The sequence below is a fragment of the Canis lupus genome, chromosome 29 (genome assembly GCF_003254725.2).
Source record: "Canis lupus dingo isolate Sandy chromosome 29, ASM325472v2, whole genome shotgun sequence".
Classification (NCBI taxonomy): domain Eukaryota; kingdom Metazoa; phylum Chordata; class Mammalia; order Carnivora; family Canidae; genus Canis; species Canis lupus.
This window is the reverse complement of record NC_064271.1, coordinates 16,648,968-17,623,167: the sequence shown is the minus strand read 5'-3', so window position 1 is coordinate 17,623,167 and position 974,200 is coordinate 16,648,968. Positions and strand designations below refer to the sequence as shown.

The following is a 974,200-nucleotide window of genomic DNA, read 5'->3' as shown; positions in this document are numbered from 1 at the left end:
GGAACATTAAAGAGCAGACCTCCCCAACCCCTAGTAAACAATAAACAAAAGAAACAAGCGGAAGACAAAGGAAACACACATCCAGCAATGAATGGGAAAATCAAACATGATTGAGCCTTTTCACAATGTGCTACAGGCAGTAAGGAATAAATGCATTTCCTCCTTCTTACATCTGTACCCTTCTCTAATGTAAAAAGTAAGTAAATAAATCATGCTTTCCCCCAGGTGTTCTCATAGATAAAATATTTTTTACCAATTGCCCCCAATTGACAAACTGTGCAATTATCCTTCTATCAAAAAAAAAAAAAACTAGTCTATATACAACTATAGCTTCAGTATTACCTCTGAGAGCAGTATGTTGAGCTTGAATCTCCAGTGGGCTTTTACATACTCAAAGCATTTGCCTCATTTCTACAAACATGTATTGAGTACTTCTATGTGTATCGCATGGCGCTATGGCCTGAGGACCACTGAGACTTGATCTCTAGGCAAATATTTCTGGAGGTAGTTCACAGACCATTACACTGAGGTCTCGTTAGACATTTCCGGGCCCCATCCTAAATTTATTAAATGAGAATCTCAGAGATCCAAGCCCTAACTTCTTCTTTTTTTTTAATATTTTATTTTTTTTAATTTTTATTTATTTATTATAGTCACACAGAGAGAGAGAGAGGCAGAGACACAGGCAGAGGAAGAAGCAGGCTCCATGCACCGGGAGCCCGACGTGGGATTCGATCCCGGGTCTCCAGGATCGCGCCCTGGGCCAAAGGCAGGAGCCAAACTGCTGCGCCACCCAGGGATCCCCAAGCCCTAACTTCTTATGATAAGGTCTTCAGATTATTCTTAGGCCCATTATTATTTGAGAGCCACCATTTTAAAGAATTATAATTGAGTGGAAGACAGTGTTATACATTAGTAATTCTCTTAAAAGGAAACTGCAAGGCATGCTTTGAAAAAAGGTGCAAGGAAGTTAGCAAATGATAGTAAAGTGTGCAGACTCAGATGTCTCTCAGAAGTGCCCATGTAGAAATCATTATATTAACAGTTTCTTCTGTTCCTCGGTGTATCCTCAACCTCATTTGTAATTAATAAACAGCTTCAGAAAACCATGTAGTGCCTTCTGCCAGGCACCTCTCAGTGTCTTCTGTAGCCCTGGAAGGAGTTCTTAATTCCTTATCAAAGACATAAGAGCATAAGAAAACAGGGCCAGAGTATCTGGAAACCTTCACTTTGATGGTAAATAAGGCCTTTCAGAAACTCTGAATGTGTTATATCCCTCCCTACTTCCTCTATTGAAACGTTAAGCTTTGTCTGCCAGGAAAAGGAAAGCAACAACAAAAATGATGGACAGGATCCAGTTTTTTCCTGAAATCCTAATGAGGTGGAAGCATCCGATAAAAAAGAGATGGGAGAAAAGAAGATAGTGAGAAAAATCTGAGTAGTAAACTAGCTCAGCCATTAAAATATATTTCGTATGCATGAACTTGGTGTGGTTAGAATTTATTATTATACCGTTCAAAGAGCCAAAGTACAATGCACAGTAGATTTTCTTTAGTCAGGCTTAGAACAACTCCTGGACAGAAGAATCCAAGATGGTCTTTTCACAAAAAGAGAGCTCCCAGCTTGTATTTCTGATGGAGATCATTTTAGCTTCCCTGCATTTCAATACTAGTGTTTGCCAAGGTAAAGTAATAAACCAAATTTGATGTGGAAGTTATTAACAGACGGCAGCACTGGGGAAGAAAAGAAGAAAGAAAGAAAGATTGCTTCATTGCATGGCCACCTTGTTAAACAGAATTCTAAGAGTCAGATTTTTTTATATACAAGTGAAATTGATTCTGGCATTTCCTTTACTAACTCTGACCTATGATAGATGATTCTAGATTATACTAGTATAAAAATATTATAGATTTACTTTGAAACTATATAAAGCACAATTAAGAGTCTCAGACAAGGAGTTCTAAAACTACTTACTATTTTAGTTACGTTTTTAGCTATAACAAGCATAGGATATACTAGAGTATGTAATAATTTGCATTATACCGGGCAGCCCCTGTGGTGCAGTGCGTAGCACCGCCTGCAGCCTGGGGTGTGATCCTGGAGGCCCAGGATCGGGTCCCACGTCGGGCTCCCTGCATGGAGCCTGCTTCTCCCTATGCCTCTATGCCTCTCTCTCTGTGTCTCAATAAATAAATAAAATCTTAAAAATTTTTTTTTAATTTGCATTATACCAATTTAAGGATTTTAGAATGTGTATTACCCAAGGACAAAATATAGTTTCATAGCCATATTTTAATTTTAGATACAATGTTTACGGCATAGCAAACTACATAAATGTTTGAATAGGATTACTTTAGGAAGATTTTAAAATTCTTAAAAATGCAATCCTTTCCAAACTAGCTTGATCAACCCCAAATCATCCTCATGGCCATAATCTAACATGTAATGGATAATCACTTTCCTCATTATGGAAACTTAACCTATAACCATTCCTGTAAAATAAACAGCCAGATTTGTCTATGATTAGTCTCAGAAGAATATTATCCTTGCAATGTACCATCTGCATGCTTAGCCTTTCCTTCCTTTAAACATCCTCTCCAACCTCACATACCTCAAGCTACACCTTATTTCTCTCCTCCCCATAAAAAACTTCTACTTAGTTGTCTTGTTTCTTGTATTACACTCTAGTGTGTCCTCACCTTGAAGGACACACTAGAAAGAAAGTGTTAATATAATGTTTGATTATCAATATTTATATATAATATATAATCTACATGTAGCATATAATATTTGATTATATATTATTATATTATTAAAAATAATATATAATTATATATATACCTATATAATCAACATTATTATATACTATATAAGTATATATTACACATAATATATGTAATTTTTATAAAATATCTATTTTTCATGTCATTGCCTGCTTGTCTTATCCTGATTCCCTCAGAAAGCAGAGAGTGAGACAAAAGCTAATGTGAAGATAGTATATAGTATGATAATGTGATCCTAAGGGGTAGGAGTGAGGAAAGGAAAAGTAAAATAGAGAAAGAGTGAAAGCCAATACGAGAAGACATACAGAGCTGATCATCCCATGGGAATCTAGATGCTCTGTTTCTACAGGACCTTCTGAGTAGTCTTATGAAATACATCTCAGAACTGTCCTGGGGGAAGAAAGAGGGAAGCATTTGCTCATCATTTCTTATTCCCAGTCGGTCAAGGATTGCCCCATAAGACATTCATAGGACCCTGTACTTGCATGTTGCCAATGCATGAATGCTTAGAGGTTCTTATAAATACGATTGGAGCCAGGAAGAGAGAAGGGTGAAGTGCTCTTAGACCGTTCCTGTATGAAATTGGTGTGAGCATTTGAAGAACTGCATCCATGGTCATCAAGAATAAGAGAAGAGGCCAAGAGTGTTTTTCCTGGAATACAAGAGAGGTTTGATTCTGCTTCAACCCCTCAGGATGAAGGAAAATGTCATTTATGACCCAGTCTCTCTGGCTTCATTCCATGCCACCCCCCTCTTCTTTGCAAACAAATCCCAGCCACACAGAAGTACTTTCAGAATTTTTACAATGCCAAGCTCCATAGCACAGTCCTTTTTCTCTATCATAGCGTCAATTACACTTCATTATAATTGCCAGATCAATTGAGGGAATTCTTTACCAGACCACAGTCTTTTTTTTTTCTTAAATCAGATTTGAATTTTTTTTAAGATTTTATTTATTTATTCATGAGACAGAGAGAGAGAGAGTATGGCAGAGACACAGGCAGAGGGAGAAGCAGGCTCCATGCAGGGAGCCCGACGTGGGACTCCATCCCGGGTCTCTAGGATCAGGCCCTGGGCTGAAGGCGGCGCTAAACCGCTGAGCCACCCGGAGCTGCCTTTAAGACCACAGTGTCTTAAAGGCCCAGAGCTTCTCCGGGATCTGGCATGGATATTTGTTGATTGAATGAATAAATAAATGAATTGCACTGGAACTCTTTAATCATTCTATGTCAAAACAAAGATATGTGTTTGTTTAGACTTGGCTTTTTATTTCTCCTCTAATATTTCTTCAATAGAAGCCAAGATAGATACCTTTTATTTTTTCAAAAAAAGAAAAGATGATGTATATTTAAGTAACTTTCACTATTAATTATGAGCCTGTTTAGGGGACAAGAAGAAGCTACAAATGTTATATTTATTTATTGTATTCTCGAAGAAGTATCATTCATCTCACCTGAAATGTGCCATTCACATAATAAAATCCATGTATACTATTCCTAAACCAATTATGGAAAACTGAAAGAAATACATGATAATAAATTCAGGAAAGAAATCACATTACCAAAGCATAAAAGCAAGTTTACTGAAAACAGATATATAATGTACTAGGCTAGAGAATTCCCATAAACCCCCTTATATTCCACACCCCCAACCCAGTTTCTCTTATTGTTAACATCTTGCATTAGTGTGATACATTTTTACAGTTAATCAGCCAATATGTATACATTATTATTAATGAAAATCTATAGTTTACATCAGGACCCCCTCCTTTGTTGCACATTCTGTGTATTAACAAATGTATGACAGAGGGGTGCCTGAGTGGCTCCGTCGGTTAAGTGTCCAACTCTTGATTTTGGCTCAGGTCATAATCTCGGGGTCATGAGATCAAGGCCTGCATCAGGCTCTGTGCACAGTGGGAAGTCTGTTTCTCTGCCTCTTTCTCTCCCTGCCCCTCCCCTCGTGCTTTCTTGCTCTCTCTCTCTAAAATAAATAAATAAAAAATAATAATAAATAAGTAAATAAATATTTAGAAAAATGTATGACATATATCTACCATTACATTATTATAAAATAGTTTCTAAAAGTGTCCTGTACTCTATAGTGCCCTCCTCCTTCCTCCAAGGCCCTGGCAATCAATGATTTTTGTACTGTCTCTATAGTTTTGTCTTTTATAGAATGACATACAGTTGGAATCATAGATTATGTATTTTTCTCAGATAGGTTTCTTCCTCTTAGCAATGTGCATTTAAGTTTCCTCCTTGTCTTTTCATGGCTTGATAGTTCATTTATTTTTATCACTGAATAAAATTCCATTATCAGGATGTACCAGTTTATCAGCTTACCTGTTGAATGCTTCCAAGTTTTGGCAATTAGGAATAAAGCAGCTATAAACATTAGTGTACAGGTTATGTATGGACATCAGGTTTCAACTCATTTGAGTAAATACCAAGGAGCACGATTGCTGGATTATATGATAAGAGTGTATTTCTGCCAAACTGTACTAAAGAGACTGGATCTTTTTCATTCCTACCAGCAGTAAATGAGCACTCCTATTGCTCCACATCCTCATCAGCCTTTGGTGGTATCAAGATTTTGGATTTGAGCCATTCTAATTGGTATGTAATAGCATCCTATTATTGTTGTATTTTATAATTCCCTACATACAAGGCTGAACATCTTTTCATATGCTTACTTGCCATCTGTATCCTCTTTCATAACGTGTCTGTTATTAAAAATGGGTCTTTGGTCCATTTTTTAATTTGTTTCTTTTCTTTTATTGAGCTTTAAGAGCTGTCTTTTATTTTTTTATTTTATCATCTTTTTATTCTTTTTATTCTTGTTGTTTTTTGATTGAGAAGGAGGCTTTGATTTTAGTGAAGTCCAACAACTTATCGAGTTTTTCTTTCATGGATCACATTTTTGGCACTCTATCTAAAAATCTTTGGATTTATTATTGTCAAACCCAAAGTCACCCAGATTTTCTCTTATGTTGTCTTCAGAGGTTTAGTTTTGCATTTTACATTTAGGTCTATAATCCATGAGTTAATATTTGCAAAATGTGTAAAGTCTGTATCTAGATTTGTTTTTTGTTTTTTTGCATGTGAAGGTCCAGTTATTCCAGCATGATTTGTTGAAAAGATTATCTTTTCTCCATTAAATTGCCTTTGCTCCTTTTTCAAAGATCAGATGATTATATTTACGTGGGTCTTTTTCTGGGATCTCTATTCTCTTACCTTGATCTATTTGTCTGTTCTTTCCCCAGTACCACACTGTATTGATTATTATAGATTTATACTATATCTTAAAGTTACTTCTTTGACTTTGTTTTCCTTCAATATCAAATTGGCTATTCTGCATCTTTTGCTCTCTATATCAACTTTAGAATCATTTTTCAATATTCACAAATTAGCTTGCTGAGATTTTGATTGGAATTATGTTGAATCTATACATTAAGCTGGAAAGAACTGACATATTTACAATATTGAGTGTTTCCATCCATGTATGTAGAATATTTCTTCATTTATTGAATCTTTATTGAGTTCTTTCATCAGAGTTTTTAAATGTTTCTCATATAGATATTATACATACTTTGTTAGAGTTAGACCTAAGTATAATTTTTGGTACTAAAAATATGAATAAAGTTGCTATAAACCTTGTGTGCAGGTTTTTGTGTGGACATAAGGTTTACCAAGAAAATAGCCTTATGTTTTTTTAAAATCTATTTATTTTATTTACTTATAAGATTTTATTTATTTATTCATGAGAGACACAGAAAGAGGCAGAGACATAGGTAGAGGGAGAAGCAGACTCCTCACAGGGAGCCCAATGTGGGACTCGATCCCTGAACTGAGATCATGCCCTGAGCTAAAGGCGGACACTCAAATGCTGAGCCACCCAGGCATCCTAGTCTTATGATTTTTTATTTCAAATTCTAATTGTTCATTGCTAGTATAGAAAAAAGCAATTGACTTTTTATAGTAACCTAGTATCCTGCCAGCTTGCTATAATCACTTGTTAGTTCCAGAAGGTTTTTATTGTTATTGTTTTGGATCTTTACATAGACAATTATGTCATCTTTCAGCAAAGACAGTTTTATTTCTTCCTTCCTAATCTGTATACTTCTTATTTCCTTATCTTATTTTATTGCATTAGCTAGGATTTCCAATACAATGTAAAATAGAAGTGATGAGAGCAGCTATCTTTGCCTTTTTCTTGATCTTAATGGGAGTGCATCCAATTGCTCACCATTAAAGCATGATATTAGTTATAGGTTTTCATAGATGTCCTTTATCAAATTGAAAAAGGGTAGGAGGGGATCCCTGGGTGGCTCAGTGGTTTAGTGCCTGCCTTCAGCCCAGGATGTGATCCTGAAGACCCAGGATCAAGTCCCACATCAGGCTCCCAGCATGGAGCTTGCTTCTCCTTCTGCTTGTGTCTCTGTCTCTGTCTCTCTCTCTCTGTGTCTCTCATGAATAAATAAATAAAATCAAAAAAAAAAAAAGAAAGAAAGGAAAGAAAGAAAGAAAGAAAGAAAGAAAGAAAGAAAGAAAGAAAGAAAGAAAGAAAGAAAAAGGGTAGGGATCCCAGAGTGGCTCAGCGGTTTAGCACCTGCCTTTGGCCCAGAATGTGATCCTGGGGTCCTGGAATCGAGTCTCACATCAGGCTCCCCACAGGGAGTCTGCTTCTCCCTCTGACTATGTCTCTGTCTCTCTCTCTCTGTGTCTCTCATGAATAAATAAATAAATAAATAAATCTTTTAAGAAAGAGAGAGAAAAGGTATACCCATTTTTGATAGTTACTTTAATTCTTATATTGATAATATCTATACAAATAAATAACACACTTAAGTCACTCTTTACTGTTAATAGAAAATTTATGCAATGTCTCTTGAATACCCAATGAATTACATAAGACTTTTTTTAAGATCTTATTTATTCATGAGAGACACACACAGAGAGAGAGGCAGAGACACAGGCAGAGGGAGAAGCAGGCTCCATGCAGGGAGCCCGATGTGGGACTCCATCCCGGGTCTCCAGGATCACATTCTGGGCCGAAGACAGGCATTAAACCACTGAGCCACCCAGGCATCCCACATAAGGCTATTAACAGTTCTGCCTTTCTTTCTCTGACTCACCACCTTCCCACCTTATACCTGTTCATTAAGCAGTATCTTTAGTTTTGTACTGTCAGGGTTGGTTATATTTATCTTGTGTTCTGTAACTGCATTTAAGACATCCATGTTTCTTTATAAAAGCTTAAAATCAATAAGCAGTATATATCATATGACTGCTTAAATAATGCTAACTGCAGAAATTAGTATGATAAAATTGTACTTCTTTCTCTTTAGGTCCCAATTCATAATCCTCAGGACACTCAGGGACCACTTCTAGGTTAAATGAGTTCTGTTTCATAACACATCATCAATTGGGACGCCTGGGTGGCTCAGAAGTTGAGCTTCTGCCTTTGGCTTAGGTTGTGATCCCGGGATCTGGGATCGACTCCCACATCAGGCTTCTTGCATGGAGCCTGCTTCTCCCTCTGCCTCTGTCTCTGCCTCTCTCCCTCTGTGTCTCTCATGGATAAATAAATAAAATCTTAAAAACAAAAAAAAGGCAACACATCATCAATTGCTGAAAGACCTGCATAACAAATCTTGGTTTTTTTCATATCTGAACCATGACTTTATTAAACAGTCTGGTAGGTTTTTGGTTTTATTTTCCATTTTTGGTAGAGATTCTAATTTTCTGTGAAAAGAAGAAATATATCTTTTCTTCACAAAATCACTAACATTCTCCAGCCCCTTCAGTACTATCTGATTCTCTGTTTTGTTTTTGTTCTGTTCTTCATTCTTCTTGGAGCCCTCTGATTTCATTCCCAATCTGAACTGATCGCTTGAGTACTTATCCTGGGATTGTTTTTCCAAAGTCTTCAGGCAAATCCTACCATCTTTCTTTTCAGAATGTTTTGGTATATTCATTTTCTAGGGCTGCCATAACAAAGTTTTAATATCTCACAGTTCTGGAAGCTAGATGTGCAAGACCAAGCTGTCAAAAAGATTGGTTTCTTCTGATGTCTGTGAGGGAGAATCTGGTCATGCCTCTCTACTATTGCTAAGTATCCTCAGACATTCGTTAGCTTGTGAAAGGTGTTCTCCCTGTGTCTTCACATTGTTTTTCTTCTATGCATGTCTGTGTTCAAATTTCCTCATTTAAGAAGGACATAGTCATATTGGATTAGGGTGTCTCCTATGACCTCATCTTAATTTGATCATCTGAAAAACCCTTGTTCCAAAGAAGGCCACATTCATAGGTCCTGGGGACTAAAACTACAAAATCCTTCGGAGGCACACAATTCAACTGACAATGCTTGATATATCTACATTCATTTTGCTGGATTTATCTCAAATGACTTCCTTTAGAAGAGTGGCGTGAGATGTAAATTATCTGAGTTCTGGAATGCCTAGAATGTAATTTTTTAGAAGAGATTTTATTAGGAATTTTTAGTCTCAGATTGATGCTTGATTTTTACACTAAGCATCAGAAAACACAGAGAAGAAAAGCAAAGAAATGAACGTGTCAGGAAGAAAGCATTAAGCTGCTGTGCAGATAGCCTTCTCAGATAATTCCCTATTCTCACTCTTGTTGCCTTTACACCTTCCAACTCTCCTGTAGGTCAGCCTTCTCCTGTTACTCTGCTCTACACCTGCCTCATTTTCTTTTCCATTTTGAAAAGCTTCTGTCTTCTTTTTATCTTCCAGAAATGTGTTGAAATCTCTCTCCTGCTCATGGTTCTATTTCATTTTCTTTGTGGCAATGAGTTTTCTTTTACTCTTATCTAATGATGGTAAGGGGGTTGAAGAGATTAAGGAAAAACACACCTCCTCAGCCCATTATCTTATGTGGTCTGTAAACAGAAATTTCAAATTCTGTGTAACACCGCTGCCAGTGGAACATTTAAATGAAAAGGTCTGTTATCAAAAAGAAAGGACTGGTATGTCTTCGTATCTTGAATAATGGCATGGCACATACACTTAAATAAGTACACAAACAGAAATGTGGAATACACTAGATGGAGGAATCTACATAACTTTTTAAAAATAGTACTATATAGTAGGTTACACAACATGTGGTACTTTTATGGCATAACTGACCTCATTTAACCACTGTGGGTAGATAATTCCCCTTAATGAATCATGACCCCTTGTGTCCACATGATTTAGTAATTTGAGAATTCCGTTGTTCCCATTAAGGGATAGAGTCTTTTTCCCCCACTACCTTAAATCTTAGTTGACCTTGTGAATTACCTTTTCTAACAGAATGTGATAGAAGCGATGATATACAAATTCTAGAGATTAAGCCTTAGAAGAACTTGTAGCATCCCCTATTGCCTGCTTGAAAACCTGAAGCCATCATCTAGACAAAAGCCCAGAATAGCCTACTGTAGGATTGGAAGCCGCATGGGAAAGATCCAAGGCACCTTAACCAACAATCATCAGTTGTCAGACATGAGAGTGATATAATCTGGGACTCTAGTTCCAAGTGAGCCGTCATATAACTGCAACCACATGAGTGAGCTCAGGCAAGACCGGAAGAAGAAACACTCACATGGTCTACTCACAAAATTAAGAAAAATAATAAATCATTGATGTTTTAAGACACTAAGTTTTGGAGTGTTTTTTTTTTTTTCTTGAGCAATGGATTTCTGAAACAACATTTAACAGAAATTCTGACCTTTGTGTCTAATTGAACATCTTTGTTTGAGAGAGGGGCAGAGGGAGAGGGAGAGAGAGAATCTTAAGCAGGCTCCACACCCAGCCCAACCTGGGGCTGAGATTATGACCTGAGCCAAAATCAAGAGTTCAGTGTTTGCACAATGGAGCCACCAAGTTGCCCCTCTAATTGGGCCATTTTAATGGTACCAATTTATTCCTTTGACAATCACTATGACTAAATGAACTCTGTGTGCTGATTGGCATAGGTCTGAATTTTGTTTTTCCTTGAACTGGTTGTTGTAGCAAGAAATTGTCACAAGTGGCTTAAGTCAAACCAGGTCTTATCCTTAGCACTGAGGGTGAGGTCAATCTCTGTAAGTCAGGGGAGAAGAAGCAAATGGGATGCTACAGAGGCAATTACAATGTCTATGACAGGTGAGAGGAAGATAGTAACTGACCATGGAAGAGTTTCTGTTCATGACCATCATTATTCATTGTTGTTTCTCTTGAAGCCAACATTGTCACCATGGAATCAGCTGCCACCCTTGCCCAACTTGCAACTATTAGATCACCACCTTTGAGTCTGCTTAAAAGCTGCTGCCATTACTTCAAGCCATTGCTGCCAGCATTATGAAACTGCTCCACAGCTTGAGTGATGGCTTTTAGCGTGAGCAGCAACTACTGCCAAAGTGCTAGACTACTTTCCAGCCTACACTGAACTGAAAACAGTGTATAGAGAGGGTCTGACCAAAAACGTAAAGTTAGAAAGACAGAAGACATGAGGGAGAGGAGACAAATTTCCAGTCCCCCCTTGGTTGCAAAGGTACAGGACTCATAAATGATCTAAAAAAGGCTATATATCCCTTCCATTAGAAGCACAGCCACTTTGGGGGTGACAAGAACAAATTTTGACTGCAAAATCATCTATAAAAGAGAGAAAAGTTAATGACCAGCAGAGGAGCCAGAGTTTTAGGAAGTACTCTCAGTTCCAGGACACTTGCCACAGCTGCCACCCAGAATGATCTGTGGGTCTGCCTTGGAAGTCACACATCTGGATCTCTGTAGAGTGACTCTGTGCCTTCAGGATCTCATTCATACACTCCCTCAACAGTTGCCAGAAAGGATTTTCTCACTTTAACAACTGCGAAGCCCTAGGAGGCTCCATATATTCCAACTTCTTAAGTTTGGCTGCTGCAAAAGTACTCTGCAGCTGCAGCCCAGCTCAGGTTGACATGTGCAGTCTCCGGGATGAGGAAGGAGTTGAAAAAGAAAATGAGAAAGGGAATGCTATCCATAAACAACTGAAAAATATGCATATCCCAGGCAGATTTCTCTCAGCTCTTAAACTCTGTTCTTGCACATTTGTATGCATTTGAGTCATATTTTATTTTTTAAAATATGATGCCAACTTAATGGATTCTGCTTGAAGTTATTTTGTTTTTTAGAGTTGCATCCATATTCGTAAAAGCAATGATGATAGTTTTCCTTTTTTGTGTTCTCCTTAACAAGTTTTATTATTAAAGTTAACCTGAATTCCAGGGCAGCCCGGGTGGCTCAGCAGTTTAACACCACCTTTGGCCCAGGGCCTGATTCTGGGGAACCGGGATCAAGTCCCACGTCGGGCTCCCTGCATGGAGTCTGGTTTTCCCTCTGCCTGTGTCTCTGCCTCTCTCTCTGTGTGTCTCTCATAAATAAATTAATTAAATCTTTTTAAAATAAATAAAATTAACCTGAATTCTTTTTTTTTTTATGAACCTGAATTATTAACATAAAAATTCATCTAGAAAAATTTGTGGTCTGGAATAGTTTAAATAACATTGAAATTAACTGTTTTTAAAGGTGAGCTGGAAGTCTGTTATTAGGCCACCCATCTAATCCTGGTCCCTATTTAAATAGGAGAGATTAACCTAAATTGCAACATTTACTTCTATGTTCTTGTGAAAATTTTCAGTAGTTAATATTTTGCTCAGTAATCTTCATTTCTTCCTCGTTTTTCATTTCATTGCCATGTAATTGAATACAATGATACCGTATTTGAATCTCTTCCATATCAGTGTTATGTCACCTTTTTTATTTCAAATATTTTATATATTTGCTCTGTGTCCTTTTCTTCTTAACCAGGCTTGTGAGGAGATTTTCTGGTTTAATGGCCTATAAAAGCATTTAGCTTTTGGAATTTCTAGTCTTATTTTTTTTTTTAAAGATTTTATTTATTTATTCCTGACAGAGAGAGAGAGGCAGAGACATAGGCAGAGGGAGAAGCAGGCTCTATGCAGGGAGCCCAATGTGGGACTTGATCCCAGGACCACAGGATCAAAGGCAGATGCTCAACCACTGAGCTACCCAGACATCCCAGGAATTTCTAGTCTTTATACTTTTCTCCTCTTTAATTATTTTTACCTCTTTATTAATTTTATTATTTTCTTCACATTTCTGTTACTACTGTTTTTCTAATTTCCTAAGATAATTAGTAAAATCCTGTATAATCAGTCATTTTTCTTTAATGGTGAAGCTAATTTAAGGCTATACATCTTCCTATGCACAGTTTTTAGACATCTCAGTAATTTTAATTCTCTTCTTTACACTGCTTCCTTAACAGTTTATAATTTCTTTTTTGATTTCTTCTTTGATCCAAGTTATTTTTTTTAAGATTTTTTGTTTACTTGTTAGAGACACACAGAGAGAGAGAGAGAGAGAGAGAGAGAGACAGGCAGAGGGAGAAGCAGGCTCCACACAGGGAGCCCGATGCAGGACTCGATCCCAGGTCTCCAGGATCACGCCCTGGGCCCAAGGTGGCGCTAAACCGATAAGCCACCAGAGCTGCCCTGATCCAAGTTATTTAGGAATATGTTTTTTAAATTTTCAAGTCACTAGTTGGGTCATATATTTCATATTAATTTCAGATTCTTAAAAAATTATAATTAGTGATCTCTGCTTTTAAAAAATACATTCAGTATTGTGGCAAACTATCTGATGACTTTTTATAAAAGTCACACTGATTATTTGGGCAATAAAGTTTATTCTCAATATAAACAGTAACATTATATGCACGTAAAATTAATGTTTTGCTGGGTTATTTAATTATATTATATCTTTAATTCTTGTTTTCTCATTTTATCAGATTCTGAAAGAGCTATTAAAATTCCCACTATAGTTAATTATATTTTTATGTTTTTCTTGCACCCTATTGTACAATTCAGTATTTTTTATTATTGGCTTTAAGAGTAATTCCTGAAATCAACATATTTCTAGATTTGTATTTTAATCCAATCTAACAGTATCTGACTTTTAATAATAGAATTTAGCCAATCCACAGTGTACCAAAATTATCAAGTAGGATTTATTTTAAGAATGGAAGGGAATACAAAAAAATATCCTAATTAACATAATTCCCTAATTAACACATTAAAGAAGAAAATGTTTTTATTATTTCAATATGTTCTGAAATAGCACTTGATAAAAGACAGCCACAATTGCAATACAAACTCTAAGAAGGCATTGAAATAAATGGCTTAAACGTGAGAAAGTCTATACACGCCCACACAGCAACAAATATTATTTCAAATGGTGAAATGTTAAAGCAGTTTTTATTAAAATCAGGAACAAGAAAGAAATGCTCTCTCCTATCATAATTAAACATTAAGTCTACAGTTCTAGGGAATATAGTAAAGATAGGTAATAAAATATTGGTAAATATTGAAAGAAGATATTATCTTTTTGCTGTATGATCTATGCTATAATTAACAAAAATATTTACTTTCATTTTAAAAGATAAACATACAATAATTAGTATCTTTATTCTATACTGGGAATAATGAGCAATAAACAGAAACATGAAATATGTTCCATTTGTAAAATGGTTAAAAACGATAATACTTATTTCTAACAATAAGGATAAAGTGCCGGGGATCCCTGGGTGGCTCAGTGGTTTAGTGCCTGCCTTTGGTCCAGAGTGTGATCCTGGAGTCCCTGGATCAAGTCCCACATTGGGCTCCTTGCATGGAACCTGCTTCTCCCTCTGCCTGTGTCTCTGCCTCTCTCTCTCTCTCTCTCTCAGTCTGTGTCTCTCATGAATAAATAAATAAAATATTTAAAAAAAGGATAAAGTACCAATTAGTTGAATATAATTATGAGTTATTTGAGGTCATATAACAAGACCTAAAAAGGGAAAGTCTTTATATTATTTTTTTTTTTTTTTTTTTTTTTTTAATTTTTATTTATTTATGATAGTCACAGAGAGAGAAAGAGAGAGAGGCAGAGACACAGGCAGAGGGAGAAGCAGGCTCCATGTACCGGAAGCCCGATGTGGGATTCGATCCCGGGTCACCAGGATCGCGCCCCGGGCCAAAGGCAGGCGCCAAACCACTGCGCCACCCAGGGATCCCCCAAAGTCTTTATATTATTAAAAAATATCTGGGAGCAGTAAAAAAATGTATGAAAAGTAGGGGAGATATTTGCCTTACAAACATTAAAACTTACCATAAAGCCACCATAATCAAAAGAATGCGATATTAGCACATGAATTGGCAACTTTATTAGAATAATGGAGAATAGTCAATAGATACATTATTATATATGTAGAAATTCAGTATCTAACAAAGGCAGTATTCAAATATAATAGAGATGTTAACTAACTGGAATTCAAATAAAAACTTGAGAATAAAAAAAGATGTAATAGGAAATGAGGGTCTGCTTCTGGCCACTATGGAATAATAGGGACTGGATTCAACCTCTCATCTTAGACAACTAGAAAAGCAGTCGATATATGAAACAACAGTTTTCAGATGATGGGCTTCAGGCAGCTCAGAGGAGTGATTCCTTAGAAAGGGTAAACAAGAAAATGAGACTGGATGAGTGACCTAGCTCACTGCCTGAAGAGCCTTTTAAGGCTGATGCCTAGGAAAAGGAACTCAAAGAGCTCAGCAACCTTATGCATTGAAGAGACAGAATTTAGGAAGCCAGGACAGCTATCATTCTCAGGGTGGAGTGCCAGGGAAAAGAAAAATGCAAGAAGGTCCCTCTTGAGTCTTTGGTTGACTCAGTCACATGGTTGCATGTGAGGAAACTACCCACCAGAGAGGACTGGGGGAGCAATCCTCGGACCTCAGACAGGAGTGATTCATGCTCCCACAAGCTAGAGTGGAAAAATCTAATAAGTGGGACTTCAGGTGTAGTCCAAAGACTGGTATTGATTAGTAGTAGGCCAGTTATCCCTAGGTGAAGATTGTTCTGAATCCAAATAATTTAACTTTGTTCAGGATAGAGTCCAAAAATATTCAAAGACATTCAAAAACATTCGGCACTTACCAATGTAAAAGTCACAATGTATAGCATCATTAAAAAAAATTAACTGGTATGCAAAAAAAGGCAGAAAAATATGGCCGATAATCAGGGGAAGAATCAATCAATATCAACAGACCCAGAGAATAAGACACTAATTCTAGTGAATTAGTAGACAAGGATGTTAAAACACCTGTAATAAATAAGTTCAAGAAGTCAGTGGAAAGTGTGAGGATGAAGAGAGAAAGGAAAGGTATTGGAAAGAACTATATGACATCCACAGAGATGAAAGATACAATATCTGAAAAGTAAAAATACACTGGATGGAATTAAAAACAGATTAGACACTGTAGAAGGAAATGCTAATGAACTTGGAGACATAGCAGGAGAAAGCATACAAAATTAAAGACAAAGAGAAACTGAATAGAGTGAACAATGAATAGAATAGAACAATGAATGAAAATTGAACAGAGTGAACTGTGAGCTGTTGTGGGGGAAAAAACAAATTTCTTTCCCATAGTTCTGAAAGCTAGAAGTCCAAGATCAGGATGCCAGCATGGTTAGGTTCTGGTGAGGACTTCCCTGTTGCAGGCTGTCCTCTTCTGACTGTGTCTTCACATGCTAGAAGAACAACAGATCTCTCTAGGATCCCTTTTATAAAGGCACTAATCCCATTCATGAATGTTCCATCCACATGAACTCATTAGCTCCAAATGTGTCACCTAATAATACCATCATATTGGAGATTTGGATTTTAACATCTGAATTTAGGAGGAGGAACACATTCATTCCATAATAGCATCTTTCTCTTTTTTATGTATTTTTGTATTAATTTTATACCTTTTTTAGAACTTCTAGTATGTTCCTAGGTATAAAAGTTAATAGTGTGTCTGTAATTTTCAGAACCAACATCTCATAGTATGACTCATAAAAAGATCTGTGTGATTTACTGAGCAGAATGTTGAATATAGTGATTATGTTGACTTCACCCAAACTTGTATTTTATAAGAACATTAAGCAGCAAGCTGGTTGCTAGGGAAACTCTGAAAGACAGAAAGAATCTGAGTGGATGTGGGCTTCTTCTAAGCATCTCACAAAAATAAATGAAACCAAAGAAATACAGATCATCCAAAGGTGCAGATGACATTTCACTCCTTCCTGTATTCACCTTTTAGTTCCACATCAAAAACAGAGAGAGAAGGATAAGAAAACTGAAACATTAGCAAGAAGGAAAGTTGGAAAAGAAACTCTCCCTTGATTTCTTGACATAAACATTTTTATCCATCATTTCTAATGAAAATTTTGAATTACTGTTTGAGGTCAAAATTGCACAGCTTCTTAAGTACCTAACTCTTATTTTATTTTATTATTTTTTATTGCAGTACAGTTGATATACAATGTTATTTTAGTTTCACATGTACAACATAGTGATTTGACAATTCTATACCTTTACCATGATAAGTGTAGTTACCATCTATCATCATACAAAATTATTACAATATTATTGGCTATATTCCCTATGCTGTACTTTTCATCTCTGTGACTTATTTTATTTTATTTATTTTATTTTATTTTATTTTATTTTATTTTATTTTATTTTATTTTATTTTATTTAAGATTTTATTTATTTATTCATGAGAGACACAGAAAGAGAGGCAGAGACACAGGCAGAGGGAGGAGAAGCAGGCTCCATGCAAGGAGTTCCATGTGGGACCCGATTCCAGGAATCCAGGATCAGGCCCTGAGCCAAAGGCAGATGCTCACCCCTGAGCCACCCAGGCATATCCCCTTGTGACTTATTTTATAACTGGAAGTTTTTAGCTCTTAATTCCTTTTACCTATTTCATCTATTTCCCCCATGCTCCACCATTCAGGCAACCACCATTTTGTTCTCTGTATTTAAGAGTATCCTTGGGAGATCCCTGGGTGGCTCAGCAGTTTGATGCCTGTGTCTCTGCCTCTCTCTCTCTCTCTCTCTCTCTCTCTCATGAATAAATGAATAAAATCTTAAAAAAAAAATTAAGAGTATCCTTTTGATTTTTGTTCATTTGTTTTGCTTTTTAGATTCCACATATTAGTGAAACCATATATTTTTCTTTTTCTGACTTATTTCACTTAGGATAATACATTCTAGGTCCATCTATGTTGTTATGAATGGCAATATTCATATTTTTTAATGTCTGAGCAATATTTCATATATTATATCTCACATCTTTTTTTTAAAAGATTTTTATTTTATTTTATTTATTCATAGAGACAGAGAGAGAGAGGTTGCAGAGACACAGGCAGAGGGAGAAGCAGGCTCCACGCAGGGAGCCTGATGTGGGACTCCATCCCGGGTCTCCAGGATCACACCCAGGGCTGAAGGCAGTGCTAAACCACTGCACCACCAGGGCTGCCCCTCACATCTTCTTTATCCATTCATCTATTGGTGAACACTTAGGTTGCTTCCACGTCTTGATGATTGTAAATAATGCTGAAGTAAACATAGGAGTGCATGTATTTTTTGAAATTAGTGTTTTTGTTTTCTTTGGGTAAATACCAGCAGCAGAATTGCTGATTGTTGGTATTTTTATTTTTATTTTTTTTAAAGATTTTATTTATTTATTCATGAGAGACACACACACACACACACACACACAGAGGCAGAGACACAGGCAGAGGGAGAAGCAGGCTCCATGCAGGAAGCCTAATGCAGGACTTGATCCCGGGACTCCAGGATCATGCCCTGGGCCAAAGGTAGGCGCCAAACCACTGAGCCACCCAGGGATCCCCCTCCATAGTATTTTCTATAGAGGCTGTACCACCAATTTACATTCTCACCAAGAGTACACAAGGCTTCCTTATCAACATCCTTACCAATACTTATTATTCCTTGTGGTTTCCTAATGAATGTCATCTCTGGTGTGAGATGATATTTCACTGTAGTTTTGATTTGCATTTTTCTGATGAATGATGTTGACCATCTTTTCACATGTCTTTTGGCCATTTGTATGTTTTCTTTGAAAAATGTGTGTTCAGATCCTCGGTCCATTTTTTAATCTGTTTAGTCTTTGGTATCGAGGTGTATAAATGCTTTATATATTTTTAATATTAATTCCTTATCAGATATGTTATTTGCAAATACTTTCATTCAATAGGTTGCCTTTTCATTTTGTTGATTGTTTCCTTTCCTGTGCAAAAACTATTTGTTTTTCAGTCTCAACAGTTTATTTTGGCTTTTGTTTCCCTTGCCTGAGGAGACAGATCGAAAAAATATTGCTAAGGCTGATGTCCAAGAGGTTACTGGCCTGTATTTCCTTTTAGGATTTTTATGGTTTCAAGTCTCACATTTAGGTCTATAATCTATTTTGAGTTTATTTTTATGTATGGTGGTCCAATTTCTTTCTTTTTTTTTTTAAGATTTATTTATTCATGAGAGACACACAGAGAGAGAGGGAGAGAGAGGCAGAGACACAGGCAGAGGGAGAAGCAGGATCCATGAAGGGAGCCCCATGTGGGACTCGATCCCAGGTCTTCAGGATCATGCCCTGGGCCAAAGGCAGCGCTAAACTGCTGAGCCACCCAGTCTGCCCTGATGGTCCAGTTTCATTCTTCTGCATGTAGTTGTACAGTTTTCCAAGCACCATTTATTGAAGAGGCTGTCTTTTCTCCATGGTATATTCTTGCCTCTTTTGTTGTAGAGTAATTGACCATATAAGCTCAGACTTGTTTCTACTGTTAATTTAAATTTTTTGAGAAAGAGAATCAGAAACCATTCAGGAGAAGGAATAAAGAAACTACATTTTTTGTACTAAAATCAGAACTTCTGAGACAGATAAGGGCACAACAAATAGAGTATTTGAAATCTGAAAACTCTAGATGGCTTGGCCTCGGAATCAGTTATCAACAAAGGTGGCCACCCAATACTTAATATCTGTTGAGAACCCGAAAATTCTATGGTATTTCCAAGTGTTTGATTTTTATTAAGAGTGGCCAACAAACTTCAGAACTCTCATTAAGGGCATCCTGGGTGGCTCAATGGTTTAGCGCGACCTACAGCCCAGGGCGTGATCCTGGGGTACCAGGATCAAGTCCCGCATCAGGCTCCCTGCATGGAGCCTGCTTCTTCCTCTGCCTGTGTCTCTGCCTCTCTCTCTCATTCTCTCTCTCTCTCTCCCTGTGTCTCTCATGAATGAATAAATAAATAAAAATCTTAAAAAAAAATAAAGCCAGATCTTCAGAGTTCTAATATTTGATATACCATAAAATCCTTCATTTAAAAAAAAAACTCTCATTAAATCTCTTATGATTTTCCTAATAGATAAGAGCAATAAAGGTGTCTTAATATTCATAATGACCTCTTTTCAACCACACCTGAGTTTATATTAATGAGGTGACTTTTGATAAGCTCCTAAGGATAGAGTCTGGTTACCTAGGAACCAACCACATGATCGGAGGGTTGGAATTTTCAGGGCCACCCTCCTGACCTTCCTGGGAGGAAAAAGTACCTGGAAGTTGAATCTATTGCCAATGGCCAATTATTTAATCAAGCATCCCTATATAATGAAGCCTCCTTAAAAACCCAAAAAGTAGGGTTCAGAGAGCTTCTGGGTTGGTGGACACTTGGAAGTTCTGGGCGAGGGCATGGAAGTTGTGCCCCTTTTCCATACCTTGCCCTATGCATTGCTTCCATCTGGCTGTTCAGAGTTAGATGCTTTTATAATAAACTGATAATATAGTCAGTAAAGAGTTCTATGACCTGCCCTAGCAAATTAATGAAACCCAAGAAGGGGGTCCTGGGAACTTCCAATTTAGGGTGGGTCAGAAAGTGACAATCTGAATTTGTGATTGGCATTGAGTTAGGGGTCAGGGGAGCCTTGTCCCTGAGCCCTTAACCTGTGGGATCTGACATTGCCTCTAGGGCACAGTGTCAAAATTGAGTTGAATTGTAGGACATTACCTGGTGTCCCAGAATTACTTAGTGGTGTGGAAAAAGACAGGTACATGGGAATTGGTGTCAGAATCATAGTCCTTGTGTCTTCAACCATAGATCGTAAGATCAAAATATGCCCCATTTATAAATAAAATATTCTTATAGTGCTTTAAATTCAAACTATGCCTTAATTGTTGCCACAGGAAAGATGCTTACTAATTAATTAATGTCGATCTTAATCCCTAATCTTTAGGAATAGAGAAAAGTATTTTTCACTTTATATTTCTTTTCTAGAATTCAAAATAATCTGCTAAAAAGGAAAGCACTATTTTTGTTATGATTGACATGATCTTTAAAAATTAGAGACATTGGAGAATATATCTGATAGCTTCTTTTGAGATGTCTAAGAAATACCTAACACTTAGTACAAGCTTCCTGTTTTTAATAAATCTAAGGAAAATGCAGTCAAATTAGATGTCCTGGAAAATTAGCCCTTGATTTTGATCAGAAATTTCCAGTGTACCAGTTTTCATAAAAGCTATTGCTCATGTTGCATGAAGGAAAGGTTTATTTTAATGTTCATTTTAAAAGTAGTACTATTTTTATTAGGCTCTAAGAAAACTTTTGGATAGATGAATGTGGGATTTTTTTAAATGTACTTGTTTGTTTTTAACCAAAAATGATGTCTTATGAAACTGCTTTAGGCCTCTTTCTGGGTTTCTCACTAAATCAGAGATGAAAGCATATTTGGGAAGTCCAGACAATTTTTAATTTTCAAGAGTTGACTAGCTTGGCACGCAAGCCTGCTAGTTAAGAAAAAAAAATGGTCTTGACACTAAAATTTGCCATTTTATTGATACCTCATACCTTCTTTCTATATTAGTTTTATTGTAACTATAACTATAATCTCCGTCATCCTACAATCGGCCCCACTTTATCCCACACATCTTCCTTGCCCCCATTCTTTGTGACTTTCTGTTGACTTTTCCTCAGTTTTGTGAAATGTGCAGTGCAGCCCCAGCTTGTAGGTGGGTCCCCAAGTTTTTCTCTCCCTTTTGATTTATACTCTATAAGCTTTCCTTTACACAAATGTAAGGCTGCTGCTAGGGTCTTCCCAAGAGACTTCCCCTGATTTACATTACTTGGCATAGTCTTCCTTGCCTTACATTTCTCTGTGGTGAGAAAACATTATTGATTATCCACAGGTTTTAACTTGATATGCATTTGTGGAAAAAATAAAAGAAGATAATAGTAGGTTTTCCGTCAAGTCAAAATCAAATTTATTAATGGCAGTAGTGACACCACCAAAGACAAAAATTAGACAAAACAAGCAACTTAGAAATCAAATTTGTGGGGGATCCCTGGGTGGCTCAGCGGTTTAGCACCTGCCTTTGGCCCAGGGCGCGATCCTGGAGTCCTGGGATCGAGTCCCACGTCGGGCTCCCTTCATGGAGCCTGCTTCTCCCTCTGCCTATGTCTCTGTCTCTCTCTCTCTCTCTCTATGTCTATCATGCATAAATAAAATCTTAAAAAAAAAAAAGAAAAGAAATCAAATTTGTAACCCGAATCTTAAGAGATGCTGAAGCAAAGATGTATTAATATACATACATATATACTAATTATTAACATATTCACGAATATGGTAGATATTTTATTCAGGGTGGGCTGATGATATTAACACACTCATTTGCAATTAGTGATTGTTTTTTAAGTAAAGGACTGTAAAATATTTATTTCATCTCAGAAATGCAGTTAATTCAGGAGAGTGTGGTTTCCTAATGAATGTCATCTCATTTGGATTTCTATGGTCCTGAGAGTGTGTGTGTGTGTGTTACTGTGGCCAAAGATGTAAAATATGTTTCAGATTATGATATACATACAATATAGGAAGGTGAGTACAAGCAGATAATCTTATCTTCTAATTGGGAGAAATAATGAAATATTTATGGCAATATGTGTTTTTGACATAAACTGAACAGTATCATTCTTCTATCTTAAATGAGAAGCCTTTCATTCCCCTTGTGTTGGCTTTTGTATGATCAAATTTCTGTGTTAAGACAAGTCTAGTCTAATCAAACTTCAAACAAATGGTATTAGTTAGGGAAGTTGGATTCAGAAGTAAAATTTCTTTTCTTCCAGATTGGAGTTTATACTCAGAATTAACATTAGTGGGAATTCTTAGACTTCTCTAGTGGAGAATAGCTCCCTACAGAAATGAAAGGAATATAAACCCAGAAAATCTCAGTCATAGCCACTTTATATTTTTTTCTCCAAATAAAGGCTAAAATTACATCTCTAAAATAATGGGTTTGGGGAATACAAGCATTTTTACAGAATAGCTAAAGGCAAGCAGCCTAATTTTTGGAATGTAATAAATAAGACCAAGAATAAAATTGTAGCTTTATGGATACATGCAATGTAAGGAAAGTAAGTGTATTAAAATTAAAATATCATTTCATGGAAATGAGCTTCCTGAACTGGTAAATGTGCTGTTCAAAGAAAAATATTTCAAAGGCATATTTTTCTACATGATTAAGATTCTTTACAATTAAAAACTTCTCTCTTGAAATATTCTTCAACTTCAAAGGCATTGCCAGTCAGGAAATCCCCCCGGATTCCTTGGTGACACTTCTCATTTTTTTTTTCCAGTAATAGGAAATTACAATACTGAAACACAACAGAGCTCACACATCTGTTTGCCACTTTTGCTGTAGGTACTCAATTGATGCAAGATGTGTCTGTTGAAGCTTGGGGGGAGGAGGCACAAAGCAAGGGAATGCCACCAGCAAACGAAGCACCAATTCCGGAAACAAAATGATAAGAGAAAGGAAGAAAAATGAAATGTCCATTTTGTATTCCCTTTAAAGTTTATGTGTATATATGAGTGTGTCTGCGTATGTGTGTGTTTTGTATGAGGACAAAGTACTCAGTAATTATTAGTTGACTGATCAATTTTTGTTTTGCAAATAGGAATCTGCCTTAAGAAACTGCATTGAAATAGCCATTTCTAATTCAAAAGGTAGTTTTCCCATTAATGTTATCAGGATCAAAATATTTAACCTATTTACTTAATTTGCTCAATATGTCTGAAGACATAAATTAAATATATATATATTGAGAAAAGCATAACAATCTTTCAATGATACCTTCATCATCAAATATTCACAATAGTATCATAGCTTCAACATATTGGATTCACCCTCTGTTCTAGACACTGTGGCAAATACTTCATGGGATTCTAGAAACAACCGTACACAGTAGCTATTAATATTTATTTATTTATTTATTTATTTATTTATTTATTTGTTTAAGAGGTAGAGAGAGCAAGCAGGAAGAGCAGCAGAGGGAGAGGGACAAGCAGACACCACCCTAAGCATGGAACACAATGCAGATCTCCATCTCACAACCCTGAGATCATGACCTGAGCTGAAATCCAGAGTTGGCCACTTAACTAACTGAGCCACCCAGGTGCCCCAATATTCCATTTTATAGGTTAAAACATTAAGGTTGTGTCCAAGTTCTCAGAGTGAATTGGTAGCAAATCTGTTTTTTTACTCCAGTGTGTCTGACCTGAAAGTATTATTTGTTCATCTATGCAAGGAATTTTCATCTATGCACTCTCTGCATTCTTTAGTGCTCCTCTGACCAAAGACAATAGGATTATTGAGAAATTTGTGAGAAATGCATATTCCCAGGCCCCACCCAAGGCCCACTGATTCAGATATGAAGATAGGGCTCAGTAATCTGGTTTTTTAGTTTTTAAGATTTTTTAAAATTTATTTCTTCATGAGACACACACAGAGAGAGGCAGAGACATTGGCAGAGAGAGAAGCAGGCTCCTCACAGGGAGCCTGATGTGGGACTTGATCCCTAGACTGCAGGATCACACCCTGAGCCAAAGGCAGATGCTCAACTGCTGAGCCACCCAGGCATCCCAGTGATCTGTTTTTTTTTTTTTTAGATTGATTGATTGATTGATTAATTGATTTATTATAGGCAGAGAGAGAGAGAGAGATAGGCAGAGACACAGGCAGAGGGAGAAGCAGGCTCCATGCAGGGAGCCTCACGTGGGACTCAATCTTGGGTCTCCAGGATCATGCCCTGGGCCGAAGGCAGGCACTAAACCACTGAGCCACCCAGGGATCCCCGAGTGATCTGTTTTTTAACAAACCTTCCTGGTTCTTCTGATTTCATGTTCAAACTTGAGAATCACTGCTTTATTCAGTGCTAACTTTTGATATATACTATCATGTTATGAATGATATAATATGACAAAGATTCTTTGCTTGACTAAAGTTTAGTCAGGCTCCTGAAAGTTCTCCTAGGCTCATGTGTGCACTTCCCTGTAAAATCCGGTTTTAGCAAGAACCTTGCCAAACAGTTAACCAATACTCTATATTCTCCATATCTCATCACCTTTGATATAGGATCAGATTCATTTTCTCCATCCCTCAGATGATGTTTAATCACCCTGGCCTGTCTTCAACAAGAATCCTGTTAGTTCAACTTACCCTAAACCCCCCTTACTTCTGGTGTTTCCTCTTAGTAATTTTCCATCCACTGACACACATCCTGCTCTTTGGCTATAAATTCTCACTTTCCCATGCTATATTTGGAGTTGAGCCTCATCTCTCTTGCACACTGTGCAATCCCATTACAGTGGTCCCTACACCTATCACAATGGTCCCGAATAAAGTCTGCTTCACGATCTTTCATAAGTTTTATTAAATATTTTTTCTATTTAATAGAAATGCAAAATGTATTAAGCATGACTTAAACTCTCTATCTGGAAGTTTTACAGTTAAGTCATAGTTTACATAATACCACAAATATCCTTATAAGTGGCAGTAAAATAGTTTTAGGAGTACCAAATCTATAACTGATTCCAATAATTTTATTAGTATTTTTTAAAGTAAAGAGACTGGGGTGCCTGGGTGATGCAGTTGGTTGGCCATCCAATTCTTGGTTTTGGTTCAGGTCATGATCTCAGAGTCCTGGGATTGAGCCCTGAGTCCTGCTCTGCACTAAGTGTGGGATCTGGTTGAGATTCTCTCTCCCTCTCCCTCTGCCCCTCCTGCTTGTGCTCACTCTCATTCTCTCTCTCTCTCTCTCTAAAATAAATAAATAAATCTTTTTTAAAAAAGTGAAGAGATTGACTCTATATGTATTTTTCAAAACTGAATTGCAATATCCAAGGTGTTTCTATTTTTTTTTTTAAGATTTTATTTATTTATTCATGAGAGAGAGAGGCAGAGGGAGAAGCAGATTCCATGCAGGGACCCCAACATGGGACTCAATCCCAGATCTCCAGCATCAGGCCCTGGGCCAAAGGCGGTGCTAAACCGCTGAGCTACCCAGGCTGCCCAAAGGTCTTTCTTTATAAGATTAAAAAGACAGTTAAAAGATAATTTTAATAAACAATAATTCTGGAATTGGAATTGTATTTGCTGATCATTGTTAATAAACTTGACTATTGATTGATACATTTTTAACATATAGACATCAGCTTATGTGAAGAGGGTTAAGTTTCTATAGATTGATTACAATCAGCCATAGCTACTATGTGTAGCCAGTCATTCTACAATTTTTTATATATATATTTATCTAATTTTATTTTATTTATTATTATTTTTAAAGATTTTATTTATTTACTCATGAGAGACACACAGAGAGAGAGAGAGAGAGGTAGTGACACAGGCCGAGGGAGAAGCAGGCTCTATGCAGGGAGCCTGATGTGGGACTCGATCCCGGGACTCCAGGATCACGCCCTGGGCCAAAGGCAGGTGTTAAACTGCTGAGCCACCCAGGGATCCCCTATTTATCTAATTTTTAAAAAGACTATTTTTATATATTACACACACAAAAACCTATCTCCAGACTGATAAAGGAATGAACAATGTACAACTACTAGGAAAAAGTAACAGTACAATTTTTAAAAATCATGAAAATCATGTAGACCAATAGAAGCAATTTATAAATAGGAAAAATTAATTCCAATGAATTAACATTGATTTTGCCCAATAGCATAACCTTCACCTTGCATGAGGTGGATGCTTGTAGCTAATCTCCAAAAGTCTCTTCCAACCAATTTATTCTCTTCCTATATTCACAGGACACTTTTTAAATCAAGAGTGAAGTTTATTTCCTCTCCTTTTGTTTGAGGAACACTTTATCTCTTTCGCTTTTGAAGGCTGCTTTCACTTGACATAGAATTTTCCCTTAGCACTCGAAAGATGTCCCTCCATTGTCATCTTTCTTACATTCTTTCTGACAAAAAGTCTGTTAAATCTTATTACTGTGTCTCTATAGGTAAGTATTCATTGATTGATCTTATAATTTTCTTTTGGTTTTCATTCTCCAGCAGTTTGAATAGGATATGCACCTAGGCTTGTTTTTTTTTTTTTTTTTTTAATGTTTTTTTCTTGGTGTTCTTTGAGGTTGTGATATCTATGGTTTGATGTCTTGACACTAATTCTGAAAATATTCCAATCATTAGTTCTTCAAATATTTATTTTGTCCCGTTCTCTCTTCCTTCCCCTTCTGGAATTCTACTTATGCATGTATTATACCATTTGATATTATCCCACAAGCTACCAGAAAATTTTTTGATTTTTCACTGTTTTTCCTCTTTGTTTTGCAACTTGAGTAATTTTCTATTGACCTATCTTCCAGTTCACTGATTCTTTTCTAGGCTATGTCAAGGCCACCAATGAAGTAAAAAACACTGTATTAGTCACTCTCTATCTCTGTTACTGTGCTTCTTACTTCTGGCATTTCCATTTGATTCTATCTTATAGTTTCCAACTTTGCTGAAATTGCCTGTCTTCTCTTGCATATTTCTTTTCTATTAGAGCCTTTAACAAATTAATCATAGTTATTCTAAGTTCTCTGATAGTTTCAGTATCTTTGTCATAACTGAGTCTGGTTCTGAGAACTACTTTATCTTTTCAGATTTTGTTTTCTTTGCCCTTTTGCATATCTCATAATTTTTATTGTTGGAAGCTGGCCATGATGCACAAAATACTAGATAATAAAGTAAATGATGTTTTTAAGTTTAGAGATAAGCCTACCTCTTTTTTCTGTAAGGCTTAAATACTGGAGTTTTATACTAATCTACTCAGAAGTTGACAGGGTTTGAAGTTTGTTGTTGCTATGATTACCCTCAGTGCACTAATGCTTCAAATTCTTCTAATGATATCTTATGTTTATGATATGGGTTAATTTGTCAGTGGATTTTCTCATTACCTGCTCCCTGGTTTGCACCAGGTCTTCCCTTTGTACTGATTTCCCACTGTACATTCTACTGTTATTTGTACTCAACAATTGTTAATATGGTGGTGGGGAGGGGGACTTGTTTTCTGATATTCTGATTAAGCCTCAGTCATAGGCAGGCACTATGAACTTAGGTGTATGCCCTTTACAAGCGTTCCTGCATCATCTTCAGATATTAATTTGGACATGGCACATATTCCTTCCCTCCATGAGGGGTAAAGTTTTTTTTCTTATTTCCCTCCACGAGTATTGGTGGGTTCCCACCAGTACCCTTAAGCTACAGATGTTGTTGCCCTTTACTTGATGGATTAAGACTTTTGTTCCATAAGGGAGATAAAGTTGGACAAAGCTGTGGCTATGGCTGCTATTCACTGCTCAAATCAGCACCTTGGGGAAGTTTTCTGAAGATTATCTTTGGTCTTCCCTGTGAGATGCAACACTTCTACACCTACCCCACACCCTGCCATGTCTATAGCCCCCAGGATTTCTTATTCTCCTTCAAGCTCATACTTGGTCTTTAATAATTCATTAAAAGTTACTAGTTGAATATTCAGACCAGCTTATATGGTGTCTGGTAGTGTCTGTCCAAAGTAACCAAATGCTCAAATTTTATTTCTCCCTGCATGTGCCTATCTCTCTCTACATTTTAAGTAAGTGTTTGTCCAGTGACTTTAGTTCTTGGAAGGGCTCCTTGCTTTTGTCTTATTGCAGAGGTTGGAGAGATGTTTTATCAGCTCTCTAATCTGAGTTGAAACGTTCATTTCCCTCCTTTAAAAATCCTTTGAAAATCGCCTTATCTTGTGAGTGACATTGACCAATAGGACACAGTGAAAGTGACATCCTTTGACTTTGAGATCAGACTTACAGAAGAGTGACAGTTTCCACTAACCACCTCTTATAATCGTGAGCCACTATGTAAGAAATCTAGCTAACCCCACTGGGTTAGAAAGGCCACATGTAGGAGCAACAAGGTAACCAATATTTGAGTAGAAAAGCCATCTTGGGTGATTCAACCCCTGCAATCTCATGTGTGAGACCCCAAGCAAGAACAGCAGAATAACTACCTACCTGAGCCCTAACCAACACACAGCATCATGCAAATTAATGAGATTGTTTTTTTGAGCTACCGAGCTTTGCGTGGTTTGTTATTTAGCAATAACACAAAGTGGTGCTCAGTAAATATCTGTAGCATAAATAAATGAAAATGTTAGACATGTTACCTCAACCATAACCCTCTAAATACAATCTTCCTCCTTCTAAGAGCATTAGATAGCCAAAGGACTATTCAGAGAAAAATCAACCCAGAGAATCTAGCAAATGAAAACTATTGTTATTCTTCTCCATTGGACCTAAAAGGGGATCAAGAGTCAGTCTAGAGATAAGAGTCAGTCAGTGTATTGTCTTGTCCAAAGCATGCATTCAGCAAAATGTAGCCACATTAAGCTCAAAATTAATTTATTTTTCTTTTTTTCATTTTTTTTCATTTTTTAAATTTTTTTTCATTTTTTTTCAAAATTAATTTGAGTGGAACTGAGAAACCATTCTATTTGAATTTAAGGATCTTTCAAAGCCAATCTTTGTAGATCATATTAAGATATTATTAATATCCAAGGAAATTACCCAAAATTCATGAAATCTAAAAAATTTCTACTTATTCCACTTATGAACTTAGCTGATATACTTTTAAAAATATGTAAAGTTTTAACCACTCTGAAGAATCAGAAAATCACTGAAAATTGTCAGACAATTTCACCAACTCAGACAACGAATTATACAACATACAATCAGTGCTATTTTCTAACCATAGCCTCTCTTAGAACTTAATTAAAGTTTAACAAAGAAGGACTAATGAGATGAATGAGTCAAAGCCTGATCAGCACAAAACAAAAATAAATTCCGGGAATTTAGATAAATAGGGCAAGTTCACAATTGGGATAAATTTAGAAACCTCTCCACAGTATAATATTAGTTCCCTTATCAAGGTTTCCTTAAAACAATTACTCTTATAAATCTTCTATTCTTGATGATAAGAAGAAAATTATAGCCATAATACTATTAATTTTATAAGATGATGTTCCTGTCTGCCCCAGGCCTATGTAGCTGAAAGTTAATGAAGTGTGCCTTCCAACAAAGACTGATTTCTGGGGCAACAAATGAAGGGACTATATATATACACACACACTTTATGGCACATGGAATAAAACATTTTTTACACTCTAAATCTAACTTCCAGAATTTAATCTTTCACTTCCTAGGTTGCCTAGCTTAATGCAGCCTGGCTAATTAGTTTAAGTATTACAATCATCAAGGCTGGAGAACAATAGGACTTTGTTTTAAGGAGGTAAAAATACCATGAAAGTAATGTCTCTCTCTCTCTCTCTCTCTCTCATTAAAGATTTTATTTATTTATTCATGAGAGACACAGGGATAGAGGCAGAGGCATAAGCAGGCTCCCTGTGGGGAGCCCCATTCAGGGCTCAATCCCAGGACCCCAGGATCACCAACGAGGGAGAGCCAAAGGCAGACACTCAACCACTGAGCCACCCAAGTGCCCCCCTAATGTCTCTTTCTTGAGCCATAGTTAAAACAATGGTTGAAGCAGTAACAAGTGAACAGAGGCAGCTGTGAGAATTTGTGCTTGGAATTTCCTTTGGAAGTTGTAGATTTTTTCCCCCTTTTCTCTCTTTTTTGATGGTAATCAATGAATAAGGCTTTGTTTGTGTGCTGTAATACTTCCTGCCCAGGTGTAGCTTGAAATTTAGGGAGGGACTTAAAAGAAATGAATCTATAATTTGTTTTATTATTACAGGTGGTTGTGTTGTTGCCGAGATTTTAAATTCTTTCTTAAAGAGAACAATGTAAATGTAAATTTATCATAGGAGTCATTTTTGAGCTAGAGTCATCTTTATAAAAGAAAAATAACATAATATTCATTACTATCTGCAAGATAATGCATAGAGTCTAGCTATTCTAATTCTTAGCTACTTCCACTAAAAAATGATATTGCTCGCATTTAAAAATACAAACTTTGAGGTTCAATGTTCCTTAAATAAGGAATCTATTGAATTATCTAAAACAAAATTGGAAAAAAAATAAATAAATAAAACAAAATTGGTAGGGATGCCTGGGTGGCTCAGCAGTTTAGCGCTTGTCTTCCGCCCAGGGCATGATCTTAGAGTCGTGGATCCAGTCCCACATCGGGCTCCCTGCATGGAGCCTGCTTCTCCCTCTGCCTGTGTCTCTGCCCCTCTCTCTCCCTCTCTGTATCTCTCATGAATAGATGAATGAAATCTTTTTAAAAAAATTAAAATAAATAAGATTTGTTAAAAAAAAATTAAAAAAAACAAAATTGGTAGTCAAATTATAATATGAAACCAGTTCCTCATAGCATAATGTTTTGCTTCAGGATACACTGTGATGATAATTAGACTTAAATCATTAGCTAATAAATTAATTAATTCATTAAATAAATATTTATTGTATGGCCACTGTATGCCAGAGCTTTGCAAAGCTCTGAGGAGGCAGAGAATTAGCAAAACTTAGTCTTTTATTTGAGAGCTTATGTGCTAAGATCTCTGATGTTTGTCCTGATGAATTATCTCTTCTCAGTCAGACTATGAAGATTCACTTATTCATTGATTTGATAATAATATATTGAGAAGCTATTCTAGGCAGCACCTATTTTAAATTCTTTATAACTAGTGAATAAAGGGGGAAAAGAACCTACTCTCTTATAACTCTCAAGGTAGTGGAGGAGACAATTAACAAGATACATAAATTAAATGTATAGAACGTTACTTAATAATTACTAAAGAGAAATAAATAAATGATGGAAGTGGGAAGGAATGGGAGGATTGCAGTAACAGAAAAGGTAGCCAGAGAAGCCAGTAGCAAGGGGGTAACAGTATGGGTAAAAGCCTTAAGGAAGTGAAAGGAGGAAGCATGAAGATAGATAGGAATCTGTGCAAAGAGCCTTCTAAGCAGAGGTGGAGTGAGTGTCAAGGCCCTGAGGCAGGAGTTAATCTGGAGAGGTTGATGTGACTGAAGTTGGTGATTGGGGACAATGGCAGTAGATGAGGTCATGGGGAAAAGAGGGCCAGTTGGGCAGTGTTATGCAGACTAGAGTGAGGATTTGAGTAGGATGGGATGCTGTTGGGCAGTTTTGAGTAGTGGGATGGCATGCCTGGATTGTTTTACAGTTGACTCAACTGCATACACTTATGTCTTGGAGCCCAGCAACAAAGGAATATGTTTCTTTTCACTTAAAACACGACCAATGCAACTTCATATGTAGACCTTCAAGAGTGGTTTAGATTTGGCACAGATGAGGCTGCCTGAAGAAAGGATAAATTAACTACTCTCAAATAAAGTATTTCCTGTATTATTTTCAGTGTGCCCATAGCAAATGAGAGGCTCTGAGCCAAGGGATACAACACCAAGCACTGTTTTTAGCAACTGCTTTAGGGGATGTATGTAGAGCCATGGAACTGTTTTTCAGATTTTGTGAAAATGCATCCTTTCAGCACTTCTCCCACCACCCCAAGGCAATCTATTTTTAAATAGTAAATCACCCAAAAAAATATTACCATGGGATACTTTTCCCATGAGAATAGATCAGCCTGAAAATGGTTGATATTCTCACGGTAGGGCACTTTGTATATGTCAAGAGCCTCACAACGGTTCCTATCAGAACTTGGAGTCCAGGTTTGTTTAGCAACTTTGGTTTAAGTGGCTTTCCTAAAGTTGCACACGTCATTGCTGACAAGGTGACAGCATACCTACTTAATAATGTGTCTGGTAAAGGAGCATATTCACCATGCTAGGTGTGGTTCTGTTCACTTTCAGTTCACTAACCATGAATAAAATTGTGCTGTAATTCTGTGATAGAGGCATAGTGTTCTCAGTTTGCCGGTGTACAAAGTGGGACTCACAGAGACTGAATAACTGCCTAGGATCAGTCAGTTGATGGTGGCTCTAGGACTGCCTGGCCACAAAGCCTATCTTTTTTTTTTTTTAACTAGGTAACCCTCCTCTTTAGTAAACTATCAAGGCTCCTCAGAGATCATGATGTTCCACGCTCTCATTCTAGATATAAAGGACAGTGGTTCAATTTCACAATCCTGACACTTAATCATCTAGTTTTTGGAACTTGTTGCATCTATATAAAACTTAGAAGCAATCCATCCTTGAAGATGAATAGCTAGTCATCTGACCCATACAGCAAAAGTCTGTATTTTCAATTAGAAATAGCCAGGGCACGTGTCTTTCTAGGAAGTATTTCAATAAGTTGGCTTTATCTTATACCATATGAACTTCAAAAGTAGCTTATAAATTCATCAAGGAAACAATTCTTTCCAGAAAGAAGAGAGTAATACCTTTTAATCCTTTTAAAATCCCCGTGTTCTGACAAATTTATTCTCTCATCCATTGAATACTATATTCCTGAGGCTAAAACTGAATCACTTAAGGGAATACATTTCAATATTCAGTTCTTATGTGCTTCAAGATGTAAGGGAAGTGATTAGTGATATTTGACAGTTTGGGCATTACTAGCAATTCTTTTTTTTTTTTTAAGGTTTTATTTATTCATGAGAGAGAGAGAGAGAGAGAGAAGAGAGAGAGAGGCAGAGACACAGGCAGAAGGAGAAGCAGGCTCCATGCAGGGAGCCCAACGTTGGATTCAATCCCAGGTCTCCAGGACCATGCCCTGGGCGGAAGGTGGCACTAAACCGCTGAGCCACCCGGGCTGCCCTATGAAATACTTTTCAGATCATCTTCACTATCTCTGAAGTACAGTTTTAGAATCTATTCCATAAGCTGGGACCCTGACTCAAGTCATCCAATGATTTTATTAAGCATGAACCTGGAAATTATTAAGATATAACATACAGACATCTCTGTTTACTCTTTTACCTACCCATGGGGGTGCTAGTTGTGGTAGATTTTCTTTGATAGAAGTCATTCAGTGATTTTAGGGGATTCACTAGCTTTTCATTGTCTGTCAGCATGTTTTTCTTTTTTTTAGCATTTTTTTTTTTCTGAAATAAATGCTAGTACTTATATGAAAAGACTACAGGCCTGGCAATGGAAGAACATACTTCCAAAATCCAGATAAATAAAAAAAGTCTTCCAAGAAAACTCCAGAACACTTTATATACTATTAATCAGCACATGTTAAAATGCATGAATAAAAATGGATAATAAAAAAAATAAAAATGGATAATGAAAGTTCATTCAAAATTAGGGCAGGTACAGACATCATCCTGGCTACACACCCATCCTCCTCCTGATAATAATCAGTGATGGTAAGCATTTACTGGTACATAATTTCAGGTAATGCTTTGAAATAAAATTCTATGAACAGACAATATTGCTTTAGTATTGTTGAAAGAAAAAGGAGGACATACCAACAAAGTGACCTGTACACTTGAAGATTTTTTCAATCTTTTTTTTTTCAATCTTAAAATCAAACTAAGGAAACATATATTTCATATATATGAATGAAATGACATCAGCGTTCTATTTTTTTTAAGACCTTATTTATTTATTCATGAGAGACACAGAGAGAGGGAGAGAAGCAGAGACACAGGCAGAGGGAGAAGCAGGCTCCATGCAAGGAGCCCAATGTGGGACCCGATCCCGGTCTCCAAGATCACACCCTGAGCCAAAGGCAGGCGCTAAACCGCTGAGCCACCCAGGGATCCGGACATCAGTATTCTAAATGACAATTAGAAGCTGATGTCAAGTGGGCAGCCCTGGTGGCTCAGTGGTTAAGCACCACCTTTAGCCTAAGGTGTGATCCTGGAGACCCAGGATCAAGTCCCATGTCAGTCTCCCTGCATGGAGCCTGCTTCTCCCTCTGCCTGTGTCTCTGCCTTTCTATGTATCTCTCATGAATAAATAATTTTTTTAAAAAGCTGATGTAAAGCAAATAAGTAACATATTCATTCAGTAAACATTTGTTTCATACTTACATACTAATCTATTTTGCTTCAGGCACTATGCTCACCCGAGAAAAAAGAAATTTCATGAACCATCAGCTTATTGCCCTACTCTTATAGCAATTACAATCTTGAGGGGAGAAGGGAGCATGACAGCAAAATATCAGGCTGTTAGGTGGCAAAGACTAGTATAAGGAAAGCACAGTGCCTGTGTTCTCCTCTAGGATTTTGATGGAATCTTGAAGAAAAAAAAGAAAGAAAGAAAGCACAGATTTTGCATGGGGGGGGGCAGGGGCCAGGCAGCCTGGGTGGCTCAGTGGTTTAGCGCCACCTTGGGTCCAGGGTGTGATCCTGGAGACCCGGGATCGAGTCCCACGTCGGGCTCCCTGGATGGAGCCTGCTTTTCTCTCTGCCTCTCTCTCTCTCTCTCCCTCTCTCTGTATCTCTCATGAAAAAAAAAAATAAATAAAATCTTTTTTTTTTTTTTAATTTTTATTTATTTATGATAGTCACATAGAGAGAGAGAGAGAGAGGCAGAGACACAGGCAGAGGGAGAAGCAGGCTCCATGCACCGGGAGCCCGATGTGGGACTCGATCCCGGGTCTCCAGGATCGCGCCCTGGGCCAAAGGCAGGCGCCAAACCGCTGCGCCACCCAGGGATCCCAAATAAAATCTTTTAAAAAAGAATTTGCATGGGGACATAAAAAAGGGATGTGGGACCTAGGATGGGGATTTACAGAGGACTTGGATGAGGTTTTGTCTTGTACTGGAGGACAAATAGGAGCTAGCTCAATGAGATGCTGTGGGTAGAGCACCAGGAACTGGATTTGAAGATTGGGAGGCAGAATATTAATTCTGGAAGTGAAAAAGAGAAATTGTGCTTTAGAATTCCAAGTGTTTGGGATGACTGGAGAGGTTCTCAAACTTGATTCTGCTTCAGAATCCCTCAGAGAGTTTGTTAAAACACAGATCATTGGGCTTCATCCCAGTGTTTCTGATTCTGTAGGTATGGGGTGGAAACCTGAAGAATATGCATATCTGACAAGTTCCCAGGTAGTACTGCTGCTGCTGGTCAGAGCATTCCACTATAAAATACCTTGACTAGAACATAGCAGGTGTGGTGAGTCATGGCATGAGCTGTGGCTGGAGCCATAAACGGGGCTTCTTTCCCTTCCCAAAGGAGCTGAGGGGAAAGAGATATCACTAAAGACTGTAAGGCAGAGAATGACAGGTTGAAATTGGGTTTTAAGAAAGATTATTCTGGATTCATTGAAAATAATGGAGAACTGCAAGACTAAAGATTAATTATGGCCTTCACAGTAATTCAAGGGCAAGATGTGTGTTGTTGCAGGAACATAGAGCACTTTCTATTTGAAATTTTTGGGAAACCAGAATCAAAGCAATGTGCAAAGCTGGGTCCAGGAGGCCAGAGAGCAGACTCTAAATGCATCAGCAAACTAAGGTTCCAAGAAGATCAGAATCACAGAGACAAACAAGGACAGAGGACACAAAGGTCCTGGCTATGCCCTGAACAGGCTCTTTTTAAAAAAAAAAATATTTTTTTTTTATTTATTTATTCATGAGAGACACAGAGAGAAGGAGAGGCAGAGACACTGGCAGAGGGAGAAGCAGGCTCCATGCAGGGAGCCTGATGTAGGACTTGATCCTAGGTCCCCAGGATCACACCTTGGGCTGAAGGCGGCGCTAAACCACTGAGCCACCCAGGCTGCCCTGAACAGGCTCTTTTTATTCCTCCTCAGAAGGGTCAGCCATGTTCAAAATACCAAGGATGAGGGGAGTAAAACCTGGGGAGGTGTTATCTTTTCATCCGTAACTTTTTTTTTTAAGTTTTTTATTTTACTTATTCATGTGAGACACAGAGAGAGGCAGAGACATAAGCGGAAGGAGAAGCGAGCTCCCAATGGGGAGCCCAATGCAGGACTTGATCCCAGTACCCCAGGATCAGGACCTGAGCCAAAGGTAGATGATCAGCCACTGAGTCACTCAGGCGTCCCAAGGGAAGTGTTGTCTTTAAGGAAATTAGTATTAACAAGGGCATTTCGAGATTCTGTCAATTATTGATTTATATGATATGCTTCTCTGGGTTTCAAATAAACTGTAAAACCACCTCAGAGTAATCAATGAAACAGAAACAACAGTAAGATAACAAGATGACTACAGTAATATTTTATTTATACTCTCTAATATCCATTAGGATACTGGCTTGATCAAAACTATAGTTTCCAAGTTCTGTCATAGTCAAGCACAAGAGCTATTTGTGTTACATCTAACTATAATTGGAGCATTTAATTATAAATTGGGCAAAGTGAGGTCTTAAACTAACAGGATACAGTTATTAAGAATGTCAGGGAACCACTGCTCTCATTAATCATACTGAAATAATTTGAACCTCTAAAAAATGAAACAATGGCCAAAGGTACTTTCCAATTAAAGAATTACTATTATCTAAAGGAAATATGCCTTGTTACTCTGTATTGATTTCCAAAAAAGGACAGTTACAGTATATAAAAATAATCTAGGGAGTCTACCACAGATGCAGGAATACACACACACATGCTAAAAGAGTTTGTTGTATATGTGTATTTTTTTCTTAATGAAGAGTGTGTTAAGCATCTCACTAAATAAATTAAATTCTTAATTTAATACATTTTTTCATCACTTATTTACTGTGATATGTGCACTAAGTATGTTGCACAAAGATACAATTTTCAAATATTTGGAAGGTATAGAAGAATAGGCTTTAAAGAACATTTTAAGTACAACCTAAAGGTTTAAGGCTGGAGAAGTTTTAGGAGAGATAGAAGGAAAATATCCATTTTCCAAAAGGAAAAAGAAAGTTGGCAAATTGGGACTAGAGCAATGTGGAATTGTCATTAATGCTAATGAGAACTTCATTCTCATTAAGAGAAAAATACAAACTCCATCAAATGCTATAAGCTAAGATATTCAAACACATTGATCATAGTGAGAAACAAAACAATTTTGGAAGCTCTCAAAAATGAAGATACCAACATTCCTTAAATAACAGGCATTCCAAAAAGTAGCAAATCTCCATTTTCCTTTTTCTCTCCCTTTTATGTTTGCTTGCTTTCCCCTTGGCTCACAGTTGCAAATAAAGGCTGCTAAGGAGGCTCTTTACACCAACAGTGAGCGGTCTCTGATGTTGAGACACCTCTGGTGACTGCATTACCAGGTCCAATCACTGAAGCTTGTTAAAATCAGAACTGTGTTTTCTTGCTGAGCTTCGAGATGAGATACTATGTCAAATTTGTGAACAATGGGGAACAATGTGCAAATTAGAACACTTTTTCAGGACCTCATTTCCTCTTCTAGGGCTGGAAAAGTGCCCAATTCTAGAAACCTCTCACTAATCTTGCAAAGACTGATTCAGTAGATTTGGGCTGGGTTGGGGAGTCAAAGAAATTATTTCTTTGCAACAAATTCTTAGAATCATAGATTTGGAAGAGGCCATAAAGATTATCCAAAGGTCCAAAAGGCTTGTTTTACTTTTCCAAGACTTTGTCAAAACATAGAAGCTTAAAAGTTACCCTGTCCCCATTCTCTCATCCAATATGGAATCTCATGACTTCTTTTGATATTCAGGTTTGCTCTAAGAAATAAACAAATATTTCTGTCCCAAGGTAAGCTACACTAAAAGAGTGAATATTCACAACCTGACTATAATGTTTTTAGGGAGGAAGATCCATTTTCCAAATGTAGGGAGAAACATGTGTTTCAACAGAAAACTATGCACTAAGGCTTCAGAGCACAGCCTTCAGGGTTAATTGACTGATTCCATAGAGGCTCTTTGGCCTCCATTGTCTTTAGGGTATTTTACAACTCTAAGTTGTAGAACACTGATAGCAGTGCAGTGAGTAATGCTTATCTAAGATATACAAAGAAATTCTGTCCAGTGGAGGGAAGCCACACATCCCAGTGTGTCCAGTGAAGGGAGGCCCCACCCCCACATCTCACTCCCAGAGAAGAGAGGAGGAAGAAGGGAGAGGAAGGCTGTGTTGCATCCATTTGCACATTTATTCAGTATTTCTGATCTGTAAATGTTTCTGCTTTTTGATGTTTGAACTTGTGGTAACATCTTTTTTGTTTCCTCATTTAATTAATAAGACAAAATCTTTGACATATGTTCATCTTATATTTGTAAGAAAAGCATGATTTCACCTTTCAAAAAATTATTCTCTAGCACAACACTATGATTTTTAAAATAATTCCAGATTATGGCAACTGAATCAAATCCTTTATTTCTACTTGTGTTATTTTCTTCAGACTGCAATAGTAGTTAAAAATAGTGTAGTTAATTAACTGTCTAATTGGTCAAAAAGCTTTTAATTTCAGTTATGTTCTCATATGGTGTATGTACTGAACAAAAAGTTTAAAGCTCCACTAAGTAGTTAAGGAGAAATTAAGGTCTGACTGTGTGTGTGTGTGTGTGTGTGTGTGCGCACTGGGAGTAAAAAATAAGAAATAGATTGCACACTAGGTATTAAAAACATTAACATAGGAATAGGATGTGAAGTTGGCATATTGCAATGATCAAAATTCTAAAACACTCCATCTGGAGTATCAGAAATGCTAAGTTAGATTGAAATACTCACACATGAAACATAATATAAAACTCTCTTGGTTATCTTAAAAGAAGTTATTTCCAACTCTAATAAAGTGGTTTAACACTCTAAGTATATTCTAGTTTTTCTTTAGTTTGTATTGCAAATAGGTTTAGTATTTAATTATTTTGACTATCATAAATAAAAAAGTAAAAGAAGTATTAGGTTTCTGCCATACTTTGTAGTATCTCTTGTTGGACTTATTTGAAAATAATGAAAAATGTATTATTTGTAACATATCATGCTGAATAATATTATAGCTTATCTAAGAGTTACTTCATTCTACCTAGGTCTAGCTCTGCCAATACACTGTAAGGTAATGTGATACTCTGATTTTGCCACCTGGCTCTGGCACTAACCTACGAAGACAAGCATGAAGAAAGCATCTAGCAATTCCCACACCCTACCTCTTCATCCAAAATAGGGATAAGTCCTGTCAAGCAGGTGGTTATTTTAAGGAATAAAACTACATAATATATGTACAAAGAGTCTCAAAATCTTGTCCACATTTTAATTATTATAATATCTAACTAGAAATATGTCCATTTCAGAAACACATAGATATCTAGAGGAAGCTTTTGATCCTAACTGGGGACTTAATTATTATTACTATAATTATTATCACTACCAGATATTTTCCATACATTATTTCATCTAATGATCACAATAACCCTATGACATGAGCATAATTAAAACCAATTTATCCAAAACAGAAACCATCAGAACCAGATGGTTTCACTAGTGAACTGTACTAAATAGTTAAGGAAGAAATTATACCAATTTTCTATAACCTTTTTCAGAAGACAGAAGCAGAGGGAATGCTTCCTAACTCATTCTGTGAAGACAGCTTCTTACCTTAACACCAAAATCATATAATACAAGAAAAGAAAACTATGGGGACACCTGGGTGGCTCAGCAGTAGGGTGGCTACCTTTGGCTTGGGTCCTGATCCCCGGATCTGGGATCAAGTCCCACATCAGGCTCCTGCGAGGAGCCTGCTTCTCCCTCTGCCTATATCTCTACCTCTCTCTGTCTCTCCCTCTCTCTCTCTCTCTTTGTGCCTCTCATGAATAAATACATAAATCTTAAAAAAAAAAAAAAAGAAAAGAAAACTACTGACCTTATATCTCTCATGAACATAAATGCAAATTCCTAAAAATAATAGTAAATCCAATCTAAAAAAAGTGAAAACAATTACACACTATGACAAAGTGGGATTGTTCCCAGATATCCAAGGCTGAGTCAACATTTGAAAATCAGTTAATGCAATCCATCACATAAATGGACTAAATTAGAAAAAAGTCACATGATCATATCAATAGATGCAGAAAAAGCATTTGACAAAATCCAATACCCATTTGTGAGTTTTAAAAATTTTTTTAAATCTCTCAGGATATTAGGAATAGAGGGATCCCTGGGTGGCTGAGCTGTTTGGCGCCTGCCTTTGGCCCAGGGCGCGATCCTGGAGTCCCAGGATCGAGTCCCACATCGGGCTCCCGGCATTGAGCCCACTTCTCTTTCCTCCTGTGTCTCTGCCTCTCTCTCAATCTCTGTGTCTATCATTCATGAATAAATAAATAAATAAATAAATAAGTCTTTAAAAAGAAAGGAATAGAAAAGAACTTTCTCAACTTGATAAAGACTATCTACAAAACACAAAACAAAACAAAACAAAACACCTCTGGCTAACATTATACTTAATGGTGAGAAATTAGAAGCTTTCCCATTAAAATCAGGTATGAAGCAAGGATGTCCCTTCTTATCACTCCTTTTCAACTTCATATTGGAAACCTGTTCTTCTTCTTTTTTTTTTTTTTAATTCATTAGAGAGAAAGAGTACATGCACAGTCAGGGGGGAAGATTATAGGGAGAGGGAGAAGCAGACACCCCACTGAACAGGGAGCCCGACACAGGACTCGATCCCAGGACCCCGGGATCATGACCTAAACTGAAGGCAGCCATTTAATTGACTGAGCCACCCAGGTGCCCCTGGAAACCCTTTCTAATGTAATATAAGAAAAGGAAATAAAACATATATAGATTGGGAAGGAAGACATAAAATTATTGTTGCTCACAAATGACATGATTATCTATACTGAAAATTCAAAAGAATTGACAAAAGTTTCCTGGAACTAGTAAACAATTATAGCAAGGTTGTAGGATACCAGGTCAATGTACAAAAGTCAATTGAATTCCTATATGCCAAAAATGAACAAGTAGAATTTGAAATTAAAAATATAACACCATTTATATTGGCACTCAAGAAAATGAAATACTTCAGTATAAATTTAACAAAATATGTTACATGTCTATATGAGGCAAATGAAAAAAAAACTTTTTTAAAAAAGCTAAATAAGGGATCCCTGGGTGGCGCAGCGGTTTGGCGCCTGTCTTTGGCCCAGGGCACGATCCTGGAGACCCGGGATCGAATCCCACGTCGAGCTCCCGGTGCATGGAGCCTGCTTCTCCCTCTGCCTGTGTGTGTCTCTGCCTCTCTCTCTCTCACTGTGTGCCTATCATAAATAAATTAAAAAAAATTATTAAAAAAAAAAAAAAAAAGCTAAATAAATTCAGAGATATTCCATGTTCATGAATGGGAACAATCAACATTTTCAAAATGTCTGTTCTTCCCAACTTAATCTATGCAATTCAATTCAATGAGATTCAATGCAATCTCATTCAAAATCGCAGCAAATTATTTATGGACATCAACAAACTGATTCTAAAATTTATATGGAGAGGCAAATGATCTGGAATAGCCAACAAAAATACTGAAGGAAATAAGAACAAATATGGAGGACTGATGTTATCCAACTTCAGTAGTTACTCTAAAGTAACAGTAATCAAGACAATGTGGTCTTTTTTTAAAAGATTTTATTTATTTATTTATGAGAGACACAGAGATAGGCAGAGACATAGGCAGAGGGAGAAGCAGGATCCATGCAGGAGTCCGATGCAGGACTCAATCCCGGAACTCCAGGATCATGTCCTGAGCAGAAGGCAGATGCTCAACCACTGAGCCACCCAGGTGTCCCAAGACAATGTGGTATTAAATGGAATATTAAATGGAATGTGAAAAAAAAGACAATGTGGTATTAGTGAAGCAATAGGCAAATAGATAATGGAAAAGAAAAGAGAGCTCAGAAATATACCAATGTCAAGTCAGCTGGTCTTTGACAAAGGAGCAAAGGCAATAGGATGGAGAAAGTTTCCTCAACAAATGAAGTGGGAAAACTGAACATCCACATGCAAAGAAACTTACCTAGACACAAACTTTTGTACCCTTCACAAAAATTATCACAACATGGATCGCAGACCTAAATGTAAGATGAAAAACTGTGAAGTTTCTAGAAGACAACATAGGAGAAAACCTAAATGACTTTAGTGCCTTTTTAGATATAGTACCAAAGACATGATCCAGGAAAGAAATAATTGATAAGCTGGACTTCATTAAAATTGAAAGCTTCTGCTCTGTGAAAGACAATTTCAAAAGAATTAAAAGACAGTTACCTACTGCAAGGAAATTTTTGCAAAAGACACATGTAATAAATGATTATTATAGAAAGTAGGCAAAGAACTCCTAAGACTCAGCAGTAGAAGAACAAACTACCTAACTAGAAATTAGAAAATGGGCCAAAGACCTTAAAAGACACTTCACCAAAGATGATATACAGATGGCAAATAAGAATATGAAAAGATGCTCATCATCAAGGAAATGCACTTTTTAAAAAATATATTTTATTTATTTATTCATAAGACAGAGAGAGAGAGAAAGGCAGAGACACAGGTAGAGGAAGAAGCAGGCTTCAAGCAGGGAGCCCGATGTGAGACTGGATCCTGAGACTCTGGGACCACACCCTGAGTCAAAGGCAGATGCCCAACCACTGAGCCACCCAGGTGTCCCACAGAAATGGAAATCAAAACAGCAATAAGATATCACTCTAACACTTTAAAATGCCCGTAATCCAGAACACTGACAACACCAAATGCTGGTGAAGGTATGGTGCAACAGGAACTCTTATACATTGTTGTTAGGAGTGCAGAACGGCATAGTCACTTTGGAAGACCATTTGGCAGTATCTTATAACACTAAAGATATTCTTACCATATGATCCAGCAATCATACTCCTCAGTATTTACCCAAAGGGAATTGAAGATACACGCACAAATGTGTAATGGCTAATTATATCAGCTTTGTTCATATTTGATAATACTGGGAAGCAACCCAGATATCCTTCAGTAGGTGAATGGATAAATAAACAGTGATACATCTGTGAAATATTAACAGTGGAATATTATTCTGCACTAAAAATAGTTATCAAGCCATGAAAAAACACAGAGGAACTTTAAATGCATATTACTAAGTGAAAGAAGCCAATCTGAAAAGGCTTCACACATACTGTTTAATTTAAACTACATGACATTGTAAAAAAAGGCAAAACAATAGAGATAATACAAAGATCAATGGTAATGGTAGCCAGGGAGGGAGAAGGGAGAAGGGGTGGATAGGCAGAGCACAAAGGATTTTTAGGGCAGTGAAAATACTCTGTATGATATTGAAATGATGGATATAAGTCATTATATATTTGATCAATCCCATAGAATATATAACTCCCAGAAGGAATCTTAAAGTAAACTATGGGCTTGATGTGTCAATGTAGGCTCATCCTTGGTAAAATGTGCCATTCTGATGAATGGTATTAGTAATGGGGGGACAGTAGGCTTGTGTAGGGAGAGGAAGTTTATGGGAAATCTCTACATCTTCCCTTGTTTTGTTGTAAACCTAAACATGAAAAAAAGGAAGTCTTAAAAAGAAACTAATTTATAGGTGATAAAGTGAGAATCAGGAAAGTTAAATAATCTCCTAATAAATATCACAGGTAATGAGTGGCTGAGTCAGCATTTGAACCCAGGCCGGCCTAGTATCAAAACACATACCTTGGGCAGTCTGGGTGGCTCAGCGGTTTAGCACCGCCTTCAGCCCAGGGAGTGATCCTGGAGACCCGGGATCGAGTCCCAAGCCGGGTTCCTTGCATGCAGCCTGCTTCTCCCTCTGCCTGTGTCTCTGCCTCTCTCTCTGTGTCTCTTTTGAATAAATAAATAAAATCTTTAAACAAGCAAACGAACACATACCTTTCTGCTATTCTACATAATTGCTCATTATAATGAAAGATTTTGAGCTAGTTAATTGAGGAAGTCACTATTCCTTAAAGAAATCTCCTGTCAAGGGTTAAATAAGATATATAGTTAGCATTTCATAAAACTAGGACTTTCAGCCTGATTGATTCAGCCTCAAATCGTTCCCATAGAGAAGGACTCTCACTGTGCTGACATTTCTCAATACTCAAATACATAGGGTTCTTTTTTTTTTTTTAAATATTTTATTTATTTATTCATGAGAGAGAGAGAGAGAGAGAGAGAGAGGCAGAGGGAGACAGGCAGAGGGAGAAGCAGGCTCCATGCAAGGAGCCCGATGTGGGACTCCATCCTGGGTCTCCAGGATCACACCCTGGGCTGAAGGCGGCACTAAACCACTGGGCCACCGGGGCTGCCCCAATACATAGGGTTCTAAACAAAGTTCCTAGTTAGGTGAAGTTTTCTGAAGTAATTGAAGTAACCATGCTGCCTGAAGTAACCATTTTCCTAGTTCATTCAACTATAAAATATTACACTGTACTAAAAAGGTTTAAGGCATTTTCTAGAGTAAATATTTGAAATAGTTCTTCCAACGGAGAACTAATCTTGATAAAGTTATGTCTGAAAGAAGTAAGATGATTATCAAGTACCATGGTCATAAAAATAAGTCCTATTATCAAAAGCCAAGAAATATGTGCTCTCCTTGGGAGGAAATAAGCAATGATCCAATGTAAGAAATAGCCTTTTTAAAGCTAAAATAAGAACTTTAAAAACAAAGATCCTTTGAGTGTTACCAAACTGAGACCTGAGGAAGGACAGAATTATGGACCTATCAAAATTCCCCAAAGAGCTCATGATCTGTTAAAGAAGTCCTCTTTTAAATTATTTGTTCATGTGGGGATGGCAAAATGTCAGCTTTCACACATACTCATCTCTGTGAATGTTTCCCTAACTTTAGAGAAAAAGAGTCTCCAGAGAAGTAGGAATCACCAGAATCTTCCTTATATTCATTGACATTTAAATTAATATTTTGGAGAAAAGATGGGAAGGGAAACCTTTGCAAATATATGAGCACATGAGGAAGAATGTAGGATTAGGAGGGGAAGAAGTTAGACTAGGCCCTGAGCAGCTACAACAGTAGTTTAAATAAAAAAGTAGAAGAAAGATCCAGAAAAGGAGGCTGAGAAGCAATGGTCAGAGAAAAGTATAAAATCAGAGGAGTGGGTGGTGATGGAAGCCACAGGTGTCATGTTTTATAGAAGGAAATTTGGGGGATGCCTGGGTGGCTCAGTGGTTGAGCATCTGCCTTTGGATCAGGGCGTGATCCTGGAGTCCCAGGACTGAGTCCCACTTTGGGCTTCCTGCATGGAGCCTGCTTCTTCCTCTGCCTATGTCTACCTCTCTTTCTCTCTGTGTCTCTCATGAATAAATAAATAAATAAATAAATAAATAAATAAATAAATAAATAAATAAAAATAAAATCTTTAAAAAAAAAGAAAAAAGAAGGAAATTTGGTAAACAGTGTCAAGGAGAAACCAGGTGGAATGAAAGGGGCAGACTATGCATTTGTTTATCTTAATAGAAAATGTCTCTGGTGATTTTAGAGAGAGTCATTTTGGTTGGAATCATGGGGCTGGAAGCCAGATGGAGAGTGTGGAGGGACAAAGGGGATATGACAAAGCTGAGGCAGTGAACATAAAGAAAGTTTTTGAGAAGTTTGGCTGTAAAAAGGAGGAAAAATGCTAAAATGGTTGTGGGAATGGAGTACAAGCTTGAAATTTTGTATAAGGTGGGAGAGATTAGGACATATTTAAGTGCTGAGGGGATAGATCAAAACCAAAAATGTTGTAGGAGGAAATAATCCATAGGGTAAATTTTTTATTTATTTATTTATTTATTTTTTAGAAAGTGGAAGAGGATGGGATATCAAGTACACCTGGAGATGCTGGCCCTTGAAGAAAGGAAAGCAGCTGGGAACAAGAAGAGGCTGAGTGAAGAGGCTGGCCATTCTAATGGTCACATAGGGAAATGAAGGTGTTTCTTCTGGTGGCTTCAATTTTCTTTTTTAAAGAAAACAGAGTTAAGTGTATTGTTGATGATGCAAGAACTAGAGACGTAGCAGTATTCTTCTTTTTTCTGTATCCTTTCTCATTGATTACCCCAGCAATGTGCAGATTCTAATAATTAACTGTACTATATAACAGCATAACCTGGTAACGGTCTAATGGGATTTTTGTGCCCTGTCTTGCAAACGAACTAAACCTTGAAATAGGAGATTAGAAACTATGCATGACATCGCTCATTCTGCTTTAGGAGTAGATTCACTGTGTTTAATTTTCAAGTTAAGAAGGCAGTCAGGGGGCAGCCCAGGTGGCTCAGTGGTTTAGCGTCGCCTTCAGCCCAGGGCGTGATCCTGGAGTCCTGGGATCGAACCCCACGTCAGGCTCCCTGCATGGAGCCTGCTTTTCCCTCTACCTGTCTCTGCCTCTCTCTCTGTCTCTCTGTCTCTCTCTCTCTGTCTCATAAAATAAATAAAATCTTAAAAAGAAAAAAAAGGAAGAAGGCAGGCAGGGATCTTCCAAATAAATAGTAGGTTAGTCAGGAGCAGATCTCTGTTATCACAAGCATTTTCTGGTAAGTGCAGTACGTATCAACTTGTTAAGAGAACGTGCCCTGATATTAGAATTAAAGAAAAGTAAAATGATGCCTTCTGGTATGTTTAAAAATCAGCTAATTATCAGAGATGAGTTTCATTATGGAGACCGATTTAATCATAAGCACAGGGAAGCGATGTTAGCTATGGAAAATCTTTGAACTTACAGAGAGGAGCCTTTGAAATTAATCTGGGAGGGTCAGCAAAAACGAAAATTCGTCTGGTAGAAGAATGCCAGTGAAGAACAAGTAGGAAAAGGAAATGGAAGATCTGTTAAGCTCTACTTTCACTTCTGTGTTATGAGGGCGAGCTGCCAAGGGGCAAAATTTCTAGCTATGAAGAAGAGAAACTGGATAATGGGCAGGTAATAGGAAAAAGAAATCTATCCATCTATGCAGAGAGGGTTTAGGGGGGACAGAGGAACACATCTGGCACATATGTACAACATCATTACAGGGTTTTTAAAGTAATACTAAGCATCACAAAATAAGGGAAACAATGAACAACTGTACATAATGAGATCAGATTTTTCAAAAACCTTATTTAATAAGAAACTGGCCTCATTTTTGAAGCCTGGGAAACTCACACACACACACACAAAAACATACCATTCATTAGATGTAATTAACTTCACACAGGGTTTTCTGAAAGGAACTAAATGAAAACCAAGCTGTGGCTTGTTTTAGGTTAAAATAATACAAGAGGAAACCAGCCATTAAAGAAAAGAAAGTCACATTTAAGACTGTCAGGATAGTAAGGACTCACTATAGGAATATAATAAACTACCTGACAGCTGGAGTCGTCTACTCTTGAGATCCAAACAGGTCTAGGCCTGAACTCTCATATTGCACAGTATGAAAATCCAAACTCTTCCCATTTCTTGGAGGTCAGATCCGTTTCTGGGCCTGCTGCCTCTATTTAACATCAAATTGACTGAGGCATAAAAATTATCTCTATCCTCAAGGCAATTTGCCCATCCATTTGTGAGTGGGGTATGCTTTTAGACTTGGTATGGTATGGGCAAGAAAAAGAGTGTCTTTAATTGTAGAAATGCACAGAGTTTATGTTGAGTTTTCACAGAAAATCCTTCCGCCACTCTCATTTTTCTGCTAGCTGTTTTACTTCCAATTATCCAGCACATATCACAGTTTCCTCTTTCTACTCTCTGTTCTCCTCCCTCCTTCTTTGCTTCCCTATCTTCCCCACCTCTCCCTCTCAGAAACAAAAGAAATTCCTCTGTAATTCTCATAAGAGCAATTTAACCAGTCTCTTTCGTGGCTTTCATTTTGCCGAACACCACACCCCACAGGGCCCTACCTTCTACCCAGTGGCTAATCAAGTCATTTCCTCAAAGGTAGTTTCCTCCCCAAAAGGCATTCTGGTGCCAATTGTTAAGAAAATAAATCCAATAGCTAAATTACACTAGTACTTCAAAAGAGTGCCTTTGTCACAAAGGCAAACAACCAATTGCTTGAAAAGCACATGTCATATAACATGTAATATTCATTGTAACCTGTAATTATGGGGACTAAAGTCAGTTGTAGAATAGGTAGCCCCTATGAGGGAATCTTCCCACTTTAGGAAATTCTCAATGGAACTGGCGATCACGTATAAGAAACCTTTCAAAAATAAAGACTTGCCAGAAGATTGTATTTCCTGGTTGGGATAACTTCCACTGTGTAGCCTGAGCATACACGTTCATCAGCGTAGAGTCCCCTTCTGTCTGCCTCAGTAGAGATGCAGGAACAAACAGCAGCTGGCCAAAGCCCCTGCACCGGGGGCTAAATCAGGACCAGGCTGATTGCCCATCCTACTGCTGGTCATGAGTTCTCATGCCTTTTAATCCTGTTTACCTCAGATTTCACAGCAATCAAGACTCCTGACACATTCAACATGCTTTCTTTCCTTGCTACACAGCCTCCGTGAAGAGATTTCCCTTGTCATTTGGAAATGCTCTTCATCTTTCCCCTGTGTTGGATGTGCTCTTCCTTAGATCCCAAGGCTTCCCAATGCTGTTCTCAATTCCTGTGAATGACATTCAGAATCTAGCTTTTGTATATGACCTGACTTTTTTTCTCTCTAGAATCTTTTAAGATTTTATTGTTGGGACACCTGGGTGGCTCAGTGGTTGAGTGCCTGCCATCGGCTCAGGTCATGATCCCGGGGTCCTGGAATCGAGTCCCACATCAGGCTCCCTGCATGGAGCCTGCTTCTCCCTCTGCCTGTGTCTCTGCCTCTCTCTCTGCCTCTCATGAATAGATGAGTGAGATCTTTTAAAAAAAAAAAAAAAAGATTTTTTTGGTCTTTATTTACCTCTCTTTATTTGGATGGTTGGATATTCAATAGCTTTTTTTTTTTTTAAGAGGGGGTCGGGGGGTAGAGGAATAGGGAGAGAGAATCTCAAACAGACTCCATGGCCAGTGCTGAGCCTGACTCAGGGCTCGATCTCATGATCCTGAGATCATGTCCTGAGCTGAAATCAAGAGTTAGACACTTAAGTGACTGAGCCATGCAGATGCTCCCAATAGGTCATTTTAATCTGGAAATCTGTGTCCCTCAGTTCTAGGAATTTTTTCAGTGTAAGGCATTTTAATACTTTCCTCTGTATTTTCTTTCTATGACTCATCATTCAGATATTGGACCTCCTACACAGATCCTTTAAATTTGTTTTAACTTTCTTGTGTTACCCACTTCCATTTTATCCACTTTCAAAATGATTTTCCTGATTTAACCTTTCACCATTCCTATTGATTCTTGAATTTTCATATGATTTCAAGGTCCAAAAGCCCATTCTTAGGCTTGGTAATTCACTTTTTATAAAATTCCTGTTTCTGTTTTGTGGATGCAATATCACCTTGCATCTCTGTGAAGATCCTATTAAAATACTTTTTGAGGTTTCTTGATCCTTGCATTTTCGAATTTTTAAAATTGTTTGCTTTTTTTTCTTGCTGTATTTCATGTTCAGAGCTCTAGTTGTATGAGCAGAATTTGTCATTGGTGGATATCAGTTAACAGTAAGCCGGCTTTTTCATTTAAAGGCACACAAATATCAGTCTCTCTATGGTTGTTTTTTTTTTTTTTTTTTTTTTTTTTTTTTGACTGCAGGAATGTTTTACCTTAAGGTGATTCTCTTTCTCCCACCTGGTGTGTACAAATGAAGCTGGGAGAATTCTCATACTGTTTGGAGAAAGATTCAACCTTCCTAGAGAGGGAGGTTTCAGTCTTCTGATGTGAAAAGCTGTTTCATAAACAAATTGCCAACTGATCTTTCAAAGGCCCCCAGTACTTGAGGTTCCCAGGTTCTTCCAGGGTTCTGAGACATGAATCATCTTGTTCTTTGTCTGCTTCACACTATTACCTTCATTTTACCTTTTTCTAGACTGATAAGTCAATTACCCCAGTTCATCCATTTCTCATCTTTCAAAAGCTTGTTGAAATCTCATCATTTAGTTTTTGTGGTCTTCTGGGTTTATCACTTTTAATTAATTAATTAATTAATTAATTTTTAAATTTTATTTATTTATTCATGAGAGACACACAGAGGCAGAGACAGAGGCAGAAGGAGAAGCAGACTCCATGCAGAGAGCCCAACATGGGACTTGATCCCCGGTCTCCAGGATCAGGCCCTGGGATAAAGGTGGCACTAAACCACTGAGCCATCTGGGCTGCCCCAGTTTATCACTTTTTAGAAAAAACTTCTTTCACTATCTTTTAAATTTTTAAAAAAAATTTATTAAAGGAGAGGCAGAAGGAAAGGGAGAAGCAGACTCCTCCCCACTGAGCAAGGAGCCTGATGTGAGGCTCAATTCCAGGACCCTGAGATCATGACCTGAGCCAAAGGCAGACACTTAACCACCTGAGTCTCCCAGATGCCCATTATCTTTTCAATGGTGTTATAAAAGGGACAGAAGTAACCACTTGTGTCCAATATACTTCATTAAGTAGAAATACAATTTTCTCTTCACTCCTTATAATCTTACTTCATTCTTATCATTCCAGTGAAATTACTTCCATAAAGGCCACAACCAACTATATTATATTGCTATATACATTGGGGATTGTCTTGGTCTCACACTCCTTAATATTTTGGCATTTAATACAACTGGTCACTTCTTGGAATTCTCCTTTTAGGGGTTGAATGATACCACATTCTCCTGGTTTTTCTCTTACTTCCTCATCTGGTTCTCAGTCTTGCTTGCTCTTCCTCTTTTTGCCATCACCTTTAAATGTTCAAGTACAAGTCACCAGATCTGTAGTCCACAAGTTGGAGACTCAGAAGAGTCTATGGTACAGTTCCAGTGTGAGTCCAGGAGAGCTGATGGTATCCTCTGGTCTGAAATCTGGCACAATGAGACACAATGAAAGAGACACAATGAAAGTTGATGTTTCAGTCTGAGTATAAAGGAAGTAAAAGACTGCTGCTCCAGCTAAAGTAATCATGCAAGAGGAATCTCCTCTTATTCATGGGAGAGTGAGCCTTTTTATTCTATTTAAGCCTTCAACTAATTGGGGAAGGCCCACCCACATTATGAAGGGCAACCTGTTTTCAGTCTACCTAATCAAATACTAATCTCACCCAAAAATGCCCTCACAGTCAGAATAGTGTTTGACCAGATATCTAAGAACTTCATTGCCTAGTCAAATTGACATATAAAATGAACCATCACAGTTGGTTAATCAAAAAATGTCAGTCATATTAGATAATCATAAAAGGTGTACATAATAGTGTACTGGAACTTTTATACCAAACATGTAAATTTGCATTTACTTACTTATCTTTAATAGTAGACCTAAGGCTTTTTTTTTTAATTTAGTTTTGTTTTTTTTTTTGTATTAATCTGGTGATTGAAGTTCCAGATGTTCTTTTTCACAAACCATACTCATAATTCATCTACATTTCCTAGTGTATTTCTTTTTTTAAAAACGAAGTATTTATTTATTTATTCATGAGAGACAGACAAAGAGAGAGAAAGGCAGAGACACAGGCAGAGGGAGAAGCAGGCTCCATGCAGGGAGCCGGATGTGGGACTCGATCCCGGGACTCCAGGATCATGCCGTGGGCTGAAGGCAGCGCTAAACCGCTGAGCCACAGGGGCTGCCCTCCCAGTGTATTTCAAAGAAAAAGATCTTAAATCTAAAAACAAATTTTTTCTAGGCCTTTAAAGGTTTTTTTTCCCTAATTCTTTATAATTATTTGATTTGATCTCCTTTTAAAAAGCAATTTGCTTTCTGAAGTATTTAATTTAGTTTTCACGGCAGCACCATTTTTCTTTTACAACCTGTCATCTTGAGTAATATGTAGTTGTCAAATTGTATAACATGTAGTTGTTATATTATTACAATGACAAGGTTTGGGATCAAACACAAGTGAGTCTAGGGAAGCAGACAACTCAGCTGGTGGGAGCAGGTAAAGGGCAGAATGGAAAGTAGTGTGGCAGTGCTGAGGGTCAATTTACTGTGGAATCAGCCAGTGTGATTCATCGAGAGAACAGAGTTAGTTAATCCCAAGAGTCAGCTCAGTGGAAGCCTGCTTAGTGAATTGCTCCCCATATCGTCAGGCTAAAAAGACATTAAACATTAACATCTGTTTGCATCAGATTTATTTAGGAATCCCCAAAGGACACAGGTCACCATGAAAAATAAAATAAACAAGAGGAAGAGAATCTATTTCTAGAATTTTCTAGGAACTTCCTTGAATCTTTTGATTTATTCATCAGCTCCTATTTTCATGATTGCCTTCAAATATGTAATTTAAAATGTTAATTCTCACTCCAGTCTCTCTAAGATACTCCCTTTGGTTTCTCAAGAGTAAAATCATAGGCTGTTTTATTGAAATGTCCACTTGTTTATTGTAACAAGTTTTTTTTTTTTAGAACAAGTAAAATTTGACTCTATTTCATCTAGGTGATAAAATAATTTTATCTGCACAGTGAGGACAACTCAGAAATCAGTACTTTGACTCATACATAATACCATGTAAAGGCAAGTCCTTTTTATACTCCTATGTAATGATAAAACACAATTTAACATTTTCTTACCACAGGTTGATATATTAAAAAAAAATGCTATTCCTTTGCTAATTACTTCTATGACATATTTGTAAATCTAAGTGATAAAAGTTTAGCTAAGCTTTGGAAGATGATTAAAAAGTCTAATTATTAATAATTTTATATCTGAATACCAGAAAAGATAATATTCTGTTATACTAAGCCTTTGGGGACTATGTTAAACACTCTAGTGACCAAGTAGTAACATCTGTGCTAAGTACTTTGTCACATTTTATTTTGCTATTATAGCCTGTTGGAGGCAAAACAGTGTGTTATTTATGAGAGGGCTCCACAGTCAGATGCCTTGGCTTGAATCTCCGTTCCACCTCTTCCTATCTTGATGAATTTCAGGGATTATTTAACTCTATAAATGTTAGTGTTGCCAAATGCTGAATCCTCAAAAATACCACCAAAAAAACCTGTTGAAAAGGTGAATCTGAGTTTATTACTTACCTCAGTAAGAGAGAACACTGCTTTGACCATGAATTAGTAGCATCTTAGAGGGAAGAGAGCAAAGTAGTGAAATGAGGTTTGGGATTTGGTTTAAGATAACTCTTTCAAGGCAAGGGATGAGTCTTAAATAGGATTGAATAAAGATCACAGCAGAACACTTTAGGATTAGTGGGTACAGAAATAGAAGAATCAAAGAAAGCAAAGAATTGTTTGATGCTATCTATTGAAAAGGCAAACAGTCTTATGTTCATTAAAAATGGATTTTTCAGGAAGTTCCTGAAAGGAACATTGAAGTTATTTTTAACTTTTATCTCCCTGGACAAAAATTTCCTGCAATAGTTAAGACATTGTGATAAAGACAGTGGCAGAGTAAAATCATGATAATGTGAACAGTCAGGTATGCTTGTGAGGTGGGGCGAGTAGATGGCTTTGATTCTTAGTTTCTCATTTGCAAAATGGTAGTAATAATAGTAAGTTTATGGATGATTGTCCTAACAAACCTTCTAGAAGGAAACTATATAAAGTGGAAGGAGCAAAGGCTCAGAGTCGGTCAAATCCAGATTTAAATCTAAGTTACAACTTTGTGGTATGATTCTGTTTTGTGATCTTTAGAGTGATAATTCTAACAGTGGCATTGTGAGAATTAAATTAAATCATGTATGAGAGTCCCAAACATCTAATATGCAAGTTGACTCAGTGAAAAGCAGCAGAAGTGACTTAAATTTTCAAGTTCCCAAGTGAAGACTACCTCACATGTAATCTCAGGCTTCAACCATACGTTCTCTAGGCAAATTCTGCTTCCCTGCGGTACTATTTCCTTTGGCTTTCCAGCAACCAATAAAAGCATTTAATAATCATGGCTCTAGTTCTCCCAGTAGCAAAGAAACAACACAGCTCATAGAAACCACCTCCTCACCCAGGCCTCCATGGTCAAGAGCACAGTCACAACAAATCCTCCCAACAATAGCAATAGCATTACTTCAACCAGATTTGCAGAAACAACCACAGTGAGAAGTGGCTTGCCAAGCCCCACTTCCCCTTCTGCTGAGGATATACCAGTGCCTCACAGCATACTTGCATAGCCTTTTTACAGATCCTTGCCCCCCTCCTAAAACCCATGGTTGCCTGAAAGAGGACAGTTGGAAGTTTAGCTCAGCAAAAACAAGAATGCAGAGGTCCTCAGCTTCATGGATACCCCTTCACTAAACTAAAAGAGAAGTATTTTTTTAATTTAAATTCAATTAGCCAATATACAGTAAGTAGTACACCCTTAGTTTCAGATGTAGTGTTCAATAATTTATCAGTTGTGTATAACACCCAGTGGTCATTACATCACATGCCCTCCTTAATGTCCATCACCCAGTTACTCCATCCATCCACCCACTTCCCTTCCAGCAACCCTCAGTTTTTTTCCTATAGTTAAGAGTCTCTCATGGTTTGTCTCCCTCTCTGATTTCTTCCCATTCAGTTTTCCCTTCCTTCCCCTATGATCCACCACTCAAATTCTTATATTTCACATATGAGTGAAACCATTTGATAATTGTCTTTCTCCCTTTGACTTCTTTCACTAAGCATAATACCCTTCAGTTCCATCCATGTCAGTGTAAATGGTATTTATCCTTTCTGATGACTGAGTAATATTCCATAAAAGACAACTTTTGTATGCAGACTGTTCAGATAAGACTTTTGGAATTTATGAAATCCCAGCCCTTTCTGTCTTAAGTAGCATGAACTGAGAGATGATCAAGAAGCAGGGTTGTTGTTGTTGTTGTTTTTGTTTTAAGATTTTATTTATTTGAGAGAAGAGAGAAAGAGAACAAGAATGAGTTGGGGGGAGAGGGGCAGAGGGAGAAGAAGACTCGTCACTCAGTAGGGAGCCCAATGGGGTGCTGGATCCTAGGATCCTGAGATCATAACTGAGCTACCCAGGGGCCCCAGTCAAGAAATAGCTTTATTAAAAAAATAAAGATAAAAATAAAAAGAAATAGCTTTATTTATTTATTTATTTAATAAATATTTTATTTATTTATTCATGAGAGACACAGAGAGAGAGAGAGAGAGGCAGGCAGAGACACAGGCAGAGGGAGAAGCAGGCCCCATGCAGGGAGCCTGATGTGGGACTCCATCCCGGGTCTCCAGGATCACGCCCCGGGCTGAAGGAGGCGCTAAACCCCTGAGCCCCCCCGGGCGGCCCTCATTTATTTGTTTTTTTTAAAAGATTTTATTGATTTATTCATGAGACACACACACGGAGAGGCAGAGACACAGAACGAGAAGCAGGCTCCCTGGGGGAGCCGGATACAAGACTCGAACCCAGGAGTCTTGATCCAGAATCAAGCCCTGAGCCAAAGGCAGAAACTCAACCTCTGAGCCACTCAGGCATCCCAAGAAGCAGGTTTTTTTTGTTTGTTTGTTTTGCTTTTTTTAAGATTTTATTTATTTATTCATGAGAGACAGAGAGAGAGAGAGAGGCAGAGACACAGGCAGAGGGAGAAGCAGGCTCCATGCAGGGAGCCCGACGTGGGACTTGATCCCGGGACTCAAGGATCACGCCCTGCCCTGAAGGCAGGCGCTAAACCGCTGAGCCACCCAGGGATCCCCAAGAAGCAGCTTTAAATAGCATTTAACATCAGATGTTTTTGTTCACCATACAGTCACTGTCCATGAAATCACTTTTTGTTTTGTTTAATAGAAACTAAGTTGATTTTTAAATATTTGACAGAGGCCAATATCTGGACAAAAACTAATGGACAGCAAAGAGAAATGTTCATTTATAAATAGGAGAATACCTTTATGCACAAACAAATGGTGAATTCAACTTATATAATCATCACATTCAATATAATTTGCTATATATAAATAGCATCAATAAATATTTGTGTTAATGAGAAAAAAATAATGTATGAGAAAATAAACACATGGAAGATATATGTTTCAGGCAGGAAACCACTCAAACGGGGAAATCAAAGAGGGTTTGATGTAGAGATTGATTGAGGATAAGAAACCAACAGAGGATGTTGAGGTGACAGCAGGAAGTCTTGAAGGAGACTGTACTGGAGCATGGTAAGAGCTGTAACCCTGGGAGAGAAGCCACCTGACAAGAGCCAAGGCCATCTGTAAAGGAATGCTGCCAAACCAGGCAGAGAGCAGCGGGAATAAATACCCTGACCTCTTCCTCCTCTTACTCTCCAATATCTTGCATTGCATTTGCCAAACCCAATCAAAAGCCAGAGGGCATATGAGCCTGGATAATGCAGTCCTAAGAGGTCAGCTTCTTGGGGTATGGAGCAGGATGGAGAAGAGCAAAGACTATATCACAAGAAGCATGGAGAGAATAACCAGCATCAGCAGGAACTTTACAAAGTCCGAGTTCCCCTGCTGTGACCCACTTAGGTATGATGATTCTGTTGAAATAGAAGTATCCGTCAGTATAGTGCTAAAGAAACCTCTACGTGTCTATTTTGAGGGAAAAAATTTAAGCACCAACTATATACAATCTTTGGTGTCATAATACTTGGTTAATATAAGGATGTTTACTCAACGGCCTGTTCATTCTATAACGGACCAATACTATATCTGCTTGTTATCAAATCAGGATGTTAAAAGTATACAAAGTCTATTTGGGTCAGAAATACAATGTCCATTCAGTTCAAGAATCTCCCTTTAATAAAACCTTCAGGTTTTTTTTTTTTTTTTTTTTTTTAACTTGGGACAAAAAAGAATTGGTTGAACAGAAATAAACTCACATTATGGAATAAACACACCAAAATATGCAAGTTTTATATGAGTGGTTTTGATGGCACTGATGCTAACTACCAAAGCATTATCATAGGGCAAGTGCTGAAGAGCCTGGTAAGAAGCCTCTAGAATGACGATCAGAAACTTTTTGTGTCCTGATTCAGTGTTACCCTCAATCTCACTTAATTAGAATCTTGACCTGGTTTGTAGGGGGTGACTGTTTACTTGTATCAATGCTTATGGTTGATTGCAGACCCCTCCCAGACACACATTAGCTTTACTGCTATTGCCATGTAAATTCCTTTTGAACATTCTTGCATGTCCATGAATATCTTCTGAAAATGCTTGTTTGTTGTTTCTGCTGAATAGGAAGGTATGAGACTATCCCTTACTCCCACCATTGCCCTCTGACAATAGTTTTAAGCAAGAAAAGGAATATCTTCTAGAATGAGTCTATTCACTCATTATTCAAAGTCACATACTTTTGTGATTGGTTGTTTCCCATTGCAAAAATATCCACACTGTGGGATTTGAGCTTTACCTACCTTCCTGAACGGGACGTTAGCAGTCGAATGCCCCTTTGTATCAGCTATTCTGAACTTTGTCATTATAGTCTTATATAGAAAATATTGAAGTGCACCTAGTTGGCTTAGTCTATAGAGCATGGGACTCTTGAGCTCAGCATCATGAGTTCAAGCCTCATGGTGGGCATGGAGCCTACTTAAAAAATTTTTTTAAAAACCACATATATAACTTAATTATATATAATTAAAATATATATATATATATAAAGAAAATGTTGAAAGGAAAATATTGTTCTTTAAATAGATTAGGTAAAGATCTTTAAGGATACTCAGCCTTTGAGAAAAATCAATTATTTATGTTCTGAGCATTTTACATGCCAGTACTTCTCTGTGACACCATTCCTATTACTTTATCATCACAACTCATCTTTTAATCAAATAAATTTTTGGGAAATGTCAAGGTATACTTTCCAGGGGAAATTTTTAAAGGAGGTAATTGTAGTTTTGGTGTAGAAGCCCAGATATGCTTATTTATTTAAAAATGTGGTCCTATTTCTTTATAGTTTACATGAATTTTTACATACTGCACATTCTTGTATACAGATCTATTCATCTTCTCTAAAAAATTGCAAGTTCTTTCAAAGCTGGGGCTATAATTTACTCATCTCTTTTAGCCCATTAGTGTATTCCTTTGCTTAATGATATTACTTCATTTGTGAAATGCTGCCACCAAGTGAAGAGCCATTAAATGAAAAAAAGAAATCCATTAAATTTATTTTTTTATTTTCAAAGAATGAAGTTTTAATACCTCAGATACTTAATAACTGTTTTAATGCATAAATAAGAGTGATTTATTACTATTTTAAAAGATTTATTTATTCATTTTAGAGAGGTGGGGGAGGGGCAGAGGGCGAGAATCCTCAAGTGGACTTCCCACTGAGCATGGACCCCCTACTTGGGGCACGATCTCATGACCCATGAGATCATGACCTGAGCTGAAACCAAGAGTCAGACACTTAACCAACTGAGCCACCCAGGTGCCTCAAAAGTTGTGTTTATTATTAACACAACATTTACCAGTAAATAAATAAATGGTGTTAAAGTGCTTGAAACTGTTTACTCGTGACATTTATTTATAAATTAAATCATTTATTTATTTAACATTCCCACAGCACCCCCAGGGCCAGTTTTATTAGCCTCACTTTATGACAAGGAAAGGAAGGCTCAGAGAAGTAAAGCAACTTGACTAGTCAATAAAAATCCATTAAATTTAATGAGGAAATTTATGATGCTTTTATCAATACCAAAGCCCAAGGTACCCAAACAATCTTCTTAGAAAAATACATGAATTGAATGATGAAAGCAACTTCTTGTAATTAATAAGTAGTTTGAAGTAAATACAGTTTATACTAAAATGTAATAAAAGACTAGAGTGGACGGTGGGTTGTAGAGAAGGGCTGTAAGAAACATATTCTTTGGAGGGTTTGTTCTTTCTTCATCGTTCTCTTTGCCAATTTTTCAGCCATTCTGGGGTGCATAATTGTCTAGCACTCAAATCTACACTCAAGTTAAAGGACAGACACATACCTTCAGGGCAAAATAAAGACTAAATAACCATGAGAATACTTTAAAACACTTCAGAATAGTCCATGTGGATAAGTAGCTGAAGATGCTCCATTTTCATCTCTTTCGCTTGTCATGTGTACACAGAGGAAAACATTTTGGGTGCATCCTTCACAGTGTGCAATTTAAATTTGTTCCACATGCTGTACTCTGACTAAAAACTTGTTTTGAGTGAATTGGTATGCATGTCTTTGCCTGAAATCATAATGTTGAAATATCACTTTTTATATCATGTTTATTCGATGTGCTTTATGGTAAAAAATCTTGCTATTTGGGTGGGGGGAGAGTCATTGTCTGAAAAGTAGTATAACTTTCTAAGATATGTTATGTCAAAAAGTCACCAATTAGGAGTGCCTGGGTGGCTCATTTGGTTAAATGTCCAACTCTTGATTTCAGTTCAGGTCTTGATCTCAGGCTTGTGAGTTTGGGCCCTGCATTGGGCTCTATGCTTGGTATGGAGTCTACTTAAAAAAAAAAAAAATCGGGATCTCTGGGTGGCGCAGCGGTTTGGCGCCTGCCTTTGGCCCAGGGCGCGATCCCGGAGACCCGGGATCGAATCCTACATCGGGCTCCCGGTGCATGGAGCCTGCTTCTCCCTCTGCCTGTATCTCTGCCTCTCTCTCTCTCTCTCTCTCTCTCTCTCTCATTCTGTGACTATCATAAATAAATAATAAATAAAAATTTAAAAAAAATCACTAACTAAGCACTCATAAGATGAGGTATGGGTACATGGTAGTATCAATGAATGGATGAGTCAGGATAAAACACTATTCCCATAACAGCCTATTAGAAAACCATATAAAGCAGTGGTCAAACTGGTCAGGTGCTTCTGATGGAGAAGTCATTTTGACTGCAACTATAAAAATGTCTTTGAAATATTTAACTTGCTGCAGAGGCTATGTATCCCCAGGTATCTGAGGTGTTTTTCATTTCTTAGAATATGGTGGAGCCCTCACTCTTGTTTTCAACAATTTTGCAGCAGAAGCTTGGACAGCATGAACATGAACACCTATACATTTGAAGGGTGACAAAGCTTCTGAACCTACAGGGGTTGGGCAGCCCCGGTGGCCCAGCGGTTTAGCGCCGCCATCAGCCCGGGGTGTGATCCTGGGGTCTGGGATCGAGTGCCATGTCGGGGTCCCTGCATGGAGCCTGCTTCTGCCTCTGCCTGTGTCTCTGTCTCTGTCTCTCTCTGTGTGTCTCTCATGGATGAATAAATAAAATCTTAAATAAAAAAAAAAATGAACCTACAGGGGTAACAGAATGAAGAAACAGTCCCGAAAAGCAAAAGACCCAGGTAATCTAACACTACAACAACCGTGGCCACTTAAAGTGTATGAGAAAGACATCAGTGTCCCCACTCCCATTTGTTTTACGTAGTTCTTCCACGAATTTCCATTTTTTGTACTCATGTTTCTTTACCCATCCTTCTTTTATGGTCACCATAGCTGTCTTCTTTCTCAGACTAATCAAAGTCACTGTGTTCTATTTATCCTCATGCAATTTCTGACCTAATAAATACTTTATCCTTAATTTACTGAAGTATCCTTTGTGTTTAACATATGTCTCCCTCTCCCTCTCTTTCCTTCAGGCCCTTATCATGTCCCCTTCAAAGGCTATAGCAGGAGCACAAGTTTGAGAGAAAATCTGGAATTGTGATGTGCCTATATTTGTTTCTGTGTGTATATTTTTCTCTCTAGTATACCACTTTATATTGTGAAGCTTTTATATGATTACACAGATTTGAGCTTACAAATAATTTTTTACTTCCAGCAAAAATCTTATTGCAAATCCCAGATAAGGTTATATTAACATCAAGAAGTACAATTCTGGAAAATTTTTTAATGTATTGGTCAGTTGCCACGTAAGAGGATAAAAAGTTAGTTATTGGCTACTTATTACTATTTGTCTTTACTTCCGTCATCTTCCTTATCCTCCAAAAAGGTTAAGATTATAAAACAAATTAGAATGGAAATAAGTCAAAAAAAAAAAAAAAAGAGTGGAAATAAGTCCAAAGATTTCAAATTTCCCCCAAAGAAAGGTGTTATACAGTTATGAAGTTTTATTCTTAATCCAAGTGGTCATCCAAGTAGAAACAAAGTATTTAAAGGTATTATTAGATCCTATTACCAACTTCATGCAGGAAAAAATAAGTTGACTAAAGACTTTTTGCCTTTTTGAGAGCTATTATGTTTTGTTGATATTGACAGACTATAAGATTTAGTAACTAAGATAAGCATATATAAAATTTTTAAAGGAAAATTCTTAAATTCCTATGGAAAAACTCACATGAAGTTAATAGAAAGCTCTACCAACCCAAATATCCTCTGATGTAGATGGTCTTAATCAGCTGTCAATGTCAAGGCTCAGTGAACCTTCTGTCCCTCTTTCAGAGAATTCTCTTCTAGAAACAGGAAGTCTATTGAACAAAGGGTGAAATACTTCTTTTCATGGTTCTTATGAAACACTGATGTTTCTACTCTAAATTGCCTTCCTGGAAATAAATATCAATTTTCACTAGCTTCAAACTAATGTTTAAACTCATCTACCAAATTTGGCTTGTCTATTTTAGTATAGGGGAACAAAGCCATGCGTTTATTTATTTATTGCCATTTTAATCATTTTTAAGTTTATGATTTGGCAGTGTTAGTTACATTCACAATGTTATGCAACTATTAGCACCATCTATTTCCAAAACCTTTTCATCACCTCAAATAGAGATTATATAATCTCCTCTCCTCCCAGCTCCTGGTAAACTTTCTGCATATGAATTTGCTTATTGTAGATATTTTGTGTAAATGGAGTCATATAATATTTGTCCTTTTGCATATGCTTTAATGTCACTAAACAGAATATTTTTAAGGTTCACCTATGCTGTATCATGTATCAGAATTTCATTCCTTTTTATGGCTTAATAATATTTCATTTTATGTATGTACTTATTTTGTTGATCCATTTATCTGTTGATAGACACTTGGCTAGTTTCCACCTCTCAGTTATCAGGAATAATGGTCCAATGAACATTGGCATACAAATATCTATTTGAGCCCCTGTTTTCAATGATGTGAGGTATGTACATAGGAGTGTAATTCCTGGATCTTATGTAATTCTATATCTAGCATTTTGAGGAACTATCAAACTCTTTTTCACAGAGCCTGCACCATTTACATTCTCACCAGCAATGGATGAGGGTTTCAATTCCCCCAACACTTGTTATTTTTCCATTTTTTTAAAGTAGTATGCCCTAGTAGGTGTGCAGTGGTATCTGATTATGGTTTTGATTTGCATTTTCCTAATGATTAGTGATGTTTGAGTGTGTGTTCATATGTTTACTGGTTGTTTGTAAATATTCTTTGAAGAAATGTCTATTCAAGCCCTTGCCCATTTTTTAATTGTTCTTTTTTTTTTTTTTTTTTTTTCTCTTGAGTTTTGGGAGTTCTTTACATATTCTGGATATTAAACCCTTACCAGATAAATGATTGTAAATATTTTCTCCCATTCTAGAGGTTATATTTTTACTTTTAAATAATGTCCTTTGATGCATCAATTTTTGAATTTTGTTGAAGTCCAATTTATCAATTTATCTGTTTTTTTTTTTTTTTTTTTACTGTTTGTGCTTTTGGTGTCAGATCTAAGAATCCATTGCCAAAATCTAAGGTCATGAATATTTGTCACTGTGTTTTCTTCTAATACTTTTATGGTTTTAGCTCTTATATTTATGTTGTTGATCTGTTTTGAGTTAATTTTTGCATATGGTGTGAATTACCTATTTATTTGTTTATGTATTTATTTTTTTAAGATTTTATTTATTTATTCATGAAAGACACAGAGAGAGAGAGAGAGAGAGAGGCAGAGACACAGGCAGAGGGAGAAGCAGGCTCCATGCAGGGAGCCTGATGTGGGACTCGATCCCAGAACTCCAGGATCACGTCCCAGGCTGAAGCCAGGCACTAAACCATTGTGCCACCTGGGCTGCCCCTACCTATTTATTTTTGAAGAATATATCTTGACATAGACAAGGTGACATGTAGATTATTGTAGGAATTCTCCAAAGACACAAATTCATCTCTGTTCAATGAGCTACCAATGATTGCTCTAAATTGGGAAGAGTAATAAAGGAAATGGGGAAAAAAATTAGCAATATTTCTGGCTATTTAGTGCAGAAATCTAAATTCAGATGAAAAGAAGAAAATAAATTAGAAGTTTCAGTTAGGTAAAGCTTATATTGCCTGTCATCTACAACAAACCATTTCTCCACACTTGATAAAATGCTTCTAAAAAAAAAAAAATGCTTCTAGCTCAATGGAGGAAGGAAATTAAAAGGAGATTTTAGATCAGGGAGGGTCTCAGAGAAGGGAAATCTAAGCTTACCTCCAGGCTAATTCCTAGCCAAAGACAGATAGAATTCTATAATTTGGGCATCTGAAATCAGAGGGATGAGCATTATGCTTCCTATATCACTACTCATTATGGCTACAAAACTCACTGAAATTTCATGCATTTTCATGATGAAAAATAGTAGAGTAGGTGGCTATATAGGGTACCATATATACAGACATGTGGGCCAGAGAAGAACCTCAGAAATATTTGGTGAGCCTCCCTTCCACAGAGTCTGGGTTACTGCTGAACTTCTTATATGAAACATTGCAAATCACACTAAAAATATATAGAGTTTCTATTTCAATGAATGAATTTAAAATCAAGCTCAAAACATATTCAATTACATATAATAAAATTTTATACATCCAACAGAGAGCTATTACATTTTGCAGGAATAGAGAAGACACAGTTGTGAAGTTTGTAATTATCTTGCTTTACCTTGTGGCTGGAAGTTTCTTTTTATTTATTTTTATTTTTTATTTATTTCATTTTTTTTCTTTCTTTTTTTTTAATAAAGATTTTATTTATTTATTCATGAAAGACAGAGAGAGAGAGAGAGAGAGAGAGAGAGGCAGAGACATAGAGAAGCAGGCCCCCTGCAAGGAGCCCGATGTGGGACTCGATCCTGGATCCCGGGATTAGGACCTGAGCTGAAGGCAGACGCTCAATCGCTGAGCCATCCAGGTGTCCCTGGCTGGAAGTTTCTTACCAAATTTCACCATTCCCTAATTTGGAGGATTAGTCCAATTTGAATTATTCTACACCAGTCAGCAACTGGTGTAGAATAATTCAAATTGGACAGTTGAATACATTCACAGAGGATTATATCATGATATTTTAAAAGAACACCAGTATTTTCATATGATGCTTTTACAAAGCTGTAAAATAAAATGGTCTTTTGAGACAATGTAGTATGTAAATAAATTTTCTAATCTGCTTCTGTATCTCCAGTGCAATGTGACACACAGATGCAAGCAAGAGAGAAAAGACTGGAGAATAACAAAAATCTGATAACAGAAGTCTCTCCCCTCACGTCACAGCTTTATAGGTGTCCAGATGAAAGGACAAGACCTGATCTCTGCTGTGACTTCAAAAGGCTCCAGATATTGAATCTCTAAGAGTCTCAGGCCTTTAGCAGAAGGCTCATGAAATACAGGGGAAATGGATGTGTATCCCAGGGGAGGAAAAGGTGATTTTCTCCACAGAACCACAAATCATTCTGATAGTTTCTAACAAGTTCAGTATGAGGGGCAATATGTTGAGATAATGTAGAAAATGCTGCAACATTTTTAAGAAATATTTATTTATTTATTTATTTATTTATTTATTTGAGAGAGAGAGAGAGAGAGAGAGAGAGAAAGCAGGGGGAGTGGCAGAGGAAGAGAGAGAATCCTGAAGCCAGCTCCCTGCTCAGCCTGATATGGGGCTTGATTCCAGGATCTTGACCTGAGCTGAAATCAAGAGTCAGGTACTAAACTGAGCCATGTAGGTGCCCCCAAAATGCTGCAGCATATTGAGGAGGAGGATAGAATATGGAGTTGAGCATTCCTTTGTAAGGAATTTAAGGGAAAAGTCAGAGGTGGGATCTGTCCTGCTTGAAGAAAGTAGTTATAGTTTCAAATTCAAAGATTCAATTGACTGGTCTTTAATCATTATTGTTTGTCTTCTTTGTTTTATTTTATTTTTTAAAGATTTATTTATTTATTTGACAGAGAGAGAGAAAGAGAGCACAAGCAGAGAGAGCAGCAGACAAAGGGGGAGGGAGAAGCAAACTCCCGCTGAGCAGGTTGCCCACCACAGGGATCTATCCCAGGACCCCGGAATCATGACCTGAGCCAAAGGCAAATGCTCAACTAACTGAGCCACCCAGGCACCCCGTTTGTCTTCTTTAAAAGTATTGATAAAGAACATTATATAGCTTTATAATTAACACTATTTCTCAGCAGTCAAGAGATAGGCAAAAAAAAAAATTTAACAAAAGCAAAAACAGTCCCCCCTGTGGGCTCTAACTTGGGAAACTCTCAAGTGCTTCCCTATTAAGTAGCCATGGCTGAGAAAGTAGCTGCATTCAGCTCCATAAGTGTGCTCAGAGTGTGTACCATGAATGGGGCACTGATCTGTCTCTTTGAAAGGAAAGAGGGACCCACATAGTCATCAAAGGCAACCCGTCCATAAGAAACTTCCACCACAGGAGAGGTAACACCAATATATTTGGCAATATAACAAATATGATAACAATTGACCATGATCGGTAATATATTAAATAAAAATCCTTTGTAAGCAAGCAAGAACAGAGAAATATTCTGCTTGGCAAGATACTGCAAAAGCCTCACAGAACCAGGTGGAACCAATCTTGAAGGATGAATAAGACAATAAGGGATGAACACTGTAGGAAGAGAAAGCAAGCACATTTTGGGCACACAAGCTCTGTAAGCAAAAGGACAGTCTTAGAAACTGAGGATGCACTTGGGAGACCACTCTCCTGATAAATGTAACTGGAGTTAGAATAAAAAATTAAAATAAAATTGCTACAATATTAAGTACACAGTATAAATACTATTTTATTATATTTTCCTCCATAATTCCTTGAACTTTCAGAGTTTTATTATTATGAATGAGCTCAATACTCATAATTTTAGATTACAATATGCTCATCTCAAACCACTCTAAGAATCTCCATGCTTTCAACAAACATCATTGGTAATTTCTAAGGCACTTTAGTTAGTTCTTATAAGAGAACTTATGTCTTATGTCTTATAAGAGGCCAATTCCAACTCAGGGATGAACATGCTAGAAATTTATCAGGGCTAATGCCCCTGGGAGAAAATGAGGAGGGAACAGAGGGAGTGTAGGAGAGCCATTAGACTGTGGTGCAAGTCTGACCCCCAAGAGAAGAACAGAAACAAGAAAGGAAGGTCATGTCGAAGTTCACTTGCAAGGGGAGTCCCACAAGGCTGTTGGGACATTCTGAACTAAAGTGACCCAGCAGAAGAGTCCCATATGTCTCAGGAATGGACCTGCTATTGTATTCCTCCAACACTCAGTGACCAAGAGCCGCACCTGAGAAGCATGAGCTTTGTGCCAACATGGTAATGGATTTCAAAGCAAGGTTGTTGGGGCTTTAGGTCAGTGATGCTCCTTGCCATGGGAGATATGAGACACAAAATCTCATGGTGGTCATGCCAATGAGTCTGCTTTCCGGGGAACACCTTCCAAGACACAAAATCAGTACAGCACATATATATTGGTGCATCATTTAGCATTGCAAGTATGTCTGTTTAAATGAGAAGGAACTTAGTTGGTATATTTACTTGATAAAGAAATAAGTGCTTTCCTACCTTAAAAAGATAAGTAACTTATTATTCAGAGAATCTTTGTTAACTGTCAGGCTCCTTTGACAGCCATGTGATAGTTTTTAGTTCAAAGAAAGCTGTCACTTCCCCCTCATAAATGGTAATGAGGGGAGACAAAGATTTGCTATTGAACTAATATAGAGGAGTAGTAGCTCTGTTCCTCCTCCTCCTTCCTCCTCTTCTTCTTCTTCTCCTTCTCCTTCTCCTTCTCCTTCTCCTTCTGCTTCTCCTTCTCCTTCTCCTTCTTCTTCTTCTTCTTCTTCTTCTTCTTCTTCTTCTTCTTCCTCTTCTTTCTTCTTTTACTGAAGTGAGCTTTTCTTCTTCATGGCAAATGACTACTCTGCCCAAGCTGTTTGTCTCTATGGTTGGGACAGAAGGGTGGAGTAACCATGTCTGTGATATTCTCAGCATCTTTCCATATACCCTAATTCTTCACATCTGTTTCCTACAGGAAAATTTCTCCACAGCATGGTATCATCTACTTTGTGAGTTAGGATGAGTAAGAAGTAAGCAAGGAATGGCATCCTATTATGGCCTTACAAGTTGCCATAATGATATCCTTGTTGTCTTGATATCAAAATTCCACTCCCTCATGGTATAAGTTGATATCATCATGGGCTGTGAATACTTCCTGAATGTTTATTATAAGTTTACGAAAAGCAGTAAAAAGAGGTCTCAGACCCTTGATCTCAAAGGGCTTACAGTTTGGGGGCAAAAGCACATATATAAAAGCAATCCAGTTTATATAGACTGCTGGATCTGGATTTGATTTTATTCTACTTATAAGCTGCAAAGTTAGCCTATAACAGTTTTGTGAATACTTAGCAGAAGATCTTGGGTCAGAAACAAAGGCCTTTATTATTCACAGCACAGCAAGCATCAGTGGAGTTTGGGGAATCCATTGCTTCTCTAGCTAGAGGCACGCTAACATGGTCTATCCCCAAATATTACCTCACCTCACAGGTTACCAGCTGCATAAAGAAACATGAGAAATGGCCTGGGCGATAGAACCTCGAAGCCTTGGCATACCCAGTAAGACATGCAGGAACTCAAGAAGCTCAAATAAGACTATCTCCCAACATAGGCAGAAAGTCAAGTGATCAATATAGGTGATAGCACCCTGAAGTTTAGAGATCAGAAGTAACAAGACACTCATGACCTAAGGTGAAGAATTGATACTGACATTGGCAATAAAAAAAAAAAAAAAACAAAAATGATTGCTGGCTACAGTACCATATTTCTTACCAGCTTAACTCTACAGGCAGCAGGGGGTTGCTTAGAAGGAAAAGCAAAGCAGGAAGAGGTTGGAGGAGGAGGAATGGGCCTTTGAGAGTTTTCATACTTAATAACAATAATGAGATTGGGTTAACTACATTGAGATATACAATGTAAAACTATCATTGTGAACAATCGTCCTCAGTTATTTGAGGGAAGGGATGCAGGAATCTGATTATAATCAAGTCAGTTGAAGTGTTATCTCTATCCAGACATTTCTACATATTTTCTATTAAATAGCTGTCCTAAGCAACAATAGGGAAAAAATGCCAGTGTTTTAAGTTTTAATTAGTTGCATAGCACTTGATGGGAGTATGGGGATTTAAAACCCTTTATGCTCCCATTAGATAAAAATCTGTGACATGTAAGTCATTATTATTCATCAGCATGAGGCCAAGTAAATTAATGGCAGGCCAATTCCTGCTCCACACCCATGTCTGCTTGGACCAGTTCCCTCACCGAGTTCCAGAGCCACACAAGAGGTTGTAGCCAATAGTGACCTTTTGTACCAGAAACTCAATTGATTCTAGCAGGAAATGGGGTTTCCTCCACTTGGTTCCAGAGGACACTGTACATGACCTTGAAGTATTTTGTGATCCTGTTGTGAGGCCAACAGCAATGAAGCAGCAAATTTCCCAGAACAAATGTAGCTGATATCAGGCAGACACAAGACCAACAGTTATGAAGCGACCAGTACTCCTTGCTTTGGAGAGATGGAGCCCTGTTTACAATCCCTGCCTGTCTAAACTGTATCAATTCATGAAATATAGTACATTAAAAAGTAGAAATCATTGGCTAGCACTAAAATACTTTTTAATGTGGAAAAGTGGCCCAAATACACTGTGAAAATCAATGCTTTTTTTTTTTTTTTCCAAAAGTACTGTTGATCAACTTTCTTATTCATAGCATATATGCTAGGTCTTTGATTATGAAAAAAACTCTCCTCTTTTTGTCTCTGTCTCTATCTCTTTGCATGTGTGTGTCTGCCTCTCTCAGGAATTCCAGAATCCATTTGTACGTTTTATATGAAAACCTCACTTTAGGAGAAAAAGAGATAAGTTTCCTATAAGTTTCCATCTATATAGGAAGAATAGAATTTTGAGAAATCTCTGTGTCACTTAATTTGAGTAGCTCTTGCTTATTCCCTGACATTGCTTCTTCTCTCTTCATATTTTTCTCTAATTAACCATTTCCTACTACACAGGTTGCCTAGGCTAAACACCCAACAACCTTTCCTTCCATGATTTGCATGTATATTTGACGAAGTGTTGTCACCACCTCTGCCATATTAGCGTTTTAAGAGAGAGGAAATTTGTATTTTAAAAAAAGAAACTGGTTTATTACTAACAGTGGACTTTTAAGGGATATCTTTTAGTAGGTGAATAAGTCTCGAACTTTTAGAGCTACAAAGCATTTAACAAAATATCTAGTCTGCTTCTGCATAAATCTATTTCTGGTCCACTTCACCAAACAGAGGATTTCTATGCCCAAATTCATATTGCATTATTGACTTTAGTCCTATTTATGGACAGTGCTAAATATCCACTGCAAAACTTTCCAGTTCCAGCAGTCAGCCAGATGTTTTTTCTGATATGAAGGATTCAGATACTATTTGAGAACACATAGATGTTTGATTTAATTTTTCATTTGTCATCTGGCAATTTTTCACTTGGCACTAAATACACATAGTCTTTAGAAATCACAGAAGGAAACCATTCTCCAAGCATTTCATGTAATCTTCTCTACAATGTTGTCTTCTGTTCTAAAAGAAAGCTCCACTGTCCACTGAAAGTGGCAGCATCATGGAAATCTGTCATAATAGAAAACTTGGATATTTAGAAGGCTCTTTTGATCTTTGGGCAAGCCAGTACCAGTAAGGAGCTAAAGTTGCTGCCCCTGTCTTTTGGGATAGGCTAGCTGTGGTAACTGATGGGGAACAGAGGGCTAGCTGAGGACAAAGCACAAGCTGACACCCCACAAAGCTCCCCCCTCCCAGGGTGGGATATGTGTGACATTCCTCAGGAAGTTTCCAACTGTCTTAATATTAATACTTTGCTAGAGGGAAAAAACCAACTTTTAACTTGACAATGGCAAGGCCTACAGTATCTTGTAGGTCCTCTTTAGCATATGAAAATCCTTTTAAAACCTCCTTTTCCTTCCTCTCCCAACTCTGCAAGTATATAATCAGCCCACCTCACACGCTTGGGGCTGCAGCTCTTCCTGCCCTTGAGTCCTGTTCCTGTGCTTTAATAAAACCACTATTTTGCCCTAAAGACGTCTCAAGAATTCTTTCTTGGTCATTAGCTCCAGACCTCACCCCCAGCAAAACTCACCTCCATTCCAAAACTACATCAGTAACTTCTAATGCTCCAAATCTCAGTGACTTAAACAACAAAGGTTTATCTTTGTTTTTTGTTTTTTTTTTAAGATTTTATTTATTTATTCGTAGAGACACACACAGAGAGAGAGGCAGAGACACAGGCAGAGGGAGAAGCAAGCTCCATGCAGGGAGCCTGACATGGGACTCGATCCTGGGTCTCCTGGACCATGCCCAAGGTTTATCTTTCATTTATGTTCACAGGTTCAGCATGGGCCTGGGGTAGAGGCAGTAGGATGGATTGAAGAGTTTCTACTGAGTAGTCCCTCAGGGACCTGAGTTGACGGAGTCTTATGTCAGCATGTATTTCTACATTTGCCTCACAAGGAAGAGTGGAGCTAGTGGGTCTCTTACTGGCATTTCTAAAATCTGAATCAGAAAAGATCCTCAGCACTGGCCAGAACTAGTCTTAGAGATACACCTACCTATAAGAAGTCAGGAAACAATGGTCCCTTGAGTGTGTTCCAGAAAGAGAATGGAACCAGAACATTAGTCATATGTCACATCCATTCTAGCCTCAAAGGAAAAAAAATCACCAAAACTGAATTTCCTTGAAGCTGGATATCTTCCTAAGGTAAAATCAAACATTTTTTCTCAGACAAAATGCTAGGTAATAATTTATTAATTCATTATTACACAGGTAAGACCATTGAAAGCATGTTTTATTTACAATTTTATTTTTTATTAAAAAATTTTTTCCCCTCAATGTTGGCTTTGTGTCCTGCAACTTTATTAAATTTGTTCATTAGTTCTTATTTATTTATTTTCATTTAAATTTTGTTAGTTAACATATAGTATGATATTGGTTTCTGGAGTAAAATTGTTTCCTCACTTATACACAATTCCCAGTGCTCATCACACAAGTACCCTCTTTAATATCCATCACCCTTTTATCCTCTCCTACCTGTCTCCCTCTGTCAACCCTCAGTTTGTTTTCTGTCGTTAAGAGTCACTTTGGCTTGTTTCCCTCTCTCCTTTTATTCTTTTCCCACTTTCCATATGTTCATCTGTTTTCTTTCTCAAATTCCACATATGAGTGAGATCATCTGGTATTTGTCTTTCTCTGACTGACTTATTTCACTTCGCATAATATACTCTAGCTCCATCCACATCATTGCAGATGACAAGATTTCATTTTTTGATGGCTGAGTAATATTCCATTATATATCTACATATATTACATCTTCCTTATCCATTCATCAGTCAGTGGACATTTGGGCTTTCTCCATAGCTTGGCTATTCTTGATAACGCTGCTATAGACCTGTGGTGCATGTACCCCTTTGAATCTGTATTTATAATTTTAAACTTAATTTTCTCAGAGACCTTCACCTTACTCTCACCTCATCAAAACCTAGGAGAAGCAACCAAAAGAGAAAGAATACATGTTAAAACTTTTGTTCCTCATTTAAGCATGCAGAGGCTCTAATTGTAAATTCAAACAATGGAAAAACAAATCTACTTGCCTCCTGGCAAAAACATTACTCTTTAATGAGAACATGCTCTGTTTCAAAATCTCATCACCAGGGATAACAACTGTTCAATGTGGTATATAATCAGCTTTCCTATGCATAGGCAAGCATGCATTTGTTTTTATAAAATAGTGATTATACCCTCAACTTTTATGTCCCACTTTTTAAATATCCAGTGTACTATAGTCATTTTACATTATTTGAAACGAAAATTTCAGTGGCTTCTTAGATCAAATCAAAGGAATATAATTTATTTCACCATTTAGGTTGGCATTTAGGTTGGTCATTTAGGTTGCTTGCCATGTAAATTTATATTTATTTATGTGCTCATTTGCTCATTTGTGTTTGTTTGCCTCCCCAGATTGTAAACCCTTGTCTTTGTTTTCGGACACCATCATATTCTCATTTGTAGCAGTACTTGAAATATAGTAGGTTGGCTCTCATATCTATCAAATTAGTAAGTGAATCTCTTCTTCAGTTCTTGGCTCACAAATCAGCCTCATCCACACAACATTTCTCAGCCTCACCTCAGCTGGACATAGACCATCCCCTTTCTAAAAATTTTTTTTTTGTAAGCCTCTTATAGAAAAAAGAGGAAAAATACTATTTATTAAATCCTATTACATGCCAGACACGGTGTTAGACATATTTGAGAGGAAAATCCATGTCAAAAGGGTTGCTCATTTGTCTAGAAGACATGTGAAAAGAAAATATACCACAAAATTTTCAATCACAGACCCCTCCAGGACTGTTCAGTGACTTCACCAAGCAGTCTGACTCTTGAAAAAGTTCAAAAGTCCCATGCTAAGTGAGATCTCTGTGCCCTACATCTGGGGACTGTCTGAGAGGAGAGAAGCCTGGAACACACTTTAGCTTAGGGGATCTACTGTAGTGGCTGAACTCTGGGCAGGGAAGGTGAGCCAGCAACTCAGGAGTGGATGTCTGCAAGTGACATCTAAACGGCTCTGATTTTCAAAGAGGGGGTGAGTGGAACTTTGTGACATATGCAAAGAAAGGGGAAAATGCAAAGGAGACAGCCCCTAAATGATAAGCCATTAGACTATTCCAGAGAAAAGGAGGAGAAAGTAGTATTCTGAGACTCTCTTGCCTTGTTAACATATTGTACTTATTCTTAGAAGTACATGCCCCAAATAAAGACATTGTTCCCATCCCCTAAAATTACGAGCCAGAAATATATGTGTGAATTATCACTCTCTTAAGTGTGCAGAGTCTCTATTTTCTTCCCCTTTAAATGACACTTGTAAAACTAATGAATGTCTCAGATTCTTTACTTCACATCTGGGAAACACAAAAACTGCAATGCTTCAACACCAAGTTACTTGAAAATAATGCAAGACATTTCTTTATGCCATAAATGCTGAGTAGCTCTGTTTTTTTTTTGTATCTTAATTCACATCTGAGCAAGCAAGGAAGTACCTAATTGATCTTTACTAACAATTCCAGGAAGATGTTACTTTACTTTCAAGGATAACTCAATATATGTGAGGAATTTTAGGGGACAAAGCAGGAAAGGATGGTAGCTGAAGGTTTCAACATCCATTCAGATTTCATTTTAGAGACAATGTGACTTTCACAAGTTAAGCATTTATATGATAGATTTCTAGGTGGATGAAAAATGATGCTAAGAGTATAAGCTAGACATAGCTGACGCCTAGTGCAATGGGTGTGAAATATACATAACATGCTTAATACAAAATTTTGTTCTCTATACATTTTCCTGTGTGAATGTTCTCATTCTATCACTGCTGCACTGTCTTACATAATCTCCTATACATGGAGGTCATGGTCAATCATGAAAGGCAAACACAAGAAAAATTCCCCTTAAGATATCCCATGTATCTCCATCTTTGCCTACCAGTTCCTTCTCTTAAATATAGATCCTCCCCATCCTTGTAGATGCACTATAAAGGCTACTTGTTTTTTTTTTTAGTTTTTTTTTTTCTTCAAGTTTTATTTATTTATTCATGAGAGACAGAGAGAGAGAGAGAGAGAGAGAGAGAGGCAGAGACACAGGCAGAGGGAGAAGCAGGCTCCATGCAGGGTGCCTGACGCGGGACTCCATCCCAGGTCTTCAGGATCAGGCCCTGGGCTGAAGGCAGCGCTAAACCCCTGAGCCACCTGGGCTGCCCTAGAAAGGCTGCCCTATAAAGGCTACAAACAATGGAAGAACATAATCAAGCTGAATGCACTATCCTATGTGATCTGTAAAGACCTTTTTAAAGATAGGTCTTTGAGCATAAGAAAAAGTCTATGAGCATAAGAAAAAATATGAAAAGCCTATTGAAATTAACATTTGGGAGATACATACTGATATCAGGAGAGTAAGTGGGGCACTTTATGCAGGTGATCAAGACTAAAGGTTTTGTGGAATGAGGACAAATTTATTACTTTTTTTTCCCTTTGATGTCCAAAAGTAGGTCAGATCCTTTCTAAGAGACCAGACTTTGCCAATTACCCTGATGTTTCCAATATAGATGAGAGATAACTCTTACATAGCTTTCATTTAAAATTTTTAGGTACCTACTTTTGACTCTGATAACTAGAGTTTTGAGAAGACACAATTATCTCAAGTTTTTAGGGACCAAAATAGATCAAATTATTTCCCAATCAAGAATTCCTACTTTCCTATCCCTATCAAGAATTCCTACTTCTCCCAGCTAATAGGTTAGTTATAAAAACAGCTGTTAACTTTAATATCTATGTCACTGTATTGCCTAAAGAGGTCAGAAAAATGAAAAGAAGTGAGAGAAAACAGGAGGAAATGCTTCTTGGCCATAGCAGAAATCTGACACTTTGGAGAGGTGAAGGGCTTAATACTCAGCACACAGTGGATGAGCAGTGGGTTAAGCCAAAAGTCAGTTATCTAGACAACTTTCCACTATGCATTTTTTGGGTCTTCTCATCATTAATGTATCTGCAGCTGCCTCCCTCCAGCCTGTTACTAGCTTGTGTGATCTCAGGAGAGTCAGCATGTCTTCAGGGAGAATGGGATCCATTAGAGTAGCCAGGTAGCATCTATATGCTGAGATGGCATTTTCCAACATGAACTCTGAGAACCAGTTTCTCAAGATGCTCAGGTGGAAAGCTACCTAAACCTTCTGGAAAACTGCAGACTGTGTCCCTTCTTAAGACTGACAATAAACATCCTGTATTCTATAGAACATCTTCTGGAAAGAGTTGAGTTTATGCATTTGAAATCTTTTTTTTTTTTGAAATCTTCTTAATTAGCATCTATATTTTAGATAACTCCATAAAAAGGTGAAATGGGCTTTCTGATTTTATTAGCCCCCAGCAGCTTAGAAATTATGTCTTCTGCTCTACCTTTCTGAATGATAGGCATGTTGTTTTCACCATATACACAGCTGTGTGTTCACTGCCGAAATACACCCCTGAAATGTACTCTGCTGTCTTTCTCAGTTCCAGATCTCTGAAGGTCTAGTTTGCCCTCTTTCCTTAGCCAACTAACTTCCACTTATCTTTTAAGACCATTCAGTCATCACTTCCCTTGGGTCCTGTAGGAAGTCTCACCTTCTTCACTTCCCACCAACCTAAACTCCCTCCTCCCCCAGGATGGATTAAGTGGCCTTCCTCCACACTTATCTCCACCATTCAGCAAATAAATAAAAATGGATACTTCTGTATTACTTGCTTGGATCTAAGTACTTGAAGGTAACAATAAATACTTTGGAATAAATCTCCAACTAATATATTTGCTCCTCAAGGACAAGTATTATATTTTACTCATATTTCTTTTTAAAAAAAAAGATTTTATTTATTTATTCATGAAAGACACAGAGAGATAGGCAGAGACATAGGCAGAGGGAGAATCAGGCTCCTCAAGGGGAGCCTGATGTAGGACTCAATCCCTGAACCCAGGATCATGCCCTGAGCTGAAGGCGGATGCTTAACCACTGAGCCACCCAGGTGTCCCTTTACTCATATTTCTTGTTCTAGCACCATGCAAGAAAATAGTAGCTACCCAATAAATATATTTGTTTTTAAAATACTTTTTGTACATATTACATACATATCCAACTCCTCACATCTGCATAAGAGTCAAAATATTAATTTCCTGGATAAATTAATTTGTATATAATTTTTTTAAAGATTGTATTTATTTATGCATGAAAGACACACACAGAGAGAAAGAGAGAGAGGGAGAGACATGGGCATAGAGAAAAACAGACTTCATGCAGGAAGCCCAATGTGGGACTCAATCCCAGGACCCCAGGATCATGCCTTGAGCCAAAGGCAGATGCTCAACTGCTAAGCCACCCAGACATCCCTTAATTTGTATAATAAATAGGAAAGGATTGGTATAGGGAAAGGGGCATCTTCTAGTATAATAAATGAATTTGAGAATATATAAGAGATGCTCATCCCCCTGATGTTATTTCCACCTTTGCTAATTAAGTCAAAATAAATTGATATGAGGTAGGAGGGAAGCAAGGAGACCATTTTTCTAGTCACCGTCCTCTAGTTTAGATCTGGATTATGCTTCTGCTAACACTGTACTACCAGGAAGGCCAAGTTGTGTGCCAAAGGGCCTCTAAGGTAAGCAATGCGGAGTTGCATACGCTGTAAGCATTTCCAGCACTCTGGACAGCTGCATTTTTTTCCCACATTTTCAAAGTACAATTTGTGCTATGTCCTGCTTGTGCAGAGGATGACTTAGGGGACTACAGGCAAATTAATTCATAAAAAAACACTAAAAATTGCTACACAAGGCAGTTGCCTGTAGACATGACTGTCTCATCTGTCATGTGACTTTGAAGTGTCCATTTAGAGACACGTTATGATTATTAACCTTAAAGGGATACCAAAACAGGACTCTAGAGGTCCCCACACCTGAGTTGAGGGAGACAATATAGCACTGAGGTTGAGAGCACAATCACACATTAAGCTCAGTCACTCACCAGCTGTGATTTTCAATAACCTTCTCAACTTCACTTGGCATTCATTTCTCAGTCTGATAAATGGCCATTTGTGGCTAAAATTAATTGGAATGGTATAGAAATCTTTGAACAATAGTAAATTGTAATTTGTTGATGTTAATACTATTATAAAACCAGCTCAAGAAAGTGATGGCCTCTGTTCTCTGAGACAAATGTAAATGAGAATCAATCAAATCAATAATCACTTCCTACAATCCATCACTTAAAAACAACTCAGAAAATAAGATAGTAAATGCTTTCCTATTAAATATTTTATTGCATTTATTTCTATAAAGCCATCTTCCCTCTCCCATAAACAGGGAAGAAAAGAGAAGACTGGGAGAAAGGAGAAGTACCCTGGGAAAAATAGTCCAGTGTCTGAAGTTTCACCCAAGTGGTGGTGAATGACTGACTTGCAGGTAGGGCTGGCTGTTGTCTTGTCTCCCAAGTAGTTCCTGGTATTTTTTTTTTTTTAAGATTAAAAAAAAAATTTAAACTCATGAGAGGCAAAGAGAGAGAGAGGCAGAGAAATAGAGAGATGGAGAAGTGGGCTCCCTTCAGTGAGTCTGATGCAGGACTCAACCCCAGGACCCCAGGATCATGACCTGAGCCAAAGGCAGATGCTCAACCACTGAGCACCCCTGGTGTGCCTCCTGGAAGTTCTTTAAACTTAGGTTTAGCAGTTCTTTGGGAATCAATGCTTTTTTTGTTTTGTTTTGTTTTGTTTTGTTTTTAGGATTTATTTATTTAGTTATTCATGATAGACAGAGAGAGAGAGAGGCAGAGACACAGGCAGAGGGAGAGGGAGAAGCAGGCTCCATGCCGGGAGCCCAACGCGAGACTCGATCCCGGAACTGGGATCATGCCCTGGGCCAAAGGCAGGTGCTAAACCGCTGAGCCACCCAGGGATCCCCGGGAATCAATGCTTTTGAATCAATGGTTTGCCAGGTAACTTCTTAATTTGAGCTTCATAGAAAGAAGGCAGCAATTTGCATACCTTCATCCCCCACTGTATGTATCCTATGGAATAATCAAGCCATACACACACAGCAGCATGTACTACTTGCACAGCTCCCATCCACAGTTGTTTGTGTCCAGCACCTATCCAAGGGATAGTCTTGGAATCTAGAGGAGTTCTGATGACTTTTATTAATGATCTTTGTGGCCACTACTTAGCCGGTCAGGATGTGTCCAGCCAACTTCACTTTGGTGAAGGTGACCTTGGCAATGGTCTTCAGGAGCCAGTAGTTGTCAAATAAGGGTCTTCTCTTAAGCAGATATTGGCAAGAGGCCCTTCAGCATGGTGGATTTACTGCTTGTATTACTAACAATAGTAACAGGCTAAATTAAGAGGAAGAATTAGGAAAAAAATAAAGAAAAAATGAGAAAATAAAAATTAAAAGATAAAGGAAAGAAAATAAGAAAAAGGCAAAATAGAGGAAAAGAAAGAATAAGAAAGGGCAGCCCAGGTGGCTCAGCGATTTAGCACCGCCTTCCTCCCAGGGAATGATCCTGGAGACCTGGGATGGAGTCCCACGTCAGGCTCCCTGCATGGAGCCTGTTTCTCCCTCTGCCTGTGTCTCTGCCTCTCTTTCTCTCTGTGTCTCTCATGAATAAATAAACAAAATCTTAAAAATAAAGAACGAATAAGAAAAAGCAAACGAATAAAGAAAAAGAAAAAAAGAAAAAGATAAATAATGTAGAAAAATAAGAGTAAACATTTAAAAATGGGAAAAATGTTTTTAAAAAATAAATAAAAATAAAGATAAATAGAGAAAAGGGGAAAATGAGGAAACAAAAAGAAGAAAAAACAAAAAGAAGAAAGAAATGAGGAAAGTAGGGGTAGAGAAAGGTGGGAAAAAAGAAAATAGAAAAAAAGGCTGACTGTGGTCCAAGTCTCTCAGGTAACCAAAACCATCTTCCAAAGGTAAAAGCACCAAAAATCTGGGCTCACCCAGAGACTTAGGTAGTTGCTTAGAATTCTGTAACAATGGCTTGTTAAGAGATCATAGCAAGAAAAGGACCTGTTACAACTGATGATAAATCAAAGTGGTTTTCTCATTTTTGAGTTTCAAGAATCTTTTACTCTTAAAAGGGTGAAGAGGTGGGGAGAGGACCCAAAGTGCTTTATGTTTATGTGGGTTATAGTGATTAGTATTTATCTTATTAGAAATTAAAACTTGTAGGATAATGCTTCCATGGCCTTTTCATTTCCAGTTTAAAAATATTTTTTTGACTTTTAAAGAGTTCATAATGTATATAGTGCAAATATTCAATTCCTTTGCTTTAAATTCTCAATGAAAAAAAAAAAATAAATTCTCAATGATTGTGCAGCTTGGGTGGCTCAGCGGTTTGGTGCCTGCCCAGGGCATGATCCTGGAGACCTGGGATCGAGTCCCGCATTGGGCTCCTTGCATGGAGCCTGCTTCTCCCTCTGCCTGTGTCTCTGCCTCTCTCTGTCTCTCTCTCTCTCTCTCTCTCTGTCTCTCTCATGAATAAATAAATAAAATCTTTAAAATAAATAAATAAATTCTCAATGATCTCAAAATAATGTCACAATTTAACTAGCATTATAATACTATAACAAAATGTTCTGTTGCAAAAAAAACAAAAATTGTTCATATTTATAAAGCTGAGGGGAAAATAACTTTCATTATATTTTCATTTTTTTATTTACAGTTTTACCAAGTTTCTTTGGAGTAGATTCTTCTCTTCCATGAGACAGAGAACTTACCATGTTCATTTTAGTATCTTCTACATGAGTCAAGGGAATGAGTCCTGCGTTTTTTTCTTTTAGTCAACAATCCATGGTGCTCTAGCATATATTAGGAGGGTCCTGGTGTTGGACATGGTACCATTACCTCAGGGAGGAACAGAAAAGCTTCTTCATTTCTTCTCTAATATTCTCTTTTAGGTAGAAAGGAGTTTCTGGGGTGCCTGGGTGGCACAGTTGGCTAAGTGTCCAACTCTTGGTTTTGTGCTCACTTCCTGATCTTAGGGTCATGAGATTGAGCCCTGCGTAAGGCTCTGTGCTCTTTGTGCGGTCTGCTTGACTCTTTCTCCCTCTAACTGCTCCTTCTCCCTGTTCTGTCTCAAATAAGTAAATAAATCTTTTAAAAAAGAAAAAAAATCTGACCTGTATCATTTTTATCCTTTCTGAAGAACTTTTCTTAATGATTCTTGCCAAGTAGAACTACTGGCAAAGAATTCCCTCAATTTTGGGGGCCCCTGGGTGGCTCAGTGGTTGAGTAACTGCCTTTGGCTCAGGTCATGATCCTGGGGTCCTGGGATGGAGTCCTTCATCAGGCTCCCTGCAGGGAGCCTGCTTCTCCCTCTCTTTCTGCCTCTCTCTCTCTGTGTCTCTCATGAATAAATAAATAAAACCTAAAAAAAATTCCCTCAATTTTTGCTTGTCTGAAAACATTTTTATTTCTTTTTTACTTTTGAAGAATAATTTTGCTGGAAATAGCTTTCTGTTGGTGGTTTTTTTCATGCTTGCTTTCATTTTTTTAAAGATTTTATTTATTTATCTGACAGAGAGACTGAGCAAGCATGAGCAGGGAAGCAGCAGAGGGAGAGGGAGAAGCAAGGTTCCCTGCCAAGTAGGGAGCCCAACATGGGGCTCCATCCTAAGATCATAACCTGAGCAGAAAGCAGACATTTAACTGCCTGAGCCATTCAGGTGTCTCTGCTTGGATGGTTTCCGAAGTGAAGTCTGATGTAATTCTTATTCTTGTCCCTCTGTGTAAGCATTCCTCCTCACTCCCAGCTTCTTTCAAAATTTACTCTTTGCCTTTGATTTTTTTTTTTAATTTTTATTATTATTTATTTATGATAGGCACACAGTGAGAGAGAGAGGCAGAGACACAGGCAGAGGGAGAAGCAGGCTCCATGCACCGGGAGCCCGACGTAGGATTCAATCCCTGGTCTCCAGGATCGCGCCCTGGGCCAAAGGCAGGCGCCAAACCGCTGAGCCACCCAGGGATCCCTGCCTTTGATTTTCTAAAGTTTGAATAAGATATTCCCAGATGTAGATGTTTTTAGTATTTGCCTACTTAGTGTTCTTCAAGCTTCCTGGGTCTGTGGATTGTTGTGTGTCATTAATTTTGGAAAATTCTGAATCATTACTTCAAGTAATGATTCTGTTCCTTTCTTTCTTCTCCTTTTGGTATTCTCCCATTATACATTTGTTCTATTTCCTTTTTTAATTTCCCACAATTCATGAGTATTCTCTTCCATTTCTTTCACCATTTTTTTCTCTTTGCTTTTTAGTTTGGGAAATTTCTGTTGACATATCTTTGAGTTCACTGACTCTTTCCTTGGTTATGTCTAGTCCAAAGATGAGCCCCTGAAATTTATTCTGCATTCCTGTCACAATGATTTTGATTTCTGCTATTTCCTTTGAATTCTTTTGCAGAATGTCCATCTCTTTACATAAATTCCTTATTTGTTTTTGCATGTTGTCCACTATTCCCCATTAATCCCTTATTATAATAATTATGGCTATTTTAATTTTTTGTAGCTATTTTAAATTTACAGTTTGATAAATCCAAAATCTCTGCCAATCTGAGTCTATTTCCGATGGCTCTGTCTCCTTAGGCGGTGTTTTTTTTGTTATTGTTTTCAGCATACTTTGAAAATCTTTGTTGGAAGTGGGACGTAAAGTAGTGGGTAAAAGGATCTGTGTAAATAGGCCATGAGCAGGAGGTTTTACATTTCTCTGGCTAGGAGTTGAACTGTATTTGCTATTTGCTGTAGTAGTAAGTGTTAAAGGCCAAAATTTCAGCTGGTGTCATTTTTTTTTATCCTTCACAGTCTTTGTGTTTTCCTTGAAATTTCTTAAATTAGGACTGAGGCTTATAGTTCTTCCCTTTGTCATCTCTTGTGCAGGAAGCTTATTGATGTGGTAGGAAGAAGTGGGATAAGGAGAAGCATTTTATAGTGTTATGATTAGGTCTCAATCTTTGAGTGATCTGTGCCCCTGACCCTGGACCTTCACAAGTACTTCTCAGCTACTTCCAGTCTCTGCTTAGGTGAGACAGAAAAGCTAGAGGAAGCTGGAGTTGCAAAACTCTCTTCCCCGAGGACTGTTAGTCTCTGGTAAAACCCAAAGTGGTTGGGTTCTGGTGAAATGGCTTCCCTTGCGGGCCAGCTTTTGTTAAGAAGTACAAAATGCCTTGGGCCTATTTCAAAATGGTTACTTCTCCCTTCCCTGAAGGAAGCTCCCTGATCTTCATTCAGAGCTCCTGGTGGGCTCTTAGAGGTAACTTATCAAGGTGTGGGGCCCCCGAAGACTGGCTACTCTTAATTTTTAACTCTCAATCTTTGTGCATATTGATCTTCCAGGAATTTGTTGATTATAGTTTAACTTTTCTTACCATGGTAGACTCCAGCAGGCAGCTTCTCCAGGGCTTTTGCTCCTTGTCAGCTCCTCATCCTATATTCACCTGTGTCTCCAATTTGGGAGGCATTGGTTGGCATTGTGATGCAACTCTGATGATTCTAAGAAGAAGTTATTGGTTTTCTATTTGTTTAAGCTTTATTCTTCTTGGGAGAATGGAAGTGATGACTTCCAAGTTGGAAAACAGAACTCTCATTTAGTTTTCAAGATACTTTTTCCATAGGACAAATAAGGAGAACACACACATACTTTGTACATGTCTTTTTTTTTAAAAGATTTTATTTATTTATTCATAGAGACACACACACACACAGAGAGAGGGAGAGAGAGAGGCAGAGACACGGGCAGAGGGAAGAGCAGGCTCCATGCAGGGAGCCTGACATGAGATTCCATCCTTGGTCTCCAGGATCACATCCCAGGTTGCAGGCGGCGCTAAACCACTGGCCACAGGGGCTGCCCCACATGTCTTTCGATATGAACATATGCCTGGATTTCCATTGCCAAAAAAGTAGAATAACTGAATACCAGGATATAATTTTCTTTAAATTTTAACTCTTTTTTTAAAAAAAAATATTTTATTTATTTCTTCATGAGAGACAGAGAGAGGCAGAGACACAGGCAAAGGGAGAAGCAGGCTCCATGCAGGGAGCCCAACACGGGACTCGATCCCAGGTCTCTGGGATCATGCCCTGGGCTGAAGGCAGTGCTAAACCGCTGAGCCACCCGGGCTGCCCTAAATTTTAATTCCAATGTAGTTAATATACAGTGTCATTTTAGTTTTAGGTGTACAAGACAGTGATTTGACAATTCCATATATCACTCAGTGCTCATCAAAATAAATATACTCTTCAATCCCATGACTTATTTCACCCATCCCCCCAGCCACCTACTGTGTGGTAAACATCTGTTTGTTTTCTGTAGTAAAGAGTCTATTTTTTGTCTCTTTTTTTCCTCCTTTGTTCATTTGTATTATTTCTTAAATTCCACATATGAGTGAAATCAGATGGTATTTGTCTTTCTCTAACTTATTTTGCTTAGTGGTATATGCTTTAGATCTACCCATGTTGTTGCAAATGGCAAGATTTCATTCTTTTTTTAATCCCTGAATACACCATTTCTTTATCCATTCATTTATTGATGAATACTTTGGTTGCTTCATAGTTTTGCTATTGTAAATAATGTTCCAATAAATATAGGGATACATAGATCCTTTCAAATTAGGATTTTCACATTCTTTTGATAAATATCCAATAGTGGAATTATGGATCATAATCATGGTAGTTCTAGTTTTAACTTTTTAAGGAACTCTCTACTATACTGTCTTCCACAGTGGCTGCTTACACCAGTTTACATTCCTACCAACAGTAGATGAGGCTACTTTTCTCTTCATATCTTCACTAGCACTTATTGTTCCTTATTGTTTTGAGGTTAGCCATGCTGACAGGTGTGAGGTCACATCTCATTGTGATTTTATTTTATTTTTTTATTTTTAAAGATTTTATTTATTTATTCATGAGAGACACATAGAGAAGCAGAGACACAGACAGAGGCAGGCTTCATGCAGGGACCCCGATGTGGGACCCAATCCCTGGACCCCAGGATCACGCCCTGGGCCAAAGGCAGGCGCCAAACCACTGAGCCACCCAGGGATCCCCTCTCACTGTGATTTTAATTTACATTACCCTGATTATGAGTGATGTTGAGTATCTTTTCATGTGTCTGTTGGCCATTTGGATGTCTTCTTTGGAGAAATGTCTGTTTATTCCTGTCTTCTGCCCATATTTAATTGGATTATTTAGGGGGTTTTGGTGTTGACTGGTATAGTTCTTTATATATTTTGGATACTAAGCCTTTATCATATATGTTATTTGAAAATATCTTTTCTCATTCAGTAGATGGTCTTTTATTGTTTCCTTTGCTGTGTAGAAGTTTTTCTTATTTTGATGCAACCCCAAAAGTTTACTTTGCTTTTTCTTCCCTTGCCTCAGGAGACCTATCTAGAAAAAAAGTAGTCATGGCCACCGTCAGAGAAATTATTGCCTGTGCCCTCTTCTAGGATTTTTATGGTTTCATATCTCACAAACAGGTCTCTACTCCATATTGAGTTTATTTTTGTGTATGGTATAAAAAAGTGGTACAGTTTCATTCTTTTGCATGTAGCTATCCAGTTTTCCCAAAACCATCTGTTGAAGAATTGTCTTTTTCATTGCATATTGTTGCCTCCTTTGTCATAGATTAATTTACTGTATAATCATCGATTTATTTCTGGGCTTTCCCTTCTGTTCTATTGATATATGTATCTGTTTTTGTGTGAGTACCATACTATTTTGATGACTATAGCTTTGTAATATAGCTTGAAATTGGAATTGTATATCTCCAGCTTTGTTTTACTTTTTCATGATTGCTTTAGCTCTTTAGGGTCTGTAGGAATTCCAAACAAATTTTAGGTCTGTTTGCTCTAGTTGTATGAAAAATGCTGTTGGTATTTTGATAGGAATTGCATTAAATCTGTAAATTGCTTTGGGACATTTTAATGATATTTGTTCTTCCAATCCATGAACATGGAATGACTTTCCATTTGTGTGTTTTCTTTGATTTCTTCATCAGTGTTTTTTTGTTTTTGTTTTTTTTTTTAATTTTTATTTATTTATGATAGTCACAGAGAGAGAGAGAGAGAGAGTCAGAGACCCAGGCAGAGGGAGAAGCAGGCTCCATGCACCGGGAGCCCGACGTGGGACTTGATCCCGGGTCTCCAGGATCGCGCCCTGGGCCAAAGGCAGGCACTAAACTGCTGCGCCACCCAGGGATCCCTTCATCAGTGTTTTATAGTTCTCAGATTACATACAGGTCTTTGAACTCCTTAGTTAGGTTTATTCCTAGGTATTTTATTATTCCTGGTGCAGTTGTAAATAGGACTGTTTTCTGAGTTTCTATTTCTCTGCTTCATTACCAGGGTATAGAAATGCAGTGGATTTCTGTATATTGTTTATTTTATCCTGTGACCTTACTGAATTCAGTTATCAGTTCCAATAGTTTTCTTGTGAAATATTTAGGGTTTCTATATATACATACTATCATGTCCTCCACAAATGGTGGAAATTCTACTTCTTCCTTACGAATTTGGATGCCTCTTATTTCTCTTTGTTGTCTGATTGCTGTGGGTAGGACTTCCACTACTACGTTGAATAAAAGTGCTAAGAGTGGACATACTTCTCTTGTTCCTGATCTTAGAGGGAAATTTTTCAGTTTTTCACCATTGAGTATGAAGTTAGCTGTATGTTTTTCATATATGGGCTTTATTGAGGTATGTTCCCTCTAAACCTACTTTGTTGAGGGTTTTTATCATGAATGGATGTACTTTTTCAGGGGCTTTTTCTGCATCTATTGACTTAATCATATGGTTTACATCCTTTCTTTGGTTCAAGTGATGTATCACATTGTTTGATTTGCGAGTATTCAAGTACTTGGTAGAATTCACCTATGAATCCCTCTGATTCTGTAATTTGTTGGGATTTTTTTTTCATTACTGATTTTATTTCATTGCTGGAAATTGATCTGTTCCAATTTTCTATTTCTTCCTGATTCGGTTTTAGGAGGTTGTATTTTTCTAGGAATTTACCCATTTCTTCTAGGTTGTCCAATCTTGGCATGTAATTTTTCTTAGTATTCTCTTACAATCTTTTTTATTTATGTAGTGTTGGGTGTCATTTCTCTTCTTTCATTCTGATTTTCTTTATTTGAGTTCTCTCTTTCCTATCTCTCTGTCTCTGTCTCTCATGTCTCTGTCTGCCTGCCTATCTGTCTTTTGCTGAGTCTGGTTCAAAGCTTATTATTAGTTTTGTTGATCTTTTCAAAGAGCCAGCTCCTGATTTCATTGGTGTTTTTTTTTTTTTTCAGTTTCTATTTTGTTTATTTCTGCTCTAATCTTGTCGATTTGCTTTCTTCTACTGGTTTTCAGTTTTGTTTGTTGTTCTTTCTCTAGATCCTTTTTTTTTTTCATTTTTTAAAATATTTTATTTATTCATAGAGACACAGAGAGAGAGAAAGAGAGAGAGGCAGAGACACAGGCAGAGGGAGAAGCAGGCTCCATACAGGAAGCCTCACATGGGACTCGATCCCCAGTCTCCAGGATCACACCCCAGGCTGCAAGAGGCGCTAAACCGCTGCGCCACCGGGGCTGCCCTCTCTAGATCCTTTAGGTGTAAGATTAGGTTGTTTATTTGACATTTTTCTTGCTTCTTGAAGTATGCCTGTATTGCTATAAAATTCCCTCTCAGAACAGCTTTTGCTGCATCCTAAAGTTTGGAACTATTATGTTTTCATTTTGATTTGTCTCCATGTATTTTTTATTTCCTTTTATGATTTCTTGGTTGACCCATTCTTTGTTTTGTACCATGTTATTTAATCTTGATATATTTGTGCTCTTTCCAGATTTTTTTCTTATGATTGATTTCCAATTTCATAGCATTATAGTCAGAAAATATACATGATGTGACTGATATTTTTGAATTTTTGAGACTTGTTTTGTGGAATGATATGTGATCTATGCTAGAGAATATTCTCTGTGCACTTGAAAAGAATGTGTATTCTGCTGCTTTAGTATGGAATGTTCTGAATGTATCTTAAATCCATCTGGTCCAATGTGTGATTCAAAACTAGTTTCCTTGTTGATTTTCTGTTTGGATGACCTTTCCAACGATATAAAGTGGAGTGTTAAAGCCTTCTGCTATAATCATTTTACTATTGATTACTATCTTTATGGTTTTTATTAACCATATTACGCATTTGGGTGCTCGTGTGTTGAATGCATAAATATTTACATTTGCTAATTCTTCTCATTGAATTTTCCTCTGTATTATTATATAGTGTCCTAATTTGTCTCTTGTTATCATCTTTCTTTTAAAGTCTATTTCGTTCAATATAAGATTCTTTACCCTACTTTCTTTTCACATTTACTTCCATGATAAATATTTGTTCATCTCTTGCTTTCAAATTGCATGTATCTTTAGGTCTGAAATGAGTCTCTTGCAGGCAGCATATAGATGATTTTTGCTTTGTCATCCATTCCATCACCCTATGTCTTTTGATTGCCACATTTAGTATACTTACATTTAAAGTAATTATTGCCATTTTGTTATCTCTTTATGGTTGTTTTTATAGCTCTTCTTTGTTCCTTTCATCCCTTGTTCTCCTCTCACAATAACTTGGCTCTAAAAAGAATGATTTACTTGGATTATTTTCTCCTTAGTTTTTGCATATCTATTGCTGTTTTTTGACTTGTGGTTAGGTTACCATAAGATTTGTGTATAACAGCTGTATATAGCAGTCCAAATTGAGTTGATGGTCACTTAAGTTTGAACCTATTCTTTCCTCATCTCTCTGCCACATTTTAGGTATATGATGCCATAATTTATATCCTTTTATTCTGTGAGTCCTTTGACTGATTTTTACTGATATGCTTACTTTTACTGCTTTTGTGCTTCCTACTTTTTAAACTTATGATCTTGCCTTTCCACTGGAAGAGTCACCTTCAGCATTTCTTGCAGAGTTGGTTTAATGTCATTAACTCATTTAGTTTTTGTTTGTTTGGGAAATTCTTTATCTCTCCTTCTATTCTGAATGATAGCTTTGCTACTATTTGCAGTTGCAGGGTATTTTTTTTTTTTTTTTTAGCACATTGAATATATCCCTGCCACTCATTTCTGGCCTGTAAATTTTCTGCTGAAAAATCAGGCTGGCAGCCTTATACGGTTTCTCTCTTATGGAAATATTTTCTTTTCGCTTGCTATATTAAAAATTCTCTCTTTACTACTACTTTTTTTTTTGCTATTTTAATTACTGTGTGTCTTGGTGTGGACCTACTTAGGTTGATTTGGTTGGGGGATCTCTATGCCTTCTCAATCTGGATTCCTATTTCCTTCTCCATATTTAGGAAGTTTTCAGCTATTATTTCTTCAAATAAATTTACTGCCCCTTTTTTTCTCTCTTCTTCTGGGATCTCTGTAATGCAAATGTCATTATGCTTAATGGTGACATTGGATTCCCTAAATCTATTCTCATTTTGCATAATTTCTTTTTTCTTTCACCTGCTCAGCTTAATTATTTGACCTCTGTCATGAGGTCATTAATTCATCCTTCTGCTTCCTCTAGTCTGGTATTTATCCTATCTAGTGTATTTTGAACTCCTTTTATTGTGCTTTTCATTTCTGATTGGTTCTTTTTCATCAGGCATATTATTTATTTCCATTTCATTTAGCTCTCTTGTTGTGATTTTTGTCCTGTTCTTTCATATTTTTCTGTCTCCTCATTTTGTCTAACTCTCTGTTTCCATGTATTAGGGAAGTCAGGTAGGTCTCTTTCCCTTGAAGGTAGTGTCCTTATGAAAAAGAGGTCCTATGGTGCCCTGCAATGCCCTGTCCCCTGTTCACCAGAACCTGGCACTTCAGGGGTATCTCATATGTGTGCTGCATGTACCCTAATGTTATTACTGAGCCACTTTTTCCTTTAGTCCAGGTATCTGTAATGGCTGTCTTTGCCTGTTGTGGGTAGGGTTTGGTCCTTGCGGTGTTAGTAGGGTAGTCTGGGGCCACCTTGGGCTGGAGTTGAGTTAGCACAGTTGTTTGTCAGAGATGTAGTAGCACCACCTGCAGGGTGTTTTCCCCTGAGAAGCTTCTATTAGTGGGTGGGAGCTACATTCAAACCAGCTGCCTGCCACTAGCGCACCCTTGGGGTGGGCAGTCTTACTGTTGTGTGTAGTTATCTTTCTTGCTCCCCTGGACAGGACTCTCTGTGAAGTGGTGCTGGCCCTTGTCAAGGCTGTTTGGACATTGCCAGGTTTGAGGTACTGCTTTGGTCGGGCTCTGGCCAAGAGCATATTGAAGATGACTGATCTGCAATGTGCATGGGAGCAGGATGATGGTGGTTGCAAGGTTTTCACACATGTTTTCCGGGGGAGGAGATCTGCAGCACTAGGACAGAGGCAGACCTGCCTGGAGGGGGTGGGGCACACGGTTAGCAAGTTAAATAGCAAGGTGACTGTGTGTTTATGCTGGGGGACATGGGAACTGAAATGGTGCCTGCCATCTCCTTTGTTTCAGCAGGATTCCCCCAGTGACTTCATTACTCCAGGACATGCTCTGAGATAAGTAAACTACTCTCCCACCTACATGCCCCACATGTTTTCAAGCTGCTACTTCTATGCTGTATATCACATGGGGCTATTTATTGGCCATCTCTTGAAGGGTGGGACTATTTCCTACAGCCCTCCTAGCTTTCCCAAAGCCAAGCCTACTGATTTTTTTTAAATCCCAGGTTTTAAGTCCCTGGTTATAAGTACTCATGAATTTTGACCCCTCTGGTTTTCAAAGTCAAATACTATGGTGATTTGTCTTACCCTTGCAGGCTCTCCAGTGAGAGGACCTGTTTCTCTCCCTTCTCCTTACCCATGGCATCCCTTCCAGGTGTGAATTGTTCCAAGGGACTGTTTAGGAATCTTGCCTCTGCCCTTCCTCCATTCTTCCATGTAGCCTCTCTTCCACATTTAGTTTAGGGGAGTTTGTTCTGCCAGTCTGTGGGTCATTTTCTGGGCAGTTTACATTGATGTGAGTGCTATCTAGTGTTATCTATGGGTCAAGGTGACCTTAGGCCTTCTTACTTTGCCATCTTCCCAGCAATCTCAGGCCATGCTAATTTTTAGATCTAGTATACACCTCCAAACTCAGTGTGCTTCCTCCTGTAGCAAATGAGTTATTGCTCTGCGTCCATGTGAACACTGAGAGCTGTCAGTCTTTTTAATTTTAAGTTTTTAAAAAATATTTTTATTTACTTATTTATTCATGAGAGACACAGAGAGAGACCAAGAGACAGAGACACAGGCAGAGGGAGAAGCAGGCTCCATGCAAGGACCCTGACGTGGGACTCAATCCCGGGTCTCCAGGATCATGCTGTGGACTGAAAGAGGCACTAAACCACTGAGCCACCCAGGCTGCCCAGTCTTTTTAATTTTAGCTAGTCTTGAATGTGTTGAGATACCTCACTGTTGTGATTTTCATTTGCATTGACGTATTATTAATGAAAGTAAACACTATTTAGATGCCTTCTTTTGTAAATTACCCATTCAGATCTTCTATTCATTTTTCTCTTGGATCATTTGCGTTTTTCATTCTTTTTTTAAAAAAAGATTTTATTTATTTATTCATGAGAGACACACAGAGCGAGAGGCAGAGACAGGCTGAGGGAGAAGCAGGCTCCATGCAGGGAGCCCGACATGGGACTGGATCCCGGGTCTCCAGGATCACACCCCTGGCCAAAGGCAGCGCTAAACTGCTGAGCCACCTGGGCTGCCCCTATTTGACTTTTTCTTATTAAGTTATAGAATATTTTTACATATTCTGAATGTGAGTCCTTTGTCAGTTTTATGTGTTGCATATATTTACTCCCAATTTAACTTGCCTCTTCACTCTCACCATGGTGTCTTTAATGAACAAATCCTTGATTTATCTTTTTAAAATAGTTTATTTACTTATTCATGAGAGACACAGAGAGAGAGGCAGAGAGAGAGGCAGAGGGGGAAGCAGCCTCCCCACAGGGAACCTGACATGGGACCCAATCCCAGGACCTGAGGATCATGACCTGAGCCAAAGGCAGATATTCAACCACTGAGCCACCCAGGTGCCCCCAATCCTTGATTTCAATATAGTCCAATCTGCCGATTTCCTCTATTGCTTTTTATAATCTGTTTAAGAAATCACGTCTAGGGTGCCTGGGTGGCTTAGTTGGTTAAGCATCCCACTCTTGATTTCAGCTCAGGTCATGATCTCAGGTTGTGAGATCAAACCTGCATGTGACTCTGTGCTCAGCATACAGTCTGCTTGAGATTCTCTTTCTCTTTCTGCCCCTCAACTCTCAGGCTGGCATCTCTCTCTCTCTCTCTCTCTCTCTCTTTCTCCCTCTTTCTCTATCTCTCAAAATAAAATCATTCAAAAAATCATCCAACAGTGGTTTTTGGCTCTGGTCATGATTTCAGGGTCATGGAATTGAGCCCTGCATGGTTTCCACATGTTCAGCAGAGAATCTGCTCCTGTCCCTCTGCCATTCTATCCCCAACCTGTCCCCACCCCCTTCTCTGTCTCTCAAATAGGTAAATAAATCTTTTTTTAAAAAGAGATCATTTCCTACCTCTTGGTCATAAAAATAATTTATCTTATGAAAGACATTTTTTTACCATCCATATTTAAAGCTAATTCTTTCAGGAATTGATTTTCGTAGATGGTATAAGATAGATCTCAAAATTTACCTTTTACATATAACTGTGCAATTGACCTAGCACCATCACTAATTTTTATCACTAATCTTTAGTACTTCCTCTGTCATAGATCATGTGTCTTCTTATGCATTGGATTTTGTATTCATCTTTTCTATTCGTCTATTTTCTATTCTTATTTCACTCTTACTGCTTTCTTATAGCTTTATATTAAATTTTGGTATCTGTATAGTACTTTCTCTTATTTAGTTCTTCCTTAAGAATGTCTTGGGTTTTCTTTGTTCCTTGCATCTCATACAAATTTTATAGTCAGATTGTCAACTTCCATTTTTAAAACCTTACTGGGATTTTGACTTATTTAGTGTTAATCTTTAACTGGATTTTATTATATTTTCATTCCTATTTTTATTACAGTTATGATGTAACATAGGTGATAAGAGTAGGATTGCTAAATATGAGAAAGAAGGGGCAGTATTTTATGTAATCTTTCAAATATTAATATATCCTGCAAGAAGAAAGCACTTTCAGTAAATTTTAAAGCTGGTAATTACAAAAGATTTGTAAGCATAAGCATCTAATCAAGATGGTGGATCAATCTGGCATCTTATGGGAATCTCTAAATCCTGGGAAGGACAGATGGAACTCTTGATTGTTTGTACAGAAATGAACTAATGAAAGGTTCTCAACATTTCCAAGGATCTATACATATATTCTCAATGAGCCTAGATATTTCAAAAAGGTTTTTAAATGTTTTATTTAGGTAATAATCTCAAAAAATTGAGATCAGCATATTCTGGATCTTCTACGTTGCTTTTTTTTTTTTTCTTTTTTTCTTTTGATAACCAAGTTCTTTGATTTCTATGCACAAAGTTGCATTAAGGAAACTCAGAGGGCAGCCCGGGTGGCTCAGCGGTTTGGCGCTGCCTTCAGCCCAGGGCCTGATCCTGGAGTCCCGGGATCGAGTCCCACATCAGGCTCCCTGCATGAAGCCTGCTTCTCCCTCTGCCTGTGTCTCTGCCTCTCTGTTTCTCATGAGTAAATAAATAAAATCTTAAAAAAAAAAAAAGGAAACCCAGAGAATGACGTGCAAATTTCTTGATGCATTTATTTCAAGAGGCACAAAAACTTGTCAGCCTCAACTCATCTGGTTGTCTTGAAATGATTTCTGGGTGAAGATTTTAAATTGTCTGAGGGCTTACTTTTTCTGTGTCAATAAGCTATAGAATCACTTATCATACTTTAATAGTAATTGACATTGTTATTTTTAAATATGAGGATAAATTACTACAATAAAAATGAGTATGACTTTAGGAAAATCTATCCTAGTTTTATAAATTTACTAGTATGACAAATACTTTAATTTCATTTCAGAATAAATGTATCATCCTGAGACTGAATCCAAGAACCATTTTACCAGAGTAGGCATAAAGCTGCCCAGACACTTAAGGATGCCTGTGAATCAGTGTGTAAAGTTGAACTATCAGGCAGTTGGACACATGTGCAGCTTCTAGGTGAATCTTAAATGCTGGTTCATTTTTTAGGAATAGAGGGGATCAGAACATTCTTCTCCCAGTGAAATTACTCTGTGGCCCAATATCTCAGGGTGTTCACATTTGTTCTTTGGGATTGCAATATTATCTAAATTGGGACCATTTAGGGTGGGAGTGGAGGGCAAGGGTATATATACTAATTATACAGAGTAAAGGCTGGGGACCCAAGCATGGGGAGAGACTTTGATTGAGGAAGCAGAGTCTACAAACTATATAAGAACACAGAAGCAGACTTGGGAGATAGCTCAAAGTTATAAATCTGTGTTCTACTTTTTTTTTTAAGATTTTATTTATTTATTTATTCATGACACACACACACACACACACACACACAGAGGCAGAGACACAGGCAGAGGGAGAAGCAGGCTCCATGCAGGGATCCCGACATGGGACTTGATCCTGGGTCCCCAGGATCACACCCTGGGCTGAAGGCAGTGCCAAACCTCTAGGCCACCAGGGCTGCCCTGTGTTCTACTTTAAATGAAGTGATATTAAATACGAGCACAGTACAAGTTATGACTTTGGGGCTTAGTATTTTGTTTGTTTGTGGAGGACGTAGTCTGCATCTCTTGACCCTGACCTGAGTTTCAAAGCTCTGAGTGAACAGTGTCTTCCCCCAGGAATCCAGGCATTTTCAGTTCCAAGGGAGAAGTGGTAAATGTAGAGTTACATTAGACTTGCTCTCTGGAAATCTGCTTGAGATTCCACTGCTGGCAACATGTACTTTTTGGTGCTGAGAGTGACAGCAGGAAGGAGTACTCCATGCATGAACCTATACTTTTGGGGTTTTCATGGGTTGCAGGAAACTGCTTTGTGAGCAGTAAGTAATATGCTGGAAATCAGAGCTGGAAGTAGGACAGGTTCTTTCCCGTTGGCCTGGTGCTAAATAACTTGGATGGATACTGACTGAAGCAATAATGAGTCTTCAGTGATGTAAACTGGTAACTGTTCAGGGCTATCAGGCCTGAGGTTTATAATCATACATCACTGAGTTTTTTAAAGTTTAAAAATCAAGCCAATAATTAAGATGTTGACTACTAGTATTTGCTGAGAGGTGTTTGGTTTTGTTTTACTATTCCTTTTAATCAGTGGAAATGATAGTAGAGGAAGAGGGAAAAGGAAGAAATCCCAATTAGTATCAAGGTCATTAATTATTAAAAATATCACATGACATTATTCTGACTCACAGTTGCTTAAAATTGGAGTCAAATGGTCATTTTTAAAGTTCAGATTCCTAATTTGGTTGCTTAAGTTTATTCATTTATACTTTAATTAGAAAACCGATGAGGGACTCTATATCACTTAGTTTTAAACCCTCATTCCATCATTTGCCTGCTCTTTTTTCTAAAAAAAAAAGGTAAAATGGGTCTATTGAATATATACCATTTATAATCTGTGAGAGCAGGGACTATGTTTTCCTTTTGCACTGCTGTTTTTCTAAAGCTGAGCACAGTATCTGACGCATACTTGGTTCTCAATAAATATCAATTAAATGAATTTCTACTTTCCATATTACCTTGCTTCAAAGTTCTTTTTTTTTTAAGATTTTATTTTTTTATTCATGAGAGACACAGAGAGAGACAGGCGGAGACACAGGCAGAGGGAGCAGCAGGCTCCATGCAGGGAGCCCGATGTGGGACTTGATCCTGGGACTCCAGGATCATGCCCTGGGCTGAAGGCAGGCGCTCAGCCACTAAGCCACCCAGGCGTCCCTTTGCTTCAAACTTCTAAAACAAAACCACACTAGGAGCTTCTATGTAGCAGCAGCTCCAGTAAGTTTCATACCAGTTTTCCTTGTGGTACACCATATTTATTTTTAGGCACCAACTCATTTATTTAGATTAAAATTAATGAAAATAACTGCAATGACAAATGAAAATAAAGTGTTGTGGATGCACTTGAATAATGTTCCAGTGTCATCAGACATTCTTATTTTGTTAAAGACTATTTTTAGGACAGTTTTAGGTTTAAAGCAAATATGAGAGAAAGATACAGAGATTTCTCTTATACCCCTTGCCCTCCCTACATTATCAACAACCTCCCACTCAGAGTAGTACATTGGCTACAGCTGAGGATCCCACATCAGTACCACCCAAAGTCCACAGCTTACATTACAGTTCACTCTTGGTGTACATTCTGTGGGTTTGGGCAAATGTATAATGACATGTATTTACCACTGTATATCATACAACATAGTTTCACTGCCCTAAAATCCTCAATGATCCACCTATTTATCCATCCCCCAAACCCTAGCAACCATTGATCTTTTTTACTGTCTCCATAATTTTGCTTATTCCAAAATATACTTACGGTCATACAGTATATAGTCTTTTCATATTGTTTTTTTTTTCACTTAGTAATATGCATTTAACTTTCCCCTGTGATTTTTATAGCTTGATTATCAGCTCATTGTTTTTAGTGCTGAACAATATTCCATTGTTTGGATGTATCATACTTTATCCATTTACCTAATGAAGAACACCTTAGTTGCTTCTAAGTTTTTGGTAATTATGAATAACGCTGCTATAAACATCTAAATGTGGTGTTTTGTGTGGCTGTAAGTTTCCAGATCCTTTGAGTAAATATGAAGTAGTGTAATGACTAGGTTGTGTCATGTTTAGACCATGTTTAGTTCATAAAAACACCACCTGAAAGTGAATCCACTGTTTTGTATTCCCACCAGAATAAATGAGAGTTCCTGTTGCTCCACAGCCTTGACAGTCTTTGATGTTGTCAGTGTTCCAGATTTTGGCCTTTCTAGTAGGTGTATAGTGGTATCTTATTGTTGCAATTTGCATTTTCTGATGACATATGATGTCAGGCATTTTTTCCATATGCTTATTTGCCATTTGTATAGTTTCTTTGGTGAGGTGTCTGTTAAGATCATTGGCCTATTTTTTATTTTTTTTGTTATCCTGTTGAGTTTTAAGAGTTCTTTATATATTTTGGATAATAGTGCTTTATCAGGTATTTATTTTATAAATATTTTCTCTACTGCAGCTTCTTTTTTCATTTTCTCAAAATTATCTTTCACAGATAGAGCAGAAATTTTTAATTTTAATGAAGTCCAATTTATTAATTCTTTCTTTCACTGATTGCACCTTTGGTATTATTTCTATGTTATCACCAAATCCAAAGTTGTCTAGGTTTTTCTCCTATGTTATCTTCCAGGAGTTTTATAGTTTTGAGTCTTACATTAGGTCTATGATCCATTTTGAGTTAATTTGTGAAGGATGTTATGTCTGTGATTTTTTTTCTTTTGCATGTGGATGTTTAGCTGTTCCAGTACCATTTGTTGAAGAGACTGTCTTTTCTTTACCATATTGCCTTTGCTTCTTTGCCAGAGACCAGTCGATTATGTTTGTGTGATCCGTTCTCTGTTCTGTTCTATTGATCTATATCTCTTTTCTTTCACCAGTACCATACTGTCTTGATTATGGTAGCATTATACTAAGTCTTAAATTCAAGTAGTGTCAGTCTTTGACTTTTTGTTTTTTCTCCTTCAGAAAGGCTATTCTGAATCTTTTGCCATTCTAAATAAACTTTAGAATTAGTTTGTTGATATCCACAAAATATCTTGGAACTTTTATTGTGATTGCATTGACTCTGTAGATCAATTTGGGAAGAACTGACATTGTGAAAATGTTGAGTCTTCTTATTCATGAACGTGGAATCTCTCCATTAATTTATTTCATCTTTGATTCCTTTCATCAATTTTTTTTCATTTATTGATATAGATTTTGTACTTTTTATATTTATAGCTAAGTATTTCATTTTAGAGGGTTCTAATATAAATGGTATTGTATTTTGTTTCAAAATTTACATGTTAATCGCTGGTATATAGGAATGCTATTGACTTATATATGTCAGCCTTATATCTTAGAACAATTAATCATTTTTTAGTTCCAGATTTTTTTTTTTGTGGATTCTTTTGGATTTTCTACATAGATAATAATGTCAAATACATTTTTATTTCTTCCTTTTATTTCTTCCTTCCCGGTGTGTACACTTTTAATTTCCATTTTTTAAAGATTTTATTATTTATTTATGAGAGACACAGAGAGAGAGAGAGGCAGAGACACAGGCAGGGGGAGAAGCAGTTTCCCCACAGGGGTCCCAATGTGGGATTCAATCCCCCAGACCAAGGACCAAGCCCTGAGCACTCAACCACTCAGCTCCTGGGCATCCCACTGAGAGTTTTTTTTTTTTTAAATTTTAAGATTTTATTTATTTATTCATGAGAGACACACACACACACACAGAGGCAAAGACACAGGCAGAGGGAGAAGCAGGTTCCATGCAGGGGGCCCCACATGGGACTGGATCCCAGGTCTCCAGGATCTCGCCCTGGACCGAAGGTGGCGCTAAACCACTGAGCCACCGGGGCTGCCTTTTTTTTTCCCACTGAGAGTTTTGATCATGAATGGGTATTGGATTTTGTCAAATGCGTTTTTTGCATCTATTTCTTTTTAAGATTTTTAAAATTTATTTATTCATGACAGACACACAGAGAGAGAGGCAGAGACACAGGCAGAGGGAGAAGCAGGCTCCATGCTGGGAGCCCATCGTGGGACTCTATCCCGGGTCTCCAGGATCACACCCTGGGCTGAAGGCGGTGCTAAACCTCTGAGCCGCCCGGGCTGCCCTTCTTGTGTCATTTTGATTTTAAATAAGCATTTTTCTTTTATTCCAAGTTATCTCCTTTCTTAACATATTGCCTATACTTTCTTTTAACTGTTTTTAGTGATTGCCATAGAATTTGTAATATACATTTACAACCAACCAAAGGCCACTTTCAAATAACACCATTACAGCTTCACAGATAGTATAAGTAACATAATAACAAAATAAACCTAATTTGTTCCTCCTGTCTTGTGTCAGTGCTTTCATTAATTTTACTTTGTATAAGCATACATAAACATATATTTTGTTAGATATATAAAGAAGTATATATTATCAAATGCATTGTTGTATTTTGAACAAACTGTTATCTATTTGATCATATAATGAGTAATAAATAAGCCATAGAAATCCAGTGCACAATATAATGAATATAGACAGCAATATTGTACTCAAGTAATCTAAGTGACATTTATGTCACTACAATGACAATTGTATTATAATCTGTGAGTGTATCAAGTAACCTGCTGTAGACCTTAAATTTGCACAATGTTATATGCAAAATTTATTTTTAAAAATTTACTTCATTATTCCTTCTGTAATACTCTTCCTTTCTTTATGTAGCTCTGAGTTTCTGATCTTTATAATTTTCCTTCTTTCTAAAGAATTTATTTTTTTTCACTTAAAAAAATCATTTATTTATTCATGAGAGAGAGAGAGTGAGAGAGAGAGAGAGAGAGAGGGGCAGAGACACAGGCAGAGGGAGAAGTAGGCTCCATGCAGGGAGCCTGACATGAGACTCTATCCTGGGTCTCCAGGATCACGCCCTGGACTGAAGGTGGCGCTAAACCCCTGAGCCACCCGGGCTGCCCTAAAGAATTTATTTTAATGTTTCTTGAAATGTAGTCTGTGGGCAACAAAGTCCCTCAATTTTTGTTGGGAAAGTATTTTTCACTTATGAAGTATAATTTTGCAATGTGCAGAATCCTAAGTTGGTGGTATTTTCTTTCATCACTTTAAATGTTTCATTTCACCCTCTTCTAACTTTTGTGGTTTCTGAAAAAAAGTTCGATATAATTATCTTTGTCTTCAGTAGGCAAATTGCTTTTATCTCTGGCTTCTTTCAGGATTTTACCTTTGTCTTTTTTGTAGTTTAAAAATGATATGCCTGGGTATAATGTGGGGGTTTTGGGTGGTTTGTATTTATCTTGATTGGTGTTCTCTGAGCTTCTTGGATATGCGGTTTGGTGTGTAACATTAATTTGGAGAAGTTCTTAGTCATTATTGTTTCAGTTTCATTTCTGTTCCTTTCTCTTTTCTCCCTTTGGTATTCCTATTGCATATATGTTACACCTTTTATAGATGTTCTACATTCTTGGATATTCTGTTCTGTTTTTTCAATCTGTTCCCGTACTTTTTACTTTTGGTTTCTATTGATAGTCCTCAAGCGCTGAGATTCTTTCCATTTCTGTCTACTAATGAGCCCAAAAAGTCACTCTTTGTTTCTGTCAGTGTTGTTTCTGGCATTGGTTCTTTCTTAGGATTTCCATATCTCTGCTTACATTGCCCATTTGTTCTTGAATGCTGTCTATTTTATCCACTGGAGCCCTTGGCATATTACTCATACTTTTTTTTATTACATTAAAAAAATTCTAGTATATTTAACATACATGTTATATTAGTTCTAGGTATCTGTATAATGATTTAACAATTCTATACATTACTCAGTGCTCATCATGATAACTGCACTTTTAATCCCCATCATCAATTCCACCCATCCCCCACCCACCTCCCTTCTGGTAACCATCACTTTGTTCTATGTTAGGAGTCTGTTGTTTGCTTGTTTGTTTTTTAAAGATTTTATTCACTTATCCATGAAAGACACACACACACACAGAGGCAGAGACACAGGCAAAGGGAGAAGCAGGTTCCATGCAGAGACCCCAATGTGGGACTCGATTCCGGGTCTCCAGGATCACACCCTGGGCTGAAGGCGGAGCTAAACCGCTGAGTCACCCAGGCAGCCCAAGAGTCTGTTTTTTGGTTTCTGTCTTTTTATTTCTTTCATTCTGGTTTCTTAAATTCTACATATGAGTGTAATCATATGGTATTTGTCTTTCTCTGACTTATTTCATTTAGTACTATACCTGTTAGATCCATCTGTGTTATTGTAAATGGCAAGATTTCTGTTTTTTTAAGCTGAATAATATTACATTGTATATGTATACCACTTCTCTATCCATTCATCTATTGATGAATACTTGGGTTGCTTCCATAATTTGGTTATTATAAATAATGCTGCTATAAACATAGGAGTGCATATATCTTAGCAAATTAATGTTTTCGTATTCTTTAGGGAAAATACCCAGTACTGGATTATATGGTAATTCTATTTTTAATTTTTTTGAGGAAATTTCATACTGTTTTCCACAGTAGCTGCACCAGTTTGCATTGCCATCAACAGTGCATGAGTGTTCTTTTTTCTCATCTTTGCCAACACTTATTTCTTATGTTTTTTTTTTTCTTATGTTTTTTTATGTGAGCCATTCTGACAGGTATGAGGTGATATCTCATTGTAGTTTTAATTTGCATTTCCCTGACGATAAGTGATAATGAAACATTTTTTCATGTGTCTGTTGGTCATCTGGGTGTCTTCTTTGGAAAAATGTCTGTTCGTGTCTTCTGCCCTTTTTTAAATTGGATTATTTGTTTTTTGGGTGTTGAGTCTTAAAAGTTTCTTATATATTTTGGATACTAACCCTTTATCAGATATGTCATTTGCAAATATGTTCTCCCATTCACTAGGTTGCCCTTTAGTTTTGTTGATTGTTTCCTTCACCGTGCAGAAGCTTTTTATTTTGATGTAGTCTCAATAGTTTATTTTCGCTTTTGTTTCCCTTATCTCAGCATACATATCTAGAAAAAAAGTTGCTATGATCAATGTCAAAGGAGTTACTGCCCATGTTTACTGTAGGATTTTCATAGTTTCAAATCTCACATGTAGGTATTTTAGCCATTTTAAATGTATTTTTGTGCATGGTGTAAGAAAGTGGTCCAGTTTTATTGTTTTGCATGTACGTGGCCAGTTTTCCCAAACCATTTTTTGAAGAGACTTTTTCCCATTGCTTAGTCTTGCCTCCTTTGTTGAAGATTAGTTGACCATATAATTATGGGTTTATTTCAGGGCTTTCTATTGTGTTCCATCAGTCTATTTTGGACCAGTACCATATTGTTTTGATGACTACAACTTTGTAATATAGCTTGAAATCTGAAATTGTGATAACTCCAGCTTTGTTTTACTTTTTCAGAATTGCTTTGGCTATTTGGGGTCTGTTGTAGTTCTAAACAAATTTTAGGATTGTTTGTTCCAGTTCTTTTTCTTTAAGATTTTATTTATTTATTCATGAGAGACACACAGAGAGAGGCAGAGACACAGGTAGAGGGAGAAGCAGGCTCCATGCAGGGAACCCAATGTGGGACTCAATTCCGGGTCTCCAGGATCACACCCTGGGCTGAAGGTGGCACCAAATCGCTCAGCCACCCGGGCTGCCCATTTGTTCTAGTTCTAGGAAAAATGTTGTTGGTACTTTGGTAGGAATTGTATTGAATCTGCAGGTTACTTTGGGTAGTATGGACATTTTAATAATATTTGATTCTCCTAATCCATGAACATGGAATGAATTTCCTTTTGTGTCTTCAATCTTTTTCATCAATGTTTTATAGTTTTCAGAGTACAAGTCTTTCACCTCCTTGCTTAGGTTTATTTCTAGATATTTTCTTATTTGAGGGGCAATTACAAATTGGATTTTTTTCTTAATGTCTATTTATTCAATTTCATTGAATTTAATTGCTGGTAATCACCCCTTCAAATTTTTGACTTCCTTCTGCTTTAGTTTCAGGAGGTTATATGTTTCTGGGGATTAATCTTTTTCTTTTAGGTTGTCCAATTTATTGGCATATAATTTCTCATAATATTCTCATCTAATCCTTCTTTTTAATTTTTTAAAATTTATTATTCATGAGAGACACAAAGAAAGGCAAAGACATTGGCAGAGGGAGAAGCAGGCTCCCTGCGGGGAGGCTGATGCAGAACTCAATCCCAGGAGCCCAAGATCATGACCTGAGCCAAAGGCAGCCGCTCAGTCACTGAGCCACCCAGATGCCCCTCATACAATCCTTTGTGTTTCTGTGGTATTGGTTATTTCTTCTTGTTCCTTTCAAATTTGTTTATCTCCTGATTTCATTAATCTGTTCTATTGGGTTTTTGTAGTTTTTACTTTGTTTATTTCTGCTTTAATCTTTATTATTTCCTTCTTTCTACTGGTTTGGGTTTTGTTTGGTCGTCTTTACTTAAGCCATGTAGGTGTAAAGTAAGGTGGGAGTTTTTTAGTTTTTCTTGCTGCTTGAGCTATGCCTGTATTGCTATCCTCTTCCCTCTTACAACAGCTTTTGCTATATCCCAAAGAGTTTAGATCATTGTGCTTTTATTTTTATTTGTCCCTATGTATTTTTAAATTTCCCCTTTGATTTCTTGGTTGACCCATTCACTGTGTAGTAGCATATTTTTAAATTTTGACGTATTTGTGTTCTTTCCAGAGCTTTTCTTGTGGTTGATTCTAGGTACATAGCATTTTGGTCAGAAAAAATGCATGGTATGACTTCAGTTTTTTCTAATTTGTTGAGACTTTTTTTGTGATCTAATATGTGATTTATTCTGGAGACTATTCCATGTGCACTTGAAAAGAATATGTATTCTGTTATGTTAGGATGGCATGTTCTGAATATATCAGTTAGATACATCTGGTCAAATGTGTAATTCAAAGCCACTGTTTCCTTGTTTATTTTCTTTTAAAAAAAACCATTTATTTATTCATGAAAGACACACAGAGAGAGAGGCAGAGACATAGACAGAGGGAGAAGCAGGCTCCATGCGGGAAGCCCGATGTGGGACTCCATCCCTGGACTCCAGGATCATGCCCTGAGCCAAAGGCAGACACTCAACCACTGAGCCACCCAGGCATCCCTCCTTGTTGATTTTGTTTGGATAATCTATCCATCGATGTAAGTAGGGTGTTAAAGTCCTATACTATTGTTGTATTACTATTGATTACTTCCTTTATGTTTGTTATTAGCTGCTTTATGTATTTGGGTGCTCCCATGTTGAGTGCATTAATACTTAACAATTGTTATATCTTCTTGTTGGATTGTTCCCTTGTTGGATTATATAGTGTCCTTCTTTGTCTCTTGTTACAGTCTTTGTCTTAAAGTCTGTTTTGTCTGATGTAAGTTTGCTACCCTGGCTTTTACTTCGTTTCCATTTGCATGATAGTTGCTTTCCCTTCCTTTCAGTGTCAGTCAGCATGTGTTCTGAAATGAGACTCTTATAGGCAGCATAGAGATGGGTTTTACTTTGTTATCCATTCCACCACCCTATATCTTTTGATTAGAGTGGGTTTTTTTTTAATGGTTTTATTTATTTATTCATGAGAGACACACAGAGAGAGGCAGAGACACAGGCAGAGGGAGAAGCAGGCTCCATACAGGGAGCCCAACGCAGAACTCGATCCTGGGTCTCTAGGATCATGCCTTGAGCTGAAGGCGGCACTAAAATGCTGAGCCATCCAGGCTGCCCCTGTATTACCAGTTTTTGATTCTTGGTTATCATTAGGTTTATACATAATATCTCATGCGTACAACAGTCTATATTAAGTTCATAGTCATTTATGATTGAACCAATTCTTTACTTCTTTCCTCGCCCCCCACATTTTAGGTATATGATATTATATTTTATATCCTTTTAATTGGCGAATCCCTTGGCTGATATTTACAGATTCACTTAATTTTACTGTTTTTGTGCTTTCTACTTTTCTTATTCTTACTTTTGGTCTTTCCTTTCCAGTCATAATCCCCTTTAATATTTCTTATAGGGTAAGTTTAATGGTGATGAATTCCTTTAACTCTGTTTATTTATAGCTCTCCTTTTATTCTGAACGATGGACTTATTGGATAGAGGATTTTTGGTTGCAGGTTTTTTTCCTGTTAGCACTTTGAAAATATATCATGCCATTTTCTTCTGGCCTTTAAAATTTCTGCTGAAGAATCATTGATACCCTTATGAGATTTCCTTGTATATAATTGTTTTCTTTTCTCTTACTGATTTAAAAATTCTCTCTTTATCTCTACTTTTTGTCATTTTAATTACTATGTGTCTTGGTGTGGACCTCCTTGGGTTGATTTAGTTGGTGATCCTCTGTGCCTCCTTGATCTGGTTTCTATTTCTTTCTCTATATTCAGTAAATTTTCAACTATTATTTCTTCAAATACATTTTCTGCCCCCTTTTTTCTCTCTTTTCTTGGACCTCTATAATGCTAATGCTGATACACTTGACATGGTGTCACTTAGTTCCCTTAGTCTCTTTTAATTTATTATAATTCTTTTTTCTCTTTCCTGTTCGGCTTGGTTCTTTTCCATTACTCTGTCCTCCAGATCACTGACCCATTCCTCTACTTCCTCTAGTCTATTTTTATCCCCTTTAGTATACTTTTGATTTCTGTTATTGAGTTGTTCATCTGATTCTTTTTTTGTTTTGTTTCCTATCTCTTTTTTTGACGATCTCACTGAGGTTCTCTACTTTTTTCTCTTTTGGTGACCATTACTTTAAATTCTGTATCAGGTATATTATTTATCTCCATTTTATTTAGCTCTTTTGCTGTGATTTTGTCATGTTCTTTCATTTGGACATTTTTTTCCTGTCTCTTCATTTTATTTCATTTTTTTAAGATTTTATTTATTTATTCACGAGAGACACACACACACAGAGAGAGAGAGAGAGAGAGGCAGAGACACAGGCAGAGGGAGAAGCAGGCTCCATGCAGGGAGCCTGACATGGGACTCAATCCTGGGTCTCCAGTATCATGCCCTGGCTGAAGGCGGCGCTAAACCTCTGAGCCACCCGGGCTTCCATCTGTCTCTTCATTTTTTCTAACTCTCAGTATCTATTTCCATGGATTAGAAAAATCAGCAATATCTCCTGCTCTTGAAAGTAACGGCCTTATTAAAAAAAGGTTCTGTCATGTCCTGTGATGCCCTGTCACTTGTTCACCAGAACCTGGCACTTCAGGGTTGTCTCCTATGTCTCCTTATGGCTGAGTCATGTTTGCCCTCAGTCCAGTCATCTGTAATGGCTCTTTTTGCTTGTTGATGCAGTGTTTGGTCCCTGTCTTGGTAGTCACTTAGTGTGGAGCTGCCTTGAAGTTGAGTTGAGTCCTGCCAGGCATTTGCCAGAGATGCAGTAGCACCAAACTGCAGGGTGGTTTGTCTATGTTTTCCCCTGAGGTGGATGGGACCTGTAATCATACCAGATATCTGTCCCTAGCTCTGCTGGGGCCACAGTGGAATTGATGTGTATGGTTATCTTCACCTCTTCCCAGGGCAGGAGTCACAATTGAGTGGTGCTGGCTACTGTTGGGCTGCTTGCACACTGCTAGGCTTATAACACTGCTTTGGGTGGCCTCCAGCCATTGAAGAGGGCAGGTCTACCGAATGTGGGGGCAGGGCACATGGTGCTAGTATGATTAGAGCTGGTCTGCTTCAGGACAGGACCTGCAGCTGCCTGGGAAAACTCTTGGGGAGTCAGGCTGGGATGCAGGGCATGGTTTCATGGAAGTGTGTGGGGACAGGGCATACTGTTTACAAGCTAGTCTAAAGTGTCAATAATGTGCTAGTTCCCTCAGGTGTCCATGTATCTAGGCTGGGGAGTAGGGGAGCAAAATGGTACCTGATAGCTGTTTTGTTCTTAGAAAAGTCTCCCAAAGATCCTTGCCCCTCCAGCATATGCTCTGAGATTAATAAATAAATCTTTCTGTGTACTTCAGGCATTTTTCAAACTACTACTTCTAAGCTGTATCTCAGCAGGGGTGTTTATTATACTATCTCTTTAAGGGTGAAAACTCAGTTTCCTCTCACCCTCAGGCTCTCCTAGAACCAAGCTGCTGATTTTTAAAGTTCCAAGTGATAAGCCCCACTGATTTTTAGGCCCCTCTGGTTTTCAAAGCCAAATATAATGGTGACTTGTCTTCACAATCTGGGTCCCCCATGCATGGGATGCCTGGCATGGGGTGTGCTCCTTTCCTCTCCCTGTGTCCACAGCATCATTCCCTTTTGCAGACAGTCTCATGGTTGTTCTGCTTGGCTCCTGACTATGCCTCTGTCTATCCTACCCTCCTGGATGTGGGATCTTCTCTACATTTAGCTATGGCCAGTCTCTTTTGCCAGTCTTCAGTCACTTTCTGGGTTATTGACACTAATGTTGGTGTTATCTAGGTATACCACAGCATCAAGAGTGAGGTTAGCAACCTCTACTCTGCCATCTTCCCCTGATGTCCAATCATGGTTGTTTTAAATTCCCTGTCTGACAATTCCAACATCCCTGCCATGTCTAGTTCTGGTACTTGCTTTTTCTCTTCAGATTGTTTATTGCCTTTTAATGTGGCTTGTAATTTTCTCTTCATTGCTAGATACAATGTGCTGGGGGAAATGAACAGTAGTAAATAGGCCTTAGGTAATGTAGTGGTAAGGTCTAGTGAGAGGAGAATCATTCTACAGTGCTGTGATGAGGTCTCAGTCTTTCAGTGAGCTTGTACCCCTGGACTGTGAACTTCACAAGTATTTCTCAGTTACTTTTTTTTAAATCCAGATGGCTAGAATGGGATGAAGTCAGGCATTTTTCCACTCTAGGTCAGATGGGCTCAGAGAAAACCCCGGCAGGTTAGGCCCTAGTTAGCTAGTTTTTCCTGAAGGCAGACTGTGTTAAGAAGAGTAGTAGAGTGCTCTGGCATATTTCCAAATGGCTCCTTTCCCCTCCTTGTGCCAGAAGCATGAAGGGAATTTCCTGTGAGCACCTATTCAAACTCCTGATGGTAAAGGTCATGAAAGTGTGGCAGCCCACAATGACTGGATTCCCTTAAAGCTTTTCATTCTCAGATTTGTGCTCACCTAGCTTCCAGCCACTTTTAAATAACAGTTCAGATTTTCCAACCCTATTACTGTTTCCTGGGGAGTTTTCTGCTCCAGTATATCGTAATTCTCTGCATCTATCTGTCTCTCCGGTTTTGTTGGTAGCAGTTTGCCCTATGACAAAGATCTAAGAAAAATTGTTGATTTTTCAGTTTGTTCAGGTTTTTAATTGTTAGGACAGAGTCCTTCTATACCAAATGGGAAACCATAACCATCCTGAACTTTTAAGCCTAACTAAATCTAACAAAACATATGTTGGCAATATGTTTACACATTCCATAAGCCAGATGTGTCTGTTAATTCAGCCTTTGCAAGCTTAACCCAAACATTTGGAATGGGTCAAAAGGAATGAGACAAAGAGAAAAAGTTTCTTAATATGTGGAGATGATATGCTTCAGGATAGGCTTTGAATGGAACTCTTCATGGAATGATCCATCTAACATTTTAGGCTTCAGTTTCTGCCTCTGTTGAATGAGGGAGGAGCTCCCAGGTGGTGTAACTTTAACTCATTCCACACTCTGAGGCCCTCTAAGAAGCTGGATCATACCTTCTTACTATTCTAACTCAAGGAGGAAGTGCTTGCCCAAAGGGCAGCTAATTTACAGGTTGGCCAGCATCTTAGTAGGTGGGCACACACAAAATCCCCACTAGCAGAAAGGAGAATGACTATCTGAAGAAACCTGATCCTCTGAATTTGGGTTTGGTTTGAATTTGAGACTTGTAGACAACATCAGCACTTGCTCATCTCATTAGGAGCATAAAGCAGGAAGAGAGAGTAGTGATAGAAATAATGATTCAGGACAAGCCATGACCAAGTAGCCACTAGAGTCACTAGAATAGTGACTCTATCACAGCAGCTCTGGCTCCAGCAGCAGTACATGCTTCCTCATGAGAAGACAGCTAGGAGCTGTTTAATCACAGAGCTGCTGTTAGAGATGGGACATGGCACTGTCCTCACATGACCTTCCTTTCAGGCCACAGATGGCCTGGTGAGAGCTGTTTCTGATCTTTTCCGTTCCTATCTTCTTAGCTAACCTGGAAGCGCCTAATTAGCACATGTGTAAATAAGCTAGGCTCTCCTCTGGCTCTAATATTCTAGAATTATCCTGAGCATAGTAAAAACTCATTAATTCAGATTAGCTTGTTCCAAATTTCTAATTATTCCATTTGGACTAAGCTGCAGTTTATTTTTGTTCAGCAAAATTTTATTATACATAGCTCAAATTAAAAAGAAAAGGGGGATAGAGGAATTGTTAAAATATTTAAGGAGACAAGCTGTTAATTTAATATGTTAATTTAAAACTATTTTGTCTGTTTTATATATATATATATATAAATGACCTTGCCTTTAAGTAGCTAAAAAATGGATGGGAAAAACAGACAAATCAACAAATATATTGCTGGTAAGTGCTGACAGAGAGGGATACGATACAGTGTGTTAATAATAATAAGAGGAATATCTCAGGTACCCTAGGAATGGGGGTCCAGAGAGAGAGACTCCCTAGGGATTACAGAGCATAAAGGATAAAACTATACTTCTTCTATGTGCTTTTCTCTATCTCAGCACTCTACTCACAACAGTTCTGATACCAGATGTGTGGGTTTTCTTCTCCAAACTAAGCAATTCTTTGCAACGCCTGTTGGGTATCCTACAATTTAATTCAGCTTTGACACTAGTTGGAATTAGTGCAGACCCCAAACATTTACTGGATTTTTTATATAATACAGTATATGATTAAGGGTGTAGATGAACAGCCAGGTGAAAAGGTACATAGGACAAGTTATGGAAGGGTCCTGGGCACAGGAGATTTTGTCCCTGTGGAGTTGGGGTATACCACTCTCCCAACATGTGGTTGTGTATACCAACCTGGGAGCTCCCCAAATCCCATAATTTGGGGATTTTTTGGAGGCTTCATCACATAGCTATGATTAATTGTTAACTCAATTTCCAGCCCTGCTCCTTTTCCTAGGAGATGGGGATTGGGCTAAAAGTTCCAAGCTTCTTCTTCTTTTTTTTTTTTTTTTTTTTTTTAAGTTCCATGCTTCTAATCATGGCTTGATCTTTCTGGTGACCAGTCCTCATTCAGGAGCCAGGGAGTTCCAAGGGATTTAAGAGCTCTGTGTAAGGAAACAGAGTCAAAAACCAAATATTAGAACAAGTGCTACTAGTGCTCTTATCAATTAGAAAACTACCAATGTTTCAGGAACTCTGTGCCAGGAACCAGGGGCAGAGATCAATATATATATATTTTTTCTGTTATTTCACACAGTGGCTGAGACTTAATGGATAAATCTAGGTGTCTAGATGAAGAGGAGAGGGCAAGAACACCAGAAAAAGTGTTTATAGGCAACCACAAATAGTTCAGTGCAACTGGAGCTCTTATGGCAATAATAGTGGAGAGCATAATCAATTCTCATTATTCATAGTATTCTTTAAACTTCCTATGAGCACTGAATTAGTGAATACTGAACTATAGCTTTATGTTGTTTGTACAGAATACAGGTTAGATTTCTGTGAGTCTCTGGTCACAATATTTTTATCAACTGAAACACAATGTGTGTTATATATGTTTATTTGCCAGGATCCTTGTAAAACAAACTAGGCTCATCAATGTTAAAAATCTATCCTCACATGAAACACTTTTCTTTTATACCACTTAGCAGGTATTTTAAAAATTTGTTTAAAAAATTTATTTATTTATTTATTTATTTATTTATTTATTTATTTATTTGACAGAAAGAGCTGGAACACGGGGAGCAGTAGAGGGAGAGGGAGAAGCAAGCTCCCTAAGCAGAGAGCCAGATGTGGGGCTTGATCCCAGAACTCTGAGATCATGATCTGAGCTGAAGGCAGAAGCTTAACCACCTGAGCCACCCTGGTGCCCCTTAAAAATTCTTCTGTAGCCTCCTGATTGCTTTGGCCATACTGACTCAGGCCTTTATAAAAAAGAAATGTATTCTGTTCAACCTAGGTGCTTGAAGTCCTAGCCAGTGCAATTAAGCAAGAAAAATAAATAAATAAATAAAAGGCATCCAAATTGTAAAGGAAGAAGCAAATCAATTTTTTTTTCTGTCTGCAGATGACGTGATCTTATATATATGTAGAAAACCTTAAAAATTCCACAAGGAAACTGTTAGAATAAGTGAATTCAGCAAAGTTGTAAGATACAAAAGCAGCACACAAAACTCAGTAGTTTCTATATATTAACAATGAACAATCCAAAAAAGATGTTAGGAAAACTCATTTATGAGGGGTGCCTGAGTGGCTCAGTTGGTTGAACATTTGACTCTTGGTTTTGGCTCAAGTCATGATCTTGATGAGCCCCACATCAGCGGCTCTGCATTCAGCATGGAGTCTGCTTTAAAGATTCTCTCCCTCTGCCCTTTCCCCCACGCTCTCAAATAAACAAATCTTAAAAAAGAAGAAAACTCATTTAAAATAGCATCTTAAAGAATAAAATACTCAGAATAAATATAACCAAGAAGCTGAAAGACTTGTATTTTGAAGACTGTAAAATGTTGCTGAAAGAAATCAAAGACAAAAACAACTGGAAAGATATGCCATGTTCATGGACTGGAAGGCTTAACATTTTTAAAACTTTAATACTACTCCAAATGATCCATGGTTTAATGTAATCTCTATCAAAATCCCAATGGCATTTTCTGAAAATTAGAAAAATCCACCCTAAATTCATAATCTCAAAAGATTCTATATAGCCAGCCAAAAAATCTTAAAAAAAGAAGAACAAAGTTGGTGGTCTCGTGCTACTTGATTTCAAATTTATTACAAATCGGTGGTGATCAAAACAGTATGCTAATGACCTAAAGACCAACAATAGATGAATAGAATAGAAAACCCAGAGAGAAACCACATATATATGGTCAAATGATATTCAGTGGGGATTCAAAATGTTATCCTTAGCTCGTAAGAATAAGTTGTCTCTCACCTTTTTTTCCTCCATCTTTTCTGGAGTTTTTTGAATATACAAAAGATTAACAGCATGCAGCATAAATCAATAATTACTCATTTAAGATAATTTAGGAAGAGGTGTACATCATTCCTCATACCATACAAAATTCTCAATAACTGAAAGATTTAATCACAAAATGAAATTATAAAGGCATTGTAGGAAAAGAAATATTCTCACACTGAGAAATGCCTAAATACTGAAGGCAGAAATTATAAAAGACAAAACAGGGTCGAAAAATTAAAAACAGAAGAAATGAAGAATCTGAATGAGGCAGGGCTAGAATATGAGACTTAGAAAGCAAAATCTTAAAAAAAAAAAAAAAAGAAAGCAAAATCTTAATCCAGTAGTTTATTTTATTTTTTTAAAGATTTTATTTATTTATTCATGACAGACAGAGAGAGAGGCAGGCAGAGGGAGAAGCAGGCTCCATCCAGGGAGCCCAATGTGGAACTCATTCCCGGTCTCCAGGATCACACCCCAGGCTGAAGGTGGCACTAAACCGCTGGGCCACCGGGACTGCCCTTTTTTTAAATGTTTTATTTATTCATTCATGAAGGACATAGAGAGAGAGACAGAGACATAGGCAAAGGGAGAAGCAGGTTCCATGCAGGAAGCCCCATGTGGGACTCGATCCCTGGACCCAAGAATCACGCCCTGACCCAAAGGCAGATGCCCAACCGCTGAGCCACACAGGTGTCCCTAATCCAGTAGTTTATAACATCTAGTTTACATAGCTAAGGGATGGAATGGCCAAAAGACTAGAAGTCAACCTAGTGACTTGGTCCATCAGCCCATAGACCTAATCTTTCTCACTCCTATGGCAAGTATGTCACTCTGGAAATTAACCAGATTTGGCTGTTGTAGCCTAGAGATATTAACACCAATAACTGCCTTTTCCTGTCATAATTTTGTGTTCCTCAAGCAAGTTTCTAATTAGAATATGACTTGCCTGCCTATAAACATCTACTTTTAGGGAGAGAATATGTTGTTATGGTGACCCAAGTTTTCTGGTACATTCAGTAACCAAAAATCATTCATTCATTTAATAAGCACAGAACATATGCCCTGGGCACAGCCCTGAGATTATTAATTTAAGTAAAGATAAAAGAATTCCTGGATGACACCAAAGGAATAGGGATGGTTGAAGGTAACTAACATCTTGTTTTTTGTTTAGTTTTTAAAAATATTTATTTATTTTAGGGGGAGAGGAGAGGACTTGAACAGATAGAAGAGCAGAGGGAGACACCCACTGAGCATAGAGCCGACGCAGGGATGGATCCCAGGACTCTGAGATCATAACTTAAGCTAACACCAAGAGTCAACTGCTTAACTGACTGCCCCACATCTTGCTTTTTGAATGTGCGCTCCATCCTTCAAATTGTTTCAGGGTGCATACCTATATGTAAATTACATATTTGTGACCTTTTTGCCAATAACAAATTGTACACATTGGAAAAATTTTTAGAAAATCAAGTCCCAGGGTGACATGATGGGCCTTCCATCTTCTTCTCATGAATAATCTATCTGGATGTCTTCTTTGGAAAAATGTCTGTTCATGGCTTCTGCCCATTTTTAATCCATTAAATGATTTTTTGGTTATTGGGGGTTTTTTTGGCATTGAGTTGTATAAATCCTTTATATATTAATCCCTTATTGGATATATCATTTGTGAATATTTTCTCCCATTCAGTAGATTGTCTCTGTTTTGTTGATTCTTTCATTTGTTATGTAGAAGCTTTTTATTTTGATATATAGTAGTTTAGTTTTGCTTTTGTTTCCCTTGCCTCAGGATACTTACCTAGAAAAATGTTGCTGTGGATAATATCAGGGAAATTATTGGCTAGACTCTTTGCAAGGATTGTTATGGTTTCAGGTCTTAGATTTAGGTCTTTACTCCATTTTAAGGGTTTTTTTGTGTGTGAGAAAACAGTCCAGTTCCATTTTTTTTAACTGTCCAGTTTTTCCAACACCATTTATAGAAGAGATTATCTTTTTTTTGTTGTATATTCTTGCCACCTTTGTCAAATTTTAATTGACCACATAATCATGGGTTTATTTCTGGGGTCTCTGTTCTGTTTTATAGATCTGTGTGTCTATTTTTGTGCCAGTTTCATATTGCTTTGATATCTGCATCTTTGCAGTATATCTTGATATCTGGAATTGTGACACTTTCAGTTTTGTACTTCTCTTTCAAGACTGCTTTGGTTATTCAGGGTCTTTCATGATTCCAATACAAATTTTAGGATGATTTATTCTTGTTCTATGAAAAAATGCTGTTGGTATTTTGATAGTGATTGCATTAAATGTGTAGATTGCTTTGGGTAGTATGGACATTCTAACATGTTTGTCTTGCAATCCATGAGCATGGAATATCTTTCCATTTGTTTGTGTCATCCTCAATTTCTTTCATTGATGTTTCATAGTTTTCATAGTACAGGTCTTCTGTCTGTTTTGTGAAATTTATTCCTAAGTGTTTTATTATTTTTGGTGCAATTGTAAGTGGGATTGTTTTCTTAATTTCTTTTTCTGCTATTTCACTTTTAAAGAATAGAAAGGCAACAGATTTCTGTACATTGATTTTTGTATCCTGTAACCTTAATTAATCCACTTATTGTTTGTAGCAGTTTTTTGGTGGAGTCTTCAGGGTTTTCAGTATATTGTCATGTCATCTGCAAATGGTGAAAAGGGATCCCCTAGTTGTGGGTTTTTCATAGAAGGCTTTTATTATATTGAGAGATGCTCCCTCTAAACCAACTGTATTGGGATCCCTGGGTGGCGCAGCGGTTTGGCGCCTGCCTTTGGCCCAGGGCGCGATCCTGGAGACCCGGGATCGAATCCCACGTCGGGCTCCCGGTGCATGGAGCCTGCTTCTCCCTCTGCCTGTGTCTCTGCCTCTCTCTCTGTGTGTGTGACTGTCATAAATTAAAAAAAAAATAAATAAATAAAAATAAACCAACTGTATTAAGGGTTTTTATTATGAATGACTATTGTACTGCGTCAAATGCTTTTTCACCATTTCTTGAAATGATTATATGGTTCTTACAATTCTCTCATTGATGTGATGTGTCATGTTGATTGATTTCCAAATATTGGACAACTCTTGCATCTCAGGAATAAATCCCACTTGATCATGGAGAATGATTTTTTTACTGTATTGTTAGATTTGATTTGCTAGTATTTTCTGAGGATTTTTTGCATCTATGTTTATCAGAGATATTGGCCTGTAGTTCTTTTCTTTTGTAATGTCTTTACCTGGTTTTGGTATCAAGGTAATGCTGGCCTCATAGAATGAATTTGGAGGCTTTCCTTTCTCTTCTATTTTTTGGAATAGTTTGAAATGAATAGGTATTAATTTTTCTTTAAGTGTCATCTGGACCTAGACTTTTGTTTTGGGGAGTTTTTTTTTTTTTTATTACTGATTCAATTTCATTGTTCCTAATCAGTCTATTTCATTTATTTCTTCCTTAATCCTCATTATATCCTTCCTTCTGCTTGTTTTGGGTCCCCCCCCCCCAGCTCCTTTGGGTTAATTATTTGAAATTTTCCTTGTGTCTTAACTTACTTTAAACTTCCATTTTAGAATAGCTTTTGCTGCTTCCCAAAGATTTTGGACTGTTGTGTTTTATTTTCATTCATATCCATGTAATTTTTAATTTCTTCTTCGATTTCTTAGTTGACCCATTTGCTGTGTAGTAGCATATTTTTTAATCTCGATGTATTTGTGTTCTTTCCAGAGCTTTTCTTGTGGTTGATGCTAGGTTCATACCACTGTGGTCAGAAAAGATGCATGGTATGACTTCAGTCTTTTTTAATTTGTTGAGACTTTTTTGTGATCTAGTATGTGATCTATTCTGGAGACTATTCCATCTGCACTTGAAAAGAATGTGTATTCTGCTATGTTAGGATGGAATGTTCTGAATATATCAGTTAGATACATCTGGTCAAATGTGTAAATCAAAGCTGCCGTTTCCTTGTTGATTTTGTTTGGATAATCTATCCATCGATGTAAGTAGGGTGTTAAAGTCTTATACTATTGTTGTATTACTACTGATTACTTCCTTTATGTTTGTTATTAGCTGCTTTATGTATTTGGGTGCTCCCATGTTGAGTGCATAAATACTTAACAATTGTTATATCTTCTTGTTGGATTGTTCCCTTGTTGGATTATATAGTGTCCTACTTTGTCTCTTGTTATAGTCTTTGTCTTAAAGTCTGTTTTGTCTGATGTAAGTTTGCTACCCTGGCTTTTACTTCATTTCCATTTGCATGATAGATGCTTTCCCTTCCCTAGTGTCAGTCAGCATGTGTTCTGAGATGAGACTTTTTTTTAAAGATTTATTTATTTTTTCATGGGAGACACAGAAAGAAAGAGGGAGAAGGAGGAGGCAGAGGGAGAATCAGGATATCAGCAGTGAGCCTGATGCGGGACTTGATCCTGGATCCTGGGATCACACCCTGAGCCAAAGGCACAGGCTCAACAACTGAGCCACCCAGGCGTCCCTAAGATGAAGCTCTTGTAGGCAGCATAGAGATGGGTTTTACTTTATTATCCATTCTACCACCCTATGTCTTTTGATTGGAGTGTTTAGTTTATTTATATTCAAAGTAATTATTGATAGGTATGAACTTAATTGCCTTTTTGTTGTTTTATGGTTGTTTGTGTAGTTCTGTTTCATTCTTATTTTTTCTCACACGGTTTGCTGGCTTAGTGATATACTTAGATTCCTTACTCTATTTTTTGCAAAAAAACTACCAGTTTTTAAATTTGTGGTTATTATTAGATTTGTATATAACATCTTCTGCATATGGCAGTTGATACTAAGTTGGTGGTTGCTTATGTTTGAACCCATTCTTTCTCCTCTCCCTCCCAAGATTTTTTTTCTTTAATTTTAACATTGTTTTAATCAAGTAATGTAGCTGTTTGAAACAGGAAATTTTAAGACCATCAAATAGATCAAAGTAAAGGAGGAATTTATTAGGATAGCCTCTATGGATCAAACTTCTATTCCGTGGATTTGAATTCCATTGGAAGTTTGGCACCAGACTGAATACTAGTCTATGCCAAAATTTTCTCTTTAGTGTGTAGAAGCCCCAAACAGGTTTTCCTTCAGATTAAAAGAAAAAAAACTCCCCCAAACTAACAGAACCTCATTAGCTTAACATTATGTTGAATGCAACTTGGTTTGGGTCATCCCTATCTCCTTTTTTTTTTTAATTTATTTTTTATTGGTGTTCAATTTACCAACATACAGAATAACCCGCATGCCCGTCACCCATTCACTCCCACCCCCCCGCCCTCCTCCCCTTCTACCATCCCTAGTTCGTTTCCCAGAGTTAGCAGTCTTTACGTTCTGTCTCCCTTTCTGATATTTCCCACACATTTCTTCTCCCTTCCCTTATATTCCCTTTCACTATTATTTATATTCCCCACATGAATGAGAACCTATAATGTTTGTCCTTCTCCGATTGACTTACTTCACTCAGCATAATACCCTCCAGTTCCATCCATGTTGAAGCAAATGGTGGGTATTTGTCATTTCTAATAGCTGAGGAATATTCCATTGTATACATAAACCACATCTTCTTTATCCATTCATCTTTCGATGGACACCGAGGCTCCTTCCACAGTTTGGCTATCGTGGCCATTGCTGCTATAAACATCGGGGTGCAGGTGTCCCGGTGTTTCATTGCATCTGTATCTTTGGGGTAAATCCCCAACAGTGCAATTGCTGGGTCGTAGGGCAGGTTTATTTTTAACTCTTTGAGGAACCTCCACAGAGTTTTCCAGAGTGGCTGCACCAGTTCACATTCCTACCAACAGTGTAAGAGGGTTCCCTTTTCTCCGCATCCTCTCCAACATTGGTTGTTTCCTGCCTTGTTAATTTTCCCCATTCTCACTGGTGTGAGGTGGTATCTCATTGTGGTTTTGATTTGTATTTCCCTGATGGCAAGTGATGCAGAGCATTTTCTCATGTGCATGTTGGCCATGTCTCTGTCTTCCTCTGTGAGATTTCTCTTCATGTCTTTTGCCCATTTCATGAGTGGATTGTTTGTTTCTTTGGTGTTGAGTTTAATAAGTTCTTTATAGATCTTGGAAACTAGCCCTTTATCTGATATGTCATTTGCAAATATCTTCTCCCATTCTGTAGGTTGTCTTTTAGTTTTGTTGACTGTATCCTTTGCTGTGCAAAAGCTTCTTATCTTGATGAAGTCCCAATAGTTCATTTTTGCTTTTGTTTCTTTTGCCTTCGTGGATGTATCTTGCAAGAAGTTACTGTGGCCGAGTTCAAAAAGGGTGTTGCCTGTGTTCTCCTCTAGGATTTTGATGGAATCTTGTCTCACATTTAGATCTTTCATCCATTTTGAGTTTATCTTTGTGTATGGTGAAAGAGAGTGGTCTAGTTTCATTCTTCTGCATGTGGATGTCCAATTTTCCCAGCACCATTTATTGAAGAGACTGTCTTTCTTCCAATGGATAGTCTTTCCTCCTTTATCAAATATTAGTTGACCATAAAGTTCAGGGTCCACTTCTGGGTTCTCTATTCTGTTCCATTGATCTATGTGTCTGTTTTTTTTTTTTAATTTTTATTTATTTATGATAGTCACACACACACAGAGAGAGAGAGAGAGAGAGGCAGAGACACAGGCAGAGGAAGAAGCAGGCTCCATGCACCGGGAGCCTGACGTGGGATTCGATCCCGAGTCTCCAGGATCATGCCCCGGGCCAAAGGCAGACGCTAAACCACTGCGCCACCCAGGGATCCCTATGTGTCTGTTTTTGTGCCAGTACCACACTGTGTTGATGACCACAGCTTTGTAGTCTAACCTGAAATCTGGCATTGTGATGCCCCCAGATATGGTTTTCTTTTTTAAAATTCCCCTGGCTATTCGAGGTCTTTTCTGATTCCACACAAATCTTAAAATAATTTGTTCTAACTCTCTGAAGAAAGTCCATGGTATTTTGATAGGGATTGCATTAAACGTGTATATTGCCCTGGGTAACATTGACATTTTCACAATACTAATTCTGCCAATCCATGAGCATGGAATATTTTTCCATCTCTTTGTGTCTTCCTCAATTTCTTTCAGAAGTGTTCTATAGTTTTTAGGGTATAGATCCTTTACCTCTTTGGTTAGGTTTATTCCTAGGTATCTTATGCTTTTGGGTGCAATTGTAAATGGGATTGACTCCTTAATTTCTCTTTCTTCAGTCTCATTGTTAGTGTATAGAAATGTCACTGACTTCTGGGCATTGATTTTATATCCTGCCACGCTACTGAATTGCTGTATGAGTTCTAGCAATCTTGGGGTGGAGGCTTTTGGGTTTTCTATGTAGAGTATCATGTCATCGGCGAAGAGGGAGAGTTTGACTTCTTCTTTGCCAATTTGAATGCCTTTAATGTCTTTTTGTTGTCTGATTGCTGAGGCTAGGACTTCCAGTACTATGTTGAACAGCAGTGGTGAGAGTGGACATCCCTGTCTTGTTCCTGATCTTAGGGGAAAGGCTCCCAGTGCTTCTCCATTGAGAATGATATTTGCTGTGGGCTTTTCGTAGATGGCTTTTAAGATGTTGAGGAATGTTCCCTCTATCCCTACACTCTGAAGAGTTTTGATCAGAAATGGATGCTGTATTTTGTCAAATGCTTTCTCTGCCTCTAACGAGAGGATCATATGGTTCTTGGTTTTTCTCTTGCTGATATGATGAATCACATTGATTGTTTTATGGGTGTTGAACCAGCCTTGTGTCCCAGGGATAAATCCTACTTGGTCATGGTGAATAATTTTCTTAATGTACTGTTGGATCCTATTGGCCAGTATCTTGTTGGGAATTTTTGCATCCATGTTCATCAGGGATATTGGTCTATAATTCTCCTTTTTGGTGGGGTCTTTGTCTGGTTTTGGAATTAAGGTGATGCTGGCCTCATAGAACGAATTTGGAAGTACTCCATCTCTTTCTATCTTTCCAAACAGCTTTAGGAGAATAGGTATGGTTTCTTCTTTAAACTCATCCCTATCTCCTATAGAATTTTAGATGATGAAAGCAAATTGGCCTATGGCAATGAATTTGCAATCTAAGTGAGATGTAAATTTACAAAAATTTCATCTCTTTGGTGTGACAAAACACATTCCCTCCAGGTTGGTGCTCTTGCTTCACTCATTAAAATCCATCAAAAGGCAGGGGGTAGAGGACCTAATCTGTATGTCTCAATAAGATTACTTGATTTTACCTCCTTGAAATATCCAGCTAATAAGGTTTTATCATATCATATGGTGTCACACTTTACATCCTTTATTTTGTGAATCCCTTGACTGATTTTTGTAGTTATGCTTAATTTTACTGCTTTTTGCTTTCTACTTTTCTTTCATCTACTTATAGTTTTTCCTTTCCACTAAGCGTCCCTTGTAACATTTTTTTGTAGGGCTTATTTGGTGGTGATGAATTCCTCTAACTTCTTTTTCGTCTGGGAAACTCTTTCTCTCTCCTTTTATTCTGAATGATAGCCCTGATGGATAGGCTTGTTTGCAGAATTTTTTTGCTGAGCATGTTTAATATATCATGACACCCATCTGGCCTGCAAAATTTCTGCCAAAAATTCAGCTTATAGCCTTACAGAATTTCCTTGCATGTAACTATTTTCTTTTCTCTTTCTACTTTAAAAATTCTCTCTTTATCACTACTTTCTGCCATTGTAATTACTATGGTATGGACCTCCTTGGGTTCTGTGTGTCTCCTGGATCTGAGTATTTGTCCCCATCCCCTAGATTCAGGGAAGTTTTCTATTATTTCTTCAAATAATTGTTCTGCCCCCTTTTCTCTCTGTTCTTTTTGGATCCCTATAATGTGAATGTTATTATGCTGAATGTATCACTTAATTCCCTTAATCTGTTTTCATTTTTTTTAAATTATTTTTTTCTTTGTTGTTCCACTTGATTGCTTTCCATTACTCTGGTCTCCAGGTCACTGATCTGTTCTGCTTTATCTTGTCTACTATTTATTTGAATTAGTTTATTTTTAATATCCATTACTGAGTTCTTCATCTTTAACTGGTTCTTTTTTGTTTTCTATCTATTGAGGGTCTCACTGAGGTCCTCCACTCTTTTCTCATATCTCGTATCTTTGTGACTATTACTTTAAGTTCTCTGTTAGGCATATTACTTATCTCTGTTTCATTTAGTTCTCTTGCTATGATTTTGTCCTGTTCTTTCATTTAGAACGTACATTTCTGTCTTCTCATTTTGTCTAAGTATCTGTATCTGTTCCCATGTACTAGGAAAGCCGGCTACATCCTCTGCTCTTGTAAATAGTGGCCTTATGAAGAAGAGGGCTAGTAATGCCCTGTAGTGCCATGACCCCTGGTCTCCAGGACCTGGCACTTCAGGGAATGACTCCTGTGTGTGTTGCATGTGTCCTGTTTTGTTCTGGTCACTTTTTCCTTCAATCCAGTTAGCTGCAGTGGCTTTCTTGCTTGTAGTGGGCAGTGTTTGGTCCACAGTTGAGGTGGAGTGGGTTTTAGCAAGGTACATAACCTGTCTGCTTGCTAAATGGAGACCTGGAGCCCCTGCTTCATGTCTGGACTGGTTAAGCATATCTGCAAAGAGTACATGGGCTGCCACCACCGGGACAAAGGCTCCCACAAAAGTTAGGGATTATGTTGCTGGGAAGATTTGCACTGGTCTTCTGAGGGCATGAACTGGCAGCACCAGGACTGAGGCATGTGTGACAGGGAAGGGTGGGTCTGCTGAAGTGATGGGGGCAGGGCTTGGTACTAACAAGTTAAGTAGGGAGTGTGGGCACTGAGGTGGTTCCTGCAGGTGGCCATGTGTTTATCCCAGGGGTTGGTTAGGGGAGGGAAGTGGTGCCTACCAATTCCTTTGTTCCTAGAGGAGTCTCTCTGAAATCCCTGTATCTCTAGGACATGCCCTGTGATGAGTTAATCACTCTCCCTCCTTTCTTTCCCTGGCAGTTTTTCAAACTGCTGGTTCTGTGCTGTATCTCCTAAGGTTGTTTGGCATACTATCTCTTTAAGGATGGGGACTCAATTTCTTAACACCTTCAGGGTGCTCCCAGAGCTGAGTTTGCTCATGTTTAGAATTCCATCCAAGTACTAACCAGGCCAGGCTTAAATCCTGCTGGTTGTAAGAACTGTTGAAATTCAGTCCCTGTCACTTTCAAATCCAAATGTATTGAATTTGTTTTCCCCTTGCAAGCTTCCCTGTGTGACAATCTGTTTCTTTCTTTCTTTTTTTTTTTTTTTAAGATTTTATTTATTTATTCATGAGAGACAGAGAGAGAGAGAGCGCACGCAAGAGGCAGAGACACAGGCAGAGGGAGAAGCAGGCTCCATGCAGGGAGCCTAATATGGGACTCGATCCTGGAACCCCAGGATCATGCCCTGAGCTGAAGGCAGACGTTCAACCGCTGAACCACCCAGGGATCCCGACGGTCTGTTTCTTACCCTACTCAGCACCCCTGACTCCCTCCCCTTCATAGGCAGCCATGGTCTGTTCAGGTTTCAAATCACCTCTCCACCTTTCTTATGTTCATCAAGGTGGACTCTCCTCTACCTTTGATTGTGGAATTCCTTCTGCCAGTCTTCAGGGTCTTCAAGTAGTTTTCTGGGTTATTAACCTGATGTGTTATCTAGTTGTACTTGTGGGACAAGGCAAGCTTAGGGTCCTCCTACTCCACCATCTTCCCAGCAATATTAATTAGAATGTTACTGGATAAGCAGGGAGCAAATATATTTTGAAACCCACCCCATTAGGTGTGCTTTTTTAGTGTGCTCAGAGCAGTTCATGTGTCAGACATGTGAGCTGAGAAGCCATCAAGATATCTCTAGCCCCAGCCACTATCTGCCTATACTGTAGGAGACATCCTCAGTGAAAAATGCCTAGCTGAATCCAGTCTATCCTCAGATCTTTGAGAGATATTAACAATAAATGATCCTTGTGAAATACAAATGATTTTAAGAATGTATTATGAATATCTGTATGTCAACAAATTAGGCAATCTGGAAAAAATTGATGCATTTCTGGAAACCTATAAATTACCAAAACTGAAACAGGGAGAAATAGAAAACCTGAACAGACCAATAACCAGCAAGGAAATTGAAGCAGTCATCAAAAACCTCCCAAGAAACAAAAGTCCAGGACCAGATGGCTTCCCAAGGGAATTCTATCAAACACTTAAAGAAGAAATAATACCTATTCTTCTGAAGCAGTTTCAAAAGATAGAAATGGAAAGGAAATTTCCAAACTTATTCTATGAGGCCTTGATCCCCAAACCAGACAATGAGCCCATCAAAAAGAAGAATTACAGGCTAATGTCCCCGATGAACATGGATGCCAAAATACTCACTAGCCAATAAAATCCAACAGTACATTGAAAGGATTATTCACCATGACCAGGTGGAATTTATCCCTAGGGTACAAGAGTGGCTCAACATTTGTATATCAGTCAACATGATAGATCACATTTTAATAAAAGAAAAGACAAGAACCATATGATCCTCTCAATTGGTGCAGAAAAAGCATTGGACAAAAATGCAGCATCCTTTCCTGTTAAAACTCTTCAAAGTGTAGGGATAGAGGGAACATAACTCAACATCATAAAAGCCATCTACAAAAAGCCCACAGCAAGTATTATTCTCAAGGGGGAAAAACTGAGACCTTTTCCCCTAAGGTCAGGAACACGACAGGGATGCTCACTCTAACCACTGTTGTTAAACATAATACTAGAAGTCCTAGAGCAATCAGACAACAAAAATAAATGAAATGCATTCAAATTGGCAAAGAAGGGACACCTGGGTGGCACAGTGGTTAAGCATCTGCCTTTAGTTCAGGGCATGATCCCGGAGTCCCAGGATCGAGTCCCACATCGGGCTTCTTTTTTTTTTTTTTTTTTTAAGATTTTATTTATTTATTTATTCATGAGAGACAGAGAGAAAGAAGCAGAGACACAGGCAGAGGGAAAAGCAGGCTCCATGCAGCGAGCCTGACATGGGACTAAATCCTGGGTCTCCAGGATCATATCCCGGGCTGAAGGCGGCGCTAAACCACTGGGCCACTAGGGCTGCCCGCACATCGGGCTTCCTGCATGGAGCCTGCTTCTCCCTCTGCCTGTGTCTCTGTCTCTGTCTCTATCTCTGTCTCTGTCTCTCTCTCTCTCTGTTTCTCATGAATAAATACATAAAATATTAAAAAAAAACACAAATTGGCAAAGAAGTCAAAGTCTCACTCTTTGCAGATGATATGATACTATATATGGAGAACCCAAAAGACTCCATCCCAAAATTGCTAGAACTCATACAGCAATGTGTCAGGATACAAAGTCAATGCACGGAAATCAGTTGCATTTCTATACACTACCAATGAGACTGAAGAAAGAAATTAAGGAATTGATCTCATTTATAATTGCACCAAAAAGCATAAGATACCTAGGAATAAACCTACCCAAAGAGGTAAAGGATCTGTACTCAATAACTACAGAACACTTAGGAAGACACAAAGAGATGGGTAAATTTTCCATGCTCTTGGGTTGGAAGAATAAATATTGTGAAAATGTCTATGCTATCCGGAGAAATTTACACATTCAATGCAATCCTTATCAAAATACCATAGACTGTCTTCACAGAGTTGGAACAAATAATCCTAAGATTTGTATGGAACCAGAGAAGATTCTGAATAGCCAGAGGAATGTTGAAAAAGAAAACCAAAGCTGGAGGCATCACAATGCCTGACTTCAAGCTGTATTACAAAGCTATAATCAAGACAGTATGGTACTGGCACAAAAACAGACACATAGATCAATGGAACAGAATAGAGAACCCAGAATGGACCTTCAACTCCATGGTCAACTATTCTTTGACAAAGCAGGAAAGAATATCCAATGGAAAAAAGCCTCTTCAACATTGGTGTTGGAAAAATTGGACAGCCACATGCAGAAGACTGAAACTAGGCTATTCTCTTACACCACACACAAAGATAAACTGAAAATGATGAAAGATCTAAATATGAGACAGGAATCCATCAAAATCCTGGAAGAGAACACAGGTAGCCTTTTTGACCTCAGCTGCAGCAACTTCCTGCAAGACATATGTGTAACAAAGGAAACAAAAGCAATAATGAACTATTGGGACTTTACCAAGATAAAAAGCACAGCAAAGGAAAGAGTCAACAAAACCAGAAGGCAACCTACAGAACTGGAGAAGATATTTGCAAATGACATATCAGATAAAGGGCTAGCATCCAAGATCTATCAAGAACTTACAAATTCAAAACCCCGAAAATAAACAATCCAGTCAAAAATGGGCAGAAGATATGAAGAGACATTTCTCCAAAGAAGACTACATATGGCCAATAAGCACATGAAAAAATGCTCCATATCACTTGTCATCAGGGAAATATATATCAAAACCACAATGAGATACCACTTTACATCAGTGAGAATGGCTATAATTAACAACACAGGAAACACCAAATGTTGGTGAGGATGTGAGAAAGGGGAACCCTCTTCGCTGTTGGTGGGAATGCAAGCTGGTGCAGCCACTGGAAAACAGTGCGGAGGTTCCTCAAGAAGTTAAAAATAGAGCTACCCTACAACCCAACAATAAATACTGGGTATTTACCCCAAAGATACAGATGTAGTAAAATGATGGGACACCTGCACCCCACTGTTCATAGCAGCAGTGTCCACAATAGCCAAACTGTAGAAGGAGCTGAATTGTCCTTTGTCAGATGAATGAATAAAGAAGGTGGGATATATATATATTTTTTTTCAGTCCTGCCATATGTAACACTTGACTCTTGTTACCTAAATTTTATAGTTAGATCATATCCAATCTACTTATTAAACTGTGTTCTATTTACCACAGGATTTTCTGCAGTTGTTTTGCATTTCACTGTAAGGATAATAGAGTTCCTGTCCTCTGCTCTCCTCAGAGGATGGCCCTTTAATGTAGCCTGAGACAGTCCTGTGATTTGAAGGTGAGCTGTGAGGATGGGACTAATTGACATGCATCAGTTTACAAAGACGGTTTTATCTTCTGAGAATGCGCCATCTTTTTCTCTGGATAATTATTTATTACATCTAGCTCGGTTCCTACATTTTGTTGGGTCTCAACATTGGCTCAAGAATGCTGTTAATATTTATTCTGTATTGATAAAAGTCAGTCTTGCCACTATGAGTAAATCCCCCCCAATTAATATTTTCTTCTCTAGCATAGCACTGTCATTTTTTTGTGAAAATGGTTAAAAAATTTATACACACACACACACACACACACACACAATGGAATATGATGACTCAGCCATCAGAAAGGATGAATACTTAGCTTCTACATTGATATGGATGGAACTGGAAGGTGTTATGCTGAGTGAAATAATTCAGTCAGAAAAAGACAATTATCATATGGTTTCACTCATATTTGGAATATAAGAAATAGTGAAAGGGACCTTAAGGGAAGGGGGGAACTGAGTGGGGAAAAATTAAGGAGGAAGAAAAACCATGAGAGACTCCTAACTCTGGGAAACAAACAAAGGGTTGCAGAAGGAGAGGTGGGTGGCAGGATGGGGTAGCTGGGTGATAGGCATTAAAGAGGGAACATGATGTGATAAGCACTGGGTGTTATACTATATGCTGGCAAATTGAATTTGAATAAAATAAAAAAATAAAAAATAATGATCTTTGTGCATGATTTTAATTTTGGGGTAGCTTGCTTATAGAAATAGGCAAATGAACAAGTAGTAACCAGTATCATTACTCACACTCAATTTTCCTTTTATATTCTTCCTAATTGATGGATCTTTAATATTTACTTGGGTTATTTAATAAATTTAAATTTTTGTCACTTCATCTATGCAGAAATAGCTTTTTTTTTTTTTTCCAGAAATAGCTTTTAACCCACAGCGTCTACTGTTGTCCTATGGTTTAGTTGAACTATTTCGATCTCTTGGAAACTCTGCCGTGGGAACGCTCTGACTAACATTATGATCATTTACAATTCAACTATACAAAAGTCTAGAGAAAAGGAAAAAAACACTCCTTGAAAATAACTTTTTGTTTCCAAAGTTTGCATGACATCTTTACAAAGGAATAAAAGAAATACACCACTAGGAGAAAATGAAGGCATATTATGACAATCTTATAATAATTTTAAGTAAAAAATTTGTTTTTTATTACTTAATATTATTCACTTAAATGTTAATCCATTTCTTCTGTTTAAATAATGTTAAAAATAGAACTTGCCTTCTACATACTCAGTTGAGATCTTTTAGTACTGCTTTGTCACTTTATTCAGACATGAAACAATTAACTTCTTAAAATTGAAAATAACTTTCAAATGTCATTATCCTTTTATAATTCTCATGGACACTTAAAAGAATATTAAATTAAGTTCTGCTTAAAATTTTCATATTTTTTCATTAATTGATGGAGTCACATAATTTAAAAAAGAGATCCTCTAACAATATTGTAATAAGTATAATTTGTGAATTCTACATTATAAAATGGTGGAGCATCATTTCAGTGAAGTGCAAAGTTTTTATAACTATCATATCTGAAAATACATCCATCAAATTTCAATTCATTGCCAGTTTGGAGGTTCTTAGTGATCTGTGCTAGAGATTGTTGCACATCCTCTAATATTCCCTCTCCTAATTTTATATAAAGAATTTTTAAAATAGCGTATCAATCACTTATTCCCGCAATAATGCTGCTCACCAGCTACCCTAAAATTTTATGAAACATAACAGTAAGCATCTGTTTCTCAGTAATGCATCTGAGGTTCAGCTTGGGTGGCTCTGTTCCATGTGCCTCTTCTGGGGCCATGTGTTTTATTCTGTTCTCATGAGAATGGCAGATGAGTAAGTAGCCCTAAAGCGCAAGCATAGTCAAGCCTCCACTCATTAACATCAAACATTCCATTGGTCAGAGCAAGCCATATGAACTAAAGTCAAGGGGCAGAAAGATAAGGCCATGGCAACTGGGTAGATACCTAATTCTATTACAAGGATGTTAAACATTGGAACCAAAAAGTCATTGCCATAAATTGTAGATGAGAACAGGTATGCTTCCTTAAACCCTGAATCCTATACCTGGCCCAAACCCTAAAGCCCAGTCAAGTCAGTTCCCCAGTTTTTGCTCCACTTCTTGTTCAGGTCTCATTCCAGGTCAAAGGTTAGTTTTCCTTCTTGTCCAGGCTGGTTCCAAAATGTACTGGTAGAGGGTACCGGGGTGGCTCAGTGGTTGAGCATCTGCCTTTGGCTCAGGTCATGATCCCAGGGTCCTAGGATCGAGTCCCACAACTGGCTCCCTGCAGGGAACCTGCTTTTCCCTCTGCCTGTGTCTCTGCCTCTCTCTCTGTGTCTCTCGTGATAAATAAATAAAATCTTTAAAAAAAAAATGCTAGTAGAGTGATTGTCATGCCACTATCTTCAGATATTCTAAAGGAGTGACCTAATATGAACTTATCCCAGGACAATATAATGAAATATATTAAGAAAATATAAAAAGCAACATTTTGGAATGACAAAAGCAGTAGAACTGCTACCATTTATTGACAGCTTAGTATATGAACAGCGTTGAGCAGGTTACTTTACAAAATTATTTCATGAGATGGGAGGTATCCATAAGGAGTTATCCTAAAAGAAGTATCCATCTCATGAGTGGAGGCTTTGAGTAGTCAAGTTTTATAACCACTGTTAAATCCTAAATGAATGTAGTAAACATGGCTTTTGCTGTCTAGTGTGTATTCCTCCATTATTCTGGTAAAAGCAGAATTGATGAGTTTATCAAGACAAGATGCCTTGCCCTTCTCAGCCTATTTATTTTCTAGGACTTAACATTTTTAGGAGACAGACAAAAAGAGGGAGAAATTATGGAGCTGATTTGTTGAAATTATAGGTTAATCCTTTCTATGTGATGCCCAAAGCATCCCTGCCTTTCCATCTTGGTTCTTTTTTTTTTGTATATTTTTTTTATTATTGAAGTTCGATTTCCATCCTGGTTCTTCAGCTTCTATTTTATTTAATGAACTATGCCAGATCCTTCCAAAAGTTAACATTTTGCTATTCAAAGCCAGTTTTTCTTGCTTTTCACCAAAAGTCTTAACTGGTCTCCCACATGAGCTAAGTAGAGTCACGCAAACTGTCACCACTCACTAAATAGCTAAGGTCCTTGAGTGTGGGAAGATATTTTTCATCTATATATATTTAGTGTCTAAAACAAATTCCTGAAATATGACATACTATAGACTGCATGTGTGTGTTCCTCCCCCTCAACCCCCCGCAAACTCATGTGTTGAAATCTAATCCCCAATGTGCTGGTATTTGGAGGCAGGATCTTGGGAGGTGCTTAGATCATGAGGGTGGAACCCACATGAATGGAATTAGTACCCTTATAAAAGAGACCCCAGAGATCTCTCTGGCCCCTTCCATCATGGGAGTACACAGAGACAAGACAGCTGTCTACAACCTCGGAAGCAGATTCTCACCAGACACTAGATCTGCCAATGCCTTTAATCTTGGATTTCCCAGCTTCCAGAAATATGAGAAGTAAATTTTCTTTCTTATGATCCACCCAGTCTATGGCAGTTTATTATAGCAGCCTGCAAGTACTAGACAATACATAATTTATTTTTTCCAGATTTCCATGTAGAGCTTCTGGCTCCTTTTATTTAAAAATGACACCTATCCATCTCCTGCATCCTACCCCTATGTTTCAACTTCTCTTATTTCAGCAAATTTTACCCGAAGATCAGGAGCTCAGACTGTTTCTCAGCAAATATTCAATAATCAAAATTATTCTGTGAGAGTTTATGTTTAATATAGTGCCTCATATTAATAATATGCATGCCAACTACTTACAAAGAGTTATTTCAAAAGAAAATTATGTGTCATAGTTCCCTTGGCCTGGGATAGAAAGCTACACAGAATGATAAATGTAGTCCATAACATATTGACATAGCTAAGAAAAACTGAAGTTCTCTTAACTATAAGTTAGCTTCATAGAAAGTAAGATTATTCTGAAACCATTCTGGATATTGTCAGTTACCAAAATAGCTTGAACAGGATTTAGGAATAAGGTTTTTTTTTAATTTTTATTTTTTTATTTATTCATTCATGAAAGACAGAGAGATTGAGAGAGGCAGGCAGAGACACAGGCAGAGGGAGAAGCAGGTTTCATGCCGGGAGCCCTCGATCCCGGGTCTCTAGGATCACACCCTGGACTGAAGGCAGGCGCTAAACAACTGAGCCACCCAGGGATAGGTAGGCTACCTCTTGAAGGCTGCAGCATGACTACACTTCCAAGTACTCTAAAGTTCCAAATCTATGGATAAAGAAAGACTTTGCAACTCCAAAGGCTAAAACTAAAGCTTCATATTTGTGTTGGCTCCAAATGGGCCTGGCTTTGAATCCATTATAGGTTCAGCACTGATAAACTCAGGGAGCCAGGGGTGAAACCCGCTCCCAGAGCACAAAGGCTGCAGTAGTGGACAACTTGACACTATAAGGAGAACTGGGGCTCATGATTGAAGGAGAAGGAATGGGAATGGGAAATGAGTCACAGATGTCTGCTATACTACCATCACTAAAAGAAAACAAGCATTAAGATTTTGTTATATGTGTGTGCACACACACATGTGCATGCATGTAATAAATTAGGGCATTTAAAAATTGATTTATAGAAACCAGACAGCAAATTTAAAATCCTGTACCATTCCATTTACGTGAAATTCTTAAAAAATAAATCTAAAACAAGATTAGTGGGTGCCTGGGGCTGGAGGTGGGAAGATGATGGAAATGTTCTACGTCTTGAATATGATGGTATTTATGACTGGTACATTGAAATTTTCCTCAGCCTAAACAACTTTAATATAATAATACCATACTGGTCAGGGACCATAGTAACTGATACCAAGTATAGCAGGGACAGAGTTGGTTAGAAATGTCGGGTTCACATTTTAAATAACAATGTAGCAAATACATATGCATCTGGTTCAGATTTATTAAGAATAAAATATCTGGCATAAGAGAAAATTTCTACCAATGCTACTAACTATTCATATTTGATTTTGTTTTCATTCCATAATGGCCAAACTGCATTTATTACTTAGATAGTCTCAGTACTCTTCCTACAATCCCCTCTTTTAAATGAATTTTGTGATCTTATAACTTGGGGTATGTAGCACTCACAGGATGCTACAGTGAGATGTGCTGGACACAAACATGAGAAGTGAGTTCTGCGATCAAAGAATAAGATCTGTTCCTTCCACATATTGCAGTGAAGGTCATTTCTCAACTGTGTCTCCTTGGGAACAGAGCTATGCTCATTGTTGGTAGTACAAAATATTTATGTGATATTTGAAATGATCAAAAATCTCCAAACAGGGATCCCTGGGTGGCGCAGCGGTTTGGCGCCTGCCTTTGGCCCAGGGCGCGATCCTGGAGACCCAGGATCGAATCCCACGTCAGGCTCCCGGTGCATGGAGCCTGCTTCTCCCTCTGCCTGTGTCTCTGCCTCTCTCTCTCTCTCTCTCTGTGACTATCATAAAAAAAAAAAAAAAAAAATCTCCAAACAACTTTTACATGCCATGTCTCTCAATGGCTTGCCTACGTAGAGTGGCATTTTAATAAACATTTCATAGATGGAAGGTCTAAGTCAGCATCATTAGGTAACTCAAAAGCAATAGAGGGACTTGACTCCAGGACAAGGAATTATTAATGATTATTCATGATTCCTTCCAAGAGATAGAAAATCATTGTGGACTTGGAATAAGAGAAGTTTTCAGCAGAAATGTTTTTCTCTTTAAGAAAGATAACCTTGGCAGAATGGCATAATGGACTGGTGGGCAGAGAGAAAAATGAAAGAAAACAGTTGTGATGTATTGCAAAAGGTCAGGCTTGAGGTGACAAGGGTCAAACAAGGATTAGTATTTACAAGTGTAGGTGTAAATAATAATGGTGAAGAACACAGTCTGATCTGAATGCATCAGTACAGACAAAGGTTTTACTCTATAGTCCTTGTTCACTGAATCAGGGCAAAAGTTACAAGTGAAGTGGGACAAAGCAATGGCATCACCATGAAAAAACCAGGTTTCAGTTAAAGGAAAGGGAAAGGAGGTAGAGAGCATGGATGTATTCTTTCAGCAGGTTGGACAAACAGAAAAGTTCAGGTGTAGAGCTAGAAATACACATTCAGTGGCCAGACCCACTTTCTAAAATGTTCAAAATTTTAGATGGATTCCAGGGAAAGTGATAATAGCCAATAGATGGAAATCTAGGTTGGGCAGGTGACATCGGAATGGTTTAAGAAAGTAAAAAGGTGTTGTCAGGATTAGACACAAAAGGTGAATGTGGGAGCAAGTCACATGTGGAGATCCACGTAGCAGTCCACCAGACAGCTCTGATGTCTAATGAGGCAGGACCTGTTCTAGGTGACCAGTACATTTAGAAGATACTTGACACAGGAGCTCCAGTAAGAGGAACAGAGTCCAAGCTACCAGAACTAGAGGACAAAGTGGAAAGTTGGTTAATTCTCAAATATGAAAATTAAGACACAAATTCAGAGTGGGGGTGACTTAATGCTGAAACTTGTGAATATTGAAAAGGACAAACAGTCCAGAGCCAATGGTAAAGTGCTCCTTTCCATGGATAGAAAAAGAATATAAAGGTAGAGACACTAGTGTTTCCTGAAGTATTTCAGGGAGTAATTGAGATCAAGGGGCAGTTTGTTCAAAACAGAAAGGGGTTCCTAAAGGCACGATGAAAAGAATTAGATGTGACAACAGTCTAAAGCCTAATGTAAGAAGAAAATATAACATTCTCAAAAGATAATTGAAAAGAAATTTCTCCTTTCTCCACACTCCATAACATTATAACAGGAAAGAAGGAGGGGAAGGAAGAAAGGGAGAGGGGAGGGAGGGAGGGAGAGGAAGGAAGAACAGAGAAGAAAAAGAAAAGGGAAAGAGGAAGGGAAGAGACCTTTTTTGTTAAAAAAAAAAAAAAAGATTGATTTATTTATTCACGAGAGACACAGAGAGAGAGAAGGAGAAGCAGAGACATAGGCAGAGGGAGAAGCAGGGTCTTCACAGGAGCCAGATGCAGGACTCGACCCCCGACCCTGGGATCATGATCTGAGTCCAAGGCAGCTGCCCAACCGATGAGCCACCCAGGCATCCTGAGACCTTCTTTCAAGAAAGAGGCTCAAGGACTTGCATTCATTATGTTGTTTTTTATACTATTGTATTATTGGTATCACATGACTTCTCTTTATCATCAGGACCACCCAGTGTTTTAATCATACAATTAATTCTCTTCTTGAAGACATCTTGAAAACTTTTCCATTTGAATTTGAACCAACAATTTCCAGCCTTTCTGCATAGTATCCATTATTCTAGATTTGCTTTTGTTATACTTCTGGATTACACCCACTAATTTGGATCCCTTGTCTTTCTTTTTCATGTATACATTTTTTCATTTTTCTGGTACGTTTGAAAAGTGGGTGTGTCAGTAATAGATTTATGAATTATTACAAACCTAAAACTGTTTTCACTCTGCCCTCATCCATGATTGGTGATTTGGTTAGGGTCAAACTACAGTATTAAAAACCCGGTTTCATTACTATTGAATGATGAAATGAATGAATGAAACTACAGGTTTCATTACTACACTTGTATGGCGTCATTACTATTCCAGCATTGTTGCTTCTCACCAGCAGATCTCACTTTGAAGATACTACTCCTTTTTCTTTAGAATCTGGTACACTGATGACAAGTTTGATGTTGATTGGAGTCTTGATATTTTGTAAATAACCTGCCTTTTGCTCCAAAGTCCTTTCTTATGGTCTCTTTATCCTTAGGGTACTTGAATTTCACAAGAGCGGAACTGAGTGTGGATCCTTTTTAAATTGTTATTAATTCTTCTTGATGCTCAGTGAGTCCTTTCAACATGAATATGAATCTTTCTTCATCTCTGGGAATACACCTTCCTATAATTTCTTTGAATATTCTCTACTTTTCCTTTCTCTTCTCTCTTTCCCTCTCTTGCAACTCTGCTTGTATGGATTAGACTTAACCTGTTTTCTCATCTGTTGTGTATTGGCTCATACCCCTTGGTCATTTTGCTCTGAGATTTCCTAGCTCTTTTCTTACATATTTCCTGCTGATTTTTTAAAATTGCAGCAATTTGTATCTTTCTTAACTTTCTCTTTAGAAGTAACTTCAAACTTACAGAAAAGTTCACAAAAGCAGTATAAAAAACATCTAAATGTCCTTTACCCAGATTCACCAATTGTTAACATTTTGCCCTATTGGCTTAGTCACACATTTCCTTATGTGAGCACATAGTCTCTCTGTGTACATATGTATGTATGTACGTATGTATGTATACACCAAGGAAAAAGGCTTAAGATAGATTCTTCCCCTACAACCCTCAGAAGGAATCAACCTTGACAATACCTTAATTTTAGATTTCCAGCCTCCAGAACTGTGAGACAATAAATTTCTGTTGTTTAAGGCTCCTAGCTTGTGTTACTTTGTCTAGTCAACTAATACAGCCCTCAATGTCCATTTGCCTCTTAATGGAGATGTTACTTCTGATATCCAGTGAAGATGTTGTCTTATTTCTTCACTATATAGTTACTGTTTCTCTCTAGCATCTAATAAGTAATCTGTAGAAATATGATTTAAGACCACATAAATACCTTCCTCTCAAAAATATTCCCTTCTTCACACTGGAAAAAAAAATTCCCTTCTCAGATTTAGCATCCATTCACGATTATTATCTGAATCCATCTTTACCATTTTGGTCCCAAAACAATAATTTTCCTACTCCAGTACTTCCCCTACATTTACTGGTTGGAAGTCATTCTACTATAAATAAGAGTTCTCTTTCCTTCTTCATGTTTTTATTTACCTATTTGGAGGGGACATATAGAATCCTGGTTTTTGAATCTATAATTCATTACAGTCTTCATTACTTTAATGACCAAATTATTCCACATTTCATCAGTTGGAGCACCCTTAATGTGTGTTGGCTCTTGTGTCCTTATATCATGCCTCTATCATTTAAAAAAAATATTTTCTTGTATATGGCTTAACAAGATTTATTTTTAAAGATTTTCTATTTATTTATTTATGAGAGACACAGATAGAGGCAGAGACATAGGCAGAGGGAGAAGCAGGCTCCACGAATGAAGCCTGATGTGGGACTTGATCCCAGAACGCCAGGATCAAGCCCTGAGCCAAAGGCAGACTGCTCAACCGCTGAGCCACCCAGGCATCTCTTAAGATATTCTACCTCTTTCCCCTCCCTGGCTGGCTCTGGATCAACTACTTTTCTGAGGAGTCCCAGTACTTTTAGTGGGGATGGTATTACAGAGCAAGATCTGAGTATTAGAGGTAACCATTATTCTGGGAATGTCTCTGTCTCTAGGATATCTCAACAGATAAAGCTGAAACACACACAAACACACAGGAATGCACATATATGTACATGCACACATACATATACATATTTTAGAATTCATGAGTTCACACCAACATCTCCCTTCCAGTTTTTCTCCATAAGGATCTTCCTTGCTTTTTCTCTTTCCAAACTTGTATGACCTTTCTTCCTGGCTCCCAAAAACATCAACACATTTAGTTATTTGCTTGATCCTATAACTAAAATAGTTGCAGAATTGCTTCACCCACTCTACTATAAAAAATAAACTTATAAAAGTAATTCTGTATTTGCTTACCATTATTCACATCATCTCTACCACCATGAAGATACATGCTCAGTGTTCATAAGTAACTGAAATATATTATACTAATATGTATACTATGCATATATATTATACTATCCATAGGTACATATGGGTAAGTAAATATATGTATAATTTGTCCTTCTTTATTAAAATTAGCATACCATATATGCTCTATAAGCTTTTTTTACATTTTGGTGTTCTTACTTAGCAATATATCCAGGAAATTATTCCATATCAGTTTGTAGGGATCATCTCATTCTTTGTTATAGCTGCATAGTACTTCATTGTGTTTATTTAGCCAGTCTCCTGTATTTGGAAGTTTAGGTAGTTTCCAATACTTGTTAGAATTTGTTTTATTCATCCACTTATATGTGATTTGATGACCATGATTTTCTCTGTCTCCTAACAATGCTGAAAAGTGTGAGTTTTATGTGATTATATTTACTTTTGTATTAATTTTATCTCATTTGGGGAGGATACAGAAGATTTAAACTCAGTTGGTCAGCATTAACCTCTAGACTACCAATTGTATTTTTAAATTTAAAAGTTATTTTTCTTTACTGCTTTTTTATGGCAATCTATTTTTGTTTTATAAATCATTATTTTTCCAAATCTCTCAGAGCATATTAACAAGCATTTTAAAAAATTTTCTCATGAATGCCACCTGTCATTTGGCAAGACAGGATACCCTTCCAAAGTCCCATCCCCATCAACACCAAAAAAGGGCTTTACTTTGGAATGCATATATCTATACTCAGGTCCATAGCTTTTCCTCACACAGATCAGCTGACATTTTTAGAGATCATTGTTACCATTTTATCTTAGAAACTATCAGAATGCATTGAGGAGATGATGGCAAGTGATGGGGGTGATAGCCCAAGCTCAAAACACTTCTTCAGATAACTCTTTAACAAACCACCTATCAATCCTTATCTTACTTCTTACCAGCTCTTGATCTATAGTTTTTTCTTTTCTCTTCTTTTCTTTTCTTTCTTTTCTTTTCTCTTCTCTTTTTCTTTTTCTTTTTCTTCTTCTTCTTCTTCTTCTTCTTCTTCTTCTTCTTCTTCTTCTTCTTCTTCTTCTTCTTCTTCTTCTTCTTCTCTGTAGTTTTTCCATAGCTATGGCAGTTGCTGCTACCTCTATTGTAGACAGTTTCCTGATATTCTTTTGAAATTTAGTTTCTGCTCTAGTTTATTTTTCAGTATCACTCCTTTGTGTTTGCATCTTCAAGAAACTTTTTTTTTAATTGAAGTATAGTTGACCTACGATGTTAGGTTAGGTTCAGGTGTACAAGATTGTGAATCAACAATTCTACACATGGGCAGTGCTCACCATGGTAAATGTAGTTGATCTCTGATTTTCAGTTTTTCTCTCCTTTTCATCCTAGGACAATCATGAATTAATTCTAACTTACATTTCCTCAGTCATTTCAGTGGAATATATGCAGGGGACTGATGTCAATATGAACATTCAGTTGAATAAGCTTGTATAATTTTCTTTCCTGAGCATAAATAGCACCATGAACTCTGTATGGATAGTGTAGGGTGAGATCATACTACTTATAGCAAATGTTAATGCACATGAGGGTTTCACCTTGAGTAGGAACTGTGGCTCACAGGAACCCTGTGATAAGCTCTGCTGCAGGCTGGAGACACAAGTCATTGAAGATAGAAGAGCTAATGGAGTAAAAGGTTGGTTGTCATTGTCAGTGCAGAGATTTCTAGTGGAATGTTTTGCTTTTTCAGTAAGCTCATCCCTTTGTATATTACAACATGCAATTCTACTACCCTAGAATATAAAGAAGTTTTATATGATGATACAATTATAAATAGATACCAGGATTTCAGTCCCCTAATACTTCTGTACACAAAGAACATCTGAAAACTCTGTTCGTCTCATTATGTCAATGATACCCATCTTCCATACTAGATAATATTAGATATGAAAGAGAGTTTCCTGGACTAAATCAACCTCAGGATTCAACTACCAAGAAAAACTAAGCTCCTTTTCCTATTTATATATTACTTCTGCACACTGTCATTTTATAACAGTAGCAGTAATATTCCATTTTTAAACATCTTTATTAGATTAAGGGGAAGGTTGAATATTTCTCAAAGAGCATTCATGGTAATGGCATTCTACTTTTTGAACTAAACTTTAAGGATTTCGTGAGAATCACTTCAATTTTTTAGCATTAGCTGGGAAAATTGAAAGATCTTAGAAAATGAAAGCTATTTTTCTTCATAGGCACAGGGAGAGAGGGAATTTTAACATTTGGCAATGACCAAAACTCATTTAATTGCTGAATGACTCTGTATTCATTGTACAAAAAGAACTGGAGAGACTTGAGCTCTCCTCAGGCTCTCCTGTAACATTTTTATCTCTGCATGTTGCTTTGTGTCTGCTGCAGTGATTAATTAGCAATATTGTCCATTCTCCATTTCGTATTTCCTTTTTTTAAATCCCTGTATGAAGTTTCTAAATATTCATTTCTTCATTTTCTCACTTGTTCTTGAGCCTGGCCTTCTACTGCTTTGCAGATTTCTCATTAATGATCACACATAAAAAGTTTGCTGCAGGGAAACTCAAGCTCAGATTAGGAACAATTTTTTTTTTTCTTAAGAATCTGACTCCCTTTCTCCTTACTCTCTGTGTCTTTTGTGGGTTTGTGTGTGTGTGTGTGTGTGTTTCTTTTGTTTTATTTTGTTTTTGATCTGCAATGTGACATATATTAACTTGGATTCACATCCATAGAATAAAGACTTGTCACTATCATAATCATACTTTCAAAATAGTATGTTAAGGAGAGGATCTCAAGAATGAGTTGCTAGTGCCATCTAAAATTCTATATGATTTGTCATCTCTCTCTTTTTTTTCTTAGCTATTTACCTGTCACTTTAAGGATGAGGGTTTCTTTTTTTTTTTTTTTTTTTTTATGGATGAGGGTTTCAAAAAAGACCAAAAGATATAAAGTTGATGAAAGCTTACCAAACTACAGTGAAGTCTTTGATATAAATAAAGTAAAAAAAAGTGGAATTTAGGATTTTGAAATTTAAAAGTGTAATAAATTTAAGATTTAAAAACTTAATAAATGTAATAAATAACCCTCCAACTCAAATAACCTTCTGTAAGTTTATAAAGACTACTTAGGTGTAGTACAGCCTGCTCATTCTATTATGTACTTAACTTATTTAAAAAAAGATTTTATTTATTTATTCATGAGAGAAACAGAGAGAGAGAGAGGCAGAGACACAGGCAGAGGGAGAAGCAGGCTCCATGCAGGGAGCCTGACATGGGACTCAATCCTGGGTCTCCAGGACCACACCCTGAGCTGAAAGCGGCACTAAACCTCTGAGCCACCAGGCTTCCCATTATGTACTTAACTTTATAGAAGTGTGGTTAAAAACATAAGTTTTATGATCAGAGAGTCCAGGATTCAAATGCATCTCTGACACCTATTACTTATATGATTTGGAGTATGTTATTTAATATTTATGAACTTATTTTTCTAATTTGTAAAATAGGGTGATAATAATAATAATAATGATAATAATAACATCTATTTCATGGGGTTGTTACAAGGATTGAATTAGATAATATATGCAGGGGATCCCTGGGTGGCTCAGTGGTTTGGTGCCTGCCTTCAGCCCAGGGCCTAATCCTGGAGTCCTGGGATCGAGGCCCAAGTCGGGCTCCCTGCATGGAGCCTGCTCCTCCCTCTGCCTGTGTCTCTGCCTCTCTCTCTCTCTCTCTCTGTTTCTCTCATGAATAAATGAATAAAATCTTTTTTAAAAAAGATAATATATGGGAAGTGCTTAGCAAAGAGCTTGATGCATAGTAGGTGGAGTAAAATGTTTATAAACACACAAAAAAATAGCTTTTGAATAGTATTTCTATACTATTCCAAAAAAGTTTGTGAAACTGCTTCCCTTATTTGTTATTCCAACTTTTTATTTTACAAATGGAATTTTTACCTTCCAGATGTAACTTCTAAAAATATAATTTAAAAAAAAAAAGATTTTTATTATTTATTTATTTATTTATTTATTTGACAGAGCGAGCACAAGCAGGGAGAGTGGCAGGCAAAGGGAGAGATGAGAACCCAGCACAGGGCTTGATCCCAGTATTTTGGAACCGTGATCTGAGCCGAAGGCAGATACCTAACTGACTGAGCTACCCAGGTGTCCCTAAAATATATTTTTAAATTGTTTTGAAATATTAAATAAGCTTGTGATAAGATATGGGGGGGAAAACATGAAGAAGAAGAGCAGAGCAGAAGCATGAGGGAAGAAAATGAGCACTAAATCTGTGGGATACTTAGGAGCAATCCCCACCCTGAAGCCTAGAGCTCAGAGCACAAGTGGGGCAGGGGACAAAGCCTTGGGCTTTTGTAGAGAAGGGAGCTGGATCAAAGGTCATTCACTTAAAGTCAGGATTCTGGAGGAAAAATACTCCAATGAACAAGACAAACTAGGGGAAAAAATAACCTTTCCACAAAAGCAATTGTCAAGAAAGCTTTCAGTCCGGTTGTAGATACAAGTAAAAAAAAAAAGAAAAAAAAGAAAAAAGTCTGCCCTGAGATTTCTTAATCACTGGCCAGACTTCATGTGGATTTAGGGTCTGATATGCAATCTTTTCATGGCCCTGAAAATTACAAACCAAAAACTATAATTTAAAGTATATGCAAATTTATAATACCAATTTTAAACAAAATCAGAAGACTGAGCATTAAGCCCCCTTATAAAATTTTACAGAAATAAATTTATTTATTTGTTTATTTATTTAAATGGTAGACACAAACATAAATACTCCTTGAAGGAATACATACTCATGCCCAGATTTAAAGAATTCTCAGAAAAACTTCCAGCAAACACAAGTTTACAATAAAAAATGTACTAAAATCTGTAAGAAAATAAGTTACCATGAATGAGAGTTAGAAAAAACAACCTAAAACAGAATCAGACCTGCAAAAACATAAGACACTAAAATTTTCAAGTCCAGAATGCAAAATAATTATGCTAAATGTGTTTAAAGGAAAATAAAATATGGAACAAAACAGGAGCAAGAGACTATAGAAAAATAAATGGCATTTTTTTTTTTTTTTTGAAGAATCAAAGCGAAGTTCTAATACTTGAATTTTAGAGCTATCTAGAATGGTTAAACAGCATACCTGAGATAAGAATTAGGGAGCTTGAATGTATTGGATAAAATTTCCCAGAATGCAAAGAACATAGCAAAGAGATGAGATACTGAATGTAGATTAGTAGGAATTGAAGACCTAATCGGAAGCTGTACCATTTATATCATTTGGGCTTCTCTTTCCATTGCCTCTCCAACCACAGAAGCAGAGGCCAACTTGCTGTCACTCGACTCTGAATTAGTATCCTCTATGCAGCTTCTTAGCATTCCCATTACCTCTGTAACCAAGTCCCTGTATTAAATTCCCTGTACCAAGAGACGTACAATGATGCTCTTTTTCCAGGCTGGACCCAGAATGATAAAAAATATTGACTAAGTTTTCATTCTCTAGGTTAAATATGCAGATTGAGTTTAAGAGTAAACATAGGGAAAAGGTAGAAGCAGGAAAGAGTTTGCAGTCTATTTAGAAATAGACAAAGGGGCAGCCGAGCGGCTCAGTGGCTTAGCGCCACCTTCAGTCCCGGGTGTGGTCCTGGAGACCGAGGATCGAGTCCCATGTCGGGCTCCCTGCATGGAATGGAGCCTGCTTCTCCCTCTGCCTGTGTCTGTGCCTCTCTGTCTCTCTCTCTGTGTCTCTCATGAATAAATAAATAAAATTTTAAAGAAAAAGGCTTCCTCTCTAAAAAAAAAAAGAAAGAACTAGACAAGGAATGAAAGTGGAGATAGGAAAGAAAGATTGAGAAAAAAGTTTTTCTAGTACAAAATAATATGGTATGGGTACATATATATTAGTATTTATAATACATTTAAATGGTTTCATGAAAATAATTGAACGCTTCAGTTAAATGGCAGAAAATTTCATGTATGGAGTGGGAGTTCAGCTATATGCAAAAAGGAAGTGCCACCTAAGGGGCTCAAAGAAAAGTCGAAAATAAAAGGATAGAAATAGTTATATAAGGCAAATACCAACCAATAGAAAATTGGGGTTGCTATATTAATATATGCAGTATTAGGCAAAATAGAAATTAGGAGAAAAATGTTCTTGCTATGATAAACTGCTTTTGTTATGATAAATGTTTCAGCTCACCAGAAGGATAAAGCAATTCTAAGTTCTTTTGTACCTGATAGCATAGCTTCAAAAATATAAGCAAAAAAATGATAGGAGATATGGGCAAATTCACCATTGCAGGAGATCTTTGACACATGTCTCAGAATGGATAGAAAAGGTAGATTTCTAAAATAGATAAAAATAATCATGAATGTCATGATTAACCAGTTTGATCTAATCGACATCCATAGAATCCTAAACAACAATTGAACAATACCCATTTTCCTCACATAAGGAACACTTCTGAAAACTTCTACATTTTGAATTATTAGGCTTCGGCAGAAACACTGCTCTGCAGGAGTCTATGGTTTCTATCAGCTTGCTGAGTTGTTTTCGCTACTTTATAGACTGAAATGCCAGGGGCCACCTTGGTGCAATCTAACTTGTTCAACATTTTTCAAACTGTTATGCATAATATCTAATCTCCCTCGGTCCCTAATGTTCTCACAGATGCTGAACAAAGTTTTCCTCTGCCCTTCCTCTCACAAAGCTCCTCTTGAGAGAAAGCTAAAATTGCTCATTTTAAGTAGACTCCCAGGAAGTCCTGGCGAGTGTTCATCCCTCAGTCATAGCAGATGCTTCTAGGATATGTTTACTTGCTCTTAAGATCACTTAAACTCCTCACCCTGCAAGTTAAATGAAAACTAAATTAAAAGACGGTTTTCTGTTTAGTAATTTGCTTTTCATGCTGAGTCAAAATTTTTTTATAAGCAACAAATGTGTTTTTCTTTTTAAAACAATCTTTAAATACATAGTCATGTAGTACATACAACTATTTTTGAATGATAGAAAATGTCCATATAGTATCTGATGTTTTACAAGTCATAGAAAGCCCTCCCAGGGGTTATGCCATCTGCCTATGTGTGTCATGGTTCCATGGTCAAAGAGGTGATGAAGCAAAGGGCTTATTATAAAGTAACAATTTTGAACTTCATCTGAGCCTTGTGCTCCTGAGAGCAGTGACAGCTGAGAAACCTCCCCATCCTTTTGTAATTCTTTGTTTGAGAAGGGACAAAATGGCTAAACAACTAACCAGGTAACTGCAAAAGACCACCATGTCTCTGAGTTAAGACTCCTCTCTACTCTTCCTCAAAGACTCTCATGTTTTATAAAACTCCAAGTTTTGTCCATCTTTGAGATCTTTATCGGAATGAATGTTGTCTCTGTTGCAATGGCCTGAATAAAACTATTTCCTTAACTGTCTGGAGCATTTTGTCTTTCAGGGTTTGGTGCCACAACTCAGATATTATTTGTCCCTGCCTCAGGATCCTGTTTACCCCTACCAGGTAATGAGACCCCCTCAGAGCCATTGTGCTTCAGTCCTGTGTGGTGATCCAGAGAGCCAAAAGTGAGCTCGGTTCCTAATCCTGTGTTCTGGACTCTTGTCCATTCATACCATGATGAAGATTTGATTCAATACCTTTTGAGTACTTGTTTCATATCTGGTGCTAGATTCTTCTGCTTTCATGGTCTGATCATTTTGTGATTTCTGTAAATATATCAGTGGTTTATAGGGATCTTGTTTTCTTGGTTGAAAGACAGCGAATGTGGTGTGTTCATCTTTTCTGTTTATCTTTTTCCCTGTCTTGAGTTAAAATCAACTAGGAATTTATACCCACTACGAATAAAACCCTATTTAGACCAGTGATATTTTGTTTCTGTGTTTATGCTTGACTCAGGACTGAATTTTTTAAAATAAAGTTATAAGCTCTCTATTTGTGTCTGTCTGTTTATATATCTGTAATTCGAAAAGGTCCTTATATCTCACTGTGTAAGTATACAGCATTTTCCTACCCTTCATGGTATTAATAACTTAGATTATAAAATCTCTTAAAGGAGCCCTACTCTGATTGACTTAGTGATAAAAAGCACTTATGTAAGCTGAATATTCCCAAAATATCTGGATTTAAGGAAATTAAACCTCAAATATTTTCAATGTTAAAAAAGAGGTATCGTTATAGAATTGAGCCCACAAATGTTTCAAGAATTCATGTGCACATAATTTAGGTAAATCCTTGGCAAACAAGACTCATTATTTTGATTTAATTAAAAGCAGCTACATATTTTCTATTAGATCAAGGTTAAGTATAATATACATGTAGACCTTTTTTCTATTTAGTATATTTTTCCTAAACATTTGCAGGTTTGCTGATTGAAAAAGATACTACTTCTACTAAATGTTGAGATTATAAAAAATGTTTATTTTAACATTTAACCAATATTTAACCAAAACTGAATCATAATTTTGACAAATTTTATTTCAACAGTTTTGTAGACACTCTTGCAAAGAAACAATGGATATCCACCCAAAATGTGGTTCAGACTGGAAACTGATCATGCCACAGGAAGACCAAGAAGGTAGGAATATTACTCACATTAGGAGGCTTTCTGGAGAGAGCAGGGCAGGCCTCCCAAACAGGTTCAAAGTGGCTTGAAAGAGAACAAGGAGACTGGCATGGGTCTTTTATGGTGGCTAGGGGAGGGGCTGGAGTGAAATTCCTGCATGTAGGCAGGGGCTTGGCATGGTTTAAACTTCCCACCAGTAGCAAAGAAGGAAGCACGTGGTCTTTCCTATCAACTTGTCCACAGCAGCCAAACATCAACTTAGGCAGACTCTTAATTACAAACAGTATCAGTGTTCTGTAATATGTCAACTTGAAGATAATTTCTAAGATTTTTAGGTGACTTAAGACCTTGTATTGATATTAAATTGAGTTAACAGGGGATCCCTGGGTGGTTCAGTGGTTTAGCACCGCATTCAGCCCAGGACATGATCCTGGAGACCCGGGATCAAGTCCCACGTCAGGCTCCCTGCATGGAGCCTGCTTCTCCCTCTGCCTCTCTCTCTCTCTCTGTCTGTCTTTAATAAATAAATAAATAAATAAATAAATAAATAAATAAATAAATAAAGTTAACATTTACTAGATGCCTAGATCATTTCTAGGTGAAACAGAATACTGAAACATTAGTTACTAAGCATAATTGTGGTTATATTTTTGCCTCTTATTTGTTTGGTACAGAGAGAGTACATATTTGGGTCTGCTAAAGAACACGTTCATTTTTGCCACTTTGAGAAGTTGCACTGTGAGAGATGTGTTTGTGTTAAGGAGATGAGAGTAGTTTTGCTCTAAGGTAATATGACTGGTTGCTTCAGAATAAGAAGAGAAAAATGTAGGACAAAACCCAAATGAATACAAAAAGTTGTGGAGGGTATGCTAAAAGGGATTTTTTTATCTTTTTGTAATGGTCAAAGTTGACTAACATTTGATGGGCATATTAATTTCCTTTTGCTGCTATAACAAATTACCACAACTTAAGTAGCTTAAAACAGTACAAAAGTCCAAAATGGGTTTCACTGGGCTAAAATCAAGATAGCAGTGCTGCACTCCTTGTGGAGGTTCTAGGAGACCATCGATTTTTTTTTCCTTTTACCCTTGTAGAGGCTGCCTGGAATCCTTGATTCATGGCCTCTCTCCATCTTCAAAGCCAGTAATAACCAGTTAGTCTTTCTCACATTACATCATTCTGACATTGACACCTCTGCCTTTCTTTCACATTTAAACAACCATTGTGATTACATTGAGTCCACCAGGTAATCCAGGATAATTCTGTTATTTTAAGGTCAGATGATCGGTAACCTTAATTCCCTCTGCAACGGAATTAATTCCCTCTTGTCCTGTAACATAATACATTCACAGGTTTCAGGAATTAGGAAGTGGACATCTTGGAGGGGCCATTTTCCTGCCTACCACAATGAATTTATTTATAAGATTTTCAAAAAATTTTATAACAGAGGCACCTGGGTGGCTCAATCAGTTAAGCATATGACTTATGATTTCGGCTCAGGTCATGACCTCAGGATCCTTAGTTGGAGCCCAATGTTGGGCTCCATGCTCAGTGGGGAATCTACTTGAGATTCTCTACCCCCTCCTCCCACCCAGTGTGTGTGCACTCTCTCACTCTCTCTCAAATAATAAATACATAAATCTTAAAAAAAAATTTCCTAACAAACGTTATACTAGTATAAAGATAGACTTTTTGTCTTCTCAGTTAATATGGAAAATTTTTCTTAGATTATTGGCCTGCTTTAAAAAGTGGTTGTAAAAGGTCTTTCTTATCTTCCGTATAATCTGTCTAGATCACTGCCCAGATCCCTATTAGGACTGACTCTAGGTTGTCTGGGAACTGGCCCTTTCCCTCAGAATATGAAGAAGCCCTGTGAGTTGAAGCCCAAAGACTTGATATAAATCTCAAAGCGTTCATCACCACAGCAATCCATGCATGGGCCAGAGTTTCTTCTGGATGTTAAGGGAGAGTCCTGTCTGGACTACTAAATTCTCTCCCTCTTTTTTGAGACATTCATTAATGAGCATTCTCCCTAGAGCAATAGCCTAATAGAACATTTCCTTAATTGTCTAGTACATTTTATCTCTCACAAAAGCAAAACACCATCCTTAAATTACCTATTTTCCAAGCTGACTTTTGCTTCACTTGGAACCTCTCCTCTTAAATATATTCATCAGTTGTTCAGAGCATGGGGTCTGGAGCAAGTTGCAGATTTTGGCTCTGTCATTCATTCTGTGTGACCATGGGCAAAGGACTTGATCTTCCTATGCCTCAATGTACCTATCTGTAAGTGGGAATGATGATGATGATAATGGTAATGATGATGGTAGTGATAATGATGGGATGATGATGATGATGATGATGATGATGATGATGATGGAACTTACCTCACAAGGTTGTTATGAAAATAGCTCAGAACAAGTGCCTGGTTCAGATTGCTATACACATACCTGCTATTATTATTTGAGGACATCTAAGGCTCACCAAGTCCTAATATTCTGAGAGTTTATGTCCTATTCCATTCTTCTAAACAGAAATTTCATGCTCATCTTTAACCCCAGGGCTTGCAGAGCATATACATTGTAGGAAAACAATAAATATTGAGTAAATTTATGGAATATGAGTGACTGGATGAATTTTTGGAGGTAGGAAGGAACTATAGGTGAGAAAGATATTATTATAGCAAAAGATGCTAGTTTTCATCAATTGTAATATTTCTTTACAGTTAAATGGCAATTTGAATTCTAAACTCTCTCTCACAGATGTGTCATTGATGCTCAGAAATCAAATTAAATACATTTTGTTAAGGAAACATGTGCTATACAGCAGCTGATATGATCAAGACCACTGTACTCCATGTTCTGAGGTCAAGACATGTGAGGTGGTGTGACCTAACTTCAATTAATGACAGCTGTCTCTGGAAACCTGGTTTCTTTCCTTAGGGAAACAGTATAAATTAAAGTCTAGCCAGACTGCAATGCATCACTGCTCAACTGAGTAGAGAAACTTGAATTCACACTTTGATTTGTCAGGAAGACAGAAATGCTTTCAACAAATAATCAGCCCCATCATTCTTCACACCAAATGGAAATATGCAGACTTATCCAGGCACCTAATGTAGGAAATCTTTTTAAACTTTAAAACAGACAGTAGACTGTGTGTCATTTTTTAAAATTAAGCTGTAATGTGATATTCAGTTTATATTCTGAAACAAATCAATATTCCAGGCAATCAGCCATAACTCTTGCTATATACTGCCCTCCAGTGGATTGCTGTCAGACATAACCTCTTAACATTATTTAAAATAACTAAAGCTTTCTTTTCAATGGGATGTTAGCTCTTTGACATAAACTTTAAAAATGCATTTGAAAATACTAAACAATAATTCTCAGAACTATTTTTTAGTTACCTTGTTTTTAAATGATCTGGGGTCAAGGTAAAATACCTATTTATTTCTCCTAAAGCTTGGCTCTCCCTCAAGAGTTTGCCATAGTGTTGGTTTATTTCTGTTTTGACCCATGTCTTTAGTGAGCCCTGATCTTACTACTACTTCTAAATCCACTACTTCTAAAAAGAGGGATGACTTTACACTTGTCAGAAGAAGCTCACATAGCTCCTTTAAACACTGCCTTGACAGTACTGAGCAAGCAACCATTTCTTCGCATTTTACAAACAAAAGTCACAAATCAATGATAAAGTTGAGAGTAAAATTGAGATGCTCCCATTTCTGGTGACCCCTGGGTGTGTGAAGGTCTGTTAACAGGAAGTGACTTCCAGCACACTGATTTGACTCATTCCATCAGAATTTGGTTTGATAAAATGTTACCTGTTTTCTTCATGGCTATCCTATTTCTCACCACCTCTGTTGTAGTAACATTTTCTGTTGTTTTAAAAATAATACCTCACAGTAGGGCTATTCCTCATAATGTAATTTTCTTCCTCATTTTCTTTTGTAAACATTATGCAGCAAACACTCTGCAAAACTGGAATTTAATGTATGAGATTTTCTCAGGGCAGGAAATTATGACGAATACTAACTAAATAACAGGGCTCTCACAGGTAACTAATTATATGGAAAAGAAAATGACCACAAGGACATTTCTGGAAGAAAATTATTGGTTTTTTTCCCTTTAAAGTAAGCATGACTAAAGCTAAGCTCAATTTAGTCCTCTAAATATACACATAAAATATGAAATAATTCAGCAGAAACTAGCCTCCTTCTAGCTGGTAAAAGACTTCTTTAGAAGTGAGATTCTAAAATATTGTTCTAGTAGTAATTTACCACTAGATTGATGAACATTGAAAATATGTTTGCAGAGTAATGAAATTTTGAGATAACAGCACTTCAAGTCATGCTATTTGAGTTTATTTTGAATGCATTTCTATATTCTATTTGCTTATCAAAATATTCCAATACTCACAAAAATGAATATAGGTAATTTTGCTTAGCCTGTAATAATAACCTGAATTACATTTTAAATATTCTACAACTAAACTTTGAGATAAATCTCTTTACAGAATGTGTTAACAACAACAACAAAAAAGGTTAAGAGATCAAGAGGAGTGCTTGAAATTGATTAAATTTGACTCTAGTGTAATTTGATATATTCAACATGTATTTTCTTATTCATTCTCTTGCTCAAAAAATTTTCATTGAGGGACACCTGGGTTGCTCTGTGGTGAGCATCTGCCTTCAGCTCAGGGTGCGATCCCCAGTCTGTGAGGAGCATGCTTCTCCCTCTGTCTATGTCTCTGCCTTTCTCTGTGTGTCTCTCATGAATAAATAAAAAAAATCTTTAAAAAAAATTCATTGACCATCTACTATATTCCAGAATGTAAAATAGGGAATGTTCAAACATGATCAGGAAGGTCCTCCTCTCTCTCCCTCTCTCTCTATCTCTCTCTATCTCTGTCTCTCAAATAAATAAATAAAATCTTTAAAAAAAAAAAAAAAAAAAAGAGGCTCAGTCAGTTAAGTATCTGTCTTTGTCTTTGGCTCAGGTCATGATCTCAGAGTTCCAGGATGGAGTCTTGTATCTGGTTCCCTGCTCAGTAGGAGTCTGCTTCTCCCTTTGCCCCTCACTCCATTCATGCTCTCTCTCTATATATATATTTTCTCTCTCTCTCTCTCTCATTGTCTCTGTGTCTTTCAAATAAAGGTTGTCTGGGAACTGGCCCTTTCCCTCAGAATATGAAGAACCCCTGTGAGTTGAAGCCCAAAGACTTATATAAATCTCAAAGCGTTCATCACCACAGCAATCCATGCATGGGCCAGAGATGCATGTATTCAAATAAATAAATACATCTTAAAAAAAAAAAAAGGAAGGCCCTGCTGAGGAGGAATTCAACATTTAGTAGACAAGGCAGATGGGTAAATAGATAATTAAAATACAATATAGTTAAATATTATAATAGAAGCATATAGAGGTTATTATGGGACATTTCACAGAAGGGGCATTATTTGCATTTTAGAAAATAAGTGAGTTTATTTGTACACAGTCTGCAATGAGCCTACTCCAAATGCAAATGTAGCGAGGCACCAAAAAGGCTGGCTTGTATAAGAAACTACAAATAGTTCCATTTGGCCTGAGTAAGGGAAGCCCGGAAGGAAGGGGGTTTGCTGGGTAGGTGGGGGTCTTGCATGTTTCAAGAAGTGCTTTGGAAAGTTTATGGAAATAGTCGAAGAATTTTAAGTAGGATAATGATATGATCAGATTTAAATTTTAGAACGTGTACTCTGATGGAGGAAAAATGTGAGGGACATTTCATTAGCAGTAGACAAGCCCGTTAAGAGGATTGGAGGTATTCCAAATATGAGATGATGAGAAATGCAAAGCCAAAAAGACTGTAAATCTAATGAAATACATCTTAAGAAACTTACATTATTTTCCAGATTTATAAATTCTGTAAAATGAGTCTTTTATAAATCATATCAAATCATTTCTCAGTTGAAAATGTATAGAAGTAAAATTTCTAAATGGAAATATAACCACATATTATTAACATAAAAGGTGTTATTCATATTTTATTTATTCTTTCTCATACGATATTCTGTACACCAATTTCTTTTTTTTAAGATTTTTATATATTCATTCATGAGAGACACAGAGAGAGATAGAGACATAGGCAGAGGGAGAAGCAGTATTCCTGAGGGAAGCCTGATGAGAGACTTGATCCTAGCACCCTGGGATCACGACCTGAGCAACAGCAGATACTCAACCACTGAGCCACCCAGGCATCCCCACCTATTTGTTCCTTATTTGTCAAATATATGATCAGACCTGAATTTTGCCCTCTCAAATACATCCCATCCTTTTTTGGGTGATTTTAGTCATTTAAAAAGCATTATTCATGGATCAAAAGAAATCTCTGAATTAAAATCAGTGGGGGGAAAGAAGTGATAGGAAAAAGATGACAAGAGACAGTGATAGACACTTAGGATAAATCACTGGCTGATAAATCACAATGACTGAACACAATCTAGAACACAGTGCACTGATCCGTAATTAGAGAGAGCTAATCTAAGAATCATTTATAAAGGTACCTCAATCCTGGTCCAAAAATAAAATAAAAACGAGCCAAACTTCAATGCTTAAATGAAATCACACTGGGGGAAAAATAAGCCAAGCTCTATATATTCTTTATGACAGCTGAACTCAATTTTAGTAGGGAAAAATTAAACAAGAGTGCTTAATTTAGAAGAAAAAAAAGCAAACCTGGGTGTGTTGTCATGACTGAGGTGCACTTGGGCCTTCACTCCAGACTGGATGCAGAAGGCTCCTGATTCAGAACCCTCTAGGTGCCAAGTGCCACACAGCCACCTGCTGACTGCACATCCTTGGACACATTATTTAGTCTGTGTGGGCCTAGTTTCTTCATCTTTAACAAGGTATCATGGCACTGTTGACATTTTTAGGCCAGATAATTTTTTATTGCAGAGGATAGTCTGGAACATGATCCCAAGCTGTTTACCCTGGAAATTCTGAGTGTGAGGTGTGAGGTGAAGCTCCTGCCTGCCTGCAGCCTTGTTTCCCTATGGGTGACTGCTTAGCCACACATCTCTACCTTATAGGTATGATGCACCCAAGCTAAATCTTTGAGAGGAGCAATATTTCCCATAGAATTAAAATCTACAAGAATGGCACCCTGACTAAAAACAAAAGGACTTCATATTACAAAGTCAACATTTAGGTTTTTAATCTTAAACATCTGCATTTTAGTCACTTCACAATTTTCCTTAAGAATTGTAGAGTGGAGGGATGCCAGGGTGACTCAGCAGTTGAGCATCTGCCTTTGGCTCAGGTTGTGATCCCGGGGTTCCAGAATCAAGTCCCCCAACAGGCTGGGAGCCTGCTTCTCCCTCTGCCTGTGTCTCTGCCTCTCTCTGTGTGTCTCTTATGAATAAATAAATAAAATATTTTTAAAAATTTCCCCCCAAAATGTCATCTTCTATCAGCAGTTAGTTCTCCAGCCATTGGTCCAAGTGTTGAGGACAAAAAATTACCCCTGAACCCACTTATAGAGAGTGAAACCATATAGGAAGCAGGAGAAGGTATTTAAATATCTTTAAAAAAATATTTTTTATTTGTTGGTTTGTTTATTTCTTTGAGAGAGAGAGAGCATGAGCATGAGCAGCGTGGGGAGAGGGAGAAATAGACTCCTGCTGAGCTGGGAGCACGACATGGGGCTCCATTCCAGGACCCTGGGACCATGACTTGAGCCAAAAGCAGACATTTAACCAACTGAGCCACACAGGTGCCCCTTAAATATCTTTGGTGATTTCTGCCATTTCTCTAGGCAGAGCCACTTCAAATACTCCATGTGGTATGATCGACTACAGAAATAGAAAATTCTCAGGGAGGGATGCCTGGGTGGCTCAGCGGTTGAGCATTTGCCTTTGGCTCAGGGCGTGAACCTGGAGTCCCAGAATCGAGTCCCACGTCGGGCTCCCTGCATGGAGCCTGCTTCTCCCTCTGCCTGTGTCTCTGCCTCTCTCTGTATCTTTCATGAATAAAATCTTTTTTTTTTTTCTTAAAAAAAAAAGAAAATTCTCAGAGAGGTATGGATATTCCTCTTTCTGCTCTCATCAAGAATAATAGTATTAACAACTATAATCCAGGGTCCACTCCAAACTTTTTGAAATATTTTAATAGTCTCGTAAGCAGGCTAAATGACCCTTGCCTAGTTACTTATCCTTATATCCACATGCCAATTTTGCCTCCAAAATAGAAATAGCTTCCAGTAAATCTAACCAGGTGGTACTTCTATATATGGGGAATTGCTGCCAACATGGTGTAAGTTTATGAGTACAAAGAAAAATCTTCTATCCCAAATACCTCTGGTACCCTTTTCTCAGGCATTTGGGTTTCATGTCTTTGAGATAAGAGTTTGCTTCATCTCCAAAGTGGGAGTAGTATTAGGTAATTAGCTCTTTACCAACAAGACCGAGAGATGAGATACACCTGGAGGAGCGGAAACCTGGAGGAATGGGCACTGCCACGGAAAGGAAGAAGGAAACCTAAAAAGGAATATGGGCAAATGTTGAAGACAAGCTTGTTCACTACACAATTTTTCTAAGGGCCATTCCATTCCAATTCCCATGATTTCCCTATTTTCTTCTTACTTATTAAAGTTAAAATTGTGAGATATAAAAAATCTTCTTGGATGAGCTACTAGGCCACTCAACCGAACTGAATCAGTGTTCTACTGATTAGGTTTACTGCTAACTCTAGAATTCATTGTTTGAAAGAAATAATTAGAACAATTTTATATAAAAAAACAAACAAACAAACAAACAAAAAAGGACAATTTTATAGCCATCAGCAGCATTGAGGATTTCAGAGTTCTGCAAAAGCAAACATGCCACCTGGAATTGCCATAGAGCTTGAAATGTGTATAAGGCCCCAGTAACTTTCCAGAATGTCATGATTTATTATTATTTTTCTGCAACAGAATATATGAACACAAAAGCATTTTATAAGGACAATGACACTTTCTCTTAGCGTTTGGCTTGGAATCTATGTCACATTCTTGATTTAGAGATAAATCATAGTTCCTAAAATGTTCAGGTAACAGAATTCCAAGCTATTACCTTTGCAACCAAAATCTGGAATAATATTATCTCTAGGAGATAAAAGATCCTAAGACAATAAAATAGAGGATGCCAATATGAATGTGTGTTATTACTGTACATGTACCAGGTGCTTAGCCTATGTTATCCCATCTGTGGCAGAGACTTTAGTCATCCCCTATGGTCATGATATCTTTCTTACATACTATTAGTAATAAAGTTAAATATTTTTAAAGTTTTTATTTTCATTGCAGTTATTTAACATATAGTTATATTGGTTTCAGGTTTACAATATAATGATCTAACCATTCCATACATCACCTAGTACACATCATGACAATGTACTCCTTAATGACTCCCATCACCTATTTACATTCAGAGTAATTACTGATTGATATGTATTTAGTAGTGCCATTTTATTACTTGTTTTGTTGTTGTTGTTTCTGAATATTTTCTCTGATTCTTATCTTTCATGTTTTACTGATTTGATTTTCTTTAATGATATGTTTGGCTTTCTTTCTCTTCATTCTTTGCATATTCATTAGTGGCTTTTGATACATGATTATCATTAGATTTGCATATAATCTCTTCTGCATGCGGCAGTCTATAAAGTAAATGGTAAATGAAGTTTGAATTCATTCTTTTCTCCTCTTCTCCCCACATTTTAGGTATATGTTATTATATTATATTTTATTTTTTAAATTAATTTATTTATTCATGAAAGACAGAGAAAGACAAAGAGAGAGAGAGAGAGAGAGGCAGAGACAAGGTAGAGGGAGAAGCAGGCTCCATGCAGGGAGCCCGACCATGGGACTCGATCCCAGGTCTCCAGGATTACGCCCTGGGCTGAAGGCAGTGCTAAACTGCTGAGCCACCTGGGCTGCCCAGCTATTATATTTTAATACCCTTTTTTTGGTGAGTTTCTTAACTGATTTTTTTTACAGAAATATTTATTTTTATTGCTTTTGTGTTTCCTACCTCTGCATTGGTCTCTCCTTTCTACTCAACAAATCCCCTTTAATATTTCTTGCAGGGTTGGTTTAGTGGTCATGAACTCTTTAGTTTTTGTTTGTCTGGGAATTTCTTTATCTCTCCATCTATTCAGAATGGTAGCCTTGCTGGATAGAATGTTCTCAGCTGAAGATTTTTCCCATTCAGCATTTGGATATATCATATCATTCCATTCTGGCTTGCAAAGTTTCTTTTTTAAAAAAAATAAAGAAGATTTTATTTATTTGACAGAGAGAGAGAAAGAGAGACCACAAGCAGGAGGAGCAGGAGAGGGAGAAGCAGACTCCCCGCTGAACAGGGAAACTGATGTGGGCTCAATTTCAGGACCTCAGGATCATGACCTGAGCCAAAAGCAGATGCTTAACTGACCGAGCCACCTAAGCACCCCTGGCTTACAAAGTTTCTGTTGAAAAGTCTCTTGCTAGTCTTATAAGTTTTCCCTTGTAAGTTACTGATTTTTGTCTTGTTACTTTTAAAATATTGTCTTTGTCACTGTGTTTTACCATTTTAATTACAATGTGTCTTGGTGTGGATCTGTTTTTGTTGATTTGATGGAAGTTCTTCGTGCCTCCTGGATCTGGATATCTGTTTCCCTCCCCCCCCCCCATATTGGGGAAGTTTTCAGTTACATTTTCTTCAAATAAATTTCCTGTCCCTTTCTCTCTCTCTTCTTCTGGTACTCCTATAATATAAATACTACATTTGAAGAAACCACTGAGTTTTCTAAGTCTATTCTTGTTTTGTGTAATTCTTTTTCCTCTCTTTTGTTCAGTTTGACTACTTTCCATTATTCTGTCTTCCAAGTAACTCATTGCTCTCCTTCTTCCAACCTGCTGTTCATCCGATCAAGTGTGTTTCTCATTTTACTTCTCATTTTATTGAGCCTTTTATTATCTGCTATGTCATGTCTTATTTTGTATTAAGGGTCTCACTCATGTCTTCTATTCTTTTCTCAAGTCCAGTGAGTAGCCTCATGATCCTTGCTTTAAATTCTCTATCAGATATGCTACTTATATCTCTGGCTGTGGCCTTTTCCTGCTCTTTCATTTAGGATACATTTCTCTCTCCTTGTTTTGTCTGCCTCTCTGTGTCTATTTCTGTGTGTGAAGAAAGCCAGCTATGTCTAGAAAAAGTCAGAAAGTCAGCTTCTGCTCTTGAAAGTAGTAACTCTATGAAGAAGAGCTCCTGCAATGCAGTGTCCCCTCTTCACCAGAACCTGGCACTTCAAGAGAGTACCCTATGTGTGATGCTTACTCCTTGCTATTGTATCTGAGTCACTTTTCCTTTCAATGCAGTCGTCTTCCCTGACTCTCTGCCTGTTGTGAGCTGTGATTGTTCTCCGTGGTGTTAGTGAGAGCCAGGTAGGCAAGTTCTGAGGGGGTGTTCCCTCTGGGGAACTTGGGAGCAGAGCAACAGTGTTACCAAATTTGTATTGGACCACTATTCCTATGCTGTATCACCCAAAGTACTGTGATAGCTGGGAACTGCATGCCAGGGTAGTCAGGGACATGAGGCTGGGTGTAGCACATGACAGTGGCTGGGCATGGGGTGGGTGTGCAGTGTGGAAGCAGCTGTGCACCCAGTGGCTGTGTGGGGCATGTACACAGCTTTAACAAAATTTACCCTGAACTCGGCCAAGGCTAGCAGGCTTGGAGTAGGCGAGTCCTTGGGATACCTTGTGAGCATAGTGCACTGATAGCAGGTTAGGTAGCAAGTGTCTGTGTCATCTTGCCTCCTGCAGGTGGTTCTGTGTTTATACTTCAGGATGGGGGAGGAATATTGCCTGGTGCTCCTTCATCTTTGAAGTCCTCCAATGTGCTCTGAAATCAGTATAAACAGATGTGTCTCCCATTTGCCCCTGGTTTTGTGTAAACTGCCCTTTTTATTTCCTGTCCAGGCAGTCTGTTGTCTCTTTGAGCGTGATGATCCAGCTATCACTCACCTTCCCAGCTTGCCTCATGCCGAATCAGCTGACTTTTAAAGCTCCAGACTCCAAGTCCCACTAGTTTTACAAACTCAGGTGATTCAGCCCCTCTGTTTTTTTTTTTTTTTAAGATTTATTTATTTATTTTTATTTATGATAGACACACACACAGAGAGGCAGAGACACAGGAGGAGGGAGAAGCAGGCTTCATGCCGGGAGCCCGACGTGGGACTTGATCCTAGGACCCCAGGATTGCACCTCAGGGCCAAAGGCAGGGGCCAAACCGTTGAGCCACCCAGGGATCCCTAGCCCCTCTGGTTTTTAAAGCCAAATGTTATGGTGATTAGTCTTCCCTGTGTGAGCTCCATGGTGCAAGGGCTCATGTCTCTTCCCTCTCCACCTGCACAGCTTCCTCCCTCCTGTGGGCAGTCTCTGTCTGCCTTTCTGACCTTCTTACCCTTTCAGATGCAGCTTCTTCTCTATGTTTAGTTGTGGAGTTTGTTCTGTCAGTCTTTGGATCGCTCTCCAGTTTATTGACTTGAATGCTGATGATACCTAGTTGTAACATGGGACAGGGTGACTTCAGGGTCGGTCCTCCTACTCTGCCATCTTCCCAATCCTCGAGTTAAGAATTTTAATTGAGACCATAACTGCTCAGCTGGTAGCTACAATTTTAAGATGGCACTTGTAGCAAAAGTGTGACAGTATGTCTAATTTCCAGACAAGGGGGCCTGAGTGGAATGATGTGCACAGCTTCTATATCTTGTCCTTAAAAGAAGAACCACACTGACTACAACTTCACCCTGTTGTTTCATGTAAGAATAGTAGATGAACTATATGTTCCCACTGCTAAGATGTGGAAATAGGCATCTTAGACACAACTAGACGATAAATGTTCATCATTGTTAAACAACAGGGTAGGAGCCTGGATTCTGAGGATCAGACAACTACCATCCCAGGCCTGAACTGTGTTGGGACTTTTGCATTACAGAGAAACAAACTTCCATCTTGTTTAGTCAACTATTATTTTGGATCTGTCATTAGCACCAAAATGACTCTCTGATAAATCATTCCATCTTTACAACAATCCTAAAAAGGAAAAGTTATTATCTCCATCTTACAAATGAGGAAATTATAAAAACAAAAAGAAAAACCTACCAAGTTTCCAGAACCAGTAAGTGGCAAACCTAAGTCTAAAACTCAAAGCCAGGGGTGCCTAGGTGGCTCATTCAGTTAAGCATCAGTTTTGGTTTTGGCTCAGTTCATGATCTGAGGATCCTTGGGTTGAGTCCCACATTGGGCCCTACACTCAGCTGGGAGTCTGCTTGAGATTCTCTCCATCTGCTCCTCCCCCTACATGTTCATGCTCTCTCTTTCCTCTCTCTCTCTCTCAATCTCTCTCTAAAATAAATAAAATTTAAAATCTTTAAAACTCACATCCAACTTGCCACTGTATCACTGAAACTCTTACTATGCTAACACAGTTTTATGCTAGATCTGGCTTTTTATGATCTCAGAACAGGCATGCTTCTCCCATTTCAGCCTCAGTTTTTGTTGTCTGTAAAGTCTAGCACAGGAAACAAACCACCCTTAGTATCTAAAGCAGAGCAGGATTAATACAGAAATTGTCATCCTTACAATTCTCTGCAAATTTTGGAGGAGTTGTCACTAGATTTTTGGTTTTAAGGTCACACCACCTTAGATGTGGCCAGGAAATAGCTGCTTTTACTAGTAATGCTGCCTCCATTGAGCTGTTTCACTGATGTGAGGTTGATGACTCAGAGGGCAGGGTCTACCCAGAACTTCAGCTGCAGAGGAATCTGGGACTTTTACTTTTCAGCTCCTCCACATAGGAGGAGATCTATAAGGAAATGAAGGTGAATGCACAGAGAAAATTAGAATAATCTCTATGAATCCTGGCCCCACTTCTTATTCACTGGGTGTCTTTAGGTAAGTCACTTAACCTATTTGTCCCTCAGGTTCCTCATCCAAATGTGAGGATAATAACAGTACTTGTTATGTAGGGTTGTTGTAAAGATTAAATTAGCATAAAATATATAAAATATTTAGAAAGTGACTGACACATGTTATCTATTATAATTGTTATCATTATCATCATTAAGCCTATTCTAATTCCAAAATTCTCTGGTATTTATTTCCTAGTGAGTCCAAAAGGTGAAGAACATAGGTGACCAACTTCAAATTCAAACAACTTGAGCTAAAAATACAGAATTTTAGAGACACATGTACCTTCAATTTAAGAAATTCAAGATTAGTCCCCCAGATCCTCTGATATTAGCTGTATGAGGAACCATTGATTGTTGGAGCAAGTCTGTGATATATCTCTTCTGCTGAGATTTCTAAGATCCTCTTAAATAAAATTCACTGAGATTTCTGGTCAGTTTTCAAATACTACTATAGTAGAGGCTGAAATTTTTCCTGTAATAAATATTCTCTCTCTCTCTCTCTCTCTCTCTCTCTCTCTCTCTCTCTCTCCTAGTGATAAATTCCCTGATTCTTTGGCTGGATATATGCTGACCAGAATAAATATGGAATTTCAGCCTCCTTGCACCTAGGATGAACACATGACTAAGTTCTGTTCCATCGGCATGAACAGAAGTGAAACTTCACTTTACCGTTAAACAGAAAACTGTACCTTCTCCTTCCTTTTTCCCTTTCTTCTGTCTGTGGTATGCTGCTTCCCACTAAAACTGCCTTATAAAAGTTGATTGTTAAGACATTCAGTAATCTTGCAAGCCAGTTATTAAGCTGTTGGTAGTTTAATGTCAGCCATGGTAGGAGTATTTACAACATGGAAATCCATAAACTCTAGTCAGAGCCAATGTCCCTCAGTTGGGGACTTTTTTTTTTTTTTTTTTTTTTTTTTTTTACAGTTAGTTTGCAGCACCATTTTCCTTGCTCTCCTAGAATCAGGATACTTGAGTAAGATCTGTGGCCCCATATGATGAGGGTAGGTCCTGAAGATGGCGAAACAAAGAGAAGTATGAGTTCCTAATGCAGAACAAAACCATTGTGCCAGCTTTGACTCTCTATGTGTGAGACATACATTTATATCTAGCTCAGTGATTCTCAGTAGGGGACAACTTTGCCCCCCTGGCCCCCAGAGGATGTTTACGAGACATTTTTGGTTATCATTTTAACTGGGACAGTGTGGTTGTTTCTGGCATCTGTGGGTAGAGCCCAGTGATGCTGCTAAACATCCTACAATACACAAGAAAGTCCCCATCTCCAAGAATTATATGGTCCAAAATGTCAACAGTGCCAAAGTTGAGAAATCCTGATCTGGTGTAAGCCACTATTTTGCTGGATTTCTATTACAGCCAGAAAACCTGCTGTAGCCTAACTAATAATACAAATATACAACTGAAATCTCCAATATCCTTTTATATAAATACTAATGCATACATATACTTATATATATATTTATATATGTACATGCACTTACATAATAAGCTTTATTTAAAATAAAATTTGAAGGAAACCACTTATAATGGGTTTATCATTTTTCTATTTTTGAAACATTAATTCCTTAAAATCTCTGAGTACTGTTCTGGGCAATGGAAGAGGTAATTTACCAAGTGACTAGAGAAGTCTAAAAGACTTAATGCTTCTTCAGAAAATGAGTAGCTCACTCTTACCCAGAATCTTATATTGGGAGCAAGAGGTGAGGGTGTTAATATTTCCCCTCCAAGAAAGTGGTAAACCTGAAGTGCTCTCTGTAATTTCCTCCGAAATTACACCAAGGATGTTATTGAATTTGATCAATGGAGTTCCTCTGATCACATAGAAGTAAAAATGGATTCTGTGGAAATGTCCATTGGGGAAATAAAAATGTTGACAAAGATAAATAAATAGAAATTCAAGCTATCCATGGATGTTCTGTTGAAATAAAACTGAAAGTGCATATTCTGTAAGACCAGAGTGAACCTGAGAAAGAAAAAGCAATACTTTCCCGTCTTTATGTAAGGGAAAAGGGACAGAGTTCTGATTTCCCCAAAGCAAATACATTGTTTTAGGATTAAGTATTAACAAAAGCTTATCTATCATTTATATAATGTGAATATTTTATCTATAATGTAAATTATATAGGTGTGTATGTATGTGCATATAAAGTACACTGGTGAGTTCTCGTATTTTAATCATAATTATAATTAAAATAAATTTAACCTGATTTTATCTCTCATATTTTACCTAATCAAGGAATCATACTTTTGCAAATAACAGTAACCCTTTTTTTCTGTAATTTCAGACACATTCTGTGATTTCTACTCCTTAATTCTGTCTGATTTATTTTTACCTTTTTTTCTCTCTAAAATTCTTCCCAGTTTGTGATTTCATCTATCCCTCACCTGCTGAGCAAAATTACCTGGTGCTCAAAGTTGTCAAGTACATTGTCTCCCCAAAATGTCTAATATTCGCCATCATTATCATTTAGAATCAAGGCACTTCCTTACCAGCTCCTCAATTGAAATCTTTTACTGATTTATGAAGTCTTAAGACATTTATTAATCTAATCACAATGAGACATACATTTATTGAATAGCTTCTCTGTGCTAATGCTCTGGAGGAAACAAAAATAAATCAGACAGGTCCTCTTCTTTTTTTTAATGATTTTATTTATTTATTCATGAGAGAGAGAGAGAGAGAGGGAGAGGTAGAGAGACAGACAGAGGGAGAAGCAAGCTCCCCACAAGGAGCCTGATGTGGGACTTGATCCAGCATCCTGGGATCACACCCTGGGCCAAAGGCAGATGCTCAACCGCTGAGCCACCCAGGTGACCCAGACAGTTCCTCTTCTAAAGAAACTTACACTCTATTAAGATTCAGACTTTTTTTTTTTAGTTCAGACATTTTAAAAAAATTATATTTCATTACATCATGCTTGAAGCAGAAGTTGTTATGGCTTAATAAATCAGCGTAATATTTAAGTGATACATAGTGTTTTATGTTAATATATTCCTGAATTTTTATGCTAAGTAATTTATTATCTTTTGGATAGTGCTTGCTTTTTCAAAGGAAGATAAATATTGAATTTTGAAGAATCTCTAATTCTTCTTTATAATTTTCTATACAGTAATTATTACTATAGTTTTCTCCATGTGTACACAAATTCAGCCTTATAAAACTTAACATATATGTGCAAAGAACAAACAAAACTGTAGCCTGCATTCCACTCCTGACTCAGAGGTTGCAGACTGGTACCCAAGTCACTTCTAACCCCAAATAGGCTTGGTTGAGCACACACTATCATGTTTTTTAAAACTATTTTTTTCCGTACTACAGGCATTTTATCATGCACATTATTACTTCTGTGCTTTTTCCTCTGTTCCTCTGATCTTCAGGTTTTGGGCCATTACCTCTGCTTGGCCCTTTTAGATGTATGAATTCTTCCCATTCATCAAAACCTGGGGACCCAACTGATGCTATAAAGATTTTGTCATTTGTGCCCATTGTCCCTTATCTGACTCTCCTCCCTTTCTGTTATTTGTATCATTTATTCATTCATCTTCTTTATATATGTGAGGTCATTTATTGAAAGATTCATTCATTCTTCATCTCTGGAAGTGGCTTCTCCTGCATAGACAAATTATGTTCATACATAGAGTACATGAATTAACAACAGGTATGATATCTGGGTGACATTCAGTCATGTGTGTATGGTCACCCAGATATCGTATCTGTTGTTAATTCAGGTACTCTACATGTGTGTATGGTTTTATGAATAAAACATAATGATCAGAATAATTTTTCTTGATGTACAAAAATATAATATTTATTCCACTCAAGCTTTCCTACAAGAAGTTAAACAAAATGACCCCTAACTGAAGGCATTACCAAAAACATTCTTTTTTTTTTTTTTTTTTTTTAGGATTTATTTATTTACTTTAGAAAGAGAGAGAGCACACACAAGCATGTGCAGGAGTGGGGGAGGGGCAGAAGGAGAAGGAAAGGAAGAGAAGAAGCAGACTCCCTGCTGAGCACAGAGCCTGACACAGGGCAAGCTCTCCCCACCCTGAGATCATGACCTAAGCCGAAATCAGGAGTCTGACACTTAACCCACTGAGCCACCCAGGTGTCCCACTAAAAATATTCTTTTTTTTTTCTAAGATTTTATTTATTTATTCATGAGAGATACAGAGAGAGAGAGAGAGAGACACAGGCAGAGGGAGAAGCAGGCTCCATGCAGGGAGCCCGACATGGGACTTGATCCCAGGACTCCAGGATCAGGCTCTGGGCTGAAGGCAGCGCTAAACCACTGAGACACCTGGGCTGCCCCTAAAAATATTCTTAACATTGTTTCATATATCCTTTTATTGCTCAGATAAAGGAAAAACATCTGAGTGAAAGAAGAATAACCATCCTTACAGTGGGTTTCCTTAGGTATGTGGAGAAAAAAATATCCATTTAGGTTAGACATAAAATAGCAAATGAACCTACCAGTTTCATAGAGGTGTTGGAAATCCCACTGATGTATTTAATGTTCCCAAGAGCACTCAAGACATGGAAATCACTTTTCAGCAATTATACAACACCATGGGTGTTCCTGTAATTAACCACCTTTTCCCTCAACTATTTTAAGTGCTAGTGAATACAAATATCACATTGCCAGAAAACTTTGAAATTTAATGCTTTGAAAAATACATGCTAGATACTACTAATGTGGCTATAAATGGCTATGAAACAACACAAATCATTTTTTCAGTTGCCTACCCAACTGAAAAACTTATTATGCATGCATAATTTTAATTATTAGCATCATTTGTAGTGAGATTTACTAATCTTTTACACATAATACATCACTATTATTCCTAAATAATTCCTCAAGACCCATGTATATATGAATGTAATATTTATGATGGAAAATTACATATAATTATTGGATGTAAAACAAAAAAAAAACCCTCACTTCCTCAAAAATAAGATGAAACCTGTAATCTCTAGTCACATTTTAGATTAGAATTCTTCTTGAATGGTTTTCAGTTTGTTTTTATTATTTTTAATTAAGTTGATTTATTCCCAAGCAATATATTCATAAATCTTTCTCAGGAGGATTATCACTCATATTGGCAGCATGCACTATGCTAACTATAGGGTAGAAGATGTGCTCTATGACAAGTGCTCTGATTTAACATTGATAAGCCAACTGGAATCAAGCAGCAACAGAGACCAGAAGGCATTTAGGCTCTCCTTTCTAAAGTGAAGAGTTGGGATGGAGAAGCAGGTGTGCAGATGGTTCTGCAGATAACAGAGTAGGTGTGACTTTGCAGTAAGATCTTGTCCATGAATGTACACCAGGATCAACCAGGGGTAGGCTATTTTGGACAGAAGCAGATGAGGTTCTATACTGTCTGTTCCTCCTTCAGCAACCAGATGAAGACTGAAGACCATGTGGGATGTAGGGACCTCAAAATTGGAAGAGCCTCAGTCCCTGAATCATCACCTGGAAAAAGCTGCCTCCTGACTATGAACACAGACACTTGACTTTTACAGGAGCAAAAACATGTATTTTGCTCAATCACTAGATTTTGGTTTTGTTGTTGCTGTTGTTTTGGTATAACAAATATAGTTAACTAAACTGTAGTTCCCTCCCTTTTTTAGATAGCAACTGGTCAGGTTGACAACTGTCAATAATGTTTATACTATTGGATTATGTTACAAAATCATGACTTTTGGGGAGCCTGGGTGAGTGGGACACTGGTTGAGTGTCTGATTCTTGGTTTCAGCTCAGGTCATGATCTCATGGATCATGAGATCAAGTCCGGCCTCGGGCTCCCCACTCAGCAGGGAATCTGCTTGAAGAATCCCTAACTCATTCTCTCTCTCTCTAAAATAAATAAATCTTTAAAAATAAATAAATAAAGTCATGACTTTCAGTGAACATTGCTATTACTCATGATATTGGTCAATTCCAACATAAGGTTTTATTAAAGTGGAAGTAATTTATGCTTGTGAAAACTCACCATTCTCTAGCTATTTAGTGTATAACTTAAGTATGCACAAATGAATGTTGTAGCACCTCTTATGTGAAAAGTTCTGTTTTCTCCCTATATCCTTTCATTTGAAGTATATTGAGCATATAATCCAAAGAATACAATGTTTTCAAGAGATTTTTCACAAGCATAATTGTGATGGTTAACTTTATGTGTCAACCTGACTGGCCATGGGGTTCCCAAATCAAACAATTCTGGGTGTATCTGTGAGGATGTTTCCAGACGAGATTAGCACTTGAATTACAGACTCAGCAAAGGAGATTGCTCTTCCCAAGGTTCATCATCCAGCCTATTGACAGCTGGGATATAACAAAAGTCAGAGAAAGAAAGAATTCACCCATTTTTCCTGCCTCACTGCTTGAGCCAAGACATCTCATCTCATATTCTTTTGCCTTGGACTGGAAGTTACACTACTGTGTCCCCTGTCCCTCAGGCCTTTTGGACTTCGGGCTGAATTATACCATTGGTTTTCTTGGTTCTCCAGTTTGTGGAGAGCCACCTTGTGGGACTTCTCAGCCTCCATAACTATGAAAGTCAATTTCTCATAATTAATAAGCAGACAAACAATAAAACAAACACACACTACTTGTCCTGTTTCTCTAAAGAATCCTAATACAATGATGATCATTCTTTCTCCTCACATTTGTTCAAATGAATTAAAAAAATACATCGTCAGGTGTTTTAGAAATATATTTCCCAAAATAATATATTTTTAAAACTACACATAATGCTTAACTAGTTTTTTATGCCATAGGAAAAAAATACTATCAATAAGTATATCAAAAACAGTCCTTTTAAGAAGTTTTAAGTTAGCAAGTTACAGAGATTATATTTTTCTATTAAGAACTATGTAATTCTCATTTCTTATCCCAACATAATATTCATTTTTGTAAGTGAACTATTGGGACTTCATCAAGATAAGAAGCTTTTGCACAGCAAAGGATACAGTCAATAAAACTAAAAGACAACCTACAGAATGGGAGAAGATATTTGCAAATGACGTATCAGATAGAGGGCTAGTATCCAAGATCTATAAAGAACTTATTAAACTCAACACCAAAGAAACAAACAATCCAATCATGAAACGGGCAAAAGACATGAACAGAAATCTCACAGAGGAAGACATAGACATGGCCAACATGCACATGAGAAAATGCTCTGCATCACTTGCCATCAGGGAAATACAAATCAAAACCACAATGAGATACCACCTCACACCAGTGAGAATGGCGAAAGTTAACAAGACAGGAAACCACAAATGTTGGAGAGGATGTGGAGAAAGGGGAACCCTCTTGCACTGTTGGTGGGAATGTGAACTGGTGCAGCCACTCTGGAAAACTGTGTGGAGGTTCCTCAAAGAGTTAAAAATAGACCTGCCCTACAACCCAGCAATTGCACTGTTGGGGATTTACCCCAAAGATACAAATGCAATGAAACGCCGGGACACCTGCACCCCGATGTTTATAGCAGCAACGGCCACGATAGCCAAACTGTGGAAGGAGCCTCGGTGTCCATCGAAAGATGATTGGATAAAGAAGATGTGGTCTGTGTATACAATGGAATATTCCTCAGCCATTAGAAATGACAAATACCCCCCAATTTGCTTCAACGTGGATGGAACTGGAGGGTATTATGCTGAGTGAAGTAAGTCAATCGGAGAAGGACAAACATTATATGTTTTCATTCATTTGGGGAATATAAATAATAGTGAAAGGGAATAGAAGGGAAGGGAGAAGAAATGGGTAGGAAATATCAGAAAGGGAGACAGAACATGAAGACTCCTAACTCTGGGAAACGAACTAGGGGCGGTAGAAGGGGAGGAGGGCGGGGGGTGGGGGTGAATGGGTGACGGGCACTGAGGGGGCACTTGACGGGATGAGCACTGGGTGTTATTCTGTATGTTGGTAAATTGAACACCAATAAAAAATACATTTATTAAAAAATATTCATTTTTGTAAAAGACTCATAGTTTTATTTCATAGTTCAATTTTTAAGCTTCCAAAGACGCAGATGAATTAGGAACAAATTTTATTTTTTTAATTTTTATTATTTTTTTAAAGATTTATTTATTCATTCATTCAGAGAGAGCGAGGAGAGAGGCAGAGACACAGGCAGAGGGAGAAGCAGGCTCCATGCAGGAAGCCCGATATGGGACTCGATCCCGGGTCTCCAGGATCACACCCCGTGCTGCAGGCGGCGCTAAACCGCTACACCACCGGGGCTGCCCAGGAACAAATTTTAAACTAAATCAATTACAGAATAAAGATAACATTTATTTTATTATTTTTTTAAGATTTTGTTTATTCATGACAGACACAGAGAGAGAGAGCGAGAGAGAGAGAGAGAGAGAGAGAGAAAGCCAGAGGCACAGGCAGAGGGAGAAGCAGGCTCCATGTAGGGAGCCTGATGTGGGACTCGATTCCCGGACTCCAGGGTCAGGCCCTGGGCCAAAGGCAGGGCTAGACTGCTGAGCCACCCAGGGATCCCCAAAGATAACATTTAAATTAGCGTTGTCTACATATTCCTACATATTAACAAATGATACTTGTGATCACTGACCTTAATAATAATAAGAAAGAATGTATCTTTCTTAATCACTGCTCTAATCCTTGTCATGGCTTTTAATTGGTCTTGAGTGTCCTGAAAATGTTTATTTGTTATTGTTTCCTGAAGTCTCTGAAAGGGCTCAAGATATTATTTCACTGCTATATACTCTAACGGCCACACCAAGTAAAAGCTCATTTCCTACACCTGGAAGTTCAACAGTACATCTAAAGAATTTGTTAAATGGCTTTATCCTCATAGGTTCTGGCTTACTAGATTCAGGGAAGTGTCCACTATCTACTTAATATCAAACAAGTGATGCTGAGACATAAAGGATGGAATCTAGAATCACAGTTTCCCAGTATGTACTCAGATTGCACAATGAGGGGAATATCAGTGTGGGGTTCAGCAAGCCAGCAGGTGGTTCAAGCCACTCACATTCAAATAGTGTGCAATGAAGGACTGCCTGCCATTGGAATGAGTCATCTAAATAGCATACCCCTGTATTTGCTAAAGAGGCTACCTTCTTTACTTTTGGAATCACTGCCATTCTATTTCTCAATTTATTTATCTATTTTTAAAAGATTTTATTTATTTACTCATGAGAGAGTCAGAGAGATAGGCAGAGGGAGAAACAGGCTCCCCGTGGAGAGGACTTGATCCCAGGATCCCAAAGGCAGACACTCAACCACTGAGCCACCCAGGCATCCCTAATCCTCAATTTAAATGAGGAATCACGTCTTTATCCAAAAGTAGTGCCCTCACAAGAAAAGATAGAGCTAGTTCACTCTTCTTCTGCCATGTAAGGATATACAAAGGCGAAGGCCATTTGTAAGCCAGGAAGAGGACTCTCACCAGACCCCAATCAGCGCAGCACCTGATCTATTCCCCCTGACTAACATTCCAAACTCCATTGTCTTGCTCTACTTTTTCCTGTAACATTCATTGCCCTCTATCATATTTCAGAATTCACTTACTTTTGCACATATTGTTCCCCCAAGAATTTAACTCTACAAGAACAGAAATCTTTGTCATTTTTTTAAACTTCAATTCAATTCAATTAACATGTAGTGTATTATTAGTTTCAGAGGTAGAATTCAGTGATTCATCAGTTGCATACAACACCCAGTACTCATTAATTCAGGTGCCCTTCTTAATGCCTAACACCTAGTGACCCCATCCCCCTACCCACTTCCCCTCCAGCAGTCCTCAGTTTGTTCCCTGTAGTTAAGAGTCTCTTATGGTTTGCCTCCCTCTCTGTTTTCTTCTTGTTTTATTTTTCCTTCCCTTCCCCTATGTTGTTTCTTAAATTCCACATATGAGTGAAATCATATGCTACTTTTCTTTCTCTGACTGGCTTATTTTGCTTAGCATAATAGCTTCTAGTTCTATCCATGTCATTGCAAATGGCAAGATTTCTTTCTTTTTGATGGCTGAGTAATATTCCACTGTGTATATATACCACACCTTCCTTATCCATTCATCTGTTGATAGACATCTGGTATCTTTCCATAGTTTGGCTATTGTGCACTTTGCTATTGTAAAGATTGGGATGAAGGTGCCCCTGCATCATTTATTGAAGAGACTGTATTTTTTCCATTGGGTATTCTTTCCTGCTTTGTGGAAGATTAGTTGACCATAGGGTTGAGGGTCCATTTCTGGGTTCTCTATTCTGTTCCACTGATCTATGTGTCTGTTTTTGTGCCAGTACCATACTGTCTTGATGATTATAGCTTTGTAATACAGCTTGAAGTCCAGGAATTGTGATGCTTCCAGCTTCGGTTTTCTTTTTCAACAGTCCTTTGGCTATTTGGGCTCTTTTCTGGTTCCATACAAACTTTAGGATTGTTTGTTCCAGCTCTGTGAAAAATGTTGATGGAATTTTGATAGGGGTTGTGTTGACTCTGTGGATTGCTTTGGGTAGCACGGATATTTTAACAATATTTGTTCTTCCAATCCATGAGTGTAGAATGTTTTTCCATTTCTTTGTGTTTTCCTCAATTTCTTTCATAAGTATTCTCTAGTTTTCAGAGTACAGATCCTTTACCTCTTTGGTATCTTGTGGTTTTGGTGCAATTGTAAATGGGATTAATTCCTTGATTTCTCTTTCTTCTGCCCCATTGTTAGTGTATAGAAATGCAACCAACTTCTGTGCATTGATTTTATATCCTGCCACTTTGCTGAACTCCTGTATTAGTTCCAGTAATATTTTCTGGAGTCTTTTGGGTTTTCTACATAGAGTATCATGTCATCTACAAAGAGTGAAAGTTTGACTTCTTCTTTGCTGGTTTGGATGCATTTTAAGAAATCTTTGTCAGTTTTGTTTACTAATACATTTTGCATACCTAGAGCAGAAACTAGCATCTAGTTAATGCTCTATAAATATTTGTCAAGTGATCAAATCTCAGTCTTTCTCTTTTGTCCCTAATAGTTCGTAATGTGTGGCTTAAAATTTACAGTTTATCCTTTCTGGTCACTTCTCTGCTTCTGGAAAATGCCCTATATGTAAAACTATATATTCTTATAAATAAATAACTTTCTCATGAGTTCTACCATAAAGGTTTATTAACAAATTAACAATCCAAGCCCATTATCACTGCCTCCTCAAAGCCGTTTTTTGTTTTTTTTTTTTTTTACTAGAATCTCTATAGTTAATTTAGCTGTTTGATACCTGTTAAGAAGATCCCTCCGGGACGCCTGGGTGGCTCAGCGGTTTAGCGCCACCTTCAGCCTAGGGCCTGATCCCGGAGACCCGGGATTGAGTCCCATGTCGGGCTCCCTGCATGGAGCCTGCTTCTCCCTCTGCCTGTGTCTCTGCCTCTCTCTCTCTCTCTCTCTCTCTGTCTCTCATGAATAAATAAATAAAATCTTAAAAAAAAAAAAAGATCTCTCCCTACTTTACCATATGTAACTATCACCAAAATAAAATACCATCATTTTCTCATTGAAACTTTCATTTAAAATCTCTGAATTGCCTTATAAACTCAGCTTTTCATATTTTAAAAATTGGTGGTATCACAATATTCTAGGCCTAAAGATTATCTGTAGATTTCATTGACATGCGCTTTTTCTCTCCTGTTTGTTTGCTTTGGTTTTGGTTTTTACTGTGTTTGATTACTACCAGTGCAAAATTGTGTGTAACTGGTAAGAGAGGAAAAAAACCTTAAGCCACTGAAATACTCATATTTTGCTTCCAAGACAACACCAAAATCTCATTTCAGTTTTGAAATAACAAACAGATCTCTTGTCTTCCCTGGTCTTGATTTCTCTGTTGTGAATGCCAGTTAGCACACCATCTTGTTCTGGGGTAGGCTTTGATGATATTTGTGCTCCTCCCCAGGGCCTTTCACCTCTTGCTTTTATTATGCACTTCACCAACCCCCAGGGAAATGTAACCTAGAAGCCACTGAATTTCTATTTTCTAATTTCCCTGTAGTTAAAAATAAGCCAAGCAGACCGCCCAAAGATAAAGATCTAAAACTGAGTCCCATGTCCTCTATCAGGGGTACAGCCAAGGCACTCTAACAATCCAAATGGTTTCATGCAATATCAATGCAAAAAAATTGCATAACCAAGGCTTAAAGAAATATGACGGGCCTCCTGGTATTAAAAAAAAAAAAAACAAAAAAAAAAACCTGTCCTCTGGTATTAAAAACACCAAAGGACTCGCATACAGCTGAGTTTAATAAACCATTTTTCAATGTATGCTTCATATAGAGACATTTCCAGTGTGTGTCTCACGCTATAATGCTCAACAGCTGTAACTGTAACCCTCAATGTGTTCCATATGGAGCTGTGGTTATAATCGGCTCCTTCTGTGAAAGGCTCTCTTGGACTTCTTCTGTAATTAGGATTAAAATGCGCTGAGGGCCCACAGGAGATGCGAGAGAGGCCTTTTATTTCAGTCATTATCATTTCTCTCAGGCAAGATCACCTTTCAGAAAAAGCTGTGTAGATTCTGTCTCTAATCTTCACCAAAAGAGGTTCAGCTTGTTAAACTAAATTTCTTCTTTTTTTTTCTTTTCTTTTTTTTATAATCTGAAAATGACTTTGAGGAAGCAAGCTTTAGCAGAGTAGCAATTGTTCATTGCTCTACAAAAAGATGCTGCTAGGACAACAGGGAGATGGGGTTTTTGTAAGAAAATTAATATATGTGAACCTCATTGAGAAGAGCAGACACAGGAACTTAGAAAGAAAACTCACAGGTCATTTTAATGAAATAATGCTCCCCTCAAACATTATCTATGACAAGGCAATTATGTAAATTAACATACACTGAAGGCTTGAAAGATCTCAATAAAAGAGCTACCAGAAATCAACTGTGTGCAGAAGCAAAATTCATAAAAGAAATGGATGGATTACTTGACTACTAAAACTGTAAAGCTTCTATATGACAAAACACTAGAAATAAAATTAAAATGCAAACAAACCTGGGATAGAGAGAGGAGATTGCAATATATATATATATCAAACTGAAGTTTAATATCTTCTGTATAGAAAAACATACAACTCGATAAGGATAAAAATATATAAAATACTTCCATAGAAAATTTAGTAAAGCCAAAGGATAGGAACCTCACAAAGAACACCAATAAATATAACCAACAATGTTAAACCTCATAATTAATCAGAGAAACTCAAATTAAAACAGACCAGTTTCCACCATTAAATGGGTACAGAATTAAAACAATTTTTTAAAGATTTCTTTTATTTACATTTATTGATTTATTTGAGAGTGAAAGTGAGCATGAGCAGGGGTAGGGGCAGAGGGAGAAGCAGACTCCCTGCTGAGCAGGGAGCCCAACATGGGGCTGGATTCCAGGACCCTGGATCATGACTGGAGCCAAAGACAGACACTTAACTGCTTAACAGACTGAGGCACCCAGGCACCCCCAAACAATTTTTTTAAAGAAGTATTTCTGAGGAGTTTTTCTTTTAAAAAAGGTGCTTTGAGGAACTAAAAAAAAAATGAGGTTCTTCCAATATGATAAGAGTGTCAGGAAGAAAGACTAGAAGGAAAGCAAATTGTTAAAAACTCTTTGAAGGAAAATTTGACAATAAATATTTTAAAAATTAAGATGATACCTATCTCCTTATAGGAGGAGGACATTGAGAGGATGTGACTGCTAGTTGACCCATGAGCCAGACCCAAGCAATTGGAAGCCCCTCACCCTTTCCCCTGTCCTTGCAATGTACATTCTGCCCACAGTTTCCATAGTAGGAGCCAGTTTCAAGGATGCAAACTCAAGAGAGCAATGTGGTGTTGAAACCATCTGGACTAGATACATGACTGAACCTAGTTAAGGCCTTTATATACATTTTTAAGATCTGGCAGGTGGGTGTGGAGATTTACTTATCTTATGGCATCTAAGAGGAGCCCTGTATGCAATTTCCCTTGCTTACGAAACCTGCCAGCTAACGATCTGGTTTCTTCAGTTTCTCTTTGCCCACCATGTACTGGGTCAGTTTCAGATTTCATTTGGGAAATTCGCATATTTGCAAAGTAACACTCCTTGACCAATTCCACAACTAGGAAAAATGTAATTTTGTGCCTCTAATTTGAAGTTTAATATTGAAATTTACATTTTTGATATTTAAAACTTTTGGGGGAACCTGTGTGGCTCCCTGTTCAGTGAGAAGCCTGCTTCTCCCTCTTGCTCTGTCTGCCGCTCACCCTGCTTGTGCTCACTCTTTCTCTCTGTAAGATAAATAAATAAAAATATTTAAAATAGTAAAATAAAAAAATTAATCTTTTTATGTTTAAGTTTATAACTTAATGAATTATTAAAATTTTAATAAATAATATTCATATTCATTTAAGTGGATTCAAAAGACCTAAACTAATTCATTTCCTAATACAATATCCGTATTTTCTTGAAAATAATACGAAAAAGGAAAAACATTACTTCATAATTTTTCTCTTCCTCATCCTCATTGTCATGTACTTTCCATTTCTTCCCTGCTAAGGACTGGGCTTCATTATCATCAAGGTGAGAAAGGACAGCATGAGAGTAACCCAAATGTTAGGCAACTTGAGTTAGCAACTGACTCTGCCTCTTACTACCTGAGTATCTGGGGTAAGTCTAGCCATGGTCAACTTTGGTTTCCTCCTTTGGCCACTTGGGAATAATCATGCACTCTAAGTCCTAGGACAGGTACAAGAATTACATGAGATACTACCTACTGGTCACTTAGCACAGAATTTGCCTCAAAATGAACACTTAATGAAGGGTAATTCTTATATAAAATGTGTATAAATAAGTATTATGCATGCTTTATATGTTACTGACTACTGATGCCTTAAATGTGGGATTCTTAAATTCCATTGCTGGGCAGCCTGGGTGGCTCAGCAGTTTAGTGCTGCTTTCCGCCCGGGGTGTGATCCTGGAGACCCAGGATAGAGTCCCACATCGGGCTCCCTGCATGGAGCCTGCTTCTCCCTCTGCCTGTGTCTCTGCCTCTCTCTCAGTGTGTGTCTCTCATGAATAATAAATAAATAAATAAAACCTTTAAAAAAATAAGATTCCATTGCTAATATAATATTGAAATTCTGGTCCATCACATATAAAACTAGCACTGTCTCATCTTTATAATGAATTGTAGTAGTGTGGAAAATTGCCCATAACAGTGAAATTTTTGAAAAAAATAATTAAGTTCCTATAAGATGGGATTCATTAAATAAATTATTATATCTATATAGGATGGACTCTATGCACCTATTAAAATTATGTTATAGATGAGTCTTAAATGTATTTAATGGATGCTTACAGGCTCTTGTTTTCTCATCTATGAAACTACAAGTTAGAGATTATTCTTTGTCACTATTTTTTAGATTTTTGCTGTAGATTTTCATTGTAATTTAGTTTTTCAGTTTGCTATCAGAGTGGATATGAAGGTCTTTTGCTCAAACTGAAGGAAAATAGGTGAGAGTGAATAGGAGAGATCATCACAATAACTAGATTTTCAGGAAATAGTGAAGAACATTCCATCTGTAGTACTGCAGGAATGTGAATGATGCCTTGGTGTTGTGCAATATGGCAGCTCTATGGTGACTCCACCTGCTTTTGGTAGGAGAAGCTCTTTCACAGTTCATGCAGTTAATGCTTGGACTGATTCGTCCAATCAAAATGACATCAATAATCTGAAGCTTGCTCCAGCAACCAGCAGCAGAAACTCAATAGCATTTGCCCATCCCATCTAGCAGAAGAGAAAATATTTTGTTTTAGAAATATGTATTTAATCTTGTCAGTGTCTGGAAAATCAGGCAGAAAAAAAAACAGAAAAGAAATCACACAATCTTATAACAACCACCTCAAAATTCAGGAGATGATACCAAACAAATAAAATAAATACCAAATAGTTAACATTGGTTAACTCTTCAATTATAGAAAGTTCATCCTGAGTGGGCATCCAGTCCCTTCTCCCTGAATCTCTTTCCCTCTTTTAGCTCTTTGCTTTTTTTTTTTTTTTAATATTTTATTTACTCATGAGAGAGAGGCAGAGACACGGGCAGAGGGAGAAGCAGGCTTCATGCAGGGAGCCCAATGTGGGACTCGATCCCAGGTCTCCAGGATCACACCCCGAGCCAAAGGCAGACGCTGAACCACTGAGCCACCCAGGCGTCCCATCTTTGCTGCTTTTTTTACCTGGTCTCCAGGGTCCCAGACTCATCCTCCCCTTATGATAAAGGCAGAGGAATGTCCTAGGTCTGGAGAGAAAAAGCAACATCTGCAAAGCCAGGCAGCTAAAAGCAGTCAAACCCTTCTCTAGGCCAAAAGGTCAGAAACAGAAAAGTCTGAGTTAAAAATTGGGGATCAGAAATTCTGGGATGGGGCCTGGCAATATGTGTTTTCACAAGACCTCCAGGTGATTCTGATGCCCTAAAATTTGAGAAGTACCCATCCATCCCATTCCATTGCCTCGCTCCATCTTGAGCTCAATCAGAACAGGTACAGTCACAAAGATATCTCAGCAACATCCTTTGAAAATCTCCCTACTCATTTTTCTCTCTTATCTCTACTTATGAGAAGCTATCCTCACCTGAATAACATATTAGATAGTGACATTTATTCTGCCACAATTGTGTGTGTGTGTTTGTGTTTTACTCAGACAGAGGGAGTCAACTGAAAAATAGAAGCTTGATGTCCTTGAGATTTTAAATATGCCTTCTAATGTTTTGAGTGTCAGATCTAGAAATAGAGTACCTACACTGCATTAACATGTTCTGTTTCCTTTTTAAAAATATTTTTTAAAAATGTATTTATTCATGAGAGACACAGAGAGAGAGAGGCAGAGACATAGGCAGAGAGAGAAGCAGGCTCCATGCAGGGAGCCCGATGCAGAATTTGATCCCAGGACCCCGGGATCATGACCAGAGCTGAAGGCAGACACTCAGCCACTGAGCCACCAGGGCATCCCAACATGTTCTGTTTCTTTCCTACGGCTTCTTCGGGTAGTTCACCCCTCATTCCAGTGTTAGAGTTCCTAGGACAATTAATTCAGCATCTATTTCATTACAGCTCATTCTTAGAGTACATTAAGTGCATTCTCAAGCATTTGGTGTTGATCTCTCCCTTTTTAGTGTGGTTAGTGCCAGTGAAACTTAGATGTGATCTCCTAATGATGAAGGACTCCAAAGTGTGCTTCATTTCTAAGAGCCTAATAACTAAAAGTCAGAGAGGGAAAAAATCCTTGGGTTTTTGAGCCACTGCTGTGGTATTTGCTAATAGGTCCCACTGTAGCATTTTGTGTATACCATAGTCGTAGATGTCCTGGCCACCCTTTAAGGTGCTTTATTTGCTCAGGGATGGGAAAAGCAACATTTAATAATTTAGCTATAGCCTGGGTGAGAGTTGAAACATTTTCCAAAGGAGCTCACATCAGATTGATACAACTGAGTACTGAAGTCTGCTTTTATTAAGTGAAAGTCATACAATCTTTGCAATTAGGTTCACAGAATGAATTTATCCATAAGGGAGTTGCTTTCCTTCTGATGGCATTCTATCCAGAAAGCCGTCTCCAGTTAATCCCCATGGCAGGTTGCAAGGAATGACATAATACACACTCTGCCCTCAATGAAGTACACATTGCTTCTTCAGCACGGGAATCATTTTCCACTTCAATCTAGGAACAAAACATATGGCTCTATGTGCTTTCCTCTCCAGATCACTGAAACCTAGAAGCACACGGCTGCTTTCTGGCTTTTGCAGCAGGAACTAAAATATTGGGCTTAAAAAACTCTCCACAGAAATATACACTATAGATTGCTCATAATTAATTATCATAAGGCAGCTGAATAGCCTGATTCAATTTCATAAATGTTTAAGGTGAGGGAGCAGCTGCCAGGCCTGTCAACAAGATGGTGGTTCAGTGACTTTCACTGTTATTTGGCATCATTTATTGGTTGAGCTGTTGTGTCCTGTGGGCTAGAATATAGGCCTTTTGCTCTCTATACCAGAGTCTCCTACTTATCCTCACTCCAGTTCTCCAAAATTCCAGCATCTCATTGGGATTCCACAGGTAGAAATTCAAGGGAATGCTGCTCCCATCTCCATAAACCTCAGGGTAGAATTTCAAAGATCAGAGGTTTCATGGGGAGGGGGTATACACACCAGAAGCTTGTTCTCTGCCCCATTTTCAACATGCCCTGTCATGCAGCATTCCCACCCTATCTTTGCTAACCACACAGTCACTTACCAAACACATGGATTTGACCCCAGAACTTCAAATTCACAATAAATACATAGTAAAAATATCCATGGCAGTGTATGATCTCAGTTCAGCAATTTCTTATACTTGAAGGAAATGGGCTTCAGAGTTCACAGTTTTATATAGTATCATTTTGTTTTTGCTTTCAACCTATATTAAAGCAACCTCCATGACACTCTTTTCATACCTTTTTCACACCATGACAAGTGCATAAACTTACCAGGAGGGAGGGGAGGGCAGCCAGCCCACCTTCTCAAAGCCATCCAAGGGTCAGCCATCTGTCCTGCCATCTTGCCTGCTACCTCAGGTGCTTTATTTGAATACATACAAGCACAGACACCAGCTGTCCTCATCTCCTATGACTTCTGACCAACTATAACCTAAAACAAAACTTGGCAAAAACAAAACAAAGAAAGACTGCAGGCAGACAGGACTAAATCAAGATAAATCTATGAAGTTGGTAAGGTCTTCCTTCCTTGGTTCCCTTTCCCCACTTTCATTTCAGAATCCTCCTTCGTCCAGGCTACCCACACCCTACTAATCCACTCTGCTCTCATTCTATTTCCAGTAGCTGAAGGCAACCACTGGGGGATCCTATCTGGGCTCTTCTTCCTGAATTGTACCTGGTTATCTGAATAAGAAAAGTTCTCTCCTCCTCACACATGCTATCAAATATTATACATTCTATTTTATTTGTGTCTCTTAGAACCCTGGTACCTTCTTGCTTCTCTGACAAAAACAGTAATCCAATTAATAAGTACAAATACATTAATGTCAACTTTCTTGAAAAATAGCATCTTCATTTTTCTTAGTTACATCTATTAAGTACTTACTGTGACTACAGCCCTATGCTACAAAAAGGAATAAAATATAGTTTCTGCATTCAAGAAGCTTGCATTCCAACTAGGAGGAAAGGTACACACCAAAACACGATTTAAACAAAAACAAAAACACAGTGTAATTAAGTGCAGTAATAGAAATTTGCAAAAACTGATATGGAGACATTGGACAGAAAAAAGAAATGAGGAGAAGAATGGACATCTGAAAGTGAAGGCAAAAATAATGGCTAAAGGACAGTTATAAAAAAAAAAACAAACTGTGTGTTGTCCTAATGAGTTAGGACTTTCTTTCTTCTGTAAGGGAAAATTTAAATAATTACTTTCTGAATATAACTTGACCCAATGAAGAAACTGTAAATAGAAGGCTTTAGGTATTCCCCCATGGGGGGGGTATGCTTTAGGTCCTGCAGGTCTTTCAGTTACCACTGCCCAGCATAGGTCTTGACCCTCCAATGCCCTGACTCTGTGTTTAGGCAGTACTTTTTAAGATAGAATTTTAAAACATCTTCCAATCTATATAACCCTGTTTTCTCAGAAGATTTGGAAAAAGCCTTTTATACTTCCAACAGAACGAAGTGTAATGTTATATGAATGAAAAGGTTTGGGAGAACAACATTCTTACTTGTTTGGAAATACCAAAATCTATCAATAGACAACACTAAAAGAAAGTATATAATTCAAATTTCATTGACAGCAGATAATTAGCAGATGTCAGATGAAAAAGAATAAAGGTGCATGAAATAAAAGATATATGATAAAAATTATGGTTTAGAAATTAGCAATGAGTATTTTTGTTTCTTTAATAAAATGCTTGGAAACCCAGCATGTAAATGTGACAAAGCATAACATTTAACATTATCCATCTCCTTGTGAATTTTTTAAACCACTACACATAATTTTGACAACCACAGCTATGTACTATGGGTAAGTCTAAGCCAAAAAACACAGGAACTGGAGCCAGGGAGTGAAAGGAGGGAGAAGGAGATTGATGTATGGTAAGCTTACGAATAAAAAAAAATTGAGGACTTTCCAAAAGTGCAGAACTAGTCAGTCCCATAGCTACATAAAGAAACTCTTAACTAAAATAGACTTGCTATTCAGTATTCTGAAATTATAATTGGCCTTCTAGCATTATTTTGCATAGAGTTAGTTCCCCTATTAATCCAGAAATACCAGGCCCAACTAATGCATCTCCCTGTACCCCTAAAATTTGATAAAGATCATTACTTTCTTTAGTATACATGAATTTCAAATTTTGCTGAATGATTTCTTAAACTGCATTCTAAATAGGATTACATGCATTGGCATAGAAGAATGCTAATGAGGAGCTACAGGCAGTTCCCAATTTAAAACTTGATTGCATTCCAAAAATGTATTGGAACTCAGAATGTATCTTCTTGTGGAAATAAATGGTGGATAATTTCCCGAACTGACCCCACCAGTTAAGCCAGGCCATGACATACCTAACCATCATTCCAATAGCACAGCCTAAATTCTGGGTCCAGACAGCAGGGTCTTTTGGGGAGAGTAAGAGGAAAGCTGACTAGTGAGGTTTGCTCCTCTTTTGTTTGGAATTACTGTTATTATACATTGAATAGGCTAAAAGGGTATTGGCCAGTCTCTCTCCTCCCATTTAATATCTTTCCAGCCCTCCTATTCCTGCTAGTGAAGTGCTCCAAACTCCAAAACTACCTTCTGTACTCCACCCCAAACCTACCCCATGGCCTTCATGCCAAGAGTTCAGGAGAATGGGAAGCAACAATAGAAAGACACATTTGCCATTAGTCAGATCTGCCACTTACAAGCTTTCTCATTGGCCAGAATTATATTAGTAGCAGCAGTTCCTCTAATTGCTTGTTCTGGCTTTTGGGAGCTTGGATTGTCATGAAGAAAAAAAATCAATAACTTTTCAGACATTCTATTCTTGGCACGAAAAGAACCTTGGCAAATGTCCAGATAGTGGAAGTCCCTGCTGCCATCATTTCTTGCTCCTATGCCAGCTTTGAATTGATTTAAGAAAAACTGTCTATGGCTTATGTCTCTCCTTTTCCTTTTCCCTGAATGTTCTTTGGCACTTTTTCTCTAAACGTTCAGTGTTACCTTTAAAAAGGGCGATCTGTATCTTTTGAAGCAGGTGCGTTTGTCCCTGTCCTATTCTGGTCATACGTTCTGTTACTCAAGACCATGTTGTCTTTGCATCCAGTGTGAACTTGAGTCAAGAGGCAGTAGGTGAGGAACAAGCATGGCAGGGAGGGTTTGGCTCAATGCAAACCCTAATGATCGATGGGGGCTACCTGGAAAGTGGCGAATGGGGACTGGCAGAAAAAGGATTCCAAGATCTCAGTTCCAGAGTAAGAGGGCCATGGTTGATTGTTGACTCTGGCACTAGGGAACCCACACACTTACACACACCCTCAATCCCTGGCAGTGTGGAGTCAGACTGATTTGGGTTTATATCCATCCGGTTTTTCCATTTGTTAGCTATATGGCAATTGGGTAACTTACTTTTATTCATTTATTTAAAAAATATATTTTATTTATTTATTTGAAATACAGAAAGAGAGAGAGAGAGAGAACACACAAGCAAGGGGAGCTGCAGGCAGAGGGAGAAGAAGAAGTAGGTTCCCTGCTGAGCAGAGAGTCCTACTTGGGGCTGGGTCCCAGGACCCTGGGATCATGATTAGAGCAGAAGGCAGATGCCCAACCAACTGAGCCACCCAGGCATCCTACATAATTTACTTTTAGTTTCTTCTTTTGAAAACTTGAGATAAAATCTACACCAAAGAACCCTTGTGATAAATAAAGTTAATATTTGTAAGGATACAAAAATTCCAAAATATTAATTTTTATTTCCTTCACTAACACTTCTGCCATTCTTTTAATCAGCTGTATTAACAAATTCTGGTCTTGGCTCTCTTTAGTCATTTTCTCTTAAATTATTGAGACTTTGGTTATTTAAAATTTAACGAATGGGGCAGCCTGAGTGGCTCAGCGGTTTAGCACCGTCTTCAGCCCAGGGCATGATCCTGGAGACCTGGGATCGAGTTCCACATCGGGCTCCCTGCAAGGAGCCTGCTTCTCCCTCTGCCTGTGTCTCTGTTTCTCTCTCTCTCTCTCTGTGTCTCATGAATAAATAAAATCTTTTTTTTAAATAAATTAATTAAATTAAATTAAATTTAATGAATATTTTTTTTCCTCCATGATGATTATTTGGAGCAGATCATATAGCTTTCTTCCACATAATTCCTCACTTCTAACATGCCATTAATTATAAGATGTCTTGCTTCGAGTTTAGAAGATAGCCTTTAATGGCGGTGGGAGGTTACACATTCAGATTAAATGTACACACCAGCTGTAGTCAAAAATTCCTAATTTTCATAAAGGTCAAAGGTAAGATTTCTAAAAATTCAGCAAACAAGGTAGTTTCCCCACTATTTGTTACCTATCAAGAAACAAATTATATAAAGTAATACTATGCTGGCCAACGTCTATTTTCTTTAAGATGTTTAGGTACAAATGGTACAAATCCCCCATACACTTTTCAGGGACCATTCTAGCTTTACTTGGTAAAGCACCACTGGGATGGCCTATAGAGAGTGGCCTTGGAAATAGCTGACCCTGCAGGACACATTTCTGTCTAGGCCCTCCATTCTCACCAAAATGCGTTCCTGTCCTCAGCCCTAACCATATGTCCCATGAAGCAAGGTAATGGGTTTTAAAAGACCTCCACAGTTGAAAAGCAGTGATCCAGTCCGTACTATATCAGAACATAGTATCACCCTCTCAGGGTGCAACCTCGAGCTTCAACAAGACCTGAGGGTATGGTGTGATGACTGAACTCTTTGATTTTAGATTTAGTCATCTAATACCAAAGACAGAGTCTAGCACAGATACTCAATACATTTGTCAATGATAAATTCATGGCACAAATGCCACATTCATTCCTGTGCCCAAGAATGCCAAAATGTTCAGATAATGAAGCAATGATGCAGTCAGTAATTAGAATACCAAAAATTTTAACATCATACATAATCAAACCTAGAAATTCTACCTTATTTAGTCCTATTATAACAATCAACTAATTTGATTATTTCTATCTCTGACTTAAACTCCCAGGCTGGACTTAAGATTTGCCTGGACTTAAGATTTTAATGAATACAGTATTGGTGACCACTTTTAGGATTAGTACGTTTTCTTCAATTTTGATATTTAAGGGGTGCCTGGGTGGCTCAGTGGTTGCAGGATGGAGTCCCACATCAGGCTTCCAACGGGGAGCCTGTTTCTCTCTCTACCTCTCTATGTCTCTCATGAATAAATAAATAAAATCTTTAAAATAAATTTTGATACTTAAGATTAAAGATTTTAAATTGTCAATTTCCTGGTTGTTACCACAGTGCCCTATAGCACATACCCTATAATTTTCAAGATACAGGTCACAGAGAGCTGAGTGATATCTAACCCTGACTTTTACTTAACAATTGTAATGTCATACATCAGACTCTGAGTAAAAATTTTTGCCAAACAAAAATGGTATTTGTTACACTAAAGTTTGACACATTAAGATCAGCCAGAATTTCTCATATTTTCTCTCCCCAAATTCTCTAATATAATTTTATTTCCTGATACTAAAGCATGCAGTTTGTTCAATGTAAAAGCATGAGTGTGTTATTTTTGTCACTAGAGGGCAGGAAATTAAAGTACATTATTTCCAAAACCCTTTAAAGATAAAAGTATTATATTTGGGGAATCTTAGTGATTTTCTAAAGTGAGAAAATAATCTGGTAAATACATTTAATCCTAGCAAATAATTCATAAACACTAATAAATATAACAAATAATGAGCTCAATTATTTTTGTTTTAATAATTTTTATAGGAAAGAAATACATATTTCTATTGGATGATAATCTCAAGAATGAACATTTCTCCTAACACAATGTCTTCTGTTTAATATTTTCATTTGCTGTAAAAAAACAGTCCCTTCTTTCTGCTATGATTATTCATCATCCAATGTGTTTCTTTTCTCAGAAGTTTATTTAATCTTGTTAAATGTTCAGCTAGTGGTTTAAATTTTATCTTTTTAAAAATTATTTTTTTATTTTTAAAATATTTTTTTAATTTATTCATGAGAGACACAGAGAGAGGCAGAGGCACAGGCAGAGGGAGAAGCAGGCTTCACACAGGGAGCCCGACGTGGGACTTGATCCCGGGCCTCCGGGAGCACGCCCTGGGCTGAAGGCGGCGCTAAACCGCTGAGCCGCCCGGGCTGCCCATGGTTTAAATTTTAAATTATGGAACTCTGTCCATTGATTTCCAGTCACCTTCTGGATGGCTTTCCAGGTGTTCATCAAATAACTGGCTCACCTGTGAATAACTCTTTGCACGAGACCTTTAGGTAAATACCCTGAGAGGTGTTTGCACACCTAACATTTCTGGAAGTATCCACTACATGGAACAGACAGAGCTGTCCTTTCTTACATCCCACAAATTCAAAACACGAGGCTAAAGTTAGAAATTCAAATAACAAAACAATAGGAAAATGATCACAAGAGGAATCTGTGGGCAGAGAATTCAAATCAGGTGATTTAAGGCTTCCACTGATCACTTGTCTCAAACCTAGTGTGGTGGACAGAATAATAGCCTCTTGGAACCTATGAATATGTTATCTTCCATGGCAAAGGGCTTGCAGAGATGATTAAGGCTAGTGATCTTAAAATGGAGAGATTTTCTGGATTATCCAGGTGAACCAGTTTAGTTCCATGAACTCAAATTCAGAGGAAGGAGGCAGAAGGAAGGGAGCCAGAAGCAGGAGATGGAAGACAGAGGGGAAGCCAGAACAGAAGCGTGAGAGGAGACTGACCATTGCTGGCTTTGTAGAAGAGGTAGGGCCACAAGCCAGCAGGACCTGTGAGTGGCCCTCAGCTGAGACAACAACCTGAATGAGCAAGGAAATGGATTCTCCCTTAGAGCCTTCAGAAAGGCACACAGCCTGCAGAAACCTATATTTTAGTTCAGTGAAACCTGTGTTGGGCTTTTGATCTACAGAACTGTAAGGTAATTTATTTGTGTCAGTTAGCTGTTACATTTATGGGAATTTGTTGTGGCAGCCCGAGGATGCATCAGGTCACTACTGAAGGGATGGGAGCATTGCCCTTTCCAGGTCCCATTCAGTGCCTTCCTTAGTTTTGCATTCACAGATTCTGGAACGTCATGTTTTTCAGCTTACCTACAACTTGGCTAAGCCTTTCTGTAGGAGACGGTACCTGAGTCTTGTAGGAGTTAGCCAAAAGAAAAGGGAGTCGTTCCAAGCAGAAGGGACAGTGACCAGAATTATATGCCTATGCCGTGTGGGAAGGAAGTGAAGGCTGCCCTGTGTTTTGAAGCATAAAATGAGGCAGGGCACACAGAGAGTGAGGCTGAGGAGGTAGCCCAGAGCCAAACCAGGAAAATAAATACCATGTTAAATACCACCTGAAACTGTGGGCAACGGGGAGCCATTGGTAAACTGGTGGGCAGAATTTTAAACAATGTTTAAGATTGAGCTAAAAGAATAGTCACTTATGAAGCACAATCTCTTTTTTTTTTTGCCAAAATTAGATGCTTTTATTTTATTTTTTTATTTAAAAGAATAGTTTAATTGAACACCAATAAAACTATTCTTTTAAATCAAAATAAAAGCATCTAATTTTGGAAAAAAAAGATGGTGCTTCATAAGTGACTATTCTTGTAGCTGTCAGAAAAAAGAAAAAGATGCATGGGAAATATTAGAATATTCGTGCAGAAGCTCAGGTAAGATACAATGCTGACCTAAGACATTGATAGGAAGGATGGTTGTTTGAGGATGAATCCAAAAGGTATTTAGCTCATGAAATCAGCAGAACTTAGTAACTGATTAGATATGAGCTTTGGGTGAGAGTAGGGCCATGCCTAACTCTGAGAGTCTGAGTAAATGGTAGTATCTCCAACAGAGATGAAAATATATAAAAGGAGGAGGAAAAGAATGTACTATTTTGGGCAAATACTATGGAATTTGAGATGTCTATGGTATACCAAGGATGAGCTATCTAGCACTCAGCTGGACTTTCGATCTGAAATTCAGAGATGTCTTTTATAAGTATGAATATGCAAGTTATCAATGTATGGCAGATGGGGAGTTGTGAAAATACTAAGTGGCAATGATTCCCAGAAAGAATATGTAGAATGAAAAGAAATAAGAATCTCAAGTTAAACCTTTGAGCACACAATATTAGAGCCATGGAGAGAAAAAAGAACCCACAGAGGGACCAGAAAAGGAAAAGAAGTGGGTAGAGTATGGTGTAACCGAAGTTAAAAAAGAAGCGAGATTCCAGTAAAAGGAGGTGGCTTGCAGTAAGGTAAGCCCTACAACATGTCCTCGAATCCAGCATTAAGGAAGCCATGGGTGATGGCACTCCCTGTAGCACAGGCAAAGTTGAAGCCAGTTACAGAGGAATGAGGAGTATATAGCCTATGACAAAATCAAGAGTGCTATTTCTTCCTTAATATTGATTATATTTTAGCTCTGACATCTATTCATTGCCTTACCAGGATATGGAATCTTGCCTGTTTCATTAAAACTAAAGTTTGCTGAGCAACCTATTTAATGCAATACAGTGATAAAGGAAACTATAGAGAAGACAAAGTTACAGGAATATGTAGGGTTTCCCTTAAGGAACAGAATTAAAAGGCAAAATAATGCATAATAAGAGCAATAGTTGGTCTTTATTGAACATTGTCAATGTGCTAGGCACTAATTTCATGAACTCTTTTCATCTTTATAACAAACCATTAATAAGTCATGATTATGGTCCTTGTTTTTTTGTTTTTTTCAAATGAAGAAACTTAAGCACAGAAAAATTATGTAACTTGCCCAAGGTCACTCACCTAGTAACTATTCACATAAGAATTCAACGCTGAGAGATATGTCTCCAGAGTGTGTGCATCTAACTATTATAAACTGCAACTACAAGAAAAAGTCAAACAAAATAGGAGTCAGGGAGAGGAAGCAAGAAGCACTTCAGGTGTTCAGAGGAAAGAGAGTAACTTCTGCCTGGGGGAACCAGAAAGGAGTCCATGAGGATGTGGACATTTGGGTAAACCTTAATGGACACATGAGGACACTGTGCTGAAAGTGAGGGCAACTAAGCTAAGGAAGGTAGATGATCAAAGGTCCAGAGGTGGAGATGGGATTGCACGTGGGATGCACAGAGCAGAACCGTGTCTGATTTGCCGTAAAAAGACAAAGAGGAGAGCAATAGGGCTAAAAATGAAGTATGGCCAGAATGTGGAAGAAGCTATTAGGCTTTTTAAAAGTCATCCCTCTACCAAAAAAAAAAAAAAAATCTACAAATGATTTTGAAAGGGTTAAGAATATGATTGGTATTATATTTTTGGAGGGATAAATTCAGTAGCAATGTTTAGGGAGAGCTAAAATACCATCTCTCTTTAATCCCGTGTACCTCCTCAAATTGTCTTATCAGAATTATTCAGAAATTTGTATTAGTCTCCTATGTGAAAACATAGTACTGTGAAAACAAAGTACTGAACTTGGTGTTTAAAAACAACACATATTTATCCTTTTATGGTTTGGGAGGTCAGAAATTCAAAATGGGCTGAAATCAAAGTGTTAGCAGGGCCATACTTCCTCTAGAAACTAGGGGAGAATCCATTTCCTTGCTCTTTCTGTTTCTAGGGTTGCATTTTTGCATTCTTTGACTTGTGATCCCCTCCATCTTCAAAGCCAGTAGTGTAGCATCTTGCTTCAGTGGTCACATTGTCCTCCTTCTCAGTTGCAAATCTCCATAAAATGTTATGCTTCGGGCAGCCCTGGTGGCTCAGCGGTTTAGCGCCGCCTTCAGCCCAGGGTGAGATCCTGGAGACCTGGGATCGAGTCCCATGTCAGGCTCCCTGCATGGAGTGGAGCCTGCTTCTCCCTCTGTCTGTGGCTCTGCCTCTCTCTCTCTCTCTCTCTCTCTCGCATAAATAAATAAAATCTTTTTAAAAAAAATGTTATGCCTCATTCTTGTAAGAATACATCTGATTGCATTTAGGGCCCTGCTGGATAATCTAGGATCATCCTCACCTAAAATCCTTAATTTAATCGCATCTGTGACATCCTTTTTTGCCATAAGAGGTAACACTCACAGTTATGTTCTAGAGATTAAGGCTTGGATATCTTCGGAGGCCATTATCCAGCCTAGAACAACATCCATTTGAAACAATAATTCCAGATCCTTTGGCCTGTTTTTCCTCCTTGTCCTTAAGTGAATGAATGAATGATGACAAAAATATTATCATCCAATTAGAAGAGTGGTCCTGAATTAGCAGTGGGATATGGGGAATATCCACCCCTGTGGCGTTACAGGAAGGAAGGAAGGAAGGAAGGAAGGAAGGAAGGAAGGAAGGAAATATTGACATCATTTGGTTAGTGAGATGCCCACTACAGTTCAAATGGAAGTGGATGATTTACTTAGAAAACATATTGGTGGAATGGTGAATGAGACTACTATTCAGGTATATTAGAGTAGAGACACTGCCATCACCTAGGACCAAGCTGGCTGAAGACAGAGAATTTGACAGGAAAAATCAGTGAGGAAGGGCTAGTATTAGGGCACGAATCTATTATAGGACCAAGTACAGAGCCACTAGTTGCAGCTGAGGTACATGGAAAGGAGAGGAGTCCTAGGCTGAAAGAAGTTCTGAAAACTTGGATGCCATGAAGAATGGATTTATGAAGAAGAGGTTAGTTCAGCCCCTGTCATGATGATCAGAAATTCTGAATGTGAAATAACTAGTTTGTGAAACTTTACAACATAATTGGCTCATCTTTTGCTGTATTTTCTCTATTTTTCACAATTTTTTGCAAAATTTGATTTTTTTCTTCTTTTTATGTTGCTGTATGCAACATAAGTGCACAATTTCTAATAATTGTGAATCAAAAAGGCAATTAATTTGTACTAAGGAAATGTTTATTAGTGAAAAAATATTGCTAGAGGAGATCAAGCCTTTGGGGATTGAATTACAATGATCTTCCATAAAGCATTCATTTCATTTGGGCCAGAATCAAAACTGGAAATAAAATAGTGGCTTTCTATAAATACCTGAAGAAAAATTTAAAGAAATTCTCTTCAGCTGAAATGCATAAGATTTTACCATATTGATAAATCCCCAGAATGGAAATGGGAGAGGTACCTACTTTGGACACCCATAGTAGGATACTACTATGAAGATGTTTGCATAGTAGATGTTTCCGTCAAGGTCCTGGAATTGGACAGACAACACCATCAGCTGGGATGTTTGAGGAAGCCTTTTTGGTTGAGGAGTTGTTTGCAGTGGCATAAACAGGGTTAAGGGAAGCAACAGGAGGTGTTGAAGCATGCTCAAGGACTAGCAGCAGCTGAAAATCATTACCACCTACAGGCCTGAAGGGCAAGAAGAGGGAGGCTTTCCTGGAACCAGAAGTGGCCAAGGCCTTGGGAGGCAGAGAATAATCACATCAGCCAATAACATATACTTTGGTAAGGCTGGGAAACTTCAAGAACTAAAATGTAAGCAACTTTACCCCTTCTCCCACAGTTACAGCATGTAATATCTTGCCCTGAGGTGGAAGTGTTGGCCACAAACCAGAACAAAGACAATCGTTTTTGGAGATCGCTTTTTAAAAATTCTGTCAATGTAAGCCAGGCACAGGAACTAAGGTGCCTCTTATCAGCCTTCTGTTTATCAGAGCTCTGTCTGGTTCGACACAGACTGGAAAAGATTAGAGCAGGGGCGCCTGGATGGCTCAGTGGTTGAGCGTCTGCCTTTGGCTCACGATCCTGGGATCAAGTCCTGCACTGGGCTCCCCACAGGCAGCCTGCTTCTCCCTCTGCCTATGGCTCTGCCTCTCCTTCTGTGTCTTTCATGAACAAGGAAGAGAATGCACATTATTTCTCATGTCTATAGCCCCATGTGGGGAGATTCAGTGCTGAGCATTGCTAAAGGTGAGCCTTGATGCAAAAGCTGGGGGGGAGCTTGGTCATCCCTCTGGGCAGCAAACAATTCCTGTAAGACTTGACCCCCAAAGAGAAGAGTTATCCCTGGAAGGTGATATAAAAGCTTTCAAATGGGGTACCTGGGTGGCTCAGTGGTTGAATATCTGTGTTTGGCTCAGGTCATGATCCCTGGGTCCTGGAATTGAGTTTTGCGTCAGCCTCCCCGTGGGGAGCCTGCTTCTCCCTCTGCCTGTGTCTCTGCCTCTATGTTCCTCATGAATAAATAAATAAAATCTTTTATAAATAAATAAACAAACAAACAAACAAATAAATAAATAAATAAATAACTTTCAACAGGAAACACTTTTGCTGAAGGATTCCATACTTTCTAAATGGGAAATGTCAAGACTGGAATATTATTTTTATTGTCATTATTATCACTTCTGCTGGAACAAGCAAATCATCACATATGGACTGTACAGCTGAACAGTATTTTCCAGCTTTTCAGTTCCTCTGTCAGTCCCAAAATAGGTAATTACAGAAGCAAATGAAACCCTTTATACAATCCAAAGGTTTGGAGGGAGTCATCACCACCTACACACTGGGCAGCAGGTCCTGTGGGAAACATTCAGTGTGAGCCACATGTGAATCAAAGTGGAAACCGACAGCTTTGGTTCTGGCTTTGGAACATATGGTGCGGTAAATTATCAGCATGCAGTCTATAATTAAGGACACAGTTTCTCAATAATAATGCCTAAATGTGCATGTACTCAGCTGCACATTACCTTCTGGAATGGAATCAGATATGGTCAAGCCCTGGTCTGAGGCAATGCTGATGCTTTGGGGAGTGTAGTGAACAGCCCCTGAATTATAAATGCCTTCCTCGCCTGCCCCCCCCCCAGCCTGCAAGTAGCCAGCAGTACTTTCTCACCCACGTGTTTCATATCTTGTATTATGTGACCCATCATCTTGGCCACAAGAAAATGGGATCAGGGCCAACATCTATGAGCAACAGCTTACAATATGGTTTAGCCTGAGAACCTCACAGAGGCACTTTGCACTAAAAAGTGTCAATGCAATGCAATAACATATTCTCTCTAGAGAAGTCTCAATGGAAGCAGAAGCCAGGCAGCAGAAGCATCCAGGAGCAGACACAAACTGTGATATGGAATGCAAGAGAACAGTGAAGAAGGCAGTAGGAGGTGACAGAGAAGCTGTAGTTTGGCATAAAGCACAGCAATAGAAACTGAAGGTCCAGAACTGTGGTGTAATTAAAATAGAGAGCAGAGAGGGATGGAGGTCTGAGGCTGGTAGAACTCCTGCAGTGGCCTGAACAGCCATGAATGACCCTTCACTTCCTTAAGTGCCTGATTGTGAAATTGCAGGTATCATTTCCCTCTGTATCCTTACAAAAACTCCTGCCACCAAGGATGCCTCTGTGAGATCAATGAGCAGGTGGTGTCTCTGAGCAAGTCTCTGTGCTTGGAAACAAAACAACTTGAAACAAAACAAAACAACACAGATTTTGTATTGAAAGCACATTCGTACAAATGAAGGCCATCCCCATCAGGAGTGTTCTTTTTTGCACATATAGGCTAATGACAGAAGAATATAGGGCTTGGAGAAAATTAGACTCTAACACCAAAGCAGCAGTCCATTTCAGCTCTGCCCAACCAACTGAATACTGACCATGTGTCAGAAACTGTGCTAGGATAAAATTGGTCACAATTTGGGGAAATCATTGCAAATAACTTGTAAGATAGAGGAATGCTTACAGATTTTAATTCCTGCCAAGCATAACACTATAATATTTGCACCAATACAACCTTGACCATCAGAAATGCATTAGCTTTCTTTATGCTTATATAGGACCTTGCAGGCATATTAGACTGTGTGATGCTGGTCACCACTTCTTAGATCTGGGGTGTCAAGGGGGCCTGGTATGGCCTTTGGGTAGATGTACCCTCTGAACAGCATTATCTTAGACTCAAGGTTGCACAATTTCCCCACCTGTCCATCAGTGAAATAACAAAAAGTAATCTCTTTTGATTATAATTGTTAACATATACCTCATTATGAAGAGCAAGCAAAGGAGGACTTCCACCAATTTCTGGGTAGAAACGCCCTGTAGTTTGCAATGGAAGCAATTCATATTTCACAGGAGAAGGCAGCTAGTTGACCAGTCACTCACAAAATGGCAGTAAGTGGTGAATTCCCCAGCAGCAAGGTTAGGCCTCAGTTTTGCAGACTCACATAGATAAGTGTCTAGAGTTGAAGGCCAACTTCCTAATTTACATTAACAGTGTCACCACCAGGTGGCAGGCAGTTCACATCTGCTTAAATAAGGTCTGTCAAGCGGGGAGGTGCATGAAAGGCCAAGTGGTTCTTAACAGATCAGAGGAGGCGGGGGTAAAGGGTACACTTTTATGTTTTGTGGCATCAGGCTCTATTATCTCGCTGCATCCATCTCTAGCATGGGCAGATTTCTGCCTGGCAGATGGTCTCTTTCATGGACCTGACAGGACACCTTCTCTTCTAAACAGGGTTTGGATGAGCACTGTCACCTAGCTCTGGCCTCCCGCATCCCTTTTTTATGTTACAGGCCTGGAATTATTAATTTTGTTGGCCACTGACTCCTCTGGCAGCCTGACAAAGCCCATAAATCCCTTCTCAGAAAAGTAATTTTAAATGCATAAAATAACACACAGGATTATAAATGAAACCATTATAATGAAACATAGTTCAATCCACTCAGGTTAAGATCCCCTGCAACCTGACCAATTTATATAATCTTTCTCCAAATCTGGTGAAACTTGCAAAAATAAATTCATATTTCTGCCTGGCCTCTCTATTATTGTTTAGATTGCCTTAGTTAGAGTTTGGCAAATTTCCAACTCTTCTGTTCTTCGGCTGTACAGTCACAGACCATTTCCTGGTCATGTCAACACAGGGCTCAACGTGTGGCTGCCAAAATCCATCATTTCTTCCCTCTCCAAGTCCTCGGGATTTGGAATGATAAGGAGAAAGCCTCTCTATCCTCCTGAGTAACAATACAAAGTAGAGAACTAGCAAGAAGCAATGCAGCACAGTGAGATAGCCTAGAGATGGAACCCCCTAATTGTAGCCTGCCTAATGTATACTAAGCACCTGCTATGTATCAAATTCTATACAGAGATCCATTCCCTGCTCTCCAGTATGTCTGGAGTCAGAAAACTTGTTTTGCAATTCAATCTCATCTCCCAAGCAACTCCGGGCAAATCACCTAACCCTGTGGGCTTCAATTTCCTCATGTGTAAAATATGTAAATAACAGCCATAGCTCTGGAGATTGTTGTGAACGAAATAAGTAAAAGATGGATATGAAAGTGCCATGTGTTTGCAGATTGGGCACCGAAAGTACAGACACCGGGGTAATGTGGAAAGCCTAAATTCAGCTCTCGTTGATTACTGTTGAGCAGACCTCCATCCTTTTCCCGACTTTCTTCAAGTTCAAGCATCAGCATCTTTTTTTCTTTTTTAAGATTTTATTTGTTTATTCATGAGACACACAGAGAGAAAGGCAGAGACACAGGCGGAGGAAGGGGCAGGCTCTCACAGCCTGATGCGGGACTCAGTCTCAGAACCTCCAGACCATGACCTGAGCCAAAGGCAGGTGCTCAATTACTGAGCCACCCACTGCCCCTCAAGCATCAGGATCTTATCCACTCTCAGTGTAACCCACAATTAAGAATTGTAGGATATAATTCATTCTTTGTGTGTGTGTGATATAACTCCTTCTTATAATATAACTCATTCTTTAAAAAAATAGCAACTTGAGGGGCACCTGGCTGGCTCTTGGTTTCACCCTTGGTTTCAGCTCGGGTCAGGATCTCAGGGTTGTGGGATGGAACCCCATGTCAGGCTCTGTGCTCAGCAGGGAGTCTGCTTAGATTCTCTTTCTCTCTCCCTTGTTCATGCTAAATAAATAAAGAAACAAACAAGCAAACAAAATCTTTAAAAAAAAATAATAGCATCTTAAAATATCTGTGGCCTCCTAGGATATTTCAGCCCAAAAAACAATAGTGGTTGAGCTCCAGGATTAGAACTACCTATTATTGACGTCTCAGAAACTGAGGTCCCCAGCCTTAGGGCTATTCAAGCAGGAGCCTGACGTGTCTGTAACATTTCTTGTGAAGATTTGGTCTCTGTGACTTGGACTCCAGGAAGCCAACCAACAACCTATACTGTTTTTGTTTTACAGATTTCCTCATCAGAACTTTTGGAAGATTCATCTGCATTTGCTCTATGCTAGGGTTTTCCTTCTTAGTCATCCTTTCAAATTGCCTCCCTACTTCATCTCTAGGTCATGGGTGGGTGACAAACTACACTCACATGTAAAAAAAACAGGCATAAGGCCCAGAACCTCTTCTTCCTATAAACCTGCCAAACATACAGCAACTATGTAGAAGTTTATCACTGAAATCTAAACCCTGCTATTATGAGAGGACCTCCAGCTCTTTTTCCTGGGCTCACCATATCAGACTTCCTTTGGGGAGTGAAGAGGTGGCACAAGCAAAAAATGTTTTTTTTTTTCTTTTTCTTTCTCTCTGAAATACAAGAGAAAACCTATTATTACTCCTCACAGACATCTGATAACCTTACTACAGTCCTCACCACTTATTCATGGGAAAACTCTCTCCTATTTGACATTAATTCACAGGAAATAAATTCTACTAGCTACATCAGACTCCCAGAAACTACACATTTTCTAGAAATGTTGTTAAAAAGTCAGAAAATGTTCTTGTCCTAAAATTTTGAATGCACCAGAGCAGCTTCTATGCCCATGGAGCAGAAACACCTGTTCCTACCTCAGCATTCCCGCCATAGCTGTTATCACTGGGCTCCTCCTATCCTTCAGTTCTACAGCGTTTATCTCTGCAGCAGGTGTGTAATGAGATTGGCACTGGCCAGAGGAGGATGAGTGAGACACAGTCCTTGCCCTCTAAGAATTTACTGTCTTGGTACAGTTTTCCATACTGACATCACCACACATCAGTTATGAAGAAATTTTTACCATCAATGGTACCATTACTGACCTACTGAAGATAGTGGATAATTTCCTTTCTTCTTTATATAACTTAGATCACATGTAAAGTCATCCTATAGTTGCATATAGATCATTCTGATTTGCTTTCTTAAGTGAAATGGAAATAGGTGGAGTTACAGTGACCAAGATTTTACATGAAGGATATGCGAACATCACATTTCACAGAGAGAAAGAGGGGATGAGAACAGCTGCCCTGGCACATGGAATGCTGTGTTGACCTTGATAATTACAAGAAAGTGAAGACATAGCTCCTGGCCTAGAGGATAATATATAAGTAAGAGCTAAATTACGGAGTTTTGACAATGGAACTGGGAGAGAGCAAAACGCAGGGAGGAATGACTTCATATTAATCTTGGAACATTTTGTAGAAGTGGGGAGACTTCAGTGTTTGGGAGGTTTTGACAGTGAAAGTCATTAGAGACAAGTATATCAGAGAGAGGAGGCTTCCTCCAGTTTCTCCACTGGAGACTGAGTGCTGCTCCTGCTGTCTTCAAGCATCTTCCTGCATCCCTATGGATGTGGTCAGAGCAGAACTCTCATCAGGCCAAACTTCATATCCACCCACTTCTCTGCATCCCCACCCACCTCTACCTTCACTCAGGACCTCATCAGGGCTCACTTCTGTTCCTGCTACAGCCACCAAATGGCTCTACCAGCCTCCACTATTTCCTGCCTTGAGTCCATCCTCCACAGGATGACCTTCTCAATAAACAAATTGGCCAGATACTAACTCCTCTGCTTAGAATCGTTCAATGACTCACCTGCTACCTCCAGGAAGAAGTGCAGCCATGGGCTCCACCCATATGACTTAGTCTATCCCTAATTACCTCCCAAGGCCCTATCTCCAGATGCCATGACATTGGAGGTTAGGGTTTCAATATATGAATTAGGATATAATGCCTTTTATAGTATAGTTGTCATTTACTCTTCAGCCTTATCTCTTGCCTTTTCCCACCTTCCATCCTCCTCCCCTGCTATTGAATTACTTGTCAGGTTGCCATAACAAAATACCATATGCCAGGTGAGTAAAACAACAAAATTTATTTTCTCACAGTTCTGAGGACTGGGAATCCAAGATCAAGGTGCTAACAGGATTGATGTCTGGTGAGAGCTCTCCTTGGGTTGTAAAAGTGGCCTCCTCATTATGTCTTCACATGGCCTTTCCTTGGCACATATGCATAGAGACAGAAAAAGATGAGTGAGCTCTCTGATGTCTCTTCTTCAAAGACAGTAATCATATTGGATCTGAGCTCCACCCTTATGACTTAATCTATCCCTAATTACCTCCCAAAGACCCTATCTCCAGATACCACGACATTGGAAGTTAGAGTTTTAATCCAATTAGGGAAGGGACACAAACATTCACTCCATAATGCTTGCTATTCCCTGAGCACACCATATTTCTCACATAAGCCAATGCCTTTGGACAAGCTGTTCCCCCTACATGGTATATCCTTCTCTGAGCCACTCCTCAACACCCACTTGTGCCACCTCTTCTACCTCTTAGCTTCGTTTTGATAATTCCTTTTTCACCTTGAGACTCAATTCAGGATGGGCTGTGTACTCATCAATAGTTTCCAATAGGGGTTTTATGTTCCTCCATTGGAGCTGAAATGTAGCTAACTAATGCAGAACTGTGATTTCCTTCAGGGAGAAACTATGTCTTATCCTTATCCATCATCCTATTCCTGATGCTTAGCACAGTACCTGACATATGTCTGTTGCACACAGGCATACATGAACAAATGAATGAATGAGTGATGAATGATAAGTAAGGCAAGGTCATGTTGTGGGGAAAAATAGGCAAAAAGTTAAGGCTTGATTAATGTGAAGGCCTTATATGTTTTTCAGCATAAAAATATGATTCAAGTGGTTTTAGAAGGATGATTAGGTGAGTACCTGGGTGGTTTAGTCAGTTAAGTGCCTTCAGCTCAGGTCATGATTTCAGGGTCCTGGGATCCAGCCCCTCATTGGACATCATGGGAGTCTGCTTCTCCCTCTCCCTCTGCCCCTCCCCTGACTCATGTGCACACTTGCACTCTCTCTCTCTCTGTTTCAAATAAATAAAATCTTTTTTTTTTTTTTAAAGAAGGATGATTAGGAAGGTTTATTCAAAAAGGCTAGATGATGGGCAAGGAAACCACCTAGGAGAGTACGGTAATAATCCAATATTGATGTGATGATATTAGAAATAGTAGTGATAACATTTATATCTAACGTTTATATCTATTCAACTCTGTATACCAGGCCATGGTTTTTTGGGGGTTTTTTGGTTTTCATTTTTGTTTTTGTTTTTAATTGAAGTATAGTTGACACACAATGTTATGTTAATTTAAATTGTACAGCATAATGATTCCACAAGTTTATACATTATGCTATGCTCACCACAAGGGTAACTACCATCTGTCACCATACACCACTATTACAATACAATTGAATATATTCCCTATGCCACATCTTTTATTCCCATCACTTTTGCATTCCATAACTGGAAGGTGCCAGACACTGTTTTAAGTATTTCAAAATATATTAATTTATTCTTACAAGAATCTCAGCCTAGGGAATTAAAAATGATATATATCACCCATATGTATTATTATTTTTATCCCATTTTGTATGTAAGGAAGCTGAAATACAGAGAGATTAGGTAACTTACTCAAGGTCACAGAGCTAGGAAGCAGAGATTAAAGGTAAACTCTGAGATATTTCAAAGGGAAAAAGAAACACAGCTTGATAAAAGTCAAGACATAAGATAATGGGGTGGAAGAGGCAAAGAAGACTTTCAGGTTTCTTACCTAGGAGAAAAGAAAACTGAAGAAGTCAGGATGATAAGTCAATTTGTTGAGAGGTGCTATGGTCATGTGGGACAAATTGGCCTAATGTAGTGAGTGGACATCTCCATAAATATTCACGGCAACCCTGCATAGACCTACTGAAAGTCTACTATAACACACTTGTCTAGGCCTCAGGAGTTGCACACATGGATTTTATATGACATTTTTAAAGGCATTGTTTTGCATTCTGTAGGCAAAGGGAAGCCGATGAAGGATTTTAAACAACAGGCTGACAAGTTTAGTTCATTTGAGCAACCAAGTGTAGGCTAGAATTGAGAAGGACTTAGTGAAGTTAGGGATACAGGTTAAGAGTTAAGATTTTATACCCTGAAAAATTATTGAAATGGTAAACTTAGTATTATATATTATACCATAATAAAAAAAAATTGTTGAGAAGCTGCTTGAGGTGTTCAGGTAGCATAAGATAACGGCATGACCTGGGGAAGAGTCAGGGGACATGTAATAAGGAAGATTCACTGAGTCATCCATTCACCCAGTTATTCTAGCTAGAATCATAGGAGCTATTATTATTTAACATTTATTGACCTGGTACTAAATGCCAGGCACTGTGCTGGGGACAAAGATGAATAACAATGCTTATCTTCAAATTGCATTGTCTAGTGAGATAAACAGATATGTAATATTCATAATACAATATATCAGGCCAGCATCGGGGACATGCAAAGGGCATTATGAAAGCACAGAGGAGGGCAACCAATAAGTTGTGACAAACAGGAAGGGATTCTGAGACATGGTACTCCTGAGCTGGATCTTAGACGATGAAGAAATCTTGCCAGGTAAAGGAGAGTTGGAGTGAGAAGGGCATTCTAAGCAGAAAAGAGCACATGAGGTGTCATTGAAATATTTGCTGGGAAACATAGAGGGGCAAAGGAAGGGACTGGGAGGCCCTGGCACTTGAGGCACTCTGTGGCTCCAAGCACACCTGCTCCTACCTTAACAGGACCCATTCTCTTTGACCATAAATGATGGTGGGGCCCAGGACCCCAACCCCCCCAAGATGGGAAGAGCAGCTCTAACGGGCAGGGTAGACAGCCTAGTACCTTTGGAAACATTAGGAGACAGCCCCTGTGAAGTGCCTGGGTTCCCTCCAGAAGGGAAAGCAATGGTAAGGGCCTTTCAGAATATTTTGAGGGTAGTGTAGACCTCAGGAATAGTATAGTTATCACCAAGAGAAGATTGAGTAAGAGTGGGGAAATGCATGATTCCTGGGATTAACTTTTTTATTTTTTAAAATATTTTATTTATTTATTCATGACAGGCATACACAGAGAGAGAGAGAGAGAGAGAGAGAGAGAGAGAGAGAGAGAGAGACAGCACAGGCAGAGGGAGAAGCAGGCTCCATGCAGGGAGCCCGATGTGGGACTCAATCCTGGGATCATGCCCTTGGCCGAAGGTGGTGCTAAACCGCTGAGCCTACCTGGGCTGCCCCCCAGGGTTAACTTTAGAGCTTTATTAATGAGAGCTCTCATGGACACATCTTAGAGATTCCCAGAATAAATGCAGTAGTCACCTGAGGGGAAATAAACTTCTAGGGGTGTCTCTAACAGTAGATAAAGGCGGAAAAATGCATTGTGTACTGGATAAGAACAGCCTTCTATGTCAAGCATACTTGCTTTAATATTTACCCTACCAGTTAATATCTGAACTGGGCAATTTCATTAAGCTCTCTGAGCCTCTACTACTTCTCCTATAAAATGAGGATTATAATAAACTGCTATATGATGCTGCCATGAGGACTAATTTAAGGACACCCCTGTTCTTTGCAATGTCCCTAACACATGGTGAGGTTGGTTACTACAACCATTACTACTAAAGTGATACCATTTTACCTTTCACAGTCAGAAGAATAAGACATATAGAAATGGAGAGACCAGTGGTAACATTTTTAAATTTATAATGTAAATCAGTTATTTTTTAAAAGAGTTTTTTAGATATGTCCCTCCTGTGAAGTGAAGGATCCTCATGTAATTAGTCTTTTTAATATTATCTATTTATGAAGCAAAAAAATAGAGAAGTTACAGGTTATTGAGAAATTGCTTTCAGTTTACTGGAAATACAAAATAAAATATGCCAAATAAGACTGCCTTAGCATTAATTTTGTAGTGACCTAATTAACAAGAATTTTCTATTTCTGTCCTTATTTTCATAGTTTCCTTGCTTAGTAAAAGCCAAGCAGTCCAGTTAATGAAGTTAGTTCATAGATAGGGTTGACGTCCTCAAAGATTTTTGCAGGGGAAAGGCTGATATTTCACACATGGGGTAAAGGAGCACATGGCAGCTATTTTTAGAGCTGAAAAAAGGGAACATCAACACATTTTAGTGAGTTTTTCCCCTGGGAAATTGTGCCAGGTACACATTTTACATTTTCACATATTAGGAAGCTAAGTATCTTAAAATATAGGAGCTAATTCAGCTCCAGTGCTATATATTAACAATCCTAAATCACTTTTATCATACAAATCCAAAAGTTAAGTGAAATGAAGCTTTCTATTTTTTTTTATATTATAAAAAGGAAAATAAAGCCAAGGAGAGAAATGTTTCCTGCCTTCAAAAGTATGGATTCTAATGAATAAAAATATAATTTATAGGGGAAAACATAAAATTTATCTATATGAAACTAAATCTTGTAGTCATTTTGGAAAATAATACTACCAATTTTGTATTGAAACTGATGCCTTGGGATCCCTGGGTGGCACAGCGGTTTGGTGCCTGCCTTTGGCCCAGGGCGCGATCCTGGAGACCCGGGATCGAATCCCACATCGGGCTCCCGGTGCATGGAGCCTGCTTATCCCTCTGCCTATGTCTCTGCCTCTCTCTCTTTCTCTCTCTGTGACTATCATAAATAATAAAAAAAAAAAAAAGAAAGAAAGAAACTGATGCCTTAAAAAACTTGAGAGTATATGGGGCACCTGGGTGACTCAATAGGTTAAGCATCTGACTCTTGATCTCAGCTCAGTTCTTGATCTCAGGGTCATGACTTCAAGCCCAGCTTTGGACTCCATGCTGGGAATGGACCCTGCTTAAATAAATTATAAATATAAATATAAATATAAATATAAATATAAATATAAATATAAATATAAAAATATAAATATAAATATAAATATAAATATAAAAAGGCAGTACAAAATTATCTGACAATGTTAACAACTTTTGCCTTGTCCATTGAGATAAAGGATCTTCAAATGGTGCAAATAGAACCAACATAGTAAGAGGGAACTGAATCCCAAGATATGGAGAAGAATAAAAGGGTACTTGGTCACAATAAACATTGCCATAATTTCAGAACAAGATATATCTCAGGAAACAAAAGGAATGTGCAGTGCTATCAAGGACCAAACAGATTACTAGTGAGAAATCATAGAAAAATAGAGAAGAATCTTAAGATTTGAGGAAAAAGACCACCTCTTTCTTCCAAAAGCCCAAGAAACTACTGACAGACTTCAGAAACAAAGAGATGGTTACAATGATCAATGGAATCCGGAAGGGTTTACTAAGGGAGAGAATTGACTAACTAACCAGCAGTTAAGGAATTGTCACAGATACCAAATGCCAGGATTTTAGCAATGCAGTTTAAAAGCTTTTCAAAAACCCGCATAAACCAAGGGTATATTTGCATGCTTAATGTAGGTAAATTCATAGGTGGTTGAATAATGTTAAATATGAATGAGAATCCACTTTGAGGTTTAAGGGATTTTGTATCTCATCTAGTTTTTTCCTGTAATGATGGTGAAAGACACCAATAAGGCACCTAAATCTCAACTGCATGATCATTTTATTAAATTATAGAATAAAAAAATGTTTTTATTCATAGAACAAATACTTCAGAAGACTTTTGCCAGACTGGTGAAAAATTTGGTCCAAAATAAGTAAAGTGAATTTTATTAAATGTAAATAGAAAATTTTACATACCAATTCAAAAGGCAAATATATAAAGCTTTTCTAACTTTATCTTACAATGACCCTGTGAGGTGGGTATTATATTTGCTGTGTCGCATACGATAAAACTGAGGTTTGCTGAATTAGTAACTTTCCCAAGTCATATTACAGCTTCTTCCATTGTCACATCTGCATTTATTCAGTCTGACTCCCTCTTACCAGGAACCTTGCAATTACTTTGGACCTACCCAGATAATCCAGGATGATCTCCTCGTCTCAAAATCTTTAATTTAATCCTATCTACAGAGTCTTTTATATATAAAGGAACATTCACAGTTTCCAGAGATTTGGATATGGACATGGGCATATTTGGGAGCTGTTATTCAGCCTAACCATACTGTGCATAGTGAGCAGGGTGAGGAGCAGTTGGATATGAGGTCAGGGAGGTGACTAAGAATTAAGTCGCATGGGCCTTGAAGACCAGCACAAGAATCTTGGGTTTTACCATAAATTAAACAGAGAGCTATGCAGAGCAGTGACACAGATGAATTTGTGTCTTTAGAGGACCACTCCAGTGGCTGTATTGAGAAGAGATGCAGGGAGACATGATAGATACAAGAACAGTGAGAAGGTGCTTGCAGTGGTCAAGAGGACAGAAGTGGCAGCTCATACCAAGCTGGTAACAGTGAAAGTGGTTAAAAGTAGTTGGATTCTAGTGATACTTTGAAAAGTAGATCCAACAAGATTTTCTAACGGATTCAATGTGCTCAGAGAAAGAGTAGCCCCCCAAGGATTATATCTTTTCAATCTGATCAATCTGGATAGTGGACCTGCCATCAACTCAAATGGAAACTTCTATAGAAGGAATAGTTTTGGAGGAGTGGTTAGAACAGAACCATACATTCTGCTTTTTAGTCAATATTATCATGACTATTAGACATCTAAGTAGAGATATTGAATGGAGAGTTGTATTTAGGAATCTGGAATTTAGGTAAAAATTCTAAGCTACAAATACAAATATGGGAATATAGGAATTGTCAGCTTATAGATGGTGTTTTCAGCCATAAGACTGGATGAGATCATCAAAGGGGTAAGTGCAAGATAAAAAAGAAATGATCAAGGACTGAATTCTGGAGCATATCCTTATAAGGAGGATAAGAAGAAGGATAAGAAGAAGGGAAGCTATAAACAGGCACTAAGAGAAAATGACAGTGCAAGCACAGTTTCCCGGAAGACCAGTGAAAGAGTAAATATTTTAAGCATGATGAATTATTAAATATAATGTGACATGCGAGTGGAACACTGAGTACTGGATTGACCAACTCATGTGATCTGGGATCTGAGTCATCTAACAACTCAGAGTGGTAATGGCCAAGATGATGAGTGGATATAGAAAAAACACTTAGAACAATCATTTCCAAACTTTGCTGCATTTTAGAACGAATCACCTGAAAATCTTAAAAATAGTGATACCTAGCTCCCTACCCCCCCACAAAAAAACACCACTCTGATTAGGATTTTGTAAAGCTCCCCAGCTGAATCTAATGTGCAGCAACATTTGGGACACCCTAGCTTAGAATAATGCCAACATCTAGAAAGAGATATATATATATATATATATATATATATATATATATATATATATATATAAATGTAGCTGAGGAAGCTTGTGGGAAGGGACAGGGTTAGGGGAGCAGGAGAGGGGAGTGAAATTATTTGCACTTGACAAATTATGGAGGCAGATTCATTGTAAATTGATTGCTCATTATTCCCAGGCTGCCTTGGCAAATAACACCAGGCTCTCCTCATTTGGAGTATCAAAACTTTTGGTCCTTATACCAAAATTAAGTAGGTACTTAGTTCTGCTCAGCAACTGTTGGACAAAGGCAAAGAAAATATATCTAAGGGTGAGACTAATACCTCCAAATGGTGGGCAAGCCGGAATGTACAGACCAAAAAAGGGCCAGTGAAGAGTCACCCTCAGCCCCAGTGACAATTTGTAGTGACACTTTCCAAGCAGCTCTGAAAACAGTTCATACCACCACTTCAGACTGCCTAAAGAATTAAGATCACAGATAGGTTTGATTTCTTCTGGAACTGATGTAACCCTATCCAGACTATTTTTTCTCCCTCTTAGAAATCTTGCAGCTGTGAGTTTTATGCCAAGTTGCACGTTTCAAATAAAGTTCAAGAAAGAAGGCCTAATTCAGATAACAAGAGACTCTCTAAGATTCTTTATACACCAGCTGTTAACTTTTGTGTTGAAATTCTGGTTGGATATTTGATACTTTCCTTTAATTCAGAAAAGCACTTAAAGCACTTAGGGAAGCACTGGATTGATTTTCAATTTGGGAATCCCGTGTCTGCAGAGCAACCCAGAAATAGTTCAATAAAATTTGTGAGTATGTTTTCTGCTCTAGCAAGCAGGTAAAATGGAGTTAGAAAGGCGCTCTGGAAAAACAAAAGTTTGCAATAAGAAGTTCACATAGAAGGAAATGTGGATATAATCAGGAGGAAAATCGGATGAGAGTGCCCTAAGCGGGAGATTCCAAGGTTTGTAGAGGGGGTCAAAGATTAAGAGCTGAGGTGGCAATTATACAAGAAAGACCTGGAAAAAGGAACAGAGAGATCTCTGATCAGGGAGAAGGGAAGGGATGGGTAAAAGAATAAAGAACATTGGGAACAGGAGAGAGAAGAAATGAAAGAAACAGGCAAAAAAGAGAGTCCTCAAACAAGAGAGAAGAGGCATCAGAGAGCCAATTCACATGGCAAATTTTCGGGCAGAGAAAAGGGAGTGTGCCTGGAACCAGAGGGGCTGTGGTTACGCTAGAAGTCAGTGGTCATACTAGAAGCCGGGAGAGAGCTGCTCATGTCCTAATTCAATGGAGGAAGGAAGATCAAACTCCCCATTTTCTGCCATTGCTGATGACTTTTCAAACTGTTATCCCTACAGTAAAAAAGCATCAGAGTAAAACAAAAACTGTCTGTAGATGACAGAAATTAAAATAGTTGTGGTTATTTTACTACTGATCATTTTCAAATGTGAAAATTCTAGTGAAAGTTCATAACAAGAATGGTGTAACCGACAAGCAAATCTGGCTTATATGTGGCATGAAAAACGAGATAGTAAAGTCCTTTCAAAACGCTTCAGTAAATCTCTAGAAGGACCACGAGTAAGCCTATGTGCAAAGATGTCAGTGGATGTTGTATCTGATTTATAAAATTAAAGGGACATATAGAAGAAATACTTTTGAGATATAATAATCCCGAGACATAACACAAAAACATACCAACAATGTGCAAATAGTATGCTAAGAATATCCCAAGATTATCAAGTAAAGAGATCTAAAGAGGCTAGACGTCTGTGTTTTATAAAACCTCATGCATGCATCTGATGCACATCCTCAATTGAGAGCCACTCTCCTAGAAGATATTAGATCCAAATAAAGAAGCTTGTGGTCAATGAGCATTTTAAATAATAACTGAAATTTATGACTAATAACACTTTAGCATTTAGTTTCATGCCTAATATCATCAGGCAAAATAGTGCCAAATAAAAACATGTCATGGACAGCAAGAGCATTGACAAATCCCTGGGAACTTCACATACAGGATGCAATTTCTGAAATATTTCTATTAATAATATTTACTTATAAAAATTTCACCTAGGGATAAACATCTCATTTGATTTGACAGCTCTTCTCATGCAACACATCAATAGAAATACAGATTTTTTTTAAAACCTAATTATTTCTAGTACTTTACAAGGTAAAGGAACAAATCTTTGTGATTTTTTTCAGGGACCCTGTGGGAAAACACAAATATGGTTTTAGGTGCAAAGGAGATCATGTAAATTTTACTTTATTTTTTTCCTATACTGAGAAGTTGGTTTGCAGAAGACAAAAATAAATATTATTGGAGGAGATTTAGACTTAACATAAGACCATGGGTGCCTATGAAATAATACTTGCTACCTATTTAACTGAAGTGACAAAAGAATTTTGAAATACACATCAAAGGTAACATAACTGTAAAAATGTTAGCTTTTTCAGAAGTTAAGCTTCTTTGTTCTCTTTTTTGTTGTTGTTTTAAAAAACAATACTGGGTGTAATGAAGTCAACATAAAGCACAGAAAGTTATTCTGATAAGACCATCTTTGTTGTGTAGGCCGATAACAGAAAGATTAACCCTTCATGTTATAATGAAAGCAATAAACAGTGAACCAAGGAAGCAATCCCATTAACCCTGAGAAAACTTTGCTAAGTTATTAAGACATTCCAAAGCTTTTCAGACTCAGTTATTATAAATCAAGGCAAATAAAATTTACATTCCAAGCTTTACATTCCATGGTGCTCTTTAGTATCCTGGAACATATTGGTAATTTAGGATAAATCGTGCAAGACCATAAGAACTAATGTCATAAGAAACAGCATACAAGGCTTTCACCATTACTACCTTCAAATAAACCAATAAATAAGCATTTTTTAAAGTTCTAGTTTCAATTTCCAATACAGTTAAAAACCAGTAGACATAATGCACGTAAACAAACTCTTTGGTGTCCTTGATAAGTTTCAAGGGTGTAAATGGGTCTGGAGAAGGAGAAGAAGAAAAGGAACAGAGAAGTACTGTTAGAAAAAAAACTATTATTTTCCTTGAAAATAGAAGTACATATGTAGTTATAGTTTCTCTGTCACTGTTGCTCCTAGTAGTCTCAAGCAACAATACCAATAATTTTTAACCTAAGTAACTAACTTCTGTTTCACAGAGAAAATTTGCATGTGGATAATGGAGAACAGTCTGTGACAAATCAGCATTTTAGCCCACAAGCAGAATTCATAAGAAGACACAACACAACTTTCTATAGACACATACTTGCTACAGCCTAATACACCTTCTGAAAGTAGCAAAACTTAAACAAAGATATAGCCTATCTGTGGCATATTAAAAGCAAAAGCTTTTAAACATAAAAGTAGGCTTAGTCATCAATGTTTCTGTGTTTCTAGAAATGATTTAGGTATCCAGGATTATTCATTGATTAGCTCTTTTTAATCAGTCCCAGGTTTCGAGTTCCCTAAAAATCTATTTATGTAGAAATGAGATAGAATTCACATACCATAAAACTCCCCATGTTAACATGTACAATTCAGCAGGTTTTGGTATATTCGCAAGATTGTGCGACCATCACCATTAACCAATTCCAGGACATTTTCATGACCCCAAAAGAAAACCGCATATCCATTAGCAGTAATCCCCCATTTCCCCCTTTCTCCCACTCTTGGCAACGGCTAATGTGCTGTATGTCTATATGTTCTACCAATTCTGTACATTTCATATAAATGGAATCCTACAACATGTGGTCTTTTTTTCTGCCTCCTTTCACTTAGCATAATGTTTTCAAGGTTTACTCATGATGCAATGTGTACCAGTATTTCCTTCCTGTTTATGGCCAAATAATATCCCATTGTATGAATATACCACGTTCTGTATACTTCCATCAGTTGGTAGATACATGGGTTGTTTCTACTTTGGGGCTCTTATGAATAACGCTGCTATGAACATTTGTGTACAAGTCTTGATATGAACATATAGTTGGATTTTCTTGAGGGGAACCTAGGAGTTAGAATTTCTAGATCATATAATAAATCTACATTTAATTGTTGAAGAACTACAACACTGTTTTCCCCAGCAGCTGCATTATTTTACATTCATACCAGCAATGTCTGAGGGTTCCTATTTTTCTACATTCTCACAAATGCCCATTATTGTCTGTCTTTGATTATAGCCATCTCAGTGTTTGTGAAGTGGTATTTCATTGTGGTTTTTAATTGCAATCCCCTGGTGACTAACGATGTTAAGCATCTTTTTCATGTACTTACTAGTCATTTGTATATATTCCTTAAGGAAATGTCTATTCACATCCTTTGCTTAGTTTTCAATTCATTATTTGTCTTTTTGTTGTTAAGTTCCCTAAAGATCATGATTCCTTTTGAAATAAAGTGTTTCAACTTAGTGTTTTAAATGTTAATGAATTTTAAATACACAGAATCACATTTTTATAACCAATCATTATACCTGTATAAGTTTAGAGAAGGCATGTTTGAATAGAATTTAAAAAGCATTTTATATTATATTTAACATTGGTAAATCAGAGTAAATATGCTGTTGTTTATTATATAAAATTATTCAACTAGTAATATTTGCCAAAGGTTTATCTTAATTATATAAACTTTGGTTCTTTTTTTTTTAAGATTTTATATATTTATTCATGCGAGACATAGAGAGAGGCAGAGACATAGGGAGAGAGAGAAGCAGGCTCCTCACAGGAAGCCCAATACAGGACTCGATCCCAGGACCCCGGGATCACGACCTGAGCCAAAGGCAGACACTCAAACGCTGAGCCACCCAGGCATCCCTGAACTTGGATTCTTAATATGTTTCTGAGTTAATTTCTGCAAGAACACTTTTTAAAAATATTGTAGCACATAGAAAGTGTTATTAGTTCAAATTCTGTATTTTAATGGAATTTTAGGGTTATTCAAAGTACACATTTCTCTATATAAGCTCATAGGAATAGAGTTCCTTTATTTTTCTATTTACTCTTTCTCTCTGTCCTAGCCCCAGGAGCATCTTCTCCTCCCTCTGACTTTATGAGTGTCCAGCGGTCTGACTGTGAAACATCGCTGCCTGCCTTACTTCTGTCATTCCTCACAGCTTTTCTTTCTTAGGACAGGTTCTATCACCTATTCTCCTGATCTTTGTTGTATCAGAAGTTTCCCCTCCACCTAGTCATTTTTGTAAAAGTTTTGTTTATGTTTGAGCCTTTTCTGTCTTATTTTCTTTCCATGCTTACTTGTTTTTGTCTTTTTTTTTCATCTCCCACTGCCCTAGGCAAATGGATAAAAGAGTAGTTCCTCAATTATTTGCTTTACTATTGTTTTAGACTTTATTCTGATCAAACTTTCTTAATCTAGATTTCATGCCCTGTCCATCTCAAATTTCTCTTAATTTTCACTAAAACACTTAATGTTACAAATGGTACAACACAAACATCCATTCTCTGTCATTCAAAGTAATAATATTTAAAGTATTTTTATTTACTATATTTCCCTACCTTCTTTCTTCATGAGATAGGCATCAGGAAGGAAGGAGAACCAGGAGTGAGAAAGGGAGGAAAGGAGAGAGAGAAAGGAAAGACAAAGAGAAAAAGATGGGAAGTCTTTTCTGTTGCTTGGAATCAGCAGACAAAACTACTTGTTCCCACCTTCCTGCATTAAAATACTTTGGCTTTGCCCCATAAATTCCGTAAAACATCTTTGTAACATAATTACAAGTGCTTAAAAATATAATAATAGGTTTGTCCATCAATAACACTTGTTCTTCAAATTGCTCTTTCATCTGAGGTGAGCAAGATTCTTTTTGTGAGAGATCTAGCCAAGGACAAGGGTGAAGTCTGGGGTTCTAGACAAGGGCTCCCCTGACAGCTAAACAGCCCCATAAATATTGGGCTGAAAGGCAAGCCAATGACTTTGTTGTTCATGGATGTTAACTGTGGACCCAACAGAACTCTAGGCACTGAAGACCATGAAGATACACACAATTGAGTGTCTGCCCTTGAGCAGTTTATAGTAAATGGTACTACTGAACTAAGTGCCAATATACACTAGCACATAAGGGTGTACATGGATGAATGTACCAGTGCTGAGAAGGTGAGTACTGTGGACAGAAATGTACTTGGAAGAACTTTATGTATGAGACTGACTTGAACTGTGTCTGGAAGGGATGGAAGGATTGGCTGGATTGAGAACATGAAGGCTAGAGACAGATGGCATTATTATCAAAGAAATGTATACCAACCTGCAGCAAGGAAAAGATAGATACAGAGTACTCAGGAAATATGAAGAAGATAAAAATGAAAATGTTCTCAAGGGCTTTGAGTGCCAAACTGAAGACCCTGAATGTCACTCTTTATCCTGTCTTGACTTAAAAGACAGAAAATTCTGAATAGGACTCCTCTGCCTATGCTATATCCTGTGGCTACTGCAATGGTCTTGTCCCCACCCTCACTCCGACCACCACCCTTTTCTTGCTATAGCTGGCTCCTTCTCATATTTGCTTTGAATGTCCACTTCCTCAGAACATCCTGTACATGCAATCTACTCTCCCTTAACTTTCTTTCGCAGCATCTGTGACTTGTTTGCATAAAATTAATTCAACCACCAAGTGTAACTCTATGTTTATTTATTTGCCAAGCCCCTCTGCCAGCACCAAGAGTCACAAAATCAGGAGCCACATCCTCTGTATTTGTTTAAAATGTTTCCTAATGGCCACCTTTCTCCAGCCTTCCTATCTCAATCCAGCCAAATCTTTCCTTCCCTTCCAGACCCGGCTCAAGTCAGTCTCATTCACAAAACTGTTTCATCCCATTTCTGTCCACAGTACATCAAGAAGAGAAGAAGTCCAACACTCCCATGAAGCATCAACTTTGTAAGCAGTCAAAAAATAGGGAAGAACCCTAGGAAAGAGAGGAGTAGTAGAGACATGTCCCTCAGTCACAGAAAGAAGTTTCAAACGGGGCGATAAATAGCCTTAGCAACCATACAAATGCAAAGAGACAACAAAGAGCTTCCCACTAAGAAATAACCTTGGAACTTTGAGAGTTTTATTTGGGGGGGAGGGGAGGGATGGAAAACATATTGTCAGGGTTCAAGAGTATGCTTTTGAGAAGCCAAAAAAAAAGAGGAAAGAAAAGAAAGAAAGAAAGAAAGAAAGAAAGAAAGAAAGAAAGAAAGAAAGAAAGAAAGAAAGAAAGAAAGAAAGAAGAAAGAAAGAAGAAAGAAAGAAAGAAAAGAGGTAGCTTGCATTTAAGGATGGGAGAAATATGGAGAGTTGACAAGAGAAAGATTAAAAACATAGGATCAAGAAGAGATGGCTGATGGTGCTGAAAAAGACAATTGGGTGGGAATCATTAGCGATGCATTGTTAAAGGAAGCTTCAGAACATTCCTCACAGAATTGCCAAGACTCCATGAGGCAGCAACCTAACATCACATTTGCTAATTCCTCACATGTTGGAACAATAGCAAAGGGCCATAAAAGAGGCCTGACAAGCAATAGGTCTATGTTAATAAGACACTGAAGAATGAGCACAAAACCAACTGCAGTGGGAGCTTTGCCTGTACCGCAAAGCCCAGCTATACCCATTTATCTTCTTCAGATATCTTTACCAAAATAAATCTACATGGCTCTCATTCATATACTTAAGAAAATCATTCCCTAGAACACCAGAGAATTTCAGATCTGGAAGGGACATTAAAAATTATATAATTCAATAATTCAATAACAACAAAAGAAAACAATCCAATTTGAAAATGGGTAGAAGATCTGTATAGACATTTCTCCAAAGAAGACATATAGATGGCCAACAGGCAGGAAAAGATGCTCATCTTTTGCAAATGCCTGAGGAAATGTAAATCAAAACCACAATGAGATATCACCTTATGCCTGTCAGAATGGCTATTATCAGAAAAAAAAAAAAGAAATAATAAGTGTTGGCAAGGATGTGGAGAAAAGGGGATGTTCATACTGTTGGTAGGAGTGTAAATTGGTACAGCCACTGTGGAAAACAGTATGGAGGTTCTTCAAAAAATTAAAAAAGAACTACTCTATGATCCAGTAATTATACTCCTGGGTATATACCTCCAAAATACAGAACACTAATTCAAAAGGATACATGCACTCCTATGTTTATTGCTGCATTATTTACAACAGCCAAATCATGGAAGCAGCCAAGTGCCCATCAACAGATGAATGGATAAAGAAGATGTGATATATATATATATATATATATACATCACACACACACACACACACACACACACACACACAGAAGGGGTTCATTCAATATTTACTCTGTGACTTCTATATCCAGACAAAGGAAAGGATGGAGGTGCTAAGGCAGTAGAAAGAAGGTCCCAGATATCCTAGTTTTGTTTATATATAGTATGTATATAGAAATATTATTCATCCATAAGAAGGAATGAAATCTTGCCATTTGCAACAACATGGATGGAACTAGAGAATACAATGCTAAGTGAAATAAGTCAAAGAGAGACAAATACCACATGATTTCACTCATGTGGAATTTAAGAAACAAAACAAACAAGCAAAGGAAAAAAAAAAGAGATAAACCCAAGAAACAGAGGGGACGTGAGTGGGGTGGGGATGGGGGAAGTAGGGGATGATTAAAGAGTGTACTTATCAAGATGAGCACTGACTAACTTGTATAGAATTGTTGAATCAGGGGCAGCCCGGGTGGCTCAGCTGTTTAGCGTCACCTTCAGCTCAGGGCCTGACCCTGGAGACCTGGGATCGAGTCCGACATCGGGCTCCCTGTGCAGAGCCTGCTTCTCCCTCTGCCTGTGTCTCTGCTTCTCTCTCTCTCTCCGTGCCTCTCATGAATAAATAAATAAAATCTTTAAAAAGAATTGTTGAATCACTATAATGTTTATCTGAAATGAACATAACACTATATATTAACTATACTGGAATTAAAATTTTAAAAAGAAAAGAAAATGAAAAGCTATATGTATCCCTATATTTGTTGTAGCATTATTTGCAATAGCCATGATACGAAAGCAATGAAAGTGTCCATTAATAGATGAACAAATAAAAATGTGGCTATATATCCAGTTGTAATAACTTGACCGTAAAAAAGAATGAAATCTTGCCATTTGTGACAACATAGATGAACCTAGAGAGTATTATACTCAGTGAAATAAGTCAGAGAAAGACAAATGTTGTATGATTTCACCTATACGTAGAATCTAAAAAATGAAACAAACAAAACCAGACTCAGTTACACAGAGGAAACTGACGGTTTCCAGAGGAGAGCAGGATTTGGTGGCGGAGGGAAGGGGGTGAAATAGGCAAAGGGGATCAAGAGGTACAAACTTCTAGTTACAGAATAAATAAGCCATGGAGATGTAATACACAATATAAGGAATATAGTCAATAATATATTAACTTTGGTGACAGATGGGAACTGGACTAATTGTGGTGATCATTTTACAGTGTATATAAATGTCGAATCACTATGTTATACATCTGCAACTAATATAATATTGTATGCCAACTATACTTCAATTAAAAAATTATCTAATCATGAACTACCATGGACCCAAACCAAGAATAACGTTTTCCTTTCCCAATTGTATTTTCCTTTTGTTTCTCTGCAGGGTAATATTTCTTTTTTAAATATTAACTCTTGCTAAAATGTGACAAAGGTATAACAATAACTAGAAATTCTCATCTTTCCATCTCTAAATCTCTAACTGGTTTAATAATTCACTCCCTCTCAGTGCCTTAAAAATGGGACTCTTATCTTTGAATCCATCTGTAAAGCCATTCTTTTCTCCTCCCACTTACTAAGTGGACTCTATTTATCACTCATTTTATGGGGGCTTATCCACCCCAGGAGAAGTTTGATCAGATAACCTGGTCCTTAGGAAACCAGAGGAAGATTGCTAGGAATGACTTCTATTGTTTGAGAACTTGTCTTTGATCTGAAATTTTGAGGAAGGCTATAGGATGTCTCCAGGGTCTCTTGCATTTTTAATGGTCCAGGGAATGATTACCCTGGTCTCAGAGTCTGGAGAGCCTTTGCTGAACGTGCTCACTGGATCCAATCCTTCAGAATGATTTGAGGATGTGCTTAATCCCCAGTCAGAGACTGAACATTCCTAGTTTAATGTTGTGATATAATATGACAGATTTATACATTGTTCTGACATAATGAAATGCAAAGAGATGAAGTGTTTTATTTACACAGTAACCTCTTATTTCAACAGTTCAGTCGTTGTTACACAGGCTTTCTTGGCCTGGCCAAACCGGCCTCAGGGAGCATCCCTGGGAGCCTTGCAGAGCAGCCTCAAAGACGGAGCACCAGGCCATAAAATCATGAAGGAGGAAGACAACATAAACAAACAAGAAACAAAACCAGGAGACCTGGGACCTTCCACTGCCTTAGCGCCTCCATCCTTTCCTCTGTCTGGATATAGAAGTCGCAGAGTAAATATTGAATGAACCCCTTCTCAGGTTCATCATTCATTCAATAAACATGGCTGATCATTGCTTCAGCAAACATTGTGTTCCCTTTAGGGCATATAAGGAAGTGTCATAAAGATGAAAGGGATACTGTTTTGTGCTCAAGAAAAAGGCAGCCTTGAGAGAGGGAACCAGACAAATACTTAAATTCAATGTACTATCCCCTCCAGTAGACAACATACTGGTATTAGACAGAAGGACACAGAGAAGAGATTAAACTAATCCTGGGGTAGTTAGGAAAGCTTGGAGAATCATTTTAACTGAAAATCATTTCGGCTCTGTTATAAACCAAACTCCTATGACTTTGGCTCAACTCCCCAGGTAGAGAACATGGGGAAAGATGTATTTTCTCTTCTAAGCAGTGTTCTGGTCATAATCTTGGAGGGTACATAATCTTTGGCTATGACTCTTCAGGAAATTTGAAAAATGTGTGAGTTTATAGAGAGATGCTGACTTCTACTCTCTTCCAGAGTAGGACCAGGCCTTGGCATAGGGCTAAATAGGAGTCATCCTAGATAACACCGTTCTTATTTACTAGAACGAAGTTTATCCCTGCCAGGTGGGTTTTCTGGTATATCTGGGACGGAGTAAGTGGATGAAAAAAAACCAAAAAAACCCCAAAAAAACACCTTCATCACCAACACGGAAAAACGAGAAGGAAATGGTTTGCTCCAGGGTGTTTTTTTGTTTTGTTTGTTCGTTTGTTTTTTAATCATCCCCATCCCCAGTTTTAAGAGAGAGGAGAAAAAGCAGACCTCATTCTAAAGTAAAGACTTGCTACTCGAAGTGTGACTGAAGCACCAGCAGCAAGAGCATCACTTGGAAGCTCATTAGAAATGCATAATCTCAGGCCCCAGCCCCAAACTACTGTATCAGAAGGGGCGGTTTAACAAGATCCACAGGTGATTTGATTTCTATGCATGTTAAAGTTTGAGAAGCCCCACTCCACACCAGCAAGGTGGCTGAACATTGGAATCACCTGAGGAACATTTTAAACCACCGATCCCACCCCCAGGAATTCTGATTTAAATGGTCTGGTTTCCTAAATGATTCCAAATGTGAGAGAAGGTAGTAAAGCACGTGGAAGCCTCCTGTTCCCTAGAAGAACCTCTGAAATCGCAGCGGCTCTGGGTGCTGCTGATATGCAATGGATACAAAGAGGTCCCAGAAACTCAGCGAAGCAGCTGCCCCTTCTTCGTACAGGTAGGAGTTGGAACCAAGGCTGGCGGTTGAGATTCAGGGGCGCGACCGGATCCAGGCACATATGCTCATTAAGGCTGTTGATCATGCATTTCAGTATGGAATCCATGTAGAAATTTGCTATAGTAGAGCAAAACCCTAAGCCCGGAGTGTCCTCTGTATGCCTACCTGTTTAGCTCATCCTCAAGCAAATCCATTTGCATTTAGGGTAGGGTCCTGCACCGCAAAAGGTAATAAAAGGAGAAAGCTTGTCCAAGAAAGGGGCGTGAAGTCGTAAAGCAAGAAACAAACAAAAAAACCAGAGAGGAGTTACCCAAAGGGAAGCAGCACCCAGTGAACCCCAGCCATGAGTCAGCGCAGGGGAGGCCCAGCCCCTTCTAGGGGAGCCTGATTGAGGATCAGGCTCAGCTGCTGGGCTGGGCTGTGTGTGCTGCTGCTTCTCGTCCCAAGACCAAGTCTTAATAGCAACTTCCCTCCTTCGGCTGCTGAAACTTTTTTTTTTTTTCCCCTGTGGCTGGAAAGAAGTGTCACATTTTACTCGCTCCCAACCCTTTCCCCCACCCCCTCCTGGAGAACGTGTGCGCATGTGGAGGGGGCACTGTGAGCCACCTCCAGCCTCGGGTGACTGCTCTAACTTCCAGCTCCTTGCACTGTAGCACTATGAAGTTCCCCGGGAAGCCCAGGAGCCGGACAGCTGCTTTTCTGCCTCTTTTCCTGCTCTCTTTGAAGATTCTGCAACCAGGGCACAGCCACCTTTATGGCAACCGCTATGCTGGGTGAGTAGAGCGACTTGCATTCCCTGCCTGGTTTTTAGTTGGATGGAGGGGCAGGTTTGCTCCTTCTTTTCCCCTCTCATCTGTGATTTCTCTGTGCATCTGTGCACTTCTGTCACCTACAGTAAAACGTGTGTGCAGTTCCCGGCTCTTTGGTTGAGCTGAGAAGGCGGTGGTCACAGGTCTAGCTAGCTTTTCACGCTTCTTATTATGTCCCAACCTCCGCTGTGGCAGTTGACTGGGATCCTATCTTTGGAGGAGCCGTGGTCAGTATTTACAATATTCGCCTTGGTAGAGGTCAGTGTGGGAAGGACTGCTGAGGTACCACGTGAATCGGGACCTGAGAACTAGAGCTGCTCCTTCAGAACTGTATGCAGAAGAAGGGGTTGAAATTCACCAGTGATTGACTTAAGAACTGAGTGTGAGAGAGCGTGTTAGGGTGTGTGTGTGCGCGCGCGCGCTTGTAGCCTACATAGTAGTTACTAGACTTTTCAAATCTGAGCAATGCAAATGAGCCAACTCAAACTCAAAATAAAAGTAGCCGACAGTAAAATTACCCCTTCTCTGAAGGGAGAAACAATTACTCTCTCCTCCTCACCCCCCAGCCTCTGTAGGTTAGGATACTTCGTGTCTGCATTCCTAAGGAGGCATAGGACTGGGTATGAAACAATGCGTGACTTTGCAAGCCTCATCCTGAAGGCTTGCTGTGGAGTATACAGCATGTGCTTTGCTTAGATTTGCAGGAGGTCGTTCTTTGAATCTGGAAACTACTGCATTACTCCATTTTTGCAAAGCAGGAAGAACCTCAAATAGCTCTTCTAATGCAATTGCTTTTTACAGAGGAGAAAAACTGGGGTCTTCAATTTCTTTCCATAACTGCCAGTTGAGGAAAAATCTCCCCTAGATGTGGATTATGACAAGGTAGTGCCCAGTGTGTTAAGGCAAAGTTGTTCTTACGCAAGGAATAGTGTAAAGAACTTAGAAGTATGATTCTGGAAAAGCGAATGTTTCCTTTGGTCACCCTAAACAATCTGGGGCCTGCCTTTACCATTTCTCCTGAATACAGTGCTTGCAGAGGAAACTTAAAAAAAACAAAAACAAAAAACCAAGAAACCCCCAACCCTATCCTATGTTTTGGGGGCTGCAGTTTGGGAATGGAGGCCTTGGTGAGGTAAGGGTTATAGATGGTAATACAATTCCAATTTTTCCACCTGAGTGTTCCCTGGAAAAAGAGGGAACATCTGAGGGCTGCGTTTCCTTCTCTAGACACACACAGTCCAGGCTTCACATCCTGTCATTTGTCATTGCCTTGGGAGATCTAGGCAAGGGCACCATGTTTAATGACTAGTGTAGGCTCCACTGTGGAGTTTAGAAACTCTCCCAGCTGATGTGAGACCATGTGATAATCCTAGATCCCAGGTTCAGACGCACCCGTGTGACCCAGGACTGCACTCCTCCACTCAGCTGTGGCCCTGTTCTTAATTACTTTAGTGTGTGGTGCTTGATGAGGGCCGAGTTAGACCTGCTTCAGCTGAGCAAGTGCATGCACTTTCCTACTGCTTAGAGGAAACGTGGCCAACCACGGCAGCTTTTTCTTCCAGGATTTGCTGCAATTGAACTTTTTTGGAGGAAGCTGCACTACTTTTTTCTCTTCTGCAATGAAAGCATTAATTTGTTTTCCCTTTGGCTGCTGCATAATAAGTTGGTCCCAAACATATAAATTACCAGATGTCTGAAAGTTGGAGGGGGAAAAAAAGGCTGAAACATTGAAGAAACTGATAGAAGATAGCCTTACCTGTCCATCACTATAGATGCCTGGAGTTTCTTCAAAACCAGAAGTGTTGGGCAGCCCGGGGGGCTCAGTGGTTTAGCGCCGCCTTCGGCCTAGGGTGTGATCCTGGAGACCTGGGATCGAGCCCTGTGTCAGGCTCCCTGCATGGAGCCTGCTTCTCCCTCTGCCTGTGTCTCTGCCTCTCTCTCTCTCTGTGTCTCTCATGAATAAATAAATAAAATCTTAAAAAAAAAAAAAACAGAAGTGTTGACACACACCCCCACCAAAAATGAGGTGTTTTTAACTTCGTTTTATTAGATAGTCCATTCTCTCCTCACCAAAGATGGAAGTGCTGCTTAGGTTTGGGATTGCTTTACTTGCTTTACTCAAACTACTCTCTATAAATCTAGCCCTTCAGCGAATATAAGAACCTGATGACATGACTTGGTGAAATAGTTATTTAGCATGATATTTGCCCATTCAAAGTTAGAATTCTATACCCCTTCACTTTTTCCCCCTTAAGTAATAGGTTTAGGTTTTGTTAATTATGGACCAGCCCCACTTCTTGCGTTTTGGTAGAAATATTTTTGTAGGTCTTGGTTGAGTCTAAGAAGTGATTCTCCTTTGTATAGGACTCTTCATATGAATAAAAAAGAACATTCAGGGCAGCCCAGCATGCTTTCTGAGAGCAGCTAGCTAATGAGCTTAGTCGTCTTTCTACACAAACTAGCAGTTGTATAATGCCAGTTGTATAATAGATGCTTAATAAATGGCAAATTAAAGCATCTTAAGAAAAAGATAAGGAAAATCTGAAACGAGTTAATAACTTTTTGGATATCTATTTTTTTAAAGATCTTATTCATAAGGGACACAGAGGCGGAGACATAGGCAAAGGGAGAAGCAGGCTCCCTGCAGGCAGCCCAATGCAGGATTCGATCCCAGGATCATGCCCTGAGCTGAAGGCAAATGCGCAACCACTGAGCCACCCAGGTGCCCCTTTGGAGGGCATATTAAATGATGTAAGGGAAATTTGAAAATACATAGAAAAAGATTGAAATATAGAAAACCTTCAAATAAAACATACTGTCAGAGGGCTTCAGGAATTAAATACAAGTCCAACAATTCTGCAATCAACAAAGGTCAGTGAAGGAGACTCCTACACAAGCAAACTACACAAGCAATCAGCACTGTTCTTTCTCTCTCCTTTCCATGAATTCCTGGAAACCAACTTAAGTTGTTATACTGTGATATACTAGAGGCAAAAACCTAAGGATCTCCATCACATGAAATTAGTGTCTTTGTATGTGTCTGATAAACGATATAAAACCATAGAGCAATACATTCTGGAAATGGTGTACAACCAAAACACCATTTTGGTTGGGGATGATTTTTTTTTTTCCTTTGAAAACCATTTACTCTGTACCTCCTTCATGCCAGTCAAGGAGCATGATGTTTAAAATCCAGAAGTTCAACTGCCTGGGTTTCAATTTCTGCTTTGTGACAATTAGTAGCGCTAAATTACCTGGGTCAAGTTCTTTAAACTTCTCTGAACCTCAGTTTCCTATCTGGAATAATGGAGAGAATATTATAACCTTTCTCATCAAGTTTTGTGAGAATTAAATGCTGTAGCAGTTACTGTATAGTTCTTAGCACTTAGTACTAACAGGTGGTGAGGTAGCTAATAATTCCCAATACTTTAAACGTTTCTATAAATATTACTTCGACAATGTTCTGCAGTTCTGGGTATCCCCATTTTATAGATAAGCTAAATGAAGTACAGACTAACCCAGGTTCAGAGCTAATTAACCCAAGGTCCCTGTAAGGGCACAGTTAGGATTCTAACCCAGCTCTGACTGACTGGACAAACTACTTCACACTCTGTCATTGGTTTAGATACAGAAAGATTATTGCTCTTAAGGAAAACTGAAGGTTTACTCTTGGGGAACTGATGGTTTCAGGATAATAAAGAAGTGGATTAAATAGAATTGGAAGTCTAATTGTGGTTCCTCTCTCTAGGTAAGGAGTCACTGATGGTAAATCTTAGGAAAAGCCTGCAAACAAAGTATAGAAAGTGGAAGATGAGGAAACTTAGGTTGTCACAAAGAACAAAGGAGCATAGAAAGTGACCATGGGAGTGTGCCTTCATTCAATAAGTAATATTCCTCTGTGCCAAAAACATTGACCAACAGAATCAATGCCCTCTGATAGCTTGCAGTTTAGTGAAGAAAATAGCCCCACACATTAGTAGGCAGTGTATAAATGTTGTATGGCATGAACAGACCATAGAGATTGATAAGTGAGCTCTGACGCAAGAAGGGAGGAGTATAAATCTATTCCAGGCCTCACCTGTGCTGGTCACCGAGCCCTGCTTAGCTGGGGAGGAGAGCGAACATCCTTTCTGCTGCCAGGGTTGCTTTTTGGACTTGAACCCACTGGTATTGTATCTGACTGCCAAGATCTTGCACACTCCTTCCTCACTTAGTCCTGTAAATGTGGAAGACTCCTTTCATGTCTCTGTATGGTTATTTCCCCCTCTTTCCAGGGAGCCACTCCAATGACTCCATCTCTCATGACCATAAGTACATATGTGCAGGCCTGGTTATAGCCCACTCGCCGGCTGATGCATTCTGATTAGCCACTGTCCATGCTGTACCCACAACTCCATCCTCAACGCCATGGCACCTAACACCCCCTCCCTCACCACAGACATATACACACACTGTCAAGTTTGCTAGTCCTCCATGGAAATGGGATATGCAGATTCAAGAAATAGACCTGAAGGAAATAAGGTGTTAGGTATTTTTTTGTTGTTGTTGTTTTTGTTTTTGTCTTGGTGTGTGTTAGTTTTTAAGAAGGCAGTTTGGTCCTTGAAATCCTATAAGCAAAAAGGCCCCAAATCGGGATGTGACCTATTGAAAAGAGGACTATGACAAATATAGTGACTCAGTAGAACAGACTGAACTTCAGGGATGTCATATTTATTCTCCATCTTACTTCTCTGGATATTCCTCTAGGTCTCTCTCAAGAGCTGCTTTTTATTTTCATCCTCCGATGGTGGCTCCCTTTTAAGGTTTTTAGCTTTTAGAAACCCGTAGCTAGAAGTCAAGAGATCAAGGTGGTCATGTGAATCTCAGTCATCTTTTATGTTGGTAGTTACACCTCCATTCAGGTAGGGTGGTCAGAAATCACTATTTGCCTGAGACTGGCCCTGTTCGCACTGGCTGTTCTGGCCTAGCAATTGGCAATACCCCACTTTAGTGTGAGCAGACTCCTGATTTGGATGGTAAGTCATGGATTCAGCCTTCTTATTCACTGTTTGCTTCTTTAATAAGCTTTACTTCAAGTTTTCAACTACCCTCTTACTCCTCTCCAGAGTACAAATTTAGTTCCTTACATTCCTATAGAAAGTATCCTACTTTTCTCTCCCTTGCGATAGCTGCCAGTGTTCAGCATTTCCTTCCCTCAGCTTAAATTAAGGTAGTTTTCTCCTAACTAATCTAGCTTTCTCTAATCCACTCTTTCTGGTGATCTTACTAAAATAAGATTTTATAGGTGTGTATGTTACTCCCTTGCTCAAAGATCTACTTTGACTCTCTTGCCAAATCTGGAATCCTTTGCCTGGATTTCAAGGCCTCTATAATCAGACTCTCTAATCCTCCTGTCTCTATTTCACTCTTCCTCAGCCTTGAGACTCCTCTGTAGTCCAGAGAAATAGAAAGCTTTAGCATTGCCCCATCTTTAACAAAAGCAGGCAGGCCCCATTCATCATAAAGTCCTAAAGCAAGAATGAGCCATCTCAGATCATGAATGATGGATCAGAATGTGTGAGATATAGATTTTTGGGGGCATTAGGGAATTGTGAAAGATGTATCGTGGGTTCTAAGGTTGGTTTTGAGACTATTCTTCACAAGGTGGCTGTGGTTTATAGAATAGTTCTTCAGTGTTCTCTGGAAGTTCCTTTGAGTTCTTGGCCCTTACTAATGGGAGAATAACTTTAGTTTTCCTTCATGCACTACCTCAAAGTGCAACTCCTAAGTGCTTATTATCAGCTATTTATTCCAAAAGCTTTATTCCCTGCAGTCTGTTCTGTGTGTTGAAGCCGCCTCCTTTGCTTGGTAAAGGCATGCGATGCTATATGAACTCCCAGGCAGGCAGTACTCCATGGGGATCAGCATTCCCACCGCCACTGAGCTAGAAGAGGAATGTTTTATGTGCTTCTGGGCCACTTTCTTCTTGGAGCCCAGTCTGATAATGGAGCCTCTACTTTATGGCATCAGGATGCATTCTGGGTAATACCGTTAAGCATAATCCCTTCCACTCCCTGGAAAGAAATGAAGGATGTTACTCTTTCATAACTTTACTCTGTACTTTGAAAGCTACAAAGCATTAATTTTTTCTGTGTAAATGAAACTGATCAGAAAATGAAGTCATCTTGTGACCTGTTCTAATCTTCATTATAATCACTCAGTAGACAACCAGTTTATAGGACTAGAATTTGCTTTGTCAAATACCTTCCCAATCTGCCTCTGGGCATTAGCTTCTTTATTATAAGGTGGAATGTAGAATATGAAGCTTTCGGGTGTTCTGGGTAGTGTAGTAAATTTCATAAATTATTTTATTAAAGGTTTAAGCAAAACTTCAAAGTGGCTTCAAAAAAATATTTTCTCAGTGTACTTTGAAAATATATATATTTTTTAGTATTTGTTACTAAGGATACTGTTGAGCTGTGGGTTGTTTTTTTTTCCTGTACCCCCAAATCTCAATGGTTTGAACAAGAAATGTTCTCCTGTGGAAATAAAGGCAGGTATAGCTGGTAGTGCCAGAGAACTGGGCCCTGTCAGGTGTCTCTGCCATGCTCAACACTCAACTCCCAGATGTGTCGCCGAGCTCTTGTGGTCCAACTAGCAGGACCATGGAAACGGTTGGTCACTCTCCTTTAAAAGAACAGCCCTTTACCATTACTCCCTACTGGCTAGAGTTGGTTAGGTGGATTTAGCTGCGTGGGAGGCTATGAAATGATGGCTGGGGATGGTGGATATGGCTGGGGAGCACATACTGTAGAAATAACTAGCAGCATTTCTCAGTGGTCACTCTGATATTAATGATTACCAATTCATTTTCCCTTCTCTTTCATTCTCCCATAGAAGCAATCCATCCACATGGCTTTTTAGGATTGTGTACTTCACACAGATTCAAGATGCGCATTTTTATTCTGTAAATAGTATTTAAGTTGTAGCATCAAAAAGAGACCATAAAATTAGAGCTCAGTCCCTTTATTTATTACAGGAGGAAGCAGAACTCCAAAAAGGTAAGATTATTTGTGGAGCTGGTAGCAAAATAGGACTAAAGCTCAAGTCAGCTGAGTTTGCAGCATTCCTTATAGTTAACAACACTGGATCCAGAAATCTTACTCTTTCCTATTCCCTAGGGTTATTGGGGATGAAGTAAAATGATGTGGCAAGGCTGAGAAGTGTTTAATGCAGGAGGATTTAATTTCATCTCTATAAATATTTATAGCATATCTGGCCCTCCTCTAGTCTGGGCCTACAGATAAAAGAGCAGTCCATGTACAGTGTAATGAGTAACTTGGGTAAGTAAACAGTTTCAACTTTGGATCACTGTGCCCACAGATAAACCTCTTGGTGCCAAGTGAGTGTAAGAGAGGATCACCTAATGTAGACTGAAGGGTGGAGATAAACCAAGGCTTCTTGGTTGTGAGAGGAGTCTTTTAAAAGAATCTGAGTAAATTATTAAATCTGCAAGCTATTTTACATTTTTCTTTTTGAATGATTGGGACTCCAAGGACATGGCCCTCCTCTCAGGCATAAAGAACAAATAGAAATTAGGTTAGGGCTTTTCAGACCTCGGGAATATGTTGGCTGTGCAAAGAACTACAGATAAGAACTTTGTTAAATCTAGAAACTCAAAGCAATTCAATATGGCCAAAATAAAGGGTGTTTTTCTTGGTAGGGGTGAGAAGTGGGGTAAGCTTTCAAGGTCATGAAACATTGTATGTCCCATAACATGGAGTTTTGGTTTCTTCCAGAACTGGGACTCTGGTGACTTCATGCTAATCAGAAATTTTACAAAGGATATCTAGATGACTTCCCCCACCCCCACCCCCTTCATTGCGAAGGGAATCTTGAAGGCTAATAATTAGAGGTAAAAGATTGGGCTATTATAGTGACTCTGCTAATATGTGGTAGAGCCTGGCTTCTGGCAGTAACAATCAAAAGGAAAGGAGAGAAACAAAGAAATACTTAATAGGTAGAGTTTTCACAATTGGGTAACCAAATGGGACATAAGAGGAAATAGTATAAAATATTAGGATTAACAGGACTGTACTCTTTGCGGAGAAAGTACTTCTTCAGCTCTATAGTTTGAGGGGTCTGTAAAATACCCAACTGGATAGATGGCACTGAAGCTCAAAAGTTATCTAAACTATGGAATAGATTCCAGTAACTGATGTATAGTTTCCTAAAACCTCAAGTGTAGGATGGAGAGTCTAGGAAGCACTCATTACATGAAGAAGAGCCAAAACCAAGATATAGGACAAAGTGGGGAGAGGGAAACCAGAGAAACTAGTAGAAAGTCCTAGAAAGAAACCCAGGAAACTAAGATCCAAGAATGGTGAGTCCAGTCACACTAAATATGGCAAAGTGATATCTATTGGCTTGGCCATTCAAGACACCAACTGTATTCTCCTCAGAGGTGCTTTTGGAGGAATGGTGAGGGAAATCTGGAGGTTGAGGAACAAATGGGATGTGAGGACATTAGCCATGAGTATAGACCATAATTTCAAGGAGCTTATCCATGAGGTGGGAGTAGAGGGTTGATAATTAGTTGAAAAGGCTTTGTTCTTGCCTTTACTACTTAAGATAGGGGAGCATGGCCATGTTTTATGCTAGGTGGTAGGAATCTAGGTAAGAAATGGAGTTAGGTTTCTGAAGAGACAGGAAGCTAGCTGACCTCTTTCCTCTTAAAAAAGAAATTGTCCTGGTCCTATAAAGACATAGTAGATGACCTGATAAAAGATGCTTTTCAGTTTTCTTAAACTTTCAGATTTACAGTACACAGTACTCCCACGCACCCTTCACTCAGTTTCCTCTAATGTTAACAACCTCTTACAAAATAGAGCCCTTTGTAAACTGGAATATAATATAGGTATTAAATTACTTATGTCTGATATTATTTGGAAAGGCTCTCGTGTAGATAACCTGTTACAAAATTGATTACCTTTCACCTTCCTGGGAAATTAAAAGGTCTGTGAAAATGTCTTCATATTCTCTTAGTCAAATGAATGAGACTCCTTTTTCCTTTCCTTCTGTCTGTTCCCCAAGGACTGAAGATCCCATCTCTTCCATTTTTCCAGTCCTTCTATCCTGTCTCCTCCCACACACTTACCAAAAATCAGTGGTACCAATGATGCCTCACTGTCCTTCCATATCCCCATAGTGTTAGGAATCCTCAAAATAGCAACAGAGTTCCCTGCCTCTTGAGGGCTTAGATTTTAACTTTTTAAATTCAATTTAGTTGACACTATTAATTTCAGGGATAGAATTTAGTGATTCATCAGTTGTATATAACACTGAGTGCTCCTTACATCAAATGCCCTCCTTAATGCCCATCCCCAAATTATTCTTTCCTCCCCTCCAGCATCCTTGAGGGCATACATTTTAATCCAGTGCTCTAAACTGGGGGGAGGGGAAAGGAATGAAAATGCAACTATATTAGGTCAATAACCCCCTTTCTACTCTTTCCTGATCTTCAATACGCACACTGTATATTTTTATAGCATTTCAGTCTTAGATCGCCAACTGCTAAATGATAAAACTTCCACAGTATCACACATTTTATCAGCAGATGAGCTCATTTTTTCACTTAAAGAATCTGACCGCTTATTCATTTGCCATATTTTCACATCCCCCATCTATCTTCTAGATTTTCCTCTTAATTAGACTACTTAATGAATCCTCTAAACGTCTAAGTTCCTGTTGAGATTTTTGTGAATCTAATGAAGATGCAAGGTTTGTAGTAAGATAGGCTATAATAGGACCCCAACCACATCCATCATGTTTCCATGGAAGGTATGCCATGTGTGTATGATGTGATAGCAATGTATTTGCCATCAAAATTGCCAAACATGGAAGTTTAGAGGCATTTAGGATAACCCTGTGTAGCAAGATGTTTGGAGTAAGAAATTTGCTACTGAAAAACTATTCTATGCTCTTGACTTCTAGGGTGGAAAAGGAAGACACAGGGAGAACTGGACTCCCCACAGGAGTTTTCAGGCCTCTGTGTGGCAGTAAAAGGGAATGACTGCAAGTGACCAGTAGGGAATCCTCTTAATATCAGATTAAAAAAAAAAAAAAAAAAACTATTTCTACATTTCAAAGAAGTATAGCCTGACTGGTTTCCTTTGCCTAAAATAAGGGAGTTTATTCCCTCAGAACCTACTTGGCCTTCACAACAGCTGTTCTGAAACTCCCCAATTACTTAAAGCTCTTACTCTATCTCACCCTCTCTCCCACCCACTCATGACCCCAAAACTTTTGCTAATAAAAGCAAAGATGTGTATCTTTGAGATGGAGGTGATGTGGTATATGGCCTGAGTTATCTTGGCTTCCATCCTCTCTAACTTGAACTGTACAGGTCTCCTAGCTCACCTCTCCTTTCCAAGACAACATCTCCTTTATTCATTCACCATTTTTTCCCAAAGTATAGTTGATAGTTACATTAGTTTCAGGTGTACAAATAGTGATTTGACAAATTTATACCTTATGCTATGCTCCCCCTAAGTGTAGCTACCATCTGTCACCATACAATGCTATTACAACATTGTTGACTATTTCCCTAGGCTGTGCCTGTCATCCCTGTGAATTATTCATTCCATAACCAGAAGCCTGTATCTCCCACTCCCTTTCGCTCATTATACTCATTCCCCTACCCCTCTCGGCTCTAGCAACCATCAATGTGTATTTGAGTCTGTTTCTGTTCTCTGTTCGTTTTTTTTTTTTTTTTTTTTTTTTTAGATTCCACATATAAGTGAAATCATAGAATCTTTCTCTAACTTCACTTAGCATGATAAGCTTTAGGTCTAGCCATGTTGTAAATGGCAAGATCTCCCTTTTTTATGACTAATATTCCTGTGTGTGTGTGTGTACACATACCATATCTTCATCTATTGGTAGACACACTTGGGTTGTTCCATACCTTGCCTATTGTAAATAACGCTGAAATAAGCATACAGGTGCATATATTTTTTCAAATTAGCATTTTCATTTTGAGTAGATCTCTAGTAAGATTACTGGATCTTATGGTATTAACTTTTTGAGAAACCTCCATAGTGGCTGCATCAATCTGCACTCCCACCAGTAGTATGTTCTCCACATTCTCACCAACACTCGTTATCTTTTTTATTTTAGTCATTCTGACAGTTATTAGGGCATATCTCACTGTGGTATTGATTTGCATTTCCCTGATTAGTGAGGTTGAGCATCTTTTCAGGTGTCTGTTGGCCACCTGTATGTCATCTTTGGAAAAATGTATATGCAGGTTCTCTGCCTATTTTTAATTAGATTATTGGGGTGGGGTTTTTTTGTTTGTTTGGTTTTTTTTGGTGTTAGGTTGTATTCTTTTTTTTTTTTTTTTTTTTTTTTTTTATTGGTGTTCAATTTACTAACATACAGAATAACACCCAGTGCCCATCACCCATTCACTCCCACCCCCTAGGTTGTATTCTTAATGGGTTACTATCTAAAATACATAACTGGAGTTATCCTATGCAGGCTTCTTCTCCCATTCAGTAGGTTGCCTTTTCATTTTGTTGATGGTTTCCTTTGCTGTGCTAAGCTTTTTATTTTGGTGTAGTCCTAATAGTTTTTTTGCTTTTGCTTCCTTGCCTTAGGAGACCTATCTAGAAAAATGTTGCTAAGGCTTATGTCAGAGAACTTACTGGCTGTGTTTTCTTCTAGGACTTTTAGGATTTCAGGTCTCACATTTAGGTCTTTTAATCAATGTTCCTTAGTTTATTTTTGTGCATCAGAAAGTAGTGCATTTCATTCTTTTGCATGTAGATGACCAGAGTTTTCCCAATATCGTTTAAAGACCTGGTTTTTTCCCCATTGCATAGTCTTTCCTCCTTTGTCATAGACTAATTGACCATATAAATGTAGGTTTATTTCTGTGTTCTCTATTTTGCTCCATTGATCTTGTTTCTGTTTTTGTGCCAGTACCATACTGCTTTACTATAGTTCTGTAGTATATCTTGAAATCTGAGATGATGGTATCTCCAGTTTTTTCTTTTTCAAGAATGCTTTAGCTACCTGAAGTTTCTTGTGGTTCTATAAGCTTTAGTAGTCTAGTACTGTGAAAGCATTGTTGGGGGGAAAAAAAGACATTGTTGGTATGTTGATAGGGATTACATTGAATCTGTAGATTGCTTTGGGTAGTATGGACATTTTAACAATATTTTTCCAATTCATGAGTATGAAATATCTTTCCATTTGTTGGTGTTATCTTTAATTGCTTCAGTGTTTTATAATCTTCAGGTCTTCAGGTACAGGTCTTTTACCTCCTTGATTTAAATGTATTCCTAAGTATTCTTTGGTACAAGTCAACACATTTGAGTGCCTACCATGTGCCCAATACTATTTTAAAGCCTAGGAATACAGAAACTTAGATGAATAGGAATTATGGCACTAGTGAATAAAATTGTCCCTCATGGGATTTACGTTCTATGGGATGACAAATAATAAACCATAGTGTTAAGATATTATAAGGATTATGAAGATAAAGCATAGACAGGGAATAAAGAATGTCAAGAGAAAAGATGAGAAGAATAAACTGAGACCAGGAGCCATCTGAATATCTGAAGGTAGAAATTTCTAGGCAAAAGAAATAGCAAATGGAATGGGAGCCTGGGGGTGTATCACTGAAAAGGGGTCCTCAGATCAGCATCAGCATCACCTGGGAACTTTTTAGAAATGCAGACTCTCAGGTTACACAAGCTCCTCCTCCAATGCCCTCCCAGCAAGGAACTCTAGGGGTAGAACTAGCAAAATGGGTTTTAACAAGTCTTTTAGGTAATGTAAACTTAAAGTTTGAGAACCCCTGTGGAGAACAAGCACCAAGTTGATTTGGCAGGAACTGAGCCATTGAGGAGAGTAGTTATTCTTTTTTTTTTTTTTTTTTTTTTTTCTGATCCTCCCCTGCAAATAACACTTTATTTCCTTTTTTTTTTTTTTTTAACATTACAAAACATCCCCAAATCCCTTCCACCTCTTCCTCTGTACTTTTGTCTCCTTGGCACACATTCCTGGGGAATCCCTCCCTCTCCCTCTCTTTCTGGAGCCTGCCTGCTTTCATGAGCCAGTTCAAACATTACTGGTCAGGCAGGAGTTCCCTGATCCCACCAACAGCCCTGATAGCTCCCATGCCATAATCCCATAGTACTCTATCTGTCCTTTATTACAATCACCACAGGTTATTGGGTATTAATAGTTTTTTGTGGATGTCCTTTTGAAGGAAGAAAGTTGTTCTACAAGCAGGTTGAGCTCTTACTCTTTTCTGTATTCTCCAATCCCCAAATAGTATTTGGCACATCCAGTAAAGTTTAGATGGATGGAAGAATGGGGAAGGCAGGCAAGGAAGGCAACTAATATATTAGGAACAAACTGCTGATCTTTGCGGGCGGTTTTGCCAGATTAGATTTCATAAAGGTGAAGATATAGTGAGAAATAGAAGCAATTTGCCCCTTTGGGCTGCGGGAGGGATATGGGGATCTTGAGAACTGCCACCTGTAGGTACCAATGTGCAATATTCCTCACCCTCATGTCATTTTCTCCCTGTTCAGTGCATTTCAGGTATCATTCAAATGATTATCCAATTTTGGTCTCTCAGGTATTTTACTTATCTGGCTCCTAAAACTGCTTTGAACAGCATCATGTTGCAGGGAGATCTGATGCCAAGCTGCTGTTTCCTGTGTAGTTGCCAGTATGGGCAGCAGCTGGTCAACATGTTAGCCATTATCTTTTTTTTACCAAATTTGGAGAAGTGATTATTGCCTCCTTGTCATTGTTTTAGCCTCTAAGGAAAACCTATGAACTCACCTGAAATTATAGAGGACTCCTACATCATCAATTCATGTTGAGTTTAATATCTTCTGTAGTCCTGGAGTAATTTTTATGAACCAAGTGCTTCCCAATTTATCTTTCAAAATTTTATTGTCCATGTTTTTTTTTTCCTTTTTAGCTCATCTTTTTCTAACTCTTTAGATGTCTTGATGCAATAAGAATATGTTTGCAATTCCTATACTCAGTTACCCTATTCAGATCCCCATAAAAATTCCAGATACCACAGAAACTGAATGGCCCTGGAGAATACAGGCAGGCTTCCTTCAAAATAAGCTAACGATAAAAATTTGAACAGATAGAATTGATCAAATAGAGCGCTGTGTGGTTCAAAGTATCCTCAGACTTAGAGCATTTCTTGAGTGGAGCCCAGCATGCTTTCCATGGCAGCAGTCAAGTTTTAATAAAATCTGTAAATATCCAGATGGAAATTGTGAGAAACAAACTGATCCTTGCGAGAAAGGCTTATTAGTCTTAGAAAGACTTGAATTAAGGAGTGTTGGAAGAAGGGAAGATGGTCAACTGAGAAATAGCAAGAGGAGGGTCCAAAGTTAGAGACTTATTTTCCTGTCATGAAAATGCTAGTTTCTCAAAATCTGACAAGTCAAATGACATGCCATCATCTTGGTCTCTTGGTGTGGTTGTTTTGTTTTGGTTTTGGTTTTGTTTTTTTTGGTATGTGAAAAATCATCTGTTCTGTCCTTTAATGAAACAGAACGCTTAACTGCTGGATAAATATTTCACCTTGGGCCCAGCAACTGGTAGGTCAGTTCTTTCTAGAAAATGGATCCTCATAAGAAAAAAGTTAAATGGTAAAGTGAAATTATTACCAATTCCCCCCCAAATTAAGTACTTCTAAACTGCCATAAAGCTGCAAAATCTATATAGTGGCCCAGTCTCATTTTTAGAAGAGCAACTTGCAAATACCTGAAAGAACTTGAGAATGGAAAATGTTTAACAAAAATTCTTACACATACCACTTGCTTATAGGTTATTCACAGCTTCTGGTAAACACATTGCATCTTTAAGTATTACTCCTAAGATTGTTCTGTTAATTCATAGTACAATGGAAGCCAGTTCTTCATTTCACCCAATCTAAAAATATGCTAACCTCAAAAAAAGTGGCCAAAGTGGGTTCCATGGAAATAGTACACCCTAAATAGTAAGACCCATAAACCCTCATTGTCTGCCATGACCGTTAAGGACGACACAGTTCTCTTAGTTTTCTTAGTTCAAGTGGCAATTCATAGCTCCCAAACTTTGTGAAGAACCTTCTATCCTTAACCAATTGGTCTTAATCAGATTCTGAGGGGTTTATGAGGATGCCCACTTAATACTTTGACTAAGACTTACATGCCTGCCTCTTTCACCATTAATAGAAGGAAATAATCGTTTTTATTTTCCAGAGCATCACTTCTTCCAGAGCTCTCTGATGCCCTTCTGTACCACTTATCACTTGGCATTGTAATTGTCTAATTGTCCTTCTCTTCCTAACCTATATATTCTTTGGAGATAAGGAACCTCTTCTACTTCAAGTCCAATCTCTACCCAAACTGCTTTATTGTTATCTTTCCACCCACTGAAGTTGAGCCATACTCAGTTGCCAATATTAGACTTCTTTAATCTAAAATAACAGCAGTCTCATATGCTTCAACCTAATAAAAGCTTTAACTAACTGAAAAATGACTTTTTTCATGCTGTGGAAATTCTAGCAGTTTACATGCAGATTTTCTATTGAAGTACCAAGGATCTATCAGGTTTACAGTATATTGCCAGAGCTTCTCAAACTTTAATGTGCAAATGAATCACCAGGGGATCTTGTTAACATGCAGATTTTGCTTCAGGGGGGTTGGGGTAGAACCTGAGATTCTGCATTTCTAACAAGCTCCCAGGAGCTGATCCTATGGTTCATGGGCCAGGCTTGGAATAGCAAGTTTTTGGAATACGGGATGAGGAATCAAGATGTAAATTATAGATCTTCTACTAGCTATCTGTCTCTCTCACTTAATCTTTGTAAGCCTTATTTTCCATGATATCCAGGGGGTTAATTAGGAGGTCTATTAACTTTCAAGTCTAATGTTGATGATCTGCTAGGGTCATGTTTACCTAAGTGATTGCAGAGTCCACACAGCATAAAAGGTTAGGAGCAACAGCTCAGTCCTCTGATTGCATCCCAGCTCTTCCACTTACCCTGTGACCTTAGAGAGTTACATAATCTCTGTGCTTTAGTTTCCTCCTCTGGAAAATTGAACTAATACTAAATTCACATATATAAAGTGCTTAGGAGAACTGAACACACATAAACATAAGCTATTTTCAACACTAATATCTTCAGTTTCATTTCTAAGAAGCTTTCCTAAGGGCATTATCTCAAATGTGGACGAATATCTACAGTATATGATAAAGATGTTTATCACCAATTTTATCAAAATCTGTCAAGCTACAACCATGTCCAACAATATGAGAAGGGTTGCTTACATATTATGGAATCTGCCCATTATAAATGCTTAATATTTTAATGCTCAAGATACAACATGAAATGATGACAAAACAGGATACAGAACTGTATTAACACTTCAAGTTTGATTTCTTACAAATGATATGGTTAACTTTCAGGTAGGGGGAAATGTTCTAAAATATTAAGTGATTATTATGACCAAGGGGCAGCACTAGAGGTGATATTTTTCCTCCTGTATTACTTATGAATTCTACATGAAGTATGAACAATTTCTCTAGTCAGAGAAAACAATTTTTAACATGTTTAAAACCTACCCTACCACCCCCCCCCAAAAAAAAAAAAAAGTCGACACTATAGCAAGGATTTCAGCTTGTTATGCCAAAACTGTTTCAGAAGCATTGCAAATAAGAATCAGAAGTCAGTAAAATTAATAGTGTAGCACTCAATGCCAAACTAATGACAGAAAAGAAAGACATGCTCATTTTTTTTATTTTTTTTATTTTTTTTTAGTTCTGAGCAAAAATGCAATTGCTGGGTATCCTAACGAAGCGTTAAATGGCCAAAGCGGCTGCCTTGCTGAGTGTCACATAGGTAACAGGGAAACTAGAAAACAGGGGAGCAGTGTTTAAGACTTTGCAGTTTAGAATAATACCAGGCACAATTAGCATCATGCTGATGTGTGTGTTTAAGTACATTTTCAAATAGAAATTCTGTTCTCAGTACCACACTATAACTAAACTTGTATTTCAATTTTCATTCAAAAGTTAATACAAAAAAGTTAATACAATGGGTCAAAAACTGCATTTGAAATGACTAGAGGGAGAATCCATTATGCTTTTAGATCTTTTCCCCTATTACAGATACTTTTCTGAGACTAAGCCCATTAGATCTTAAAGAGGAAAAATATTTGCTAGCAGTTTCCTGAACCATCAATTTCTTTTTAAAGCTGCCATAATAGTGATAATCAGAACCTAGTCCAGGTTGAATGCCTTCTGACTTGCCAAAGAACATGAGAGCTATTTCATCTTGTCTATGGGGCATGAATTGAGAGGAAAGTTAGTCTGCATAAATCTTCTGCTATTCCACTGTCTGATAAAATCCCTCATCCTTAATTTTTAGTTGACTCTTCGGTACTTCGAACTTCTCACTTTTTGGGTAGACCTCCCTGCTGGTCTATGGATGCTTGATTATCTCCCTCACCAGTGACTTCAACCTGAAAACTAGAAGAAAACAATGTCTGGAAAAATTTTTTAAAAAAGAAGCACTTTCAATCACTTGCAAATCATTTTTTCTCATACATGCTAGAACCTTGCTTAAACAGACTTCTGCTTTAAGACACAGGGTCTTGCTTAAAGAATACTGAAAGAGAATAGCTTTGCAGCGAACTTTGTGGCTGATGGTGGTGCAACTCAGGATAACTGTCATCCAGGAAAAAAATGATCTAACAGATATCTAACACTCTCTTGTCCTGTAATTTTTGTGTATGTTTTGTAATATAATGCATTGGGATTAAACATGGGATTAAATAGACCCGTAGATGGTTAAGCTCAGTAATTTGCCCTATCTATGGGGGTATGTTCCAAGGCCCCCAGTGGAGCCTGAAATTACAGATACTGCTGAACCCTTTATATACATACATATCTAGGATAAAGTTAAATTTATAAGTTAGGCACAATAAGGTGAACAACAAGAACATAGAGCAATTATATATAGTAAACTAATAAATTAGGTGAATGTGGTCTCTCTTCAAAATACTGTGTACCGTAATCACCCTTCTTGTGATACGTAAAATGTCTATGGGAATGAATTGAAGTGGGGTCAATGACCTCAGCATTAGATTACTACTGACCTTTCTGATTTGTCGGGAGAATTATCTGCTTCCAGAATAGTTGACTGCAGGTAACTGAAATCAAACATAAGAGTGGGGGACTATTGTATGTAGAAATCAGGGGTGTTCACAGTAGTCAATCATGGAGCTTTGAAAATGGAAGTGGTGATCTCAAAGTTCCACTAAGTCAGCCAACAGGTGCTCGCTTCAACAGCACATATACTAAAATTGGAATGATACCGAGAAGATTAGCATGGCCCCTGTGCAAGGATGACACACAAATTCGTGAAGCGTTCCATATCTTTCACTTGATGGGATGAGCACTGGGTGTTATACTATATGTGGGCAAATCGAACTCCAAAAAAAAAAAATATACAAAAAAGTCAGCCAACAGTAGCATATACTGGGACCTATATTCATCCATTAAATCCTCATTGAGCATTTAACATGTTTCAAGTTTCAGATGTTAGGAATATAAGGGGCTACAAATCAGGAAGGTAAAAGCCCCTGTTCTTGTGAGGCCCATATTTTCGTAAGGGAGATGGGCAATGTAAAGTGAACAAACAGTAACAGTTATTTATATCATGCCTGCTGTAAGAATATATGATCCTGTGACTTTCATTTATTCAACAATGTTGAATTGTTGATTCTGTTGAATTGCTGTTGATTGCCTATGTACCTAGCACTGTGCTAAGCATCCCACACAATGTCCTTGCTTTCACTGAGTTTACACTTAAGTCCAGGTGGCAGATGTTAATTACAATGTGATTATTATAAAGAAGCAGCACAGAGTGCTACCTATTCAGGAAAAATTATTAAGGCAGGGAGGTCTTTTTGAAAATGTTGTTCAAGGCAGAGCTTTGAATGATGCTGATTTTCTGGAAGCAGCTATTATAGCAGATGGCAGCTGGTGAGAAACGTGTTGTAGGATAAGGAGCAAGGGGTATATGACGCTTCTGCTGATCATGGATTATTTTTAACTGCAATTTTAAAGGAAAATCTGGTCTAATAGGTTAGTATTTAGTACCTTAGACTTTAAAAGTACTTTCTCATGAACTATCTCAGGTGCTCCTCAAACTATAACCTACAAGGAAGTGCTTTAAGTTCTGTAAAATAAAGCAACACAGATGCCCTTCCTAAACTCGGTTTCTAAACTATAGAATTGCATGTGATCCTTCTATTGTAGGGTACACCTGAAATTGTGAATGGTGCTCCGTGGGGCTCTTTGCCTTGTACACAGAGTTTTCTGAATATTAGCTATTGGCTTTAAAAGGCAGTTGAGCTACTGTGAGTTGGCTGCAAAGTTGAAAGAGGAGGCTGGAGGGAAATGTCAAAAGGAAACTTAAGATGTGATTAGTAGGTGTGTGAGGCATACCAAGGGCAACATGCCACCTGAGGAAATCAAATCCAAATGCCAAGAGGCTCTATAGACAGAGAACAGATGGGAATGGAAGAACCTTGTGTAGGAGGAGATACACCTCCTATTCAATAATCTGAGGTAAACATGTACTTTGTCTACATTTTAAACACAATCTCCAGAGACAAGGTGGAAAAAATATCACCGATTTTTTGGGGAGAGGGCCCTTTTGCCTATTTTGTATCAATTTTTTAAGAGAATCATACATCAGGGCTGTTAATCCTTTGGTAAAGTATACAGTATATATGATACAATCTATCATTTGTCTCTTTGCTTCTTCTGTAAGGCAAAAGACCAATATAAACAATTTTAATGGTTATAAATTCAACTTTACCCTAATTGTTACATTTATTTTATTTTTTAAAAAGATTTTACTTATTCATGAGACCGGGGCAGGGGAGGTAAGACACAGGCAGAGGGAGAAGCAGGCTCCATGTGGGGAGCCCGACGTGGAACTCGATCCCGGGTCTCCAGGATCAGGCCCCGGGCTGAAGGTGGTGCTAAACCGCTGAGCCACCCAGGCTACCCCCCTTTGTTGCATTTAAAATTGTTTAAAATGTCAAGTTGCTCTTCCACTCCACTATATAAATGTTCTGGGTTTTTTAACCCTTTCCTGACTGCTGTCTTTGGACCTTTAATCTATATGGAATTTTCTTTGTATACGGTGTAAGGAAGACTATAACTTTATTTTATCCTAGAGGGCCATTTACAGAAAACGGCATGCAAAGAGCCAACATACACAAAAATGTATATTTCACTCACAGAGCAATGCAAATTAAAGCAATGAAACGCCATTTTTCACATAGAAGATTGAACATTTTCAATCTTTCGAAGTTTTGCTAAGGCTGTGAAAGAAACCAACTCAGTGCTGATGGAAATGTGAAATTGCTACTAACTCCTTGGAAGATAATCTAGCAGACTCTATTAAGAGTTCAGATCTTTGCACCTTTGCATGAATCAATCCTATTCATAGAAAACATCTGTCCAAAAAATTAGCATGTATTACAATGTTTATTGCAGCACTGATGTAGGGATTTAAAAAAAAAAAAAAACAACTGGATTAAAAAATGGAACTGAAAGTCCATCAGCAAGTCTTTTGGAAAAATCAAGATAGGTCACCAATAGGGAATATTATGTAGCTATCACAATGAGTTATGGGCACATGTTGACCTAGAGGAATGTGCATGATCTGTTAAATGAAGATAGAAAGTTCTAGAGTACTATGTGTGATCTTTTTAACAAGCTAGCTTTTGTTCTCTAAGGTTGTTTTCCTGGGATGTTCATCCTTCTTAGAGGTAGGAAGGAGATGATGGCAGTGGTGTTTTGAGAGGGTAGATGATCTTTGTTTCTCATTAAAATGATGCCAACATGGGAGCTTTAATTTTATCATCTAATTATGTATTTCATAGGAACTGGATTAAGAAAGAAGAAATCTTGGTTTTGTTTTGACTTATATGCCATGGGTATATCCTTGGATTCTAAATCTCTTAACAGCTGTTGAAAATGAAGAAGGAAGGGGCAGCCTGGGTGGCTCAGTGGTTTAGTGCTACCTTTGGCCCAGGGCGTGATCCTGGAGACCCGGGATCAAGTCTCACGTTGGGTTCCCCGCATGGAGCCTGCTTCTCCCTCTCCCTGTGTCTCTGCCTCTCTCTCGTGTCTCTCATGAATAAATAAATAAAATCTTTAAAAAAAAAAAAAAGAAATATCAAATGCTCAAAGGTCCTCCCAGGACAAGAGAACATTTCTCCTGCACCTCTTACATTTGCTGTGTTACATACCAAGATTTATAAGAATTATGGCCCACTAGAAAAGGACCATCATATCTTCACTTGAAGATTCAGTGCATTTATACACATACTTAGCATGTGGAAAATGTACACTCAGCCTGGGTCACCACCTATTTTCTTCATAGAATCTCCCAGTCATAGAACAATACATCTAAAAGGAAATGAGCAGAACTTAAAGGTAATTGCTCATCAGGATTATCTGCAGATTTAACAAAATGCAGGTATACACTATGCATACCTCAAATGTACAGAATCATAATATCGAGGAATCTTTTAAAAATGACAACCAAGGGATTCTCTGATGCATCTCTTCTGTACACTAGTGTTTGTGAACTACAGATGAAGTTTATCAGATAGGGTTAAGCTGCCTACCAACAGGCAGTGAAGGTGGCAGATATTTGTAAATTCCCTTCATAGGAAATATCTTAGTGCTCAGCCCTCCTGCACAGCTAGCAAAATGTAGGAAATTCAAACATGTTTGCAGAGTTTCACTCTTCACATACTACAATCCTCAATAAGGAGTTTTTGCTAAAGTAACATATTAGCCTTGCTATAAAGTGTTACCCTGAACCTCTTTAATCTGCACCTGACTCTGTGTCCTGACGGACTATGCCCTAGTCTTTGGCCAAAATGCATATACTTTGTGCAACAACTCAATCATCTGGATGATCCCATTCTTTAAAAATTTTGTGGAAGTAAATATAATGTTCAAGTTGTAGTTGTATATTCCCTCTTTGAGTAACGGATGGGTGTACTTAAAATTGAAAGAAATCTATTAACACCAGACCTTCAATGTCTGAAATCCTTGAAGAAAATTACCACTAACAGAAAGACCAAGTGGAAAGGGAACCTTTTAGAAACACTGAAACAAAGCAAATGGCACGCATGGTATTTCTCTTGAGCCTCTAAGGCAGTAAAGTACCAGATGTCATACAACAAAGTCTGAGGGAACCATGGAACCTAATGGGCGTAGCCAGAGTGCTCAGCTTTAAAAAGCTCTTGTGCTTATAAAAACAAGGAAACTTGGCACCATTAACTCCATATGTTAGATTTTAAGACTTTTTCCAGCCTGTGTTTGATTTACTTAAACGGTTGTAATGCTTACCTTTTGCATTAGAAGGGAGAATCTTAGTGAATAAGAGGTTTGTCCTGCCACTAATCTAGGTCTTTCACATAGTAGGTTGCTTAGTAAATATTTGGTGACTGTATTAGCTGGTACTTTCTAATCGTGCAGTTGGAAAAAGGAAAAGTCAACTGCAGTTGATCTTTCAAGTTGGATAAGCTATACAATGTACACACAGACTTCATTATCTCCTGGAGATAGCAGGAAATGGTCAACATGATAAAAATCCAGAGCAGAACTGTTGAGTCCCTAATTCAACCATCTTGAGATGAGCCATTGGTTAACTTCAAGGTACACAATGCAGAGAGATAGTTACAAAATTACCAAAGACCAGTCCTTCAACTTCTATTTCCTGGGCATCTATGGAACTATCCAGATGTGATGTTGCTCATATCTCTCTGACCACTTCTCCTTTGTCTCCATCGATGGATTCCTCCCTACCCCAACCCCATTTGGTGCTTAAGTTATCACTCAGGACTGTTTCTGCAAACTCTGTGTTCTTTCTCAAAGACGATGATTGTTTTCATGGCACTAGCTATATTACCTGTGTTCTGATGTGTTTCAAGTGTGTATTTCCAGCCCTGGCTGCTGCTTCCTATTTCAGTCCCATATGTCCAAATGGCTGGTGGATATTTCTATATGGAAGCCAACTTCTCTGAAACAGTTCATCCTTTAATTTGACACAAACTTTGCCTTTTTTTCCTATTTTCATTCAGATTGGAGAAATCTAACCCAAGGTCAAAACTGCTCATTTTTCTTTCTTCCCTACTATCGTTACTTACTGAGTGTTACCACTCCTTTCCCTGTTACAATCTCTTCCCTCTGTTTTCTCTCATTCTGCCTTCATTATATCGTGTTCATGTGGCCATAATAACCTAACTTCCAATTCACCACCTCCCCTCTGTTCTATACCTCAGAGCCAGATTAATCATCCTAAAGTACCTTTCTGTCATATAACTCTGCTGATCCAGAACGCTTCAGTAGGTTGTGACATCTCAAGAATGCTGCCCAAACTCCTTTGACATCCAAAGCCCTCTACAACTCCTTGATTTTTCCTGTCTGTTCTGGTCAAAGGAGTCTGCCCATTTCCCCAGACATGACCAATACATGCTCATACTCCATCCACTCCGTTCGTATTGCCCAGGATGCAACTCCACTTGTCCTCTCATCTGAAATGTCCCAACCCTCCAGCCTCTAGTTCTAAGTTTCATCTCTAGTATGACCAAACAAACCCACAGAGATCTCTCCCTAATAGCTTTAACTCTAGGCACCTTTAGTGTAAAGCCTATATCTTCAATCACTTCATATGCTGCTTCTAGTACTTAATAAATAGTAAATGCTCAAACTTGATTAGATTTAGAAACTGGCCTATTGCCTTGTTTATCATTCTCAATTCAACTTGCCGAAAACAATGAAAGAGAAGAGCCAGAAGAAAATCTTGGCAGCTAGGCTCAGTATCCCCTCCTCCAAGGCCCAAACAAAGTTCTGTGAATTGAATTCAACCATCATCTTTCTCTTTTCAAAAAAAAACTCTTGTCCCCAAGACTGGGAAACCTGTACACAAGGAAAGGTATCAGCCCAGATGAAGATGTGGAGGGGGGAGACTCTTGCCAAAAGAAATTTTCTAACTTCCCATTTGAAAAAATTCCTTTATGGGATTTTATGATACACATGTGTATCCTTCACCATAGCCAGCAACTGGTCCTTGTCTATGTGGGGTGGCAATTAGCATAGACCTGATGGGTTTCTCTAAGATTTTGCAAATTCTGTGCTTCTGACCCTTAGAAGACTAAGTTATGATTTTACCTAGCTGTACTTCCTTTAGCCCAAACTACCTTCTAAAAAATATTTTAAAAGTTTTTTTCCCAGCCACAAATAAAGTTTTGTTTTTTCAAATATTCATAGTACAAAAACATAATTCTTAAAACCTTGGTATGAGTTTCCAGATACATCATTTTTTTAAAGACTTTATTCATTTTAAAGAGTTGAGTTCATGAGTGGGGAGGGGCGGAGAGGGAGAGTTGCTATCCAGCCTACCACAATAATTTTTTTTGTGTGTATATATATGTGTGCATATATATGTATAAAACTTTTAAATTCTAAAACAGCAAAAATATTAGAATATACACCTTATGATCAACAATGGTTATCCTTGGGAGTGGGATTACCAGGTATTTTCATTTTCAATATTAAACTTTTTTAAAACAATATTACATGCTATTGAGGCAGTTTACTCTTCTACAGAGAAACATGTAACTGATATGTTTGTGTTGAGGGATAAAACAATAAGGATTAAAGAAGAATTCCAGCAATATTAAAGAAAGCAAATGATGCCCTAACTGGGTATCTTTCTCCTTTATTTCCTGATGCTTATTTTCAGTGCTTCCCCACCCTCATCCTTGTGCAGCTGCTCTTTCACTCATCTGTGCAATTTGGATTGAAAACACACTTGAGGCAATTACATCCAAACTCGGATTTGCTTGGCTTCAAAGTCCCTGCTGTTCCCTCTGTTGCAGGCTTTTTTTTTTTTTTTTTTTTTTTTTAATATCTCTCTTCAAAGAACTTTCCAGAAGAAAGGGGACAAGGAGAAGAATTAGAAGGACTAAAGAATTTATTTTTTGGCCTGTTCTCTGAGATATCTTTTTGTTTTTTTTTTCTTCTCCTCAACAAGGGGCTTCAGTGTCCTATATGGGGACAAATCTAGCCTTATGCTTCATGTCTAAAACTCCACCATTCATGGAGGATTTTTTTGCTATGCTGCTTTGTATCATTTTTCCACTTTCTCAACCTAGATTCTTGGGGCAGTTGCTATTTTTTAGACACTGGAAACAGCTGGCTGAGGATAGTTATGAGTATACCCTAAGAAGTCCAATTTCCCCTCATTCTGCTGCCAAAGTCCAGGGTCAGATTCAAGATGCCTATATCTCATTGGTGACCAATAATTTCTCCCGTCTCTCCTCTAACATTCAGTTTCTTTACAAATGCCTCAGAATGGCCAAAGAGTCCACAGGTCTGAGCAAACTAAGCATTTGGAATTAGATAGCAATGCCCTTTCCCTCAAAAGACTTCATCATGTTAAAGACAGATTTGGAAATCTATAACTTTTCTATAGACACATGAAAGAATTACTGTTATGTCTGCTTGGCCCTACTTTGCATTTTTTGCATGACAGAAGACATTTTCCATTGTTTTGGTGAAATAACCAACTGTTTTAACATGTATATGCAATCAGCCATTTAATTAAATCAACTTAGTTTATCACTAGGTGCAATTATTGTACTGTCTAATCACAGAGGTAAACACAGCTGCTATGGCATGTGGCAAGAATCCTCTGGAAAATGGGGGTGGGAAATCTGTTTAAAAGCTGCCAATTTATCTTCCTTTTGTTCACTTTAACTATTGCAGAGAGGGGCTAGTTTTCCTTGACAAGAAAGACAGCAGTCAAGTATATATTTTTTAAAGAAATGAAGAAATGAAATGAATCATGGAAAACATGTATAGCCAAGCTTCTCAAAATTATTGTGCATAGAAATCATCTGGGATCTTGCGAACTTGCAAATTCTGATTTGGTGGGGCTGGGGTGGGGCCTGAGATTTTCTAATAGGCATTTCTGATTGGCCCACTGGGGTATTGATGCTGCTGAGGTTTGTCCTGCAAACTAGCAAGACTGAGAGAAGTCCATCACCACCTGTATGAAATAAAAAAACCTCTTCTTTTGGTGCCAAAATATAGCATCCTTCTTGGTGAATTCAAGAGGCTCTACTCTAGAGGGGCTACCTTTTTGATATTGCAAGCCTGGAATAGCTCCTGAGTTCTTTCAGTTGCTTGGTTTACTCTGGGCTTTTAAGAATGTATGCATTTTTAAAGTCCCAAATGCTACTGTAAAATCATCGAGAGTAGAAACAGGATCCTGATAGTGCTGGATGTATATTAAATATTTAACATGTGTTACTAATGGAGTAGGACTTCTCTATATAAGGTCTTTCCGGTAAGCCCAGTCAGTGAATTGCTACTTTTGCCAATTAAATAGCTGAGAGCGCTTAGGAAGACAGTTCTAAGCTTTAAATGTGAACAAGGAGTATAGACAGATTTTAGGTTACAGCTCACTATTTGATTTCAAAGAGATACCCTGAGATCTCTGGGAAGTTATTACCACCTGAATGCACTATCCTTAACATCAGGATTGCTATGCCAACCCCTTTGACATTGCTCCTCGTTCAAAGCGAGCCCTCTTTTTTCAATCTTTTTTTCCTTCTGTTTTTGTATGTCTCTAATACTTTGTCCATGGGATAATCCTGTGTATCTTTGAGACTAGAGTTGGGTGAAAAGATCATGGACAACATGTATGCCCCAACACCTAACATGACACATCTCATTTGTGTATAATCAGATATATTTATGATCAGAATCCAAACTTAGGGGTATTCAGAATATGACAGTCTTCTAAACCATTTCCAGATAAAAAATTTTTAGCCTTGAGGTTTTAAATACTTTCGAATTCCATTACTTTAATTTAGGGCTTTTATAAAACAGGATTAAAATTCACTTGTGGCTAGCATTTAACAATTACCAGGGCTTTTGAATTTCAGCTTAGTCTTGTACTAGGAGAGAAGTGGGCAGTAAATAGCCACTGAATACAGCTATGAATTGAAATATGTACAGAAGTTAATACAGAAAAGGAAAGTAGCCTTCCACTAGCCAGGATACTGTAAAATCAATCTTCTCTTAGAATGAAAGAAAAACTGAATTGGAGCCATTAGGAGACTAGGAGCACTTTAGATATGCTCATTGTGTCAAATGCTTATGATGGAAATTGCAATTATAAATCTGGGTGACTTAGAAATAGTAGACATAGTATTCCCAAGCTGCCTATAAAGGGCCCAAGGCCCTTACTGTCTACATATTAACACACATGTATTATGTGCCAAGTTTCACAAGCTTAATGGGTAGAGCAGAGAAAGACTACCCGCCCCCACATGCCCTTTTTTTGAGGAAGAAAAAAAAAAAAACAAAAACTCAAGAGCGGATCACATGGAGTAAATGACTTGTTAGGGTGACCCATGAATACTTGAAATGAGAAAATAATATGGCTAAGTGTCCACTTCAGACCAGCTACTTATCCAGATTTCTCTATTCAGACTTTATTCATTTACCAAAACAAAACTTCAGGTAACTTTTGTGTATTAAAATGATCAACGTGCCTACTGCAGAGTGAACTGTGCCTAGTGAAGGAACTAATCTTTAAAATGAGTTGTTACATTTCCATTCAGTGACCACGAGTGCTGAAACCTCTCTGGCCTTCTAAAAGAAATTTCATAGCCTTGGGAGGATTTGTACTCCCAGTTTGTTTCCCAAAACAGATTTTAGTGGATCTTTATCTTTCTATATTTAAGATGTTGTCCTACACTGGCACATCACAGGCACTTAATTTGTTCTGTGGGTCTCTGTGCTTTGTGATAGCAAAGTGCAGAAAGCTGTTGATTTACATGCTGATTTCAATCTGACCAAATTCTCTCTGCTACTGTTCCAACAGAGCTGGCAGTCAGCTGGAGGTATAAATGTATGTCTGCAAATCAAACTGATGGTGCTGTCGATGTTGCTGGACCCTGTAGGACATGAAATTGCAGCCCAATTGTTCAACCGTACTGTTTGTCTCTACAGGCTACTCCAAGGGCTGGGTGGAGGAGCTTGGTTTCCTCTATATCCCTGCCTCTGTCCTAGAATGATATAGTTTCTTGTGGCTGAGCCATCTTCGGACAGGTTGAGCTAGGGTTAGCACCCACTTACAACTCCTCCAGGTGCTAGCCCAAGCCCGTGTATCAGAGTGGATTGCTATAGTCATCAGGCCAATGGGACTCAGATGAGCGGGAGACCTGGAATCCATCTCCGTACAGGTTAGCTTGGAGTGCAAGCACTGCATGGTTGTGATTCTGCCCACAATGGTTTCTCTGTGGGATAACCATGCTACAGGGGTGTAGAGTGGGGGTACCACCAGACTGTCTTACTCCTCAACCACTCCTCCTCACCTGATATTCAGGACTCACTGCTGCCTGACTCAGATACATCTCCCTTTCTCCTGAGTTCTCTCCAAAGTCTCTGACCTCTGTCTCTGAGAAACCACTTATATGTGTTCCACCCCCATCTTTCAGACAAATACTGTGTGTGTACACATACATGCCTATATACGTGTCCCTGTTGAGAACAGTGTTCAGATCTCATTCCACCCCAAACTGGAAGCCGCCTTAGGCTTGTGTCAAAGAGCTGATGCAAATAGATAGTTGAGAGAGATGATACCCAATTTCACACACTGGATTTATCAGAGTCTGATCACCAGCCCAAACAGTGCCTCTGCTCCTACATCCTGGAGCTCTGGAAATGAGTGCTGTTACGCGTTTGTTTCAAACTCTCCATAGAAACCCTCATCAATCTGATATTTTCCAAACTATCATAATCTGGGTTTTCTAACAAATTAGCATTTCAATTGTTGTGCATTTAAGGGTTGATTGTTTGTAAGTAACAGAAACCAATTTGAGCTACTTTAGGCTAAAAAGGGGAATTTGTTGCAAGGACTCAGACTGGGCTCTGGGGACTTGAAGGTGCAATCATGGGTCTTTTTCAAGAGCCTTGGACTTATCAGAACTCTGCTTAAGGTCTTTCAGTATCACAGTACTTAAATTATAAAGAGAAAGAGGTGGATGTCTGTCTATCCATGTTCTAGCCAACAAAGCCCAGGGGCACAATTTTAGGTAACTCAAACCAAAAGCCTTGGGCCAACCCCCTATAGACAAGGTAGAGAGATGGGGATCTCTGTGGCCCTGGCTTCAAAAAGTATCTGCTGCAGAGTGTGGATTTTTTTTAAACATTAAGACAACAGTACTGATCAAATGACTAGAACTCCTTAACCTATGCTTTATATAAGACTACTTAAAAGGTTTCCAGGAAGGAAAGGAAACCTTGACAATAAACCCGGTGATTCTGAATGTGGCTTTCCTGAACCTATAAAGATACATGGTGGGATTCTGAATGTTGTTCAACCACTCCAGTATTTCTGAGAAGCCTTCACTTGCTTACCATGATAAAGCTGCACAGGATCATTAGCACCTTGGGTTTCTTGGATTTTTAGCTAGAATGTTGATTTGGTAATGTTCCATCTCCTCATGATGAGAGGTATTCATTATGTTTAATTTTATTTAATAACAAATCATTTAAACTCCAAAGCAGACCTAGTACTAATAGCAAACACTTATGCAGTATTCTGTGTGTGCCTGCACTCTTCCAGTACTGCAGACGTTATCTTTCCAAACCTGCAGTTCATTGAAGAGGGTATAAAAGGAGGTATTTAAGTGCCGAGAAGATTGGGAACCACCAAACTGGTCTTCAGTTATAGTTCTGCATCAGAATCACCGCTGATGCAGAAGTAAAAATACTTAGCTCTTTTGAAGGAGTTAATTATTCCCAGGAAAAACCTCATCAACGAGCCCTCTTTTGCTTGCCACCCCTGAGTTTGGTTCTTGACACTATTTCATACGTTCTTAAGTTGTAGTTTCCAGTCTGTACTTAAAGTAATCCTTAAGTGCTTTTACATTTCTCTTACTGTGCAGGACATCTGAGGTTTAGATGCCCGTCCTGATGGTTTAGCAAAAATATAATCATTAGACTATAGAACACTTTGATGAAACCATCGCATAGGCCTGTTACACTCTAGTTCTTTAAGGAATTTGAAATGTATTCTCTGATCTGCCCCATGGCTTGTCTATCACTTCAAAAGCACAAAGTAGCTGTTTAATAATAATTCACATCTAAATGCTACTCATTCGTTAGATAATGAACCAGATACTTTTTCATATGTATTCATCACAACACTGAGATGAGTGGTATCCTCTCTTTTACAGATAAGGCAACTGAAGATTAGCAAATACCTTGATACAAAAGTACTCAATAGCACCCCCAGAGTGGAGGTTATAAAGTTCCAGGCAGCAGAGACTGTATCTGTTTCCTGTTGTATTCAGTCCCCAGTACAAAATGGTCCATAAGAAATAGATGAATGACTCTCACTTCAAAGTCCATGCTCCTTCTGCTATATTGTTTCCTTTGAAATCACCGTTTTGTGCCTAAATGAAGAAATAACTGTTTTTATCAGCACTAATGTGAGTGAAATGTTCTATTGTCATGGAATAAATGTATACTCCCTACCCATTGGCTTGTTTGGTGTTGTTGGCATGAAAGTTCATTGCACTATGTGGAAACAAATCACCATAAAAAAATCACTATAACTCCATAACTGGGGAGAAGGGGCAGTCAGAATTTTGTTTGAATAACAACATAATATTGGCGCTATCAAAATTCACCTAATTCTGTGATATTTTTCTTCACAGATAATATGTAAAAGGTAACTCCCTTGAAATCTCTTGTCAATGTTTATTTAATGTTTTATAGCACTAAAAATACACTTAACTGCAAACCTCAACCAAAGTTGCTGGAAGGAAAGATAAATACACAGATGACCTATGTTATGAAAATCATAAGGCAAAGTTGCTCCAACTTATACATTTGTTTTAAATGTTGGAATTCTAGCTCTAAAGATTTATTGGTTTGAAAGAAATACCTTAAGAATTACAATATCCATTTACCTGTAGGTCTTAAAAAGAGACGACTTCCTTTGTCCAGGGAAATGCCGTCCAATGATTGCTGGAGAAAATGGCTATTTTGATTCAGGACAATGGTTTATATTGCCTTAGCAAATAGTTTGAAGACAATTACCAGAAATGCTAGTTTTTCATTGAGTTTATAAACTTCCTGGTATTTATAAAACAAAGAATGTGTGCTGTTGAACTTGTAACCACGATTATTCAGTGGGCCACTTTAAGTAAATATATAAACATCTGGTTCCAAGAGGCCAGCAAAGGCATCACAAGTTCAGATCTATAAATAGTACCTCTCTATTAAAGCTCTTATATTATTTAAAACAGACTAAATATTGTTCAGGGAAATATATAAGACAAATCTTAGTTTTGTAAGATTCATGATTATATGAGCCAAAATATACTATTTGGACCAGAGAGGGATAAACTGCTTTCAAGTTGTGGATCCTTTGGTGGAGCTGTTATTAGGTACCTATCCTTCCTGCCCTCCCCGAAACGGACAAAATTTTACATACAGCTTTAGAAGATTCTCGAATCTGAAGTTCATCCATCTATATTGAAAATATAAATATCACTTCAATTTTTAGGCACAGGTATACATGGATTTAAAACTGTACACTAGCTTATTTTTCTCCTGAACTTCTTTATTACATTCACACAGCCATGAGTATCCAGAAGCCATAATGATATGACATTTGGGAAAAGGGATTCTAACAGAGTGGCATTTGATACCATGCCATTTATCCAGGCTTTTCCCTATTTATTTATTTAGGCCTTTCTTTTTTTGTTGTCAACTATGCAGTAGCTTGTGTTGCTTTACCTTATGGTGGAGTAGCCTACCATGAGCTTTTTCTGGTGGTTCAAGTGTAGGGTTTCCTCTGGAAACTTGTTTGAAGCCCTTTTCAGGCAACAAGAGAAAAATGGACCTGGAATGTAAAAATAAAACTGGGTACCATTCTTCCCTTTCCCAGCTAATTCCATTGTGATGTTACTTAGCTAAGATAATCTGTATATCAATGTCTTTGCCTTTCCTAAGTAGTATCAGTTACAAAGGTTCTGTGTGGCACAGAGAACTAAAATAGACAGTTGTCTCCAGGATCTTACAAATCTCATTGGAGAAAGGAGACTATACATGGATGGAACAGGGAGTAAAATAAACAGTGAATTATTCAGTATTGACACAGAATTGGAAAAAAAATATTGATAGGGGATAATTGACACTAGCAGCAAGGATAAAATTATAGTTAATGAGTATTAGTGTGTTCGCAAGCTTATTTGATCCTAAATCCTGTCTTCTAACACTAATATCTGAAACAAAGAAACCCCTGCCTAAAATTATGGAAATATTTCCTGAGGGAAAAAGACCTTGAGAAATAGACAGGAGGTGAGTCAAGTATGGTCTGGAATCACCAGGGGTTATTTGTTTAAAGAAAAAATACTGGGTGCTACCTCTGTCCTATGAAATCATAATTTCTGATGTTGGGGCCTTGGCTCTCCACATTTTAATACCATCTCTGGTTATGTTTATGCACAGTCGGGCATGAGAACCCCCATATGGATATGCATAATGGAGAGGAAAGGCATCCATACCCTGTAGACAAATAATTTTAAGTAATAAAATGCTTTGAGGTCTTTGAGTCTAATCTCAACACTTAAGAACTTTAAAGATTTTGCATATAGTGACCTCTTCCAGGCTATCATTTGCTAATGAACACTTCCTATTTCTAAAATAGTCCTTTAGGATTTCCATTTCAGCGTATGGTTTCAAACATTTACTTCCTGACCACCCCCCCCCCAAAAAAAATTCAAATAATGCAAGTTCCTTGTGTATATGTAAGTCACATACACATCTACATTTTTTTTTTTTTTTACGGAAACATGGAAGTATTGAAGCTTTATATATCAAACTTCAAGAGGTGAAGCAAGAGAAGAAAATAGAGTTAAATGAGTTTCAAGTACTTCTTGCCTTCATGACTGCAAGATCCTGGGTAGAATTTGAGGGCCAGGTAATTCTAATGCCCAAAAGGGCTCCTGATGAAAAATTCCTGCTTTTCTTCAGTGAAAAGCATTTTTTAAAAAAAGACTTTCTAAATCCTTATTAAATGATGGGACTGAATGTTTTTCTCTCAAGAAGAAAAAAAGAAGGGAATTTACTATTACTGAGGCTCTACTAAGGATCCTGGTCCTTTATTTCACTTCCTTCAATACCCAAAACAACTTAGTAAGGGAGATGGTATGTTTTTAAGTCATTTTCATGTATTAAGAAACTGATGCTGCAAGAAGTTCAATGACTTGCTTAAGGTCTTATAATGATTAAGTGCCAAAGCCAGGATTTTAAGTCTCCTATCCGCTGTGCTTATTTTCCTGTAGCACATTTCCTCTGAGAGCAGCAGAATCTCTGGACGCTGTTCCCCTAGCCCAGGATGTTTTCCTCACTTCCCTATGGCAGACCACTTCTGTAGAGTGGTTTCAGCTAGGGTGGGGTCTGCTGATTCTGGGAGCTTCCACCAGCATCATGCAGTCCCCAGTGTCTCCTCCACTCCAAAAAGCAGAATGGAGCAGTAATTACCAGTGTGGCTTGGGTCTGACAATGACTAGCTGTTTAACCTTACGTGAGTTACCCAATCTCTGAGACTTCCCCAGTTGCACAATGGGAGTAATGTTGACCTCACAGAATTGCATGGATTTAACAGCTTTAGTGTGGTGTAATTTACATGCTATAAGATCACTCAGTTTAAGTATAAAGTTCAGTGAACTTGGTAAATGTGTTTAGTTGGACAACCGTCACCATCATCTAGTTTTGGAACATTTGCATCACCAATGCCCACATTTCCTTGATCCCAGAAATAGTCCCAACAGTTTTGTGTTTTCCGGAATATCCTACAACTGGAAACAGTAAGTAGTCTTTTGTTTTAGTATTTTTCACTTAGCATAATATTTTGTTTGTTTGTACCTTGTATCAGTTCATCCCTCTTATTTAAAAAAATTTTTTTTAAGGATTTTATTTATTCATGAGAGACACAGAGCAGCAGAGACACAGGCAGAGGGAGAAGCAGGCTCCATGCAGGAAGCCCGATGTGGGACTCGATCCCAAGACCCTGGGATCATGACCTGAGCCAAAGGTAGATGCTCAACCACTGAGCCACCCAGGTGTCCCTAAACATCTTTCTAAATCCTCTATTCTGGGCAGCCCAGGTGGCTCAGCGATTTAGCGCCTGCCTTCAGCCCAGGGCATGATCCTGGAGACTCAGGATCGAGTCCCACATCCGGCTCCCTGCATGGAGCCTGCTGCTCCCTCTGCCTGTGTCTCTGCCCCGCCCCCCTCTGTCATGAATAAATAAAATCTAAAAAAAAATAAATAAATAAATCCTCTATTCTCTTTCATTGATCTGTATTTCTATCCTTACACCAATATCATACTACTTGGTTATGTTTTATATTGTTTTGAAATCAGTTAGTATAAGGTCTCTAACTTTACCATTCTTAAAAATTGGTATTCCAGACATTCTTATCAATTTCTCATGAAAACACACTAGGATTTTGTTTGAAATTGCATTGACTGAAACCTATACTTCGATTTGGGAAGAGTTAATAGATTTCCATGAACCTAGGTAGTATATATTTCCATTTGTTTAGGTCCTGTTTAATTTCAGAGACATTCTAGTTTGGGAATTTTGTCTATATACAACTTGTTACATTTATTCCTGAGTCTGTCTTTGCTATTATTATGAATGGAATTGTTTTATCTTTGGGATTTTCACTATCACTATAAATAAAATTTTCATATTGATCTTTGTCCCTTTGCTATAAACTTGGTGACTTAATGCAACACAAATCTATTCTTATAGTTCTGGAGATCAGAAACCAGTTTCACTGGGATAAACTCAAGGTGTTGGCAGGGTTGGTTCCTCTTGGAAGTTCTTGAGGAGAAGCCCATTCTTTGCCTTTTTCAACTTTTGGTAGCCACCTGTCTTCCTTGGCTTATGGTCCTTCCCTTTATCTTCAAAGCTTGTTTTTATCATACCACCTTTTGTCCTGTAGTCAAATCTCTTTATGCTTTCCTTTTAGGGAAATTTGCAATTTAAGACCCACTCAGATATTCCAGAATATTCTTGCTATCTCAACATCCTTAATTTAATCACACTTGTGAAGTTTCTTCTATACTGGTAAAATTCAAGATTCCAGATATTAGAACCTGGATATCCTTGGGGGCCATTATCACCTTACTAAATTCACTTGTTTTAGTTGATTTTATGTAAATTGTTTAGGACTTTTACATGAACAATCATGTAGGTGGGGAAAGAAGTTTTACTTCCTAATTTGTATGCTTTTTATGTATTTTTTTTTTAATATACCATTCCAATATTTGTGGTCTCCATTGTTTCTAATGAGAAGCTAGCCATTACTCATATCCTTATTTCCCGGAATGTGATGAGTCATTTTTATCTTGTTGCTTTTAAGATTTTATCATTGATTTTTCAAAAATTTCACTTGCATATGTTCAGATGCGTTTCCTTTGATTTATTCTACTTTGGATTTGAGTTTCTTCGTTTGTAAGTTCGTTTTTTACTATCTTTGGATAGCTTTGAGCCATGTTTTTTCCTCAACATTTTTCCTGATCTTTTCCCTCCTGGGATTTTATAACATATATTTTGCAATGGCTTAAGTCATTTTAATTCCGTTACTTTACGGTGTCATATTAGTTTCAGGTGTACAATATAGAGATTCAACAATTCCATACATCACCAGATGCTCATCATGACAAAATCACTCCTTAATTTTATCACCTATTTAACCCATCCCTCCATTCACCTCGTTATAGGTGCTCTAAAATTAAGTCTGTTTCTTGGGGCACTTGGGTGGCTTAGTTGTTTAAGTGTCTGCCTTCAGTTCAGGTCATGATCCCAGAGTCTCAAGGTCAAGCCCCATATCAGGCTCATGGCTCAGTGCGGAGTTTGCTTCTCCCTTTGCCCCTCACCCCACTCATGCACTCTGGCTCTCTCTCAAATAAACTTTTTTAAAAAGTCTGTTTGATTTCTTTTTCTTCCCTTTGCTCATTCTTAAATTCCACATATGAGTTAAATTACATGGTATTTGTCTTTCTCTCACTTATTTTTACTTATACTCTCTGGCTCCATCCATGTCATTACAAATGACAAGATTTCATTGTTTTTTTTTTTTTTTTTTTTTTTTTAAAGATTTTATGTATTTATTCATGATAGAGGCAGAGACACAGGCAGAGGAAAAAGCAGGCTCCATGCAGGGAGACTGATGGTGGGACTCGATTCTGGGACTCCAAGATCACGCCTGGGCAGAAGGCAGGTGCCAAACCACTGAGCCACCCAGGGATCCCCTCATTCTGTTTTTTAATGGCTGAGTTATATTCCCGTGTGTGTGTGTGTGTGTGTGTGTGTGTGTGTGTGTGTGTGTATATGTGTGTGTGTGTGTGTGTGTGTGTATCCATCTTTATGCATCTTTATCCATTTATCACTGGATACTTGGGTTGCTTCCAAGTATTGGAAATACTGCTAAATACTGCTAAAACCATGTAGGTGCATGTATCACTTTGAATTATTTCTGTATTTTTTTTTGGTAAATACCCAATAGTGAGGTTGCTGGATCATTGGGTATTTCTGTTTGTAACTTTTTGAGGCACCTCCTTTCTGGTTTCCAGAGTAACTGCACCCTTTTGCATTTTTATCGACAGTGCAAGAAGGTTCCTTTTTCTCCACATCCTTGCTGACATCTGTGTTTCTTGCGTTGTTGATTTTAGCCATTCTGACTGGTGTGAGGTGATATCTTAGTGTAGTTTTCATCCCTGGATTTCCCTGATGATGATGATGATGATGATGAGTACTTTTCATGTCTGTTAGCTATCTAGAAGTGTCTTTTTGAGAAATGTCTGTCCTAGACTTTTGTCTATTTTTTAACTGGATTATATGGGCTTTTTGGGATGTTGAGATTTACAAGTTCTTTATATGTTTTGGATACTAACCCTTTCAACTGTGTCATTTGCAAATATCTCCTCCCATTCCATATGTTGCATTTTAGCTTGGTTGATGATTTCCTTGGCTGTGCAGAAGCTTCATATTTTGGTGCAGTCCCAATAACTTATTTTTGCTTTTGTTTCCCTTGCCTCAGGAGACCTATCTAGAAAAAAAGTAGGCACCACTGATCTAGGAGAAATTACTGCCTATGCTCTCTTCTAGGATTTTTGTGGTTTTGGGTCTGACATTTAGGTCTTTAATCCATTTTGAGTTTATTTTTGTGTATGGTGTAAGAAAGTGGTCTAATTTCATTTTTTGACATGTGGCTATCCACTTTTCCCCACACCATTTATTGAAGATATTGTCCTTTTCCATTAGATGTTCTTTACTGCTTTGTAGAAGAATACAGAATTTAATTGACCATATAATTGTGGTTTCATTTCTGGGTTTTCTATTCAGTTTTATGGTCTATGTGTCTATTTTTGTGCCAGTATCATAGTGACTTGATTACTACAGCTAATACAACTTGAAGTCTACAACTGATGCCTCCAGCTTTGCCTTTTTTCAAGATTGTTTTGGCTATTTAGGGTCTTTTGTGGTTCCATACAAATTTTAGGATTGTTCTAGTTATGTGAAAAGTGCTGTTGATATTTTGGTAGGGATTGCAATAAATGTATAGATGGCTTTGGGTAGTATAGATGTTTTAACAATCTTGAGCATGTAATGTCTTTCCATTTCTTTGTGTCCTCTTCAATTTCTTTCATCAGTGTTTTATGGTTTTCAGAGTATAGATCTTTCCCCTCTTTGCTTAGGTTTATTCCTAGGTACTTTACTGTTTCAGTGCAATTGTAAATGGGATTGATTTCATAATGTCTCTTTCTACTGCTTCATTATTGGTGTATAAAAATGTAACAGATTCCTGTACATTGTATTATTCATCTTTTCTGGAACATAGCTTCCAAACTATGTGATGGAGAATCCATTTCTTCAACCCTCAGGTTTTCTGTTACCTCCACCTTACCCAGGATTCCAAATTCCTCCATTTACCCAATGTTTCATACAAATACTCTCATTTTCTATGTGTGTCATGATGTGGAAAGGCTTAGAAAGAATTACTCTTAGAGGACAGCCCAGAGTAGATACCTATTGGGATTTCTAGATCTAGATCTAGTTTTCTTTCAAACAGGTTCTTGGGAACAAGCCTTTTAAGGAACTTGGAAAAGTTCTCTAAAACAGAAACTCCCTTGCATTATAAGACCATCCATTCAACAAGTAACTTTGATGACTTTCAAAGGACCAGGCTCATTTTTCTACCTTCTCTTAATTCCAGAAGTAAACCAGAGGTCTTAACTCCAAAATGGTCCATGGTATGCTCTACACTACACTAGGGGGTTGAAATGGCCTTAATTAGATTTGTTGGCTCTGCCAAAGGCATGTATGTATGCACATATGTGCATGACAGGGGTAGGGGTGAGGGCTCCAGCAATAGCTCTGAGTATCTTATCATTTGTCCTCTAAGATAGTGCTGCAGAATAAAGTAATAGTGATCTTCGGTCACAGTTTATAAATGCTGCATGGAAAACAGAATTTCATTTCAGTCATTTTCTTGTTTAGGGCCAGTCTTTTCAGTCACCAACACACTGATATTGTTGCAATCATCAGCCTTACTAACTAGAGATGGACAATAATAGTGATGTTCTAAGTCATTATTGGAATTTTTATTCAGGTGTCTATTCCTGTTTGTGTGAACTAGCCCTCACTAGAGTCCTTTGTGCCCTAGGCTTATAGGTTTATGCCAGTTGTTATAACAATGAATATATATCTACTTTTACAACTCTAGCATATTAGCTAATAAAGATTACATTTGAACTACCTTGGATATTACTTTGTGCTGATTATCAGTGCCCCACTTTGATGCAAAGAACTTAATACTTTTATAGAGACCTATGATTTAATGGTAAAGTACATCAACTTCCCACTATAGACTTATATTTGCTGTTGCCACTTAATAAAACCCATAAGGTAAGGGTCAGCATTTCTGTGTGATTCTAGCCTTAGTGAAAGTAGCTTAGGATGCCCACTTTCAAAGTACATTATGGCAAGAAAAATAAGCTTTACTGTTTAAAAAAAAAAAAAACTAGGGAAATGTTTACCATTGCTCATCCAAATGCTTAACAGAAATGTTTCACTAAAAATAATACAATGGTGAAATGTATTGTTAGACTCATGAGAATATATTTTCAAGCAGGTGCCAGCACATAGTTCACACTGTAACAAGGGAAACATGCCTTCATCACACTCAAGTTTGCAACACTCTCTTGTTTATATCTGTTTTTCATCCCTGCACAGGCAATTGCTAGTATAGAAAGATGTGTTAATTAACTCCACTGTAGTTCATAAGGGAATTATTCTCTATCAACCAAAAAAAGTTTTGGAATTGGTGCCAAAGATTTATCTGGGGTTTTCTTTTAATTTAATCAGTTCATGTTTTGGTCCCTGCAGGTAATAATCTTCTGAAATGAGCCTGTAGTAATACTTGCTTATTTTCACTAGAAGCCAATTTCCTGGAATCTATTCACCATTCCAAAGTTCAGTGTAGTTAAAAAAAAATAAACTTAAAAATATAAGTCTGTGAGGTAACTTGGTAAAGTATCTAACTGATAATTAATATTAACATCTTAAATAACCCAATTGTAGGTACAGAAATACATATGAAACATTAAAGATTTTTTTGTTGCTTATGACACAATTGGTAAGCTAAGGATGCTCTATTCTAGTTATTGAGGGGTCCAAGCTCTTTTCATCTTTCTACCATCTTATCAGTCTTCCAGTGAGTCCTTTGCATCCGTCAGCAAATGAAGAAAAGGCAAAGATGATTTCAGGTGAAGTTTCAGGGTCCAAGTCTGAAAGAGGCACACATCACTTCTACCCACATGCCATTGAACAGGCTGGTCACCCAGGGCCACTTAGATGTAAAGGAGCTGAAAAAACAGACTATGTGGTATGCCATAGAAAGGAGACAAAAATGGAGATAGTTATGAGCACCACTAATCTTGATGACGATCATAGAGCTATACACTTACATAAATCCATAATGTGTACTATGAACAGTTGTATGAGACCAACAAGCCTTATTTCTAAACACCTAAATATTTGGTTATTCTGTGCATTTCCTCTTGTTTTCTTTGTTGTTATAAGGTACTCTTTTAATGAGGGGAAAATTGATAAATGCAGTTTATCAGAATGTAATTTTTAAGTTAATGCAGAGTTTTATTCAGGGAATACCGTGTAGTTAGACATTAGTCACTCATTAACTATCTTATTGAAAAATTTGTACAGCAACTGTAGATAAATTTGTACTATACCAACTATGTAATACAATTATATTTGCCACTCATTTGTATTCATAAGCATTTTATCGTCTCTTGAAATATATCTTATGTTGAATATGAAATTGACATTTTCCCTGCAACTGATCCAAAAGTTAAATACATGCTGAAGTAAATTTTTAAAAATCTGTTGCTCTGCTATGGTATTTTCTGACATATTTTTAACTAACTATAGAAAGAAATTCTTAACCTCTTCTGAAGTGTTCTATATTGGCAGCTTAGGTTGTTATGGCTGTTTATATTGCTTTGAGAATTTAATAGGACTCTTATTTTCAGAACTTCTGACTCTTCAGTAGTAATATGGCTTCACGTGCATTTGTGGTTTAAAATAACGTACCTTTGAATAAGCATTGATGTGCTCCTCTTTAATGTGTGACTAAAAGGATCAAGATCTTCACACGCTTGCTAGAACCACATTTCTTGGCATAGGTTTATTTGATGTGATAATTATTGACGGATGTTTTAAACTTCTAATTTTTGATAGTAGTAAATAATCCTGTTACTCTAAATCTGTCACCATTGAGAACTTTAAATATATTAACCTCCAAAATATTAATCAGAACATGAGAGTATTCTAACAAGATCAGTTCAATCTTTACCAAATTAAATATTAGGAAATTTGGTCAACAAGGAGTACCAATGAGATATAAAAATGAGTAAAAAATAATTCCTACACTTAAGCTTGCATTAGAGTTCAGAGTGGGCACAAGAGCTAATTCATGAATATGTGCATGTCTATAACTAGAGACCCAGACATAAGAGTACCTTCCAAAAATGGACGCATGGGAGTCTTATTGAGTCTTTAGTGATTTTTAGTGGACAGAATTTATGGAATCCTCCAGAGAATATGATATGAAGTACAAGATCTTTAAAAAATGAGTGGGATTACAACCAAAATGGAATGGTATGTTTAAATCTGAGGAAACTGTACGAGCATATGGGGGCTTAATCACTACCTTTTATATATCACTCTATCTTAAATGTTCACAGTTGCAAGGATCTCAAGAATTTGTTCAAAAATGGATGAATGGATGTGTGGGTAGATCAATGGGTGGTCAAACAAATGAACGTTATAATCATTTATTTTTATTCAAACAAACCAAAACTAGGACAAGATTCTATACAGTACCATAGAAGATGGGATAGGAAAGAATTTCAAGATTGGGCCATAGTCTCCAGTTCATATCACAAATGTGTGTTGTTGTTGTTTTTCCCCCCTACACAGACCTCAGAGTTAAGGATATAGCCTGTAATTAACACATGCATAAAAAGTTCATAGTAAGATAGCTAGAACTTTGTGAGGTGGTTCATGTTCCTAGGCTTTACATCTTGGGTTAATGAGCCCTGTTGAGTTGATGGCTGCTAATGAGTACCACCTTGTATTTGCCCTAGAATCTCTCTCTCAAGAAGCAAGGAGCATTCTCTTTATTTGGGGAAAACTGGCAAAAATTCTAGAGTTAACTTTTTTTTTAATATTTTATTTACTTATTCATGAGACACCCAGAGAGAGACAGGCAGAGACACAGGCAGAGGGAGAAGCAGGCTCCATGCAGGGAGCCTGAGGTGGGACTCGATCCCGAGTCTCCAGGATCACACCCCAGGCTGAGGTGGCACTAAACCACTGGGCCACCGGGGCTGTCCTAGAGTTAAATCTAGGAAATAATGATTTGGAAAGCTATCTTTTCTGTGTCCTTGGCTATTTGGTTGCCTTTCCCTAAGCCGTCCTAAAATTTCTTTTATCTTTTTGGGATACTTTAAAGCTCAATTTTTTTGTTTTATTTATTGAAGTATAGTTGGTCACGTAAGGTTACACTAGTTTCATGTGTACACCATAGTGATTCAACTTGATACAGCTTATGTTACCCTCCCAAGTGTAATTATTCTGTCACCATACGATGCTATTACAATGTCATTAACTATATTCTCTATATCATACTTTTATCCCTATGACTCATTCCATAACTGGAAACCTGTACCTCCCTTTCCCCTTCACCCATTTCACCCATCCCACAATCCCTTGCTTTTTAGCAACCCCCAGTTTGTTCTCTGTATTTATGGGTCTACTTTTTAAGATATTTATTTGAAAGAAAGAGCATGCACAAGTAGTGGGGAGGAGTAAAGGGAAAAACAGATTCCTTGCTGAGCAGGGAGCTCAATGCGGGACTTGATCCCAGGATCCTGGGATCATGACCTGAGCTAAAGGCAGATACTTAACTGACTGAGCCACCCAGTCTCCCTATGGGTCTGCTTCTGATTGATTTTGTTTTTTAGATTTCACATATAGGTGAAATCCTACAATATTTCTTTCATTGTCTTATTCCACTGAGCATAATACCCCATAGGTCCATCCATGTTCTTACAAATGGCAAGATCCCATTATTTATGGCTGAATTATATATATTATATATATTACATATAATAATATATGTATATGTGTGATTACATATATATGTGTATGTGTGTGTATGTGTGTATATGTGTGTGTATATGAAAATGTGTAATATATATATTACATATTCATCCATTCATGTATCAATGAACTCCTGAGTTGTTCGTGTCCCAGCTATTGTAAATAATGCTGCAATGAACATTGGGATAAAAGTATCTTTCGAACTAGTGTTCTCGATTTTGAGGGTAAATACTCAACAATAGAATTCTTGGATCAATGATATTTCTATTCATTTTTTTAGGAACCTCCATACTGTTTTCCATGGGGACTGCACCAATTTACATTCCCACCAACTTTGCATGAGAGTTCCTTTTTTCTCCACGTCCTTACCAACACTTGTTATTTCTTATTAATAGCTGTTCTGACAGTCGAAAGGTAATCTCATTGTAATTTTGATATGCATTTCCCTGATTAGTGATGGAGAGCATTTTTTCATGTGTCTGTTGGCACCTGCAGGTCATCTTTGGAAAAAAGTATACTCAGACTCTGCCCGTTTAATCAGATTTTGTGTGTGTGAGTGTGCACACTGAGTAGTAGAAATTCTTTATGTATTTTGGACATTAACCCTTTATCAGATATATCACTTGCAAATCTCTTCCATTCAGTAGGTTGCCTTTTTCATTTTGTCTCCGTTGATGTACTAAAGCTTTTTATTTTGCTGTAATCCCAATAGTTTATTTTTGCTTTTGTTTCCCTCTCCTCAGTAGACACATCTAGAAAAACACTGCTATGGTCACTGTCAAAGAGATTACTGCTTATGTTTTCCTCTAGGAGTTTTATGGTTACAGGTATCACATTTGGGTTCATTAATCCATTTTGAGTTTATTTTTGTGTATGGTGTAAGAATGTGGTCCAGTTTCATTCTTTGGCATGTATTGAAGAGACCATCTTTTCTCTATTGTAGATTCTTGCCTCCTTTGTCATAGATTTATTGACCATACAAGTGTAAATTTATTTTTGGGCTCTCCTATTGTGCGCCATTGACCTATTTGTTTATTTTAGTGCCACTACCATAATTTTTTGATTACTGCAGCTTTGTTTTTTTTTTTTTTTTTTTTTTTTTTTTTTTTTTTTTTTTTTTTTTTTTTTTTGAAATTACAAAGCTACTTTTAATACTTTGGGGTGAGCCCCACAGGAATAAAAAACACTGGGAAGTGGTAACCCCCTCACCCCCAGGCGTGGCCCAGGGGGAGAGAGGCTACCTGAGGGGAAGGAAGCACAAAAGGGACCCGCTGCAGACTCAGGGCAAAGGGAATGCCATCGGTGCTGGGACCTGTGAGCACTACAGGAGAAAACGCGAGCGTGGTGGGACTGGCTCCAGGCACACAGGCGAAGGGCAAGAGGGTTGGACACGAAGCCACAAAGCTACTTGGGTTCCTCCTTCTTCTCGTTTGCCTTTTTCTGCTTCTGCTGCATGATCTCCGAGTCCCTCTGCTTGCGGGCGGCAGCAGAAAGCCCGTCATCTCGGCGCTTTCCCTTAACCGAGTCGCTCTGCTTTTTCATATTCTTCTGGCGGGCGAGCTCGCGCTGGTTACCGCGGGTCATGGCGACGGCAGCGGCTCCGGCCTGCCTCCGTTGCGTCCCCTCGTTCTGTCCTGATTACTGCAGCTTTGTAATATATCATGAAATATCTGATATTGTGATAACCTCCAGTTTTACTCTTTTTCAAGATTGCTTTACATATTCAGGATCTTTTATGGTTCCATTCAAATGTTAGGACTATTCTAGTTCTGTGAAAATGCTGTTGGTATTTTGACAGGGCTTGCATTGAATCTTGTAGATTGCTTTGGGTACTGTGGACATTTTACCAATAGTCTTCCAATCCATGAACACAGTACATTTTTCCATTTGTTCATGTCATCTTCAACTTCTTTCAACAATGTTTTACAGTTTTCAGAGTACATTTTTTTCTTAAGTTTATTCCTAAGTATTTTATCCCTTTTAGTGCCATTTTAAATGGAATCTTTTAAAATTTGTTTTCTGCTACTTTTGATTTCTGCATATTCATATTCTACAACTTCACTGAATTCATTCTAATATTTTTTTGGTGGAATCTTTAGGGTTTTCTGTATATAACATGTCATCTGCAAATAATGACAGTTCTACTTCTTCCTTACCAATTTGGATCACTTTTAATTCGTGTCTGATTGCTGTAGCTAGGACTTCCGAGTTACGCTGAATAAAAGTGGTGAGAGTGGAATCCTTGTCTCGTTCTTGCTCTTAGAGAAAAAGCTGTTTTTACCATTGTGATTTTAGCTGTGGGTTTTTCCATATGTGGCCTTTATTATGTTGAGGTATGTGGTCCCTGTAGTACCATTTTTGAGTTTTTATCATGAACAGATGTTGAATTTTGTCATTGCTTTTCCACATCTATTGAGATATCCTTTTTATCCTTCCTTCTGTTAATGTATTACATTAATTGACTTTGTAAATATTGAACCATTCTTGTACCCCTAAAGTGAATCCCATTTGATTGCGGTGAATAGTTGTTTTAATGTATTGCTAAATGTGGTTTACTAACTTTTTTCGAGAATTTTGACATCTGTATTCATTACTGATATTGGCCTCTAATCTTTTCCCCCTCTTTGTAATGTGTTTGTCTGGTTTTGGTATCATGGTAATACTAGCCTCATAGAATGAATTTAGAAGCTTTCCTCCTTCCATTTTTTGAAATAGTTTGAGAAGAATAGATACCTCTCTCTCTCTCTCTCTCTTTTTTTTTTTTTTTTTTTTTTTTTTTTTTTATGTTCTAGAACTTACCTGGACTTTTGTTTCTTGGGAGTTTCTTGATGCCCAATTTCTTCCTGATTCACTTTTGAAAGATTGTATGTTTCTAAGTCGTCCAATTTGTTGGCATATAACTTTTGGTTATCTCTTATAATCTTTTGTATATCCGTGGTGGTGTTATCCTGATTTCATTTATTCAGGTACTCTTTTTTTTTTCCTTCATGAATCTTGCTAAAAGTTTATCATTTTGTTTACATTTTCAAAGAAAGAGCTCTTGATTTCACTGATCTTTTCTATTTTTGGTAAATTTTTAGTGCCTATGTAATTTGTTCCAGCTCTGATCTTTATTTCCTTTCCTGTACTAACTTTGGGCTATGTTTGTTGTTCTTTGATTCCTTTAGCTGTAAGAATAAATTTAGATTTTTGTTTCTTTTTTTTTTTTTAAGATTTTGTATTTATTTATTCATTAGGAAGAGAGAGAGAGAGGAAGAGACATAGGCAGTGAGAGAAGCAGGGCTTCATGCAGGGACTCTGGTGTGGGACTCTATTCCAGGACTCCAGGATTATGCCCTGAGCTGAAGGCAGGTACTCAACCACTGAGCCACCCAGGCATCTCTAGATTTTTGTTTCTTGAGTTTGATTTTTCTCACTATAAATTTCTCTTAGAAAAGACAAATACCATATGATTTCACTCATATGTGGAATTTAAGAAACATATGGGAAGCAGGGGAAAAAGAGGGAAATAAGCCATAAGAGACTGGTAATGATAGAGGAAAAATTTAGGGTGGATAGAGGGAAGTGGGTGAGAGAGGCTAGATGGGTGATGGGTATTAAGGAGGACACTTGTTATGAGCAGTGCTAGGTGTTGTATATAACTGATGAAACACTGAATTCTCCTAAAACTAATATTGCATTGTATATTAACTAGACTTTAAAAATTTTAAAAATGCTTTTGCTGTGTCTTAAATGTTTTGGACCACTGTGTTTTCATTTTTCATTTGTCTCCATGTATTTTATCTCTTTGATTTCTTCACTGACTCATTGGTAGTTTAGCAGCATGCTGTTTAGCCACATGTGTCTCTTCCAATTTTTTTCTTGTGATTAATTTCTAGTTTCACACTATTTGTGGTCAGAAAAAAAGTGCTTGATATGATCTACATTTTAAGTTTATTGAGACTTGTTTGGGGGCATACCATGTGCTCTGTCCTGGGGAATGTTCCATGTGTGCTTGAAAAAAGTATATATTTTTGGATGTAATGGTCTGTAATATAGAAGTCCATCTGGTCTAATGTGTTATTCAAAGACATTATTTTCTTACTGATTTTTTTTTTTCCTGCCTGGATCATCTATTCATTGATGTAAATGTGGTGTCAAAGGCCCTTACTATTACTGTATTACTGTCAGTTTCCTCCTTTATGTCAATATTTATTTTGTGTTTAGGTACTCCAGTGTTGGATGTATAGATATTTACAAGTATTCTTTTGTTGGATTGATCCTTTCATCATTATGCAACACCTTTTTTTCTTATGATAGTCTTTGTTTAAAGTTAATTGCGTCTAAGTATTGCTACTCAGCTCTTTTTTTTTTCACTTCAATTTGTGTTGAATAACTTTATTCTAAGAATAATATAATCTTGTATGCCACATATAGATGTTTTGCTTACCATTCACTCACCTTATATATTTTGGAGCATTTAGGCTGTTTACACTTAAAATAATTGTGTCTGGGATCCCTGGGTGGCGCAGCGGTTTAGCGTCTGCCTTTGGCCCAGGGCGCGATCCTGGAGACCCGGGATCGAATCCCACGTCGGGCTCCCAGTGCATGGAGCCTGCTTCTCCCTCTGCCTGTGTCTCTGCCTCTCTCTCTCTCTCTCTCTCTCTCTCTCTGTGACTATCATAAATAAATAAAAATTTAAAAAAATAAATAAATAAATAAAAATAAAATAATTGTGTTTGTCATTTTGTTAATTGCTTTCTGATTATTTTTGTAATTCTTCTCTTGTTCTTATTGAGTTTTATTGTTTCATTTATCTTCATTTTTTTTGCATCCATTGAAAATTTTTTTTTCATTGAAAATTTTTGATTTGTGGTTACAAGAGGTTCATTTTATAACATCCTAAGTCTGTATTAAGGTGATGATCACTTAAGTTTGAACACATACTAAAGAAACTTCATTCTTCCTCCCTTACTTCATGTTTTATATATATATTGTCATATTTTATATCTTTTTATTTTGTAAGTCCTTGTAACTAGTAATATTTTATTACTTTTGTCTTTAATATTCACACTAGTTAAGTGATCACTTTGCTACCTTTTAGTATATGTTTGGATTACTGGAGAAAATTTTCCTTTCATAATATTCTTATAATTATGGCCTTTTCCTGTTAAAGAAGTCTCTTTAAAAATTTTTGTAAGAACAGTTTAGTGGTCATTAAACTCTTAAGTTTTGCTTCAGAAACTTTCTCCTTCAATTCTGAATAATAATCTTGTCAGGTAAAGTATTCTTGGTTGTGATTTTTTTTTTTTTTCCTTTAGCACTTTGCAGGCCAGAAAGGAATGGCACGATAGATTCAAAGTTTCTGCTGAAAAATCATCTGATAGTGTTACTGGGGTTTCCCTTGTATGTAACTAGTTGTTTCTTGCTACTTTTAAAATTCTCTGTATCTTTAATCTTTGCCATCTTATTTAATTTAAAAAAATATTTATTTTAGAGACTGAGCATGCAGGGGGGAGGGGCAGAGGGAGAGGTAGAGAGAAACTTTAAGTAGACTCTGTGCTGAGTGCAGAACCCCACAATCCTGAAATCACAACCTGAGCATAAGCCAAGAGTGTGATGCTCAACAAACTGTGCCACCCAGGTGCCTCTAATCTTTACCATTTTATTATGTGTCTTGTGGAGGACTTCCCTTGGCTTTTTCTTGTTTGGTACTTTGTGCTTCCTGAACTTGGATGTCTATTTCTATCTCCAGGTTAGGGAAGTTTTTTGCTATTATTTCTTCAAGTAAGTTTTCTGTCTCTATTTTCTGGAACTACTATAATGCAAATGTTTTTTCGCTTGATGTTAACCAAGATATCCCTTACCCTAACCTCATTTTTTTTTCTTCTTGTTGTTGAGCTCAGGTGCTTATCCAGTCTTTTAGATCACTGATCCATTCTTTATCCTCTGATCTGTTTCCTTCTAGCATATCTTTCATTTTGGTTATTTTTCAAATCGGGTTATTTTTTTTATATATTCTAGGTCTTTGTTGAAGCACTCACTGAATTCATCCACTCTTCTCTCTAGTCCAGTGAGCACTTTTATGATCAATACTTTGAACTCTTTATCAGGTAGATTGCTTATCTGTTTTATTCTTTTTCTGAGGTTTTTGTTTCTTTTGGAGACTATTCCTCTGTTTTCTCATTTTGCCTAACTTTCTGGGCATGTTTTTTTGAATTAGATAGAAAAGCTATTTCTCCTAAACTTGAAGAAATGGTCTTGTGTATGGTCATCCCCTTGTGTGCCTGGTGATTTTGGGTGGCTGACTGGAGCTGTGGCTGGTAGGGGCTAGATGTCCTAGGGCACTGCTTGCTGGTGCCACCCTGGTAGGAGGTTAGAGCTGAAGTGGACACAGGCTGGTGTAGTTCTGGAGAGCTCTGTATAAGAGGTCCAGGACCTTGGCAGGTTTGCTAAAGCTGAAATGGGTACAAGCTGGGAGGTGCCAGGGCTCTCTATGTAGAGGATGTTCTCTTTCAGGACAGCTGAAGCTGATGTAGATGACAGCCATGGTGTCCTGGGGCACTCCATAGAGAGGGTGCACTGGCAGGGTGCCTCCACATAGGCAATGTGGGCTACAGGATCCTTGAGCACTCTATTAGGGGGTGCCCTGGTGGGGCAGCTGGAGCTGAGTTGGAGTCCCAGCTTGTAGGATCATTGGGTGCTCTGCTTAGGGGTATTCTGGTGAGTTATCTGAATCCAAAACAGGTGTGTGGCTGAGAGGCCCCAAGGTGTTCTGCATTAGGGGTGCTCTTAAAAGTCTAGAGCTGAAGTGGGGATTTGTGCCTGTGTCATTTTAGCAAATGACTGGAACTGTACTGAGTGCTTACAAGGGGTGTCACAGTATGCACTGTGCTAGGGCTGTCTTGGTGAGACAGCTGGAGCTGGTGTGGAGTAAGGCCCCCATTCTCCCTGAAGCAGCAGGCCAGCAATGGTGCCCAGATCTGCTCTAGTCTGCACTCTCAAAGTAGAGGGGTAGCACAAAGTATGGTGCTTGCCAGCTCCTGGGAACCAGAGAGCACTTTAGCAGTTCCTCTGCCATTTGGCAGGGCTTCAAGGCCAATGCCCTTGAAAGGGCAACTAGAATTTAAAACAGTATCTTCCCCTCTCACCACCACATTTCCCAGGGCAGACAAGTCTGTTCCTGGTCCATCAGGACCAGGTCTGTCCCTTCCCATGGCAGTTCACAACATCAGGGTTGGAAGTTCCTTTCATTAGTGTGTCTCCATCTCTCTTTCCATTTTTATATTTGGTTGCACAGAAGCTGTTTGATCAGGCCTCAGTTCTTCAGAAGGAATTGTTCTACAAGTAGGTGTAGATTTGGTGTGTCTGTGGAGGAATTAAGTTCAGGATCTTCCTACATTGCCATCTTGGACCCTCCCTGCCTGTTTTGTCTTTCTTGAGGTTTAATAATCAGCATTGCATGCAACATGCCAACTGGCAGTTTTTAAATAAATGTAATTAGTGGCATCCATTTCATTTCAGGAAGTCTAGTTCTCTATTCAGCACTGACACAGTTGCAGATCTTGAATCCTTGCATTTGAATCCAGCCTTACAATATACATTTCTTTTAACTTACATTGTCTCATTTGATTTTATAATAATCTTCTGGGACAGGGACAGCTGCTGTAGTTATCTTCACTTTACAGATAAGGAAACTGAGATCTGAGACAGTGAAAAGACTTGGCCAAAATCACAATAATAGGTATTGAAAGAGCCTGAACTTTTGACTGCAACGGCCATGATGATGATGAGGAGGATGAAGAGGAGGAGCTACCACCTACTACAACTTTATTAAAGATATGGATCCTAAATACTAGGCGCCACATTAAGCAACTTCTTATCTCCACGTTTCTTATGAGCAGCCCTGTTAGCAGAAGGTCAAAACATTTAAGTGATTTGCAAAAGCTCACAGGGCTAGTAAACAGGAAAACACAGTATCTAAACAAGATGTCTGCCAGACCCAGAAGCTCCCTATCAGGCACATATCCTCTGACAGAGTCCAACGTTTTGTTCTTGGTACATCAGGCAATGACTTCACAGAACCAAGTAAATATTATTTAGTTCTGATAACTTGCAGCTTATTATCCTACAAGTAGAGATCTGTAAGGGTGACAACCATCCCAGTTTGCCCAGGACTGCAGGGTTTCCCTGATTGTGAGAATTTTCGTGCCAAAACTGAAAAGTCCTGGCCAAACCAGAATGACTTAGTCATTGTAATTATCTGGCACTCGGGTATCCTTTAATGCATCTTGTGGGAAATTCCTATTTTTTAATCCCAATTTGCTACCTTGTTTCCTAGAAGAGCTAATCTATCCCTGGAGTTAAGACATCACTTTTAAGAAGCAGGAAAGGGGAAATTTGAGCTGCAACAAATAAAGTTAACTTTAAGTAAACCATGAGATTCCTTGGCCTGCCTCTGAAGACCTAATGTAAGACTATCTATGGGTATCCATTATATACCAGAATTTAGTTTAATTGAATTGTTTTTCAAAATTCTTTTTTTTTCTCAGTGTTCCCACACTTATGTAAAAGTCAGTTCTATGTGTTTTCCCATTCCCTAAACTCTTAAAATTTATGATTACTTTCTGAGAAGTCATTCTCAACCTCTCCCCTTGTGTTTAACTTGTGTCTATAAATTTATTCCTTAGCTGACATATTCCCTAGAAACAACCTCAGCATGTAAACTATTCCTTCATACAGTTTGAAATTGTGAAATCCCTGCTTGGAATACAACTATCAAACATGTAAACACAAAGTCGAATAAAGTTCTGTTTTGTTTCATTACAATTTTACTTGAGAGTTTACAGGCTCCAACAGCTTTCTTTTGTAATACAAAGTGGGTTTGTGGTTAGCTAGGGCAGAGTTCCTAGGCCTGGAAACTCATAATTCCTGTTATCACCACTAACCTCCTTCTTGGTTATATGTACATAATGCTTTCTTTTTGGCTACACATATATATGTAAAAAGATTTTTTTTAAAACATTGTGTGTTGGACCAGGTTTTTTTTTTTTTTTTTTTTTTTTTTTTTTTTTTTTTTTTTGGAGAATTGAGGAATTAAAGAGGTGATAGTAGTAGCCTAGGCTAAGGGGAAAATGTGATTTAAAAAAAACAATCCTAGTGGCTTGATTTTTTTTTTTTTTTTTTTTTTTTTTTTTTGTCATGATGATATCTCACAGATAATGGAGCTGAGCCATTCATGTTGGCTACTCATGTGACTGCTGCTCCATGAGACAAGTCAGAATAGAAGGAAGGGGGTCATGTAATGCTCTACTGGCACCAAAATGATTGTGTTGCCCAGAACATGACAGAATTTTGCCTTATGGGTCTAAATGAGAGCATGACCAAAGCAAAAGGGGACCTGGCCATTCATTCATTCATTCATTCATTCATTCCGCAAGTGCTTTTTTGAGCATCTACTCTGTGCTAGGCATTATTCTAGGCAAACAGGCTCCACCTATATTATGATGGAGAAGAAACTGACAAATGAATAAATGTATCAAGTGGTTGTGAGTACTATAATGAAACCCAACAGGGTAAAGAGATAGAAAATGAGGTTGAGGAAGGTGCCTCCAATAAAATGGTGATTGGAGCTATAAATTAAGTGAAAGCCATGCCTATGTCTGGCAGAAGAAAATTCCAGGATGAAAAAATGGTAAAGAGGGAGAGATAAGTACCCTTTGATTACCTCCTAACTCAAGGAGATGGTGGCATACACCACGAACCAGGAGAAGGCTAAGTGGTAGCAATGGGAATGACCACTGTGGGTCCTTTCACAGGTACCATGAGCATTATATCATGGTAGTTAGCAATTCTTTTCTTTAAATGTGTGCCACAGTACAAAAAAAATAAGAACCACTGGGCTAACTATCATGAGGGTAGCTGGGAATCTGAAAAGATAGGGAGAAGATTCTCTTTAGGGTACTGGGAACTGTTCTACATATCAGGATACTTAACCAAAAAGGACCTGCTTCTTGGATGCCCATAGCTCCTGAAAAGAGTAGACCAAGAATCTCTACTTCTCTAAGGCTAAAGATGATCGAGACCTGTACTAGAGCCCAGATTTACTCCAGGTATCAGGAGAGCCTTGAGCTGTGGAGAGACTGAGGTATTTATGCTGTTCATTGGCATTCAGATGTTTTGTTGGCATTCCTCATCCTGTTGCAAAATCGCTCCATGTATGAAAGTGGTAATTTGTTCCTGAAGGGGAAGTGGAAATGGAGTTAAGAAGTTAAAGGAAGTGTTCCTACAGCCTATCACTCTGAAGCTTTGCAGAGCTAACAGATTATCAGGGATGAGAAACTTATATTGGGATTTTCAGTGAAAGTACATGAACAGGACAGAGAATGACCATGAAATATTAAGTTCCTACAGGACACAGTGATAAGCTTAAGCATGAGGGTGGTGATGTATAAGACAAGCTTCTGATGTCAAGAGATACATAATATAGTGAGGGGAAAAAAAATCAGGCTTACCTATCAAAAATTAATTTTTAAAAATGAAAAGAACCTGAACTAAGCTTTGTTCTGAGTGGTTACTAAGAAAATTGTCAAAACAAAAAAAACAAAAAAAAAACAAAACACCTTACTACAATCTTGGTAGGCAAGACAGTACTTAGGCAGTCAGAGCAAAAATATATATAGAAGCTTCATGGACTAGGGTCTTAAAGGATCCATAAAGAAAGTAAGGGGGAATCCCTGGGTGGCTCAGCAGTTTAGCGCCTGCCTTTGGCCCAGGGCGTGACCCTGGAGTCCCGGGATCGAGTCCCACATCGGGCTCCCAGCATGGAGCCTGCTTCTCCCTCCTCCTGTGTCTCTGCCTCTCTCTCTCTCTCTCTCTCTCTGTCATAAATAAATAAATCTTTAAAAAAAAAAAAAGATTTAAACTCTTCCTTGAAAAATGGGTAGAATTTGAATAGGCATAAAGAAATATTGCTCATGGGTAAAATATCCTAACAAGACAAGAGATGGATGTGCACAAGCAATGTTGGGAAGCCTAGTTTAGTTCAGCCTGGTTGGAACAATGAAAAAGTAAGTTTGGCAAGCTAAGTGGAGGTCAGATTGTGGAGATTCTCACTTGCCAGACTAGAAATTTGAATTGCATTCTGAAGCCAGAGGGAGCCTTCACTAGTTTTGAAGAAAGCCATGGTGTATTAAATTTACTGTGACTGAGTTAAAGGGAATTAATTGCAAGTAGCAGAGACTGAGAATAGGAAAAGTAGCTACAAAAAATCACAATAGTTAGTAATTCAGGTGTCAGATGATGTGACATATTAGGTGAGTTGTACAAAGATTGATACGAGAGGTTTAAAAAGTCATGGCAATTTCTACTTTTGACCAAGATGGAATAGCAGGGATTGGATATAACCTCCTTCCTAAAACAAGTAAAACAAAGTATATATGAAATAAGATTTTCAGATCCTGAACATCAGAGATGACAGTGATCAGAGGTTGGAAACAAAGTCAGCACTAGATCAGAGGTTGGAAACAAATTCCACTTTACTGACTAGAGAAAGTTTCCATGAAGCCACAGAGAAAGGGAGGATCTAAGTGGAGTCTAGCAGTCTATCTCTAAGTTGAGATGAACTTTTGGGAGTCTAAGGCATAAAATCTTACAGGGAGGTGTATAAGATGGAGAGGGGAGGGAAAATGCTAATCAAAATATGTGGGTGAACTACCAAATTCTGAAATCCTGAAAGAACCACCAACAAGATATCAGAACAATTTCTATATCTCAGAACAAGAATGGTTTCACAAAGGACAGAGTTGAAAAACCCAGTAGTACATCAGGACACTACTCAGAGTGTCTACCTTCAGTAGTGAACAAAACCATCTATGGAATGGAGGCTGCTCTAATCCTAAGTTTTTTTTTTTGTTGTTGTTTTTTTTGTTTTTTTCTTCTAATCCTAAGTTTTAAAGGAAGTTATAGAAGAAACTAATTGTTTCCAAGTAATTTAACAGCTTCTGAGAACAAACTGAAAATATAAGACTAAAAAAATGAATAGCCAAGATAGAAACAACTTGATCCATTCATCCATTAATTGACACTTAAAGATGTCACACACAAGTGAATACTACTCAGCCATTAAAGGAATTAATCTTGCCATTTGTGACAACAAATAGAGGACCTCAAAGGTTTTATTCTAAGTAAAATCACAGAAAGACAAATACCATATGATATCCCTGGCATGTAAAATCTAAAAAGGATGAACAAACAAAACTCATAGAATACAAAGAACATAGTGATGTTTGCCAATGGGGAGAGGGGCTGGTGAGCAGGCAAAATGGAGGAAAGGGAAGTGCTGATTTCAAGTTGTGAAATGAATAGGAATGTGGTATGAGCATGGTGACTTTAGTCAATAGGATTGTAGTGCATATTAGAAGGTTGCCAGGAGAGTGAATCTTAAAAATTTGCATTATAAGAAAATAGTTAACTTTTTCTGGTAATTGATGGTGACTAGATTTTGGCAATCATTTCATAATATATGAGCATTAAATCATATTGTATGCCTCAAACTAATGTTTCATGTCAACTGTAACCCCAAAAAATTATAATGTCCAGCACCCAACAAGGTTAAGTTCCCAATCTGGTATCCAATCAAATATAGTAGGTATACAAAACAGTAAAAAATGAGTTATGATGAGAAAAATTAATCAATGGAGACAGACCCACAAATGCTGCCAATGATTGAATAAGCAGACAAGAATATGTCATTTTAACAGTATTTCATATGTACAAGAAGGTAGATAGGATTAAGTATGTAAGCAGAGATGTGGGAAATATGAAAGACACAAACTGAAATTCTAGAGCTAAAACTATCCAAAATATATACTAGATGAGGTGAATATCAAATTGGACAAGCAGAGTAAGATTGATGAGCTTAAGACCTGGAGATAGAAACTAAATGAAGCACAGAAATAATTTTTTAAAGTCCAGATTAAATGACAAAATAGTGAGCAGCCAAATAAAATACTTAAAAAATAATGGCCAAAAACTTTTACAAATTGGATCAAAACTTAAACTTATAGTTTGAAGAAGCTCAATGAACTTGGAGCACAAGAAACACGAAGAAAATTGTATCAAAGTCCAGCATAATCAAATTGCTTAAAGCTAGGGATAAAGAGAAAATGTATCTTTTTCCTCCAACCTCTTTAGTACTAAGGAACAAAATAAGATCTTTTCTTCTACCCCAAATTGATCTAAAGATTCAATGCAATCCCAGTCAAAATACTAGCATATACTTTTTTTTTTTTTTAAAGAAATTACTTCTAAAATTCAACAGAAATAAAAGGACCTGAAAAAAGCCAAACAAAACTTTGAAAGCACAAAGTTGAAGGACTTAATTATACATGATTTTAGGACTCGGGGGAAAAAACTATAGTAAAAAAAAGTATGATTATTGGCAAGATTACTAGAAAAATGGCACATTATAAACAATTCAGATAGAACCACCTGTATATGGCCCACTGATTTTTCAAGGTGCAAAGAAAATAAAGGAGGTCTGTTCAACAAATGGTGGTGGATAGCCTTTACCAAACAAAACAAAACAAAAAAACCCCACATACATTATACCTCTTAAAAAAAAAAAAAAAGTCAAAACTGATTATAAGCCTAAATTTAAAACTTGGAATTATAGAGCTTCTAAAAGAAAATGTAGGAGAAAATCTTTGTAATCTTAGGTTAAGCAAAACATACTTTTAGTATTAGATCTAAGAAAAAAATCTATTAAAAAATTCCAAGAGCAGAAGTTTTTAATTTTAATAAAAAAAATAAAGGAATAAAAAGACAAGCCACAGACTGAGAGAAGGTATTTACAAAGCATATATTTGATGAAGGACTTGTATCCAGAATATATAAAGAACTTCTGAAACTCAGTAAGAAAACAACCCAGCAAAAGACAAAATATTTGAACGTACATCCCAAAAAAGATGTACAAGTGGCCATATTAGCATATGAGAAAGAGTTTATAACAATTAGCCATTAGACAAATGCAAATTAAAAGTACAATGAGAGTAAAAATGACTTCAAATTTTGGACCTTGGGTAACTGGAAGATTGATGGCATGCATGATTGTTAAAATAGAAAAGCTAGTTAGAACTTGAGGTAAAGGATTCAATTTTAGATATGTTCCTTTTGAAGTAATAGAGGAACATCCTGAATGGAAATACCTATCAAACAGATAAAGATATGGAACTAAAACTTGGAAGACATGTGGTGTCTGGATATACAATTTTAAAAAAATACAATCACATAAAGAATCTATACGTAAGATTTTTCTTGACGGTATATGTTCTGTGTAGGTTTCATATATGCTTATATGTGTAGTTATGTGAGAAGCATGGGTTTCATTGTTTGGAAGTAGCAACCATTCAAATATCCAAATTAAATTACATTTGGTTAAATGGGAAACAGATGGCATTTTCAACTCTTATCTATTTATTCCTCTGTTCAGAGGGACACGAAAATAGGAATCCCAGAGAAAATGAGTTTTAATACTAATCTTTAGAAAAGAACAATAACTAGCTTTAACTCCAGCCTTGCATACAAGTCAGTTTTATACATATGCCTCATCCTCCATGGCTACAGTCAAAAACAATACATAGTCCCTAGCGCACCCCACCTCCAAGTCTGTGTTATGATCACCATTAACAAGTGTAGCCAAGTAATAACATGCTGTACCACTTACAGACAAAATGAGACAATTAAGTCCTAACCTCCTTGGACTTAAGCCTAATATTAGATTGAACTATGTAAGGAAATGTTCTTTTAGAAGAGGACCATTTACACAAGAACAAACTAAAACTCAATGGCATGCTGCTGAATTTGGTGAGGATATTGGCTAAATCGTTCTTGGTTGTGGCTTCCTATCCATTGAAAGCATGACAGCTATGGGTATCTCTGGGTATTTTGCAGCTCAGCTACTTTATGTAGACAAAGAGATTTCTGGCATCCCAAATATCAAACTGATTAGCATAACCATTTGTTGATCTTTTAGCAGTAAAAACATAGTGGTATTCAAGTCAATGATACGAAATTGAAAATGTTTAGCTTAGCACATTATCAATAAAACGACTTTTAGAGGCATTCAAATCCATTCAAAACAGATGCCTAGAAGCATTTTGTCTCAAGAGTGTTTTCTCTTCCAAATATCAAGTAAGGCTTTTAACACAGAGACATATGTTTGAGCAAAAATGTCCTTTCTGTAAAAAGCAAGGTAACACTAGGGAATGTTTTAATCAATAAGCTTTCATGGATAGAATACTTATAAAATGCTTTTGGTTCTTGGGAGTTTGGAGCTTTTTTTTTTTTTTTTAATATGAACTTTTGATTGCATGTTTTACTTGAACATGAAGCCAAAAAATGCACAATGTATGTTCAGTTGAATGACTTCCCAGAAAGTGAACACACCCATATAATTGATTACCAAAGACCAAATATGACCAGCACCTAGAAGCTCCCTTGAGTTCCTCTCAGTCCTTGCCTCTCTCCCCAAGGATAATCAGCATCCTAACTTCTAATACTATTGCTTAGTTTTACCTGTGTCTGAACTTTATGTAAATGGAATCATACTCTTTATTACGTCTGGGTTTCTTTCACTCAACATTACATTCAAGAGAGGTGTCTGTTTGTGCATGTAATTGTAAGTTCATTCTCATACCTCAATGTATCCTTTCTCTTCCTAGACCTCGAGTTATTTATTTCTACTATAAATAATCCTATTTTTCTTCTGGTGAAATATATAGTCCTGTTGGGTATATGGTAGAACTTACTGAGTCATTGGGTTGCTTTAGTGGGTGAATACTATAAAGTTTTCCCAAATGGTTGCAGTGTACACTTTCATCATTAAGCATTTGTAGTTATCGTATAACTTTGCTAATACAATTGATCCTTAAACAACATGGGTTTGAACTGCTCTAGTCCACTTATACACAGAGATTTTTAAAGTACTATAAATATATTTTCTCATGATTTCTTAACATTTTCTTTATCTTGCTCTATTGTAATAGATACAGTAATACATGTAACACAAAAAAAATGTGTTAATTGACTTTGTTATCAGTAAGACGTCCAGTCAACAATAGCTCAATAAGTTTTGATTGGAGCCAAAAGTTACACATAGATTTTCAAATGTGCAGGCATCAGTGTCTCTAACCCCTGTGTTGTTCAAGGGGTCAGCTGGACTTGGTATTATTTGCGTTTCATTTGAGCCATCCTAGTGAATTTGTGATGGCATTACACTGAGTTTTCATCTGCATTACTCTGATGATTACTGATGAGCCACTGGGTGTGTTTGGCCATTTTTAATGTCTTTTTTTTTTTTTTTCATAAAGCGCCTGTTCAAGTCCTTTGCTCATATTTCTATTGGATTATTCTTGAGTTATAGGAGTCCTTTATATTGTATATATGTAGTAGTCATAATTACAATTTCTAAAAAAGTATGAATATCTGCTCCCATTCTGTGGTGGCTTTTGATGAGCAGAATTTATTTTAATGCAGTCTAACCAAGTTTTTTGTCTAGCACTTTTCTGGTTTTGGTGGGTATTTTTGTTTAATTTTTCTGTGTTTTTTTTGTTGTTTAAGAAATCTTTGCCTACCCTGAGGATTTGAAGGTACCCTCCTATTAAATAGTCTTCAAAAAACTTTATTTTCTCATTTAGAATAATAATCCACATGGAATTAATTTTTGTGTTTTGTGTGAAATAGTCAAGATTTATTTTTTCTATATAGTTATCCATTTTTGCCTAGATATTCACCACCTTGGGCATTTTTCTCAAGTGGAACAGGACAGTAACTCTCGAAGAATAACATAAACATATATATATGTATATATACATATATATGCATATATATATATGCATGTGATACACATTCGTATATTGAAGTGCAGACTGTGCTCCAAATATTTGAGTTGTTTTTTTCATGCTTTTACATACAACCAATGTTATTGATAGATTTCCAGGATAGTTTACAACAGTTTCCTTGGTATCTGCTGTACCAGTATAGTGGGAATATCCTATTCCATTTCTGGACCCCAGAACCTCTTCCCTTTCACTCATAGCAATAAAAGATGGTGCTTTGAAGGTGAATAAAGAGATGGACTTCAATAAAAATGATACAAAGGAGTAAGGTATCTGCTATTAAACAATAATAAATCTGATTAATAACTCATAGATAACAAAGTCTTCATCTCTTCCCAGATATTCTAAATTGAGAAATAGTAAGTACCTCCTATGGCAAAGCAAGAATAGTATTGGCAGGTTGCAGGCCCTCAGTATAAAAACTCTAAAGATTATATCCTACACAACTCCTGGAGATGGATCAATTAATACCCTTCAGTGTAAATGCTACCCATAGAGTTGTGCAGTATAGTTAGTAGAGTGGTCCTGCTGGGATAGAGAGATGAATAACATATCATACACATTTCCCAGGTATTAGGGAAGAATTGTTGCTAGAATTGGAACATCAAATTTGCTGATATATTGTCCTTATTAATGGTTATGTAAGGACTTATGTCTTCTAAGGCTCTTATTACTAGAGGCATTTTAAACAGTAATATACTTTAACAAAAAAATAGTTTATACTATACTAGAACTTTTCCTTTTACTATTTCTAGTGTTAAAGTTCAGTGCTGTAAAGGAATGTCCACTAGGCATGTAAAAGCTTGTCCTGGGAAAGGAATTCAAATTAACCTATTATAACCAGAACTGGTTATTTCTGTGCAATTAATCTATAAAAGTTTTATAACATAGCTGAGTGTCCAAGTTGAGAGGTGAAGAGCATTGCAGTAACCCTTTTCCCAAAGTGGTTTGACACAAGCCAAACCTTTTGAAGTTACTGCAGAGTTACTGTCATCAGCTTTAAAAAATAAAATATTTGACATGTCCAAACATCCACAGGGAATAATTAAGACTAAGGGTTTAAAAGAAGACGTAGACTTGCCTGAGCTTGGTATTTTAGTAAATGAGATCTGATTTCTTTTAAGCATTATTTGAATGAGAGTTAAACTTTATTAATGTAGACTCTGGATGTCACTTGGTGGGAAATGAAAGCACAGCTGCCCCTGTATATTTATGAACTGTCCAAAAGAATCCTATCCATGTGGACTAAATAATGTTATCCCATCCCCTCTAACTCTTATAGCTCTATTAAAAAGCAAAAGTCCAAGAAAATACTCCTCTAATGATACAATTGGTAGAGTGTGTCTCACCCATTTCCAAAAGCACTATAATTTAGGAATGTGGCTCTTAGCAGAAGAATAAGATTTTGCTGATCTTAAAATGAATAAGACTTTGATCTCTGCCAAAGAAGTAAATAGGTTTCAGAGCAAAGATGACCCACAGAATCAAAGTTATAGGTAGGCAATGTATTAGTGGTGTGATTTGAGAACTTGCACAAAGCTCCTTCCCCAGTCCTATAAATGGCTCTTACATCAAATTAGACTGTCACTGCAAAAATAAATAAAAATTAAAAAATTAAAAATCCCAATGGGTTTTAGGGATAGCCTTCTTTTAAGACAAATGCTCAAGAGAAGAATCCCATGGAAACAGAGTTAATTAGGCAATCAGATCTCAGAGAATTAGTGGGTCAGTTAGTCAGTTTTGATGGAATGGGGGAGGAGTGAAGGAACAAGGGACCAGGGTGGTAAGAACTGAATTTGAACTTCACTAGCATATAAACTATGGAGATAGTGGAATTGAGTAGAAAGAGGGGCAAAACTACCTCTAATAGCATAGCTTTCAGAATTGCAGGCAGGCATCCCCTCTGTTGTGGGGAAAGGGGAAGTCCCGATAGGAGAGAGGGGAGCAACCAACCCAGTGATGGGGCACACTGTGTCTGGTGGGAAAACTGTACCTAAAGCTAGGACCACCATGATTGTATCTTGGTCTGGAAGTTTTTGTAAACTTTCAGTAGAAATGCAAAGAGTATCAATTGTATGTATGGTCTCTATCTGTATTCACAAAACTTTAACTAGAGTCAGATTCCTGCTATGGATATGATGGTGGGCAAGAGTAGTTTTTCAATTGAGATCCTAGAGCAAATAACTGATTTGCCTTAATTACACCTGTGGGACTTTAGCATTAAAGCAACCTTGTAGATCTAGCATAATCTTCCATCCAAGGTAGGCATCTTTTCCACACTGTTCCTGGAAAATGCTCAATTAGCCTCTTTAAGATAGCCTGCCTACTAAGCCTGAACCATGAAATCAGATAAATCTCCATTCAAATCCTAGCTCTACCACTCACTAGCTATATGATTGAGTTTAAATCCTCTGAGTATTAGATTTCACAACTATAGGGTAGAGTTCATAGTCTTGTGTCATAAAATTGTTCTAAGAATTAAGTAAAACTGTACATATAATATAGCACAGAATATAGCCTATAGAAAGTTCAATACATGATGATAGCTGTTATTAGTATTTGAAGATTCTCCTTTTATTTACCTCTACCTTGTCAAAGGTGGTAGAGGTTTTGTATACAACAATTTTATTAAAAGCTTCTCAAGAATGGCATTGCTTGGCTGGCTCAGTCAGTTCGGCAACTGACTCTTGATTTCAGCTCAGGTCATGATCTCAGAGTCATGAGATAGAGCCTGTGTTGGGCTCTGCACCCAGCAGAGTCTGGTTGAGATTATCTCCCTCTCCCGCTGCTCCTCCACCTGCTTGTGTTCTTTCACTCTAAAATCTTAACAATAAAAATCTTCTCAAGGAGGACATTTGTGTCTTTGATCAAAGCCTGGTGCATAAGAGGTACCTAATACATCTTTGTTAAAATGAATTTTGCTGAATTAAATATTTTCCATGTAAGTGATAAGTACTACTTTCTGAGAGTAAAAGATAAAACAATTGAAAGAGATTGTTCAGGGTTGCATTATTTTTATTTTGCATTTAAATTCAAATTTAAAACTTTTACATACCAGTATCAGAAAATTTGAATATCCTTTATTTTGCCCATTGAGGATCTGGTTTTAATCCTACCAAATAAAGTAAGAGAAAAAGATATAATAAAAAGACCAAAGAATTCAGACCTAGCATGATACAGCTGCGGCTTTCATTGAACAGAAGTTTTGTGTTTCCTTTTTTCTTTTCACAGTTCATCTTTTTATATTTCTCGCTGGGCTGCATTTGATTAGCTGCCCAATGTACCTATACCTTCAAATCACATATGGTTGCATTGTTCCTTAATGCAGAATTTGCTATAGCTTCCATCTACAAGTATCATCTACAACTTCTGAGACACACTTTTTTACATTTAAAAATTGATTTTGTTTGAAGCTTAGTGAAACAATACCATCCTCTGTAGTGCCTACTGCATCCTATAAGCTTAAAGCAAATGAGGCAATTAGGACTTACTTGTTTAAAGAAGACTCTCATTTGGCATTTAATCAAATTTCAAAGCAAAACCTCACTTATGGAATTTAGAATAAAGTATCTTGGTTGTGTTCTAAGCAGGACTTCAGACTGGTTTGGAGCCTGTGTGAATGGTATTGTAACTATGATGCTTTATAAATGAAATATAAGTTGCTCCAGCTTTTACCCCTATATGCTCTTGTTGGACTACAGCTCTCTGGCAAACCTCCTCTTAAGAATTCTGGTAAAGACCCTACTCCCCTGCTCCAGGTACTGAAGAGACGTGGATGGATTTGGCTTGATAGTGGAGGTAGAGTAAAACGGATTTGATGATGGATGGGATGAGTGAGGAAGCTAAAAGAATGACTTCTAGGCTACTGGCTTGAAGTTCTGGATAAAAATGATATCATTTAGTGAGATTGGGTCGAAATGCAAAATGAACTGCCTTGGATTACACAAAAGTATAAAAAGATGATGCAGAAAATTTGCAGGTAGGAGAAAATTTTGCACAAGAAATGGAATGAAAATAGTTCAAAGGGAAAAAGTGATGTAAAATTTCCCACTATTAAATGTTATTTAGGTTTCTCTTGGTACGTTAAAAAATAGGATGTATTTTTAGAATGCCAATATTTATAATATGCTGAAAATCTATGTCCACTGCAGCTAACCATATGAAAAATATTAGATGTCAACTTTAAAATGTATAAGGAAAGAGTTCTTCAAAATTCTTTCAGGGTGTATGTGAGGAAAAAAAAATCACCGAAGACCACTGCAGAAGGGAACCTAGGTGTAATACTCTAGTCTGCACAAAGAACGCTCTAATGTCAAGTGGTTTTCTTGGTAATGGAAAAGTAAAAGCTCTTTCCAAAGCTTTCTTCTTCTGCAACAAACTCTACATATTGGTGGGTATTAGATTCAAGCACGTCATGTCCTTTAGTCAAATGGCAGAACTGGTGCCACAAATATATAAAATATGAGGCCAGAATGAAGGCATATAAGGCAGCAGCAGGGTTTTATCTTGTTTCATATATTTTCATACTTCAGGTACCACAGCCTGATTCTTAATCATTCCCATTAGCCTTACCAATGAACTCCACAGAACACTTGCTGACATTAAGGAGCCAAAACATTGTCTCTGCTAGTTTTAGACAGGTGTGTACTGCAATTTGATACCACTGAGAAGGACCTTCGTGAGAAGCCACTTCTGCCAAGAGAGCTTCATGAGGAGAGATGGAGAGTATGATGAAGAAAGATGAAAGGATGTTGGAGGACCAAAAGCCCAAAATGGGCTTTCAGACAACTGAAAAGCAATTTTGTTCCCCCCCACCAAAAAAACCTTAATGAACACCTGTCATGAACTAGACACCATTGTGAGCTTGTGAGCAATAGTGAAATGATTATTTTCAAGGCTGACCACATTTAAACCAACTCTGGGCTTCACAGAAAATTTTCCCCACCAAATAAAACTGATGATACCTTCTGAGTCATCATCTTGCTTTACAAAAAGGACAAAGGTGGTAAAACATGGGTAGTTTGTGTTGTATGTATAGGTGAATGAACATACAAGTGTTTCCTTTCTCAGAACACTCAGAATCAGACAGTGGTGTAGATAACATGTGTATATTAAAATTATCATAATGTTTCATTTCCAGTATCTTCTACTAGATTCCCTTGTAACTTTCCCTGTCTTTCTGCATCCATTCTGGACTCTACTGGATTGCTTTCAACCCGTAAAGCAGTTCAGGTATAGCCTGAAGGAAACAGTGGATAGTAAAGACATAAATTTGAGCTGCTTCCCTATAAACACATATGTGTGTGTATACACATATTATTGCAAATAGGCAAAGATAATATGGGCAATCTATAAGGAGATAATGTAATTTTCATGTTTTTTTTCTAGTAATTTTGATAAACTTGCCTTTTCTTTTACTGTCTCGGGCTGTCCCTAGTGGGCTCCCAGATCTCAGGAAGTGCTATTATGGGGAGGGTGAGGTTTGGCTACACCAGAAATGGCTTGCCAGTTATCTAATCTGCAAACAATCTTCATTTTAAGAACATTACACTTAAAAAAAGAAAACATTACATTTGACTTTGCTGATAAGTATGTATTTTGTGTCTTAGATGGGTAATTGAAGAGCTTTCTTAGACTCCCTCAAAGAAATAGATTAGTTTTCCAGGAGCTGAGAACAATATAAACACCAATGTTTTTATTTTAGCGATTTTAGTAGGAAATCATTCTAAAATGTAACAACAACTGAACGGAACACAAGGCTAATATTTAACTTTTTATGACCAAGAGTGATTATAATCGTTAGTTATTAGAGACCCTTAAATATTGAGGTCTTCTGGTTTCCATGTCATATGGGTCCAACATACTGTTTATTTTTTCCTTCTGGCTGTTCTTCTATTACCTTTCTGCTCTTCAGTACACCAATACAAGCAAGAAGCACGAAGTATCTATAGTAAATGCTTCAGTCCCTTTTAAATGCCTGTCCTCTTGTTATTCTAGCATAGTAATAGGAAATAATCGATGTTCAACAGGGAAAGAAGGAGGGGAAAGAAGGAAGTTATTAGTGGAGAAACTAGATTACTAAATTAATTAGAATTATTTCTAAGTTAAAAGCAAGTAAATTCCTGAAGAATTCTATTACCTCAATATAGATTCTGTGCTCTTGCTCTTGGCAGCTTGGAAATGATTTTTGCATCTTTTTCCTGGAATGGATTGTGGAAAGATTCTGCATGTCTATATATAACATGTACGTATATAACATGATCAAATGAACCCTTTATTTAAGATTCACTTGGTTCAAAAAAAAAAAAGATTCACTTGGCTCTTATTCTCCTTAATCTACATATAAGAGACCTCAAATAGTAATCGGTTGTCTATATAGTTAAATAATATTGTCCACACTTAAGAACAGTCATATTGGTTAAGGGACTACTTTTAGCTTCCAGTAATAAATGTACTCATTTAAGAATGTGATAATGTGACTAACCAATTTGCAATTAGCACTGGAATAAATCAGTTACTCAGGGTATCTTTTCAAGTGATTTGTTAAATGACTTTGGCAATAGATCTTTGGCTAACAGGGGAAGAAAGCTGATGGATAACTGTACGGGTTCTCAAGGACCTGCCACAAATGCATCCTTTCACTGACTCTGGAGTACTCTTTCATGACCATCCTGACATGCAGCTGCCCCCTCCTTTAGCTATCTACAGGCAAGCAGCTACCATTGTTCTAGAAAGAAAGAGAAGCAGGCTCCATGCAGGGAGCCCAACATGGGACTCAATCCCGGGACTCCAGGATCACGCCCAGGGCCAAAGGCAGGTGCTAAACTGCTGAGCCACCCAGGCATCCCAAACACTGCCCCTTTTTAACAAACATCCCTCCCAGGAAGAATTGGGTGCTCTTTTTTCCTTTGCTCCCATGATATTCTATACACCCCTCCATCTTAGCAAACATATTGTAATTGTAAATTTGCATGTGAGTTTCCTCTTAATTATGTGCTTCATTGTTACACACTTAATATATAGTTCAATGCTGGGTGCCTACTAGACATTAAGAAATATTTTTGAGTGCATATCAGGGGATTTTGTTATCATAAATCTCCAGATGAATGTCTGAAACAATTTGAAAGCATACCTTCCAACAGGCATCCATTTTTCCTAGTAGAGCATATTTTCTGTGGGATATGCTATATATCTCTGAGCTCTATTAATTTTGAAATAAGTAACTGGAGAGCAGATACTCTAATTTGAAAAAAGAGCTAGCTCTGCATTTGTAAAATCCTAACTATCATAATTTTAGAGAAGTTAATTTGTTTAAATAGAGCAGTTCTTTCATATTGAAGCAGTAGAGAATTGCCTGCATGTGTAACTAAAACACAAAATGAATGAGAAACTGAAGTTGAAGACTTTATTGGGTGTGAATATACTTTTATAGCTTTGATTACATGAACTGTTGATGACATAAATACAGAAAATACAGGTTAATTCATTAGAAGCTATTGAGAATACTTTGACAAAATATATTTGACTAGTATATTGCCAAAAAAAAGCCATAAAATAAACTTAAACTTTATAATTGCAGGAGAAAAACATGTCGAACAAAACCTTTTAAACTGGGTTACTGATATTAATAATGCATCTGCACATATAGTCTTCTGTAAGAAGTCCTCAAAGAGAATGATTTTAATATGTGAATATGGTAAAAAAAAAAAAAAAACCTGCGTGTGTGAGGCCAGTGACAGCTTAACCTAAATGTTAGAGAACCTTCTGTGTGCATAGAACCACACCATGTCAATACCATTTAATGACCAACTTTTGATTTTTGGCCACAGCAATGGCTGTTGACTGCACATGCTCTTACTTGAGAAGCTCACGTCCTCCCAGCAGCCTGGAAGGCTGGACCATCCTTGTCCGTCTTTTCTTTTTTCTTAAGGAGTGCAAATGGGGAGAGGGAAGGGCAGAGGGAGGAGGAGAGAGAATCTCAAGCAGGTTCCATGCCCAGCACAGTAGCCTGAGGTAGAACTTGAACTCACTACCCTGAGATCATGACCTGAGCTGAAATTAAGACTGGGATGCTTAACCAACTGAGCCACCCAGGCGCCCCCTTGTCCATCTTTCTATTGCTAGTACCTAACACCTACAGAGCTCTCCTAGAGTGAGCAGCCCCCTTAGCCATAGGGGGCTGGGAATACAGCAATGAATATCATTCTAAGCTTGTCACATCACTTAAAGCTGAAGTATATCTTGCCTTCAGTTGGGTTTGAACAGATTTCAGATTCTCATAGCAAAAGAAATTAGAGTTGGGACTAGAAATATAATCCCAGCTTCTAACTCTGAGATTCCCCTTCAGATGAGTCACCTCTTGCTGAGCCTCCCTTTTTAAGTCTGTAAAATGAGAGGAAATGTGAAAGTGGACCTAAAGTCTCATAAAGCTATACAATGCTTTAAAATTCCTTTATAACTTTTTGTGGGGAAATTGGAAAAGAGATTTTGGTGATGTGGCCTTATTCCCATAGGCTGGGAGTTAAGACACCTGGGTCCTGGTTCCATCTCTGATAATAGTTTTGTGATGCTGGCCTATGTGCTCTGTTTTGAGCTGACTTAGGGGCTGAAGGGTGGGCTCTAAGTTCCTTTACTGATCTAAGAATTGAAAACCCAGTCACCAAGCCACCTGTGACATCACTGAACATGAAGCCCTCACTCTTGATCTGAAATATTAGGCACCATCAAACTTTCCTTGGCACACTGAACCAATGGTTTCTTTATCGGGGGTCATCAAAGCAGAAATGGAAATCCATTAAGTTTCAATGTTTTAAAATGCCTCATCAGAAATTATATGAACTAAAGTTTCAAATTCTTTTGGCTATTAAGTGTGATGATTGATTAGTTCATGATATATCATAATTATCTCATGGTAAATGGCTGTCTCAGGCTGATAAGAAAGTTTGCCATGAATTATGCCCAACAAAAACAGGAAGCCAATCACTAATAATTATAGTCTAGTAGACCAAATTTTTCAAAATAGGATTTTCTTGAGGTAAATCTTTAGTAGTAAGAAGGTAATTACTAGACTGAATCATTATGGAATAGCCCTTGTATAGGAAAATTACATGAATCAAGAGCCTGTTTAGGTGCCAGATGGGTTTTTAAATTCCAAATAACTATACATTCACTGAAAATCTTCTATAGGCCATGCTTGTCTTGGCACTGGTGACAGTAATAACCACATACCTATGTTCAAAGACCCCACAGTCTAAAAGTAAAGGAAATATAGACTTATAAGCTCTATAATTTACAATACTGTGTATAGCATGTGTTTGATGAGGCTCTGCTATTCTGAAAAGAACAAAAACTAATATTTCTCAGGCCCAAGGCCCCAACCAAATGTTTGGAAGACTCAAAAACAATCAGGTGTTTCAACCACTCAGCAACACTTGCTTCCCAGACAGCAAGCGTGTGGTCTTTATCTAGGGCCACTATGTAACAAATCTGAGTCACAGTCATACTCCCATGCAGTCCCTGTCCCCAGTCAGTGCTGCATAAAGAGCCCTGTAGCACCAGGTGCCTCACTATGCTGCTACTCTGGGTTCAGAGTTTAAAAAAAAAAAAAAAAAACTTTCTCTAAGAAACCCTCTAAGATCTACCTCTCATTGGGCCACTAACTATATGCTTGCTTCTTCCCATCCTCAATAACAAGGAGGAGCCAAGGAAGACTTTCTGTTCAGCTGCCAGGGCTCTGAGTTCTCAGACCTGGTCTCCCTTCTGCCCAGCTTCACTAACTGACATCAGGGCCCTCCACTGGAAAGAATGATTCTCTAGCCTTGTCTCACCAGTACCTGAGGTCTCCGTGGTTTTCCTGAGGAAATGAGTAACATCCTACTTTGAAGAAGTTGCTAAAAAATCTGCCCATTTCTATGACTCTCCTTACAAAGAAAAGTCTTATATTTTCTACACTGGGGAAGTATAGCAGAGAAGTAAGGATAGAAGTAGCAGTGTCTTGTGTCTGGGGAAGGGAGACTCTTGAAGTGGTCATATCTCAGTTTGGTTCTTTAAGGAAAAGTACAAGTCAGCCATCCTACACAGAAAGAATAGTACAGCATGTTCACAAAACTCTAAGTAGTTCAGAAGCTCCGAAATGCAAGTTATAAGACTGAGAACCTCAAGAGAGGAACCCCTTTGAGGATAAGGACAAACCCTTCCTATGGAAGGGATATATGTTTTATATATATATATAATTTTTAATAAAATTTTATTCATATACATTTTTAAGTTGACACAATGTTACATTAGTTTTAGGTATACAACATAGGGATTCAACAAGTTTATACCTTATGCTATGCGCCACCCCCCCCCATGATTGTAGCTACCATCTGTTACCAGACAAGACCATTAAAGTATCATTGACTATATTCCTCATGCATGTCAGGAAGCTTGTATCTCCCACTCCCCTTCACCCATTTCGCCTACCCCTCTCCTCTCTGGCAACCAAAAGTTCTCTATAGGTCTTTGGTTGCTTCCATATCTTGGCTTTTGTAAGTTAATCTGCAGTAAACATAGGGTTGCACATATTTTTTCAAATTTGTGTTTTCTTTGGGTAAATAGCCAATAATGGAATTTTTGGATCATATGGTGTTTTGTTTTTTAATTTTTTGAGAAAATTCCATACTGTTTTCCACAGTGGCTGCACCAATTTAAACTCTCACAGCAGTTTACAAGCCTTCCTTTTTATTCTACATCCAAATACTTGTTATTTCTTTTTTTTTTTTATTTTAGCCATCCTAACGGGTGTAAGATGATATCTCACTGTGGTTTTGATTTGCATTTCCCTGCTAAGTGATGTTAAGCATCACCTATAGATTTAATACTTGCCAAGCACTGCCATAAGAGTTAATCTGTATTAATTCAACTATCTTTATCACAATCCAATGAGATAAGCACTATTGTATCCCCATTTTACAGATGAGGAAACGAGACTAGAAGGGTTAACTTCTCTAGAATCCACAATGTATCAGTGACAGAACTGGAACTCAGACTAAAGTTTTTTGATTCTGAAACTCCTACTCAAACTATATTTCCTGTACCTTTGAATCATTGCTGTCACAAAATGGGGCCCATTGGAAGCTCTAGGGCAAGAGGAATGGTACCATAAAACCAGAACCATAGAAAGAATAATGTTGTGTATACAGGAAGCTAGAAACAAGCAAGACCAGATGAAGGAAAATTTCAATGAATTTGGACTTGGTTGTTTAGTCACATACCCCTGTGGTTTCTCATTGCCTAATCTGAATGGATCATCTATATTTTAAAAATACCCTTCAAAATAGTTGTGTACAAACTGTACTTTACATTTCTGTTTTTATGTTCAGAGATGTTCACACTGTTCCTTGAGTGATATGTTCTTCTGTCATTTTTTTTTTTCTGTTACTGTCACACCATTCAATTTCAGCAGTGGAAATTGAGGTCAGAAAATAGGAAATTACAACTTCATGTAGAGAATCACTCATGCAGGGTTCTGAAGATCTTAGTTGCACAGAGATATGCCTTTTAGGGAACCCAGGAGAGGAAAATAATGAAATAAAAAAAAAGCTTAGCACAGTTTTAATCTGAACTATTTTCAGATGTTGTGATATTTTATTTTTTTCCTAAGAGAAGTAATAGAAATCTTGTAGAACAAAGCCCCAAGATTGGCACCAATAGTCTATTTGACCTATAGAAATGAAACATTTGCTGATCTTTTTTTTGGGGGGGAGGGGTGGAGAATAAGCAGTTTTAACTTCAGAAGTAAGAAGATAAATTGCTTATGATTTATTGTGTTACTGTGACCATTTCCTGTTTTCCCCTTTCTGAGGTAGTACGTAGGAAATTTTTCTCTTTTGATTTAGTGTGCAGTAAAGTAAGTGTTTGAGTATGAAATTCCTTTTCTATTTTTTTAAGGTAGTATACATTTTTTTATTAAATGGTTAAAAAGAAATTGAGTCATCATCCAAATGATTTCTAGATTCCATGTATCATTTTTTTCGTGCTTTCACTATTGTTTTTCCCAAATTATCTCCTTTCAGCATTCCCATAAATGCAGCTGGCATGTTTTCAAATCCTTCAATGATGTATTCATGGTACTGGATTTTACCCTCTATGACCCATGTCAGCAAGTCTTTCAGAGCGTTCTGGCGGACCTCTCCTTGCCAGCGATAAACGATGAACCCTTCTGTGTGGAGCTGCTGATAATATTCTCTGGGGGTGGGCCTGGGGGAAGTGGGCAAGTACTATTATGTGTCGGGATGGCGCCACAAACAGCAATTCTTCCAAATTTCCTCATCTGGGGAATAACAATGTTTGAAAACTCTCCACCTACATTATCAAAGTAACAATCATAACCATCAGGAGAGGCTTTTTTCAAAGTTTCTTCTGAAGACTCTATGGTTTTTGTAGTTAAAGTCAACATCCTATCCAAGTTTTTTAAGGTAGGCAAGCTTTTCGTCAGACCCTGCTGCTCCAACTACTTTGCAGTCCTTGAGCTTAGCAATCTGCCCCACCACAGAACCCACTGCCCCTGCTGCTGCATTAACCATCACTGTTTCTCCACCCTTCACACCACAGGTGTCAGGGAGGCCAAAGTAGGCTGTTAGTCCTTTCATGCCCATTGTTCCCAGAGCCAAAGACACTGGTACTGTGTTTGGCCACTCTGCAGGCAGCTTTTCCAAATCTTTCCCATCAGAAATAGAATGCGATGTCCAGCCTGAAGAAGCCACTACCACAGTTCCTGCTGGGAAGGCTGAGATTTTACTTTCCAGAACTCTGGCCACTTGTTGCCCCATCATCATATCCCACCCTCCTTCAGTCTTTTGGCCGCCACTCTCACGTAAGGATCCACAGTAAGGAACAAAGCTTCAGCAGGACCTCTCCATTTTTTAAGGATGGGAGTTCAACTGTCTTTAACTCAAAGTTACTATGAGTGGGGCTGCCTTCAAAGTGTTTCTTCAGAGTTCATCTTAGCATGACTCATCCTGAAGTTCGAGAGTCTGCAGGTTCCACTACTGAGACAGAGGAGGAGGTTGGGGTTGTGCCCTTTTCTATTCTTTAAGGCACTTAACTAGTCCTATAATAGGATGAGCTGTAATTATGCTAACAGAACCAGAATGATCTTTTTTTCCTGGTAATACAGCTAATAATACAATCTACTACCTGGGTAACAGGGATCTGTGTGCTGGGCATCATGCTTGGTTCCTCCTCCTCCTCCTGTACCTCCATCCTACTCAAAGTATGCCCATCCTTTGTGTGGGAATCCAGGGCCCAGGAATCCATCCCTGAACAGCCTCAAGCCCACTTCTAGGACCCTCATGAGCCTTGCATCCATAGCTCCAGTTGTTATGAGTGAGCAGGTATGTGTTTCGGCTAGATTTGGAGCATGGATATAGACTAGGGTATCCAAAAGCCTAGGGGTAGAAAGTAGCAAATGGGCCGACTCTCTCTGCTGCTACGCTTGGGTTCAGTACTCCTATGGGATCCAAGAATTCTAAATTTTAACCTGGACTTCCAGGCTATTTGGAAGGTATGCCTGTCAAGATAAGAGGATAGAACATTTCATCTTTATTACCTTGATTTGTAACTTTTAACATTTACACATTGCTTTTCTTTAAGTTTTTACCTAAATTCCACTTAGTTAACATATGATTTAATATTAATTTCAGGTATACAATATAGCAATACAACATTTACATACGGTGCCCAGTGTTTATCACGGCAAGTGCATTCCCTAATCCTCATCACCTGTGTTACCCATCTTCCCATTCACCTCCCCTCTGGTAACCATCCATTTGTTCTCTACAGTTAAGAGTCTGTTTCCTGGAGGGTTTCTATTTACACTTTTTAACTCAGGTCCCACCCACAGTGTTAGGGATAGGTCTGGATTGACCCCTCATCCAAAACCATTGAATCAGATTCTCTCACTTTGGAATGTGGAATTGGAGTTGGTGTCTGCTGGTCATATGAACTGAGAACATCTGAACTTAGAAGCCCAACAATTGTAGGACAATCATAGTCTATGAGCTTTTGGAATAAGAACAGGAATCAGAGTACCTCTATCCAAGACTTGGCTGCCAAAACATTTCCTTAAATTTTATAGCATTTTGGGATCCCTGGGTGGCTCAATGGTTTAGTGCCTGCCTTCGGCCCAGGGTATGATCCTAGAGTCCTGGGATCGAGTCCCACATCAGGCTCCCTGCATAGAGCCTGCTTGTCCCTCTGCCTGTGTCTCTGCCCCGTCTCTCTCTCTCTCTCTCTCTCTCATGAATAAATAAAATCTTTAAAAAAATTTTTATAGCATTTCCCAGTATCTTTCCCATAAAGGCCCTGTCCTGCTACCTTCTTTTCGTTCTTTTTTAATTTTTTAAATATTTTTTATTTTTTTATTGGAGTTCAATTTGCCAATATCTAGCATAACACCCAGTGCTCATCCCACCAAGTGCCCCCCTCAGTGCCCATCACCCAGCCACTCCAACCCCCCCGCTCACCTCCCTTTCCACTACCCCTTGTTCTAACGACAAGGGTTAGCGAGGTGGAAGAACGAGTGAGTGACATAGAAGACAAGTTGATAGCAAAGAGGGAAACTGAGGAAAAAAGAGACAAACAATTAAAAGACCATGAAGATAGATTAAGGGAAATAAACGACAGCCTGAGGAAGAAAAACCTACGTTTAATTGGTGTTCCCGAGGGTGCCGAAAGGGCCAGAGGGCCAGAATATGTATTTGAACAAATTCTAGCTGAAAACTTTCCTAATCTGGGAAGGGAAACAGGCATTCAGATCCAGGAAATAGAGAGATCCCCCCCTAAAATCAATAAAAACCGTTCAACACCTCGACATTTAATAGTGAAGCTTGCAAATTCCAAAGATAAAGAGAAGATCCTTAAAGCAGCAAGAGACAAGAAATCCCTGACTTTTATGGGGAGGAGTATTAGGGTAACAGCAGACCTCTCCACAGAGACCTGGCAGGCCAGAAAGGGCTGGCAGGATATATTCAGGGTCCTAAATGAGAAGAACATGCAACCAAGAATACTTTATCCAGCAAGGCTCTCATTCAAAATGGAAGGAGAGATAAAGAGCTTCCAAGACAGGCAGCAACTAAAAGAATATGTGACCTCCAAACCAGCTCTGCAAGAAATTTTAAGGGGGCCTCTTAAAATTCCCCTTTAAGAAGAAGTTCAGTGGAACAGTCCACAAAAACAAGGACTGAATAGATATCATGATGACACTAAACTCATATCTCTCAAGAGTAACTCTGAACGTGAACGGGCTTAATGACCCCATCAAAAGGCGCAGGGTTTCAGACTGGTTAAAAAAGCAGGACCCATCTATTTGCTGTCTACAAGAGACTCATTTTAGACAGAAGGACACCTACAGCCTGAAAATAAAAGGTTGGAGAACCATTTACCATTCAAATGGTCCTCAAAAGAAAGCAGGGGTAGCCATCCTTATAGCAGATAAACTAAAATTTACCCAAAAGACTGTAGTGAGAGATGAAGAGGGACACTATATCATACTTCAAGGATCTATTCAACAAGAGGACTTAACAATCCTCAATATATATGCCCTAAATGTGGGAGCTGCCAAATATATAAATCAATTATTAACCAAAGTGAAGAAATACTTAGATAATAATACACTTATACTTGGTGACTTCAATCTAGCTCTTTCTATACTCGATAGGTCTTCTAAGCACAACATCTCCAAAGAAACGAGAGCTTTAAATGATACACTGGACCAGATGGATTTCACAGATATCTACAGAACTTTACATCCAAACTCAACTGAATACACATTCTTCTCAAGCGCACATGGAACTTTCTCCAGATTAGACCACATATTGGGTCACAAATCGGGTCTGAACCGATACCAAAAGATTGGGATTGTCCCCTGCATATTCTCGGACCATAATGCCTTGAAATTAGAACTAAATCACAACAAGAAGTTTGGAAGGACCTCAAACACGTGGAGGTTAAGGACCATCCTACTAAAAGATGAAAGGGTCAACCAGGAAATTAAGGAAGAATTAAAAAGATTCATGGAAACTAATGAGAATGAAGATACAACCGTTCAAAATCTTTGGGATGCAGCAAAAGCAGTCCTAAGGGGGAAATACATTGCAATACAAGCATCCATTCAAAAACTGGAAAGAACTCAAATACAAAAGCTAACCTTACACATAAAGGAGCTAGAGAAAAAACAGCAAATAGATCCTACACCCAAGAGAAGAAGGGAGCTAATAAAGATTCGAGCAGAACTCAATGAAATCGAGACCAGAAGAACTGTGGAACAGATCAACAGAACCAGGAGTTGGTTCTTTGAAAGAATTAATAAGATAGATAAACCATTAGCCAGCCTTATTAAAAAGAAGAGAGAGAAGACTCAAATTAATAAAATCATGAATGAGAAAGGAGAGATCACCACCAACACCAAGGAAATACAAACGATTTTAAAAACATATTATGAACAGCTCTACGCCAATAAATTAGGCAATCTAGAAGAAATGGACGCATTCCTGGAAAGCCACAAACTACCAAAACTGGAACAGGAAGAAATAGAAAACCTGAACAGGCCAATAACCAGGGAGGAAATTGAAGCAGTCATCAAAAACCTCCCAAGACACAAGAGTCCAGGGCCAGATGGCTTCCCAGGGGAATTTTATCAAACACTTAAAGAAGAAACCATACCTATTCTCCTAAAGCTGTTTGGAAAGAGAGAAAGAGATGGAGTACTTCCAAATTCGTTCTATGAGGCCAGCATCACCTTAATTCCAAAACCAGACAAAGACCCCACCAAAAAGGAGAATTACAGACCAATATCCCTGATGAACATGGATGCAAAAATTCTCAACAAGATACTGGCCAATAGGATCCAACAGTACATTAAGAAAATTATTCACCATGACCAAGTAGGATTTATCCCTGGGACACAAGGCTGGTTCAACACCCGTAAAACAATCAATGTGATTCATCATATCAGCAAGAGAAAAACCAAGAACCATATGATCCTCTCATTAGATGCAGAGAAAGCATTTGACAAAATACAGCATCCATTCCTGATCAAAACTCTTCAGAGTGTAGGGATAGAGGGAACATTCCTCGACATCTTAAAAGCCATCTACAAAAAGCCCACAGCAAATATCATTCTCAATGGGGAAGCACTGGGAGCCTTTCCCCTAAAATCGGGAACAAGACAGGGATGTCCACTCTCACCACTGCTCTTCAACATAGTACTGGAAGTCCTAGCCTCAGCAATCAGACAACAAAAAGACATTAAAGGCATTCAAATTGGCAAAGAAGAAGTCAAACTCTCCCTCTTCGCCGATGACATGATACTCTACATAGAAAACCCAAAAGTCTCCACCCCAAGATTGCTAGAACTCATACAGCAATTCGGTAGCGTGGCAGGATACATTTCCCAGAGTTAGAGGTCTCTCATGTTTTGTCACCCTCTCTGATATTTTCACTCATTTTCTCTCCTTTCCCCTTTATTCCCTTTCACTATTATTTATATTCCCCAAATGAATGAGACCATATAATGTTTGTCCTTCTCCGATTGACTTACTTCACTCAGCATAATACCCTCCAGGTCCATCCACGTCAAAGCAAATGGTGGGTATTTGTCATTTCTAATGGCTGAGTAATATTCCATTGTATACATAGACCACAGCTTCTTTATCCATTCATCTTTCGATGGACACTGAGGTTCCTTCCACAGTTTGGCTATTGTGGACATTGCTGCTATAAACATTGGGGTGCAGGTGTCCCGGCATTTTACTGCATCTGTATCTTTGGGGTAAATCTCCAGCAGTGCAATTGCTGGGTTGTAGGGCAGGTCTATTTTTACCTCTTTGAGGAACCTCCACACAGTTTTCCAGAGTGGCTGCACCAGTTCACATTCCCACCAACAGTGCAAGAGGGTTCCCCTTTCTCCACATCCTCTCCAACATTTGTGGTTTCCTGTCTTGTTAATTTTCCCCATTCTCACTGGTGTGAGGTGGTATCTCATTGTGGTTTTGATTTGTATTTCCCTGATGGCAAGTGATGCAGAGCATTTTCTCATGTGCTTGTTGGCCATGTCTGTCTTCCTCTGTGAAGTTTCTGTTTGTCTTTTGCCCATTTCATGATTGGATGGTTTGTTTCTTTGCTGTTTAATAACTTCTTTATAGATCTTGGATACTAGCCCTTTATCTGATACGTCATTTGCAAATATCTTCTCCCATTCTGTAGGTTGTCTTAGTTTTGTTGACTGTTTCTTTTGCTGTGCAGAAGGTTTTTATCTTGATGAAGTCCCAATAATTCAATTTTGCTTTTGTTTCCCTTGCCTTCATAGATGTATCTTGCAAGAAGTTGCTGCGGCCAAGTTCAAAAAAGGTGTTGCCTGTGTTCTCCTCTAGCTACCTTATTTTCAAAGGAGTACTCGTTACTTACTTTCTATAATCCGTGTTTCCACCTAGATAGTGAGGATTAACAAATACATTGCTTAATAACCTGAGACATTATGTGGAGACTTTCAAAATCATTCATAAAAACTATACCTGCTGTATCAGGCACTTCAAAAAGTCTCATTGGAAGACTCTTCTAACTGGCTAATTACAGGCTAAAGGAGTTATGCAGGTGTAACCAAATCTACTACACCTACATGTTGTAACTAAAAAGTTATCTTCACTAGTTTGCAATTATTACTTCACCTCTGCTTTATATTTGCCTTGAAATTCAGAGCTTTTTTTTTTCCTCTGGAGTAGTACAGAATATACATTTAGTTTTTATTTTTCAGGTTCTGAATAGAGAATTCTTCATCGAAAGGACAGGTAGTAGGAACATGCAGCTTCTTCTGGAGAGGTGATAGGGGACAGGTTCTGTCACCAACAGTGGCCATCAGCCTCATAAGCCCATCTCTCAGAGGAGTCTTCCAAACAAGTTCGTCCTTTTTCCTCCCATTATTCTTCTGCTTCCTCTCACCATAGTGACTCTGCTCTAGTTGAGATTCTCAAGAAATTTTTTTTCTGAGGATTGATAGGGGAGAGGAGAGATGTACCTCTATATTACTGATGCCAAATAACTTTTGAAGGTGCTTATTCGCATAGCATTTTATCCCCTTCACATGTACATTATAGTAAGTTTTATCGTAAAAACAATAAGCAATGAATCATTAGGTTCAAGAGTAATATTCTCTCCCTTAGAAATAGCTATATGATCTGGGATATCTCTCTCTCTCTCTTTCTCTCTCTCTGAGAGCTATATCACAAGTTATTAACTTCCACAAAACTCAAAAATTAGTGCTGGTACCTGAAATGGAGACAGAACTGGGATAGACTGCCCTAGGATGTTGTGGGTTTCAGTTCACTTCATGACTTCTTTGTAGATTACCTGCATGTGCTCCAAGAAGAAATTGAAGCCATGCCACTCTCTAACTCTAAACTTCTATACAGTGCCAGTCATCCTGGATTCCTTTATCTCAGTATCCCTTTTTTTCTCCACTTTGGGCTTCCTGCCTCCTCCAAGGCCCTCCCCAAATTCATTGTCTGAGGAGTCTGTGGTGACCTGAATGGATGAAAGAATATCCAAGGGGGTGATGTTGGGCTGAAGGAGTAGGCTTTAAAATATCTTAAGTATACCCATACAATATATGATTATTCAGCCTTTTAAAAATGAATTTCTGACACATGTTACAAACTAGATGAAATTTGAAGACCTTTTACAAACTGAAATAAACACAAAAAGAAAAATCCCATTTAAATCAGATTCCTAAAGAAGTCAGATTCATAGAAAGTAAAATGGTAGTTGTTAGGGGCTGTGGAAAGGGGGCTATATGGGTATTTCATGTTTATTCTCTCAACCCTTGCTTGCTTTTTATGATTTTCCATGTCTTAGACATTTCTAGAGTGTATTCCATGTGCCATGTGACTGACTCTCCTAGCTTTTACCCTAGCCTCTCTTGGACTATAATAGAACAGTCTCCATGCTGGGATGGGTTATAGTGATCCAAATTTTGCATAGGACCCAAAGAGCCCATTGGATGATTAAGTTTTGAGGGGATCAACTGTGGGACCGGCCCTCAAGGTGGGCTACAGAAACTGTAGGAGCAAGAGATTATGTGTTGCATGAAAAGTATAAACAAATTCCTTTAATCAACTCAGATCACACCATTTCTTCACTTAAAGGCATCTGGTGACTTCTCTTCTCCCTTGCATTAAGAAATCAGAGACCTAATGCCTTCAGAGCCCTGCCTCTGATACCTCCCCCTGTTCTTCCTCTTGCTCACTCCTCTCCAGCCACACTGCCTCTTCATTATTCCTCAGTCACCAGGCATGCTCCTGCATCTCAGCCCTTGTCCTTCCCTCTGTCTGGAAGGCCCTCGTGGCTTTTTCACTCGCCTCCCTCATGTCTTTATGCAAGTGCCACCTTCTCAATTACATCCTCTAAGGTCACCATATTTAAAATTAGACCTGCATCTGGTACTACATATAAAGCTTCCCTGCCTTCTAGTCTCTATAGTGCTTCTATATGATTTACTTACTTATGTGTGTATTGCCTCCTTGACAATGTTGGGGATTTTATAATTTTGATAATTTTTGTTTCCTCTTTGCTTAGAATGGTGTGCAGTCCACATTCAACAAACACTTCAGTTACTAAATACAAAAATGAACTAGCGTTTGCTTCCCAAAATTGTTAGAAATTATATAGCTTATACAAAAAGCTCTTTCCCTTTAGAGTGGAATTACAAATGGAAGCTACATAGACCCACAATAATCTCAGAATTCTGGAATAACTCTAATATAACTATATCATAATATAACTAATATAACTCTAATATAATCTATATTGTTGGCAATAGTAATAATGCCAAAATCACTAAACTGTCAAGTAAATCACAAACCCATCTTTTCCAGAAAATCCACATCCGTTGGGAAATCAATGGAATTCATCACCATATTAACTGCAATTACTCAATGATATGAATCCCAAAGGCATCTTATGGCATTTTCCCTTGTGAATAAGATTAGGGGAAGGTAGAAAGCTTTACATCATTACAATTTATTAAAGCTGTAATTTTTAACCCCTGCCATATGTCAAACACTATGCTGGTAGTTAAGGTCACTTAAACTCACCACCCTACTAGTAGATATGATTTTATCCAGAGGGTCAAAGAAGTTATCCTTTCAAATTGATGCTTCCAGGTGATTTGAACTTCGGTTTTCTGAATAAAAAATCCAAAGCCATTAAATTATGCTACACTGCTTCCCTAAATAATAAAGTCAGACCAGCTGGGCTTTGTTTTTGCTGACCCTGAACTAGATTTGAAATTACCAACTTTCTGTAACTACTTTCTACCTGGATTATTAAAAACACTGACTTAGTGAGACTTTTCCACAGTAGAGAGAAATGATATTTTAAAGGTTGTTATCTTTTCCAATTAATTTTTTTGAAAGTCATCTTGGCTTATCACTAGGGAAAATCTCTAAGCAATAAAAGAAATGTAATGAAAAGTAAAAGCAACGTATTATGAAGTGTGTTGTGCATGTTGATGACCTGTGATTCATTCATTATTTATGATAAGCATGTATGGTGAAATTCATGAATAGGACAGTTTTGGTCATGTGAAGTCCTTAAGTGTTAAGCCGGTTGAACACTTTGTTAAAATATACAACAGAGCCTTGGGGCAGTTTCCCAAATATAATTCGGTTGGTAGTTTATTAAAATATAGAATTAAAGTTCTCTAGTATTTACAGTATTGATTATTTTCAATACTCAAGTGCTGGGAGACTCTTGGAAAGAGATGAAGAAAAAAATGATAATATGTGTTTAGTGTGGATCAGGGGAGAAGGACTTATAAGAACAGCCATTATAACTTAATCTATTCCATTATTTTCCCCAAGATAAACTATATCCTAAATGATTCTAGCTCATTTTAACTTAAATAAATTGGTTGGTATATTCCTTTCCCACCTTAAGTACTGCTCAGTTACACATACATCATATTGCTTCGTCTCTTAATTAGCAATTTCTATAGTTTGATGACTGGCAGCCATAATTTAATCAGAGAATATCTGCATTCCCTGGTAACTGGTATAATCTGAATTTGAATTTTATTATGTATCTGTTTCCATTTGGTAGTGAGAATTCTGGGCTGTATGTCTGGAGCATAAAGAATGGGGTATGCAAGAAAAGCCTGGAGAGGAAAGCAGGGGCTCACTGACATAGGGTTTTGCAGCATAATGCTAAGAACTTTAAGAATTTTATCTTTTTGTGGTTGGAAAGATTATAGTTTTAAGCAAGGAGAGACAGGATGCTATTTGCATTTTTTTCCCCAAAGTTGGCTTGCCTGCATTGTGCAGTACAGATTGAAGTGGGAGCAGCATGGTAGCAGAAAGACCAGTTAGAAAGTTCAGTGGTAGACCAGGCAAAAGAAAGCAGGGGAAGAACATTGGTGACAAAGGAAGAAAGAAAGATTCAAGGTCAGAACTAGAGGTAGAAGGCACTAGGTTTGGTAATAAACTGGATGTTTGGTTGAGGAAGAAGGAACTTTCAAAGATATGACCCTGGTTTCTGGAATGGGGGTGTCTGGATTTTGGGTACCCACTTAACAAAATGGAGAAGTGGTGGATTTGAGGAAAAAATAACTTTATTGTTGGAAACTATGTTTGAGATGTTTAGAATATATCCAGGGAGAGGTAACTAGTTATATAGCCAGATATGTGAGCAGAAACTTGGAAGAATGGTTTTAGAGATGAATTTTGGGGAGTTATCAACGTATAGATATATCAAAGTAAGAGGATTAATTGAGATTGCCTAGGAAAAAGCTGTGGAGTGAAAAGAGAAGAAGACCCTTTAAAAAATAACATTTAGAGGCAGTTATAAGAGGCAGATCCACAGGGAAGTCAGTTTCATAAGTCACATCTATGTTGCTCTTCTTTTAACAAGCGTGCATTCCATACCTTGTTTGGTGCTAGGCATGCCAAGATGCTCCGGGGGCTTACACTGCAGAACAGGGAAACAGGAATGGCAAGAAAGCATTACAATCCAGTGCTGTATATATGACCTACGTATTATACTTGTATAATGCACAAGCAAGTGCTAGAAGTGCTATCGTAGCACTATGGCATACAATGTACAATGCTGCCCTCTGTCTGGGTTAGAAAAAGAGATCAGAGGAGCCTCTACAGAAAATCCCCGAGCTGGGTATTACAGGATAAAGGGAATACTTCAGATGAACAAGATGGGGGAGAGTTTTCATTGCAGAAGGAACAAAGGCAAGAAGGGATGAGTCAGCATACCACTCTCATGAGGCAGAAAGGACTATGGTGTGGCTGAAAAGCCAGCATGTGGGTTGGGTAAGGAAGGCGGGAGAGGAGGCTAACTACCACAGAATTCCATACATGATGGAAAGTTGCTGAAGGAGAGCTTAACCTAGGGTAGTGGCTGGCAGGGGGTAGGGATTCAGTTAATATTGACTGAATGCATAATCAGATTTCTATTTCAGAGAGACCCTACTAGTGACAACAGAGAATATATTGGCTTGAGGAGAGAGACAAGTAGGAAGTCCCCTTGGAGCCTCCGACAGGACCAGCTGAGTCATTAGACCTGGAGGGAAACCAGGCAGGTGTATGGAAGAGCTGCTCAGCTACTCTGAGCATTACCATTATTCTACCAGAGACAGAGACATGGGGCTAAGGTCTCTCTCTCTCACACACACACACACACACACACACACACACACACACACAGGTCAAGCCCCCCCCCCCATACACATACACAGAGGGGCCATTCCCCCCCCCCCCAACACACACAAAGAGGACCGGGGTGACACACACATGCAGGGGTCAGGGCGATCACAAACACACAGGGGTCAGGGTGACACACACACACACACACACACACACACACACACAGCCAGAGACAGGGAGAGACATATACACAGAGCCAGAGCAACACCCATGGAACCCGAGCCAGAGAAACAGAGCCAAACAGATGCACAGAGCCAGAGTGAGATAGACATACAGACTGGGGGAGACCCTCGTGCACATGCATGCACACACACATGCTTAAGATCCTCCAAGGTTTAAGGAACTGATTCAACAAATATTTGTTGAATGCCTACCCAGAATTAGAGCTGGTTGTCGAAGATTCCAGTGAACATAAAACATCGCATATGGAATAGATCCTACTCTTAGCAAGGAAGATCAATGGAACAGTTATCTTTGCTGTCGACTTAGAAAACCAGCTTCCCTGATATATCTCGCCATTTAGAGAAAGGAAGGAAGGATGTTTTTAAAATTTCTATGCAGAGTTCTTTATTTTGTTTGACTGGTTTTTTGTTGTTTGTCCTATTTAAGGATTGTCTGGTTATATTCTCCAGCAACATGGAATTATTTTCTGGAGATATGCAATGGTTGATTTCAACACTATCACAAGGCTGTTGTTATGAAGAACTTGATTTTTTTTTTAACTACTGTGACTTCCTATCATTAAGTATCTTTAAAAGTTGCCTTTTCAACTTATTTTATTACTCTGTTTGGAGGGAAATAGAAGAGGCCTGCAGTTTTGGCACCTCCCTATCCCCAAATCCTTCCCTTCTCTGTATCTTCCTCATCCCAGTCCAGATTTGCAATTTGTGATCTTGTGAGGCAGTATTTCTGCTCCTTCGAGTCTGAATCTGAAGACACATATTTAAGCAAGAGAAGTCTAATGGTAAGAGGTGGAGGAAATGGGAGGTACAGATGATGGGGTACTATTTTTCATTTTATGGTTTTATATTTGAGAGGAAGGGAGGAAATGGCATCATATTACCTCTGTTTCTCCAGCTTAGTTAGTCTTTGAGGTCAAATTATTTAGAAATATTTTTAATAGATCCAGAGGTCTAGACACAGGGACATATCCATTTGTTTCTGGCTTTCTGTTCTGGACCAATAAGGAACTCCACCAAACTCATAAAGACTATTCTTAACATCCCAAAGACTGTAGGCCAGAATAGAACCTCATTTTTGTATGCCATTTGACTGTTACAAAGAGCCTTCATTTCCATTCTCATTCAGTCCTCCTAAAGCTCTGTTACACAGGTGAGGTTTCACCATTTTATCAAATGATTGAGCCAAGTCTTGAAACCCATTTTGATGACCTGAATTCCAATGCTCTTCCACTCAACATGGATGGCATAAGATCAGGTTTTCAACTGGGCAGGACACTGCGATAGCACCTCACCAAGAATCCTCTAATTCTCTGTCATATGTGCCGCGTAAGTGATAAGTCATCAAAGACCTGGGTTTGGGGCTAACCAGTAATTGTTATACTAATCCATGTTTCCTGTTACATGGTGCTTGTGGGACTATTTGGAGGGAAAAGAATGGGATACTGGAAATAGAAATGTCTCAAACAGAAACTAATTCAGACCAGCAGGATTTAGGGTTATGCATTTTATGCCTTTGATTGACCTGGGCCAGGAAAGGGCATCCCAGAAGTTCTTCTCCTCCAGACTTCTTTATTCATCTAACCCCATTTAGAGCCTGACCAAGGCAGGCAAAACTGAATAAATAGTGGTAACAATAATCCTCCAGTTGCCTGCCCAGTTTGCTTCTGTGCTTCCAGCCTGGTGAAAATATCAGAGGAAGGCATTTTATGTATAGAAAGGGGATAGATAAGAAATAACCTCAGGGAAAACAGAGCCAAAGATAAACTAAGGGAAACTCTCTTTACAATGAAGGCTTTTTTTTTTTTTAAATCCTTTTCAGATACTTCATCTTTGCTACTGTGGGCTCCTCAGTGCTGAGTCTCTCCACCTTCTGATTCACACAATAGTGGCTGTTTTAAAGTCAGGGATTGCAGAGATTAAACACTCCTTTTTAATGATGCCATTACACAGTCATGTGGGAATCTCCCTGTCATGTTCAGCTGAGTGCATCCTCTTCCCCTTCAGGAGCTTCTGAACAGGCATCAAAGCCAGTCTGTGCGATCTCCCGCAAGATTAGGTTGAGAGGAGGTTCACTTTCTTTTCTTCATAGATCTTGATTAATGCAGAACAGAAGAATTCCAACAGAATAGAATGTTATTTTAAGGCAGTTTAGAGTAAAGACTGAATGTTTTTCATGGTCAACTGGAAAAGGGTTTTAGAATTAAGCTCAAGAGGGACATATATCCTTATATCTTCCCATCAGAATCCATTTCTCTTGCCTCTTAACAGTGGGCATTATCTTTCTTCAGCTCATTAGAGCAGGTGAAATCACATAAACCACACTAATGATAAAGTCGATCCCTGTTATCAGAGATTGAATTGCAGTTCTACTTGGATAATAGCAGCCAAAGGACCTGTATATATTATTTTCCTATATCTAATTTTATAAAGTAGAAGCATCTTTGTGCTCTGTTTTTTTAGAGTGACCAAATTGTATTGCTCTTCAATAAGAATTCCTGTGAAAAAGAAGCTTCAGGCATGTAGAGAGAATGTACTGTTGCAACATTCCAGACCATTTTTGGTGTTGGATTGAATAATAATTCTCTACCATTGTGTCATTGTATAATGCCTGTGTGTTACCTAATGTGATCCTACTGATGGTACTGTAATGAATGAGTTTCATTATCCATCTCTTACAGAGATCACAAAAGTAGACTCATTGACCTCAGGTGTCATAGCTAGTAAAAGAAAGCTGGGACTAAAATCCAAAGTGCAAAAACAGAAAATTAGATGGATCAGGCCACTTACCATTGTTAGCCCTTGAGGCTTGGGGTAATGTAGAAAAGGAAGAGGCCTGTTTAGGTGGGTCAGAATAACTTCATGATGCCCACAGAACTGTTTCCATCCTCACTCACAGGACTTTGTCACAGAGGTTTTATAGACTGACGCCCATTCTGTACAAAACTCTCTCATCAGTTGCCCTCAATCCTGATCCAACTCATAAAAGGAAGAAATGTGTGGAATGGAGCAGGAAGAGAGCCAGTACTAGGATTAAGTTTTCTGCTGTTTGCCATCAAGAGCCCTACCTTCTTTTCACATCCCATGTTGTACAATACAAATAAATCCATTCATATTCTGGAAATCTCCCACTATTTCAGATTTTCAGAATCCTATAACATTTTAAATCTGTTTTTCTTCCCAGGATCTGGTACCCATACATCAAAAAGTCTGCATCCACTTAGGTTTTATTCACCAAATGAGGAGAATTAAGTACCTAGTAAGAAGGCACTAAAAAAGTGTAGCCTGAAGAAGGTATTGAAAGGTCCTTATATAATTACAAAGCCATTCAACTTTTGTACATTCATTTGGGGATAGAAAGAAGAAAAATAGATTTTAGTTTTTGTCTTTGAATATAGCTGACAATTCTTTGACTCCTCCACTTCTGTGTGGTTAATTTTAGACTGCTAATATTAACATCTCCTTCCTGATTATTCTTAATTAAACTCAGTCCTGAGCTATTATTAAATGCCAAAACTCTGCATCCTCCGAATATTCTTCCAGAAGGGCTTTCTTTGGCTTATAGGAACCTGACAAGATAATTCTCCATTCTCCCCACTTGCAGGTTGCCTTGTATATTAAAATCCCCAGTAGGTTAAAACCTACCAAATTACTCTGGCAGACATTCCACCAAACCTCTGTGCAATTTGGAAAAAGACAATTGGACAAGAGCATTGAGAGCAAGTGCATGGGATCATGTCATGGTTTCTATGTGTGAACATTGAGGTTATCCTCATTGTGAAGCAGTCATGGATTGTTAGGAGTGCCTCTCAGCATCGCCACCCCCACCCCTGCTGCAGGAGTGAGGCTTAATAGCATGAACCAGTCCTAGCGTTCTTCCAGCACTGTGATTGGTTCAAGGATGGGTTCAGCATCTTGTTTGATCCGAATCTAGTGAAGTTAAGGAATTGTTCAGTAGCTAGAAAAGTACCCCCTTCTTTCTGACAATGCAGTATATGAACGTAAAACCTGGTACTGCTGCAGTCATTCTGTGACCATAATGGAAGTTGGGTAGAGTGAACAGAGGAATGCTGAGTGATGAAAATTGTAAAGAAATCAAGCTGGCGCCCTGACCAAATTTTGCTGACCTATTCTTGGACTTTTCACTTACAAACAAATAAATTCCGATGATGGCTCAGTACAATCTGAAGTGGGTTTTCTGTTAATTTGGAACCAGAAGCCTTCTAACTGATGTAGTAATTACAGAATGCTATTCCTTAACCCCTGATGGAAGTGTTCTAGAATTGGTTAAACTTAATGGATCCAGACAGTCCACTAAAAAAGAAAACTCTGTTCTTTCCTCCAGGAAGGCAACTCAAAGACCTAAACTGCCCAGTCTCCTACAGAGAGAGGGTCACCACATACATTTACATAGAGGAAGTAAAGGGGAAAAAAGGCAGATCTGGGGCTTCAGGACTCTGTTGGTTCTTCAGTCACCTGGGAACATGACAAAACCTGGCTGCCTCACTCTCTACTAATTCATTGTCCTCACTTCCCTTCACTTGGTGCTCTTCTTTCTCATGGGTGGTTTGCAGTTTTACCACTTTCCTCTGCCTTTTCCTCAAGTGTTTACAGCATTCCCCACCATTACCTTTCAAGGAGATTTTTTGTCAGACTGAGCTTAAGTTCAACATTACTCCTGTTTCCTAGAAATGTTCAGATTCAAGGAACAAGTCACAGGTGATTATAGCTGTTCAGTTCTTATGCCAACGCTGATAAGCCAAATAAACCATTTTGGACAAACCACAAAGTACTCCTCCTAACACACTGGATAATGCTTGACAAAATGTAACCTTAATTCTCAATGCTCTGTGTATATACAGATAATCATTGTCTTGGTTTACCACTTCTTCAATTTTTAAAAGAAAGAAATAATCAAATATTCTACTTTAAATTTAGCCAATTACTAAACATTCAAGACAACCAAGAATATATTTAAAGCACGTTTAAAAAGCTTGGTAATAGTAAACTCAAAAACTATTGGGTAGCATTATAATTTATTAAGATTAAAGTAAATAGATCAAACATTGCAGTCACAGATTAATCAATTTAGGTAATTACTGTAGGACTAATTATTCACAAAACCAGATGTTCACATTCCATTCAGAAGTCTCCAATATGATTTTTAAAAGACTTTATTTTTGTGAGAGAGAGAAAGCAAGCATAAGTGAGGAGAGTAATGTTGGGTGGAGGGAGAAGATGACTCCCATCCCTGAGCAGGGAGCCTGTTGTGGGACTTGATCCCAGGGCCCTGGGATCATGACTGAGCCAAAGACAGACACTTAACCAACTGAGCCACCCAAGGCACCCTCCAATATGATTATTAATAAGTTCTAGACATCTTTGTCAATATCCCAAAAAACTTTAGGCAGGGGAAATACAGGAATTTATAGCTATTAAAGTTTTAATGACCTATCTGAGTTTTTGCATGAATAAATCTTTTTGCCGTTAATTGAACTACAGTTGACATGTATTAGTTTCAGGTGTGCAACATAATGATTTGACCATTATATACTTCATAAAACGCTCCCCTCGGTAAGAATAGTTACCATTTGTCACCATACAAAGTTAATAGGATATAATTGACTGTATTGTCTATACTGTATTTTTCATTCCTGTGACTAAAGTATTTTTTAACCCAAAGTTTGTACCTCTGAATCTCCTTCACCTATTTTACCATCCTACCACTCATTGACCTCTTGCAACTGAGTTTCATTTCTTTCCTTTCCTTTTTTTTTTTTTTTTTAAGATTTCATTTATTTCTTTGTGAGAGACAGAGAGGCAGAGACATAGGAAGAGGGAGAAGGCGGCTCCTTGAGGTGAGCCTGATGCAGAACTCGATCCTAGGACCCCGGGATCATGACCTGAGCCAAAGGCAGACTCTCACCTACTGAGCCACCCAGGTGCCCCAACCAAGAGTTTCTTTTCTATATTTGAGTCCATTTCTATTTTTGTTAATTTGTTCTGTCATTTAGATTACACATACAAGTGAAATCCTATGGTGTGCCTCTTTCTGACTTTTTTCATTTGGCATAATACCCTCTAGGTCCATCCACGTCATCACAATGGCAAGACTTTATTCTTATGGAAAAGTAATATTCCATTGTTGATATACTACATCTTCTTTATCCATTTGTCTATCAGTAAATGGGTTGCTTCTTCATGTTGATTATTGCTAATGGCGCAATAAACATATAAACATGAGGTGCAGTAATATTTTCAAATTAATGTTTTCATTTTCTTCAGATAAATACTCAGAAGGGGAACTACTGGGTCCTGTGGTATTTCTATTTTTATTTTTTGAGGAACCCTCCTACTGTTTTTGCACTGTGGCTGCACCAATTTACATTCCCACCAATACATGAAGGTCCCTTTTTCTCCACATACTTGCTAATACTTGATATTTCTGATACTAGCCATTCTGAAGGATGTGACTTGATATTTCATTATGGCTTTGTTTTGCATTTCCCTGGTGATTAGTGATCCTGAGCATCTTTCCATGTATCTCTTGGCCAATTTATTTCTTCTTTGGAAAAATGCCTATTCAGGTCCTCTGCCCATTTTTTAATTAGATTGCTTTTTGGTGTTATAGAAGGATTTTATTTTATACATATGTTGAATATTAACTCCTTATTAGATACATCATTTGCAAATATTTTTGCCCACTCAGTGGGGTACCTTTTCTTCTTGTTGATTTCCTTCTCTGTGCAAAAGTGTTTTTTTTTGTTTTTTGTTTTTGTTTTTTTTTTTGGTGTAGTCCTAATAGTTTATTTTTTCCTTTGTTTCCATTGAGGAGACCAAGAAAAATATTGCTAAGGCCAATATCTAGAGATCACTGCCTATGTTTACTATTGACAATCCTATGGTTTCCAGTATTATAATTAGATCTTTGATCCATTTTGAGGTGTGTGTGTGTGTGTGTGTGTGTGTGTGCGCGCGCGCCTGTTGGGTAAAAGAAAGTGGTTTGGTTTCATTCTTTTACGTGTAGCTGTACAGTTTTTACAACAGAATTTGTTGAAGAGAATGTCTTTTCCCTACTGTGTGTTCTTGCTTCCTGTGTTGTAGATTAATTGATCATGTAAGCATGGGTTTATTTCTGAGATTTCTATTCTGTTCCATTGATCGATGTGTCTATTTTTTGCCAGTGACATGCTGTTTCAATTACCACAGTTTTACAGTATAGTTTGAAAGCTGGGATTGTGATACCTTCAGCTTTGTTCTTTCTCAAGATTGTTGTGGCAATTTGGGATTGTTTGTGGTTGCATACAGATTTTAGGATTTTGTTCTAGTTCTGTGAAAAAAGCTATTGGTATTTTGATAAGGATTACATTGAATCTATACATTATTTTGCATAGTATGAGCATTTTAATAATCTTCTAATCCATGAGCACAGTATATCTTTCCATTTATGTGTCTTCATTTCTTTCATAAGTATCTTACAATTTTTAGAGTATAGATCTTTCATCTCTTTCACCTCTTGGTTAAATTTATTCTATGTACTTTGTTTTTTAAGAAAACACCGTCTATAATTGCATCAACATTTTAGTTTTTGCTACTTTGCCTATAGAAACACAACAGATTTCTATATATTATTTTCTTATCCTGAAACTATACTGAATTTATTCTAATGTTTTGGAGGATTTTTTTTTTTTTTTTTTTTTTTTTTTTTTTTAGGATATTCTGTATAATATTAACATCTGTGAGTAGTGGCAGTTTTACCTCTTCCTTACCAATTTGGTTTTTTTTAAAGATTTATTTTTTTTATCTATTCATGATAGACATAGAGAGAGGCAGAGACATAGGCAGAGGGAGAAGCAGGCTCCATGCAGGGAGCCCGACGCGGGACTTGATTCCGGGACTCAAGGATCACGCCCTAGGCCAAAGGCAGGCGCTAAACCGCTGAGCCACCCAGGGATCCCCTTCCTTACCAGTTTGGATGCCTTTAATTTTTTTCTGATTTCTACAGCTAGGACACTTAGTACTATGTTGAATAAAAGCGGTGAGTGGATGGACACTTGGGTGGCTCAGTAATTGAGCATCTGCCTTTTCATCTGTCTCTCATGAATAAATAATATTTTTAAAAAAGAAATGGTGAGTGAACATCCTTGTCTTATTCCTGATATCAGAGAAAAAGATTTCAACTTTCACCATTGAGTATCACATGCATTTTCTGCATTTAATCAGATCATATTTTTATCTTCATTTTGTTAACATGGTGTATCATGTTGATTTTCAGATACTAAACCATCCTTACATCCCTGGAGTGAATACTACTTAATTATGGTGGATAATCCTTTTTAATATATTGTCGAGTTTGCTTTGCTAATATTTTGTTGAGGATTTTTGCGTGTATATTCATGAAGGATATTGGCCTGTAATTTTCTTTTTCTCTAGTTTCTTTGGTTTAGTTATCAGGGTAATGCTGGCCTTATAAATGAATTTGGAAGCTTTCTTTCCTCTACTATTTTTGGAATAATTTGAGAAGAATATTTACTACTCCTTCTTTAAATGTTTGGTAGAATTTACCTGTCAAGCCATCTCATCCTGGACTTCTGTTGGGGAGTTTTCAATTACAAATTCACTTTCATTACCATTAATCAGATTTTCTGTTTCCTTTTGATTCAGCATTAGAAGATTGCATATTCCTAGGAGTATATCCATTTCTTCTAGATTGTTCAATTTGTTGGTATATAACTTTTCAAAGTAGTCTTTTATTTTTTTATTTTAAAATTTTTAAAAAGATTTCAATTATTCATGAGAGAGAGAGGGGCAGAGACACAGGCAAAGAGAGAAGCAGGCTCCATGCAGGGAGCCTAATGCAGGACTTGATCCCAGGACTCCAGGATCAGCCCTGGGTGGAAGGCAGGCACTAAACCGCTGAGCCACCCAGGCTGCCCACATAGTATAGTAGTCTTTTATAATCTTTCATACAACTGTGTTGTCAACTTTAATTTTTCTATCATGTCTGATTGAGTCCTGTAAGTTTTTCTATAGGTTTATTATTTTTTTTCCTTTTAAAGAACCAATTCTTAGTTTCATTGACCTTTTCTTTCTTTCTTTTTTTTTTTTTTAGTTTCTATTTCATTTATTTTGGCTCTAATCTTTATTATTGCTTTCCTTCTACTAACTTTGGGCTTTATTCATCCTTGAGCAGTTCTTTTAGGTGTAAGGTTAAATTACATATTTGAGATTTTTCATACTTCTTGATGTTAGGCCTGTATTGCTGTAACTTCTTTCTTAGAATTGCTTTACTGTGTCCTAATTTTGAACCATTGTTTTTCCACTTCAATTTCTCCCCAGATATTTTTTAATTTCCTCTTTGGTTTCTTCATTTAATCGTTGTTTATTTAATAATATGTTGTTTACCTTTCATGTGTTTGTGGTTTTTCCATTTTTTAAAAATTCTAGTTCATACCATTGTGGTTATATAAGATGCTTGATATGATTTCAGAGCTTTTAGATTTGAGATTTGTTTTGTGGTCTAACATATGTAATCTATCCTGGAGAATGTTTCATATACAGTTGAAAAGAATATGTATTCTACTTTTTTGGATGGAATGTTTTGTATATATCTGTTAACTCCATCTGGTCTAATGTGTCATTCAAAGCCACTGTTTCCTTATTAATTTTCTAGGTGGATGATGTACCCATTGATATAAGTGTGCTGTTAAAGTTCTCTATTATTATTAGCCATTTCTCGCTTTGTCTGTTAACATTTGCTTGAGAAATTTAGGTGCTCCCATGTTAGATGCATATTTATAAGTCTTATATCATCTTGGACTGATTTATCATTATGTATTATCCTTCTTTATCTCCTATTACAGACTTTGTTTTAAAGTCTATTTTGTCTAAGTACTGCAACCTCAGCTTTTTTCCCCTTTTGTATGGAATATATTTTTCCATCCCTTTGCTTTCAGTCTGCATGTGTCTATAAGTCTGAAGTGAATCTCTTATAGGTAGTATGTGGATGCATTTTGTTTTTTCACTCATGATTTTTGATTGAAGCATTTGGTCCATATCCCTTAAGGGAATTATTGATAGGCATGCACTCTTTGCCACTTTAATTATCTCGTGGTTTTTGTAGTTCTTCTCTGCTCCTTTCTCCTATTTTCCCTTGTGATTGATTACTTTCTTTACATTTCCTTTTTCTTGATTTTTTTTTGGTCTATTTTAGGTTTTTGGTTTGTATTTACCATGGGCTTCACACATAGCAGTGTATATTGATGGCTGCTTAGGTTTGAACACATTCTGGAAACACTACATTTTTAATCTCCCCCTTCCGTGTTTTATGTATATGATGTCATATTTTACATCTTTTTATTTTGTGAGTCTCTTAACTAATTTTTAAAAAGATTTTATTTATTTTTGTAAGAGAGAACATGAGCAGAGTCAGGTGGGAGTTGGGCAGAGGGAGAAGCTGATTGCCCCCCACTAAGCAGGGAGCTGATGCTGGACTTGATCCCAGGACCCTGAGATCGTGACCTGACCTGAAGGCAGATGTTTAACTGACTGAGCCACCCAGGCACCCCTAATTTTTTAATATAATTTTTTCACTACTTTTGTCTTTTAACTTTCATACTACCATTGTAAGTGATTGACCTACTTCCTTTAGTATATGTTTGATTTTAGCAGTGATATTTTATTCTTTCATAATTTATTTCTAGTTATGTTTTTTTTTTCTTTTCCACTTAAGTTCCTTTAACATTTCTTATAAGACCAGTTTAGTGGTGATGAACTCCTTTAATTCTTGTATGGGAAATTTTATCTGTTCTTTAATTCTGAATGATAACTTTGCCAGGTAGAATATTCTTGGTTGTAGATTTTTTTTGCCTGTCAGCTCTTTGAATATATCATGCCACCATCTTTTAGCTTGCAGTTGCTGTGGAAAAATCAGCTGATAGCTTTATGGGTTTTCTTTTGAAGTAATTACTTTTTTCTCTTGCTGCTTTAGGATTCTCTATCTTCATTTTTTTTTTTCATTTAGAGAGGGAATACATTTTTCAAACCCATCAGAGAAATGGCTAGGTTGGGTCTATAACAAAATGTCATGTTTTAAAGCCAAAGGTCAGTAATTGTATATGAGCGTATGCTACATACAAAAACCCTGATCAGAACTCTACAATGTTTTAAACAGAATAAGCTTCCCTGTAAAAGCAGCACGTTTGTGACATTTTTAACTTTGGTATTCATCTCCTTCTTCACTTTCTCCTTCAATAAAATCCACACCAACCTCCTCATACACCTTTTCAAGGAAAGCCATGTCCTCATGGGCCTTAGAATAGTCTTTTCTCCATACCTTCACTCACATACCAGTGAACAAAGGCATGCTTAGCTTACATCAGGTCAAACTTGTGGTCCAAGAGAGTCCAGGCCTCAATAGTGGCTCTGCTGTTGCTTGGCATGCACTCTGTTCACTGTGCTTTGGCCAGGTCTCCAACAGGTACCACCATGGGTGGCTGATAATTAATGCAAACTTTGAAGCCAGTGAGGCACCGGTCTGCAAACTGGATAGTATGCTTGGTCTGGATGATGGCAATGACAGCATTGACATCTTTGGAAATCATGTCACCACAGTAAAACAGTGCAGCCAGCCATTTACCATGGTGAGGATCACATTTCACCATCTGGTTGGTCACGCAAGCAGGCATTGGTGAGCTCTGGAACAGAAAGTTGCTCATGGTAGGCTTTCTCAGAAATGACAAGAACATATGTGACTAGAGGAAAGTATATTGAGGCATAGGACATCAGATTGGTCTGGAATCCCATCAGATCAGCATTCAGGGCTCCATCAAATCTGAGGGAAGGAAGTGATGACACAATTTGATCTATCAACCTATTTAGGTTCCTGTAGATTGGGTGTCCAGTATTGAGGTTTCTATGACCTGTGTCATAGGTGGCCTCATTTTCTACTATGAAGGCACAATCAGAATGCTCCAGGGTGGTATGGGTGGTGAAGATGGAGTTGTAGGATTCAACTTTAGCTGGGTAAATAGAGAAGTCCAGCTTGGACTTCTTGCCATAATAGAGAGATGTTCCATCAGCAGGGAGGAGAACCTGGAACCAGTTCCCTCTCCAAAGCTGTCAAGAACCAAGAAGCCTTGAAGACCTGTACACTGGTCAGCCAGTTCCCAAATTTGATCCAAGACAAGATTAATGATCTCCTTGCCAATGGTGTAGTATCCCCTGGGCATAGTTATTGGCAGCATCTTCCCTGCCTGAGATGAGCTGCTCAGGGTGGAAGAGCTGACTGGCAAGTTTCCACCTCTGATGATGTGAACTTCATCAAAGACTGCATTCCAAGACTACCAACACTGCCCCAGGCACATGCTTGCCAGCATCCATCTCACTGAAGAAGGCATTAAAGGATTCCTCTCCTCCCCCAGTGGTCTTGTCACTCAGCATCTGACCAGTGAGAGCTGTATGTCATGTTCCAGGCAATAAAGTTCCCAAAAAGCATTGCCAATCTGGACAGCAGTCTGGCCAACATGGATTGAAATGCATTCATGGATGGAAATGCATTCATGCATGGTTGCTGTTTGTGGCTGTTGAGCATATGGTGGAGAGGAAGTAGAGAGGATTCTGCTTCTTACAGCATAACTCTTAGGCCATCAGTGTGAGAGAACTTTCTTTTTGTCTTTCACTTTTGACATTTTAATTATTATGTGTCTTGATCCTGGTTCTCTGCTTCCTCAATCTGGATTTCTGTTTCATTTTCCAAGTTAAAGCTTTCAGTTATTATTTCTTCCAATAAGTTTTCTGCCCTCTTGTGTCTCTTTATTTTTTCCAGGATCTTTATGATGTAAATGTTAGTATGCTTCTGTTCTAGAGGTCCCTTAACTAATTTAAGATTTTTTTCTTTTTACTGTTCAGCTTTATTATTTTCCATTACCCTTTCAGATCTCTGATCCATTTGTCAACATCCTCTAGTCTACTATTGGCTCCCTCTAGAGTACTTTCCATTTCAGTTATAGTATTCTTTAATTGGTTATTTTTTAAAATATTTTCTCTCTTGAAGTTCTGAGTTTATCTACTCTTTATGGTCTGGTGAGCAATTTTGTGCCCATTACTTTGAACTCATTATCAAATAGGTTGCTTATTTGTTTCATTTAGGGTTTTTGGTGAAGGTTTCTCTTATTTCATGTGGAGCATAATCCTCTGTCCCCTCATTTTGTTTGACTTTCTATGTTTGTCTACCAATTAAGCAAAATAGCTACCTCTCCCAGTCTTGAAGGAGTGACCTTTAATAAGAATATCTTCTATGTAGACTGTGTGCCCAGTGGCTTTTGTTGGCTGCCTGAAACAGAGACAGGCTGGAGTCCTAGGGCTGGGGGATACCCCGGCAAGATGGATGAAGCTGGAATGGGTGCAGGGGGTGAAAGTCCCAGGTGCTCTGTGCTGGGGCTGCCGTAGCCACATGGGTAGAGAAGTAGCAGGTGCAGGCTGGGATGCCCCTACGTGCACCACACTATGGCAGCCATGGTAGGATGCCAGAAGCTGGGGTGGACATGGTTGGGGGGACCATTGTGAGGACCTAAGGGCCCAGAGCTTTCTGAGGCAACAGGGTGGCTAGAACACTCAGAGTTTGCTCCCTTCTGCACTATCGAGGTGGAGGGAAGAAGAAAACTGGCACTCTAGTACCTCCAGCACCAAAGAGAGTTTTGGCAGTTTCCCCACCATTTGGCAGATGCGCTGGGGTTAGTAAATGGGTTTCTTTCACGTATTCTCTTGTTGCCCTTTGAACTGTGAAGTTATTTGGTGTACCCCAGAGTAAGTATATCTGTACATGGGCACCTTAGTGGTATCCCTCCCTACTATAGTTCATAGTGTTGGTGATGGAGCTCCCATTGCCTGTATCTCTGTCTCTCCTGATATTTTGAATGTGATCCCTATATATTTTGTCATGTAGAAGCTGTTTAATCAGCCCTGCATTGTTCTGTAGGAGGAATTGCTCTATATGTAGGTGTAGATTTGTGTTCGTGGAAGGAGGTGAGTTCACGGTCTTTCTACATTACCATCTTGAACCCCTCCTTCCAGATTTTTTGAAATATAATTATCATATAGCATTTGTGTAGGTTTAAGTGGTACAATGTGATGTTTTGATACCCATATATAAAGTTAAATATTTACCACAATAAGGTTAGTTAACACATTCTTCACTTTAGTAATCACCATCTTGTGGTGGTGGTGAGAACATTAAAGCTCTACTCTCATAGAAACTTTCAAGTATAAAATAAAGTATTGTTAACCATAGTTACCACGCTGCATATTAGATCGTCAGAATTTATTCACCTTATAATTGAAAGTTTGTACCCTTTGACCAACATTTCCCCATTGCCCCCACCACTCAACCTCTGGCAACCACCATTCTACTCTTTCTTGAGTTTGGCATTTTTAGATTACACGGACAACTAGTAGCATACCATATTTGTTTTTCTCTGACTTATTTAGCATACTGCCCTCAAGGTCTGTTCATGGTGTCAAATTTGGCAGAATTTCCCTTTTTTGGCTGAATAATAATACTGTGTGCATATCACATTTTTTTGAATGAATATCTGTTGATGGGCACTTAAATTGTTTCAATGTCTTGGCTATTGTGAATAATACTGCAAAGAACATGGGAGCTTGTACTTCCAATTTTGCATTCTGTATTAATTGTATATCCCTCAAGAAGTAAAACACTGTAATGTATGAAGATTTAAAGACCATTCAGATACCACAATGAATATGTTTATCAACTTAAAATTTTTTTCTTCCCAAGCAAATTAAAATTAAAAAGGAAAATCTTCAAACTGAGCAACACTTTTGGCAAGAATGCAAACAGATCCTAGTTCATTTGCCCAAATTCATTGGTTATATCCCCCAGTTCTGTTCTTACTGTCATTTCATCAACTCTTATTTTTGGTTAACAATTACAAGACTAACTTAGAAAGCTGGCCCATAGCTTCCAAGGGAGATTTCCATAGTTTTCTGTAGCTACTTCTTCCCTTTAACATAGCAGAACAAATTCTGTATGAAAAATTCTAATAAATATTCTTCAAATGTTTTATAGAATTAACACCTCATTAAAAGCCAATGCCCACATTTTTCTGATCAACGGGGCAGCTACTGGATGGCTCATTCACCATCCATTCCAACCTCCTCTTAGGATGACTTTTTGGCCAGCAGAGGCTACAAAAACCCCAGATCCCTCACAGTGAGTGTTCCAGATGTGATTGAGGTTCTGCTTGGTCAAAACTCAAATTTGGAACTAAGTGGGGAGGGACACTATGATGCTAAAAACAGCATTCTATGTATGAGGTGTATCTAATGGCTTGGCAGCAATTCTGTTCTCTACCTAAGTTTTCAGTCCTTCAAATGATTTATATTGAAAACTACAATCCTAATTTTACAAACAGAATGAAGGAATAACTAAGAGAAGAGAAAGTCTGGCTGGCAAACAATCTCTAGAAGATCCAAATACTATTTACTTTCATCTGTTCTCAAAGAAATTTGCTGTACATAGGCTATCCAAGTGTGATGAGTATCATGGTGTTATATACTAACCACATTATCCCTCAATTTGTATCTTTGGTCCTAACTTCCTGATAGTCCCCAAACTTGTGTGTTCAGCTGACTGCTTAACCTTATCATATTCATGTCTGCCAGCATTTCAAACATAATATATCCAGAAAGAAAAAGGACCTTGAAATTTCCTGTCAAATCTGCCTTTAGTCTTCTCAACCTCAGTTAGTTAAAATACAAGAATCGTATGTCCTCCTAGCTCTTTCAATTGTGTAAATTCAGTAGTTGATCTTGTGGGCTCTACTTGAAATATATCCTGGTTCTAGACTCTCTCCTACCTCTTTAGTCACTTCTGTCCTATACCAGGACAATCAACCTACTGGTCACTTTTCTCTTCCTTTCCCCCATAGTCATCCATTCTCTACAGATCAGCCAGACTGAGCATTTAAAAATAAATATCATATCATTCTCATGATTAAAATGCTTTAAGATCTTTCATTGCACTGAGTATAAAAGCCAAACTCCCTAGGGTACCTAAAAGACTCCACTGCACCATCTGTCCTTTCCTCCCTCCCCAACTTGGCTGCCTTCCATTTGCCCCTTTGTTCTCTCAGCTGCCACAGAGGCACTGACTGTCTTCCTGTCCTTAAACAGATCAAGCGTGTTCCAACTCTGGGCCTTTGCACTTGTGATTTCTGTGTGTAGAGCATTCTTCCAGTGAATTATCCCCTGCTGGTTCATTATGCACATTTTAATCCAAAAGTTGAGTCAGAGACCCTTCTTTGACCACACAATCTGAAATAGCACCCCCCTCTAGTTATTCTCAAATTACCTCTTATTTTATTCATAGCTTTCATCACTATCTGAAATGGCATTAATTTGTTCACTCTTTATTAGTCTCTCCCACAATAACGTAAGCTAGATGACAACAGAAAAGTTCTCACCTTATTCACTATCTCTCTAGCACCTAGTAAAATGCAAGTTGAATGTGCAAGTATTTTGCTTCTCCCAATAGATCAAATATTAATAGTTTTAAATAGAAACTTGGAGCTTCTCTCTCACCTTCAACAAGAACATGTTTTCCCCCTCCCGTTGTTTTCACCTGACAACTCCACATCACCTCCACAGAGGCATGCTCAGTCAGATGTTACCATTTTCTCAGAGAACTAGAAACTATCCCTATGCCTACAGAAGCCTTCCCTCAATTTCTCTGTTCATGTACCCCCAAAATAATTCTGGAAAATAGTATCCCTGACTCATCTTTGTTTGACCTGATATCCTCAAAGACTTGGGAATTGAAATATTAATTGAAATATTGAGATATAAGGAAGTTAATTGAAATATTAACTTCCTTACATCTATGTCAATACAACACAATAGTATTTGACAAAAAGGTGTTATCGTGTATTTTAATAATTTTCTCTATAGCTCATTTAGGACACCATGTGCCATATCACCTAAGTGGTAAAGGCAAACTTTATTGTTAAACCAATCCACCAAATCACTTAATTTCTGTCAGAAAAGTCTGCATTCATCTTAGTTCATACTTTGTGTGTATACACAGCCCCTTTGCAACCCTTTTCCTTCTAAACTGAATTTTAGGATATATGAGTAGATAAGACAACAGCTCAATCAAAAGTTTGTTGCCTGGATGAAATACGTGCCTTCATTTTCAATGTGTTTTACCAAAGCTGTCTTTGTTTACTATTGGGGGATTTACCTTTAGGAGCAATGCATTTGGTTGTTAACAAGTGGTAGAGGAAGTGAGGTTGCTAGAGGTCAGTTGTCATCACCCCTTCTCACTCTATGATGTATCTGTATATAGACTTTGCCATCTATTTTTAATGTCCTACTTACCCTAATAATATGATGTATGTTAGAACATGACAAGAAAGATCATGACATCCTACCATGGGCTTATGGTGTCTTGTTTAATTGTTTTATCTGATAGCCTTAGAATTTTTCAATCTTAACAACAGTGCACTGTGGTAAGATATAGAATGAATTAAGGTTTAGTATTTATTCTGAAAAGCAGATATGTGATTGTGAAGGATGGTGGGGTGCAAAAGGAGAACTAGAATGGCAACACAATCTCAAACATCTGTTTTAGGAAAGTACATATGAAAACTAAAGAGTTAGAAATTCATTATCTTGAAAATATCAACTGCTTATTCCTCTTGGAAAGTGTTTGTATACACCTAAGAGGTTTGAGATTGAAAACAGATGGTCCAAGAAGCCTTGTTCCTTGTGGCTATTGTTGCCATCACTGCCACATGGTATTGCTTCTGACATGTGTAACATAAGATTCTGTCCCCTCGTTCACTACTAGCTGATTTGGGCAAATAACACCCCCAAAACATAGAAGGCCTCACAGTCTACAATCTCTCTTCAAGTTCTGGCACAGAGACCTGAACTTGGGCATGTCTTAACAACAAGAACAAGTCTGTGAGAACTCTGCCTATGCAAACTCTTGGAAGCCGTGCAGGCTCACATACATTACATGCCATTTCTCCACAGGCATGCTTACAACACCAAGGTGGCAGGCATGGATTTACAGTAGCAGCCATGCTGTCCTCAAGATACCATTCTTTCTCTTAATCTGCATCTTAAGAAGAGTGAATGACGTCTCTTTCACTCAGAATATTAAACCAACTCTTTGCCCTTTCAGAATAAGTATTAGTTCTTTCGGTGTAGAAAGTCCTCCTTATACTAAGCCAGTGGTAGTGTGGTGTATAGATGTATCTGCTTTGGAATCACCTGGGATGCTCATCAGACCTGCTGAATCAAAATGATAGGGCATAAGAATCCACATTTTATATCAGTACCCCAGGTTAATCTCTCTTTGATGAAACATCACATGTAAAAGATAATATATCTATTACATATTAAATATATATAAATACAAAATTTATTTTAAATTTTATTTTATCAAAGGATAGAGGAGAATATATAATATATGGCTTAACAAATAATTATAAAACCTTTGTCTACCACCCTGTTTGAAATATAAAACATTGGCAATGCATTTGAATCCTCCCATGCATATACCCCTCCCTGATTACACCCTTTTCCATCTCCCCTTCCTTCTGAGGTTACCTCAATCCTTAGTTTTCAGTCCTTTACTTTAAAAAAAAATGACCACATATACATGTACTGCTAAAATATAACTTTTACAGTCACATTTCCGAAATATATTAAAAATTATGCATTAAGTATTCCTCTGTGAATTGCATCTCTGTTATGTTTGCAAGATCCATCCATATAGATATGGATATAAATAAATATATCCATATAGACATAGACCTATAGATACATCCATACATCCATATGTACAGTTTTATTTCATCTATTCTTTTTTACTGAAGCATACTTGACAATGTTACATTAGTTTCATGTGTACAAGAAGGATTCAACATCTCTATACCTTATGCTGTGGTTACTACAAGTGTATCCGTAATACCATCACAATATCATTGACTATTCCCTATGCTTTACCTTCTGTCTGGAAGCATATACTTTTCACTCCCCTTCACCCATTTTGCCTGACATTCCCATGACCATCAACTGTGGCAACCACAGTTCTCTGTATTTAAGGGTTTGTTTCTGTTTATTTTTTCCTTCATATTCCATATATCTGTTAAATCGTATAATATTTGTCTTTACATGACTTCCCTCACCATAATGGACCCTCTAGGTCCATTCCTGTTGTCAAAAATGGCAAGATCCCATTCTTTTTCATGGCTGAGTACTATTTCATTGCATGTATGCCATATATATATATATATATATATATATATATAAAAGACACTTAGGTTCTTCCCATATCTTAGCTATTCTAAATAATGCTACAATAAAAATAGAGATGCATGTATTTTTTTCAAATTAGTATTTTCCATTTTCCTTAGGTAAACACCTGTAGTGGCACTATTGGCTCATATAGTATTCCTGTTTTTAATATTTGAGGAAACTCCATTCTGTTTCCACAGTGGTTGCATCAATTTACAATTCTACCAACAGTGCATAAGGGTTCCTTTTTCTCTATAACCTCACCAACACTTGTTATTTATTGTTTTTTTTAATACTAGCCAGTTGACTAATGTGAGGTATCATTTCATTGTGGCTTCAATTTGCATTTCTCTAATGTTAAGTGATGTTGAGCATCTTATTCTGTGCCATCTGGATGTCTTCTTTGGAAAAATGCTGATTCAGGTCCTCTATTTTTTAATAGGATGATTTGCTATTTTGGTGGTGTTATCTAAGTTCTTCATATACTTTGTATATTAACCCCTTATTGAGTATATCATTTGCAAATATCTTTGCCAATTCAATAAGTTTTCATTTAGTTGGTAGTTTCCTTCACTACACAAAAGCTTTTTATTTTGGTGTAGTTCCAATAGTTTACTTTTGATTTTGTTTCTCTTTTCTAGGAGACCTATCTTAAAAAAAAAAAATCTTACCAAGACTAACATCAAAGATTACTGCTCTTGTTTTCTTTTAGAAGTTTTATGGACAGGTCTCATGTGTGCATCTTTAATCCATTTTGAGTTTATTTTTGTGTATGGTATAAGAAAGTGGTCCAGTTTTCCCAGCACCATTTATTGAAAAGATCCTTTCCCCCATTGTATATTGTTGCTTTCTTTGTGGTAGGTTAATTGACCATGTAAGCATGGGTTTATTTCTGGACTATCTTCTTCCATTGATCTTGTGCCTATTTTTGTGCCAGTACCATACTGTTTTCACTAGTATAGCTTTGTTGCATAGTTTGAAATCTGGGATTATGATACCTTCAGCTTCATTCCATTTTCATAACATTGCTTTGGCTACTCAGGGTCTTTTGCAGTTCCATTCATGTTAGGATTATTTATTCTAGTTCTGTGAAAAATGCCATTGAAATTTTGATAGGGAATACATTGAATCTACAGGTGGCTTTGGGTAGTATTGACATTTTAACAATACTCTTCAAATCCATGAGCAGGGTGTATCTTTCATTTATTTGTCATCTTCAATTTTTTAAATAAATGTCCTCTAGATTTCAGAGTGCACATATTTCACTTCCTTGGTTAAGTTTATTCTTAAATATTTTTTTAATTTTATTTTTAATTCCACTGTAAATAACAGGCAATATTATATTAGTTTCACATGTACAATATAGTGATTCAACAGTTCTATACATTACTCAGTGCCCATCATGAGAAGTGTATGTGTAATCTCCTTCACCTGTTTCACACATCTCCCCACTTTTCTCCTCTCTGGTAATCACCAGTTCTCTATATTTAAGAGTCTGGGGTATGTTGGGATTTGTTGTTGTTTGGTCTCCTTTTTTTCTTCACTTGTTTCTTAAATTCCATATATGCATGAAATAATGGTATTTGTCTTTCTCTGATTGACTTCACTTAGCATTATACCTTCTAGATTCATCCATGTTGCTGCAAATGGCAAGATTTCATTCCTTTTATGGCCAAGTAATATTCCATTGTGTGTATGCATGCATAAACAGACACATATATACATATATATGTAAACATATACACACCACATATTATTTATCCATTTATCTCTCAGTGGATATTTGGGTTGCTTCTATATTTGAATTAATGTAAATAATGATGCAATAAACATAGGGGTGCATATATCTTTTTGAATTAGTGTTTTCATAATCATAATCTTTCAATAGTTGGATTACTAGATCATATGGTAATTCTATTTATAATTTTTTGAGGAACCTCCATACTATTTTCTGGTGGTGGCTGTACCAGTTTGCATTCACATCAGCAGTGCACAAGGGCTTCTCTTTCTCCACATCCTTACCAACACTTACTGTTCCTTGTGCTTTTTATTTTAACCATTCTGGCAGGTGTGAGGGGACATCTCATTGTGGTTTTGATTTGCATTTCCTTGATGATGAGTGATGTTGAACATCTTTTCTTTTCATGTGTCTACTGGATATCCAGTTTTTCTTTGGAGAAAAGTCTGTCATGTCTTCTGCCCATTTTAACTATTTCTTTTTTGTGTGTTGAGCTTTATAAGTTCTTTATATATTTTTAATGCTAACTCCTTATCATATGTCATTTGCAAATACGTTCTCCCATTCAGTAGGTTGTCTACTTGTATTGTTGATTGATTCCTTTGCTTTGCAGAAGCTTTTTATTTTAATATAGTCCCAATAATTTATTTTTGCTTTTGTTTTCTTTGCCTTGGGAGATGTATCTAGAGAAACATTGCTGTGGCTGATGTCAGTGATTTTATTGCTTCTGCTCTCTTCTAGGATTTTTCTGGTTTCAGTTCTCATACTTAGGTCTCTAATCCATTTTGAGTTTATTTTTGTGTCTTCATAATCCCTCAGTTCTATCCCCTCTGCCCACTGCAGTTCTCAACATCAAGGGTGGGTGTTCCTATCATTGCTGTGTCTCCATCTTTCTGCTGTTCTCTGTGTAGTCCCTCTATCCTTTGTTGTGCAGAAGCTGTTTAGTCAGCCCTCAGTTCTTCAGGAAGAATTCTTAATGTATAGGTATAGATTTGGTGTGTTCATGTAGGAGGTGAGTTTAGGGTCTTCCCGTGTCACCATCATGAACCCTCCTTGTAATCCATCTATTTTATCTGCTGTGTAAAGCTCCATTTTTGTGGAGACCTACAATTTACCACTTCTATTGATGGATGTTTGCATTGTTCCTAGTTTTATAATTACGGAATAAAGCAATATTGAATACTCCTGTATGATTTTCCTGGTGCAAATGTGCATGAGTATTTTCAATTTACCAGTTAACACCAAATTGTTTTCTTTCAAGGTACTATACCTATTTATATTCTACTGAGCAAAGAGACAAGTTTCAATAGCCATGTTCCTGATACTGTCAAAATTGAATTGAAAAACTAGTAGTTGTGAAATGGTGTTTTATTGTGGTTTTAATTTCTACTTCCCTGTTAACAAATGGCACTGAGCATCTATTTGTGTTTTGATTTCCTTTTAAATGCATGTCCATATCTTTTGCCCATATTTCATAACTAGTACATCTGCTTTCATATTGACACTAATCTTCTGATTGATGCTTACATATCTTCTCTCCATGTGTGGCTTGACCTTTTTCTTTTTTCATAGTATATTTTGATGAAAAGTTCCTTAATTTTAATAGAATTGAATTAATCAACTTTTATTATTTTTCCTTCTTGTTTGACAAATCCTTTCCTACCCTGAGGCCATGAAGATACTTTGTCTACTAAGTCTTTTAAGATTTCACCTTTCAGTTCTTAATCCAACTTGATTGTGTGTATGAGATAAAGGCCTAAATTAATTTTCTTTCCACATGAATAACCAGTTGTCCCAGTTCTACTTATTAGTCTATCCTTTCCCTGCTGATTTGCAACACTACCTCTGTCACTGATCAAGTTTCTTTTAAAGAATCTGCTGACCTAATGATCTATCCTCATGTAAATTCCACAGTCTTAAATACTGTAGCCTTATAATAAATCTTTATATTTGTTAGGACAAGTCACTCTGCTTTTTCTTCAGAAGTGCCTTGCCTGTTCCTAACCCTTTGCTGTTCCAATATTGTTTATATTCAGATTATCCAATTCTAACAAATAAGTTGAAGCTTTTATTGGAATTAAATATGGTGTGTTTCTGTTTATTTAAGTCACTTTGGATTTCTTTTAATGGAATTCAATAGGTTCCTCAAATAATTTGTATATCCTTTGTTATATATATTGCTGAGTACCTTATAATTTTATGGATAGGATATTTTTACATAATATTTTGTATGTTGATAATTTATAGAAATTCATAAGACTTCTTGGATTTTATATATCAGTTGACTGCTAAATTCTCTCACTAGTTGTATAACTAGATTTTTCAAAGTTTTCTATGAGGTTAATCTTATCCTCTATGAAAACTGGCATTTTTTTTCCTTTCCAATTCCCCTACTTTTGTTTCATTGCACTAATTCTGTTGAATAGAAATAATGATCATAACCATCCTCATTCTTGATTTCAAAGAAAAAAGCTTTGAGTGCTTTACTGCTGAGTGATGTGTGCACATCAGAAATAGAATAGATTGTCTCACACTATATGTCTCTTAGTTGCTTTATATTTTATAGCCATTTCTTTCTGTATATTTTCAGCAATATCTTGGATGTATTTTCTGTATTCCCTCCTTTCATCTTCTTATATACTTTACCTCGGGGGTTATACCTTATCCCAGCTTTCCACCTGTTTTAGTCAATATTATACTGCAGTACAGTCATACTGATTTGTTTCCTATTGTCTAGGTTTCTTGAACCCTACAATGTCTGAATTGGATAATTGCAACAGAAACTGTATGACCTACAAGCCTAAAATACTTGCCATCTGGCCTTTTGCAGGAAATATTTTTTAACCCTTGCTCTCTCTGATCATTTCAACATCAGCAAGCTGTGTAGGTCTTTTCTGCTCTTAATTGTTTCTTCTGACTTTTGCTTATGGTGGCTTGTTTGCTGATATTCTTGATAAGTTTTGATAGCTTATATTTTGGAACTTTATTTGTGGGAATTCCTTGAAAGATTTACATTTTTCTGCTAGGAACTTAAGAGCAGATCATATTACAGATCAAGGTCCCCCAGGGAAATTAACCCTGAATGGAAAATTTTCATGGAAGCACTTTACTCAGGAGTGTTCTCACAAATGAACAGCTATAAGGGAATGAAGGAAGTAAGGATAAAAGGAGACTTGAATTGCAACGTAGTTAAAATAGATTTTAGAGAGCAGTAAAGCAGAGTTGACCCTTCAACAACATTTCAAATTAAGCAGGGGGCATAGACCTTTGTACCTCAGCATAAATTAGTGTGTACATTTGGACTACCCCTGGGAAGAGATCTTAATCTTGGGTGAAGGTCCCTTCAACTGTGACAATTCCTTAAGTTGGACTCAGCTGTGAACCAACAGTAGGCAATGCTTTTTAGGTAGGAGAATTAAATATATAGATTTTTGGATCACGTACGTTGTTTGAATTTCATTGCTAATGCTATTCCAGTAGCTAGCTTTCAGTTTTGTTTTTAATTATTGAAGTATAGTTGACACATAATCCGTATTTGCTTTAGGTGTACAACAGTGATTTGACAAGTATTTTCGTTATTCAGTTCCCACCATAATAACTGTAGTCAATATCTGTTACCATACATTATTATGATTCTGTTGTAATACTACATTCTCTTTGCTGCATTTTTCATCTCTGTGATTTATTTTGTAACTGGGAGTTTATGCTTCTCAATCCTCTTCACCTATTTTGCCTATACCCCACCCCCTTTCTCTGGTAATCACCATTATGTTCTCTGTATTTATGACTTTGTTTTTTAGCTTCCACATATAAATGAAATCGTATGGTATTTGTCTTTCTCTAACTTATTTCATTCAACACAGTAATATTCTGAGTGTGTGTGTGTGTGTGTATGTAAAATATATCTTCTATCTCCACTATCTATCAATGGACTTAGGTTGTTTCCACAGCGTGGTTATTATATATATGCTACAGTAAACATAGGAGTCCATGTATCTTCTCAAGCTAGTGTGTTCATTTTGGGATATTATCTAGAAGTGGAATATTTGGGTCATACAGTATTTTTATTTTTAATTTTTTTAGTAACTTCCATACTGTTTTCCATAGTGTTTGCACCAATTTACATTCCTACCCACAGTACATATAGGTTCCCTTTTCTACATATCATTGCCAACACTTGTTATTTCTCGTTTTGTTGATACAAGTCATTCTGATAGGGTCAAGGTGATATCTCATTGTGATTTTGGTATGCATTTTCTCGGTGATTAGTGGTGGTGAGCATTTTCTCCTATGTCTGTTGGCTATCATATCATCTTTGGGAAAATGTCTATTCAAGTCCCTTGCCCATTTTTAATCAGATTATTTGGATAGGTTGTGGTTTGTTTGTTTTTTAGTTTTGTTTTTTGTTTTTTTTTGTTTTTTGTTTTTTGTTTTTGGTGTGCAGTTCTTCATATAGCTGGTAAGAGGTTAATGTCCAAAATATATCATTTACAAATATCTTTTCCCATTCAGTAGTTTGCCTTTTCATTTTATTGATGCTTTCCTTCACTCTGCAAAAACTTTTTATTTTGGTGTAGTCCCAATAGTTTGTCTTTTGTTTTCCTTATCAGAGGAGAAATATCCATAAACACATTGTGAAGGCCAATGTCCAAAGATTAGTGCCTTTGTTTTCTTTTAGAAGTCTTATTGTTTCAGGTCTCACATTTAGGTCAAATACATTGAGTTTATGGAAGTGGTCCAGTTGCATTAGTTGTATGTAGCTGTCCAGTTTACCCAGCACCATTTATTAAAGACTACCTTTTCCCATTGTATAGTCTTGTCTCCTTTGTCATAAATTAATTGATCATATAAATGTGGGTTCATTTCTGGGCTCTTTATCCTGTTCCATTGATACAGGTCTATTTTTGTGCCAGTACCTTACTCTTGATTTCTATAGCTTTATGGTATATTTTAACCAATCTGACACCCTATGTCTTTTGATTGGAGCATTTAGTCCATTTACATTCAGAATAATTATTGAAATTTATGAAACTAGTGCCATTGTGTTATTATAAAGTTACTGTTTCTGTAGATGGTCTGTTCTGTGTTACTTCTGGGATCTCTCTTCACTCAAAGAATCCCATTTAATATTTCTTGCAGGGCTGGCTTAATGTTCACAAATTCCTTTAGTTTTTGTTTGTCCTGGCAACTCTTTATCTCTCCTTCTATTTTGAATGACAGTCTTGCTGGATAAAGTATTCTTGCTGCATATTTTTCCCCACTTAGCACCTTGAATATACCATGCCGGTCCTTTCTGGCCTACCAGGTCTCTGTGGGCAGGTCTGTTGCCAGCCTTATATGTCTACCCTTGTAGGTTAAGGATCTCTTGTCCAGAGCTGCTTTCAGGACTTTGCCTATCTCTGAAATTTGCAGGCTTCACTATTATATGTCAAGGGGTTGACCTATTTTTATTGATTTTTGAGAGGGGTTCTCTGTGCCTCTTGGACTTGAATGCCTGTTTCCTTCCTCCAATTAGGGAAGTTCTCAGCTATACTTTGTTCACATAAACCTTCTGCCCTCCTTCATCTTCTGGGATCCCTATTATCTGGATATTATTTCACTTAAGGAATCACAGAGTTCTCAAAGTCTCCCTTCATGTTCCAGTTGTTATCTTTATCTCTTCTTTTCAGCTTCCTTATTTTCATCATTCTGTGTTCTGTATCGCTGACACTTTCTTCTGCCTCATTTATCCTCACTGTTAGTGCCTCCATTTGTGACTGCATCTCAGTAATAGCATTTTTAATTTTGGCCTGATTAGCTTTTAGTTCTTTTATTTCTCCAGTAAGGGACTCTCTAGTGTTTTCCATAATTTTTTTTCAAGCCCAGCTAGCATCTTTAGAATCGTTGTTTTAAATTCTAGTTCAGGCATCTTACTTATATCCATATTGATTAAATCCCTGGCAGTGAGTACTACCTCTTATTCTTTCTTTTGGGGTGAATTTCTCCAGTTCATCATTGTGTCCAGAAAAGAATAGAAAAAAGGGAGAGAAAAGACAACAACAACAAAAACCATAATCCAGAAGAAAACAAAAACAAAATAAGAGAAAAACAAGAAGCAAAACAGAACAAAAAACTAGATCTGGATATATTTTGGTCTGCTTGTTAAAAGAAACTAGATCCAAAACTAGGAAAGAAAGTAAAACATATATATACAAAAATAAAATAGAATGAAAGGAAACAAAAAATAATATATATGTAACATGTATATATAAAAATTAAAATGTAGGAGATCCCTGGGTGGCTCAGCGGTTTAGTGTCTGCCTTTGGCCCAGGGGGTGATCCTGGAGTCCGAGGATCGAGTCCCGTATCAGGCTCCTGGCATGGAGCCTGCTTCTCCCTCCTCCTGTGTTTCTGCCCTCCCCCCCACCCTCGTCTATCATGAATAAATAAATAAATCTTTTTAAAAAATTAAAATTTAAAAACAATAAAAATTTTGAAAAAGTAAGAAAAGAGCTGAAAAAAAACCCTGAAAGACTAAAGAATTAAAAAAAAAAACCCACACACAAATGCTAAATACTCTTTTCTCCAAAAGCTGAATATTTACAGTTCTCTATGATGGGTAAACTTGGTGATAGCTAGTTGTTCCTGCTGGTCTTCTTGGGGAGGGACGTGTTGCACTGATTTTCAGGTACCCTTGCATTTGTGGAAATGCACCTCCCTTGCCAGGGGGCTGGGTTCAATGTAAGTGGCTCCAGATTACACTATGGGGAACTGTTTTGCTCCCCCAAAGGCTTTCAGCGCCAATGAGGGGAATGAAAATGGTAGTGTCTCACTCTCTAGCCCCAGAGCTGAAAGTTTCCACACCCCTACTCTTTAATGAGCCCTCACAGAAAAGCAGTCAATCAACCAGTCTCCCTGGTTTCTGTACAAATTCTGTGTTCACCCAGCCTGTAACCTAGCATTTATCTCAGGCATGTGACTGAGTTTCAAGTCTCCAAATTTTACAGACTCCTGCAGCATCAACTGAACTGTCCCTCCAAGGGGAGGGAAGGATCTCCCCATGCTCTGCCTGTTGGACCCCTTCCGGGAGAATGGTCTGCAAACATGCAACAATTCACAGTTTATGGCAATACCAAACAGAAAGCCAATGCCTAGACTTGCTGTTTGAGGCTGGCTTCCCCCCTCCAATGCTGGGAACTCTGCTGCCCTCAGGCACCCAATTCTTCTTGTGACCCCGGGGGTCCTAAGACCATGCTGTTTCACCAGGGATTCCACCCCACTTTGGCCACCTGAGCATCTTTAAGCTAGGAATATCCCCCACTGTGTCAGACTTCTTAAAGTTCAGATTTTGTCCTCTGCTGCTTATAATAATTTTCCATAGCCTTCTTAAGCCAGATCCCTTCCCTCTGCTGTATCCTCTGATATATCACCCCAGATTCAAGTCTCCATACCTCTTACTTTCCAAAAAGTCACTTTTCTATTTGTAGAATTGCAGCATTTCTTTTCTCAGATCTCCAGTTGGTTTCCCAGGTACTCAGAACAGTTTGAAAACTAGCTGAATTTCAGGGACCAAACTTAGGGTCCCCTACTCCTCTGCCATCTTAGCTCCTCCTCCCTTAGAATATCTTAAAATGTAGTATTATGGTATCTCCAGCTTTTTTCTTTCTCAAGACTGCTTTGGTTATTCAAGATCTTTTGTGGCTCCATGAAAATTTTTGTTCAATTATTTGTCCTGTGAAGAGTGTTGTTTGTATTTTGATAGTTCCTTCTCTTTTTCTTCCTAAATTAGGCTCCTTGCCTAGTGTGGGATCCAACATGGAGCTTGAACTCATGACCCTGAGATTAAGACCTGAACTGAGATCAACAGCCAGACTCTCAACCAGTTGAGCCACTCAGGAGCCCCTGGAATTGTTTTCTTTCTTTTCTTTCTTTTCTTTCTTTCTTTCTTTCTTCCTTTCTTCCTTTCTTCCTTTCTTCCTTTCTTCCTTTCTTCCTTTCTTTCTTCCTTCCTTTCCTTCCTTTCCTTCTTTCTTTCTTTTAAAGATTTTTAAAATTTATTTATTCATAGATACAGAGAGAGAGGCAGAGGGAGAAGCAGGCTCCATGCAGGGAGCCCGATGTGGGACTCGATCCCGGGACTCCAGGATCACACCCCAGGCTGCAGGCGGCGCCAAACCACTGCACCACCAGGGCTGCCCTGGAATTGTTTTCTTAACTTCTTCTGTTATTTCATTATCAGTGTGTAGAAATGTTGTGGGACACCTGGGTGGCTCAGTGGCCGAGTGTCTGCCTTTGGCTCAGAGCATGATCCTGGTGTCCCAGGATCGAGTCCTGCATTAGGCTCCCCGCAGGGAGCCTGCTTCTTCCTCTGCCTATGTCTCCGCCTCTCTCTTTTCATTCTTTGATGAATGAATAAATAAAATCTTTTAAAAAGTTGCTGATTTCTGGGTATTGGTTTTGTAATCTATAACTTTTACTGAATTTATCAGTTCTTACAGTTTTTAAAATTTTTTTTATTTTTATTTTTTTATGATAGTCACAGAGAGAGAGGGGTGGGGGGACAGAGACACAGGCAGAGGGAGAAGCAGGCTGCATGCACCGGGAGCCCGACGTGGGATTCGATCCCGGGTCTCCAGGATCACACCCTGGGCCAAAGGCAGGCACTAAACCGCTGCCCACCCAGGGATCCCTCTTACAGTTTTTAAAATAGATTCTTTGTGGCTTTCTATGTATAGTAAGATGTCACCTGCAAATAGTGACAGGTTAACTTCTTTATCAATATGAATGTCTCATATCTTGTCTGACTTAAGCTAAAACTTCTAGTATTATGTTAAAGTGGTGAGAGTGGACATCCTGTCTTGTTAGTGACCTTTGGGGGAAAAACTGTTTTTAACCATTTAGTATAATGTTAGCTGTGGGTTTTTCATGTATGGTCTTTATAATGTCGAAGTATGTGGCCCTATGCCCATTTTGTTGAGATATTTTATTTAAAGATGTTGTATTTAGTCAGATTTTTTTTTTCTGAATCTACTGAGATAATTATATGGTTTTTATATTTCCCCTTCTTAATGATATATATCACATTTTAAAGATTTTATTTATTTATTTGACAGTGATAGAGTGTGTGCATGCACACGCAAGAGGGGGAGGGGCAGACGGAGAAGCAGACTCCCCACTGAGCAGGGAGCCTGTGGTAGAGCTTGATCCCAGAACCCTGAGATCATGACCTGAGCTGAAGGCAGATGCTTAACCAACTGAGCCACCCAGATGCCCCTATATCACATTTTTATATACAAATATTAAATCATTCTTTTATCTCTGGAATAAATCTTACTTGATGATTCTTTCGTGAATCAGTTAATTAATATTTTCCTGAGAAAATATCCCTCATCAGAGGGATTGGCCTGTAGTTTTCTTTCTTTTTCTTTTTTTGTAGTATATTTGCCTAGTTTTGGCATTGGGGTAATGTTGGCTTCATAAAAGGAATTTGGAAGTTTCCCTTCCTCTTCCACTTTTTTTGGAGTAGCTTGAGAAGGTAAGTATTAATTTTTCTTTAAATGTTTGATAGAATTAACCTGTGAAGCCATCTGGTCCTGGACTTTTGTTTAGAGTTTGATTACTGATTTCCGTATTTATTTACTAGTTATCAATCTCTTTAGACTTTCTATTTCTTCCCAATTCAGTTATGGAAGAGTGTATGTTTCTAGAAATTTGTCCATTTCTTCTAGGTTTTCCAATTTGTTGGCACATTATTTTTCATAGTATTTTATGATCCTTTGTATTTCTTTGGTGTTGGTGCTTTTTCCTTTCATTTCTCTTTTTTTAGACTGAATCTTTCAATTAACATCTTTTAAAAAATTTTTTTATTTAATTCAATTTACTTAACATATACTGTGTTGTTTCAGGGGTAGAATCTACTGATTCTACAGTTGTCATTTCTGATCTCCAGTTGTCTCTATTTTTTTCCTCATGAACCGGGCTATGGATTTACTAATTTTTTTAAATCTTTTCAAAGAACCACCTCATGGTTTCATGGATGTTTTTTCTTGTTTTGTTTTGTTGTCATTGGGTTTTTTTAAAGTATCTATTTCATTCATTTCTACTCTAATATTTATTATTTCTTTCCATCTAACTTCAGTTTTGTTTGTTCTTTTTCTAATTCCTTTACTTATAAGGTTAAATTGTTCATTTGAGATTGTCTTGTTTTTTGATGTAGCCATGTATTGCTATAAACTTTACTCTCAGAACTGCTTCTTCTGTGTCCCAGAGTTTGGAAAATTGTGTTTCCATTTTCATTCCATGTATTTTTAAAAAAATGTTTATTTGGTTTCATTCACTCATTGATGGTTTAATAGTATGTTTAGTCTCCACATGTTTGTGTTTTTTTCAAATTTTCTTCTAATTCCTAGTTTCATACCATTATGGTTGAAAAGGTACTCAATATAATTTCAATATTCATCAACTGTTTTGAGGCCTAATAATATATCTTGGAGAATGGTCATGTGCACTTGAAAAGAGTGCATATCCTGTTTTTGGGTGGAATGTTCTGTATATATCTGTTAAGTTCAACTGATCTAATGTGTCATTCAAAGCTACTTTTTCCTTATTGGTTTCTGCCTGTCTGATCTATCCATTGGTGGGGTGTTAAAGTCCCCTATTATTATTGTATTATTGGCAACTTCTCCCTTTATGTCTGTTAATATTTGCTTTATATATTTTGGTGCTCCTATGTTGGATGCATAGATATTTACAATTGTTATATCTGTTGAATTGATTTCCTTATCATATAATGCCTTTTTTGTCTCTTCTTATAGTCTTTGTTTCAAATTCTATTTCTGCTGTAATAATTATTGGTACTTTGGCTTTTTTTGTCTGTTCATTTGTATGGAATATCTTTTTTCATTCCTTCACTTTCATTCTGTATGTGTCTTTAGGTCTGAAGTGATTCTCTTGTAGACAGTCTATTGATGGATCTGTTTTTTTCTTTTTATTTTTTTATCCATTCAGTCATTCTGTCTTTTGATTGGAGCATTTAGTCCATTTACATTTAAAGTAATTTTGGGGGCAGCTCCGGTGGCGCAGAGGTTTAGCGCCGCCTGCAGCCCGGGGTGTGATCCTGGGGACCCAGTATCGAGTCCCACATCAGGCTCCCTGCATGGAGCCTGCTTCTCCCTCTGCCTGTGCCTCTGCCCCTCTCTCTCTCTCTGTGTCTCTATGAATAAATAAATAAAATCTTTTTTTAAAAAGTAATTTTTGATAGGTATGTGCTTATTATTTTGTTAATTTTTTCTGAGTGTTTTGTAGTTCTCTTCCTTTCTTGCTCTCTTCCTCTGTGGTTTGATGACTTTCTTTAGTGTTATGTTGGCTTTTTTATCCTTTTTTTTTTAATGTATCTACTATAGATTTTTGATTTGTGATTACCATGGGGTTCATGTATAACATCAGATGTTGTAGCATATGTTATATAGTAGTCCATATTAAATTGATTGTCACTTCAGTTTGAACCCATTCTAAAAGCACTACATTTTTATTCGTCCCGCTACATTTTATGTTTATGATGTCATAATTTACATCTTATTTAGTATCCTTTGTAGATATAATGGATTTCCTATTTTTTGTTTTAGTCTTCATGCTGGCTTTATAAGGGATTGATCTACCTTTACTATATGCTTGCTTTCACCTGTGTAACTTGTTTCTTTCATAATATCTTTTTACTTCTAGTTATGATCTTTACACTTTTAACATTTCTTGTAAGACTAGTTTAGTGGTGATGAACTTCTTTAATTTTGGTGGGGGGGAGGAACACTCTCCTATGTTGAGTGATAACCTTTCTGGGTAGAATATTCTTGGTTATATTTTTTCCCTTTTTAGCACTTTGAATATATCATGCCACTCTATTCTGGTCTGCAAAATTTCTGCTGAAAATTCAGCTGATAGCCTTATAGTGTTTCCTTTGTGCATAACTATTTGCTTTTCTATAATTCTTTATCTTTAGTTTTTGAAATTTTAATTATTATGGATTTTGGTGTAAATCTCCTTGGGTTTATCTTGTTAGGGGCTCCCTATGTTTCCTGGATATGGATATCTGTTTCCATCCCCAGATGAGGGAATTTTTCAGCTATTATTTCTTCAAATAAATTTCTGTCCCTTTCTTTTCTCTTTTCTTCTGGAACCACTGTAAGGCAAACTTAGTCTCAGTGGTCCCTTAACCTATTATCACTTTTTATTTTTCTCTTTGCTATTCAGCTTGAGTGCTCCCCATTACCCTGTCTTTTCAGATCACTGATTCATTTTTCTACATCCTCTACTCTGCTGTTGATTCCTTGTGGTATATTTTTTTCATTTCAGCCATTGTATTCTTCAGGTCTGATGGTTCTTTCTTACATTTTCTCTTTGTTGAAGTTTTTAGTATATTAATCCATTCTTCTCTCAAGGCTGGTGAGTATCTTTATGACCATTACTTTGAACTGCTTATCAGACATATTTCTTACCTCCATTTCATTTAGCTTTTTTTCTGTGATATTGGCCTGTTCCTTAATTCCTGGCATATTCTTTGGTCTCTTTATTTTGTCTAACTCTGTTTCTATGTATTAGGTCAGCTATGTGTCCTGGTCTTGAAATTAGTTGCCTTGTATAGAAGAGGTCCTGTGGTGCCCTGTAGCATGGTGCCCCTTCATCACCAGAACTGGGCACTCCTGAGGTGTCCCATGTGGAGACTGCACACTACTTCCTGTTGTGGCTGAGTTGTGGATACTGTGGGCATGCCAGTGAGTGGGAGTGGACCTTAGCCCAGCTGGCTGCAATAACTTACTTTATCTGCTTCTGGCCCACTAGACAGAGATGCTTCCTGAGCTTTTGAAGCCTATGTGCTGGGTGGAGCTAGCATTGAGCCTGGCTGCTATTAGTTACTTTGACAGCTGTGGGCACATCAAAGCAGAGGACTCTTTCACTGCATAGCCAGCTATGAGGTCCAGCTGCAGAAAATGTGAGGGCACTGGTGTCTGGGGTTATTCTCCCCCCCCCACACACACACACACACAAACCATTGCCAGGGCAGTAATCATTTTGGAGGGTTGCCATTCCTAGCTGGGGCTGCCTGCCAGATATGACTGGGTAGGAACTACTTTGGAGGGAGTACCTGGTGGGTTGGGTGGGGCAGGAACTGCTTTGGAAGGAGTACCTGGTGAGTCTGTAGGGAATGTGGGTGTTAATAATGTAGATGGAAAGTGTTAGAACTGGCTCCTGTAAGCATCCAATTATCTAGGCTAAGGGAGGGCAAGAAAGAAGTTCACCCACCGCAGTGGGTGCAGTTATGTTCTAGAGAAGTCTGCAGATACCTACTTCTCTGGCACACATCTTAAAGTTAGTCAAAAAATCTCCTTCACTTATATTCTGGGTGCTTTTCAAACTGCTGCTTCTGTGCTATGTCTTGGGCTAGCTCTTTAAAGGTGGGACTTGGTTTCCTATCACCCTCTGACTCTCCCAGTTAAGCCCTGCTGATTTTCTAAGTCAGACATTATAAGGACATGTCTTCCCAGTGTGGGTCCCCAGGGTTATATGGGTGCCCAGTGCAATGGGAAGGGGTGGAGTCTGATCCCCCTTGATTTTCTGTACTTGCGATATCCCTCCTGTTTGTGGTTAGTTGCACTGTGTGGTTTGGTTCTTGACTGTGCCTCCACCCCTCCTACCCTTTTTGATGTGACCTTCTCTATGATTAGCTATAGAAGATCTACTCTGCTGGTCTCAGGGCATTTTCACAGTTAATATATATATATATATATATATATATATATATATATATATATATATATATAAATGTTGCCTTGGTGTGTCTGTGGGACAAGGTGAAGTCAGGATCCTTCTACTCTGCCATCTTCCCTGTACTTCCCTAGCTTGTGGCTTCAAATTCCCAGTGATGATCACATTTTTTTTCTTCTATCCACAACCAAGTCTATGACCGAGAAGTTTCCCTACACTTCTTTCTCAAGGCATTTTTCTTGTCATCTTTTCCTTGAGGTTGTTATCTTTAAGACTTTCTGTGACTGCCTCTGATCTGAATTCCCACCTTTCTTAGACTCTGGGGCATCAGAGTATTAATATGCCCATCAGTCAGGGTAGCCACTGGTCTCAGTATTAGCTTGTGTAAACATTTTTGCCCTCTTAGGCCTTCCCTTGCTCTATTGACACCTACCCATGCATATTAAAAGATACACCAAAAACAAACCTACATATTCCATTATTGCTTAGTGTTTTGTCCAGAAAGGTGATTTTAGGATATTTTTCCCCCAACAAATTATGCTGACAGATTCCCAGGTATATATTACATACACTCAAATTTCAAAATCACTAGACCAATATATATATGTCAGTCCACTGGGAACCAAATCTTAGTTTCAGATATCTGGGTTCTTCCATAAGGCTTTCTCTAATCATTCTCTAATCCTTTTTGTGCATTTTCTATGTAATATATGAAACATTGATCATATGCTACCTAAGATATTGCTTATACCTTATTACCCATCTTTGAAAGTTCTTTCTTTATGCTTTTTAGCTCCTTTCCTTTTTCCTCCCCACCAGAGACTTGCCTGGAATAATTGCTACATAGATATCTGTTTAATGAATGCTTTGTTCTCCATTGTGGTAATAGTTTTCTCAGATTGAGTCCTATTCTTAAATACTACAAGCAGGACTAAATTGAAGTATTATATAATGATGTGACACTAAGCAGAGCAAATTCTTGGGACACAGTGAAGGTAATATCTTACTGTAAAAAATTAATGGAAGGGTGACATTTTATTGCTTTTTTCCTCTCTGACCTGTAGTAATGGGAGAAGAGGAAATTCTCAGGCCTTACTGTGGAAGCCAATTTCAGAAACTTAACAGATGATGCAGTTTATAGAAAGTCAATTTTAATTCAATTCAGCAAATATTTATTGATCCTCCATTATGTGTGAGATATCATGGTAGGTGTTCAATCTCTTGAGAAAATGTCTGTTATAAAGTGAAGTACATCAGTAAGGCTTTTTGAAGGCTGTGTTTTTCTCTTCTCTGCTGTTAAAATACAGCAGCAACGAAAAAAGAAGAAAGTCATCACTTCCATCTAATCCAAAAGTGAAGTCTGAATCTTTATGTCCTAAGCAAACTGCCACAGGGAATTTCTTCATGTTCTGAGTACTTTATATTGCGACTATAAACCATGACCAAAGAAGGGAAGAATCCATTTAGCTTTCTAAAGTTCTCTGCCAAGTTGTCTCTTATTTATTGCTTTTTAATGAAATTTTTCATGTGCATCAAAACATAATCTTTCAACAAAGGAAATGCAGCACTGAGACCCAAGCACTTTATAATATAGAATCTATATGTGAACATTAATTTCTCTAAGTAGGATTATCTAATGGATTTCTTTGTGCTTGGGCATGAGATTTTTTTTAAGTGAGTGAACATTCTATTAATAACTCTTCCATAGGATATAAATTTCCAGAAAATTCAGCAAACATTTTAAACTGTCCTATTTTTCTTATGAATAGGAGATGAGTTTTAGCTACTGATTATTATCCTAGTTTTCCCTTCAGAAAGCACACACAGAGTGGCCATCAAAATCAAAAGGGTATTTTAGAGAAGGGTGTGGAGAAAAGAAGGAACACTGATGTGATTTTCCACCTAAGAAGACTTTGATTTAACAGTAAGTTTAGTTATTCCATAGTTTCCTTATCTCGTTCCTTAAAGATAACTAAGTAATTTATTATTGTTCAATGTGCTTTTGGTTACAAGCAGGACACAGCCTGACTCAGACTGGCTTATCCAATAAAATTTTTATATTACATAAGAGGAGACCAGAGGTTGGACTAGCCTAAAGGTTGCCTGATTTCAACAAGACCACTGAAGACCCAGGTTCATTCTTCCTCCCCACGCCAACAGTCCACAGAATCTGCCTCACCCTACCTAATTCCCTTCCTAATTACAGGCTGCCAGTGGCAAGCAGGCTTATTCATTTCCTTGTTTACATTTGACAGGAAAATGAATACCCCTCACCCACCATGAAATAATAATCCTTCCCTTAAATTTTATTGGGCCAATTCATAACACATGTCAATCTCCACACCAACAGAGTTGCTGGGCAGATATACAAAGCTCTGACTGGCTGAAGACCCAAATTCTTCATGAACAGATAGAATGAATACCAGAGTAAACCCCTTCTGCTAGGGCTTAAGGGGAAAATAGATTTGGAGGAGTACCCAACAGCATCCACAACAGTCATCTAATCTTATACCTCCTGAAGAATAGCATTAGATATCCTTTTCTATATCTGAGTAAATTGTGTTTTTAAAAGTATTGAAAAACTGAATCTGGGCAGCTTGTACCAATAGAGGACATCTAAATAGAACTTTCTCTGAGATTTTTCATTTTTATTTTATATAAAGTATCCTATATAAAGCATACTGATCAATGATTAGATTCACATACCTATGGAAAGGTCAAGAAACAAAAACACTGACAAAAACAACAAAAAGGTTAAATAGATTTATAATAGAATAATATTTTATTGTTTCTAATCTTCACAGGTGAAACATACTTGGAGAAGTATCTCCTTTCAGCAGTTCAAATTCTACAGGATAAGAAAGTATTTTTCCTGCAGACATAATAACAGAAGTTATTAAGCATTGAGAAGCTGTAACAAGCTGGGCATTTCCCAGACAATATTTCATTGGTACTATGGCTGAAAGCCCATTATGGGCAGAAACTGCTATATCCCTAGCACCTACCACTGTGTCTGGCATATAATGTAACATGAACAAATGTGTCTAAATGAAATAATTCTCACAAAAACCTTATGCAACAGTATATTGCTATTTCTTCAATTTAAGGATTAGGGATCATTGGCTAAATGTGTAAGCAAATTTGTTCAAGTGATAGAGTACCATGTAGAATCCAGCCTTCCTCTCTTTTTTCCCTACCTGAAGAGGAAATAGATGAGAGAAGATAAATCTAGTGGCTTAGACACCAGATACTTTTTTTAAAAATTAAGTTTCAATATTCTTAGCACTAGTACATTTGTTAGGTTTTTTAAAAAGGCATGCTCCAGATAAATCAGATAATTGGGAGTTTATTATAAGAAACACAAGGAAGAATGGAGACTATTTCCAAACCAGGCCCCTGGAGCCTAAAGGGTCATTTACAAAGGGCATTGGGCAGTGCCTATGATCCCTGCTTGAGAACTTTGCCATTGTGGTAATTGAGCTATTACCTGTATCTACTGCCACTGCTCCTGATACTACTAACCGATTTTTTTCATCATTTCAAGTGTAAATTCACAAAGATGGATTGGACTAGATCAGCAGTCAGTCAGAGTGACCCAACTGGGCAGGACTCACTTCTAATTCACCTGTTCATCCAGTGGCTGCCTTTAAGTCAGGTGTCAAATTAGGCATGGTCACATGGGAAGGAGTTACAAGATACCAGATACAAATGATACCTCAAAGGGAGATTATGGACAAGTCATACATTCTTAGGCCATCCAGGATGTCTGCTACAAGTAGTTTCCTCTTAAAAGAATCTTTTTCATTTTTTTATTCAACACATTAGAGTATAATAAAACATAGAAGGCTGAGTTGTTATAGTCAGGAACCCTCAAGTATAAATATTGGATAAAGAGAAAATATGCCAAAAATGCAAAAACTTCATAGTACCAAACATCTATACAGCCCTTACTCTGGGTGAGGTGTTACTATAAGCACTTAACATGTATACTCCTCTATCTTCACAATAACCCATGAGTTAAGGACCAGTAATTCCAATCTATAGAATAGAGGGCCTGAGGCACAGAGGTGAAAAACATTGCATGAAGTCCCACAGCTAGTGCTGGCAACTTGTCTCCAGAGCATGTTCTTTTACCACCCTGTCACTTGTTTTAGTAGATAACAACTTTGTAGAAAAGAAAAGGAAATTTCTGGATGCCAAATACTTGGAGGCATAAACAAAAGCTAAAGTGGAAAGAAAAAGCTGATGCCCTGTGGTTCTGGGAGTCAGGACTATGAAAAAGAGGTTGTCATATCTGAAGCTGGGATTTCAATGCCTGTAACAGGAAGACATGGAGAGCTTACAGGCAAGTTTATAAAAATAAGGGCAACTTCAAAGTCTGAAGAAAAACTCCCTATAGCTGGAGAAATGGAGGTGGTTTTGGTCTACTAAAGATTTGGGTGATGGGAGATCACTGAAAAATTAGATACCCCAGATCTCTACCATGTATGGGTGTGGGCTCCTAATTTACACTCTGCATGATATAGAAGCTGTAATTAAAACCTAAACCTAGCTCTAAACCCCTCAAGATAAGCTTCAGACTACTCTATAAAGACACTTCCACAGAACTCCCACAGAATAAACCAAAATCTATTAAGTTCCTGCTCATGCATAGTTTAGAGCTTAGTAAGAAATAAAGACACTAAAACTACAGTGAGTGCAATGAGTACTGGATAGGAACTGTATGCAGTGTTGGGAGAATCTGGAACAAAGTGACTAAAATTGTTCAAATATCAAGGAATGGCTGAGGACATATCCATTAGGCTGCCATCTTCAGTGTATGTGTTAGCGCTATGGTAACAAAGTACCACAGATTAGGTGATTTAAGCCATTAGGAACTTATTTTCTCACAGTTCTGGTACTGGAAGTCAGAGAGCATGGTGTCAGCATAGTTGATTTCTTCTGAAGCCTTTCTTCCTAGCTTGCAGATAGCCACATTCTTCCTGTATCTTCATGGTGTTTTCCTCTGTGCAACTCTGTGCCCCAATTCCCTCCTTTTTGATAAAGCTACCAATCAGACAGGATTGGGGCTCAATCCAATTACCTTAGTTTAACTTAATTACCTCTTTAAAAACCTTCTCTCCAAATATATTCACATTCAGAAATACTGAAGGATAGGTCTTCAACATCTGATTTTTGAAGGGACCCAATTCAGGTATCCACTTAGACACAATGCACAACAAAAACTCCAGGTGATTTTAACAAAACATGGAGCAAAAAGGGAGAAAAACAGGAAAGAAGTGGCTGAAAAAAAATATTCTTAGGATCTTGTTCAAGGGAGGAACGTACAAAGACTTAACTCTAGATGTGAAAGAAGTATCTGTTAAACTAACTTGGTAAAATTTATAAGAAATCACTAAAAAAAAAAAAAAAGACATAAGATGCATAGCTTGTATGCTACTAGATAAGAAAAATTGGCAGAGAATTAACTCCAAGAAAGATGGCAAGGAGAAAAGGTAAGAACCCATAACAAATAATGAAAAAATTAAAACCACACATGTATATATCTTCTAATACTAGAAAATGTATTTTTTATGCTTATTAAGCATACATTTTTATGCTTATTAAGTTTATGTTATAAAAAAAAAGAGGGGCAACTAGCTGGCTCAGTTGGTTGAGCATCCAACTCCTAATTTTGGCTTGGGTCATGATCTCAAGGTCATGAGATGGAGCCCTGTCCAGCTTTGTGCTGAGGGTGGAGCCTGCTTGAGATTCTCCCTGCCATCCTCCTCTCCCTCAACCCTACTTGTGCTCTCTGTCTCTAAAACCAAAAAAGCAAAAACAAACCAAATAAATAAATAAATAAATAAATATATATATATATATATATCAAGTAATGTAATTAATGTGAATAAGTAAATTCCTCCAGTTCAAATCAGAAAAATCTCACTGAATTTTTAAAAATTTAATCTAGCATTATGATATTTCCAAGAAACACATAAAAAGAGAAAAAAAAGACACAGGCAAAACTGTCCCAGCCAATCATTTGGCAAAAAAGAAATTTAAAGAGCATTAAATGAGGCATAGAAGGATTTTTCTAGAAACTTTTAGGATAAAAACTTTATTCCATCCAGAATATACAGTAGTCATGAACTTATATATAGTTATATATCATCAAATATGTGAATTAAGAGTCTTTAAACTGACAAATCCAAAATCACAGTAGGTATATTAAATGAAATTCAAAAATTGTCAAATTTAAGACAATAAGGACAGAACATCTAAATAACATAAACATACTAAAAAGTGTAGAACTTTTTAACATTCTTCAAAATAACTCTTTGCTACAGAGAAACTAAAAACCACAATTATCCCATTTATAAGTACATCAAAAAGAATAAAATGCCTATAAATAAAGCTAACCAAGGAGGTGAAAAATGCATATTGAAAATAAGTTATTAGAGAATTTGAATAAGACACAAACAAGTGGAAAGACATTCCATGTTCATGGATTGGAAGATTTAATATTTTCAAAATGTCCATACTGCCCAAAGCAATCTATAGATTCAGTATAATCTGTACCAAAATATCGATGGTATTTTTCACAGAAATAAAAATTCCTAAGAATTGTGTGAAATGAGACCTCAAAGAGCTAAAGTAATTTTAAGAAATGAGAACAAAGCTGAAGGCATCAAAGTCCCTGTTTTGTTTTGTTTTTGTTTTGTTTTGTTTTTTAATTTGAGAGAGAGCCAAGTGTAGGGAGAGGGAAAGCAGGCTCCCTGTCAAGCAGGGAACCTAACTCAGGGCATCACCCCAGGCCCCTGGGACCATGACCTGAGCCGAAAGCAGACATTTAACCAGCTGAGTCACCCAGGTTCCACCCCCGCACCACAAAGCTGTAGTAAACATAACAATATGGTTATGTATGCCATACTGCCATAAAAACAGACACACAGATCAATGGGACAGAACAGAGCACCCAGAAATAAACCTACACATATATGGTCAATTAATTATGATAAATAAACCAAAAATATACAATGGAGAAAGGGCAGTTTCTTCAATAGACAGCATTGGGAAAATTGGACAGCCACGTACAAAAGAATGAAACTGGACCACTATCTTACACCATACATGAAAATTAACTCAAAATGAATTAAAGATGTAAGACTTGAACTTATAAGATCCCTGAAAGGAAATCTAGACAGTAAGACCTTTGACACAGGTCTTGGTGAGAATTTTTTTACTCTGATCCCAAAAGCAAAAATAAAGTGGGGTTGCAGCAAATGGATCGCAGTACAGAAAAGCATCAATAAAATGAAAAGTTAGGGATCCCTGGGTGGCGCAGCGGTTTGGCGCCTGCCTTTGGCCCAGGGCGCGATCCTGGAGACCCGGGGTCGAGTCCCACGTCGGGCTCCCGGTGCATGGAGCCTGCTTCTCCCTCTGCCTGTGTCTCTGCCCCTCTCTCTCTCTCTCTCTCTCTCTCTCTGTGTGACTATCATAAATAAATAAAAAATTAAAAAAAAAAATAAAATGAAAAGTTAACCTACCAAATGAGAGAAAATATTTGCAAACCACCTGTTCCATAAGTGGCTAGTATCCAAAATATATAAAGAATTCATACAATTCAATAGCCAAAAACTGACTGAAAAAATAGGCAGAAGTTCTAAATAGACATTTTCCCAAAGTATACAGATAGCCAACAAGCCCATAAAAAGGTGTTCAATGCCATTAATCAGGATAATGCAAGTCAAAACCAAAATGAAATATCACCCTTCTTCTGTTAGAATAACTATTATTGAAAATAATGAGTTTTGGCAAGGATGTGGAAAAAAGAAATCCCTTTGTGCACTGTTGGTGGGGAGTATAAATTGATTCAGGCCCTCTGGAAAACAGTATGGAAGTTCTTTAAAGTATAGCCTCCATATGATCCAGCAATTCCACTTCCACACACACAAAAATTATTCAGCCATAAATGAAATCTTGCCATTTATGACAATATGAATGAACTATGAAGGCATTGTATTAAGTGAAATAAGTCAGAGAAAGATAATTACTATATGATCTCTCTTATACATGAAAAAAAAAAAAAGGAAACCCAAAACTTTGGCTATCAGAGGCAAGGGGTGGGGTCTGAGAGAAACGAGTGACTTTTTTTTTTTTTAAGATTTATTTATTTATTTATTCATGATAGGCAGAGGGAGAAGCAGGCTCCACGCAGGAAGCCCGATGTGGGACTCGATCCCTGAACTCCGGGATCACACCCTGAGCCAAAGGCAGGCACTAAACTGCTGAGCCACCCAGGGATCCCACGAGTGACTTTTTAAAATTTAAATAAGTTGAATTATGAAAACCTGAAATTATCAACTTAAATCTGAATGTCAATAAAAATATCCCCTACTAAAACACAAGTAACAAAGCAGATCTAAATGAAGTACAGAATTTACAAAGATAGAAGTAGAAATTATGATATATGTATATACAGAAATAATAAAAATGATTTTAAAAAGAATCCGTGTCTTTGGAAAGTTAGGACGTGGGGGACAAAGCTACAAATTAAGATGCCTTAAATTAGAAGACTTTTATTTATTTTTTTTAAGATTTTATTCATGAGGGACACACAGAGGCAGAGACACAGGCAGAGGGAGAAGCAGGCTCCATGCAGGTAGCCCAACGGGGGGGGGGGGGGGGGGGGGGGGGACTCGATCCTGAGACTCCAGGACCACACCCTCAGCCAAAGGCAGGCACTAAACCACTGAGTCATCCAGGGATCCCATATTATAAGACATTTTAATTGAGTTTATTATAACTTATATAAATGGATGGTTTCTAGGAAAATAAATTACCAAAATTCACTGGAAAAACACAGAAGAAAACTGAATAGACCAGTACCTACAAAAGAATTGAGAAGCTCGATACTTAAGCCCCAACTGAAAAAAAAAAAAAAAAAAGTGTTGGTCCTACCTTGAATTATTTTATGGGTATATTCTACAAAACAGAGGCATAGTTTCTATGTCATTCAGTTTTTCCAGACATATTATAAAGGTGGGAAATTTCCAATTTCGTGAGGATAGCTTAATGCAGATGCCAAAATCAAACAAGGGTGATTAAAAAAGAATATATATTTTTTGTTTATAAACTTATTTTTATAAATGTCTCCCTTCTGAATATAGGCATAAAACTCCAAAATAAAACATTAGCATTTAGAATCCAACTGTTTATTTTAAAAGTGTTTTCAAAGTAACATGCTAAGTGAAAACTAAAAGCAAATGAGTATTATAAAATGCTATGAGACCATCACGTGTGAGTGTGCACATGTGTAAATACAAAGGAGTCAGGAATGGGTCACAAAAAATTAACAATGGCCACTAGGGGACAAGGAGAAGTTTGGCATGGAAGAGAACTGGAAGGGGAGCTTTATTTTGTGTATACTATAATACTTTCATTCTTACAAGCATAGTTTGTAAACTGGTTCTGCAAGTTACAAAGTTTAATAATGGAATCAATTGTGAAAATTGATGCCAAGACCCAGAAGGAGAAAATCTGTAGCTTCAGATCTGTGTCTTTCCAAAGGAGTTTGAGGACTCCCCAGTTGCCTGCAAAACACATTCTTCCATAGGTGTTGCAGTCAAGACATGGCAATACATGTGGCAGGCATCAGCTTCAAGCAGCATAGTCTTAGAACTTTAAAATGGGAAGGCAACAGTTCATTGCTCACGCCTTCAATGAGGAAACTGAAACCCAGGCAGATTGTAAATGCATATGTTCTCGTTACGCATTTAATAATGCTTTTTTAAATGGATTAAATGTATTTAATAGTGTTGTTCATGTGGTTGCTATTGTACATTAGGATCAATAATCAACTTGCAACTTGGTGCTAGCATTCTAGCAACATAACCTTAAGTATATCATGAGTAAATATGTGATGGCTGGGTGATTAGTTATCTGGAATATTTTGCCTCTAATATCACATCTTTAAAATGTGATTTAATATGCCTGTCCTCTCTGTGAAAACTTTACACAGACTCCCGGAGCTAGAAATATCTGATTTACAAACACATGTACATGTGAGCAGCTGGTTGCTGAGTCAGCTCCCTAATCTCAACCCCTTTGCAGACCTTTGGTCCTCTGGACTTAATCCCAAAGGATAGCCAAGGGGGTCTTAAATTGATGTTGCCACCTAGTGGTGGAAAAACCCCATCGGTTATAAGGAAAGCCTTTCCATTCACCTTTGATAGTTGTGCAGAGCTAGTTTGAATTTCAGAGTTGTCGGAGCTACTTTACTTCGTGAACCCTTCCTGTTTGTAGTACTGAATTATTGTTCACCACTTAAAAAAAAAAAAAAAAGACTATCAGATCTAGGGAAAGCCAGATTTCTGTTTGGTGGAACAAATGGGGCATTTGCTTTTGCATGCTGAGTAGAGGACTGTTGTTGATTGGCTGGCTACTGGTTAGTCTAATAAAATTTATGGATTTACAAAATATGATATGGGTTTCCCTAAATAACTTTTTTATTGTATGTTCTCTGACAAGTATTCAAACAGTAATAAACACATTTCTTAAGTCACACCTGAGAATTGCTGCAAGTTATGATGAAGTGAACTTTTTGTGATAAAAGTGACAAAGCTGGGCTTGTGCAATCACTTTCAGAGTTGAATAATCCCAGGTGTGTTCACCTTTTATCCTATACTCACAGAAGAGGAACCAATTGCCAGATTGAATTATCCATCATTTAAAAAAATTTTTCCCTATGGCTGTAAAACAGCTACAGATTGCTTTCTTTGCACTCTTGAGGAGCTGATGGGGCCCCAGATGGAGGTGTTTTTCAGCAAGCTGTCAAGTGATCCATCCCTCAAAAACAACCATATCACCCAGTGGAGTTGCCTTTCTCTGCCAAGAATGATATCGGGTCAGATGGGAGAGGCCAGGATAGGAGGAACCCAAGAAAAATTAAGGACAGAGAATTGTGTACCAGAAATGAAAAAGAGAAAAGGTGTAAATTACATTTAAATTCTAAAGGTCATATTTGATGGTGTTTCACAGTGACTTGATTTTTTTTCTTTGCCTTTTATTCTTTCTGGAAAAATAGACTTCATGGCATTAATACTGAGGGGTGGTTTTGTGTGATTCTAGGGAACTGAAGTGACAAAGTCATATTAGGAGAATAGTGGCCAAAACACATTAAATTATCAACAAGCCATGGGCCTTTTAATGCATGGACCTAAAGAAGATATAACAGGATCATTTGAAATAACAAAGCTAAAGTGATTGGAAATGAACACACAGCCCTGAAGAATAAGTTTCTTTTTCTTTCTTTCTTTTTTTAAGAATAATTTTCCAACAAATCTGGAAGTCTCCTGTGGGGTTCAAGAACTTCCATATTAATTTTACCCGTCCTTGAACACTGCTATTCATCTAAGTAGTAAAACCATGGAAAATATCACATTCTATCCTTACTTCAGTATATTTGAGGTTGGAGAGATAAGTTGTGGGTGGAACTGCTGGGTTTTTCTTTTTTGCCATCTGTATATGTATACACACACACACACACACACACACATATATATACTAATTATCTTTAGTCATTGTAAAATACTGTAAAGGGTTATGAAAAATACTCTTGTACTCTATTTAGTATAGAGATATCTTAAATTTCCTGTAGAAACCAATTCTCCATGATCTCCTTTATACCAATCCATTTATAAGTACTTAATAACTACATGCAAAAAGCATTGAGCCATTTGTGATTATTACATACTGGAGCTGTGACATAACTAAAAATAATAATAGTTCTCTGACACACCTTGGGGGAGCTCACTGCTATAGAGAACTCTCTGGACCATAGCACAACTCATCCGGTCTTCTTAAACAATTCAGGATCTTTACTGAAATAAACTTTTAGATTGTTCAAATATAATATCAGCTGTGGTACAATTTAAAATTTTTATCACTTAAAAATATTTATAGCCATTCGTATTTTGTGGCATCGTTGAAACAATTGGTCACCCTCCAGTTTGGCCCCATATGTCACTTGGGAAGCCCTGTACTACAGACATAAGACGGCCCATAGAGATGAGCTTATCTTTACTGTTCTCATTGTAGGAAGAATCCAAACCAGAAATTTTCCATAGTGCATAGATGTCATATGTCTTCTTATTGAAAGTCACATTCCTTTTCAGCAGTAAGCTTTTTTTAAAAGAGTGTTTTTACCTCTGTCATCAGAAATTTCTTGCTTGGCATCTGCTCTGAGCTATTCATTAAAGTCCTTGTCCTTGTTACCTTTGTTCCTGTGTTTTTGGCCTTTCTCTGCTTAAGTGTGAATTTGTAATCTTCAAAAGCTGATGAGAAAAACAAAAAAAAAAAGACCAATGTTGGGGGCCCCTGGGTGACTCAGTCAGTTAAGCAGCTGACTCTTGATTTCAGCTCAGGTCTCTGGGTCATGATATCAAGTCCTGAGTCAGGCTTGGTGCTCAGCTGGGAGTCCGCTTTTGAGATTCTCTCTCCTCCTCCCCCTGTCCCTCTCCCACTCTACCTAAAATAAATAAATCTTTTTTTTTTTTAAGACCAATGTGATCTGAGATTAATAATAACTGGATAACTGCTGGCCCAGGTATTTCTGATATTAGACCAGCCCAGAGTTTTGCTGTCTCTCTTCCCAGTTGCAAAGTTAGTTTTTTAAAAGCAAGCAGATAAAGCTGGCTAAATCTTTAGTTTTGAAAGGCAAATAACACCATTTTTTTCCTTTCTTATAGTGATAAGGTGATTCGACTTATTCCCAATACAGAAGAAGAAGCAAATGCACTGAAGAAAATATACCACCAACTTAAGGTAAGAGAGCTTCCACTCACTTATTACATCTATGATGTGTTTATAGGGCTTTGCCGATGGGAGTTGAATAAGTAGAATTAATTAGCCAAGAAAAGAAAATGCTAAGAGATAACTTGAAAGAGCTTTTAAACGATAAGTTAAGGTTACTCAAAACATGATGTATCTTATCCCATTATCTATTTATGAGTTCATTTATTTTCCATCTCCCTTAGTAGAATGTAAGTTTCATTGATAGAACTTTTGTCTACTTTTTTCATTGCTATGGTAATGAATGAATGAATGAATGAATGAATGTAGGAATATCCTACAAGTTCAGTAAATGTCTGTTGTTTTTAATGAATGAATGAATTTAGTTTATAATTTTCCAGAGCTTCACTTTTCCTTCTTAAAATTTTCCTGCTAATCATCTATACTTTCATTTTAATTAAATTCAAGCAGAAGTGAATTGAGGAAAATAAAAGAAATTTTTAAATTAATTTTGGTTTGTTTCAGTGAGTCTGATAAGAAAATTCTATGGGCAAAGGTTGAATGGCTCGGATTATTTAATCTTTGGTGAATTTTGTGGATTTTAGAGATAGAGAATTTCTCATTTTCCTACGACTGCAATATAATTGTTAGCTTTAACTAGAACGTTATGATAAGAGGTGTGGTGATAGGATGCCTGGGTGGCTCAATTGGTTGAGCATCTGCCTTCAGCTCAGGTCCTGAGATCGAGTCCTGAATTGAGCTCCCTGGAGGAAGCCTTCTTCTCCTTCTGCCTATGTCTCTGCCTCTCTCTCTGTTTCTCTCATGAATAAACAAAATCTTTAAAAAAAAAAAAAAAAGGTATGGTGATGGGCTCTTTTCTATGCCTAGGAAGAAAAGAAGCAAGACCATAAAATATATGGCAGTTTAGCTTTATTTTAATGGATAGCAAATCAGATTACCTAGAAGACCTCCTTAATCTCCAATATGGGATAGGAAAACATGTGTCCTAAATGCCTGGAAGTCTTACCTGGAAAAGATGTTAGGAGGATAAGAGAGGAGGGATAGATTTAGTGGCTTCTGGAGATAATTGTAATTATCACATTTTTGGTCTTATTGTTGGCTTGATTTTTCTCTGACATCTTTCCTTCAAATATTGAATGTACTTACAAATGAAGTTTTGAACTTGGAATTTATTCATTTCCTTTCTTTCTCTTTACTCCCAGTTTTTATACATGTACTATCCAATTTAAGCTTGGGTCTCATTACAAGGGCTCAAAGTGAAAATGCAAGAGTTCACTCCAAATTGTTAGGATTGTATCCAGTACCAGAGGGACTGCTCATCAGACATTTCCTAAACCTCTTCTCTTTCTCAAAGGCATCTCTGCTTCAGGATACTGACATGAACTTTCTTCTGGTCATGTATGCTCATTTAATTCCATTATAGCCTTTTTAGCAGCAATACCTGAACATTACCTAAACAGCCTCCCAGGGACTCAACATTTGCAAAGAAGCAAAGCAGTTTTCAAGTAGAAGCTCCCATCTCCATTGAAATTATATTTTAGATACACCCATTGGAAAAATAGCCACTTTATACCATATTTCAGGGAACATATATGCTTAGCTAAGTATCGGGGAAAAAATTTGTGACAAAATCTGCCCCCACACCATTTGTAAGTATATTTACATGATAGATCTTACAAAGTTATAAAAATAAAATCACAATTATATATGTGATGATCACTTGTCATTATCAAAAGTAATAAAATTACATCAGTGAGGACTGGGAGGGTTACTTAACTCTTGTAAATTCTAATCGACGGAATGAAAAGATGTTGAGCATGAGATAGGACTATGGACACTGATGAGAACACATTATATCGTGCCCTTTTCTGTGCACAGTGCTGTACACACTTAAAAAAAAAAAAAAAACTTCCTGCATATTTTCATCTAGCCCTTGAGGAAGGGTAGTAACCCGGGGGAGGAAATGGTTTGGATGTGAAGGAGCTTTAGAGGACAACTAAGAGAAGGGAAGGAAAGGGAGGCTGGTGCGGAAGGGGGAGCAGAGTGAAGGAGGTAGCAAGGGAATTAATATCAGAATATTGATGATGCTCTGGCGGTCCCACACCACAGAGAATTCCATCCAGCCCCTGAGTCACCCTGCACCAGTCACAGTCTGAGTACTTCCTATAAATTGTCTTCTTTTAACAACTCTATGAGGTGGGTACTATTAATGCTATTTTAGAGCTGAAGAAATTAGGAGAGACAGAGGTTAAGTAACTTGCCCTGGATCATAGTGTGGCATTGGAGCACACATCTAGAGGGTGCCAAACCTTCTAGAAGCCACATGAGGCCTACCTCCTGCCTTGAATCTGTTTACTCTGATCATTTTCCCAATGGAGAAGAATAAGGCCAAGTTTGCTGGGTGGTGGAGACTAGACCCAGTGTACATTGTCACATTCTCATTTACTTTATTCCTTGAGTCACCAGTACCACCCCCAGGTTCAGAGATTTGCAAGATTACATTTCGCTGAGAATCCTACTCACAGCTATGATTTATTATAGCAAACAGATACAAAGCAAACCAGCAATGAGAAAAAGCAAATGGCATGAGGTCCAAGAGAAACCAGGCTCAGGCTTGCAAGAAGTGTTTCCCTGAACTAGAAGTGGTGAAAGGGGAGGTGGGTGGGGGTGGGGGTGACTGGGTGATGAGCACTGAGGGGGGGGCACTTGATGGGATGAGCACTGGGTGTTATTCTATATGTTGGCAAATTGAACACCAATAAAAAATAAATTTAAAAAAAAAGTGTTTCCCTGTGGAATTAAACAAGATGTTCTTCATTCCCCCAGCAAGGAGTTGTGATAACATACGTGAAATATTGTCTACCAGAGAAGCTCATTATAGACTTAGGGCCCAGGGTTTTTAATGCGGCCTAGTCATATAGGCCCCCTCTGCCAAGCACATACCAAAATTCCAGATTCTCCAAAGGGAAGCAGGGGTTGAGCATGAACTATATTGTTTGCACAGTTGAGGTGCACAGTGAGCCACTCTTCTCAGTTAGATTTTAGGGCCAATCCTACCACCCTGTTTCCAGATGCCAGCTAATGGCCAAACTTGTAAGTAGACCTTTCTAAGAACAGTAGTTTCAGGCCTGCTGTGTTAATTCTTTGCATTTCTTCATTTCTCTTTAGCAAAGAAATAGTCGTATTGGGTTGAAATTGGAAGCACTGAGCTTAAATACGTTTCTATCTAAAAGCATCATGTTAACTGGATGTCATTTTAAATTCAAATGATTTCATCGAGTGATCCACTTGCACCACTGAGAGCATCAATTCTGGCCAGGCAGAGAAAGCAGCCTGCAGAGAATAAAGAATATGAATGTCTATCATCTTACGCCCTGTGGAGCTCATGGGACAGAACTGGCACTGTTGTTAACAGCTCCTTTGCAGACCCCGTGCACTGCCTCTGAGGGGAAGGGAGCTTTTAGTGCCTCCTTTCCCTAAAGCACCATGTGATTGACAGAATTCTAAGATGGCACCAAAATTTCTGTCCCTGATTATACACCCTGCATAATCTCTCCTCTGCATCTGGTCAGGGTCTGTGAATATGATGGGATAGTTATTTCCCTGATAGATTACATTATGTAGCAGAAGGGAGATAACTTGGGGTAGGCCTCACCTGATCAGATGAACCATTTAAAAGCAAAATATTTCTGGGGCACCTGGCTGGTTCAGTCAGTTAAGCATCAGAGTCTTGATTTCAGCTCAGGTCATGATCTCAGGGTCATGACATCAAACCCTGCATTGGAAAAAAAAAAAGAAAAAAAAAATTAAAAAAAAAAAACAAAACCCTGCATTGGGCTCCACATTCAGTGGGGAGTCTGCCTGGAATTCTTTCTCCTTCTGTTACTTCTCTTTCTCTCTCTCTCTCTCTCTCTCAAATCTTTAAAAATTAGAGTACTTCCTCCAGCTGTTGACAGAAGCCAGAGAAGTACTCCTTCTAGTCTCAAAGAAGAATCAAATTGCTGTGTTGTGAACTGTCCATAGGAACCATGTGATAAGAAATGCTACTGGCCTTTAGGAGGTAAGAACCACCCCCATCTGATAAACAGCAAAGAGATGGGGATATCAATCCTACAACTACAAAGAATTTTGCCACAACCATCTGAGCTTAGAAGATGACCCTGAAGTCCAAATGAAATCATAGCCCAGCTGATGTCTTGCTTTTAGCCCAGCGAGACCCTAAAGAGAAAATCCAGGCAACTGTGCCTGGACTTGTGACCTATAGAACTAAGGATGGTAAATGGCTGCTCTGTTTGGGGTAATTTTCTCTATAGCAGTAGAAAAAAAGCAACAGAAACACAACAGAAATAAGCAATAGAAAAATCGTACACATGGTAACAGCCCTACATCCTGGACTTTTGATGGCTCTTAGTTTCATAGCATGTATGGATGCTTTATGTTAATTTTTCTGACTTCATTGGATATAACCAAGCTTCTTTGGAAAAGTGAAAAGTGACTGGGATATATATGCTGATGCTATAAATTCAGTGTCTTATCTGAAACATGAACAAATGCAAAATGTCTGTGCAGCGTTGAGTGAAATCTGAGAAGGTACAGTCACAGCATAGCTAATTAGACCTAGAACCACTGTTACAAAGCTGGTTACTTTCCTAATTAAATTTTATGGTTTTGCTGAAGAATTAAAACAAGAAAGTTAAACAGAAAATCATGCCTCCAGAGAAATGGATAGAGAAAGCACCAGCCAATTAAACTGTTAATTAAGAGCATAGCCATGATTTAAATACCGTTATGATGGAAGGGAGACAGTTTGCAGGTGAGTAAAATTAGAGTCAATACCACCTTCTGCCTACATTTCTTCCCAAATTCTTTGTGCTCTAAAGCGATAGAGAAGGCTTAATGTAAGATCACAAAATTTCTATGTAGAATTGACAGACTCAGTTAAAAGAAAAATTAATGCTTCTATTTCCAATTCTCTCATTTAGAGAGCTATCGGATTAAAAACTGCCCTGTGGAAAAAAACAAAACAAAAAAACAAAAAAAACAAAAACAAAAACCTGCCCTGTATTCAAAAGTTTGACATTTTTTCAAACTAAAACATAGCCCCATAAACGATTTGGGTTGTCAGGTGCCACTGAGCGGGATGTTAAGAATTGCAAAATTCCATGGGGGACAAATGGCATCATCCCTTCTTTGTATGCGAAACTCACAGCTGCCTTTCCCGGGTGTGACTCTTTCCCTCCTCAGCACAGTTGACTGTTCTGTAACCCTCCTTGGTACTCTCCCAGGTCATACACCTGGATCTACAGGAGCTTTGGGATGCTTGTGGTCTCTGCACCTTTATTACTATTTTTTTTTAACTTTTATTTAGTTATGATAGTCACACAGAGAGAGAGAGAGAGAGAGAGGCAGAGACATAGGCAGAGGGAGAAGCAGGCTCCATGCACCAGGAGCCCGACGTGGGATTTGATCCCGGGTCTCCAGGATCGCGCCCTGGGCCAAAGGCAGGCGCTAAACCGCTGTGCCACCCAGGGATCCCCGGTCTCTGCACCTTTAAAAGGTCTAACATCCAACTGGACATTGATTGGGAAACGTGAGGAAGAATTCATGCTGTTGGAGTTATTTATTACCATTTTTTTTTAAGATTTTATTTATTCATGAGAGACACAGAGAGAAAGAGAGGCAGAGACACAGGCAGAGGGTGAACCAGGCCCCATACCGGGAGCCAGACGTGGGACTCGATCCCGGGTCTCCAGGATCACACGCTGGGTCAAAGGCAGGCGCTAAACCGCTGAGCCACCCAGGGATCCCTATTCCCATTTTCATTTGGAGTTGATAGTACCATTACAGGAATATCTCTTAATCATGGCTGTGGTATGCGGAATTCTAAGATGGTACTCAACATTCTTGGCCCTGGCATATACACCCCTTCTCTCACGTATCCCATCAAACACTAATCTAGGTACTGTGGTAAAAGGATTTTGCAGATGTAAGTAAGGTCCCAAATCACTCAGCCTTGTAACAGTGAGATTGTCCAGGTAGGCCTGACCTAATCATGGAGAAATAGTGTTTCTAACTGGTTACAAAAGAGGAAATCAAAGAAATGCCCTCCTGTTGGCCTGGAGGAAATCAAACATCCATGCTGAGAACTGCCATGTAGCAGAAATTGCAGGGGACTCTAATTGCTGAGAGCTGTCCCCAGCTGACTAGAGGGAAAACAGGGACAGACCTCCGTCTATAATGACAAGGAAACAAATTTCACCACCAGTAAAAAGATCCTGAGTCCCAGATGAGACCACAGCCTGAGCTGACACCTTGATTTCAGCTCTTTGACTCCCTGAACAAAAAAAAATCAAACCATTCCCAGTGAAATGGTGAAATAATAAAACAGAGCTACTGAATTTGTGGTAATTAAGCAGTAAAACCTAATAAGATGGCCTTAACCAGTGATTCGGTGAGCTACCTGAACACCTGCTAGATGTTAGCAGGCTAGAGCTGGTCTAGAGGAAACTGCTCATTATTCTTGATTAATAATGTATTTTAACCAACTAAGCATGCTTTATTTTAGTATATTTAAATAATTGACAGCAAACATTAAAAGAGAAACATTATAAATGATACTGAAAGATAAAAATTAAGAAGAAACCCAAACTTTGATCTGTCAATACATTTGGGGTAGGAAATAGCATTTCCATCTTTTTTGTTAAGGGCTTTGTTAAGTAATAAAGCAATGTTACTTTTGCTTTCTCTGGCATGATTTTATTTTTTTTAAAGATTTTATTTATTTATTCATGAGAGAGACACACACACAGAGGCAGAGAAAGGCAGAGGGAGGAGCAGGATCCATGTAGGGAGCCTGATGTGAGATTCGATCCCGGGACTCCAGGATCTCACCACTGAGCCACCCAGGGATCCCCTCTGGCATGATTTTAGAAAGAGAAAACATTTGTCATGATCCTGGCAGATGTCCAAATGCAGTTGTGGATTAAATTTCAGGAATATAAATTTTAGATGTGGCATATAGTTTTCTCTGTGTGGCTATGGTAATTAATCAATAACAATATATTAAGAGAGTATGTGGCAAAAACAGGAACACATTAAAAACATCCTTTCAAAAGTAGAAAAAAAAGCCCTCTATGGTATTATGATGACCTTATTGGTTATTTACTCCACTAGGTGGACAACACAACCTTGGGCCAATATTGTAACATTTGTTTCCTTTGTTTGTAAGACTCTCCAGGTTTGGTGTTTAAACAACCAAATTTAAGACTATCCTGGGCTTATTGACTCAGGGGTCACAGGGATCCAAGATAAAGAGCGAGCAGACTGACAGTGGCCCTGGAACCAAAGCTTGGAACTCTAATAACAACACTTCTGCCACATTCTACCAGCCAAAGGAAGTCTCAGAGTCAGCCCAGGGATGGAGAAACAGACTCTAATTCTTGATGAGATGATTGCAAATTGTGAAAACATGGGAAAAAAACCTGTGGCCATTTTTGTCATCCACCCCATCCTCCACCCGCAGATCCATTCTAGTCTGTTGCAGATCCAGGGGGGAAGATGGCAGCTACCTCATTTCTCCTCAGCTTTCTCACTGCCACGGCTCTGGTCCTGGTCTCCTTCCGTTGAATCACACCAGTTTCCCAAAATTCTTTTCTGTCACCTCACATATGACTCCTATTTGTTCTCCATGCCGTAGCCAAGGTGATCTTTCTGAAATAAAAAAATTGACCACGTCACATCTTTATTTAAAACCTTTTAAGTGTCCCCATTGTCAGCAGCAGAAATTTCCAGCCGTTTGCTCATCAAATCACCTAGGAAGATTATACTTGGCCTCACAGCCAGAGATGGACCAAATTGCTCAGGTGAAACTTGGTTATTAGTATATTTTTAAAACCTGCCTTGGAAATTCCATATGTAGCCAGGGAAGTAAATCACTGGCCTGTGGTAGAGACTTCAAACTCTTTGGCCTGACCCATAGGCCCTTGAAAACCACACCCAGAATGCCTCTCAAATGTTTCTCAGCCTCCGTCATTATTCTTGGCTCAGTGTTTATTACCCTACCCACGCTAAACTGATTGTAGTTTCTAAGTTCCTTTTCCTAAGCCATTCCTCTTGCCTGGAATGTCCTTCTCTTAGTCCACTTCGTGACTATCTTTAAAGACTAGGTTAGAGCATCAGCTTCTTGAGTTCTTTGACCCTCACTGAATTTTACAGTTATATCTTACCATTTATCTCACTTTATGCTTACAGTATCTTTCCTCCCTCATTTCATCCTAAAATGAGTTTCTTGCAGATCTGAGACTTGATCTCTGAATTGTGTATGGTGAAATAGGGAGGCATTGATGGAAGAGGAGAGTGACCCCAAGTGGTGCTAAAAAGTTTATGGGCATAGGTCCACAGGAATATAGCTCAACTGAGACTTAGACCACTACTTCTTGACCCACCACTTAGGTTTCCCTTTTTTTTTTTTTTTTCCTGTTCTTTAAAGGTTACCCTTTGCACTTATCCTCATGATTTCACCTGGAAAAAATAGCAAGGTGTGAGCGTATGGTTGTGCTTTGTCAAGTGTGAATTTCTCATCTTTTCACTTTATTTTTTTTTAATTTTATTTATTAGAGACACAGAGGCAGAGATATAGGCAGAGGGAGAAACAGGCTCCCTGCGGGGAGCCCGCTGGGGACTCGATCCCAGGACCCTGACCTGATGCTTGACCACTGAGCCACCCAGGGATCCCACATCTTTTCCACTTTAAAGGATATTACCCTGTGATCAAGGATATGGAAATAGAGGAAGTTCTTTCTTCAGGGGGCATAGAGGGGGCTTCTTGGTGACTAGCAGGTTTTCTATCAAGTACACAGACTATACTTTGGACCCATGAACCTACGGCAGTCTTTGCATATTCATCAGCCACAGCCACAAATACTTCACTTGATTAAAGGAGTTTTCCTGTTTTCTACCATACTTTTTCTAGTTGCATAAATATGGAATGATTTCCGCTGCTTTACTGGGTTTCAGAGGTCATTGTTGGTGAGAAGAATGAAACCTGGACCACGACCATTTTTAGGAAAATGAGTTCTCCCCTGATGACTAGTATAAGGACCCGAGCGTGTAAATGAGTATCAATGACTTACAGGAATGGATTATCACAATCTGAATGCATTTATTAAATATTTATGTGAAGTCTTGTACAGGTCAAGTGGGAAAAGCAGTTAGTATGGTGATTAATGGGAGTATGACCTCTGTATATATACTTTCTGGGCTCATATTCAGACTCTTCCATGTACTGGTTATAGGAGTGTCAGCAAATTACCTAATTTAGTTTTGCTGGGCCTCTAGTCTCTACATAATAGGGAAATCCAGAAAGAGTTGATCACCCAGTAAATTCTTAATCCAGTAAGGGATACATGATATGTAAACAAATAGCTGCAGAAGAGAGAACCCCCAAAAACATACTACTTACCATCCTTCTTTGTATAGGATCAGTTTCTGACTCTGTTTCCCTGATGCCTGGCAGTAGTAGGTACTCAACAAATCTTGAATGAAAGAACAAATGAAATTAATCCATCCATCTTCTTGCCTAAAAGTTTAAAAACAACTCTAACCTGGATTCTAATCAAAAGCATATGTAGGGCTGAATAAATATTCAAAAGATCAAAACAATGAAAATATAGGTAAAAAGAATTACTGTGGAAAAATAGGTTTATGTGATCAAGGAATAGCGAAGGTATGAGTTAGGGAGAAATTATCCATCTCTTCAATTACTAAAGAAGTTTTATGGAGGAAGTAGGATTTCTGTAAGAGCATAAGTTTCTTGAGAGAATCATCTCTGAAATACACAATCTTGCGTTAGAGCCTCATGTAACTTTCAGATTTTGCCTTGAGGTGTTGACTAATTCAATGAATACAATAATACTAATTACCAGAAATATTTTACCTTGAAAATCAGAGTTCAGGTGTTCTGCTTAGGATTCAATTTGGTTTTTTTTATATAATCAAAAATGTCTGTATCTCTTTAAGCCTCTGATATACTTGATTAACAAATCAGTTCCTTTCTTTTAACCTAAAAACAGCTATTAGGGATGCCTATATGGCAATTCTGTGCCCTAAAAAAATTCAGAGCAGCTTTTGCATATTCATCAGACACAACCACAAAGATTTTGCTTGATTAAAGAAGTTTCCTGTTTTCTACCATTTTGTTTTTCTAGCTGTATAACTGTAGAGTGATTAAAATTCCCATGGTCCCACAAATAATTTCTTAGATCTTTTCCTGATAATTGCATTTACTTTGAGGCTATCTGATCATGAGTATTCTATTCTTTCACATTTCAGTCACGTTCTGAAAACGGACTATGATATGAGCTAAGAATCAGTATCGTGTTTTTGAGAAAAGAGAAGGTACAGAGCATGGAACATAATCTAGCAGGGGAAAATACTTGGACCCAATGTTGGGATTGGTGATCTTTGATAGGTGGACAAATTCGCTAGATGCTAGCAGGCTAGAGCTGGTCTAGAGGAAACTGCTCATTATTCTTGATTAAAAATGTGTTTTAACCAACTAAGCATGCTTTATTTTAGTATATTTAAATAATTGACAGCAAACATTAAGTGTTTTCTAGTTTGAATAATGGAAGAGATGCTGAAAGATTGGAGAAATATTGGCAATGAGTATGATATTTATATTTTAACAAATCTAAGGTTAACTCTACATGTCACAGATCCTATTTATCATATGTATTTTTTAAAACACTGGAGAAAACACTTTACAGATTATGAAAAAAAACATGGCAGTGGTTTTAGAATAACAAAATCTCTTAAGGTTTTGCCGAATTTCTTTCAGGAGTATAGGAGCTTTTACTTGTTGAGAGATCAATTTATCAAGGTTGGTCAAGATAAATGATATATAGTGAATATTGAGTTTTACAAGACTTAGGATATTGCCTACAATAATTTATTCCTTAATAAGTTGCACAAATAAGGTATGTATCGTACAATCACAAGTGGATTTAATCTCAGATGAGGGATATAGGAAACAGGAGCAATAAAAGTTAATTCTCTCTGTAATATTTAGCATCTTTTTCTTCATCAAAGCTGTGAATAAAGGTCTCTAGAGAATGTCCATAAAGCCAGAAAATGGCATCAGTGGATGAGAAGGGAGCACTTATCTGAGAGGGTTTTAATCAGAATTCTATGTAATTTCAATAAAACAGAAGGTTCAGAAACAAATTAAAATTATGTTAAGGAAAAATGCAGAATAATGCTTGCAAAATTTTTAGACTCTTACTGATACAGAAAGGAAACATCAAAGATTATAGGGAAGTGTGACCTTACCATGAACAGAGTTCAGAATTGCACATCTATAGGTTGGTATGCCTATTAGGACGTAAGTACTCTGGGCTTTCAGAGATTCCTGCAGCGACTTTTCTATGGTAGACTGGTAAACAACAAAATTTCATTTTCTTTTCTTCCTGAACACTATGTCCAACCTCCCCTTCAGTTAGTTAAGTGTGTCAGTACAACTGGGCACATCTACTGGAATATACACAAAAGTGTATTTCTGGGCCAAGGCTCTATAGAAAGGAAATTTTCCCTCCAAACTTTTTTTCCTCTTCTGCCTGAATGACAGAAATAATAGAGTCCAAGAGGATGAAACCATGACATGGAAAATTTCTGCATCCCTGAATCACCGCACAGAGAAAAAGCTGCTCACCCTCAAAAACCCACCTTTGTTATATGACCAAAGAACAAATTTCTCTTGTATTTGAGGCATGCTATTGTATTCAACTATTGTAGAGGAGAAAAAATAGTTTTCCCTCTACTCTTGAGTCCTTACCTGAGACCATCTGTAATTTTTTAAAAATTAACAAAAACACATAGTTTATTAACATGTATACTTTATTTACTTTCCCTTAAGAGGCCTATATTCACTCTTTATTAAGATGTCATTTAAGTCTGAATTCTAAGCTACATTGGGGTTACTCACTTTTTCCTGGGTATCTCCCATGAATGGGTCTTTCAAAAAATAGGTGGGAGGTATGATAGTTTGTGACAAGGTTTATCTGTATGTGGTACCACCTTCTAGTCTCTCCTATGATACTTCCCTTATGGATGAAACTTCTGGGCAGGGGATTTATGATACATTCTTTTAGAGAATGTGTTTTTAGACTGATAAGGAGAGTAAAGAAAAAGCCATTCCCTTCATTTACTATTTTAAAGTGCCTACAGCTCAAAATGATCAATGTACCAAAGCAGCATACTTTGAGATGGCATGCCCTAAACTCCTACAGTCATATTTTGGGGTGGTATATTCTGCTACCTTTCAGCATCAGCACAACTAATACTGAAGATGGTGTATTAGAGTGCTACCTTAACAAAAACAAAAGTATATGGCATTAGCAGATGAGAAATAGGTGGAAAGAACATAGCTGTATCACAATCTGGAAAGAAAAGACCAGTGTTATGCAATAACAAAACATTTGGTAAAACTACCAGCTGTACTTGAAAGACCAAGAAAATACCTATTTATCCTATAGCTCTAAGAAAATCATTGCAAATACCCAAAATATCAGTATGTGTTGGTTCTTCCCACTGTTTGTAGAAAGTTATTACAAGAAAGAGCTAAGTTCAGACAAGAAGTGACCAGTTTATAAGCAGAAGTAAAAGAAATTGGGAGTACAAAAGGGCAGGGGAAAAAAAAACCCCAAACCACTTCTAGATCCTAAACACAAAATAAGACCAAAAAAGTTTTGAACGAAAAATGTCCATTAAGAGTTCTCCGGTTTGGGAAAAAAAAAAAAAAAAAAAAAAAGAATTCTCAGGTTTGTAAGGTGACTTAGGGAGTACTTTTCTACCTTTCCACTCCAGCTTCCTCCCTAAATCACCACATGGCAGAAAGCCACCCACCAGCAAGGAATAGTTGTCTCAGAAATGAAAAAAGAACTCTTGAGTTTGAGCCAGGTCACACTCTGGGTCTATTTGTTGCCAAAGCTACTACCGCTCTAAGATAAACCCATCTCTGGAACCCCTAACCATAAGCTCTACGGACACACTGAATATCACAGTAGTTGAAATTCTAAAAAAGCCACCATAGCTTGTGAACTTACAAACATGTTCATTCTCTCAACAGATCTTAATTCAATACTATATGTTGGTCATTGTGTGAATCACGCTGCGTGCTGTGGGAATACATCAGTGAATAGAAACTAGACCTTCAGATTAAGGAGCTCAGAGATATATATACTAGGTCATCCTGAGCGGGAAAAAAAAAAAGAACTTAGTAGAACCTCTACAGATTTATTCCAAATTTGTCACTTTTGCATATTTAACTATATAGCCAAACTTGCCTATCCACTGTTCCCCAAATATATCCCATATGTCTCGGTCTCTAAGCCTTGTTTATACAGATGTATAAATGTATTCAAAAATGTTATTAAGTGACTACAATGTGCTAGGCATTGTCTCGTTAGTGAGAGCTACAGCAATAAACAAAATCAATAATCCCTATCCTCGTGAAATTTATATTTCAGTGAAGGGAGATTGTAAAAAAAAAAAAAAAAAAAAAAGGTAAAAAGGACACCCTATCAAATGGTTGTAGTTGTAGCAGAAAAGTAAAGTAGGGAAGAAGATTAAGGGGCATGATGTGTACTTTTAAATGATCAGGGAAAGGGCACCTGGGTGGCTAGGTGGTTGAGCATCTGCCTTTGGCTCAGGTCGTCATCCTGGGGTCCTGGGCTGGAGTCCTGCATCAGGCTCCCTAGAAGGAGCCAGCTTCTCCCTCTGCCTATGTCTCTGCCTCTCTCTGTGTGTCTCTCATGAATAAATAAATAAAATCTTTTTTAAAAAAAGTGATCAGGGAAGACATCATTGAAAGCATGGTATTTGAGCAAAAGTTTAAAAAGAGACTGAGGGTAAATTGTTAATTCTCTACTTTTGAGAATACTTTATCTACCTGTCAAAATGGGCTAATCTCAGATGTTAACTTATCAGAAGTTTTAGCCAACTGCCATATTTACTTGTGTTTATTCTCCTTCTTGAGCCTTTGAGGAACTTTTGCTATTCTCTTGTAGAGAGATTCTGTTCTCAGATTCTGGTTTTCTTACTCTTTCACTTGTGACTTTTAGGGAACCACAAACCAACCTGATGTTTAATAAATTGTAGCTCTGTCTTAACTCTATACAACCTACATTACCACCCAACATTTTTATATCAAAAATTGGCATTTTCTCAACATTCTTTTACTCTTTCCAACCAAAATGCTGCTCACACACCTCTTCCACATGGAAATTCTGCCTTTCATGCCTCATACATAAAGGATACTTTTTAAAAAGATGTATAGCATATTCTTAACCCAAAAGATGAAAAGTGTTGAGGACACCCATAGATTTATTTTTTTAAAACCCATAGATTTAACTGAGGCTAAGGAGCAGGATGGTATAGAAACAAAAAGAGACTTGTGAGGCAGTTTGGAGGAAAAGGAAAAGCAAAACCAATTAGAGAATTTAGGTTCAGCTTGATCTGGGGTTAGAAAAATATCTTTAGAGATAACGTAGTACTTAGAGATTCAAGTGTACACCTTGGTTACTCTCAAAAGAAGGGTGGAAGGAAAAACCTGATTGGCCTAGGACTCTTTTCCAAGCAATCTCATTGAAAATATACCATAACCCCAGGTTATCTTAAAGAGTAACTTAGTAAGCACTGACAACTACAGATCTGAATGTTCCCATTACTCTTCAAAGAATCTAAAATAAAGATTTTTTTAAAAGATTTTATTTATTTATTCATAGAGACAGAGAAGAGGCAGAGAAACAGGCTCCATGTAGGGAGCCTGACGTAGAACTTGATTCCAGGTTTCCAGGATCAGGCCCTGGGCTGAAGGCAGCGCTAAACCGCTGAGCCACCCGGGCTCCCTAAAGTAAAGATTTTTAAACAAAAAATCCATCCACAGACATGCGTTAGTGACTTAGTTTTGTTTAATATCCACTTAAAGATCCTTTCTTCCTTTTAGTAACTAACATCTTTCATTCCTCTTGAAAACCCATGATCCTGAAAGAAGTATGATAAAACACAGAATTCTTTCATGATTTAAATGTGTTTATAATTTAATAAGTTAAATGAATTTCTAAATTTTTCTCCTCAAAGAATTTAAGAATTGCTAAAATTAAAACCGTTTGGAACAAATTCTGCACCCATCTCAACTTGGGAGGTAGAGTATATGCATGTAATTGCAAGCTCAAAACAACCCTCTATGCTTGACTTGTAAACAATTCACAAAATGCAAGTCTTGTGTAGTTTAGAAGGCTAATCCATAGAAACCAAATTATCCTTGGATCTAAAAGCATTTTGTTGAAGGATATAATGCATAGAACCCAGATCAAACATCAAAAATAGTAACTTCTCTTGGCCACCCAAAGATCAGTTTTGTGTCAACTTACTTTAATGAGAACGTCGGCTTTTTTTTTTTTTTTTTTTTTTTTTAAGATACAGAAAGCACAGAATTATAAAACTGTAGCACTTTCCTATCAAGGGATTCCAAACTCTTTATAAAATGTTAGTTTAATTCTCACATCTCCCAAGCAGGTAAAGAAATGACAAGTGGTATTTGCAATGAACTTTATCTCATTTTCTGTGAAGGAATGAGTCACAGTTACTCTTGAAGATGAAATGGAACTATAATTTCCACCTGACTGAGATACTGGCCTGACCTCATTCTACTTCTCTCTGAGTTAAGCAGTGATATTACAATTTTCATCTTGGCAGTAAACTGTCATTGTCCCTACCTTCACATAGAACTTCATGAGATGAGGAAAATGAAGGAAACCTTTGGATACGTAGCAACTTTTGTTTCCATTTTAAAGGAAATGAATATTTAAGGTGTTGGGTCTCAGAGCATCAGGATTATTCTGCTAATGAGTAATTCCTTTTTGTCTTGACATCTGTAGGGCCCAAATGGCCTTATAAAAAGTGAGATGTATTTGTTTTTAAATACCTAACACAATACATTGATGATGTTCAAAATTCAAAGTATTTAGAGGATATATGTAGTAAAAAAAATCTTCCTCTGATTTCTCTCCTGTAGTCACATTCCCCCTATAGAGGCCACCAGTGTTAATAGATTCTTACAGAAATACTAGATACAAATCCAGGGAGGGAGGAAGGAAGGAAGCACATAACGTATTGACATATATTTCTCTTGCTTCTTTTTAAATAAATTATAACAAACTATCCATACTGTTCCACTATTTGCTTTCTTCACTTAAAATATCTTGGCAATTATTCCATAACAAAACATAAAAACTTTGTCATTTTTTTAAAGATTTTACTTATTTATTCATGAGAAACACGGGGGGGTGTGGTGGGCAGAGGCACAGACAGAGGGAGAAGCAGACTCCATGCAGGGAACCCGACATGGGACTCGATCCCAGGTCTTCAGGATCAGGCCCTTGGCTGGAGGTGGCACTAAACCGCTGAGCCACCCAGGCTGCCCTGTCATTCTTTTTTATAGCTGCCTAGTCTTCCATTGCATAGATATACCAGAATTTGTTTAGTCTGTCTTCTGATAATTAAGATTTCTTCCAAAATCACATTATTACAAAGTTGCAATGAATAACTTGTTTGTAAAGTCATTTCACATATGTACATGTGGGATAAGCTCTCAGAAATAGAATTCCTGGGTCAATGAGGATATGTACTTTGATTTATATTTTCTAAATTGCTCTCCATAGAATCTACCAATTCTCCTACCAGAAATGTATGCAAATTCCTATTTCTTTACATCCTTGCCAACATAGTGTACAATCAAAACTATCTCAGAGACCAAATAATGAATTTTCTGATTTTTGTTGATGTAATCTTGTTGCTTTTGATACATAATTGACCTGTAGCATTACTTTCCAGATGTGCATGAGTCAGTATTTGTATACACTGCAAAGTGATCACAGTAAGTCTAGTTAACATCCATCACCACACGTGTAGTTTTTTTCATGTAATGAGAACTTCTAAGATCTATTTTTAAAAAGATTATTTATTTATTCATGAGAGAGAGAGAGAGAGGCAGAGACATAGGCAGAGGGAGAAGCAGGCTCCACACAGGGAGCCTGATGTGGGACTCGATCCTGGGACTCCAGGATCATACCCTGGCCCGAAGGCAGGTGCCAAACTGCTGAGCCACCCAGGGATTCCCTAAGATCTACTGTCTTAACTTTCAGATATACAGTACAGAATCTAAGAAACATAATGGAGCTTCTTATACTGTGATTTGGTTACTTTCAGGAAAATGTGGAAATATAAAGTAAAAAGTAGAAAATACTATTTTAAATATGATACTTAAAGTATATCCATAAAGCATTTGACAGAGGATAACATTCATTCATGATAAAAGCCCTCAACAAAGTAAGGTTAGAGGGAACATACCTCAGCATAATAAAGGCCTTATATGAAAAACCTACAGTGAATATGTTCAATGGGGAAAAGCCCTTAAGGTCAGGAAGGAGACAAAGATGTCCACTCTCATTACTGTTATTCAACATAGTGCTGGAATTCGTTAAAACATCTGTACTACCCAAAACAATCTACACGTTTAATGCAATCCCTATCAAAATACCAACAGTATTTTTCAGAACTAGAAAAATCCTAAAATTTAAATGGAACCACAAAAGACCCCAAATAACCAAAGCAATCTTGAAGAAAAAGCTAAAGATATCAATTCCAGAATTCAAGTTATATTACAAAGCTATAATAATCAAAGCAGTATGGTTCTGGTACAAAAATAGACACATAGATCAATGAAACAGACTAGAAAACCCAGAAAAAACCTACAGTTATGTGGTCAATTAATCTATGACAAAGCAGGAAAGAATATCCCATGGGAAAAAATTTCTTCAACAAAGGGTAATGGAAAAATTGGACAGCTACATGCAGAAGAATGAAACTGGACTATTTTCTCACACTATATACAAAAATAAATTCAATATAGATTAAAGACCTAAACATTAGACCTGAAACCATAAAAATCGTAGAAGAGAGCATAAGCAGTAATGACCTCAGCTGTAGCAACATTTTCCTAGGTTTCTCTCTTGAGACCAGAGAAGTTAAAGCAAAAACAAGCCATTGAGACTGCATCAAATAAGAACCTTTGCACACCAAAAGAAGCAATCAATAAAGCTAGAAGACAACCTACAGAATAGGAAAAGATATTTGTAAATGACATAGCCAATAAAAGGTTAGTATACAAAATGTATAAATAACTGGTACAACTCAACACACACACACACACACACACACACACACACACAAAAACCAATCAAATTAAAAAATGAGCAGATGATCTGAACAGACATTTCTCCAAACAAGGCATCCAGATGACCAATGGACACATGAAAAGATGTTTAGCATCACTCATTATCAGGGAAATGCAAATCAAAACTACAATGAGCTATCTCACACCTGTCAGAATGTCTAAAATCAAAAACACAACAAATGTTGGTGAGGATATAAAGAAAAAAATCCTATTGTTGATGGAAATGCAAACTTGTGCAGCCACTGTGGGAAACAGTATGAAATTTCCTCAAAAAGTTAACGATAAAACTTCCCTATAATTCAATAATCACACCACTAAGTATCAAAAAAAAACACAAAAATATTATCCTAACAGGATACATGCACCCCTATGTTTGCTAGAGTATTGCTTACAATAGCCAAGTCGTGGAAGCAGCCCAAGTGTGCATTGATAGATGAATGGATAAAGAAGATGTGGTATAGATGTACAAAGGAATATTATTTAACTATAAAAAAGATCTTGCCATTTGCAATGATGTAGATGAAGCTAGAGACTATAATGCTAAGCAAAGTAAATCAGAGAAAGATAAATATCATATGATTTTGCTTATATGTGGAATTTAAGAAGTAAACCAGCAAAGGAAAAAAATAGACAAGCCAAGAAACAGACTCTTAATTATAGAGAAGAAACTGATGGTTACCAGAGGGGATATGTGTGTGTGTGTGGGGGGGGGAGGCTATAGGTGAAATATGTGATGGGGATTAAGGAGTGTCCTTGTTGTGATGAGCACCAGGTGGTGTATGGAAGTGTTAAATCCCCATATTATATACCTGAAACTAATATAACACTGTATATTAAATAACTATACTGAAATTAAAATTTTAAAAATAAAAAGGTAAATAAAGTATATTTCCATAGCAGGGGTAGGCTTTTCAAAAATACGTGTGGGTCGGTGTTTGTAATATTACCAGTTGAACTACAGAGATGTTCTGCTAAGTGAGAAATTCGTTTTTATGAGATGCTTAAATGTATGCTACATATGCCAGCAAAGCCAGTCTACTACGCATTATTTATATAGCATTTGCAAAAGTGTGATTGAGACATCTGATATTCCAAATGAGGACTTGTACTTAACTATAAATTATGACACAGATGTCTTGTAATAGTTCTTTCCATTTACAGAAATTACAGGAAATTCTCAAGATTTTATTACAAATGTGTGTACACATATGCCCTAAGCCTCACTGTTCTTGAAGAGTGGTGTTTGACAGAGATCTAAAATATTATTCTGCTATGCAAAATACTTGATTAATACTGTAATATCAGCAAAAGGTTAGTATTTACCTTCTCTTGAAAATCTTTGTTCTTATAAAATGAGGTTCTTTGAGGAAACATTCTGTTTGGTTGTATTAAACTGGAAAGATTGAACATGTCTAAATCGGTGTTACTAGATGTTCATATGGCATAAATACTCCCTCTCCCTTTTACTCTTATAATACCAAACGCTGTTGACACCAGTTGAATTGGCAACTAAGAGAAAATGGTTCCTTGATGCCCTTAAGTGTCCTTAAAAATATTGTTTTGTGTGTCATTAATAATTCATTTCAGCTAGCCAAGGTTTGATAATTATTGTGATCAAAATGTAATTAAAAGAAGTTACACACTTTCTAGCACCTCTCTGAAGTCAATCTGTTAAACCTATAATTCTGTTTTTGACATAATATTTTATATAATACAACTATGAATTATAATTTTCAGCAGAATTTTGCAAAGGCACTTCCCTCTAGCCTAACATTTCTTAACTATGAGAACCCCCAAAATATCATAATAATGCTTTCAAGATTGCAAGTCATTCAACATGGTAATGGTATTTATTACTAGTTCTGTTGCTGAAGTAAACATTAAAACATTTTTCACTTCAACTGGAATGGTTTGACTTTTTCAGAACAGTTTCATTTAGAAGCAAATCAGTATTGGCTCATAATTATTGTTTTATTATTAAAACCAGTAATTCAGACAAATATGATTGAAAAGATGAGTTTATTATACTCATAGCTCCCAAGACAGTATATGTTATGCTACAGAGTGGTGGGGATAAGTAGAGAATCCCCTGGGTCAGCATGGCAGAGAATGGGAGGAACAACAACGGCAAGTGCCTTTGCTGTATTTCTGCTGTAGGCAAGGCGGGGTAAACCAATTGAAGGCTGGCTTGTTTGGATAATTTCAGCAGGTTGTGGGCATAAAGTCTGTTCCTGGTTTTCCAGTGCCTGACTCTGTGGTAACTAAGACAAGTGTAAAGTGGTCTAGAGTGTGAAAACCCAAAAAGGGACATGGTTAGGGAGCGTAGACTCCAAACTGGTTGGTTTGTATTAGGAACGTGCACCCCCAGGAACAGGATTTCTTCCAAAGAGGTTGGGGTGGTTGGGTGCATGCAGCAACAAAGGAGACAGGAAGTAAATGCAAGGTGACTCAGGCATATTATCATATCCAGAACAAAGTGTATCCAACATCTGCATGCAGAACAAATATTAAAAGTATCAGGTTTACAGAAACTTAGTAAAAACACCAAGTTTATAGGACATTGTTAATGCACTAATGTAATCACTTTTAGCTGCACACTACTAGCTCTTTGCTATGGCTGTTTGACCATTGTGGCACTTACCAATTACTCTTGGCGTTTTTACATATGATCATATATGTATATGTAGTTATGTATATATAATGGAAGAAATTATATTTTAAAATGAATTCTTAGTCAAAGCCAATTAGCATAAAATACACTGATATTAAAATACCACAGTGTAAAATGGAGAATTATAATGATAATTCAGATAAATAATAGAGATAAAAATTTTAAAGATTTTCACTGGATTCATAAATTGCAAAAATTTGATTTTTAAGGAAATGATGTATAATATTTTATAATGGTTCTATTATTTGCAAAAAGATTATGGTATTTTCTACTTTTGCTTTTTCTTTATTGGTAACATAAGTTATCTGTACATACAATGTGTTAAATGGAGCAAAGAGCTTATAAAGAGTAGCCTGAAACCTCTATTAACAGATCATTGAAAGAAAAATATTTTTATCTAGAAAAATAAGATGAAAACAGAGAGGGAGGCAAGCCATGAGACACTATAGGACTATAAGAACAAATTGAGGGTTGCTGGAAGCAAGATGATGGACATTAAGGAGGGCATTTGATGTAATGAGCATTGGGTGTTAAGTGCAACTGATGAATCACTAAATATTACCTCTGAAATTAATAATACATTATATGTTAATTTGAATTTAAATAGAAACAAATATATATATATATATTTAGAAACAAAATTTTTTAAAAGTAAATCATGGGGCAGCCCAGGTGGCTCAGCGGTTTAGTGCCACCTTCAGTCCAGGGCATGATCCCGGAGACCCGGGGTAGAGTCCCACGTTGCACTCCCTGCCATGGAGCCTGCTTCTCCCTCTGCCTGTGTCTCTGCCCCTCTCTCTCTCTCTCTCTCTTTCTCATTAATAAATGGGTGAAGTCTTTAAAAAAATCATATGATCCTCAATGTATTGTTAAATTCAGTTGCGAATATTTTGTTGAGGACTTTTGCATCTACATTATCATGGCCTATAATTTTCTCTTTGTGTGGTGTCTTTGGTTTTGGTATCTAGGTAATGTTAGCCCATGAAGTGAATTTTGAAGTATTCCCTCCTCATCTGATTTTTGGAATAGCTTAAGAAGAATGGATATTAACTGTTCTTTAAATACTTGGTAGAAGTCTCTAGTGAAGTCAAGCTGGTCCTGGACTTTTTGATGATTGGTTCTACCTCTTTTGCTAGTAATTGTTCTGTTCAGACTTTCTATTTATTCATGATGCATTTTTTGGTAGATTGTATGTTTCTAGGAAGTTATCCATTTCTTCTAGGCTGCCCAATTTTTTGGTGTATAGTTGTTCATAGTCTTCTATGATCCTTTGTATTTCTGTAATATCAGTTGTAATACTTCCTCTTCCATTTCTGTTAACATCCCTCTGATAAAAATACAATAAAAAACAAATTATTCTCTTTTGATGAGAACTCTTAAGGTTTAGTCTCTTAAAAACTTTTTTATGTATCATATAGTAATATTTAGTTACAGCCATCGTGTACATATAACAGATACTTATTACTAGAAGTTGGTATTTTTCCACAGCATTCCTTCAATTTCCTCTCCATTCTCCATGGCCCGTGCCTCTGGTAACCATAAGTTTGATCTCTTTTTCTGAGTTTGGTTTTGTTTCTTTTAGATTCCACATATAAGCAACATGATACAGTATTTGTCTTTCTTTCTCTCCCTGATTTGTTTGCTTAGCATTGTGCCTTTAAGGTCTATCCATGTTGTTGCAAGTAGTAGAATTTCCTAGTTTTCTATGGCTGAATAATATTCTATTGTATAAATATATCACAATTTCTTTATCCATTCACACATTGTTGTTTCCATGTCTTGGTTATTGTAAATAATGCTGCTGTGAAAATGTGGATGCAGATATCTTTTGGGGTTGATGTTTTTATTTCCTTTGGGTATATTCCCAGAGTGGAATTGCCATATCATATAATAGTTCTAGTTTTAATTTTTTTAAAGGATATTCCACACTATTTGCCATAGTGGCTCCTCCAACTTACAACCTCACCAGCAGTGTACAAGGGTTCTCTTTAGTCCACGTCTGTTACAGCTTTTGTTATCCCTTATCTTTTAAATGGTAGACATTCTAATAGGTATGAGGTGATAGCTCGGTTTTAATTTGCTTTTCCCTAATGCCCAGTGATAAGCATATTTTCATGTACCTATCGGCCCTTCATATATTTTCTTTGGATGAATGTCTATTCAGATACTTTGCCCACTTTTTAATTGGGTTGTTTTCATGCTGCTGAATCACATAAGTTCTTTATATATTTTGGATATTAGTCCCCTACCAGATAGATGGTTGGCAAATACTTTTCCTCACTTCATAGGCTTTTTTTTTTTCCACTCTGTTGATTGTTCTTTTTTGTTTGTGTTTGTGTTTGCTGTGCAGAAACTTTTTAGTTTGATGTAGTCTCCCTTGTTTACTTGTGACTTGCTTGAGGTGTCATATCCAAAAAATCCTTACCAAGGTCATGTCAAGAAACTGTGTTTCTGTTTTCTTCTAGTAATTTCGTGATTTCGGATCTTATACTTAAGTCCTTAATCCATTTTGGATTAATTTTGAGTGGTATAAATTACAAGTCTAGTTGTATCAACTATTCCAGCCTCATTTATTGAATATACCGTCTTTTCTCCATTGAATATTTCTTGGCTACCTTGTTAAATATTGGCTGATTGTATATGGTTGGCTTTATATCTGGGTCCTCAGTTCTGTTTCATGGGTCTATTTGTTTTTATTCCAGTGCTATACTGTTTTGATGACTACACCTTTATAGTATAGTGTGAAGTAAGGAAGTGTGATGCCTCCTGCTTGGTTCTTTCTCGAAAGTTCTTATGCTATTCAGAGTTTTGTTCCATATAAATTTTAGAATCTTAAAAGTATTTTTTCTACTTCTGCAAAAATGCTATAGGAATCTTGATAGAGATTGTTTTGAACCTATAGATGGCTTTTGGTCACATTGACATTTTAACTATTAATATAATCCAGTAACGTGATACTTTTCTATTTATTTGTGTCGTCTTTGATTTCTTTCATCAATGCCTTGTAGTTTTCAAAGTAGAGATCTTTTACTTTCTGAAATGTGTTCCTAAGTATTTTATTGTTTTTTGATGCTATTGTAAATGTTATTTCTTTATTTCATTTTCAGAAAAAATTACTGATATATAGGAATGCTACCAGTTTTTGTATGTTAATTTTGTATCCTGCAACTTTATTGAATTGATTGGATCTAACAGTTTTCTTGGTTGAGTCTAAGAATGTTCTCTATATGAAATCATTTGTCTATAAATAGAGATAATTTTACTTCTTCCTTTCCAATTCTGATATCTTTTATTTCTTTTTCTGGCCTGATTGCTCTAGCTATGATTTGGAATATTCAGTTGAATAAGAGAGGGTACCCAGTCTTGTTCCATACTTTAAAAATTTTCTACCTTTCACCATTGACTGTGATGTTGTCTGTGGTCTTGTCAGATATGGCCTTTATTATGTTGATATGCCTTCCTTCTATACCTAATTTAAGATTTTTGATCATGAATAAATGTTGAAATTTGTTAAATGCTTTTTCTGCATCTATTAAGATGTTTATAAGATTCTCATTCTATCAATGTGATGTATCACATCGATTGATTTGCATATATTGAAACTTTCCTATGTCTCAGGAATAAATGTATCTTCATTGTGCCATATGATGTTTTTAATGGGCTGCTGATTTCAGTTTGCTAGTGTTTTATTGAGACTTTTTGCATCTGCATTCTATGGGATACTGGCCTGTAGTTTCCTTTTCTAATAGTATCCTTTTCTGGTTTTGGTATCAGGACAGTGCTGGCCCTGTAAAATGAGTTTGTGAATGATACTTCCTCTCTGATTTTTTTTTTGGAAGAATTTCAGAAGGATTAGTGTTAATTCTTTAAATGTTTAGTAAATTCACCAGTGAAGCCATTAGTTCTGAGCTTTTATTTGTTAAATTTTTGATTAATAATTCAATCTTCTTACTAGCAATGGTCTCTTCAGATTTTCTGTTTAATTTGATTCAATCTTGGCAAGTTGTATGTTTCTAGGAATCTTTCCATTTCTTCTGAGTTGTCCAGTTTATTGGCATAGTCATATTAACCTCTTATGATCCTTAGGATTTCTGTGGTATGAGTTGCCATGTCCCCTTTTTTATTATTTTGTTAGATTTGAGTTTTTCTCCTTTTTTCCATGGTTACTTTGGCTAAGGGTTTGTCAATTTTATCTTTTTTTCTTCAAATTTTTATTTAAATTCTAGTTAGTCAACAACACACAGTGCAGTATTGGTTTCAGGAGTAGAAGTCCATGATTTATCACTTACATAGAATACTCAGTCCTCATCATAACAAGTGCCCTCCTTAATACCCATCACCCATCTTGCCCATCCTCTACCTATCTCCATCAACCCCCAATTTGTTTTTTAACTTGAAGAGTCTCTTAGGGTTTGTTTCCCTCTCTATTTTCCCCCCTCTCATATGTTTGCCTGTTTTTCTTAAATTCCACATGAGTGGTATTTGTCTTTCTCTGACTGACTTATTTAGCTTAGCATAATACACTCTGTTTTAACCACATCATTGCAAATGGCAAGATTTCATTCTTTTTGATGACTGAGTAGAATTCTATCATGTACTTATACCCCATCTTCTTTATCCATTCATCAGTTGATAGACATTTGGGTTCTCTCTATAGTTGGACTATTGTTGATAATGCTGCTATAAACATCAGGGTGCATATACCCCTTCAAATCTGTAGTTTTGTATCCTTTGTGTAAATATATAGTAGTGCAATTGCTGGATCATAGGGTAGTTCTATTTTTAACTTTTTCAGGAACCTCCATACTGTTTTCCTGAGTGTCTGCACCAGTTTGCATTCCCAACAACAGTGCAAGAGGGTTCCCCTTCTCTGCATCCTTGCTAACACCTATTGTTTCTTGTGTTTGTTAATTTTAGCCATGTGTCTGTTGGCCATAAACTTGTAATCCACCTCTACCTAACATTTGAGGTAACAGCTATTACACTTTGCATGGTATTTTTATTTGTTTTTAATTCCAGTGTAATTAAAATGCAGCATTAGTTTCAGGTGTACAATATAGTAACTCAACAATTCTATACATTCTTCACTGCTCATCCTAATAAGAATACTCTTAATGCTCTTTATGTTAGCCATCTCTCCACCCACAATTCCTCTGATAACCACCACTCTATTGTCTATAGTTAAGAGTCTGATTTTTTTGGTCTATTTTTTTCCTTCTTCATTAGTTTTATTTCTTAAATTACACATGTGAGTGAAATCATATGGTATTTGTCTTTCTCTGGTTTATTTCACTTAACATTATATATTCTCTAGATCCACCTATATTGTTGCAAATGGCAAGATTTCATTCTTTTTATGGCTCAGTAATATTCCATTGTGTACATGCCATTTCTTCTTTATCCATTCATCCATTGATGGACACTTGGGTTGCTTTCATAATTTGGCCATTGTAAATACTGCCATAAATATAGAGGTGCATATATCTTTCTGAATTGGTGTTTTCATATTCTTTGGGTAAATACTCAATAGTGGAATTACCAAACCATATGGTAGTTATATTTTTAATTTTGGGGGGAACTTTCATACTGTTTTTCACAGCGTCTGCACCACTTTGCATTCCCACCAATAGTGCGAGAGGGTTCCTTTTCCTCCACACTTATTGTTTCTTGTGTTTTTCAATTAGCCATTCTGACAGGTGTGACATATCTCATTGTGGTTTCGATTTGCATTTCTCTGTTGATGAGTGATGTTGAGCATCTTTTCATGTGTCTGCTGGCCATCTGGATATTTTCTTTGGAGAAATCTCTGTTCATGATTTCTCCTCATTTTTTAATTGGGTGATTTGTTTTTTGGGTATTGAGGTGTACCAGTTCTTTATACATTTTGGATATTAACCCCTTATTATTATACATTTTGGATATTAACCCTTTATTAGATAACCCATCTGCAAATATCTTCTCCCATTCTATAGGTTTCCTTTTAGTTTTGTTGGTTGTTTCCTTTTCTGAGTAGAAGTTATTGTGATGTAGTCCCAATAATTTACTTTTGCTTCTGTTTCCCTTGCCTCAGAAGACATATCTAGAAAAATGTTTCTATGACCAGTGTCAGAGATATTACTATCTATGCTGTCTCCTAGGATTTTAATGATTTCAGGTCTCACATCTAGGTTTCTAATCCATTTTGAGTTTATTTTTGTGTGAGATGTGAGAAACTGGTACAGTTTCTTTCTTTTGCATGTAGTTATCCAGTTTTTCCAACACCGTTTATTGAAGAGACTGTCTTTTCTCCATTGCACATTCTTTCCTGTTTTCTCAATGATTATTTGATCATATAATCATGGCTTTATTTCTAGGCTCACTATTCCATTGATCTATGTGTCTGTTTTTTGTTCCAGTACCATACTGTTTTGATTATTACAACTTTGTGGGATATCTTGAAGTCTGAGATTGTGACATCTCCAGTTTTTGCCAGAAGGGAGATAGGTGAGGGAATGGATGAGATAGGTGAAGGGGGATTAAGAGCTGGGTACAAAATCAATATACAGAAACCTGTTGCATTTCTATTCTTTAATAACAAGGTAGCAGACAGAGAATTAAGAAGGCAATCCCATTTACAATCGCACCAAAAATAAAAAGAAAATACCTAGGGATAAACTTAACCATGGAAATGAAAGACCTGTACTCTGAAAACTGTAAAGCACTGGCAAAGCACTGTAAAGCACTGAAGAGAAAGAAAAAAAAAAAAGAAACTGAAGGGAACACAAACAAATGGAAAGATATTCGGTTGTCATGGATTATGAGAACAAATATTGTTAAAACATCCACATTTCCCAAAGCACTCTACACATTTAATGGAATCACTATCAGAATGCTGAAAACATTTTTCACAGAGCTAGAAAAAATCATCCTAAAATTTGTATGGAACCACAAAAAAACCTGAATTAGCTGAAGCTATCTTGAAAAAGAACAACAAAACCAGAGGTATCACAATCTCAGACTTCAAGATTGCCTACAAAGCTATAATAATCAAAACAGTCTGGTACTTGCAGAAAAATGGACACAGAGATCAATGGAACAGAATAGAAAAGCCAGAAATAACCCCATGATTACATGGCCAATTAATCTACAACAAAGGAGGCAACCATATGCAATGGGAAAAAGTCTCTTCAACAAATGGTATTGTGGAAATCGGACAGCTACATGCAAAAGAATGAAATATGACTATTTTCTTATACCATAGACAAAAATAAACTCAAAACAGATTAAAGACCTATATGTGAGACTTGAAACCTTAAAAATCCTAGGAGAGAGCACAGGCAGTAATTTCTCTGACATCAGCCATTGCAATATTTTCTAGGTGTCATCTAAGGCAAGGGAAACAAAGCAAATTGGGACTACATCAAAATAAAAACTTCTGAATAGGAAAGGAAATAATCAGCAAAACAAAAGACACCCTATTGAATGAGAAAAGATATTTTCAAATGAGATAGCCAATAAGTGGTTAGTTCTAAGTTGTATAAAGATTATATACAAGTCAACACCAAAAAAAAAAATCTAATGAATAAATCAGCAGAGGGCAGGAACAGACATTTCTCCAAAGACACCCAAATGTCTAGGAGACACATGAAAAGATGCACACCATCACTAATCATCAGGGAAATGTAAGTCAAAACCACAATGATATATCCCCTCACACCTGTCACAGTGGGTAAAATCAACAACACAAGAACATGAGAGACCCCTAACTCTGGGAAATGAACAAGGGGTAGTGGAAAGGGAGGTGGGCAGGGGGTTGGAGTGACTGGGTGATGGGCACTGAGGGGGGCACTTGACAGGGTGGGCACTGGATGTTATGCTACATGTTGGCAAATCGAACTCCAATAAGAAAATATATACCAAAAAAAAAGTTTTTCTCTCAAAACTTAAAAAAAAAAAAAAAGAAAAGAAACAACAAAAGTTGCTGAGGTTGTAAAGAAAAAGGAACACCCTTTGACTGTTGGTAGGAATGAAAACTTTTGCAGCCACCATTAAAAACAGTATGGGGCTTCCTCAGAAAATTAAAAATAGATATACAGTATGATTCAATAATTCCACTTTTGGGTGTTTACCCAAAGAACGTGAAACACTAATTCAGAAAGCTAACGCACCCCTATGTTTATGACAGCATTATTTACAATAGCCAAATTATGGAAGCAACCCAAGTTCCATCAGTTAATGAATGGATAGGGAGGATTGGGTGGCTCAGTGGTTGAGTGTCTGCCTTTGATTCAGAACGTGATCCCAGAGTCCCAGCATTGAGTCCCGCATCGGGCTTCCTGCATGGAGCCTGCTTCTCCCTCTGCCTATGTCTCCTCTGCCTCTCTCTCTCTCTCTGTCTCTTATGAATAAATAAATAAAATGTTTTTTAAAAAATGAATGGATAAAAGAAGTGGTATATACAGTGTGTATACACACACTATATTCTATATACTATGTATATTTTATTCAGCCAAAAAAATAAAATCTTGTCATTTGCAACAAAATGGATGGATGCTAAGTAAATTAGGTCAAAGAATGACAAATAACATGGTTTTACTCATATGTGCAATTTAAGAAACAACACAAAGGAACAAGTTAAAAAGACAAACAAAAAAAATACTCTTAAATAAAAAGAACAAAGTGGTGGTTGCCAGAAGGGAGGTGGGTAGAGGAATGGGTGAAATAGGTGAAGGGGGTTAAGAGCACACTGTACACCTGAAACTAATATAACACTATATGTTAAGTATCCTGGAATTAAAAAGAAATTAATAAGGAAAAAATGATGTTTTATGAGGTAGTTGGGTGTCATGTCTGCAATTTAAAATCCCAAAGCAGGGTTTAAAAAAGTAAGGGAAGATATTCACATTGGAATATAGTGAAATTACCAAAACCAACAAACTACATTGAAAGGAGGAAGGGAGCAGCAAAAATAGAGTGGGGAATGTAATCTATTTCCGTTTAGTGGAGCAAAAAGATTAAAAGTTTATTTCTCAGTAGAAGCAATGTAAGCAAGAAGTCACTGGGATGGTAGGTTTTAGTTGCAAAATAATCAGAACAGCCACACCATTAAATGCTGTCAAATGTCCAAACTCAAAAGAGTTTAGTAACAAGTTTGTCCTTTTTCAAAGGGAAGATCTATGGACTGGAGGAGTGTGCAGTTTCACAAGCAGTGGGGTGCTTTTCCTGAGGGATTTTGGGCAAGAGCAAGTTTTCTAGAGATTTAGAAGAGGCAAAAAAAAAAAAAAAAAAAAAAAAAAAAAAGATTTAGAAGAGGCAATGTGAAGATAGTATGCTCAGCTCAGAGGTCAAAGATTTTCTTACTAGACTAGAAGGTCTGCTTTTCTTGGGTAAGGTTAAGCTCAGGCTGAGTTGAAAGATTGTGATTGGTGTGTGCTGTTAGGTTTCCTTGACAGGTGTTTCAGGGAAGTGCAGACTGATTTAGGTTTAGATTTGTGACATGGGTTGAACCACTGGGGCATACTCCATTTTGTGGGTCCCAACATACAAATTAACTTTCTCAAAGCCAACCTTCAAATATGTACCCAGCAAAAATACCTTTCAAGAACAAGGATAGAATGTGTCAAAACCAAAAGAATTTATCCACCACACTCACTAAAGGAAATGTTAAAGGATGTTCTTCAGGAAAAGGTATAACTTCCAAATTAATGGAGAGAAAAAAATAGAACAAAAAAAGATCAATCCCCAAAGTGACAAGAATATCGAGAAAAAGCATCAAAGAATGGGTGCGGGCATTAAGGAGGGCATGTGATGACATGAGCCCTGGGTGTTATACTATATGTTGGCAAGTTGAATTTAAATAAAATAGATTAAAATAGGTGATGTTGTTAAAAAGTACTTGTTAGATGATAAAAAATCAAGGGAATTGTCTTTAAGAGTACTAACAGTTTTGTTTCTTAATCCAGGTGTGGTTATACAGATTTTTACTTTGTCATAATCCTTAAACTGTATGCTTGTTTGGGCATTATATGCTATAGCAAAAATGTTTTTAAAGGGCAGCCCAGGTGGCTCAGCAGTTTGGCGCTGTCTTCAACCCAGGGCCTGATCCTGGAGACCTGGGATCGAGTCCCATGTCGGGCTCCCTGTATGGAGCCTGCTTCTCCCTCTGCCTGAGTCTCTCCCCCACCCCACCCCCCCATAAATAAGTAAATAAATCTTTAAACACAAAAAAAGTTTTTAAAACTTGACAGCAGGGGTGCCTGGGTGGCTTAGTCAGTTAAGCTTTGGGCTGAAGGTCATGATCCTAGGGTCCTGAGATGGAGCCTCATGGCAAGCTCCCTGCTCATCAGGGAGTCTGCTTCTCCCTCTCCCTCTCCCTGTGCTCCTGCTTGTGTGAGGACTCGCTCACTCTGTCAAATAAATAAATAAAATCTTTAAATAAATACAACTTTACAATATTAAATGAACCTCTTTTTATCATATACCACATAAAAATGATGAAATGGCCCCTCAGGAGGTTAGGTAGGCTCGAGGGTCGGAAAAAGTTGAGAAAAGCTCCTACCCATCTCTCATTAAAGATCCTACCCTGCCCCACCAGGCAGCTGCTTTCAGGGATTCATAAGATCTGATTTTCTGTAAACTATAGCCCCACAGGCCTGCCTTTGATATTAAGGTACTATCTGTTTTACCTTCTCCTCCTTGTTCTATACAGCCTACCAGCCTTTGTTGCTCTCTCACGGAGGTATGTTGTTCAGTAGCAAGGATGTAATTTCATCCATAGGAAGTCCTACTGGAGTGAGGGTCCTGTGCTGCCTAGAACTAGTTTTGATTGAATCCATTTAAAAAAAAATAGTCTTTTTCAGGATTCGATCAAAACTACCTCAATAATTTAAGAGAATAGATCTTATGTTCTCACTATACAGTGTATGAGTACACACACAAATGTTACGAAAAGCAAAATAAATAAAACTGGCTTACAGAAATTTTGAAATAGGCCAAAAAATGTTTGAAACATTTTAAAACCACATTTTTATCTACTGTACATGATGATTCTCTGGAAATTTCCAGTAATCATGACACCCTAACACTGATCTCTAATGTAACTCTACCTTCTACTTTGTCACTCACAGTGTTGAAAAACAAATCACACTTTGAGGCTGAGCCAAAGTGAAAACTCAAAAGTAAGAGGCACTTGATATTCAGAATCTGCAAACTGCTCTGATTTTTGTTTGAGAATAATTTTCTACTTAAAGGAGGATTCTGAGCTTCCCATTCATTGATCATTATTTTTAAAATATTATTAAACAGTGGAGGAGCTTTAGGATTCCTGCCTTGATTTCAGTTTGATAATAAGGAATTACATTTATTATAACCTCCAGGCTTATTTATTTATTTATTTATTTTTAAAGATTTTTTTTATTGGTGTTCAATTTACTAACATACAGAAAACCCCCAGTGCCCGTCACACATTCACTCCCACCCCCCGCCGCCCTCCTCCCCTTCCAACACCCCTAGTTCGTTTCCCAAAGTTAGCAGTCTTTACGTTCTGTCTCCCTTTCTGATATTTCTCACACATTTCTTCCCCCTTCCCTTATATTCCCTTTCACTATTATTTATATTCCCCAAATGAATGAGAACATATAATGTTTGTCCTTCTCCGACTGGCTTACTTCACTCAGCATAATACCCTCCAGTTCCATCCACGTTGAAGCAAATGGTGGGTATTTGTCATTTCTAATAGCTGAGTAATATTCCATTGTATACATAAACCACATCTTCTTTATCCATTCATCTTTCGTCAGACACCGAGGCTCCTTCCACAGTTTGGCTATCGTGGCCATTGCTGCTATAAACATCGGGGTGCAGGTGTCCCGGCGTTTCACTGCATCTGTATCTTTGGGGTAAATCCCCAGCAGTGCAATTGCTGGGTCGTAGGGCAGGTCTATTTTTAACTGTTTGAGGAACCTCCACACAGTTTTCCAGAGTGGCTGCACCAGTTCACATTCCCACCAACAGTGTATGAGGGTTCCCTTTTCTCCACATCCTCTCCAACATTTGTTGTTTCCTGCCTTGTTAATTTTCCCCATTCTCACTGGTGTGAGGTGGTATCTCATTGTGGTTTTGATTTGTATTTCCCTGATGGCAAGTGATGCAGAGCATTTTCTCATATGCATGTTGGCCATGTCTATGTCTTCCTCTGTGAGATTTCTGTTCATGTCTTTTGCCCATTTCATGATTGGATTGTTTGTTTCTTTGGTGTTGAGTTTAAGAAGTTCTTTATAGATCTTGGAAACTAGCCCTTTATCTGATACGTCATTTGCAAATATCTTCTCCCATTCTGTAGGTTGTCTTTGAGTTTTGTTGACTGTATCCTTTGCTGTGCAAAAGCTTCTTATCTTGATGAAGTCCCAATAGTTCATTTTTGCTTTTGTTTCTTTTGCCTTCGTGGATGTATCTTGTAAGAAGTTACTATGGCCGAGTTCAAAAAGGGTGTTGCCTGTGTTCTCCTCTAGGATTTTGATGGAATCTTGTCTCACATTTAGATCTTTCATCCATTTTGAGTTGATCTTTGTGTATGGTGAAAGAGAGTGGTCTAGTTTCATTCTTCTGCATGTGGATGTCCAATTTTCCCAGCACCATTTATTGAAGAGACTGTCTTTCTTCCAATGGATAGTCTTTCCTCCTTTATCGAATATTAGTTGCCCATAAAGTTCAGGGTCCACTTCTGGATTCTCTATTCTGTTCCATTGATCTATGTGTCTGTTTTTGTGCCAGTACCACACTGTCTTCATGACCACAGCTTTGTAGTACAACCTGAAATCTGGCATTGTGATGCCCCCAGATATGGTTTTCTTTTTTAAAATTCCCCTGGCTATTCGGGGTCTTTTCTGATTCCACACAAATCTTAAAATAATTTGTTCTAACTCTCTGAAGAAAGTCCATGGTATTTTGATAGGGATTGCATTAAACGTGTATATTGCCCTGGGTAACATTGACATTTTCACAGTATTAATTCTGCCAATCCATGAGCATGGAATATTTTTCCATCTCTTTGTGTCTTCCTCAATTTCTTTCAGAAGTGTTCTATAGTTTTGAGGGTATAGATCCTTTACATCTTTGGTGAGGTTTATTCCTAGGTATCTTATGCTTTGGGTGCAATTGTAAATGGGATTGACTCCTTAATTTCTCTTTCTTCAGTCTCATTGTTAGTGTATAGAAATGCCACTGACTTCTGGGCATTGATTTTGTATCCTGCCACGCTACCGAATTGCTGTATGAGTTCTAGCAATCTTGGGGTGGAGGCTTTTGGGTTTTCTATGTAGAGTATCATGTCATCGGCGAAGAGGGAGAGTTTGACTTCTTCTTTGCCAATTTGAATGCCTTTAATGTCTTTTTGTTGTCTGATTGCTGAGGCTAGGACTTCCAGTACTATGTTGAACAGCAGTGGTGAGAGTGGACATCCCTGTCTTGTTCCTGATCTTAGGGGAAAGGCTCCCAGTGCTTCCCCATTGAGAATGATATTTGCTGTGGGCTTTTCATAGATGGCTTTTAAGATGTCGAGGAATGTTCCCTCTATCCCTACACTCTGAAGAGTTTTGATCAGGAATGGATGCTGTATTTTGTCAAATGCTTTCTCTGCATCCAATGAGAGGATCATATGGTTCTTGGTTTTTCTCTTGCTGATATGATGAATCACATTGATTGTTTTACGGGTGTTGAACCAGCCTTGTGTCCCAGGGATAAATCCTACTTGGTCATGGTGAATAATTTTTTTAATGTACTGTTGGATCCTATTGGCCAGTATCTTGTTGAGAATTTTTGCATCCATGTTCATCAGGAATATTGGTCTGTAATTCTCCTTTTTGGTGGGGTCTTTCTCTGGTTTTGGAATTAAGGTGATGCTGGCCTCATAGAACGAATTTGGAAGTACTCCATCTCTTTCTATCTTTCCAAACAGCTTTAGGAGAATAGGTATGATTTCTTCTTTAAACGTTTGATAAAATTCCCCTGGGAAGCCATCTGGCCCTGGACTCTTGTGTCTTGGGAGGTTTTTGATGACTGCTTCAATTTCCTCCCTGGTTATTGGCCTGTTCAGGTTTTCTATTTCTTCCTGTTCCAGTTTTGGTAGTTTGTGGCTTTCCAGGAATGCGTCCATTTCTTCTAGATTGCCTAATTTATTGGCGTATAGCTGTTCATAATATGTTTTTAAAATCGTTTGTATTTCCTTGGTGTTGGTAGTGATCTCTCCTTTCTCATTCATGATTTTATTAATTTGAGTCTTCTCTCTCTTCTTTTTAATAAGGCTGGCTAATGGTTTATCTATCTTATTAATTCTTTCAAAGAACCAACTCCTGGTTCTGTTGATCTGTTCCACAGTTCTTCTGGTCTCGATTTCGTTGAGTTCTGCTCGAATCTTTATTAACTCCCTTCTTCTCTTGGGTGTAGGATCTATTTGCTGTTTTTTCTCTAGCTCCTTTATGTGTAAGGTTAGCTTTTGTATTTGAGTTCTTTCCAGTTTTTGAATGGATGCTTGTATTGCGATGTATTTCCCCCTTAGGACTGCTTTTGCTGCATCCCAAAGATTTTGAATGGTTGTATCTTCATTCTCATTAGTTTCCATGAATCTTTTTAATTCTTCCTTTATTTCCTGGTTGACCCTTTTATCTTTTAGCAGGATGGTCCTTAACCTCCACGTGTTTGAGGTCCTTCCAAACTTCTTGTTGTGATTTAGTTCTAATTTCAAGGCATTATGGTCTGAGAATATGCAGGGGACAATCCCAATCTTTTGGTATCGGTTCAGACCCGATTTGTGACCCAATATGTGGTCTAATCTGGAGAAAGTTCCATGTGCGCTTGAGAAGAATGTGTATTCAGTTGAGTTTGGATGTAAAGTTCTGTAGATATCTGTGAAATCCATCTGGTCCAGTGTATCATTTAAAGCTCTCGTTTCTTTGGAGATGTTGTGCTTAGAAGACCTATCGAGTATAGAAAGAGCTAGATTGAAGTCACCAAGTATAAGTGTATTATTATCTAAGTATTTCTTCATTTTGGTTAATAATTGATATATTTGGCAGCTCCCACATTCGGGGCATATATATTGAGGATTGTTAAGTCCTCTTGTTGAATAGATCCTTTAAGTATGATATAGTGTCCCTCTTCATCTCTCACTACAGTCTTTGGGGTAAATTTTAGTTTATCTGATATAAGGATGGCTACCCCTGCTTTCTTTTGAGGACCATTCGAATGGTAAATGGTTCTCCAACCTTTTATTTTCAGGCTGTAGGTGTCCTTCTGTCTAAAATGAGTCTCTTGTAGACAGCAAATAGATGGGTCCTGCTTTTTTATCCAGTCTGAAACCCTGCGCCTTTTGATGGGGTCATTAAGCCCGTTCACGTTCAGAGTTACTATTGAGAGATATGAGTTTAGTGTCATCACGATATCTATTCAGTCCTTGTTTTTGTGGACTGTTCCACTGAACTTCTTCTTAAAGGGGAATTTTAAGAGTCCCCCTTAAAATTTCTTGCAGAGCTGGTTTGGAGGTCACATATTCTTTCAGTTGCTGCCTGTCTTGGAAGCTCTTTATCTCTCCTTCCATTCTGAATGAGAGCCTTGCTGGATAAAGTATTCTTGGTTGCATGTTCTTCTCATTTAGGACCCTGAATATATCCTGCCAGCCCTTTCTGGCCTGCCAGGTCTCTGTGGAGAGGTCTGCTGTTACCCTAATACTCCTCCCCATAAAAGTCAGGGATTTCTTGTCTCTTGCTGCTTTAAGGATCTTCTCTTTATCTTTGGAATTTGCAAGCTTCACTATTAAATGTCGAGGTGTTGAACGGTTTTTATTGATTTTAGGGGGGGATCTCTCTATTTCCTGGATCTGAATGCCTGTTTCCCTTCCCAGATTAGGAAAGTTTTCAGCTAGAATTTGTTCAAATACATATTCTGGCCCTCTGTCCCTTTCGGCGCCCTCGGGAACCCCAATTAAACGTAGGTTTTTCTTTCTCAGGCAGTCATTTATTTCCCTTAATCTATCCTCATGGTCTTTTAATTTTTTGTCTCTTTTTTCCTCAGTTTCCCTCTTTGCAATCAACTTGTCTTCTATGTCACTCACTCGTTCTTCCACCTCGTTAACCCTCGTCGTTAGGACTTCTAGTTTGGATTGCATCTCATTCAATTGATTTTTAATTTCTGCCTGATTAGCTCTAAATTCTGCAGTCATGAAGTCTCTTGAGTCCTTTATACTTTTTTCTAGAGCCACCAGTAGCTGTATAATAGTGCTTCTGAATTGGCTTTCTGACATTGAATTGTAATCCAGATTTTGTAACTCTGTGGGAGAGAGGACTGTTTCTGATTCTTTCTTTTGAGGTGAGGTTTTCCTTCTAGTCATTTTGCTCAGTGCAGAGTGGCCAAAAGCAAGTTGTATTGGGAAAAAGAGAAAAAGAGAGGAGAGAAAGAAGGAAAGAAAAGAGAAAGAGAAAAAAAAGGGAAGAAAAAAAACGAAAAAAAAAAAAGAAGAAAAAGAAAGGAGAAAAAAAAAGGGGGTGGGGGAAGGAAACAAATCAAAAAGCAAAACAAAACAAAACAAAACAAAAAAAAAAAAAAGAACCACCGGGGAGTATCTTCTGATTCTGTGTACTTTAAGTCCCTTGGCTTCTCCTGGAAGTTGTCAGTCTAGCTGGTGTTCTGGGGGAGGGGCCTGTTGTGCTGGTTTTCAGGTGTTAGCAGTTGGGGGGGCTGCTGTGCCCCTGCCTGGTGCAGGGCTCAGTGGGGGTTGTTTACCCGGTGAGGCCGCAGACCTCCAGGCTTATTTGTCCTCTCCACACAAATTTCCCTCTCCTGTGTCTGTCTTCTTTTCTATTTCAAGTACATTTCGTTACTTTAGTTTTAAGAGATTAGATTTTCTGGAATATGAAAAATGGAACCCAAATAATAATGCAGAGGCATTTGAACAGTTCTTTTCATGAGGTTACTGGAAGGCAGTGGCAACCAAAGTGTCAGAATTTTCTCTATTCTCACCTAAATGACAGTGCTTTGTTAGGACTTGACTTCTGGTTCCGAATGCCGCAGAAATAGGGTTTCTTTGATTTTTGTTTTTGTTTTTCAGAAATATTGTTTGTGAGGAAACGTTATAGTCTAAAACGTAACTATGATCAAATATATTACCTACGTTGCATATTAAAACGTATATGCAAATACTATATGTTTGTAATGATGACTGGAAAGGCATATTACAACTTTAAATTTAAACTGGGAGGTGGGGGGTTGAGATGCTTCCCAGAGACAGACTTAGCTGAAATACTTAGAACCATCTGTCAAGGCAAGAAGAGGCAAAATACACAGAAGATGGGTGAACAGAAGTACAGGAAGCAGCTTGCAGAGCACTTCCTCCTAAGAACTATGAGAAGCACCCCCTCAGCTCCGTGGCTGCCAAGGAGCTCCAGAGGGATGCTCAGACTTGGATCCCTTCTATGCTGTGGGCAGGGAGGGGGATGTATGGGACAGGGGGCACATTTCTGTCCTTACACCAAAAAATATATTCTGCTCATCCCCTTCCCTTCTTTCCTACCTTCAGTTTTACTGTTTGCTGTTCTCTGGGTTAATGGAGGAGGGAGGATGATAAACCACTTTTTTTTTAAAGAAGCTCTTCATTATAAGAGCTTTTAAAATCAGATCTTTGCCCTTAGTCCCCAAATAACCTTAAGGCAAAATATTCTGCTACAGTGATCTTTTATTTGGGTTTTTGAAATTCAAGCACAGCTTGACTTGTATCTTCTTAAAAAAAAAAAAACTAGAAGAGGGTCAGGGATGGGGATGTCAGCAAACTGTCTGCAAAGGCCAGAGAGTAAATATTTTAGATTTGAGGGCCACAGGGTCTCTGTCTTAAGCACTTACCCTGACACCTAACCTGAAAGCGGCTATAGACAAGAAACAAATGAAGGTAGCAGTGTTCTTATAAAACTTTATGGATGCTGAAATATTCTGCTTGTCTGTTTTCTTCTTCCAACTATTTAAAAATGTAAGACCCATTCTTAGCTTGAGGGTGTACCAAAGCAGACAAGATCTGGCACTAGGCTGTATGGAGTTTGCTGACCCTTGACTTAAACAGTAAGGTATTTTACCCCAGGAAGCTTTAAAGTTAAGGATTAATGAAGGTAATTAGATCTGTACTACCTGTACTTTGGGGATTAAATTTAGGCATAGGTTTTATAATCATTGGGACAATCTGTATGTATTTGACACTTATCAGGCTTGTAATGTTTAAGAGAATCTGACATGATAGAATTTGACTCCAATTAAAATGTAAAATTGATTATAGATGTGATTTTAAGTTGGAAGGAAATTTACCCTTATAAACAATAATGGGATGTTTAGAAGAACTTGAGAGTGTCTATAATAAGTTTAATGACTTATAAGTTTATGTTGTTCAGGTATGTAGAAAGAGTTTACTTGCTTACATAGTAAATTTGCCTGGTCAGGCATTTGAAGCAAAACTCATTGCATGAATTTATAAATAGAATGTAAAGTGCTTAAACAAATTTGATAAACTGGTTATTTGAGGATATTTATCCTGTTCAATTTATTTTTTAAAAGGTTTTATTTGTTTATTCATGAGAAACACACAGAGGCAGAGACATAGGCAGAAGGAGAAGCAGGCTCCCTACGGGGAGACTGATGTGGAACTTGGTCCCAGGACCCCGAGATCACAACCTGAGCCAAAGGCAGATGCTCAACCACTGAGCCACCCGGGTGCCCCTATGCTGTTCAATTTAAATTAAACATTAATCAAGGATGGGAAGGTAACATTCTTGCTTTAGATACAGGTTTATAAATAGAATAAGATTTGTATGTTACACTTTTTTTTTAAGTTAACAAAAAGGATGTTTTAAATTATGTACCACTGCCAAATCGATGTTTCTTAAAAATACAAGTAGCTGGGACTAAGCTTTTCTATACACAAGTCTTTTGGACTTCAACATTCATGTTAATAAGAGGAATCCATATGGAGCAAAATGATAAGAAAAAGACAGTAGGTACAGATAGCCAGAGTGGCCAATCCATCTTGACAATCAAGGCACTGTTTGGCTGCCAATGATGTTGTACCAAATTCTGTGTGGCCATGATGCTGCATTGGTACTACGTCTTTATAATATATGCTCTTGGGATGCCTGGGTGGCTCAGTGGTTAAGCGTCTGCTTTTGGCTCAGGTCATGATCCTGTGATCCTGGGATTGAGTCCCACATCAGGCTCCCCACAGTGAGCCTGCCTCTCCCTCTGCCTATGTCTCTGCCTCTCTCTCTGCCTCTCATGAATAAATAAATAAAATCTTTAAAAAATAAATATACACTCTTGATTAAAAAATATATATATACACCCTTGACCCAAAGCTATATCCAAGCCAATCCAAACAACTAATAGCCAAAAAGTCATGGGTAGGGAAGTAGGGAGGGTCATAATGTTGCTTTTGAGTGCTTTGAAGAAGGAAATCCACAAATGTGTTTTAGATCTTCAGCATGATACCTACCAAATTGCTGATACACAGTACTACCTATTATCTGAGAAACATCCTTCATGCAGAAATGTTGAACAGAAAAGTAGTATCAATCAAAATCTTTCATCTGCTGATTCCTAAATCTTTTTTGAGCATATTTAGAACCAAGATCAAACTGTAGTCTGCAGAAAAACCTGGCCTGCCACCTGTTTTTGTATAGCCTTCAAGCTGAATGGTTTTCAAATTTTTAATAGTTAAGTCCAAAACAGTATTTTTGATCCATGAAAATTATATACAAATAAAATTTCAGCATCTGTAATAAAGTTTTATGGAATATAGCCATGCCTACTAACTGGCATTTTGTCTACTACTGCTTTCACCAGGGCAGAGTTGAGTAGTTGCAACAGATACTATATAGCCCATGAAACTTAAGCAATTTACTACTTGATCCTTCACACAGAGTTTGCCAACCATGTTCTTGGCAGAACATCATCTCTGGTGAGTTAATGTACTAGATGGACAATTCATGGATGCAACTTTTTTTTTTTTTTTTAAATCTCAGGAGTCCTGAGATCTCTTAGTGGCCAGAGTTTTAAGATGAGGTAATAGCCCCTTGGGCCCTCCTCTGTATAGAGGAGTTCTGGTGCACAGGTACTCCTTGTCCATATTTTTAAAGCAGGATTGGTTTCTTCTAGGATTGTTACTCTCTTAAGAGAGTTAACAACAGATTACAGCTAATTTCTTGCTTACATTTTGCTCTAAAAAAATTTTATTATTTCATCTGACTCAAAAGACACTTTAATCCTAACTCTTCAGATCTCAAATACCTTTTATGCTCTGTCATTTTCAAAAAGGATAAGGAAGATGAAGGTGCCTGTTCCTTATTTAATATATAGGAGTAACCTATCATCCGTACTAGGAAGCTCCAGATTATATACCAGTCAAACCATAAGAGTCCAGATTGCAAAGATGAGTTTACTATAACGCATAAACTTTAGGACCTCTGACCAAAACAGGCCCCTTTATGTGTTCACATGCTTACAGATATTAGAAAACTAAGATTTTTTTTTAACTTTAATCTTTTAAGATTACTGTCTCATTCCACTTACACTTTCTCTCTGCCACTCATTTTCTCTCATCTTTGAAAAGGCCATTTGGGGAATCTAATACCTGAAAGGAAGTGAAATTTTGACTATATTTAGTTTGAGTTGAATAGGATTGCATTCATGTGACTACTAGCTGTCTGCTTCCACCCACTATGCCAACGCAATGACTTTGCAGAAAGGGCAATGTAAAATAATACACTCTTTACCCTATGGCACCCAAGACCAGAACTAGCATTAAGAAACAAGTTTTGAGGGCAGCCCTGGTGGCTCAGCAGTTTAGCGCCACCTTCAGCAGGGCCTGATCCTGGAGACCTGGGATAGAGTCCCATGTCAGGCTCTCTGCATGAAGCCTGCTTCTCCCTCTGCCTGGGTCTCTGCCTCTCTCTCTCTCTCAATCTCTCTCTCTCATGAATAAATAAAATCTTAAACAGTTTTGAAATATATGAAGTCAGAAGCTACTCTATGGAATATTCTTCATATCATCAGATATGTATAATTTTAAGGAAATGATTTTTCATCATAGTCAAAACAGAAATTTGTTGCTGTCAGGAATATGCTTCATAGTGAAGCACATACAATTATATATTATATATATAATTTATGGAAAAATGCAAGGTAAAACTTCTATGTTTTAAAATTTGTTTTTCAAAGCATGAACCTGAGCACTTCTATAAGCAATGAGCATATCTGCATGAGAGGCCATGTGCTTTATGGATCCCAATGTATCATATCAAATCTTAGTGTGTACCTAGTACATTTTGGCCTGATTAGTCTGGTGGTTCCAGACAAGATGCTTTGCAAAACTGCCACTAACTCAGTTAAGCAGCCTGAAGAAACCAATGTTTTGCTGACAAAACTGTATGTATTTATCAATAAGTCAATGACTGCTGTATAAGAGTGACTTGATTACACACTTATGTAGCTCAGTACAAAGCGTCAGCAATTTTTAAGTGCATTTGATTTGCTTTTGTGACTGTTAATTTTGTACTATTTTGAGAGGACACCTCAAAATCATATGAATTTCAGGGCCCGCAAGACCTGGATCTGCCCTGGACAGGCCCACCCTTGATGCCCAGTAAGAGAGAGGAGTTGCCCTGGTTTGTACACTCTCTCTACCCTGTTGTTCAAATAATAAATAATAGCATATGCTTATGAAGAATGAGGTGGGTAGAAGAGGAACTCTGTTAGTATGATTCTTTTGTTGTTGTTGTTACTATGATTCTTATTCTCTACCTGTCTGCTGCTTTTAGTCTCTTCAGATGCCAACTGATAAATTATCACTCATGTTTCAAGTTACCAGTGCAGGAGGTCTTACATTTTCAGGCCAGGCCACCAAATAGGTTATTGAGTAACCTATGGAGTGGCCACCCTTCTACTCAAAACCATAGCCGTTATTATGTATAGTATAACCTTGTGCCTCCCCAGCATTTTTGGATATCACATTTAATATTTCCAGTACATAAATATAAAAGAGACTTGATAGACAGCACTCTATGGAATTTCTCCAGTCAGCACCCAGCTGACTGGGTGTAAGGCTGGAGAAAGTAAATTGAAAAATTGGTTTAGGGTTAGGGTTTGGTGTTGAGGGTGCAACAGCATGCAGTTATATGGTGAGATGACTGTACATGCTAACAACCACAATGTCTAGTTTGGGTAAAGAAAGGAGAGCTGAGAGGGAGCTGAAAGTCTAGAAAAAATAGAGGAATGTAGGAACTAGACATCTAAATGAGATTAAAGCTCAGACCGGTGAGAATATGGCTAGGAATCTGTGGTCCAAGAGTGGATTCCAGGCAGCGGATGCTGGGCCACCTGTCTAGGGCTCACGGTCCAGCGAGAGACAGGGCAATGTGGAAGGGCCCGTTGTCATCTTTCCGTCCTGGGGGCAGTCAGTGGAAGGATCCCCACTGACCCCTACGGGATGGATTTGAGGCCACTGCCCGCTGTCCTGTACACTCTCATAGCAGCCCCACTTCTGACCTCTGTCCCACACCCAAGACCGGGCTGGCCCTCGGCTCTTCTTAAGCTTCCAAACTCTCATGGCAGCCCCCACCCTGGTGCTGGAACCCAGCTTCCTTATCTCTCAGGTGGAGGGAGCCCCATCATGCCTCCGGGGACTCAGGGACATCTCCTGAGTAGATGGAGCTGGGAAGGCTGGGACTTCGGGCCAGGGCAGGACCTCAGGGGCCGGTGGCCACCCTCTCTGAAATTGAACTTTAAGATTTTGGAGGTGTTAGGAGGTGTGATCCTTGAAATGGATGTCTGTCATAAGCAGAGATTTAGGTCATCAATGTTGAGAAGTGGGAGACTTTGGGGTCAGATATGGACATTGATAAAGTATTGTCTGTGGGTGGGGTGCTGACTGCAGCCTATGAAGAGGTGCCCCATTTCAGTGCGTGATGGAAAGTGACTGCAAGATTAGTACAAGGCAGCAGTGAGTCAGGGCAGATGGTGCTATATCTAAATAGCATTATCTTTGGAGGAAGATGCTCTCCTTCCACAGGAAAACTAAAGAGTAGTAGTATTGAAGCAATAGTGAGGAGCAGGAAAAATGCCAAGCAGGAGATCTGTGTAAGATCGGCTATTCTCTCCCTTGAGATTTGAGCTATTTATCCAGAGGTGAGAATTTGCTTTTGCCCTGGAAGGCTCCTCAAAAGCCATTTGGGTGTCTGGCAAAGGAATAAAAAAGCATCAATCAATTGTAACCATACATGAGTGGAATTCTCTCTGAAAATTTAATTCTGTCTTGGCAACAGCAAAGGAAAGGTTCACTTGTCATGGTGACCCTTGTTATCCAAGTATTTGCAGGAGGCATTCTCTAAAGTGTTACATGAGGAGCCTGAATTATCTCTGAAAATTCTGTCAAAATGAAAATATTTCAGAGACAGCTCACATTTCCCTGAGAGTACAAGTACCTGAGACAAAGCTGCATTAGAAATCAACCACATTTTTAGAGCAGACTCCCAGGTAATTTGGTCAATACTGACTAATGATTTGGTCCTCTTGTTTTCCCGTGGAAAACACGGACAGCAGTTTGGCAAATCACAACCACTGAATGTGCAGCCCTAAAGGTCTTTTTCAAAGCAGTTCCTCCTTTGAAAGCCAAGGAGAGTGGTGTTTTTGTATGGTTTCTTACCCATTAGCTGCTCTGTTGCTCTGTCTCTAGAATGTCTCATGCTAGCCATGTCCCTCATAGGCAGTGCAAGGTGCTTCCTTTGATCTCTCGTGTCAGCAGTGAGGGAGGCCCTTAGTTTAATAGAGGTCTGACTCAAAGGACAGACTTCAAAGTGAGTGTCATTTTCAGAAGTAAGCACACACTACCAGATCTGTGTGGGGTTTTTTAAATCACATGCTGCAAAACATTCCTCATTATTTTGTTTTTCTGTGTCCCATTCTTCTGGTCTTCCCCCTTTGAAGTGCTTACGCATGATCTCTATATCTGGGTTTTGAGGGGATTTTGCAGTAGTTTACAGCAGCCCTAACAGAGTGAGAGCCTAAAAAAAAAAAAAAAAAAAAGACAACAACAACCATAACATTGTCCCAGATCTTCTCTCTAATTGTCTCCCACCTGCTCTCCGTTATCTCATATATTTAATATGTTTTGGGGTCATGCTGATTTAGATCTCCATCTCTAGCTTTAATTCATATGCATGACTGATCTGATCAAATGTTACATACTAGATGGTTTAGAAGACCACACTGTGATTCTCAATTCATTTTTCAGTAAATGGTTTTTGACATTGAGTCAGATAATCCTCATGAAATTCTTTTAAAGGACAGCATTACTGTGTTGTTTGCAATGATGGTTTTGATCATTATTTAGTTAGGTTGGACCTATTGCCACATTATGGATCATTTTACATTAAAAGAGGATTGATCATTTTAATTACTAATTAAAATACATTGGCAACATACCTAATTTGTAAAATGAGCTGAATTAAACCTTCTTGTAAAATTCTTTATACAAGAATAGTGGTTGGAAACAGATATGTCTCTTTTAACAGATAATGGGTATAATCATTTTACTGAAATGGTGGCTACAAGAACATTCTGTATATTTGATTCAGCTCTATGCCACTCTTCTTCCAAACTTGAGAACTCATTCATGCAAGAGAAGAATTCAGTTTTATGAAAGGATATATTCTTGAGGCACAAGTAGGAAGCCTCAGTTAAATAAACTAACACCTCAAATGCAGCCCTCTATCTCTAAAGCACACACACACACACACAAAAAAAAAAAAAAAACCTAGACAAATAGTTTTAATAGTCACTGCCCAGCCTGCATCTCAACAAAAAGCTTTAGGAGAATAATAGGCAGAAAATAGAGAAATCTGGGTTTAACCACTATAGATTTCAGCAAGCTTTACTCCTACAGTCAGAGACCAATTGCATGGTTTTTTTCTGTACACACATTTTGTCTTGTCAACAAGATAAACTCTTCTGGGGCAGTCACGTCATCTTTTTCAACATTAAGCACCTAAAATGTGTAGCATGTGCTCTTCTGAGTATTAGTTACAGCTGTGAACAACTTATAAAATGCCCCTTCCCTGGGACCACCTAACTTATATTCAACAGAAGTAATCTGAGCCAGTAAAATACTATAAAATGCTCTTCCATAGTGAGACCACTGGAGAAGTGACTCAGCAATGAGCTCCCCAATCCCCAAAGTATGGGATATCCCTTTGCCCCAGTACAACTGCTTCAGTCCTGGCAGGGGGAAGTATAAATCATTCTAATTGTGCTTCAGAGAATGCAATGGAAATCAGTTAAAGTTAGCACCAGAGGCTGTCCTGAAAGACATGGGCTTTAGAGAGAAGGTGTGGAAACAGAAGCTGGAAATAAGTAGCCTTACTACTACAACTATGGGACAAAAATGAGATTTTAAGGTTGAATCTCAGATCTTTTTGTATGCACTCATTATGAGCTCCACAGCCTGCCTGCGTAATGGTAGTCAGGAAAAGGAACTGGATACAAAATGATTTCTTCTCCTTATCTGAAGCCTGAATGGGCTAGTCCAGTAGTTCCCCAGCTGAAGCATTTTAAAGACTAAGAATGACCTCCATGAAAGAATTTTTGGGCTATTCATTCCCATTTGCTATCCAAAAGTCTTAAGAAAAAATAATAGGTAACAAAAAAAAAAAATAGGTAACCTCCCTTAAGTTGCTCTTATTTGCCGGGCACTCTGTTTTTTGTGGGGTTGTTTTTTTTTTTTTACATATAAAATTTAATTTAATGCAAAAAATCTTCAGTGTCAAATGCTACTAATAATTCCAGGATTACAAAGGTAGGAGGCAGAGGATCACTGATCCAAATGCAACCCAGACAGCTGGCCCAGGCCTGTGTTTTCAGACAGCAGGGTTAATTTCCATAGGGACAATTACTTACTGCTTTAGCTAACACCAAAGCATATATTTCTACAGTTCCTGTTTTAACTAAGAAAAGCATTATTTCACATCCTGTTTAGAACTGGATTTTTAGGGGATTTTTTGTCATTTAATTTTTTACTTAGTTCAGTTCTACAAACATGTATTGAGCAACTACTTAGTGTTCATCACAGTGATTGTTGCTATGAGAACACAGCATCTGCCCCAGAAGAACTTGCTATCTTTGGGCAAAACACAATGTGTAGAGATGAAACAGCCATACTATTGCAATATACTACATCAGCAAGTACAAGAAGACAAAATACCAGTTACCCGTAGAACTAGAGAACACAGAGTAAGGAGCTGCATTGAAAGTGGTATTGATCTAAGGACAATTTATCAGGAAGTCTTTGTACTCTCAGCCATCAGCACTTGCAATGGTACTTGGATCAGACTTTCTCTTAGGGCTGGAAAAAGCACAAATCTTGAACAAGACCTGAACAAAGTATGGAGCTTTGAGTGCTTGAGAGGAATATGTAAGGAGGAAGGGACAGAGACACAGAGAAGAAAGAAGTGCAACAGAAGATGCCAAAAAGGCAAAGTCTATCTACATGTTTCTACTGATGTGCTTAGAAGGGTCTAGGTGGGCAGAAAGGGAACTTGGGACTCTCCTTCGTGGAACCACAGTGACTTTCAGTTACTCTGATCAGTACTGACACTGTTCCCCTGTCTCTGCTAGACACTGCATCTCAGAGCAGTCTTTAACTTCCTAGGGACCATCCTGGGATCATCTAAGTATTTGTTTTAAACCTCTAGCATTCACCCAACAAACTCACTTGCCCACATCCTTCTCAACAGCCTCCACTCTCATCTGGACAATTGGTAATAGCTTCCTAACTGCCCCACCTTTTTTCAGGGTCACTCTGAACCAATCTCTTCTACATAACACAAACCACCTTCTCTAACGTATAGATCACATCATTACTGTTACATCTTCATCATCATTGCAAGCACTGCCATATGGTAGGAACTATGCCAGAGCCCTTTAACTTATATAATTTCATTAATTTTCAAACACACAAACATCAGCTTTCTTATTTTGCAATGAAACTGAGACATCATCAAAAGTCACATAGGTTGTTAAAGACAAAATCAGTATTTGAATCCTGGTATAACTCCAGTGCCCACCTTAGCCCCTTTTCTATTCTACCTCCAACTTCCCTGTTCAGAAACGTAGTTTGTAAGGCAATGGAGAAGCATTAAATGTGTTTGAATACATTGTTTTTTCACATGAAAAATTTTCCTTCTAGATCTCCCTACCTATCTGAATTCTCCCCAAATTCCATCTCCTCCATGAAGACTTTTTTAAGCCTGAAATATACTTAATACCTCTGTGCCCAACCAGATGGTGATAACATCTGCTCCAAGAAGAAAAACAGTACAAGGGAGAGTATGTTTTTCCGATTGCTGCTTTTATTTTGAAACAATCCTAAATTTGCAGAAAACTTGGAAGTATACTACAAAGGGTTTTTTCCCTGAACCCTTTGAAAGTAAGTTGCTCCATTATGCTGAGCTTCAGAGTGTATTTCCTCCAGAGATGGGCATTCTCCTAATAACCACAACGGGACCCTCATAGTCAGAAATTAACACTGATAACCACCATTTAATCTTCAAGCCCCACTCAACTTGTTTTCCCCCAATAACACTCTGCATAGGAAAAGCATCTGGGACAGAATCACATGACTGGATTAAGTTTTCCCTTCTGTTTCATTTCCTTCAGTCTGAAATAAGTCTGTCTTTGATTTTCACGACCTTGGTACTTTTGAAGATTTCAGGCCAGTTATTATGCAGAAGCTTTCTCAGTTTGGGTTTATCTGACATTTCCTCATGACTAGAATCTGCTTGTTCTGCTTTGGCAAGGAGCATCAGAGAAGGCTTCTATGTTCTCAATGTTTCCTATCACCACTGGCACCAGACCTGTGGCTGATGTTCATGGTGATTAGCTGTTCGAGAAGGTATCTGCCAGGCTTCTCCACTGTTTTCTCTTCAAGCGCTTTGTAGGGAGGCACTTTAAAATTTGATTATGCTCCATTCTTCATAAAACTTTTATTTGTATATCTACTTATTTATATTAATATAGACTCATGGTTTCCTATTTTTATTCAATAGAGTGAATCTATTATTAGCATGTTTTATATTGATGCTAAATTTGTCCTATATTAGGCCAGTAGGAACCCCCTTCAGTTGACTTCTGTGCCTTTTGACATGTTCCATTCATTTTTTTTTAACTACTTTCTGGCACAAGAGGAAGTTACCAACTCGTCTTGTATTTCCCTTGTCCCCCTCCTGGAGTTAGCCATTTCTCCAAAAAGTCCTGGTTCCTCTTTAGTGAAAATAGCATTTAGAAGCTGGAGATATGGGTACCAGGTGAGCTCACTAGTACCAGAGCTAGGAAGCCTATTCATGCAGATACATATATGTATACGTTCTTAAATTTACATGACTATTTTTGCATCTACTTTTATATTGAAAACCATAGGTTTCTATTAAGGAGTATTTTAATTTTATTTTTATTTTGTCCTTTTCCTTGTTTATACGTCCCTTCTTTGGCACTGAGAAACCAGTTTCCCATTATTTGAAATACAAAATTTATTTGACCAATCCCTAGTATGTAACCCATGCCCACCACGCCCCTACTTGCACATGCACGCACGTGCACACACACGCCCTTCTCACCTTAAATAGGGCCTCACCCTATTTAGGCCCTAAAACCCTGTACCAAGCCACCCTACCCATGTGGAAACCCTTCTTAATTTGCTCAAGCTCTGACACCCAGACAAGCTCTGAGTACTCATCCATGTGGCACTCTTCTCACTGCACGTAAGTTCTAACACCCATCACCTGACCAAGCCCTCCATATGAACAGCTTCATGACCCTGCCCAGGTTCTATATTTCTACACCCCATGCCCAAGCAAAGACTCCTACCTTGCTCTGCCCAATTTTGTGATTCTAGGACTGAATAGTTCCTAAAGGGAAAGGAAGAAGAGAAAGGGGAAAAGGAAGCAGGTATATACTTTGAAGTAAAATAAATCTGTCAGTCCTTATTGCTGCCTAAGAGCTTCATCAACTCTGACAAGCTACTGACCTTCTCTGAGCTCTTTTTTCCTAAGAAGGCACAGGATATAATCCAAAAAAGGAAGACATTAGAGTTAGACCTCAGTTTGAAACTTGGTTCTGCCATTATCTTAGTCTATTTAGTCTGCTATAACAAAATACCACAGACTAAGTAACTTGTCAACAGAAGACATTTATTTCTCGTAGTTCTGGAGACTGGGAGTCCAGGATCAGGGTGCCAGCATGGTCACATTCTGATGAAGGGCCTTTCCCGATTTGCCACGACTACCCACTTCTCACTTCTCCTCACATGGTAGAAAGGGCCTAAGAGCTTTCACAAGCCTCTTTTATAAAGCTATTAATCACATTACTGAGAGTTCTACCGTTGTGGTCTTATCTCTCAGAAGCTAACTATCATCACATTGGGAGTTAGGATTCCAACATGTATATTTGGGACAAGGACATAAACATTTAGACCGTAGCAGCCACTGACTAGTTCTGTGACCTCAGGCAAATCCCTGGCACTCATTTAAAAAATGAGAATTGTTGTGGAGATGAAGTGTGATCATATATATAAAGCACCTGTCAATGGTAGGAATTTGGATGTTGCTATTGCTATCTGTAATGGAGATACCAAGGACCTCTGTTATAGGGTTGTTGTATTCATAATAAGAGATGTGAAGTACCTGCATTCAATAAATGCTTACTATATAATTATCATTACATTCCACAAAGGAGACATAAGTAATATTTCCGCCTTGTTATTTTTGTACATACATTTTCTCAATTAGGTTGTAAATTTTTTGAAAACAGGAATCTTATTCTCATTTTGTATCCTCAGTAATGCCTAGTGGATTTCTTGGCATATATTTTTTCACTAAATTAGCAGAGCTTTAAATCACTAAGATTAAAATTTGGGAGCCTTGCTCTATAGGCAATTTGTAGTAATTATACATTTGGGGGTATGGTACAGACATCAAAAGTGTTATTAAAAAATTAATTGGATAGTTCCATATAAAATGAAAATAGATAAGAATTGAAAGTAGAGATTTAGAAATTGTCTATTTGGTCAACTTTCTAGAATCTTCCACGTTTTCATGGCTCCTTTTTTTTAAATTTATTTATTCATGAGACATTAACAGAGAGGCAGAGACATAGGCAGAGGGAGAAGCAGACTCCCCACAGGGATGCTGATGGTGGGACTCAATCCTAGGACTCTGGGATCATGACCTGAACCAAAGGCAGATGCTCAACCATTGAGCCACCCAGGTGCCCCTTGCATTTTATTTTATGTGCTGCCAAAGAGAGCACAAGATTTTTTTCACATTTGCATGTTTATCATGTGGTTTCAAAGAATCAGGGTTTGGTGTGGCAAACATTTGTTTTAAACGTGGGTGGAGAAATGCTTTTGTTTGTCATGTCTGGGTGAGTAGAGGAATAGAGACTGGGATTGAGCAGGGATTAGTATAAAGGCACTGAGTCACAAAACAGGTGCAAAAGGGGATCTAGAAGGAAAATGGGAGGTGCCCCAGCAGTCCATTTCCATTTGGCCTAAGGACCTGGTGTGAGATGGTCACTTAGCATGTCAACACCCAAGTGAAAAGGTCAAACAGCTGAAAAGTTGGCAAAACTCTACTTGTCCAGTTCAACCCTTTCCCCCCCTCCCCATATGAGCCACCTCTTACAGAAGAAAGAAGACAGAATGGGAATGAAAGAGCAGTGATTCTAGGGCCTTTGCTGTTGCACCTCTTCTCACCATCGATTAACAAATATAGTTTATTGCATTATACAAAGACTATCCCTATCCAGAGGGGCCATTGCTCTGTACCCCTGAGAGATAAAAGGCCTTGCAGAGTACTGTTGATTCATCTCCTGCCTTTGAAAGCTTTGTATTTCTTCCTAGCACACACTATACTAGAGGATAGGAAATCTTGAGAAATCCAAGTTTGAGAAAGTGTAGCTTTGTCCCTCTGAGGGAGACTATACATCAGGTTAACGATACTAAATGTCATAAATGATGGAGTCTAGCAAGCACTGTCAAACAAGCATCATTTCTTTTGTGATTATAGTGTTCTCTCCATTTCACTGTGCAATGGTTTAGAACCAGAGCTCTGCCAGAGGTACATCTGGGAAACAGGATATTTTTTTTTTTTTGGTCCAAATCATCAGCAATAGAAAGCCCTTGTTTAAATTCCTGTATTTATGAGACTACAAATTTCCCATTTTGTCACTTCCTCTAAATGACTCAAAGCATGATATCTGTGGTTGTGAGCTGTGATGTAGAAGGGATTTAAGGCCTTAGAAATATAAACAGAGCAGAATAAATAAGTACACTTGCTTGTATTTCCACACTTGCAAAATTTGAATAGACTTGAGATATTGACAGTGGAAACAGTCAGGCTACTGTCATTATAAAATGATAATGACAGAACATGAGCAGAAATCTAAAGATTGTAAATTTATAAATCCAAATCCTCTATCTCAGAAGGACATAACTGTAGGTTTTTATGGCCATGGAGCAGTGGGGGGTTTGTCGGTAGGCTGGTATGATCATCTCGAGACTGAATTTACAGATGAGACTTGTCTAGTTCATTTCTTTTACCCAGTTACCTATGTGTGTTTAAGGGGAGAGGTAATAAATACTTTCAGTGGGAAAAGCATAAGACTTGGATAATCAATCAGTTGGGGAATCACTTCCTGAATAATTAGATAAAATTTCTCGTTGCTCTTAGGTCATATGTATATAAACATTTAAATGGTTTAGAAACAGGGCAGCCCCAGTGGCTCAGCAGTTTAGCGCTGCCTGCAGCCCAGGGCGTGAACCTGGAGACCTGGGATCAAGTCCCACATCGGGCTCCCTGCATGGAGCCTGCTTCTCCCTCTGCCTGTCTCTCTCACTCTCTCTCTCTCACTCTGTGTGTGTGTGTGTGTGTTTCTCATGAATAAATAAACAACATCTTTAAAAAATAAATAAATGGTTTAGAAACAGATATCACTGATGGTAGAGCTATGGTACAAGAAAACTGTGCCAACATATTGGGGCAAAAAGAAATTTCAGCTGACTCATAATGAAATACAGTTCTCCAAAGTGTAATGCATTAAATCAGGCCCAAATGTTGATTTCATGACACTATATTAGTCAACCCTTAGAGACAGGGGGGTTTCAGATGCATTTTGAAAAGCAAAGTATGTTAACGTCATACGAGATGGTAAAATGTCTCGGGCCACTGTAATTTGAAAGAAAGTTTGGTTAATTTCACTGACTTACACTTTGTCTTAAAATTGTGCTTGCTTGACAAGATTGCACCTTTTTCCTTCTGAGTCAGTGTTCAGGGCATGTTTACAGACACCTTCAGGCCCATGATGAAGTGTGACCACTTGGGATGAACAGCCATAAGTGTGCAAGTATTGTGCATTGCTAGGATCGAACACACTGGTAGAACAGTTTGCAACAGCTCTTCTTTACTCTGACAGTCTAGTATCAAAACTATGCTTAACCCCCTTGCTGCTGATTTTTTTGCAAGATGACTTACTGTTATGACTTGGCACATGAACGGCACGTCCCATGAAGATAGTTGACCATTTTCTCTGAGTAGGCATAGGAGAATAAGCATTTTATATTTAGGTATTTTGAGTTTCTGGGTTCCTATGAAGGATAAAAGTAGTCAATTTGCATTGATTTACATATTTTAGTACCAAAAGCTAAATTTATTTTTTATTCAGTAGATATTTAAAGAGGCAGGGTAATCAACATAAAAGAAAAAAATAGATGATCTTATGAGTTTATGTTCTAGTTGTGGAGAAGAAAATAGGCAAATGAAGACGTAAACAAGTTAGTTACAGATTGTAGTAAATGCTGTGAAAGAAATAAACAGGATTAAATAGAATGGGATTCTTTGAAAGTTCAGGAAAAACCTCCTCAAAAAAAATTATAATAAGGCTATAACCTGTCATGCAAAGGTCTCGAGAGAACATTCTAGGCAATGATCATTGTAAGTGCAAAGGCAGACTTATCTAGCTGGGCTTAGTTGTTTGGACAGGAATAAAGGTGGATTATAGAGTAAATAGAAGGAAGGGCAGTAAGATATGAGGTCTGAGAGATACAAGCCCTGAGGAAAAAAAAAAAAAAAAAGCCCTGAGGAAAAGATGAAAACTTGGGGGTTTGTGCTAAGGACAGTTGGAAGCCATTAAGCATTTGTAAGAGATATGATCTGATGTGATCTAAAGAAAAGCTGATTAACACCTGCTTTGTATGTTATATGTAGTATACACTATATTCTTATAATAAAGCAAGCTACAAAAAAGAATGTTAAGAAAATCATAAGACAAAATGCATTTACAGTGTATTTGTTTTTTTATAAAACTGCATATGAGTAGAGCCACACAGTTCAAACCTATGTTGTTCAAGGGTCAACTGTATCAGACTTTAGAAGCTTGCAGAAAGGCTCCCACAGAGCCAGAATTCAGGCCTTTTGGAAAGGGCACTCCTTAGCTGATACTGGTACCTCAGGAGCTTTGAGCACACATCCTGTAGAGCTGAGATCAAGCCTCGCAGGATGGAGGGATTTGCTGCTACATGGTGCTGGTCACTCTGAAGTCGCACATTGGTACTGATTCTGATGGGGTAGAAAAAAACTGCAGATTAAATCCAATTGCTATTACTAGAAGCAACTGATGCAGTCACAGATACATAAGGGGCAGCAGCTTCATTAGTAAGGAGTGAAATGAAAGTTGCCCTGGGACGTCTGGGTGGCTCAGTGGTTGAGTGTCTGCCTTCAGCTCCCAGTGCGATCCCGGAGTCCCTGAATCGAGTCCTGCATCAGGCTCCTTGCATGGAGCCTGCTTCTCCTGTCCCTGCCTCTCTCTGTGTCTCTCATGAATAAATAAATAAAATCTTAAAAAAAAAAAAAACAGCTGCGCATATCACGTCCACTCATATCCTATTGGTCTAACAGGCATAAACAGGTTTAAGAATAAATATGACTAATATTTGGTTAGCATGTAACTCAACTGGGGGGGAGCAGAGCTGCACCAATACTCTTTAAGAATAAGCTACAGACTGCAACCACCCAATGTCTTGAGCACTAGTCCGTTTCCTTTCCAGAGAATGGGGAGACTGCCCATTAATCTGGCAGTTGGTTTGTTCGGGACACTCTCTGACTTCTGGCAATGCTCTGATTTCCGGCTTCACCACTTGTCCCTATCTCCAAAAGCAAAGAATTCTGTTATGGATCAAAGATAAAATGTAGCCCTCATAGAATTACAAACTTAAGGGGACAGCTAAAGGAACCATAAGTAGGACTTAACAGGAGTAAAAATTCTTTTAAGTTATCCTGTCTTTCCCCACCCTTGCAGGATCTGGCAGGACCAGGGTAAGGACATACAGAGAAAGGTGGCTTAGTAAAGTTCAGTTTTAGACCTTAGCAGGAAAGGGTGTTATCCTCCTTCTGTGGTCCAAGTGCTAATCTCAAGGGCCAGGATCAGATACGGTCCTATAACAAAGAGACTAAGCAATGTACCACTGACCTTGTTAGTGCCTGGGTCTTGTGCTAAAGGAAGCCAAAGGAGTTTGACATTCAAAAATAGCCCCTCTCAGTTCACCAAAGTCTGAGTCTGGATGGGGTTTGGAGAAAAGAGCTCTAGCTTGTAGTAGACATGATTTTTTTCCCAGAGTGTGTTCATAGCAGTAGCACTTTTGTATGTGTCTGTGTAGCTAAGCTGGGACTGTACTTCCCAGAACTCCCATCCAGTTGTGAGTTAGGATTGGTCACAGAAATTGTTGAAGATAAGACAGAGGTGTAAAGCAGGAGCTGGCCTGCTCTGATGTCTGAGTTGGGGGCTAGGCACTTGCAGCATTTCATTTTCACTATGTCCATGGGGCAGAAGTCTGGCCCATAGCTTCTCAGGTCCCTTGAATCTCCTCCCTTACCCTCTTCCAAATTCCAGCAGTTCTAGAAGCACAGGAGGTAGGCTCCCTCTGCATATACCCACATGGTGGAGGTCAGAGGCAGCAGGGGACAGGGAGATTGCACTTTTCCTCTCCCGCAGCCCTGCTGACCTGTGGTGGCTCCAGGCTCACCAGGAGATCAGAGGCAACACCTCATGATAGACTTGTTCTCCAGTTCCCACAGCTGCATAAAGCCTAGCCCCCATATTAAATCACGTTTTCCATATCCCTTGAACTTTAACACAATAAGCTAAGTTATGTTGTGGAGACAAGTTATGCCTAAACCTTAACAGCCAGGTTTTATTTCTTGCTCATGGTTCATCCACGGCTCTGTTCTGCATAGTCTTCATTCCAGGAACCAGGCTGAAGGAGCCAGCCTCTGTTTAGAACACTGCTGGCCATCATGACAGATGGAAGGAGGGGAACCAAACACTGCTCTGAAGGCTCTGCCTGGCAAGAGCCTACCACTTCCTACCACTTCCCCTCACACTTCCTTACCCAAAGCAATTCCAACAGATTGAACCAAAAAATGAGTGAACAGAATATGTTTGTGGGTTTTTTTCCCTGGCACCAAATACATGTTATTTTTCCATATCAGTTTGGCAATTCTCCAACATCAACTGGGTGTTCAACAGTTCATTTTGGGCACTCCCAGAGTTACTACAGACCTGCAGGTGAAGAGCTCAATGCCACAAGATTGGCCCAACTTCAACGACAACTGGAGTTCCCAGGCTGCCCAGCCAACTGCAAATTCAAGGGTTCCTATGAGCCCCCCTCCTTGGTTTGACAATTTGGTACAATGACTCACAGAACTCAGGAAAGCTCTTAACTTAACCAGGTTATTGTAAATGATACAACTCAGGAGCAGCCAGATGTATTGGACAGGGTATGAGGGAAGTAGCCCCTCCATCACTCTCTGAGCACAACACCATCTGTACGTTTACCAACTTGGAAACTCTCCAAACCCCATCATTTAGAGGTTCTTATAGAGATTTATTTACATAGGTACGATTGATTAAATCATTGGCCCTTAGAGATTGAACTCAATCTCTAGCTCCTCTCCCCTCCCTAAAGGTCAGGGAGTGAGGCTGAAACCTCTAATCATGTGGTTGGTTTTTCTGGCGACTGGCCCCTATCCTGAAGCCATTTTACACTACCCCACCATAAGTCCTCATGGGTATACAAACGATAGTATATTCCAAGGATTTAGGAGCTCTGTGGCAGGAACCAGCTAGCTAGTCTGCAGAAAGTCAAGGATTCAGGTTTTCAGATCACCATGGTCTGGTGATGATTATTGTATTGTTCACTCAGCAGTGTTTTAGGGACCTGAACTGAGCACAAGCACTGTATTTGGAGTTATCTTAAAACCAAGTCATTATTTTTATTTTTAGTAGTTCTCCTTTGGGATCAAAATACTATATTTCACTTCAACAAAATGATAAAATATTTGAGAAACGAATGAGTTGAATATTGATTGGGTCACTTCTGAATCTTAATACTCAAGAGGAAAATTATTTTTTTCACTCTAATATCTCAAAAATAGGCACACTTTAAAGTGGCTGTGAAGAAAAAAAATAAAGTGGCTGTGAAGGATTGATATCACAAGTGCTTGAGAAATAAAGGACTTTACAGATTATGTCCTATATGCTCATAAAACAAGATACAGTTTTTAGCTATGGCATACTCAGTATCCCTAATATAATGATGCCACCAGAAGGTTTCTCCTTGTGTTTCAAACAAAACTAACTTGACAACTTATAAGATCATTACTCTTTACATGTGAAATTGTTTATCTACTTTTCTCCTACTAGGCTTTAAGCTTATTAAGTGTATGAACTGTACCTTGTTCATTTCTGTATGCCCAGCAGTTATTATAGTGCCTCACATAGAGTAACTGCTCAATAAATGCTTACTTTATTGCCATATTTTACCTATTTTAGGATGCATGTTTTTTTCACATTTCGACATGTCTAAAATTGGGATGCATCTTACAATTGATAATGATGTAAGTTATGGTCAGCTAGGTTTGAAAATCTTCAACCGATACCTCCTGGTAAAATCAAGAAAGCACTAAACTCACAACATATTAGATTTAATGCAGTGTGGGTAACTAATAAGTTAGTAAAAGATTACCTTCCTCAAGTTGTTATGATATTGATTCAAACATATTTTATAAAGGGTGTCATGAATATGACCTTAAAAATCCTTTTACAATTCCACAGCCTCATAAATTATATAGTTTCATTCAATTTATTATCAGCTTTTTTTTACTTGTAAGAAATGGAATTTATCATTTTAGCCAAGTTAATTACCATTATTCTGCTGTGTAATTGAGAATTGGGCCCTTCAGATTCTGTTGTCCTTCTAATTCATTCTTTTACAATTTTCTCAGAAGTGCTAATACGTGTTTCACATAAATTTTTGTTTTTGTATTAACTCACTTATTATATATTGAGTGCACATAGTAACATATTCTGCTAAAAGCCATGGAGATTGATATTTTGAAATATCCCTGTTCCATCTGAGACCCTAAAGCCATAGGCAAAACCTCTACTAAGCAATTAGCATTTGTTTATAACAACCAACACTCTTCCAAGCTTTAGTAAGTAATCTCCTATTCTGTTTATGAATTTCAGTTTACTTATATGTATGTGCTGCCTTGTTTTGTCTAATTCATCACTCAAAAATTTGGTTGTTTTAATAGCTAGGGGGAGAAAGATTTCATTATAAACTGCATGACCATATTTGTTTAATTTGAAAGGATTTGGAAAAAGGAAAGAGGCATTTTAAAAACAAAAAACAACTGTATTTTGTGAGTGAGGTATACAGATGAAAGGAATAAAAAAAAAGTTTGATTTTTAAAGAAATAGTCTGCTTTTTATAGTAGATGATCAGAAATGCCAACTGAAATTCTGCACTGGGCCATGTCATCATATGCAGCATGACAAACTTTTACATAATCCCAGTGGTCTGCAGATATCCATAAAGGCAACACCTTACACATAAAAAGAGTATTTAAATGTATCTACTCTTTCCCAGTTTTTTAAAATAAAAGTTTACTACAGGGACACTTGGGTGGCTCTGTTGGTTAAGCATCTGACTCTTGATTTCAGTTCAGGTCATGATCTCAAGGTGGTGAGACTGAGCCCTATATCAGGCTCGATGCACAGCAGGGAGACTGCTTAAGATTCTCTCCCTCTGCCCTTCCCCCCACACCTTCTGTCTCTCAAATAAATAAATGAATAAATCTAAAAAAAAAAAAGTTTGTTATACATTGAAAGCCAAATATGGGAATAGAAGTTATTTTAGGTAAAGGTCAAGTGGTCTCTTATGAGTATTTGATATTATACTCTTGGCATTTATTCCAGGGAGATGTAAATTTATGTTTACACAAAAGGCTGTATAGGAGCACCTGGGTAGCTCAGTCGATTGAGCGCTAACTCTTAATATCAGTTCAGGTCGTGATCTTAGAGTCATGAGTTTAAGCCCCATGTGGATCTTGCCCAGCATGGAGCCCATTTAATGCTTCTCTCTCTTTCTCTCTCTCTTCCTCCCTCCCTCCCTCTCAACCCTCTTTTTCTTTTTCAAAAAGGAGTGGGGGATGTACCTGAGTGACTCAGTTGGTTGAGCATCTAGCTCTTGATTGCCACTAAGGTCATGATCTTGGGGTCCTGGGATTGGGCTGGTATAGGGCTCTGCAGGGAATCTAGCTCTTGATTGCCACTAAGGTCATGATCTTGGGGTCCTGGGATTGGGCTGGTATAGGGCTCTGCAGGGAATCTGCTGGAGGATTCCTTCCTTCTTCCCTCTACCCTCCCCCTCCCCCCCCCCCCCCCCCCGCTCATATTCTCTCTCTCTCTCTCTCTCTCTCTCTCTCTCTAATATGTCCTTTTGAAAAGGGCTTATACGTAAATACTCAAATATCCCCGAACTGGAAAAAGTTCAGTTCCCTCGGTAGATGAATAATTAAACAAATTGTGGTGCATTCATGCCATAGGGTGTTATACGGCAATAAAAAAGAACTAATTATTGTTACAAGTAATTACTTGTATTATCTCAAGGGAATCATGCTGAGTGAAAGAAGCCAATCCCAGGAGGTTACATACTATATTATTACATTTATGTAACATTCTTTAAATAATAGAATTACAGAGGCAGAGAACAGATTAGTGATTTCTAAGGGTTAGGGATGATGGAGATAAGGTAGTGGGTATGACAATAAATGGTTCGAAAGACAAAGTCCTGTGGTGATGGAGTTCTATATCCTAATTGTGACAGGAGTTACATAGATCTGCATCTGTGATAAAGTTGCATAGAACTATAGACACACAATGACCACCTAAAAATTGATGAGATAACCTGGTTATAATACTATCCTAAGTAAAGAGTACATAGGATCTCCTTGTTTTTTTTTTTTTTTCAAAATTCTTGTGAGACTATAATTCAAAATTAAAAGCTTTAAAAAGTTATTCTGCATAGACAAGTGGAGCCATATTAAATCAAAAATCTGTGGAGCAAAAGAATCAACAAAGTGAAAAGGCAATCTACAGAATGGGAGAAGATATCTGCAAACCATATGTCTAATAAGAGATTAATATCCAAAGTATTTAAGAATTTTCTGTAACTCAATAGCAAGAAAATAACCCAATTAAAAAATGAATAAGAAACTAAATAGGTATTTCTCCAAAGATGACCTACAAACAGCCAGCAAGAGAATGAAAATGTGCTCACCATCACTAATCATCAGGTAAATGCAAATCAAAACCACAATGAGGCATCATACCTGTTAGGATGAGCATTATATAAAAAAAAGTATAGCAAGTAATTAGGTGAGGATGTGGAGAAATTGGAATTCTTGAGCAGTATTGGTAAGAATGTAAACTGGGGTAAGCACCATAGAAAACAGTTTGAACTTTCCTCAAAAAATTAAAATTAGAATATGATCCAGCTTCCCACTTCTCAGTATATATGCAAAGGAATTCAAATCAAGATCTTGAAGAGGTATTTGTACTTCCATGCTCATAACGGCATTATTTACAACAGTCAAGAGGTAGAAACCACCTAAATGTCCACTGATGAGTGAATGAATAAAGAAAATGTGGTATATGCACACAATGGAATAATATCCAGTCATAAAAAGAAAATCCTGCCATTTGCAAGAGCATGGATGATTCTGGAGGACATTTTGCTAAGTAAAATAGGCTAGTCACAGAAGGATAATACTGCATGATTCCACTTACATCAGAGGCATTTAAAATGGCCAGCTTCATAGGAACAGAGTAGAATGGTGGTTGCCAGAGGCTGGGAGGAAAAATTGTGGAATTGCTGTCTGATGGGCATAGAGTTTCAGTCATACAAGATAGAAATGTACAATATTATGCTTATACTTAAAAATAAATTGCCCAGGTGGAGCCCCCTGCAGAATATTTCCAAGAATTCCCAGGAAGGTTTGCCTTCCTCATGCTCCCTCTCCATATAAACTGATTTATCTCTAATTATTTTTGGCCATTATCACTACCTTTCCATGATGCAAAAGTGTGTAAGCCAATTCTTTGGTCCTATTTTAAGATTGCCATAAGATATTTACAATTAGAAAAGGAAATTTTAATTTGATCAGATTTGTGGAGATTATCCCAGGTCCATTGGATTCACTTTGCCACAGGAATCCTTTACTCTTTACTACCATCAGTCTCTCCCAGCCATAATGTCATTAAACCCCAGTCTGTTCTGTTCCAGAGTCTGCTCCAGAACAGGGAAGGGAACGGAAGCTTTCTTTTCACTAACTTCTAAAACTTTAATAAGACTTTACCCAAACCACCATTAATACCAAATATCTTACCTGTGGGGTATTCTGTTTTACAAACAAGATGTGACCAACCTCTCTATTACTAATAAAATTTAAATTAAATTTAAAAAATAACTTTCTTAAAACTTTTGTTTCAGATCATAGGTCCCAGCTATAAATTAGGGTCTATGGTCTTTACAAATATTATCTATAAATTTCCAGTTTTGTTTCCAGTGCCAAGTCCCATCCCAAGGGGGGACCCAGAGCACTGGGCAATGGTGCCTATTTCACATCCTTCAGGACCTACTGCAGCTACACACATAGAAAAGCAACATTAGGAGTGTTGGATTGCCCCGTCCTTAATCCCTAGTAATCTTAGGACTTCAGGTAAGTGAAAAGCATTTACTCCTGGTAGAAAGTGGTAATTCTTTCTTAAAATACTATAAAATTGCCTGGGCTTCTTTCACAGTCTTTTTTTTACTTCTTTCTCCCTCCTCCTCCTTTCCTGTTTTCTCCCTTTTACTCACGAAACTAGCTAAATCCTTAAATAAAAGCAGTGTATTTCTGATTATTTTTCTGTAGGTACAAATATTGCTCTAAACTTATAAAAGCTTTTTCTTGTTGAATATGTTTTCTTTTATTCATAAATTTTTCTTAACATTATGTTCCATCATGCCTCCACTCTGTCATTTTCCTTTGCTTTTTCAAAATTATCACTGTGTACATCTTAAACACGATGGAATTTAATACTAAATATTTTTATTGGCCATATGGAACATTTTTTAATATCAAAAACTCATGGATATCATTGTAATCAACTACCATTTTATATTCTCTTTTTTTTTATTCTTTGGTTGTTATCCTTGCAATAAGAAAAATAATATGCCCTGATCTAGAATAAGAATCTGATAACTTTGATGTTAAACATTTCCCTGAGTACTATATAGAATATATAATTTAAGGAACAGTCTGAATCTTTAAAATTCTGTTTATTTTCCTTCTTTCCTCTTAAAATATGATTGAAGAGTAGAAATGCTACATATTACTCAATATTTTTAATTACCGTAATTATTAATGGAGAAGTCAATTTTTAAAGATTTATGTATAAGACTATAATTTGTTACTTGCAAAAAGCATAGAAAGTTAAAATTTTATAATATGCTTAATTATTTTTCCATTTAATATACATATTTAGGCACCTACCATGAACCAAGAATGTGTTTAGAATGAATGGTATGTAGTTCCTATAGAACTTGGCCATCAATGTCACAAGAGAACTCAATAAAAATGTAAATTCTCAGATCCCACCCACAATCTACTGAGTCAGGAACTTGGAGAGAATAACAAATCTTCAAGCTTCTGACCTGTGCTAAAACTTGAGGACACTGGTTCACATGAAACAATCAATAACCATGTAGTGTAGAAAGTATCACATTAAATGGGTCTGCAAAATACTCTAGAAAAAGGAAGAAACAGCAAATAACTGGGAAAATTAAGGAAACTGTACAGACGTGACATTGGAACCAACTTTAGAGCTGAATAGGATTTTACTCTTTAATTAAACAAATCTTTGTACAGCACATACTATCCTACTCACTCTGCCAGACTGAGGAAGTTTAATAAACAATAAGTTCAATAAAAGTCATTGAGCAATAACTCAGAGGCAGATTTACCCAGAAGCTAACCACTGAAGCTTTAGGCTTCCTTACTTGCCTGGGACCCTTCCAATGCCCCGTCTCTACTTTCTTATTATACAAAATTACGAGAATGCATAATTGTGTACTCTTTTTCTTACACTGGGCCCCCCAAATTGTGTAAGCCTCATATTCCCCACAAAACCTACCTCCAAAACCACACTTGCTAGTCTGGAGATAGAAGGGAGATAGTAAGGAAGCAAGCCAGGACCTTCCAGCAAAGAAAACCACATATGCCAGGGGATGGAGGCAGAGAGTGTTGTCTGTCAGTATCCCTGGAGCCGGGTAACTGCGGAGGGGGTGAGGGGAGTGATGCTGACAGACACAGTGAATTACCAGAGACCTTGGATGCACTGCCAAGGGGTTTGGACTTTATCCTCTACACAATAGCTTACATTAGAGATTCTCAGTAGGTGCCTGCATTTAACAAAGGTAACTGTAGCAACTGTAGAAGCAAACAGATTGATGAAGGAGAGACCAGAGCCGGGAATACAGTCGGGAGCATAATGAAATAGACTGAGGGAAATGTTGAAAATAGAAGTTCAGGTAATGGGGATGAATTTGAAGGAGATACTCGAGATACAATCTACTTGGGGACCAGTTGGAAGATAGACCAGGAAGAGATATTAAAGATGACTTAGATTTATAGTTTAGGTGGTTTGGATGCATTGTAATGTGAATAATAAACTTTTCAGCTCAAGAAAATAAATAAATAAATAAATAAATAAATATATATATATATATATATATATATAGAGAGAGAGAGAGAGAGAGAGAGAGAGAGAGAGAGGAGCACCAGATTTTATGGAGAAAATAATGCACTCCATTTCAGTAAGTTGTTTTTCTACATTATTTGTCTATCATTCTGAAATACATATATATCATTTTAAATAACTGCTTTTTGAAAAGAGCTGCACATTGAAAGAAAAATCACTTATAGACTACTGCTTTACAAATATACAATGTCATTATTCTAAAAATTGTTATATAGTCATTAATTAGATCACTATTTCTTTCTTAAAAAACATGAAATGGGATTTAAAGTGTATAGGCTAAAATTTGTCTTGCTATAAAATATGGAACCAGACAGACTTTAAAATAACACCATCTTTGGCTAGAAAGATGGTTCTAAAATATGTGCAAATAGCTTCTAGGATGAAAAGGACAGAAGACTCCCCATTTATATCATTAAATGGAAGGTAGCAGAGTAGGTAAGGAGAAGAAGGAACAGTAAGCTCTGCTTGAATCCAAGAGGATATTGGGGGGTTAATGGAAGAAAGTTTAAAGTTCCATATCAGAGATAAACATGACAGAAGCGGTGAGTTATATCTATAATCCACATCAAAGAACACTAAACAGATTTGAGGCCTTGATGTAATTATACAGATTAGACATTTAGCAAAGCATAAAGCAGCATGATGTCTCAAGAAAAAGGTCATCTAAATATCCCTAAAGGATTCTTCACTGAGTCTATTCCGAAAGAGAAAACTCTCAGAGGATGAAGGACATCTGTTTTTGTTGTCTGAGCTTTGCAATGCTGTTAGACTTCATGACTTACTCATTGCCATTTAATAGGAAAGCCATTGCCAAGGCCCTCCCCACCCCTAATTTAGTACTCTGCTTGCCGGGCCATGGCACTGCTAACCACAACAGAAAGAAGCAGTGGATGCTCCACAGTTGCCATGGAAGTCCTCAGGCCAACTTAATATTCATCAAAGAGTTCCTTGCTGGGATTTATGAACTGATACACCTGGGATTCTGACAGTGTATCCTGACAACATTTCTACACTTAGGATTGTGAAAATTTCTCTTTTCCTGCATTTATCTCATGCCTGGTTAAAGTTAATTCCCCTGGCTCTCTGAAATTTTTATGATTCTGCAAGCTAAAGGTGATTTTAGGTATTAACACAGTTCACCCCATGTTTAATTGGCAAATGGTAAGGAATTTTACACAGTAATAGTGCAGACTAGGAGGTGGGGGAAATTGCTTCATGGGTATCGACAAAGAAGTTCTGATCCGTTTCACAACAATGTGAATATGCCTAACCCGATTGAAATGTACACTTAAAAATTGTTAAGATTGTTTAAACATTCTCATTACATACCCTGCCACAAGAAACTCCAGGCCCCTAATGGGTACCTCAGGTCTTCAAGATCCCTCAAACTTGTTTTTGTACAGCGTTCCTGGCCTGATTCTTGAGTCTTTAGCTGTATATTTGTCAAACAGAAACTGAGCAGCCTATTCAGTTGACAGGCATACAGTTTGAAGCTGAGTTAAAAGAATTGTGTGTCTGCCACTGTAGGAAGTTAGATGATTCCTAAACCAAACCCCTTGATGTGGTGCAGAAAAGCAATACTTAAATGATTCCATACTCAAAGCCAATACCCATCCATTCTTCAGTATTCCTCATCATGGAGAAAAACAATAACATAAATGACTTCAAACAGCATGTAGATGAACATTTCTGTTTTGCTTAAGAACATAGGTGTTTTTTTTCTCTAGTGCGATATATGCATTTCAGAACGCCTTGCATTCTAGAAATTATGTGTTACACATGACAAGGCTTGTGAGAAGCTTTGAATTAGCCGCAGACCACTCAAACCTATGCAACTTGATATACAGAATGCTAACAACAAAAAACTAATTTTGCCATAGTTTAAAAGGTATGTTAAATCCCTAATGAATAACTACTGTAGTTAATACAGGCATGGTAACCATATGTATTTGTTGCAGAAAATAGCAGTAGCTTGATGAAAGGGGTGACAGGAGGGTTGAGACCACTGAGCTTTGTAGCAACAGAGGCAATACTCAAAAAGATCAGCAAAAACTGAAGGGTTCTTCCAACACAGGGCAGTGGCCAAGCAGAGCTAAGAGTGAAAATATGGGATGAATAGGATTTTGAATACTGTAAGCTCCATGGCAGTATAATATGTTCAACTCCTGTTGCCTGGCAGTGTAAGAGATTAATACACTGGGAAAATCATGGATAAACCAGTGCAAATTCAATGTTGTTTTGACATTACCCAGCATTACTGCCAAAGACAGTATGTTTATGTCCCTTTAAAATTCATATGTTAAAATTTAATCTCCAAGGTGATAGTATTAAGAGGTAGGGCTTTTGGGAGATTGCTTAAGGTCATGAGGGTAGAGGCCTCATAAATGGACTTAGTGACGTTCTAAAAGAGACCCCAGAGGGCTCTCCTGCCTCTTCTGCTACATGAGGACACAACGAAAAGATGACATCGTGAAGCAAGAAGCAGGGCTCTCACCAGAAATCTTATCTGCTGGCACTTTGATTTTGAACTTCCTAGCTTCCAGAATTGTGACAAATTTCTGTTTATAAGCCACCTAGTCTATGGCATTCTGTTATAGCAGCCCCAGCGGATTAAGACAATTACCAATCATGTTGAAGCAATGTTGAATTACAGAAATGCAGGTTATCCCAGAACAGACTTTATCTGCATTTGGACATTTTCTAAAAATTCATATAATATGTATGTTTGATTTAGATTTGACAAATTGCGAATGAACTTGGTTCCTATCCCTGCATCAACACATGTATACAAATACTTTTTTGCAGCCAGATGAGTTTCCCTCTAAAACTTTCTCTAAGAGTCACTAAAAATGAGTATTTGATTAAGTGCTGCTGAGGGTTTCTGGATGTGCAAAGTGAGCCGAGAAAATGTCATTATCTTCAAAACTATCCTTACATTTGTTGTTGTCATTAACGACTATTTGAAAGAGCAGTCCCTAAACGCAGAGGACTTTCATAACACATGCTCATCAGACCAACTACTTCAGAATTACCTAGAGGGCTACTTAAAAGACAGATTCCCTTGAGCCTTTATTTAGAGGGATTATTCAGTCTCTAAGACTCTTGAAATCAGCATATCTGGCAATAAGTCCCAAGAATCCTTATTTTGTCAAAACACTCAGTTAAGTCTGATACTCTTTAAAGTTTGGGAAGGGGGAATATAATGGTTTTCTGCTGCATAATACAAGTGGACATAGTGCAGGTAGTTGTCTAATAATGTATCTTTCAAAGCATGTGTTAAGAATCAGATACAGTCTCATGACAGGCACTGAGGCAGAGAAAGCATTGCAAGAATAAACTTAGGCAAGTCCTACCTGATACTATTAGGGTGGGTTACACCTGGGACGCTGAGTCTATTCCCTGACAGGGCATTCAGGTCTTCTATTCAAGTCTTGTATCCATTTTTTAGTTGATTTTTGCAGCTCTTGTAAGATAGAAGTCCAGTTTCATTCTTTTCCATGTGGCTGTCCAGTTTTCCCAATACCACTGGTTGAAGAGACTGTCCCTTCCCCCATTGTATATTCTCGGCCTCTTTGGTGTATATTAATTGACCATATATGCATGGGTTTATTTCTGGGTTCTCTATCCTGTTACATTGATTTATGGCTCTGTTTTTGTGCTGGTACCATACTGTTACAGTTTTGTGGTATAGTTTGAAATCAGAGTGTGATACCTCCAGTTTTGCTCTTCTTAAGATTGCTTTGACCACTGGCAGTTTTTTGTGGTTCTATACAAATTTTTAAGATTGTTTGTTCTATTTCTGTGAAAAATGTCATTGGAATTTTATTTTTTTTTCGATGCTTTCCCTTTATTTAAAGACACTGCATTGATTTTATATATCTTCAAAAAGTGAACAATAAATTCACAAAATTATTATGAAGATCATATTCTTGAAGCTAAACACATTCATTGCTACTGGGTTGCTTATTGTTTCTCTCTCTCTCTATTGTCTATCTCCTATCTATCTTTTTTAAAGATTTTTTTATTTATTCATTTGAGAGAGCAAAAGCACAAGCAGTGAGAAGAGTCAGAGGGAGAGGGAGAATTTTAATAGGGATTGCACTGAATCTGTAGATGGCTTTGGGTAGTATGGAATTTTTAACTACACTTTAATCCATGAGCACAGAATATGTTTCCATTTATTTGTGCCGTCTTCTGTTTCTTTCATCACTGTCATAGTTTCCAATGTGTGGGTCTTTTACCTCCTTGATTAAATTTATTTCTAGATATTTTATTCTTTTGGATAAACTGTAAATAAGAATTTCTTAATTTCTCTTTATGAGAGTTACTAGCATGTGGAAGCACACTGATTTTTGCATGTTAATTTTGTATCCTGAAATGTTACTGAATTTATTTGTTCCAACAGTTTATTGGTGAAGTTGTCAGGAATTTCTATATATAACATGTCGTATGCAAATAGAGAGTTATGCTTCTTCCTTTCTGATTTGGATGCCTTTTATTTCTTTTTGTTACCTAAATATAACTTTTTAATAGTGCTCAGGGGTTAAAGTCATATATATGAAACTAGCACTTCAGGAATGAATAATGATTCCCTCCAAGATTAGAGGGATGAAATGGAGATTTTGAGGGCAAGTAGTCATTAAGAATGTGCAAAATTACATGACTGGATGTTTTTTGTTCCAGTTGAACTAGAAATAAGAGTAACAAAGATACAATTTCTATTACTATCTAAATAAAATCTTACCTGAATAAAACCTAATTCCTATTAAACCTAGAATAAGTCATTGTTTGGCTAGAAAGGGCACCCTAGCAGGCAAACAGTTGATTTTACAAATACATATCTAAATCATTTATTAAGTCCAGTGTGTTCAGTCTTAAAAACTTGTTCCTATAAATGTCTAGTTCCTATAAACAGCCATCTTTCCTCACCTAAGACACTTAGAAAAAAGATCAATAAAAGATGAATTTCATGGTACCCATTTAACCACCAGAAATAGAAAGGAGGGCGATAAATTATGAATGTAATGACAATTATATGGAGCTCAGGACAGCTGATGGGAGCATACCTTTATTTAGAGGGATAAAAAGGGGACACAATCACACATAATCCCAAAGCCAATGAGCTCAAAGAATATTTAACACAAGGTTCTTTGAATTGTCAGTTAATACGAACAAAGCCCAATATCCCTCTGTTGATTATGGACTGGGCCTCCAGAGCACTAGATTCCCTTCAGCATTAGAAGGGTGTAAGCTATATAGATGTGTGTTTATCATCATTGGATTTTCTGGGACTTTAGAGATAATCCAGAGTGCAAGAAAGATGGAGTGGGATGTCAACAACAACAAAGTAAAAAACAGAACCAGGGTCATACCACTTTGGAAAGCCTCCTATTATCCACTGGGAATATATATGGTTTATTCAAATCCAGGATACCTTGGATGTAAAGTTCCAGCAACAAAATGGAAGCAAGCACGTTGGTCATTTAACAAGAAAGGCAGTATAGAAAAGACATCTAATTTGGTACACAACGACCTACTGTGGGAAAACCAGATTACCAGAAATACACCATCTCTTCAAGCCTATGTCCTTAGAATTTGGAAGAGTTTCAGAAATAGAAGAAAAAAACTATGCTGCAAATAAATCTGTCTTCAAATATTACATAGAGTACATGAGTTGTGTTTTTGAAATTTGTTTTCTAAGGATCCAAATTCATCAATAAATGATCAGTGTCCACACACAGTGGAACAGATCTGCATGTATTAACTTGAAAAATGTCCTTGATACATTGCCAAGTGAAAAAAATCAAATACCTAACAGTTCTGCTTATTAAGCAGTTGGGCCTGAAAAACTTAATAGTAGTATTCTCATTGCATTTCTCTTGAAAATTTTATTTTTTTTAAGATTTTATTTATTTATTCATGAGAGACACAGAGAGGCAGAAACATAGGCAGAGGGAGAAGAAGGCTACATGCACAGAGCCCAATGTGGGACTCGATCCCGGGACTCCAGGATCATGCCCTGAGCCAAAGGCAGACACTCAACTGCTGAGCCACCCAGGCGTCCCTTCTCTTGAAAATTTTAAACATCACATGGTGCCCCTGTGCATCCCGTGTGATGTTCCAGAGCACCAGCTGTTTGGGAAACACAGCCTGGGATGTATATCCAGGAGTAGAATTGATGAGTTGAGAAATACATGTTTATTCTTTATTAAAAATTGGCAAGTGCTCTCCAAAATGTTTCTACCAATGTGCTCCAGGAGCAGTGTAAGAAATTTCACATCACTCCACACTCCAGACTCCATTTGGTATTGCCACACTTATTAATGTTTATAACTCTCACGTCTGTGTGCTATTGTTTCGTTTTGACTTAATATATATTTCTCTGATTACAAAGGAGATTAAGCCCATCTTCTCAGGACATTACCAATTGCTTGTCCCTGGTGGGCAGGCAGGTTTCAAACCAGGATAATATTAATATAAATTAATATACATAATATGAAATATTATAAATATAAATAATATATAGTAGAATATATAAGAGTTGAGTGAGAGGAATAAGGAAGTGATAAAAAGTTTGTTAATGGCAAAGTTAGGTAGTATTTTCTGCCAGTAATCAATATCCTCTTGTAGGATTCAAATGGCCTTGTTTGAATTATTGCTTTTTCCTCCCACCTAGTTTCGTGTTCGCCCAATTTGTTTATGTAGTGTGTGTGTGTGTGTGTGTGTGTGTGTGTGTGTGTGTGTTGCAAAAATGGCATACTATATCCACCATTCTTTTTATTTTCAGCTTTATTAAGATATAAATGACATACAGGCTTGTACAAGTTTAAGGTGCACAACATGTTGATACACTTATATATTTCAAAATGATTACCACTATAGCATTAGCTAACACCTCCATCATATCACACTATTATCATTTCTATCTAGGGGTGGAAACATTTAAGATCTAGTGCCTTAGCAACTTTATATGATACAGTATTGTTAAGCACAATCAAAATGCTACACATTAGATCCCCAGAACTTATTCATCTTATAGCTCGAAGTTTATACCCTTTGACCACATCACTACGTTTCTCCCATCCTCAACTCCTGATAATCACCACTCTACTCACTGTCTCTATAAGATTGGCTGCTTTAAGTTCCACATGTCAGTGATGTCATGCAGTGTTTTTCTGATTTATTTCACCTAGCATAATGTCTTCGATTTTCATCCATTGTCACAAATGACGGGACTACCTTCTCTCACATGGATGAATAATATCTGTTGTGTATATATTCTCGATAGATAGAATCTTTTTTATATATTCGTACATTATCTTTTATTTTATACATATATAATCTTTAATATATATTCATTGAGAGAAGTATATACCTCTACATATATAAATGGATCCATTGACACACATTTAGGTTGTTTCCATGTATTGAATATTATAAATATTGCAGCAATGAATGTGGAAGTGCAATTTCTCTTTGATATTCTGTTTTTGTTCTATTTTCTCATTTTCCAATTAATATTTTTTATTTTAATTCCAGTACAGTTAACATACAGTATTATATTAGTGACAGATTTACAGTATATTGACTCAATAATTCTGTATATTACTCAGTTCCTATCATGATACGTGTACTTGTAATCCCTTTCACTTATTCCATCCATCCCTCTGCCCCCCTCCCCTCTGGCAACTGTCAGTTCTCTATATTTAAGAGTCCGTTTCTTGGTTTGTCTCTCTTTTAAGATTTTATTTATTTATCTTAGAAAGAGCATGATCAGGGAGAGGCACAGAGAGAGAAAATCCCAAGCAGATTCCTCACCTCTTGGAGAGTCTAACGTGGGGCCTGATTCCTGAACTCTGATATCATGACCTGAGCCAAAACTGAGACAGATGCTTAACCAACTCAGCCACCCAGGCACCCCTGGTTTGTCTCTCTTGTTTGTTGTGTTTCTTAAATTTCACATATGAAGGGAATCATATGGTATTTGTCTTTCTCTGACTTATTTCACTTAGCATTATCTTCTCTAGCTCCATCCATATCATTGCAAATGGCAAGATTTCATTATTTTATTGCTGAGTAATATTCCATTGTATATATGGTGGTACTTTATCCATTCACCTATTGATGATGGACACTTGAGTTGCTTCCAAATTTGGCTATTGTAAATAATGCTGCAATAAACATAGGGGGGCATATATCTTTTCCAATTAATGTTTTCATATTCTTTGGGTAAAGACCCAGTGGTAGAATTACTGTACCATATGGTAAATCTATTTTCAATTGTCTCACGAACCTCCACACTGTCTTCCACAGAAAGCCCAGAAATGGACCAACTATATGGTCAACTAATCTTTGACATAGTAGGAAAGAACATGCAATGGGAAAAAGACCATCTCTTCAACAAATGGTGTTGGGAAAACTGGACCACTTTCTTACACCATACAAAGAAAAAAAAAACTCAAAATGGATAAAAGACCTAAATGTGAGACAGGACACCATCAAAATCCTAGAGGAGAACACAGGCAGCAAACTCTTTGACATGGACCCTACTATGACTTTTGACTGGAGTGTTTAGTCCATTTACATTCAAAGTAATTATTGGTAGGTTTGTAGTTATTTCCATTTTGTTACTTGTTTTGTGGTTGTTCTGTAGTTTCTCTTTGTTTCTTTCTACTTTTTCTTCTCTCGCAGTTTGCTGGCTTTCTCTGGTGATATGCTTGGCTTTCTTTCTCTTGATTTGTTGGCTATCTATTTACCAGCTTTTGATTTGTGGTTACCATTTGGTTATATATAACATCTTATGCATGGCAGTCTCTATTAAGTAGATGACCATTTAAATTTAATCCATTCCTCACTCATCTCTTTCTCATGTTTTAGGTATAGGGTGTCATACTTTACATCCTTTTATGTTGTGAAGCTCTTAACTGATTTGTATAGATACATTTAATTTCCTGCTTTCGTGCTTCCTACTTTAAAAAAAAAAGATTTATTCATTTATTTATTTATTTCAGAGAGAGAACATGTGCATGAGCAGGGACAGGGCAGAAAGAGAAGCAGACTCCCTGCTGATCAGGGAGTCTAATCTGGGGCTCATTCCCACAACCTTGAGATCATGACCTGAGCCAAAATCAAGAGTCTACCACTCAGTTGACTGAGCCACCCAGGAAGTCCTCTGCTTCCTACTTTTCTTACTACTATTTGTGGTCTTTCCTTTCCACTCAACAGATCCCATTTAACATTTCTTGTCAGACCAGTTTAGTGATGATAAATTCCTTTAACTTTTGTTTGGACCATTCTTTATCTCTCCTATTCTGAATGTTAGCCTTGCTGGACAGATGATTCCTGGCCACAGGATCATATATCTGATAAGCAGTTAACATACAAAATATATAAAGAATTCACCTAACTGAATAGCAAAAGGAAAACAAAACCCCCAAATGATTTTGTTAAAAAATAGATAGAAGGACTGCACAGATATTTTTCCAAAGATGACATACACATTGTTCTCTTTCTGTGAAAAATGCTATTGGAATTTTGATAGAGATGCATTGTATCTATTGATGGCTTTAGTGAGTATGGGCATTTTAACAATATTAATTCTTCTGAACCATGAATACAGAATACCTTTCTATTTGTGTCTTCAATTTCTTTCTTCAGAGTCTTATAGTCTTCAGTATACAGGTCTTACACCTCTATTGTTAAATTTATTTCTAAATTTTCTGTTGTTTTTGATGTACCTATAAACAGATTTTTAGAAATTTCTAATAGTTCACTGTTAATGTATAGAAATGCAACTAATTTTTCCATATTGAATTTATATACTGCAACTTTACTGAATTTGTTTATTAGTTCTAATGGATTTTTAACGGGGTCTTTAGGATTTTCTATATATAAGTTCATATCACCTGAAACAAAGACTGTTTTACTGCTTTCTTTCTGGTTTGGATGACTAGAATTTCTTTTTCTTGCCTGATTGCTCTGGATAGCCCTTCCAGAACTATGGTAAGTAGAAGAGTAAGAATGGGCACCATCATCATTATTCTCCAACTTAGAGGAAAAGCTTTCAGTCTTTCATCTTTGAGTGATGTTGGCTCTAGTCTTGTCATATATGGCCTTTATTACTTGGGGGCATATGCCTTTTAGAATCAGTTTGTTGAGTGTTTTTATCATGACAGTATATTGTATTTTAACAAATGCTTTTTGTGTGTCTATTGAAAGGATCATATAATTTTTATCTTTTATTCTATTGTATGTTACATTAATTGATTTGTATGTGTGAAAACCATCTTTGTGTCTCAGGGATTTATGATCCTTATGTGTGTTAAATTCAATTTGCTAAGATTTTTTGAAACTTTTTGCAGCATTTTCATCAGGGATATTGGTTCATTGTCTTCTTACAGTATGCAGATAATGCTGGCCTCATATATTAAGTTTAAGGGAACATTCTCTCCTCTTCATTTTTTTTTAAGAGTTTGATAAAGATTGGCATAAATCCTTTGTAAATGCGTGGTATAATTGACCACTGCAACCATCTGGCTCTGGACTTTTCTGTACGGAGAAGTTTTTTTAAATAAATGATTCAATCTCTTTACTCATTATTGCTCTATTCAGATTTGCTATTTCTTCATGATTCAGTCTGGGTAACTCTGGGTAAGTCTGGGTAATTTCTAGGAAGTTATTCATTTTTTTCCTAAGTTATCCAATTTTTTGGCTTATTTTTAATTTTTTTATTTATGATAGGCACACAGTGAGAGAGAGAGGCAGAGACATAGGCAGAGGGAGAAGCAGGCTCCATGCACCGGGAGCCCGACGTGGGATTCGATCCCGGGTCTCCAGGATCACGCCCTGGGCCAAAGGCAGGCGCCAAACCGCTGCGCCACCCAGGGATCCCAATTTTTTGGCTTTTAATTGTTCAGTGTAATCTCATTATCTTTTCTATTTCTGTAGTATCAGTTGTAATGTCCCTCTTTCCTTTCTGATTTTATTTATTTTTCTTTTTTTCTTAGCCTATCTAAAGTTATTGTCAAATTTTGCTTATTTTTTCAAAAACCGGTTCTTGATTTTGTTAATTTTTTTCTGTTTCTGATCTCTATTATTTTCTTCCATCTGCTTTTTTTTTTTAGAGCTGTTTATTCTTCTTTTCCTAGTTTCTTGAGGTATAAAATTAGGTTGTGTATTTGAAATTTCTTTTTTTTTTTAAGATTTTATTTATTTATTCAGGAGAGACACAGAGACATAGGCAGAGGGATAAGCAGGCTCCATGCAAGAAGCCCAATGTGGGACTTGATCCTGGGACTCCAGGATCATGCCCTGAGCCGAAGACAGATGCTTAACCACTGAGCCACCCAGGCATCCCTCTTTTTTCTTAATCTAAGTATTTTTTTCACTCTTAAATGCTTTTGTAGCATCCTCTAGGTTTTGATACATTGTATTTCTATTTTCATTTGTTTTGAATTTTGTTAATTTCTGTTTTGATTTCTTCTTTGATCAATTGGTTGTTCAGGAGTGTGTCATTTAATTTTTATATATTTGTGAGTTTTCCACTTACTATTCCTAGTTTCAAGCCATTGTGTGCAAAAAAGATACTTGGTATGATTTCAATATTCTTAAATTTGCTAAAAGTTTTTTTGTGACTTGCCATAGGATTTATCTTAGAGAATGTTCATATGCACTTGAGGAGACCATGCATATGGTCTGATGCTGTGGGATGGAATGTTATATATATATGTATGTCCCTTGGTCCATTAGGTCTAATGTGTGGTTCAAGTCCAGTGTTTTCTTGTTTTATGTCTGACTGATCTATCCATCTTTGAAAGTGGAATATTGAAGTCTCCTACTGTTACTGTATTTTTTGTCTATTTCTCCCTTAAGATCTGGTAATATTTGCTTAAAAATTTAGCACTCCAGTATTGGATGCATATATATTGATGATTATTATAACTTCTTGTGTGAATTGATCTTATTATTATTGATGACCATATTAATGACAATATATAATGACCATATTTGCCTCCTATTACCATTTTTGGCTTATATATTAAATATATACATTTCTATTTTGTCTATTATAAATACAGCTGTTCCTGCTCTCTTTTGGCTCACTTGCCTGGAATATCTCTTTGCATCCCTTCCCTTTGAGCTTATGTATGTCCTTAACCTGAGGTGAGTGTCTTGTAAGTAGAACATAGTTGGTTCTTGATTTGGTTTGATTTTATTTGGTTTGGTTTTTCGTTGTTGTTGTTTAATTGGTCAACTATTCTATGTCTTTTGATTGGAGAATTCAATTCATTTACATTTAGAGTTATTATTGCTAGGTAAGGACTTACTCATTGTTTTGTTTTTTTACTGTTTTTGTGGTCCCCTTGTTCCTTTCTTCTTCTCTTGCTCCTTTCCTTTGTGAATTAATGATTTTCCATAGTGATAGGTTTTGATTCCCTTCTCTTTATCTTTTGTGAATGTACTGTCGGTCTTTGCGTTGTGGTTACTGTGAAGCTTATATAAAACATGATTGATAGAATAATCGACTTTACTCTGATAACAATTTAACATCAAGCACATACAAATCCTCTTTATACCTCCACTATATTGTTTTCCATTTCACAATTTGCGTCTTTTTACATTTTGTATTCATTAACAGATTATTGTAGCTATAGCTATTTTTAGTATTTTATCCTTTAACTTTTAGAGTAGCTAACACACCACCATAATACAGTACTAGCTTTTTCTTAATATGACTATATGCTTGCTTTTACCAGTGTGATGTATATTTATATATGTTTTCGTGTTACTGATTAACATCTTTTCATTTCAAATTGAAGAACTCTTTTAGCATTCTTGTAGGGCAGATTTAGTGGTGATGAATTCCCTCAGCTTTTGTTTATTAGGGAAAATATTTATCTGACCTTAATTTCTGAAAGACAACTTGCTGGGTGAAGTATTCTTGGCTGTGAGTGTCTTTTAGCACTTCAAATATTCTATTCTCTTCTGATCCTCAGGGTCTCAGACAGAAATCTGCTGGCAGCCTAATGGTGATTCCCTTGTATGAGAGTATTTTTTTTCTCTTGCTACTTTAAAAAATCTCTCTTTGTCTTTGATTTTAGACATTTTCATTATAATATATCTTGGAGAAGATCTTTTCCATTTGAAATTTTGCGATGACATATTATCCTCATGAACTTGTATATCCAAATATCCCCAGGTTTGGAAAGTTCTCAACCATTATTTCTTCAAATAAACATTCTACCCCTTTCAGGTACCTCTTCTCCTTCTTGGATTCCAGTGGTGTACTCATTATTTCTTTTTCTTTTTTTTTTTTAAGATGTATTTACCTTAGAGAAAGAGAGAGAAATATAAACAGGAGGGGCAGAAGAAGAAGGAGAGAGAATCCCAAGCACACTTTGTGCTGAGCACAGAGCCTGACGTGGGGCTCAATCTCACAACCCTGAGATAAAAACCTGAAATGAATTCTAGAGTCAGATGCTTGACCTACTGTGCCAGTTAGGTATACCCTTCATTATTTCTTTAAATGGTGTCCCATAAGTCCCACAGTTTTTCTCATTCTTCTTCATCCTTTTTTTTTTAATTTTTGTTCATCTGATTGGATAATGTCAGTTGATCTGTCTTCTAGTTCAATGATTCTTTCTTCTGACTGGTCAAGTCTGGTGTTGAAACTCTCTGTTGAATTCTTCAGTCATTGTGTTCTTTAGCCCCAAAATTTCTAGTTGGGATATTTTGTTTGTTTACTCTCTGTTGATCTTATAATTTTATTCTTTTACTGTTTTCCTGATATCATTAAATTCTTATCTCTGTTGTCTTGTAGTTCTCTGAGCATCTTTAGAATAATTTCTTAATTCTTTAAAGGGCAATTTCTGGATCTCCATTTCTTTAGGGCCAGTTACTGGAAGTTCACTGTATTTAAATTTGGTGCAGTCATGTTTCTCTGATTCTTCATGATCTCTGGAGCCTTGCACAGGTCCCTGGGCTTTTGAAGAAGCTGTCACTTCTAGACTTTATGAACTGACTTCAGTAAGTGAGAAAACTCACTTACAGATGGGGGCATATTGTGACCCTGAGTCTAGTGGTGCAGGGTGGTAAGTGTGAGGGCATGTGGTGGCACCTGTCTGGAAGGGCATAATGGCTGTTTGAAGTATAAGTGACATACCGTATTATATTAATTTCAGGTATAAAATATAATAATTCAGCACTTCACAGTGTTGTAAAATGATTGCTATAATAAAACTACTCATAATCCATCCCCATAAAAAGTTTTAAAAAAAGTCTTTTGATGAGATCTTTCAAGATCTGCTCTCTTGGCAACCATCAAATACACGTTGCAATGCCATTCACTATAGTCACCATGTTATACACCACATTTCCATGAGCTATTCATTTCACTGAAATCTATACCTTCTAACCACCATCCTCCATTTTGCCCATCTCCCAACTCCCATTCCTCCTGGCAATCATCACTCAGTTCTCTATATCCATGAGGTTTTTTTTTTTTTTTTTTTTTTTTTTAGTTTTTAGTTTTTAAGATTCCACACATAAGTGAGATCATATGGTACTTATCTTTCTCTATCTGACTGAATTTATTTAGATCAAGGTGCATCCATGTTGTCACAAATGGCAAGATTTAATTCTCTTTTAGTGGCTAAGTAGTATTCCATTGTGTATATATCCCAAATATTCTTTATCCATTTGTACATCAATACACACTAAGGTTGTTTCCATATCTTGGCTGTTGTAAATAATGTAGTAAACACAGGGTGCATACATCCCTGTAAGTTAGTGTTTTTGTTTTATTTGGATAAATACCCAGGAGTAGAAATATTGGATCATATGGTAGTTTTATTTTTAATTTTTTGGGAAACCTCCGTACTGCTTTCCACGGTGGCTCCACCAATTTACATTTCCACCAACAGTGTAAAAGGGCTCTCTTTTCACCACGTGCTTACTAAAATTTGTTATTTCTTATCTTTTTTAATAATAGCCATTCTAACTGGTGTAAGGTGATCTCATTGTGGTCTTGATTTGCGTGATTTCCTTGATGATTAGCATCTTTTCATCTGCCTGCTGGCCATCTGTATGCTTCTTTGGAAAAATGTCATTTGAGATCCTCTGCCCATTTTTTAAATGGATTGATTTGTTCTTACTGAGTTGAGTATGTATGAGTCCTCAATATATTTTGGATATTAACTCCTTATTGGATATATTATTTGCAAATATTTTCTTCCATTCAGTAGATTGCCTTTTTTTGTTGTTGCTGGTTTCCTTTGCTGTACAGATGCTTTTTAGTTTATTCCCATTTGTTTATTTTTGTTTTTGTTGCCTTTGCCTTGGGAATCAGATCTAAGATAACATTATTAAGATCAATGTCAGTGTTTACCACCCATATTTTATCCTAGAATTTCTATGGCTTTTGATCATAGATTCAAGTATTTCATCCATTTTAAGTTAATTTTTGTATATACCATTAGGTAGTAATATAGTTTCATTCTCTTGCTTCTGGCTCTCTGGCTTTTTCCACACCATTTATTAAAAAGACTGTCCTTTACCCATCGTATACATGCATGGGTTTATTTCTGGGCTTTCTATTCTATCCCATTTGATCTATGTGTCTATTTTTATGCCAATACCATACTACTTTGATTACTATAACTTTGTAATATAGATTGAATTCAGGGGGTATGATACTTTCAGCTTTGTTCTTTCTTGAGAGTGCTTTGGCTATTCAAGGTATTTTGTGGTTCCATATGAATTTTAGGATTGTTTGTTCTATTTCTGTGAAAAATGCCATTGGGATTTTGATTGGAATTCCATTGAATCTGTAGATTGCTTTGGGTAGTATGGACATTTTAATAATATCAATTTCCCCAATCCATGAGCATAGATTGTTTTTCCATTTATTGGTGTCTTCTTCAATTTCTTTTACCACTGTGTTATAGTTTTAAATGTATGGGTATTTCACTTCCTTGGTTAAATTTACTCTAGGTATTTTTTTTCCATTTTATTAGGTTTTATTTAATCCCCATCTCCTGTTTCTCCCAAAGCCCCACCCCTGCCCCCCTCTAGTAACCATCAGTTTGTTCTCTATAGTTAAAAGTCTGTTTCTTGGTTTGTCTTCTTTCTTCTTTGCTCATTTGTTTTATTTCTTAAATTCCACATATGAGTGAAATTATACCATATTTATCTCTCTCTGACTGACTTGCTTAGCATTATACTCTCTAGCTCTGTCCATGGTGTTACAAAGGGCAAGATTTCATTTTTTATGGCTCCATAATATTCTATTGTATTAATATGTCATATCTTCTTTATCCATTCATCTATCAGTGGACACTTAGATTGCTTCCATAATTTGGCTATTGTAAATAATGCTGAAATAAACATAGTGAATTAGTGTTTGAATTAGTGTTTTTGTATTTTGAGGGCTAAATACCTGGTACTGTGATTACTGGATCATAGGCTAGATCCATATTTTAACTTTTTAAGGAAGGTTCCTACGTTTTCCTCAGTGGCCGCACAAGCTAGCATTCCCACCAACATTACACAAGGGTTCCTTTTTCTTCATGTCCTTGTCATCATTTGTTTCTTGTGTTTGCGATTTAGCCATTCTGACAGGTATAAGGATGATGTCTCACTGTAGGTTGTTTTTAAGATTTTATTTATTTATTTGAGAACAGAGGGAGAGTGAGAGGAGAAACAGACTCCCCACTAAGAAGAGAGCCAATGTGGGGCTCAATTCCAGGACCCCAAGATCTTCACCTAGGCTGAAGGAGACAGGCACTTAACTGATTGAGCCACCCAGGTGCCCCTCACTGTAGTTCTGATTTGCATCTCCCTGATGATGAGGGATCTTGAACATCTTTTCCTGTATCTATTGGCTATCTGGCTGTTTTCTTTGAAGAAATGTCTGTTCATGTCATCTGTCCATTTTTAATTGGATTATCTGTGTTTTGGGTATTGAGTTGTATCAGTTCTTTATGAATTTTAGATACTAGCCCTTTATCAGATATGTCATTTGCAAATATCTTCTCCCAGTCAGCAGGTTGTCTTTTGTTTTGTTGATTGTTTTCTTTGCTGTTCAGACAGTTTTTATTTTGATGTAGTCCTAATAATTTATTTTTATGTCTTTCACCTCAAGAGACATATGTAGAAAATGTTGCTACAGCTGATGTCAGAGAGATTGCTGCCTGTCCTCTTCAAGGATTTTTCTGGTTTCAGGTCTCACATTAGGGTCTTTAATCCATTTTGAGTTTATTTTTGTGTGTGGTGAAAGAAATGGTCCAGTTTCATTCTTTTGCATGTGGCTGTCTAGTTTTCCAACACCATATGTTGAAAAGATTTCTTTTTCCCATTGTGTATTCATTCCTCCCTTGTCGAAGATTAATTAACCATGTAATCGTGAGTTTTCTTTTCTATCCCGTTGGTCCATGTGTCTATTTTTATGCCAATACCATACTATCTTAATTCTTACTGCTTCATAATATAACTTTAAGTCTGAAATTGTGATACTTCCAGTTTTGTTTTTCTTTTTCAAAATTGCTTTGTCTATTCAAGGTCTTTGTGGTCCCATACAAATTTCAGGATTAATTGTTCTGTGAAAAATTCTGTTAGTATTTTGATAGTGACTGCATTAAATTGTAGATTGCTTTGGATAGTATAGACAAAATTTTTTCTTCCAACCTATCAGCATGAAATGTCTTTCCATTTCTTTGCATCATCTTGAATTTTATACTTTTCAGAGTACAGGTCTTTCACCTCCTTGGTTAAGATTATTCCTAGATATTTTATTGGTTTGGGTGCCATATAAATGGGATTATTGTCCTAATTTCATTTCTTGCTTCATTATTAGTGTATAGGAATGCAACAGATTTCTTTACATTGATTTTGTATTATGTGTTGATTTTGTACTATGTATGTTGATTTTGTACTATGCGTCTTTACTGAATTTATTAGCCCCAACAGGTTTTTTTTTTAATCTTTAGGGTTTTCTATATATAAAATCATGTCTTCTGCAAATAATGACAATTTTACTTATTCTTTTGCAATATGGATGTCTTTTATTTTCCCTACCTGATTGTTCTGATCAGAACTTCCAATACTATGTTAAATAAAAGTGATGAGAGTGGGCATTCTTATCTTGTTCCTGATTTTACAGGAAAACCTTTTAGCTTTTCAACATTGACTATCATGTTAGCTGTGGGTTTGTCATTTATTACCTTTATTATGTTGAGGTACATTCCCTTTATCCCCATGTTCTTGAGAGTTTTTACCAAATGATTTTTCTGAATCTATTGATATGATCATGTGGTTTTATTTTTTATTAATGTAATTGATCACATTGATTGATCTGAGAATGTTGAGCCATCTTTGCATCCCCAAAATAAATCCCACTTGATCATGATATGTCATTTTTAAGTATTATTGAATCCAGCTTGCTAATATTTTGCTGAAAAAATTTTGCATCTATATTTATCAGAAATATTGGTTAGTAATTTTATTTATTTATTTTTTACAATATCTTTATCTCATTTTGCTATGAGGGTAATTAAAGCTGGCCTCATAAAATAAGCTCCAAAGTACCCCTCTACTCTTCAGATTTTTGGAATTGCTCGAGAAGGATAGGTATTAAATCATCTTTGAATGTTTGGTAGAATTCACTAGTGAAGCTGTCTGATCCTGGACTTTTGTTTTTTGGGAGGTTTTTGATTACTGATTCAATCTCCCTTCCAGTAATCAATCAATTTGGATTTTATTTTTCTTCATGATTTAGTAACATAGAAGTTTGTATGTTTCTAAAATTTTATCTATTTCTTCTAGGTTTTGGTGTGTAATTATTCATAGAAGTCTCTTATGATCCTTTTTATTTCAATGATATGTGTTACAATCTCTCCTCTCTCATTTCTGACTTTATTTGAGCCCTCATTTTTTTAATTCTGGGTAAGTCTAACTAAAGATTTGTCAGTTTTGTTTATCTTTCCAAGGACAAGCTCTTAGCTCCATTGATTTTTTTCTATTTCCCTTTTATTTTCTATTTATTTCCACTCTGATCTTTATTTCCTTGCCTAACTTTGGATTTTGATCTTTTTTGTGGTTCCTTTAGGTATAGATTGTCTGAGATATTTCTTGGTTCTTAAGGTAGGCCTGTATTGCTATGAATTCTGAGTGGCCAGCTTGAGGGTGCATCTTTCTCTGTCTAGAGAGGTGCATTTATTAATACAAAATGCTTCCTTATCAAAACTTACTGGTATGTAGACTTTTTATAAACCTACTCTTGGGATGCCTGGGTGGCTCATTCAGGTAAGCATCTGCCTTCTGTTCAGGTCATGATCTTGGGGTCCTGGGATTGAGTCCCTCATTGGGCTCCCTGCTCAGCAGAGAGCCTGCTTCTCCCTCTCCCTCTGCTTGCTGCCCCGCCCCCCGCTTGTGCGCGCTCTCTCTCAAATAAATAAATAAATAAAATCTTTTTTAAAGATTAAAAAAATAAATCCCACTCTTTGAGGATTGTCCTTTTACGTTCAGTTTTATGCTAGAATCTGCTCCAGCTCCCAACTTTGAGTCTCGAATCTCAGTTTTATTCCCAATGTGATTTGTAGAGACACCCACAGTTCTGAACCTGGACTACCATCACAGTCAACATGTGTACAGATCTAGTTGCTATTTTCTTTATTTTAGGCTTCTGGGAATTTCCCGTATGTTTTGGGGAGCTCCACTCTACTTTTAAAGACATTTTAGTTATATTTTATTTAGCATTTTCTAGCTGTCTTGTAGCAGGGGAATGTTGAAGTTACCCTGCTCTCTGTATTACTAGAAATGAAAATCTCATGGCTAGGTTATCATTAACATAAAGTGTAGAAACTTGCAGGATTTTCCTTATTCCTAGTATTCTGAAATTTTATAATGATGTAAATTAGTATCGGTCTATTTAATTCATTGTGAACTCAACTCCTTTTAATCTGGAAATTCATGGAAAAGTTCTGAATTTTTGTATTAATGATCTGATAATATTCTCCCTTCTATTTTTTTCTATACTTTTTATGACTCTTTTATTTATCAGAGGTTGGACTGCATGGTTTAACTTATTTTTTTATATTTTCTCTATTTTCCATCTTTTTACCATTTTGTTTTACTTTCTGTGAAATTTCCTCAACTTTGTATTCCAACTACTGGAATTTAAATTTCTTCTCTTCTTTATTCTCTATTTTTTCCTTTTTTAGAGTATTCTGCTCTTTTTTCACCCCATTTCTTTTTCTTTTTCATTGAAGTGTAGTTGACATACAGTGTTATATTAGATTCAACTGTACAACATAGTGATTCAACATTTATATACATCATGAAACAATCACAATAAATCTAGCTGTCATCTGTCACCATACAAAGTTGTTACAATATTATTATGTTTCCTATGCTGTACATTACATCCCTATAACTTATAATTCCCTTCTCCTATTTTTTTCATTCCTCCACCCTTCCCATCTTGTAACCACCAAATCGTTCTCTGTATCTGAGTCTGTTTCTGTTTTGTTTTTTTTAGATTTCATATATCAGTGAACTCATATGGTAGTTTTCTTTCTCCGACTTACGTTATGTAGCATAATACCCTCTAGCTCCATCCATGTTGTGGAAAATGGCAAGATTTCATTTGTTCTTATGGCTGGGTACTATTCTAGTGTATGTGTGTGCACATTTGTGTGTGTGTGGATATATACACACAAACCATATCTTTTTTTGAGGCTATATTCACATGACTTTTACCACTATATTGTTATAATTGTTATTGTCATTATTAATTTTATTGTGCTTAATTTATAAATTCAACTTTATTACAGGTACGTACAGATTTATGTTATTTCTTTCAGTTTGGTGGCATACAATGTTACATTACTTTCAGGTGTACAACTTAGTGATTTGACAAGCTTATACATAATTCTATGTTCACTACAAGTATACCTACCATCTGTCTCATTACATTGCTATTACAGTATCATTGACTGTATTCCTTATGCTCTGCTTTTTATTCCCATGACTTATTAATTTTATAACTAATGATCTGTATCTCTCACTCTCCTTCACCATTCCCAATACACCAGCCCCCTCTCCTCAGGCAGCCATCAGTTTATTCTCTGTATTCACAGTTCTGATTCTCCTTTTTGTTTGTTCACTTCTTTTAGATTGCACTTATGAGTGGAATCACATGGTATTTATCTTTCTCAGTCTCTTATTTCATTTAGCATTACACTGTAGGTCTATCCATGTTCTGTCAAATGGCATGATATCATCCTTTTTATTGCTGTGTAATATTCCACCGTGTGTGCGCGTGTGTGTGTACACCACATTTTCCTTACCTATTCATCTGTTGGTAGACACTTAAGTTGCTTACATGTCCTTGTTATTGTAAATAATGGTGCAGTAAACATAGGGGTGCATATACTGTGTTTTAATTTTCCCTGAATAAATACCTGATTGTAGAATTATTGAATCATATGTAGTTTATTTTTTTATTTTTTTTTATTTTTTTTAATTTTTTTTATTTATGATAGTCACACACACACACAGAGAGAGAGAGAGAGAGGGAGGCAGAGACACAGGCGGAGGGAGAAGCAGGCTCCATGCACCGGGAGCCCAATGTGGGATTCGATCCCGGGTCTCCAGGATCGCGCCCTGGGCCAAAGGCAGGCGCTAAACCGCTGCGCCACCCAGAGATCCCTATTTTTTAATTTTTTGAGAAACCTCCATACTGTTTTCCACAGTGGCTGCACCAGTTTGCATTCTCACTAACAATGCATGAGGGTTCCTTTTTCTCCATATCTTTGACAACACTTATTATTATCTCCTTGATTTTAGCCATCCTAACAGGTGTTAGGTGATATCTCATTGTGGTTTTGATTTGCATTTCTCTGACGACGAGTCATGTTGAGCATCTTTTCATTGGTCTGTTGGATAGGTCTTGGATATGATATGTCTTCTTTGGGAAAATGTCAGTTCAGGTCCTCTGTCTATTTTTAAATTGGATTATTTAGGGGTTTTTTTTGGTGTTCAGTTGTATATCATTTGCAAATATCTTCTCCCATTCAGGTTGACTTTTTGTTTTGTTGATGGTTTCCTTTGCTGGGCAAAAGCTTTATTTTGGTGTAATCCCAATAGTTTACCTTTTTCTTTCATTTCCCTTGCCTCAGGAGACATGTCTAGAAAAATGTTGCTATAGTTGATATCTGTGAAATTACTGCTTGTGTTCTCTTCTAGGAAGATCATGGTTTCAGATCTCATATTTAGGTTTTTAAGCAATTTTGAATTTTTATATGGTATTAGAAAGCTGTTCAGTTTCATTCTTTGGTGTGTAGCTATCCAGTTTCCTCAGCACTGTTTATTGAAAAAGCTTTCTTTCCTCCTTGGCATATTCTTGCCTACTTTGTCATAGATTAATTGACCATATAAATGTGGTTTTATTTCTGGGCTCTCTATTCTGTTCCATTGACCTTGTGTCTATTTTTTTGCCAGTACTAAACTGTTCGGATTATGGTAGTTTTGTAGTTTATCTTGAAATCTGGGATTGTGATACCTCTAGTTTCATTCTTCTCTCAGGATTTCTTTAGCTATTCAGAGTCTTCTATGGTTCTCTACAAATTTTAATATCATTTGTCCTACTCTTGTGAAAAATGCTGTTGGTATTTTGCTAGGGATTGCATTGACTCTGTAGACTGCTTTGAGAATTATGGATATTTTGACAGTATTAATTCTTCCAATCCATGAGCATGGATACTTGCTTCCATATCTTGAATATTATAAATAATTCTGCAGTGAGCATAAGTGTGCTCTTGTTTCATTCTCTTACCTCAGAAACATTCATTGCACTTATTACAGTTTCTTTGACTTCCATCTTCTGCTCTCTTCCATGTATTATCTCTTTCCTCTGAATTCCTTTTTTCTGTTTCTGATATCTCTGTATTCCTCTTTTCTGTTTTCTGGTATATCTATCTCTGGAGATGTCTGCTTACCTTAACTACACATTCATAGTAAGAGCTAGGCACTGAAAAGCCGACAAGAAGAAAAAATCTAAACCACAGAGATATCACTTCACATAGAAATAACAAACGTTGGCAAGGATGTATAGAAAAAGGAACACATGTGCACTATTGGTGGAAATGCATATTGGTATAGCCATTATGGAAAGCAGTGTGGAGGTTCATTAAAATTAAAAATAGAACTACTATATGATCCAGCAACCCCACTTCTTGGGTATATATCCAAAGAAAGTGAAAACATGATCTCAGAAAGATACCTGCACTCCCATGTTTATTACAGCATTATTTATAATAGTCAAGATGTAGAAACAACCTAAGTGTCTGTCAATAGATGAATGGATCAAAAAATGTACTGTGTGTGTGTGTTTGTGTATACACATACACACACAATGGCATATTATTTAATCATGAGAGAAAAGGAAATCCTGACATTTATGACATGTCTGGACCTTGAAGGTATTATGCTAAGTGAAATAAGTCAGATGGCGAAAGGCAAACACCATATGATTTCACTTATATGTGGAATCTTAAACGCTAAAGGAACAGAGTAGCATGGTGGTTGTCAGGGACTTAGTGGTGGAGGAAGTTGTGAGATGTCAAAGGGTACAAATTTCCAGTTATAAGATAAATTTGGGGTATGTAATGTGTAACATTTTGGTTATTGTTAAAAATACTACATTATATGAAACATTCCTAAGAAACTAGATCTTAAATGTTCTTACCACAACAACAAAGAAATGGTAATTAAATGACATAATGGAGTGTATCAAATCACTTATATTTTATAAGTGTATCAAGTCAACATGTTGTATACTTTATTTTTTTTTTTAATTTTTATTTATGATAGTCACACACACAGAGAGAGAGAGAGAGAGAGAGAGAGAGGCAGAGACACAGGCAGAGGGAGAAGCAGGCTCCATGCACCGGGAGCCCGACATGGGATTCGATCCCGGGTCTCCAGGATCGCGCCCTGGGCCAAAGGCAGGCGCCAAACCGCTGCGCCACCCAGGGATCCCTGTTGTATACTTTAAAATTATACAATGTTATACATCTCAATAAAGCTGGGGAGGAAAGCTGACCCAAATACAGGCATACAAGGGTGGGACTCGTCAAGGAACTTGACCCAGGACTTCACCCAAGGATTAGTTCATTGCGTACCCCTAAATGACACTATGAACTTTAGTTATGTCAGCTCCATTACATAGGAATTGGTTAAAAGAACTACTTCTTTACTTTCAGTCCTCCAAATAAACCATGAGCATGATTTTGTATAGTGTTATCAAATAAAAAACAAATTCAGAGTTAGGGAAGGATAAACTTTATTCAAAAGAATTATTGCAAATGCAGGAAAAAAGACTACTGCAGTAGGGTAAACATGTCAACCGTAACATGTACAAATCTCAAAAGTCAGAAAGAAAAGGGTTTTTCTTTCAAGAGGAACAGTGAACAAGGCTAGCAAGAACCAGGTATGGGAAAAAAAAAAAAAAAAAGAACCAGGTATGGGGAAGTGGGCTGAAAGGGACTTGATCAGAGGATGTTTCACTATGAGGTCAGTTGATGCTCAGGAAGGACTGTTACAGAGGGGCTATAGCCAGTGAGGGTGGAAAAAAGTTCAGGGCCCTGGTGGAAAGAGAGAAGCTTAATTGTTGAAGTAACAGGCATGTTGTTCGGCGTGATTAATGGGGACAAACCATTCAGCTAATTATTTATGAGACAAAGAATGGGAATCTGAGGGTCTATGCCAGAGCTTGTCATAGGTAAACAAAAAGGGAATCTGTGAGTCTTTTCGAAGTTCTATGAATCATTCATTAGAGTAAGCCATTTAAAAATACAAAGGGGCAGTGGGATCACTGTTTGACAGGGTCATAGGGCTCAGGTAAACTTCAACATAGCTGTTCCATTATTTTTATTTATTTATGTTAGTTCTTCCATTCTTGATACAAACCGCCTTCATATGGAAGTCTCTGAATGATGCCTTTTAAGTCCCCCTTCTCTCTTCTCCTCACCTTTTCCAGGCTAACTCCTACTCCTCATTCAGTATTATGCATAAACAACTCCTCCTAGGAAACTTTTCTCAAACTACCTTCCAGATGTAAATAAACAGTCTTGGTGTGTCTTCCCTTTATAGACTGAGCATGTAACATCTGTTTAGTCCTTGAAGGCCAAGGTATGTCTTACTCATCATTGTATCCTGAGAATATAGCTTGATGGCTAAAACACCGTAGATACCTCAGTAAAGAATGAATGGATGTGGGGTACTTACAGCTGAGTTTTTGAAATCAGTCTATTCTCATAAACAACAGAGAGACAGAACAATCTCCAGATCCTCTGGGTTGTTCAAAGGATGATTATCTGTCACTTGATCACCTGGCCTCTACTTTAAGGATTTCTCACTGGCCTTTTTATCAGCTAGCAATTAATGTGGAAGCAAATAATTATTTTATCATTTTCCAACTCCTTTGGAAAAATGCTTTCAGTAAAGGGGTTGAAAAAAATTAGAATTTAAAAAAAATGAATAGTTACCTTATATATCATTTTCATTACTGATCTAATAAGTCAATAAAACTGATCACTGAAATATGATATTAGTGCAGAATTGTTTAGAAGGCCTTTTTTATAACTCTGAGAGTAATAAGGAAAACATGAATGAACTTGAAAGAGATTTTCCTAGGAAAATGTAAACTTTTATACTCAGAAAAGCACAGTGAGTCTGGCAGAATTATAGAGTATAAGGGAAAATCAGAACTAATGTTCTTCAAGCCCTTTATTTCTAAATAGGAAGATTAAGTCTCTGAAATGTGACATAGCAAACTTTACACAGAACCAGAATGAAGCTATTTCTTTTACTTTCTATTAATTTTCTCACCGAGCCAAAGATGAGGTTTGATTTTTTTGTGATACATAGAATTCTTGTGCAAAACAAACTCTGAAGTGAATTTTCACTGCGTGTTAAACTCCAGAAAATATCCAAAATATAAATGTGTTAACATACTGTTTTTTAGTACACCAAATGAAATACTTCTGAATGTAGCAATCAAATATTATGAAAAAATCGTCTATGTTAAAACCATAAATCATCAATAGAAAATAGAAGGAAATCTCTATTACTTGATGGGAGGCAGCCCAGGGGCTCCTATCTTCAAATGTCCTTATTAATGGATATTCAAGTGATGCATCAGATGATCTCTGATTATTTTTATCCATTCTACAAAGCCAGGCTAAAAATGCTAACTCAATTCTTAAGAATATAATTATTTTAAGCTAGCAAAATATAATGAAATAATATTGCCCTGATCTAATAACTTTCCTGAGTGGTGGCTAAATTCTCAGTCTCAAGTGGAGCAGTTAGAAACCTTTCCTTAGTATTTTTAAGTCTTCAAGTGTTCACTTAGAGAGCAGGAATTAAGTAGTATCAACTCTTTTATATGCTATGCAGGTACTACAGAAAGATGCAGGTGCCAAAGTCAGATGTCATTGAGTTCCTAATTCTCCTTGGTAGACCATCACAAGTCTACATCCTTCATTCTGTAGCCCCAGTGGACCTAGTATTCAAATCACCTCCTCCAAGCCATTCTGGCCTGATAATGCAGAGAGTTCGTACCTCTCATTGGGCATACCATTAGTTATCCCATGACCTTAGTAAAATAGTGATTTTTCCTGAGATGAAGAAAAACAGCTCTGGCAGCCAGGAGCCATCCCAGCACTAACAGCTAGACCTTGGGTTTCTCCTATTAGAACACTTTACAGAGTACCAACACCAGACAAGACCATTCTGTGTTCTTCATAAAATAAGATAAAAATGAGACCCCTGTGATCCTGTCTAAACACAGACCAAAAATATATATATTCCAAATCAGAAAAATGACAAAACCTCCACCTTGTTTGGCTGATATGACTATTGTTTCTTTATCAATTATAGCTCTAATTGTTTCTTTCACCTTGCAAGTAAAATTATCAAGATATCCAATGGTGGAATTCCCTTCATTATAGCATTCAACCCAAATAAAAATCCCAGTTCCTTAAGCCCCACACAAAATCACCTAACACAAACCCAAATCCCATAAGTTCTAACACCATCTTTCTGAGATTACCGCTTGTTGAAACAAGCAAATAAATCTTTTTTGACTACCCATATATTCCAAGAATCTTTGACTGATGGGCTTCAATAATCCTTTCAATTGGTGAATGTACCAATTAATAGTCCAGGGAAATGTTAGAAATCATTTTCTTTTTTTACAACGTGTGTACTTTATTGAATAAATGAGACTTATTATCCAATTATGACAATCAGCATTCAGCCTTGAAGAGAATCGGAGAGAAAACTTGAACATCAAAACAGAGCTTCACCAGGCATTCCCACCTTTACCTAATGTCATAGGAATAATTCTTTTATGATGACTAGTATTTGTCCTAGTAGTATGAATTTCTAATATAATGAAATTTACAAGCAATGCTTTCATTTGGATTTACTTTATCCCGCTGTTGGGCCTCCACTAATTTTTATGATTATTTTAATCCCTAATTAGTTAATATATTTTCATCTTTCTATAATAGTGAAACAATAAGAGTTGCCTAAATTCCTGGAGACTTTGTTGTATTTATTGGGCCTGTGCTTTAGGGAAGTGATAACTTAGCATTTTGTAAGGGAGAGAGACTGAAGCTAGTTAAAATGAGTCCCCAAATTTTAACAACCTACCAATGCCTTTAGTTTACAGGAGATCTCTAGCTAAGTTTCCCTTCTAGCAGCCCCCTGGTATCTGAAATGTTAAGGAGTCCTAAGAAGTAGAACAAGGACAAATAATAGCCACAAAATACAAGCATTTCTTTATGTTGCTGAAGTGGACACTCTAAAATTTAAAGACTTGTGAGTTGGGGCACCTGGGTGACTCAGTTGGTTAAGAGTCTGTCTTCGGCTCAAGTCATGATCCCAGTCCTGGGGTCGAGTCCACATTGGGCTCCCTACTCAGCAAGGAGTCTTCTTTTCCCTCTCCTTCTGTTCCTTTCCCTATTCATGCTCGCTCTCTCTTTCTCTCTCTCTCTCTCTCTCTCTCTCCCTCCCTCTCCCTCCCTCTCCCTCCCTCTCTCTCTCCCTCTCTCTCTCTCTCCCTCTCTCTCTTTCAAATAAATAAAATCTTTTTAAAAAATAAAAACTTGAGAGTTGAGAATGAGATGAGTAGACAAAATTTAGGTGGCAGACACCCTACCGCTGAGCCACCCAGGCATCCTGACAAAGATCTTAAGATTCAAAAAGGTTAAATGAATTCAGACCAAAAAGACAATTGTTAGGGTAAATAAGAGAGGGTGCTTTTCTGTGCAGTAAGATCTCTGTTATGTGACACGTAAGTGCTTAACACTTTTCCAAACCAAATGTAAGAGTAAATATAGAGTAAGACTCTCCTCTCTCATGCTTCTGTGTTACCTCAAGCAGCTGGGAAGCAGGCCATCTGTTCCCAAGCTGAAGAAACACCAGATCTTCCCAATATCCACATGTAGGACTCCTCTGAAACTGCTAAGGGACACTGACTACACCTTCACTGATATCTGAACCAGCCATGGTTCAGATGGCTGATATGTAATCAGCCATAGGCCTAAACGACAGGTAGATGCTTCATGAAGGCTGGATTAGGCCAATAAATAAACAGCACAAGGGCCAGAAGAGCCATAAAATTCATGCCAGACTAAAATATATTTTTTAATTGCAAAGACGTTATTTTTGAATTTTGAATTATTTATCATTTAATGAATGACCTCTGTTCACCAGGTAGTTTAATTTTTTTTAAGACTTTATTTATTCATGAGAGACACAGAGAGAGAGAAACATAGGCAGAGGGAGAAGCAGGCTCCCTGTGGTGAGCCCGATGCGCAACTCGATCCCAGGGCCCCAGGATCACAACCTGAGCCAAACACAGACACTCAACCACTGAGCCAACCCGGTGCCCCTGGTAAACACCAGGTGCTGTTTAAAGTATTTTATAGATATTAGTTTAAATCTAACAAATCTATAAAATGTATTTATGACTCCATTTTATAAGTGAGGAAACAAGCATAGAGAACTAAAGTAAGTTGCCCAGAGTCACACAACTATTAAGCAGCAAGACTGGGATTCAAACTCATCCTGTCTTGAGTTACAAAATTTATGCTCTTAATGACTGCATTTTCTATAGTCTCTATAATCCCATAACAATAACAACCAGGAAGTGTAACTATCATCTTCATTTTACAGTTGAAGAAAGTCCCAAAGAGATTAAGGAACTTGCCCTATATCACACAGATGCTAACTGTGGAGAGCCTGAATTTAATCATGCAAAGTCAGACTCTAGAGTCCCAGGAATTAACCAGTAGGCTACAGTGGCTTCAAATCCAGTTGTTTGCCTTTCCATTAGGAAACATTCCAGCCTTGTTCATATTTTTGGTTTATTTATTGGTTCTTCTCCTCCTTAAAGCCATCTGTAGGTTTTAATGTCTCAATAAGGGAATAATCTCATTATAGTCGTCATTTTACTCAGAAACACTCAAAGTAGAACTTTATCTTTACTGCTTCCAGATTTTCTTTTTATATGCTTTTCAAAAAGAAAGAAACAATAAATATTTTTTTAAGATTCCACGATGTGCCAGACTTTCTGCTGTGTGTTTTACTTCTATTTTTCCAACTTATCCTACAGAAAAGTATGTAGATAGGTTTTTTAACTATCTTAAAAGTACAAATGAGGAATTTGAAGCTCAGAAATGTTAAAACCTCCCCCAAAGTCACACAGCCAGTATTACCCAGAGCTAGCATCCCAGCTCAGGGCCTTCAGATTCAAAAGTCCATAGTCTTGATCATATACTAAATTACTTCCATTCTTCTTTTTTTTCTTCTTTTTTAAGTAGGCTTTACTGCCACCATGGAGCCCAATGTGGGTCTTGAACTCACAACCCTGAGATCAAGACATGAGCCAAAATCAAGAGTCAGACACTTAACCAACTGAGCCATCTAGGGACCCTTCATTACCTCTACCTCCTAAGTAGATCTGGCTCTATGTGACTAGTAATCATATGAGGAAAGGAAAACATGGAAACAACCACTAGATTCCAAGGCCAGAACTTTTCACAAAGGAGCACCCTTTCCCTGGAATATCAGATGGCTGTTTACAGCAAAGACTTGCAATAGTTGGCATACAATCTGAGACCATCCTGACAAGGTTACTGATCCTTTGTTATCTTTATAAAGTGTTACCCAGCTTTGCCTTTCAAAGACAGTTTATCATTTTATCCAGATGTGATCAGGCCCTAAGGAAATGATGGCAACCTGCCCAGAGTGGGCTGATTTAAGCTTTGAAATACCTGCATATTAATTTATAAGGCAAATAACCCCTGATAGGAAAGACCAGAGTATGAGACCTGCCAACTAGACCTCGTCAAACACTAAGTCAGGAAGTTGGAAGCTGCTTGTTTCACCAGAAGATCCAAAAGACACTTACTCAGTGAGTAAGTATGGGAATTGGAGTTAAGCACATGCTGTGTCACCATTTTGGAGCAGTTCATCTGTGGAAAATTGCCTTTGCCTCTATAAATCTGAGTCTTCTCATTCTTTAAATGTATCTATCATTAACTCCTACCTCAAGGCTTTATTGAAAAGATCAGAAATACCTATAAAGTAGGACATTTTACAAATCTCACATGAGTATTACTGTCCCCTATATCTTGATATAGGCGTGTACCTGCCCCCCAGACTGAAATGCCCATGTCATGTATCCAAGCACTTTTCCCCAAAATTTTACTGGAGAAAAGCTGATAGTACATTTTAACTAACTTTCCTAATATCAAACCAGAATACAATTCCTGATTTTGCAAACTATTTTTGTTAATTTCCTTTAGACCAATTGCTTTCTGACAAAGCAGGTCAGAAAGGCTTCCTAAGAAGTCCTCTGCAGGTCAGTCAGGCGGTAGGATATGTCACTTGGAACCTCCCTGCAGGGAAGCTACTATCTTCTAGAGGATGAGGATTCGTTTTTAGCATACACTCTAGAAAATGACACATCAACTAATTTCCAGAGTGGCTCTTCATATTATTTTCAGTTCTTACGGTTCTCTACCTTCCAAATGCAGCACTATTTCCTCATCTTTACTGGCATTAAGGGATGGCAGCAAACCTTAATATCAAAAAACTGTCTCTATAATGGGTTTAAAGGCAGGTTTCAAAGATGATTAAAGGATCAGAAAATCTAACGTATAGAGAAAAGTGAAAGATACCAGCATACTTTACTAACAAAGGCAAGAAACCAGTCATTCCTTACTGGAAAATGGAATAAGAAAAAATGAAGCTGTGCTGCAGCATAAGAGATCAAGAAAAATGTCTGCAATCTTCTTAAATGTGAATATGAGTTACATTAGGATGTTGTGAACTCTCCTGTTTTAGAGACTTAAAAGATGTGGTTTAGATACATCTACTGGGGACAGGTTTGTTCAGTCCTAGATGTATCCTTGCCCAAGGGCTGACAGATGGATCAAATGACCTCTCAGCATCCCTTCCAGCCCCACACTTCTGTTTTTCTATGATTGTTGGACTAGCATGTTAGCTGAGTCAGATTTGCCCTTGCAACTTAGTGGAGTGCTTTAAAAAATACAGGCAGACTCTTTGTCCCCAAAGCAAATGCCTCTCTACCCTGTTCAAGATTAAATTATACCACTAGAGGTATAGTTCCTTGAGTCACAAAGTATTTTTAGTCTTCTATAGTTCCCAACAGAATGCAGACACTGACATCTAAGTGAAGATAAAGTAACTAAATCTTTTCAGATCAGAAACCAAGGCCCTGTAACAGACTAAGGCTGGAAATGCAGGAAGAAAAGAGTCCCAAACACAGAGAAGACAGAGATATGTCTGTAAAGGCAAACTATACCTAATCAAAAATTGTAGCTCTAGGCTTGTGCAGAACTTAAGGCTCTCTTGCCTTCTAGCTAAGTTCAGTGATGAACATGGAGCACTAGACAAGGCCATGGGAACACCACAGTAAGCCCAACAGACATGGCTCCTGCTTTCCTGCAAAACCCTGAACGTGGGGTGAATATAGAGTGAATATTACATGGGGCCTACACGCATACAACAGTGAGCTGCTGATGTGCACAAGGCACCATTCTGGGCACTTGAAATGAGGTGGTAACTAAATGGAGCTTACATTCTGATAAGATGTAATTACATAATGAAAAAAGCATGAGTTGCTCTAAGAACTCTGACAAGGAGACTGCCCTAGTGGAAAAGTCTGACCTGGGAAAGGGATGTTTCTATTGCCATGTGAAGGCCGGGTAGGAATTGATAAAAGGCGTGCTTGTGTTGGGGGAAATGAGGAAGTACCTGGAGAGTATTCCATTTAAAGTTCCATTTAAATGTTGCCAAGCTACCACAGGTCAGTTGTGTAGTAAAATAAAAGGTAGTTTATGTCCTCCTTTCTCTTATTCAAGTATTTGTGTAATAATATTTAAGAATATCAAAGTCACACAAAACTATTTTTATTTAGTTTTTACCTTGTGGCTTTAATGTATATTGGTCTTTAAACTGTTACTTGTAAATTATGATCAAATTCTATTATGGATACGATCTAATTTGGAGACCTAATTCAAAAATCAAATAAGAGTTTTACTCTGATGATGAAAGCATTGAATCTGGATCTAAAATGTGTTTGGTGTTTTTGAATATAAATAAGGTGACATGTTTCACATTGTGACATGGATCTTTCCCCACCTGCACTGAATATGAATTATAGGTTGGTTCCTGCACTACAGGTGGACCTGTGGCAGCCCAGCAGTATCTCCTATGTATCAAAAGGAGCAGTTACTGATGTCCATATTCTCCAAAATGGTTCCCAAGCCCTGTTAGCATTCTTACAGGAAGCCAACATCCAGTACAAGTAAGCATTCTTTTTCACTTGCTTAATTAATTTGTACTAAACTGAATTGAATGAGAACTGTATTCAGGTTATTTGTTGAGTGCCTACAATAGCATTTCAAGACTATTTTTCAAACTGCAAAAACAGACATGAATGTACTGCATGCAGTAATATGCTTCTTTGATGAGCTTATTAGTGTAATGGGGGAGGGGAAAGGAACCATATTGGCATATCATTTTACCATTACCACTAGGTGATCAGTGTATACACAGAAGGTCTTCTCTGTGTGAGGAGAGGAGAGCAGCCTAGCAATGCCTAGAAAGTGAGTAGGAATGCAGGGGTAGATAAAGCTCTCTGCAAGAGCAATGACCACTAAGTAGACGATGATCCTCAGGACTTGCAGGCAGAGGGCACAGTGCAAGCAAAGGGAAGAAGCCATATAATATACGTTCTGGAACTGAAGTGGTTCAGTGTTATTAGTGTACAAACATGGGGAGTAGAAATAAAAGATGCTGAGGAGGTTGAGGGAAGACCAGGTTGTGGAAATCTGATACACGGGGCTAGGAATTCAGATTATCTAGTGTGTGGTGCCACATACTTGGAGGATGTAAGCAAGGGAGCCAGGTGTAACTGGGGTGGAGTGGCAATGGGAGACTACAATAATAGTCCATGTAAGAATTTGTGAGGCCTTGAGTCAGTACCAGAATAGTGGGATCAGGAGAACATTAAAAAAAAAAAAAAAAAAAAAACAGCTAAGGGGCATCTGGGTGACTCAAGTAGTTAAGTATCTTCCTTCAGCTCAGGACATGATCCCTGGGATCAAGCCCCACCTCAGGCTCCCCGCTTAGTGGGGAGCCTGCTTCTCCCTCTTCTTCTGTCCCCCACCCTGCTTATGCTCTCTTGCTGACTCTCAAGTAAACAAATAAAATCTTAAAAAAAAAAAAAAAAAAAAAAAAACTTTAAGAAGTAGTTGATAGACAAAACCACCTCAACCCTGCACTTGCTTAGATGTAGGTGAAAGAGGAAGAAGTCAGTGACAGCCCCAAATCTAAGCTGGGTGATTGAGTAAATAAATTCAAATAGATTTGAATATCTTGAGGTATTTGGTTTGGGCTTTTGTATTCTTCTTAAGAAATAGTTAAGTAGTAAGAATGGAGCAAATGGAAGATAGTCAAAGAAGAAAGGGCTTTTAAGAGGGAGAACATCAGTAGTGCCAAGTGGTGCAGTAATGTCCAGCAAGAAGAGGACTGACCAGTTTCCTTCGGATTTGTCAGTGGAAATTGTGTTGGTAACTCTCCTGGTAGGAATGAGGAATTAGATTATCAGGAGCAGAAAACGTAGACAAAAGTGGATAGGAGGTGAGAACATGGAGAAGCAGAGCAAACTACCGCTCTTAGAAATTAAAAGAAGGAGAGAGGCAGAGAATGAAGAGTGACTACAAGGAGATGTAGCATCAATGACTGCTTGAAATTTGGGATTTTAGGGGATAGGGGGCAATTTTGGTATATCTGTGGGCTAAGGGATGGGTCCACTAGGGAAGGAGCTGTTGATGGTACAGAATAGAATGCACCAGTGGAGGAATGGATTTGAGCACTAGGGAAGGATACCTTATCCAGTAAGACTGAAGAAGTAAATGCAAGTCTCATTAAAATTATAAAGAGGGGAAAAAAAGATTATAAAGAGGATAGTCAACAACTTGAAAGAGATCATAATCATAACTAATGGCTAAATTTTCTACATGGAATAGGAAGAAAAAAATATCTCCTGAAGGTGAAGAAACAAGGGCTGAAGAGTGTTACCAAGAGAAAAACTGGGATAAGAACCAATAAAATTGGTTGTTGAAAAGAAGGGAGATTGTAGTACTCATACAGAGTTGAGGTTTTGTTGGATTAGGACCACAGAAAGGTCAGGATAGCAAGGAAGTTGAGGTTCTTAGTGGGATACTGGTTGAAATATTCACCTCTGGTGTCAAATCTGGATAGGAAAGGAGAGGAGTCAGGAGGAATGATGGAGTCAAATGGAAGAATCAAGAAGAGTATAACAATCCTTATATTGAAAGCAAATTTAGCATGACTGAGGGCAACAAGGAAATGGAAGAAAACTTTGACCAAGTGTAGGCTAAGATCAAGAGTCCTGGCATAGAAAAAAAAAAAAAGAGTCCTGGCATAGAACATTTATGACTGGTGACAAGATTCAGGAAGTAGTCATGGAAGATTTGGCTAACGTGGAGTGTAAATTACTGAGACTGATGTGGTTGAGAATGGATGGACTAAATCACCAGAGAATCAATACAGCAGGGTTTTTTTTTTTATAAAGCTTTTATTTATTCATGAGAGAGACAGAAGGAGAGGCAGAGACACAAGCAGAGGGAGGAGAAGCAGGCTTCATACAGGAAGCCCAGTGTGGGACTCGATCCCAGGAATCCAGGATCAGGCCCTGAGTCAAAGGCAGATTCTCCAGGCATGCCACTCAGGTGTCCCCAGTACAGCAGTTTTGAATCTCCTTGGCTGATGGCAAGATTAGAGATAAAGAGACAGAATGTGCTCCTGGAATGGGAGTATCAGAAACTATCCAGAAATAGTAAGGAAAGAAACAAGGAATAGCATGATGCCAAAGGCAGGATGAGCTTTTTCTGGAAGGAGATTGATGTGGAAGGAGAAATGGGGGTTCAGGGGAATGCTGACCTCCTTCCCTTCTGGTCCCATGATAGATGGAGTGGCACGAGAGAAAGCCACAAAAGAATCTGTCCTTGAGAGAGTCCAATTTCTGTTAGGGCAAGAATATGAGAAGGGAGTGTTCTCTGAAGAGATGAGAATGTAGGAAGTGTATTTACAGTAAAAGCAGGATCCTAGCAGGCACAAGGGAAGAGGAAGTGGTGAAGAGATAAAGAGTCAGTGCAGGATCTGGAGGGAGAAGTGCATTGTAGTGTATTAATGGGGAGGAGGAATGACATACCTTTTATTTGGAAACCTACAATTTCAGGGCTGAGAGGCATGATCCTAAGTGACTAACCTCAATTACTCCAACTTTTTAGCAAATGGTTGTACTGTTAAAACTGGCAGGAAGATCCCTGATGATGTCTGGTAAGGCCTGGGATGGGCTCATGGCTCTGTGAGTGGATGGTAAAAGCCTTAGTCTCCGTGGAAGGCTGAGCCACAGGGTGCAAAGCAGCAGTGACATTCCTTCCTAGTCCACACAAATACTTCCCTGCCAGAAAGAGAATTACAGCCTTATTAAGGTGCTGAGATGCTTTTCTGCAGAAAGGTATTTTATCTGTGCTTCTAGAACAGAGTCGAGTCACAGCTGTGCATAAAACTATTGTTCATATTGAACACATTTTAGTCGTCACTATAACTTTGAAGGTGTGCTTTGATTCTCTGAATGCCTGGAAGGAAGGAGCCTGGTAATTATATCTATAGGTGCTCAGCAACAGCTCACATGCTTCATTAATTACAATTCAGTAGAAGGAAATATACCAGTTATTTTAACAACTCTCTATTTCCTGCCATTAAATATAGGTCATGTGGAACTGATATAGAATAAAATATCATACTTTATGTCACAGAGAATGGAATCTAAAAAATGAGTGTTTTAAATCAGTTGTCTCTTCATGGAAGACAATCATTTAGAATTATTCATTTTGTTGATCCCAAGATAATAACACACAAGAGTCGATTAAATTCCACAGGGCAGTAGGTAGAGATCATTTTAATTGAGTTTTATTATTGTAGCCTGGGGTATTTTCAAAAGATTATCATTAACTCTGTACAACTATACAAAATATATAGCTGTAGTCATCTTTAAGGCAGACATAATGTGACCCCGTGTGTCTGGCCCCTGGGTAATCAGCCCCTCTCAATGGCATGACAGATGAGATGACTCATTCTGTCATAAAAAATTCAATCATTTTATGAATTAAATACCTGTAAAAATTGGCAGTGGAATTTCACATTTTGAGCCCCCTCACCCACCCCAGAAGCTTTGGGGAGGCAGTTTTATACTGAGCATTGACATCACTTGGAAAGTTCTCAATAGCTCTAATCACGATCCTAGGAGTATATGCAACTAGGGTAGGAATAATCATCAGCTGTAAAGGACTAAGAAAATACAACAGTTACAAATGCCATTTGGGGCTCCTTCTCATCAATCTGCTGTTGTTGACTACTTGACAAGGAAAATGGGGCTAGAATTGCCATAACACAATTATTTTAATTTTCAGACTGGTCTTTTAGGGCCTATATTAAGATACAGTCTAGTTACTGAACAGAGACCTGTATTAGTTTGCTAGGGCTGTCATAACAAATACCACAGATTGGCTGGCTTAAAAAGCAAAAATTTATTGTCTCATAATTCTGGAGGCTAGAAGACTGAAATCAAGCCCTTTTGAGGGCTGCGAGGGAAGGATCTGTCCCAGGCCTCTCTCCTTGGTTTGTAGACTGTCATCTTTGCCTTTTCATATATTCCTTCTATGTGTTTCTTTGTGTCCTAATTTCCCCCTTTTAAAAAATTGTGGTAAAATATACACAGCATAAAATTTGCCATTTTAAATATGCACTTATAAACATTTTAAATAACCATTTATTTAACCAATTTAAATAAATGACATTAAGTACATGCACATTGTGCAACCATCAGCATCATGTACCTCTAGAACTTTTTCATCTTCCCTCTTTTTTTTTTTAAATTTTTTTTTTATTTATTTATGATAGTCACAGAGAGAGAGAGAGAGAGAGAGAGGCAGAGACACAGGCAGAGGGAGAAGCAGGCTCCATGCACCAGGAGCCCGACGTGGGATTCGATCCTGGGTCTTCAGGATCGCGCCCTGGGCCAAAGGCAGGCGCTAAACCGCTGCGCCACCCAGGGATCCCCATCTTCCCTCTTTTTATAAGGGGACACCAGTTATATTGGATCAGGGTTCATCTTGGTGGCCTCAGTTTAATTACATCTGCAACAATCCTATTTCCAAATAAGGTCACATTCTGAGGTGCTAGAGGTTAGGACTTCAATATATGAATTGGGGGAGAGGAAGACACAATTCAACCCATAACAGATCCCCAAACACAATGATTTAAATCAAATAGAATTTACTTCTCCCTCATGCAATGAATGGTCTAGAGGTCCAGAATCTGTTGCTGTGCTACTCCAGCCACCACTGTTGTTACCATAACTGCCTCTCAAACTGTAAAGCAACCCTGACTGCCTCTAAACAGCCACATCTCCATAATTTCAACATGGCCACAGCAACAGTAGGAGATAGCCTCTGCCTCATTCTTAACTTCCCATCTTACCAGCATTCACAAATATATACCCAGAATCAAGGCTGCAAGAGGGTCAAGGAAAGAAGTTTCAGTTTCCCAGCCCCTGGAGTATAAGGAAGTCCATAGGGAGAGTAGGTGGAGCGATATACCACAGCTCAATTTTGTAAACATTTAAACATTTTTTTAAAATCTTTGAAAACGTTTATTTTTGTGTTGTCTTGTTTTGGTGTTCATAATGTCGCATCAGACTTAAAGTATAAAGACTAGAATTCAGGTTCACTTTCCAAGTTCAAATTCTGGCTCTGTACTCACTAGCAGAATGATATTAGCAAGCTCTTAACCCTTTTGAGGCTCATTTTCCCTGTTTGTAAAATGGAAGTAAAAAAATCTACCCCATAGGGTTATTAACTAAACTCGTGTACATAAAATACATAGCATGGTTCCTAAGTAGATAATAAATGTAAATGCTCATACCCATTATTCAGTTCTTATAGCTGTTCAATCCATGGTAGTAGTAGTATTTGAGAACATCCGCAAATAATTTTACATTTTATATTCATTATCCAATTTAACAGTTTCTATTTCCAAAAAGAGAACATTTTTCCAACATTTGGTATTTTTTGAAATATCAATATTTGCTATCCTCTTTTTCATAGATGCATAATTTTCTTTTCAAGTTGTCTGATTTTTATATAATCTTCAATTTTATAATCTTCAATTTTTATCATGTCTATCATTTCAAATCCAGGATCCTCATAGAAGATCTTCAGAACACACTGGAAAAGGCAAGCAGTTTGCGAACCCAGAGAAATCGAAGATACCTCTCTGGATATAATTATGAAGTTTATCACTCTTTAGAAGAAGTATGTAATCAGAGGAGCTTTCATTGTTTTGTTTTGTTTTTAATAAATGCATCTTTATCATTTAGGTCTAATGGTTGGGAGAAAAGAGTAAAGACAGAGGCAGGGGCCATATGGAGAATGCATAAAGCTCTTATAGTCCCCAGACACCTTAGTTCTTTAACTCTTCCATTAAGCCTTTATAAGTAGCAAAATAATTTGAATTTCATTTGCTTTGCCCAACCCACTCCTAAAAAGGACTTGGAAAGTGCATTGGAAAAGTGAGGTAATGTTGCCATAATTGCAGTTGCAAAAAACCTTAACTAAAAAGACTTGGAAGGTAGATCTAGTGAGAGTTTGAGGGCAATGATTTGGATAAGAGGTGGAGTGAATGTTGATTCTTGCCCCACAGCCTCTGCACAAGTTGAAACCTCTCAGAGACCAAGAATAATTTGTGGAGACTAAGAGCCTTTTAACATGTTGTTATTTATTCTTCTGATTATTTATTCTACAACAACCTCATTCCCACCACCACATCCTGGTCACCTGGACATTAGCTAGTTACTCTTGGAATCTCAGCTCAAGCAAAAAAAAAAAAAAAAAAAAGGCTGTTTCTACTCTTACAGATGGGAATAGAACTCCCCACCTCCAACCCCAGCATATTGCATGCACCCACAGCACATGGATATGATATCTATCATAGTTTTCATGTATGTAATTGTAGGATTATTTAATTAATGCCTTTCTCTCCTCATAAGCTACAAGTTCCATGAGGACAGGCCATTTTTTTTCTTGTTCACTACTATATCCCCAGTGGCAAGGCAAATAGAGACCTCCAAATAGGTAGTTGATGACAGAATGAATAAGTACATACATTTTCCATGCCTCCCCTGAATTGAGCAAAGGAGTATCAGGCATAGTAATAATGAGATTCTGTTATATTCTTAGGAGAATATTTGGTTCTCTTGATAATAACTTTTTTCAAAATTATTTTCATATATTTCATGTTCCAACATATGTTTTAGAAGCTTGAAATTAGAAGCAATGGGAAGGTTTTAGATAGCTTGGCACATGAGAGTATTATAAAATGCACTAGAAAAAATTAAATTAGAAAAAATTTAAATATATCTATATAGATATGTACATACATATACATGAATACATATACACACATAAGATATATATACAATATATACATATATATGCTGCTCATTATATTAAGAATAGAAAAGAAAGAATGAGTACTTCTCAAAATCTATTTTTTTAGCATAGACTCTCTTGCACATCATGGAATAGAGGAACACTTTTGTGTGACTTCCTTACTCCTCGTGAGCCTTTTAAGTCAGAAATGTCATCCATATTTCTAAGTGCCTTATTCATCTATCTCAAATATACCTTCTCCTGATGACAGATAAGTGTGTATGACTGGATCAATGCAAATCTCTCACTGTTATTGGGGAAATTATTCAGAGTATGCCCTCTGATGTGTGGCTTGAATAACCTTTAAATGCAGAAGACAATGCCTTTTTCTTAGTATCTTCTGTTCAGTGGCAAATTACAAGATGTGGGACTTTAACAAACCCTTTCAAGTAATTTGAATGGTTTCCATGAAGCTGATTTATTTCTTTTCCTCTTAAATGTTTTGGGGGAAATAATTTTTATTTTCAAAACAAACCCAGAAAACATTGATTAATTTTCTATAAAGCTCTGCCTTCAAAATACTAATGATTAAAAAGTAGTGGAATGTATGCATTAAAAAGGGAATAATATAAAGACGTGAAGCTACTATTTGTGAAGACTGTCAATAAAATATAACTTTAAGTATCTCAAGGAAATTTTTTTTAAAAACTAATTTTTGTTCAGTTTTATAATCATGCTTGCTCTTTGAACTCTGAGACCTATTGTTGCCATTTGTTACCTTTTGTTCTCTGAAAGCTCCATAATTGGGAAAGTCTGACATGATTTGTTATTTATTTGCTTTTAGATTCAAAACTGGATGCATCATCTAAATAAAACTCATTCAGGCCTGATTCACATGTTCTCTATTGGAAGATCATATGAGGGAAGGCCTCTTTTTGTTTTAAAGGTAAAAACATTATTAACAAGATATTTAGTAAACATTTTTTCAAGTTTGACTTACAGGGAAAAGAAATGAAATGATCTTTCACAGAATCTCTAATTTATCTGATAATTTAAGAAAAAAATTTCCCGTAGATTTTTGGGCCATATTTAATTTTTGCCATTGAGTGTTCAAGAGAATGCTGTTTCTAACATACTCAAAGTTATTTATGCATTTAAAAATAAAGACCTTCAAAATTATTTGTGAGCTGGTGCTACTTAAGGTAAACCAATGCAAAACTACACAAATATCTAAGAAGAGATGCATCCTTTCCAGCCATTGGCCCTGCATTCTCTTCTAGATACTGACCCAGGGCTCTCTATCCCTTCTCAGCCAATAAAGATTTCCCTATATCACTTCTTTACCTCCTATTCAGACCTTGACTCACTGGCCTTTGCCCACACAGCTCCTCTAAAACTTCTCTTGCCCAGACCAACAATGACTCCTGGTTGGTTCTCCTCTTGTCTTTCTGACTATACCCTCCAGTCTCATTCATTTCCTCTTCTCTCCCTGCCCTTCCTATGGGTTCTGGTCTTCCCAAGACTGTGCTCAGACTCTATGCTCTCCCTCTCTAGAAGGACACATCCACCCCATGGTCTCAACAGTCATTCCAGACTTTTCTATTTAGTTGGGGCCTACTCTCTGGAGCTTTACATTCATATATCATTGCCTACTTCTCATCTCAATTTTCACAAAAGCACCTCAGACTCATAATGGCACCACTGTGATTGCAGTCAAGAAACATGAGCGTCATTCTGTATCTCCTTAATTTTTACCACTTCCTTTAAATCTACCACCAAGAACTGACAATTATTTCCTCTAAATATCTTTTGAATCTGCTCCAATTCCTTCTCTTGTCTTCCCTGCTCTTGCCCTAACTAATTTCTGGATCTCTTCTCCATGGACTATTGCAATAAAGGTCTCATCACACTGTCAGTGTGAACTTGTGCTCATGCCTCTTTCTTTCTCACATATACACTCCTTTCCCATGAAATACAGGATGAAGCCTTACCTCTTTTATCTCAGATCCAGGGATTTCACATATTCTCTTCCTCAGTGCCCAGCTTCATCTGCCATTTCTTCCTCATCCCCCAAAAGCAGTTCTTCAAAGACAGTGTTCCCAGATTCTCTTCCAAGCTTGAAATGCCTTCTTCCAACTTGTCTGCTGGCCAAGCTTCAAGTTTTACCCAAGTATTCAAGGTTCCTCCCCTGAAAAGCTTTCTTTTATTCCCTGGGAAAATTAGACTTAACACTAAGCAACTTATGCATGTTCACCTCATAATGACTGATTGCTCCCATATCTGCCCTCCTGACTAACATATAAACTCCTTGACTTTTCATCTTTGAATCTCCAGTACCAAACACAATGTCCAAAAAGAATTTCTTGAAGTATTAGTGAAGTAATGAATGAAAACAAGGTCCCCTATGAATAAAATGTTAATAGCTACCTCTTTGTTACTGAGTTAGAAACCACATTTATGTAATATTGATATAATAAGATTATTTTTAAAAATCTGTCACCTGACTCTACAGATCAATTTGTTTTGCTTTTCCACTTTGTGTATAAAGTTTGACATTGTCCACCTATAAAACAGAATTATTGCTGGGGTACCTGGGTGGCTCAATTGGTTAAGTATCTGCCTTCAGCTCAGGTCATGATTCCAGGGTCCTGGGATCCCCTGCATTAGGCTCGCTGCTCAGTGGAGTGTCTGCTTGTCCCTCTCCCTCTGCCCTTCCTCCTGCTCATGTTTGTTCTCTCTCAAATAATTAAAATTAAAAAAAATTTTTTAATTAAAAAATACTAATTACTTTAAGAAATATTTCTTTGGATTATGAATCTTATTGTCTTGGAGGAGGGGTTGGGAGAAAGGGGAATTTAACATTTTACTTAACAATCACATATTAAAGGAGAAGCAAACTTGGGGCACCTGAATAGCTCAGCCAGTTTAGTGTCTGGCTCTTGAACTCAGCTTAGGTCATGATCCTCAAGGTCATGAGATCAAGCCCACATCACACTCTGCACTCAGTGTGGAGTCTGCTTGGGATTCTCTCTCTTCCTCTCTCCTGTCTTTCTTCCTGCGCACACATGCATCCTCCCTTCCTCCCTCCCTCCCTCCATAAATAAATAAATAAATAAATAAATAAATAAATAAATAAATAAAATCTTTTTTAAAAAGAAGAAGTAAATCTATTTAATGAATTTCCTTTTTTGTCTATTTTCCAGTTATTTGTTTTATAATTAAGGCAATAACTTATTTCTGCATAAACAGGCCTGGATTTCTGAAATAGATAGGAAATCCATCTTCTTTGTGGGTTATCTAATGAATCAAACTATAGTGAAGGACTACACTGAAATCTTATTAAATTATGCTAATCAGTGAAATCTAAAAGTAAAAGCCTGAGTTGGTTACTCTGAATACTCTTGTTTTCAGCTGGGCAGAAGATCACGGACTTACAAAAGAGCTGTCTGGATAGACTGTGGTATTCACGCAAGAGAATGGATTGGTCCTGCCTTTTGTCAGTGGTTTGTAAAAGAAGTAAGTTAAACCCTTTATACAAGGTCCATTTCAGCTAACTGAAGCTTCCCATGTGTTTTTATTCTGCTCAAGGAGCAGAACTGGAAACTTGAAGCCAGCAATAGCTGATTGAATGATAACACCTTGATTTTGGTGGGTTACTTTCATGTTTCTGAAGACCTCTCATAACCCTGGCTCAATTTATCCTCAACTCTGCCCTTGGAGGTTGGAGTTACCAACCCTCATTAGTGAGAAAGAATCAGAGTTTCAGAGCATTTATGAATTTGTGGACAAATTAGGAACCAACCAAGTAGCTGTTATATGGTAAAAGGCTAAACATCTCACTTATGCTCCAGAGCAGTTTCTCATACAATATCCAATTTAGAAAATTCTATATCACTTATCACAATGATTTCACATATAACAATAAAAGGATGAGCAGGTAATTGCATTTTGCTTTCCTGCTATCTGTAATATAATATCAAAGACCCTTCACATCTGTGGATTTTGCATTCCGAGTTTTAGTAGTATTCAGTAACTCTAATGGTTGAAGATTCATAGTGATTTCTTATCAGAGCCTTCATTTAAATCATAAGTCCTCTGAGGCTAATATGTCAAATGGGTCCCTATTCCAAGCATTGGCCAATCTCACAAACCAACATCTTAATGTTTTGCTATTTTTCTACTCATCATCCAGAATGCAATGATTTTTATGATTATTTTTAAACTTATTACTATTTTTTGAAGACTATTACCATTTTTTTTCTTTTAAAAGGAAATCAACAACTAGTTCTGGTAATGAAAGTGAAGAAGTCTAAGTAAATGAAGGTTCTAAGCCAGATAATAACCCTATAAACTTCCTTAGTCCTATTTATAAGGAACCATTAAGAATACAAAAGATCTTTAAATACTTTAGTTCTATTTCACTGTGTTTTGTAGGAAAATTAGGTGCCCTGCTGCAGTTTATGATGTTGAGAGCTCTCCTAGTCTTGGGAAAATACACCTCACAAATGTCAGAAATGTACTAAATTTGTAAAATCTGTCTCTGCTGCCATCATACCCACATAAGCATTCTTAATTGTGTAAATGTGATGTAATAATAATTCTTAAATCATTCACACTCAGTGTATTAAGGAATTAATATTCTTTTAACATTTCATAACAAACACAAAATCTAAAAAGAAATTAACTCTAGTTGCACCTGGGTGACACTCGTTTGAGCATCTGACTCTTGGTTTCAGCTCAGGTCATGATCTCAGGGTCCTGAAATGGAGCCCTGTGTCAGGCTCTGAGCTCTGTATGGAGTCTGCTTGTCTCTCTCCCTTCCCCTCTACCCCTCCCCCTGCTCGTGCATGCACTCCCTTTTTCTAAAGTAAGAAAATCTTTTTAAAAAATTAACTCTATTAAAAAAAATTAACTCTATTACCTTGTGTTAAATATCCACTGTTACACATACAACTTATGATCTACTATGTTAAGTTTCAAAAGGAAAAGGAGGAAAAATGTCTAGGAATAGAACACCTATTGCTTATAAACTGTGGTCCTATGTGTTATTTAAGGGTATAAGAATGTATCTCCCAAACATTTTACCTCACCCCCACATATGCAACTTCTTTATAACACCTAAACTTAATTTGTTCATGTGGTTGTCTGTCTCTTCCTGTACCAGTGCTAAGGGCAGAGACTCTATTTTGTTCTTTGCTAAATCCTCAGAACCTAGAACAACACTTGTCACTTAATCATCAAATATTTATTAATGGGAATAATGAGAATCCAGAGGTAACGATGTGGAAAAATTTCTGGGAGATGACTTGTCAAATCATCTGATAGGTTATAAATGGTACTCCCTGGATTTTGACAGTGCACAATCTGTGCAGCCATATATGGCAGCCCTATAACCCAAGCTAAGTTTCCAAGAAAGAGGAAAATACAGTGTAACCACAGAAAAAGGACAAGGCATATATAAGGACCATCAATCAAGGGTAGTTGATTTTGGAGGAAGAGAAAGAAGCATCATTTAAGATTAGGCTCCTTTTCACTGAAGATGAGTAAGGAAAGGCCTCATCCTTCTTTCACCAGGCCATCTTCAATCATGCACATGAGTCTGGCCATTTCCATATCTCTGCTACTCTTTCCACACCTCTCACTCTCACTGTTTATGGCTGTCCACTTGCTCCTCCACTTAATCACTTAAAATTTCCCATCTGAGTCAAGGCAGCAACCAGAAATAGGGCAAAGAAGCCTTAGGGGTCACTTGCCCCTGTGTCTTGTCGAAGCAGTGGGGCTGCCAAGCTGGTAGCAGTGGCTGGAGTGGGTTGATAATTACACATTACAGGCTTGTTAAAGATGTTCTCATCTTGCTTTGAAGACCCCATTCCCACTAATGGTGGTACTGGGAACAGGGAGAAGAAGAATGTCAAAGATTTAAATAAACTTAAACCCACCAAGCATTAGAACATCATCTCTTAGGCAACCCTCTTGGGTCCCCTCACTTTTTTGGGTGCTTTGTACTATCAGTAAACTTTACTATCACTCAATAAACTTTGCTGTGCTGCCCACCATTCTTGGTCTGGTCTACTTCTACATTCTTAGAAGCAACAGGACCAAGAACCGCAGGCACTGAAGGAAAAAAATCCTGTAACACCAGCAGAAAAATAAATGTTTTATCTTTAAAAAAAAAAAAATCATCTCTTAGACACTAATTCAGTCCCTCATTAAATCCTAAGTCTCCCAAAACAGGCAGGAGGCAGCTGGTCCAAGAAGAGCTCCAGGCAGTGTCCCTTCCATGGGCCATCTCCCCTCTACCTCAGAAGTCCCATGATCAGGTCCCAGGCTCCCAATCTAATTTCCATGTCTTTTCTGGGGGCACCAGGGAGCCTCTGGGATCTTTCTCTGGCTTCTAGGAGACTCTGGGGTGCTGCATCTAGCCCTCACAGCTGCTTCCTGGCACACTGCCAATTGTGTCCTCCTGCATTTGCCACTAATTGGCATGCAAAAGTCAAGCGAGGTAATGTCTTCTCAGAGAGATAAGTGGTGAACAGAACAGAGATCCCCTTTCTAATATTTTTTTTATCCTAACCTGTCAGTAGTTTCTACCATCTCTTGATTTCCCTGGAATTTCAACCCAAGGAGAGGGGGCGAGTCAGAGGCCAAAAGTTTGGCTTTACACTTCTGTTTTCTCGAATGCTTTCCGCAAACTGAACAGCCTAAAACAACATTACAACCTGGTTAGTTTCTCTGGGCCAGCCATCCTGGTGCAACTAGCCACGTGTGTCTAGCTCAAGAGATCTCACAATGGTGCAGTCAAGATGGCAGCTGAATCTTTAGTCATCTCCAGGCTTTTGTGGGGGAAATCTGCTTTTGAGGTCACTTAGGTGACTGTTTAGAAGCCAGAGGTCCTCCATGACTATAAGCAAGCGACATTTGGGGACGCCTGGGTGGTTCAGCAGTTGAGTATCTGCCTTTGGCTCAGGGCATGATCCCTGGGTCCTGGGATCAAGTCCCACATTAGGCTCCCTGCAGGGACCCTGCTTCTCCCTCTGCCTATGTCTCTGTCTCTCTGTATCTCTCATGCATAATGAGTAAATCTTTAAAAAAAAAAAAAAAAAAGAAGAAGAAGAAGAAGGCAAGAGACATTTGTTCCTTGCTACATGGGCTTCTCCATAATACAGCTCACAACAAGCACCTGGCTTCCCTCAGAGCAGATGAGGGTGTAAGAGTGAGCAGGCCCAAGATGGAAACCAGTTCTTTGTAAACTAACCTCAGAAGTGACATCCTATCACCTTTGCCGTATTCTATCCATTAGAAATGAGTCAGTAGTTCCAGACCATATTCAAGGGGTGGGAGGTGCTACACAAGGGTATGAATACCAAAGATGGGAATCACTGGAGACTCCTTAGAGGTTGCACATGATCCTTTGGTGAGGACTTTCCCCACAGTTAGCTACAGCTATTATGTTTGCATTCTCATTCAAATGCGAACTAGGAGAAAATTTATCAAGCCCTTCTGGGATCCTTAGAGCAGATTGCATAGATATTCCTTGCACAGGAGCTCAGTGAATTAAGCGTCCAACCCTTGATTGCATTTCAGGTCACAATCTCAGGGTTGTGAGATTGATTGTCCTGCTCTGTACTAAATGTGAAGCTTGCCTAGGATTCTGTGTCTCTCTCCCGCTTGCATACATTTGTGCATTCATTCTTTCTCTTTCAAAAAAAAAAAGTTACTTGGACAACCCTGGGACGGAATGCTGGCTTTGAAATTTACTAGCTGTGTGATCTCGGGACAAGTTGTTTAATCTCTGTGAACCTCAGTAATATGTGACACACTGGGCCATTGGGAAAATTAAATGATATAATACACGTAAAAGACTTAATAGGGTGCTTGGCATATAATCCCTTAATAAAATCAACTCTCAGTAGCAGTAGTATCAGCAATTTGGTGTTTTCATTTTTTTTTTATGTTTAACATTGAAAAATACTGTCTCATACTCATACTGTTATAGGGACTTCACTAAGAACTATGTAGCATCAAATTAAATAATAGGGTAGATCTAAAGGGAGCAATGGGTACAGCTCAAGGGGTGTGGCTTAAGGGGTGGATCTAAACTGAAAGAACAATGGGTGTGGCATATGAGGTATGGTTTAAAGGGCGGATCTAAACTAAGAGGAACAATGGGTCTGGCTCAAGGGGTGTGGCTTGAGGGGTGGATCTGAACTAAGAGGAGCAATGGGTTTGGCTCAAGGGGTGTGGCATCAGGGGTGCATCTAACCTAAGAGGAGTAATGGGTGTGGCTCAAGGGGTGTGGCTTAAGGGGTGGATCTAAACTAAGAGGAGCAATGGGTATGGTTCAAGGGGTGTGGCTTGAGGGGTGGATCTGAACTAAGAGGAGCAAGGGGTTTGGCTCAAGGGGTGTGGCATCAGGGGTGCATCTAAACTCAGAGGAGCAACAGGTGCTACTGTGCCCTAGTTGCGGATGTTGGCTGCTGCTGGGAAGCGGAGTCAGACCTGCAGGGGACCTCAGGGCCGGAGCCCTCCCAGCGCGCCCCTGCTCCCTGCCAGGGCCCCAGGGGACGCCGGGGAGCCCCTGGCCCTTGAGGGTATCCGGAGGCCGGAGGCAGAAGAACAGGAGGGGAGGCTGGGGGGGGGGGGGTGGACCGCGGCCGCCTCCGCCGCCAGCCGATGCCGCAGCCGATGGCTGTCCTGCAGCCGGTGGAACTCTTTCCCCCTGGACTGAGCAGCCCTGCGGCTCTCCTGACTCCCCTCGTGCAGGAGGCTCTCCGGAGCTCTCGGCCCGGCGGAGGCGGAGGGCCCGGCAGGTGGCGTGGCCGCGGCCCTGGGGCACCTGGAGCACCTGGAGCAGCTGCGCCGTCCCCCGCGCAGGAGGTGCGCTCCCCACGGCCCGGCTGGACGTCGAGCTGCCTGGAGCTCCTGGAGCTCCTGAACCTCCCTTTGCGCCCGCGTGTCCGGCCCAGGCTTCCTCAGCTGGAGGCGTGCTTGTCCCTGCAGCTCCGCGAGCCTCGGCTTTCCTCCCCTGCTCCCTGGACGCCCGTCCTCCCCCTCTGGGCGCGGGCCGAGGGGCCGCAGGGGGAGGCTGCCGAGCGCCCGCGGACTCCCCTCGCGCCGCCCCCCCGAGCCCGGGCAGGCCAGCTGGAGTCGGGGGCCCCCGCGCGGGGACCCGGGGACCGCGGGGCTCCGGCCTGCCTTCCTCCGCTCCCCCTTGCTGCCTTCTCGGCCCGCAGCCCCCATTTCCTCCGCCGCCCGGGCTGGGCTGCCCTGCGGACCAGGGCCGCCCTTTGGGCCTCCCCGTGCTCTCGGCGCAGCGCCTTCCCCTTGCTGGGGTGCTCCGGAGGTGGGGGTTTCATCAGTGGTCTGGGAAGGGGTGCCAGGCGGGCGCCCCCTCCCACCTCCCCCCAGCACCTGCAGGGCGAGCTCGGCTGCCAGCCAGTGCCGCGTTTGTTCGGGGCAGCCAGAGCCAGCGTCCGCGAGGGGGGAGCACTGGCCTCCCCCACGGGCGCCTTGGGGGCCTCACAGGCCGGCGCCTCTGGTGCGGCTCCGCCACGCCTTTCCCAGGTGCGTCACCCTGGGCACGCGGCCCCTTTCTTCTTCTCAAGGAGCTGCGTACACTCTTCACCAGCAACACTGCCACCACGGTGCCTACCAGAGCCTCCTAGCAAAACCCAGAGACCGGTGGCATGTGTGGCATGTGTGGCATGTGTGTCATGCTTGCACAGAGCACCAGCAGGGCAGCGCACAGCTGCTCCAGAACTGGCTGGGGAGACATTTCGCCTCCACCAGCTGGCTCCAAAGGGCCTTGTGGCTCTGCCTCCAGTCGCCAGTGTCCTGTGAGCCACAAGTAACTGCTTAGAATCCCAAGGAGGGTTCTGTCTCCAACACAAACCAGTGCCTGGCAACTGGGACTGATAGCGGTTGGGCTGGGGGGAGGGGGCACCTGAGTTCTGGAAGGCTCTACCCTTCCTTTCCTCCTTGCATGGACAGAAAGGGAAATTACTTACACAGTGCATGGGGCAAGTAGACGGGCAGACTGAAACTGAGGCCTCCGTCGGCCCACCTGGCCCTACAGCACACCTAGAGGGTCATGGCAGAGCTGTGCCAGTTTCCTCCTCGGCACGTGTGTCAGGCACAGGGGGATCCGACCCTGGGTGAGGCTCGTTCCCCTCATTCAGAGAAGCCTGTGCCAGAGATCTCCTCCCTCCGAGGCTCCCTCTGTCCTTGTCTTTTACTGATATGGGGGGAAGGGGGAGCGGGCAGGGTGCAGGGAAACCAGACTGAAGGGAGTCCCCATAGGTACCAAAGGAGACTAGATTTTTGGTTGTAACAACACACAAGAAAAGCATAGAACTGGCAGAGTCTGAGATTTTCATGGCTGCTCAGTAGAGCCTGCTTTCCTCCTTAAATCCGTGTCTTTCTGGAAGCAGGCAAATCTCTGTGGAGGTGGCCTATATCATTTTCCTTCACCCTGAAGAAATTTTTTTTATGGTTTTTGCATGACAGGGGGATCAGCAACAAATCCCTCAATTTTTGATCTGTGAGAGTCTTTTTCTCCTTAACTTTTGAAGGGTAACTTCAGAGGCAACAGATTCTTAATTTGGTGGCTTTTTTTTTTATTCCACTCCACTCCTTGGTTGTATGGTTTCTAAAGAGAAGTCTCTTTGTAGTCTCATCTGTGCTCCTGTGTAGGTAAGGTGGTTTTTCCCCCATAAATCCTTTTCCCTTTTTGCTGTTTTTTTAAAATTCTCTGCAGTTTATGTTATGCCTATGTACAGATTTTATTTTTAGCTTTATTTATTTTATCTCTACACCCAGTGTGGGGCTCAACTCATGACCCCAAGATCAAGAGTCACGTGCTCTTCTGATTGAGCCAGACAGACACACCACCACCATGACGTACAGATTTTTGGTATTTATTGTGCTTGGTGTTCTCTGAACCTCCTGGATCTACTGTTTAGTGTCTTTTTTTTTTTTTTTTAATTCTTAAACATTATTTCCTCCAATCTCTTTCCTGTACCTCTCCTTCCTTTTCTCCTAGTATTCCATTGCCAATGTGTTACACCTTTAATATTGTCCCACAGTTCTTAGACATTCTGCTCTGGGGTTTTTTTTCTCTTTTTTGTCTTTCCTTTTTACTTTGAGGAATTCCTATTGATCTATCTCCAGCTTCCTTCACCGTCCTGGGCTGTGTCCAGTCCACTGATTAGCCCATGAAGTTCATTCTTCATATTGTCACATGAAGTTTTTTTTTTTTTTAAGTTTAGCATATTTTTCATTCTGTCCTAGAATTCCCAACTCTAACATTGCCAGTCTGATCTTGTAAGCTATCTACTTCATCCACTAGGAAACTTAGCATGTTAATCATCATCATTTTATATCCTGGACTCATAATTCCAGTATCTATGCCATGCCTGAGACTGGTTCTCATGCTTGCTGTGTCTCTGAAAACTGTTTTTTTCTGCCACTTAGCATGTCTTATAAACAAACTTTTAGTTGTGAGCCAGACATAATCATGCTGTGCTTCATGATATCTGCCTTCAATGACAGGCCTACAGTGGGTGGTGGGTGTGTGGCAGGGAGGCATTCTTCCTCCAATTAGGCTGTCTCCAGTGCCCCTGAGCCCCGAGATTGTGACTTCCTGCATGCCCTCAGTCCTTCCCTTCGGGCAGGACAGGAGAGCTAAGGAAGGGGGAGTGCAGAGTGGGGTGTTGACGTTTCCCAGGTCAATTATGTTCTGATAAAATCCCAGCAGATTAGGCTCAGGTTAACTACTTTCCCCTGAGGTCAGGCCTTGTTAAGAAGAACAGGGTACTCTGGCAAATTTCAAAACTGTTTCTTTTCCTTTTCTTGTTCAAAGCCTGAGGGGATTTGTTTCAGATGAACATGGGAGAACATGGTTGGGCTCCTGGAGTAAACTCAAAAAGATGTGACCCCTCACCCCCACCCCCATCACTGAATCCACCCAGCAATTTGGTGTTTTTAAAAGACCAACGTACAGAGAATCGTTAGAAAATCACCAAGGCTATGAACTTAACACCATCAACCAACAGGATCTAAATAACGTTTGATAAATCACTCTGCCCAACAATGGCAGAATGCACATTATCTTCAAGTGCCTATTCTCTATATATTCTGGGCTAAACCGACCTCAGCAAATTTTTAAAAATGAAAATCATACAGAACTGTGTTCTCTGACCACAAGGAAATCAAACTAGAGGGAGATGGGAAGGGAGTGGGATAAAAGGGTAATGAGTATTTAGGAGGGCATTGTTATGATGAGTACTAGGTGTTACATGTAAGCGATGAATCATTGAATTCTATTCCTGAAACCAATATTATTGGATATGTTAACCAGCTAGAATTTCAATAAAAATTTGGAAAAAAAAAAAAACCCACTGAATCCGTGTTGTATACTTGAAACGAATATCGCATTGTATATTAACTTACTGGAATTAAAATATTTTTAATTATAAAAAATTTTTATTTTTTAAAATATTTTTTAAAATAAACTAGATATCAAAAGGAGAAAGCTAATAAAAAGAAAATCCAAACACTTGGAAAATAATATGCTACATTATCTATGGATCAAAGATAAAATCTCAAGGTAGGTTTTAAAAAATACATTGAACTGAATGAAAATGGAAATACAACATATTAAAATTTGTGGGACACAGTTAAATCAATGGACAGAGAATTTTATAGCACTAAATGCATATATTAGAAATAAGGTGGCTCAGTCACTAAGTCCAACTCTTGATTTTGGCTCAGGTCATGATTAACTGCAGGGTTGTGAGACTGAGCCTGCATTGAACATGTGCTGGGCGCAGAGCCTGCTTAACAGTCATTCTCTCCTTCTGCCCTTCCCTATTCCCCAACGCCACCACCCCCCCCCATGTCTCTGTCTCTCTCTCATCTCATCTCTCTAAAAAAAAAAAAAAAAGGAAAAGTCTCAAAACAATAAGCTGTCACCTTAAGCACCTAGAAAAAGAATAGAAAATCAAAGAATAAAACCAAAAGTATCACTGTACCCAATTTCAAGATGTACAGCTACAGTAATCAAAGGTGCGTGGTGTTCCATAGGAGCAAACTATGGAAACACACAGCAACCTAAATGAAAGGATAAGACAAATGGAACAGAATAAAGACAGATAAATTGGATGTAATAAAGGACCCAGAAATAGACTTACCTAAATATACCTAACTGAATTTTGACAAAGGTGAAAAGCAATTCAATGGAGGAGAGACAGCCTTTTCAATAAATGGTGCTGGAGCAAGTGGACTTCCATAGGCCAAAAAACATAAATTAAAAAAACACAACCTAAGCCTACCTTACACAAAAATTATCTCAGGATCCCTGGGTGGCTTAGTTGGTTAGGCAGCCAGCTCTTGATTTTGGCTCAGGTCATGATCTCAGGGTCCTGGTACTGAGTAGGTGGGCCTCTGCTTGAGGATTCCCTCTCCACTTCTCCCTCCCCTTGACCCTGCTCACATGCTCACTGACACACTCTCTAGAAAAAGTAAATCTTTTTTTAAAAACTCAAAATCACTGACTTAAATGTAGAATTATAAAACTTTTAGGAAAAAATATCCAGAATGTAAACCTAGGTAAAGAATCCTTAGATTTGACATCAAATCATGTTCCATAAAGAAAACATTGATAAATTGGACATTATCAAACAATCAAAATGTAAATTTGTACTGTGAAAAAGACCCTGTTAAAAGGACAAAAAAGACAAGCTACAGACAAGGAGAAAATATATGCAAACCACCTGTCTAATAAAGGATTCGTATTTGAAGTGTGTAAGCTCAAAATGTGACCCCAAAATAAGTAAGCAATCCAGTCAGAAAAAAAAATGAGCAAAATACCTAAACACTTTACCAAAGGGTAAATAGATGGAAATCACATAAAAAGTTGTCACCAGGGCAATTCAAATTAAAACTACAATGAACTATCACTACACACCTATCAAAATGACTCAAATAAGATGCATCAGAGAGAGAGAGAGACCCCACCAGCAAATGCAAAGGAGGATGTGGAATAACTGGATCACTTCTACATTGCTAGTGGGAATGTATGATAGAGCTAACCCTTGAAAACAGTTAACAGTTTAATTTTTAAAGCTTTTATTTAATTTCCAGTTAACATAAGGTGTAATATTAATTTCAGGTGTTCAGTATAGTGATTCAACACTTCCACACAGTTTCTTTAAAACTAGACCTGCAACTATCATATGACCCAGTAATTATACTCTTGGCATTTATCCTAGAGAAATTAAAACTTACGTTTGCTCCAAAACCTGTACATAAATATTTATAGCAGCTTTATTTATAATAGCCAAAACCTGGAAACAGTCCAGGTAGACTTCCATGCCTGAATAGGTAAAGTAGTATACACGTTCCATGGAAAACTACTAAGCAATAAAAAGGAGCAAACTATGGAAACACACAGCAACCTAAATGAATTGCCAGAGAATTATGCTGAATGAATAACCAATCCCAGATAGATACATGCTGTGTGGTTTCATGTACATAATGTTCACTAAGTGTTAAAATTATAGAAATGGAGAGACCGATTAGTGGTTGCCAGGGCTAGGGAGAGGTGGAGATGGGAGCAAAGTGGATGTGGCTATATATGGGGTCCTTGTGATGGACAAGTTCTGTGTCTTGATCAAAGTCAGTACTCTTGAGTACGATAGCATGCGATAGTTTTTGAAGATGCTATCATTTGGAGGAAGTAAAGGGTACATAGGATTTTTCTGTATTAATTGTTCTAATTACAACTCAAAATGAAAAAGCTATTATGAAAATGATAGCCAAGTCTCCATACTCCTGGATTCCATTCTGTCTGGAACCAAGGTTCTCTCTTACCCAGAGAATCGGAGGCAGTTTTTTCATTGCTCTTTCTTCCCTGCTATATAATCCCCAACTGACCCTGACTCTCTATGCCATGGAAACCAGAATTATCAAGATGTAGCTCTGGTTCCATATGTCCCTCTTTTTGTCCGCCAGCTTGATCATCCTGTGCCATGCCCTGAGAGCCACTTCCACTTCTGCTCCCCGCTCCAGTTTAGCAGATGGGTCCGTGAATGTCTTGGACACACAAAGCTCAGAAAACAGTGATACAGAAGCAAACTACCAGCTTAAATGACAACATGGGCTCGGTTATTTTGTTATTCTGAAAAGTGTTCAAATTGAATTCATTATCTCAATATATAACTCACAATTGTTCATTATCTCAATATATAACTGCTGGTTGGCAGACATTTAAAGTGCAAAATACATGATAGGCTTGTGGGTTATCTTTTAAATTGAAAATTATTTCATTATGTTGAAAAATATAGAGCCATCATTTTTTATTTTAATACTTGCCGCCTCTTTTTTGGTATTCATATCACAAATTTGTATGTCTTGTAAGCAAAATAAAAGAAATAGAGATATGCTTGAATTGCAATCTCTCTTTTGTTAAATTCTTGTTTGTACTAGGCTAGCAGAACCATCACTGATGTTATATTCATGGTTTGTGGGGTTTGGGGCTGGTCAGGGGAGGAAGAAGCAGACGTAGTGGACTTGCTATTGAATTGTGTTCTACAGATGCTCCTTTACCGTGGGGAAAAAAAAAAAAAGAAGAAGCTTTAAGAACACTAACTATATGGGGGTTGGGGGAGGAGGCAAACCAAGAAACAGATTCTTAACTATAGAGAACAGTGTTACTGGAGGGTGGTGGGCAGAAGGATGGGTTAAAGAGGGCACTTGTAGTGATGAGCACTGGGTGTTGTATGTAAGTGATGAGTCACTAAATTCTACATCTGCAACTAATATTACACTACATTTTAACCAGAATTTAAATAAAAACTTAAAAACTTGTTATCAAGTTTTCTTACATTTCTCATGGGCCAAGAGGGTGATACAGATACTAAATTCATGAAAGAGAGAGAGAGAGAGAGAGAGAAGAAAGAAAAGGAAAGAAAACTAGAATAGCTATATAAGAAGAAGGAAACAAATATACAGAACTTAGAGGCTAAACTCCTTAAATATACTAAAAATGTACACTAAAAATGGTAACTTTTATGCCATATAAATTATACCTCAATAAAGCTTTTTTTTTTATTATTGGAGTTCAATTTGCCAACATATCTTTCTGCAAAATTGAACAGAGGCTGTCTAAGGAGAGAAAGAAACTTAAGGCAAACAGAGGGCAGAAGTTTTGGGGGCAGGAATCTACATGGACAGGAAAAGCAGACATAGAAATGGAAAGTAAAGGTATATAAAGTGTATAGTTCAAAGGAAAAAAATTATTCATTTACTTCATTTCTCAAAACATCTCCAACTGAATGAGGCAGTTTGGGTTTTGTTCACTTTTGAGAGTTTGGTGGTGTTGGTTTCCCAGATGGATATCTTAAGCCATGGCTAGTCCCAGGTAGCCCAGAGTTATGCATAGCACTTAATTTCTGTCTCCAATATTTCTACATTGCTGGGGTAAATTTGGCCAGGGTTTTTATTCATAGAAGGTTTAGAAAGTAACTTGGGGGAAAATACTTGATTTCCAAGTGAGAACAACTTTTCCAAGCATAAAAGCAAAGGAAGGAGGCATAAAGGGAATGATTGATAGCCCTGACAATAAAAATATTTTAGAGGAGTATTTAATAATAGGGGAAACTGTCCATGACATGTTTTGATCATTTTTATCGTTTATTATTATTTATTTCTCAAAAAATAAAAGACCAGCATGGATATTACAATTTTAGTGTGGTAAAATTTGTATCTGAAATAAATATACATGGAAAATATGCTAAATACTAAAAGAATTATGGATGATTTTTATTTTCTTCAAACTTTTATGAACTTTCCAAATTTTCTATATTAAGCAGAACCAAAAGTAACTTTAAAACAAATTTAAGTCAGCCAAAACTGAATACATTTCATTTCTTTTTATTGGAGTTCAATTTGCCAACATATAGCATAACACCCAGTGCTCATCCCATCAAGTGCCCCCTCAGTGCCTGTCACCCAGTCTCCCCCACCCCCCGCCCACTTCCCTTTCCACCAGCCCTTGTTCTCATCCATGAGTTCATATATTCCTACAGATATTTTAGAATCAGTGGCTGAATTCTATTAACTCAGTGGCAGACCAAAGATAAAGCAAGAATTTGTGAGATGATCCAGGGGCAAATTGAGATATAAATAGTCTGAATTGGAAAGTTCTTCTGGACTTTGAAGAAGTTTAATGTATAGATGGATCTAATTTAATGGTGTTACAGAAAAGCAGAAGCACACAAATTTTTTAAAGAAAAATTTTCTTAGTTTCCCAGGTGAGCTACTGTATTCCTCTGCTGCTACCTAATTTGAAACCTCACCCTTCCAGGTCCAGCCTAATTACACTGGAAAACCACCTCCATTACACATTCCCACCCATCTATACTCAGCACCAGTGATGGTGAATCCTGGTGCCCAAATCTGGCATGTGATTCAGATGTTCTAGGTAGATCATTTAAATAGCCAAAACTGGGAATGGAGACTTTCAGGGAAGAAAATTATTTTCTGAGAACCAGGTAATGATTCGGAGCAAGGTAAGTAGAAATGTTTGGAGACTGTGGTCAGTTATATGTATAGAACAGAGCTCTAAGGAAGACATGGTGGTTGTGAAAGAAGTCCTCCAGTGGGAAGGCTTTCCAGAATGGGAAGGCTCTTTGTCCCAGGATCCAAAAGCTTTCTAAGGAATATTCTTTTGGATAACCATCTCTTTCAGTCTTGTTATGTCTTGCCGGTTACTAAAGGTAAAAATAAACATCCTTACGTATAGGTGTGAAATGCAAAGTTTTGGTTAAAAAAATGTATCACTAAAAATAAACATTTTAAAGAAGAGAACTTAAATTGTATGTAAAAAAAGTGACCAAAGCCGGGAGATAAGTAAGTGATTCAAAGAGTTATTAAGCCTAGATCAAATATCATTTTTAAATTAAAATTTTAAGTAGTTAACAGACAGTGAAATACTGGTTTCTGACATAGAATTCAGTGATTCATCATGTATATACAACACCCAGTGCTCATCATAACAACTGCCCTCCTTAATTCCCATCGCCCATCTAGCCCATCCCATACCCACCTCTCTCTATCAATCATTAGTTTATTCTCTACTATTAAAAGTCTCTTATGGCTTGTTTCCCTCTCTCCTTTTTTTTCTTGTCCCCCTTCCCATAAGTTCATCTGTTTTCTTTCTTAACTTCCACATCTGAGGGAGATCATATGGTATTTTTCTCTGACTTATACTTAGTATAATACACTCTAGCTCCATATATGTCATTGCAAATGTTAAGATTTCATTCTTTTTCATGGCTGAGTAATGTTCCATTGTGTGTATTGTGTGTGTATATACATATATATACACACACACACACATACATTTCTTTATCCATTCATCAGTTGATGGACACATTTGGGTTCTCTACATAGTTTGGCTATTGTTGATAATGCTGCTATAAACATCGTGGTGCATGTATCCCTTTGAGTCTGTATTTTTGTATCTTTTAGGTAAATACCTAGTACTGTAATTGCTGGATCATAGGGCACTTTTTTTTTTTTTTTTAACTTTTTGAGGAACTCCATACTGTGGCTGGTTCCAGTTTGCGTTCCCACCAGCAGTGCAAGAGGTTCCCCTTTCTCCACAGCCTCACCAACACCTATTGTGTTAATTTTAGCCATTCTGACAGGTGTGAGATAGTATCTCGTCATGGTTTTGTTTTAAGATTTTATTTATTTATTTATTCATGAAAGACAGAGAGAGGCAGAGACACAGGCAGAGGGAGAAGCAGGCTCCATGCAGGGAGCCTGATGTGGGACTCAATCCCGGGACTCCAGGATCACGCCCTGTGCTGAAAGGCAGGTGCTAAACTGCTGAGCCACCCAGGGATCCCCCTCATCATGGTTTTGATTTTTATTTCCCTGATGATGAGTGATGTGTCTGTCTATTCATGTCTTCTGCCCATTTCTTGACTGGGTTATTTGTTTTTTGAGTGTTGAGTTGGATAACTTCTCTGTAGATTTTGGATACTAAGCCTTTATCAGATATGTCATTTGTAAATATCTTCTCCCATCCTCTTCATTGACTATTTCCTTCACTGTGCTGAAGCTGCTATCTTGATGAAGCCCCAATAGTTCCTTTTTGCTTTTATTTTCCTTGCCTGTGATGACATGTCTAGCAAAAGTTGGTATGGCCAAGGTCAAAGATTTTTCTGCCTGTTTTCAAGTATGTTGATGCTTTCCTGTCTTACATTTAGGTCTTTCATCTTTTTTGAATTTATTTTTGTGTATAGTGTAAGAAAGTCATCCAGTTTCATTATTCTGCATGTCACTATCCAGTTTTCACAAAACCATTTGTTGAAGAGACTTTTTCCATTGGATATTCTTTCCTGCTTTGCCAAAGATTAGTTGACCATATAGTTGTAGGTCCATTTCTGGGTTTTCTATTCTGTTCCATTGATCTATGTGTCTATTTTTGTGCCAGTACCACTGTCATGATGTCTACAGCTTTGTAATAGATCTTAAAATCCAGAATCATGATGCCTCCAGTTTTGCTTTTCTTTTTCAGAATTGCTTTGGCCATTTGGGGTCATTTGTGGTTCCATACAAATTTTATGATTATTTGTTCTAGCTCTGTGAAAAATCCTGGTGGTATTTGGATAAGGATTGCATTAAATGTGTAGATTGTTTGGGGGTAGTATAGACATTTTAACAATATTTGTTCTTCTAATCCATGAGCATAGAATATTTTCCCATTTCTTTGTGTCCTCTTCAATTTCTTTCTTGAGTACGTGCTATAGTTTTTAGACTATGGATCTTTTACTTCTTTGGTTATATTTATTCTTGTTTTTTGCTGCAATTGCAAATAGGATCAATTTTTTAATTTCTTTTTCCACCACTTCATTATTGGTTAAAGCACATCCTACTAAACAATGAGTGGGTTAGCCAGGAAATTAAAGAATCATTTTAAAAATACATGAAGCAAATGAAAAAAAAGTATGACAGCCCAAAACCTTTGGAGTGCAGAAAAGCAATCCTAAGAAGGAGGTGTGTAGTGGTACAGGCCCACCACAAGAAGCAAGAAACGTTTCAAATATACAACCTAGCCTTACGCCTAAAGTAGCTAGAAAAGGACTGGCAAATAAAGCCTAAAGAGAGCAGAAGAAGGAAATAATAAAGATTAGAGTAGAAATAAATTATATAGAAATGAGAAAAAGCAGTAAAAGAGATTAATGAAACTAAGAGCTAGTTCTTGGAAAGAATTAATAAATTGATAAACCCCTAGCCAGACTTATCAAGAAGAAAAGAGAAGGACCCAAATAGATAAATTCATGAATGATAGAGGAGTGATCAAAACCAACACTACAGAAATACAATTAGAATACTATGAAAAATTATGGGGATCCCCTGGTGGCTCAGCAGTTTAGCACCTGCCTTCAGCCCAGGTCATGATCCTGGAGACCCGGGATCGAGTCCCGCTTCGGGCTCCCTGCACAACACAGCCTGCTTCTCTCTCCCTCTCTCTCTCTTCTCTCTTCTCTCTCTCTCTCTCTCTCTGGCTCTTGTGAATAAATGAATAAAATCTTTTTTAAAAAATCAGTAATCAAAAATCTCCCAGCTAACAAAAGTCCTGGGCCAGCTGGTTTCCCAGCAGAATTCTACCAGACATTTAAAGAGTTAATACCCATTCTTCTCAAACTGTTCCCGAAAATAGAAATGGAAGGAAAACTTCCAAATTCATGCTATGAAGCCAGCATTACCTTGATTCCAAAACCAAAGACCCAGTAAAAAGGAGAATTACAGGCCAATATCCCTGATAAACATGGATGCAAAAAATCTCAACAAAATACTGGCAAACAAATTCAACAGTACATTAAAAGAATTATTCACCACAATCAGGTAGGATTTATTCCTGGGCTGCAGGGGGTGGTTCACTACTCACAAATCATCAATGTGATATATTCATAAAAGAAAGAATAAGAACCATATGATCCTATCAATAGATGCAGAAAAAGCATTTGACAAAATACGGTATCCTTTCCTGATAAAAACGCTCAAAAAGTAGGGATAGATGGAATATACTTTTCAACCTCATAAAAGTATATATGGAAGACCCACAGCTAATATCACCCTCAATGAGGAAAACCTGAGAGCCTTTCCCCTAAGGTCAGGAACAAGACAGGGATGTCCATTCTCACTATTACCACTTAACATAGTACTGGAAGTCTTTGCCTCAGCAATCAGGCAACAAAAAGAAAGGAAAGGCTTCCAAATTGACAAGGAAGAAGTCAAACTTTCACTCATTACAGATGATATGATACTGTATGTGGAAACCCTAAATTAGACTCCACCAAAAATTGCTAGAACTCAAACATGAATTCAGCAAAGTTGCAGGATATAAAATCAATGTTCAGAAATATGTTGCATTTCTATACACCTAGATCAAATATTTAATGCATTCAGCTGAGTAAGCAAGTCTTTGTTCTTAATTGCATAATAAAGAAAGTTCACCTTATAGAAATTATCTGCATTTTTTTTTAATTTTTATTTATTTATGATAGTCACACAGAGAGAGAGAGAGAGAGGCAGAGACACAGGCAGAGGGAGAAGCAGGCTCCATGCACCGGGAGACCGACGTGGGATTCGATCCCGGGTCTCCAGGATCACACCCTGGGCCAAAGGCAGGCGCCAAACCGCTGCGCCACCCAGGGATCCCTATCTACATTTTTAAGTCATCTGACTTTGTTCAGAACCACCGCAAGTAATTATAATATTTTGTTTTCTACCAGCCTTTTAGTATCTTTAACTCACCATATTCTCCTATCCTCTCATCTTCCCCAATCTTTTCTTTAATCTTCTGCATCCTCCAACCCAGCTCTCTCACCCATTTATTCAATTTATAATGTCTTATACATAGCAGGGGATATATTAATGTTTGTTCACTTTAATTAAATTTAAATCCATTGCATCCATTTTACTCCACTATCCAATATTTGAGAATGTTCTGGGCATTGTTTCGACAGGCAGACCTTGCTTTTCTTCCAAGTAGTGCAGGACTGTAAAAGTAACCAAGCTGAAGCCATAAAAATCCATCTTAAAAATAAATGGGGAAAATTATGATTGTTCTATGATCTTTATCCATTTTTGCCAAAAATTTAAAAGTCTCTTACTTTGTTATTAATATGTAGGAAAGTTATTTTTAAAATAGTAAAGCTAATATTTATTATACCACGATTTAAAACATTAAAAACATTGTCCTATTTCTTTGTCAACAAAACTGTCATGGGTCATTTGGATAGTGTTTGCCTTCTCCTTTAACTTATATGAAGTTAGCATCTTTTTTATGCTGTGTCAAATTGCCATACTCCTTTCTTAATTTGTTTTTTTTAAAGATCTTATTTATTTATATGAAAAAGAGAGTGAGAGAGAGAGAGAGCACAAGCAGAGAAGCAGCAGAGTGAGAGGGAGCAGGGAGCCTGATGGGCTTGATCCCAGGACCTTGGGTTCATGACCTGAGCTGAAAGCAGATGCTTAACCTGTTGAGCCACCAAGGTACTCCTCCTTTCTTAGTTTGGATCACCTTCCAATATTTTTTCCTTTGCATTTTCAACATTATAAAATATCTACGAGAGTTCCTTTAATGTGAAATGTTGACGGCATCTTTTCTTATGGAACATCTTCCCCCTTTCATCACAACCACTTTTCTTATTTACATCCACAAGTTCATGAAGTTCTCTGGCTGCATATTCAGAGTTGAGTGGTGGCAGTGTAAACATTCCTGTCAGCTATTTAATCTATGACTCTATTTACATTTGATTCAAATTTCACCTCTACATTATCACTTTTTACTCTTTTGCTGCACTTTAATCTTTGTTGGCCCATTCCCTCTTACCAACATCCATTTTTGTAAAATGCCACATAGGTGGGAAACAAGGGGACAACACAGCTACACACTTTGCTGTCTGTGTGAGAACTGAAAACCAGACGCACAGTGGCCAGTCACCCACTGACAGACTTTAAAAGTCAGTCACAGATGTTGATGCCCATCTGTTATTTACATAATGATTTGTAGATGAAAGATCTAACAGTGGTAACTGCAATTTGAACTGCACTTGGAGGACTGATGTTATTTAACTAAACTGTGATAACTAAAATTTGTGTATATTCAAGGCCTACAAACTGAGGACATCTGTACTTTTAATAGCTAGAAGATTATTATATGGTAGATTTTAATAATTCCACAAAGTTGGTCCTGGCCTTTGCTGTATTGTTCCTGAGTAAATACAACCAACCATTGTTATTTGACAATCTCAGTATAAAGGTTCTAGAAGTTAGATGTGATATTAAGAAAAAGTAAAGTGGGCATGCACCTGATATAAATTATAGTCTTCCTGGTGACACAAAGCATCTCAAATATTTATATTTTAATAGAAAATATAGATTTTTCAATCATCACCTGCCCTGTAAGGTTAATCTCTGGGAAGTTCTAAGTTATTAAATATGAAAGTAACTAGAATTTAAAGGATTAGCATGTGATTTTCCAGTTCTCCATCCTTCATTCACAGAGCATTTTTGTTGTATTGCTTTCAAACTATTATTTAGCCACCATTTTGTATTTAATAAGCTTCTCACAGTGTGACATCAAATATCTTATAAATCAAGCTCCCTTTTTAAAATTTCCCTGGAAACAATCCTGCTCTAATTAATTTTCCAAGTATTAAATTTTAAATACTTCCTTTGTGTTGAGATGCATCTACTTTGGTACTACAATTCTTTTCCATCCTAAATAGTTTCACTCCAGTCCAGATGAGGATATTCTTCAGTTTGTCTAGTAACTGTGCCCTTCCTTTGGCCTCAGCTGTACGTGCCTTCTTCTCCCAGTGTGTCCTTTGTTGAATGTGGTTGTTATTCTTAGGTCCTTTATATTGACTCTAGAACAAAAATAAAAACAAAAAATTTAAAAGCTGTCTTTTTTTAAAGCCAGTAACATCAATTCTCAAAAAAATAAAAGTTCTAACATTTCAGGTTGTCATGGAGGTCTAAGAAACAATATTCAATAAAATCCAAAAACTGTGAAAAGGAGAGAAATTCTTTAGCCTAACTTGGTCATGCGACACAAAGACTTTAGTGATTGTAAAACCTGTCTTCAAATTTAACAAAAGTTTACATGGTGAATTTGGGTATATGACAAATATTTGTGGGGAAACCAAAATAGTCTTAGCAGGTGGTTAATATCAAATAGACTCACTCTTTGTCTCTCCTCAGAAATCCCTAACCTGACACTGAACATATTTTCCTAATAAGATAATATTCAAAACTTCTCTGATATTCATTTTCAAATAAAAATCTATTTTGGCAAAGTATCTTTAAATAAATAGATGGCGTGAGGGACACCTGGGTGGCTCAGTGATTGAGCATCTTCCTTAGGCTCAGGGTGTGATCCCAGGGTCCTGGAATCCAGTTCTGCATCAGGCTCCCTGTGGGGATCCTGCTTCTCCCTCTGCCTATGTCTCTGCCTCTCTCTCTGAGTCTCTTATGAATAAATAAATAAAATATTTTATAAAATAAAATAAAAATAAATTGAGGAGGCGACTGTAGTACCTAAAGGCTGCCACACTGAGGCATGTGGTGCATTGTTTTGTGACTGGCTTTCAGATTACAATTACTAGTGTTCCTCATAAGCAACAATAGTCATCTAGAAATTAAACTTGTAAAGCCCAGATGGACCTGATTAGTAGGCATCTCCTTTTCTGTGTGCATGAGTGGTGTAAATTGATTGCTAAAAAGAGTCCCACACATTTAAAGGAAAGCACTCCCCCTACTTTATGGTTATCATATGTTAGAATAATAGCAGATAGAAAGTCACAGAGTCTTTTTTCTAGAAACTCCACCTAAGAGTGATCCCTGGATGGCTCAGCCATTTGGCGCCTGCCTTTGGCCCAGGGCGCGATTCTGGAGTCCCGGGATCGAGTCCCGCGTCGGGCTCCCGGCATGGAGCCTGCTTCTTCCTCCTCCTGTGTCTCTGCCTCTCTGTCTCTCTTTCTCTCTCTCTGTCTATCATGAATAATAAATAAAAAAATATTTAAAAAAAAAAAAGAAACTCCACCTAAACTATAAAATAGAAATGATCTGTGTCATATTTCTTAAAGCATTCAAGCAAGAAGATCTCTCAATTGTCCTATTCAGGATTGAACAGTCATTACATTGTGATCATTCTCGCTTTGTCTGACCAGATGGAGAATGGCTGCAATTCTTAGAGAATTATAAAAATCACAAATATAGCATATGCAATACAATGACACCCTGTTTATTTGTCAGAGAAAGAACATGTTCTGGCAAGTCTTGGAAATGAAATCCACTCCAGAATAGAGTACTAGAAAACAGTTTCTTATTTAATACAGAATTTGGGTATAAAGAGCTTTAAAATGAGTCCATGTTAATGACCTCAAAATAAATAAAATTTGACAAAATTATAAGAAAAAAATGACAAATCTAAAATCATGTTTTTTATCACAACTCTCAGTGATTAAGAAAACAGGCAAATTTTTAGCAAGAATATAGATGATATAAACAATGTAATAAACATGATCTGATAAGTACATGTAGAATCCATATGTCATAATTAGAGAATGCATATTATTTTCAAGCCCAACTGAAACATTTATAAAAATTGACTATAAACCAGACCACAAGAGCAAGGTTCAAGAAATCTTGAAGAGTCTATATCATATAGACCATATTTTCTGACTGTAATGCAGTTGTTAGAAAGTATCTATAAAAATGTGACTTAAAGAAAATTCACGTTTCAAAAATTAAAAATATAATATTTAAAGAAATGAAGGAAAATTTTCAATATTTACAACTAATTGGAAATAAGACTATTATGTACCAAAACATGGAATGTAGCTAAGGTATACTGAAGATGAATTTATAGTTTTAAATAAATATGTTACAAAAGAATAAGATCTCCAAATTAAGGAGCTATGCTCTTAAATCAGAAAAGGAAAAAGAGAATTAGCTCTTTTTAGCTAATTAGGTCTTTGTTGCTAGAGCAGAAACCAATGAAACAAAGCAAAGATACAATCCTTCCTGTTGTATCTTCATTTCATATTTCATTTCTGCTCTAGTCCTAGATGGTTTGTCCCCAAATAATAAGAGTAATACAACCCTGACACTGAAACCAGATGAGGACAAAATAAGAAAGGAAATTACAGGTCTATCTCAGGAATATAGATGTAAATATTAGCAACCTGAATCCAGCTAATATAACAAGAATACATATCCTAACCAAAGGAGCTTATCCCAGGAATTCAAGGATGATCTAACAATAGAAAATGACTAGTTAAAAATGATTATAAAAACTATATGATATGAAAAGGATTACATGCTAAAATTCAGCATCCAATAAATGCAAAAACAACCTAGCATAGAGAGGACATCTTCGATGTGCTCAACCCTAATTTCAAAATCAATGTGAAGTGAAAACGGCCAAAAATATCCAAGGCAATTTTGAAGTAGAACAACATGAAGAGACACATCCTACCTGACTGAGCAGGTTCTATATAAACGATAGTGTGGTTTTAGTGAATGGATAGAAAATAGAGTGCATTAGAGCAATTCCACGCACAAATGAAAATATTGGACAGAGGTGGCATGTGAACTCACTGGAGAAAAGATAAACCATCCAAATGAGTACAGTGGCACAATTTGTCACTGAAAAATAAATAAATCCTCACCCTACATCATGTAAAAAATCATTTCTAGGAGGTTTAAGTTTATATTTGAAAACAAACTTTAAAACAACTTTCTGAAAAGAATACAAGATACCATTTTTACCATCTTAAGGCAGAGATGAGTTCTTAAATAAAACATATAGGGGATCCCTGGATGGCTCAGCAGTTAGCAGATCAGATCCCTGGATCTGCCTTCAGTCCAGGGTGTGGTCCTGGAGTCCCGGGGTCGAGTCCCGTGTCGGGCTCCCTGCACGGAGCCTGCTTCTCTCTCTGCCTCTCTCTCTCTCTCTCTCTCTCTCTCTCTCTGTGTGTGTGTGTCTCTCATGAATAAATGAATAAAATATTTAAACAAAACATTATACATACAATGGTGATAAAAGTTTATGTATGACAAGGATATAAGGAAAATAGGAATCAATAAAATACAAGAAAGGGATATGTTCATGATACATATAACCAAAGGGTTAAGATCCCAAATGTTAGAATGGGTAGGGTTTAATTTTTTAAATGTGAAAAATGAGTGAGCAATTTATAGAATCACCTATTATATAAAGCTGTTTTATTTGTAATGAGGGAAATGTGAAGTAAAACAACAAAAGCACAAATTCATACCCATTAGATTTTTTTTAACTAAAAGCTCAACAATATCAAAGGTTGGTAAGGTTGTAGAGCAATGGGAATTCTCATTCACTGCAGATGAGAGTATTATTTAGAGAGAAATAGCATTTAGTAAAGTGGAGGGCATATAAATCCATGGCCCAGCAAATCCCTTTCTACATGTATCATAAAGAAATTCTCACACTTCTAGGAGAAATGTGCAAGAATGTTCATTGCAACATTGTAACAATGAGAGCAACCTAACTCTCCATTAACAAAATAAGGAATCAATGTATTGTGGATTTACCTAAAAAGGAAAACCATTTAATTGTGCAGTTAAAATTAATAAATCAACAGAAGTGTTGGGGCACCTGGTGGCTCAGTTGGTTAAGCATCTGCCTTTGGCTCAGGTCATGATCCCGGGATCCTGGGATCCAGTCCCACGTCAGGCTCCCTGCAGGGAGCCTGCTTCTCCCTCTGCCTATGTCTCTGTGTCTCTCATGAATAAATAAATAAAATGTTTGAAAAAAGATAAGAAAAAATGTAGCTGACCCTATAGCTCTGTCTCCACCATCCCCAACAGGAAACTTCCTCTAGGCCTTGGGGAACCTCCATCAATTAGAGGAAATCAAAATTCTAGGATATATATAATCATATACTGGGAATTTTCTTCTAGTTTGAAGCATTAGACAGTTAATATAAATTCAAGCAGAATGAAAATTCTACTGAAGCTATGTGGCCAAAAAATTTTTATTGAGCTTTAGAGGAGAATAAGAATTGTATTAACTTTTATTAACTTGTGTTAATCTCCTAGATATTTAAATTAGATTCAGTAAAGTTGTACTTAACTCATGTTCTTGAGCATATCCCTATATTTTCATCATTATTTCTAATATAATGATAGTTTCTAATATATTATTGGATTGTTCTCTCTGAACAGCATTCTCATGATGTAAATGCCAATGCTGTTTATGAAGGATTCAGAAATCCTAATTCTGTGCTAAAGAACATTGAATTTTTAAGTATTAAATTGTCCAAAGTGGTATATTTGTAATTTAAGAATTCTTTTATTTTGAATTGCTTTTTTAACATGGTAAAAATTTATTTAAATTTTTAAGTAAATAAATTTATTTAATTTTTATTTAAATTTATAATATTACAGATAATTCTCTTTCCCATACATTGTCCCATGAGTCCTCTTCCCAGAGGCAGCCATCTTCAATTTCCTATTTCTCTTAAGATACCTTATGCATAGACAAAATGAAAAGAATTGTTTTATAAGTCCATTCCGTAAGAGTAGTATTTCTTTTCTTTCTTTCTTTTTTTTTTTTTTTAAGAGTAGTATTTCAAAATGTCTGTATTCTTAGCACATTCAGTGCTTTTTTGTCTGAGAACAAACATGCAGTACAGAAATCTTCAGGCTTGGTGTCAGACACAATATAAGTGAAACCCAATTATAAGAGCAAGACTTTGAAGCTAGCCATGATAAAAATGATAGAGAAGTTATAATGTTTATTAAACTTTTTATAGAAAAATCAGGAGAGAACAGTGATAATACAACAAGTCCCAAGACTTGAGTCTGGTACCTGTTAGATATAAACAATTAAGTGACATATGAAACGAGCTTATGTTATGATATATCATGTAAGGATACCAAAATATTTGGGTAATTATTTTGTCTACAATTGAAAGTAATCTTTAAAAAAAAAACTGATTAAACCAAAACATATCTAAATACTCGCTTTCTTAAGCAGCCTAAAATTAAGCCAGTTCTGAAATACCATCAGAGACTATCTAATTAATCTGTTTTGCTGCCTCTGCTAAAATATATCCATAACAAAAAGTTTGGGATAAAAATCTCAGTGAAGCATATATGATATGGGTGGGGGGATGGGTTAAATAAGTGATGGGGATTAAGGAATACACTTGCTGTGATGAGCACCAGGTATTATATGAAAGTGTTGAATCACTAATATTATACTGTATGGGATGAACTGGAATTTAAATAAAAAAATTTTTTAAATAAAAATTTATTTAGGGATCCCTGGGTGGCGCAGTGGTTTAGCGCCTGCCTTTGGCCCAGGTTGCGATCCTGGATGTTCCCGGATCGAATCCCACGACGGGCTCCCCGTGCATGGAGCCTGCTTCTCCCTCTGCCTATGTCTCTGCCTCTCTCTCTCTCTCTGTGACTATCATAAAATATATATATATATATATATATATATGTAAAAAAATTATTTAAAAAAAGTATATGATATTAAAGAATATAGTTTGTAATAGCTTGTTACTTTTTAACCAAATATATTTGGTATTTCCATGGATGGAAAAAATTTTCATATATTTTTTCTAAACCTGTATTTGGGATCAGTTTGTAAGAAAAATGTCACTTTTGTCTTTTAGGCTCTTCTAACATATAGGAGTGACCCAACCATGAGAAAAATGTTGAATCATCTGTATTTCTATGTCATGCCTGTGTTTAATGTTGATGGATACCATTTTAGCTGGACCAATGTAAGTCTCTTTGCCTATCCAATTGAAAAGAGAGACTGAATAAATAGAAAACAGCCATAGATCAGGAAGGAAGCTTGGTGGGCAGACAGCCTAGTGATACCAGAACTACAGAAGAGACCTCTACTCCTTGTCCCATCATAGTAGCAAACTTCTGTTTATATGTCTGGCTTTGCGTAAGATTCCATTTAAATAAAGATTTCTCCTGCCAAAGACATTGTGAAAAGTCACTAGTCTAGTCCAACTTTCTCAATTTTCCTGAGAAGAAATTAGGCCAAGAGAAGCTAAGAGATAGCAAGTGTGTGGCAGAAATTGGAGCATGACCCTGGGTCTCTCCTGCTCATCCAATCCTCTTTTTACTCCCTGTCTTTGTTCCTGGAGGAACTCTCCCCACAGTGCTGTGATTCATTCACCAATTGTGCTACTGAAATGCATGTGGATAACCTGAGTATTTTTTCTGCACCTCTTTTCTTAATTATATGTAGGATAGATTTTGGAGGAAAACAAGGTCAAGGAACTCAATGTTTCACTGCCGTGGAGTTGATGCCAATCGTAACTGGAAAGTGAAATGGTGTGGTGAGTTGAAAACTAACTTGGAATTTAGATCTGGAGGTTTCCACAGCTTTCCCTCTCAAACATGATGAGCCCATTAGGACTCCAATGTAAGACGAATGTTTTTCTGTATATGAAAACCTAATAGAGAAAAACACAGACATGTACATTGTAGCCATAATTTGCAAAAGAAAATGAAAGGGAGGGCAGCCCGGGTGGCTCAGCGGTTTAGTGCCACCTTTGGCCCAGGGCCTGATCCTGGAGTCCTGAGATCAAGACCCACGTCGGGCTCCCTGCATCTCCTTCTGCCTGTGTCTCTGCCTCTCTCTCTGTATGTGTCTCTCATGAATAAATAAATAAAATCTTTAAAAAAATGAAAGGGATTTTTAAATATGCAAATATCAAAGATTTAAATCTGTCAACCCAATCCTGAACATTGAAAATTTAAACACAGATGTAACAGCAGAAAACAGGAATATTTGACATTCAGAAACTAAAACAGAAACTCTGGTTTGTGGTATAAATCTGATTAAATGTTTTCATCCTTTCATTGAGAAAGTGAGAGTAACTCTGATCCTGCCTTCATCTGTCTATGACAATCAAAACTACCAAATCCTCATCTAGAATCTACCTATCTAAGGTATCATATATTAAATTAGCCACTCATGTGGCAAATATAGCTCTGTTACATTCCATCCTTCAGTAATACCTTTCAAGTAAAGAAGATTTCCTTATGATGAAAACCATAAGGTAAACCTAAAAGTGTTGTCACTTATAAGAGAAGAAAAAGCATCCCCTATATACTACAAAGTGATATTAATGATGACTGTTTAGATTTAATTTTTTTTTTTTTTTCAGGGCACCTGGGTGGCTCAGTCGGTTGAGTGACTCAATTTCAGCTCAGATCATAATGTCAGGGGTCATGAGATCCAGCCCAGCATGGGGCTCCATGCTCAATAGGGAGTCTGCTTGAGAGTCTCTCTCACTCTCCCCATCCCTCGGCCCCTCCCCCCAACTGTCTCTCTGTCTCTCTCTGAAATAAATAAATCTTTTAAAATTTTTTTTTTCTTTGACCTGGACTGAGACAAAAAGCTTGTTCACATTAACTCCCTAAGACCACTAATTTTCTTTAAAATTCTTTGTCCCATCTTTCTGATATGACCATTTTGCATGCTCATAACTGTGTGTCTTATTTTGTTAGTTGGTGGGTATCTGCACTCATATGTATGTCGTACAGATGATGCCCACAGTCATCCAAGTGAGTCTACTGAATGGGTAACTAAGCTCAGTAACACTAGCAGGTCAGCCAGCTCTGCTGTGTAAAGTTAGACTCTTGGTTATATCCAGTTACAAAGAAGTGTCTCTCTTTCCACTGTTCTTTTTCCTTTACCCAGCTTGTTTCCTTCATACATAGGCCTTCATTGATTTCTTACTTTCATCTGCAGTCCTAATTGGAATTCCTCTAATTCTTCCCATTTTTGAATCATTCTGATTCTTCCCATGAGTCCATACTTAAAATGTACAAGGGGATTATGTCAAGTGACCTTGATAAATTGTTCTAAGTGATGTGGAAATGCAGGCAGTCTGGCGGAATCATCTCTCACCCTAAGGTGTCCCAAGGGAATGTAGCTGATCTGACAGGTAGGCAGATGTAGCTTTCCTTCCTCACAGCAACACGTCCCTACAGCTATTTGCTTGGTCCAGGAGACAGTGAACCTCACTGAGGGAACCACTCTTAGGTCAAGGGCCCAAAGCAAGTGAAGTCTCTAAGTGAAACTCCAAATAAACAACCTTAATATAAATGACATAGAAATGCCTGGGAATGCCTGGGACCATTGAAAACACTATAGAGTCAACATTGAACTGACAAAAAACAGCTATTTCTTTCTCATAAGTCCAGTGAGTCTCAAACTAGAGGGTAGAACATGAAACTGCTTTTACCATGAAAATCTGTGGACTCCCATATAACGATGTTACACTTCAGTGTGTTTAATGTGGAGTAGACAGCTTAGAGCATAGAAATGGAAACAGGTACATCTTTTCAGTACTTCATAGCTCCCTCTGGGAGCCTTCAGGCCATGAACTGAGTATCATTACTGTAACAGTGGATCCAGAATAAGGATTCAATAAGTCAGAGTAGTGGTGGGAACCAAGAATATGGTTTTATTACAAATTTTATTTTGTACAAATACATACAAATTTTATTCATTCATCTGCCAAAGTAAATTGAACACAGCACTGCTAGGCACTGTTGGGACCTTTTTTCCTTTCTCTACTTTATGGAGAATGCCATGAGCACTGCTTCTTCTAAATTGGAACAAACCCAGGAGAGAAGGAAAGAGTTTGGATGATATCCATACTTAAGTTTTAATCCCTGAATAACTCAAGTTGCTGCCTAAACATAAATTATTATTAGGACAACCTACAGAATGGGAGAATGTATTTCCAAATGATACATCTAATAATAGGCTTTTATCTAGAATATTAAAATAGCTTACAATTTAGCAATAAAAACAGCTCAATTTAAAATGCACAAATGATTTGAACAGACACTTCTTTAAAGAAGATATACAAATGGGAATAAGTACATGAAAAGATGCTTGACATCACTAGCCACCAGAGAAATGCACTTCAAGATACCATCTAACACCCACTAAGATGGCTATAGTAAAAAAGACAATAACAAGTGTTGGTGAGGGTGTGGAAAAGTTGGAGCTCTTACACTTGCTGGTGAGCATGTAAAATGATGTGACCACTTTGGAAAACTATTTAATGGTCACTCAGAAAGTTAAACATAGAGTTACCAAATGACCTAGCAATTCTACTCCTATATATATATATCTAAGAGAAATGAAAAAAAAAAAAGAAATGAAAACATTTTTCCATTCAAATGAGTATTTATAGCAGCATTATTTTTGATAGCCAAAAAGTAGAAACAGTTAAAACATCTGTCAACCAAGGAATATATCAATATGGTATATCTATATAATGGAATACTATTTAGCTATAAAAATTAACAACAAGTACGATACATGCTGCAACATAGATGAAAACATGCTAAGTGAAATAAGTGAGTTTCAAAATAATTGTAGATTCCATTTATATGAAATGTCCAGAATAGGCAAATCCATAGAGACAGATCAATGGTTGCCAAGGGCTAGGGGGAAAGGGGAATGAAAAGTGATTGCTACTAAAAAAAAAAAAAAAAGTGCTACTGAGAGAGGGGTTTCTCTTGTGGTGATGATTGTGTATATACTAACATTTGTCCAATTGTACACATCAAAAAAAAAAGTGAATTTTATAGTAGGTGAATTATAGCTCAATAAAATGTTATAGAAACACTTTAATCACCATTTAAGAGCAAGTTAGTGGGGATCCCTGGCTCAGCGGTTCAGCACCTACCTTTGGCCCAGGGCATGATCCTGGGGTCCTGGGATCGAGTCCCATGTCGGGTTCCCAGCATGGAGCCTGCTTCTCCCTCTGCCTGTGTCTCTGCCTCTCTCTTTCTCTATGTCTATCATGAATAAATAAAAAAAATCTTTAAAAAAATAAGAGCAAGTTAGGCACTTAATGAATTATAACTCTTCTTTTTTAGAACACTCAATTACCTAATATTATAAATTAGGTATGATGTGGAGAAAACCACTTTTTACCAGCATAATCACATATACCCTTCTCTACAGATACCCTTCTCCCACCAATATCCCCTCACCCTATCAAAAAAGGGGGATCTGTTTTGACTGGGCAAATGTTTCAATATATCACATGAAATGAAAGGGAAATAACTACATACTAGTTGTTTTCAGCCAATGTCTGTGAAAGAATAATGGATGGTCACTGGCCTGCTTTTCAAGAGAATGCGTTCTTCTAGCTGAAGGGCTTTGGTGTTGAACCTGAGCTGAATTGTTTCAGCTCAGGTTATATATATATATATAAACTATATATTATATAGTTAAATTATATATATACATATATACATATATAATTATATATATATATAATTTCAGATATTAAATTTAGGGTAAGGAGAAGAACAGGGAGAAGTAACATTGCTGGAATATCTAGAGAGGGATTTCTTGGAAGTCAAAGATGTCTAATGAGAATTTTAATTAAATTTCCCGGTGGAGTATGCCAATTCTCTTCAGTATTCCACAACCACCATTGGTAATATTCAGCACAATCTATTTCACTTATTAAGGCTTTGTGGAATTGGATCTGCTATTTGGAAATGTGAGAAAGTGCTGAGTCTGGCCTCCAAGAAAGCTGAGAGAGAGATTTTCAGAAGTCTCGAACTCATAACAGGAATGCATTGCCTTATAAGAGAGTTGGATGACATCTGGCTAAGATTGATACATAGATGAGATTAAACATCAACAGGGTGGTCAAACTGAACCCTTAAGATCTGTGCCACCTCCGTTGGAGTGATTTTAATATATTATATATTAATCCAATTTTAAATCAAAACAAATATATTGAACACCTGCTAAAATGCAAGGTGTTGTAAATTGTATCAGAAACTCCTGAATCATTTAAGGAGTCCTTATCTAACTCCCAAGGAATTATTTGGGAATCTGGAGAAATATAAAGGGAAAATCTATTGACTTATATTATTATCTTTACAACCAAGTTAACTCTAGAGAGCTGTATTAGTCACCTGAAATCTTCCATGGAGGTTGGTAATTTAAAAATTAGACAATCAATGAGTTAAATTATTACGCTTAGTTGTGCTTTTTATAAAGAAAGTAAAGGGAATACAATCCTAGAGATTTAGAAATTTAGATCATATGGAGTTTGCTCACTGGTGTTTATGTATTTATTATATAATTGTTATCATTTATATTTATTATGCCTAGCATTTACTAAGGATTCACTGTGTGCCGCATGTGCTAAGTACTCAAGATTATTCTTTCATTTGTACATGTTATTATTATCCTTATTTAACCCATAAAGAACTAAAATTCCAAGAAATTCGAAAGCTTGCTTCAGATTAGACACAAATTGAGCCACAATGAGAGAAGCCAGGCCTGGCTGACTCCAGCAACCCTGTTTCAAGCCATTATATCTGACCTTTTAGAGATTGGCTTGCAATGAATGGTCACTCCACTTTGTTAAAAAGTTAAAAACATGTAGTTGCAAAGGAATCATTTAGATATCAAAATAATAAGAAGAATGGGACTGTTTTACTCAAAATTATCAAACACAGACAACAGGGAGATTGGCAATGTATGGTAAGAGAAGAGAGGAAGGTTTCCAGGTGATATTTTTGTTTGGTTTTTGTTTGTTTTGAGAGACAGAGAAAGAATGTGTGTGTAGTAGCGGGGGTGGGGACAGGCAGAGGGAGAGAGAAAGAATCTTACTCCGGCTGCACACTCAGCGTAGGACTCTATCTCATGATCCTGAGATCATGACCTGAGCCAAAACCAAGAGTCGGATGCTTAACCAACCGGGCCACCCAGGTGCCCCTTTAATATTTTATTATACTTTTTACTTTTTAAAATTTTATTTATTTGAGAGAGAGAGAAAGCACGAGGTGGGGGAGGGGCAGAGAGACAAACAGACTCCCCGCTGAGCCCACCATGAGCTCAATCCCAGGACCCTGACCTGAGCCAAAATCAAGAGTCAGATGCTTAACCAACTGAGCCACCCAGGTGCCCTTCCAAATGCTATTTTTTATATTGGGCCACTTCATGTAATTTGAATTTATATGTGAATACCACGTGTGTATGATATACTGAAGTATGATTATGACCTCTCTAGGGAGACACTTTCCTCCTAGCCAGAACTTGATATCTTCCCACGGACACAGATTTTTTTGCGGCTTTCATTGAAAGTATCACTCTTTGAGGGTCCCACCACATGCAGCCATTGAAACAAGACTCTGAGCCAGCAAACACCCCAAGAATGGCTACAGCTTTTGCTTCAGCTATTCTCATTCCAACTCTTTCTTCCTGTTTGTTCCCCTGGGAACATTTTTGAGAACTCTGATGTGTATTTAAATTGATTTATTGAACATTCAGACGGGTCTATAACAAGAGATTTTATCACAGTGTCTGGCACAGTTCTGTCATATTGCCAGAAAACCTAGTGATCTTTTAGACATTAACACAATTGGAATTAGTTTAGGCCTCAATTTTGATGATGGTTTTAAGACTTTCTATCATTACTCTGATGGTCTACAACAATCCTACCTAGACCTAATCATATAGAACTGACCACTGCCAGGCAACTTTCTTATTTGCTGACTCCCACAAGAAATAATACTACAAGAGCAGTACTATCACAGTTTCAAAATGAGACCTTCAAAATAAATATGTAGCTTTAAGATATTCCTACATCTTTTCCCAAATGTCATCTTTTAAATCTTCCTATAGTAGTTCTTTTGATATTTGGGGAGAGCTGATGATAATTTGGGAAGAACTGGTTCTTATTGAATTTTTTGGTTTTGTTGGGTTTCTTTGTTTTTATTTTTCCTCTCAAAAGTCATCACTTTGGTAAACTTTCCTTTTTGGAGTGTAGTTGATGTATATAATATTATATTAGTTTCATGTGTACAACATAGTGATTCAATATTTATATACATTACAATATTTATATACATTACAAATTTGCACCATCACCATAAGTCTAGCTACTATCTGTCACCATACAAAGTTGACTATATTACCTATGCTGTACATTACAACCCCATGACATATTAATTTTATAACTGGAAGTTAGTACCTTTTAATCCCCTTCACCTATCTCAGCCATTTTCCCCACAACCCTCACTCCCTCCCCCTCTGCCAACCACCAGATTATTCTCTGTATTATGAGTCTGTCTCTACTTTGTTTTGTTTGTGCATTTGTTTTGTTTTCTAGATTCTAAATGGAAGTGAAATCATGCAGTATTTGTCTTTCTCTAACTTATTTCATTCAGCATAATACTCTAGCTCCATATTCTCACAAGTGGCAAGATATCATTCTTGTTTATGGCTGAGTAATAGTCCATTGTGTGTGTATGTGTGTGTGTGTATACACACCACACCTTCTTTATACATTCATCTATCAATGCATAACTTAGATTACTTCTGTATCTTACCTTTTGTAAATAATGCTACAGTGAACATAGGGGTGCATTATATTTTCTAATTAGTGTTTTCATTTTTGTCAGGTAAATTCCAAAAATCAGAATTGCTACACAGTATGATTATTAATCAATTTTTTGAGGACTCCCATACTGTTTTCCACATTGTCTGTACCAATTTGCATTTTCACTAGCAGGGCACAAGGGTTCCATTTTCTTCTCCACATTCTGGCCAACACTTGCTATTTCCTGTCTTTTTGACAATAGCCATTCTGAGTGGTATGTGGTGATATCTCATTGTGGTTTTGATTTGCATTTCCCTGATGATGAGTGATGTTGAGTGCTTACTGGCCATCTGTATGTTTTCTTTGGAGAAATGTCTATTGAGGTCCTCTGCCCATTTTTCAATCAGATTTTTTTTGGTATTGACTTGTATGAGCTCTTTGTATATTTTGGATATTAACCTCTTATCAGATGCATCTACAAGTATCTTCTCCTTCCACTCAGTAGGCTGCCTTTCATTTTGTTTATGGTTTCCTTCACTGTGAATTTTAGCTTGCTATAGTCCCATTTGCTAATTTTTGCTTTTGTTACCCTTGCCTATAGAAGAAATCTAAAAAATACTGCTAAGGCCAATGTCAAAGACCTCACTGCCTATGTTTTCTTTTAGGAAACTTATGGTTTCCAATCTTACATCTAAGTCTTTAATTTATCTTGGAAGGCAGCGCAGCTATGCTCACCATTATCCTACCAATGCTTTATTCTTTAATCCATTTTGATTTTATGTTTATATATATTATAGGAGAGTGGTCCAATTTCCTTCTTTTGCATGTTGTTGTACAGTTTTCCCAACAGCATTTATTGGAGAAAGTATCTTCCCCCATTGTACATTTTAGCCTCCTTTGTCAAAGATTTATTGTATAAGCATGGGGTTTTTTTTCTTAAACTCTCCATTCTGCTCTATTGATCTATGTATCTATTTTTGTGCCAGTACCATACTGTTTTGATTACTGTCACTTTGTAGTATAGTTTGAAATCAAGGAGCATACTACTTCTATTTTTGTTCTTCATTCTCAAGATTCTTTTGGCTATCCACAGTATTTTTATGGTTCCATACAAATTTTTAAATTATTTATTCTAGTTCTGCAAAAAATGTCCTTTGAAGTTTGATAGAGATTGCATTGAATCTGTACATTACCTTGAAAGGAATGGACATTTTACCAATGTTAATTCTTCCAATCCACGAACATGGATTATGCTTTCACTTATTTGTTTCAATGTAATCTTCAGAGTACAGGTCTTTTACTTTTTACTTTTTGCTTTTACTTTTACTTCCTTGATTAAATTTATTCCTAGGTATTTTATTCTTTTCAATACAATTGTAGGTGGGATCATTTCTTAATTTCTCTTTCTAATTGTTCATTATCAATGCATAGAAATGCCATATTTATGTAAATTTTTAACCCTGAAACTTTACTGAATTCATTATTCTAATCATTTTTTGGAGGAGATCTTAGGGTCTCCTAAATATAGTGTATGGAATCTGCAAATATAGTGACTGTTTTAGTTCTTTTCCAATTTGGATGATTTTCATTCCTTTTTCTTGTCATATTGCTATGGCTAGAATTTCCACTACTGTGTTAAATAAAAGTGGTGATAGTGGGCATCCTTGTCTTGTTCCTGACCTTAGAGGTAAAGCTTTCAGCTTTTTACCATTAAATCTGATGTTAGCTCTCGGTTTGTCATGTATGAATTTTATATGTTGAGGTATGTTGCCCCTGTACTCACTTTGTTGAGACTTTTTTTTTTATCATAAATCAGTGTTTAATCTTTTCAGATCAGTTTTCTGTATCTATTAAGATAACCAATATTTTTATTCATTTTGTTAATGTAGTGTATCATGTTAATTGATTCGCAGATATTGAACCATCCTTGCATCCCTGAAATGAATCACATTTGAACATGGTATATGATCCTTTTAATGTATTGTTGAATCTGGCTTGCTAATATTTTGATGAGTATTTTTGCATCTGTGTTCATCAGGAATATTTGTCATGTATTTGTCTTTTTTGTCATGTATTTGTCTGATTCGGGTATCAGGGTAATACCAGTCATATAGAATGAGTTTGGAAGCATCCCTTCCTCTTCAATTTTTTGGGGATAGTTTGAGAATTGGTATTAACTTCTCTTTAAAATTTGGTAGAATTCACCTGGTAGATGCTATCTAGTCTTGGACTTTTGTTTGTTGGGAGGGTTTTGATTACTGATTCAGTTTCATTATTAGTGATCAGTTTGTCAGATTTTCTATTTCCTTCTGCTCCAGTCTTGGAACATTGTGTGTTTTTAGGAATTGTATGTTTTTATCCATTTCTTCTAGATTATATGATTTGTTGGTGTATAATTATTCTAGTAGCTTCTTATAATCTTTTGCGACTCCTCCTTCATTTCCACTTTTATTAATTTGAGCCCTCTTTCTTTGTTTTAAGGAGTCGGGCTAAAGGTTGATCAATTTTGTTCATCTTTCAAAAAAGCTAGCTCTTAGTTTCATTGATTTTTTCTATTGTTTTTCCAGTCTGTTTCACTTATTTCCACTCTACTAACTTTGAGCTTTGTTTCTTCTTCTTTATTTAGTTCTTATAGGTATAAATTTAGATTGTTTGTTTGAGATTGTTCTTATTTCTTGTAGTAGACCTGTATCATCATAAATTTCCCCCTTAGAATTGCTTTTGTTGTGTCCCATAGATTTTGGAGCATAGTGTTTTTATTTTCATTTATCCTCCAGTGTTTTTTATTTTCTCTGTGATTCCTCCATTGACCCACTGGTTGTTTAGTAGCATGTTGTTTAGTCTCCATATTTTTGTCCTTTTTTCCCCCAATATTCGTCTTGCAATGATTTCTACTTTCATATGTTGTAATCAGAAAAGATGCTTAACATGATTTTAGTCTTCTTAAATTCATTGAGACCTGCTTTGTGGCCTAATGTGAACTATACTAGAGAGTGTTCCATTTGCATTTGAGAATAATGTGTATTTTGCTGTTTTGGGATGGGTGTTCTGTGTGTATCCATATATCCATCTGTCCTAATGTGTCATGTAAAACCAATTTTCCTTATTGATTTTCTGTCTGGATGATCTATCCACTGATGTAAGTAGGGCATTAAAGTTCACTGCTATTATGTACTATTGTCATTTTCTCCCTCTATTTCTGTTATTACTTGCTTTATATATTTTGGTTCCCCTATGTTGGGTACATAGATATTTACAAGTGCTATCTCCTCTTTTTGAATGAATCCTTTTATTATTATGTAATACCCTCCTTTGGTTCTTGTTATAACCTTTGTTTTAAAGTATATTTTGTCTGATATAAATATTGCTATTCTAGATTTTCACTTCCTTTTTCATGGAATATCTTTTTCCATCCTTTTAATTTCAGTCTCTATGTTTCTTTAAGTCTAAAGTAAATTTCTTGTAGGCAGCACATAAATTTGATTGGAGTATTTAGCTCATTTAAATTTAAAGTAATTATTGATAGATATGTGCTTACTGCCATTTTGTTGCTTGGTTTCTAGTTGTTTTTGTACTTCTTCTTTGTTCATCTCTTTTTTCTCTCACTTTCTTTGTCATGTGATGACTTTCTTTACTGTTATGCTTGGATTCCTTTCTGTTTATTTTTCCTGTATCTGTTAAAGGTTTCCAATTTGTGGTTACCATGAGATTCATATATAACATCCTCAGTCTATAGAAGTCTTTTTAAGAAGATAGTCACCTAAATTCACATTCTAAAAGCACTAAATTTTTACTCCCCTTTCCACATTTTAGATATATGACATCATATTTTACATCTTTTTGGATATCTCTTAACTTGTTATTGTATATATAACTGATTTTACCACTTTTGTCTTTTAGCTTTCATACTAGCTTTATTTTATTTTATTTTATTTTATTTTATTTTATTTTATTTATTTTATTTATTTTGGAGAGAGGAAAAAAATGAGAGCTGGGGGTGGAGAAGGGGTAAAGGGAGAGGGACAGAGATAATTTTAAGCAGGTTCCATGCCCAGCACAGAGCTTAATGCAGGGCTTGATCTCACAACCCTGAGATCATGACCTGAGCTGAAATCAAGAGTCAGATGCTTAACTGACTGAACCACCCAGGCACCCCATACTAGCTATATAAGTGATTGATCTCTATTACCTCTACTATGTTGGCTTTACCTAGTAAAATTTTTCCTTTCATAATTTTCTTATTTCTAGTTATATCTTCTTATTTTCCCTGAATATTGCTTATAAGACTGGTTTTACTGGTGATCAACTCCTTTAGTTTTTGCTTATCTAGGAAACTATCTCTCCTTCAATTTTGAGTAATAACCCTATAAGGTGAAGTATTCTTAGTTGTAAGAGGTTCTTTTTTTCCTTTCAGCACTTTGAATATATTGTGTCACTCCGTTCTAGTCTGTGAAGCTTCTGCTAAAAAATCAGCTTATAGTCTTGTGTGGTTTTCCTTGTACATAACTAATTGTTTTTCTCTTGCTATTTTTAAGATTCTTTATCTTTAATATTTGACATTTTCATTATAATATGTCTTGTGGGTCTCTTTGGATTCATTTCATTTAGGACTCTCTGCACTTCCTAGATGTGTATGTCTATTTTCTTTGCCACGTTAGTGAAGTTTTCAGGTGTTACTTTCTCAATTCGATTTTCTATCCCTCTTTTTCCTCTGGGACTCTTATAATACAAATGTTATTATACTTGCTATTATCCCATCAGCCCCTTAAACTATCATTTTTAAATTCTTTTTTCTTTTTGCTGTTCTTTTGGGTGACTTCACTATCCTGTCTTCCAAACTGCTGATCCATTCTATACCATCTAATCTGCTGTTGATTCTCCTTGCATATTTTTCATTTAAGTTACTGTTTTCTTCAGTTCTGATTTGTTTTTTTTTTAATTTTTATTTTTTTAATTTTTATTTATTTATGATAGTCACAGAGAGAGAGAGAGAGAGAGGCGCAGAGATACAGGCAGAGGGAGAACCAGGCTCCATGCACCAGGAGCCGATGTGGGATTTGATCCCAGGTCTCCAGGATCATGCCCCGGGCCAAAGGCAGGCGCCAAACCGCTGCGCCACCCAGGGATCCCTGGTTTTTTTTTTTATTTCTTCTATCTCTCGGTTGAAATTTTCACTGTATTCATCCATTCCTCTCTTGAGTTTGGTGGGCATCTTTATAAAAATTACTTTGAACTCTTTGGTAGGTTGTTTTTCTCATTTTTGTTAGTTCTTTTCTGCAGTTTTATCTTGTTCTTTCCTTTGAAACACCTTCCTCTATCTCCTCATTTTGCCAAACCCTGTTTTTGTTTATATTTTAGGTAACTCAGTTATATCTCCTGGTCACGAAGGAGTTGCTATAGGTAGAAAGTGTCCTTTGGGGCCCAGTTGCTCAAACTTTCCAGGCACTTAAGCCAAGTACTTCAAGGGGGTCCCCTGTGTAGGCTGCATGTACCCTCCTGTTGTGGCTGGGCTGCAGTTGGTGTGAACTTTCTGGTGTGTGGGGCTGTCCCCCAGCATGGTTATACATGTGGCCTGGTCACAATGACTACAGGTGCACTGGTATGTACATTTGGCCCCCTAGTGCAGCTGGCTATAAGGTGAGGCTGCCACAGTTGCAGGTACATTGGTGGGTGGGGTGGCCTTTGGCTATGTAGCTGTGAGATATGATCAGAATTGTTGTAGGTGCTCTAGTCAGGGGGCGGGGGCTGGCCTCCATGGTGGGGGCTGCGTGGAAGGGGTGCCAGTATTGGTGAAGGCTACCTGCAGGGTGTAGCACAGCAGGGAGCCTCTTAGGGGAACACTGACCAGACAGGTTGGACAGGGTGAGTCTGCAATGGAAAACTGGGGTGGGGTGAATAATGCCAGTACAATAGGTGGAGAATCATAGAAATAGTACCTACCAGCACCAGGACAGCTAGATAGAGAGGAGTAAAAATGGAGGGGGGGGGGGAATTGCACCCACCAGCACTTTCATCCCTGAAGAAAGTCCCAAAAGATTTCTGTCCCTCCAAGACACAGGCAATGAATCTTCTTTACATGTAATACGTGAGCTTTTCAAATTGCTGTCTCTGTGCTGGGCCTTGGAGTGAGACCATGCACATGAACTTTTAGAGCAGAATCTCAATTTCCAAGGCACCTGGGTGACTCAGTCAGTTAAACATCTGCCTTTGGCTCAGGTCATGATCCAGGATCCTGGGATTGAGCCCCTTATTGGGCTCCCTGCTCAGCAAGGGGTCTGCTTTTCCCTCTGTTCCTCTCCCCTGCTCTTGATCTCTCTTTCATTTTCTCTCTCAATAAATAAATAAAATCTTTTTTTAAAAAATCCCAATTTTCTACTGTCTTTTGGCTCTCCTAGAAACAGAGCTCACTGGTTTTCAAAGTTAGACATTATAGGAGCTGATCTTCCTAGGCAGGTCCTCCAGGCTGAGGAGCCTAATATGGGGCTCAGACCCCTGCCCCGTTCCTCAGGGAGGGCCTCTACAGTTGTATTATCCTTCCCATTGGCAGGAGGGATAAGTCAGGGGTGTGGTTCCCTACTAATAAGCATCTCCACCCCTCATACTGACCTCAATGTTGTTTTTTCTTTATATTCTTAGTTGTGTAAAATATGTTCTGCTAGGCCTCAGGTCATTCTCAGAGAGGGGTTCTTTATGTAGCTGTAGTTTTCTTGTTTCTATGGAGGAAAGAGCTTTTTCCTACTCTGCCATCTTGATCCAGCTCTCTGGTATTACCATGGATGCTTTCTAAGTTTCTCTTACAATGAATTCTCTAGTTCATGTCACAGTCACTCTCATCCACTCCAAACTGTTTCTGGAGACTTCCTTCACTGTTGAGGCCAAAAAGATAAAGTCTGCATTTCCTAGACTCAGGTACAACTAGGGACCAGAGTATTTTAGGTTCTACCCTTTTGGTAATTCACGTGAGACTTAGAATGTGGAAAGTAAAATAGAGGTCCTTTTTCTGTGGCTTCTACTGTCCCTGCTGTCTTGTATCATTGTGGGGGTCTGTGGTTTATCCAAGGCAGCTTCCCCATCTTGACTCTTCCCTGAATATGCTGTTTCCTCATGTTAGAAAATGGAGGAGCCCTCCTTGTAACCTGTATCATACCTCTTGAAGTCATCCATGATGGCTCAAGCTAGAGTTTCTTTCCTAATGGTTCTAGAAATCATTTAATGACTTATTTTACAAATCTCCTCTGCTTAAACTAGCCACAGAGGATCCTGTGGATCATGAAACCCTGGCCAGCACAGTCTCGCATAAACATTTCATTTTCTAGTCCACATCTATTATCTTGGCCAAGAATTCTATTATTTCATAAGCTTTTTCTGACATTCGGGTCAATGTTTCTTGTTCCTTGTTTTCGTTTATTGATATTACCCCATCTTGTCATAGTTATTTGCCATTCATACCATTTTGGTCTTTTAAAGTAATGTACCTGATAAACATATTATCAGGCTATCATTTTTATTTCCATAGTATTACTTAGCTAAAGAATATACTGTCAATTCCTTTCAGAGCTCCTTTAGCTCATCAACCTTAAAAAGTTTTTTTGCAAACTTCCTTCTTTCTAGAATAGAGGATCACAAGGCTAAACTGAACATCCTTCTAAGACTTAGAGAAAAGTTATTTTCTTCTTTTGCTATTTAAACATACACTTTCCAGCTAATTCACCACTAAAAAAAGCTATTTTATCATTTGTAATGTTACCCTTAAATCCCTTTTTTCTCTAATCCAGATACTGATTATATGCAAAACTCTATCTCTCCATTTTACCCTTCTTACTCCTTATGCAAGACACCCCCAAATGCTATTTAAAATGAGCTTTTCATAACTACAGATCAAATAATGTTTAGTCCTGATAGTGTGTGTGTACACAAAATGATATATTTTTGTTGTATTTCTGGTCATTCTTGTGGGTAAATATATAAGAATTTGCATGTGAGAGACAATATCTCAGTTTATTTATAACATCTATTCCAATATAATGAATAAGTATCTTTGTTGAAGTTTAAAAATGATGTCACAAACAACATTTAAAAACCTCTTACAAATAACTTATTTTCTTGAAAATCACTGAAGTAAGTAGCATATAAAACTGAAAAAATTTTTTGGAAGATTTTATTTATCTGAGAGAGAGAGAGGGAAAGAAAGAGAGAGCATGGGAGGAGGTAGGAAGAGCAGGGGGACAGGGAGACACAGACTCCCCACTGAGCAGGGAGCCTGACACAGGGCTCCATCCCAGGACCCTGGGTCATGACCTGAGCCAAAGGCAGGCACCCAACCAACTGAGCCACCCCAGCGCCCCTAAAACTGACATTTTTAAAGCAAGGCATGATGGAGGCAGAATCACTCCCTAAGCTCCTGGGACACTGAACTATTGATTTTTCATTTGTATTGATTTTAAGTCCAGTAATTTTATTGTACCTATTTCAGCAGATAACCCCCCATGCTGCCTAATCTTTAGGAGGCCTCTCGTCTTGCTTTGGGTATACGAGAATGTTCTTTAAAGCTTTTATCTTCTAATTCTTTTTCTACTATGCTGGTTGCTTTTTGGCATTATTTAATTTCGGAGTTCACCAAAAACAAACTACATCTCTCTGATAATTTTCCTCCAGCTGTATCATTTGCATTTGGCAAGTCCTGTTACTTTTTTCATAAATTTCATTTATATCTAGCTATTTTGAATTTTTGAGTCCTTGTTACTGTTTTAACATCTCATAAGCAGTATTGCATTATGCTCCTTATGGGTCACTAAGGTTGTTAGATATTTTCCTTGTTATCAGATTTCTAATTCCTTTTCAATCCATATGCTTATTTTAAATCCAAACTGAAGTAACTGTTATTAAAACAACCTCCTTTTTTAAAAAAAAAAAATTTAACGGGGACTTGGGTAGCATGGTTGGTTAAGCATCTGACTCTTAGTTTTGGCTCAGGTCAGAATCTCAGGGTGGTGAGATTGAGTACCACATCAGTCCCTGGGCTAAGAATGTAACCTGCTTCAGATTCTGTCCCCCTTCGCCCTCACCTACTCACATGCATCCTCTCTCTCACTCTCCAAAAAAAAATTTTTTAACAATATCTTTTAAATATTATTTTACATGCAGAAGTAGAAAAACAATGATATTTTTCATATCTGTAATTTTTCAAAAAACTAGCCAAATGATGACAGGAGATGCATGGGTAGTCACCTTGCCTTTACACTACCTTCCAGAACTAGCATTTCCCAAACCATATACAGTCCTAGTGAACTGCAGAACCGTAGTGGTCTAGAAGAAGTTAATAGGTGCCTGGAAAATAACTATCTTCATCTGTTTGGACTACTATAACAAAGCACCAAATATTAGGTGTCTTATAAAATACAAATATTCATTTTTCACAGTTCCAAAGGCTGGGAAGTCCAGGATCATGGTGCCACTAGATTTGGTGTTTAGTGAGACTTCCTAATTCATATATAGCACCCTCTTATTGTGTTCTCTTATAGTGGAAGGTATTAGGGAGCTCTCTGGAATCTCTTTTTTAAACTCACCAATCCCATTTATGAGGATTCCATTCTTGTGACCTAATTACCTCCCAAAAGCCCTACCTTTTAATACCATTACATTGGGCATTAGAATTTCAACATGTAAGTTTAGGGAGGATACAAAAATTCAAACTGTAGCAATAACTGATGCTAATATTTTTAAGTTGTAAGAAAAAAAGAGTTTTAGTATCAGAAAAAAATGCCAAATACATTTTATACAATTACTTCAAAAGCTATCAGATGCATGACTAAACTCTTTCATTCATTTATCCAACTACTATTTACTGAGCTGGTTATTGGGAAGACTGCAATAAACAAAACAAACTCAGGCTGTTATGCATGCTATGGAAAAATACACAGTACCAAGAAAGTGATAGAGAGTGAAAGGGGTGGAGGTAGGCTAGGTGTTTTTAGGTGGCATAGGGAAGTCCAATCTGATGATATGAGACTTGAGAGCACAGAAGGTCTGGAGAAAGAGCAGACAGAGGGAACAATTGTGTAAAGGAGTTGGGAGTATCATCGATGAGTTTAAGGAAGAGTAAGGAGGGCTGTATGGCTGCAGCTGAGCGAGGTAGGAAAAAGGAGTAGGAGATAAAGTAGGAGAAGTAGTCCAAGGGAAAAATGTTACAGGTCCAGCATTAGGAAGAACTTTGGATTTTGGTCTGAATGGGATGAGAACCATCCGAAAATTTTGAGTTGATAAGTGACATGATCTAACTTTTTAAGATAATTATTCTGGCTACTTTGTATCAAATGAATTGTTGGGAGCAAATATTTGTATTCAAATTATACTTTCCATTTGAAAGCATTGCTTTCAAAATATAAAATGTCTAACCTCAGAATATTATTATCCACATCTTTAGTCAACTATTGCATAAACCACAATAAATTCTAAATGTAAATATATCTTTATTGCATAAGGAATAATTGTTGTTGTTTTTTTACTTTATCTTTTATTCTTTTGGCAAATATCAGATTATATGAGCAAAACTATATTGCTCACTATAGTTAAATACATTCTTTTTTGCTTTATATAAGCTGGTAAACATATGTAAGTGGATAAAATTCTTGGCTAAAGAAATATTCCAAAACTCTGACATATACTTTTCCAAGTTAGGAGAAAAGGAAGCTTATGAAACTTCTATTAGACCATAATCATACAGCAAACTAAATCAGTATATGCCGTTTTTAAATTAACATCTGCCATTTTTTAAAGACTTCAGTTTTTGGTTACAGCTAAAATGATTTTTATCTGAAGGTTTATGAAAGCACAGAAGCTGACCACACAAATCTTACTCATAACCATATTGGCCATTTAAAAATAAAAAATAATAAAAATAAACCTATAATCAAGAAAATTCCACTTATTAGAAGAAAATAGCTACCAACAAGTTGTTTTAAATATATATGGCATTTATAATAACTAGGTTTCATTATATGTGTTTTATTAATTATTTTTTTTAATTTATTTGAGAGAGACTGTGTGTGCAAGCAGGAGCAGGGGCAGAGGAAAAGAATCTCAAGCAAACTCTTTGCTGAGTGTGGAGCCCCACGAGGGGCTTGATGTCACAGCTCTGAGATCATGACCTGAGCCAAAATCGAGTTAGATACTTAACTGACTGAGCCACCCAGGTGCCTCTTGTTTTATTACTTCTTAATGCTTACCTTTTAATTTTAAAGTAACAGATTACTTCATAATGAACCCAAATGATTTAGCATTTTATAGTTTAATTTTCTAATAAATTTCAGGCCCCCAAATTTCAGATCAAGGATTGCACAACAGTCAGCCTTCAGAATATATTTTGCTTGGCAGACAGAATGGTTTTTCATCTTTTGAAATGGAATACTTTCATGAAATACTTGCTCTAGCTGACCACACTCCCTACCAGTTTCCCACATTATCACCAGCTGGACATGTGAAGTTGACACCTGTTTTTAACACTATAAAACCCAATATTTATTTATAAAAATTAGTTGCATTCATGGGGCAGAAATTCAAATATTGTAAACTTGATGCTAAATCTTAATACTTATTCCTAATTTGGGAAAAACAGATCAAACCAAAAGATCTCATTTTCTTAATACATGGAACTAACTGTTTTTTCAAAGGAACCAAAATAAAGATAAGCAACCATGCAAGAAAAAAGTTTTCAGTAAATATAGCAGAAAAGTTTTACTATTATTTTTATATAAATGCTTCTGAATCAAATATTACATAATAAAAAAAATTTAAGGGTCTATATAAATGTGAAGAAAAACTCCAAGACTCTAGAAGTTAATATTTTTTAAAAAAGTTGTAATTTATGGGATCCCTGGGTGGCGCAGCGGTTTGGTGCCTGCCTTTGGCCCAGGGTGCGATCCTGGAGACCCGGGATCAAATCCCACGTCGGGCTCCCGGTGCATGGAGCCTGCTTCTCCCTCTGCCTGTGTCTCTGCCTCTCTCTCTCTCTCTTTCTCTCTCTCTCTCTCTGTGTGTGTGTGTGTGACTATCATAAATAAATAAAAATTTTAAAAATAATAAAAAATAAAAATTTTTTTTAAAAAGTTGTAATGTATGAAAATAAACCAACATGATAAAATGAGGAACCTCCTAGTAATCAAAAATAATATATTTTTAAGACTTTATTTATTTATTTATTTGAGAGAGAGAGAGAGAGAATGAGTAGGGGGAAGGGCAGAGAGAGAGCGAGAAAAAGACTCCCCACTGAACAGGGAGCCCAGCTCCATCCCAGGACCACGTGATTGTGACCTGAGCTGAGGCAGACTCTTAACCGACTAAGCCACCCAACATGCCCCCAAAACAATATTAAAATAAAAGAAGATAACATTTAATCTGTTAAATTATTCCCCCAAGTGCTTAATCTGATATCCTAAACTAGAAGCAAGGGTAAAACTGGGATACAACGTGTCTCTGGAAGCATTAGAAAGCAACTTGACCAGACACTTCAACAGCACCATTCATTCCTGCGTTCATTTAAAAAATATATATATATATACTGCATGTATTCTCTTTCCCACGCTGCGCTAGGTCTTTAGGAAGCAGAGACAGCTCCAACACATTCTGTCCTTCTAGGGTTTTAAATCACTGAGGTCAGAGGAGGTGAAGAGAAGGAAGAGAAAAGAGAAAGAGGGAAGGAGGAAGGAAGAGAAAGAAAAAAGAAAACTTTAAAAATACTATGCAGAAATATATATGGTATAGATAGACATATAAATAGTACAGTGGAGCTCTAGAGGAAGAATTGGCCAGTGCTACTCGATAAAGTCCGAAAGTCCTCATAGAAGAAATAATAGATTTGAATCCTTTTTTCTTTTCTTTTTTTTTTTTTTTAAGATTTTACTTATTTGTTCATAAGAGATACAGAAAGAGGCAGAGACATAGGCAGAGGGAGAAGTAGGCTTCCTGAGGGGAGCCTGATGCAGGACTCATCCCAGGACCACAGGATCATGCCCTGAGCCCAGGCAGATGCTCAACCACTGAGCCACCCAGGTGCCCCAGAAATAATAGATTTGAATATTAAGAATATATAGGTTATTGGGTAGACCAAACTATAGAGGAGAAGGTGAGTAGAGCAAAGGATTCAGGGTCAAGAGGGCATTCCACGTAGAGGGCACACGTCTGTCCCTGAGGAAAACATGCAGCATGAAACACACGGGGCTGTGAGGCTGGCAGGTGGTCCTGCATGGCAGGAACAAAGGATCACTGGAAGGACTGGTGAGAGACAGGGAAGAAGTTCCCAGGGTATAGTGCATGGTGGGCACACACTGAGATGCAGTGCTGTGCTGAGCCTTAAAGATTTTATTCCAGAGGCTATGCCTTTCAGACTGAACTAAAGTTATATGTACATGGGGTTGCATCACAGAGAAAATCACAAAAAAGTCATAGCACATTTGGGGCACATGGGTGGCTCAGTGGTTGAGGGTCCTGGGATCAAGTCCCACATTGGGCTCCCTGCATGGGGCCTGCTTCTCTCTCTGCCTATGTCTCTGCCTCCCTCTGTGTGTCTCTCATGAATAAATAAATAAAATCTTTAAAAAAAAAAAGTCATAGTGCACTCTAAGGACAAATCAGTTTCAGGACGCCTGGTGGCTCAGCGGTTGGGCGCCTGCCTTCATTCAGCCCAGGGCGTGATCCCGAGGTCCTGGAATCAAGTCCCACATCGGGCTCCCTGCATGGAGCCTGCTTCTCCCTCTGCCTATGTCTCTGCCTCTTTGTCTGTGTCTCTCATGAATAAATAAATAAAATCTTAAAAAAAAAGACATATCAATTTCCTGTGAGGATTTCAAAAGGAGAATTATTTTTATGCTAGAACAAACAAATGCATAAATGACTTGACTGAATAATTAACAATTCTATTATTAAAATGAATTATATTTAAAAAAATATTTAAGGTAAAACAAAGATTTCAAAAATGTTATAGACTTATAGCCTGTGTTGATTTTGCCTGTTAGGGGTATTTTGATGGGATGTTTGACAAACACTGGATAATTGGAAGCCTTTAAAGGGAGGAATAATTGGAAGCTTTTCATGCTAGGAAGAAAATGACTGATCTTTGAGTGTCACTTGAGCAAGAGTGTTAGCCAAAGGTTGGTAAATTACAGCAGGACCATAATCCAGGAGGGACAGGCAAGGATAGAGAGAAAAGGCACACAAGAGAAATGTGCAAACAGCAGCATTCACTTATATATAGATAGATGATATAGATATAGATAGACATAGACATAGACATAGACATATATCATTTATGCACCAGTAGGATAAAGGCAAGAAAGTTCAGAAGGACAAGGGAAGAGTCTGAGATGACTCCATTTCTAGTAGGAGTGACTGGTGGAGACAGGTGTCATCTACCAAAATTTTGGCATCTGGTAAAAGGTGAGGATTTCGTGGAAAATATGAGTCCAGTTTTGAGCAGAGGATTTGAAGTGTTTGTAGAAACCTTGGAGAAGATGTACAACAGGTAACTGGATATAGGCTTGGAGTAATGAAAAAGGCCTCATCTGAACATAGGGGCTTGTGGGTCCTTAGCACATAGGAAGTAGTTGAAGCTATGGGCACAGATCAGATCAGTATACATGAACAGTGAAAAAGGAATCAAAGCAGAACCTTAAACCTTTGGTCAAAGCATCCCATTTTGAAAGCATATTAAAAGGAAACAGAACAAGATGCTGACCACAGTGTAAGCTGTAAATAAAAGCACAATACAGATGTCAAACAACAGAGCAATGGTTAAATAAATTCATACTCATTTGATGAATTTTAGGAAACCAAAAACTAGGTAACAAGTTCATTCAAAAATAATAAAAAGCTCATATTGAGTAGAATTCAGACTATATGATTTTTTCACTGTAATTACAATTTCATAAAATACATGATGATTTTATATGTACATGTGATAGATGTGTGTATGACATATACATATACCAACTCAGAAAAAAACTCGGAAAAATAGACTAAATGCTAGAATTGGAAGATTAGTGTTTTTTCTTCTTTTAAATATTTTCTAGACTTAATTTTAGAATTCCACTTTAAGGAACAAATTTACATTTAATAGTTTGTATTCTTTATTTATTTTTCCCAAAGAGCCTATAAGTAGTTAGCCAAATGACTAATCATGTGACATGATTATTAAAAAAGATGCATATTGAAATGAATCCCAGAGATAAATACTATTTAAATGTCTGATCTTGTTGCCGCTATGAGACATCAACTTAGGCCACCCTTCTACATCACTGAGAATTTAGCAAAATGGAATAGAGCCATAGGAGTCACTCAGTAAGTATTTATGGAGCACCTAATTTATGCAGGTACTCTGGAAGCTACATTGGAATGTGTCTTCAAATTAAAGAAACAGGTTATAACTTTCTTCTTCAAATGTATTTCTCTATCCATGTTTAAGTGACACTTTAAATAAAAACACATTCTCTGGCTGTCTAACTTGGACCTATTGATATTCTTAAAAGAGATAAAGAATAAAAATGTGAAGGATATGGGTAAATAGGCAATATTATACATTCCTGTTGAAAGTTGGATGAGTTCAACTTCTAGAGAAAGGCATTTGGCAGTGTCTACCAAAGTTAAAAAATACACATTTTTTGACTGAGTAAGTAATTCCCTTTATAGGAATTTATCCTATTGCTGTACTCACATATGTGGAATATAACACACATACAAGGATATGTGTTGTAGCACTCTTTATAATAACAAGAGGTTAGAAACATCCCAAATGCCCATTAACAAATGACTAGTAAATTAGGCTACAACTATCAGTGAAATAGAAATAACCAGAATTAGATAGCTATTATATTTACAGAAAAATCCCCAGGATTACACACACACACACACACACACACACACACACACATACACACACACAGTGAAACAAAGCAAGGTTTAAGATTAATATATATAAAAGATACTATTTATATAAATAAAAGATAATACAACTGGCTTTTTGCTTATAAATGCATGGACTAACCCTGGAATAATACAAGGAGGAATGATTGCTTCTGGGGAAAAGGAATAGATGTCCAGACAGATGGAGGGAGCAATTTATGTGGCATAACCATATACATCCATCCATTGGCCATTCTAAAAAATTAAAAGCATTAAAAATAAGTCAACATTATTTTCTTAAAAAACTAAAATTTTTAACTAAAATCAAGTTCCAGAATGCACTATCACCGTTCAGAGCACTTCATCTCCTTTCCTATTATTTAGCTTTTTTATTTAGCTTAGTTAGAATTTAGTAAAACATGAGGGAGTGGTATCAAAAGAGACAGCTCATAAGCTCATAAGGAAATCATACTCTTCTCCACCATCCCTCATTGCCCTCACTCACACCCCACCAAATAGGGCAGGTATGAAGTGTCAAAATAGAGTTCACACTTAATTACATATTGCCTAATCTAGTAAACACCAAATGCGCTGCCCTCTACCCCTCTGGTCTCCCCATCACCTCTCTTGATATTTTCCTAGAGGTGTTGATATGAAACAGACTGAAAGAAAAACTCAAGTTTTACAGTGGTTCAAACATTTTACAGAAATCGTTTTCTTATGTAGAGAGATAAAAAGTGTACATAAGCAAAACTATTTTAGTATCACATATTTCATTAAAACACAGTATCTGTTTTCTTATACTGGCACCTATTTAAAATGAGGTTGTAGCATGCCATTCTAGCCTGTGTAATTCTGAAAGAGAGTCCAGAGTAGCCTTCCAGCAAGTTCTAAAACAAGAAAATATCACTAATTCACTCACCTCCCCAGACTGGAAAAGTACATTGGAAACAATCAAAGACAAAGCAGTAATATCATGCAAACCTATGGATTCCCTTTTCATTTGTTCTCATTCTCAGGTATAATTCTTGCTCTCCTGTACATGTTTGCACATATTTTAAGGATATGACAGAAAGGTAGAGAACAACATTGTTATTCAGGCTCTTGTGCAATCTCTTAACTTTTATTATAACCTTAAATTATAATATAATACAGCTGACCTTCAAATGTAAGGCACAAATGCAATTTTGATGTGCTAGACTAAGAGGGACCTTGCTATAGGGCAGATTGATCCACTGGATGAACATTTATTGAACCCCTGCTATGAGCAAAACACAATGCGAGACAAATCTTTGGTTCTTGTTTTTGGGAGCTAGCATCCAGTGAGAGAGACCAGCATGTAAACAACCTGCTGTGATCTGAGACTGAGTGAAAGCCCATAAATAGAATCATGAGTGTCCCATTAACAGAGCAGAGAGGAAAGAGAAATTCTGACTGGGGCCAGAGTGGCAAAGTTGCAGACAAGTGGCTCTTCCCCCCACATATCCAGTTGCCACTCTACCAATTACCAAAACTTGGTGGCTTAAAACAACAACACAAATTTATTTTCTTACAATTCTGGAGGCCAGACATCCAAATTGGATTTCACCAGGCTGAAGATGCAGCAAGACCACACTCCCTCAGGAAGCTCTGGAGGAAAACCCATTTCCTTGCAGCTTCTAGAAGCCAACTGTTTTCCTTACCTTGTGACCTCTTCTTCCACCTTCAAAACCCGTGACACAAGCATATTCCCTCTGTGACTCAGCTTCTCCCTCTGCCACACAGCTTTCTCTTCTGTCTGTAATCAAATTTCCCTCTTATAGAATGCTTATGATTACATCCAGATAATCCAGGATAATGTCCCCATTTCAGGAGCTTGATCACATCTGCAAAAGCCCTTTTCCATATAAGGTAACAGTCACAGACTCCATGGATTAGGACCTGGCAATCTTTGGGGGCCATTATACAGGCTACCACAGTGTGTTAAGAGGAAAGGCCTCTAATCCAGCCCCTTTATTCATGAAGGCTGTGATGAGTCACTGGGAAGTTTCGGCAGAGTAATTGCATGGTAAGATATGTATTCCAATAAAATTAACTCAGGGTTTTTTTTTTTAAGATTTATTTATTCATGAGAGCCAGAGAGAGGGAGAAACCTATACAGAGGTCGAAGCAGGCTCCCCGTGGGGAGCCTGATGCGGACTTGATTCCAGGACCCCAGGATCACACCCTGAGCCGAAGACAGACACTCAACCACTAAGCCACCTAGGAACCCCTAATTCAGGACTTCTGAGGATGTAGATGAAAGAAGAGCCTGGAGTCAGTGAACCTCTCCAACAATTCAAGACAGTTTTGACAAGACAATAATAGCTGGGTTGAACGTACTGGAGAGAAATCAAGACAGTGGCATAAATAGCTGTTTGCAGACTGTTGGATACAGTAAATGATTTCCGGTTTGGGCAGTTACATACCATACACCACGATGTGTAATACAAGAGGAAAAGCAGATTTAGAGGGGGATTGGAAGACCTTAGGAAGGGAGGGAAGTTTCATCAAAGAAAAAGTTTGTTCTGGGAATGAAACAATTTACTGGCAAACCAACTTTTAAATTGGAATCCATTCTTGGAGGCTGCCTGAAGAACAAAACAGAAATCAAGTAACACAATTATTATTACTAAATTTTATTCTCATATCCTTAAAACAGAATCTGAAGATGTTCAGGAAGAGTAAATATGTAATTACATTAGAATTTGTTTTCATCTGGACTAGAACCATAAACTAGCAATGCTATAAAGAGTCTTAGCAGTCTTCCTAATCCAACGGTTTTCAGCCTTTTTTCCCCACTACCACACACCCAACTGATCGTGACAGCACACTTCTGGTGGTTAATTCTAAGCACACCCACTCTAATTTACCTCTCCCCCATTACAAGAGTATAATAGATTTAATTAAGAGTTATTTATCACAACTAAACCAATTTTTTAGTTTACAAATATTGTAACCTGTAACTAGCTACAGTAAGACAACCCCCACAACTGAAAGCAACACATTCTTACACGTTGCATGAGAAGAGCCACTGATTAGAGTCCTTAATCCACCCAGGACAAATGCCACCAGAGCAGTGGCATGCCTGTCCCTGAGCTCACTGGTAGAATAGTTCTGACTGGAGCCCGGTCCTGTGATCTTCCCCTCCTTCTCCATTCCCTCTCTAAAGACCATCTTCTACCTCATTTTTAAAATTCTTTTAATTTTTAAAATTTTTTATTTAAATTCAATTAGCCAACATATAGTACATCATTAGTTTCAAATGTAGTGTTTGATAAGTTATCAGTTGCATGTAACACCCAGTACTCACCATAGCACGTGCCTTCCTTAATACCCATCACCCAGTCACCCCATCCCCCATCCACCCCGCCAGCAACACTCAGTTTGTTTCCCAGAGTTAAGAGTTTCTCATGGTTTGTCTTCCTCTCATTTCTTTCCTTTTAGTTTGCACTCACTTCCCTTAGGATCCTCTGTGCTGCTTCTTATATTCCACATATGAGTGAAGCCATATGATAATTGTCTTTCTCCAATTAACTTATTTCACTAAGCATAATACCTTCTAGTTCTATCCATGTCGATGTCAATGGTTAGTATTCATCCTTGTGATGGCTGAGTAATATTCTGTTACCACATCGTCTTTATCCATTTATCTGTCGATGGATATCTTAGCTCCTTCCACAGTTTAGCTATTGTAGACATTGCTGCTATGAACATTGGGTGCAGGCGCCCTTTCAGATCATTACATTTGTATCTTTGGAGTAAATATCTAACAGTGCAATTGCTGGGCCATAAAGGTAGCTCTATTTCTGACTTCTTGAGGAAATGCCATACAGTTTTCCAGAGTGGCCGTACCAGCTAACATTTCTACCAAACGGTGTAAGAGGGTTCCTCTATCTCCACATCCTCCCCAACATTTGTTGTTTCCTATCTTGTTAATTGTAGCCATTCTGACTGGTGTGAGGTCATATCTCGTTGTGGTTTTGATTTGTATTTGCCTGATGCCAAGTGATGTTGAGCATTTTTTCATGTGTCTGTTGGCCATTTGTACGTCTTCTTTGGAGAAATGTCTGTTCATGTCTTTTATCCATTTCTTGACTGGATTATTTGTTTTTTGGGTGTTGAGTTTGATAAGTTCTTTATATATCTGGGATACTAGCCCTTTATTTGATATGTCATTTGCAAATATCTTTTCCCATTCCATAGGTTGCCTTTTAGTTTTGTTGACTGTTTCATTTGCTGTGCAGAATCTTTTTATCTGGATGAAGTTCCAATAGTTTGGTTTTGCATTTGTTTCCATTGCCTTTAGAGACAAGAAGACAAGAAGTTTCTATGGCTGAGCCCAAAAGGTTGCTGCCTGGTTCTTCTCTTTGATGTTAATAGATTCCTGTCTCACATTTAGGTCTTTCATCCATTTTGAGTTTATCTTTGTGTATGGTGTAAGAGAATGGTCCAGTTTCATTCTTCTGCATGTTGCTGTCCAATTTTCCCAACACCATTTAGAGAGGAGATTGTCCTTTTTCTGTTGGATTTCTTTCCTGTTTTGTCGAAGATTAGTTGACCATAGAATTGAGGGTCCATTTCTGGGTTCTCTCTTCTGTTCTATTGATCTTTGTGTCTGTTTTTGTGCCAGTGCCATGCTGTCTTGATGATCACAGCTTTTTTTTTTTTTAATTGGAGTTCAATTTGCCAACATATAGCATATCACCCAGTGCTCATCCCATCAAAGAATCACAGCTCTTTAATATAGCTTGAAGTCAGGCATTGTAATGCCCCCTCCTCAGTTTTGGTTTTCTTTTTCAACATTCCTCTGGCTATTTGCGGTCTTTTCTGGTTCTATACAAATTTTAGGATTATTTGGTCCAGCTCTGTGGAAAATGTCAATGGTATTTTGATAAGTATTGCACTGAATGTGTAGATTGCTCTGGGTAGCATATTTTCACAATATTTATTCTTCTAATCCATGAACATGGAATGTTTTTCCATCTCTTTGTGTCTTCCTCAATTTCTTTCGTAAGTGTTCTGCGGTTTTCAGAGTACAGATCTGTTACCTCTTCGGTTAGGTTTATTCTGAGGTATCTTATTATTTTTGGTACAATTATAAATGGGATTGATTCCTTAATTCCTCTTTCTTCAGTCTCATTGTTAATATGTACAAATGCAACTGATTTCTGTGCATTGATTTTGTACCCTGCCACATTGTTGAATTGCTATATGAGTTCTAGCAATTTTGGGGTGGACTCTTTTGGGTTTTTCACATAAAGCATCATGTCATCTGTGAAAAGTGAGAGTCTGACTTCTTCTTTGCCAATTTGAATGCCTTTTATTTCTTTATGTTGTCTAACCACTGAGACTAGGACTTCTAGCACTATGTTGAACAACAGTGATGAAAGTGGGCATCCTTGTTGTTCTCCTAATCTTAGGGGGAAAGCTCTCAGTTTTTCCCCATTGAGAATGATATTCACTCTGGGCTTTTCATAAATGGCTTCTATGATGTTGATGTATGTTCCCTCTATCCCTACACTGTAGAGAATTTTATTCAAGAAAATATGCTGTACTTTGTCAAATGTTTTTTTCTGTATCAATTAAGAGGATTATATGGTTCTTGCCCTTTCTTTCATTAATGTGATGTATCACGTTGATTGATTTGCAAATGTTGAACCATCCCTGCATCCCAGGAATAAATCCCACTTGGTCATGGTGAATACTCCTTTTAATGTCCTGTTGGATCCTATTGGCTAGTATCTTGGTTAGAATTTTTGCATCCATGTTCATCAAGGATATTGGTCTATAATTTCCCCTTTTAGTGGGGTCTTTGTCTACTTTTGAGATCAAGTAATGCTGGCCTCATAGAATGAATTTGGAAGTTTTCCTTCCATTTCTGGTTTTTGAAACAGCTACAGAAGAATAGGTATTAGTTCTTCTTTAAATGTTTGGTATAGTTCTCCTGGGAAACCATCTGGCCCTGGAATCTTGTTTATCAGGAGATTTTTTATGACTGTTTCAATCTCCTTGCTAGTTATGGGTCTTTAGGTTTTATATTTCTTCCTGTTTTAGTTTTGGTAGATTAAAAGTTTCCAGGAATACATTCATTTCTTTCAATTTGTTGGCATATAGTTGCTCATAACACGTTCTTAACATTGTATTTCCTTGACATTGGTCATGATCTCTTCTCTTTCATTCATAATTTTATTAATTTGAGTCCTTTCTCTTCTTTTTGATAAATCGGCTAGTGTTTATCAATCTTACTAATTCTTTCAAAGAACCAGCTTCTAGTTTCATTGATCTGTTCTGATTTCCATTTTATTGATTTCTGCTCTGATCTTTATTATTTCTCTTCTCCTGCTTGGTTTAGGCTCTGTTTGCATTCTTTCTCCAGTTCCGTCACGTGTAAGGATTAGCTTGTGTATTTGAGACTTTTCTAATTTTTTGAGATTTGTATTGCTATGTACTTCCCTCTTAGGACCACCTTTAGTGTATCCCAAAGGTTTTGAACAGTTGTGTTTTCATTTTCCTTTGCTTCCATGAATTTTTTTGATTCTTCTTTTATTTTCTGGTTGACCCATACATTCTTTAGTAGGATACTCTTTAACCTCCAAGTGTTTAAGTTCCTTCCAAATGTCCTCTTGTGATTGAATTCAGTTCCAAAGCATTGTGGTCTGAAAATATGCAGGAAATAATCCCAGTCTTTTGGGATCAGATGAGACCTGATTTGTGATCAGTACATCAGTATGTCATCTATTCTGGAGAGTGTTCCATGTTTACTCAAGAAGAATATGTATTCTGTTGCTTTAGGGTGGAGTGCTCTGTATATATCTGTGAAATCCATCTGGTCCGGTGTGTCATTCAAAGCCCTCTTTTCCTTGTTAATCCTCTGCTTAGATGACCTGTCCATTGCTGTGAATGGGTTGTTGAAGTCCCTTACTATTATTATATTATTATCAATGTGTTTCTTTAACTTGGTTATTAGTTGGTTTATGTAATTGGCTGCTCCCAAGTTAGGAACAAAATATTTATAATTGTTAGATCTTCTTGTTGGATAGAGCCTTTAGGTATGATATAGTGTCCTTCCTCATCTCTTATTACAGTCTTTGGTTTAAAATCTAATTTGTCCAATATAAGGATTGCTACTCCCAACTTTCTTTTGAGGTCCAATAGCATAATAAATTGTTCTCTGCTCCCTCACTTTCAATCTGGAAGTGCCTTTAGGTCTAAAATGAGTCTCTTGTAGACAACATATGGTTGGGTCTTACTTTTTTATCTAATCTGATTCCCTGTGTCTTTTGATTGGAGCATTTAGCCCATTTACATTTGGAGTAACTATTGAAAGATATGCATTTAGTGTCATTGTATTACCTGTGAAGTCCCTGTTTCTATGAATTGTCTCTGTTTTTTCTGGTGTATGTTACTCTTAGATTCTCTCTTTGCTTAAAGGACCCCCTTAATATTTCTTGCAGAGCTGGTTTAGTGGTCACATATTTTTTCAGTTTACATCTGTCTTGGAAGTTCTTTATCTCTCCTTCCATTCTGAATGACAGATTTGCTGGTAAAAGTATTCTTGGCTGCATGTTTTCCTCATTTAGTACCCTGAATATGTCATGCCAGCCCCTTCTGGTCTGCCAGGTCTCTGTGGATAGGTCTGCTGCCAGTCTAATGTTTCTGCCCCTGTAGGTTAAGGAATTCTTATCTTGAGCTACTTTCAAGATTTTTTCTTTATCTCTGAAATTTGCAAGCTTCACTATTATACGTCAGAGTGTTGATATACTTTTATTAATTTTGAGAGGGGTCCTCTCTGCCTCTTGGACTTGAATCCCTATTTCCTTCCCCAGATTACAAAAGTTCTCAGCTCTGATTTGCTCAAATATACCTTCTGTCCCCCTCTCTCTCCTTCTTCTCCCTTGAGAACCCCAATAATTCTAATTCTGTTTCATTATGGCATTGCTGATTTCTCAAAGCTTCCCCTCATGGACCATTAGTTGTTTTTATCTTTTCCTCAGTTTCCTTCCTTTCCATCAACTGGTCTTCTGTGTTACTTACTCTCTCTTCTGCCTCATTTACCCTAGCTGTTAGAGCATCCAATTTAGCCTGCATCTCAGTTAGAGCATTTTTAACTTTGGCCTGATTAGAGCTCATTTCTGTACTAAGAGATTCTCTAGTGTCCTTTATGCTTTTCTCAAACCCAGCTAGTAACTTTATAATAGTTATCCTGAATTCCAGCTGATATCTTACTTATATCCATATTGATCAGATCTATGGCAGAGAGTATTACTTCTGGTTCTTTCTTTTGTTGTGAATTCTTCCTTCTAGTCATTTTGCCCAGAGAAGAATGGATGATCGAGTGAACAAAATCAAAACTATATCAAATCTGATTCAAGTGAAATACACACTGGACAAATCCAAAGAGGTCAGAAACCTAAAAAAGAAAAGGAAAAAAAAAAAGAGGGGAAAAGAGGGAATATAATCTCCCAGGTGGACAAAACAGGGTGATCCACTTGGTCCTGAATGTATTTTGGTCTGTGTGTTAGAAGATACTAAATCCCAACATTGTAAAGAAAGTATATATATACACACATATACTTTTATACTATTATATATAAATGAATATATCTATAAAATATAAATGCAAAACATGAAATTTAAAGAGACTTAAAAACAAAGAGTTGATAAAATAAGAAATTAGTTGAAAAGAAAAAAAAAGAAATTTTAAACTGATATATAAATTAATCATGAGAAAAAAACCTCAAATTCTATATACTATTTTCCCCTAGAGCTGGAGTTTTGTAGTGCTATGTGCTCTGTAAGCTTGCTGTTCCCTGTTTTTCCAGCTGGTCTTCTGGGGAAGGAGCTCCTCTGATTCTCAGTTGTCCCTGGGTAGAGTTGCACCTCCCCTTGCCAGAGGGCTAGGCTCAGTGTAAGCTGTTTTGGGGGTTTTTCTGTGTGGCTTTTGTTTTCTGGAAGCTTCCAGGACCTCTTTAGAGGATGAGAATCAAAATGGTCACGCCACAGTCTCCAGCCCCAGAACTGATTCAGTAAATCCTCATGGATAAGGGATCTTCACTTCTATTTTTTTTTTTTAAGATTTTATTTATTTATTCATGAGAGACACACACGAGGGGGGGTGGGCAAAAACATAGGCAGAGGGAGAAGCAGGCTCCCTATGGGGAGCCTGAAGCAGAACTCCATACCAGGACCCTGGGATCATGACCTGAGCCAAAGGCAGTTGCTCAACCACTGAGCCACCAGGTGCCCCAAGTGGTGTTCACTTCTGTGTGTACCATACTCTACAGACTCCTGCAGTGTGTACCGCACCAGTCCTCCTGGGGGAAGGCAGAGGGTCGCCCATTTCCATCCTTTATGGGACCCCCAAGGAGAGTGGTATTCTACCTGTGCACAATCTCATACTGCCCCTCACCGGAGGAAGGCAGAGGGCCCACTCTGTTGTCCTTTGCAAGGCCCCCCACACTGAGAGCTGTCACCAATCGCACATTGGTTCACAGTTTATGGCCAACCAAGCTGAGAGCCCCCTCCCAGGCTCACAGACTGTAAACAGTTTTGTTGCTCCAATACCTGAGAACTCTGCTGGCTCAGGCACCCCAATCTCCCTTTGACCCCAGGGATCCTGAGACCACACGGTCCCACCTAGGATTCTGGCCCACCTCACCACTGAGCACCTTTCAGGAAGAGACTTCTCTCACTGGAGCAGATTTCTAGAGGTTCCAATTTTGCCCGGGGGAAGGGGGGGGAGGCGTGGGGGCAGTGGCTATATCACTTTCCAGTAGCTGGCTTTCAGAAGCTCCCTTCCACCCCCACCCCTACCCCCACCCATTCATTTATCTTCTGATATATTTCCTTAGTTTCCCTTCACACTCCTACCTTGCAAACAGTGGTCACTTTTTCTTTGTAGAATCCCAGCAATTCTCTTCGTATGTCTCAGGTAAGGTGTTCAGAGTGATTTGATAGTTATCTAGCCAAATGCAGGGGACCAGATGAAATGAGGTCCCCTACTCTTCCACCATCTTGCCTCCCTCTCCACCTCATTTTACCATCCAGAAGGACTAATGTTCACAGAAACAACAAAACCTTTATTTTTTTGTCCTTACTTTTTCAAGTAAAATTGTATTTTTTGAGTCCCATCCAACTGCCATTAGAGTCTCCCCCAGGGTTTCTAATCCTGCCTGCTCTCTCTCCCTCTTTTGTGTTCCTAGGTACAGTCTGCACTGCACACTTTATAATGATATTATATCCTACATTGTCTTGTCCTCTAATTTCCTCATATGTGCACATCTTGTCTCCTCTCTAGATTTATGAGGTCCTTGTAGAGTTTTGCATCTTAATACTCAAAAACTAAAGAGGTGATATATGGTACGGAAGTTAAATTGCTGAAGTGTTCAGAACAGAGATGTGTGCTATTTTATTGGACAAGACTAGAATCTCTTGGTTCTGCACTGCAGAGATCTGTTATATATTCTGCAGTTGTTCTGCATGTGAAGATGGGGAAAGAGAATTTGGTCTCAGCTTCAGAAACAATATATTGATTCCTATAAACTAAGGAAAAACTAATAACCCTTGGATTCTCATGCTTCTAAAACATGAGTTTGATGCTTCTTGTTCTTTTCTCCTAGAAATATTTTATCATTGCTTCCTGGATATTAAACCTTTTTTTTTTTTTTTTGGTGTTTTTTACTTATTTCCTTGAAATGCTGTATCCTGGTGCTTTAGCTTTCTGCTATCTTGATCTTTTTTAGTACATCAGATATTTCTACCAGAATTTGTGTAATTGAAGCTAGATCTGGACAGCACTTTTCAAATTGTGTATCCACACAGCTATTTAAAATCCCAAAAGGACTTACTCTTCAATAATATTTGTGAGTTGTCTATTTGCAATTTAGTAAAGCCTGGATAGTGCCCCCAAAAGGCTATAAATAAAATTAGATTGTTTTAGTGGTTTTCTTTCCACCTGAATGAATGTATTTCCATCTTAGAGGCCTCACTATTCAGGATTCTGGTTTTATTTTTTAAAGACAGTGTCAGTATACCAGATGAATAAGGCAAGAATTCACACAGAAAAACTAACATAAAGAATTTTGAATGTGATATTCCATTCTGCTGCTGAATCAATACTTAATCTGTAGTAAATAACATTGGCAGAATACCAATCCATAAAATAAACCATAAAATGCTATAGAATATTCTAGTGTCTAATGTGCTTCTCAGGCAAACAGCATTAAATCAAGGGATGGCCCTTCTTAATACAATACAGTTTAGCTCCTGTATGATGATTATTAAATAAATAGTTTATTTTTATGCACCAGTTATTGCTCAAACATTGTGTGAGGCCCTGTTGAATCAGGAAATGGGTAAGCATAAATTTTAACACACGATATGAAGTTATATGACAAATGCAAATAAATAAGGGTGTTATGGGTACCTCACCCAGCTTAGGGGCATTGGAGAAGATGCCAAGAGGAAGTGGTAACTGCATTAAGCGCCAAAGGACAAATAAAATCAGACTGTGAAGAAAAGATAGGCTTCAAAAGAAGGGAACAGCACATACAGTCGTAAAGGCAATGGAGTATAGAACCTTGGGGAAATGAGCAATTTTTCCATAGGAATGAAGGTAGAAGGTTTGAGGCACACTGACAGAAGACAAAAATTTTAAGCCAGTCAACCAGAAACAAATCATGAAGGAACTTATCCACAAGTGTCCAGTCTGAGGAAAGGAGCATGACTCTCTAGATTCTAAAGAAGGAGAGAACTATGTAATCTTCAAGCTATTATAAAGCCATGAAAAGTACATGGAATTGTCTAGTCAAGATAAACTATAATATCTACCACTATCAAATTCAAATATTCTGATCACACTACCTCTTTGCCTTTACATGATCGTAAGACTTCAGAAGTTTATCCAGAAGGCCACTATTGAAGGATTTTAAGCAGCCAAATCAGATTTATATTTTTAGAATAAATAAGACATTGGGAAGGCTGAATTCAAGATAGGCCAGACAGAAGACAAGGAACTGTTCTGATAATTTAGGGAAATAATGACGAGAGCCTGAACTTTGTTGGTAGAAGTGGTCATAGAGAGATTTAGCAGACACAATCAATAGAATTTGCTCTCCCATTGGGTGGGGGGATAAGAAAGAAGACAACTTCTAGGATTATACCACCTAAGCTTTGACATAGGCCACTAGATGAATGAGGGAAGCATAGGTTAAGAAACATAGCAAAAGATCAATAGGTAAATAAAAAAGAGAAAGATTATTTCATCTAGGGACATCTTGAACTTTGAGAGCCTCTGAGACAAGTAGATGGAGATGTCCAGAAAGTTATTACATACATTAGTTTGAAGCTTAAGATAAGGATTCAGGAGTCATGGATTTGGACTAGATCCCATTTGGCTTGTCTACTCAAGAATATTGTTCCAACTTCTGCCTGGCTGGCCAGACACTAGCAGAGGCCAGTTCTGACACTTTCTATCTATTTTATTGGCACCAGTCACCCTGTCACAGCATTCTCCAGCAGACCTCCTCCACCCAACCCAACCACCCCAGGAGGTACCCCTCTAAAGCAGCTTCTGCTCCACCATACCCAGCAGACAGCCTTGGTTGGAACCATCATCCCCCCAAACCCAGCAGACAGCCCACCCAGGGCTGGTACCCCTTCAAAGTGACTCCTACCCTGGGGTGGTAGGGAGCCAGCCCTGTCCACCAGCATGCCTGCAGCAGTGGTGGCCAGGTCTCTCAGCCAGCGATGCAGGGAGCAAACCCCACTCACCAGCAAGCCCACAGCAGCTATAGTTGAGTCTCTCAGCCAGTTAGTTACACCAGGGGCAAGGTCTGCCCACCAGTGCACTAGCAGAGGTTGTAGCCCAGTCACAAAAGGAGAGCACATGCAGCCCACACAGAAGATACCCTGCAGTGCATGCTTCTAGTGACCAGGGTATCTAGCACTATGGGGCCTCACAGGGTTCCCTCTACATAAGGCCACTACTTTCAAGACCAGGAGACAATAGCTAACTTGCCTAATACATAGAAGAAACACAGACAAAATGATGCAAAGGAGTATGTTCAAAACACACACACAAGACAAAAACCTCAGAAAAAAACTAAACTACATGATCAAAGTAATAGTTATAAAGGTCCTCACTTGACATGAGAGAAGAGTAGGAGAACTTCAACAAAGAATAACAAAATCTATAAAAGAACCAATCAGACCTGAAGATTACAATGACTAAAATGAAAATTACATGAGAGGGGAATCAATGCAGATTAGAAGATGCAAAAGAATGAATAAACAATCTGGAAAACAGGGTTGAAAAAGCACCCATGCTGTACAGCAAAAGTTTTTCTTAAATGAGGAGGGAAAGGTCTAAGATGGCAGCATAGGAAGACCCTAAACTCACCTCCTCTGTTGGACACTGAATTTGTACCTACATCTAGAGTAATTCACCTGAAGAAAAACTGAAGTGACTACACAGCATCTGCCAAGAAAGGAAAGACCGAGACATGATAATGATAGGAACCCCAGCCCCAATGCTATGAACTTCAGCAGAAAGGGGCATCATTGACAGGTCCCACCTGCAGATTCACCCAATTGGAGCAGCAAAATAACAGTTTAAAGGGCAATAGACATAATCTTCTAACCCTAAGGCGTCAGGCTAACAATGAGGGAACCACTTAAATCCTTTCTGATGTCAGAGGTGCTGGCTAGTGCCATTGTTTTCATTTCCTCTCCACCTAGATAGTACAGATGGGAGCAAGAGCTTGGTGCTCTAGCTAGCCTATCAACACAACAAGCCCTAGTCCACACCACCACTGCCAGCCAGCCCCTCCCCCCACCAAGTTGGGCTCCAACATTCACACCCATTCCAGCTCCAACCATCCCACCAAAGCTACTCAGGCCTGCCCCCACCCCAGCTGTAGCCATTCCATTGAGGAAGCCCTGCCCCAGAGCACCCTGGGCCCCACCAGTCCCACAGGTCAATCAAAGTAATGATCATAAAGATGTTTACCAGACTTGAGTGGATACTCAGTGAGAACTTCAATAAAAATATAAAAAATATAAAAAATAACCAATCCGATTTGAAGAATACAATAACTGAAATGAAAAATATGCCACAGGGAATCAACAGCAGATAAGAGGATAGAAAAGAACATATCAGCAATCTGGAAGACAAGGTGGTGGAAAGTACTCAAGCTGAACAGCAAAAAGTAAGGATTTCTAAAAATGAGGATAGGTTAAAGGACCTCTAGGACAACATCAAGCATTGTAACATTTGTACTATAGGAATCTCAGAAGGACAAGAGAGAGAGGCAGAAAACTAATTTAAAGAAACAATATTTGAAAACTTTCCTAACCTGGGAAATGAAACACAGAGAACCCCAAACAAGATGAACCCAAGCAAGTTGACCCCAAGATACATAATAACTAAAATTTCAAAAATTAAAATTAGAATCTTAAGGCCGAAATACAAAAGCAACTTCTTATATACAAGGAAAACCTCATAAGACCATCAGCTGATTTTTCAGCAGAAACTTTGCAGGCCAGAAGAGAGTCATGCTCAAAGGAAAGAAACCTACAACCAAGAAAACTCTACCAAGCAAGGTTATCATTTAGAACTAAAGGAGAGATGTTTCCTAGACAAAAGTTAAAGAAGATCATCAACATTAAACTGGCCTTATGAGAAATGCAAAAGGACTTTAAGCAGAGACCATAACTAGATGTAAGAAAATTATTAAATACGTTATTAGTAAAAGCAAATACATAGTAAAGGTAGTAAATCAATCAATTATAAAGCTATTATGAAGGTTAAAAGACAGAAGTAGTGTAGTGAAATCAATTATATCTAAAAAAATAGTTAAGTGTTTCAAAAAATAAAGGATGTAAAATATGTCGTATATGTAAAACATGGAAGGGAAGGAGTAAAAATGTAGTGTTTTTGAATGTGTTCAAACTCAAAACCATCAACTTAATACAAATTGCTATTTACTTGGGATGTTATATACCAACATCCTGGCAACCACAAACCAAAACCTATAATAGATACACAAAAAAGAGAAAAAATCCCAGCATAGGACTAAAGAAAGTGACCCATCAGAAGGGAAGAGGAGAAGAAAAGAAAGAAACAGAGAAGAATTACAAAAACAACCAGAAAACAAATAACAAAATGGTAATAAGTAATTGTCTATCAACAATTACTCAAAGTGCAAATGGTATAAAGGGTCTAAATGCTACAGTCAAAGGACATAAGGTAACTAAATGGATTTTTTAAAAAAGATCCATCTATATGCTGCCTACAAGAGACTCAGTTCAGACAAAAAGATTCACAGACTAAAAGTTAAAGGAGTGGTAAAAGATATACCATGTAAATGGAAGCAAGAAAAAATCTGGGATAGCAATACTTAAACCAGGTAAAATAGATCCTAACACAAACACTGTAACAAGAGACAAGGGTATTACATAAGGATAAAGGAATCAATCCAACAAGATGATATAACACTTACAAATATCTATGCACCCAACACAAGAAGCAACCTGATTATATATAAAGCAAATGTTAACAGACGTAAAGGGAGAAACTGACAGTAATAGCAGAATAGTAGGGGATTCTAACACCCCATTTATATCAATCAATAGATCATCCTGACAAAAAATAAATAAGGAACAGTCACTTTGAGTGACACATTAAACCACGTAGACTTAACAGATACATACAGAACATTCCATCCAAAAACAGCAGAATACAATTCCTTTCAAATGCACCTGCAACATTATCCAAGATAATAGCCATTATGGAAAAGAGTACGGAGGTATTTAAAAATTAAAAGTAGAAATAGCACATGATCCAGCAATTCCACTTCTAGATGTTTACCCAAAGAAAACAGAAATGCTAATTCAAAAAGATATATGCACCCCCATGTTTATTGCAGCATTACTTACAATAGCTAGAAAGTGGGGGTGGGGTACGGGCTAAATAGGTGAAGGGAATTAAGAGATACAAACTTCTAGTTATGACATAAATAAGTCACCAGGATGTAACATACAGCATAGGGAATATAGTCAGTAATATTGTAATAACTTTGTATGGTAACCAGTGGTAACTACACTTATTGTGGTGAGCTTTTCGTAATGTATTTTGTAATTGTCGATTCATTATGTTGTGCATCTGAAACTAATATAATATTGTATGTATAACTATACTTCAATTTAAGCGTTTAACTAATTTTAAAATATACATAAAACTGTAAGAATAATAAATAAGTAAATATGTGTATAAATATACTTTGGAAATATTAGTGTCACTATTAAAAGTCAGATGTGAATCTAATTCTTGTACTTATAGATGAGCTGCTTCTTTCCTATGAAATTGTTTCTTTTTCTTAAATTTCACCCTAGTCTGTCAAAGTGTGGACATATTTTCCCTTTATCTCTCTTATTTTGTACACAATAAGTCCATTCAATCTATCCCTAATTGTGGAAAAATTTCAGTTGGCAGTTCTTCAAATATTAACTTTTATTTCTTTCTCTGTTAGGGTCCATATTAATCAGATGTTGACACTTCTATTTTTCCTACCCCTTTAATATTTTTTTTTTTTTTTTTTTTTTTAGCTCTTTGTCTCTTCTTGATGTCTTCTGGGAATGTTTCTAAACATATCCCATCTCATTAATTCACTCATCAACTGTATTCTTCAACCCATGAATTAAGTTTTTTATTTATATTATATCTGATTGGTACTTTTTTTATAACTTCTTACCCCTGTTTAGTGTTTCCAATGCCCTTCTATATGCCCTAGAGAATATTTATTGGGATTATTGTAAATCCTTTTTTCTCTGGCTCATTAGTTCTGCTCCCTCTGGAGTTAGTAGTTCAGTCTGTGATCTCTCCTTTCTGGTGCTTTACAGCAGTGTTCTTCAAATGTCTCTTTATTTGTCCTAATCCTTTCAGAGTATCAGCTATTGTTTTTATACTATATTCTGAGTTCCATCTATATCCCACTTACTTCTAAGGCACGTCTAGAATTAGACTCAAAGGAGAAAAACCTTAATGGCTGTAAATTTCCCATCTTAACTCACTTATAACACAAGCTAGATTTAATGTCCTCAAGATTTAGCTTGATCTGATTTGGTTATCTTTTCATATTCAGTAGAATTAGACCAAGTCACATAATCACCAAACATTTTCCATTTGCTATGAAAAGAAACAGTTTTCTAGCCCTATTGGGAAGGCTAATAATGACTGATGCTTAATAACTGTAGAAAATGTAATTATTTATAAATATAAAAATGTCTTGGAACTTTAATACTTTGTGATTGTTTCAGTAAATGTTATTTTCCTTCCTCCCCTTCATAGGCCTATAAGGATATAAAATTTTTAATTCAAAAATTAGTAAAATTTAGTTTTGAGGATTTCTTAACTGAATTCTTACTGACTCCTGAGATAACTAGAAAAGCCTCTTGCATTTTACAAAACCAGTTTGGATATTGCTTGTCTAAAAATATAATAGAAATTGTTTTGGCATCTTTTGTTGGAGTTATTTCTGCCCTGCCTTCATGTTCTTGATATATTCAATATTTGTATCTTACCAGACACCTGTGCAAATGTCTAGCCTTTTCTATTGATCTGACATTCACTTATTTGACAAATATTTGTTGAACACTTGCCATACTGTTTTCTAGTTGCCAGGTACCCAGCAAGAAAGACACCATCCCTGCTTTCACAGAGCATTAGAGTTTAACAAAGGATCCAGATTGAATGTAGTTTCTATGAGAGCAAGGAGTTTTTTTCTGTGATGTTTTTCATTGTATACCAGGCACCTAGAACAGCGTAAATATTGGTTGAATGTTAAGCGGGTAAATACTGGACACTAATTACAAGCATATTAAATGTTATGGAGGAAAAGTGCAGATATCATCGAGTATAGGAGCCTTACCTGCTCTGGGGGATCATATGGAATTTGGTCTCCCACTGATAAAGCCATCCCTTTCAAGTGGTTTATGCAGATTCATTTAAACAGTCAGCACCTATTTCCTATTCAGGCCACCCTCCTATTGTGCAAGGAGGCTTGAACTACCTTGGATTTTTCAGTGTTGGTTTCAGTAGGTGAGAAGTTAGATGAATTGTTTAATAACACCATATGTTTATAGAAAGTAAAGGGAAAACCAATTTAACAATGCTGATTTGTGTTCCTTGCTTCTTGCCTATCCACTCCTTCACCTCATTTTCTTTTCTGTCTTTCAGATGAAGGAGCTTCTATGCACCCTTGTGATGATACATACTGTGGACCTTTCCCAGAATCTGAGCCAGAAGTGAAAGCTGTAGCCACCTTCCTCCGAAAACACAGGAAGCACATTAGGGCTTACCTCTCCTTTCATGCATATGCTCAGATGTTGCTGTATCCCTATTCTTACAAATATGCAACAATCCCTAACTTTAGTTGTGTGGTAAGTATTTGACCTTGTACATACGTGTCAGGCTTTATGCTTCTTTACTAAAGCTAAAGTGGTTCTAAGTGGTAATGGTAATAGCAAACACATATTGTGTTTATTCTAATAAGCATTTTTTTACATATTAACTCATTTATTTTCCATAATCATATGAAGTAGGTAAGTATTATTTTCCTCCATTTTACAGATAAGAAAAGTGAAACCTAGGGAAATTAAGTAATTAGACTAAGAATACACAGCTACTAAGTGCCATAGCCAGGATTCAGCCCCATATCTAGCTCCAGCATTGTCACTTTTAATCTCTGTGCTATGCTGCTTCTCAAATGCAATCATTTCAAACCAATTTACATTCTTACCACAGGTTATACAGAAAGATGTCAAAATGGATTTGATTAGTGTTACAGCTTCGGTCACATATGCAGGGCTATAATTAATTTTATTGGGTAAATAATTGTTCATAAATTATAGTCTGACTCTCATTAATTAAAAGCGAGTTTTAATTTATAAGTGCTATTTGCTTAATGGTACTAAGTCTCTGGGCATGTATCTGACAAGTTAGTGCTAAGAATGAACAGCCCTTCAGGCATAAGATTACTTGGCAGTGAAAAAGCAGAGTTTCTTTCTTTCCTCATCTCAGAAAACCAACAAGCTATCCACTGTAGGGCAAAATTCTTTGTAAAAGGAGTCTGATTCAGAGCCTCTTGAATCTAAAGGTCTATAAAATTCAAAACCAGGCCAAACTAATATTTAGTATTAGAAATGAGGAAGAGGAAGGGAACAGTGGTTAGGAGGAGGTATAGAAAGGAGAGCTTTTGAGTTGCTGTGGATGTTCTATATCTTGGCCAGGATGCTGGTTACATGTGTGTGTAACGTGTAACGTATAGCTCATTCATTGAGCTATAAACTGAAAATGGGTATCTTCTTCTCTATGTATGTTACAATTGAAGTAAAAGCTTAGATAAAAGAGAAGCATCCCCTTTCTTCCTATACCTTCTAAATCCTTCAGCAATTGGTTGGAGTTGTAGGAATTCCTGACGTGGATGTCCAGGACCTGGGAGGAATGGAGAACATGAGGAGGTCAGAAGAAAGCCTGAGGGAAGGCTTCTATTCTGTCCCAGAGAGGAACTTTGTTTTTGGCATTCCAAGCAAAAATTCTGAGCAAATTCTCTCTCTTGAGAAATTGTGTAAAGGTGGTCGTTCTTTTTAAGAGTGCTATTCTCCAGCTACACTGTGGATCAAATAGGCTTGCTGTTGTTGTTGTTGTTGTTAACCTGGCACCTTAACTACCCTCTATCACACAAAGTTTCTCCAAAAAATGTTCAGCCCTTTCTAAATTGGGCACAGTGTCTATTGATATTCTCACAACAGATTATATGGAGTATGCAATATATTAAAACTATCACATGAGGATATTCTCCATATTTTGAATTTTAGCTTTCCACCAGAAGTTAAGCCTATTTTCATTTTGTCTTGGATTGGAGGATGTGGAATAAAGAATATATCCGTGATTCACAGCCAGGGATGACTTTGGCTCCCAGAGACACTGAACGATGTTGAAGACATTTTGATTGTCACAACAAGGCTGGCAGATGCTATTGTCAACTAGTGGATAGAGGCCAAGGATGCTGCTAAACATCCTATAATGCACAGGACAGCCTCCCACAGCAAAGAATTAGTCAGTCCAGACTGTCAATAGTACACTGTTGAGAAATCCTGCTACCTAGTTACATATAACTAAGTTACTGAAACCAAGATTAAAATCCTCAGAAACTCAGTAGTCTCTGAATGTTAACCAGAAACCATTCTATTCTAATAAATTGTTCAAAAACATCCCATCAATGTGTAGGAGTCTGTGTTTCTGCTAATATTTTTAGGGCATTATTAAGTTGCTTCAAATATGGAAATATTTGAATAAAAAATGTATTCCTTGCCTAGTTGAGGTTCAAAAAGTGAGGCCTGGATCCTTTTGAACAACTGAAAAGAGGAAGCAATAAAGAAAGGAGGAATTGCTTAAACTCCTTCAAATAGGTATCTAGCCACACCACCCTGGAAAATAATTCCTAGAAAATTTTATGAAGTTTTCACTTTTTTGTGGAATGACCATATCCAACCCTCTTGTCAATAGGCACCTGCCCCTGAGTGACAGGAATGCAATAAGCTCAAAAGACTAAACTATGCATATGTTTTGTATAAATAGGCCAAGTGGTTGTATTTTTTTTTCTTAATAGATTTTTTGGGGGGGTTAGTCATCCAAAATAATGAGAAACAAAATTCTCCCCCACCAGAAGAACACAGTAATCTTCTAAATGTAGAAATATCTGCCCTTGCCATGGAATTCTGCTGAAACCATTGGAGAAAAGGTTAAAATCTCAGAACATTCTCCATAAAGGTATCTTATTATGGTGTTTACATCCCTTTTCTGTTGGCTCCTGAGAGGAGAATGTCATCATCAGTGAGATCAAGAATAAATTGTCTGCCAGGTTCTGGAGCCTGGTCCCTTAATATCCACAAAGAGTGGCATTTGCTGCAAATGCTGCTTTATGCATCCCTGAGGTGAATGAGGACAGCAAACTGAAGCTAGAGCCAACACACGGCACCATGTTGCCCAGAGTGCTTCAACTGATATCATAAATTATTCATAGGCAAGTTGAAATTGAAATGGGAGAACTGTATACTGGTTTCAACATACTTCTTTTCCTCTCACTGGTTATACAATACTTCTCTAACTCTTTCTGGAAACTAATGCTATTATACCATTTGAAAATGTTTTGAAGTGTAGTCAGTATCATCTTGGTTCATGTTAGAATATTCACCTTTTAGTATTTTTATTGTGTTGATCATTTTTCCTGATTTTTGGCATTGATAGGAAGAGTTCCACCTCAAAATATCTACATCTCAGCAGCACCTGAGCTCTGTCAGAAGCATATGTAACTTTAGAAGTCATGGAGCATTCTACAATTGTTATTCCCATTCCCATAGGGATACATGAATAGTATAAGAGAAGCTGCTCTTCCTGAACTAAAGGGTTTTTTAATTGATTCAAATGTGTTTTAAATACCTTGTACATAGCCACTAAAGTATGTACTTAAGGATCAATAAGATTATCTTGATACTCTTGCAGAGCTATGCTTATTCAACATTCATGCAAGAACTATTGACTAAGCATCTGTTATACACAGGCACGTTGCTAAATAATGCATATGTAGCTATGAGGAAGACTGACATGGGCTCTGCCCAGCAAGCATTTTGTAATTTATATAAGCAAATCATTCTTTCTGAATGAAAGTGAAGAGGACGGGATACTAAATCAGTATCAGAATTTAGGAGTATTTAACTCAACCACTCCTTGCTATGTAACCCTAGCCTGCCCATTTAACCTTGCTGAGCCATTCTTTTCTTGTCTGTAAAATGGAAATATTACTCATCACTGGCTTGGTATAAGGATCAATCAAAGGAAGAAATGTGTTCTCTGGGATGCCTGAGTGGCTCAGTGGTTGAGTGCCTGCCTTTGGCCCAGGGCATGATCCTGGAGACCTGGGATCGAGACCCATGCATGGAGCCTGCTTCTCCCTCTGCCTGTGTCTCGGCCTCTCTCTCTCTCTCTCTCTCTCTGTGTGTCTCTCATGAATAAAGAAATAAAATCTTTAAAAAATAATAAAAGGAAATGTGTTCTCAAACACATGGTAAACAGCATGTGACAAGAAATATTATTACTACTATTATTACTATGATTTAATGTGCCCAACCTTGCTCTCCAAATTGAAGACAACATGCCAGTGCTTCCATAGGTTTCAATGCAATGATGTAAAGTGATATCAGTGCTCCCTTCTCCCTCACAGGAATCTGCAGCTTATAAAGCTGTGAATGCACTTCAGTCGGTATATGGAGTACAATATCGATATGGACCTGCCTCCACCACATTGTGTGAGTTTCCTGCATATTTTGTGTTAGAATCATCTCTTGAACCAAGATCCTGTAAAATGACTTCCTTTAGAAAAACAGAAGTGTGTTCCCCCTTAATGAGAAATTTTTGACAACCAAATTAGCCGAGGAAGATGGAGGGAGTTTATATTTGATTAGTTTTACACTGCTTGACAGAAATCACTGTACCAATTGAAATAAATTCTAAGCAGAGAACATTCTAAGCATGTAGTAATGACTACAAAGTTGAATTGAGATCTTATGACAGTAGAAAGTATCCAAATGGGCTCCTTAAGCAATTGTAACTACTATGAGGGTGGAAATGGGCCTTGAGAAGATAATGAAGTAATGTCTCAGCCCGAAAAGAGCTTTTGTCTTATTCTTTTCCTCCACCATTCTTGTTATAAAACTGTATTTCTTGCATAACCCCTTCAACTGAATTTCCCCTTAAAAGGTGATTAAAATATTTCTCCTTTTTTTTTTTTTTTTGCTTTTTAAAATAAATTTATTATTTGGATATTAGGTAGTTAACATATACTGCAATATTGGTTCCTGGAGTAGAATTCAGTGATTCATCACTTACATAAAACACTCAGTGCTCATCAAAATAAGTGTCCTCCTTAATCCCCATCACCCATCTAGCCCATCCCCCATCCGCCTTCCTCCATCAACCCAGTTTGCTTTCTATTGTTAAGAGTCTCTTGGGGATCCCTGGGTGGCTCAGTGGTTTAGCACCTACCTTCTACCCAGAGCATGGTCCTGGAGTCCCGAGATCAAGTCCCACATCAGGCTCCTTGCATGGGGCCTGCTTCTCCCTCTGCCTGTGTCTCTGCCTCTATGTGTGTGTGTGTGTGTGTGTGTGTGTGTGTGTCTCACGAATAAGTAAATAAAATCTTTTATAAAAAAAGAGTCTCTTATGGCTTGTTTCCTTCTCTCCTTTTTTTCCCCCTCCAATCCATATGTTCATCTGTTTTCTTTCTTAAATTCCACATATGAGTGAGATTATTTGGTATTTGTCTTTCTCTGACTGACTTATTTCACTTAGCATAATACTCTTGTTCCATCCACATCATTGCAAATGGCAAGATTTCATTTTGATGGCTGAGTAATATTCCATTGTGTATATACACCATTTCTTCTTTACCTATTCATCAGTTGATGGGCAATTGGGCTCCCTCCATTGTTTGGCTATTGTTGATAATGCTGCTATAAACATCAGGGTGCATGTACCTCTTCAATTTTGTATTTTTGTATCTTTTGGGTAAATACCTAGTGGTATAATTGCTGGATCATGGGATACTTCTATTTTTAAATTTTTGAGGAACCTCCGTGCTGTTCTCCAAAGTGGCTGCACCAGTCTTCCCACCAACTGTGCAAGAGGTTCCCCTTCCTCCACATCCTTGCCAACACCTATCGTTTCCTGTGTTGTTAATTTTAGCCATCCTGACAGGAATGAGGTGGTCTCATCGTGATTCTGATTTGTATTTCCCTGATGAAGAGTGATGCTGAGCATCTTTTCATTTGTCTATTAGTCATCTGGATGTCTTCTTTGCAAACATGTCTATTCATGTCTTCTGCCCATTTCTTAACTGGGTTATTTGTTTTTTGAGTGTTGAATTTGATAACTTCTTTGCAGACTTTGGATACTAACCCTTTATCAGATGATCATTTGTAAATATCTTCTCCCATTCCATAGGCTGCCCTTTAGCTTTGTTGACTGTTTCCTTCACTGTGCAGAAGCTGCTTATCTTGATGAAGTCCCAATGGTTCCTTTTTTATTTTGTCTTCCTTGCCTGTGGTGATGTGTCTAATAAGAAGTTGCTATGGCCAAGGTCAAAGCTTTTCTGCCTGTCTTCTCCTCTAGGATTTTGATGGTTTCCTGTCTCACATTTAGCTCTTTCATCCTTTTTAAATTTATTTTTGTGTATGATGTAAGAAAGTCATCCAGTTTCGTTCTTCTGCATGTTTCTATCTGGTTTTCACAACACCATTTGTTGAAGAGGCTTTTTTCCATTGGATATTCTTTCCTGCTTTGCTAAAGGTTAGTTGACCATATAGTTGTGAGTCCATTTCTGAGTTCTCTATTCTTTCCCAATGATCTATATGTCTGTTTTTGTGCCAGTACCATACTGTCATGATGACTACAGCTTTGTAATAGATCTTAAAATCCAGATTCATGATGCCTCCAGTTTTGTTTTTCTTTTTCAGAATTGCTTTGGCTATTTAGGCTCTTTTATGGCTCCATATAAATTTTAGGATTGTTTGTTCTAGCTCCATAAAAAATGCTGGTGGATAGGGGTTACACTAAATATGTAAATTCCTTTGGGTAGCATAAACATTTGACAGTTTTGTTCTTCCAATCCAAGAGCATGGAATGTTTTTCCATTTTATGTCCTTTTCAATTTCTTTCATAAGTGTTCTATAGTTTTCAGAGTACACGTCTTTTACTTCTGTAGATTTATTCCTAAGTATCTTATTGTTTTTGGTGCAATTGCAAATAGGATCAATTCCTTGATTTCTTTTTCTGCTGCTTTGTTATTGGTGTATAGAAATGCAACAAATTTCTGAACATTGATTTTATATCCTGCAACTTTGCTGAATTCATGTATGGGTTCTAGCAGTTTTTGGTGGAGTCTTAAGGGTTTTCTGCATAGAGTATCATGCCATCTGCAAAGAGTGAAAGTTTGACTTCTTCCTTGCCAATTTGGATGCCTTTTATTTCTTCTTGTTGCCTGATTGCTGAGGCTAAGACTTCCAGTACTATGTTAAATAGCAATGGTGAGAGTGGATATCCTTGTCTTGTTCCTGATCATAGGGGAAAGGTTCTCAGTTTTTCCCCATTGAGGGTGATATTAGCTGGTCTTTTGTATATGGCCTTTATGATGTTGAGGTATGTTCTATCTATCCCTATTTTGTTGAGAGTTTTTATCAGGAAAGGATGCTGTATTTTGCCAAAGGCTTTTTCTGCATCTATTGACAGGATCATATGGTTCTTATCCTTTCCTTTATTAATATGGTATAACACATTGATGACTTGTGAGTAGTGAACCACCCTTGCAGCCAGAATAAATCCCACTTGATCATAGTGAATAATTTCTTTATTGTACTGTTGAATTCAATTTGCTAATAGTTTATTGAAATAAAGAGCAACTAGGTATATGGAAAGAACTTGAACAAAGTATCAGAAGACATGGATTCTAGTCCTGATTCTGCCACCAAAATATTAATCCTGGGCTTCAGCTTCCACAACAGTTAAGTAAGGAATTGGATTAGGTCATCTCCCATGGCCTTTCAAATTCTAACATTTTTAATTATATGACTTGGAAAATCTAACAAGAAACCATATATATCTGAATGTCTATGTATGCACAAACACACACAGGTTGTATGTATATGTTTAGATAGTGACATCCAATTTTGCTTTCAGTGAAGTATCAAATTTCTCCTTGATTCCTTAACCTACCCATTATTATATTCCTAACCATTCACTTTCTTCAACCTTCAAAGAAAAGTTTGGTTTGTCAACCAACATTGCTTATCAAATAAGTTTATCCTAATAATGAGAATGCCTTAAATATTAGAATTGTTTTCAAAGTCTATAATCATTGGTCTCATGTTGACCTTTTTAGAATTGTTTTTCATACTGAAAAAGGAAACAGTATTTTTAAAAATCATATCACTAATTATTACTAATATATGTTAATTTTAAACATTAATTTTTTAAAAATCTTACAGTTTACCTTTTCTGCTTGATATCAAGGCACAGTCATGGTATTATACCAAGGACAACCTGCTACCATAGAAATGAGGCTATCACATCACCATGATGTAACTTTTGGCACATGTTGACTCTGACTTTGGCTTCTATGACTACTATTTGCAGTTTCAGTGTACTCTAACCCAGAAGGACAATGAAGCCACAGCCTACCTTCTGTCCTTAACCAAAGCCAGGGGAGCCTGAAGAATAACAGAGCCATTTAATTGTCATCTTAACATTATTTATCCCTAACTTGTCCTGGCAAAAATAGCATAAAAAGGGTATTATTTGAGCAGATGAACATGCTCAGAAAATTTGTTAATAACAATGTTAGGTCAGTCTGAATCATATTAACTGCATGAAAAAAAGTTTATAAAGATTCTTCTATAAAAATTTATAATTATTAAGAACCTTATTATGCTAAAAGATTACATACTAGGCACTTTGGGATATAAAGATGCAAATTAATAAGGGCTTATATCCTGGCACATTATTTTGTTTAATTTCCACAACAACACTGTAGTAGGTAATATCATCCCTTTTTCTAAAGGGGAGATTGAGGCTCACTCAGACAAGTCACAGTAGGTGGTGGGATCTGATACAGCTCAAGCCCTTAGTCTGTCCCTATGCCTGTACTTTCAACCTGTGCTGAAAAGCTGGAGCGTGTGAGGTCATAGGAGCCAGAAAGAGAGAATTGCCAATGGATTATTACCTATACTAAATACTGTGGAGAGGTTGAAAGTGAGGTCTGTGGGGGGTGGGGGGGACAAAACAAGAAAGGAGATTAGCCTGCTGTCACTGGTTACCTTCAAGAACAAAGTTTTCATAGGTAGAGCAAGAACCAGATTGAAAGTGGTTGAGGATATAGAGGCAACATATATAGATTCTCTTTGTGTTCTAAAGCAAAAGAACAAAGTAAAAAAAAAAAAAAAAAAAGGATGGTATGTAGCATGAGAAGGAAATGCCATAGAAAATCAGTGCTTGAACATTTTGGTCAAAGCAAATGCAACAAAAGGTGTTTTAATTAATTAAATTAGGTCCTGGAAAATGGACCCTCCTACTACCAGGGAAGACGATGAATGAAATCAAAGACAACGTGTAAAAACAAAAAGCAAAACAAAATAAAAAGCAAAAGCTCCTCTTCTGAGCTGGAAGGAGGATAGCCCGAGGGCTGTGATGTCAGTAGAGAAGGTGGTGGGATGATTACCTTTTACGGACAAGGGGACAATGGTAAATGAGGGGCAGGACTACGAGAGCCTGAGAAAGGTTCAGTAAGTGAAGGTCTAGAAAAAGAAGCCTGGAGCAGTGTTGAGAACAGAGAAAGACATCAGTGACTAATGTGATTTTACAGCAAAGACTCTCCAGCTTTCTCTCAAGGAGTGAAAGCAGAGAAACTGGGCCAGGGATTAGTTCGCTTATGGGTCACTGGAGTGAGGATGGAGATAAATATTACTGGAATTGGGGCTGAGAAATTTTGAGATCATCGCACTAGAAAAGTATTACTACCTAAACTAGATCCTCAAAGATGATGGCGGGTAGGATTTTTAAGTTCCATGAGCCTAATGTGCCAAGGAACTACTGTTAAATCATTCTTGTTGAAGTAGTGTTTAATTGGAAGGATTTAGGGTAGCCTAGTAAGCAAGGACTATATGTAAACTTTGAAAATTATGCAGACTCTTTAGTGAGGCTCTTTTTTTTTTTTTTTAACTTTTAGATGTGAGCTCTGGTAGTTCAATGGATTGGGCCTACAAAAATGGAATACCCTACACATTTGCTTTTGAACTTCGTGACACTGGACATTTTGGATTTTTACTTCCAGAGATGCTCATCAAACCAACCTGTACAGAGACCATGCTGGCTGTGAAGAATATCACAATGCACCTACTAAAGAAATGTCCCTGAGACCACTCACGAGTCAGGTCAATCACCAGACAGAGAGCAGATTCTGTGTAAGAGCTACTTGGCAATGGGTGGAAATTGTCTTTAAAGAGAAGGACAACTTCTTAGAATGAACATAACTGTGGACTTTAAAAGCACCTACTTATGCAATTTATGTGGCAATAAAAAATTGGTTAAAAAATCTGAGCATAGCCTATTTTGCTGTAAGAGAAAGCATCCATATTATACCCTTTAGAGTCAAATTTGATTAAGGGGAGGGGGGATATTTTCAAACTCTATTGTCTCAAGAAATGTATAAATCAAGGATTTTACTGCAATAAATCTCCTTTTCTCAATTAAGATCTAGGCTACTAATGTTTAATCATTTGGTTTTCATTTGAAATGGAAACTTTTGAAATGGGAAGAGCTATATTTATTAATAAATATACAACTTATCAAGACCTCAGATTCTTCATATCTTCACCCCCCTGGCATTAGTGCATGATATACATAAAAAATATAGCAAGACAGCATTCATGTTTAGACTCTGAGAATACCATTTACAAAAATAGAAGTAAACATTAATTGAGGTGCCAGACAGAGCGTTAAGAGCTTTACACTAATAATCTCATGTATTGCTCAAATACTATGAAGTAGATACTACTATTATCCTCATTTTTCAGATGAGCAAATTGAGACTTAGAAAAGTGATATAGATTTCCATTTCCCGGAATATAACAAGATAGGTATCTGGACTGCTGGAAATAACTACAACTTCTGGATAAAATATAAGTTTTAAAATCATCTTTAAAACATCAAACAAAAGTGTAAGAAAATCTCAGGCTAGGCATTAGGTGAAGGCAGGCACCTAGTGAGGTAAGTGGTGCTCTATTATTCTGAGAGCATTTGTCAAGCCAGGTGAGTACAGATTTTGATTTTTATAGTAGTTTAGAGAATGGGAGCAGAGAATAAAGCCCAAGGCTACTCCAAGGTGGGAAATCTAATACAGATCCTCTTACCAGAATTCTGGAGTTTCAAAGGGCTATACCTTCAGTGTAAGGCTAAATTACAAATAAACCCCCTATGTAACAACTGAAAATTTACTATTTCAGTTTTGGCAAGAGTAGAGAGGGGAGACACTACAGCTGAATCATAGGTCAGCTTTTACTGGTTTGTGACCCAAATTCAGACTACTTACATGGTCTGATAAACCTCTAGCCAAGAATTTAATTCAGACTAATCCCAAATTGGTTATACCCTCCCAGTATTTGGTAGAAGAAAATGCAAATCCTCTTGGAGGATTTATCTGACCAAGATGCATCATGAGCACTAGGATGAAAAGAGGAGCCTAAAAACTTCCAGAAGGGGGAGGAAAAATGATCACAAAGGAATGAGGACTACAGTAACATTAAACTTCGCTATAACACCAGTGATGTTTGAAGGCAATGGAGAAATGCCTTCAGAGTTTTCGGAGAGAAATTCTATCCTAAAAATCTATACCCAGCAAATGATCAATGAAATCCAAAGGTAGAATACAAACATTTTCATAAAGTTGAGCTCCTAAATTGTTAACCTTTCTCAGGAAACTCCTGAAGGATATGCTCTACCAAATTGAGGGAGCAAAGCAATAAAAAGATGTAGGATCTCAGAAAATAGGAAGCCCCATAAAGGAGAAAGGGGAAAAAAAAATCTCAAGGTAATGGTAAAGGGAAAGTCCCAGTAATAGCTGTATACCAGGCTTAGAGAACCACCAAGATGGAACAGGAGAAGGAAAGCTGAAGACTTAGATGAATTTCTCCAAGATAAACACAAAACAGGACACATGTTCAGAAGCCATTTTTATTTGTATCAGTAAATCTGGGGATGAATTAGTAATAAAAGCACAGCAACCAAGTAAACAACGACAAAATACAGTTGTCAACTCTGGTGAAAACAATGAGCTATAGAAGAGAAGAAATATAATTATAGTATACTATATGACTTAGCTATAACCAATACTTACATAGTTAAGATAATATTAGCCCTAAATATGGATTTAATGAAAAACTATAATATATTTGAAAGAGAGGAAGAAGTAATATATGTGAAAGGAGGGGTATAGGAAAGCTAAATCTTCATCTGCCTTGGCTTGAAGTCAATAGACAACATCTAAAACTGAAAGAAGAAAAAAAATAAACTAATATCAGAATATGCATGTTATTTAGACATAAGAAAGTAAATTCTGGAAGAAATAAGATTAAGAATTATTGGACTAAGGAGAGGGAATTAGGAGTAAAAAAGGAAGGAGCAGAGGACTGATTTTTTTAAATATGTTATTTATTTATTCATGAGACAGGCAGAGGGAGAAGCAGGCTCCATGCAGGAAGCCTGATGTGGGACTCGATCCCGGGACTCCAGGATCACACCCTGGGCCAAAGCCAGGCACTAAACTGCTGAGCCACCCAGGGATCCCCAGGACTGATGTTTTTAATATACACCTTGTCATTATTTGACTGGTTTTGTTTTTGTATTTTTATTAATTATGCAGATATCACACAAAGTATATTCCTTTTAAAGGAAGAGTGGGTTTTTTAAAAATATTTTATTTATTTATTCACGAGAGACACAGAGAGAGAGAGAGAAGCAGAGACACAGGCAGAGGGAGAAGCAGGCTCCATGGAGGGAGCCTGACATGGGACTCGATCCCGGGTCTCCAGGATCAGGCCCTGGGCTGAAGGCGGCGCTAAACCACTGAGCCACCCGGGCTGCCCAGGAAGAGTGTTTTTGAAAGTGAACTCCCAACTGTTCACCACCCAGTCTTTCTGATGTTTATAAAATGTGCATTATTTTGATAAAAAATTTTAAATTTAAAAGAAATATTAAATGAGATTATATGTGGAATGCTTAGCACAGAACCTAGAATATAGTACAAAATCAAATATTAATTTTTCAAAAAAAATTTGCTTTACAAATCTAATATATCTTTTTATCTTGTAGTCCCAGTTATAGGAATGGATCTCAGGCAGATTTGAGGCAAAGTCCTGCTAAGAAATAGTACACGTGGGAATTTAAACTTCAATTCACCCCATCTGCCAATAAATGCTCAGAAATGACTTAGAGGTAAGGGATTATTTTACACTAGTTATTTCTACCCATAGAACAGGTGAAAACCAAAGTATCCAGAATAACCAGAAGGGCCAGAAGCTTATGAAGACCCCCAAGAATGGAAAGGTGCTGCTTCTCAAAGGACCTGAAAAAGATGCCCACAGTCACCTGGTGTCATCTAATGGCTTCTTGGACCCCTGACACCAGGAAATTCCCCTTTGATTTGGAGCATGCTGTGTAACCCCTGCTGTCTTAGCTCTCTCTGTCTAGATCCTTTGCTGGGGTCTGTTGATGCCTTTCTGTCAAACATTACCACCCTTGCAACAACCAAAAATTAAACAACTCTTAAACACTCAGGGCAAGGGGAGAATTTACAGATAACTCCCAAAATTAATCTTTTATTATATTTTTAATTTCCATCTATTCCATTCCCTATGTAATAAGGTCAGTTAGCAAGTTAATATCAAGAACTTATATTTATTTTATTTTTCCCTGCCCTTCATATAGTGTAGGTTCTGAGTATCTTTTCAAAGTCAAAATGAGGCCAACAGAAAATATACAATCTGAATAATCCACAAACTAAATGAATATATAGTTTCTTTATTATCCACTTATCAATTCAAAATGAAATTTTGCCTTTGTGAACCTCATGTAAATTCTTTTTAGTGATTACTCTCACATTTCTATAGCACTGTATATATTTTACAGCTCAAATTCTATAAGTGGGTATTTTAATATTTATAGGCTATTTTCATTTTTAATATTTTAAAACTAAGTCATAAAATGTACTGTTGGATAATGTACGTTCAAGGCACTCTGCTAGGTGCTATGTGTGAGGAAGGGTGCTGAGAACAAAAGTGTTTTATTTATATAAATGCTTGCTTAGGAATGTAAAAATTAACTTCAAACTAAAAACGGTGCCTGCATTTTTTTTAATTGTTTAGCAAGAACCTCCCCCTTTCCTACTATGATTAAAAGAAATTTTATAGATTCTGGTTGAGTTATAGCTCTCAGATAGTTTTAATGAGTATATGAGTTTCATAGGGCTGGCATGAGAAATTTCCACAAACTGAGTGACTTAAAACAACAGAAATTTGTTGTCTCAGTTCTAGAGACTAGAAGTCCAAAATCAAGGTCATGGCCTTGCCACCTCTGAAATCTGTAGAGAATCATCCCTTGCCTCTTTGTAATTTCTGGTTGGTTGCCAGCAGTTCCTTGGCTTGCAACTACATAATTTCAAACTCAGCCCTCCTCTCTCATAGACTTCTCCCTGTGTGTCTTTCTGTTCTCACATGGCCATGTTCTTGGAAGGACACCAGCCATATTGGATTAGGGGTCCACCCAACCTCATCTGAACAAATTACATCTGCAATGACCCTGTTTCCAATAAGGTCACATTCTGAAGTACAGGCACTTAGAACTTCAACATCATTTTGGGGGGAAACAAAATTCAACCCATAACAGTAGACAAATATCATGAGATATTGATGTTAACGAGCCTATTTACAGAGCTAAAAAGTGGTGAATCTTGCCTGAGTTTAATCTTTTGTTCTCAAGCTTAACTGTTGGGGAATGCAAACAAAAATAAAGCATATTTTATAAGTTCTAACACTCTCCGATGAGATTGTTTTTAACAGGCTATTAATGGAAACATAACCTATTCTTTATATTTAACTTTTTAAATAATAAAATTATAGCTCAAATTATGATTTACTTTCTTAACAGGAAATTTGTTAGTTTTAGGTAGTGTCATATATTACCTTTGCTCTCAATAATTATTTTGAGCCGCTGCATCATAAAATGTATTTACAGCTAAGTTATACTAGATCAAATCTAATTGATTAAATCAGAATTCTGTGCAATGTTAATTAAAGTATGCTTTAGATTAAGCAAAGTAATTACATGAGCGATTGCATTTAATGGAATATTTTCATGAATCAGAATATTGCATAATAAACCTGAAAACAGCCACACTGAATACCTAATATATTTCACAAAACAAATTGCACTGAGAACTGCTAAGACATCTGAATAATTCACATGAAAATAAAGGCAACTTGAAGATCTTCTAAAGAAGACTCTAACTCCTTATTTCCAATGTGCTGCCAATCCCCTCGCTGTGTTTCTGCAGTTTTGCCTTCTAGGACTGCTTCCTCTACCTCCAGTGGATGCCCTAAAGGAGTTTCTGCCTAGAGCATCCATCCTTGTTCCACCAGCCCAGGTAGGCTTGGTGAGGGAAGGACATCAAATGATAACAAGACATTATAGTGTGCAGACTCTAATGTACTATTTGCCTTATAATTTAGTTATGAGTTAAACTAAGACAATAGCTCTCCTCATAACACTGAAACAGTATGCTCTAAGTTTAAGACAAACTCAAAAGTAAACGCTTCCCCAGTTGGGAAGAATTAAAGGTAACAGGAACACCCAGCCCTTCCACGAAAGTGAGCCAGCAGTTCTGTGTACGTGCTCTGAAAGAAATAATTTGCAACAACCAATGACTGGTGTTGGGTTCAGTTACCGAATTTCTATTACAGCCATACTTTTAGGAGAAGCACAGATCCCTGCTATCCTGGGTAGATAGCACTAATTTGAAACTATATTCAATATTTTAAGGGAGACTGATTTCTACTAAGCAGAAATTGTGTTGCTGGATGTGTTTAGATCCAGCTGTCTATCTCAAGCAATATTGGTCTGAAATATGGAATAAGGTTTTCATTTGGTAGAGCAGCAAACATGAATAGACAATTTAATGGCTTTGTGCCAGGGTCAACAGAATTTCATAAAAGAATGAATATTTGAAACAAGTGTCACTGCACCTGTCACAAACTATCATGGGAGATGTGTAAGGATATCCTAAAGAGGTAGCCCTGAGCTAACCAGGAGTGTTTAAGAATCAACTAATGATTTGTGACAATAATAACTCTGAGTAGAATTTACCACATACCCCCATCAAATTAATTCTGTACCAGGAACTTGAAGTCAGAATAATGTTCTTTCTAGAGCCATAAATATGAACACTAGCCTTTATCTTCCCTTTAAAACATGTGAGTCTATTCCCTTTTATTTATGATCTCTAGCTAAACTGCTTTCATTTAGAAGACACTTTGAGGGGTGCCTGGGTGGCTCTGTCAGTTAAGGATTTGACTCTTGTTTTTAGCTCAGGTCATGATCTCAGAGTCTTAGGATCAAGCCCCCTTCCAGGCTTCACATTCAGGGAGTGGACTGGAGATTCTCTCTCTCTCCCTCCTCCTCTGCTCCTTCCACTGCACATGCACACACTAACCCAAAGTCTCCCTCCCTCTAGCTCTCTCAGATAAAATCTTTAGGAAAAAAAAAAAGACACTTTGAATCACAATCATTTCAACCTCAGCTCTTATAGCAATCTGCATATTTTGTTAAAACCAGTAATTATTTCAAGTAGTTCTTAAATATCACTAGTAAAAGTGTTCCTCCTATGCCTATGGTTAACAATACTGGATTGTACACTTAAAAATTTGTTAAGATGGTAGATCTCAAATGTTCATACCACAATTTTTAAAAAAAACAGCATAGGAAATTTCAAGGATGAGGAAGAGGAAAAGAAGAAGGCAACTTGATAAAGGAGGCACCACACAGAATCCATGTGATGGCAAAAATGGTAAGCAAGTTCATGCTCCAGAAATGGCAGTGGTGGGGCAGGGGCAGCAGCAGGGTCCCTAGTACTTATGGGGAAGCAATGGGGGATGCTTAAAGTCATCAGGACAATTCTAAAGTCTATGGTTGGATACCATTTCCAGAGTCAGCTTTGAGCCAGTTCTCCCATGAACATCTCTATAGAGTAGATTCCTTTCCTGCTTAATCAGCCATTATCAATTTCTAATACATTATATTGAAATTCTTACTGGGTTGCATATGAGAATAATGGCTCAGTTTCCACACTTAATTTTCTATACTCTAATTTTATATTTAGCTTAGTGATTACTTGCTGGATAATATTACTTGTAGATTTTAATCACTGGCTTTTAATTCAAGGTAAGATGTTTGTTTTTAAAATACTAACAAAAGGGCATAAGTACTCTCTTGAAAGACATTTTTAAGATTCCAAATTTAATTGTTCTTCTAAAGACAGGGCACAGGAGTACCTGGGTGGCTCAGTGGTTGAGCATCTGCTTTTGGCTCAGGTCATGATCCCGAGGTCCTGGGATCGAGTCCCACATCAGGCTCCCCACAGGGAGCCTGCTTCTCTCTCTGCTTATGTCTCTGCCTCTCTATCTCTGTGTGTGTGTGTGTGTGTGTGTGTGTGTGTGTGTGTGTGTGATGAATAAAAATAACCGTAAAGGAAAAAAAAGAGCACAATGAAACAAGGAGTATGTTTGGCTTTACCTCTAGAAAAGAGAACAGGTTCTGCTTTAGCAGTTCTGGGTCTCTAAGTCATATTCCAAAGGACTCCTCCTTTAGTTTATTTCTGTATTACAATTATATTGTGAGAATTAAAGAAAGTAACATATGAAGATTATCAGCAAAGGGCTTGAGCCCCACATCATCCATATCAATCAAAATTTTCTAAATTTTACAAATATGTAGTAACATAGGGTAGGGGATGCTGGCAAAAGTTTTTACTGGGGATTAGGTAATAATCTAATCAAAGTATAGAGATATCTTCATTGATTATGGGTAAACACTCGTTAAGATTCTACCGTGATCTTCTTTTCTCACATGCAAGCTACTGGGCCCCTTGTTTCACCAAAAGAAACTCATTTTTTTTCTACAGCACACTACTGACAAAGTAAGTCAACTTAGAGAAAGTTTTTCAAAAAATATATCCTCCAAAAAGAGAAGGAAGGCATTTAAATATAGGCTTTAATGGAGGGAAATAAGCATATTCAGCACTTCAAGATGGTAAAGATTTTATTTTCAAAAGGTTAAACTAACAAGATTAAAATAGTTATTGAGTACATTTACCATTCTATGTATGTGGTGATGAAGCAATCTGCCAAAGAAAAATGCATGTCCCAAAGGAATTCATGCAGGTATCCAAAGATTTATTGAGCAACTACTCTGTGATTGATAGTGTCTCCTGGCAAGGTAATCCACAAGCGAAATCATAAAGAAGGTAAAGTTCACATTAATTCTTTCTCTCTTGGCAACTTCTCCATCTTCTCTGGATAACTAGCATCCTCTATTGCCTCTTACTCCTCAGGAAATCCCCCTACCCCCATTATTATCCCCAGCTGTAGCACCCTTTCCAAATACAGGGAAACAACTTTTTGTTGTTGAACAACTTGGGTTTAAACTGTGTGGAGTCCCCTTATATTTTTTACTGTATAGGACTGTAAATATTTTCTCTCACAGTCTTCTTAACTTATTTTTTCTCTAGCTTTATTGTAAGAATACAGTATATAATACATAAAACATACAAAATATATGTTAATTGACTATGTTATTGGTAAGGCTTCCAGTCAACAGTAGATTATTAGTAGTTAAGTTTTAGGGGAACTAAAAGGTTTGTGAGGGTTTTTTACTTTGAAAGGGTCAGTGCCCCAAACCTTGCCATGTTGATCAAGGGTCAACTGGAGGTCTCAAACTCCAGATTCCTCTCCATACCTCTTCCTGCCCATAATGACCTCTCTGGTGCAGCCTAGAAGGAAGGACTCTCACCTAGCTCTCGGAGGGTATATTAGTCTGCTCAAGCCACCATAACAAAATACCACAGACTGGGTGGCTTAAACAACATTTATTTTCTCACTGTTCTGGAGACTGGAAGTCCAAGATCAGGCATCTAGACAATTCAGTTCTTAGTAAGGCTTCTCTTCCTGGCTTGCCTTTTATTGAGCACATGGGGGGAGGTAGAAGGTGGGGATGGAGAAAGAGGGGGATAAGAGATACAGCGAGAGAGAGAAAGAAAGCACACAAGTGCCCTAGTGTCTCTTCTCATAGGGCACTAATCCTATTGGATAGAGCCCCACCCTGACGACCTCATGTAACCTTAATTGCTTCTTCAGAGGTCTCAACTCCAAATACATCTATACAGAGGGTTAGGGCTTCAACATATGAATGTAGGGGAGGGGAGGACACAAACATTCAGTCCGTAACAAAGAAAATACTGTTAAACACACCACATTATGAAAGAATTTTAACCCTTTTGTATAGAATCCACCTTGTGGCAGAGAATAATTGCCTAATAGCCACAGGAAAGGGGCAGCCCAAGTGGCTCAGCGGTTTAGCACTGCCTTCAGCCCAGGGCCTGATCCTGGAGACCCGAGATCAAGTCCTGCGTCTGGCTCCCTGCATGGAGCCTGCTTCTCCCTCTGCCTGTGACTCTGCCTCTGTGTGTGTGTGTGTGTGTGTGTGTCTCATGAATAAATAAATAAATAAAAATCTTAAAAAAAATAACCACAGAAAAGAATTTCCAATTCAGGAGGGCAAGGACACCCAGCACCATTCATATAGTGCCTAAGTCCACCCTAAGCCACTGGGTGCGGGCACATTCTCATCCTAGTCTGCACCTATTCCTGCATCTTCAGGGCCAGCTGGAGGGAATCAGTGTACCCCTCCCCTGATGGCTGGACATGCAGTCAGTCACAAACTCTGCTCCTCAGACTTTTAGGCCATGACCCATTTCTGGACCTGAACCATGCCCATTGGCTCTAAGTTCACAATAAGAGGGCCTCATCTCCCCCATTCTACATGGGGAACACAGCCATGCCTGGATTACATTTCAGAGGGTCTCAATTGCTCATGCTCATATACACACAGCAACAGACACATAAGCTTGCATATTCTTGACCTTTACATTTTCCTTCTGTATTTATCTGCCTTTTGGGGATCAATCACAAAAGTGTACAAATTAAATTATTTTACCTTGTTAGTAGATACAGATGGTATTTAGAAATCTTAAAAGATTGCTTTGCTTTTGTGTTTCCGAACACAAAAGAGTCAAGATGTGCAACATTTTTTTTTTTGGCCTATCCTATTCCCATGTAGGAGTCTGAGCCTCTCTGCTATCTCAGCAGATACCTACCCTAAATAACTATTCATAAACACACACAAAAAATAGAAGTCTTTGGGAAACTTCATTTACCTGATCTGTGCTCCAAGCATTTGTACTCAATTTCCACAATAAATTTTGTCATACCTGAAAACTGGTTTTAGTTTTTTTTTAATACATTATACTTTCCAGTAATCTGACAATATCCCTGGGAATTCAGATAGTAACATCCAGGTGCTACCTGGCTCAATTATTACTTGCTAATTGATATCCAATCATTTGTAAAAATTGAGGCACAGAATATTTAAGTGATTTGAGTATGATTTCTTATCTAATTAGTGGCAAAGCTGAGAATATAATCCAAGTCCTTAGATTTTTTTTAACTTATAGAAATTTTTAAACTATACTACAAAGGTAGTATACTATCATAAACCCCAGGCTCCCAAAACCTAGTTTCAACAATTATCAACATTTTATTTTGCCAAACTTACTTCATCTTTCCTTCAACCTTTTTCTTGTTGTATTTTTTTAAGATTTATTTATTTATCTGAGAGAGAGAGAGTGGAGAGAGTGGGAGAGGGAGAGAGAGAATTTTAAGCAGACTCTGTGCTAAACTGGATGGAGCCCAGAGCCTGAAGCAGGGCTCAATCCCACAACCCTGAGATCATGACCTGAGCCAAAACCAAGAGTCAGATGCTCAAACTGACTGCCAGGCACCCCCCTTTTTACAGTATTTTAAAGCAAATTCTAGACATCACATTATTTCACCCATATATACTTCAGTATATATATCTCTCTACTAAACTATTTCTTACATTTTACATGTGTTTGTGGTAGATCAACAATTTCCTAACAGTGGCCAAAGGACTCAGACACCCAGCAAATATTCTAGTACTCTTCTTCCATTTTTTTTCCCTACATACTTTTCACTCTCAAAAGAGGAAATTCGAATCAATTTTAGTAGACCGATAAAAAGAAAACTAGGAAATAAAAACCCAATAACCTTTTTATAATAAAAATTAAAAATATAAGTTTCAAAATTACTTTAAAAAATTTCACTATGTTCCAGTTCTATAAAAAGTACAAGCAAATATCCCTTTTATCTTCCTCCAAGAAAACCAGTTTCATGGTCTGGTGTGGAAATTCCATTCTGGGTAAAATCCTAAGGTTATATGAAGGTTGTGTATATATACAATTTGCTACAGGAATTGTGGTGGTGTTTAATAAAATTCATGAGGTTTTCATTTTGTTTAATATTTATTTGGTGTTTAATTTAGCAAAGGTTCTCTGATGTTCCTATTTTATTAGTTTATCGAAATTTTAATTCTATTCTAATTTTAATATGGAATTTTTAACGTCACATATATTAAAAGGCAATCCATTGACAACAGAGGTACTTACCTATAGAATGGCTATAAAACCTGGCAACATAGGCAACTATATATAATAAGTGGTTTCTTGATATTGCATGACAATACATGATATTTTTGATGTGTTGCCCCTCATTGGTCATGCAGTTTAGTGTGCTGGACAGAATGGTAATGAATAGGATACATTAACATGGTATTTCTAGCAATCCTTGCACATACATCTGTAACATATTGCCTCTGATCAGTTCTCAGATGTGATCCCTGGACTCAGCAATGCCTGGGGATGTTAAAAATATAAATTTTCAGGCCCTCACCCCAGACCTATCAATCAGAAAGTTGGACTCAATAGTCTGTTTTAACAAGCTCTGCAGGTGATTCAGATGCAAGCTTAAGTTTGAGAAACACATGCTCGGATTTTGTGTGTCTCTGATTTTCCCTGAAAACAAACCAATAAACAAAATCCTGCTTTTCGGGATCCCTGGGTGGCGCAGCGGTTTAGCGCCTGCCTTTGGCCCGGGGCGCGATCCTGGAGACCCGGGATTGAATCCCACGTCGGGCTCCCTGCGTGGAGCCTGCTTAGCCCTCTGCCTGTGTCTCTGCCTCTCTCTCTCTCTGTGTGTGACTATCATGAATAAATAAATAAAATCTTTAAAAAAAAAAATCCTGCTTTTCAGTATATCCCAAGCAGAGGGTTGCCAGATTTAGCTAAAAAAAAATATAGGACATCAGTTAAATTTGAATTTCAGATTTAAAATGTTTTTAGTGGGATCCCTGGGTAGCTCAGAGGTTTAACGCCTGCCTTTGGCCCAGGGCGTGATCTTGGAGTCCGGGACTCAGTCCCACATCAGGCTCCCTGCATGAAGCCTGCTTCTCCCTCTGCCTGTGTCTCTGCCCCTCTCTCTCTCTCTCTCTCATGAATAAATAAAATCTTTTCTAAAATTAATTAAATTAATTAAATGTTTTTAGTAAAATTATATCCCTTGTAGATATGTCCTGTATATATGTGTGTGTGTGTGTGTGTGTGTGTATGAAAGGGATATAGAAGTATCCCCTTGCATAGTTATACTAAAAGATTTTTTGTTGCTTGTCTTTTTCTTTTTAAGATATTTTGTTTACTTATTTGAGAGAGAGAAAAAGAAAGTGAGAAAGTGAGAGAGGGAATATGAGCAGTGGGGACAGGCAGAGGGAAAGGGAGAAGCAGGCTCTCCACTGAGCAGGGAGCCCAATGCGGAGCTCGATCCTGGGATCATGACCTTGAGATCATGACTCTGGGATCATGACCTGAGCCAAAGACAGATGCCTAACTGACTGGGCCACCCAGATGCCTCTATTTGTGTTTTGATATCCACATTGAACTTTTCATTCTGTGCCCTCAGTTTTTCTGGCATCCATACTTGAGTGTTTTGATCTAGCCAGCGTTTGTCACACTCCACAGGGCTGTGTCACCTCACCCAGTTTTAGAAATTATCCTACTAGTCCCTAACCACTCTGGGGTCATGTGGTAGTTGGTCTCTGAGTGAGATGCCTTGCCTGTCAAGAGTAATACTAACTGGTGTTCATGTGACATGGTCAAATGGGGAAAAGAGTCCCTGTAGATGGAAATATTGGGTGTTGGCTAAAGACAAAAGCTAAAGAAATGTACTAAGTCTCATCTAACTAACTTGAGTTCATGAAACATAAAACCAATTTTTCTCTCTGTTCAAAGAACTTGATCTCATGCAAAATTCTGGATTTCTAATAAGAAATAATTATGGATAAAAATGTTTTTATATGCCTTAACAGAGCTGCATGCTACTGATGAGTCCTTTCCTTTAACTGTCTCAACTTAGGCAATTAAAACTAAGTAAGTTTGAAATCTAAATCTTACCTGAATTACTTTTATACAGTCATCTCTTTTTCATTTTTTGAGCTGCCATCCTGTGTACTTTTTAAATTTACATAAAATATATAGATTTTAAATACGCAATTCATTGAGTTTGGACAAACATAAACCTCCACCCCAGCAAGATTTAGAACATTTCTGTCACTTTAGAAAACATCCTTGAGCCCCTGTCCAATTTCCCCTCCAGAGGCAACTACTGTTCTGATTTTTGTCACTGTAGTTTTGTTTGTTCTAGAACTTCAGGTAAATGAAGTTGCTTTCATTTTCATATATTCAAAACATATCTTGCTTTATAGCAGGGAATTTATTATGTGTTTTTATTTTTTCCTCTGAAATTACTGTAAAGCCCTAAAGATAGCACCCCACCTCCTGCCCTCAAAGAGAGGACAAGGATACTGAACGCATCTCTGGTCTACTGAGAAGCGTCAGAACCAGAGGAAGTAACTAGAAGAAGGGACACAAAAGAAGGCTTTAGGTCATGGATCCCTGGTTCCCAAGTCAAGAAGCACTTGGGCCAGGGGACACAGGAAGGGGATGGATGTGAGGGGCACCATGAGAGCATCCAGGAGGCTTGTTAGCACCTCAACAGGCTGCACAAGGCAGCACCGCCCTTGCCTTCATGGCAATGCCCACCACTAGGCCTCCAGTCATTTAGGGACAAGCGGCAAGCCACTGCCCATATGTTCCAAGATATCTACAGTGAAGCATCCGAGTACCCTTAGGGTGGGAAGGAGCTCCTGTTTCTGTACTTTGAGGACAGCCTAGACTCTAGTGGCATACTCTAAAGGCAGAGGAGTGTAGATGCTCCTGTTCCAGCTAATGTAAGTTAAACATTCAAGTTATTTAATATTTTAGTGCTTTTCAAAGTACCCACTGGAGTAGCATCTAATTATCATTTTAAAAGTCTACTACCCAGACAGGACATAAAATTTTAAATGTCAGCAGTAATCTAATATTATCCTTACAGAAAAAAAATTTGTCTACGATGTTCCCTTTTGCTCCCATTCCTGAGGGATCCAGGGATGAAAGACCATGTAAATCCAAACAGACATATTACTAGCACGGTTCATTTACATAGGTATATACAAATGTTATCATTTGAGACAAATTTAGAAAAACACAAATAATAAAATGTATTTTACATTTGTACCCCCAAATGTTGATGCTCATCACCTATCGTCACTTCCTCTGAGTTGTTCTCAGACTTCCAGAATCTCTCCAAGGCACATATATTTGCAGAACCTTCTATGAAGACTCCAAAGTCATTCTTGCTCAGTATATGTAAAGTCCGGCCCTATCAGGTCTCAAAGACCCTCACCTCCTGCGTATCTGAGGAGGAGCCTTGTAATATTACTCTTAGCACAATGCTTTCCTGTTTCTCTGCTACTGGAGGTTGGGTCCTCTGGGATCCAATCCTAATACAGTGTTTGAGGAGTGAGATGTTTATAAAGGACCAACCCCTGTGAAAAGAAGTAGGCAGAGCAGGGCTGGACTGAGGGAACCATTGAACGGCAATGCAGACACAACACACGTAGCCAGGAGCTCTGGGGCAAATGATGCTGTCCAGGAGAATATCCCCAGCCAGGCCAGATGGCTATGCCTCTATATCCCAGTCTCACCCAGTCACCAGATGCAAGCAGCTCTGGGAAAGACCTTGGGCAAGGCGGCTCTCATGAGCTGAGGCATGCACGAAGGAGCTCACAGCTGCAGACTGCTGCTGACCACACACTCCACAGCTGGACACCAAGTTCTTCCTTGAAGGAACATGTAAGTATCTAGTACAACTATTCTCCAGGTCTGTCAGCAAGAGCCATATGGATTGTTCCCCATCCTCCAAAGCACCATGCTCACCTTTGCCTTACAGTGGATCCATGTGCCTGGAACATTTTCCCCAACCCCCTGCTGCCGGCTCACTCCTTCTGCTTCCACATTCTCATCCTTAGCTAGGCCTTCTCTCACCTCCTCCCTCATAATACTCATCTGACTTATAATTTGCTTAATGCATTTATTCCCTGCTTAAACAACCTCCGTGAGAGCAGAGGCAATGACAGACTTGTTTGTGCTGTATTTTCAGTGTTAAGCAATGTACCACGCACAAATAGTCCATGTAAAATTTAGGAATGGATTAATTAATTTGATATACCTGGTATTTTAGTCTGGGTTCCCCTAGAAAGAGACCCTAAGGCAAGGTTTCAAGTGCAAGCGCATTATTAGAGAAGTGATTCCAGGAAACATTGCTGGGAAAGTAGGGAAGTGACACAGGAAAGAAAGGCAGACAGTTAATTACTCATTAAGACTATGGGCAACAGTTTAATCCTGCTGGGGAAATCTGAGAACTGTCGTTGAACATGTGCCTGAAATTATCCATCCTGGGCACCTGGGTGGCTCAGTCCATTAAGTGTCTGCCTTCAGCTCTGGTCATGATTCCAGGGTCCTAAGGTTGAGTCCTGCAGCAGGCTCCTGCTCAGTGGGGAGTCTTCTCCCTCTCCATCTGTCCCCCCTGCTCATGCACTCTCTCTCTCTCTCTCTCTTAAATAAATAAAATCTTTTTTAAAAATTATCCATCCAAAAATGAGTGACCACATATTGTGTGATTCCATTTATAGGAAATGTCCACAATAAGCCAATTCATAGGGACAGCAAGTAGATTAGTGGGTTCCAGGGAATGGGGCAGAGGAGGACCCAGAGAAACTATTAAAAGGTATGGGTTTCTTTGGGTAAGGGTAGAAATGTTCAGAATTAGTAGTGACGGTTGTACAATATTGTGACTATATAAAAAAAATCACTGAATTTTATACTGAGTTTTATGTTTCATGAACTGAATCTCAACAAAACAAATTATAATAAACAAATGAGGGAGCTGGGATATTTATGCACAAGCTCCACTCATTAGTGAAGGTTGATGGGGAGGGGGGGTAGTTAATTTCTATAGCATTTCCAGCCTGTCATGAGCAGACAAAACAGGCTCGGAGACTAGGGTGGCTTTCAGGCAAAAAGATGCAAATACCAGCACTTTGCAGTTTGGAGTCATGATGCACTGAAGTGGGAAGAATAAGGGGGTGTGAGTAGGGCACAGATTGGGTCTGCTATACATAAGGAGAAATAAACCTAACCAACCTGACACATTCAAGAATGTGGCGAAAAGAAGATTCACTCAGAAGTCTCCAGCTCCAAGAACATATTTTTCTAAATTTATTCTAAAACATATTGATATATGGATGATATGTTCAGGGAGCCCAATCATCTCAGCTGTGATCCCTAATCAAGTAAATCTGTGGAAGGAGAAAAGAACAGTGCTTTCAGTGAAAAGTGGAAATATAGTAGGTTGAATAATGACCTCCCCAAATATGTCTACATTCTAATCCTAAGGCAGTGTGAATGTTCCCTTTTAAGGCAAAAGGGACTTTGCAGGTGTAATTAGGTTCAGGATTTTGAGATGGGGAAATTACTCTAAACTTCCCAGGTGGGCCCAATGTAATCACAGTCCCTATAAATGGGAAGAAGGGGCTCAGAATCAGAGGGGAGGTATGTAAGAAGAAGAGCAGATGTGAGGGAGACAAAAGCCAAGAAGTACAAGTACCACTAGAAGATAAAGAAGGTAACAACAGAGGTCCTCCCCCTCAGAGTTTTCAGAAGGAACCAATATGCCAGCAATGCCGATATCTTGACTTTTTACCCCAGTAAAGATTATTGCAGATTTCTGATCTCCACAACTACTGTAGAAGAAAATCTGTGTTGTACTAAACCACTAAATTTGTAGTAATTTGTTTCAGTGGTGACAAGAAGCTAATACATTTTCCCAGATGGGATTTAAAAAATAATAACCATCACTTCCTCCCCAGAATACATTATAAAACTGGAAGGGTCTTAAAATCATAACAAAAATAAAATACTTTGTATCTCTGGTTTTTTTATGTTCAGGGTAGTTAATGTATTTTTTAATATATTAAAATATTCTTATACTTGTCTTATGACTTCTTTTTTAGAATAAGCAAATACTATTTCAAATAAAGTACTTTGTGGGGTTTTTGTTATTTTAATAAACTGAATGTTCCAATTTACCTTTTAGATTTTGAATTTATAAATTCTGCCAAGTAAAAATTCTTCTTAGAATATTGACATGAATAAAAAACAAATGTGGATGAAGTCCCAGGAAATAACATGTTTACAACTCTAAAAGTATTGTAAAATTCAGTGCATCAAATGGAAATATTCCTACCAGCCAATTTCTGAGCATATGCAATGTGAGCTGAAGGGAGCTAACTGCCAGGCATGACAGTGAGTATGTGAGGTTCTTGAAAGTGAGAATGGGACACAGGGTAGGATAAGGTAGCAAAGCTTTAGGAAAAAGGGGTAAGAGAGGGAATAAAGGACCTAAAAGAAGTGAGCTGTTCCAGAGCTTTTTGATAAAATGCACACATAACTTCTCTCCAATTTCAGTATGCTCCACATTATCACCAGATAATAGAAAATAAAATTCAATCATGTCATACTTTTGCTCAAAATGCTCTGAAATTTGTTAGGTTAAAATAAAATGAAAAGCCAAGCTCCATAATCTCAATGGCATGCAAAACCCTCAATGACTGGATGCCAGTCTATTTATTTAGCCTTATCACCACTGTCCCAAGCATGCCAGACTCTTCACTGTTCCTAAAACATCTCTGTGTCTCTCATGCCTCAGGGCCTTGGCAAATAATGTTCTCACTAACTAGAATGGGTCCTTCTTGTCCTCACCAAGTATCTATTCATCCCAGCCTAAATATCATCTTCTCAGTGAAGTTTCTACTGGAAAAAATAATCCATTTTGGGTCCTAAACTCCATTTCTCCACCTTCTTGCCAACGATGCTAGGAATGCAAAGCCCTGACTACTCTTTATCCTAGCCATTTCTCAGTGTTTTATTTGCCGAGAGCAATTTTGAGAGTTGGAGTGGCATCTTGCTTGCCTCTCACTGTAAAAATGGCAAATTCCTTAGCTCTGGATACCTTGCCTATCATATAACTCATAGGATATGCAGGCATTCATCTAAGCCCTTCTGAATGCCCCATGGACTGGGAGAAAGGGGCTTGGGGACTGGTGTTGACATCACGCTGGTGCTACTCATGTGCTATGAGTGATTCAGTCATTTGTCTCTGACCTAGGAGTCTCCTATCTTCCATCAAAACACATGCGACAGTATCAGACTCCCTTGTTAGCTTGCAAGAAGGGTACAATCCCAGATTCTGCACAGACTTTGATAATTCTCCATCTCTCCAGACAGGGTTTGTGGCCTCTTATATCTGTGATCCTGCAATATTTGGTCAAATAGAATGTGATGTTATTACACAAGAGCATGGGTTATGGTACATCGGAGATGTTAAGAAAAATGTCAAAAAAGGAAATATTTCCAGTTCAGTAAAGTTGTCTGCTCTGATAGCTGCTTCATTTTCCCCTAATCAAAGATGGACCCATTTAAATAGAACAGACAAAACGAGACTGTTTTTTCATGTCAGAGATAAGTGTTCTTGAAACAAGTAATGCTCTAAAGACCTGGGAGGATCTGAGTGACAGTATTAGTCTCCTCCAGTCTTTGTTTTTGTCAGCTAATTTAGCCGCATGATCCTATTAACAATTCCTAGGCTTTTTTTTTTAATCCATTTTTAAAGCATTCTTTAGCCCAAGGAATTTATTTTCTGTTCTTAAGGATTGAAGGTTGAGTCCACATTTCAAGATTTTTGAATAAGATTCTTGTCTGAATTTTGTAAGCTGGGGGGGGGGGGTGGGCAGGGGTATAAGCCTTCATTAATTATCAACTATTGTTCTCAGTGATTTTATCATTTTTTTGAAGCCAGGAGGCATTGCAGTATATTAATAAGCTGAAAAATAAATGAATAAATATAATCTTACTTGGTTATGAGATCACAAGAGAAATGGAGAAAATGCTAAATAGCAAATAGAAGTAGCGGTTAGCCCCAGAAGGATTATAAAACAGGCAACTCTCTAGCTAAAGGCAACAGGTTCACATAACAAGATGGAAGCTAGAACTACTCCCACAAATAAGCTACACAAGAAACACATACTTTACTCAATTCAAAACTAGTCAAATGTTTGTACTTAAATTAAGAACTGAAAATTCAAAGCCTCAAATATTTGAGATCAGATTTATATTAATGAAACCTGCATCTTTCAGGGCATGCGCCTGGGTGGCTCGGTCGGTGAAGCATCTGCCTTCAGCTCAGGTCATGATCCCAGGGTCCTGGGATTGAGACCCACATTGGGGTCCCTCCCTGCTCAGTGCAGAATCTGCTTCTCCTTCTCTCTGCTCCTACCCCCTACTTGTATTCTTGCTCTCACTCTCTCTCAAATCTTAAAAAAAAAAAGATGACTTATTTTTCAGATACCCTGTGTGCAGGGCTGAGTTCCTGCTGAAAATGGACCCCTGTTAGAGGTAGGAGTCAGATTCAGCCCCTTAGTCCCTAAAGGCACGGTAACCTGTGAGGTCACACTGAGGTTACAGCCATACAGGTCTGTGCTCCAAGCAACACCAATCATGTTACACTCTGGTTCTAGGCCTCCATCTGTGTGGAAAGGTAAAAAACAAAACAAAAACAAAACATCAGCCAGATGTTTTGCTAAAATATTCCAAAATTTCAATGGCTTGAAAGAACATTGCACATGTTATTCAGTCTTAATCTACATTCCTTAATTTTAATTTACATTTGAAAGTGGGAAACTAGCCCCATGGAAATACCATTAAAGCAACGTAAGAGAGGGAAGATGAGTCTCCTAACATTTGAAGAAAAGGCTAATATACATTGTCCTAACTTTTATTGTGCCTCAAACCAGAATGCTTGATCTGTATTCTGGGGCTCTGGGAGGAGGGTAGCTAATCCCCAGGAGCTTTACCCACATGTCCAGTACTGCTTCTGCTATTGACACTGAGGAGTGGGAAAGGTGCAAGTCACCAATGGCACCCACCTGCCCTTTTTACTGCAAAACTAGAATAGCCTGGTGCCGTCTACTTTAAAATTTCTTGTGCCAATTATAACTCACTCCGTCAACACCTTCATGATAGCTCAGGGACCAGGAGAAATGAAACTATGTTGAACCACTAGCCTTTAATAATTAGAGAACTCTAGATTCAGCTGTGGATGAAAGAGGGGAAATGCTGTTGCTGAAAAACAAAAACAACTCAGGAGGGAAATCACCTGTCTCACACTCCCTCTTTCCCTCTACCTTTCCCTATTCTGCAGGGCAGGCCCCTTTGAGGCTCCAAACTGCTCACCCTGGAAGGTCCCCACTGACAGCTCCTCCAGGAAATATGGGTAGGATTCCAGACTGTCAAGGATGTGTGTTTTGATATGTTCTGTGCTGCAAACTGATCTAGTGGTATGAATCCCAATGAAATCCTCCCCCGTGCCCTCCTGTGTACCTGGGTAATAAGATGAGGACCCCTGACAATCTGAGGGGACCCTAAGTAAATCTGAGGTTCCTGATTCTGGGTTATGCATCTTGAGAAAAACCTTTTTTTAAATATAGTCACTCGAGTTTGAGCTTGGGTTTATTAAATTGTGGCTTTGGGTTTTTCTGGGGACATGCCTTTTGCCTTTTCAAATTGGGGAAATAACTAACAAAAAGGTTTTTCTTAACTTCCTTATTTTTAGTAAAGTAACAGGGCTCAAAAATTAGTCACCTAGTTACTATTCTGCTTAAAGGTTACCTACTACAGGGTGGTACTTCTCTGCGGATTTTTGCATATGCCCCACCCCAGGATAGAAAGGTAGGGGTCACAGAAACAACCTTATAGACCTGTTTGTCAAAAGAATTAGGCTTCCTGAAATCCCTAGATTGGCAAGTAGTTGAGAACATCCCCACTTTCCAGAATATTTCTTAAGACTTATAAGGGTTGGGAATATTTTTATATTAATGGATTCTATAGGAAATTATAGGTAAATCAGCCATTACAAAGAAAATCGCATTTAAAGGGAATTATAGGGGTGCCTAGCTGGCTCAGTTGATAGAACATGTGACTTTTGACCTCGGAGTTGTTAAGTTCGAGCCCCACATTGGGTGTAGACATTACATAATAAAATCTTAAAAAAAAAAAAAGAACAACACAAGAATTATGTATGAAATGCTAATAGGCCAAAAAGCACTGAATTGCTATATTGGGCAATATTTACTTTCCCCAGGTATTTACTAGAATGATAAGAATGATGTCTTCTGAAAGACATCATTAATCTTGGCTAATTTTTAACTACCATTTAAAACTCAATTACCCTGGGGTGCCTGGGTGGCTCAGATGGCTAAGCATCTGCCCTTGGCTCAGCTCATGATCCCTGGGTTCTGGGATTGAGTCCAGCATTTGGCTCCCTGCTCAGCAGGATGTCTGCTTCTCCCTCTACCCATTACTCCCTCCCTCCTGCTTCTGATCTCTCTCAATCTCTCTCTCAGATAAATAAATAAAATCTTTAAAAAACAAAACAAAAAACCTCAATTCCCCTGATCATGAGATCAAACCCCACGTAGGCTCTTCACTGCATGGAACCTGCTTAGGATTCCCACCCTCTGCCCCTCCCTCTCCCTGCCCCCGCCTGCACTTGGTCACGTGTGCTCTCATGTGCTCTCACTCAAAAAATTAATTAAGTTAAAAACTCTCAATTACCCTGAGCTACATTTCTCATGTAATCCCATCCCAAGTAGCTGTTATTCCTGCTATCCTATTTCTGTTAATGCACCAATATTCTGTTCCTTAGGTATAAAACATCAGGACCATCTTTGATTGTTTTTCATGACACTCCTTCTCCACCCAATCAATTGCCAAGTCCTGTATTTTCTTAATAAAATGGCTCCTAATCTCCCTTTCTACTGGCATCCTATCTCTGATCCTAGTCCTGGCCTTAAGGCCAGGTTTCCAGCTCCCAGCCTCTCCTTCCTCTAACCAGTTTTGCACATGGCAGTGTAACTAACCTGCCCTTATCATCACTTTGGTTGTAGGATCCACCTCCTTAAAGGTCTCTCAGGACTTCCTACTGCCTATGCCAATGGTTTGCATCTGGTAAGACACACAGCACTTTGTCCCTATACTTTGCATGCTTTGCAAACATACAACCACCTTCTGATCAATAGGTAAAATTCCATTTTGCCAAGATCAAAACTTTTAACAGTCATTTCTATAAGAATGCTGATCTGAGTGACTTGCGGGTGTTAAGTAGAAAGCAACTTGCTACAAATAAGAGGGAAGAGGCTAAGAGTCACATCAAGTATATACCAGGGGAACTACCTCATGCTTATTGGAGCTTGTGAGAACATCTCCTCCCAAGGTTCAAGGGCATATGTCTGGGAGTAAACAGCTCTATTCAAAAAACAAACAAACCAAAAGGCTGCTGAGCGTCAACCTAGCAAATAGTGAGGTAACTATGGATGCTTTATAGACACTGTGAAACTGTATACTATTGCTTGTACTGTAATTGCTGCTGGCTTGTTTAGCATTTCCTTTCCGTTGTCCTGCTAAAAATTCTAGTATTTGAAGGTGTGCCACAAAACCAAATGTTTGAGGGACACCTGGGTGGCTCAGTGGTTGAGTGTCTGCCTTTGGCTCACGGCGTGATCCCAGGTCCCACATTGGGCTCCTTCAGGGAGCCTGCTTCTCCCTCTGCTATGTCTCTGCCTCTATCTCTATGTCTTTTATGAATAAATAAATGAAATCTTTAAAAAAAAAAAAGAAAACACCAAATGTTTGAAAATCACTGAAAACTTAAGTCTGGCTTCCTTACCACAACCTACAAGGTCCTTCTCATTTTGACCCCAGCCTTCCTCTCCAGCCTTAACTTCTAACTCTGGCCCCTTGAGTCACATGGGACCACATGTTGCTCTTTGACTAAATCAGCTTTTTCACATCTCTGGGCCTTCTTAAGCAGAAGAAACATTATGTTCTTGTTTTTTCAGACTCAGTTATCAAGCCACAGTTACAATATTATCTCTTCCCTAGTGTTTTCCCTGACTGGCCCAGTGAGAGGTAATTGTTCCCATAGTCCTTTGCACATATCTTCTTCATCGCAGATACCCTCATGTTTTATAATCCCTGCCCTATTCCTATCTCCAAGGCATCAGGGATGGTGTGTCTGAGTTCCTGCAGGCAAAGAATTCATTCATCTTTGCATTCCCAATGCTTGAGATGTTATAAGCCCTTAACAAATGTTTGTAAAATTGTCTTTTTGCCCAAGATTCAGGCCCTATGACTTATTGCTAATTAATTGTTCAAAAATTGTCTCCCACAACTTTGCTGTATGTACTTTATACTCAAACCAAGCTAAACTATGTTCTGTTCCTAGATGTGGTTTATGTATACAATGGAATATTACTCAGCCATTAGAAATGACAAATACTGGGATCCCTGGGTGGCACAGCGGTTTGGCGCCTGCCTTTGGCCCAAAGCACGATCCTGGAGATCCGGGATCGAATCCCACATCGGGCTCCCGGTGCATGGAGCCTGCTTCTCCCTCTGCCTGTGTCTCTGCCTCTCTCCCTCTCTGTGTGACTATCATAAATAAATAAAAATCAAAAAAAAAAAAGAAATTACAAATACCCACCATTTGCTTCAATGTGGATGGAACTGGAGGATAGTATGTTGAGTGAAATGAGTCAATCGGAGAAGGACAAATATTATATGTTCTCATTCATTTGGGGAATATAAATAATAGTGAAAGGGAATAGAAGGGAAGGGAGAATATATGGGTAGGAAATATCAGAAAGGGAGGGAGACAGAACATAAAGACTCCTAACTCTGGGAAACGAACTAGGGGTGGTGGAAGGGGGGGGGGTCAATGGGTGACGGGCATTGAGGGGGGCACTTGACAGGATGAGCACTGGGTGTTATTCTGTATGTTGGCAAATTGAACACCAATAAAAAATAAATTTATTATAAAAAAAAAAAAACTATGTTCTGTTCCTGAAATAGTACTTGCCCTTTCCCATCTCTACAGATGTGCTCATGTGATTCAAAGTGTTCTTATGTTTGGGACACTCACCCATTCTCCATAATAGCCATCTACAAAACTTCTACCTATCCCTATAAACCAAGTCACAGCCATGTTCTCCCAAGAAGTCCCCTGTCTTACCCAAACTAAGCATTTTCTCTGAACTTTCTAATACTTGGTTATACAGTTCTCCAGACCCTTAGCACAAACTAGTGTGGATTGTAGTCACTTAAGTATATTTTACTTCTATTACTAGGTTATAAAAATCTTGAAAGGGATGCCTGGGTGGCTCAGTGGTTGAGTGTCTGCCTTCAGCTCAGGGCCTGATCCCAAGGGCCTGGGGTGGAGTCCTGCATCCAGCTCCCTGCAGGGAGCCTGCTTCTCCCTCTGTCTCTGTCTCTGTCTCTGTCTCTCTCTCTCTCTCCGCCCCTCTGTCTCTCATGAATAAATGAATACAATCTAAAAAACAAATCTCCTTGAGGCAAGAAAGATACCTTATTAGTTTTTGTTTTCTCATTAGTACCTATGCTATATCTCGCACATAAAAGGTACAGTTTTTCAAATGAATGAATGAAATAAATGATGTATATGTCTAGTGCATTATACTATTCATTATATTCTATTTACATATGCTACCATTCAACTACAGTTTATGTAAATGGGCCATTTCAACATTTCCTTGGGCATTATGCAATTATTATCATGTGTAGCAAATTCTTGTATCACACTCTCCACATTATTGCAGGCCAGTTTCCTTACTAAGATAAATTTTTAAAACTCTACCCAGGATGGAGGTGTTAACTAACCTTATTGTGGTAATCATTTTGTAATATACATGTGTATGAAATCATCACATTGTACATCTTACATATGTTAGATGTCCCCAATATCTCAAAGCTGGGGGGAAAAAACCCTACACAGATGTTCTTCTCTTACTCTGGAATCTGAAAATTCTAATTTATAACACAGAGAATAATAAGTCCTAATAGAAATGAATTCCATTTCTCCTCCTTTAGGCAAAGTTAGGTTGTATCTCCTCTTTGTTTCAATTCATACATATATAATAGCAATTATTTCTACATTTTTATATTTTATGCTTTCATCTTTAACTCCCCTACTAGATTTTGAGCTTCTTGAAGCTGATAACCATGTCTTAGCTCTCTACTGATCAACCTATAATAATTAGTTTACATATATAAATACATTTTATTTACTTTATTTATATTTATACAGTTGATGCTTAAACAACTTGGGGGCTAGGGGCACCAAAACTCACATAGTTAAAAATCTGCATGTAACTTTTGACTCCCCAAAACTTAACTACTAATACCCTACTATTGAAAAAAGCCTTACCAATAACCTAGTTAACACATACTTTGTGTGTTACATGTATTATATACTGTATTCTTACAATCAAGTAAGCTAGAAAAAAGAAAATGTTAAGAAATTATAAGAGAAAATAGGGGAACCTGGGTGGCTCAGTGGTTGAGGGTAATTATATAATAATTATGCCTGGCAATATTTTCCATTTAATAAATATTATTGAAATAAGGGACAATTTTTTTTACTAGAGTATAGTTGACATACAATGTTGTATTAGTCTTTGGCTATATGAAATAGAAATTTGATAATTTTATACATTATACAGTACTCACCATGTTAAGTGTAGTTACCATCTATTACCATACAAGGTTATTAAATATTATTGACTATATTCCCTATGCTGTACTTTTCATGCCTGCAACTTCTTTATTTTATAGCTAGAAGTTTGTAGTTCTTAATCACCTTCACCTATTTTCCCCATTCCCCCACCTGCCCTCTTATCTGGCAACCACGAGTCTGTTCATTGAATAGGAGTCTTTCTGCTTTTGTTTGTTCATTTGTTTTTTTATATTTTTCATATAAGAGAAATAATACAGCATTTGTCTTTCTCTGTCTGACTGCTTTCCTTAAGCTTAATACCCTCTAGGTCCATCCATCCAGGTTCACAAATGGCAAAATTTCATTCCTTTTTACGGCTAAGTAATACTTCATTGTGTGTATATATACCACATCTTTATCCATTTATTCTTTTTTTTTCCCATTCATTCTTTAAGTTACTTCCTTACCTTGACTATTGTAAATAATGCTTCAATGAACAAAGGGGCATATACATCCTTTCAAAATAATGTTTTCCTTTTTTAGGGGTAAAATTTCACCCAGAAGTGAAATTGCTAAATCATATGGTATTTCTATTTTTAATTTTTTGAGGAACTTCCATACTGTTTTCCATAGTTGCTACACTAATTTACATCCCCACCAACAATGCGTGAGAGTTCCCTTCCTTCTATAGATCACGAACACTTGTTATTTCTAGTCTTTTTGATACTAGCAATTCTGACAGGTGTAGAGATCTTTCATTGTGTTCTTGATCTGCATTTCACTAGTGATTAGTGATGTTAAGTATCCATTCATGTGTCTGTTGACCTTCTGGATGTCTTATACAAAAGTGTTTATTCAAGTCTTCTGCCATTTTTTAATCAGACTGGTTTTTTGGTATTAGCTTATAGGAGTTCCTTATTCTGGAATTTAACCCCTAATGAAATATATCATTTGCAAAGATCTTCTCCCATTCAGTAGGTTGTCTTTTTGTTTTGTTGATGGTTTCCTTTGTTGTGCAAAAGAATTTTAGTTTGATGGAGTTCCAATAGTTTATTTTTGCTTTTGTTTTCCTTGCCTCAGGAAACATATTCAGAAAAATGTTGCTAAAGTCAGTGTCCAAGAGATTACTGCCTATGGCTTTTTTTTTTTTTTTTTTTTTTAAGGAGTTTTATGGTTTCAGGTCACACATTTAGGCCGTTAATCCATTTTGAGTTTTTTCTGTATGGAGTAAGTGGTTCAGCTTCATTCTTTTACATATGGCCATTCAGTTTTCTCAGCATCACTTATTGAAGATACTGCCTTTTCTCCATTATGTATTTTTGCCCTTTTTGTCATAGATTACTTGACCATATACGTATGGATAGTTAGCAATATTCTTCTATCCATAAGCATTGTATATCTTTTGTGCCATCTTCAAGTTCTTTCATCAATGTCTTATCATTTTCAGAGTACAGCTCTTTTACCTTGTTTAATTTATTCCTAGGTATTTTATTCTTTTTGATGCAATTGTAAATAGGATTGTTTTCTTAATTTTTCTTTCTGCTTCTGTTTTTAGTATATAGAAACATAATAGACTTCAGTATATTTATTTTACAACCTGTGACTTTACTGAATTCATTTATTCTATTAGTGTTCTGGTGGAGTTTTTAGGATTCTTTATGTAGTCTCATGTCATCTGCAAATAGTAACAGTTTTATTCCTTCCTTACCAATTTGGACTCTATTTTTTCTCTGATTGCTATTACTAGGACTTCTAGTTCTATGCTGAATAAAAGTGGCAAGAGTGGGCACCTTTGTCTTGTTCCTGATCTTAAAGGAAAAGTTCTCCATTTTTTACCATTATCAGGTTAGCTGTGGGTTGGTCATATATGCTTTATATGTTCCTGCTCAACCCAGCTTGTTGAGTTTTTATTATAAATGGAAGTCGAATTTTGACATATGCTTTTTCTGCATCTATTGAGATGACCATATGATTTTTATCCTTCATTTTGTTAATATGGTATATGATGTTGATTTTGCATATATTGAAGCATCCTTATATCCTTGGAATAAATCTCTCTTGATTGTGGTGAGTGATCCTTTTAATGTATTGTTGAGTTCAGTTTGCTACTTTTTAGTTGAGGATTTTTGTATCTATGTCCATCAAGGATTTTGGCCTGTATTTTTTTTTGTGTGTGGTGTCTTGTTTACCTTTAGTACCAATGTAATGCTGACCTCATAAATTGAAATTTGAAATTTTCCTTCCTCTGTTTTTTTTTTTTTGATGGTCTCTAAGTTCACACACATTCTAAAAGCACTACATTTTTACTCCTCCTCAGATACACATTTTAGATATATGATATTACATTGCTTATTTTTTGAGTCCCTTAACTAATTTTTAATATATATTTGATTTTACTACTTTTGTCTTTTAACCTTCATACTAGCTTTCTAAGTTATTGATCTATTTCTATAGATTTGCTTTTATCAGTAAATCAGTTTTTTTTTCTTTTCACAATTTTCTTCTAGTTATGGCCTTTTCCTCTTCAAGAAATTCCTTTAACATTTCTTGTAAGACCTGTTTAGCAATTAACTTTAACTTTTGTTTGTCTGGGAAATTATATCTCTCCTTTTAATTTGAAATGATAGTTTTGCCCTGTGTAGAGTATTCTGGGGTATAGATTTTTTACTTTCAGCACTTCATATATATCATTCCACTTCTTTCTTAATTGCATAGTATCGGCTACAAAATCAACTTATCACCTTATGGGATTTTTGTTGTTGCTGTTGTTTTTTCCCCTTGTACAGAACTAGTTGCTTTTCTCTTACAGCTTTTAAGATTTTTTCTTTATCTTTAAACTTTGGCATTTTAACTATTACACATCTTTGTTTGGGTGTCCTTGTGTGCATCTTGTTTGGGGTTCTCTGTGCTTTCTGGATTAGGTCTGCTTTCTTTCCCAGGTTAGGGAAGTTATCAGCTACTATTCAAATAAGTTTTCTGCCACTTTCTCTCGTCTCCTTCTGGGGCCTCTTTAATGCAAATGCTAGTATGCTTGATATTATCTCAGAAGTCCCTTAACCTCTCCTCTTTTTTTTTTTTTTTTTTTTTGATTTGTCAGCCTTTATTAACCAAGAGCAAAGCCAAGCCCTAGAGTTTCCTTTTTAAAAACCCGACCTTGTTTATGGCAAACAATGATTTAATTATATGTTCAATACTACAGAACAAGAATTGATCACTTTCTAATCACTTATTCTTCTGAGATTAAAATACAAGTGTAAAACGTTTAAAATAAGATTCTCCCCAATGATTTAAAAAACAATTCCAATTGAAAGACATTTCAAACACTATGTGAACTCAGGACCAAAAAAATACCTTAAAACATTTTACCTTTGAGGTAGCACAATAATGCTGAATTAGATTTCTTTTATTACAATGAGCTTATGAAAACAATGAGGAAATCTACCTTTTGCTTAAGGTGGGCTAAATGGTTTTCTGCAAATCCCCCATGAGGTTAGTGACAGTTTTCTCCTTTTTTTTCTTTTCTTTTCTTTTCTTTTCTTTTTTTTCTTTTCTTTTCTTTTTTTTCTAACCTCTCCTCTTTTATATTAATCCTTTTTTTTCTTTTTGCTGTTCATCTTGGGTACTTTCTATTACCCTGTCTTCAGAATCACTGATCTGTTACTCTGCATTATCTAATGTGCTGTTATTCCCTCTAGCATATTTCTTGTTTCATTTATTTTTCAACTCTGATTGGTTTGTTTATATAATATAAATATTATTTATATTATCTCTCAAAGTTCTCACTGAATTTATCAACTCTTGTCTCAAGTCTAGTCAGCATTTTTATGGCCATCATATTTAACTTATATAGATTGCTTAATTCCATTTTATTTAGCTCTTTTTCCAAAGTTTTGTCTTTTTCTTTCATTGGCACGTATTCCTCTATCTCCTCATTTTGTGTGATGTTCTGTGTTTGTTTCTATGAATTAGGTGAAACAGCTACTTCTCCCAGTCTTGAAGGAATAACTTTGTATAGGAATGTCCCCTGTGGAGACTTGATGTGCTTGGCAGTTTTGACTAGCTGACTGGGGCTGTAGAGGGTGTAAGCTGTGGGTTCTGGGACACATTGTATTTGGGCTGCCTTGGTGGGATGGCTAGAGCTGTAGTGGGCTCATCCCGGGGTATATTCTAGTGTGTGTCTCTCTGAAGCCACCTTGGTCAGATGACTAGAGTTCCAGTGGTCATGGGTGGGTGGGTGGCCATTTCGGGGGACAGCTGAGGCTGCAGTGAGCTAGGGGACCAAGGCTCCCTGAAGCAGTGGGCTAGCTAGAACACTCAGACTTTTGCTCTTGTTGGTGCTATCAAGGTGGAGGGGGAGCATACACAGTGTCACTTGCCAGCATCTCCAACCATTTGGTAGATGTTATAGAATGAGTCCACTTATAGTCGAGTTTTCCTTTAAACTGTGTCTTCTAATGAATAAACATTTTAAATGGTCAATGCCTTTCTTCTTATTTTAATTCCAGTATAATTAAGATACAGTGTTATATTAGTTTCAGGTGTACAATATAGTGATTCAATAATTCCATATATTAAATGGCCAATGCTTTTTATCACTAAAAAATTGTTTTTAGACCTACTAGGAGAAGAAAAAGAAAAAATGAAAAAATGAAAGCAAAGATACTAAAACCCATTGCTCTGAAAGGAGTAACTGGAGATGAATATGCAGCACCTATGAATGAACAGTAATAAGCCAATAGTCAAACATGATTCAAGTTTCACAGAATGTTACAGTTTAATATTATTGGTTCATGGTTTGATATTATTTAGCCATAATATTAGCATAATACTGCACTTATTACAGTTTAGAACTTCATTTCTCAAACCTGAGTAGTAAACAGACCTCTTTTAAAAATAAGACTCCTCACGTATATGGAATTGTTCAATCACTATATTGTACACCTGAAACTAATATAACACCACATGTTAACTGGAATTAAAATTAAAACTTAAAAAAATAAATAAAATAAATTTAAAAATTAAAATGACTCCTTCAGTCTCACACTGGCCTTAATATGTGTTTACTATGCTATTATTTAAACATGTATAAACTTAAAACAAATTACAAATATCTTACACTTATGGGCTTCATATAATTTTGGGGGGCTTCATATAATTTTTTTGACCTTCATATAATTTTAAGTCCAAAATAAACTTACAAAATAAACTTACAAATTCAAATTACAAAACCAGAAAAATGAATAAAACTCAAATTAACAATGTGATTATCTCTTTTTCTGAAACCAAATTGCCATTTGCAATGAGACAGTGGTGCCCACAACTAAGATGGGCTCTCTTGGGTTCCTGTGCCACTATCTAAATATGCCTCCCCTCAGATGACTCTGTTTTCCCACTACTTTTCTCTGGCCAGACATTATTCTTCTTACAAGCACAGAATAACTCATTTGGCCTTTACTTGGCAATTTAGTACGAATACATTATTTATTAAGCTAACCACTACTCTTATCATCAGCCCCATGAGAATTAGAGTAACTCAATGCTATTTTACACCTACCCAATAGTAAAGATAAAACTAAATATTGTCATGAAACTATTAGACAATATTCTGTTATAGTCATCTAGCGTTTCATAATATGCTCACGTTAACATTTTAGAAGATTATCGTCAAATAGAAACCATCAAATTTGATCCAAGGGCCTGCCTTCTTCAAGAATATAGGGCTCAAAACCCACTTTAAAAAATGCTATCCCAAGAAATTTCCCCCATTGTGAGTTTCTGTTCAAATCCCATTCACAAAAGTACGGGGAACCTCAAAAGTTCTGTGTAAGTTAGCATATTTAAAAGCAGTGATAGATGTGTAGCATCTTCAATATGAGCCTATTTCTTCCATTTACAATAGTTTTTCCTCTCTCCTCTCTTCCTCCACTGCTTAACTCATCCTTCTTTCTTTATTTACCTACTTTTTAATATACTCTCTTCTACCTTTCCTATTCTAAGTTTGGACATTATACAAAATTGCAGTGTAATTCCAAATAATTTCAGATGTTCCCTGTACCTTTGGTCTTGTTAGGATTAGTAGCCACAAACAAGGGGGAAAATTTTTTTTTTCCATCCCTGGCGGCATGGTAAGATGCACAGCATCTGACATGAAGATTAGGTGACTTATGCTATATCCCAGTTTCCAAATTTCAACAAATGCTTCTCTGAGAAAACTCATTTGTTTTAATTGTACACAAAATAAAAACAGATACCCTTTTATATGAAGCAAAGTTTAGAGGAAATGATAGAAATCTCCACTTACATGTTGCTGAACATCCTTATCTTGTTGAGGACTAAATATTTCCACTGAAGATAAGCTTGCCTCTTTCATGCCAGCAACTGTTTCTCACCTTCCACAGGTCATGTAGGCTCAATGGCAGACAAAACAAAACTCTGTTACAGAAAGGTCTATAAATTCCCAGAAATATCCTTCCTTTCTCTTCAAACCACAAAGAAATGGGAGAGGCCAAGGTATCCTGGGCTCCAGATAATATTTCTCCCTTCAGAGAAATAACTGGTTATCTGCTTGAGCTGGCCAGTGGGCAGCGTACTGAAACTAAGTATGACTACAATGAAATGGAGTTGATTATCCTGTGACTCAGGGCATCTATAGGGGATTTCTAGAATATCTTGATCACCAACCAATTCATTGGAATGAAAAGTCTCCTAAGCAGATTTCTTTGAATGATGATTCTGGTAGGGGTGTGTATCTGTGTGTGTGTGTGTGTTTTAATAAGACATGGATCAAATACCACTACTTTGAAAAGTTTTCCTTGATCTTTCTTGTTAAAACTCATTTTCTTTTATTTCCATAAATGTGCCTCTATTGAATATTTGCCATTCTAATTCATATTGTGATTAGTTGATTAAAAATTATTTTATTGCAAGCCTCTTGAAAGCAGGAGTTAATTTTAATCACATTCCTCAAGTTCTGTGCTGGTGCCTACAAATAGAAGGTATTTGATGCTGACTGGACTAAAAAACTGTTAAGTTGTTGCTTTGGTCATGAACAAGTTCAAGGTTAGCAAGTCTGTCACCTGGTCTTTAACTATGGCTGCTGAGAAGTTAGGCTTCATGAGATAATAAATGCTGTGTATTATTATTATTTTACATGTCTACCACCTAAAGTTTAAGGACACATTGTATCCATTATATATGTGAAATGACTTTGAAAACCGTAAAACTTTACAAAAATGCTAGTGGTGACTTAGATTCTGAGATAAACCAAAGGTACAGCATTTCCGTGGCTAGGTAACCTTGTGGCTAGGTAACCTTGTAATATAGTTTTCATTAAATGAGGTTGTTTAAAAAGTAACATGTTTCGGGCCCCTGGGTGGTTAAGCATGTGACTCTTGATTTCAGCTCAGGTCATGATCTCAGGGTCTTGAGATCAACCCTTGCATCAGGCTTCCCATGGGGCATGGAGTCTACTTGAGGAGAGTCTCTGTCTCCCTCTCCCTCTGCTCCCACCCCAGGCTCTCTTCCTCTCTCTCTCTCTCTAAAAAAAAAGAAAAGAAAAGAAAAGAAAAGAAAAGAAAAGAAAAAAGAAAAGAAAAATTAAAAGGTAGTGGTAAAATCTCATGGCTATGATTAATTCATACTCCACTAAATTTGAATTCATCACTATGATCATATAAATTGAAATATACCTTTGCTCTACCAATAGCACATGGTTTTGCTTTAAAAAAAAAAAAAGCTGTTTTCAGAGTATGATAGCCTACATAAACTATAATAAAGCAAAGTTGTTACAAATGTTATAAAACATTTTTCAGAAACTGCCACCAAGGACCTCTACTTACCAACACTTTGGTCTAATGAAGGGGTATCTCTACAGCTACTGAATCTGAAAGCATTAAAGATGTCTAGCTATTAAAATAGCTATTTACTTGCACTTTTCCTTTAGCACAATTAATAAGGTATCTTCCACGTAGTATATTTTAAATTATTACAGACACAAATCACTGGAGAACCTAGGAAATCCAAGTTACTTTATACCACAATGACCGAAAATCACTTCAAAAAGACAGGAATGAGGGATCCCTGGGTGGCGCAGCAGTTTGGCGCCTGCCTTTGGCCCAGGGCACATCCTGGAGACCGGGATTGAATCCCACATCGGGCTCCCGGTGCATGGAGCCTGCTTCTCCCTCCGCCTATGTCTCTGCCTCTCTCTCTCTCTCTGTGTGACTATCATAAAAAATAAAAAAAATAAAATAAAATTCGGATTATTAAAAAAAAAAAGACAGGAATGAACAACAAGAAAAATAACCTTCAGTTTTTACAAGCATTTAAGTAAAAAACCTGATTACATTCACAGCAATCTACTATTGTAAAACATGATATGAAATGTAAAATTCAGGAATCCTTTGAAATTAACAAAGAGAGTTCAGAAAGACCAAGATTGCAGGAAACTTAACCCCACACTGCTACTGTCAGAAAATCATAAATACCGGCCCGTCAACATTTGGGTGTGCTACTGTTATTAAATAGCTAATATTTGAGGGACTTAAAACATCACCCAATTATGTAAACATTGAACAAAAAGAAGTCTCAAATTATGCAACTTTCAGAGCAAAAATAGAGGAAAAACTCATGAAAGGTATCAAGGAGCTCAGATATATTTCAATGAGTTGTAGTTACCTATTTTTCAAATTGTTTTTATTGGACATTTTAAGTGGGACAATGATAGAACTATTTTCTAATTCCAAATTAAAAAATAAAGCAAGGCAACACAGTCAGAAGCACTCCCTAAAATTGTCACTCAAGTGGGGGAAAAACTTCACATTGGGTCTGAGAAAATGTATGATCAAAGACAATGATGCATGCAGGGAAAGGAGAAATACTGTGAACTTTAATTTTAAGGAATAATATCTGTGATCACACTTCTAGTCTTTCATCATAAATTTTATGGAATAACATTTGAAATGTGCTACGAAGTATTCATGTTTTGAAGTAAGCTATAAATATAATTCTCCATAAATGAAAATGCCACATTACTGTATTTAAATGTTTTCTCTATCAGGCCACATTCTAATCTTCTCTCTCATGAACTGATTTTTATCTGTCTTTTTTCATTACTCTGGTAGAAAAACTAGAAAATATAGGTAAGCAAAAATGAAGAGAAAACATTTCATATTGTCATCACTTGGAGATAAATAATACAAACATTTTTGGTTTTCAGACTTTTTAAAGCTCATATGGTCATTGTACTATAACCTAATTATTTTCCCCAGTTACTATAATGTAGACATCTTTCCATGCCAATAATAGACATATCACCATTTTTAGCCCTTCATAATATTCCATTATATGTATATATCACAATTTAACGAATTCTGCATCAATACGATGCAGGCTGGCTGGGTCCGAGGATCCAGAGAGAGTTACAACAGGACGAACGAAGAGGGTCCTTGGCTTTACACAGGGTAGAAACTGATTGTGAGCCAAGAGGAAGGGAGAATAGAGTTTATTGAAGACCAAGAGAGAGTGCAGTAACAGAGCATCTGGCAGACTTGAGAAGGAGAGTGAGTTTGTCTTTGCTTAGGATCTGGGGTTTTTATTGAGGATTGTGGTCCAGTGCACATGTCTTCACAGGCATCCAGGAACAAAGACAAATGTTTAGGTGTCCCCCATTAGTCACATATGCCCTAGAGCCAGGGCTCTTGGTGAGTCATTAGTCTTAGAAAACATTCAGTTCATGAGGACCCCTCCAGGTCACTTAGATGTTCTCTGTTGTGCTGGAAGACTCCAAGGAAATCATTAACTCCTTGACCTTTACAAGGAGAACATACATTATCTGTTATATAAGGCACATGTGAGGTGGGGGTGTAGATCCTAGCAAGAATAGAGGCAACAATAAAGCAGTCTTTCGTGGGTTCCTTTCATGAAGTCTCCCTGTCTCAAATAAATGTTTGGGGTTATCATAAAAAGGTGATAAACAATTTATTCTCTATCCTGTACCTGGAACCATCTCTTGCAATACAAATCGGGCAAGTCACTCCCTTACATTTTACTCCTGGGCTCTTGGGCAGAGGGAAAGACCTTAACTCTTTCCACAGCCTATAAAACTCTGCGTAAGCTGGGTTCTGGCTCTACACCAAGAACCTCCTACCCCTCTTCCTCTCATTTGTTCTAGATTTTCTAGATGTTCTAGAATTTTCTCCCTGGTCAAACAAGCCAATAATGTGTTTCTTTCTGCCTCAGGAACTTTGAGCATAGCTCACCTTTAGCTAGAGGCACTCACGGTCTAGGTTTCTGCACTTCCTTTACCACTGCCTACCCTGCCATTGTTTTTCAGTTACTGCACTTCATACTATCTGAAAACATTCTCCATTCTTTGTGGTTTTCGTTTGTTTGGGGTATTTTTTTTTCTGTCACCCCTCTTTAGGCTATACATAAATTCTTACACTGTTAGCACAATATCAGGTACATGCCAGCCCCCTCAATAAGTGTTTATTGAATTGACTAGTTAATTCAAGACAGAAACTTAACCAAGGGCGTCCTTCCTGTCTCAGCTGTGTCTTCAGAAGCAGCGTTTGCAGAGAGAAGAACGTTGGCCCAGGAGTAAAACAGCCTGTTCTAATCCTGGGCAAATTAAAAGTCATCAGGGGAAAACTTCCCTTAGCTCTCGCCCCCTCTCTGCCACAGCCACGCCCTTCCAGATAATACTCAGCGATTTTCCTTTGTGGTATTTACCAGGGTTGTTAATTATTCACACACTGTTTGCCTTATGGAGGAGGGAGGTTTTAAACAAACTCCGTGGGGGCCAGGACTGGGTCTAAGCCCCGGCTGGGGTCCCAGCTCTGGTGATGATGCCTGGCATAAAATAAAAACACAGAACAGTATTCGCTGAATGAAAGAAGCATTGGTCTTCTCTGGGCTGAAAACACTGGAGCTTTAGAATGATAAAAATTTCAACCCTCTATGTTTTATCTTAAGAGCTGGCGGTACAATTCTTAGGAAATAGCTGAGGGGCCTTGGGGAGTAGGTGAGCACCCGGGGCTGGGAAGGTGCTGAGGGAACAAAAGAAACCCCTGCCCGGTTCTGGTTCTGCGTGATAAGACGAGAGGAATTTGCTTAGCCTCTGAGAGGGAGGAGCCCAGTCGCTGTTGACCTAAAACTGGGGCACCAGGTGAAGGAGGGAGGGGGGCGGAGTGCAAATTCCCTTGGCGGGGTCTGGGTGAGGCGACTGAAGGCGCAGGCCGCGCTGTGGGGGTGGCGCTTGCGGGGCGGGGGGAGCCCTGGGGAACCCGGGAAAGAGCCTGAACGCCCCCCTGAGTCCGTGTGCCCCCCCCCCCCCCCGCCCCGGGGCAGAAGCACAACCTGAGACCTTGAGACCCACAAAGTAAGGAAGCCAAAGTGTGGAGCTAGAGGTGACTTTGAGATTGTAAACTGCCCAGGAATTTAGAGAAATCGGCCTCAAGCCTTGGAACTGAGGGATTGATTGCATTTTTCTCTAAACCTCAGGGGACAGGGAGACCCCAGGTCACACGTGGAGTAAATCCGGAAGGGACTCCTGGGGTGCCTGGGTGGCTCAGTCGGTTAATAAGTCAGACTCCTGATTTGGATTGAGGTCATGATCAAGCAGCTGGTGCTGGCTCGGTGCTCAGCAGGAAGTCTGGAGATTTCTTTATCACTGCCCCATCCCCCTGTCTGCACTTGGACGCTCTCTTTTACTCTCCTTCTCAAATAAATAAATCTTTAAAACAACAACAACAACAAAACCAGCAAGGGCCTCCTATTATTTGTCACCCATATATGACCTTAGTTGCTGCTTATCCTTATACCACTTTGGAATTGGGGGGATGAGAAAAGAGGGGAAGTTGGAATGAGAGATCAAATCCCTTATCACCAGATACCAAAATGTCTCTTCCTACTTGTCTTTCAAGGGATAACATAGTAATTTAGTGATTTACAGTCGTTGGGCAGAAGGTGCTCTATAAATAAACGCATATCCTTCACAGTTATAATTAAGTTACTCAAAGTAAACTCCAAATGGTTTTCTTGATTTTTACTTGATTACTCAAACAGATATTGCCATTTTGAATTTTATTTTCAAAAATGATTTGCTATACTGCTTTCTGCTCTCTACCTAGAGAATAGGCTGTGAGGACAATCCTATAAAAATCTTTGATGATGACTCATAAGTAACTGCCAGCAGAAAAATATCTGATATGAAGAGTACTATTCTTTACATTTTGTAATCTTAGAGCACTGCAGGAGAAAGGAAATAGTTGCCCATTCAGACACAAATTATTAGGATATATAAATAATTTCTTTTCCCCAGAACTCAGTAGGCTCAGTATGTTTAATACAAGGTTGTGTTGTAAGTGTGAACACATCCAGGTTTCACTACTGCCAACAGATCCTGTTTTTATTGGAACAGCTCTTCCTCCCAGGAAGAAAGTTTTAAAACTTCCTTGCCAAATTCGACCAACTCCTAAGTCAACATACACTAATGCATTCCCTCCACTGCCACTGGCTTCTGAATGGAGAAAAGGGAATTAGTCAGAGGCTTCTTTACTGATTCTTCAGTACACTTATTATATTCAAAGTAGCTTTATTGATTATAAGCCAGTAGAGAATGACCTTCATGTTATTCAGAAAACTAAAACCATGGTCTACAGTTATTCAAAAAACTTCACTCCCAGCATAGATGACATTATTTTAAAATGAGGAGTAGTCTATTACATAGAGTACATATTTGCATACATGTGAACTTGACAAATATTAGGAAATTATAATGTTTATGATTACTGGGGTGCCTGGGTGGCTCTGGGAGAGCTGGGGGCCAACTCTCGGTTTTGACACAGGTCATAATCTCATGGATAGTGAGATGGAGCCCCACTTTGGGCTCTATTTTTTTCTTTTTTTAACATTTTATTTATTTATTCATGAGAGACAGAGAGAGAGAGGCAGAGACACAGGAAAAGGGAGAAATAGGCTCCATATAACGATCTCAATGTGGGACTCCATCCCAGGACTCCAGGATCATGCCCTGAGCCAAAGGCAGATAGATGCCCAATGGCTGAACCACCCAGGCACCCCCACATTGGGCTGTATGCTCAGTGGGGATTCTGCTTGAAGATTCTCTCCCTCTGCCCCTCCCCCCACTCATGCTCTCTTACTCTCAAATAAATACATCTTTTTTTTATGTTTATGATTACAGATACTGAACAGAAATTGAGTATGATAGAATAATGACACTCCTCCAGCCCCAAAGATATCTATGTCCTAATCCTTGGAATCCGTGAATGTTGCTTTACATGGTAAGAGGAATTAAGATTTCAAATGCTAATCAGTGAATAGATTATCTGTGATTATCCGGGGTTGTTCTGGTAGGCCCAATGTAATCACAAGGGTCCTTAAAAGTGGAAGAGGAAGGCAGAACAGAGTCAGAGTATGGAGAGTGAGTATGGAGGAGTCATCAGAGAGATGCAAAGTTGCTGGCTTTCAAGATGGAGGAAGCCACAAGCCAAAGAATGTAGGCTACTTTGATGAGCTGGACAAGGAAAAACAATAGATTCTCCCCTAAAGCCTCCAGAATGAACACAGCCCTGCTGACACCTTGACTTTAGGCCATTGAGACTTGGATCAGATTTCTGACCTCCAGAACTATACAATAAATTGAGTTGTTTTAAGGCACTAAATCTGTAGGAATTAGTTACAGTAGCAGTAGGAAACTAATACAGTGAGTCTCATTATTGTTTATTGGGGGGACTTTAAAAGAGTGAGAGTTTTATACTTTCCAGATTCTATATAATATATACATACTACGTTTGTAATTGGGAAAAATCTTGTGTTTATTTTTCAAATAATACTAAAATGGTAATGAAGGCAGGGGTAAATTTGAGCATTTAGGCTAAAAACTGACAACACCCTAATTGTTCAAGTTCTTAATATCGCTTATTGAGAAAATTGACTTATGAAGACTCACACAACAAAAAGTGGCAGTTTATTTCAATAACTTACAAGCGACTAAAACTCAATTTAATATTTATTGAGGACCAAAAAATATATATATATATATTTATTGAGGACCTGCAGAGGACCAGGCACCATCTGTATACATCAGCTGACATGCATCTTTTCCATAGAATTCCTTAAAGGGCAAAGCATGGCATTCCCTCTACAGGAGAGTGTGCACCACTTTCTGACATAATTCCCTCACTTGAGTTTCCTCTGTGGTGCTTGGTGGCTGTAGCCTTCTGACCTGGTTGGAAGGGAGGTTGTCAGACATGATGAGATGGTGCAATGGGTTTTGCCACCCTTAGAAGAGAGGGTGGCACTGGCAGGAGAGGGATCTAAGTGGGTAGAAGCGATGGATTATTTCACAATCCATTACAACACTAAGGAGACTCGAAGTGTCCTTGTTAGTTGCAACATGCTGGCTTTCTTATTCTCCTTTGGTAATTTCTCATCAGGCTAGGTGGACCAGAGGAGAGATATCTCTGAAGGGGGCAGTAAACCAGCCACCTCTTCTACATTTGCTCCAAACTCTAATAAGGCATGTTACCTAAGGCTCCCAGTGCTTTGTCTAACCTAAATTCTTCCCACATCCGGTTTTCTCTCTCCAGGCAGTTTATCTGGAGCACACTCTCAACCCTTCAATCCTCCATCTCACTCCTGAGCCTCAAACTGTCTACTCTCCATCTCATGCTATTCCCTCAGCTGGAATACCCTTCTCTTCATTTTATTTTTAAGGTTTTATTTATTTATTTATTTATTCATGAGAGACAGAGAGAGAGAGGCAGTGACACAGGCAGAGGGAGAAGCAGGCTCCATGCAGGGAGCCCGATGTGGGACTCGATCCTGGGTCCCCAGGATCACACCCTGGGCTGAAGGCGGCGCTAAACTACTGAGCCACCCGGGCTGCCCCCTTCTCTTCATTTTAAAATTGTTTTATCCTTCAGAGCTCAGTTCAAATGCCAACTGCTCTTTGCAACAATCAGTGAAACCATGTGCCAAGGACTTGCATGTATAATATTGAATTGGTTCCCTTTGAGTCTTGCTTTCTCATCTTACACTGTGTTTATTTGAACTTGGGGTCTGTACACCATTGGTGCTGCTGCCTAGAACCTCCTTCCAGTCAGGGCCCATGGTTGATGATTCCTGGCTCCTTGGTCCCTTAGCTCTAACCCTAAATCTTTATATTATCACTTATTTCATCCTGCTTCCCAACTAATTAGTTACTGTTTTACATGCTTACCTCCTCCATTCTGACCCCATTGGCAGTTTTTTGAAGACTGGTATCTCACCTTATCTCCCTATGAGATGTATATCCACAACGTTCAGCATGGAGAGCTTGTTAAAATAAAACATATTCATATATTAAGTTACAGAACAGTGATTTCTTCTTCAGCTTCTCCTACCCACGAATATTGACAGTCAAAAGGTTTCAAAAACTTTAGAGTTTTCTTTCTCCAATACCACCAGTCTTAATGTGGAAAGTTCACACGCGGGTGTCACAGCCTGGAATTAGGAAATGCTACTAAAATTATGGCTTGCTGCTACAATTTTTTTTTAAAGGTTTAACTAGCAGGACCTGTTGCTTAATGACGTGGTGTAATGAACCTTGTAGAAATGTCTAGGATTTCAAGGTGGATTGGTGGATAATATCCCTGGAGAAGCAGGGTAGGGAAACAATAATCTTTTTCAGCTGAGCAGAGACCACCCTTGCCTCTCCTGCTGAGCTCATTTCAGTCTGCTAAAACTTGGAGGGCAGGGAATGGGCATATTCTGGGAGACCGGTTTAACCTGTTGGCTCTAATGCTCAGCTGAATGAGGCAATGATAGTTCAAGCTGGATTTGAGACTCGTTGAAGGCAGTTATTGAAGAATTTCAAAGCCAGGTAAAAGAAACATTGATATAAGTGAAAACGAAGCAAATTTCCCACAAGCACTTTGGTTGTTTGAAGAATAAGTGGGTCTCATATTTCTCAGAGAACATAAATTGTTGCCGCCTTTCAGGAATGGCACCTCTCCAAATTATATTGCTAATTTGCCCTGGGTGAGGCAAAACTCTAAAAACTAGTACATGTTTACAAAATAAAAACTCTAATGTAAAACATACAAAGTGATATCTCCTTTGTCAAAATCTGTTTGTTTCCAAAGTTAAGGATTATTTTCTATTCCTTGGATGAATTCTCTGTGTGTATAAAAGTAAATATTTTTTTCATTTATTTTGCAAATCTACATAAATGTGTAACTTGGAAAAATGAGAATATATTTGCCCAAAATAAAGCTTCCTCATACCTTTTTTTTTTTCCCCCTGAAATGAATGTTTCCAGAAGCAGAGACTTTTTTTGTGGAATATGTTTTTCCATTTGCAAATGTAATGAAGGAATGAATTAAAAGAGCCATGACTGTCTGTCACTGGAGAGAGCAGAAAGTAGAAACATATAATCATTTTTCTTGTACCCTCTCTCAATGACCTTCTTTCTCCATCAAGAAGGAATGGTTGCCAGCATCTGTAGCATCCCTTCTGCTCTCTGGTGGTAAGAAGGAAGAGGCTCACAAAGGCCTCATGCTCCAAATTTTGGAACCAAACATACTTGATTTTCATCTAACAAAGTAGGAAGGAAAGGCAGTCATATACAAATACAACCATTTTTCTTTCCAATGCTTTCTTTCTGAAATAAATACCCAGCTATAAAAATGTTAGCCAAAGAACACATTCTAGGATACTTAGGAATTTTTAAATTTTATTTATTTATTTATGATAGTCCCAGAGAGAGAGACAGAGAGAGAGAGGCAGAGACATAGGCAGAGGGAGAAGCAGGCTCCATGCACCGGGAGCCCGACGTGGGACTCGATCCCAGGTCTCCAGGATTGCACCATGGGCCAAAGGCAGGCGCTAAACTGCTGCACCACCCAGGGATCCCACTTAGGAATTTTTAAAGGGAGGAGGATGAGAATTTCATAAACTTTTGATTCTACTCACCGTTTCCAAAGGCCAATTTTGTCACAGCCATTAGCAACTGTATTATAATTTCAAGGATTAGTGAAGGTTTCTAAGAGCGTTGGTGGACCAAGATCCTTCAAGCTCTCATTTCAGAAAAAAACTGAATGGGGAGAAAAAGGAGGGGGAAGGAGTGGAGTGAAAATAGGAATTTTCCAGGCACATTCTTCAGGTTAATGTTTACTGACATAACTAGGCTCCAAGTCACAAGTTAACTAACCAAATCCTAATTATATTTCATGGAGCAAATTTAACCCTCTGCAACAATAGTGCTCAAACTTTATTCCATCAGAATCACAGGATCTTGTTAAAACACAGATTGCTGGGCCCTACCCTCAGGGTGTCAGACTCGGTAAGTTTGGAGTGAGATCTAAGCATTTGTTTTTCTGACAAGTTCCCAAAAGATGAAGGTAATATCGTTGGTCCAGAGACCCCACTTTCAGAACCAAGGTCCATTAGCAGTTATTCACGATCCTCACTGTGCCTCAGAAGACTTCTTTGGAGGTTTTATAAACTCCTGATACCTAGGCCCCAACCTAGATCCAGTAAAACAAAATCTCTGGGGTTGATCTTGTCAAAGACTTCTCAAATCTGGATCCTAGTTAAAGCAATAAGGGTAGATTTTATTTAGCAATAACTATTGAGATAGAGAAGAAGGTCCAGCATGAACTGAAACCAGCTTTGTCAAAACAAGCATCTAGATGTGTTAAGCCATCTGGGTTTGATAACTGGCACTTATTCAGAGGAGAAACAAACTTTTCCTATCTTTTTTGTTTGTTTTTAAGATATTCTTTTTAAGTAATCTCTACACCCAACACGGGTATTGAACTTACAACCCCATGATCGAGAGTCACATGTTCCACCCACTGAGCCAGCCAGGTGATTCAAACTTCTCCTATCTTTAAAGCAAGAGGCAGAAGAACAAGTTAGAGCATCCTGCAGCCACCAAAGTTAGGCCCCTACCCCCCTGTAGGGGACTGGGAGGTAGGGCAAGAGTTAGCATTTTGAAAGTTTGCATCTCAAAAAAAGATTCTTAAAAAAAAAAAAAAAAAGATTCTTGAGAAGACTATTCTAGGTGGTAGAGATTTACATCTCAAAGGGACAGAAAAGATTTATAGTTGCAAGCTTTCTAAAGTAACTGCTCTAAGAGAGGGTTAAGGGGCCCTATCTGCCTGTCACCAGGTTTTGGCTAAAATAAACAGTAAAATCTCCTGACAGCATTGAGCTTTCTCCAGCAGGAATTTAAGGGGGCTGCTGTTATGATCCCAGAGATGCCGTCTTGAGCTGTTAGAAACTATGCTAGTGTTTCTTCAAGTCTCTTAGTGTGTGTGGAGGATGAGGTGAGGGAGCCGAAGCATGGATGAAATAATTTAGGCAGAGTCTGTAGGTTTTACAGACCAAGGTTGAGGCCTGATTGAGAAGAGGACTTAGAGGAGCCTGAGTAGAATTTGGTCAAGAAAAGAGTTTGGCATCTGTATGCTGAAGCTTGTCCATAGATGATTCTAGTGACCACGGTTAAATAATAATAATTCCTACAGTAAGGAGATTTACAATACTTGAAGAAAGGCAGTTTGCTTAAATGTATTTCTAAGTTATTCCTAATACACAACTGCAGAAGTGATTGGCAAACAGGAAAGATTTCTGCACTGCTCTATGGTGTGGACATACAGCATTTCAGAGCAGCTGCAATTACCTTGTATTTCGTAAAGTAGCATTTCATTCAAGTTCCAAATCAAGGAAGATAAGGGACTGAGCAGTAACTGCAACAAACACCCCAAATTCTTTTTTCCTTTTTTTCTTCAATATTGAAAAAAAGGGACATCTGATTATTGGCTGTGAGAGACCTAGTACAAGCCTTTACCTCTCCGTGTCCAGAGTTACCCCCACACCAAGGGAGAATCATATCAAATGGCATCTCCTGGCTGCAGCACTTTTGTTCATGGGAAGTTATGCTAAAATACATACCAGATGCATCATTGAATGGGATAAGGATTAAAAAGAAAATGCAGTCTAACGGCAATTTCTTTAATAAAAATAAACTAATTGTGAAATCTGCTATGGACTGAATTATACCCCACCACACACAAATTCATATGTTGAAATCCCAACCCTAAACATGACCATTTGGAGATATAGTTTTTAGGGTTAAATGAGGTCATAAGGGTGGGATCCTAATTTGATAGGATTGGTGGCCTTATAAGAAGTGGAGAGTGGAGATCTCACATGCATGCACTAAGGAAGGTCATGCAAAGACACAGTGAGAAGGCATCCATCTGCAAGCCAAGAAGAGGGTCCTCACCAGGAACCAAACTGGACAGGACCTTGATCTTGGACTTCCAGCTTCCAGAACTGAGAGCAATAGATTTCTGTTGTTTAAGCCATTTAGTCTATGGTATTTTGTTATGGCACCCGAAGAAGACTTAAGACCAGACCAATTGTTGGTTCTTTTTTCATTCATTTATTCATTCATTCATTCACTCACTCACTCACTCATTCATTCATTCAACAACTATCTCTCTTTTAGGCACTGGAGATTTAGCAATAGTTCAAGTTCTAACCTTTGAGAAGGTTCTATTCTAGAGAGGAAAAAAATCAAAACAATAAGTAGGTATGTGAGAAAGGGTGGTCCATGCTATGGGAAAAAATAAAGCAGAGTAAGAGAGATGGAGGAATGTGGTCAGGGAAGGCCTCAATTATCAGATGACTCTTGAGCAGAGAACTGATGGAAATGAACCATGGATTATCTGAAAGAAAAGGATCCTATGAAGAGGGAATAAGTGCAAAGATCTGGAAGTAGAAAACACTTGACAAATTCAGGAGATAGCAAGGAGATCAATGTGGCTGGAGCTGAGTAAGCCAAGGAGAGCATAGTTGAGTGACTTGGGGGTAGGTGCATTGCACAGACTCTTGTAGGTTTGTGTTAGGACTCTAACTCCTACTCTGAGTAAAATGGGAAGCCATTGAAAAGTATTTGCATGTAGAAGTGATACGAATTTACTTCTAGTTCAGATGACTCCCTCTTACTATTGGCTAAATGGTGGTGGGATGGGGAGAAGGCCAGAAGCAAGTTTTGATAAAACTGAATAGAGACTTATCAAAAGTTTTAGTGTATTTTGGTTTGGCTTTTAAAACAGCTAATGGATGCATCTTTTGGAGGGGCTCATGATGATTCTGTTCATATCCTTTGGGTAGTAACAGATGAAATAGAAAATAAATTGCATTTTTATTTACACCCAGGAGCTAGGATTTATTTCCCTTTTGACCTTAAGTTTAGGCTCTTTCTTTTTTTTCCCAAATCTTTATTTAAATTCTAGTTAATATTGCTTTCAGGAGTAGAATTTAGTGATTCATCACAGTTCTAGGATCTAAGATTCTTTTTGGTTCTTCAGCAAACTTCACTGCAGCCTGTTCGGTGACCTTTCTCTCTGTACCCTGATAGACCATTGATTTGCCTAGACCATTGATCCTAGGGCTATTGGCACTGTCTCTATCCAACTCCACCCTGCTGTTTGAAGTAGTACTTCTCCCACTAGAAGTGCACGTAAGTCCTCTGGGAGGATTTTGTTAAAGTGCTGATTCTGATTTGGTAGGTCTAGAGTAGGGCACAAGGATTCTGCATTTCTAGCCAGTTCCCTGAACCATACAATAGTATGGTCCTTGGACGATACTTTGAATAGCAAGGTATTAGAGTATTCAAAGGATCCTACACATTTCAGATTTGTGTGAGGAAAATAAAAACTGCATCAAACATGTACAATGAGAAATCTGTTCTTCAGTGCATTTCTATTGAGTGAGACTACGGGGGCCCAAAAAGGAAACTAAATTATTATTTCTTCTTTTTTCTAAGCATTAACTTTTAAATACATAGATACTCTGTTTTGAAGGGAAGGGGAATGATTTTTATTTTAACTGATTTTTGTAATAGGTAATGCATTCACAGGACTCAAAATATACAAGATAAAGAGTGGTCACAGGTAATACCTCCCAATTCTCACTTTGAGCACCTAATTCCCCACTTCTGTATTCTTCTAAAAAATATTTACTTAGTCTAAGTAACTACATGTGTATGTTTGCGTATAAACTTGGCCCCATTTTCTCAAATAACCTGCCTGCTATTCTGAAGTTTACTTTTTAAATTCCTAATAGGGATAATTTCATATCAGTACATTATTCCTTATTATGGCTGTAACATGCCATCAAATGGATATGCCATAATTTGTTTAACTATTCTCAAAAATAATTTTAAATTAATATAATTGGAACTGACAACTCTAAAAACTGCAAATGAAAAAAATTATAACCCCATTTTCTAGCCATAGAGGAAACATATTTATACACACGATTAAGACTAAATTGTTATTATTCCTATAATAAATTCAAATTTTTATTAGATATTTCAGAAAATTAAAAGAGTTACATTTCAGTGGTGATAGTTAAAAAAAACAATGTTGGTGTCTTCAGGTATGGAAGGGATTCTCTTGGAATTATGAATGGTGTGTTAGGAAGTTATAGTAACTTGTTAAAACAGTGGTGAATCACTAAAAAATCTTTGACAGTATATGTGTTTATGGAGAATTCCAAAAAATGTAACTTGTTGCCGTGGAATTATTTATGCACTTTAGAGTCTTGCATGCTTAAATGTGAGCAGAATCATGTATAATGGTTCAGAAAATTCCATTCATCGCCTATCTATATGATTTAGCCTCTTCACTAAGTAGATCTTCTCTCTCCCCTCCCCCATACCACTTACATTTTTCTACTGCTTGATATAGCAAAACTATGTTTCTTTCAATTACCTAAATTCTATTTACCTAATTCTCCAGAATTAGTTATCTCTATCTTATATCCAGTGAGATCTAATTCAGTCTCATAGAAGTAAAGTTGATATTTGATGGTGTTAGAAGTAGAGGGTTTTTAAAATTATAGAGTAAAATTGACTTTTTTAAAGAATTATATGAATTTAAACACACGTATGTATAGATTCATGTAACTACAACCATAATTAGGATACAAAACATTTCTTCCACTTTCTCTAAAAATTCTCCCTCATGCTATCCTTTTATAGACATATCCTACCTCCCTATACAATAGCTGATAGCCACTGTTTTTTTGTCCTTATAATTTTGCCTTTTTGAGAATGTCATAGAAATGCATAATACAGCATGAAACTTTTTGAAACTGCCTTCCTTTACTTAGCATAATGTCTTTGAGATTCATTGAAGTTCTTGCATGTATTAATAATTTGTTCTTCTGTAATGCTGAGGACTATTTCATTGTATAGATGTACCACTGTTTATCCATTTACTCAATGAAAGGCCAGGAGTTGGTTATAATTTTTAGAGACTATGAATATAATTTCCATAAGCATGGTAGAGACTTTTGTGTGAACATAACTTTTAATTTCTGTAGTCTAAATATCCAGGAGTAGGATTGCTGAGTCACATGCTAAGTGTTTAACTTTATAAGAAACTACCAAACCGTTTCTCAAGAATTTCTGCACCATTTTGTGTTTCTGCCAGCATGTGGCATTAGGTTATCGTACATCCTCTCTGGCACTTGATATTATCAGCTTTTTAAATTTTAATCATTCTAATATATATGTAACGATACCTCATTGTAGTTTTAATTTGCATTTCCTTAATCGTTAATAATATAAACATCTTTCCCCATTCTTATTTGCCATTTTATATACTCTTTGGTGAAATGTCAAGATTTTTACCATTTTTTAAAATTAGGTGTTTTTTTTAATGAGTTTTAAGAATTTTTAAAATTTGTATTCTGAATGTAAGTTATTTGTCAGACATGTGATTTCAAATATTTCTTATTTTGTAGCTTATCTTTTTATTCTCCTAACAGTGTCTTTCATAAAATTCAAATCTTGTGCAGTCTAATTTATTAATTCTTTTCTCTTATGAATTGTGCTTTTGGTGTCATGTGTAAGAACTTTTGCCTAACCCCAACTCAAGAAGATTTTATACTAAAATTCTTTAGGATTTTATCCTATCCTATGAAAGTTTTATAGTTTACATTTTACATTTAGATCTGTGCTATATTTTGAGTACATCGGTGCGCAAAGTATGACTTTTAAGCTAAGGCTTTTTTTTTCCACAAATGAATGTTTAATTGTTTCAACATCATTTCTTGAAGACTATCCTTCACTGAATTGCCTTTGAACCTTTGTAAAAAAATCTATTTTTATGAGTATATATCTGGACTTTCATTCTGTTCTGTTATCTATATGTCTATCCTTTTGTTAATACCAGTGTCTTCATTATCACAACTTTATACTAAGACTTAATAGTGGGTATTGTGATTTATCCAATTTTTTTTTAAGATTTTGTTTATTCATTCTTGAAAGACACACAGGGAGAGGCAGAGACATAGGCAGAGGAAGCAGCAGGCTTCCTGCAGGGAGCCTGATACAGTACTCTATCCCAGGACCCCAGGATCATGCCCTGAGCCAAAGACAGATGCTCAGCCACTGAGCCACCCAGGTGCCCCTGGGGTTGGCTTTTTATGTGTCCAAAATGTCATAGGCATCCACATCTGTGTCAATCCATGAGTAAAATGAGCATGTAAATGAGCCACCCAAGTGCCCCCAATTTTATTCTTCTTTTTAAAAATTGTTGGGGGAGGGATCAGTCCAATATGACACTATAGGAAGATCCTGACCTCCCTTTCCTCCCATGGCCACACTAAATCTACAGGTACAGATGAAACAATTCCCTCAGAAAAAGACCTGAAAACTAGCTGAACAGCTCCTTCACAGCAAACAGTAAAAGGGCAACATCTAGGTTGGTAGGAGAGGCAGAGATGCCTTCCCAAGAAAAACTCAACCCCAGCTTGGTGACCCACAACTGGAAGGGATCTCACAAATCCAGAGCTTTTCCATGAGGAATGTAGGATTTGTGCCTTATATCAGACACTCCAACCCTTGTAACCTGCAATGCAGTGACCAACTCCCATAATGTCTGGCTTTGAAAACGATCAGGGCTCATATCCAGAAGACCCAACGGGCTGTAGGAACCCGAGATACTTCTTTAAAGGGACTCACATAGGACCCATTGCCCCAGGACTAACACAAAGACAGTCGTTTGAAAAGCACCTACACTATACATGAAGGATACTATTTTCTCATCTTAAAACATCTGCCAAAGGGGCAGGACCTCATTCAGAATCTCTCTGGGAATGGAGGCTCTGGCACATACCATTTTCATGCTCTCTATCTCCCTCAATAATGCAGGCTCTCCTGCTTTCTTGCTAAAGCCACAGACATGCCTTTGCCTTGTGCTCTCCTATGGCCCTATGAAAGCTGGTGGGTGCAACAGAAGCACACCACAGACTTGTGCTCTCTTTCAGCTATGCAAAAGTCACCATGTGCACACAGTACACACAGAGGATGTTCCTTGATTGCCTGGCTTTGGTGGCCAAAGGGGCTTGTGATCTTGAGTCCCATATGACAGTAATAATCAGACAAAGTTCTTAGAAGTCTACCAAACCCGGGGATGGCTCAGTGGTGTAGCGCCTGCCATTGGCTCAGGGCGTGATCCTGGAGTCCCAGGATCAAGTCCCGCATCAGGCTTCCTGCATGGAGCCTGCTTCTCCTCTGCCTGTGTCTCTGCCTCTCTCTCTCTGTGTCTCTGTGTCTCTCATGAATAAATAAATAAATAAAATCTTAAAAAAAAAAAAAGAAGAAGTTTACCAAACCCAAAGCACTAGCTTGACAGTAGACTGAAATACCTGGTCTTTCTGTGAAAAGAGCTCCTATCAGAGAATGTAGGCTATCTTTGCACTCTCCCTTGGCTTCAATTCAGCTTGCTGGTATCTCCCAGAAAGGACCTTATACACTTATTTGAAGCCCTGATTTTTCTGTCACTCAGGAGATACTACCAGATTGCCTGGCCTAGAGACCAGCAGGTTTTATGATTGCCCATGGATTATATATATTTGTATACTGTAAAAGCTACTGCCTGAAGGTCTAGCTTCCAATCAGCCTAGAACTAGCTGGTGACTAAAATCTTTCTCTTTGGAACACTGACAAATCTTGGCACACCCTCAACAACTGGGAACAATCAAATAGGTCAGACTGCTTAGAAAAATCACAAAGATATAGAAGGAAAAGGTTAGGGCAAAGTTGAAAGATATCTCCTATACTAGGTCCCTCCTTCAAGAATGGGAGACATAGCTGTTTCACCTCATAAAGAGAAACGAAGTCAAGCAAAAGGAGGACACAGAGAAATATGTTCCAAGCATACAACAAGATAAAGCCTCAGGAAAAAAACCTTTTTGAAATGGAGGTAAGTAATTTACCTGATAGAGTTCAAAGTAATGGAAGTGAGAGGAATTACAAAACAGAAAACAATGAACAAAAAATGAGTACAGGGCATCCCTGGGTGGCTCAGTGGTTTGGCGCCTGCCTTCGGCCCAGGGCGTGGTCCTGGAGTCCCGGTATCGAGTCCTGCATCCAGCTCCCTGCATGGAGCCTGCTTCTCCCTCTGCCTGTGTCTCTGCCTCTCTCTCTCTCTCTCTCCCTCTCTATCATGAATGACTAAATAAAATCTTTAAAAAAATGAGTATATACCTACCAATAATTATTTTAAATACAAATGGACTATTTTCTAATCAGTAGACATAGAGTTGGATGGATTTTTAAAAACCAACATGATCCACCTATATGCTTCTTTTAAACAACTCACTTCAGATATAAGGACACACAAGATCGAAAGTGAAGGTATGGAAAAAGAAGTTCCACACAAATGGAAACCAAAAGAAAGCTGAGGTAGCTATACTTACACAAAATAGACTTTAAAACAAAGACCGTAAGAAAATACAAGGAAGAAGCATAACATAAAGTGGTCAATCCAATAAGAGGACATAGCATTGGTAGATATTTATGCACCCAACATAAAAGCACCTAAATATATAAAGCAAATATTAACAGACGTAAAGGGAGAAATTGACAGCACACAATAATAGGGGACATTAATATCCCACTTACATCAATGGATAGATCATCCAGATAGAAAATCAATAAGAAAAAATTGGCCCTAAATGACACATCAGACGTACATCTGGTCTAACAGATATGGAACATTCTATCAAAAAACAGCAGAATACACATTCTTTTCAAGGGAACATGGGAGATTCTCCATATAGATAATGTTAGGCTACAAAACAAATCTCAATAAATTTCACAAGACTGAAATCTTATAAGCGTCTTTTCCAATAACAGTTGTGCCAAACTAAAAATCAATTACAAGAAGAAAACTAAAAATCATACATATGTGGGGATTAAACCACATGCTACTGAATAACAAATGAAATAACCAAAAAATCAAAGGAGAAATGAAAAAATATCTTGAGCAAATGAAAATGGAAATACAACTTACCAAAATCTATGCAATGCAGAAAAAGCTAAGAGAAAAGTTGAGAGTGATACAGGTCTACCTCAAGAAACAAAAATACTGTTAAAGCAACAAATGAATTCAGTTAAGTTGCATGGTACAAAATCCACATGCAAAAATCTATTGTGTAGCAATGAAATATCAGAAAGAAAAATTAAGAAAATTCCATTTCTAATTATATTAAAAATACCTAGGAATACATTTAACAAAAGAGGCAAAAGACCTGTACATCAGAAAATATAAAACACTGATTAAAGAAACTGAAGAGGACACAAATATAAGGATATTATCGCTCATGATTTGAAGAATTAATTTTGTAAGAATGTTCATATCACTCAATCTACAGATTCAATGCAATCCCCATGAAAATCCCAATAACATCTTTCACAGAATCAGAAAATTTAATCCTAAAATTTGTATGGAATCACGAAAGACCTCAAATAGCCAGAGTAATCTTGAGAAAGAACAAAATTGGAGGCATCATGTTCCTTGATTTCAAACTGTATTACAAAGCTAATGTGATCAAACAGTATTAACACAAAAACAGACACCCAAATCAATGGAACAGAATAGAAAGCCCAGAAATAAAACCTGGTGTATTTGGTCAATTAGTTTACAACAAAGGAACAAGAATAAACAGTGGGAAATGGACATTCTCTTTAGTATTTGGTATTGGGAAAACTGGATAGCCACATGCAAAAGATTATGACTAGACTATAATTTTAGACCATACACAAAAATTAACTCAAAGGCTTAAATATAAGACCTGAAAACCTAAAGCTTCTAGAAGAAAACATAAGCAGTAAGCTCCTTGACCTTTGTCTTGATGATGACTTTATAGAACAGACTCTAAAAGCAAAGGCAATCAAAGCAAAAAATAGGGACACCTGGATGGCTCAGCGGTTGAGCATCTGCCTTTGGCTCAGGGTGTGATCCCAGGATCCAGGATCGAATCCCACATCGGTCTCCCTGCATGGAGTCTGCTTCTCCCTCTGCCTGTGTCTCTGCCTCTCTCTTGTGTCTCTCATGAATAAATAAATAAATAACCCTAAAAAATAAAGTAAAAAATAAACAAGTGGGACTACATAAACAAAACCATCAACAAAATGAAAAGGCAACCTACTTAATGGGAGGAAATATTTGCAAACCATATATCCAATAAGACATTAATTACTATTTAAAATATATAAGGAATTATATAACTCGATAGCAAAAAAATTGATTTAAAAAATGGGTAGAGGATCTGAATAGATATTTATCCAGAGAAGACTTACAGATGGCCAACAGGCACATGAAAAGATGTGCAACGTCACTAAAAGTCAGGGAAATGCAAATCAAAACCACAGAGAGACACAACCTCAGACCTGTTAGAAGGGCTATTATTAAAAAAAAGAGAACAAATAACAGGTGTTAGCAAGGATGTGGAGAAAGGGAACCCTCTGCACTGTTGGTGGGGATATAAATTGGGGTAGCCACTATGGAAAAACAGTATGAAGGCTCCTCAAAAAATTAAAGATAGAACTACCATACAATCCAGAAACTCCATTCCTGATATTTATCCAAAGAAAACAAAAAAACTAATTTGAAAAGATATATGCATCACTATATTCATTGCAGCATTATTTACAATAGCCAAGATGTGAAAACAACACACATGCCCATTGATGGATGAATGGATAAAGAAGATACGGTGTGTACACACATGCACATGCACATGCACACACACAGAGTGTAGAACTACTCAGCCATGCAAAAGAATGAAATCTTGTCATATTTGACAACAGGAATGGTCCTTGAAAGTATTATGCTAAGTGAAATAAGAAAAACCAAAATATCGTATGATCTCATTTATATGTGAAATCTAAAAAACAAACCCCAAAAAAACCCTCATAGATAGAGAACTGGTTCCTGAGGTAGAGGAGGTTGAGGTATGGGTAAAACAGGTAAAGGGGGTCAAGAGGTACAAACTTCCAGTCATAGATAAGTCACAGAAATGTAAGGTACAGTGCAGTGAGTATAGTTAATAATATTACAGCATATATTTGAAAATTACCAAGAGAATAAATCTTAAAAGTTTTCATCATAGAAAAAAGCAAAAATTTTTTAAGACAAAGCAAGAAACTCTTAATTAGAGAGACCAACCTGATGGTTGCCAGAGGGGAGGTTGGGTGGGGAGGATGGGTTTAATGGGTGATGAGGATTAAGGAGTGCACTTGTCATTATGAGCACTGGGTGATGTATGGAACGGTTGAATTACTATATTTCTATACCTGAAATTAATATAACACTGTATGTTACCTGGAATTAAAATAAAAAAATTTAAAAAAGAAAACAAAAAATTTTGTAACTTTGTATGGCTCACCTTTTCATACATATTTTATAAATAAGCTTCTCTATAACTACAGAATTAGAATTGTGCTAAACTATAGAATAGTTGACATTTTTACAATCTTTTACAATCCATGAACATATATCTTTTCATTTATTTAGGTCTTTTTTGAGTTCTTCATCAGCATCTTACTGTTTTCAGTGTAGGACCCCGTATGTGTTTTGTTAGATCTGTAGTCAAACGTTTCATTTTTTGACTCTATTATAAATAATATTTTTAAAATTTTGGTTTCTAATTGTACATTAATAATTTATAAAAATACGATAGGTTTTTATGCATTGACTCTGTATCCTGACCTTGTTAAACTTAATTATCATGAGTTCTAGGAGTTTGGGTAGATCCTTTGGATTTTCTACATAGACATTTATGTTGACTGTTGGTAAAAATAGTTTGTTTTTTTCCATTCCAATCTGTCTGCCTTTTCTTTCCCTTGCTTTATTATACTGTCAAAGCCCTCCAGTATGATATTGAATAGGAGTAGTGAGAATGGACATCCTTGTCTTGTTTCTGATCTTACCGTCCTATGTTTCACCATTGAATTTTGTCACAATTGAGTATTATGTTGTCTATCTTTGTTTTTTCTTTTTAAATGTCCTTAACTGGGCTCCTGGGTGGCTCAGTCGGTTAAGCATCTGCCTTAGGCTTGGGTCATGATCCCAGATCCTGGGATAGAGCCCCACAGAAGGCTCCTTGCTCAGCAGGGAGTCTGCTCCTCCCTCTCCCTTGGCCCCTCCCCTGGCTTGTGCTCTCCTCTCTTTCACTCACTCTCTCAAATAAATAAATGCTGAGAGCTTTTTATCAAGAATAAATGTTGAATGTTGTCAAATGCTTTTTCCTATCAATTGATATGATCATATAGTTACTTTTAGTTTGCCAGTGTGGTCAATTACATTGCTTGATTTTCTAATATTGAAAGCCTGCATTCCCAAGATGAACCGCTACCTTCCCTCCATTGATTATGGTATATTATTCTTTTACATATTGTTGAATTTTATTTGTCAATATTCTTCATTTTTACATTTATGTTCTTAGGAGATCTTGGTCTATAGTTCTTTTTTTGTACTGCTTATCAAGTTTTGATTTCAGGGTTTGTGCTGGCCTCATAAAATAGGTTGAGAATTATCCCATCCTCTTCTGTTTTCTGAAAGAGATGGAGTTGGTGTTATTCTTTAAATGTTTGATAGAACTCACTAGTAAAATTAACTAGGCTTACAGATTTCTTTTTCTAGAAAATTTCAAACTCATTTCAATTTCTTTACAATGTAGGCTTTTACTAAAAATTCCCATTTCTAGTTTTTTTTTTTAAACCTTGACCTCCAGAAAATTAATGCCCACCTAGTCATTAATGTTTAACACACAATTCAGCGTACTAGTTGGTGAGAGTAGTTTCAAAGGAAGGAAAAGATGTGGTCCTACTTTAAAATAATTATGGCACAATGTTGGTGAAAAAGTATTTTCAAATGGATATATACAAATATGTGACTAAGAAGAAAGACATAGGGTAGAACAAAGGTTAAGAGCATGCATGAACTTTGGCAAGTGACAAATATATTTGGTTCTGTAACCTTGGGCAATTAACTTCTCTAACGTTTTTTTCCCCTCCTTTGTAAAAGAGGAGTAATACCATACACATGGTTGAGTTATTGTAGGGATTAAATGAGTTAATGCAAAGGATTCATACAAAGTAAATACCTAGTAGCTATCATTAGTGTGATTTTACTGGAAAAATTATAACTGTGTATACAGAAAAGAGAAGAGAATAGTACCATGGATTATCAGTAAGTACTTTCCATCCCTCTAGAGAATTATATAACTTAAAGATTTTTAAGGAAATTTAAGTGCTTATGCTTTCAGTTTTATTACTCTGTAAAACGTTAGCACTTAATGATTTAAAATTCATAAAAACTCTACTACTTCCAACTTCTGCTCTAGATTTGTAACTTTTTTCTGCCACATTCTAATTTTTTAAAACTTCATGTGATTATCAAATATCATAATGTACTCTCTTATTTAATAAAAGTTTGCTTGCTCCTCTTATCTTTTCTTTCTAAATCAAATTCTTCAATCTACCATGCTCTCCCTCTGTCTGCCCTGTCCAGTATATTGATACTTTTCCTGCAGAACAATTAGCAGGACCTCTGAGTTTGAAGACACTATCCACTTATTTCTGTAATAAACAAGATTAAAACAAGCTGACTGATAAAAGAGGAATATCAAATTAGCTTATAAGTCTGTTCACATGAGAAGCAAGAAAGCAGACTTGACTTAACTTTAGATATGGTCTTTTAGTCATATTAGTCATTATGGCCTCAGCAGAACTGATATGATTCTGTTTAATCAGTGTTTCCCATCTTTTACTAAGTTGCTTGCTTTATCTTTCCTTATATCTTTGGTCTTCAAAAATGTGCAGTCTCATTAAACCCTACTGTGGATATAGAATTAGGTATAAAGTGTGAGGTAGATGATGCTATAAAAGGAGAGGAGGAAGAGATTGATGCTGTTGGAGACATAAGTAGAAAATTTAGAAGGCGATGGATTTTAATGAAGTTTTGAAGCTTGGGAAGCCTCTGCGGAAAGCAAACAAAAGAAAGTTGGTAGTGGGTGCTCTGGATTGCTGGAAGATGAACAAAGGCATGCAGATGCAGGAGAGCTTGGTGTTTGTACAGACACATGGTATCGGGATGCAACGGTGAAGGGTGGATTTGCAGGAAGAAAAGGGATGGAACTTCAGTGCCTAACGTGTATTTCAGGCAAAGAGAGAGTAGGCAGGGAAGGCTATAAGAACAGACTGTTTAGAGAAGCGGTATAGCTTATAGGTCCTGGAGCCAAAGTTTCCAAACTAATCCTGGCGCCACCACTTATTAATTGTATGGCTGGACAAATTGTCTAAATTCTCTCTGTTTCTTCATCTATAAATCAGGGATAATAATGGAAACTTCTTCGTTTGGGTTACTGGGCCTGGCTCATAATAAGCTCATATAAATGTTAATTATTATTACCATTTCTATAGAGAAATTAGTTGGAGAGTCAGGGAAGGGTCAGATGATGGAATGTTTTGAAAGCTAATAGAATTTAGAGATCATGTGAAAGACTACTTTTTTTTTTAGTCAACTGAAAATGATGCTATTTTTGATGTTAACGAATATTGGCTTTTAACATCAATCAGATATGTTCAGCCTTAATTAAAATTTTATTCAGATTTTATTTAATTTTCATGTTACACTGAACTTCTATCTATATTTAAAAGGATGATGGGGAGCCTGGGTGGCTTAGTTGGTTAAGTTTCCAACTTGATTTTGGCTCAGGTCATGATCTTGAGTCATGAGATAGAGCCCTACGACAGTCTCCGGGCTCAATGGAGAGTCTGCTTTAGATTCTCTCTCTCCCCCAGCCCCTCCCTACCCATGCATGCCCCCCCCCTCTCTAAAATAAACCTTTTTAACAATTTAGAAATAAATAAATAGCAATATGATGATAAACCAAGATGCTAAAACCCAGGTCAAAATCTTATTGTTTGATATTCTTTGACTTTTTGGACTCAAAGGAGGAATATTATCCAAAGAGAAAGGGTCGCTAATATACAGCAAAGATATAGATGAAACAGAAAATTCTGAAGGGGAATTAAATGATAGGAAGGTGAAATTGTAGACTGAGGGGTAAAAATGGATTTGGGAAAAACAATCATGTATAAGAAAACTACAGTCTAAAATTTAGAGGATGATAGGTATTTCAGAAAAATTTGAAAGTTTTAAAAACAGCAACAAATCAGGGGGACCCCTGGGTGGCGTAGCGGTTTGGCACCTGCCTTTGGCCCAGGGCGCGATCCTGGAGACCCGGGATCAAATCCCACATCGGGCTCCCGGTGCATGGAGCCTGCTTCTCCCTCTGCCTATGTCTCTGCCTCTCTCTCTCTCTCTCTCTGTGACTATCATAAATAAATAAAAATTAAAAAAAAAAACAGCAACAAATCAAATGCAAGTTAATACTGAGATTGAATTTATTTAAATAGGATAAGCACCAAGCAACAATAATAATACGGAAAAGGGAACATGTACATGGAAACACACTCAATATTTTATATAAAACTTGCCTGAGCTGGATACCCCTCCAACTCTTTCCCCTTCCCCATGTTCTCCAATCTTGTAAATGACAGACTAAAAATATTATCTCTTCTTTTTTCTTCCAAGGATGTCTTTATTTTAGAGTCTTAACTTTTTTTTTTTTTTTTTTTTTTTTTTTGCTTCAGGCAGGTCAAAGTTATATTGAATTTCAAGTTGGGTGAGAATCCCCACTCCCAAGGCTACACATCTTCTGCTCCCAACACTACCACCTTTGGGGAGAAGTCCTAGGCTCAACAAAGGAAGAGGATGGATTGTCCTCTGGGAGAAAGGATGGAGGCCAGTTCTTCTGAGAGGGTTAGGTTGTATCTCAGAGCAGATGATTCTTCTAAAACAGAAAATTGTGCCCTTACCCTCAAAACTGCTCCTGTCCCAGTCTAGGCCATTTCAACAGTTTTTCTACTCACGCTCTGGCTCTGGTCAGAAACATGACATTCATTTGTGACTTCTTCCTTCCTCTTATATTCACTCCAATTCGTTACTAAGTCTTGTCCATTCTGCCACCAAAATATATTTTAAATCTGCCTACTTTGCTCCATCTCCATGGCCATCACTCAGACACCACTAGCCTAATGTTTATGCAAATTAGAAAAAAGATTCCCTTCCCAGGGCAGATGCTGGGGCTAGATTTCAACTTCATTTGCCATCTTTGTGCAGGACATGATCTCTAAGACCTGCATGGTGGTCCTGAGCCCCAGCCCATGACATGCTGCTCTGTTGTAATCACCTTCTTACTTTTCTGCCCACATCCACTCTTGTCTCCTTCCAACCTATTCTCCACACAACAGAGGGACTACTTTTAAATCCCCACTTTTACTTCACACCCTCTTTAACCCTTCAATAGGTTTCTGCTGCTATTAGAATAAGATCCTGAACCCTTACCACAGCCTACTAGGTTCTGTATGGTCTGGTGCCTGGTTCCTTCTTTATCTTTATTGGCACGGGTTCACCTTGATAACTTGCAACCACACTGCCTTTTTTGGTTCCTGAAATTTGCCAAGCTTCCCCCTTAGCTCAAAAGACTGCCTGACTTAGCTTGGTTAATTTTTACTCTTCCTTCAGGTCTCAGTGTAAATGTCACTTCTTTATGATAGCCATCCCTGAACCCCAAATCTAAAGATCTCCTCATAGCACTCTATTCTTTAGTGATACTTAACACATTGGTAATTATATATTCACTAGTTATTTACTTGTTAAATATTCTTTTCCTACTATATATGCTAAACTCCTTAGGGCCGAGGATCATGTCTAACTTAGTCCAGTATCTTTCATTCACCCAAGTTTCTATTCAAGTTCATCCTAAAGGTCTTCTCTATGCCAGTGACTATACTAGATGCTAGGCATAGAGAAGTGAATAGACAGATGAAGTCCTTGCTCCTTTGAGGGAAACATAACCAATCAATAAACACGTAAGCAGACAGGATGATTACAGATTGTGATATGTGGTACGCAGGAGACTGGGCTCTTTCAGCTCAGAAATATGTCTGTATGAATGCCAAATGTTTTGTTTAGGACAGAGCTAGCTGCTAAACATAACTGAAGAATTTACTTTGCTCATGTAAAGCCCAAAACAAATATTCCTGATGGATGGATGGCTCTCCTCCAAGTGGTAATTCAGGGACTCAGGCTCCTTCTAATTTGTGTTCTGCCATCTTCAGCATGTGGCCACAGAAGGGAAACAGCATGGAAGATTGATTGTGAAATTATTATTATTTTTTTTAATGAGCTAAATCTAGATGGTTATACATAATTGCAAGGGAGGCTGGAGAACATAATGTATCTCTGCACTGAGGAAGAAGAGTAAATAGATTTGGGGATTAGCACCTTCAACAGTCCATGGCACAATACTGGCATAATGGAGAAGCAAAGATAAATTAGAAATGGAGCTTGTTTTAAAAAATTTTATAATCTTTGGGTGTACCTAGAAATCAGTATTATGTCTGATTTTAGTATATTGAATCTCCAACCCCCAGGAATCTAGAAATAGTCTTTAAGATGGAATCAATGAATTTGTGTATCTATTTCTCAGAACAACAGTTTTATTATTATTATTATTATTATTATTATTTTAAAACACCACAGTTTTAAAAAAATAATCTTTTTGTCCATTTTAATTCAGGGTCCCCTTCAAGGTTTCCCTTTTTATTTCCCATGGTTTTTAGCCTGTCTCAAATCTTGCCACTTCACAGCCTCTCCATTCGTAGGTTTGGATGATTGCATTAGGACAAGTCCCTAGTCAAGGCAATGGAACGGGTCAGAAGTGAGAGATACTCTAATGTAGCTTTGAACTTGTAGACGTGCACCTAAATCACCATGTAAATCCTTCGCATATATTTTATGGTATTCTTTATAACTGCATGCTCCGAATTAAACACTGTAGAAGTTTTAATTATTCTTTGGTACCAAAGCACACACATGGTCACATGTCTGTGGTAATCTGTATTTAAAGCTCTTCTATTCTTAACCTGGTTTTCATGTCCTGACTGCATCTTAGTATGAAAAGCACAGACACACGGAGCTCTGAGGCACTCCGTCAAATCAGAAACGTTTACCTGTTGGCTTAGCTTTAGACTCCATTCAGGAGGGATCTGAAATCTATAGAGTTTAACCGAGGACTCTGACAGAGATTTTTTTTTTTTTTTTTTAAGTGAAACATGCCTGAATCCATGGCAAATTGGTTCTAGTTTACTCTTGCTAAGAGAGACTCCTCCTTGAGGTGGTCGGAGGTCGGAGGGCACGAGCCTGGACAGCAGTTTCGCACATCGGGTAAGGAAATTTAGCGCGGCAGGTGGAAGCCCTGAGCTGCTGAGAATGGGCGATGCGGCTGCCTCCGTGACCCCCGGAGCAGAAAGGACTGCACTTCCACTCATGGGATCTTCAGGAAGTCGGAGAAGTGGAGGCAGCGTAGCCTGGAGTCCTTGCCACCTCGCGGAAGTCAGGGTGCCCGGGGTCCTCCGCCCTGAGGTGCGCGGAGCCGCCGGGAGGTGCCCGGCGCCGCAGGACGCCCGCCACGCCCCACGCCGCCCTGCAGGCGAACGCAGGAGGCGGCGAGGCCCCGCCGGGCCACCGTAGCGCTGCGGCTCGGGCCTCTCCTCCCGCACCGCCCTCCGCCCCCAGCCTCCCCGCGCCGCGGCAGCTCTGGGCAGGCAGCGCCGCCGCCGCCGCCGCTTCCTCCTCTGCAGCCGTTCGGCCGCTGCGTGACGCGTCGTTTCCTCCCAACATGGCGGCCGGGGCAGGTCGGCGGTGATGGAGGCCAGTCAGCGGCCGCGGCGGGTGCTAATCCCCACAGTAGCCAGGGCAGCCGTGCTCTCTCCGGGCTTCTGAGCCGCCGCCGCCGCCGCCGCCGCGTCCCTCGGCTCCCGGCAGACGGCCGCCCGGGCTGGGCTCCCTCGCCGCCCCTGGGCCGGAGGGGCGAGTGAGGGGGGGTTGGCCGGGAAGCGACCCCAGACCGGGACGAGCGGAGGTCCGACGGGCGCGGCCCTCTAGGGGCGGCCTCTCAGGGCTGGGGAAGACCCCGGGCCCCTCGCCCGCACCGCGGCTGCTCCCACCTGCCGTCCCTTCCTGATCCTGCCGCTGCCCTCCACGCCTCCTCTCCCCCACTTCCACCCCCTCTCTTTTCTCTCTCCTCTTCCTCCCGCTCCTCCTCCCCTCCAGCCGCTGGGAGCCGCGGGTCGGACGAGCCGCCGCCTCCTTCTCTGCGTCCATGTATGAGGGGAAGAAGACGAAGAACATGTTCCTGACCCGGGCCCTGGAGAAGATTTTGGCCGACAAGGAAGTGAAGAAGGCGCATCACTCCCAGCTGCGCAAAGCGTGTGAGGTGGCGTTAGGTGAGCTGGGAGGAGGCCCGGGGAAGTGGTGGGGGGGCGGGGGGGGGGGCGGCGCGGCACCCGCCCCGGGAGGTGGGGTCGTCTGGGGCTGCGGTAGGCCGGCGCCGCCGACCTCAGGGAGCCCGCGTGAAGCGCTTTGCTCGGCGGCCGGAGTTGACAGTAACTCGGCTGGATGCGGGGCAGAGACCGGGTGGAGGCGGAAAGGGCAGTTAGCTAGGCTTGGAACCGACTTGAGAGTAGGAGAGGATTTTGCTGGTGGACCGTGCGGTGCGGACAGGCTATCCCCCCTTTGTGATGAGCGGAAGAGGAGCTGTTGTTTATTAGCTTGGAAATTGAGGTGGAGCTGATTTGTTAAGATGGGGCGTGGGAAGGGTTCCGTATCGTAATTTCGATAACTTTGTGGTTCCGGCGTGGTACTTTGGGAAGATAGGCCGAAGTTGTTCCCTTGTTGACAGTCTTGAGGAGGAGTCTGCAAGAGGTGTACAGTCCATCCTGACATCTCTCTGCCTCCGCCACAGGAAAAACAGTGATGTTGTATGTGACTGGGCTGACCTGGAAGAAGACGACCAGAGAGAGGTTAAGGGGTGGGGGTGGCGATATAAAAGCGAGGAAGGAAGGGAAGCACCTTTAAATATGCTGGCTCTAGTGACAAGGAAGGGAGGGGTTTGAAATGGGGAAAATGAAAAAGACAATGACACCCACCAGCCACATGTCTGGACAGTGGCAGCTGCTCTCAAGCTTGAATTCTGATTTATAGTTCAGAGAGGAGATGTAGCGTACCGAAGCCTATAGCAGAGTAAATCCAAACAATACCTGTAGTGAGAACAGGCAGATGAGGAATTGTTAAAGGGGGAACACTGATCTATTGCATCCGTCAAAGATGAAATCTTTTAAGGAAAGACCAGGACATTTAACACAAAGAGGAATTCCTAATGCTTCTGTTTTAATTTTATAGCACTGGAAATAGACTATATCAAATTAACAAGAAAATGAAGCTTGTTAAACGGGCTTTGGGGAAAAAGTGTTCTTGAATGGAGTAAAATCCAAAATAGCTTAAATGCGTGCTGAAGTAAAAGGTGAAGACAGGAAAGGCCTTTTAATTATTAAAGTAGACTACTTTTTAATCTGCTACAATAAGCTGTACTGTTTTTCTTTCTTTTTTTTTTTTTTAGGTATTTTAAGGTAATGATTTGAAAGATACTACTGAAAAAATTTCATTAAAATATTTTTGAATCTTTGGTGTAGTGGGTTTAAGTTTAGTTATTTGGCCCTTCATGGATCAGCAGTTCATCTTTTTTATTCTTGTAGTTAATGGAAGACTGTTCTAGGTGGATGAGAAGACATTGTATAGTGATAAAAATTGAGTTTATATCTAGATACTAAAGGAGTAATTGTTACATTGGGGTGGGATGAGGGAAGAAATGATTTTTAGAGTTTTTAAAAGAATTATGTCTAGGTTTATAATAACTTGCAGGCTAAGGAACTTAAGAGATTCAGACTAAAGTTTTAGTTTGAGACCAGATTTTCCATGCTAATTACATTTTTAATATATTATAGATATTAGACTGACAAGATAGTGTTTTGTATACATATTTTTTTTCCTCTCCAAAATGCCAGTATAAGTTGAGTGTGTTTTAATAGAGAGTTCAGTGGAAGGAAAATCTGGGATCCTGGGATTAAATCCCAGTTCTGTTACAGTGCAGTATAGTCAAGGCTTTGGGCCTTCGTTTCTTCCTTCCTTGTAAAATTAGGATAGTGAACTTTATTATTGTACCGTTACATCCTCTCTAATGTTGTATGAACGTGAACGCACCGTTGTGTTAACTTGTGCACTGAGTATTCCTCCCCCTTTTGATTGCCGTCTTCAGAGATTGAGGGCTTATGGCTTGATCCTTGCTGTATCTAGATGTAGGAGCTACTGGGTAGTGTGTGTGCTAGCTATATGAGGAATCGTCTATTGCAGATTTTGCTGGTTTTACCTTTTTGCATGCCTTTTCCATTTAGTTAGGAGAAGCTTATTATAAGGGATGTGACTACCCAGGCAGGGGCTAGGCAATGCAATACTTTATAAAAGATGTATAAGGTTTTTTCTCACATTTTATAAAAATTGCATCTAGTTTTCATGCAAAATCTCATTGAGCAATTTCAAGGTAGTTAATCCCTGATGAACTTTGTCTCTTCTTCTAGTCATCTATCTAAATTATTGCCACTCATAAATTGATAGGGATAACCCCTTTCATTTTTAAAGAAAGTAATGTTTTTGTTTTGTTTTTTTGTTTTTTGTTTAGAAAGTAATGTTTTACAGTGAGTTGGTGTCTTCAAATATATATTGTCCCTGGAAACTATTATAAATCTCCTCTCTGCTCTTGGTTATTGAGAATCCAGACCCACTTTGGTCTCTTGATAATCTCTGTGGCCATCAAGCAGGATGGGAAGGTAAACTGGAATGGACTGGTTTGGTCATCTCAGATCTAGATTAGGTTATGAGTGGGTAGGACTTGTATGATGGAAGTATAGAAGCTAGTGCTATAATCCTTATAAATATACTTTCTAAATAACCTTTCTGACTACACCTGCCAGCATTCTTCCTCCTTCCCACCCCCAGATATTTATGGAGCACTACAGAGGAGCTGGAGGAAGATGGACAATTAACAGGAAAGTATATAGTATGTCAGACTTTCAATCCTTTTGTGTTTTAAAGTTACTGGCAGATGAGATTTCAGAAAACTGGTATTCAAAATTCAGTTACCTTTTAACAGTGGCCAGTTACAGTTTTTCTGTAAATAAATCATAGTTCACCACATATTCTTAATAAAATGTTTTTTGTTTTTGTTTTTTTGTTAAAGCTTTTAGCAAACCTTATCAAGATTAGGGGAGATTTTACTTTATTAAAACAAAATACGTTCCCAAAGATCGTACAAAAAGGAAATTACATTTTATTTTCACAAAAAGAAAAGTAAGGAAAACTTTAAAGGGTATGCAGATTATTTAAAATTTTTGTCAAATTATCTTACATTTCAGACTTTATTTTAAATAATGATTTAAAAAAAATATTCTCATCTGTATTGTTATAATCAGTGTGAAGTCCACAGGCCCAAGAACAGCTCCAGGTTGCCCTCTCTTGGTACCTGCCCGGCTACAGCTCTCTGCAGCTAAGAGTAAACTCTTCCAGGCTGCCCTAGCTTAGCTTGATCCATTCCTGCTCTCTAGAATCCTGAATTAAAAATAGTCTGGCCATCTGCTGGCAGATGAGACAACAGCTGAGCTATTTTTAGTTTCAAAGCATTTAGGATTGTTGCAGGATCGGACTTGAAGGTAGCATTGTTTGTCTCACGGGAGGGTACATTTGGGCCATATTCCAATGTGGCCTCTAAGTTTCAGGAGTTTCTTTGATTTTAGAGCAGTGACTAGTTAAGCTTCCGCTTCTAACAGATATCAATGAAGATACTCTACAAATGTTAGGATGAACTAGTTCAAGGTTAGAAGCTGGCACTGTTATGGAATAGAAGTGAAAAAGGTTACCACAAGAAGGTTTTAGAGGCAAGGGAGGCATGCAGGGGCCATCATAAGGGTGAGATCCCTTGAGATATGGGAGAATGATGGAGAAAAAGAGGACTTGTGAGGGAAGTAATTTTTATATTAGACAACATATGAATTTGTGTTGTTTATCATATCCTAAAGTGATCCTACTGATTTAGTTCTTTTAATAGTCTGTTACCCAAAATTATAGTTATCCCCAGAAATACAAATATAATATTTAGTCTAAAAATTTACAGCACTTCTTTCTGTACCTCCAATCCTGCCCTTATTTTGGTTAGCAGTGTTGCAAAAAGGGATATATAGGTGGAGAGGAATTACTTGCGTGCTGTTTACCCTAATTTTATGCTACTTTTGGTAATATCAATTTTTGTTACTCTTCACCTTTTAAGGAAAAAAGTGATTCATTCCCAAGTTATATCCTGCAGTGTCCCTTTTAATTGTAATTTAAATCAATTAGCAAGTCTCCTTTTAAACCTTTTAAACCTTCCTTGATATTTAAGGTATAAGGTGTTTTCAGTAAGTCAGGCTGACAGAATTTTTGCTATAGCTAGGATAAAAGAGTAATGAATCAAATGATTGATGAAAAGATTCTATTAAATTTGAGTGAAAAAATACATTTGGGTTTCAGTGTATATTCTTTCCATTGTGGAGATTTACAATGCACATTAACATAGTTGAGATTCTGAAAAGTCCTCTAAGAAAGATATCTGCTCTATTTGCTTATTGAAGTTTTTCTTATTTGACCCTTTTCAGTGTCTTTTAACACTTCTGTGAAACATTGTTCCTTGGAATTTATTTTGGGACCCTATTCAAGGGAAAGAAAAGCCCTAATTACTGATAACATAGAGATACAATAGACACAGTAGCCCTAAGTATAGATGAGACTATTCTTCAGAATAGTCATTGTGTTTTGGGAAGCAGCTCTGTTGACAGGTAGGAAGAAGAAAGTCAGAAATAAGGAGCAGTTGGGAAGAGTGGTATCCCATCATAGGACTGTTTGCTTACTAGCTCTCTCTGTTTCCCATCCCATCCTATGGAAAGCAACTAGTTGTCTCTCCTGATAATATTTAACTTGTAGAGAAACGTCTGTGTGGTAATTGTTTTTTCAAAGCAGAATAAAAATATATTGTGAATAGGAAATAATCTGGGGGAATATTTGTCATATTCCTTACAAAGTGGAGGAGGAGATATTTGAAAAGGGAAAAAATACATGAAAAGATTGTCACCATTCAAATTTAGGTGTGTTCTTCATCTAGATATTGATTGAGCTAGCCAGATAATTGTGTGCCAGATACTGTTCCAGTGCTGGGCATACAGTGCTGAACCAAACATGCTTTCATGGAACTTACTTGCTAGTTCATGGAGGCTAACAGTAAAAAACAAATAAACATGGATTGTTGGATTGTTATTTGCTGAAGCAGTGGTTTAGAAGGGTAAAGGGAGAATGACCCAGGAGTGCAGTTTTAGATAGGGTTGTCAGTAAAGGCCTTTCTATGAGGTGACATTTCAGCAGAGAAGTGGAAGAAGACAGAGATTTAGCCTTTCAAATACCTGGATGAAACAAAAAGAGGTAACAATAAGACAAGTGTATGCGTGGTACTTTCCAGGAAGAAAGGAGGTTTATGCGGCTGGGGAAGAGTGAGAAGATAGCGGTAGGAGGGGAGAGTGACTTTGGATTTTATTGTATCTATGATAGAAGCCACCCGGAGAGTTTTGTGTGAGAGAATGATGTAGCAGATTTACATCTTAAAAGGCTCACTTTGGCCTGAGATGGTAGTGATTTAGGCTAGGCTGATGGGGGCAGTGAGAATTGGTTGCTTTTTGGAATATATTTTAAAGGAGTCCATGGGATTTGCTGACGGGTTGCTTGTATGACAACAGTCTTGTACAGAGCTACAGGATTCTTGGAGAGGGCATTCAAAATGATGAGGGAATACCAGGAGAGAAATAGCCTTTGGGAAATAAGTTCTAATAAACATTTTCTTCTAATCCTTTATATGTATATGTAATTTTTTAATGATAGAATTTCCTGATGATAAAATAGGCTACTTTCTAATTAGAAAAGGACACAATTAAAATGATAGGATATTTCCAACTGAGAATGCACAAAACAATTTCAAATTTGAGTTGTTAGGTTTTTTTCAGTGAAGTTTTTTCCTAAGAGAACAAACTTTCACATAGTTAATAAACAACTGGCCTAATCCCATTTTAGAATAGAATCTTTGCATATTTATTTGTTTATTATTATTATTTCTTAGATTTATTTATTTATGTATTCATGATAGACATAGAGAGAGAGAGAGAGAGAGGCAGAGACACAGGCAGAGGGAGAAGCAGGCTCCATGCCAGGAGCCTGACGCGGGACTCGATCCCGGGACTCCAGGATCGTGCCCTGGACCAAAGGCAGATTTAAATTAGTTGAGGATCTCCAGATGAAATCATTTTGGATTTAGGGTGTGTCTAAATCCAGTGACTGGTGTTCTTATAACTGGAGGAAGGGACGGGGAGATACATGAAGAAGGCCATGTGAAAATGAAGGTAGAAATTGGAGTTATACTGCCATAAATAAGCCAAGGAACGCCTGTAGTCACCAGAAGCTAGGAAGAGGCAAGAAAGATTCTTCCTTGGAGCCTTCAGAGATACTGTAGTTCAAATATCTGAGCTCCAGAACTGTGAGTGCAAATTTCTCTTGCTTTAAGCCACCAAGTTTGTTAATGCAGCCCTAGAAAACGAGTGGAAGTTCCCTTTCCTAACTTTTCAGACCCAGTTTGATTTGAGTTGCATTTATAGAGTATACCATATATGTGTTTAAAACAGTCAAATGCAGTCTTTGGCTGATTTCTGTTTCAAAAATCTAGAAGACAATTATTCTGAGGCTTCAGTGTGTGTGTCTCTTGAAAAAGTTCTTTATAAAAGGGTCCTGGGACCAAGTATTTAAAAGGTTAGTATTCTTTTAGTATTTCTGTTTTGCTTAAATTTAGACTTGATATAACTACATTGGCCTATATATAGTCTTGTTATTTTCTCATCCAGGAAAGATTGTGAAAAAAATCTATAAAATATTTCATATCACATTATTACCTCTGGCAGTATCTTTAGAAAAATTCACATGGGGCAGTTGATATTTTTCTCACAAGTTTGAATCACTTAATCAGCTGTTAAATAACTTTATCTATCTAGAACCTTGCTAAGAAATGAAATAATAAAAATATAAGCTGACAGTAAGTATCATGTCTTCACTTCCAGGTATTCAGAGGAGAGTCCAAATGTCTTTACGCTGCCTGTTTATTTTTAATTATATATAAGTCCAATGAATTTGGCAGTTTATCCTTCTTTATTTGTTGTAAATAAAACCTTTTCTTCAAACCACTTTCAAAAGTAAAACTGGGGAAAGATCATTTGTGACACTGCTAAGTGAAGATAGCCATTGCTAACCTTAAAAAAGAAATTTGTTGATGTATAATGTACATAATATAAAATCTGCCCTTTTTTGAAAAAATTTATTTCATCTTGACACCCTGTATGAGGCTCAAACTCACCCAAGATCAAGAGTCAAATGCTCTTCTGACTGAGCCAACTGCATGCCCAAAGTCTGCCCAATTTAATTGTAATGATTTTTATTAAATTCATTGAGTTGTACAGCCATACCATAATCTAGTTTCAGAACACTTCCTTTACCTCAGTAAGATCCCAGTGCCAGTTTATAGCTAATCCCTGGTGTCACCCCCAGTTCTAGGTATTCACAAATATATTTTCTGTGTCTAGATTTGCCTTTTTTGTATATTTCTTGTAAGTATCATCATACATATATAGTCTTTTGTGTCTGGCTTCTTTCACTCAGCATGTTTTTGAGGTTCATTCATGTTGTAGCATGTATCACTGTTTCATTTCTTTTTATTAATGAATCGTATTCCAGAGTGTAGATGCACCACATTTTGTTTATTCACCAGTTGATGGACATTTGGGTTGAATGAATAATGCTCCTGTGAATATTTGTGTGTAGGTCTTTATGTGGACCTAAATTTTTCTTTTGTATAGTTACTACCTAGGAGAGGAATTGCTGTGTCATATGATAAACCTTTGTTTAACTTTTTAAGAAACTAAGCTTTTTTCCAAAGTGGCTGTACCCTTTTATATCCTCATCAGCAGTGTAGGAGGGTTTTTCATACATCCTTGCCAGCCAAAAATTATTACTGTCTTTTTTTTTATTTTAGCTGTCTTAGTTGACATGAAATTATTTCTTTGAAACACTATTAACTTTTTGAAGTGTTTTTTCTAGACCTTATTCTGACAACACATACCACAAACACACATACGTACACATACACTCACAGATGTATTCTTCAAAAATTGAGCTCATTAATTTTGTAAGGCAATAGTAAGAAGGAAAAGAAATAGCTTATATTTATTGTTTACTGTATGCCAAGTTCTGTGCCTATTACTTTATTGTCTTTATCTCAGTTCGTCCTCCAAACAACCCTATGTGTTTAGGTGCTATGATTATCTGCAGTTTGCAAAAGAAGAAACTGAGGTTTAGAGCCTATGTTTGCAGAATTAGAATATGAATGAGTCTTTTTGGCCCTAATGCGGTGCACCCCTCCTGCACCCTTACTCATAAAACTTTTTTTTTACAATTAACACATTACAAATAAGGAAAGAAGGACTTCTATGAAAACAAAGCTACTCTTAAGAAAGAGAAGGGGTGGAGATGCCTGGGTGGCTTAGCAGTTTAGCTCCTGCCTTCGGCCCAGGACATGATCCTGGAGTCCCAGGATCGAGTCCCACATCGGGCTCCCTGCATGGGGCCTGTTTCTAACTCTGCCTCTCTCTCTCTGTGTCTCTCATGAATAAATTAATAAAATCTTAAAAAAAAAGAAGGGGCAAAATACGTAACAACTATCTCACAACAGTACAGAGAAATAACTGCTTTCTATATTTCAGTGACTCTCAAGGCTCTTTACACACTATATGTTAATAATAGCATCGTTGAGTCTGTCATACAAAAAATCATTTTATTTGGTGTTTTGCTTAAGTCAGCCAGATTTATATGTATTTCTGTATATATAATATTTTAAACAAAATTTTAAACTAAGATTTTAATACTTTAAGCCATTTGGAAAACTCACCTGTTCTGTGACACTCTTAAAGATTCTGGTGGGGATCCCTGGGTGGCGCAGCGGTTTGGCGCCTGCCTTTGGCCCGGGGCGCGATCCTGGAGACCCGGGATCGAATCCCACGTCAGGCTCCCGGTGCATGGAGCCTGCTTCTCCCTTTGCCTGTGTCTCTGCCTCTCTGTCTCTCTCTCTGTGTGACTATCATGAATAAATAAATAAAATCTTTAAAAAAAAAAAAAGGATTCTGGTGATCTTTTATGGTACCTGAGTTCCTCATCTTTTAAAAATATTCTTACTTTTTATCTTAATATTTTGTAGCATTTTCAAATCATTTTAAAAATTGAAATAAAAACAAAATCTTATTAAAATGTTATAGGAAGTAAGACTTTATTACCTAAAAATAACTGGTTGTATATATCTCATTGTCTTCATAAGCATAAAATTATTGTGGGGTACCTGGATAGCTCAGTTGGTTAAGTGTCCACCTCTTGATTTTGGCTCAGGTCGTGATGTCAGGGATCTTGTCAAATCCAGCTCTGTGAGGTTCTGCGTTCAGCAGGAGTCTGTTTGAGATTCTCCCTCTCCCTGCCCCCCCCCCCCCCCGCCGTGTGCGCATGCTTTCTCTCTAAAATAAGTAAATAAAACTTAAGTAAATATAGTTATTGTGTAATTGTCATAATTTTCAGTTGTATGATCTCATCATTTCATATGCATTTTCTATATATGTATTTTGTCTTCCTACCAAGAATTTTAATAATGTTTTAAAGTATGTTTTTAGTTTAGGAACATTCACTTTTAAATTTTGCTGTACAAATGTTTCTTATATATATATTTGTGTGTATATATATTTATTAATCCCTGCAAAATTTATTGTTATGTATGCAGAATTATTTACATTAAACACTAAGGTTGAGTTCGCTGGGTGAGAGTATGGTCATTTATGGCTCTTGTTCCTCAGGTAGAATTGTCATAAATGTACTCTTACTTGTACTGGGTGCAAGTATATAGCTGACTACTGAGGAAAATAAGACCGGAATATTCATTCTCTTTAGGTTGATTGATTTTTGACTTATTTTTATGTAACCATTGCTTTTCATATTTCTTTTGCAATTTTTTTTCCTGTTCTAAAAGTAGAAAATAAAGACCTAAAACTCCCCTTTATAAATCAGGATATGTATACTTTTGTTTTCTATAGATTTTTACTTTTTTGGTGCTTATTTTCTTGAATTTATTAGGATATAGTTGGAGGTATTTAATAGGTTCATTTTCTCCCTGTGAATTGATAGGTGGTAAAAAAGTTACAAAGTTAGAAAGCATTTTATTACTTCCTATGCTATTGATCATTCTCATTTTTATTAGCATAGTACCTAACACGGTATCTGATGGGGTTGATTAGTCCTCGTTGCCTCCTATTTATTTTTTTTATAATGTTGCTTGAATTTTCCCCCAAATTTTCTTTTTGTTCTTTAATGTTTACTTTTAGCATTTTATTAATGTAATGGTAAAGTCAGCCTTTCTTTCATTTTATTTTTATATGTAAGATAAAAAGTGTTATAGTTGGAAAGAAGTTGATTATTTTATGTATTTTGTTGGGTTTCTGCTTTATTCCGAGTTTTAATTCTTACATAGTAATTGAGAGTGTGTTCAATGAATTCACAAGCCAAAGGTTATTTGTAATTTCTAATGTGCTTGTATGTTTAGAAATGAAAATGGAACCACAGTTTAATAGTGAATAGAAATAAAATGTAGTATATGTTGATACCAGTTAATAATTAAATTAACAATACTTAACAATTAAACTTTTAAAATATGTATCAGTGCCCAAAGTAGGTATTTTATTATGATTAGAGAACAGAGGTTTTAGAGTGGATACTTTACAACTATTTTGCTACAAGACACACGGACAGAAATTAAACTTAACAGAAGGTATTTGTTTTTATAAAGCAGTGATGAATCTCTATGCTTGTATATATGACGCGAAAGCTATTCTCTCTGTTCTCACCCCAACCCCATTTCTGTGGCTGTTGGAGAGGACTCTTGAATGGCAAATTAGGAAGAAAGGTACTTTTTTTGGTTAATATACACACTTCTTCACTTAAAAAGTCAACAAATAGGCCAAAGTATGGTATCTTAAACTTATTTATGTGATTATGTGTTTATATATTTGTTGAGTTATATTCCATTGGAAATAGTTAAAACAAGTATTTCTTCAGTTTAGTTAAAACAAGTATTTCTTCAGTTTATAGTTTTCTTTTACATTTCAAAAAGCATATTGGATTAATATTCCAAAATCTGATTTCCCTATAAAAAAAGGCATTCAAATTATCCTTACAATTATTTTTGTTTGGTTGGTTTCTCTTGGTTTGAATGAAAAATGTCTTTAGGTGGATGCCAGGGTGGCTCAGTGGTTGAGTGTCTGCCTTTGGCTCAGGGCGTGATCCCAGTCCTTGGATAAAGTCCTGCATCTGGCTCCCTGTGAGGAGCCTGCTTCTCCCTCTGCCTATGTCTGTCTCTGCCTCTCTTTGTGTCTCTCATGAATAAATAAAATCTTTAAAAAAATGTTTTTAGGAAAGATTAGCCTTTTTCTGGTTTATTACAAAACTAAAATAATATGAATATTTACTGAGCAATTTTAAATTATATTTAAAATTGAGTATCCCTTGAATTTTCTTTTTTTAAAGTTTCCCTAAATGGTTTCTACAAATTTGGTCTCATCAAATACCACTTATAAAAAATATAAACAAATAAATGACAGTGAGGACTGATTCATCAATCAGATAACCATTTCAGGCACTATGCTAATTTAAATTGAGAATTGACTGACGAAATAAGATGTGGTAAAATGTCTTTGAAAATGCTCATTGAAGTTTTCTGTCTTTAACATTTATTAAAATTATGTGGTCTTTGCCTAATAGCAAATAAGGAGCTTTGATTGCCACTCATGCATGCCTAATGCTATTCTGTGTAATTAAGATCTCTTATTAGTTTGCATGACTAAAATTTCTTAATGTAAACTTTTTGTTGATCCATTAATGTCCCCAAATATTTTGTCTAGGATAGTCACTGTTAATAATTTGGCTTTCTGGGAGATGTATAAGAAAATAAAAATATCTTTGAGTTTGGAAATTAAATGTCAAGCCTGTTTGCTTTTCCTCAGTTTTCCATGTTTGTTTTTTAAACTTTTATCCTGAAGTTTTCACTTAAAAAAGTTATCACAATATTTCAGTTCCTTTTTTTGCAACCACTCCTTTTATGTTTATTTCCTACCTGATCCTTCTTATCTCTCTTCCTCTTTTCAAACCTCAGAACCTGTGAGCATCGACATATTAATCCACTCTTGATTAATAAAGACATATTTTATTTTTTATTTATTTATTTTTAAAGATTGTATTTATTTATTCATTAGAGACACAGAGAGAGAGGCAGAGACACAGGCAGAGGGAGAAGCAGGCTCCATGCAGGGAGCCTGATGTGGGACTCGATCCCAGGACTCCAGGATCACACCTCGAGCCAAAGGCAGATGCTCAACCGCTGAGCCACCCAGGCGTCCCAATAAAGACATATTTTAAAGCAATTGAGACAATTTAAAAATCATCAGAAAGTAACCACGCACCTGGTAGTATCTCTTGATATGATCTCCCAAATGACCACTAATTTGTGGAAATGAAAGAAGGTTCATTCCATTGTGGAAAACCAGATTAATGGCAGTCCGTTACTAGGTCTGGGAGGAATGAGAAGCAGGTAAGATAGTGAGAGATATCCTAGGTATCTAACAAAGCTGTCTAACATAGGGATAATTCTTTTTTCCTAAATGAAAAAATGATTAATTTGAAATTGCAAACAAAGTAATAACCAGAAATGTATTGAAATGGTTGCCCTAAAGAAACACCTGTGCATACGAACTGCCATATTCTAGGAAGAAAAAAACACAATGTAAAGAGATTCTTATAAGTCTCAATCTACAGATATTATTTAAAATTAGGGGTAAAAAAAATCCCATAAATATCTAGGCAGAGAAAATAAACTTCCAACGAAGGAATTGTAAGTTTAAGATTGCAAGGGAGAATTTTACCCTAGGTAAACTTAAGTAATAGGAATTTGCTGAAAATCATAGAACAGCAACAGCAACTCTGCTAATAAAGTCAAATATACTGTTTCATTATTTTTTTAAATCTATGCCTTAACGTGCTTCTCTGTCTTTTTTTTCCTTGTTCCTTAATTTCCTCTCCTTTTCCTGTCTCTTTCATCTATATCCACTCTTTTCTCTCATTCCCTGTATTTCAAATAGTATTTTTCTTCTTTTTATTTCAATAACTTCTAAAAATTGTTAGAAAATAATCAGACATGTTGTGAAGATATCTGTACAAATTTATCCATCATTGTGCTCTCTATAATTATTAAAAGTTCAAACTAAGTTGTCAGCAATATGGGATTGTTTAAATAAATAATGGTATTTGGAATACTACAAAGCACTGAATAGTGACATGCTGGAAATATATTCATTTATATGGGAAGATCAGGCTTCATCACTCATTAGTTTATGGTAAGAAAGTTTTGTTTTTCAGTTAATGCCATCATGCTCTTTCTTGTTTTGATTACTCAAAATGGAGAAGGAATAACTGATCTCAAACAGACTTTTGGCTAGGAACTACTTATAATTTATGTCTCTGGTAATCTAGTGAATATCATATAAGAATTAAAAAGTCTTTCTTAGAAAAGTCCATTGGTTACTGTATCTTTGAAAACACAAAGGAAGCCTTAGTTTTCACCTCAGATAAACCCTAAGCTACGAAAAATTTACAGGTTTTAGAAGATCTCCTTTCCATGTAGGGTATCCATTGTAGCCTTCTAATAAATACATTTAGTAAAGGTATGAAAATTGATTGAATAGAGGTTTCTTGATATTTATAAAGGTCTATTAGTGGTATAAACTTCGTCTTGCAAATTCTTAGGTCTACATCTATGTCTACTAGAGTATTGGAAGGAAAAGGGCTCCCAGAGCAGTGCCCACCTTGCCCTCTAGGTGTGTTCTGCTTCAGCACGGCCTCCGGCCTGCTAGTCTTGGATGCTTGACCCAGCTCAGCACTCAGGGCAACTTACAACTCTGCCTGGTCCTGGGCCATGAGGTCAGGGAGGGGCTGCTCATGGTCTAGGCAGACCTCCCTTTAGTTCTTAGAGGACAGAAGGTGTGACCTGTGTGCCAATTACCTTCCATTCAGTCCTGTGGATGACTGGGGTGGGAAGTTGTAAATAAATGCCCTGTGGCATTTGTTGTCAGTTCTCAACAAAACAAAATAAAACCAGTACAAGTGGGCCTGGGCAGCTTAAACCACTGTTGTTCAAGAATTAACTATACAGGGATGCCTGGGTGGCTCAGCAGTTGAGCATCTGCCTTTAGCTCAGGGAGTGAACCAGCAGTTCCAGGATCTAGTCCCACATCGGGCTCCCTGCATGGAGCCTGCTTCTCCCTCTGCCTATGTCTCTGCCTCGCTCTCTCTGTCTCTCATGAATAAATAAATAAAACCTTTTTCAAAAAAGAACTATACAGGGGTCCCTGGGCGGCTCAGTTGGTTGGGTGTCTGCCTTCAGCTCACGTTGTGATCTCAGGGTCCTGGGATCAAGCCCCTTGTCCCGCTCCCTGCTGAGCAGGGAGCCTGCTTCTTCCTCTCCTTCTGCTGTCTCCCCTCTTGTGCTCTCACTATCTGTCAAATAAAATCTTAAAAAAAAAAAAATCCACTATACATAGAATCTGTCATTTATGAAGTATTTTCCTGCATATTCCAGTTGAGTCACAAAATAATACTTTGCATTGCTGATGTTTTTAGTCTCTTTCAGTGAGCCAAAATTTGTGTTCGTTCTATTGTGTAATGTGATTACAGCTTGTTTAGTTTTGAGATGATGAACTTCTGTGTTCCTTCCCTTCCTTACCATTGGTAAATTTCTCCTCAGTCTTACTCTCATATTATAGCAACTCAGTATTTATTTGCATGTATAATTATCTCTTTTAAAATGCAGGTAATCTTTGGGAATATTAAACATATTAGTTACTCATTTGTTGGTGCTGTCCTTAGATTTCTGGAGAATGCTTTCTTGGCTTCACCATCAACCTGAGTTTTGCCCATTGAGAGAATGAGAGATTTGACTGAAAAAGGAGAGAGAAAATGGATTAATTTTGGGACATGAGACATTACAGAACTGGAACAGGCCTGAAACAAGCTCCTTTACAGAACCTAAGGATAGCAAGATGTGGATAAGAAAGAATAGATGGAAAGGTGCAGAATGGTGAAGTGAGAAAGTATTAAAAACAAGCTTTACTTTACAGCACATAGGAACAGTGTATACTATTTGAAATATGTCAGTACTTTTAAAATTTTGATGGTGATAGTTTCTTTTGTATGTTTGGGGGATAATGCCAATTATTAGCTATTTTCTGTTAAAGAGACAGGTGGATTTTGCCTCTGTGGTTATTTGGGACAACCTAATGTTTTGTATTTTAAATTTTGTCACTGTGAACTGTTGATTTTGCCACATGGTTAAAAGCCAGGTGCATTAATAAACATTTATTGAACACCTTCAGTGTGTCTTATAATTTTATTAGATACTGTAGATGCTGGAGATCATGTATGCTCTTGCCTTCAAGTGGCTTTTAGTGTTCTTGGGGGAAATAGATTGCAATAAACAGATGTTATAGGTGATACACAGGTGCTATTGTAGACGTATATAAAATTGATGGAAATCTAAAGAAAGAATTGATCAGTTCTTTCCAAGAGCAGTGGTTGTGTGGGAGCATGGATCAGGTATAGCTTTATAGTAGAATCTGTCTTAGACCCCACGCTTGCAAGATCACCAGATGACTGTACTGTGGAAGAACGTTATAGACAGAATGAGTTGCTTGAGTATAGATGTGTGAACTAGTATGGCTATCCCTTGGCAGATGCAAGAAGTTCAGTGTGACTGACTAGGGTGTAGTTTGATAGAGTGGATAAAGAGAGAAAGGAGTCTGGGTAGACAACAGGGGCCATGCTAAGGAGTTTAGACCTTTTCTTATATAGATGGTAGAGTGCCAAACAAAGGAGTGAAATGATGGTGTTGCAGTTCAAAAAGATCACTGTTGGCATTTTGAAAACTAAATTGCTAGGGTTCAGAATTGTAGGCAGTAAGACCATTATATATATATTTTTTAAATTTTATTTTATTTAAATTCAATTAACATATAATGCATTATTAGTTTCAGAGGTAGATTTCCAGTGATTCATCAATGTGTGTAATACCCAGTGCTCATGACATCATGTCCTCCTCAATGCCCATCACCCAGTTACCCCATCCCCCCCCACCCCCAGCAACCCTTACTTTGTTTCCTATAGTTAAGAGTTTATCTCTTATGGTTTATCTCCTTCTCTGATTTTGTCTTATTTTATTTTTCCCTCCTTTCCCCGATAATTCTCTTTTGTTTCTTAAATTTCACATATGAGTGAAATCATACGATTGTCTTTCTTTAACTTATTTTGCTCAGCATAATACCCTTTAGTTTCATTCGCATGATTGCAAATGGTAAGATTTCATTTTTTGATGGCTGAATGATATTCCATTGTGTGTGTGTGTGTGTGTGTGTGTGTGTATACACACACACACACACACACACCACATCTTCTTTATCCATTCATCTGTTGATGGATATCTGACCTCTTTCCATAGTTTGGCTCTTGTGGACATTGCTGCTATAAATATTGAGGTGCTGATGCCCCTTCAACTCACTATGTTTGTATCCTTTGGATAAATACCTAGTAGTACAGTTTCTGGGTCATCGGGTAGCTCTGTTTTTAACTTTTTGAGGAAACGCCATCATATTTTTTTCAGAGTGGCCGTGTTAGCTTGTATTCCCACCAACAGTATAAGAGGGTTCCCCTTTCTCTGCTTCCTCACCAAATTTGTTATTTTCTGACTTGTTAATTTTCGCCTCTGGTGAGGTGGTAATCTCATAGTGGTTTTGATTTGTATTTGCCTGATGCCAAGTGACGTTGAACATGTTTTCATATGTCTGTTGGCCATTTGTATGTCTTCTTTGGAGAAATGTCTGTTCATGTCTTTTCCCCATTTAGCAAGACCATTATATTAATAACTGTTGGCATAGCCCAGATTTGAAGAATCAGGGGCATCGACTTGAGGCCCCTATGGAGAGCTTAGATCTCAGTAAATCAGCAGGACTTCCTAACTGGGTTTGAGAAATGCGGGAAAGGAAGGCATTTAGGATGATTGAGGTGTCTCTAATGTGATTTTGGGCTCTTGGATCCATTTACCAAGAAAATGACCACATTTAAAAGAAGGAATTGAGGAACAATATGGATTCAGTTATGGTTAAATTGATTTCAAGGCACATGTGGGACATCTAAGTAAAGATGCTTAGTTGACAGTTTATAACATTACAAAAGCTGAGGAGAGAGTTGAGCTATAGATGGAAGTTTAGGTATTAGATCCTTTTGGAGAAAAGGAAACGTATGTTAAATTGCCCAGTAAATTTACTCTCATTTATTTTTTCAAGAAACATTTGTTAAGAACCTGTTTGTTCTAGATTTTATGCTAAGCCTGATAATATAAAGATCTAAAGGATGGCTTTTGCTGTTAAGAAGCAAATTGTGGGAGATGGATACAGAAAATAATTTCAATATAATAAGGTAGGCTGTGGAAATAGAGGACTGTAAAGATCTTTTTTTAAAAAATATTTTATTTATTTATTCACAAGAAACACAGAGAGAAAGAGAGGCAGAGACACAAGCAGGCTCCATGCAGGGAGCCCGATGCAGGACTCAATCCCGGGTCTCCAGGATCACACCCTAGGCCGAAGGCAGCGCCAGACCGCTGAGCCACCTGGGCTGCCTGAGGAGTGTAAATATCTTAGCCTGGAATTGCAGGGGGAGACTTCTTAGAGAAGACAGCTGTTTATTCTAGAAGGATGAATGTGTGTTAGGAAAAAGTGGGTGGGCGAACTATACTTGGGAAGGAAGAGTATCATTAGGTAAGGGATAAGTAGCTGAAAAAACATGAAGTTTGGGAGAGAGTTACCCAGAAGATTGGCATTTTAAGAGTCTTAAGTGTGAGGCAGGAATGGTAGGAGATGAGGCTTGTGGGCAGTATTATAGGTGATGGTGAGCATGGACAGAAAACTAAAAAATAAAGATTTTTATTTGGGAGTGACATAAAACATGTAGCTGAACCAGTCTTAAAAGGTACTTGCCAGGCAAATTTGTGGTGGGGGTAGATTTCCAGGCATAGGATATAGTTTGAGCAAAAAGCCTAGAAGTGTGAAATGGTAGGTCACTTTGGGGGATTTAGAGTGTTTTTTTAATATTGGAGTGTGGAATGCAAGGAACAATATGCAGAGAGATGGGAGTGGTTGAGAGGGGCCAAATCTTGGATGACCTCGTGCTGAAATTTGTTCTGTCAAAGATCACTCTGGCACTGATGTAGTAGGGCTCAAGAAGAGAGATGAGGAATCAATAGACCTGATGAGAGATAAGAGCCTGACTTAAAGATGTAACAGAAGGAATAGAGAAGCCATGTTCAAGGAATTCCAAATGTTCTCATCCTTGGCTATACACCAAGAGCACCAGTGGAGTGTTTTTAAAACTGTAATCAGCTGTATCACAATACTGGAGATCCTGTTTCACTAAGTCTGGGCATGGGCCTGAGCATCTAATTTTGCTTTTTAATTTTATATTTTACGTTAACATAAGTAAAATTGAGTTTCTGTTCTATGTGTGTGTACAGTTACATGAATTTTAACATGTGAAGGTTTCCACGATTAAGACATCAAATACTTAAAGCACCCCAAAAAACTCTCTTGCTATTTCTTTGTAGTCACAAACTTCTCCCCATTTCTAATCCCTGGCAATTCACTGCTCTGTTCTGTGTCACTATAGTTTTGTCTTTTTGAGAATGTCACATATATCAAATCATGTATTATGTAAGCTATGAGTTTGGCTTTTTTCATTCAGCATGCCTTGGAGATCATCCAAGTTGCTGTATGTATTAATAGTCTGTTCCTTTTTATCGCTGGGTGATAGGCCATCATACACATGTACTACAGTTTATCTGTCACCCATTAAAAAAGGACATTTGAGTTGTTTCCAGTTCTTGTTAGTATGACTAGAGCTGCTGTAAACATTCATGTATAGACTTTTATTTGAACATAAGTTTTCATTTCTCCAGGATAGGTACCCAGGAGTGGGACTGCTGGGTCATATGGTAAGTATATGTTTAACTTTATAAGAAACTTCCAAACTGTTTTCCAAAGTGGTTGTACCATTTCACATTTTCATCATCACTGTTGGAGAGTTCCAGTTCCTCCATTTCCTCACCAGCTCTTGTTGGTGTGTATATTTTAACTGTATTTAAACTATTTTAATAGGTGTGTAGTGGTATCTCATTGTGGTTCTCATTTCATTTTCTTAATGGCTAATGATGTTGAACATCTTTTCATGTATTTATTTGCCATGTTACATCCTTTTGGTGAGGTGTCTTAAGTCTTTTGCTCATTTTTTAGTTTGGTTATTTGGTTATATGTATAGATTCCATTTATTTAAAACTACATATATATACACACTCACAAGTCCATTGTCAGATATGTGACTTTCAAATAACTTCTGTAGCCTACCTTTTCATTTACTAAACAATGCCTTTCACAAAACAGAAGGTTTTAACAAAACACAATTTGTTAATTTTTTTGAATTTCTCATTGTTCCAACATGGTTTGTAGAAAAACTATCCTTCCTTCATTGCATTGTCTTTGTACCAGTGTCAAAAATCAATTGGCTGTATTTCTTTGGCTCTGTGTCTGGACTCTCTAATCTGTTTATTGGTCTCTGTGTCTGTCCCTTCTTTGTTTTGATTTGTAACTTTAAAGTCTTAAAGTTGGAGATTGTATTTCTTCCCACTTTATTTTTTTTTATCAGAATTATTTTATCTATTCTAGTTATATTGATTTTCCTTGTAAATTTCAGAATCTTTATTTACAGCAAGTTCTGCTGGCGTTGTGATTGGCAGTAAGTTAAATCCATAGATCATTTTGGGGAGAATTGACATCTTTATTATTTTGAGACTTCCAATCCATGAACATGTGTCTCTCCTACTCTTCAGTTCTTTGATTTCTTTCATGTTTTGCTAGGTTTACACTTAAGAATTTCATTTTAGGAGAAGCTATTATAAATAGTATTGTTTTTTAAGTTTTGGTTTCCAGTCATTTGTTGTTAGTATATAGAAATTTGATTTTTGTGTGTTAAAAGTTTGCTAACTACATTTATATGTTCTAAGAGTTTTTCTTTGGATTTCTTGGGATTATTTTTATTTTTATTTATTTATTTGTTTTTACCTGCATAATCATGTCATCTGTGAATAGGAATAATTTTATTCCTTTTCAGTCTGCATGCCTTCTTAATTTCTTTTTCTTGCCTATTGCTCTGACTGGGACATTCACTGCACAGTTGAATGGAAGCAGTGGTGATAGACATTCTTGCCTTGTTCCATATCTTGGAGGAAAGCATTCAGTTTTTCACCATTAAGTTTGGTGGTAGCTGTAGGTTTTTTGTAGCTACTCTTTTAAAAAAAATTTTATATAATATGTATAATTGTAATCGTAGCATATATATATAATTTTATATCCAGATATTTGCATTTAATATATAATTGCCATTTTTTCCATTCCATTAAATATTCTTCCAAACCATAAATTTTTTCCTACAATAATAAGTATTTATTCTTATGCTCATGGATCTGCAATTCTGGATTAGGCTTAGTTGACCAATTCTGCTTTAGGCTGCAGGGGTACTGGGCTGACTCTATACCACATGTTCCTGATTCCTCCTTGTATTTTTTTGTTTGTTTGTTTTTTAATTCCTGTTGTAGCTAATATACAGTATTAGTTTCAGGTGTACAGTGTAGTGAGTCAGCAATTCTGTACATTACTCAGGGCTGATCATGATAAGTGTACTTTTAATTCCCTCTACTTACTTCACCCATCCCCACCCACCTCCACTCTGGTAACCATTTGGTTTGTCCTTTTTTTCTTTGTTCATTTGTTTTTTTAAAATTTCACATATGATAGAAATCATTTGGTATTTGTCTTTCTTTGAGTTCTTTCACTTAGCATTATACTCTCTGTATACATCCATATTGCTTAAAATGACAAGATTTCATTCCTTTTTATGGCCTAATAGTATTCTGTTGTGTTGATATATCTACATCTTTATCCATTCATCTATCCATGGGCAGTTGGGTTGCTTCCATAATTAGTCTATTGTAAATAGTGCTGCAGTAAATATAGAGGTGCATATGTCTTTTCCAATTGGTGTTTTTGTATTCTTTGTGTAAATATTCAGTAGTGGAATTACTGGGTAATGGATTATATGGTATTTATATTTTTAGTTTTTGAGGAACTTCCATATTGTTTTCCACGGTGGCTGTACCAGTTTGCATTCCTATCAACAGTGCATGAGGTTTCCTTTTTCTCCACATCTTTGTCTACGCTTGTTTCTTGTGTTTTTGATTTTAGCCATTCTGACAAGTGTAAGGGGGATTATCTCATTGTGGTTTTGATTTGCATTTCCCTGATGATTTGTGAAGTTGAACATCTTTTCATGTATCTCTTGACCATCTGGTATGTCTTTGGAGAAATGTCCATGTTTTCTGCCCCTTTTAACTGGATTATTTGGGGGTTTTTTGTGTGTTACATAATTTCCTTGTATTTTTTGGATACTAATAGCCCTTTATTGGATAGTCATTTGCAAATATCTTTTCCCATTCTGTAGGTTGTCTTTTTATTTTCTTAGTTCCTTTGCTGCAAAGAAATTTTTATTTTGATGTAGTCCCAGTAGTTTGTTTGCTTTTGTTTCCCTTGCCTTAGGAGATTAGTTTAGAAAAATGTTGCTACAGCCAATGTCAGCGAAATTATCATCTGTGTTCTCTTCTAGGATTTTTATGGATTTTATGTCTCGTAGGTCTTTACTCCATTTTGAGTTCATTTTTGTGTATGGTGAAAGAAACTGGTCCAGTTTTCCCCAACTCCATTTGTTGAAGTGACTGTCTTTTTGCCATTGGCTATTCTTGCCTCCCTTGCTGAACATTAATTGGCCATGTAATCATGAGTTTATTTCTGGGTTCTGTTCTGTTTCATTGATCTATGTGTCTGTCTTTGTGCCAGTACAATAATATTTTGATGACTACAGCTTTATAATACATCTTAAATTCTGGGATTGTAATACCTCCAATTATGTTCTTCTTTTTCAAGATTACTTTGGCTACTTGGAATCTTTTATGGTTCCATAAATATTAGATGATTATGTGTCTTAGTTCTGTGAAAAATGCTATTAGTATTTTGATAGAGATGGCATTAAGTGTGTAGATTGCTTTCAGTAGTATGGACATTTTTAACAATGTTCTAATCTATGAGCATGGAATATTTTTCCATTTGTGTCATCTTCAGTTTCTTTTATCAGTGTTTTATAGTTTTCAGAGTACATGTCTTTCCCTCTTTGGTTAAGCTTATTCCTAAATATTTTATTTTTGGTACAATTATAAGTGGGATTATTTTAATTTCATTTCTGCTATTTCATTATCAGTGTACAGAAATGTAACAGATTTCTGTATATTGATTTTTGTATTCTGTGACCTTACTGAATTCATTGATCAGTTGTAATAGTTTTCTGGTGGAATCTTTTGGGGTTTCTATACTTGGTACTATGTCACCTGCAAATAGTGGAAGTTTTATTTTTTCCTTACCAATTTGGATGCCTTTTATTTCTTTTTCTTGTCTGATTGCTGTGGCTAGGACTGTAGGTACTATTTTGAATAAGAGTGGTAAGAGTTTGTCTTGTTCCTGACTTTAGGAGAAAAGCTTTCAGTTTTTCACCATTAAGTATGATGTTAAATGTGGGTTTTTCATATATGGTCTTTAGTATGTTGAGGAATGTTCCCTCTAAACCTACTTGGTTGAGGGTTTTAAGCATGAATGGATTTGTATTTTGTCACATACTTTTTGTTCATCTGTCGAAAGGATCATATGGTTTTTGTCCATCCTTTTGTTGATGTGATGTATCAATAGATTTGTAAATACTGAACCACCCTTGCATCCCAGGAATAAATCTCACTTGATCGTGGTGAATGATTTTTTTTAATGTATTATTGTTGGATTTTGGTGTATAATATTTTGTTGAGAATTTTTACATTTGTGTTCATCAGCTATGACCATCTATAGGTTTTTTTTGTTTTGTTTTGTTTTTTGTACTATCTAACTGGTTTTGGTATCAGGGTAATGCTGGCTTCATCTGATGAGTTTGGATGCTTTCCTTCCTCTTCTATTTTTTGGAATAATTTGAAAAGAACAGATACTAACTCTTCTTTAAATGTTTGTTAGAACTTACCTGTGAGGGTGCCTGGGTGGCTCAGTAAGTTCAGTGTCTGCCTTTGGCTCAGGTTGTGATCTCGGGGTCGAGTTCTGCATCAGGCTCCCTGGAGGGAGCCTGCTTCTCTCTCTGCCTATGTCACTGCCTCTCTGTGTGTCTTTTATGAATGAATAAATAAAATCTAAAAAAATAAAGAACTTACCTGGAAAATGGTCTGGTCCTGGACTTTTGTTTGTTGGGAGCTTTTTGATTACTGATACAATTTCATGGCTGGTAATCAGTCTGTTCAAATTTTGTGTTTATTCTTGTTTCAAGTTTGGAGAGTTATATGTTTCTAGGAATTTATCCATTTATTTCAGGTTGTCCAGTTCGTTGGCATGTAATTTTTCATAATACTCTTTTACATTTCTTTATATTTCTGTGATGTCAGCTGTTATTTTTCCTAGTTCATTTCTGATTTTGTTAATTTGAGTCCTATATTTCTTTTTTTAATGAGTCCGTTTTATTTTCTCTTCTATTTCTTGGTTAACCCATTCATTGTTTAGTACCATGTTATTTAACCTCCATTTATTTGTGTTCCCTTCAGATTTTTTTGTTGTGGTTGATTTCTAGTTTAATAGTGTGGTTGGAAAAGATGCATAATATGACTTCAGTCTTTTGGAATTTGTTGAGACTTGTTTTGTGTCCTAACGTGATCGATTCTGGAGAATGTTCCATGTGCACTTGAAAAGAATGTGTACTCACTGTTGTTTTTGGGTGGAACCTTCTGAATATATCTACTAGATACAACTGGTCCAACATGTCTTTCAAAGCCACTCTTTCCTTGTTGAATTTCTTTTTGGGTGATCCATTGATGTAAGTGGGGTGTTAAAGTCCCCCACCCCTCAATTGCCATATTACTATCAATTACTTCTTTATGTTTGTTATTAGCTGCTTTATGTGTATTTAGGTGCTCCCATATTGGGTGTGTAAATACTTAAAATAGTTATACTCCTTTCTTGTTAGATTGTTACATTTGTGATTATATAGTGTCCTATTTTGTCTCCTGTTAAAGTTTTTGTTTTAAAGTCTATTTTGTCTGATATAAATATTAGTACCTTGGCTTTCTTTTTACTGATATAATATTAATACTTTGCCTTTCTTTTTACTTTCATTTATTGATAAATGCTATTCCATCCCTTCACTTTCAGTCTGCATGTATCTTTAGATCTGAAATGAGTCTTGTGGGCCTCATATAGATGGGTCCTGCCCCCTTTTTTTTTTTTTTTTTTAAGATTTATAATTTATTTATTAGACACACAGAACGCAAGCAGGGGGAGTGGCAGGCAGAAGGAGAGGGAGAAGCAGACTCCCTGCTCAGCAGGGAGCCTAATGCAGGTCATGACCTGAGCCGAAGGCAGACATTTAATCAAATGAGCACCCAGGCACCCGAAGTCTGCTTTTTTACCCAGTGTGTTAGCCTATATCTTTTGATTGAAGCATTTAATAATTATATTCAAAGTAATTATTGATAGATATGTCCTTACTGCTATTTTGTTACTTGTTTTATGGTTGTTTTTGTAGTTCTTTGTTCCTTCTCTTGTTCTCTCACAGTTTGCTGGCTTTCTTTAGTGATATACTTGGATTACTGTCTTTTTTTTTGCATATGTGTTACTGGTTTTTGATTTGTGGTTGCGTTAAGTTTGTATATAACATCTTATGCATATAGCAGTCTATTTTAAGTTTATGGTTGCTTAAGTTTGAATACATTCTAAAAGCACTAGATTCTAATTTTTTCCCCTACCTCATGTTCTAGGTGTATGGTATCATCATACTTTAAATCTTTTAATTTTGTGAAGCCCTTTAATGCTTTTTATAGATAAACTTAATTTTACTGCTTTTGTGTTTTCTTTTTTCTTTTCTTTTCTTTTCTTTTCTTTTCTTTTTTTTTTTTTTTTTTTACTCCTACTTATGGTCTTTCCACTTAGAGTCTCCTTTAACATTTCTTGTAGGGCTGGTTTAGTGGTTTAACTTTTGTTTTTCTGGGACACTGTCTCTTCTATTCTAAATAATAGCTTTGCTGAGTAGAATATTTTTGGCTGCACATTTTTTTTTCTTTTAGCACGTTGAGTATATCATGACACTCCCTTTTGGCCTACAAGTTTCTGCTGAAAAATCAGCTGAAAGCCTATAGGATTCTCTTTGTATGTAACTTTTCTTTTCTCTTGCTGCTTTTAAGATTTTCTCTTTATCGCCATTTTTTGCCATCTTAGTAACTATGTATCTTCATATGGACCTCCTTGGGTTGATTTTGTTGAGGGCTCTCTATGCCTTCTTGTTCTGGATTTCTGTTTTCCTTCCCCAGATTTTCAGCTGTTGTTTCTTCAAATAAATTTTCTGCCTTGCTTTCTCTCTCTTTTTCTTCTGAGATCCCTATAATGTGAAAGTCATTATGCTTATGCTTGATAGTGTCAGAGTTCCCTAAGTATGTATTTATTTTTTATTATTTATTTTCTCTTCTGTTCAGCTTGTTTGCCTTCCTTTACATTGTCCTCCAGGTCACCAGTCCTTTCTTCTCTTTCTTTAGTCTACTATTTATTCCATCTAGTGTATTTTTCATTTCAGTTATTGAGTTCTTCACCTCTTATTGGTACCTTTTTATGTTTTCTTTCTTTTTTAAAGGTCTCATTGAGATCCTCCGCTTTTTTTCTCACATCCAGTATCTTTATACCATTACTTTAAATGCTTTATCAGGCATATTACTTACCTCCATTTCGTTTAGCTCTCTTGCTGTGATTTTGTCCTCTTTCATTTGGGACATGTCCCTCTGTCTCCTCCTTTTGTCCAACTCTGTTTCTGTGTCTTAGGCAAGTCATCTATGTTTCCTGCTCTTCAAAGTAGTGGCCTTATGAAAAAGAGGTCCTGTAGTGCTGTGCAAGTGCATGTCTCTGCTTACCAGAACCTGGCACTTCTGGGTGTCTCCTTATATGTATTGCATGGACCATGCCGTTGTGGCTGAGCCCTTTTGGTCCATTTATCTGCAGTGGCTCTCTTTTGCCTGTTGTAGGAAGAATTTGTTCCCTCTGTTTTTAGTGGGCCAGTATGTGACCACCTTGGGTGTAAATTGCATCAAACCAGACATTTGCTAGAGATTCAGTATCACCAGACTTCAGGAAAATGTGGGGGTGAGGCACTCTGTGCCAGTAAATAAGGATGGGTTTGCTGTGGGAGGGGATTTGGACTCCAGGCCTCCTGTGTTTGCAGGAGAACTCAGGGGCCCGGTGCCCTGTTAGCAAGCTAGATAGTGAATGTTGGCACCATGCTGGTTCCTTGAGGTATCATTGGTCCATATATTTATGTGAGGGTGGGGTGGAGTGGGGTAGGGAAATGGTGCCTGCCAGCTACATTGTTCCTAGAGAAATTTCCGAGGATCCTTGCCCCCTTCTATCCGTGCTCTGCTATTGATAAACACATCTCTCCTCTGTGTTCCCCAGGCAGTTTTACAAACTGCTGCTTCTATGTTGTGTCTCCAAGGAGCTCCTTTTTGTGTTGTCTTTCTAAGGGCAGAGACCCTCCCTCCCCTGCTAATTTTTAAAGTTCCAGGTGTTAAGCCTCATTGTTTATAAAATTGGGGAAATACAGCCCCTCTGGTTTACAGAACTAAATGTTACGGGCATTTGTCTTCTTTATGCAGGATCCCTTGTGTCCGTCTGTCTCCCCCCTTTTCACTCCCATAGTGTCCTTCCCTTCCAAGACAGTCCTGTGGTCTGTTTAGTTCTTTACCATGTTTCCACCTATCTCCTATCCTTTTAGGTGTTACCTCTCCTTTACATTTAGCTGTGGAGAGACTGTTCTGCTAGGCTTTGGGTCATTTGCTGTTTTTTTGTTTTGTTTTGTTTTGTTTTGTTTTGTTTTGTTTTACATTGATATGGCTGTTACCTAGTATCTGTGGGATGAGATGAGCTTTGGGTCCTCCCACTCCCCAATATTCCCCAGAAGTCTTTTATAACTACTATTAAAAGTTGAAGAAATGCCTTTCTATTGCTAGATTACAGAGAGTTTTTTTTTATTATGTTGAGTTTTGTCAGATGCTTTTTTTCGGCATTAGTTGATATGGCCATATGATTTTTCTTCTTTAGCTTATTCACATGGTGGACTACATGGTTGATTTTTTTGAACGTCGAATTAGCTTTAGCTCCTTGGAATAAATTCCATCTGGTCATGGTATATAATTTTTTTGCTAAGTTACTGGATTCTATTTCCTAATTTTTTTAAAAAGATTTTATTTACTTATTCATGAGAGACACAGAGAGACAGGCAGAGACAGAGGCAGAGGGCAAAGCAGGCTCCATGCAAGGAGCCTGATATGGGACTCGATCCAGGACCACGGGATCATGCCCTGAGCTGAAGGCCGATGCTCAATTGCTGAGCCACCCAGGCGCCCCTATTTCCTAATGTTTTTGTTGAGGATATTTACTTGCGTATTCATAAGTGGTAGGGATCTGTATTTTCTTTTCCTGGGCTACTGTCTGTGTTTGTGCAGTGCAGTTTTGATAAAACCCAGGGTGAGGTCACATTTGACAAGTTAAGTTCTCAGTCCTGCACAGAGCTATCCTCACTCAGACACCAGCCCTAAGCTCCAGAGGAATTTCTAGGCCCAGACCTGTACTTCTAACCAACTGGCTGCACATTTGAAGTTCCCATTCCCCACCCCCACCTCCCAGTTTGCTAGAACAATTCACAGAACTCAGGAAAGTGCTCTGCTTAGCATTACAATTGTATTGTAAGGAATACAAATCAGAAGCATCTATGAGACCATAGGGTAATGTCTGGGAGAGCCCTAAATGCAAAGCTTCAAGTCCTCAGGATTTACCGCCTTACTGCCATGTCAATATATATCACCAGCTTTTTTCTCTTTTGATAATAGACATCCTGACAGGTATGACCTGGTATCTTCTTGTTTTTATTTGCATTTCCCTAAGGATTAGTGGTTTTGAGCACCTTTTCATGTACCTCTAGGCCATTAGTGTGTCTTCTTTGGAAAAATGACTTTTGAGGCCTTTTGCCCATTTATTAACCAGATTGTCATTTTGCTTTTGAGTTGTAGGAGTTCCTTGTACATTTTGAATGTTAACCCCTTATTTGATACATGGTTTGTAATATTTTCTTCCATTCTATACATTGCCTTTTCATTTTGTTGATGGCTTCCTTTGCTCTACAGAAGCTTCTTAGTGTGATATAGTCCGACTTGTTTATTATTGCTTTTGTTGCCTTTGCTTTTGATGTCAAGTCCAAAAAGTCACTGACAATGCCGTGTGGAGAGGCTGACCCCCTATGTTCTCTTCTACGAGTTTGTCTGTTTCAGGTCTGTTAATCTTTAATTCATTTTGAGTTGATTTTTTTGTGTGTGTATGGTGTAAGATGGGATCCAGTTTCATTCTTTTACATGTGAATATCCAGTTTACCTGCACGAATTATTGAAGAGACCATACTTTCCCCATTGTATATTCTTGGATCCTTTGTGGAAGATTAACTGACCATGCATGCATGAGTTTATTTTTGGATTTTCAATTCTGTTTCATTGATCTGTATGTATCTTTTTATGTCAGTACCATACCGTTTTGACTACTGTAGCTTTATAGTTTGAAATCAGGAAGTGAGATGACTTCAGCTTCATTCTTTCTTAAGATTGCTCCGGTTATTTGGATTTTTTTGTGATTCAATACAACTTTCAGGATTTCTTTTTCTATTTTTGTGGAAAAAAATGTGACATTTTGACTAGGATTGCCTTGTATCTGTGGATCACTTTGGATGGTATGGACATGTTAACAATATTAATTCTTCCAATCCATGAACATAAAATATTTTTTGTTGATTGTGTCACTTTCAGTTTCTTTCATTAATGTGTTATAGTTTTCAGTGTATAGGTTTCACCTCCTTAAATTTGTTGCTAAGTATTGGGTTTACATAGAAATTTTCTAATAGTTTGGTGTCAATGTATAAAAACTAATTTTTGTGTATTTTGTATCCTGCAATTTTACTGAATTCATTTATTAGTTTTAACAGTTCTTGGGTGAACTCTATAGGGTTTTCTACATATAAAATCATGTCATCTGTAAACAGTTTTACTTCTTTCTTTCCAATTTGAATGCCTTTTATTTCTTGTCTAATACCTGTAGCTAGGACTTCTCGTACATTATTGAATGGAAGTGGTGAGGATGGGCATCTTTCTCCTCTTGATCCTAAAAGAAAATTTTTCAGCTTTTCACTGTTGAGTGTGATGTCAGGTATGGGCTTGTTATATATGGACCTTATAGTCTTTATTATGTGCATTCCTTCTGTACCCAATTTTTGGAGAGGTTTTTTTTTTTATCATGAAAGGATGTTAAATTTTATCAGGTGCTTTTACTTCATCTGTTGAGGTGATTTATATGCCTTATCTTTCATTTCATTCATGTAGGGTATCATACTGATTGATTTGTGTATTTTGAACTCTCCTTACATTTCAAGAATAAATCCCACTTTGATATCTTTTCTCATAGAAGTAATTAGTGCTACAGATTTCTCTTTCAGCACAGGTTAGCTGTGTCCCATAAAACTTGTTTGTTGTAGTTTTATTATTATTTATACCATGTATTTTTAAGTTTTACCTGGGATTCCCTTTTGACCCATGAATTGTTCAGAAATATGTTATTTAATTTCCAAGTGTTTAGAAATTTTACTGTTCCTTGATTCCTTAGTTTTATTCCATTGTGGGCAGAAAATATACTCTTTATGATTTTAGTTCTTTTAAATTTGTTGAAGTTTATTTTGTGGTCTATGATATGGACTATGTTGGTGAATATTCATGGATATTTGATAAGGATGTGCATTCTTTGTTGAGTAGAGTATTGCCTGCTAGCACCACCTTGCGCCATTTTATTCTTCCTCTGTGCTGCCTTGTGGGTTTGGAAGTACAACTGCCCATTCAGCCTCACTGACATCACTTTTGTCGGAAAAGCTTAAGGTCACTTGTTCTGTCCCACTGCCACCACGTGGGAGTGTAAGTCCAGCTACCCCCTTTAGCACCATTGACACTGCAGAAGCAGTTTTTGCTTCAGTCTCTGGTAACAGTTGGACAGATAATATTTAAAAGTTTTCTATTTTGCTGGCTGCTCTTTTACTTGTCTGTTGGGCTAGAGGGAGTTGGGTTTTCTTGAGGCTTTTTTTGTCTTTTTGGTCTGTGCCTGTTAGTAGTTTCTTCAGCATGCTATCCAGGGTATATAGGAGGCAGAAAGAAAACCTGGGGAATTCACCACTGTATTCTTCCTCAAGTCTCAAGGTCCCAAGGCATTTTTGCCTTCTCTCCCATTCAGTGTTCTTTCAGTGTATTACATGCCCTAGGATTTCTTAGTTATAAGAGGTTAGACTTTTGAGGAATGGGGCTTACTACATCTTGGCCAAAACAAAATTAGGTCTTTTTCTTTTTAAATTGTGAAATATACATACCATAAAATTTATGGTCTTAACCATTTTTAAGTGTGCAGGTCACTAGCGCTGAGTACGTTCACATTGTTCTGTAACTGATCTCCAGAGTTCTTTTCAAATTGTAGAACTAAAACTCATTACCCACTAAACAATTCTTTCTTCTCCCCTCCCCCAACCCCTTGCAGCTATTCTTCATTCTACTTTTTGTCTCTATGAATTTGATTACTCCAAGTAATTCATAGAAATGGAATTCATACAGTATTTGCCTTTTTGTGACTGGTTTATTCCACTTAGCATAATGTCTTTAAGGTTCATCCATGTTGTAGCATCTGTCAGAATTTCCTTCCCTTGTATGGCTGAATGTATGCATACATTGTATTTATATACCACATTTTGTTTATTCATTTATCTGTCAAGGAAATGTGTTGCTTCTATCCTTGACTGTTAGACATAATGCTGCTATGAGAACATGGATGTACAAATACCTCTTCATGACCCTACTTTTCATTTTTTTGGGTATACTCAGAAGTGGAATTATTAAATCATGTCATATTTTAATTTTTTCAGGGATTGCCATACTGTTATCAGTAGCTGCTGCACCATTTTACATTCCCAGAGACAGTGCACAAGTATTCTGATTTCTTCATATCCTCACCAACACTTGTTCCTTTGGTTGTTTTTTTGTGTTTGTTTGTTTGTTTGTTTGACAGTAAGCCATTTTAATGATGATAAAATGATATCTCATTGTGGTTCAGATTTATATTTCCCTAATTATTAGTGATGTTGAGCATCTTTTCAAATGCTTGTTGGCCATTAGTCTACCTTCTTTGGAGAAATGTGTATTTAAGTTCTTTGCTCATTCTTAAATCAGGTTGTCTGTTTCATTGTTGGGTAGTCATATTTTTTTAATATAATTCTGAGTGTTAACCACTTACGAGATCTATGATTTGCAAATACTTTCTCCCATTCCTTAGATTGACTTTTCACTCTGTTGATTACATCCCTTTATGTACAGTTTTTAATTTTGATGTAGTCTAATTTTACTTTTGTTTCTTATGCTTTTGCTGTCCTATCCAAGAAATCATTGCCAAATCCAATGTTAGAAAGCCTTTTCTCTATATTTTCTTGTAAGGATAAAAGTTTTAGCTCTATATTTAGGTTTTTGATCAATTTTGAATTAGTTTTTGTATATGGTGTAAGGTAAAGGTCCATATATGTACATCTTTTAGCATAACCCTTAGTTTTAGAAAGATAAAACTTTTAATATTAGAAGTTGCTACTAAACACAGAATTCTAAAGAAATTTGAGTTGGTTAAGAATTTTCTTTTTTTACTTTGGTGACCTCCTAAGGCTTTCTGCAGTATTGCACATTTTATTTAAGCTGCTCTTTTATAGAAGTTACATTACTGTTTAGGTTGTCTATGGTGATTATGAATGTTGTATAAAAAGCAGAAAGAACTAGTAAGAGAAAAGAACTAGCATTCTCTTTTTGGTTTTTTTTTTTTTTCATACTGTTCATTCAGATAGATGCCATGATATGGTGAACAAAAGCTGTGTAACTGTCTTTTTAAATTCTATTTCTGATTCTACCATTTATTAGATCTGAGACAAGAAAATAATCAAGTCTTTTTGGGTCTCCTTTCCTCATAGGTTATTACAGGAGGAAATGAGACAATATATGTAGTAAGTAAATGCTCTTATCCCCTACATAGTGGTTGGCAAAGAGATGTATAGACAATTTATGTACAAAACCATAAGTATCTACATAATATTAAGACAGTTTTGCTTAAATCATTTGGTTTTTCAAAGTAAAGTGGCAGTTAATGCAAGCATATTCCCAGAGGAAAATCTATTGAGCTGAACACATATAACTCATACCCCTTCCATAATATATGTTATACTTTAATAAATTTACATTAAAAATAATGTGCATAGGGAAAACATTATACATTATAAGGTTAACAAGCATTTTCTACATAGTGGTATTATGGTTGGTATTTTTTTTCTCCTTTATACGTTTCTGTAGTTTCCAGGTTTTTGAAAGTGATTGTGGGTTTCTTTTATAATTATTTTTTAAAAGAAACTTAAAGGGTAATTTAGTACTGAAATATTTGTAAATGGTATACCTGTATTTTGCTTTAATTGAATTCATTGAAGAAGAGGAACAGGAAGTAGTCGGGGGTGTTTAGGTGAAACAAGGTAATTGTTTAAAATGGAAAATGGGACGTGGGATTGTTTATTTATTTATTTATTTATTTATTTATTTATTTATTTATTTAGAACGTGTCTGGTATTTTCCATAAAAAAAGTTTATAAAAACTGTTAGAAGAGTGCACAGTGAAATAGACTTAATAAGCACTCTAGTATAAGATGACTTTTTTTTTTGGAGGGGAATAATTTTTGGACAATAATTTGTCTCTGGATGCTGAAGCATGCATAGTATTTCACAATTATGAGAAGCTTTTGTTTTCTGGGCTTACAGGTTCCTACATTTTAGCTGAATCATTTTAACTGGGCTGAAATTCACTTATAGAATGCACATGAAATGTCATTTGCTCTCTACTTTGTTACAGATCCTTCATCCCAGTCATGCATGTTTGTTTGTTTTTTAGATATATTTTACATATCATAGAATTCCCTTATTTCTAATCTACTTATGGTTTTTTGTTGCTATTTTTAGTAAATTTACTGAGCTGTGCAGCCATCACTGCAAATCAATTTTAGAACATTTTCATCACTTTTATAAAATCTCTCCTGTCTGTTAATGGCATACTTTCTCTATAGATTTGACCCTTCAGGACATTTCATATAAATTGAATCATATAGTATATAGTCTTCCGTGTATTACTTTTTTCTTAGCATAATGTTTTTGAGTTTTATCCTTGTCCTAGCGTGTATCCGTATTTAGTCCCTTTTTATTGCTGAATAGCATTCCACTGTATGGAGTTGATGTGTTTATTGGTTCACCCATTGGTGGACACTTAGATTGTTACCAATTTTGGGCAATTATGAATGATGCCACTTTCGGCATTCACATGCAAGTCTTTGTTGTGGATTTATGTTTTTATTTTTTTGGCTAGGTACCTAAGAGTGCAATTGCTGGGTTATATGGCAGTTTTATGTTTAATTTTCTAATGTTTTCCAAAGTGGCTACAGCATTTTACTTCCCTCCAGCAGTGGATGAGGGTTTCTGTTTCTCCCTGTCCTCCCCAACATTTGTTTATTGTATATCTTTAGAATGTAGAATAGCCATTGTAAGGGCTGTAAAATAGCATCTCATGGATTTGATTTGCATTTCCCTAGACTAATGATGTTAAGCATCTTTTCATGTGCCTATTAGCTGTTCATGTGTCTTGCTTATATGATGTATATAAAGTCTGTTCAAATCTTTTTGCCCATTTTTTAAATTGTCTTATTGACGGTTATATATCTTTACCAATTGAACAACACCCTATGCACATTCATATCTTCTCTTCTCTTGCTCTTTGTCATTCCTTTCTTTTTCAGTACTTTGTACCTTCCTAAATTCTTTTTACTCCTCAAGGTTTAGTTCAGATACCACCTTCTTTTCGAGGGCTTTCCTGCTTAGCTATTACTTCTACTTCTCACTTTCCTGGTCTCTTATACTAATTATTATTTGTTCCTTGAAAATTAGTACCTAATTATTTTAAAGAGTGGAAAAATGTTAGCATTGGTGAACTTAAAATTTGCACTTTGAAATACTGAGTTTCTGCTCTGGATTTGGTAATTTATAATTTTTCTGAAGCGTGAATTTGAATCGGTTGTGCATTACTTTTCAAGGCTGGCCTGAGGAAGTGAGTCACTTAGCTAATAATTAAGGTTAGCCACTGCCTAGGAACATGGCAGCTATGGTTTCTCCTTACAAGGCAAATTATTTGCCATAGACTTATTTACAAATTTTAGGATTTTTTTTTAAGGTCTGCAGACTATCCTTTCTCAATTTCTATGGCCTGAAATTATCTTGAATTTTAAAAATTACTTTTATATATAAGTTATATCTTCTACTGGATTTTATGATCATTTATTTATTCATTCAACAATCATTTACTGAATGTCCACTTTGTTAACATTGGCCCTGTCACTGAGTGTGTGATCCTAGGTGTGTCACTTAGGTTATCTCTCTCTGTTTTCTCTTGTATACAATCAGAACAACAATAGCATCTATCTCAAAGTTGCTGGAGAATCTAGTAATAAATTTTAAAAGCACTTGTAGTAGTACCCAGCACTTGGTAACTACTCAGTAGACACTAGGTGGTTATTATGTGCAACTTGTGATAAGAACCAAAGATGCATTGGTGCATGAGACTGACAGGGTCCCTTTTTTTGCATAGTTTATAACCTGGTGAGAAATCGAAACACAGAACAAGTACTTCACTACTAAGGAGAACTAAAATGTCTCATAACCTGAGCCAAAGGCAGATGCTTAATTGACTGAGCCACCCAGGCTCCCTTCCTTGTACTTTTTAATATAAATATGTGTAAAATTTTGCTGGTCTATGCTGAGATACTTTTGAGATTTGTTTCTTTGAAAAATAATTTTATTTGTGTGTCTACTACTTGTAGAACCTTCTGATAAAATCATAAATGTATGATTACATGAGATGTTTGCTACTATGACTACAATGAGCATAATTTTTTTAGAGACTAGATACATTATTGGAAAATTTTGTGTAGTGTGAATATTTAGAGGTTAAGTAATTTTCCCTTCATTTTCATTTTAAGATTAGAGCTGCTTTTATGGGGAAAAATAGTCTCCAAGATAAAAAAAATCTCAGAATAATGCAAAAACCTTTTCAGTAAGGGAACATTGAAATTGGAAATTAATATTTATAGATTTAAAAGTAAATGGGTGCCAGCCTTTAATATTGGGCCAAGTGAAAAAATATTTACCAAAATCTTTATTGTCTTCTTTGCTTAATTTTTTAGTTTAATTTCTCAAAAAAGTTAAAATATACACATAGTGTGAAGTTTAAAAAGTACAAAGAGAAAGATAAAAAATGTTTTCTCCTGTTATCTAGTCACTTGATTTTTTTCCCTTTAGACAAACACTATTAGTATTTCTAGCAAATTCATTCAGTAAGGGTTCACACACTTATATATAGCATATGTGTTACTTTAAAAATTTTCCCTATTGTCTATTTTAAGTCTATTTTAAGTCTTTGTACCTTTATCCCGAACTTAAATACTTTATCTTTTAATATCCCTAACTTTGGGCTATTTGTTTTTTGTTTTTTTTTTTTAAGATTTTATTTATTTATTCATGAGAGACACAGAGAGAGGCAGAGACATAGGCAGAAAGAGAAGCGGGCTTCATGCAGGGAGCCTGCTGTGGGATTCGATCCTGGGACTCCAGGATCACGCCCTGGGATGAAGGCAGACACCCAACTTCTGAGCCATCCAGGCATCCCTGGACTATTTGTTTTTAAAAAGCTCTTATAATTGGAGAGAGTTGAACATCTATGAAATGCTTTCAATAAATTTTTCAGGAGGGGAACGCCTAGGTGGCTCAGCGGTTGAGCATCTGCCTTTGGCTAGGGGTGATCCTCTACGAGGAGCCTGCTTCTCCCTCTGCCTGTGTCTCTGCCTCTCTCTCTCTCTCTCTCTCTCTTCGTCTCTCATGAATGAATAAATGAAATCCTTTTTAAAAAAAATTGCCCAGGGAATCCCTGAGTAGCTCAGTGGTTTAGTGCCTGCCTTCGGCCCAGGGTGTGGTCCTGGAGTCTCGGGATCCAGTCCCACATCAGGCATGGAGCCTGCTTCTCCCTCTGCCTGTGTCTCCACCTCTCTCTGTGTCTCTTGTGAATAAAAAAAAAATTTTAAAACTAAAAAATTAAAATTGTTCAGGTTGTTGTTACTCAGTATTTATCACATTGTTTTTATCACATTTTTTAAAAAGATTTTATTTTTTTGAAGGAGTGCATGTGAGAGAGAGCTCAAGCAAAGGGAGTAGCAGAGGGAGAGGGAGAAGCAGGCTCCCTCCTGAGCTGGGTGTTCCGCATAGGGCTTCATCCCAGGACCCTGAGATTGTGACCTGAACCAAAGGCAGGTGCTTAAATAACCAAGTGAGCTACCCAGTGTATCTGTTGTTTGTACCTTTTCATATTTAAAACTTGGCAAAAAAAAAGACTAAACCCAGCTAAAACAAAGCACTTTCATACCTACCTCTTTGATAAACCTCGTATTCTTATGGGATAAACAACTAGATATTATCATCCCCATTTGAAAACTCTATATACTAAGGTTTAAAAAGTTTATACAGTGACAGACCTGGGGTTTGACTCTTGTCTTTTGGGGCCTTCAACCCATTTCTTTCTAATGTATTTCATTTCTCTGACCAAGCTTGAAATAGAACCCAGGGCCCTGACTTACAAAGCAGTATTCTTTCCATGACCCCCAAAGCTGCTGCTTCTGCACATCTTATATTGAGCAGAATCTATGAAATGTCTGATTGTTTATTTACCACTAAGGTTGTTAACAATTAGTACAATAACTCTGTTCTTTTTGATTTTCACTGTAGTCACTGAAAGTTGTTGACAGTGAACAGCCACTGTGTTCTTTTCTATCTAAATATTAAGTTCCATTAAAGGATAATTTTCATAATTCATGGTTTCTTTGAATGCTTATTTTCATTTACTGAATTTTCTTATATTTATCTATATTTAATACTTTAGTGTTATTAGGCAGGCACTTGATCTGAATTTTGTTGAGATTTTCATTTTTTATTTTAATTAAAATTTTTTAGACATAAAGTCTGGAGTGGAAGAAAAAGTTAGTGACTTGGAATATTTATCACTCAAGTCACATTCCTAGTTTTGGTTTTCATAACAGCGGGACTCCTACTTCTGAATTAATAAGCAGCATATGGTTTTATTTGTTAGAAAACTAGTTGTGATAACATTGTGAAATTAATATTCTTTTTCATTAACAAGTTATTGAAACTCAGCCATTTGCTTTGGGCTTCTTATAAAAACCACACTTAAGTCATTTTGCACCTCCCTTGAAGTGTAAGTCTCTTCAGATTTTTTAATCTGTAAAATGGGCATGCTGCTAAGATTGTGTGCTATTCTAAGAATAAGATGTATGTAAAACAGCTCTGTAAATTGTAAAATATACAAATATGAGGTACTTTTTGTTTATTAGACTTGTTCCTATTCATGTGATTTTGGTGGGCTCATTATAGTTTCATCATCTTAGAAAATATTTCTCAAGGATCTCAGTATCGTTTATATGCCAGGCATTCAAAAATCAGTTTCTGTCTATTAGGATTTATAATCCTAGTTTTAAGTTATTTATTTTGGAAAAATTATTTAAATGCACTTGAGAACTTAAATTACACATTATTTTTGGCCAGAGATCAAAGCCTAAATTTTAAAAGTTTTACAATTGTACAGTGCCTTTCTGTTAGAGATAATTAAAAAATTTAAAGATGTAAAGTTAAATACGGAAATTCTAATTTAAAGTTATTTGTAAGCTATCCTTTAGGTGGCTTTTGTTGTTTTATGATGGAAACTTCACTTTTCACCTTTACTTGAGAGTTTCACTGATATTCAGACAATTGAGGTCAATAATAATAACATTTTATTTTATTATGCTCACAGATTCTCTGTGTGTTGGGATTTCAGTTAGGGTGTGCTGCTGTTCAACAGTTTCTGGGGCCTAAGCTGAGAAGACCCAAATGTCTGGGTGAGATGTGAATGGGTGGGAACCAGAATTCTCTAGAGACTCCTTTACTTATCCTGGGCTCAGCTGGGATTGCTGACTGAACTTCCATGTGGCTTATGCTTGTCATATCAGGGCTGCTGGGTTCCAAGAGTTAATAGCATTACAAGAGAATCAGTACTAGAGTAAGTAGCCACTTACCCTTCTTTGACCTAATCTTGTAGTAGTTCTCTGTTGCTTTCCCTGCATTCTGCTGGTTGTAAATGAATCTCCTCGGGGAGGATCTATATCTTGGAGGGATTCTGGCAAGGTCACTTTGCAGATGGGCAGATTCATGGGAGATAATATAGTGACCATCTTAGAAAAAATACAATCTGCTACATAGTGTCCTGATTTTCAAATTTATAGGTCTTAATACCTACTGGATAGTGCCACTGAAACATTTCAGTGACTTAAAATAAAACACTACCAACATGTACCTCTTCTTCACTCCTGCTCTTTTACCTCTACTTTCTCACATAGTGAGAAAACTGCATTTTATGTATAAGTTAATGGTACCTCTGCTATGTAGTTACGCAAGCCAGATCTCTTCTTGCTAACACTGTTTCTCTAGATAAGTGAGATTGTTTCATTGGTTTTCTTTCCAGGTGTTCATCCCTATTGTCACAACTTTAATTCAAGCCATTGCCTCCTCTTTAGGTTATTGTAGCATTCTATTTAACTTGTATATTTTAATTTAATCTTTAACTGTATGAAATGTGGTTCTAAAGTCACACAATTGGCTTTGAAAAGATAAACCTGGTATATTATATACATCCAAAAGAATGTTATTTCTCAAAGTAATTCCTACATTTGTACTTTTTAATGTTTTTGTTTAAAGTTGCTTTCATACATAGATATTGTCATAGTTGATCAAATCCCTGTTCTTAATTGATCCTATATCATCTTTATAGTTTGAGTTACAGGATTCTGGAGACTAATGAAAGTTACGTACTCTTTTTCTAGAATAATGCTTGCACACACACACAATTTGAAATGGTTCAAAGAAGTACTAAAGTTAAGAACTTTTGTTTTGTGGTCACATACCATTCTTCATACTTGGCTCCAAGCCAGCTATGATTAATTGGTAGTTAGAATATGATTCCTTTTCTAGAGAATTTTCCTTCTGTGAGGTAATTCATTTAAAAGAAAGAAGCAGGCAGGAAGGAACTGCAAACAGTGAATTCCACAAATATTTTTGAATACTAGCATTATTATGATAATGGATGCATATCCTCCCACACTTACTTCTTTGAAGGAGACAGCAGTTTGGGTGTATAAGTTCTAATGTGTTTATTAAAAACTATTAATTTAACTTATAAGATGTTTGCTTAGATTACCAGTTTAGTTTGCATTGAGTAAATACTGTTCTACCAACTAAAGATGAAATGATGTCATGAGAAGTAGCTATAAATCATTTATAGTGTATAGGTAATAGAATTTATTGAATTGTGTTGGTCTTATTTTGAAGTTTATTTGTATCTTCAGGGGTTGAAAAGAAAGCTGCTAAGCAAGTTGTTAGTAAACATTATGAGAGGGAATACTTAATACACTTAGGAAATCAGTCATAAAACTTGTATATAATTAGTTATTTTTCAGTAAATCATTCCTTCCCGAAGTCCTGTGCCTTATCAACTGTGTTCACTTGGTTCCAGTTATTTAATATACCTAAAGGAATAAAATTCACATTTCTTCCAAAGTACTTCAAGTCTAAATTTTTATTTATTTATTATTATTATTTTTTTAAACATTTTTTTAAAGATTTTATTTATTTATTCATAGACACACAGAGAGAGAGGCAGAGACATAGGCAGAGGGAGAAGCAGGCTCCATGCAGGGAGCCCGATGTGGATTGCAGGGAGCCCGATGTGGGACTCGATCCCGGGTCTCCAGGATCACACCCCAGCCTGCAGGCGGCGCCAAACCGCTGCGCCACCAGAGCTGCCCTCAAGTCTAAATTTTTAATGCTAATTTACAATGACCCATTTCCTCCAGTTTTAATCTTTCTATATATATAATGCTGTGGTTGTGTTTCATGGTTTTCAAAATTTTTATAAAACTAGTTCAAAGGAATAGGGAGAGTAAATGGCTAGAGAGAAACTAATTCCTAAAAGAATTTCAGTAATACAGTTTTTTTAAAGGGTTAAAACTGCATAGTTTAAAACCCTAAATATCACTAAACAAATTGATCATCTGATTTTTAACTTCTTTCAGCTCAGAAGTGATGACTTTTCTTAAGACATCCAATATTATCTATTTGTGTTGTCTAGTGTTTCCAAAGCAGTATGAAAAGATATTTTGCTGACTGCGGTCATCCTTGTCATGATTCTGACTTTAACAGCAAAATACTTCACAATGAAGCACTATGTGGTTTTTAGTTTGAGTACACTAATACTTCTTAATTTGGTGCTTTAATATTTTTTTCTCCCGGTGTGTTTTCTTTAATAATTGATAATTAATTAGTTTACTTCTTGATTCTACTGTTGATGCCAACATGAAGCAAACTGTAACCAAGCCTTAATTTATTAAAATAGGTAGTTGCCTCAAGAACTGTATTACTGGATATTCATTATAAGAAAACTGAAAAGGAATTCCTTTTTAGCATTCACTGAAACACTAGTCCAAGAATTCTTATAAGTACAAAAAATGGATGGATAAAGCCAAAGCCATGGTAGGTGAAACCTGTTTTCCACTCGTTTCTTTTAACTGCTTTATAGCAGTGATTCTTAAATTTGTTTGTCAGAATCCCCTTGAAGCTATCTAAAAACACACTCTACACTTACAGTACTGATTCAATATTTACTGATTCAGTAAGTCTTTGGGTCCTGGTGGTAGTGATGCTGCTGATCCTGAGAGCATACTTTGGGAAGCACTGCTTTATAATGTTTGTCCTGATAATCGTAGAATGAATTTCTCAGTACAGTTGCATTAGTTAATAGTAGGTTGCTTAAATATAGGATAGTGTGTCCTGTATGATACCCTAAGACAAGCGAAACTAGTTTCTGGATCACTGCTTACTAGCTGTTTGACCTTAAAGTTATTATTTAACTAAACTGATCCATAGTTTCCTTCTTGATAAAATAAAGAGTTGTCCTTTGAGGATGAAATTAGATAATGTGTGGAAAAATGTTTTAAACTCTACATTGTTGTGCAAATAAAAACTAGTATTGCATATTCTTTAAAAATTTCAACTTGTTTTAAAATATTGTGGCTTATTATATTGTTACTTTTAGTATTATGACAAATACTTATTTTCTGCCTCTTCCTTATTGCCCCTTGTCCTTTTTTCTTTTTTTTTTTTCCCCTTGTCCTTTTAATCTTGATTACTTTTTAGTGACAGTGTATTTCAGCTTAAGTGGCCTCAAATGGCTTTGAAAAGAAACATATTAAAATGAATACATAGTCTTTTTTTTTTTTTTTATAATTCACGTATTGTACCTTTATTTTTGAAAATGAATACATAGTCTTAATGGGACTCTAAAAATACAAACATTTTGCAGGACCAGAAAGATAACCCATGTAAACTATGTTGATAATCAGCGGGAAGAATTGTATTTCTTCTGCAACCTTTAAAGATTTTATCAAAACATTTAAAACTTTTTTACTGTGGGTTATAAATGTATAGGGAAAGGAAAGAGGAAAACTCGTATTTAGTACAAGATAATTTAAAACATTAGAAATAGTGAGTTAAATTGTTTTCTTCATTAAAAAAAGCTTTTCTAGATCAGTTTGAACAGTGTTTGCTTTGTATAACTTACAATATAAAGATAGAAAAATATATAGTACTATCTGATTTAGAGAAACATCACATTCAATGTAGCTTATGTTGGGTATGTTTTATTTATGTTTAATAGTTTTAGACTATTTAAATACGGACATTTAGGGGCGCCTGGATGGCTCAAGTCAGTGAGTGTGCAACTGCCGATTTTGGCTCAGGTCATGATCTTGGGGTCCTGAGATTGAGTGCACATCAGGCTGTGTGCTCAGTAGGGAGTCTGCTTGAGATTTTCTCCCTCTGCCCTCCTCATCTAAAATAGATAGATAGATAGATAGATAGATAGATAGATAGATAGATAGATAGATATGGACATTTAAAAATAATGGAATTACAGAATAAAATGGTTCATAGAGTCTTATAAGTTTCTTTGAACCATAATGTTTTAGAACTGAGTTCAGCAAACCATTTTTATAAAGGGCTTTTCAGGCCAAGAAGAAAAATCAAGGATATTATATAAGTACTTACATACTAAGAGGAAACAAATTTACATAGATTTTTTGTTGATGAGATTCCAAATAATCATAATTGAGTATAAATTTTGTAATCCTGGTCTAATGAGAATTCTTTTAGGTGGAGTAACATCACTCTTCACTAGATTTGAAAGTTAGTGTACCCTATTATCAAAATGATTGCAGATACTCAGCTGTAAAAACTATTCTTAAACTCAGGAAAACAGGTGGTGCGTGGCTTTGGCACATGAGCCATAGTTGTTGACTGATGTTTTAGAATATAAGGGACTTTTGCAGTCATCTAGTAGTGAAGTGAGGGTTGTTTCCTAAGATCATACAGTTATTTAGTAATAGGCGGTGTCAAACCATAGTGCTTTATAAAATGAACTACTTCTGATGTTCTTAACGAATATATTATTAACCAGAATACCCTATTTCCTGCTTATTTTATAAATGGAAATTCACCTTCTACAAAAATTGCCACCTTACCCCTTTCCCTACTTTATATCTTTTTTTTCCTTACTTGAATTTTGCAATACCTCAGCTTCTTAAATAATAATGATAATATTTTAAATGAAAAATACGGTTTTAAAATTTTTAATGAAGACTTGGGACAGTTTATCTTCCATTCGTCTGTACTGTATTTTTTAAGATGATTTAAATTATTTTCAATTATATGTATTGGTGAACTGTACAGTTTTTTTTTAACTGTACAGTTTTAATAGCCATATACAGATCTTTGGTATGAGACATTGTGAACTTTTATTGAGTAGTAGTTTAAATACCTATGGATACTATTTTCATATTGTCCCCCTTCCACTTCTACCACTGGTAAAAAAATTTTAATACTCTATTTAACACATTTGATCAATATTCATAGATATACCTATGTAATAGAGTGGTTAAGAAACCAGCATCTGGAATTAGATTATCTAGTTGTGAAACCTGATTAGACATACACCCAAGCTATGTAGCCCTTGAGCAAATTATTTAACCTCTTTGTGCCTCACTTTCCTGATCTTTAAAATGAAAATGCTAGTACAGACCTCATAGGGTTACTGTGACAGTTAATTATGCTGGTACATGTAAAATGTAATAGTGCTTGGCACATGGTCTGTTCTCAACAACTGTTGTTTACAATAATAGTAACTGTAAATGTTTGAATGTTTTTCTTCCACATTTCAAACAGGTTTAATCAATTAAGCAGACACCCTAGCCTATTAATTAAGTCTAAGTGTCTTTTATTAACAGGTAGGATTTACCTAATTTACCTCATAAGTTATATACCACAGAAGGGAAAATTTCCCATTGAACTGGGTATGTGTATTTTACAGTGCTGTATATAGTCCTAAGTAGAAAAATTGGTTAAGTATCAACACATGTACATGGTCAAGAGGTTATAGTCCTGGTTTAATAATCTTGAGATAATCACAAGAATGATATGTTGAGTCCCCCCCCACCCTTCACTGAACATGTGCCCTGTATTTTAGAACTTGAATACAATATATATAATACTCCATTCTGAATGCTTCTGGTTGGCATAGTTACTTGACCAAAAAACATTCTACTTTGAGAAAAGAAATGCTTTGGGAATTAGTAATTTACAGTTGTACCTATCCTTCTGGTTATTAACATATATTCTTTGTATAGCTTCATAAGATGATTTGTGTAATTAATACATTTAATAGCAAGAGAATTTTAGTACTGAATTTTCTTTTGAATTTGCATTCTTTCCAACTTCTTATAGACGTTACACATTAGTTTGCAAAAACCTGTAATCAAATTACTTGATGATCTTTCTGTTGTTAAGTTTTCTAACATATGCCTCTTTTTTCCCCCGCAGAGGAAATAAAAGCGGAAACTGAAAAACAAAGGTTCGTGGGGTTTCTTTTCTAGTAAAAATAATTTGCAGGCATATCAGTCTTGGCTAAAATACTTAAGTGGCAAATTTTCTGTATATCATCTTTATAATAAAATTAATAAAAATTATTTTTAAGAAATAGAAGCCAAAAAAGTTCTCATTAAAAAGTATATAAAGGTATTCCTGAAATACCATAGATACTTTGTAAAGTCGTTGCATAAAGACTTTGATTCATATTTAGAAAGTTTACTAAACATTTAATTACTTGTAATTTAAATACGTTTTAAGTAATAACTATTTTTTTTTCTTGCATTTAGTTACAGCTCTGGCTACTAGCTTTTGAACTGTAGCAAGTTATAATTTCTCTAGGGTTTGCTTACCCTTATGAAATATGGGAAGATGACAGTTGGTTTAGCAAAATTCCTTTTAGAACTGAAATTCTGTGTTTTTGTGTGAGTTCATCCTCAATATGAAAAGTGTGATACTCTAATCAAACCCTTCTTTTTCCTTTAGTCCTCCTCCTGGAGAAGCAAAAGGTGGATCAAGTACCCTTCCACCAGTGAAATCGAAGACAAATTTTATTGAAGCAGACAAGTACTTCTTACCCTTTGAATTGGCATGCCAGTCCAAATGTCCCCGTATAGTTAGTACATCTCTTGATTGTTTACAGGTATGTATAAAATGGCATTATCTAAAAACTATTTAATTTGAATGTGTTTCTAATTAAACATTACTCACAATTGGGATTCATTTTCCATTAAAGCCTTGAATATTCTCTTTGTGATAAGAAACCAAATGGTTGCTTAATAATTGCAAATAGGATATTCCTAGTTTAAGGGTAACAAAAATCATTAGTTAGCTTAGTGAGATACATTATCTTTACTTAGTGTTGATTTGGTCTCATTTTCTATTAGTGAAATGCAAAAGCTATAATACGTTTAACTTGCTGATGACTTTACATACATCATTATTTGCGATGATTGTACTAAATGCCTGCTGTTTTATTTAAAGCAGGAGGTTAATATGGACAAGTTAGTGTTTATATTCACTGCTGGACTGTAGCTCTGATTTTTATTTATGTCAGAAAAATTCCTTAAATCTTTCATCCTATTTTATTTACACACACACAGAGACACACAGTATTCTTTTAAGATATATGTAAAACTTCCAGATGGGAGGGGTCTTTCTCTTTTCAGGTGTTTTCACTGTTTGGGAAATTATACCTATTGAACTGACAATTCAGTGGCTAGGAAAAGACTATATTCATATGATTTTTTTGGGAAGAGAGATGAAATTCATTTGATTTGTGACTTGTCTTTGAAAAATTAAAATTATGGTATCTATGGCTTTCAGGGCTATAATGGCTGATGAATGAATAAATCTATGATCTATGATTTATTATAGCCAGTGCATGGAAATTGGATTTTCTGCATTTTCACAGATCTGATGTGGAAAGAGATTTTGAGTCATTTATTTATTTTTTATTATTTTTTAATCTTCTAGAAGTTTATTTATTTATTCTTTTATATATTTTTTTATTGGAGTTCGATTTGCCAGCATATAGCATAACACCTAGTGCTCATCCCGTCCATTGCCCCCCCTCAGTGCCTGTCACCCAGTTATCCCATCCCCGCACCCACCTCCCTTTCCACTATGCTGTATTCGTTTCCCAGACTTAGGAGTCTCTCATGTTTTGTCACTCTCTGATTTTTCCCACTCATTTTCTCTCCTTTCTCCTATTATCTCTTTCACTATTTTTTATGTTCTCCATATGAGTGAAACCATGTAATGATTGTCCTTCTTCGATTGAATTACTTCACTCAGCATAATGCCCTCCAGTTCCATCCACGTCAAAGCAAATGGTGGGTATTCGTCGTTTCTCATGGCTGAATAATATTCCATTATTCCATTGTATACATATACCACATCTTCTTTATTCATCTTTCGATGCACACTGAGGCTCCTTCCACAGTTTGGCTATTGTGGACATTGCTGCTATAAACATTGGGGTGCAGGTGTCTTGGCTTTTCACTGCATCTGTATCTTTGGGGTAAAACCCCAGTAGTGCAATTTCTGGGTCGTAGGGTAGCTGTATTTTTAACTCTTTGAGGAACCTCCACACAGTTTTTCAGATTGACTGTACCTGTTCACATTCCCACCAATAGTGCAAGAGGGTTCCCCTTTCTCCACATCCTCTCCAACAATTGTTATTTCCTGTCTTGTTAATTTTCCCCATTCTCACTGGTGTGAGGTGGTATCTCATTGTGGTTTTGATTTGTATTTCCCTGATGACAAGTAATGCGGAGCATCTTCTCATGTGCTTGTTGACCATGTGTATGTCTTCTTTGGAGAAATTTCTGTTCATGTATTTTGCCCATTTCATGATTGGATTGTTTGTTTCTTTGCTGTTGAGTTTAATAAGTTCTTTATAGATCTTGGATACTAGCCCTCTATCTGATAGGTCATTTGCAAATATCTTCTCCCATTCTGTAGGTTGTCTTTTTAGTTTTGTTGACTGTTTCTTTTGCTGTGCAGAAGCTTTTTATCTTGATGAAGTCCAGTAGTTCATTTTTGCTTTTGTTTCATTTGCCTTCATAGATGTATCTTGCAAGAAGTTGCTGTGGCCAAGTTCAAAAAGGGTGTTGCCTGTGTTCTCCTCTAGGATTTTGATGGATTCTTGTCTCACGTTTAGATCTTTCATCCATTTTGAGTTTATCTTTGTGTATGGTGTAAGAGAATGGGTCTAGTTTCATTCTTCTGCACATAGCTGTCCAATTTTCCCCAGCACCATTTATTGAAGAGACTTTCCTTTTTCCAGTGGATACTCTTTCCTGCTTTGTCAAATATTAGTTGACCATCGAGTTGAGCACCCATTTCTGGGTTCTCTATTCTGTTCCACTGATCTATGTGTCTGTTTTTGTGCCAGTACCACACTGTCTTGATGATCACAGCTTTGTACTACAACTTGAAATCCAGCATTGTGATGCCCCCGGCTCTGGGTTTTCTTTTTTCAGTATTCCCCTGGCTATTTGGAGTCTTTTCTGATTCCACACAAATCTTAAGATGATTTGTTCCAACTCTCTGAAGAAAGTCCATGGTATTTTGATAGGGATTGCATTAAATGTCTAAATTGCCTTGGGTAGCATTGACATTTTCACAATATTAATTCTTCCAATCCATGAGCATGGAATATTTTTCCATCTCTTTGTGTCTTCCTCAGTTTCTTTCAGAAGTGTTCTGTAGTTTCTAGGGTATAGAGTCTTTACCTCTTTGGTTAGGTTTATTTCTAACCAAAGAATCTTATGCTTTTGGGTGCAATTGTAAATGGGATTGACTCCTTAATTTCTTTTTTCTTCTGTCTCATTGTTAGTGTATAGAAATGCCAATGATTTCTGGGCATTGATTTTATATCCTGCCACATTGCCCAATTGCTGTATGAGTTCTAGCAATCTTGGGGTGCAGTCTTTTGAGTTTTTCCATGTAACAGTATCGTGTCATCTGCGAAGAGGGAGAGTTTGACTTCTTCTTTGACAATGAATGCCTTTTATTTCTTTTTGTGGTCTGATTGCTGAGGCTAGGACTTCTAGTACTATGTTAAATAACAGTGGTTATTCAGAGTGAACATCCTTGTCGTGTTCCTGATCTTAGGGGAAAGGCTCTCCGTTTTTCCCGATTGAGAATGATATTTGCAGTGGGCTTTTCATAGATGGCTTTTAAGATGCTGAGGAATATTCCCTCTATCTCTATACTCTGAAGAGATTTGATCAGGAATGAATGCTGCATTTTGTCAAATGCATTCTCTGCATCTATTGAGAGGATCGTATGGTTCTTGTTTTTTCTCTTGTTGATGTGATCTATCACGATGATTATTTTACGAGTGTTGAACCAGCCTTGCATCTCGGGGAATAAATCCCACTTGGCTGTGATGAATAATCTTCTTAATGTACTGTTGGATCCTATTGGCTCATATCTTGTTGAGATTTTTTGCATCTGTGTTCATCAGAGATATTGGTCTATAATTCTCCTTTTTGGTGGGGTCTTTGTCTGGTTTTGGAATTAAGGTGGTGCTGGCCTCATAAAACGAGTTTGGAAGTATTTCGTCCCTTTCTATCCTTTGGAACAGCTTTAGTAGAATAGGTATTATTTCTTCTTTAAACGTTTGATAGAATTCCCCTGGGAAGCCATCTGGCCCTGGACTTTTGTGTCTTGGGAGGTTTTTGATGACTGCTTCAATTTCCTCCCTGGTTATTGGCCTCTTCGGGTTTTTTATTTCTTCCTGTTCTAGTTTTGGTAATTTTTGGTTTTCCAGAAATGCATCCATTTCTTCTAGATTGCCTAATTTATTGGCATATAGCTGCTCGTAATACGTTTTAAAAATTGTTTGTATTTCCTTGGTATTGGTTGTGATCTCTCCTCTTTCATTCATGCTTTTATTAATTTGAGTCTTTTTTCTTTTTATAAGGCTGGCTAATGATTTATCCATCTTACTAATTCTTTCAAAGAACCAACTCCTGGTTTTGTTGATCTTGCCTACAGTTCTTCTGGTCTCTAGTTCATTGAGTTCTGCTCGAATCTTTATTCTCTCTCTTCTTCTGCTTGGTGTAGGTTTTATTTGCTGTTCTTTCTCCAGTTCCTTTAGGTGCAAGGTTAGCTTGTGTATTTGAGTTTTTTCCAGTTTTTTGAGGGATGCTTGTATTGCAATGTAAGATGTTCCCTCTTAGGATTGCTTTTGCTGTATCCCAAAGATTTTGAACTGTTGTATCTTCATTTTCATTAGTTTGCCTGAATCTTTTTAAATCTTCTCTAATTTCCTGGTTGACCCATTCATCTTTTAGCAGGATGGTCTTTAACCTCCACGTGTTTGAAATCCTTTTAAATTTCTTCTTGTGATTGAGTTCTAGTTTCAAAGCATTGTGGTCTGAAAATATGCAGGAGATAATTCCAATCTTTTGGTATCAGTTGAGACCTGATTTGTGACTCAGTATGTGGTTTATTCTGGAGAAAGTTCCATTGTGCACTTGAGAAGAATGTGTATTCAGTTGTGTTCAGATATAAAGTTCTGTAAATATCTGTGAAATCCCTCTGGTCCAGTGTATCATTTAAAGCCCTTGTTTCTCTGGTGATGTTGTGCTTAGAATATCTGTCATTTGCAGAAAGTGCCATGTCAAAGTCTCCTACTATTACTGTATTATCTAAGTATGTTTTTACTTTGGTTATTAATTGATTGATATACTTGGCATCTCCCACATTAGGGGCATAAATATTCATGATTGTTAGGTTTACTTGTTGGATAGATCCTTTAAGTATGATATAGTGTCCCTCTTCATTCTAACGAACAGTCTTTTGGATAAACTTTATCTCATATGAGGATTGCTACCCCAGCTTTCTTTTGAGGACCATTTGAATGTTAAATGGTTCTCCACCCTTTCATTTTCAGGCTGAAGGTGTCCTTAGGTCTAAAATGAGACTCTTATAGGCAGCAAATAGATGGGTCTTGCTTTTTTATCCAGTCTGAAACCCTGCATCTTTTGATGGGATCATTTAGCCCATTCACGTTCAGAGTAACTATTGAAAGATACGAATTTAGTGTCATCGTAATACCTATTCAGTCCCTGTTCTTTTTTTTTTTTTAAGATATTATTTATTTATTCATGAAAGACACAGAGAGAAAGGCAGAGACATAGGCAGAGGGAGAAGCAGGCTCCAGGCAAGGAGCCTGATGTGGGACTCCATCCTGAGACCACGAGATCACACCCTGAGCCAGGGGCAGGTGCCCAACTGCTGAGCCACGCAGGCATCCCTCAGTCCCTGTTCTTGTGGATTATTTCTTTGGGCTTCCTCTTTCTTTTTCAGTGTCCCCCTTAATATTTCTTACAGAGCTGGTTTGGTGGTCACATATTCTTTCAGTTTCTGCCTATCTTGGAAGCTCTTTATCTCTCCTTCTATTCTGAATGAGAGCCTTATTGAATAAAGCATTCTTGGCTGCATGTTCTTCTCATTTAGTACCCTGAATATATTATGCCAGCCCTTTCTGGCCTGCCAGGTCTCTGTGGAGAAGTCTGCTATTTATCTGTTATTTCTCCCTATATAAGTTAAGAATCTCTGGTCTCTTGCTGCTTTAAGGATTTTCTCTTTATCTTTGGAATTTGCAAGCTTCACTATTAAATGTCGAGGTGTTGAACGGTTTTTGTTTTTTTTGGGGGGAGGAACATCTAGATCTCCTGGATCTGAATGCCTGTTTCCCTCCCCAAGTTAGGGAAGTTCTCAGCTATGATTTGTTCAAATATGCTTTCTGGCCCTTGTCTCTTTCAGTGTTTTCTGGAACCCCAATTATATCTAGATTCTTCCTTCTGAGGCTATCATTTATTTCCCTTAACCTTTCCTCATGGTCTCTTAATTGTTTTTCTCTTTTTTCCTCACCTTCCTTCCTTGTATCAAGTTGTCTTCTATGTCGCTCACACTTTCTTCCACCTCATTAACCCTGTCGTTAGGACATCCAATTTGGATTGTATCTCATTTAATTGATTTTAAATTTTGGCCTGATTAGATCTAAATTCTGCAGTCATGAAGTCTCTTGAATCTTTTATGCATTTTCCAAGAGCCACCAGTAGCTTTATAGTTGTGCCCTGAATTGGCTTTCTGACATCGAATTGTAATCCATATTCTGTAACTCTGTGGCAGGGAGTACTGTTTCTGCTTCTTTCTTTTGTGGTGAATTCTTCCTTCTAGTCACTTTACTCCGTGCAGAGTGGCTGTATGAGCCGGCTGAGTCAAGAATATCAACCACGACCTAAGTAAATTTCACCCTAGATTGATTCTGACAAGGTCAGAGATCAGAAAATGAAAACAAAGATTAGAACAAAATAAAACAAAAGGACTACAAGTGAAAAACAAATTTTAAAACAAAGTAGTGAAAAATAAAAGGCCAAGAATCCCAAAGAAGAAGAAAAAAAAGAAAGAGAAAAGGAAAAAAAAAAAGGGAGAGGAACTAGGAGATGGTGGTGGTGAGGAAGTTGTAGTGGCGAGAGCGGTCCTAGAGGGTGATCCTCTTGGTTCTGAGTGTATTAAGTTCTGTATGTTAGAAGATGCTCAGTCCCAAATTTATATAAACTAGCAATACTTGTAGAAAGCCCCAACATTGACCACCAAAACATAAACAAGATAAAAGAGGGGGGCAGAATGGGAATGAAGAGAGAATATCTCACAGAATAAACCAGCACGGTATTCCACTTGGTTCAGGGTGCATGCTGATCATGTTTTAGAAGGTGAGGCAGTGAACACAACACAAAACAAAAAAAATATGCTGTATATCTCCCAAAATTAAATTGAGTATGTTGCAGGGAATCTAGAAGTGGAAAATATATCTAAGACAAGTAATTGTAGAAATATGAAAGTCAAAAAGGAAACTTAAAAATGAAGAAGTTGTAAAATAATGTAGTTAAGGTGGGAAAAGAGGAAAAAAATATTGGAAATTTTTAGCCTGATATAAAAATGAGTTGTACTGGAAAAAGGGGGGGAAAAAAAAGGAGAGGTACCCTCTAGTTCTATATATTATAAATTGCTCAACTTCCCCTGGAGCTTTCCAGTTATCTTTGGTCAAGAACTTGCTCTTCCCTGGTTCTTCAAGCTGGTCTTCTGGGTTCTGGGGGAGCGGTCTGCTGTACTGAATCTCAGGTGTGTGTGCTTGGGTGGAGATGCCTCACCCCTGCCAGGTGCAAGGCTCAGTGGGAGCTGTTTGCCGGGTGAAGCCTTTGTTCCCTGGCAGCCCGCCTTTCCCCAAGCACAAGGTGAAACGAGGAAAAACAACAATGGTGGCAGCCAGAATTCCAGCTCTGGAGTCGTCTCCCCACTAGTAACTAATGTAGTCTTTCAGTCCGCACTGGCCTAAATGTTCCCAGCCTGGCATGGGTACATGGGTGCACTGATTTGCACAGCTTGCAGGGCGCCCAGTGGCAGAGTTCTCGCTGTCCTGTGCCCTCCCCGCTTCCGCCTGTCCCAGGGGGAACACAGGATTGTGGACTTTGCTCAGCACCCTGGGATCCAGGGCCCTATGCTGTTGAAATTGTGCTCCCAGTGGCCGCGGCTTCCGAAGGCAGCAGGGCACAGACATCTCTCTTTGGAGCCGGCCCACCTAACCGACTGGCTTCTCCCAAATGCCCTGCCAGCTTCTTGCTCCAGCCCTTTACTGAGATTGGTCCACAGTTTGTGGATTTTTAAAGTTCCCGCTTCTCTGGGCCTGGGCTTTCCTGTCCTGGACGCTTTTGTCACCTGGCTTTAGCCTAGTTTCTCTTGGTGCCGCTCCCCTGCTTGATTTTTTTTTTTATTTTATTTTTTCTGCCTTCCTACCCTGCTAGCAGCCAAAACCCTTCCCTCCGTAGCGTTCCGGCTGTTCTCTTTAAATCTCAGGTCAAAAAAAATAAAAAAATAAATCTTAGGTCGAATTCGTAGGTGTTCAGGATGTTTTGAAAGTTATATAGGTAAGTTGGTGGGACCAGGTGAGTTGAGGACCCTTACTCTTCTGCCATCTTGCCCATTTAAATGTGATAATACAACTTTCACAAAAGCAGTATCAATAGTGATTAAATAGAAAGCAGTAAGCTACTCTCATTCATCAGAGACAAGGTCTAAGGCTTGGCTTTCTCAAATGTTGCCTGATTGTTTTATTGTGGTTATTATGTTTCTGTGGTTATTATGAATGTAAATAATTTTATGTGTTTGTAGCTAATAAAGTTTTCTTCATGAAAGTTTGGTATAGCCTTGGCTTTGATTTTACTTTAATGTTTTTATATGAAAGGTTTCATGTATATTCAATTATACACTATAGTTTTAATGTATATTTAATTAGCATATATGTATTAGTTTAATTAGGATCTTTGTTTTTCAATTTCAGAAACTTATTGCTTATGGTCACTTGACTGGTAATGCTCCAGATAGTACAACACCAGGCAAAAAATTAATTGATAGAATTATTGAAACAATTTGTGGCTGTTTCCAGGGTCCTCAAACAGATGAAGGCGTTCAATTGCAAATAATAAAGGTAATTGATTATATAGTGAATTTGTCATTCACAATCTCTATTTTTTAAAATCTGAAGCTATTTATCTTAGAAATATTTAGAAAGGTCATTTTATGTGCTTTCCAGCTGTAGTTGAGGTCTTTTAGTTGCTTTTTAGATACCATTTGAGGAGATTTTGTTGATTATCATCTAGAAGATTATATGTCCAGTGGGCCCTCAGAGTCTCCCAGAGTTTTTCAGTTTCTGAAATGTTTGCTGTATATATTCCATCTTTTGAGTTTTAGGGCCCATGTGATGGTCCCTGTGACCCCTATACTTTCTTTTGTACTTTTCTAGACCCCTTATAGTCTGCCCTCTATTTGTGCACCGGCTTTCCAGATTCCCTTGTACCTATTCATCTGCTGTACCTACTCAGCCAATCTTTGTGCTGTAACTTACCTGGATGATTAAACTCCTTAAAAGAAAAGTCACTCAGTTGTTTTTTCAGTCTCTTATATGTTTTGAATTCTTAAGGTGACTGCTAAATGGTTTTGGTGATATATTTGTAAATCAGTAAAATTTTCCTATGCTTTTAGTACTTTCAAAATCATTTACATGTATAAAGTATTTTTCGTATGTGAATATAGCCCTTCTGAGCCTTTCCGTTTCATAGCTGTATTTACTTCACAAGTCATATCTTTATTCTAAAAAAAGCTGCCTAATCAATTGGCCTATCATTTGCAATTTCTTATCACTCATGGTTTATTTAGCATATACTTAGTGCTGACTCTGCATAGCTTTTGTTATACAACATAAAAGGAAAGAAAAAGGAGTTCTTGCTCTTGAGAAATTGCAAGTTACCCTAATGTATGAACATTCACGTAAGTTAAAGCTATTGACTTTATTGAAAGATTCACTTAGGATGATTTTAAATGCTTTACTCCAATTTAATCTGATATTTTAAAACTTTATTCTATTTGTAAACCTCTTCAACAACAACAGCAGTACATTTATTGAGCTGTAAGAAATATCTCAGAAAAATTTGGGAGTGAATAAGAAAATGTATCTTCCAAAGTTGACAGTCTCATTCAACAGATATGTCATATGAAGCATATCTGTGTTCTGCTGCAACAGAGTTAGTGCTGTGCATTTTAAGAAACTAAGTAATCTTTTTATTAAGATGAAACTTGGGCTGAAACAATTTAATTGAATAGTTTTCTATAGTTGGGTTTGGATTATTTGGAAATTACTGCCAGGTGATGATATGTATTCAAGGCTGGTAGAAATTCTTTTGGTGTATACTGAAAATTGTGTACTGGTGTCTGAAAGCTTAAATTATAAAAATATTCATATTTTTGTGCTAAAACTCTGGATGTAGAAAATTGCTTCAACTGTGTCTTTCTTTTTAAAGGCTTTACTTACTGCAGTAACATCTCAACACATAGAAATTCATGAAGGAACTGTACTGCAAGCTGTGAGAACATGTTACAATATCTATCTAGCAAGCAAAAATCTCATCAATCAGACAACAGCCAAAGCTACTCTTACTCAGATGCTAAATGTTATCTTTGCACGCATGGAAAACCAAGCGGTAAGTATTAAGAAAGAGAGATTGTAAAGAATACCACAGGCATCAAATACAGAAACGAGTTTATAGGGATGCCCAGGTGGCTCAGCGGTTAAGCGTCTGCCTTCGGCTCAGGGTGTGATCCCGGAGTTCCAGGATTGAGTTCCACATCAGGCTCCCTGCATGGAGCCTGCTTCTCCCTCTGTGTCTCTACCTCTCTCTCTGTATCTGTCGTGAATAAATAAATAAAATATTTTTTAAAACGAGAGAAAAGAGTTTATAGGGAAATTACAGTGAAATCTTTTGGCTTACAGAGAAGAATGTTTTCCCTTATAGTTCTGCTTGAGATCTGTGGCATTATTTTGCTTTGTTTTGAGGTTTACTGACTTGTTTGACTTTGGAATTAATTTCTTTCTTTCTTCTTTCTTCCTTTCCTTTCCTTCCTTTCTTTCGATTTTCCTTTCTTTCGATCTTCCTTTCTTTTGATCTATTTATTCATGAGAGAGGCAGAGACATAGGAAGAGGGAGAAGCAGGCTCCCTATGGGGAACCTGATGTGTGGAACTCAATTCCAAGACCCCGGGATCATGACATGAGCCAAAAACAGACGCCCAACCACTGAGCCACCCAGGTGCCCCTGACTTTGGAATTTCAAACATATTTTTAGTTGTTCACAAGTAGAATTTGAAAGACATTTATTGTCATCATCCTCATGGAAGTGTTTATGAATTGATAATATTTTTATTGTACTCAAACTTAGATGAGTTTAATGTAGATATAAAACTACCTAATTTGATCTCTTCTGCTATAAAATTATTTAGTCATTAAGTCCTCAAAAAATTATGTATCTATATTGTGGAAATACATTTGAGGGAGTAAGAGATCAGCTAAAGAATCATTTATACATATTTTTAAATTGTTCAGGTCTTCATAATTACAAATCAACCTCTAACTTTTTTTGGAACTGATTTTAAACTTCAGAATTACAGAGAGCTCTCCTTTACCCCTCTTTTCCTTAAATATCAGCATTTTTTATAACCATATTATAATAATCAGAAGGAGGAATTGACACACATTAGTGTTAAATAAACTATAGAACCTACTTGAATTTCACCAATTTTCCTACACATGTCCTTTATTTTGTTTCAAGATTCAATCCAGGATCTGACATTGTACTTAATATAAGTTTAGTAGATGATAGGGATGTTGCTGAATACCCTGCAGTACACAGGACAGCCCCTCTCCACAATAAAGAATTATCTGATCTAAAATGTCAGTAGCACTGATACTGAGAAACCCTGGCCTAGAAAGTATAGAAGTATATAGAAAATGCTTAAAGGTTTGTTTTCATGCAATAACTATTTATTTATTTATTTATTTATTTATTTATTTATTTATTTATTTATTTATTATTTTATTATTTTATTTATTATAAGAGACACAGAGAGAGAGAGAGAGAGAGGCAGAGACACAGGCAGAGGAGAAGCAGGCTCCATGCAGGGAGCCTGACGTGGGACTCAATCTCGGGTCTTCAAGATCATGCCCTGGGCTGAAATCTGCGCTAAACTGCTGAGCCACCGGGGCTGCCCACATTTCTTTTTTTAAAGGATATTTTTAGAGTTTCTATGACACTGGATTAAATAAAACTAGAATTCAACACCATGCTTGTCTGTGATTCCAAAGCATGTGTTTCCTCTACTAAACCATAGTGCCAACCTGTTGAAAGTTTAGACTGAGGGTGGGAGTGGATTATAAGTCATAGGTTCTTCACTGCTAGTTTGGAAATTGACTTTCTCATGAATGTGCTAAAGTATTGGTCTGAAAATTCTGTTCCAATTCCAACTGTGCATCTAACTATGCCCGTCAGTTTCCTTATCTATAAAATACAGAAGTTAGATCATGTGTATTATAAGGTTATTCCTACACTTTAAGTATTAAAATATTTCAATTTAGATTGATTTTATAAACTCATATTTTCACATAAACTGGAATATTACTAAGAAATATGAAATGTTCATATTTGGCACAGTAAAGTGTTTACCTTTATGGAAATTAATTCTGAGAATCATTCTTATTAGGCCATGAGGACCAAAAGAGATGTGTCTAAAAGCAATAAAGTGCTAAAAAAAAATGTGAAACCCTGTGATCTTGATCATTACTGTTTTAGCATCTTGTAAGTAAGCTAGTTTTATAGGTGGTATTGTATGACAAGTATCCTAAAATAAAACACAGATATTTGTCAATAAAGGTTTTTCATCCTTATTAAGATGACTGAGCAGAGACATAGAAGTACTCATTGCTGTTTTATTTATTAAATGCAGTTTTATTATTTTTAATTAAAAAGACATTTGACAACATGACATAATAATATGTTACACTGACAGTTTCCTCCCTCTTGTTTCTAATTTGGTCATTTCTTACTCCCTACCCCCTATAGGTAACTATTATTATTAACTGCTTTCTTGTGTATCTAGATTTTGTTTCTGTATATATTAGTAAAAATGAATCTGTTTTATTTCCCCGTCTACTTTTTCCCTTCCTTAGTGAAACTTTGATTTTAGGAAAATCCACTATTGGCAATAATCCAATTATTAGTCTGAAGCTATTAAAATTTATTTTGGTTTTTAAATTTTGTTTAGGTTATACATTCACATGATTGAAACACCAAAAATAGTGAAGAGAAGATATATACTGAAAGACTTCTATCTCTATCCTTATGTGCCAATTTCCATTGCTCTAAGAAGTAACCACTATTACTTGTTTTTGTGTGTTTTTAGTATATTTTATATTTTTTCTTCTGATGGACAAAGTGGTACCTTATATATAAAGGGTTTATAGTTGAATATGATACCTCCAAATTTTAAACAACTTATTTTACTATTATTAGAAATTATTCTATTTCTTTGCAGTTGCAGGAAGCCAAACAAATGGAAAAAGAAAGGCATCGGCAGCATCATCATCTTTTACAGTCTCCAGTAAGCCATCATGAGCCCGAATCACCTCAACTTAGATATTTGCCACCTCAAACTGTTGATCACATGTCCCAAGAACATGAAGGGGACCTTGATTCCCATACAAATGATGTGGATAAAAGCCTTCAGGATGACACAGAACCTGAAAATGGATCTGATATTTCCAGTGCAGAAAATGAACAGACTGAAGCTGATCAGGCAACTGCAGCTGAAAGTAATCTTTTTGAGAAGGGGTTGTGGGGCGTGTGTTAAGGGAAGAGTGTAGGCATGGATATTTGGGAAAGAAATGTGGAAAGGGTAATATGACTTAATGAATATCAGACACATTATGTTAATGTGAATTTTTCCATCCTACATGGCGAAGTTAATTGACTACAACACATAAGACATTTATTAATAATAGTGTGCATTCATTAGCATCTCATGAGTAGTATGATTTACAGACTTGTCTTGGAGGAGATAAATATATTACTAGAGGGGGTCATAAATGTCTGCTAGCATGTGATACAGGAACTTCAGTTTTCTTCTTAAAATTAGCTTCATAGTGAACAACGACCTATTTTTTTAGTAAGGTTTTCTGGAATATGAAAGTTTGAGGGCATCAAAATGTTACTGGTTTGGGAAAATATTATAGTCTATAAAGTACTAAAATTAAATATGAAAAGAAATCTTTTGAGTAACCACCTGACATGCGAAAGTATTTTTACATCCTGATGTGTAGCAGTCACTGAAATTGAGATGTTCTCTGATAGTATTTTTCTAAGTAAATTTATTTATAAGAAAAGAGTGGGACACCTGAGTGGCTCAGTCCATTAAGCCACCGATTCTTGGTTTTGACTCTGGTCATGATCTCAAGTTCCTGAGAAGAAACCCTGAATTAACTCCATGCTCAGCATGGAGTCTGCTTGAGATCTTTCCCCTTTTTTCTCCCCCCACCTTCCACTCTTCCATCTTCAAGCACTCTCTGTTTTCTCAAATAAATAAAATCTTTTTTAAAAGTGGGTTACGAGATAACAAAAAATTAAATTACATTTATTTATTGTACTAATTTATTTCTCTAAAAATAATCACATGAAGTCATCTTTCACCCCAAACATTATTTTGAGCTTTAGCTGTTCTATAAAACCTCCAGGGAGTTGGGTTGTTCCCTTTGTTCCTTCTTAGATTGGTGTCAAAAAATGACGGAAATTCTCTTGCCTATTCACTCTGTTTGCGTAGAGGTAGGATGGTTAGGGCTTAGTAACAGTTTATCTGAATTCTGTATTTTTCTTTGAGAAGAGACTTCTGTAATATATTTTCAGCTCTGGATTTTTTTTTTTTTTAACCACACATCTTTTTTTATATAACAATACTGACATGAACATCAGCAGTGGCATGATTGGATGCCTTTTCACTATTTTTCATAGTGCTTTATTCTTTATTTTAAAAGGGATAATTTCCATAAATCCAAGCTAATACTCAAGTACACACAGTACTCAGGCTAATAGTAAATCTGTATTGTTATGTGATTTACATTTTTCTAGTCTGCCCTTGCCAGAATTTTACCTGCTTTTACTGCGAGTTTATAAAAGGGCTGATTGAAAGAGCTAATCCCTAATAGAGCTGACAACCTCCTTCTGCAACCCTTTGTTTGCTTCCTAGAGTTAGGAGTCTCTCATTGTTTGTCTTCGTCTCTAATTTTTCTCCCCTGAGTTTACCTCCTTTCTAGTTAGGAAATTTTTTGTCAGAAGAAACAACGTGGGCTGAGACCCATAGAATGGAAGCATCTACTGTGTATGAGTCACTTTATAGGATACAGAGTTATAAATAAAACATAATTCACTGTGTCGTAGTAATGATTATTTTGGCAGTATAGGTGTTTGCTCCCAGCAGCTGATAAGGAAAATTCTGCCTGAGAAGCATTGGTTAAGAGTGCTCCGGAGTTAGATTACCTGCTTTGAATTACATCTCTGTCACTTATTAATTATGTGACTTTTTGGACATAATAGTTAGCTTCTCTAGTGATTTCCTATATGTAGTAAATATTACTGTTATTCTAATCTATTTCTGTTAGATAATTTGTGTGAGAATTGACTCTTGATTTCACTAGTTATTTTATACACATATTAGTGACTGTGTATATTTAAGTTTTGTTGAACTAACTTTCAGACTTTAGATCATTTTAGCCAATAAGAGCACAAAAATACAAAGCTTAGGGGCACCTGGCTGGCTCAGTCAGTGGAATCTGTGACTCTTGAGACTGTAAGTTTAAGCCTCATGTTGGGTATAGAAATGACTTAAAAAATAAAATCTTAAAAAATATATAAAAGCCTAAGAATGATGGAAAAAATATTTTGTCAAACATTTATATTTTTACTCCACTGAAGAATCTAAGTGTTACTGTATTTGAATTTTTTATAAAATAAGTTTACTGATTTGGTCTCCTTATTTATCAAATTCCCCTTGTGGCATTCAGTATTTTATAGAATATAGCAAACATAGGAGCAGTGAACAATAGGGAGGACAGGCTTCTGGAAGCCAGAATCATAAGTAGTAATGGGTGTGGGGATGGGTATTTTAGCACTATAAACTTCTTTTATAGTATAACTATACTTCTTTTAAAGTATAACTACCTTTTATAGTAATGGGAGTGTGTTTTATAGTAATGGGGGATGGGTGTGTTAGCACTATAAACTCATTTGCAGTCTGATGCCATTTGGAGTAGTAGAACAGAACAGGGTCCTGGATCTCAAAGCATCTCAAAGTGCTAGTTGAACCTTCCTTAGATATTTGCAGCATTTCAAAAAACCCGATGGAAATCCTATTTTTATCTGTAAGCTAACTCTGGAAAGTCAAATTTTATCAGTTTTCTCTTATGCTGTTCAGAAATTCTCATGGGCTTTTCAATCATTTTGATTGTTAAATTGGGGACCAAATTCTTTTTTACTTATTAAATAGAGTTTTACAATGGATATGTAGATTCTTTTGGGGAAGAAAAATAGTAAGGAAGGGCTGGAAAGTACTGGTGGATACCCAGATAGCCCTGTCTCTCTTCTTCAAGGATCTCACAAATATTAAGGCACAATGATGAGCTTGTTATTATTGATGAACTGGGCTAATCAGTGTAGGCTTTAATTACACTTAATGTATACTTATAAGAGTTTCAGATATGTTAGAAATGTTTCATTCAAAATACTTTAAAATGTTTGGCTCCTAAAGGAATAGTCTAGAAAATCCACTTAAGTTGAATGATCATTTAGTAGTTTGTCAAGTGAATCATTTTTTAAATTGACTTGAATTTATAAAATATTTTAAATTTGATTTAGTTATGAATTTTGAAGGTTTAACTTATAATAGCTCCTAGTTTCATGTATCAGATTTTCTTTTATTCTTAATTTTTAAGAAAGTTTTTAATTTTAAATGTTTGGTAAAGTTTTCCGAAAAAGCCAAAATAATGTTTCCTTGGATTTTTCTTTTTTAAAGCATTATCTAAAAATGACATATTATATGATGGAGAAAACCATGACTGTGAGGAAAAGCCACAAGACATCGTACAGAGCATTGTAGAAGAAATGGTGAACATTGTTGTTGGAGGTAGTGTATTTCACTCAAAATTGATTTCTTCTGTCTTTGATGCTTCATCTCACTTGGAGGCTATTTATGTAATGTATGGAGCAAAAATATAAGCTCTTTCTCAAATTAGAGTGTGTGTATAGAAAAAATATTTAGATATCTTTCATTATAGAAGAGTTACTCTCTTTTTTCTCTAGGTTCAGTTACAATCTTTTATAAAAATCCATTATTCCCCTACCCCATTAAAAGTTGATGCCATTTCATTTTTTTGTTTTTGTGTTTCGTGGTAGAGGTATATTCTTTATCCTCCTAAATGTGCTAAACTTGATAAACTAGAAAATATTGAATTTGATTTGGTTTTAAGTATTCATGTCTTTTTAAGAAAAATCGTGCTTTTTTATACCTTTATTATCACAACCAAGGTATAGTTGTTATAGAGCCAAGTCCTATCTTATGGATTATATTATAAAGATGTCTTAAAGTTTGTTAGGAATTAAACTCACATTTTCCATAAATAGTATTATTTATAGATAGGATTAGGTTTGAGACTAATCCACTGAAGCTTATTTAGTTCATAGCATCTTGCCCAGAACTAAGCATAATACCTTGCTACATATACTTTTAGATGTACGATTAAATGTACTATATGGCTCCTGAATGAGAATAATACTGTTTCCACCATACCTAACTCCCACTTATAACATCATTTCTAAGAATATATTTTCTCCTTTAATGCAGCACTAGAACCAGGCATTCATCTGATTGCCTTCTCTTTTTTTTTTATCTTCTCATTCAGCAAATACTAAGGAAGTGCTTACAGTTGTGTGGCACTGTAGGAGGATACAAAAGTTAATCCAAGATAGACCCTACTCTGGAAGAAGGGGGTTCTGGAATATATGTATGTAAGACTAATATAAGGTATAGAGTAATAAGTGCCATTACATAGAAATAGCTAACATCCTAATAAAATTCAGAGAAAAAGTGATTATTTCTAGTTAAAATGAACCAGAAGAGTTTCATGTAGGAGATGATACTTGAAATTAGACTGGATTCACACAGGTCTAGGGATGGTATTTGATGTATTGAAAACTTTTGGTTCAAGTGTAGAGGAGAGGGTGGTTTGGGAAATGACATGTGGTTTGGCTGACGTATTAAGTATGTGATGTCATAGAATAGTAAGGTTAAAGAAATCTTGAACAAACTTACTAATTAAAGATTTAAGATTTTAGACTTCATTCCATCACAAAATGAGTTAGCATTAAGGATTTTTAAACTAAGAGGTGGAATGATTAGAATTATGTTTTAAGGGATCCCTGGGTGGCGCAGCGGTTTGGCGCCTGCCTTTGGCCCAGGGCACGATCCTGGAGACCCGGGATCGAATCCCACATCGGGCTCCCAGTGCATGGAGCCTGCTTCTCCCTCTGCCTGTGTCTCTGCCTCTCTCTCTCTCTCTCTCTGTGACTATCATAAATAAATAAAAATTAAAAAAAAAAAAAGAATTATGTTTTAAGAAACTAGGTGGGGAAGTAGAAAGTACAGTAGGAAATCAGTACAGTAATGGAATCCTCAGTACGACAGAAACAGTGGAAATGGAGACGAAAACGTGAATGAGAAGTGAGATAATGCATGTTAAATCAAGAAGACTTTACAGCTGGGATCCCTGGGTGGCTCAGCGGTTTAGTGCCTGCCTTTGGCCCGGGGCGCGATCCTGGAGTCCCGGGATCGAGTCCCATGTCAGGCTCCCGGCATGGAGCCTGCTTCTCCCTCTGCCTGTGTCTCTGCCTCTCTTTCTCTCTCTATGTCTATCATGAATAAATGAATAAAACCTTTTTTTTTTTAATAGAAGATTTTGCAACTGATTAAATATCTAGATGACAAAGAGAAATTATAAGGTATCTCAAAGATCCCCAAGATACCTCAGGGTTTTGTTACTCACTAGAAGGACTCAGGACTCCTCATATAGTTAGACTTACCACTAGAATTTTTACTGTGTGAAGGTACAGTACAAAATCATCAGGAAGAGGGCAGCCCGGGTGGCTCAGCAGTTTGGCACCGCCTTCAGCCCTGGGCATGATCCTAGAGTCCCGGGATCGAGTCCCACGTCAGGCTCCCTGAATGGAGCCTGCTTCTCCCTCTGCTTGTGTCTTTGCCTCTCTGTGTGTCTCTCATGAATAAATAAATAAAATCTTTAAAAAAAAAATCATCAGAGAGAAAAGGTATATGGGGCAATGCCTGAAAGGAAATCAGATGCATACTTCAAGGAGTCCTCTCCCAGTGAAGTCACACAGGAGGCTTTTAATTTTTCCACATCAGGGCAGCTCATTAGACCCGTATCCAGAGTTATGTAGGCTCCTTCTGCCCAAATTTCAGATTTCCACAAGGAAAGCTGCTTTTCAGCATAAACCATATTTTTTGTACAAATAGTTTAGGTATGGTGAACCACTCTTAATAGTTCTGGGAATAGTGGGAACCCTTCCAAAATAAAATAAATTACGGGGTGCTAGCGAAGGCCCAAAAGCCCTATAAACTTAACATGAGGGAAGAAAGAGCATTATGTACCCATACATTCTTTAAAAGTTTAATAATATATCCAAGGGGATGGCAAATTACATTCCATGAACCAGATTTGGCCCATTGCCCGTTTTTGTAAATGTTTTCTTGGAACACATGCTCATTTGTTTACGTATTGCCTATACTGGCTGTCTTTGCACTACAAAAGTAGAACTGAGTAGTTGCAACAGACCATATGCCTTCAAAGCCTAAAATGTTTACTAACTGGCCCTTTGCAAAAAACTTTACCAGTCTCAAATACATATTAATTCAGAGTGTGAAGTGAAATTTCTCTCATTTTTATGCAACTTTTTACTTAGAGCATTTTCAAACCTAGAGAAAAGTCCAAAGAACAGTACAGTGAACCCCTGTGTATGCCCTTTCTCTAGATTCACTGGTTGTTAAGAATTTTGGAACATTTATTTTATGTGTCTTTAAATGGACCTACATACATTCGTATATGTAAATATGTGAGTTTTCCCCATCTTTGCTGAACCTTTTAAAAATTGGTTATGTATATCTTGATACTTCTAAATACTTCAGCATATATCTTCTAAGAATAAAGGCATTCTCATACATAACCATAATTCATTTTCACACCTAAGAAAATTAACACTATTTCAAGAATATCTAATATAAATACTACATTTTAAAATGTTCCCAAATTCCCAAAATGTCTCTCTTACATCTTTTTTTTCCTTTTCTTTTTTAAGTGCGGGACCTGATCTGAGTACACTTTCGCTGCATTTGGTTTTGTCTCTTTGGTCTCCTTAGTTTAGAACAAGTCTTCTTGCCCCTTCATAACATTTACCTTTTTTTAAAAGAGTATGAAATTATCTTGTAGAATATTACACATTTTGAGTTGATATGACAGTTTCCTGAATTAGTTTAAATGTATTTGACAGGAATACTGCATAGGTAATGTTGGTACTTCTTAATACATCATGTTATGTTAATTGGTGCATAACAACAAGTTACTCCTATTAGTGATGTTTGATCACTTGGTTAAGATGGTGATGACCAGCTCTCTTCATTGTAAAGGAGCATTTTTCCCTTTATAACTGTAGTTGACATTTCAACGAATGACATGCATTGGAACTGCATGGATCTACTATATGTGGATTTTTTTCCCCATAAATATAGTCCTGTGAATGTAGTTTCTCATTGATTTTCTTAATTTTTCTCTAGTCTACTTGATTATAAGAATTATAGTATATAATACATGCAACATGAAAAATATGTGTTAATCAACTATATGTTATCAGTAAGGTTTCTGAGCTTCAGTAGGCTCTTAGTAGTTAAGTTTTGGGGAGTCAAAAAATTACACAGCTTTTCAACTACACCACAGGTTGGTGCCCCTAACCCCTGTGTTGTTCAAGGATCAACTGAAATATAAAATAATTGGAGAATAATACTTTGAGATCATAGAAGGATCCATTCATTTAGTGGTTTTAGCATCCATTGATGATCCTTGATTTACTTAGATGCTGCATTGGTTAAAAATAGTGATTTCATAATTTCAACATTAATTGACAACTTTTTTTTTTTTAATTGACAACTTTTCTATGGACAAGACCGCCTCTCCTTTAAAAAAAAAATAACACTGTGAGCTCATGAAGTCTTTTGTTATTCAGTGTATTCTAATCATTTGCCATTATTCTTTGTTCCTGATCTAGGCAATAGGAATCGAGCTCCTTTGTCTTTCTGATGTAATCTATTATCTTATGAGCATTTCCTTCTTTTCTGGAACAGCAGGATGTTTTAAGTTAAATGTTCAACTTTCCCTTTCCTCTGACCTTGAATCAGTTACTTCTTTAAGGAGTTTTTGTTCTTAGTGGACAGTTGTATTTAGAGACTAGGTGTACTACTCATTGCTACTGAGGTGTCATTACTTCTTAGCCTTTCCAGTGTACAGAAATAAGGTGATCTACAGTCACAAGTTCATATTGATAGTTCCAGTTCACATTCAGTGCCACTAGATTTCTCTTCATCCTTCTGATATTTCATATTTGTATCTCTCTCTTCCCCAGTTAAAAACCCAAGTTCTCAGCAACAATGTACCATTACCAGCAACGACTTACTAATTTAAAGTTCAAAATTCTTTTGTATGTGTGTATTTAGAGTATGTCCTACTAAGAGTAAATAATAGCTATGCTATATGCAATAACACAGTTTACAATAGCAAACTGTATTAACTTTTATTGATTTAATTTTATTTATTTGAAGATCACTTGCATGAATCAAAGTAAAAATTATATAAAACATTAATTCAGAATTCTTCCATCCATTCCTTCCTTTGCTGACCTAGTTTCCATAGGTAGCCACTTTCATTAGCTTTTAGTTTATCCTTTGTTTTGTGTTTGTGTGTGTGTGAATTTCCCCCAGACTAACAAGCAGGTACTTAACATTATTTCTCTTTCTTTTTGGCAAAACACTATGTCTACTCCCTTTTTTCGTCTTCCTTTTTTTCACCTAATATTTACTAGAAATCCTTTTATTTTAGGTGATGGTTGATAGAGATTTTCCTTATTTTTTCTCTTGGCTCACTCTCTGCATAATACTCTATCATGTGGACATGTCATAGTTGACTCAACCAGTCCCTTACTAACAGGAACTTTGGTTGTTTCCAATGTTTTGCTATTACTCGTAATGCTGCAGTGAATAACCCCTTACATCTGTATTGTTTCTTACTTGTGGGGGTTTATCTTGGTGAAAGATTCATAGAAGTGAGATTACTGGGTCAAGTGGTAAATGAATGTGAAGATTAATTAGCTATTGCTGAATTTCCCTTCATAGATATTGTACCATTTTGCGGTCTTATTTTTTATTTGTACCATTTTGCATTCTTACCAGCAATGTACCTGTTTCTCTGTAATTGCCAGTGGAATTTAAACTTTTGAAATTTTGCCAGCCTGTTAGGTGAGAAATCTATCTTACTCTATTTTTTTTAATTCTAGTATATTTAATGTTCAGTGTTACATTAGTTTCAGGTGTACAGTATAGTGATTCAGCAATTCAATACATTATTCAGGGCTCATCCTGTAGTGTACTCTTAATCCCTTTTACCAATTTCACCATCTGTTAACCATTAGTTCTCCATATTTAAATAAGAGTCTGGTTTTATGTTTGTCTCTTTTTTCTTTGTCCATTTGTTTTATTTCTTAAATTCCACATATGAGTGAAATCATATATTTGTCTTTTTCTCACTTATTTCACTTAACGTAATATCCTCTAGATCTATCCATGTTGTTGCAATGGCAAGATTTCATTCTTTTTTAGGGCTAAGTAATACTCCATTGTGTATATATACTACATCTTCTTCATTTCTTAGTTTGGTTTTAATTTGAATTTCTATGGCAGTGAGATTAAATATTATATCAGATATTTGGGCCATTGTATTTCTTTTTTTTAGTGAATCATCTTTGCATATCTTTTGTTCATTCTATCAGATTTTAATTTTTCTGTTATCTTTGATTTTTTTTCCCTTAGTTTTTAAGAATTCTTTTTATATTAGGATTCTGAGATATATTTTACAAATAATTTCTCTCATTTTATTGTTTGTCAAGTCTTTTGACTTTGATATGGTGTCTTTTGCTCTGCAGGAGTTGTGTTCTTTTTTCTTAAATATTGTTCATGCATGTCTGCATACATGTTTTAAAATCTAAATGGGAACACACTGTACTTACTGTTTTATAATCTGCTCTTTCAAATTCTGTAGTTTCCATTTTATGTCAGTTTGTATTTTATTACTCTGATGGTCCATAATTTATTTAAATAATCTCCTATTAATACTAACATTTAGATTATTTCCAAGTTTTTGCTCTTTTATGTACACTACTCTGAGGAGCATTCTTGTTATAGATATCTTTTAGCGCTTTAGGATCAATTTATTAAAAGAATACTTTTGAAAAAGGAATACTTCGATCAAAATGTATGATCATTTAAAATTTATACACAGTGCTTTGTTTAATATTGCTTTACTGGATGGATTATTTCTTACTGTTGTATTTTGTGTTTCTTTGATCACTGGCAGGGTCAAAACACAGGCAGCAGTCATTATTTTTGTAGGTTAAATATTGGTAGTTTCATGGTCCAACTGAATAACCAGGGGCTATTTATACTTTTCTAAATTGCCTATTCATGACTTTTGCCTGTTTTTCCTTTTAGTTTTTTTATTTGTTTGTTCTTATTTCAAGGATTGTTCACATCAAGAAACTAGCCCTTATTCAGTGTAATGTAAATATTATTTTCTAGTCCGTTTTTGTTTTGTTTTCATTTTGTTCAGCATTTGCTTATGTTATTCCAAGCAGATATTTGACCACACATAAAAAATTTAACAAATATTGTCTTTTTCTGTTATTTTTTTTTTTCTTAAAGATTTTATTTATTTATTCATGAGAGACAGAGAGGCAGAGACATAGGCAAAGGGAGAAGCAGGCTCCTCACAAGAAGCCCAATGCAGGACTTGATCCTGGGACTCCAGGATCATGCCCTGGGCCAAAGGCAGATGCTCAACCGCTGAGCCACCCAGGCGTCCCAAATACTGTCTTTTTCTTTGTGAATTCTGTTTTTGTCTTGCTAAGAATGGGTTTTACCACCTCAAGATTACAGAAATATTCTGCCAATAAATTTTTCTAATATTTTTATTTTTATTTTTATTTTTATTTTTTTAAAGATTTTATTTATTCATCAGAGACACAGAGAGGGAGGCAGAGACACAGGCAGAGGGAGAAGCAGGTTCCATGCAGGGAGCCCGATGCAGGACTCAATCCCGGGACTCCAGGATCACGCCCCTGGGCTGAAGGCGGTGCACTAAACCACTGAGCCACCCAGGCATCCCATATTTTTGTTTTTATTTTCTGAATTTAGATCTTTAATTCATCTGAAATTGATTTTTCTGTATAGTATGTGATTGCATAGCTAACCAACAGAATCCTTTCTTACCCAATTAATTTGAAATTCCAGTTTTATCCTACATGATTCTGCTTGAGTTTCCTTTACAGTAACATTGAGCTATTTATTTATTATCTAGTGTTGAATTGTTTAAAATATTTTAATTTTATAGTACACTTTGATTTCTGTAGTACAAGTCCCCAACCCCTGCCAGTCAATTTTTTGAGACATTTTCTTATTGTATCTCTACATGACTTTAGAACCCATTGATTAAATTAAAAAAAAAAAAGTTTATTTGGTGATTGGCATTGTGTTGTGTGTGTTAATTTACAAAGTTAACTTGGGGAGATATATCTTCTTTGTAGTACTGAAACTTCTTATCCAGAAACATAAGTTCAGTCAGTCAGATCTTCTGTGTCACTCAGTAAAATTTCATCCTTTGGCTCTTACACACTTCCTGTTAAATTATTTCTATATTCTTTGTTTTAGTTTTTTTTTTTTTTTTAATTATTCATGAGAGGCAGAGATATAGGCAAAGGGAGAGGCAGGCTTCCTGTGGGGATCCTGATGCAGGACTCGATTCCAGGACTCCAAGGTCACACACCCTTAGCTGAAGGCAGACGCTCAACAGCCGAACCACCTGGGCGTCCCTAGTTTTAGGGTTGTTGTTTGTTTTTTTTTTTTTAAGATTTTATTTATTTATTCATGAGACACACACACACACACAGAGGCAGAGACACAGGCAGAGGGAGAAGCAGGCTCTATGCAGGGAGCCCGATGTGGGACTTGATCCTGCGTCTCCAGGATCAGGCCCTGGGCTGAAGGCAGCACTAAACTGCTGAGCCACCCGGACTGCCCCTTAGTTTTAGTTTTGATATTATTTTGGATAAATCATTTTTCCCCCCACTTTCTACTTTATTTTTTTTTTCACTTTAACAGTTTTTATTTGAAGTCATATATAAGATTATTTTATTCCTGCATCTTCTCAGTTGTTTCTTCCTTATATTTGCCCTTTTCCTAATTGGTGAGATTTGGCTTTACATCAAGGATGTTTTTGCCATCTTTGTCCGGTTTTAGTCTAGTGTTAACCAGACTTTTTATGCTGGAGTGAAAGCCCATATGGACAGTTATACCACTGACTTTCTCTGGCTGTATTCGTTCAGTGTAGATGCTCCGTTTCTCCTGTAAACCTGGACTACTTTGCCAATTTGCTGACTTTTGTGGTGTCCTCACAAAAATTGTACTTCATCATTCTTTTGAATGGACATGGATTGAACGTTGTACTTCTGTTGTCTCAGCTTTTGTTGTTGTTGTTGTTGTTGTTGTTTTGGGGGGGGGTTTGTCTCAGCTTTTTGGAAAGAAGGGAAGACATAATCTTCCTGTGAATGTGGGAAGGTGCTTTGAAATACCTTTACCGTTCTTGGTCCAGACAGAAGTCACAAAGGAACTGAACTTCATTTTTTGGCTGCTGGCACTGGCCACAAAAGGCTCCCACTTCCTAATTTAATTGGAATATAGAAAAACCCTTATTTTTCTATGTTTGTCTTCTACTTATTCACCTTTGAACTCTCATTGTTTCTAAAGGTTTTTTATTTGATTATCTTGGGTTTTCTAGGTGAATAATATATTTTGTCTTAATTTCTTCTTTTTACAGTATATTTATTCCTCATTTTTGTTCTTTTGTTTCTATTATAGAACATTGGTTTGAACTTCTAGAAAATATTGAATAGTGTGAATGATGACAAGGAACCTCATTTTGTTTTTAACATTACTGCTGTATTTCACCAGTAAGTTTGATCATTGCTATTGTCTTTTGGAAGATACTCTATCAAATTAAGTGTGGATGTGCGTGGGTATAATTTTACTTTTTTTAAAGTCAAGATTAACTTGAATTTTATCATGGCAGTGAAAAATACCAGACTAACAATTATCAAACTTACTGGTGAAATAAAGCAATAATGTTAAAAACAATACATTTGTCTCTTTTTTATATTTTTCATAGAAATTTCAGTGGAATTCATCAAAGGAGAAGTTAATTTTTAGTGGACTCAGTTTACTCCCTTGAAAACAGAAGTCTGCACTTACTTTTAGGGGACAATTGGAGGGAGAATTAGAGGAGAAGACATAGAGAATAGTAATATCTAACTCTCAAGTATTTTCTTTTTTTTTTTTTTCCTCCAGTATTTTCTGTGTATCTATGTATCCCATATGATTTTATGTGCTTTACTTACGTTTATTCATTTAATCCTTCCCAAACACTGGGATATTTAGGTGTTGTTACTATTCCCTTTTTTACAGTGAGAAAATTGAGAGATTTTAAGTTAACTTGTAGAAAGCAGTAAAGTGAAGAATATTTTCAATTCTTTGAGAAATTTCCTAGGAAGGGGGGAAAGAAAGTATCAATGAATATTGATTATTCCTCTCAGAAGTGTGAAAGAAAGGAGAAAAATGGACAGTAGTGGAGGTATAGCAAGAGTTGAAGGAAGATTTTTTTTTTCCAGTGGAAAGATTTGAGTATGTTTTGAGTATTGGAGAAGATTCAGTCATATACATGAGATTGAAAATATAATGTTAGAAGAAAATATTTGAGGGGGGAAGATACTAATGAATGTAAGAAGAGATGGATTTGAGGGTGAATAAATAGTTAACTTGAGAAATACAAAGGAATATTTGAAAGAAAAAGATTGTTGATTTTTTTGGGAAGAACTTTATGGTGGGACAAGGGAAACTGAAATAGCCTATGTTAAATTACCTACTTCTTAGCTAAGTAGAAGGTGAAAGTCCTTTGGTAAGGGAAAGTGGAGGAGGGGCAGTGGGAGGAGATGTAATTAGGTGTTGCGAGAAAGTGAAATAAGTGCTTTGAGGGATGATTATCAATTTCTGATAATCGTTGTTAAATTTTTTATGACTTCTTCCAGAGAATACATTGCATATTAAACATTTTTATATATGTAAGATATCTATAATAAATAATATATATATTTTAAAAGTTCTAGCAGTATCTAGCACATAAATACATATATAGTATGCATATAATATATATATGTTAAAAGTTACAATAGTATTTAGCATATCTAATATTAGCATGTTAAAGTCTCAAAAGGTCCATGGGAAAACTACTGTTTTGTGTAATGCAGAGTTCCCCAAATATATTTTATTACTAAGTATCTTTTTCATGTACCAGTTTTTAATTGTAAAACATACTTTTAAATCATCCAGTTTAATGTATCCAAGGTATTCTAATTTGGAGAGAAGAAAGCATCTTCAGAGTTGAGACACCAGATATATATACTCCTTTCATCACTGAATCAGTTAAAAATTGGGCTCATGTTATCATATATTGACAAAATAATAGCTACCATTTATTGAGAACCAGTTGTGTTTTTCAGTATTATATGTATGTAGGGTGTGTGTGTTTCAACGATTCCTCACATTTATTATCTTTGTTGCTGATGAAGAAACTGAGACAAAGAAAGATGAAATAAGTTATCCAGTTAAATGGGGAAACATGATTGAAACACAGAATTTTCATATTCCAAAATTTGCTCCTTATAGTATATTTCCATTGCTTATAGTTCTCCATTCTTTTTTCTTTTTTCTTTTTTTTTTTATATAGTTCTCTTTTAATTGGTAGTGTGAAATGAGCAATTTCCTGCCAGATGGCTGAGTTATGGCCACAAACATGTATGTATTTCTTTTTTGAAATAACATACATTACATGTAGAGGAGTTATAAGACCTGATATTATTTGCATTATCTGTTCTACTGGAAGTCATTTATTTCTGTTTATATTAATTAAAAGTGTAATTACTCAGAGTGACATGCTGAAAAATATTCAAGGAGTGTAGGCCAATTTTTCTATACCTATGTTCTAAAGAATATATTATTAGAGTTATTAATAGGTATTCTAAAAAGAGGAAGAGGAGCTCATGGTAAAACAGATTTTGGAAACACTGCATATTATATAGCCTCTTCAGAGAGCAAATTAAAGGCTATAATAAAGCTATTTCCCAGCATTTCTCTAACTTACTTGATAATGAGATTTTTTTGGGAGGAAATCTCTCTTATCTTCTTAAGGCATTAGCATTCATTAGAACCAAGTTTAGTACATGATAATATAGACTGAAAGTAAGCTTCTGTTTTGGCACATCCCAGTTAGCCTTTCATCAGCTGAGTGTGTTTCCTAGCTAGAGCTACTTAAGGATTATATTTGGATATATTCCAAATGCATACTTACTACTAAGTATGCTAACCTTTAAATGGTGCCAATACATACTATTTCACATTGCTTTTTTGCTACTGTTGCATTTTAAATACTCTTTATCCTTTTTCAGTACACTTCAGTTAAGTCAGATATATTTGCATGCTTTTTTCTTCATACCATTTTAGATATGGGAGAAAGGACTACTATAAATGCGAGTGCAGATGGCAACGTTGGAACTATAGAAGATGGTAGCGACAGTGAAAATATTCAAGCAAATGGAATTCCAGGAACACCAATTTCTGTTGCATATACACCGTCTTTACCTGATGACAGATTATCTGTCTCTTCCAATGATACTCAGGTATAAATGGGGGGGGGGTAGAGGGTATCTTGTTAATCTTATAAATTTATAGGCTACCAGTACCCTGTGGTGAATATGTCCAATTGATAATGCTGGCTGATTATAGTTAGGGAAAATAAAAACTTGGGTTTTTCTTATTGATATAAATTAAAGCAGTTTATTCCCTAAATATATTGATAACTAAATTCTCAACTCTAAGTTATTTCGTATGTGTTCACACTTCTCTATGCCCCCCCCCCCCCATTGAAATTGCATTTAAAAAGACCATTTTTATCATGTATTCATAGGACAATTCTAGTATCATTGGATGAGAATTTTAGAAATCTAGGGAACTTTATCTTACTTTCATTCAGGGCTACAGTGGAATCTATACAATGGTAATGTTAGGTTTTCCTCATCTTCCCTACCCTATACCCTATATGTTTCCCTACCCTTTAGTGTGTTCTTATTTTAGGTAAGGGAGTCCTACCCTAAATCATTGCCCTATGTATACGATTCAGATTTCTTGGCTTTGTTGCCTTGACAGTTTCTGTTGTTTTATAAGTATCTGCACAGAGTAGATAAAACATAAAATAGGACAAAAACATAAAACACCCAGTGATAGGGAGTGGAAAGTATGGTTTAGGCCATGGGTGGGCTATCTTGTCAGGGTATGATGTGCCAGATTTTGTTAAATATTGGTATGAACTGGATAAATTCCATGATCTTTTTTTGGTGGCAAAGAGAGAATATTTTTAAAGAGTATATTTTTGAGGGTGCCTGGGTGACTCAGTTGGTTGAGCATCTGTCTTTGGTGCAGGTCATGACCCTGGGGTCCTGGGATCAAGCTTGGAGTCAGGTTCCCTGCTCACTGGGGAGTCTATTTCTCCCTCTCCTTTTGCCACTCCTTCTACCCATGTGCATGCTCTCTCTCTCTCTCTCATATAAAAATCCTTATTTAAAAAAGAATTTATTTTTAAGGTATTAATTTATTGCAGGGGAGGAGGGTGGTATGTCAAACTAAAGAGAAATGGTTTAGCAAATTCCTCATCTCGTTTCTCCTCCAACAGAACCCCCTCCATAGAAGGCTGAAATGATTTTATACTGGCAAATGTCTTTATTTACATGGTATGTTAATTTGTTTAGGAATCTGGAAATTCTTCAGGACCTTCACCTGGTGCTAAGTTTTCCCACATTTTACAAAAGGATGCCTTTCTAGTATTCAGGTCATTGTGTAAACTGTCCATGAAACCACTATCAGATGGACCACCAGATCCAAAGTAAGTTATTAGCTAGTCTTGAAAAATACAGTTTTTTAAACTTGAAACTTAACTTACTATAAGATAGATAGTCTTTGGATTTTCTTTTGTTCTTCTTGTCCTGTAGAAACATCAAAAATATAAACTGGGATTATTTTGCTTTTTAAGAAATGTATTTGAAAAACAATTCCAAAATTGCTAGATACCTTATACTGTTTCCCAAAGCATACCAACAGCATTAGAGAATTGTACCTGGTTGAACAATTGAAAGAATTCTTATTTCGGTATTATAAGAAACTTTGGAGTTAATGTAGCCGTGTTACATGCAGATTCATGCTAGGTTTCTGAAAGCTACCAGTTGAAAGGTAATAAAACCTAAGAGAAATTTTAAAATTCATGGTGAAAGATACTACATATTCATTAAGGTCTGAAAAATGTCCTAATGTGATACCTTTCTCTGTGGGAAGCAGGAAGCACTTTGAGATAGAAGTCACTTATCTGATTCCTGTCAAATATATTAGTTTAAACTGTAGGAAAGTGCCATTTTTGTAAGCCATAAATCATCAAATATCTTTCATTTCATATGAGTCAAATGTAACTAATTTTTGCTTGAGACCGAGTTTGGGCACTGTTAGCCATACCTGCCTAATGTTGCAACATGATGTAATACAGCATGACAATTCTAGGAGAACTTTTTGGAGAAAGAAGTTTTAAAGAAGGGCTGAGTAGCTTTGAGAAAAGGATATTGAAATGGGAGATGTAAGCAATACTACTTCATTTTTTAAGACCTTAGAGCATTTCAGTTTCTAAATGTCACCTAAGAAGAAAGATTAGACACAGTTATAATAAAAACTTTATAAGTTTTGGGAAACCACATTTGTTCTATTTTTTATTTTGTCACACTATACTGATTCAGTGAGAAACATTTTTAGGCCCTAAAGCCTAAAATTCTAAAATCTTTAGGCTCAAATCCTGAGAGTCAGAAATAGAACATTGATTTTTTTTATATTTTGGAAATATAAACTGTACAGAAAAAGGATTAGGGTTGTTAGATTGCAGTATAAACTTGATTATACCCTGTGTATAAGAATACAAATTTTTAAAATTTCTTATTCTGTGAAGGGAAAAATAACCATGTCATTGCAAATTGCTGAAGACTTACTTTAAGGGGGAAATAACTTAAGAATTTTGTATTATTGCTGAAGGTCATCTTTGCCATGATTCAAAAATGCTATTAACCTTAAAAGTTTCAGATGTTTAGTTTTCCAAATCAATTTTTTTAAAAATGTGATTTGAAAAACTGTAAGCAGAAAAGGGAGAGTTCTTTAAAGTGTCCACAACAAAAAGAAATTACATGATTTTAAGGAGTATTCTTTTGGGGGTGGGACTTCCTTTAGCACCTTATAAAGAATAATCTAGTTTTGGAGAGCAGCAATCTTTAATATTACAAAGGATTCTTATGAGGAATAATGTAAATTAGTTCTCCTCCTACTCAGTGGATGTAAACCAAATATTTAGGAAATTTTGTTTGAACATAAGAAAAAGATCTTTTTGGTCATCAGGGACATTAAACATTGCAATTGAATATGGAAGAAATCAAATTTTCCATCCCTAGAAATTGTTCATTTTCCAAAGGGAATATATGGTTTCTTACCTTGAATGATTTCTTTCTCCAAAATTAATGACTTATAGTTATATCATTTTCTCTTTTGCCTTGTTTCTCTTAATATTTTGTGATCTTGCTGACATGTTTTGGGAAATGTTAAGTTTGAATTATAATTTGAAACTACCCTGTGAAAAACTGCAGACCTGAAATTTCTAGCTGCTTTTGCCTGTAAAAATGTACATAAGACAATCCTTTGATCATTTTTTCATAATATAATGCCTTATAGATAGTAGGTACTTAATAAATGTTTAAATGGTGCATGAATAAATCCACGAGTTGTATTGAGCACATACTACGTACAAGGCAGTTTGTTAGAGCTGAGGATACAAAAATAAAACATAACAAAAACTTATGTGCAGGTTTTAATAACTATTGGAATTGAGAAAAAGATGATACAATAGCTAGGCTAGAAAGTAGTAGTAATACAAAAGCCTTGGAAGGCTTCAACATGAAGGGAAAATATTTCACCCATGTCATATTTTCCTGTAGCTATTCATAATCTTTCTTCTCACTGTTTCTAACTTGATTTATTTAAACATTTTTTTTGGCAGGGGGTGTATATTTGTTGCACATAGTCATAGATTCAGAGGTATAGCCATCTTGGAAAGTGGATATGTAATAAATAGCAAGTGATGATATTATTGGTTTCACTTTTATTTCAAAGATGGCAATATATTTGTGATTCCCATTTACATGAAATTAAATATTTCTTGTTAGAGTTTCTTAATCTTTGAAATACTCAGCCCTTAAAGCCATAACATTTTTAAGACAGAAATCAGGAACAATTAAGTTTACTATCCGTGGTGTGAATGTGATTGATACAGCATTTGAAAAAAATAGAAGAATTAGCTGCTAAAGCATTTAAGCGTGTTCTATATTTGAAAAGTTGCCTGGGATCCAGTCTTGGTCTGTTGGCCTTAAGAAACTTGTTTTAATGGGAGAAAAATTATATGTGTGAAATCTGATAATTATAATGCTCTAGATACTGATCAGAATATGGCTTAGTATATTGATCAGAAAAAAAGTGAAAATTTAAGCTGAAAAGGTGGATTTTTGCATTTCATTATTATGTTTAGAATAAATGGTAAACTGTTAAGAGATAGAAATGTTCTAAAAGCCTTTATTTTTCAAAAAAGAAAATACCTTTAAATGGTTATTGAAAAAATAAGCTTGAAGTAGTCCTATATAACTTATTCATGCAACTGGAACTTTTTATTTTGTTTAAGGCTTTTGAGTAACATACCTAGGAAAAAAGTACATTATATACTAAACTATTAAATGTTATATACTGTGGAACTATTATATACTAAATAACGGCACATAATCTGGGAAGTTCATGATGATTTCTAAAAGGTAAAATACACTGTGAAAGAAAGGAACAAGGAATAATCTTTATTTTTCTTGTCAAAAGGAACAATAAGTTGATTTTAAATATATGTGAATGATTGTTTTTCCATATAAAAAGCTTGTGAAATTATGTAGTACTTGAGAACATAAGTGGAACTACTCATTATTAGTGGCAAAGCATATTTGTGTACTGTACTTTTTTTATGTGGTAGAGTTTTCTGTTCTTCTCCATTTAAAAGTGTATGAAATTATGTGGTACCAGGAAATATCTTTGAACAGTCTTTTATTACCTTAATGCTAAATATGTCCATATACTGTGCCTTCTTTTTTACATTTTAGGTCTCATGAGTTACGATCCAAGATTCTTTCATTGCAGTTACTTCTATCCATTCTGCAGAATGCAGGACCTGTTTTCAGGACAAATGAGATGTTTATTAATGCTATTAAACAGTATCTGTGTGTTGCACTCTCAAAAAATGGAGTCTCGTCTGTTCCAGAAGTTTTTGAGCTTTCTCTTTCCATATTTCTCACTTTGTTGTCAAACTTCAAGACACATCTGAAGATGCAAATTGAGGTATGTTCTGCATTTAGATATTGTTGGGTATTTCATTTGTTTCGTGTTTTATTTTTTTTTTTATTTATTTATTTTTTTTTAAATTTTTATTTATTTGTGACAGTCACAGAGAGAGAGAGAGAATGAGGCAGAGACACAGGCAGAGGGAGAAGCAGGCTCCATGCACCGGGAGCCTGATATGGGATTCGATCCCGGGTCTCCAGGATCGCGCCCTGGGCCAAAGGCAGGCGCCAAACCGCTGCGCCACCCAGGGATCCCTGTTTCGTGTTTTAAATCAGATTATTGATCCCTTAGAAACTTTTTCAGAATGTAAAATAATAATATTTGTGTATTGTCAGGTACAGTTGACCATTGAACAATACTGCTTTGAGCTGGGTAGGCTCACTTATATGTAGATTTTTTCAATAAGGTACAGTACTGTAAATGTATTTTCCTCCTCCTTAGAATTTTTTTTCTTAATGATTTTCTTAGTAACATTTTCTTTTCTCTAGTTGATTGTAAGAATATGGCATATAATACATGTAATGTGGGATCCCTGGGTGGCGCAGCGGTTTGGCGCCTGCCTTTGGCCCGGGGCGCGATCCTGGAGACCCGGGATCGAATCCCACGTCAGGCTCCCGGTGCATGGAGCCTGCTTCTCCCTCTGCCTGTGTCTCTGCCTCTCTCTCTCTCTCTCTGTGTGTGTGACTATCATAAATAAATTAATTAAATAAATCTTAAAAAAAAAAATACATGTAATGTACAAAATATGTGTTGAATGTTTATGTTGTCAGTAGACTTGTGGTCAGTAGTAGGCTAGGCTATTAGAACTTAAGTTTTTTGGAGAGCCAGAGTTATATGTGGATTTTCAATTGCAGGGATCAGTAACCCTAACCCTCACATTGTTCAAGGGTCAGCTCTGCTGTTTTTATTTTCATTTACTCATTCGACTAACATGTGCTTATGAAGTACTAAGCACTGGGTAAGTGCTAAGAATACAAAATCAAATTAAAACACAGCCTCTGCCTTCATGGAATTTATAGTGGTTGAATGAATGATTCTCTGGATGTTTTGAGGTAATTTGGTCCTTGCAATAATTTTGCCATTGTTTATATGGTATGTAATAGTGAATTTGGTTATCTTAAAAGAAAGCTCTAAACATATACTATATCTACATGGTTTTAAGCCATCTAAGTTTTGGGCACTTTAGAGAGGCTGTTGAGATGGTTTATATTTTTAGTGTTATATTTTAGGAATTTGAAATTTTAATTTTTGCTTTGTATTATTTTTCTAATGTGCAAGTGATAAATTATCATTTTCCTAGAGATTTGAGGTGGGTAGAACAATCCTATTATACTTTATTATTAATGCTCTACAGTATCTATTATAATTTGCATAGAATATTATGGAAATAAGACAGAATAAGGCCTTGGTATTTTAACTGAAAAGTTTTTAAACTGGGGCCAAATTTTGAACAGGAAACATTTCTGGTGCATGTATATTGTCAATTTTAGTTTGTCTTATGTCTATTAAAATAATGGAAGGCATTTAACTAGGAACAGTTGCTATTTTTTGATAGTTTTCCCATTATCTTCAGGAATTACAATTAAAAGAGATTTAAAAAAAAGACTTTTGGAACTTTTACTTCCATACTAACCCAAAAGTCTTTTCATGTGATAATAAAGCATTTAAATTGCCATTACGTCATTTTAGAAGACTGTGCATTTATTTACTTAGAGATTTCTGAACACTGGGACTTAATTTCTTTAAGTAGTTTAGTAGACTGAAATATAAATTCTTAGGGAACAGCTATCACAAAGATCATTTAAATTGAGATTACTATTTTTGTAGATTAAATTTGATATACAAAACTTGGAATATTTTAAATTTGGAAGCACAAATTTAAAAGAAAATACTGGTAAGAAGTTTCCTTTCTCCTCAGATGGTAGATTCTCATTACAAAATTGTTGTAATACTGATTTGTATTTTTAAAGAGATCAGGTTTATTTCACGGATCAAACAAGACAAGTGTAGATACGCTTTTGAAAACACTAAACACATTCAAATGCGGGATAAGCTCTGTTCTAGTTGGAGAAAACAAAGCCAAAAAACCTAAATTTGCAAAGCAACATTAAAATTGTTATTACTTGGGGCACCTCGGTGGCTCAGTGGTTGAGCCCCTCTGCCTTTGGCTCAGGTCATGATCCCCGGGGTCTTGGGATTGAGTCCTGCATAGGGCTCCTGCAGGGAGCTTGCTTCTCCCTCTGCCTCTGCCTTTCTTTCTGTGTCTCTCATGAATAAATAAATAAAATCTTGTAAAAAAAATAAAAAAAGAAAGCAAGCATAGATCAGTTTATTCACAAGACAAAAAAAAAATCACACCTTGAAAAAAAAAAGATTGCTATTACATAAATGTTCATATTTTGAGAATATTCATTTCAGAGTTTCTATAATGTGATTTTTTCCACAGACATTAACTTACATGTCTACATCAGAAAATAGTTAATACACAACTTTCCAAGAAAATATTTGCAGACAAAGTGTTTATGATATTGCTGTTACACTACATGTATTATATTTTAGGTGCTCTATAAACCTTTAAAAATTTGGGTTTTTTTAGAGCCCCTGTTGATGGGCATGTTGTCTTAAGTTACAGTTATAGGCTATTGCTTGTTAGTACGATTTGATAACTCAAAGAGAGTAAAGTTTTTATTTTCCTCTTTTTCCAAATGTAGGGGTTTTATTTATTCCACAATTTGGAGAGTTCTAAACTTTCTTTTTATTTGTTTGTTTAGTATAATTGATGTTAACTATATTATACTAGTGTCAGTTGTACAACACAGGGATTTAACATTTGTGTACATTATAGGATGGTCACTGCAATAAATCTAATTACTACCTGTTACCTTACAAAGTTAATACAAAATTATTAACTATATTCCCCATGTTGTGTATTACATCCCCATCACTTGTTTTTCCAAGTGGCAGTTTTTCCTCTTACTCCCCTACACCCATTTTGTACTTCCACATCCTCACCCCTCTGACACCTACCAGCTTGTTCTCTGTATCTGAGTCAGAGCTTTGTTTTCTTTTGTTTTTGGTTTTTGGACTCCAAATGTAAGTGAAATCATGGTAGTATTTGTCTTTCTCTGCCTTATTTCACTTAGCATAGTACCTGCAAGATAAATCCATAATGTTGCAGATGACAAGATTTAAATTCTTTTCTGTGGCTGAATAGTATTCCGTTGTATGTATATATTATGTCTTCTTTACCCATTCATGGACAGTGAGATTGTTTCCCAATATTCTCTGTTCTTAAATAATGCTGCAATAAACATAGGCATCCTGTATATTTTCTAATTAGTATTTTCATTTCTTTGTTTAGATACCCATTAGTGGAATTGCTGGGTTATATAGTCACTCTAGTTTTAATTTTTTGAGGAACTGCCATACTGTTTTCCATAGTGGCTATACTAGTTTACATTCCCACCAATAGTGCACAGGAGTTCCCTTTTCTCCACATCCTCACTAGCACTTATTTCTTATCTTTTTGATAATAGCCATTCTCACAAGTGTAGGGATATCTCATTGTGGTTTTGATGTGCATTTTCCTCATGGCTAATGATGGTGAGCATCTTTTCATGTGTTTGTTGGCCATCTATATTTGTCTCCTTTGGAAAAATGTCTATTCATATCCTCTGCCTATTTTTTAATTGTTTTTTGCTATTAAGCTGTATAAATTCTTTATATATTTTAGTTATTACCCCTTGTTAAATATATTATTTGTAAATGTTTTCTTCTATTTAGTCGGTTGCCTTTTTGTTTCATTAGTGGTTTCCTTAGCTGTGCAGGAGCTGTTTAGTTTATACAGTCCTATTTATTTATGCTTTTGTTTCCCTTGCCTCTGGAATTAGATCCAAAAAGACATTACTAAGGCTGATGTCAAAAGCTTACCACCTATATTGTTTCTAGGAGTTTTATGATTAAAGGGCTTACATTAAAGTCTTTAATCCATTTTGAGTTAATTTTTGTAGGTGGTGTAAGATAGTGGTTAAGTTTCATCATTTCACATGTAGCTGTCCTGTTTGTCCAACACCAGCAATTAAAGACACTGATTACTGATTTAATCTCCTTACTAGTAATTGGTCTATTCAGATTTTCTATTTCTTCCTGATTCAGTCTTGGAAGAATTTATCCATTTCTTCTAGGTTGTCCAATTTGTTGATATATAATTGTTCATAGCAGTCTTTCGTGATCCTTTGTATATCGGTGGAATCCACTGTAACCTCCTATTTCATTTCTGATTTGATTTGAGCCCTGTCGTTTTTTTTTCTTGGGTTGTTCACCTGAGGATTTGTGAATATATGTTATCTTTTCAGAGGATTAACTCTTTATTGATAATTTCTATTGTCTTTTTAGTTTTTCTTTCATTTATTTCCACTGTGATCTTTATTATTTACTTCCTTCTACAAAGTTTAGGTTCCATGTGTTCTTTTTAAAAAATTCCTTTAGATGTAAAGTTGTTCATTTGATATTTCTCTTGTTTATTGAAGTAGGCTTCTATTGCAGTGATTCCCATCTTAGGACTGCTTTTGCCGCTACATCTTATAGATTTTGGTATGTTATATTGGCTTTCATTTGACTCAAGGTAGTTTTTGATTTCTCCTATGACTCAGTTGTTCAGTAACGTGTTGTTTAATCTCCACTTACTTGTAGTTTTTCGATTTTTCTTTTTGTAATTTCTAATTTTAAGCCTTGTTGGTTAAAGTATTATTGGTTGGAAGTTTTTTTTTCTCTCAGCACTTTGAAAATCTCATGTCATTCCCTCTGACCACACAGTTTCTGCTCAGATACCTTTTGAGAGCCACTGGGTTTTTCCTTATACACAACTAGTTCTTTTTCTCTTGATGCTTTTAAGATTTTCTCTGTATCTTTAACTTTTGACATTTTAATTATAATGTGTCTTGGTGTGGACCTTTCTGAGTTTGTCTCATTTATAATTCTTTGGGCTTCCTGACCTGGATGTCTGTCTGTTTCCTTCCCTCAGGGAAGTTTCTAGCCATGAATTCTTCAGATAATAACTCTTGTGCCCCTTTCTCTTGCTCTTCTCCTTTTGGGACCACTATAATGATAATGTTCTTCCACTTGATGTTGTTGTCCCTTAAGTGATCTTCATTTTTTTAAAACTCTTTTTTCTTTTTGCTGCTCTATTTGGGGAGTTCGGCTGCCCTGATTTATAGGTCCCTGGTCCTTACCTCTTTGTTTCAGTCTGCTGTTGAACCCCATTAGTGTACTTTTCAGCTCACTTAACTGTGTTCCTCAGCTCTGTGACTTGTTTGTTATTTCGTTTTCTGTCTTTTTTAAAATTCTCACTATTCCTGTACCACGTTCTGTGAGCATCTTTATAACCATTACTTGGAATTCTTTATCACGTAGGTCACTTATCTCCATATCATTAAGGTCTTTTTCTGAGGTTTTTGTCTTGTTATTTTGTTTGTTTGAAATCTGTTTCTCTCTTTCCTCATTTTGCTTGACTCTGTTTGTTTCTATGTACTGGTGAAACAGCTACCTCTCTGTCTTGAGGGAGTAGCCTTATTCAGGTGATGATCCTTCTCATTCAACCTTGCCCTAGCTCTTGATTGTCCCTGGAACCTTTGTGATTACCTAAACCACTTCATTTATTCTTGATATGCACCTATTGAGGATGTGCCACATCCTGTCAGTGATCCATGGGGAAGAATCTCATTTAACACCTAGTTTCAGGCTGTTTGCAAGCCACTCCTCCCCCAGGCAGCAACTTTTAAATATGCAAATATATACAGTCCTGTTCTCCAGACTAGGAGATCTGAAGATGTCCCCTGAGTGACAGTTGCAAAAATCCTTACTCCAATGCAGTGCATAAGCTCCTTTCTGGGAAACCTTGTCAAGTTGTAGCAAGGCCAAGGGGAGGTGCAAAGCACGGCTTCTCAATGCTTATGCTCCCAGGGAGGAGCTTTTTAGCCTCTAAATGTGAGGGAGGCCTGAAGCCTGTTCCTCATGCTGAAGCTTCCAGGCTAAGTAAATACAGGAAGACACATTGTGTTTCAGTCCATTGTCTGTGCAGTGCCCTCTGGAAGGTGACATGCCAAGAATAGTCTTTCTGATTGTTACAGTCCCATATTGTTCTGAATGCCAGCTCTCTTGGCCACCAGAGCCAGGCAGTCAACTGGTATCTACTCTGTAGATTGTGTACACCCACTGGCTGTAGCAAAGCAGTTGGAGAGGATAGGGGGAGGGGCACCCTTGCTGTCTTCAGACTTCAGAAAGGCAGTGGGAAAATGTCTTGATTACATGTGCCCATGGGTTTCAGCAGTGCTATGACAGAGTGCCTTGTCTGTGTGTCCTCTGGCTTTAGGCTGAGTGCAGGAGAATGCCACAGCCACTTGTGCTCACCAGCCTCAACCAGGGGCAAGGGAGCACTGTAACTACCCATGCTTTCTGGCCTCAGCAAGTGTCATGTCCACTGCTGCTTGCTTGTCCCAGTGATGGCCTACTTCTTCATTCATGGTACCTTTAGAGTGTCTAATCTTTTCACAGTGTACTTGTCCTAAAAGAAATACCTTACAGTTCCATTTTAAAAGTTAGGTCCAAACAGCTTAACAAGTATTTGTCTTAACAATATAGTCTCCATTTGAAGAAAAATAAGATAAATTTTTTTAAATGATGTTTTTATTTTTAAGTAGTCACAATTACTTGACTACCAAATTGTATGTACCTGTTGGACACTGCCCAACTCCTCAGACTGTGGAATCCACTTGGACACTGCCACTCTTATTTCCTGTTCTTCATTGACTTTCATGCAGTGCCTGCTCTTTATTATAGCATTCACTAAAACCCAGGTTTGCAAAAATAATGATGTCACTGAAAGGAATGTAGTGTGATGTAATTGATCAAATGTTGAAACTGAGCAGTCTTGTGAGGTATTCAACAAATGTAATTCTTCTGAATTTTCCCTCAGAAATTGTCATAGCATTCCTCTTTGTTGGCTGCAGGGGTGCTTTGGGGCAATGTTTAGGAGTGTGATCATAAATATTTACTGAATGCTTGCTCTATGCCATGCGATGTAGATACAGTGCTTAGCAAGAAAGACCTGGTCCGTACCCTTTTCACAAGTTAAGCTCTTGTAGGAAATTCTGCTGACATTAAGGAAGTAATAGAAATATGTTGGATTTTGTGAAAGAAAAGTGCATTTTAAGGGTACCACACCCAGTTAAGAGGGAGAAGATGTTACCTCATGTTATCAGTATGAGTTTCTGGACCACTTAAGCAAGCTCTATAAATGTTAACGTGTGACTTTTGGTTTTCTTTTTCAGTCATCCTTTCTTAAATTAGCCACTTTTCCAAAAGAAATTTAAATCTAAAAATTCCTTCTTGCTCTTAAATTGTAATTTATTTAATTAAGTTGATTAACTCCTTTTGACATTATATGATGTAAAGAATAGTGAGAAATAGTTTGTTGTTTTCAGACAAAGATTTCCAGTATATGAGTAATTATAAAAATATCATAATGTAAGAAATTATTTTTATTGTGTGGATTAGAGCATTAGGTACATTTAAACCTAGGAAAATTAGATACCTGTTATAACGTCTGAAAAACATAACTGATGAATAAATTTATTCTTTTGGGGGGATTGAAAAATGAAGTATGAGTTATATTGGTTTTGTAAATATGTTCACAAAATTCTTACTCAGAGGAGTTCCACATCTTTGCAGATTTCCTTTGTGGTGGCTGTGTGATAGCAAACAAAACAATGTGAAGTACAATACTCCTACCATAGGGCTAGTTTAAGTCACACACCCAAGTTACTTAGTCCTACGTTTCAGAGATGGAACTCAAAAGGAGTTGAACTCCAGAGGAGCCTGGGTCCTAATAATCTCTGCTCTACAGCTTTGGAATATTTAAAAAGTGATCACATATGAATTATAAATAATATTTGAAACAGAAGTTTTCCCCCTCATCACAGGTGTTCTTTAAAGAAATTTTCCTCTACATTTTGGAAACTTCTACCAGCTCATTTGATCACAAATGGATGGTTATTCAGACATTGACAAGAATCTGTGCAGGTATTTGAAATTATCCTTATTATTTCTTTTTATTAACAGATACTTAAGAGGCCAAAATATGCTCATATACTGATGCCTTTTGTTAAAAGTAATCTATTATATTATTACAGATGCTCAGAGTGTAGTGGATATTTATGTAAACTATGACTGTGATTTAAATGCAGCAAATATATTTGAAAGACTAGTAAATGATCTATCAAAAATTGCTCAAGGACGGGGCAGTCAAGAACTTGGTATGAGTAATGTTCAGGTAAGACCTTTAAAAGCATTTTCAAATTTAAACTTGGTCAAGGAAGAGCTATGTGTTTTCTTAAAAGATCTTTTTGTTTTTATTCTTTTTATGAATTTGTAGGAATTGAGCCTGAGGAAAAAAGGTTTAGAATGTTTAGTGTCAATTTTGAAGTGTATGGTTGAGTGGAGTAAGGATCAGTATGTGAATCCCAACTCTCAGACAACTCTTGGTAAGGTGACATCTTGAGTTACAAATTCTTTGTCATTTCAAGTACATGGTATTTTGAAAAGGATAGTTCCAGTTGCCATTAGGCCATTTTTGTGACCTCCTCTAGCTGATAAAGAAACAATCTGTGTGAGTTAATATGGCTTTAAACTTACAAATTTCTGACTTAGTTATCCAAACTTTTTTGTTTCTAAATCTTCCTAGAAATATTTAAATATCATGTTAAAGTGAAGCTTTAACATATTTATGCAGCTTTGTGAAAAGGTAATTATAGAAGAAATCTACACAAGCAAATATGTTTTAAGAAGATTGACTTGTTCACCTGTGTTTGACATTTACCCTTACTAGGAGAAAAACTCATAGCTACAAGGCTACCATATAGTATTCTGTCAGTCAAGAATTTTTTGAGGGAAAGTTATTTCTCATGAGGCATGAGCTGAGAGCAGAAACCCAGTGGATACTTAGCACTGCAACTGCAAAAAGAACTTTTAATGGTGCAAATTATACACATTTTAATTTCAGTATGTTTTAATATCAAAGTATATGGTTTGTGATGGTACTCAGTATTTTGCTTGTATTGCATACTCATCTAAGAAACATGGAAATGTCTTGACAATTGTTTGGAGTTTTTGTTTTCTTTGTTTTTTACCTTTTACATTTTTTTATTTGAAAGATTAATTTACTGTATCAGTCTTTCTACTTACAGGTCAGGAAAAACCCTTAGAGCAAGAGACAAGTGAGATCAAACACCCTGAGACAATAAACAGATATGGAAGTTTAAATTCCCTGGAGTCAACATCATCATCAGGAATAGGCAGCTACAGTACACAGATGTCTGGCACTGATAATCCAGAACAATTTGAAGTCCTAAAGCAACAAAAAGAAATAATAGAACAAGGAATAGATTTGTGAGTGTCCAATTTTAAGGAGAAATGTTATTGAATATCCTCCTACTAGTACTGTATTACCCTTGCCCTGCATTTCTTTACATCTTCAGGTTATTTCTGTTCCTTTCTCATACCACCTTTCATTGAGTAAAACTGGGTGCAGTTCTCCTGCATTGAAGACTTCTTAGTAGTTCCTTATTCAGCTCTCCTTGTTTATTGCAATCTAGCCAAATAGACCCTTATAATGTACATTAAATTAATTTTGCAGCATATCTTAAATACTGTTGATGAATATCATCTCTGTAGTTTTGTATTGTTTATTTAGTAGCTCAATTATAAAATCCCCCATTATATTTCCTAAGCAGATTACAAGTCAAAAATTTACAGTATGAAACTTCTAATAGCTAGCTAACATTGTTGCTTTATAGGTTTTATATTTTCCAGTTGGGTTACAAATGTGCGACTCTTGTTATTAATCTATTGTTATGAATTTCATTTTTATGTGTTAATAAGGTACTAACCTCCTTTTCCAACTTGGCTACTCTGCCATTCCCAGATCTTGTGAAGTCAGTTTTCCCACTAAGTTGTATGGCATCAGCCTGCTCCTGGATTATTTCCTATCTAAATAGAACGTGCTGCTTTTATTTCTCTAATTGCCCATCTCTTTCAAAGAGAAGCTAGGGAAAAATGAAGTTGCTGACATTTCTCTGTGGATCTAGCTACTATAAACTTAAAAACTCCCTTGTATATTTACTTGGTTTGCTACTTGTACTGTAAAGCATTTCTTCCTGACTTTTAAGCAGTGCCTTTTGGTGAATGATCAAGTTCCATTTTTTTATTGTTAATGTAAAAACAAAACAAAAAAAAACAACAAAAATGTATGTACGTTTATTGTCATAAAGTTATAAAATCTCACAAAATTGCCTCAGGAAATAGCCATTAATAGTTCATTCATTCCAGTTTTTTAGTCAATATTTATCAAAGTCCCATCTGATACTGACATTATGCAAGGTCCTTGGGATACTTGATGAATGAAACAGCATGGCTTCTGAGGGACTCGAGGATCTAATATGTGTAATCAGACTTTTATATTGAAATTCTCTGCAAGTGTTACTCAGCAAACATCTATTTGGGTTGGGACTATGTGGCAAGAACCATGAAAGCATTGCTTCTTATATTTAAGATTACAGTGTAAATATGGGCAAAAAATATTTTTCTAAAATAGTACTATGTATATTTAGTCCATAATCATATACAAAGTGGTGCCAGGGTATGATAACTCTATTTGAAGTACTTGGGAGTAAGATGGAGTGGTCATAGGACTTCAAAGTGGAGGTTTCCTTAGTCTGTAGTCCTCCTTTCAGCCCCTGGACTTGTTCTCCGCTTCATACTTTCATGAGAATTCTTTCACATTGCTGTATTCTCATTACACTCTTTTATGACTTTGGCACCACTCTGTCTTATTTCTCCTACCATTCTGACCATGCCGTCTCAGTCTTGTTATGGACTATTTATCTCCTGCATATAGCTTAGCATTTCCAGAGTTTTGTCCTTCAACTCTTTTCTTACTTTGTAATTTCTTCTGAGTGATTGTGGTCTTTTTTATGACTTCAGCTACTACCACTCCCCAAGTGTTATTTTAACATAAATACCTCTACTGAAGTTCAGGCTCATGTCAGTAATTGCCCGTTGGACATCTCTGTTGTCTGTGGCTTAGCTTCTCACACTCAGTATGTCCATAGCCAAATTTATCAGTCTCTATTCTCTCCATAATCAGCCTCCCCAATACTCCTACCCAAGAAAGAAATGACAAACAGAAAACTACTGTTTCTGTATTTCTTATTTAGGCTAGTAACCCCAGCATGCTACCAAATTTATAAGCTAGAATCCTGAGAGTTACCTAGATTTTCCCCCTTGAAAAATCACTAAAAAGTCACTAAATCTTGATTGTACTTGCTAAACATCAATGCTATTTATCTTTTCTCTCCTCCCACAGGTAAGTCAAACTATCACCATTTCTTGCCTTGACTCATATAATCTTTTAATTGGCCTGTCTTTCTTTGGTCTTAATTATTCTATAGTCTTTTCTCACACTTAGCTAAAGTGAGCTCTCTTGAATGAAAGTCAGCTTCTGTTTCTCTCCCTTTTTGCTTTTAAAGAATAAAGTCACACTTTTTTATAATGGGATACAGTACCCTTCATGACATAGATATGCTGGACTCTAAGCTACATCACCTGCCACTTCTTTAGCTTACTTCATCCTTCCAACAATGCAAAGCTGTTTGTTATAATGTCATGCTGTTTTATGCTGCCATGTGTTAGTATGACCCGTTGCTCTCTGAGATGTTTTTTCTTTTTATGAAATACGTAGTCATTCCTCAAAGCTCAATTTCACAGTCACCTTCCCCAGGAAATATATCACAACCATCTGTGTTAGTTACTTCCTCTTCTATGCCATCTCACCTTGTCAATACATTCATTAGTTACTGTATTTTACTATTAGAATTTTTTTAAAAATCAAGTTTATTTTATTAGGGAGAAAGCCTTCAGAAAGCAGAGATTGTGCTTATCTCAGTGAAAAATGTTTGATTTTAATTTATGGTATGAATTAGGACTTGACAGGAATCATTCAGACAGGACAAGTAAGGACATTGCAGACAACAAGAATGACCTGTGCAGTAGCACAGGAGGGAGGAATGTCTGAGGACTGTTGGGCAGCATGGCAGAGGCAGGTACTCGAAGGAGATGAAACAAGAGCATTGAATTGGATCCAGATTCCAGATTCTCCTTGTAAATAAGTTTTTGTCTTGTCTTCTTCACTTTGGCCTGCTATGTATTGAAAGATTTTAGTCAGAGAAGCAGCAGCAGCAGCAGTAGCAGATTTTTGTTTTGGAACAATGACTTGACCAGTAACCTGAAGGATGGATTAGAATGTCAGCAAAACAAAAGATAGCAAGACCATTTAAGTACTGTTACCCAGGTGGCAGGTGATGAGGGACCAGAATAATTTGTGGTAAAATAAAAGTAGAAACTAAATGATGTGGAAACAAGGAGGTGACCTTTGAACTGAATCTGTAAGCATGAAGGAGTTTCACAATGAATGGAGCAGGTAAAGGACATGCAGACTACAGAAATGCACTCTGCTTAGGGAATGAGAATAGGATGAGGGGATAAACTGGAGCTGTATTGAGAAAGACTTTGTGTATCAGTCTAGTCAGTTTTGACTTGACTTTGAAATCATTGGGTTTCTAGGGATGTTTTTTAATAAAGGAAATCGTGCTGTCAGATTATGGTTAAAACAGTCTCCAGAATTTAAATTCTTTACTTTAAAAGCAGGAAATTTAGAGTTAATCCATGGGTATACATGGAATGAACCAAGATTACTTGAGCATTAAGGAGAATATAAATATTAAAGGCATGAGATAGATAGTATTTATATCCTTACTCAAAACTTATCCATTATATGACATTATCTCAAAAGTCTGTGAAATAATCCATATCATTGATAGAGATAGCCTTTTGCTTCAGACTTCTGAGAAAAGAAAAATAAAACTTTGCATAATGTAATAAGTTTTGTATATTCATGCACTGATTATGTTAAATAAACTTATTTTCTAAGTGGTACTAGAAAATTAATTTATTATAGCTTAAGATCTTCTTTTCAAATAGTTTTCTGTTTCTAATGTTTCTATTAACTTTAATATCATCTAGGTTTAATAAAAAACCAAAGAGAGGAATACAGTACCTCCAAGAACAAGGGATGCTTGGCACTACACCTGAAGATATTGCCCAATTCTTACATCAAGAGGAAAGATTAGACTCTGTAAGAATACTAATTTTTTCATTATAACCTTCTCTATAAAATTCCTTTTTAAGTTAATAATACATACTGTTTCCCCTTTAAGATGCCCTTCTAAGTATGTAAAACTTAAAGAATAACCTAATTTTTCTTAATTTTGCCTTTTAATTTTTCTAAACTCAAAAAGACTTTTTTTTTTATAAATAGATTTAGTATGTTTAACTTTCAGCTTCACGTTTGATATAGTTAACCCTGTAGTCAAAACCTGTGAATCTTATACATTTTTCTGCTGCTTAAATGTCTCTGTGGCAAGTGTAACATTTCATTAGGATATCAGTTTTTTTTTAATCTTTTGTCCTTTAGACTCAAGTGGGTGAGTTCCTGGGAGATAATGATAAATTTAACAAAGAAGTCATGTATGCATATGTGGATCAACATGACTTTTCAGGAAAAGACTTTGTTTCAGCCCTTCGTATGTTTCTGGAAGGATTCCGTCTTCCAGGGGAAGCTCAGAAAATTGATCGATTGATGGAAAAATTTGCTGCAAGATACCTTGAATGCAACCAAGGGTAAGCAAGATTCACATTCAAGTATTTATGATTGCCAGCTATATCCAAGAAGCTATGTTTGGGAGCATCAGAAGATTCATCATTTCCTGCCGCCAGAGAACTTATATTGTCTATGATCTAGAAGTGATAAGACAATTCCATTAAAAAAACAAAACAAAACTGTAGTATAAGCTAATACATAAATCCTGAAAGAGAAAATTATGGAGCTTCAAGATGTTTCATTCAAATGCAGCTGTGAAACAATAAAAGTTTATAACATGATACATTTATTTTTCCAGACAAACCCTTTTTGCTAGTGCAGATACTGCTTATGTTTTGGCTTATTCAATTATCATGCTGACCACAGATCTTCACAGTCCACAGGTATGTACTATGTATAACAGATAGTACAGATTAAATAAGTTATTTGAATTCAGTAAGCAGTCGTTAAAATTTTAATCTTATTTAGTGAAACCAGTCACCAAATTGAGATATTTAATTTGGTGTAGTATTCATTTTACAAATGTGGTTTCTGGGGCCACTTGAGGTGGCTCAGTTGATTGAGTGTCTGACTCAGGGTCAACCCTGATCTCAGGGTTGGGGGATGGAGCCTTGTGTTAGGCTCCACACTCAGCAGGGAGCCTGCTGAGATTCTTTCTCTTTCTCTGCCCTTCCCCCAGCTCAGTCTCTCTCTTTTCTCTCTCTCGCTCTGTCAAAATAAATCTTTTTTTTTTTTTTTTTTTTTTTTTAATTTTGAGAGAGCAAGAGAGAGTGCATGAGAGCATAAACAGGGGGAGGGGCAGAGCGAGAAGCAGACTCCCCACTGAGCAGGGAGCCCGCAGTGGGGCTGGATCCCAGAACCCTAGGATCATGACCTGAGCCGAAGGCAGAGGCTTAACTGACTAAGACACACAGGTACCCCTAAATAAATAAATAATTTAAAAAATGCAATTTCTGGTAATAATTCTAATTAGACTTTCAGATATCTATAAAATAAGTCTGTATTTGTTTCATGATTGATAGCTGGATAAAGCTTAAGATAAATTTTAAGAATATGTATATAGTTCTTCTGCCTATACTTATTACAACATGGAAAAATGCTATATATGAACTTTATTTTTTCTTTTAAACATTTGAAACTTAAACAATAGGGTGGTTAGTGTGGGAATCCTTTCTGTGCCCATGACCCAACTTCTACAGTTACCCACTATGGCCAGCTCACTTTGCAGATAATTGTTTTTTTTAAAATTGAAGGTCTATGGCAACTCTGCATCAAGCAAGTCTGTCATCACCATTTTTCCAACAGCATTTGCTCATTTCAGGTCTCTGTCACATTTTGGTGATTCTCACAATATATCAAACTTCTTCATTACTATTGCATCTGTTAGGGTGATCTGTGATCAGTGATTAGGACTCGTTGAAAACTCAGATGATGATTAGTATTTTTTATCAGTAAAATATTTTTGAATTAAGGTATGCACATTGGGTTTTTTTTTTTTTTTTTTAGACGTAATGCTATTGCATGCTTAATGGGCTATAGTATAGTATAAATATAACTTTTATATGCACTAGGAAACAAAATTCATTTGACTCACTGCATTGCAATACTCACTTTATTGTGGTAGTCTGGACCCAAACAGTTTCTCCGAGGTATGCCTGTATCTTCAGAGATGTCATAAGATCTCCTGGATTTTGTCCATCTGGGTTTTTGGAGATAAAAATATTTTGGCTGTGCTAGTTCTCAAGTTTGGTGACAGGGCTACATCCTATAAACTACAAACTTATACTCTACAGATTGATCAAGGTATGCTATAGGACATTCCTGTTCAGGGTGCTCTTAACAAGACAATATTCAAAGGATACTTCACCTGGACCACCTAACCTTCATTTGCCATGATGAGTCAGTCAGAAAGATTGTTACCTGATTTTAAATGAATTCAGCTGTTACTGTGCAGCCAGTGTTAATATAAAATTAGCTTTTAAGTCAGTATAACATATTTATGTTTTCCCAAACTAAGATTTGAATCTTTTTGATACCATCTGTTTTTAATACTTGTCATGGTCCTTTTTAAAGACTAGCTAGAGCTCTGAAACCTTGGGCAAAAACAAATAATTTCATTATTTGATTTCCCGGTTTCTTACTATAAATTACTTATGTGCCCATCAGAGAAGATGAATTAGCATATGCCAGGATAGGTCTTTTCTATATTGCCTTTTTTTCTGTGACTGTTTTCATTTTAATACATATTTTGTTAAATATTTTCCCTTTCCTGTCCTCAAAGTATTTATAAATTCCCTTTTTTAAAAGAGTATTCATAAAATAGTATTTTTAAAGTAAGTTTTAGGAATTATAATGGTTTTTCATTTTTAGGTTAAAAATAAAATGACAAAGGAGCAGTACATTAAGATGAATAGAGGTATCAATGACAGTAAAGACCTTCCTGAAGAGTATTTATCAGCCATCTATAATGAAATAGCTGGAAAAAAGATATCACTGAAAGAAACAAAAGAACTCACAATCCCTACAAAATCAAGTAAGCAAAGTAAGTATCCAAATCAATTGAATTCTGATTGTTCAGGAGGAAAATTATGGTTTCCTAAGAGTTTTTTACTTGATTTAAAGAAAATCAGTTATTATTTTAATGAGAAGTATTATACAGTTTGCTGATCTGATTATATTTTTTTCCACATTCTGAGTAAAAATAGCACTGACCAGTGATCAACGGAAAATGCTACATAACATGCATGGATTAGTGTGCATTTAATATATACTTGTCAGTTTTTCAGCAAATCTCAGCATGGATTTGGAGGTTAGCAAGACTGCTTATGCAGCCTCAGTAGACTTTAATTCTGTCTTTTTCTGCCACCTCATTATCTATACAAGTAACACAATTCTATCCATCTATTGTTACACATAAACACAAGCTGGAAGTCGGAATGATTCAGGGAGATGGGGAAGTTTAGAACTGTGAGGGAGCTTGTGGAGTTGGAAATCACTCCTTCAGATGTGCCACACATTATATTGTTACAGAGGTCCTAGATCTAATCAGCATGAGAAGCCAACTGTAGGTGGCTTCATTCTAGACATTCTGTGCATGTGGACAGTGGCAATTAAATCAGAGCTAAAATCTGACTATAAAAAATAAGATGAGGGTAGTGGCTCAGGAGTATAGCAGTAATACGGAAAGAACACTCTTGCCTTTCTGAGCACTCCACTTGGGAATGAAATCTCAAGCTTTATCTCACAGAACACATTGCAGTAGCACAATTCTGTCGACAGGAGAGGAACAAAAACCCATGTGATATGTGTATTTCCAGAAGTTGATGAAGAATTATGAGAGTCAAGGGCTAGGTAGGTGTTAGAAGAAATAGTAAAGCATGAATGGCCTTATCTTATGGAATAATGTAGAGGATGATTCTAAGGAATTTTAGTGCTCCCCTCATTTTATCAGTGAGGAAACTGAAGTCCAAAGAGGTTAGGAAACTTAGAATCTATAAGCTGAGTATAATGTAAAAAACTTCTGTTAAATCTCTATCTAAAACCCAAAGAGTGGCAAAGCCAAATCTTGACTAGGCATCCTTGGCTCATCATATTGCAGTCCAGTAGCAATCCGCAACTTACTCGATCGTATTATTTTTATCTCTTCTCCTAATAATATTGTTAAATATGCTGCTCAAGACTTCACACCGAAGGAGATGCCAATTCTCTGGTTCAGTTTTCTTCTTCAAACCTGTAATAAAACGTCTTCTATCCTTCTTTCTCCGGCCTATTTTATACATGATGGTAGAGTATCAATGAGAAGCAGCGGGCAGCCTGGGTGACTCAGCGATTTAGTGCCGCCTTTCAGTCCAGGGCATGATCCTGGAGACCTGGGATCGAGTCCCACGTCAGGCTCCCTGCATGGAGCCTGCTTCTCCCTCTGCCTGTGTCTCTGCCTCTCTCTCTCTCTCTCTCTCTCTTTGTCTCTGTCTCTGTCTCTATGAATAAATAAATAAAATCTTTAAAAAAAATGAGAAGCAGGATATGGAAAGGATGTGGGTGTACTGAAATACTAATTTCATTCTGGAATGTTAGGGCCACTCTTTTCTTTTTAACTCAGAAATTGTCATTCAAGCCTGTGTCATCCAAGGATGCCCTTGCCTTTTATCTTTCTCTCCCTATTCTCCTATCCCATGTTTGGGTTGTTTCCCTAGTAGTTTCACTGTGGCAGATTTATACCCACTCTCTTCCCTTCTTATAGGTTTTCCACTTATCCCTTAGTTCAGGATTTTTTTCTCCCATTTTTGAGGTATAATTCATATAACATAAAATTAAACATTTTGAACAGTTGAGTAGTATTTAGTACATTCACATTGTTGTGCAACCACCACCTTTGTAGTTCCAAAACATTTTCATCACCCAAAATAAAACCTTGTACCATTAAATCTAACATTCCCTCCCTCTTCGCAGCCTCTGGCTAACACCAGTCTGCTCTTTTAATGGATTTACCTACTCTGGATATTTTATATAAATGGAGTCATACCTTGTGTGATCTTTTGTGTCTGACTTTTTAAGACTATATCTAATTAGTATTAATTGATGGTATTTATTTTATAGTAAAAAAGCACTTAACATGCTTTATATTTTAAATACTGATAGTGTTTGTTATTTCAGATGTAGCCAGTGAAAAACAAAGAAGGCTTCTCTATAACTTAGAAATGGAACAAATGGCCAAGACAGCAAAAGCTCTCATGGAGGCTGTGAGCCATGTTCAGGCACCTTTTACAAGTGCAACACATTTGGAGCATGTGAGACCCATGTTTAAGGTAAGAATTCCTGATAACTTTTGGTTATGGTATACGTTTATATATAATTTTCTTCAGCATGTTTTTAGGTTAAGGAAATACAGTGATTACAGCCCATTAATATAGACCTGTACGCAAAAGCAATGTTATTTAGAATATAGCAGATATAAATGTTTTCTTTAAGAGAATGTGAAAACTTATACATATTGGCGATAAGTATATGATCTTAAGAAAAGGATGGAAAGATTTCAGAGAATGATCATTAATTCTTGGCCTGGTTTTCTCCACATGAGTTCTGTTCAAACCTTTGGAGTTACCTCAAATTTCAAAGTGATCTTGAACTTCTGGCCTAGGAACTCACATGAGGGTTCTGAATATACCTGGTACCCAGAGAGGAGAGCAAAGAACAAAAAAAGCAAGCAGTGTTTATGTTTATAGGTTCATCTAGTAAGAATGCTATTTACTGGTTCTTTAAAATTTGAGTGCTTGTTCCTTCGTTGCTCCTGTTCTTTTTTCCTATCCTTTCTCAAAAATTTGAGAGTAAGTAAGCAGTGAATTGATCAGAATTACAGGGAAATAGAGGAGAGTCTGGTCAAGTGTGAAAAGGGAAAAGGAGTAAAGTACATTCCAGTTTGTGAGACAGTGTGGTAAGATGGTCTATGGGGCTAAAGATTGTAATTAGAGTTTTCATTCATATATTAAGTACACCTATGCATGGGCAGTAAAAGATGACTACAACATACCTGTTTTCTTTTAGCTCTAAATTTTTATAGTTCTACGTCTAATGTCTGTGAGGGGTAACATTATTTCTAAAAGTGGAAGAATTGTAGGATGAGGGAGAGAGGTGTAGGGGAGGAGTAGAACCAGCCTTATCTTTGAAATAATAAAGTGATATAAAAATACAAGAAACACTTTCTCTATTACAAAACATTTTATAAAGCAGCTTTTTGGTTTATTTTGAATAGTCTTACACTCTTGATTTTCTTCTCAAATGTTTTTGGTTGGAGGAGGTAGAGAATGAAAAAAAAAAAAAAACAGAAGAAGGGGTTCTCCTGGGTGGCTCAATCGTTTAAGCGTTTGACTTCAGCTCAGTCATGATCCCTGGGTCCTGGGATCAAGCTCGCATTAGGCTCCCTGCTCAGTGGAATCTGCTTCTCCCTCTACCTCACACTCCCTCCTCTCTCTACCTCACACTCCCTCCTCTCTCTCTCTGTCAAATACATAAAATCTTTAAAAAAAACAAAAACAGAAGAGGGAGCCAATCATAATTCTATCACTCAGAAAAAACTTCTGTTAATGTTTATATTATATACTACTTTTTAAGTCTTAATTGAATAATTGTGACTGTACTATACATAGAATTTTGTATCTTGGTATTTATTATATAAGTATTTTCTTGTATCATTAAATTCTTCATAAATATTTTTGATTATTCTCTAGATCTAGTTTACTTAAACATCTTCTAAGCTAGAATTAAGAATCTCTCCTCTTATCACGGTTTCTACTTCCATTAGCCTCTCCACACATCCTCATTTCTCATCCTTATTATTATAGTGTCCCAACTGGTATCTGTAGGTCTATTTTTGTGCTCCTCTTATCCATTTACAGAAGCTAGACTGATCATTTTAAAATACAAAATGAAATGTTGCCTTCTTCCTAAACTAACACACCTGCAACATCTACAGCCTTGCATGATCTGGCTCCACCTGCCTTTCCAGCCTCATTGCTAGGTTTCTTCTAACTTTACTGTAGTCACACGCTAGCAATTCAGTTTCTAGAATGTCCTAAATTATTTTCTCTTCAGAGTATTCTTATAAGCTGTGTCTTTTGTCTAGAATGCTCTTTGCTTCTTTGCCCAAATAGTTTTCACCTTAAATGTTACCTTCTCAGACAGTTCTGCCCTACCCCCACCATCCATCTTTGGTCCCTTTTCATAATGTGCTATGCTTATCCTTCATTGTATTTATAACAGTTTGTGTTTATACATTTACTTATTTTAAAATTTAATGTCTGTCTCTTTACTAGACTTTAAGTTCCATGAGGCAAGGGACTGTGTCTGCTCTGTTCATTTTTTCCCAATGTCTAGCACCATTCATTCTTGGCTTTGTAGTAAGTGCTCAATAAACAAGCATTGACTAGCAGAATGAGAGATTTCTAGGATGTGATATAATATTAAGGTATACAAATATTATTAAGAATCTTTTTAAATATTGCTAAATTGTATTTTACATTATACATTTATGAACAGATAATTTCACTGACCCCTGGATATTATTTAGGTATAGTTTGATAGGAAAAATCATTGTCTTTTAATTCCTAATGGAGTTAAACATATTTTTCACTGGCTTAAGGACCATTTATACTTAGTCTTGTATAAAATATTGCACAGGTTTTTGAATAGTTGTATTGTTTCCTTACTTACAATAGAACATGTGATTTATTACTTCCATGTGGTACTTCATATTTTAAAAGTACTCCACTTCGTATGCTTCCCAGAGCATCTGTCTATAGTGGCAGTCCATGTTTTAAGGAGGAAGAAAATGAGGTTCAGAGAGATTAAATAAGCAGCAAACCTAGGACTAGAAATTAGGTACTGTGGCTTATGTTCCTTCGTTTAGAAATTATATACTTTAACTTCTAAACTTTCTGATGTTACAAACAAAACTTTGGGTAATCCTTTGGGTAATGTTTTTCTAATAATCTTAAAAGCTTTTTAGATCTTTTTAAAATTCCAGGTGTCATTTTTACAGCACACAGGTATAAATCTTTTTCATCTCTGTAGTTATCTAGGTACAGAGTTTTGCTTCATTAGAACTTAATTAAAAGCAACAAATACTCGCATTAGTCAATTCAAAGTCACAAAAGGCACACAACAATGTACGCACATGTTTTGATGTTAAAATTTTCAGTAGTCCAAGAGTAGCCCTTTTTGTTTAACTTTACTAGGTATTCACTGCTGCCTACTGGTAAATATAGTATTTGTTGGTTTTTGCAGCTTGTAACAAAGAAATATTTTATCGAACTGTATTTTTAAGTATTGGCCAACTAGAAACCAGAGATATGTTTCAGTGTAAAATATTTGACTATAAAAAAATGTAAGGCTAAATGGTGTCCAGGGAACAAGTGTAAAGAAAAAGAATAATGTAATTATTGCAAGTAGAAAATGACTAAAAGAATTTTCTTAGAAATAAAGTGTGAAATACTGCAAGGGACAAAGCTTACAGAGAGAAATGAGATCTGAAACTAGGGGTAAGACTAATATCAACAGTTCCCATTTCTTATTGACGTTAATAATTTATAGATGCTGTGCTCAAAATATACTTCATGTCCTCTACTGAATTTGTAGTTTTGCTGTCCCACTTATTTAAGCCCAGGCAACATTATGTAATTTTTCCCCAGAAAAACTCATTGCTTTTCTTTAAGAACTTCCTCAAATCATTTATTATCTGAAGCTTTTGATAAATATTAATATATTGCTATCATAAAATTAAATATCACTTGATGTTCACTATATAGTTTAAATTTTTAATTTTTCTAGTTGGCTTGGACACCTTTTCTGGCTGCATTTAGTGTGGGCCTGCAAGATTGTGATGATACTGAAGTAGCCTCTCTTTGCCTGGAAGGTATAAGATGTGCAATCAGAATTGCATGCATTTTCAGCATTCAGGTAACAAAGAATTTTGCCTTTGTAGCCAGTCTGGAAAACGTAAATTACTTAGGTCATTACTATAATTAAAAATATTTTTTGTGTTTGACTTACTAAAAACCTAATCTCAAGTTTATAATGGAATTTAAATGAATCTAATGTTTAAATTTCCTGAAGCTGTGACAGAAGGGGTAGCTCTATATTGATACATCTGGAATTCATCATAATAATTTGGTTTGCAATTTTTTTCTCTATAAAATATTAGCTATATCCAGAGTTTCTAAGACTCTGAATTTCTATGTTAATTTGAATATCTTACTTAAATATGTTGCATGTTCATACTTACTGGATCATATTTTTCCTACTTATGTGCTTATATAGATTACTTTATAACTTCACTTAAACCTAGGGAAAGTCATCTTGAAGAGAACTAAGTATCTAGTACTTACTTTTCATGAAGACAAAGCCCTTCTAGTAACTTAAATATTTTGATAATAAATTTTAGCAAAAGCTTGCTTTAAAAAGAAAAACCCATTTCACATTTGTTTATGAATGTTATGGCTTAAAAAGCACAGCCTAGCTGTAGAGAAAAAAATGAACAAATTTACAAATCAGGTTTCTGCTGGTCTACACAGTACTTGAAACATAAGCACTCCAGAAATGTTTTTTATTATATGAGTTCATTTGTTGTCACTAAAATCTCATCTTGATTTGACATCTCCATTGCCTTAAATTTTAGAAATTCATCCTTTTCTACTTCGTTTATAATCTTAAAATAAATAAAAACACTCTAGTTTGAGGTATGTAATTTGTCAGTCAAAAACTTACTTAACAAGTAAAAAGTTTGTTAGGGAATTAGAGATCACTCTATTATGTTTATAACAATGTAAGTGTACTTTTCTCTTTTTTATAGCTGGAAAGAGATGCGTATGTCCAGGCACTAGCAAGATTTACCTTACTTACAGTGAGTTCTGGTATTACTGAAATGAAACAAAAGAACATTGACACAATAAAAACACTTATCACAGTGGCTCATACAGATGGAAATTATTTAGGAAATTCATGGCATGAGGTATAAGCTCTTTATTTACAACTCTGTAATTTGGTTTATAAAATGATTTAATGCTAAATATTCTACCACTGACATGCTTAAGTGTTTGGAGAAAAATTAACTTCGTACATTCAGGATACATTTATTTAGCTTTTTATAATGTATAATGTAGCCTGTATTTAAATCCTGGCTGCATACACTAAAGTATTGTTGTAAACATTTTTAACATGGAATTTAATTTTTTTGTTGTTGTTTTTTTAATAATGAAGATTCTGAAGTGCATCAGTCAGTTGGAGCTTGCACAACTTATAGGAACTGGAGTGAAACCTCGATACATTTCTGGAACAGTACGAGGCAGAGAAGGATCTCTTACTGGAACAAAAGATCAGGCTCCTGATGAATTTGTGGGTCTGGGGCTAGGTGAGAAATTTTTTAATTATTTTTATGAACTATCAAAGATTATTAATTTGTTCAATATATGTAAGTTTATTGTAGCTGTGAAACACAATTGGAGGGACATGATAAAATGCCCTTTGACTAACCTTATGGAAAAGCAGGAAGACCATGGAGAGAATTAGACCATTTTTGCCCGATCTAGTTTGCAAAATTAAATTACCCTTAATCTAAATCTCATAGTTGGTGGTAGGAGAAAGGTACAATTTAAAATGATTTGTTTTTAATGCTGAACAGGTAACTTAAATGAGTGAAGACTTGTATAAGATGACAAATAGTTGGGGCAACTGGAGAAAGCATTCACATTCAGATTTTCTAAAGGCACTATGCAGTTCTTACCAATTCTTACACTTGTATAGAAACTTTCCCATGGTTTGTCTGATTGGTGTGGCCAGGAACTTGCAGATTTAACACAGTAGAATAAAGGAAAATATTAGTGAGAATGGCTACAGAAGAACTAAAGACAATACATTTTTAGTCCTAATGGAAAGCATACCACCAGGGAAGAAGCAGTATTTAGACTGTCTTTGGGGTTTGAATTCTTTTGTACATCTTCCTTACTGTGTACAAGTTACTTTAACTTTCTGAGCTTTGGTTTCCACTTCTGCAAACCAATAGAAGTACCTACCTATAGAGGTCTTAGGATTAAATAAAAATGTGTAAAATGGACTTAGTACAGTGGCTGGTGTATTAATGGTTTGTGGATTGTTCTCTCTCCATTTTCCCCACTCCACTTCCGTCCAAGAAATCTAGAGGCATGATTTAAGGAGAGCAGGAGCGGGGGAAAGAGCAGAAAAAAAAAAAAAAAAACACATATCTGAAATGAAATCTAAGAATATTTACCTTTTAAGGTTTTTCTTTTACTTTAGTACTATATTTCTAGATATAGTCTTTTTGTCTTTTAGTGATTTCTCTGTTGTTCCTCGCAGTAAAAATTCATAAGAAATACAAAAAAACTTTGTGTTTGAAAAATGATCCATAGGGAAAGAAGAAACACCACGACCATGTTGTGCCTTCAAGTCGAACTAGGGACAGTTATTTGCTAGTGATATTTCAGCTGTGGCAGCCAGCAGTGGAGTTCTTACCCCAGCTGTATCTTAGATGCTCTGGTTCTGGGAGGTGAAGGTACAGACCTAATAACTTGGTTACCCAGCAGGTTTTAGAACTGGTGAGCACCTTCATGGTGACTTACATAACCTGAAAGTGTGATATACAGTTGAAAAGTATTTACCAACAAGTGAAATGAATGTGCCTTGATTCAGTAACTTTTGAAAGGCTTTTTTTAATTTGTTTTTTGAAAAGGGCTTGGGAGTATAGGAATGCTAAAATAATAACAGGTGCAAATTGCCAGGGCTTAATTTTGGCAAGCAGTAAAAGTAGGTTACACTAAAAATAAAATACCAGGGGAGTATTTTATCTTCTAAAAGTTTTAGTCAAAGAGAAATAATGATACTTGCTGATATTGCTTCCTAGTATACTAGAAAGTAAATTAAAATTAATTTGATCATTACTGTTGAGCTACTTAAGTTGTTAGGGATGAGATAACCTACCTTCTCACTTCAGGAAAAGGGAATTTACGTAAAAATAAACACTTTCTGGAACTGGAAATGAAATACAAAATTCAGACTTCCAAGCCACTCAAGCAAGCAGCCATATTCTTCATCTGTCTATCATACTTTATCTAGATTTCATCTCATGTCATCTACTTCCCTTTCTCACCTGCTCCATTCTCCATTCATTCCTAATTGATTAGGTCTCTCATTTTTGAGTCTATAACCTAGAGGGATTCATTCTGTTGATTTGGCCCCTGTTGGGCAGAGTATTACCTTTAGGCCATTTCATTGGTTATCGGCTAGCCCAGTGTAGCCCAGTGTCCACCTCTGTCCATCTGTGCCCTGTCACGTACTCAGGCAACAGAGTTTTTCTTCAGCAGGATGCTGTAGTCAGAATTCAAGCTAGAAGAATATGTAGTCCAGACGTTGGAGGAGATGTAATCTCTGTGTGTGTGTATGTGTGTGTGTGTGTGTGTGTGTGTGTGTGTATACCTACATATATATATATATATGGTTTTTAAAAATAATATCCTCCTTTATTGACAACATCCATCTCCAGGTAGTCCATGTAACCACATTAATAGGGCTGACTGGAGGTTTATTGGACATTCTGACTGATATGATACAAGTCTGTATTTCTACTTTTTGGAAACATGAAACTTTTAGTTATTAAGAATACATAGCATATGATTATTAGAATTATATGCATACTATTCTTTTAAGGTGTATATCAAAGTTTAAAAATTCAGTGGTTTGGGGACACCTGAGTGGCTCAGCATTTGAGCGTCTGCCTTCGGCTCAGGCCATGATCTGAATCTAGGGATCGAGTCCCACATCAGGCTCCCTGCAAGGAGCCTGCTTCTCTCTCTGCCTATGTCTCCGCCTCTCTCTGTGTGTCTCTCATGAATAAATAAATAAAAATCTTAAAAATAAATAAATAAATAAATAAATAAATAAATTCATTGGTTTTGTCATATAAATCTTAAGTGAATATTCACACCTACCTCTTTGTTCTTTATCTGAATATTTGTGGTTTTGAGTAATTTGGTAAAGCTGAAACTATTAGCCTATCATGTTCCAGTGTTATACAGAATTTTGAAAGATTTCATGTGCTTTTAAATTAGGTTCTTTGGATTGCTAAACATTTTATATATTTTTTTTGATTCTTCTAAATATATTTATTAATGATTACAGATTATTCAAGTATAATAAAAGCTCTTAAATATAAAAATAAAAGCTTTCTTGGAAAGACATTCAGATAATATGCAAAGGGACTTTTGTGGTGATGGGCATTACTTTTTCTCATATATTTTTCTTCGTTAAATTCCTGTAGTGTGCTAATGTGCTTCAAGTCAAGTGTTGCTTGACCCTATTTCCCTAGGTACCCCCATTCTCTGTCGCTTATTTTAGGCTTTCATCCTTGTTCACTTGTATTAAATAGACTCTTTTAATTTGTCTTTCTAGCTCTTGTATCTCTTCCTATTTCACTGTGTTTTACAGATATTACCAGAATAACTTTTTAGAAAATAGGTTGCATCATATCGGTCTTCTAAAAGGTCTGTTGTTCCCTGTTTATAATCTTTTTTAAAAGATTATTTATTTGAGAGGGAAATAAAGCAAGGGGGGGGTGAGGGACAGAGGGAGAGGAGCAGACTCCCCATCAGGCAGTATACTCCCCTAGGGTATACCCCAGGACCAAGATCATAAACTGAGCTGAAATCAGGAGTCTGTCACTTAACTGACTGAGCCACAATACAGGTGCCCTGTATTGTTCTGTTTTCAAAAGCAATACATTAAACATAACAGTCAAGGTTCTTCACATTTTAATTTTAGCCCGTCTTTCCAGCTTCATCTCCTTACTACTATTCACTCCCTTCTCTCTCATCCCCAGCCAGATCCTCCATTATGGCTATAACCAAGTGTGTTAAAACGTGTTTGCTTTCATCCTTCTGTTAGTTTACATATGCTGCTCCTTCTACGTAAATTTTCCTTTTGCCTCCTTTTCTACATGATCATCCTTCTAGGTCCAACTTGAATTAATATGTCATCATATATGAAACCCTTCCATAAGCTAACAATCCTATTCTCTCTTGCCTACCAGAATTAGTTGTATTTAACAAAACTTTTATTATATGTCATTAGTTTTATCTTAGTGATGAAGTAATTACTACGTTTTACTAAAGTTGGTTGTAAGTCTGTCTCAGTCTGTCTCTCCTCATAAATTATAAACTCTGCAGTCAACAATCACATCTTTTTCACATTGTTTAGTTCCTGGAAGAGAATTTAAATTCAGCTGCTTTAAATAATATCATCTATTGTGGCTGCATATGTAAAGGCATTTAGTGAGTGTCTGATCAGTTTAGTCAACAAATATTTGTTAACATCTGCTTTAGACTTAATATTGAGTGAGGTCGATTAATAACAACAAAAAATGTGTATGACTTGGTTCCTTGCCTTAGGGAGCTTTTTGTGCTGAGAAGGCAACATCAACACACCTATAGTAATTTATGAGAAACTATATGGAAGAAATCCTGATTTGACTGTTATTTAAACAAATGCTTAGTTCAGAGGAACAATGGGAGGAATCCTTCTTGAGAACTCAAATTGGGTTTTAGATAATTGAGGGATAGACTGAACAGACATAATGGCTAGAATGTTGCAGGGTACTGCCTTAAATGCTAGGCTTAAAAACTTTATGCTTTATCCTGAAAGTAATAGTAAGCAAAATGAATGTGATGATATAGAAAAATTAACCTGACAGGAGACTGAAAAGAGAGATTGAAGAAGGGAAAAATTAGTAGCAGGGAAAACAGTCAGGAAACTGTCCATAAATCTGGCCCTGAAATTATAAGACTCTAACCTAAGTAGGAATGAGAATGAAGGAGTGATACTGAAACAGGTCAAAAGAAAGATTTAATGACTGGTGGGGGTTAATTGGAAGATTAAGAGTTTGAAAACTGGGAAAATTGTTTTTGCTGTCTGGCATAGGGAACCAGTTTTTAAGGGAAAGAGAAATGGTTCCTTTGAATGAGAAAATATTAGAAAATTCAGGTAAAATTTCCAGTAAGTGTTTGTAAATAGAGGACTAGAGATTAAATGACAGGGAGATCTAATGGAATTGAGAATCATCCTAAGGAAGGTAGCATTGGAACTACAGTTAGTGCTGTTTCTTAAACATTAAGTGAAATTATGCCTACTGTCATTAATTTTGTGATCTGAATTCCCAATGCCCCTAATTTGTTGATCTCTGAGCCCAATTTGTCTTTATAACCATTCATGTCTATATGCCACTTAGTATAGCTAATTAAGCACATTTGGCCTTGATATAGGTCACTGATGCTAAAAACAATTATTTACCAAAAGCTTGCTTTCTCTCATTAGGAAAATAACTGATTTTGGAAGTATGTTTTAGAAATGTAAGTGTATTCTTCCACTGAATATTTTCAGACTGAAATGACTCTCTTTTATGTGTGGTAGTTGGAGGAAATGTGGACTGGAAGCAGATAGCAAGTATTCAGGAATCCATCGGAGAAACCAGTTCTCAAAGTGTTGTTGTTGCTGTAGATAGGTAAGGTATTTATTTTATTCCCTTTTCAAATGACCATTGGTTTAATTCTGTAGCATTTAGATACATTTTGCTCAGTAGTGGTAAAAAAAAAAAAAAAAAAAGGAAAGAAAGAAAAATCATTGCCAAAATAACTTTCCTAAAGTTACCTAAGACTGTATTGTGATATATGGTGATTTAGGTGATGAAGTACCTATAATTTTGCTCTTTAGATCATGAAATATAGGAAGGAGATAAACAGTATGAAAATTTAACTTAAAATAGATATTAGTGAACATTAAGAAAATGGTAATCTTGATGAAAAAGAACACATTTTATTTCCTTTATAGAAAGCTAATTGCTCTTATTATCCCTATATGAAAATGGAATGTAATCTTTCAAGTCCTATTTGATATAAGACTGCATTCTGGGTAAATGAAGGATTTGCTGGCAATTCTTATAGTAAGCTTCTTTGGAAAGGACTTTGGAATTTGTATATTATATACATTATCATATTTAGTTTGTTTTCTAAAAGTAAGCCCATACTAAGTATTCCTTTGAGATTAGCTTTTTCTGGATGAATGCCCATATATTTGAAAGTTAACATTTTACAACACTGACATTTAAATGTATTTATTACTTCTGATGAAACTTTCAGAAATATATGCATTTTTTTCTTGGTGCTTGGAGACTTCTGCTAATCCAGAATTATTTCAGATAAAACTTAATGCTCTAAGTACAGACTGAACAAGAGTATTCAGTGGCTGGTCACCATGGAAATATTCCCTGCAACTTTTTCCTTGAAAAGAACTCTTAATCTCCACTTGCTGACCTTTTTTTTTTTTTTTTTTTTTTTTGTGAGGGAAGGAGGTCATTTGCCTTTTCCTTGTGAAGGCTGAAGAAAGATTGCATATCCTTTTATACCCACTATATAACTTGAAGGCTTACCATGTGCTTGGCACTTTTCAAAGTGCTTTCCATGTATTACTTCATTTAATACTTCTAGTAACTTCATGAAATGAGTATTATTATCGTCTTTAATTTACAAATGAAGAAACTGAGACAGAGGGGGCCTAAATAACTTGATTATCCCCACAACTAATTTTGACCTGATTATTGTTGCAATAACTGTTTCACCCACAGAGAATTAGGAGGAGTGATGTCAGGACATACACTCAGGCAGCATATCTATCTCTTGAGTGTATACGCTTAGCCTCTCCACCACTCTGCTTGCATGTACAACTGGAGAGGAGTGTAATAATCTGCTCTTCTGACAGGGTAGCTTGTTTCCAAATGATTTTCTTGCCTTGCAAAAAATCCTCTTAACTATCATAATGAGAATCTCTTCAGGCAAGAGTTAACATTTTACCTACTATTTATTTCCATAGTTTATTTTGTATGACCATACCCAATTCTGATTTATCTATCCATCCACTTTTTGTTGCAGGGAGACATAGAATTCATTTGAATAAATGATATGCCTCTCCATTTTAAGAATTTAAGATATTTTAGAGAAGTCTGAAACAAATTGTTAGTACTTTGTTGTCTCAAATTTGCCATCACCAGATAGCTTCTGCAGTCCTAAATCCAATATCCAATTTGATATAAAACCTCAACATTTAAATTTTAGCTTATAGTAAAAGCATTAAAAGTTATATCTTTGATTTACTATAAGATACTCTTGTGTGATGCATTTTACTTTCTCATTAAATTTCTTCCTGAATTTCTTTCTCAGTATCTGAGTATATTTTTTTATGCAATATTCTGACTCTAATTCATAAGCTAAGTCAGTTAGATAACCTGGGTAATTCAAGTCAGTGGTGCACGTAGTCTTAGGCATCATCCTGGAAAGTTCTATACCTGTCCTGCAAAAAAATCATTTTCTTGTCCTTAGGTTTGTTCTGAATAATCTGTTATGACAAGTATAGAAAATAAACATGAAAAATCATAGTAATTCTTTTTGCTTAATTATTTATAGCTTCTGTTTCTTAAGAGAAAAAACATGATTCAATTAAAAGTTATTTTGTGCAGGAATAGATTTTATCCAGGAATGACTTACTGCTAAAAGTTTAAAAAATAAAAAAAAGTACCATAGTTTTTGTTTTTATTAATTTTAAGCACACAGATCTAGCTTTATATTGGCCTATCTCACACTTTGGAACATTCCATCACCTATCAGAAAATACATGTAGCACATCCCCAGTTGTGTTTGATCATAAATACCCTCCAATTAGGTCTAAAAAACCAGTGTTACCTCATATTTTCACTGTGAAAACTTTTTACATGTAGTTTGCCTTTGCATTGCATACAGTTTAAAGTTTATTGAGGTCCAGAATCGTCAGGTTTTGTCAACTTTTTTTGGGAGGGGTGGGTATTGCTGCTTTGCTTTCATTTTGTGGCTGGAACAGTAATCTATCATTTTGTTTTCCTGTTCATGCTTTTAAGGATATATCTTTTAATAATAACACACAGGATTCTCGTGCTTCTGTCCTTTGCTTTTTGTACAGGGAATGCAGAATCCATTTCATAGACTGATTTTATGAAATATAGCCCTGTTCTATTGCCTTAGTTTATGAAGGCTTAACTTTACATGCCTCCACAGACTGCTTTGCTCTACCATGTGGTTTATCTGTAGTGGAGCATGACAAGAAATAAAGTGACCCCTCAGAGGCTACTTGAATGCCTTTTTTCAGGATGTATGCTCCTGAAATAAATTCTGTCACCCTGAGTCTATAAACTTGTCTGCTACTGGTATTTCTTTGTCCTTATTCTCCATGATTTCAGGGCCTTCAATTTGTTGCTTCTTTCCCACGTAGTTGCATATAATCTCCATCTCTGCCACTACTCTTTGTCATTAACTTCCTTCTCAGTTTAAAGAAAATTTTTTCCTTCTTCCTTTTCTTGCTGTTTCTCCTGTATACTATTTAGTTTTACCTCCGTGGTATTTTTTTTTTTTATAGCCATTGCCTATGAGAATATATATGGTTTGAGAAATCACCTAATGACATTTATAATGTGTACCTAGCTATTTTCATTTTTGTTTATGCAAGAAGTTGTAGGCTTTTTATATTTTTAATTTCTGGATCCAGTCTAACCACTGGATTAAATGGGGTCTTATTATTCTATTCCCTCCCCGACCCCCATGGTATTCGCAGCTAGGTCTTTGAATTATTTTGTTGTACTGACAAGAACAATAGAGGAAAACTTAAAATATTCCTTTAGCAGATCAGATTCTGAGTCATCATGTTGTTGGTTTTTAGGCTATTTTTCCTGTCTTATATTTGTTACTCATTGCCAGGATACATGGACAGACATTCAAGGGCAGTGAGGTTAAAAAAATCATGATATACTCACAGCATGGATATAGTAGACATTGTAGGAAAAAAACAATATACTTTAAATGTTTATGTTTTGTTATGTTTATGTTTTCAGGTAAGTGTGAGGCAGTGTATCAGAGTAGTAAAGAGGGTGGAGTATATCCATCCTGATTTGAATCTTGGCTGTAGCACTTACTAGTTCTGTGACTTTAAGGAAGTTATTAAATATCTTTATGCCTCAGTTTCTATGTTTATAAAATTAGAAGTATACCAGTTCCTACTTCACAGGGTATTTGTGATTACTAAGTGAGTGGATATATATTATAAAACACTGAGCACCCACTTTGTGATTGTTGGTAGCTATTACTGTTACTATGATTACATACATACATACATACATACATACATACATACATTTATTTATTTATTTAAATTTATTTTAGAGAGAGAGCAAGCAGGGGGGAGAGGCAGAGGGAGAGAGCATCCCAAGCTGACTCCACACTAAGCACAGAGCCCGACACGGGGCTCAATCTCATGGCCCTGAGATCATAATTTAAGGTGAAACCAAGAGTTAGTTCCTTAACTGATGGAACCACCCAGGCGCTCCCAGTTCCTTTATTTCTAAGCTTAATATTTGACCTGCTCCTGCCTTTACCTTTTTGCCATGCAAATCCTATAGTACACAATGTAAATTGAGGAGTATCAGTTCACTCTGGAAGGTACATTATACCTTTGGTTACAAAACCAGGGCATGGTTAAGAATATAGACCTTGAAAGAAGACTAATAGGTTTATGCTGAAGTCTTTTCTGAAACTTCAAAACAATGAAAAAGCTCAGTGAAGAAATCTGGGCAAAGCTAGACAGGACAGCTTAACTATAAACATTTGAATTTTCCAAAAAAAGTTATTTAGCCATTTCTTGGTTAAACTATTGGAGACTGTTTGCAATTGCTTGTAATTTAACATAAATGAGTTTTCTAATCAAACATGTTACCTGAAAAACAAAGAATTTTTCATCTTAGGACATGTTTATTGCTAGTAGATAATCAGGAAGAATTGAAAAAAATCCTCTGTTTTGCACTGTGCCAATTATCATTTAGTTTTACAATTGATATTTTTCTTATCCTTAGAGTCTCATAAGCTATTGATCTAGTGTTTGTAAACTTACTAATAAAATTACAACAATATATTCTCAATTATATGCAAAGGAGGGAGGGAGGAACATCCAAACTATACTTGTTATTAAATGATATGATAAAATACTAATTTGACTGCCTTATTCTTTGTTACCTTAAACCAGATTTAAAGTAGCAAGTACCAAAAAAAAAAAAAAAAAATTTAAAAAAAAATTTAAAAAAAAAATAAAAAAAATAAAATAAAAAGTAGCAAGTACCTCAGGCTACTTACTTTTTTGAATTGATGAAACAGACATAGGACTTTATAAATTTTTGAATTATGTTTCTTTCCTTTAGAATATTTACAGGGTCTACAAGGCTAGATGGAAACGCTATTGGTAAGTATATATATTTATTTCATTTATAAATTGTTTTTTTGGCTAAAAGTCTTGAAACTTAAGCTAAACAATGTAAATCTATTTATATTATAGTGGATTTTGTCCGTTGGCTCTGTGCCGTGTCTATGGATGAATTACTTTCCACTACACATCCAAGAATGTTTAGTCTACAAAAAATAGTAGAAATATCATATTACAACATGGGAAGAATAAGATTGCAGTGGTCTCGAATTTGGGAAGTTATTGGCGATCATTTTAATAAGGTATTTAAATAGTTATAAGATTTGCTTACATTTATAATTTTAAACAATTCCTTATAATCTAATTGAGACTTTTTCCTTTTCTAGCTTTTTTAAATTACATTTTTGTAATTGAAATTAGAAAACCCTTTGAATCCTTTCTTTTTAGAAGTGATTGCTGCAGGTTTTAAGAGTTTAGTTAAAATATGTTTCTCTTGTTGAGAAATTTTGTTAGTACACCTAGTGCCTTTGTGGAGAATCTTAGGATTTACCTATCTACGCTAGTCATTAGTCATATATTTTTTCTGAAAAATGAAGAAATAGATTTTCACTGCTGACATTAGCACCCTATATTTCTGTTGCCATTACAGGTTGGCTGTAATCCTAATGAAGATGTAGCTATTTTTGCAGTAGACTCCTTGAGGCAATTGTCAATGAAGTTTTTAGAGAAAGGGGAGCTTGCTAATTTCAGATTCCAGAAGGATTTCTTAAGACCATTTGAACATATAATGAAACGGAACAGGTATTATATTTGTTGAATTGCTTAATATCAGAAAAATACCATATTATTTCCCACAGCAGGGGGAAAATCAGAAGAAAGGAAAAAAAAAGCTGATGGGTTTTTATCTATATGCATATCCAAGCAATGATATTAATATTTTAGGTCTCCAACAATTCGAGATATGGTTGTACGGTGTATAGCACAAATGGTTAATTCTCAAGCTGCTAACATTCGGTCTGGATGGAAGAACATTTTCTCTGTGTTTCATCTAGCTGCATCTGATCAAGATGAAAGCATAGTGGAACTTGCATTCCAAACAACAGGGCACATTGTCAGTGAGTATTCTTCCGGCTATGTTCAAGTTAAAAAAATAATACAAATGTAAAATCAGGGGTCTATTCTAGGTTTTAAGTTTACCAAGTTTTGCCTATAGAAACAGAGTAAGAATAATGACATTGTTACTACGTTATTATAATTAACATTCATTGAATGTTTACTGTATGGCAAGTATAGTATAGTAAGCACTTTGAATGTGTTTCCTTTGGTCTTTACAGCTCTATGAGATAAGTAGCTTCATTATCCCTTTTTAAATAGATCAGGAAACTGAAGCCCAATGAGGTTAAGTGACTTGTATAAAGTGCATCATGGGGTTAGGATTCAAAGCCAGGGAGAGGTTTTTGACTGCTACATTATAATATTATGCCACTACATTACACTAGCCTCCTTTGACTTTAAAAGAGAATGAAATCCTGAGGATATAGGTTAAGCTGTCTGAAAGATAATAATGATGACCATTGTCATTTTTCATAGATTAAGAAACTGAAATACAGATAGATTGAACATAATTTTGTATATTCACTCAACAACTGTTGATTCAGTACCAGCTGTATACCATCACTGTAGTATGTGCTGGCTTTATAGTGTAAAGAAAACACAGACCTGTGTCCCTCTCCCCACTACTCAAGACAGTCAAATAAGTGGTAATGAGAGACACGAAGCCTTGTCTGTTAGACATCAAAACCCTTCACCTTTAAGCATGCTTTACATCTAGGGATTGGTGTTTTTTGGTACAGTTAGGAATAATTGAAAAATTATAATTATTTTGATATATTTCCCACCCTTTTAGCTCTTGTGTTTGAAAAACACTTTCCAGCGACCATTGATTCTTTCCAGGATGCAGTGAAGTGTTTGTCTGAATTTGCGTGCAATGCAGCTTTCCCAGACACAAGTATGGAAGCAATTCGACTTATTCGCCATTGTGCAAAATATGTGTCTGATAGACCTCAGGTATAGCATCATTTAGTAAACAAAATTTTGCTGAGTATTTATTTCCAGTCTGAGATTGAAGTTTATTGGTGAATTGAGGGGATATGAAGCATTATTATTTGAGCTTGATTCTGACTTAAGTAGTTAGTAATGATAGCTATCATTTATTAAAAGTATCAGATGTTTTCCTAAGTGTAATGATAGCTGTCTTTTACTAAAGATGTCAGGTGTTTTTCTGAGTGTTTGATGCGTATTAACTCATTTAATGTTAACTTTATGGGATATAGGTAGTGTTATAGCCCAATACAGGTAAGGAATCTGAGGCACAAAGGAGTTAAAAATTGTGTCCATGATTGCAGGGCTAGTAAAGGAGACCTAGGGTTTGAACCCAATCCTATGTTTTTAGCCATGAACCCATACTATTGCTTGCATGTTGTACTGTGCAGCACTGAGGTTGACTGTGGATGAGTGTGGGCTTAAGCACTGAAGTAAAAAGTTGAATTGGCAACCTGGCTGCCAACCTTAACTTGCATATCTGAATGTATCTCTGTAATTGTCATCAAGAGAAGTGATTCATTACAGATTTGATAGTAAGATTTTCTTTACTACATACAAATGTGTATGTATGGGGTGCTTAGTACTTTTTTTTACATACATTGACTCATTTGACCTTTCACACTTCCCAGGGTGGCTTGTATGACTGCATGTGTCATAACCAGGGAAATAATAAAAATGGAAGCCTAATGTAACCTGGTGAATAGAGTAATACAGAAAAGCTGATCACAGAGTTGAAACTAAAACCAACTTCAGCTTTAGTGTAGTCCTCTTCATAGGCAGTTATAGTCTTAAATTGCTCACTTTTGATTTGTAAAGAATTCAAAAAGATTTTTGGAGAAATAATATACAGGTTTTATGTTTTGCCTTAAATATATCTACCTTTCTTCTTGAAGGCTTTCAAGGAGTACACAAGTGATGATATGAATGTGGCACCTGAAGACCGGGTGTGGGTCAGAGGATGGTTCCCAATTCTCTTTGAGTTATCCTGTATCATCAATAGATGCAAATTAGATGTAAGAACCAGGTAACAGTCATTGCTTGTAACTATAATTTTGAAAGGCTCATTTTGACTTAACTTTTCTTATGTGAACATAAGTTTAGTAGTTGAAGGCCATAAGTCCATAAGTCATGTGTTTTATCACATATAGTAATTATTTGATAGGCAGATTTAAAAATGTTAATGGAGCAACAGTAAAAATAGAAATATTACTTTTCCTTCAGATTATAGTCTAGCATACTACTTTGAGTTTTAGCTTTTTTGTAATAGTTTACACATTCTGTCTTTTCATACATTTGTTTCTAATTAGAAATTGAAGTTAGTGGGAATATTTATTTCCTGATGAATGCTAGAAGAATTTCCAAATCACATCCATGGTGGACTTTAGATAAAGAACCATTTCTCTTTGAAGACTGGTCAGTAACACAGTTTTGAATAATGTAGGTCTATTAAAAAAAGAGATGAGCTCTTTCAAAAGTATATTCTTAAGAAAAGATCTATATGAATGTGCAGTCCATTTGGTTTTTTTTTTTTTTCATTTTTTTCATTTTTTTTTTATTTTTTTTAAGTCCATTTGTAAAGAAACTATTATGCTTATAGTATAACTGGATAAGCATTCAATGCACACTTCTTATGTTACAGCTCCTATCAATCCCATATAAAATTTTTATCCTACATATTTTACTGCCAAATTGAAATGACTGATTTGTATATCCTGTTACCTGTCAACAGGTGCTTGAGACATCATGAGTTCAATTATATGTTTTTAAAAATCTGTCTTTTAGGGGAGAATCAGTCATTTGGGCAGTTAACTTTATTGGATTTTCTAAAGTTGGAAAGAGTAAATACAGACTTGTAACATATCAATGATAGAACTATAATGAAAGAATGAATCTTTCCTTCTTCCCCTTATGCCACAACCCCCCTCATCCCCATCCAAGGTGGAGTTTGATACATATCCTAAGAAACTTCATTTTTATTTGTCATAACAGAAATTTTTATGAAATTAGGTAAGTAATCCAAAATAGGACTCAAACCTTGGGAATTTGTCATAGAATTTAGAAATCACAAGACATTGAGAATTGTTTGGCAGTGGACCTGTTAGGAACTTGATAAAATTCACGATAGCCCCTGACTCATGTAAACTAAATTATTGAGATTTACAATGTAAATGTAAATGTCATACCAGGGCAGCCCCTATGGCGCAGCGGTTTAGCACTGCCTGCAGCCCTGGGTGGTGTGATCCTGGAGACCCGGGATCGAGTCCCACGTTGGGCTCCCTGCATGGAGCCTGCTTCTCCCTCTGCCTGTGTCTCTGCCCCCCCCCCCCCGAATGAATGAATAAATAAATAAATAAATAAATAAATAAATAAATAAACAAACAAACAAACAAACCTTTAAAAAAATAAAATGTAATACCACAATTTGTATAACAGGTTAATTACATAGTACTTTCACATGTGTTCCCATTTGATTGCCTTAAAATTCTATAAATTTAGGGTTGGTTAATTAACCTAAGGTGTCGAATACTCTTTTTCCCTGTACCAGCAACTTAAGTATTGCTTTCAAAAAGATTTCTGGAATAGTGAAAATCCTTGGAAACCTCTGTAGGTCTGTGTTTGATTTGTGGGCCATGAAGAAACAGGATTCCCACATCTCCTTACCCCTAGCTCTGGGAGTTAGCATCCAGTTACTAAGAGTGGGAGGAAATGGATTTCAGGCTCAGGAAAAGGAGGAAGAGGGAGCCTTGTTTCATTGTAGGGGGAATCATGAATTTCAACAGGCTTTTCCCAAAGCAGAGAATGTATTTCTTCCACGGGAATTTTCTTATTATGGCTCCTTTACTTTTTCATTATATACATTAGATATCTTACAGATCATATAAACTGCTGTGAACTCGCTGTACCAGACTGTTATAATATGCTTTACACGTTTATTTAACAAATGTTTATTTAGAGCCTGCTATGTGCCAGACGTGTATTAGGCCCAGAGGTAACATAGTAAATGAGTTGGACTGTGAACCAATCCTTATGGAGTCTTTCAAACATTTTGTTCTGGCTTACCATCAGACCTTTTCAGAAATACAAACCTTTTCTAAATGGAAGGATACCAATTTTGCTAGAAAAAAGTAGCATATAGAAAGATTACGTTTTTTAATGCATTGTTATAAGAAGGGATTATTATTTAGAAGAAGATATTAAGGAATTAGGAAGGCAATGTTGAGTTTTAACTTTAACACTTAAAAGACAGTGAATGTGATACTGAGCAGTTTATTTGTTCAGTAAACACTCTGTGCCTCCTGAGTGAGAAGCACTCCTCTATGCCTAGGATATAGAGTAGGAAATAAACTGCCCACATGAATATCTTAGTGGATCAGCTTTATAAATCCTTTTCTTTAGAGATCCTATATGAATAATTACAGGGTTAGCGAAAAAGTCCTATAACTCTTTGTAAAAGATTTCCCAGAAACTAATTTTATGGTGATCATTCACAATCTTTAATTTTATTTACAATCTTAAATTGCTGGAATGATGAGTGGGAATGGAAGAAAAATGAAATAAAATATTTTAAGGCTAAGGCCTTTGGAATTTTTTCCTACATGACGCATTCCAAAGAAACCTGTTCTACAGCGGAAATTTCTTAAAACTGAATATCTCGTGTTAGTTTAAAACCATTTCAGTAGCTTTATGACCTCTAAAATCTATTTTAAGAGAATCTGATATGGTATACTTTTTTGTATTATATTTTTCCACTTGTGTTTTTATCATTTTAGGGGTTTAACAGTAATGTTCGAAATAATGAAAACTTATGGCCACACTTATGAAAAACACTGGTGGCAGGATTTATTTAGAATTGTTTTCAGAATCTTTGACAACATGAAATTGCCAGAACAACAGACAGAGGTAAGAGAAAAAAATTTTCATTTGACACAGTCAAGTTAAAAGCGTTCTTAATATTTTCTCTAATAGTTTAGTAGATCACATCTTAAAATCTTAAATCTTTCAAAAGAGAAAAAATTCCTAGCAAGTTTTTCATTGTAATAAAAAGTATATCTTTATCAAGAAAGAACACTATTTGTGCATAGAACTGAGTTATAATGAATCGGTTGTTTTTTATTTTTGTTGAACTTCCAGTTTCTTCATTTTAATATTGCTACAACTATAGACACCAATAACGTTTTTTAGCATTCATAGCAACTTCTTATTCTGAAGTGAGTAAAGAATACATAGTATTCTTTTGTTTCTTGTATTTCAATGTCTTTTACTAAAAACCAATTATAGTGTGCATTTCATTCAATGTAGGGAGAGAGCTTCAAGTTTTCTTGTTTTGTCCCATACAGCTATATTAAATGCAAACATTAGAGACTTTCTGACCTGCAAGAAGTTTTACTTTAGATCTGTGATTTTTAAATCTACAGGTTGACTCTTACAGAAAACATTAATAAGTAGACATGTATATGCACTGACACAAAACTGTATATGAAAATTTTATCAGCGAGTCCAGATTAGTCCTTTCTGTATTTGAGAAAAATAAATTATTTAAACTTATTTTGTATGGCCTTATTTACCATTTGTAGTATTTTCAAGTAACCCTACTTCATGAAAGTTTTATTTTAAATTTATGCTAAACCCACTTGGTTAAATTCTTATTTCTCTTTTATGTTCGGTCATATTGTGGAGCAAGGCCAGCTGTTGATATTCATGCATATTGTTTGAGAAGTCATAATGTTAGTAGCAAGACAATTCAGTAGTAATTTTTTTTTAGTAGTAATTTTTTATAATCAAAAATAATGCAGAAATAGTTATTTTATACATAATTTGTTACAGAATAACAGAAAAATCTCAGATACTGAGTTGAGGTGAGTGTAATATTCTAGAGGGAAGTAAGCGCTCTGAGAGGAACATGGACAGGCTTAGCTATTAATTATGCAAACATATTTCTTTTTTAATACTGGTGGTTGACAAATGGTCTAACCTTTTAATGACATTTTTTCCCTTAGAAAGCGGAATGGATGACTACAACTTGTAATCATGCACTTTATGCGATCTGTGATGTATTCACCCAGTATTTAGAAGTACTCAGTGATGTACTTTTGGATGATATTTTTGCTCAACTATACTGGTGTGTGCAGCAAGGTAGGTATATAGCAAATAGTGACACAAAGTGTTAAATATATGACCCTGGTGATATATAAATGAATTGCTCTTTTCTTTTCCAGACAATGAGCAGTTAGCACGATCTGGTACAAACTGCTTAGAGAATGTTGTTATTCTGAATGGTGAGAAATTTACCCTAGAAATCTGGGATAAAACTTGTAACTGCACACTGGATATCTTCAAAACCACAATCCCACATGCGTAAGATTTTATACAACTTTATTTGTATCTTGAATGATAGACATAAAAAGCTTGATAGTAACTAGTGATTTTTTTTGACAGATTCTTTTAAAAATACCTCAGTGTTCCATGAATTTTTATTTATTGCAAATTGGACTCCTGTAAACCATAACAAATATTTGTACTAAATTCTTTATAAACCAAACACTTTTGTCTCATATGGTCATTGGTCATGTTGAAGTGATTCTACTGTAATAGGGTTTTATTTATCCAGATTAAAGCAAGCAGTGGTTTTGAATTTAAACAACAACAACATATATTTCATTACTACGATTTAATAATTTAAGGAAAATTTATTTGCAAATATATTTTATAGTTGTCATCTTCTAATGATTTAGTTCAAAATTGAATTGTAGTGAAGGAGTAGTTATCAATGGGGAAACTAAGACATAGTCTCGCTAAATGACTAATAGCACCTGGATTATTTGTAGGACATACTTCAGTTTACTTCCCAGCTCAACCTTTGGGGCTCTCTTACCTACACAAAGTTTTACTTTAGATCTGTTTAATGGGATGTTTTAAATCTGAGTTAAAACATCATAAGTAGAGACATACGTATGTACTGGCATAAAACTATATGAAAACTGAGTTCAGATTTTTAAGCATCATAAACTTTTTCATGACCTGAGTTAAATATGTGTGCATTAGTATGATCCCCTTGTAAGTATCCTAATAAGACATTGTAAGTCAAACGCACCTCTAGGAAAGTAACCTCTAGGTGAGTCTACACAAAACGGACAAATACTGGTCAGTTTTTCTTATTTTTTGGTGCACATTTTGTTGGAACAATGTACTTGACAAATAATCCATTTTTGTCAGAGTTTATTTGTCCTTTATGTCAAAGACAGTCCGAATTCTTGCCTAGCTATTGTCCCTGTGAAATCTTAACAAAAACCAGCCAGGCTGAACATTCTTTGTTTTGTTTTTAGGAACTGCTTCTGTTTTAATTTATTGAATTACAAATTCAAATGAAGATGCATGATCTTAAAGATCATCTAATAAACATTTCTTAATAGAAAATAACTGCACCAGAGTTCTTTCCATATTGAATTGAAATGATGTATCTACCATCTGTCTACTCCATTCCCCAGGAGCTCCTGCTTCTCAGAAGCAAGAACTTGGGCCTTAATCATCTTTCTATTCCAAGTACCCAATCCAGGGATGGCAAGTTAGTTTCTTCTTTTGGGCCAAATTTCGTTTCATTTATTATTATACATTTTAAAAATATAATCTAAAGAGTTCTATCAATTTTTGAAAATTTTTCTCCAACTTTTCTCAGTCTCACTTAGAAAATATTTAATGACAATACTTAGAAAAAGTGAGTTTAAAGCTTTTGAAACTTTTCAGAAGTGTGTTGTTGTTTTTTTAACTGATGACCACAGTACAGTTTTAATTATATGCTAGTTAATTGTTTTCTGGAAATACGTATTTTAAATTTTTTACTAGATTTTTTCAGCAAATAGTTTTTAGCAGTAGTCAGAGGAGGATTATATTGTTTTTGGCATATTCTTACGACGTTTTTATGCTGTTTCAAAACATATTGGATGTGTCATGTTTCACATTCTCAGTGATTGGTGTGATTTTGATATTTTAAAGGCTTTTAACCTGGCGTCCCTCTTCTGGAGAAACTGTTCCCCCACCTCCATCTCCTGTGAGTGAGAAACAGCTGGTAAGTTTTCATATATAAAGCATTTAAAATTGCTGGTGAGTAGTAATTTTACCTGGGCCAATTCTTTTATGTGAGTCCAGGTCTTTTAAAAAAGATGGTGTAAATCTACTGTCCAGAACTCTTAGGTTAAGCTTCATTTCATGATGGTAAATTTCCCAGGTGGCTAAAATTTATCTTTGTTAAGTGCAATGAAAGAGGTATTTTAAATTATTTTATAATATAGATGCTCTGAGACATACAGCAAAATGATGTCAAGAGTATTAAAAGGCAGATTTGAGATTATGTAAGGATTTCCATGCCAAGAGGCACCTGGGGACTCAGTTAAGCATCCAGCTCTGATCTCAGCTCAGGTCTTGATCTCAGGGTCGTGAGTTTAAGCTCCACATTGGGCTCCATGATGGAGATGGAGCCTACTTAAAAAAAATAAAAAGAATTATAAAGGATTTCCATGGCAAGCTAAAGATATTATTGGAAATTCACTTTAAAATTTGAATTTGGATACAATTTAACCTATAAGAAATATTACAATAACAGTACAAAGAATCCTAATATACCCTTCACCCAGTATATTTGTTTCCTAGGTCTGCCACAAGATTACCACAAACTTAGTGACTTAAAACAACAGAAATGTATTGTTTCTCAGTTGAGGAGGACAAAGGCCCAAAATTAAGGCATCAGCAGGGCCACATTTTCTCCAAAAGCTTTAGGGAGACTCCTTCTTTGCTTTTTTCAGTTTCTAGCTAGTGGCTGTTGGCAGTGATTGGCCTTCCTTGACTTGTACACACATCATTCCAATCTCTGCCTCCGTTTTCACATGTCTGTGTAAAGTCAAATCTGTATATGTCATATCTGCCTTTCCTTTCTCTTAAGGACAGTAGCCATCTCTTATGTCTATAAGATAAAATATAAGCCATCTCATCTCAAAATCTTTTATTTAATTACATCTTTAAAGACGCTATTTCCAAGTAACCTTCATAAGTGCCAGAGGTTATAGCTTGGATATACCTTTTTGGGGCCGCTGTTCAACCTCTTGCAGTTTACCCTCTTGCACCAAAAATTCAGGTTCATCTTTCAGGCATAATATATTCATCCCATCCCAATATTCCATAAAGTTTCAACTCATTATAGCATCAACAAGTCCAGAATCTGACCTAAACATCATATCAAAAGCCCCAAATCTCATCATCACAGTCATCTAGATCAGGTTTGTGGTTTCTTTGGGGGGCACCATCCCTCCCCATGTGTGGACCTGTAAACCTAGAAAACAAATTACCTGCTTGTGAATTACAGTGATGGAACAAGCATAGGATAAACATTCTCATTCCAAAAGGGAGAAATTGGAAGGAATAAAAGGGTCCTATTCCTAAACAAGTCAAAACCCAGCAGGGCAAATTGAATTCATAATGTTCAAGGCCTGAGGATAATTCTCTGTACCTTGATACTCTGCCCTCAGGGCCCACAGCTTTTCCTATGCACCTGCAGCTCTGCTCTCTAAATCATTTCTTCATAAAGGTTAACTTGTGTTTGCAGCCATGTAGCCCATTTTCCTACCTGTAGAATCCCAGAGATCTGATTACCTTCCTTCATTTTATCCTATGTCTGTCCCTTGCAGTCTTAGCTGGCTGTGTTTCTGCTGGTGTATCATTCTTAAAATCCCTGTGGGTCGGGTCTCCTGTGTATGTCAAGAGGGTTATTCATGGGTCCTTTCTGGATAACTTTATCTCTCTTTCTGGTTTCTGCTGAAATGTTTGAATGGATCCATTGGATCCATACACCTAATCTCTTCCAACAAAAAGTTGTTTAAATCCGAAGAAATGCTTTCATAACAATGAATTTTCCAATTTTAGCATCCTTCAAAATCTGGATAGGCCACAATCCTCCCAAATTTTCAAGTGCTAGTTCTTTTTTGCTTATTAGTTCCTCAGTGTATCTCCTAGCCTCACATTTTTGTGTAAACACCAAGGAGAAACCAGGCCGCACCTTTAACCTTTTGGTTGGAAATATCCTCAGCTAAATATTCAAGTTCATCACTTACAAGTCCTACTTTCCACCCAGTAATACAACACAATTCAGCCAAGTTTTCTGCTACTTTATAACAAATATCGCCTTTCTTCCATTATCCAGTAACATGTTCTGGAATTTCTTCTGAGACCTCACCTGAAGCACTTTTAACATATTTCTGTCCACATTCTATTCAGTGACCATAGGTACATTCTTTTGGGTGACATGTTCTGGATTTTCTTCTGAGACCTCACCAGAAGTACTTTTAACATATTTCTGTTCACATTCTATTCATGACCATAGGTACATTCTTTTGGGTGACAGAAGAAAAGATTTCTCTATTATGCATTTCACCACCTTCTGCATTCTTACCAGAATCTCATTTAATGTCTGTGTTGCTACTAACAGTCTCTTTAAGACAGTCTAGGCTTTTTCTGTCATATGCCTCAGTACTCTTCTGGCTTCTACCATTACCCAATTCCAAAGCTACTTTGATATTTTTAGGTATTAGTTACAGCAGCATGGTACCAAAATCTGCATCAGTCAGTGTTCTGCCAGAGAAATGGAACCAACAGAAAATACCTATCTATTTGTGTGTGAGTGTGCACGTGTATATATATATATATATATATATATGTTTTTGTGGGTATAATATATGTATGTGCATAAAGCTACCTCTTTTTTTAATTTAAATTTCACAGAATTGGCTATGCAGTTATAGGCGCCAATAATTTTAAATCTATAGGGCAGGCTGGAAACTCATGGATAGGAGCTACAGCTACAGAGTCCCCAGGCAGAACTACTCAGGAAGACCTGAGGCCTTCCAGCTGATCCCATGAGGCTTCGGCCATTTATTGAGGATAATCTTTACTTAAAGTCTACTGACTGTAGATGTTCACCACATCTACAGAGTACCTTCATGGCAACACTTGCATTAGTGTTGAACTGAGTAACTGGATCCTGGAGCCTAACCAGGTAGACACATAAAACTGCATGACCCCATGTTTCTCCAGATGTTATCATTTCACTATGTTTGCTTTATCATTTCCTCCCTCCTTCTTTCCTTTTTCTCTTGTTGTCTCACCCCACACACACAAACTTTTCAGAATTCTTTGAAAGTAAATTGAAAATAAGATGTCCTTTTACCCTAAATTCTTTAGTGTTTTTCTTTAAAAACAATAACAACACATAACCACAGTGCCATTAACAAAATCAGGAAATTACCATTGGAACAGTACTATTATTTAATCTGGCTTTACTTAATTTTAAACCCTGGAGCACAGAGGTAGCATATTAGTGTCCATTGATGGGTTTGTGCCCCAACAACTTTTAAATTTCTTAACTAATTATCAATGGCTAAAATACAGATTTCACAGAAAAGTACTGCTCTGAATTTATCTTGAGAGAACTGTCACACTAGTACATTGGGGCCACATTGCTCCATGACGCTGATCTGCAGGGGTTGTCTGTTCATTATAGATACACCACTTACGAAGTCCTGTTTCAAAGCCTAGAATGAGCTTGCTCCCATTTTTGTTTTTCTTAAATTTGGCCCACCGCCTGCTTGCTTTGTTTTTGCTACCTCTGCTGTATAGTATAGTAGTTTGCAGTGTGGGCTTTGATGCCAGACCCAAAATAAAATCCTGGCTCTGCAGTAGCTAGCTCTGTGGTCTCAGCAAGTTTAACTAACCTCTGTTGGAGTGAGTCTTTGATGAGAATTAAGTCAGGTAACGCACATAAAGTTGTTGGAACTGCATGTGCTGGGGTAAGTGCTCAGTGCCTGGGCTGCTGCCAGGTTCCACAGGGGAAGCCAGCAATGCTCTTTAGGACCAGCTCATAGTCTCCTATGTGGCTCCTTTTCAGAGCTGCTGCTACTACTACTACCACTTCTTTCACCCTGCTTTCCTTTGCTTTCTCTTCTCTGTACAACTTACAGTTTACCAATAAATTGCAGTACTTTTCTCACTACCATTGTCAGCTGAATATTTCTGCTGTGCGCTAAAGGACTGCTTCGTATTTATTTTTATTTGTTTTTCTCATTAAACTTTTGTTTTAATGATTCTCAAAATTCTGCGACAGATTTTTGGTCAAGTTGTTCCCATTAAAAAGTACTGACTTTAAAAACTAAGGACTTAAAATTGCCACACACACAGGTCCACAAAACATTCTCCTTTCCTTTTGAAGGTTTTACAGTGCATTGTTATCATTAGCCAGTCTTTCACTATTAAACATAAATGGCCAATTGATTCAAACGTTTCTGATTCTGTTCTTCAACCACTAAGACTGAGGTGCCAAATATTAGAGATGATACTCATTTCGCCTTCTGAGCAAACTCGACTTTACCAGTTCCACCTGCCTTCTCATCCACTGTTTGATGACACCACAGCAGCCATTGGTCTCATTTCATGAAGAGCAAAATGGCCACAAGGATAGTCAGAGAAGCTCTCAACACACACAGGCTTGTCAGGAGCCATATCAATGATTCTCCTTCATTTCAGCAAACGTGCAAACAGTATGACCTGTGACAATCCAGCACAGGTGCCTATCCACCACGGATTTGGTGAAGGGGACTACTTGTTAAAAATAGAAAAATACCTAGTCATTGTAAAAAAAAAAAAAAAATTTTTGTAGAGTACAGAAGAAAATACGGTAAAAAATGCAAGTCCCTTTTTATACTGCCCCCTTCAACTGCAATTCCAGTATTAATACAGTGATATATGTCCTTCCAGCAATTGTCAGTACATTTCTATATGTAGTTTTTCAAAAAATGAAATCTTATTTGGAGATTGGGGACTAACATTTTGTATTTGGAATATCTAGAGATGTGTCCACTTAAGTACATAGAGTTTTCTTTCATAGGAGCTCCTCCTTTTCCACTAAACGGTCCTTTTTTAACAAGGAGTTCTGGCCATACTCTGTACATAGCTGTTCTAAAAAAAATGCACAGATTACCTAAAAATCATCCTTATTTACATTGGCTAATTAGAGAAACTGAGAAAACAATATACCTTTTTTTTTTTTTTTTAAGATTTTAAGATTTTTCTTTCATAAGACACAGAGAGAGAGAGGTGGAGACATAGGCAGAGAGGGAGAAGCAGGCTCCCCGTGGGTAGCCTGATGTGGGACTGATCCCAGGACCCTGGCATCACAACCTGAGCCCAAAGGTAGACACTCAACCACTGAGCCACCCAGGTGCCCCCAATATGCCTAACATAAAAAAAAATTCCCTCTGATATAAAGGAGAATTTTTAAATCCCCAATACTGTGACCTAGTTTTTGTGTCCATTTAGTTTTCTGGGGAGAAGCATCTTAGAAATCATTAGAATGTTCAAAAGAGCATTGACTAAAAAATGACCAGTGTCTAAAAAAATTTAAAAACCAGTGCTTTCAATTAAAACAACTTTCAATTATATTCAGTAAGACAATGTATTTTTTATTTTATTTTTATTATTTATTTTTTATTTTATTTATTATAGTTTAGTTTATTAATTTCCCCCTTAAAATATACTTCTTAAAATATATAAGTTAAAAGGAGACATTTGTTTTTTTATAGTTAATTTTAAACAAACATTCCCTTAAAGGGTTTATAAATTTAGAAGTGTTGTTATATGCATTCTTCCATTTAAGTTTTTATCTAAAAGTATTATAGGGCATCTGGGTGGTTCAGTCAGTTGACCATCTGCCTTAGGCTCAGGTTATGATCCCAGGGTCCTGGGACTGAGCCCTGGAGTCGGGCTCCCTGCTCAGTGAGGAGTTTGCTTCCATTCTCTTTGTCCCTCCCCCAAGTTGATACACACTCTCACCCCTTTTCTCTCTCTCTCTCAATTAATAAGATCTTTTTTAAAAAATAAAAATAAAAGCATATTACAGGCCATCATGGCCAGAGAAATTACCTAACTACTCAGTTGGTTCTATATAATTATTATGAAAGGCCTCTTGTATATTAAACACTTATAAAGAATACAAAGATGAGTAAGAACAATTATAACTATAATAATATGGCTTTAGATTTGTGTAGCACTTCACTGTTTAAAAAATGTTTTCACATTTGATGCTTTCAGCAACTTTTTAGCTGTTTGGTACATTATCCCCATTTTGTATGGAACAGCAAATTAAAAATTATAAACTGTGATATTTTAAATCTAAGTTAAAATACTGTTTTGATTAGCACTGTTTCTTGGGAACGCAAGCCCCTGTTGCTTTTCAGAAAGCCAGGTGAGGTCTCTTCCAGCTAAGACTGCTAGGTCAGAATTCTCAGTTCCTTTGAAAATCATGTTTTGGATTCTGTCTGGAGTGTGTTGTATTGCTATCACAAAATAAAGCTAATAGTAATGCCAGCTATCCTATATTGTCTGACACTGTGCTAGTGCTTTCCATTTTTTATCTTATCCTTAATCGCTTACAAGGAAAGTGACCTCTCCATTTTCACATCAGAAAACCTTTGTTCAAGTGTTCATTGGTTTTCCAAGGTTCCCCTACTGCTGGAGTCAAAGGCTGATTTAGTTCTTTTGGACATAAACGTCAGCTTTTCTTCACTACCACACTTGTAGTTAGTCACCTTCTCACTGACCTTTCTGGTTGCCAGTTCCTTTGGGTGACAGAACATGTTTTCTTTAAACTCACCCCTACAAAGCTTTCCCGAGCTCCATCTACACAGGGCTTGCAGAAACCTTCCCCACCTGTGCCATACGTGTATTCTGCTTAAACAGATTTAATGACATTTCATGGGTATCACTGACTAGTTTTTCCATACAGTGAAGCTTAGCGTTTTTACCTATTGCTTTTGGGTGGTCCCAGACCGAGACAAATAAGGGTCAGAAAGGAAACTTTTCTCTTAAAGGTTGTCAGCTCTTATTGATGCATAGGTTAACTTTAAATAATTTTCTCATTGTGTATATAATCACACTCTGTGTAGAATGTCCTCTTCATAGTGACATACGTAATTTTTTTTCAAAACTGTTTTGATCTGTAAAGCTTTATTCTTTGTACTTACAATGAATTTTTTGTTTTGTTAGGATACAATATCACAGAAATCTGTAGATATTCATGATTCTGTTCAGCCAAGATCTGCAGATAATAGACAGCAAGCACCTTTGGCTTCTGTCTCTACTGTGAACGAAGAAGTCAGCAAAATTAAACATACAGCAAGTGAGTTATTTCTCCTAATAAAAATAGTGTGTTTTGTCTTACATAGGAAAAGGATGAAATGTTTGCTTTTACTTTGTTATTAATAAATATGTGCTGTAATTGATGGCATGGTCACTTTGTTACTGTGTTTGTTCCAACTTGGACATCCACTAACTGTAGTGTACCCGCTTTTTCCACAGATGCTTGTAGCTAATGTTTGTGTTAGACACAAGTCTTTTCTCGAGCTCATGAGTCTTCTCTCCAGTCCCTTCTGCATGTCAGCCCCATATTCTTTCTGCAACAGTGGGGCCTGACAGGCCTTTCTCTAGAGTGCTTTCTAAGCAGGAGCACTCAGCTTTCTGTGGAGCTAGCTAGCCTTCTTTACATTCAGCTGCTCTACTCCATGTCTCCTCTGTTCACCTTCTTAGTTCTTTTCACAAAGCAGGGGAACCTCTTCTGTTTTTTACAAAACTGATCCAACTTTGTTTACTGAAGGAAAATTCTAACACCAAGGAAAAGCCATCTCCTTTCTAGAGGAAAACAGGACGACATTAATTGCTTTTATAAAATGAGGTGAAATGCACATAAGAAAAGTAACCATTTTCTGGGCACCTGGGTGCTCAGTGAATTGAGGGACCAGCTCTTGGTTTTTGCTAAGGTCATGATCTCTGGGTCCTGGGATCGAACTCTGCACTCACCTGTGGGTCTGTTTGATATGCCCTCTCTTCCTGTGCCCTTCCCCCTGTGTGTGCAGGCTATCTCTAAAATAAATCTATCTTTTCAAAACAATATTTTCAGTACATTCACAGTGTTGTATAATCATCTTGATGATTAATGATGCTTAGCATCTTTTCATGTGCTTATTGCCATTTGTATGTCTCTTTGGAGAAATATCTATTCATGTAATTTGCTTATTTTTATTTTAATTGGGTTATTTCTTTTTGTTGAATTGTAAGTTTGTTACACACTCTGGATACTGTACCTATATGACATAGATGATTTGCAGATACTTATATTCTCCTGTTGTGTAGGTCTTATCATTTCTTTGATAACGTCTTCTTATGCAGAAAGTTTTTTATTCTGATGAAATCCAGATTATCTGGGTTTTTTTTGTTGTTGTTGTCATCGTCGTTCTTTTAGCATCATAGCTAAGAATCCATTGCCAGATCTAAGGTCATGAAGGTTTTTCCTGATGTTTCCTTTTAAGAGTTTTATTCTTTTAACTGCTACATTTAGGTCCTTGATCCATTTTGTGTTAATTTTCTTTCAAGGAATTTTTTATTAATCCTAGGTGCTTATACTTGAGAGAAGACAGATTTGGTGTCGTACTTGCAAGGAGTTTCTAGCTTTAATCACTGTGTTTTGCTAACTTTCTAAAAGGAAGATAGGTAGTGGTCAGTGGCTTATTTTCTGTTTTTATTCTTGTTCTCTGGAGAGTGGCATGGCTTGTGCCGGAATCCATAACAGCTTTAGTCTGCCCTGGAGCATGTGATGAGGACAGAATAGTGCATGGCTTTTCTCTTAGCCAAGACTGAATTTAAATATACTTGGCTTTGTAAAGGAAGGACATGATTATGACACATGAGAAAGTTTTCACATGACTAATCTAGGAACATACCTTTTACTGAAGCAGAGTGCTTGCTCCCCTACCATCCTGAGCTGAGGACCCATGCTCCTTTCCTTCTCTCAGACATCCTGGCTCTCTTTCCCCTTGAAGTTCTTTAGGAGAAGTTCACCATGGGCTTGTTGACTCAGAGTAGGTAGAGCTGGGGGAAGAACAAGTGGCCACCATTTTCCAATTAACCCTTCCACTTAGTGGACGCATGATGCTGACTTTATCCTACTCAGAGAAAAGAATCATAACAAGGCCCTGAGTACTTCACCCTATCTGCAGGGCAGCTAGCTAGCTCATTCTCTCTGTATACTTTCAGAAGACACCACTGCCCCATCTAGCCTCTGCTCAATACCTGCTGTCCCACTAGTTAATCTTTGTCTGGTTTGGGTGAACCAGTGAAATGGTCACCTAATATAACACTAACAGTGTCAGCCAACCTTTGTAAAATTTGTCCAAATACATATTGTCCACAAACACACTGCTGGCTATTGCCAGTGAGTCTGAAGTTAAGATCCTTATCCTCCAAGGACACCAGAAAGCAGGGAGAGGCCCAGCTTCACCTGTTCCATCAGAGTGAAGCCTCATCAGCTCATCAGGAGTACTCTCAGTTCACCTTGCTGAAAGCCCTTCCTGCCCTTAAGCAGCTGATGTTGGAACTGATGAGAAGACATCTTGTCAGACATCAGCCTACTCCCAAGTCTCTTTGGGAGTTCCAGCTGTGCGGCCAGGAGCCTTCTGCTCTAGGCTCTGAGTTTTATGACTTGAATGGGGGAAGTGAAGGAACAACTGGCACTTGTCAGCTCTATGTGTCACTGCTATGAAAAAGACACTGAAGAGGAGGAGACAGTTATGGGACTTGAGGCTGCTTTTTCTTTCTTTCTTTCTTTCTCTTTTTCTTTCTTTCTTTCTTTCTTTCTTTCTTTCTTTCTTTCTTTCTTTCTCTTTCTTCTTTCTTTCTTTCTTTCTTTTTTTCTTTCCTTTATTTTTTTGACATATGATACAGTAATAAGTATTAAATACAACAGCATTTCTGAAAACTACCTGGTAGGGAGCCTTTATTAATGATCTCAATAAGAATAAATTTATGCATGTTGTTTTGCTACTCCTAAAGTCCCTAAAACATGAATTTAAGTTCTACAAATTGGTGCCACAAAAGGGAGTTTGTAATTAAAAGCAAAAGTAGAGACTGAAGGATTATAAGTCATCTAGTGCTGAGCAATTGCCCTAGTGGTTAACAGGCTGCTTCTCTTAGGCAGTCATCTGCCTCCTGGAAAGCTCACTGGGAAAGCTGGCTCTGACATCCCAGGATTCAGGTATGACTTTGGGCCTCCCTTTGAGCCACATGTCAGCATTGCTGAGCTAAGCTCTTGCAGCATCTCAGTAGTTGAGTCCTCTTTTCTGACCTTGTGCTTCTGCATTTGCTTAACTGGTATGGTCAGTGAAATGGAAAGTTCTTCTGTAAACACGTCCTTATAGGCTGGTGGATTGTCAGAAATTGTTGAGCAGATTTGTTCAGGCTAGAGGAATTAGCTGTGTTTCATCTCACCTGTGCAGTGTGGAGAGCATTTTGTTACTTTGGAATTTGGTTAGTTTTGTGACCATGTACTTAGCATAACTTTTTATAGACTTCTTTGCTTATGGGTGCATTTGAAAATACAGTTAGCTGTAACTTCTAACCTGGATCGAAATAAAGCATTCTCTGGTTAACCCGCAGTATTACCCCATTTGTCCTTCACTGTCCTTCACTTCCTTTCTCACAATTCTGTTTCCTGTTGTTTTCTCTTGGTATAGGTTTTTATATTACCTATATTCCAAGGTCAGAATTGAGTTCTGGTAAATGCTTATTAGCTTTTAATCCGTTTGTTAGGTTTTATCAGAGAATAACCTAAATCTTATTATAAAAATTGTAGTGGGACCTTTTTGAACATTATTTACTCTTCTAAGTCATTCGGAATATTTTTGTTTACTTAAAAAATTAATTTTCTAAGTCTTATCTAAAAGTTAAAGTTTTATTGAGTAGTGCCTATATGCAAAGGCAGTATGTCCTCAGTGTGATATGTGCAAATAACCTTCATACATATGAATGTTTCCTTAGCATTGTAATGTCATAGAAATTATAAAGAATTCAAAATAATTTTTGTTTGCATGTGCATTGGGGTGGGTTTCCTCACAGAATTTCCAGAACAAAAATTGTTTGCCGCCCTGTTGATTAAATGTGTTGTGCAGCTGGAACTCATCCAGACTATCGACAACATTGTGTTCTTCCCAGCCACAAGTAAGAAGGAAGATGCTGAAAACCTAGCTGCTGCACAGGTATGGATGGACATGGGAGGACAGCTGATTTTACATTGAGTATAAAGTTGGATTTCAGTCTGGGCTTCCGAGCAGAGATCACACTAGAGATTTGTTTGGGGGGCTCTTCATCATAGAAATGCCATTTTAAACCATGGGACTGAACGACATGCCTGAGGCAGTAAGTGTGGACAGAGTTTGAGAGGAGGGTGGGGGACTGAGCCATGAGGCTTCTGTGCTTAGAGCTGGTGTTAAAGAATTGGTAAAGAGCCTGAGAGTAAGAATCCTTGAGGCAAGGGGAGAGCAAGAGACCGAGACCGAGGTGTTCTGGAAACCGAACAAAGAAAATGTTTTAAGGAAGAGAATGTGATCATCTCTGTGAAATGCTCAATGGGACAAGTTATATTTCATCTGAAAATCACCCTCTAGCAATTTGGTAGACTTCGGTGACCTTGACATTGTGTTTAATTGTAATGTTGAAGACAAAAGCATTATGGAAATGGGTACAAGAGAAGAACGGAATTGCAGACAGCAAATATTGATAACTCTGTCAAGGGGAGTTTTACTCTAAAGGGGAAGAGAGAAATAGAAATAGGATAATTGCTCGAAGAGGATAAAGGGTTTGCTTTGTTTTGTCTTTAAGATTGGCAGTATTGCAGTATTTTCCCTGATGAGTGTTCTCCAGGGAGGAGAGAGAACTGAATGCAGAATGCGGATAGCATCTAGTGCCAGTCCCTGAGGGGGTTGGCCACGCATGCATCATAACAGGAAAGCAATAAAGTGTGTGGGTTATTAACACAGGAAGGTTGGTCCGTTCACTGGTGGGAGGTCTCTTTTGATAGAGATGAGAAGAAAAATCATCCACCAAATAAGGTTGGGAAGAGACTTGTCGTAGGTACTTGAAAGAAGAGGAAACAGGAGCTAGTCATCCAGGAAAGCAGACAAGGGCAGTGCAGGATTGCGGGGTAGCACCCAGGGCCTGCTGGGATTAAAACTGTTTTCTCCAGTCATGTTTGTTGTGTGGGTGTAGATTGGAGTAGGTGTTTTGCCAGCCAACTAATCTAAAAAGAGTGAGGGATTATGCAAGAGAATATTATAACCGGATCCCATGGAGTCTAAACTGAGAAGAGGGGTGAGGAATGGTGAAGGGCTGTGGGCTCTGCAGGGGCAGGACTCCTGAGGTCAGGAAGTAGGAGGGGGGAATTGGAAAGGTACTTGATGACTAGGATGCATGGAAGGAAGATTCTGGAAATTTAAGTAACAAAAGAAGGACCTTTTCCTATTTTATGTTGAAATAAAAGAGGTTAAGTCTGTGACTTGCTCGTAAAACTGATCTTTGAGGGAGCCTTGAGTTCTAAATGTACTAAAATTTGTGACTGTGTGTGTGTGTGTGCGCGCGCGCACGTGCGTGTGCTGTGGTGATTTGTTTTCCAAAGAGAGATGCTGTGGACTTTGATGTTCGAGTTGATACTCAAGATCAAGGAATGTACCGCTTTTTAACATCACAACAACTTTTTAAGCTACTGGACTGCTTATTAGAGTCACATAGATTTGCAAAAGCATTTAATTCCAACAATGAACAGAGGACCGCTCTGTGGAAAGCAGGTAAGCTGCACAAGTACCACATTTTGATGTTCACCTTTTTTTTTTTTTAATTTTTTTTAATTTTTTATTTATTTATGATAGTCACAGAGAGAGAGAGAGGCAGAGACACAGGCAGAGGGAGAAGCAGGCTCCATGCACCGGGAGCCCGATGTGGGATTCGATCCCGGGTCTCCAGGATCGCGCCCTGGGCCAAAGGCAGGCGCCAAACCGCTGCGCCACCCAGGGATCCCTGATGTTCACCTTTAATGGTTGTGCACCAGGGGTGTACTCTTACCAGAATTCATTGATTTTATAATCCAGGCGAATGCATTTCAGTCTTAGAACTTTTTACCTTTAATAGTAGGAAGGCAGTCTACTAGGCAGGCCTTTCTCTGATCTGTAATAAACTTAATATACTAAAATACATATTACATATGATACATTATAATATGTAATATAATAAGCTGACTGTTAGAGGAGATGTGTTTTCCCCTTGTTTGTTAACAATAACAATCTGTTATTTGCCTGATTTGACTGTTTATTTTTTCATCTTGTTCACCCAGCCTGGGTCTCCTTGTTGATATTGTTAACATACTAAAAGCTGCCCTTTTAAGAAAAAGTGTGTTAAGTCCTGAACATGAAATCTTGCACATGTATTCATTTTTTTTGAAGATCTTATTTATTTATTCTTGAGAGAGACAGGCAGAGGGAGAAGTAGGCTCCATGCAGGGAGCCTGATGTGGGACTCCATCTCGAGTCTCCAGGATCACACCCTGGGCTGCATGCAGGCAGCGCTAAACTACGCCACCGGGGCTGCCCTTGCACATGTATTCAAATGATCTCTCCATGCTTATCTGGGAGTGGCCACACTCAGAATGGAAGTGAATGTTTTGAGGGAGGGAGGCCTATATTTGAACAAGTTGGAAAATGCAAATATGATTAAATGTAATGATTATACTGACATCTAATTTTTTATTTAAGAAATAGTTATTTGGTGCCTATTAGGTAACAAATAGTACTGGAAGAGAGAGAGGCAGTAGAATATGAAGAAAACAAGAAGGGAGCTAATGTTTATTAAACATCAAACTCTGTAAAATAGTGTCAGATACTTTATATTTGCATATTTTTTAGATCTAAAATTGTTTAATTCCCAAATAAGTCCATGGCTTTCTTCATCCTCTTCCCTTTACAACCTAACCTCTAGGAAGAGTAGTCTGTATTTTTTTTTTTTTTTTACCCTTTATTCAACCCACGTTGTTTCTGCCATTCAGCTGGGACTGCTCCTACTACAGTCCCCAGGCTCCAGGTTTCCGTGTGCTCTGGGCCCTTCATGGTGCCCATAGCCTTTTGAAACATTCTCCCTGCTGAAGTGGTCTGGCCCTGCTCATCCAGGAGCCCTCCTATAAGCTGTAATAAGCTTTCAAGTGCAGTTTCACTGGAAGAGTTTCACTTTCCCAGGCCCCCACATGGTTTTGCATCCCATCTCCCCCAGCTTGAAAGGACAGGAAATTTTAAACATAAAAATCGCCTTCCATTTGGGCCTCCAGCCTGACTTGATTTCCCCCACATCCTCAAGGTGTGCCTCCTCTGTGCAGCTCTGTCCCTGTGGGCCACCTCAGGGGTGCTGAGGCCCAGAGCTCAGGGCAGCTGTGCTTTGTAAGCAGCAGATGCCAGAGCTGAGCGTACATAAAATATCCCTTCACACAAGGCGGTTTTGTCTTTCTGTAAGATGTCTTCACAAATTAATCCTGGAAACTTCCCTTTTCTGCAGGCTTCAAAGGCAAATCCAAACCTAACCTTCTAAAGCAGGAGACAAGCAGCCTGGCGTGTGGGCTGCGCATTCTCTTCCGGATGTACATGGATGAGAGCCGGGTTAGTGCCTGGGAGGAGGTCCAGCAGAGGCTTTTAAAGTAAGACTCTTGGCTGAGTTTCTGCCTTTGACCCATGTGTCTGCGGCTGCGTGGTACAGAATAGGAAAGGGCCACTAGATTTGCACTTGGGGTGGAGTCCATGCCTCAGCCCCACTGCAGGACTGTGCAGACAGCTTGGGGCCCAAGGAAGAATTCGTGCAAATTAAATACAGTCTTAGAGATGGATGCACTTTTGCACATGAGCAATTGGGGGGAGACATGAGCAATTCATGTCTGTTGCTGCTGTGGGACAGGGAGAAAGTTTTCTCTCTTAAAATTTAAAACTTCAGAGTTTTTAGGCCTTTTCATGTCGCAGATAACTATTTTTACAAATAGATCACATGTGAAAGTGAAAACCTGCTGGCCTGCATTTAGTTTGAAAACATATTTGGAGTCTTGTTAGTGTTATTTTTCTTGCATTCTATTTTTACTTCATGACAACTTAAGATTCCGTCCTTCAAATTTTAAACTCCTGCTAAGAATGAAACATGCCATTCAGGAAGAATGCTGTCTTCTGCATTGTATTTTTTTATATTCTCAGGAAATATGTTCTCAGAGACCAAGTAAGTACATTTTAAAACTTTGAGAGATGACTTAGTCCCTGTTTCCCATTTTACAGATGAGACTTTTAAGACCCAGAAGCATCTACACCTTCACAGTGCATAACCTGCAAAGCCACCCCAGATTTCAGCCTCGGTTTCTTGACACCAGGCTTTAAATGTGCTACTGCATAGGGGCTCTGAAATTCAGTGAAACTTTTAGAAAAATAAGTTTCCTGATAAATTGCAGCAGCTTCTTTTAAGGTCTGGTTTTCTTCTTAATTTGAAAAGGATACGTTTATGTTGGCACTAGTTGGTGTAAGCAGACAGACTCTAACCAGTTCTGATACAAATAGTCCCACCCGCCTCGTCCCAGCTGTTGTCTCTGTGAACATCCAGAGCAGCGGGTATGGAGCGCTTGTAAAAATGAGTCTTTTCTGTTAACAGTGTCTGCAGCGAGGCCCTGAGTTACTTCCTCACTCTAACATCAGAAAGTCACCGGGAAGCCTGGACTAACTTACTGCTCTTGTTTCTCACTAAAGTTCTAAAGATAAGCGACAATAGGGTAAGTATGAGGTGTATTCTCCAGCCCAGCAGGTCTAGCCTGACCAGCATTGTGCCCAAGCCAGAGGCAGGGGCGCCAGCTTGCAGGCCCGCTGCCCGGGGGGGGGGGGGGGGGGGCATTGAGCAAAGCCCAGGCCATGTTGCTGCTTGTCCTGGAGCACAGGGGCCTGTCTCATTGGCCCTGCAGTCTTCGCCCTTCTCACTGTGCTTTGTTCTCTGATCAGTGATTTTGTAGGGGATCAGTAACGAAGGAATCAATCCTCCCCCACACTTTGCAGTTTCCATCCTGACCACTGAAGTCTCTCCTGCCCCATTTTGAAAACTGCCATCCTGCCCAACCTCTAGCTTTATCCTCTGCCCCTACACCTGAGGCTGTTTCTGGGTCCCAGGCCCAGCCCTTCCTTTGGCATATTTATTGGTTCCTTATAACAGAGCCTCTAGCAAATGGGCCATAAACTCATTTAACAATTTGAAGCCAATAGAAAAGATAAATTAAAATATTTATATTTTATATATTAAATATAAATTCTATTTTATAAATCTTTATAAATTAAAATATATAACTAAATATAAATACATATTTCAGACTTTCAAAAAATACATGTTTCACTCTTAAAAAAAATACAGCAACTTACAGCTCGCATAAATGGAAACGGGTTGCCATGATCCCTGAATTGGTTTAAAAATGCAGTGAGGTAGCCTGAGATTTGGGACATGGTGGTTAATAGCACCCCAGAGGGGCTGTGCAGTGTGACTTGGTGCCACGGGGATGTTTATCCCAAGTCATGTGCTCTAGTCCACACGCATTTCCTTCCGACTCCTGGGCTGGATAAAGCTTGGAGAAGTGACCTAAGGCATCGGCAGCCATGTGGCCGGGAAGGACTCCGAACCCCAGCATGTCTGGTTCCACTACAGGCTTCCTTGTCCCTCCTGGGGTGTGGAGAGCAAAAAAGGGGATAGGCAGGCAATTTGTATTCAGAGATTGAGGAACTCCAGCAAAGACGGTCATTTCAGTTAAACTATAAACGTGGGATGTATATTTGCCTGGACATTGCAATTTTAATATGGCAGTATTTTTCCCTAAAAATTAAAATTTTCTTTAACAAATAAGATTGTTTCAATTAGTCATAGCTTATAAAAACTCAACTCTGGTTCTTGCTTGTCTTCTTACTTTCGCTTTTTATCCAGCAAAAGCAAGAAGTACTAAAAGTTTGTCATAAGTTTGTCAAGGAAATATAATGGAAAATATTTTTCAAAGTAAGAATAGATAAGTGAATAATGTTTGTGATAAGTGAGTCTTTTGACTACTGCTCTTTCAGTTCCATAATCAGTATAGTCATTGCTTTATGCAGATGCCTTTCCTCTGTCCTCACTGATCAGTGCGGGGGCCCCAAAGTGGTTTGACTGTAAAGGCATTTTGAGCTTCTGTGGTTTGGAATGCAAGCAGTACTAATGGAGAAATTTATCCCCCCTCCCCCCCAGTTTAAAGCTCACGCGTCATTCTACTACCCTCTCTTATGTGAAATTATGCAATTTGACTTGATTCCTGAACTTCGTGCCGTTCTTAGAAGATTTTTTCTGCGAATTGGAGTAGTTTTTCAGATATCACAACCACCCGAACAGGAACTTGGAATAAACAAGCAATGATGGCAACTTGGTATTTTTCTGTTGGCGTTTACATCCCTCTGCTCTTGAAAAAGACCCTGGAGCTGAGGTTTCCTACCTGAAAAATGGTTTCTCTGAATTGCAGTGTTTGAGGGTTACTGGTAAAGATGCTTAGAACTGTAACTCAAACTTGCAACGCTCCAGTCCCTGTTTAGTCATCTGGTGGATTCTGTTTGTCATATTGGGCTCATGTTGAGCAGAAAGCCTGTTTCCACAGTGTCAGCTCGTGTTCGTGTGTCCTTCCCTGTCCTTGGCGGTAGGGAGAGCCCCACATATTTTTGGCAGGTGTGGAAGTAAAACTTTACCCAAAGAACTACAGATGTAAAGATTTGAACTTCTGCAAGAAGTACAACTCAGGAGAGCTGTATTTTGAAGGATAAAATGTTTATAATTGGGGGGTGGGGGGGGAGAAGAAGAAATTATTGTTCATGGTAAAAGATATTTAGCAACTATGGTATTCTTATTCTGAAGATTTTTGCACACTCAGGCTATCTGAGATACTGGTAATCATCCTTCTGTGAAAAATGTACAGAGATGCAGGTCTGTAATATAAAAATCTTAAACATTATATAGTTCTTCCTGCACTGTTTTATTTTAATTTCTTTATTTTCTTAATCATTTGCTAAATACCTATAATATTTTGTCAAATGCACTAAACATTTGGGTTGAACTTTTTGTCTTTTTTATTTTGTGGGGGTTTTGGTTTTGCCCTTGGGGGGGTGGAATTTTGAGGGTTTAACATGCCCAGAAAGCTGTTGTGGCTGACACTTGTCATGATCAACAACAAAGGTAGAAAATCCTCCCACTGACCTAACTACCTGTAATATACTTCTCTTAGGGCTTCTAAAGATGAGCCATTAAAATAGAGTTGATCCTTCATGGACCGAAACTTGAATCACTGCAAAATGAATCTAGGTTGCTGTCACTTTTTTCTTTTGGGTGGCGGGGCTTGTTGTAGATTTTACTCTATGTACAGAATTTAATGTTGAATATGTTAAAATAACAAACCTGGCATGGTTGGGGGAGTTAGATTTACTGGAAATGTATTCATACTGTGAATTGTGCTCTGATGGTTAAAAAAAAAAAAAAAAGATTGTCAAGCATTCCGTATTAACAGTGGATGTAGAAAATTTTTTCAGATGGATAAAATGTATATGGTACAGATGTAAAGTTTTCTATGTAAAAAAATTCTGTACAACTTTCTGTACAATATTGATTCTCATCTGGCATATTCTAATCAGGTTATAGGTCAATAAAGTTTTTGGATTATTTCATCAGTGCAATCAAAACCTGTGTAATCTACAAGCCCCATGTTTCATTAATTCTGTGTTAAAAGCTGAACAACTCGGCCAGAGAAAGAACCAGAAATTCGGTGTTCTTCAGTCTGGTATTTTCTTTCCAGTTTTTGGCATTAGGATCATGCATCTTTCAACCATAGGATATTCATAGTTAAAATTTTGTGTATTAATAACCCAAGCAAGTTAAGGCTATACCGTTTGTGAAGAAGAGCAGACGTCCCATTTGGGGTACTGTGTGTCCTAGGAGTTAGTTCAATTGTGTGGTACAGTGGCATCTGAAGAAAAATGGAACATGACAAGATAATGATTGTGTTTCAAGTATTCAGTCTGCTCTCATACCTCTCTTACATGATGTTATTGAACAGTGCATTTAGAGGTATTACCATATATTCTTCCCCCAAGACAGCCCTGTGCAAGCCCAGCTGGATGCTAGAGCTGGGAGTCGCCCACCCTGGTAGCTGGGAACCACCATGACTTCCAGTCTGTCTGAAGGGTAAGTGTTTCAAATGACCTGGTGGTTATTTTATGGTATGGTATCAGGACCCTGTCTTAAGACAGAGGCTTTCATGATACCTTCAAATGAAGATGTAAGAGGAAAAACCTTCACAGTATTAAATATAAAATCTATATGCAGCTAAAATTCAGAATGGAGAAATTTCACACTGCAGTAGACCTGTCTGATCCTGTCCACCATTAGTGGCAGTGTGCAAGAAGTAGGGCCTGGGGGCGTTCTCAGCTGTCCTAGTACTGAAACCAAAGCATTACTTCCCAGAATTTGTATTAATCTTTACTTTTTAAAAAATACCACTTACGAAGGGACAGAAGACTGACTCACTCACTTATCCAAGGGTCTGTGGTGGGCACAGCAAGGATTCCAGTGTCTGTCCTTGACCCCTGGGGGTTCCTATCTCTCTCGTAACTTCTAAAACACTTTGTCAAAAAAAAAAAAAAAAAAAAACACTTTGTCTAGAAACCTCAATTCCAGTTAAAATAAGAAACTGAGACTGGTAATAAGTAATTTATTTCTATCAAGTGGTTAAGTCATATAAATTAAATTAGTAAATGTAATGTCCTCATTTGCATAAAAATAGAGGCAGAAAGATGTGATTGATATTTAGTATATGGCTCATGGGTGGGAATAAAATCAGTTATGATTCCCAATACTTGGAAATAACTAGCACATTTGATTCATTACCTAGCAACTGAAATAGTCACAGCTGTAACCAATGTATTTATTAAATGAATTATTTTGAATAGGAGGAACAATGGCAAATGTACATACAAGCATATTCTGGTTTTACAGTATTAAGACACTTGTTTTATTCACCTTACCTTACAGGCAGAATTTAAAATAATGCACATATGGTAGTTGATTCCAAGAGTTCATTACCACCCCAATATATGGCAAAATTGTGCAAAAATAATTTTATATAATTCTACATTCTATAAATTAATCATTGCCTTTTATTTATATACATAATATACATCATTATGTATCATCATGGGAAAAAATAGACCTTTATATACAGATGGTTGTGTAAGAGACTTCTAGGTAGGGGCCCAAAGTAGCACAAATATTATTTAAGTTTCAGATGTGACATTCCTTTCACCTTAAAAAGGCACTGCTGAGTCCAACACCGATTTATTTTAACCGTGGGCAGTAGACAGGCCCTGCCAATTGTAAGTGCCTGGTTTTCCAGGAACCTGCCGCTGCTCCCGGTTCAGCTGCTCTGCCATAAACCGTTTCAGGGTCTCAGAGGTACCTGGGCGCAGCCAGGGCTCGGCTGCTGCAGAGTCTGAGCCATCGTCCCCCATGTGCTTCATGTCATCAGGGTCGACCAGTGAGCTCTCATCATCTGAAAGAGGCAAGAGGCACACTGGTGGCAAGGAGGTGAAGCGAACACACATCTCCCTTAATTTAACCCATTCCAGCCCTGCAGTTCTCCATAGTATTTCATTCTACACAGTACTGTTTTGTCCAGGCCCCTTATCTTAGATGTAGGAAGAAAATGGTCAAGTGAATAAGGTACAAACCCCACAGGGATTCCAAAGATAGCAAAGGAGACTGTAGAAGTGTATGCAGTCTTAAAAACTTAAATTTAGCAAAGTTTTAGAAGTCAGTCAAACCTGTTAATGCTTTAAGGAAATGAAGTCCTTTTAGGAAAGCACTAGACAGGCAGACAAGAGACAAAATTACTTCCATTCTTTACCTAATCTAGGAGGCTGGTGTCTAACTCCGTTAAAAGGTAGATCCTTAATTTTTCATTCTTCAATTGCATGTACTCAACTTCTAGATCTGTATTTTACTTATTAGATAGAATAGGAAAATCTGTCTTCCTACCCTGTGATGTCATTTTTTTTTTTTAAATTACATCTCCCGGTCTGTGAAGGATTAGCCCAGCAAAGGGCTATGTGCAGTCAATTTAATGAGCAATCAATCCACATCGTACCAAAAAGCTCCTGTTTGAAAGGACAATGTTAAAAAGAAGTTTAGAAGTTGAAAACCTGTAAGAGATTCTTCAAATGTTCTATTTTCTCTCAATTTAAACAAACATATTCCTGTTCAATATTAATTACCTCTACTGGTTCTAAAAGAAATTGAAGAATAGGTCATCCTCGGTACAGATATGCTCCATCAGTTTACCGTATGTGCTGGCATCTGGTGTGGTATCACCACCAGTACATCTGATACCCTGACTGCTGGAGATTGTAGGAGTATTAGTTTTAAATTAATAAAGTGTTAAAGATAGGAAAATCACTATTAGAAAATTACTGTATATAGCTCAACAGACTAAAGGGAATTTTCCCAAAAGATCACTCTTTCAAGGGGCTCACTAGCTGCCTAAGGAACCATCCTGCCTGCCTGTGCTCCGTGAGCACACTTCAACCTGCTGCTCACCCAAACAAGGGGAGACCATGAAGCCCTAATGAAAATACCACACCCGGGATCCCTGGGTGGCGCAGCGGTTTAGCGCCGGCCTTTGGCCCAGGGCGCAATTCTGGAGACCCGGGATCGAATCCCACATCGGGTTCCCGGTGCATGGAGCCTGCTTCTCCCTCTGCCTATGTCTCTGCCTCTCTCTCTCTCTCTCTCTCTCTGTGTGTGTGTGACTATCATAAATAAATAAAAATTAAAAAAAAAAAAGAAAATACCACACCCTTGGCTTCTATTCTAAAAAGAAACCACCTGAGGCTATTTTGCTTTGTGGTATTGAAAGCCAAGCAAAAAAGTAAAAAAAAAAAAAATCTTCAAAGTACTATAAATTTATAATAGATGTGTTATCTAAAGAACACCAAGTTTTCGAGTTAATTTCAGATAATCCCCCACTTCAGTAAGGGAAGTGAGGTGCTGATACTAACCAGCATCTTTCCTGCTGAAAGCAAAGAAAGCTTGGATATATTTAATAAAAATTCCATCTGTTTAGAATCCACTCGAAAAAGCATACCCTCCGGTAGAATCGGATGCAAAGCTGATCCAAAGTCCAGGTTTTCCTGGATAGCGTCTATGGTTCTAGGCCTTATAACCCAAAGGGATTTCAAAATTCATCCCATCTCTTCTCCCCAGCCCCAGCCATTAGTGAGAACTTCCCTGTAAACAGGTTTGAGTTCTTACAGAAATATGCTGTAGTCCACCAAGACTGGCTATTTACCTGTATTAACTGGTTTATTCTGAATTTCATTCAGTCTTCGCATCCGTTCCTCATTTTTCATTCTAAGCTGATCAATATTTATGCTGGACACCGATTTTAAAGAGAGACCATCTGGTGGCACATTAGGATGACTGTTATCCTACAATTAAAAACAGAATTTCAGAAACAGTCATTACTAAAACGTTAATCAGTGAGCCTAAAAATATTCTTGCCCCTGATAAATGTACAGTGTGCAGAATAAAAACAAATGGAAATCTGTAGCATTTATATTCTAACCCCTGGTGTTTATTTATGCAGGCTCAGATGAAGATCCAGCACTTGTGATGATAATATTTGAATGCAGCCAGGCTGGGTACAAGTGGGGAATTAGAGTACCCAAAAGGTAAAAACTGAAACAACGGGTCTAGAATCAATGAAGCTAGAGTAATCAAGACAGGGTGGTAATGGCACAAAGACCCACAGATCAAGGGAACAGAGTCCACGAATAAGCCCATAAAGTTTACAGACAACAGAGCCAACCTAATTCACTAGGGGAAAGAAGAGCCTTTTCAACAAATGGTACTGGAAGAAGTGGATTGTCCACATGCAAAGGAATGAATTTGGACCCCTACACCTCATATTAGTTATAAAAATTAACTGAGTGTATTACTGACCTAAATTCAAGAGCAAACCCCTTAGAAGAAAACACAATTCATGGTGCTGGGTTAGGTAACGGTTTCGTAGTGAGGTGGACCTCATCAAGATTAAAAGCTGCTGTAGTTTAGTGGACACCCTCAAGAAAGTAAAAAAATAAAAAAAATAAAAATAAAAATAAAAATTAAAAAAAAACACACACACACACACACAAAATGAGATTAAACTATGCAAATCATCCATCTAATAAGGGTTGCGTCTCAAATTTTATGTATTTGAACTTACAAATCAACAACAGACAACCTGATTAGAAAATGGGCAAAGGATTTGCACAGACCTATCTTGAAGGTACTAAACATCATTAGGGAAATGTACATCAAACCCACAATGAGACACTACTTCACACTCCCTAGGATGCCTGTAACAAAAGAGACAGTAACAAGTGTAGCCATGATGAAGAACCTGGACCTGCTGCAGTGCAAGTGTAAAATGGTGCAGCCACTTTGGAAAACAGTCTGGCAATTCCTCAAAACGTTGACCATAGTTACTCTACACCCCAACAGTTCTCTTCCTAGGTGTACATGCCTACTCATATAGAGTAGTCTAAGAGGATAAAGCAGACTTTCCAATAAATGTTTATTAGTTGCTTCTTGTACCTTCTCTGAAATCCAAATAGCCTGCAACTGGGAAGGAGGAAGATTAGGGGGTGGAATGAACATTCCTGAACATTCTGTACCAGGTACTACTAGACCTATAACCACTTTAGGAGATAAAAAAAATACTACCTCAAAGAAGCCAACAACCAGAGTTCAATGACCTGCTTAAGCCCAGGGAGCTATTTGGTGGTAGAGCCTACATTTAGACCTGTGGCCACCTCTTTCCAGAGCAAGTGCTCTTTCTTTACTGGACCACGCCAATTTAGCATGGGCCAGAACCCAGAACTTTCAACTCCTAAACTGAAAAAAGAAAAAAAGAAAAAGATACTTCATACGTACAAAGTCCAGTCCTTTCAGTTTGTTCCTCCTGCGCTCCCTTGCAGAGGGAGCTCCCTGTGGAGGGAGGATGTCATCTTCAATGGCAGGATATGTCTCGCCATAAGCACCTAGGAGGACCACACAAAAGAGGTCTTAAACATCCACTATTTCAAATCTTTTTGCTCCAGGCTAAACCAAGACTCTTTCTCAATAGCTTTAAGGTATTATTTACATATAATAAAACTCAGATACTACAAATGTTCACAGTTCAGTAACTTTTATAGAATTGAACAGTCATCATTACACTCTAGTTTTAGAACATGCTTGTCACCTCAGTTCCCTTGTGCTCACAGGAAACACAACTCCTACCTGCCAAGCCCCAGGTAAACACTGAGCTGCTTTCAAGCTCAGGAGATTTACCTTTCCTGAGATTCCATATAAATGAAGTTATGCAGTGTTATATTTTGTGTCTTCCAGGTAGCATACAAATAGGAAAGCAACTGACTTATATATTAACCCGGTATCCTATAACCATGCTGTATTATTAAACCAGGGTTTCTTTTATTGATCAGATTTCCTATAATCATGTCATCTGTGCACAAAGACATTAATTATTTCCCCCTCCCAATCTAACTCCTTTTCTTAGCACATTAGCCAGGACTTACACAATGATGTTTAGGAGTGGTGAGAAGTAAACACCAGCAGTCGATTAACGCATAAGATTGTATGTTAAACATATATCATATATATCCTTACAATAAAGGAAGAGAAAATGTTACTGAGAAAATACATTTACTGTACTGTATTTACTGGGAAAAAATCCACATGTAAGTGGATCCACACAGTTCAAACCCATGTTGTTCAAGGGTCAATTACATATTGCAAAATGTTTTGTTTTTTTAAAGATTTTAATTATTTATTCATGAAAGACACAAAGAGAGGCAGAGGCAGAAGCAGGCTCCATGCAGGGAGCCCAATGTGGGACTCGATCCCAGGTCTCCAGGATCACGCCCTGAACCGAAGGCGGCGCTAAACCGCTGAGCCCCCCAGGAATTTCTGCAAAATGTTTTTGACAATAAGGCTAACAACCTTTGTGTATATAGTATGGTTAACTATAGTCAACATGCTATACACTTAGATCCTCAGAACTTTCATCTAGGTTCTCTCTCTCTCTCTCTCTCTCTCTCTCTCTCACACACACACACACACACACACACACACACACACACACGCTTTACCCACATTCATTAGAACCGTGGTAACGGTCAAGACTGTGGGATATTTGTGGAATAGCAAAGACAGATTGCTGTACCTTTGGTCTAGTATAATGAAACAGTCCAAGACATCATTCTGAGTGTTCCAACCTCTCTCTTTATTGTTAACACGAACAGGTCACATTTCCCTAATGCCTCCAGAGATCCTCCCCATCCCTGTTTCCTTCTGATTTCTCTACCTTTACTCACTCTCCACAATATGACATCATGGAAAGGAAAAACTCATTAAAAAATAATTATAGGGTAGTTTGTAATTTTAGTCTCATGAAATACCACTAATATGTAGGAGCTATAATTCCCAGATGGCCCTATAACAGCATAAATGCTTATGATCAGGTACATAATTTTAAGTGTATATTACAGTACTTAAGAAGAAAGGTAAAGGTACCATGAGATTTTTTTAAGACTAAAAATATTCTTATGACCTTTTAAAATTTAAAGATTCACATGCATTTTTAAGAAATAATAGAGATCCTTTGCATACTTTGCCCAGTGGTAACATTTTGCAAAAGAAGAGCTGTAGTCTCATTCATACCCAAGATACTGATACTGATAAAATATCCTTGATCCTGATCCACTGGTCTCTTAGCACTATTCCATGGTATGGATGTACTACATAACCGTTCACCTACTGAAGGACATCTGGGCTGATTCCAGTTTATGGCCATTAGAAGTAAAGCTGTTATGAAATTTCATGTACAGATTTTTGTATGAACCACTCCTATGACTTCTAAATTTCATTTTGGCTATAAAATTCTCAAAATCAGAATAAGTCATTTTGATGATTATTAAATTAGTAGAATATTCCCTTTGTACCACTTTGCAAAACAGAGAGTAAAGTACTGATTTTTGTCAAGTACAGAGAAAAATACTTAAGTAATATTTAACCTTTAAAGAACTAGATTGGTAAAATAAATATAACTCACCAATAAAAGCACTGTCAGATTCCAATAATGAAGTTTTCAAGAAATCATCAGAGTCTTCTCTGGACTAAAAGAAAGATCATATGTTAATGATTTTTATTAGTCCTAGATGGAAAAACAGCAAATTAGCACCAAGAGACACAAGTCTCCACGCTGTCCCCCAAATTAGCAAAAAAGGATGGGGAGAGGTAGGACTGGCTACTTGCCTCCTATACCACATTCCAATGCCCCCAAATTACAGAAAATAACTATTTTATTAAGGGTCACAATACTGCTGACAAAAAAGTACAAAGCAATGAACCCAATTAAACATTAAAAGTCTTTAAACCATTGCCCAGATTCATTCATTCAATAAATCTGTATAGCAGACTTACTATGTCCTCCATGCAAGGAACAAAGATAAGAGTTTTTGCTGTTGAGTGGATCGTAATACCATGGGGGAGAGGAGGAGGCAAGTCCTCAGATAATGATAGCCCTATGTGACAGCAGCTATCACAAAAAATATAGCACAGATAGGGAAAGAGTGGAGGAAAAAATAACACTAGGATTGCACTTGTGATGAGCTCTCAAGAGGTTAACAGACTTACATATAGGAGAATAATATCACCTTATATGCTGGAAGGAGCCTAAAGTCACCTACAACCACTTCCCCAACAGATTGCTAGGATAGGCTAGAACACTCCACTGAAGAGCTATTCATTAATTTCTAAATCTATCCAACTGATACACAACACTGATTATCAGAAAGCTCTTTTCTTTTACTGAATTCTTCTATATATTGCATTTAACTTTCCTTTTTAACTTAACATCTACTGAATCTACTTTTGCTTTTTAAGCGTGAACAGCATCTAATAGAGCACGGCATACACACTGTGCCACCTCTCTTCCTCATCAGAGTCCTTCACATAACTGAAGAGTGATCCAAGTCCATGCAAGCTCTATCTTCTCCATGACAACCTGCACCACTTTCATTTGTGTTTTCCACACAATCCAGTTTCTGGGAAGATGAAGAGCCCAAATTTATTAGCTTTTTGTGCCGAGTTTCAAACTCAGCAAAATATGGTGTTACTAATCCAGGATTTGAACCAAAATCCCAGCTGTTACATTTCAGTATCTTTTCCCTGAGAAATGTGGCTGCCATATACAGAGAAACCCATGACCTACAGAGCCTTCAGGAATAGGTGTGGTATGGGGACGAGGAGGAGCTCTCAAGACTAGCCTAGTTTCAAATCTAGGCTTTGCAGCTTATTGACTATGTGACCAGGGGCTAGCCGTTTCCTCTTATGTCAAATAGGGATAAGGATGCCTTATGGTGAACTTCAGAGAAATGTCAAGAATCTGGCACAGAGTGGTCTCTCTGTAAATGGTAGCTGTTAGCAATGTCATATTCAGTTCAAACTGAAGTACCAAGAGCTATCAACTGGTTACCCTGGGCTACTAAAACAGCCAAGCCAAGCCTTACCTTTATAATCTGAAAATGCTGTAATGCTGTTTGTCATTTTAACTGGAAAATTAAATTTATTTCCAGTGTCAACTTTTCTCCTGAACTCTTATCTGTCTGCTACTTGCCAGTCCAATTGTTTGTCTAAAAGGCATTTCAAAACTTACCATGTTACTTTGTTTTTTTTAAGGTTTTATTTATTGGGCAGCCCTGGTGGCACAGCGGTTTGGCACTGCCTGCAGCCTGGGGTGTGATCCTGGAGACCCGGGATCGGGTCCCACATCGGGCTGCCTGCACGGAGCCTGCTTCTCCCTCTGTGTCTCTGCCTCTCTCTCTCTCTGTGTGTCTATGAATAAATAAATAAATCTTAAAAAAAAAAAAGGTTTGACTTTCATGAGACACACACAGAGAGGCAGACACAGGCAGAGGGAGAAGCAGGCTCCCCGCAGGGAACCTGATGCAGGACTCGATCCCAGGATGCTGAGATCACGACCCAAGCCAAAGCAGACGCCCAACCACTGAGCCACCCAAGTGCCCCAAAACTTACCATATTTAAAATCAACTTCCTAATCTTATCCACTCGCAAATCTGTTTCTCCTGCTTTGCCACTGCTATAAACTGCAAATCCCAACCCAAAGGCTTGAAGTCCACCTTTGACTTCTCATACTTCACAGTCAATGTCAAAATTCTATCCGGTCTCCTTTCAAAATGAATCTAACCACTCTGAGCACTTCCACTGCTCCCACCTGGGGCTAAATCACCTTATGTCTTGACTAGACTATAGCAGTAGCCTTGCCACTATTCTGCTTCAAAATTCTAGAAGCTTCTCAACACATTCAGTGTAAAAAGCAAAATCCTGTGATAGGCTCAGAGGTTCCATAGTCCAGCCCGTCACCCCTCTACCCCATCTGCTCCCACCCCCTACTCATGGCTCTCCAGCCTCCCCAGCCTGTTTACTGCTCCCTGTGTGCACCAAGCCTATTCCTGCCCAGGGCTACTGCCTAGAAACCTCTTCCTCCAGATGTGTCCTCAGGGAATTCACATGGCCACCTCCCTGATGCCCTTGCTTAAATGTTACTTAACTCTGTGAGGCCCTTCATCCCCATTTTATTTCACATTATAAATCCTGTCACCCAAGGATACCCTGTACCCCCTTTTCCAGGCTATCATTTTCTCCAGAACCCCACAACTTAACATAACATTTTATTTGTTTATTGTCTCTCCCTCTCACCAGAAAGCAAGCTCTCTGAGGGCAGAGATTTTTGTCCCTTTTGCTCACGCCAGTACCCCCAGCACCTTAGCATCATACCTGGCCCACAGTAAGTATTTAATACAGATCTGTTGTATGAAAGCAGCTCATCCCTTCCCTTCATTCAGTCTTTGCACGGATGTCACCTCCTCAGGATAAGAGTGATGCCCTTACCTTGCTTACTTTCTTAACAGGCCTCACCACTGGTTAACATTATTAACTCCTCCTTCCGCTGCCACTAATGATGTTGACAGCAAACACACTGCACTCATGGGCCAGGCCCCATGCTAATATATTATTTCACTTAATCCCAGCAACAACCTGAGCTATTTTTTATTTATGTAATAAACACTTATAGAGAAATTACTTGCTAGGCCTATCCCTCGGTGCCTTGCAAATAATAATTTAATTCTTACAGCCACTCTCAGAGGTAAGTAATATTATCCCATTTTACAGATCAGGAAGCTAAGGCACAGAAAGAATAAATATCTTGCCTGAAGCCACACAGCTAAAAACAGACCAACGTGAACAGCCTAGCTCTAATGTCTTACAATCACAATATACTTCATATGACAATATGCTTTCTCTCTGCATGTTCTACTAATATATCCCTACCTATGCACTACGCAGATGAGACAAGATTTTTTTTCTTAATTCAATATTCAAAAGTGGTTTACTTACTTACCATATTCCTAAATATTTTATCCCCCAAACATTAGCTTGAAAAACTATAACTGGCTTCTTACCATTCTGTGGTCCCGTACTTTAGCACTTGGGATGGCATCCAAGTCAACTGTCATTGATGGGGGAGAAAAACAAAACTTTAAAAATAAAAATTTTTAGAATATCTTTTGTGACCAGCTCTCTACCGTAAATTCTTTTTCAACTATCACATTTTAGAATGTTAAGATATTACTTATTAACAAATATAACTCAGCATCCATTCTAGTTGAATAAAATTTTCTTCAATTCACATTAATGAACAGAATGAGTAGAATCATTGTGAACTTAAAACTGATGCCTATAAAGAAGATAAGGTAGGACTTCACCATCTTCTCTCATATTTCCACAATCTAGGTAGAAAGTTGCTTGAGTGGAGTTACACACGAGCCCCTCACATGGAACTAGTTCAGCCCCAGGCACTGGGTTCCACAAAGACTCTAGATCAGATATCCCAAAGGCCCGTATTGGATTTGACCAGTGTTCCTGTGTGTTCCCCTGAATAGTACATTTTGTCCTTCAGAGACTGCTTTTGAGAATGAATAGGCTACCAATGAATGAGATAGCCTGTATTCCTTCTTAGAATATTTTATACAATGTTTGTGATTTTTTAAGATTTTATTTATTTATTCATGAGAGACACACAGAGAGAGAGAGAGACAGAGAGACAGAGAGGCAGAGACACAGGCAGAGGGAGAAGCAGGCTCCATGCAGGGAGCCGGACGTGGGACTCGGTCCCGGGTCTCCAGGATCACTCCCCGGGCTAAAGGCAGCGCTAAACCACTGAGCCACCTGGGCTGCCCTGTTTGTGACTTTTTATAGTTAAACCATATTCTTATGAGTTCAACCATCACAGAGTTTAATGGCAGTGGGCAGGTGGCTGCTGTGGAAGATGGATACCTTCGGTGCTAAGATGCACCCGGTGTCCCGCCGGCGACCACCTAATGATACTATGCTGTCAGACAGTGACCTAGGAGACCACTGTGAGAAACTCGGTATACGATGAAGGACTTTCCCTACATCAGTCTTTACCAAAGTCCTGACCTGGCCTAAAACGGTACACAACTTACTCCTGTGTACTGTCTTATGGTCAAAAAAGGTTCTTCAGATTCTGCAGGCCTAAGAATGAGAATGTCTTCTCATTTTTATTACTGGGTTGTTGTGATTTTAGGACTCCTTTTCCATGGCCGCCCTCTGTGGCCTGCAGGCTGGCAAAACTGGTGAAATATGTGGGAGGGTCGTGTAGGACACTGAGCCAAAAGAGCCCACAGATGCTACCTCCACTCTGCCACCAGGTGCTCCCCCACCCAAACTTCCACACTCCCAAGGGACCCCAGATCTCTCCTTTGCAGCACTCAGCACACTTATGCTTATTTGGCATCTAACTTATCCAACATCTAACTTGCTCCTTGACAGCAGTAGCATATTTCACCACCACATCCCCCAGATATGGGTCAGTACTTGTGTTCACTGTAGGCACTCAGTAAGTATCTGCTGATTGGCTGGTTATTCAAAAACATATTCATAGCCCAGTCTCACTGAACAGATTTTATGTCCTATCAAAACCTGTCAGACACATAGGGCAAAGAAATGCCCCATAGGGCACTGGTGTGTTTGCCCAGCACTCCTTCCCTGAGCTCCTTCTTCCTGCTGCAGATGTCACCTGGCCTATCTGAGGTACTTCATCCTCCTCGCTATAGTGAATGGCTGGGCCCAAAAGGCCATGTGAGCATGGAGCTGCCAGTGGAGGGAAGTTGCCTGGGACTGTATCAATACCAGAGAGGAAAAAAAGCCAACAACAAAAAAAACCCACTGATACTATTTGAGATAGGAATGATTATTTCTTACCTTCAGCACCTTCTTGCATCTTTATTTTATTCAGTTTCTTCTGCTGCTCTCTTAGTAGGGCTTGCTGCTGAATCTCCAAGGTGTGGTGATCTCTTGGAGGATCCGGGTACATGAATTTCAGATCAACTCGTGTTTCTGAATCTAGTACAAAACATATATTGCCAAGTTCAATCTTTGTTTCCAAACGATATTTTATAGAACTTCACTGCAAGTAACCTATGAGTAACCTAATTTCAAAATCAAGGAACAATTAAAATAATAAACTATCAAAGTCAAAAGGTATTAAAATTATCATTAAAACTCAAAAACAGGAAATTAATATTCTTTAAACAATTGCCCTTTCACAAACTTATCAACATTAAAAGGAAACCTCCCCTCGCCCCAGAACAAGCAGTAGCTTACTATGCATTCTCTGTCCACACCTTCCCACTCCCCAAGATGCTCCCAGAGCACACAGCTGGGCAACTATGTACAGGGATAGCCAAGCAGTTAGTGACATGGCTACAACTCAGGCAGCCATTAGGCGCTGTAATCACAGCCAATCTCAGAATATACTGAAAAAATCAAAATATAATGTTATTGGCCAATTAATACTTTAGCCTTTGCAAATATCATGCAAAAAGCAAAATAAATGCAGACTGGCTGGAACTTTAGGAGAGGTATCTTGTTGGAAGAAACAATCTAAGAATTCATCTATGCCACAAGTTCAAGAATATCAAGTTATCAGAATGAAAACGTTAAACCTTTATTTTTAAATCTTAAGAATAAAAATATAGTTCATACATTTAAAAAGCCTTGAAATTATTCCCTTTGTTCTACTAATTATACTGCTGGAATATAATTTAAAGAAAGAATCCTAAAAAAAATAATAAAGAAAGAAAGAAATGACTCTAAATATGTAAAAAGCTTTATGATCAGAAATTATAAAAATTATTAAAATAAAGTAATAGTGTAATATAACAAAAACATGAGAACCATGTTGAATATCTAAGAATTAGAAAATGGCTAAGAGCAAAGTTAACAGAAGATATTCTGGACACATGAACTTGGATTGAATGGACCCTGACTTGGCTATTTCCAGACTCAGTTTCCTCTCTGTAAAAAGAAGAGATATCAACAACTGAATCACATAATGAACAAGGACTTAATGTGGAAATAATACAAGGAAATGAATGGCTCAATTTTATGGTGTAAAACTTTTTTTGTTCTCACAATCTCTTTATACTCTTTGAGGACCCCAAGAAGCTTTTATCTATGTCTCTCTCTCACACTCACAAGCCTTATTAGAAATTAAAACTAAAAAAAAAAAAAAAAAAAAAAAAAAAGAAATTAAAACTAAGAAATTTTTAAAATGCAAGAATACATAAATGTGTTATGAGCGTTAGAGCAATGAAGTTGTCACATGTTGTGTAACCTCCAGAAAACCTGTACACATGTGTGAGAATAAACATGAAAAAGACAAATAATGTCTTAGTTTATAATAAAAACAGGGTTCTTTTTTTTTTTTTTTTTTTTTTTTTAGATTTTACTGATTTCACAGAGAGGGAGAATGCACAAGCAGGGGGAACAGCAGGCAGAGGGAGGGAGAAGCAGGCTCCTCACCGAGCAGAGAGCCCAACATGGGGCTCCATCCCAGGACCCTGGGATCATGACCCAAACCCAAGATAGATGCTTAACCAACTGAACCACCCAGGCACCCCAATAAAAACAGTTTTAATTGCACAGGTCCCATGACCAAACTCTGAGACCCACTGGGTTAATACAACGTCTGGCATATAGTAAATTATCAATAAATGATAGCGTTAAAAAACAACAGTAAATGTAATTGGTGACATTTATAAATCTAAATGAAAAACAAAAGAGAAAAGTAATGGTTATATCTTGTTTTTGTTTTAATTAGGCTCAGAAAGAAGATTAGAAATATGAATGGTGTTTATATTTAGGTGGTTTGAGTAAGGAGATTTTTCTATCTTATCTGTGTTTTCAAAACTTTCTGTAATAGATACTACTTTTAAAAACAAAAAGAAGAAAAATCAAAATCTGGTTCATCCAGTATAGGTCATATGACCACATATCCAGCAACTTGTCACCTCAACTCCAACACTTGTTCTATTAAAGGTACAAAAGAATAATCACATGTAATACACATTTTTTGTTCCTCTACTCATTTTCGGTCTCCCAGGCCCCTGTATATCCCTGGCAATCCTATTTCTCTACTAAGCTTTCTCTCCTCCTTCTAAGTGCTACATCAAATCTACTCTCTTCCTTCAGAAATCCTCCATTTGTTCCTGCCTACTCAGGGACCCTGCTCTCATCACTCCCTCTCTCTACTGTACCCTACCCCACATTAGCCATCCTAATAAGATCCCCCAGCTCTAGACCCTTCACTCCTCCCCTTCTCAGCCAAGCTTCCTCCAGGGCTTGTCTTATGCTTTACTGCCTCCAACACTCTGCCTCCTAGTCAATCCTCATTCCAAAGTTAATTGGCTTCTGAAGCCCTAATTTCACCAGAAGAGATCTAAGTGAGGTCACCAATGACCTCTCATCCAGCTGACACTTTGCAATATTCATCTTACATGATCCTTTCTCCCTAACACAATCTCTTCCCTCAGCTCTCAAGATACCACATTCTCCAGTCACTGTGGCTGTTCCTCCTCAGGCTCCTTCCTAAGCTCGTCTTGCCCTGTCCCCCATCCATTAATGACAAAGGCCACTCATCTCATTATTCTAACTCCTCTAATCCACTCCCAAGAGGCTGTAACAGCTGTACACTCTCCAAAAGAAAAGAGCTAGACCCACTAAAGCTTCATCTACCAGACTGGTAAGCTGAAAACTCAAGCATATAGATAGAAATTTTACTCATCATTTAAAATAGGTATTCTAAATGAAAATTTACTTTTAAAAAAGGATACAAATAAATACTTGAATAAGGGCAGAACACAGGTTGTATCTAAAAGAGTAGCATTCTACTCACCTCTATCTTTCAGCTCATTGAAGTCATGAATATTCTGAAAAGTAGTAGCATCTAAGCCCTTAGGTGACTGTCTTCTGACAGGAGCTTGCAGCCGATGCCTAGCCATGTCAAATATATCCATGGGATTCCTTTCTCTTTTCCTACAGGTAGATGACAAATTTTGGATATGCATTTTAATAGGAAGAGAATCAGAGTTCACCTTTAACTCCCTGAGCAAGAAATCTGGCATCTTACATCACAGTATATTACAGAACTTTAACATCTGTTATTACAACCTCTTATATTAAAAAATATGGTAAAATTCACTGTAATCTTTCATGATCTTCCGATGCAAAGTATCCTGTTAGAAGAATATAATGAGTTAGCTTTACCTTAAAATGTTCACATAGTAGAGAGATTAAATATTGGTTTTTCTGACCTCAAAGATTATAAAGACCAGCTCTGCTATTTACTGGCAAGTTTGACCTCGATTTCATCATCTATATGATGCAGATGATGTCTAGTCCTTCTACTTAAGTGAAGTTATATACTGTAAAGTACCCAGCACTGTACCTGACTTCTGTTAGGTAATCAGTAAGTGTAGTCTTCCCCTCAGCCTAAAATAAAAATTATACAGAGAAAAATGTACACACCCAATACAATGGGTATGAGCCACAGTCTCCAACACTAATTTTACAATGGGCTTTCAGGGAACTCAATACCTAATTGGTTAATTTTATACTCTATTCCTCTCGTACCTAGAAAGTTAACCTACTAGGCAGGTGGCTTAGTAAGCGAGTTTTCTGTTAAGGCTTTGGGGGAGTGACTGACTATAAGAGGAAAGGGATGGGAGACAGTGTCTCTAGCACTACAAAGAAAGACCTATCTCTGTGCTTCCACAGCACTAGAGAGGGCCCCCTCTATTTCTTCTATAAATGAAGCTTTAAGATATAGCTGTCAGAGACTTGGCCCAACTCCTTTCATTTCTTTGTTCACTAAATCTTCCCTAAGTACCTAGATGGAGTAGCTTGGATCCCAAAAGGCAATAAATACCACCTCTCTCCTGGAGTCTCTTTTCAGGGGAGAATAAAGAGTCACAAAAATGGCCCTCTTGTCAAGGCTGACACAGACCTCTAAATAGAGAACCACCTAGGATGATAGGAACTGCAACAAAGATTCATTACATTGCAAAACAAATACCAAAGCCTTCTAGGAGGCCATTAAACTGGACTCCTGCCTAGTTCCCATTACTGCTAAAAGTGAAATAGGCTGCTAAGAATTAGATTATCAGATCTTTCTTGGATATGAGATGACTAATGCTTGTTTTGTGTCTAACACAAATAAGAGTTCAATAATGTGAGCTTAATTAATGAATAAGATTCTTTCTGTGAAACAATTTATAAAATTGGAATGAAGAATCAACTGAGATATCTGATTATAATACATATTAAAAATTATACCAAAGTACATGTATTTAACCAATTCTTGCTAAATGATGGCAATTCTAACATATATTCTCTAACTTAAGTTAGCATGTAGAATTTACAAGGTACTTTCAAACACATATGTATATTTTTTCTTTACTAAAATCTCATGGTTATCATTTGCAAATAAGAAAACTAAAAAGCTGCCTGGTCTGTCTTATATTGGTTTGCCAAAAGAGTACAGTGTTCAATTTATGAATGAAGCAATGAAAATACATGTCAATAATCCACTATACTGAAGTAAATATGCATGTCTGAATATGCAAAGCTGCAATAGTTAACTAGACATTTATAAGATCATAAAATAAAAACAATACTGACCTCTCAATTACTTAGAAGTAGTTGATAAGTAAAACAGAATTATTCACTGAAAATTACCACCTTGGGTTAACATTTCATTATCTAGCCATTCTGTATTCTCGAAATTTTCTCACTGTGTTTACTTAGCAGAACATGCTTGGAGGTTAAGCTGCTATATTAAAATCTTACCATATACTAGACCAGAGTCTTAAATATCAGTATAAAGTTAATAAACATACAAATTGATAGACCAGGAACAAAGACAGATATGTTTATGATGTAGTACACATACATATATTAAATTATCTAGCTCTGTAAACTAACAGAGCCCAGAGGCAAAGACATCCAATAGCAGCAAGCACATCTAACATCCAGACCTTGTTTCTAAATATCATTCTCCAAGAAGAACCATGGCTTCCTGGAGAAATGACTGATGTCAGGGAGGTGGTAGGGGAAATACAAGAAGATCCTGGAGTATCTCTTGTAATACTAGAAAATACAGAAGTGCCCAAAATGGACAATGGATTATATTCCAAAGTACAAAATAAATATACACAAAACACAAGAGAGATAAATAAATGATTAAATAAAGGGAAGAGAAGGGACAAATTTTTTTTAACGATTTATTTATTTTAAATAGAGAAAGAGATTGAGTGCGAGTGGGAGAGCAGGAGGAGGGGCTGAAGGAGAAAGAGAGAGGCAGACTCCCCATGAGCTCAGAGCATGACCTGAGCTGAAATCAAGTCGGACACTCCACCAACTGAGCTACCCAGGCATCCCAAGAAGGGACAAATCTTTCTTATGAAAAAATTCTAAATAATATGCATAGATAACCAACCTCCCCACCGAAGATGCAGCTTAATCTCACCTCCTACCCCTTCTTGTGAGTGTGCCAAATTTATTGATTTGTGTCCTGGAGCAGAGAAACCTGACAAAATTCTACTTTAACCACATGATGAAGGTTCCCATCCCCAGGAATGTCCCGTAGATGCCAGGTATCCCCACGATATGATGATGTGATGAGAAGGCCATCCACTTTGTGCTATTTTTTTCCAAAAACCCTTAGCACCAGTCTAATCATGAGTAAACTTCAGACAAATGCAGACTGGGGGACATTCTAGCCAGCCAATACCCCCCCTCTAGACTGTCACAGGCATGAAGATAAGGAGAGACTAAGAAACTGTCCCAGACTAGAGGAGACCAGGATACATGACCATTAAATGCAATGTGGTACCCTATATTGTTTAGATTCTGGACAAGTAAGAGAGCATTAAAAGAAAAACTTCAGAAATCCGAAAAGTATGGAACTTAGTAGTAATGTTCCAGTATCAGCTTTTAGTGATAGTCATACTCTAGTAACACAAGATGTTAATAATTGAGAAAACGGAGTGAGGAGGCATATGGAAACTCTGTACTATGTTTGCAACTTTTCTTTAAAACTATGCCAAAATAAATCACGTTTTTTAAAATAAACCCTCTTTAAAAAAGTGTGGTAGTTACGCACTATATTGACTTTACAACCTACAAAAAGACTGCAACTGCAATTTGAAGAACACTATTTTAAAAAATTTGAGTCATCTTGGCAAAAATGATCATAAATGTCTGATAGTGAGTTATTTTGCTAGAAAGTATTTTAGAAAACAGATTGTTGAATGAAAATGTAAAAGATAACTTTAAAATATAATTGTTTATAATTATTCTAACTCTGAAATTTTCCATTCCTATATCATTCCCCACCCCAGGACTAAATTTCTATGCCTGATTTTGTTGAAGACTAAGATGGGAAAGTAAGAGACCGATTTCATAATTTTTTAGTCGTTTCAACTATCTCTTTCCCAGCATGCACTTCCCTACCACTTAGATTAGCTTACAAAGCAACATCTGCACCTATTTGCCTTGCGCACATATGGACTGAAATCAGTCAATTATCTTCATTCACTGATTTCTGTGGTGAAACAAACTGTCCATTCTAAGATAGAGCTGGAAGAATGACGTGCCCCCTCGGAACTCATTTTTTACTAAGTCGAATCCTGTTACACATTTCATAGTTAGAGCTACTATTTCTGGTATTCCTTTAAGAAAGTGCTACTTCTTTCTTCCTCCCGGATTCTAACATCTCACACTACCACCATCTATATAAATATATTAGTGGCAGAGGAAGGACAGCTAAAACACTCAATTTATATGTTTTATATTAGGTTAAATAAAATTCATTAAATATCCCATATTTTTGCACTGAATATAGATTCAACAGGTATGGATAAATGTTTTATGAAGGCAACCTAATCTACATAAAACTCAAGAATATGGGGATCCCTGGGTGGCGCAGCGGTTTAGCGCCTGCCTTTGGCCCAGGGCGCGATCCTGGAGACCCAGGATCGAATCCCACGTCGGGCTCCCGGTGCATGGAGCCTGCTTCTCCCTCTGCCTGTGTCTCTGCCTCTCTCTCTCTCTCTCTCTCTCTGTGTGACTATCATAAATAAATAAAAATTAAAAAAAAAAAAACTCAAGAATGTGAATCTAAAAGCATATTGGTTAAAGAAAAAGCTGCTTTACCAAAAAAGAGAAGAAAGAAGAAAAGAGAAAGAAAACCTACCACATTACTACAAACACAAACAGACTTAATAAATCATATGCTTTTTTTTGGATTAGTTGCATTGAGTCCCTCCCCTAGGATATAATTATTAAGCTACATTTCTTTTAAGGGAAAGGCTATTTCAGTCATTACAATTTTACCAACAATCTGTTAAAATCTTTCTCAAGCATGCAAACTAACCATTCTAATAAACGTGATTTTAAAATAAAGACTGATTAATCCTGTTCCAAAACTGTAGAATGATTGAATGGATTCTGGTTAGCATGTAATTCCTTTTCCTGAATATAAGAACAACAAAACACAGAACAAAAAACACAAGTTGTAACTTGCCTTATGTGAATTTCATCATCACTGTCCATGTGTAGCAACCGGCCTTGCAGACGCCGCTCTTCGCTACGAAGCTGTTTTCTCATTTCTGATAACTCCATAATTACATTTTTTTTCTCCTCTGCAAATTCACATTAATAAGTAAAAAAATAAGGTATAAAAAGAGAAGATTAAACATTAAACATAAACTGACTTATAAAACTAAAATGCTCAGAAAGACATCTTTATTAAAGTTATTTTTAGTGTTTTATATATACAGATCATATTTATGAATACCAGTAAGATATACACACCTATTTCTGAAATACAAAAATTTCCAAAGTTAAGAATTATTCTTAATGGGGGGGAAGAGTACACCTACAACGGGAAGCACAAGAGAGTTCCTTTGTGGTAGTGCCACAGTTCTTGTTTTGTTTTGGTTTTTAAGACTTTATTGTCGTGAGAGAAAGAGTGATAGAGCACAAGCAAGAGGGAGAGGCAGAAGGCGAGGGAGAAGCAGGCTTTCCATTGAGCAGGGAACCCGATGTGGGTCTCAATCCAGGGACTCTGAGATCATGACCTGAGTCAAAGGCAGATTCTTAGCCACTGAGCCCCACAGGCGCTCCTGATGTCACAGTTCTACAGCTTGATTGTGTGGTAGTCACACAAATTATCCATAATACAAATGTACAGAACCACACACAAACACAAATACATATCAATTACTTTGTGTTAAAACTGTGAGACTGGATGGAAGTCTGTACAGCATACCAAATGTCAATTTCCTGGTTAGTGTTCTATGTAAGATATTACCACTGAGAAAAGCTGCAGGAAAGGGTACACAGGGACTTCACTGTGCTCTATTGTAACATTCCGTGAGTTTATAATTATCTCAAAATAAAAAGCTTAAAAGAGAAGTAGTCTAGATTACAGACTGAATATTAATAGTTAACTCTACCTTCTGCACGTAGCTGGTTTCTCCTGGCAGGTACCGGAGGAGACTGTGCCCTGGACATGGAACTTTCCTGTTTAATAATCATAACAAAGATATACTCAGTATGCCTTCTCTACAAAGAAGCTTGAAAACAATTCTTTTTTGAAGTAACTATATGTGAAAGAAACCAGACTTCCCACTATCCTACCTATACACTTACCTACATGTATTTTTCCTTCCCATCACAATGGAAGGGTCCTCCTTGGTCCATCCAAAAACAATCCCTTCACCTATTCTCTGTATCTGGTAAATTGACTCTGACCTCCTCCAATCACTCTCTTTTCTCAGTTTATGCTTAAAAAAAGAATCCCCTCCTTCATGACTATCTACTGTCCCTTCTCAGCTATCCCCTCAAGAACAGATGCCAGTACAATGTCTACTTCCTCATGCCCATTCACTCCTCACCACATGGCTACTGCCTTTGCTTCTACACCCTATCACTCCGCTAACACAGCTCTCACCAGTCACCGGGTGACCCCAAGTGACACAACCAATGGGCATTTTACACCCTTCTACTTGGCCAGTAGCAACTGATATTGCCATTCTCTGTCACTTTCTCTATTTCCTTTCTCTGCTTCTTAAATATTTAACTCCCAGTGTTCCATCCTCAGCCCTCTTTACTTCCCCCAAATTCATCCTAGATGGCTGTACTCATCTGACAAGGAACAATGTTAATGGCTCTCAAAACTACAAAACCAGTCCAGAGTTCCTTACTTAGCCACAACCTATATTTTCAACCACCCACTTTATATAAATCTCACAAGAAACTTGAAAGTCGTCACTAATGCCTACCCCCCGCTACAGTCTGTAAATGCCATTATCTGTGTTTCCTAAGGATATCTTGGATTTATTATCCATTCTCAGTTCTTAATGTCACTGCCTTTGTTTAAGTCCTCAAAGTCTCACAAATGGACTTCTGCAAAACCACTATAACTCGTTTCCATGTTTATGGTCTTACTCGACCTCTAAAATACATCTCCATAACACTGTCTTCTCCAACTGATGACACGTGTCATTCTCCTACTTAAAGTATTACAATGCATCCCTATTCATTATCTACCACAGACCTACTAATCAGAACCTCAGAGGGTGGGATTCAGGACAATGTTCAAACATTTGCTTTGTCTATTCTGGTAATTAGCCCCTTTGGTATCCACTCATCAATGGAAATAAAATCAAACCCCTCAGCACTCTATACAACATCCTGCTTATGTTCTGACCTCTACCTCTCTTGTCACCCTGGTCAGGCACTGAGGCCAGACCAAACCACGGTGTATTCTTCTCCATGTGTGCCACATGGCTTACACTTTCTTCCACAATTTTGCACATGCTCAAAGTCCCTCTTCCTCCTCTTTATGGCAAATTGCTACTCATTCTTCAAGAGTCAACTCAAGGAACAATCCCTCTAGAACATTTTCCCAGCTCTCTTTTGATAACAGCTCAGTCTAAAGTATAAGGGATTTCATTAGCATAACTACAGCTAGCCAGTTGATATATTATCAAAGAAAACGCCTCCTTGAGGGGCCTGGACAAGAACCATTTGCTAAATTATAATCCGTCAAAAGAATTTAACTTAAGGGTACCAAGTATTATCAATTACAGCTGATGCAACAAATAAATACAAACATCATCTATATTTCAGATCTGAAAAAATGTGATCTAAATATGATGAATAAAAAAAATTCATTCAATTCCCCTAATCTAAAATAACTTAGCTAAGATGAACAAATCAAAAGAAAAAGCATATACCTGAATAAAGGAACTTATAATGCTGTCAACTGAAGGAGGTCTTTGAAGTTTGCTTGCTATTTTGTTCTGAAGAGCAGGAACTACAGGAGAAGGCTGTCTCAAGCGCTGGGGGAGAAAAATATATATACACACACACACATATATATACACAATATACATGTATACATACACACATATACCAACATATGTATGTATATAAACATACACACATATATGTATACATATATATGTGCCTGTGTGCACAAGCACCCCTAACAGTTAACAAGACCATTTAGGAAGTTCAGAATGCTACTGCCTTTTTTTTTTTTTTAAGATTTTATTTCTTGGGGGGAGGGGGGCTGTTCAACCCCCTACACTTAGAATTACGTGTGAGGGAAGCTATATCATCTCTAAATTTCATTTCTGGACAATAAAGGGTCTCTTAACAATATCCGTTAGGGAAAAAAAAAAGATTGTATTTCTTTATTTGACAGAGAGAGAAAGAGAGAGAGAGAGTGCACAAGCAAGGGAAGCAGCAGAGAGAGAGGGAAAAGCAGGCTCCCCACAGAGCAGAGAGCCTGACGCAGGGCTCGATCCCATGACCCTAGCCTGAGCTGAAGGCATATGCCTAACCAAGTAAGCCACCCAGGCGCACCTGGAATGCTATTTCTTTTATTTAATAAAGTACTTAAAAAAAAAAAAAAGCCAGAACTCAATTGTGTAAGATCAAAAACATCAGGTATGATAAACATAAATTGATTTAGATACTTTTATTAAAAGAACAAGACTCTCAGAACAAAAATATTCAACAAACTTAAGTAAAGCAACATCATGCCAAGTATCAGGAAAATAACAAAAACAAATAGAACTAAGGTAAACATCTGTCTAAATAATAAAAGAAATAGGACAACACGAAAAACAAAAACTTTTCTGGAAAAGCTCTAAAATCTAGATCCCTTGTCACCAAGAGTATGATGAGGAAATTTTCCAGATCACAATAATATTCTACATCTCCAGAAGAAGTAAATCAGGGTTTCTTTTTTTTTTTTTTTTTTTTTAAATCAGGGTTTCTAGTCTACAGAGTAATGAAGCTAACAGTTTCCAACTTCTCATGAAAATCAAAATGCAAAAGGACCCATAAAAACTCTCAACAAAATGCAATAATTATCTGGTTAAAAAAAAACAAAACACCCAGACCAGAGTATATGTATGGATGTTAAACTGTTCATTTTGCATGGTACAAAATCAAATATTACTTTCACTGGTGACTTTGCTAAAATTAGAAATATAGGAGAAAATCTTTTCTTTTAAAAACACTAGATGACCACAAGCAGAATTGTAAAGACAATATAAACCTAAAGGACTGCAGAGGATAAAGCTAACATAGCATACTCCACATAGTAAGAAAACAAATAACTATCAAGGAAGCATAAACAAAAAAAATTAGGATAAAAATAGATGGATTTGGGTATCACCTTTCAAAAGATTACAATTCTCTAATTAGGATAAAAAAAACAATTTAAAAACATAAAACTAAATTCAACAAAATATACAAGCTAAGTAAAAAATAAATGGTGACACAAAAGTAAAAACTAAGAAAACAGACAACGTATATATCAGGCATACATAAATAAAGGAAAAATTATAGCTAGCTTCATCAGTGAGAGCAAAATACAGGGACACCCGAGTAGCTCAGCCATTGAGCATCTGCCTTAGGCTCAGGGCGTTATCACAGAGTCCCACATCGTGTTTCCCTCAAGGAGCCTGCTTCTTCTCCCTCTGTCTATGTCTCTGCCTCTCTCTGTGTCTCTCATGAATAAATAAAATCTTTTAAAAAAAATGAGAATAAAATTCATTAAATGTAACAAAGCTGGCTTAAAACTATGCTGCTTCACAATTGAACTATAGCAGTCATAAAACTGTGTATTCCTAAGGAAAGTATTTTCTTTTAAACGTAATAAAAAATGGGCAGAAACACAATTGTGGAAAATTAACAATTATCTTTCATTTTTAATCAATTTTACAAGAAAATATTTTGTGTTTTCCACTCAATTTTGCTACAAGCCTAACATGACTCTAAAAGGAATAAATGCTATTAATTTTAAAAATGAAATGACATTTGAATAATATTTTAAAAGGCAGAATAAGTATATATATCCAACTTTAAGAATGAAGGGTATTGTCTAACATTACTAGAGCAATGAAAATAATACAAAAAACATAGGTGTTACTTATAAATTCTCTTTTAAACAATGTTTCAGCAGATTCTAATTGCAAACACTTATTTCTATTACCATAAAAGCCTGGGGTGAGAAATCAAATAGTGTATCTGAACCAATCAGAAATGGCTCATGTTGTCTGTAGTAGGTTACACATTAAATAGTGTACCAAACCACATGATAAATACACTAGGAGAACCCATTGGTTAAAAAGTGATCTTTTTTGTGAATGCTACTTAGAAGAAATAAGGTCTTGTATAAATCTGTATTTGTGAAAACCATTTTCTTAAATTAAATTGGGCTAAACCTACAGCACATACAGTTTTTCAAGGTATGGTCCACAGGCCAACTATATCTGAACCACTAAGAATGCTTGTAAAATGCAGATTCCTGGATTACCCTCAGACTTCTTAAAATCAGACACTTTTGTAGATGAGACCTGAAGACGATTTTTTTAAATATTTTATTTATTTATTCATGAGAGACAGAGAGAGAGGCTGAGACACAGGCAGAGGGAGAAGCAGGCTCCACGTAGGGAGCCCGATGTGGGACTTGATTCTGGGACTCCATGATCACACCCTGAGTCGAAAGAAGACACTCAACCGCTGAGCTACACAGGCATCCCTGAAGATAAATTTTTAACAACCCCCCAGTGATACTTATGCACATCAAATTTTAAATATAGCTTTGTACTATGAGCAAGGGTGTAAACTGGAGCTTCTTAGGAGCAAAGTGGCATCCCAGAGAGAAAACCTGTCTGATAACTTTGATCCACCACACACATGACCATGAATATCAACCAATCTCAGATATGGACTTCAAACCAGTCCATTGTGAGCCACTGGTGTTTTTTTTTTTTTAAGATTTTATTTTATTTATTCATGAGAGACAGAGACAGAGATAGAGATAGATAGAGAGAGAGAGAGAGAGAGACAGAGACACAGGCAGAGACAGAAGCAGGCTCCATGCAAGGAGCCCGACGTGGGACTCAGTCTCCCGGGTCTCCAGGATCAGGCCCTGGGCTGAAGGCAGTGCTAAACCGCTGAGCCACGCGGGCTGCCTGAGCCACTGGTTTCTTTTTTCACTTCCAATCATCAAGGATAAAAGTATAAACCAGAGGAAACATAAATTACTAAATACACGAAAAAATTTTTAAAGACATTACATAATTCAAGTCCAACTTTTTTTTAATCAGACCCAACAGACATATAATTACTTTGACAAATTGCTACTAAAGTTTCCAGACATTTAAACCCCTTATACTCACTGGGGTGCAAAGTGCAGCAAATTGCAATGACATGACCTATATAGGAAGTTCAGTGTGCTGAACCCAGAAGAACCAAAGCATCTCCTCCACTCTTTCCCTGTTGCTAACAATGCCACAGTGAAAGTGGTTTAAAATACAGGTTTAATTGACATTTTTGCTGAAAACTTACCTTTGTTTCTTCCCCAATTATATTTTCTCTTGCATAGTAGTGCTGAAGCTGCAGATTATGTTTTTCTTCCTCTTCTTTTTTCTTTCTTTCTGCTTCTTTTCGTCTTTCTTCAGCTAACCGAATAAGCTCTTCATTTTTTAGCCTTTGCTTTAAAATAAAGAGAAAAATACACACTCCATATATACATTCTATAGTCCATTCATATATCTGCTGTCTTATTTGTCTGAAATAAAGAGATAAAATTGAAGATACAGATGACACAGTATTCTTTAACAAAAAGAAGTTATTTAACAATAAAGTACTAGGCATCTTTTATAGTATCCTAGAATCAGCCCAATTTTTGACTTAAAAAAGTCATTTATTTCTTAATCTTTCACATTAATAAAATAGTGTCCAATAAATGGATATTGACCCATTATTTTCTAAATGTACTCTAGGTCTGTTCTCTGTAATACCTTTTCAAGTCAAAATAAAGACTGTACTTTCAGGGTAAATAGAAAAAGAAAGGGAAAAAATGCACCTCCTCCTCTTTCTCCCTTTTCTTTTCCTGTTCCTCTTCATACTCTTGTTGAATTCGTGCTCTCTGTTCTGCAAGTCGTTTTTCTTCTTTTTCTTCTGCAATTCTCAGTCTCTCTCGCTCTGCTTCCTCTCTTTGTTTCTTTTCCTCAATCTAAAGAATTAAACCTAGTTATTACTTTGTAAAGCTACTGAAAGTTAAAATATCATGCAATATTTTCTGGTATCCTGTGAATTCAACATCCATACCCTCTTTTTAAGTTACTAAGTGTTTCGGTTTCCTTTGCTTTATTAGGGAGGCTACATGATGTAATGCTGGGTTATGAGTAAAGTTCCAGCTCCATCAGATACTTACACACCAAATAACCTTAAGAAGACAATCTTATTCAGTTTTGTCGCCTGGTAAAAGGTGATGATTTCCAAGGAGTGGTAAAAGAATTGAAGTGAAACAATGTATATAAAAAAATTTAATTTCCCTGTTTACACATATTCAGGAAATAATTCATGATTATATCACTTTATAATGATCGTTACTATTATGTTTCAAAGTTCCTTGGCTTGATTAGTATCCTTAAACAACAGTGTAATATTTTAGCATTTAATCATCCCTTATGCAAGAATCCCTTCCCCAAAACATCCTTTCTTCTTTCCTATCTACTGGCAAGTGGTGAGGTAAACAAAGATCTTAGCCACAAAGATTCATAATTTTCATCTGGAATGCCACCTGGCACCTATAGTGCCGCGTACTCTGGATAACTATTCTAAGGCAAAGTCTAAGATCTGAAAGGAAGAGGACCCTGATATATAGCCTATATCCTCTACGAATGAGGTAGGGAAGAATGACAGCAAAAGTACTGGGTATTCGTGATACCAATTTTAAGGTTATCAATAAATTTTAGTTACTTTTAAATATGAAATGGTTATGACTAGTCACATTTTCATTGTTCTTGTCTACATTTCCTCTAGCTTCAGGGTTGTTATATCTAGTGCTATCAATCTTTTCAGTTGTAAGAACTTTACTCTTCTTACATGTCCCACTTCACATGCTAGGTCTTCTTCCAACACTTCTTTCAAACAACACTATTAAATATGCACAATCCTAATATTTAAAGTTCTAATAAGGCACACTTTTTTAAGATTTTATTTATTTATTCATGAGAGACACACACAGAGAGAGAGAGAGAGAGAGAAAGAGAGAGAGAGGCAGAGGCAGAGGCAGAGGAAGAAGCAGGCTCCATGCAGGGAGCCTGATGTGGGACTTGATCCCGGGACTCCAGGATCACGCCCTGGGCTGAAGGCAGGCGCTAAACCATTAAGCCACCCAGGCATCCCCATAATCGTTTTTCCAAGTACACTATACCTAGACAAAAGGTTCATGATGCACTATACAACAAAACTTCACATTTAACACTGTTTCCCCTACTTCCTATTCCACGAGAAAAAAAAAATCACAGTCATAAGGTCACTTCTCCATTAAAGGTCACATCATAAATGGATCACACACCTAAGAAATACACAGAAATGCCACTCCAACAAAAATGCTACATGGCAGTTCAACAGAAAGAGGAAAGCTATCATCTAGGTCAGTTGTTTCCAAACTGTGTAATATCAAGGTGCTTCGAGGGTCCTACAAATATTTTATCAAATTTTATCTTACAGCTGAAAAGATTATTTCTAAAGCTTTAATTAAAAATGACACGTAGGGACGCCTGGGTGGCTCAGCAGTGAAGTGTGTGCCTTCGGCTCAGGGCATGATCCTGGGGTCCTGGGATTGAGTTCCACATCAGGCTTCCTGCATGGAGCCTGCTTCTCCCTCTGCCTCTCTCTCTCTGTGTGTGTTTCTCATGATTAATAAATAAAATTTAAAATAAAAATAAAAATGACATGTAAACACTCATATTCATTACTTATCAAATTTTAACCACATGAAGACTTCTGCATTAACTTCAACAGTATAGCTTTTTTATGCATACATGGAGATAAAGCATATCTTGCCATCTTTGTATATAGATTTTGTACATTTTTGTACATTTTATAACATTTCTTTTAACATTTAAGTTTGGGGTACTTCTTAACTGATACTTTAGTGATGACAGTAATAATAAATACCACTTAGATATTTTAAATTTTCTTAGGGTTTTGTGTTACATTTTGCTTATGAGGGGAAAAGCCCCTTGCAGGGCTGCTTAAAAAAAAAAAAATGTAAGCAAGCCACCCTTCAGAGCAATTTATTCACAGATACACCAAGGATTTACAGGCTGGGAGAACTAAAAGCTAAACTTACTCTAAAACTGATATAGTCAAAGCTTCCCCTATTACTAGTTTTTCCAGAGGAAAAGACTCTTAGAAGCCCTCTAGATATAGAAGTGTGTACTGCAGATATGATACTTCAAGTCAGGAGATGCGGGTCCCAGCACTGGCCTCACGATTTGCTGGCTCTGCCACCAGGGGTGAGCCTCTTAGCCTGGATGTTAGTTGTATGTCATAAAACAGAAATAATACCTTCCTCAGAGAGTCTGAAGATTAATGAGATTAATTATGCAAAAGTACTTAATAAATAATAAAAGACTACATAATTTCAAGATTGTTTTTTCCCCCTGAATTCTACCCTAAACCATGCTAACAACACTTGCTAACTATAAAAGGAGTTATATAATTTTGACTTGCTGTCATCTTGGTAGCATACCACAGGGTACTTCAAGTTCTATAGGTGACTCTGTGACCTTTAATCAGCTGCTACCTGAGTGTTCAACACCATAGAGATTTCTGATGCCACTTGTCTTACATTCAATATCTCTATTCATTCTGTCAATCCCTACAAAGGTCTTTCCATCCATTTCCATTGTTCCTACTCTAGTAAAATACCCCTGCTTCCAATCTTTTAAATCCTCCAAAAATACATCTTAAACACTAATGCCAGATCAATCACCCTCAAAAGTATATCCATTACGTCAATGCCTTACTGAAGATTAGGATTATAATTAGGATTAGAATAATTAGGATTAGAAAGAGGACATGTTTGAGTAGAACCTTATTAAGAGTTGGGATTAGACTGGATAGCCTTAGATGTCAGACTAAGGAATTTGGATATTTTCTGTAGGAAAGAAAAGCTAATACCAGATTTTGAGTAGCAAAGTATAACATGAGAAGTCATATCAAAGGAAGACTAACCAGACCACAGGATTAATCTGATACAGGGATATAAGTGTGGGTGGGAAGGGGTGTGGAGGTAAGGAGAGAAGAAATTGTGAGTCCTTCTCATTTACCTCAGGCTCCACCCCTAGTATTCGGCACAGTGGTAGACACACTATGGATGTTCAATAATTCTGTTTGCTTAACAAACACTGGATACTGAAGTATCTTCCTCTGGGCATTTCTACTATTTTAAATGCTATTGGCTTACATACATAAATGAGGCAAATAATTGCAAAATGTAATTATATCTGATTTTTAATAATTTACAAACTACACTGAGTCAAGGGTATATCAGTTGGAAAAAAACTATTTTCTACTAAAAAAAAAAAAAAAACTATTTTCTACTAATACATAAGCATCTAGAAATATTCATTCTATGCCTAATAAGTGAATATTTTATTAAGTCATTCAGTTTAGAAATGTCAGCATTCTTTAACATTTAACGATTTAATACAGTTTAGAAAACATTAAGACAACTGGAATGCCTAATATGTCTGTTTTCCTTTTTCAGATATAAATCAAATAATATCATTTTAATACTACCTACATCTGATGTATATTAGATATCTTAAATAACTGTGAGGTATTTCAGAATTTATTCCCTACCCTGTGAATAAAATCTTTGCAAGTTTAGTTTATTACAATTCTAACAAAACTCTGAAAAAATGATAAAATAAGCACTTCACCTGAAAACGAAGAAAATTCTTGTATAATTCTTGCTGTTTAATCTGAAGTTCAGTTGGAGGCTCACAAAATATATTTCCCCGAGCAAAAGGAGAGCTCTGTGTTTGCATGTAACCTTGAAAGAGAAATTTTACAAAAACATACTGTTACTCAATGGTTAGAAAACATAAAGGTTAAAAAATAAAGTTTGCTAGTAAGTCCGTATTTTGAATAAATGTGCTAATTATGGAAGTCCAGAGGTCAAAAATCAGAAGGAGGCTGAGATTAGAATCTGAAGACCAGATGAAAAGTAACAAGAGAAAGAAAAGTGAAACAAAAGTAAGATAGTTGAAAAATCTACAAAGTTTATACCTGAAAGACACCGAGGAAACAAAAGGTAATAGCGTAAACAACTTTCAATGCAGCAAAGACTTTAAAGTAAAATTTATAGAAAGAAAAAAAGTACATGTTTACATTTTTATGTAAATACCCTTTTCTTAAGAATATACTTAATTATATATTAAAATCTAATATGCATAGATGTATTAAAAATTTGTTTTAGAAAATCAGTAATTCCAAAAGTCTTTCCATCTATGGTTCACAATAGATTAGAAAGCCAGCTCTGCAAACATTTTTTTACAAATTAGAATGATTCTTTTAACTGCTGCAATATTTGTATTTAAAAATTCTATCAAAGTAATGGGATATAAACATAAACAATAAAAATATGCTATATGTTCCTATAAATAGAATTACACATTCTGGGGAAGGATTAAATGATTTCATAAGACAACCTGAAAAACAATATATTTAAATTTGTCTCACATAACTTTTTATATTATTTTTTAGTTACAGACTCATTCTTATACCATCAATCTAAAGCATTTAGTTCCTCTCACTCATGCTTTGCAATTTAGCTGCTGTTTAGGCCTATTTTGCCTTTGTCTTTAAATTTACTAATGCCTATTTGAATGGATCAGCAGAGGGGATCCCTGGGTGGCGCAGTGGTTTGGCGCCTGCCTTTGGCCCAGGGCGCGATCCTGGAGACCCGGGATCGAGTCCCACGTCGGGCTCCCGGTGCATGGAGCCTGCTTCTCCCTCTGCCTGTGTCTCTGACTCTCTCTCTCTCTCTCTCTGTGACTATCATAAATAAATAAAAAAATAAAAAAAAAATAAAAAAAAATTTGAATGGATCAGCAGAAAAATCAATACTTAAACATTAAAATGTTATAATGAAGAGGTTGATTAGCAAAACAAAATCAAGTTTTTAAAAAAAAGGCTTTTATAAAATAAAAAACATCACAAAAATAAAAACATAGGGAAGCACATGCTCTAACCCATGGAAATGTATCTAGGCATAATGATTACCTAAACACTAAGTTTAAGTCAAATTAGTATGGACTTCATAAATATGATTCTTCATCCTAGAACCATAAAGTAAAAGAAAAACAATGAATTTTAGGAAAGGCCTCAAACAGGCCTAATGAAGAGAAAATGTGAGAAGCTAATGAACTTTTAAGCACACATTATAACATTCAATTTTCAGATATAGTCAAGTTCCCTAAGGCCTTTAAAATACTAAATGCCACATATACATGTGTATGTGTACACACAAATATACATATACAAACATACACACTCTCATATGCTAGCACAGCAACAAACTACATGACTGGATAGTTTCTTACATTCAGAAAGTCTATTTTAGGTTATATGGGAACTTCAATACACAAAAAAAGGGAAATGCCAGCATTTTATGATATCGTACCCTTTCTTAAATGAAAGCATCTTGCCTATAATATTAATACCCAAACCCTGGCAGTATACAAAAAGGAAATGGGCAGTAAATTCTGCTGTGCATTTTCAATCACCAACCCTGTGTGTTTTCTTAGGAAAGAGTCACAGAAACTTGACTTTGTTTTTGCTTGATAAGCAGAGCTACATGCCTAAATTGTTATTACTATGATAGAGATAGTTCTAGGTGAAGACAAAACTACAAATAATACCAAGTGTGGAAGAAAAGGGTAGAGAAGGAGTATGTAGAACTGAAATCTCAATACAGACTAGCAGAAGAAACAAATGAAAAGAAAAATAATATCAAAAAGAAGTCAAAATTTTTATTAAAATTATTTAAAAATAAAAAAAATTAAAGATTATATAATAAGTCAGGGATATCTTAGAAGGACTTTTTTTTTTTAGAAGGACTTTCTAATGTAAAGTTCTCTTCTAGTCTAAAAATCAAAACTTTAGTGGAAATACAAAGGCCAAATTTGTAGTAAATAAATGGTTACTTTTATAGGCATTAAAATACAGTACAAGGTCATATATTCTTTAAATTTCCTTTGCTTTTAAAATATGTAACACCTGATAAACAGAGATGATGACAACTTTTCCTCCCAAGTCATAATAATTTTCTATTTATAGAACCTTTAATTAAAGTATGTTGTCTGATAGCATATCAAAGAAGAAAGAGAGATGTGACTATATAGTGAATTAAACTTTTTAAAAAATTAAGCTCCATTTCTTTGTCTTCTGTGGTTTTACCAGGGAGGGCAAATGATCACAAAATAAGCAAACAATGAAAATAAGAATTAAAATAAAATATAACAAAAATAAGCAATTTCTTTGTACAATATATCATTTCACATCTGTGTTGTGTAAAGAGACTATTTGATTTTAAGAAAGTCCTCCCACCAGCAAAATAAAAATTAGAGCAGCAGCTAAAGTATACACAAGTAAGTTATAAAGCTGAGAAGAAACACATAGTATTAGGAAGCAAACTATATTTCCCTATTTACCTTTTTCAAAATACTTAAGAAAAGGTATTGTAAACAACATAAATAACATGTGATGCTTTCTGGCCCAGTCTAATAACCAAATTCTCAGAATCACAATATGAACTTTGTCAGACAAGAGAAGAGAAATGTTACTGAACTTTAGAAATGTAAACAAACAAACAGAAATAAATAAAATGTGCTTAAAAACCTGAGTTTTTATTTGTAGAATCTTCTAGGTTCTCAGCATTTGAGGTGGCTAAATTTTGGTCTAGAGATACAACAGCCCTTTTATCTTCATATGTTCTTGCATCTGGGTTATGGTAGGCATCTATATTTTGTCTGTGCATCCTATTCAAATCAGCTGAGAGGGAAAAATAAGCCATTTATTTCAACAAATACATTTTTATAATTAGTATGCTTAATACATCTTCTTAAAGTAGAGAATCAGAGAGAAAACAATAGGACAGAGTTGGAATTATTTGATGGTATCTTGGTGCCCTGAAAACAGAAACAGAATTATTAAAACTTGTAAGATTTTCAAAAAAAAAATTCTGTAAAATAAATTCAAAATCCATAGCAACCTTAATAATATGCAGAGCTTTGACAACCCATAAAAAGTATATTCATATCTATGTTACTTAAGAACTTGCAATCTCTTTAATACAGAACAAACAGCAACAATTCAAAACAAGTCATAGCAAAATTTACCCTTCATTAGCATTCCTAATGAAAAAATATAATCACGTAGTGCAGAGTTTCACAACAATCTGTAAACTCTTAGCCAGTCCTCTCTTAAAAGATGGAGTTCAATTCCCTTCCCTTTAAAAGCACAGTTAGTAGTTCACTTCTTATGAATAGAATATTATAGGCATACGACTTCCAAGGCTACTTCATAAGAGACATTATAGTTTTTACCTTGCTTGATCTACTGGATCATTTACTCTGAAGAAAGCCAGCTATTATATCGTAAGGGCACTGTTGGAATCCTATGGAAAGGCCCACATGGCAAGGAACTGAGGTTTCCTGAGCCATGTGAGGGAGCCATTTTGAAAATGGATTCTCGGGATCCCTGGGTGGCTCAGCGGTTTGGCGCCTGCCTTTGGCCCAGGGCGCGATCCTAGAGTCCCGGGATCGAGTCCCGCGTCAGGCTCCCGGCATGGAGCCTGCTTCTCCCTCTTCCTGTATCTTTGCCTCTCTTTCTCTCTCTATCATAAATAAATAAATAAATATTTAAAAAAAAAAAAAAAGAAAGAAAGAAAATGGATTCTCCAGTCCCAGTCAAACCTTCATATGTCTATAGCCCTGGCTGACATTTTGGATTCCAAACTCATGTAAGATCTGAGACAGAACCACCCAGCTAACCCATTAAAAATTACTGAATCACAGAACTACAAGATAATCAATATTTGTCATATTAAAACATTACATGTTGGGTAATTTGTCACACAGTTGATAGCTCACATCACAAAAATCTGAGCACGCAAGACCAGATCAGATAACAAATCAACTTAAAAACAGACTGAATGACCACACAACTTCAAAGCTTAACAAATAAATAGTTCTTCTCCACAAAACAACTGCAATAATATGGCAGCAGTGAAGGAGAAAAACCTGTACACAAGAAGTGTTCACCAGGAAGCCTGTTATATTCAAGAATGTATTTTGGAAATGAATTGCAATTAGAATACCAGACAGAACATGGCTAATAACACATAAATGTTACCAAAGAGAATAGTGTTCAGAACCAGGGATGTTAACATCCTGTTGCATCATTTGAACAGGCTGGACTTGCAAACTGGATAGGAGCTTCAGAGATGAAGATGTGTGAGAAAGCATAATAAAGAAATAGGAAAATGTGAGAAACAGGTGCAGGTGGATAAAACATGAAGAGTGTAGGGACACCTGGGTGGCTCAGTGGTTGGGTGTCTGCCTTCAGCCCAGGGCGTGATCCTGGAGACCCAGGATTGAGTCCCATATTGGACTCCCGCGCGGAGCCTGCTTCTCTCTCTGCCTGTGTCTCTGCCTCTGTCTCTCATGAATAAATAAAATCTTTAAAAACAAAACAAAAAAACATGAAGAGTGTTCTGGTAATATTAAAGTAGTCCAGCCTGACTAGATCACAAAACACATGTAACAGAGCAATGAGAGATAGAGAGGAAAATGTAGATTACATGCCTGTTCTGGAATATTCTAAAACACAAGCTGATGGTTCTCTATTTTGTTTTATAGATGGTAGTGAAGACAGTCTTGGTAGTAACAGAAGTAGTACTAGTAATAATGGCAGCTAGAGAAAGAGAATAGATGAAAGGAAGACTGTATCTAATTCAAGGAATATACAATGTCAGAAGACAGTCCTAGAACAAAGCTCATGTTCACAGACCAAGATGAGTTTAATCTGGTTCATAATACACATCTCAATAAATGTCAGTTAAAGAGAAGACAGCATCTCACAGAATGCACATGACTTAGAAGGAATTATCAACCTAGTTCAAAGAAAATAAGGACTGAGTAAAATTCACCGAATTGGAAATCAGGACATCAGTTATTCCTGAAAATATAGCACCAGTAGAGCAGTAGGAGCTAGAAGCATTACGGAATATGGAACAATAAGAGGGAGTAAGAAGTGGAAGCAACAAGTACAAACTATTCTTCAAATGTGTTTTATGTAAGTATAGCAAGGTCAAGGTTGAATTTTTGTTTGTGTTTAAAAATACACAAACTTAAAAAAAATAAAAAAATAAAAATACAAGAACCTAAGTATGTTCATTGGTAGAAGGGAAAAAATAAGTAGAAAAACTGAAAACGCAAAAGAGAAGGGACTAGCTGAAATCAGATACTGACTGCAAAATAACTGCCAACCAACAAGATTTGGTAAGGACAAATTAGCTAGGTGCTCCTGCAATCATTCCCAAATCCTGGGATCTATCTGGATATGGGAGGTAAATGAAAACAGAAAGATGATGAAATTGAGGTCATGAACAGCTGTGGTCCCTAAAAGTCACCAAATTAAACCAAAAACAAATGGAAAATCACTATCTCATCATCCAAAATTCACTAGAACAGCTAATATTACTCTATATAAATGAGAAGTCATTATGAGTAACAATACATACAGTATTCTTCCATTTTCTATTACAAAAGTATGGTATATCAAACTCATTCCTTCCAAGTTGATAACCAGAACTCTATTACCAAAATAATTAGTGGTTAAGGAATGCAATCTCATTTTGATATTCACTTACACAAACCATAAATTAAGAGATAAATGTCCTATAAGTATAATAAACTTCAAAATGAGTAATGTTTTACTTTACTGGTGTGATTATACACAATACAGTCCTCTCATTTAGAGAAGTCAGTATATTTATATAAAAAACTGATATCATCAGAGTACATAATTATTTGAGACTATCAGATTAAGCAATCAAGACAAATACATATTGCTATTTATCAGAAAAAACTATCAATCAAGCAGTCACTCTTTGCTTATCTTTCTGTGAGGTGGTAAAATAAAAGGTTTTGAAATCAGCTAAAAATCAAAATTAAAAAAGGCACTTTGGTGAAAAGTATAATTTGCCAACTGCAAAGATGTCACCAAAAACTGGCTTTTACATCAAATGTGTACCATGATGTCATTTAATATAAAATTGCTAGCATTATAGAATAATTCTACACAGAATAGCATAGCAAAAGAAAATATTACAGATTCATGAATGGGAAAACAGTTCTACTCTCTGAACAATTTATCAGATCAGGACTAAATTATATGATAGCTACAGGTAAATAATACAGGTACTTAAATTTTTCTACCCCTTATTTTATTATTTTTTTACAAACCTAAATATTTTGAAATTAAAATTAACCTTTTTTTTTGAAGACTTATTTATTTTAGAGAGAAGGAGACCATACACATGCATGATCAGGGACAGGGAAAGAAGGAGAGTGAGAAGCAGATTCCCAGCTGAGCACAGAACCCACTTGATTCCACAACCCTGAGATCATGACCTGAGCAGAAATCAAGAGTCAGATGCTCAAGTGACTGGCCAATCAGGTGCCCCATAAAATTAATTTTGTAAGTTAGCTGTTCTTTAATGGAAAATATCAAAACATTATAAGAAAATGACTAAAAAGATTTCTATGGGCCTAGGATTATTCAGCAATCATGACTGATAATACAAACTTTTTATAACTCAGAGAACTAAAGAAAATTTCCAACCTAATTTGACTATTAACACATATTTCAAAATAAAATACACGGGCTTATTTAAAAAGATCAGTCTTCAAGACAAATAAAAATCTAACTGGTGGGCAATAAATCTCATGAACTTAAAAATATTAAAATAACAAAAAGATATTCTCTGAACAAAGAGAATATATACTAATAGTGAAAGAAAGTTACCTGGAAAATACCCAGATATATGGAAACTTTAAAAACTCATGTCTAAATAATTAATGAGTAAAGGAAAATCACTAAAATTAGGAAAGTATATTAAATGAAAATGAAAATACCACTTATCAAAATTTGTGATACATTTAAAGCAGTACTCAAAAGGAAATGTATAGCATTTTTAAATGCATATATTAGAAAAGAAATCAAATCATAATCTAAGCTTACACGTTAAGGAAACAGAGAAAATTAAGTACAAAGCAAACTAACAGAAGAAAATAATAAAGATGAGAGCAAAAATAAAGGAAACATGAAAAGAAAATAACAGAAAAATCAATGAAAACCAAAGCTAGATCTATGAAGAGATAAAAAAAAAAATGAATAAACCTCCAGCAAGAATGGTTCAAAGAAAAAGAACAAATTACAAATATCAGGAATAAAAGAAAAATAAACTATCACTATAGATCCTACAGACATTAAAGAATAATAAAATACTGTGAACAGTTTTATGCTAATAAATTCAGATACTTAAATAAAAGATTAAATTCCTTTAATGATTCAAGCAAAAGTTCACACAAGAAGAAAGAGATAAATTGAATGTCTTTTATCTACTAAAGAAGTTGAATTCATGGTTTAAAAACTTCCTCTAAAGAAAATTCGCAGCCCATATGTCTTCACTGGTTAATTCTACCAACAGAAAAGGAAACTTTTCCCAACTCTTATCTGTGAAGCTAGCATCATCCTGATACCAAAACCAGACAACAACACGAAAAGAAAAACAAATATCCCTTATGAGCCTAGCTACAAAGATCCCTAACTATTAGTAAATCAAATTCTCTAATACAGAATTTTTTAAAAACACAATCAAACATGGACTAGCTATGGTTTTTGCCAGGATGAAAGAGCAGTTCAACATTTAAAAAGTCAGCCAGTGTAATTCACTATATAGCAAGCAACTGAATAAGAAAGATGAAGTTATCATTTCAAAAGATGGAGAAAAAGCACTTGACAAAATTCAATATACACTAATGTGAAAAGTATGAGCAAGAATAGAAGACAATGCCCTAGACCCGATTTAAAAAAAAAAAAATCTGGGACAGCCCGGTGGCTCAGTGGTTTAATGCCACCTTCAGCCCAGGGCCTGATCCTGGAGACCCGGGATTGAGTCCCGCATCCAGCTCCCTGCATGGAGCCTGCTTCTCTCTCTGCTCATGTCTCTGCCTCTCCCTCTCTCTGTCTCTCTCATTAATAGATAAATAAAATCTTTAAAAAAAAATCTATGAAAAATCTACAGCCAATATTACATTAAATGGTGAAAAGACTGAATGCTTTCTACCTTAAATCAGACAAGACAAGGATATCTGTTCTCATGATTTCTAAGTATTGTGCTAGAGTTCCTAACAGGTGCAAAACACAACCAAAATAACTAAAAGGCAATCAGATTGGAAATGAAGTAAAACTTTGCAGATAACATGACTGTCTACATTTTAAAAATCCCAAAGAACTTACACATACACTAAAACTAATGAGTTAAAAGAACATACAAAAATTAACTATATTTTTATACACTAGCAATGAACAAATGGATACTGAAACTATTTAATGTGTCATTTAATATTTAAAATAGCATTAAAACACATGAAATACATATGAATACAATTAACAAAATGTCACAATATCTGAAAATTGTAAAATATTGCTAAAAGATATTAACTAAGAGTAATAAGTACAGAAATATTCCACATTCATGGATCAAAAGAAATATAGTTAAGATTGCTGGCTGTCCCAAATTGATCTTTTTGTCAGTGTAATCCTAATGAAAATCCCACCACATTTTTTTTGAGGTTGATAAACTGATAGTAAAATTTATATGAAAAGGCAAGGGAAGTAGACAAAACAATCTTGAAAAAGAAGAATGAAGTTGGAAGACACACTTCTCAATTTTAAAACTTACTACAAAGCTACATTAATCAAGAGAGTATGATATGAGCAGAATAATAGACATCTATCTAGATCAATGGAACAGAACATAAGAGTTTATAAATAATTTTATGGTCAACTGATCTTCAACAAAAGTATCAGGGCAATTCAATGTACAAAATGTTATAAAATGGACTGTAATTGTAACACAACTCTGAATATAACTAAAAACTCCTGAATTGTATATTTTAAAGGGATGAATTGGATGGCATGGGAAATGAGATCTCATTAAAAGCTATTATATATATAAAAACAAATAAGACAGAAAGAAGAACTATCAGCTTGAAAGTCTCAATAAAGAGACATGACGACTACATGTAATATGGGATCCTATACTACAGCCTGGAACAGAATAACAAAGTTAGGGGAAAATTCAAATAAGGTCTATAGTTTATTTAATAGTACTGTACCCATCTTAATTGTTTGGGACACTGTACTAGATTATGTAAGATGTTAATATTATGGGACACTAGGTGAAGGGTACATTTTATATCTTTTTCCAACTCTTCTCTAAGTCTTGAATTATTTCAAACAACAAAGTTAAAAAAAAAAAAAAAAAAACGAGTTATCCCACCTACTTCATAGGAAGGCTAAAATTTTAAAGACTAACAAATACAAGGACTGATGAGGATGCAATGCAACCAGAAACTTTGTGCTTTGCTGGTTAAGAATGCAAAATGATATAACCACTTTGGAAAATGGTCTAGCAATTTCTTAGAAAATTAAATATACCCTTACTTACTATACATCCCAGGAAATTTCATTCCTGTGTGTTTTCCAAGGAAAATGAATATTTATGTGCACATAAAGACCTGAAGGTAAATGTTTATAAAAGCTTTATTTATAACAGCCTGAAATTGTAAACAACCCAAATATCCATAAAAGGAAAAACAATTATGGCACCTCCACATAGTGGAATCCTATTTAGTAATAAAAAAAAGTAGAGAACAAACATATACAACAACATGAATAAATCACTAAAACTAAGTGAAAAAAGACACAAAAAGCAGATCAGAGATTGGCAAGTATAGGGTTGGATAAATTGGAAATGTTCTATATCTTGATTTTGGCAATGGCTGCTGGAATCAGTTGTCAAAACTCACCAGATAATACAGTTAAAAAGGGTGAATTTTGTCATATGCAAACTATGTCTCAATAATCAACATAAAAACAAAAATCTAATGGGGGCAAATACATACACAAAAGAAATACAATCAAATATACATAAAGAAACCTTTAATCTTACTATTAATCAGAACTATGAGATACTTTTGCTGTTTTTCAAATTGGTTAAGTATTTTTTTATTTTATTGATTTTTTGGGAGTAGCTTTAAAAAATTTTAACATATGACAGATTCATGTAACATCACCATAATCAAGATACAGAACAGTTTCATCACCTCAAAAAACTCCATCATGCTATCTCTCTTTATAGTTATTCCCTATCCCCAGCCATAATAATCCCTGCAACCTCTGATTTGTTCTCCATTCTAGGTATATAACCATTAGAGAGGGGCTTCTTTGACTTAGCATAATTTGCTTGAAAAGTCAAGTTATTATGCATATCAATAGTTCATTCTTTTGTTGGGTAGCAACCAATGGTATGAATGTACCAAAGGCTGTTTATTCATTCACACACTGAAAGTCATTAGAACACAGTTGTTTTTTGTAATGAGAACTTGAAAAACAAGTTTAATGAATAAAAAGTTAAAAGAGGAAACAGATTTTTAAGTGTACAAATAATAAAAATGAAAAATATTTATTTTAAAAGGATTGATGCAAAAAAAAAAGTTGATGCTATTCCAGTTATATGGGAAATAGATTTTAGTATTTATTAATAACTACTTCCCCTTATAAAGAGATCTTCCCTAGAAGCTAAGGATGAACTTTAAATTTCCTTAATTTCTTTGTAATAAAAAATAAAACAGGAGTAACTAGAAAAGCCAGCAGCCAAATTAAAGTTAGCCAACAGAAAGTACAAAGGTTATATGATTTTGGTCATTACATGAAGTAAAGTAGAATGAATATAGATCTTTACTACATATTTCAATATAATAGAAAAATTACCTGCCTTCCCTCCCCTCTCTAAAATATATCAGTCACAAACAAATTGATACTCTTTAAAGGATGAATTTAACTTACTTTGAAAATATCATTTAAAAAATAGTTTCACTGTATTTGATAAAACAGTATACCTTTTCTATCTCATGGCATGACTATAGCATTAAACAAGCAAAGCAAACATTACTGATAAGAATCAAAACCTCAGAAAAGTCTGCTTCATTATTGTTAGGCCAAACAATTCTAAAACAGTATTTTATAATTCAATAACCCACACTTATCCTACTCGCTTCCACCAACTAAACACATACACAAACAACATAATTGTATTGTGTGAACTGGAAATAAGCTTAGAAATAAGCTTGAAAGTCCTGAGCAAATTATTCTATTCCTGTGTTTACCAAAATTTCAGTCATTTACGTACCTTCTTCCTTAAATCCTATGTTTCTATCAATTCACAATCTAAATTAACTGCAGCAAGACTGACTAGATACTTATCAATCTCATATCCTCCTCGTGGTTGCCTTATAATTAGGTCTGAATATTGGAGCAAAGACAAAGCGATACTCCTCCACTTCTAGGCCAGAACCCCCACAAAACTCAACTCATTCTCCTACCACTGAATTCTGTTTGGATGCTAGAAGTGAAGGATTTCAAAATGGAGAAATGACACAAAGAAGAGTCCTGGATTCCAGAGTCACTCTTGGAGGAGAACCACCCAAACAGCATCAGAATGTGACGTGAGAAGTAACTTTTACTGCATTAAACCTTAAGCCTCAAGCGTATGATAATTAGGGGTTATTTGTTACAGCACTTTTTGTTAAATGTCTGAACTAATGCCTGTACTTTAAAAGAAAATGTTAGAGCACTATCCTTAAATGAAAAACCAGTGTTTTTGTAATATATATTCAAATAAATATTTAACTTCTAAAATAAGAAATGTTTATCTATGTATCACCTAAAATCACCTCATCTACAAAAGAGTAAGCTCTAGTCTTCAAAACCGTGAGCAAAACATGAGGTGAAGATAGAAAAGGAACAAATCCTTTGGGAAGAAAAGAGTTATCTTAGTAATTTAAGTGGGCCTCACATTCATCTTTTTAAAAAGTCATCTTTAACAAAGAAACAAAATCATAATATTTAAGAACTCTTAATAATTCAATACCCGAAAAATATTCTTACATCCCTCAACTATCCCTACAGTAAAGTGTAATATCTAAAGAACATGAAATCTACATTTGTACCATTTAATAGGTTCCTTTAATTTAATGGGTTCCTATTATTCATTTCTTATTTCTAATAAAACCATTTTCAAAAACTCATCTTTGTCTATTTTTATTCTTTAAAAGCTAATCAGAGATCATCCTAATATATATAACAAGTCATAAGACCTCTTTTTTTTCCAAAGTGCAGGTTGTTGTAGTTTCTACACCAAACATTTTTTTAAAGAGAGGGAGGTAGAGAAAGGGAGGAAGAGAAAGAACATGAGAGAGTGCGCACATGTGAGAACAAGGTGGAGGTGGGGGAGGGGGGGGGAGGAGAAAAAATCTTAAGCAGGCTCCACACCCAGCATGGAGCCTGACATGGGGCTGGATCTTACAACCCTGAGATTATGACCTGAGCTGAAATCAAGAGTCAGATGCTTAATTGACTGAGAGACCCAGGGACTCTTCTAGATCAAACATTTTTGAGAGTTCATAATTTAAAGACAAATCACTATGATTCTGCAACCTACCAGAAAGTTTCTGAGATTAGGTCTTTATTTTTCAATGGAGTCCTTGCACTGTGCAGGTATATGGCATGTATGAAATACCACATTTCACAACTATTCCAGATAACTTATTTTAAATATGTCTTATTAGCTTAAAAAAATTTAATAAGAGTTTTCTTATTTTTACCAGGATATTTTTTAAAAATCTAACTACTAGCTTGGGTAAAAAGCTTGACAACATGAGCTTTCCTCTGAAATTAAATTATTATCATTAAAGGATGAAAAACATGTAACAAAATTAAATGAATATTACCTCAAAAAAAAAAAAAAAAAGACCTCTTAACCTGTCATTATGCTTATTACCAAATATCTCTTTTGCATTAAGCTACACAAAAAGAGACCTTGTCTTCCAGGCATGATTCTCATTTTTTCTATCACCTCATTCTTTTAAAAATTTAAAAACAGTTCAGTTTCTTTTGAAAACAACAAATCAATGGAATTAGCATACTTATCAGATTTCCTTTTGCATCTCTCAGAGGAGCACCACCTCCACCTTTTCCCCAGGGGTTGTAACTTTTCATTTCAGCTTCTAATTTAGCTTCATATTCTTCTTTTTCTTCACGTTCTCTCTTTCTTCTTTCTTCTCTTTCCCGAATCTTGGTAATATTAAGAAACATTTACATAAGTGCTGACACATATTCTATTACAAAAAGTTTCGTTTTAATATCAGTTTTTATTTTTCTTATTAGAGAAAAAAACTGGATTTTTTTTTTTTTTACAGTCGGTCTCACTATAAAATTTAAAATCACAAATCTATGGAATACCCAATTTAAAAACACTTCCTTGATTAGAATAAATAGCTGTTGGTCCCTCATATCTTGCTACTAGAATCTTTGCAGCCACTAAGGCCAATGATTCCTCCTTTCCACCTCCACTTTCTCCCTGAGCCACTCCCTCCCCTAATCTCCATCAGTTGCATGAGGACCAATAGGATTTCCCAACTTTCCTTTTCCACCTATCCTTTCATGGGACCAGGCCAGCCACAAACTTACTCTCCACATCTGACCAAACCTACTCTACCCTGGGCAAACTCCATTCCCAGAACTCAAGAGGTTGAAGGTTCAAAGCTATTTAGACTTCTGAGCTACATTAAGTACAATTTTATCAAAGTATACAAAACAGTCTTCTCATCATCAAGTATAAACTAAACACAGGGTTGGTCTCTAGGAACATATAGATAGGCAATGAACAAGTATCTACATCTTGGAAAGTTACTTTAAAAATTATAACCACACACACACACACACAGAGAGAGAGAGAGAGAGAGAGAGAGAAATCATAACCACATGCATGGAAAATTTAAGCACCCACTCCAGCAAGGCTAAGAAGTTATCACACACATGAAATAAAATTCTAAAGTTAGGAAATGTAGTTTTGTCAGCAGTGTTTGCTCATTTGAAAATAGATATATAAATTTAGTCATTTATTTGTAGAAAACTACCACCCAAAAAATAGTTGTAATTCCACAATTTTAAAAAAAAATCCATTTTTAAGGATGTTGTCCATGTAAAAACTGAACAAAAGGAGCTTTAGAAGAAATCAAACCGGAACTTTATAGAAGAGTACTTCAGATGGACATACACCCACATATACTCAGCATCCTCTCAGAGATATATCCTCCAAAAACCCGTATACATTTGATATAATTACTTTTAAGTAAACTCTCTTTAAATATTACAAACTACAATAGAACTTGTTCTCCTCCTCCCTACAAGTGTTGTTCTTTTTTCTCTTAGTTCATATTCATAGCCTCATTTTTCATGTAGACTACAGCATTCAGAATCATTTTCATGTCCTCTGTTCTTTCTCAATCCCTGTATCTATGTCTTATCAATAGATCCCAGAGTTGTCTTTTGGATGTCCTCCCATCTTCCCCATCTAGTCAGGGCCTCATTACCTCCTGTCTGGACTCCTTCAATAGTCTACTAAAATCTGCCACATCTCTTTCCTAATCATACACATTCCAAATAGCTATCCTCCTAAAACTTAAAAGTGTCCATATCAACTATTCGTTTCACTTTCTAGCTTAAACTTTCCTCCCATAGGCTGAAAATTCCTTATTAGTTAATCCTTCACAATCCAGCACAATCTTAACACTTCAGCCCCTTCTCCCACATTAATTTCCATTGTCTGAATATACCTAGAATTTAAAATCTATTCATTGTATAACATGCAGTTCAAGTATCAACAACATATGAAGCCCTATCAATTATTCTTTTATCCTATGCTTCCAACAGTATTCTAATCCATCAGCATCAAAATTTATCACATTGAACTATAAATGACTAATATTGTTTTCTCCTCTGCCAAACTGAGTTCTAAGAGAACATTGTGCTAACACATAAGATGTTCAACACTTAAATAAACGAATAAAGAATGAATGAATACCTGTTGCTGCAAAGCTTCTTGGTAAGACTGAAGTGACTGTTTTGAAGGCTTTGGTTTATCTTCAAAAAACAATCCTGAATTTATTGCTCGATCACTTGTAATTTTCAGTTCATTCTGTCCAACCATATTCCTACATCAAGTACACAATAATTTTAATCCATTTATGACAGAGTAAGAAGACAACACTCCTTTGAAATGGCATAGCATTTAAGTAGATTTGAAAACAGGGAAAAATATTTCTCTGTAGGTCAAAGAGATCCTTAAGTAAATGTCCCTTACCAATAAGCTCTCAACTGTCTCTGTTTTCCGAATTAATGGAACTTTTAAATTTATTAGATCTATTTCTTGACCTATGTGGCAGTTACAAGGGGGTAAAAACTTTGTGATAATTCATTAAGTAGTATATACATGACTCATGCAATTTTCTGAATGTAGAGAAGTAACAATATGGTGGAAGTCTCCCAATATCATAATTAATAATTTACTTAATAAATGTACTCTAACATAAAGTAATAACTTCTTAGCCATTTCAAAAATAAGATAAAATTACAGTAAAAAATCTAACTGTCTCAAATAAAACTCAAATTTTTGAGAAACTTGCAAGGAATCAAGAAAGGAAAAATTTAAGACATAATATGGTTACATAAATCTCAAGCAATAAAGTGCTATTTGTCTTAAATACAGGAATGCAGCCACTTTGAAGAAAGCAATATATTTAAAAATCTGAATTATTGAAGATAAACTCAAATATTAGTTTAATAATTAAACTGTAATTATTAAAGAGACTACAAAGGCTTCTCATCTCCAAAAACATTATCATTTCAAAATAATGAGTTCCTTTTGTATAACTAACTTAACCAGTATATTTACAACCTTTTATTAGAATAAACAGAAATATCTATATATACTGTCACACTGGATCATGAGAGGATAAAAGGAAAGATGAGGATGGGGCCCTGGGTGCAGGTGGTTATTAAGCATCCAACTCTTGATTTTGACTCAGATCAAAATCTCAGGGTCATGAGATCCAGCCCCAAACTAGGTGTGGAGCTTGCTTACGATTCTCTCTCTCCCCCTCTCTCTCGGTTTCCCCTCACCTCCAAGAAAAAATTTTTTAAAGAAAAGGAAAGATGATGAGAGCCAGAGCAAATGGTTCCTAAAAGACCGTATACTTTTTAAGAGCTAGGGAGCTCTGCATCTGCAAATGGATAAAGTTGAAAGGGCTTATTTGAATAAGACTAATCTCTTAAAACAAACTGGCTATAAATTATATAATCTAAAAGAACTTCTCAAACTCAACACCAAAAAAAATTAAAAATCCAGTTAAGAAATGGGTAGAAAACATGAACAGACATTTCTCCAAAGAAGACATATGCATGCCCAACAGGTACATGAAAAAATGCTCAACACCACTTGGCATCAGGGAAATACAAATCAAAACCACAATGAGATACCACCTCATACCAGTCAGAAGAGTGAAAATTAACAACTCAGGAAACAAGAGATGTTGGCAAGCATATAGAGAAAGAGGAACCCTCCTTATAGCGTTGGTGGGAAAGCAAGCTGGTGCAGCTACTCTAGAAAACAGTAGGGAGACTCCTCAAAAAGTTAAAAATAGAACTACCCTATAAGCCAGCAATTGCACTAGTAGGTATTTACCAAAGGACACAAACATAGCGATCGAAGGGGAACCTGTGCCCCAATATCCCAGTGTTTATAGCAGCAATGTCCAAAAGAGCCAAACTATGGAAAAGAGCCCAGATATCTATTGACAGATGAATGGATAAAGAAGATGTGATATATATACACAATGGAATATGACTCAGCCATCAAAAAGAATGAAATCTTGGGATGCCTGGGTGGCTCAGGGGTTTAGTGCTGCCTTCGGCCCAGGGCCTGATCCTGGACGACCCGGGATCAGGTCCCACGTCAGACTCCCTGCATGGAGCCTGCTTTTCCCTCTCCCTGTGTCTCTGCCTCTCTCTCTCTCTCTCTCTGTGGGTGTCTTTCATGAATAAATAAATAAAATCTTAAAAAAAATGATATCTTGCCATTTGCAATGATGTGGATGGAACTAAAGGGTATTACGCTAAGTAAAATAAGTCAGAGAAAGACACATACCATATGCTTTCATTCATATGTGGAATTTAAGGAACAAAATAGTTGAAGATAAGAGAAGGGAAGGAAAAATAAGACAAAATCAGAGAGGGAGGCAGACCATTAAGAACCACTTAACTATAGGAAACAAACTGAAGGTTGCTGAAGGGGAGTAAGTAGGGAGACAGGATATATAGGTATTGGACATTAAGGAGGGCACTTGATGTAATGAACATGGGGTGTTATATGCAATTGATGAATCACTAAATTCTACCCCTGAAACTAGTAAGACACTATGTGTTAACTAAACTGAATTTAAGTAAAAAAAAAAAAAAAAAAAAAAGTTCCTTTTTATGGCTCAACAGTATTTCATTTATGTGGATATAACACATTTTGTTTATCCATTTACCAGCTGATAGACATTTGAACTGTTTATACTTATAAGTATTTATTACAAATACTGTTATGAACATTCATATACTAGTCTTTGTGTGTATATACATTTATATTTCTCTTAAGTATAGACCTAGGAGGACAATTCAAGTGATGATAAGCATGCTTAACTTTTTAAGAAACTGCCATTTCCTGCAACTGCTTTTTATATATTGATTTTGTATTCAGCAATGCTGCTAAAAACTATTAATTCTAATATTTTTACCAGTATTCAAAAAATAAAGAAATAAAAAAAATAAGTGAATTTACAGACACTTTTTTTTTCTCTTTTCACTGAGTCATTATACATATTACTGATGATATTAATGGCTTAAAATTAGTAGAATCTCTAGAACCCTGCCCTGCTTTATGAGACTTGGGATGAAAATTGTGCCAAAGATGGTTCTTAGTGTTGGGTAAAGCTGGATTCATGATTCCTCAGCAAATGAAGGCTCTTCTTCCTCCCTCCTTTCCTTCCTTTTTTTTTCCCCCATCTTTCTCTGGTGATCCAGAGTTCTTACTACTTAGAAATCATCCAGACCATGAAGTATACCATATAGATGATATAGTCAGATTTATTGACATGCAAGAAATGAGTATGACAAAGTGGTTATTAAGGACAATGCCAATATCAAAACTGGAGAAGTGGATGACACTCTCAACATCACAGGAGATAATTTGTTCTTCAGTGTAGCCACAGATGCCCATCAATGATATCTCCTAATTTTGGGGAGGGGAGTCTCTGACATTTCCCTTGAAAATATGATTAAAGATTATCTTTCATTGCAGAAATACACACACACACACACACACAAATTATGCATACAATATTTCAATGGACTTATATAGCCTCTCTGAAACTTACACACCTCAAGTTAAATCCTAAACATTTTTTTCAGCTCTAAAGTTCTTTAATTTGGTCCTGAATAGACCTTGCCCACCAAAGAGATACTTGTATAGGTGTAAACATCAGTTAAACAAAATAATTATACCTCTTCTGTTATCACAAATCATTACAGTGTAAATGTGATAAGTTTCCTAAAGTGTGGCAAAGAGTTAAGGCTTTGAAACCAGACAAAACTCCTTTAGATTTCTATCTTAACTGCTTATTAACTGAGGACTTAGGGAAGTCCCTTTTTATAGCTGAGTTTCAATTACCTCAGTTGCAAATATTGACAGAAATAATATATATAATGACAAGACAGTAGCATACACTAGTTATTCAGTAATTTGAAATTACTACTATTATCACTATTATTGTTTTAGTAAATGTATACCCAATTTGGACAATTAAAATTCTAAGTACAGGGATCCCTGGGTGGCGCAGCGGTTTGGCGCCTGCCTTTGGCCCAGGGCGCAATCCTGGAGACCCGGGATCGAATCCCACATCGGGCTCCCGGTGCATGGAGCCTGCTTCTCCCTCTGCCTGTGTATCTGCCTCCCTCTCTCTCTCTCTCTCTCTGTGACTATCATAAATAAATAAAAATTTAAAAAATAAAAAATAAAAAATAAAAAATAAAATTCTAAGTACATATCATCCATTAGTGAATACAATTTTGGGGATATGAATGGCAGACTTACAAACCCATTTCTTACACCATTTTTATCTATGAAGTAAGCCGTGTTAAAGAAATAAAATACTGGAATAAAGACAGATCACGTGCACACCAAAATAGTTAACTGAATCACAGATTCCTTCCACCTCTAATTAGGCTAAAATGCTTGAAAATAAATACATTAGAAAATGGTTTGTAAGAAATTAAAGAGGTAATTCTACTACTTGACTGTTATTATATCACAATTTTATACTTTGTAATGTGGCATTCAGAAAAACAAAATAGAAGAATGACAACTTAAAAACAACTACACTAGAACCCGGTTCATGACTAACAATAAATGGACATGAAGGATCTTACAGAAATGAGTATTCTAAAACTGGGAAACAGGGATCCCTGGGTGGCGCAGCGGTTTGCCGCCTGCCTTTGGCCCAGGGCGCGATCCTGGAGATCCGGGATCGAATCCTACATCGGGCTCCCGGTGCATGGAGCCTGCTTCTCCCTCTGCCTGTGTCTCTGCGCCTCTCTCTCTCTGTGACTATCATAAATAAATTTAAAAAAATTAAAAAATAAGAGAAGTATTAATTTATTAAAAAAATAAAAAATAAATAAAACTGGGAAACCCTTCCATGATGGCAAAGTAGGAACCTTTAAAAATCTGCTACCCCATTAAAATATTGAAAACATTGTTAAAAATTGTCAAGATCAACTTTTTTATAATTCTGAAAATTAATGAAAGGCTTGCAACAATCCAAGAAGAATTATAAAAAATTAAAAAATAAAAACTTTCATTAAGAACAATAATATTTATGGCATCTGAACCTGCCCCTTCCCATTCAACTTCTGCCTAGCTTACTGAAGCCATAAAATACAACAGCCTGTCACAGAAGGCAGCTATAAAAATCAGCAGCCCACAGCCAATGGAAATGTAAAACAGGTTTGGAGCTCCCCAAACAGCCAATCTCTAAAAAATGTGACCTTTGACCTATCTGGAAGCTCCCTGGAAGAGCACCATTCTTAAGGCCTGCCTTTATTTAATGCGTACTTAGAGCTTGCTCAGTATAAATGTTCTTATCATGAAGTATTTCTAGAAAACAATCAGCAGCAATTGTTCCACATTACAGTTACTGTGGCAGCAAAACCTGTGGAGCAAGCAAAAGGCTAACCACCACCGACAAAAATTTTTATTTTTTTAATTAGGGAAAAACATATCCATAGTGGCTTGGAAAACTAACATATTCTTATGAACCTAGAAAGCCACATGCATATGCAGAGCTTCACAGATACCCAGAAAATCTGTGAGAACATTCTAATCTTTCCTTCTGGCTGGTATTGAGAAGGAAGTAAAGGCTAAAACTGAGATGAAAACTGCTGGAGTACTGTACTGAACATGCCCCAATACAAAATCAGAACACTTAGGGATCCCTGGGTGGCGCAGCAGTTTAGCGCCTGCCTTTGGCCCGGGGCGTGATCCTGGAGACCCAGGATCGAATCCCACGTCGGGCTCCCGGTGCATGGAGCCTGCTTCTCCCTCTGCCTATGTCTCTGCTTCTCTCTCTCTCTGTGTGACTATCATAAATAAATAAAAATTTATTTAAAAAAAAATACAGAACACTTAACAACGATTATTAGACATTTATTTTAAGTCATTTAAGGAAATTTAAGCCCTTTAAGGCAATCTCTGTCCAGTCATAACCGATTAAGCTAACTCAGCAGAGGCATCAATAGTCACACATGACAAATAATATAAACTTTACAGAATTAGTTCACAACAGTACTTTAAAAAGAACCACAATGACAAATAGCAACAACAATAAGCCTTAGGGAAATGAGAAAATCTGATTCCACAGTTGCCACATTTTATCTTTTTAAATGCCCAGTTTACAATTAACAAAAAAATTTTATATGAGACTAACAAAAGAATAGGGAAGTATGGACCATATACAGGAAAAAGAAATCAGTCAATACAAACTGTCCTTGGGGAACCCTACATGTTGGACTTATTGGACAAAGACTCTGAATGAGGTATTACAAGTATCTTGGAAAAACTAAAGAAAACCATATCTAAAGAATTAAAGGAAAGTATAAGAACAGTGTTATACCAAATAAAGAATATCAACAAATTATTTTTTTAAAAAATGATATTACAGAGTTGGAAAGTACAAAAACTGAAAAGAAAATTTCAGTAGAGGGTCTCAACATCAGATTTTAGCAGGCAGAATAAATCATTGAATTTGAAGTTAAGTCACTTTAGATTACCCAGTCTGAAAAACACAAAGAAAAAGGTTAAAGAAAAATTAACAGAACTTCAGAGACCCTGTGGGACACCATCAAGTATATCAACATATACATAATAGGCATCTCAGAAAGAAAGGAGACAAAGAAAGGAACATAAAGAATGTCTGAATAACAGCTGAAAATTTCCAAAACTTGATGAAAAATATTAACACATCTAATAACTCATCAAATTCTAAGCAAGAAAACTCAGAGATCCATACATATATACATTATAGTCAATCTGCCTAAAGACAATGAGAGAACCTTGAAAATAGCAAGAAAATAACAAATCATCATGTACAAGGTATCTTTAATAAGATTAACAGGTCATCAGACACCATGAAGACCAGAAGGCAATGAGACGACATATTCAAAATGCTGACAGAAAATGAATTTTAACCAAGAATTCTACACCCAGGAAAACTATCCTTCAAAAATAAAAGCAAAATTAGAACATTAAAGCTAATCAGGCCTTTAATAAAAACTCAGAAAAGTTATCACTAACAGATACATCCTATAATAATGAATGTAGCACACTACATATTGTGATGAGGATACACCTGACAATAACTGCAGTAAACACAAAGAAATAAAGAACACCACTAACAGTAACTACAGGAAGACAAAGATAAAAGATATCACAAATATATTCTTTTTTAAAGATTTTATTTATTTATTCATGAGAGACAGAGAGAGAGAGAGAGAGAGGCAGAGACACAGGCAGAGGGAGAAGCAGGTTCCATGCAGGAAGCCCAATGCGAAACTCGATCCCGGGACTTCAGGATCACACCCTGAGCCAAAAGCAGACCCTCAACCACTGAGCCACCCAGGCGTCCCTACAAATATGTTTTTATTTGCAACTCTATTCTTTCTAACTTAAAAGGTAAATACACAAAGAAACAAACAAGAAAGGAAAAGAAAGAATTATAAAACTGTGCTGATGAGTTTAAATGTATAAAGATGTAATTTGTATGACAACAATGGCATAAAGGAAAAGGGAAGTAATGGCATTACAATGTAGAAAAAAATTTTTTTACTATTTTTAATATTGACCTTAAACTCAGTTCTTTTAAATTAACACAGTAATTTTAATCTGTAACAAAATACACACACACACACACACAAAAGAAAAAAAAAACACAAAAATCATACTAAAAGGAATTAAAAAGGAATCCTATAAAATATTTAACATAAGGGGCTCCTGGGTGGCTCAGTCAGTTAAGCATCTAACTCTTGATTTCACTTAAGTCAATATTCAGAGTCCTGAGATCAAGCACCAAATCAGGCTCTGTGCTCAGCAGGGAGTCTGTTTCTCTCTCTTCCTCTCCTTCTGACCCTCCCCCAGCTAGTGGGCACACACTCTCTCAAATAAATAATATCTTTAAAAAATATTTAATATAAAAGAAGGCATTAATAGAGGAACAGAGAAACAAGAAAGATTTTTTAAAAATAGCCGACAAAAATTCTACCTTAATAAGAATTGTACTATATGTAAATTTAGGCAGAAGATAGCAGAAAAGGGTGGACTGAGGTTGTGGGGGTATACTTAGACTAGGATGCAGAAGTATGCTGTCTGCAGAGACACACTTTAAATTCAAATACACAAATAAACTGATGGTAAGACATGGAAAATTATATACCATGCAAGCTAACCCAAAAAAAAGAACAAGAGTAGCAACATTTATAACAGACAAAATACACTTCAGTTCAAAAACTGTTACTGGACACAAAAAGGAATCTTTTATACTGATAAAAGTTCAACTTATCATTAAGAGATAATAATGAAGGGGATCCCTGGGTGGCTCAGCGGTTTAGCATCTGCCTTTGGTCCAGGGAATGATCCTGGAGTTCCGGGATCAAGTCTCATGTCAGGCTCCCGGCATGGAGCCTGCTTCTCCCTCCTCCTGTGTCTCTGCCTCTCTCTCTCTCTCTCTATGTCTATCATAAATAAATAAATCTTTAAAAAAAAAAAGAGAGAGAGATAATAATGATAAACATATATGTAACATAACTACAGAGACCTACATATAAAAAGCAAAAACAGAACTGAAGAGAGAAAAAGACAAATCAAAAATAGTCAGAGACTTCAGTACTTCACTTCAAATAATAGGACAATTGAACATCTGCATGGAAGGTCAACAAGGAAATACAGAAAATAAACAATACTACAAGCCAACTAGATCTAAGACACAATGATAGAATGATCCACTCCACAACAGAATACATTCTTCTTAAGTCTATACAGAATTCTCCAGGACAGACCATATGTTAGGTTATAAAACAAGCCTCACTAAATTTAAAAGGATTGAAATTAAAAAAAAAAAAAAAAAAAAAGGATTGAAATCATACAGAGTATATTCTCCAACTGCAACAGAATTACATCAAAAATGAGTTAAAAAAGGAAATTTATAATTCTGTTGGGAATAAAACAATACACTCTAAAGTAACCAATACATCAATGAAGAAATCAAGAGAAATTGGAAAATACTTTGAGATGAATGAAAATGAAAAGACAACACGCAAAATGTCAGAGATGCTATGAACAACACTATACCAACAAATTAGATCAAATTAGATACCTAGATCAACATCATAGATATCATTGACACAGGTCAATCTTAGATACAAACTACCAAAACAAACACAAGAAAAAAATCTTAAATAAACTGATGACAAGTAAAGACACTGAATTAGTAATAAAACAAAAAACTACCCACAAAGAAAAGACGAGAGCCAACTAGTTTCCTAATCAATTCTCCCACATTGAAAGAATTAACAACAATCTTTCCCAAACTCCAAAGTAAAATGGAAAATGGAAAAACACTTCCAACTAATTCTACTAGGCTAGTACTATCCTAATACCAAAATGAGACATGAAGAGGCACCTGAGTGGCTCAGTTGGTGGAGCATCCACCTCTTGATTTCAGCTCAGGTCATGATCTCAGAGTTGTGATCAGCACCCTGCCCTCCCTGGCCACCGGATGCCATGCTCAGCTCGGAGTCTACTTGAAATTCTTTCTTCTTCCTCTTTTTCCCTCCCCCCACCCACACTTTCACACTTGCATGCTCTCTCTCAAATAAAAACTTTAAAAACAACAATACTAAAAACAAAATCAGACATGAAAACAAAACTAAAGACTAATATCACTCATAAACATAGAGGCAACAATCCTTAAAAAAAATAAGCAAACTGAATAATCCAGCAACACATCATAAAAATTATACTTCATAACCAAGTGGGATTTGTCACAAGAATTCCAGGTTGAGGGCAGCCCGGGTGGCTCAGCAGTTTAGCACCGCCTTCAGCCCAGGGCGTGACCCTGGAGACCTGGGATGGAGTCCCGCATCGGGCTCCGCATCAGGCTCCGTGGGAGGAGCCTGCTTCTCCCTCTGCCTGTGTCTCTGCCTCTCTTTCTCTCTGTGTCTCTCATGAATAAATAAATAAAATCTTAAAAAAAAAAAAAGAATTCCAGGTTGATTTAATATATGAAATGAATCAATATAATACACCCTATTAGTAGAATAAAGAACAAAACCACTGAAGCATCTCAATAGATGCAGAAAAAGCATCTGGCAAAATTCAACTTCTAATTTAGAAATATGCTGAAATATGTATGCTAAATACATTTATAATGGAAACAAACAACAAAAAATAGAAGAAAACTTCCTCAAGCTGATAAAGGCAATTACAAAAAACCCATAACTAACATCACAATTAATGGTTAAAGACTAAACAAATGCCTATAAGATAAAGGAAGAAGTAAAATTATCTTCATTACTGATGATGTAATCATGCATGCAGAAAATGCCAAGAAATCCACTAAAAACTGTTAGAACTAAGAGTTTAGCAAAGTTGCAGGATATAAGATCAATATACAAAGTTCAACTGTACTTCTACAAACTAGCATGAATAATAGGGAAATGAAATTAAGAGAACAATTCCATTCACAACACCTAAGAGTGTTAAATACTTTGAAATAGGGATGCCTGGGTGGCTCAGTGGTTGAGCATCTGCCCTCAACTTAGGGCATGATCCCAGGGTCCTTGAGATAGAGTCTCACATCGAGTTCCCCACAGGGAACCTACTTCTCCCTCTGTGTGTCTCATGAATAAATAAAAACCTTTTTAAAATTAATAAATAAATAAATACTTTGAAATCAATTAAGCAGAAGTTAAGCAGTGTAAAAGTTACAAAATATCACTGGAAGAAATTTTAAAACCCCAAATAATTTTATAAAGACATCCCACATTATGGATTAGAGACTTAATAATGTTAAGATATAAAAGTAAACCATAAAGAAATAGAAAGCCTGAAAAGACCTATAACTAGTAAGGAAACTGAATCACTAATCAAAAATTACCCTGATATCCAAAACGAAAAGGACGCTATAAGAAAACTACAGGTCAATATTGCCTGTGGCCACTGATGTAAAAATCCTCAATAAAATACTAGCAAGCCAAATTCAAAAGCCTATTAAAAGAATCAAGCACCATGATTAAAGGGGGATTTATTCCTGGAATACAAGAATGATTAACATACAAAAATCAATATGCCACATTAATAGAATGAAGTGAGGAAAAAAAATGACCATCTCAATTGACGCAGAAAAATGATTAAAAAGTTAACAATCTTTCATGATAAAAGCACTCAACAAGCTAGCAATAAACTACCTCAACATAATAAATGCCATATTTAAAAGACTGAAAGCTTTTCCTCTAAGATCAGGAACAAGGCAAAAGTACCCACTTTCTACTTTTTTTGAACATAGTACAGGAAGCTCTAACCAGAGCACTTAGGATAGAAAAACAAGTAAAAGGCACCCAAATTGGAATGTAAGAAATAAATCTCTGTTCATTGATGATGTATGTTACATATAGAAAACCCTAACGATTCCACACACAAAAAATACCAGTTAGTAAAACAAATTCAGCAATGGTAGGATACAAAGTTAACACACAAAAACCCGTTGCATTCAATACACAATGAATAATCTGAAAAGGAAATTACAAAAACAATTCCATTTATAATAACATCAAACAGAATAGAATACTTAGGAATTAAGTAAACCACAGTGTGAAAGACTTGTACAAACACTGAAAACTACAAAACGCTACTGAAACAAATTAAATAAGACATTAATAAATGGAAAAGTACCCCATTCATGGATTAGAAGGTTTAATATTACTAAGATGTCAATACTACCCAAAGTGATGTGCAGATTTGATGCAAATCTTATCTAAATCTCAATGATATTTTTGCAGAAATAGAAAAACTCTTACTAAGATTTTATTCTCTCAAGTAATTCCAAATAGTCAAAAAAATTTTTGAAAAAGAACAAGCTACAGAACTCATACCTCCTGATTTTAAAACTTACCACAAAGCTACAGTAATCAAAACAGCATGGTACTGGCATAATATAGAAAGACATAGAGAACAAATGAATAGAGAGCTCAGAACTAAATACATTCATGTAAAGTAAAATAATTTTTGCAAGGGTGCCATGACCATACACAATAGGAAAAGGACAGTCTTTTCAACAAATGATGCTAAGAAAATGATATTCACAAGCAAAGAATGAAGCTGGACTCTTAACACTTAATACCAAAGTTAATTCAAAATGGATTAAAATCCTCAAAGTAAGACCCAAAAACTATAAAACTCTTAGAAGAAAATATAGAGCCAAAGCTTCAAAGTATTGGATTTGGCAATAATTTCTTGGATAAAAAAAGAAAAAATAGGCAAATTAAACTTCATGAAGATTAAAAATGTGTATGCATCTATAGTGTTGCTAGACACTACCAACAGAGTAAAAAGGCAACACAATGAGTAGGGGAAAATATTTGCAAATCATATATCTGATAAGGAATTAATATCCACAATATATAGAGAACTCTTAAAATTCATCAACAGAAAAAACAAATCACCCAATTAAAAAATGAACTATTAAGTACTTAAATAGACATTTCTTCAAAGAAGACAGACAAATGGTCAATAAGCACATAAAACTTCAGTCAACATTAGTAATTGTAAGGAAATGCAAATCAAAAGTACAGTAAGATAACACTTCATTAGGATGGCTATTATCAAATAAAACAAAAATAACAAGTGTCGGTGAAGAGGTGGAGAAACTGGAACCCTAATGTAGAGCTGATGGAAATGAAAAATAGTACTGCTGCAGTAGAATACAATACGGTGGTTACCCAACAGATAATTACCATATGATCCAGCAATTTCACTTCTGGGTATATACTCAAAAAAACAGAAAGCAGAGTCTAGAAAAGACACTTGTAAAAAAAAATAAAAAATAAATAAGTAAATAAATAAAAATAAAAATAAAAAATAAAAAAAATAAAAAAGACACTTGTACACCCACATTCACAACTGCATATTCGCAACAGAAAAACAGAGAAGCAACCCAAGTGCCCACTGATGGATGAACTGGATAAACAAAATGTGGTATCTACATACAATTAAGTATTACTCTCAGCCTTTTGAAGAAAGTCTGACTTGTATCACAACATGGATTAACCTTGATACATTATAGTAAGTAAAATCACCAGACACAAAAGGAGGAGTAACATGATTTGACTTCTATGAGGTATCTAAAGTAGCTGCAATCATAGAGACAGAAAGGGGCAGAAGGGGGAATAGAGAAATGTTTAATAGGTACAGTTAGTTTTACAAAATGAAAAGAGTTCCAGGTGGTGGTGATGGTTGCACAATATGAATGTACTTAATAACATTGAACTACACACTTAAAATGCTTAAAATGGTAATTTTGTTTGTGTATTTTACTACAATAAAGAAATTGAAAAAATATATTAAACAGATCTATAGATTCCATATAATCTGTACCAAAATCTCAACTGACATTTTGCATAAATCGACAAGCTTATCCTAAAATTCACATTGAAATGCGAAGGACCAGCAACAGCAAAAGCAATCCTGGAAAAGAAAAATAAATTTGGGGAACTCATACTTCCCTAATTTCAAAACTTGCTATAGTACTACAATAATCAATATTCCTGGCATAAGGGTAGACACATAGATGATTGGAACAGAATACAGAATCCCAGAAACAGACTCACATAAATACATGTCCAGTGAATTTTGACAAAGATGCAAAAGCAATTCAATAAAGGACAAATAATCTTGCTAACAAATGGTGCTGGGCACCACTGGACACCCAAAGGAGAAAGAAAGAAAGAAAAGAAGAAAAAAAGAAAAGAAAGAAAAGAAAAGAAAAGAACAGAAAAAAAAAGAAAAGAAAAGAAAAGAAAAGAAAAAAAAGAAAAGAAAAAAGACCTTCAATCTAAGCCTCATATCTTACCTAAAAATTAACTCAGAATGGATCATGGACTTAAACAAAAAACTACAAAACTTTAAGGGGAAGAAGAAAAAAAAAAAAAAATCTTTGGGATGTAGGCCTAGAAAAAGAATATTAGACTTGACACTGAAAATATGATACATAAAAGAAAAAACTGATAAGTTGAGCTTGATTAAAAATTTAAAACTTTTGCTCTCTCCAACATGCTACTCAAAGGATGAAGATAAGCTGTAGGGTAAGAGAAAATATTTGCACACCATGTATCTGATAAAGCACTAGTATTTAGGATATATCAAGAATCCTCAAAAACTCAATAGTTAGAAAAACAACAACTACTCCAATTTAAAATGTGTTAAAAAAACAGGGCGCCTGGCTGGCTCAGTCAGTAGGGTATGTGACTCTTGATCTCAGGGTCATGAATTCAAGCCCCACATTGGGCATGGAGCCTATTTAAAAAAAAAAAAAGTAAAATAAAATGTGTAAAAAAAATCAAGAAACATTTCATTAAAGATTTATAGATAGCAAATACATGAAAAGATGTTAAGCATCATCATTATTAGAGAAATATAAATTAAACCCCCCATGATCTATCATTACACACATATCAAAGTGCCATAAACAAAAGTCATGACACCAAATGCTGGTAAAGACGTAATGAAACCAAATTCTGAATACACTGCCAATACAAATGTGAATTGGTACAGTCTCTGTGAAAAGTCTGGCAGTTTCTTATAAAACTTAAGTTATAACTACCATATAACCCAAAATAATACTCCTGACCAATTTTCCTAAAGAACCAAAGACTATGTTCATGCAAAACCTATACATGAATATTTATAGCCACTCTATTCATACTAATTTAGATGTCCTTCAACAATGTACCACAAACTGTGGTATAAACATACCATGAAATGCTACTCAGCAATAAGAACAAACAATTTATACATGCAACTACTTGATGAATCCCTAGGGAATTATGATTTTAAAAAGTCAACCTCAAAAGGTTACATAAATGATTCCATATTTACATAGCATTTTTTAATGACATTAAAGACATGCAGACAGGGGATCCCTGGGTGGCGCAGCGGTTTGGCGCCTGCCTTTGGCTCAGGGCGCGATCCTGGAGACCCGGGATCGAATCCCACGTCGGGCTCCCGGTGCATGGAGCCTGCTTCTCTCTCTGCCTGTGTCTCTGCCTCTCTCTCTCTCTCTCTCTCTCTCTCTCTGACTATCGTAAATAAATAAATAAAATAAAAATAAAAATAAAAAAAAAAAGACATGCAGACAGATTAGCTGTCCCTAGTGGAGGGAGGGAATAGGGGCAGGAAGGAATTAGGTATGGCTGAAAAGGGCATTATAATGGATCCTCGTGATGATGGTAGTGTTCTGTATCTTGACTGTATCCAATGTCATATATTTGGGCTGTTATTGTTCCACAGTTTTACAAGAACTTAGCATTAGAAACTAGGTTAAAGGTACACAAGATGTCTCTATATAATTTCTTATAATTCCATCATGGGAATCTATAATATCTCTAATAAAAAGTTTAATTTTGGTATCCCTGGATGGCTCAGAGGTTTAGCGCCTGCCTTCAGCCTAAGGTGTGGTCATGGAGGCCTGGGATCGAGTCCCGCATCGGGCTCCCTGCATGGAGCCTGCTTCTCCCTCTGCCTGTGTCTCTGCCTCTCTCTCTTTCTCTGTCTCTCATGAATAAATAAATAAAATCTTTAAAAAAAAAAAAAAGTTTAATTTTAAATAATACTATAAAATATACTTATTGACATGGAAAAGGGGTTTATGATATATTGTTACTTTTAAAAGAACAGTATACATAATATAACATGATTTGGTGTACAGTGTGTGTATGATTTGTGACAACATAAGAAGATTTCCTGGGGGAAGAAAAAAAGAAAGAAGACTTACTGAATGCTTAGATACACCTATCACTGAATGAATGGGATTTCAGGTGATTTCAACTTTTTGCATATGCTTCTTTGTATTATTATTTATCAGTAATATGTATGCATGACTTTTCTAAGTGAAAGTGAGATTACTCTTAATTTTTTAAATGTACTATGAAACACTGACTTAAAAGCAATACATGAACATACTGGTTATGCAATAATTGACAAATTAAGTTACACCTGTTCTGAAGGGAAAAAATAATATAGGTTCTATGAAAGACAAATTATTTTGAAAGAAATTATTTTAATAACTTACATAATAGGCTGTGCTGGCTGGTGGGTGACAGGAGCACTAACATAAGCTGCAGGCTGTACTCCCATCATTCCTGAACCATCTTAAAAGAAAACAAATTTATTTCAGAGTACCCATTTATCAACACTTTATTCCTAAAGAAAAAATCACATATTGAATACTATCTAAGGGAAAAATTTCATATTTCCTTCTCAGGAGTTAGCAAAGAACATTGCAAGAAACCACAAAATAGATATTTCTTAAAGCTAAATAAAAAAACAACTATGAAATATAGCTGAGTTTTAAACTGGGCGTTTTTAAGTCAATAAATATGTAATATTTGAATTAAGTAAAGCTGTGGCTTTAACTTATTTTTGCTAACATTAAATAATTTTCCTGACTGAACCACCAGAAAAAAAATGTTCAACCTATAGATAACTTACAATAAGCAAGACTGGGATCCAAAGTATTCCTGGCCCCATAAAAATAGTATGCATCATCATAAGGAGTACGATAGTTAGTAGCCAGAGGTGGTAGCAGGGGAGGAGGTGGCAGAGGTGCAATCCTATATCAAAAAAAAAAAAGGGGGGGGGGGACTTTTCTCATATTTCATTGCATTTTTAAATCAAAACATAATTCTTTTGCACAATTTTGCTGAAAATCTAATTACTGCTTTGAAAAGGCCACCATCTTGTTTTAATCTCTTATCAAAAATTAGGATTCAAAAGCAAAATATTCTACCAAATTTCAGAATTTAAGGTATAACATATATAAGATGAAAACTTTGAATTATAATAATCAATTAATATCTAATTAACATATATATATATATTATATGCCAGTACTGAACAAACATGGTCCCTGTCCCTCATAAATAATACAGAAATAAACAGGCAGTTACAGCACAGTATGTGAAACAATACAAACAGACACAGGGTGCCGTAGGAACATGGAACAGGGACATTTCAATCATATGGGGAAAAGAGGAAAGAAGTAGTAAGGCTTTCTAGAAAAGACAATGCTTTGGGATGCCTCGGTGGCTCAGTGGTTGAGCATCTGCCTGCGGCTCAGGGCATGATCCTGGGATCTGGGATGGAATCCTGCATCAAGTTCCCTGCGAGGAGCCTGCTTCTCCCTCTGCCTGTGTCTCTGCCTCTCTTTCTCTCTCTCGAATGAATGAATGAATGAATGAATGAATGAATGACAATGCTTCAGCCATGTTGGTGGAGTCACAGAGAAGGATAGTGCAAGAAGAAAAGGCAAAGTATAAACAGGATTAAAAATAGTTCCATTTGACTGAGGGGAAAGGGCCTATTTTTTTTAACTCTAAAATAATTTATTGTTCTTTCTTTTTTTTTTTTTTTTTTTTTAATTTATTGTTCTTTCAAAGGTAAGTCAGCCATAATGTGAAAGAGAAGCCACTTAAATATCAACAGTAAAGAATGGACATAGGGATCCCTGGGTGGCGCAGCGGTTTAGCGCCTGCCTTTGGCCCAGGGCGCGATCCTGGAGACCCGGGATCAAATCCCACGTCGGGCTCCCGGTGCATGGAGCCTGCTTCTCCCTCTGCCTGTGTCTCTGCCTCTCTCTCTCTCTCTGTGACTATCATAAATAAATTAAAAAAAAAAAAAAAAAAAAAAGAATGGACATAATGCTTTGTATCTCATAAAGTTAAAGCTTCTAAAAACCTCTACTTCAGCACTTGATTGATTAGGAAAATCTCTATTTGCATCAAGGCAATATTTTCCAATAGTAAAAAATGGAAAAGGCAAATTCCTTTAGATGACCAGAAAAAGAAAAGGAGACATCTTAGAATGTCTTCCCTCTTGAGTCTATCTTCACAGGTTATCCCTTGTTGTATACTTCAAAATAATTTTGAAGAGCTAAGAAGGCATTAAAGTTCTCTCCAGTCATTGATATTTTTCACACTTTACTGGTAACTCAATGTGTCTAACCTTACTAAGTGTTGCCTGGATATGTCAACAAAGCAGTTGAGAAACCGCTATGAAAGGAAACCAACCGCCAACATCATTATATCTTAAATTTGGATAGAGATTTATATAGAATTTTCTTTTAAGATTTTATTTATTTATTCATGATAGACATAGAGAGAGAGAGAGAGGCAGAGACACAGGCAGAGGGAGAAGCAGGCTCCATGCAGGGAGCCCGATGCGGGACTCGATCCTGGAACTCCAGGATCACGCCCTGGACCAAAGGCAGGAGCCAAACCGCTGAGCCACCCAGGGATCCCTGAGATTCATATAGAATTTGACCTTCACAACAACTCTGTAAATGTAGGAAAGAAAAAAAAAAGACTACTATTTCACTTTTACAAATAAAAAAACAGAAGTTTAAAAGAGGTGTGGTATTCCCAAAATCCAGACAGTGGAGCCAACTATTTTAATCCCTAAACCAATGCAGAGACCATCATACCATGCTCTGTAATTTCAATCTTACCTAGTGCTTTAAGTCAGGGAGTCATTAGATCAAACAAACAAAACACCTAATAAACACGGTACACACAGTGCTACAATTTGTTAGTAAATAAAAGATAAGATCAAGTCCTACTGAAAGAAAGTATAGCATAGGAAATATCAATATTAAAAAGGAAAAACACCTAATTAAACACATTCCTATAATTAATACATTAATAGTAAACAAAAAATAAGCTCAAATCTTACTAAGGGAAGAAAGCGCATATCCGAAAATATCAATGTTAACAAGAGAATTTTCTTTATGTGTAGTCTAGGACAGCATGATGCCTTCTACCTATAAAAACCAAATCCCTTACCCTAATACCTAAATTACAAGTTTTATATTGTCAACACTTTTTATTTCAGGTATTTGAGTTGCATAGCCTATAAGTAATCACAGAGAAAGAGTTTAAGGAAATAGAATCTAAAATAAAGTAATATATACAAAAGAACCACATAAGAAACTTTTTTCTATTTAAACTCAAAGAAGTAATCAGTGTTTGCCAAGTGGAAATTATAAAATTGAAGAAAAAGTATAGCTTTTATATGTTAAGAGTTTTTAATAATAGATATTCTAAAATGTATCCTAAAACTAAATACTAAATTTAGTTTGTTATGCATTCTAAAACTATTAGAGCATCTTTAAACAATAAAAGAATGTTATAAGGATTTCCCTTGTTTTTATAAGAGAAAAGACTAACAATGCAAACAAATCTGAAGAGAAATTCTTTCACAGAAGCTGTTAATCATACAAAAATCACTGAAGGACAACTTTATCTACTTCACCAAATCCTTCTGAACATAAAATATAATGATACCTTACCTAATTCCCAAACCAAAACATTTTAAACAAGCACCTGGGAGGCACCATTTCACCAAGGGTGCAGCTGGATCCATTGTGCAAATCTTCATTTTGAGATGGGATGGAGTGAATTGATGGGATGGGTGGGGCAGATGGGGCAGATAAAGGAGGGAGAGGCGTCTGGAAAGCTACTCTGGGTTTTTCAGGTGGTATCATCTCTTCAAAGTGTCTTGGTGCCACACTAAACTGCTTTAGTCTATCAGGCTAAAATAAAGAAAAAAAATCTGTTACATGTAATCATAAATTTAAAAGTAGAAATTTAAAGGTGGAAGGGAGCTCAAAAGACCCTCCAACTCAGACTGCAAACAGGCACTTAAGTTAGAAAATAAAGGCATTTTACAGCTATAATAAACTTTGAAGATCCAATCCTTAATTCTATATACAGGGTAATTAAGGATCCCTGAAAGTAAATAAGGTTTCACCATTAATAAATAATGAAGCAAAGACTAGAGCCAGATATTAATTCTAAATATAAAACTCTATTATCCTAGAAACATTGTGCTATTTCTCTATCCAACTGCCATTTCTGACATAAGTGTTCTCGAGAATGGTCAGCAAATGTTTTCTATAAAAAGCCAGAAAGTAAATATATCAGGCTTTGCAGGACATGCAGTTTCTTCAGAACTACGCAACTCAATCATACCAGTAAAGTAGCCCAAAACAATATGTAAACAATGAAGGTGTGCTGTAATAAGACTTTATTTGTAAAAATAGGAAGCAACGAGATTTGGCTATAATTTCCTAACCCCTGCTTCAGAATTCATTTATGTATCCTTTTCTAAGATTTGACATCAAAAGTAAACCCAAAAGTAATGGTCTAACTATTGTACCTAATGTTTTTTATTTATTCTCATAAAGCAACTTGAAACTCTAAGTTGTTTCATTCAAATATAAAGAATGTCCATCAAACACTAATGTAGCTGTAAAGCAAATGTTTAACTACCACATTACATTAAAAAGTTCAAGATTTTAAAAGAAAGTTTCTAACTGTGAAAACTATTTCAAAGGTATTCACTGATAGAAGAAAATATATTTAGCTTTGGAATTATCCTTTCTTCCCCACCATGTTTAATCCCTCAGAAATGATTTCTCAGATTAATCTGAAAGTTTTATTCTATGGGAAGTCAAAAGCACACTGGGGAAATAAAGGTACACTGGGAGTAATACTAGTACAATATTAAACTTCTTTAAATGGATAGGATATATAATTCAGATATATACTGCTTTAAATCAATAGGATATATACTTAGCATAAGTAAGTGTACTAAAAGTTGCCTATCATTGAATAATTTTAAGTTGCTCTATTCTTTTTAAGAATGAACTTTTTAATGAAATTAAAGTGTCTTTAGTCAAAGACAACAACTTGCCTTAGCAAATTCTACATATCTCACTACCAAAAAAAAGCACATTTTAAGAAGAGCAATAAATTATTACCTCCTCCTTACTTAACTGCAATGATGTAATTCACTCCACTTAATGATGAGAATTGCAAAATTGAAAACAAGATTATTATGTCTCTAGTTTTATAGTAAATAAAAATTACTAAATTGCTTTAACAATATAATCAATGATTTCAGTTTCCATGGAAATCATTCTAAGAAAAGTGATAAATTATTAACACCTGTTGTAAATTAAACTGAGATAACTCTCCCTCGGATAGTACATGTAAACAAAGCAGAAAGAACTAATTTAAAACAACTAAAAGGGCAGCCCGGGTGGCTCAGAGGTTTAGCACCACTTTCAGCCCAGGGCGTGATCCTGGAGATCCTGGATCAAGTCCCACTTCGGGCTCCCTGCATAGAGCCTGCTTCTCCTTCTGCATGTGTCTCTGCCTCTCTCTCTCGTAAATAAACAAACAAAATCCAAATAAATAAATAAATAAATAAATAAGATGTACATATGAAAAAGGAAAAATTATCTTAGAGGAATAAATGAGTTAGGACTCACGTTTTATGAGGACTGAATTTATTACTATTCAAATTGGTCTACTATTATATTCCTATCAATATCTTCTACCTCCACCTGCCATCACCACTGAGGCTTATTTAAATGGAAGAGTAAACGTTAAAAGATGCCAGGAATCCTTACCAATTTCTCAGGGTCTCGTACTCCAGAAGCTGCAACGCTGAGTTCCATATCTTTTTCTCTGAACAAAATTAAAATTCTATGTATTAAATAGTTGTAGTAAACACTATCAAAATCATAATCATTATTGTAACAAACTTAAACACAAAGTCCATACAATAACATCTTCAAGTACTAGTAATTCCTTTAACGGACAATAAAGCCTTAAATAATTCTGAAATACTAAATTTTTGATTTGGTGTGAAGTAAACTAGATTTCACATGTAAACTGACTTACAATAAATCTTAAAATCAGTGCCTGGAGTACTTCAAAGTCTCAGTAATTTGTACAGAATAAAGTACAGAAGACAAAATCTTTATCTTATAAAACAAAAATGCTGACGGTTCATGTATGTTTTATTGGCAAAAAAGATTAAAAAATTAAAAATTAATACCATACTTTTTAAGTACTTAACCAGAGTTTGTAAGAAAATTATGTTACAAAAAAAATTACAATGATGTTGAAAAGAACTAATATAAGGAAGTAGATACTGGCTTTCTCAAACATAGAGGCAAAAAGGTAAAACTAGAAGATAATAGTAGGTCTCGAATTCTCTAGACTAAGATATCTATTCCTAATTATAAACCATAATTACTATTTCACAGGTATTTTTACCAGAAAGATTACAAATACTGAGACTTGTATACTATATATATCTGTGGATTTATCATGATTACTTTTTATACTATATCAGTGTGCTTATCATTTTACATTGTTAATAGACAAAATAGTTACATTTTGTATTTGTTACTATGCATGAGATAGTACAGGGGGCATGTAGATAACATTGAATGCTTCTCTAATTCAAAAATTGAAGAAATTAATGAAGGTATGCAAAAGGTCTGTTATATAATATACAGTCTCATTTGTTACCTATATAACACAATAAATGAACACTCATATAGTATTTGTTTTATTGTCCTAGCTGATTTACAATGTAGAGGCTGAAAAGGAAGTGACTTACAAATATATTATCATCTTAAGAAAAATATCCCATTATTTTATTATATAATTGTTGTCACCATGTCATTTACACAAATGCATTTTTTAAAATATTTTATTTATTTATTTAAGACAGAGAGAAAGGGGGGGCAGGTGGGATGGCAGGTAGAGGAAGAAGGAGAGAGAGAATCTCAAGTGGACACCACAGGGCCAACTAAGGGCCCAAGGTGGGGCTCCAACACATGACCCAAGATCACAAATGGAGTTGAAATCAACAATCAGAAACCCAACGGACTAAGCCACCCAGGCACCCCTACACAAATGCATTTGAAGTTCAAAACACCTTTTTTAAATGCAAACCTTTCATTACCGTCTCTTGTTCTTCTGTTGTTCAGCCATTTGTTCCAACAGTTCTAGTCTATATTTCTCTTTCCTTCTCTGAATAAGTTCTCGATCTTCACCTCCTAGAAAGTGATTTTAAGAAAAAAATGTTTTTAATTCTTAAGCAACATCTCCAACTAGAAACTCAAATTTTTAAAAACCTCCATTTTTAATTACAAATAATTAATGACTACATCTGCAGAATATATAAAAAGGCAAAATTGTATATTACCTCTTCAATTAATTTCATAATTTATGAATATCCTTTACATGTCAATCACAAGACATATTACGCTTTCCCAAATCTCTAAACTTAATCAAAAACCTTAAATAAAGGAATATTCTAGTGGCTCAGTCAGTTAAGTGGTCCAACTCTTGATTTTGGCTCAGGTCACGACCTCAGGATGGTGGGATCCAGCCCTGCATGGAGCTCTGCACTGAGGATGGAGCCTACTTTGGGATTCTCTCTCCCTCTCCTCTGCCCCGTCCCACCATCTGCATACACACTTGCTATCTCTAAAAAAAATTTTTTTTAATTTTTAAATTTTTTAAAGAGAATAACGCCCATCCTCATTTTTCTAATAATTGGGATAATATCACCACTAATAACTCCTATAAGCCCTTTAAATTTAACAAGTGTATCCGAAAAGAACATCTCAAGAGCAACTGATCCTTTGTTTTCTGCTAATGGCAAGAACATCAAGCTTCAAAACCTCATATTACTTTGAATGATCATTCTCACTTATTCACTTCATATACAGATCCTCGCTTTATTCTCACCATCTTTAACTTGGATAGGATCTGTCTACATTTCACCTGGATTGGAGCAATAACCTCCTAATTAGTCTCCCCATTCTTCCTCTCTCTGCCCCAATACACCCAGCAAACTTATGTAAGATTAACTGTCTTAAAATACAACACTAATTATATGGGCACCTTGCTCAAAATCTTCAATAGTTCCCTCAATACTATTTAAAAAAAAAAATCTGAGTATCATGTGAAAATCAAGTTGTGCAAACATTTTAGATTCACAGATTATTACTGCATTTTTTTTTTGTTTTACTTACAAGTGATTTAGTGATTACTGTGATTTTTTTTTAGACTACAGCTGACAATGTTACATTAGTTCCAGGTATACAACATTGATTCAACAAGTCTTCACATTATGCTATACTCACCAGGAGTGTAGTTAATATTCGCAACCATATGTTTTTGACTAGATTCCTTATGCTGTGCCTTTTATTCCCACGACATATTCATTCCATACCTGAAAGTTGGAATCTCCCACTCCCCTTAATCCATTTTGCCCATTCTCCCACCCTGCTCCCCTCTGACAACTATCACTTTGTTCTCTATATTTATAGGTCTGATTCCAAATTTTTGTTTATTCGTGTGTTTTTTAAGATTCCACATACAAATGAAATCATATGGTAGTCATCCTTCTCTAACTTATTTCACTTAAGCATAATACCATCTAGGTCCACCCATGTTGTTGCAAATGGCACAATCATACTTTTATGGCTGCATAATATTCCATTGTCTGTATGAACCACTTCTTCGTTATCCATTTGTCAACTGATGGACACTTAGGTTGCTTCCATATCTTGGCTACTGTAAATAATGTTGCAATAAACATAGGGATCCATATATATTTTCAAATTAGTGTTATCATTTTCTTAAGAGTAAATACCCACTAGTGGAATTATTGGATCATACGGTATTTCTTTATCTCATTGTGGTTTTGATTTCCCTTTCTCTGATGATAGTGATACAGAGTATCTTTTCATGTGTCTGTTGCTCATCTGTATGTCTTCTTTGGAAAAAATATCTATTCAGGTCCTCTGCCCATTTTCAATTGATTTTTTTTTTTTTTTTTTTTTTTTTTTGGTATCCAGTTCTAAAGGTTCTTTATATACTTTGGATATTAACCCCTTATCAGATATATCATTTGCAAATAACTTCTCCTATTTCAGTAGGTTGTCTTTTCATTTTGCTGGTGGTTTCCTTTGCTGTGCAAAAGCTTTTTTATTTTGGTGTAGTTCTAAGAGTTTATTTTTGCTTTTATTTCCCTTGTCTTAGACATTTCTAGAAAGATGTTGCTACATCTGATGTTAGAGAAATTACTGCCTGTGTTCTCTTCTAGGATTTTTATGGTTTTAGGTCTCATATGTAGGTCTTTAATCCATTTTGAGTTTATTTTTTAGTATGGTGAAAGAAAGTAGTCCAGTTCCATTCTTCTACATGTAGTTGTCCAGTTTTCCTAGCACTATAAAGAGATTCTCTTTAAAAAATAAAAATAAAAAAAAATAAAGAAACGATCTTTCCCCATTGTATGCTCTTGTCTTGTCACAGACTAACCATCTATATAAGCGTGGGTTTATTTCTGGGTTCCCTATTCTGTTCCATTAATTTATGTGTCCATTTTATGCCAGTTACCACACTGTTTTGATTACTATAGCTTTGTGGGACTATCTTGAAATTTGGAATTGTGAAACCTCCAGTGTTGTTTTTCTTTCTCAAAATTTCTTTGGCTATTCTGGGTCTTTTGTAGTTCAATATAAATTTTAGTATTATTTTTTCTGGTTTTATAAAATATTCTATTGGTATTTTGCTGGAATTGCACTGAATCTGTAGATTGCTGTGGATAGTACAGATATTTTAGTAATACTAATTCTTCTAGTAGTGCCTGGGTGGTTCAGTTCGTTGAGTGTCAGACTCTCAGTTTCAGCTTAGGTCACTAGCTGAATGTCATGGGATCTAGCCCCACATGGGCTCCATGATCATCAGAGTCTGCTTGAAATTCTGTCTTCCTCCCTCCCCTTCTAACCTTGCCTGCATGCTTGCTGTCATAGATAGATTAGATTAGATTAGATTAGATAGATAGATAGATAGATAGATAGATAGATAGATGATAGATAGATAGAATCTTAAAAATACTAATTCTTCTAATTCATAAGCATGGAATATCTTTCCATTTCTTTCCTCAATGTTATTATTGCATATCTTAATGACATAAAATAACCTCCTAATCTAAATATGCATCATCTGAAACATCACACAATTGCTGGACATCAAAAATGCAACTGAGCAGCAATTTCTGTTCTACCTTAATTATTAGTCTCCCTATCATCAGTGAATATACAGCATCTAAGTGTGCCCTTAAGCTTAGATGTCAGCAAGAGTGAAGCTCCCATAAGGAATAACATGAAATACATTAAACTTAATAATAATGTTTTATATCAAAGTAAATCGATCCATTCTCCTTCTGATCATGATAGAAGTAATAAACAGAATTTAACATCCCACCATAGAAAGAAAACAATAAAGCTAGGCAAAATATGAAATGTTTTTCAGATACTGCACAACAGGTAGGATAGGACTATAATACCTGAAGGAAGGAAAATGAGGTGAGCCCTTTAACCAATGCCACTTCTGCCTGAATGCAATTTCCAGACCATAGGTACAGGGAAGGAGAACCTAAACAAAGCCAGGAAACTTAGCAAATCAGATAAAGATCAAAATTCAGGAAGCCTAAAATGTCTGGAGTTTTAGGGTGAAGATTCAAAAAGAAGCAAAAAAAAAAAGAGCTTCAGGGGCCACCTAGGTGGCTCAGTCAGTTAAGTGTCCAAGTCCTGATCTCAGGGTCATGAGTTCAAGCCCCATGTTAGGCTCCATTCTAGGCATGGAATCTACTAAAAAAAAAAAAAAACAAAAAAAAACAAAAAATCTATGCAGGGGACCCTTCAGACTTTACTGTGCACTAGTCTATAAATTAATAGTATAAAATTCCATTAGGCTGGACAAAAAACTGAAAAATTCTTGGATATTCTCAAAGTGGAGAGAAATTCCAGCTCCACCTTACTATAAAGGAGTTCTCAGTGGTCCCCTAAGGTATTCAAGGAAGACCACCCCCCAAAAAAGTCATTTGGTAGTAATAGGGCTGGACTGTCCCTAGGAAGAAGCTACTCTAAGACATCCCTAGCAAAGCTTACAATAAGACCTCACAAAGACTGGTTTTTAAGTATCAGAAAAATGTTACTGTGGTAGGCAAAATTCTGAGATCCCATGTTCCCTGCTTTCTGATGCTGATTCCCTGTATAAACCTCTCCCCTTGAGTATAGGCAGGACTTATGACTTGCTTTCAGCCAACAAAATATGGCAAAGGCCAAAGGAATTTGCTTATGTGATTAAGGTACAAATTCTAGATCAAAATTCAAGTCTGAATCAAAAGAGAGACTGTCTTGGGCGGGCCTGATACAATCAGGTAAAAGCCCTCCCTGAGTTTAGATTTTCCTTGCTAGCATAATAAAGTGAGCAGCCATGGTAAGGAAGCCCATGTGGGAAGAAACAATGGATGGCCTCTAAGAACTGTGGGTGGTCACCACCTAACATCCAGTAAGAAACCAGGGCCCTTAGTAATACAGCCACTAGAGTAAATGAATTTTGCCAATGATGTGAATGGGCTTAGAAGCAGATTCAGATGAAAAAACAGCCTGACACTTTGATTATAGCATTGTGAGTCTTGAATAGAGTCTTGAATCTAAACTCCAGACACACAGGCACTGTGAGATAATGTGGGATGTTTTGAACCACAAAATTTGTGCTCATATGCGATGCTGCAAACAGAAAACTAATACAACGACCAATAATCATTCGAGATGTTAATCAATAGAAAAAACATGTAAACAGATGATAGAAAAACAAAGATATTAAATTAGCTATCATAACTATGTCCAAGTATTTAAATAAAAATAAGAACACAGGGCCACCTGGCTGGCTGGCTCAATAAGTAGAACAAGCAAGTCTTGATATTGGGGTCTTGAGTTCAAGCCCCACATTTAAAAAAAAAAATCAACTGGATTTTAAAATAAGTAAACTTATTTACTTATTTGAGAGAGAGAGAGTGCAGTTGCGAGCAGAGGGAGGGGTCAAAGGAGAGGGAGAGAGAGAAAATCCACAAGCAGACTCCCCCAGCTGAGAGTGAACCCTGACACAGGGCTTGATCCCAGAACTCTGAGATTATGACATGAACCAAAACCAAGAGTTGGCCAACTTAACTGACTGAGCCACCTCAGTGCACTACCCTCCCTTTCTGAGATTTATTTAAAAATCTATTTTCTAAAAAAAATAGGAACATAATGAGGAAGAAATAGAATGTTACCAAAAAAAAAAGGGGGGGGGGGGGGGGGAGTTCTGCTTCTACTTAGCAGAAAGCTGTAAGAGAACACAGCTCAAACCCTACAATGGGGGAAAAACAATCATCTATAAAACTGTAACTTTTAAAAAGCCCATCAGAGAGCTGAGGTTATAAGAAACTAGGTAAAAGTAAATTCCAAAGGGTATAAAAACCAATCCAAAGAGAGATGGGATAATCCAAATTTTTTTTACCTTTCATAGAGTATGGAGAAGTAGGCAGCTGCCTTAAAAATAGGTAGGAAGGAAATAGCTGGAATGTTAATGAATTCTTATAGGCTTTTGGTGGGCTAGAGTAACAATGTAGATTCTCTGGAAAACCCAGACACAAGAGGAATCTGCACTCACTTCTCCACCTCCACCAGATGCTTATGATAGAGACTGGAGATAGGGCAACATGAGATACATGAAAGAGATCTTTCCGAAGCCAAATAACACTCTATGCTTTCTAGATACTTCTTTCATACAAAGCAATGGCCATATGTATTGGCTGAAGAGCAGAAAACCTGCTAGACCCAGCATTCTGCACTTCTATAAAGCGAAGTTCTGTTACTATCAGGGGAAGGGCAGGAAATTCTCACACAAACCCTCCACACACACAAAGGACAGTTTGGCTACCACTCTGGGAAGCATCAGGAACACTGATAGAGACTCATTTCCAAGAACCAGATATACAGGATCAGCCTAGCAACAAATAAAAAGCAACAGCAATCACTCTGTCAGGGTCAAATAGGTCCTGCTGAAAACTGAGGAAGGTGCAGGCACACTAAGAATATCCCTCCAGCACTCCAGGCCCCACACTAAGAACAAGGTAGTGAGAGAATTTAAAACTTATTTCTAAACAAGTGGTAGAAAAAGAGCTAAAAATGATTAAATACGCACAAGACATGAACATCACTATCAACCAACTGATCTACTTGACATTTATAAACCACTACACTCAACACCCATAAAATGCATTCTTTCAACTACAAACTAAAAATTCACCAAGATAAACTATATTCTAAGCCATTAACAATATTTTTTAAATTCAAATTTGAAAAAATTGAAATTATACAAACCTTTCCAGACCATAAGGGAATTAAACAAGCAGACAGTGATTAAAAAAAAAAAAAAAAAAAAAAAAAGGGATCCCTGGGTGGCGCAGCGGTTTAGCGCCTGCCTTTGGCCCAGGGTGCGATCCTGGAGACCCGGGATCGAATCCCACGTCGGGCTCCCGGTGCATGGAGCCTGCTTCTCCCTCTGTCTATGTCTCTGCCTCTCTCTCTCTCTCTGTGTGACTATCATAAATAAATTTAAAAAAAAAAAAAAACCAGGAGGAAAATCTCAAATAATCCATGATTCTTTTATGAACTCCACAATATATTATTATTTTTGCTCTAAGTAGTCACGGTCTTAATTTTTAAAATAAAGCAAAAGGCTTCAAATGAGGTCCCTGGAGCAAAACCATAGGAAGACAAATTTCAATTCAAATGAAATGAGAATTTTATACCAATCAGATTGTGCTATCTCTGGATTTCCCAATGGGTCCACACACATATAGGCCAGGGGGGGAAAAAAAAAAACATGAGACAAATCACTGGATTAAATAATTTTAAATGGTTTATTCCAAGCAGTAGAGTCTATTATCTTACCTAATATTCATCCATAATTCCTAGATTGCAGTAATGGCTAATTTATACCATTCAACCTTAAAATTTTAGGGTAATCTACTTATTGATAAAATTGTCAGTGGACTTTCAACAAAGAAATTCATTTCTCCAATTTTTATTATGTTTAACAAAATACATCATAAGAATGAAGCCTTTATTCTGACTTAGGTTACACTGGTAAATTCTCACTTAAAGACATTACATTAGAATAAAACTTTAGGGGCGCCTGGGTGGCTCAATCAGTTGAGTGACTGGCTCTTGATTTCAGTTCAGGTCATGATCTTGGGGTTTTGGGATCGACCCCACATCGGGCTCTGCACTCAGTGGGAAGCCTGCTCAAGGATTCTCTCTCTCCCTCTCCCTCTGCCCTTCCCTCTGCTTGTGCTCTCTAAAATAAAAAATACATCTTTAAAAAAATAAATCAATAAAAATCTAGTTGCTATGCCCTATTATCTCACAATAGCCATTTCAAGGAAAGAAAGATCTGAGAATATCATGCAATTAAATATCTCTAAGCCAAGATTTAAATTACTGACCGCTTTCACAATGAATGAATCTAAACTTTTATCCAATTTTCTCACATACTTCACTTGAAATCAAATTTCATGTTATTTTTTCTAATAGTTTTTACACAGAAAACAGACCACTTTATTATTTTAAAGTTATACATAAGAAATAAGTAAGGCTCTCTCTTTACACTGTTTCTGAAATTATGACAAGTAGCAAATCAATATCCTTATATGAAACAATGACCTTCATTTCTGATAAAATAGAAAATTTGGATTATGATCATGATTTGTACAAAATATCTTCTCAGGAACTACATGGAAAGATCATAGGAAAGGATGTTTATCAAAGGATAAAAGGAACTAGCAAGGAAACTAAAATGTCAGGCAGTTCTATACTAACTAAAGAAGAGAAAGAATGAAGAAAAAAACTGTCACATATAAAACAGAATATAAGAAACAGCCACACTACAACAAAGCTACTGAAATTAATATTTCACTTATCATCTATAGAAAGCTCATTATTAAAGTTATTCCATTTTAAAATTATACACAGGGCAGCCCGTGTGGCTCAGCGGTTTAGCACTGCCTTTGGCCCAGGGAGTGATCCTGGGGACCCAGGATCGAGTCCTGCGTCGGGCTCCCTGCATGGAGCCTGCTTCTCCCTCTGCCTGTGTCTCTGCCTCTCTCTCTCTCTGTCTCTCATGAATAAATAAATAAAATCTAAAATAAAATAAAATAAATAAATAAATAAAATAAAATAAAGTAAGTTAAATAAAATAAAATAAAATAAAATAACATAAAATAAAATAAAATAATACACAGAGCTATATACAATATACATTAAATGTTTAGCATAGGCCCTATCATAAAGTAAGCACTAGATAAATATTTTCTATTATTAGTAGCAGTAGTATTAATGACAATACTGAGTTCTCACCAAAGAACTTTTCTACAACAGTTTGCAAAAGTTTAATCAACTGGAAGTTTTATACGTACCAAAGAGCATTCCCGCAAAAGGACTACAGATCTCTCGGTTAGTAGATTTGGATGGTTCATTGTCTCGAGCACTAAAACAAAAAACAAAAAGAATTACAACTCAAATGAAATTGTAGGAACGAGCTATAGGCCTTTCAAAGTACTATGGACACTATAATGGTCACATATTTTTAAAGTCAGGGTAAAATCAGCATGTTCTCTCTTTAAATAGTGGGACCTCAATAGATTCAGCCTCTATAAACATATAACCTTTTTCTTCAGCTTACATCACTGGCTCTATAGATTCCCAATAAAATTTTTTTCATAAGAACAGTCAAATCAGTAAGGAAAATGGATATAAATACACATAAGTCCTAAATAAAGAGGAGAAAGGAGATACCTATTCACACAGTTGAGAAAGAAGAGCAGCTCTTAAAAACTCCTTCCTTAAAATACAGAAATAAGAGGGGGAGCTGGGGAGACAACTGACTCAAAGGAAATCTAATCAGACCCAAACAACAGATTATCTTATCTCAAGCACTTCTATATATTACTTTTCTTCAGAGAAAACAGACGCTTTTCCTGACATATGACATTATTTTCTTCATTATACACTATAGATTCCGAGCCATTTATACTTATGTATAAGAAAGCCACCAAAATGATAAAAACTATCAACAGAAAGAAAACGTGAATATAAAATACATATGATTTCTGTTCTCTTTGTCAAGACAGAATTATTATGAGCACTAGTTTTACAAAGTAAGCATAAAAATTACCTAATCAATAAGCTGAAAATGAAAAAAAAAATTTTTTTTTCAAAGGAAAATTCACATTGCAGGAACATTTTCAATTTATTTCTAGTTAATTTATATCACTCCCATAACTCTAAGATATTTTAAATTGATTTTTAGTGGGATCCCTGGGTGGCGCAGCGGTTTGGCGCCTGCCTTTGGCCTAGGGCGCGATCCTGGAGACCCAGGATCGAACCCCACGTCGGGCTCCCGGTGCATGGAGCCTGCTTCTCCCTCTGCCTGTGTCTCTGCCTCTCTCTCTCTCTCTCTCTCTGTGACTATCATAAATAAATAAAAAAATTTAAAAAAAAAAATTGATTTTTAGTCCATTAAACTAGATGCTTATTTCTCCTTTCATTATTTCAAACAAATTTCTATATACTTTATAATTATAGGGAGTTCTTTGGAACACCGTGGCATACTAATAATCCAAACCTGCTGTTCAAAAGAATGTTGTAAAGTACTATAAATTTTCATTTAACACAATTCTCCCCCCCTCCTTCTTTTGTTTCCCTTTAGTTCTTTTCTTATTAAATAAGGAAAGTTATTAACATACTATACCTTTCTACTTATTCAGCAAGCCAGTTTTAGCAGGTGCTGTTTCACAGTGTAAGGACTGAATGACAGAATTTATATTATATACTATACCTTCTATTTCCAGCAGATGAAATGCGTATGTTTGACTGCTCTGTGACATCACCACCATAGTCCTTAGGAGGCACATTCCCTCGTCTGTTCCCGTACATCCTTAAAAACACATTAGCTTATAAAGCTTGCTCCACATACAGTGGACCTTCCTATAACCCTTTGGTGTTTTTACATTTGATATGGGAAATGTTAATGGGAACAAAGTGTTATAATGAAGTTTTACTGCAAACACATTCAAAAATTAATTTGAAGGAGATTTACTTCACATATGATTTCCTGGTTAATAGGAGAAACTGAGAGTTTAAATTCAATATTCTTTAAAATAAAGTTATAAATTATTTCAATATAACTTCTAACTTTTAATTTCAAATTATGCATATACTAATACTTTCCTATCATTCATTTAATTCAAAAAATTAATTAGTACCTACTACATGCCAAATACTATTTATTCTAGGCACTGGTATATGAACATGGTCCTTGTTCTCATGAAGATTATAGATCAATTTCACAATGAGATCTCTTTTTTAAACAAAATTCACAGATTTTAGAAATTACTTCACTGCATATACAAACCTTTTTGACTTAAAAATATGGCAGCTGTCTTACCATTAGATTAAATCAAATATAGCAAGGCACAACATTTGCTAACACTGTAAATCACATGAAAGAATAAATATTAGCAACAGGTGAATGGCAAACATTATAAACAAATAGTCTGATACATGGGTTAAAAATGATCACTTTACTCACAAGGTCATAGACAACATAAAAGAAAGATCAGAATTTCTTTTTCCTTAAAAATCCTTTTCAGAAAATCATCTTAAAATTTTTTCATTTAATCTTTTTTCCACTTGGCAAACATTGATTTCTTTAGCTTAATTCCTCATACCAGAGAAACCAACATGACTTTTTATCAGCATCCATGAAAATCAGCATTTCACAAGTTACATTTCTTCATGTGGTTGTTTTGAAACGATTTTCTCTCAAAAAGACTACTAGAGAGAAATATAGCTGTTAAAGTATTATTCAATATTTAGGTGAATTTCATTTTCCCATTAAGAAAAATGGCAATTTTTAGAAGAAAAGGAATTTATTCTCCACAGAGCCAGCATAGAAGTCTTTCCTCGGGGGATCCCTGGGTGGCGCAGCGGTTTGGCGCCTGCCTTTGGCCCAGGGCGCGATCCTGGAGACCCGGGATCGAGTCCCACATCAGGCTTCCTGCATGGAGCCTGTTTCTCTCTGCCTCTCTCTATCTCTCATTACTAAAAAATAAATAAAAATTTAAAAAAAAAAAAAGTCTTTCCTCATTTGTGTCCATCACATAAGCACTGTCAAAATTATCTAGATAATTGAAAAAACTATCCGAAATACATCTTCATCATAACTGACTTGGCATGATACATAAATAGCTCCCATTTTTTAGCCATATCTACAGAACTCTCCACAAGCCCTTTCAAAAAGCAATGTCAAATTATTTCAATTTACCAATGCATAGCTGATTTAATATCTAAAACCGATGTGCTCAAGTCTCTGTTTTAAACTGACATGTCAGTTTGGTGTCTCTCATTCCCTATTTCTACCACTTAAAGAACTAGTAAATACAAACTCTGATTCAAATTTGTAATTAATAATGCCAGGCAACCAGATTTAATTATACTTTTCTATATTAAACATGCATGAACAAGAAAGAGTTAACAGCATAGGCCTAAAATTGTCAACCTTTAAGAAACCTATTTGGGGGCACCTGGGTTGGTTAAGCATCCACCTTCAGCTCGGGTCATGATCACAGGACCCTGGGATCAAGCCTTGCAGCAGGCTCCCTGCTCAGTGGGGAGCCTGCTTCTCCCTCTCTTCCCCCGCTCATGCTTTCTGTCACTGTTCTCTCTCCCAAATAAATAAGAAGAAAGAAAGAAAGAAAGAAAGAAAGAAAGAAAGAAAGAAAGAAAGAAAGAAAGAAAGAAAAGAAAAGAAAAGAAAAGAAAGAAAAGAAAGAAAGGAAAGAAAGAAAGGAAAGAAAGAAAGGAAAGAAAGAAAGGAAAGAAAGAAAGAAAGAAAGAAAGAAAGAAAGAAAGAAAGAAAGAAAGAAAGAAAGAAAGAAAGAAAGAAAGAAAGAAAGAAAGAAAGAAAGAAAGAAAGAAAGAAAGAAAAGAAAGAAAGAAGAGAAAACAAGACCTATTTGGAAGCCTGGCCCTGATAAACTGATAAAGAGTGAGTCATGCCTAAACTATTTCTACAAACAATACAGTTTATGCTGAAGATCTGCTTTCCTTCAAGAAGCTCAGAATTTTCATATATCCTCAAAAAAGGGTGCTTATGTGACCAGACCTCAATAAAAACATTGGGTACTGAGTCTCTTATGACTTTTCCTGGTAGACAACATTTCACACATGTTGTCACAATTCAATGCTGAAGGAATTAAGCATGTCCTCTGTGACTCCACTAGGACAGAACTCTCGGAAACTTGTGCCTGCTTGCCCTCAGACTTTGTCCAAGCTCCTTTTTTTCCTTTGCTGATTTTATTTGGTATCCTTTCACTGTAATAAATCATACCCATAAATATAACTACATACACAGAAGTCTTGTAAATCCCCTTAGTGAATCACCAAACCTGGAGGTGGTCTCCCATGACCCAAAAGACAAAAGTAAGTAAATGTGTTGATGTGGCAAAGCGGTGCCTCAACAAATAAAAGTTTTCATATACAGAGAAACAAAGTTACAAATTTTAAAAAACATACCTTGTGATTAAACCAGAATTAAAGGCTACTTAAATATACAAAATTCTTTCTAAAATTTATCCAAGAGCCTGTGACTTCCTGCATTTTCAGTTAAGTTCTCTAAAAGCAATATTTCGACTTTGCAATTCTACCCTAACTTTATGCAGTTGTACTGAAAATATGCTACATCCAAATCATCTGTATTAAAAATGTTTCATATGGGACGCCTGCGTGGCTCAGTGGTTGAGTGTCTGCCTTCTTCTCAGGGCACGAATCCTAGGACCCCAGGATGGAGACCCACATCAACCTCCCCTTGGGGAGCCTGCTTCTCCCTCTGCCTACGTCTCTGCCTCTTACCTCTGTGTCTCTCATGAATAAATAAAATCCTTTTAAAAATAAATAAAAATAAAAAATGTTTCATAGGTTCTTCGGCATAAATAGCTTAATAAAGTAAGCATCATAAACACAAAAGGTCATTTTCAAGTCCATTCTAAATTAAAGAAATTTAAGAAATTATTTATGTATAAAGTCATGATCTCTTTGTTAAATTCTATAGTAAAATCACAAAGTTTTCTAACAAACAATAGGGAAGATAGCTTAAGGTGTATTCACAACAGGCTCTGTGCTAAGCATGAAACCTGCTGAAGATTCTCTCTCTCCTTCTGCCCTTTCCTCCTACTCTATACACACTTGCTCATTTTCTCAATCTCTTAAAAGCAAACAAACAAACCTTTACCGAGACAGTGAAGTTCTCCAGAAAGAAATTGGTGAAAGCCAATGGTGTTTTGTCATTTCTATCTCCTCTCTTCAATTCTCTCAACATTAAGGGAGACCAACAAATGGTAATAGCCACAAATAACGAACTCATTATATTTCTAAGAGCAATCTGATTCTAATTAAAGTCCAAGAGTTCAATTTGGGTCCAGTTTGTCCCTGAGAAGTCCTTTCTGTTATAGCTTCTAATACCAAATAAAAACTATCCCTAAGACTCAGAACCAATCTACCTAAATATTTTATGACTTTAAATCCATAGATTCACTATTCACACCTCAATCCACTAGATTTTGTCAGAAAGAGACCACCTCAAAAAAGAATTTGCTTTCTTAAAAAAAAAAAAAAATTTTGCTTTCTTTGACATACCAAATCAGATTTAACTGAAGTAATTTTAAAAATTATAAGCGGTTTTACCATCCTACTATCACACACACACAAAAAAAAGTTACAAGTATGTTAAATGGAAAAAGGTTTTTCTCTATTTCCTGAAAGACATGGATCAACAACTTTACTGAGGTTCAAATCTCAATGCCCAAAGAGACTAGGTATAAGCTATAGGCCAAGTTTACTCTAAAAATTAACACACATTTACCTTTAAAAAAAAAAAAAAAGTTAGTCTTACAGAAGAAAAGCAAACTTTCTAAAACCACTGGTTGTCCCAGCTAATTTAAATATGAATGACAATTCCTAAATAATGAATAACTTCTCTATTTTCCTTAACAAATCACAGAATCAAACTACTTTAGGAACAAATTTACAATGTTTGTGCTATCAAGAATAACACATCATAAAAAAATATTTACCATCTGTTAGTCCTGGATTTATAATAGCTCAGAGAGAGGGGAAAAAATCAAAAAAATTAATAAAATAAAATAAATAAAAAATAAATAAATTTTTAAAAAGAGGGAAAAAAATCAAATTTCTCCTTACTTAAAAAAAATCATCTAATTCATAAAATGGATATACCACCTTGTTTTGATATAAAGAATTTCTCAAAAAAAAAAAAAAAAGAATTTCTCTAACACAAATGAATTCTGCTATTAGGGGTACTCTCCTAATACTTAGCTGTTAACTATGGGTTACCATTTTTTCAGTATGTTTTTTCTATTATCAAGCCCATCTTCAAAATGGAGAAAAAAGTTATATTAAAGAGGCCATTCCAGAGATAAATGAAAATTACTATATTTTAGAGAAAAAAAATAAGTTCTAATGAGACACTTCTCCTCATTTACACCTTACATATTAAGCATGCACATTTCTTAGAATGTCTCACATTAAGCAAGCACGTACTCATCTATGTGACTAACACACAGATTCTAATTTCACATGGAATGTTATTTCAGAATTTTATTAAATGACTATTAAGATTACAAACTAACAAAAATCAAGAGTAAAATAGAATGGGAGTGCTAACTGCATTAATTACATTAAAACTTTTAAAAGCATTTTTTAAAGCTAAGTTTCTTTTACTCATTAACATTGGTTATAAGTAAACACAGTAAAGTAATATATTAACTTCTACAGGTCAAGTTAATAAATAATAAAGACCAGGATGATCATATTTAAAAAGAGCCTACAAATTTCAAAGTATAATGAAATACACCATTACCTTCAGCCTCTAAAAGTTCGTAACACATAAATTTTAGTCAAATTGTAAATATTTATAAATAAATAAGACATACACAAACACACACACATATACAAAGAATGTAAGTGTCAAGCAAAATACTAACTACCTTGTTAACTATTTTAAAACACTGGCCGGTGATTAATGATGAGTTCAGAAGTGTAACATCATTCCTAGGCTTTAGCTTTCCCATATTTAAAATGGGCACAGTAGTTCACTAATGAATACATTATGGAACATGAAATCGTTTATGGGATAATTAGAAAAAAAGTGAGACCAAAAATATAAAACTCAAAAATTGTTCAAAATTAAAAGTGAAATTTATCATATACTGGCTTTAAGAAGGAAAGAACAAGAGAAATTTAGAAAAATGAAGGAAAATTAATTTTGTACTTCTCACAGTTATAACTATTTTTTGTCAAGAATTTCTGGTTTATAATATTACTAATAAATACTTAGACTAAAAACAAGGAACAATATTACATACATAATGTATGATAAAGGATTAATCCATTGAGAGGAAATAACAATTGTAAATATGCACCCAAAATAGGATCACCAAAGTACATAAAGTAAATATTAACAAACATAAGGAGAGAAATTGACAGTAATATAATAACAGTAGAGGTCTTTAACACCCCACTTACATCAATTGATATCATCCAGACAGAAAATCAGTAAGAAAACAGTGGCTCTGAAGAACACATTATACCAGATGTACTTAACAGATATATAAAGAATATTCCATCCAAACATAGCAGAATACACAATCTTTTCAAGTGCACATGAAACATTCCATAGGATAGATTACATGCTAGGTCACAAAACAAGTCAGAATGAATTTAAGAAGACTGAAATCCTAATCAAACACCTTTTCCAGCCACAACAGTATGAAACTAGAGACCAATTACAAAGGGAAAAAAGAAAGAAAAAAAGAGAGGGAGAGAAAGCAAGCAAGCAAGCAAACACAAAAAATGTGGAGGCTAAACAACATTCTACCAAGCAGTGGGTCAGTGAAAAAATGAGAGGAAATCCAAAACACATGGAGAAATATGACATAGTGAAAACAGTTCTAAGAGCATCTACAGTTTCACAGGCCTACCTCAAGAGACAAGAAAAAAAACTCAATCTAACCTTATACATAAAGAATCTAAAAAAAAAATAACAAACCCATGGGGCATCCCAGGTGGCTCAGCAGTTTAGTGCCGCCTGCAGCCCAGGGCGTGATCCTGGAGACCCAGGACCAAGTCCCACGTCAGGCTCTCTGCATGGAGCCTGCTTCTCCCTCTGCCTGTATCTATGCCTCTCTCTGTGTGTCTCTCTCATGAATAAATAAAATCTTTTTTAAAAATAAATAAATAAATAAATAACCCAAAGTCTGCAGAAAGGAAAAAACAAGATCAGAGCAGAAATAAATAAAATGGAGACTAAAAAAACAATAGAAAGGATCAATAAACAAAGCTGTTCTCTGAAAACAAAATTGATAAACCTTTAGCCAGACTCATCAAGAAGATAATAAATTTATTTATTTTAAATAAATTCAGAAATGAAAGACAAGTAACAAATAACAACACAAACATACAGAGAATTTTAAGAGACTACTATGAAAAATTATATGCCAATAAATTGGGACAACCTAGAAGAAATGGAAAATTCCCAAAATCATATAATTTTCCAAAACTGAATCAGAAAGACTCAAAAAATCTGAACAGATCAATTTCTAATAACGAAACTGAACTACAGTCACAAAAGTACCAGCAGGGGTGCCTGGGTGGCTCAGATAAGTGTCTGCCTTTGGCTCAGGTCATGATCCCAAGGTCCTGGAATCAAGCCCTGCATTAGGCTCCCCACTGAGCCTGCTTCTCCCTCTCCCCTCCCCCCGCTCATGTGTACTCTCTCTCAAATAAATAAAATCTTAAAAAAAAAAAAAAAAAAACCCCAACTTCTAACAAACAAGTCCAGGACAAGATGGTTTTCCAGGGAAATTCTACCAAATAATTCAAGGATGGTTTGATATATGCAAGACAATCAACCTGACACATCACATTAACAAAATGAAGCATAAAATCCATATGATCACTTCAACAGATGCAGAAAAGGCATCTGACAAAATACAACATCCATTTATGATAAAAACTCTTGTTAAAGTAGGTTTAGAAGGAACATACTTCATCATAATAAAGGCAATACGTATAACATAAAGCTATAATACAGATATTAAAATAGACATACAAATAAAGTAAAAAATAAAAATAAATTTAAAAAAATTTTAAAGGCCATATATGAAAAACACATGATGAAAACTGAGAGCCTCTAAGATTGGGAACAAAACAACGATGACCATTCTTGGCACTTTTATTCAACACTGCACTAGAAGTACAAGTCACAACAATCAGACAAGAAAAAGAAATAAAAACCATCCAAACTGGTAATGAAGAAATAAAACTTTCACTATTTGCAGATGATGCCAAACTATATACAGGAAGTCCTAAAGACTCCACCAAAAAACTATGAGAACTAATAATCAATTCAGTAATACAGCAGAATAGGAAATTAATATAGAGAAATCTGCTGCATTTCTATAAACCAATAATGAGTTGGCAGAAAGAAAAAAAAATTTTTTCATCCTATTTACAATTGTATTGCATTAAAAAAAAAAAAAAAAAAAAAAAACCTAGAAATACATTTAACCAAGGAGGTCAAAGACCTACACTGTGAAAACTATAAGACTCTGATGAAAGAAACTGAAGATGACACAAATGAAAAGATACCCCATACTCATGGACTGGAAGAAATAATATTGCTAAAAATGTCCCTACTGCTCATAACAATCTACAGATTCAATGCAATTCCTATCAAAATGCCAAAAGCACTTATCACAGAATTGAAACAAATATTCCTAAAATTTGTACCAAACCACAAAAGACCCTGAATAGCCAAGAGAAACTTGAAGAAGAACAAAGCTGGAAGCATCACAATCCGAATTTCAAGATAGTACTATGAAACTACAGTAATCAAAACAGTATGGTGCTAGCACAAAAATAGACATATGGATCAATGGAACTGAACAGAGACCCCAGAAATAAACCCACACTTACACAGTCAATTAACATGACAAAAGAGGCAAGAATCTACAATGGGGGAAAAAACAGTTTCTTCAGTAAATGGTTCCAGGAAAACTGTACGACTACATGTAAAAAATTAAAACTGAATCACTTTCTTACACCATACACAAAAATATACTCAAAATATATTGAAGCCCTAAACATGAGACCTGAAGCCATTAAACTCCTAAGAGGAAACATAGGAGTCTCTGGGACATTAGCCTTAGCAACATATTTATGGATAGGTCTCCTGAGACAAGGGAAACAAAAGCAAAAATAAAGTATCAGGACTATACCAAAATAAAAGGCTTTTGTACAAAAAGGAAACCATCAATAAAAGAAAAAGCAACCCACTGGAGATATCTGCAAATGATTCATCCAATAAGGGATTAATTTCTAGAACATATAAAGAACTCCTACAATTCAAACCAAAAACCAAATAATCGGATTAGAAAACAAGCAGAAGACCCAAGTAATCGTTCTTCCAAAGAGATATACAAGTGGCCAACAGACACATTAAAAGATGCTCAACATCACTAACCATCAGGAAAATGCAAATGAAAACCAAAATGAGGTATCACCTCACACCAGTGAGAAGGACTAATATCAAAAAGACAAGAAATAATAAGTGCTAGTTAGGATGTGGAGAAAAGGGAACTCCCATGCAATGTGTTGGGAATGTAAACTGGTGCAGCCACTATGGAAAAACAGTAGGGAGATGGCTCAAAAAATTAAGAATAGGTATACCATATGATCCAGTAATTCCCCTACTGGGTACTTAACTAAAGAAAATGAAAACATTGGGACACCTGGGTGGCTTAAGCAGTTGAGTGTCTGCTCAGGTCATGATCCTGGAGTTCCAGGATCGAGTCCTTGTATTGGGCTCCCTGCATGGAGCTTGCTTCTCCCTCTGCCTGTGTCTTGCCTCTCTCTGTGTCTCTCATGAATAAATAAATAAAATCTTAAAAAAAAAAATGAAAACATTAAATTGAAAAGATACCTGCACCTCTATGTTTATTGCAACCTTACTTATAATAGCCAAGTTATGGAAGCAACTCAAGTGTCCATCTATAGATGAATGGATTAAAAAGATGTGGTATAGATACAGAATGGAATATTAGCCATAAAAAAGAATGAGATCTTGCCATTTCCAAAAATATGGATGGACCTAGAGGGTATTATGCCAAGTGAAAATAAATCAGGGAAAGAAAAATACTGTATGATTTCATTTATATGTGACATCTAAAAAACAAACGAACAAACAATAAGAAACAGACTCGTAAATACAGACAATATTGTTGCCAGAGGGTAGGGGCATGGGAGGAAAGAGCTAAATAGGTGACAGGGATTAAGAGATACAAGCCTCTAGTTATAAAATAAATAAGTCACAGAGATAAAAATACAACACAGGGAATATAGTCAGTAATATTATAATAATGTTGTATGGTGACAGATGGTAACTACATGTATTTTGGTGAGCACTGCATAACGTGCAGAACTGTTGAATCCCTATGTGTGCATCTAAAATGAATATTAACACTGCATATCAACTATACTTATTTAAAAAATTTTAATAAATGGTTAGAGCAAGAGGCCAAATGCAGTTACATACTTCTACAGTCTCAAAAATTTCACTAGTAAGTAGTCATTTTTCTTATCAACCACTCTGCCTCCTAAGTAAAAACTACTAAATGATAGATGTGAATTTTGATTTGCTACAATTAAGGTATCTACAAATCTGAAATACAGAAATTCAATTTTAACCTCATGCTAGAGACATATGTGGTAAACCTTACATCTAGAGATATAAGTTTATGCATTAACAAAATGGAAGTAATACAATGATTTAAATTTGAAGACATACTTTCAAATATTTTAAGACATGTTACAGGAATTTTTTTCTCACTCATCCTCATGTTTATCTATTCTTAAAATACTACTTGGGGAAGATTATATGAAGAGAGTTCATTTTTTCATTTACGGAATACATAAGAAAAAAAGCTCTCAAATAATTAGGCTGAAATTCATTTGTTCAAGTATAAAATTATCACAGGATATAAATACAAATATAATAGATTAAAATATATTTTAAAAGCAATCATAAGTTTCTTGAAATTCCAAACTTAAAAGGTAGCATTATATTACACTTCAAAGAAAAACAGACACCACAAAGAAAAAAAATGGTTTCATGTACAAAGGCAAAACCAAGAGTCCAAGATTACCTGCAGTTCTCTATTTGAGAGCTCTTTTAGTTTTAGGCAGCCTTTGACTATCTTTAGGTATAAACATTTTCAAATATAAAACGTTATAGGATTTGGAGTATTTTCTGAAGTACAGTTAGATTCAAATCAGATGTAAATGACAAGTAGCATTGCAAAATTCTAATTCTCCACTCATATCACTTAAATCAGGATGATTATTAAACAGATCGGGTGAGAAGGCCATCATAGCTACAGAATAAAGAGTAGAATATGACAAACTATAAAGATTTTGTGTTATTATTAATAACTAGAATACTTAACGTATAGCATTATGTCTCAAAATTTTCTAAAATATTTAAAAAGTAATCTATTTGGACTAAAGAAACAGATCCCATAAAATCTTCAAAATTTAAATTTAACCCTTTCAAGTTAACAAGTCACTGACAAATATGGACTCCTGCCATATTTCTATCTCCAAAAGTTTGTGACAATACAGCAAATTTTAAGTATTAAGACAAATGACTTAATAAAACAAAACCCCCCCTATAGCAGTTAAGAAATTACAAATAGTGTCCCCAAAATAATCATCCCAAAGAACTGAAAAGCATCAGAAAATCTGATAGTAAAAACCTGGTATCGTTTCACTTAAATGTTGAATACGTGACTTAAAAACAATGAAATATATTGATAAATGTATTTAGAGCATAGGAACATTAACGGAATAAGCTGTATTTCATCTACTTTAAAATGTCTCATGTATCCATACTTTAACATCTGAATCTGGGATTGCCATCAACCTGGTTTTTAGTCAAGTTATTGCAATGTGGAGTTCTTTTTTTCTTCTGTCAGTCGTCTAGGGGCACTCTGAATCTGAGACAACCCTGAATTCTTGCCTAAAGTTTTTTAAATACTGGCAACATGAATTTCAGACTGCAAACCTGAATCAGTACTGGCTTACAGATCAAATCTCAGAGGTGTTTGTTTTTTTTTTTTAATCCTCCCATTCAGTGCAAAGGTTGAAACATGCAAGTTTCCTTTCTGTCCCCTTCTGTGAAAAAGTTTATTTCCCATTTAATTTTACACGAAGGTTGTAGTCTTTCAGTGTCCCAGTTTGATTACGGGTCCCTTTTTCCCCCATCTTGGAGGTTTTATTTGTTCCTTCAGTGGCACATAGAAAATAGTGGTACAACTTCAAACTGATAGCATCTTAGAATTAATCAAATATGTAGATAAATGAAACTGCTTCTCCCTAACATACTGATAAAAAGTAACGACATGAATACTAAGTAAATAAAGAAAATAAATATAAAATTGTAAATACCTGTCATTTGTATACACTCTCAAAAGTCTTCTATCAAAATCACTTTCATATCTAAACCTCTCGTCCATTTCTTCACTTACTTCAGGATCTTGATCTGGTTTATAATACTGTCTATCAAAAACACGATCGTCATTAAACCTGCGAAATCTTCTATCTGGAATGTCAGCTTTGTTGGCAAACCTTTGATGTTTTTTATTGGGTATGCCCACTTCTTCATTAGTTTTTTTAATGATTCTTCTATTCCTTAATTCAATGTCATCATCTAGTTGTCGATATCTGTCTTCCTCCAGTCTTCTTTGGTTTAGAAGCTCTTCATATGCCTCCGAAGGAGTTAAGACATTTCTTCCAAGACCCCCTGAATTTTCACAAGATGTCTGTATTTGTGAAGATAAATCAGGCTTACCCTGACAAATAGGTTTTTTATTTCTTTGATTCTTCTGCTGGTCAATTAAAAAAGAAAACAAGAAATAGATCTTAGTACAATGCTATTTCTTAGAAAATAATTAAACCCTCAAATGATGCTTAGTCTACTTACTATCTGAACTCCAAGGCTTAATTACCAAAAGAAATAGCTTATCTTTAGGAAAAAAAAACCTCAAGGAAATGCTATCTTCAAAACTTACTAAATATCATCTAAACAAGCAACAGCAATATGGGTAAATAGCTACAAAAAGAGAGGATAAATTAAATGCAAATTCCTATCCCAGGAGATAGTAGGCATATTTTGGCAGGTAATATAGCTTCAAAATACTTCAAATTAAATTCTTAATACAAAAAAATATAGAAAGTGGTCAATTTTTTGGCCCTATTGATATCAATCCACTACTCTTAAATTTGGAAAAAAATATATATCTAGAAATTGTCAATATTTTAAAAATCACTCAAAATAAAAACTAGGGGCTCCTGGGTGGCTCAGTCCATTAAGCATCCGACTCTTGATTTTGGTTTAGGTCATGATCTCAGGATCATGAGATCGAGCCACATGCCACACTCCATCCATGCTGGGTATGTAGTCTGCCTAAGATCCCCTCCCTCTCCTCCTGTTCCTTCCCTGCCTCCCTCCCCTTACTGTTCACTCACTCTCTCTCCTCCCCCCCCCAAAAAAATTAAATACAAAGTAAAAACTAAACACCACTTAAAGCCAATCTCTAAAATTAAATCTCCCCCATGATGTTAAAAAGTAGGATAAGTTCTTCAATATGTGATAAAACCATTTACCAAATATTAAAATTCCCAAAAAAAAATAAAATAAAATAAAATAAAATTCCCTGTATTTAGTTCCATTTGGCTTAATCTTTACAATATTCACGTAAAAACCAAGTGAAATGTTTAACATATAAAAATATTTTCAAGTAAGTACAAAATATTCAACCTCTGGTGTTAAAGATTTACTTTAAAAGCAAACCTACCTCGGTACTACTCTTTTCTACCTGTCTGAACCTGTCAGTGGATTCCTCCTTACCCCTGAGAAATTGATTGTATTCCTTGTTGCGTTCAAGTTTCAACCTTTCCTTAATATAAAAACCAAAAGGTAATGTTAAAATTCCAACTTCAGGAAAAAGTACCTTTATGTCTAATCAAACTCATACAGACTAAGAGATCTTACCCCAAATCAAGCTTTCTTAATAATTTCAAGGATACAAGTAGTTGCAAGGCACAAGAGAGACAGGAAGAGGTCTCAAACCACCAATGCAATTCCCCATATCCTTTCTCGCCACATGAAAATAAGCATTACTACATGCTTAGGTGCAGGTTAATACAGGCAGTCTTTAATAGAAGGGAGCTGCTTCCATCAAAAAAGCATTCATAAATAAATCTGTCCCACTAGTAAATGCATGAATGTGCTTGCCAGGAGATGTTATTAGCATGTTTCCAAGGAGATCTGACCAGGTTACCTTCCTTCTTTCCTTCTCAAGACACCTCCTGCCTCTATTCCCCCATCTCACTCACAAAAGACCTACTACTAATCATTTCTTTCACAAGTATCAAGAAGGTTGATTACATTTTAAACATAAAAAGGTAAAATTAGGGATCCCTGGGTGGCGCAGCGGTTTGGCGCCTGCCTTTGGCCCAGGGCACGATCCTGGAGACCCAGGATCTGGTCCCACATCGGGCTCCTGGTGCATGGAGCCTGCTTCTCCCTCTGCCTGTGTCTCTGCCTCTCTCTCTCTCTCTCTCTGTGCTATCATAAATAAATTTTAAAAAAATTTAAAAAAAAGGTAAAATTATCACAGACACTAAAATATTATAATGTAAATGTTCTGTTGAAACACATGCTACATTAGGAAATGTTTTTAAGCCTTAATATCTCCAACTATCATTGAAAAAGCACAATCTAAAAAAAAAAAATTAAAGATTTAACTAGGTCATCTTTTGAAACTTATTATGTTTGTCTTATGTACTATGTCATGATGGGTGACCTAGCTTGGAAATTGAGTCTCTACCAGAGGCATGCAGTGTTTTATCACTACCACCTCTGAAAAGTAAGTACATGTATTCATAGAGTGAATAGAAACACATTCAAAAAGCCCCAGACCTCACCCCACATCAAAGCTCAGTATACTCTCATCCACTTATGTCACTGAAAACCCTGATGCACAGCATTAACTTCACAGAAACCAATGCTGAAAAATGTAAATTCTAAATACTCGATTAATTCACGTATTAAACATATATCACATCATTATAAACATTATGTTCAAAAGTTCTGTTAAAAACAGCACAACTAGAGACCCCACAGATTTTTTTAAAAGGCATATATTCAAGAATGGGAAATGATATAATCTTCTGCTTGTATTTAAGTCAGGAGTTCATTCTTTAATTATTTTGACACCTCAAAAAACTAATACCCACAATAACTTCCTATCCACTTACCTTGGCAGATAGCCTCTCATCAATAGGAAGAGAAACTCCAAGAGTAGATGGATCTGCTTCACTTGTGGACAGAAAATTTTTCTGTAGGTATACACATTAAAAAAATATTAGTTTATTGCCTTTATAAAATGTTTCATAAATGTGTCTTTACATTCTATTTTCTAAACTATTACATTATACAGAGCAAAAGAATGAAATGGAGATGAAGACAAAGTACAAAAGCAAATAGAAAACAGAATTTTCTTCCAATCAGCAAGTCCCTTAAGAAGAGAATCACATCTTAATTTTCATTTGCAACATATATATTCTAGATGATTAAAAAGCATGGGTAAAAGTAAACTCTTACCCAATTTATATTTCTTTTCTAAGCCACATATTCCTCATTCTCAGTGCTCTACTATTCTTTGGCAAACTTAAGGCAAATTCAAACTTCCTCACCAATATTCACATACCTGCCGCAGTAATGTTTTTTACTAATTTTCCTGCAATAATTTATGAGGGGATGTCCATTCAAATGCCAAAAGATATTAACTATGAACACTGTTTCCTTATGTGTACTTCCATTCTTGTTCATTAAACACTCAGATAACAGTGTATTAAAACAGCATATGACCAGGAATCACAAGACTGGACTCCAGGACTAGCCTGGACTATTATATATATACAATATATGATAATATACTTACTTAGTAAAGTAAATTTACTTTAATAAGTAAATAAGGTATCACTGAGTCTCAATTTACAAATAAGTTGTGGTACAAAAGCTAATTTGAAAGTTGGTTGTATAGAACTCTAAACTTATTTGTCCAGAGAAAAAAATAGAATACCTGAGTAGATCCCTGAGTCAGTTTAACCCCTATATAAAAAGTACACTATAAACCTAGCCATTTTGTACAGTGATACATGTATAAAAAACATACTCAGAGTTCCAACCCTAGGAAGACAGAGATACAGCATCCCCACTCCTTCATTAGGCAATTCCCACTCCCAACAGAGGCCCAGAATGATGTTTGAAATTTTCAGGACAATGAAAAAAAAAATAAACAATAAGGACCATATAGTGAGCTATTCAAAAAGCTGAACTTTAGACATTGTCTCATTCATTCAATAAATACTGATTGCTAACTATGTACCAAACTGTTCGATATATCTGCGATTCATCAATGAAGAAAAAGAAAGATCCCTACCTAAAGCTTATATTCAAGCAAAGAAAAACAAGAAATAATAAACATAATGAAGAGTATGGTATGTTAGAAGATGATATTGAGTGTTGTGACAATTAAAAAGAACAAACTACAGTAGTTCAGGCTTCTAGAGGATGGGAGTGAGAAGAACAGAAATCTAGTGTTCCCTTTTGGACATGCTCAATATAAGTAAGATACCCTTAGATTTCTAAGATAGGTAGTCAAATAGAAAGTGTGAGGTTCAGGAGAGAAGTCTGGTCTGGAAATATACATTACTAATTCAAATTAAAAACTGTTCTTCTGAGAATATGTTCTCTCTGTACTTTTATATTTTTTTTTTAAAAATATTTATTTATTTATTCATTCAGAGAGAGAGAGAGAGAGAGAGAGAGGCAGAGAGGGAGAAGCAGGCCGGGAGCCCAACGCGAGACTCGATCCTGGGTCTCCAGGATCACACCCTGGGCCGCAGGAGGCGCCAAACTGCTGCGCCACCAGGGCTGCCCTCTTTGCACTTTTAAATGGTCAAGTGTCTTCTAAAAACTGGAAAGAAGATGGTAGTTGTTTAATGGTTCTCGGTAAAATTTAAGCATTTAATTTTTTAATTTAAATATCCATGTAATTCAAAAGTCTAGAAGCCACAAAAAAAAAAAATCTAAAAAGAACAGGATTTGGAAACTACAGATTCTAGGGGTCAAGGAAGCCACTGAAGCCACCTACCGAAATCCTATGTAATTTTTTTTCCCCCATGCGTTCCTTTCCATGCCCAGGTACCTTCTCATACATCAACCAAAATTTGTCTCTTGCATATAAGGGACTATTGCTCCTCTATCACAAACATATTCTTGATAACACAATGTTGAAAACTCCTTTATATCAATTTGAATTTAAAGATTTGTATTTCTTTATCTTTTTCCCGTTTATAAATGCAATTTCTTCCTATGCTTCCTATCATCATTCTTTTTTAAAATCTTATATGTGACACACCTGGGTGGCTCAGCATTTTGAGCATCTGTCTTCGGCTTAGGGCGTGATCCTGGAGTCTGGAGATCAAGTCCAGGATTGGGCTCGCTGCATGGAGCCTGCCTCTCCCTCTGCTTATGTCTCTGCCTTTCTCTGTATCGCTCATGAATAAATAAATAAAATCTTTTTAAAAAATAAAATCTTATATGTTATGGAGGTACCTGGGTGGCTCAGTCGGTTAAGCATCTGCCTTCAGCTCAGGTCATAATCTCAGAGTCCTGAGATCAAGCTCCCTGCTCAGCAGGGAGTCTGCTTCTTCCTCTCCCTCTGACCCTCCTCCCCACTTGTGCTGTCTCAAATGAAGTCTTTAAAAAAAAAAATAAAAGGAGGGCAGCCCCAGTAGTGCAGCGGTTTAGCGCCGCCTGCAGCCCGGGGTGTGATCTTGAGGACCTGGGATCGAGTCCCACGTCGGGCTCCCTGCGTGGAGCCTGTTTCTCCCTCTGCCTGTGTCTCTGTCTCTCTCTCTCTCTCTCTCTCTCTGTGTTTCTATGAATAAATAAAATATTTTTTAAAAAATAAATAAAATAAATAAAAGAATAAAATCTCCTATCTACAAAGTAATGTAAGATCCATGAGTGAAAATGGCAGATATCAGAGGAAAACCCCATCCAAAAAGGAGTGGTGAGAGAGGGGGAGAATACTGAAGTACAAGGCCAGGGAGATAGGCTAGAACATGAAAGACTTCACATGCCATGCTAAGGAATATGTATTTTTATTCTGAAGGTCAGTGAGGAGACACTGAAGTATTTGTAATGGACAGGATGATTCTAGAAAAGTAGGGTGAAGAACAGATTGAAAATTAGTGGAAGGAGAGGAGCTAAAAATCTGTAGCAGTAATTTAAAATAAACATAAGAATCTCTAATATGCAGAATAGTTTTAAAACAGTTACCAAGCTCTTCACAGGCTGCTTAAGAAGGTATGCTTCACACATACCAAATTAAAAATCTAATCTAGGGGCACCTGGCAGGCTCATTCTATAGATCATGCAACTCTTAATCTCAAGATCAGAGAGAGAGAGAGAGAGAGAGAGAAAGAAAATAAATAAATAAATTTCCTTTTTAAAAAAATCTAATCAGATCCTACCCTATCTACTTACATCATTATTTTTTACTACTCTCAAAAAGAATCTACTCTAACCGACTCAGACTGGCAAATCACATGTTTCATTCATACAAAGCAAAAGCCTACCCTCCAAGTCCTTCCTTCTCTATTCCCCATCTGAAAAGCTTCTGCTCCTTGATCTGCCCTCCAGAATATCCAAATTCTATCCATTTTATATGTTTTACAAAATAACACGGTGAGGTCTTTCCTGATCAATACAGCCTTTTCAGTTACCTCAACAACCAGATTTAAGACCCTTGAAGACAGATTCTTCTTCATAAGTGCTTAAAACTTGTTGGTTAAATGAACGGATGTGTGAGATTCTTTTTATAAAGTTCTATAAAACTATAATGTTTTTGTTTTCCAATATAAATTTACAAATGCAATCCATGGATTTGGGTGCAAAAATAGTGACAACACAGTTAAAAACATCTTAGAATATCCTATTATTTTGATTGATCTTAATGTGATTAGCATAATTTGAAGAAAAAACTGGCATGCTGAAAACAAATGAGTTTATGATAGCTGTGCAATGTCTCTAAAAGATGCATAAGAAAGCAACAAAAATAAATGCAAAGCAGGAATCATAAAGAATGCTTGATTGTACTAATGAAAAATTATAATGTATAGACTGCCATCTTGGTAAAAGCAAGGATACAAAATGTTATCATTCAAAAGTCTCAAAATCACAAGTGAAGTTATTTTCATTAGTTTGAGAGCAACATCATAAATGAAAATAATTGCAAGCTAAAAATTAAAAAAAACAAAAACAAAAAACATTTTGCAGGCAACCCTACCTTCCTTTTTGCTTGTGTAATACCCTGAAGTCAAAGAAAACAAACCAATGATAAAATATATTCAAAGTTCTTTCTCTCCATGTGCAAATCAGAGTAAGTAAGAGATCACTTATACATTTGGAACAAAAATTACAAAGTATTAAAAAACTATAGAATATCTTGGGATGAGTAGAAATATCATGATTGTTTAAAATAATTTGATAACCTAAAAAGTAAATTGCATTTCAAAACTTATAAGAAATCTTTAAGTTTAGCAATTACAGAATTTAACCAAATATAGTTAAAACAAGGGTTCTGCTAAGTAAATAGATTAAACCATAAAGCAAAGACTTTGGCAGCTAAATAAATGAAGTTTTCATAAACTTAAACTGGCAGGAAAATAAGTAGCAACTAGAATTCCATGTGTCATTTTAATCCACAGTCATGGGGAATGGAGGAGTAGGGAATTATAACAGGGCTATTTTAAACCATGGTAACTCTACAGAAAACAGGAACAATCAGAACTCACAATCTCATTTAAAATAAAAAACCACTACCCTACTGTAAAGATCAAGAATCTGTTATTTCATGGCACCAGTCCTGAGCATCAGTTTTTTTCTACCACTGTCACATATAATCCCTTAACTTTCACATTAACATCCTGTTAGGTATCAATGAAAATCTAAAAATTAACACACATAACCTTAGAAAATAAATTTAGATGAATTCTGAAGCATAAGATCCAGCTAACAGAATGTATTACCTGAGTAAGATAGCGTCTGTAATCTTGCCTTAATTCTTCTTTTAGTTTATGTTTCTTCCGTTCATAATCTTCCCCAAGTGGTAAACTTAATCCATAATCAATTCCTAAAAACAGAACAACTTAAGTAACATAGCTCACTTTTAAACCAATCCCAATTTCAATACAATCTGATGTCACCAAAGCACAGTAGGAAAGAACACAGTCATGTTGATTCTGAGACTGGGCTCAGGATAAGAAATTGTTTATTTAAAATGTTTCAGCAGTTCATACATTCACACCTATGGAAAATATCCCTCCCACCCATGAAATCCAGTCACCCAGTTCTCCTGCCCAAAACAACTAACGTTACGGTTTCTTGTATTTCCTCCCAGAGACTTTACACATCTATAAACAGAGACTTTTAAATTACTCTGTGTGCATATATCTGTATATTTACTTCTTCCCACTTAGATACATGGTTCTGCATTGTTTGGCATCTGGCTTTTTCACAGAGCACAAAACTAAAGCAAAGGAAAGCTGATTAACTTTATTTCTTCACTTAATGCTACTGAAATTCTATAAAAATAAATACCTACCAAAAAACATATCTGCAACAATTTTAAGGTCTGTTTTCCAGTTTGTGAAAATTAATAATGTGATTTGTTTTACTCTAAGAATATCTTTGTTATAATATGTTTCAGAAAAAATTATCAAAACTTATGTGTGGGGAGGAAAAAAAAAACTAAGTGTGGCTGAGGCTGAAATTTCCAAAAACTTTTAAAGTTAAGCCACCAAATTCTGATTTCATATAAATTGATATTAATTTTTATTGTAAAATATACATAAAATTTACCATTTTAACTGTTTTCAAGCATACAATAATTCAGTGGCATTAAGTATATTCACAATACTGTGCAACCATCATCACACACACAAAACTAAGGCCATTTCCAGTTTTTTTTCATCATCCCAAACACAAACTCCACAGAAGGATGTTAATTTTTTTAAGAAAAACTTTAATTTTGAGTCATGTTTCCTTACGTAGAGTTCAAATTCAAATTACATTTTGGGGTGATGACAATAGTGATGGCTGTACAACTTATAAATACACTAAAAACCAGAGCTGTACAATTTCAATGGGTAAACTTTATGGTATGTAAACTATATCTTGATAAATCTGATATCTTGATAAATTATATACTTCCAAAATATTTTTAATAGTAAAATACTATGTCAAGAAATACAGATCCAGATGAGTATTTAGATTTTTGAAGCTCCTCTCCTTTTTTTTAGTCCTACTATATAATACCACAGTATTAAAAATTTGACATTTCTAAATGAAATGATTTTCCTTAATGATTCAGCTACAAAGAATACAGATGAAATAATTAACCATAGTTTATAAACTGGTATGGGTATCACTATTTTTGTGTCTTATTCCCTCACAATGCAGCTAAATGATGGGACTTTTCATAAAAGTGTCATATAACTGCTTTATTACATCACTGAAATATTTCAGGGGGAAAGGTCCAAGCAATATAAATATAAATGGATGTCTGCTGATTTTATGGAATACTAAATTCCACTTTCTACCATAAACACCATGGAATTCTCTTGATAAACACTTTTAGCCTACATAATCCTGATAATAGTGAGTAAAGCAGGTATCCTTAGGGATGCCTCTCACTCGTGCTCCCAACTCTCTCCTAAAAGAATTTAAACTATCCCATAGCTTAGAATTTTAAATCATACAAGAAAGCATTCTTTCCTTTCTATGTGAGAGAACACAGAAATCTAAACCTTAAAGATACAGAATTTAAGCCTAAAGATAGAAATAGTTTTGATTCCCACATTCAGAATGGAGTATCACACATAGAGCTAAATTATAAAGTCAATGAAGGTAAGGCCGTGTTTTATTCAATTTTATTTATTTATTTTTTTTAAAGATTTTATTTATTTATTCATGATAGTCACACAGAGAGAGACAGAGAGGCAGAGACACAGGCAGAGGGAGAAGCAGGCTCCATGCTGGGAGCCCGATGTGGGATTCAATCCTGGGTCTCCAGGATCGCGCCCCGGGCCAAAGGCAGGCGCCAAACCGCTGCGCCACCCAGGGATCCCTTTATTCAATTTTATAATGCCTGGTATATATAAGAAATGTTCAATGAGTAAATGTATAAATGAATACATGAATGAATGCCTAAATAAAAGGAAATAATGAGAGGAAGAGAAAAAGCACACAATTCTAATTTATTTCTGCTTTTAGGCAGTCTGCATGGACAGGAAGTATGATCATAACTAGTAACTAAAGTTGCTTATCTCTAGTCACAATAGATACTCTATTGTGGCAAGGAGAAAAAGAAAATGCTGCAAGGATGATGCCTCCCAACATGTTAGGATTTCCAACACAGGGAAGCAATAATTTACAACTTTCTGAAAAGACATTTAAGGTAGGTTTTTAATACAGGTTTTCAATTCTGCTTGGTGGATTTATGTGGAAGAATAGAAATTAAAATGTGATTTTCACTTATAAACTACTATATATACTAAGTTCAATTTCATTATCAAGAGTATCTGGCTCTTACTATTGACACATAGTATTTGTAATAATTGTCTTAAAAGACAAGGAAGAATGCATACGGATTGCCTTCTGAACTACTTTAAATTTTAAGTTTAAGATTTAGTCAACAAAAAATACTTTTTAACTGTTATTTTTGTCATCTAGTACCAACATTTTATGGCATTAGAGGTAGGTCAGAGAAATAAAATTAAAAACTGTAGGAACACTTTAAATATTCTGTTCATTTTAAACTATGCATTAACTATGACATCTCAATTGACTTAATGAACTACAAAACATGGTCAGACTTACTTATTCAGAGCAGTTGTCTTATGATGGTTCTAGTGGCAAGTAAAGCATTAGTGTCATCTTAGGGTCATTTGAAGTGATGTCACTTCAAGTACATCAGTGACTCTAAGACAGTTAACATTATGCTTCAGAACTATATTAATCACAAGTATTAGTTTCTACAGTAGTTTTGGGCTATATAAACTATTCAAAACTAAAGTATGCAATGTTTTTATAATTAATTTACCTAACATAGCACTCATAATAAACACTTTATGTAACAAATTACTATGGAACACTTAGTTTTTTTCTTTTGTTGTACTACCATGAGAAGTTATTACATAAAAACAATCAAGACCAATTATAGGAGATAATAATTGAACTTTCCATAAGCAGGCAACTTCTCAACAGACATGATTGCTTTAACTGAGAACACTGTACTCAAACTTTAGTATAAAGAGGAGTATTATACATGACTCATTTGACTTGTACAAAACTGAACAATAGCAGAATGTCTGATATTCATTCACAATAAGAGAAATCTAAGACTACAAATGCTAAAAAGAATGACAAAAATGTAACTAAAAATTAGTCAAAACAAAAAAACAACAATTTCCTGTTGTCTATAGGACAACAGGAAAATCTTTAACATTAAATGTAATTTTTTAGCTTTATCTAAACCTCAGAGCTGCTCTGCGGTTTAGCGCTGCCTTCGGCCCAGGGCATGATCCTGGAGACCCAGGATCGAGTCCCACATCAGGTCAGGCTCCCTGCATGGAGCCTACTTCTCCCTCTGCCTGTGTCTCTACCTCTCTCTCTCTCTCTCATGAATAAATGGAAATGGAAATGGAAATGGAAATGGAAAGGGAAGGAAAAGAAAGAAAAGAAAAGAAAAGAAGAAAAGAAAGAAAAGAAAAGAAAAGAAAAGAAAAGAAAAGAAAAGAAAAGAAAAGAAAAGAAAAAAAAGAAAAGAAAAGGACGGCAGCCCCGGTGGCGCAGCGGTTTAGCGCCGCCTGCAGCCCAGGGCGTGATCTGGAGACCCTGGATCAAGTCCCACATCAGGCTCTCTGCATGGAGCCTGCTTCTCCCTCTGCCTATGTCTCTGCCCCTCTCTCTCTCTGCATCTCTATGAATAAATAAATAAAATCTTTAATAAAAAAAAGAAGAAAGAAAGAAAGAAAGAAAGAAAGAAAGAAAGAAAGAAAGAAAGAAAGAAAGAAAGAAAAAGAAAGTAAGTAAGTAGGCAGGCAGGCAGGCTGGTTGGTTTAAGAGACTGAGGCAAGAGGACCTGGAGATTATTGACAACTCTTTTGCTACAGAGTCACCTAGAAATTGACAGTAGCTGGAGGAACATAAAGGATTTTATAAAATAGGAGATATTACAGCAATGCTTGTATTCTGACATAAATGATCTAATGGAAAGGAAACATAATTTATGATCCAGAATGTAGATGAAAACTGATGCAGTGATAATATTTTCAGTGAAAATGGACAGAATGCTATTTAAGTAGAAGGGGTAGTCAAAGTTGCAATGACAATCTATAGTAACAGGAGACAAGGCAAAATATACAGTACAGATGACGGTGAGCTGGCAGATACAGGGTGGGAGACAAGGGTAAGTTCTAATTGCTTCTATTTGCAGTGAGATACAAGTAAAACCATTGGCAAGGGGATGGGGAATGGAGTTTAAGGAGGGAGGAAAGAGGAAATGGCTGTCTTATAGAATAGGATAGCACTAGATTAGGGAAATGTAATAGAATCACCAACAGCAGTGAGGACACACCTTAGGTCAGCAGTCAGTACTTCAAAGAAAGAACAATTACATGGTTCTGGTTTCTCTCTACCCAAATTCAGCTACATACATACCAGCACACAACGAGTGCAGAATTGGATTTAACAAGAGTTGAGATTTTCCCAAATAGAAAGTAAGATAAAGGGGGGATCCCTGGGTGGCACAGCGGTTTGGCGCCTGCCTTTGGCCCAGGGCGCGATCCTGGAGACCCGGGATCGAATCCCACGTCGGGCTCCCAGTGCATGGAGCCTGTTTCTCCCTTTGCCTGTGTCTCTGCCTCTCTCTCTCTCTCTGTGTGTGACTATCATAAATAAATAAAGAAAAAAATATTAAAAAAAAAAGAAAGTAAGATAAAGGGAAAAAGAGGCAAGAAAGAGGAGAGTGTGCAAGGGAGTCAATATACTGGACACAGAATTTAGGCTGCATAAGGAAGGAAATAATGAGAGTAGGGCCTTTAAGGGAGAAGAATAAACAGACAGTAAGTCCTGGTAATGTCAATTATTTGGTATACTTGTTGGAGGCAGGATACAAAAGAAAATTAGCAGAAAAAACTGGAAGTAGTCATTAAAGAAAATATTTGCAACTTTATTCAGTCACTGGTAACAGAGATCCAAGATGAGACTGTTGGAGTGGGTGGCTGAGGAAGAATGGAAAATATCACAAGATGAAGAAGTCAAGAAACTGAAGAGGTAATAAATGTTTAAGGAATCAGATGAATGGCTTGAATCTATAAATAACTGCAGTAAGAACCAAGTGAGCACAAGAGACCAATGTCACAAATTTCAAAGGTGTTGGGATTATAGCGAGGACAGGAGACATGATAGTATGGAAGTCCCAAAAAAGAACATGGCATTTACTCCAATTCCAGCTTAAACAAGGGAAGAATACATAGCACAGCTTATGGCACATACTGAGCACTCAATCTAGGATAGTTGGTAGTAGTAGTAACAACAGCAGCAATAGCAGAAAGAATAGCAGACTTTAATATTTTTATTGATCTTTCAAACATCAGGATCCTTCTTAATTATCTTTATTGGTTTCCCTTGTCAAATATATAAGGTATCAGTCAGTTAAAGTTTTCTGGCAAATCCCAAAATACTGATTTTAAGCACTTTCTACCATGGAAAGCAAAGCAATCTTTCCCAGACAAGCCCAATTTTTAAAAAGTGAGGAATAATATACATAACAAAAAACACAATCTTAAGCATATTGCTCAATTTGTACAAATGTATGCTCTATTGTAACAACCCAGATTTTTTTCCACATCACAAAGCACACTTACATTCCTTCCCCATCAATACCCTCTCCAGAGCTTATAAGTGTTCAGACTTCTATCAATGTGGATGTGTTGGAGCTGTTCTTGAACCTCAAAAAAGCAGGAAGTTTGTGATCTTTTACATTTTACTTCTTTCACTCAATATTACATCTGTGAGACTCAGCCACATAGCTATATGTGGCAATGGTTCATTCTTTCCAGTTTGTGTCTTTCATTATATGAATATCTCACAACTTTTTTTAATCCATCTTACTGTTAACACATTTGAGCTGTTTCCTGCTGTTTAGGAGAGTGGGGGAAGCACTAATATGAACAAAATTCCATTGACATTCTTCTAGATGTCTTTTGGTGAACACATGTATTTCTCTTGGCTTTATTCCTGGGAGTGGAATTCTTGGGTCATTAGATAAGGTCACAGAGTTTAGCAGATATTGCCAGTTTTTCAAAGTTGCACCGTTAGCCATTCCTACAAACAATGAATGAGTTCCAGTTGATCCACATCCTTGCCCACTCTTGGTATTGTAACTTCTTTAAATATTAGACATTATACTTGTGTGCAATACTGTCTCACTATAGTTTCAATTTGTATTTTCCTAACAATTAATGATGCTGAGCACTTTTGCAATGCATTTGGATTTTCCTCTTTTGAGAACAGCTATTTAAGTCTTTTGTCCATTTTCAGAACTGCGTGGTCTTTTTCTTATTATCTAAATTTTATACATACAGATGTATACATACATATAAACCTAAGTAGATTTTATACACATACCTATGGCTGCCTTTTCCCATTCTTATGTATTGTGATGAACAGTTCTTAATTTTAATGAAGTCCATTTTATCAAACTTCTCTTTTATGATTAATTCTCCTTGTGTCTGATTTAAAAAATCCTCACCTATCTCCAACATCTCAAAGACATTCTCATATGTTTTCTCTAAGAGCTCTATAGTGTTAAGTTTTACCTTCAGGTCAGTGATCTCTCTTGAATTAATAGTCTATGTAGTGTGAGGTACAGGTTAAAAGTTTCTTTTTTTCCTCTTCTTTAGTATGGATGTCTAACTTACCCAGCACTATTTACTAGAAAGACTATTCCTTTTCCCACTGAACTGCAGAAGCACCTATGTCATAAATCAAACATCTGTTACAAGCAGGTGTGTTTCTATCCTCTTTATTCTGTCCCAGTGGTCTGTCTAAACTCCTGCCAAAACTAAATGGTCTTAATTACTATAATTTCATACCAAGTCTTTATATATAACACTAAGTTTTCCAACTTTGTTTCCAACTTTTTCTTCAAGAATGGATTTCCAAGTTCTTTTTACTTCCTTATAAATCAGCTATCAAAAAGCCTGCTGGTATTGCACTAATCACCAAGCACACTGAAATGGTGCAGCAATCTTACAAATCAATGGGAAAATTGAGTTCTGTGATCTTCATGAACTTTTGCCAAAGAGGAAGAAAAAAAAAAAAAAAACCCTCTCTGTCATTTATAAACATAGGGAAATAAGAAAAAAGAAACTAATAATAAGAAAAAAGAAACTAATAATTACCTAGTACACTGAAATTTAAAACATCAGAAACACTGAGAATTAAAATATTTTAATTTGGGCAGCCCTAGGTGGCTCAGCAAAATTTAGTGCTGCCTTCAGCCTGGGGCCTGATCCTGGTGAACAACATTCTTGTAGACGTCTTTTGGTGTTGAAAGACTTCTAATCTACAACCATAATGGTCTCTCCATATACTTGCACATTCTTTCTCTGATACATTTTGTAGTTTTTCATGTGTAAGTCTTGCGCATTGTGTTAAATATACTTTTTTTAAAAAAGATTTTATTTACTCATGAGACCCAGAGAGAGGGGTAGAGATATATACAGGCAGAAGGAGAAGTAGGCTCCCTACAGGGAGCCTGATGCAGGATTCAATCCCAGGACCCCAGAATCATGACCTGAGCCAAAAGCAGATGTTTAACTACTCAGCCGCAGGTGCCCTGAGAATAATTTTTTAAATGCAATTTAAAGGACTAATTTTAGTGTCCATTTGGCTGGGCCATGGTACCCAGATATTTGGTCAAATGTTATTACGGATGCTTCTGTGAGAGTGTTTTTTGGGTGAGATAAACATTTAAATTGGTAGACACTAGGTAAAGCAACCTGCCCTCCATAATGTGAGTTGGCCTCATCCAATCAATGCAAGGCCTTAACAAAGACTGATCTTTCCCAAGCACAAAGGAATTCTGGCAACAATCTCCAGACTTAGAACTGCAACATCAACTCTTCCCTAGTCACCAGCTTCACAGCTTACCTGGCAGATACTAGACTTTTCAGCCTCCATAATCACAAGCCTATTCCTTAAATACTTTTCTCTATAGATATGTATGTGTATTTATGTATTATATATATATACATATACACACATATACATAAAATATGTGTAATATTAATACATTTTACTTTTACACACACACACACACACACATCCTAATGGTTCTCTGAAGAATCCTAACAAATACAGTGACATTTTTTAATTGCTGGATTTGAAGATTCATCTAAGTTTAACCTAACATTTTTTTCATGTTAAGGAGAACATATTTGATAAATTTTAATAATTCTTTAAATCATGAAATTCTATCAAATAATTTACTGAAAATATTAATTTTTTTAGATTTATTTATTTATTCATGAGAGACAGTAAGGAGAGAGAGAGAGACAAAGAGGTAGAGACACAGGGAGAGGGAGAAGCAGGCCCCAAGCAGGGAGCCTGATGGGGACTTGATCCCGGGTCTCAAGGATCACACCCTGGGCTGAGGGTGGCACTAAACGGCTAAGCCACCCGGGCTGCCCTGAAAATACTAAATTTCTTAATGGATTTCTTCTATGAATTTAGTTTTTTAAAATAAATTTCAACATTGTCATATTTAAACGCCAACCTCTCTACCAAGAGACATACTGACTCAGTAAATCTTCACTTAATATTTATTGAGCACCACCCATATGCCAGGTATTTTGCTTTGCTAGTCTTGGGGTGATGAACAGGTATATAAATCCTTGCCCAAAGGAACAGCGTCTAGACAGTATACAAGCAAGCATATAATTTCAATATAATATGTGCTATTTGACAACTTCCATAACCCACTGCAAGTACCAATTTGGTATACAATGAATTTTCTTTTCACCCAGAGATAAAGGCTGGTTAAGACAGTTTTATGCCCAGGTCTACGTTACCTTTTCTAACTCAAATTTCAGTTTCTTTTTTGGAGTATAACAGGCTATTTACTGTTTATAAGTCATTTCTAAGTTGCAAAAATTTTCTCTTCATGTTTTATCCTTGTATTCCCCCATTCAATCATGGCTGCCACAATTAGACAGACAGAAAGGGCAAGGACACTTTTGTCTTGCATCTGTAATGAAAACCTTAGCAGCAGACAGTAACTGCTCCAGGTCTGTCAAATAGATGCATCCCATTGCTTCTTAATCTCAAAAGGTTATGGTTGTGCCCCTGTATTATAAATCACAAAACTAGTATTTTTAAATACAGAACAGAATCCATGCTACCCAATATAGAAAATGAAGAAAGGGTTATATACAAATACACATATGTACAGTCTAATCATGAAATTATATATAAGATAATGCTTAAGAACAGAGAATGGAAAAGGGGGTTGAAAATGTCACAAATTTTCATGTTATACTGTTCTGTACTTTTGTTTTTTTATTCATTTTATTTAGATTAAATTTTCCAACATATAGTATAACATCCAGTGCTCACCACATCACAAAACTCTCCACTGTCAAATTATTTTACATTTTTCCCCATGGTGACAAACTATATTATTTGAACTAATTTCTTTCCAGTTTTACTGAGAAATAATTGCTATCTATTAATGTGTAATCTTAAGGCATACAGTTTGACTGATTTATATATACTGTGGAATAACTATCACAATAGGTTCTGCTAACATCCATCTTCTGGTTTAGATACAATGAAAAGTCAAAAAAAGAAAAACCTTTTCCTTCTGATGAGAACTCTTAGGACTTCCTCTCAACAAATTTCCTATACATCACACAGCAATGTTAGCTATAATCATCATGCTATACATTATTTCCCTACTATATATGTATTCACTTATTTATTTTTACTTAAATTCAATTAATATATATTATTAGTTTTAGAGGTAGAGGTCAGTGATTCATCAGTCTTAGATAGTGACCAGTGCTCATTATATCACATGCCCTCCTTAATGTTCCATCCCCTCAGTTTGTTTCCTATGATTAATAGTCTCTTATGGTTTGTCTCCTCTGATTTCATCTATTTTTTCCTCTCTTCTATGATCCTCTGTTCTGTTTCTTAAATTCCACTTATGAGTGAGATCATATGATAATGGTCTTTCTCTGATTGACTTATTTCACTTAGTAAAATACCCTCTAGTTCCATCCACGTTATTGCAAATGGCAAATTTTCATTTTTTTGATGGCTGAGTAATAGTCCATTGTGTGTGTATGTGTATCTTCACTATCCATTCATCTGTCAATAGATATCTGAGCTCCTTCCATAGTTTGGCTGTTGTGGACATTGCTGCTATAAACATTGGGGTGCAGGTGCCCCTTCAGATCACTACATTTTTATCTTTGGGGTAAATACCCAGTAGTGTAATTGTTGGTTGTAGGGTAGCTCTATTTTCAATTTTCTGAAGAACCTCCATACTGTTTTCCAGAGTTGCTGCACTAGCTTGCATTCCCACCACCCATGCAGGAGGGTTCCCCTTTCTCCACATCCTTGCCAACATCTGTTATTTCCTGTTTATTTTAGCCATTCTGACTGGTGTGAGGTAATACCTCATTGTGGTTTTGATTTGTATTTCCCTAATGCCAAGTGATGCTGAGCATTTTTTCATGTATCTGTTGGCCATTTCTTTGGAGAAATGTCTGTCCATGTTTTCTGCCCATTTCTTGACTGGATTATTTGTTCTTTGGGTGTTGAGTTTGATAAGTTCTTTATAGATATTGTATACTAGCCCTTTATCTGATATGTCATTTGCAAATATCTTCTTCCATTCTGTTTATTTTTAAACCCTAGCACTTATTTATATCATAACTGGAAATTCAAACCTTTTGTTTTTTGGGGGGTTTTTTTTATTTTTTTTTAGTTTCTTTTTTTTTATTTTTTTTTTATTTTTTTATTTATTTATGATAGTCAGAGAGAGAGAGAGGCAGAGGGAGAAGCAGGCTCCATGCACCGGGAGCCCGACGTGGGATTCGATCCCGGGTCTCCAGGATCGCGCCCTGGGCCAAAGGCAGGCGCCAAACCACTGCGCCACCCAGGGATCCCTATACTCTCTGCCCCCACTATTCACCTACCACAAGTCTGGTCCCTTTTTCTGAGTTTGGTTTTGTTTGCTTAGATTCCAAATGATCATGCAATATCTGTCTTTCTCTGACTTACTTCACTGAGCATAATGCCTTCAACTCACCAACAGTGTGCAAGGGTTCCATGTCAGCATTTGTTATCTCCATCTTTTTTATGATGGCCACTCTAACAGACATGAGGTGATCTCTAGGTAGTTTTAATTTGCATTTTCCTGATGACTAGTGATGCTGAGCATCTTTTCATGTATCTTTGGTCTAATTTTAAGGCCACAATTATTCAAGCAAGTCAGTAACTGAATGCTGATGTTATAAAATTAATCAAGTTATATATTATTCTCTAATAAGATTCAATGTGCAAAAATAATTATTGCTTCAGTTGGCAAAAACAAACATTCTTATGAAACCTAAATTCTACATAACAAACAGAATAGTTTATTTTTGCAATGGGGACCTTCATTCATTCAAAAATCTTCTTTAAACACTAATGTGCCAAGCACTGTGCTAGGCAGCAAATATACAATGGCATACCATTGCAGTACAAGAGACAGTTGAGTAAGTTCAAAACTACATTTTAGGGATGCCTGGGTGGCTCAGTGGTGGAGCATCTGCCTTTGGCTCAAGGCATGGTCCCATGGTCCCAGGATCGAGTCTGCACTGGGCTACCCATGGGGAGCCTGCTTCTCCCTCTGCCTGTGTCTCTGCCTCCCTCTGTGTCTCTCATGAATAAATAAAAAAGATATTTTAAAAAAAACTACACTTTAAGGGGAGAACCAATGCAACAGGGCAGAAGGCATAAATAACCAGCACAATCTGGGAAAAGTAATAAAAGGATAAAATTACTATACAGGAAACAAGAATACATTGGAGTTGTGCAGGACTAACATGATCCTATTTGTTTTTTGAAAATATTATGAAGGGCAATGCAGAGACTTAGCGGGAGGGGGGGCTAAACCATAAAACAAACAATACTAGAAAAAAAATCTTAGAGACAGCATAGGCCTGCATAAAATAATGTTTGTGGGATTAGAGAAAAATAAACCTATTTTTAAATTTAAGCAGTAGAATCAACTGAACTTGCGTAATTACTTGCTGTGGGAGGCAAAGGGACGATAGGAGTCAAGGATGACTAGGCAAACATCTCACCAAAATACCAAAAAGTTTGAGAAGAGTAAAGGTAATCTTGCACATGCGAATTCTGAGCCCACAACATCCAAGTATAGACATCCAATAGAAAATTAGATATAGGGCAGCCCCAGTGGCGCAGCGGTTTGGCGCCGCCTGCAGCCTGGGGTGTGATCCTGGAGACCCTGGATTGAGTCCCGCATCGGGCTCCCTGTATGGAGCCTGCTTCTCCCTCTTCCTGTGTCTCTACCTCTCTCTGTGTGTCTATGAATAAATAAATAAAATTTAAAAAAAAATAAAAAAATAAAAATAATTAGATATATGGGTCAGGAATGTAATTAAAAATTGGATTGGAATATGGATTTAGGAGTCATGAATACACTGATGATATATAATGCCTATGAGTGGATGAGGTCAGCCAGAGAATGTAGGAAATGCAAAGGCAAAGGACATAGCCCAAAGGAACACCAATTAAGGAATAAGTAGAGGTCATGGTCTTTAGACTTTAAATTCTCCATCATTTGTTCATATAATAAAGAATAATTCTTCAATTCTTAATTCTCAAAAATCTATATTAAAAAAATAGAAGGTCACAAAATAAATATTTATTGTGCACCAATTATGTGCCAGTCGTCTTTTCATATGTATTCAATTAACGCCACAATAACCTTTTAAGATAGATGCCGTCTTAAGAAAATAGCTTAAATAACCTGTGCCAGGTCACAAAGGCATGACAGATACAATCCAGAGCAAGCTGTAACTCAGAATTTCAGAGTCTGTCTAACCTTACTGTGTAAAATAATCTACTATTAAACTTTTGTAAAATTATCTCTTGCAACAATCAAAATTTCAATTCAGGGCAGCTGGGGTAGCTCAGCGGTTTAGCACCGCCTACAGCCCAGAGTGTGGTCCTGGAGACCCAGGATGGAGTCCCACCTCAGGCTCCCTGCATGGAGCCTGCCTCTCCCTCTGCCTGTGTCTCTGCCCCTCCCCCTCCTCTCTGTGTATTCTCATGAATAAATAAATTCTTAAAAAAAAAATTTTCAATTCATAAAAATTTCAGGCTAGAAGATTACCCAAATTTTTATGTTACAGATAAGGAAACTGGGGTCCTTAGAGATAAAAGAGCTTTTCTAAATACTAAAATTTAAAAAGAGCTTGGGGGCACCTAGGTGGCTCGTTGGTTGGGCACTGGACTTTTGATTTCAGCTCAAGTCATGATCTCAGGGTCCTAGGATCAAGCCCCGCATCAAGTTCCACACTCAGCAGGAAATCTGCTTGAGATTCTATCCCTCTGCCCTCCCCCCTGCTCACACTTGCATGCATTCTCATGCTCTCTCTCAGATAAATAAATAATAAGAGCCTGAATAGTCAAAGGAATCTTGAGAAAGAACAAAGCTGAAGGTATCACAATCCCAGATTTCAAGATATACTACAAAGCTGTAGTCACCAAAGCAGTATGGTACTAGACTAAAGTAGAGACATGGAGAAATGCAACAGAATAGATAGCCTAGAACTAAACCAACACTTATAGGTTCAATTAACCTATAACAAAGGAGGCAACAAGATACATCTATAAAGCAAGGGAAACAAAAGCAAAAATGAATTATTGGGACTTCATCAAGATAAAAAGCTTCTGCACAGCAAAAGAAACAGTCAACAAAACTAAAAGACAACCTACAGAATGGGAGAAGATATTTGCAAATGACATGTCAGATAAAGCGCTAGTATCCAAGATCAATAAAGAACTTATTAAACTCAACACCCAAGAAACAAACAATCCAATCATGAAATGGGCAAAAGACACAAACAGAAATTTCACCAAAGAAGACATACACATGGCCAACAAGCACATGAGAAAATGCTCTGCATCACTTGCTATCAGGGAAATACAAATCAAAACCACAATAAGATACCACCTCACACCAGTGAGAATGGTGAAAATTAACAAGACAGGAAACCACAAATGCTGGAGAGGATGTGGAGAAAGGGGAACCCTCTTGCACTGTTGGTGGGAATGTGAACTGGTACAGCCACTCTGGAAAACTGTGTGGAAGTTCCTCAAAGAGTTAAAATAGAACTACCTTACGACCCAGCAATTGCACTGCTGGGGATCTACTCCAAAGATACAGATGCAGTAAAACGGCAGGACACCTGCACCCCAATGTTTATAACAGCAATGTCCACAGTAACCAAACTGTGGATGGAGCCTCTGTGTCCATCGAAAGATGAATGGATCAAGAAGATGTGGTCTATGTATACAATAGAATATTACTCAGCCATTAGAAACAACAAATATCCACCATTTGCTTCAACGTGGATAGAACTGGAGGGTATTATGCTGAATGAAGTAAGTCAATCGGAGAAGGACAAACATTATATGGTCTCATTCATTTGGGGAATATAAAATATAGTGAAAGGGAATAAAGGGGAAAGGAGAGAAAATGAGTGGGAAATAACAGTGAGGGTGACAACATGAGAGACTCCTAACTCTGGGAAACAAACAAGGGGTAGTGGAAGGGGAGGTGGGCAGGGGGATGGGGTGACTGGGTGACTGGCACTGAGGAGGGCACTTGACAGGATGAGCACTGGGTGTTATGCTATATGTTGGGAAATCGAACTCCAATAAAAAAATATACAAAACAAAACAAAGAAGGCAAGAATATACAATGAGGAAAAGATAATCTCTTCAATAAATAGTGTCGGGAAAACTAGACAGCTACATGCAAAAGAATGAAACTGGATGACTTTCTTACACCATACATAAAAACAAATTCAAAATGGATTGAGACCTAAATGTGAGACCCGAAACCATAAATTGCTAGAAGAAAACAAAGGCAATAATCTCTTTGACGTTGGTCTTGGCAAAATTTTTCTATATAGTTCTCCTAAAGCAAGAAAACAAAAGCAAGGGATGCCTGGGTGGCTCAGCAGTTGAGCGTCTGCCTTTGGCTCAGGGCGTGATCCCAGGATCCAGGATCGAGTCCCACATCAGGCTCCATGCAAAGAGCCTCTCTGCCTAGGTCTCTGCCTCTCTCTCTTTCTCTCTCTCTCTCTCTCTCTCTCTCTCTCTCACACACACACACACACACACACACACACACACATCAGGCTCCATGCAAGGAGCCCCTCTGCCTAGGTCTCTGCCTCTCTCTGTGTATCTCTCATGGTAAGTAAATAAAATCTTAAAAAAAAAAAAAAAAAGCAAAAATAAAATATTGGGACTACACTAAAATAAAAAGCTTTTGCACAACAAAGGAAACCATCCACAGAACAACAAGACAATCCACTGAACAGGAGAAGATATTTGCAATTGATTCACCCAGTAAAGGGTTTAATATCAGAAATATATAAAGAACTTATATAACTCAACACCAAAAAAACAAATAACAGAGTTTAAAAATGGGCTGAAGGGGCACCTTGGTAGCTCAGTGGCTGAGCATCAGCCTTTGGCTCAGGTCGTGATCCCAGGGAATTGAGTCCCACATCAGGCTCTGAGCAGGGAGCCTGCTTCTCCTTCTGCCTTTGTCTCTAACTCTCTGTCTCTCTCATGAATAAATTTAAAAATCTTAAAACAGGGGAGAGGGGACTGAAAATAGGAACAGACATTTTTCAAAGAAGACATAAAGATGACCAAGAGACACATGAAAACATTTTTCATCACCACTAATCAGGAAGGAAATACAAATCACAACCTTATACCTGGCAGAAAGGCTATAACCAAAAACAAGGAACAACAAGTAGAGAAGAGGAGAAAAAGCTTGTGGAGAAAAAGGAACCCTCATGCACTGCTGGTGGAAATGCAAACTGGTGTAGCCACCATAGAAAACAAAATGGAGATAGCTCAAAATATTAAACATATGACCCAGTAATTTCACCACTGGTTATTTAACCAAACAAAATAAAAACATTAATTTGAAAGATATATCATCCCTAAATTTATTGCAGCATTATTTACAATAACAAGATATGAAAGCAACCCAGTGTCCATAAATAGCAAATATATTTTAAAAATATGGTTACATATATGAAATAGAATATTAGCCATAAAAAAGAATAATATCTTGCTACTTGAGACAACATGGATGGACCTAGCAGGTTCTGTGGTAAGTGAAATAAGTCAGAAAGAGAAAGACAAATACCATATGATTTCACTTAACATGTCGATCTAAAAAAACAAATGGAAAGAAAGATTCTTAAGTACAACAAAGTGGTAGTTGCCAAAGGTGAGGTGGATGAGGGGGACAGGTAAAATAGGTAAAAATCCAAACTTGCAATTAAAAATAAGTCACAAAGATGAAAACTACAGCATAGGAAATAGTCATACTTCAATAATGTTGTATGATAACTATATTTATCATGATGAGCAATGAGTAATGTATAGAATTATTGAACCAGCAAGTTGTACACCTGAAATTAATGACACAATATAATATATAATAACATTATATTAACAATTAATATATAATGATAACATAATATGTATTGTACTTCAAAAAAATCTCTACATATTTTCATAGCAAACCATATTCAAAAACTCAGTATAGCTGCAATATTAACTTCTGTAAAATTCTAATGTAGTAATCAATAATTAAAATGGTCATTCACCAAATAGCATTTTGTATCCTCTTAAGTATCCCTGGTTTCTAAATAAAAGTCCTCCATTTTCGGGGTGCCTATCTCTCACAGATACATAAATTTCACTCAAATTTTTCAATTAATTTTGCTTATGTTATACATGCTATTATGATTTCCATAGATTATAAGGGAATATCATTTAAAAAGGGTAAATGGGGGCAGCCCCGGTGGCACAGGGGTTTAGCGCTGCCTGCAGCCCAGGGCGTGATCTGGAGACCTGGATCAAGTCCCACTCTGCATGGAGCCTGCTTCTCCCTCTGCCTGTGTCTCTGCCTCTCTCTCTCTCTCTCTCTCTCTCTCTCTGCATCTCTATGAATAAAATCTTTAAAAAAAAAAAAAAAGGGTAAATGGTTTTCAGTATGCATTATATTTCCTTTGCAGACAGTAGTCATACAGACAGTAAGATTCCAGAAAACAAAGAGATACTGGGATTCCAAAGAAATTTTTTCTGACAAGACAAACCTCTTTCACAAGAAAGCTAAGAATACTTTAAAATCAATTCAGTATACCTAATGACATACCTAAAGAACTCCTGGTGTGTTGACTGTTTGGTGGTATGTTTTCCTTAGCCATGGAGATTAATAGTTTACTGTTTTCAGAAAACTTCTCTGATGCCTTTCCCTGAAAGAGACATTATGTTTACAAAAGTAAAGGGAAAAATCCACAAAATACACACTCTATCTCAATACTTTAATTAAATGACTTGACAAAATTACACAATACATCATGGAAGAAATTTAAATGTGAAGTTTGAGGAATTAACCAAAAGTATTTAATACTGTAATAAATGCAATAAATTCTAATTAAATATAAGAATTCATTTACCAACAAATATTCACTAAGTTCCTATACATAGTTCCTAGGCACTAGAAACACAAATGAAAAAAACATGAGAATCTCTGCAATCATGGAGTTCAAACTACTGAAGGGACAAACAATAAACACAATATGTAATTAAACTATGGTAATACGTAGAGAGTAAGTGGTAAGATCTATGGGGAAAACACTAGAGCATGGTAAGAAGGGCCATAAATGATGCAAGAGGGACTGAAAGACTTGACTGAGCAGTGATATTTGAATTAAGACTTAAAAGATCATGATTGGGACACCTGGGTGGCAGAGCAAGTTGAGCATCTGCCTTTGGCTCAGGGTGTGATCCTGGAGTACCGGGATCAAGGCCTGCATTGGGATCCCTGCATGGTGCCTGCTTTTCCTTCTGCCTGTGTCTCTGCCTCTCTCTGTTTCTCTCATGAATAAATAAATAAAATCTTTTTTTAAAAATCTGATTTACATACTATTTAATATGAGAAATTATAATAAAATTATATTTAAGACTTTGTAATACCCTTTCCAAACACTGTAAGATTGTACTAAGTGGAGAGTTGTTAAACCCATAGACTTTGGGGCTGAACATATGATGGTTCCAATCATGAATCCACCACTGTATGCACCTAGAAGAATTACTTAACCCCTTTGAGCTTCACTTTCTTGATCTGTAAAACAAAAATATTCTACTTACTTAACAGGGATATCATGATTAAATAAAATAATACATATAAAGTCCTTGACACAACTCCTTGACCAGAGCAGCTACTAGAAAGAAGGCAATGTAATATGATGGTTAAGAGAGTAAGCACTACATACAGCAGGATATCAGGAATCAAAGCCTACTTCGACTAATTCTATAACCTCCTCAGTTTACTCATTTAGAAAATGAGCATAACAACAGTATTTATCTCATAGATTCACGTCAATCATAAATGTAGCCTCTTAAGACTAAGCCTTATCCATGAAAGGAAAACACCTGAAATAAAGAAAACTCTACCCAGTAAGGCTATCATTCAGAATAGAAGGAAAGAGAGAGTTTTCCAGACAAGCAAAATTTAAAGGAATTCATGACCACTAAACCAGCCTTATAAGAAATGTTAAAGGAGATTCTTTGAGTCGAAAAGAAAGATCAAAGCAGGAATAAGAAAAGTAGGAAAGGAACAAATTTCACAGGTACATATAAACATAGTAAGACAGAATAATAATCCTTTATAAAACCAGTACAGAGGTTAAGGCACAAAAGTAGTAAAATCAAATGATCTATAAAAATCAGTAATGGGATTCACAAAATAAAAGAATGTAAAATATGACACCATATACCTAAAACATGAGGGAGAAGGAAGTAAAAATTTAGTGCTTTTATAATGGATTCAAACTTAAGCAATCATTAACTTCATATAGACTGCTATTTGCATAAAATGTTATATATAAACCTAATGGTAACCACAAATCATAAACCACTAATAGAGGGACACCTGGATGGCTCAGTGGTTGAGCATCTGCCTTCAGCTCAGGGCGTGATCCCAGGTCTGGGGATCGAGTCCTACATCAGGCTCCCAGCAAGGAGCCCGCTTCTCCCTCTGCCTATGTCTCTGCTTCTCTGTGTCTCTCATGAATAAATAAAATCTTTAAAAAAAAAAAAAAAAAAAACACTGATACACCAAAAAAAAAAAAAAAAAAAAGAGAGAAAGGAATACAAGAATATCACTAAACAAAGCCCATCAAACCACAAGACAGCAAGGGAAGGAAGGAATAAAGAATTATAAAAACAACCATAGGGCAGCCCCGGTGGCACAGCGGTTTAGCGCTGCCTGCAGCCCAGGGCATGATCCTGGAGTCCCGGGATCAAGTCCCACGTCAGGCTCTCTGCATGGAGCCTGCTTCTCCCTCTGCCTGTGTCTCTGCCTCTCTCTCTTTGTGACTATCATTCATAAATAAATAAATAAATAAATAAACAAATAAATAAATATTTTTATTTATTTGTTTATTTATTTATTTATTTATTTATAAAAAATACATGGAGACAAATGAAAATGAAAACATAACGGACCAAAATCTTTGTAACACAGTAAATGCTGTTCTAAAAAGCAATTTATAAGCAATGAACGCCTACCTCAAGAAGAAAAATCTCAAAAGAATAACTTAACCTTACATCTAAAGGGCTAAAGAACAAAATCCAAAACCAGTAGAAAGATGAAAATAAAGATTAGAGCAGAATTAAGTGAAATAGAAACTAAAAAACAACAGATCAATGAAACCAGAAGCTGGTTCTTTGTGAAAGAAAGAAAAGAAAGAAAAGAAAAGAAAAGAGAAGAGAAGAGAAGAGAAGAGAAGAGAAGAGAAGAGAAGAGATGAGATCAACAAAATCTGATAAACCTTTAGGTAGACTCACCAAAAAAGGCTCAAATAAAATCAAAAATGAAAGAGGAGAAATAACCAATACCACAGAAATACAAAAGCTTATAAAAGAATATGAAAAATTATATACCTACATATTAGACAACCTAGAAAAAATGGATAAATTCCTAGAAACAATATGTTACAAATATGAATCGGAAAGACACAGAAAATCTGTACAGACCAATTCCCCGCAATGAAACTGAATCAGTAATCAAAAAACTGCCAAAAAACAAAAATCCAGGACCAGATGGCTTCACAGGTGAATTCTACCAAACATTTTAAAGAAGAGTTAATACCTATTCTCAAACTATTCCAAAAAAAAAAAAAAAAAAAAAGAATTGGAGGAGGAAGGAAAGCTTCCAAATTTATTGAGGCCAGCCTTACCCTAATATCAAAATCAAATAAAGGCAATATAAAGAAAAAGAATTACAGGCCCTCTGATTAACATAGATGCAAAAATCCTTAATGAAATATGAGCACACAAATCTAACAATACATTTAAAAAAATTATTCACTATGACCAAGTGGGATTTATTTCTGGGATGCAAGGGTAGTTCAACAGTCACAAATCAATCAACATGATTGACAAAATCAGCAAGAGAAAGGATAAAACATGATCATTTCTATAGATGCAGTAAAAGCATTTGAGACAAGGTACAATATCCATTCATGATAAAAACTCTCACCAAAGAAGTTAGAGGGAACATACTTCAATATAATAAAAGCCATATGTGAAGAACCCACAGCTAACAACATTAACAGAGTAAAATTGAGAACTTTTCCCCTAATATCAGGAACAAAACAAGGATGTCCACTCTTACCAGTTTTATTTAACATAATACTGGAAGTCCTAGCCACAGCAATCACACAAGAAATAAGTCATCCAAATTGGAAAGGAAGAAGTAAAACTTTCACTATTTGCAGATGATATAATACTATGTATAGAAAACCCTAAAGTCTCCACCAAAAAAGTACTAGAACTGATAAATAAATCCTGTTAAGTCATAGGATTAAAAAAAAATCAATATACAGATACCTGTTGCATTTCTACACACTAATAATGAAGCAGAAATCAAGAAAATAATTCCATTTATAACTGCACCAAATAATAAAAGATCCAGGAATAAACTTAACCATAGGTTAAAGACCTATGTGTAAAAACTATAAAACACTGATGAAAGAAATTGAAGACAACATGAACAAATGGTTAAATATTTCATGCTCATGCACTGGAAGAATGAACATTGTTAAAATATCCATACTTCCCAAAGCAATCTACAGATTCAATGCAATTTCTATCAAAATACCAACAATGTTTTTCACAGAAATAGAATAATCCTAAAATTTGTATGGAACCACAGTGCAAATCAAAACCTCAATGAGAAAGAAAAAAAAAAAAAACCTCAATGAGATATCACTTTACATCTGTCAGAATGGCAACAATCAAAAACACACAAAAAACAAATGTTGGCAAGCATATGGAGAAAAGAATCCTCATGCACTCTTGATGGAAGTGCAAACTGGTGCAGTGTATTCCACTGGTGGAATACAATATGGAAGTTCCTCAGAAAATTAAAAATAAAATTACTGTATGGACAGCCCAGGTGGCTCAGTTTATGGTCACCTTCAGCCCAGGGCCTGATCCTGGAGACCTGGGATCGAGTCCCACGTCAGGCTCCCTACATGGAGCCTGCTTCTCTCTCTGCCTGTGTCTCTGTCTCTCTCTGTGTGTGTCTCTCATGAATAAATAAAATCTATAAATAAATTTATTTATTTATTTATTTACTATATGATCCAGTATTTCTACTACTGGGTATTTTCCCAAAGAAAATGAAAAAAGTGAATTCAAAAGGATATGTGCAACCATCTGTTTTTTGCATTATTATTTATAATAGCAAGATATGAAAGCAATCCAAGCATCTATCCATACATATATACATATACATATACACACAATGCAGTATTGCTCAGCCATAAAAAAGAATGAACTCTTGCCATTTGCAACAACATGGATGAATCTAAAGGCTACTGTACTAAGTAAGTCAATCAGAGAAAGACAAATACCATATGATTTCACTCATATATGGAATTTAAGGAAACAAAGAAAAAAGACAAAAACAGGCTCTTAAGTTTGGAAAACTGGTGATTGCCAGAGGAGAGTTAGATGAAGATGAAGGGCATTAGGAGTATACTTAGAACGATGAGCCCTGAATAATGTATACAATTGCTGAATCACTATATTGTACACCAGAAACTAATATAATATTGCATATTAATTATACTGGAATTATAAAGATAAATAGAATAAAATAAAATAAAAATAAAGACTAAGACTTTCCATAATTAGCACAAAATAAATGTTAGCTATGTAAGTAAAAGTCCCTCATAATTAGACTGTCCATATTACTTATCATGTCAACCAGATGCCTATACCTTTGCCCAAGACACATGCTAAACCAGATGAGACATAGGGCAACAGTTAAACCAGGATTATGTTATCAAGCCAATATATATGGTTACTCTGATTACAATGGACTATATGATGGGCAAGATTAATTCATATCCTATATTTTATCAATATACTGAGCTCAAGAGAGAAGGTGCCACATCTGTCTAGATTAGTGCCATAATAGAGCTTAACATAGTACCTAGCATAGTCTTAATAAGTATTTACTAAATGGATCGATCATTCTTTCATCAAAATTAGGAAAGCTTAAGAAGTCTTTTTCAAACATTGCTTTCAGAAACACTTGAACAGGGATCCCTGGGTGGCGCAGCGGTTTAGCGCCTGCCTTTGGCCCAGGGCGCGATCCTGGAGACCCAGGATCGAATCCCACGTCGGGCTCCCGGTGCATGGAGCCTGCTTCTCCCTCTGCCTATGTCTCTGCCATTCTCTCTCTCTATCTCTGTGTGACTATCATAAATAAATAAAAATTAAAAAAAAAAAAAAAAAAACACTTGAACAAATTCTAATCTGAAAAGTATACCAAAATAAACTATTCCAATAAATTCACTTTTGTATATTAAAAATTTAAGAGCTGATTTATTGAAGTACTTTTCACCTAGAATACGTATAGTATGAGAACTTATTTTTATATCTACATTATGAAAATTCCTTTTACTAGTGAACCACTTCTAGCACAGCAATTATTAATTAAACCCTAATAGGAGAGAAAAAACTGTGACATACAAAACACAACAGAAAAACTTCATTCATAATCAATTCAATCTTGTCCAGAATTAGGCTTTCGGACTCAGAGTGACAGGACACCCAAACAAAAGTATGAAACAGAAGATTCTCACTCATTGAAAAGGATGTTTTGCACCTACACAAAACTAATCTTCAGAGACAATTTTAATGAAATATGTTGGAAAAAAAATTAACAACTTTACCTTCATTTCCATGTACGGTGGATCACTTTCCAATTCTGCTTTATCTTTGGCCAGTTTGGCTTTTCGCTCTTCAATAAATTCATCCAAATTATCAGCCATTTTGCAGATACTAAAAAAAAAAAAAAAAAAATCAATGAGCACAGCTATATCACAGTATTTTTAGGATAATTAACAACATACAGGCTTAGCCCACATTTAGTATTATTCAATTTCACTTACCAAATTGAAAAATTCAAGTAAGACTGACCAAAATACACATGCTGGCTTCTCTCCCAACTACCGTGAAAACCTAGGACATACATTAAAATATGTGAAAATAAAAAATAAGCACAACTATCATTTTCTCTCTCACACGCACGCACACTTTGACACTTTGATCCATAAGTCAAAGCACTTTTTTTTTTTTTTTAAGTTTTGGGTTTTTTCACTTGTGTTTAACTATTTGGAGGTAATTTCAAACTTAACAAAAAAAAAGTTACAATAAGAATAGCTCGAATAGGGTGTCTGTGTGGCTCAGTCAGTTAAACATCTGCCTTCAGCCCAGGTCATGATCCCAGGGTCCAGGGATGGGAGTGCTGCATTGGGCTCCCTGCTGAGCAAAGAATCCACTGCTCCCTCTGCCTCTGTTCCCCTCACCCTGCTCATGCGCAGCACGCTCGCTCTCTCTCTCTCCCTCAAATAAAATCTTAAAATAATAACAGCACAGTGAACACCCATTTATTCTTTACATATTTTCTATTAAGATTTTGCACAACTTGCTTTGTTCTTTGGACACACAAGCATATTCTCTACATATACAATTTTCTCTAAAATTTTTCAGAGGGTGAATTACATACATGAGGACCCTTTACCCCTCAACACTCAAGTGTGTATTAAGAATTAGGTTGTTCTTTTTTTTTAGGATTTTATTTATTTATGACAGAGAGAGGCAGAGACATAGTGAGAGGGAGAAGCAGCCTCCACACAAAGAGCGCAATGTGGGACTTGATCCTGGGAGTCTGGGGCCCTGAGTCAAAGGCAAACATTCAACCACTGAGCCATCAGGCGTCAAATTAGGTTCTTACAGACCTCAACAGAATTATCGACTTCAGCAACACGGATTTTTTTAATCTAATCTACTGTCTGTGTTCCAATTTTGCCAAATGACCTAACAGTGTCCTTTACAGTTTATTTTTCTCTCTCTCCAGCTCAAGATCCAGTCTAGGTCATGTGTCATTAGCCTTTCTTAATTTGGAACATTTCCACAACCTTCCTTGGTCTTTTATAACCTTGTTTTTTTCATATGGCTCACCTAATATCCACACTTCCCCTTTCAGGGGAACTTCCCCTTTCAGGGTTTGCCTAATTTTTTTTTTTAAAGATATTATTTATTTGGGACGTCTGGGTGGCTCAGCAGTTGAATGTCTGCCTTTGGCTCAGGTCATGATCCCAGGATCCTGGGATGGAGTCCCGCATTAGGCTCCTCACAGGGAGCCTGCTTCTCCCTCTGCCTATGTCTCTGCCTTTCTCTCAGTCTCTCATGAATAAATAAATCTTAAAAAAAAAAAAAAAAAAAAAAGACTTTATTTATTTACCTGAGAGAGGGAGTGAAAGAATAAGAATGCACGTGCAGGAGCACACAAGCGAGGAAGCAGCAGAGGGAGAGGGAGAAGCAGATTTCCTGATGAGCAAGGAGCCTGACTCGGGGCTCAATACCAGGACCCTGGGGATCATGACCTGAGCCAAAAGCAGACACGCAACTGACTGAGCCACCCAGGTGCCCCATCTAATGTATCTTTTTAACCTAAATTTAGCTTATGCATTCTCAGGTGAAATACTACTTAGGTGGTGATGTGTCCTTTCAAAATATCAACAATATAAAGACACACATGTCCATTTGTCCTTCACTGGTGATTTTTTTTAATTTAAATTCAATTTGCTAATATAGAACACCCAGTGCTCATCCATGAAGTGCCCTCCTCAGTGCCTGTCACCCAGCTACCCCATCCCCCCACCTACCTCCCCTTCCACAACCCTTTGTTTTCCAGAGTTAGGAGTCTCTCATGGTTTGTCTAATGATATTACTTTTGATTGCCTGTTCTACATGCTGATTTCTTCACTATTCCCTTGTAATAAGCAGCCCATAGGGAGATACATTTAGACCATGCAAACACTGCTCCTAATCAAAATTTCCTGGATTTAGAATCAATTGGTGATTTTTAATTGATCCAATCTTTCAATCTAGATGGCTACAAAATTCTAATTTTTCATTTCCACCACTCCCTGCATATTTACCAATTGACACTCTATTCTATGAGCCCCTCCTTCTTCCACATGTATCTATCAGCTTATTATCAATATGGACTCATTAATTCCTTTTAAGATTTTATTTAAGAGCGAGTGTGAGCAAGAGAGAGCATGAGTGAAAGAGAGCACAAGGGGGGAAAGGGCAGAGGGAGGGGGAGAAGCAGGCTGTCTGAGAGGGAACCCATTGCAAGGCTCCAGGATCTTGACCTGAGCAAAAGGCAGATGCTTAACCGACTGAACAACCCAGGTGCCCCCTATAATTCTTCAGTAAGCCCTGAGTTGTTTTCAACTTAATAAGATGTTATTCCTATTGAGGAATAATTTATATGCTATAACATTTACTCACTTTACTGAACAGTCTCCCTAGGTTTTGGTAAATTCAGTTGTGCAATTAATACCACAATCACTTTTTCTAATGCCTTCATAAATCCAGAAAATTCCTGTGTCCTTCTGTAGTCAGTTACTCCTACAACTCTTCAGGTAACAAAACAGGTCTGTTTTGTCTTTATGTAGAAAGAATAATGGTTTGAATAATGTAGAAATTTCATGTAATTGGATCATACAATATGTAGTCTGGCTTCTTGCACTTAAAAATGTTTCTGAATTGCATCTATCAGTTAAGTAGGTGTTTTTTTAATTGCTAAGTAGTATTCCATTGTATGGAAATATCAGTTTACTGTTTACCCATTACTGGATAGTTGGATTGTTTCTAACTGGGGGCTATTTATGAATAATGCTGCTATGAATATTTGTGTACAGTTTTGCATGGACATATGCTTTGAGTTCTGTTAGATACACACCTAGAAATGGAATTACTGAGTCATATATAATATTTATGTTTAACATTTTGAGAAACTGCAAAACTATTCCTCTAAGTATAACATAGCTAGACCATTTTACATCACAACTGACAGTGCATCAGGGTTGCAATTTCTATATATCCTGTCCAACCCTGGGTATTTTCAGTCTATTTTGATCTTGGTCATTCCATTTTTGACATGTAAGTCATTGGATATGTAATAGTATCTGATTATGGTTTTTACTTGCACTTTTACTTTTTTCTACTAAGAATTTTTTTTTTTTTTTTAGAGTTTTAGGCTCACAGCACAATTGAGCAGAAGGTACAGATTTCCCACATACCCCTTGCCCTCACTCATGCATAGCCTAATTATCCCCACCAAAGTGGTACATTTGTTACTACTGATCAACATACATCAATACATCATTATGACCCAATGTTCATAATTTACATCATGGTTCAGTTTAGGTGTTATACATTCTATGGCTTAAACATAGGTATAACAACATCTATCTACCAGTACAGTTTCATACATAATAGCTTCACTGTCCCCCAAATCCTATGTTCCATCTCATTCATTCCTCCCTCTACTCTGAATCCTGGCTACCATGGATCTTTTTACTCCCTCCATAGTTTTGCCTATTCCAGAAAAACAGTTGGAATCATACAGTATGTAGCCTATTCACATTAGCTTCTTTCACTCATATGTATTCAAGGTTCCTCCATGTCTTTTCATGTCTTTGAGGTGCATTTCTTTTTAGCACTGAATAATATTGTATTGTTGGGATATATCACAGTATATTTATCCATTCATGAATTAAAAAAAAAAAATGGTTGCTTCCAGGTTTTAGCAATTACGAATAAAGCTACTGTAAACATCCATGTGATGATGTCTTCTAAAGACCAAAAGTTTTTAATTTGTATGAAGTCCAATTAATTTGTATGAAGTCCAATTAATTCATTTACTAATTCATTTTTCATCCCTTTTGAATCAATTGTGCTTTGTGTCCTATGTAGGAAATTTTTGCCTAACCCAAGAGCACAGATACTTTCTTCTACATTTTCTTTTAAAAGCTTTATAGTTTTCTCTTATAGTCAAGTCTATGACCCATTTCAAGTTAATTTTTGCAAATGGTGCAAATTAAGAGTCATCAAGATTTAATTTTTTTTTTCTGTATGGATATAAAATTATTCTAACATTTTTTTAACTGTCCTTTCCTTATTGACCTTGGGATTTTTTTTTAATTTTTTTTCAAATATCCATGAAACTTACTGATTAATTAGATGCATAGCAAGAAAGGAGTCATTGAGGACAAAACTCTTAAGTGCTGGGAACTAAATGTGGATGGAATCCTGAACAGGAATAAGCCACAAGAAGCTGGCTGGCCTGGAAAGGTTTGGTTTAGATTTGTTAAGTTGGAGGTAGTAAGATACGCTAATGGAAATTTCCAGCAGATACTTACAAACTCAAGACTCACATTCAAATAAGAAGACCACATTAGAAATGTTTAAGAGTTAACTATGTTAAAGATAATACGTTAAAAGCCATGGTAAATGAGCATGGACATGGAAAATAAAAAAAGATGACCCAGAACTAAATGTTGGGCAATGTTGGGGGTTACAGAAGAAACTGGGAAAAAATCCAAAGGAATATTTAAAAGAAGGGTATAAAGAAAACCTAGTCAACATAATTTGTGGAAGAAAAGATACAAGAAAAAAAACAATCAATATCAAATGCAAGAACGTTAAAGAAGTGTCCACTAAATTTAATACTTGGGGGACAATAACTTGTAAAAATATAGAAAAGCAAGCTTTACCTAAAAAAAAAAAAAAAAAAGAAAACTGTTTTATCAATTAAATAGTACATAATGTGAATAGTACATAATTCATTCTATTATTTACTTAATTCCAAAAACAACACGGATTTTAAAATATGGCTTTAGCAAAATACATGCCAAACTAACAAAACTTTATATATTTAAGCCACTTTTAATTTGCTAATTGTGACAAAAGATTTTTACTAGTAAAAATTCAAAACAGCTCAACAGCAAATAGTAATCCCTTACGTTCCCTAAATATTTTATTTCTGAGAGAAATAAAAAGATAATGATGGGCTAATATATACTTTGAAACAGAATTTTATACAAAATTTAAGCTGAAATGTCATTTTCTAAAAAACAGAAACAAACCTCCCTCTAAGGACTCCACATAATACTGTTAAAAATGATTAACACATCCATTTAAACAAACTTTGAAAGATCTCTTGAATTTATAGCTACTTAAATTTCCCTTTAGTCTAACTTTTTTTTCTTTTTTAAGGAAGCTCCCTATCCAACATGGAGCCTGATGAGGGGCTCAAACTCATGACCCTGAGATCAAGATCTAAGCTGATAGAGTCCAATGCTTAATGGACTGAGCCACGCAAGTGCCCCTCTTTAACACTTTAACATCCATTATAAATTCTAAAATTGTTTTGTAACCAGAGTAATATTTTTAAACAATGGTAGTATGTATTATACATGCCATAACTAAAATATCAGACTTATTAAATATAAGTATACATTTAATCATTTCTAATATTTACTATCTGATGAGACTATAATATTTTTGATATTAAACTGAAGAGTCAAAGATACTAACAAGCTTTCTCCTGGTAACGCCCTCCAAAGACCACCAGGAACACCACTGTGGTTAAACTAGTTGGGTTTATTACTCATTGCATCAAGGGATACATCCTTGATACATACCATACGGAACTCTGGGGTAGCTCAGTATTAAGGTGTTAGAAAAGACTAATAGGGTTTGTGACTTGTTAGGTAATTTGGGAGCAGAGAGTTTTGCTCAGGATTGAAGGCTGTCAAAAAGTAAAAGTAATTCTATTATTGGACATCTCAGCAAATCTTATCTAAAGCTGTAACTGGTTAAGAAGCAGCCATCACTCATCAGCCAGGAGAAAGGATGCTTGGTCTTTTGTGGCTTGGACAACATTCATGTTTTGTCTACAATTATGAGTGGTATTGTTTTCCTCTTGATCCATCACTGACACAGAGCTTTGTCAAATGTTGATGTTCTATACAACTGTTTATCTTCAGCGGAATTACAAGCCTAAGCAGTAGTGTGGCAAGCCAGTTCATAGCAACACGAAGGCCTTAGTGATAATACAGCCCAGCTTCCAGCTGTCATGACCCGTTTTTTTCTTTTTCACTCCTTCAAGTGTATGACAACTTATATAAAACATATTACAGCTACAAACTTATTCAAGATTTAGTGGATCACATAGACTGAGTTGACTGGAACAGCCTCTGTACAAAATAGATTAAGAATATTTGTAATTTAAAGATTAAGTTACAAGAAAAATCAGCCAAAAGAAATCTAAAGGGGATTTTTTTATCTTCCTTCACACTACAGTGAAAAATCACTCACAACTTAAGATATTATTACCAAATTGTTTTTATCCCAGTAGCTATGTACATAGTATGTGGATGATAAACAGTTTTTAATAAAACAGTTTAACTTGAAAGATCTGGATTTGAAACCCAATTCCATCACTAATTGACACTGTGTGATCAACCTCAATATGTTCCTTAACTTCCCTCCTACTTTCCTCATTTGTAAAATGGAAATAGCTATTCCAGAATAAAAAATAAAATAGCACATATAAATGTGTGGCACACCTGGCACTGAGAAATCAACAAATTATAGCTGTTTTATTAACTCTGATTTTCATTGTACTCATATACATCAGTAATCACTTTTTTAAAGAAAGCCTCCAAAGTACACTGGAATTTAAATCATAATCTAAATTATGGTTATCTTAATCCAAATCAACATGTCAAGGAAGGTACCTGGGTATCTAGTGTCTGCCTTCAGCTCAGGTCAGGATCCCAGGGTCCTGGGATGGAGCCCCTTGTCAGGCTCCCTGCTCAGTGGGGAGTCAGCTTATCCCTCTCCCTCTGCCCCCCCCCTTTCATGCTCCCTTTCTCACTCTGCTCAGTCTCTCAAATAAATAAAATCTTTAAAAAACAACAAATCAATATGTCTAAATCTGAAACTTACCCACTTTATGTTTATTGTATAGATAGAAATACAAGCAAATCAGAACATGTTCTCACTGTGCTAAGCCTTGGTGAATCTAAAAAAAACAAGATTCAGGAAGAACTTAATAGGTCCAATTCCTTCTCCCAGTTTTTTCAATCACAAAGGGAGAAAATGTTCCCATCCTTTTCCCTTCAAGTGAAATGTGAATTTCCTCCCCACTATGGAACCGTAAGGAGCAGTAAATATTCCTCTCCCTTAGAAGAGCACTGTTCAGATGCAAGGGGAATGCAAAGTGTAAGATATGGACCCTGCCCTCAAATCTGGACAAGATAACGCCCCCTGTCACATGGCTACATCTGGCCAGATTTGGGGTTAGGGAGTGAGATACCCATGAAAGATCCAGCAGCAATATGAAGAAAGCAATTTGACTATGTCTGGAATTCAGAATATGGTCCAGGAGTGGAAGGGGAAGGCTTAGTAGTTTTTCAGATAATCATTACAGCTACAGGAGAAAAGGATGTTTTGAAAAAGACCCTAGAGTCAGAGAATAGGGCTGAGAACAGAATAGCAGGAAGGGAGAACATATGTCTGTGGAATGCAGGAAGGAGCCTGTGAAACAGTCTTAGAAGAAAGAGAAGGAAAAAAAAAAAAGAAAGAAAGAGGAGAAGGGATGAGGTGAACCTGGACAATGTTGCTCATTTCCCATCCATCCAGAGATATTTCCACCAAATGAAAGGTACTTAATCATTTTCTCTTGGCAAATACATCCATGTGATCAACTTGCTTCCATAAGCACACCCAAATTTTGACAAATCTCTGTAAATGTTGCTAACAAGTAACCGGGGGGAGACGAAGGTTGAGTGTTAGGATACAGATAAGAGTTAATATATAAAAAGCACAATTAAGTTTTTTTAGCACCTTCATTAATGGTGACAAAGAACAGAAGCATAAATTAGATGGCCTTTAGGTTATGCAAAATTACCAGAATACTTACTCAACTTTGCCTTCCACTCAATAGAGCAGTGGGAATGCAAGTCAGAATGATGTTAAAAGAATAATCTGAAATCTCCAAGTTTGTAATAAGAAAGTCCCATTTATCTGAGAACTTCATTTGGGGAAAAAAACTGTGCTGAAACCATTCTGTTTCAATTTATCCTATTTAAAACCATCTGCTCCCTTTCAGAAGGTCATCTGTACGCAGGAGACCTAAAATTTCATCCCTAGGGAGTATTTTCAGCAGCTAGTTAACCACCACAAAGTCTGTGCCCTCCTAGTGAGAAGAAAAAGAAAACACCATCTTACTGGTGTCCGTGGGATTCCCTCTTGCTTGTCAACAAGATATGCCATTCTTTCATATAAAATAGAACCTCTCTGAGGGTATTTGAGTTTTTACAAACTTTTATTGGTTGCTATTAGATTCTTGGGATTTTCTGAGAAATGTCTGGAAAGAGTGTTGGTTTGCATTACCTCCCGGAAATGCAAGGTAAACTCTTCAATCCTACAATCTGAGAGCCAACTTCTCTCGAGAAAGGAGTCCCACTGCTAACTTTTACTGAAAACTGGATCCAAATCCCAGATAACAATCCTAAAATGAAGGCAACGAGGAGATGTGAGCTCAAGGACCCAGCACCGACTTCACAGGGCTGTGGTAACGGGAGTAAATTTTCCTTGCAAAGCAAAGCGCTGAGAACCGCGCCGAGCGCACAAACACTCAATAAACGTTAACCATTAATCAGCACCCGGGGGGGGGGGGGGGAGGGGGGGGAGGTGCTCCGGGAAACTCAGCCCCGAAGCGGAGAGCCAGCTGCTGGGTAGGGAAGGCGCGCGGGAGCTGTGGGTGGCGGCCCAGTTAAGAAGCGTCAACCCGTCGTCAGGCAACCGGGTCTCCACAGCACCCAGAGCCGCGGCAGAGCCCAGCCCGCGCCCCCGGGACGCCGCCCCCGAGCCCCCGGGCAGCAGCGAGACCCCCGCCCGCAGGAACCAAGCACCGCCCCCGGCCGAACCGACCAGGATTCTGTACCTCCGACCCCGCCCCCCGCCCTGAAGCCCCGAAACCCCGACCTCAACCCTGCAGCTCGGGCAACGCCCCTGGCCCGGCGGCCACGAGGACTCACCCGACAGGGACCGCCGCCCTCACAGACCCGCGAAGTCCGGCTCCGCGGCCGGCGTGGCCGCCGGGAGCCCCCGCCTCCGCCCCCGCGCCCGCGCCGCCAACCCAGCCCAGGGACACCCCGCGCCCACCCCGGCCACACCCCGCCAGGCCCGCTTCCCTTCCGCGGCTGCCTAACGCTTACTCAGGAGAGCCGGCTTGCGCTGGGGACGACGCACAGAGCCCCAGGGAAGCTCTCCGCAGGCCGAAGAGGTGGCGACGGCCGCCCCGCACCGGAGCACCGTGACAAGCCGAGCGGCCCCGGCTCCGCCTCTTAAGCCGAGCCCTCCTCCCGCCCTTCCCAACGGCGAATGCGGCCCCGCCCCCACGACGGCCGCCGGGGTACCGTCGCGCAGTCGGAGCGCCCCCTCTCGCCCCGGAGGCCGCACAGCAGGCTCGCCTACACGTAGGCTGGCTGTATCTGGCCCTTTGCCTGGTGCCTCTGGTCTGTAGTGGGAGCTGTTAAACCATGAGAAATTCTTTCCAAGCTAAATCGATTCTAGCCCCTCTAGACCTTCCTAGCCGCATTGCTAGCCGCAGCCGCCGTGGAAAAAAAAAGATAGGGGTGACAGGGAAAAAATGTTTGCACACCTCCCCTGCGTATTTCTCCTCTTCCTGGAGTCTGGTCATCAATGTTTTGTCCTGGGGTTTTTTTTTTTTTTTTTTAAGATTTTATTTATTTATTCATGACAGAGACAGAGAGAGAGACAGAGACACAGGCAGAGGGAGAAGCAGGCTCCATGCAGGGAGCCCGACGTGGGACTCGATCCCGGGACTCCAGGATCACGCCCTGGGCCGAAGGCAGGCGCTAAATCACTGAGCCACCCAGGATTCCCCTTTTTATTACTAATTTCAACATGTTCGGTTCCCCCCAATACTGAACGGCCATGTGCCACACGAGAAAAGAGATCTCTAGCTTTCCAGCAGAGGGGAACTAAGAATGCTTTGTCCTAAGTTACTTTGTAAGAGGGTTTTAAAAACAAATTTTCTTCAAATGGAAGTTAATGTCGAAACTGCAGGCAGGGATGTGGATTCAATAATTCTAATGTTTTTAACTATTTGGCACGTACCGTACTAGGAGTGGAGGACACAACCCAGAGCCGCGTCCTGAACTCTTAAGCTTTTAGTGAAAAGAAAAAAATCCAAATAAATACATTATTACAATGCAACGTAACAGTTCTAGAAGCACCTACAGACATTTAGAGACATCTAAAAGGAATCATTATTGGAGAGCGGAAAAAGTCAACATTTCATGGTAGAGATCCCTGAGCTGTTTTTGAAGATGAATTTGAGCTCCCAGGCAAAAAACAAGACAACACAACCGCCAGGGGAGAGTATTTCAAGCAAGGCTGACCACATATGCAAAGTTTCAGGATGATTAAAGATGAAGCAAGCAAGCAAATAAGTGAAATAATTAAACACTGCATTAACTGTTGGGGGAAAAAAAAAGTTGCTGAGATTAATTTGGCCTCGGGGATAGGAAGTGGTCTCACACCTTAAACGAATTGTTAAGAACTGGGTACTGATCTTTTCAAAACACTAAGAGCTCATACAGATGTTAATTTTTACAAACACGACAAAAGACCCTGTCGTAGCCTTCCACGAGTCTCCACAGCTTTCTTGAAATGCCGGAGAACTGCTGTCTTAAGAGACCCTTAGAGCCCAACCAAGGGTCCTTTGAACTTTACGCATGTGCAGTGACTCATCTGGAAGTAAACTGGGATGCCAGGTGTATCTTCGTCTCAACCAGCATCCAAAACTGCTTATGTCTCAAGTTTTTCACAGACATCCTTATTTTTGTAGGCTTTCAACAAACATTTTGTTTAAGGTACCCACACACCCACACGAAAACAGGTCTTTTTTTTTCCCCCAACACAGCCTAAAGAGCTAACCCACTTTTAATATGGCCGAGGCCGCGCCTGCGCAGTGCGAACAAAGAGGACCCGTTCGTTTCTGGCATAACGTTGCCGTGCCCTTCTTCCGGTGCGGAAGGCTATACCATTCTCACGCTCCGTCATTGTGTTTGTCCTAATGCGCGCATATAATTTTCTAAGATAATATGTTCTCGTTTCAGCCACAGGAGGATTCCTCTGTCTCTATTATGTAACCGCTGTTTGTATCGTGGCGTCCCGGAAGCGCTCCCGCCATCCCCGAATGGTCTGTACTGACTTCACCTCCGGTTCTGGGTGTCATGGCTGCCTCGAGAGATTAGTACGAGTTTGCACCTGTGGTGGGAAGGGTCCGAAGCCCACACCCAGGAACCTAGCCGAGTAAAGTTGCGTCTTGGTTGTGGAGGCGACAGCTTCTCGGATTCCACGGCGATGGCGGCGTCCGGGAGTGGTATGGCTCAGAAAACCTGGGAATTGGCCAACAACATGCAGGAAGCCCAGAGTATCGATGAAATCTACAAATACGACAAGAAACAGCAGCAAGAAATACTGGCGGCGAAGCCCTGGACTAAGGAGTGAGGAGGTCCCTGGCGAGACGCAGGGGATGGGAGGGGTGGCGGGAGTTTAGGACACCCAGGGGAGTGGGAGTTGCAGAGGGTGGGAAGCTAGTGTTTTCATGGACAGGGAGAAGAATATGCACCCGGGAAATTTGGGTCCACCTTTTTCTCCGCAAGTAGAGTCAAAGCCCTTCTCCTGGGTCTTGCTTCGATTCCCCTTCTTGTCTCTTTAACCCGTTTGCCTCCAGGGGATGTAAGGGTAAAGGACAAACGATTATAATTTCTCATTTCTCAATATCTATATTGTCATATATATGCCACACACTCTGCCTTAAGCCTTGTGTTGATATACACCTTGTTGAGACCTCTAGCTTATCTGAGACTGGAGACTGCACCCATCTTCAAAAGCCAAGTCAGCCCTGGCGTCTCTAACTATAAGCCATCTTTTAGACATTTATAAATCGATTGTTGATTGCTGATAACTATTTCAGATACAAGGAGGCTCCACCCAGGCTCCCAAAACGTTACTCCACCAGTTAACATGAACTAGAAATTTTATCAATAGAGTTTAAAGCTGTTTGCCCCTTAGCAAATGCCCTGTGTCTCTGGGAATGATGACAAGTGAAGGACTCTACCCACAGCATTTACCCTTAGTGTTAAGGGAGAGTAAAAAGAGCAGTCTTCAAATGGAGAGATAGAAAGGACAGCAGTGATCAACAACAAAACATTCTTCCATGTTTATCGAGTATTTAATATGGGCTGAGCACTGAGCTTAGGAATTTCTATAATATATTATTTAGTCTACATGACAACCCAGTACTGTATTTTCATTCCTTTTTTGGAAATAAGAAAATAAGCAAATACGAGTAACTTACTTCATGATCAGACTGAGGCAGTGAACTCTTAAGTGAGTAATAGACTAAAATTCAAACCTCACAAGTGTCCCTAGTTTGTTGACTGGCCCTAGAAAATTTATGTATCTTCATTTTTTACCTGTAAAAAGAAAATTAGACCCACCCATTGGTGATTTCATAAAGATTAGATGAGATAATGCATTAAAAAGGGTCTACAATGTATGTAATAAGAGCACAATAACTTTTTTTTTCTTTTCCCCAGTGAATAAAGACCCAAGATTAATTCATGTCTTGACTCCCAAGACCAGGTCTCCATATTTTTCAGTTGTGATTGAAATCTGTGGGCAGACATCTTAAAAAGGCTTCTCAGGAAAGAAGAAGGAAAAAAAAGTATGGGAGGGTGGCTTCTTAAACACATTGACCATATTATTAAAGACAGTTTGCTTAACTCTATAACAGGCTATGCATTTAAGGTTGCTATACTATAGACTACCAAATATTTGAAAACTATCCGTGTGCCTTATTGTCTGATTGCGGCTCTAATTATGTTCATCCCAGCGATCTTGAGCTGCATCAGTGAAACGGAAAATGTAATTTTATTCAAGAGTAGTTTAGTCACATATACATATGACAAACTTTTAAATAGTGATCAAAACAGAACTAAAGATATTAGAGCTACTTTTTTCATTTTGAGGCTGATAACACAGAAAGAAACAACACACTGTTCTTTGAGAGTAAAAGATGGGTTAAGGCTAATAACAGCTAGCACTTAATATTAAGTTTTGGTATGTGTGAGGTAGTAAGATAAGCATTTATGTAAATTATTTCACTTTATTTCTTCCTAACAACAAATCTGTGACCTATTCCTATTTACAGATGAGGAAACTAAGGCGTGGGCATGAGGTGATTGTCTCTAGGCAACAGCTAGCATGGCAGGGCAAAGACTCAAACTTAATCAGATGGATGTCAGAGCCCACATTTGGATGTCAGGCCAGAAAGTTAGGCCTGAGAATCTTTAGGCACAACCATCCAACTAGACTCAGAATCAGAGATTTGGTGATTCCAAAATTAATGGAGAAAAAGTCTATTGAATTCTATGTAATTCCTTTCTACTTGAACAGCATATTTAAAACAGCATATTTTAAAAAACTATTTCATACTTTTCCCCTAAAGAAATACTTTGCAGGACCCAACATGTTTTTCATTTCCAGCCCCCTGCAAGAACTCTACTTCCCTTTTCTTTCCCACATTTCTACACTCTTTCCCCTTTCCCATCACTGTAAGTTCCTTCAATACTTGTTTTCTTTACAAAAACTATCTTTGAAATTGTGTTTTATATAAGTTAATTGTGCTGTACTTTTGTTTTGTAGTCACCATTATTTTAAGTACTGCAAAATCTCAGCATTGGCTCTACTGAAAATGGTGATGCATGCCAGATCAGGAGGCAACCTGGAAGTGATGGGCTTAATGCTGGGAAAGGTGGACGGTGAAACCATGATCATTATGGACAGTTTTGCTTTGCCTGTAGAGGGCACTGAAACCCGAGTAAATGCTCAGGCTGCTGCATATGAGTACATGGCTGCGTATATCGAAAACGCCAAACAGGTAAAAATGTTGCTTAAAGTTCAGTAATTCTAAGAGTCTCATGGAGACTCTTGAGTTTCTAAACTTAAACTATCCTCGTTACATAAGGTTTATATTTTATTTTCAACAGTGTCTATGTAAAATGTGTAAGAGGTTAGCATGGATATTTTTAAATAAATTCCCATACTCAAGAGAATAGATCTTAAAAGTTTTCATCATAAGAGAAAAAAAGTTGTACCAAATGTGTGGTGATGGATGTTAACTACGTTTTTTATAATGATCATTTTGCAGTACATACATATAGTGATTCATGATGTACACCTGAACTAATACAATGTTATACATCAATTATATCTCAATAAAAAAAAATTTTTTTTAATTCTCACACTCAGTATCAGATATATGTTTAAAACCAAAATTTGGAAACAACCTAAATGTTCCTGAGTATAAAACTGATTAAGTAGGGATGCCTGGGTGGCTCAGTGGTTGAGCATCTGCCTTCAGCTCAGGGTGTGATCCTGGAGTCCTGGGATCAAGTCCCACATTAAGCTCCTTCTATGGAGCCTGCTTCTCCTCCCTCTGCCTATGTCTCTCTCTCTGTGTGTCTTCGTGAATAAATAAATAAATAAAATCTTAAAAAAAAAAAAGATAGTACACTTGGGACGTCTGGGTAGCTCAGCAGTTGAGCGTCTGCCTTTGGCTCAGGACGTGATCCCGGTCCCAGGATCAGGTCCCACATCAGGCTCCCTACAAGGAGCCTGCTTCTCTGTCTGTGTCTGTCTCTCTTTGTGTGTCTCTCATGAATAAATAAAATCTTAAAAAAAAAAAACTGATTAAATAGATTATGGTATATCCATACAATGAAATGCAAACCAGCCTTTAAGAAAAATAAAAATTGCAATGCCTTGGTTGCTCAGCAGTTGGGTGCATCTGCCTTCAGCTCGGGGCGTGATCCCGGAGTGCCAGGATCGAGTCCCACAACGAGCTTCCTGCATGGAGCCTGCTTCTCCCTCTGCCTGTGTCTCTGTCTCTAATGAACAAATAAATAAAATCTTCGGAAAAAAGAAAAAAAAATTAAAAAATTATCTGTATATTTTATTTACATGGAACAAACCCCACAATATTGTGTCGAGTTGAAAAAACAAAGAGCACTGTACGTGGTATGTCATTATGTGTGTTTCTATTAACTTACATATATGCAAAAATACATCTGCAAGATAGGTATGTAAGCAGCCGGCTATAGAGGTAACATGTGGGCTGAAAAACTGGCTATTGAGGGAAAAGGTGGGAAGGATACTGAATAACCTTACTGTACTAGTATCTTGTTGAAGCTTCAGGTATTATAGTTTGGGTATTATCTATTCAAAATAATCTTTTTTTTTTAACTTGAAAGCCACATTTGCTATCAACTGTTCTGCATGCTATTATTTTACCATAGTGCTATGTAAACAAATAAATGACAAGTGTCTCTAAAATTAAACAGAAACCTCAATCTTTTTTGTCCTCTTAATTTGTTAGGTTGGCCGCCTTGAAAATGCAATTGGCTGGTATCATAGCCATCCTGGCTATGGCTGCTGGCTTTCTGGAATTGATGTTAGTACTCAGATGCTCAATCAGCAGTTCCAGGAACCATTTGTAGCAGTAGTAGTAAGTATTTTTGCAACCAGTCTTATTAAGTTCTTCTTGAAGAATTATTTAAGTAAGTACACTGAGAAATAAAAACTGTAGTAAAGCACAACAGTCTGGTGTCATTATACCTAGGATTGTATCTGAATTCCACCTCTTAGAAGCTGGGACTTATGTCTGAACAAGTTAACTAACCTCTCTGCAACTCTTCCCCCACTCTGTAAGATGAAGGTGATCACAGCACCTAGGTCTCAGTTCTCTGCACATAGTAGGCATTCAGTAATATTGACTGAATTGAGTAACTCAGGAATTGATAGAGCAGCTCTTGCTATGCTTAGAGTGGTTTAGATGCAATCCAGATTACTATGAGAAAGGTAGAAATTGTTCATCTAATAAAAAAACTTTCGAAAAAGAGATGAGCAAAACTTCAAATAACATTCTTCAATAGTATAATAACTAGATATAATTTCTATTAACTATGAGAATTCTGTACTCAACCACTTTATTCAACTTCTTTGGTATTTGGTTTGGTTATTTTCTTTCCTACTCTATTCCTTTTTCATTATTTTAATCAATGTTGGTGTGTGTGTGTGTCTGTGTGTGTGTCGTATGCATGCATAGTGTTATATATATCATATGTATTTCTAAGTTTAATGTTTAAACAAATGGAAGTATATAAAAATTTTATAACCAGCAGATGATAAATATATGTTTCTTTTAGATTGACCCAACAAGAACAATATCTGCAGGGAAAGTGAATCTTGGAGCCTTTAGGACATACCCAAAGGTAATTTTTAAAATTCGAAGTCCTTTTAATTTTTTAAATGACTCCTTTTTAAGTCATGTTATGCTTAATATTCTTTTTGTCCTAAAACAATTTGATAATATTTACAAAATAGTCAACCAACACAAATTGTCTTAAGCGAAAGATAACACATTTGTGCTATATATTGCTAAGAAAGCAGTTTTTATTTGTTAATAAGTCTCTTTGTGCCCATGACATTCTGACAGGTACTTCACAAACAAGCTAATACATCTATTTCCTTCCCTGTAATCTGAAATAAATATTAACCTATGTGTACATCCTCTAAGGACAAGAAAAATGAATCTGTAAACCAAATCCAACCATCAACCACCAAATGGGGTTGAGGGAAAGTAAAAGCAATATATAAATATATAATATATATACATATATTTTATATATATATATACTTTGTACTGGAATGTTTAAGTTCAATACATGGCTCCTCAAAATTAATGTTTCTATAAATGGAAAGCTGCATAGAAAGTTTTTTTTTTTTCTGTGTGTGTGTGTGTATATGTGGCTTTTTTTTTTTTAATCTTCTATTTTCTTCATTTTTGTTGAGGGCTACAAACCCCCTGATGAAGGACCTTCTGAGTACCAGACTATCCCACTAAATAAAATAGAAGACTTTGGTGTACATTGCAAACAGTAAGTCATTTTTAAATGTATCTGATGCCACAATCATCGTAAGAAATCTTAGTCCAAGCCCCTAATTTTACAGATGAGAATAAAAGTTCAGATGAATGCATTTCATAATCCTTTTAAAATTGTAGGAAGAATATAAAACTTGATAGGATAATGTTTGAATTTTTATTAATAATTGTTTTAAGGTAACATGTTATTTACCTTTCACACAACCATAAACATATCAATGTACAAGATACTTGGCTCATTAATGAAATTAACAACTGAAAGAAGTTTTATTCAGGGCCAGCCTGATACTACCTTATCCGTAAGCCCACAGAGTGTCCCAAGTTCCATTCATTCATTTCTTTCTTTCTGAGAGAGATTGAGAAAATGCAGGAGCAGGAGGAAGGAGCAGAGGGAAAGGTAGAAGCAGACTCCCTGACTATCTGAGGACCCCGAGATCAAGGCTTCAGCTGAAGGCAGCCACTTAACCTACTGAGCCACCCAGGCACCCCTCAAGTTCCATTTAGCAAAACTTCATCGTAAACATTTTCACTCCAAAATTTAAAGAAGCCATACTGAAACCAATGAATTATATACTTTTTTTTTTAAAAAAAAAAGAATTATATACTTTTTTTAAAATAGTGAGGGCTAAGGTACATGAAATTACATCTCAGTTTTTAAAAGTGTTAAACCAATGATAATGGTTTTCTCCACTTTCTAAGTATATCTTGCCACCTCACATTGACCCACCCACTACATTCTGGAGCCTGAACCAAAGCACTAGCCTTCTAACTAGGCTTCCAACTTCTTCCATTCACCCCTTTAAAGGTCTTTTGTCAGCCAAACTGATTCTGTTAAAATGTAAGTCAGATCAAATTCCTCCTTCTCCAGAATGATTTCCTGTATCATACTCCTTACCTTGGGCTACACAGCCCTATGTGATCTGTCCATACTACCTTTCTGAGCTCATCTCCTATCACTAAACCTTTGCTCTCTCCAGTCCAGCCATAGTGGCCTCCTAACGGTTGTCAGATGTGCCAGGCAGCTTTCTGCCTCTGGGCCTTTGCACGCTATTCTCTCTGCTGGGAAAATTATTCCTTATTTCCATGAGGCTCACTAACTACTTCAGTCATGGAGTATCTGTTTAAGGATCACCTTAACAAAAAAAAAAGAAAAAAAAAGGATCACCTTAACAGAATGTTCACTGGTCACCCTGTCTAAAATAACACCATCCAATCACTCTGTGTTACAGTTTCCCTGCTTTATTTTTCTCCTTAGCACTTGTCACCACCTAAGTTTTTGCTTTCTTGCTATTGATTCCATTATGTGAACCTCATGACAGTAGACTTAGTTCACCACAGTATCCTAACATTTAAACAGGGCATGGCATATAGAAGGGTGGGCACCCCTCCAAAAAAGTTACCTAAATGATTATCTAGGGTACCCTTTTTCCATAGTTCCTATCCAACCTTTAGGAAAACCTTGACTACCCATGTGCTCTTATTTTTCTGTTCAGAAATTTTTAGAAAATTCTAGAATTTCTAAAATTGAGTTTTAAAATATATCAGTCATCCCTGACATTTTTGGGAAAAAATTCTTTTTTATTTTTCAGTTAGAGACTTGGAAATAAATCACATAATTTGCCCTACTGGAAAAAAAATTTAAACCATTCCAGTTTGAGAGAATTGCTCCTAAGCATGGAAACACCTTTGCTGTGATACTTTCTCAGAATAATAGTCAATTTTTTTTTTCATTTATATTGAGTTATAGCGGTAGAAAAAGCTTACACCATTAATACCTACACTACTTTTCTCAACTACCAACAGTAACTTTTGAAACAAGACTGAGGCAGTCTGTGCATTCTATTTTACTGAAATACAAGTCCGTTGGAGAATAGCCACTTTCTAGTTATCTACATTGCTAGAGTCTAGAATTTTGAACCTGGAATTGCTAGGATATTCCAAAATGTTCTCTTGGGATCAGTTCCTAAATAAGAGAAAATAAATTTTTTCATAGGGCAAATAAGAATTTATTTTTGTTTAAAATCTTTAATGAAACATAGTGCCAGGTCGAAAGAGCAGGGGTTTAAAGCAGACTGCTTATAGATCCATTTCCTAAATTATTTAGTGATGAGGTATTATTTGCAGTTTACATTGTTTTTTCTTTCCTACCTTAAATTCCACAAATATTGCACAAAGTCTGTTTAAAACATAGAATATAATGTAGATATTAAATATTTTTAACCTTGAAGAACCTTAATGAAAATAGGACACAAAGTGTTGGTTTTTTTTTTTTAAGTTAGCTTATATGTTGTCAGTATTCATGTAGGAACATGGTTTAAAGAGTAAAATGGTTCTATGACGCTTAATTATGAAAAACAACAATTTTGTACCATTCCCTTTCTCATTCTCCAAGGCAGCCACTGAAACTATTATAGTTATTCCTGTAAATATTTACCCCGTATCTTCAAACAACATGCTGATGGTGCTACTTGTTGATTTTCAGTCCTAGGCAGTATCTATTATTGACTTCCCCTACAGAAGATGAAGATTTAGCTCCACAAATAATTTTGAATGTTCTTCTTGTTTTCAACTCTACTACTGAGATGTGCAGCTAATCACTACATATTAGACAAAAAATTTCACTGCATCAACCTGTGGAATTAAAACAGCAATTACATTAAGGTGATGCATAAATTTTAAAACAAACTCTTACTCTAGAACCTCATTTGAGTTCTCTTATTTTCTATCCTTTATAAATCCAAATATCTGTTGCTTTATTCATCCTCTCATCTCTTTTTTCCTCAAGTATCAGAGATACAACCTCCTTCTTTCTAAGGCTGACCTTTCTACTTGAGCCCCTCATCCTGTCCCGATAGCTAATCCCCATACTCCTAGGATCTCACTTCTTAAATACTCTTTAATGTCTATAGTCTGGATGTATGATACAACTTTTCATATCCTTTCTCTATCACTTACTAGTTATATGGCTTTGAGTAGAGTCTTTGTCTCTAAATGTTTGTCTATAGACTGGGAATAATAAATGCTTTGTGTGTATGGTTATAGGACTAAATGAGAATATGTAAAGCACCCAAGAAATAATAGGTGCTCAAGAAATACACTATTCCCCTTCACATTTCATTAGCCATGTCCTATCATTCTTCAGACCTGCACAGGTATCTTAACCTTGCAAAGACCCTCACTTAATTCTGATGTCTTAAATTCTTATTCTTTATTATTTCTTCACTCCCAAATTGAATCAACAAGCATTTCTTATTGTGTCCACATGTCCTTATCTTTATCACTAACCTGAGTCTGAGCCTTTCCCTCTTCACATCTGCTGGGCTGCAATAGTATCCTTTGTGGTCTCCCTGCCTACTATTTGGTTTCTCTGCAACACATCCTATCACAAGCCAGCTTTCTTAAAAAAAAAAAAAAAAAAAAGGTGTTTCTTAAAACACCTCTTTGGCCATATCATTGCTCTGCTCAAACACCTTCCGTGAGTCCTCACTACCTAGAAAATAAAGTTTAAATGTCTTTTTTTTTTTAAGTTTGTATTAAGTTCCAGTTAGTTAACATATAGCATAATATTAGTTTCAGGTGTACAATATAGTGATTTAGCGCTTACATACAACACCCAGTGCTCATCACAAGAACCTTCCTTAATCCCCATCACCTATTTCACCCATCCTCCTACCCATGCAGTTTAAATTTCATACCCTTTTATGTAATATCTACCACCAAATAGACCCCAACAAAGCTTTCTTGTTTCCCCTCACATAATTACACTACTCTTGCTTAACTGTCCAGTCATTTACTTACTATTCTTTCATGACTTTTGTATTTTTGAGTCAATTTTCCCTGCCTAATGCCCTCCTTGATGTCAACATATCTACACCATGGACTCATGTAAGGGTTACTCTCAGTCCTGCCTTCTTCCTAGGGCTTCTAGAGCAGTTCTGTCTACATTAAGAGTATTCATTATCTCTAACATTTAATTGGTAAGTGATTAATTTTATACATGACTATAACATCACTTATTGTTAGTTAGTATATACCATTACATTTAATTTTGTGGATTCATACCACATCTCTCCTATAAATAGTAGTAAGCTCCTTAAGGTAAAAAAAAAAGTCCCCTTTCTTCATATCCACTGATGTACAGAACCTAGTGAGATATTTAAATATTTATTACTTTAAAAATACATATTTTCAATACATGTAACCAAACATTTCTTGCTCTCACTGATTATAAAATAGGCACCTTTGGTAGCAGTATTTTTTTTTAAAGATTTTATTTATTCAAGGGAGACACAGAGAGGCAGAGACACTGGCAGAGGGAGAAGCAGGCTTCTCGTGGGGAGTCTGATGCAGGACTCCATTCCAGGACCCCGGGATCATGACCTGAGCCAAAGGCAGACGCTTAACCACTGAGCCACCCAGGCACCCTGGAAGCAGTATTTTTTGTTGTTGTTGTTGATGTTCTTAATTTTTTTTAGGCATCCTAATGATTCTAATTTAAGGTTTGCTTTCCCAAAAAGCAATAGGTCCTACTTAGGAGATTAGAAAAGGAGAAATTGGAAAGCCACATGTCATTTTCAGTATTTAAAAAGCCTATCAAAAATTATCATTGACTCTACAGAGGCAGTACATTAAGTTTATGTGCTATTGGCTAGAATTTATGAACTCAACATGGATAAACATATGTCATACAGAAGTGTTGACTGGTTATTGATAAGTTTTGGGGAATTTCTGGGCTCTACAGCGGGAAGAAATATAATACAAGAAAGTTCAGTTAACAGAAGATTTGAAACCACGCCTCTGAAGAGTAAGGAAACCATGGTTACCTATTGTTCTATTGGACTAAAAACTAAAACATAACTATGTGGATATAAAATGTAATTCACTTAAATTTGACCATAACTTATATGATATGGTTGAATTTTAATTAATTTTACTTACTAAATGTGTCCTTTTGTTTCATAGATATTATGCCTTAGAAGTCTCATATTTCAAATCCTCATTGGATCGCAAATTGCTTGAGCTTTTGTGGAATAAATACTGGGTGAATACACTGAGTTCCTCTAGTTTGCTTACTGTAAGTACTCTATTTCCAAGGGATGCATTTGAATTTTATCTAAGCTACATAAGTTATATAATATCTGAAACTTTTTTTCATAGAAAAGCTGTATCTGATTTGGCCAAGACACTAGGGCTGGGGTCAGATTCTGCACATGACCAGAGCTGGATTGGGATAGTAGGCCAAGCCAAGATCTGTGTCACATACCATTCAGACGAAGTCCAAATGACAAATACATGTGGCCAGATGAGGGTGAAATCTGCCCCTGCCTTAAAGATACAGAGAGAAAAATGCAAATACTGCTTTTTGTTTTGTCAGGTGACTCAGGTAGGACCCCAGTTACAAGTGACAGGAGACCAAACCAAAATGGCCTAAAAAAAGAATCTTTTAAGCAAAGTAGGACTTACTTCAGGAGTAGGACTTACTTCAGGTATAGCAAGTTTATATTCAAACAATATTTTAAGGTCTTGGTTTTTCTGTCTCAGCTTTGCTTTCATGTCAGTTGGCTTCAGTTTTGGGCTTCATGTGAAAACAATATAGCAGGGGTGCCTGGGTGGCCCCTACAGTTCAGCATCCAACTCTTGGCTTTGGCTCTGGTTCTAATCTCAAGGGCATGAGATTGAGCCACCTGCTCAGGCTCTGCACTCAGTGCAGAGTCTGCTTGGGGCTCTATCTCCCTCTGACCCTCCCATTCATGCTCTTTCTCTATAAACTAAATAAATCTTTTTTTTTTTTTAAAGAAAACAAGATTAACTTCAGACCTTCCAGCCTCTCAGTTTCTCACTTTCAGGCTCAAAAGAGAAGGTCAAGATACACATACTCATGCATAACCACAGGCAAAACGTCTATTGTGTCTGAGCTTTATTTAGGTCACATGCCCATCCTTAAACCTTCTCTGGGCCAAGAGAATGAACACCATGACAGTCTGTGCCAGGGCAAGTACCTCACAGCTGGGCTAGGGTAGAAAAAACTCTTACAGGGGATCCCTGGTGGCTCAGCGGTTTAGTGCCTGCGTTCGGCCCAGGGTATAGTCGTGAAATCCCAGGATCGAGTCCCACGTCGGTCTCCCTGCATGGAGCCTGCTTCTCTCTCCACTTGTGTCACTGCCCCTCTCTCTGTGTCTCATGAATGGATAAATAAAATCTTTAAAAGAAAAAGAAAAAACTCTTACAGGAGCACATGGACTAAGAATTAGGAAGAGTTGTCCCCAGAAGGAAATCAGAATATCATTAACTAAAGTAGCAGCAGATACTAGGCAGCAAAAAATAAAATCACTATGTGATTTTTTTTCCAATATATCATTAAAACCTAACATAATATTTTACAAGCTTCTGTCTAGAGCTTAGTCATTAACAGTTGCTTTTCCTTTTTTTTTTTTTAAGAGGGCCCCCTCACATAGTATGTAGTACAGCATAATGGTTAGAACCACAGAATTTGGTATAAGATAAATTCAGTTCAAAAACAACACTGGCACTTTACTAATTGTGTGACCTTCAGAAAGTTATTTAATGAGATTGAGCCTTTTTTGGGGTTCAGTGATAATAATCCCTACATCACGAAGAATGCTGAGAATTAAATGAAATTCTTTTTCTTTTTTTTTTTTTTAGGATTTTATTTATTCATGAGAGACACAGAGAGAGAGGCAGAGACGCAGGCAGAGGGAGAAGCAGGCTCTCCATAGTGAGCCTGCTGCAGAACTTGATCCCAGGACCCTGGGATCACAATCTGAGCCAAAGGCAGACGTTCAACCACTGAACCACCCAGGCGTCCCTGAAATTCTTTATATAAAGCAGTTAACAAAGTGCCTGGCATATAATAAAGCCTCAATAAGCTATTATTATTTTTTGTGTGGTTCATAGGAAAAGGCCTCCCTTAAGCATATTTTCTATGATTTTATTTTTTTAAAGGTTTTATTTATTTAGAGAGCATATGTGTGTGTGTGTGAGAGAGAGAGGGAGAGAGAGAGAGAGAATCCCAAGCAGACTGTAAGCATGGAGCTTAACATAGGGCTCAAGCCCACCACCCTGAGATCAAGCTGAAACCACAAGTTGACACTTAGCCTGACTGAGCCACCCAGGCAACCCTTTCTGTGATTTTAAATAGAGCTCTGACAGGCTTTCTGTTCTTATTTCATAACCTCAACAGTCAGAAGTAGCAAATTAAAAGGAAAGAAAGTAATCATTACAGCAAAGATGAATTGCTTCCTTTGTGCCATATGCTGCTAAATGCTTTGTATGAGTTGTTTCCTTAGAGGCAAGTATACTAATGAGAGCCAGAAGTGACACATGATGGCAAAGGAAGAAAACGCTAAGACCAGAGCAGTCTGAACCTTTGTGTAAAGGCAAACAGCTCTACCTACTCAGCCTGTGATTATTGAGGTCATTAATAATCAAGAAAAGGTTCTATTTTTTTCTTTTTTGTGTTTGTATATATGGTACATTGCAGCATCTTAAGAAAAAATTTATAGGACACCCAGTTTGCTCAGTCGGTTAATTAATCTGCCTTCAGCTCAGGTCAGGATCCCAGGGTCCTGGGATGGAGCCCCACATCAGGCTCCCTGCTCAGCGGGGTCTGCTTCTCTTTCACTCTCTCTGCCCCTCCCCTCTCTTATACACACACTCTTTCTCTCTTTCTCATAAACCATTAAAATCTTTCTCTCAAACCAATAAAATCTTAAAAATTAAAAAAAATTATAAATGTTCAGTGCATCTCTTTCTCTAGCTAAAGCATATAACCCAAAAGCTACCAGAAAAAAAGTTCTTTTCTGTTTTAAGAAATTAGTCCCTGTATTCATTTTCTGTTAAAATGTAATTGATGACAGTTTTTTATGAAAAAAAATGACATCTTTTCTGATTTAAGAAATTAGTTCCCTGTATTCATTTTCTGTTGTTTAAAATGTAATTGTTGTCATTTTTTTCATTAAAAAACTGTCATACTAAATGCTGAAATTTCAACAAGAACAAATAACAAAATTAGCTAACAATTATTAAGCCTTTACCAGGTGTAATGGACAGTCCTCAGAGCTTTATATACTTTATATACATTACTTAATTTAGTCTTCACAATAACCTTTATGTAGAAATTATCATTGTCCTCTTCCCATTTTCAGAAGACGATAAAAGCACAGGAAAGTAAGGGAGTTCTCCCAAGGCCTCCCAGCTAATCAGTAGCAGAGCCACAACTGAGACTCAGGCCTGTGTACTTCAAAGCCTCTCATAATAACAAATATTAGATTTAATGAGTCAAAAAGAATAATTCCAAATTTAATCTTAAAATTATAAAAGGGGGAAAACTCTACACTTGAACTGCTTGAACTCTGGAGTCAGTTTTTACAAGTAAATGTGATTTCTTCAGTGACCATCACACATTTCATGTTGGAATTCTTTGTAAATGAAACATTCTAGATAGAAAAAACTACATTAAAAAATACATATGTATATATTAACACACACACACACACTAACAAAATACCATTTCCCCTACAGAATGCAGACTATACCACTGGTCAGGTCTTTGATTTGTCTGAAAAATTAGAACAGTCAGAAGCCCAGCTGGGACGAGGAAGTTTCATGTTGGGTTTAGAAACACATGACAGAAAGTCTGAAGACAAACTTGCCAAAGCTACAAGAGACAGGTAAGAGCAAATCTATTCCTGCCCCTAAATAGTTCCTTTTGTTTCAAAATTTGCACATTATAATAGGATTCGAACTCCTTAAGTTTCAGCTTACTTACAACTTGGAATGGTACCTGAATATTAACTTCTTAGGGACCTTTAAGAGTTGTCAAATGCAAATTATAACTTAGAGAATTTAGGTAAAAACATTAAAGGCTTAAATATCTAAGTAATAGAATGAAAAACTACCAATCATGTTTTCTAGATCTAACTAGAAAGTGTAATAAAGAAAACCAATCCATCATTGGATCTTATTAAAAAAAAAATTCGGGATCCCTGGGTGGCGCAGCGGTTTGGCGCCTGCCTTTGGCCCAGGGCGCGATCCTGGAGACCGGGATCGAATCCCACGTCGGGCTCCCAGTGCATGGCGCCTGCATCTCCCTCTGCCTGTGTCTCTGCCCCTCTCTCTCTCTCTCTCTGTGTGTGTGACTATCATAAATAAATAAAAAAAAAAAAAAAAAAAAATTCTACAAAAGGATGTTCAAATCTATTCTAAATCATCTCTTGAGGGATTATGTTGAGCTTTCCCAAATTCATAAAATTTCACATTTTTATGAAGTTTTAAGTCCCTAAATATCACAGAAATGATTGCATCTCTGTACTGAAATTATCCTAAATACAGTGATTTAATGTCCCAAATTTCACTACCAGGAATTTTTCAGGAACAAACTTGGAATGTGTTCTCTTGATAACTTAGGAAATAATCAGGTGGCCATTCAGGTGCAGAAGATTGGGAATTCTACCTAAATAACATTTACTTTTCACAACAGTTTGAAATTTGATATGGTAATTAGGGGGCAGAGAGTAAGGAAAAACAATGTTGACATCTATATAGACTGATACCTTGGTATCTTAAAAACTGGACTAGTCAATAGGAAAGAGAAGGTAAGGTAAAATGTGTCAGGAGCAGAAGCCAGTTTGAGTAAAATTATCTCATTATTTTCCTTGAGTTTTTAGAAGGTATAGAGCTAGTGGCCTGGATAAAAATTCTTTCTTCAATATTAGGTCTCATTTTTGGTACCTTGACTAAGTGTATGTTTTTGCTCATCTATATATTCTTTGTGATTTGTAACTTTATCTACATTTATATCTCAGTTCTTTAACAAGCAAAAATTTCACAATGGTTATATCTCCAATTACATAAAAAGAAAAGTAGGAAAGACCAAAGTAGTAGTACAAAAGTAGAAAATTTTCCTTTTTTTGGATAACTTCATAAGAACTGTATCTCTTCTGAATAGTGTGGGGTTTTATTGTTTTTTGCTTTTTATTTTTTATCTGTTCTAAAATCTCACCCACTGTAACTCTATTTGAAGGATGTTTGTGATTATTTCAGAAAAAAAGCATAGGATTCTTTATAATCTCTTTTTTAATTATTCTAAGTAATAATAAGGAATAACAAATTTCAGTATATTTTAGGAATTATTCTATAATTATGAATTACATATAATTTCAGTCACTTTCCAAGACAGAACTTTTCCCAAAAACTGTTGATAAGTAACAAAATTAACTGTTATGAATTATATCAAATTTTACACTCTTCTCTCAAGAAGGTTCTAGTAAATACAGTTGACTCTTGAACAGTGTGGGTTTGAACTACATGGGCCCACTTATACATGGGGTTTTTTCTATAAATACAGTACAGTAATATAAATGTAGATTTTAGTACTTCTCTCTAGTTTGTTGTAAAAATACAGTATATAATACATGTAATATACAAAATATGTGTTCATTAACTGTTTATGGTATTGTTAGGCTTCCCATCCACACTAGGCTATTAGTGGTTAAGTTTGGGGAGAGTCAGAAGTTATATATGAATTTCAAACTGTGTAGAGGATTTGGTATCCCCCTAATTCCCATGTTGTTCAAGGGTCAAGTGTAATGAATGAAATGGTTAAAAGACATGTAGAAGGCTAAAAATCACCAGAGTAAACTGTAAATTGTTGTGGTTTCTGGAGTATGAATAGAAATGAAAATTATTGGGGGTATAAGGATGGAAAAGGGGGGGGACTTGCATGATCAAAACAGTTTTCAGTTCTTGTGACATTATGTGATGTGTTTTTTTCTTTCCAGCTGTAAAACTACCATAGAAGCTATCCATGGATTGATGTCTCAGGTTATTAAGGATAAACTGTTTAATCAAATTAACGTCTCTTAAACAATCACTAAGTAGTACTTTTGACTCAAAGCCAGTATAAGAAAAAATACTTAAGTAACACTTTAAAACCAGTTACCAAAACTGATTAGAAGTATAAGGTGCTCTGAAGTGTCCTGAATATTAACATCGTGTAATAAAACTCTTTAAAATGAAATTGTTCTTTTGTTATTTTGTGGAAGTCGTTACATTATTTTCCAAGTATCCTTTACTGTTCTTGAATATAAAGGAAAGAAACATTTATTGGAACCTTCCTATTTTTTTAAAGAGTCTTGCCCTCCCCCCCCAAAAAAAAGAGTCATGCCCATCTAAGTTGAAGAATTTCAGCACTTCATTTGCCATACTGATTATCAGAGCCACTTTTCAATTCACCTATACCTTCTTTTGGTAGTCCATTAGTAAAAATATAATGTTAACATTTTTATGTTCTTATGAAATGTTAACCATGTCACATCATAAATTATTTTCCTAAAAATTAAATAACTTAAGACAGAACCTAACATAGGTTATCTAATCCATTCAAATATACCAAGTACCTTTACTGCATAGGCCATTTTACTCTGCAGATAATTCTGAACAAGAGAGACAAGGCCACTGTCATGTTCTCATGGAACCTACCATGGAGGCTAAAGCTAAGGGAGAAACAGTGTGCTAGGAAACTCAGGAGGAACACTTATACCAGGGAGGAGTTACCCAGGCAGACTTCCAGAAGGAAGTGACCTAACATAAAGCTGAAATTTGAAAGATGGGAGGACTAGCTAAAAAAGCATAATGGGGAGGCAAGAGAGTAAGAGAATGTAGATAGCAACCTGTAGAAGGCCAGAGGCAGAGAGCAAGAACCTAGTACCTTCAAGAACTGATACTCAAAAAACAAAAAAAAAAAAAAGAACTGATACTCAGACCTGAACATAACAAGAGATGACTTTAATCGGTAAGATGAGGGTAGATTCTGCAGAGGCGCTTTGGACTTCTATTCTAACATCAATAGGATGTTAAAGAGTTAAACAGCAGAAATGTACTAGATTGATGTTTCTAAGAGTACTCTTAAGAGATTGAGGGTGAGAGCTGGCTGAAAGCAAATGAAATGACTTGTGGAAAACAAAGAGTGAAAAGACCAGACAAATCATGGAAGCATCAATTATAAAAATAGGCTGAGAAGAAACTTTAAGAAGTAATTTACCAGTGACTTGACATGCTGCCAAGACATCAGGGAAAACAACGCCTAAAGTTTTCCATTGGATTTAGCAATTACATAGTCTTTGGTAAGATGAGGAAGCCCATTAACAGTATCCAAATACATTCTCAGACAGTTGGTGATACATTAGTATTTTGGTCTTATTTTGAAATGCCTTTTTTTTTTTTTTCTAAGTAACCTCTATACCCAATGTGGGGCTCAAACTCCTGTTCCTGAGGTCAAGATTTATGTTCTGTTAACGAAGCCACCCAGGAACACCTCCTTTTGTATCTCTCTTAAATAGGCACCCCTGTTTTTAAATGATTCAAACCTCCCCTCCATTGTTACACCCTTTAAAAAAAAAAATGACTACTCCCAAAGAGCAGCCAAAATCTATTTACTGCCATAGCCTTTTCAGCAACACCTTTAGGAACACTGGACAAGCTTGTTGAAGTTTCATTCACAGGATTGAATGGTTAAAGTTTTTGACAGTCACCATGAAAACATACTAGCAATTTTCATTCTAAGGCTTACCTTTATCCACATTTAATTTTTTTTTAAGGTATTTATTTATTTATTTATTTATGATAGTCACAGAGAGAGAGAGAGAGGCAGAGACACAGGCAGAGGGAGAAGCGGGCTCCATGCACCGGGAGCCCGACGTGGGATTCGATCCGGGGTCTCCAGGATCGCGCCCTGGGCCAAAGGCAGGCGCCAAACCGCTGCGCCATCCAGGGATTCCTATCCACATTTAATTTTACATTCATTATCTAAACAAATTCATTACCTTGGTGTGATGCAAAATGCCCATGATAACAGAATTACTAGGAAAAGAAAGCATTTCAGTCCTGACTTAATTGGACTCATTTTGAGAAGTCTCCACATTTCAGTTATGATGCATTGATTGGAGATAAACACACACACACACAGTTGCTTAAAGGATAAAAACATGTTGGTTTACCTCACTCCAGGGTCCAGAATCCTGTTTGGTTTAGGCACAACTGGATTAGGCTTCCTGTTAAGGGTTCTCAGCTCTGCCCTCCACATGTTAACCTAAACCTAAAGCTGTATTCCCCTAAACTGGCTGCACACCCCACCATCCAGTTAGGGTAAAGTGTCAGATTAAGGTTCAGAGTTCACTCTGGTCTAGTGGACTATGAGCCTACCCCTGAAATTATATTTAAGGACTGGTTTAGACCAATTAAGGGCCACGCCTAGAGGAAGGAATGGGGCCAATAATCTGCAATAATTACTACACACTGAAGTTAAATAGATAATACAGAGGCAACCAACAATGTCCCCTCTACTCAGTGGTCCAGCCCAAACTAAAATGACTGAAAGGAGCATGTGTATTTTGTTTTAAATGTACTTGCTTTATTAAAAAAGCAAGATCCTTTACAAATATTTTTAAAGTACATTTTTATAATGTATCATGATCACTTTGGGCACAAGTGCTCCAATTCACATTAAGGAGCTTTTAGGAGGGAATACCTGGGTGGCTCAGCGGTTTGGCGCCTGCCTTCGGCCCAGAGCATGATCCTGGAGCCCCGGGATCGAGTCCCACGTTGGGCTGCCTGCATAGAGCCTGCTTCTCCCTCTGCCTGTGTCTCTGCCCCTCTCTCTGTGTCTTTCATGAATAAATAAATAAAATCTTTAAAAAAAAAAAAAAGCTTTTAGGAAATCGGGGTTCAAGCGCAACCATCATGAAAACTAAGTTGTGAATTGGGATTGTCTTTTCCTGCAAAATATTATCTTACAGTCTTGAGCTATTCAGGAGCCGAAAAGAGCATTTTCTAAGTGAAGACTGTTTTTTGTTCAGAGATAGTTTCTCCAGCTCTTTGGTGATAATATACAGGAAATGTCACTCGTCATCAAAAGCTTAACCCCAGTGTCCAAATAATAAGACTGGAGCCAGAGCACCAACTGGAATAGAAAAAGAGAAGTCAGTGGATAGAGAATGGGGATTGAGACCCATGGAGGGGACATACAGCAAGATCCTAGAATCAAGGGTTTTCCAAATTGTCCAGATATTTTAAATATTTTAAGGTCTTTGTTCCAAACAATTCAACAGTACTTTCTATGGAAATTATCGAGAATTTATGCATTACTACCATTTTTTTGGCTACATTATCCAATTATGAAGTGAGTACTTAATTCTACAGGTTTTATTTATTGATTACCAAAACACCACACAAGTTGTTATTTTGAAATCAGCAGTACTACCAAGAACAAAAACCAATAGGAAGAGAAACTGCTTGTGCTCCATTTGTTTCAGAACTTGGAAAATAAGCTCTGAGACCAAACATCATGCACTCCATTTTAGGGATCAAGTCTGAAGATTGTTGTCACAAATTAGTATGACTACCTGGTATTCAGCGTTTTGAAAAATCACTGCATTGCACAATATAATAATAAACTGCCCAAAAGTGCAGCCATATTGAAAATAAACACAGAAGAGCAAGAGCAGAAGTAACTATACAATGAGTCACAGAAACTGGGAGTTGAAGTACTACATATTGCAGAGATTCAGAGTTTCCAAAAACTGTTCTATGAGTGATGAGGTACAGATGCATAAGTCATGCATGCAGAGAGGAGTTCATTTATATTGCTAAGTCTGCAGTGTATCCACATGTAGCTGAATAAACTGAACTGAACAGAAACTGTTGAATTTCCAAGGTCTTTTTATATATTTCTGGATTGTTTTAACTATAAACACCAAAGATATATATCAGTGAGCAATGTGGGGGCAGGAGATGTTTGGTTTGTTTTTTTCTTTTTTTTTTTTTAAGACAGGAAAATATACTACACAGATAATAGCTCTTATTTTTATTTATCCTTATATAAAATAAGTAAAAGATGATTATGTTCAAATTATGAAGGTTTTTTTCACTTTAATAACTGATGTATCTATGTAGTTGTGTTTGCAAAATATTAGTTAGAAAATTGAAAATCTAATTGTGTGTTTTCTTGTCCTGTTTTCAATAAAAGTTCCAACAGCAAATAAATTAACCTTCTTGGGGAAAAAATGCTAGTTTAAGGATTTCGATTAACTTCTTCTGAGATACTCCGTCTGTAAGTTTCTAAAAGTTTCTAAATCTTTTATCCAAATATTAGTGGAAGAAATACCATCTATCTTTATAAATACAAAGTTATGATCCACTTATTTTAGAAAACTAATAACACAAAGTTCAAGTCAACTATAACCAAACTGGCATATTTAAACTTTTGATCTCAGAAGTCAAAATATTACAAAAATAAAATAAGGAACTCTGTCATTTGGGGTCAAATCTGGGAGGAAATAGCTAAAATCATAGCTTGATAACTAGCACCAATGATTAATTGCTTTTTCAACATGTGGATTATCTTGGTGCCAAAAATTATGGAACAATTGCCTAACAAATTGGAGAGTCCCTGATGTCTGTACTCATATTTTCTTTGGATTATACTAAGCAATTATGCTAAACTTTCTAATGACTAAAATGGTATTGTGCCTTGGGGTACATTTTGATGAACTACAGTTGTACTTTTCATAACCTAAGAAGCATATGCATAAAGAAGTATATTGTCCAGAATAGAGCTCTATGACCTTTATGTTAGATTACAGAGAATTATAAATATCTTTCATATAACTATGAATATGTTTACTATTAATAGTCATTACTTTATTTACCTTCCTGAAAAATTAGTTGGTAAAAGCTCATCTCCAAATCAATGTTTGATTTAAATGGTTCCGTTTTGGTTCCTAGAATTTGCTACTTCATACCCTATCCTCATATTCCATTTATTATTTGTAATAAATTTATCTTTATTATTTGTACTGTATCTTATATATTAAATAAATCCTTCAAAGCCATATGTGTTTAGCTTGAATCTTGTTCTTCAACTCCTATGTAATCCATCCATCATTTCTTGCATGTGTTTCCAGACTTTTATCTTAAGATTCTGGGCTTAAATAAAGTAACACAAATTAGGCTAAATAAGAAATTAATTTATGATCTTATATTATGAGGACACAACTATGGTTGAATAATTACAACCATCTGAAGTGTTATCCCCAGGCCTAAAAATAGGTTATTAACAAGTGCTTTATCTATTTCAGTAAAAAACAAAACTGAAACAAAAGCTATATTAAATACGAGAATTTGGAACACAAGTAGAAATTATATTTTCTAATTCTCACAGGCTCTTGTTGCCAGATTTCTGAGAGCATCTTTGATAATACTATATCATTTTAATATCACATAAGAACAATTACATTTCTTTTTTTAAAGATTTGATTATTTATGTATTTGAGAGAGCACAAGGTGGGGGTCAGTGCAGAGGGAGAAGAGGGTCAGAATCTCTAGCAGACTCGCCACTGACCGCTTTAGCCCAACATGGGCTCAGGACCCTGAGATCATGACAAGAGCCAAAACCAGGAGTCAGAAGGTCGCCCAGGGAACATTACATTTTAATCAAGATCTTGAATTTCGGCTTATAATAAAGTGGCAACTGTTCTCTCTTCCAAATTCTAAATATAATAGCTTTTTCTAATAACAAAAGGAAATTTTACACTCTGCCTTATGGGTTAAATGTTGCAGTGTATCAAAATCCAAATTTCTCACTGTGGCTTAAGGGCTGATCTGGTTCCTGTTTTTCTTTCATTCCCTCCTCCTCCCTTCAGAATAGGATCCAGCCACAATGTCCTCTGGGTCCTTGTGCTCATCCAGTTATCCCCGCCCACCCCTCACCCCTCAAGCCCTCAAACTGGCTGCTTCCTGGGCCTGGAACGCTTCCTCTCAGGCTCTCAGGCCTGGCTTATTAGGCTCCTCATTCTTCAAGTTTCAGCTCAAATTCTGCCTCCCTGGAGAGGCCTTGCCTTCTTATCTCCAGAAAACACTTCTCCCTTCCCTCCTCCCTCCCCACTTCTACACCCCAGTTTCACTCTATTTCCTTCACAGACTATACCACAATCTGAAATTATCTCATTCATTTATTTTTTTACTGTCTCCCCTTACTAGAATGTAAACTCCATAGGCCTGAGGACTTGGTCTAACTTCTCTATCCCCAGCTCCTTGAAGAAGGGCACATGGAGTACTTGGTGAATATTTGTTGGATGAAGAAATAAATGCAGTGGACATTTAAATTTGTTTTTAAGAAACACTAACAATATTTGTTTTTAGAATGACAAGATTAAATCTGTTCATGTCTTTGTACGGGAAACTGCCTTTTGTTGCACTGTGCGGTCATTATAAAATGATTGTCTTTTCCCAAACTTCTTAGTAGATTTGAAACAAAAGTGGAAAAAAATTTTTTTGTCAATCAACAGTTTAAGGGGCACCTGGGTGGCTCAGGTGGTTGAGTATCTGCCTTTGGCTCAGATCACGATCCCGGAATCCCAGATAGAGCCCTGAGTCGGGGTCCTGGGATAGAGCCCAGTGCTCACATCGTGGGGGAGTTTGAGGTCTCCGAACAGCCGAGGCCGAGCACCAGCAAAGGGGATGATTTTTTGGCCATAATGGATGAGTTATAGCTGTACTGGCCGGGAACCCCCACCACTCCCCCGGCTCCAGGTGGGATGGGCTGCCCCATAAGGACCCAGGGGATGCCCCAGGGAGCAAACCGAGGCTGCTAGTTCTCTGTTGAGCCAGGGGTTACCTCCCATTCCTTTTTGTGTTGTAAAGAACTGTGCAAGGCTCCTTCCAGTCTGGAAGGCACACATATACATGTTTTCAGCTTTAAAAAAAATAATTAATGGGGCTCCCTGCTCAGCAGGAGCCCCTCCACCCACTTGTGCTTGCTCTCTCTCTCAAATAAATAGAATCTTAAAAGAAAAAAAGAATTTAAGAGTCACTATTGCAGAAATATGAAAAGGGCCACACACTAGCAAAAAAGCACCTGCTATTCTCAAAAACAAGCATGAAGGAAAGGAGCGCTTTTCAAATAAGCAGACCTTCCCTCCCAAAAAAAGGCAGCCAAAAAAATGTATAAGCAACTAAATAAAGTATATACAAGATATTTTCACTGATTTTTAACAAATCACTGTGAAAGACATGAGAATAGAGTGTGTTACATTGCTGAGTTTCACTGTTAGCCTCAGTCATCACCAACTACTTAAACTTTTGCTGAACTTATTATTGGCTTGATCAACTTCAGCAAAGTCTTGGATCTATATTAGAAGTTCCCCATTCCTTATCCAAAAGACAATTTTTTAAAATTCCTAAAACATGGGGTGTTTGAGGTGGCTCAGTCAGTTAAGCCTCTGACTCTTGATTTCAGCTCAGGTCATGATCTTGGGCTCATGGGATTCAGGCTGGAATAGGGCTCCTTGGGGCATCAAATCCCTCATTGTGTGCTCTGTGCTGGGCCTAGAGGCTGCTTGGGATTCTCTTTCTCCCTCCCTCTTGCTTGCTTGCTCTCATAAATTAATTTATTAAAATAAAATTCCTAAAACATAAGCAATGAACTGTTCTGAAACCTAAACTTACTCTAAAAGTGTTAAGTCCCTTTCTTATAAATGCTTTCTAAAAGACTCAAACTAAAGTGTTAGACTCTAAAGACAGATGTTTCAGAAATATAGAACATTACATAAATTAGACTATCAGTAGCAATATTTACAAAACTACTTTTCAGAAAATATTTTAATATAAGATGTATTAACTGTACGATATATGACATTAGTGATTTTCAACTTAGATCCCTCAATTTATAGTCACATCTCATACATGTTATATTTATTACAACTTGACCCTCTAGTGGAGGATGAAAGTGATCCACTTTAGAAAAGATATTTTGTACATTAAACATACTAGAACTTGAAATATAGAACTTGAGAAAAAGTCTTTGTGTATTAAAATTAATAGAAGTTAAAAAATATAACACAACTAACATTGTAATTATATTAATATAATACAAATAACAAAGTTATTTCACATCCACTCTTGGGTAGTGAAGGAGCAATGGAGAATCTATAGCTGGATTTGAAAGTAGTTTCTGAGATTAAGTGAACTTACCTGGGTTCAGTTTTGACAGGTTCACTTTAAACGTGTCTCTAAGACATTTCATTTCGAAGTGAAATGAATGTCTAGCAGCCACGTGGATACATAAGTCTAGAAATTAGGAGAAATGCCTTGGATTGTTTTATATGTAACCTACGAAATAATCATTTACATTTATAGATTACATTATATAATAAATGACAGGGATCCCTAGGTGGCTCAGCGGTTTAGCGCCTGCCTTTGGCCCAGGGAGCGATCCTGGAGTCCCGGGGTTGAATCCCACGTTGGGCTCCCTGCATTGGAGCCTGCTTCTCCCTCTGCCTGTTTCTTTGCCTCTCTCTCTTTCTATGTCTATCATGAATAAATAAATAAAATCTTTAAAAAAGAAAAATAATAAATGACAGAAGTCAGTTACTAAGTTTTTAAAAAATTATTTATTATTGGTGCCCATATTGTATAATCATGGTATTAGAAATCCATGAAGCTCTCAATTAAAAGATCATCTCAGGTTACAGAAATCAGGAGTGATACCTGAATGGAAATTGCCTCATCCATAAGCAAAGGGTTTCCTTTGTATTGATTCTACAACTGCAGCTTCTATAAACGGATACTTCTTAAGAACTCTTTCATTCTGGGCAAAGGGCGGGGGGCAGTTAGCGCCGCCTTCGGCTCAGGTGTGATCCTGGAGACCTGGGATCAAGTCCCATGTCGGGCTCCCTGCTTCTCCCTCTACCTCTCTCCTTCTGTCTCTCTGTCTCTCATGAATACATACATAAAATCTTTAAAAGAAAAAAACCTTTCATTCTAACCTAAAACTTCTGGTAGTCACTTTATTTCCTTTGAGCTTCCTCTCCAAATATCTTATGAAAATAGTAATCATGTCCCAAATTTCTAAGCAAATCTTCCCTCAACGGAATTTTCCATTGCTCTCTGTATTATTTATTGCTGCATTAAGAAATTACCCAAAAATTCAGTGGCTTAAAACAATATGCATTTATTATTTCACAGATTCCATGGGTCTGGAATTTAGGTCCTCTCCTTCAGGTTCTCTCATAAGGCTGCAATCAAGGTGTTGGTCAGACATGAGGTTTCATCTAAAAGTTCAACTGGGGCAGGATTGACTTCCAAGCTTAAACAATAGGTCTCAGTTCCTCACTGGCTGTTGGCTAGAGGTTATCTTCAGTTCCTTGCCACATAGGGCTCTCCTAAATGACAGTTTGCTCTATCAAAGAGTGCAAGCCAAAAATGCAATAGGGAGAGTCTGATAGCAAGACAAAAGTAACAATCTTTTGTGACCTAGTTGTAGAAATAACATTTCATCAACTTTGTTACATTGGTTAGAAAAAGTCACAAAATCCAGCCCACATCAAGGGGAAGGGGTCACACAGGGCATGGATACCAGGATGTAAGATCACTGAGACCATGTTAGAAGTCTACCTATCACACTCACGAATATTTATCAATCTATAAGGTCAAAACAAACAAACAAAAAAAGTTAACTCCAATAACTGCTAATTTTTCTGTATAAAGCTATGTGATGATATACAGGTCTAGGCTCTTTAATTTGTTGGTTTCTCAGTGACAATATCTAATCATTGAAATGTTTAGTACTTCACACAGGGCTATATAATATGTACTCTAGAAGGTCAGGAAATATATACTAATGGACAAAGATAGACCAATATATGGGGAAAAAATGTGTGTTTCTGTCTAGAGGTACTTGGAAACTCTAGTGGAGACTTAAAAATGTGCTTTGTAGGGATCCCTGGGTGGCGCAGCGGTTTGGCGCCTGCCTTTGGCCCAGGGCGCGATCCTGGAGACCCGGGATCGAATCCCACGTCGGGCTCCCGGTGCATGGAGCCTGCTTCTCCCTCTGCCTGTGTCTCTGCCTCTCTCTCTCTCTCTGTGACTATCATAAATAAATAAAAAATTTAAAAAAAAGATTTAAAAAAAAAATGTGCTTTGTAGTACTATTCTTCCAAGAGTGCCTTTTAAAATGACTCTCAAGACTTCACATTATTTTTACAATACAAATTTACCAACATCTGTCAAAGTGTAAATCCTAAGAGTACTTTATACTGAACTTACAAATGTGTCACTGAAGACAAGTATTTCTTGTAGTTAAAAAAAAAAGTATTTCTTGTAGTCTGCCAAATTTCTGCCACATTGGAAAATAGACAGATGATTGTTTAACACTGTATGCCACTAGACAGGAATTATATTTCACATCTTAAGGAGAAAATACTTTCCCTTAAGCTTAATTTGTTGCATTAAAAAAAAACCTAATTAGTAATTTGGCGATTTTAAAAAAGATTTTATTTTTAAGTAATCTATATACCCAACATGGAAATCGAATTTACAATCCTGAGATCAAGAATTGCACGCTCTACCAACTGAACCAACAAAGTACCCCAGTAATTTGACCATTTAAAAAATTTTTTTTTTTTTTTTTAGGGAGAAGGGAGAGAGAGAGAATCTGAAGCAGGATCCATGCCCAGTGCAGAGCCCCACTCGGGGCTCAATCTCTCTCATGACCCTGAGATCATGACCTGAGCTGAAACCAAGAGTCCAATGTTCAATGAAATGAGTCACCCAGACACTCCATCCACAAAACTATTTTAAATAGGAGCAGTCACAAAGAGATCTCCAATTCCATGAAGACCAAAACCCAAAATGACCTTCCAAAATAATTTTATTTTAAAGAACTGATTACTGGGGAAAAAAAGAGAAAAAGTCATAATCCTACCATCAAGAAATAACCATTATTACATTTTTTGGTATAGAGGTACAGATCTGTATAGATCTACATCTAAATCTATACATCATAGATGTAAATATATAGCCTTTTAGATATTTAAGTGTGTATATAATTTTACCACAAATGAGATCACACTTTTTTATTTTTTTAAAGATTTCATTTATTTATTTATTCATCAGAGGCACACACAGAGAGAGGCAGAGACATAGGCAGAGAGAGAAGCAGGCTCCATGCAGGGAGCCTGACGTGGGACTCAATCCCGGGACTCCAGGATCACACCCTGGGCCCAAGGCAGGCGCTAAACTGCTGAGCCACCCAGGCATCCCCACATTCTTTTTTATAATGATATATGTGTCCTTCTAAAACTTTTTATTCTTTCGGAACCCCTCCTCTTCAAATTCTTCCGTAGTATCTGAATCTAAATTATTAATTTCTGAATCACTGAATTGTGTTCTCATAATAAATTTCACTTCTGATGACTCTGTCTCTGAAATGTTTTTTTTTTTTTTAAGATTTTATTTATTTATTCATGAGAGAGACACACACAGAGAGAAGCAGAGACACAAGCAGAGGGAGAAGCAGGCTCCATGCAGGGAGCCCGATGCGGGACTCAATCCCAAGACTCCAGGATCACGCCCTGGGCCGAAGGCAGGCACTAAACCGCTGAGCCACCCAGGCGTCCCTTGTCTCTGACATATTAACCAGCTCTGCTTCTCTTGTCCATCAAAAGTAGTTGGCACAATTACTGACTTCCTATTTCTCTTTTCCCTACTTTCTCCCTCACTACCATTTATGACCGCATGGTTTCAGTGATTACTTCTATTCTGGAAACTATTAAACCTATCTCCCTTCACACTTAACATGTATAAACCAAACTCATCCACTTCCCCTCAGATTACTTGCCACCCCTCTTCTTTCTCTAGTATAATTCCTTTACTCTAGCTAACAGCCAGAAATTATCTTCAACTTCTTCCTCTTTTATCCTATCAATCTTTATTAAATCATGTTTCAAGATGCCTCCTAAATGTGTTCATTCCTTGCCCCTTCCTTTGCATTCAACCTAATCCAGGCCAATATTCTCTCACAACTGGACTTCAGCAACAATGTTCAGAATGGGGTAAGGGTTCATCTGTCTGTATTCCCCTATCTTTCCTCCCAGGCTTCTCTTACTCTAACAGTCAGTGCTGTCTAAGGAACTTGAGCTTGAAATCAGGAGCCCAAGGGTAAATTCCCTCTCTGGCACCTCAGATGTGACCTTCGGCATATTTTTTGCCTTCCTCCAGGCCTGGAACTTTTCTTATTTGCAAAACGACAAACTGGACTGTCGCGTGGGCTCTAAGTCGCCTTGCAACTCTAACAGTCTTCTACTCTGATGCTTCTTCGCTCAAGAAGGGCAAACACAGCCTCCCACCGCGGCCCACACCCACCCCTCACCCTCTCCCACCAAGATCACCGCTGTGACTGTTTTCCAGCTTGCATCGCTCACATTCAGACGGCTCAATTTACCATATCCACTGTAAATATCAGTTCCTTGTTCTACTGTGCTTCTTCATTTATAAATTATTCATTTTTCAGACATTAATGGAGTGACTGCGGATGTACAAGGCACTTTGCTAGGTCCCTGGAACAGAGAAATTAAAGACATAATCCTCGCCCCTCAAAGAATTTACCATCTTACGGGAGACACTGGGTAACACAGATATAGTAATGTGTTAAGTACTATGTTAAATCATTTAAAATATCTTCGTTGTTTGGAGGGGCAGAAAAGACTTGAGTACATAGGAAATCCTCAGAAAGGACGTGCGAACTCCAAGCTGGGTCCTTGAAATTCAAAAGCGTGTCCTATTGCTACCTTGAAGGGCGATGAGAAGGGAAATTTAAAGTAGGGCATATTGGGGCAAGTGTCAGACTGGAACACTGGAGGGCAAGAAGCAAGCAGTGAAGCTGGTCAAGAACGAACTGGAACGCCACCCTAAGGACTGCAGATTTTACCTGAGGAAAGTGTGGAGGATGAGCTGTACTACGGTTCAGACGATTACCTGGTCTGTTACTGGGAAAAGGTTAGGGTTAGTTCAAAGCTGACAGAAGGACGATAATCCGGTAGGGGGGAATTGTAGCCTACCGAAAACTGCTTTGGCCACAGTTTGGTTCACGTAACCGCCAACAGGACCGATGCCTCGCGGCCTCGCCGAGCCAACCGGCTCCGCCCGGACCCCGTCCAGCGGCCCTCAGCCTCCGGCCGCTCGCGTCACAGAGCGACCGGCGCCCGCCACGGCGTTGGGCGCTTCCGGAGACATCGCGAGATTTCCCGGAAACCCTGTCCCCAGCAAGAGCGTCTGGTCGCCTGGCAACCGCACCGCGCCGCCGAGGAACCTGGCACTGAAGAAACTTGACTTCCAGACTCCGCTCCTTCAGAAAGTGGTGAGGTGCCTTCTAGGGAGAGGTGGGGGCGCTGAGGAAGCCCTAGAGCCACGTTTCTCAAACGAGCCTGCCTGCCAGTAAGACTTTGCTGGGTCAATGGTTAACATGAAAATCCCTAAGCCTTATCTCGGAGGCATCTAGAATTTCCAGAAAATCAGTCTGGAAGCTTTTGTGTTTGAAACAAATAGCTAGAATCAGGCAAGGTTGGGAAACAGCTATAGAGAAGGGAGACGCAGGTGCAGAGGTGGCCGCCGGGCTGAGGGAGCCGGATCTCTGAGTACAGATCTGAGTTTGAAAAGGTGAAAGCCTGAGAGCCAACCCGGCGATTTAGTGCATTGGGAAGTCAGTGAGCTTGGGGCTCGCTAAGGGAAATATACAAACTAAATTCGGAATCATCGGTTACCTGTAATTTGTGGGAGCCCCAAGAGATAAATTAAGCCAAAGGGTCTATTAAAATGGATTCCCAGAGCGCCTGTAAAGCAGCTCTCTGTCCCCCCTGGCAATCCGGAGAGAGAGAGATATCCTAGGCAGGAGGAACCCCGAGACAACAGGTATCTAGGAGTGAAAAATTATGAAAAAGCTGTTTCTCAAACTCTAGAAAATAATGAACCTCTTTTAAAAGAAAAGCAAGAACACCCCACTAGTGTTGACATAATTATTTTTATTATAATGTTCCAAAATGTGTCCAAATCCAAACTAGGTTCAGTTTAACTATCTGAAGCTTATAGTATCCCTAAAACAAACAAGAATACCAATAACGTTTAAATTCATGTTACATTAACAAGATGAATGGTGGTGTTTTGATGAAACTAAATCCTCTCTTGTGGATTTGACTAATACAATGCAGATTTTTTTGAGTGAAGTGTGTTATGGGTTGATTCAGTTATCTTCCTTCCCTTATTCAAGCCCCTGGACAGTTTTTCTATAGCTTGTTGATGAGGTCCATTGGCCTTCCCTTGGTTTAATAAATATTTCATTTATATACCACATTTGCCCCTTTACTTTTCTAAATTTATTTCTGTACAAACACCAGTTTGTGTACTGGAACCTAGAGACAAAATCCATTTATAGCTTAGTCATTCATGAGGATTCAGATGATCCAAAATTTACCTGTTTTAGCCCAGCTTAGAAAAGAGAGCCAGAAGCAAAGTCTCATATGATAACACTTTTGGGGGGACTGTAATCGCAGGGGAGCAGGAGAGAAGGAAAAAAGGAATGAGAGATGGAGGAAGAATAAATATAGCCCTGTATATAAATCAAAGGACCAGAGCTATTTTCTGTGAGAACTTTTGAAATGGCTATGTCTTCTAAAGTCTTTGGGGAGGGGGAGAAGGGAGAATAAATAATTTGTGACTCTCCCACCCCCTTCATAGTACAGGGTTGCTCCTGTTTGGCAACCTGTTTAGCAGTTTCCTGCCTCAGCTGTAAGAAAGAAATTCTGGGGGTTTAACCACTTTAAGATGTGCATTTTCACCACAGTTATCAATGTAAAAATGATATTTGAAATTTCCAGAGTAAGTTCTAAAATTTTAAACTAGGATCTAAAGAAATCATGTTTTAAAATATTTTAAATATTTCAAATATTTTTTAAACATTGTATTTCTATACACTAGCTCCAGATAATGTGATTCCTAAAAGAATGTCACTTGCAATATCAACAAAAATATATGACCGCTAAAAATGACAAAAAAAATACACATGGCTTTGTAAGAAAATTATAAAACTATTGAAAATCATTAAAGAAGCACTCGTAAAACAGAGAGGCATACCATAGTGATGGAAAGGAGGACTCAGTATTAGAGATACTTCACAAATTGTTTACAAATTCAGTACAATACCGAGTCACCTGGGTGGCTCAGCCGTTATGCGTCTGCCTTTGGCTCAGGGCCTGATCCTGGGATCCTGGGATGGAGTCCCGCATCAGGCTTCCCAGGTGGAACCTACTTCTCCTTCTGCCTGTGTCTCTGCTCTGTGTGTGTGTCTCGTGAATAAATAAAATCTTTAAAAAGAATTCAATGTAATTCCTAATAAAATCCTGACAGAATTTTTCATGGAACATGGCAAGTTGATTTTAAAATATATATGAGGGATCCCTGGGTGGCGCAGCGGTTTGGCGCCTGCCTTTGGCCCAGGGCGCGATCCTGGAGACCCGGGATCGAATCCCACATCGGGCTCCCGGTGCATGGAGCCTGCTTCTCCCTCTGCCTGTGTCTCTGCCTCTCTCTCTCTCTGTGACTATCGTAAATAAATAAAAATTAAAAAAAAAAAAAAGAAGACTTCTTCAAAAAAATAAAAAATAAAATAAAATATATATGAAAGAGTTAAGGAGGAGAGGATTCTGGGAATATGGCACAGTAGGAAGCATCTTGTTTCTCCACCTACACAACAACTGCACTGACAGACTCTGGTGTAAATATTTTGGAACCTGGAGTCTACTGAAGGCTTACAACTTCCAGGGGAAGACTTAGACAATGAATATCAACAAATTTTGGTCAATTTCAGCTGTACAGCAACTATCTATTCCCTACACCCAACCCTGTAGCAGGAAGCTATGCAGGGGTTTCTGGAGCACCTTACAAACAGCTTGCAGAAGCCAAAATGGGCAAAAAACACACTAGCCACCAAATATCAAGGATCTGTCCTCTGACCACCAACTGCTGCCTCTGATCACAGCAATGCAGACAAAACTGCAAAGCAAAACCTAAACATGTTTACAAAGAAACAAAGCATAAAACATGAACAGAAAAACCCCAATACATTTGACATTAAAAATATATAGCTTTTGTTTTTTTAGAAGATGCCATTAAACACAAATTAGAAAAAAAAAGGAGAAAAGACAAACTATAATTGGGGAATAGATATCTGGTGCATATATAATCAGCAAAATATCAGTTTCTGATAAAAATACAAGTGTATCTAAAAATTACTTATAAAAATATAACCCATAATGAAAAATCGGTAAAATATAAGAAACCACAATTAATAGAAAAGGAACTCCAATGGTGATAAACAGGAAAAAACTCTCAATCTCTAGGAATTATAGAATGCAAATTAAACACAGGGAGGAGATGAAACTACTGATCTTGCTATCTTCAAATCCCCTCTTTGTTTTATTTTCATATATATAAAGATCTGAGGAAAAACAAAAACAGTATGAGATATCACTTCACACCCATCAGATTGGCAAAAAGCCATTATCAACTGCTGACACTGGAGTAGCCTGCACTATAAAACAATAGGAATGTTCTTAGCTGCACTGGTAAAATTCCTTTAGAAAACAATTTGGCAATTGAATAAAGTTGATAATGTGCAGCCCAGAAATAGCCACTTCTAGTTTTAAACCCTAAAGAAACTTGCACATCAGCTAAAAATGACATGTATATAAGAATCCTAAAAGCAACACTGCAAAGGAAAAAAACAACAGCCAAAGATCTATCATCAGAAGAAATAAATTACCTACAATAGAATGCTACATAGCAATACAAATATTCTAGAGCTATACACATCAACTCTGATGATTCTCACAAACAAAACTTTAAGCAAAAAAGAAAGTTGGAATCAGAATAGTAACATTTATGACTGTAAAAATATATTTTAAAAAGAACTATATATTGTTTAGCTATACATACATTTGTAATAAAAGTATAAAGACATGAATAGAGACATCTAACTCTAAACTCTAAAAATAAGAGAATAAGGAGAAAGATATAGAAGTGTTCCAAATGTATTTATAATGTTTTATATTTTAAGGTGGCCTGTAGGTCCATGAGTGTGGTGTTATTCCTTACACTTTCTTTTTTTAATTTATTTTTTATTGGTGTTCAATTTGCCCACATATAGAATAACACCCAGTGCTCATCCCATCAAGTGCCCCCCTCAGTGCCCGTCACCCAGTCACCCCCACCCCCTGCCCACCTCCCTTTCTACCACCCCTTGTTCGTTTCCCAGAGTTAGGAGTCTCACATGTTCTGTCTCCATTTCTGATATATTTCCCACTCATTTTTTCTCCTTTCCCCTTTATTCCCTTTCACTATTTTTTATATTCCCCAAATGAATGAGACCACAAAATGTTTGTCCTTCTCCGATTGACTTATTTCACTCAGCATAATACCCTCCAGTTCCATCCATGTCAAAGCAAATAGTGGGTATTTGTCATTTCTAATGGCTGAGTAATATTCCATTGTATGCATATACCACATCTTCTTTATCCATTCATCTTTCGATGGATACCGAGGCTCCTTCCACAATTTGGCTATTGTGGACATTGCTGCTATAAACATCAGGGTGCAGGTGTCCCGGCTATTCCTTACACTTTCATCATGAAATTTAAGGCAATATTATTTTTACTTAATTAGAAACTTTGTTCAGAATATTATCGTCATGTTTGAAATTTGATCTGTAAACAATAATTTTACATTTTTGTTGTAAAATGAATTCTGAAAATGCCAAAAGTCTACAAAGATTTAATAATTTTATTCTATAGATTACATTTTGCACTCTGGACTATCTAAGGATACATTCCATATCTTCAAATATTTTATTGTGAGCTTTTTATATAATGTAGCTTGGGTAGTTCTATCTCAATGTATGAGAATGCAAATTGAATCTATCTTTTACTAAATTCATTTTTCCTCCTAAGCATTGAGTTCATGTCCAGAATATGACACAAATACTAAATTCATTTTTCCTCCTAAGCATTGAGTTCATGTCCAGAATATGACACAAATTTAAGTGTTTGGTGGCAAAATTACAGATACTTTAGAAAAGTAATGCTCAATTTTAAACTATACTTTAAAAATACAATAAATTTTATAAAACTGAGACATTTATCACTTAAATAGCTATACTTCCTGGATGATTGGAAAAGATTTTTTTTTTTAATGTATGGACCACATCTGGATCTCTTACATAAAGCAATATTTTATTAATTAATTTTATTAATAGTATGTTCCCCTTATTTAATAGTCCTAATGTATTCCATATAAAACTGTGAAGTAAACAGTATTCATCTTTCTGTGAAAAAAACAGTAAAATAATAATGGTAATAGCAAACATTTATTGGCCTATGTACTAAGCACCATGTAGAATATCCTATACATGATTATCTCATGTAATCTTCACAATATCCCTTGGAAGTAGGTACCATTTTTATGCTAATTGTATAAGAAAAAGAGGGAACATAGGTTCCTGGTGCTTACCAGCTTATAAGGCTGTGTTCTTATACTGACTGATCAGAAAGAGAAAGCAGAGTAAACACACCAAATACACCTCAGCCCAGGCCCTCTGCCTGGTCTGTATTATGAATGGGGAGGATACAGGTTAAAAAAAGAAACTGATATACCATGACCAAGACTGCCTGACCAAGGGCAATGGAGCCAAAATTTGAACCAGTTTGGACTGAAAACCACTGTATTATGTTGCCTCTTCGTGGATTACAGTTGTAGTAACATGACAAAATTTCAACGCCAGTTCCATTTTCAAATATTTTTGTACCATTGTCCTACGTACATACTTAAGGTTTTCATACAATATGTTCTGATTTGAGGGTTTAGAAAATATGATCAACATGGGTACTATGGAAAAAGGAGCCAGAAGATCTGATCTCATTCTCAACTGCCACTACCTTGAGTAGTTTGATACAAATCTCCAGGCCTTAGTTTCTTCATGAAAACCTCAGATGATACTCCTCAAGAGAAAAAAATCCTTTAAAAGATGCCCACAGTAATAACTCAATATTAGTGAGAGGAAAAGATTTGTAAGTAGAAGTGAATGAACATTACATATTTAATTAATTTTGGTGTTTTAAATCTTTTTATGGTTAGACTTTTATGGTTATAGACTTAAGTTTATAAACTTAGCAAATATCTAAGTGCCTTAAAAATGTCTCTGAAATAGATTATCAAATAGTTTTATATAAGAAATCTAAAAAGTCAAAATAATTTTTCCTAAATTGCATGTACATAATACTTCTTTTTTTCTTTTCTTTTTAGAAAGTTGGGCATAAAACAATGCCTAAACCTGCTTTTGATATGGTATCAGAACAGAACTATTGCTGAGAGTTTGATTTATAGAAACCATGGTTCGACTAACCTTGGATCTAATTGCCAAAAATAGCAATCTTAAATCCCGAAAAGAAGAAACCACTTCACGATACCTGAAGAAAATAACTCACATAAATTTTTCAGACAAAAATATAGATGCAATTGTAAGGATTCTGAAATTATTTCCTATTTTTAAATAATTAGCAATATTAAGTTTAAAAATTATTCTCAGAAAATACCTTCTTATTAACTATATTTTGATCAGTCAAATTGGAAAATACTTTTAAACTATATTTTGATTAGTATATTGTGTTTTCATTTTAATTTCCTGCTTTTGGTGTTAAAATTATGAAAATTAAGTCTCTATAAAATATACCATTGTGATTATTGAATACATGTGCGAAATATATATGTTCCCCTGAAGTATTCTCTAGTGTAGCAAACTAGATTTGAAAGCATATGTTGGAAAATAATTTCAAAGATAACACTTTTGTATAATTCCAGATCCTTGGAATATGAGGGTTTTTAAAATAAGATAGTAAGAATTAACTATAGGAATACCATATTTCAAAACTTTAACAGTGAAATCTTTTTCACTCATAATTTAACTGATTATATATATGTAGGTCATTTATACAAGACAAGATTATGTTTAGTTAGATATACTCTGACACTATATTTTCTCTGTGTTAAGCAAATTCTTGGCTTTAATTTGGGAAACTTAATTTAAAAGGAGCAATATCCCTTTTAGGCTATTTGTATTAGTGTCCTTTGTCTATAATAAAATGCTAAAGACTATAAATGCAAGAAATTTCCTCAGAAACACAAGGTACATGAGGGCAGAGATGATGTCTGTTTTGTTCACATCACTCTAAATCCCCCATCCAACACAACACCTAACCCATGTTAAGTGCTTAATAAATGTTTATCAAAATGAATTAAAGAAATACCAAAGTCCGTGGCACAGTTGTCCATTAAGACTTTTTTTTTCAGAGACTCTACCAAATTCCTATTCTGTATTTCTTTACAGTTTCTTAGTGATCCTTCTCCCCATTAATCCAATTGCCCAGGAAACTATTTCATCATACCATTACAGACTTGCCCTCTACAGAGAGCCTCCATTTAATGTTCTTTTGTCTCCTAACAATCAGTGCTCCTTCGGTGTAGATGATCTTTTTTAGGCAGAAAGCAAACTAGTTAAAGTATAGTTAGCCCTAGAAAAATATGGGGGTTAGGGACACCAACACCCCCACACTCCCCAACGTCCTACCACCCAACACAATTGGCCAGAAGTCTTGATAATATAAAGTCAACACATAAATTGTACTATATAATATATTATATACTATATTATTATAATCAAGTAAGCTAAAGAAAAGAAAGTGTTATTAAGAAAATCATAAGGAGGAACACCTGGGTGGCTCAGTGATTGATGTCTGCCTTTGGCTTAGGTTGTGATCCTGGGGTCTTGGGATCAAGTCCTGCAGGGAGCCTGATTCTCCCTCTGCCTATGTCTCTGCCTCTCTCTGTGTCTCTCATGAATGAATAAATAAGATCTTTAAAAAAATCATAAGGAAAATACATTACAATACTGTACAGTATTTATCAAAAAATAATTCATGTATAAGTAGACCATGCAGTTCAAATCCATGTTGTTCAAGGGCCAACTATAATTCATACAAAGGGGATGCTTGGGTGGTTCCGTTGGTTAAGTGTCCCACTCTAGTTTCAGCTCAGGTCGTCATCTCATGGGTCATGAGATTAGGTCCTATGTCATCAGGCTCCACACTGGGCATGAAGCCTGCTTGGGATTCTCTCTCCCTCTCCTTCTGTTTCTCCCCTTACCCTATCACACATACCTGTACTCTCTAAAAAAAAATTCACACTAAGATAAGAATAGCCTATAAACTTAAAATTCCCAAGATGTGGTTATATTTTTAAAAATCTTGTTAATAAAAACTAAGATAGTTTTTAAGATTTTATTTTTTTAAAGTAATATCTATGCCCAATGTAGGGCTTGAACTTACAACCCCAAGACCAAGAATTTCATGCTCTACCAACTGCACCAGCCAGGCACCCCAAACTGAGATATTTTTGAGCATAACTTCACTTTACCTCTTGCCTACTTAACTCTAGGCTGACTCTACCACCACATAGGAAATGGCAAACTTTAAAAAATACCTTTAATTATTTTCTTATCTCAAGAGTAACTAATGTGCATTTTTATGAAATATATATATAAAAAGAAACTGACTTATAATCCTATCATGCAGAGTGATAATGTGTATTATCACTATTAATGTGTAGATGATGTCCTTTCAATCTTTTTTCTAGGCATGTATTCATATAATTTTTCAATAGTGGGTCATATTGAATGTACTGTTTTCATTTTGAGGTCTAAAGAAACTAAAGGATAAACAGTTCAACAGTATTCCTTTAACAGCATTATCATAGTTTATTAATCTATTGCCCTTGATTATCTATATAATAGCTTCCCATTTTCAGTATTAGAAACAATAGTTTACTTCTAATCCTACAGAAAGATTAAGACCTGATTTATAGGAGTGCCTGAGTGGCTCAGTCAGTTAAGCATCTGCCTTAGGCTAACATCATGATCCCAGGGTCCTGGGATTGGCCCAAGTTGTTGGAGAGCACTTTGGGGTGGGGAGTCTGCTGCTCTCTCTCCATCTACCCTTCCCTTCCTCCCCTCTCACCCAACCCTGGCTCCTTCTCTCACTCTCTCTCAAATAAATAAAATCTTAAAAAAAAAAAAAAAAAAAAAAAAAAGACCTGATTTATAATGTTGAAGCAATAATTTGTTAAATGCTTCAACTTCTAGAGGAATCTAATTGCTTCCAAGGAAAACTGCTTGTGCTAGGAAAATCTTAACAAATACAATTTTATTGGTATAGTTACAGAATACTAAAACCTAGAACTGTTTTTATAATCATTCTAGTCTTCTTTTGACTGTGCTAAGAACAGAGAAATATTGTTCCTTTTATATTAAACTTAAGGAAATTTGCAGAATGATTAAGAGAAAAACTTTCTTAAAAATAAACTTCTGGGATGCCTGGGTGGCTCAGCGGTTGGGCGCTGCCCTTGGCTTGGGGCATGATCCTGGGGTCTAGGATGGAGTCCCCGCATCGGCTCCCTATGGGGAGCCTGCTTCTCCCTCTGTGTCTCTGCCTCTCTCTCTCTCTCTCTGTCTCTCATGAATAAATAAATCTTTAAAAATAATAATAAAAAAATAAAATAAATTTCTAAGTCTTCAGGAGAAATCAGGTATGACCTGTTTTTGTTTTCCTTTTAGGAAGACCTCTCTCCTTGCAAAAATCTTACTGTTTTATATTTGTATGATAACCGTATCAGTCAATTGACTAACTTGAATTATGCTACAAATCTGACCCACCTGTACCTACAAAACAACTGTATTTCATGCATAGAGAACCTCATGTCATTAAAGAAACTGGAAAAACTGTAAGTGCTTTTGTTTTTAAGTATCATAATTGTCATCATTACAGGAATATTTTTGCGTGTGGGCCTTTCCATTATCTGCAGCTTTATGGAACAGGCCTCAATTTTTATTCTTATAGCATTAGTACAAAATAAACTGTTACCCATGTAATACTTGGCGATTTGTTTCATTAAGCATGATATACTTTTCTTTAGCAGGAGGGTGAGTTGTCTTAATCACTTATAAGAATACCTAAAGTATTTAAAAACTCAACTGGTGAAAAAAGGTTTCCATGGAAACCAGATGAGTTCTCCTTTCAGAATTACACATCTCAAAGGGGCAGGATCCTAGAGTCGATAATGTTACTTTAGATTTGATTGTAAAAAGGCATTTACTGCCTATAATGATTTTAACTCAAAAATCAAGTCTGGTATATTCAGTTTTCCCAGATTGGAAGAATTAAGAGTGCTTCTCAAAAAGTGAGCCAAGAACCTCAGAATGGGAATAGAGTGGGATAGAAAATGCTTATTAAAAATGCAGACTGCTGGGGATCCCTGGGTGGCTCAGCGGTTTGGCGCCTGCCTTTGGCCCGGATCGAGTCCCGGATCGAGTCCCGGATCGAGTCCCGGATCGAGTCCCGGATCGAGTCCCGCGTCGGGCTCCCGGCATGGAGCCTGCTTCTCCCTCCTCCTGTGTGTCTGCCTCTTTCTCTCTGTGTGTGTGTCTATCATAAGTAAAAATAAATAAATCTTTAAAAAAATAAAATATAAAAATGCAGACTGCTGGGCTCTAACCTAGGTAGCCCCAAAACTTACCATATTTAAAATCAACTTCCTAATCTTACCCACTCGCAAATCTGTCTCTCCTTGCATTTTTAAACCCACCACCTGGGGGGCACCTGGGTAGCTCAGTCAGTTAAGTATCTGCCTTCAGTTTATGTGATGATTTCAGGGTCCTGGGTTTGAGCCCCATGTTGGGCTCTACGCTCAGTGGGGAGTCTGCTTCTCCCTCTCTCTTTGCCCCTCTTGCCCTCACTTGTGCTCTCTCAAATAAACAAAATCTTTAAAAAAAAAAAAAAACAAAAACCTACTACCCAGATAATTCTTCATCCTAACATATAAAAGGAGTATTGGTAGATCATTTAATAAAAACTATTCCAATTCTCTCACTTTAAAAAAAATAAACATATTTCTTAGACTAAATTGAGAGAATCATATAAATAAACTTCTCATTGATTCATTACAGTGAGAAGATTCTGCGTATTTCCACATATATAATTTTCACTTGGCTCAGTGATTGTTATGTTTTTATCATGTTTACAGACCATGATGTTCTCAGAATGTCTATTTAAAATTGCTTTATATTTTGTAGGTATCTGGGAGGCAATTACATTGCTGTTATAGAAGGTTTGGAAGGAGTAGAAGGATTAAGAGAGCTTCATGTTGAGAGTCAGAGGCTTCCCCTTGGAGAAAAGCTTCTGTTTGATCCAAGAACTCTTCATTCTCTGGCAGTAAGGTCACATTTGAGTATTCTGACAAAGAATATAGTGATTAATAGTTTAGTGGAGCAAGAAGGTAGCAAAAGTATATTTGAACATTATACATACCCTGTATGTTTATATGGCCAGGTGAGAATTTATTTGAGGATTGAAACTAGGGATGCCTGGGTGGCTCAGTGGTTGGGCGCCTGCCTTCTGCTCCGGTTGTGATCCTGGGATCAGGGATCGAGTTCCGCATCAGGCTCCCTGCGAGAAGCCTGCTTCTCCCTCTGCCTATGTCTCTGCCTCTCTCTCTTAGTCTGTGTCTCTCATGAATAAATAAATAAATATTTTTTTAAAAAACTAATTTTTCTCACATAATTTCACAGAGACTCAGCAGCTATAAAGTGGGAATAATAATGCCTGCCTCCAGGGTATCAAAAGGATCAAAAGAAGGATGTGAAAAGGTTATGTCCTTATTAAGTTCTAATCCAGATGTCAATACATTCATAATTTCCACCTTGGTGATTATCATGATTCGAAATTTAAAATTTTAGGAAAAAGCCTAAGGAAAAAATAATGCACAATAATTTGGCAAATTTTAAACAATCTAGAGAACCATGATGGTGATAAATTGTTTTCTCGCTGGATTCTGATTTGGTAGTACGTTGCACTATATATGGTCTGCCTCATCAGAAGCAGCAGCTATGTGACCTGACACCCATATACACTGTGGAGGTGTCACAATTAGTTGAGAAGCCAGAGGGCGCAATGGAAGCTTTTACTAATTCTCAAAATGGGATTTGTTAGGAAATTGCTACCTTCAATTCTGGGGCAAGAGATGTAAAGGGAACATGGTTGTTGTGTTTATAGATTTTTTTTTTTAGATTGATTGATTGATTGATTTATGATGGACCTAGAGAGAGAGAGAGAGAGAGAGAGAGGCAGACACAGGAGGAGGGAGAAGCAGGTTCCATGCCGGGGGCCCGACGCAGGACTTGATCCCGGGACTCCAGGATCACACCCTGGGCCAAAGGCAGGCGCTAAACCGCTGAGCCACCCAGGGATCCCCATGTATTTATAGATTTCATTGGCTTTATTTTAGAGGGCCCAGAAACAGAGGGCAATATAAGGTTTGTGAACCAAATTTATAAAAATTGAAAAATAGTGCTTTAAATTGGAAAAGAAAGAAGTGATCTGGGATACCTGGGTGGCTCAGTGGTTTAGCATCTGACTTTGGCTCAGGGTGTGATCCCAGAGTGTCGGGATCAAGTCCCACTTTGGGCCTCCTGCATGGAGTCAGCTTCTCCCTCTGCCTGTGTCTGTGCTTCTCTCTGTGTCTCTCATGAATAAATAAGTAAAATATTTTTTAAAAAGAAAGAAGTGATCTGATTTCTATCCAACCCTCTCCCTATCCTCCCTATAGAATCAACTGTGTCTCAGCTCAACTCAACTGACCCAAAAAGATTGATTCCTCTTTTATTACAAATAAAGTAGTTATTTGTAGTTTTATTACAAATGCCAGAAAAAAACATTTTTGTTTGCTTAATTTTCGCACGTATTCAAGCAGATTCCAAAATTCTAAATACAAGGCATAATTTTTTAAGTTGTATTTACAGTCTTAAAAAGTATCAGGAAGTATTTTCTCTAAAGGTTGGCTATATGAATGCTTTGGTGGGTAGACTCAATCTTGGTAGAGATCACTGGGCCATAGATTTTAAGATGACTTCAGTTTAGTGCTGCTCTATGTGTATTTGTGTTCTAATAGCTGATGTTGATACTTCTGCTAATTATTATTTTAAGTGTCTTCTGAACATATGGGTTATCAAGAGAAAACTATATAGAGAGATAAAGATAAAAATTAAACCATATAATCTTTTATTCTTAGTCATGTTTCTTATTTAGGAAAACAGACAAAAACAATTTCTTCCTATTAAGTAAAATCTTAGTGATATTTAACACAAAATGATAATTTGCTTAAACTAAAATAAGCATTTTTCTACACTGTGTTATCATTTGTTGGGGCATTTTTTTCTTTCTTTGCTTCTTGAGTCCCGGCTTCTTTTTCTATTAATTTCTTTTATATTCTGGAAGAGGAAAATCAGACTTATGAAGGAACTTTAGACAAAAATAATAAGTCACGTCACAATTACTAAAGTCCTAAAAGTCATGTCTGAAAAAAGTATGGTATGGAAACAAAATCTCCATGGTTTTTAATTTTCTTGCCTAAAGAGCAAAACAGTCTGAACTGATAAATCTTAAACTTTTCACAGATTAAGATTTCTGATTCCTATATTTAGCATTTAATTTACTAATGCTAATTTATCTTTCTTACAGAAATCCCTCTCTATATTGAATATCAGCAATAATAATATTGATGACATAAGAGACCTAGAAATACTAGAGAATCTTAATCAGCTCATAGCAGTTGACAACCAACTTCTGCATGTAAAGGTAGTGTAAAGAAAAATTAATTTTAAATTATTTCTAAGAAATTGTGATTAAAAAGTATGTTTTTCTAAATATTTATAAAATTTATCACTTTAAAACTATTCTGAAAAAAAATAAAAAAAATAAAAACTATTCTGGATTTACTCTAAAACAAGCATGTGAATCTCTACTTCTTAATGTATTTATTTGCTTAATTCTGCCCTGTTACCTGGTTTTCTCTTCCATACCTCAATGCCTCTACACCTCCCCAACAGAAAGAAGTTTCTCTGAGAAGGAAATAATGTACTTTTCCTCTCTGTATTATTTTTCCATCAAATGTTTCCCTCTAAATCTAGATTTCTTACCACTTAACTCTGATCTCCCAATGAATGAATTTCTAGTAATTGATTAGACCTGAACTCTCTCCTGATTGCTCCTCTTTGGGGAAGTACCTGGATCTTGAATTTATTCTAATTTGCACTAGCTATATTCATATCATGTTATGTCATATTATACCATATTCATTAAATTATTTACTCATTCAAATATGTACTGAGCACCTACATGTCTATCAGACACTGTACTATTTTGTGTGGATGGAGGAAGAAAGACAGTCCTGGGGCTCAAAAAACACATAGTCAACAAGTAACAGGATTACAATGTGATTCTGTTTTCATAAGTATTGGAATAGCACTAACTCAGCCTGGGGCTAAGGAAGGCTTCCTGGAAACAGTCATCTGTAAGCTGAGCCACTGCCATGACCTCACAGTTTCTGGTGTAGCAATGGGGTAGGCTATGGTATAATTTCTTTACATGGAGCCACAGGAGCAATGAAGGGCTTCTTTCCTCCATAAACAGAACTCTTGTTTCCAAACTACTCCTAGAGAGCTATCCAATGATCTTTAAAAAGTTTCCCCTGACTTGTTTCCAAATTCAGAACTATTACCTAGCTAGTCCTGTAACTACTATAAGCAGTAGATAATTGCAAAAATATTAAATGTATTATATTACAAATGAATTCCTCAAAATACCCAAAATGCCACTCACAGATGTTTAAAATAAAAAGATGAATAAGGAAGCATGGCTCAATTAATTGTTGCAACTTAGATTATGAAGGATGTAAGAAGTTCATGGGATAAATTCAGCATTCAAAAATGTTTTAAGTTTTGGACTGCTCTTCTAGATTTTTTTCCCTGCTGGACATTTTGTATTCATCAGAATTATTTAATTCTTATATGATTTTGTTGTATTTGTATCAGATATGATTTTGTGATATATCAACAGCCTTATATGAGATCCACTGTACATGTATATGATTCTAATCAAAGTGACAGAGCCTGGAGTCTAGGTTTTGGTTAAGTAGAGAAGACCTGGGTTGTGTATAACATTCTCTGTTCAAGGGATGACCGGGTTATTCAGTGGTTGAGCATCTGCCTTCGGCTCAGGGTGTGATCCTGCGATCCCAGGATCATGTCCCACTTTGGGCTCCCTGTCTGGAGCCTGCTTCTTCCTCTGCCTGTTTCTCTGCCTCTCTGTCTCTCTGTGTCCCTCATGAATAAATAAATGAAATCTTTTTTAAAATTCCTTATTCAACACATGGAAAATGAGGACAGAGCAGCCAAGCACAAAAGCTCACTTTTCCTGGAGAGAGAAAGGTGGAAAATTCTAGTCTCCCCAGTTGGCATCAATCTTAAATGCAGTGTATGTATTTTTTAAAAATGTTTTTGTAAGCCAGGTTCTACACACAATGCTTGGTAATGAGTGGTGAATATGTCTTAAAAGATCTGATTGTTAATTTTAATAACTACCAAGATTCATTTCAGTTATTGTCAGTACTCTTAAACCTTATTTGACTATGCATTTAAGATTTTATTTATTTATTGAGAGAGAGAGAGTGAGCACAGGTGAGTGGGAAGAGGGGTAGAGGGAGAGAGAGAGAAGCTCAAGCAAACACAGCACTGAGCCAATGTGGAACTCAATTTCACAACCATGAGAACATGAGCCGAGCTGAAATCAAGAGCTAGACACCTAACCAACTGAGCCACCCAAGTGCCCCTCTATTATGCTTTTAACTCTGAACAGAAAATGCAAGTTTGATAACAGGACAAATATACTAGCCTCCAAATTATCCCAAAGGAAGTTTTCCTGAATAACATTAAGATCAAGCTATTTCACCTATAGTGATTATTCTTAGTCTATGTTAATAATGCATAACAAGGAGTAAATGTGTGACCAGAATAAATACTTTCATTGATGGTGATTGTTCAGTCCAATGATACAAGTTTAAATAACCAAACCCTTATTTTTTAAGACTTAACATTACCATTTCTGGGTAGTTTTTCCTAAACACATCCCCATAAAACTAATCTATTAAAAATATGATATTATATGTGCCAGGCTCTGTTCTAGGCCTTCAGAAAACATGTTCTAGGCACTGAGGATACCATGAAAGACAGGGTCTCTCTATCTTCTAGGAGCTTACATTCAAATGAGACAGGGGAGGGAACAACAGAAAATAAATAAGCAGAGAAGACTGAGAAGTGGGCTATGAAGATATTAAATAGGATAACATAATGGAAAAGAGATTAGTAGATATTTTATTTTATTAAAGATTTTATTTATTCATGAGAGACACAGAGAGAGAGAGAGAGAGAGAGAGAGAGAGAGAGAGGCAGAGACACAGGCAGAGGGAGAAGCAAGCTCCATGCAGGGATCCTGATGTGGGACTCGATCCCAAGTCTCCAGGATCAGGCCCTCGGCTGAAGGCAGACGCTAAATCGCTGAGCCACCCAGGCTGCCCATTAGTAGATATTTTAAATCAGTTTATCAAAAAAGGCCTCTGAGGAAATGACATCTATGCTGAGATCTGAAGAATGATAAAGAACAAATTTGTGCAAAGAGCTAAGGAAAGAACATGCCAAATACAGGGAACAGCAAATGTAACGATTCTGAGTATCCTAGGAACAAAAAAGAGGCCAGTTTACTGTGATGGGGACCCTAGTGCCTAGTTTAGTCTCTAACACATTGTAAGTTCTCAGTAAATAATTGTTGAATGAATGAATAAGCAACAGTTAAACATGAGATTATGCCAGGTCATAAAGATCTTTTAGGCCATAGTTATGAGTTTGACTTTATTCTAAGTGCAATAGAAAGTCAATGAAAGGATTATATATATATAATATATATATTAAATATATATATATATTTAAGATTTTATTTATTCATGAGAGACATAGAGAGAGGCAGAGACACAGGCAGAGGGAGAAGCAGGCTCCCTGCAGGGAGCCCAGTGTGGGACAGATCATGACCTGAGCCAAAGGCAGACCTCAACCACTGAGCCTGAAATACCCGGCATCTTGAAAGAATTATATTTTTACAAGATTTCACGGGATGCCTAGGTGGCTCAGTGGTTGAGCATCTGCCTTTGGCTCAGGACATAATCCCGGGGTCCCAGGATCGAGTCCTGCATCAGGCTCCTTGCAGCGAGCCTGCTTCTACTCCCTCTGCCCATGTCTCTGCCTCTCTGTGTGTGTGTGTGTGTGTGTCTCTAATGAATAAATAACATTTATTTAAAAAAAAAAGATTTCTCTATTGGCTATGTGAAGAATGGGTTGCAAGAATTACAGCAAAGAGCTCACTTGGAAAGACTACTGCAGAGGTTAAGAAAAAATGCTTCCTTGGAGATGAAAAGGAGTGGGTAGATGGAGGTATATTTTTTTATTGAACCTATGGAGCTTGATTAATAGGACGCACATGAATAAAGGAAAGTGAAGAATAAACGATGAATCCTTGTTTTTTTGTGTGAAGAACTGTGGTAGCCTTTACATGTTGGGAAATACAAGGGAAGGAATAAAAGAATTCCTTCTATTGAAATGCCTACTGGACACTGAAATTGACATATCAAGTAGGCATTTGGAGTTCAAGGGCAAGGATAGGAAACTTTAAGAGTCAACAGTATTAACAGGATATTTAAACCCATGGGACTTGGTGAAAGACAGTAAGGACAGAGAATAGACAAGGCCAGAAACACTCCAATATTTAGAGATTATTTAGATGAGAAGGCACCAGGAGAAGTCAATGTGTAGAAGAAGACAAGAGAAAAAGAAGCTTCAAGAAAGAGAGAATGTCTACTTGCATTTGATGCTGTTGAGTGGTAGACATGAGGGCAAATAATACATAAACAGAAATCCACTAAATTTGGCAATAGTGAGATTATACCTGGTCAAGTATTGTGTTTTTTGCATATTTCAGAAATGGAGTGCTTTAACAAGGCTTTGCACTTTTTCCTGTGACCAAAGCCACATGAACCTCTTAGAAATTTCTTTCCATTTTACAGCTTGAGAAACTTCAGGCTTTTCATGAAATATTTCTCCATACTTAAAATTTCAATATGTAAACTTAATGATAAGAAAAAATTAAAAGACTACTTGGATAGAATATCTTAAAAATAAAGTTAACAGGGACAGGTTTAATTTATGAAGAAGTTGAACCATACAGACTGTGGTTCAAAAATCACAGTAGAGGGATCCCTGGGTGGCGCAGTGGTTTGGCGCCTGCCTTTGGCCCAGGGCGCGATCCTGGAGATGCGGGATCGAATCCCACGTCGGGCTTCCGGTGCATGGAGCCTGCTTCTCCCTCTGCCTGTGTCTCTGCCTCTCTCTCTCTCACTGTGTGCCTATCATAAATAAATTAAAAAATTAAAAAATAAAAAATAAAAAAAATAAAACAAAAAAAAAAACAAAAATCACAGTAGAAGGTAATGCTGAAAATGGATATTTAAACTGAAAGTATACTGAAATGTTAGAGGGTATATGCTTTCTTCCCTCTTATGCATACAAACCAGGCTTTACTCCCCAAACTCCTTCCTACATGGCTTAAAAATCCTGAGCAAGAGATTGGAGGATTCCTCTCGAAATCGACCAGCCCAAAAGAAAACATTTCCCAATTCTGACATGTAAAAGTTTCACAGGGAAGGGACACCTGGGTTGTTCAGTAGCTTAGCATCTGTCTTAGACTCAGGTCGTGATCCTGGGGTCCTGGGAAAGAGTTCCATATCAGACTCCCTGCAGGGGGCCTGCTTCTCTCTCTGCCTATGTCTTTGCCTCTCTGATTGTGTCTCTCATGAATAAATAAATAAATAAAAATCTTAAAAAAAAAAAAAGAGGGCACTAGTGATGAGCAGTGGGTATTGTATGTAAGCGATGAATTACGGAATTCTATTTCAGAAACCAACATTGCACTGTATGTTTACTAACTAAAGTTTAAATTAAAAAAGAGTAGATTAGACACTACAGAAGAAATTATCAGTGAACTTAAAGCTGTAGCATTCCAACTACTGAAACTGAGGTACAGAAAGTAAAAACACTAAAAAATGAACAAAGCCTCTGTGGTTTGTGGAACATAACAAGTATTAAAACATGTATGTAAATAGAGTCCTAGGAGGAGCAGGGGAAATACCAGGGACTAAATGTGTGTATTCCTTAAAAATTCATAAATCAAAACCTAATCCCCAGCGTGATGATGTTTGAAGGTAAGGCCTTTCGGAAATAATTACGTCTTGAGGCTGGAGACATCATGAATGGGATTAGTCTTTATTTTTTTTTTATTTATTTTATTTTTTTTTAATATTTTTAATTTTTTTTAAATTTTTATTTATTTATGATAGTTAGAGAGAGAGAGGCAGAGACACAGGCAGAGGGAGAAGCAGGCTCCATGCACCGGGAGCCCGACGTGGGATTCGATCCCGGGTCTTCAGGATCGCGCCCTGGGCCAAAGGCAGGCGCCAAACCGCTGCGCCACCCAGGGATCCCGGACTAGTCTTTTTAAGAAAAGAATAGACTGTGGCTTTCTCTCTAAGCTATGTGAGGACCCAATGAGAAGACAGGCATCTACAAAACAGGGAGAATGCTCTCACAAGATCACAGTATCTGCCAACACTTTGATCTTGGACTTCCCAGCCTCCAGAATTGTGAGAAATCAATGCTTGTTGTTTAAGCCATCAAGTCTATGGTATTCTGTTACAGCAGCCTAAACTAAGACAGAAGCAGAAAATAGCTCTAAAGAAATAGTGGCTTCAAGGTACCCAGAATACTCAAAATCTTCTTTAAAAAAAAGGTTGGGGGATCCCTGGGTGGCGCAGCGGTTTGGCGCCTGCCTTTGGCCCAGGGCGCGATCCTGGAGACCCGGGATAGAGTCCCACATCGGGCTCCCGGTGCATGGAGCCTGCTTCTCCCTCTGCCTGTGTCTCTGCCTCTCTCTCTGTGACTATCATAAATAAATAAAAAATTAAAAAAAATAAAAATAAAAAAAAGGTTGAAGATTCAGTTTCCTGTTTCAAAACTTACTACAAATCTGTAGTAACTAAGACAGTGTGGCACTGTCATAAGAATGAGACTGGGAATCCAGAAATAAAACTTCACATTTATGTTAACTGATTTTGACAAGGGCACCAAGACAACCCAATGGGCAAAGAATAAATAGTTTTTTCAACAAATGGGGCTCAGATATTTGGATAGCTGCATATAAAAGAATCAAGTTGGAACTCTTCTAAAACATAAACAAAATATTCAAAATCGGCCAAAGACTTAAATATAAGAGATAAAACTATAAAACCCTTAGAGGAGAACTGGGATAAATCTTTATGACCTGGTATTAGACAAAGCTTTCTTAAATACAACACCAAAAGCATAAGCAAAAAGAAAAGAAAAAAAAGATAAATTAGACTTTAACAAAATTAAAAACTTTTGTGCTTCAAAGAATAACATTAAGAAATTGAAAAAGACAAACCAGGAGACTAGGGAAAAATATCTGTAAATCCTTTTTATGATAATAGACTTGTGTCCAGAATATATTAAAAAAACACTTGCAACTCAACAACAAAAAGACAAACAATACAATTTATTATCCAAGCCATTTATAAATAGGCAGAGAACCTGAATAGAATATTCTACAAAGAAGATATACAAGTGGATAATATGCACATGAAAATATAATCAACATCATTAGTCATTAGGGAAAAGTAAATCAAAACCACAATTGTACACCACTTCACACCTGATGAAATAGCTATATTTAAAATGATAGATAATAATAAACATTGGCAATAATGTGGAGAAGTGGGGTGCCTGGGTGACTCAGTTGATTAACTGTCTGACTCTTGGTTTCAGATCACATAGTGATCTCAGGATCCTGTGATTGAACCTCATGTTGGCCTCTGCACTCAGCATGGAGTTTGTTTCAGATTCTCTCTCTCACCCCCACCCCTCCCTGCTTGTGCATTCACACGCACGTGTGCACTCTCTCTCTCAAATAAATAAAATCTTCATAGATTATCAATTTTTTAAACAAAAATAATAACCACAGATCATGGTGTTAATGACATGTAAAAGTAAAATGAACAATTACAATACCACAAATCACAGGGAGGGAGGAAATGGCAGTACACTAAGGTTATAGATGAAGTGATGTCATTATTTGAAGAAAGACTGTGCTTATTTAAGGATGATTGTTCTAAACCCTAAAGCAACCACTAAAATAACAAAGATGTTTATAACTAGTAAGTCAATAATAGAAAATGAGTTGCAAAAATAGAGGGGAGCAGGAAAAGAGGAAAAGAGAACAGATAAGACAAATAGCAAGATGGTAATGTTAAACTCAGTTATATCAGTAATTATATTAAATGTAAATAGTCTAAACAATCCAATTAAAAGGCAGAGATGGCAAGACTGAATTTTGAAAATCCAGTGATGTGCTCTCTGCAAGAAGCACACTTTAAATATATAGGGGCCCCTGGGTGGCTCAGTTGTTGAGCATCTGCGTTTGGCTAAGGTCATGATCCATCGTCCCACACTGGGCTCCCTGCAGGAAGCCTGCTTCTCCCTCTGCCTATGTCTCTGCCTTTCTATCTGTGTCTCTCATGAATAAATAAATAAATAAAATCTTTTAAAATATATATATAAATATATATACAGGTTAAAGTAAAATTATAGGGAAATATATATACTTAATACAAATAATAAAGTTAGAAAGCTGGAGTGACTATATTAACATAAAATAGAACAGACTTCAGGATAAGAAACAGATCATGAAAATTTATAATGAATAAAAAGTGCCAATTCATTAAGAAAACATAACATTCCTCAATATTTATGTACCTAATAACAGAACTTCAAAATGCAGAAAGCAAAAATTGGCAGAATTGGCAAACCCATAATTAAGATTTCAACACTCTCTCCAAGTAGCTGGTAAATCAGTAAGGATATAAAAGATTGGAATGACACAGCCAACTGAATGAATCTAATTGCCTCTCAGAACATTCCACCTAAAAACTGTAGTTGGAATAGTCACCAAAATAGTCCTTATGTGGGCCATAAAGCAAGCATCAAAAACTTTAAGGAACTAAAATTTTATAGATTATGTTATTTAACCACAATGGAATTAAATTAGAAAGGAAAATAAAAGGAGATTTAAGAACACACTTTTTTTTTTTTTAAAGATTTATTAGAGAAAGAGAGAGATTGAGGGGGAGCTGCAGAGGGAGAGGGCCATGCAGACTCTGCACTGAGCACAGAGCTCAACATGGGACCCTGAGATCATGATCAGAGCTGAAACCTAGAATCAGACGCTTAACCAACTGAGCCACCCAGATGCCCCTAAAAACATTTTTCAATAACCTCTGGGACAAAGAAAAAAAAATCACAAAGGAAATTAGAAAATATTTGAACTGAGTGAAAGTAAAAGCAAAAATTTGAAATTTGTGGGATGCAACAGCATAGTGCTTAGAGGGAAATCTATCTATTTAGCTAGATAGCTAGCTTTAAATGCCTATATTACAAAAGAGGGAAAATGATCTATTTTCCATCTCAAGAAGCAAGAAAAGTGGGGAGCCTGGGTGGCTCAATTGATCAAGTGGCTACCTTTTGCTTCAGGTCATGATCCCAGAGTCCTGGGATTGAGTCCCACTTCAGGCTTCCTGCTCAGTAGGGAGTCTGCTTCTTCCTCTCCCTCTGTGCCCCCCCCCCATGCTCTCTCTTGCACTCACTCTCTCTCAAATAAATAAAATCTTTAAGAAAAAACTCAAGAAAAGTAAATGCGAATTCAGTTCAAAAGAAGGAAATAATAAAGGTAATAGCAGGAGTCAATGATAGAGAAATATAGAGTGACTACAGAAAGATCAGTAAAACCAAACGCTGACTCTGAAAATATAAGTAAAAGTAATCAATTCTAGGTGGAATGATAAGACAGAAGACATGAACAATATCAGAAATTTTAAAAATATCACTATAGTTAAAAGGATAATAAAGTAATATTATAAAGAAATTTATGCCAATAAGGTTGACAGCTTAGGTAATATAGAGTCCTTGAAATACACAAATTAGAAGAAACAAATCTTTTTTTTTTTTAAGATTTTATTTATTTATTCATGAGGGACACAGAAAGAGAGAGAGAGAGGCAAAGACATAGGCAGACGGATAAGCAGACTCCATGCAGGAAGCCAGATGTAGGACTCAATCCTGGGACTCTGGGATCACACCCTGAGTCAAAGGCAGACACTCAACTACTGAGCCACCCAGGTGTCCCAGAAGAAACAAATTCTATATAGCTCTGTATCTATTAATACTTCTATATAAAAACATTTCCCATAAAGAAAATTCCAGGGATCCCTAGGTGGCTTAGCGGTTTAGCGCCTGCCTTTGGCCCAGGGCGCGATCCTGGAGTCCCGGGACTCCCGCCATGGAGCCTGCTTCTCCCTCCTCCTGTGTCTCTGCCTCTCTCTCTCTCTCTCTCTCTCTCTATGTCTATCATAAATAAATAAATAAATCTTAAAAAAAATATTCCAAACCCAGATGGCTTTGCTGATGCAGTCTATCACACTTAAGAATCAAATATACCAATCCTACACAAACTCCTTTAGAAAACAAATAAGCAGGAAATACTCCTCAACTCATATTATCCTCCTATCCCCAACAACATTACAAGAAAAGTACAATGAATTAAATAAATGAAATAAAAACCTATGTTCATACAAATATCTGTATGCAAGTCTCTATATATCCCTCACGAACACAGAAACACAAATTCCCCAAAATATTAGCAAATAAAATCCATCAATATATAAAAAGATAATCCATAACTACCAAGTGAGATTTATCCCAAGAATGAAAGATTGGTTTGACCTTCAAAAATCAATGTAATTCACCAAACAAAATAAAGGATAAATATGATCATCTCAACATTGACACAAAGGCATTTTTAAAAATTCAACACCCATTTTTATTTTTAAAAAATTCTCAGCAAACAATAAATTGAAGGGAACTTAATCTGATAATTGGCATTCATGTAAAATCTATCATACCTAATGATGAAAGACTAAATGCTTTCCTCCTCAAGACTGGGAATAAAGCAAGGATGTTTACTCTACTTTATAATTGAAGCCCTAGCCGTGTAATAAGTCAAGAAAAGGAAACAATACTCAGTTTGGAAAGGAAGAAATAAAATTATCTTTACCTGCAGACTAACATGTTTTGATAAATATAAAATAATTTTAAAATCTACAAAAGGCTATTATTAGAATCTATAGAATAAATTTAGCAATGCCATAGGATACAAACAAGGCCAAATATGCAAAAATCAATTTTCACATCAGCAGTGAAAAACTGGAAAACTATTTTTTTAAAGATGCTATCTTCCATTCATGCCAAAAAAACATGAAATACATAAGAGTAAATTTAAGAAAATAATGTGCAAGGGCTGTACAATAAAAACTACAAAATATTGTTGGCAGAAATTAATGAATAACTAAATAAATGGTGAGAAATACAATTTTCATGGATTGGAAGACTATATTCTTAAGGTTCCTATTCTTTTTTTTTAATATTTTATTTATTCATTCATGAGAGACACACAGAGACAGAGAGAGGCACAGACACAGGCAGAGGGAGAAGCAGGCTCCATGCAGGGAGCCCGATGTGGGACTCGATCCCAGGTCTCCAGGATCACACCCTGGGCTGAAGGCAGTGCTAAAACGCTGAGCCACCTGGGCTTCCCAATTCTTTCTAAATTAATCTATGCATTCCACATAATCCCTGCAGAATTTTTAAGATAAATTGGCAAGCTGATTCTAAAATTTATATGATAATGCAAAGGACCTAAAATACTGAAACAGGGGATCCCTAGGTGGCGCAGCGGTTTAGCGCCTGTCTTTGGCCCAGGGCGCGATCCTGGAGACCCGGGATCGAATCCCACATCGGGCTCCCGGTGCATGGAGCCTGCTCCTCCCTCTGCCTGTGTCTCTGCCTCTCTCTCTCTCTCTCTCTGTGACTATCATAAATAAATAAAAAGTTTAAAAAAAAAATACTGAAACAATATTGGTAGAAAGAATGATGTTAAAGAACTCTTTCTACCTAATTTCATGACTTTATTGTTATAAGAATCATGACAGTGCATTAGTGACATAGGATGAACACAGAGATCAAGATTTATAAAGAAGTCTCATGTGTTCAACTGATTTTCTTAAACAGGTTCCAAAAATAATTCAATGAGAGGGATAGTCTTTTCAACAAGTGCTGATGGAACCACTGGATATCCAAATAGAAAAACTGATCCTTCGCCCTTCATATTATTTACAAAATTTACTCAAAATGGATCACATCCAAATTTAACTGCTCAGATATAAAACCTCTAGATAAAAAACATGTATGAGACAAAGAGTTCTTTAAAGAATTCAAACACAAAGGACACAAAAAGCAAGACTCATTAAAAACTGTTAAGTTGGAATTCATTAAAATTTAAAACTTTTGTTTTTTGAAAGAAAGACATTAATGAAATGGCATACCACAGATGGAGAGAAAATATTAGCTATCATATATGTAACAAACAGCTGTTATCTCGAACATATAAAGAACTTTTGAAACTCTATAGTAAGAAGACAAGCAATACATTTAAAAATGGGCTAAAGATTTCAACAAACTTTATAAAGGAACATATGCTAATGGTAAACGAATACAAGAAAAGATGCTCAAAACATCATTTATCATGGAAAAGCAAATTAAAACCAAAATGTGATTCCACTATACACCCACTAGTATAACTGAAATGAAAGAGACTGACAATACCATTTTTTATTTATTTTTTAAAATTTTTATTTAAATTTTAGTTAACATGCAGTGCAATATTGGTTTCAGGAGTTGAATTCAATTTACCACTTACATACAACACCCCAGTGTCATCACACGTGCCCTCTTTAATACCCATCCCCCATCTAGCCCATCCTCTACATACCTCATTCCATCAACCCTCAGTTTGTTCTCTATCATTAAGAGTCTCTTATGGGAGTGATGGGTATCAAGAAGGGAATTAGAGAGGACATTTGATGTAATGAGCACTGGCTATTACATGCAACTAATGCATCACTAAATTCTACCGCTGAAACTAAAAAAAAAAAAAAAAAAAAAAAAAATTAGTCTCTTATGGCTTGTTCCCCTCTCTCCTTTCTTCCCCCTTCCCAAATGTTCATCTGCTTTGTTTCTTAAATTCCACATGAGTGAAATCATATGGTATTTGTCTTTCTCTAATTTATTTTGTTTAGCATAATACACTCTAGTTCCATCCATGTCATTGCAAATGGTAAGATTTCATTCTTTTTGATGGCTGAGTCATATTCCATTATATATATCACATCTCTTTTTATCCATTAATACCAATTTCTGATGTGGATCTAGAGCAACTGGAATTCTCATTAATTGCTGAGGAATATGTAAAAGGTACATCTCTTTGGAAAATCGTTTGGCAGTCTCTTATAAAGTTAAATATGTACTTTTTGTTTGTCTTATAAATAGGACTCAGCAACCCCATCCTTAGGTATTTACTCAAGTGAAATAAAAACCTATATTTATAAAGTTAAATATGTACTTTTTATTTGTCTTATAAATAGGACTCAGCAACCCCATCCTTAGGTATTTACTCAAGTGAAATAAAAACCTATGTTCATACAAATATCTGTATGCAAGTCTCTATAGTAACTTTATTTGTAATTTGAGAAACAACCAAGTTTACCTCAAATGGGCAACAGATAAACAAACTGTATCCCATAAAGTGGAATATCACCCAACAATAAAAATGAATGAACTGCTACTAATGCACACAGCATGGACAAAATTTTTAAAAATTATACTGAGTGAAATAAGGTAGACAAAAAAGAGTACATACTATACGACTCCATTTATATGAAACTCTTGAAAAATAAAAACAGATGTATATAGAACCAAATGTATCAATGGTTGCTGAACAGGAATGGGAAGAGGTTGACTGGAAAAGGCCATGAGTGAATCTTACAGAATAATGAAAACATTCTATCTTGATTATAGTGATTGTTATATGGATGTATATGATTTAGACTTTTAATGGGTGCATACTGTCGTATGTAAATTACAAATACATAAAGTTAATTTTAAACAAATATTATAAAAACTTCCAAAATCAAAGGACATGAATTTCCAGATTGAAATTGTCTCCCAAATGCCAGCACAGTGAATGGAATGTGACCCACATCCAAGTCCATCCTTAAAAGTTTTTAGGACACCAGGAGTAAAGAGTTCCTAAAGAATCTCACAGAGAAAAAAAATGATCATAATACAAAAAATCAAAATGGAACCAGAATTATCAGATCTTTCTATTTGGAAGATAGTAGAATAATGTCTCCAAATTTTTGAGATAAAAATATTCTAAATCTAGAATTATATACTCCATCAATTTTTCAATCAACTCTATGGCACAAAATATCTCTTTTTAAAAGATTTTATTTATTTATGAGGCACAGAGAAAGAGAGAGGCAGAGACACAGGCAGAGGGAAAAGCAGGCTCCATGCAGGGAGCCCAATGTGGAACTCGATCCCGGGACTCCAGGATCATGCCCTGAGCCAAAGGTAGACGCTTAACTGCTGAGCCACCCAGGCATCCCTATAAAATATCTTTGAACATACAAGCTTTCAAAAAAACATGTCCCTTTCTCAGACAGCTCTTGAAAAATTAATTTCATCTAAACAGAACAGAAAATTAGGAAAAGAGAAGACACAGGATCTAGGAAACAGGAGAAAGGCTAAAGAAATTCCCAGAATGAATATGAAGGAAATCTCAAGTGAAGTCCTAAAACAGATACCAGCCCAGATTGCAGCCAGCTGAATTGATACATAGAAAAATGACAAATACATAGAAAAATGACAAATAATCAACTAATTTTTAATTCCAGGAAAAATAAAAAGCAATTATATAGTGTATTATGTGATTCAACTTTGAATGATATTTAAGTGAGCTGAATTATATAGTCAAAAAATACCAACCAGATTAACAACTTTAATATAACTCTATTGACAGGATTGGGGAGGGAAGTTTGGGGTTGGAGTGGTACTTATGAGAATTATATCATCATGTTCCACAGTAGGAATTCAGTAGATAAATATCTAAGATTTACAAATCAATAAACAGTGGCTGTTATTTAGTATTGTGGAGGTAAGTGAAGGAATAGCTGTAGAATAGTGTAGGAATAGCTGTAGAAATTGAAAGTTGTTTTGTTATAAGCCCCCAAGTACTCTTTTAAGTTTTGTTATATACCCTACGGTCTTATTTCTTAAAAGTGTTTATTGCATTGCTTTGATTTTAAAAATCTACTTTAAAAATGACCGAATGATTGGTAAGGAACACCTTGTTAACAGAATTGTTATCATACATCATCATATCCCCCATTAGACTGAGAGAATTTAAGAACAAGGAATTTTTTTTTTTAAAGTTCACAAGGGCCTCTTTCTTTGTTTTTTTTTTTTATTATTATTCTTTTATTTATTTATGATAGTCACAGAGAGAGAGAGAGAGAGAGAGAGAGGCAGAGACACAGGCAGAGGGAGAAGCAGGCTCCATGCACCGGGAGCCCGACGTGGGACTCAATCCCGGGTCTCCAGGATCGCGCTCTGGGCCAAAGGCAGGCGCCAAACCGCTGCACCACCCAGGGATCCCCCAAGAACAAGGAATTTTTGTTGCTTTCGGAATGACCTAGAGTTCAGCCCAGTGAGTGCCTGGCATGTAACAGGCACCTACTATATGTTTACAGAATGAATGAATAAACGAACAATAAAAAATATTCAACCATCTGAAGAAGGAATTTAAGGGGATCCCTGAGTGGTTCAGCAGTTTAGCGCCGCCTTCGGCCTAGGGCGTGATCCTGGAGACCCGGGATCAAGTCCCACATCGGGCTCCCTTCATGGAGTCTGCCTGTGTCTCTGCCTCTCTCTCTCTCTGTCTCTCATGAATAAATAAATAAAATCTTAAAACAAAACAATACAAAACAAAACAGCAAGTTCCAGAGGCTGGGCTATGCAAAAATTTGCTTTTTCCTCCCATAGAGAGGGAGGAAAGGGAGTGTAGATGAAATTTCAAGTTCTTTTACTTCTGGCAAGAAGACAAGCAATTTAAAATGCCCTGCATAGCTTCTTGGAAGAGTGAATATAGACTTGCCTAGGGTTAATTTAAAATATGCTCTTGTGCTGTTGATGGAAATGCAAACTGGTGTAGCCACTCTGGAAACAGTGTGGAGGTTCCTCTCTCAAAATGTTAAAAAAAATAGAACTACCCTATGACCCAGCAATTACACTACTAGGTATTTATCCAAAGAATACAAAAATGCTGAATTGAAGGAATACATGCACCCCAATGTTTATAGCAGCACTATCAACAATAGCCCTCTTATGGAAGGAGCCCAAATGCCTATTGACTGATGAATGGATAAAGATGATGTGTGCGGGGTTATATATATTGGGATTATATTATATATATAATTTTTAATTTATATTATATTTTATTATATATAATGGAATATTACTCGGCAACCAAAAAGAATGAAGTCTTGTTATTTGCAACAACATGGATGGAACTAGAGTGTTTATGCAAAATAAGTCAGGGAAAGACAAATGTATGATTTCATTCATGTGGAATTTAAGAAACAAAACAGATGAACATAGAAGAAGGGACAGAAAAATAAAATAAGATTTAAAACAGAGAGGGAGGCAAACCATAATAGACTTAAATATAGAGAACAAACTAAGGATTGCTAGAGGGGAGGTGGGTGAGGGAATGGGCTAAATAGGTGATGGGCATTAAAGAGGGTACTTGGTGGGATGAGCACTGGGTATTATATATGTGATGAACCACTAAATTCTACTCCTGAAATCAATACTACAGTATACATTAACTAAATTGAATTTTAATTTAAAAATGATAGAAACAATAAAAAATAAAATGTACTCTTGTGGTCCATTTCAAATCATCTTCCAATGCCTTATTAAAAGGACATGTTGAAGTTTAGCAGGAAAATATTAACTTGTTTCTTGGTATATATTAATGGGGTCAGTGTCTCCATTTTTCTGGCTTTTATTTTTCCATTCTTTATGCTCACTGTTTGAAGTTGCCCCAACACTGCTGACATCAAACCCTGTGCGCCATGGGAGAGAAAGCTCAATGTGCCAAACAAGGTCGTTGACATCCATCCTAAAAGTCTTCAGCAACAGACAGCTTTGTGCCACGGGGAAAAAGAAGTGGGTATCATTAGAGACTCCTAACAAAAACCCTATAATTACCCAAGGTTTTTAGCACTTAGAGAAGCTGCTTTTATATGGACATCCATAGATTCCTTGTATACACCTACAGAAAATACATGAAATAAGAGAAAAGGAAAAATAACGGTCTTTTAGGATAGTTAAATAACTTTGAATCTTCCAAGATTCTGGTTTGAGTAGTGAGAAAGATATTTGAGAAAAATTAAAAAGGAAAAGATATAACAACAACAAAAATACTGGCAGGGCAACTGAAAATCCTGGAGCTCTGTAGAAGGAATAAGAAAAGGAAAAAGGAAAGAGAACTGGATCACTGACAGAAATAGGCATTCCCAAACAATGCCCATGCCCTAGCCTACTGGAGGTCCTAGAGCCCCAGGAGAGTGGCTACGTTAGAGGCAGAGGCACAGGATACTGACCTGGAAGAAGCTTCCTGCTATTTGAGATTTCATTCCCTTCCCTCTCACTTCTACAGACCCACAGCTGCCAAAGACTCCTTTCCCCAAGATCCTCTAATCCTGCCCTCATTTCTCTTATTCCCTAGCCCAAAATTGGTCCAGGGCAGATATCTGGGCCAAGGAAGTTACAGGGAGGGGAGGGGAAGGTGGCAGAGGACTAGAGGAGGAAATAGAAGAACAGAAGATAAATCCTGTCTTTCTTCTTTCTATATCTGTGGGCCCTCTAATGAGCAAATTTTTCAAAGTGCCTTCATACAATTTCTCCTTTTAATTCCTGTCCTCCTCCTAACATCAAATCCATTGATTTATGCATGCATTTGTTCATTTCTCCTTCTCCATTCATTCATAACAACCACCATCTGGTAGTGCTTGCTAGACAATGGAGGAAATGAGAGTGAACAAAAAACAGATATAGTTTCTAGTCTTGAAGAGCTCTCACCCTTGAGGGGAAGAGAAACATTAAGCACATAATCACCCAAAAACAAACGTAAAATTGCACCTATGGCAAATACTACAAAGAAAAAGTATATGACTCTGAGGGCCTCTACCAGCGGGATTTGCCTTAGGGCACTGAGTGGAAGCTTCCCTTAGGAAGGGATTGCTAAACCTGGCTCTGAGAGAATAGAAGGGTTTACCAGGTAGAGAATAGCATGTGCAAAGGTCCTGGAGCAGGTGAAAGCATAGCAAAGATGAGAACAGGAGGCAGAGAGAGTGAAGGTAGTGCATACTACAAATAGAGGCTGATAGGTAGATGGGCTACCTAGGTCATGATAGAGTTTTGTCTTTAACCTAAGAACAATGAGAAATCACTGAAGGTGTTTTAAGCAAGGGGTAAAATAGTAATAGAGTAGTATTTTGGAAAGACCAGCATAGCTACAGTGTGGAGAATAGAGTGGAAAAGGCTAGACTAGATAAGAGATGGTAGAAACTTGAATAGAGTTGGAGTGGAAATGAAGTGAGTAGAAGCTCTTTCTTGTTTCAGAAATAGAGTGATCAATAACTTGGTGGTGAGTTGGATATATGGAGCATCAAAGAGAGGCAGAGGTCAATAATGATTTTCTGGCTTCTACCTTGCACAACAGAAAATAGGAAACTCCAGAGTTGGGTTCAGGGGAGAGAGAGAAGATCATGACTTTGGTCATGTAGAGTTTGAGGTGCCTTTGTAGTGTTCCAGAGAAAATATTACATGGAAAATTGGATATATAAGGCCAGAGTTCAATGGACAGAAGAATGTGGGTATCTTCAGCATATTGATTATGTGATCACTTAAACTGCCATCATGAATGAGACTGCCTAGATATGGGAGTAAAGAGTATATGCTGAAATGTTCAATGTAGTTTCCCATAAAATCTGGTTCTTCCTGTCATGTACAGATGACCCTTCCTTCCTCAGTATAACAGATATTTTACTATTTTCATCAATGTAGCTATTCCTTTTCTGTAAATGGTCTGCACATAAATGGAGATCATGGTGGATTAGACAATTGCTTTTCTAGCCATTATTTTGTAGTCTGCTGTGATCCAGGGAAGGAAACAAGTTTGAAAGGAATAAATGTAGATTATAGAAAAGGAAGCAAGTGAATTGATGATACCCGAGTGTCTGCCACTACCTGCTCCTATTTTCTCTAGGAAACTATGCTCAGGAAACATGATGATGCACTTGGAGAGGTTTTATAGCACAGTCACTGCACAGATATTCCTTGGGCTTTTTCTTAACTAAATACATTGTTTCCATGGGCCAACTCAGGCAACAGTCCACCCAGTATAGCTCTTTTTCTTTTTTTTTTTTGTTTTGTTTTGTTTTGTTTTTTGTTTTGTTTTTAGTATAGCTCTTTTTTATGAAATGTTTTCTCTAGTCTCAAAAGCAACTTTTATAAAACAGCTTGTTAATACATTGGGGATTTCTATGGTCAGAAGTGTGTTACTTGTGGGGTCAGAGATTCATTCAGGATTTGGGAGCCTGCCAAAATGTGGAATCACAAAGCCATTAGGGATGGTAAGGTAGGATGCTCCAAAGAAGTGAAACTGAAAAAGTCCGAGATTGGAAATGTATAGCTAGTGACGAGGTTAGCAGTGCCTCATTCAGTGAACAGTGCCTATTCAGAAGGTTGGGAAGCACAGTCAGTGGCCTAGACCCTTATAACTCCAAATGTGGTCGTAGGACCAGGAACATCAGCATCAGAAATGCGGAATCTCAGATTCTGCTCCAGACCAAACATATCAGAGCCCGCATTTAATAAATGAGATCCTGAGGTGATTCTTAAGCACATAAACATTTAAGAAACAGAATTTTACGGTTTTTATTTGTGTTAACCAAAATGATAGAAGTTGTAAAAGTCCTTTTACGGACTTTTACGAATACTGCTCTGTATTACTCTTTCAAGAAGTGTAGTGATAGTAGGTAAGAGATAGGATAAAAGCCATAGGAGAGGGAGAGATTGGAAATGGAAACCCAAGAGAAAGAAGATCCCAAAAAGAGAAGGGAAAAGATCAAGAGGGCTGAATAACTTGAAAAAAGAGGTGTAGCTCTTTCTTTGCTGATAAAAAATAGGAAAGAGGGCTGGAAGAAGTGTGAGACCAAAGGCAGAAAATTGAGAAAATTCTGTGGGCAATGACCCAGTTCACTCCAGTAAAACTGATAGCAAAGGCAACCACTGAGAAGGAGAAAGAGAGGTTTTACGCCAAACAATATTCCATAGTTTATTTTTTTTAAGATTTTATTTTATTTATTCATGAGAGACAGAGAGAGAGGCAGAGACACAGGCAGAGGGAGAAGCAGGCTCCATGCAGGGAGTCCGAATGGGACTTGATCCCAGGTCTCCAGGATCACACCCCGGGATGAAGGTGGCACCAAACCACTGAGCCACCGGGGCTGCCCTATTTCATAGTTTAAATGGGCTCCAGTTTAAAGGACATTTACTTTTGATTAATACTTCTTTGCATTTTTCCCCATAACTCCTTTAAATAAGTATACATCAATGTATTAAAATATTAAAACCTCACTGGCCATTTACAATAAAACTTCCATTTCGACAAGCAGGTGATGAGCCATGAACTTCACTAGGGCCAACATTATATGCCTTGATGACAGATAAAGCCATATAATATCATGGATACAAAAATGTGTAAAAACTTGAAAGAACAGTAACATTAGAAAAATCATATTTACCTATAGTTTTTATGTCTACAAAGTTTGATAAATCGATAAAATGATCTGAAAAGTTCATTTCACAGTCAAATATATTAGCGATTTACTTCATTGGTTTTCTGATGACCATTTATCATGAGGTAGAGCATCTTCAGAATGAATGGTGGAAACAAAAAATTTGATGTGCTTGCCTCTTAGATAAACTAAGTATTTGATTTATAAGACACAAACGAACAAACCACTATGGCCTGTCATGTTTTTCCAGTTTCTAATTTATTCAACCTCTGCTCAATATTGATCCTGACAAGCAGAGTAACCCAAAGATAAATTTATTCACTCTACAGTTTAGTCAGAAACAAGCCAAAAATTATAGATTTTCCCAGGCAGATGATGACAAGCAGTCAGGAGGATGACAAATGGCTGTCTTTAGATTTAGTTAGGACAGTTGGACCAGACATTTCCAATAAAAATTGGAGCACGCTGGTCAAATACAGGTTCATCAGTGACCATCATTAATTGTAGAGCAAGCACTGCCAGTTACTGCAGGCGCCTATACAGGACCTTGGGCACCAGCCCTGCATGGCAAATAGAATCAGCTCTTCAGTATTTTGCAGCACTCCTCTAAGTGATAGCATGACATGATCATTTATCAAACAGAGACTGTCCAGAAAAGTGTCTGCTCCCTATAGTAACACTGAAGGGCAGGAAAGTGAAAGCATTTTATTAAAGACAGGAAGGCAATGAACTACCAGAGCGTATCCAACGGGTAATCATATTTCAGCACAGGATTAGTTTAGTCTTAAATAAACATACACTGGAGGGAGTGTGTCGCGGGTCATTTATCAAGCGAGGAACAATTAACAAAACTCTACAGGATTCTTTTTATCTATATAAATTTAAGATTTTCTTATTATTGTTATTACTGAACTTTTGGACGATGGGCGTCACATTCAACACTACAAAATGCAATGCACAATTCCTTCCTTAAAGTTTCTTAGACTAAGAGAAATACAGTGAAATTCCGATATAAAATAATCATGGCTGTATCAAATGCTGCTGAACAAATGCTGCGGATGGGGCATAATCTAGCTCCAATACTGAAGGATGAAGTTAAAACTTTTGAAGAAAGCTTTCTTATAAGAAATCAACTACTAAGTCAGAAGCTTATTCTTTCTTACAATAATTTTTGCTCTCTATTGACCAAAATTAAGAAGTTATTAGCTGAGGGGTGGTAGGGCAGACAAAAAGAGAATTAACATATTACTTAACTTCTTTGTTCCAGGCACTTCATATGCCACAACAACTAATCCTAACTATTCACACTTTATACATGAAGACACAGAGTTGCAATAATGCCAGGAAGGCTGGGATTGTATTTAAAAAAAAAAAAAAAACTCCAATATATTTTTCACAAATTATTTATTTGGATAGCTCAGAGTCTAGTACAGAACTGAGACCATGATAGTCACACAGAGAGAGAGAGGCAGAGACACAGGCAGAGAGAGAAGCAGGCTCCATGCACTGGGAGCCCGACGTGGGATTCGATCCCGGGTCTCCAGGATCGCGCCCTGGGCCAAAGGCAGGTGCTAAACCGCTGCACCACCCAGGGATCCCTAGAACTGAAATATTTTTACTATTTTATGTAGGAAGACATTGGTCTCAAGAAGATTAAGAGAACTACCTACCAGATGCTCTGTAGTGGGTCCTAGACAGCCACCCAGCTAATAATAAGGAGCCACCCAGCTCCTTGTGTTTAGTCCCCTAAAACACCATTCCTTCATGTAGGTAGAGGCATATATCTGGATATTCCACATTTGTTACCTCCATGATATGACAGAATTTTGCAGGAACTTTTTTCATGTAAATTCTATGCCCAACGAGGGGCTTAAACTCACTACTGTGGGGTCAAGAGTCATATACTCCACCAACTAAGCCAGCTAGGTGCCCCTTGTGGGCATTTTTAATATGTGGAAGGGAACTGTTGTCACAGCTCACAGTAAAAACAAACAAACAAACAAAAACGATTTTCCGGGGTGCCTAGGTGGCTCAATCTATTAAATGTCCAACTCTTGCTTTAGGCTCAGATCATGATCTCAGGCTTGTGACATCAAGCCCCACATTGGGCTCCACACTAGGTGTGGAGCCTGCTTAAAATTCTCTCTCTCCTTGTCCCTCCGTCCCTCCCCAACCTCTCTAAAAAAACAAAAATAAACAAGAAAATGATTTTCTAAAATCTAAAGGATAAATGCAGTTTTACCAAAAGAAATTTTCACAAAAATGGAAAAATGAAATATTTAAGTAACAATAAACATGGATTAAGCAAAGAATAAGATGGGAGATACAAATAAGATATACAAGGCTGAAAGGTATCAAGCTTTATTTTTTTTTAAGATTTTATTTCTTTATTCAGGAGAGACACACAGAGAGAGGCAGAGACAGAGGCAGAGAGAGAAGCAGGCTCCCTGTGGGGAGCCCTATGTGGGACTCGATCCCAGGACCCCGGGACCAGGACCTGAGCCAAAGACAGATGCTCAACCACTGAGCCACCCAGGTGCCCCGGTATCAAGCTTAAAGGTGTGGAAATGATACTGGGAATAAAAATACCAAGCAATGCGTTGCTAACTGCTCTCAGCTTTGCAATTAAGAACATTATTAATTAATCTATACTTTGTATTTCTTAATTGTCCCTTATATCCTATAATTTTGGTCTTGGCTTAAGGAGAACAAATGGAAGAATCATAGGTGTTTGCCTGCTGCTATTCTCCAGAATTTTCATTAACTTTGTAGTCCTCACCACCATATTCTCTCTCTTTTTAAAAGATTTTATTTATTCATGAGAGACACACAAAGAGAGGCAGAGACATCAGCAGAGGGAGAAGCAGGCTCCCTGCAGGGAACCTGATGTGGGTCTCGATTCCGGGACTCTGGGATCATGCTCTGAGCCAAAGGCAGATGCTCAACCACTGAGCCACCCAGGTGTCCCCTCATCACCTTATTCTAAAGATTAGTTTATTCCTCTAGATGTGTACAAGATCAATTAGTAGTAAAGACCATTTTATCCAAAAAAGTTTTATGGTACACCTTCTAAGTACTTAGAAAAGCAGTAATTAGAGCTAGAAAAGCAGTAATTACCTTTAAAAACAGTTTAACTCATATGAAAGAAATGCTGATGATTATGAAATATTTGTGTTTTGCTTTTTCTTCTTGATAGGACTTGGAATTTTTACTGAACAAATTGATGAAGCTGTGGAAAATGGATCTAAATGGAAATCCTGTTTGTCTCAAACCCAAATACAGAGACAGACTGATACTGGTGTCCAAGTCACTAGGTATACATTTATATTATATTAATATAATTTTCTTAGAGAAAGAGACCTGGTTAAACGTTTTAGTTAATTAACAGCAAGCCTTAAAAAATATGAATATGATGTCTGAATCTACAAACACGGTCAACTTTAAATTCAGTATTTTAAATAAAAGCAAAAGTTAAAATTGAGAAAAAAAACCATGAAAAATATCTGCTGTTCAGAAATAATTAAGGCACCACATACCCTTTCTTTAAAAATGTATAGAACTTGCTGACCTTTTGTCAAATTCTCATTGGCACAAATCCTCTGAAGATCCCAAGAGACTCTTTAGTTCTTGGATCTGTAGATAAAATTAATCAAAGTTTTCATTGCTTGACAATTGCCCTAGAAACATACAGGGTTCTTTTCATTTGAAAGGGGAATAAGGTAGGGAGGCCCTTTATGAGCTCCTTAGAAATAATAACACCCTGATTATGCACTATACTGGGGGTAATGGACCACAGCTCTTCAACACGGGCCAAGTTATAAAACATCAGAGATACAAACACTTGCTTCTCACAAAGGAGATTCATTAAAGAGTTTCCTATATCTGAAATTCTATGACATGCTATACTTCAGTATAAAAACTAATGCATGGCAAAAACATTTCAAAGCTCATAGCTGTTGTAAACCTTAATTAATCAGTATGCTAGTGCAGTGGTTCTTTGGGGAGAGGGAGAGGCTGACAAAGACTTTATCAGAAAAATCCAAGATTTCTCAAAATACATATGCAAAGGTCACACCCTGCTCGCCACCCCTGATCCCACTAGCCAAGGGAAGGAAATAGAGAATACACCAGAACAGTCATGTGTATTTTTTATAAGTTGTACAGATGAATCTGCAATGCACATTCCCCCAACTCTCCATCTCCTTCCCTTCCTGCCAACCATACAGAACAATATTAGTTCACTTTCCTTAGGCAGCAGAGTAAATATAACTAATGTTAGATGATTAAGAATCTTCCTATGTTCATGAAACCATTTCTGGGAAGTACTGTAGGTGATGTAGTAAAGGATGTGGAGCTAAGGTACTGATCTGCAAATAAATAGGATTTAGTCGATTTTTATAAAAATAAATCTTTTCTAAACATATTTTGTGATTATAAGATTAATACATACTTCTTTTTTTTTTTTAATTTTAAGTAGGTTCCATACCCAGCGTGGGGCTTGAACTCTCAATCCTGAGATCGAGTCACATGTTTCACCAAATGAGCCAGCCAGTCACCCCTAAAATTAATATACATTTCTTACAAAAATATAGAAAATAAAATTATATCATTCATAATTCCACCATAAATCTGTTAGCACTTTAGTATATATGTCCCTTCAATCTTTTCTCTTTGGTTCTAGCTTGTCTTATTTTCCCTTTTTTTTTAAATGTATCTTTTTAAATTTATTTTATTTTATTTTTATTTTATTTTATTATTTTATTTATTCATGACAGACTCACAGAGAGAGAGAGAGAGGCAGAGACACAGGCAGAGGGAGAAGCAGGCTGCATGCAGGGAGCCTGACGTGGGACTCTATCCTGGATCTCCAGGATCATACCCCGGGCCGAAGGCAGCGCTAAACCGCTGGGCCACCAGGGCTGCCCTTTTTTTTATTTTTTAAAGATTTTTGTTTATATATTTGTAAGAGACACAGAGAGGCAGAGACACAGGCAGAGGGAGAAGCAGGATCCCTGCAGAGAGCCTGATGCGGGACTTGATCCTAGGACCTCGGGACAGACGCTCAACCACTGAGGCATCCAAGGTGTCCCATTATTTTCATGTCCTTTTTCTTAAATGCAAAAACAAAAAGTGAATTGAGGACTTCGTTTGATGTATCCCAATAAGAACTGTGGAAAGTTGTTTTGTAAGTAACCCAGGTCTCACCAAACAGAATAACAAGCCACACATTTGGTTTACTTAGCCTGAGTGGAAACAAATTTTGTGTTGAGAACAATTCATTAAAACAAATCTCAGAGGTCTCTGATCTTATGCCCATTACCTGGCTTCCCCTCCTGAGGATGAAATCAGGCTTACTGAGGCACAGTCATTTCTCAGGCTCTGTCTGAAACATAAACATGAGGGAAAAGGGATGATGGTAAAAGATTTGGATTTTTATTCCTTATCTTTATACCAGATTTTTAAAATATGTATTGATTTACACATATTACACGCAAAAATGCACTAACAAATTATACAATTACTGATAAAAACACATTTGGAAAGATACCAATAAATCCAAGTGGTTGGGAAAACTAAGCATAAAAGAATGACTTTTAATATAAAGCTTTAAGGATGAAAATGCTTGATAATAGAACAGTTAGCCAATTTCTTACATTATAATTTGGAGAGTACTAATTTCAGTTAAAAGAACTACATGAGAAAAGATGTGGAAACAATTATACTTCTAGAGTTTATGGTTCTAGTTTATATTTCCAGTTTCACTTATTTTGTACTTAGGATCTTACAGTATTATGCATCATATTTATTAATAATTTCAGTAGTGCAATCAGTGTGAGGATACTGTCACCCTGTAAGAACATGATTTAAAAATTTTTACTACATTCTTTTCTTACTCTGGGATCCACTGGAAGACATTACATGGATGATGAGAGAAAATACATATTTACTTAAAAAAACCTCTATACAGCAAATTTTGTTAGAAAGAGATAGTCTTGGGATGCCTGGGTGGCTCAGCTGTTGAGTGTCTGCCTTTGGCTCAGGGCATTATTCCCAGGATCCAGGATCGGGTCCCATATCAGGCTCCCTGCGGGGAGCATGCTTCTCCCTCTGCCTGTGTCTCTGCCTCTCTCGTGAATAAATAAATAAAACCTTAAAAAAAAAAAGTTCTTTTTATCAAATGAAGGCCACCTGTATTCATGTGATTACATATAGTACAAAGTGTCCTATAAGGGAATAGTTTAATATTTTATAGTATATGTAGTATATATGCAAATATAATTAAATACTATCAACCATTAAAGATTTGCGTTTAAAGAAAGATACAATAAAATCATCACAATATAGCAATAAAAATTAAGACAGAATGCTATGAAAATAGAGAACTCCAACTTTATATAATATACACACATAGAAAACAAAAAAATGTTAAAAAATATACTGTTAATGGGTTTTAGTGATTATTTTTGGTTGTAGAACACAAGCAATATTAATTTTTTTCTTTCCCCACTTTTTTGTATTTTCCAAATATCTTACAGCATATAAAAATTATTCTGTGTAATTTAAGATGCTCAGATTTCAAAACAGTTTTTAGAGACACAAAATATAAATATGGCTGAAACAAAACCAAGAGACTAGTTTTGTGGGTTGTCCCTACCATATCCTATATCCTAAGATATAATAGCAGCCCCTGGGTGGCTCAGTTGGTTAAGCCTAGAATATAACAAGCATTATTAATGTATGTACTTTTATAATACCATGCTAAATGTATAAAATTTCTTATTCACCTTAACATAAAATACATTTTGTTTTTTCCTAAGAACAACTATAATATGGAAATGAACAGATAATATCTAATTTCTGTTGAATATGACTTTTTTAAAGATTTTATTTATTTATTCATAGACACAGAGAGAAAGAGGCAGAGACACAGGCAGAGAGAGAAGCAGGCTCCATGCAGGGAGCCCGATGTGGGACTCGATCCTGGGTCCCCAGGATCACACCCCGGGCTGCAGGCAGCGCCAAACCACTGCGCCACCAGGGCTGTCCAACATTTTTGTTTTTAAAAATAACAATATAATTTACATGTGACCCTAGAAGGAAAACCATATATCAAATCGTTTACAGTGATTATCTTTGTCAGTGATGGGAAGGAGAGTTATGGATAGTAATTATAGAGTCTTTATATGTTTTTTCTATCATGTTTCAGTTGTTTATAATAAGCACATATTCTTTTTGAAATCAGAAAAAAATAATTAAAAAGAAGTAAAAGCTCAGTAAAAACAAAGAAGCTGTGTAAATAAGATAATTTTTAAAAGGTATTTATTTCAGCCTCTGGTATAATTTAAGTTCATATGCCTTAAACCAGAAATACATATACATATATATATGACATATATATATGTATATTATCTATATATTTATATATTACATTTTTTAACATATATACTTTTCTTAGAATTTCTTGATGGAAAAGAAATTAGAAACATGGAAAGACAATTCCTAATAAATTGGAAAGCATCCAAAGATGCCAAGAAAATCAGCAAGAAAAGGAATAGTCAAACTGAAGATGCAAGTAACTCACACATAAGTAAGCAGGCTGTCATTCATTAGTTGACCACTTCTAACAGAGGAATATTCTCAACAACAACAACAACAACAACAACAACAAAAATGCCAAGAAATAAGAGGTATTTGTTAAGATTTTTGATTTAAGATTTTTTTAACTTATTTATAGTTCCTAGGAAATTTTACCTGTAATGTTCACATATGAAAATGGTAGCTACTATCAACAAAAGCTGTGTTTGGTTCATATTGAGTTTGCATCAGCTATGAAAACAGAGACATGAGGGTGGGAGAAAATATATAATTTTTTATCTGGCAAAGTGCATGATATTAATTATGCAAATGGTGAAACAACAAATTGTGAAACCTAAGTCACTAGTATATTTGTTTAGCAGTGCAAAAATCACATTTTCCATCAGAATACAAAATAAAAATGTATGACGACCACATCTGTGGCCTATACTCTGTGGCCTGTCCCCTTTCTTATGTACATGCCCTAACACTTGAATATTTTCATTATAATATGCTTAAGGTTACAATACAAAGGAAAGTCAACTTTCCTTGACTAACTAATCCAGCCAAGTAGAACATATAACAATTATCTCTATCATATTTGGGAGCATCCTAGAATTCCTTCTTCACAGATTCTATAATCCACAACTTTGGAATGAACCTCTTCCTCTGTTCCATGACAGTGTTTGAATGCTAACGGTCTTTCTGTTTCACAGTTAATGGGATGGGATCATAGAGAGGGGTTAGGCCAGGGAATAGGGAAAAAGAAATTGTAATAGTGTAGTGAGGCTTTATGCATGGATACCGTATCCTAGGAGCTCTGCTGCTCCAAAACAAGAAAGTTGAGGTGAGGAGAAGCAGAGGTTGAAAGGCATGGAGCTCTGATGATTTTGCCATATCACGTGCATTACCTATAAACTGTGGGAAATCATTTCAAAGAGTGGGACTTTCTGAATTGACAGTATACCCATGAATGATGACACTATGCTGGCAATGTGAATTTTCCAAGATCTGAAATCTATTAAATGAACAGGCAGCATTTCTTCTCATCTGTTTATCCCTGGCTGGCTTTGAAGGGCAAAACCAGACACATGGTAAGGATTCCAGTATTTTACATATTTTCAGTATTATACCAAAGATACAAAAGTATCTCAGTAATACTGAAGTATTCATAGAATTCAATACCTCACCCAAAAACTGAACTTATTCTAAAAATAATGTAGTTTCCTTCATCTTAATAGATTTTCAAGATTCTTCCTACTTCAGAAAACAATTCGGTTAATTTATTTTTAACTTCTGCAACGAAATTCAACAAAACAATTATAATATGCCTTAAGGTTTATAATTTTAAAAAATTACAGTCATTTTTCTCAATAAAATCCTTATTGATAAAAAAATCCTTATTGATTTCTTCATAATGTAATGTTATCAGTAACAATTAACAAAAGCAATTTTTAAAAAAATTTATTTATGATAGTCACAGAGAGAGAGAGAGAGAGGCAGAGACACAGGCAGAGGGAGAAGCAGGCCCCATGCACCGGGAGCCCGACGTGGGACTCGATCCCAGGTCTCCAGGATCACGCCCTGGGCCAAAGGCAGGCGCTAAACCGCTGCGCCACCCAGGGATCCCTAACAAAAGCAATTTTTAAAGCAGTATAAATACAGTAATAACAAACTCTCTGAAAAGTAAATTAAGAAAACAATCCCATTTACAATAGCACAAAAAAGGAAAAATACCTACAAATAAATTTAACTAGTAAGTAAGGAAAAAAAGAATTGTATACTGAAAACTACAAAACACTAATGAAAGAAAGGAACAAACAAAAGAATGGGAAAACATCCTGTATTCACGAACTAGAAAATTTAATATTGGTAAAACGTCCATAATACCCAAAGCAATCAACAGATTCAACACAGTCCATATCAAAATTCTAATGCATGTCCACAGAATTGAAAAACAATTCTAAAATTCATATGGAACCACAAAAGACCATACATAACCCAATCAACCTTGAGGGAGGTATATTACAAAATATAGTAATCAAAACAGTATAGTACTGCCATAAGACAGACATACAGATATATAGAGCAAAACAGCTCAAAAATAAATCCACACATAAATGGTCAACTAATTTAACATGGGTGCCAAGAACACACACTGGGGGAAAGAACAATCAAATGTTATTGGGAAAACTTGATATCCACATACAAACAGAGCCTTATCTTACACGATACCAAAAAATTCACTCAAAATGGATTAAAAATTTAAGCATAAGACCTGAAACTGTGAAACTCTAGAAGAAAACACAGGAGAAATCTTCATGACATTGGTCTTGGCAATGATTTCATGGACATGACATCAAAAAACACAGGCAACAAAAACAAACAAGTGTATTACATCAAACTAAAAAGTTCATGCACAGCAAAGGAAATAATCAACAGAGTAAAAAGACAACATACAGAATGGGAGAAAATATTTGCAAACTATACATCTGATATGGGGTTAAGCTCCAAAATATATATAGGACACCTACAACTCAACAGCAAAAAAACCCCCGAATAACCAGATTAAAAAATGGGCTAGGGACTTGAAAAGGAATATCTCTTAAGACCTACAAATGGCCAACAGGTATCTTTAAAAAATGCTCAATGTCATTAACTAACAAGGAAATACAAATCAAAACCACAATGAGGTATTACCACACACACCTGTCAGATGGCTATTATCAAAAAAACAAAAGATAAGAGTTGGTGAGGATGTAGAGAAACTTGAGCCCTTGTAGACTGTTGGTGGGGATGCAAAATGGTGTGGCCACTATGAAAAACAGTATGGCAATGTATTAAAATTCAAAAATAAGCTACTATAAGATCTAGCAATAGAATACCCAGTTCTGTGTATTCATTCAAAAGAACTGAAATTAGTATCTTGAAGAGATATCAGGACTCCTGTGTTCACTGCAGCACTATTCACAATAGCTAAGATGTAGAGGGATCCCTGGGTGGCGCAGTGGTTTAGCGCCTGCCTTTGGCCCAGGGCGCGATCCTGGAGACCCAGGATCGAATCCCACGTCGGGCTCCTGGTGCATGGAGCCTGCTTCTCCCTCTGCCTATGTCTCTGCCTCTCTCTCTCTCTCTCTCTCTCTCTGTGTGACTATCATAAATAAATAAAAGTAAAAAAAAAAAACAATAGCTAAGATGTAGAAACAAACTACATGTCCACTGACAGAAGAATCAATAAAGAAAACATGGTATATAAATACAATAAAATATTATTCAGTTTTAAAAAAGAATGAAATTCAGCAACATGTGACAACATGAATAAACCTTGAGGACAATTATGGTAAATAAAATAAGCTAGTCACAGAGAGATAAATACTGCATGATTTCACTTGTATGAGGTATCTAAAATAGTCACATTCATAGAATCAAAAAGTAGAATGGTGGCTGCTAGAGGCTAGGGGAAGGAATAAATGGGGAGTTACTAATCGATGGGAATAAAGTTTCAGTTAAGCAAGATGAATAAGCTCTAGAGATCTACTGTACAAAGTTGTACCTATAGTAAAAAACAATGTACACTTAAGAATTTGTTTACAAAGTAGATATCATGTTCAGTGTTCTTACCACATTCATTTTTTTAAAGATTTTATTTATTTATTTATGAGAGACACAGAGAGAGAGAGGGAGAGAAGCAGAGACATAGGCAGAGAGAGAAGCAGGTTCCATGCAGGGAGCCCGATGTGGGACTCGATCCCAGGACTCCAGGATTATACCCTGGGCTGAAGGCAGATGCTTAACCACTAAGCCACCCAGGCATCCCACCACATACATTAAAAAAAATTTTCTGGGCAGCCCTGGTGGCACAGCGGTTTAGTGCCGCCTGCAGCCCAGGGTGTGATCCTGGAGACCTGGGATGGAGTCCCACGTCAGGCTCCCTGCGTGGAGCCTGCTTCTCCCTCTGCCTGTGTCTCTGTGTCTCTCATGAATAAATAAATAAAATCTTCAAAAAAGAAATCTTAAAAAAATAAATCTGTACATCAAAGTAAACTAAGAGGAGACAACCTACTGAATGGGAGAAGATATTTGCAAATGGCATATCCAATATAGGATTAGTATCCAAAATATATAAAGAACACATACAAGTCAACACCACAAAAAAAATCCAATTAAAAAATGGGCAGAAGACATGAACAGACATTTCTCCAAAGAAGGCATACAGATAATACACACATGAAAAGATGCTCAACAGTACTCATCATAAGGGAAATGCAAATCAAACCTACAATAAGATATCACCTTATACCCTAAGAAAGGCCAAAATTTAAAAAACAAACAAGAAACAACAAGTGTTGGCAAAGATGTGGAGAAAAAAGAATACTCATATACAACCGGTAGAAATGCAAACTGGGATAGTCACTGTGGAATACCATATTCCTCAAAAAGTTAAAAAAAAGAACTACCCTATGATCCAGTAAACACACTACTGGGTATTTACTCCCAAAATACACAAAAACTAATTCAAAGGGATACAGGAACCCTTGTGTTTATTGCAGGATATTTACAAGAGTCAAACCATGGGAGCAGCCCAAGTTTCCAATGATAGATGAGTAGATAAAGAAGATATGTTGTGGGACACCTGGGTGGCTCAGTGGTTTAGCGCCTGCTTTTGGCCCAGGGTGTGATCCTGGAGTCCAGGGATCGAGTCCCACATTAGGCTCCCTGCATAGAGCCTGCTTTTCCCTCTGTCTCGGTCTCTGTCTCTCTCTCTGTCTCTCTCATGAATAAATAAATAAAATATTTTTTTAAAAAAGAAGAAGACATGTTGTACATTTATAGTGCAATATTATTCAGCCATAAAAAGAATAAATTCTAGCCATTTGTGAATATAGAAGGAACTGGAGAGTATAATGCTAAGCAAAATAAGTCCGTCAGAGAAAGACAAATACTGTATCATTTCACTCATATGTGAAATTTAAGAAACAAAACAAATGAGCAAAGGATAAAAAAGGAGACAAACCAAAAAACAGACTCTTAAGAGAAAAAGTTGATAGTTACCAGAGGGGAGATGGGTGGAGGGATGCATGAAATAGGTGAAGAGGATTAAAAAGTGTACTTATCAGGATGAGTACTAAGTAATATATAGAATTCTTGAATCACTACATTGTACACCTAAAATTAATATAACACCATATGCTAAGTATCTGGAATTAAAATTAAGAAGTTAATAATTTTAATTGCAAAAAATACTTAATGTTCTTAGCACAATTTTTTAAAAAAAAGCCATATAGAATGTTACATAGTACAGTTATCATTTCATACTTTGCTGTAGTTGCTATTATAATAATAATTAATAATTTAAAAAGAAAGCACTCTAGGAGGCAAAGAAGGGGGATTAGGAAAGAAAAGAAAGATAATTTTTACTCTGCTAAACATTTAAGATCTTTGTAAACATCCCTGCATTTAATCATTATAACCTATGGCGAAGATAATTATTACATCCATTTTATAGATGAGAAAGCTGAATTTTAGAAAGATGAAATAACTTGTCTAAAGTCACAAAGATAGCACAGGGTACAATGATTAATCACAATTATCTAACTTCATCAAACCAGCTTTGGCTTGTAGTTACCACTTTAGCAGTGACTGGCTGAACTGTGCTTGGATATAAGGACAATAATGTCTCCTCTACCTAGAAATTCATTTCAGATTGATGGGAATTTAGGAAAATCTTCAGTTGTGTATATATGTGATAATGTAAACAAATAATTTTTATAAATAAAAAGAAACTACAGGGGTACCTGGGTAGCTCAGTCAGTTAAGTGTCTGCCTTCAGCTCAGGTCATGATCCTAGGGTCCTGCGATAGAGCCCCAGGTTGTGCTCCCTGCTCTCCTTCACCCTCTGCCTCTCTCCCTGCTTGTGCTCAATCTTTTTCTTTCTCAAGTAAATAATATTTTTTAAAAAAGAGGACTACAGAAAAAATAGGATAATATGAAAAAAATTTATATTCTAATAGATTATATGATTTACTATTTTGAAAAATAAACTCTAAAGTCAACTAAAATAAATTGAAATTGAAAGCTGACTAGCCGCAAAAGAAAACTATCTGAGTTTTCCTCAGGAGTACTTAATTATTCTCCCTTTGCCACTTGCAGATATCCTTCTCTCTCACATCCTACACATTTGCCATCCCCATCTAAACACAATGACACAGTTCTGAGCCTTTCAGATTTAATATCAATGACATCTGTGGGTACATGTATGTAGCATACAATAACTCTGTCCTTAGGTATGTGGCCAACAACTTAACACTATTGTCTTTATACAAAGGCTCTGTTATTACTACTCAAAAGAAATGGAAAGTATGAATTAAAGTCTAGGAGATATGTATTTTTAAAATCTAAAATACACCTTCAGATCTCTAGAAGAGCTAAGATGAACCTTTTAAAGACATCTCTGTACAAACAACCAAATACATTATTAAGTGAACAAGAGTAAGTTTTGTACTTCCTGACCTATGCATTTTTGCTAGCCTTGTAAATTTGGAGCTCTAATTGGGTATTATGACAAGATTTATAGAGATTATGACTTCAGACTTCAAGAATCTTATGATAAGAAATTTTGTTCTAAATATAGCCACATAACACCATATAACCCAAATCTGGAAACAAAATCAAACACTTTGGGATGCCTGGGTGGCTCAGTCAGTTAAGCATTTGTCTTCAGCTCAGGTCATGGCCATGGGATCCTGTCCAGCATTGGACTTCCGGCTCAGCAGGGATTCTGCTTGTCCCTCTCCCTCTTCCCCTCCCCCTTCTTGTGTGAGTGTGTGCACCACTCTCCCCTCTCTCAGATAAATAAATAAAATCTTTTAAAAAATTGTAAAAAATCAAACACTTTTAACGAAGTCCAAAATATATGCATATCTTTTAGCATATGCTTCTGTAGTGCTTTCTATGGAAGCTTTCACTTATTCATTTAATAAATATTTATTGGGTACTTTGGATGTGCACAGGACTATGCTGGGCGCTGAATAAAACAGTTCCCACTTAAAGGGAAATAACTGCTGGAAAGGGAGAAGGATCTATCAATAGGAAAATGATGTGGAATGTTAAGTGCCAAAATAAAGTTATGAACATACTCCAAAAACTATATATAAGTAATCTACTCCCTAAAGGTTAAACAGTCTGAAAAACTAAAAACAGCAGAATGCAAGGGCAGTTAATATTTGTATTAATGTTGGTGTAACCATTTTGGCTATGAGAGCTGACCATAAACTTTCCTGGATAGGTTTTTATGCATGAAAGTCTGTGATATTAATTTTTAATTGGTCTTACTGTGGATCTATTTAACTTTAATTCCATTTCATAAATTGTAATTTTGAATAGTCTAATGCTGTCATAGGCCAGGTTTACAATTCAGTTATTAGTTTTAAAGCAGAACTTTTTAATTCTTTGTATGCTACAGGTAACTTTGAAACAATGCATCACATAGTTAGCTTATTACCTACAGATGGGTAAGCCAAAAGTAGTTTTTTTCTCTGATATACACAGATACCTTCCAAATGGAAATGCATCTGCAGAAAGCTCCCAAGAAGATAACCCTAAAATTATTGAAGATCTGGGGTAGGTCCTTTCAAATATTTGTGTGATTTCCCTTTTTTGGGAAGGTGGAACACACTGCCAACAACACAGAGGAAGAGAAGGTCCTTCAACTGTCTCCTTATTCTTGGGTCTCAATCCTTCATGACCAAGAACCCCCCTGTACAAAAAAAGTTCATGGTTGGTGTGCCCAAATAATTACATAGCTGTGGTGGAACAACTACTTCAAGAAGAGCTGGGAGTCACTGAGATAGGGCAAGTGACTAAGGACATTCCAAGAAGTAGCAGGCAAAGAGGTCTGAATGACTAGAGGTCATATCAAAGGAGCCTGAGGCCTAGTTGATGATGGGTAGTCTACTAGTGAATAGATGACTACGCCAAGGACATCTAGTAGCAGAAAAGGAGGGACGACCCAGAGCATTACAGAGATAGGCTACTTTCACTACTTCTCCAAATCAAAGGTTCTGAATCTGGTGTCCCTGAAGGAGAAGTTTCATTAAATTCTCAAAAGGGTTTATGATCTAAAAAATCAGTTGGAGTCACTATTCTAAACCTTGAGTATATGCATAATGTAGCTCCACATGAATCAGCTCTTAAGTTTCCTAACGAGGAGAAAATTTTGGGGATCCCTGGGTGGTACAGCGGTTTGGCGCCTGCCTTTGGCCCAGGGCGTGATCCTGGAGACCTGGGATTGAATCCCACGTCAGGCTCCCGGTGCATGGAGCCTGCTTCTCTCTCTCTGTGTGTGTGTGTGTGTGTGTGTGTGACTATCATAAATTAAAAAAAAGAAAATTGCTTTTTTAGTTTTATTTATTTATTTTTAGATGTTTTTTTCTTTTTTTTTTTTTTTATTCATGATAGTCACAGAGAGAGGAGAGAGAGGCAGAGACACAGGTAGAGGGAGAAGCGGGCTCCATGCCGGGAGCCCAATGCGTGACTTGATCACAGGACTCCAGGATTGCGCCCTGGGCCAAAGGCAGGTGCCAAACCGCTGAGCCACCCAGGGATCCCCTGCTTTTTTAGTTTTAAAAAATGATATTGGGGATCCCTAGGTGGCGCAGCGGTTTGGCGCCTGTCTTTGGCCCAGGGCGCGATCCTGGAGACCCGGGATCGAATCCCACATCGGGCTCCCGGTGCATGGAGCCTGCTCCTCCCTCTGCCTGTGTCTCTGCCTCTCTCTCTCTCTCTCTCTCTCTGTGTGTGACTATCATAAATAAATAAAAAAAAAAATTAAAAAAAAAATGATATTGCTTCAATGTAAAGATAAACCATCCCAGAAAATAAGTTCATTTATTTATAAAATTAATAGGTACCTGCTATATGCTGGGCTCTCAAATAAATAAATAAATAAATAAATATGAATATAAAAACTCAAATGAAATAGTCCTGATCTCAAAGATCTTACAACAAGCTAGTTAGAGACTAAAATATGACTCAATTACTGTGGACTGTGTAAGTGCTACGAGCATTATAAACCAGATCCTAATACATTCTATACATTATTCTGTCAAGTTTTTTTTTTATTTATAATCAATATGATTGCTCTATTGACCTTTCCAACCATATCACAGTAGTCATTACAATACAATGAAGGGGACAATAGAATATTTCATTGAGAAAGTAATCAGAGCCAGTGTACATACTCCAGAATAGATTTCCTTTTTCCAGAACTGCTTGCTGAATGTAAAGTAGGTTTGTCATTAGATTCTCTTTGGTATATCCAGTCAAGGGATAGTGACTTAGAATTCCTTAATGGAGCTAACCTAAAGAAGACCTGTGAACAACACTGCTGCGCTATCGTACCCCCATTCCCAAGAGTGGCTTAGGCTTGCTGGGATGGAGGCATAAGGGAGAAAGGATCCTATGAGTCTGGAAAACGATTTATTCAGGGAGAGGAAAAAGGATGTAGAGTCTGAGCTCATCTCCACTCACCAAAAACAAACAAAAAAACAAAGAAGCTGTGTGAGAGTTTGCTTATGTCCATTGCTATTACCATCAAAACCATAGCCACTCTGTCCATAGCACCCTGGTAGTTTCTTAAAAGATTTTTGTAATTAGTGTCAGTTCCATGACAGTGTTCTTCAGTTTCATTTCTTTGCCAAGCATCTTGAAAGGTCTTGCTAATAGGTCATCAAGATGGAAAGAAAAACAATAAAAAATGGACAGACTCAAAACAATGTTGGTAGTAAATACATTGCCACACACACCATGTTAGATCAGTTGTGAACTGTGGCATGTATTGTGTATCCTATACCTCCAAGGAAAGCTCTAATTATCAGGACTGCAGTGGCAAAACAGCAAATAAATCATTCTATCTTCATTTTCCCAACTAGGAACACTAAATACAGAGCTAAATGCATCTTTAACTACTACTGTACTGCAAAGACAGGATGCTCTAAAAGAAGTTGGCAGAATAGAGAGGTTCCCATGAGAAGAAAATAATGTCCTGCTTCTGTCACTGTCAGTGAAGTCAATTATGCTCAATCCCAAGTCTTCAATTCTATAATGTGAAAAAAATATTATATAAATATTTTTAAAGCTTTTTATTTCTTCAGGTAACATTTTTACTGAGGGCATGCCAAAATATCATTTTGGTATTATAAACGATTTCAGTCTCACTAAATGGGAAGATCAGTTCTACCTCTTTGTAATAAAAGGTGACCAAGATGGAATTTCATTAAGCTCTTGATTTTTAGGGGGGGGGGGTGTCTACTGCTAACGTTTTACTAATTTAAAGATAACAAATAATGAGAATAAAGTAGAAGGTCACTAAAATGTTAAAGCAAAATACTCAACCCTCAGGGTGCCTGAGTGATATAGTTTGTTAGGCTTCTGAATCTTGGCTTGGGCTCAGGTCGTAATCTCAGGTTCGTAAGATCAAGTCTCTTATCAGGCTCTGCGTTGAGCACAGAGTCTACTTAAGACTCTCTCCCTCTCCATCTTCCCATCCATACAGGGGAGCCCTGTATGCGTGCTCTGTCTCTCAAATAAATAAATAAATAAATAAATAAATAAATAAATCTTAAAAACACACATACAGAGAATAAATTCTAAAAATCTAAAAAGTCGATTAAAGTAACTCCTTCCCTTAATTTCTTCAAGGGGAGAATGAGCTAGTATCAGCAGGCGTGTCCCCTATAGCGTACATTTAATGCTCAGAGGTATAAAAAAGCTTAATCTTCTTCCAAAATGATAAAGTATGTACCCCATCCTCCTTTAAGGTTCTACACATTAGGAACTGTGCCCATATCCTATGTGACCACAGTGCAGCAACATCTGTCCAATGACAGGGGAATGTTTTTCACCTCTTTTATAAATGCATGCAGTCTGTGCTCATGTATATTTACACAAGTCTGCTTTCCCTACAGGGAGGAAAAAGTCAGACTCACTGACGTTGTTTTGACCCTCAAACTGAACTTGATACTGTCGATGTACACTTTAATTAAAGATTAGTTCAAAACTATTTTTTATTTAAAGGCTGATTCTAAACAAATGTCTTCACTGTTCAATTAAAAATAATTTATGGTATCAAAAAGCGTACACATGATTGCTTCTCTCTGTGTTTGTCACAGTAAATACTTCTGACAGATGTTTCCTCTCTTCAAACATGCTAGGAGGTGCTTGAGACTTAGTAATTTTAAAACAGACATTAAATGCATTTACATATTGTAAATAAGATCCACTGAGAATTCTGTAGAGCAATGTACACTGAAGAAAGCAAATTGTTACTTGATTATTTATCTTTCAAGCATAAGAAATGTCCATAGAGTCAATCCATCTCTTTTGTTACTGTAAAAATAACTGTGTAGCTGGGTTAAAATACCCTTAGTTTCAGATACTTTCAAGGAATGTGAATCTCTGGGACCCAGAATTCGCAGGGAAATGTTCACTGTACATTATTTGACTATTTATAAAATACCTACTATCTTTAGTTAGAATATGGAAGTATTAGATTTCTTTGAATTAGAAAGTGAACTTTAAAAATAGTAAAAATAACTTGCTTTCACCACTGCTAAGGTTATGTTTGAACAGTTGTAACAACAGATCTATGTGCCTCAAGAGTTTTTAAAACTTAGGTAATATTTTTAGTTACAAAACTCTGGGATGCTCTTATATAAACTCATCTGCAAAGCTCTAAATGCCTTTAATTATGCTATATTAAACCTAGCCTCAGTCTAATTTTATATGCAAAATAAACTATGTATCAGTAATGTAGGTATAACATTGAGACTTTGATTTCCAGTTAGTTCTCAAAGAGCCCTTCTGAAATTAGGACACCCCTCCTCAAAAAAAAAAAAAGCAATAGTAGAAAGCAAAAGGTGGTTTTTTGTTTTTTGTTTTTTTTTAGAACAATCTAAGCTAGGTTTTGTGATTGCTAGTCTCAACCCTATCAATGTATTACTCTATGAACAAGAGCTATGGAAGATCTAATTTTTAAGAATTATGTTATTACCCATTTTAAAATTCTACTTTGATACCTGAATATTCACTACTCAAATTTTTAAAAAACAGTAGAACCCTTTGCGATAAGAATATAACCAGACCAGACCCATTTTATAGACAGGGAAAATGAGCATTGGAGACACCCAGTCAGAGAGGGGCCCAGAGTTACACAACTGCCATGAGGCGGAGTTGGAACTTGAATTCAGGTCACTGACTCCAAAAGCCAAGCTCTCAACTATTCTGCAAGGGGGTCTCAAATATAGGCAGGTAAAGTAAGTGAGGGAAGCAGGAGAATGTGATTGAGGTCAACTGGAGAGCACATGTTCACCCAAAGGCACCTGCAGCTATTGTACCCCAAAATGGTGAGCCAGACAGAACTTTCTCAAGTTCTCAAACTTGAGAAATCAGACTAACTGACAAGCAAGATATCTAGATTAAGAAATCAACGAATTTTAAAATATTGGCTCAATAATTTTTCTTTAAAAATATTATTACTGGATAAAAAGAAAAAGAATCTGGTAATGCTAGCAAACATAAGGAGACACTGAAACTCTTGTGCACTACTGAAGGAATGCAAAAATGGTAGAGCCACTTCGTTTTTTGTTGTTGTTTTTGTTGTTGTTAAGATTTTTAAAAATTTATTTATTCATGATAGACACAGAGAGAGAGAGAGGCAGAGACACAGCAGAGGGAGAAGCAGGCTCCATGCCGGGAGCCCCACACGGGACTTGATCCCGGGACCCCAGAATCATGCCCTGGGCCAAAGGCAGGCGCCAGACTGCTGAGCCACCCAGGGATCCCATGTAGAGCCATTTTGGAAAATGGTTTGACATAACTTTTATAAAGTTAAAGCATGTACTTACAACATCTAGCAGTCCCATTGTTAGTCCAAGGTATTTTACCAAGTGAAATGAAAACCTACATCCATGCAAAAATATGTACCCAAATGTGTATAGTGGCTTAGATAATCACAAAAAACAAAACGACCCAAAGGTCTGACACTGGGAAATGAATAAACAAACTGTGGTATATCCACACAATGCAATACTACTCAGCATTAAAAAGGAATGAACTAGGGGCACCTGGGTGGCTCAGTGGTTGAGCATCTGCCTTGGCTCAGGACGTGATCCTGGGGTCCTGGGATCAAGTCTCACATTGGGCTCCCTGTGAGGAGCCTGCTTCTCCCTCTGCCTGTGTCTCTGCCTCTTCTCTGTGTCTCTCATGAATAAGTAAAATCTTTTTTAAAAAAGGAATGAACTAGTGATACACAAAACAACATGCATAGATCTCAAAGCTTTATGCTAAGCTAAAGAAGCCAACTTAAAAGGGTACACACTGTATGATTTTATGACATTCTGGCAAAGGTGAAGCTATAGAGACAGAAAACAGATCAGTAGTTGCCAAGACCTAGGGGAAGAATGCACAGGGTCACAAAGGAATGGGAGGGTGGGATGATGAAATGTTAAGTATCTATATTGTGGTAGTTTTTATCAAAACTCACTGAACTATATATACTCAAGATTGAATTTAACTATGTACATTATACCTTAACCAAACAATATGGGAAATAGCTGAAGGGTAAAAAAAACACCAATTATATAAAACCTACTTTTCATTATATATACATAATCCTTACAGCAATATATTTTTTTCACTGATGTGTGGGACTTAACATTATAAAGATGGTAACTTAAAGATGAATTTAGAGAAAGACAAATTTTTATTAGATTTTATTTATTCATGAGAGACACAGAAAGAGAGGCGGAGACACAGACTGAGGGAGAAGGAGGGTACCTGCAGGGAGCATGATGTGGGACTCATCCTGGGATCAGGATCATGCCCTGAGCCAAAGGCAGATGCTCAACTGCTGAGCCACCCAGGCATCCCCCAAAAGACATATAATTTTAAGACCACGTTCCATGAAATAAAATCTACAGCACTCTAAAGCCATCTATTTTCTGAAAGACTAGACAAGAACTCCAAAGAATATACTGTACAACGAAAATAGTGTTTGAATAGGGAGTCAAGTTAAAATATGTCCTTTATTGAAGTATTAGATACAAAAAATGTTTTGCAAATTATGAAGAACTCTACAAATATTAAATAGGATAGGTGTGGTAAAAGCACAAGTATTAGGGTTAGTCAGCCTGGCTTGAATCCTGTCTCTGCCACTTAGTAGCTGTGACCTTGACAAGTTACTTAATCCCTCTGAGCCTTATTTTCTCAACCATAAAATATAAAACCCTCAAAGAGTTTTTGTAGATTAAATGAGAAAATAAAGTGCTTTTTTTTGTAAAGAACTTAGCACATATAGTTAAATAAGGTACCTGTTACTGACATATGTAATGTTGAAAATTTGAATCTTTTATTATTCTATTTTTAACTTAATGGCAAATATTGGTTTCTTGCGGGAACTGAGACTACTCTGGAATCATGAGAGGATTTAGAAAGGCTCCTTAGAATGGCAGCAGGTAAGACAAGGTGGCCCAAAGTGGCCAGTATTGTTTCATCAGTCCTTTCTTTTGAACCTATCAAGCAACACAGTTGTCCATTTTCCAGCCTGTTATCAGTGAGGAGCTTCCCTGGTGCCCCCACCTCCATCCCACCTCCTGCACTTACAGGAGGCTTAGCAGGCCAGGCTAAGGTCAGGCAGGTGAGATGCCAAGGGTTCGAAAAATAAGGAGCCCCAGGCCACGTTCCCTACACAATTCTTATTTCCACACTTCTCCCAACATATAGATTGCCCACATTCTTCTCCACTCTGGGGGGGGAGGGGTGACTCTTTCTTTCCACTTCATCTTTTTCTTTAAGATTTTACCCATTTACTCATGATAGGCACACAGAGAGAGAGAGAGAGAGAGAGAGAGAGAGAGAAAGAGAGGCAGAGACACAGGCAGAGGGAGATGCAGGCTCCACGCCAGGGGCCCAACGCGAGACTCGATTCCGGGTCTCCAGGACTACGCCCTGGACCAAAGGCAGATGCTAAACCGCTGCGCCACCCAGGGATCCCTCCACTTCCTTTAAAAGCCTGTAAAGGTTCACACAGTTCGGTGACTAATAGCCTCTGCTATTGTTGTATCCTAGAGTCTATATGTTTGTTTCCATTTTGGATAACTTCCATTTTTGAAATAATATTCCTGGTTTTTTTTTCTGTATTAACATAGGAATCTCTCTTTGGTGGAATCTGAAAGCTTGCTGACAAAAAAGTGATATACTTGAACTTCACTTTCTCTGTAACTCAAGAGTAAAAGAAAATCTGTTTGTAAAAAAAAAAATGAGTAAATTCAGCCTTAAGTGATCTGACACGTTTTGTTTTTGTTTTTACCTTTATAGTACCAGGCAATATCCTCTTTCCCGGTTTGTAACTCTAGGGTATCTCGCTATATAAGAAAAACCTTTAAGCTGTTTGATTTGTTTCTTTATGGCATCTGAAACATTGCCTTTCAGTTGCTTTATGCCTCATCACGTACAATTTTTGAGAAAATAAGGATGTGCTTCCTCATTCATCAAAAGAAAGTAATCCTTTTTTTAGCCAATGGTATTTTGAGAACATCCCTTTCTAGAGTGTACATCTAATTATGGCTATTGAACGGGAATTGAAGTTATTATTCTGATCCACTAATAAAAGTGTGAAATGATATATTAAATTCCAAGTGTCACCATTACTACGTCCTACTTAACAGTTCCAATTTAAAAATCTATTGTAGGGCAGCCTGGGTGGCTCAGCGGTTTAGCGCTGCCTTTGGCCCGGGTGTGATCCTAGAGACCCGGGATCGAGTCCACGTCAGGCTTCCTGAGTGGAGCCTGCTTCTCCCTCTGCCTGTGTCTCTGCGTCTCTCTCAGTCTCTGTCTCTATGAATAAATAAATAAAATCTAAAAAAAAAAAAATCTATCGTAAAGAAATTACGTCGCGTATGTAAGAGCAATTTCATCAATGGTATTTTAAATTTCATATTCCGTCTCGACTCCAAAGATGTTTAAACGTCCTGCTCTTCGAATTGAGGGCATTATTTCCAGGGCGTACTAACGAGGTTCTAGGAAATACCTGGCGTCCACCGAGGCTTCACCTCCGAAGGCCCCGGGTGCAGGACCCCGGGAACCCCAGGGTCTGGGGGGCGTCCCGGGCCCAGCGGCGTGGAGCCAGCGCTGGCGCTAAGGGAGCCTCGCCGCTCGGCTTGCAGGGCGCCCAAGGGCAGGACCCCCGGGGAGTCCCCGCCGCGGAGGCGGAGCCAGGACGAACGCGAGGTCCAAACACCGAAACAAAGCGGGGCCCCGGCGTCTGCGACGGAGGCGGCCCGCAACGATCCGCGCCCCCGCGATCCCACGGCCGTTCACTCTGGTTTGAGGGGGAAACTGTAAATATCACAGCAGGCGCGCACTCTCCGAGCGGCTACGAACGGGTCCCGGAGTCCCGAGGTGGAGCGGCCACTGCTTTCACGAGGGCAGCAGGAAACATTTACCAGGTTAGCGCATCGCAGCCGCGCGCTCCACGTTTCCTCAGAAAATTGAACGGCACACGCTCCACAAAACGGCAGGGTTCCCGCCGCCTCCCGCGGGCGCCTGCCTGGGAGGAGCCGGCGCGCAGGCGGGACCCGGGACCGGAGGCCCGCGGCACAGCCGGGGAACCCGCGAGGCCGCCGCACCGGCCGCCGACACCGCGGACGCTCGACGTGCTTCGCCGGCAGTCACGCCGCGGGGCGGGCGGAGACGGGGCGGGGGCGGGGCGGGGGCGGGGCCACGACGACGGCCCGCCCCTGGGGCCCCGCCCCGCCCCGCCCCGCCCCGCCGGGCCGTTTGATTAATGACTCCCACCCCTGTCAGAGCCCCTCAGGTGGGTGCGGACGCCTGCGCGCGTCCTGCCGTCGCAGCCCTACAGCGAGCCTGGCCCACACCCGCCTCGCCACGGGGGCGCCCGCATAAAAGGCGCGGCCAGCAGGGGCTGGAGGCGGCTGCCGACTTCGGCGGGACGGGGATGGAGTGACCTGTGTCGCGCGGCCCTGGCCACTCAGACCCAGCTCGACGCTCCGGGCCCGCGCGTGCAGCGGAGCGGAGCCCTGCACGGCCGCTCCGGGAAAGGTGAGGACCTCGGGCCGACCCCAGCCACGCCGCTTGGTCCTCAGGTTTGTTAGAAGAGCGGGTGTCTGGTCCAAGGTGAGGTCTGGGGGTCCCCTCTACTCCCGCAGGAATTAGAACGAGCCCCGCCGTCGCCACCTCCCCGCCGCCCCCCGATGCCTGGCCTCGAGAGCGACTGGTGCGCGGGCTGCCCGCGTGGGCGCCGAGGAGCCTGGCGAGGCTGGCCAAGTGCGAACAAGTTCCGAACCGGAGCTGGGCTCCCGAGACCCTCCTTCCTCGCTAGCGTAGCCCTTTCGCTTCAGTCGTCCCTGAAAAGTAAAGCGGGCACCGCGCCGCTCCTGAGCCTTCTAAGCCCAGGCCCCGTCGGGCTGCGCCGCTCTCCCAACACGCCCCAGTCGGAAAGGCCTCCTCCGCGAGGACGCCCGAGCCACGTCGGTGTCCCCGCCGGCGTGCAGCCGCGCCGAGAGGCCTGCGCTTGCTCGGGGTGAGCCCGACCCGCGCCGGGCCTCACCGCGCCTTGGGTCCCTTGCAGGGCACGCCGCGCGGGAAGCCGCCATGGACCGCGACGGCCCGGCGAGCAGCCCCCTGATCGCCGGCAACGAGACCGCGCCCCCGGTCGCCGCCACCCGCGACCCGAGCCCGGGCAGGGCCGGGCCGGGACCCGCGGGCCCTGGCGGCGGCGGCGCGCGCCTCGGGGGCGGGCGGCCGGCGGCGGCGAACGCAGCGCGGGAGCGCAGCCGCGTGCAGACTCTGCGGCACGCCTTCCTGGAGCTGCAGCGCACGCTGCCGTCGGTGCCGCCGGACACCAAGCTGTCCAAGCTGGACGTGCTGCTGCTGGCCACTACCTACATTGCTCACCTCACCCGCAGCCTGCAGGACGACGCCGAGGCGCCGGCGGACCCAGCGCTGGGCGCCCTGCGCGGAGACGGCTACCTACACCCTGTCAAGGTAGGCAGGCTGGGCGCCCTGCGGAGCTGGGGTGGGGAGCCGGGCCCCTTAACCCTCCGGGTCGGCACCGCCTGGGCCGATGCCAGGAGCTCTCCCACTCCCCCCTCGGGGAGAGGCGGGGAACAGACCCGGAGAGCTACCTTGGCCGGCTAGGGCACAGGTACCGAGGTCCCCCACTGCATAAGGCTAACTCCAGAACTGTTCCCGGGCAGTGGCTTTACATCCGAGGTGGCTTGGGTAGGAGGGGTGACCCACGCCACTTACAGGATGCAGCCTGCGCGATGCCTTTCCTAGGTGAGAAGTTTCTCGGGAGTTCTGGTTGGCAAGTTCTAGTGACTTTTAGTATCTGATTTACATTTGTGAGCTTTTGAGAGTTTTAAAAAAGTGTGCTTAATTTACATAATTACATTTCCATCGCGGTTTTTATCAGATGGTTGAAAAATTTCACGAATTAAGGGGGGTGATAGAATTATCCCTTTAAATAATCCAGGCAACCATGTTGAAAATTTTTTGTAGAACTGGTAAGAACAAAATGAAACCGTTCTGCCATCCTACGGAGTAAATTTTCAGTCCGTTTTAATAAAGGTTAGACAGTTACGTAGAACGTAACGTATCATGGGTTAGACAGTTACGTAGAACGTTAGAAAAACTATAACGCATTTATGTAATTTTCACAATAGATTGGGGTATGTTAATCAAGTTGATTCAATACTGTATTAAAATTCTGTAGTGTGCAAAATTAGATCATAGAATCCATTTCGTAGGATTTTTTACATCCCATATAGATAAAATGGTCAGGGTTGTCATTTAACATTGTGTATATGGTTGTGATTTATCACCTATATTGCAGTGTTTAGACTCTGCTTTGTTTTTTTCACCTAGATTTGATTGTTTCAAAATCCAGCATTCAACTGGCTTTCTGTTGAAAATGCATTATCTTCCCTATATTTTCTAAACCTACAGGTTCAAGTTCTGGGTTCTACCATTCTGAAATATTTTGCCACACATGCAAATAGAAAATTAGGACAGCCTTAAGCATATCAGTCAGTGTTCAATTCAGTGAATAATCACTGAAATTTCAGTAGTAATGTACACTCCCTGATATTAACTGAACTTAAAATTCTGTGGTGAGGTTTAACAGTTTACTTTGCAAATATAATTAACATGATGATAGGCTCAAACTATTTTGAATATAGAAATTTGGAATATCATTTACTTACAATTATGATAGACCTCATTATATTCATGTGTTATACAATCTCTGCTAAAAAGTCATTCGTTATTAATTATGGGTTTTGCCTTACCGTCTGCATTAAATTGATACTCAAATATATCATTAATATTAGATTTCTGTTGACTCGACATTTCCCATATACTCTAAAAAAGTTTAACATTAAGTAGACTTTAATACAGAAAGCATTTGTTAAATGCCTCTGTGGGATATAGAATTCAGAGAAGAAATCAAATTGTTTCACCTTTGTTTCTTATAGTATCTTTTTGGATGAATACTGTTAATAATTTTCATGTAACAATAAGCTTAACAGGAGTTGATTCTTTTTGTACTTGATTCAGGCACCAAATGTTTTTGTAGTTTTACAACTCTTTTAAGAAAAATAAAATCTCATCTGTTCTTAAATCAATTATTTTTATTTTAAAAGACAATTCTAGGGATAATGAAACAAGGTCAAGGATTACCTCTGAAGTGAAATTAATGATGGTTGAACAAGTGACTAGTCTTTTAAAATCATTTACTGTGTGTCTACAGTTAGGAAAGTGAATACAATTAAGAGTAAGACTCAGCCCCTGCCCTAAATAAATATATAATAGAGACAAAGACAAAAATAAAATAATACTGTAAGGGATAATGTTCTGTGTGCCATAAGAAAGCTATAATCATGTGCTTGTGGAGGTTTGGAGGAAAAAGATTTCATACACGTAATTGAAACCACCTGTAACACATTATTTTATGGATATTACCAAATGCTTAAGCATTAAGTCTATCTTTGATTAATCTAATGCAAAAGAAATAAAAATATTCTGATTATTTGTATTTTTAGTTAACTAAGTGTGTTGTAACCCTTAGTTTAAAAGTGTTCCAAGATGACTTTTTTCTGCCTTACAACATTAAGTATTACTATGTCTTTGATGATTAAAGATCAGTTAACAGATATTTCAAGGCCAGGATTTTAAGTCATCAGTCCTTATTTGGGGGAATTTACATTAAGAATATCTCATGAAACTAGAAGGTTTAAGTGACAGGGATCCTGGGGAATAGCCTAAAACAGCAGTTTCCATCCCTTTGGGATGTGAGCAATTTGATCAGCACCAGTGTACCAAAGAGCAATGATCCTCTAAGAGAACAGGGATATTTTTCAGATTCTTTTATTAGGAGAAAAGTACAGATGATTTTATTAATTGCATTATCCCTGGAGAATCACTATTGATGATATACATATAAAATAATTTTAAAAATAAATACAAATTTTTGTTATTTTGGGGTCATTTAACTCCAGAATTCAAGAGCGCATTTTTAAGGTTTTCGGGTTCAGTTCCATTAATTCTGTGAGTTTGTTAGATTGTTCTAAGCCTAATGAAATATGGTTTTAAATAAACTTTATTAGGTAAAATAATAGGTCAGGATTATGTTAATCTACACAATGTTAAAACATTCCATTGAAAAGTGAAATGTAAAACAGTCTACTGGCTTTTTTGGCATGATACTGACATGCAGCCTAACCAATATTTTATTTACATTTTATTTCTGACACTTAAACTATGTATGTACATTAAATTTAGTTGAATAAAATTATCAGAAGCCTTTTGGAAAATCAAAGTACACAGTTCTTCAAGTTTTATTAAGTTTGTGAAAAATGAGGCAAAAATTCACATATAATATATGTATTTTTTAAGATTTTATTTACTTATTCATGAGAGACACAGAGAGAGAGGCAGAAACACAGGCAGAAGGAGAAGCAGGCTCCCCATGGGAAGCCCGATGTGGAACTTGATCCCAGGACCCTGGGATCACGACCTGAGCTGGAGGCAGACACCCAACCACTGAGCCATCCAGTCGTCCCAAGCATTAGGTTTTTATGCTCATGAATATGACACAAAAATTTAAAAGTTTGAGAGGCACATGTTTATAACATGCCAAAAATTCTACACTTGAAATTGATTATTTTAGCCCTACACTATTCACTACAAGTATTACTTCTGCTTGGGCTGCAATAACAAAATATCATCGACTGAAAGTCTTCAAAAACAGAAATTTCTTCTCTCATAAGTCTGGAGTCTGGAAAGTCTAGGATCAAGGTGCTGGCCAATTGAATTGCTGTTAAGAGCTCTCTTCCTATCTTGCAGTTGGCCAACATCCCTCTTTTTCAGGAGAAAGACGCTTTCTCTTCCTCTTCTTAAAAGACCATTATACCATTATGAAGGACTCACCCTTTCAACCTCATTTAGCCTGAATTACCTCTCCAAACGCCATCATTTGGGAGTTAGAGCAAGAGCATCAATATATGAATGGGGAGGACAAGGCCGAGACACAGTCCATAACACTATGGCAGAAGGTTCTTCAGTATAATGCAGGACTTGAATCTGATCTAACATCAGCTCCTGACATATCAGAAAAATGCCAGATCAGTTTCTAAAACTCCTCAGGTTATCGACCCATGATAGCAAGAATCCCAAAGACAGGACCCGTGATACACCCAGAATGTGTAAGTGTGGGTTAAGAATCTGAAGTTCTTGGGACGCCTAAGTGGCTCAGTGGTTGAGCGTCTGTCTTTGGCTCAGGGGGTGATCCTGGGCCCAGGGGTCGAGTCCCACATAGGGCTCCCTGCAAGAACCCTGCTTCTCCCTCTGCCTATGCCTCTGCCGCTCTCTCTGTGTCTCTCATGAATAAATAAAATATTTTAAAAAATTAAAAAAGAATCCGAAGTTATTATGGTCTTTTTTTTTTTAATTTTTATTTATTTATGATAGTCACACACAGAGAGAGAGAGAGAGAGGCAGAGACACAGGCAGAGGGAGAAGCAGGCTCCATGCACCAGGAGCCCGACATGGGATTCGATCCCGGGTCTCCAGGATCGCGCCCTGGGCCAAAGGGAGGCGCCAAACCGCTGCGCCACCCAGGGATCCCGTTCTTATGGTCTTTACCTTGTTTATTTTTTTTTTTTTAATTTTTTTTTTTTTTTTTTTTTTATTTGTGATAGTCACAGAGAGAGAGAGAGAATGAGGCAGAGACACAGGCAGAGGGAGAAGCAGGCTCCATGCACCGGGAGCCCGACGTGGGATTCGATCCCGGGTCTCCAGGATCACGCCCTGGGCCAAAGGCAGGCGCCAAACCGCTGCGCCACCCAGGGATCCCTGGTCTTTACCTTGTTAATGATTGTATCTCTATTTGAACACTGCAGATTATCTGTCAGGCATTTAAGAATGTTTAATAGTGTTGTGTAACCAGGAGTGGGCTTGTGAATGTTTGATGATAAAAATAGCCTACTACTTACTGCAGCATTTACTCTCTGGAGAGTGTTGGATCCCGTTGCTGACCTTTGGGAGTTGCACTTTACTAATCTAAAGACTTCTCTTAGGCAGCCCGGGTAGTTCAGTGGTTTAGTGCCACCTTCGGCCCAGGGCGTGATCCTGGAGACCTGGGATCGAGTCCCATGTAGGGCTCCCTGCATGGAGCCTGCTTCATGCTCTGCCTGTATCTCTGCCTCTCTCTCTGTGTCTCTCATGAATAAATAAATAAAACCTTAAAAAAAAAAAGACTTCCCTTTGTATAAAAGTAGTATTTCTCTGACTAGTTTTCCAAGGACCTTAGAACTGATTATCAGACACCCCTCCCCCCAAAAATATCTGAAAGTACTAGTTATGTAATATGTTTTTTTTTTATCACTGGGTCTATTTGGCAGTAAGTGATACTATTTTTTAAAGGTTGTCCAATTTTAAGGTGAATTTAGAAAAATCTCAATTAGAATACAAATGTGATCATTACTGAAACATGAATGCTGTATGATCCTGCTACATCCAGATATTTATTTTGGGCATTTTATCTACATAACACCAAATATTCTAACATTTGCAACATCTACTTTTAGCTAGATAATTTTTTCTTAAGATTTTAATTTATCTGAGAGTGAGTGAGTGCAGGGGGAGGGGCAAAGGAGAGGGACAAGCAGATTCTGCCCTGAGCGTGGAGCCCACTCACTCAGGACTTGATCCCAGGGTCCTGAGATCATGGCCTGAGCAGAAACCAAGAGTTGGACACTTAATGGACTGAGCCACCTAGATGCCCTTAGATAAATAAAATGTTTAAATAGTTGAATTGGTCACTTTTCCTTATACTTCTGTGACAAGTGAGAACATAAAATATTTACTATGTATAACTCCTTAAAATATCTTTAAAGCCAGAGATCTTGTTTTAGGCTTAATTTTATTTTAGATTTAGTTTTAAAATAAAATACTGTTGATAGATATATTTTCCTCCACTTAACTATATTCATACTCCATGACTTCTTGAAGTTCTTGTCCAAATGCACCCATATTATTTTCTACAGTTATGATCAAAGTCTTGGCATATTTTTACTTTTATTGTTAGCATTAATAAACATTTTTTCATGTTGTTCCTCAGACTTTTCACAATTACAATTGTTACTAGCTTCATGGTACTGCATTTGCCTTGAGGCAATCGGAATTTTTGATATTACTATAACAGACATTATCTGTCATAGATACTAACTTTTGGATTCTTGTTTAAATATTCTTTTTCAGAAATGGCCCATGCGATCAAGATTATACATTGGTGCTACTGGTCAGTTTCTGAAGCATTCTGTGTCTGGAGAAAAAGCAAATCATGGCAGTACTACAACAGACTCACAGCCTTAGGTTTTGCCCTGGTGGGTGCTAGTACAAAGTGGCATCTATTGTTTCTAAATAGTAGGAAATCATTCTATATTTATTACATCAGACAACAAACATCATTCCTGAAAGTTTACGTATGAATCCATAGTGGGAAGTTCAGATTTACCTGTTTAATTTAAATAAATGTGGGTTGAAATAATCAGTCTTATATAAAATACACAGCTTATCTATCCATTGTGAGAAATAGTTACTACTATATAGTGCAAGAAAAAGTATAGGAAAAAAAAGACCTCAAAATCTAAGAATTGTGAATATATCAAAGAATGCACATGTCCTCTGTAGTGTATCTATTAACACACTGAAAACCTGATATCTATCAATAATTTTTATAGTTTAAAAAAAATTAGACACCAGTATTCCATTTTTGTGAAAACCAGTTTGTGCTTAAGTTGGTCTAAGAAGTCATTTCAGTTGGAAAGTGTGAGATCATTTATTCAGTTTTAGCTGAGGATATGGAATGAAAAGATTGTTGGGGTAATATGAAGTTGCAATAACTTCTGCAACTAGTGATTTTTCTCTCAGTAAACTTGTTTGGAGTATTCGAATACTTTATTGTATAGAGCTTGGCCACCTTTCCTAGATAACTATGAAATACCATGTTTCCAAACTGTGGAAGGCTTTGGGAATCCCTGCAGCCCAGTGTGAACAGCAGGTGAGTGTCACCGGGCAGCAGGGTTTGTCACCCTCCTCCCTGTCATTCCATATCCATCTCACCCTCTTTCAGGTCCTAGATTAGATGAGCAGGTGCAGCTGCAGCCACTTAACAGAGAGTCAACCTGTCACAGTCAGGGCTTCTCCCCCTTGCCAGTTGCTGTTCACAATCTACTTGGCCATTATGAAATAGGAGAAAACCTGTCTGATTTGGGGATTCTGGCACTGATCTGCACTGTGAGGGGGTCTGAGGACACTGAGTGGCTACCCTGAGCTAACCCAGGCCCGAGTTTATCCCCCTGAACCTGCCCGCAGACTGAATCCATCCCAGGAATGTCCTCTGCGATGGGCCTCTCCCACCGCACTCCACACCAGATGCCCAGGGAGCGGCTGCACTGCCAGACTGTGCCAGTTTTAGTTTCCAACAGGAGCTCGGGGATCAGAGCCAGGAAGTAGAAATGTTGGTCGGGGAACACACTGAACCCCAAGCACGTCTGTTGTCATGTCTTGACTCTCTTCTTTTTCTCCTCAGTCTCTACTATTCCTCTTTCAACTGTAAAGTTCATTTATTTCTCAATAACCTAGTGTTAAAGTAGCTGAATTTGATCCAGGATTAGCAAACAGAAAAGTATAGTAATGGACTTGGTTGAACCGCTTAATATAGCTGTTGAACCATCATTTTATTTTTCTCCTCCCTGCAGTTTTCTTCCAGCTCTTGGCAGCAAAATGAGGTAAAAGACCATTTGAAGGCAAAAACCATCACTCAGCCGCACATGGCCATATCTTGGCTCATATCTGATAGCTTATAATTTTTATTATTTTAATGTGAATACGCCTTGTGATGTGACCAAAGCATGTCTTTACAAGAAAAGGCATATAATAAAAACTTTCTACATATTAATAGGTAGCAAAAATGTTTGTATATTTAAATATTTGTGAATATATTTACCCACTCATATAACATTGAAAGGAATAAAATGTAAAATGAGATATGAATTCAGCCATTCACTATTGTAAGTTATTGCCATAAAAAAGTGCTGAGAATAATCTTTTATCTTAAGGAATGAAATCAAAGTTCTTTAAAGTTACCGACTGAACTCTAAATGCCACATTTAATACCAAGAGTTTGAGAAAAATGGTTTTCTTGCTAATAATCTATTTGGCTACAGTTGTTAAAGCATTTAATTGGGTTAAAACTATGACTTCTGTTGAGTTGCCAGACTTCCCTAAATCATCCTGTTAAATAGTTAAGCTTTGCCTTTGGCAGTATTACTTTTTATTTCTTCTTGTCCACTTACAGAAAAGAAATGTTTTAATGCCAAAAAAGTATATTTCTGTCATAGGTTTTCATAACATTTCATTAAATTGCTAAATATGCTAACAGCTTTTGGTAGATTGGAAGATCTCAAGGGAGAAGTTGCATATTTTCACCCAAAGACTGAAAGGAGCATGTTGTTTTAATTAATGGTGCATGGTCAGGATAAAGGTATTATTAAAATAAAGCATTAATTTGAAAATTAACTTAGTCTGTTAAATTTGCATTTGTCTCTTGGGGTATTTAACAAATATTAAGGTACTTAAGGTACATCTGAAATCTTTCCAGAAGATAGATAACTATTTACCATTAACGTCTTCACCGTGCTTCCCTTAATGGAGTATCTATTAGGACCAAGGAGAGGAGGTTTATTTGGATCATAGTATTATCCTACAGTCTACAAGGGAAATCCTAAATTTCTGTCATTTCACTCAGCTCTCAGCAATATGACATACATTTAAATTCCTCTAATGAATATTTTTTTTTAACTTTTTTTTTTTTAATTTTTATTTATTTTTGATAGTCACACAGAGAGAGAGAGAGAGAGAGAGGCAGAGACATAGGCAGAGGGAGAAGCAGGCTCCATGCACCAGGAGCCCGATATGGGATTCGATCCCGGGTCTCCAGGATCGCGCCCTGGGCCAAAGGCAGGCGCTAAACCGCTGCGCCACCCAGGGATCCCTCCTCTAATGAATATTTTAGAGGATATGGAAGTGCCTGTTTAGAAGTATAATCAGTTACAACAGTCTTTAAAAGTATTGTTTCCTTTTCTGATTATAAAAATGCAACGCTGTTTATTATATGTTGATTATGCATCAATAGTTATACTAAAAGTATATATATATAGATAGATAGATAGATATTCCCTGTTTTAAAAATTAAAACTTAATAATAAAAGGGGTAATGTGGCAAATAGAAGTCCTGCAATTGAAGAGGGTCTTTGAGATATAGAGTAAGCGTGGGGAAATCTAAACACACGTTACCTGGTAATAAAGATGGGTTTTGCATTTTTATAAGGCATATTTGGCCAAACTACTTCAACCTGCAGTTATAGATATTCTAAACAGTAGTTTTCTTATCTATTCACGGAGACTTTATTTAAACTTAGAAGAAGCTGTGCAAAAAGAAAATAAATGCTGATTGACCTTACTGAAGTACCCACTCATTATTTTATTAAAATTGTTTTTTGGTCAAATTATTCAATAATTTCTCTTTCTCTCACAGGTCCTCATTTTATATTCATGAAAGCAACTAACCAGTTATTATCAAGAAAAGAGAAAGTATTCAGACTCTAGTAAGATCTCTCTCCCTCTGTTTCTCTCTCTCTCTCTGTTTTTTAGTGGAGAGAGAATTCTATATTTTCAGCACATCATTTATTTAAGCCTTAGGGTACCATTCTGAGGAAATAAGCCAAAACAGCCAAAACATTTCTGTAGTGGCTTACATGATTCCCTTAAAAATCAACACATGAATTGTATCTGATGTAATTATAAGACAAGTTGCCTGTTGGCTCCACATAAAATTGTATTCTTAGCTGGCAGGGAGAAGAAATTATAAATCAAACAGATTGCTTCTGATCCAAATTTATATATTAGATATCTTACTTTGAGAGGATGGCTTAATCCACGTGCTTTTTCACAACCATGTATAGGTTATTGCAGATTATATCATATATTTTATTTGAAAAAGTATGAACTTGGACTCTTCAAGCATTGGCAGATTCTGGGATCCCTGGGTGGTGCAGTGGTTTAGCGCCTGCCTTTGGCCCAGGGCGCGATCCTGGAGACCTGGGATTGAATCCCACGTCGGGCTCCCAGTGCATGGAGCCTGCTTCTCCATCTATGTCTCTACCTCTCCCTCTCTCTCTCTTTCTCTCTCTCTGTGACTATCATAAATAAATTTAAAAAAAAAATTTTTAAAAAAGCATTGGCAGATTCTGTTTTCATCTGGTAACATTCTTATTTTTTTTAAAGATTTATTTATTTGAGAAAGAGAGAGAGAGAGAGAATCCCAAACCTATTCTCACTGAACTCGACAAAGGGCTTAATACCAGGACTCTGAGATCATGACCTGAGGCAGACGCTTAACCCATTGAGCCACCCAAGCACCTCAAATTCTTTTCATTTTTTTTTTTAAACATTGCTGGAGGATGCGATCTCTACAGTTTCCTAAATGACTTACAACTAGTAGTGTACTATTGCTCTCTTTCTCCATGGCACACTATTTTTTTTTAAAGATTTTATTTATTTATTCATGAGATACACACAAAGAGGCAGAGACATAGACAGAGGGAGAAGCAGGCTCCCTGCGGGGAGCCTGATGTGGGACTCCATCCCAGGACCTCAGGATCACGCCCTGAGCCAAAGGCAGACACTCAACCGCTGAGCCACACAGGCATCCCACACTTTTGATTTTTTTAGTTTTGTTTTTGTTCTTATTGTAACTTTAAAAATATCCCAAGCTAAGATTCCCAATTTTTAAAAGGAACACTAGGGAAATACAGAATTGTATATCTCAAAGAAATCAATATGTACCTCTGTTACATACTGGTAGCAGCATAAGACTGTCTTACTGGGGAAAAAAAAATACCCCTTAAATCCTATAGATTTGTTTCCTATAAACTTTGAGGACAGCACAGATGGTACTGCTGCACAGTTGGGAATGTGGGACATTAAGTATTCTTGCCTAACTATATAAACCCTGGAAGGTCTTCCCTTCCTATGTTTATACAAGTCTTAGTTTTAATTCATAAGAGAAACCAGCTCAGTGAAATATACCTCCGTCACTCAAACTCTCATTATAAATTGTACCATAGCATTCAGCTGTCAGAAGCTTTTAAATTATAAACTGAAGAATAATCTTAACTATTAGGCTTAAAGATTATGTCAATAGTCATTTCCTGTGCATATGAATGTTACTGAAGAAACTTGTGCATTCCTGCCTTCTCAGAACAAGAAGTATGTCCATGGGGAGCTCTGGAGGTAGACTTAAATCACTTGTCTCCATTTTTATGGTCAATATGAGGTCTAAATAAGAATTGATCTTAAACATTCTTATTTTCTAGTAAGTTCTGAAATGGCTCAATTTAAAAATCTTTAATGTGTGCTATTATAAAGCATCTTAATGCTTTACATAGATGCATATATAATATGGATCAGTATTTTTTTAATTAAGTTGTTTTTTTTTTTTTTTAAAGCCCTGTGCCTGTGTTTCTCCTTCGTGTGCAGCACATCTGTGCCTCTTGTTGATTGTAAGCCTCTATACTGGAGTCCTCTTGAAACATAGGCTATAACCAAGTGGAAAAAGTGGTGTCCAATGGCAGAAACAGGAGAGTCAAGAGAAGAAAGAAAGTGGGAAGTGGGAGGCTATTTCCAAATCCTCCTTTTGGAGAGAGAAGGCCAGTTCTACCATGGAGCCAATCAGACTTAAGAGTGTGTTCTGGGATGTACAGGAGAGACTGCCTTCAAATATATATATATATATATATTTTTTTTTTTTTAAGATTTTATTTATTAGAGCACAAACGGGGGTGACTTGAGAGGGAGGGGACAAAGGGGAGAGAGAAGCAGACTCCCTACTGAGCAGAGAGCCCAACCCCAAAGGCAGGTGCTTAACCAACTGAGCCACCCAGGTGCCCCGAGAGATTATATATTTTTAAATATTAAACTGATTTAGTAGGGTACAGGCTCCCCTAGTCAGTGAATTAAGGACCTCTGGTTAAGGGGAGACTCCTAGAATGAAGTCATTGCATACCTTTGAAGTCACAAAACTGACTCAGAATCCCTAGTAAGATAATAGACCTAAAGTTCAAACTTTATTAAAAGAGAAAATAAATTCAAAATTCAAAAAGTTGCCTTCTGTGTATAACAGGCAAGATAGGAGGTCTATAAATAGAGTTTTACTCTAAGTGGTAATAGCGGGGAGAGACAGGCCAGGGGGCAGACAGGGAGAAAGGCCCCAGTGCAGACATAACTCCACGATGTCATCCACTGTGGGTAGAGTGAGGAAATGCGGGGCAGCAAAGATACGGAGATACACTTCTCTAGGCAAAGCCTGGGGGGCTGCAGACCCCTGAAGAAGCCCTGGATTCCACCCGGAGCGACATCCATGCAAAAGGCGATGAGAGGCAGCGGCTGAGCAAGGATCTGGAGAGCAGCTGGCACGCGGCAGGCAGTTGCAGAAGCCAGGAGGCCAGGAATCAGGGAGACAGCAGAATAGGGTGGGTGGGGGGCCTCAGAACTGAAGGTTGCAGGCAGGACTCAGAGCCCCAGTAGTAATACCAGCATGACACCAAGGTAGCAGGCACACCATTTCAGCTGGGTCTATACCCAAGGATATAAAGGCATGGGAGCTGCAGTTTCTCCCTCCACTTCCTTTGGATATATAACTTCTCCTTGAAGCTAACCAGGGACTGAAAGGAAAGGGCAGGTACGAAGTCCATGGAGAGGAGAAAACAGCCTCGAGAGAATCTCAGCTTTTATTTAACTGCATATTTAACTGCCTGTTTGGCGGATATTTTTCCCCTTTAAGGGTAGAGATTCCAGAACAAGATGAAGTTGGATGCAGGACATAAAACTACATTATTTTCTTCACATTCAAGTCCTGGTGTGGACATTTTAACCCACTTATGTCATTTATTGTTTTATTTTTTTAAAGAATTTATTTATTTGTTTGAGAGAGAGAGAGAGAGCACAAGCAGGTGCAGTAGCAGAGGGAGAGGGAGAAGCAGGTTCCCCACTGAGCTGGGAGCCTGACTACCGGGAATTGATCCCAGGACCCCAGGATCATGACCTGAGCCAAACGCACTTAACCAACTGAGCCACCCACGCACCCCCCACTTATGCCACTTAGATTAACTATCTGCATCGACAATTTTTTTAAAGATTTTATTTATTTATTCATGAGAGACAGAGAAAGAAGCAGAGACACAGGCAGAGGGAGAAGCAGCTCCTTGCAGGGAGCCCGATATGGGACTTGATCCTGGGTCTCCAGGATCATGCCCTGGACTGAAGGCGGTGCTAAACCGCTGAGCCACCCGGGCTGCCCTGCATTGACGATTTACAACATAATTGTTCAGTTGTGTGGTTTTTTGACCTTAGAGTTTAGAACACACCTCAGTGAATGGCTGTGATGACACTGAGGACATTCATGGGACCTCTGCAAATGGATTAGGGAATTCAGAGTGTGAGAAGCTTGCCCAGGGATGCCCAGCTAGTCAATGGCAGACCCAGAATTCAGACTTGCAGCTCTGAGAGTCTGATTCTTACCTACTCTAGGCTGCCTGCCCTGTTACTTCCCTGGATAGTCAGACATTCCAGTGTCCTACCCCCAGTCCTGGTGGAAAAACATCCTTCTTTGCTTCAGGTCTCTCACTGTGATATGCATTTATCTTAGTGTTTGCCCTCAACAAATTTCTCTTTCCTTTTCCTCCTGTTTCCCTCAGCCCATAAAGCTAATAGAAATAATAGCTGAAAAAAAATGCATGTAGACAGCAGAAAAGTCAGGAATTCTTCTCTGGCTGCTTAGTTCAATTGGATGGAGGGTTAAAAATAGCAAGGTGAAGTGTGACACACATACAACAAAAATCCACACAAACCAAAAAGCCATAAAGGAAAAGATGGGTAACTTTGACTATATAAAAATAAATTCATAAAACGAAAGAAAAAATCAAAGAAGACAAAAAGGCTAAAAGCAAACCTGGGGTAAGGGGGAACAGGGAAGGAGGCCACAACATGTGAGATAGTCACAGTAGTAACTTCCTTTATACAAAATCAGCTCTCAGAAATTAAAAAAACCAGCAGCTCGGTAGAAAATTCTGCAAGTGGGGGGCACCTGGGTGGCTCAGCAGGTTAAGCATCTGCTTTGGCTCAGGTCATGATCCCCAGGTCCTGGAATGGAGCTTGTGTAGGGCTCCTTGCTCAGCAGGGATCCTGCTTCTCCCACTCCCTCTGCCCCTCCCCCTGGTTTGCTCTCTCTCTGTCAAATAAATAGATAATTTTTTTTTAATTCTGCAAAAGGTATAAGAAGTTCATAGAAGACAGCCAATATCTATGATGAAAAGACACAAACCCACATGATATTAAGAAATACAAATTTAAAAAGCAATAAAATAACATTTCACCTATCAGAATAATACAAACTATCCAGTTGTAAGACAAATTACTCTTACTCTACCACTTCCTATTTTACTTTCCATTATAGAACACTACACACACACACACACACACACACACACACACACACACAGCTATTCCGTGCTTCAGTGCCTTTATTTACAAATCATCAGTTGGTCCACAAATATTTTTTCATTATTTTTTATTGAAGTATAATTAACTACCGTGTTATATTAGTTTCAAGCTTACAATATAGTGATTCAACAATTCTGTACATTTCTCAGTGCTCATCATAACTGTACTCTTAATCCTCTTTATTTCACCCATTCCCCACTCTCCTCCCCTCTGGCAATCACCAGTTGTCTGAATTTAAGTCTGTTTTTTTTTGTTTGTCTCTTTTTCTTCATTTGGTCATTTGTTTTGTTTCTTAAATGCCACATATGACTGAAATCATATGGTAATTGTCATTCTGTATGATTGATTTCACTTAGCATTATACCCTGTGAGATTGCAAATGGCAAGATTTCTTTCTTTTTTATGGATGAGTAATATTCCATTGTAAATATATACTACATCTTTATTCATCTGTGGATGGACACTTTGCTTTGCTTCCATATTGTGGCTATTATAAATAATCCTGCAATAAACAGAAGGGTGCATGTTTTTGGATTAGTGTTTCCATTTTCTTTGGATAAATACAAAGTGGTGAAATTAATGGATCATATGGTACTATGTTTAATTTTTTGAGGAACCTCTATACTGTTTTCCACAGTGGCTGCACCAATTTGCATTCCCTCTAACACTGTGGGAGAGTTCCTTTTTCTCCACATCCTCACCAACACTTGTTTCTTGCATTTTAGGTTCTATCCATTCTCACCAGTGTAAGATATCTCATTGTGGTTTTGATTTGCATTTCCCTGGTGATTAGTCATGTTGAGTATTTTTTCATGTGTCTATTGACCTTTTATTTGTCTTATTTGGAAAAATGCCTCTTCACATCTTCTGCCCATTTTTTAATACTGTACTATAACAATATAATACTATGTTATTATTGTGCTTCTTTGTTTTCAATGCTACAGCACATACTGTTTATTGCTTACTGTATCAGTTAGGAATTGTATTCAGCTATTAATATAAAAGACCCAACTTTACAGACTTAAATAATTTAGGACTTTATTCTCTCATGTAAGAGAAATCCATAGGTAGGCAGTCCAAGACTGGTAAGATAGCTTCATAAAGTTATCAGAGTCCAAGGCTCCTACTTATTTCTTACTGCCCAGAACTTGGGCACAAGGTCACCCCAGGTGTAAGGAAGGTATATTAGTCTGGGTTTTGTTGAGGTGTCTGCTCCCAATAGCTTAAAAAGAAAGATGCAGAATGCCTGGGTGGCTCAGTCAGTTAAGTGTCTGACTCTTGATTTCAGCTGGGGTCCTGAGATCTAGCCCTGCATCTGGCTTCCTAATGGGGAGCTTAAGATTCTCTTGCCCTCTTCCTCTGCTCCTCCCCCCATGGAGGGGGGAGTACACTCTCTCTCTGAAAAATAAACATAAAAAGATAATGAAAGAATGGGGTCCCTGGTCAGTTAAGTGTCCAAATCTTGGTTTTGACTCAGGTCATGATCTCAGGGTCATGGGATCAAGTGCCATCTGGCTCAGTGGGGAGTCTGCTTGGGATTCTCTCTCCCTCCCTCTCTGCCTCTCCTCCTGCTTGTGTTCTCACTAGCTCTGTCTCTCAAATAAATTAAAAAATAAAATCTTTTAACGAAAATAGAAGCTTGTTATAGAGCATTAGTGACTTAGAGAATCATTGAGATGAAACAAACTCAGGCTTAATTTATAGGAAGAATTTCCAAAGTCATTCCACAGAACTGGGCTGCCAAGGCAGCTGATACTTCTGCAATGATCTGGACTCTGCCTGCCAAATGAGAAGCTACTCCACAGTGGCTGATTCTAGAAGCACACTGCCTTTGCTGCAAATATGTCAGCAAACTAGACGGCTCCTGGCCTGCTTTTCTCATTACATAACTTCATTTAGAATTCAGGTTTTGCACCAATGTATTTGATTGGCAGGACCCAATTCACATCCAGAATCCTAGCTGCAAGAGAGTCTTGGAATATGTAATGCTTAGCTTTTGGCCTCTGCAGTACAGAAACACAGATTAGGGCACCTGGGTGGCTCAGTGGTTGAGCGTCTCCCTTTGGCTCTGATCCTGGGGTCCTGGGATCGAACTCCCCACAGGAAGCCTGCTTCTCCCTCAGTCTATATCTCTGCCTCCACCTCTGTGTCTTTCATGAATAGATAAATAAAATCTTAAAAAAAAAAAAAAAAAAAAAAAGAAACACAGATTAAAGGAGGCTGGAATAGCTATCGAGTGAGGCAGTCTCTAGCATCTACTACAGGAGGCAGGGGAAACAGGCAAACAGATTGGCTTAACTCTAAAACTAGGCCAAACACAAAATCAGTCTCATTATCAGAGAAGAGGGCTGGGATGGCTACAGAGGCAGCAACAAGAGTGTCTGCTGTGGATACCGGATCCAGTCTTAAGAAATCAAGAAAGACTTTCCTGAGAAGGCAAGAAAGAGGGGTGCCTGGGTGGCTCAGTCAGTTAAGAGTTTAACTCTTATACTAAAAAAAAAAAAAAAAAAAAAAGTCTAACTCTTGATCTCACCTCATGTCTTGATCTCGAGTTCATGAACTCAAGCCCTACAATGGACTCCACTTAAATAAGAAAAGAAAAGAGAAGGCAAAGAGGGATAAGAAGATTATTCCAAGCACAGGGAAAAGCAAAAATATGCTGCTTTGAAAGAAGGAGCATGGTGAAGGGGGATGAATACTTTACATATATTATTTCATTTTATCCTCATAAAAATCATAGAAATGAGTCCTGTATCATTCCCAATTTTCAGATCAAGGAGGGCCTTTCAAGGCCCATTAAATAATTTGGATTTCAAGGCAGCCAGAACTTCTGCATAGGAATGCAGAGGTGTTGGGTGTCAGGGAGCTGCTGATAAGCACAGAGAAAAATTCACACTTCCAAACAGCATAAAACATCATAAATACAATGATAAAGACTGGAAAAGTTACTTGCAATGCATGTAACTGTTAATCGACAAAAGATTAGTATCTAGAATATATAAAGAAATTCCATAAATCAATTTTATTTTTTTCTTAAAGATTTTTTAAAATGTATTTATTAGAGACAGAGAGAGAGAGAGAAACAGGCAGAGGGAGAAGCAGGCTCCATGCAGGGAGCCTGACATGGGACTCGATCCTGGGTCTCCAGGATCACACCCTGGGCAGAAGGCAGCATTAAACCGCTGAGCCACCAGAGCTGCCCCCATAAATCAATTTTAAAAATTACTAATACTCCAATATACAACTGGGTGAAGGCTAGGACTTACAGAAGTGAAAAAACCCAAATGGTTAAAAACATACAAAACATTTTTAAGGAAAAAATATATATGTAAAGTTATCTTTTCAAACCTCGTGGTAAATGCAAATTAAAATAACAATAAATACCATTTGACATTTATCAGATTGGCAAAAATGTTTAAATGTCTAAATTCTGAAGCAAGTTTTGAGAGGGATGTGATACAACCACTTAGAAAACAACTTGACTATATAAGTATGAAGAGGCATTCCTCCTTCAATCCTTCAATCCAGCAGTTTAGCTTCTTGGGAATGGTGTTCTGTGAGAACCAACTGTTAGTTATTCAACTATTCAGGTCATATATAAACCAATTGATAAATGGTTAGCATCTCGAAATCAGTCATGATGAGAATATTTACCATAGAAATCTGTAACCCTAACAAATCAGGGTTTGGGTGTTTTGTTTTGTTTTTAGGTCTTGTTTATCAGAATACCACTGTACATAGAGAAACTTTCATGCAGAGATGCCTGGGTGGCTCAGCAGTTGAGCGGCTGCCTTCGGCTCAGGGTATGATCCCGGGATCCTGGGATCAAGTCCCACATCCAGCAACCTGTGAGGCGTCTGCTTTTCCCTCTTTCTGTGTCTCATAAATAAATAAATAAAATCTTTGAAAAGAAAAAAGAAAAAAAAAGAAACTTTCATGCAGATGCACAGAACACTGTGGAAGAAACATTCAGAAGATTCTGTGCCATGTTTAATTTTATGGAGTATTAATTTCAGGACATCATTTGCATTAGATCATCACTAAGGTACGAATAACAACATAATTTAGCCTTAGTTTGAGTTTTTCAATTACTTCCACATTCTCAACTCTCTGTGTAATCGTTCTTAAATAATTCTTTTAAACAGTAAGACAAGTGTATTATTTCACAAAACAAGAAGCCTGAACTGGAGTGGCTCTCTGGCTGGTTGATTTGGTGACTATCCCATGTCTTTAAGTTGCTTGCTTGCTTTCTTTGCCTGTCTACTTTGCTATTTCCAGTAAGCTCCCCTCATTTAAGAAGATGGCTACAGCGATGCCAAGAATTCTTTCACAGATGATATCTAGGGGAAGAAGAGCTATTTCTTCCCATTTGTGTCTTTTCATCAAAGAAGAAAACTTTCCCTG

The 974,200-nt window shown here is 37.1% G+C and overlaps 8 protein-coding genes, 5 long non-coding RNA genes, 3 other non-coding genes and 2 pseudogenes across 69 annotated transcripts; 8 read left to right on the top strand and 10 right to left on the bottom strand.

Moving 5' to 3' along the window:
• Nucleotides 1–142,565: 142,565 nt before the first annotated feature.
• Nucleotides 142,566–211,683, top strand: LOC112678397 (uncharacterized). The gene is made up of 3 exons (XR_003147538.3): nt 142,566–142,631; nt 143,613–143,703; nt 211,453–211,683. It is a non-coding gene; the product is annotated as an uncharacterized LOC112678397 (long non-coding RNA).
• Nucleotides 211,684–213,250: 1,567 nt separating this feature from the next.
• Nucleotides 213,251–531,098, top strand: CPA6 (carboxypeptidase A6). 3 transcript variants are annotated; one of them, XM_035708380.2, is made up of 11 exons: nt 213,251–213,684; nt 344,957–345,032; nt 442,009–442,133; nt 448,119–448,233; nt 450,194–450,295; nt 452,761–452,865; nt 479,100–479,210; nt 479,693–479,783; nt 520,975–521,177; nt 525,020–525,104; nt 530,678–531,098. In XM_035708380.2, coding segments are annotated over exons 1-11 (1,131 nt in total). In that variant the 5' UTR covers nt 213,251–213,568; the 3' UTR covers nt 530,680–531,098. The 3 variants fall into 3 exon arrangements, with proteins under 3 accessions (XP_035564273.1, XP_025333707.1, XP_048959714.1); XM_025477922.3 differs by having other exon boundaries at nt 213,252–213,684; nt 530,573–531,098; XM_049103757.1 differs by lacking the exons at nt 213,251–213,684; nt 344,957–345,032 and adding an exon at nt 408,907–408,998 and having other exon boundaries at nt 530,573–531,098.
• On the top strand, nt 232,068–232,174 carry LOC112678655 (U6 spliceosomal RNA). The gene has a single exon (XR_003147740.1). It is a non-coding gene; the product is annotated as a U6 spliceosomal RNA (small nuclear RNA).
• Nucleotides 257,759–258,262, bottom strand: LOC112678577 (small EDRK-rich factor 2). Its single transcript, XM_025477923.3, has one exon. The coding sequence runs from the start codon at nt 258,206–258,208 to the stop codon at nt 258,029–258,031; it is 180 nt and encodes a 59-aa protein (XP_025333708.1). The 5' UTR covers nt 258,209–258,262; the 3' UTR covers nt 257,759–258,028.
• Nucleotides 285,444–286,494, bottom strand: LOC112678576 (prostaglandin reductase 1-like; annotated as a pseudogene).
• LOC112678579 (uncharacterized) lies at nt 365,357–408,856 on the bottom strand. The gene is made up of 5 exons (XR_003147682.2): nt 408,602–408,856; nt 399,532–399,642; nt 398,560–398,672; nt 386,555–386,615; nt 365,357–365,801 (listed from the first exon to the last, which is right to left on the bottom strand). It is a non-coding gene; the product is annotated as an uncharacterized LOC112678579 (long non-coding RNA).
• On the bottom strand, nt 468,084–573,756 carry LOC112678578 (uncharacterized). 2 transcript variants are annotated; one of them, XR_007406984.1, is made up of 6 exons: nt 573,618–573,756; nt 571,885–571,979; nt 562,942–563,048; nt 522,171–522,231; nt 483,162–483,273; nt 468,084–473,300 (listed from the first exon to the last, which is right to left on the bottom strand). It is a non-coding gene; the product is annotated as an uncharacterized LOC112678578 (long non-coding RNA). The 2 variants fall into 2 exon arrangements; XR_003147681.3 differs by lacking the exon at nt 483,162–483,273.
• A 12,688-nt stretch (nt 573,757–586,444) lies between these two features.
• LOC118352742 (uncharacterized) lies at nt 586,445–593,251 on the bottom strand. Its single transcript, XM_049103737.1, has 3 exons — nt 593,185–593,251; nt 592,099–592,739; nt 586,445–586,569 (listed from the first exon to the last, which is right to left on the bottom strand). The coding sequence occupies exons 1-3, from the start codon at nt 593,249–593,251 to the stop codon at nt 586,498–586,500; spliced, it is 780 nt and encodes a 259-aa protein (XP_048959694.1). The 3' UTR covers nt 586,445–586,497.
• On the top strand, nt 592,667–732,923 carry ARFGEF1 (ADP ribosylation factor guanine nucleotide exchange factor 1). Of its 7 annotated transcripts, XM_049103740.1 has the most exons (41): nt 593,237–593,373; nt 634,120–634,256; nt 637,656–637,686; nt 638,187–638,343; nt 646,564–646,710; nt 648,080–648,259; nt 651,144–651,420; nt 654,669–654,779; nt 655,555–655,656; nt 666,591–666,766; nt 667,892–668,025; nt 671,357–671,591; nt 679,574–679,673; nt 679,784–679,923; nt 680,026–680,134; nt 680,822–681,038; nt 684,729–684,840; nt 685,180–685,385; nt 685,664–685,748; nt 687,736–687,907; nt 690,019–690,170; nt 693,688–693,816; nt 694,709–694,867; nt 695,116–695,266; nt 700,330–700,420; nt 705,185–705,225; nt 705,319–705,488; nt 705,836–705,987; nt 706,129–706,301; nt 707,093–707,253; nt 708,183–708,313; nt 711,060–711,189; nt 712,287–712,422; nt 712,506–712,644; nt 714,280–714,352; nt 721,369–721,501; nt 725,269–725,408; nt 726,824–726,992; nt 728,743–728,881; nt 729,868–729,985; nt 731,467–732,923. In XM_049103740.1, the coding sequence occupies exons 6-41, from the start codon at nt 648,221–648,223 to the stop codon at nt 731,629–731,631; spliced, it is 5,067 nt and encodes a 1,688-aa protein (XP_048959697.1). In that variant the 5' UTR covers nt 593,237–593,373; nt 634,120–634,256; nt 637,656–637,686; nt 638,187–638,343; nt 646,564–646,710; nt 648,080–648,220; the 3' UTR covers nt 731,632–732,923. The 7 variants fall into 7 exon arrangements, with proteins under 7 accessions (XP_048959696.1, XP_048959695.1, XP_025333682.1 ...); XM_049103739.1 differs by lacking the exon at nt 634,120–634,256 and having other exon boundaries at nt 592,667–593,373; nt 680,837–681,038; XM_049103738.1 differs by lacking the exon at nt 634,120–634,256 and having other exon boundaries at nt 592,667–593,373.
• LOC112678572 (60S ribosomal protein L26-like) lies at nt 663,171–663,659 on the bottom strand (annotated as a pseudogene).
• Nucleotides 687,031–864,534, bottom strand: CSPP1 (centrosome and spindle pole associated protein 1). Of its 30 annotated transcripts, XR_007406979.1 has the most exons (37): nt 864,369–864,501; nt 862,093–862,168; nt 855,171–855,240; nt 854,952–855,060; nt 848,852–848,951; nt 831,318–831,421; nt 830,576–830,599; nt 826,473–826,553; nt 825,008–825,109; nt 823,599–824,038; nt 811,855–811,953; nt 810,434–810,504; nt 802,073–802,166; nt 800,724–800,781; nt 798,631–798,839; nt 795,743–795,864; nt 795,324–795,402; nt 779,414–779,543; nt 777,474–777,621; nt 767,035–767,187; nt 764,073–764,185; nt 760,196–760,345; nt 759,676–759,822; nt 756,042–756,146; nt 754,257–754,323; nt 753,323–753,440; nt 748,634–748,773; nt 745,660–745,800; nt 743,838–743,884; nt 740,405–740,468; nt 738,226–738,332; nt 736,598–736,736; nt 734,711–734,803; nt 733,783–733,877; nt 733,143–733,222; nt 708,169–708,274; nt 687,031–687,064 (listed from the first exon to the last, which is right to left on the bottom strand). XR_007406979.1 is itself a non-coding variant. In XM_035708371.2 (33 exons), the coding sequence occupies exons 4-33, from the start codon at nt 855,048–855,050 to the stop codon at nt 734,595–734,597; spliced, it is 3,660 nt and encodes a 1,219-aa protein (XP_035564264.1). In that variant the 5' UTR covers nt 855,051–855,060; nt 855,171–855,240; nt 863,542–863,659; nt 864,369–864,503; the 3' UTR covers nt 734,166–734,594. The 30 variants fall into 30 exon arrangements, 22 of the variants coding, with proteins under 22 accessions (XP_035564264.1, XP_025333683.1, XP_048959698.1 ...); XR_007406977.1 differs by lacking the exons at nt 687,031–687,064; nt 733,783–733,877 and adding an exon at nt 723,099–723,246 and having other exon boundaries at nt 708,164–708,274; XR_007406981.1 differs by lacking the exons at nt 733,143–733,222; nt 733,783–733,877 and having other exon boundaries at nt 687,033–687,064.
• LOC112678672 (small nucleolar RNA SNORA31) lies at nt 840,530–840,663 on the bottom strand. Its single transcript, XR_003147758.1, has one exon. It is a non-coding gene; the product is annotated as a small nucleolar RNA SNORA31 (small nucleolar RNA).
• A 1,624-nt stretch (nt 864,535–866,158) lies between the features above and the next one.
• COPS5 (COP9 signalosome subunit 5) lies at nt 866,159–883,229 on the top strand. 5 transcript variants are annotated; one of them, XM_049103756.1, is made up of 9 exons: nt 866,159–866,206; nt 866,298–866,687; nt 868,894–869,128; nt 870,626–870,751; nt 871,455–871,520; nt 872,101–872,186; nt 877,154–877,265; nt 880,733–880,881; nt 882,991–883,229. In XM_049103756.1, exons 2-9 carry the CDS (start codon nt 866,545–866,547, stop codon nt 883,073–883,075), a joined length of 1,002 nt encoding a protein of 333 aa, XP_048959713.1. In that variant the 5' UTR covers nt 866,159–866,206; nt 866,298–866,544; the 3' UTR covers nt 883,076–883,229. The 5 variants fall into 5 exon arrangements, with proteins under 5 accessions (XP_048959713.1, XP_025333704.1, XP_048959712.1 ...); XM_025477919.3 differs by having other exon boundaries at nt 866,160–866,206; nt 870,626–870,754; XM_049103755.1 differs by having other exon boundaries at nt 866,189–866,687.
• An 11,198-nt stretch (nt 883,230–894,427) lies between these two features.
• LOC112678566 (uncharacterized) lies at nt 894,428–896,243 on the bottom strand. Its single transcript, XR_003147672.3, has 2 exons — nt 896,104–896,243; nt 894,428–895,602 (listed from the first exon to the last, which is right to left on the bottom strand). It is a non-coding gene; the product is annotated as an uncharacterized LOC112678566 (long non-coding RNA).
• PPP1R42 (protein phosphatase 1 regulatory subunit 42) lies at nt 895,588–963,754 on the top strand. Of its 9 annotated transcripts, XR_007407040.1 has the most exons (8): nt 895,588–896,402; nt 905,754–905,920; nt 907,269–907,407; nt 909,712–909,828; nt 933,219–933,336; nt 937,479–937,710; nt 961,433–962,234; nt 962,935–963,754. XR_007407040.1 is itself a non-coding variant. In XM_025477891.2 (7 exons), exons 2-7 carry the CDS (start codon nt 902,479–902,481, stop codon nt 937,631–937,633), a joined length of 825 nt encoding a protein of 274 aa, XP_025333676.1. In that variant the 5' UTR covers nt 896,264–896,402; nt 902,393–902,478; the 3' UTR covers nt 937,634–938,052. The 9 variants fall into 9 exon arrangements, 4 of the variants coding, with proteins under 4 accessions (XP_035564260.1, XP_048959812.1, XP_025333676.1 ...); XR_007407039.1 differs by having other exon boundaries at nt 961,433–963,754; XR_007407041.1 differs by lacking the exons at nt 961,433–962,234; nt 962,935–963,754 and adding an exon at nt 952,801–953,181.
• LOC112678674 (small nucleolar RNA SNORA51) lies at nt 901,584–901,720 on the top strand. The gene has a single exon (XR_003147760.1). It is a non-coding gene; the product is annotated as a small nucleolar RNA SNORA51 (small nucleolar RNA).
• On the bottom strand, nt 907,165–954,089 carry LOC112678567 (uncharacterized). The gene is made up of 4 exons (XR_003147674.3): nt 953,682–954,089; nt 935,343–935,405; nt 933,591–933,655; nt 907,165–907,428 (listed from the first exon to the last, which is right to left on the bottom strand). It is a non-coding gene; the product is annotated as an uncharacterized LOC112678567 (long non-coding RNA).
• TCF24 (transcription factor 24) lies at nt 955,265–963,754 on the top strand. 4 transcript variants are annotated; one of them, XR_003147671.2, is made up of 4 exons: nt 955,265–955,657; nt 961,433–961,557; nt 962,163–962,234; nt 962,935–963,754. XR_003147671.2 is itself a non-coding variant. In XM_025477895.2 (3 exons), the coding sequence occupies exons 1-2, from the start codon at nt 955,265–955,267 to the stop codon at nt 961,544–961,546; spliced, it is 507 nt and encodes a 168-aa protein (XP_025333680.1). In that variant the 3' UTR covers nt 961,547–961,557; nt 962,935–963,754. The 4 variants fall into 4 exon arrangements, 3 of the variants coding, with proteins under 3 accessions (XP_025333680.1, XP_025333679.1, XP_025333678.1); XM_025477895.2 differs by lacking the exon at nt 962,163–962,234; XM_025477894.2 differs by having other exon boundaries at nt 962,163–963,754.
• Nucleotides 963,755–974,200: the final 10,446 nt, after the last annotated feature.

Excerpts from the sequence above, each read along its gene's own strand:
- PPP1R42 (XM_035708367.2), top strand. The coding sequence starts at position 896,154 with ATGCCTCGCGGCCTCGCCGAGCCAACCGGCTCCGCCCGGACCCCGTCC. Across the intron at positions 905,921-907,268 it reads TTAAAGAAACTGGAAAAACT|GTATCTGGGAGGCAATTACA; the intron begins GTAAGTGCTTTT and ends TATATTTTGTAG. Across the intron at positions 933,337-937,478 it reads ACTGGTGTCCAAGTCACTAG|AATTTCTTGATGGAAAAGAA; the intron begins GTATACATTTAT and ends TACTTTTCTTAG.
- LOC118352742 (XM_049103737.1), bottom strand. The coding sequence starts at position 593,251 with ATGGACGCAGAGAAGGAGGCGGCGGCTCGTCCGACCCGCGGCTCCCAG. Across the intron at positions 592,740-593,184 it reads GCGGCTGGAGGGGAGGAGGA|CGGCCGAACGGCTGCAGAGG; the intron begins GCGGGAGGAAGA and ends CGCGTCACGCAG. Across the intron at positions 586,570-592,098 it reads GTCTAAAGCTAAGCCAACAG|AAAACAGAAGAGGATGGGAT; the intron begins GTAAACGTTTCT and ends CATCTCTTTCAG.
- CSPP1 (XM_025477902.3), bottom strand. The coding sequence starts at position 855,050 with ATGGCTGATAATTTGGATGAATTTATTGAAGAGCGAAAAGCCAAACTG. Across the intron at positions 830,600-831,317 it reads ACAGACGCTATCTTACTCAG|GGTATTACACAAGCAAAAAG; the intron begins GTAATACATTCT and ends CTTTGACTTCAG. Across the intron at positions 777,622-779,413 it reads AAGAAGCTTTGCAGCAACAG|ATTCGGGAAAGAGAAGAAAG; the intron begins GTATTCATTCAT and ends AATATTACCAAG.
- COPS5 (XM_025477919.3), top strand. The coding sequence starts at position 866,545 with ATGGCGGCGTCCGGGAGTGGTATGGCTCAGAAAACCTGGGAATTGGCC. Across the intron at positions 870,755-871,454 it reads AACCATTTGTAGCAGTAGTA|ATTGACCCAACAAGAACAAT; the intron begins GTAAGTATTTTT and ends TGTTTCTTTTAG. Across the intron at positions 880,882-882,990 it reads GCCAAAGCTACAAGAGACAG|CTGTAAAACTACCATAGAAG; the intron begins GTAAGAGCAAAT and ends TTTTCTTTCCAG.
- ARFGEF1 (XM_049103738.1), top strand. The coding sequence starts at position 593,250 with ATGTATGAGGGGAAGAAGACGAAGAACATGTTCCTGACCCGGGCCCTG. Across the intron at positions 651,421-654,668 it reads TCAGGCAACTGCAGCTGAAA|CATTATCTAAAAATGACATA; the intron begins GTAATCTTTTTG and ends TCTTTTTTAAAG. Across the intron at positions 680,135-680,821 it reads CAACTCTCAGACAACTCTTG|TCTTTCTACTTACAGGTCAG; the intron begins GTAAGGTGACAT and ends TTACTGTATCAG.
- LOC112678577 (XM_025477923.3), bottom strand. The coding sequence starts at position 258,208 with ATGACCCGCGGTAACCAGCGCGAGCTCGCCCGCCAGAAGAATATGAAA.
- TCF24 (XM_025477895.2), top strand. The coding sequence starts at position 955,265 with ATGGACCGCGACGGCCCGGCGAGCAGCCCCCTGATCGCCGGCAACGAG. Across the intron at positions 955,658-961,432 it reads GCTACCTACACCCTGTCAAG|AAATGGCCCATGCGATCAAG; the intron begins GTAGGCAGGCTG and ends ATTCTTTTTCAG.
- CPA6 (XM_025477922.3), top strand. The coding sequence starts at position 213,569 with ATGAAGTTCCCCGGGAAGCCCAGGAGCCGGACAGCTGCTTTTCTGCCT. Across the intron at positions 452,866-479,099 it reads GTCAGTGGTTTGTAAAAGAA|GCTCTTCTAACATATAGGAG; the intron begins GTAAGTTAAACC and ends TTTGTCTTTTAG. Across the intron at positions 525,105-530,572 it reads ACCTGCCTCCACCACATTGT|ATGTGAGCTCTGGTAGTTCA; the intron begins GTGAGTTTCCTG and ends TTTAACTTTTAG.